At 41.0% G+C, this 1,033,014-nt stretch overlaps 7 protein-coding genes and 1 pseudogene across 39 annotated transcripts; 3 read left to right on the forward strand and 5 right to left on the reverse strand.

Moving 5' to 3' along the window:
* Positions 1-2,065: 2,065 nt before the first annotated feature.
* On the forward strand, positions 2,066-141,166 carry anos1b (anosmin 1b). Of its 2 annotated transcripts, none has more exons than XM_073041350.1 (14): positions 2,066-2,377; positions 32,746-32,793; positions 66,684-66,746; positions 75,553-75,760; positions 85,304-85,488; positions 87,761-87,890; positions 94,031-94,236; positions 109,963-110,098; positions 110,874-111,029; positions 118,465-118,559; positions 121,251-121,422; positions 133,123-133,361; positions 136,362-136,504; positions 137,749-141,166. In XM_073041350.1, the coding sequence occupies exons 1-13, from the start codon at positions 2,201-2,203 to the stop codon at positions 136,500-136,502; spliced, it is 1,956 nt and encodes a 651-aa protein (XP_072897451.1). In that variant the 5' UTR covers positions 2,066-2,200; the 3' UTR covers positions 136,503-136,504; positions 137,749-141,166. The 2 variants fall into 2 exon arrangements, with proteins under 2 accessions (XP_072897451.1, XP_072897452.1); XM_073041351.1 differs by having other exon boundaries at positions 110,907-111,029.
* A 7,566-nt stretch (positions 141,167-148,732) lies between these two features.
* Positions 148,733-183,966, forward strand: LOC140725638 (uncharacterized). Its single transcript, XM_073041352.1, has 10 exons — positions 148,733-148,854; positions 152,994-154,467; positions 158,030-158,135; positions 160,385-160,532; positions 161,089-161,136; positions 162,103-162,180; positions 177,252-177,389; positions 178,681-178,764; positions 180,532-180,582; positions 181,577-183,966. The coding sequence occupies exons 2-10, from the start codon at positions 153,009-153,011 to the stop codon at positions 181,685-181,687; spliced, it is 2,223 nt and encodes a 740-aa protein (XP_072897453.1). The 5' UTR covers positions 148,733-148,854; positions 152,994-153,008; the 3' UTR covers positions 181,688-183,966.
* Positions 183,967-184,106: 140 nt separating this feature from the next.
* On the reverse strand, positions 184,107-209,989 carry ncbp2 (nuclear cap binding protein subunit 2). 5 transcript variants are annotated; one of them, XM_073041355.1, is made up of 5 exons: positions 209,851-209,989; positions 207,625-207,697; positions 186,316-186,497; positions 185,120-185,258; positions 184,107-184,393 (listed from the first exon to the last, which is right to left on the reverse strand). In XM_073041355.1, exons 2-5 carry the CDS (start codon positions 207,676-207,678, stop codon positions 184,295-184,297), a joined length of 474 nt encoding a protein of 157 aa, XP_072897456.1. In that variant the 5' UTR covers positions 207,679-207,697; positions 209,851-209,989; the 3' UTR covers positions 184,107-184,294. The 5 variants fall into 5 exon arrangements, with proteins under 5 accessions (XP_072897456.1, XP_072897457.1, XP_072897455.1 ...); XM_073041356.1 differs by lacking the exon at positions 209,851-209,989 and adding an exon at positions 209,803-209,817; XM_073041354.1 differs by lacking the exon at positions 209,851-209,989 and adding an exon at positions 209,660-209,798.
* A 2,510-nt stretch (positions 209,990-212,499) lies between these two features.
* LOC140724599 (GPI mannosyltransferase 4-like) lies at positions 212,500-216,320 on the reverse strand (annotated as a pseudogene).
* Positions 216,321-236,897: 20,577 nt separating this feature from the next.
* LOC140725641 (GPI mannosyltransferase 4-like) lies at positions 236,898-245,053 on the reverse strand. 2 transcript variants are annotated; one of them, XM_073041358.1, is made up of 3 exons: positions 244,945-245,053; positions 241,967-242,122; positions 236,898-240,767 (listed from the first exon to the last, which is right to left on the reverse strand). In XM_073041358.1, exons 2-3 carry the CDS (start codon positions 242,082-242,084, stop codon positions 239,137-239,139), a joined length of 1,749 nt encoding a protein of 582 aa, XP_072897459.1. In that variant the 5' UTR covers positions 242,085-242,122; positions 244,945-245,053; the 3' UTR covers positions 236,898-239,136. The 2 variants fall into 2 exon arrangements, with proteins under 2 accessions (XP_072897459.1, XP_072897460.1); XM_073041359.1 differs by having other exon boundaries at positions 244,959-245,007.
* Positions 245,054-274,367: 29,314 nt separating this feature from the next.
* meltf (melanotransferrin) lies at positions 274,368-356,154 on the forward strand. Its single transcript, XM_073041386.1, has 16 exons — positions 274,368-274,749; positions 280,679-280,833; positions 289,631-289,730; positions 294,992-295,177; positions 299,147-299,303; positions 300,252-300,319; positions 305,207-305,394; positions 307,495-307,669; positions 313,896-314,047; positions 317,168-317,264; positions 320,974-321,168; positions 332,413-332,569; positions 341,468-341,532; positions 342,999-343,186; positions 352,019-352,208; positions 353,948-356,154. The coding sequence occupies exons 1-16, from the start codon at positions 274,695-274,697 to the stop codon at positions 354,010-354,012; spliced, it is 2,193 nt and encodes a 730-aa protein (XP_072897487.1). The 5' UTR covers positions 274,368-274,694; the 3' UTR covers positions 354,013-356,154.
* A 1,401-nt stretch (positions 356,155-357,555) lies between these two features.
* On the reverse strand, positions 357,556-830,392 carry LOC140725642 (disks large homolog 1). Of its 25 annotated transcripts, XM_073041379.1 has the most exons (26): positions 829,481-830,392; positions 829,187-829,318; positions 813,605-813,765; positions 673,118-673,282; positions 551,589-551,687; positions 547,483-547,536; positions 535,383-535,433; positions 529,342-529,466; positions 526,081-526,250; positions 522,204-522,340; positions 513,872-514,016; positions 490,196-490,331; positions 441,820-441,976; positions 440,569-440,671; positions 423,517-423,631; positions 413,103-413,279; positions 396,832-396,898; positions 388,883-388,982; positions 373,914-373,955; positions 371,328-371,363; positions 368,727-368,777; positions 366,618-366,719; positions 364,659-364,831; positions 363,519-363,628; positions 361,424-361,515; positions 357,556-359,346 (listed from the first exon to the last, which is right to left on the reverse strand). In XM_073041379.1, the coding sequence occupies exons 1-26, from the start codon at positions 829,497-829,499 to the stop codon at positions 359,240-359,242; spliced, it is 2,826 nt and encodes a 941-aa protein (XP_072897480.1). In that variant the 5' UTR covers positions 829,500-830,392; the 3' UTR covers positions 357,556-359,239. The 25 variants fall into 25 exon arrangements, with proteins under 25 accessions (XP_072897480.1, XP_072897481.1, XP_072897463.1 ...); XM_073041380.1 differs by lacking the exons at positions 388,883-388,982; positions 551,589-551,687 and adding an exon at positions 388,487-388,532; XM_073041362.1 differs by lacking the exon at positions 371,328-371,363 and having other exon boundaries at positions 551,589-551,684.
* A 136,002-nt stretch (positions 830,393-966,394) lies between these two features.
* Positions 966,395-1,003,456, reverse strand: LOC140725647 (D-beta-hydroxybutyrate dehydrogenase, mitochondrial-like). 3 transcript variants are annotated; one of them, XM_073041392.1, is made up of 6 exons: positions 1,002,916-1,003,456; positions 995,951-996,011; positions 978,752-978,862; positions 977,696-977,837; positions 976,879-977,031; positions 966,395-968,592 (listed from the first exon to the last, which is right to left on the reverse strand). In XM_073041392.1, exons 1-6 carry the CDS (start codon positions 1,002,981-1,002,983, stop codon positions 968,123-968,125), a joined length of 1,005 nt encoding a protein of 334 aa, XP_072897493.1. In that variant the 5' UTR covers positions 1,002,984-1,003,456; the 3' UTR covers positions 966,395-968,122. The 3 variants fall into 3 exon arrangements, with proteins under 3 accessions (XP_072897493.1, XP_072897492.1, XP_072897494.1); XM_073041391.1 differs by having other exon boundaries at positions 978,752-978,865; XM_073041393.1 differs by lacking the exons at positions 995,951-996,011; positions 1,002,916-1,003,456 and adding an exon at positions 994,181-994,285 and having other exon boundaries at positions 978,752-978,865.
* Positions 1,003,457-1,033,014: the final 29,558 nt, after the last annotated feature.

The raw sequence follows: 1,033,014 nt of genomic DNA on the forward strand, positions 1-1,033,014 counted from the left end.
AGACTCAAACCAGACTGGGGGACTACTTCATTGAGCACCTTCACTCGGTCTGCTACACCAGCCAGGATCTCCTGGAGGCTGCAGTTTTAAGTCTACTTCCCATTTTTTACATCATCTTGTGCCTCTTAATCCAAATTATTAACACCGAGAGTTCAAACAACTATCACTGGAGTATGCAATTAATAGCCCACCACCCCAACAATGACCCTTTATTCCTGACCTTTTAATAGTATGATTTACTTGGTGAAAAATCACAAGTTGTTTACATCATTGTTTTTTGTCAGAAATCTACATATCAGCTGACTACTCACTGATAACCTACCCTCTTCAACAATGCCAAGGCCAACTATGGCCCGAGCACCAAGGGCCCAGACTACTTAGAGCCTCAAAGAGAATTGCACTTACCCAGCTGGACGGCACACCAAGGAGAATTACACAACTATTATTCCACCCTTGATTCCATCCCACAGAACACTCCCGAGTTCAGCCATGCTGTCATTTGTGACCAACAAGAAGTCGAGAAGGTGATATGCCAATTGTAAAGTAACAGGGCCATAAGTGCATTTGAAGTTCTAAACCTCAGAGAGGAAATTCGGTCGCAATTGTACAACTCCTCCTTCAGGATGTGGGAAGAGCATTGGATGATCTAATAGTTACTATTTCATAATTATCTTCATGGTAAGAAAACAACCTAATTGTGAGTACTACAAGAGGATTTCCCTACTATTTGCCACAAAGGAATACCATTGTATTGGTTTTCCATCCAGAAGTTGAAGAACTGCTCCCTGAACCACAGTGCGAATTCTGCCCATTTGGATCGCTGGTGGACATCTCCTTCAGCACAGGTCAACTACAAGAGAAATAAAGGGAGCAGCATCAATTACCATACATGAAATTTTTTATCAATTAAAAGATTTTGACTATTGAACTTTGGAGCATCATCCTCAATTTTGCCTTCTTGCAGAAATCTTCAATTTCATGACACGTATATGCATGATGGACAGAATGTCAAGTCATCATTAACTTGTTTGCTGAAGCTGATGGAAATACACCACACATTGAACATTTACAAACTCCTGTGTTTTTACAATCCACTCCAGCAATAAAGGCTCCATGGTAGAATTTGAGGGTCCTACATGGGCCATCTTGGAATCTGCTACACAGCAGTGTAAGCAAGCCTCCATGACTTCGGGGAACTAGCCTAAGAAGAAAAATTATTGATAGTTCACCATTGGCATTACCAGAAATATCTAGGTCATCCATCCGGCTGTCTGTCCACAAAACTCATCGCAACACTCATTCTACCAGCCATTCATGGGCAATTGATTTCAATTTTTTTCAGTGTGGGGAAAATTTACCATTTATCAAATATACTATACTTCATGTGAGTGCAACAGTTGAAATGTCACAGAAAAGTGGCATTTGCACATAATGGGGTCTCCTGATGTTCAAAGACATAAGGAAAGAGTGGAAGCAAGGAATTGTGCCTTTGAAGCCACCTTGCTGAAAAGATTCATGATGATGTCTGTGGGTCTGGAGGGCATGAGTTATAACCAGGAACTGATTCTGTTTCACTGGAGTGTAGATGGCTGAGAGGTGACCATATAGAGGCATGTAAAATCATAATGTATATAGATGAAGTGAATGCTCACAGTCTTTTTTGCCAGAGTAAGGTAATTTAAAACTAGAGGGCATCTGTTAGAAGTGAAGGGCAAGCTTTTCACAGAGGTTGGTGGGTATTTGCAATGAGCTGCCCATGGGAATGTAGAGGTGGGTTCTATTATAATACTTAGAACACATTTGGACTGTTCATGAATAGGAAATGTATATAGGCCAAATTCAGGGAAAAGGGACTGGCAGAGATAGGGACTTTGGTCGGCATGGACCAGTGGACCGAAAGGCAACTTTAACTCTATACGGTGCGTGGGCAGACTTCAAGGAGCATGGTCTGATGGGCGGGGCAGTGCGAAGTGGATGCTCTTAGAAGGCGGGCTCTGGTTAAAGGGGTGGGTCGAATTCTTACAAGTTGTGGCTGTGGTCACTGCCAGGGTGCAAAATTGTGCAGTTGGGCGCAGCGAAGTTGTCAGCGGCTGGCAGGGTATATCAGCGGGCGCGGCGAAGTTGTCAGCGGCTGGCAGGGTACCAGCAGGCGCGGGCCGTTGTGCGGCAGCTCTGCGCGGTCCCGGCGCCGGGGCAGGCGATGCCGAGCGCCCGGCTGTGGTGGTTGCTCCCCGCGCTGCTCTGCTCACTGCTGCCGGTGGGCGCGCGGCGGTCCGGGGACGGCGCGGCTGCGGAGAGCGTCTCGCGAGCCAGGTGCACCTCGCGCTGCCTGGCGTTGCACATCGCGCACCTGAGCGCGAGCTTCAGGACTCTGCAGGTAAGACAGACCCTGAATCAGGAGAGACGAAGGGGGACCCTGGACCAGGGGAGAAGGGGAGGGGGTATCTGGACCAGGGGAGATGGGGGGGTGTCTGGACCAGGGGAGAAGGGGGGGGGGTGTCTGGACCAGGGGAGAAGGGGAGGGGGTCCCTGGACCAGGGGAGAAGGGGAGGGGGTGTCTGGACCAGGGGAGATGGAGGGGTCCCTGGACCAGGGGAGAAGGGGAGGGGGTCCCTGGACCAGGGGAGAAGGGGAGGGGGTCCCTGGACCAGGGGAGAAGAGGGGGGACCCTGGACCAGGGGAGATGGGGCGGGGTCACTGGACCAGGGGAGGGGAGGGGGACACTGGACCAGGGGAAGGGAGGGGGACCCTGGACCAGGGGAGAAGGGGAGGGGGTATCTGGACCAGGGGAGAAGGGGAGAAGGGGAGGGGGTGTCTGGACCAGAGGAGATGGGGGGGGTCCCTGGAGCAGGGGAGAAGGGGAGGGGGTCCATGGACCAGGGGAGAAGAGGGGGGACCCTGGACCAGGGGAGATGGGGCGGGGTAACTGGACTAGGGGAGATGGGGGGGGGGTCCCTGGACCAGGGGAGATGGGGGGGGGGGGTCCCTGGACCAGGGGAGAAGGGGAGGGGGTCCCTGGACCAGGGGAGATGGGGTGGGGAGTGGAATCCCTGGATCCCAGGATGTGGGGAGAGGAGGAATCTATGGAGAGGAGGGGTAATACCTGGATCTAAGAAGAGGAAGGGGAATCTGTATTCAGGGAGGTTGCGTGAAATTCTACCGGGGTGCGAGGGGGGTAGAGAAGAATCAGGATCTCTAAGTGTGGGGAAACGGACCTGGGGAAAATAGAAGGGGGAGTCCCGTAGGGCTGTGGAGATAGTTTCTGTATTTCGGGGGTGAGAGAAGGAAGATCCTTAGGTCTGAGTTGAAGGCAAGGAGGACTTTAAGGAGAGGGAATCCTTGGATCTCAGACAGGAATGAGTAAGTCCTTGGATCTGAAGGGAGAAAATTGGATCCCTGGATAGAAGAATTGCTGGTTCTGTGAGGAGAGTATCCTTGGATCTGAGGAGGGGAGAAAAGCAGTCGCTAGGACTGGGATAAGATGAAGGGGGACCCATGAGTCTGGAGAAAGGAGAAGATCAATCTTCATATCTGATGGGAAGCAATGGATAAATCTCTGAACTGGGAAAGGAAGGGAATGATTCCTGGAATAGGAAAAGAAGTACATATTGAGAAAAGGAAAGTGCAAATCCCTGGATATATGGAAAGAGAACTGAGGGGAGTGCAGGGAATACCACAATCTCTAAAACCTCACTTGGGAACATATATCTGCCCTCCTCATAATATACTTAAATGACACAGAGTAAACTGTAATCTTATGCTTGTTGCCTTTTATCCTCCTCAACAACATGCACTTTCAAAAACATAACAAATGAACAAATAAAAGTGCTAATTCTGACCTGCCATGCTGAACACAAGGAATGGCATTTTCAGACACTAAACATGTAATTTATAATGTCATTAATTTTAAGAGGTGGTAAATTACAGGCTGTTCCATGAAATCATTCTAACATAAATATTCTGTTAGAATATAGTAATGGCTGTCCACATATATTTTGGGGGTTCTGTGCCATCAAGTTTATCTATTCCTGCTGGATTTACAGTCTGACTTACTTAAGTGCATCACCCCTACTGGAGCATTGGCTGCCAACAGCAACTCACAGATCCTTCCTCTCTTGCAGATAAGGCCTTTCTGCAGCTCTGGATTTTTACGGGATAGGGTTGCCCACCCCTTGCCCATTTCACAGCCAGGCTTGGGGCTGTCCATGGTGGAGTTTGCAGTCTGACACCATAAATAAAAAATATATGGTGTCCAGGCACATTTATTGAGTTGGCTGATTAGCTTGTCATGTTGAAGAGTTTCTACAGACAGCAAGAAAGGTGTCAACTATAATTAACATTCCATACAGACTGGCACAGGCAATTAAATATTTTTTTTAAATTGTAAAGAAACAGATTTTTATCATGGAATGGAAGTAATAATCACACCCTAATTTTTTTTTTAGAGCTGAAGAGGTTATTTGGCAAAATTTATTATTCTGCAATGTTAACACAGCAATACTTTTTTCAATCAGGACTAACATTTACTTTTATTTGCAGTGAGATAATCATGTAAAGATTGATGTTAGCACTAAATTTTTTATTCTCTGTTGGTTTCATCTCTGAAGGAGTAGGGACTCACATTTAGTGCCTACTGAGTTTCTAAATGTAACTGCCTGTGTGGCAAATTGCGGTTGTGGACATTAATGTTGCAATCATTACTAGTGCAAAGCCCAGCCTTAATCAAGGCTTATCTTTTAATGTAAAGTACATTGAATCAGTCAATGTAGTTTCAAAATAGTTAGAAACATCACACTACCAGAATTACAGGTCAATACACTTGACAATGCATTGCATCTTTAAAAGGATTATTTTAACATACCCTTAGCATCTCCTTTGTCCTCATAGGCAGTAGTGAGCTTTCATGGGGAATTAACGTTCATGATTGTGTAGCTGTATATTCTAGTTCAGAAGATTAACTTTGAGTATTTCCTGTTACTGTTACTGCTAATGGAGCTCAGCATCTTAATTTTAACTTTTTAAGTATCTCTCAAACATACTTGTGAATCTTCTATGTGCTTCATCTGTAATGGTTAAATGGCACTGCCTGTCAACTTGTACTTAAATGTAGTTGTCATTTAGGAAGAATACTTTTTTAATGTTGTACAACACTGACCATCTGTTTACATGTCTTGAACTTCTCTGAAATATTTCAACATAAATTAGAATAATAAAACATCTTTTGCTTGTTAAAGGCTCCTCAGAAGAAACCTGTGCAGAATTATGAATGAGGGAGGAAGGATAAAAACAAAAGTGGTACTGAACTCAAGGCCACATTTTAAAAAATCACTTTCATCTTTGTGAAAAAGAATCACTGAAATGTAATGACATTGATCTGTTTTTTGGGGGGTGGGGGTTGTAAGGGTAGTACAACAGAAGCTTTTTTGTTAATTTTCTCACTGATGTTTATAGGTTACTGCAGCTTACGTTGAATTCCTGTGGGATATATATTAGTCAGACAGTACATCACAAGTAGAATTTGAAGCACATCTCAAATATTTACCTCCACTGTGGGTCCTTATGCCACTAAAGAGTTGATTTTACAAACTTTTAATAGAGCATGGAGCTTTTCATGCCTGGAACATATGTCAGGAATTTGGGCAGAAAGATTAGAGGGCCCCATGAGATTTTCTATCCATTAATTTTAATATCCAAGACTCCCTCCTCTCTACACTTTGATTGTGAATGGTGTTTGATCCATAAGAAAGACTTAAGCTGGGAGCAGTGTTTTGTAAAATCTGCCCATTCATCTCTAGAACTTACAACATGATGTAGGTCTTTTTTTGTTGTTTAAAAGTAAATTTGCTTAATGTAGATAATAACTACATTAAGTTTTGCTAATATTGAAGAGACTAAAACAAATTGACTTCATTGATATGATACCAGAAAACAGAAATGGTAGTTGCCTTGAAATGTAGTTGTGTAGCAGAGTACAATTCAGATAAAAAATATTTGTGCTTTTACTTGTGCCTGCAACTGTATTTTGCGGTAGGTTGGTGATACATGTTAAATGCCCCATGTCAGTTAATAATATTAGCATTTTTCATTATTAACTTGTGGTTGTGTTCAAGTAACTTGAGTGCAGTAATCCAGGCTGACATTCCAGTACAGTACTGAAGTAATGTTACTTTGTATGAGATGGACTTTTTTAAAAGCAATATTCTTTCTCTGATGGACATTAAAGATCTCATGGGATTGCTTCAAAGTGCAGGAAAAAAAGCCCCAGTATACCAGACAATAATTCTCTTTGAATCAACATTGTTAAAACAGATCAAGCAGTCATTATCAACTAGTTTTTTGAAAATTTGCAGTGCACAATTTGGCTATTGTGTCTGAGTACACATTGATTGTCGTGTCTAAAAATGCTTTTAAGGTACTTTATAAGAGCATCTGAAAGGAAATTGGAAGAGATTATATAAACACAAATTTTCTGTTTCTCAGAAGATAAGCAAGCATATTTAGCATTTGTTATTGCATAACCTATGAGAATAAAGTATATTATCAGATGAAAACTACACCTTTTAATTATTTAAAGCCCAATTTAACTTGGAGCAAGTATCAAATGTTGGGGCCATAGTAAATATTACTATGGCCCCAACATTACATCGATATTACATTGATCTCATCAGATTGAAACCAATGAAAGAGGAAAAACAGACAATATTACAGGTGAATAGCTTAGAGCAGAAATGGCCTGGTCCATATTCTCTCATTCAAACGTGTTCATTCATGTCATAGATGTGCAGATCCTCTTTGCAATTAAGAGGCCTTATGCTCTTCTTTGAACAGAGACGCAACTACTTCCATTCTGTCAACATGCATCTTCACCTGGTTGAACTTGTTCTCACAATTTCCACTTAATCCCCACACTCTTCCTCCAGATCAAAGGTGTAGCTGTGGGAGCTTGCCTGAGTCTAAGCTATTATACCTGTTTTTCCTGGGATACATAGAACTCTCTGGTTTCAAGTCATACTCTCTTTCTTCAACTTGTTTTCTGGTACACTCATGATTTAAAGAGAATTCCAGAATTTCAACACAAGTGTCTAGGAGGTTTTTCTTTCCTTCTTCCTGAACCATGACTTCCCCTCATCCAGAGTTGAAAATACCCTTGGCCACATAACATCTATTTCAAGTACATCTACTCTCATTCCATCACTGCCTAGAGAGAGTAAAATCTCTGGTCCTTAATTTCCAGCTGGCTAACTTCCATTTACCATTTATACCAGCACCAGTGAGATCCTACCACCACACACATCTTCCTCTCCAAATTTTAAAAGAACTGTTGCTTTTACAACTGCCTAACTTTCCCCTCATGTCCCATCATCTGCTCAACTTCTGTGTGATTGTAGAAGATATAACACAATTCCTTTTACCTTTACCCTACTGATGTTTTCAACCTATTGCACTACATTCATTGTTCATTATGTGGTCCCTTTTACCTTTGCGAAACCAAATACAGATTGAGTGACAACACTGCAGAAAGCTTACTTTTCTTTCCACAGGAGGAACTTGGTGATCCTTGTTTTCTGCTGCTTTAATTCTTGAAGTCACACCACTCTAACCTATCCATCTTTTCCCTTCTACCCTGTTATAACAAAGCCCAGCATATGCTTTTCATCTTCCATCTAGGCATATTACAAACTTCGGAACTCAATATAGAATTCTACAACTTAGTCCTGATTGAAAAAAGTATTGCTGTGTTAACATTGTAACATAAATTTTTTTTTTCAGTTTCTCTGTCTTTATCAGCAATTACAAATTCTGCTGGGTACTGTACATAATTCAGTTGTGATATTGCTTCAGGTTTCCTCTCTCCATGCCCCACTGCCTTCACATCACAACGTTAACATTCCTTTGTTTGTAGTTTCATTCCCATATTGTACTCATTTCATTGTTTTTGATCATTCTCTCTCTCTCTCTCTAACTTTCCTGCTAACCGAGTAGATGACATCTACAGCTAATCTCCACAGCAGCCTTGCCATCACTCTATCAGAGATATTTCACTTGCCCAATGCACCTCTTCCCAGCTTCATTGCAACATACAACTAACCTTATTTTCTTTCTTCTAGTTCTGATGAGTGGTCCTTCACCTAAAACATTAACTCAGTTTCTCTTTCCACTAATGCTGCCTGTTGGTCCATTTTCCACCACATCATCTGTTGTTGTACCTGGTTGCTGGACCCTCTTTTGACCATTGTTTCTGATCCTGCTAACTTCATAGTGGGAGTTCCTTATCAGGGTTCATAGCAACCTAGGCCTGTCAAGAGACCTTGTTCTCTATAATTAAAGAAGGTTCATTCATGCCATGGGAGCCCACTCAGAAGAAGAGGTTAAAATGGAAGACAGTAAGAACAAGAAAGAAACAAATCACCTTCCTTTTTGAAGAAGAAGGTGACTTTGTGGATGGCGCTCTGATGTCTAGTAATTAGACCTGGTTAGAATTATCTCTTTAACTTTAGGTTGAAGAGTCTATATGTGTTTTTGTCAAACCATTTGAGATTTAAAATTACTGTATGTCTATTTGATTGCTTAAAAATTAAGCTGTTAGTACCACATGTAAGTTATATTTGGTGTTTTTTCCTTCCATGTTCATTATATTAATGATATTGCCATCTCCCAAAAATATTTCAAAATTATACAATGATCCCAATTTGTTAATCATAAAATATTTACGAGGAAAGACTGCTGAACATATTTTGAAAAAGGAATTGACTTGTTTTCAAAAATAATTGATTGAATACAATGGACCACTTTTTGATCTGTAAAATCAATTCAATCTCTAACTTTTGTTCTGCACTGCACTACTTTCACCCCCCTCCCCACACATGTTTTAAGAGCTATTGAAGTTATAATTTTAAAATCAAGAACTTTGATGAATGAATTATATACTCCATGGCCACCTTATTAGGTACAGGAGTGGATCCCAGTGTGGTCTTCTGCTGCTGTACCCCTCTATTTCAAGGTTTGACGTGTTGTGCATTTAGGCATGCTTTTCTGCACACTACTGTTGTAACCCATTTACTGTCTCCTTCCTGTCTGCTTCAACCAGTCTGGCCATTCTCTTCTGGCCTCTCTTATTAACAAGGCATATTCACCCACACAACTGCTGCTCACTGGGTGTTTTTCATTTTTTGTATCTTTCACTGCCTTGATAGAATTAGTTAAAGTCCGGCAAGCAACTCTGATCTTCAACCAGTTTCTTCAACTTAAATAAGGGGATTTAACAAAGACGTGAGGTAAAATTATCCAGACTGGATTAGGAAAATATTCCAAATGAAAAATCAATAGAGGAGCAAAGCAAAAATTGAAGTAGCTATTTCATAAAATCAGCAGAAACCTATCACACCTAGGAAGGGTAACTCCATGACAAGACAATAAGACCATAAGACATAGGAGCAGAATCAGGCCATCTGGCCCATCGAGTCTACTCCGCCATTCAATCATGGCGGATCATTTTTTTATCTCCTCCTCAACCTCAATTCCCAGCCGTTGTCCCGTAACTTTTGATGCCATGTCCAATTAAGAACCTATCAGTCTCTGCCTTAAACACACCCAACAACCAGGTGTCCTCAGCTGCAAGTGGTAAAAAATTCCACAAATCCACCACCCTCTGGCTAAAGAAATTGCTCCACATCTCTGTTTTGAAAGGGCGCCCCTCTATCCTGAGGCTGTGCCCTCTTGTCCTAAGCTCTCCCACCACGGGAAACATCCTTTCCACATCTACTCTATCCAGGTTTTTCAACGTTCGAAAGATTTCAATGAAATCCTCCCTCATCCTTCTGAATTACAGCAAGTACAGACTCAGAGCCATCAAATGTTCCTTGTATGATAACCCTTTCATTCCTGTAATCATCCTTATGAAACTCCTCTGGACCTTCTCCAGTGCCAGCACATCTTTTCTAAGATGCGGGGCTCAAAACTGTTCACAATACTCAAGGTGAGGCCTCACTAGTGCCTTATAAAGCCTCAGCGTCACATCCTTGCTCTCATATTCTAGACCTCATGAAATGAATGCTAACATGGCATTTGCCTTCCTCACCACTGACTCAACCTGCAAGTTAACCTTCAGGGTGTTCTGCACAAGGACACCCAAGTCCCTCTTCATCTCAGATTCCTGGATTTTCTCCCTGCTTAGAAAATAGTCCACACATTTATTTCTTCTACCAAAGTGCATGACCTTGCTTTTTCCAACATTGTCTTTCATTTGCCACTTTCTTGCCCATTCTCCTAATCTAAGTCCTTCTGTATCCTACCTGGTTCCTCAACACTGCCTGCCCCTCCACTAATCTTCATGTCATCCGCAGACTTGGCAACAAAGCCATATATTCCATCATCTAAATCATTTATATACAGCATAAAAAGTAGTCCCAACACCGACCCCTGTGGAACACCACTAGTCACTGGCAGCCAACCAGAAAAGGATCCTCTTATTCCCACCCACTGCCTCCTACCAATCTGCCAATGCTCTAACCATGTTAGTAACATTCCTGTAATACCATGGGCTCTTAACTTGGTAAGCAGCCTTATGTGCGGCACCTTCTGAAAGTCCTAACATAAAACATCCACTGCATCCCCTTTATCTTTCCGACTTGTAATCTCCTCAAAGAATTCCAACAGGTTTGTCAGGCAGCATTTTCCCTGAAGGAAACCATGCTGACTTTGTAATATCTTGTCCTTTGTCACCAAGTACTCCATCATCTCATCCTTAACAATTGACATCTTCCCAACCACTGAGGTCAGGCTACCTAATCTATAATTTCCTTTTTGCTGCCTTCTTCCTTTCTTAAAGAGTGGAGTAACATTTGCAATTTTCCCATTGCACCATGCCAGAGTCCAATGATTTTTGAAAGATTATTTCTAATGCCACCACAATCTCTAACGCTACCTCTTTCAGAACCTAAGGTGCAGTTCCTCTAATATAGGTGACTTATGAAGACTGACTCAAAATACTCATTTAGTTCATCAGCCATCTCCTTGTCCACCGTTATTATTTCTCCTGCTCTAGCAGTCCTATATCCACTCTCATTACTCTTTTATTTTTAACATACTTGAAAAAACTTTTACTGTCCACTTTGATATTATTTGCTAGCTTGCTTTCATATTTCATCTTTCCCCTTCTAATGATTTTTTAGTTACTCTCTGTAGATTTTTAAAAACTATTAATTTGTAACCGACTGTATCTGAATACGGACATCAGACTGATCTTTTTCCAATTTGATGCTACCTCCTCGTGTTGACAGATTCCATCATAATGACTGTCAATAGCTCACAGATCTTCTCAATAGTCCTGCTAAACATGTTGAGACATGATTTGTCTGCTTCTGAAGATTTATCGCATCTGAATCATTTTGACCTTTCCTTCTTGGGAGAAATATGTATTAAATTGATATGATTTAGTGCAGTGCTGGACATTTAAAAGAAAAACAGATGCTTTCTGCATTATATTTTAAGGGTTAGTAATTCTATATGATGTATGCAACAACAAGGAGTTTTAGTCTACTGAAATTCAATGTAATTCAGGATGGAGATTATAATGTGGTCTATTGGGACTTCACTTTAAATTTTCCAGAATAAGTATTCCAATCAGACCGGCCAAATATCCATTCCAGTCACTGAACAGTTTTTTTGTATGTAAGAGATAATTGGCTTTATTTTGTGGTGTAATTTAATGTAATTCTTTGCAAGCATATTTGAGAATATTGAATTCAAGTGTATCTGTAACCAGACATACTATTCCCTGAGCACAGATGCTCAAGAATTCTATATTCAAGACCTTTCCCCTCTGGTATTTGTCAACTCAATTTCACTTCCTGCATCAATGAAAATAAATGCATAAAATGCCAAAAAAAAACTCCATGCGGAAACTCAGAGAATCAAAGTTAGCATTTCAGTATTAATTTTTCAGGTCTATTAACAGGAAAAGAAGTGAGGGAGGGAAAATGAAAAGGGACTTTACAGAAAGGACAGTTTGCACCTGAACTGGAGGGGGACTAATATCCCAGTGGGAAGGTTTGTTAATGCTGCACAGTGGGGTTTAAACTTGTATTGAAAGGGATGGGAACCAGAGTGCAAGAACAGTTAGTGGAGTGGTTATGGAGGCAAATGTTTGTAAGACCTCAGAAAAAGTTAGCAATCGAAGGGTTGAGCATGGTGTGACAAAATCGAAAGGGTGAATACAGGACTAAAGGTGCTGCATCTGAATGTGCGCAGTATACGGAATAAGGTAGATGAACCTGTAGCAGTTTCAGATTAGCAGGTGTGATGAGGATAGACATTGTATTGAAAGATTAGGCAGTTAGGCAGAGGGTGTGGTGTTGCCTATTGGCAAAAAATGAAATAAATTATTAGAAAGAGGTGACATAGGTCTGGAAGGTGTGGAATCATTGTGGATAGAGCTAAGGAACTGCCAGGGAAAAAGACCCCAATGAAAGTTCTATACAGACCCCAAACAATAGTAAGTAAGTGGCCCATAAATTACAATAGGAGATAGAAAATGCATGCCAAAAGGGCAATGTTACAATAGTCTTGGGAGATTTCAATATGCAGTTTGATTGGGAAAAATAGATTAGCGCTGGATTCCAAGAAGGGAATTTTCTAGAAGGCCTATGAGATGGCTTTTTAGAGCAGCTCGTGGTTGAGCCCACTAGGGGATCAGCTATTCTGGATTGGGTGTTGTGCAGTGAATCAGAATGGATTAGAGAACTTAAGGTAAAAGAACCCTTAGGGCAGGGGTGGCCAAACTTTTACGTTCTATGCATCAATTTTTTCATCATACAACTCTTGTACCCCCATTCAATTCTTGTAAAAATATGTTAATATAGACATATTTAGCATTTTACAAGATATAGTGATTTAATATAAAAACAAGATTAACATTACTTACCTTAATGAGACTTATAACAAATATATTTTGTCTTCTTTTGATTTCTTCCTTTTTCTTAATCACATATTCTTTCCATAACTCAGACCCAAGCACTAATTTCAGTTTTCCTTCTATTTCAGTCTGATGTTGGTGTTTTATAGTGTCTATTAAGATCATGTCTTCTATTATGTGAGAAAGAGTTTTCACAAATAATGCACTACTGTTTTCCTGACAGACCTGCTATAAATAAGAACTCATTTTCCCACTGTTCCTTGAATTCATGCTTACTATCACTTTCTGCTTTTCTTTTGCTCATTTTCTTTTGCACTGTGATGGGTAACTGAATGTAAATTTTCGAAAATGCACAAAACTGCAAATGTTTACAAAGGACAAACAAAGCACAACTCTGTAGCGCACGAGTGTCAATTGTAAACTGACTGGCAAAAAACTGCAAATCACCGCTGGTACAGACGCTGGCGCTTCAGGATCAAACAAGTATCAAACGTGTATTGAACAGTTATGGAACGACTGCAGAACAAAAGTCCTTCTTTCCTAGTTTGACTCATTGAACTTTTTTTTAAATTGAAACCAGATTAATGTGAAAGAAGATAACATTTGCCAAAAGATGTGCACAAAATAATAAAATCACTAAAAATAATTGCGAAGTTTTAGATTTCTTCTCAGTAAAACCCATTTCTAGCTCTAAGCTACTTGATTTCCTGTTTATAGATTTTTTTTCTACAGATCAGTTTTTGGTTAATACTTTTTGCATGAGTCGGCTTACTTTTTTATTATTATCACTGGGGTGCAATGCGCCACTTCTAATCATCCAATGCACCACTTCTGGTGCATGCACCATAGGCTGGCCATCCCTGCCTTAGGGGAAAGTGATCATAATATGCTTGAATTCACTCTGAAACTTGAGAATGAGAAGCTAAAGATAGATGTATCAGTATTTCAGTGGAATAAAGGGAACTACAGAGGCATGAGAGAAGAATTGGCTGGAACTGATTGGAAAAGAATACTGGCAGGTATGACAGCAGAGTCGCAATGGCTGGAATTTCTGGAAACCATTCAGAAGACACAGGATATACACATCCCAAAGAGGAAGAAGTATTCTAAAGGCAAGATGACACAACCATGGCTAACAAGGGAAGTCAAAGCTGACATAAAAGCCAAAGAGAGGGTATACAATAGAGCGAAGATTAGAGGGAAGTTAGAGGATTGGGAAGCTTTTAAAAGCCAACAAAAGTAAACTAAAAAGTTATTTAGAGTGTGAAGATGGAACCCAAAAGAAAGCTAGCCAATAATAATAAAGAGAATATCAAAAGTTTTTTTAAGATACATGAAGTGTAAAAGAAAAGCAAGAGTGCATATTAAACCATTGGAAAATGACGTTGGAGAGGTAGTAATGGGAACAAGGAAATGGCAGATGAACTGAATAAGTATTTTGCATCAGTCTTCACAGTGGAAGACACTAGCAGTATGGTGGAAGTTCCAGAGTATCAGGGGTCAGAAGTATGTGAAGTTTTCATTTCTCGGGAGAAGTTTCTTGGGAAACTGAAAGGTCTGAAGGTAGATAAGTCACTTGAACTACGGTAGATGGTGTACACGCCAGGGTTCTGAAAGAGGTGGCTGAAGATAGTAGAGGCATTAGTAATGATCTTTCAATAATCACTAGAATGGTTCTGGAAAACTGGAAAATTGCAAATATCACTCCACTCTTCAAGAAGGGAGAGAGGCAGATGAAAGGAAACTATAGTTCAGTTAGTCTGATCTCAATATTGGAATGAATTATTAACGATGAGGTCCTAGGGTACTTGGAGGCTTATGATAACCTAGGCCATAATCAGCATGGTTTCCTCAATGGAAAATCTTGCCTGATAAATATGTTATAATTCTTTGAAGAAGTAACATGCAAGATAGACAAAGGAAAATCGGTTGATGTTCTGTACTTGGATTTTCAGAAGGCCATTGACAAGGTGCCATACATGAAGCTGCTTAACAAACTATGAGCCCATGGTATTACAAAAAAAATTCTAGCATGGATTCTAGCATTGGCTGGAGGCAAAGAGTGGGAATAAAAGGAGTCTTTTCTGACTGTGTGCTGGTGACTAGTGGTGACCACGGTGGTCTGAGTTGGGACCAATTCTTTTTACGTTATATGTCAATGATTTGGATGATGGTATTGATGGCTTTGTTGCAAAGTTTGCAGACAATATGAAGATAACTAGAGGGGCAGGTAGTTAAGTGAAGTGGAGAGTCTACAGAAGTGCTTAAATTAGGAGAATGGGCAAAGAAATGGCAGATGGAATACCATGTCAAAAGTGTATGGTCATGCATTTTGGTTAAATAAATGAAAGGGTTGACTATATTCTAAATGGAGAGAAAATACAAAAAAAACCAAGATGCAAAGTTTTGGGAGTCCTTGTGCAGGATTCCCTAAAGGTTAATTTGCAGGTTGAGTACATGGTGGGGAAGGCAAATGCAATGTTAGCATTCATTTCAAGAGGACTAGAATATAAAAGCAAGGATGTAATGTTGAAACTTTATAAAGCACCTGTGAGGCCTCACTTGGCGTATTGTGAGCAGGTCTGGGCCTCTTAGAAAGGATATGCTAAAACTGGAGAGGGTTCAAAAGAGATTCACAAATATGATTCCAGGATTGAATGGCTTGTCATATGAGGAGTGTCTGATGGCTCTGGGCCTGTATTCACTAGAATTCAGAAGAATGAGGGGTGATCTAATTCAATGAATGGTGAAAGGCCTTGATAGAATGGATGTGGAGAGGATGTTTCATACGCTGGGAGAGTCTAAAACCACCAGAGGACACAGCCGCAGAATAGAGGGGTGTCCTAGAACAGAGATGAAGAGGAATTTCTTTAGCCAGAGAGTGGTGAATCTGCAATTATTTGCCACAGGCAGCTGTGGAGGCTAAGTCTTTACGTATATTTAAGGCGGAAGTTAATTGATCCTTGATTGGTCATGGTGTGAAGAAATACAGGGAGAAGGCAGGAGTTTGGGGCTGAGAGGAAAATTGGATCAGCCATGATGAAATGGCAGAGCAGACTCAATGTGCTAAATGGTTTAATTCTGCTCCTATATCTAATGGACATATTGTGAGATGCAGGAAAGATACAGTTTTAAATATGACAGTGAAGGAAGGCAAAGAGATTGGTAACAGAATGAATAAAGGCACAAATACTGCATTCAGAGACAGTTCAAATAACAATAGCAGAATGATTATCAATGCAGCTTGGAAAACTTGATAAGAGTGGCTATGGTTTGAAATTTTTATAGATACTGTCACTACACTAACACAGAGTTTGATACAGTTAGGATTATATACCCATTCAGTGGAACAACCAATGCATTTTGGAAGAAATTTGTCTCTGAAAGAAGAGTTAAAGAAAATGGTCAAAAATGTAAATTTAAAAAGCTGAAAACATGATTCCCCAGCAGCTCTTTTCTGAGTTTTGCAAATTCTGTTTGTTTAATCTCAATTATTAGGCAAATCAAAAAAACTATTTAGAGAGGCAGCTCATTCCAATAACAACAATTTAATTACAATACATACCCGTGTGTCTCACTTTTCTTAACCCTGTAAACTGGGTATTTTGGAAGAATTAGCACAAGGCTCCAGATATTGGTTTGAACGCGTTAGACTCTGTGTCAATGCTGAATGCATAATTGCAGATGCCATGTCTGTGTTTAATATTGAAAGTGCTCTATGTAGGGCTACTTTTTTGACCCTTGTGTACTTTCCCAAGGAACTTTTGAAATTATAGTTTTTCTGTAACTTGATATTTTGCATTGTTTCATGCAGAACTGAGTGGTTCTTTCTAAAAAAAAAGATAATTCTGTTTTTCAGGTAAACAGGTGTAATAATTTCACATGACACAGTGATTGGTTTGATAGTGACAAATGTAATAATTTTTACATGACACAGAGTCAAGCCTTGTGTGTGAACAGTTCCATATATGATATTTTTCTAACTAATCATTAATCATTGAGTTACCTTTATAATGAAAAACAAGAGACCCATGAAAACAAAGTACCAGAGGGTTCCCTTGTATTTAGTTATCAGTTATTTAATTTATGGGTATAACCTGAGAAAAGTAGTGAAAATACTGGACCCTGTTGAAATGAATGAATCAATAAACTTTGTTATCCTGTAACAGGGAACAAGGATCTGGAAGAACAGGAGGTACATTATGTCCTATGTATTCTAACTAAAATTCCAACAATTCCAATGCTATACATAGGTGTAGTTCAAACTTGAATTTATCCCTAGAGTACATGTTGTTAATTAGAAACATACATAAGACATTGGCTTTGTTTCCTGTTTCTTCCAGAAGAATACACTTAGAAATCAGATTGTGGAGGGCTGTAAAGACTACAGTTGTTTTGCTTGGCATCTGTACAGACCATTATAACCCATCTTGAGGTAGTACAAGGGAAAACATTGAGAATGCTGAATAACGTGTTACAGTTACAGAGAAAGTATAATGCATACAGACAGTAAGCTGCAAAACCATAATGATATACAAAGTAGATTGTGAGGTCAAAGGTCCTACTAATTGTATTATCCAATTCAGGTACTCAGACATTTTAGTTTAATTTTATTGTTTACAGCTAAATTTGGTTATTTATTGCATATTTTCCTTCCAAGATATTGAATTTTACTGTAGGCAAAGGTAGTGTAATTTCAATATTAATTAGCATAACAGATGATGTGATGTAAAATCTCTGCCCAATTCTTTACCAGCTGCTGTGCTTGCAATGTTGTGAAGAGTAGAACTTATAGTCTATGAAGTGTTGCTGACTTAATTGAGAAGTTGTGCTATGTTAATATTTTAATGACTATCGTAAAATATAATCTTAGAGAAATTACTATGAATTTCTGAGTACCATTCTAGCATTATCAAATTAACACTGTTGGGATTACTGTTTATTGCTTTAGAAAATAAAACACTTTTAATTATATTTCTGCTGCCAATTATAAACTTTATAAATTCTGGTTGAAATACAATACCATGCAAAAATCTTAGGCACATATATTTTACTAGGGATGCCTAAGCCTCTTGCACAATACTGTATTTCTCAATGTGGAGTGGAGAGCAAGTTTGTAAATCTGACAGGAGCAAAGGATGTTCAGAATGGTGAGGGTGGAGCACCACAGGAGGGGTGTGGGACAGGTGGCAAAGAAAGAGCACCAGGAGTAGGGGTGGCACAGGTACAGACACTCCCAGCCCTGAGACATCAGGCAAGGTCATTTGATTCCAAACAACTGGTTTATTGATCATTACAGAATGTTTCTCTGGTGCTTCTCAGTCCCTCCCACTGCAGCAGTACAGTGCAATAGATAAAATTACTATTACTAATTTTACACTGTGCAAGAGTGTTAGGCAACATAGCTATATACAGTATGTATGCGTAAAACTTTTGCAAAGTACTGTATTTGGTCTAAAATTACATTATTTTTCTGAAAACTTTTATCTTATTAAGTATCATTTTTATTCTGTCTCCGTTGTTCCCAATAGTATCATCCAACATAGTTAGCAGCCAACTGATAAATATTTGATGTGACTGTTAGTACAGAGTTTAGAAGTGACTATCATGATTTTGCACCCTGAATCCCCTCACTCCACCCATTCTGTGTGAGAAATAATCTCATTATACCAACAAATAAGACCTTAAGTTCAAGAATTCCCTTTTCATATATCATTATTTCTCTATTCACCATTAAGATGCACCTTAAATTCTTAAGTTTTGCCAATTTTTACATAATCTCTTCTAGTATATTTTGGGCAGTGTCAGATTTTAATATGTTACATGTTAAGTATCATGGGGAATGTCGTTTTATTTAAAAAACTATTTAAATTGAAATGAATTGAATTTATTTAAATCTTACATCTATCCCACAACGCGAGAGAGTAAAAATCTTTGTGTTATATATAGATAGATAGATAGATACTTTATTCATCCCCATGGGGAAATTCAACTTTTTTCCAATGTCCCATACACTTGTTGTAGCAAAACTAATTACATACAATACTTAACTCAGTAAAAAATATGATATGCATCTAAATCACTATCTCAAAAAGCATTAATAATAGCTTTTAAAAAGTTCTTAAGTCCTGGCGGTAGAATTGTAAACCCTAATGGCATTGGGGAGTATTGACCTCTTCATCCTGTCTGAGGAGCATTGCATCGATAGTAACCTGTCGCTGAAACTGCTTCTCTGTCTCTGGATGGTGCTATGTAGAGGATGTTCAGAGTTATCCATAATTGACCGTAGCCTACTCAGCGCCCTTCGCTCAGCTACCGATGTTAAACTCTCCAGTACTTTGCCCACGACAGAGCCCGCCTTCCTTACCAGCTTATTAAGACGTGAGGCGTCCCTCTTCTTAATGCTTCCTCCCCAACACGCCACCAGAAAGAAGAGGGCGCTCTCCACAACTGACCTATAGAACATCTTCAGCATCTCACTACAGACATTGAATGACACCAACCTTCTTAGGAAGTACAGTCGACTCTGTGCCTTCCTGCACAAGGCATCTGTGTTGGCAGTCCAGTCTAGCTTCTCGTCTAACTGTACTCCCAGATACTTGTAGGTCTTAACCTGCTCCACACATTCTCCATTAATGATCACTGGCTCCATATGAGGCCTAGATCTCCTAAAGTCCACCACCATCTCCTTGGTCTTGGTGATATTGAGACGCAGGTAGTTTGAGTTGCACCATATCACAAAGTCCTGTATCAGTTTCCTATACTCCTCCTCCTGTCCATTCCTGACACACCCCACTATGGCCGTGTCGTCAGCGAACTTCTGCACATGGCAGGACTCCGAGTTATATTGGAAGTCTGATGTGTAACTCTGGTGCAATGTACAGACGTGAATTTATTAGTCTAATGACTTGTGGAAAGGAGCTATCCCGTAGACGGAAGCCAGGTGATTACATAGGATCCAATTTTGTCAAGATTTGCAGTCCCCTCAAGAAGTAAAGATATTTTGTAATGAGAAAAACTGTAACACTACATCGAATGTGTGGTATCACCTCTACTCTGTTAAATTTACATTGATTAGATACATCCATAAATTTTCCACAAATTTAAATTCAGTGAGACTTATTTGAAAGTTAAATTCTTCACAATGCAAAACATAATTAACAATAAAAATGTGCAATGTAATAACATAATTAACCATAAAATATACATAGCTCTAATTATTCTTAAGCAGTTCTTTTACACATGAGAGATTCTTAACCGAAAGGAAAACATTTGAGATCCTGGGCATTAGTGGAATTGCAGAAAATCAAAGCGAGGAAGATAGGTGAACTTTTACAACTGCTGGTTCAACTGAAGCATCATTTACCATTCTAATTGCTGCATTTAATAAAGATGTTAATGTCTTTGCCAGATACAAAAAAGATTTACTGAAATGGTTCTAGATATGAGGCACTTAAGTAACAAGCAAAGATAGAGGTGCTGTGATTGTTCTTCTTAAAACAGAAAAGGTTGAAAGGACATGTTAAGAATGATATGGAGTTGGAATGGAATAGGGAGAATCTGTTCTCATTGGTAAAGGGGCTGACAATCAGATGACATGCATTTAAGGTAACAGCAAAATAACTGAAGTTCAAGTTTATTGTCATTCAATTGTACACATGTATACGGCCAAGAATAATCACTGTCATGGAAAGACCATGATCACCTACATCATATGACACATAATGATGATGATGACATGCACTGATTCGTTCTGGGCAAAATCTAGTGAGATAATGGGCATATACAGCCACAGTGGAGCAATGCTCTTGTCATCCATCTATATCAATTTGTGTGTTGTACTTTTGCTCTTTGGTTGTGATTGCTTCTCTGAACATGATATGCAGGACTTTAAGCAATTGTGCAATTCATGAAACTACAAATAACAGATAATCAACTTATACTGGTTAAGAACAAAAAGAAAACCAATCAGCTTTTTCAAAGTGTGTTTAAGCTTCTTTGATTAATCATCTTGAATGAAGTTGTAGTTGTACTTTTCTAAATTACTATCATTTTAAAGAGTGAGGCAGTTTCTGGGGCAGCTCAGCTGTGTAGCTGGTAGAGCTGCTGCCTCGATAGTGCTCTGGTTTCCTCCAATATCCCAAAGGTGTGTGAGTTGGGGTACGTTGATTGGGACTATAAATTCTCCATGTTGTAAATCTGGGGGAAGTTGATGGGAAAGTGGTGAGAATAAAACAAAATTAGCATAAGGCTAACGCAAATGTGTGTTTGATTCTAGAGTGGACTTGGTGGGCACTAGGAGATTTTTCACTTTGCTTCCTCTCTCACATCTCAACTGTTTCTGGGTATACAATACTGTGCAAAAGTCTTAGGCACATACATATAGAGTGCTTAAAACTTTTGGACAGCATTATATTTGTCAACGAGAGTGAGTTTTTAAATCTGGCAGGAGCAAAGGATATTGGGATTGGTGAAGGTGAAGTGCGGCAGGAGGGGTGTGGTTCAGGTGGCAGAGGAGTGCCAAGGGTGAGGGGTTGGCACAGGTGCAGACACACCCAGCCCTGAGAAACCAGGCAAGCTCATTTAATTTCAAACAATTGGTTTATTTATTGATCATTACAGAATGTCTCTCTGGTGCTTCCCACTCTGTCCCCTTTCTCTTCCCTTTTTCCAACCAGGAATCTCTTCTTCCTGCCTTCTTTCCATTCTCCATCCACAATAGAGACCCATATCAGAATCTGGTTTATCATCACTCACTTATGTCATGAAATCTGTTTTTTTTTTGCTGCAGAAGTATAGTGCAATACATAAAATCACTCTAGCTATGTATATGTACCTAAGACTTTTGCACAGTACTGTACATCTCAAAACAAAAATTTCTTGACCAAATACAGTATTTTAATGCTTTCCCTCCTCATACAGGAGATTCACATGATTTTGTAACATTTCCCTATATAAAAGGTTACAGTAAATCAATGTAATAAAGTTGCTGTCACTTGACTGCAACATATGTTTTGAACGTCACGCTACCATTTGAACCTCACTGTCCTGATAAATGAACATCTTGAGCTGCAATACAGATCCACAGGGTACTGTTGCAGCAGGAGGGCAAAGAACACCTATTTATCTGGTATTGTACTCATGGAATCCAACTCATCTATTTAATCAATCATGTTCCACTCTTATAGTATCCATTTCAAGGGTAGAAATATGACTCTTACAAAAAAAAACTAATGCTAATGAAACTTGATCTTCATGTATGGAGTTGTAATTGATGAATTATATCATAAATTCCGGTGTGGACTTTGTCAAAATTATCACAAAAACATTTCTCAAGAAGTACACTCCAGCAGAAAGACATTGATATATAATAATTAAAATGTGTAGTAATGAGAGAGAAAGGTCACAGGAGGTCTCCTCATATCTTTCACAGTCATGATGAATCATGTGAAGAGAATCATAATGATTTAACTGAACAAACCCCTTTTGTGGCTGGTACAGTTATTTGATATGTTTCAAAGGATTACTTTAAAATATTTGGAAGGTCAGCAAGATAACGAACTTTGGTAATGGCGACATTTCTTAACTGTTATTATGTGTAATCTTTCTACACGAGCTTGCAAAAATTAGCTTAAAAGTTAATTTACTTTTGTACAGTTACGTCTCCTTTAGTCATGCTCATTCAAGTTATTAATAAGTCATGGCATGCAGATCTGTTCTATTCACTTGGTCAGATCTGCACTTTACTGCAGGTCGGTCATTTGTAAGGATCTATATGAGGTTTAGCATGAAATCCTATCTAGAATTTGCAGAAGCATGGCTTAGAAATCTTGCTGTGCCAGAAAAGACATGCAAACTGGGCAATGTAGAGCAGGCCACTGCATGATTTATATAAGGGTTTTCCAATAGAGTACTCTATTGCACAGGAGATCCAAGGTTAATTGTACAATAGAATAAGCCTTGAACTTTTAATATGCTCAAAAACCTTCTTCCTTGCAGCTGAATAGTAGAAAACAGATTATGGATCTTGAAAGTATTGGGAATATGGGGTGGGGGACAGGGAATATTCCAGCAGACAGTTATCAAAGAAAGGGGAATAATATCAGGAAGTCTTTGGAATGGTTCAACAATTCAGGTGTTCAATTAGACTTTCAGGATAGGGGTCACAAGTTTTTATTTGCAGATGTGTCAGGGTCACGATGGGGTGGGGGTGAGTGCTGTCGAAATTGAGAAGTGGTGTTGAGATAGGGTGTAGTGTGGTCATGGAGACACAAGAGACTGCAGATTTTGGAATCAACGGGTCGAGCAGTGTCTGTGGGAAGAAACGAGTTGTTGATGTTTAGAGTTGAAATGCTACCCTGTATGCAGTATGGTCACTCAGAATCTGTAACTGCGCACATTTCCTGAACACATGATTTTCAGGGATATTGGAATTCTTCCTGATTTCCCACATATTGCAGGTGGAGTATTTAGTGAGTCTGATTTCTCCTCCCATAACCTTGGACTCACTGCTTAGACTTCTGGTTATACAAAATGCCTTCTACTTCAAATATTAGTTACTGCAATTAAAAGTTCCTAACATAATATGCATGTTATTTCATGGTTTCGTCTTGAGATTGAAAATGCAGAATACATTTTCTTTATTATTCCAATTGAAAAGGCAGGATTTAATCTCAGAGCATTATTACTTTTCAATGAACTGTTAACAAGATTCTGAACTATGTTTACTAAAAACCTGTCTAAACAAAACAGTTTCCTTGACTTAAATTATTTACCCTCTCAAAGTGCATTGCAGCAGTGCTGACACACCCAGTGCAGTCCATATGACTGAAATTATATTGATAGGTTTCATGGTTTTAACTGTTCTCTTCCATGGCCTACTGTGCATTTAAAACCTTACTCATCTCCTGTGGTTCCATATGTGAATTATCATTCTGATTTTTTTGGGAACATTTTCTCTTTTGTTTGTAACATATTTATAGAATCTCTTATGATTCTCCTTTATCTTAGCTGCCAAGGATATCTCATATCTCCTTCTTGAGCTCTTGATTTCCTTTTTAAGTATACTCCTACATCCCTTGTACTCCTCAGGGATTTGCTTAATCCCAGCTGCCTTTACCTGGTATTTGCCTCCTTCTTTAACCTGACCATATCTTCATCAGTCAGGGTTCCCTAATGTTGGCAGCCTTGCTGTTCACTCCAACAGCTACATGCAGGCACTGACCTCTCCCTCTGTCAGCTTTAAAAGCTTACCACTTACTAGATGTCCATTTATCTGCCAACAACCCTCCCACTAATCTTTGGAAGTCCCCGTCTACTGTCATCAAAATTGCCTTAGGACTTATCTGTGGAGCCGAGCTATCATTTTCCATAACTTATTTTAAAACTTTTATAACTTATTTGCAAGTGCTCCCCCACTTCCACTTCCGCAACTTCCCTAGCCTCATTTCCCAGGAGGAAGTCAAGCGTTGTCCTCGTTTCTCTAAGTGCTACACGCACAACCCCAGCATCTGCAGAGTATTTTGTGTTAATAGACAATAGACAATGTTTCTCTAAGTGCTGTTGTTTCATAACGTACGCTGCCCTTGAGTTGCTAAGTCGCATTAAATTTTATTCCTACTGCCTGAAATCTAATTTTGTTTATAAAAATAAACGCAGTTTGTCGAATCCTAAGTAGTTTTTCACATGCGTCCCCTGTGATCCTTATCCTGAAAACATTAAGTAACATACAAAATGCTGGAGGAACTCAGCAGGTCAGTCAGCATCTTTGGAGGGGTATAAAGAGTCGATGTTTTGAGCTGAGACCCTTTATCAGAACTGCATGAAGGATCTAGGCCCAAAATATCCACTCTTTATTCTTCCCTATAGATGCTGCCAGATTTGCTGAGTTCCTCCAACATTTTGAATATATTATTCTGCAGAATTTCCTCTGTTACTGAAAAGGTTAACTTGGGTTGGGCACAGTTTGCAAGCCCGGTGGCAATGTGTATTAGATCTCTCTCCTTTAATTGATGGAGTCTGAGCCCCTTCAGTGATTGCAGTTTGATTCTTGATAAGATAATGTCAAAATTAGCTGAGGAAGAGAGGGCACATGGAGAAATTCGACCTCTGCTAATGTAAAGGTGCAATGTGTTAATTATGGCACTTGAAAAGCTTCCCCTGTTCAATTTAAATTGATTCCTGTACTTTCTAGCAGAAGCTTTCTTTAGATATTTATGATTTCATTATTAGATGAAGCAACAATTTCAAACTTCGTATCCCATATCATTACTTCTTTTGGAGCTTTAGAATTTAAAGCTGGTGCAGTGACAGTGGGAATTATTTAATCCTTTGGAGTATTTCCTGTGATTAAAGCAGTTAGTGGTGCATAGAATTCTGTTAAATTTTACCCTTTCCCACAGTAGTTAGAAACTGTAATTAGACCAATCTTCTTACATTTTAAATGTAACTTTAAGTAAAAAAAACATTTTGGTAGAATATTGTCTGCCTTTTATATTTCATTTGAAATAAATCATGGGCCATTTAGCACATGTTTTAAAACCAGAAGCACACAAAATCACAGATTTTTAAACTAGAGTACAGCAAAACTTATGTTAGTATGTAAAATAGTATTTGAAGTCATCATTCCTTGCAATTTGCTGAACTACAGGGGTGAAATACATATATAAATATCAAGTGATAACATGATCAGGCATATCATGAGATTTATTGATCTCCAGTCTTCCAATTCTGTGAGTTGGCTAAACATAGGTGATGAAATTGGATTGACAGTGTGTGGTTTGTCTAGGTGGTCAGAGGTTCAGGGTAGGGACAAGGGAAAGCATAGCCCACGGGGAAAAATGGAGGAAATCTGCTCATATCTAAGTCTCTGTCACAGTAGCATTGGAATCCAGTGCACTTCACAATACAAGTTAGTGTATGTAATGTAACTGAAACATGGGTGAGGATTGTGATTAACAAAATAATAATTTTGAGATAAGGAAGACGTGGAGAGATGGCAGTTAACTAAACAGTGTTGAGATTGAGATATGTTGAATCCGAATATCAGAACACAGTTTGCAAATAGCAATATGAGGTAGGAAGGGAAGGAAATTTGCTTAGAATTAAATGTCCTATGTCAGCAATAGAACAGCTTAAATGCTTCTATCTAGTCTCCATACCAGGCAATGACTGCATCATGGCCTGGAATGGATATACCATTGCATTTGAAGGTAAAATCCTACAAAATTTAGTTGATTCAGCCCAATACATCCTGGGAAACCCCTCACAACCATTTAATACTTCTACATGAAACACTGTGATAGGAAAGCAGCATCCATCATCAGAGATGCCCACCAACTTGGTCATGCTCTCTTCTCACTGCTGTTATCAGGTAGAAGATACAAGAGCCTCAGGATATACACCACCGGGTTCAAAAATAGTTTCTACATATCAACCATCAGGCTCTTGAATAAAAGGAGATAACTACACTCATTTGCCCCATCATTGAAATGTTCCCACAACCAATGATTTTATGAACTTTTTATTTCATTATCTTATGTTCTTGTTACTTATTGCTTTTCATTTATATTTGCATTTGCACAATTTGTTGTCTTCTGCACTCTGGTTGATCTTTCATTGATTCTATTGTAGTTACTATTCTATAGATTTGCTGAGTATGCCCACAGGAAAATGAATCTCTGGGTTGCATATGTGACATATATGTACTTCAGTAATAAATTTACTTTGAACTTTGTTCAGAAGATCTCTTTGAAATGACAGGGGGCACTTTGGTAGAAGAAATTAAAGGATTGACTATTTTCTAAATGGAGAGAAAATTTAAAAAAAACTAAGGCACATAGGGGCTTGGGATTCCTTGTGCAGGATTTGCTAAAGGTTAGTTTGAGTATGTGATGAGGAAGGCAAATGCAATGTTAGCATTCATTTCAAGAGGACTAAAATACAAAAGCAAGGATGAAATGTTGAAACTTTATAAAGCACTGGTGAGGTCTCACTTGGAGTATTATGAGCAGTTTTGGGCTCCTTATCTTAGAAAGTATGTGCTGAAACTGCAGAGGATTCAAAGGAGATTCATGAAAATGACTCCAGGATTGAATGGCCAGTCATATGAAGTGTGTCTGATGGCTCTTGGCCTTTGTTCACTAGAATTCCGAAGAATGAGGGGTGACCTCATTGAAACTTAACAAATGGTAAAAGGCCTTGATAGAATGGATGTACAGAGGATGTTTCCTATGGTGGGAGAGTCTAAGACCACCAGAGGACACAGCCTCAGAATAGAGGGGTGTCCTTCTAGAACGGAGATGAGGAGGAATTTCTTTAGCCAGAGAGTGGTGAATCTGTGAAATACTTTGCCACAAGCCAAATCTTTATGTATATTTAAGGTAAGGGGTTGATAGATTCTTGATTAGTTAGGGAATGAAAGGATAGGGGGAGCGGGCAGGAGATTGGGGCTGAGAGGAAAATTGGATCAGCCATGATGAAATGGTAGAGCAGTCTCAATGGGCCAAATGGCCTAATTCTGCTCCTATATTTGATGGTCTTATGATCTGTAATGACAGATCATGCAATCATTATAACAGGGTATAAGTAAGTGACCAAGTCCAGCAGTATTTGGGTGTAGCACAGTGTCTTGCAGCTCCTGCTGGACACCTGATGCTCTGTGTTTGGAGTTTGTACATTCTCTATCTGATTGAGATTCTTTGGGGTTCTCTGATTTCTTCTCCAGATCCCAAAGATCCCATCTATGAGGCTGGATACAAGAGCCCATGATATTACAGGAAAGATACTAGCATAGTTAGAAGATTGACTGGCTGTTAGAAGGCAAATATTGCAAATAAACAACAACACACACAAAATGCTGGTGGAACACAACAGGCCAGGCAGCATCTATAGGAAGAAGCACTTTATTGCAAATAAAGTAGGCTTTTTCTGGTTGGCTGCCGCTGTTTAATGATAGTCGATGCTGGGACCACATCTTTTCATGTTATATGTCAATGACAGCCGACAGAATTGATGATGGTTTTGTGACCAAGATAAATACTGGGGCAGCTAGTGTTGAGGAAGCAGACAGTCTGCAGAAGGACTCTCAGAAGATTGGGAAAATGGGCAAAGAAGTGGCAAGTGGAACACAGTGTAGGCAAATATGTGGTAGTGCACTTTGGTAGAAGGAATAAATGCATAGACTATTTTCTAAATCGAGTAACAAATTAGAAATCAGAGGTGCAAAGGGACTTAGGAGTCCTTGTGCAGGATTCCCTAAAGGTTAACTTGCATGTTGAATTGGTGGTAAGGAAGGCAAATGCAATGTTAGCATTCATTTTGAAAGGTCTAGAATAAGGAAAGATGTCATGCTGAGGCTTTATAAGGCAAGCTGTTTGTCGATACCTTAATTGTTTCTAACTTGTTGAAGTAGTCGAATTGTTCCATTTTCACTTCCAGACACTTTTGATATTACCAAACCTGGATGTTTGAACCCGTAGTGAGCAAAACAGTTCTGAATGATCTTACTGCTTACGTCTTGCCAACTATCAGTCGCTGCATTTTGAATACCATATGAAATTGACGTGATTTAAAAACTGTTCACTCTAAGTACAGTAGTGTCTAACGGCCACACAAGTTCATACAACTATTTGGCAACAGTATCCTGTCCCAATTAAGCGACATGGTGTCCCAAATAAACAAAGGAAATCCCAGGTATTTTCTGGATTAGTTTTTGTTCTTGAAGAGTTGTCTTAAATATATGGCTGCCACGATGGCCCAATTAACTGGAATCTACTCTGCATTGTTTTCATTTATGTCACCATGCTTCTAATCTCAAGTTACCATAGTAATCAAAGATCTCTGCATCAGTTATGAATAGCATATTTTGAGCTCATTATTAGCTTCAACTCAAAGTTTAAAGTATGTTTAAGTACATATATGTCATGATGTACAACTCTGTGATTCATTTTCTTGCAGCTTTACTCAATAAATCCAATAACCATAATCGAATTAATGTAAGACTGCACTACTAGGTGTACAACCATTGTGCAAAAGACAATAAACTGTGAAAATACAAAAAGAAAGAAATAATAACTAAGCAATTAATATTGAAAACATGAGATGCAGAGTCCTTGATAGTGAGTACATAGGTTGTGGGAGCATTTCAGTAACGGAACAAGTAAAATTCAGTGAAATTACCCCTTTGGTTCAAGAGTTTGATGGATTGGGAGTAACAACTGTTCCTGAACCTGGTGGTGTGAGTCCTGAGATCCTATACTTTCCTCCTGATGGCAGCAGTGAGAAGAGATCATGGCCTGTGTGGTGGGTGTCCCTGATGATGGATGCTGCTTTCCTGCGACAACAATCCATGTAGATGTGCTTAATGGTGGCAAGAACTTTACCTGTTTTTTGTAGGACTTTCTGTTCAATGGTGTTGGTGTTTCCATACCAGGCTGTGGTACTCTCCACCACACATCTTTCAAAGTTTGTCAGAGTTTTAGATGTCATGCTGAATCTTCACAAACTCTTAAGGAAGTAGAGATACTACCATGCTTTCTTCATAAATACACTTGGGTACTGTGCCCAAATCAAGTCCTCTGAAATGATAACACCAAGGAATTTAAAGTTTCTGACTCTCTCCACCTCTGATCCTCCAGTCAGGACTGGCTCATGAACCTCTGGTTTCCTTCTCCTGAAGTCAATAATCAGTTCCCTGGTCTTGCTGACATTAAGTAAGAGATTGTTGTTGTGGCACCAGACTCAGCAAGATTTTCAATCTCCTTCCTATATGCTGATTTGTCTCCAACTTTGATTTGGCCTACAACAGTGGTGTCATCAGCAAACTTGATAGATAGATAGATAGATACTTTATTCATCCCCATGGGGAAATTCAACTTTTTTTCCAATGTCCCATACACTTGTTGTAGCAAAACTAATTACATACAATACTTAACTCAGTAAAAAATATGATATGCATCTAAATCACTATCTCAAAAAGCATTAATAATAGCTTTTAAAAAGTTCTTAAGTCCTGGCGGTAGAATTGTAAAGCCTAATGGCATTGGGGAGTATTGACCTCTTCATCCTGTCTGAGGAGCATTGCATCGATAGTAACCTGTCGCTGAAACTGCTTCTCTGTCTCTGGATGGTGCTATGTAGAGGATGTTCAGAGTTTTCCATAATTGATCGTAGCCTACTCAGCGCCCTTCGCTCAGCTACCGATGTTAAACTCTCCAGTACTTTGCCCACGACAGAGCCCGCCTTCCTTACCAGCTTATTAAGACGTCCCTCTTCTTAATGCTTTCTCCCCAACACGCCACCACAAAGAAGAGGGCGCTCTCCACAACTGACCTATAGAACATCTTCAGCATCTCACTACAGACATTGAATGACGCCAACCTTCTAAGGAAGTACAGTCGACTCTGTGCCTTCCTGCACAAGGCATCTGTGTTGGCAGTCCAGTCTAGCTTCTCGTCTAACTGTACTCCCAGATATTTGTAGGTCTTAACCTGCTCCACACATTCTCCATTAATGATCACTGGCTCCATATGAGGCCTAGATCTCCTAAAGTCCACCACCATCTCCTTGGTCTTGGTGATATTGAGACGCAGGTAGTTTGAGTTGCACCATATCACAAAGTCCTGTATCAGTTTCCTATACTCCTCCTCCTGTCCATTCCTGACACACCCCACTATGGCCGTGTCATCAGCGAACTTCTGCACATGGCAGGACTCCGAGTTATACTGGAAGTCTGATGTGTACAGGGTGAACAGGACCGGAGAGAGTACGGTTCCCTGCGGCGCTCCTGTGCTGCTGACCACCGTGTCAGACCTACAGTCTCCCAACCGCACATACTGAGGTCTATCTGTCAAGTGAGAGTCTACTCCCATCTCCGTTAGTTTGTGCCTTAAGATCTTGGGCTGGATGGTGTTAAAGGCACTAGAGAAGTCAAGGAATGTAATCCTCACAGCACAACTGACCCCATCTAGGTGAGAGAGTGATTTGTGGCACTGGAGCTGTGCTTATCCACATAATCAGAAGTAAAGCAGGGGGCTAAGCACACAACCTTGTGTGAAGTAACAGGATATTTAAATATCAATAAAAATAAAATCTGATGATATTACTTGGAGATGTTATGTAGTTTCTAATAGAGTCAAGTTACTTTACATCCAGTGAAGTGTAATGATGGTTTCATAAGGATAGAGTTTCTGATTTGGAAACAAGAAAATCACAATCTAAATGCAGTTGACTTTGATGGTTGGATTAGGAATCACATGCTCCACCACAAACTTAAACCTCTAACTCATAAAAACAGAATTAGCTCATTTGGCCCATCAAGCCTGCTCCACCATTCAATCATGACTGATTTATTTTCCCTCTCAACCCTAATCTCCTGCTTTCACCCAGTAACATTTGATGTCCTTACTAATCAAGAACCTATCAACCTCCAATGACTTGGCCTCCACTGCCATGTGTGGCAATAACTTGCACAGATTTACCACCCTCTCACTAAAGAAATACCTCCTGATCTCTGTTCTAAAAGGATGACCATGTATTCTGAGGCTGTGTCCTCTGGTCCTAGACTCTCCCACTATTAGAAACATCCTTTCTATATGCACTCTATCTAGGCTTTTCAATATTTGATAGGATTCCTCCCATCCCCCTTTTCTTCTAGGCTTCAGTGGGCACAAGTCCGAATCTATCAAACGCTCCTCAACCATTAAACCTTTTATTCCCAAGATCATTCTTGTAAACCTCCATTGGACTCTTTCCAATGCAAGCACATCCTTTCTTAGATGTAGCCCTCAAAACTGCTCATCATACTCATCAGGTGGTCTGACCAATACTCTATAAAGTCTCAGCATTACATCTTGTTTTTATATTCTAGTCACCTTGAAAGCAATGCTAACATTGCATTTGCCTTCCATACTATCAACTCAACCTACAAGTTAATCATTGGGGAATCCTGCACTAGAACTCCCAATCCTTTAGCTGAATTTGCTCCATGTTTAGAAAATAGCTTATGCCTTTATTCCTTCTACCAAAGTGCATGACCATACACTTTCATTTTCTGTGTTTCATCTGATTTTTTTTGCCCATTCTATTAAACTATAAAAAAATTTCTGCAGATTCCTGACTTCCTCAACATTACCTGCCCCTCCACGTATCGTGTATCATCAATAAACTTGGCTACAAAGCCATGAATTCCATTCTCTAGATCATTAACATATAACATGAAAATTAGTGGATCCAACACTGATCCCTGTGGAACATCTAGTCACTGGTAGCCAATCAGTAAAGGCCCCCTTTTATAACACAAAATGCTGCAGGAACTCAACAGGCCCAGCAGCATCGATGGAGAGGAATAAAGAGTTGACTTTTTGGGCTAAGAGTCTTTATCAGTCCAGAGTCCCTTGTGTTTAAGGCCCATACATTCCCAGTAGGCTAATCTTATGTCCATGCTATCATATCATGGGCTCTTGTTTAGCAGCCTTATGTGTGGTAACCTTGTCTAAGACCTTCTGGAAATTCAAGTAAACAGCACCCACTGACCCACTGCTTTATTTATCCTTCCCTGTTATGTTCTCAAAGAGTTCCAACAGATTTGTCAGGGAAGATTTCATAAAGCTTTTTATGATCAAACAGTGTGGTGCTTTTCACTCTATTAAAAAGTTCCAAGGTGTATTGCAGTATTTGCACATATGTAATCATAACTAAGAGTGCATTTGCAGCACAGAATAAAAATTTTAATATTATTGAATATTTTTTAAAATTCTAGCTGTTTCATCAGATTGCATTATTAATTTTTCAGGAGAGTATTAGAAAATTGATGAAATGATTTTGTTTTGCAGAATGATGAGATTCTAACTTGGTGCGAGGGCCACAGGAGGTGCACCCAGGTGAGTACTGCTAGTGTTTTCATTGCAAAATAGCTCTACTATAGCACATTCCAGTCTGCTACTGTACATTAAATATATCTATTTGATGTGTGCTTTTAACAATGTTAAGTCTTTTAATTCTTTTTAACATAGTATCTGTCAGTCAGTGGTCTGCTTTCATGCAGAATAACAGGTTTGTTGAATTTGACTGATGGAATCAGGTGGATTACTTGAAGATAAAATGATGGGAAACTGGTAGTAGAACATAAGGAATGTAGACAAAAGAAATTATTTTATATGCTTTATATTTAAGTTGCCGAATCCTTTGCTTCAAACTTACAGCCTACAACTCCATCTCACTCATCACAGTGTGTGGAACATCCACACACCTGGAAGTGATTTATCATATTGTGACCTAATCATTATTTCAATTGGTTTTGTTAAACTGTGAAGTTGGGGCATTCCAATTTCTGTGTGCAGTTACTATTTACAGGTTGCTTAGTCAATCTTCTGGAGTGCCTTCAATGGTGGAAAATCACTTCTTTAAGTAATGAGACACAAACTATACATATTCTCCAACTGTATTGACATCTAAAGAAAGGCCATTAATCCACTGATATTTTTGAAAGGCTAGTAATTTGTTTTGGATTTAAGTGGGCTGAGTCTCTGAATAGGCATTTAGTTACAATATTGTCACAGTTTAAAGTGCAGGGGCCAATAGCAAATTATTAAACAAGCTGGCAGAGCCACATCAATGTGAGCCTCCACCTATAACGGCAAATATATTTTACTCTGTTATGAGATGTGGATATCAGTAACTCAGAGTATTGGACATCTGATAGCAGAGAGAAAGAAGCTGTTTCTAAAAGATTAATAGGGGGTCTTCATGATCCTGTACTACTTCCCAACTGGTAGTAACGTGAAGAGGGCATGTCCCAGATGTTGAAGGTCTTTAATGATGGATGCTGCATTCTTGAAGCACTTCCTCTTAAATATGTCTTTGATGGGGGAGAAATTTGTGCCTAAGGTGGAAGTGGCTGAGTCTGCAGCCCTCAGAAGCCTCTTGCAATCTTGCATATTAGAACCTCCATACCAGTCTGTGATGGCAAACATCTGTAGAAATTTGCAAGAGTCTTTTGTGACATACACAATCTCTTCCATCTTCTAATGAAGTAGAGCTGCTCATATGCCCATTTGTGTTTGTATCAGTTTGTTGGGCCAAGGATAGATCATCTGAGATGTTGACACCTAGGAACTTGAAGCTGCTCACTCTTTCCGCCACTGACCCATCAATAAGGACTGGTGCATGTTCTCTCGATTTCCTGCTGCTGAAGTCCACAATCAATTCTTCGGTGTTGCTCACATTAAGCACAAGATTGTTGTTGCAACACCACTCAACCATTCAATAAATCTCACCCCTGTACACCTCCTTGTCACCTTCTGAGATTCTGCCAGTACCAGTCATGTCATCACCAAGTTTATTGATGGCATTTGAACTGTGCCGAGCCACACAGTTATGAGTGTCGAGATAGAGCACTGGGTTTGATGATTGGCCTTGGTGATTGTCAAGGAAGAGCTATTATTGTTGATCTGCAGTGACTGTGGTCTCCTGATAGGGAAGTCAAAAATCCAGTGCAGAAGGAGATACGGAGGCTCATATTTTGAAGCTTCTGTGGTACCTAATTATATTGATGTAACTAAGTCAAAACCCATTGTTTCTGATATGAAGTCACATATGGACTGGAAAAGTTTAGCATTTTTTCTCCAAATGATGTTGGTAAGCTTTTGCTGTCACCAATTCTGAATGTAGATTTTATATCAAATGTTTTTAATTAGCAGAGATTGATTTACTCACCTGGTTTATAGAAGACAAACAGCTTATGGCCTTACTTTAATTGCTTCATCTGCCTGTTACTTGTGATGTTGGGAATTCTATATTTGAAGCTTCAGATCTCTTTGTTCATTGGCAACCTTCAACACCAATCCATTAAACTTTCAGTATAAACCAATTCTTGGTTCTCCTTCTGAAAATATATTATCATAAACTTTATATTGACTCTGCTAGCTCACTGTTCTATAATTTTTTGCGCTCTTTTCAATTACTTCGTATCCTTTACCTGCAAATACATTTCTGGAACAAGAGCAACAACTAAGCTGAGGCCCAGATTAAAACAGTCTATTGTACCACACCTTGTGCTATGCAATATTAGTTAAATATTTTCCTGCCTTTAATTAGAAAATAGCTTAATATTTAATATAATTTTTACATTTCATTTTGACCTAGAAGGAGGCCATTTGGCCTCTGTTTTCAATATGGGGAATAATGGCTGGATATTTCAAGAATATTATTCTAGCCTCAATATGAATTGCTGAAAAGAAATTTACTTACATCAGTACTTAAGCACTGATCAAAAAAGAAGCTAGAGAAGGCCCCACTTTCAGCAATATGTCCGTGGACTCTGCTTTAACCAAGTTAGTAGCTGTCAGAGAATAACACATTCATATACATGATATCTTGAATGTAAGTTGTTTGCTGTGGTAAGCTGGTGAATATCTAGGCTGGAGCTGGTTGCATTTATTCCATATTGTTTAACACTGTCACTCTTCTATTCCAGCTGTACTTAAAGAGTGTACAAGTATCTTCAATTTGAATACAGTAGCCTGACAATTTCATACAAAATTTCTTTGCTGTATCATCGTACCATTCTTTAAGAAATGTATAACAGTTTAATTTTGAGAAGTTGGAAAGGAAAACGATGAAAAGTTTTGTCTGGAACCAGTTATCATCAAATAGATAGACATACATATTATTTTCCTTTTGAATTCTTATCGCTGGCCAGCGAAGAGCGGCCAGTGTGTGAGTGGCTCAGGGTAGGAGTGGAGCTTTGAGGCTTTGGCTCAAGAGGCTTCGGTGAGCAGAGGCTGAGGACGAGCTTGCTCCCAGTGAGGTAAGGCTGGGTAAGTTCCTTTAATTAATTTAGGAGTAGGTAATGGAGACAGCAGTTAAGGCAGTCAACTGCTCCGTATGCAGTATATGGGAAGTCAGGGACAGCACAATTGTCCCTGATGACTACACCTGTAAAAGGTGCATCCAGCTGCAGTCTTGACAAACCGAGTTAGGGAACTGGAACTGGAGCTGGATAAACTTCGGATCATTCGTAAGGCAGAGGCAGAAATAGATAGGAGTTTCAGGGAGATAGTCAGGAGGCAGGAAGCTGGGTGACTGTTGGCGGGGACAACCTACCAAGGACAAGTTCTAATGGTCGCGACTCTGGCACCGAGTCTGGACCCTCAACTCAGAAAGGAAGGAGGGAAAAAAGGAGAGCAGTAGTGATAGGAGATTCGATAGTTAGGGGGACAGATAAGAGGTTCTGTGGGAGAGATTAAGAATCCGATGGCCTATTGCCTCCCTGGTGCCAGGTCCGCGATATCTCGGATTGAGTTCTCGGTATTCTTAGGAGGGAGAGTGAGCAGCCAGATGTCGTGGTCCATGTAAGGACCGATGACATGGATAGGAAGGAGGAGGAGGTCCTGCAAAGAGAGTTTAGGGAGTTAGGTGCAAAGTTGAAGGACAGGACCTCCAGGGTTGCAATCTCAGGATTGCTACCCGTGCCATGAGCTAGTGAGGCCAGAAATAGGAAGATAATGCAGCTAAATATGTGGCTAAGGAGATGGTGCAGGAGGGAGGGCTTCATGTTTCTGGCCAATTAGGCTTTGTTCCAGGGAAGGTGGGACCTGTTCCGACGGGACGGTTTTCACCTGAACTGGAGGGGGACTAACATCCTTGCAGTAGATTTGCTAGTGCTACTCCAGGGGGAGTTTAAACTAGATTTGCAGGGGGAGGGGAGCCAGAGTGTTAGAGCAGATAGTGAGGTGGAGGAGGATAAAGGTCATATGAGGACTGCATGTATAGACAGAAATCAAAGGTATGTATGTGATAGAAATGTTCTCAGGTGCATCTATTTCAATGCAAGGAGTGTTGTAGGTAAGGCAGATGAGTTTAGGGCATGGATTGGCTCTTGAGATTATGACATTATTGCTATTAGTGAGACTTGGTTGCAAGAGGGGCTGGACTGGCAGCTTAATGTTCCAGGGCTCCGTTGTTTCAGACGTGATAGAGGGGGAGGGATGAAAGGGGGAGGAGTGGCATTACTAGACAGGGAAAATATCACAGCTGTGCGTAGACATGACAGCCTGGAGGGCTTGTCTACAGAGGCCATATGGGTGGAGCTGAGGAACAGGAAAGGTGTGACTGCACTAATAGGGTTGTTTATAGACCATCCAATAGTCAGAGAGAATTGTAGAGAGATAGCAGACTGATGTAAGAAGCAGAAAGTTGTAATAGTAGGGGATTTTAACTTTCCACATATTGATTGGGACTCCCACACTGTGAAAGGGCTAGATGGCTTGGAGTTTGTCAAATGTGTTCAGGAAAGTTTTCTAAATCAATATATAAAGGTACCTATGAGAGAGGATGCAAAACTTAATCTCCTATTCGGGAACCAGACAGGTCAGGTGACAGAAGTATGTGTAGGCGAACGTTTTGGGTCCAGTGACCATAATGTCATTAGTTTCAAGTTAATTATGGATAAGGATAGGTTTGGTCCTCAAGTTGAGGTTTTAAATTGGAGAAGGGACAATTTTATGGAAATGAGAAAGGATCTAGGAAGAGTGGATTGGGATAAGTTGTTTTCTGGCAAGGATGTGTTCAGTAAGTGGAAGACCTTCAAAGGTGAAATTTTGAGAGTGCAGAGTTTGCATGTTCCTGCCAGGAGTAAAGGCAAAGTTAACAGGCATAGGGAACCTTGGTTTTCAAGTGATATTGGTGATATGGTTAAGAAAAAGAGAGAGGTGTATAGCAGGTATAGGCAACAAGGAACAAATGAGGTGCTTGAAGAGAATAGAAAATGTAAGAAAATACTAAAGAAGGAATTCAGGAAGGCAAAAAGAAGACATGAGGTTGATTTGGCAGATAATGTGAAGGTAAACCCGAAGGGTTTCTACAAGTATATTAAGAGTAAAAGGATAGTAAGGGACAAAATTGGTCCCCTAGAAGATCAGAGTGGTTGTCTTATGTGTGGAGCCTCACAAGATGGGGAGATCTTAAACAGTTTTTTTGCATCAGTATTTACTCAGGAAACCGGCATAGCGTATATGGAAGGAAGGGAAACAAACAGTAGTGTCATGGAACATATAGAGATTAAAGAGGAGGAGGTGATTGCTGCCTTACAGTGAATAAAGGTAGATAAATCCCCCGGGCCTGACATGACAGTTCCTCAGACCTTGAGAGAGACTAGTGTAGAAATTGCAGGGGCCCTGGCAGAAACTTTTAAAATATCCTTAGCCACGGGTGCGGTGCCTGAGGGTTGGAGGGCAGCTCATGTTGTTCCATTGTTTAAAAAAGGTTCCAAAAGTAAACCAGGTAATTACAGGGCAGTAAGCCTGACATCAGTAGTAGGTAAATTATTGGAAGGTGTTCTGAGAGATCGGATATACAAGAATTTGGACAGCCAAGGGCTGATTAAGGATAGTCAGCATGGCTTTGTGCGCGGTAGATCGTGTCTAATGAATCTTGTAGAGTTTTTCAAGGAGGTTACCGAGAAATTAGATGAAGGGAAGTCTGTGGATGTTGTATACATGGATTTTAGTAAGGCATTTGACAAGGTCCCACATGGGAGGTTAGTTCAGAAGGTTCAGACACTAGGTATCCATGGAGAGGTTGTAAACTGGATTTGAAATTGGCTGTCTGGGAGAAGATAGTGGTAGAGGATGATTGCTTCTCAGACTGGAGGCCTGTGACTAATGGTGTGCCTCAGAGATATGTGCTGGGACCATTGTTGTTTGTTGTCTATATCAATGATCTAGATGATAATGTTATAAATTGGACCAGCAAATTTGCTGATGACACAAAGATTGGAGGTGTTGTGGACAGCGAGGAAGGCTTTCAAAGCTTGCAGAGGGATCTGGGCCAACTGGAAAAATGGGCCAGAAAATGGCAGATGGAATTTAATGCAGACAAGTGTGAGGTGTTGCATTTTGGAAGGACAAATCAAGGTAGGACATACACAGTAAATGGTAGGGCACTGAGGAGTGCAGAGGAACAAATGGATCTGTGAGTTCAGATACATAATTCCCTGAAAGTGGCATCACAGGTAGATAGGGTTGTAATGAAGGCTTTTGGCATCTTGGCACTCATAAGTCAAAGTATTGAGTATAGGATTTGGGATGTTATGGTGAGGTTGTATAAGAAGTGGTGAGGCCAAATTTGGAGTATTGTGAAAGATTGAAAGAGTGCAGAGATTTACTAGGATGTTGCCGGGTCTTCAGGAGCTGAGTTACAGGGAAAGATTGAACAGGTTAGGACTTTATTCCTTGGAGCGTAGAAGAATGAGGGGGGATTTGATAGAGGTTTACAAAATTATGAGGGGTATAGACAGAGTAAATACGAGTAGGCTCTTTCCACTTAGATTAGGAGAGATAAACACGAGAGGACATGGCTTTTGGGTGAAAGGGGAAAGGTTTAGGTGGAACATTAGGGGGAACTTCTTCACAGAGAGTGGTGGGAGTGTGGAACGAGCTGCCATCTGACATGGTAAGTGCAGGCTCACTCTTAAGTTTTAAGAATAAATTGGATAGATACAGGGATGGGAGAAGTCTGGAGGGTTATGGACTGGGTGCAGGTCAATGGGACTAGCGGAATAACGTTTTGGCACAGACTAGAAGGGCCAAATGGCCTGTTTTTTTGTGCTGTAGTGCTCTATGGTTCTTTTTTTTTGATACTAGATCAGATGCACTGAAAATATTCAGAAATTTGCCATTCCTGAGCAGCAAATGTTACAATTTTCTTTGTCTATTTTCAGGGTGTTTCTTTGGATAATGGATTCTTTAATCTATGGTCATCTTTTTACATGATTTTATTATCTTTAAGTGTATCTTTAGCTGTCTTGATTCCTAGGCACACTTTCACTAGCACATCTACTCTAGATTAATGTGCTGCAGAAAATGTCTGATAATGGGTTGCACTGCTTGGGTTCTTCTTCCAAATGAAGAATGTTAAGTTAGCAGGGCCTTGTTTTGAGTTTAAATTGTTAAATAAAATTATTTCTTTTACAGAAGGTGAATAGATGTATAATTGAACAGTATCTTCAAAATGAAAACAGTAAAACCATGCAAACTATTTTATAAATTACTTTCCCATACATGCTTTGCTGATAATGTACTATAACTCCTCTGTTAGTTAGTTAATGAAATGAAAACAGTTATTAAATGGATGCTCTACTAGTAGTGCATCTCTGTTTCAAAACCTGGTTTTAGTTCTACCTATTATTTGAACTTACAGACACCTGCAGCTTAAGCATACAAGTACTGATTTGGAAGCAATTATGTATATGCACTCCACTTACCAAGCTACCTGATCCAAAAAGCAAGTTATAATAAAAACAAGAGAGATGGAATAATGTATCAGCCAGTAGTCTTCTGGGCTGATTTAGCAGCATGCCACCTAACACCAGATTAAAATTGCTGCCACAGCCACTGTTCATAGATTACAGGGCTATAGGTACCACTCAAGCATGGATAGAGTATTCGTAGCAACATTGAGATAGCCTGGCTGCTTTCAAATGGAGTTCTATATCTTAAACTGGTAAAAAAAAACAAAAGAAGACCAAATGTTATGCCTTTGAATAAAACAAGCTGATTCCTTTAAAATCCTGATTTGTTCTGACTTAACAAAATGTTAAGAAAAAAGTGCCATATATCATGAGTATGTGATAGAATTCCGAATCATATAGTTTAATTGTTATGTTCAAGGCAAGTGAAGGCGTGACTTTAAGTGATATGAGCATAAGCAGTGGAGATTTTAATCAGGAGTTACCTTACCATCAGTTGCCTGCAACCTATCAGTTTCCATTTTAAAAGTAAACAAATTTGTGGTTTAATCTTAATTTGCAGTTGTCTGAATAGTGGATTAAATCAGTCGAGAAGAATTACCAAGGGAATTAAGCATTGTAATGTGCTGAATCTTAATGTGCTCTTATGGATCTTGTTTTGAGTGAGTAGGGTGGTGGACAGGCTGTAAAACATAAAAATAAATTCCATTCATGTAGCATCTTTCATTTCATTTAAAGGGCACCCTAAAGCATTGTAAGTCAAAGAATATTTTTCAGTGCAGTCATTGGTGTAAATTTAAACATGGCAACTTGAGCACAATGAGCAAGTTCACTTAAGCAACAGGCTCATAACCTGTTTTGTAATGTTAAACAAGCAATGAGCTTTGGTCAGGATAGTAGATTATCTGACCTGGACTTCACCATATTGTGGCACGGAGTCTTTTAAACCCAGAGAATTATCAGAGCTTCGTTTTAATACTTTATCAGAAAGTTTGGATCAGCACTGAATATCAGGATTTGATCCTATAATTGAGGCAGAGAGGCAAAATAATTATATTCTGGATCTGTATTTTCATTCATGAATACTCTACAAAGATGTCTGATGTAATACACTTTCTTTATAGCCAAACATATTGCACAAAACCAGCTATAACTACTGTCCCAGTGAACCTTGTGTAGGGTCAAAGTTTCTCACCTCTCCTGAGTCCCCACACTATGTAATTGAACTCCATAATGAGTCTCCACACCACAGTGAGATACTGAGTCATTTTGTTGTAGTGTGCAGACTTTTTGTCCTTCCCTGTAGCCAGGTATAAACAATACATGCTATAAAGTTTTTTGAAGGGGTTCACAAGAGTGAACGTCAAATACTTTTAATGTAAAAACAGGTAGTAGTGAAGTATCTATCTGTTACACATACTGTCCAATGTTGCTTTTTGTCCCCCTATTCCCAATTTTTGTAGCTGTTAAGACTTTATAGCTTAAACACAACTTTAAAGGAAGTGTTTTAATTTGGAGAAGTGGGAATATTTTCTGTTTTTATTTAATTGTAGTTGGCTTTTACTGTGGCATTCTAGAATGAGTGGACAAAGAGAGTTGCATGGCAGAAGAAACAGGGAGGTAAGCGGGAGAGAAACATTTGACTAGATAATTATACCCTGAAAGCGCTATTTAGAATTGCAAAATCTGAAAGTCAAATTTTCAGCACTTCTTTCAGAATGTCATGGCTTTTGAAGAGGATTAAGGTCTCTTTTAGAAATTTTTTTTGCGGGTTTGTTATTTTTTGTCTTTAAAAGATTCTGTCTCATTAAAAATGATCTAATTTGCACCATAGTAGGATAACAAATTGGAGAGATGGTTCCACAGGATATGCAGATTGTAGTAATTTGGGTATTACGACTTGCAAAAGTTGCTGCTGGTCTTCTCAGAGTTCTGTGTCGAGTGTTGCATGATCTCTCGTGCGGCCTTTTTCTAATAAAAATGCTATTACCTCAAGCTGGTAAATCACTTCACACTGACAGGGAAGGGAATTATCATCTATTGAGCATGTTCGGGTGGCAGATGTGGAATGACCTGTAGCTACTAATGCAACAAATCTTCCATCTGTGTGAGTTTTGTGACAGTGTGCTCCATCAACATCTGACATCTTTGAAATTGTTATAATGATTGCAATAAAATCTGCAACCAGATACAAATTCCAGACATATACCAAAACCTACTTTGATCAAGATGGGCTCTACTTCTCTCTGGTTAATGCCATAGCAATGTTAGCCTTTTGTTGTGCAGCTGGACCTGCTTTGAGTACAGTATTTCTATTATGACTTGTACATTTTTTTCACCAACTTTGTTTTCTATTTGCAAATACATCAGTATAAGCAAATTAAAGTTAATCTTAATTCCTTTAAACTTTGAAGCCACTCATTCTTGACTTGTCCAGTAATAGCATAATAAAACTAAACTTTCAGGGACAGTTTTGAGCTATTAAAAGTATCTTACAACGTGTGATGCTTTATAGATTAAGATGCTAAGTAGGTTGTACCACTCTGAAGGGTAGTGTGTTATCTTACTTTTAAACTGTATTAAAAAAGCTAAAAAAGCATCTAAGTTCTAATATTGTTTATGTCAAAACTTTTTAAATGTGATTAGAAATTTTTCTCCAATTTTTTTCACACCAATTAAATGAATTCTATATTGTACCTTTTCACCTATTCACTTCTCTTCTTTCTTTTGCAGCACACTTCTCTTTGTAAGTAAATGTGGAAGGGGTAAAACTACTTGAGTCATAGATATATTGTGCAGATGCTGAGTTCTTTTTGTGCTATATGGACAGGTTTCAGTATACACCTCCTAATAAAATGTTTTCAGTTTCTGTTTCCATTATTCTTACGTAATGATAATTTCTCCATTTTGAGTTAGAAGAATTGTTAATAGAACTTATACCATAATGCAGTTAGTTTCTCTTCCTTCACTTTCTCCAGTGCTATTTAGAAAGGCTTAGAAATTAAAGGATTGTAATGATTATAACTATAGTTCTTGCCTAAATCACAAGAGGTGCTGAGGCCAATGTTGAGTAACAGGGAACTGTGCCAAAATCAAATTCCTTGTGAGTATATTAGGAGGACAACTGGTAAGAAGTACTGCAATGAAGGTTTTATACATCATTTTCTAAACTGGATAATCATCTGCAAATAACTCACATACAGGAATATAAGGAATTGTGAGTTGGATACCTATGGACGATTCCCCATAGAGAAGAGAAAATTGAAGGGAGAATCATCTAGGCTTTTGTATGTACCTCAACTAGTTGGTTGAATCTACTTGGCTGATACATAGAACCAAACTTTTTAACCACGGTTGTGTATGCCACAGAGAAACTGGGAGAAATCAGTCCACACAAATCCAATGTTCATAAAAGTAAAGTTGCCCTTGTATAGAGAAATTCTATTATAATTTGTACTATCATGAGAACGTGTGTTGAACAAGTTTGTCTGGTTCTCAGTCAGGCTTGCCAATTATTTGGATAAATTCAAACTTCAACACATTTTCCTTTGCAGCTGTTAGAAAATGGATCTACCTGATTTTGTAAGTATAGTGCAATGATTTGCACTTTTTAAGTCAGATAGTGGAGTGGTAAGGAATTGTTTTAAACCACCTAAGAGAGATTGTATTTTATCCTATGATACCCTGCCTAATTTTAGTGATATTTTACTTTTCAAATAAGTAGTTTCACTACCCTGATATACTGTGGTGATGTCTTACACCTAATAAATGCAACAGCAATTGCCTAGAAAATTTCTGCCCAGCTTAATGTAGAAAACTGAACTGAACCTGAACTGCTTGAGACTGGAGGTTCTCCATGAAGTAAATGTTTGTAAATTCTTTTTTTTTCAAACCACTCTTGGCAGATAAAACTGTTAATATTATATATAAATGTTTAACATTTCTTCAGAGTAAGACTTTGTACTAAAATTGTATTTCTTTTTTATTTTTTCCAAACTTATTAACTCACAAATGATGCTCTTGGTGGAAGAAGAGACATGTGAAAAAGTTTATCCTATCAGGTTTTCATGCACCAGTCCACACTTCAATGGTTGATGAGAATTACCCAAGCATAATAATTGTAGCTTTATGGAAAGAGACCATGAAAATAAACAAAACAGCTGGCATTATTCAGCAGATCATGCAGTACCAATGGAAGGAGATAACATTTAAAGTTGAAGATTCTTCACAGAATTTTTTCCACCAATTCTGCATGATCTGCTGTTTATTTCTAGCCCTTTTTTGTTTTCTTTCAATTTTCCAGAATCTGCATTTCTTTTAACTTTTCAAAGGCAAAAAGTTTATTGTGTCCACTGACTTTGTACACCCACTAAGTATAGATTTTCCTTGGGGGGGGGGGGAAATTGAATTATGCATATAAAATTATAAATACAAAACTAACTCAATTCTATCAATTTTGAATCCTTAACATTTGGAAAAGGAGTTTCAGCTGATGTTATTGGCACTAAGTGTATAAAACTATAAAACTCTTGTCAGTTGAACTTCCAATGTATCACATCGTGGGGTATTTGTCCAAACAGCAATATGAAATTTTATATAAACATACCTAAGCTGTTAATGTTCCTCTCAAAAGAACAGGGGTTCATTCTAATCTAATTCATTACAGAAATATTCTTTATGACAGCTATTCATGCAAAAACTGCAGATGCTGTATATCTGAAACAAAAACAGGAAGTACCAGAGATACTCGGTAGGACATGCAGTATCTGTGGAGAGAGAGACAGAGTAAAGCTGGAATTATCTCCTCTTGATCCTTGGTCACTAAATTGGTTTCTTAGATCAGCTGAATGTAATGCATGCAGAATGGTTTGTATTTACAAAGTGTTATGTAGGATGTACATTACAGAACGAAGATAACTGAAGGACAGAAACATCATATTTATTTCACTAGTTCCTTAATTGACTCATCATCCAAACACTTCAGCATAATCTTCTGTTCCTGTTTCTATTCCAACTTGTGCAGACTCTCCGTAAAGTTATCAATGTGGTTTGCTTTAACCACTCCAGCTGCTAGTGAATATCTTATTACTATCACTGTTGGGTAAAGAAGTTTCTTCTAAATCCTCTATTGCATACTTTTGTTTCTGTATAATATTGATGGTCTCCAGTTATGATCTTCTCCTAAGCTAAAACATTCTCTTTGCATTCAATTTGACAAATTCCTCATTGTTTTAAAAAACTTGATGTAAAGGGACCATTTCTATTCATTCTTTTCTTCTATTTGGTCCATTCAAGTGTTCTTCATACTGTTTCCAATGCTTAAATATATTTTTTTTCTAATGACACAAACAGAACTTCTGCTTTACAATTTGCTCAGGCACAAAGAATGAAAGTGCAGTTGAAGGGGATTTGTGATATAGGCAAATATGGAAAGGAGGACTGGAACTAGGTTGTTTCCCAGGATCCCACATTAGCCCAATGGGCCAAATGGCCTGTTTCTACATCAGTATAAATGAGTCATGTTTGATGGAGTTTTTTGCATGACTTCCTTTTCAGTTTATCCCTCTAGAAATAAATACTAAAGCTTAGTTTACCTTTTTCCTGGCCTTGATGACACTTCAAATTTTATAAAATATTACCATACAAATATCAGAGCCTGATGTAATAAAAGTTGTTGTAAGATCGTATTGTTCTACCATCTGGTAGATTGTATGCACAGATCCATCACTAAACACTTAGTGCTGTTTAAGTTATACTAGACTCTTGAGTATAGCTTGATCTCAAACAGATTGGTTCTTTGCAACACAGCAGAGTAAGTCTAGAATGTGCATTCTGTTTCATTTTTAAAACAATTAGAGATTTATTTACTCACTACACCTAGCTGGGTACCATTGACAATTGGCTCTGAAATAAGAACAGCATGAAGTAGTCACCAAGTGATTTTCATATATCTAATGTTTTTTTACTTTAAAGACAAATAAAAATAGGGTTAGGCTTTCATCTTTTCGACAATAGAATTACTTTTAGCTGTTGAAGTTACTGAGAACTTATGGCTTTGATTAAAACAAAGAAAGCTATAGAATCTTGATGAATAGAGTCATAGAGAAGTACAGCACAGAAATGGGCCTTCCAGCTCATCTAGTCCATGCCAAAACCATTTAATCTGCCTACTCCCATCGACTTGTACCATGACCATAGCCCTGCATACTCCTACCATCCATGTACCTATCCAAACTTTTCTTAGATGTTGAAGTTGAGCACGCATGCACCACCTGTGCTGGCAGCTCATTCCACACTCTCACGACCCTCTTACTGAAGCGGTTTCCCCTCATGTTCCCCTTAAACTTCTCACCTTTCACCCTTAACCCATGACCTCTGGTTGTAGTCCCACCCAACCTCAGTGGAAAAAGCGTGCTTGCATTTACCCAATCTATATCCCTCATAATTTTGTATAGCTCTGTCAAGTCTCCTCTCAATAGTCCTAACCTATTCAATCTTTCCTTATAACTCGGGCTCTCCAGACCTGGCAACATCCTTGAAAATTTTCTTGGTACTCTTTCAGTCTTGTCTACATCTTTCCTGTAGGTAGGTGAACAATATTCCAAATTAGGTCTTACTAACATCTTATACAAATTCGAGATAATATCCCATCTCTTTATGGAGGCCAATGAGCCAAAAGTTTTCTTTACAACCCTATCTTCCTGTGATGCCACTTTCAGTAAATTATGGAGCTGTATTCCCAGATCCCGTTGTTCTACCACACTCTTCAATACCCTACGGTTTACTGTGTAAGACCTATCCTGGTTGGTCTTACTGAAGTGCAGCATCTCACACTTGTCTATACTAAATTCCATCTGCCATTTTTCCACCTGACGCAGGTCCCTCTACAAGCAATGACAGCCTTTTTCACTGCCCACTGCACCCTCCTGCCTTGGTATCATCTGCAAATCTGCTGATCCAGTTAACCACATTATCATCCAGATCATTGATGTAGATGACAAACATCACCAGCAGTTTGTCACCAGATGACAAACCCAGCACCAATCTCTGTGGTACACCACTAGTCACAGGCATCCAGTCAGAGAGGCAACCATCTACTACCACTCTCTGGCTTCTCCCAATACCTAATCCAATTTACCACCTCACCCTGAATGCCAAGCAACTGAAACTTCTTGCCAGCCTCCCACACGGGAACTAAAGTCCATGTAGACAACATCTACTGCCTTGCCTTCATCCACTTTCCTGTTAACTTCCTCAAAAACACTATCAGACTGGTTAGACATAACCTACCACACGCAAAGCCATGCTGACATCCTTAAACAGTCCATGTCTATCCAAATACTTATATATCAAATCCTTTAGAATACCTTCCAATAACTTCCCCACAACTGATGTCAGACTCACAGGCCAAAATTTCCTGTTTCCATTTAGAGCCTTTTTTGAATAGTGGAACAACACTGGATCTCCTCTAATTCCCTGGTATCTCCTCTGTCGCTAGGGATGATATAGGTATGGCAATTTCTGCACTTGCCTCTGGTAAACACCTCCTACTCTGTAGTCTGTACAGGGTCCTTAAAGTTGATGCCACTTTTCCTCACTTCTATAAACTCTGTCACCTGAATAAATACAGATGCAAAGAATTCATTTTAAGATCTCCCCCATCGGTTTTGGCTCCACACATGAATTACCATTCTGGTCTTCCACGGGATCAATTTTGTCCTTTGCAATCCTTTTTGCTCTTAACGTATCTGTAGAATCCCTTAGAATTCTTCTTCACCTTGACTGCTAGAGCAACCACATGCCTTCTTTTAGCCTTCCTGATTTCTTTCTTGTGTTCTTTTGCATTTATTATGTTTCATAAGCACCTCAGTTGTTTCTGCTTAGCTGTATCTGCTATGCACGTCCTTTTTGCTCATAAGTAAGGTCTCAATATCTCTTGAAAACCAAGGTTACCTACACTTGTTATCTTTACCTTTTATTCTCAAAGGCACATGCAAGCTTTGTACTCTCAAAATTTCATTTTTGAAGACCTCCCACTTACCAAGTACACCTTTGCCAGAAAACAGCCAATCCACACTTGCCCGATTATTTCTGATGCCATCAAAATTGGCCTTTAGAATCTCAACCCATGAACCAGATCTATCTTTTTGCATATTTACTTTGAACTAATAGCATTATGGTCACTGAATACAAAGTGCTTCACTACACAAACTTCCAACTCCAGCCTTGTCTCATTCTCTAATAGCAGATCCAGCATTTCACAATCTCTCATTGGGAATTCTATGTACTGATGAAGGAAACTTTCCTGAACACATTTGACACACTCTATCTCATCTAGTCCTTCTACAGTATGGAATTCTCAGTCAATATGTGGGAAGTTAAAACCACTTACAATCATAACCTTGTGTTTCTTATGATAGTCTGTGATCTCTTTACAAATTTCTTCCTCTAGATCCTAGGACTGTTGTGTGGTCTGTAATATAGCCCCATAAACATGGTCATACCTTTCTTATTTCTTCGTTCCACCCATAACACTTCACTAAACAAGTTCTCCAGTCTGTCCTGATGGAGCACTGCCGTGACATTTTCCCTGAGTAGTAACACCATGATGCGCTATCAATAACTCTAGGAGACTGGAAGTAGAGAACAAAATGATAGGCTTTTATTAACAGTGAAAACGAGTACGACCATGTCGAAGACTGTGGGAGGAGCAGTGCCCCAATCACCTTTATACGGGGGTCTGTGGGAGGAGCCACAGGAGCAGTCAGCAGAGGGGTGTGTCCCAACAGGTATACATGGTTTACCACACACCACCCCTTCTCCTTTAATCCCTCTCACTCGGTCACATTTAAAACAATGGAACCCTGGAATATTGAGCTACCCATCCTGCCCCTGCTATAAGCAAGGCTCACTAATGGCTACAAATTCATAATTCTAGGTGTTGATCTATACTCTGAGCTCATCCACCTTTCCTATGATACTTCTTGCATTGAAATATATGCAGCTCAGGACACTAGCCACACCATGTTTAACCTTTTGATTTCTAACTTTGAGGTCTTATCAACATCTGTCTCCACAACCTCTCCACTAACTGTTCTGGCACTTTGGTTCCCCCTCCAACTCTAGTTTAAACCCCACCGTGCAATATTAACAAACCTTTATGATAACCCAGATATCATAACATTTTAATAACACATCTATTATCTCCTAGTTTGAGATATTTCTTAGGCAGTGGTGCAAAATGAACAGTTTATGAACTTTGATTTCATTGCTATCCCTAAGACTAAATATCACTTGATTCATAATAACAAATTCTGATTCTGATAATTTGACAAATAGTCCACCATTAATCAAGAAATCTCTAATCCACTGTTTTGGGTGAAGATAGTTTGACCAAGCCGAATGAAAAAGTTAGTAATTTTTCAGGTATAAGGAGGAACATTCCTTCTTCAATGGATGGTGCCCAAAGTTGTTTTAATTAATCATTCTAATTTTTGCTTGTATGGTAACATTTCTAAATATTAGAGGTTTGAGCTAGCTGGTTGCTACACAACAGTGAGGCCTCTGCTGGAGTGTTAGTGATGAGATCACTAATGTTTCATTCCAAGAGAGTACCAATGGTTCATAGAGATGCCATCACTGCCCTTGTACAGGGATTCTGCAGTTCTTATAATCTGCCTGGGGAAAGAATACTGGAGTGGCCCGAAATCAGATTATGAATAAATGCTGAAGTTTGTACCCCAAAAGCACAAACACCAATCCATCCATGGAGCTCACTCAAAATCCAGCAAATCCCAGACTAAAACCTTTGATGTTCTGATCAATCCAAGACACCTATGGTTCCACCATCATCAGTGAACATTCTGACCTTAGTATACAAAAACAAGCTGGTGGAGGTATTACAAATACTAGTGTCTCAGTAAAACACTCCCCTCACAGTGTTGATCCCCCTGTAAATTGATGTGCAAAACAGTGGCGCATTTAGTAGAATCACTGCCTCACTGCACCTGAGGCGCAACCTGATGTTGGGCATGTCTGTGTTGAGCATGTGTGTTTCCGCTGTGATTAGATTTGTTTCCTCTGGGGACTCCTGTTTTCTTCTACGTCCCAGAGCTGTTTGATAGGTTAATTGGCCACTGTAAATTCCACCGCTAGTGTGTAGGTGGGTAGTAGAATTTGATGAGAAGGTGAAGGGGATTAAAATTATATTAGTATAGATGGATAATTGATGGGTGTCACAGACTCACTGGAGCTGAGGGCCTGTTTCCGTGCAGTATCCGTCTGTGATTCTACATCTCTCTTTCCACAATTCACGGATCTGCTCCCTGATTAAGATTCTGTTGGCAGTTTAATTTCCATTGCAGAAATTTGCATAACTACTTAAATTTGCAATTAGTGGCAATTGGGAGCAAACACATCAAAATAGTTGTTAGCCTCCACCATAAAGCCTTTTTATTTGGATGCTTTGGGAATCCTAGATCATTGTTATTGAAGTTAATGCAATCTATTGACATAAAGCAAAATATATGTAAATTCAAATACTACCATCAGCCTCAGATGTCAATTTCTTAGAATTCACAAAGATACAATATTGGTGAGCCCTTGTCTCCACTGAGAAGTATATTAAGCTGATGTATTACAGACATGCAGTAATGTTCCTTAACACTAATACCAGTCACCAAAGCTTGTCAATGCTGGTTAAATTAAATCATGCATTAGGGAATATGACAAGACCTTTTTTTTAATCTCACAACACCCCTGTTGGGGTTACTGGATCATAGGAGATGTTAATATCATGATTGCCATTAATGTTCACTTCTCTGGTGGAGTTGTTTTTGAACTCAAAACTGTTTTAACAATTGTTTGTATTTTTCAAAGAAACAGATTGAAGGTGTAAGTTTCTGTAAAAAGTACTAAACAAGGTATAGTAAAGCATAGTCAGCTCCGGCTTATATTTTTTTCCCCTTCTGATTTTCTAAGTTGGATGGCAATTTTATTTGATTTTAGTTTCCTTTACATCTTCAAATCCACAAATCCCTAACATTCAGAGAAAAAGTAATTTGTAGTTAGAATTTTGGAATAAAGTAAAGTTTCAAAATGCAGAATATGGTAGATGCATACTCAAGTTCTGACAATATCTAAAATGGAAGATAAAAGTTACATTTCAGATGCAGTTTTTAAGAATGGTATCTGTCTGTTTTATTTAACCTGTATCAAATTAAAGGACAAAATAACTTCCTACCATGTGACAAATTTCCCTGATTTTCTCTTCTCCTATATTACTGTGCAAGTCTTAGGCACATATATATAGCCAGAGATCCTAAGACTTTTGCACAATACTATATTTGTTAATGTGGAGCAGAGAGTGAGTTTGTAAATCTGGCAGGAGCAAAGAATGTTGGGAATGGCGAGGGTGGAGTGCCACAGGAGGGGTCTGGGACAGGTGGCAGAGAAGGAATGCCAGGGGCTGGGGTGGTTCATGTGCATGCATACCCTGCCCTGAAATACCAGGTTAAGTCATTTGATTCTAAACAATTAGCTCTTTGATCATTATAGAATGTCTTTCTGGTGCTTCCCGCTCCCTCCCCTCTCCCTTCCCCTCTTCCCAACCATGATTTCCCTCTCCCTACCCCCTTCCCACTCTCAGTCCACAATAGAGACCCGAACAAGAATCAGGTTCTGTGCATAAAGCTTAGGCATTCTGTTAGCAGTATAATTTCCATTGCACACATATATTTATATGTGTGTGTGTGCGCCTGACATTTTTGCGCATATGTATGTCATATGTAGGAGATTTGAGTTTGGAGTAAAGATTCACCCCATCACCGCCACTAAATGAATAGTCTCCACCATCTTATACTCCACTTATGAAATTTAGTTCCTTTGAAGTTAATGTTGGACATTTAATTCTAATGATCAAAGATACATTTCTTTTTTTTAATTCTGATAGTTCAGTATTTCATAGTTTTTGCTCACTTAGGGTATTATTAACAGTTTACTTGAATGTTATGTGAGATTAAAGACATCTTAACCATTTTCCATTAATTTAATACAATCTTAAATAGCATTCTTCTCCCCTGGAAGCTGCGAATTGGTATCATTAAGCCTCTTTTATGGCTTATCTAGGAAGAGGTCATTGGGCCACAAGGACATGTTCACCAGGACTGCTGCTCCTTGAAGAATTATTCATCATATACTCAAACCAGATGAGACCATGAGAGGATGATTGATATTCTAGCTGTTTGATTTCTAAAGGTTGTTAAACTAAATTAAATGCTTATTTCTTCAGTTTTTGTGAAGTACCCTTTAACCTTCATGTTGCAGAACCATTTACAAATGCAAAAGTAAATCTCCTGCAACACTGCACACTGTGAGCACATGGCCAATAAACTTGCCTGCTGTAAAATTCCTTTTAGTCTTTGTCCTCTTCTTTCTTTGCCTTTCTTTCTTCTTGCTTCTTTCACTGTCGTTTTTCACTTCTTATTTTTCTTTATCATCATTCATATTAAGTAGGTGATATGGAATAAACAGTAATGATCAAGACAGCATCTATAGCCTAGTTTATACAAAAAGTATAACTTAAACTTGTTAAACTTCTGAAACCCTGCCTCCACAATCAGTCATGCATTCTGCTGTCCTTCAGTCCTGTTGTAGTGTTCTACAGGGACCTACACTGGATTCTCAAATATCCTTTAAATATATCAAGGTTGAAGGAGCAGAGTTGTAAATTCACATTTGTAGATGACACCCAGTTAGCGATCATGGTAAGTTGAAAGAAGGTAATTACTAAGACGGAAACTATGGAAGGTCTTGGTGGGAAGGATGAGAGTGAGGATCTTGTATCCACAAGTGATAGACAGGTTGAGCCCAGAAATTTCGGAGCAGCAAAAATGTCTGCATTGTGCATCTGCAATAATGAGAACTACTGCATTTAGTTTAGAGCACCAAACTTTGGGAAGAGTCCTTTGGCTGAGAGAGGATATTACACACAGATCTCGGATTTCTGCAGTGAATATCACATTGGTAGTTTATTTGGTTGCAGATTCCAGTAGCTATGGAATAGTGGTATTACATCTCCAAGATAAGATGTATAACTGAGAGAACTTGGATATAGAAGATCTCCCATGTAACTGCCATCTACAAAAACTATAAAGTACTGAAATGTTGGAACTGTTGCCCCAGGGTCCTCATTTCTGCCTCAGTGGTACAGCATCAAGTTGTCTTTGGTCTCCCACATTTTCACCACCCCTCAGGGTTCCAATGAAGTGCTGCCTTGATGATGGAGTTGGCTTCTCTTCTCATCACATGCCCAATCCATCTCCAGTGTTTCCTCTTGATAATAATGGCCATGTCCTCTTCATGACACTGAAGGAGTAGAGCGTGGTTGGAGATCTTTCTTGGCCAGAAAATGCGGAGTTTCATCCAGAAGCTCATGATGTGGAATGACGATAGCTTGGCAAGATCATACTCAGTCATGTTCTAGTATTCTTACCAATACAAGAGTGTGGATAGAACGCAGCTCTGGCACAATTTCACTTTGGTATAGATGCTGTACTTAGTTGATCCCCATATGTTGCTCATTGATCTGAAGACATTTCTAGCTTTGCTAAGTCTGGTCACGCTATCCTACCAAATGATGCTGTCCAGGTAAGCGAATCTGCTGGTGCTAGGTAAGTCAACACCATATACCTTGATGGGAGGAGGAGACTCAGCATTGAGGATCATATAACCATATAACAATTACAGCATGAAAACAGGCCATCTCGGTCCTTCTAGTCCGTGCCTTCTAGTCATGGTCTGTCTTCCTCTGGCTGGCTCTGAGTCCAACCATGTATGGTTGAAAGATAATTAAACTTGAACTTGAAAGTGCTGGAGAAACTCTGTGGAAGGAATAAGGAGCTGACATTTCATTCCATGACCCTTCATCCAAAATATCAACTCTTGATTCATCTCCATAGGTGCCCCCTGACCTGCTGAGTTCCCTCCAGTATTTTGTGTGTGTTGCTCTGGATTTCCAGCTTCTGCAGAATTTCTTGTGTCATTAAGTGAATGAATGGATGATGGTTGCACCTGATAGAAGAGAATTTCTTTCCATCAGTCTTTACTAAATTAAATCCTAATTCTTGGCTGAGACAGGAGTATAACACAGCAAATAACATGGTGTCACATGCTGGGATGAAATATTGAATCAATACAAAGCAGTAGTTGCCACCAATCCATCTCAATGCTGACTATGGTTGGGTAATAGATGTGCTTGAAGGTTATCGAAGATCAAACAAAAAGTATGGAATTAATCTTAATTGCTATCAAAAGGGCATCATTAAATTGTTGAAGCAGAAAAATGGGTTGTGATGATGGTATTGAGAGGCAGTTCAATAACCTTCATTCTTGTATGTAAAATTAGTTTTCATTTTTCTATTGTCTTAAAATTTTATTTATTCTTATGCAATCCATTCTGTCTAGTGTGTTCCTTTGGACCTCTCCATAAAGGTCCTGATTACTACTATCATTAGTAACACCAAAACCCTCCTCACACATTAAGTTATTTCACAACCTGGTCCGTGTCCTAGTGCCAGTGCAATCTGCTTAAGCAGTTAAAGATCAACCCATTAAACTCCTCCCTATAGAAAAATAAATCCTGCCAAGATCTTGGAAAGAAGCCTAAAGTGAGTACAAGTGTCTCCACCACTAGAACTTGCCTGCCCTTTATTGCCTGACAACCTGGTTATTGGTCTCTTCTCCTGTAGTGCTCTATCTGTTGCCCAAGTAAGGAGGAGGAATCTCATTCTATTTAAGGTCAGAATCTACTTAAATGGCCCACTTCCCTGCCTGGTTGTTCCTAGCCCCCCCCCCCCCCAATCCTCAGTGGAAGCTCAATAATGCCAGTTCACTGGTTCCCATTTTTGTGTATATATAGTGCCTATAATTTCTCAGTAACTTAGAGTCAAAATATTTTTGTAGCTTCTGCCCTTTCTGTCATGAAATGTTGTTACTAACTGTCTTCAGGGGACATGCATGATAGATATTTGTAACTGCAGAGGTCCCAAGAGGATTTTAAACTCCTTAATGAGTTGAACACCCAAACAAATTGAAGTCCTGTGCAGTTTTAAAATAACATATTTGCAATATAACCTCAATAGGCTAGGAAAAGTGAGATGATTTCACAGACAAATCAAGTTTCACATTTGTAATTTATGACAATATTCTCTGCCGACAGGTTTTTCAGAGCCGATGTTCAGTATGTCGATGTTAGTCCTGATGTATCAGTTAAACTGAATCAGAATCAGGTTAATTATTACTGGCACGTGTCGTGAAATTTATTAACTTAGCAGTAGCAGTCCAATGCAATATGTAATACAGAAGAAAATAAATAAATAACGGTATATGTATTTTGAATAGATTTTAAAAATCGTGCAAAAACAGAAATAATATATTTTTTTTAATGAGGTAGTGTTCATGGATTTAATGTCCATCTAGGAATCGGATGGCAGAGGGGAAGAAGCTGTTCCTGAATCGTTGAGTGTGTGCTTTCAGGCTTCTGTACCTCCTACCTGATGGTAACAGTGAGAAAAGGGCATGCCCTGGGTGCTGGAGGTCCTTAATAATGGATGCTGCCTTTCTGAGACACTACTCCTTGAAGATGATCTGGGTGCTTTGTAGGCTAGTACCCTAGAAGGAACCGACTAAATTTATGACCCTCTGCAGCTTCTTTCGGTCCTATGCAGTAGTGCCCACCCCCATACCGGACAGTGATGCAGCCTGTCGGAATGCTCTCCACTGTACATCTATAGAACTTTTTGAGTATTTTTGTTGACATACCAAATCTCTTCAAACTCCTAATGATGTATTGTGATCAGAAACGGATCAGAGTCAGGTGTAAAATGTGTTGTTTTGTGTCTGCAGAGATCTAATAAGAAATAAAATAAATAAATAGTGCAAAAGAGCAATAGTGGGGTAGTATTATGGGTTCATGAATTGTTCCGAAATCTCATGCTGGAGGGGAAAAGGCTGTTGTTTTCAAGATTGAAATCATTTTGTTCTATTCATCATCAGCTTTTTTGTTCTTCCTGAATTTCTTACCTTCTCCTTTTAGTCCCTTCTTCCTTTCCAGCCTTGATTTCTTCTTTATCCTCTCTTCTTCCTCCAGTACTCCCACTGTATTAATTTGACAGGATACAAGGCTGGATTGTGTTAGACACAGCTTGCACTTGGCATTCACCAACTTGCATATTCGGTAGCTACATGAACGCACGTCCCAACAAGTCCATTTGAACTGGAAGCCTGATCTCCAAAGACATCCAAGTTCACGGTCATGCTCTTCACCCCCTAGAATGTATGTCAGACGCATACATCCACAGGACATACTCCCCATGAAAATTATCTTATTGCAGCAGCACTGTATGTAACAAGTCATAGTTAGCATAAACTTAAATTAACATAAATTATACAAAACTTATACATATGCAATATAAGCAACACGAGTACATGTTTGAGAGAGAGAGAATGTCCTAAATGATCACACACAGTTAAAATAGGTCTAAATAGTTTAAAAACTTTAAAAATCATAAATAGTCACATTCTGAAGCATAATTAGATTATAAAAATTGATTAAACATATTAATATTAAAGTAAAACAAACCAGTCATCTTCAGTTACTTTTTTCCAATCAGATTGATGGACCCATTCAAATGAATCAGAATCAAGTTTAATATCACCGGCATTTATCGTGAAATTTGTTAGCTTCATATCAGCAGTGCAATGCAATACATGATAAATAAATATAGAGAAAAAATAGAATTACAGTCTATTAAATAGTTAAGTTAAAATAAGTAGTGTAAAAAATAACAAATAAAAAAGTCGTGAGGTAGTGTTTATCGGTTTAATGTCCAATTAGGAATCAGATGGCAGAGGGGAAGAAGCTGTTCCTGAATCGCTGAGTGTGTGTCTTCAGGCTTGTGTACCTCATTCCTGATGGTAAGAATGAGAAGAGGGTATGTCCTGGGTGGTGGGTGTCCTTAAGGATGGATGATGAATGAGGTTGGGCTAGATGCATGAAAAGCTGAGAGGCTAGATATGAACTACGTTTGTACATCCTTTCCATTTGTTAATGGGGCAGAGTGTGAGGTCAGATGCAGTTGGACCAGATTTCCAGTTCCTGCCTGACTACCACTCTGCAGTGTGTAAGTATAGAAGTCAGGCAAATGCAAAACCATGAAGAGGACCTCACCAGCAGTTCTCTTCCAAACTGCCAGTAAATATTATGTATCTTCAACCATTTAAATAATTGTTTTGTCTCAGCAGTTATTATTGAAACTAACATGGCAAAGGTGCTTTGCAGGAAAAGAACAAAAATTACGTAAAAGATATTTTGGTTTGAAAAGGAGATTAATAAATCAAAAAAAGTCCATTAGAAAGGTGTCAGCCCTAGACATCAACAGACCATTTCCTTCCATAGATGCTGCCTGGTCCTGTGAATTCCTTGAATATCATGTGTGTTACTTCAGATAAGATCCCAGCTAGATGGCTTGTATTAACATTTATTAAAAGAAGTAAGAGAAGAGATAAAATATACACTGATACAGATATGTAAAGATTTGGTAATACTGCCAGAAGACAAGCTAATATGATTTATGCTTGAGAAAATGAGTTAGAACAAGTCCAGGGAACCATAGACCATTAACATCAGAAGTGGGAAAGATAATGAAATCTATACTTAATGAGGTGTGATTTAAGGGCTCTATACTTAAACATGTGGTTTGATCATATCAACTCAAATATCCATATTTCAATTATCAAATTGCTTTTACAATCCTTCCCTTGCAGTACAGTGGGTTCTGGTTCATTGGGGCCAGTACAATTTGGCCCAATTAATGGCTGCCCCAAGTTCCACGGAAATAATTAAAAAGGCATAAAATCAACAAACTACGATTTAACTGAAAAACAAATTATGTATTTAAGTGAAATATAGAACAAATTGGAATGTTATTAAAACTACTACGGTATTAGTAAACCATGTATTTGTTTCAAATAGTTATTGATGGATGAATTCATCATGTACTCTGCCATGTTCTTTTGATTAACTATAAATGAATAAAATCAATGCAGATAATGCAATACCTTCATACAATACATTTGGCATCCTCCAAATATTAAATTTCATTGTAACATTCAAGACGTTTGTTGATACCTTCAAATTTTTCATTGTGCCTAACTTGTTGATTTAGCGAAATTGTTTCATTTTTGTTACATGACCATTTTTTTGCATCTCCATGCCTGAATACATCCCTTGAAGCTGCAGTGAGCACAAAAGTCCTGAATGGATTTACTGCCTATTTCTCGCCAACAATCAGTGACAAAATCTCTGCTTTTTGAACACAAACAACCACAACTGATACTATTTAAAAACTGTTATCTCTGAGCACAGTGTAGAGTCTAACAGCCACACAAGTACTTGTAACTGATGCTAGTTAGAAACTGTTAGGCAACAGTCTCCTGTCCCAATTAAGTGGCATAGTGTCCCAAATAAACAAATAGAATCCTAGCTATTTTCTCAATTATTTCTGTCCTTTAAGAGCTTCCCCAAATAAGTGACTGACCCAATTAACCGATGGACCAATCAACTGGAATCCACTGTACTTTTATTTTAGTTTATCATTTAAGTACATCTTGCTGTAATTCCAATCTCGTCAATGACCTCCAACTTGAAATAGCATAGGACCAATCATGACAGAGCATTCTATTTGGATATACACACTAAACACTTCATCCTCCACCATCCCCTCTCCCACCCCAACCCTAATTTTTCCTCCCTTCCATGGCATTCTTTTACACAGCTGGTCTGTGACTGCCATGGGATGAGTTCTTTACCATTTGTTGACCTTTTCTGCACAAAGCTTGGTAAATATGTGACCACTGCAATAATTCTCTGCAGTCCCCATTAGGAAATGTACTGTAAACATCCCTTCTGGTGTATATCACCTTAGAGATATTTCAAATGTCTATTTGACAAATTTCACAGCTTTTTACAGGAGGTTTCAAGGTTGTTGATAATTATTTAATAACAGTTTAACACACCAAAAGATAAGGGAAATCTAATTTCTAAGCAATTATGCTACTTCATGTCAATCTCCCTATGTTACTTGCAGATACATTCTCTTCATCCCCTTTGACGTCTTTATCACTTTACTAATAAGGTCATATTTGAATGAATAAATGTATTAGAAGTTACTTTGAAATTTGTTCCAATATCTTTCTCGTAACAATTTTTTGGAAAATGAGATTCATTAATGAATTAGAACTGCTGTAATGTTTGTTCAACTGAAATCCTGTCTATTATGGTGATGTTTGAACTATCAAGCCAATTAAACAGAGGTGGATATAAATTACAAAGTCTTCAGGAGCAAATTGTACCTATTGCCAAGTAAAACTTCCCATGGTGATGAGAAAATTACTGTGTACATGCTGCATATTGCTGGCTCTGTATTGTTAAGGATTGCCAGATAAATTAACATTTGCCCATAACTTGTTGAATGTTGAAAGGCCTAAATAGAGTAGATGTGGAAAGGATGTTTCTCTTGGTGGAGTAGTGTAGGACAAAAGGGTCTCAGGATAGAGGGGCATCCATTTAAAACAGAGATGTGGAGAAATTTCTTTAGCCGGAGAATGGTGAATTTGTGGAATTTGTCACCATAGGCAGCTATGGAGGCCAGGTTTTTGGGTGTATTTAAGGCAGAAGTTGATAGGTTCTTGACTGGACATGGCATTAAAGGTTACAGTTACAGGAGTTACAGACAGGTGGTCACTCTGGGGCCACGGGGGACAGAGAAATGGGTCACAGTCAGGAGAGGGAAGGGGAAGAGTCAGGTACTAGAGAGTACCCCTGTGGCTGTACCCCTTGACAATACGTACTCCTGTTTGAGTACTATTGGGGGGACAGCCTACCTGGAAGCAACAGTGGCCGTGCCTCTGGCACAGAGTCTGGCCCTGTGGCTCAGCAGGGTAGGGAAAGGAAGAGGAAGGCAGTAGTGATAGGGGACTCTATAGTCAGGGGTTCTGACAGGCGATTCTGTGGATGCAGGAAAGAAGCTCGGATGGTAGTTTGCCTCCCAGGTGCCAGAGTCCGGGATGTTTTGGATCGCGTCCAAGATATCCTGCAGTGGGAGGGAGAACAGACAGAGGTCGTGGTACATATTGGTACCAATGACATAGGTAGGAAAAGGGAAGAGGTTCTGAAAGAAGACTACAGGGAGTTAGGAAGGAAGTTGAAAAACAGGACCTCAAAGGTAGTAATCTCGGGATTACTGCCTGTGCCACGCAACAGTGAGAATAGGAATAGAATGAGGTGGAGGATTAATGCGTGGCTGAGGGATTGGAGCAGGGGGCAGGGATTCAGATTTCTGGATCATTAGGACCTCTTTTCGGGCGGGTGTGACCTGTACAAAAAGGACGGGTTGCACTTGAATCCCAGGGAGACCAATATCCTGGTGGGCAGATTTGATACAGCTGTTGGGGAGGGTTTAAACTAGTTTGGCAGGGAGGTGGGGATCAGAATGTGAGTGTAGGGATTAAGGTAGAAGGACAAGGGCATGATGCTAAGAGTTCTGAGTTGATGAAGGACAGGCAGGGGACAGAACATAATTGTAGCCAGTTAAAGGGGTTGAAATGTGTCTATTTCAATGGTAGGAGCATTAGGAACAAGGAGGATGAACTTAGAGCATGGATTAGTACGTGGCCGTTACTGAAACTTGGTTGGAGGAAGGGCAGGATTGGATGATGCAGGTCTCGGGGTTCAGGTGTTTTAAAAGGAATAGGATGGGAGGTAGAAAAGTGGGGGAGTGGCATTGCTGGTCAGGGATAGTATCACATCCTCTACATAGCACCATCCAGAGACAGAGAAGCAGTTTCAGCGACAGGTTACTGTCGATGCAATGCTCCTCAGACAGGATGAAGAGGTCAATACTCCCCAATGCCATTAGGCTTTACAATTCAACTGCCAGGACTTAAGAACTTTTTTTTTTTTTTTTAAAGCTATTATTAATGCATTTTGAGTTAGTGATTTAGATGCATATCATATTATTACTGAGTTAAGTATTGTATGTAAGGAGTTTTTGCTACAACAAGTGTATGGGACATTGGAAAAAATGTTGAATTTCCCCATGGGGATGAATAAAGTATCTATCTATCTATCTATCTATCTATCTATCTATCTATAGAAAGGGAGGACGCTGCAGAAGGAGTGTCCATGGAGTCAGTCTAGGTGGAAGTCAGAAATAGGAAGGGATCAATCACTGTGCTGGGAGTAGTCTATAGGCACCCAAATAGCCCTCGGGACACCAAGGAGCAGATTTTAGAATGGTGCTGGAAATACAGGGTAGTAGTTATGGGTGATTTCAACTTCCCACATATTGACTGGCACTTCCTGAGTGCAAGGGGGATAGATGGGGCTGAATTTGTCAGGTGTGTTCAAGAAGGATTCCTGACACAGTATGTGGACTGGCCCTCTTGGTGGGGGAGCATTTTGGTGAGTGTGACCACAACTCCCTTAGCTTCAGCATAGCTATGGAAAGGGACAAAATCAGATGAAATGGTAAAGTGCTTAACTGGGGAAGGGCTAACTTTGAAGGGATGAGGCAGGAACTAGTGAGAGTAAATTGGAAACAGATGTTCAAAGGGGAAAGCACAGAAGTAATGTGGGAGAAGTTTAGGGACCACTTGAGCTGGGTTCAGGATAGGTTTGACCCACTGAGGCAAGGAAAAAATGGTAGGAAAAGGGAACCCTGGCTGACGAAACATGTGAGGCAACTCGTCAAGAGGAAAAAGTAAGCATATGTTAGATATAAGAAGCAGGAAGTAGGAGGGGCTCATGAGAAATATAGGGTAGCCAGGAAGGAGCTAAAGAAAGGACTTAGGAGAGCTCGAAGGGGGCATGGGAAGGCCTTGGCATGTAGGATTAAGGAGAACCCCAAGGCGTTCTATGTGTATGTGAAGAATAGGAGGATGATAAGAACGAAGGTGGGACTGCTAAAGGATAAAGAGGGTAACATGTGCCTGGAGGCGGAGGAGGTTAGGGGGGTCCTAAATGAATACTTTGCTTCAGTATTCACAAATGAAAAGGATCTTGATCAGGATGAAGTTGAAGCCGAGTGGGCCTGTGTGCTGGACAATGTGGAGATTAAGGAAGAAGAAGTGCTGGAACTTCTTAAAAACATTAAGATTGATAAATCCCCAGGGCCGGATATGATGCACCCCAGGTTGTTGTGGGAATTGAGAGAGGAGATTGCAGGAGCATTAGCTATGATCTTTGAATCCACTTTGGCTGCAGGGGAAGTGTCAGAGGACTGGAGAATGGCAAATGTAGTTCTCTTGTTTAAAAAAGGTAATAGGGAGAAACCTGGGAACTATAGACTGGTGAGTCTTATGTCAGTGGTATGCAAACTACTGGAAAGGATTCTTAAAGATAGGATCTACGAGCATTTGGAGAAGGACAGTCTACTCATGGATAGTCAACATGGCTTTGTGAAGGGAAGATTGTGCCTCACGAGCCTGATTGAGTTTTTTGAAGAGGTAACAAAAGTAATTGATATGGGTAGGGCAGTGGATGTGGTCTACATGGACTTTAGCAAAGCATTTGACAAGGTCCCTCATGAGAGACTCATCCAGAAAGTCATGAGGCATAGAATAACCTTGGCTGTTTGGATAAAAAATTGGCTTAAAGGAAGAAAGCAGAGGGTAGTTGTGGAAGGAAAGTATACTGCCTGGAGGTCGGTGACTAGTGGAGTGCCACAGGGATCTGTCCTGGGACCCCACTATTTGTGATTTTTATAAATGACCAGGATGTAGAGACAGAAGGATAGGTGAGTAAGTTTGTAGATGACACGAAGATTGGAGGAGTTTTGGATGGAGCTGTAGGTGGTCGAAGGTTACAAGAGGATATAGACAGGCTGCAGAGTTGGGCAGAAAAATGGCAGATGGAGTTCAATCCGGACAAGTGTGAGGTGATGCATTTCGGAAGGACAAACCAGATGACTGAATACAGGATTAATGGTCAGTTACTTAAGAGTGTGGATTAACAAAGGGACCTTGGGGTTCAAATCCATACATCCCTCAAGGTTGCTGCACAGGTTGATAGGGTAGTTAAGAAGGCCTATGGGATGCTAGGCTTCATTCACAGGGGGATTAAGTTCAAGAGTACAGAGGTCATGTTGCAATTCTACAAATCTCTGGTGAGACCTCACTTAGAGTATTGTGTTCAATTCTGGTCACCTCATTATGGGAAGGATGTAGAAGTTATGGAGAGGGTGCAGAGGAGATTTACCAGAATGTTGCCTGGTTTGGAGAACAAGTCATATGAAGCAAGGTTAGCAGAGCTGGGACTTTTCTGTTTGGAGTATAGAAGAATGAGAGGGGACTTGATAGAATTCTACAAGATTATGAGAGTCATAGATAGGGTGGATAGTCAGTACCTGTTTCCCAGGGCACCAATAGCAAACACCAGAGGGCATATGTACAAAATTAATTGAGGGAAGTTTAGGGGAGACATCAGGGGTAAGTTTTTTACACAGAGGGTTGTGAGTGCCTGGAATGACTTGCCAGGGATGGTGGTGGAGGCTAAAACATTAGGGGTATTTAAGAGCCTCTTGGACAGGCACATGAATGAAAGCAAAATGGAAGGTTATGGGGTTGTGTGGGTTTAGTACTCTTTTTTAAGGATTATATGGGTCGGCACAACATGGAGGGCTGAAGGGCCTGTACTGTACTGTAGTGTTCTATGGTTCTTTGGTTCTATAGTTCTATGGTTACGTGAGAAGGCTTGGGTGTGGAGCTGAGGAGGGGAGAAAAGGATCAGCCATGATTGAATAGTGGAGCAGAGTCGATAGGCCAAATGGTCTAATTCTGCTCTTATGACTTTATATCTAAAGCTTTATTTAATTGTATCAATTTACTATTTCAAACACATTTTCAAATCTGAACAAATTCTAAATCAGTCATGTATATTTAACATCCTTCTAAGAAATGGCTTATTCAAAGGAAAAATTCTGAGATAGAGATTTTCTTGGCTTTAAATTTATAAAAGAACCCATGTGGCATGCTATCTGCCAGAGAGTGAAAAGATTGTGGGTTTAAACTTTGATCGAATCATGATACTTATTTGTTGATAGTAAAGTTGGCTGAAGCATTACACAAGTTGAGCTCAGCTAAACCAGTGTATCACAGTGGTTGTGGAGAAGTTCCACTGCCCTTCATCTTTGCTGAATGGGGGTATTAATAAAAAGGAAAATAACATAAAGATGTAAAACTTGTGTGCTAGAAGAGAAGACCTGCACTATTAACAGCCAAGAAATAGGTTAGAAATAACTTACCAACCAAAAATGTATGAATAACATGAAGAAGATTGGAGATGAAGCCATATTTTATATGTGGAATGAGCAGATTTTAAAAAAACATCATGGGCTTGATAGAATTACAGAAAACAATGTACCTCATAATCCATCTTCAATTCCTAAAGGAGAATTTTGCCGAAGTAGTTCCGCATGAGAAGCATTACACCAGCTTTTTGTGTCTTTGGAGTATTATTCTTCAAATTCAGGGCATTCTTACAGTTACTAAGGTTGATTCACCTTTTGGTGGTTTCAGGTGAGCTGTAGTTATTTCTGCGCCATGGCATCACTTTCATGGACACTCCAGAAGAGTGCTAAACTAAAAACTTTAACAAATCATTTAATAACCATATTTTAATCTCTGCTTTCCTAATGTTTTCCAGTTTTTTTTTTCCTTTATAAGGCTGAAATTCATATTTTGAAACATTAAGGGTCCTTTTCCCAAATGGGAGAAGCAAGTCATCGAAGTTTAAGAAACAGGAGGAAATAAACTGATTCATTTATCTTTTTGCATGCTTGCAAACATGTTTGTAGGATCGGGGAAATGTATTAGATTCAAGATTTTAGTATGTTGTGCACATGTTTTTTGGAATTAGTCATGAACATTTCAATAACAAATGCTCTTTAATGAAAGGTGTTACATTATATAATGCACACAATTTATTACGCCAAGGCGCTGTAGTCACAGTTGACGTGATCTGTTCCTTTGAGGCAAAATAATTTTACTGATGCTTGTGTATGACATCTGGAGGTCAATTGAGGGTTAATTATTGTTGTCGAACAAAGTCTGAGCACTGACAGTTACCTGAAAATTTCCAGGGCCAAATCAGAAGAAGCCATCATGAAACAACTGAATTTCTTTTCCTTTTTTTCAATGTTTTGACACTGCTTAATTTTCCAAATGCGTCAGTCCTTTGTTGGTGCTTGCAAGTCTGGAGTGATCAGGATAGTGTGTTTAATTTTTTACACCTCTCTGGTGCCAACATCCTCTACTTGATAAAACCTACATGAAGACAAAGTGAATATGTATTAACAGTTCTGTTAAATGATTGAACAGACTTCATGTCTGTGTTCTGTATAAAGTTATCACTGATACATCAAAAACAATGTTATTGTTTTCTCTTCATTGAATAAATATAAAATATTAAACATTAAATAATTTATGCACAAGATTTGTATCAAATGCATAAATAATGGAAAACTTTTGGTAAACTTGCAGTAATTCCAAACAATACAATATCATTGATATTGTAAATTAGTCAATACAAGTGAATGTAAGGTATCCATTTAAAATTTAACATCATTGGAAGAATAGTGTTAGACTTACCATCTTGTTCAGTACAGAGGCATAAAAGAGAATGTTTAAAATTTTAAAATGTTTAAATGGCAATATCATTAAATTTCATTTTCTTCTGATAGACAGCTTAATTTAGGGCCCTCAGATGATCTGGTTCATATAAGGTCTAGATATGTGACACATGGTCTGCTTTGATAATGCAAAACAGATGTCCATTTTATACAACTTTGAATAATTAGTCTAAATGGTTATTTGCACCACACAAGTTTGTCATTCAGTTCCTCAAAACATACTTTAAATATTACATTTCAAATCTCAAACCACTTGCTTTAACCCACTTTGAAACTGCAGAAAGTGAGGTTGATAGAAATATTTAAACAATGGAGAATAGAAAAGGCGAGCTTGCTGATGGTTTCAGCAAAAGTTGTAAGACTCACTTATGGCTGCTTGCAGATATTAGGTTCTTGATTCGTTCATCAGCATCTTTCATTTGATTGGCATGACTTGCATGAAGAATTTTATATAGGCTAGGTATTTTGTTTGTGATCAGAATTATTTTTTACCTTTGAATTAATGAACGTGTTGTATAACTTCAGCATCGATTGCTTGGGTCAAGTAACTGCATATGTACTGTATTTTCATAAGTATATTTGTGTCCAGCTTGATGATTAAAAGGGCTACAGTACCATCTGGGATATTCTGTATTGTATACTAATGTTGCAATAAAAATAATGATATGAATTGGGTAAGAAACAAAAGAAAAAGATGCTGTATGGTTTGGGAGGGAGTGGGTCTGTCTCATTGTGGTAAAACTAATGAGCTAAGGACTATTTTTTCCCTTTATTACAGTGTCTGCAACCTTGCAAGGAGTTGTGGGATACGAAGAAAACCCAATGCCGTCAACAGTGTGAGGTAGGAAAAATTTTAGTGGAGAATGTTGAAAGAATTCTGTTTGCTCTGAAGAAGGAATGGACCATTCCCATGACAACTAAGCCTGTGTTCATTTGAGTTCATTACAAGTAGGAAATAAAAACAAAACATTTAATGCTATTTTATTTTATATTCTTTGGCCTCCTGTGGCTCTGGAAACAGAAAATCAAGACCACAGTCAGTTCACTAATGAGCTATACCCATTAGAAAAGCAGTGGTAGGTAGGTTTATCTTGTCAACAAGAAGAACTGGAAAGGAACATTACATATTGCCTTGACAAAGATGGCTTGATATGCTAGCTACAACTTATTGGGGTCAATATTGGACTAAAGTGAGAGTCAAAAGGATAGCAGAGGAATAGTTGATGTGTACGATAGAGAAGGGAGAATTGAGGGGATGAAAGATGGAGTGGAGAATAGGAATAGATGAAAATGGACCAAGCAGCATAGAGAGTGATGGAGTAGAGTGGGGAAAGAAAGATGGGCATCAAAGCATATACATGGAAAGACAATAAAGGAGCCAGCCTAGTGAAAGGTAGTTTCTGACGAACAAGGATGAGAGCATGATTATGGTGGTGCTGTTGCCAATTAAGTGAACTCTGAAAACTTGCACTTGTTCCTCCATCACACATTATTTATTTGTGCACAAGGAGAACACCTAGCCCCTGTCACCAAACTATTCTGAAGTTTGAACAAAGAAATGCCATTTTTATACAGGAATTGACCGGTTATATACAGATATAGGGCCTATTCCCCACTGTACATCAATAAATAAATGTCCGTGAGGTTATTGATCCAACCAAAACTTTGTGCATATCTGAATCCCATCATTTGCATATTTAAATACCAAGCATAATACATATTTCAAGTGTTAATAACTAATTAAGTCTGTGTTATAGGCCAATAATACTTGAAAATTGGTAAGATAACTGTTGGATAGTAAATTCTGCCCTAGAATCTTTCATTTGCATCTTTACTTTGTCTTGGCATGCTTAGTGACTTTGGTTTCCAGGCTTAAACACAAAGACTATACAAAGAAGGTGTCAACTCTACTTTTTTCCATAGATGCTGCCTGGCCTGCTGAGTTCCTCCAGCATCTTATGTGTGTTGCTAGGCTTTCAAGGGTCATGTTCATCCTGGATGACTCCACTATGTTTGTGTATGGTCACTGTCATCTTTTCATCTTGACTCTTGCCTTACTGAATTTCCATGCTCAGAGAAGGCTGTTCAAAGCCGAATCCAGCTCTCAAAGGTTTTGTTCGGCTTAAGATTTTACAGTGCCTGCACTCTCTTCTGTCAGTACCCCATGTTATCCCCTGCCTTACTGCAGCTACAGGAGAAGGAGGAGGTGTGAGAGATAGGTGACCAGTTTGATATTGGACCAGGTCATGCTAATATCTAAACAATGATTCCATAGAGAACATAGGATTAGCATGCAGAAGTCTGGAATATCAGTACACTCTGGTTGGAATAAAGCTGAGGGCCACATACAAAGTGTACCTGTCCTATATATTCATCTGATATGGCACAGTACCATAGCGGTTAGCGTGTCACTTTACAGTGCCAACCATAAGATTGGGGTTCGATTCTCACCACAGTCTATCAGGAGTTTGTATGTTCTCTTCATGATCAAGTGGGTTTCCTCCTCGTGCTCCAGCTTCCTCCCACATTCCAAGGATGTATGGTTAGAGCTAGTGAATTATGAGCATGCTACGTTAGCGCTGGAAGCATAGCAACTCTTGCAGGCCACCCAGCACAATCCTTGCTGATTTGATTTGATGCAAATGACACATTTTACTGTATGCTTCGATGTACATGTAACAAATAAAATCAATCTTTATCTTTATTAATATTAGTGTTTTAATTATCTTCTTAAATAAGATGCTATTGCATCTAAATTCCTATAATCTTCACTTGGAAGCACAAATTGACAGAAGCCCATTGGAGCATTTATTCCTTTACTTGAGGCCTAGTTCATAAAAAACCCACAGAATCAATGTTGGAAAGAGGTTAGGAGTCACGAGAACCCCAGTGAATGAAATGCGAGATCTTGGTGACTAGAAATGAAATATGGGAACAAAGTCCCCAGTGAGAAGAAAGGGTCCATGAAACCAGAGCACCAGTGAGTGGAAAAGGAACATGGGAAATTCATCTGATGAGTTTGAATGCCCCACCCTAGAGCTTTCAGAATAGTTAGACATAAGGTCATCAAAGTTTCCCACTATATGCAAAACCACTTTATAGGTTAGGTTAAATTTGGGGCAGTGTGGAAAAATATCTTGTCCAGCATTTATTAAATGAGGGTTACTTCTAATGCCTGATTACCCTGTTGACTATGCTGTGGACTTACAGGAAACTGTTACAAATTCTAGACAATCTTCCTTTTATGTTTTTGATAATGAATGCCATTTAATTGTGCATGTATGAGGAATTTACAGCTGTTTAAGCACGTTGCTGGAATTCTGGATTCTTGGCAACCAGTAATTGGAATTAAGCTGAATGTGTACAAACGTTTCTCGTGTCTATTGACGGTTTTGTATTCTGAAGGTACTTTGCATTTAACTCAAATACAATGTTTACAATGAGAACAACACATATCCTTGTGTCAGAGCCAGGTCAGAAACATTTGAGAAGAATGGTCAACTGTAGGTCACTATGCAACATGCTAAACTTAAAATAACTATTTACCTATACTGGGGTGGTGAAGGTCACGTTGGACATCTCATTAATCTGTTGATTTGCTAGACAGTAGGTTCTTTGAATGTCTTCATTCATAGGTTTTCAAACTGCAGTCAATAAGAGTTTTGTTTTGTGTGGAGGGAGGGTATGCATGGCAATGTTGGTTTCCACAAGGTCAGAAAAGTATAAAACAGAAGATCAATCTACAAGCTTGTTCGGACATACAATGTCACTCACTGTGTTGAATGGTAAAAAAGAAACACCATTTCTTTGGAGTGTCAGAGGCTGAGGGGTAAATTATGAGAAGCATAGATAGGATAGATGGTCGAAATCATTTTGTCCAGGTTTCAAGTACAGGAGGACATAGATTTAAGGTGGGGGAGGGGGAGTTTAAAGGAGGTTTGCCAGGCAAGATTTTTTTACACAGGGTTGCCTGAAATGTGCTGCCAGGAAGGTGGTGAAAGCAGATGCAACAGCAACACTTAGGAGACATTTACAGAAGCACCTCAACAGGCAGAGGATGAGGGATATGGGCCATATGCAGATATTAGTTTAAATTAGCAATATGGTCAACACAAACATTGTGAATTGTTCTATGTTCAATAAAATTTACAGGAAGATGTTTACTGCTTGGCATTACATATCTGCCACACCTCCAACAGTGCCCTTAAAGTCTGCTACAGGGTCATCAGCCAGGCTCCACCATTCACTGAAGTTTTGCTCTCTTAGCCCAGGTACATCTCCTGGTGGCGATATTTAATCACAGCATCCATACTGGGCTTCAAATTCCAAGGGACATTAAATTTTTAAAAAAGCAAAAGTGCTGCTGCATGTTTGATACACCTTTGTGATTTTATTTCCAATTTTTAAAAATTTAGTTTCTCGTCTTTAAGCTACCAGTATCAACTGCTTCATAGGAAATCCAAGTTTCTTTCTGTTATTCACTAATTGGTTCAAATTGAAGTGAATGTGTTTACTTAAGTTATCAGAAGATGAAGATGATAATTTCTCTCTATTAGTACATCAACAGAGAGATGTGAAGTCATTCACTCCCCGCTCAACTTCAATGATACAATTATTTCTGAAAATATTTCTAAGCCTTCACCTCTATAACATTTGCTGGAATTCTATAGCCTACCAACTCTGTTTAAGGTTGAGGTGTCTTCTAGATCGCTTCATTTATTTCTTTATAATCTTGGGAACCACTCTCACTTTCCCCTTCTTCTCGTTCCTCTTATCTCTCCCCTTCTCATTCTCTTTCCCTGCTCCTTCCTGCCCGTTCCACCCTCCCCACTTGTCTCATATCCTTTCACTAAATACAACTGAATGGTTTACCAGGACATTCAAGAGTCAGTCACATTGCTCTGGCTCTAGTGTCATTTTTAGGCTACACCAGATATGAGTGACAGATTTTGTTCCTTAATGTCCTGAGAAGGGCTTTTAGACTTTAAAGGATTATATAGCAGTCTTCAACACTCTTGATATTCCTCTTTGATTTGGGATTGATGTCTTTTTCTTTTTACATTCTTCCTGTTTGCTTCCTTTTATCGTTTAACTTTACTCAGGTGCTGTTTTGTGTAATTACTTCACTTTTAGTCGCTTTGAACTCAGGTTGTTCCATTTAACTTATTAACACAGGTGCTCACCTTTCAATTTAGCTTACCTCAATCACCCACCTTAAATTGGCTGTAACTTTGTTTGTATTACACTTCGCTCTCTTTGAAGTTCTACCTCACCAATTTAAACCCTCCTGGCCAAAACTGTGTTTTGTTTAGCAGTGGATTAGAAAAATCCTCTTCCAACACACGCAAGCTATCTTTTATCAGTTTCCTACGTGGCAATCATTTAAATGTATTTCTGCCATTATCCCTTTGTTTAGTGTATCTGTGCCCTGATGATTCATCATGCTTTTGAAAATTCACAAAGCCGTTCAGGGTAGCTACCACATTGCTCGAGCAGAATGAAACCATACCTACCAGCAATTTAAAATGGCAGCATATTGTAAACTTGCAAAGATTTTCTGGTTGTAGGCACATCTGAATGTTAGGGATCTTTCACTGCACTGAAAGAAAATCTCCAGCTAACATTATCACATCTTGACCAAGACGAGATGGACAGTAGCAATCCAACCATTGCATCACCTGGGTTTACTTGTGAAGCCCAGCAGTTATTATGCAGTAATCATATGCACTAAAGCAGAGTAAAAGTTGCACATTTGAAATATACAATAGTGGTTAATTGATGATAGAACATTTAAAATGTGTTTCTTGTTCTGGTGTCTTTACAGTTACCCAAGAATTACACTGAGAGGATGCATAGTGCTAACAGACAAAAATCACTGTTATCATGTTGTACTGTATTTCTCCATTTCTCCTTCTGTCCTTCAAAAAGAAGCTTTATCCCCGAGCCTACTCCTTTCATTGTTCTCAATTACTGCTTGGTACCAGCTCCTCTATTGCTAACCATTCAGTTTGTATTCACATATTTTATGGAATTTGCAACCTGAATAACATAAACTTTCACTTGTCTTTCAGCAGTTGCTCCACAAGCCAGAACAAAGTAAAGCTAGTTATTCTTACTGAATGGCACTGGGCTCTCGTGTATTTGCAAAAATATTGTAATCTGCTCCTTTAGTTTTTCTATTCTTGTTAAGTATTAAATTTAGTTCCAACATTGTGTAGAATTGTGATGCATTTCCAGCTAGTTGGAGAAATTTGGACAAAGAATACTTGAAGTATGTTACTGTTTTTAAATACTCCCCACACAGACTCATTAGGAAACCCCTGCTCTTGAGCATCTGCAAAGAATATCTTGATAGTTTATAGAATAGAAATTGATTATATAGAAGTTACTATCCTAGAAATCTTTCAGCATCATGAAGATGCAGTAAACGTGTGTGTGTGTGGTAGGTCAGCAAATATTTCAGAATCAGAATCAGGTTTATTATCACCTGCATGTGATGTGAGAATTGTTATCTTAGCAGCAGCAGTTCAATGCAATACATAATCCAGCAGAAAGAGAAAAAATAATAATAAATAAAATAAAACATAATAAATGAACAAGTAAATCAATTATGTATATTGAATAGATTTTTTTAAATGTGCAAAACTAGATATTTGTATATCAAAAAAATGAGGTAGTGTCCAAAGCTTCAAAGAATCAGATGGCAGAGGGGAAAAAGCTGAGTGTGTGCCTTCAGGCTTCTGTACCTCCTTCCCGATGGTAACAGTGAGAAAAGGGAATGCCCTGGGTGCTGGAGGTCCTTACTGATGGACGCTGCCTTTCTGAGACACCTCTCTCTGAAGATGTCCTGGGTACTTTGTAGGCTAGTGCCCAAGATGAAGCTGACTAGATTTACTATCTTCTGCAGCTTCTTTTGGTCCTGTGCAGTAGCCCCTCCATACCAGACAGTGATGCAGCCTGTCAGAATGCTCTCCACAGTACAACTATAGAAGTTTTTGTGTGTGTATTTGTTGACATACCAAATCTCTTCAAATTCCTTATAAAGTATAGCTGCTGTCTTAGCAATTATTGGCCTGTAAGTTTGATGTCAGTGGTGGGTAAATTAATGGAAAATATTCTAAGAGATGGTATGTATAATTATCTGGATAGACAGGATCTGATTAGGAACAGTCAACATCGATTTGTGCATGGAAGGTCATGTTTGACAAATCTTATTGAAGTTTATGAAGAGGTTACTAGGAAAGTTGACAAGGGTAAAGCAGTGGATGTTGTCTATATGGACTTCAGTAAGGCCTTTGACAAGGTTCCACACAGAAGGTTAGTTAGGTAAGTTCAATCGTTAGGTATTAATATTGAAGTAGTAAAATGGATTCAACAGTGGCTGGATGGGAGATGCCAGAGAGTAATGGTGGATAACTGTTTGTCAGGTTGGAGGCCGGTGACTAGTGGTGTGCCTCAGGGATCTGTACTGGGTCCATTGTTGTTTATCATATACATTAATAATCTGGATGATGGGGTGGTAACTTGGATTAGTAAGTATGCAGATGATACTAAGATAGGTGGCGTTGTGGATAATGAAGTAGGTTTTCAAAGCTTACAGAGAGATTTAGGCCAGTTAGAAGAGTGGGCTGAATGATGGCAAATGGAGTTTAATGCTGATAAGTGTGAGGTGCTACATTTTGGTAGGAATAATCCAAATAGGACATACATGGTAAATGGTAGGGCATTGAGGAATGCAGTAGAGCAGAGTGATCTAGGAATAATGGTGCATAGTTCCCTGTAGGTGGAATCTCATGTGGATAGGATGGTGAAGAAAGCTTTTGGTATGCTGGCCTTTATAAATCAGAGCATTGAGTATAGGAGTTGGAATGTAATGTTAAAATTGTACAAGGCATTGGTGAGGCCAAATTTGGAGTATTGTGTTCAGTTCTGGTCACAAAATTATAGGAAAGATGTCAACAAAATAGAGTACAGAGAAGATTTACTAGAATGTTACCTGGGTTTCAGCACCTAAGTTACAGAGAAAGGTTGAACAAGTTAGGTCTTTATTCTTTGGAGCGTAGAAGGTTGAGGGGGGACTTGATAGAGGTATTTAAAATTATGAGGGGGATAGATAGAGTTGACGTGGATAGGCTTTTTCCATTGAGAGTAGGGGAGATTCAAGCAAGAGGACATGAGTTGAGAGTTAGGGGGCAAAAGTTCAGGGGTAACACGAGGGGGAATTTCTTTACTCAGAGAGTGGTAGCTGTGTGGAACAAGCTTCCAGTAGAAGTAGTAGAGGCAGGTTCGATATTGTCATTTTTTAAAAAAAATTGGATAGGTATATGGACGGGAAAGGAATGGAGGGTTATGGGCTGAGTGCAGGTCGGTGGGACTAGGTGAGAGTAAGCGTTTGGCATGGACTAGAAGGGCTGAAATGGCCTGTTTCCGTGCTGTAATTGTTATATGGTTATATGGTCTTGCCTTCCTTATGACTACATCAATATGTTGGGACCAGATTAGATCCTCAGAGATCTTGACATCCAGGAACTTGAAGCTGTTCAGTCTCTCCACTCTTAATCCCTCTATGAGGATTGGTATGTGTTCCTTCGTCTTACCTTTCCTGAAGTCCGCAACCAGCTCTTTCATCTTACTGATGTTGAATGCCAGGTTGTTGCTGCGGCACCATTCCACTAGTTGGCTTATCTCACTCCTCTACGCCCTCTCATCAGCACCTGAGATTCTACCAAATAAGGTTGTATTGTCAGCAAATTTATAGATGGTATTTGAGCTATGCCTAGCCACGCAGTCATGTGTATACTGCGAGCAGAGCAGTGGGCTAAGCACACACCCCGGAGGTGTGCGAGTGTTGATCGTCAATGAGGAGGATATGTTATCACCAATCCGCACAGACTGTGGTGTTCTAGTTAGGAAGTCGAGGATCGAGTTGTAGAGGGAGGTACAGAGGCCCAGGTTCTGCAACTTCTCATTCAGGATTGTGGGAATAATTGTATTAAATACTGAGCTACAGTCGATAACAGCATCCTGATGTAGGTGTTTGTGTTGTCAAGGTTTGCACAGAATAGAGTACATTTAGCAGGTGCAAAAAACTTTCTATCACTTGTTTTGAAGTTGCTGAAGAATTGATGTCAGTAGAGTTGAGGAGTGGAGTTTTAAAGTGTCAGTCAGAGGGACATCAGGATCTTGAGATCAGATGAAGCAATTGGCAGGATTGCTGTGGGAGAGGGTGGAAGGACGTCAAGGTCTTACTTGGTGTTAGTGAGTTATGGCTAGGCCAGGATGCAGCTTCTGATTCCCAAAGGAGATCTATAATGAGGTTTAACTTTTTAACTTTCCAATTGGTGCCCAATGTCCCTCGTGTCAGCTCAGATAGATCCCTTTAAAGTACCTCTGAAGCAGACCTTAAAGTTTGCTTCTGCATTGTTAGTCCACCAGTATGTGAGTGCATACATCTACCACAAGCCATTGAATGATGCTGTTTTCTGTTTTGGAATTTCCTTGAGTTAACAACGTATACACTGAGAGAGAAATACAATTGTGTATTTTGTTTCTAATATAAGTAAGCAATTGGTGTTGAATGAACTTTATTTCTAATTCTAATTTATTTCTAATTATTTCTAATTCAGCATCTCATTTCTGTGTTATAGAGACACCATGAATGTTTGACCAGCTGTGAATTTTTGAAATCCATTCGAACAGTGAAACAAGGTAACTGTCCAGCACCCCAGAAAGCTTCAGGCTTTGCTGCAGCATGTATCCAAAGCTGCAGTGAAGATACTGAGTGCCCAAGTGTCAGGAAGTGTTGTTCAAATGGTTGTGGTCAAACATGTCAAGCACCAACAAGTATGTTCAAAGGTAAGGTCATTGAAGTTTTGAGATAAAGTAATGCCCTTAGTTCATTGTTGAATTGTTATTTATTTAGAGGGCTTTTCATTCTGAAAGTATTAATTAAATACCTTTCATTCAAGAATGTGGAGGTGTCTGTGCTGGGTATACAGTATATTTAAATATCTCTTCACTTATTGTAGAATAAAATTTGTTTTTGCAGAGATGCAAATACATTGAAATCAAAACATTACTCAAATTTAGACTCATAGTATAAAAATAATTGGAGAATTTGATCTTTTGAACAAGTTTATAATATCTTAATGCAGGATGTGTACTATATTCTGAGGTACAGTGTGAGGAGCAAATGGTGTAAGTAAGTCAGGTCACATCACAAGTCCATTGGTGCAGGATTTATGAATCGCTTAGCCTGTAGCTGTAATGTTTCATTAGTCTTTGACCCTATTTCACCACACACTTCCATTGGATATGCATCTCAAAAGTTTATTTTTTTTTAATCATCTGTCTGTGACTGTACCAGAAAAATAGGGGCATAGTTAAGATTATTTGACTGCTATTAAAGCATAGTATAGATAACAAACTCAGGTTATTAGCTGTCTCTCCTGTTGGCTAACTAACTGCAAAAGTCTAATTTCCCCCTAGATTCTTAATACTTTCAGGAAAAGCGTAGAGAAAATACACTCTTTGGCCTCTTTAATAGGTACATCTTGAACTTAATAAAGCGGCTGCTGAGTGTTTGTTTGTGGTCTTTTGCTCATCCACTTCAAGGTTTGATGTGCTGTGCATTCAGAGATGCTCATCTGCACACCACTATTATAAAGCGTTGTCGTTTGAGTTACTGTCACCTTTCTGTCAGCTTGAATCAGTTTGGCCATTCTCCTCTGACCTCTCTCATTAACAAGGGCTTTTTACCCACAGAACTGCTGCTTACTGAATGTCCTTGTTTCTCGCACCATTCTCTGTAAACTCTGGAGACTGTTGTGTATGAAAATCACAGGAGATCAGTAGTTTCTGAGGTACTCAAACCACCTTGCTTGGCATCAACAACCATTCCATTCTCTGTTCACACTTAAAAATGGTTCAAGTGGTGACAATGCTTTCAGAATTTCTACTTTAATTTTATTTCCCAGGGAGCATTCATAATTGACACATCTAATTTCAAATTTATTTTATATTGAGTTTCTCATAACAACAGGGAGAGTGTCCTGTGTTAAGCCCAACTATTATATCATACATAGTACTGGGTAGATTTCACACTTGGAAAGGACTCTCAAAATCTTCTTTGCATTAACTTACTGTTAGGTAAGCTGAGCAGATGGCCCATGATTTTATGATAGAGGCCCAGGTATACACCGATATACACTGCCAAGTTTTCAACCTTCTTGTTCTCCTTTGGAACTGAGAAATTCTGCCAGAACATTGTAATACATGCAGATATATGCCCCACATATTTGTCCTTGACACTGTCCCATAAAAGCCAGCAGGTCATTTGAGGTAGACCATATGGCAAGCAACATGCCCTCTGATGTTCTGCTGAAAGAGCTTGTGCAAGCTCCTTTTAAATATCCTCACACCTCCTAAATGTCTAGAATAGCAAATCATATGTGTCACTCTCACTATAATATTGCACACAGAGTTTTATGGTTCTCTCATTATTACAGAAATTATATAATGGCCTTCAGCGGATAAAATCTCCCTTTGGGGAAATTAGCCTTTGACAGTCTTAACCCAATTTCTACAGCATATATATATATATATATATATATATATATATATATATATATATGAACAAGCTAATTTCTGAATTATACAGTTTGCTTTAATAACTATCTTCTGTAATTTTTCTTTTACAAGGCTCAGCAGAGTTTCTATGCACACATCCTAACTGTGTAACCTCCTTTCCTTTCTTAGCAGTAGAACAGGTACTTGAGCGTGCAATACTAGTAGCTTAACTAATAATTAATCAGTATCTTAACTGCATTGATATGTTATATAGAAAACAAATCTCCAATATTTATGACTGAGAATATGTGCCATTTTATAGAAGATCATTAAAAATAAAAGTTTAATAATCATGTTTGCTCCATGATTTGATATGGTCATGGTTGAGCTTTTACCACAACAGAAGTGATGTTTCAAATGCCGGAATTCCAGAGCAACGCACACAAAATTCTGGATGAAATCAGCAGCTCAGTATCAATGAAGAGGAATAAATAGTCAGTGTTTCTGGCCAAGACCCTTCAGCAGGATATCGGCACCATTTACTGATCTAACTCCATATCCCTTAATTTCCTTGTATCTAAAAGTACCTAAAAATCCATTTTTTTTCTCCCCTCGCCCCTTGCCTCCCCCTCTCCCCCTCCCCTCTCCTCCCTCTCCCCCCTCTCCCCCCCCTCTCCCCCCCTCTCCCCCCCTCTCCCCCCCTCTCCCCCCTCTCCCCCCTCTCCCCCCCCTCTCTCCCCCCTCTCCCCCCCTCTCCTCCCTCTCCCCCCTCTCCCCCCCTCTCCTCCCTCTCCCCCCCTCTCCCCCCCTCTCCCCCCCTCTCCCCCCCTCTCCCCCCCTCTCCCCCCTCTCCCCCCTCTCCCCCCCTCTCCCCCCTCTCCCCCCTCTCCCCCCTCTCTCCCCCCTCTCCCCCCCCTCTCTCCCCCCTCTCCCCCCTCTCCCCCCTCCCCCCCTCCCCCCCTCCCCCCCCTCCCCCCCTCTCCTCCCCCTCTCCTCCCCCTCTCCTCCCCCTCTCCTCCCCCTCTCCCCCTCCCCTCTCCCCCTCCCCTCTCCCCCTCCCCTCTCCCCCCTCTCCCCCCCTCTCCCCCCTCTCCCCCCTCTCCCCCCCATCCCCCTCTCTCCCCCTCTCTCCCCCCCTCTCCCCCCCTCTCCCCCCCCTCTCCCCCCCTCTCCCCCCCTCTCCCCCCCTCTCCCCCCCTCTCCCCCCCTCTCCCCCCCTCTCCCCCCCTCTCCCCCCCCTCTCCCCCCCTCTCCCCCCCTCTCCCCCCCTCTCCCCTTCTTCTCATCAAATTTCAGATATGGAATATAAAACAGTGCAGGCCTTTAAGTCTACAATGTTATGCTGACCTACATAAAACCTATTCCATGATCAATCTCACCCTTTCTTTCTACACTGCCCATAATCCTCCATCTTTCTTACATCCATGTGCTAGCCAATATATTTTACTTACATTTTTCTTACATCCGTGTGTCTCTAAAATGTCCCTATTGCATCAGTTTCTACCATCATACCCAGAAGTGCATGCCTGTGACCTGCTTATGATAACATCCCTAAATATTACTCCACTCACCTTAAATAGATGACCATTGCAGCCCTGGAAAAAAAAAAGTGTTGACTGTTCACTCTATCTATGTTTCTCATAATCTCATACACCTATATCAAGTCACCTCTCATTGTCCTTCACTCCAAAGAGAAAAGCCCATGCTCACACAACCTTTCCTTGTAAGACATGTTCTCTCACCCAGGCAACATCCTGGAAAATCTCTGCACCCTCTCTAAGCCTCCCCATCCTTCCTACAATGAGGCAATCAGAACTGAGAACAATACTCCAAGTGTGGTCTAGCCATAGAGCTGCAAAATTACTTAAACTCAGTCCCCTGACTAATGAAGGCCAAATCACCATACACTTCTTTCAACTAGTGCGACAACTTTGAGGGATCTATGAACTTAGACCTCTGTTTCTCCACTCTGCTAAGAATCCTACCATTAACTTTATACTCTGCCTTCAAATTCAATCTTCAGAGTATAATAATACTTTTCTAGATTGAACTCCATCTACCTCTTCTCCACCCAGCTCTGGAACTTGTCAATGTCCCATTGTAACCCATGACAATTTTCTACACTATCCACATCACCACCAACCTTCATGTCATCTACAAACTTACTAATCCAAACTCCCACTTCCTCATCCAAGTCATTTATAAAAATGACAAAGGCTAGGGATTCCAGAATAAATACCTGCTGAACACCATTAGCCACTGACCTCCAGACAGAATAATCTTCCTCTTCTACAACACTCTACTTTGTGTGGACAAACCAATTCCAAACCCATGCAGCAAAGTTTCCATGACCTTCTGGATGAGGCTACCTGGGGAAATCTTGTCAAACGCCTTACTAAAATTCATAAACATCACATCCATTGCTATATCTTCATTAATTTGTTTTGTTAACTCCTCTGAAAACTCAGTCAAGCTCATGCTCCTCATAAATCATGATAACTCTCTAATCAGATTAAGCCTATCCAAATGCTTGTAAATTCTGTCCCTAAGAATACTCTCCATTAGTTTACCCACCTATGTAAAACTCACTGGTCTATAATTCCTTGGATTATTCCTATTACTTTTTTTGAACAACATTTGCGATCCTTCAATCTGTGGTCAGGGAAGTTGCAAAGATCATCATCATCACATCATCTTCATGAATGCAATTTGCCTAGAAATTCATCCACTGGTCAGTAGTACTACCAGCAAACAGAAAGTAAATCCACTGCCCTTGCAATGCATATATACAAAGCAATACAGTGAATTAAACATCTTCTCAAACATCATCCAAGCCGAAGGGTTTTTTAATGAGCTCTTACTTGTGAAAAGATATTACTGATTCAAGGGCACATAAAAGGGAATGGAGATGAATGTCTTTCCACCATGCACTTCAAGTTGAAATCTAAATTAACCAATGCAGATATTAAAAAGTCAGCTTATGTATAAGAAGTGATGATCATACAAAACAAATTGCTTATGAAACGAACTGTACCTCTAGAGGCCAGAATACTCCCACCTGGCAACCATAAAACTTAACTATTGAAACAAAAGTTAAGTAATCATTTCATTAAGTCTTTGACAAAAGAAGGACAGTCTCAGAGACTGGTCTTGAAAACAGTCTTTAACCGTTCTCACTTTGAAAATACCAGCCTTGATGATATTCCTGGTGGGGAGCAGTAAGAAATCTGAGTCAGTTAACCATGAGGAGAGGGTGAGCAGATTTGCTTAAAGCTCTCTTGTGGCATAATCAGCGGGGTTGAGATCAGCAGGAACATGGGTCTCTTGGCTCTTCTGCACTGACTGAGGCCTCTATCAGTCAGAATTGATCATGGATATTGCATCCTAGCTGTCAAGCCCGCAAGCTCCTCCACTCCACGCATCTGATGAACCCAAAGGAACGGCAGAGACCATTACAGTTTGGTACCAGCAGCATCGCAGGAGTTGCCAGTCAACACTGAACTCTATGTAGGACTGCCTTAGAGACTCCAGCTCCAGATTTTTCCCATGGGGTTTACTCCCGAAGCCTTCCCCATGAGTGGGTATAGCCATAAGGCAGCAGAGGCTTGAGATCAGAATTTTCCTTCTGCTAGATATGCTGCCAACCATGGCTAAAGAGCCCATCTGCCTGAAGTGACTGGTTTTAAGACACCAGAAACCCACCTTTGCCTCTTCTCCTGTCAATAGAGATGGTTCTGCCAGGCTTAGTAGATAAGCCACACGTGAAGGCTAGGAGCTGGACTTCGTTGTCAGAGGCTATTTGAGGTGTACGCCATTGGAAGCATTTAATAGATAGTGGGAGCTTGTCCCCATTACCAGCCCTGATTATAACAACCTTCAGGAACCTCTGCATTGTAGATAGTGGAATTGTTATGCAGGTTCTTGAAATCTTCAAGCCTTTAAACATTTTGAAGGGAAGAACACCATGGCAGCAACTGCTCATGTTTCCCCTTTAGGGAGTGAGACACAGACAAGTGTCTGAGGTCAACTCTCTTGACATGAAGCATCCCTGGATACTAACTGGAGCAGCAAATCCAAGAAAGTCAAACAGACTGATAGCTGATAGCATGCCATGGCATGCAAAGGGTCTTTCGGTATAAGCAACATGAAAAATAAGGGTGTTGGTAATGAATTCCCATCCAAGGTCAAGACTACGATGCATAGGAGGGAGGTTCTGTCCAAGGTCAAGATTCTGTAGACCTTTAGCTAGATCTTCAAATGATAAACATTGCATGACCTTAGCACTGTTGTATGGGATCTAATGCAGTCTGAGATTAGACTGTGTTAACATGTCTTGCGCTTCTTTTAGCATGCTGATTGCTTCTTGTGCACTAGAAAATGATTTAAGACCATTATCTATGTAGAAATGCCTTTCTACTACATAGCTCTGTGCTTCAGTCCCGAATTCTTTCTCCTCCGCAATAGCTGTCCTCTTAAGGACATAGATTGCCACAGCTGACGAGCAGCAGTTACCAAATATATGCAGTCTCATGTGGTAGTCTAGAATCTCATTGCCCGGTTGGTGGTCATGAAACCATAAGAATCTGAAGTAGTCTCAATGATCACCTCTCATGAGGAAGCTGTGAAATGTTTATTTGATGTTAACCATCATTGATACAGACTCAGATCTCAATCATGAGGACTCCAAGCACACTGTTATTGAGGTCTGGATTCCACAAGAGCACATTGTTCAGTGATACACCTTTAAACTGTGCACTTTAATCGAAGACAAATCATATTTGTGCAGTTTTCTGGGGTTGATAAACAGCAAAGTTGGACAAATACTTTTTTTTTGTTGGGATCTGGTGGAGATGCTAGCTCAGCATGATTGTTCCTGAAGAGCCTCTCCATGAACTCAGCGTAATGATCTATCCTCTTTGGTTTCCTTCTAATGTGCGACTGGGGGACCTGAGTAGACTGAGGGCCTGCTCTCTGTTATTTTGTAGGAGTTGGGGTGAGTAAAAGGAAGTGAAACTAGCTAACTGTTTGACTTGTCTTACCTAAACTCTTTTTCATGATTTGAAGGAAGAGATCATCTTTGATGGACAGTGTCAGCTTATAACCATCTTCTGAGTGACAGAGGACTAGCTTGCCTAAATCTAGTTGAACAGAGGTAAGTATGTCAGGGTGCTTGGTTTGCTTATCTACACTCTTCTCCTTCATACATATTCTTCGCTCACAGATTCTGAAATAGCTTGTGCACCCATTCACCAGGACAATAGTCTTAAATGTGCTGACAATGAGCTGATGAGCACCATCAAGGCAGCCTTCACCCCCATGACCCACCCCAGATCTAGTTGTTGGGCATAACGTGCACTGTGCCGACTATTGTGCTGTTCACGTACCTTATGTGCACAGATGATATCTCCACCAAGCAACAGGAGAATCTCAGCTGAAGAGTCAGGAGGGGAACTCTTGTCAGCCATGTCCTTAAGATGGGAATGAACGCACACAGCTTCGAGAGTTGGGATTTCATCCTGTTGATAGCAACACAGTTGCACTCAATGAGGGTTGGCAAGAGTAAGCAGATCTCCCCTCCTGTTGACTCCATGACAAATCCATTGGCCCTTCCTTTGGCAATTTCTGATGTTCCTGAACGTGTCTTTAGAGTGTACAGGGAAACAGAACTTTGAATACTGAATGTGTCAAAGAATGTTGATTTTGCGAAGGACACATTGCTCTGATCATCTAATATCACGTATACTTTTATTTTTTGATCATGGTGTTCTTTTGTGTAGATGTTGGCTAGACATATTTTAGAGCAGGATTTGCCTTGGAAGCCTTTCCTGCATACCTCTGTGCATGAGAAAATAGCTATGTCTGATGGAAGCTCAGCTGGCTCCCCGCTGTGCTCTGCTGCAGGATGCTGGAACCACTAGTAGCTAGCTGTTGACCCTGAATGAAGAGTTGATATGTGCTGGTCACTGTTGCACTCAGTGCAGTGTATGATAGCTACGCTGTTTTTTGCCTGGTGTGCTGCTGAAGCACAACATTTGAAATATATTAAGTGCTCCTTTAGAAAGGGTCTGTAGTCTGTGAGCATTTTTTCTCTGAATCCTCTGCATTTCCTTAAGGGATGATGTTTCTTATGGACCGGGCATTGTCCATCAGAGTTTGTGGTTGAGTTTTCTACTTCAGTTTGTATTCACCGTGATAGAATACAAACTATCCTAAAAGGATTTCCCATCCTTTTACTAAAGACCTCTCTTTGAATGAAGTGTTACCGGAAGTTGAGAACATAAAACTAGGGTTGTTTCGCATTTCTACAAAGAATGAAAATGGTGGATAGTGGGCACAATGCTTCGTTTTATACTTGAACCCTTCGTTATCCACTGTTCTTACATGTTGTTCGGTAGTTTCTCCATTAAAGTGTTCATACCTCTTGCAGTGTTCGAGTAGTATGTAACCAATGTTTTTTTGCAGATTGCAGTTCCAACAACAGATGTGCAAGCTCCTGTAGGTTCTACGGTTCTTTGTGTGAGTCTGTTGAAGAGGAATCCTTTGATTGCCTCTGGAGAGCCATAGTATATGTCCAGACTCTGATACAGCATTTGCAAAGCCATAACTGCATTATTAATGTGAATTGACCTTATCCCTCTTGCATGTTGTTCTGACAAGCCCATCAAGCTACTTACAGAGAAAGTCTAGCTCTTTGCTAGGTTAGAGGCTTAGTCCTTCCAAGCATTGCAAAAGCTTGACTTCCAGAACAGAAAACTGGCATATTGGTTGTTGAACACTTTTAGTCTTGCTATGACTAGATCTTGACGAGCCAGATACCAAGCCAAAGCCAATGCACCTTCAGCTCCTGAATGAGGGCATTGTGGAGACTGATTTGCCAAATGTGTGCCCTGGGGCAGATGGAAGCTCAGTCTGTCCATATCTATGCAAATAGGGTTGATATTGGTAGCAACTTTTGACTGAGGTTTTTGCTGTGATGAAACTGCAGAAGGAGACATTGTGGGTCTGTTTTGCTGTAGACCTTGACTGTCACTATGTGAAAGGCATGTTGGCTGGGTGGTGTGGACAGCCTCTCCTTGTAGAGCTAGAGCACTGTTTTTTAAAGCTAAAATGTCTTTCGGTATAAGGTATCTTTTAGTAAGCTGCATTGACTCTTGTGATGGCAAAGCGTGACTGATTCTGGTTATAGACTCACCACTGTCTAAGTTAACTGCTACTTCACACACCTTTGCCTCTGCTAAGGCAGCCTCAGCTTCATGCTCTTCCGTGAGCACATTCAATATATCCTCTATACGTGCTCTCTCCATGTCTATACGTGCTCTTGACATGTTTATACATGCTTTCTCCATGTCGATACAAGCTTTCTCCATTTTAATCTCAACTTGGTGTTTAGCATAAACCACTCTTATTCTTGCCACTTCAGCTCTAGTGTGAGCTTGTGCTGTAAGCTATGCTAATCATGGTTTCGTATGAGCTTCACGAAGATGCAATCAACGTGCCACATTCTGACCTGACTTTCAGATCTCCATGTACAACCCTAAGCTCTAAAGAGGAACTGTACAGTGTTAAAATGGAGATGGATGTCTTTCCACTCACTGTGTTGGAATTGAAATCCAAATGAACCCTTACAGGAAAATATATAAAAAAACAACTTGCGTATAGGAAGTGATGTTCATACAAAACGAACTGCATTTGAAGTAAACAGTGCCTCTAGAGGCTAGAAAAGTATCTGTGCATCCTATTCTGCATCCAAAATCCATTTCATTGGTGCCCATATACCAAGTATAACTTCCTAGGAACCTATGTTGGTAAAGTTCTTTCTTTGCTTTTCAGGCGTCCCCTTAAAGCCCAGGAAAGAATTGAGTTTTGTGGAAGACAAAAATGGAAAACTGTCAGTTGCATGGATGTCCAGGTTTAATGTTTCAATGGAACCAGTATTTTATATTCTGCAGAGAAGATGGAATTCAGGAATGTATCCGAGCGAAGATGACGCCAGCAAATGGGAAACAGTTGCCTATGTAAGCTTATTATATGACGTATGGTTCACAAATTATATAGCCTAAGTCATTTGTTAAAATAGTTATAAACAATACAAATGCTTATTAAAAACATGAGAAAATTTACTTTAGATTCTCTGTCCACCATCTATATAAGAAACTGAGAATTCTTAATCTTATTTTCAAAGTCAGTGTTAATTCTGTTATCATGACTAGAAGTGCAGTGTCACTAACTAACTAACAAGGTACAAGCAACACAGGAACACCAATTAGTGGTGTAGTCGCATCCGCAACAGGCTTCAAGGCGAGTGGTCTTGGGTTTGAATACGGCGGGCTCCTTGCATGCTTTCCACCTATGCTGGATTGAGCGTTGAGCCCCTTAAAGAAACAGCAGACAAGTGCTAAAGAAACGACAAGGTTGCCGCCTGATGCGCCGCAAGATGCAGAGAGGAACAACGAGCAACATGGAATTAAAGAGTGCAGCAGAACTGGATTTGCAGAATTGAATACAATTAGCAGCCAATAATTAAATGATGTTTTGGTTCCTTTTTTAAATAAAAGTTGTACTGCTTCCCACTGTTGTCTGTAAGAAGTTTGTACTTTATCCCTGTGACCCTGTGGGTTTCCTTTGGGTGCTTTGGTTTCCTCTCACAGTCCAAAGATGTACTGGTTGATAGGTTAATTGGTAAATTGTGCTGTGATTAGGCTGGGATTAAATCGGGGGTTGCTGGGCAGTGTAAATCAAAAGCTAGAAGGGCCTATTCTGGGGTGTATCTCAGTAAATAAACAAAATTAATGGATGTGAACAAGCCATGATCTTGCAATCAAGAGAGTCCAAAATTCATATGCTGGTCCTGGTTAACCCAATTATGAGATAATATTAACTAAAGAAGGACATCTGGCACCTTAAATCAGGAACTGGGTATAGCACTATCACCTATTCAGTTCCCCTGCAAAAATTGTGAAATTGGCCATAAAGATGTTTGAAAGAGCTTTGGGTGGGTTTATACCGGTAGATGTTCTAATACAGAATGTGCAACCATGTATAGAACACATAGTTAAATGTAACCTCCAATAATTCACTGTTTAGCAATCTAATAAGGCTTTTAGTCCTAAAGCCATACAGACATATTCCCCTGGCCGTCAAACACTAGCAATATGTACTGTTCCTCCCATGGAGGAGGAAGAAGCCGAAGAAATGAGGGACAGAGGACCTAAGATCACTAAATGAGATCTGGCACTTTTTTTTTAGTGAGGTAAGTGCCTGAAGGGAGATCCCAGATATCCAATAGGACCACTGCAGTGAGAGCCCCAGAAGAGCTTCTCAAGATGTGAGAACTGACAATTCCTCAAGAAAACTGAAAGCTGAATATCATATCTTCACAAGATATGTGGGAGTGCAATGCACACCACTGAAAGTGGTTGTAAAGAGCTTTGTCAGTAACTGGATCGTGGATTGATTCATTGATAAATTATGGTCTGTGCATGTGACCCTCCAAAACCAGATGTGAGAAGCTGTCATGTGTTAACTGCGTTCTCTCAACTGGTTATTTTATTGATGTTAAGGATTGTAGAGGGAGAAGGATATTTTGGCTGGTCCAAGGATTGATTCAAAAGTTTACTTGTCAAAACGGTGTCACTTTAAGTGAGTGGCTCAGAACAATGCCTCTCTCCTTTGCTAGGAAATGAGATTGTTGGTATACTGCTGGTACTTGCCCAATGGCCTTCAGCATTCTCTTAATCCTCTTGCACCTGCTGTAGTTTAGCCTTGCCTCATATCCCCCCAGTTGTGGTTTACATGTGGCTCTTCCTCTGCCAATGACTGCTGATTTTAAAATGGTTTATTGAGCAAAATACAGCACACAGTGATGAAATTCCCCCAAATATTGGATGTTCCAGATTGCTACAGATATTGCAATCTCATGTATAGAACACCAATGGCAATCTCTACAATTTATCATTCCTATAAGTACTTGCAAACTTCTACAAAATAATATTTTAAAATCTGATGTCCTTCTTCCATACATTTCTTATCTTTTAAATGTACCCCTCCATCCTATGTGAGACATAATGTCTATGTCCAGCATTTTTACAAATATACCATTAAAACATATCATCATATTCTGATGAAGTATTTTAAGGAGCAATACACATTTAATTTTGGAATGCCTTAGATATAACAAAACAAAAAAAAATTCATCATTTTGGTCCCTGGGGGTTTTATGAATACTGTATATTGCACTAAAGTCCGCAATGAATAATTGGTCTTCATTTCCCTTTTCCACAAACCCAGACAACTGAGGAGCATGTTGTTCTGAAAAATATGAGACCAAACATATGGTACCAGTTCAGAGTGGCTGCAGTCAACATTCATGGAACTCGAGGTTTCACCACTCCTAGTAAACACTTCCACTCGTCCAGAGGTGAGTGATTGGTGCTGAATAGTGATAATAACCATTATTACTTGGATAGGAGAACCATCAGATATCAACTACTCCCTTGTCAGAGCATTCAGATTCCCATCTGCAGAGCCCTTGAAACCAAGAGCGCATTCAGATTATGGTGATCAATTAAATTGAATGCTGGAATAGAGAAAAGAATGACCACATTTACTAGTGCGTACTGATTCTTTTTTTCTGCATACCGGTAGTTTGTAAACTCAAAATAGTACAAGCAAAATATATTATTTAAGAATGATGGCAGATACAAAACCATTTGCTTTAAAATAATCAGTGAGTACTGAGGACAGAATGTGCTGCCTAAAGGTATGTTGGTATTTCCAAAAAAAATCAAAATGTGAAATTAATCTTCAGTGTAATGAGAAAAGGAGGGCTAATTGAATTTATTTTTCAAATATCAAATGCTATTATAGTGGATCAGATAGTCTCCTTCTATATGTAACATTTTATGAGTTAAAGGACTCCCTCAAAATTCTGGAAAGTTGATTTTGAAGGGTGGCAAGTTTGTATCATTCTTTTCCTTTTCCCCATCTCCAACTCTTCACTTCTTCATGCCTCAGTGCTCCTTCTGACCCCAATCTGCCGTTCAGCAGTTGCTAATGAAAATGAGGCATTAGGTGATAGAAAAGAAAACTTTATATAGAGCCATGTAACACAGAAATAGGCCTTTTGGCCCAACACATTCATGCCAACCAGTATGTCGTCCTCAACTGGTTCCAGTTGTCTGCATTTGGCCATTTTCTCTCCAGGCCTTTTCTATCCACCTAACAGTCTGTGTTTTTTAAGCATTATAATTGTATCTGCCTCTACAGCTTCGTCCGACAGCTCAGTCCATATATCCAGCACCACCAATATTTGGTTCTTTTAGATGGTAAAACAGAGTCACTGGATTGTATAAGCCATTGGTCAAAATTCTAACATTCTGATATTCAGCTTAACTCTTTGGAAGCCCCTACCTATCTCTTCTCCACTTTGTTTTCTCTTAAAATTCTAAATATACAATCCTTTTAAATCATTTTGATCTCTCTTAACCTCCCTCACCATAATTTAAATTCCTTTGTTTCATATGTCTTTTCACTTCATAAAGTGAAATGGAATGAAGGTTTTATTTTACATATAAAAACACTGGATTTAAATCTGGGCTCTGTCTGCACGTAATATGTGAAGTAGTAACTCTGCACCAGTAAGAACCAGGAGAAGCTATGTAAGCTGCTTGCCTCTTCAAAATATTTTACTGTTCTAATCACAATTTTCTCAGCCAGCTCTCTTTTTCACTACATTTCTTGTGTTTCTTTCTTCCCACCTCTTTCTTATTTTGCCCTGTACCCTCTATACCTTTTTTATGCCTCTTTTACTATTTTATCTTCCACTACTTTACTCTCAACCTTCACCCCCCCCCCCCCCCTCTTATTCTTCTCATTGTCTAGTCCAAGCAAATTACCTTACATAAGTAGAACTCACTTATTAAGGTTTCAAGGCTTTGGTTTTTTTTATGTGTTGAATTCTTCCTGCATGAATTGGGCAGGAGCAAAGCAAGAAGACCAAGTGTGGGAGATGTTAAGGAGGTATAAGGGCAGAGCCTGCAGAGTGAACCATATCCCAGCTGTTTCTATACCTCTCCTTTGATATAAATAAGAAAATGACAGGTCTGAGGTCCTGCACAGCAGCTTCCCACATATGACCCCAAAAAATCCTCCTGATGAAAGACATCCATGCTGATAATGTGATGAAGAAAAGAAACAGCTGACAACTGGACATTTTGGTCTGAAAACTACACCAGGCCTTGATGTTATCAAAGGTTTATCACTGTTTTTAATATAAAGTAGGCCTTTGTTCCAGCACTGACTTACTCTTTTTCATCACATGAAACATTTGCCCTCAGGTTAAAGGTTATTGAGTTCAGCCTGACTTGAATAAGGATCACAACCTAAACAGGTGCAATACAAGTTTTGTAGAACTACTGATTGAGGTTTCCCTGTTAACCATATAAAGATTTCATTGTTGATTTTTCAAATAATGGTAAATCTCAGTCAGTTGGTTGTTTTCTGAGACAGCATTCTAACAAACTTCAGTCCTGGGAAAAATAAGCAGTAAATTTGAGCAAAAAGGAAAGCCTTGAATCTGGACTTTTGACAATAGACCTCTGTATATTTCTAGTCCCCCAATCTGAATGATAAAGGAGCTGTCAGCCTTTTACCAGTCAGCACCAACTGATAAATGACATTAAAAAAAATAAATGTGGGGACTGGATTCTAAAGTTCATTTAATTTGGGATATTGAATTTCATTTATTATTGTGCATACCTGAACTGCCATGTCACATAAGCTGCAAAACCATCTATTTATCAGTGCTACAGAGCTTAGGGTTAGCAACTGGTTTGGTTAGGGCTGTGCCTCTTGAAAACTCATTAATACCTCACAGTAGGAAATACTAAACACAACATAGCCTGTGTACCACATCATTGAGGAGCGCATGAAGGAAAATAGCAAGTCCAGAGTGCTGTAAGGGAGTGAAGCCGAATTGTCAAAATCAGGTTGTCTTAAAGGGTCTGGAGTTGAGAGGGCTGCCTGGATCAGGACTTGGGATTGGTTGTGTTGGTACTTAGTGAGTTCAGATGGCCTATGAATTGGAGATTTGGACGTAAGGTTTAAACATTGTGAATCATTGTCTGATAAGACTGAAAAGTCACAGATCAAGGACAGAGAGTCATAAGTCACAGGTTGAGAGACCAGTCCTTGTGAGTGATCAGTTGAAGGTGGTGATATCAGAAAAGGTGGGAGACCTGAAGGAACATAGATAAATAATCATGTTAAAGAGGACCTATCCAAGTCAAATTGGGGCGTGCTCGAGGAAGCTTGTTTTATTGTGATCAGAAGTGGGTTCGTTCTGAGGGTTATAAACGACAAGCAAGCTTAAGAATTGTAGCTCAAATTCAGATTTAGAAAACATCGAAAACCTACAGCACAATACAGGCCCTTCGGCCCAAAAAGTTGTGTGGAACATGTCCCTACATTAGAAATTACTAGGGTTACCCATAGCCCTCTATTTTCCTAAGCTCCATGTACCTATCCAGGAGTCTCTTAAAAGACCCCTATCATATCCATGTCCACCACCGTCACCAGCAGCCCATTCCATGCACTAACCACTCTCTGTGTTAAAAAACTTACCCCTAACGTCTCCTCTCTACCTACTTCCAAGCACCTTAAAACTTTGCCCTCTCGTGCTAGCCATTTCAGCCCTTGTAAAAAGCCTCTGACTATCCACACGATCAATGCCTCTCATCATCTTATACACCGCTATCAGGTCATCTCTCATCCTCTGTCGCTCTAAGGAGAAAAGACCGAGTTCATTCAACCTATTCTCATAAGAATGCTCCCTAATCCAGGCAATATCCCTGTAAATCTCCTCTGCACCCTTTCTATGGTTGCCACATCCTTCTTGTAGTAAGATGACCAGAACTGAGCACAGTACTCCAAGTAGGGTCTGACCAGGGTCCTATATAGCTACAACATTACCTCTCGGCTCCTAAATTCAATCCCATAATTGATGAAGGCCAATGCACTGTATACCTTCTTAACCACAGAGTCAACTTGTGCAGCAGCATTGAGTGTCCTATGCATTGGACCCCAAGATCTCTGATCCTCCACACTGCCAAGAGTCTTACCGTTAATAATATATTCTGCCATCGCATTTGCCCTACAAAATGAACCACCTCACACTTATTTGGGTTAAACTTCATCTGCCAATTCTCAGCCCAGTTTTGCATCCTATCAATGTTTCACTGTAACCTCTGACAGCCCTCCACACTATCCACAACACCCCCAACCTTTGTGTCATCAGCAGATTACTAACCCATCCCTCCACTTCCTCATCCAGCTCATTTATAAAAATCATGAAGAGTAGGGGTCCCAGAACAGATTCCCGAGGCACACCACTGGCCACCGACCTCCATGCAGAATATGATCCATCTACAACCACTCTTCGCCTTCTGTGGGAAGCCAGTTCTAGATCCACAAAGAAATGTCCCCTTGGATCCCATGCCTCCTTACTTTCTCAATAAGCCTTGCATGGGGTAACTAATTAAATGCTGAAATCCATATACACTACATCTACTGCTCTACCTTCATCAATGTGATTAGTCACATTCTTACAAAATTAAATCGGGCTCACCAGGTAGGCCATCACCCCCCAACAGTATTCAAGCAGGAGTACTTATTGTTAAGGGGGACAGCCACAGGAGTACTCTCTAGCCTCTGATTCCTGCCCTTCCCTCTCCTGACTGTTACCCACTTATCTGTCTCCTGAGGCCCCAGTGTGACTACCTGCCTATAGCTCCTCACTCTCTCTGACCAGACGAAAGTCATCGAGCTGCATCTCCAGTTCCCTGATGCAGTCCCTAAGGAGCTGCAGCTCGACGTATCTGGCGCAGATGTGGCCATCTGGGAGGCTGGGGGTCTCCAGGACTTCCCACATCCGACACCGAGCATAGAACACTGGCCTCACACATGTTCTTCCCATCTGTATTCTACACAGGCAACCTAGCTCGCCTCGACCTGTTATTGCCAAAGCCCTCCTACTCTGTCACCTGCTCCTCTGGTGCCCTCTCTATAAATCTCTCTCCTTTTAAACTCTTCTCACTATTCTACCTGACTGACATCCACGTGCTTGCGCAGTCGTGCCCCGATCAAACCACTGAAGAAATAACCATCTCTTTTTAAACACTTCTTGCTTTTAAGCTCTTCTTGCTGTTCTAACTGGCTGACGTCCACGTGCTTGCACAGTCGTGCCCCGATCACACGTGCATTAAAACACACAGAATTACATTTGTGCACATTTGACCTGGAAAACATGACAACAAACAAGTTCAGTATACCGTTGGAATTGCCCAGTTTAATTTCCCAATGGAATTGCCCAGTGGTATTATTCAACTTGGAAATTATCATAATTATATTCCATTCTGGGAGGGAAAAGATCCATTTTCTTACACAAAATTGTGAATAAAAAAAGTACAGCGTGGTTCTATTTCGAAGCCACAGTACTGATTTTCTGAGTCACATAAATTATTCTCACATACTGTAAGTAAACCAGGTGAGTGAGTTGTTGAGAGGGAGAAAGGGGGCTCCTTTGGTGGTTGTTGTTGTTATTTGTGTTGTTCTGCTGAACACTGTGGACATGCTGTTTGGTGCCAGAATGTGTGGAGACGCTTGCAGGCTGTCCCCAGCACATCTTTGGGTTGTGTTGATTTTTAACACAAATGGTGCATTTCACTCTTAAGTTTCAATGTAAATGCGAAAAATAAATCCGAATCTGAATTAATGTTCTATGGCATCACTGAGTATCCATAAATAGCCAAACAGGAAGAATTTCACTGTTTCTTCCTTGGGTCATAAGCACCCCTGCATCATAAAGTCACTTTCATGGATCAAATTGATTACTTGCTGCATCATGCTCAGGAAATTAAATTACACTCCTGAAAGATTTCAGAAGTACGCCAGGCTTATTTGTTCACTGTTCTTCCCCAGTCTCTTAGTAATTCATCGTACCAACAGCACATGCTGAATATTGTGGGCATGTAATGTTGGTGCCAGAATGTGGTGTGACACTCGTAGGCTGTCCCCAGTACATGCTTGGGTGTGTTGGTTGTTAATGCAAACGACACATGTCACTGTGTTTTGATGCACGTGTGGTAAATAAATGTGAGTTTCAGCTACAATCCTCTAGGACCACAGTCACAGAAAGTGGTAGAGTTTTAATGTTGTCCATATCTTATCAGGAGACTAGAAACTGTGCAACCTGTTTGAGAGATTAAATTTTAATTTTAAATTAAAATTCTGTGCAAGTAGTACATAGTACATTTAGAAGATCTGCGCTCGTTAAACATTTTGGAATAACTAAGACTTGCCTAGGATCCTGAGTTTCTGATAGAGCAGTCTGAAACAACGCTGGTCACCTTTAGCAGAAGGAGAACATCAAACACATTGAACCAGGATTCTTTATCAGATGCTTTGTGATATTTGTACATGGACAGCTCCCCTCTAATCCTTTCTTTCAATTTCTTTCTTGTATCATTTCCTAATTTGCTATTATTTTAACATTCCTTACAGATCCTTCACCACCAGGCGCACCAAATAATTTGAGGAAAGGCAATTTCACTGCAAGGCACAATGGTACTTTCAGTCTGAGAATTCACTGGGATCCACCACAAGAGGAAGAGCTTTACATTCATCATTACAAAATGTACTGGAGTCAATGGGTTTCTGGAAAAACTGTTTTTCTTACAAAGAAAGAAAACTGGAAGATAATTAATGAAGTAAGTTTTTAATTACTTTTAAGATGGCTGGATTTCTTTGTGTTTCAAGCTTAACCCCTACTCTAGAACAGTTTCCTTTCTCATTCTCCGGTATCTGTTCTGGAAATGCTAAATGCTGCACTGGCTGGTTTTCAATCACTCGGACCGAACTGTGGACTGTGTGATGCAGGGGTGTTACTAAAAATAATACTGGAAATGCTCATTGGGTCAGGCAGTTTGTATAGATGGAGAGATATTACTAGTATTTAATCAGCTACAGTACATAGAGAACTCTGCACCTGCTGAGCTTGCTCAACATTTTTGTGACCTGATGCAGATTGAAGATCACCTTTGCTCTGTCTGCTCCCAGTGTCTGCCCAATTCAATTCGACTTCCCATTCCCATTATGACATGTTTGTCCATAACTCCTCAACTGCCATGATGAGGCCAAACTCAGGTTGGAGGAGTAACACCTTATATTTGACATGGGTAGCCTCCAAACTGATGGTATGAACAACAATTTATCCAACTTTCAGTCATTTCTATTCCTACTTTCTCCTCTCTTTTTCCATGCTCCATTCTGATTCACCTCTTACCCCTTCTCATCCCTTCTCTTCTCTTCACCTGCGCTTCATCTCCTTCTGGTTCCCTTCCTCCATCCCTTTCCGCCATGGTCCACTCTCCTATCAGATTCTTTTGTCTTCAGCACTTTACCTATTTCACCTATCCTCTTCCAGCTTCTCAGTTCATATCCCCTCTCCCACCCATCCACTTTCCCCCTCACCTGGTCTCACCTGTCACCTGCCAGTGCATACTCCTTCCCCTCCCCCACCATACCTACTTTGCTGGCTTCTCCCTTCAATCCTGATGAAGGGTCTCACCCCAAAATGTCAAAGGTTCATTTATTATCAAAATATGCAACTCTTGAAATTCTTCTTCTCCAGATAGCCACAAAACCAAGAAAGAAAAGAATGGCAGCACGATTATCAACCCCCAAATCTCTCCTCCCACACACACAAAATAAATAAAAATGGAACAGACACATCAACCCCCAAATCCCCCCCCCCCCCACACACACAAAATAAATGAGAAAGATCCGGCAAAAAACACAGAATATAAAAAACTATAAGAAAGCCTAGGTAACATTCTCTGGGCAGAGTAGCAGGCCTTCCTCTCTGCAGCAGCAAAGTGATTCCACCAGTGATCAAAAGGTAGTCACCCATCTCCAACAGCAGAGCCATCTCCCAGCAATCAAAGGCAGACTTCCCTCTCCGGCAGCAGAGTGATCCCATCAGCAATCGAAAGGCAGGCAGCCGGTGCTCAACTTGCACATTCACCTTGATGTTTCAATCTCCCTCATCACTTTAATCAATGGAAACTTTAATAGGCGAAATAGAGTCAAAGATCAACTGGTGACCCACAGCCTTCTCGCCATGAGGTTCACACACACTGCTTTTGCCTCCCAGAATGTTCTAGGAGACTGTAGAACAGTGAAACACCTAAACAATCCCCAACTGCAAATCACAGTTGCAGTTTGCAAATGTTGATTGTTTTTCCCCTCCATAGGTGCTGCCTGACCTGCTGAGTTCCTCCAGCATTTTATGTGTGTTGCTCAAGATTTCCAGCTTGCACAGAATCCCTTGTGTCGGTATTTTCTGTTATTATTTTGGATTTTCAGCATCTACAGTACTTTGTACATGCATCAAATATTCTTTGATCTGTCTTTCCTTCCTTTATACAAATTTCCATTAAAGATTGGAGCTCTGTCCTGCTGAAAATATAAACATGGTCACGATTTTGACAGACCACCTCCTGGCTTCACCTTACAAAGCAAAAAATATGTTTTTTGGCGTGAGATATTATCTTAATTATTCAGAAGGTATCTGTAGTAGACCTATAAATGTCAGTTTTACACTGAATCAATACACAACATACTCATACTAAGATATTTGTGGATTGATTATTCAAATAGATAACAAATTAGATAAAAATGAGTCTTTCTCACTTATTATTATGTATTTAAAAATCTCAGGACATTGGTAGGGCCTGAGGAGTGTGTTGAACAGAGGGAGCTGGCAGGTCTGTATTTTCTTGAAAGTGGCAACGCAGGTAGACAGGATCATAAAGAGAGCTTTTGACACATTGGCTTTCAGAGATCAGAATACTGAGTATATGAGCTGGAATATTTTGTTGAAGTTGTAGAAGACTTTGATGCCAAATGTGGAGTAATGTGTGCAGTTCTGCTCCCCTACCTACAGGAAAGATATCAGTAAAAATGAAAGACTACACAGAAAATAAACAAGGGTATTGCCAGGACTTGAAGACCTGAGTTATAGAGAAAAGTTGAATAGCTTAGGACACTTATTTCCCTAGAGAATAGGAAGATGAGGGGAGGTTTGATAGAGGTATACAAAATTATGAGGAGTATGGATAGGGTAAATGCAAGCAGGTATTTTCCATTGAGATTGGCTGAGACTAGAACTAGAGGTTATAGGTTAATATCCAAAAGGTGAAATACTTAAAGAGAACCTGAGGGGAAACTTTTTCAGTCAGTGGGTGGTGGAAGTGTGAAACAAGCTACCAGCAGAAGTGGTGGATGCAGGATTGATGTTTAACATTTAAGAGAAGTTTGGATAAATGCATAGATGGGAGAGCTTTCCAGATACAGGATGATGTAACCAGACAGAATAACAGTTCAGAATGCACAAGATGAGTGGGCTGAAGGGCCTGTTTCTGTACTATACTGTACTACTGTATGACTTTATCCCAAGTTGTCCTTGGAGTCAGAGGAAGCAGATGTTATGTAGAAAATGTTATGGCCATTTTGTACATAGGAAACTTCCACAAATAGTAAGCAAATAATAACCGGATAACTTGAAGGAGAAATCATTGCCAGAAAGAATTCTACTCTTTCATAGTATCTTGTATGTCCACTAGAATATGAAAGGTTTAATGTCTCATTCAAAAGTCTGATCTACCACAATGAAATCTTTGCCTAGATTTTTATCTTTGAAAGAGACTTGAATCCACTATCTTTGGAAGCACAGGCAAAAGTTCTGCTCATTGAGCCACTGCTGACAACAAAGGCACTCAGTTCATATGATTACAGTAACAAAAGGATGGATAGCTAAGGGAGCTCAAACCTAAATTTAAGTGACAACTACATTTGCAAATTGCAAATGATGAAAATTATTTAAAAAGCAAATGAGTTGCAGCAGGTAAACACTAAAAGAGAAAGGAATATGTTTAGCATCGCAATGATAATAGACACTAGACAATAGGTGCAGGAGTAGGCCATTCAACCCTTCGAGCCAGTACCACCATTCAATATGATCATGGCTGATCATCCACAATCAGTGCCCCGTTCCTGCCTTCTCCCCAGATCCCTTAACTCTGCTATCTTTAAGAGCTCTATCTAACTCTTTCTTGAAAGCATCCAGAGAATTGGCCTCCACTGCTTTCTGAGGCAGAGCATTCCATAGATCCACAACTCTCTGGGTGAAAAAGTTTTTCCTGAACTCCTTTCTAAATGGCCTACCCCTTATTCTTAAACTGTGGCCTCTGGTTCTGGTCTCCCTCAACATCGGGAACATGTTTCCTGCCTCTAGCGTGTCTAATCCCTTAATAATCTTATATGTTTCACTCAGATCCCCTCTCATCCTTCTACTAATCAGTAATATGAATGAACAAAAATATAGACAACAATAATGAGGATTATTGGAATAAAATGTGTAGGAAATAGGAAGAGAAAAATAGATGTGCAGCCAAAATTGGCCAGTTTTAAAGCACCAATGTAGAGTTCTGGCCATTGTACCCAAGCATCCTGCAGACCTCTTTGAGAACTAAACATGTTTTAAGTATTCCTGAGGCAGTGGTCTTCTTGATTACCAATGATATTTGATATCTATCAATCAAAGCAAGGATCATGCTTTGTCTCCCAGAAACTTCCTCTAAATGTGATTATTTGCTCAGAAGAGGCTAAGGAAGGTTGAGTAACAAAGGATGGAGGTAATATTGCAACATAAAGTATACTAAGCATAGAACAGTAGAGCACAGGAACAGGCTTTTCAGCCCATGATGTCTCTACCTCAGCCCCACTCCCCAGCCTTCTTCCGTAACCTTGGACGCCATGTCCAATCATAAACATAACAAACTCTGCCTTAAATACACCCAATGATCTGGCCTCCACAGCTACCTGTGGTAATAAATTCCACAAATTCACCACCCTCTAGCTAAAGAAATTTCTCCGCATCTCTGTTTTAAATGGACACCCCCTATCCTGAGGCTGTGATCTCTTGTCCTAGACTACCCACCATGAGAAACATCCTTTCCACATTTACTGTGTCTAAGCCTTTCAACATTTGAAAGGTTTCAATGAGATCACCCCTAATCCTTCTAAATTCTAGCAAGTACAGACCTAGAGCCGTCAAACAAACCTCGTATGATAACCATTTAATTCCCGGAATCATCTTTGTGAACCTCCTCTGAACCCTCTCCAATGCCAGCACATCTTTTCTAAGATGTGGAGCCCAAAACTGTTCACAATACTCAAGGTGAGTATTCACCAGTGTCTTATAAAGCCTCAGCATCACATCCCTGCTTTTGTATTCAAGACCTCTTGAAATAAATGCTAACATTGCATTTGCTTTCCTCACCACCAACTCTACCTGCAAATTAACCTTTAGGGTGTCCTGCACAAGGACTTCCAAGTTTCTTTGCATCTCAGATTTTTGGATTTTCTCCCAATTTAGAAAATAGTCTGCACATTTATTTCTACTACCAAAGTGCATGACCATGCATTTTCTAACATTGTATTTCATTTGCCACACTCTTGCCCATGCTCCGAATCTAAGTCATTCTGCAGACTACCTCTTTCCTCAGCACTACCTGCCCCTCCACCAATCTTCATATCATCTGCAAACTTGGCTATAAAGCCATCTATTCCATCATCCAAATCATTTATATACAGCATAAAAACAAGTGGTCCCAACACCATCCCCTGCGGAACACCACTAGTCACTGGCAGCCAACCAGAAAAGGATCCTTTTATTCCCTCTCACGTCCTCCTACCAATCAGCCAGTGTTCTAAGCATGGCAGTAACTTGCCTGCAATACCATGGGCTCTTAACTTAGTAAGCAGCTTCATGTTTGGCACTTTATCAAAGGCCTTCTGAGAGTCATAATATACAACATCCACTACATCCCCTTTATCTATCCTACGTGTAATCTCAAGGAATTCCAACATGCTCATCAGGCAAGATTTTCCCTGAAGGAAACCAGGCTGATTTTGTCCTATCTTGCCCTGTGTCACCAAGTACTCCATAACCTCATCCTTAACAATTTACTCCAATGTCTTCCCAACCACTGAGGTCAGGCTAACTGGTTTATAATTTCCTTTCTGCTGTCTTCCTCTTTTCTTAAAGAGTGGAGTGACATTTGCAATTTTCAGTCCTCTGGCACCATGCTAAAGTCCAATTATTTTTGAAAGCTCATTACTAATGCCTCCACAATCTCCACCTCTGTTTCAGAACCCTAGGGTGTAGTTCATCTGATCCGAGTGACTTATGTACCCTTAGGTCTTTCAACTTTTTGAGCACCTTCTCCCTTGTAATAGCAACTACACTCACTTCTGTTCCCTCACACTTTTCAACATCTGGCACACTGCTAGTGTCTTCCACAGTGAAGACTGATGCAAAATACTCACTTAGTTCATCTGCCATCTCCTTGGCCCCTGTTATTATTTCTCTGGCCTCATTTTCTAGTGGTCCTATGTCCACTCTCATCTCTCTTTGTTTTTTTACATACTTGAAAATCTCTTACTATCCACTTTGATGTTGTTTGCCAGCTTGCTTTCATATTTCATTTATTCATGCTTATTCATGTGTTTGTCTAAATGCCTCTTAGTTATTGCAATTGTACCTGCTTCTGCCACTTCCCTAGCAGTACACTCCGGGGACCTATGACTCTGTTTTTTTTTAAAAAAGATCTGCCTCACAAATCTCCTTTAAACTTTCCTCCTCTAACATTAACCCTTTACCTTTTAATATTTGACATTCCATCTTGACAACATGTCTCTGACTACCTATACTATCTACATTTCTCATAATATACTTCCATCAGGTCTCCTCTCAGATCCTGACTCACTCCAATGCAATCCAAGTTTGTCCATCCTCTCCTAGAATCCAATAAACTCCATCCAGACAAAGCCTCATAGTACTGATACATCTGACTTCAGCTTCTCGTTCTCAAATTTCAGGGTGAATTCTATCATATCTTGATCACTTTCCCCTTCTCTCTCTAATTAATTCTGGTTCATTACATAACACCCAATCCAGTATAGCTGACCCCCTAGTGGGCTGAACCACAAGCTGCTCTAAGAAGCCATCTCATCGGCATTTTAGAAATTCCACGTCTTCGAATCCAGTACCAACCTGATTTTTCCAATCTACCTGCATATTGAAATCCCCCATGACTATTGTAACATTGCCCTTTTAGCATGCATTTTCTAACTCCCATTGTAACTTGTAGACCGCATCCTTAATACTATTTGGGATCTGTATATAACTCCCATCAGGGTCTTTTTTTTCCCTTGCAGTTCCTTAGCTCTATCCACATGATTCAACACCTTCCAACTCTATGTTACTTATTTCTGATGATTTAATTTAATTTTTTTACCAACATAGCCACACCACCCTCTCTGCCTTTCTACCAGACCTCTTGATATACAATGTGTATCCTTGGACAGTAAGCTCGCAGCTATAATCTTCTTTGAGTCATGACACAGTGATGCCTACATCATACCTGCCAATCTGTAACTGTGCTGCAAGTTCTTCTCCCTTGCACATGGGTTTATCAGTGGCATCAACAGAGCTCTACCAAGAGGGATTTCTTGCAGGTCGGTGGTGGTTATTTAAAATGAGAGCGTTGAGAGTGTTTGTCCATTGTATGTGGGTTTATCGGTGATGTCAACAGAGCTCTACCAAGAGGGATTTCTCGCAGGTTGGCAGCGGTTATTTAAAAAGAGGGCTTCGAGAACATTTGTCCATTATACGTGGCCTATCAGCAGCTATAACTGGAGCTTTGGTTCATTCAGTCTTCGGTAATAATGGGTCGAGGCAAGGTAAGTTACATGTGAGGAATAGAAATAGGAAGTATGTCTGTATGGCCGGTGTTCTGTACTGGTTGTCAGATGTGGAAAGTCCAGGAGACTCCCAGCCTCCCAGACAGCCACATCTGTGCCAGGCGCATCGAGCTACAGCTCCGTAGGGACCATGTTAGGGAACTGGAGATGCAGCTCAATGACCTTTGTCAGGTCAGGGAAAGTGAGGAGGTGAAAGACAGGAGCTATAGGCAAGTAGTCACACCAGGTACTCGGGAGACAGATAAGTGGGTAACAGTCAGGAGAGGGAAGGGCAAGAGTCAAATACTAGAGAGTACCCCAGTGGCTGTCCCCCTTACAATAAGAACTCCTGTTTGAGTACTGTTGGGGGTGTGTGGCCTAACTGGGGGAAGCAACAGTGGCCATGCATCTAGAACAGAGTCTGGCCCTGTGGCTCAGAAGGGTAGGGAAAGAAAGAAGGCAGCAGTAATAGGGTCTCTATAGTTAGGGGGTCAGACAGGCGATTCTGTGAACACAGGAAAGAAACACGGATGGTAGTTGGTCTCCCGGGTGCCAGGGTCCAGGATATTTCTGATCACGTCTACAATATCCTGAAGAGCCAAGGTGAACAGCCAGAGGTCGTGACCAATGACATAGGTAGGAAAAGGGAAGAGGTCCTAAAAACAGGCTACAGGGAGTTAGGAAGAAAGTTGAGAAGCAGGACCTCAAAGGTAGTAATCTCAGGATTACTGCCTGTTCTGCATGACAGTGAATATGGGAATAGAGTGAGGTGGAGGATAAATGCATGGCTGAGGGATTGGAGCAGGGGGCAGAGATTCAGATTACTGGATCATTGGGACCTCTTTTGGGGCAGGCGTGACCTGTACAAAAAGGACGGGGTGCACTTGAATCCGAGGGGGACCAATATCTTGGCCGGAGGTTTGCAAAGGCTGTTGGGGAGAGTTTAAACTAGAATTGCTGGGGGGTGGGAACCAAACTGAAGAGAGAGAAAAAAGGGCAGTTTGCTCACAAATGGAGAAAGCTGGGAGACAGTGCAAGAGGGAAGATAGACAGGTGATAGAGAAGAGATGCACTCAGACCGATGGTTTGAGATGTGTCTAAATTATTGCAAGGAGCATCATGAACAAAGTGGATGAGCTTATAGCGTGGATCAGTACTTGGAGCTATGATATGGTGGCCATCACAGAGACTTGGATGGCTCAGGGGCAGGAATGGTTACTTAGAGTGCCAGGCTTTAGATGTTTCAGAAAGGACAGGGAGGTAGGCAAAAGAGGTGGGGGGAGGGTGTGGCACTGCTGTTCAGAGATAGTGTCATGGCTGCAGAAAAGGAGGAAGTCATGGAGGGATTGTCTACTGAGTCTCTGTGGGTGGAAGTTAGAAACAGGAAGGGGTCAATAACTCTACTGGGTGTTTTTATAGTAACAATAGTAACAGGGACATCGAGGAGCAGATAGGGAGACAGAATCTGGAAAGGTGTAAGAATAATAGGGTTGTCGTGGTGGGAGATTTTAATTTCCCAAATATTGATTGGCATCCCCCTAGAGCAAGGGGTTTAGATGAGGTGAAGTTTGTTAGGTGTGCGCAGGAAGGTTTCCTGACACAATATGTAGATAAGTTTACAAGAGGAGAGGCAGTACTTGATCTGGTATTGGGAAATGAACCTAGTCAGGTGTCGGGTCTCTCAGTGGGAGAGCATTTTGGAGATAGTGATCATAATTCTATCTCCTTTACTATAGCACTGGAGAGAGATAGGAACAGACAAGTTAGGAAAGCGTTTAATTGGAGTAAGGGGAAATATGAAGCTATCAGGCAGGAACTTGGAAGTATAAATTGGGATTAGATGATCTCAGAGAAGTGTACAGCAGAAATGTGGCAAATGTTCAGGGGATATTTGTGTGATGTTCTGCATAGGTACGTTCCAATGAGACATGGAAAGGATGGTAGTGTACAGGAACCATGGTATATAAAGGCTGTTGTAAATCTAGTCAAGAAGAAAAGAAAAGGTTCAAAAAACTAGGTAATGATAGAGATATAGAAAGTTATAAGGCTAGCAGGAAGGAGTTTAAGAATGAAATTAGGAGAGCCAGAAGGGGCCATGAGAAGGCCTTAGTGAGCAGGATTAAAGAAAATCCCAAAAGCAAGAGGATAAGACGTGAGAGAATAGGACCAATCAAGTGTGACAGTGGAAAAGTCTGTATGGAAATAGAGGAGATAGCCAAGGTACTTAATGAATACTTTGCTTCAGTATTCACTACAGAAAAGGATTTCAGTGATTGTAAGGATGATTTACAGTGGAGTGAAAAGCTTGAGCATATAGACATTAAGAAAAAGGATGTGCTGGAGCTTTTGGAAAGCATCAAGTTAGATAAATCTCTGGGACCAGATGAGATGTACCGCAGGCTACTGTGGGAGGCGAGGGAGGAGATTGCTGAGCCTCTGGCAATGATCTTTGCATCATCAATGGGAACAGGAGAGGTTCCGGAGGATCAGAGGGTTGCAGATGTTCTTCCCTTATTCAAGAAAGGAAGTAGAGATAGCCCAGGAAATTATAGATCAGTGACTCTTACTTCAGTGGTTGTTAACTTGATGGAAAAGATCCTGAGAGGCAGGATTTGTGAACATTTGGAAAGGCATAATATGATTAGGAATAGTCAGCATGGCTTTGTCAAAGACAGGTCGTGCCTTATGAGTCTGATTGAATTTTTTGAGGATGTGACTAAAAACATTAATGAAGGTAGAGCAGTAGATGTAGTGTATATGGGTTTCAGCAAGGCATTTGATAAGAAACCCCATGCAAGGCTTATTGAGAAAGTAAGTAGGCATGGAATCCAAGGAGACCTTGCTTAGTGGATCCAGAATTGGCTTCCCCACAGAAGGCAAAGAGTTGTTGTAGACAGGTCATATTCTACATGGAGGTCTGTGACCAGTGGTGTACCTCAGGGATCTGTTTGGGGACCCCTTCTTTTCGTGGATTTTATAAATGACCTGGATGAGGAAGTGGGGGATGGATTAGTAAATTTGCTGATGACACAGAGTTTGGGGATGTTGTGGATAGTTTAGAGGGCTGTCAGAGGTTACAGTGGGACATCAATGGGATGCAGAACTGGACTGAGAAGTGGCAGATGGAGTTCAACCCAGAAAAGTGTGAAGTAGTCCATTTTGGTCGGTCAAATTTGAATACAGAATATAGTATTAATGGTAAGACTCTTGGCAGTGTGGAGGATCAGCGAGATTTTGGGGTCCATGTTCATCAGACACTCAAAACTGCTGAGCAGGTTGACAGTGTTGTTAAGAAGGCGTATGGTGTGTTGACCTTCATCAACCATGGGACTGAGCTCAACAGCCATGAGATAATGCTACAACTATATAAGACCTTAATTAGACCCCACTTGGAGTACTGTGTTCAGTTCTGGTCACCTCACTACAGGAAAGATGTGGATACTGTAGAGAGAGTGCAGAGGAGATTTACAAGGATTTTGCCTGGATTGGAGAGAGTGCCTTATGAGAATAGGTTGAGTGAACTTGGCCTTTTCTCCTTGGAGCGACGGAGTATGAGAAGTGACCTAATAGAGGTATATAAGATGATAAGAGACATTGATCATATGGATAGCCAGATTCTTTTTTCCCAGAGCTGAAATGGCTAACATGAGGGAGCATAATTTTAAGGTGCTTTAAAAAAGGTACATAGGGAATGTCAGAGGGAAGTTTTTCACTCATAGAGTGGTGGGTGCATGGAATGCACTGCCAGCAACAGTGGTAGAGGTGAGTACAATAGGGTCTTTTCAGAGACTCTTAGATAGGTATATGGAGCTTAGAAAATTAGAGGGCTATGTGGTAGGGTAATTCTAGATGGTTTCTAGAGTAGGTTACATGGTCAGCACGACATTATGGGCTGAAGATGCTGTAGATTTCTATGTTCTAATAGACGAGGAATGAACAGATAAGAACAGAGAGACAAGACACTCTACCTCGCCCAAGCCTGATAAGCCGAAGCCACTCTAAAGGCTGGCACACTCAGAGGAATGGCCGCTCTGCTTGCACTTCATTATTCTTACTGGCCCTTTTGTAATGTTTCTCTCTTGCTGATTGTTTGCTCCTCAACTCAGAGAAACTGCCACAAAACTCCGCATTTAAAATCTCATCACCGTCCTGATTTAAAAAGTAGCTCTTCTAATTATCCAACTCAGAGAAAATTGGCTCGAAGCTCTGCTTTTTAAGTCTTGAACGCGGACCTGACTGAAAGGTAGCTCTTTTCACGCACTGCCTCTTGCTGATGGTCATTTCTCAACTCAGAGAAACTGCAGCAAAGCTCTGCCTTTCTGTCGCCATACTGATTGAAAAGTAGCTCTTTTTACACACCCCTGATGCGAATTACCCAACTCCAGCCTTCCACCCACTTCCACATGGGTCAGGCCCAGGAATAGATAATGAGGTAGTCTTCTGCCCTACTTGTCCCTCATCAGACCCTGTGCACTAATGGCCAAAAGTCAGAAGGGAAGAATAGTTCTGTAAGTGATGATGGAAAGTATATTTTCAAAATGCTACCATGGAAACTGGTAAAAAAAAATTAAAACCTTTGAGACCCTTTAGGCATTTTCTATTGATTTATTCCACTATCATCTTTCATCTGTACATCAGGGTAAAAGATAATTGTGTAAGAATAATTCAAAGGATCCCATAAGTATCTGTTACAAGAATGTTGCATCCATGCCTATTTTAATGTTGTTTGACCTGTGTCAGCTGAGGGAGGTGAAATATTTGACATAGACCAGAATTGAAAGTAGGCATTTTTGATGAGAGACTGGCCAAAGCATTCAATGCAGTTGAATAAATAAGTTATAAGGTGCATACTGCCAGTGGCATTCCAGATATTTCATGCATGGTTTGTCAACTATATTGTTATATGTTGTTAAATTGAGGCAGAGGGGAGTGGGCATGGTTCAAGCAACAAAAAATATAAGAAATAATTTCAGATTGTTGTGTTACAAAATATGGCATTATTACAGTGAAATTATGTGTAGTTGAGCACAACTATTTAAAGTACTTGGAAATAATGTGTAAGTGCAGCAATAAGGCACAATGTCATATCATCATAGATGGGGATTCCACACTGGTTATATTTCACACCCAGCATCAGCAATCTCAGCAAGCCAAATAGGAGGGCATTAATTCAGAGAGAAAAAAAATCAGTAATATCTTGTTTCATCTGCTTACAGCTCAAGACTTGTTGAGGCTGACATGTGATAGTTGATTAAATATTAAGTTATTCCTCCTGCCTCAACAACCAAAGAATGAAGGAAAATTAGTATTTTTGAGTGACCAAAATTAGAATTTTTAGGAACTGACCAGTTCCTGAAGCCCAGGTTCTAATATTCACCTGTGTTGGTTTCTCAGATTACAGTCACTGAACTGAAACTGGATATATTGCCATTCACAATTAAACTTTTCCTTCACTGGATCTTAGTAGCTGTTTCAAATTGAAGTATTAAAATCTAGCTTCTCCCTGTAGTTCATTAGAGATGGATTGACTAGGGAATATTGAGAGATAAATAATGGAAGAATGAGTTGTTATTTTCAATGACTGCCATGACACAAACCACTTTTGTCTTGACTATTTTGGTTTTCAAATTTTCAACCAGATGTTCAACATTAATGTTTTGAAATGCTAATTCTTGAATTTTAACTAGCTGACTAGCATGAAACAGAACTTTTTATAGATTGTTTTGTTTTGACAGTTTTCAACTTGACTCTGTTTTCCTATAGAGCCTCAGGAGGCTATGGATGAAGAATGTAATCTTCTATTTCATTTGTAAATTTACATTCAGGGAAATGCATATTGACATCGCCCGTAAATTCAACACATATTGTGTGGTATTTTGCTCTATCTGGTTGTTGGCAAATTGGTATATCAAAACCCAATTCGTTTGCAGATTCCAGTAAAATAAAAATGACAACTATCTTAAAATAATTTGTTTCCAATAGTAAAACATTGAGAAGTTTGATGAGGTCTCTCATAATAGTCCATAAATGACAATCATAGCCAAACATGTCTAAACTCAATTAAACTATACATGTAATTGAGTTAATTGCAGAGAATTTCCCAATAATTTGATCTACATTATCTAGATCGGCAATTTAACAAAACTCAACTCACTCTAATTCATTTGCAAATTACTGTTGCTTCCAGAATTTTGTTTCATGAGACTTTATTTTCAAATTCTTCTCTGCACCTTGTGACAACCTTGCCGTTTCTTTAGCACTTTTTAAACCTGTTTTTATGAGGCTCAGTTGCTAGCTCAACGCTCAACCCAGCATGGATGGAAAACGTGCGAGGAATCGGTTGGGTTTGAACTCAGGACCATTCACTTTCAAGTGCGGTGTGGATGCCACTACACCATCGGCGGCTTTTCAAATTCATTTGCTGATGAATTATTATTTGCCATTTATCTGTTCATTCACCAAACCTGTTGCATCTTGTTGGATTTTAGTGCAATCACATAAATTCTCAGATGTGGTCCACTCTAGTATCTTCTGTAGATTTTAACATTGTATCTCTAATGTTTTCTGAGCCTAAATCAAGGCAATGAAATTGATTTGAAATACAAAACAATAGTATTCAACCTCCGAGCACGTTAATGAGAGGTTGTCTAGTAAGCCAATAAATGTTTGGTGTATAGACCCTCTGCTCCAGGACTCAATGGTCTGTGAGGTCCAAAATGCCATGTACTATTGGAGAACCTTTATTCTCTGAAAATCCTTTCCTTTGTATATTTCACCACTGTAGATGCACAAAGGAAATCAAGTAAATTAAGTCCAGGTCATTGAGGTGATGGACGTATGAGCATCAGTTCATGAGAGTTAGGTTTCTGTAGAGTCTTTATGAAGTACTGGATTGAGAGGAGGTGTGGTGTTGTGTGTTGTGGCAAGAATTGGTAGGGCTATTTGCAGTATGGATCAGACTTGAGGTCATTAAGGAGAATGGAGTAGGAAATTGGTTGGAGATAAGATTGGATGATTGGAAGGGATTTGGACATAAGATTTAGGCCAAGAGATCAGCAGGAGAACTGGGAGTAAAGATCGATACAATGAAGATGTGGAGGAGATCAGATGACAGATGGATGGCTGGGTGGGTTCTGTGGAAATGGTAGCAATAGTATTGAGGAGAGAGTGTTACCAGGCATTCCCAGTCTATCTTGTGCAGTTGGTTCTGGCATAGCAATTAATTCCACTGTTTTACCAGTTCTCTTTCTAGACTAATTGAAACTCTTAATTACAAATGAAAAGAATAATTGAATTTTCCATATAACCTTTCTGTTCTGCAACGTGCTACCCTATTTACACCAAAGATTTCCTTTCTATCTGTAGTGCTCTATTAACATTCTACTCACCCTACAGATAGCTATTGCATCCTATTAAGCTAAATCAGCCTCTTCACTTTTGCCTTCTCTACCTACAATAGCTTACCCTACCCTGCTGACCATCATTCTTCAATCAATGCCTGTATTCCTCTCTGTTGTGCAACTAAGTTCCGAAACAAAGCTATCTAGCTTATTCCTCCCTCTTTGTTTGGTGGAGTTCTACTTCAGGGAATTTTTATTTGTTTGTTTATTTATTTATTTATTTATTGGAATACAGTAGGCTCTTCTGGCCTAGTTATATTTATAGTTACATTTTCTAATTGTTTAATTATTTATCATTTATGTACTCTTTTAGTCTCACGTAGATTCTTCGTGTCAATATTAAGGTGTAGATGAATACTTTCTTGCCTTTCTTTTGAGTTCTGCCTGGCCTTCCTTCAGATCAGCTCTGAAGTTTCTGTTTCAGATTCATTCCTACTTTCATTTCATTGCTGCCACCATTCCAGTTTCAAGCTGAATACTAAATCCTATCTCTGAGGGACATTGGAAAGGTGGGTGAAAAAAATTATAATCTATCACTGGATTAATTTAGCAAACTTGGAATTCCATATTATGATCATATTGCAATTGTGTTGCAGGTTGTCCATTATATCTAAATCTGGCCATAAGTGACATTTTCAAATTGCGGTATTTGTGTTTTTCTGAAAATCAGGTTTAAAGTGAAAGAAGGTTTAGAGATACAATTAAAAGCATTTTGGCAAAATACTGATAAACTCTAAAAGCATAAGGTATCTGGAAGATGCACTGATGTTACCACCAGAAATTTAGCTGTGAATTTAAAATATCCATCTGGTACAAATCAGCCTGAAATAAAGAAAATGTAATATAAGGAAGTACAAAGGTTAAATAAATCAGTAAGTAGGTTACAAAATATTTTACCTCACTTACAGGTATAGTTTGTCTTTCTTAGTAGCAAAATAGAATGAGCCGCAGATTAAGCATCCTACAAGGGGACCTTTATTTTCTGCTTTACTTCACATGTGCCTCTTATGAATCAACCTCTGATACCTTGAGGGCTGTCTTTGTAAAAGGCAAACAGTTCTTGTTTTCTGGCTCATTCCGTTCCTCCAATTGTGGAGAATGAAGTTCAATAGAAATACAGGTCTAATCTATGGTAGAGCATAAATATCATTCAGGAAATACCCTCTACATTAATGTTGTTAACATTCCTAATAGTTTAAAACCTTTAAAATTATGCTCTTGTTTAAGGTGAAAAATGAAGTTGAAATTGAAGACCTTCAACCAAACACTCAGTACCTGGTCCAAATACAGGCAGTGGCCAATTGGGGACAAAAACGCTTAAAAAGCAGCAAAGCCATGCTTTTCTTTACTACTCCTTCCACAGGTAAGAAAACTTGAACCCTTCCTGCTATTAAAACACTGAAATCATTTCTGCCTTTCTCTAATGTTGTTTATAAGGCTGAAATTTTTGTTCAGTGACAGCATGAACAATTTTTAAAAGTTTGTCCCCTATGACCAAAGACAAATCCCTATGATCTTCCTCCATCCTCTTGCCCAGGTAGTACAAGAGAGATCAGAAATGTAGTTGTTCAATGATAAATCCCAAAATACTTCAAAATATTGTACCATAGAATAACAAAATGCTGGGAAGTTTCACTCCATCAGTTCACATACTGCTTTTTACTGTTGTTAAAAAAAACTCAGAGAGCAACAAAATAACATTGAAAGTGAACTTGTGGTGGACAGCGGATTCTTCCAGAGATGTGTACAGTCTTTGGAAAGACATGTCCGCATACAGCAATGAAACAGTAAATGTATTCTCATTCCAGTAGCAATCTTGAAGATGTGGCCGAGACTAGATTCATGTTTCTATCTTAAGCTGATTGAGAGTCATAGAAACAAGTCGATTGGACCAACACGCCCTTGCTGACTATGTTGTCTATCTGAGATAGCCACATTTGGCTGTGTTTGACCCACGTCTCTCTAAACCCTTCCTATCCAAGTACATGTCCAAAAGTCATTTCTGTACTGTAATTGTTACGTTTACAACAATTGTTACATACTAAATTTTATACAAATCTCTCTTGTGAAAACCAAAGTTTGGGAGGGTTGGGCAATAGGACGAAAAATTTGTCTTGACTTGAGTTCTTTTATCTTAGATAGCCAAACAAATTATGCTACCCCTTCTACAGAAGTGTCCAATGAACTTCTACCTACTCATCAGATGCTGGATGTTGGAAGTCTAGAGGCAGCAGCCCCCTATTATCATGGCAACCAGCTGCAAGTAAAAGTGCATTGGAAAAAAGCTAAAGAAGGTAAGATGTCCAAGCAACTCTTGACTGTAACTAATTGTTCTAATGATATTTTGTTCTTTAGATTTCTCTATAAATGTAAATTGAAAGTACCACTACAGTTAGTGCTATAACTAGTACCACCACTTGTTAATCAGTTTTATGCTTTACAGCTGCAAACTGGGAGCCACTCTTTATGAACTTTTTTTTCAATAACATTCTGAGATAGGACTGTCATTAAGCAAGTACACAATCAGAATTACAGACAGAATCAATTGGATGTCTTCTGGAACATATCTCTGCTTCCTTATAGTTAAAAATTGGGATTGTCAATGTCAGGTTTGGGAGTTCCAAAGCAACGTCCACACCATGCACACATCTGGGCATAAATCTCATTAAAGTTCAAAGTACATTTATTATCAAAATATGTGTACTACAACCTTGAAATTCGTCTCCTTACAGGCAGCCGCAAAACAAAGAAACCCAATAGAATCCATTAAAAAAAGACCATCGTACACCCAATGAGCAGAAAAAAAAACAAAGCTTGTGACATACACAGTAAATGGTAGGGTACTGAGGAGTATGGAGGAACAAAGGGATCTGGGAGTTCAGATATATAATTCCCTGAAAGTGGCGTCACAGGTAGACAGGGTTGTAAAGAAGGCTTTTGGCATCCTGGCATTCATAAATCAAAGTATTGAGTATAGGAGTTGGGATGTTATGGTGAGGTTGTATAAGACATTGGTGAGGCCAAATTTGGAGTATCGTGTGCAGTTCTGGTCACCTAACTATAGGAAGGATGTCAGTAAGATTGAATGAATGCAGAGAAGATTTACTAGGATGTTGCCGGGTCTTCAGGAGTTGAGTTACAGGGAAAGATTGAACAGGTTAGGACTTTATTCCTTGGAGCGTAGAAGAAAGAGGGAAGATTTTATAGAGGTTTACAAAATTATGAGGTGTATTGACAGAGTAAATGCAAGTAGGCTCTTTCCACAGACTAGGAGAGAAAAATATTAGAGGACATGGCTTTAAGGTGAAAGGGGAAAGGTTTGGAGGGACATTAGGGGAAACTTCTTCACTCAGAGAGTGGTAGGAGGGTGGAACGAGCTGCCATCTGACGTGGCAAATGTGGGCTCACTCTTAAGATTTACGAATAAATTGGATAGAGACATGGATGGGAGAGGTCTGGAGGGTTATGGACTGGGTGCAGGTCAATGGGACTAGCGGAATAAAGTTTCGGCACAGACCAGAAGGGCTGAATGGCCTGTTTTCTGTGTTGTAGTGTGCTATGGTTCTATGGTTCTAATAAAAGTAAGCAAATAACATTCAGAACTGAAGATCATGGAAGTGATTTCACAGCCACAAAGCCAGTCATAGCCGACCCAGGAGCCTGTTAGTTGCAGGCCACAGCCTCAGTTCAAGTAAACTTTGCTGAGCAGTGAGCTGAACACCAGCCCATCCCTTGCCTCCGGCCCCAACATCCTGACCTTTTCAATCTGGCCTGGTGCTTAAACCAGCCAAACAGCAGGTTCTTTTTCACTCTCAGAGCCATGACCCGCTGTCCTGATTCGGCCTGTACCCAACTTTTCCAATCTGGCCTGATCCTTAATCGGTTAAACCTTGGCTTACTCCTTGCACTTGGGCCTAGGCCCACCACCTCGAACCTGCCTTGCCTCAGTTCTGCCACTTCAAATTGGTTCCAAGTCCACTCCAGGAATAGCTAAACATTGTCTCATTCCCCGTTCTCGGGCCTGGGCTCCACCACCCTGATTCAGTCATGCATGCCACGCCGCAGCCATACTGCACCTTTGAGACTTCAGTTCGCACCGCAAAAATGCCATGTTGTTCAGGCAGTTCAAAAGCTCAATTCCGAAAGGGAAGTTACGTGCTATTGACTAAGTGATCGTTCTCAAGAAAAAGTGTGATTAGTAATTAGTAATTTTGCTTGCTGCCAGCAAGTCATCACTGTGCTTCATCGGCACCATCTTAAACTATAAATTCTTAATGAGGGCAAATACAAACAGGTACAAAGTGTATACCCCATACCCCCTCGGAGGCACTCATGACAGGTGTCAATGGAATCAGTCATTCTGTCAAGATAATTTGATGTCAACTTTCCTATTTTTGGATCCAAGCTCCAACTGACTTGCTCTTAACTTTGTAAGAGTGAACATATGTTGAGTCGCCCAAAAGATTAGTGGCGTTTAAAGATATTCTCCAATGGGTTTGGTTAGCTTCTAGTTGACTTCTTTGGCCAGTTAAAGGGATTCCAGAAAGTCAAGTTAACTCAAGTTGCAGACATCTACACAAGTGGCTGTAGTGGGTGCTGAAGGACTTTTACTGACTTTGTGCATTCAGATAGACCCAGTTGTTGCCTGACATGGGTACTTTGTCAACGTTCACTTGAGATTATAGCACAACTGGGAAAATAAGTACAGATGGTATAGTAGGATGAGCTGCTAGAATAGGAATGAAGATGAGTGGGTAAGAACTCGTATCTACTCAAGGGGTTCTCCTGTTTGAAACTTAGCCATTTGCTTACCTGAACCTCACCAAAAAATGTCAACACTTCAATAAGAACAGTCTCAATTATAGTACATCTGCTACTGCTGCAAGCTCATAGCATGGTAAGCACCACATTGCCAACAGCTGTTATGACAACTTGTAGGTATCTAACCCTTCAAGGTGGAAACTGGATTTATTAACATCACATACAAGAGAAAATCTGCAGATGATTGAAAACCAAGCAACACACACAAAATGCTGGAGGATCTCAGCAGGCCAGACAGCATCTATGAAAAAGAGTACAGTCGACATTTTGGACCAAGACCCTTCAGCAGGACTGGAGAAAAAAAGCTGAGGAGTAGACTTAAAAGGTGGAGAGAGGGGAGAAAGAAATACAAGGTAATAGGTGAAACCTGAAGAGAAAGGGATGAAGTAAAGAGCTGGAAAGTTGATTGATGAAAGAGATACAGGGCTGGAGAGGAGGGAGAGCGAGAGGAGAGGACAGAAGGCCATGGAATAAAGGAAAGGAGGGAAGGGCACCAGAGGGTGGCGATGTACAAGCAAGGTGATAAGGTGAGAGAGGGAAAAGGGATGGGGAATGGTGAATTGGGGGACATTAACAGAGTTCCAGAAATCCAAGTTCATGCCATCAGGTTGGAGGCAAGCCAAACGGAATATAAGGTGTTGTTCCTCCAACCTAAGTGTGGCCTCGTCATGACAGTGGAGAAGGCCATGGATAAACATATTGGGAATGGGAAGTGGATTTAAAATGGTTGGCCACTGGAATATTCTGCTTTTTCTGGCAGACGGAGCATACGTGCTCGACAAAGTGGTCTCCCAATCTACATCGGGCCTCACCGATATACAGGAGGCCACACCGGGAGCACCAGACATCATAAATGACCCCAAGAGACTCACAGGTAAAGTGTCGCCTCACCTAGAAGGACTGTTTGGGTCCCTGAATGGTAGTGAGGGAGGAGATGTAGCATTTGTCCCATTTGCAAGGATAATTACCAGGAGGAAGATCAGGGGGAGGGACAAATGGACAAGGGAATCGCATTGAGAGTGATCCCCATGGAAAGCAGAAAGTGGGGAGAGGGAAGAGAAAGATGTGCTTGGTGGTGGGACATCATATCATTGAAGTTCAGTATTCAGAGAGAATGAATTACATTTTTATTACATTTTGTGAAGACCTGGAAAGCAGATAGAGATAAATTTGTAATTTATCCTACTGCCTACCTGTATACTGAATTGGTTCATATTCTGTTTTGTACTGAAGTTAGAAATATTTCCAGTCCTTCAATATCCAGCAGATGTGTGGCAGTAAATCAATATTCTAGCCCAGCACTTCGGCAACAAACAAGGTGCTTCCTCACATGGGAATCCATCATGCCAATACTACTTTATTCACTAAGGCAAAGTAGAAGATTTGAGTGTTGCCTCTTACAGAACCAGGTGCACCTAGCTGCAGCTTCTTTAGAACACATTAAGGAAGTGGAGATGCATCTCAATGACCTTCAGCTCATATAGGAAACTGAGGGGGGTGGTAGGTAGGGGTGACAGGGAGGTAGTCATCCCTAGGTTGCAAGAGGCAAGTATCTGGGTGACTGTCAGGAGAGGGAAAGGAAATGGCCAGCCAGTGCAAAGTACACCTGTGGCCATTCCCCTCAATAATAAGTATACCACTTTGGATACTGTTACGAGGGAGAACCTGCCGGGTGGGATGCCACAGTGACTGGGTCTGCCTGTGGCTGAGAAGGGAAGGGGGGAAAAGAGGGCTACAGTAGTGGAAGGGGATTCCATAGTTAAAGGAGTAGACACAAGATTCTGTGAACATGAAATACCCAGATGATATATTGCCTCCCAGGTGGCAGGGCCAGGCATATCTGAGATCAGGTCCACAGCATTCTAAAGGGAGAGGGTGAGCAGTCAGAAATTTTGGTACATATTGGCACAAATGACATAAGTAGGAAAAGACAGGAAGTCCTGAAGAGACAATTTAGGGAGTTAGATAGCAAGCTGAAAAGCAGGATCTCCAGGATAGTAATCTGAGCATTACTGTCTATGCTATGTGTTGTTGAGGGCAAAAGTAAAATGATTTGGCAGATGAATGGGTGGCAGAAGAACTGGTACAGAGGGCAGGGCTTCAGATTTCTGGATCATTGGGATCTGTTCTGGGGAATGTATGACCTGTACAAATGGGATGGGTTACACCTGAACCTGAGGAGGACCAATATCCTTGCGGGCAGGTTTGCTAGAGCTGTTGGGGAGGAATTGGCAGGGGGATGAGAATCAGAGTCATAGGGCTAAGGATGGGGCAGTTGATATACAAGCAGATGCAATGTATAGTGAGACTGACAGGAAGGACAGGCAGATGATAGGGCAAAATTGCAGTCAGTGGAATGAGTTGCAGTGTAACATGGAGAAAATATTTAAAAGAGTAACAAATACAGGTCTGAAGGTGATATATCTGAATGCATGCAGTATATAGAATAAGGTAGATGATCTTGTAGTGCAGTTAGAGATTGGCAGGAATAACATTGTGGCCATCACTGAGCCATGGCTGAGAAGAGATCATAGCTGGGAGCTTAACATCCTGGGACACACATTGTATTGCAAGGACAGGCAAGTAGGTAGAGGGGGTAGGGTGGCTCTGTTGGTAAAAAAATGAAATCGAAACCTTAGAAAGAGGTTACGTGGGATCAAAAGATGTAGAATCCTTGTGTGTAGGGTTAGAAACTGCAAGGGTAAAAAGACCCTGATGAGAGTTATATACAGGCCTCCAAACAGTAGCCAGAATATGGGCTACAAATTACAATGAGAGATAGAAAACGCATATCAATGGGGCAATGTTACGATAGTGATGGGGAATTTCAATATGCAGGTAGTTTGGAAAAATCAAGATGGTGCTGGATTCCAAGAGAGAGAATTTGTAGAATGCCTACAAGATGGCGTTTTAGAGCAGACTGTAGTTCAGCTCAGTGGGGGAAAGGCTACTCTGAATTGGGTTTTGTTTAATAAACCAGATTTGATTAGGGAGCTTAAGGAAAAGAAACCCTTTTAAAAACCAAAAGAGGCAACTAAAAATGTCATAAGGAGGGAAAAGATGAAATATTAAGGTAAGCTAGCCAATAATATAAAAGAGGATACCAAAAAGTTTTTCAGATATATAAAGAGTAAAAAAGAGACAAGAGAAGATATTAGACTACTGGAAAAAGATGCTGGAGAGGTAGTAATGGGGATAAGGAAATGGTGGATGAATTAAATAAGTATTTTCCATCTGTCTTCTCTGTGGAAGACACTAGCAGTATGCTGGAGATTCAAGGGTGTCAGCATGTAGAAGTGAGTGTAATTACTATTACTAGGGAGAAGTCCTTGGAAAGCTGAAAGGACTGAAGGTGGAAAAGTCACCTGGAGCAGATGGATTGTATCATGGATTACACCCCAGGGTTTTGAAAGGGATGTCTGGGGAGATTGTGATGGTATTGGTAATGACCTTTCAAGAATTATTAGACTCTGGCATGGTTCCTGGGGACTGGAAAATTGAAAGCGTCACTCCATTCTTCAAGATGGGAGGGAGGCAGAAGTGAGGAAATTATAGGCCAGTTAACCTGATGAAGGTTCTCGGCTTGTAAAGTCAACTGTTTACCCTTTTACATGTACCAAGACTGTTGTATTTGGCCTACTTTCAGCACACCTCATCATTATAAGGTGACAGTCATTCTCATGAGCTATAGAGTGATCTGCATGGGAATGGCACCAATGCAGGGAAGGCCACAACGGAGGGTTCTAGGGGTGGGTTTTTAAATATAAATTTACATAAGTGTAACTATATCTCTTTAAACTTTAATCAGAAATGAAACACAGGATATGGTTGAGAAAGAGGGACGTTTATTGTTAGCTACAAAGACATTTGGTTACACATATGTGTTTTTCTACACTGTCAAAATAATTAACTATTCTACAATGGAGAACATAATTTTAGCTTTGTGACTTGGGCTATCACTTAAAAGTCAAGTTCAATATCCAAAGGAACTCCAAACTAAATTAAATCTTACCACTTTTTCTTCTGTACCTGGGCTGTAGCAGTTACTTTTAAACAATTGAGAACTGCTCAGACTAAGCATGGGGGGGGTTGACACTATAACATTCCTCAGATAATGAAGTTCTAAGTTGAAGAAAGTATATTCAATCCTTTATTAAGAAACCAGCAAAGACGAACAACCTTGTAAAGATAAAAAATCTAATGAAACTAAAACTAATGATATAATGAAATAAGCAATCTAACTGTATTCAAACATTCTTAAGTATTAAGGGATCTTAGCCCCATCAATCAGAATTGACCATGCATATGGCATCCTAGCTGTTTAGATACGCAAACATTTTTTGTGTGTTGCCCTAGCATGAACTCACACTTCAAAATGAATGAGTTATGCACTTCTTAAACTTAATTTTTGTATTACTTTAATGTTAGTATTTAGCATGGCCTCCTAACATTAAAAGATTGACCAGGCTGGAAGTGAACCACTGCACTTCAGCAACATTTTTCTTGGTGCAGTGAATGTAATTTATGCAGTCTATCTTGTCATTCATGTATCCACCTGAGATCAGGATAATTCTATTAAAAAGGCAGATTGAAGTAGGGTGTGGTGTGGTGTGGTGTGGTGTGGTGTGGTGTGGTGTGGTGTGGTGTGGTGTGGTGTGGTGTGGTGTGGTGTGGTGTGGTGTGGTGTGGTGTGGTGTGGTGTGGTGTGGTGTGGTGTGTGTGTGTGTGTGTGTGTGTGTGTGTGTGTGTGTGTGTGTGTGTGTGTGTGTGTGTGTGTGTGTGTGTGTGTGTGTGTGTGTGTGTGTGTGTGTGTGTGTGTGTGTGTGTGTGTGTGTGTGTGTGTGTGTGTGTGTGTGTGTGTGTGTGTGTGTGTGTGTAATAAACCCATAATCTTCCCTTGCTCCCCAGAGAGTCTCAAGAACCACAATACCTATCTGTTAACATGGGTTCCAGAATCCTGTGCCACGAACAACTCACAAATACAACATTATGCAAGAGTCAAGGTGAGTAAAATACATCTGACTGGTTTCTATATATTGTAGAAGTAAGAGAATAAACTAGTTTTTTCCCCATTTTTTTTCTATTGCTTTGTATGAAAGAATCTTCCTCTTCATTGCTTCCCCTTGAGTTTAAATAAGACAATTTTGCACCATTTTTCACTGGACATTTAACTTATTATAAAATAACTTCTGAAAACATAAATATTTTAAAAGATGTTAGAAGTCTTGAGGTTGTTGATCACCCAGACAACATACTTTTAAGTTGAACACCCAGATTACATCACTTAAGGGAAAATACAAAGCAAAAGTTTAAAATGGAAAAGGATATGAAGTAATTGGTTGGTTATCTAGAGTTAACTTGGTTCAACAAAATATTCTGTGTAAGTCCTACATTACATTTCAGAGCCTTGGTAAAAATCACCACTATGATATTGTAAAATGATCACCTACTTCAATTCATCCAATTGATCTTCTGCACTATCATGGCTAGCTGCAAAACCTGAAACTGTGATTAACTTGATTTCAGTTTGATATGACTTCAAAAGATTTTTGTTGTGTGAATTAAAAGCTGTTTTGTAAAATTTATTTGGTAAACTTAAAGCAACACGAAAATATCTATTTATTTAGTTGGCTTATTATCCAATTACCGGTAATTGTTTCTTTTGTCTTCTTGAAGGGAATGTTGTAATTCATTCTTAATTAAGTCCCATATAAATATGTGGTTGGACTTCAACCAATTGTCATTCATTTTTCTCATGTGATAGGCACATTTGCAATTCACTTCCTACCACTTAGTGTTTTAATTGTGTATTAAATTGTAATATTTCTCCTTAAAACAAGTAATAAATTTCAACCTGTACAATAGGTGGGATTGAAACAAAATCCTTTGAATTATAACTTATAACAAAACTGAACGAGGAACTCTTCATTAAATGTTGTGGTTAGAGCTTTCTATTATGAATTGTTCTGTTCCTGGACAAATTTTGACAAAATATCCTTAGTTTATGATGGTAAGTTAGTCAATTGTCAAGGGCATTGCTTCTATTTTCACGGTTTACTGTGAAATTGCAGCAAGTAACATTGGTCATATTACAACATGTTTGAAGTTGGCATCTGTTTATAATAAAATACAGATGGATCACTTGTTCACTGAAACTTATCATACAACACTGTTTAAAGAACTCAGTCTATGCATCCATCATCCTTATGCTGACAGAGGATTTAGCTAACTAGTAAAGTAAGTTATTTAGTCACATAGAAAAAACTGGTCTTTTGATCACAAAAAGCATTCTTTCTATTACATTTTAAGTGTGTGTACGTGTGCACAGGCAGTTTGGCAGAATGTGTTTGAAGGTGTTGAGGTAGGATGCAGGCTTGCTGTTGATCTGGTGCAGGTATCAGTTTGAAGTTAGGTTCTTATCTATAGCCAAGTATTCAAGTGGTACAAATCAACCTAAAATGGGAGAAAATGGAAAAGAAGAAAGTGCCAAAATTAAGTAAATCTTAAAGCAGATTACAGAATATCCTGTCTATGATATTCACAGGAGATTCTGCAAATGCTAGAAATCATAAGCAACACACACACAAAATGATGAAGACTTAGTTTGTCTTCCTTACCAAAAAAACAACAAATAATTTTAATAAACTCTTCTTTTTAGAATATTAAGAAAACATTACATCTTCAAATGTTCCAAAAACAAATTAACCATACACTTTGCAGTGTTAATATGAGGTTCAAGGCTCACTGCATTCTTATGCCCAGAATTGAACTTAGGTGGCTCCAGGCTTTTCTGTGCTCTGTAACCCAATTTCTACAAAACAGGCAATAATGAAAATCAAAGAGCACAATATTAACTTTGGTATATAATGCACATCAGATCAGGAAATATATTGTGGCTTCCAGCAATGTGCCATCTGTGTTTGGATGCTATTTCTAGATTTTCATTGACTAGAGGCTTAACTGCACCATCTGCAGGCCACACTCGTGTAGAAGCAGGTTCTGCGAAATTTAAAGACTATCATAAGGGAGTTCTGGAGTATCACTATGAACCTGAATCAGGTAGATCTCTTAAAGATAATTTACTGCCTCTCATCTCTCCACTGCAGCAATCCAACAGTCCCTGAGTTTACAATCATAGGATGTGCTTAGTGCAAAATGTCAACTGTTCCTTTGTTCTTTTGACATTACAGAATTTTGTATCATTTTAGGTATATGGCCTCCCCATCTATCCAGGATAACAATTTTCACAAAACTGAATATCACAGTCTTGTGTCAGTGTGCTTTCCCAATGACAGATGGCCAGAGCTGTCTATTTTTAGCAATTTAGAGGTTCTTTCAGTTAATTTCACCCCACATCTTAATTCCACTATTGAACAGGTATCCTATACGGTCTGATGTAATTCTTGCTGTTTTCATGAAATTGACCCATTTAATTATTTTTCTAAATATGTAAATTTTCTAAATCATAATTTTCAGCATAACTGAAAATGCTGATGTGTTTGAAATGATTGAGGCTACTCATCAACATATATGAAGCCAAGGCACAGATTGTTTCATTTGCTTTTGCTGTATGTTAAAGATTAGACACGGTTCAGCTTTATCAGCTGCTTCTCTTTGCGTCAGATGTTGAATTAAAATGGGAAAGCAAGAATATATATTCTTCATCCTGCTATGTATTTCTCTTCTTCCTTCAGGGCACACACTTCATTATCAGTGGTCTGTTATTTGCTTGTGAATATAAGGTGACAGTGCAACCCATCACTCTCCAGGGACAGGCTCCACAGTCTGTGATCTATGTGACAACACCTCACTGCAGCAGTTCCATTACAGCCAAAGTGTTAAAACGTCTATTTTGTACAAAGACTGGTATGTTTGAAAAGATCTTGCAATATGGTTGTCATGTGATTCTGGCTAAGCTTTTCTAACTAACTTGCATTCCATCCTGTGCCTTGTGCATACTACTTCAATCAGTTTTTGCGTCAGTCTACAGAAATTCAAGAGTGTTGGGGCAGAAGCGAGGGTAGGTGCTGTTATTAAAGAGAAGATGCTTGGGAAGGCAAAAGGTCTGAAGGTAGATAAATCACCTGGACCAGATAGGCTCAACCCCAGAGTTCTGAAAGAGGTAACTAAAGAGATTGTGTTGGCATTAGTAATGGTCTTTTTAAGAATTACTAGATTTTGGAATGATTCTGGAGGATTGGAAAATTGCAGGTGTCATGCCACTCTTTAAAGAGCGAGGGAAGAAAGGAAATTACAGGTGAGTTAGCCTATAACTTGGAGGACACAAAGATACTTGGAGGCACGTGATAAAATAGACCAAACTCAGCATGGTTTCCTTAAGGGGAAATCTTGCCTGACAGATCTGTTGGAATTCTTTGAGGAAATAACAGGCAAAATAGAAGAAGGAGAGTCAGTGAATGCTGTTTACTTAGATTTTCAGAAGTCCCTTGACAAGGTGCTGCACATGAGTCTGCTTGACAAGATAAGAACCCATGGTATTACTAGAAAGATACTAATATGCATAAAAGAGGTAAAGAGTGGGAATAAAGGCTGCCTTTTCTTGTTGGTTGCCAGTGACTATTGGTGTTTCGCAGGTGTCGGTGTTGGAACCACTTCTTTTCGCATTATATATTAGTGATTTGGATGATGGAATTGAAGGCTTTGTGGCCAAGTTTGCAGATGATAAGAAGATAAGTGGAGGGGCAGGTAGTGTTGAGGAAGCAGGGAAGCTACAGAAGGACATAAACAGATTGGGAGAATGGGCAAAGAAGTGGCAGATAGTATATGGTGTAGGGAAGTGTATGGTCATGCACTTCGTTAGAAGGAATAAAATTCAAAAATCAAAGGTGCAGAGGGACTTGGGAGTCCTTGTGCAGGATTCTCTAAAGGTTAACTTGTACGATGAATCGGTGGTAAGGAAGGCAAATGCAATGTTAGCATTAATTTTGAGAGGACTAGATTATAAGAGCAAGGACGTAATGCTAAGGCTTTGCAAGGCATTATTCAGACTGCACTTCAATTCAATTCAGTTCAAGTTTAATTATCATTCAACCATACATGAATACAACCAAACAAGACAACATTACTCCAGGGCCAAAGTGCAAAACACAATACCAACAGTCACACACAGTACAAAGCACATATCACATGTACAAGATAACAAGCACGTAAATGTATCAGTAAGATACAGTCATGCAATAAAAGGGTCCAAAACTCGAGTCATCAATGCTGCAGAAATCTGCAGTTGACCACAATAGAGCTTGTCTTCTGCCAAGTGAACACTGGAGAATAATATCAGCTCCAGTCTGGATGCTGCACCACACCACCCCCGGTGGAGTATTGTGAGCAGCTTTAGGCCCCATATCTAAGAAAAAGATGTGCTGGCATTGGAGAGTGTCCAAAGGAGGTTCAAGAAAACAATCCCTGGAATGAAAGGGTTAACATATGAGGAGCATTTGATGGCTCTGGGACTGTACTTGCTGGTTTAGAAGAATGAGGGAGGATTTCAATGAAAGTTGTCAAATATTGAAAGATCTGCATATGGAGAGGATGTTTCCTATAGTAGGTGAGTCTAGAACCAGAGGGCACTGCCTCAAAATAAAGGGGTGTCCATTTAGAACAGAGTCGAGGAGGAATTTCTTTAGCTTGAGGGTATGATACTGTGAAATTCATTGCCACAGATGGCTGTGGAGGACAAGTCATTAACTATATTTAAAGTGGAGGTTGATCAGTATTTGATTAGTAAGGATGCTGGAAGTTATGGAGAGAAAGCAGGAGAATGGGATTGAGGGAGCTAATAAAACAACCATGATGGATTGGCAAAGAGGACTCAATGGGCTGAATGGCCTAATTCTGCTACTATGTCTTATGGTTTGTGTTTTCTACCTGTAGCATCAGTATTAGCACATAACCATGTTACACGGAGGTAAATACAAATTTTATAAAAGATTCGAACGTTCAAATAAATTCTTTCTGGGCTCAGGTATTGATTATAAATTCTTCCGGGTACAGTATTGATTATAACTGATATTTCAATGACAAACTTTGCCATCTTCTTCAGGGATGATGCCTGGGCACTCGTCTTCTTCCATTTCTGGCAGTTTAGACACATCTAGGCATATTACTGCCCTCCGCAGGATGTATAATTAGTTACAGAGTTTCAAGAAACTCAAATTCTTGAGTACAGTATACACTAGTCGCTCGTAGAAACAGAATAATAAACTTTTCAATCAGATGGTGGTTCTCTTGGTAGCCAAACAAAGATTTAACAGAAAAACAAAATACATTTAAGTCAGACAGCCTCTTGAACAATATGCTTCTCTCAATTTTATATCGATTACAACTCAGCAAAACATGCTGAACTGTCTCTGGACTACCACAGTCACATAATCCAATAGGATGTCTTCCTATTATCTTTAAGTAATAGTCTAGCCCACAATGCCCCAACCTAAGTCTTGTTAATTTCACAATATCTCTACAATTTAAAGAGTAACAGTCTGAGACCTTTTTAACTAGAGGGTGACTAGAAAAGAAATTCCTTCCCTTTAATTCATTTTTCTAATCCTCCTGCCATTGCTATGCCTTTTTTTGTTGGGCATGTCTAGTCCAGTGGTATTTATACCCCTGTGCTTCATCCCTTGTGATTGGTTAGTCCTCATCCAATCAGATTTTCAATTTCCCACCTTGTTTACATTCGAACAGAGTGGAAGCCTGATTGGATATCTAGAAAGAGGCTTTCATATCTGTGATGTGTGATCAGGGAGGGGAATGTCAATATTTTAGGGTATGTTAATATCAAGTAGGAGCAGGTGTTGGGACTCATGAAAAATATGGTGGATAAATCTGCAGGTTTTGATGGGATTTATCCCAGGTTATTGGGGGAGGCAAGAGTGGAAATTGCTGGGGATTTTACTGAATTCTTCACCACTGGTAAGGTCCTTGAGTACTGGCGAATAGCCATTATTTTTGCTCTGATTATGAAGGACAATAGTAACAAACTAGGAAATTATAGGTTACTCAACCTTATTATGGTGAGGAAGTTATTGGAGAAATTCTTGAGAAGAGGATCTGGAAAATCATAAGTTTATTAGGGAAAGTCTGCATGGTTTTGTGTGGAGGAGGTTATGTCTTACAAACTTGATTGAGTTTTCTGAAGAGTTGGCAAAGTTGAATGATGAGGGAAAGACAATGGATGTTGTATACCTGGATCTTCGTAAAACTTTTAACAAGGTCCCTCATGATAGGCTAATCCATAAGATTAAGGCACAAAAGACAGAATAATGGTGTTATACTGATTTGACGACTGTGATCAAAGGTGTAGACAAAAATCAGTACTGAGATCGCTGTTATTTGTGATAGCATTTATGTGTGTATATATATATATGACTTACACAACAATGAAAGTAGGACAATTAATAAGTTTACAGATGACAAAAATTAGAGAGTTATGGATGCCACCTGGCCTTCTGAGTTCAGCATTTTGTGTGTGTTGCTTTGGATTTCCAGTATCTGCAGATTTTTTTCATGTTTGAAATAGTGAATAGAGTTTAATCCAGGTAACTGTGAGGTGTTGCCCTCTGTAAAGTCAAATGTGAGAGAGAATTATACAGTAAATGGCATGGCCTCTGGGAGCATTGATATACAATGGGATCTCCAGGTGCTCCCTCACAAGTGCATATAGTGAAAAAGAAGGCCTGTGCCATATCTGCCTTAATTGTTCAGGCTGGTCATGTTGTAGATGAATAAAACTTTGGTTAGGCCAGATTTGGAGTTTAATATGTAGTTCTGGTCAGCACCTTACAGGGAGGATGTGGAAATGTTAGAGAGGGTGGAGAAGAGGTTCATCAAGATGTAGCTTATATTGGAATATATTAGTGAAAGAGGGAGGTTAGATAAACTTGAATTGTTTTCTCTGGAGCATCATAGGCTGAGTGGTGACCTGGTAGAAGTATTTCAAATACTATAAACTGCACATTGCACACTTAGACAGAGATGTAACGTAAAGATTTTTACTCCTCGTATGTGAAGGATGTAAGTTATAAAGTCAATTCAATTCAAATTAGGAGAGGTGTTGATAGCCAAAAATCTTTCTGGTGGAAATATTAAATACTAAAGGGCATAGCTTTGAGGTGAGGGGGAAATGTTTAACAAGATTTCTGAGCGGTAGATTTCTGGAAAGTATCAGGTAGGGGGACTGGTCAAAGCAGAATCAATAGTAATTTTTAAGGGGCATTTAGGCATATTAACTGGGAATCCAGAGACGTGGAGAATATGCAAGCAGAAGGGAATGATTTAAAATTAGCACAGTCAGCATGGACATTATGGGCTGAGGAGCCTCTACTGTGCTGTACTGTTCTTTATTCAATGTAACATACTCTCACCCAGTTTAACTAATTCTGATATAAACCACCATACCACTCTAACAACTAGTTAAAGTGTTATTCAGTCAACATCATCAGAAATATAGTCAACATTCTGATGTTCACTAATTCAACTTGGGGTACTGCTCCTCATCCCATTCAAACTGGTTACAAGATGTAAAAATGGAAAATTGGAAAAAGGCATATTTTTAAACGGCTCGCATATTATATTTATTTATTCATTGTGAACACTGTTGAAGAATATGAGAAAACTAGATGCATTTAACTTTCCGAAGTCCCCATTATGAGAGGTAGAAATGGGTAAGGCCAACCAACAGAGCTCTGGTGAAGCTATACAGGCCAATCCCCTGTAAAGTGGATACAATGGATTACAGAAACATTGATGAACTCCAACCATACCATCAACTTTAGAGGATGATGGAGGCGGGAGGTCTATGCTCCAGTGGGAGCTAAGGGCTCAACCTAACATGAATTCCACTAATTTCACCATTACTGAAACAGCATGATCAATTTCAGATTCAATTTATTACTTGATTTTAAACCCCTCAGCTGCCACAGTGGGGTTTGAATTCATGCCTCGGTACTAACAGTCCAGAACTCTGTCTACTAGTTCTGTAACAACCACCACATCAACATACCCAAAAATCACATCACTAACTGTTATGTTTTGTAACTCAAAAATATAGTCTAGTTATAGGAAAGGAAGACAAGAGAGCCAGGAATACAAATCTAACATCATATTTTACTTCAAGTGAGGCACGCACATATGACATAGTCGTGTCATGATGTATGCAATTCACTTATTTTTACATATAAACCATAATTAATTATTTAGACCATAAGACCATAAGACAAAGGAGCAGAAGTTGGCCATTCAGCCCATCAAGTCTGCTCTGCCATTTCATCATGAGCTGATCCAATCTCCCCATTAGTCCCATTTCCCCACCTTCTCACCATAACCTTTGATGCCCTGACTACTCAGGTACCTATCAATCTCTACCTTAAATACACCCAATGACTTAGCCTCCACTGCCAACCATGGCAACAAATTCCATAGATTCACCGCCCTCTTGCTAAAAAAATGCTTTCGCATCTCTGTTCTGAATGGGCGCCCTGCAATTCTCAAGTCATGTCCTCTCGTACTAGACTCCCTCACCATGGGAAACAACTTTGCCTTATCCACTCTGTCCATGCCTTTCAACATTCGAAATGTTTCTATGAGGTCCCTCCTCATTCTTCTAAACCCCAAGGAGTACAGTGCAAGAGCGGTCAAATGTTCCTCATATGTTAACCCTCTCATTTAGATGGACAATAAGGGATGAGCCAGGAACAGAATTAGCTGGTGAGTTGTTGGTTATGGAGTGTGCTGTGTTTTGATATTGAAGAAGGAAACTGGCGAGCTTCTACTGACAGTGTTCTTTGGACTCTTGACAAACCTTTCCACCAAGCCATTTGTAGTTGGATGGTATGGTGCAGATGTAATATGTCTTATTCAATTCATTTCCAGGAATTATGGGAACTGTTCCACCACAAATATTTATCTATTATCCTAAGTGTTCTGGAACACCAGTCTTCACGAAAAACCTTCTCAGCACATCAACAGTGTGCAAGGCTATAGCGGAGCAGATTGGGAATACTTCTCACCACTTTGTAGATGCATCCACTGCCACTAAGAAATCTGTGCCATGAATGGTCCAGCAAAACCCATAGATCCTCTGCAACAGCAATGTAGGTCATCCACAGGAATGGAGAGGCACTGCATCTGAACATGTTGGCCTCCTGAACAGTGCATGGCAAGATGCTCAATCTGCTGATCTTTCTTGGGCCACCAGATAATGCCTCTCATCATCTTGTACACCTCTCCACCACTCCAAGAAGAAAAGGCCAAGTTCACTCAACCTTTTCTCATAAGGCATACTCCCCAATCCAGGCATCATCCTTGTAAATCTCCTCTGCACGTTTTCTATAGTTTCCACATCCTTCCTGTTGTGAGGTGACCAGAACTGAGCACAGTACTCCAAGTGCAGTCTGACCTGAGTCGTATATAGCTGTAACATTACCTCTCGGCTGTTAAACTCAATCCCATGGTCGATGAAGGCCAATGCACCATATGCCTCCTTAATCACAGAGTCAACCTGTGCAGCAACTTTGAGTGTCTGATGGACTCGGACCCCAAGATGCCTCTGATCCAACACACTGCCAAGATTCTTACTGTAAATACTATATTCTGCCATTTTCTTTTTTTTTCTTAATGTATATTTGCTCAAGCTTTTCACTCCACTGTAAGTCATCCCTACAATTGCCAAGATCCTTTCCTTAGTGAATACTGAAGCAAAGTATTCATTAAGTACCTCTGCTATCTCCTCCGGTTCCATACACACTTTTCCACTGTCACACTTGATTGGTCCTATCCTCTCATGTCTTATCCTCTGGCTCTTGGGGTTTTCTTTAATCCTGCTCGCCAAGGCCTTCTCATAGCCCTTTCTGGCTCTCCTAATTTTATTCTTAAACTCCTTCCTGTTAGCCTTATAATCTTCTAGATCTCTATCATTACCAAGTTTTTTGATCCTTTCGTAAGATTTTCCTTTATTCTTGACTAGATTTTTCAACAGCCTTTGTATACCACGGTTCCTGTAGCCTACCATCCTTTCCCTGTCTTATTGGAATGTACCTATGCAGAACACCACGTAAATATCCCCTGAACATTTAACACAGTTCTGCTGTACATTTCCCTGAGAGAACATCTGTTTCTAATTTATACTTCCAAGTTCCTGCCTGGTAGCTTCATTTTTCTCCTTACTCCAATTAGACACTTTCTTAACTTGACTGTTCCTATTCCTCTCCAATGCTATGGTAAAGGAGATAGAATAGTGATCACTATCTCCAAAATGCTCTCCCACTGAGAGACCTGACACCTGACCAGGTTCATTTCCCAGTTCCAGATCAGTACAGCCTCTCCTCTTGAAGGCTTATCTACATATTGTGTCAGGAAACCTTCCTGCACACACCTAACAAACTCCACCCCATCTAAACCCCTTGCTCTAGGGAAATACCAATCAATATTTGGGAAATTAAAATCTCCCACCACAACAACCCTGTTATTATTACACCTTTCCAGAATATGTCTCCCTATCTGCTCCTCGCTGTCCCTGTTACTATTGGGTGGTCTATAAAAAACACCCAGAGGAGTTATTGACCCTTTCCTGTTTCTAACTTCCACCCACAGAGACTCAGTAGACAATTCCTCCATGACTTCCTTGTTTTTTGCAGCCGTGACACTATCTCTGATCAGCAGTTCCAAGCCCCCACCTCTTTTGCCTCCTCCCTGTCTTTCTGAAACATCTAAAGCCTGGCACTCTACGTAACCATTCCTGCCCATGAACCATCCAAGTCTCTGTAATGGCCACAACATCATAACTCAAAGTACTGATCCACACTCTAAGCTCATCCACTTTTTTCATGATGCTTCTTGCATTAAAAGAAAAACATCTCAAACCATCGGTCTGAGCCTATCCTCCCTTTCGCACTGTCTCCAAGCTTTCTCTATTTGTGAGCCAGCCACCCCTTCCTCCGTCTCTTTAGTTCAGTTCCCACTCCCCAGCAATTCTAGTTTAAACTCTCCCCAGTAGTCTCAGCAAACCTCCCTGCCAGGATATTAGTCCCCCTCGGATTCAAATGCAACCTGTCCGTTTTGTACAGGTTACCCCTGTCGCAAAAGATGCCCCAGTGATCCAGAAATCTGAATCCCTGTTCCCTGCTCCAATCCCTCAGCCATGCATTTATCCTCCACCTCACTCTATTCCTATACTCACTGTCGCGTGACACAGGCAGTAATCACGAGATTACTGCCTTTGAGACTCTGCTTCTCAACTTCCTTCCTAACTCCTTGTAGTCAATTTTCAGGACCTCCTCCCTTTTCCTACCTACGTCGTTGTTACCAATATGTACCACGACTCTGGCTCTTCACCTTCCCACTTCAAGATATCTTGGATGTGATCAGAAACATCCCGGACCCTGGCACCTAGGAGGCAAACTACCATCCGTGTTTCTTTCCTGCATCCATAGAATCGCCTGTCTGACCCCCTAACTATAGAGTCCCCTATTACTGCTGCCTTCTTCTTTTCCTTACCCTTCTGAGCCACAGGGCCAGACACCAATACCTTTCTTAAATCACTTTCAGTTGGCTTTATTGCAGGGATGCATGCAATATGCAGTTGGCATGCATATGGTAGATGGATTTCCATAAAAGTTGTAGTTGTCTTAGGCAATCACACCCCCACAATGCTGGCCCTAATGTTTTCACCACATACAAGCTCAATGTAGTTGCTGTATTTCACTGTTATGACTGTCATTCCCAAAGGAATTAGCTTTTCTCTAGTATAAGTTCATATTTGGCTATCTCCAGGCTTCAGTTCAGTATCTTTGAAATGCTCTTCAAACTCATTTTGTGGAATGACTGAAACAGCTGAGCCAGTGTGCAATTCCATTTTAATTAATTTGCCATTCACTTCTGGTGTAAGCATATTGCTTGTCTATTGTTAGTCTTCACATTGTAAATCTGAAGGCTACCTAGTCCTGTGTCACTCTCATATTATCAGACTTTTCATCAACAACATGCAGATTACTTCTCTTTTTGAAAATGCAACTTGACTTTTGATCTTTTTCTCTTCCCTGTGTATTCCATTTATTCATGTCTGCCCAACATGTTCTTTATATGTGTCCTGCTTTGTTTTATCTTCTTCAAGCTGCCTTTAAACATGCATTGGTTTGATGTATGTGCGGTCCTTGCTGCATTGGTAACAGAATTTGTTCAGCCAGTCTGGTTTCTGTTCAGACAATGCAATTTTATTCACACAAAATGCTGGTGGAACACAACAGGCCAGGCAGCAGTTTGTGTGTGTTGTTTGAATTTCCAGCATCTGCAGATTTCCTCGTGGTTGCAATTTTATTCACACTCACTTTCATTCCTTTCACTTTCATTCCTTTCACTTTCATTCCTTTCACTTTCATTTCAACTCAAATGCGTTTTTGTCTGCTGTATCCATTGATACAGCAATTTCAACTGTTCTTTAAAATGTAAGCTGTGCTTCAGCTTGGGGCCATTCTGCATGCTTTCTTGTAAGATTCCACAGTCTAAACATCTCTCAGTGCATTACTAATACCAAACTGACTATGCTCGGACAATCTCTTCAATCCTGTCTTGTAAACTGAAATGGATTCCCCTTCTTTTGATTCCATATATGAAACCTAAATTATTCTGCAATCAGCAATGGTTTCAGTTCTAAATATTCCTCCATTACTTTCACAGTATCAGCAAAGCTCATTTTGGTTAGTTTGGTTGAAGCAGTCAAACTTCTAGGCAAACTGTAGGCCTTTCTTCCCCCAAGCCATCAGACTCCTCAATACCCAGAGCCTGGACTGACACCAACTTACTGCCCTCTGCTGTGCCTATTGTCTTGCTTATTATTTACTGTAAAGCCTGCACTGTTTTGTGCTCTTTATGCAGTCCTGGGTAGGTCTGTAGTCTAGTGTATTTTTTTTTTGTCTGTGCTGTTTTTATGTAGATCAGTGTAGTTTTTGTACTGTTTCATGTAGCACCACAGTCCTGAAAAACGTTATCTCGTTTTTACTGTGTACTGTACCAGCAGTTATGGTCGAAATGACAATAAAATTGACTTGGCTTGACCTGACTCTAAATCCAATACACTCAACAAAACTGGCACTTATTTTTCACTGACTATTTCATTTGCTTCAAACTACTCAATTTGTTCAGTATAGATGAGCCAGTTATCTGTTGTCCAATGGAACACGTCTATCTTTCTGATGAAGCCAGCCATTTCGGCCTTATTTCCATTTATTATTTTTATCACCTGGTACTTGCTCTTTATGAACCCATGAATTTGTCCATTTCCTTCCTTTTTTAAAACTCAAATGTCTTCGCCTCTTGCAAAGATAGCGTGCCACATTTTTAAAAACTCAAATGTCTACTTCAACAAGTAGGTAGTCGTCTCGGGATCATTTAAAACTTCCTCATGCCATTGTTATGTTTGAAATCCAAAACATAAAATGATTTAATAGGAAAACAAGAGAGCCAGGAGTGTGAGTCTAACTTCATTTTTACTTTAAGTGAGCTGCGCACATATGACATGGTAGCATCATGATGTATACAATTCACTTATGTTTACATATAACCTGTAATGAGTTATTTAAATAAACAATGCTTAATCAAACAATATATTTACAATATTACTCAAATAGCAAAGTTAGAGAGTGGAAGAATGAAATCTGTAAAAAGGATCTCGGGTTTAATCTTAAATCTGTGCACACTTGCTGTTTTGAATAGATGCAGCCATTTGTCCAAGTTTCAGGTTGGTGGCTGGCAAGAAGATGTCAAGCAGTATAAATCATTCAGGATGAGCAGATTATTACAAACACTAGTGCAGCACAGCAGCTGTTCTTCACTGCAGAAAATTATTCTATCCATGTTAAATTCATGTTCTGTCCTTCATGAATATTTTATGCTTCAATCAGTAATGCAGCAGAGAATATGGAGTTTTATTCAGTGTCTCTGTCCAACATTGGAGGGCGTTATTATTACCTACTGGAATTTGATCTGAGATTTCTCTCATTTATTCTACTAGATGGATCACTGTTTTTTCTGATAATTCATATGGCTTATAATACATAATCACTTTTGGTAGCTATATACTTTTGAGCCATTTTCAAACTTTAAGCTTCAAATCTAGACCGAAGACAAACCGATGTCTCATGATGCTGATTTATGGGCATTATCTAAATAATCTATTGCATGCTATTGATGATAGTATTCTGCGATATTGGAATTAGATGCATGAGTTCACATACACTAAATAAATAAATGCAAGAAAAGGGAACAAAGCATGGTTTTGTCTGAATGTAGATTCTATAGAGGGTGCTTATTCCTTGCAGCAGACAATAAGTGTGGTTCTAATTAGCTTCATCTTTTTTGTTTTTCTTATTTTTTTAAGAACAAAGATTGAAACACTTAAATGCATAACAGCAAGAGTTTTGGTTTATATTGAAGATTATTTAAATAACTTCTAATTGAACCTCATGGTAAGAGAAAATACATGTGCATGTATATTTGTGTGTTAAGATATGAACATGTCAGTGAAAGATGCTAACACCCATTTGTTTTGGATTTCAGGTCTTCGCCAGACATCCACTAAAACTCCTGGAAAGGTTACATTAAAAGTTGAAAAAATAACTGCTACTTTTGTTGTCAAAAATGGCACAGTTAGTGGAGAGTTTCACTGGCAGGTTTCACCAAGCCAACATCATCAGCTAATCACTGGGTACCAAATGAATTGGTCAGAAATATCTACTGCTAACAGACCATTTGTTATGCCAGAGAAGGCCATCTCCCAATATCAAATACTGTCTCCAGTAAGTTCACAGTATGACGCTGTGCTCATGGGAATTACGGGGAAGGATGGAAAACCTTCAACTTCTATTTCTCCTATGGTGAAAGTTTGCTATTTTATTTACAGATGCTGGTAAATATTAGACATATTTAAACAGAATATATGTGCTACAGTGATAATGATCTTATTTAAAGGATTTTACTTCCAAAATGAGTACCAAGTGGGTCTGGAAGAACACACACTCAAATTTACTAGCCTAAAATTTAGTCAAGGAAAATTCCTGGGTCTAAGGTCAAAATTAGAGAATACCGCTTAATTTTGATTGGCTTCTGACATTCTTTTAGGAGCCAGTGTAAAAACCAAGAATAACCAGATTAAATACTCTGGGTTTGCTGGATTCAGCAGCAGGTTCACCTGTGTTTCATGGAGCTGCCCTGGATACTATGAGGTAGACAGATCCCAGTCAGACAGACAGCTGAGTGTCTGACTGGAAACTGGGAATAAGATGTCACCAATAAGTTCATCCTCTGAACACATTTAATAGCAAATTTAGGTTCAGTTTCTGCTTGCAAAGTTTATAAATATAAATTATCTTCACTTCAGTGATAACCAACTTGCTCTTTCTTTCCTATAATGTATTTTTGTGGCTCTTTTGATATGTTTATCTCATTTATTAAAAGTTGAAACCAACAGATAATATTTTGAGTAGATTCATCAGAATAAAGTCAGGATGTGACGGGAAAATTTAAAGTGATTGATTGAGAATTCCCAGTTGTTTTAAAAATGATTATAGTTTTGGTAGTGATTAAGGAAAGACTACTTCCTGTACTTAGCAAATCAGTGATGAATTCTCCTTGACCCTGACAGCAATTTACCACCAAAAACAGATGTTAACCAGGCACTCAAGATATTGAATGCTGCCATCACCAAACGAGAAACAGCCTACCCTGAAGCATTTCAAACCATAGTCAAGGATATCAGTCAGGCTTGCTTGAAGAAATCTCTGCCCAATTATCATTAGCAAATAACCTACAGCACTAGGGATCCCAACACACTCACCCACTGCTATGCTACGATTAGGAATGCCTACCGTTTCACATCTAGACTGCATTTTGGGAAATCTGATCACTTGGCTGTCCTTCTCGTACCTGAATACAGGCAGAGGCTAAAGAGATAAGAACACAGAAGTGGTTGTGGAAGGCAGATGAGCTGCGCTCAAGGACTCAGAGGATATGAATGAATACACCATGGATGTTACAGACTTCATTAATACAGCCATAGACAAGTGTGCCTCATTAAATCACTCAGTCTTTCCCAACCATAAAGCCTGGGTGAACCATGATATCTGCTGAGGGCCAGATCAGAGGCATTCAGGACTGGTGACAAGAAGTCCAGGTACAACCTCCGGGAAGTCATTTTGCATGCAAAATGGCAATTCCAGACCAAACATGAGTCACTGGTGGATGTTTGATGACTATGACTGGGCTTGAATGCTATTACCTTTTAACAAAGTAAAACCAAACAGCATAGGTGACAAGACTTCGCTTCCAGGTGAGCTCAATGCCTTCTATGCTCACTTTGACCATCAAAACATGGAAGGACCTTCACAAACTCCTGCAGCTCCCAAAGACCTTGTGATTTTGGTCTCTAAGGCTGACATGAGAGCATCCTTCAGGAGGGTGAAGCCACAGAAAGCATCTAGCTCAGATGGGTACCTAGCTGAATACTAAAGGCCTGTGCTGATCAACTGACTGGATTGTCCACTGATAACTTTAACCTCTCATTTCAGTTGTCTAAAATACCCACCTCCTTCAAGCAGGCTTCAGTTATACCAGTGCCTAAGAAGAACAAGGTAACCTGCTTCAATGACCATCCTCCAACAATACTTACATCCACTGTGATGAGTGTTTTGAGAGGTTGGAGATGAAACATATTAACTTCTGCCTGAGATGTGACTTGGATCTGCTCCAGTTTGCCTACCAGCATAACAGCAAAGCTAACTATCTTGATCAGACAAATAAATGCGGACTAGGATCAAACTCACTTTATTCACAAGCTATATCATGGGGAGTCTGCCTCACAATCAAGGTGTCCTGGACTCCAAATAAGCAGTGGAGGGTCCTTTCTTTTATACAGTACTAAAACAAGATGTTCATAATTTTAGTCTTAACCACAAAAAAACCCATAGAACCAAATAAGTGCATCCATAGCAAAGGCATTTTTAATCATAGAACCGAGAGTAACTAAGTCATATAAATGTACATTTCCTTTTTCTGCACTCACTGTTGCATCCTGATTACAAAAGACTATTTGCTGTAAGTCTAAGGTTAGGACATTGAGTTACAAAGGACATCCTTGTAGTTTGAGGCTGTGCCCTCTGGTCCTAGACTCCCCCACTATAGGAAACATTCTCTCCATGTTAAAATTAAGATTAATTTTAAATGGTTTTTGCGTAAAACAATAACAGACTTCAATCCCTGGAAACTTTAATGGTCATTCCTCTCTGACTACAACATATACAGATTGTATTCCTACCATAAGAAAAGCATAATCTTTGATAATTCAGCTTATGTTCCATTTTCTTTATGGGCAAAATCAAAGGCCTTGATCTACATATACTTACTGGTTTTTAAAGCTGATTGCACCTTTATTGCAAAGAGCACCGGCATAATTTGGCTGATATATGCTGGTACTGTCCTGATGACTCTTGCCTTTGGTCAGTACATTTGGTTCATTCTACTATAAGTCCTGTCCAGAATCATTAAGCTATTCAAATATAAATGGCAATAGAGGGTCAAAGCTGTTTTACTGATTTTATTAATTAATTTCCCTTACTCCTGTCTGCACTTTTGTTTCTTGTGTTCTGAGAGTGACCTCTGCTGCTGGAGATTTGTATAAAAGCTACTTTAACGTATTTGGGGACCATTGGAAATTTCATCAGTTTACCAGCATTCCATAATAAAACGCTTTTGAGCTGTTGGTTAGATTATAAATTACAGTTCTTCTGTTCTGTTGCTTACAGGATCAACCGTTTGTAACAATCCCCAGTCTTCAGCCTTCAACGACATATTGGATTCAGGTTCGAATCCTGACTACAACAGGGAAAGGCCTAGCAACTGTTAAAAGTTTTCAAACACCACAAGTTTACAGCATAGCCTTATAAAGGTTGGTCATATGTTGTACTCAGTCTAATTGCTGTGAATCAAATTATTTGTGCACATCAAGCTGAAAATAACAATTGTTGAGACAAGGTTACTTTTTGCGTCACAGGCACACACTGTCTGCTGCACTCTATTCTCAGCACAGTCTGATAATGATAGTGCACAAACTGAATACTTCTTCAATAACAAAGAGACATTTTTAGTTCAAACTATAGCTAAATCATAAAGCTGTGACAGATTTGACAACGGCGTGTATTTTATTTTGGGCAATTTATACGTGTTCTATTTCATTGTCATAATTTAATAAACTACTTTGATATGTTGTCATTAAGCAGCATACCGTTCAGCCCAACAAGACCATGCCAAGCATGGTGTCCACCCATCTAGTCACAATTTCCTGTGCTCACCCCATATCCCTCTAAGGCCCTGCATATCCCTATCCAAGTATTTCTTAAATTATACTATTATATGTGCTTCAACCACTTCCTCTGGCAGCTCATTTCAAACACTTAACACCCTCTATGTGAAAAAATTGCCTCTCAGGTCCCTTTTAAATCTTCCCCATCTCACCTTAAACCTATGCCCCCTAGTTTTGGATTCCCTGGGGGAAAAATCCTGCTGCCATCTCCTTACCTACACCCCTCATGATTTTCTGAACTACTATAAGGTCATTCCTTGTTCTCCTATGCTCTAAGGAATAGAAACTAGAACAGTACGGGCCTTTCAACACATGATGTTGTGACAATCTTTTAACCTACTCCAAAATCAATCTAGCCTTTCCCTTCTGCACTGCCTGTAACCGTCCATTTTTCTTTCATCCATGGGCCTCTCTAAAAGTTTCTTAAATGCCCCTAATGTATCTGCCTGTACCACCCCCTCCTGGTGGAAATGTACATCCTGGCAACATCCTTAAATCTTTTTGGAACTCTTTCCAGTTTAGCCCTATCTTTCCTAGGACAGGGTGATCAAAACTATAAATAGTAGTCCAAGTGTATCCTCACTAACAACTCATGCAATGCAACATAATGTTATAATACTTCACTCAATGCCCTGGCTGACGATGAGTGTGCCCTGTCTACTTGTGACACCACTTTTAATGAACTATGCTCTTGTATTCCTAGCCCCCTCCCGTTCTATTAAAGTTCCTTGTGCCCCACAATTAATAATATGTATTACACTGATTTAACTTTCCTGACTGAATCATCTCTCACCCTAAATATGTGCTAATTTTCTTTTCATAAACTTCAGGTGCATTCGTATCTGGTGTCAAGAAACATTCAAAGAGAATAGAATAACTGAGGATTTGGATTCCAAACAAAGCTGTTCTTGTTCATAGCACTCAATCCTGAGCTCTCCGTTTCTCCATTTCATGTGCTACAATGTTTACTGAAAATTTTCATTTGGTGATTTTCCACTAATTCTACAATATATATTTTCCAGGAACAAGTACCCAGCAGTAAAACTCAGAGATTATTATTGATGGAGAAAACAAAGTTGTAACAATCCCTCAGTATTTAACAATATTTTGAGTATGGGGAAGTTCAATGCCAGATATTTCCTTTGACATTTGAAAAGAATCTCAGTCAGCTCAAGCAGAAAGCAACTAATTACAACCTTATGTGAAGCATTTGTGCGTTTTGAAAATGTACACTATGAAATAACCACTCCAGTTATAATTAATATCAAAGCCAAAGAAAGAGGACCATGGTTGAAGAAAAATATGTGGTATTTTACAAATAATGAAAAAAGTAACAGAGGAAGTCTCATAATGAATTGTTCTTTAAAACAGAAATGTTTTGATAATTTTTCCACTGTTGTTACTTTAAGATCTGTAAGGAATCTAGTTTTTACATTGACCCAAACTCTCCCTCCCACATTAAATCAAATTGAGCTTGTGGGGTAGGGATCGAATTACAGTTTCTTTCCCAAATTTAAGTTCCAGGATATTAATTCAATATTACACTTGACTAGTTAGAACTTACACAAAAGAAAATCCCATGCCACAATGGAACTAAAATCCCAATGATCTGCACATACTTAATTATCTATGATAAAACTTATTTGGCATGTTCTCAGTCAAGTACAAACAGAAAAGAATTACCTAAGATTTTAATGACTCTAACTTATAAAGAAGGCAAAATATTTTAGCCAGTAATATGGGAAAGGCGATTACAGGAGTGTTTGCGGGGGTGGGGGGGGGGCGTGGAATCACTCTTTCCTCTCACTTAAAGCTGAAGTGCTTTACAGAAAGGAACTAAAACTAGATTTTAATTTACATTTGTGTGACCTTGTTCCTTTCTTGGCTGTTACAGGTCTTTCAGTTTGTGAGAACATTGCAACAACATTTAGAGAATGACCATAGCCCATTAGACATAGTAGCAAAGTAAGGCCAAACAGCCCATCGGGTCTGCTGTGCCATTCCATCAAAGGTGATTTATTAACCCTCTCAACCTCCTTCTCCTGCCTTCTCCCAATAACCTTTGACACCCCGAATAATCAAGAGCCTATCAAGCTCTGCTTTAAATATACCAAATGACTTGGCCCGCACAGCTGTATGTTAAGGAATAATTTAACAACTCATCAGGAAATTTCTCCACTTTTGTCACTAAGGACTACATAATGGAACTAGTCTTTAGTAGTTAATCAAAGCCATGGATAATGAGCCAAGGCTTTTTTACATTAGCTCACAATTCTTGGCTATAATCCTTAACATCTTAATGTTTGTGCTGTAACTTCCCAATTGTTATTGACTGAAATTCCATTGGACCAGTCAATCAGGAAGGGGCTTCAGATTGAAACTGTCGTTCCCATCACACAGCTTGTTATAGAGGTTTACCGAGTGTTAGCAGCTGTTGATTTTTGAATGGACCATTCAAGTTTCTCTCTGAAACCAAGTGGAAATTCAAATGTTTTCAGAAATAAATGGGAGATGTTGATATCACTGACAAGGTGGAAAGGAGCACTGAAGATTGGGCAAGCAATGTATCTAGGAGGTAGCAAGTCGAGCAATGAAAGCGGTTCTTTTTGTGTCTGTAATTTATGGTCAGAACTATCTATATGTGCTTATATATGGGTTTGAGAAAATATCTTTCTTGTCAGTTGCTACTAGAAGTGTCTGATTGTCAATTGGCATTCTCCACTAAAAAAAATCACCATCATTGAAATTATGTATTGGATGGGGTGTAAGAAAAGAACTCTTTAAGCATTAAAGTTAGTCAGATATTCCCATTCATGGTGATACCAATAAAAGTCTGGCTACACAACAAACTTTGGGAAGTGGAATTTCGCCCAGACTGTGCTAAGGTGTGGTAACTTCATCACTCTGCAGATGTGGGACTGGGGGGTACCAGTGCCAGGGCAATCTGGGTCCCTCCTTAGAATCTCTCTGACGCATACAGGAGGATAGGAGTTGACTGCTGATCAGTAGACTGAGTTTGTGCCAGGTTTGGGGTATTTTTTCCAAAGACTATGCTGGCACCTTGGTCAATATGGATTTCAATAGTGGTGAATCCCCAAGCAACAAGATGGCTCCCATGATAGGGAAAGTGTTCTGTCTTGACCAAGGTCAAAAAAATCTATCATGATGTCAGGAATTGATGTTCAGTTCAAATGGATTTTCCAGAAGCTTAGTGAGAGTTGGAGTTGGCTTTCTAGCCATTCATATGTTTATGGAAGTTTGTACTATGCAGCTTTAACACTGAAGTTACCAAAAAGAATCAATTTTCTGGTTCAATATTATTCAAGTTTGAAGCAAAATTCTCTTTGGGCACATCCCATGTACCAGGGTTTGGGTCACTATTGATTATAGTGTGTTGTTTCTGACCCATTGGCTTAGAATGGATTCAGGTTTGCTGTGTTCAGCTTGGGTTTTAATTTTACACCCAGGCAGATCTCTAGAGTGTAGCAATAGAGACTACAAAGCCACCCAAGGATAAGCTCATGTGTTGGAGTAACTGAAACCAACTTAGGTCATTAAGGACAAGGTTGATGAATAATCAGCATTTGTTGCAAAAGAGCATTATGAGAAACAAGGTTCTTGGAGAGTAAAGGAATAATCAAATCTGAAAGAGATTCAGATACAAATTAAGGCTTTGCTAGAAAACAAGTTCAGATGGTGGGAGTGCAGGGGGTGGTAGGAAAGCAAGATAAGAACACACAGTTGTAAAGAATGTCTTTGTGACTTTACATGAGAGAAGATGATTGTGCACACAGCCTGTGTCAAGTAAAGGAACTTATACTTGATCTGGAAAGAAGCAAAATTCAATGATATAATATTTGAATAAGACTTCAAAAGGTTCGAAAAAAATTAAAGAGGTAGTGTTTTATGTCAGCCATTCCCAAAATATTGTAATTATATGCATAAGAGTACGTCAAAGAAAGGCTTTACATTTAGAAAGAAAATTTAAATTTTGTGATGGTTTAACATTCTGATTATCTACATTGTGTTTTCACTTTAATTAGCAATGATTTACTTTTAAACTATTATTTATATATTTTTGTGGGACAAATATGGCCTTGTTTGTTTTGTATATATTTTTCCAGAGTCTGTAAGTAATATGCATTGTACAGAAAAGGACATTGGGTCCTCAAAGTGATCAAGTTTCTGATATTTGTTTTCCATTTAATATGCATTTCATGCATTTTAGCGTTCTGCAAATAAATATGTTTTAATAAATAACCAACTGAATTTCATGTCACTTGCAGTAGTCTCTTCCCAGAGGAAGAATAAATGAGGAACTATTAAGTGAATGATGGCAGGTGTGGGAATAGCAAGACTGCAAATTAAATGTACAGTACTCAGGAGGAATGCCAAGAAAGGAGGATTAGGTGGCACAAATATATTCCTTTACGTGACAAAACAGTTGGACTAAAAACTACAGCAAGGAAAGTTACTACAGATTTTGCACCATGTAACTCTATCCAGCTATTAGAAAATATCAGGCTGGCCAGAAATTTGCAAAAACAAATCATACTTTTCTAAATAAAATTTTCAAGTAAATTAAGATATATATCAGTAAATAGATTAAAATAAATTTCACCCCGCCCTCAAATTCACCTGGTCTATTTTGGACACCTCCCTCCCCTTTCTAGATCTTTCTGTTTACTGAGGCTGAGCACTCTGTCCTTAGTAAGGGCCTCACCTTTGTCCCCTTTCGCCCTCACCTCAGTGAGTTCCACGTGTGCCAGGACATGGAGCTCTTCTTCCGCCGGCTCCATCTTCGAGCCCACTTCTTTGGTAGGGACTCTCCCACCCCCACCGATGACCCGTTCTCCAACCCTCCTCCTCCTCATGGACTCTCCGCCCAGGACTTCTACCCGCCCTGGATCTGTTTATCTCTAATTGCCGTCGGGACATTAACTGTCTTGCTCCAATTCCAACCTTACCCCCTCTGAACGCTCTGCTCTCCATTCCCTCCACAGCAATCCCAACCTTACCATCAAACCCGCTGATAAGGGGGTGCTGTTGTCGTCTGGCGCACCAACCTGTACATAGCGGAGGCACGACGACCACTCGCTGACACCTCCTCTTACCATGGTCTCCTCTGGACCATGACCCCACTAGGGAGCACCAGTCCATTGTCTCCCAAACCATTTCCGATTTCATCAGCTCGGGAGATCTCCCATCCACGGCCACCAAACTTATAGTTCCCACACCCCGCACTTCCCGTTTCTACCTCCTACCTAAGATTCACAAACCTGCCTGTCCAGGCAGACCCATTGTCTCTGCTTGCTCCTGCCCCACTGAACTCATTTCTGCCTATCTCTACTCTGTTTTATCTCCCCTTGTTCAATCCCTTCCCACCTATGGCCGTGATACTTCCCACGCTTTACCTCTCTTCAAAGATTTCAAGTTCCCTGGCCCCCACCGCCTTATTTTTACTATGGACGTCCAGTCCCTATATACCTCTATCCCCCACCAGGAAGGTCTCCAAGCTTTCCATTTCTTCCTGGATTCCAGACCCAGCCAGTCACCCTCTACCACCACTCTTCTCCGCCTCGCGGAATTAGTCCTCACCCTTAACAATTTCTCCTTTGGCTCCTCCCACTTCCTCCAAACTAAAGGTGTAGCCATGGGCACCCGCATGGGTCCTAGCTACGCCTGCCTTTTTGTCGGTCATGTGGAGCAATCTATGTTCCAAGCCTACACCGGTATCTGTCCTCCTCTTTTCTTACGTTATATCGACGACTGCATCGGCGTTGCTTCCTGCACATATGCTGAGCTCGTCGACTTCATTAACTTCGCCTCCAACTTTCACCCCGCCCTCAAATTCACCTGGTCTATTTCCGACATATCCCTCCCCTTTCTAGATCTTTCTGTTTGACTCCTGATGAAGGGTTTCGGCCTGAAACGTCGTCACTACCTCCTCCCATAGATGCTGTCTGGCCTGCTGAGTTCTGCCAGCATTTTGTGTTTTTAAAATAAATAGTTGTCCAGAAAGTATTTGATAAGCTGTCTCTCATGCACATCAGAAATAAATCCAGCTGGGGAACAAGGGAAGAAATGTACAGTGGGTCTTCCCTAGAACATCAGCTGCTTGTCTTTCTAATGAGGAACTAGTGAACTGGTAAAAACTGTTGACATTGTCTGCTGTAGTTTAAAAAATTAAAAGATCACCAGGAAAACATCTGATTGGCGTTCAGGTAATGGCTGTGGGAAATTACTGCCTCCTTATGGATGCAGTTAGGACATCTGTCACTTTGAATTGAGAAGTGCTTTCCTTAAATAACTGATGCAAGTTAGGCCATCTTCACCACACCCTCATCCCAAGTGCCCTGTTCAATCTTGTCAGCTTCCAGTGCGACACCCCTCCCACACCCCAACCCCAATGGCAGACTCAAAAGAACGAAATAAATAATCAACAGTCCAGGTGCAAAAGGATCCAAAGCAATGTGAAATTTTAGTGCAACAAGAGGTTGGTTATGTGACATTGACTGATTCAGGGATAAAACCAAAGCCATAAGGAACATAAATCATATCCCAGGTTTAATTAAAAAAAACAAAGTTCCTCTTGGTTCAGAACAGAAAGTCTAAGTTGTAGCAGCAACACCAATGGAGAACATGAATATTGGACATATTATTTTCTCATTTTTACCTGTTTTATTCCATCAACAATTCAGTACATCTGAACTAAAACATGTGAAAGAGCAAGTTTACAATGCACTTACCTAACAATACTGACAACAATCACTCTTTAACTCACGTTTGGGATGTTCTAATGGAGTATCCAGATTTTCAAAATGATAAATGTAAAGCAATATTAACAGTCTTATTTATTATAATGGTGGCAAATAACTATTGAAACAAGATTAAGACAGTCTGGGAATCAGGATCATTTCTTGGCATTACAATTTATTTCCATATCGCAACCTGGATGTCAATCTTGTAACCAAACTAAAAATTAGAAATTTCTGGGTTGAAGTTTTCAAACAGACTCAGTAACTCATTGGGTATAGGCTGTGGAAAGACTTCTCTGTATTCACAACATATTCTGAAATTTTTTTAAATAGTTAACTAATACTTCTTTCTGGCCACATCTTGAATGCAAAATCTCACCATAGTAAGTAAAACATCAAACATATTAAACTAACAAACCACTAGGAAAGGAAATGCTAAAGGGAGTTGGGATTTTCAACTGAGCAATGACCTATAGTTATTTAAGATGGCATAATTAAGGATTTGTGACTTCTGTATTGTGGAATCAGAAGTACAGATATTTATGGCAGAATTAAGATCATTCAGTTCATCATCTTCAGAGTCAGAGACACATGCAGCACAGAAAAACACCCTTCAGTCCACTGAGTGCATGCCAACTATCAGACAACTCAAATCCTACGAAGTCCACTTCATTTTCCCCACATTCCCATCAACTCACCCCAAATTCTACCACATCCCTGCACCCTAAGAGTAATTGTATGTGTGCAATTAACCCACCAACCCATACATCTTTGGAAAGTGGAAGAAAACCAAAGCACCCAGAGGAAAGCCACATAGTGACAGAGAGAACATGCTAACTCCTTATGGACAGCAGCAGAATGAACAGGGGGACCATACAAAGTTTAAGTTCAAGTTTATTATCATTGAACCATACATGTCATCATCATCGTCATGGCTATCCCTCATGGTCAAGGATGATGGTCTTCGTTCGTACAGAGCGAAGACACCTGTGGTGTATTTGTTTAATGTGTGCTTGATGTTGCACTCCAAGAAGCACACGATGCTTCACAAATCAACCAACTGATTCCAGTGGCATGGAAACCACGATGATTGGAGCTGATGGATTTGTTGCAGCCTTCATCCACCTTCACAGCCGTTGAGTTTGAAGTAACTTCGTCCGCCTGTTCCACCGTTGAGGTCTTGGTTGGATTGTTCTTTGTCAGGGACCTCACCCTCAACCTTACCACCATGGGTGACCCTACCAGGAGCATAGCTCTAGACGGCATCGCTCTCAGGATCTCAGGACCACACAAGCTTCTCCACCATGACAAAGTGACAATCCACACATGTATACAACTAATGAAAACATTGTTCCTCTAAGGTCAAACCACAGTACATACAGTCACACATAGCACATATACTTGTTACCAGGATTAGGGAGCTTGAGTTATATGAAGAGATTGGGCAGGGTAGGTTTTATTGCTTGGAACACAGGAGAATGAGGGTTGACCTCATAGAAGTGTTTAAAATTATGAGAGGCTATGTGTCCAAAACTAGGGGACATAGAATTAGGGTGAGAGTAGAAAGATTTAAAAGGAACCTGGGGAGCAACTTTTTCACACAGAGGGTGATGAGCTAATGGAAAGAGATGCCAGAAGATGTGGTTGAGCATTTAAATAGGTAGCTGGAAGGATATGGGCTATATTAGGATTAGCTGGTTGGGCACTGTGATCAAAATGGACTTGCTGAGCCAAAGTACCTGTACCCATGCTGAATTTTTTTAACCTTAAGGATGTACCTGGGATAGCTATGAGGAAAGATTGGATTTGTTTCCTATGAGGAGAAGAGTTGGAGGGAAAGTGGGGAGAAGCCCTTTCTACCCTGATTCATCTTGTGGCCGATTAGTGTTATACATTTCCTGCTTAATTTCCCCTTTGCTCTGTCCATTATGGCAATTGGTTCACACTACATGGTCCACCTGGCGAACACTGCAGCCTATTGATCCCCTTTCAGGACCACCTGAGCCAACCCGCCCCCCCCCCCCGACTTCTCCCTTTCACATTAACTTGGCCCCCAACCTGCCAGTGGGTTGGCACGCTCCCAGTGTGCCATTTCCACTACAGGGCATTCTCCTACCTGGTTCATAGCCTGTGCTAGGTTGCTGTTCATTTTCTGAACCTTAGGGTTCTTCTGGGAGTCAGGAATGACGAGCAGTCTTAATTCTAACAATTGTTCATTTTAGAGAACAAACACATAAATACTAAGCAACCTAAGAGCTAAGAAACAGTGCTAAAAGGTAAATGAACGGCAAAGAATGCGAAGATAAAAAGAATAAAGACGGGACCTCTGAAAAATCCATCACTTTTACAGATGAGAGAAGGAAAGTTTCTTGGATACGAATAAACTAGGTAATAGGCTACATAATTAAAGCAATTATGTCACATGGGTAATGTGGTAATACTTAGCCTATGAAAAATGAGAAAGTTGATAAACCGTTAGTTTAGCTGCTATACTGCTTTCTCAAAGTCAAATTCAAAGTAAAATTTATTGTCAGAGTACATACACATCACCACACTCAGCCCTGAAATTCTTTATCTGCCGGCATACTTAGCAAATCTATATAACAGTAACTGTAGACATCAGGAACTGTTAACTGTAAACAAACTGTGCAAATGCAGATATAAATAAATAACAAGCATGAAAAGCCGAATAACAGAGCCCTTAAATGAGTGTAGCTATCTTCTTTTGTTAAAGAGCCAGATGGTTGAGGGGTAGTAAACTGTTCTTGAACCAGGTGGTGAGAATCCTGACAACGAACCACCACATATTCTGGAAAAATACATGAGTTTCTTAAAATGTACAAATCTTATAAAAAATATTATTTTTAAAAAATGGTTTCCACCTCCTGCATGTTTTCACCATCTTCTGTCCCATTCCAGTCACCCTATGACAATTATTAGGGCACATTCCTTGCTTAGATGACCCCTCTCTCCCCATAGCTCCTGCTTCGCCCTACAGATCCCAATAGGGCAACACCCTTTCAGGTCTTCTTGAGCTTCACCCTGGCCTCTCTCTTTCAAGTCTGCTTGCTGTTTCCCTTTCAGGTCCACCCAAGCCTCAACCAACCTTTTCCCTTTCAGGGCCACCTGACGGGTCCATTATCAACTTTGCCATTTCCCCAATGGATCATCCTGCTACCTCTACACCTTCAAAATTCACTCTTGCTTCTTCACTCTGTCTTCTCAGACTCCTCATGCTTCACCGCACCTGGTGATGGCTTATCATTCATTTCCAGTCACCTTACATAGATTACTGTTGTGCATTTCTAGATTAGCTGCCCCTTCACTCTGTCCATCTCTTCTCCTACTGCCCCTGCTTCACCCTACACAGTCCACTGGATCTTCTCCCTTTCAGGTCTGTCAATTTATTTACCTTTTTTTCCCTATAAATTTAATGAGAGCATATACCCTATCTCAGTTTTTGGGTGATCTGTGAACTCTATAAGGGGAAAACTTTCGTTAACCCGAACAGTATAGGTTGCCTGAATACAGAACTATGAGGAATAGAAAGGGTAAATGGTAGGAAACTCTTTCCCCGTTGCAAAAGTGCATAGAAGGATAGGATAAATGGCAGGAGTTTTAAAGGAGGTTTGTGACTGGAATCTGGAACACAATGCCTGAGTTAGGTGATGGAGGAAGGTACATTACATAACCAGATCAGCACTTGAATTGCAAAGGTATAAGGAACCAAGTGCTGGGAAGTTCTGCGATTAGTACAGCTGAGCAACGCACACAAATTGCTGGAGGAACTCAGCAGGTCAGGCAGCCCTAGTTGGGTGGTCTTTCATTGATTCTGTTACAATTCTAGTTTTTTTTTTGCCTTTGTCCCGCCGCTGCCTGTAAGAAGTTTGTACGTTCTCCCCATGACTGCATGGGTTTCCTCTCAGTGCTCCAGTTTCTTCCCACAGTCCAAAGACATACTGCTTGGAAGCGGACCTGCCGCGCCTTCTTCAGTTTCTTCCAGTAACGTTCACTGGTGGTGGGCAGACCAATGTAAGGTGTATTATGGGAACCTACTGAGCTGGAGTGTGGAGCAGAGTCAGGCAGTACACCCAAATTTAATCCCAACTCAAATAATATCAAAAAGTCTAATGCTTCTCAGAAAGTCAAATACACACTTCTATACTTTATGGCGGCAGTGATATCTAACCAACTTTACATGCTAAATGTGTCTGTCCCTCAGATCTCAATTTAGCAATTAGATGTTCCCATTGAACCTCATAGGATCTGCAATCACACCATATGTTTCACCATTTCTTGACAAGTGCACTCCCTACAAACGCCCGTATCATGCATAGTAGTTTTCAAAAAGGAAGTAGTTGACCCAGTTATGTCCAAAATATGTAAGTATGACTTCTTCCCTCCTGTAATATCCATCTCCCAGTTGAGCTTCCATCATCCTCTGAATTTTACATAAATGGGTTCTTTCTTTTCCTTATTCTAACTTTGCTGCCACAGTGATCAAATACTTTTTATAAATTATGGATTTCACCTCCACGTTATGGAAAGGTGCCACAACATTTACATTCTTAATTTTTAATGACTGCTTGGCTCGAAGGTCTGCCTGCTAATTTCCTTCAAGCCCAGCATGGACAGGGACCCATAAGGAATGGATACAAGGTATCAAAACCCGAGAACGAATTAGAGCACAGAAGCACATAAGATCCATTCCAAGGCTAAAATGATAGCAATCTTCTCAAACGTTAATACTGATGCTTCATCTGATAATCTTTTCTGAAGAGTCACTTTAAACTTTGGAACATAAACATAATGACCTGTCACTGGGTCTTTTCTATATAGATATGTAAGCACCATGATATCTGCTTTGCTCAAATATCTGTACCACTGATACACAATCAGCCCTCATCTTGATCGGTTTTAAATAAACCGCAAAGGGACCATATTCAACACGGAACAACCCAAAACTTTGCACCAACCCCGCCGCCGCGCGCGCTGTTGTTTAGACCGATGACGCGTGAATGGCGCGCCGCGAGCCTGGGGGTGGGGCGATGCTGAACACGTGCGTGTGTGCGCGCGCGTGCGCGTGCCGGGCGGTGGGCTGGAGAACGCAGGCGGCTCGACACATGGCGGTCACCCGGGCTCGGCGTCCGAGGTGGCAGGAGTAGCGGCGGCGCTCAGGTATCCGCGGCACCCGGAGAAATGGCTTCCGCCCCGCCTTTGAAAACCAAACCGCATTGGCCTTTGAGCGGGGATTCCGCGTCCGCTGTATGGCGCTGGGGAGCTAGCCCGCGGGTGGATGGTGCATTGAGGGCCCAGGGGTGAGGGAGGTGGTAGCTGTCCTGTACAGGAGCCCCTCATCCACCGCCCAGGGTGCCGGATACAGGAGGGGATGGCCTTTCCTAGAGAAAAGGTGCAGGTTGTGGGCAAGGGCACTGCCTGAGGGTTGGGTGCAGGTTGCAGACAGGGGCTCTGCCTGAGGGTTGGGTGCAGGTTATGGGCAGGGACACTGCCAGGCAGTTGGGTGCAGATTGTGGGCAGGGGTTTGTGTGCAGGTTGCAGACAGGGGCACTGCCTGGGGATTAGGTGCAGGTTGTGGGCAGGGGCACTGCTCGGGTGCAGCACTACCGGTGGGTTGGGTGCAGGTTGGTAGGGGCACTGCCTGGGGCTTGGGTGCAGGTTATGGGCAGGGGCACTGCCAGGCGGTTGGGTGCAGGTTGGGGGGGGGGGGGATTAGTGACAGCAGGCATTCTAAGGATTGGGCACAGGCTGACAGGTACTGCCTGAGGATCGGATATAGAGGCTTTGGGCATTGCCTGGTGACTGTAGAATGTGGCAGATCATAAGCACAAGAGATTGTGCAGATGCTGGGAATCCTGAGCAGTGTATACAAAATGCTGGAGGAAGTCAGACAGCATCTGGGGGGGAATAGACAGTTGACATTTCTGGCTGAGACCCTTCTGGTCAGAATTGTGGACCATTTATTCCCCTCCATAGATGCTGCCTCGCTGGACTTGTTCCATTATTGTGGGTGTGTTGCAGAAGGTGGCAGGTACAACTTGAGGATCTGGGTGTAGAGGGGTGAGAAGAAGCATTGCTAGGAGTCCAGGTTCAATGATGGAGCAAGCACCTCCCGAGGATCAGATGCATTGGGACTGGTGTTGCCCAGGGTCTGGGCACAGGTAGCTTTGTCTGCTGCAATACTGAGATTGCTGGAAAACATAGTGAGTTTTGTTTCAAATTTGAATTTTTCAGTGGTGATCTTTAACGATTGTAATCAGCTCTTAAAAATCAGGACTTCAGTAATAATGTACTTCTGCTTTAAAACAACAGATTTCATGACATATGCCAGTGATATTAAACCTGATTCTGATTCACTGAGTTTTTAAATAAAAGAAATACAGTAACTATAACTAAATAATCAATACAGTGTGTTATTTTGAATAACTTGATCATCTTTGAATGGTGCAATGTAAGCAAAGGATCGTATATATGGATCTCCATTTCATATAGAATGAAATGTATAACCTGTCATATCATAGATGTGTAATTACTTTAATTGAATTTGAGAATGATTTGTGTTTAGCAGTAAATAAGATCTTGTTTTGTCATCCAAATAGCTATAACATTTGTTTCCAAAATTTATTTTAAGATGTAGTTGGCTTGCTCGGTTTGTCCTTGTCTTGTCTCAAATGCATTATAGAACATTTTAAAATGAAACTTGCTGCTAAGACCTTTTATTATTTTTGTAGGTAAAAGTTTCCGTAGCCAAATACATTGGCTCTTTTCTAATGAGGTTTCTTTTTTATCCCTTAAGTTGTGGCTTTTAATGTTTCTGAATGGATGTTTCTCTTGCTTTTTCTTGACTTACTAATAAGTACAATAAGTTTTCAGAAAATTAGCCATTCACACTTGTCCTGATACACCTTTTCAGTGGTGTGATTGATCTTCGTGTAATTAGTCTTAAACATGTATCTGTTCCAACTGAGAATTTGTGCCTGTCTTTCATATAAATATAGGGGTCTTGTAATATGATGGCTGAGTTCCTGATGTTTAGGGTCGTGTATATTAGCTAAATTGCTGATGTTTCGAAGCCTGCACCAATGATTTAGAGACACAAGTTGGAATCTTCCCTCCACCCCTACTGTAGCTAGGAGATTTAAGGTTGGGGAGGAAGCATTAAGAAGAAGGACGCCTCACGTCTTAATAAGCTGGTAAGGAAGGCGGGCTCTGTCGTGGGCAAAGTACTGGAGAGTTTAACATCGGTAGCTGAGCGAAGGGCGCTGAGTAGGCTACGGTCAATTATGGAAAACCCTGAACATCCTCTACATAGCACCATCCAGAGACAGAGAAGCAGTTTCAGTGACAGGTTACTGTCGATGCAATGCTCCTCAGACAGGATGAAGAGGTCAATACTCCCCAATGCCATTAGGCTTTACAATTCAACTGCCAGGACTTAAGAACTTTTTTAAAGCTATTATTAATGCTTTTTGAGTTAGTGATTTAGATGCATATCATATTATTACTGAGTTAGGTATTGTATGTAATGAGTTTTTGCTACAACAAGTGTATGGGACATTGGAAAAAAAATGTTGAATTTCCCCATGGGGATGAATAAAGTATCTATCTATCTATCTATTTGCTACCTATCCCTGACCTACACATGCTATCCATATGCTAGTCTGTCTGTAATTTTAGATCCATAACCTTGTGTTTGTTTCTTACCCAATGACCCCCTGAAATCACCTAAACTTAGTTCATGGGGCACCTAATGTGCAATGAATGATGTCCAAATCTATTGAGCTGATTTTAAACATAAAGAGGGGCAGTTGGGTTAAGTATTATGTTCATGTAATCGAGGTTCCCATCTCCTTATTGAAACTGATGTACTGTTACTCTCGTCTGGGGCATGGGTTCTTTGTGAAAATTGGCAGAATGAAAATATCCCCTCTGTCCATTATGGGACCTGTGTGTAATAAGTCTGGAGCGTTTCAGTCCAGTTCCTCGTGGACATGATCTTTCAGTACAGTACTACTACTAGTCTGAGTTAATTATCTATATCACTTGGGAAGGGGAAAGTCAGGCTGGTGCCGCAGGTTGTGTTCTTCTCGGGTTGAGGCTGAGTGCAGTAAGTTTAACTTTGTACCTACTAATGGTTGACTAGAAAGTGAAGAGTTTTGTACGCCACCACTGACCATCCCCTTTCCCCACCACATAAACAAATGCGCACGCAATCACAGTCTAAGCTAAGCTAAGCTAAGTCTCCAAAAAATTGTCCTATCAGCCCTTTTGGGTTCCATGGCCTTGGACAAACATTACTAAAGCAGATTACCACAGTTACTATATATGTAGAACTGTATGCAAATGGCTGAAGTATTTGGGAAATTCAGAAATAATGAAAGGCCTTAAATTCACAGCGTTCATTCTCACTGAGCATTTTTTTTTACCCAGACTTCTAGATTGTACTTTGCAGTTTAATTGGCAGCCGTTCCCCATTTCAAACATTTATTTCATCTTCCATCTATATAGCATGATCACACTGCCAGAAAATGCACTTCAGTTACTTTTCTGACAGTGCCTCGCAAACCAATAATTGCCATTACTAAGGGCACAGGAATTCTCTTACTTACTGATTCCTTCCAAAATGTATGCTTTTCTGCTTTGGAAAAATGTTGCTGTTCCTTCATTCTGGGATTCTCTATCCAGCAATATCATCAGCAGAAGGTTCACAAAGGTAGTTCTTTGTCATTCATGGGCAATTATAGGTGGCAATAGTTGTCACCCATGCTGCACGAAAGGATTTTTTAAATACTACGGAGTATAACTGGTGGGTAGTTTGATGCATTGTTAAACCGTTGGTCAAATTTTCCCAGTTAGAGCAGGGTAGAATTTTTCCCTCTGCTTGTTCTGTGGGATGAAGAACATTGTAAATTATCAATGGAATGTAGAAATAGGGAGAGAAGCAGATAAATGAGAAATTCAATGAAATTTCACTAAATTTACTTCTAAAATATAAGATCTCCAAATGCCTTTCATAAACGAATCGGTAAACCCATCATGTTTGTCTGATATCGATGCTGTTTGTTTACAGTATTGTGCCATGGATCGTATTACTAATGTTTGGGTTACGGTGAGATATGTCGGATCCACAAAACCAATTAAGGGAGATGATTTCAACTCCATTTGGGCTGGAATTTAAAGAGTGCCTAATTATCTGTCTCATAGGGGAAAGAAGCTTATGATCACCATTTCGTTCCTAAAATTGAAGAAATAGTTGATGCTGTATTTATATTAAAGCCTTTTTTACAATGTCTCCACAGGCAAACTATCAGAGTATGAAGGAGCACGGCAATAGCAAATGCTGTAAAAGATACTTCAAAGCAAATCTTAGAGAACAACTGAGGTCCCATCACAGCAAATGGAACCGATTAGAAGGCTCGTTGTGTTCACAAAGACAGCTTTATTATCAGCAGAAGCAACGCTTGTGGTTGTCAATCAGGAAAAAAAGGGCCAAGTCTGTGCTCAGGAAGGACCTTCCGGATTGTCAGCAGCGTGGGTCTCCAGAACACATTGAATGCACGAGTGTGACATCAAAAGAAAAGTCATTGCTTGGAGTCAATGACGTGTCAGCTGAGAAGGCACATAAACCAGAATCCTTGGCATCCCATGAGGAAGTGGAGGGTAACGGGAGTGAAAGTTGGAACAGCAATACTGTAGCTCCAGATACTGACTTTAAATCAACCGTTTTATATGGTAAACCTGAATCAGAAAACGTAGCTGATCCACTTACTTTCCCCAAGTCCATACAAAGGAAAAATAGTGGGCTTATGGACAATATTACAAACCAAAAGCTATCAAATGGATATAAAAAAATAGACTTACAAGTGGGAAGAGATTTTGTTTCCATTAATGTACCTCGCGAGACAAAACGGCAGCTGAAAGGGCGCAAAATCTCTCTGCTCTGTAAGAAACCTTCCTCTCTCTTTAGTTTTTATTGTAGAATATTTAATTGTAAAAACAGGCGGAGAAGAGCTGCCACTCTGAGAAAGGAGAAGCTAAGACAGACACAGTGTTCAGGTAGTGTCTATGTAAATCCTAAAAGGACTGGCCAACACTTGGATAAAATGGCATGTGATATTTCTTCAAAGTCAACTGCCAAAGGCAAGGAATCCAACCAGAACATGAACTTTTCTTCAGTTCAGAGTGGTGATCCATCAGAAAATGTAAAGCAAGTTAAGAATTTGTGCCTGACTAATTGCTGTGAAGTTTCAAAAATGGCCCTTGATGAAGGGATGGATGCTTTGCAAACTCAAATGCCTCATTTTGCTCATTCAGTTAATCAAATGCCCAATGAAAACTCAGAAGTAGCGTGTTCTCGTTCAGGCCCTCGTGCTTCTGTCAATCAACTCTTGGTCCCCAATAAGTGGCCAAAGCCTGATGGATCACACCACTCATTTGCTGCCTCACAGGGAAGATCTTTAACTCAAGCCCCAGTCTGTGACGGGGAGATGCAGGTCATCAATGCTGTAACAGACTCTACTCCACTCTCATGCAATCACACCAGCGTTCCTGTGACTGAAACTGGCAAGTCTGTATGTTGTCAAAGTGATGAGCCATGTCCAGTGCTTCAGCCGCAGCTGCTGGACCATATTTACTATAGATCTTCAGAGGAGCGTTCTGGCCATGCATTAGTGAGGACTGAGCAGCCAGCACATGGTCAGACTGAGAAAGGGAAGGAGAATGAATCTCGAGCCTGTTCTGTTGCCAGTGAACAATTAATATCCTGTATTCATGGTACAGTTTCTGGTTTAAGAAAAACTATTTTTTTGTCCTATCATTATACCCTGTTCTGTAATTGAAGAGTTAGAGTTCAGTCATCAATGTTGGGCTGTTCACTTTCCCACTTTTTTTTGGGGGGGGGGGGCAGAATATGGGTGTTGCTTGGCAAGGTCAGCATTTACTGCCTATTTCTAATTGTCCTAAAGATCGTGTGGTGAGTTTTCACCTTGAACCCCTGCAGTCCTTGTAAAGCTATTCTTGCACTTTTGAGAGCGTTCTAGTGTCTCGACCCAGTGACAAACGAAGGAGCTGTAATAGCTTTCAAAGCCAGCATAGTATACAGCTTGTAGAGGAATATAATTTGTGCACCTGAAACTTTTATCTATTTTGATAATAGAAGATTTGGTTTTGGAAGCTAATGTCTCTGAGCGATGACAATAGACTTTGTAGAATGTACAGAGTACCATCTAGAGATGGAGTGTTGGTGGCACAGTTATTAAAATATTGAAGTACCACATTCACAATCTGGAGAGCAGAAGTCAAATCTACCGTGGCATGTGTGGAATTTAAATTGCAGTGTACCTGAAATTTAAGGGGGGTAAACTTGCAATGATGGCCACAAGAAGCTCATCTGCTTCACCAAAGTCTTTCATGGGAGGAGATCTACCCTTACCACCTCCTGGCAATATGTGATTAAAAACCTAGCTATGTTGTTAGATCTTAAAATTCCCTCTGAAATGGTTAAGTAAGGTACTGCTGCAGAACCATAATAGCTACATAGAAACACATTGAACTTGGTAGACCCTCCAACATTGATGTAAGCACCAAATTCAAAAAGGGCTAAGTCGATCCCAGACTGATAGTGTTCAAAATTCTTCTCACAGACACCTGGGGTTTGTTACCTGAACTAAGACGGTCCCATAGTACAGTCCAACAAATCCTGCTACCACTAGTCCATCACTTAAGCTACTTTATATCATTGTAAGAGAGTGCACCTTTAGCCACTTTCTTTTCTTAATAGAAATACAGTATATTGGAGGTTGTTGCTCTCTTGCTTTTAAATGAGCAACTTAAGCAAAGCTTTTAAATGTTAGTTGTCTTAATGTCAGAGAAAGTTAAAAGCCATGGGGATTTGTTTGAGTGCTTGATAGTAGGGTTTGTTTCTGCTGCTTGATTCTATGACCAGTTAACAACCACGCCATGCCCATCCAGCCTTTTCCACTTTATGTAGTTGATTCAAATAATAAATATAGTTGACAGAGTTAAATTAGTTTATGGTAGAACTGAATTATCCTTAGTCTTGCAAAGTGTCTTAGGAGTTATAAAGGGATTCATGATTAAAGTTTATTTATCGTGTGTATATCAGTACATCCAGTGAAATGCGTCTTTTGCGTTAACAACCAAAGATGTATTAGGGGCAGCCCACAGGTCTGGCCACACATTCGGTGCCAACAAAGCTCAGCTGAACAACAAAGGACATAACAAGCAACAAAACACAGGAAAACAGGCCGCTGTTCTTCCCTCACATCTTCTCATATTAAGAAAAAGGTCACTGAGTCATACTTCACCAACCAATGTCGTCATGATACTTCTGCTTTTAAATCCAGTTGATTTCTCACAGCTGTGGAATTGAAGACATTAATATGTTGAATTCAAGCTTATTATCATATGCACACTGTTTCAATGTACATTTGCAATGAAAAGCTAACCTGAAACAGCATCATAGGCACATAGTGTCATATAAAAAATAGGCACAATAAAAACAGAAAATATACAACATTTTTACAATAATGGACATAAAATAATTTAATGAACAAAAAAATGTCGATTTTAGTGCAAAGTGATTGAAGTGGTCATAGTGTTGCTAAACTGAAGTGATTAAGGATTTACCAGTTGCTTCCAGAAAAAAAAATGGTTGAAGGGAATTAACTGTTCTTTAGCTTGTGTGGACTCCAAGTTTTCATGTTCTTTGTTAGTTTTATATGAACTAGTCTTAATTTCCTTTTTATGAAGAAAATGTTTCAACAAAAACATTTTAAATGTGCAGAAAAGGGGCATATAAAATTATCTATCCTGTCCAACTGTAAATAATTGTATATAAGTGCTGGAAACACTCAGCTGGTCAGGCAGTATCTGGAAAGATGAAATCCATTATTATTTCAAGTCAGTCCAGACCCAAAATGATAAGTGTTTCTCTTTACACATGTGCTGCCTGACCTGAGTGTTCCCAACATTTTCAGTATCTGCAATTATTTTGATTTTCTTGTACTGCCGGTGGCTGCTGTTCAATAAATAGAGTCACAGAGTCATGTAGTATAGAAGTATGCCCTTGGTCCCAATATCTGTGCCAACTGTCAAACACTAGACTAATTGCATTGACAGGCACTTGGTCTCTTGCCTATCATACCTTAATGATTCAAGTTCACATCCAGATGTTTCTTAAATGTCATGAGAATGGTTAAAATGTGAAGTGCAAAGACATGGATTGTGAAACATTTTGGAACATACTGTGTTGCCAGCCATTTGACCACTCTAAATTGATAGCCATTTTGGATGTTTGAAATCTTTGAGTTGACTGACGTAGCCTGGTCGCTGGGCATTCTATCCACAAAGTGTGCAGACATTGTGGAGCAAAACCTTAGTTCTCCACTTAAAACTGGTTATTTTTTATCAAAAGTTAATTCCTAAAGGTAACTGATTCCCCTTCATCCATCTAAGACAATAAGTAATGAAGATGAAACTTTGAATAATCATCTGATATTTAAACTTCAGGTTGTTTCTCTGCTTTCTTCTTATCTTGACCAAAGAGATCATTCCCATTGCTAAAATGACCAAACTTCATGTATGACCTTTACTCATTAGTGTTAGTGAGGCGATTGATTACAGATAAAGATACTAAAAATAAGTTTGATCTAACACACTCATGCACTTGTTGAATGGTGATCAAAAAAGAAAAATGTGCTGAATTTCTTTTCAACATTTCTTCCTCTAACTTCTTGCCTTCATGCTCCACTTATACTTTACTGCTTTCTTAGCCAAGGGGACTACAGTCAATTCAAGGTGGACTGGGCTTGTATCAGTTAAGGGTGGACCTTTATGATCAATGAAATTTCTAATGTTGAAGTCATTGAAACCTTTCAGTTTGAAACTAAAATGTTCTGTGAACCTTCCTTGATTGCTTCCTGAACTGTGTTTGAATGTGCTGAGAATTAATCAGAATATTGCTATGGGAAACAAGTAATAGAAGTTTTCTGTTTGTTTAAATAGTAAATCATTATGTTTTTATGACCCAGAAATCTTTCTCCACCACTATTGTATATTTTGAAAATGTTTATTCTTATTATCAGGAAGTTTCTCTTCTGGGAGACATCTGATCACATTTTAATGGCTTGGCTATTGGTACTTTTTACTGTTTAGATGAGATAATACATATTGCATTGTACAGGAATAAATACTGTCTGGAAGCACTCAACCCAACTGGCAAAGCTTGAACAGGTTATTTTAGCAAGCCATCATTTATAACCAGGAATAATATTTGATACGCAAAATTTCTATCATAATTTTCCTTGTTTTCTAGCTTTCCTGGATGAATTTTTGAGAAAATATGGTAGCCTTATTCCACTTACTGAGAGAGATGTTCTGATGAAGTTAGAACAGATCTTCCATCAGGATTTCCGTGATAGGTATGTCAATCACCTCCTGTTGACTCCTTGAACAGATTGATTTTGTGCCTCCCTTGAATACTTCAGATGCACCATGACCTGATAGATATGCAGAAAAGCTAGAAGTTCCATGTGGAGCTGCCTCCATTTAGCTCAGCAACTGTGAGAACGGTTAACAATCCTGCAAAAGTGTAAACAAATATACACATCTGAAATTTATGCACATGTCCAATTGACTGTAGTCCCACTGTAGAGTGTGAACCTTTCCAGCAATTATGCTGAGAACATTGCCAACACAACCTGCACTAGATGTGTTCAGTGAATCTATCTATTACAATGAAGAGGAAGTACTGTAAAGAACGGGTAAGTTTCAGGTAATTTATGTTTTTGTTTTGTATTGGATGGATTAATTCAGCTATTTTAAATTTAAACATAGCTCATATTTAAACAGACATTTTAGCACATGACGTGGATTAAATGCCTAACTAAACTAATCCTTGGTGCATGCACGTTGTCCATATTCTTTCATTCTCTGTATATTCTAGTAATTATTTAAGAGCCACTTAAATGCCTTGATCATATTTGCCTGCACTACTACCTCTAGCAGTTCATTCCAGGCACCCAATACTCTATGCAAAACATCAAATTTGCCTTCCACATCATCTTTGAATTTACCCACTTCACTTCTAGTTTTAGACATTTGAACCCTGGGTAAATCAAATTGGCCGTCTGCTCTATCTATGTACCCAAGATCACCCTGTACGTTGATAGTCAAGGGTCCTGTCACTAATGATGTACCGTCCATTTGCATTTAATCTCTCAAAATGCAACACTTCAAGTTTGGCTGGATTAAACTGTGTCTGCCATTTCTTTATGTTGTACATTGTTTAAGTTTTTGAATATTAGTGAAGCTCGTGAATGTAAGAGAATATGCAAACATACATATTTTTAACAGCCTGTTAAGCTTGGTGATGTTCCTTTATTATCTGTCAAAACATTTCTATAAGATTTACAATCAGAGGGTCCTGCCAGTCAGTTCTTGGTGGGCAAGTTCTCCCTGGGATAATCTGCTCATGGTAAGATCTGAGCAGCTCTGAAAAAATTCAGGCCATTGCATATTTTTTAAAGTATTCATGAAGAAAGCAAGTTTAACCAATAGATTCACTTAGCAGTTATGTCAGAAGCTCTGTGGTTCAATATCAGGCTGGACATACATCAGATAGAGGACTAACGAAGCTAATGAAACTCATGTGAATACTGTTTAGTACCTAAATGTGTACATTGTACTGAATGGCACAACAAAGTTGTTGTTCCTGGTACCCGACCACTAGTTACCTTAAATTCTGAACAAATGCACAGAATGTGTTGCTTTTGTTATATGCTATTTATTGTCTCTTTTTCTTTCATCTAATCCTCTTTTCAATTTATTGGGCCTTGCCTCTTCCTTTTATCTGTCAGGTTTCTGCAAACTATTCAAACCATTGTTGGACCATACGCTAGAGTTGTTAGATCTTGCATTCTAATTTGTATGTGAGAATAACTGATCACAACTATTGTAATAACCAACAAAAACATGTTTCTGAAACAGCAAAATGAGGATTAAGACGTGTTCTATTACATCTTTACAGATAACGAAAATTACTTATAGCCATTTTGCAGATAACTGCAACACCGAGTAAGTTAATGCACAATTATTCCCATACTTCAACTTTTTTCTACCCCACACATTATTTCAGTTTTAAAATAGCTGACTGAAGCGGAGCAGTGAAGTCCATAGCTTTCAAAGTCTACATTTCCATCTCACAAATGACCATTTTTGCCTGGACTGGAGAGCTGAGTCTGTGAAACAAAGCTCAATGCTTTAGGAGATCAGGGAAAAAAATTGACCAGAAACTACTCCACATAATTTTTTTTTTGTATCCTTCAAGAAAGTCTAGTATAAGACTTTTATTAAACAGCATAACTATTAAGGAATGATATCAAAATGTCTTAGAAACTGACATCATGTCTGTAGTACATAATAAATATTAAATTGTTGGAATTTCCTGAAAAATTGCTGGAAATAATCAGGAGTTTGGACAGAATCTATGGATGTTACAGGTCAGTATGTTCCTTCATAGCTCTGATGAAAGGTTATTCACTTACAAAAACAACCTCATTATTTCTCCAGATTTTCTGTCTGACTTGCTGGGTATTTCCAAAACTTTGTTTAGTTTTAAGACTCCAGCATCGACAGTACTAAGTACATCATTTTGTTACACCTTCTGCAGGAAGGTCTTCATCAAGATGGAAATCCGAAAGTACCAGAAAGCACAAGTGAATAAACCTGTGTCCAGTTTTCAAGTAGTTTACAACAAGCACGTTTTGACTTTGGACGACCTTGCCACACTTTATGGAGAAAACTGGCTGAATGATCAGGTCAGACAAGAATATGAATGATTTTTATCTGTTACTGATCTATTAGCAGCAAATGTATCTCACAAACTACAAACTTGATTTATTGATGGTTAAGTAAATCTGAGCTGCTTCTTAGACTAAAGGAAGTTTACATTCTCCCAGGTTGCCATAATCAACATCCTAACTCAAATTCCATTGTTCTGGCTATTTGAGTCAAACAATTTAGATACCACAGCAGTTGTGTAATTGAAATCCAAGTCATTAAATAAATCTGGAGTGAAAGCTAGTGTCAGTAATGGTAACAGTGTAATTACTGTGTTGTTGTAAAAGTCCATCTGATTCACTGATGATCTTCGGGGGAGGAAATCAAGCATTTTGACCCTGTGTGTCTCAAATATGATTCTACAGCCACTGAACTCTTTGAAGTGTTGATTCTTACCACCCTCTGGAAACTTTCATTTCATTGGTATTTACAGGTGAATGACAAGTGTCAACTTTTCCAGCAACATCCATGTCAAATTTTATAAAAGGCAACTTATTAGAACTTTTTAAAAAAGTGTTATTTATTATCTTGCAGGTAATAAACATGTATGGAGAATTGATCGTGGATGCTGTGCCAGATAAGGTAAGATAAGGACAAGAAAAAGGTGACTTCTGGTTTAAATTGCTTTATCATAGTTTTGAGGTGATCTCATGCTTTACTAATCATGGTGGTTCATATATTTCACATTTATAAGATTTAAATCAATTTCCATATGCTTAAAGGATGCCAGTAATGCATTTGAAGTAGGTTGCCTTCTTAAGGGTTAAGTGAAAATTGAAAAGAAAAAGCTGCATATACTGGAAATCTGAAATAAAAACAGAAAATTTGGAAAGCATCTGGGGAATGAGACCCTTTGGGTCTTCAACCTGAAAATATCAACCCTGTTCTGCATTCTTCATATGCTACTTAACCTGATGAGTGTTTCCAGTTATTTCTGTTTTTAAGCACAGCGAGTTACTTATCTGTACTGATTAGTTTGAAACTGATTTAACTAGGGTTCTCTGCTGCTCTTAGAAACAAAGCCAGTGGCTTTGTTTGTGATCATTATCCAACATTGTACATGGGAACTTTCTAAGTGAACAGTGTTTATCTCTGTTGCGATGCACTAATACTCATGCAGAATGGACATTTTCAGTGGCACAGCCGGTTGATCTGCTGTTCCACAGATCCACTGACCTCCAGTGTGGGGCTTGCAAGGTCTGGCTGTAAACACATTGGTTTCTCTGAGTGTTCCCAGAGAAGTGTCAGGTAAAAGGTTGAAGGGTCATTGTAAATTGTCTTGAAGCATGTAGGTGTACAGTAGAACCTGTTGTGAAGAGGGAGATTATGAATAAGCAAATTGGATTACTTTGTGAACTAGAATGCAGTTGTGAAGCAAAGTAGCCTCTTATATTGTTTACAAATATAGATGTTTATAGTGTGGTTCACATTTATTGATGTCTTGAATGGGAAGGAGAAGAAAGTGGATAGGATGGGATTATAAAATTGGATTATGATATGGTAATTATAAGCTAAGAAGGTTTTCTCATTAACCTTTGTCTTTTTCAGGTTCACTTCTTCAATAGTTTCTTTTACAAACAGCTTCAAACTAAAGGATATAATGGAGTTAAGAGGTGGACAAAAAAGGTGCGTCACCAAAAAGAGGGTTGGGCAGCAGCCTGTGGTTATATATAGTGCTAGGTATTGAAATCAGCAGCTATCGATGTTTTAATATACGTTCAAACAAAGCACTTATTCTCAGAAACAAGAAAAAATCTGCAGATGCTGGACATACAAGCCACAGATAAAATGCTGGAGGAATTCAGCAGGCCAGGCAGCATCTATGGAAAAGAGTAAACAGTCAACATTTTGGGTTGAGACCCTTCAGCTCGAACTGTCGACTGTTTACTCTTTTCCATAGTTCTACTTGGCCTGCTGAGTTCCTCCAGCATTTTATGTGTGTCACTTATATTCAGACTCTTTCTCCACTGTGTACATGGTACATAGAACAGTACAGCACAGGAACAAGCCCTTTGCCCATAATATTGTACTGAACCAATTAGTAATCAATTGGCTAGCTAAACTAATCTCTTCTGCGTTCACAATGTCCATATCCATCCACTTTCCTCACAGTTATGTGCCTATCTAAATATCTCTTGAAAGTCTCTAATGTTTCTGCCTCTACCACCATCACAGGCTGTGCATTCCAGGCGTCTGCCACTCTAAAAAAAAAAACAACTTGCCCCTCACCTCTCCTTTGAAATTACCTCTCTCACCTTAAATGCATCCCCTCTGGTATTAAACATTTCAACCCTTGGAAAGAGATATTGTCCATCTACTCTTATCAATACCTCTCATAATCCTATAAACATCTATCATATTTCCCCTCGGCCTCAGCCGCTTCAGAGAAAAGAAACCAAGTTTATTCAACCTCTCATTATTACACATGGCCTCTAATCCAGGAAACGCCCTGGTAATCCTCCTCTGCCTGCTCTCCAAAGCCTCGGTGCCCTTCCCAAAATGAGGTAACCAGAGCAGATGCAGCTAACTAGACTTTTATAAAGCTGCAAGTAGCTTCCTGTCTTTCAAACTCAATGCTTCGACTAATAAAGGCAAACATGTACAGTATGGACCATATCTAACATCTAAGTGCCTGTGTACCAGCATTGCTAATACCGGTTCTATTTCAATTTCATTTAAAGAGGATCCATAATGCTAAATTCCAAACAATGAAGCCTGTCGCGCAAATGGGAAGTAGTATCTTAATGCAGAAGTAGGAATAGGATGATTGTACAGATGAATGAGTGGCTGAGGAACTGGTGCACGGGGTAGGGTTTCAGGTTCTTGGATCATTGGAACCATTTCTGGGGCAGGGATGACCTGTACACAAGGGATGGGTTACACCTAAACTGGAGGGGAACCAGTATCCTCGCCAGGAGGTTTGCGAGTGCTGCTCAGAAGAGTTTAAACTAGTATGGCAAAGGGGAGGAGAGCCAATGCAACCAGGTCAGAAAGTGGAGGGATGGAGGTGAAGGAAGGATAGATATCAAGGTCAGTAAAAACAGGCAGTTGCAAAATAATAGATACAATGGGATGGATATTTTAATGCAAAAGGTAAAGGTGATGAACTTAAAGCATGGATCACTACATGGAACTATGATGATGTCGCCATTACAGAGACTTGGTTGAGAGAGGGACAGGAATGGGTGCTTAATGTCCCAGGATTTCGATGTTCTAGAAAAGATAGAGAGCAGGTAAAGAGGTGGGGGAGTTGCACCACTAATTAAGGACAATAGGCTCTTAGAGGGGACATAATGGAAGGCTTGTCCACTAAGGTCATATCAATAAGGAAAGATGTAAAACTATCGGGTTGTCATGGGGGACTTCAACTTCCCTAATACAAACAGTTGGGGAGATAGAGACCACAAATCCTTATAAGTTTTAAGATAGCTATAAGGATAAATATGGAACTTGTGTTAGAGTATTAACACAAATGAGAGCAATAGGCAGGAGCCAGTGTTCCCTCTAAGGTGTACATGTGCACATGCACACACATCTTTTGCTACTGGCACACAAAGGAATTTAAACTGAGCACAGAAGGTTTTCACCCTGTACCTTGTTGGCAAGATTAAGTATATTTCACGATCATACGTAATCACATTTCCTTTTCCAATTTCTGATGTGGACAGTGCTGACAATGTGGAGATTGCGATGATTTGTCTGCAGATCTTAGAACTGGCTTATTTACACTATTGTTATTGAAGAAATTGTTCAGTGTGCACATATTGTTGTCATTGGGCAAAAAAACTGCATAGCACCGGATTTTTGCGCACACTGGTCATTACAAATTAGAGGGAGCATTGGCAGGAGCTAGGGAGGGTCAATCAAGAACAGCTGTTCTTGGGCAAGTTGACATCTGACATGTACAAGATGTTTAAAGACCAACCGCACAGAGGACAAGACAGATAGGTTCCAGTCAGAAGGAAGAACAAGGAGGGCAAAGCAAGAGAACCTTGGATGTTGACAGAGCTGATAAATTTAGTCAAGAAGAAAAAGGAAAAGTATGTAAAGATTAGGAAGCCAGAAAAGAACTCAGAAAGGGAATCAGGAATGCCAGAAGGGCCCATGAAAAGTCCTTGGCAAGTAGGATTTAAGAGAATCCCAAGGCATTCGATATATACGTCAAGAGCAAGCGTATAACTAGGGAGAGAGTATGACCACTCAAGGATAAAGGAGGAAACATTTGCTTGGATGCAGAGGGTGTGGATGAGGCCCTTAATGAGTACATCAGTATTTACCAAGGAAAAGAACGTGGAAGATAGGGAGATCAGTTTGAGTGCATTGATATGTTGGGGTACTCTGAGGTAAAGGACATCTTCATATCCTCTCCATCCACAGGTAAGGTCCCAGAAGACTGGTGAATAGCTAATGTTGTTCCGTTATTCAAGAAGGGAACCAGGGATAATCTTGAAAACTATAAACCAATGAGTTTCATGTCAGTGGTAGAGAACTTACAGGAGAGAGTTTCTTAGGGATAGGATTTATGAGCCTTTGGAAAACCATGACCTAATTTGGGAGAGCCAGCATGGTTTTCTGTGGGAACATGGATTTTTAGTAAGGTGTTTGATGAGGTCCCTCAGAGCTCATCCAGAAGATTAAAATGCATGGGATCCATGGTAATTTGTCCATCGGGATTCAGAACTGGCTGCTCATTGAAGACAGAGGATAGTGGTTGAAGATACTTTTTCTAGCTGGTGGTCTGTGATTAGTGGCATTGAGCAAGGTCTGTACTGAGACCTCTGTTGTTTGTCATGTATATAAATGAGCTGTATGAAAATGTAGATGGATAGATTAGTAAGTTTGCAGATCATGCAAAAATTGATGGTGTTGTGGATAGTATAAAAATCTGGCAAAGAATACAACGGGATATAGATCAGTTGCAGATATTGATGGAGAAATGTCTGATAGAGTTTAATCCAGTCAAATGTGAAATATTACACTTTGGTAGGTCAAATGCAAAGAGAGAGTACACTGTTAAGGGCAAGATCCTGAATGGTGTTAATGAGCATAGGGATCTCTGGGTCAACTTTCATAATACCCTGAAGGTGGCTGCACAGCTTGATAGGGTGGTCAAGAAAGCATGAAGTGCAGCCAGTATCACCAATGCCATTGCACAGGCACCTTGGTATTAGATATCACCCAAACTATCTTTTGTATTAAAACTAACCACTGACAAGTAAGAACAGTTATAGATTTACACATTTATTGTTGTGCAACCTAATTGGGCAACTTATTACCCCCAACCATCAGGCTCATCATTCAACTTCACTTGACCCATCACAGAACTGTTCCCACAACCTACTGACTTTCTTTAAATCTATGACTGTGTGGCCAAGTACAGCTCCAACACTATATACAAGTTTGCTGAAGACACCCCTGTTGTGGGCTTTATGAAAGGTGGTGGTGAATCAGCATACAGGAGGGAGATTGAAAATTTGGCTGAGTGGTGTAATAACAACAACCTCTTACTCAATGTCTATAAGACCAAGGAACTGATTGTAGATTTCAAGAGAGGGAAACCAGAGGTCCATGAGCCAGTACTCATCAGAGGATCAGAGGTGGAGAGGGTCAGTAACTTTAAATTCCCGGATGTCACTCTCTCAAAGGACCTGTCCTGGACCTATAATATAAATATAATTGCAAAGAAAGCACAGCAGCACCTCTGCTTCCTCCAGAGTCTGCAGAGATTTGGCATGTCATCAAAAACCTTAGCAAACTTCTATTGATGTGTGGTGGAAAGTATGCTGACAAGCTGCATTACACAACCCAGGCAGTGCTCCTTTCTCACTACTGCCATCAGATAGAAGGTACAATTGCCTCAGAACTCATACCATCAGCTTCAGGAACCTCTCAACCTTCAAGCTGTTAAACAAAATGGGACAACTGCACTCATTCAATTTCTGGTGTTCCCACAACAAATGGTCTCACTTATCTTGTTATTTCATTCTTATTATTTATTGCTATTTATTTATATTTGCATTTGCAGTTTGTTGTTCATTGATCTTGTTTACAGTTGCTGTTCTGTAGATTTGCCAAGTATGCCCGCAGGAAAAAGAATCTCAGGGTTGTATATGGTGACATGTATGTACTCTGACAATAGACCAGTGGTGTACACCCCAGAGTTCTGAAAGAGGTGGCTAAAGAAATCGCAGAGGCATCAATCTTAATCTTTCAACGATCACTAAATTCTGGAATGGTTCCGAAAGACTAGAAAATTGTAAATGTCACTCCACATTTCAAGAAGAGAGAGAGTCAGAAGAAAGGAAACTATAGGCCAGTTAGTCTGACCTCAGTGGCTGGAAAGATATTGCAGTCAATTATTAAGGATGAGGTCTCAGTGTACTTTAAAGCACATGATAAAATAAGCCCGTAGTTAGCATGGTTTCCTCAAGGGAAAACCTTACCTGAAAATCTGTGGAATTCTTTGAAGAAGTAACAAGCAGGATAGACAACCAAAGTAGATAACCTCACATTTAAACACATTAAATTGCATCTGAGTGGGCAAATTCATGGCAGGTGCAATTTAATTTGGATAAATGTGAGGTTATCCACTTTGGTTGCAAGAACAGGAAAACAGATTATTATCTGAACAGTGGCCGATTAGGAAAAGGGGAGGTGCAACAAGACCTGGGTGTCATTGTACACCAGTCATTGAAGATGGGCATGCAGGTACAGCAGGTAGTGAAAAAAGCAAATGGTATGTTGGCATTCATAGCAAAAGGATTTGAGTACAGGAGCAGGGAGGTTCTACTGCAGTTGTACAAGGCCTTGGTGAGACTGCACCTAGAATATTGTGTGCAGTTTTGGTCCCCTAATCTGAGGAAAGACATTCTTGCCATAGAAGGGAGTACAGAGAAGTTTCACGAGATTGATTCCTGGGATGGCAGGACTTTCATATGAAGAAAGACTGGATCGACTAGGCTTATACTCACTGGAATTTAGAAGATTGAGGGGGAATCTTATTGAAACGTATAAAATTCTAAAGGGATTGGACAGGCTAGATGCAGGAAGATTGTTTCTGATGTTGGGGAAGTCCAGAATGAGGGGTCACAGTTTAAGGATAAAGGGGAAGCCTTTTAGGACCGAGATGAGGAAAAACTTCTTCACACAAAGAGTGGTGAATCTGTGGAATTCTCTGCCACAGGAAACAGTTGAGGCCAGTTCATTGGCTATATTTAAGAGGAAGTTAGATATGGCCCTACACCAAACTACAAGCGCGTGGTATTAAGGGAAGATTCTAGCATGGCTAAAGCAATGGCTGACAGGCAGGAGGCAAAGAGTGGGAGTAAAGGTAGCCTTTTCTGGCTGGCCACAGGTGACTAGTGGTGTTCTACAGGGTCTGTATTGGGACCAATTCTTTTTCTGTTATTTGTCAATGATTTGGATGATGGAATTGATGGCTTTGTTGCAAAGTTTGTAGGCAATATGAAGATAGATGGAGGGGCAGGTAGTTTTGAGGAGGTAGAGGCTACAGAGGATTTAGACAATTAGGAAAATGGGCAAAGAGACGACGGAATACAGTATTGAGAAGTGTACGGTCATGCATTTTGGTTAAATAAATGAAAGGGTTGACTATTTTCTAAATGGAGAGAAAATACAAAAAACTGAGATTCAAAGGGACTTGGAAGTCCTTGTGCAGGATTCCCTAAAGGTTAATTTTCAGGTTCAGTGCGGTGTCCTCATTTCAAGAGGACTAGAATATAAAAGCAAGAACATAATGTTGAAACTTTATAAAACACTACTGAGGCTTCACTTGGTGTATTGTGAGCAGTTTTGGGCCCCTTAGCTTAGGAAGGATGTGCTGAAACTGAAGAAGATTCAAAGGAGGTTCCCAAAAATGATTTTAGGATTGAATGGCTTGTCATATGAAGAGTGTTTAATGGCTCTGAGCCTGTATTCACTAGAATTCAGAAGAATGAGGGGTGACCTCATTGAAACCTGTCAAATGGTAAAAGGCCTTGAGTGGATGTGGAGAGGATGTTTCCTATGGTGGGAGAGTGTAAGACCAGAGGCCACAGCTTCAAAATAGAGGGGCGTCCTTTTAGAATGGAGATGAGGAGGAATTCCTTTAACCAGAGAGTGGTGAATCGGTGGAATTCTTTGTCACAGGCAGCTGTGGAGCTGTCTTTATGTATATTTAAGGCAGAGATTGATAGATTCTTGATGGGTCAGAGTATGAAGGAATACAGGGAGGAGGCAGGAGATTTGGGCTGAGAAGAAAATGGGATCAGCCATGATGAAATGGCGGAGCAGATTCGATGGGTCAAAATAACCTAATTTTGCTCCTGTATCTTATGGACATGGATATTGTAATGTTTCTTAACATTCAACAAACAGTGAAATTATAACCATGTAACATACAGGCCAGACTGCGCAGGTGTGTGACGTCAGCCAGTTGAGCGCGAACAGTTTAAAAAGAAGGCAGCCATATCCAGCGGGCAACGGAGTGAGAGGTAGCTGAGTGAAAGGGCTTTGGTGGTAATGGGACGAGGCGAGGCAGTTGTTGATTGCAAAAGGAAGTAGTATGTGTGTGAGGCCGGTTTTCTGTGATCGGTGTCAGATGTGGGAGGTCCTGGAGTCTCCCGGCGTCCCAGAAGGCCATATCTGCACCCGGTGCATCGAGATGCAACTCCTGAGGGACCATGTTAGGGAACTGGAGCTGCAGCTCGATGACCTTCATCTGGTCAGGGAGAGTGAGGAAGTGATAGAGAGGAGTTACAGGCAGGTGGTCACTCTGGGGCCACGGGGGCAGAGAAATGGGTCACAGTCAGGAGAGGGAAGGGGAAGAGTCAGGTACTAGTGAGTACCTGTGGCTGTACCCCTTGACAATAAGTACTCCTGTTTGAGTACTGTTGGGAGGAACAGCCTACCTGGGGGAAGCGACAGTGGCCGTGCCTCTGGCATAGAGTCTGGCCCTGTGGCTCAGAAGGGTAGGGAAAGGAAGAGGAAGGCAGTAGTGATAGGGGACTCTATAGTCAGGGGTTCAGACAGGCGATTCTGTGGACGCAGGAAAGAAACTCAGATGGTAGTTTGTCTCCCAGGTGCCAGGGTCCCAGATGTTTCTGATCGCATCCAAGATATCTTATGGTGGGAGGGAGAACAGCCAGAGGTTGTGGTACATACTGGTACCAATGACGTAGGTAGGAAAGGGGAAGAGGTCCTGAAAGAAGACTATAGGGAGTTAGGAAGAAGTTGGAAAGCAGGACCTCAAAGGTAGTGATCTCGGGATTACTGCCTGTGCCACGCAACAGTGAGAATAGGAATAGAATGAGGTGGAGGATAAATGCATGGCTGAGGGAAAGGAGCAGGGGGCAGGGATACAGATCTCTGGATCATTGAGACCTCTTTTGGGGTGGGTGTGACCTGTACAAAAAGGATGGGTTGCACTTGAATCCCAGAGGGACCAATATCCTGGCGAGCATGTTTGATAGAGCTGTTAGGGAGGGTTTAAACTAGTTTGGCAGGGGAGTGGGAATCAGAATGTGAGAGCAGGGATTAAGGTAGAAGGACAAGGGCATGATGCTAAAAGTTCTGAGTTGATGAGGAAGGACAGGCAGGGGATGAAACATAATTGTAGCCAGTTAAAGGGGTTGAAATGTGTCTATTTCAATGGTAGGAGTACTAGGAACAAGGAGGATGAACTTAGAGCATGGATTAGTATGTGGAACTACGATGTTGTGGCCGTTACTGAAACTTGGTTGGAGGAAGGGAAGGATTGGATGATGCAGGTCCTGGGGTTCAGGTGTTTTAAAAGAAATAGGATGGGAGGTAGAAAAGGGGGGGGAATGGCATTGCTGGTCAGGGATAGTATCACAGCTATAGAAAGGGAGGACGCTGCAGAGGGAGTGTCCACTGAGTCGGTCTGGGTGGCAGTCAGAAATAGGAAGGGATCAATCACTGTGCTGGGAGTCGTCTATAGGCCTCCAAATAGCCCTAGGGACACCAAGGAGCAGCTAAGTAGGCAGATTTTAGAATGGTGCAGGAAATACAGGGTAGTAGTTATGGGTGATTTCAACTTCCCTCATATTGACTGGCACCTCCTGAGTGCAAGGGGGATAGATGGGGCTGAATTTGTCAGGTGTGTTAAAGAAGGATTTCTGACACAGTATGTGGACTGGCCGACGAGATGAGAGGCTATACTGGATCTAGTTCTGGGTAATGAACCTGGTCAGGTGACAGACCTCTTGGTGGGGGAGCATTTTGGTGAGAGTGACCACAACTCCCTTAGCTTCAGCATAGCTATGGAAAGGGATAAAATCAGATGAAATGGTAAAGTGCTTAACTGGGGAAGGGCTAACTTTGAAGGGATGAGGCAGGAACTAGCAAGAGTAAATTGGAAGCAGATGTTCAAAGGGGAAAGCCCAGAACTAATGTGGGAGATGTCTAGGGACCACTTGAGCTGGGTTCAGGATAGGTTTGTCCCACTGAGGCAAGGAAAAGGGAACCGTGGCTGATGAAACACGAGGCAACTCGTCAAGAGGAAAAAGGAAGCATATGTTAAATATAAGAAGCAGGAAGTAGGAGGGGCTTATGAGAAATATAGGGTAGCCAGGAAGGAGCTAAAGAAAGGACTTAGGAGAGCTGAAGGGGGCATGAGAAGGCCTTGGCATGTAGGATTAAGGAGAACCCCAAGACGTTCTATGCGTATGTGAAGAACAGGAGGATGACGAGAACGAAGGTGGGACCACTAAAGGATAAAGAGGGCAATGTGCCTGGAGGCGGAGGAGGTCCTAAATGAGTACTTTGCTTCAGTATTCACAAGTGAAAAGGATCTTGATCAGGGTGAGGTTGAAGTCGAGCGGGCCTGTGTGCTGGACAGTGTGGAGATTACGGAAGAAGTAGTGCTGAATCTTCTTAAAAACATTAAGATTGATAAATCCCCAGGGCCGGATTTGATACACCCCAGGTTGTTGTGGGAATTGAGAGGAGATCATTGGAGCATTAGCTATGATCTTTGAATCCTCTTTGGCTGCAGGAGAAGTACCAGAGGACTGGAGAATGGCAAATGTAGTTCCCTTGTTTAAAAAAAGGTAATAGGGAGAAACCTGGGAACTGTAGACCGGTGAGTCTTACGTCGGTGGTCTGCAAACTACTGGAAAGGATTCTTAAGGATAGGATCTACGAGCATTTGGAGAAGTACAGTCTACTCATGGATAGTCAACATGGCTTTGTGAAGGGAAGATCGTGCCTCACGAACCTGATTGAGTTTTTTGAAGAGGTAACAAAAGTAATTGATGAGGGTAGGGCAGTGGATGTGGTCTACATGGACTTTAGCAAATCATTTGACAAGGTCCCTCACAAGAGACTCATCCAGAAAGTCATGAGGCATGGGATAAGTGGAACCTTGGCTGTTTGGATAAAAAATTGGCTTAAAGGAAGAAAGCAGAGGGTAGTTGTGGATGGAAAGTATTCTGCCTGGAGGTCGGTGACTAGTGGAGTGGCCGCAGGGATCTGTCCTGGGACCCCTGCTATTTGTGATTTTTATAAATGACCTGGATGTAGAAGCGGAAGGATGGGTGAGTAAGTTTGCAGATGACACGAAGATTGGAGGAGTTGTGGATGGAGCTGTAGGTGGTCGAAGGTTACAAGAGGATATAGAAAGGCTGCAGAGTTGGGCAGAAAAATGGCAGATGGAGTTCAATCCGGACAAGTGTGAGGTGATGCATTTCGGAAGGACAAACCAGAAGACTGAGTTCAGGATTAATGGTCAGTTACTTAAGAGTGTGGATGAACAAAGGGACCTTGGGGTTCAAATCCATACTTCCCTCAAGGTCGTTGCGCAGGTTGTTAGGGTAGTTAAGAAGGCCTATGGGATGCTAGGCTTCATTAACCGGGGGATTGAGTTCAAGAGTAGAGAGGTCATGTTGCAACTCTACAAATCTCTGGTGAGACTGCACTTAAGAGTATTGTGTTCAATTCTGGTCACCTCATTATAGGAAGGATGTGGAAGCTATGGAGAGGGTGCAGAGGAGATTTACCAGGATGTTGCCTGGTTTGGAGAACAAGCCATATGAAGCAAGGTTAGCAGAACTGGGACTTTTCTGTTTGGAGTGTAGAAGAATGAGAGGGGACTTGATAGAATTCTACAAGATTATGAGAGGCATAGACAGGGTGGATAGTCAGTACCTGTTTCCCAGGGCACCAGTAGCAAACACCAGAGGGTATATGTACAAAATTAAGGGAGGGATGTTTAGGGGAGATATCAGGGGTATGTTTTTTTTTTACACAGAGTGTTGTGAGTGCCTGGAGTGACTTGCCAGGGATGGTGGTGGAGGCTAAAACAGGGGTATTTAAGAACCCTTTGGACAGGCACATGGATGAAAGAAAAATAGAGGGTTATGGGGTAGTGTGGGTTTAGTACTTTTTTTTAAGGATTATATGGGTTTGCACAACATGGAGGGCTAAAGGGCCTGTACTGTGCTGTAATGTTCTATGGTTCTAAATTTAGAAGAAGGATTAAAAGTAATCAGTAAAAATCGAGGGTGGCACAGTAATGTTCCACCAGTGATCCGAGTCCACTTCCCCACTCTCTGAGGAAGTTGTCCATTTTTCCTCATGAGTTTCCTCCGATTTCCAAAGGCCCATGGGTTAGTAGGTTAATTGTTCAAATGCAATTGGGCAGTGTGGACTCATTGGGTCTGAAGTATCTGTTTCTGTGCTCTCTAAATAAGAAATAATAAAAATGTTTCATCAGCTGTAATGTGGATCTGGATCGTGCAGTCAGCAAAAGTGGAGGGAAAATTATTGTATTGCTACCTGGCCTGCTGTGTTCCACCAGCATTTTGTGTATCTCAAACGCATCTCTCCCATTTCCCGCACATCTGCCCTCACCCCATCCGCCCACCACCTCACTTGGGATAGGGTTCCCCTTGTCCTCACCTACCACCCCACCAGCCTCCAGGTCCAACATATAATTCTCCGTAACTTACGCCACCTCCAACGGGATCCCACTACCAAGCACATCTTTCCCTCCCCCACTCTTTCTGCTTTCAGCAGGGATCGCTCCCTACGCGACTCCCTTGTCCATTCATCCCCCCCATCCCTTCCCACCGATCTCCCTCCTGGCACTTATCCTTGTAAGCAGAACAAGTGCTACACCTGCCCTTACACTTCCTCCCTCACCACCATTCAGGGCCCCAGACAGTCCTTCCAGGTGAGGCGACACTTCACCTGTGAGTCGGCTGGTGTGGTATACTGCATTCGGTGCTCCCGGTGTGGCCTTTTATATATTGGTGAGACCCGACGCAGACTGGGAGACCATTTCACTGAACACCTACGCTCTGACCGCCAGAGAAAGCAGGATCTCCCAGTGGCCACACATTTTAATTCCACGTCCCATTCCTATTCTGATATGTCTATCCATGGCCACCTCTACTCAAGATGAAGCCACACTCGGGTTGGAGGAATAACACCTTATATACCGCTGGGTAGCCTCCAATCTGATGGCATGAACATTCACTTCTCTAACTTCCGTTAATTCCCCTCCTTCCCTTCTTACCCCATCCCTGATATATTTAGTTTTTTCCCCCCTCTTTTTTTCTCTCTCTCTGCCCATCACTCTGCCTGTTCTCCATCTCCCTGTGGTGCTCCCCTCCCCCTTTCTCCCGAGGCCTCCCGTCCCATGATCCTTTCCTTTCTCCAGCTCTGTATCCCTTTTGCCAATCACCTTTCCGGCTCTCAGCTTCACCCCACCCCCTCCGGTCTTCTATCCTTTAGCATTTTCCCCTCCCCCTCCTACTTTCAAATCTCTTACTACCTTTCCTTTCAGTTAGTCCTGACGAAGGGTCTCGGCCCGAAACATCAACAGTGCTTCTCCTTATAGATGCTGCCTGGCCTGCTGTGTTCCACCAGCATTTTGTATGTGTGGCAAAATTACTCTTCATTTTTAAAGTATTTGGATGATCTAAAGAATTGTAACCTTCTTCATATAACTCAAGCCCTGTGATCCAACAATGTCCTTGTGAAGTTTTTTTGTGCACCCTTTCTAACTTAATCACATCCTACTGTGAGTAGCCAGTAGAACAGGAGCTGGGAAGTAAGATAAAGCTAAATAGTTATCTTTTATTTTGCTGCTTGGACGTCATGGATTAAGTGGCATACTTTTTGTGTCATAAATGATTACAAAGAGTTTTATAACAATGCAATCCTTATACACTTCTGTAACCCCCTGGGTCGCCTCAGGCTCGCTCAGCTCATTCTCGTCTAGGGGGAGCAGCCTTCAGCCCCGCCAAACTGGGTAATCAGCTTGTGTGAATGCTGTGTGATGTCCCCGCCTCGCCAAATAACAGACAGGACACCATATGTGATTAAATGATTACAATTTATAAAGATTACTATAACTCAGTGATTAATAACGATATGAAGGAAAAGAAAATAAAGAAAAGGCGCCAAACTTATCAAAGTCCAAACCTCTTCGTGCACAACCGTTGGAGCTCAATTACCGAAGTCTTCTGGCCACCATTCGATCCCCTCCGAACTCCTTGACTCGCAGCTCAGGACCACCTGAAGTGGTCAACCAAGCACATCTATCTTCGTCTCCTCTCCTCAGGGTACCTCCTGGCCTTGGAGCCCCGCTTGGGGTCCATTCCTTGCCCAGTTTACAGCATCGCGTCCTCTCTCTCTCACCCCCTCGCGCCGATCTCCCCAAAAGCCCGCCAACAATAGCTTACAGACTCAGAAGAAAGAACAACATTAATCCCAATTGGTTAACAAAGGAATACAATTCTCATTATCAGTAAATTTTAACCCAAACAAGCTTCCAGCACTCTCGCAAAGAAGCATTCCTACTTTTAACAAAACAAAGAAGCCATTTTGATTAACATACGCAGTAACAAAGAAAAAGAAGAAACCCCCTTTACACTTCCATTCCCCATCAGAAGGCCTCAAAGCCCTCCACTACTTTCTTGACAATACACCTCACCAGTTCCCTACCACCACCACACTCCTCCGGTTGGCGGAACTGGTACTCACACTTAATAATTTCTCTTTCGGTTCTTCCCATTTTCTTCAGACGAAGTGTGTAACTGTGGGCATTCACATGGGCCCCAGCCATGCCTGCCTCTTCGTTGGTTAGTCTATGCTCCAAATCTATACTGGTACTGCTCCCCAACTTTTCCTTCGCTACATTAATGACTACATTGGTGCTGCTTCCTGCACCATGCTGAGCTCGTCAATTTCATTGACTTTGCCTCTAACTTCCACCCAGCCCTCAAATTCACTTGGTCCATCTCGGACACTTCTCTCCCCTTTCTCGATCTCTCGGTCTACATCTCTGGAGACAGACTGTCCACTGACAACTTATATAAACCCACTGACTCTCATAACTACCTCGACTATACCTCTTCCCACCCTGCCATGTGCAAAAATGCTATTCCCTATTCCCAGTTCCTCCGTCTCCGCCGCATCTGCTCGCAGGATGAGGCTTTCCATTCCAGGACATCTCAAATGTTGTCTTTCTTTGAAGATCGTGGTTTCCCTTCTGCCGTCATCAATGATGCCCTCACCCACCTCTCCTCCATTTCCTGCACTTCGGCCCTCACCCCATCCTCCCGTCACCACAACAGGGACTGGGTTCCCCTTGTTCTCACCTGCCACCCCACCAGTCTCTGGATCCAGCATATTATCCTCCACAACTTCCGCCACCTTCAACAGGACCCCACCACTAAGCACATCTTTCCCTCTCTACCCCTCTCTGCTTTCCGCAGGGATCGTTCCCTCTGCGACTACCTGGTCCACACGTCCCTCCCCACAGAACTCCCACCTGACACTTAACCCTGCAAGCACAAATCCTACACCTGTCCCCACACCTCCCCCCTTACCACCATTCAGGGCCCCAAACAGTCCTTCCAGCTGAGGCAACACTTCACTTGTGAGTCTGTTGGGGTCATTTATTGCATCCGGTGCTCCCGGTGTAGCCTCCTCTACATCGGTGAGAGCAGACGCAGATTGGGGGACAGCTTCGTCCTCCACAACAGACAGGATCACCCGGTTGCCACCAACTTCAACTCTGCTTCACTTTCCCATTCGGGTATGTCCATACATGGCCTCCTCTACTGCCATGATGAGGTCAAACTCAGGTTGGAGGAGCAACACCTCATAAACCATCAGGGTAGTCTCCAGCTCCTTGGCATGAACATTGAATTCTCCAACTTACTGTAATTCCCCCCTCCTCCCTTCCCCCATCCCAGTTTCACTCTGCCTCCTCCTCCAGCTGCCTATCACCTCCCTCATGGTTCTGCCGCCTTCTACTACCCATAGTGCTTTCCCCTTACATTCCTTCTTCACTTTTCCTGCCTATCCCCTCCCTGCTTCTCCTCCCCCACCCCTTGATCTTTCCCCTTACTAGTTTTTCACCTGGCACCTACCAGCCTTCTTCCCACCCTCCCCCCAACTTCTTTATAAGGCCCCTGTCCCCTCCCTCTTCAGTCCTGACAAAGGGTCTCGGCCCGAAACGTTGACTGTTCGTTTCCACGGATGCTGTCCGACCTGCTGAGTTCCTCCAGCGTGTTGTGCGTGTTGCTTTGACCCCAGCATCTGCAGTGTATTTTGTGTTTACAAAGTATTTTAGTTTGTTAAATGTGGTTCCTGCTTTATTTGTGTATGCAAAGTTATCTGCCATCTTAACAAGATTTAACCAGTTATTGTCCACTCTTTTCCAGGTGGATTTATTCAGTAAATCCCTATTACTAATCCCTATACATTTGGAAATTCATTGGTCACTATTAACAGTTGACCTTCCAAATAGGAAAATTTGTCTCTATGATTCTCAAGGCATCCATTTTAATTCCTGTGTTCAGGTAAGACAATTTTACTGAAGAGTTTTTAATCACATTTTTAAAACCTTTTTTTTAAAAGGTAGTGATACTTGCTGGTAACTTGGTCTGTGAATGGTATTATGAGCCTATTCCTGTATTTCTTGGGTGGGTCTTGGTTAACATCCATAGCTGAATGACCTATCAATGTATGATAATTAATCATTCAACCATGAAATCCAACCTTTTCATGCAAATATTTCACGTTGCTAGAGGAACCATGATGCATAACCCTGTTAGATATTATTCTTCCTTTTCTATTCCAGTTGATGAAGCAGATTGTAAGAGTCCCACTGTCATAAATTAATACAATTCTGATTTCCCTCTTTACACTGCATATAATTTCCCAGAGGTTCCTTAAGTTTGTCATAGCTGGGGAGGGGGATAGTGAGGATAAGCTCCCAATACCTATTGTATACTCCCAATGACCTGTGTCTCAAATAGCTTCTGACTACCAGGTCCTGCTACTGGTCTTCACATGTGGCTTAGCTACTAAACCAATGGAACTGTATAAACTGACAGGAGAAATGGTAAAGATGGGTTACTGGTGCCTTAAAACCAGTGGCTTTGGACAGATGGGGATCCTCAGCCATGTTTGGCAGCTCATCTAGGAGAGGAAAAACTCAAAAACCTCTGCTGAGATAAGCATTTATTCCAAGTTTCTCTAGGACTGGACTTTGAATGACAGCCCAGTAACATAACTGTACTTTACATGGCTATTGTGACAGATAGTGAATTGAATATCTCTATGAATTAATCTTAGGCAGAAGCACTCACTGAATTGGAGATGTTTTCAGATGAGAACAGTAAACAGTTACTTAAAGTATTTTGACAAATTCTAAAGAATTCAGGTTTTATAAAAATGTGCGTATTTATTTTTTTTACTTTTCCCATTTTCTCAGGAGGTAGCCAGGAGTACATTTTCTTTCTTTAACACGAAGACAGCCTCAAAGTCTTAATTGTTCGCAGTATTTAGATATTTCACTCGAATCCTCCATGCCCTTGGAATTAATTATTTGAAGGTCTGGAGTAGATCAGCAATTTAATACACAGGAATTTAATGAACAGCTGGAGCTATTCGGGTTTCAACATCTTTTTGTCCAAGTCGAATAAAGATGCTAAAGGGTAAGGGACACATATCCCAACCACAAACATCCTCTTCCAGTCACACATTAAGACTGATGATACCTGTTTTTAATTCTTAATTGCCTACACTGTGACTTGAAACTGTATTTTCAAAATGGTGACCACGCTGCCTCTTTCTTTTGGTTCATAGAACATCCTAAAATATTTAAAAACAGAAGCTGGTGAGCGAAATTGCCCTGCATTCCTGGAAGGGTGGAAAGCTTTTGCCACAACAGTAAGTTTTAGCCGGACTGGCATCCTTCTGAGTCTCATAAAAATATTACAGGTATCTTAGCAAAGGAAAATTAACTGTGAAAGTGGCTAGGATAAAATTGATGGGAGAGTTATTAGAAAGGCTTATTGCATTTAAAATAGAGAGAAATTACTTCCTCTAGATGGCATGCATCCTTGGTTGCTTAGGAAAGTAAAGGAGAAAATGGCAAAGGCTTAGTCTGTAGCCTTCTAAACTACTACGCATGCTATTTAGACATTGCTTATGTTGTCTCCACCTTCTTACATTCTACAACACTACTGTTTTCTGACCTCCTCGTTCTAACAAGTCTTTGATCGATCTCTCACTCTCTCTGTGCTGCCTGATCTGCTGAGTTTGTGTACCCCATTTTGTTCCAGCAAAACTTCCTTACTTTTGTAGTCCAGCCTTTGCAATAATGGACAACTGTTTGCCCTCCTAATTGCTTCTTGAGCCTGCATACTTAATTTCTGCATCTCACAATCCCTCTCTGTTCCTACATTTCTCACTCTATAATTGTATTAGAAACTTAGAAAACCTACAGCACAATACAGGCCCTTCGGCCCACAATGCTGTGCCGAAGATGTACTTACTTAGAAATTACCTAGGTTACCCACTGCCCTCTTTTTCTAAGCTCCATGTACCTATCCAAGAGCCTCTTAAAAGACCCTTCTTTCTTCTATTCTTTTACCAAATTGTGTAACTGAATTTTTCCATTTGGTGCACCATCTGTTACCTCTATTACACTCATTTTCCTTTGCAGATTTGCAGCCTCTCACAGCTGGTTTCCTGCCTATCCATGAGGCATTGTATCCACCTCTTACTGTTTTAGACATTGAAATTGTATACAAGTGAAGGTTAAGGTTTATGGTATTATTTTCACATCCTTCTGGGCAAGTGGGGTGCTTTATATTTTACAGTAAGTTTAGTAAACTCTATACTGTTCTGCAGTTTGCAGTGATTGAAGTTGTATAGATTGGCTTTCTGAATTTTTCATAGAATAGTATAGCACAGAAAAAGGCCCCCACCCCTCCAGCTAAAAGTAAATCAAAAATCAATCCCTCCTTCCTACACGATGTCCATATCCCTCCATCTTCCTCACATTTATGTGCCTATCTAAACGTCCCTTAATAGCCTTTCATGTATTTGCCTCTACCACCATACCAGGCAGCACATTCCAGGTATCTATCACTCTGAGTAAAAAACTTAACCCTACGTCCCCCTTGAACCTACCCCTTCTCACCTTCAATGCATGCCTTCTGTGATTAGACATTTCTTCCCTGGGAAAAAGATGCTCCCTGTCTATCTGTGCCACTCATAATCTTAAAATCTTCTATCAGATCTCCCCCAATATGAACTTTCCATAGGAAAAGGTAGAATATCCTCATTCATGAACAAACAGTACACCACCACTCTTTAATTTTTTCTGTAATTGATTAATTCTCCAATAGCACTGTCCACTCAGCACCCAAATATTATTATATTATGTGTCCTAAATCTATTTGGTAAGCATCTCTATAATTAATTTTAGAAAATTCATTTCGGGCAGAAAAGAAGGCTAGCTTTAAATTTTGCTGGGCACTATAAGAAACAGATGCTGGGGTTGGCTTAAAACTCTTAACCCTGTAGGCACAGTACCAATCTGCAATTACAAAAATAGGATCAAAATTGCCATTAGTGGTGGAAGGTTCAGACAATTTAAAATGGACTGTTGAATTATTTAATCTAATGTTCTGTATTCTTCTTCCATAGTGCATTCCTCAGCAGAAAAATGATAGTGACTGTGGTGTATTTGTGCTTCAGGTAGGTTGACTTTCTATCTTCCCTGATTTAATTGTGCAGTTAGAGTACACTGACTAACAAAATGTTTAAACCAGCACTGAAGAAGAAGCAGGGTCCTGCCAGCAGTATTCTATCTCCTGATTGATTTTGGAGAAGTAAGGTGTTTTCCATTTCTCACACTATAAATACTGTACTCAGCAAATGTTATAATCAAATTGTTGTGGAGCTGGTACAGTATCTGAAATCAATTAAGAGATAAGGAAAACAAGCTGGAAGTGGTAAGGAAGGAATTTATCTTTTCTGATTGTTTTTTTAAGACCTGTTCTGAATTTTAATTGAAACATTTTCACGTTTTAAGTTCCAAAAACTGTTACTTCATATTGCCATATCAGAACTATTAAGGACTTGCCTAATCACTTCACTATGATATATGAGCAGTAGATAGGTCGAACTCTAAAATAAAGGGTATTTAATGTTGTTTATGTGCTCCAAAACATGTGGCAAAATAAGAAATCAAATTTGAAATTCTAAAATTTAAAGTCTATCAGAATTTGAAAACAAGGACTTAACAAGATGGTTTGATGCTGTGTAATTATTTTTATTATCAAAAATGAAGTCTGCATAGTGTTTCCTCAGTATAGTGTGAACAGGTATTAGTGTGCTGGATCTAGATTCTGAAACTAGAATATATAGTATTTTACAAAGCATGTAAAGATAGAACTGTCAACCATGCCATCTAGTCCTGGGTTACATCGGCAACCTGCCCAATATTCTTTCTTCAGCTGATGCCATCAAAATAAAAAATTAGTAATTAATTGTTTCTGTTGGTATCTTCATGCACACAAAATCATTACTGTATTATTAAATTAATACTAAAATAACATTTGCATGTGTTTCTTGAAAGTACAATGAGCTACATGAGTATTGAATACATGAGTATTTTCCCACATCCTGCCAGTATTTCAAAGCAGTTTGTTAAAGTTGTTCATACCAAACTTTTTGATTGTCCTTCTAGTACTGCAAGTGCCTGGCTCTAGGACGACCCTTTCAGTTTTCTCAAAAAGACATGCCTGAAGTAAGAAAATTGATCTACAGAGAACTGTGTGAGTGCAAGCTTATGGAGTGAGCAAGCAAACAGTATGAATCTGACTGAAACTCCTCACAGGAAACTGCATTCCAGCAGATAGTTGTGGCCAAATGTTGTTTTGTAATATCTCAAAGGAGAAGAGAAACAAAGCAGGGAGGGGGCTGAAGCACTAAAGAACCAGTGGCAGTGTTTGCCTGCTTTCCAGGTGTGTGCATGGCCCAGACATCTTCAGACTTGATAGAAGCACAACTTTGCTTGTTTGCCCAGTTGCTGACAAATTGCATGTAGCAGTAGACTATAAATTTAGACTTCCTTATTGTCTCCATATTTCTGAAACCTCGAGTAAAGGAAGTAGAAAAATTTACAATAACTTAGCAAGGAGAAAACTAAAGTCTTAGTGTAGAAACTGACCCAGGTATTGATAAGCGAAGGCCCTTCTTATCCATGAAGGGGATTTTCTGTTTCCATGGATGTTTAATGCTCATTAGGTCATTGTGTTAAGCTGCGACTTAAAATATTTAAGCCAAACTATTAAACGGTTTTGTTTCACATACATGTACAATGGGTTACTATCTGAAATTTCTCAATTTCAATAGTGAAATGATGGACTGGTTTGCTAGAGTGATATAATAATCCATCTCAAAGTTGATGTGTAAGTTTACCTGGTTCAGTAATGGTAGAAAATCCTTCCTCCTTCTGATTAATATTGTTTTATAGTATTTTACTTACTGCTGCTAACTTAAGTTTTACTCTGAAAGGTGAAGAGCACAAAGTGGATATCTAGATATTGCAAACCTGAATTTAGTAAACTTTATCCTGTTTTAATGTTATTTGAACTTGATCATTACCGGAAAAGTAATCATGCATCCTCCTCTTGTCTGTCTTAAAAAGAGGTTGGCTGCTTTGATAAACAGAGGGCACTTGACTTATTACCCAATGTACCAGTGACCAGTTGTGCACAGGTCAGACCAGCTAAGGACACTGATTTTAAAGATAATTGAGAAACCTTGTCCTTATTTTACCGATTTGAAAACAATTCTAATTCAAAAACAGCCATAGTGTGATTTGATTACGGATTTTTAGTCCGTTACAGTACAGCCCTCTGCCTACTTGTTTATCCTTTAATATGTGATTTTATTTTTCATATGGTCAAATTATGAGATATAATCTAAAACTGGCATCTTATTGATGTGAACTTTATCCTAATTCAGACTATAGAAATTGAGTGAAGAGTAAGAGCAACAATGCTCATTTTGAAAACAGTGTCAACTATCTTTGTACTCTGCTCAATTGATATTACAGCAAGATTTCAGATTTTATAAAACTTGAATTCACTCATTTTGTTTTCAAAATTGTGCTCAACCTTACTGTCTGCACTAAATTCAGAATATTGATTTCATATTCATATGCTTTAAACAATCAATTCTTCCTGTTAAGATTAAATCCATACGTGAGAAATGATTAAAACCTTCTAAATTATTGAATGGTCTGGGTCTCAAGCACAACAGTTAGAAAACGATCTTAGTAATTCCAGAAACTTACACATAGTTCAGGATTCTGAGAATAAATAGCTTTTACTTGATACTTGCATTTTCATAATCCAGAAATAAATGCTTAAATCTGAATTCCCAGAATCTCCAGCGAAGCCATCCCAGTTGAATTGGTGACCTTGTATTCATTCCGTATTCAGAGTTTAGCAGCGCAATGCATCATACAACCAGTCGGTAAAAATGTTACATTTATAAACATTAGTGCAATAACAAAGTGTAAGGTAGATAATTTTTTAAAAACTCACAAAAGGTTGTAATTAGTTCTATGTTGTTATGGAATTGAACAATAAAGTATTTGAGTATTTAACCCTTTCTTTGTTACTGATCGTTCTCAAAAACTTTCATTTCTATGGAGTAAAATCTTCTCTTTGGGATCTTTTCTATATGGAAATAGTTTTGTTCAATTGACTAAGATTAGTTATTCAGTTTTTAAATACAAAATCTTTTAACACAATGGGTTTAGGAATTATTTCTGAATCAAAACACCTGTCACTTGAGAGATTATACTAGCTTGATTTAACCTCAACTCTGAATATCAATTTATACAAGTTTTAAGTGGCCGTCTAAATATTAGAAAAAAATTAGAAGTTTATATAGCACAACATAAGAATCAAGGAAAAGTAATCGATATTGGGAAATTACAGTTTGGCTGTAGAATTAACACCACAGATTATGGGAAGGTTGTAAAATCAAATTTGGTGTTCTCCAGGTCCAGCTATACCTGTGTCAGTTTTCTACATCATCTATAACTTTTGAACCAAACTGTGCCACAAATCTTGGGTGTTCTGAGTGGTCAACTTATAATTTGCAGTTCCTACTGTTTAACCATTATAATAAAAGTTCACACAGGACTTGCAACAATTTTTGTCAATCTAAGAATTTGAAGGTTACAAACAATTAGACAAGGAGACAGTTTAAATTTTTATTAAAATTGATTTAAACATTACAATTTAGGAATTAAACCTAAAGTGGTTTCATTTATTTGACACAATGGCAGTTGAAACAAACAAAGCTAATAGTCATTGAATACTACCTCATGTATCTGAAGGCAACAGCTTCATTAATTCAAAATGTACATGCAAAGACAATGTAAACTCTAGAATTTCTGTCTTGGTTCTGGAACCCTCTGCATCTGGACCAGCTTTCCAAAACCACCTCTTCCGGCATCAAAATCAGTCCTGTATTCGTCACGCACCTGCATGGAAAATAAAAACAGTGCAACTATTTGTATATTGGTTATCAGGGGTATAACTTGTTAATTCCTCCTTACTTTCTTAGCCAATTATGAACCAGTACATTGAATATGTCTTGTCAAATCAGGCTTAAATATTTGCAAATAGTATTTGTTTTAAACAGGAAGACTTTGCACTATTAAAAAACAAATTAGAGGACATCAGAACAAAATGTTGAGCATTCACTTGAAACTGTTCAGCCGAAGGGCTTGTATCCATAATGTACTGTTATACGATTCTAACAAAATAGGATATAACAGCACAATGCTCATTTTTAAAACAACTTAAGTCAATTGGAATTGATACTAAAGGAACCAAACTACAAAGCAAATCAGAAACCTAAGCAGAACAGATCTGTCTCCTGACTGACTCACTGAATATTTCCAGCGCTAAGTTTCTACTGTTATTAATTTTACCAGAATTTATACATAGTCTACTGTCAGTGTTTATAAATGCAAAATCATGTTCTAGGGCCAATAAAAATAAACTTTAGCACTTGACAATACCATGACTAATTTTGTTTTTGTTTCCAGCACATTTGTTTTCATGAAATTTAACCTTTGATTGCTTTTTAGCATATTTATATTCTTTGAAAGTACAAATTCTCTCAGCATTAAAAAGCTTCACTTGAATCCTTGAAGGATACAATTTCATTTCTCAAGAACACAAAATATCGAAATACCACATACCTGACCGCCAGATTTTCCTCGACCAAACTGCCTGCCTTCCCTGAAGCCAGTATCCCAATCTGTTCTGATAATGCGATCATCCAAACGTGTTCCGTTAATAAACCTCATACAATGTTCAGCATCAGCACGTGTGTAATATCCAATTCATTCATTAAGAAAAAGTCAATGTTTAAACAAGAACTTATGCATAAGTTAGAGAAATATCATTTTTCTTTTAACTTTCTTAAATGACAGAATGTTAATGTATGAAAATCCTGTATGTTGAAACTTTAATAGTCAAGCCCCCTTGGGATCTGAACTGCGCCAAACCTTAGAAATTGCCCCCACCCCATCATCTTCCTCTAAGCAGGAAAACTGCTCTGCTTCAGTGTAGACACTCCCGCGTCACACAAAGGGTTTTGAACAGTCCATAATCTTAAGTTTCCTAAAGGCAGACATGCTGTCTGCTGAGATCACTAAGGTTGCTGTAGGTTAGTACAGATCTTATTTAAAATTTGTTAGTATAGATCTAAACTACAAAATCAAAACATGCCAGACCACAGATAAACAGATTACAGTTTCAACATGCAATACACTTTTTGACTCAAGGGTTAATATTGTAAAATTGGTGTGTGATCATATGGACGCATGCAATTTAAAGTTCTTAGTTCTGGTCCCTCCTGCTAAAAAGGAAAACTCAAATCTTTGTACTCCTCTAAACCTCCCATGAGCAAAGATCCTAATGGATACAGCATAGAAGACATCATTTGGCCTGTAAATTCTATGCAAGAACAGAGAACAATCCAGCTGCCCCCACTCCCCAGACTTGCAAGTTTTACCTTTACATGTTAGACTGTGCTTTCCAGGCACTTCATCAAAACACATCACAGTGTGATACCATCTTCATTCTATGTTTGTAAACTCTTGCCCTGTTTAATAGTCATTAATAGCTCAACTAAAAATTCAAAATTATTTTTGCTAGCCTCTGGTATTTAGGGATACAGAGGCAAGGTGATTGATAGTTAGTTCCCTGATTTACAATTATCATACAAAAGGACAGAAACTACTTGCAGTGCTATATGGCCTTTTCCTGTCCTTATCCCAAAACCACTTGAACCAACACCCTTGTACATATTCAGCTATATAAAATGATGTACCTTATAAAGCAGTGGGTTCAGGGAACATACAAAATAAAAACTAGACACACAAAAAGATACTCCACAAAACAGAATCCACATGAAGTTTTCTTGATTTTATCCAGGCCCATGATGATTCTCTTGACATCTCCACTTTTTGAGAAGAGCTCATAGATCTGTTCTTCAGTTGTGTAGAATGACAGATTCCCAACATAGAGAGTACAACTGTATCTCAGCAGTCTGTCCTGCTCATATCGGCTTCCCTTAAGAATAAATAAACATTAAAATTTAAGGATATAACAAAAAAAATATTCTGTACAATAAATCTACATCTAAAAGAAAAGCTTTTGACCCCTTGCATATTAAATCAAAAATGCAGAAACAAACTAAAGGTTGTGAACTCCCAGGGCAAAAGCTCCCCAGATCATAAGAAATAGGAACACGAATAGGCCATTTGGCCTGTCAAGCCTGTTCCACCATTCAATTAAGATCATGGCTGATCTGGCCATGGACTCATCTCCACTTACCTGCCTTTTCCCCATAACCCTCAATTCCCCCACTGAAAAGATCTATCCAACCTTGTCTTAAATATATTTATTGAGGTAACCTCCACTGCACTGGGCAGACAATTCCACAGATTCACCACTGGAAAAAGTAGTTTCTCCTCATCTCCATCTTAAGTCTACTGCCCCGAATCTTGAGGCTATGTCTCCTGGTTCTAGTAAATCTGCCAAGCTGCCAAAAATAAAGTTGGCTGCCTCTAGATACACTAGGCACTGCCTGAATTGAAGAAGCAATCTACGACTTAAAAATGGTTATCCAAATCAGTTTTCAAGTTCCACTGCCAAACACACTGACTTTCTATTCTTCCTCAAGTGAGTGGGCAAAACTATGTTCAAAAGAGCACTGGAAATGCACCTGCACATCACCAGATTACAAATGCTTGAATGTACATCCCATAAATACAAATGAGCACACATACATTCAAAACATATCGGTTCCTACAAAAAGCAGTTTCCCATATGCACTGGACAAATGAGAATCACTGACAATTTCATGATATTTGATGTTTTGCTGCAAGTCCGGTGCAAGACACACATGAAAAAAGAAATCACAGAATGGAATAAAGGGTGGCGGTGTTCATGGACCAGAAATCTGATGACAGAGGAGAAGCTGTTCCTTAAACGATGATGACCATCTTCAGGCTCCCATACCTCCTCCACAATGGTAGTATTGTGCCAAGGGTACATCCTGGATACTGAGGGTGCTTAATAATAGATGCTGACTTTCTAAGGCACCAACTTTTGAAGATGTCCTCCATGGTGGGGAAGGTTGTGTCTTTGATAGAGCCATCTGAGTCCATAACCCTTTGCAGGCTCTTGTGATCCTGTGCACCAGTGTTCAGAATCCTGATCCAACTAGTTAGAATGCTTTCCACAGTAGGTACTCACCCCTTCCACCACTGACTCCTCACTGAGGGTTAGTTTGCATTTTTTTTGATTTCCTCTCCTGAAATCCACAATCAATTCCTTGTCCTTGCTCATGTTTGAGTGCAAGGTTGTTGTGACAGCACAACTCAATCAGCCAATCTATCCTCAATGCCAACAGCTGTGTCATTGGTGAATTTATAGACGGTGTTTCAGCTCTGCCACGCCACGCAGTTAGGATTGTAAAGAGAGTAGAGCAGGTGGACTAAGCATGCATCCTTGAGATGTGCCTTTGTTGATCATCAATGGATGATATTACACCTGATGAGAAGACAACTCAACTCTCCTGCCACTACAGTTATCTTAACAAAGCAGTGAAATACAAACTGTAGAGTTTCTCTGTGGATCAGGTAATAGCTGGGATTGTTTCTATACTGAGAGCAGGTAATTGTGCAGTATAATCATTACAGTATAATGCCATTACTGTGCTACTCAAAGTAAAAGAAATTGATGGCAGTGCATACAAAAGGGGAACTATCACAATGGAAATTAAAATTAGGTTTCGATCATTCAACCAAACAGTAGTGTAAAATATAAAACACATATTTTGTGCATTTTAAAGGATCAAGCTTGATGCAACCAACAGCAAGTGCTGACCACACTACAAAGTGCACTTCTTGATGCTTTAGCTCTAATAAGGATAATTAAGAACTAATCATTGGGTCAAATGCATTCAATGTGGATAAGACTGGATTATATTAGGAACATATTCCTGGACATACATTTAGAAAAGGAAGAAAATGGTGATCCAGGACATCAAGCAGCAAATGAGAAACTGGCCCTATTACTTAGTGGAAATACTGCCAGAGAATGCAAACTTAAGCCTTGTTTATCAGTTCAAGAAACTTCAAACTTTTAAAAGAATTTAGAGGGCATCTCTTCCAGTCATCCGAAAGTCCAACAGAATAGCACAGTGACATTGGCCCTTTGTGAAGACCATAAGACAAAGGAGAAGTCGGCCATTCAGCCTGCTCCACCATTTCATCTTGAGCTGATCCAATCTCCGCTTTAAGTCCCATTCCCCCGCATTCTCACCATAACCTTTGATGCCCTGACTACTCAGATACCTATCAATCTCTGCCTTAAATACACCCAATGACTTGGCCTCCACTGCTGCCTGTGGCAACAAATTCCATAGATTCACCACCCTCTGACTAAAAACTTTTTTTCGCATCTCTGTTCTGAATGGGCGCCCTGCAATCCTCAAGTCACGTCCTCTCATACTAGACTCCCCCAGCATGAGAAACAACTTTGCCACATCCACTCTGTCCCTGCCTTTCAACATTCAAAATGTTTCTATGAGGTCCTCCCTCATTCTTCTAAACTCCAAGGAGCACAGTCCAAGAGCGGTCAAACGTTCCTCATATGTTAACCCTCTCATACCCAGAACCATTCTAGTGAATCTTCTCTGAACCCTCTCCAATGTCAGCACATCCTTTCTTAAATAAGGAGCCCAAAACGGCACACAGTATTCCAAGTGAGGTCTTACCAGTGCCTTATAGAGCCACAACATCACATCCCTGCTCCTATACTCCATTCCTCTAGAAATGAATGCCAACATTGCATTTGCCTTCTTCACCACCGACTCAACCTGGAGGTTAACCTTGAGGGTATCCTGCACGAGGACTCCCAAGTCCCATTGCATCCCAGAACTTTGAATTCTCTCCCCATTTAAATAATAGTCTGCCCATTTATTTCTTCTACCAAAGTGCTTGACCGTACACTTTCCGATATTGTAATTCATTTGCCACCTCTTTGCCCATTCCCCCAATCTAACCAAGTCTCTCTGCAGACTCTCTGTTTCCTCAGCACTACCGGCCCCTCCACCAATCTTTGTATCATTAGCAAACTTTAATCTCCTACTGAAGAGCAAGTGATGAAGCTCTTAAGAAACTGAAAACCCTGAGAATGTCACAGAGGTACTGAAGAGCTCATTCACAAAGGTAATGTGGATGGAATTCAGAAATTGGATAGATACAATTACACTGATGGCATTGCACTATATGCCTCCCAAAAGCTACCAGGAGGTGGAGGAATAAATGTGTAGGCAGATTATGAAAAGGTACCAAAAAAAAAAACAGGGTTGTCATCGTTGAAGACTTAACTATTGGAACCTCCTTAATACAAAAGCCTTAGAAATCTCTCCATATCTTCGGTGCATACAAGAGAGGTTCTGGAAACAATAGGAGCGTGTAACAAGACCTAGCTTTGGGAAATGAGCCAGGCCAAGTAACCGAATAATGGGTGAATATTTTGGCACAACACATAATAAGAGACAAAATTCAATCTTGCAATAAGTTGCTAAATTGAGAGAGGACAAATTACAAAAGATCAGACAGGAGCTAAGGGGTGTTGACTGGTAGCAACTGATGTCAGGCAAGTCTACATTTGACACATGGAAGTTGATCAAATACCAGCTGATCAGAGTTTAGGATCAGGGTCAGCAGTAAGGATAAGAATAAGGACGATAAGGTAATGGAACAAGGGTGACCCAAGAGAGTAGGGAAGAAAAATTAAGTGCAGTATAGTATAGCACAAGAACAGGCTCAAAATGATGAGCGAATCAATCAAATTAATAATCAAATGGCAACTAAACTAATCCCTTCTGCCTATACGATGTCCATATCCTTCCATTTCCAGGAAGGTGTCAATTTGGGTTATGCTTCCCCCTAGAACTCTGAAATATAGAGGTTTGTAAAACACTTCAAAAGCTTCTTGAATTTCATTTAGCTTACTTTTTTTAAATCACTTTTGTTCTTGGATCCCTAATTATATGAATCGTATTTTCTACTATTTTTTTAAACGTTTCCACGCCAATATTTTCATAGATTTAGATCCACTTTCATTGTCTGTTTCAGAAACATTAAATTTTTCTTGATTTCTTGTGTAGCCAAACTATTAATTTCATTCCTAATTTTTTTAATTTCCTCTAATGTATCCTGTGCCAAATTCAATTTGTTTTTTCCTAGTTCCTTCAGCTTATTTTGTAATTCCTCTAATGTTTTATTCCTTATTTTTTTCTCATAATGAAAATATTGCTATAATTTTCCCTCTTAAGACAGCTTTCAGAGTATCCCATAGAATGGTAGGTGAAACCTCTCCATTATTATTGAATTCTAAGTAAAGACGAATTTCTTTTTTAATTTGTTCCTTAAAATAGGTATCATTGAATAGACTTTAATTTAGTTTCCAAATAGTATTCTTTGGTTGTAGGTCAAAATCAACAGATAAGTATATAGGTGCATGGTCACTTACATCTATTGCCCCAATTCCACAGGTGTTTATTTTGTCTTTATCTTTTCCAAATGTTATGAAATAATCTATTCTTGATTATACAGAATGGGGGGCAGAATAATGAGTGTAATAATGAGTGTCAGGGGAAAAGTCCCTCCATATATCAACTAGACCAACATCCTCAAAAAGAGTGTTAATTTTCTTATGCAAGGACTTCGTTTCATAGGCTTTTCTATTGGAAGAGTCTGACTTTGGTTGTAAATGTAAATTTAATTCTCCCCCACTTATCAAGAGACCTTCTGTTTCCATTACCATAATATTAGTAATTTTCTGGAAGAAACTAATATCACTTCCTGGGGGTGCTTATATATTCAATAGAGTAACTGAATTTCCGTCTATATTCCCCCCTTACCGGAATATATCTGCCCTATTTATCTCCCATTTCGAATACTTCTTCAAAATTTAACTTACTTGAGATGAGAATAGCAACTCCTCTCCTATGTCCTGATTTATAAGGAGAAAAACAAATTAGTTTTCCATGCTCATTATCACTTAAGTGAGTTTCCTGTAAATACTACATGGGCTTGTTCTTTCTTCATTTTTGATAGAATTTTACTGCATTTGTTTGGATTTAACAGTTGATTGACATTACCAGAAATTAATTTTACTTTGTCCTTAGCCACGTGTATTTATCTGTCAGTATCTCATTGAAATCAGCAGAATAAAACTTAATTGATCTACTCCCTGAACAAATAAGAACCAAGAAACGCGAATAAAAAGGTAACCAAGGTGTGATTCCAAGGCTGAGGTCTCTAGGAGATGACCCTGGGTTGAGCTAGAGAAAACGTCTAGCCATGAGGGATAGCCTCTCCTATCTGTGAGTTGAGGGCCCCCACTGCATACCCATAAAAGTAGGTGTTCTAAATCTATGTTTGTTACGCAGAAAAGATTTCCCTGTGCATTCCTCCCATGTATATATTCTCATTTAAGTGGGGAAAAAGGAGTGAATGAATAAAAAATAAAATAACAGTAATATAAAATCCACATTGCAATATGTATTTCTTGAGATAAGTATAGCACTGTCAATTTTGCTTCTGTTTAGCTTATCAACATTTTTGAAATTAGTCAGACCTAATGGCTCTTCTGGAGGAGGTGAGGGCTGTCTTCTGAAAACTCAGTTTCTTCCTGATATTCTTCTCTCACCTTCCTCCCGTCCCCTGCTTCCTTGATTCTCTATTTCCCAAGCAGAGTGGGATAGCTGCCCAGCCAGGCTTTCCCTCAGTTTGATCACGCTGACGGGAAACCCTCTGGCCTTCACGTCTGCAATCGCCTCTTCCACTGTCTGATACAGCCGCGTCCCGTCTTCATAAAACACTCACAGGTTAGCAGGGTACAGAGTCTGGAAGCTAATCTTTCTTTGCTTTAATACTCGCTTTGCTTCAGAATATTCCTTACGTTTCTGCAGGATCACTGGGAAGTAATCTTGATCAAAATATATTAATTTCCCGTACAAAAATACCACCTTCTTTCCCCGGGCCTTGCACAGAATCTCTGCTTTGGTTTTGTACTAAAGGAATCTAATTACTATTGACGGTGGCTTATCTTATGTCTCCAGAAGGCCTCGGGACAAGTGTGTGGTGTGCTCTCTCAATGTCGAGTTCCGTGGTCGAAGAAATCTCCAGCGTGTCCCATAACAACTTTTCTACAAACTCCACCATAGTCAACCCCTCCGCTCCTATGGGAACATTATATATCCTGATATTCTTCCATCGTAACCTTCCTTCTTGGTAGTTCATTTTCTTGTTGATTTAACATTTTTATCATCTTACTTAGCATCCGTTCAATGTTTTGAACGCGATCTTCCACCTTTTCAATTTGTGTCTCTGCCACTGCTATTTTTTGATTAACGTTGGTGAGCTCTGACTTGATATCATTTAGTTGCTGTTTTATGCCTTTTTGGAATTCCCGTATCTCTTACAGAATTTTTATTAAAGTTGCCGCTTCATCTGAACGAGGCCCAGCATCAACCTCACTACCACGTGTACGCATAGGAGAGCCGCTCGTTGCCCTCTCGTCCACAGGCTCCGCAGTGATGCTTTTTTTTTGTCTCCATTCCTTCTCCCCATTCTTGCCCCCTTTGCCAGTTCAGATATTTTCGAAAGATCTTGTATTTGGTGGATTAATGGGGCAAAATAAACATTTTTCCAGAGGAGCTATTATTTTAGGCTGCCATTCTGGATGATGACATCACCAGAACCATCAGCTTGACATACTTTTCTTGACTAAATTCATCACCTCCCTCAACAGCCAAGGTTCTCTTACCTTGCCATCTTTGTCCTTTCTTCTGACTAGACCATACTGTCCTGTACTCTATGCAGTGGTCTTTAAATATACTCCACACGTCGGATGTGGACATGACCGAAAACAACTTCCCAATTAACTCTCTCCAGTTCCTGCTTAATGCTCTCGTGATTTGCCCTCCAATTTAACTATCTCCCACAAGGTCTCTGTAATGGCCACAACATCATAGTTCCATGTAGTGATCTACATTCTAAGTTCATCCGCCTTGTTTATGATGCTCCTTGCATTACAATAGACACATCTCAAACCATCTAGCTGAGTGCATCTTTACTCCATCATCTGCTTTTTCTTCCTCACAAACTCTCTACAGGCTGTCTCTACTTGTGCACCATCTTCTGCCTCTTCACTTCAGTTCCCACCACTACCCCCTTCAAATCTAGTTTAAACCCTCCCTAATAGCATTAACAAACCTCCATTCCAGGATATTGGTTCCGCTCCAGTTCAGGTGTAAGCCTTTGCACTTGTACAGGTCACTCCTTCCCCAGAAAAGATTCCAATAATCCAAGAACTTGAAAACCTGCCCCATTTCCTCAGCGACTCATTCATCTGCACTATCCTCCTGCTCTAACCTTCCCTAGCTCACAGCACCGGAATTAATCTGAAGACTACTACTTCGGTGCTGATGCTCCTCAACCTCCTTCCTAACCCTACTGTGCAGGACCTTTACCCCTCTCCTGCCTACATCATTGTGTGGCGTGTGGCCAAGTGGTAAAGGCGTTCGACTAGCGATCTGAAGGTTGTGAGTTTGAGCCACAACCGAGCTGTAAGTGGGTACCGGCTGGGGGTTAACCTCGCGATAGACTGGCGTCCTATCCGGGGGCGGAGTCTCGTACTCTCAGTCGCTTCACGCCATGGAAACCGGTATAAGCACCGGCCCGATGAGCCTAGAGGCTCGGGACAGACTTTGACTTACATCATTGGTATCAACATGTACCACGACCTCCAGCTGCTCAGCTTCCCCTTCAAGAACATTCTGCAACTACTCAGAGACATCCTGGACCCTAGGAGGCAACACACTATCTTGGCGTCTCTTTTGCTGCTGCAGAATCTATCTGTCCCCTATGACTACTGCTCCGCCTGACTTCACCCTATCCTTCTGAGGCTCAGAGCCAACCACAGTGGTATTGGTCTAGCTGCTGCTGCATTGCCCAGATAGGTCATCCCCTCAGCAGTAATCAAAAGGGTATACCTGCTGCTGAGGCCACAGGGGACCCTGCACTGACTTCTTTCTCCCTTTATCTCTCTTGGTGTTCCCTGAATTATGCACTCTTGTTGTAACCACCTGCTCAAAAGTCGTATCTATCAAATGCTCTGCCTCCCGGATGATCCCCAGTTCATCCAGCTCCAGCTCCTTAATGCGGCCTTTCATGAACTGGAGTTGGCTGCACTTCCCGCAAGCTTAGTCATCGGAGACCATCAGGTTCCATGAGTTCCCACATCCTACAGGAAAAGCATTCCACTGCCATATCTGCCATCCTGTCTGTTCTGTACAATGGGCAACCAAGACCAAATCTTCCAACCTGTGTCTCTGGCCTCAGCCTCTTCTCGTCAAAGGCTGACACTCCCACTCTCACTGCTGGCCCACTCCCAACAATGGCCACCCCACCTGTACTTTTATTTACTTCGAAGAGCTCTGTTCCTGCCACTGATTGGGCCTCCAGAATGTCCGAACACCTGCAAAGCTCTCCTTTTATTCAAGCTTCACTGACCTGCTAATAACCTCCTCAAAGGAGGCCCAATCCCACCGCTGATTGGGCCTCCGGAATGTCTGAATGCCTGCGAAGCTCTCCATTTGTTCAAGCTTCGCCAACTGCAAGTACCCTCCTCAAAGTGCTCTGTTACCACTGCTGATTGGGCTCTGGCCTCTGAAAATTATATTAAACATGTCAGGCGAGTGAGATTTTTTTGGGCTCCTTGGCACTCATTCTCCAAAGTTCGCTGTATGAAAAGACTTTTATATTTCCCAGTTACAGCTTTTGTGTGGATCAGTTTTAAGGAAGTTAAAATCAGAATTGGCCTATATGAAAGAAAGCAGGACAGTACTCAAGCAGGTGCTTTGAAAGCCAAACAATGCTATGAATTGTCTTTTGCAAGCAGAACCAGGAAAATCCCTAGGTATTTTAGGCTTACTTTAAGAAAAAGGGGAAAATTATTGAGAAGCTAGGCCCACTCAAGCATTAAAGGAAGGAATGTGTGTTTTGAGTCAGTAAGTGGCATTAGATAATTACTTTTTGTCAGTATTTATCAAGAAGGATTTCCAGGACAGTGAAGACAGAGTGAGGTATGCTAATATGCTGCAACATCTTGAGATTAAGGAGGTAGTACTTGATCTTCTGAAGAGCATTAAGGTGGACAAATCCTCAGGGCCTATCAACAAGTATCACAATATTTGATTAAGGAGCTTAAGTTAAAGGAACCCTGAGGAAATAATGATCATAATATGAATGAATTCACTTTGCAGTTTGAGAGGAAAAGATAAAGTTAGTTGCTTCAGTAGTACAACTGAATATAATTCTGAGTAAAGGGAACTACAGAAGCATGTGAGAGGAGTTGGCCAAAGGTGATGGGAAAAGGACACCAACAAGGATGATGGAAAAACAGCTATGAGCAGAGTTTCTGGGAGCAATTCAGAAGCCAAAGGATAGATCCATCCCAAAGATGAAACGGAGGATGATGCAACCATGGCAGACAAGGGAAGTCAAAGACAGCATAAAATGCAAAAAAAAAAGGACATATAATAAAGCAAATATTAGTGTGAAGCTTTTAAAAACCAGCAGTAGGCAAGTAAAAAAAAGCCACAAGAAAAGAAAAGATGAAATATGAAGATAAGCTAGTCAATAATATAAAAGAGGATACCAACAGTTTTTGCAGATATATAAAGAATAAAGGAGAGGCAAGAGTGGATACTGGACCGCTGAAAAATGATGCTGAAGAGGTAGTAATGGAAAAGGTAGTAAAAGAAATAGCAGATGAACTTAACAAGTATTTTGCATCTGTTTTCACGGTTGAAAACACTAGCAGTAAGCCAGAAATTTGAGAACGCCAAGGGGCAAAAGTGAGTGTGGCTGCTATTACCAAGGAGAAGGTTTTATGGAAGCCACATGGTCTAAAGATACATAATCAACTGGACCAAATGGAAAACATCCCAGGGTTCTGAAAGAGGTTGTTGAAGGGATTGTGGAGGCATTTGTAATGATCTTTCAAGGATCACTAGATCTGGAATGGTTGCAGAGGACAGGGAATTTGCAGATGTCACTCCACTCTTTGAGGAAGGGAGGCAGAGGAAAGGAAATTGTAGGCCAGTAAGCCTGACTTGAGATGCTAGAGTCCATTATTAAGGATGAAGTTTCAATGTACTTGGAAGCACATGATAAAATAGGTTATAATCAGCATGGTTTCCTTAAGGGGAAACCTTGCCTGACAAATCTGTTGGAATTATTTGAGGAAATACCATTGTCTATCCTGCTTGTTAAGTCAGTGGATGTTGTCTACTTGGATTTCAGAAGGTCTTTGACAATGTGCAGCATATGAGGCTGCTTAATAAGAACCCATGGTATTACAGGAAAGATACTAGTTTGGATAGAGGAGACAAAGGGTGAGAACAAAGGAGGCCATTTCTGGTTGGCTGCCAGTGACTAAGTGTTCTACAGGGGTCAGTGTTGGGACTACTTTTTAAATCACATTATGTCAATGATTTGGATGACAGAATTGATGGTTTTGTGGCCAAGTTTGCAGTTGATACAAAGATAAGTGGAGGGGCAGGTAGTGTTGAGAAGCAGGGAGTCTACAGAAGGACTTAACAGAGGAAAATAATGTAGGGAAGTGTATGATGTCACACTTTATTATAAGGAATAAAGGCAAATCATTTTATAAACGGAGAATTTTTTTTTTGAATCAGATGTCAAAAGGGACTTGAGAGTCCTTGTGCAGGATTCCCTAAATGTTAACTTGGACGTTGAGTCTGTGGAAAGGAAAGCAAATGCAATATTAGCATTCATTTCGAGAGAACTAGAATACAACAGCAAGGATGTCACGCTGAGGGTTTTCAAGGAACTGGTTAGACTGCATCTGGAATATTGTGAGCAGTTTTGGGCTACTCATCAATGCAAAGATATGCTGGCATTGGAGAAGGTCCAGAGGAGGTTCACAAGAATAATTCTATGAACGACAGGATTAATGTACGAGAAGCATTTGATGACTCTAAGCCTGTACTTGCTGGAATTTAGAAGAATGAGGGGGGATCTCAGTGAAACCTATCCAATGTTGAAAGGATGTGGAGAGTATGTTTCGGATAGTGGGCAAGTCTAGAACCAGATGGCACATCTTCAGAATAGAGTGACATCCATTTAGAACAGAGATGAGAAGGAATTTTTTTCGTCTGAAGGCAGTGAATCTGTGGAAAACATTGCCAGAGAGCTGTGGAGACTAAGTCACTGGGTATTTAAAGGAGAGGTTAATGGGTTTTTATTCAGTCAAGCATCAAGGATTAAGGTATTATGGTAAGAAGGCAGGAGAATGCAGATGAGAGGGATAATAATTCAGCCATGATGGAAGAGCAAGCTCAATGGGCCAAATAGCCTCATTGACAAAGATCTTTTGTGCCCTCACTAGTAACAGGTAAAGTCCCAAAGGAATGGACAGCAGCAAACGTTATTCAAGAAAGAAAATCCATGTAATACGGTGCAGTAAGTTTAATGTCAGTGGTAGGGAAGCTACTGAAGAGAATACTGAGGAATAGGATTTATGCACATCTGGACAGATATAACCTGCCTTAAGGACAGTCAGCATGATCTTATGTGGACTAGATACAACTCCTAACATTGAGGTTTTTTTTGAAGAGGTGACAAAAGTGCTTGAGGTAAGACAGTGGATGCTACCAACATGGACTTCATTAGGGCATTTGAGAAGGTCCCTCAAAAGGTAGGTGGATTCAGAAGACAGAAGTGCAAGGGGTCCAAGGTGAATTCAGAACTGGCATACTCAAAATACATAATAGGAGTTGAAGGATTTTATTCTGGCTGGAGCTGCAAATGGATCATGGGGTCCAGGTCCTTAGTCGACTGAAATGGATAGAGTGAGAAAGGTGGAAGGCGTGCTTGTCTTCATTCTAAGCTCCAGCTATAGAAAACATTAAATCAGATCACACTTTGGAGTATTCTGTGCAGTTCAGATTACCTCGCTCAGAGGAAGGATATGGAGATTGTGGAAAAAGATACATAAGTTTACCAGGATTGGAGGGTATGACCTATAAGGGGTATAGATTGGATTATTTGGAGTATTCTCCCTGGAGGAAAGGAGGCTGAGAGGAGACCAGACAGAGGTAAGATAATAGAAAGGCTTAGATAGTGTAGATGGTCAAATATGTTCCCCAGGGTAGAAATGTTAAACACCAGAGTAATAGTCTTAAGGTCCCCGGGAGGGCACATTTAAAAGCCATGAGGGGAAAGAATCAGGCAGTTCCGTGAGGTTTAAGATAGATACTTGAATATGAAACAAATGGAGTGATATGAATCATAAACATGAAGACAGTTACTATAATCAGCATCAAAATCAGCACAACATCACGGGCCAAATGACCAATACAATGCAGTATTGTCCTACATCTTAAAGGGAGAAGAGGGTGCAGTAGTGATGGGGACTCAACAGTCAGAGTTGGTTCTGTTGACGTGAATGGGACATCAGAATGGTATGTTGCCTCCCAGGTACTAGGGTCAGGGATGTCTCAGATCAAGTCCACGGCATTTTGGAGGAGGAGGGAGAGCAGCCAGATGTCTTGGTACATATTGGTACCAACCACATAGGAAGGAAAAGCAAAGAGGTCCCGAGAACTAGAGAGCTAGACAAAGCCAAGAAGGACCTCCAGGATTGTAATTTCTGGATTGCTGACTGCACCACACACCAGTGAGGGTAGAAACAGAATGATATGGCAAATTAATATGTGGCTGAGAAGCTGGTCCAGGGGGTAGGGTTTCAGGTTCTTGGATCATTGGGTCCTCTTCTGGGGGAGGTATGACCCGTACAAAAGTGACTGGCTGCTCCTGAACCCGAGAAAAACCAGTATTCTCATAGAACATAGAAAACCTACAGCACAATACAGCAAACACAAGGAAATCTGCAGATGCGGGAAATTCAAACAACACACACAAAATGCTGGTGGAACACAGCAGGCCAGGCAGCATCTATAGGGAGAAGCACTGTCGACGTTTCGGGCCGAGACCCTTCGTCAGATCCTTTGGTCCACAACGCTGTGCCAAACATGTACATACTTTAGAAGTTACATAAATGTACATAATTTAGAAATTTCTAAGCTCCATGTACCATGGGCAGGTTTATTAGAGCTGTTCAGGAGGATTAAACTAATTTGACAGCAGGGTGGGAACTGGAATGAAGGGACTCAGAATAGGACAGATAGTAAAAAAGCGAAGACAGCAGGCAGGCAGATGATAGGACAAAATTGCAGACAACAGAGAGTATCAATGCTTTAGCAATGCAGAATCAAAAAGGATAGTAAATACAGTACAGGCTGTCCTCGGGTTATGAACGAGTCCTGTTCCCGAGTCCGTCTTTAAGTCGAATTTGTAAGCAAGTCGGAACAAGTACATCTGGTATTATTTAGCGTCAGTTAGTCAAATGTTTGTCTTAGTATATAGTATATATTTTACCTTTATACGCATATAAAACACTTAAGAAACATGTGTATTCCAATAATTAAACCACTGCATTGCTTAGTAATAATTGTAGCTTTCATCGGGGCCTTTCACATGCTCCATTATTCTCACTTTATCCTTTAAAATTGTTCCGATCGTTGACCGACTGTAGCCTACCGCTTTTCTAATGACCGATGGCGTTTCACCTCTTTCCGATAACTTTATTACTTCCACTTTATTTTCAATTGCGATCACTTCTCGTCAACAGAACAGAAACACTGTGGGCGGCGGATCCCGAGCTCCGCTGAGTCCTAAGGACCACCGCACTGAAATCCCCGGGTCCACTGAGACAGGTTAAATGGGACAAGTGGGGGCTGTGCTGGGTTTGGGTATTTGATCCGCCACAATATTCCACGTGGGAATTTAAACTGGAGGTGGCAGTGTTTTTTTTATATGGCCAAGTTGCAAGTTCATCATCAACCCGGCACGGATAGTACAGGAGTCACTGGATCGACAGCAACCCGGCACGGGAGCTGTCTGTCACTGGATTGAGTTCAGGAACCTCTGTTCTCCAGCCCGGCTCTGATCTCACTGCGCCACCAGCCAACTGGAACGGTGGGGGGGGTTCAGGGTGAATCTTGCTAAGAAAAATTTAAGCCAAATACAAAGTTCCACACTCACAGTGTCAACAGCAACAACTTAAAATGGCGGACAGCATTCTCCTTCCTCAGTTCGTAGGTTATGAGTTGTCCATAAGTTGGACGTTCATAACTCAGGGACTACCTGTACAGGTTTCCCCTGCTATCCGAAGGTAGAGCATTCCTATGAAACAGTTTGTAAGCCAAAATGGCGTAAAGCGAAGATGCAATTACCATTAATTTATATGGGAAAATTTTTGAGCATTCCCAGACCCAAAAAAAACTACAAAATCAAACCAAATAACACATAAAACCTAAAATAACACAAACATATAGTAAAAGCAGGAATGATACGATAAAGATACAGCCTATATAAAGTAGAAATATTGTATTACGGTGTAGTTTCACTTATCAAAATCGGGAAGACAGTGAGCCAAAATTGATTTGGAGAAAAAGAAATCTGCACCTACATGCATGTGCACGTACACATATACATACGTACACACATGCGCACACACTGCCCGCACAAGGCTTCACAGTCATTGTAGTCTTTCTCGGGGTAAACACACGTATAAAGCAGGCGTCATTTTTTCGTAAAAGCAAAAATCCTCTTTGGTTAGCAAAAACAGGTACTAACGTAGGTCTTTCTAACAGTAAGCTGTCGTAAAGCAAACGTTCAAAAAACGGGGACCACCTGTACTCAAAGTATTATATGTCAATGCATGGAGAACCTGAAATAAGGTGGGTGATCTTGTTGCACTATTACAGATTGACAGGTATGATGTTGTGGCCATCACTGTACCATGGCTGAAGGATGGTTGTAGTTGGGAACTGCATGTCCAAGCTTACACATTGTACTGGGAGGGATAGGAAGGTAGACAGAAAAGGGTGGCATGCTAGTAAAGAATGGCATCAAATCAGTAGAAAGATGTGACACAAGATCGGAAGATGTTGAATCCTTGTGAGCTGAGTTAAACTGAAAGGGGAAAAAATCCCTGATGGCAGTTATTTACAGATGTTGATCACAGATTACAATGGGAAACAGAAAAGTCTGTCAAAAGGGCAATGTTATGATAGTCATGGGAGATTTTAACATGCAGGTTGATTGGGAAAATCAGGTTGGTAATGGATCTCAAGAGAGCGAGTTTGCTGAATGGCTATGAGATGGCTTTTTAGAGCAGTTTATCGTTGAGCCTACTAGGGGATCAGCTATACTGGATTGGGTGTTACGTAATGAACTAGAGGTGATTAGGGAGTTTAAGGTAAAATAACCCTTAGGAAGCAGTGATCACAATATGATTTGAGTTCAACTTGAAATTTGATAGAGAGAAATTAAAGTTTGACATAGCACTATTTCAGTGGAGTAAAGGAAATTACAGTGGTATGAGAGAGGAGCTGGCCAAAGTAAATTGGAAGGAGATGCTGGCAGGGATGATAGCAGAGCAGCAAAGGTGAGAATTTCTGGGGAAAATGAGGAAGGCACAAGATAGATATATTTCAAAAGGAAGAAATACTCAAATGACTAAATAGTACAACTGTGGCTGACAAGGGAAGTCAAAGTTAATGTAAAAGCAATAGACAAGACATACAACAAAGCAAAAATAAGTGGGAAGATAGAGGATTGTGAAGCTTTTAAAAGCCTACAGAAAGCAACTAAAATAATCATTAGATTAAAGATGAAATATAGCAAACAATATCAACATGGACAGTAAAAGCTTTTTTAAGTATGTAAAAAATAGAGAGATGAGAGCCAATACAGGAACAGGACCTCTAAAAAAATCAGGCTAGAGAAATAATAATGGGGGCCAAGAAGATGGCAGATGAACTAATTGAGTATTTGGCTTTAGTTTTCACTGTGGAAGACACTAACAGTGTGCCAGATGTTGAAGGGTGTGAGGGAACAGAAGTGAGTGCAGTTATTCTTACAAGGGAAAAGCTCAAAGACCCAAGGTACATTAGTCACCCAGCCCAGATGAACTGCACCCTAGGGTTCTTAAAGAGGTAGAGGTAGAGATTGTGGAGGTATTAGTAATGATCTTTCAAAAATCACTGGACTCTGGCATGGTGCCAGAGGACTGGGAAATTGCAAATGTCACCCCACTACTTCAGAAAGGAGGAAGGCAGCAGAAAGGAAATTTTAGACTAGATAACCTGACCTCAGTGGCTGGGAAGATGTTGGAGACAATTGTTAAGGACGAGGTTAAGGAGTACCTAGTGACACAAGATAGGACAAAGTCAGCATGGTTTCCTCAAGAGAAAACTTGTCTGACAAACCAGCTGGAATTCTTTGAGGAGATTACAAGTAGGATACATAAAGGGGATGCAGTGGATGTTGTATATTTGGACTTTCAAAAGGCCTTTGACAAGGTGCCACACAAGGCTGTTTGCCAAGTTAAGAGCCCAAGCTATTACAGGAAAATTACTAGTATGGTCAGAGCACTGGCTGATTGCTAAGGAGGCAGCCAAGCAGGAATAAAGGACCCTTTTCTGGTCGGCTGCCAGTTACTAGTGGTATTCCGCAGGAGTCAGTGTTGGGACCACTTCTTGTTATGCTGTAAACCAATGATTTTGATGATGGAATGGATGGCTTTGTTGCCAAGCTTGCAGATGATATGAAGATTAGTGGTGGGACAGGTAGTACAGATGTCCCCCACCTCTTTACAAAGGTCGAGCATTCCTATGAAACCTTTCTTAAGCCGAAATAGCGTAAAGCGAAGAACCATTAATTTATATGGGGAAAATTTTCGTAAAAGCAAAAATCCTCTTTGTAATGCGAAAACAGGTTACTAATGTAGGTCTTTAGTAAAAGCAAAGTGGCGTAAAGCGAACAATCGTAAAGCGGGGACACTTGTAGTGAGGAAACAGATAGGCAGCAGAAGGACTTAAGTCAGATTAGAAAATTGGGCAAGAAAGTGGCAAATGAAATACAATGTTGGAAAATACATGGTGATGCACTTTGGTAGTAGAAATAAATTTGCAGACCATTTTCTAAATGGGGAGAAAATCCAAAAATCTAAGATACAAAGGGACTTGGGAGACCTTGTGTATAACAACCTAAAGAATAACTTGCAGGTAGAGTCAGTGATGAGGAAGACAAATGCAATGTTGGCATTCATTTCAAGAGGTCTGGAATACAACAGAAGGGGTGTGATGCTGAGGCTTTAAAAGATGCTGGTGCAGCCTCACCTTGAGTATTGTGAACAGTTTTGGGCTCCTCATCTGAAAGATATGCTGGCATTGGAGAGGGTTCAGAGGAGGTTCACAAAGATGATTCCAGGAATAAAAAGGGTTATCATACGAGGAATGTTTGATGGCTTTGGAGCCGGTACTCGCTGGAATTTAGAAGGATGCGTTGGGTTTGCTTTCAAACCTTTCGAATGTCGAAAGGCCTAGATAGAGTAGATGTGGAAAGGACGCTTCCCATGGTGGGAGAGTCTAGGACAAGAGGAGCATCCATGTCAACCAGATGAGGAGAAATTTCTTAGCTTGAGGATGGTGAATTTGTGTAATTTGTTACCAAAGGCAGTTATGGAGGTTAAGTCGTTGGATGTATTTAAGGCAGAGACTGATAGGGTCTTGATTGGACATGGCATCAAAGGTTACGGAGAGCAGGCTGGGGAGTGGAGCTACGGAGGGGAAAAAAGGATCAGCCATGACTGAGTAGTGAACCAGACTCGATGGGCCAAATGGCCCAATTCTGCTCCTATGACACGTAGTCTTATATCCTTTGGCAACCTTCTAGGCAATCCAAAAACACCACTGATCTTGAAAGTTAAAATTTAGGGCTTTATTGTCATTGCTCAGGACTATGAAATTAAGGTTCAACTCCATTCAGTGCAAAACAGCATACTAGTGTAATGTCCTGATTCACATCTTTACTGTTATGCTGTAGGTATTCTATTTAGCAGCTCTGTTCTGCTTTCAGCCTATTTGGGTTATTGTTGAAGATAAGGGATGATGTGGAATGTATTCCATCCAATTAGCTGGAGGTTTTCTTGGTGAGGGACAATAAGGTTGGTCTTACACTTTTGTTCAAGAGGAAATGATGAGAAAAGACACTGGGGAGAACAGGTCGTAGCATACGATCCGGTGGGAGACCCGTTTGTCCGAGGTGGATTGCAAGTGACGTTTGTAAGGTGGTGTGGGCATTCACACTGATTGAGGGCCCAGCGCATGAGTGACAGAAGTTCAAGATGAGCTCCAACTTGTGCACATTTGACTGTTTAACTAGAATGGGCCCTTTCCTTTTTGCAATTCTTTACTAACCTTTTAGTTAAGATGCATAAATATAATTCCTCTAATCATATGCAGTGTACTGTCTGTTATATCGTGGCACTAATTTGTAAAGGATAGCAAATTACACAGCATCCACACAAACTAGGGTCTGGGGTGGGATGAGCCGTCTCAATCTCACGAGTTTGGTGGGACTTGAAAGTGTCTTCCCTAGACTTACGCAGCCAAGGAAACCAGAGTGTTTTACTGGCAATTCAATTAATAAAAACACAATGTTTAGATTTGAAATAATGTCCAAGTTATTTAGAATTACATCTAAGTTACAACTGAATCAAAAACAAACATAAATTTAAAAAACCAGTGGATGTCCCATTCAAATATTGTACATGCCTATGCCCATTTTATAAAATACCATTACATATAAAATAGCATTAAGGATTAAAGCTGAAACTTAAAAAAACAAAGCGCTCTGAAATGAAAGGAAGGTAGCTGCCCCACTTAAATATAAACACTGCACATGCCTGTGTATTGCACTTAGAGACTGTCCATAGTGCCTATGGACAGTGGGTGGGTTGGGTGGCATTGTTCAGTTGCACAACAGCCCTGGGGAGAAATGAAACTGTTTCAGTCTGGATGTCTGTGCAGAGATGTTACGGTACCTCCTGCCAAATGGTTGGAGATTGAGTAGGTGATTACTGGGATGGGATGAGTCCATCACAATGTTGCGAGCCCGCCGTAGACAGTGTGATTTGTAGATGGCTTCCATATCTGGTAGATGTATCCCAATGATGCTCTGTGCAGTCCTGATCACTCGTTGAAGTGCTTCCCGGTTGATCTTGTTGCAGTTAGTGTACCACACTGTCATGCAGTAGATCAGTATGCTCTCAATGGCACATTGGTAAAAGTGTACCAGCAGCTTTTAGAGCAGATTTGCTCTCTTTAAACTCCCAAGATAGTATGCTGAGCCTTCCCTACTATCCAGGAGATGTTAGTGGTCTGTGATGTTCACTCCCAAGAACCTAAAGCTGCAGATCCTTTTTACTGATTCACGAAGTAACGAAGCTTCTTGATTTCTTGAAGTCGATAATCATTTCTTAAAATTTTTGACGCTGAGTGAAAGGTTATGGTCATTGCACATTTCAAATTGTTTTTGCAAATTTGTTTCAAGCATCTCCAAGTTTGCAGATGACACGAAGCTGGGCGGCGGTGTTAGCTGTGAGGAGGATGCTAAGAGGATGCAAGGTGACTTGGATAGGTTAGGTGAGTGGGCAAATTCATGGCAGATGCAATTTAATGTGGATAAATGTGAGGTTATCCACTTTGGTTGCAAGAACAGGAGAACAGATTATTATCTGAATGGTGGCCGATTAGAAAAAGGGGAGATGCAACGAGACCTGGGTGTCATTGTACACCAGTCATTGAAGATGGGCATGCAGGTACAGCAGGCGGTGAAAAAAGCAAATGGTATGTTGGCATTCATAGCAAAAGGATTTGAGTACAGGAGCAGGGAGGTTCTACTGCAGTTGTACAAGGCCTTGGTGAGACCGCACCTAGAGAATTGTGTGCAGTTTTGGTCCCCTAATCTGAGGAAAGACACTCTTGCCATAGAGGGAGTACAGAGAAGGTTCACCAGATTGATTCCTGGGATGGCAGGACTTTCAAATGAAGAAAGACTGGATCGACTAGGCTTATATTCACTGGAATTTAGAAGATTGAGGGGGGGATCTTATTGAAACGTATAAAATTCTAAAGGGATTGGACAGGCTAGATGCTGGAAGATTGTTTCCGATGTTGGGGAAGTCCAGAACGAGGGGTCACAGTTTAAGGATAAAGGGGAAGCCTTTTAGGACCGAGATGAGGAAAAACTTCTTCACACAGAGAGTGGTGAATCTGTGGAATTCTCTGCCACAGGAAACAGTTGAGGCTGGTTCATTGGCTATATTTAAGAGGAAGTTAGATATGGCCCTTGTGGCTAAAGGGTTCAGGGGGTATGGAGAGAAAGCAGGTACAGGGTTCTGAGTTGGATGATCAACCATGATCATACTGAATGGGCTACTCCTGCACCTATTTTCTATGTTTCTATGCATCTCCCCCCCCCCATATGCTGCTTTATAGTTATTTACAATTAATCCAATCATTGTGGAGTCAACTGCAAATTTGATGATGAAGTTGGTGGCATAAGCAAGGGCGCAGTCATGGATGAAAAGAGTGTAAAGGAGTGGTGCAGAGTCAGGGAGGTTGATGTGCCTTTGTCTGTCTGAGTGTGATTTGTAAGAAAGTCCAGAATCCAGTTGCAAACTGATGTATTGAATCCCAGATTGTGTAGTTTAATGGTCAACTTGTTGGGAGAATGGTGTTGAAGGAGGAACTGTCAACAAAAAGCACTCTGTGTAGGCGTCCTTCTGCTCCAGGTCTACAGTATGTCATGGAGAGCAATGAAGATAGCGTCCTTGTTGATCTGCTTGCCTTATAGGCAAATTGGTGCAGGAACACAGTAGCAGGGATGGTATTCTTAATGTGGGACATAACTAGTCTCTCCAGGCACTTGGCGGCTATGGGTGGGGGGGGGAGGTGCAATGCAACTACTTTGTAGTCATTAAGGCACATTACTATTGACTGCTTAATGATTGGTATGATGGTTGATGTTTTGAAGTATGCAGGGACCACAGCAATGGAAGAGAAAGGTTAAAGATTTCAGTAAAAACCTCTGCCAACTGGTCAGGCAGTCCCCAAGGACCCGCTCGGGTATGTCATCTGGCACGTGTTGATACTGTGGAGAGTATGTCTCACCTTGTGTGTGCTCAATGTCAACGCTGTGTCCTCCTCAAGTGTCAAGGCCTTCATCAATTGTTCGTTGTTGTGCCTGTCAAACCGAGCAAAGAAGTTGTTTAGCTCCTCAGCTAGCATGGTGTCGCTGTTTGCAGGGAAGGAGTTCTTTCCTTTATAGTCAGTGATGGACCTGATGTATTTTGCACGCATCGGGGGTTGGTCCCATTACTGAAGTGTGTCTATCTGTTGCTTGAAACTGTACTTCAGTTTTAATGTCTCTTTAAATGCTTGACCTGGCTTCAACTTATGCTGAAGTGTCACTGGATCTGTTAGCAGCATCCCGAGACTGAGTAGGTTGCGGACTTCGCTGTTCATCCATGGCTTCTGATTCGGGAAGACAAGGATGTTTTTAAAATCGCTGGTAATATTGTCTACAAGGTATTTGATAAAGTGCAAGACCGTGGTGGCATATTCCTCCAAGTCAGGGCTTCCCACCCTGGGGTCCATGGGCATCTTGCTTAATGGTGTTGGTCCTGGCATAAAAAAGGTTGGGAACCCCTGCTTTAAGTCAATTCCTGAATCATGCAAATAGGTTCCAGTCTGTGCACTCAAAGCAGTCCTAAAGCAGTGAGATCGCTCCCGCAGGCCATTCTATCACTAACTTGATCATTAGTTTTGCTTTCCTTAATCACTGGTCCGAAGGCTAGGATTAGAAATAAAGACAGGCGGTCAGACAGTCCCAGGTGAGGGCATGGATAAGCCCTGTATGTGCCCACAATATTGGTGTAAACTGGTCCAGTGTATTGTTACCCCTTGCGGCATTTCATATTCCAGCAAAATTTAGGGAATACTGTCTTAATGTTGGTTTGATTGAAATCACTGGCTATGATGAAGGTACATCAGGGTGGGCAGACAGTTGCTTATTAGTAATATCTTACAGTTGTGCTAATGCTAACTTAGTGTTGGATTGTGCTGGAATATAGAGTGATGTGAAGTAAACAACTGTGAATTTGCTCAGCAGGTGGCATGAGATATTCCAGGTTGGGACAGCAATGACTCTCAATGATTTCAGTTTGTGCACTAGGCATTGTTAACATGAATGAATAAGCTACCACCTGATTTCTCACTGGAATCGTGCCTTCTGTCAGACTGATAGCTCAATAACTGCACAGGATACATTATGATCCAGCTATGTTTCAGTGAAGATCATTACACAGCAGTGTAGCAAATGCCTAGATGTGGCAAGTCTCATTCAGATTTTATCTATTTTATTAGAGACCGGGTATGTTATCTACAAGCCTACCAGAATTTCATCCAAATCTGAAGTACGTTATGAGTCTGAGATTTTCTTGTTCTACAATCTCTTCAGCCACTCAAACCAAATTTGTTCTGTGTTCCAATGAACAGCCTCAAACTTAAAACATTAACTGTTACTTCTTTCATAGTATTCTATCTTAGTTGCTAAGTGTTTACATTTTTTTAAAAACATTTTCCACGTTCACAATTTTAATTTCCATTCATTTACCTTCCTCAACACTCAATAACTGCTGATCCGATCATTGTTCTAGCTCCACGTTCCTGCCTATTCCCATAAACCGTCAAAACCTTGGCCCTGAATGCAGTAAAACTCCAATAATTCACTAAAATTTGGCTCACCAAGCATCTACTGCATCCTCTCCAACTTACTTGGGCTCTGGTTCTCATGCTCTCGTTACACTTGAGCAAAGAGTAAAATAGGTAGTCTCTTTACTACTACCTACGGACCCCATAAAGTATTCTTTTCACTAAGAAAATGCATAATAACGCCGCGTATAAATAAAATGAACTTAAAAAGTATGAATACGAATACCATTCACCGATCTGGAAAAGCCCGCCAATCCGACATCAAAGTGCCGCATTAACGGAGTATTGATAGATTAACCACCGCAATTCCCCAAAACACAGAATTATCAATATTTGCCTCCGTGGGGAGGGAGCCCTTCCTCCAGCCCCGCTCTACACTGCATCATGGAGGCGACCACCCTCGCCCAGGGGGATTGGGGGAAGGAAGCGTTACCCGAAAGTGCTGGTCTCGGTACTGGCTCAGCTCTACGTGAGAGTCGCTGTTGAGGGCATTCAGCAACACTGACATAACTTCGGCTGGGAATGGAACCTCGCGAACGCCGCAAAACAAACTCCACCACGACGCTCAGTACCGACCGAAGATTCGGGAAGCCGGTCCCACGCCAAACCAGTCCGTGTGCTCACCGGCTCCTTGCTTGTAGTTACCGGATACGCATGCACAGGCTCAGCGGCAGTTCAATGAGCAATTACACACGTGTAGAAATAACTAACATATGAGTTCCTTAATACGATCCGTTGCAAAGAAGTTGGCAAAAGAATTGCATCAAACCAGCAGCGCAAGGCCCTACGTAACTATCAAAGTGACGGACCGCCGCTGCCGATCACCGAGCGGTCGAGCGGTCCACATGGCGAGAGGAGAGGGAGGGCGCGCAGTCGATACGGATAGATCGAGAGCCGCCGGCTCCGATATGGTTCTGCGAAGGCTGCTGCTAACGTTGCTGAACAACGCTCAGCTGGTAGAGAAACTGTCGGAGACGCGGCCGATCCGGAGGGCGGCCCAGATCACCGTCAACGCTATCATGCGGCTCCAGCTGGGTAGCCGGGAGGCGGCCGAGCGGCTGAACCGCTCCGGGGCCCTTCGGCCCGGCACAATCGCCCGCAACCTCGGGGACCTGGGCCGGAGAGCGGCCCGGCTGAAGAACGCCTTGATGGGGGCCTCTGGGCAGAAGAAACAGAAGTAAACCAGGAGTCTTTCCGAGATCCCCAGTCAGTAGCTGGAGCAGGAACAAAGGTATCGTGGAAGGCTTTTCCGCTGGGAAGCAGAGCAGGAAAGAACTGTCAGGAGAGCAGAGGACGTCTGCATGGATCTCGGTATTCAACTTCTGTCACAACTTTTATCTCGACAAAGAGTCGGAAACAAGATTGAAATCACCTGCCAGGCCAAATCGTACACAAGACTACTTTCCTATGAGACAATATTGTGGCTTCACAATTTGTTTTGGTGTAAATTGTGTCAAGCATGATTAAAATATTTAAATACACTGAAATGTAAATAATGACAACTCAAAATTATGCCACTGAACAGTTCTTATTGCATGCGATTAGAACAGTCATAGACGTGGTGCTGACCCACTTACGCAATGTTACCGTATCCCCACCCCATCCACTCACACTACATTCTACCGCTAACCTGCAACAAGGACATTTTACTGTGGCTAATTAACCTGCCAGTCAGCTTGTCTCTGGGATGTGAGCGGAATCCAGAGCACTGATTTGAGGGGGCGGGGGGCGGTTGAACTCTCCTGGTCACAGAGAAAACATACAAACTCCACACAGCTGGCACCATAGGTCGGAATTCTACCTGGGTAACGGCACCAGTCTGTGCTTTATGGAATAGTGAAACAGACAGTCTCAGTCAATTGTGTACAGCCTATTGTACAGAAAATCTATATGGCAAAACTTTAAAAATTGGCAATTTGTTCTATTTGTGTAATTCCAATGTACTTGACTTGGTAAATAGAGCTGCACACCCATTTAGAATCTATATTGAGAGAGAACTTTTTTGTTAGTGAGAAATCAACATGAATGTGTGTGATCAATGAACTTGATTTTGTATTATGCCAGTAACCCAATAAAATAGTCCAGGACAATTTGCAATATTAACAAGTAATCAGATTAAACCTAATATTGTATTTTTGGGAATGAGCCAAATAAAAAGATATTGGGGTGAGAAACTGAAAGTTTGGTTGAAGAAGTAGATTTAATCACAGAAAAGTTGGGAAAGGTCTATTAGAGCATTTCATCATTTAGGAGAATTGACAACTTAAGGTATGGACAATATTGCTGTTAATTAAGGATAATTTGTCTCCATTATGACGTAGACAAAGCAATCCAATCAATTTATTCCCATGTCATCTTGCTACTCAACTTAATCTCACTTGCATGTCGAATGACTCACATTTTGATACATCCAGTGTTTACCTACTTTAAAGAATAATTTACAGTAACTGAATAAATCAGCACATCTTTTCCATTTAGGAGGAAATCAGAGTACCAAAAGGAAACCCACATAGTAACTGAACAAACTGCACAACTGCCTTAGGTATCTCTGTCTATATATTCCTTTCACACTTGTGCCTTCAGTTTATATCTGCTCATTCCTTTATTATCCTTTCCAAATTGAAACACCTCGACGATAAATTTCATCTGCCATCTAGCCAATCATTCATCTGCTCTTTTTTGTTTCTCTTTAGTTTATGGCATCTTCCTCACAGTTCACAAAATATCCATCTTTGTTATCTACCAGTTTGGTGCCATGATCACCAAAGTTCAAATTATTGAAGAAAGCAAATTCTGGTACTGACCTGTGGAGTACTGTACACTTCCCTCCAGTCTGAAACACCTTTCTTTGCTACAGTTTCATGTTCCTTAACCAATCTTCTGCCCATGCTCTTAACACACAGACTATTCAGCCAGCCATACTGGCTTCCAATACAACAATCCCATCAATATTGTTCCCTCTATTTCACTGTAGCCTTGCAACACTTCCTCTCCGACATATTGAAATAAAGGCCAATTTATAGTAGGTAATAAATCCAAGGCATATCTTTGTAATGTGAGAAGGAAATGGAGGTTGTGCAAATTGCACAGATATAACACCTGAGATTAAGATCAAGCATGTGTCCTTTGAGCCTTAAGACACTAGCACCAAGCTTTGATACCAAAGTCAAAAGTAACATTTGTTATCAAAATACGTAATTGTTACCATAAATCATTTTGGCAGGCATTAACAGAAAAATAAAGGAAGATACACAATTTATGGGGGGGAAAAAACTATGAACACTGAAAAACAACCAATCTGCAAAAAAAGACATTGTGCAAATAAAAAACTGAGAATATAGGTTATAAAGAGTCTTCGAAAGACTTGTTGTAGTATCAGTTCAAAGTTATGGTGAGTAAAGTTGTCCACACCAGTTCAGGAACCTTAATTGATCCAGGACCTGTTGGTTTGGGACCTAATGCTTCTATACCTCCTGCTGGTTGGTTGTGGCAAGAAGAAAGCATGGTGGGGTTTCTTGATGGATACTGCTTTCTTGTGGCAGCACTCCATGTAGATGTGCTCAGTGATGGGGAGGGCTTTTCCTGTGACGGACTGAGCTGTACAGGCCACTTAATGTAGACTTTTCTGTTCCCAGGCATTGATGTTTCCCTACCATGCTGATGCAAACAGTTAAGATACTCTTTGATGTGCATCTCCAGAAGTTTATCTAAAATTTAGGACATGCCAAATCTACACAAACTTCTAGGTAGAGGCACCTTCGTGCCTTCTTTGTGTGTTGAGACAGATCCTCTGATATGACAATGCCCAAGGAATTTAGAGCTACTGACCCTTTCCACCTCTGATCCCCTAATGTGGACTGGCTTATGGATGTGATTTCTTCTTCCTATAGTCAACAATCAGCTCTTTGTCTTGTTGTGTGAGAGGTTGTTGTGGCACCATTTAGCTAGACTTTCAATCTCCCCCCCTACATGCCATTTCGTCACCACCTTTGATTCGATCAACGTGTCATCAGCAAACTAAAATACAGCATTTAAGCTGTACTTAGTTAGACAATCATAGATATAGAGTGAGTAATGCAAAAGGCTAAACATATAGCCTGTGGTGCACCCGTGCTTATGGTGAGTGTAGTGCACGAGTTCCCAACCTTTCTTTGCCATGGACCCTTCGCATTAACCAAGTGGTCCGTGGACCACAGGTTGGGAACCCCTTGGTGTATAGGCAAAGTTGCCAATCTTTACTGACTGGGGTCTGGAAGTGAGGAAATAGGGGACCCTGTTGTGCAGGGAGGCACGAGGCCCAGGTTTTTGAGATTAGGGGATCTGTATTATGGGGATGACAGTGTTGAATGCTGAGCTGTAGTCAATGAAGAACACCCTGACATCGTCCAGGTGTTCGAACTGAGTGAAGGCCAATGAAATGGAATGTCTTGTTGACTTGTTAGATGGTAAGCTAATTGGAGTGGATCCATGTTGCCACAGTATACAAAAGGCCAGGAAAAGAATGTTGGGACAGGCGATGCACGACTAGAGAAAATGTGACATCTATTTGCTCATGGGTACTTTTCCTACATCTAATGATATTAAGAAGGATTTATTTTTGCAACAAATACAATTATATTTTAATTGTCATGTTTTAACATGTCATATGATTAGATTCCTGTAGGCCAATGTCTGAGTGATTCACATCAGAAGTCTATAAATATTCTGAAACTATTATTTGAGATTAAAAGTAGTCAAGCTATTAATAATAAACTAGATAAATAAAATAAATATGATTGGATTGAAATCTTGATTGAACAATTTGGCAATTCTAAAATGTTAATACATTGTCTTTCTTATGAATGATAAATCTATTGAATGTTTCTAGCATTTTATTTTTATTTCAGACTTCCAGCATCCGCAAAGAAATAAGAATACTCCCAAATATAACATAATAACAAACAGATTGAAATCATCAACACGAAAGCCACCTTTCCCATTCTTTTCCATTGTCTCCACCTTCAAAATGTAAAGACTCAGCTGGCTCAATAAATCCTTAGAAATAAGTTTAGAAATATCAGGGGGATCTTCCATGGACAAATGGGGGAAGAATGATTTAATAGATTTCCATTGAAAGTTACAATAATTAAAAGTGCATTCAACGGTACCAGGTGCAATGATGTAAATATTTGTGTTGGTATTCTCAATAGAAGAAGAATTGTTAAGTAATTTATTCACTGTGCTGTTGAGCACAGAAACATCAGGCCCTCCTAGGTCAATAATTCTGACAGATTCTTGATCAGATTTGATATTCAGGAGATGTCTTAGAGGCATATAAGTGTGATAAAATATCAAAGTGTATTCCCCCTGATTAACCACAGTATCCTTTAAATGGAGAGATTTTTCTAAATAGGAAACACAAGGAATCAGGCCACCCTAGTGCAGAGAGCCAAAAAATACTGAACACAGAATGTCAATCACAGTTTTCCACCTCAACATCTTATGTTTTAAAACACAATGAAGAACAACTGGTACAAGAAGTGGACTAAGAAACCGCCCTTCCTGATGACAAAAGAAAGAAAGAATAATGGGAACAAAATAAGCCAAAATTAAATATTCAGTAATTGGTGATGCAATTGGAAACACCTTCAATAAACTCTGTTTAACTTGCTGCCTCCTTATAATACTACAGCCAAATTTTCTGATTATGATTTGGATACCAGAAACTACAGCTGACAGATGAAGAGAACCAGTAGCACAAGGCCGTTCATGATCAGATGTCTAAACCAGGGGTGACTCCCATGAGTAGAAAGATTTTCTGTTTCCAAGTTGTACACAATGAAACTGAGAGGAGTTAAAGCTGGGACTTTTTTCTTTGGAGCGTAGAAGAATGAGAGGGGACTTGATAGAGGTCTACAAGATTATGAGAGGCATAGATAGGGTGGATAGTCAGTACTTGTTTCCCAGGGCACCAATAGCAAACACCAGAGGGCATAGGTACAAAATTAAGGGAGGGAAGTTTAGGGGAGACATCGGGGGTAAGTTTTTTACACAGAGGGTTGTGAGTGCCTGGAATGACTTGCCAGGGATGGTGGTGGAGGCTAAAACATTATGTTGAATCCCATGTTTAAAACATTAGGGGTATTTAAGAGCCTCTTGGACAGGCACATGGATGAAAGAAAAATGGAGGGTTATGGGGTAGTGTGGGTTTAGTACTTTATTTTAAGGATTATATGGGTCAGCACAACGTGGAGGGCTGAAGGGCCTGTACTGTGCTGTAATATTCAATGGTTCTGTGGTTCTAAGTGATATAAGAAAAACCTTTTCTTAAAGTCAATGGTCATGATCTGGAAGTCAATCAAATAGGCATTGAATGACAATAATCGGGGGAAACTGTAAGAAACTGTGGAACAAGGTGGAAATTGATAGCTTCCTTATTGTTCCTGTAGGAAGCTTCTGCACAAGCTAGATTTGCCCCCTAGACCTTCTGTAGCAAGCACTATTTCTTCAGATTCCTATGATTTCTTTATTGAAATATTCATTGGATTTCTGTTTGATTTTCCTGCTGTAAATCTATCCTTTCTGGGAAACTAGGCATTGTGGTGGTATCTCTCACTTTCAAAGGCAACAGTTCCTCTGTTCAGACTAACTACATTCAATTTACGGGCTATGTTTTAGTTAATTATATAAAACATAACACTTTCCAATACTGTACTTTCAAAGAAAGCACAGTTACCAAGGTGCTTGATTTTGAATCCCATCCTCGTCTGAGATTTGCAATGGACATTATCCAAAAGGTGAGAATTGTTCAGTCTCAGCTGCTGAGAGTAGAAGAGCAAAAGGCAGGATCCCATTTGTTACTCATCAGGCATCTAAGAGCACAATTCAGATAGGATCCGAGGTATATCGAACTTTAGCAACACAACAAGCTAACTTCTAGAAAAACAAAATGAATGTTTACCACAAAGAATCCTTTTTATTTGTAGAAAGCAGAAGTGAATAGATATTTTACCTGCCATAATCTCTGGAGACTGAGAAAATTCATCAGGGTGTATGTAGCCTGTTTGTGGAGCCAGACACCACAGTATCCTGAAGAGCCCAAAGGACAACCACATCACCTTAGGCTCCATGAAAAGCAATCAGTAGAGAAATAGAAAATTTTACATTTTAATGATGGTTCCTTCAATACATAAGCCAAATGTCCAGCTATACGAAAACAGACATCTGTATTTTGCTGCTTCATTTCCTTTCTCCAAATCTGATCTCCCCTGAAGCTTCACACACTATTTTTGAAGTGCAAAACCAGAAAAATATTTAGTAAGCATTTACAAAAATCAAATTTAGTTTTTACTATCTATGAAAATTAGTATGCTCTTAGTCCTTAGATTTTGGGCCTTGGGCTTGTAGTTAAAATAGCCTGTAATAAAAGAGTCCACATGAAAGACGTTATAAAAACTTATGTTTAAAATATTGAACACCATAGAATCAGACAGCATGGAAATAAGTCCCTTGCTCACCAAATCTACTATGATTATAAAGCAACTTCTTGCACCTATTGTACTTTTAACTCCTTTTTCATTTTCCGCACAATCCCATTAACTCCCTCTTCATTCTATCACACACCATGCACACTGGGGGGCAGTTTACAGTGGCCAATTAACCCCAAAACTGCATAACTTTGAGATGTGGAAGGAAACCAGAGAACTTGAAAGAAACCCAAACATTGTCAGGGCGAATGCACTAAATCCACATAGAAATGGAGATCAGGATTGAATCCAAGTCACTGGAGTTATAAGATAGCAGTTTTACCAATTGTGTTAATCTTCACGGTGGTAGATAAGCAATATACAGTATACTGTTTAATCCCTAGTGATTATTAAATTCAAATACCTGAACAGATACTGCTAGTCTGTTTTAGAAATCAGTACAGGCAGTCCCAGAGCTATGAACATCCGACTTACGAACGGTCTGCCATAAAGCCTATTATATTAAAAATTTGTCAGCTCAAGGAAGGAGAACGCCGTCCACCATTTTAAGTCAGATCGTGTTGCCATTAACACTGTGTTGAGTGTGTAACTTTGTATTTGTATTAAAATTTTCTTAGCAAGATTCACCCTGACCTCCCTTTTCCAGTCAGCACCACCCCCACTTGTCCCATTTAACCTGTCTCAGTGTGGGTGGACTTTAGGACCCGGAGGAGCTCTTCCACCTACTGAGTTCCTCCAGCATTTTATGTGTGTTCCTCAGGATTTACAGCATCTGCAAAATCTCTTGTGTTTATAAGCAGAATGAGAGTCATTCACAAACAGAAACTAGACTCTCTTTTCCATGTTTATAATGGAGCTGAGGAAAGGGTCTCTTTCCTGCAGTGACAAAGCAAATTTGGAGCTCTAGCACGTTAAATCATTAGTTTTGACCTTCTGGCTCCCTTACTCTCTGAGGCACTCTCTTCAATCAAGGTCTTTCCCATCTGTGCTAATATTAGTATTAGTGATATTGTAGAGAAGTGTTTTGGGAAAAATCACTCCTCTAAAAAATATGCACTTGATATATGCTAGTTGTCTACATTTTCTTTGCCAAAAATGGCCACACCCAGTAATTTAATGTTGTATCACAAACACGAGGTCTGCTAATTCAGCAAGAGCCCAAGAGCGCCACAGCGCACCTGAACAGGCAGTACAACGGTGAGGTAGAAAGTCTTGGGGAATGGCTACAGATTCTGTGCGCATCTGCCCATTCCCCCTCCCTCTCACACTCTCAGTTGACACTCTCTTAATTCAATAACCAGTATTCGCGGCAATCCTACTGGAGAATTACCTAGAAAAAGTAGCACACTCCCGCCACTTGTTCAAGCACCCAACGGTTTGAGCGAATCTGATTGGCTGTTTAACTGAGCGGCAGTGACTGGATACAGTCGGTTAAAAGTGTATGGCATTTTCCAATATTAAAGCACTTACTGCTCCACACAACAGATGCACAAAATAACTCATCCAAATGATCCTTTAAGATAAACATTTAGCTGGGTTAAGTTTAGTTTGCATTTCTAATTCTGCTGTATTGTAACTTTCAAAGATTGGCATCACCAGTGAGATTAACTTTTATTTTCTTATTGTCATACTTGGCTCAATTGAATTGCTGAAGCAAAAAGACAGTAATTTTAACTCTTCTTTACTGTTCTAGTCTAATCTGACCAGGACTTTAATGATAACTGCCAAAACTGAGGCTAAGTGGCAAAATTCAGCCACAATGGCAAAATGGAGGGAATCCAAGTGCCAGACTCCCAGAAGGTTAATTTACAGCTTGAGGCTGTGGTAAAGGAGGCAAATGCAATGTTGGCATTTATTTCAAGGGGAATAGAATATAAAAGGAAGGACATAATGCCAAGGTTTTATGAGACACTCTTCAGACCATACTTGGGGTAATGTCAACAGTTTTGGACCCCATATCTCAGAAAGGAAAGGGTCCATGCTGCCTATGGGGTCATTGGAGAGAGTCCAGAGGAGGTTCACAAGGATAATTCCAGGAGTGAAGGGGTTAACATATGAGGAGCTTTTGGCAGTTTTGGGGGTGGGGGGAATCTCATTGAAACCTACCGAATGTTGAAAGGACTGGATAGGGTGGACGTGGCGAAGATGTTTCCTATGGTGGGGGTATCCAGAACAAGAGGGTACAGCCTCAAATCTGAAGGGGTGACCTTTTAGAACAGAGGTAAGGAGGAATTTTTTTTTTAAATCAAAGGCATAGTGAATCTGTGGAATGCTCTGCAAAAGACTGCGGTGGAGGCCAAGTCCGTGGGTACATTTAAGGCAGAATTTGATAGTTTCCTGATCGGGCAGGGCATCAAAGGATACTTCGAGAAGGCAGCTATATGGGGTTGACTGGGATCCGGGATCAACCATGATGGAATGGCAGAGCAGATTCGATGGGCTGAATGGCCTAATTCTGCCTCTATTTCTTATGGTAAGAACAGCGTGGACAAGGCATGTTCTACCAACTAAATTTTCTTAATTTCCAAGAAATTTGATTTTTAAAAACTTTGAGATCTGCTGCCTACAAACGTACATATTGTACTATCCATTCACAGCAAAATCTTCAGCGCCTACACCTGACTTGTACCTTTTGCCTCCACATATGCTGCTTGGCCTGCTGAATTCTTCCAGTATTGCTTGTTGCTCCATATTCCAGTATCTGCAGTGTCTCTAACCTCCATCATATCTGTTGGACATTCTTAATTGAGTTTTGGAGCTTGGTCACACTGAAAAAATTAAACTGATAACACATTTGCTGTGGAGGTGTGCAGTGATATTTAAATAAAATGACTGAAAACAGGAAATGGTTAAAGGAATTATAACATGGTATTAATAAAACATACAGGGCCAATTATACTTTACTGGGATGTAGTCACTGCAAGTGGAAATTATTTGTGGTAGTTGAATTTCTGAACTAGTGAAACAGTATTGACAAGCCATGTTCTGTTCTAATCCAATTGTACAATCATGCATATTACATTCAAACTAGGTAAATATTGGGAGAAAAATCCCGCCTAACTGATTCTTAAACTCGGTGGACCTGTGGCCTAAAAGGAAAATCCAATTGAAAAGGACTGACAAGGAAATGAACTTTAACTCCAAGCAAGGGCCTGTATTCATTAGGAAATGAGGAGAACCAAAAAGTTAATTTAAAATGTAATAGTAATCTTGAAGATCAAAATAAAACCACCAGCTGCTCTTTTGGTCTGTAAAGTTATTAATTAATTTAGATAAGCTTATTGAAATTGTTGGTTTCCCAAATAACGATGGTACTATTTGAGATGTAATTGATATAATCAATTTAAACTCAACAGAATCTAAACCATAATTCTGTCCTGATGAAGGGTCTCGGGCCCAAAGCATTCTGTTACTCTTTTCCAGGGATGCTGCCTGATCTGCTGAGTTCTTCCAGCATTTTGTGTGTGTTGTTCTGGATTTGTTGCATCCAGTGAATCTTTTGTGTGCATAACAGAATTGAACAGTAAACAAACAAATATAGAAAATTACATGACTAACAGGTTTCACAACGTTAAATTGTCTTTGTATTCTGTGGACCATTATATCTGTTCACTATTCTTCAATGGCTTCAGGAGCATGGTCAGACAGAACAATTTTATTGAAAGTGCATTGGTCTGGATGACAAATTAAACAATTATGGAACCAATTATTTAATGGGTAATAGAACAATATTTGGTCTAAAACAAACCTATTTATATGTCCTATAACATATCACTCTGCCTGAGTAGTCAACAAACAATGGGATGAGTCAAATAATTGGTTATTGATTTCTGTATTACATGAATCCAAATAAATAGAGTATAAAATACCTCACTCTGCCTGGTTAGTCTACCGCCAATGATATTGGCAATAAATTCTCAAATTTTAGGTAACCGATATTCAGTATTCATCCATTTTCCGAACAAACCCTGCCCCCCCCCCCCCGTCATTACCACCCAGTTTTGTTCCCCTTCCAATGCCTTCATGCCCTTAACCCACTGGTTCCAACTGATCATCATCCCTCGCTTATCTGATTCTGCACACTCTTGTGTCTCTAATTCCACCCTTCCATTCACCCCAACACACACAAAATGCTGAAGGAACTCAGCAGGCCAGGCAGCCTCTACGGAAAAAAAGTACAGTCATTGTTTCAGCCCGAAACCCCTCGGCAGGACTTCTGTACTTTTTTCCCATAGATGCTGCCTGGCCTGCTGAGTTCCTCCAGCATTTTATGTGTGTTCTCAGATTTTCAGCATCTGCAGATATTCTCTTGTTTGTCTTCTATTCACTCCAGCTGGTTCCATCTGCCTGTTGTGTTCCTCTCTCCTTATCTGTCTCAAAACTCCACTCCTGCCGGTCCCATCCCTACCTAGTTCCATCTGGGTAGCATCCACCTCATTGTTTGATTCCACCTTTTGATTGCCAGGCTCTGTCTCACCATCTCCCCACTTGCATTCTCAGTCCTGTTGCAGGGTCTCAAGCTGCCTCCACATTTCTAACCTGACCCACAGAGTTCCTCCAACAGTTTGTGTTTTGCTCCATGTTCCAGCACTTGCTTCCCCTAAATATACCTTATGATGTCTTAAGAATGTTAACATGCATTAATAGACAATTTAAATTTATAATATGAATTTATATTAGCTAACAAACCATTTTAATCGAATGCTTTGAAACTTATAGGCAATAATTGGTTTTGAAATCACAAGGGGCAGTTGGGTGAACAAAATCTTTATTGGAATAATACTCATCAGGGAGCCACTTGACTTAAGTCAGGAAATTAATACAGCTGGTTCTGCAAATGAATACATGTATCTGAGGAAAAAATCTGATAGGAAATTATGCTGTTATTTAGTATGTCGATCCATCAATAGCAAATCAGTAGCGAGAGGATTCTGTCCACTACAATAACAATTAGGAGCAATCAACAGTTACCATTAAGACTTTCATGCATTCAGCTATGTGGTGGATCCATAAATTGATTGACAATGTTAAGAAAAGCTGAAATACACTAATAATGGATCATCTTCCCTTTGATTACGCTAAGTAATGAGGATATAGGTGTAGAAAGCTGAAAAAAAAACACGGATGCCTTTAATACCAAAAAGTATCATCTCAAATAAAACTTCTAATCTTGCCCAGATGAAGGATTTTGACCAAAACATTAACTGTTCATTGTTCTCTGCAGATGCTGCCTGACTACGAGTTCCTTCAGCAACTCACTTTTTCATCCAGATTGCAGCACTTGAAGTCTCGTGTCTCCAAACTATGGTACTCATCTTCATTTGCCTAAAGCTTTGATTTTGTCATTACCATATCCAATTGCATTTTAATCTACATTTTTTTTTACTTCACCATCTTCCTACAGCTACCTTTTTTTTTTACACAAACCCTGTTTCAATGTTCATTTCCTTCAATACCAATCTCTCAGAATTTCATGGAGACATGAGACTGCAAACGCTGGGATCTGGAGTAAAAGATAAACTACTGGAAGACTCCACAGTCAATGCAGATGGCAAGTAATATCTCCTCCTCACTGACAATCAACACCAGTGCGTCTCAAGGATGCTTCCTTAGCCCACTGCTCTATTCTCTCTACATCCAAGACTGTGTAGTTAGGGACAGTTCAACACCACCTATAAATTTGCCAACACACAACTGTTGTCAGCAGAATCTCAGATTGTCATGAGGAGGCTTACATGAGTGAGACAGATCAACTGGTTGAGTGGTGTCACAACACAAACCTTGTATTCTATGTCAGTACAACCAAGAAATTAACCATGGACTTCAGGAAGGGAAAGTTGAAAGAACACACACCAGTCCTCAGGGTGACCAGCACTGGAAAGGGTGAGTAGTTACACGTTTCTGGGTATCAATACCTCTTAAGTTCCACCCTTGGTACAACATATTGATGGAATTATGAGGAAGGTACATCAGCGACTATATTTCATTAAGAGTTTGCGAAGGTTTGGTATGTCATCAAAGACTCCAGCAAATTTCTACAGATGTACTGTGCAGAACATTCTAACTGATTGCATCACTGTCTGGTAAGCAGGGGCCGCTGCACAGGATTGGAAAAATCTGCAGAGGGTTGCAAACTCAGACAGACTCCCCAGCACTGAAGACATCTTCAAAATGTGATGCCTCAGAAAGGTGGCATCCATTATTAAGGATCCCCACCACCCAAGACATGATATCTTCTCATTACTACCTTCAGAGAGAAGATTCAGGAGCCTGAATACACATTCTCAACGTTTTAGGAACAGGTTCTTCCCGCCTGCCATTAGATTGCTGAACAGACAAGGAACCAGTCCATGAACACCACGTCACTCATTGTGCTCTCTTTTTTTGCACTACTTATTTAATATTTGTGCGTGTGTGTGTGTGTGCCCTTAACTCCTGGTGGAGTTGTCGGGGTACTGTCATGACGAGCTTTTTGCACCGATCTTCTTGGTGATTGCTCATCGTACGGCGTGTCGTGGGCATCTGAAACCTGGCAGAGCCCATCCCTCTCCGTTAATATTTATATAGTTATTAATATATATTTCTTATTGTTTTATGTACAGTGTTGCATTGTACTGTTGCTGTAAAACAACAAATTTCACAACATGTCTCTGATAATAAACGTTATTTAGATTCTGATTAAACAGGTCAAGCAACATCTGTGGAGACTAAAGGATAACTGGCATTTCAGATCCTGCATTAGGATTAAGAGTATATTGGAAAGATAGCAAGCATATAGAATTGAGGGAGAAGAGTGAGGCAGAGGCTTGAATGCCACACCAGAGTTACACACAGTTAATGCTGGAGGAACCAGCAGATCAGGTAACATCTATGGAAATGAATGCTGTTTTGGGCCAAAACCTTTCTTTGGGGCAAGGAGAGTTTTGTTTGGGGAGGGGATGGGGTTTTGTAGAAGAGAGAGAGGGGGAAAGGGGAAGGGAAATAGATCTATGAAGGGAAGATGAAGCTGGGAGTAGGTGGGGAGAAAACACTCAGACAGAAACCAATATGTGATAAGAGGAAACATCAAAACTGATGGAAACTGAGGACAATGTGGGAATGGGGAGCTAACATAACATTCAACCAAAAGCTCAGGATGTTTGCTAAAGGTGCTCAGCAGATTAGTCACCTAGTCTACACTTGGACTCACCAAAATAGATTCAGAACCAGGTTTAATATCAGCAGTAAATGTCACAAAATTTGTTGTTTTGTGGCAGCAGTACATTGTGATACATAATTTCAAAAAATTATAAATTAAAATATTAAATGTATATATTTTATGTACTTTATTATACAGTGTAATTATATATATATATATATATATATATATTCTGCCCTCGCTCAAGAGTTTTTCCTGTTTTCTTAATCTAGATAGATAACTAAAGTCCCAGTACAGCTGTACAGTAGTTGAAGGTGGTTTTATTATTCACCAACGTGTTACAGTACACCAGGAGCCAGTGCAAAAGAACAGTACTTCTAGGTGTTCTCATGAAAGATGGATCCAAACACTAATCAAAACTCACTCACCTGTCAACAAAATGCTTCTGTCTGACTGAAAAGCACAAACAATGTAAAATGGCCAACCTAGTAATGAAAGCTAATTGCTTAACAATGCAATAATGAGCAATCAATTACACACACACACACACACACACACACACACATACCTGTGCCGTCGAGTCAGCAACCCTATGGATGGTATAGTTATCCACAGGGTTTTCATGGCAAAATACAGAAGTAGACTGCCAGACCTTTCTGCCCATCTTCGCATAGATATTGCTGCTGTCCAATTGGGGGCCTGGCCAGATTCTCTGTATATAAATAGCCAGTAGTTGAGGGGTAGTGTACATTGTAGCTTCATTGTCCTTTCAGAAATCTGAAGGTGGAGGGGAAGAAGCTGTCCCTGAAATATTGAGTGTGTTTCTTTAGGATCATTGACAGTTGCAATGAGAAGAGGGCATGGGGGCCTTAATGATGAACACAGCCTTTTTGAGGCATTGTCTTTCCAAGGAGTCCTCCATGCTGGGGAGGAAGATGCCCATGATAGAACTGAGTTTGCAACTTTCTGCAGCTTTTTCCAATCCTGCATAGTGGCTCCTCCATACAAGACGGTGATGCTCCCAGTTATAATGCTCTCCACGGTAAATATGGAGAAATTTGAGCCTTTGTGACGTACTAAGTTTCCTCTAACTCCAAATGAAATATAGCCACTGTCGTGCTTTCTTTGTAATTGCTTCAATATGTTGGTCCCAGGATAGATCTTCAGGGATGCCTCATCACCATCTGAAATTTTGCCAGTAATTTATAGATGCTGTTTGAGCTATGCCTAGCAACACAGTCATGGGTGTAGAGGAAGTAGAGCAGTGGACTAAGCACACATCCTTGAGGTGTGCAAGCATTGATGTCAGCAAGGAGATGTTTCTCCCCCATCTGCACTGACTGTGGTCTCCTGATAAAGAAGTCAAGGATTTAACTGCAGAGGGAGGTACAGAAGTCCAAGTTTTGGAACTATTTGATTAGAACTGAGGGTATGAGGGTATGGTATTGCCTTCCAGTTCCAGTAAGATGGCGGCTTCTACAGGACCAACGAAGGTGCTATTGTCCTTTTTAACCATATTTTTTATGATGGCAAGATCCTGCTAGACATTAAGAACTTAAAGTACTTCAGGTCTACCCCATCAGCAAGTAGCTCTTTGGCAGAGAAAATGAAGCAGCTGCACATTATGATGCTGCCTGCGTTGAAGGAGATGTATAGTGTGATAGCGAATAACTGTCCTGATCACATTTCTTGGGATCCGAAGACCCTTTTGAAGATTGTTAATGTGGAACGCTGCAAGTTCGATTCACTGATTTATTGGTGGTGAGCAGGGGCGGACGGTGGTGGAGTTGCATGATCTCGGTCGTAGAGAGGACTAGGCTTCAAGCCGCAGTGTCATCTGTTTAGAGCAGGCAGGAGAGAGGCATCGATGCACTCCACCAGCATCAGAGTGGCACGGCGCCAGGCTGGAGTCAGTGCTGCCCCCTGGTGTTCGATTGACAGAAGACTAGCTGTATTGTGGTCGAATGCAGATTTCTGCGGCATGCATGGGCTCGAGGTTTGGACTATATACAGTTATATATTTTGCATGGTTGTACTTTAATGATATCTTTTATGTGCAAGGACAAGGACCTAAACAGCAGTGTCGACTGGGTACAGCTGCCAGGAGAGAGGGCAGAGCCAGTGAACTACAGCGGGGAGGGCGCACAGCATCCGGGCTGGAATCAGTGCTTCCCCCCTCCCCCCAGTGTTTGACTGGCAGCAAACAAGCTGTATCGTGGTCAACTGCAGATTTCTGCAGCATTCATGGCATGGGTCTAGACTATTTTCTTTGTGTGGCTGTATATTACTGATATCTTTATATGCTTGCTCTCTTGTATGTGCAATATACAAGACCATAAGATATAGGAGCAGAAGTAGGCCATTCGGCCCATTAAGTTTGCTCTGCCATTCAATTGTGGGCTGATCCAATTCTTACAGTCATCCCCATATTCTTTGATGCCCTGGCTAATCAAGAACCTATCTATCTCTGCCTTAAATGCACCCAATCACTTGCTTTTGGCAACAAACTCCACAGATTTACAACCCTCTGACTAAGTAATTTCTCCACATCTCTGTTCTAAATGAATGTTCTTCAATCCTGAAGTCATGCCCTCTTGTCCTAGACTCCCCTACCATGGGAAATAACTTTGTCATATCTAATCTGTTCGGTCCTTTTAACATTCTGAATGTTTCTATCAGATCCCCCCTCAGTCTCCTGAACCCCAGGGAATAAAGCCCAAGAGCTGCCAGACGTTCCTCATACAGTAACCCTTTCACTTCTGGAATCATTCTCGTGAATCTTCTCTGAACCCTCTCCAATTCAGTATATCCTTTCTAAAATAAGGAGCCCAAAACTGCACACAATACTCCAAGTGTGGTCTCACAAGTGCAATATCGAGCCTCAACATCACAGCCCTGCTCTTATAGTCTATACCTCTAGAAATGAATGCCAACATTGCATTCCCCTTCTTCACCACTGACTCAACCTGGAGGTTAACCTTCAGAGTATCCTACACAAGGACTCCCAAGTCCCTGCATCTCTGCATTTCAAATTCTCTCCCTATCTAAATAATAGTCTGCCTGTTTATTTCTTCCACCAAAGTGCATGACCATACATTTCCCAACATTGTATTTCATTTGGCACTTCTTTTCCCATTCCCCTAAACTATCCAAGTCTCTCTGCAAGCTCTCTATGTCAATACTACCCACTCCTCCACATATCTTTATATCATCAGCGACTTTAGCCACAAATCCATTAATCCCATAGTCCAAATCATTATCATACATCATAAAAAGCAGTAGTTCCAACACTGACCCCTGTGGAACTCCACTGGTAACCAGCAGCCAGCCAGAATAGGATCCCTTTATTCCCACTCTCTGTTTTCTGCCAATCAGCCAATGCTCTGCCCTGTTAGTAACTTCCTTGTAATTCCATGGGCTCTTATCTTGCTAAGCAGCTTCATGTGCAGCACCTTGTCAAAGGCCTTCTGCAAGTCCAAGGACACCACATCCACTGCATCTCCTTTGTCTACCCTGCTGGTAATTTCCTCAAAAAATTGCACTGTTAGTCAGGCAGGATTTTCCTTGCAGGAAACCATGCTGACTTTGACCTATCTTGTCATGTGTCTCCAGGTACTCCATAATCTCATCCCTAACAATCAATTCCAACAGCTTTCCAACCACTGACGTCAGGCTAACAGGTCTATAGTTTTCTTTCTGCTGCCTCCCACCCTTCTTAGATAGCAGACTAACATTTGCAATTTTCCAGTCATCCAGTACAATGCCAGAATCTATCAATTCTTGAAAGATCATTGTTAATGCCTCCACAATCTCTCCAGCTATTTCCTTCAGAACCCCAGGTGCATTCCATAAGGTCCAGTGCACCCTCACACCACTAAGCTTCCTTAGCACCATCTCAGTCGTAATTTTCACTGCACAAACTTCACTTCACTTCCCTGACATTCTTGATGTCTTCCACTGTAAAGACTGATGCAAAATACACATTCAGTTCCTCTGCCATTATTGAGAAATATACCTGACATAATCATTATATATACCTGAAATATAATCACTATGTACTAGCTATTTACTATACTATGTAATCACTTCTAGGTACTGAATATTACTATGTATTATTTTACTAGACACATTTTGCTATGTATTGTTTTAACTAGATACTTTGTACTCTCTTAGCTGCATACTGTGGCAATTACAGAACACCTGTTTAGCTAGCAGCACTATTAGCTGAAATGTACTCCATGTACTACACTCAGCCTTTGTTTAGTAAAAGATAACGGTGGCGGACAGGATGGTACAAGCAGGAAATGTAATGTGAGGGAGGTTGTCTGGAAAAATAACCTCGGCCAGGAATGGGGCCCCAATGCGAACGGGTGAAAAATAATGGTGGCGCACCGAGAGCTAGGCAAGAGCGATTGATTAGTTAATGAATAGACGTTATGCAATTAAAAATTGATTGGGTATGCTAATAAAACCGAAATGTAACTGAGATAAGAAATTACTATAAAGAATGCTGTACACCGGAGCTCGGTGGGCTTTCGGTGACAAGTTCATTGATTGCCTCAGCCTTTGTTTGCAAATAAAGGTTTAAACTTCTCGAAGAATTGTCTGCGTCTCCTGGTCATTTCAAATAATCATGACAAAATTGACGTCATGAACAGGATCGGAAAGAGACCTGCGAAAAGGATTCGGCAGGTTGAGGCCGCTTCCCAGTCCCTTGAGAGCCCTCACGGAGCTAACAGAATTACGGGTGCACCCAGAAAAAAGATAAGCGCTTTTTGGACTAAAATTCTGTTGGTTTTGGGGGTCTCGGGGACTCAGAGGTGTGTAGCAACTGCCGAAGGGTCTCTCCGATCCAAAGAATCTGGCAGAATTGAGGGTTTGACGGGAGGCTCAGAAGATTGATCGAGAACACTGCAGTGGGGGGTAAGTACGAATAAGGTAATAAGAAGTTGAGTAAAGAAAATTCCACGTGGTGTTGGTAAGTCCCTGTGGATACCGCTTCGCACAAAGCAAAGTGCTGAATGGGCAGGGAAAGGAAAAATAGAGAAAATCCCTGTGGATACCACTTTGCTTGAAGCGAAGGGCTGAATGGGCAGGGAAAGGAAAAATAGAGAAAATCCCTGTGGATACCACTTCGCACGAAGCGAAGGGCTGAACGGGCAGGGAGAGTGAAGAGAAACTTCTGTGAGTACTGCCCTAGGTTGAGGGCTGCTCGGACAGAACAGAACAGAAGGTAAGAAGAATTTGATAAATTGCTTGAACACTGGTAGAATAAACTGTAGGGCTAGGCATAAAGATAGGATCGGGTAAGTATTTGAACTGTGAGACTTTTAAAGAAATAATACCTAAGAGAAGAAGAGAATAACATGGCGGAAGAAAAAGGAACAGCAGTAGACATACTGTGCAAGAAATTCCTGGTAAGTAGAGGTGAGATTATTGCAATTTCAGAGAAATGGGAAAAAAGAACCAAAAACCTGCGCACAAAATGGCCAAAAGAAGGGACATTCGATGTAAACTTGTATGAAGAGATGGAAGCACTAATTAAAAATCATAAACCAAGTGATAAGTCCAAGAAAAGGGAGGAAAGGAGAGAGCAGGAGATGGAAGTATTGAAACTTTTTAGGATGGAGGGAGAGAGATTGAGAAAGACAGGCAGGATATTGATAATAAACGAAAAAGACAAAAGGGAACAGGAAAAACAGTTGGGTGGGGGAGAGGAAAAACCTAACAGAAACCCGGCTTCAGCTCCATACCCGGATCTGAAAGAAGTAGAAAGACCCCCTCCCTATTATGTGCAGGGAACACCCAAGCAGTGCCTCATGATATCAGGAACAGTAAGCCTGCAGGGGGAAGTAGAGGTCTGGGACCCTGAGGAGGAAAGAAGGAAATATGAGAGGGTGAGAGAGGTGCTGAGGAATGAGATAGAGGGAGAAAAGATAAGGATGGACCAGGAAAGAAGGGAGATGGAAAGAGAAGTGGAAAGGCTACACCAGCTGAGAGAGAAGAGGGATTATGAGGAGTATCGGTTATACTGTAGAGACAGACAGACTAGAAGAGAACAGGAATCATCTAGACGGCAAGAACGGAGTGAATTGAGAGGAAGTTGGAGGAAGGTAGGAGACGAGAGTTTGGAGGAAGCACGAGAGAGAACAGAGAGACAGATATTGGAGATGGAAGAGGGGACTAGAGGAAAGAAGGAGCAAGGAAGAAGGTATATCCCAGGAAGGTATGAGTGGCAACCAGTAGTATTAGGGCCAGCAATAGATGAAGAACCAAGTGAGGAAGGAAGCTTGATTACATGGAACGGGGAGAAGGAAATGCTGCCATTGCTGGTAAAAGGATCAGGACAAGTACAGTATATCCCTTGGGGATCCCAGGACCTGGAAGGGCTGAAAAATACTCTGCCTAGTCTGCACGAGGGGGCAGGAAAGTGAATTAGAGCCTTCGAGGAGGAAACAATGGGACGACTGTTGGCTTTGGGAGATTTGAAGGCACTGCTAATAAGGTTGATGGGAACTTCCAAGCTAAAAGAACTGATGGAAATGGCTGGCTTACAGAATGTGGACAGCCCACAGACTGATGAAACCAATTTTGATCCAGTGAGACAGAGGGTATGGCAGGCCCTCAGGAAGCTTTATCCACCCTGAGTGGACCCCAAAGCCTTAAAAGGGGAACCACTGGGAGACACTGAAAACCCAGCAGCCTATGTAGAAAACCAGTTGAAAAGGTGGAGACTAGAGACTGAGCAAGAGGTGGAAAATAGCTTGTTTCTGAACTCACTGTTCTGACAAAGCATTCTGGACGCAATGCCTCCGCAAGTCAAATCTAAATTGGAGGAAGTGGTTGGGCTGTCGTCGCTGACCCCACAAGCATTCAGCAATCACGTAGTCCACGCGGTGGAGAAATATCGGAGAGACAAACAAAAGCTGGCTGAGCAGCAAAAAGAGGTGCAGCGAAAGCTATTGCAAATGCAGCTCGAAGAACTGAAAAAGAAGGAAAAAGAAAAAAGCAAAAAGATGCTGCCAGCCACCACCAGTGTGAGTACAGCCATTAAAGTGAATGAAGCACCACTAGATGGAGGAACCGGTCATTCTGTCAGTCAAGGGCCAGAAAACCCCATGCCAATAATGAATGTCTTCTGAGGAGCATTTCCACAGATGCCCTATCAGGGACAGAGTAGATTTAAGCAACTGCCCAGACAGGGCTGGAAGTCCCAAGGAGGGGGACAGAGGAGTTATGGGCAGACTGGTTAGAAAGCAGACTAGAGGGATGGGGTGCGTGGCTGACCAAAATGGCAATAGCTGCAGGTGTTGTATTGATAAGTTGTGCACTTATTCTGTGCTGTTTTCTTCCATGTCTCAAGACTTTGATAGTGTGTGCGACAGCAAAACGATTCCCGATGCTCCTGGAAATTGTTGAATCTGACCCCAGAAAAGGAGAAAAACCGATGATGTACTGTTACAGTCTGCGCGATGCATCAGATGGACTGGAGCGTGTTAATGATGTGGATACTAGTCTGTAAAGGTGTCTGAGTCTTTTTTCCTGTCTCAGCTACGGAGGGACAGGTTTTTGGCTCAGCAGCCTAGGGTAACAGAGAGAGATCATTTTGAGCTCCGAGTACAGAAACTGTAGTTGACCCAAATTTGGGATTAAAATGCTGGACTTTATTTTGGCTTTGGTGCACGGCCTCTGAGTGTTCTCTTTCTGTGTGAGACCCTGTGGGTCTCAAAGGGGGGATTATATTGAGAAATATACCTGACATAATCATTATATATACCTGAAATATAATCACTATGTACTAGCTATTTACTATACTATGTAATCACTTCTAGGTACTGAATATTACTATGTATTATTTTACTAGACACATTTTGCTATGCATTAACTAGATACTTTGTACTCTCTTAGCTGCATACTATGGCAATTACAGAACACCTGTTTAGCTAGCAGCACTATTAGCTGAAATGTACTCCATGTACTACACTCAGCCTTTGTTTAGTAAAAGATAACGGTGGCGGACAGGATGGTACAAGCAGGAATTGTCATGTGAGGGAGGTTGTCTGGAAAAATAACCTTGGCCAGGAATGGGGCCCCAATGCGAACTGGAGAGAAATACTGGTGGCGCACCGAGAGCTAGGCAAGAGCGATTGATTAGTTCATGTATAGACGATATGCAATTAAAAATTGATTGGGTATGCTGATAAAACCGAAATGTAACTGAGATAAAAAATTACTATAAAGAATGATGTACACCGGAGCTCGGTGGGCTGTCGGTGACAAGTTCATTGATTGCCTCAGCCTTTGTTTGCAAATAAAGGTTTAAACTTCTTGAAGAATTGTCATCATCTCCTGGTCATTCCAAGTAACCACGACACCATCTCTGCATCTCCCATTACAATATATCCAGCATCATTTTCTATTGTCCTATATCTACCTTTAACTCTTTTACCCTTTATATATTTTAGTATTTTCTTTGATATTAGTTGCCAGCTTTCTTTCATAATACATCTTTTCCTTTCTAATGACCGTCTTAGTTTCCTTCTGCAAGTTTTTAAAATCTTCTCAATCCTCTATCTTCCCACTAGCTTTGGCTTCCTTGTATGCCCTTTCTTTTGCTTTTACTTTGGCTCTGACTTCACTTATCAGCCACGGTAGTGTCCTTCTTCCATTCAAAAATTTCTTATTTGGAACATATCTGTCTTGCACTTCCCTCATTTTTCGCAGAAACTCCAGCTGTTGCTGCTCTGCTGTCCTTCCTGCTAGTGTACCTTTCCAGTCAACTTTGGCCAGTTCCCTTCTCATACCATTGTAATTTCCTTTATTCCACTGAAATACCAACACATTAGAATTTAGTTTCTCCTTCTCAAAATTTCAAAGTGAACTCAATAATTCCATCACTGTTTAAGATGGCGGCGTGACGCAGCTTGCAGCGGCCACTCCGGAGCTGATATGTTATTTGTTAAGTGGGGGTGCCGTGCGCAATCCTAATTTAATGAAAAACGGACGTGGGAGCACGGAGCAACATCTGGAAATCTCCAGGAAAGCCCTCTTCGTTGCTGCTGCTGCTGTGAAGTCCGGGTTTCTGCTGGGAAGAACAGGCCCCCAGTCCACAGGGTCGCGTTGCTGGTGGCGTCTTAATATGCTCAGCAGAGGATGGTGCTCCAAGAAGCTGTGCCGGAGGGGATGGTCGGAGGCTCGGAGGTTCGACGGATTCGGAGTCTGGTGCGGTCAGGTCGCTTTCAGTGTGTGCTGTGTCTGCAAGGCTGGGTTCGACGGAGCTTTCATTGTATGCTGCGTCTGCGAGGCTGAGTTGGGTGGTGCTGTGGAAGTCCATAGCGGGGGTATTCCCTTCTGCCGCCTGCGTGGGATGACGAGTCTATTGGGACCCTGAGGACTTGTGGAAACTGTGTGGTGGTTTCTTTCAAACTTATAGTCTTTTAACATCTTTGGACTATTTTTACCATGCCCTTGGTCTGTTTTTTTAAAAATCAAATTATGCTATTGTTTGCACTGTTGTAACTATGTGGTTTTATGCAGGTCTGTAGCTTCAGTTTTTGGTCTTGTTTGGTCTGTTGGATTTGGAGCTCCTTTCTGGGGACGCGCTAAGATGGTAGTGCAATATTAATTCGCAGCAGCCTCTCCAGACTCTGGATTGGGGATTGCCAAACGTTATGTGGATTTTCTGGTGTAGTCTATTTTGTCATGTGCTTTGTTTATATCATTCTGGCGGAACGTCATCTCATTTTTTAACTGCATTGCATTTGCGGTTTTTAAATGACAAACTGAATCTGAAAATATTGTGATCACTGTTTCTAAGGGATCCTTAACCTTAAGCTTTGCTTTGTGATGTGTGACTGTTGGTACTGTGTTTTGCACCTTGGCCCCAGAATAATGCTGTCTCACTTGGCTGTATTGATGGGTATTCATGAATGGTTGAATGACAATTAAACTTGAATTGAATTAGTATTGAACACTGAGTTGTAATAAATAAACAGCAGCCTGACATAGATATGGCTATTGTCTAAGTGAAGAACCAAATGCAGCAAGGATTCACACAGATGTATTTTTATTCCCCTTTCAAACCATGCATAAAAAGCATTGAGCTCATCACAGCCATTTGTGATGCTAGGTTTCGCTTTATATGAAGTAATGGCCTGCAAACCCTGCCAGAGCTGACATGAATCCAATTCCGCCTGTAACTTCAATTGGAGTTGTTTTTTCACTCTTAAAATAGACTTCTTAAGGTTGTACCTGGACTTCTTGTATAGTTCTTGATCATTGGTACTGAATGCCACATATCTAGTCCTCAGCAGACTACAAACCACCATGTCCATCCATGGCTTTTGGTTTGGGTATGCCCAGTAAGTTCTCAAAGATACACTATTCCTCACAGGTCCTGATGAAGTTGGAAACATCTGTGAATATTCATTCAGATTTGAAGAGGAATCCCTGAATATTGTCTTCTACCAACTCAAAGCAGTCCTGTAAGTGCTCCTCCGCCTGCCTTGATCATACCTCTTGGTCCTCACCACTGGCGCTGCGGTCTTTAGCCTCTGCCTATATGCCAGTAGTAGAAGTAGAGTCAGGTGATCAATATTCCCTAGCCTGAGCATGGGATGGCATGGTAGGCATTCTTAATGGTGGTATAACAGTACAGTGGTCAAGTGTATTGGCTTGTTCTGTTCCACAAGTGATTTGTTGGTCAAGCTGGCCGGTTAAAATCCCCCACAGTATTAGGGAAGGCATTAGAGTGTGCTGTTTTATGACTGCTGATCATGGTGCCCAGCTCCTCCAGTACCCTGAGGTGGAATGTACTCCATTACCAGGATGAAGGTGAAAAACTCCCTCAGTAGCTAAAATGGACAATACTTGACCACTAGATGTTTCTAGGCACTGTGAGTAGGATTGAGACAGGTCAACCATATCAATGCACCACAATGAGTTAATCACAAAGCATACACCACCTCCTCAGCCTTTAAGACTTAGATGCCCTGTCTTTTTGGTGGATGGTGAAGCCCACGGGCTGCAGCGCTGCATCTGAGCGCAGAGCCATGTTTCTGAGAAGCAAAGTACACTGCAGTACCTGAACCCACATCGTGAGTAATGAATGCAATAAATCAGGTTGGAGGGCATACACATGAATCTCTGCCTCAGCTACAAATCCCAACAATGGCAGACGAGAGATTTAACCTGTAATCCCATTTACTGATAAACTGATAAACTACAGTCGACTGTACTTCCTTAGAAGGTTGGCGTCATTCAATGTTTGTAGTGAGATGCTGAAGATGTTCTATAGGTCAGTTGTGGAGAGCGCCCTCTTCTTTGTGGTGGCTTGTTGGGGAGGCAGCATTAAGAAGAGGGACGCCTCACGTCTTAATAAGCTGGTAAGGAAGGCGGGCTCTGTCGTGGGCAAAGTACTGGAGAGTATAACATCGGTAGCAGAGCGAAGGGCGCTGAGTAGGCTACGGTCAATTATGGAAAACCCTGAACATCCTCTACATAGCACCATCCAGAGACAGAGAAGCAGTTTCAGCGACAGGTTACTATCGATGCAATGCTCCTCAGACAGGATGAAGAGATCAATACTCCCCAATGCCATTCGGCTTTACAATTCAACCGCCAGGAGTAAGATATGTTAAAGTGCCGGGGTTAGGACTCAATGTATTTAAGTAAACTACTTAAGAACTTTTTAAAAGCTATTATTAATGCTTTTTGAGAGGGTGATTTTAGATGCATATCATATTTTTACTGAGTTAAGTATTGTATGTAATTAGCTTTGCTACAATAAGTGTATGGGACATTGGAAAAAATGTTGAATTTCCCCATGGGGATGAATAAAGTATCTATCTATCTATCTACTAGCAATCTCTCAATGGTTATTGTACATACAGTATATTCATTATAAAAACAAAACTAGTCTCAAGTCAACTTGAGTCTCTTATGAATCTCTCCTCATAACACTTGATCCCAGACAATACTCTGGTGAATCTCCTCTGCATCATCTCCAGTACAATCAGTGTGATGATAATGGAATAATTGTCTATTAATATTCCTGTGAGAAGGGTAATGTTTACTGATATGAAGTGTCATAACCTAAAAAACTTTAGGTCAATATACACAATGCAAAATCCATATCTGAGGCATGACCTTATCTGAAAAGATTCCCTCACCTTTCTAGTTTTTTAGGTTCTTGTCAGTCTTGCTACAATCCTCAAGTACTGCATTGAGGACTTAAAATAATTCATTCTTCAAATATCTAATGACTTAAGAAAACAAACAACAGTCAATACAGCACAAAGGCAGGCCTTTTTGCTCACCATCTCTATCAACCATCAAGTACCCATCCATACTAATCCCATTCACCAGAACTTGGAGATTCATGTGCCTCTATAGATACTTAAATGTTGTAAAGATACCTGCCTCCTAGAAAATGCATTAAAGATTCTCACTACCCTGTGTGGATAAAAGTGATTCCTCAGGTTCCCCTTAAAACTGCTCTCTAGTTTTAGACTCTGCCATAGGGAAGTTTCCTACTATCTACACCCCTTATTATTTTATGTACTTCAGTCAGGCACCATACTCAACACCCTCCGCTCCAAGGAAAGCATGCCTAGACTATCCAGTCTCTCCTCATAACACTCGATCCCAGCCAATACTCTGGTGGATCTCCTCTGCATCATCTGCAGTACAATCAGTGTGATGATAATTATACTTCACATGTGGCTTAACTAATTTTTCGTACAGTTGTACCATGACCTCCCTATGCATGAATGTATGTACCCTCACTTCGCCCTTAGGAATCCTGGGATTGAAGTTCTACAATATTGCTTCAGGCCCTATCATTCATCGTCTATATCTTACCCTTAAGAGTCCTGCCAAAGATATCTCACCTCACCCTTATTAGGATTAAAGTCCATTTGCCATTGCAATTCATCAAATGATTACTATCATCCTGTAGCCTCTAACTATCCCGATCGCTATCTACAACATTGATCTTCATGTCATCCTCAGATTTGCAAATAATACCTCTGACGTACATACTCAAATCATTAGAGTACATAGTAAAACAATTTGGGAAAACATTTAATTGGGGTAGGGGAAAAATTTGATGCTATTAGGCAGGAACTTAGGAACCTAAATTGGGAGCAAATGTTCTCAAGGAAAAGCACGGCAGAAATGTAGCAAATGTTCAGGAAACATTTACATGGAGTTCTGCATAAGTATGTTCCATTAAGGTAAGGAAAGGTAGAGTAAAAGAAACATGGTGTACAAAGGAAGTGGAAAATCTAGTTAAGAAGAAAAGCTTTCTAAAAGTTCAAGAAACTAGGTACTGATAGAGTTCAAGAAAATAACAAGGTTGCCCGGAAGGAGCTTAAGAATAAAATTACAAGAGCTAGAAGGGGCCATGAGAAGGCCTTGGTGAGCAGGATTAAGGAAAACCCCAAGGCAATTTACAACTATGTGAAGAGCAAGAGGATGAGCCGTATGAGAATAGGAATAATCAGGTGCAATAATGGAAACGTGTGCATTGAGTCGGAGGAGGTAGCGGAGGTACTTAATACTTTGCTTTAGACCTTGGCAATTGTGGAGATAACTTGCAGCAGACAAAACGCTTGAGCATATTCACATTAAGAAAGAGGATGTGCTGGAGCTTTTGAAAAGGATTAAGTTAAATAAGTTGCCAGGACCAGACAGGATATACCGCAGGCAACTGAGGGAAGCAAGGGTGGAGATTACTGAACTTCTGGAGATGATCTTTGCATCATCAATAAGGACTGGAGAAGTACCGGAGGATTGGAGTGTTGCAAATGTTGTTTCCTTCTTCAAGATGGGGAGTAGAGATAACCCAGGAAATTACAGACCAGTGAATCTGACTTCAGTGGTGGGCAAGTTGTTGGAGAAGATCCCAAGACAGAGGATTTATGAGCATTTGGAGAGACATGATCTGATTAGGGATAGTCAGCATGCCTTTTTCAAGGGCAGGTCATGCCTTATGAGCCTGATTGAATTCTTTGAATATGTAACAAAACATATTAATGAAGGTAGAGCAGTGGATGTAGTGTATATGGATACCGCAGAAGGCAAAGGGTGGTTGTGGATGGTTCATATTCTGCATGGAGTACAGTGGCCAGTGGTGTTCCACAGGGATCTGTTCTGGGATCCCTCCTCTTTGTGATTTTTATAAATGACCTAGATGAAGTAGAAAGGTGGATTAGTAAGTTTGCTGATGACACAGGGGTTGGGGGTGTTGTGGATAGTCTGGTGCATTGTCAGAGGTTACAGCAGGACATCGATAGGATGCAGAACTGGGCTGAGAGGTGGCAGATGAAGTTCAACTCAGATAAGTGTGAAGTGGTGCGAATTTGAAGACAGAATATTGTATTAATTAGAATTGTATTGGCTGTGTGAAGGATCAGAGAGATCTTGGGAGTCTGTGTCCATGAGAGTGGCGGGTGTGTGGAATGCACTACCGGTGGCAGTGGTGGAGGCGGATACAGTAGGGTCTTTTAAGAGACTCTTAGATAGGTACACAGAGCTTAAAAAAGTACAGGGCTATGCGATAGGTTAATTCTAGGCAGTTTCTAGAGTATGTTACATAGTCAGCACAACATTGTGGGCTGAAGGGCCTGTAATGTGTTGTAGATATCTACATTCTATGTTCTAATACAGTGATCATATTTGTCTATAAATATGTATATCCATTTATAAATATTTATATAAGTAACTTTGGACACCTCATTTGTACACTCAACAAACTTATATCACTGAAACATACTAAGATACAAGTCAATTTCTTTTTCTGTATTGTAAAATTGTTTTCCCCAAAATACAAAACATCTTATCCCAGCAGAAATCCACTTTTATGTCTGTCATTCTTCCATCCTTCCACTGCACAGCATTATATAGCAGAACGTGCTTCAAGCTGATTTATTACCAGAGTGATAAGCTTTCCATTGCAAGGGATTTGCAACCCCCATCAACCCCCAAAACCAACAAATGATACTACAGGTTATATAGACATATGTACCATTGCATACTACCCTGGAGCACCATATATATCATTATATTTTCAAGATATCTTGATTGAGTCTGTAGAAATAAAATATTTTCCCTCCATTTCTTTTGCACAGTAATTCTATAATTATCTGTTGAAATGACAAACCTTTGAACATGGTTATTCTGTTGTGTTGAGATTTCAAATGAGGTGAAGTAACTTGAAGCTCTGTTAAAATATTCGAGTTCTTTTACAATAAATCTATGTTTCAGCACAGTTAACTGTACAACAGACGATAGGAAAACATAAAACTAGGTTTCCATGTTCTTTGACTGTATATCCACCTCAAAAATGTAAAGACTAAGCTGGCTTAATCCATTTTTTGATAGAAGAGAAGGAATGTGAGGAGGATCTTCCATAGTTAAATGAGGAAAGAAGGACTTCACAGTTTTCCAATAGAATCCACAGTTTTCAATATCACTTTGAACTGTACCCGGCGCAATGATATAGATAGTCTTTTCCTGATTCTTCCCAATGTGTTTGGAATAGCTATTGTCAAGCAGCCCTTTCACTGTGCTGTTCAGCACCTGCACATCGGACCCAGACAGGTCAATGACTCTGATGAACTCTTCATTTGGTTTAAAGTTCAGAAGGTACCTTGGAGGCATGTAGGTATGGTAAAACACCAAATCATACTCGTACTGCTTTGCCCCATGATTCTTTGAATGAAGAACTTTCTCCAGGTAGGACAGGGAAGGAATTAGGCCACCTTGGTGCAAACAGCCAAACAGCAGTGACCCCAAGATATTAAACAGGACTATAATAACTTTCCATTGGAACACGTTACATTTTGGAGCACTAAGAATAACAAGTGGCACAATGAGTGGACTAATATATCTTGGTTCCTGATGACTAAACAAAGACAGGACAATGATAGGGATTAAATAGACAAGGAACAAATACACATCAGAATGGGAAGCAAGAGAAAGCTGTGCCAACAATTTCTTCTTGGATTGTTTTTTGCAAGAAGTGTATGAGCTGGCTTTATAGGCAAACTTGCTGATCATCATTTTGATACCAGATACAATAGCAGACAAATGAAGGCCACCAAACAGTAGAAAGCTATTCAGTATTAAATGTGTAAACCAAGGGTGACTCCCATGTGCAATAAGGCTTTTTTTATCTAAGTTATAGAAAATAAGATTGACAGGAGTTAAAACTAAATGTTGGCTTATGTCAACAATATGTTTGTATATAGTGTTCCCATCTTTCAAAACCCAGTCCCATTTGGACAACAATGACCCAAAATATAGTGCATCTGTCATAATGAAAAGAAAACTGGTTGCAGTTGCAGAAATCAAAATGCTAACACATTTTGTCATAAAATGATTTAAACTGAACTGAACTGTCCCTTTCTGATCACAAAAGTGCCACAGGAACATCGGCACTAAAGCATAGGCAATGAACGTGGGCCTATTAAAAAACCCAGCAGCTAAAACAATCCCAATATGTTTATTTTTCCTTCTGTCCTTTTTTCCAGTATCTGGGCCCACATTTGCTTGCTTTGTGTCGATAGCGACCAACAACAGAAGCAATGCAAACAAATCTGCTTCTATAACATTTGAAAATGTTCTAGTGTAAAAAACTAACATGACATGTGATCCACCTAGCAGTGTTAAAGCCTTCCAAGGATCTACTCTCCAGACCCAGGCTAATTGGTATACAGAATAGTCCAATACAAAGGACAGGCATGTCAGGAAAAACCTGGGGAAAACCAATAAAGTGTAACTGTTTATGATGTTACCAAAAATGCCACTATTATTTAAGGCTTTAAGTACTGTAAATGAAAAGCCTGTGGTGACCAATGGGAAAAGTACCGATCTGCAGGGGTAACTGGTATTAAATTCCCAAGTACGAAACGTTTTGAGATTCAAAATATCACCTGTAAAGAAAAAAATGAATTCAATATAAGCATATTATATTGATGATTATATGCAGTCAAGAAACAACAATATCCAATATATTACCACTTATCTTAGATATTAACTCAATCTCTTTCAATTCTTGATCTCAGTAATTCCTCTGGCCCCTAATGAAATTGCCTCTTCTACCACTAAAACTGGTTCCATGAAATAGGACTTTATTTTTTAGTTCTCATTTTCTCTTCCTTATCAATGAAAGAGAATACAATGCTAGTCATTTTATCGATGATTCTCTTCTAACCTTTGGAATCCAAGCTGCATGCAAAGCAATTTTTATTTAGTAAATCACTATGCTTATTAATCTTTAGTGTTGCTTTCTTACTGCTCTCCACAACTAGTCTCTCGTTCTTGTTTCCTCACTGCATGAGATTGAAATTAATTGGTCCATCGCCTGCATGAATGAACTCTTCTCCTGAACTTCAAAAATAAGAAAGCCATTTCATTCTTCACTTCTTCCTATATATTCTTAAATACATATTTCACTTTGCCTGATCCTGATTTAACATCTTGGCTTCCCTATTCTTTTTGATTGTGGCTGCACTGAGGCCTCATCCTAGCAAACTATATTTTTAAAAAAATTGTAATCCAGTTTGTTCATAGGCATCAAGGGATGAAAACAGAAAAAAAGATTGAGTATTTTAATAAAGAATACAAGGTTTACTGCATCACACTATTTATGAAATGTCGCTATCTCTTTACATATTTAATGACATCAATGAAATACACACAAAGAAATTGAACTAAAAAACAAATAACACTGGAAATGGGAAGTAGACATACAAAACATTAAGCTGCAGGGAGAATTAGTGATGGGGAGACATTAAAGGGTGTAAATAAATGTTATGACACTGTTACTGAGCAGTATTTCAGTGCAAGGTTATTATTCCATGCATTAGCTGGAAGGAAATTTGCAATAAATATTACTAATGATGGCAACGGTTTTAAACTGGCCTGTGAAATTAAACAAATTGCAGACAGGTAGTAAAACAAAGCGATAGGTCCAGGAACCCAGAATAATGCATTTGACAGCATGCTGTGCCAACTGATGTCAGTCTCTGTGAAGGCAAGGCAGATGAAGGGATTTAATTGGAAAAGAACAAACAGAAGCAAGTTATTATTAAGGGGGAAAACACTAACACAAGTGCATCAACTTCTTTACCTGCCATGATCTCTGGAGATTGAAAAAATTCATCAGGATGTATGTAGCCAGTTTGTGGTGCTAAACACCACAGAACCCTGACCACTCCAAGAGCCAGCCACAATAGTTTGAGCGCCATTCTGTACACTTTACTGCAGAAAACCAAACCGCCGCATGCTGTTCAAAAACAAATGCATTTCTTATTAGTTCATATATAACAAAGTAATAATGCAACACTTTTAGGAACTAAATGTTTATATCTTAACAAAAGGTTAAGACAAATATAATGATGTATTAACTGAAACAGAAAGCTCTATACACTAACCAGGTCAGCAGTACGTATGAAGAGAGAAAACCAAGAGTAGAACCGAAGTTGAAAGTAAATTTATTTTCAAAATATGTACATGTCATCATATGCTACCAAGATTCATTTTCTTTCCGGCATTTACAATAGAACAAAGAAATGCAATGGAATCAATGAAAAACTAGCCACAAAGACTAACAATCAATGTGCAAAAGATGACAATTTGTGCAAATACAATAAATAATACTGAGAACATGATTTGCAGAGTCTTTGAAAATGAGTCCATCATTGATCCAGTACAGTGTTCAGGTGAGTGAAGTTATCCACTCTGCTTCAGAAGCCTGATGGTTAAAGTGTAATAACAAGGTTCCCTGCTCTGAAATATTACTGTCTTTTTACGAGGTTCAAAGTACATTTATTATCTAATATGAATACATTATACAAGCTTGAGATTCATCTCTTTACAGGCTGCCAAAAAACAAAGAAATCTAAAAGAACCCATAAAAAAGACCATCAAAAATGAAATGTGGAGGTAGAAATGAAACAAATCATACAAACAATAAAAGTAAGCAAATAATATTCAGAACAAAAGTGCACATAGACATAAAGCGCACAGCAGGCCACAGCCTAAGCCAAAGTTCAGTGCAGAGCCAAATAAAAGTCGCAGAGCAGCGAGCAGATCCATCCCGACCTTTGCTTCTTTCCTGACACCCTGCCTTTCCAATCAATTTAAAGCATCCAAACATTGGGTCGTTCCTCACATTAGGTAGGACCCGGGCCCTGTCACATCGATACACTCTGGGCCTAGACACCACCACCACATTTCCACTCATACCTGACCTTTCCAATTTGGCCTGGAGCTTAGATCGATCAAACCTCGCTCTCGGTTTAGGTGGACAGGCCTCAAATCTGCCTCTCCTCCTCTCCAGTCACCCTGACTTTGCCATGAAATCTTTATGAAAAATATAAATAGCTGCCCAACAATTTCAGAATACAAGCAACATGAATAAATTGTATTTATACAACTCCTTACACAATTCTTAAATTCAAGAATCGGGTTGGGACTTTGATGCCACTTTAATTATTCCACTCAACAACTATCTATTTCCACTTTCATTTCATTCCACATTTCTGCTCACATCTTTTATTTCTTAATGAAATCGGTACTCATTCCTTTTGCCTCCTTAAGACTTTAGTATTCCAGTGCTTACATATTCAGACTCTCACATTTGACCCTCTAGAAACTTGCACTGTCCTCAAACGGAAAGCTGACTTACCTAACCAAGTTCACACTTTATCCTACTCCAAGATCTATTTGCATTATAGTCATATTGTTGCTTACATAATTTAGTTTGAGATAATGCAAAACATCAATTTTGAAATTCTCATTTCTGTTTCAGAACTTTCTATGGCATTATCCAATCACTGTAACAACCAGCCCTGTAAACTGTTAAGATGAATGTGCGCTTCAAATTCTAGCCACTTGGCCCTCTTTTAACCACACACCATGAATTGAATGTTCACGGCTAGATTCCGAAATCACAACTTCAAACTGGTACGTTCCTTTCATCTCCCTGAAGATGCTTTAAAATTTTCTTGTATGGTTTGAAGTCCAATTTTATTTGAAGGCTCTAATAAACTACAATGGATGTTTTATTTAGTTAAAAGTGCAGTTAAATTTAATTATTGTGTCAGCTGTTAATTACTGTGTAGTTATTAAAGCAAGATTTGACTGGCTACTTGTGATATGATTCTAAGCAGTAACGTCTGTTTCAAAATACACTAATATACTCAGCAGATACAAATGGTCATGTGACAAAATAAAACAAGTTGTTGGTACCTGAAAGTCACAGGAGATCCAAGAGACGCCACTGAACTACTTTTATTCCACAATTATACCTGGGATTATACCAGAAATCTAGACAAGTACATTGCTTGCTCAGCAAGTCCTCCCAATGTGGGACATACTTTTGTACAAATTAGCCACACCAAGGAGCTATTCAGTAATGACAGGTCTTGTGGCACAGTAGTCCAATCAGAAATTGAAAGAAAATTGTGCTGGGCAGCAAACAATTATACAGCTTTAGGTTCAGTTCTTTTGATGGCTATTTCATCTACATCAGAAGTCTTGGATGACACCTGTCAGGAAGTGCTGTATTGTGAGAAGCCAATAAACCAAAGCCCTGTCTGCTAGGTGGATGAAAAATATCCCATGACACTCTATCATAAGAGTAAAAGAAACAGGCTCAGCCTGCTCCATCATTTAACAAGACAATTCAACAACATCATGTTCTCTGACTCTGCATTTCAGATACGCAAGAAATGCCAACAACCGACCCTCAAACTGTTTGTCCATTTTTACAGGGCCGTGTGTGAGAGCTTACTGTGTATTTCTCTTGCATTCCAAGAACGGCCACAATTTGTGAAGAGGGGCTTTTATGAGTGCAAGAATTTCTTTTAATTATTGCAAATGAGAGCTTGCAGTAATGCCAAGAATAAAGCAGTGTAGACTTCCAGTGTGCACCTGGTCCACTCGCTGGGCGATATAACGACATGGGAGAACCTGCCCCACTGCTGATGTTTAAGCCTCCCTCACATGCCCGGCGAAAGGGGTAAGTAGACTGAGGGACACGTGGAGCGCTAAAGTATGCGCGCCTCCCTCTCGTACTGCCATGTGGCCATCATTATCACCCACCTCTCCGACATTACCTCTACCCAACACCCGACATCGGGACGGCTGCGGAAGTACAAACGCAAGGGCCGCGTACATAGATTCAAATACGATCATCTTGATTGGCTGTTTGGTCTTGACGTCATGGCGCTCGACCTGCGTCGTTGTCAAGAGGATGGCGAGACGACTTTAAAGGCGCACGTTCGACGGGGGAGATTTAATTCCTTGCCGACAAGAAACGGGCCAAGTTTTCTGATCTCATGACTGACCTTTTTATTGTATTCACGCCAAAGCGAGATTTGGATCAACACTTTCAAGCGAGAAGGGCAGCTAACAAGTTCAAACTGTCGTTGATCTCTGATAAATAATAGTGGAGTTTTCCAAGTTTATAAAGACCGCATGACACGAGGGTCAGCAATATTCTGTCCCGTAGATTCAGTATGACAGGGTGATATGACAAAACGGATTAATAAAAGCGGGAAAGAAGAGAAGGGAAACTAACATGAACCGAACAAGTAATGATATAGAAACTGCCCTGTGCTGGACGCAATTGCTTTTAAGCGTGTGTGTGTTTTAAAGTATATCCACAGCATTTTTAAGAATTTGGAGGTAATGGAATTAAAATTGTTTCCTCAAAATAAAAAAGCTAATTAACGAGTCAACATGTCATCGTCGTTCGTTATGTGCCGTGTGGTGTGACGTAGGCGATCCTGGTTTTTCTTGGGCAAATTTTTCTACGGAAATGATTTCCCATTGCCTTCTTTTTTGGGCAATGTCTTTCCATGACGGGTGACCCCAGTCATTATCACTACTCTTCAAAGATTGGTGTCAGTGGCCGCATAGCCAGGACCTATCACCACCCTCAACATGCAGTAATTCCTGAAATATGAAATAAGACAGAGTGTTGGAAAATATTCTGCAGTCGGGCAGCCGCAGCGCTGAAAGTAACAGGAAACATTTCAGTCCAGTGACCTTCATGAGAAACGCCTCATTACCACTCTGTTGGAATGTTCTTGGGTCTACATTCAACCTAAGTGGTAGGAAAAATTATGGAAACAGAAAAAAAAAAGCTTCAAAACGCTTTCATGTTACAGGTTTCACGCAGTAGTGCATTAAGAAAAATTGAAGTTATACCATCAGAGTCAGAATAACAGATTTTAATTCTTTAATTATTAATGACCGACCCTCAGTCAGAGCATGTTCAGCCGTTACAATGGATGACTTTATTAGTTAGTAAACCAGGTCTCACATTTATCACCTGTTTGCTTCCTTAGACCTAGGTTACAGTTCAGTGAGAGGCAGCTAGGGGAATTCTAAATAAAGGTAGTGAATATTCCATGGCTTCTTCCTTGTTACTGTGTATTTGCTGGAAAATGTAACATTAACCTCACTGTAGCTTAAGAGCAAAGCTGTTAATTCATTTAGAGTTGAATTTCAAACTAATTAGTATTAAAAATTAACTTAAACTTTAATTTTGTTTGGTCTCCAATGTCCTTCATCAGGATGGAGATTCAATAGTAAAAGCTTTTCCTCCCAGAGCTGCAATACCTGATTGTTGAGTTTTATCCCCTAATGCAGTTATTTTGGATGATTTTGTCCCATGCTATCCATGCATTGGTTTCCATCTCTAGTATATACTGATGATAATCAGTTTACGTCACCATCACTTTTCATAACCTTTCCAGTTAGTAAGGTCATTTGTTTTCCACTACATGCTCAACATTAATTTTATACTTTAAATACTTACAATACTTACAAATTTTGAAATATATGATGAAATGGGTCATATTTTAAACAAGAATATATGACACTTTTTATACTCCTCAATAGTTTGTTTAAACAGATGCATGATCTTAACCATCAGGGAAAGATTGATATATATCAGGCAATATGTCTTCTTGACTTGGATATTGAGTCCTAACTGCAACAAGCTGTTGCCAGAGCAGCAGGCTCTCCCTCTCCATGCAGCTGATGGATCCAAAGGAATGGCAGAGACTGATACAGTTTGGCACCAGTGGAGTTGCCAGTCCATGTTGAACTCAACTTTGAACTGTTTTAAGGATTCCAGCTCCAGATTTTTCCTCAGAGTTTACTCCTGAAGTCTTCCCCATGAGTGGGTATAGCCACAAGGCAGCGGAGGCTTGAGATCAGAGTTTTCCTTCTCCTAGATGAGCTGCCAACCACCAGCGGATGAACCCCATCTGCCCAAAGCAACTGGTTTTAAGGCATCAGTAATCTGCCTTTGCCCCTTTTCCTGTCTGTAGAAATGGTTTTGCTGGGCTCGGTAGCTAAGCCAGACATAAAGACCTCTCACTTGTCAGAGACTCTTTAAGACACATGGCCACTAGGAGCATTTAATATGTAATGGGAGCTTAGCCCCACTACCTCCCCCCCCCCCCCCCCCGGCTAACACAACCTTAAGGAACCACTAACTAGTTTGCCCATTAAAGGCTATTGGACGTGGAGAAGACACTTACATTGAATGAGTATCATAGTAAAAGCATATTTAATTCTAGCTTTCAGAAACAAAGTTGATACATTTACAGAACAGAATAGATTGCAGGGACTTAGCAACTTGCAGGAAACAGGGATTTACTGGCTGATCTTTGGAAGATGTGATAGGGATAGTGTGGGCCTTTTTTGTGAGACTACTGTATTCCATGTTGCTTTCTAGGTTCCACACTATTGAATTACCCACGAGACCTCCACTTCTTTATTATCCTCAGTTTTAAGCAAGCATTGTTTTAAACTAGTATTTGTTCTCCTCCAAAAAGGCCTTAATTTCCACTTTCCGGCACTTCTTTAAAATGTTGGCCCGTCTTCACTTGCTAAGCTGCCAGATCTCCTCTGAGGCTAATATAATGGCAGTATTAGTTGTAAGTTTTAACTTGAGTATATTGTGCTCTTAATGAATTATCTATGTATGATTTATATAGTATAAACGATTACCTTAAACATTGCCTTTCTCAATTACATGTTAACTTTTTGTGATCTGAAACTCACCATACATGATGATGTATCATAATATGTATCATGATGTGTACATGATGATCATAGTCTCAACAACCACTGCAAAATAACAAAATGGTGAGAAGATAGCAGTGCAAACTGAACTGGTGCAAAATGAAATGCTAAAGTGAAGATAGCAGAACAACCAAAAGAGGTAGAATGAAGAGTACATGAATATGGCAGCACTATTGAGAAAGGTGTGTAAAGAGGTAATAGATTCAGAAGTCCGAGAACAGTATGGAAAAAGCTCTTCTTAAATCTGGATATCAGGGTTTTCAAGTTCTTGTGTCTTCCCTCAGAAGGGAAAAAAGGGAATGACCAGGGTAGCAGGCACCCTTGAAGATAATGATGATACTGTTAGCCTTTCTGAACCAATGCACTGTGAAGATGGACTAGGAAAAAGAAGTTGCAAGCTTGTGATGAGCTAAACTATGCTTATCACTCTCTGCAGGTTCTGTTGGTCCAGAGCAGAGCGATTGCCATACCAGGCTGAGATGCAGCTGCTTAGAATGCTTTCTATAGTGCATCTGTAGAAGTCTGAGAGAATCCATGTTGTCATGCCAAATCCTGCCAGGTGCCAAAGAAACAAAATATGCTAATGCCCATTCTTGACTACTGCATCAGTGTGAAAGGACTAGGTGAGGTTGCTAGTGATATGGATGCCACGGAGTTTGAAACTGCCAACCATCTCTACATCTATCACAGGTCTGATGAGGACAAGGTTTGTTCACTGCCCCCACAAACATCTCCACACCATCCCTTAGGTAAACGACCAACTCTTTGGTTTTTGCCAAAGTTGAGCTGACACCATGACACAAGGTCCGCAGGATCTTTCCTGTACACCATCTCTAAAATGCATGGGTAAGTGATGATTTCTTCTGAATTGTATTCATAGATATTTCCTACGCTAATAAAATGGTAAAAACAAGTTCATGATCACATTTGCTACTTTCAATAGGTTTCAATAGGTACATTTAATGTCAGAGAAATGTATACAATATACAGTTGAAGTCAGAAGTTTACACACACCTTAGCCAAATACATTTAAACTCAGTTTTTCACAATTCCTGACATTTAATCCTAGAAAACATTCCCTGTTTTAGGTCAGTTAGGATCACTACTTTATTTTAAGAATGTGAAATGTCAGAATAATAGTAGAGAGAATGATTTATTTCAGCTTTTATTTCTTTCATCACATTCTCAGTGGGTTAGAAGTTTACATACACTTTGTTAGTATTTGGTAGCATTGCCTTTAAATTGTTTAACTGGGGTCAAACGTTTTGGGTAGCCGTCCACAAGCTTCTCACAACATGTTGCTGGAATTTTGTTCCATTCCTCAAGACAGAACTGGTGTAACTGAGTCAGGTTTGTAGGCCTCCTTGCTTACACACACTTTTTCAGTTCTGCCCACAAATTTTAAAAAGGATTGAGGTCAGGGCTTTGTGATGGCCACTCCAATACCTTGACTTTGTTGTCCTTAAGCTTGGGGTCATTGTCCATTTGGAAGACCCATTTGCAACCGAGCTTTAACTTCCTGACTGATGTCTTGAGATGTTGATTCAATATATCCACATAATTTTCCTTCCTCATAATGCCATCTATTTTGTGAAGTGCACCAGCGCCTCCTGCAGCAAAGCACCCCCACAACATGATGCTGCCACCCCCATACTTCACGGTTGGGATGGTGTTCTTCGGCTAACAAGCTCACCCTTTTTTCTCCAAACATAATGATGGTCATTATGGCCAAACAGTTCAGTTATTGTTTCATCAGACCAGAGGACATATCTCCAAAAAGTAAGATCTTGGACCCCATGTGCACTTGCAAACTGTAGTTTGGCTTTTTTATGGCGATTTTGGAGCAGTGACTTCTTCCTTGTTGAACAGCCTTTCTGGGTATGTCGATATAGGACTCGTTTTACTGTGGATATAGATACTTGTCTACGTGTTTCCTCCAGCATCTTCACATGGTCCTTTGTTGTTGTTCTGGGCTTGATTTGCACTTTTCATGCCGAAGTACGTTCATCTCTAGGAGACAGAATGCGTCTCCTTCCTGAGCGTTATGATGGATGCGTGGTCCCATGTGTTTATACTTGCGTACTATTGTTCGTACAGATGAATGTGGTATCTTCAGGTGTTTGGAAATTGCTCCCAAGGATGAACCAGACTTGTGGAGGCCCACAATTTTTTTTTCTCTGAGGTCTTGGCTGATTTCTTTTGATTTTGTTTGTAAACTTCAGACCCACTGGAATTGTGATATAGTTAATTAGAAGTGAAGTAATCTGTCTGTAAACAATTGTTGGAAAAAATTACTCGTGTCATGCACAAAGTAGATGTCCTCAACGTCTTGCCAAAACTATAGTTTGCTAATATGAAATCTGTGGAGTGGTTAAACAGTGAATTTTAATGACTTCAACCTAAGTGTATGTAAACTTCTGATTTCAACTGTACATCCTGAACTTTTTCTTTGTAAACATCCACAAAAAGAGGAGCACCCCAAAGAATGAATGACAGTTAAAAGTTAGAACCCCAAAGCCCCCTCCCCAATTCCCCCCTCCCACACATAAGCAGCAGCAAAGCAACAACTCCCCCCCCCCCCACCACAAATAAAGCATCGGAACCCCGACTGAGCACTCAAGCGTACAGCAAAGCTTAAAGACACAGACTTGAAGTACCCCATAGACTACTCGTTCACCCAGCATTCAACATACCACAGGCTCTCTCTCTCCCTAATAAGGGAAATGAGGTGTCCCCATTTCACAGTGAGAGGGGAATCATAACACCATAAATCAGCAAGTCGTTTTGTTAAAAGTCTGTTGCATCACTTTTTCTGAGCTCTCTGCCCGAAGAATACAGGTCCCTGGGCACACAGCCGGCACGCTGCTTTCAATCTTCTGTGTACTTCCACGACACATCAGGTGGCAGTACCAGCCTCGAATTGGCCCATCTCCAGAGCCATGAAAATCCGGCTCCCTGAAGGTGCGCTAATCTTCCAGGTCGCGTCCTTGGCATATCAAAAAGCGGCCGGCCGTGAAGCTCTGAGAACGTGTCCCATTTCCACAAGGAACTAAAGTCAGCATGAAACTCCAGGTCAGGGTCTTCAAAAGAACCTTGAAAGGGGAAAAAAAGAGATATCAAAGATAGAAATAAAGCTATTATGCAAATAGTTAAATGTTCTTCTTGTTATAAAGAAGTGACTGGATATGTCAGTGCTGTATTTGCTAAAACCTAATAACTTTTTCATCAAGAACTGTTTTATCCTGCTGCTATAAGACTATTAAAGGGTGCCTTAGTACTTTAAGATGGATTCTTGACATCACAGTGTTTCTTGTTATGATCTCGTGCCTTATTGTCTACCTGCACTGCACTTTCTCTGTAACAGTAACAATTTACACTCTTATTGTTTTACCTTGTTCTACCTCAGTACACTGTTGTAATTCACTGATCAACATCAACTTTCACGACACATGTCAGTGATAAATTCTGATTCTGAATTCAACTGTAGTCTAGACATTTTTTTGCTGTACCTTGACACATCTGACAATAATAACATTATTTACCAATTTTTTCAAGAGTATGCTTGCTGTAACTTTTGTTCTTTATTCTAGTATGATATAACCGATATCATGCAGAACTTTGGGTGCTTCTCCCAGAAATAATCAATATGCTTTAAGCTTCTAAAACCACAAGACTACTGTGCTGTAAAAAGAGTACAAGTCCTAACATCTGTCCTGGAATTTTCACTCAAGGGAAGAAATGCCTGCACTTCAGTTTATTTTAACCTGTTTCCTATGCATAGAGATAAACAGTTCTAAGTTTCTATAATTAGTAATTCTGGTCAATTCTTAGTTGATTCCTCTAATAAATAAAACAGAAATAAGCAAACATAAGTTAAAATAATAATAACTTTTGGGTTGTATTTTAAATTGGGGTAATATTGAGTAACATTCTTGTTTTAGTGATTATAAGATGATTCAACTCAAAGATTTGCCACAGCTTACTGGTAGATTGTAAGGCAAGAGATTCGACTAAAAGCAGTACTTATGACATCTTTTCTAAAGCAAATAATGGTGAACTATTGCCGCAGACAATAAGGAGGCACACGGAGGCGAGTCTGGTTCAGGGATGACCCGTGCTGGAGCATTGCAAGGCACAACGTGTTTGAGCCAGGGTTGCAGATGGAGTTGGTCGTATTGCTGCTGGAGATGGAGTCAGCATCTTGGAGAGGAGTCAGTGCGGAAGAGTTTCAGTGCCCATCCGCCTAACCTGGATGAGAGGTTGAATCACTCCAAGTGCTGAGACAACTTGGTGAGATCGAGAATGGCTTCGGGCAGTGCTGCCCAAGTGTGTCGCTGCGCTAGGATCCGGGTCCTAGAGCATGACACTACCCAGTGCTTGGACAATTTAAAAAGCCCGAGTGTTGGGAACGGAGGTGAGGGTTGGGCTGACTTTGCTTGCTCTCCAGTGAATGTTCATTTCTTTCTCTGCAGCACCAAGGCTGTGAACTGATCCTGCTGCTGTGCATTTTTGCCCTGTGGTGTGATGAATTGGGGCCGAGGCTTGGGCCTACTCCAGCTGCTCTGGGCTCGGATCTGGGGACTTATTCTGGTTCGGAATGCTGTTGCCTTGCTTCTACTGTTTGCTTGATGTGTATTTTTTCTCGCTCTCTCTTTCTCTGCTCAGTGGCTTTTGGTCTTTTTTTCAATTGGGCTATATGGGTTTCTTGCTTTTTGGCTGCTTGTAAGCAAACAAATCGCAAGGTGTACAATTATACATTCTTTGATAATAAGTGTGCTTTGAATCTTTGAAATTAAAAGCCAATTAAAAAATGACTCTGTCACTGGTATTCTGATCCTAAGCTTCCCAAGCTGCTGAATTTTTTTAAATTCCCACCACAAACCTCTACCTTTCTATGGCTTTTTTTCTTTTTCCCCTGTTAAAAGTCTGTTTAAAACTTGCCTTTTCCACATAACCTTTGATCATCTATCCTAACATTCGCAGGTGTGAATTGATGTTAAATTTCATTCGATAATGCTCTTGTGCAAGGAAATGTTACAATGTGAGAGGTACTAGATAAATAAAGCTGTTGTCCCTGGATGCAGGTAACCTAATCTACTCATTTATGAGAAATCTACAAGAAGGCTTTCACTGTCTTGTTTAACATGACACTGTAGCGGTGTGCTACACGCAGCGCTGAAATAACGACACGTAGTCGATGAGCTGCAGTTGCAAAAGAGATTTATTCGAACTTCGCGGCCTCGCTTTAAAGCCTTCCTGATCCCGCCCTCCCCGGGTGGGAATGCTGTAGGGGGCACGTATTCACAGTCCCGTCCCGCGCATGGGCTTTCCCCCTTGCTGGTGAAGCAGACTTGGCGCCCTTTTTGGGACCGGCCTCAATGCCAGCGCGCACCGATTTGTGAGCCGGTTCGAGTGCGCTGGGAAATGGGTTGCCACATAACCCCCCCCCCCCCACCAGAACCGGCGATACACCCCCCAATGTCCTCAGTCTGGGTTGGACTCTGTTTGGGAGGTTTGCCTCTGCGCCGCGGTGCCGGAATCTCGACCGGCTGCGCCAAGTCCACATGGGCCAGTTTGAGTCGGTCCACCGTGAAAACCTCCTCTTTCCCCCAATGTCCAGTACGAATGTGGACCCGCTGTTTCTGATCACCGTAAATGGCCCCTCGTAGGGCCGCTGTAGCGGTGCCCGATGTCTGCCCCGTCGTACAAAAACAAACTTACAGTTTCACAGGTCTTTGGGTACGCAGGTCGTGCTCTGTCTATGCTGTGAAGTGGGTATGGGGGCCAGGTTACCGAGCCTCTCGCGTAGTCTGCCCAGGACTGCTGCGGGTTCTTCCTCTTGCCCCTTTGGGGCTGGTATGAACTCCCCTGGGACGACCAGGGGTGCGCCGTACACCAACTCGGCTGACGAGGTGTGTAGATCTTCTTTGGGCGCCGTGCGGATTCCAAGCAGGACCCAGGGAAGCTCGTCCACCCAGTTAGGCCCTTTGAGGCGGGCCATGAGAGCTGACTTCAGGTGACAGTGGAAACGCACCACTAGTCCATTCGACTGTGGGTGGTAGGCAGTTGTGTGGTGCAGCTGTGTCCCCAAAAGGCTGGCCATAGCTGACCACAGGCTGGAGGTGAACTGGGCGCCTCTGTCGGAGGTAATATGGGCCGGTACACCAAAGCGGGACACCCAGGTGGCGAGCAGTGCCCGGGCGCAAGATTCGGAGATGGTGTCGGTGAGCGGGACCGCCTCTGGCCATCTTGTGAACCGGTCCACGATAGTGAGGAGGTGCCGCGCTCCGCGCGACACTGGCAGGGGGCCCACGATATCCACATGAATGTGGTCGAAACGCCGGCGGGTGGGGTGGAACTGCTGCGGCAGGGCTTTGGTGTGCCGCTGCACCTTGGCAGCTTGGCAGTGCATGCACGTTCTGGCCCATTCACTGACCTGCTTGCAGAGTCCGTACCAAACGAACCTGTTAGCTACCATCTGGACGGTTGACCTGATGGAGGGGTGCGCTAAGTTATGAATGGAGTTGAAAATGCACCGCCGCCAGGCTGCCGGGACGACGGGGCGGGGTTGGCCGGTGGTGACGTCACAGAGTAGTGTCCTCTCACCTGGGCCTACGGGGAGGTCCTGGAGCTGCAAACCGGAGACTGTGGTTCTGTAACTTGGGATCTCCTCGTCTGCCTGCTGCGCCTCCGCCAATGCTTCATAGTCTACCCCTTGGGACAGAGCTTGAATGGTAGGGCGAGAGAGAGCGTCCGCCACGACATTGTCCTTTCCCGAGACATGCTGGACATCCGTCGTGTATTCAGAGATGTAGGACAGATGTCGCTGCTGGCGGGACGACCAGGGATCGGACACCTTCGTAAACGTAAAGGTAAGCGGTTTGTGGTCCGTGAATGCGGTAAAGGGCCTACCTTCCAAGAAGTACCTGAAATGCCAGATTGCCAGGTATAGCGCCAACAGTTCCCAGTTGAAAGCACTGTATTTGAGTTCGGGTGGTCACAGGTGTTTGCTGAAAAACGCCAGGGGTTGCCAGCGACCCTCGATGAGTTGTTCCAGCACCCCACCGACTGCCGTATTAGATGCGTCCACTGTGAGGGCGGTAGGGACGTCCATTCTGGGGTGCACTAGCATCGCGGCGTTCGCCAAGGCTTCCTTCGTTTGAATGAAAGCAGCGGCGGACTCCTCGTCCCAGGCAATGTCCTTGCCTGGACCCGACAGCAGGGCGAACAGGGGGCGCATGATTTGGGCAGCTGAAGGGAGGAAGCGGTGGTAGAAATTTACCATACCCACTAATTCCTGAAGGCCTTTGATTGTGTTGGGTCGGGGGAAATGGCGGACTGCGTCTACCTTAGCAGGCAGAGGGGTTGCCCCGTCTTTAGTAATCCTGTGGCCCAGGAAGTCAATGGTGTCGAGCCTGAACTGGCATTTGGCCGGGTTGATTGTCAGGCCGTATTCACTCAGTCGGGCGTAGAGTTGACGGAGGTGGGACAGATGCTCCTGACGACTGCTGCTGGCTATAAGGATGTCATCCAAATAGATGAAAGCGAAGTCCAGGTCATGTCCCACCGCGTCCATTAACCGCTGAAATGTCTGTGTGGCATTCTTTAGGCCGAACGGCATGCGGAGGAACTCGAAAAGGCCGAAAGGGGTGATGAGTGCCGTTTTGAAGACGTTGTCCAGATGCATCAGGATTTGATGGTATCCCCGGACGAGGTCCACCTTGGAGAAGATCCGTGCGCCGTGCAGGTTTGCTGCAAAATCCTGTATGTGCGGCACAGGGTAGCGGTCCGGTGTTGTAGCCTCGTTCAGCCTGCGGTAGTCGCCGCATGGTCTCCAGCTCCCTGATGCTTTGGGCACCATGTGCAGGGGGGAGGCCCATGGGCTGTCGGACCGCCGTATGATCCCCAATTCCTCCATCCTCTTGAACTCCTCCTTCGCCAGTAGGAGCTTGTCCGGGGGAAGCCTTCGAGCACAGACGTGGAGGGGTGATCCTTGTGTCGGGATGTGGTGTTGTACGCCATGTCTGGGCATGGCTGCTGTGAACTGCGGTGCCAGAACCGATGGGAAATCTGCCAGGACTCTGGTGAAGTCGTTGTCGGACAGGATGATGGAGTCTAGGTGTGGGGCTGGCAACTGGGCTTCACCCAGGGAGAACGTTTGAAAGGTCTCGGCGTGGACTAGTCTCTTCCTTGGCAAATCGACCAGTAGGCTGTGAGCCCGCAAAAAATCCGCGCCCAGGAGTGGTTGGGCTACGGCGGCCAGTGTGAAGTCCCACGTGAGCTGGCTGGAGCCGAACTGTAGCCGCACCGTATGGGTGCCATAGGTCCTTACTGTGCTGCCATTCGCAGCCCTCAGGGTGGGACCCAGTGCCCTGTTGCGGGTGTCGTAACTCATCAGAGGTAAGACGCTGATCTCGGCACCGGTGTCGACCAAAAAACGGCGTCCCGACCTGTTGTCCCACACATACAGGAGGCTATCCCGATGGCCAGCTGCCGTAGCCATCAGCGGCGGCTGGCCCTGGCGTTTCCCGGGAACTTGCAGGGCGGGCGACAGCGGCGGGCTTCTGCGCCCCACCGCTGGTGGTAGAAGCACCATTGTTCGTTGGTCTCCTCACCCCTCCCTCTGGGGTTAGTGGGCTCTGCTGCCGGGCCTGGTCTGGTCTGCTGCTGGGAGCGTGGCCTGGTGATCTGTGCGACGGACGCCCCACTCTCCTTCTTGGCATTCCACAGCAAGTCCGCCCGGGCTGCCACCTTCCTTTTTTTTAATTACAAAATCCTTTATTACAAATATCGGTGCTATAAAATATATACAAAACAGTGGCAAACACAATTACTTCACTACAACTAGACAATAGACATTACACCAAAATGTTGCCATCTCTATCCACGATGGCATTTACACCTTCCGGGGGTCGCTGAAATCCGTGTCGGACAGCAGCAGGCATATGTCCTCGGGCAGCTGCTCTAGGAACGCCTGCTCAAACATGAGGCAGGGCTTGTGTCCTCCGGCCAGGGACAGCATCTTGTTCATCAAAGCCGATGGCGGTCTGTCTCCCAAACCATCCAGGTGCAGTAAGCGGGCAGCTCGCTCGCGCTGTGAGAGTCCAAAAGTCCTTATGAGCAAGGCTTTGAATTCCATGTATTTGCCGTCCGCTGGGGGAGACTGTATGAACTCCTCAACCTGGGCCACTGTTTCTTGGTCGAGGGAGCTCACCACATAGTAGTAACGTGTGTCCTCCGAGGTTATCTGCCGAATGTGGCATTGGGCTTCTGCTTGCTGGAACCATAGGTGAGGTCGCAGCGTCCGGAAGTTTGGCAGTTTTAATGAAACTGCATGAACAGATGCGGCGTCGTTCATCTTTGGCCCAAATATCGTTTGGGCCGTCGAGGTCACCAATTGCAGCGGTGTGCTACACGCAGCGCTAACATAACGACACGTAGTCGATGAGCTGCAGTTGCAAAAAAGATTTATTCGAACTTCGCGGCCTCGCTTTAAAGCCTTCCTGATCCCGCCCTCCCTGGGTGGGAATGCATATTCACAGTCCCGTCCCGCGCGTGGGCTTTTCCCCTTGCTGGTGAAGCAGACTTGGCACCCTTTTTGGGACCGGCCTCAATGCCGGCGCGCGCCGCTTTGTGAGCCGGTTCGAGTGCGCTGGGAAGTGGGTCACCACAACTCTAGCCATTACATATTAAAGGTTCTTTGTAGTTCCTCATAATGAATTACATGTATTCAGTTGGCATTCAATCCAGAATTTAAACCAGCAAAAAAATAAACAATTATAGGTCACTGCTCAGTGTTTAACAGTGGAATGGTTGGCTGGCTCATTGGCAGATCAATTACTAAATTGGAAGATACGCCACTTTCAAACAAAAATATTTCAAGCAAACAATTCTGTAATGATTCAGCATTATTATTTTTAAAAAAGCAATGAATGTATTGCAAGTGCAAATGACCACATAAACCTTAAATAAGACTATATAGTATAGGGGCAGAATTAGGCCATTCGGCCCATCATGTCTGCTCCATCAGTCCATCATGGGCGATTTATTTTCTCTGCTCACCCCTATTCTCCTGTCTTTTCCCCATAACCTTTGATACCCTTACTAATCAAGAATTTATCAGCCTCCACTTTAAATATATCCAATGACTTGGCCTCCACAGCCTCCATGTCGATGAATTCCACAGATTTACCATCCATTCGCCCATATTCCTCCCTATCTATCTCCTAAAGGGACATCCTTCTATTCTGAGGCTGTTTCCTCTTGCCCTAGACTCTCTCACTACTGGAAACATCCTCTCTATGTCCACTCTATCTAGGTCTATCAATAGTTAGTAGGTTAACCCTATCATTTCTGCGATCATTCTTGTAAACCACCTCTGGACCCTTTCCAATGCCAGCAAATCTTTTCCTAGATAAGGGACCCAAAACTGCTCACAATACTCCAAGTGCAGTCTGACCAATACCTTATAAAGCTTCAGCATTACATCCTTGGTTTTATATTCTCGTCCTCTTGAAATGAATGCTGATATTGCATTTGCCTTCCTCACCACCGACTCAACCTGCACATCAACCTTTAAGGAATCCTACATGAATTTTCAAGTCCCTTTACACCTCTGATTTTTGAACTTTCTCCATATTTTGAAAATAGTCTTTGTCTTTATTCTTTCTACCACAGTACATGACCATAAATGTCCCTACACTAAATTCCATCTGCCACTTATTTGTCCATTCTCCTAATCTGTCTAAGTCCTTCTGCAGACTCCCTGCTTCTTTAACATGACCTGGCCTTTCACCCAACTTTGTAACATCTGTAAACTTGGCCATAAAGCCAGCAATTTTATCATCAAATTCATTGACATGTAATGTAAAAAGAGACAGTCCCAACATCAACCCTTGAGGAACACCATTAGCGAACTAGAAAAAGATCCCTTTATTCCTACTCTTTGTCTCCTAACAATCAGCCAATCTTCTAGCCATGCTACAATATCATAGGCTCGTATCTTCTTTAAGAATCTTAGATAAAGCACCTTGTCAAAGGACTTCTGAAAATCCAAGTAAATAGAATCCACTCTCTCTTTTGTCTATCTTGCCGGTTATTTCCTCAATGAATTCCGACAGATTTGTCGTACTCAGTTAATGCATTTTGAATTTATTAGAACTTCATGTTTTTGAATAACAGCATCTCCTCATCATTCAATTTTTGTTGCAATGTTTCCTAGACCAGCCATTAAAAAAATAAAGTCAGGATGAATACTTGCAGATGAACATTGATGTTTAAATCAAAGGAAAAGATTTCAACACTTTATCCTCTGCCCTGTGTACTGACAAAGTCCCATGTTCTACGGTAAATAGACATATAGCACAGAAGCAGGCACTCTGATCCATGCCAAACTAATATTCTGCCTAGTCCCATCAACCTGCACCAAATATGCCTTTCATCCATGTACATATCCAACCTCTTAAATATTGAAATCAAGCCTACATTCACTGCTACTGCTAACAGCTCATTCCACACTCTAAGCAAAGAAGTTCCTCCTCATATGCCCCTTGAGCATTTCACCCTTAACCCATGACCTCTAGTTCAAGTCTCACCCAACCTCAGTGGAAAAAGCCTGCTTGCACTTACTCTATCTATAACTTCTTTATCCAGACTACTATGCCTCAAGAAAGTAAGGGTCTCCTCCACTGAAACCCATATGGTTCATGAACTCACTGCTCTTTAGCGTCAGTTCTACAGACTTAATTTTGGATCCTGAGCAATTAAGTTCTCTCCAATCTCTTTCTCTTCCATGCATAAATGACTATACTGATCTTCCAGAGGACCAAATTTGTTTCTTGCTATCCTTTTACTCTAAGTGTATCTGTTATCTTACTATACCCCTTTGAATTCTCCTTCACCTGGTCTGCTAGAGCAATCTCATGTCTTCTTTTAGCCCTCCTGATTTCCCTCTTAAGTGTTCTATTACATTCCTTAGACTCCTCAAGTATCTCATTGTTCCTTGCTGCCTATACCTACTATGCAGCTGTCAGGACACTGGATCGGGGATCCAATCGCAGACCCAGTACTGTGCACACAGTGATATTAATTGAGTAACAAATCCCAAGGTGCAAACAAAGTCAGTGTCACAGTTCAGACAGAGATCAAAACATCCAGAGAAATCCAAAAACCAGAATCGGGAAACAGGCAGAGTCAATATTCAGACAGACAGAGTACAGATATGAATGCTGGAAAGGCTCAGGAAAATTCACTGGTACAATCTGGTAACAAACAGGTGAAAACACAGGACTGAAATACACTGAGCAATAAACAGAGAGACAGGTGATAGGTGGAGCACAATGAGAGACAGGTGGCAGCAATACAGATAATAACGAGAAGCAGATGGGAGACAGAGAACTCAGAGATACAGGGGCTAGAATAGAGCAGGAGCACATGGCAATACAAAACCACAGGCTGGCAGCTGGGGGGAAAAACAGACAAAAAGACAGAGTTCATCTGGAGGTACTGACAGAATCTCCTTTTCTTAATATCTCTCAAAAGCCAAGGTTTCCTAAACCCATTAGCCTTGTATTGATTCTGACAGGAACATGCAAACTGAGATATGGAAACATTATTTCAGTATAATGTGCAGACAGAAGCATGAGACAATGAAAGGAAGAGTGTATAAAAGGTAAGGAACTGGAAAGCGGGGGGATATCTAAATGGGAAGGATGAAAAATGTGGAATGGAAACAGGTTTGAAAATGCTGAAAACAGTGTTCATGTCAAAATGTTGTAAATTTATTTGAATAACAATGAGATATTGAGGTAAAATTTCCACAATTTGTGAGAACTGTTGAGAAAAATTGCACAATTGTTCTTGCAACTTTCGTTATAGTTTTGTTGTAACAACATAAAAGGTCAACAACTAGAGTCAAGTCAGATGGCGGAGGAGTTAGAGTAGCTACTGACATCTCCGAACCCCAGTTGTGAATGCAATAGAGCTGCTGGGTGAAGAGGTCATTTAAATTATAGGAGTCTGCTGTATGTCATGAATCAGTAACTTCAGGTTATTTATATCAATATACCCCCAATTATTAACATATTGTTTCTGTCACTCTATCCCTCCACCTCAGGTTTTCTGTTCTGTCACTATATCCCAATTCATCAGGTTACTACTTCCTTGGCTAGTTATACACTTGCTTTCTTTGTAATTCTGTGTGTAGCTTGTCAGAGGAGACTTCCTGTACATGATCCCTCTTGTATAATACTACTTTTCTATTTTTCATATCACACTAAGCAAATGACATGACTAATTTTTCAATTCTGTTACAGGTTCTGACCCTGAAGTACACTTGTCTGTCCCCTCGATAGTATTCTCTATAACAAAATATTGGGAAAATTTGACTTACATAATGCTGGTAGGTTGTACTGAATGTTTGGGCTTTCAAAGTAGTGTGGTACAAAGTCAAGCAATAATTATTCTTCTCAGTACTGTATTTACAGAAGGACGGATATCACTCTGTTTAAAGTTTTGTCATTATGAGTTTTTGTTATTTAGAACAAAAAAATTCAGTGAATCTTCATTTGATACTGTTACGAACCCCATAACTGGGTGTCGTACCAGCAAAGATAGGAGTATCCGTTGAAGTCTGATGATACTATTTTTAACAGTATTTATTAATAAAAATACACAAAAATAATATCAATGCAAATATACAGATAATATACGACATCAATACTAAACCTAAAAGTGCGGGTATAATAATAAGAAATAAGCTCTATTGTTGTCTAGGGGATAATGAATTGTCCGATGGAAATATAAAGTTCAGTTCATACAGGCTGCAGTAGTTGTTGTTTACTGTGTTGCAATTGTTGGAGAGAGAGAGAGAGAGAGTAACTTGCCGACTTTCCTTTTACGATCTTGATCCGTCTCCGTCCTTTAGCTAGACCGTTCCGTGGTGGACTTGTCACCCAGGCAAGGGTGGACACACACACAAGCCCCCACCGGTCTCGTAGTGTCTCTCCTGGTGCGTCTGAGGGGTGTTCCCCAGACCCTACTTTTATCCCCACTCACGGGGTCTCAGATGTCAATCAGGTTGGGATGATGCAGTCCCTCAACCAGACCACTCTGGTTGCCCCCTGAGGGGTTTCAATGAATAGAACAGTACTCAATACACGATTCCTTCTCCAAGAGACAATAGCAGTAATCTCTCTCTTTGTCAATAGGAGACATTCCAACCTGTGCTGTGCCCCTCTCTCATAAATTTGTATGAGCTGTTTATTTCTCTCATTTCCTTTGATAACAGCATCGGAATAGTAGCGATTTGCGATTCTCCAAGGGGGGGGGGGCATTGACGATTCTGTACCTTTCTGCCCATCAGAGTTGCTCCTCATTCGTAACAATACTGTAAAACCAAACCATCTAATATGATTAGAATTGAAGAAAGCTCCAGTGTTTTCATCACTTTTCATTTTATCTCTGAAAAGATTTATTATTAAACATAATACTCGGAGCATTTGCACAATAGCTGATTCTGTCCACAATGTCTTTTTATCAATCTCATTTTAATTGCTTGGTTGCACAGCCAGTTTCTGCAAAAAACAACAGCCTCATTCTTTCTGTTGTTAAATCTGTTGCAGATTTAGAAAGACTGTCCTTGACTATCTTAGTGCATATACAGTATTCCATAAAATAATCAAAACTACTATTCGGTTTTTCTAAACCAACTAAATCACTTGAATTTAGAAGGTGTATTTTTCGAAGCTGATAATCTTGAAACTAATTGTTAACGATTTTTCATTTCTTTTCTTTCACATATTCTCTTTATAACCTTTACTGAGTTTCATTCTTAATCAAAAAAGTGACACTTTCCATCGTTGGTTGATCAGTCGTGAGTCACACTGAGTAATTGTGTAAGGTATCAAAAGATAAGACTAATATTTCTTTCAAATCAGGCAAGTCAAAATTACAAAAGTAGGTGTCAAAATACAGCAGCAAAAATCTGTTGCTCTTAATACCAGTGTGAATGAACTGAAATTTGTACAGTTGTGAAACCTGTGTTTATTATCCATATAATAAAATTAGAATGAAACTAATTGCAGTGAAATAAACATCAAAAACACCAATTTATACATTAACCATGTTTCACAGTATGAGCAAAATAAATATTAGAAATATATTATAAAAGGTAGATTATAAAAGTGTGCAAAATCAGTATAAGAAGACTAATACCTTGATGTGTTTGGATGAACCTTAACCCAGACAGACAGACACATACTTTATTGATCCCGAGTGAAATTGGGTTACGTTACAGCCGCACCAACCAAGAATAGTGTAGAAATATAGCAATATAAAACCATAAATAATTAAATAATAATAAGTTAATCATGCTCAGTAGAAATAAGTCCAGGACCAGCCTATTGGCTCAGGGTGTCTGACACTCCTAGGGAGGAGTTGTAAAGTTTGATGGCCATAGGCAGGAATGACTTCCTATGACGCTCAGTGTTACATCTCGGTGGAATGAGTCTCTGGCTGAATGTACTCCTGTGCCTAACCAGTACATTATGGAGTGAATGGGAGTCATTGTCCAAGATGGCATGCAACTTGGACAGCATCCTCTTTTCAGACACCACCGTCAGTCCAGTTCCACCCCCACAACATCACTGGCCTTATGAATGAGTTTGTTGATTCTGTTGGTGTCTGCTACCCTCAGCCTGCTGCCCCAGCACACAACAGTAAACATGATAGCACTGGCCACCACAGCCTCGTAGAACATCCTCAGCATCATCCGGCAGATGTTAAAGGACCTCTGTCTCCTCAGGAAATAGAGATGGCTCTGACCCATACAATCCAGTTTATTGTCCAATCATATCCCCAGGTACTTGTAATCCTCCACTATGTCCACACTGACCCCTTGGATGGAAACAGGGGTCACCGGTACCTTAGCCCTCCTCAGGTCCACCACCAGCTCCTTAGTCTTTTTCACATTAAGCTGCAGATGATTTTGCTCGCACCATGTGACAAAGTTTCCCACCATAGCCCTGTACTCAGCCTCATCTCCCTTTCTGATGCATCCAACTATGGCAGAGTCATCAGAAAACTTCTGAAGATGGCAAGACTCTGTGTTGTAGTTGAAGTCCAAGGTGTAGATGGTAAAGAAAAAGGGAGACAGGACAGTCCCCTGTGGAGCCCCAGTGCTGCTGACCACTCTGTCTGACACACAGTGTTACAAGCGCACGTACTGTGGTCTGCCAGTCGGGTAATCAATAATCCATGACACCAGGGAAGCATCCACTTGCATCACTGTCAGCTTCTCACCCAGCAGAGCAGGGTGGATGGTGTTGAACGCACTGGAGAAGTCAAAAAACATGATCCTCACAGTGTTCGCCGGCTTGTCCAGGCGGGCGTAGACACGGTTCAGCAGGTAGATGATGGCATCCTCAACTCCTAGTCGGGGCTGATAGGCGAACTGGAGGGGGTCTAAGTGTGGCCTAACCATAGGCCAGAGCTGCTCTAGAACAAGTCTCTCCAGGGTCTTCATGATGTGGGAGGTCAATGCCACCGGTCTGTAGTCATTGGAGCCACTGGGGCGTGGCGTCTTCGGTACAGGGATGAGGCAGGACGTCTTCCACAGCACAGGAACCCTCTGGAGACTCAGGCTCAGGTTGAAGACATGGTGAAGTACTCCACATAGCTGGGGGCCACAGGCTTTGAGCACCCTTGGGCTGACACCATCCGGGCCTGCAGCCTTGCTTGGATGGAGACGTTTCAGCTGTCTTCTCACCTGTTCAGCTGTGAAGCCCACCGTGGTGGTTTCAGGTGAGGGAGGGGTGTAGTCACGAGAGCAGAGTGGAAGGCTGTGAGGAGGGGTAGGAGGGGAGAGTGGAGTATGTGTTGGTTGGGGGCTGACAACAGATGAATCATGTGGGTGATGGGCAGGGGCCACAGTGTCAAATCTATTGAGGAACAGGTTAAGTTTGTTGGCCCTGTCCACTTAATTACTGTTTAATTTACAAGAGTTAATGATGATTTAATTTGTTTTTCTGAGCTACTTTAGTTCATCTAGTGGATTATATTAGGATTAACACCACTGTCTTCCCACCTAGATTCATACAGAATAATCAATCAATTAATTAGCATAACATATGCCCAACATTTATGCTGAGTTTTATCTTACTGCAACATATGTAATTAGTGTTGTTGACCAATCAAGTCCTCTGCCAGAAAAGAACGACAGACTGACTGACAAAAGTCCAGTTCAAAACAGTATTAGTATGGTTTCTATCCAGAAGCAAGTGCTGCAATGGGAACCAGGTAAATTCCTGACAGAACTCGCCCAATTTTGCGTATTTTCTGACATTGCAATCTTTGGAGACGTGCTTCATCTCTTAACCCCACACATATAGCAGGACCAATGCAGACTTTAAAGATTATCAAGGAGGCAGATGCTGCAAAGACGGTGACAGTTGCACCCACTGTTACTCAGAGGGACAAGCAAGATGCGTATCAGAGGAAAAGCCCTGTACTTCTGCAGCGAGGGATTGGAAACAGGAGACTAACCGACACCACAATAAAAGAAAGGAAAGAAAATGCAGCTGTTATAAATCTGAAATAAATTCAGAAAATGCTGGAGATATTCAGTTTTTGCCTCTACAGATGCTGTTTGATCTGAATCTTCCAGCATTCTGACTTTGTTCATTAAAATAACTAGTTTCTCCTGTTCATCATTGGTGGACCTGGACTACAGCAAATGTGGTAGTCTGGTGTCAGCTGGGCCCTCCCTGATGATCGCAGGTGTATTCTGTTGAGGTAAAAAAGTGTGGTATGCAGTGTTTATGAATTTTTGTGGAACTTTAATTTGCTGCATCCTGTTGCCAATCATTGTTTATACCTAGTGCCCAATGCCTGTCTCCAATACTCATTGGCATGATATTGAGCAGGGGCATCCTTTGACTGTCATTGTTAGGCTTCTGCTCCTCATCCAGCTATGCCTCATGGTCCTCAGGATCAAGGCCTCCTGAAAGCTCTTTCTCCAGTACCATTTGGTGAGATTTTGTAGCATGCAGCTGTAGTGAACTACATATACCTGTCTGGACATGCCCCTCCCACTGACCGTGGCTCCTCCCACAGACCCCGGTATAAAGCCGATATCTCGCCTTCACGTCTCAGAGAGAGTTATTGACGGTGCATCAGCAGCACACAATGAGTCTCTACATCAGCTTGGCCTGCCCACTTCGGACTATTTTTCTTTTGCAATTATAGCCTGAAGTAGGCTCTTCCATCCCTTTGAGCCATGCCACCACAGCAACCCCACAACGCCGATTTTACCCTAACCTAATCACAGGACAATTTACAATGACCAATCACCAGGTATGTCTTTGGACTGTGGGAGGAAACCAGGCGACCTGGGGAAAAGCCATGCATTCCAAGGCGAAGATGTACAGGGACCCCTTACAAAACGGAGCCAGAATTGAACTTCAGAGCACCCTGAGCTGTAATAGCATTGCACTAACCACTACGCTATCGTGGTGCCAATGCAGGCAAGAAAATCTCCTCTTTAGAAGACCATTGACCTTTTTTACACCACCATTCTACTGATAGCATGGGTCTCATCTGTGCTGAGCAACCAGGCTTGAGATTGCACTGATGTAAGAAGCCAGAGATGCAAAGGACAGCCCCCTCCCTACAATCCACATCCCCCACAGCAAAGTCTGTCAGGGCAGACTCCTTCAGAACTGTGTGCTTTCAGGAAATTGTGTCATTTATGCAAAAATTTTTCTTGTGATCCACAATTCACAAAAGCATTATCTCTATATGTCCCTGATGTTCCAGCAGCAAAAAAACAACTGACATCATTGCTCTTTGATGGTCGCTTTTAGCGATAACAGCTTGCATTTATCAGTTAGAATTTGTTATCTGTAATGGCCTAACATCTTTGAATAGATTATTAAACACAATTTACCACCTAGCCATATAAGGTGATACTGGGGCATGGTTAAAATCTTGGTCAAAGAGGTAGGTTTTAAGAAATTTCTTAATGGAGGATCAAAATGCCTACAATTTCAGTTGTCTGTAATATTTTCTAGGCTGTTGAAAGAAGCAAGATAGGAAATTGCAGAGGCTCTAACTACAATTTTGCAGAACTCTCTGGCTACAGAGATCAGAGGTTGAAGATGGTGGTCCTAATAACGAAGTGGATATGAGACTGGAATCTCAGACAATTAGGACACCAAGGTTGTGAATAGTTCGGCTGTGTCTAGGGGAAAAGTCTTTCCTTAAGTATACACATCTTTGTGCTTATAGTTGTATCTAAGCCTCAGGTGTTAATTGTTGCCCTCTTAATATCAAGAAAATGTGTCTCTCTAGTGGCACGCTCATCCATTTAGCTGTATAAAATTAACTGTTGGAAGCACTTTCTAGTTTTCTTGGGACACTTTACAGACACAACATTTTTTTATAGTGTGACTGACAAGGCCAGAACTTAGTACAAAATTCCACTTTCCCCGAAAAGTGATTGCTCTGCAACCTTTCAAAATCACCGCTGTCCACCTGGTGAGAGTACTCCCAGAGTTGTGTAGTGAGTTCAGCATGTAGGTTCAGAATGATAAAGGACCACTGATATGCTTGAAAGCCAGGACGGTATGTTACTTGGAGGAATCCTGATAGGCACATCTCCACTGCCCATGCCCTTCTTGATGGTAGAGATTACAAGTTTGAAATGTGCTCTGGAAGAGTTTTGGCCATTAACTGCAGTGCATCTTGTGAATTGTATGCACAGCAGCTTCAGTGATTGAGACAGTGAATGTTTTTGGTGTTGGATGGGATACCAGTCAAAAGGATTGCTTTTTTCCTTGGTAATGCCTGAGTTTTGTTGGAGTTACACTCATCCAAGCAAGAAGGGATGATTTCATCACAGTCCAGATTTGTGAAATGTAGATGGTGAAGAGGTTCAGAGATGTCGGGTAGGCTGGTCTCAGTCTGTAAGTTCCCCAGTCTTTGACCTGCTATATTTTTCATTGGTTCAGCTGAGTTTCTAATCAATGGATCTATTGACTGAGAAACCATGCTACAAAGATTACTACTGAAATTAACAAACTGTAAATAAACTAAGGAAAGTTGACAGCTGCAGATTGGGCAATTTTAGTACTATTTTATATTTACATCACTGAGTGGAAAAATTGACTGTCCTGCTGATTTATCCAGTATTTGAAGAGCTGAGTCTTTTAATGTTAGTCATGATAGGGTTAATCCCATTGACTGAAAAACGAATGAAGTACCTGGTCATTCATGGTCACATGTTTTCTTCATAATCTACCAGGTCTTTAACCATGAAATACACTGATAAAGAAGGGCAAGTTCATGTCTTTTTTAACAATCCAGTTTAGGGTCTATGACCTTAACAGCTGCTAATCTACTTCTGATAATGAATATTTTGCTTACTTAAGCCTCTGTTGCTTTTACTCTCCCAACATTTGGATTAACTAAAAACTTAATTTTCCAAATGAATTTAAGAAAACTCCTCGGACACTTTTATACATAAATGGGGTAAAAGGGGATTTAAACATAATATAATCATCATGTTGAAATGAAAATACTTATAGCATATATGAAATTGGAGTGCTTTAACCATGGTGTGTTTTTGATGACAAGGTAGAAGCATTCCCAGAATAACTTACTTACTGCCTGGCACTTAGGGCAGCAAAGAAGGTCCTCTGTCTCAGTTTGTTCATACTGTTACACCCAGATAAAGAAGGATTCTTCATTGCTGTTCCCATAATTTTTTTTTGACCAATCCCTGAGCTGAACCCATGAACCTGGAAGACCAGTGGACCCCTCTTGGTCTGGCCTCTACCTTTGGACTGTTTGGCATGGATGATCCTACCAAGAGCCAAAGCACAAGGCCCTGACTCCAGCCAACATAACTCTCCAGGTCATTGAGGCACGCAAGCCTCCAAGCCATATGACAAGGTTGTGGTCCTCTTGGAGGTCTCAGAATAAGAATCAGTTTTATTATAACTGACGTATGCGTTGTGAAGTGTGTCTTATGGCAGCAAAACATTTTTCTGCACTTTGTCAGATTAAATTGTCAGTCAGATGCTGGTATATGTGAAGATGACAACCAGCAGAACCATTTTCCTTTCTACCCTCTACCAATTATGCCCACCATCCCCAAAGTAATCTTTAAAGTTATTGAGGACATGTGCAATTAGTATGCTCAAATTGCCCCTCCCTAAAGCAGTCAGGTATGAATTCCTGCATATCCCTCTGATGGTACAAATAATGGCTATCCTACTTTTCACTTGAATACCTTTGAAAGATTGTTTCATTGTACTAGCACTCCATTCTTATAACCTTCTGTTTATTCTTTCAAAGGTATCTCATGCTGATCCCTTGATGATTTTATGTTTGGTGCTATCTGATCTCAGTTTATGAAAGACCTTCACTAATTTACAATAGGGCATGTATTTTTTAAACCATATCAATGTGCATTGGATTTTGACCTGAGTTCAAGTTTATTCCATGCTAATGTTAGCAGAAAAGCTGCTGTGAGTTAAAAAACTGAGAACAAATGAAGAAGAATCTGATATTGTAAAGAGAGAAGAGTAGTATTTATATACTTGCACAACACTGGAAGAACTCAGCAGGTCAGGCAGCGTCCGTGAGAAAAGAGCAGCCAACGTTTCGGGCCGAGACCCTTCATCAGGAATGGGGGGGAACAGAGGGCCGAAGCCCAGTAATAGAGATAGGGGAGGGGGTAGGGCCTAGAGGCGCCAGGTGGAAAACCAATCAGAGGAAAGATAAAGGGGGGAGGGGAGGGGATAAGCATGAAAGAACTGTAGAGATAAAGAAGCAGAAAGTTGAAAGGGGAGAGAGGCAGAGAGGGACCTGGGATAGGGGAAGGGGGATGGGGAGGGAATTACTGGAAATTGGAGAATTCAATGTTCATACCACCAGGCTGGAGGCTACCCAGACGGTAGATGAGGTGTTGCTCCTCCCACCTGAGTTTGGCCTCATCATGGCAGTAGAGGAGGCCATGTATGGACATATCTAGATGGGAATGAGAGGCAGAGTTGAAGTGGGTGGCAACCGGGAGGTCCTGTCTATTGTGACGGACGGAGCGTAGGTGCTCGACGAAGCGGTCCCCCAATCTGCGTCGGTCTCGCCGATGTAGAGGAGGCCGCACCGGGAGCACCGGATGCAATAGACGACTCCAGCAGACTCGCAGGTGAAGTGTTGCCTCACCTGGAAGGACAGTCTGGGGCACGGAATGGTGGTAAGGGGGGAGGTGTGGGGACAGGTGTAGCATTTGCGCTTGCAGGGATAAGTGCCAGGTGGGAGTTCTGTGGGGAGCGACGTGTGGACCAGGTAGTCGTGGAGGGAACGATCCCTGCGAAAAGTTGAGAGGGGTAGGGAGGGAAAGATGTGCTGGGTGGTGGGGTCCTGTTGAAAGTGGTGGAAGTTGTGGAGGATAACATGCTGGATCCAGAGGCTGGTGGGGTGGTAGGTGAGGACAAGGGGAACCCTGTCACTGTTGTGGTGATGGGAGGATGGGTTGAGGGCTGAGGTGCGGGAAGTGGAGGAGATGCGGGTGAGGGCATCATTGATGACACCAGAAGGGAAACCACAATCCTGAAGGAAAGAGGACATTTGAGAAGTCCTGGAACGGAAAGCCTCATCCTGGGAACAGATGTGGTGGAGATGGAGGAATTGGGAACAGGGAATGGCATTTTTGCATTGGGCAGGGTGGGAAGAAGTATAGACAATAGGTGCAGAAGTAGATCATTCGGCCCTTCGAGCCTGCACCGCCATTCTGAGATCATGGCTGATCATCTACTATCAATACCCGGTTCCTGCCTTGTCCCCATATCCCTTGATTCCCCTATCCATAAGATACCTATCTAGCTCCTTCTTGAAAGCATCCAGAGAATTGGCCTCCACTGCCTTCCGAGGCAGTGCATTCCAGACCCCCACAACTCTCTGGGAGAAGAAGTTTTTCCTTCACTCTGTCCTAAATGACCTCCCCTTATTCTCAAACCATGCCCTCTGGTACTGGACTCTCCCAGCATCTGGAACATATTTCCTGCCTCTATCTTGTCCAATCCCTTAATAATCTTATATGTTGCAATCAGATCCCCTCTCAATCTCCTTAATTCCAGCGTGTACAAGCCCAGTCTCTCTAACCTCTCTGCGTAAGACAGTCCAGACATCCCAGGAATTAACCTCGTGAATCTACGCTGCACTTCCTCTATAGCCAGGATGTCCTTCCTTAACCCTGGAGACCAAAACTGTACACAATACTCCAGGTGTGGTCTCACCAGGGCCTTGTACAAATGCAAAAGGATTTCCAAAGTATAGTCAGGATAGTTATGGGAGTCAGTGGGTTTGTAGAAGATGTCAGTGGATAGTCTGCCTCCAGAGATGGAGACTGAGAGATCAAGAAAGGGGAGAGAAGTGTCTGAGATGGACCAAGTGAACTTAAGGGCTGGGTGAAAGAGGCAAAGTTGATGAAATTGACGAGCTCTGCATGGATGCAGGAAGCAGCACCAATGTAGTCGTCAATGTAGCGCAGGAAAAGTTGGGGAGTGGTACCAGTATAGATTTGGAGCAAAGACTGTTCCACATAACCCACAAAGAGGAAGGCATAGCTGGGGCCCATGCGAGTTCCCATGGCTACGCCCTTGATCTGGAGAAAGTGGGAAGAACCAAAGGAGAAGTTATTGAGAGTTAGAACAAGCTCCGCCAACTGGAGGAGTGTGGTGGTGCTGGGGAACCGGTGGGGTCTGTTATCCAAAAAGTAACGGAGGGTTTTGAGGCCTTCTCGATGTGGGATGGAGGTGGATAAGGATTGAATATCCATGGTAAAAATGAAGTGGTCGGGGGAGGGAATTGGAAGTTATTGAAAAGGTGAAGGGCATGGGATGTATCCTGGATGTAGGTGGGGAGAGACTGAACTATGGAATAAAATGGAGTCCAGGTAGGCAGACACAAGTTCGGTGGGGCAGGAGCAGGCTGAAACTATGGGTCTGCTGGGACAGTCAGGCTTGTGAATCTTGGGGAGGAGGTAAAGCCGAGCTGTGTGGGGTGTGGGAATTATGAGTTTTTTGGCTGAGGGAGGAAGGTGTCCGGAGTTGATGAGGGTGGAGATGGTGCAGGAGACAGTGGATTGATGTTTTTTGGTGGGGTCCTGTGGCAGGGGTAAGTACGAGGAGGTGTCGGAGAGCTGCCATTTGGCCTCAGTGAGGTAGAGGTCCATCCGCCAGACTACTACGGCACCACCTTTGTCTGCTGGTTTGATGGTGAGGTTGGGGTTAGTGCGGAGAGAGTGGAGGGCAGTGCGTTCAGAGGGAGTGAGGTTAGAATAGGAGAGAGGGGTGGTGAAGTTGAGACGGTTGATGAAAAGGTCAAGAGCAGGTAGAAGGCCCGATGGGGGTGTCTAGGAGGAGGAGGAGCATAGAAGACAGGAGAATGGGTCATTACTTTTGTGTTTTTGTATTTATATACTGCATTTCATGACTTGGAGACTCCAAGTATTTTGTAGTTAATGAAGTCATTTTGAAGAGTATATTGTAATATAGGAAACAATTCACACAAAGCAAATTCTCACAAACAGCAGTGTGATAAAGATCAGATAAGCTACTCTTGTATTGTTAGTGAGGGATGAGCATTGGCCACTTCATTAGAGATAAGGTCTCCATTCTTCAGAAAAGGTTTGAGATCTTTTAATTCATCCAAAAGGAGTAGCATTCCCTCAGTAATGAACTCTTAAGTTTAACCTACAGTAACACACACAAAATATTGGAGGAACTCAGCAGGTCAGAGGGGAATAAACAATCAACAGATAGAGAGAGCAGTAAATATTTCTGTGCTTTTCAGCTACCTATGCTTTCTCTGAAAATCTCGCCAAAATTTTTCCATTTCTTTTCCTCCTGAGTCCAAAAACCTTATTATGCAGCGTGATGGCGTATTTGCTACGATAACATGTCTCTGAGGTATATTTTATAATGATAAAGGTGTTGACCATATATTTATTGCTGAAATAAGATTCTGGATGATGAAAAAAGAGCCAAAATGAAGACTGAGTTGAGCGGCATTCTCATCATGACTATGTAGGCAGGCAGCTATGCAGTTAGTTTCTTTTTGGAAGACCTGATTGATTCTGCCATCTTATAGTGAGTTCCATATTAACCCCCTGTTCCTTCCACATAGCAGATGGTAGTTTGGTTGGTCACTGTAAATTACCCATGGTGTTGGTGGTTGGTAGGAGAATCAAGCTGTTGATTGACCTGACAGAGTAGACGTTATAGTGAAATAAGCGAGGGAAAAGGATTAATGAGATTGCTGCCAGGGCTGCCATAGACTTGATGGGTCAAAGGGTTTCAGTTTATGTTATCTAACAATGTGGGTAAAACCAAATTATGGCTGTGAGATAGCTGGATGTATTCCTGAATTAGTTGCTGTCCTGCGGTAGTAGAATCATTATAGCACAGAAGAGAATGATTAGTCTACTGGGTCCATTGTGCTCTGCAGTGCAGTTATTCATCACAATTTCCCTGTGTTGTCATTACAGCCTTACAAATTATTTTCCCTCAGGTGTCTATGCAGTTAGTTACTCTTTGGAAAACCTGATAGACTCTGCAGCCCATATAGGCAATAAGTTCCAGATTAAACCCCTTCCCTCAACACGACTGGGATTTTTATGTAGTCCCTATTGGGAATTTCTCAGTATTAAAAGTGAAGGTAGTTAGTAAGCTGTTCTACTTCACTTTTACTGGAAAAACAGGTCAAATTGGTTTAAAGGTTTTAAACCAACCTTAGAGTCTTTCAAGCTCACTCAACCCTCAAATTAATGTTGAAACCAATTTAAAGTGATTTAAAGCAGTCAGCTGAATTTTGGAACTCTCTGATTTTTGTTCAGGCAATAGATTAATTTAAATTACATAATAAAACCTTTTTTTTTCCAGATAGCTGCACGGTATTTTAGAAATCTGATCATGAGCTCATAGGAGTAAGCAGCTTTTACAGGTAGTCATTGGAAGTGGTCCATGGGTGTGTCCAAGTTCTTGCAGCCAGCAGCACACAGAAAAGTAAATACAAAACTTGGTCTTCAACACAAAATGTGTGTTTGGCTTGATTCGGAAATACCAGAATCCTGAATAAGGATTGTATTTCCAACGTCATGAAAATTAAATGTGAAGCCCCCAATGATTTTGAACGGTGTATTATCTTTGAGACTTGTTTTCAATTCTTACGAATAATAGTAAATACGTTTCATTGAGTATTGCTTCCCCCCCCCAGGTTACTGATTATTTTATTGTAAGACAACTGCAGTTCATCCAGAAAATTTCCCCCAATCAATATGCTTTCTTCCTGTGATGCACACACTGCAACATTTGCAGCGAACTAAGGAGTGCCCGTTTTTTAAAAAAAAGTCAGAGGAACACAAAGTCAGCAGTATATCAGTCAGAAAGACGCGAGAGCGTTGAGTGCAGAAGCGTTTAGTTGAACGTCCGTGCTTTATGTCCGGTCTTGAAATTGCGCTTTAGGTTTAGGACGAAAAGTATCCATTCCCCCCCCCCCCCCGCACTGTCGAATAAATCTCCGAACGACTTTTGCAACGGACAACATGATTTGAGGAAAGTCCGAACCTGAACTCGCACAAGCGTCTCTTTATACAATCATTAACCAGACAAATTCAAGCTGGTGCACTGTGAACGATATAAAGGGAGCCGAAGAAATCAAGCTGGAATCTTTCTTCACTCGGACGCACCATGCAGACTTCCACTGGATGGGTTGTGTGCATTTTCGTCGGCATCTTCAGTTTGGGTAAGAACAATTAAAGTCTTTCAGTTCTAGCCAAACTCAAGATTGTAACGTGAGGCTAAAAGGCAGAAAGGGTACGAGCAAAGTCGATAATGCTCGGGCTGTTTGGAGGGGGCGAATGTGGGAAAAATCGAAGCGAAGAATTTGAAAATTATCATAGCACAGTATTTATCAATGTTAAATATAGAGTAAAAATAAGCTAATATTCTTGAATTTTTATCGATTTTTATTGAAAGAACTTGGGACTGACTGATATTTACTAAATGTTCTTTTGGGATTTTTGTATGACCAATACTTGATCTTGATTGCACGGTAGATTATACATTCAAGGCTAACGATATGTAAGTTTGAATATGATTTCGAAGTATCAGATGCAACTCTGAATCTGCAGAAGAAAAATATGGTAAGCCTCCACAAACTAGCAGAAACTCTGACACACACGCACACCCACCCACCCACCGCGGGATGGACTGACTCATACTCCCATCGAGAGTGATTGATGCATACAGCCCCCTATCTAATAGGAGCTACAACTAAGCTGTGACACCTACCCTGTCAATAAATTGACCGTTTGTCAAAATCCTGTTATTTTCTAAACCAGAATCTAGGCACAGTCTAGTCCCGACTTGGCTAAAATCTTGTCCATTACGAAATACTCGGTGTTTTAGCTCTAATCCGCTTCAGACTAAAAGGAAAAAATGAGGTGAAAAGAATAAGGCAGCTGAAAGTCGTCTTGGCACCAGACTGGATGCAGAACTTGTTTATGAGCCTTTGGAACTCCTTAAACTGAAATACAAAGATGCCATTATTAAACCAAATTAGTCTCCTCATGAGGTAATGAAGGGTGTTGTCAATGTTACTTTCAAGCAGAACTTTCTGTCAAATTACCTGTTCTGATGGACAGCTTGAGTTTCATGCCAATCAGTCATCTCTGGACTTCATCAGTATCACGTGTCTCCTGACCTAATAAGAATCACGTGTCTCCTGGCCTCATCAGAACTGGTTGGGGAGCAGAGAACTGAATTCCAGAGAGGAGGTGAAAATGATTGCCTCTGACATCATGACAGCATTTAACTAAGTTTGGCATCAAGAAACCAAAGTGAAACTGATGCCATTGTGTGATCAAGGGGAACATACTGCAATGGTTAGACTCATACTTCATGCAAAGTAAGATTGTTTGGTTGGGGGGGGGGGGTGTGTGGAATCATTCTTCGATCCCAGGGGATCACTGCAAGAACTCTTCCAGTCAGTCTTCTGGGACAAGCATTGTTCAACTGTTTCATCAATGTACCTGCGCAGTGGTCAGACTTGGGGATGTTCACCAGTGATTGTGCAATGTTAAGTTCCATTCAGAGTTTAATGGCAAATTGAAGCTGTTGGTACATGCAGCAAGATCCACTTAATTTGCAGGCATGTTGTGATAACAGGAGTGCTGGGCATTAGCCATCTTCAAAAAAAAAAAAAAAAAAAAATTCAAAGCCAAGCTCCCTCATTTTCAACATAGTAACACACTATCACTGACCAAAAATTGCAAGGAAACAGTCGTGTAAATGCAGGTTGAGTATCTTGCAGCAAGTGACTCAATTCCTGATGCGCCAAAATCTCTTCAAAGTCTCCAGGGTTGAAAGGGGTGATTGCTCCAGTACCTGATGGCCGAGGGGTAATAACTGTTCCTGAACCTGGTGGAGTGGGACTTGAGGCTCCTGTGTCTCCTTCCTGATGGAAGCTGCGAGAAGAGAGCTTGGCCTGGGTGGTGATGATGGCTGCTGCTTCCCTGCCACAGAGCTCCTTGTAAATGTGCTCAATGGTGAGCAGGGCTTTGCCTGTGATGCACTGGGCTGTATTCACTACTTCTGTAGTGTTTTCTGTTCAAAGGCATTGGTGTTTCCACACTAGGCTGTGTTGCCACCAGTCGGAATATTCTCCACTGGATATCTATAGAAATTTTTCAAAAGTTTTAGTTGAGGGAAAATCTGTGCAAGCTTCTAAGAAAGCAGTTTTTATAATGGCAGTTACATGCTTGACCCAGGACAGATCCTCTTAAATGATGATGCCAAGAGATTTGAAGTTGCTGATAGACTCCACCTCTGATCCCCTGATGAGTACTGGCTCATGAACCTCTGGTTTCCTCCTGCTGTAGTTGATCATAAGCTTTTTGGTTTTGCTGACATTGAGTTGTTCTTGCGTACCATTCAGCTAGATTCTCAACCTCTCTCCTCTGTGCTGATTCGTCACCCTTTAATTCGGCCCACAACATTGGTGTCATCAGCAAACTTAAATGTGACATTGGAGCTATACAGTCAAAATTTTAAAGCAAGTAAAGAAGAAGACTAAGTACACAGCCTTGTGGTGCATCAGTGCTGATGGAGATTGTGGAGGAGCTGTTGTTGCCTCTGTGAACTGACTGGGATCTGCAAGTGAGGAAATCGAGGTTCCGGTTACACAAGGAGGTATTGAGGCCTAGGTCTTGGTGCTTATTGATTAGTTTTGAGCGTATTGAGTGCAGAGCTGTAGTCAATGAAGAACATCCTACTGTAAGCATCTTCATTGTCGAGATGTTCTAGAGTTGAGTGGAGAGTTGATGAAACGGCATCTGATGTTGACCTGTTATGATAGTAAGCAAATTGGACCAAAATGCAAGATGCATTATTCGTATCTAAACTCTTAAAGTCCTTCATCACAGTGGATGTAAATGGTACTGGACGATAGTCATTGAGGCAGGTTACTACATTCTTCTTAGGCATGATTATAATTGAAGTTTGCCTGTCAGCATAAGAGGTTAAAGATGTTGGTGAAAACACCAGCAAGTTGAATAGCACAGATTTTCCTTTCTTGGCCAGGTACCCAGTCTGGGCTGGATGCTTTCTGTGGGTTCACCATCCTGAAGGATGCTGTCCTGTCAGCCTCTGTCTGAAATCATAAGGGCATCGGGGCTGTGAGAGTTTGGGAAGGTGCCTCCATGTTTTGATCCTTGGGCTTGTGAAATAACTCCACTTGACTGCAAGAGTGCAGCACCAATAGCACTGAAGTAGCTTGATGGCAAACAGGTCACAGCAATATTGTAGATTGACAGCGCATCCATAATGTAAACGTTTGTTATCTTTACACCACCGTTAGATCGTGGCCATGTGTCAATATAGATGCACTTTTGTTGAGCTGCAACCCTACTCCAATAACAGCTCCAAAATCCGTGACCTTTGAGTTATGAAGAAGACAGGAGCTGCAGGCGCTTCTTTACCAATGTTTTCCTCCAAGCTGTGTAACATCCACTCTTAGAAATGTATTGCCATTCCTTCATTTTGACTGGGTCTAACTCCTGGAACTCCCTACTCATCATCATAGCAGAGTTACTTTTACCAGAAGAACTGCAGAGGTTCAAAAGGTAGCTCTCTGCCATTTTCTCATGGTAATAATGCTGATGTATAGCTCTCATATCCTAAAAAAAGATATTTAAAATAAACAAGATTCTCCCAACCACACATTACAAAATCGAATGAAATTTCAACATTAATTTCAACCAAATAAAAATAGGACTGAGTACATAACAGATGGCTGATTTGCAATGCCAATTTTACACCCATCATTGATATGTGTTCTGAAATTGCATTCTCAAATTAACAGACTGATGTGAGTCTGGCTTCAACAGCACTGCCTGTTACAGTGCTTATCTCTGATTTGCTACAATAGGTCCAACATTTTACTTTTTCCTTTGTGCATGGAGGAGTATTTCTTTTCTACCATTTTTCTGATAAAATTTCCAAGATTTTGAAGTAGCTTTATGAAGGAGCAGTGTAGCATGTTATTACAACATGCTCGGGCACATGACAAGGGAGGGGAAAATGAGGTTCGAAGCATTTGTGAGTGAGTAGTGAGAATCTGGACATGTAACACTTCAATGCAAAATAGTTTCTGTTACTTCAATAGTATTTCAATCATAACAAGCAAGTTAGTGCTAGATGTTAAACTGGAATCTCATGTAAACATAGTTGCTTTGGATCCAGCAAAGTTACATTTGATTATATAAAAGGGAAAACATCATGAGTAGATTATAATTTTAAGTTAAATTTGCCATTGGTATGTGTTCTGAATTAATTGCCCTATAGGTTAAATGGGTTGTATTTACATAAAGACATCAAAGTTTAGCACAGAAGTTATTCTGATTTGTATTGCCGAAGACGCAACAGAGAAAGGAAGGTGGCTTGTGATTTAAGACTAACTTTGCTGTTTTTCATGGTTTTTAATGAATTTTTGGCAGAACAGATGCTTAATAAGTCAGATACTGTAAAGCTTGAGCCAGACGCAGAAATGGTTTGACAAATCCTTGTTAGTTTTGTTGAAGTATACTCACCGTTTCACTACAAGGCTTATTCAGTACTAGAATACCAACAACGGGAAAGCATACTGGCTGGAGAGAATTTAACGGGCATGGATCACCATGCGGCTGTCGAGAATTTAAGATGTTGAGAACTCAGACCCATAGTTACAATTTTCAGTCAGCACTTTTTACCTTCAGGGACACTGGTAAAGATCAGTTTTTAAGCCTCCATATCCATGTGTTATGAAGGATGAACAGCTCTGATGGGCAGAAGGGTGCAAGGTTGCCCATGTTCCCCTCCCCTGGGAGAATTACAAACCATTACTGTTGCCAGGCTGCTAATGAGAGAGAACGAGATGGAACAAAACATACTGGGACTGGAACATTTGCTTCAGACAAGCGAGAGATAACACCGGGGGAGAGAGACCATATTATGACTCCTGTAAGACTCGCAGCTCTGGAGAGGGCTGTTTACTTGGTACTATTCTGTTCATTAAAATTTCTCAGTGGACAGCCGGAGTGGGCTGGTTTGATGGACTAAGCCATTCAAAACTGATTGACACCTGAGACCCCATGAGTAGGGATAAAAGTGAGGTCTGGGGAGACACACCAGGAGATGCACCAGGAGACACACTAGTGAGCACTGCTTCAGTGTTGGAACCCACGAGAAGGTGTGGGGGCATCGGAGACCGAACGAAGGATCGGTCAATTTTAACTCAGAGTGTTTATAGCGAGGCCGGTGGGGGCTTGTGTGTGTGTCCACCCTTGCCTGGGTGATGAGTCCACCATAGAAGAATGGTCTAGCTAAAGGACAGAGGGGTCATACCTGAATGGTCACAACAACACATCGACGGATCAAGAATATAAAGGAAGGTTTGACTGGCTGTCACTATTTGCTCGCTCTCTCTCTCTCCAACAATTACAACACATCGACCAACAACCACCTCAGCCTGTATGAACTGAACTAAACTTTATACTTTCCCATGATAATTCATTATCCCCTAGACAACGATAGAGCTTGATTATTATTGTACCCACACTTTTAGGTTTAGTATTGCTAACGTGTATTATCTGTATATTTGCATTGTTGATATTGATTTGTATATTTTACTAATAAACACTGTTTTGAAAATAGTACCAGACTCCAACGGATACTTCTATTTTTGCTGGTAAGACACCCAGTTATGGGGTACGTAACACGTGTATCACTAAATTGCTGGAGATTTGAACTTTGAATAATTTGATAATGTCACTAGTGACTTAATGAACCTATGTTTTATTGAATCACTGCTTTAAAATCAAAACTTGTCAAGCTTATCAAATTGCACTGCCAAATTATAGATGAGTGTGCAAAGGAAGTATTAGAATCACTTCTAACTGATTGAGAATTGTGCTGTATAACTAGCTGAAAACAAGGCTGTTCATCACATCTTGCAGATTTTAAAAAATACTGTACATACATAGAATAATTTCATTGTTCCCTCCAAAACAGTGGATTTTTCTGTTTTACATGTCTTGCATTGAAGCATTGTCATTGGAAGAATTACTTTCAGTGAGTATTGAAATGCAGTTTGTGATATTCATGTGAGTTGATCAATTATATTTCAATCTCTGCAGCAGCAAGTGGACTAACAGAGGTCCGATGGTGTGTTACTTCTCCTGAGATGAGGAAGTGTAGCCAAATGAAGGAAGCTTTTCAATCTGCTAAAATTCAACCATTAATATCCTGTGTTACTGGAGACTCAGCCATGGATTGTGCAAAAAAAATAGCGGTATGCTTATCCTTCTCCTGTTCCTAAAGCTCCTTCTCAAAAAGGTTAACCACATACTGTATTTAGATTGTTTTATTAAAATACTTTGGTTCTCTGAGTTTCAACTACTTAAATTACATGTCTTGTATGAAAAACAAATTATTTTAGTGTTAACATTAACAATGATAGAAGTCTGCAGGTGACTCCGGTCAATGGTCTTATTTTCTCAGGGAGTACATAGTACATAGTTAATTTTAAATGGTATAATTTGGTGTTAATGGCTTTTCAGAACCATTAACCTTAATGTGACTTAGAGTCATAGAATCATAGAACACTGCACCATAGAAGCAGGCCATTTGGCCCATCTATGCCGTACCAAACTATTCATCTACCTAGTCCCATCATCCTGCACCCAAACCAGAGTCCTCCATTCTGTTCTCATCCATGTACCTATCCACATTTCTCTTAATTGTTGAAATCAACCCCTTATCCACCTCGTGCACTGGCAGCTTGTTCCACGCTCTCACTGCTCTCAGAGTGAAGAAGTTCTCCCTCATGTTCTCCTTAAATATTTTACTTTCACCCTTGAAACATAACATCTAGCTGTGGTCCCACCCAACCTCAGCAGAAAAACCTGCTTGCATTTACTCTATCTATACCCCTCATAATTTGAATACCTCTATCAAATCTCCCCTCATTCTTCTATGCTCCAGGGAATAACCTATTCATCTTTTCCCTATAACTCAGGTCCTCAAGCCCTGGCAACATCCTTGTAAATTTTCTCTGCACTCTTTCAATCTTATTTACATCTGTCCTGTAGGTAGGTGGCCAAAACTGGACACATTGCTCCAAATTAGGCCTCACCAATGTCTTATACAATTTCAACATAAGAACACAACTCGTGTACTGGGTACATTGATTTATGAAGGCCAATGTGCCAAGAGCTTTCATTAAGCCTATCTACCTATGGTGCCACTTTCAAGGAATTATGGAAATTCCCAGATCCCTCTGTTCTACCACACTCCTCAGTGCCCTACTGCTCACCGTTTAAGATCTCCCCTGCTGGTCTTCCCAAAGTGCAATACCTCACACTTAAAATGCTGGAGGAACTCAGCGGGCCAGGCAACATTAATGGAAAAGAGTAATTGGTCAATGTTTTGGGCTCAGACTCTTCATCAGGACCCTCTTGATGAAATGTCTTGGCCTGAAACTTCAACTGTTTACTCTTTTTCCATAGACACTGCCTGGCCTGCTGAGCTTCTCCAGCATTTTGTGTTTGTTGCTTTGGATTTCCATCATCTGCAGATTTTCTTGTGTTTGTGACACCTCACACCTGTCTGCATTAAATTCCATCTGCCATTTTTCAGCCCAGATTTTCAGCTAGTCCAGATCCCGCTGCAAGTTTTGATAGTCTTCATCGCTGCTTACTACACGCACCCCCCCCATCCCCAAATCTTGGTGTCATTGCAAATTTGCTGATTCAGTTTATGACATCATTCAGATTGTTGATACAGTTCTTGTGGACAACATCCACTGCCTTGCATTCATCAGCTTTCCTGGGAACTTCCTCAAAAAATTACATAAGATTTGTTAGATACAACTTACCATGTACAAAGCCACATTGACTATCCCTAATCAGTCCCTGTCTATCCAAACACTTACATGTCTGGACCCTTGGAAGACCTTCCAATAGCTTTCCTACTACTGACGACAGGCTCACTGGCCTATAATTTCCTGGCTTATTCTTAGAGCCTTTCTTAAACAACTGAACAACATTAGCTATTCTCTAATCCTCAGGTGCCTCACCCTTGGCTAAGGATATTTCAAGTATCTCTACTAGGACCTTTGCAGTTTCTGCACTATCCACCCACAGAGTCTGAGGGAACACTTTGTCCACCATAACTTGCTTCAAGACAGAAAACACCTCCTCCTGTGTAATCTGTGTTGGGTTCATGACCTCACTGCTGAATTGCTTTTGCATCTATAGACTCTGTGTTTGTCTCACCAGTAAATACAGATGCAAAAAAAATCCATTTAAGATCTCCCCCCATCTCTTTTGGCTCCACACATAGATTACCACTCTGATCTTCCAGAGGACCAATTTTGTCCCTTGCTATTCTTTTGCTCTTAATTTATCTGTTGAAGCTCTTAGAATTCTTCTTCTCCTTGTCTACTATAGCCAACTTGTGTCTTTTAGTCCTCCTGATTTTCTCCTTCAGTGTTCTCTTGCATTTCTTATACTCCTCAAGTACCTCATTTGTTCCTGCCTGCCTATACCTGCTATGCACATCCTCCTTTTTCTTAACCAGGGTCTCAATATCTCTTGAAAATCTATTATTCTTGCCTTTTATTCTGACAGGAACGTACAAGCTGTGTACTCTCAAAATTTCACTTTTGAAGGCCTCCCACTTAACAAGTACATGTTTGCTGGAAAACAACGAGTCACAATCCACACTTGTCAGATCCTTTCTGATACCATCAAAATTGGCCTTTCTCCAATTTAGAATCTCAACCCGAGGACCAGACCTCTCCTTTTCCATAATTACCTTGAAGCTAATGGCATATGATCACTAGATGCAAAGTGTTCTCCTATGTAAACTTCTGTCACCTTCTCTATCTCATTCCCTTGTTACGTACCTTGACTCTGAATGCTCCTGATTCGGGTGATAGATTCAATTTAATATGAAAACTTGGATCATAGGACCTAGATTACTATCTTAGGTTGGGGAATAGCTGGAGCTCAGTCTGTGCATGCTCTGTTTATTTCTACAGGCCTTAGAGATATATTTTGCTTTCTTGCGGCATCAGTGAGACCACAGTGCCCAGACGTATTGCATGTAAAATGGTTTAGATTGCTGACACATTGGCTTCCATTACAGTGCTCCCCCACAGTTGCTCTATTGCCAGGTGGAGTGACCTGATGTTCTTCGGTACCAGCTTAGCAAGCTGTATTGGGAAGCTTGCTAACATCTTGCATCCTGTCGCCTCGACATTATTGAGGTCATGGCCCAAAATCATAGTTAGCTCTTTCGTTGACAGATCAAAATCCTCAGGTGCCTCACCCTTGGCTCAGGATATTTCGAGCATCTTTACTAGGACCTCTGCAGTTTCTGCATTATCCTCCCACAGAGTCTGAGGGAACACTTTGTCAGGTCCTGGGAATGATTGAAGCAAACTTCAAAATCTGTCCCCATGTACAGTATATTTGCATATGTTTTATCCTTAAGAAGCAGTTTGTTTTTATATATGAATTCATTGAGATTTCTGCATTAAAACTGAATAAAATAGGCCATAATATTTAGATTCTGCAATTTAAAAAATGATGTGAGAGTACAGCAAGATCCATCTTACAAAAACAGAGACAGTAAAGTTTGTCGCTGACTCCATCATCGATCTGTAGAAATAAATCTGAGAAATATTCAGCAGGTTAAGCAACACCTATGAAGAAAGAAACAGATTTGTAGGTTCATGTCCTAATGTCAAAATTGGGAAAAGCTGAAGCCTTAAATTTCAGAGAAAGAAGGGAGAGTTGAAGAGACCAAAAGATGAAGTATCTTCTATTACATTCCCCACACAACAGGGAATCAATGTTCAGGGTGAATTCTGAGAGAGGATTCCGTTTGTTTTAAAACAACATGAGCAGGCTTTGCAAGTCTGAATTTAGTTCCTGTGAGAACCATGCCATTCTCCTAGATTCTGTGTTTCCATTGCGTCTCTGCAACTTTCCACTACAGTGTTTCAAATAAGTCTTCCTTTTTTCCTCCTTCAGGTTCCCTCTATCATATTTGAGAAGGCTCCCAACCATGTCTGTTCTAAGAACTCCTTCACCATCCATTAGCCCACCCCACCATCCCCCACTACTACTACATCCACATTAGACACTGACCACCCTTTATTCCACATGCATTGCCACTCTACGCTTACAGTCCACACCTCATATCTATACAGACACAGTCACTCTCCTACTGTCCCCCTTTCATTTCCTCTCAGTCACCTGATATTCAGAGCCTCTTACTCCCAGTGTCACTTTATGTACATTCAGTCAGTCTGTGACTATAAGCTACTCTTGTGTCTATACTGCCATACTCAGCAGCTACTGGTACATTTTGTTTTATAGGATTGCTTTTATATTTATAGTGTTTTATGCTTACTGTGTATTTTTATGCTGTATTGGATCAGAACAATCATTTCATTCTCCTTCACACTTGTGTGCTGAAGAATAACAATAAACAGTGTTGAGTCTCGAGTCTCCTCCTACCCAGTTTACAGTTCTCCTTGACCCATCTTCCACTCCACCACATTCAATAGATCCTCCAAGATTCCTAACATGACGCAACCATCAGTCCTGTCTTCTCTTTCCCTTTTGGCATTTTGAAGGGAGTTTCCTCCCAGGATTTACTTATCCTTTTCTGATAATAATTAACTCATCTTCTGTTAACACCTTCAGTGCAACTTCAGAAGCTGCAACGTTTTGCCTTTACCTCCTGTCCTGCCATCCAGAGCTGCAAATACACTTCCCAGACAGAACAACAATTTACTTGTACTTACTCCATTAATTATATTGTATTTGATGCTTGTGGTGTTGTCTCCTTCTCTTTGGGGGGGGGGGGGGGGGGGGGGGGAGGAACAAATACTATTGAAAAAATGGTGGAAGGAGAAATTTGTGTTAGAGCAGCAGTTTCTATGGAGCAAAGGTGGGGTTTTCACAATGTTGTGAAGCTAGATCAGAAGACAAGATGAGGGTCATGCTGCTTGTGAGGGTGGGATGATGCTGAAATGCGAGGGTTTGCAGTGACCTGGATGGAGTCTAACCAGGGAGATAAGAGCAGGTTAATTTAGGGAGCAGGGTGCTTAGTGTGTAGTGGGTAAATTCTTGTTTCCACAAGCAGTGCTGAGAAGCTGTTTAAACTCTTCCAAACACCAGACTGCCAATAGCTTTAGCTGCTGGGTTTATTCTGAGGAAGAGAGATGAAACCTAAAGCAAACAACCTTGTTTAATTGAGTAATCTTTCTGTACGGAGAAGTTAGGTTGTCTGTCCTGTTCAGACCACTTCTTCAGCTAAAGTGAAAGGAAGGATGTAGGGTGGGATCAAATCTGATTCTTAAAAATATGTTACCTCACTCAAACCAACACCCATTTTCTGGAGTTTAAATTTGCCCTCTAAATGTTTTCATGCCAAGTGAATGAAACACTTCCTTACCTTCCCACTCTGACTCTGGAGGTCCCCAACAGATAGAACAGAATAACCTATTTGTCATATAATATCTGCACTAAGAATAAGTGCCTTATTGGTCTCTCCTGGTGGAAGCAAACAGGATGACTTGGATTTTCCAGCTAACCACATTACGAACTATAAACCAGACGGAAATGTTACTTCTGACTGCAAACGACATCATTCAGCTAATAACACTTGTGTTACTCAGACAACCTGAACTCAGCCAAACAACTGTAAACTAGAGTAATATACAGGTGGAAACTCATTTCATCTGTCACAAAGGCACAGCATGATTTAGCAGTAAATGATATTTTACCAGTCAACTGCAAAATCTCAAGCCATGAATGGCTGCAAAACAAGGGAGAACAGATTACTGAATGCTCGGAACATTTAGTTGATGCTGACCAGTTTGATGGGTGAACAAAGGACTGTGGATGAGGGCTGAGTTTAAATAGGCTGCAGGTGATGAATTGGAAACAAGTGACGGGTGACTCCTGTTGGCTGGTTGAATACTGGAGGTCCCTGCCCATGCAAGCCTGACATTATCAATCATTCAGATTCATTGATTTACAGTGTTGCAGGGAAGGATGGCATTTAATTCCCTTCCTTAGCTGAGTCACATTTTGAACTTGCACAGTCAGTGCGAAGATAATACACCCACAGTCCTGCTAGATAGAGTTGACTAATCTGGAATTAGATAAATGATAGAATGGTGGGATACACTCAGTGGCCAATTTATTAGGTACCAGAGCGGAGCCAGGTATGACATTCTGCCGTAGTCCATCCACTTAAAGGGTCAACTCCTCTGCACACCACTGTTGAAACATGTGTTTACTTGAGTCCATGTTGCCTTCCGGTCAGCTTGAACCAGTCTGGCCATTCTCCTCTGAGTTCTCATTAATGAGGTGTTTTCACCCACAGAACTGCTGATCACTGAATGTTTTTGTTTTTCGCACTATTCTCTGTAAACTCTAGAGTTTGTGTGTGAAAATCCCAGGAGATCAGCAGTTTCTGAGATCCTCAAACCACCCCATCTGGCACCAACAATCATTTCATGGTCAGAGGCATATAGATCATATTTCTGACCATGTCTGCATGCATTGAATTGCTTCCACATGATTAGCTGATTGGATATTTGCATTAACAAGCAGGTGTACCTAATAACGTTGCCACAGACAATATTTTCAAGTCATGACAGTGAGTGACTTGCAACAGACTTGGAGGTAGTGATATTCCTTCATGTACAATGGCCTTGTTATTCTTGGTGATAAATTAGGAAATGATGCATCAAAGTTAGAGTGTGTGGAGCCGCTAGGGAAGATCAAATCCGAATGTAATTAAAAGACTTGGAACAGGTTTTGATTTTTGTTCTGGCTTCTAACATACTATAGATCCCCAACAGGCAGCAGGGCATCCAACAAAATGCAACATGCATCTCAACATGTTTGGGATTTTCATTGCTGAGTAGCCAAAGCAGTCTTCAGGCTATCCCTGCAGCAGCAGGCCTTCATAGAATCTGCTGTGTTTAACATTGCATTCCACCTGAGCAGGACCCTGACCAATGTTAGGGACGCAAGCTATTGTTAGATCTGAAGAGGATATCATCCAAGCAACACACACAAAATGCTGGTGGAACACAGCAGGCCAGGCAGCATCTATAAGGAGAAGCACTGTCGATGTTTTAGGCCGAGACCCTTCGTCAGGACTAACTGAAAGGAAAGGTAGTATGAGATTTGAAAGTAGGAGGGGGAAGGGAAAACCATAGGAGAAGACCAGAGGGGATGGGTTGGAGCTGAGAGCCGGAAAGGTGATTGGCAAAAGGGATACAGAGCTGGAGAAGGGAAAGGATCATGGGACAGGAGGCCTAGGGAGAAAGAAAGGGGGAAGGGGGGAGCACCAGAGGGAGATGGAGAACAGGCAGAGTGATGGGCAGAAAGAGAGGAAAAAAGGAGGGGGAAAAGAAAACTAAATATATCAGGGATGGGGTAAGAAGGGGAGGGGCATTAATGGAAGTTAGAGAAGTCAATGTTCATGCCATCAGGTTGGAGGCTACCCAGCTGGTATATAAGGTGTTGTTCCTCCAACCTGAGTGTGGTTTCATCTTGACGATAGAGGAGGCCATGGATAGACATATCAGAATGGGAATGGGACGTGGAATTAAAATGTGTGGCCACTGGGAGATCCTGCTTTTTCTGGCGGACCGAGCGTAGGTGTTCAGCGAAACGGTCTCCCAGTCTGCGTCGGGTCTCACCAATATATAAAAGGCCACACTGGGAGCACCGGACGCAGTATACCACACCAGCCGACTCACAGGTGAAGTGTCGCCTCACCTGGAAGGACTGTCTGGGGCCCTGAATGGTGGTGAGGGAGGAAGTGTAAGGGCAGGTGTAGCACTTGTTCTGCTTACAAAGATAAGTGCCAGGAGGGAGATCGGTGGGAAGGGATGGGGGGGATGAATGGACAAGGGAGTCACGTAGGGAGCAATCCCTGCGGAAAGCAGAAAGAGTGGGGGAGCGAAAGACGTGCTTGGTAGTGGGATCCCGTTGGAGGTGGCGGAAGTTACGGAGAATTATACGTTGGACCCGGATGCTGGTGGGGTGGTAGGTGAGGACAAGGGGAACCCTATCCCAAGTGGGGTGGTGGGCGGATGGGGTGAGGGCAGATGTGCGGGAGATGGGAGAGAGGCATTTGAGAGCAGAGTTGATGGTGGAAGAAGGGAAGCCCATTTGTTTAAAAAAGAAAGACATCTCCTTCGTCCTGGAATGAAAAGCCTCATCCTGAGAGCAGATGCGGCAGAGGCAGAGGAATTGTGAGAAGGGGATAGCATTTTTGCATGAGACAGGGTGGGAAGAGGAATAGTCCAGGTAGCTGTGAGACTCTCTAGGCTTATAGTAGATATCAGTAGATAAGCCGTCTCCAGAGATGGAGACAGAAAGATCAAGAAAGGGGAGGGAGGTGTCAGAAATGGACCAGGTAAATTTGAGGGCAGGGTGAAAGTTGGAGGCAAAGTTAATGGTCAACGAGCTTAGCATGCGTGCAGGAGGCAGCGCCAATGCAGTCGTCGATGTAGCGAAGGAAAAGAGGGGGACAGATACCCGTATAGGCTTGGAATATGGACTGTTCCACAAAGCCAACAAAAAGGCAGGCATAACTGGGACCCATGTGAGTGCCCATGGCTACACCTTTGGTTTGGAGGAACTGGGAGGAGCCAAAAAAATTCAAAGCGTGAGATATCATCCAGAAGGTTCTTTGGAAGTCAAGAATGAGGCCCAAATCTTATGGTTGCAGCCATTTTATGTGATGTTGATCATAGTACAGGTTAGATAGAGTCAGTATTTACCAGCGAGGCAAGTAACACAACAGCTAGTGAGAAAAGAGGAAAGGCAAGTAAAAGCACAAAAGACTGGAGACTTTGTGTTCCCTCTTTATGCAGCAAACCAGTTGGAGCTGGTTAGATAAGGGAATTTTCTCAGATAAGTATGTGAAAAAACAAAGACAGTCTTGATTTATGTTGCCATGACACAGGCAAAACCTGTTGCTATTATTTATTTTTCAAAAAATAAGAAAGTTTCAACTGGTAAATTTCTTCCATCATTTAACAGAACAAGGAAGCGGATGCAGTCTCTTTGGATGCTGGGGACCTCTATCAAGCTGCAAGAGAGTATAAACTAAAGCCAGTGGTTGGAGAGAAATATGATCAAGGTATTGCACGTATGAAGACATAAAGATATTTAACATTAGTAGGAAGTATCACTTGCACACACCCAATACCTGCATCCCATACATCTTACAATTCACTTCTATGCAGGTAAGGAAGAGCACTGATAAGACTTTTCTATTGGAGAGCTGCATCAGACTTCGTGTTGTATATAGGGAGCCACAGAATTATCAGTGGAGGAAGTGTTTTGGGGAGATCACATCTCTAGCCTTGAAGGTTTGAGAAACTGGAGAACGCCAAAGGGACACATTGCAGATAGTTTTGTTACAGGAGTAGTAATCCAGAGATCTTTATTTGGCAAGGCAAGGTAGGTTTAATGTTCAATTTTTCCTGTTATTTGAGGAAAGGGGGAATTATGAGTGTGAGGGAAGCTTGTTGTTCTTGGTGTCGGAAGTGGGAGATCCTGGAGTCTCCCAGCCTCCCAGACGTCCACATCTGCGCCAGGTGCGCCGAGCTGCAGCCCCTAAGGGACCGTGTTAGGGAACTGGAGCTGCAGCTCGATGATCTTCGTCTGGTCAGGGAGAGTGAGGAGTTGATAGAGAGGAGTTACAGGCAGGTGGTCACACCGGGGCCACGGGAGGCAGACAGGTGGGTCACGGTTAGGAGGGGGAAGGGGAAGAGTCAGGTACTAGAGAGTACCCCAGTGGCTGTACCCCTTGACAATAAGTACTCCTGTTCGAGTACAGTTGGGGGGAACAGCCTACCTGGGGGAAGCAACAGTGGCCATGCCTCTGGCAGAGTCTGGCCCTGTAGCTCAGAAATGTAGGGAAAGAAAGAGGAAGGCAGTAGTAATAGAGGACTCGATAGTTAGGGGGTCAGACAGGCGATTCTGTGGATGTAGTCAGGAGACCCAGATGGTAGTTTGCCTCCCAGATGCCAGGGTCTGGGATGTTTCTCATCGCGTCCAAGATATCCTGAAATGGGAGGGTGAGGAACCAGAGGTCGTGGTACATATAGGTACCAATGACATAGGTAGGAAAAGGGAAGAGGACCTGAAAGGAGAATATAGGGAGTTACGAAGGGAGTTGAGAAGGACTGCAAAGGTAGTAATCTCGGGATTACTGCCTGTGCCACATGACAGTGAGAGTAGGAATGGAATGAGGTGGAGGATAAATGCGTGGCTAAGGGATTGGAGCAGGGGGCAGGGATTCAAGTTTCTGGATCATTGGGACCTCTTTTGGGGCAAGTGTGACCTGTACAAAAAGGACGGGTTGCACTTGAATCCTAGGGGGATCAATATCCTGGCGGGGAGATTTGCGAAGGCTACTGGGGAGACTTTAAACTAGAATGGTTGCGGGGTGGGAATCAAATTGAAGAGACTAGGAGAGAGGAGGTTAGTTCACAAACAGGGAAAGCTAGTAGACAGTGTGTGAGGGAGGATAGGCAGGTGATAGAGAAGGGGAGCGCTCAGACCGAAGATGTAGGGGAGAAGGAAGAAAAAGATAATAAAGTTGTTTGTACCGTTAGGGATAAACAGAGAGTAAGAGGTGGAGAATTTCTTAAATGCATCTATTTTAATGCTAGGAGCATTGTAAGAAAGATGGATGAGCTTAGAGCATGGATTAATACCCGGAAATATGATGTTGTAGCTGTTAGTGAAACATAGTTGCAAGGGGGGTGTCACTGGCAACTAAATGTTCCTGGATTTCGTTGCGATAGAATTGGAGGGGCAAGAGGGGGGAGGTGTTGCATTGCTTGTCAGAGAAAATATTACAGCGGTGCTGTGGCAGGATAGATTAGAGGGCTCATCTAGGGAGACTATTTGGGTGGAATTGAGGAATGGGAAAGGTGTAGTAACACTTATAGGGGTGTATTACAGACCACGTAATGGCGAGCGAGAATTGGAGGAGCAAATTTGTAAGGAGATAGCAGGTATTTGTAGTAAACACAAGGTTGGAATTGTAGGAGATTTTAATTTTCCACACACATACTAGGAAGCCCATTCTGTAAAAGGGCTGGATGGTTTGGAGTTTGTAAAATGTGTGCAGGATAGTTTTTTGTAGCAATACATAGAGGTACCAACCGGAGAAGGGGCAGTGTTGGATCTCCTGTTAGGGAATGAGATAGGTCAGGTGACGGAGGTATGTGTTGGGGAGCATTTCAGGTCCAGTGATCACAATGCCATTAGTTTCAGTATAATTATGGTGAAGGATAGGTCTGGACCCAGGGTTGAGATTTTTGATTGAAGAAAGGCTAACTTTGAGGAGATATGAAAGGATTTTGGAGTGGATTGGGACAATTTATTTTATGGGAAGGATGTAATAGAGAAATGGAGGTCATTTAAAGGTGAAATTTTGAGGGTACAGAATTTTTATGTTCCTGTTAGGTTGAAAGGAAAGGTTAAAAGTTTGAGAGAGCCATGGTTTTCAAGGGATATTGGAAACTTGGTTCAGAAAAAGAGGGAGATCTACAATAAATATAGGCAGCATGGAGTAAATATAAATAATAAAAATATAAAAGCAGCATCAAGGAATATAAAGAATGTAAAAAGAATCTTAAGAAAGAATTTAGAAAAGCTAAAAGAAGATATGAGGTTGCTTTGGCAAGTAAGGTGAAAATAAATCCAAAGGGTTTCTACAGTTATATTAATAGCAAAAGGATAGTGAGGGATATAATTGGTCCCTTAGAGAATCAGAGTGGACAGCTATGTGTGGAGCCAAAAGAGATGGGGGAGATTTTGAACAATTTATTTTCATCGGTATTCACTAAGGAGAAGGATATTGAATTGTGTAAGGTAAGGGAAACATGTTGGGTAGTTATGGAAACTATGATGATTAAGAAGAGGAAGTACTGGCACTTTTAAAGAATATAAAAGTGGATAAGTCTCTGGGTCCTGACAGGATATTCCCTAGGACCTTGAGGGAAGCTAGTGTAGAAATAGCAGGGGCTCTGACAGAAATATTTCAGATGTCTTTAGAAATGGGGATGGTTCCGAAGGATTGGCATATTGCTCATGTGGTTCCATTGTTTAAAAAGGGTTCTAAGAGTAAACCTAGCAATTATCAGCCTGTAAGTTTGATGTCTATGGTGGGTACATTAATGGAAAGTATTCTTAGAGCTGGTATATATAATTACCTGGATAGACAGGGTCTGATTAGGAACACTCAACATGGATTTGTGCGTGGAAGGTCATGTTTGACAAATCTTATTGAATTTTTTGAAGAGGTTACTAGGAAAGTTGTTGAGGGTAAAGCAGTAAATGTTGTCTATCTGGACTTCAGTAAGGCCTTTGACAAGGTTCCACATGGAAGGTTAGTTAGGAAGGTTCAATCATTAGGTATTAATATTGAAGTAGTAAAATGGATTTAACAGTGGCTGGATGGGAGATGCCAGAGAGTAGTGGTGGATAACTGTTTGTTAGGTTGGAGGCTGGTGACTAGTGGTGTGCCTCAGGGATCTGTACTGGGTTCAATGTTGTTTGTCATATACATTAATGATCTGGATGATGGGGTGGTAAATTGGATCAGTATGTATGCAGTTGATACTAAGATAGGTGGCGTTGTGGATAATGAAGTAGGTTTTCAAAGCTTGCAGAGAGATTCAGACCAGTTAGAAGAGTGGGCTGAATGATGGCAGATGGAGTTTAATGCTGATAAGTGTGAGGTGCTACATTTTGGTAGGAATAATCGAAATAGGACATACATGGTAAATGATAGGGCATTGAGGAATGCAGTAGAGCAGAGTGATCTAGGAATAATGGTGCATAGTTCCCTGTAGGTGGAATCTCATGTGGATAGGGTGGTGAAGAAAGCTTTCGGTATGTTGGCCTTTATAAATCAGAGCATTGAGTATAGGAGTTCGGGATGTAATATTAAAATTGTACAAGGCATTGGTGAGGCCAAATTTGGAGTATTGTGTACAATTCTGGTCACAAAATTATAGGAAAGATGTCAACAAAATAGAGAGAGTACAGAGAAGATTTACTAGAATGTTACCTGGGTTTCAGCACCTAAGTTACAGAGGAAGGTTGAACAAGTTAGGTCTTTACTCTTTGGAGCGTAGAAGGTTGAGGGGGAACTTGATAGAGGTATTTAAAATTTAGGGGGATAGATAGAGTTGACATGGATAGGCTTTTTCCATTGAGAGTAGGGGAGATTCAAACAAGAGGACATGAGTTGAGAGTTAGGGGGCAAAAGTTTAAGGGTAACACGAGGGGGAACTTCTTTACTCAGGGAGTCGTAGCTGTGTGGAATGAGCTTCCAGTAGAAGTGGTAGAGGCAGGTACGACATTGTCATTTAAAAATACAATTGGATAGGTATATGGACAGGAAAGGAATGGAGGATTATGGAGTGCAGGTCAGTGGGACTAGGTGAGAGTAAGCGTTCGGCACGGACTAGAAGGGCCGAGATGGCCTGTTTCCGTGCTGTAATTGTTATATGATTTACAGTGTTACATGGCAAAGCTGATTAAACACCAAAGGGTGAGGTTTGTGTGGTGAGGTATCAGTTCAAATTTAACTATATCATATATTGGGATCAGCACCTGGGGTGAGGAACATTGAACATGAAACATAGAACAGTACAGGCCCTTTAGCCCACAATGTTTTGCTGACCTTTTAACCTACTCCAAGATGTAGCTGGTGTTATGCTGGTGGTGGGAAGAAGAGTGTCGGTCCGATCAGTGACTTTACATTTTTTTTTTTGTCTGCTCAAAAATCAGCTTCATCAGCCAGTGTTTGTGCAGGTAAGGCTTGGATTGCTGGAATAGTGGATGTGAGGGGACAGGTTGGGGTATAAACTGGCGATTAAGGATAGTCGGCAAAAGTCAGCTGGGGAGCAGCCATGAATGATTGGTGATCGTGATGAGTTTCTGATCATCCACAGGTGTCCATTCAAATATTTACTGACATAATTATGGTGTCATAGAACAGGAAAGAAGCCCTTTGATCAAGTGAGTCTGCACCCACTTCAATAATCCTACACCAATCTCAGGTATATGGTCTGATTCAAGTATTTAAATTAATGTCTGCCTCCATGAAACAGGTTGGTAACCTGTTACCTTCCCACCTCCATTAAAATTGGAGATAAACAATTAAAGGCAAGTTAGATTTGTGACTTTTTTTTTCAATGTTGCCACTTTTCACATGGAAATTCAAGAGTTAACCATAGTGCCAAGTCCTCTGGTATTTGGTGAGGCATTGTAATATTATTAAAATTCCAAGAACTCAAAATTAAATATTTATTAGATTAGCCTTGATTCACATTGCTACTAATTTATATTTTTGTTTCTTTCTCTTTTGTTTAGAAGTTGGAAGCTTTTATTATGCAGTAGCTGTTGTTAGAAAATCTGACAGTTCAATCACAATCAACAATCTGAAAATGAAAAAGTCCTGTCATAGTGGATTTGGTACAACAGCAGGATGGAAGGTTCCGGTTGGTTATCTGATTAGTACCAGGAAGATGTCGGTGATGGGTTGCAAATTTTCAGAAGGTAAAGCTCATATTTAAATGCTATTTTATATTATCTTGAGAGTTGCTATCCATTTTGTTCAATATCTGCCTTACCAATCAGAAGACATTTACTTGTTTCTATTTTTGCCTCCCATTTGTCATTTTCAGTCTCCTTCAACCTACCTCCTTTACTCTGTCTCTGTCCTGCTGTCTGCCTCACCTACTTCTCCTTCATAAATTGTTTCACCCATTTGATTGCCTTTTGTCCATTCTTCCTCTTCACCACATCAATCATTTTCATCCCTTGCTTCCTCTGTTTCTGTTTAATTTCTAGTAATTTCATTTTGTTGCCTTTTGTCATTTAGCTAGTCCTTTAATATTGCATTCTTTTCTTTTTGATAGGCCCTGTCACTAAGTAACTGACTAGAACACATCAATTGGAAAGTTAGGAATTACTTAAGTAATACTAAAACTGTTAGATTATTCAGGTCCGTCACTTAATGTAAAACCTGGGTGATATCTTGCCCGTGCTGAGAATGGCTGGGAATCCATCACAAAGCAGATTAGAAAATTGCAAGGTCTAAAGTCTAGTTTGTTGCCATATGCACAAGTGCAGTGAACAACTTAGACTGTTCACAAGGGTTGATGGTTAAAATTGTTGGACTTAAATTTACTCTTAACGATGTGGAGAATTGGCAATTAGGTTGTAGGCCAGGAAATGTCAGGATTATTGTTTGCTAATATTTTGACTTTTACAATAGTTTGGATTACAAAGTAACTACTAATTAAATGTGAAGGCAAGAACCTCATTGATGGTTTGGGGAACGTGAACTCTTATCCAAAGGCTGAAAATTTGCAGCAGTGAGAACGATGAATAATTTGCCTCGCTGAGACACTTTCATCAAAAGAAGAATCAGCTGCCAAGTGTTGGAGACAACAGAGGAGGAGAGAGTGAAGATGTAGCTGACAATTGCAATCATAATCATTACCAGTTGATGCATAGTGACTATCGCTGTAGGTCATGCAATAGTTGGTACAGCTTTTCATTTAACTATGGTATAGACAGGGTGAAGATAGCTCAGAACCTTCATTGCGAGTTCATTGTACCTTTGCTCATTAACGTGTGTGAGGCAGGCCCAAAGGAATATTACCTGCTTGGTATCCTTGAAAAGATTAAAGGAAAGGTGGGGCGGAGTGGGGTCAGGGGTGGGGGTGAATCTCTCAATGAAAAATCCACTTATTGTGAATGTACTAAAATAAGAAGATAGAAGAATGTTCGGAGCAAATAGCCGTTGCTGAGTAAATGGAAAACACCAACAAGAGGAAAGTTTTAAGTTTAGTCTCAGAAAATAGTTCAGATTGACCAGCCCCACTGAGGCTGTGACTCCAATCCCTGAAATTCCAACCAAGAGAAACATCAAGTTTGCATTTGTCCTTTAAACCTAACACATGAGAGACTCCAGGACTATTGTGCTTAATTTGAGAAGCCCTCTATCTCAGGAACCAAGCTGGTGAAACTTCACCATACTCCCTCTAATTCAGGGGTTCCCAGCCTGGGGTCTACAGAGCACTTGTTTAATGTTAGGGGTCCATGGCATATAAAAAATTTGGGAACCCCTGCTCTCTAATTCCAGTATGTCCTTCCATAGGTAGAGAAACCAGACCTTAATGAAAGTCTGATATATACATCAGTTTCCATAAGTCATAGCATTACACAGCACAGAAGCAAGTCCAGCTGGTCCATGTTGACCACAACATCCTCCTTGCTAACCCAGTTGCCCATGTTTAAACTTTCCCTCCATATAGCTATCCAAATGCCTCTTAAATGCTGCAAGTATAGCCACCTGAACCAATTCCACTGGCAGTTCATTCCAGGTACTCACTACTCTCTCTATAGAGAAGTTCCTTCTTAAGTTTCCTGTATATCTCTCTCCTTTTGTCGTGTATTTGTGTTGTCTAGGACTTCCCAATGCTGGGGAAAAGATGATGACCATCCACTTTATCCATACCCCTCTTGGTTTGACTTGTATGTGTCCTTGCTCATAAACTTGATGGCCAGACTGATGAAGCCCAGCATGCTAAAAGCCTATCTATTTGGATGGTGGTTTTCAGTGAACTGTGCACCGGTACTCCCAGGTCACTCTGGTCCATGACCCTGTGGTTTCTCCCTAGTTGTTCCTTTATTGTTAATATGTCTGAAGAACTTATTTGGATTATTTTTAACCCTGCCTGCCAAATTCATTTTGCTCCCCTGATTTTCCTCCTAAGCCTACTCTTAATCTTTGGAGTCTAAACCGAAAGGGATTCATTTGTACCAACTGCTTAAATGTGATGTAGGCTTGCTTCTTTTTCCTTACCAGAACATCAGTATCTCTAGTCAGTCACAGTTCCCCGAATTTGGTACGTTTACTCTTCAGGAACATGCTACTCCAGGACTCTTGATGGACCTTCTTAAAAGCTTCTTATTTGCCAGTGTGTTCCATTGCCTTTATATAGTCACCCATTTGATGTCAGCTAGATCCTGCCTAATGCTCTCAAAGTTGGTCCTGCTCCATTTCAAGATCTTAACCAGTAGACCCATTCTATCTTTTCCCATAACTATTTAAAAACTAGTAAAATTGTGGTTACTGAAACCCAAGTGCTCCTCAGCTGCCACTTCAGTTACTTGGCCTAGCTGGTTCCCTAAGAGGAGGTCCAACATTGCTCCTTCCCAAGTTGGTTCCTCAATATACCACACAAATCCTGCCCCATCAGGCTCTTTGCATTCTTGGTGGCCTGGTTGATGCTGACAAAATAAAACCCTCCCAGTAGCACTACCCTACAATTATCACAACTAAATGGAATTAGTTCCTGAAGTTCCCACTGATGATTGGGGAGAGTCTACAATATAGCCCTACCAAGGTGACCATACCCGTCTTATTTCTACATTTGACCTAAATGGTCTCATTTGATTATCCCTCAAGAATATCCTCTCTAAGAACTGCTGTAATGTCTTCCCTTAGCAAAGAAATTAACACTCCTCCCACCACCCCAGGCTTACCAGCTCCTCTCTCATCCTGAAAGCATCAGCATCCCAGAACATTAATCAATCAGTCCTGCCCTTCTCTCTGCCATGTTTACGTTATGGCCACAATATCCCATTCCCTGAAGGCAGTCCACAGCCTCAGCTCGTCTTCCTTACCTTTTAAGCAATGTGCATTAATAGATGCAATTTCAAGGCACGCTATGTTCCAACTGCTATTTTGCAATTGAAAATGAGTTCTGCTTTCCCCATTCCTGATTCACTTCAGGAGCTTCGTTACTGATTTAGTGTAAATTTGGACCTGTAGCTGTAAAAATACATTGTGCAACATGGACAGCCAGTTTGCTATGTTTTGCTTAAAGTCTGTGATGAAATCTTTACAGATTTTCAAAGACACTTCAAACTTGTTTCTCAATGGATTAAAAAAATAAAATCTGGCTGGAGTCAATACAGTACAATCTAATCTAAAAGCCACTAATTTAACTAAGAGTTATCAGAGTTATTTTTTTTTAAAGATAGACCATCAAAACATCCTGATGCATAACATGCTGCTTGATTGTCACCCCATCCACTATTACTCCACCAGCAATACATAGTAGTAGCAGTTTTTAACCATTTACAGGCTGCACTGCAGCAACTCACTAAGACTTCTTAAAAATACTTTCCTAACCCCTGACCTGTATAAGCTGGAAAGAAGGACAAGACCAGCCAAGGCATGGGGATTCAATATGGAAGTTGCTGTCTAAGCCTGACTTGGAAATATATAGCTATTCCTTCATAGTTACTGTGTCAAAATCCATAAACTCCCTCCCAGCAGCATTGTAGGTTAACCCATCCTTCAAAGACTGCAGTGATTCAAGAAGATAGCTCCCCTCTGAATTCTCAAAGGTAGTTAGGGGTGAGCAATTAAATCCAGCATGTGAAACTCGCATCCCTTATAACGAATAAGAAAAAAGAATCTGATATTATTTACTTAATTTCTTCTAGCTGTGAGTGATTTCTTCGCTAAAAGTTGCATCCCAGGAGCAGAGGATGTAGATTCCCCATCAAGTCTTTGCCAACTGTGTGTTGGTGATGAAGAGGGAAAAAACAAATGTGTAGAAAATTCGAGTGAGAGATATTTTGGTGACAGTGGCGCATTCAGGTACATCATTTCCAAATTGTTTTTGCTGCTTTTATAGCCATACATAACACATGTACTATAAAGGTCATAAAAAATAACTTTACTGGCCTAAAGAGTGAAAACGTGATGAGGTGCTAATTGCTATACACCACACTGTCAAATTAATCTCTGGTCTAATTTGATGATGGTATCTTGTCCATCTCCTGAACTCTCCTCCAGTGGTGGCTGTAGCTCTGCCTTAATTTCTTTTCCCCTGTCCTTCATCGTGATATAATGATTATAATTTTCTTCAATTCCTCCCTCCCACTAGAACTAATAACATGTATGTGCAATGCCTGCTCTTTATTTATTCATTAATTTATTTATTATGATACAGTGAAGAATAGGTACTTCCACACAGAATTGCCACACTGCCCAGCAATTCCCCCCCCCCCCCCCCCCAATTTATTCCAGCCTAATCACAGGAAAATTTACAATGACCAATTGACATATCAACTGACGCATCTTCGGACTGTGGGAGGAAACTGGAACAGCCGGAGGAAACCCAAGCAGTCATGGGGGGTGGGGGGGGGGGGGGAGCGGACAAACTCCTTACAAACTGTGGCAGGAATTGAACCCGGGTCGCTGGTGGTGTAAAGCGCTGTGCTAATCACTACAATACCATTGCCACTTGCAGTTTGTTAGCAATGAAGCAAAAAACCAACATTTAAGGGCACGTTTTCATGAGCTCTCCCGTAGTGATCCCCGAGAGAAGATGAAACAGTTGGCGAATGATCTTGCCCTGCACGATCACTGCATTTACAGATGGAACGGCTTTGATTACTTGTGTTGATGTTATCGTGCTTCCCAGGCACGGTGGTGGGGGATAGGTGAGCTGCAGAGTAACAGCATACCGCAGCCTCAAGACTTCACCATCAGAAAGCATTTCTATGTTCTAGTCTTTCTGAATGTGCCCTCTTTTTATTTCAGGTGCCTCGTTGAAAATGCAGGTGATGTCGCCTTTGTTAAACATTCTGCTGTGTTGGATAATACAGATGGTAAGTGATGAGGTAGCATGTAATCCTGACCTTTTTAAAGTGAACTACAGGATTTGTGTTTCATTAAGGGAATTGCATTATATTTTGAATAAGCAAATATCATTGATTAATAGGTCTGCACTTGCACTCCTTCTACTGTCATTAATCCTAAAGAAACTTTGTGATCTCCCCTTTTCAGTGATTGTCTTATACCTGGTAGATGATATGGAATGATTTAATCAGTGAAGAATTGCCTCAAAGTTCAAGGTTGCTGCCCTTTGTTGGATATTGGTTTGGTTCAAGCTGATTCATGTTGTCCGTGTTTTGGCATAGAGTCCTGGAGCACTGCAACAGAGAAACAGGCCCTTCAGGCCATCTAGACTGTGCCACACTCTGATACTGCCCAGTCCCATTGACCTGCACCTGTAGAGGCACAGAGCACTGCATGACTGAGATTCCATTCACACTGAAATGAATCTGAACCAGAATCAAGGGAAATGGAGAGACATGGGTGTGGTGAAGGGGATGTGGAAGGGAGACAGCATGTCCTTTAACTGTAGCCTTGAGGGAATTTTAAGTTCACTTTGATTATTGGATGGTGACTGTAGCTTCATGCAGTTAGATTATTGTTTACTATGAGTTAAGAGATAAAATTTTGGTGGTTCAACTCTGAAACCCCACATAAGTCAACCCTGTCAAGAGCAAGTTTATCCTGGCACTGGTAAAAATGGAAAAACAAGATTTTCTGCTGTCCATTCCAGCCATTTTGAGTGGTCACGTAGACATGACATTTGAGGGGTCTTTTCTGTTTTCCCTAGATGGGCCCTATTATTCTCTGCCATAATAGGGAAACTTCCAATTTGCAAAGGGGAGAACATGTCAAGAGAAATATTTTCTTTTGTAGATTTTTCAAGGGTAAATGGTACAGACTATCAGCATTTCCATGGTTAGTTGTCCTCTTGAATTTGATCCTGTAATTGTGTCTTCCAGGAAGCAGAGCCCATCTCTAACATTGCAGATGTTAGTGAAACACCCTTCTGTGGATTGAAAATAGACACTGGTGGTTGATGATCAGTAATCAGACAGAAAGCTTTCCCACACAGTACTGGCTGAAACATTCTACACCCCAAATCGGACTCAAAATCCCTCTGTCAGTCTGTGCTTAATTTTCCTCTGCAGCTGTTAAGCAATGTGAGGCAAAGGCTACACACTCATAACATGAGAAATGACTGCATCTCTACCGTAAAGCGAGGTGACACCATTTCCTTTCGTCTTTCCAAAAGCCACATCACACTGCTTTATCCATTGCCATTTCTTCCTGATCTGTAGTAATGAGTCCAAGGTGTGGACCACAGTAGCCAGGTTTGGCAGGAACCTGTTATAGTAATTGATACACCCCAAAAACGTCCGCAACTGTGACGTGTCCTTCAGACTTGGGGCATCCACCACTGCTTGAATTTTCTCAGCACGCTTGCGTAATATTTGTACGTTGATGTGACCACAGCAAGTAATGCTTGCTTTAAAGAATTCCCACTCAGCCCAGAATCTTTTATTCTTTTAAACACTGTCTAGAGATTTTAAAAATGTTCCTTATCATCCTTACTGGTGACAATGATATCATCCAGGTAACACTGAGTGGCTGGGAAGTCTTGTAGCATCTGGTCCATAGCTTTCTGCCAGAGTGCAGATGCAACTCCAAAAATAAGCCTATAATAGTGATAAAGCCCTTTTGTGAGTGTTTATCATGGGAAACACTTGGCACTTTTCTTCCATCTCCAACCGTAGTTGGCCTCAGCTAAGTCCACTTTGCTGAAGTGTTCTCCTCGAGAAAGGTTTGTAAAGATATCCTCTATTCTGTATAGAGGGCATTAATTTACTTTCAGTACTGGGTCGATGGTAACCATAAAATCACCACAGATCGTAAAAGACCCATTCTTCTTGGCTACTGGGACTACTGGCATTGCCCATGGGCTCCCCTCAAACTTGAAAAGAACTCCTTCAGCCTCCATGCATCTAGCTCACTGGCTAGCTTATCAGGGATGGTGTAAGGAACTGGACAGGCTTTGTAAAACTTGGGTGTAGCATTTTCATTTACTCTTGATAAGCTTGAGTTTTCCACTGTCATGCTGGAACACTGCTGTGGCATAATCCAGTACCTTTCTTAATTTGCTGAATGGCCTAATTCTGCTCCTATGCCTTATGGCTTTCATACTCTTCAGAAGACCAGCATCACCAGCTTCTCAAAATGATCTCAAAATGCCTTAGCACATTAGTGTGCCCCAAGCTGATGTTACTAAACTCCATGTACCTTGCCTCGGTGAATACCAACGCAAAGAACTTGTTTTGTACCTCACTCACGTTCTCTGATGTCAGGCATAAATTTGTCTTTATTCTTGTGGTTATCCTTTCTCCCTAGTTATATCGCTTTTATTAAATGCATGTACATAATGCCTAGGGATTCTTTTTAATCCCACATGCCAAGGACATTTCATGGTCCCCTTTTGCTCTCCTAATCCCTTACTTCCTGCTTTCTTTGTTGCTGAAGGGCCCATCTAAAGTTAGTTTCCTAAACCTTGTGTATGCCTCCTTTTCACAACCCCTCTCTTATTTCAGAACATACCAGTCCTGATTGGCTGGTAATTAAACAATTCCACATGCCAGTCATGGGCTTGTCCAACAATAATTGCTCCCAATTAACTCTCCCAGCTCATGTCTAATAATGTTATAATTTGCCTGCTCCTTCAAAGTCCAGACTTTTCCTTGCTCATATTTGTTTTAAAACTTAAGTTGTGAACACTATTCCCAAAATTATCTCTGATTTAAAAGCCAGTCACCTGGCAGTGCATTTCCTAAAACAAAAGTCCAGTATGGTCTCTCCTTCGGCTGGATTATACACGTGCTGTTGTAAGCAACCCTCTTAGATGCACCTGAAAAATCCTGCCCCATCTAAGCGTTTTGCACTGAAGAAGTTCCCCTTCAATAAAGGGGAAGATGAACCCATTCACAAAGACAACCTGGTGGTTTTTACAGCTTTCCATAATCAGCCTACATAAATGTTCCATATTTGCAGGTAAATTTTTTGACCATTCTATGGGAAGATATGTTTGCCCTTGCATATTTTTTTCCCTTTTTTGCATTTCTTTTATGGCTTGTTTTTAGTTTTCTGATCAGTTTACTGTCAAATTCTATCTTGCCTTTTTATAAATTTTCTGGCCCTCTGTAGCTGAGTTCTAAAATGCTTCCATTCCTCTGATATAATGTAATTTCAACAACTTTCCACCGAAGCTGAGAGGGTAGATGGCGGCGGGGTGGGGGGGGGGGGGGTGTGTAAGAGAGTACTACATGAATCTTGAGATTTAAAATTCATGGTTTAGAGTGTAAAGTGCAATTTGATACTCAATGGACTGCAAACAGCAATGATTACCTTTGTGAATCAAAGATTGTGCTCCAGAGCAAGTACAAAGAATTGACACAGTTACTGTTGAAATACCAATTCCACATGAATATATGAAGAGCATTTTTGGAGCTCCTTTTTAAAAATTGTCGTCTTATTGTTCTTTTTGGCAGTTTTGCTCTGTAAATCTTGGAGCTGGTTATTAGTCACTGAATGATTATCTGGACTACCCCTTGCTTTACGGGAGCTGAAAAAGAATATCACTCTGCCCGCTTGCTCAGGGTTGGCCTCAGCATGGCCCGCGGCTCCGATATAGGACGGCAATGATACAAGGCCATTAGTATCATAGGCAGAGGTCCTGGAACAGTGCCTAACTGAGAGACGTGGCACTCTGTGGTACTGGAAAATGACTGCTCCTAATTGTATCATCATGACAGCTGTGTATTTGTTCAAAGGTCACTTGTTTTGTTCCCCTCCCTTTGTTTTCTTTTATTTACGTATTTGAGTATAGCTGCAGATTTCTGATTGATGTGTTCTCTCGACTGAAGTGGCACAGCACTTGAACTCCAGTCACTTACATTCATTCACTATAGATTGGGATACATTTATTATCTGTTGGATTAAAGTTAGGTGTTTGGTGTGAAGGAGAGCAAGACATTCTATGACAGATAAACCTCACTGACCTCTGTTCGCTACTCGGCCTTTGATAGTGGGCTACAAGGCAAGTTGACCAGCATGTCCTACGGTTTTTTTCGTCAGCTGAGAAATATTTCCTCTTTGATCTGCATGGGGAATGAACCTCTTTAATGCATAGGTTAAAGTAGATTATGAGGGCTGTAGATAGGGGAAATCCGTGCAGGCTTTCCCCCCGCAGGTTGGGTGAGACTAGGAGTAGAAGTTATGGATTTAAGGTGTAAACTGAAGAACTTAAAGGTGAATCTAAAGGGAAACTTCTTCATTGAGAGCATGGTGCATGTGTGGAATGAGCTCCTAGCAATGGAGGTAGGTGTGGACTTAATTGCAATATTTAAGAGAAGTTTGGACAGGTTCATGGAGGGAAGGGAGTTGAAGAGATGTGGTCTGAGTGCCGGTAGATGTGACTATGCTGAACATCAGACAGGCATGGACTAGATAGACCAAAGGGCCCTTTTCTGTGCTGTAATACTCTAAGTTCCTGAAAGAGATCCGAGGTAGCAGAACTTAGTCAGATATCTCCAGCTGTCACTTACGGAAGATAATACAATACTATACAGAAGCATATACGTTAGCCCTGTCCCACATGATGTCAGAGTATCAGTGTGTGGCATCCTTTGTTCTTTCTAAACCATCAACAACTGAAAACTCCTTGTAGTAAGTCACCGTCAAATACAGTGAAAAGCTGTGCTTCCTTGTCCTACTGAGTTTACATTCTGTTTGTTGCTGCTCCAACTCCTTGGTCGTTTGTGGAATGTAAATGATGTGGGGCATTGCATCATTATCATTTGGCCAAAGCTTGTCATTACACTATTTTCCAGGAAATAATAATGCTCCATGGGCACAGGCACTGAATTCTACTGATTATCAACTTCTATGTCGAGATGGAAGCCGCGCTGAAGTTTCGGACTGGAAAGCGTGCCACCTCGCCAGGGTGCCCACCCGAGCAGTGGTAGTGAGAATGGATACTGATGGCACAGCCATCTTCATTTTACTGGAAGCAGGTCAGGTATGGAGATGTTTTCCCAACTAAACCTATTTGTCAACTCTTAAATCTTTTAAATGCAGCTTACTTTGAGTGAAAAATGGAATGAAATATTCAGAGGTAATATACACATTACACTCTAGAAACTGAGGCTTGGATTGTTATATTAAAATACAATTATATCAATATCCAAACTCTTAACCTCCATGTTTTGATTTAAGGAGGTGGAGGAAAAAAATTTGTCCAAAAAAAGTCGTCCCCTTCTCATAAATTAGATTATTAATTGGGTGAGGTTGAGGCCACTGACTCTGCATTCATGCTTTTGAAGAGCAGTCTAGTTGGAACTACTCCACACTCGTTCCCCATAAGATATAGGAGCCAAAGTAGGCCATTTGGCCCATTGGGTCTGCTCTGCCACTTCATCCTTGCTGATCCATTTCCCCTCTCAGCCCAAATTTCCTGTAAAATAAATAAATAAATAAATAGAATTCTCCACATATTTATGAATTTTTTGCCTTTAAGTACTTAACAAATTCCCTTTTGAAACTATTATTGATTCAATTTCAACTATTACGTATAAAAAAATTGTAACCACTTGCAGTGTGAAAATATTTTTCCTCAAGATACATTTGATTCTTTTGTCACTTGTCTTACAAAACATCTGATTGATTCATTGTAGCTTTTTAGAGGAATTATTAGCTATTGCTGACTGTCTAGATTGGTCTGTCACTTTAGCGGGAATGCTAATCCGGAAGGGGACTGAGACGATGAGAACATATGCTCTTCTGTTTGACTATACTGCAGAGGAATTGCTTTAAGGAGACACCTTGATAAGTGGCAGTGTGGAGTTTATTAGGCATTTATACAGATTGGTATTGATGGCTTTTTTGTTTGTAATTGTGCCGCTTCTCAACCATACTTGAAGAGATCTGACAACTCTGTCTTTCCTGCTTGCTGTTCTTCTGCTCGAACCTCTTTTATTCCCAGACACTGCAAGGTTTCCCTTGAGCATGCCTTCTACCCTAACACTCTGCCTATTCAGTGGATTCAATGGGATTCCACTGCCGGACACATCTTCCACTCTTCCCTTAACTGACCCCCTCTGTTCAGCATTCTGAAGGGTCCCTCAGCAGCTTCAGGCTTTGTCCTTCATCAGCTCCCCTTATCATTGCACTTTCTCCTGCAAGAGCAGGTGTTTCCACACCTGTCCATTTACATTGTTCTTGCAGGTTGTGCCATGATTCACTTGCCTTTTTCCTAATCTTGCATATTGCACTTGGTGCTCAAGATGTGGTCTCCTGTACATTGGAGGAACTGAAGACAGATTCAGTGACCACTTTACCCGCCTCTGCTCAGTCTAAGAGGCTGACCCTGAATTTCCAGTTGCCTCTTACTTTAATTTTCCATCCCACCCCCTCTCTGATGTCCGTCTTTGACCTTTTACTCTGTTCCTCTGAGGATTAATATAAGCTTGAGGAAGACCACCTCACCTTGTACCAGGGCAGCTCTTGGGATAAGCGAAGCCTTTCCTGCTTATGTCAGCACAGGGCAGTACCAATATAAGGTTGATTAGCTGAAGCATTAACTTGTTCTCTCCACAGATGTTACCCTTTTTGTTTGGTGTTTGCAGCATTCTCTTCTGCTTCAATATTTCCAATTCTGCACCTCTGAGGAAGAACAAAAGAACATGCTGGGTCTAATTTCCCTCATTCATTGATTAACTCCAAAAATACCGGTGTCACTTGGCTATTATATTTCCATCTGATCACAAGCCTTTCCTTTGTTCTCTGCATCACGCCCTCTTTGTACCTTGAAACACATTCTTTTTCTCACTCTTCTAGTTCTGATCAACTATCATTGAGATGAAATGTTAATCTTGCTTCTTCCAGCTTAAATGCTGCCTGACTTGCTAAGTATTTACAGCAGATCCTTAGTTCAGATTTCTAACATCTGTAGATTTTGATATTTCACAACGCACCAATGGACTTTCATTGTAATATGTTGGTTTTGAGCTAATTTGATAGACACTCCTGTCTCTTCCATGAGGCTTTAGTGAATTATATAATTCTGAATAGCTATTAATTACTTCAGACTCTTCCATTAAAAAAGACCTTTTGCTTCCAGAAAAAGTTTGGCATTACCTCTGCTGGATTTAAGATGTTTAATTCCACTTCATATGGTAGCAAAGACTTGCTGTTTAAGGATGCCACCAAAGAATTTACTCTCATCAGAAACCAAACTTATCAGGCCTGGTTGGGGACAGAGTATCTACAATCCTTGAAAGGACTTGATTGCTACCGTAAGTGATATCTTTCAAATTAAGATGATCATTAATACTCTTCAAAGGGTTTTACCACACTGTAAGCTGAACTGTGAAATACATTATTGCACTAGAGAACATTATTACTCAAATCTACAAAACATTAGCCTGCAGATCTAATTGGTTGGTGTAGGTGTCTAAAAGGGTGTGTTGGTGTGTTGTTTTTATTGTGGTTTTTTCCATTTATTTCAATAAACATTATATAGGTGCATGTTATTGGTTACAGAGATGTGCTGCTTCCTGAGTTGATATAAAAAACATCATGCAACCATGTTTTTGGAAGACTGGTAGGATTTCATAGGTTTAAAACCAAATTCTGCATTTCCCTTTTTTTTCAGTATTAAATGGAGCTTTACATGGGGTACATGGGTATATATGCACACTTCTCCAGTGTTCAGGAACACAGGGACTTCAGGGATCGGGACCTGATGCAGGGTTTAGACCCAAGACATCAGCAATTGTTTTCCTTCTCCTAATGTTGCTCGACCCTCTGAATTTCTCTAGCAGATTGTTTGTTGCTGTAGATTTCAGCATCAGCAGTCTCTTGTGTCTGAATAAATACCATGGATAGTGGTTAATTGGGACACATTGGGACCAGTACATTTTGACCCAATTAGGCAGCTGCCCCAACTAGCGGAAGTTCCATGGAAATAATTAAAACAATAGAAAAAAGACAAAAGACTGTAACTGAGTAACAAATTTAAGTATCCACAAGTACAGAACAAATTGGAACTCTCTCAGTACTACTTCAGTACTGTAAAACTATGTAGTTCCTTATAGTTATCAATGGAGGAATTCATCCAGTATATATGTTCTTTTAATTGACTGTAAATCCACAAAATCAGTGCAGACACCTAGTATAGATAATTGACTGCTTTCTTACAATTGCATCCTCAAAATCTTCATTTTCATTGTAACATTCATGATTATTGTCGATACCTACAAATTCTTCACAGATCCTAACTTGAAGTAGTGAAATCATTTTATTTTCTTTTGGCACTGTGTAGTGTCTAACACGGTGCAAATATACGTGTCTGACATAGTTATAAACTGTTCAGCAACAGTCTTCTGCCCCAATTAAGCAACATAGTGTCCCAAATAAACAAAGGGAATCCCAGTTATTTTCTTAATTAGCTTTTGTTCTTTAAGAGTTGTTGCAAATGAGTGGCTGCCCCAATTAACTGATGGCCCAATTAACCGGAATCCACTGTACTTTTATGTGATTCACCAAATGTTATATTTCTTCTATGCAAAACAGTCTTTGTTGCTGAGATCTTTGTGCTTTTCCCATATGAGCCTGAAACTAATCTGGAACTTTTTTGTTTGGCTAAATGATGTTGTATATAGCCTGTGTTCATAAACCACACTTGGAAATTTAAAAAAGAACTGTAGATGCTAGAAATCTGAAATAATAATAAAACTTGCTGGAAATGGTCAGGAGATCAGGTGGTATCAAGGGAAAGAGACACAGACTTGGTGTTCTAGGTCATAGACCTTTCATTGGAACTCAAAATGTGAGAAAATAAGTTGGTTTTAAGTTTCAAAGAGGGATGCAGAGGACACAGGGATGTCTGATCAGGTGAAGTCAGAGTTACTGAGATGGTTCCAGTGTAGGAGTACAGTTGAAAGATTAATGAGGGCCATTAAAGAGTCAAAAGCAAGCAAAGGGACAAATACAATGGAGATCAGAAACCAAAAGACGTTTGCTGAAAATGCCCAGCACATTGGACAATGCCTGTGACAAGAGGGGGATAAAACACAAGACAGATTGATGACTTTAGACAGAAACTGGCTGTCCAATACAAACAGAAAAGGTAATTTACCTTAAAATTACTACATTTGATACTGAGGCCAAAAGGTTGCAACATGCACAGGCAGGAGATGAGATATTGTTGCTTGAGCAAATTTTGGGTCTCATTGGAATAGTGCAGATTGCCCCAGACAGATGAGTCCGTGTGAATGATCTGGAAAATTAAATTAACAGGGTGAGTAGAAGTTCATAGTCACCCCTGCATCCTGAAAGAGGGAGTCCCACAAAGAGGTCATGCAATCTGTGTTTGGTTTCTTCAGTGCGGGGGAGGCCAGATAATTATTCAAAATTCAGCGCAGGAGATGTTTAATTTATGTTTTTCTTGTGAATGTTATGTGCCTATGATACTGCTGCAAGCAAGTTTTTCACTGCACCTATGTACGTACCTGTGCGTATGACAAATTCCCATTTGACTAAATTTAAATCACCTTCACAATTTCCATTATCTTCCTGTGATTCTACTTTCAGTCTCACTTCTCTTTCAACACTGCAAACAGACTGTTTACTTCACAGCTCCCAGATCCTCTCCCTGATTTCCATTAGCCATTTCCCCCCTTGTGCTCTTCCCCACACAACTGCAGGGGAGGCATTACTGCCCAGGAGGACTCGGTGAAGCAGCAGGCAGTACAGATTCCTCACAGCTACTGTCAGTCAAAGATGTGTTAGGTTAACTGCCCCTAATGTAGGCGGGTGGTGAAATTGAGCGTAATTTGCAGTGAACAGGGTTCAGAGAAATCTAGGGAAGGTGGGGAAAAGGATTGTTTTGTGTGTTAGTATAGAATCTTTGGGCAGAATGGCCCCCTTGTATGTGTTCAAAGAAAGTATGTGTATGTCACCATATCCTACCCTGTGATTCATTTTCTTGCAGGTATTTATGGGAAAATAAAGAAATACAATAGAATTTATGATAAACCATAAATAGCAAAGACTGACAAACAAGCAATGTGTAAAAGAAGACAAGTCATGTAAATAATTTAAAAAAATGTAAATAAATAAAACCGAGTACCTAAGTTGTAGAGACCTTGAAAGTGAGTCTACAGATTGTGGACTTGGTTCAGTGTTGAGGTGAGTGAAGCTGTCTACGCTGGTTAAGGGGCCCGATGGTTGTAGAGAATAACAGTTTGTGGGCCTAGTGGTGCGGAGCCTAAGGCTTCTGTACCTCCTGCCCAATGGTAGCTTTGAGTGGCCTGAATGATGGTGAGCCTCGATGATAGATGCTTTCTTCTTGTGGCCTTGTCTTTTACCTCATCACTTAGCATGCAGGGATCCATACATTCTATCCAGGAGATAAAAGTATTTCACTAGCATTTCTTCCAGTATAAATTATTGCGTTGGTTCTCACAATCTGACTCCTTCTACACTGAAGAAGCCAGATGCAAATTGGAAGACTGAATCAGAAAACATATTTAGTCAGTCTGCAAGGCTGACCCTGTCTTCCAGCTGCCTGTTGCTTTAATTCCCATCACACTCCTGGTGCTATTCTTTACCAATCAGGTTCAACACAACTGCTGAACACCATTTCTTCTTCCATCTAGGCATATTTCAGCTTTTCATACTTGTATCAGATTTAACAATTTAAACATTTTATTTCTGTTTGTTTTGTGGCTGCCTGTAAGGAGACGAGTCTCAAGGTTGAATATAGCCTACGTTGTTAATAAATGTACTTTGAACTGGTCAGTTCTGCTCTAAGGTTATTACAATACAATGGATTGTGGTTAATTGGGCCATCAGTTAATCAGGACCTGCTTATTTGGGGCAATTCTTAAAGATTGACAAAATAGCAGGGTATCCCTTTCCTTATTTGGGACACTATGCCTCTTAATTGGGACAGGAGTCTGTTGCTGAACAGTTTTTAACTAGTGTCAGTCACTTGCAATTGCGGAGCCATTAGACACCATGCTGTAGGGTGGGTGAACAATTTTTGCGTTCATAAAGCAGTGATTTTTCTCACCGATAGTCAGCAAGAAATAAGCAGTAAAACAATTCAGAACTGTTTTGCTCATTGCAGTTGCAAGCATTCAGTCTTGGAGATGCCAGAAATAGCTGAGAGTGAAAATTAAACGATTTCACTACTTCCACTGCGAAGAATTTGAAGGTATCGACAATCAGCTTGATTGTTACAATGAAACATGATTTGGAAGGTACAATCATCAAAAGCATTGTATGAAGGCAGTCCACATCTACATTAGGTGTCTGCTCAGTCAATCAAAAAAAACAGTCAGCCTACACTGTATGAAGTCCACTGTCAATAACTATTAGGAACCAATACACAAATTTATAACACTATAATGTCATTGGTAGTATTCTAATTTGTTCTGTATTTTATTTAAATACCTAATTTTATAGAAGTCGCCCTGTAGTTTGAAAGGGAGAAGCTAAAGTCAAATGAATCAGTATTACAGTAGAGTAAAGGGAATTACAGAGGCATGAGAGAGGAGCTGGACATAGTTGATTGGAAAGGGACACTAGCGTGGATGACGACAGAGCAGAAATGGCTGGAGTTTCTGGGAGCAATTTGAAAGGCACTGAATAGATACATCCCAAAGAAGAAGTATTTTAAAGCTAGGATGACACAACCGAGGCTGACTGGGGAAGTTAAAGCCAACGTAAAAGTAATTAGAGCAAATATCAGTGGAAAGTTAGAGGATTGGGAAGCTTTTAAAAACTGACAGAAGGCAACTAAGAAAGCCATATGGAGCGAAAGGTGAATTGTGAATCTAAGCTAGCCAATAATAATGAAGAGGATACCTGAATTTTTTTCAGATATGTAAAGAATAAAGAGATGTGAGTGTAGATATCAAACTGCTGTAAAATGATGCTGGAGAGGTAGTAATGGGGTACAACGGTATGGCAGACCAACTAAATAAGTATTTTGCATCAGTCTTCAGTGTGGAAGACACGAGCAGTATGCGAGAAGTTTGACAGTGTCACGGGACAGAAATGAGTGTAGTTGCTATTACTAGGAAGAACCTGCTTAGGAAGCTGAAAGATCCGAAGGTAGATAACTCACCTGAAGGTAAAGATCCTTTCCCTTCTCCAGCTCTGTATCACTTTCGCCAATCACCTTTCCGGCTCTCAGCTTCACCCCACCCCCTCCGGTCTTCTCCTATCATTTCGCATTTCCCCCTCCCCCCACTACTTTCAAATCTCTTACTATCTTTCCTTTCGGTCAGTCCTGACGAAGGGCCTCGGCCCGAAACGTCGACAGTGCTTCTCCTTATAGATGCTGCCTGGCCTGCTGTGTTCCACCAGCATTTTGTGTGTTGAATCTTGAAATAGTTCTTTTCTTTCTTCACAGACACTGGCTGATATGTTTCTTCTTTTGGTTTGATATCTCTTTTGATCTGCATTTCACAGCTGTACTCTCTGCTTTTTATCACTCTAGCTTTCCCCATTAACTATAAACATTTGAATCACCCTGGCAACTCTGTCTGAAAAATTTCCTTTGTGCTTTCCACCCTTCCTCCATCCTGAAGATAGGTTTTGGCCCAAAGAGTCAACTGTTTATTAATTTCTGTAGATGCTGCCTGACCTGCTGAGTTCCTCCAGCATTTTGTGTGTGTTGCTTACGTTTTCCAGAATCTGCAGAATCTCTCATGTTAATGATTTCCTCCAACATCCTTTCTGCAACTTAGAAATAACCTTGTTTCCGTAGCCTCCCAGTCCCAATGAAACATCCATGAAGACGAAGACCCGAAATTATGCCTGTCCTTCCACCCAGCTGCCTGACATGCTTAGAGTTACCAGCATTTCTGTTTTCTTGTTAAAACTCTGTGGTTGAATTGTTTTTAAATCAATTCCAGTATTTTCTGCTAAATCATTGGTAACACAGGACAAAATGGAATCAGAATCAGGTTGAATATCACCGGCATATGTCATGAAATCTGTTGACTTTGTGGCAGCAGTACAATTCAATACATGATAGAGAAAAATTGTGAAATACAATAAAAATATATTAGTTAACAAACAAGTAGTGCAAAAATAGAAATTAAGAAGTAGTGAGGTAGATATCGTGGGTTCAATGTCCATTCAGAAATCAGATGGCAGAGGGGAAGAAACTGATCCTGAATCATTGAGTGTGTGCCTTCGACTCCTGTATCTCCTTCCTAATGGTAAAAATGGGAACAAGGCACGACCTGGGTGGTGGGGATCCTTAATGATGGACGCCGCCTTTTTGAGGCATCAGTCCTTGAAGATATCCTGGAAACAGTGGAGGCTAATGCTCATGATGGAGCTAAGTTTACAACTCTCTGCAGCTTATTTTGATAGTGTGCAGCAGTCCATTTCTACATGTTATTTAATTTATAACATCTATACATGTTATTTAAAGCAAATTGTGACAGTGAAGTTGCATCAGTGCAGACAGATAATAACCTAGTGTTGCTTTTTCTTCAGGCTTGCCAGCAACTCTGCGCTGGTGCACACAATCCAGAAGTGAAATACTGAAATGTGGAGATATGGCTACAGCATTCCAAAACCAAAACCTGACACCACCAATTCAGTGTGTATCAGGTGACAATCCCACTGACTGCATGATAAAAATTAAGGTAAGATCCAGATTTGCACAATGCCCACAATGATAGCTGCTTAATGTGCATGGTACATATGTGCGCCATTCCTGTAGGACATTAAAACAAACCAAATCTCTCTTTCAAGGCTTGCATGTTATTTTGTTGGATTCTTTAGTATAGAACATCGCACTGAAATGAATGGTTTGTTGTAGATCTTTATCCTCAGGGTAAAAGTTTATTTGGTTTGCTCAAAAGAGTGTAAAGAGAAAGATCAAAGCCTTTTTTGAAACAGCAGGCCTCATTAATTTAGTATGCTCATTTTTAAAAGTAATTCTAGGAACATAAAATGCCGTTAAACATAATAGATTGTGGTGTGCTTGGGACAAAAATTTTGAAAGTCTCACAATTTATAAGCTTTACACTTGAACTGCAAATGTGAATGTTGTTATTGTTTTTAAGGCATTGTGACACAACAGTGTAAAGAGAAACAGAGTTAATGTACCTTACAAAGAATCATCATCAGAACTGAGAAAGTTAGAAAACAAGTTAGTTTTAAGTTGTAGAGATGAGAAGCAATGGATAATGTAGAGAATTTCTCAGATAGGATTACCAAGGTGAAGCAAAGCACTGTTTATAAATAATACTAAATACTGTTAAGAATCCAAAGTGGAGAAAGATTGGCAAGTGGTGTTGCCAATTGGCATGGATGGTTTGAGGAGTCCATATAAATAAACTGATAATTATCTCCAACCTTGCCTGATCTCTTCCTTCTCATTATTTAATTCACAATGCATCTTTATCTTAAGTCCACGTCATACACTTCATCCCCCGTGTTCTCCTCAGTACCTGACTTCCTCATTGCCCATCTCTCTGCTTGCTTCCTCGGTCTTTCTACTTCGCTCCATTCCCCAGATATATTCACCCCTTCAATCAATCCTCATCAAACTCTTTCCACACAATTTCCTCACCTTGCTCTCACTCCCAGATCTGCCCATCATACTCTGACTGGTTGTACCTCTTGATCTATCCCAGTCTGTCCTCGCTGATCTCACTGACCTGATTTCACCACCCTGCTATCATAACCTGATCCCACTTCCCATTCCTGTCTTACTCATCTCCCCTCCTTCTTCCATCCACTGACCTCTGCATATTCCTCTCATCCACAAATGTTCTCACTCCACTCCTGTCCCTTATATTGCCACTCTACTCACAATCTTAACCTTCTTCCTTCCTTCCTGCCCACTGACATCTCCATCCTTCTCCAATTCCTCCTACCCCACCCCCCAACCTATCTCTCCACCTCCTCTCTCTCCACCTTTGGGTCTCTTTAACCAGATCTCCTCACTTCGTGATCTCATTATCCTTGATCAGTCCAAACCAACCTACAACTGTCTCCTCCCAACAATGTTTTCTAGTCACTGAAAGAAAAATGGGTGCAGCGCATGAAATACTGCGAGTGCATCTGTTTCATTGGATGATGTTTTTGATCCTAAAACACAAGCAGAACATTTATGATTTTCCCACCACCCTATACCCGCCATGCAGAGCTGTTGAGTTATTGATGATGACCTGTGAACTGAGGCTTCTTATGGCGATGGTGTTTGCTCAGGAAATGGATCCTCATTCAGTGGAGGTTTCTGGAAAGTGTGGTTACATTCTTATCTGGGGTTAGATTTTACCTGATCCTTTGTACTCAGGATGTGAACATAATTGAGTCGGGAGCAAATATTACTTGGAACATTGTGTTCAGGTCTGGTCACCTGTTATTGGAAGGATGTGGAAAATTCAGAGATGGTGCAAAGGAGATTTACCAGGATGCTGCCTGGATTAGGGAGTATGTCTTATGAAGCAAGGTTGAGTGAGCTAAGGCTTTTCTCTTTGGAGGGAGGGATAAGAGATGACTTGATAGGTGTATAAGATGATGAGGCACTGATTGGGTGAATGGCCAGGATGGAAATAGCTAATACCAGGGTGCACATTTTTAAAGTGATTGGAGGAAAGTTTCGGGAGGATGCCAGAGGTAAGTTTTTTTTTAATACAGAATGGTGAACGTGTGGAATGCCCTGCCAGGGATGGTGGCAGAGGCTGATATATTAGGAGCATTTATGCAGGAGGAGAGGGTTAGATTGATCTTAGAGTAAGCTTAAAGGTCAACACAACATCTGAGAAGAATGAGATATTATTTAATTATAACAATTTATTTAAATTAATGTAAAGAAATAAACGGATTATCTCGCAGCACTTAATTGTAAATATTTTGAGAAAAATTCTTCATTAATATGGGCTATGCGTTTATCATAACACCACTCTCGCCTTCTGGGGTATCACAGGACCATTGTACTGAAGGCCTTGACTCCATATCCCTTCCACAGGTAAGAACAGTCTACAAGTGGACTTGACCAGTAAACCCAAAGTTCCATTTCCTGGGCTGCCACTGACACCTTGCTGTTCTCCAACGCATTTTATTGTTTTTAAATAATTTTGAATATTAAATTTAAATGAAAAATATTTGTCTTGGAATTAAGTTCGAAAATAAAAAGTAAATTATTTTAAAGTACATTAAACTACTACAACATGATGAGAAAGGTAAGTTTAAAGAAAAAAAAATAAACATTAACAATAAATATTGGAAATCCCATACACATCAGTAAGATTGTTGCTTGCATGGGATCAAGGGCAAATGCAAAGTTGGAGGGCTTTCAACTCAGAATGATCCAGAACTATTGCTGGACTTAGTGTTGAGTCAAAGCCTTCAGTAGGTGTCCTCGTTCAGGGTTATGGTTCACAGTCACAGAATTCTGCTGTACAAAGTAGATGCTGAAACTAGAGTTACTGTAAAACCGTCACAGGAACATGGCATAGGCAACTTGATCCAAGGATCAAGTTGATGATTCTTTGAGATGTCAGATGAATAATCCATCAATTGAATATTCTGTTTTCTCGTATAGGCCTGGCTGAGGTGTCTAATCAACCTTCTCCATTCTTTTTCTTTTCTATTATTTAGAAAAGTTTATCAGCGTTTTTCTTCTACCTAAGGCTTTCAACAAGGAGGTCTAGTCTTCATGTCCCTACAATATTCTTTAATTATGTAATGAAATGTAATTTTAATCAATATCATGTATTGATTTAAATACATTTTTTATTGTTTCATCACAGAAAAAAGAAATTGATGCAGTAACCTTGGATGCAGGACAGATTTACACAGCTGGAAAACTGTATGGATTGGTGCCTGCTGCTGGAGAAAGTTATACAGGTAAGAAATATAATAATTCAGCAATTATATAGTTCCAGTGAGAAACTGCACTTCAATTGCATAGACAGGAGAATAAAGCTGACTGTCGTACTCTTGGAACTCTGATGCATACTTGACACAACAGTACTCAGAAGAGGCAAAGAGGATACTGAATCCTCCTAGAGCGCTGAAGAAATCTTTTTATCCTGGAATCATTGACCATAAGATTATGAGCAGATTTAGGCCATTTGCCCCATTGTGTCTGCTGCACCATTTAATCATGGCTGATCCAATTTTCCTCTCAGCCACGATCTCCTGCCTTCTCCCCATATCCCTTCATGCCCTGACCAATGAAGAATCTATCAACCTCTGCCTTAAATATACATGGAGACTTGCCCTCTACAGCTGCCTGTGACAAAGAATTCCACAGATTCACCATCTCTGGCAAAAGAAATTCCCCCTCATCTCCATTCTGAAGCTTTGTCCTTTGGGCTGAGACTCTCCCACCATAGGAAACATCCTCTCCACATCCACTCTATCAAGGCCTTTCACCATTCGATAGGTTTCAATGAGGTTCCGTTCATTCTTCTGAATTCTAGTGAATACATGCCCTGAGCCATCAAGCAGTGTTCATATGACAAGCCATTCAATTCTAGAATCATTTTCGTGAACTTCCTTTGAACACTGTCAAGTTTCAGCACATTCTTTCTAAGATAAATGCCCAAAACTGTTCACAATACACAAGGTGAGGCATCACCAGTGCTTTATAAAGCCTCAATATATTCTAGTCTTCTTAAAAGGAATGCTAATATTGCATTTGCATTCCTCACCACTAACTCAACCTGCAACTTAACCTTTAGGGAATCCTGCACAACAACTCCTGAGGCCCTTTGCAACTCAGTTTTTTTGTATTTTCTCTCCATTTATAAAATAATCAGCCCTTTCATTTCTTCTATTAAAGTGCATGACCATACACTTCCCAACAATATTCCATCTGCCATTTCTTAGCCCATTCTCCTAATCTGTCTAAATACTTCTGTAGCCTCTCTTCTACTTCAAAACTACCTGCCCCTCCACCTATTTTCATATTGTTTGCAACAAAGCCATCAATTCCATCATCCAAATCATCGACATATAATATAAAAAGAATTGGTCCCAACACAGATTCCTGTGGAACACCACTAGTCACTGGCAGACAGCCAGAAAAGGCTCACTTTATTCCCACTCTTTACCTCCTGCCAATCAGCCACTGCTTTATCCATGCTAGAGTCTTTCCTGTAATACCATGGGTTCATAGCTTGTTAAGCAGCCTCATGTGTGGTACCTTGCCCAAGACCTTCTGAAAATCCAAGTACACAGCGTTAACCGATTCTCCTTTGTCTATCCTGCTTGTTATTTCTTAAAAGAATTCCAACAGATTTGTCAGGCAAGACTTTCCCTTGAGGAAACAATGCTGATGACAGCCTATTTTATCATGTGCTTCCAAGTACCCTGAGACCTCATCCTTAATAATTGACTCCAACATCTTCCCAACCACTGAGGTCAGACTAACTGGCCTGTTGTTTCTTCTCTCCTTTCTTGGAAGAGTGGAGTGACATTTGCAATTTTCCACTCTTCCAGAACCTAGTGATTCTTGAAAGTTCATTACTAATGCCTCCACAGTCTCTTCAGCCACTTCTTTAAGAACCATGGGATGTACACCTTCTGGTCCAGGTGATTTATCTACCTTCAGACCTTTCAGTTTCCCAAGAATCTTCTCTCTGATCTGGTAACTTCACACACTTCATGACCCATGACTCCTGACACCTGAAACTAGTGTCTTCCACAGTGAAGACGGATACAAAGTACCTATTCAGTCTGTCCACCATTTTGTTGTGTCCCATTATTACCTCTCCAGCATTATTTGCTAGCAGTCCACTCTCAACTCTCTTTTACATTTTGTGTATCAGAAGAATCTTCATTGTACAGAAAACCTTGACAAACACATGATAAAGAATCCTTTACTCCATCTGGATTCATTTGGAATAACAACAATATTTTGTGCTATAACCACTTAAGCATTCTTTAAGTAATTCATTTCTATTTGTCTGTCAGACATTTTATGTAAGTGTAATTAGAATTTCAGTATCACTAACTAGGCAATATACTGTATTTTGTTCATAACCATTAGTGTCAAGGAGTTCATTGCTATTCTATCTAGTGGGTGAGAATGGAAAATTTGATACTTAGAATTCTGTGACTAGTTTATTGTTTTTCAAAGGATTTTTTTTCAATTGAAACACTAAACTAAGGAATTCACAATTCCATTTACATATAAATTAAAAGTAACGGTGTTTGTAGTAGCAAAAGTACTAATTGCATTAGTGTGGACTGATGAAATGATTACACTGTCTGTATGGAATCACAGAGCATATGTCAAACTCAAGGCCCGCGGGCCAAATCCGGCCCGCGGTGGAATTATCTTTGGCCCGCGAGATAATATCTAATTATTATTAAAGCTGGCCCCAGTAATCGAAGCGCCTATGGCGTATGATATGGCTAATGCTGAGTTTATTCAGGTACCAGGTTTTCAGGGTTTTTAGTGTTTATTCGGCAGTCTTGCTTGGCAGTCTTCTTCATAAGAAACGGAATTTGTAAAGTGAAACACTTTGTAGTTATAGCAAAGACTGAGACACATGAGAGCAAGCTGAAAAAACAGAGGCAATGAAAGCTGCGTTCGCACGCGTCCGACTGATCCGGCCTGCATGAAGCTGCATTTTGCTCAATCCGGCCCGTGACCTAAAATGAGTTTGACACCCCTGACTTAGAGGGTGAATGAGTACACTCCACGTAGATAGTTTTAGATGGGGGTGGGGGCAGTCTACCGACCAGCCTTTATCTTAAAATAAGAGCAATTTAAGACGTGGACTCAATCGTGTGCAAATAAAGCTCAGTTAGTGAGCTGGTTATGCTGTCACTCAGAACATCTTGTTTAAATATTTCAACATTTTGTTAACAATATTGGCAGAAAGCCGCTGATTATAAACTGTTTTGTTTAGAATTAAGGTAGTCCAGTTCAGGGCTGCAGTGAAACACTGCAATCATTGTTTTGGCAAGTTCAAAGTCAAATTGTTGAGAGTCTGAGAGGAGGCTGCTGACTGAATATTAAGTGATGACAAATTGCTTCTGATTTGCAAAATGGAACTGGTGCCTTCAGGAAGCAGGTAAAAGAGAAAATAGCATTTCCATTTCCTGGATTTCCACTGAAGTATATTACCATACCTGTTGCCTGACCTGCTGAGTTCCTCCAGCATTTTGTGAGTTGCTCTAGATTTCCAGCACCTACAGTTTCTTTTGTGTCTCCACAGTTTTCTTTTTTTTTGGCCACTAATATCCTTTTTTTTTTACTTGGACATAGTAGTCAGCTGTGTGTAGCTAAAACATTATTCAAAAAGATATTTTCCAAAAACCAGTGATAGCAGTTCACTGTTAGGTGAGCAGAAATGGATTCCGAAAATTGGGATTTCCTGAATATAATATTATTTTCTTTCCTGGCGACCTTTCGATTAAAACCCAAACAGAAAAACATTATAGGAGAATGTCCAGTAAGACTCATTCTAAGAATACCCTCATTTACCTGCAGTACCTGATGTCTTTGTAAGTTGTGTAAAACTAGTTCAATACTAAGTTTAAAAAGATGCCAACAAAACAACTTTGGAAAATAAGTTTGAATGAAATCTTTATGCATTAGGTGATAATGAAGGAGCATCCTATTATGCTGTGGCAGTAGTAAAAAAGTCGAGTCATAACGCCTTCACCATCAATCAGCTGAAAGGAAAGAAGTCTTGTCACACTGGGCTGAACAGGACTGCTGGGTGGAACATCCCCATTGGTACACTGATGAAGATGGGTGAAATCAAAGCTGACAAATGCAACATTGCTAAAGGTGAGAAAGATCTTAAAGAGATTAAAAATTAGCTTAATTTGTTACGTGAACAACAAACCACGTTGTCTTGCATCTGAGGTTGTCCTGGGAGCAGCCCGCGGGTGTTGCCATGCTTCTACTGCTGACGTAGCAATTTCTTTACCCTAATGTGGGAGGAAGGCATGTAGTCACAGGGAGCATGTACAAATTCCTTACAGACAGCGGCAGGAATGGAACCAAAATGGCTGATTACTGGCGCTGCAAAACAATCGCACTAACCGCTAATGCTATCATGCCACCTTTTTCTTTAGTGGTAAATATACTTACCTTTCAGTACCCAAAATACACTTATTGTTAATGTGGAATAACATTCACTTCCAAAAGACAGTCAAGTTTACTGTCATGTGCACAAGCAGAGGTACAATGAGAAACTTGCTTGCAGCAGTATCAGCTGTGTAGGTACAGACAAGACAGAAAATAAATTATACATAAATTTATACCGTGTTGTGGAAAAAAAGAACAAAGACAATTGAAAACAAGTCCATGGTGACAAGGACCTGGTGATGTACTAATTAGAGAGGATTCAAAAATAAGCAAAACAACACTTATTCCAATCTACTGTGTCAGGCCAGAGTGTGAAAAGAAGTGGAAATTGTCACTTAAACTAGTTTGTTGCATGGTAGTTCACATTAGGTGAATGAAGGCAAACGGTAGGAATTTAAACTGGGATTTCGGGGTATTGGTGGACACATCACTCATTGCACCAGAGCCAATGGAGATCGTAGAATGTGCCAGTCCATTCAAAGAGCTGTTTAATTAGTCCCACTCGGCTCAGTATATTTTTCCTTGCAAGCATTGAGGACAGAGGTGACAGTAAATTTGAACGAACAGTTTTAAAGAAAGACTATGATTGAAGTAAAGAGTTGGAAATTGTTCGGCAATAAATCTATTCAAGCTTATATTGATATATAATGAAAGTTGTAAATTGATTTGTAACCTAAGCTACAATGAGAGGAAATACAGCCTTTCTTATGGTGAGCTGAAACAACCAATGCCCATTGGTCAGCTAACAGCCAATCTCAGGCTGACTTTCACTGATTGGCCATTGTTTCTACTGATGTCTTGAATGTTCTTGGGTAAACTATTTAAATAGTTGTGCTTTGGGAATTTCGAGTCTTTGAGAATTTTGTAGTTATGCAGTTTTACTAAATAAAGACTTATTTCGAGTTAACAAGCCTTTGTGGAAAGCAGTCATCTCTCTTCAGTGTTTGCTACCACTCGTTAAACACGATGCCAATGACTTCATCATATCCAGTGCCGCTGATCACAAATGTGAAAAGTTCAGGCTGGATAACATGACTGAATCACAGTTCAAGTGTCTGATTTTTATGTGCAGACTTCCGGCACACATGGTGATGCAGACATTTTGCAGAAGGCTCCTGGCCAGACTGGAGCAAGACCCTGATATGACTCTACAAGCTGTCAGTCAAGAATGTCAGTATTTGATCAACCCGAAACACAACACAATTCTAACCTGGTCGAACAGAACCATGTCAATGCAGTTTCCAATGGCCCAGATATCATCACACATTAGGTCTCCAAATGGCCAAACACAGCCTGTTGGAACTGTGGTGCATGGCATTATGGAAGAAAGTACCAATACAAGAAACTTATTTGCAGCAAATGCTAACGCCACAGTCTCAAAGAAGGCCTTTTCTGTCCTTCACTGTCTTCTAGGCCAATGAATAACAAGAAGTTTCTGCAAGGAATTTAATGGCCATGTTCAAAGCTTACTTTGCCCCCCGGAGACAGGTCCTGAAAACTTCACTGCTATCTTTAAGATACCTCCGCTATCAGATGTCAGTAATTCACATTTTTGGGGATGACCAGTTATTAGTCAGCATTTCTGTCAGCAATATACTGGCTGAGGGAGCCACTCACTGCCCTGCTTAACAAGGGTACCACAAGGAAATGGTCCGAACAATGCCAAGAGTCATTTCATCAGGTGAAGAATATTGTCATCCTACCTTCTCTTGATACAGTTCAACCCAGAGCGGCCAGAATTCGCAACAGATGCATCCAATTATGGGGTGGGAGGTGCTATATTCTACATCTTCTCTGATGTTTCTGAGAAAGCTATCACGCAGCAGAAAGAAGCTATGGAAAAATCCAAAAGGAAGCCTTGGGAATCATCTTTGCTATGAAGAAATTCCACAAGATGCTTTATGGTGGATGCTTCACTGTCCTTAATGATCACGAGCCACAGTTGTCCATCTTTGGGTTTAAGAAAGGCATCCCAATGTATATATCAAACCATCTACAAAGGTGGGCAATGGCATTATTAGACTACAATTTTGAAATCAAGTACACATCAAACCAGAAACTTGGTCAGGCAGATGCCCTCTCCAGACTTGTGAATCAGCAGGTTACTGAAAATGAAGATGCAGTCATGGCTGAAATTTCAATTGATAGCAAAGTCCATACGGTTGTATCAAATGCTGTTCAGGTCACGGTCAACAAGAACAGAGCAGAAATGGCTGCAAATCCTCTTCTTCAGCGTATCTCCAGATACCTCATTGATAGATGGCTAGTAAAAGTTGGAGAAGATGTGGTACATTTTTACCAACGTCAACCATCACTTTGAACTGTGGACTCCTGCCTGTAGAATGAGACAGAATATTGATTCCATGAGCACATTGACCAAGAATACTGAAACAATTCCACCATGGTCATCCAGGCATCAATTGAATGAAAGTCCTGGCAAGATGGTTTGTGTGATGGCTGGGCATTGATGAAGTTTTCACATCCTAATGCAAGCAGTGAACTCAGTGCTCTCTGGCAGCAAAGAATCCAAGTAAAGCCAATCTACAACCGTGGTCTTAGCTACCAGACCTTGGAGTTGAGTACACATGGACTAATTAATAGCTGTACTTCACTAGTTGACACTCATTCCAAATGGCCAGAAGTATTATCTATGAAGTCATCAACGACAGAGGCTACCATTCAACAGCTGCTACAGATCTTCAGCCACTTTGGAATTCCAGAAATATTTAGTCATGGAGTCACAGAAAAGGACAGCTCAGAAACAGGTCCTTCAGCCCATCTAGTCTGTGCCAAACCATTTAAATTGCCTTCTTCCATCGACCTGCATCAGAACCATAGCCCTCCATTCCCCTACCATCCATGTACCTATAAAAACTGCTCTTAAACATTGAATTCAAGCTCACACACCCCACTTGTACTGGTAGCTCATTCCACACTTTCACAATCTTCTGAGTGAAGAAGTTTCCCCTCCTGTTCCCCTTAAACTTTTCACCTTTCATCCTTAATGCATAGCCTCTGATTGTAGTCCTATTTAACCTCAGTGGAAAAAGCCTGCTTGCATTTACCCTATCAAATCTCCTCTCAATCTTCTACATTCTAAGGAATAAAGTCCTAACCTATTTAATCTTCCCTTATAACTCAGATCCTCCAGACCCAGTAACACCCTTGTAAAATTTCTCTGTACTCTTTCAACCTTATTTACACCTTTCCTGTGGATAGGTGACCAAAACTGCACACAATATTCCAAATTAGTCCTCACCAATGCCTTATACAACTTCAATATAACTTCCCATCTCCTTTACTCAATACTTTGATTTATGAAGGTCACTGTGCCAAAAAGCTTTCTTTGCAACCCTGTCTACTTGTGATGACAATTCCAACCAAACCTTTATTCCCAGGTCCCCTTGTTCTCAGGGGACACTCCTCAGTGCCCTGTGTAAGACCTGTCCTGGTTGGCTCAGGGGACAGTCCTCAGTGCCCTGTGTAAGACCTGTCCTGGTTGTCTCAGGGGACAGTCCTCAGTGCCCTGTGTAAGACCTGTCCTGGTTGGCTCAGGGGACAGTCCTCAGTGCCCTGTGTAAGACCTGTCCTGGTTGGTCCTACTGAAGTGCAACACCTTGTACTTGACTGCATTAAATTCCATCTGCCATTTTCCCAGCTGATCCAGGTAAGTCATGGTAGCCTTCCTCACTGTCCACTACATCCACTATTTTGGAGTCATCTGCAAATGTGCTGATCCAGCTAATCTCATCCAGATTGTTGATATAGATGCCAAATAACAACAGATCCAGAACTGATTTCTGCAGTACTCCACTAGTCACAGGCCTCCAGTCAGAGAGGCAACCATCTACTACTACTCTCCCACAAAGCCAATGTCCTATCCAGTTTACTATCCTGAGTGCCGAGTGACTGAACCTTTTTAACTAACCTCCCATGTGAGACCTTGTCAAATGCCTTGCTAAAGTCCATGTAGACAACATCCACTGTCTTGCCTTCATCCACTTTCCTGGTAATTTCCTCTTAAAAACACAGTAAGGTTGGTTATACATGACCTACCACTCACAAAGCCATGCTGACTATCCTTAACCAGTCCATGTCTACCCAAATACTAGTATATCTGGTCCCTCAGAATACCTTCCAGAAACTTTCCCAATACTGATGTCAAGCCCAACAGTAGTTTTAAACAGTGGAACAACATTGACTATCCTCCAATCCTCTGGTACCTCACCTGTCGCTAAGAATGATTTAAATATCTCTGCTAGAACCCCGGCAATTTCTGCACTTGCCTTCTGCAGGGTCCAAGGGAACACCTTGTCAGGCCCTGGTGATTCATCCACCCTAATTTGCCTCAGGACAGCAAACACTTCCTCCTCTGTAATCTGTATAGGGTCCATGAAGTTGATGCTGCTTTGCCTTACTTCTGCAGACTTCTGTGTCCACCTCCTGAGTAAATACAGATGCAAGAAGTTATTTAAGAGCTCCCCTATCTCTTTTGGCTCCACACATAGGTTGCCATTCTGGTCTTCCACAGGACCAGTTTTGTCCCTTACTATCCTTTTGCTCTTAACATATCTGTAGAATCCCTTATGATTCTCTTTCACCTTGTCTGCCAGGGCAAGCTCATGCCTTCCCTTAGCCCTCCTGATTTTTCTTAAATGTTCTCTGGCAATCTTGTACTCCATAAGCACCCCATTTCTTCCTATCTGCCTATATCTGCTATACATGTGTAGAAGAACCACCAGCTGTGTCCGTCCACAAAATTCCAGGTGTACAGGGTTGTTGTCATCACAACACTGCTGTATGGCTCCGAAGCCTGGGTTTTGTACCACAAGCAAATCCGGTTGCTCGAGCACTTCCATCAGTGCTGCCTCTGTTCCATCATGGATATCAGCTGGCAGGATCGTGTCTCCAACATTGAGCTCCTGGAGAAGGCTCAACTTCCAAGCCACTTTGCTACTCAGGCAGCTCCGCTTCCCAGGCCACGTGTCCCGCATGGATAACTCCAGGTTACTGAAAGCAGTTCTCTACAGAAAACTCTCTCAGGGCCAAGGGCAAGGGGTACCAAGACCAACTTAAGCAGCAGGAGCCCTCTCAGGGCAAATATTGAGGTCAATGATTGGTAGAAGCTGGCTTGTGACAGAGACCACTGGAGAACGCTGATTCACAGAGCAGCCAAGAATTTTGAGGAATCTGGAAGAGTGACTGCTGAAAGAAGAGGAGACGCAGGGAGGATCCTACCACCCAAGCACCAGCATCCCAGCTGTTCCCGTGTCCCTACTGTTCCAAAGTCTGCAGATCCAGAATTGGCCTCTACAGTCATCAATGACCGTGGCGTCACTCCTGAGGACTCTTCTTCCCTCCTGATCTTCGCAAGCGAAGAACCAGTCATATACCTCCTAAGCACAGCCTTTTTTTTTGTTCACCAGGGCCCCGATATCTCTACAAGTTCCCTACACTTGATATCTTTATCTTTTATTCTGACAGGCACATACAAGTTTTGTCCTCTCAATTTCACTTTTGAAGGTCTCCCAGTTACCAAGTACACTTTACCAGCAAACAGCCTGTCCCAATCCACATTTGCCAGATCTCATCAAAATTAGCTTTTCTCCAATTTGGAATCTCAACCCGCAGACCAGACCTACCTTTTGCATACTTACTTTTGAAACTAAAGGCATGGTGATCACTTCTGCCACTTGCCCTGTCTCATTCCCTAATAGCAGATCTAGTATTGCATACTTTCTCATTGGGACATCTGTGTATGGATTAAGGAAACTTTCCTAAATGCATTTGACAAATTCTATCCCATCTGGTCCTTTCAGAGTATGAGAGTCCCAGTCAACATGTGAAAAGTTAAAATCTCCTACTAGAACCACCTTGTGTTTCTTGTAACATTCTGCAAACTGTCTGCAAATTTGTTCCTCTAAATCCCTCAGTCTGTAATATAGCGCCATTAATGTGGTCATGCATTACTTATTTCTCAGTTCCAACCAAAATGCCTCACTAGACAAGTTCTGTCCTGACTGGTAATGCCATCCTTCCTCCTTTAATCCTTCTGGTTCTGTCGCATCTAAAACAACTGAACCCCAGAATATTGATCCGCCAGTCCTTCCCCCTCCTGCAGCCAAGTGTCACTAACGGCTAAAATATCATATTTCCAGGTGCTGATCCTTGCCCAGAGCTCATCCACCTTTCCTACAATATTTCTTGCATTGAAATATAGGCAGCTCAGGATACTAGTTGCACCATGCTCAACCTTTTGATTCCCGACTTTGTCTGAGGTCTTAACAACATCTGTCTCTATAACCTCTCCACTAATTAACTGTTCTGGAACTCTGAGTCTCTTCTCCCTGCAACTCTAATTTAAACCCACCATGCAGCACTGGCAAACCTTCCCACTAGTATATTAGTACCCTTCCAGTTCAGGTGCAAACTGTCTCTTCTGTATAGATTCCACCTTCCCTGGAAGAGAGCCCAATGATCCAAAAATCTTATGCCCTCCCTCCTACACCAACTCCTTAGCTACATGTTAAACTGTATAATCTTCCCAGTTCTGACTTCACTAGCATGTGGCATGGGTAGCAATCCTGAGATCACAACACTGGAGGTCCTGCCCTATAACTTAGCACCTAACTCCTTGAATTCACTTTGCAGAACCTCGTCACTCTTCCTACCTATGTCATTGGGACCTATGTGGACCAAGACTTCTGGCTGTTCACCCTTCCACTTAAGAATGCTGAGGACTCAATCTGAGATGTCCCAGACCCTGGCACCCAGGAGGCAACATACCATCTGGGAATCTCGTCCTTGTCTATAGAAGCTCCTGTCTATTCCCCAACTAATGAATCCTCTATCACCACCACACGCCTCTTCTCCCTTCTTTCCTCCTGAGTCAGAGTCACATTCACTGCCAGAGTCATGATCACTGTGACTTCCTCTGCTAGGTCAGTGGTCCCCAACCACCGGGCCGCAAAGCTTGTGCTACCGGGTCGCAAGGAAATGATATGATTTGGCGATATGTAACAATATGAGTCAGCTGCACCTTTCCTCATTCCTTGTCATCCCCACTGTTGAACTTGAACGCACGTGAGGTCATTACGCATGTGAAGTCATTACCCATGCAAGGTCATCAGTCACCTAAACGCAGTGATACCCTAGTGCCAGGGATCACTGGTTGGCCTCGGGTAACCGGCCGCCCCATGCGGCCGGTGAGAAGTGCTGTTGCTACTGGCCTGGAGCCCAGACAGATGGGCACCGCCTCTAAACCTGTTTAGCACACCGAATGTTCGTGGGGAACCCGGTGCTAAGATATTTGCAGACGACCTAATTCGGGCTCAGGGTTTCATAAGCAGCAGAGCAGCTACCTCGCTGCGATCTACTGAAAGTCATCCCTCGAACCAAACTTTTGTCGGCTGATAGATCCTACCTACCTACAAGGGGGGTGGGCGCGCGTCCTGTCACACTCCTCGCTCGGTCGGTTGCTGTCTCCGGACTGCGACTGCCACGGCCCCGGTACGGGGACCTCTGGCCCTTACCTTGTCCTCTCAATGGTGTGTTACAATGATTTTATATGTTCATACGAGGAAAATATGTGGTGTGTGTTTAATATCCAAACGTTACTTAAAATGTTATGATGGTGTTGACTTATAAGTGAGTTATAATTGACTTATCACTATATTCATGCGAGGAAAATACATGCTGTGTGTTTAATATTAAATTCGTTAGATAAACCCTGTTAGAAACGAAATTGAGTGTATTAGCCACTTAAAAGTGACTTATAGTTGACTTATCACCTACATTCTGGTTGATATTAACACCCCCCCCCCCCCCCCCCCGTCAGCCGGTCCACAAGAATATTCTCAATATTAAACCAGTCCGTGGTGCAAAAGAGGTTGGTGACCCCTGTGCTACATCACCCTCCCCAACAGTATCCAAAGTGGTATACCTGTTTTTGAGGGGGATGTCCACGTGGATATTCTGCAATGGCTGTTTACCCCTTTCCACTTCCCGAAAGTCACACAGTTTCTTGTGTCCTGCAACTTGGGCGTAACTATCTCTCTATATGTCCTAACTATCACACCTCAGTTTCCAAATGATCCAGAGTTCACCCAGTTCCAGCTCCAACTCCTTAATACGTAGTGTTAGAAGGTACAGCTGGCTGCAGTTCTTACAGGTGTAGTATTCAGAGACACTGGAGGTCTCCCTGCCTGCCCACATCCCACAAGAGGAACAGTCCACTATCCTGACTGGCATCCCTACTGTGATCCAATATAAAGAAGGAAGAATAATAAATGTTTGGGGAACCCTACCTACAGCTTTTTCTTGCCTTCTCTTACTGAAGCCTCTCCTCACTGAAGCCTCGAAGAGCTTACTTTAATTTGGTCTTGCCAACCAATCCTGAATGCAGATTTGGCGCTGCTCAAAGCTCCAAATTGTCACAAGTTGCTGCCTTTTCTGACAATGGCACCCTATTCAGTGCACAGCAGTTTGCTGCATTCTGCTAAAACAGTGGAATTATCCACAGTCCAACGGCCAGGTAGAGAGGTTTGTGGGTAGCTTCAAGAGGGGAAGGAGCATAGGCTGAGGCTCTCTGACATCGAATTATGCCGCGTCCAGGCCTTGAGGAGAAGCTTCCAGCTGAAGCACTTTCGGGAAGAAAACTGCGCACAGTTTTGGATGAAGTGCTGCCACAGTGTCCAACATCTGGGTCAGTAGATGATCAAGTGCACAAAGGCAGCGACACAGACCTCGGTCAATGGGTGAATTTATTCAAGCCCGGAGCTGAGTGTGGCCAGATGGTATCGCAATGGGCAAGGTGCCTGGATATCAGATCAGACTGACAAATGCATGAGGAAAATGCTCTATGAAGTTATCATAGACAGACATCACTGCTTGCATATCAACTAGTGCTTGTTGGACAGACCATCAAACATCCATCTCCTCCTTGAAGGGTTCGATTTACCCCGACTGAACCAACCACTAGCTCCAGCACAGCCTCCAGCAACATCATGACAGCCTGCAACCACTAAGAACTGATAACCACTGTAAGCCAGTTACCACAATCTAAATCAACCCTCGGCTCTGATGCACCATCAATAACTCTCGGAGACGGGAGGTGAACGATAGGCTTTTATTAGCAGCAAAACTGAGCACGGCATCTCGGAGACTGAGGGGGGAGCAGTGCCTCCAATCGCCTTTATACAGGGGTCTGTGGGAGGAGCCACAGGAGCAGTCAGCAGAGGGGCGTGTCCAGACAGGTATACATAGTTTACCACAGGCTCAAATCCTACAGATAATCATCTCCAAGAGGGAGGTATTAGGTGAACTGACAACCAATGCCTATTGGTCAGCTGACAGCCAATCCCAGGCTGACTTTCACTGATTGGCCGTTGTTCCTATCAACATCTGGAACTATTTAAATAGTTGTGCTTTTGGACGTACTGTTAAGTTTTGAGTTTTTGAGATTTTTGTAGTTGTGTGGCTTTATGAATAAAGGGCTTCTTTTCAGTTCCGCCTTTGTTCTATCTCTTGGTTTCAGGTCTCATCAGTAGTTATAGGCAAACGAACGCAACAGCCTGGAATTATTTATTCTGGAAAGCGGAGTCTTAATGAGAATAAATAAACTTAGTCTTGGCAATGTGCATCACATTTGTTGCATCTTCAGATACAGAGAATAAAAGTTCAATATTCATTTTAATTCTTTCACCATTCCTTTGTTAATGACCCTTTACAATTGCTGCTTGCAACTGATGGACAGATTGTGTCACACAGCAGTGAGACAGTCTTTCTGTGTCATTTGGAGAAATAACCCAAACAAGGATGCATTACCTTCGTGACCAGTTACCAGGAATGTTTGGAATGGTTTCAGATTTCTAGCAAATGCAGACAACATCATGAGCTTGAAAACAGAGGTAAAAAATATTGTTTAAGTGTTACTGATTCGCAACCAGGAATGTATTTGTTACGTTCCATGCTTGTATGACTTAATACTAAAGGTGCAAAGGTTCATTCATTATCTAAGTATATATGCAGTAAACAACTGAGATTTGCCTTCTCCAGAAAGCCACGAAAACCGTAATAGTCTTTCACAAAAAAAGACATCAACACCCCCCACCCTGCACAGAAAGGAATTGCAACATGATTATCACCCCCCCACACACAAAAATCTAACAAAATGCACCAAGTGGCAACAGGAACATCAACTCCCAAACTCACTCCCCATCACAAAAAAACTGAACTAACAGACTTGGCACACAGCAACAAGAAAGAACGGGCAAAAACACAGATCCTCGGTAACAACCTCTGACAGCATTACTTAAAAGTTTAATGGTCAGCCCTTAGTACTGAATTGTTTTTTCTTTCCATGTATTTTAAAATTGATTTATTAAACCACATTAAAAGCATTGAATTGTGAATTGGGAGCTGGGTACACCATGAATGCTTCATAGACAAATCTTCCCTAATGGCTGGATCCCAGAACTCCTCTATCTAAAGGACAGACTTCCCAACATGCATATTATTACTTGCCATTACTGGAGAAATCTTTAATATTTGCTGTAAAGGTTAGATCATAAAAAAAAAAGAAATCAGAGATTATTTTACTACATAGCCCTCAAGCCTAATCAGGTATCCAGTAAACTCATAACTGATCTGATTTTGGTCTCAGCTCTTCTTTCATCAAAATCCTTTACTCCTCTCTAGATAAAAATCTCAACTATATTCAGCAATTAAGCCTCCACATCTCTGGGGTTAGAGGGGACAATGATTCTTGACCCTGTGAGAGGAAATTCCTCCATCTCCATCTTAAAGGGGCCACTCCTTATATTGAAGAAACGCCTGCTCATTTTAGACGTAGATTTCATCTGCTCAATCGTTACTGATAAGACTTGGGTTACTGTTACAGATTTGGAGATGCCTAACAATTTAATTGACTCTCCCGTACAGTGGTCAGTGAGTTCTTCTCTGCAAGCTGTGTGCCGGGTGCAAATCAGAAGGGCTATCCATCAAAACTTTGTGAACTGTGCATCGGGGATGAGAGTGGGCGATCAAAGTGTGCCTTCACAGCAGAGGAACAATACAGTGGTTATACCGGAGCGTTCAGGTAATCTTATAGACTACAGTACCTTTTTTTTATTATGGATGGTAAAATGAAAGTGGACCAATTGCATACCAGTTCTTGGAGCTGCAACCTAACTCAATGCAATACAGAGTTTCAACATAAAGATGTATTTACTGCCTGCTGAGGAAACCACCCGACTTCATATACACAGAACAGTTCAGCACAGGAACAGGCCATTTGCCCACATCTTGTGCTGAACCAGCAAATCAAAGAACACTAATCCCTCCTATCTACCTACGCCATGTCCATATCCCTCCTCCTTTCTTACATCCATGTGCTTATCCAACATGCTAAAGGCTTCCAATGTGTTTGCCTCTACCACCATACCAGGCAGTACATTCCAGGCATCCACCACTCTCCGAGTAAAAAAACTTACCCCTCACCTTCAATGCATGCTCTCTAAAATTAGACATTTCATCCCTAGGAAACACACTCTCTGCATACCTATGCTTCTCATAATCTTGTAAACTTCTATCAGCCTCTGGCACGCCAAAGAAAACAGCACAAGTTTATCCAGTCTCTCATGATAGCACACGTACCATCCTGGCGAACCTCTTCTGCACCCTCTCGAAAGCCTCAACATCCTTCCTATAGTGAGGTGATTAGAACTGCATGCAATATTCCAGATGTGGTCTAACCAGAGTTTTATAAAGTTGCAACATAACCTCTTGACATTTGCACTCAGTGCCTTGACTAATAGAAGCAAGCATTCTATAAACTTTCTTGACCACCTTATTGACCTGTGTAGCCACTTCCATTAAGCTATGAACTTGGATCCCAAAACCTTTCTGCTTAACAACACTGTGAAGTGTACTATCACCTTGCATTTGCCCTACCAACTCACATTTACCCTGGTTAAATGCCTCCTGCCATTTCTCTGCCTGTATCTGCAACTGATCTATATCATGCTGTATTCTTTGCCAGTCTTCGACATTATCCACAACTCCACCAATCTTGTTATCATCTGCAAACTTACTAACCCAACTATGTATGTTTTCATCCAAGTCAGGTACAGAGGAGATGTCAGGGGTAAGTTTTTTTACTCAGAGAGTGGTGAGTGTGTGGAATGGGCTGCTGGCAACGGTGGTGGAGGCGGATACGATAGGGTCTTTTAAGAGACTTTTGGATAGATACACGGATCTTAGAAAAATAGAGGGCTATAAGTAAGCCTAGTAATTCCTGAGGTAGGGACATGTTCGGCACAACTTTGAGGGCCGAAGGGCCTGTATTGTGCTGTAGGTTTTGTATGTTTCTATCTTACAAAAATCCATGTAGGCAGCATCCACTGCCCTACCCTCATCAATCTCTCTTGTCACCTTATCAAAAAAGCTCAATCAAGTTGATAAGGCATGAGTTGCCATGTAGAAAACCACGCTAGCTTTCCCTAATTAGACCATGGATTTCCAAATGCTCATTTATGCCATCCCTAAGAATTTCCTCCAGTGATTTCCCTACAACTGAGGTGAGACTCACCAGTCTATAGTTTGTTTATTTAGTGATGCAGCACAGCATAAGCCCTTCGAGTCACAATGCCCCAGCATCCCCGTAGCCCCGATTTACCTTAACCTTATAGCGGAACCAGTTAACCTATCCAGAAAGTCTTTGGACAATGGGAGGAAACTAGTGCACCCAGGGAAACCCCACACATTCCACAGGGAGGATGTACAGAGGCTCCGTACAGAATGGTGCCTGAAATGAATCCTGAATGCCGGAACACCCCATGCTCTAATACCGCCGCGCTAACCGCATGCTACTGTGACGCCCAGTTCTGATTTCATTTCTGCTGAAATCAATACAATTGACAAAGAGTGACTGTGGAATGAAGGGTGAACTGTAAAGGTAGGTTTTATGTCTGCCCAGGTGGTAACTAGTAATTCTAAATTCCAAAAAGAATTTATTCCAATCCTTGCCTCTCTTATGCACCACATGAACTGCAGATTGTCAACGGCAGTGCTCTATGAGAAAATCTTTAACTGGCAGTTAACAGTGGAATGTGGAACCTGACAAAATGGGGCAATTAGGAGGGAAATAGATCGTGAAGTATTTTTCCACTGCAGAACTAAGCTACAAGTTCCTTATCCAGCATTTTTTTGTCGTTGAGAGCATTGCTGCATTTGAACTTTGTTACCATTAGCACAGCACCAATAACCTTGCCTCATTCTCACCTTACTGAGAATTGGATCACCTTTTGTAATCGAGATTTAGATCAGGATAGATTATTACTGCTAGAGTCTTCATTGTGATAACAAAAATAAAACTAGTAAAATTGATAGAATATAGAACATTACACCCAGTACAGTCCCTTTGGCCCATGATGTTGTGCTGACAATTTAACCTACTTTAAGGTCAATCTAACCCTTCCCTCCTACATAACCCTCCATGTACCAATCTAAGAGTTTTGTAATTGTTCCTTGTGTATCTGGTTCTACCACCACCCCGGCAAGGTGTGAGGATGAACAGGTTACCAGGAAATAATATGAGCAATGGGGTTGATGAGATTTTTGTAAGAGCCAACTTGATGGGTCAAATGACAATGTCCCGATATAGTGAGAAATATGAAAATGTGAAAGCAGTATTTTAAGGGGGTGAGCAAAGGTGAATATACTGACGTGCACAAAAATATTTATTTTATTCTGGTTCATTAGTCAAAGTATTTTTGGATTGTACCTTGGGAGAAGGGAGTATGGAAAGCAACTTATTCAAAAATGTGGGCAGATCAAAGTCATTTCTGTGATTTTTAATACAAGGTTGAAGTGTTTATGATAGGGAGTAATTCTCTACCTGTGGACTGACTTAGCTCAGGTTGAAGTTCAATTATAGATAAATTATGTATGTGACTATTTTACTGATTTGACTGCATAATGTTTTACAGCTTTAGACGGGTAGCAAATGAGAGACATCATAACGATTTAGCAGTAATTCTTTACAAACTAATGTGGACATTTAACTTCAGTTAGTAAAGGTAAATTTAATTGCAATTGAAACATTAGATGTGAGAGGTAAAGAATTTACAGTTGTACCAGACAACTACTTTACCCTATAGATAAGCTGATAAGGTTGGGTGATGTCAGCATATGAGGTTATAAAATCTGCTCATTAAAACAATTAGATCTTAGCATTTGCACAATTTAAAATATGTAAGGTGTGAAACTTTGCTGAGTGATTAAATGAACTGGGGAAGCAGAAGTATTATAATTTACATGTAAAGAATAGAGGTGAGGTCAAGATACTCATAAATTTATGATTAAATTACCATATTAATTCATAACTAAAGCTTAGATTCTTGAGAGTGACACCTTAATTGACTACTGATAGGAAGTCTAATAAATTCAAAGTGTAAATGTTCAGTTGGACTAAGATGAGATCAACTGGAAGAGGTGATTTACATATGATCAGTGACACTAATCAATACAATTAAGTGTACCATTTTATATTTAGTAAAGGCATTAAACATGGAAAATGAAACTGAAGCAAAATGTTTAAGCTGAGAGCATAGAATCAGGAAGTTGTCACACTCTGTAATACAAAGGAGCTTCGACATTTTCTAACTTCATAGCAAAGCACATTTATGCACCAGCAACTTCTCCCTTGTTTCGGTCACTCTTATATGGATCTTTCAGAATACAAAGAGTAGATGCAATCCAACGTGAAAAAAATAGTTCCAAAGGGAGGAGCCACAGGCCATATCAGAATCAGAATCAGACTTTAATCGCCAAGTACCTATGCACATACAAGGAATTTACTTCCGGCAGATGTTGTCTCTCTGCTCATAACAATAATAATGATAAATATAAATGAAAATATAAATTGTACATACAGGTAGTGCAATCCAAGTAATAGTTAGCTGACAGTTAACCGGCAGTTAACTGTTCAGCAAAGTGACCGCAGTAGGGAAAAAACTTCTCCAGTGCCTATTAGTCTTAGTCTGGAGGGATCTGAAGCGCCTACCAGACGGAAGCAGATCAAACAGTCCGTGCGCAGGATGGGAGGAGTCCTTTATGATGTTCCCCGCCCTCTTCTTCAACCTGGAAGAGTACAGGTCCACAATAGAGGGCAGGGAGGCTCCAATGATGCGCTCGGCAGTCCTCACTGTGCGCTGTAGTCTGGTTCTATCCTGCTTGGTGGCGGCTCCAAACCACACAATGATGGAGGTGCACAGGACAGACTCAATGACTGCAGTGTAGAACTGCAGCAGCAATTCCTGGGGCAGACTGTATTTCCTCAAGAGCCGCAGGAAATACATCCGCTGCTGGGCCTTCTTCAGGATGGAGCTGATGTTCTGCTCCCACTTCAGATCCTGAAACACATATCAACTACAGTATCAAACAGAGCCACGGGTTTGAAAAAAACTATATAAAGAAGATTCAAGATTCAAAGTACATTTATTATCAAAGAATGTATAAACTATACACCTTCAGATTTGTCTTCTTACAGGCAGCCACAAAGCAAGAAACCTGAATAACCCAATTAAAAAAAAAAGACAATGACCATAGTGTTGAGAGAGAGGAAACATGTACACAAGCATACACGTACATGTACACACACAAACTCTCACACTGCAAACGACAGCATACCGAACCTGATTGAGTCCTTAGGTCTGCTCCCTGGAGCAGCCGAGTAGGCTCAAACTTCGATCTCAGTTCATGATGTTAGCAGGGCAAAAATGCCTCAAAACCACAAGACCATAAGATATGGGACCAGAATTAGGCCATTTGGCCCATCGAGTCTGCTCTGCCATTTCATCATGGCTGATCCAATTTTCCTCTCAGCCCCAATCTCCTGCCTTCTGCCCGTTTCCCTTCATGCCTTGACCAAACAAGAATCTATCAACCCCTGCCTTAAATATACATAAAGACTTGGCCTCCACACCTGCCTGTGGCAATGAATTCCACAGATTCATCTCTCTCTGGCTAAAGAAATTCCTCCTCATCTCTGTTCTAAATGGACGTCCATCTTTTCTGAGGTCGTATCATCTGGTCTTAGACTCGCCCATCATAGGAAACATCCTCTCCATATCCGCTCCACTGAGGCCTTTCACCATTCGATAGGCTTCGATGAAGTCATCCCACATTCTTAATTTTAGTGAATACAGGCCTAGAGCCATCAAAAGTTCTTCATATGACAAACGATTCAATCCTGGAGTCATTTTCATGAATCTCCTTTGAACCCTCTCCAGTTTCAGCACATCGTTTCTAAGATATGGGGCCAAAATCTGCTCACAATACTCCAAGTGAGGCCTTACCAGTGTTTTATAAAGTTTCAACATTACATCCTTGCTTTTATATATATATATTCTAGTCCTCTTGAAATGAATGCTAACATTGCATTTCCCTTCCTTACTACAGACACAACCTGCAAATTTAACTTTAAGGGAATCCTGTACAGGATTCACAAGACCCTTTGCATCTCAGTTTTTGCATTTTCTCTCCATTTAGAAAATAGTCAATCTTTTCATTTCTTCCACCAAAGTACATTTCTTCCTGACACTGTATTCCATCTGCTATTTCTTTGTCCATTGTCCTAATCTGGCTAAGTCCTTCTGTAGCCTCTCTACTTCCTCAAAACTACCTGTCCCTCCACCTATCTTCATATCGTCTGCAAACTTTGCAACATATTGGTCCAAACACAGACCCCTGTGTAGATTCCTAACTTTGTCTAAGATCCTACCAACGTCTGGCTCTCCATCTCTCCACTGACTGTTCTGGCACTCTGGTTCCCATCCCCCTGCAACTCTGGTTTAGACCCCACTGTGCAGTCTAGATAGTTGTGAGAATCTGTGGGTTTGTAATAGACATCAGTGGATAAGCCATCTCTGGAGATAGAGACAGAGAGATCGAGAAAGGGAAGGGAGGTGTCAGAAATGGACCAGGTGACTTTGAGGGCAGTGTGGAAGTTGAAGGTAAAGTGGGACCTTGTCCCACTTCACTACTTGTAAAAACGCCATCCCCCTTTCTCAATTCCTCTGTCCCGGCCACATCTGCTCTCAGGATGAGATTTTTCATTCTAGAGTGAAGGAGCTGTCCTCCTTTTTCAAAGAAAGGGGCTTCCCTTCCTCCACAATCAACGCTGTCCTCAACCACATCTCTTCCATTTCATGCACATCAGCTCTTACCTCATCCTTCCTCCACCCTACCAGAGATAGGGTTCCTCTTGTCTTCACCTACTACCCCACCAGCCTCCGCATCCAGCACATAATTCTCCGAAACTTCTGCCACTTCCAACGGGATCCCACAACTAAGCACACCTTACCTTCCCCACCACTTTCTGCTTCCTACAGGGATCGCTCCCTACTCGACTCCCCAGTCCATTTGTCCATCCCCACTGATCTCCCTCCTGGCACTTAGCCTTGCAAGTGGAACACGTGCTACACCTGCCACTACACCCCCTCCCTCACTACCATCCTGGGTCCTAAACAGTCCTTCCAGGCGAGGTGACACTTCACCTGTGAGACTGTTGGGGTTATTTACTTACTATGTTTGGTGCTCCTGGTGTGGCCTCCTGTGCATCAGTGACACCCGATGTGTATTAGGAGACTGCTTCGCCACCAGAACAACAAGTGGGATCTCCCAGTGGCCATCCATCTTACTTCCATTTTGCATTCCGATATGTCCATCCATGGCCTCCTCCACTGTCGCGATGGACAGCAGTGGAAGTACACCTTTACAATCTGAGTCTGAGTCAGGAAAAGATACTGGGCTATGGAAGACTTCCTGCTTGGTTCTTGTACTCAAGAAGGCCTCTCAATCTGAATTTAATGACTACAGACCAATTGCCCTCACATCTCATGGGATGATGGTGCTGGAGAGGCTCGTCCCGACTTACCTTGGACCACAGGTGAGATCTTCATTGGACTGTGTACAGTTTACCTATCAATCTCACTGGGATTGGATGATGTCATCATCTACCCATTGCAGTGAGCTCACTGCCACTCGGATGATGCTGGTGGCATTGTGAGAATCACATTTTTTGATTTTTCTGGTGCCTTCAATACAATCTTCTTGTGAGTGAGAAGCTGCAAAGAATGGGCGTAGAGAAATCCCCAATCTCCTGGATGACTGTCTACCTGAGAGATATACTGCACTTTGTACACTGGGTGCTACTTTGTCTAAGGTGGTGGTGGGAGGCACTGGAGTGCCACAGGGACTGTCCTGTCTCCGTTTCGGTTCACACTGAACACCTCAGACTTTCAGTACAACTCTGAGTCTTGTCACTTGCAGAGGTTCTCTGATGACTCTGCGGTGGTCGGGTGTATCAGAGACCGGCAGGAGTCGGAGTACAGAGGACTGGTGGACAAGTTTGTAGAGTGGTGGGAGGGGAATCACCTGCTCCAGAAAATGGCCAAAACCAGGGAGACGCTGATTGATTTTAGGAGAAGAGGACTGTGACGAGTCCTGTATTCATTCTGGGAGAAGTAGTTGCGGTGGAGGAGTACAAAAATACTTGGGGGTTCACATCGACTGGAAAACCAACACCAAGGCTGTTTACAAGAAGGGGCTGAGCAGACTCTACTTTCTAAGGAAGCCGAGACCCTTCAATGTGTACAGCAGGATGTTGGAGATCTTTTACCAGTCTGTTGTAGCGAGTGCTGTCCGCTTTGCTGCTTTATGTTGGGGGAGCAGCACTGGTGCTGGAGATGCAAAAAGACCAAATAAACTCATCAAAAAGGCTGGATCCATCCTTGACTGCAAGCAGGACGCTTTTGAGTTAGTGGTGGAGAGGAGGTCACTAAACAAACTGTTATCATTATGGACAATCTGGCACATCATCTCCATGACCTCCTGAATAAGCAGCGGAGCCCCCTTTCCAGCAGACTCATTCAGCTCCGCTGTCACAAGATCACTACAGAAAGCCTTCCCTACCAAAAGCAATAAACATATACAATAGTTCATCCCTGTGTGACAGGAGAACACACATCATAGTACAATAGTCTCTGCATTATTATTTCATACATTATTATTGCACATTAGTACATTATTGTGTATATTATTATTCTGTACATTATTATTAGTTAAGTCTGCACACTGCTAAATGATTTTTTTTTATATGTTGCTGTAACAGAAGAATTTCCTACTTGGGACCAATAAAGTATTTATTATTATGATTAGAGTTCTACAGATTTACCATGTATTCTAACTGGTTGCATCACTGGTATGGAAAGGGCACTAGTGCTCTTCTCATTGCTAGCAATAAGGAGGTGGTATAGGAACCTGAAGCTACACACTCAATAGTTTTAGTAACAGCATCTTCCCCACCCACCCCCCCGTCTCAGATTTCTGAATGGACAATGAACCCATGTTCAATACCTCACTAGTTTTCACTCTACTTAATTCAGTTATTATATACATATATTTCTTATAGTTTTTAAAAATGTGCATTGTACTGTACTGCTGCTACAAAACAACAAATTTCATGAAATATGCTAGTGATATTCAATCTGATTCTGAGACCACATTCTAGAGAACTGTAGATAAGATGGACCCCCCCCCCCCCCCTGCAATTTATAGATGGTTTACCAGGCCACATCTGCAAAAAAGGCCTTTTATGAGGAAAGGATGAACAGGGTAGGCTTGTATCTACTGGAATTTACAAGAGTGAGAGAGAACTTGATTGAAGCATACAAGATCCTAAGGAAACTTGATTGTGTGAATTTGATCTGAAGGCTGTAAGTCTTTGGAACTCTCTTCAAAGGCACTGGAAGGTGAATCTTTATCAAGAATCTATCCACCTCTGCATCGACATATAAAGTTGAGGTTTATAGATACAGGGACCTTGCATAATTGAAGTTACAAAAAATTAGCCATTACGAAATGACTGAGTAGACTTGAGGGATCAAGTTGCTTATTCCTACTCCTGTTCATTTGTATTTTTTTTAAAATTAAGGTGTCTTGTTGAAGCGGGGGATGTGGCATTTGTCAAGCACACTACAGTTACTGAAAATACTGATGGTAAGTGTATTTGGGTATTTTGTCCATTCCTTTGGCTTCCATGATTTCTCAAAGCCCTCAACATCTTTCCCATTTCTCTGTCCACTGTCAATCTACGTTTTCCATATCCTGCCAAATGAAGTTTTCATCTATCCGACTAGTTCCAGAGTTCAATTGATCTCTGTCAAAGTACCTCTCAGTAACTTTGTTAGTTACATCTCATCTTTTCTGAGCTTCTCACAGCCTTTCATCAAAATGATCGTGGATTACAGCAAGCCATTTTTGAGGATTTATCTTGTCAGTGTATAATAACCAAGATCGTTGTAGGGGTACTAAGATGCCTAAAGCTATACACTTACTTTTGTGGCCTTTTAAGCAAATGTTTATGACAACTATTCATAATTTTCAGCTTAGCATTCTCCTGTGGCAGTTGTGACTAAAGTGAGCAAAACCAATGAGTGTAAAACATCCATTCTAAAACAATGTAGATATTAAACCAGGAGCTGTAAAATTACATATAAGAGGCAAAATAAAGATCAGGATGGAGAAGAGGTTAAGAATCAAAGACACTGCAAGAAAAACATTTAAAGTAAAAAAAATCTGCAATAATAATTCTTAACAAATTTGAGAAATTAAATTTTTTAAATGCAGGCGGAATTGCGTGGCAGATTTGTGACATTAAAACTTCAATGCTAGTTGGATTGTGTGGCATTAACTATGACCTAACCAAGCCCTAATTGCCCAAAGTTTTTCTGATATCGGTAAGTACTCCAAATTCACGCTGTTGCACCGATTCCAATGTAGAACCTATTGGTCATGATATTGGTGTATTGAAGCTTATTGTGGGAATGTTGAACATGAATCAATGGATTTCCACATTTATCTGCATGTCTTAGACTACAGAAGCTGCTGAGCGGTTTTATCTCTCGCTTAGTTTCTGAGAATTATTTACAATGCGCACGGGTGCTGTATGATCACATACCTTATGTTAGTTCCTCAAATGCCACTGCCCAAAATTATCCTTTCACCTGCCTTTTCTGGCAAGGAAATAACAATTTCTAAAATTCTCAACATGTGTATCTTAAGTATGTTTCTAGCATTCTTTTGATCTTTGTTACTTCCCTGAAAATGCACTTTGGATTTCCCTGCATTGAACTTCATCTTCCAGTGGAATCAGCATATTCCATTCATTCATCTCTAGCTCTCTGTACTCTTTCCAGCCATAAATGTCTGGGGCACACCACATACCTGCATAATGCCAAGCCAAAAATATTTAGTCTTACTTTTGCTTTCAGTTTTGTTAAAAGTTCTTCCAGCCGTGTAGTTCAATCTACTTTAATATTATTGCCTTAATTTTAAGTCTGATATATCAAATATTGGCACATTTGTGCAATTCATTTAGTTTGCATACTGTTTGGAGATAATTCCCTTTTTAGACCTGTGCCTGTTAATAATACTGGATTTATGAATGTTAACTTCTGCATTAGGAAATAACAAGGAATCTTGGGCAGCAAATCTAAGATCCAGTGATTACCAACTGCTGTGTCTGAATGGAGCTCGGGCAGAGGTGCATCAGTGGAAGTATTGTAACTTGGCCAAAGTTCCATCTCATGCAGTGATGGTCCATCCGTCCACACCCATCTCCATAGTCTTTGGCTTACTTGATAAAGGACAGGTAAATAATCTTGGCAAGTCAGCCTAAATCTGAAAGCCGACCCTTGTGACTTTTAAATGCTTTTTCAGCAAATGCAGATTGATCATCCCTTTAGAGGATAACTATCCCTTCTTAATATTTGCTACTGAAATTATTTAACAAGCATCTAGCAGCTTCAGAGTGAATTAGAGGGTAGCATGACACTACTACGGCTCAGGGCATTGGAGTGCCAGTTCAATTCCGATGCCGTTTGTAACAAGTTTGTACATCCTTTCTGGTGAGTGCTTGGGTTTCCTCTGGGTGTTCCTTTTTCTTTTCACTTTCCAAAGATGTACTTAAGTGGGCTAATTGGTAATTGTAAATTGATCTGTGATCAGGCTAGGGTTAAATAGGTGGGTTGCTGGTGGTGTTGCTCGCTAGGCCAGAAGAGCCTGCCTATTCTGCACTGTATCTCCGGGGAAAAATTACTTCATTGTTTTCCTTGCTGGCTTCGATCAGTCACAATATGTTCAAAACTCAGTTTCAAATAGTTTACTGAAGTAAATTTTGATTCATCATCATCCAGAAGACCTTAAGATATAGGAGCAGAATTAGGCCATTTGGCCCATCGAGCCTCTCCACCATTCAATCATGGCAGATCCAATTTTCCTCTCAGCCACAGTCTCCTGCCTTCTCTCCATATCCCTTCATGTCCTGACCTATCAAGAATCTATCAACCCCTGCCTTAAATATACATAAAGACTTGGCCTCCACAGCTGCCTGTGGCAAAGAATTCCACAGATTCACCACTCTCTGGCTAGAGAAATTCCTCCTCATCTCCGTTCTAAATGGACACCCCTCTATTCTGAGGTTGTGTACTCTGGTCTCAGACCCTCACGATAGGAAATATCCTCTCCATATCCACTCTATCAAGGCCTTTCACCATTCAACAGATTTCAATGAGGTCAACCCTCATTCTTCTAAATTCTAGTGAATACAGACCGAGAGTCATCAAGCACTCTTCCTATGACAAGCCATTCAATCTTGAAATCATTTTTGTGAACCTCCTCTGAACCCTGTTCAGATTTAGCACACCCTTTCTAAGACAGGGGCCCAAAACTGCTTGAGTGCTTTACAAAGACTCAACATTACATCCTTGCTTTTATATTCTAGTCCTCTTGAAATGAATGCTAACATTGCATTTGCTTTCCTCACCACCGACACAACCTACAGACTAATCTTTAGGGAATCCCCGAGTTGCTTTGCACCTCTGTTTTTTGTATTTTCTCTCTCCATTTAGAAAATAGTCAACCCTTCCATTTCTTCCACCAAAGTACATGACCATACACTTTTTGACATGGTAATCCATCTGCCATTTCTTTGCCCATTATCCTAATTGTCTAAATCCTCTGCAGCCTCTACTTCATCAAAACTACCTACCCCTCCATCTACCTTCATATCGTCTGCAAACTTTGCAACAAAGCCATTAATTCCGTCATCCAAATGGGGGGAACTCATTGAAACCTATTGAATGGCCTAGATTGAGTGGCCATGAAGAGGTTGTTTCCTACAGTGAGAGAGCCTAGGATCAGAGAGCGCACCCTCAGCATGGAATGATGTCTCTTTAGAACAGAGATGACAGGAAATTGCTTTAGCCAGAGGATGGTGAATCTGTGGAATTTGTTGCCACAGATGGCTGTGAAGGCCAAGTCAATGGGTATATTTAAAGCAGAGGTTGATAGGTTCTTGGTTAGTAGGAGTGTTAACTTCTCCCCAGTTATGGGGAGAAGGCAGAAGAATGGGGTTGAGAGGAATAATACATCAGCATGATGGAATGGCGGAACAGACTTGAGTGTTCAAATGGCCTAATTCTTCTTCTATGTCTTATGGTCTTTAAAACTCTCAATCTAAGATCCTCTGCTCCAGTGGTGTGTAGTTTCCAGTATTGATATAATTTGAAATAAAACACATAAGGCTAGGCAACTTCTGTGGAAAGAGAAACATGGTTAACATTTTAAGCTGAAGTCCTTCTATCAGAACATCACCTGCACAGTGTTTGCCAAGCCAGTTTTCAGTTTTGCCCCATTTAATTTTTTTTTAACCTTGCTGGGAATTTTATCTCACTCAGCACTAATTAAGTTGATTTTTATCTTTTAGCGCCACTATTTCTTCTCCCTTAGTCCTCAATTACATTCCTACTGAACTGATGCAACAGATTAAATTAGTTTTCCATGTCCACTTCCAATTCAACATTCCCATTGCCCATACAAAATTTGCAAACATTGCCTTTTCCTTGCCCACATTAGTGAATCTGTCATTAGCCTCTCCTATTTCTTAAGAAATAACCTATATTATCACTTCTGCTCCTTGCCCATCACTCAAGTGATCAGTCACATAAGATATCTATTGATCCATGGTGTATTATCATCTGTTGTGCTTGTAGGGCAGAATTTGTCACTGCACCCTACTATCTTTCTTTGGTTACTCATCACCTTGATTCTGTCCTTCTAAGGGTAAGGCATCTTGACAATTACGGCTTTCTTCTCTCGCCAAAAGTGACTTGGGGTTCTCAAAGGTCTATACTCCAATCTTTCCTGTCTTTATATCAAGAATTGACAATTCCAGCAGTAGACATGAGATTAGCTTTCATATGAACTTTTTCAACCTTACTATGCATTACCAGCATTTATCCAATACACTTCATCTCTCTGCTGTCATATTGCACCCTCAAATTCCAAATGCCCAGTATTAGGGGTATTAGTTTCAACCTGTCATTAGCCTTTCTGGGTCAAATTCATAATGTATGCTTGTCATAGTTGTTGTCTAGGTTTAAATCAGTTAATTCACTAAATATTTATTGCTTCAAACACATAATTTAGCCTTAAGCATGTTGCTTACATTACCAATGAGGTTCACCTAAATAACTGCTTGTCATTATCACTTCTTTAATATTTTCTGCTGAAATTATTTAACAAACATCTGTTAGCTTCAGAGTGAATTACTTCAGTGTTTTCCTTGCTGGCTGTACAAGACATTGAGATATAGGCCATTCAGCTCATCGAGTCTGCTCTATCATTCCATCATGGCTGATTTATTATCTCTCCAAACCCCACTCTCCTGTCTTTTCCCTGTAACTTTTACCACCCTTACTAATCAAGAATCTATCAATCTCAATGACGGCTTCCACAGCTGTAGATGACAATGAATTCCACAGATTCACCACCCTCTGGCTAAGGAAATTCCTTCTCATCTCTGTTCTAAATAGATGTCCCTTTATTTTGCAAACATGAGGAAATCTGCAGATGCTGGAAATTCAAACAACAACACACAAAATGCTGGTAGAACACAGCAGGCCAGGCAGCATCTATAAGGAGAAGCACTGTCGTCGTTTTGGGCCGAGACCCTTCGTCAGGACTAACTGAAAGGAAAGATAGTAAGAGATTTGAAAGTAGTGGGGGGAGGGGGAAATGCGAAATGATAGAAGACCGGAGGGGGTGGGGTGAAGCTGAGAGCTGGAAAGGTGATGGGCGAAAGTGATACCGAGCTGGAGAAGGGAAAGGATCATGGGACGGGAGGCCTCGGGAGAAAGAAAGGGGGAGGGGGGAGCACCAGAGGGAGATGGAGAACAGGCAGAGTGATGGGCAGAGAGAGAAAAAAAACAAACAACTAAATATTGTCAGGGATGGGGTAAGAAGGGGAGGAGGGGCATTATCGGAAGTTAGAGAAGTCAATGTTCATGCCATCAGGTTGGAGGCTACCCAGCTGGTATATAAGGTGTTGTTCCTCCAACCTGAGTTTAGATTCATCTTGACAGTAGAGGAGGCCATGGATAGACATATAAGAATGGGAATGGGACGTGGAATTAAAATGTGTGGCCACTGGGAGATCCTGCTTTCTCTGGCAGACCGAGCGTAGGTGTTCCGCGAAATGGTCTCCCAGTCTGTGTCGGGTCTCACCAATATATAAAAGGCCACACCGGGAGCACCGGACGCAGTATGCCACACCAACTGACTCACAGGTGAAGGGTCACCTCACCTGGAAGGACTGTCTGGGGCCCTGAATGGTGGTGAGGGAGGAAGTGTAAGGGCAGGTGTAGCACTTGTTCCGCTTACAAGGATAAGTGCCAGGAGGGAGATCGGTGGGAAGGGATGGGGGGCGGGGAGCAAGTGGACAAGAGAGTCGCGTAGGGAGTGATCCCTATGGAAAGCAGAGGGGGGGGGGGGGGGGGGGGGGGGAGGGAAAGATGTATTTGGTAGTGGGATCCCGTTGGAGGTGGCGGAAGTTACGGAGAATTATATGTTGGACCTGGAGGCTGGTGGGATAGGGTTTCTCTTGTCCTCACCTACCACTCCACCAGCCTCCGGGTCCAACGTATAATTCTCCGTAACTTCCGCCACCTCTAACGGGATCCCACTGCCAAGCACATCTTTCCCTCCCCCCCCCTTCTGCTTCCCACAGGGATCGCTCCCTATGCGACTCCCTTGTCCATTCATCCCCCCCATCCCTTCCCACCGATCTCCCTCCTGGCACTTATCCTTGTAAGCGGAACAAGTGCTACACCTGCCCTTACACTTCCTCCCTCACCACCATTCAGGGCCCCAGACAGTCCTTCCAGGTGAGGCGACACTTCACCTGTGAGTCGGCTGGTGTGGTATACTGTGTCCGGTGCTCCCGGTGTGGCCTTTTATATATTGGTGAGACCCGACGCAGACTGGGAGACCGTTTCATTGAACACTTACGCTCGGTCCGCCAGAGAAAGCAGGATCTCCCAGTGGCCACACATTTCAATTCCACGTCCCATTCCTATTCTGATATGTCTATCCATGGCCTCCTCTACCGTCAAGATGAATCCACACTCAGGTTGGAGGAACAACACCTTGTATACCAGCTGGGTAGCCTCCAACCTGATGGCATGAACATTGACTTTTCTAACTTTCGTTAATGCCCCTCCTCCCCTTCTTACCCCATCCCTGACATATTTAGTTGTTTTTTTTTCTCTCTGCCTGTTCTCCATCTCCCTCTGGTGCTCCCCCCTCCCCCTTTCTTTCTCCCAAGGCCTTCCGTCCCATGATCCTTTCCCTTCTCCAGCTCGGTATCACTTTCGCCCATCACCTTTCCAGCTCTCAGCTTCACCCCACCCCCTCCGGTCTTCTATCATTTCGCATTTCCCCCTCCCCCCACTATCAAATTTCTTAGTATCTTTCCTTTCAGTTAGTCCTGACGAAGGGTCTCGGCCCGAAATGTCAACAGTGCTTCTCCTTATAGATGCTACCTGGCCTGCTGTGTTCCACCAGCATTTTGTGTGTGTTGTCCCTTTATTTTGAGGGCTTGCCCTCTGGTCTAGACTCCTCCCTCTACTGGAAACATCCTCTAAAATTCATTTTATCTAGGCCTTTCAATATTCTCCAGGTTTCAATGAGAACCCCCTCATTCTTCTAAACTCAAGCGAGAACAGGCCCAGAATCATCAAAAGCTCCTCATATGTTAATCCTTTCATTCCTAGAGTCATTCTCATGAATCTCTTCTGGACCCTCTCCAATTCAAGCACTTCTATTTTTAGATAATGGGCCCAAAACTTTACACAATTCAGTGTGATCTGACCAATGCCTTAAGAAGCAACACCATTACATCAATGCTCTTGTAATGAATGCTAACATTGCATTTGCCTTCCTTACACAGACTCAACTTGCAAGTTAAACTTTAAGCAATCCTGCAAATGGACTCCCGAGTCCTTTTGCAGCTCTGATTGTAGAACTTTCTCCCCATTTAGGAAATATTCTATTCCTTTATTCCTTCTACCAAAGTGCATGACTATACACTTCCCTACACCATATTCTATCTGCTACTTTTTTGCCCATAATTCCAATATGTTTAAAACCTTTTGCAGATTCACTACTTGCCCCCCCCACTTATTTTTGTGTCGTCTGCAAACGTGGCCACAAAGCCATCAATTCAAAAGAGTGAAGTGACATTTGCAATTTTCTAGTCCTCCAGAACTTAGTGATTCTTGAAAGATCATGACTAATGCCTCCATAATCTCTTCAGCTTCTTCTTTTAGAGCCTTGGGTTTTAGTCCATCTGGTCCAGGTGACTTTATCTACCTTTACGCCTTTCAGTTTCCCAAGCATCTACTCTTTATTAATAGCAACTACACTTGCTTCTGCCCCCTAACACTCTCGAGCTTCTGGCATACTGCTAGTGTATTCCACAGTGAAGAATGATGAACCATTTTTTTGTTCCCCATTCCTGCATCTCCAGCATTATTTTCCAGTAATCTGATATCTACTCTCACCTCTTTATTACTTTTTATATATCTGAAAAAAATTGGTATCCTCTTTAATATTATTGGCTAGCTTACCTTCGTATTTCATGTTTTCTCTCCTTATTGCTTACTCAGTTGCCTTCTGTTGGTTTTTAAAAACTCCCCAATCATCTAACTTCCCACTATTTTTTGCTATATTATATGCCCTCTCTTTTGCTTTTATGTTGTCTTTGATTTAGGTTTGGAATACCTTTCATCTTTGACATGGATCTATCTTGCATCTTTCAAGTTGGCTCCAGAAACTCCCCTTTCAATCAGCTTTGGGCAGCTCCTTCATCATGCTTGTGCAATGCCCTTTATTTTACTGTAATACTAATACATCCGGCTTTAGCTTCTCCCTCTGAAATTGCACAGTGAATTCTATAAGAATTCTGAACACAGCCTCACAATGGTCCCTTTACCTTAAGCTCCCTCATCAAAATCTGGTTCACCAACACCCAGTCCAGAATTGCCTTTCCCTTAGTGGCTGCTCTAAAATGTCATCTCATGCACATTCTACAAATTCCCTCTCTTGGGATCCAGCACCATTCTGATTTTCCCTATCTACCTGCATATTGAAATCCCCCATCCTGACTACTGTTTTGATGCCTTTATACAATCCCATTAGGGTCTTTTTAGCCTTGCCATTTCTTAAATCTACCCACAAGGATTCCACATCTTCCGATCTCATCTCACCTCTTTCTAAGGATATGCTGGCAATTTTTACCATCTGAACCATCCCACCCCCTCTTGCCTACCTGCTTGCCATTTTGATGCAATGTGCATCCTCAAATGTTAAGCTTCCAACCATGATCTTTCAGCCATGACTCAGTGATGCCCATGTCATACCTAAAAGTTTCTAACTGTGCAAAAGATCATTTACTTTATTTCTTATACTGTGTGCATTCAAATATAACACATTCACTCTTGGATTCAGCACCCTTCTGGATTTGTGACACTTCAACTCATTCCTCTGACTGTAATTTTGCCCTATCTTCAGCCTGTCCTTCCTCAGTGTCACTGCACAATACTTGTATACCAACTGCCCCATCTTTCTAATTCCATTCCCCATCGAATTAGCTCAAACTCACCCTTTGATAAGTTTCAATGTGTTCAAAACCCAGTTATGAAAACTTTGTTGCAGCCAATAGCATTATAATAAATTTAGACTCAACATCATCCACCTGTGGGATGTCAGATTAATTCTATCATTCACTCATTAACTAGTGAGTTGTTGATTGATAAAAATCTTGGGGGAGTATTTGGGAGCTTGGGGATGATATTGTGATAAGGCTGAAATGGGTGGTTGACGGAAGGGTCTGTTTCTGTGCTGTATAACCCAGTGTCATCACAAAATCTACAAACCTTTGAACCCAAGGGACTGCTTAAAAAGGATTATTCAACTGTTTCAGAACTTGTACATTTGTTAGATTCTCTGTTGTTCAGTAGTCTAAGCTGATTCTGCGGAGGACTGTTATGGGACAAACTTTGCAATGTTACCTCCGATTTAAAAAAACCCACATACTTTGCTATTGTAATATAAATGAGATGGGGAGAGGTTGCGATTGGTGAAGAGATGCAGAGAAATTGTAGAGCGATTTAAAAATGCAAACTCAATAGATTATAAAAGTGACAAGTAGCAAAGGGAACGAGGACATAAATGTGAAATTATGCATATCATGAAAATTAACATTAGATCTGTTATTTTTACTCCCTGAACGGTTGAAACCAAATCTGATCCTGGTGTTTGCAAATAGATTTCTCCTCTTTGGAAAGTCAAAATTCCAGATCAACCCCGTGCTTCAAGGCAACTATAGATGTTACCTGATCTGCTGAGTTTCTCATGGATTTTCTGTCTGTTACCAATGTAGGATACATCCTTTGTATTAGTACTTACTGATTAGCTCTTGCATCACTTTGCTGTTAGCCAGCTGGTGGTGTAGTGGCATCAGCGCTGGACTTTGGGGCGAGAGGTCCAGAGTTCAAATCCGGCTGGCTTCCTTGAAAAAAAACCTGGGGAGGGATGGGCTTTGCCAGGTTTCAGATGCCCAAGACACACCGTACGATGAGCAATCACCAAAAAGCTTGTCATGACAGAGCCCTGACAATGTACACACACACTGTTCTCAGGATAAAGCATCTGAGCTGCTGGTATGTGCTGGTATTGGGACTGGATAACAAACACTGTTTCCATAACTTAGCTAGCTATTCTATAAGCCAATCAAAGAAAAATGGTTTACCCTTGATATATTGGCCGATAATCTTTCCTTAAATTAGCAAACCTAAACACATTGGTGGTACTTCACTATTGTGTGTTGAATAGAATTGAATAAAATGCTGAAGGATCTCACCAGGTTAAGCAGCATCTATGGAGGGGAATAAACAGTCTATTTCTGAACTGAGACCCAAAAACGTTGACGTTTGATCTACCGAATTCCTCTAGCATTTTGTGTTTGTTGCTCTAGATTTCCAGTGTTTGTGTTTTGAATAACTAGCTTATTGTGAGCAACTGAGAATGACTCACCTTCATTGTAAGTGACTTTGAAACGCTAATCTTAAATCTCATCTTCTAGGAGCACTTTGGATCTAAGAGTAATTCCAATGACTTTCATATGTTTAATTCATCTGTGTATGGTGGAAAAGATCTGCTCTTTAAAGATTCTACTGTTAAAATCATATCCATAGAAGAAAAAGATACATACGATAAATGGCTTGGAAAAAGCTACCTGGAGGCAATTGAAAAAATTGAATGTTCAGCCGCAGGTCAGTTATACACTTTGCAGTTTGTAAAATGCAGGAATTACCCACATTTAATGTTGCATGTTATTAGATTGTCAGTGTGTTCCTTATGAATTCTTGCATGGGGATTCTGGATTAGTTCCACAAGGCCTGGTCACTCTGGGGGAAATTTGTGCAAATGATGATTCTATAGGTATCTATGCAAATGCCCAGCACATGTCAATTCTACTGTTGTCCAAGTTCAGTATGATGAGTATACATGGGATTTTTTTTTATAAGAGCTATTAGTTATTTTTCAAACTAAACAACATCTACACAATCTGACTTTTGGCTGCTAGGAGTATGAATCTTTTCATGGTCCCCTTCTATCTAACCATAACCTCACAAGGCAGAAGCCCTGTAAGCCTTTATGTCACTTCGGATGATTGTCCATAGATGAATGAAATCTACATGTCCTATCCTGATGTCTTCCTTTCTCACTGGTGAAGCACATTTTATCTCACTTACTAAGAACAGTGCATTCATGCTGCACGAGATTAGAGGGTAAGCTGCACTACACATTTAATCTGTCTACTTTTTACAATTACTGACAAAAATTATATTAGGGCATCTTTGAGAATATGATAGATGGAAACTTTGATTGAATGCTAAATAATATTGTGGAGATTAAAGTTGATATTTTCCCTAGCTGTGTACTACTGTCATTTTCGGTGGCGTTGTGGATAATGAAGTAGGTTTTCAAAGCTTGCAGAGAGATTTAGGCCAGCTAGAAGAGTGGGCTGATTGACGGCAGATGGAGTTTAATGCTGATAAGTGTGAGGTGCTACATTTTGGTAGGAATAATCCAAATAGGGCATACATGGCAAATGGTAGGGCATTGAAGAATGCAGAACAGAGTGATCTAGGAATAATGGTGCATAGTTCCCTGAAAGTGGAATCTCATGTGGGTAGGGTGGTGAAGAAAGCTTTTGATATGCTGGCCTTTATAAATCAGAGCATTGAGTATAGGAGTTGGGATGTAATGTTAAAATTGTACAAGGCATTGGTAAGGCCGAATTTGGAGTATTGTGTACAGTTCTGGTCACCTAATTATAGGGAAGATGTTAACAAAATAGAGAGAGTACAGAAGAGATTTACTAGAATGTTACCTGAGTTTCAGCACCTAAGTTACAGGGAAAGGTTGAACAAGTTAGGCCTTTATTCTTTGGAGCGTAGAAGGTTGAGGGGGGACTTGATAGAGGTATTTAAAATTATGAGGGGGATAGACAGAGTTGATGTGGATAGGCTTTTTCCATTGAGAGTAGGGGAGATTCAAACAAGAGGACAAATGAGTTGAGAGTTAGGGGACAAAAGTTTAGGGGTAACACGAGGGGGAATTTCTTTACTCGGAGAGAGTGGTAGCTGTGTGGAATGAGCTTCCAGTAGAAGTGGTAGAGGCAGGTTCGGTATTGTCATTTAAAGTAAAATTGGATAGGTATATGGACAGGAAAGGAATGGAATGGAGGGTTACAGGCTAGAGTGGGACTAGGTGAGCGTAAGCGTTTCGCACGGACTAGAAGGGCCAAGATGGCCTGTTTCCGTGCTGTAATTGTTATATGGTTATATGGTTTATTAACATTATACCCAGACTTCAAAATATGTCACCTTTTGGGAAGGGACCTTCTAAAGATCTTGTTAACAATATACAGTGTTACATATAAAATTTAATGTTTACAATGATAGCTGACTAATTAGAGGCTTCCTTCAAATTGCTTGTATTTCAGCAAATCCATCGAGAGTGCCGTTACTGCTTCTACTCATTTTAAGCCTGCACAGTTTCTGTGTATAAGCTGCACGTCTTCACCTGCCATCGTGATCTGTTTCAAATCAGACGCACAGATGAGTTGTCCTTGCTGAACCGAACTACTCGAGGAGAGGAACTGAAAAAAACAGAAAACATTCTGCATCAGACAGGATTAGTTCAGAATCTATACTGCTATGGAGTTGTAAAAATGAACTGTAGAACATTAAAGAACAGTTAGTTTTCCTGTCACAACAGCCATAAAGCAGCTGAATTAAGAGTAATTTGCCAATTTAAACATTGTTATTTTTGTGCAAGCTGTAGTAAAATGATTTGGGGTTGATTGTGAGTGTCTAGAGGGATAGTCATTGTATGGTGTAACTTATTAGTCACATTCTTCTATTTACTTATTGGCAGTGTTTCTGTAAAGGCAAATACTACACCAGTATGTACATTCCTCACTACTGCTGTAGAAGTATCTGTTTACATATAATGGACAAACATATCGATCAAAATAATTTATATAAAATGCAGTTTAGCTATTCAACATTTAGTGTAGATTTTGTTTTAAATATCCCTGTTTAAGCGAATGATCTTTCGCCCACGTGCATGCAGCTGTCGCCCAACAGACTTAGTCCTGTTGACGGGTCTTGGCCCAAAGTGTCCACTCTTCATTCCCTTTCGTAGATGCTGCCTGACCTGCTGAGTTCCTCCAGTGTTTTGTGTGTGTAGCTCTCTATTGCTTCTTGTAATTTCTTTCTCCTGTGCAACAGTCATTGATAGCTGGCAGGTTCAACTCACTAATGTTTAATTTAGATACAGATATTGCTGTTGTTAACCTTTGTTTTTTTTTCCTTTGCTGGAACTTTGGCAAATGTAATTCCCTGCAGTACTATTCAATTACTCTTAAGTGGATGAAAAATTGATATGCATTTGGGCTGAGGAAATGGTGGAAGTTGCCATGGCTTTGGGCAATCTTAAAAAGTGAACAATAATTAGGGAAGGGTGCAGGATGAGTTAGTGTGGATACATTAGATAGATATTATTGTTTGGTTATCGTTATAATTCCACGAGCAACATATGCAGCTGTTCTGTTAAAACACTTATTTTTCCATTTTGGGAACAGTAAAGAGGGAGCTTACCTAATCTACTGTGAATCTAGTCAATTATTTACCAATGCAGAAATTAGATGCTGTAATACAATGCATTTAGACCCATGCTATGAGAAAGCTGTGCCACCAACCACTATGCTTCAGTTTGATTAATGCTCTAAAGTACCCAATAACATAAACATTGATACTACTGCCCCTTCTACTGTATGGCTGCAATAACTGAAGGTATTGATTTCCCTGCTGTTTGCTCTTCAGGCTCTGAAAATGCAAACACCATTTATCAACAATAAGATTGACATAACATACGTGTCAAGGAATTATAGACTTTCTAAATAGGGGTATATAAACAACCACATCATCCTTTCTGTTAAAATTCATGGTAAATTGTTCTGTTCTGTATTTCAAAGAGCTGTTTTACCTATCCTTCCCATGTCAAATCCCGCAGCTTAAAGAAAAGACATTGTACAATCAGGTAGGTCACATGACTTCCCCTCTCGACACACTCACTGTCTATCATGTGGTACTCTTGGAATTGAAAATGTAAATTAAGTCAATTATACAATTATATTTGAATTAATTTATTATTACTATTTCTTAGCATTGCAATGTATTTTACACATTTTAACTCATCATAATACTTCCAATTATTCAAAGAATGTTCAAATAACTTTGCAAATGTCACAATTTACCAACTGTCAAAACATTCTGGGGCCAGAGCCTTTGCAGTACACTGACTGGGGCCTGCTTATTGCTCAGGCTTCATTGATCATCTCCAAGGTGCAGAAGATCTGCTTGTCCAGAGCTGTGAATTCATGGGCTTACAGGATTTGCAAGAATCCAGCTTGATTTGACCCAGTATTTAACTATTCCCAATTCACTGGCACAACCTGTTTTGAATCATTCATATCAACCTTGATCATATTATTTACAGAAAGATCATTGAAAGAAGTTCCACCTGCTCTGAGTAGAAAAGGACTTACTAAGTATGACATCAAAAAATTTAAGTTTGAAGAAATAATTTATTTGTCAATACTCTGTTTAACCACAAAGTTCAAAAATAAACTTAATAATCAAATGAGGAAGGTTTCTCACTTGTTCAATATGCAACTTTCTGGGAATTCTTGATCCATGCTTTAACTATGTAGGTAATAGTTATTAAAATCCCACAACGCAGATGTGGACTTCAAATGTATTTAAATACATCTTAGAAGAAAAACACTGTTAACTACAACTATGAAACTCTTAGTTTGTCAATAAAAGCACAACTACCAATTCCCTCAGGGAAGAAAATTGTAAGGCCTTACCTGATTTATAACGACTAATATCCACAGAAATGCTGTAAGCTCTTAGTTATCCTCAAATGGCCAAGCAACCCACATTTCATGGACAATTCAAGATAGTCAGTAAATACTTACAGCGTGAATGAGTAAGTATACCATTCATCTCCACTTGTCTGGTACATATACACCACACAAACATGACCCATTTACCTCAGTTTTACATTCTTACCTAATAATTTATAATGTACCAGCCTATTTTATTTGTTAAATTTATAATCTTGGTTAAAAATTATCTGGAATATTCAAAGTATTGTTAAAAATATGGAGGGTGGCATCTGATCAATGATGCATGATGTGCATGACTTTCTCCGCCTTGCCCTTCCAATCTCAGTCGCATTTATGCCTTTTTGTAAGGCCAGAGACAAAGCCACTTTGGATCTCTATTCCAGTGAAACAGCACTCAGGTGTCTGTAACAGAGAGCAAAACCCTTGGTTCTTCCATCTAAATGCAGTTCATTATTGAGGCATTATCAGTAGGATTCCATCCCTTCTGCCAGGCTTCGGAGTAGAACTTCAAATACAGTATATGCTCCAATATTCATAAACAATGAATTGGATGTTAAACAACAGAGGCATAACACACAAAGCCAATGTCCCCTTCTCCAATGTTCATTCATGGACGTCTTGCAGCTAATAGTATTGAGTAGCAATCAAAAATAGTAACACTCATAACTTTTTAATTCATAGCCTAGGAACATGGATATTATTAGAGTCAACATTGAGCCCAAGATTTCCTTGTATTAAAAATTATAAATTTATGTCGTATTTTTATACTGATAGAGATAATGCAAGGGTCCAGAATACTACTGTTGTTCATTTTCTGTGCCAATTACATTTCACAGCATCACACCCCAAGGACTGGGATGGAGATCAAACTGATCTTCAAGAACACTTTTGCAAACCCACCATCCAAGCTCACCTTCTGGTTTTTCTGTCCGTTAGGACATCACCTTATGCCAGAGGTTTGTGAAAGGCAACCAAGAAACCTCTGCAAGAAAATTCATAGGCCTGAAGCTTTGACAAAAGATTTGGAAAAATATTTTGCTTTACCGTAACATTACACCAGATTTCTTTCCCATTTCTTTCCCAATGCTGATTAACTTGAACCAGAGCAATTAAAAAAACATCTCACAAAATAATAAATTTTACATTAAATTTTATTAGCTGTTCCCCTCTTTTGACAATGGAATGGATACAGATGAGTCTGTACAAACTGCAGTACCAGAAGATCATGGTTACTGGACTGCTTGTATGCACATTATTCCTATATAAAACAAGTCATCTCCAAATTACTAGCAAAGGTCAGGTACCAGGCAGTTAATCTAATAATGTAGTGTGAAAGCTTCATTTGAGAACATACTTTATAACTGCTAAAATAAATTCTCCAAAACAAAGCATGTAAAAGTCTGACTGAGAGCCACAGTGGAAGATATGACATTTTTGCAATTCTGATTTGAAAATGTACAGAAAATGTAAAAATGTATTTAAAGTTGCCTTTAATGCTTTGGAAACATGCACATCACTTAGAAGAATCTCACACAGAACTTTCAGGGGGAGGGTGGGGGTAGAGAGGACTGGCTCTTTTGAGTTATTTCTTGTATTTATTCTCAAAACATCACTTTTGTTACCCCCACCACCACATTCCCTGTATAATCCACAATGGTTAAAGATGGGAAAACTAATTCACACCTACTTGGAAAGTAAAGAAAACATTCATGGATGAAATGGTTAGAAGCAAAGAAAATATATATTCCTGGTAAGTTATATAATGTATTTTGTTAAAAGTATGCTTAATATAGTTGATAATTTATATCAAAATACATAATTACTGAGGGTTAATTATTATATATCTTAAAATCTCAAATCTTACAGCCCATTACAAATAGTCATGATTTAGTTTTCAGCTCTGTTCCTCTGTCAGCTCTACTTCCTTACTTGATATCACTGCATTGCCCAAAACATCCTTATTCAAAAAGTCCTATTGAAAATCAAGTCAGTTATCAATTAAAATAGTCTATATTCATTGGCTTCTCTTTGCTCCCCTCCCACCCTCAATAATCAAATTCATAAAAGTAGACTCTCTGCAAAATTGAAAGTAATACCTGCGGTATCACAGGAACACATTCTAATCGGCATTCAATATAAACATTTTATTTATCGTGCATTTCGACTGTCAAAAGGAAAAATAAAACTAAAAGCATGGTCTTATTAAAGGACCTCTGTAAAGTGAATAAAAATTCCTTTGCACATTAAAGATTGATGTGGATTTATAATTTGTTCAATGTATGTGGGACTCACTTAACCAGCACAGAAAGGAAGAATTAAAAGACCTCCCAATAGCCTTGCCAGGTAATGAAGAAACAATAAAAAATAAAGCCGCCAAGATTTCCACTGCCAAACCATGCTTCCAAAATTCACCGTGCAAAAAGCTGCTTAGAATTATTATTTTCCAAATCCAATGCTACACATGAAGATTACTTTCCCTTTGTTTATTTTTTTAAAAAGAAAAATATATATAAAGCTTTTTCTGAAAATTGCTGGAAGATTTGTTGCCCTTAAACATTAAGGAACTGTACCATAGTATCTCCCTTCATCAGCTAGTTTGGCCTTGCCCCTTCATGAAAATAAAACAATGGAGGTAATTCTGAGTATCACGTACAAGCAATTTCCACAAAAAAAGAGATGTGAATGCCCCCAGTTGAAAGACAAATCACTTTTCATGACACACAAAGAAAGAGAGATCTGTGATCACAGGAACGAATTAATCCTGTGGAAGGGGATCCAGAGCCAACACGCACAATGGACAATGTTTATGATGTGACTTCACAGTTTCTCCTTGGTTGGAACCCAGATGTAAGGCCCAGACTGCTCTTCAATGATCTGTATCACCTGGGTGTAAATCTCCTCCAGTAAATTTCCCTGCACAATACCTGACCAAAGGAAAAATAGGAGTTAATATCCCACAATCCTACACATTTATTCATATAAAATTATCATTATTCAAGATAAAAGGAATTGTAAACACAATTTTTTAAATAGAAAAATAGATTAACAATCTATCAGACTGTATAAATTAGATTTTAAAAGATACAGTATTGAAATAGATCTTAAAACAACCACATTAATTATCCCCGTTAAACAAATCCTACATTAATTCCATTTACTTTTTCTTCCCTCACCCTCATCAACTCCTCTCAGATTCTACCACTCGCCTACACGTTTGGCACAATTTACAGTGGGCAATTAACCTTCCAATCCATGCCTTTGAGATGTGGAAGGAAACATTTGTAAACTCCATGTAGACCGCACCCGAGATATGGTGTTGCCCTGTTGATACTGACCAAGTGATTTGCACTTTTTGTATTTCCTGTTTTTATTTCACAACGGCAAATGGGAGTCCAAACTACAGAACTTAGAACGGTATTCAGCTCTGGGCACCACACTTCGCCAAAATTATATCCAGACACACGGGGTTTATATTATGAAGAGAGATTGTAGTAAGCAGGGCGAGATGAAGTGGAAACTGTAAGAATCCAAGTCAAGATTAGATAATCTACGAATTAGAGGCAAGTTTTTCAGGAATTAAATTCTGTTCTAAACACAGAGGAGGTCAGAAATTTGGATTATCATTGGCTAAAAGAGTTTCTAATTTTAGATATTTGAGATTGTACTATTTTTGTTAAATAAAGGTATTAGGGGAACCAAATTGAGCATCTCTCTGAAGTAATCCACGGGCTATTTTTATTGGTATTCAGCTTGTCTCAGATTTCTTCAGGTTCCTAAACAAAGCACAAGCCGGGAGTGAAATATCTGTGCATCTGACCTTCCACTCCACCACAGAACTCATTACCAGGCCCTGCAGCAGAGCAAAGGCACTATGTAGAGAGGCTGAATGCACTTCACATCCATGGCAGTCTTACATGAGGAGAATGACACTATTTGTTTGAATGTTGTAACTGACCTTGAATAAAAAAGCTAACTGCAGGTATGTCGCTGGTTTTTATTTTACCTCAGTATTTTTAATCTTGCAGACTTCATTGATAATTGTCACTGAATATATTTCCCTATAATTTTAGGGGAGGTACAGTACTGTGGCGGTAAGCGTAACCCTATTACAGTCCAGTGACATTATTCGATTCTGCCACTACCTGCGGCATTTGTACATTCTCCCTGTGGTTGTGTGGGCTTCCTCCACGTACTCCAAAGACGTACCAGTTAGTAGGGCACAGGGATGCAACTAAGCAGCACAGACTCATTGGGCTGTAGGGGTCTGCTATGGTGCTGCATCTTTAAATTTTATTTAAGAAAATTTTTCATTATTTAACTTACCAGATCAAAGTACCTTCGACAGCAACGAGCTACTGAAAGGCCATCAGAATATTCCAGAACACGGCTTCGCGATACTCCAGCAAAACACTGCTGTGCACAGTACCTCTCAGCTTTGGAGGGTCAGCTTAACTGGCTCTCAGAATCTCAGATCAGATTAGCACGGGCAAAAGGACATTATATTTGAGGAGCAGACCAGCTCCTGAATGATCTGTACAACAGTCTCAGTAAACTGCAAAACAGCTTCAAGGAGCGACTTTGTGTCTTATATATCTATGGAAAGAGAATGGCTTCTTGCCCTCCAGTATCCAGGCACACATCCAATTCAAACTGAAACAATGGAAGGTACCTCTTTACTATCAAGTCCTACAAACAGACATGCTGCAACTTTAAACTGGAAAATGACTTAGAGGGTAACATCTGCATCTTAAAACAGGAAATTCAAGTTATAATGAGTCAAAGGAATATCTATAATATATGGTATGAGAAATTTCATCCTGGATGTGATTAATAGGAGACTAACTATAATGTTACAACAGTGAGTGTCTAATCTTGGCTGATTTTAATCAAGCTCTCTTGACAGCTCGTTCAAAACGCAGCCTCAGTTTCTAATCTTGACAAAGCTGCAATAACGTAACTTTAGAAACATTTTTATTAAGCAGCAAACAACAGGGTACTAACTTGTGAAGTGTTCAGTAAATTCCAGTTCAAGTTTCATGGCTCTGTCAAAAGTTTTCTTTGCTTGGTCTGCTGTTAAACGTTTATTCATTTCCCTGAGGTGGAAAACAGAAGTCTTTACTTTCAGTCACTGAGAAACAGGTTGAGTTTGATTAGAGAATAAAAGGCATGTTAATATGTCAAGTAAAAAGCACAAATGTAAAGAGCTAGAAAGTACTGCCGTGGACCATCTACTGAAATATCAAACGACAGCACATTGCCTCCCTACCTTTCCTTGATCCCCAAAATGCCATTTGATATTAAAAGCTGTTTATTCAAAACTCTAACCAGTAGACTCTACAGAATTTAATGCCCTTTACTAATGATATTACCACTAAAATCTACACAAGATCATGCTGATGTTTGTAGGTACAAAGCTCTTTTGCTTCACCAATACAAAGACACAACAATGCAGTAGCCTGAACAATGAGTGCTTTCTGGACTAATTTTGCTATAATCAACCTGCAAACCCTACTTCCTCTTACCACCACCTACCCTTCCCCGCTTGCTGCCTCTATTCACGTGGTAGAGTGCTGTTGCCATTAAACTATTCTGAGGAAAATGGCCTAGATGGCCCCATCACCCATACCATGTTCTCTTCTTCCTACTACTATCAGGAAGGAGCTACAGGAGTCTTAGGTCCCACACCACCAGGTTCAGGAACAGTTATTACCCCACAACCTGAACTGGCACGGATAACTTCACTCACCGCAACTCTGAACTGATTCCACAATCAACAGACCCACTTTCAAGGACTCTACGACTCATATGCTCAGTATTATTTATATATTTATTTATTTGTTTGTTGTTCTTATTTGAACAATTTTTCGTCTTTTGCACACTGGTTGTTTGTTAGCATTCGTTTATGTACAGTTTTTTTCAAAAGTTCTTTGGTATTTCTTTATTTTCCTGTAAATGCCCACAAGAAAATTAACCTCCTGGTAGCAGTATATGGTGAAATATACATACTCTGATAATACGTTTACTTTGACTTTGACCTTTGAATTGACACTTGACCTGCTAAGACATTTTAAAGTGGGGCTTAGAGATAAAGGGGAGAATGCAAGTACAGTTTTTGGCTCCTCTAGTCTACAGAATAGTGACCAGGATCACTTGAAATCTACCAGCTAAGTCAAATTTTCAAATTTCCGTCTTTTTCAGCTGTGAGGGCTAGCAGACTTAGAGCGAGGGTCACAGCAGCAACCACTTTGACTATAATTCCTCAGAGGACATCGTGAAACACCGTATGGGAAACATTACAGGAAACGCGGAACCTCCCTCTGGGCTCATTGCTAGTACAAACACTGTCCCACCCCCTTCAAATGAAATCCCAAAAGCCAGAGAAACAGGATCTCACCAATATACCGTAGATTCCGGACTACAGAGCGCACCTGATTAAAAGCCGCACCGGATTTTAGGCCGCACCGCTACTTTTAAATATACATACGTATCGGTAACACAAATTACGTTGCATATACTTTTTTACTGAACAGCACGAACAACATTCCAATATCTCCTAGCGACTGGTAAAAATATATATACTGCAGCCTACCAGGAAAAGTTATTGATCGACTTTAACTTAAAAGCAGCGTTTTCGCTCGGGTCTAATCGGGTCTGACGCGCTTGCGCAATGCGATCGGGTCTAATCGGGTCTGACGCGCTCGGGTCTTGCTTTTCTTCGAGTATTTTCCATGTTGATGAGGGTGAGTACAAATGACTGATTTACAATAATTTAATTGTGAAAGTGCGCTTGATTTATCGTACAATTTCATTGGACCTCTGTGAACTACTCATCAATTTTATTGGTCTACTGTTACGAGGCAAAATGTTTACGAGGCGGCATGAAAAAAAACCATGTATTAGCCGCTCTGGATTATAGGCCGCAGAGTTCAAAGCTGTTCAAAATGTGGGAAAAAAGTAGCGGCTTATAATCCGGAATCTACGGTAGATCATACAGTACCTTCTCGATGCTTTAAAAGCCAACAGCCTGGTAGCTTGGCTAAGCAATTACCACAGACAAAACAAAAAACCTTATTTATGATCTGCACCTGATACTTACATGATATTTTCAACAGATTTTGGTTTGATGAAGATAGCAATTGGGTACAGCTGGGCTATTTGGAGTCTCTTAATGGCATTTCCTGATACATCCAAGATACAGTGTTTACCCTATAGAGGAAATAAAGGGAAACTTTAAAAAGATTCAACGAAGTTCTACACAGGCATATGTTTACAAAATTACATAAACAATAAAATAGATTTTTCTACTCCCTTTCTATTATTTTGTTTATATCAATACAGTCAGTGATTTTTAAAATGTAAATTTAGCCAAATCTATACAATTAGCCTCAATTTCACGTTGTTACTCGTAAGAATGACTGAGCTGTTGTTGGGCACATTGATTAAAGAAAATAATAGAACTAAACTAGATAAGTGGTCTAAAGGGAACAAGTACCAACTGAAATTGTGAGTAATTTTGGGTCCCTTATTTAAGAAAGGATTCATTGGCATCGGGGAGGGTTCAAAGGAGGCTCACGAGAAATGAAAAGGTTTCCATATGAAGAGCAATTGATGACACTGGGCCTTTACTCACTGTAATTTAGAAGAATGAGGGGGATCTCACTGAAAGCTACTGAATGCTGAAAGGCCTAGATAGAGTGGATGTGGACAGGATGTTTCCTATGGTGGGGGAGTTCAGGATTTGAGGGCACAGCCTCAGAATAGAGGGACATCCATTTAGAAAAGAGATGAGAAGGAATTTCTTTATCCAGAGGGTGGTGAATCTGTGGAATTTTTTGCCATAGGCAATCACAGAGGCCATGTCATTAGGTGCATTTAAGGTGGAGGCTGATAGGTTCTTGATTAGTCAGGGTGTGAAAGGTTATGGGGAGAAGGCAGAAGAATGAGGTTAAGAGGGAAAAAGATCAGCCATGATGAAATGACGGTGCAGACTTGATGGGCTGAATGGCCTAATTCTGTTCCCATGCTTTATGGTCTTATGCAAATATATTTAACATTTTATTCAAGTTAGCTCCAAAGGAAAGGGGCATATATGATAATAATAGATCCGCATTACCAGGAGCGTACAGCTAAATATAAATGCATTTATTAACTAGCAGCTGAAAAATTAGGTCAACTTTGAATTAGAGTGCAAGAACTCAACAGATTTATGTTAAGGACATTTTTATGGGCACTCTACCTTTTCTGCTACTTCTCTGACAGACTGCACACTGGTTCCATAAAGGTGATTGTTGTACTGCCCAGCTTCAATGAATTTGTGATCTTGAATATCCTTTTCCATTTGTTCTCTGGATGTGACAAAATGATAATCTCGACCGTCCACTTCATAATCACGCTTTGGTCTGGTCGTGTCTAGAGAAAGTGAAACACTGCCATTAGACTGCTTCTTTCTCCTGCTTGAGCTCGATCACTAAGTTAGGATATTCCACCCGGAGGAATTTAAAAGCCAGTGTAAGATCAACTGCTCACACCAGTATGGCATAGAGAAAGCTCACCATGTTATCACATTTCACCTGACACCTAACCTTCAAAATAACTTCTGTTGTACACGAGATGCATCACCCAATACTGAATGACAGACAGTTCTGAAGTGTTGGATTGACATCCAGTTAGAAAAGTTTTATTTAAAACACTTTACTTTCAGTAAGGAGAGGAACCTTTACAATAATCAGTAGAGCTAGCTCGAAATCAGAAGTGGAACATTTATATCAACTATCTATTGAATCAATATTTTACAGATGCAACATTTATGAAGGGATAGACCCCTCATCAATGAACTCCATTCAGTTGCATCAAAACTGCTAACTATTTTGCTTTAAGAGTGTAGTCCAACATCATAACCAGCCTCTCAGGGTAACTACTTTTAGCTGGGGAATTTTGTATTAAGATTGTAAATTAAAGTTTTGAAACTCTTAAAAAAGTCTTTCAGCTGTTGCACTGAACACAGGAATCAATGGTATAGCACAGATACAGGCTTGGGCATGTGCTACGGGGGGAGACTAGACAAACTTGGGTTGTTTTCTCTGGGAGCTGCAGAGGCTGAAGAGAAATATAAAGGTTTTATGAGATTATGAGAGGTGTAGGTAGAGTAGATAACTGGTATCTTTCTCCTAGGATGTCATACCAGAGGGCATGGATTTCTGGTAAGAGGGATGTGTGCAGGGAAGTTTTGTTTTAAACACAGCAAGTGCTGGGTGCCTGGAATATACTGCTTGGGGTGGTGGTAAATACAATACAACAGAGGCGTTCAATGTTACATTGCAGTGGAATGTAATGAAAAATAAGATCAATGACTTGCCAGATAGTCTGACTATGGCAATGGCCTTTGACCTGTTAAAACAATTGCTACAGACCAGTGGACATTTTGCTTTCAACAATAGGTTAAATTATTTTAAAACAATGGTTAAGATGGGAGCTTACAGGGAAAGTATAACTGTGTAAGTGAAGGTTTCAGCTCATTCCAACCCATGAAGATTCCACACTGAAAGACGTCAGTTTCACCTCAAGGTCATGAAAGTTACCAATGACATGACCGACCACACCCTATCCCACTTCCGTCTCCACCCAAAACATAAGCAACAACATTGCAGACACAATAACACCAACAATACCAATATTGAAGCTCTCACAGTGCACAGAGAATCTCAGCTCAGATTCTCAAGCATCAGGAGCAGCAAAGAGTCTGGAGTGCTTGGACATCCAACAAAATCAGTACCTGTCAAGACATTTCCCATTTTTCAAACAAAAGCACCTTGGTGAGAATCCTGAGGCATTCCTGGATCTGGATAAGGACCAGTGGTAGGAACTGGGAGTTCTAGCATGCCTCTTGGGGTGGTGAAATGGGGGAGAGGAATGGAAAGCAGGGAGGGGAACCATTCCAGAGGCACCTGAAGGCCAAGGTTTATTAGAAGTCATTGACCTAAGGGCTGATGGGTGGGTGGACAGAACAGAGGAGGTCTAGCGATTCACTGATAACTATGACATGATTTGGTGGTCTCCAGGTCATTATGCCTGAATACCCAAGCCCCACCCACCAGAATGCCAATGACAAACGAAGCTTTCAAGCACAGAGGTAGACAGTGCCCACTGAAGAAACCCTTTGAGAGTCCACTCACTGTCACAATGACTAAATACTTACGTGGAACACATGACCCAAACTTGTCTGGAAATTCCGAGATTAGGTCATCATTAATTCGATCTTTCATGGGTCCCAGAATTATAACTGGTCGAGAGTAACGGACTATGTAACAAAGACAAAAAGCCAGTTGAACAAAGTTAGACAGGCCGTGACATGTACATTTTTACAACAGTAAGAACTGGCTCAGCAGACCAGTTTACCTTATTAAACAGTTACCGATAATCCCTTCTCTTCTAGTAGCATTAATACTATTTTGGTTTTGAATAGAAAGCTGACACATCATCAGCTCTTTTATTAAATTATTCCCAGATTTCTCCCATCCTGGTTTGGAGATAAGTCAGCTCTATTCAGCATGGTAAACACAACTAATTCTTACCAATTTTTAATTGACGCACTCTACCTGTAAGCATGGCAACTGCTCTACATGTGACTGCAGAGAGTTGTGGATGCAGCTCAGCTCATCACAGGAACCAGCCTCCCGCCTATACTCCATACTTCTCACTGCCTCCCGCCTATGGACTCCATACTTCTCACTGCCTCAATAAAAAAGCCAGCATAATCAAAGTTCCAGCCGCCCTGGACATTCTCTCTTCTTTTTCCCACTGGGCAGAAGATACCCAATGGGAAAGCACGAAGCACCAGGTTCAAGGACAGTTTCTATACCACTCTTATCAGACTTTTGACTGAATTTTGTATAATAATTGGACTCTTGCTCTCACAATCTACCTCATAATGATCCTGCTCTTTATTGTTTACCTCACTGCACTTCTCCAGCAGCTTATTCTAACTCAATGTGTAATGCTCTGATCTCTGTGAACAGAATGCAATAGAAGTTTATCATTGTATCTTGGTAAACGAGACAATAATAAACCAACAACAATGTAACGGTCAAGTCTCCGAGTCCCGCTTTCCCACTAATACTTCCTATTCTCCAAATAACTAACTTAATTTATGGTCTCCTTCAAAGTACTCTGGAAAGGCTGGAAAGTAAAGTGGGAATTGGAAGATGAGGGTGAAGTGGGAAGTTTCATAAGGTGAAAGAAGAAACTTGAAGGGGGCTGGAGGAAAATCCCCGCGTACTGGGTTGTAATGTTTGAAATTTGTGGGGTGACGGCTACACATATTGGAGAACATGTAATTCACACAAAAAGTGAGTGAATCAACTTGGATAGAGTACTGAAGACTGATACAGTGGAATAAGATTATAAAGTGACAAGAATGGATGTGAAAACAACATATTGGGGATATGAACAAGGGTCAGCAAGGTAATCCATTGAACAGTGAGGTACTATGTAGTCAATAGATAGGTTGAAGAATTTCTTTGAGAAGTTCAGAGCTTGAGAGGCTAAAAAGAAGATCATTGGGAGTAAATTACTTCAGAGTAACAATGACTCCCTGTGACTGATAGCAAAGGAAAGCTGCAAATGCAGGGATAGAGAGCACTGGACTCGATGATGAACAAGATACAGGGTTTGAAGAACAGTTTAGACTAAACTAGGCTGATTTTGATCAGATAGACTCAATACTTGGATAGGATTAATCTTGAACTGAAGAGATGTCAACAGAGGAGTGATTTACTGCCCTGGATATTGGCAGATATAGTGCAAGTACCCTCGAATGAGCAGATACATGCTTGCTCTTATGCAAGTGGCCAGCAAATTTGAAACTTTTCCTCTAAGCTTTGGGTTTGCTGTATGCAAACCACCACAACCCTGGCCCTGGAGTAACGTTGCTTTGTTTGGCTGCATTCATGTACGGTTGAGAGACAATTCAACTTGAACTTGATCAAAATTACAGGCAATTCACTGTTCAACTATGTGGAAAGAGACAAAGGCTTGTGTTATACGTCTTCATACAATAAGCCAGAAGCTTGGAGCGAATGCAGACTCTTTGATGGGATGCAGTTCCAACTTGGATTAATGTTTTACTTCCCACGATTATTTGTTTGCACTGTGGTAGATTTCAGCCTTCACAGTATCCACAGTAGAAAGATGAGGTGTGTGGAAATTTGAGCTATTGAACTATGGAGAAAACTAGTTTTCAAAAATCAATGACAAAATGTGTTGAATTTTTCTTGATCATTGCATCAATGTATTTATTTCTACTTACCCTCCTGCTGTCCAACTGGCTCATATGAGAGGACGTAATCTTCCTGACCACCTATCCCAAAAGATAACACAGGGATGCACAAATTTACAATAAAGATCATGTTATAAAAACATTACAGTCTACCAAAAGTATGAAGTTTTATTTTTGGAGCAGAAGCAGGAGGTTTTGGGGAAAAGAAGTATGAGGGAAGATTAGTAGAGCATACTTATTCACTGAGATGACATTTAATAATAGAACCAAATCCCAATTTTCTCATCTGAGTATTAAAAGCTGACCATTTCCCCCAAAATCGATTATTTGGTTGAGGTGGAAAACATAAAATGCTGCAAATAATCAGCATTTTAAATAATCAGCTGTCAACCACTAACAATTAATGTTCAAAACATGTTTTAGTTCAAGAATACTATGTTGGTGTTTAATTAAAACATTAGTAAAAACATAAATAAGTATCTGAATCACACCTGCAGTTTTATAAAGGGTAACTTTTCAAAACAATACATGATTCATATTAAACTGAAACTGTTCTGTCTCAGAGTAATTCTATTTGTATTAAAGTACATTAATAATCTAAGTCTCAGGGAGGGAACTTCACTTGACTTGAAAGAATGTGAGCTGAAACTGCACTGAGGTCACGGAAACAAAACATGAATCCAAGACTTGAGGTTCTCAGTAAAAGGACTGCTTCAATAATGTGGAAAAAATTGCTTTTCAGAAATTTAGGATTCAGTCTCTAATATCAATCACATGAAAAGTAAGACTGCAAGAATGCCTTAAATACATGAAGAAATATTGCAACAACTAATCTACCAATAACTTCTACTGAAGAAATGTAATGTTTTGTATCCTCTAAGTTATCTAGCAGCAAGAACTTGTATCCCTTCTACTGTATCCAACTAGAATGTCAAGTTGGATATGATTAGATTCAAAAGGTAATTCAAAAATATGAAATCCGTGACATGTTCCTTGAAAAATTAGGAACATTAAAGTGCATTGGAAATGTATGGGGGAGCAGGATTAAGCCCGTGGTAAAAGCACAGACAGAGGTCAAAATGGTTTCCTGCTGCATTTTTCTGCTGTATGGTTTAAACTTCTCAATGGCATTTAAACAATAATGAAAGGCGTATACACCACACGAGGAATATTCACGCCACGGTACTGAGCAGCAGCACATCGACAACATTAAAGACCGACATACCACTGGTCAGATATTTAATGCAATTCCTTGTTATGGATACTTGTTGCAATTCATTTAACACTTCAACTGCCACTAAAGAAAAAACATCATTCTTATCAGCCTAGAATAATTTGTTTTGAAAAGAACGATCCTTTTCTATAATTCTAGATATTCACAATCCTGTGGAATGCATTGTTTTTACATTTAGTATCTGGATTATCTGATATGGTTGTACCTTATACTGAAGATAAGGGATCAGCTTTGAGTTAGAGTGTGCTCGAATTATATAGACTAGGGCAAACTGATGATGGCAGTTTCCAGGTATGCAAGGCCAAATCCTATACTGATGCAAAATGTTTCATTTTACGCAGTAGCTGACCTTAGGAACAGGCCATCAGCTTTTATAATGAATGCTATTTGCTGGAATCCTTTCAAGTGAACATTCAAAAACCCATTTCTGGCTGAGATAAAAGTTACTTCCAACAATATGCTGGTACTTCACAGAACTATCAGGGCCAACAGGACTTCCTGAGATCAGAGGAATTCTCATATCTCCACTTGTTTGATCGGCTCACTGCCGGACCCCAGCTTTACTCCCCTCCAAAATTTGCCAGTGGCTTTTTTTACTTGGCCAGGTCAAAGCATCTGGCAGGCAAAGGTGCAAAAATGGCATCACAATTTACCTAAAGATACTTCGTTGGACTAGAGGTTCTTTTACCTTCTGCCACTTTTGTAAGTTCACATTTCATTGACCAGCTTAGAATGGCAGTTGAAGGTTTTTTGCAGTTATACATTCAATTAAAGTAGTACATTCACACTCTTTCATAAAATATTTCAGAACAACTTTTTGCAAAAAGCAAGAGAGTTTTGTAACTGAAATAAATACTTCATGACTCTCTATGTTACAGTTGCCATAAAGTTTAAGAATTAGTTGGCTTCGTGCTGGTAGACTGAATTAGCTATGAACATTTCAGTGCTGCTTCAACTAAAACAACAGCCAAGATGAGGTATCTCTGTGCATGTTTCATTTCTGCAATTTCCATTAAAATGCATTGTCCAGGATCAATGCATTGTACAAGAGAGATCAGAATAAGGGAAAACAAAAAGATTATTGGTTTGTGTGGTGGGGAGATGGCGGGGAGGGGAGCTTTATCTACAGGGTTCAGGTGATACAAAGCAATTAGTAAGTTCAGAAATAATTGACCAGATGAATGTACAACTTTAACTGTTTTCAGGCAGAAGAGAAATTGTTAAAAGTTGATAAATAAAATGAGCATATTGTCCAAAAAAGAAAATCAGAGAAGCAACTCATGCTGTTATTTGCACTTATTTGAAAATGCGTCCATGGAGAGTCTGAACTTCATGCAGAGGACTGATGAGAAACAATGCACACTTGAGATACATAAACAGAACTGTTTGAAATTAACCTCTCGTTTCACCGTACTCATCTGTAATCATGATTTCTGTCATGAACAGAGGAAGGCAGAAGGAAAAAGGGAAGAAGTAAAATTTGCAAAAGAAAAGTACAGTTTGAAAGTATTTATGAGATTCAGTTCACTTTGTTACCAACCTGTGCAGTGCACCTCACAAAACTAGATCAGTGATAGTGACAGTGCTGGCTGCCCTTTCGCCGATGCCTCTATATATTAACATTTCATAAAGGGTTAATAAAAAGTAGTAATTCATATATGGCTAGTACCTTACAGCAAAGAAAATAATCCAGACACATTGCATACTGCATAACCTAGCTGGCTTTCAATAGTTGAAAGAACTCACGCTGACTGGCAGTGAATTAAACTGGGTTAGACGGTATACACTTTAAATAATACACTCAGCTCCAGCTTCGGCTGATATCTGTGCACAAAAGGCAGCAGTTCTATACCTTGAAGAGAATCTATGTAAAACTAAAGTGATGGAGAGAGATTTCATACCACTTTTGCTCATGACCTATATTTTGTGAATGTTTTTCATCTTCCATTAGCGATGGGTCCATTAGCAAGGGTCAGCTGTGCTGTCAATGGGATAGCTCTCAAATACATTACCTCTAATCCCTGTGATATGTTGGCCGTAAGGAAGTCAAACCTCATCTGGCTTTGCTGTAGCCAAGCAGATGCTCAGTCATTACTGTAACTTCAACAGATATTCACATCTACTGCCATTTTGTCTGTCATTGTTATTCCTTTCTTTCTCACTATTTATTTTGTATTTTTATAATAATTTTATGTCTTTGCACTGTACAGCTGCTGCAAACAGCAAATGTCATATAACACAGTGATAATCAACCTGATTCTGATCCCTACTCAGCATCTAATCTCTCTGAATCAGCTCGCACCATCTTATTAATGCTACAACTCCAAAGCAACCAAACACTTCAGTCATTTATAACTTTCAGGTATGATCATTGTTACCTTATCTTTCTCCTAATACAAAGGCACTCTACATTCTTTCTATGAGCTACAATATTGTATAATGACCTACTCCACTTGGCTTTACATTCACCAGGTAATCTCCTGCCCAGGACTAAATGCCTAGTAAAGAGATACATGTCCACAGTAAAAATTCTTGACCAAGTGAAGAAAATTGAAACTGCACAGATCACAACTGGCTCATTGCAGATCAGAATACGAACTTTCCCAGTTGGAAAACTTTCACAGTGAACAAGACAGCAGTACATCAGTTATTTTTGCGTGGACATTTAATGCACTTGATCACTATCCTGTGCATTGTATTTGGAAGACAAGACCAGATGCACCGTGGTGAGAGGGGGAATAATTACAACCAGATATGGAGGCAATTCAGTCAACCCTTTCAGTAATGTAAATTTCTTAATCTAGAGGTTCTTAAACTCACTCCTACAATGTAAAGACACCAACCTGTAAATCCTAGCTGTAACAATGAAGCACCTCCAAGAGGAGGTAACTTAGCAGCTCAAATATATAGTGGTATCATAAATAAGGACAGAAGAATTTATGAGGTTAACAAAGAGTTCAAACAGGAACACCATTTTAATATTTTAATTTTTGTAATTACCACATTGAGTGATTTAACACTAGCCAATTTTAGTAGATAATTTATGCCTCAGCCTTAAATGATCTACATATTAGAATGAATGCCTGACTTTTATCATGGTCTCACTTTCAGTATTCAGTTATTTCAGAAGATTTATTCTCTTCAGTTTTCAGAAAGTATTACGATCTTAGCTTGACATTGTAACTTGCTGGTGACCTTGAGTTTCAAAAATAAGAACCTCATATATGGAGGTCAAAACACAGAACTAAACTTGTAAAACAGACTAACCAAAAATATGTACAAAATTTTTAAAATTCCAAAGTAGAACAAGTCACTCTGGACAAAACTTACATATATCCCTTCTAACTAAAATGTTGGCACTGACATTAGTATTTGCAAAAAGGAAAGCTTAACAGGAGCAAGTTTAAAAAAATCACAAAGCCACATGGATTGATTGAGTTACAAGCTCCACAATTTCCTTCCTAAATCGTTTTATTTCTCTGCTTTTAATTTATAAGATGCTTCTTAAAATCTCAGTAACCGTTGTTTTTAGCCATTTACCATAATGTCGTCATTTATGGCTTGGAATCAAATTTTGTTTATATTCCTGTGAAGCATCTTGTGATATTAACAGTGTTATAGTCACTATAAAATTAAAGTTGCTAATTATAATATTGCTAATGTAAATTTTTAAACAGCAAAATGTAAATATAGCCTCAAGAGTTAATTTAGTTATTTTTGCTTCAAAGATCGCAAATGAAATTCTCAAGCATAAAATGAGCTTACACTCTATTCTAAGTACTGTGGCAAGCTGAAGTTGGATAACAATTTGTTCTTAAAACAAGTCAGATTCTCACGGAAATGTACAATAACCATATATGAATAACTTTCTTTGCTGGGTTATAGAACATGCAACTTATTGGGCAGAGGCATGGAAATCTGTGCAAAGAATCTGCAACAAAAGGGTGAACTCCGAAGCAAACAGCAAACAAGAAACAACTTACGGTAACTACTTTCACTATCACTGGCATTAGAGGTTACATGCTCTGAAATCATAATAAAAGAAAAATGAGCAACATAATCAAATGTAACATGACAATACAAATCATGGCTGGCAAAATTTTGCATTTCAAAAATGTGTAAATCATACCATGGAATTGTGAAATGCATTAACCATTTTATTGGATGATGTAAATACTGTGAACTGGGAAATCTGATCTGAATCCTAAAGTCAAATATAACTGATGCCAACCCAAAACCGATAAACCGCAGTAGATTACACTGAAAACACCAACCAGCAGTACCACATTAATGTAGAATAATTTCCAAGCGGCAGAAGAACTCCTATCATTAAGCGGCCATTGAAACTGGAGATCACCAATATGGTACTCAAGAACACCACTGTAAACAGCTTGAGAAAAAAATGAAGAGAAGAGTTATCACCTCATTTATATTCTAATACTTTCCAATGGCTGTGGATGGTTGGGAGATCATGCTGGCCATCAATTAATACTTTGGAGAAAAAAGTCCATTAACAGGTCCTTTAAGATGCAAACATTTGAATGACCTTGTATTGAAGGACAATGATGCATTCAGAGATCAGTTAACATACAATAACCTTTAATAATTACAATCAGTTTTAATAATTCCAAGCACATTTTAAACAAAGAATATATGTACATTAGTTACTTAATAAAATGAATAAAATTCTTTGGCTGTGTAACTCTGCCTACGATGTACAGCATTACTCTCAGCCTTCATATTTGGGATCAGTTGTATGTAATTAAAGGTTCAATGAGAGGAGGTATTGAGGAAATATTAAGGAGGTAACTCAACTGTAAAGCATGTGGTGCAAATATCACTGCTTAAATGTCATTAGAAACAGGGATGGTGCCGGAGGATTGGCGTATTGCTCATGTGGTTCCATTGTTTAAAAAGGGTTCTAAGAGTAAACCTAGCAATTACTGGCCTACACGAGGAAATCTGCAGATGCTGGAAATTCAAGCAGCACACACAAAATGCTGGTGGAACACAGCAGGTCAGGCAGCATCTATAGGGAGAAGCGCTGATGACGTTTCCGGCCAAGACCCTTCGTCAGGCAGTCCTGACGAAGGGTCTCGGTCTGAAACGTCGACAGTGCTTCTCCCTATAGATGCTGCCTGACCTGCTGTGTTCCACCAGCATTTTGTGTGTGCTGCTGCAATTATTGGGCTGTAAGTTTGACGTCAGTGGTGGGTAAATTAATGGAAAGTATTCTTAGAGATGGTATATATAATTACCTGGATAGACAGGGTCTGATTAGGAACAGTCAACATGGATTTGTGCATGGAAGGTCATGTTTGACAAAACTTATTGAAGTTTTTGAAGAGGTTACTAGGAAAGTTGACGAGGGTGAAGCAGTGGATGTTGTCTATATGGACTTCAGTAAGGCCTTTGACAAGGTACCGCACGGAAGGTTAGTTAGGAAGGTTCAATCTTTAGGTGTTAATATTGAAGTAGTAAAATGGATTCAACAGTGGCTGGATGGGAGATGCCAGAGTAATGGTGGATAAATGTTTGTCAGGTTGGAGGCTGGTGACTAGTGGTGTGCCTCAGGGATCTGTACTGGGTCCAATGTTGTTTGTCATATACATTAATGATCTGGATGATGGGGTGGTAAATTGGATTAGTAAATATGCAGATGATACTAAGATAGGTGGCGTTGCGGATAATAAAGTAGGTTTTCAAAGCTTGCAGAGAGATTTAGGCCAGTTAGAAGAGGGGGCTGAACGATGGCAGATGGAGTTTAATGCTGAAAAGTGTGAGGTGCTACCTTTTGGTAGGACTAATCAAACTAGGACGTACATGGTAAATGGTAGGACATTGAGGAATGCAGTAGAACAGAGTGATTTAGGAATAATGGTGCTTAGTTCCCTGAAGGTGGAATCTCATGTGGATAGGGTGTTGAAGAAAGCTTTTGGTACGCTGGCCTTTATAAATCAGAGCATTGAGTATAGGAGTTGGGATGTAATGTTAAAATTGTACAAGGCATTGGTGAGGCCAAATTTGGAGTATTATGTACAGTTCTGGTCACCGAATTATAGGAAAGATGTCAACAAAATAGAGAGAGTACCATAGAGATTTACTAGAACATTACCTGGGTTTCAGCACCTAAGTTACAGAGAAAGGTTGAAAAAGTTAGGTCTTTATTCTTTGGAGCATAGAAAGTTGAGGGGGTCTTGATAGAGGTATTTAAAATTATGAGGGAGATAGAGTTGATGTTGATAGGCTTTTTCCATTGAGAGTAGGGGAGATTCAAACAAGAGCACATGAGTTGAGAGTTGGGGGCAAAATTTTAGGGGTAACATGAGGGGGAATTTTTTTACTCAGGGTGTGTTAGCTGTGTGGAATGAGCTTCCAGTAGAAGTGGTAGAGGCAGGTTCGATATTTTCATTTAAAGTAAAATTGGATAGGTATACGGACAGGAAAGGAATGGAGGATTACGGAGTACAGGTTGGTGGGACTAGGTGGGAGTAAGCGTTCGGCACAGTCTAGAAGGGCCGAGATGGCCTGTTTCTGTGCTGTAATTGTTATATGGTTATATTATACAAAATATACCACTGCATTCTGCAGCCAATAATCAAACCAGAAATAGGGCTTTGTAAAGGAGAGCAGGATTTCACTTAAAAAACAACATAAAAATATCTAAATTATTTCATGTTAAATATTGGTTTAGTTATCACCAGCATTCCACAGAAGTGTTATGTTCAAGCTCCCTGATGTATTACGGTTCTGTAATGTAGCACTGTTCATGCTACACCGCCCAGCTTGGAGATCTTTCTGCACAATTACAACAAAGAAATCTAATTTAAATAACTTGATAATCTGATCATCAGAATGAATGGAATGAACCCAAGAGGTCCCAAATAGTGATACTTAGGATTGGAATTTTCAAAGAAATCACAAATGTAGTGTGTGTAAGGAATAGATATGGAGCTTGCTGAAATTGAACAAATTTCAGTCATTGTTACGTGACCAAACCCTACATCCCCCAGTGCTGAATTTTGCATTGGATACATAATTAAATGCAAGAATCGATTTCACCTGTACTAAAAACCATGTGGCAATACTTTACTGAACATTGATGAAAAACACAAACATATTCCAATCTATAGCACTGACAATCTGAAGTATAAAGGACAATTTTCAGAGTTTGCTAAATGCATTCCCCAAAGTGAATTCTGCATCCAACACAGGAAGGGTCAAAAGGAGTCTACAACCTTTTCTCCAAAGGGTTATATTATCAGTGAATTGATTGAAGGGAAGTTGATTAAAATAAAACAGTAACCATGGTGAATGTTACAAAAGTCAATAATCTTTGATTTTCCATCTGGATGAAATAAAGAAAAAAAAACACAAAAGTGGATTTTCAATCGTCATGTTAAAATGAGTACTTGGTTTCAGATTTTAACAGGAGGCCGGGTACAAAATGTTCTTTCTACCTTTCCCTTTTATGTAACAAGTATTTAACTATCTTATTGTACTCCCTGCTGAGATGTAAAATATTAATTAGCTGCATTTGTGATTGAGAATAAATGAACTGAACCTTCCCCATGGTAATTTCAGGATTCCAATCAATGCACATATGTAAGACAAGAAGCAGTCACGAATTTTACTTCACTTTCATCATTTTTAAGATCTACCAACTTAGAGAAACAAACCTCAGTTTTGTAAACCTCAGGCATTCTGAGAAATACTTGCTTCAAATACTTCCTATAACTTGTCCAATACATATTATAAAATTCCATTCAGCTTTGTCTGCAAAAACTATATCTTTTCTCCACTTTTCTCATGAAAGTTTTGGTTTAAACCTCGACTCTTTAATGCCAAGGGTCATTCCACATTATATATTGTGAGACATTTTACCAACATTGTTACTAGTACAGTAAAACAAATATAATCCATGATATGATTGTTCAAAAATTCTGATGGCTTGGCTTGTGTAAATCAACCTCGCTTAGTGTGATGGATATTCACTGTCCAAGGAATCAAAGTATTGTTTTTGCATAAGTTAAACTCCCAACCAATATTCTTTGCTCAGCTTCTTGTCTTAACCAAGAAGCAGTCTTCAGTTCTTAATGAAAATTGCAAGCCTGAAATTAAAAGGACAACTTTGCAAACAGCATTGCCTATAGGGCACAAGCTGTTGGCCAGCAACTAGGGATTGGCTGCTCAAGAGATCCAATACAAGACAATGGGGTTCTGTTAATTGTGCCTGTTAATTTACACAGGCTAAATTATTTAGTTCAAGGAAGCTTAGAAACATAGACATAGAAAATAGGTGCAGGAGTAGGCTATTCGGCCCTTCGAGCCTGCACCGCCATTCAGTATGATCATGGCTGATCATCCAACTCAGAACCCTGTACCTGCTTTCTCTCCATACCCCCTGATCCCTTAAGCCACAAGGGCCATATCTAACTTCCTCTTAAATATAGCCAATGAACTGGCCTCAACTGTTTCCTGTGGCAGAGAATTCCACAGATTCACCACTCTGTGAAGAAGTTCTTCCGCATCTCGGTCCTTTACCCTTAAACTGTGACCCCTCTTTCTGGACTTCCCCAACATCGGAAACAATCTTCCTGCAACTAGCCTGTCCAATCCCTTTAGAATTTTATACGTTTCAATAAGATCCCCCATCAATCTTCTAAATTCCAGTGAGTATAAGCCTAGTCGATTATACCTTTTCACCGCCTGCTGTACCTGCATGCCCACCTTCAATGACTGGTGTACAATGACACCCAGGTCTCGTTGCATCTCCCTTTTTCCGAATCGGCCACCGTTCAGATAATAATCTGTTTTCCTGTTCTTGCAACCAAAGTGGATAACCTCACATTTATCCACATTAAATTGCATCTGCCATGAATTTGCCCACTCACCTAACCTATCCAAGTCACCCTGCATCCTCCTCACAGCTAACACCACCGCCCAGCTTTGTGTCATCCGCAAACTTGGAGATGCTGCATTTAATTCTCTCGTCTAAATCATTAATATATATTGTAAACAACTGGGGTCCCAGCACTGAGCCTTGCGGTACCCCACTAGTCACTGCCTGCCATTCTGAAAAGGTCCCGTTTACTCCCACTCTTTGCTTCCTGTCTGCCAACCAATTCTCTATCCACATCAATACCATACCCCCAATACCGTGTGCTTTAAGTTTGCACAATAATCTCCTGTGTGGGACCTTGTCAAAAGCCTTTTGAAAATCTAAATATACCACATCCACTGGCTCTCCCCTATCCACTCTACTAGTTACATCTTAAAAAAATTCTATAAGATTCGTTAGACATGATTTTCCTTTCACAAATCCATGCTGACTTTGTCCGATGATTTCACCTCTTTCCAAATGTGCTGTTATCACATCTTTGATAACTGACTCTAGCATTTTCCCCACCACCGATGTCAGACTAACCAGTCTATAATTCCCCGGTTTCTCTCTCCCTCCTTTTTTAAAAAGTGGGGTTACATTAGCCACCCTCCAATCCTCAGGAACTAATCCAGAATCTAAGGAGTTTTGAAAAATTATCACTAATGCATCCACTATTTCTTGGGCTACTTCCTTAAGCACTCTGGGATGCAGACCATCTGGCCCTGGGGATTTATCTGCCTTTAATCCCTTCAATTTACCTAACACCACTTCCCTACTAACATGTATTTCCCTCAGTTCCTCCATCTCACTAGACCCTCGGTCCCTTACTATTTCCGGAAGATTATTTATGTCCTCCATAGTGAAGACAGAACCAAAGTAGTTATTCAATTGGTCTGCCATGTCTTTGTTCCCTATGATCAACTCACCTGCTTCTGACTGTAAAGGACCTACATTTGTCTTGACCAATCTTTTTCTTTTCACGTATCTATGAAAGCTTTTACAGTCAGTTTTTATGTTTCCTGCCAGCTTTCTGTCATAATCTTTTTCCCCTTTCCTAATTAAGCCCTTTGTCCTCCTCTGCTGGTCTCTGAATTTCTACCAGTTCTCAGGTGTGCTGCTTTTTTTTTGCTAATTTATATGCTTCTTCTTTGGACTTGATACTATCCCTAATTTCCCTTGTCAGCCACGGGTGCACTACCTTCCCTGGTTTATTCTTTTGCCAAACTGGGATGAACAATTGTTGTAGTTCATCCATGTGATCTTTAAATGCTTGCCATTGCATATCCACCATCAACCCTTTAAGTATCATTTGCCAGTCTATCTTAGCTAATTCACAGCTCTACCCATATCGATTCCACATCCTCCAGGCTAATGTCCTTCCTTTCTATTGCATTAATCTCCTCTCTAACCAGCAATGCTACCCCACCTCCTTTTCTTTCCTGTTTATCCCTCCTGAATATTGAATATCCTTGGATGTTGAGCTCCCATCCTTGGTCACCCTGGACCCATGTCTCTGTGATCCCAACTATATCATATTCATTAATAACTATCTGCACATTCAATTCATCCACCTTGTTACGAATGCTCCTCGCATTGACACACAAAGCCTTCAGGCTTGTTTTTACAACACTCTTAGCCCTTATATAATTATGTTGAAAAGTGGCTCTTTTTGCTTTTTGCCCTGGATTTGCCTGCCTGCCACTTTTACTTTTCACCTTACTACTTTTTGCTTCTAACCTCATTTTACACCCCTATGTCTCTCTGCACTTGTTCCTATCCCCCTGCCACATTGGTTTAAAGCCTCCTGAACAGCAGTAGCAAACGCTCCCCCTAGGACATTGGTTCCAGTCCAGCCCAGGTGCAGACCGTCCTGTTTATACCGGTCCCACCTCCCCCAGAACTGGTTCCAATGCCCCAGAAATTTGAATCCCTCCCCCTTGCACCATTTTTCAAGCCACGTATTCATCTGAAATACCCTCCTATTTCTACTCTGACTAGCACGTGGCACTGGTAGTAATCCAGAGATTATTGCCTTTGTGGTCCTACTTTTTAGTTTATCTCCTAACTCCTTAAATTCACCTTGTAGGACCTCATCCCGTTTTTTACCTATATCATTGGTACCTATGTGCACCATGACCACTGGCTGTTCACCCTCCCATTCCAGAATGTCCTGCAGCCGCTCAGAGACATCCTTGACCCTTGCACCAGGGAGGCAACATACCATCCTGGGGTCTCGTTTGCGGCCGCAGAAACGCCTATCTATTCCCCTTACAATCGAATTCCCTATCACTATAGCTCTCCCACGCCTTTTCCTTCCCTCCTGTGCTGCAGAGCCACCCATGGTGCAATGAACTCGGCTGCTACTGCCTTCCCCTGATGAGACATTTCCCCCAACAGTATCCAAAACAGCATATCTGTTTAGGAGGGAGATGACCCCAGGGGACTCCTGCACTACCTGCCTACTGCTACGCTGTCTAGTGGCCACCCCTTCCCTTTCTGCCTGTGTAGCCTTTACCTGCGGTGTGGCCAACTCACTGATCGTGCTATTCATGACTTTCTCAGCATTGCGGATGCTCCAGTATGAATCCAATCACAGCTCCGGACGCTCAATGCGGTCTGCCAGAAGCTGCAATTGGACACACTTCCTGCACACATAGTCGTCAGGGACAATGGAAGTATCCCTGATTTTCCACATGTTGCAGGATGAACAAACCACGGGGCCGATCTCAGCTGCCATGACCTATCCAATACTTGCCTCAACTTTTGAAACTTTCTCCTTTGAAAGGAACTTAACCGGCCTTACCTCACTTGGAGTGAAGCTCGTCCTCAGCCTCTTCTCGTCGAAGCCTCTCGAGTCAAATCTCCACTCCTTCACTGGCCCACTCACTCACTGGCCGCTCCGCTCGAGGTAACCCTCTATTTATTTGTTTGAGCCTTTCAAACTGCTTGGTCACCTGACCTCGACTGCCCAATCAGCTGCTTTCTGCTGAGTCTGAGCTATTCAAATCTTGATTGTCTAATCAACGGCTTTCTGCTGAGCTACTCAAATCTTGATTGACTTGATTGCACAGTCCAACTGCCAAAACTGCCAGAATCTCTCGAGTCAAAGCCTCAAATCTCCACTCCTTCACTGGCCGCTTTCCACAGGCTGCTCCGCTTGAGGTAACCCTCTATTTACTTGTTTGAGCTTTTCAAACTGCTTGGTCACCTGACATCGATTGCCCAATCAGCTGCTTTCTGCTGAGTCTGAGCTATTCAAATCTTGATTGACTTGATTGCACAGTCCAACTGCCAAAATATCAGTATCAGTCTGCTTGCCAACCAGACTGATACTATCACATAGTAAGTATATCAAATCGTTGATCTATCAATAATTGGGAGATTCATGTACTCAGAGAATCAGCCCTCACTGCATTAATTTTGGGTGTCTGGGACCTCTGACCCCAGCTGCTTTTAGATCATCTGTGTGAAGTCACCAAGGAGTGTAAATAAAACAGTATAAATGTAAGAAAACAGTCAGGTTTGTTAGGAATGGTCAAGGAATGACAAGAAGAATGACAGAAAGATGGGGTGACAAGAATCTATGCCTCTGCCTTCGACTTCTGCAGTGGATGACTTGTTTGTTTACAACTTGTCACAGTAGCGTAGCAGTTTACATGATGCTATTACATTTCGGGGCATCAGAGTTCAGAGTTCAATCCCGGAATGAGGAATTCCTATGCTCTCCCCGTGGAATGCGTGGGCTTCCTCTGTGTGCTCTGGTTTCCTCACACAGTCCGATGATGTACCGATTAGTACGTTAAATCGGGGGTTGCTAGACAGTGATGCTTGAAGTTGTCAGAAGGGCCTATTCTGTGTTCTGTCTCTAAATAAGTAATAAATAGACACTTGTTGGTATGTCTTTTTCGCTTATAGGAATTATACCTGTGGTTTGGAAATCCTTCATGTTTTAGAAATCATTGGTAATTTCAAAATCTGGTTTCCAATGTGTTTTAAGAATTTTATCTAAATTTAAACATGTACCACTAAAAATAAAAGAACTATGTTTAATGACTTTGCCAGCTGGAACTATCTTCTCCTTGTTGGGGAGGGGGATACACTGCTCAGATAGTGGGTATCGGTAGCTAAACTCACCCTGGAGGATAAAGGACAATGTGATCTAGCCTTTGAAGAGTAGGTGGCTCTATAACCTCTCTTTAGTGTGGGTATCCATAGCTAACTATATCGGATAGGACTTACTGGCTGTATCACCGCCTAGTATGGGAACTTGATCGCTGGGTACTGCAGAGAGTGGTACAGACAGCTCAGCACATCTGTGGATGTGAACTTCCCTCCATTGAGGACATTTATAGCAGCAGGTGCAGAAAGAAGGCCTGGAAGATCATCGGGGATGCCAGTCACCCCGACCATAAACTGTTTCAGCTGCTTCCGTCTGGCAAACAGTGCTGCAGCGTTAAAGTCAGGACCAACAGGCTATGAGAAAGCTTCTGTCTACAAGCCACTAAACTTATAAATTCACATGTCTGTACATGCAATGGAGTCATAACACAAAGGTTTTTACTCACTCGTTGCGGGACGGATGTAAGATTTAAATAAATTCAATTCAATTACTATCTTCATCTGAGTTCAGAACTTCAGACAGCAAACCCAAAACCATCACAGTAGCCTGGCCTGTATCTGACACCAGACCCATAGAAATGTAGTTTAATGTCCTCTAAATGTCTTCCAGTAGGATGGTGGCGTATTTGGATGCAGCAACTTCTACAGGGTCAACCGAAACTGTTATTGTCTGTTTTAAACATTTTTTTTTGCAATTGCAAGACCCTGTTGGAGGTTAAGAACTTAAGGTACTGCAGGTCTATCCCATCAGTGAGTTGCACACTGGCGGAGAAACTGGAAGAGCTGGGCTGTGTGGACCATGATGCTATCTGTGACAGAGAGGACTCAGTGCGCAAAGAAGGTTTGCAGTCCAACGGCAAGTGATCATCTTGGTCAGTTGTCTTGTGATCGCAAGACCCTGTTGGACAATGACGTGGAATGCTGCAAGTCCAATTCACTGGTTTATTGGCGAAGAGCGGGGTAGCTGTGTGGCCTCTGTCGTAGCAAGGACTAAGGCTGAAGCCGCAGTGTGGCCTGTTTGCAGCCGCCCGGGGGAGGCATCAGAGTTAGGCACCCCACCTGCGTGCCGGAGGCCGCACCCCAGAGCTTGCTCAGCAGCAGACAAGCTGCATTGTGTTCAACGGCAGACTGCTGCAACATTCACGCACTCAGGGACTTGGACTATATACTTTCTTAATGTAACTGTATGTTATCTGTATGTTATTTACTGCTATCTTATATGTGCTGTATGTGCCTTATGCTGTGTATGACTGTTGGTATTGCGTTTTGCACCTTGGGTCCAGAGTAACGCCGTTTCATTTGGCTGTATTCATGTATGGTTGAATGACAATTAAACTGGAACTAAAATGCCCTGGAATGCTCCCACAGTCAGAAACGAAGAGATCAACAATAAATACCGACTTTGCCATTGATATCAGTAACAGAAGCTACTCATCAGCAATTTTAATTCACTCCACAAGATATCATGAATCGCTTGGAGCACTGAATAATAAAAGCTGTGAATCAGGCAAGAATAAAACTGTCCTACTGAACATCTAAGCTTCAGAGCGTGAAGCAGCTCTTGCCTAACTGTTCCAGCACCATTAAATATTAGCATCTACCTGGTTGCAAGGGAAATTCCCCAAGTATGTTAAAAGTAGAACAAATCTATTCCAGCTAATTACCAGTCAAAGTAAATTATTATCAAAGTACATATATGTCACCATATACTACCTTGAGATTCATTTTGGGAAGGTGCCCCAGTGTTCTGTCAATCAAAATGAGCATAAAAGGCACTGAGCTCATCTGGAAGCAAGACACGGTTGTCATTTATGCTGCTTGGTTTTGCTTTCTAGCAGGTGAAGGCATTCAAGCCCTGCCACAGCCATCAAGCATTCTTCTGTGATTCAAACTTTGTCTGGAATTGTCACTTTGCATGTTAGATGGCATGTGACAGCCAGCCTGTTCTCAATCATCAAAATGATGGAATGTACAATCGACAGTGATATCAATGGTACCAACTCACTGAGGTCAGCTTAGGTTTTGCCAGGACTAGACCTCATCTCGGCCCTGTACAAATAGTCTGGGCACATCACACCTCGCAAGGGAAGAAGGCTGCGCTATTTGAATCAGCCACAAGATATCACTACAGGGCAAGGCTAAGTCTTGATACCAATCATCAGTTGTTTAATCAATGACCTTTCTCCCATCATCAGTATTAAAGGAAGAATGCATTCATTATTGGCTTTGCAAATGTGGCATGGTAGCGTTGCAGTTCGTACATTGTTTTACAGCCTGCCAGCTGTGAGAATCGAGTCCCACCGCTGCCTGTAAGGAGTTTGCACGTTCTCCCCATTACCACGTAGGTTTCCGCTGTGCTCCAGTTTCCTCCCACATTCAGGTTAGTGAGTTGTGGGGTATTCTATATTGGCTTGGCAACACTTACTGGCTGCCCAGCACAATCCTCACTGATTTTATTTGACATAAACAATGGATTTCACTGTACGCTTCTATGTACATGTGACAAATAACACTAATCTTAATCTCAAAAAATGAAGCAGCCCATTTCGGCGTGAGACAAGATCTAAACATCAGGCAAGTGGCATCAGTTGCACACAAATGCCAGCCAATAACCACCTATAACAAAAATGTCGAAACACCTACCCTTGCACCTACCTAGCATTCCCATTACCAAGGTCCCAGCAGTTGCCATTATTAACCAGAAACACAACTGGGCCAAGCACATAAATAAAGGACCCACAAGAACAGGTCTGAGACCAGGTACCTCACTGCCAGATACCCAAAGCCTTTTTACCTTCTACCAAAGCACAAATGAGTGTCGTGTGACCTGGTAACATTGTAGGAAAAGACAGCCCAATCGACTGGCAACTCATTTACAACACTAAACGTTCCTTCCCTTCAACGACAGATGTCGCAGGGATGCAGAGTGCACCATTTCTAAAGTTCACTGTGGTCATTTACCCAAGCTGTTGCAACAACACCTCCCAAACCCACAAAATTGACAACCAGAAAGAACTACAGATTCAGGCACATTGGAGCACCAGCTTCTGCAACATCCTGAATTGAAAACATTTTGACATTCCTTGATCACTCTGGGCCTAAATCCTGGAATCCCTTCCCAACAGCATCATATGGCCACTGAATTGAATGATTTTGTGTTTATACTGCTCATATGCACTCTGAATCGGTCCGTCCTTCTCTTTTCCTGAATTGCTCTCTCAAATTCTTAATCTTATTAAGCTGATCACTCATTACTTTTCCATAAGTGTAATAATACACACAAAAGGAAATCAATTGTATTTATTGATTTTTTGACAATCTGACCTGGAGTGAAAGGAGAAACATGAACCTACATTAGCAAATTCCTTCTCCTCACTACTCACCCACCCTCTATATATTTTTTTAAAGCACAGATTCATATTGGCTTTAGATCCAACTTAATATGCAGTTCTCCAGCACCCTGCCTTCATGTTAATTCTTAAGTTACACTGGGCAGAGAGAAAAATGAACATGATCCACAGCTGAACAAGAAATAAATCCCTTTCACCCACCCCAGACCTTCCTCAATGTTTGTGTTTAGGCACTTTTCAGTAAGGGTCAGCAAGATATAAAAGTAGCCTTCTTCCTACCATCTTGCCTCAAGCTATTCAAAGCTGGCTACTTACTTGATCAGGGCAATTAAGCTGCACAAAACTTGAAACACTGAAAATCTAAATTTGTTGTTTGTGCTTTAGAACTTCCTGAAAGAATTTTCTGATTGACATTAAATAATGAAGAAACTAATGATTATTAAATTCTAAATGATTAAGGACACCCCTCAGCCTCCCACACTTCACTAAGATCAAACCTCTCCTTGTAACTAATTCCAGGCAACATCCTGGTAAATTTAGTTCATCATAAATTAACAATGAGGGTGAATTCTTGCAGTCAGGAGCAGGTAATGCTTTTCTAATTTGTAACTATTTCAGTTCACATCTCATTATGCTAAAAAAATAGACTGGACTCCCTGGGCAGTAAAGGATTTGTATAAAAATTTGTTGATTTGATCTTAGGGTGGCAGACAACATTCCACTACCTCCAACACTCAGCACAATTAAGTAAGGTTGTAATTAAGTCCTAATAATATAAAACTTGAGATTTTAAAAACATGCAAGTACCCAGTGCTGTACACGCTCTCCTCAAATACAGTGAAAGAGAATGTAAACCAGACCAAGAACTCCAATCAGCAAAGCGAGAGTTGCAAAGAATAATCTCCCATTAAGCAAGCAACAATTAAACTGGTGCATTTATTATCTTCATATCTGTTTAAAAGATGAAGCAAAACTTGTGGCTGAAAGAACTTATATGACATGTGCAAATGCAAATCATTTCCAGAAACAACTATGAATCTTTTTACTGAATCTCACAGCTGTGGGAATTTCGAAGATCCTCATGGAAATTAACTCCTACCAGATTAGTTTCTCTTTTAAAAATCCGGGATACTTCTACATTTTCAATTGAATTAGTGCTTTTACTACATTGCTTAGTGTAGTGAAATGTAAAAAAACAGGGTATTTGGTCAATTGTCTGCATGATCTTTATTTTTTTCTTTCTCTTGGGTATCGAGTGTTAGTCTTTTATTTTTATTCTTTTGCTTTCTTTAACTGGGTTATTTTGGGTTTCTTGCTTTGTGGCTACCTGTGAGCAAGCAAATCTCAAGGTTGTATAATTTATACATTCATTGATCATGAATTTAGACATTCAAATGAGAATATTAAGGATAAAGATTCGGATTCAATCTCTGCTCAGATTCTGATCTCGTACCACACCAAAGGTATTGAGCTGATGGCAGGTAGCTTTGGGGGAAGAGGAAGTCTTCATCAACCCCTGTAGCTTAGCAATAGAGACAGCAGCCAGTTCATCCCAGAACCATGGGGGAAAATAATAAATTGCAAAACCAACGTGTCTGCTGAAAGGAAGCCATTGAACAAAGTAGTATAACCTGATGATTTCTAGCTCTCTGAAGCTCTCACACAGTTTAAGGAAAATAAAAAAAATCTTTCCTCCAGTTCACAGTTTGCAGATCACACCGATGTCATAATGTAAGAAAAAATCATTTGCAATTGTTTCCAGTTATTTCCTATGTTAACATTTAAAATTTGGCCATACACTGAGGTAAACATTGATATTCTGTTTACTTCAGAATTCAAATCGGCAAGTTTGCAAACAAAGGCATACAAAAGGCGGACGATGCCAGCCTGTTGCAAATAATTGTAACATAAAAATCTTCAGACACTATTTACATATTTTAGGCAAGGGAAATATTTTACTTGCATTCAATTGATTTACAAATTTAAAATTTAAATCTGCTTTATCTGAAAGTCAACATAGGAAATATGGCCTGACTTTGCATGGCAATGATTGAAAAGTACAAATAAAGACACGAAGACCAATAACCATGAACCTCCCCCATGCCAGCAGAACCATACAAACCACTAGAAAAAGCAACAAAAAAACCCAGCTTAGAAAATAGATGGAGGCAAATGTGAATGGAGAGGATTTTCCGGCACTTACTCAGGCCTTTTGTTCCCATAACGTCGTCACCTAACCCGGGGATCTCCTGTAGAGTAGTCCCCAGACAGCAAGCAATAAAGAAAAAAGAACAATCACAGAAGAAAAAAAAATCTGTCAGTGACACATAACAAGTCTACTACCATGACAGACTGTTTGTGTGAACATAACTGGTTTAGAGGGTTGCCCAGCCTAGGAGTTAACCATGAAGTCTCATCAGAGAGACTGACATATTAACAAAAGTGGATACAGCCAATTTCAAATAGATGCCCTTTTTAAAATAAAAAATGGGGAAAATCCAGCTGTATTCAGCAGAAACACATTGCCATGGTAACGCTGTAAAGGTCCCTTCTTGGAGATTGATCTTCTCTACAGGTGCGTCTGGTTGCAGCTACTTACGTTCAAGGTCACTGGTTTCCTGCTCACTCTGCTCCTTGCTCTTGTAGAAGGGGAATTTTCGGGAAAAGATGTTCTTTTTACGCTTGTCATTGAATGACTGCTGAGGAAGAGAAGGAGTGGCAAAAAAGGGGTGTCTAATGTCCACGTGGTTAATGCCCGACCCCAGAAACACATGGTAACTGAATTGGGCCACAATCCCTTGCAATATTTTTTTAAAAAATGATATATGATTAGATAGAGCCAAGAAATAATAAGAATTTTATTCCAGGAATATATTTCCTACAAACTGTTATCAAAAACTGTAAAGAGCTGCCCTGAGAATCTTCCAGGACACTTAGCAATTTTGAATCTTAAAAAAATGTTTATCAGCTGTAATAGTTGACAAGACAGAAATTATCCACCCTTAATTTGCTTCCACAAGATACAATAAAACATGTTCTGCAAATGAGATGATCAAAATGGAAAAAAAAAATCTGGTCAAGGTGTATATAAAAAGGTGTTCATGACAAAGATTTGTTTGAAAGGTTTTTTGATGAAAATATTCTTGAAACAAGAAAATATAGATGAACTTAAATGGATGGACTGTGACATTGAAGATTGTGAAACAAAGGATAGAGGTTGAGACATGGTTGCCACATGCTGTCTTACAAATTCAAGTCTGGATTAATAAACCTTAAAGTCATTGTCAAATTTCAGAAAGAATTTCATGAAGAAAATTCACAGCCAATGCAGTAAAGTTAAAATGCATCATAATAATAAAAATCCAATTTCTCAAGCATTTCAGGTAAGTCGACAAGATTTATTTATTCTGGGGCAAAACCTAAAACAACTAATCATGAGTAGTAATGCACGTAAACTATTAAAAAGAACTTTTATTCCAAAGTTTATTAAGCTTCATTTGAAGAAGAATTAGAACTAAAAAGCCTCTAAAGGAGCCGGCTTGTGGAAGCAATAGGAGAAAAACATCACATGTGTGAGTAGTAACACGAGAGAGAACTTGATATATAGGAAAAGAAAGGCCAGATATTATTGAAAAATATGGCAATGATTACGTGATAAAAGTTAAAGAAGAATGAGTTAGTTGAAGTTAGTTACAATTGTGTTGATGGTTTCTCAACTTTAGTATTTTAGCTGTATAATAAGAAACACTAACATTTCCCCCCATTGGTTAAGATTTGGAAAACTAATACGTGAATAATAAAAATGTCTTTTTTATTTGGCCAAGATTCGTTTTAATGCCATCCATTTTATATTAGCAAAACAGAATGTTAAAATGAACTGTTCAACTCAAAATGGCAAGAGAAAATCCAATCAAAAAATGGTACCCAGACGCTCACCAATGCTTACACCCAAAACAAGAGAAAATGGATTTTGAGCTGGAAAGGCAAGTTTCTCTTTTAAGTAGAGTGCATGCATAGCCAGGTAGAGCTTGGCATTTACCAATGTCATCAAGGAGTTTGACTATTATTTGGTAAAAGAGCTCCAAGAAATGCAATCTTCATCAATGGCAAGCGTTTTTATTGCAATCCTCTTGCAACACAACACATGCATGTTTCTGTGCACATCAGTCAACAATTGTTCCAACCCAACAGGCATGTAAAGAGCAACAATATAGGTTCTACATTTAGCACAGAAAAAGGTCATCAGCATTTATTTTAAAACCACAGCAGGTAGAAGCATGCTGTTAATCTTAGTCATTCTTGGCTATATAAATTTAAAGTTAAATGCATACTTTGATATTAAAAAATCACAATCGAATGTTTATGAATGAAAATCAGAATTTTATAATAATTCACTTTTTTTAAGAAGATGTGTAAGATAACATTTTCTAATCAGAAATATATGTTCACTATTTAATTTAACCAGCGTTATCTTTTACTTTCTCTCCATCCCTGAATTAAAAAGTACCAATGAATGAAATTGCACTGCTGCTGTCACATAACAGGAGGGCTATGGTTTAACTTCTGCTGGTCAGCATATTGATAAAAAAAACAGGCATTCTTAACCCTTAAAGAGTCTGCTCAGGCAGAGGAATGGCAATTCTCACCAGGAGACCAAATAAAACCGAGCAGGGTGATGTAATTTAGAATTTGAGAAATGAAGAACGAAGGAGAGGCAAAAGTTATAAGCGTTTGGAGGAATTCCTGAGAGGTGTTCTTCTCCATCTGCAGCTGTTTCCACAAAAAGTAGAAAATGCGTACAATGTAACATAATGTTTATCGTTATTGTGCAATCACGGCACAATCCATACCTACTACTTTATGAATGTGAAGGTTTTGTCCAAAAGAAAACACTTAAGAGCTTTAACTACCAGCTGTATATAGAATGTATTTTGTTTTCAAAGGGAACTTCCATCTTGATGCCCAAAACATCCCCTCCCAACTTAACATAAATAATTTAAGAATATGCATGTGTTTCAGTTTTAGTGTACATATTTTAGATTTATTGTCCAACTTCTGCATGCCACTCGTGCGCTCTGAACCCAAGATTAAACCATCAGATCACAAACAAGAGAAAGTCTGCAGATGCTGGAACTCAGCAGGCCGGGCAGCATTTATGGAAAAACGTACAGTTGATGTTTTGGGCCGAAACCCTTTGGCAGGACAGTATAAAGGGTCAAAGGGTTTCAGCTTGAAGCGTCGACTGTACTGTTTTCCATAGATGCTGCCTGGCCTACTGAGTTCCTCCAGCATTTTGTGTGTGTTGTATTAACATAGAAAATAGAATAGTACAGCACATTACAGGTCCTTCGGCCCATAATGTTGTGCCGACCCTCAAACCCTGCCTCCCATATAACCCCCCCCCCACCTTAAATTCCTCCATATACCTGTCTAGTAGTCTCTTAAATTTCACTAGTGTATCTACCTCCACCACTGACTCAGGCAGTGCATTCCATGCACCAACCACTCTCTGAGTGAAAAACCTTACTTTAATATCCCCCTTGAACTTCCCTCCCCTTACCTTAAAGCCTTGTCCTCTTGTACTGAGCACTGGTGCCCTGGGGAAGAGGCGCTGGCTGTCCACTCTGTCTATTCCTCTTAATATCTTGTACACCTCTATCATGTCTCCTCTCATTCTCCTTCTCTCCAAAGAGTAAAGCCCTAGCTCCCTTAATCTCTGATCATAATCCATACTCTCCAAACCAGGCAGCATCCTGGTAAATCTCCTCTGTACCCTTTCCAATGCTTCCACATTCTTCCTATAGTGAGGTGACCAGAACTGGACACAGTACTCCAAGTGTGGCCTAACCAGAGTTTTATAGAGCTGCATTATTACATCGCGTCTCTTAAACTCTATCCCTCAACTTATGAAAGCTAACACTCCATAAGCTTTCTTAACTACCCTATCTACCTGTGAGGCAACTTTCAGGGATTTGTGGACATGTACCCCCAGATCTCTCTGCTTCTCCACACTACCAAGTATCCTGCCATTTACTTTGTACTCTGCCTTGGAGTTTGTCCTTCCAAAGTGTACCACCTCACACTTCTCCAGGTTGAACTCCATCTGCCACTTCTCAGCCCACTTCTGCATCCTATCAATGTCTCTCTGCAATCTTCAACAATCCTCTACACTAGCTACAACACCACCAACCTTTGTGTCGTCTGCAAACTTGCCAACCCACCCTTCTACCCCCACATCCAGGTCGTTAATAAAAATCACAAAAAGTGGAGGTCCCAGAGCAGATCCTTGTGGGACACCACTAGTCACAACCCTTCAATCTGAATGTACTCCCTCCACCACAACCCTCTGCCTTCTGCAGGCAAGCCAATTCTGAATCCACCTGGCCAAATTTCCCTGGATCCCATGCCTTCTGACTTTCTGAATAAGCCTACCGTGTGGAACCTTGTCAAATGCCTTACTAAAATCCATGTAGATCACATCCACTGCACTACCCTCATCTATATGCCTGGTCACCTCCTCAAAGAACTCTATCAGGCTTGTTAGGCACGATCTGCCCTTCACAAAACCATGCTGACTGTCCCTGATCAGACCATGATTCTCTAAATGCCCATAGATCCTATCTCTAAGAATTTTTTCCAACAGCTTTCCCACCACAGATGTAAGGCTCACTGGTCTGTAATTACCTGGACTATCCCTACTACCTTTTTTGAACAAGGGGACAACATTCGCCTCCCTCCAATCCTCTGGTACCATTCCTGTGGACAACAAGGACATAAAGATCCTAGCCAGAGGCTCAGCAATCTCTTCCCTCGCCTCGTGGAGCAGCCTGGGGAATATTCTGTCAGGCCCCGGGGACTTATCCGTCCTAATGTATTTTAACAACTCCAACACCTCCTCCCCCTTAATATCAACATGCTCCAGAACATCAATCTCACTTATATTGTCCTCACCATCATCAAGTTCCCTCTCAGTGGTGAATACCGAAGAGAAGTATTCTTTGAGGACCTCGCTCACTTCCACAGCCTCCAGGCACATCTTCCCACTTTTATCTCTAATCGGTCCTACCTTCACTCCTGTCATCCTTTTGTTCTTCACATAATTGAAGAATGCCTTGGGGTTTTCCTTTACCCTACTCGCCAAGGCCTTCTCATGCCCCCTTCTTGCTCTTCTCAGCCCCTTCTTAAGTTCCTTTCTTGCTACCCTATATTCCTCAATAGACCCATCTGATCCTTGCTTCCTAAACCTCATGTATGCTGCCTTTTTCCACCTGACTAGATTTTCCACTTCACTTGTCACCCATGGTTCCTTCACCCTACCATTCTTTATCTTCCTCACCGGGACAAATTTATCCCTAACATCCTGCAAGAGATCCTTAAACATCGACCACATGTCCATAGTACATTTCCCTGCAAAAACATCATCCCAGTTCACACCCACAACTTCTAGCCTTATAGCCTCATAATTTGCCCTTCCCCAATTAAAAATTTTCCTATCCTCTCTGATTCTATCCTTTTCCATGATAATGCTAAAGGTCAGGGGGCGGTGATCACTGTCCCCCAGATGCTCACCCACTGACAGATCTGTGATCTGACCCAGTTCATTATCTAATACTAGATCTAGTATGGCATTCCCCCTAGTCAGCCTGTCAACATACTGTGACAGGAATCCATCCTGGACACACTTAACAAACTCTGCCCCATCTAAACCCTTGTAACTAATCAAGTGCCAATCAATATTAGGGAAGTTAAAGTCACCCATGATAACAACCCTGTTATTTTTGCACCTTTTCAAAATCTGCCTCCCAATCTGCTCCTCGGTATCTCTGCTGCTACCAAGGGGCCTATAGACTACCCCCAGTAGAGTAACTGCTCCCTTCCTGTTCCTGACTTCCACCCATACTGACTCAAAAGAGGATCCTGCTACATTACCCACCCTTTCTGCAGCTGTAATAGTATCCCTGACCAGTAATGCCACTCCACCTCCCCTTCCCCCCCCCCATCCCTTTTAAAACACTGAAATCCAGGAACATTGAGAATCCATTCCTGCCCTGGTGCTGCCAAGTCTCCGTGATGGCCACTACATCATAATTCCATGTATGTATCCAAGCTCTCAGTTCATCACCTTTGTTCCTGATGCTTCTTGCATTGAAGTACACACACTTTAGCCCTTCTACCTTACTACCTTTATACCCTTTATTCTGCTGCTCTTTCCTCAAAGCCTCTCTATATGTTAGATCTGGCTTTACTCCATGAACTTCTTTCACTGCTCTATCGCTCCGGGTCCCATCCCCCTTGCAAATTAGTTTAAACCCTCCCAAACCATGCTAGCAAACCTACCTGCAAGGATATTGCTCCCCCTCAAGTTCAGGTGCAACCCATCCAACCTGTACAGGTCCCACCTTCCCCAGAAGAGATCCTAATGGTCCAAAAATCTAAAACCCTGGCCCCTGCACCAACTCAGATATTAAACCCTCAGATATTGCTCATTTATACCCAATTTCAAACTAAATCACAAGTTCAACTTTGCTGATGCCCATCTGAAGAAAATTTATTCTATACTGCAGCTTTATTCTTCCAATTCACTGCTTTTATAAGGTCCTGGAACAAGACTCATTTAACTGTTGAAGGCTGGAATACGAAGATTAAAAACAATTTGTATTTAGTTTTGCATGCAAGGGATGGTCAAGTGAAGACTGGTACCAGAGCAACAATGAAGGGAAAATCTGCTTTGCAAACAGTATCAAGTTGAGTCCAGAAGGAATAATGTTTGACTCTACTTGATATTGTTCATAATTGAGACTGGAAGCAATGATGGGATAGGTGACACAAGCAAAATGCTGCAGGAACTCAGCAGGCCAGGCTGCATCTACAGAGAAGAGAAGAGTACAATTGATGTTTTGGGCCAAGACCCTTCAGCAGGACTGGAGAAAAAAAGATGAGGAGTCAGAATTGGGGGGTGGGGGGGGGGGGTGCGGGAGAAACACAAGGTGATAGATGAAACCGGAGGGAGGAGGGGCAAAGTAAACTCTGACTCCTTATCTTCTTTTCTCTAGTCCTGATGAAGGGTTTCAGTCTGAAACATCGACTGTACTCTTTTCCTTAGATGTTGCCTGGCCTGCTGAGTTCCTCCAGCATTTTGTTTGTGTTACTTGGATTTCCAACATCTGCAGATTTTTGCTTGTTTGAAATGGGATAGGTGAAGTCTCAGCCGATGCTGGAATCATCTTTACTGACAGAGTTAGCCATGAAGATAGTACATTACTTGCTTAGTTATGCTAAAGAAGGCATAGGTGGGGTTAGCATTACTAGAAGAACAAGGTGGAACTGTCATCTTGCAAAAGGTTTCATAATTACAGAAGTGATCTCAATCAGTGCAAATCTAACCCAAATCCAGCTTGTCTTTATCTACATGAGGAGTTTGGATTGTGTTATAAATCACCTATGGTAAAACATTCATGGACTATTCAATTGGTTTACCTTCTACACTTTTACACCCTTCAATTTAATAGAACCTTTCTAAGTTCGAATCTTCCTTTGGTGGATTTACTATTGGACAGATTGCAGTGGAAGTTTTGACATGCAACACCCTTCTATTTAAACAATAACAAAATCTATAGGACTTTATACTAGTCTTGAAGAATGGAGCACCTGAAGGTATTTGGAATTAAAATTGATGGGATAATCAGATCTAATTTTGGAACCTGCTTATAACCTTTCATTGCACCCTCAGTTCAGTGGAAAAAAAGCTAATGAACTTCTAAAACAAATTTAACTATACAGTTGCTGAATGGTTCCTGATGTTTCTCCACATCTACAATGTGGGGAAGGTGCTGAAAAGTTGCAGATTGTAGCCTCAGTGCAAAATACCTTGCCGCTCCTGACAGTGAGCTGGTCAGCAGTGCAGCCATTATCCATCAATGCTCATATACTGGATTACTACAATGTCAGGACCTTGCGCCAAATGAACACTAATTCTTTGTAATGCCAAATAAATCAGGTATTTCACTACTGTATCTATGTGGGACCCAGTTTTAGGACCAAAATTAACAAGTGAAGCCACATACACTTAGGTGCAGCGCTATCACATGGACTACACATAAAAATTTTTACAGGGCCTCGACATAATGTCCAGTAGTGTAGCACCTTCAACAAAGAAAAATACCCAAACGTACTTAACTTGCATCACTAATTTGTGCCACTAACTAGTTACATTAAAGTGCAAAAGTCAGAATCAAATATTCCTCTAAGTCTCCAGCTGTAACCCCAGTTTGTTGGATTTAAGTAGAATGCATTCATTCATTAAATGTTAAGAAATAACGATAAATCAGCAGGTAATTTACAGAACATGAACTTTCCAGTTTAACAGAGGAAATCTACAGAGTGAAACAGTTCTATGGTCTCAAGATTCTTGTTTAAGTCTTTCACATACATTATTTGACATTTTAATTCAAATAGAAAGATAATCACTTTCTTTTAAGGATGTAAATAATTCTACTGATATAAAAATGCAAATTGTAAACCTTCCCTTCCCCCACAAGAAACACTTACCCCTTTATCTCTTGATTTTGAATTAAATTTCACTGTCTTTAACCTGGCCCGTTCTTTCTTCTCAACTCTTTCCGAGTCAGCAAAATAAAGAAAGTCAAAAAATTAGAATCAAATCAAAGAGATTTACATACTTGCAAATCACCTTAATACATTTCAAATTGAAGGCCTAATTTTCTACCAATGTGTACCTTCAAACCAATAAGGGAGCAGCATTTTGCCATCAACACTTGCAAGGGAGGCATGAAAAATTAACCTCCTTTGTGAAGAATAGCCTTAACAGTCCAGCCTAAAGCTAACACGTAGAGTGGCACAGGCACAAAAATTTGATTCATTTTCAACTTCACTTAAATATGAGAAACACAAGAAAAACAGAAGATAACTTTAGGAAGGCAGGAGGTGCAGCGACAGGCTCAGTTCCTGACATTCGCATCCAATTCTCTAACGAACACCAGCTACTGGGAGGAGGTACCACTAGGCAATGTGACATCTGGCCATCATTGCAGTTGTCCTTCTCCAGTCCATAACAGCAACTTACAAGGTTGCAAGCTTGATCGCTGATACTTCCTTATTAAGATAGTTTCCATCTTTAGGAAACATATTCAGAAATAGAAATAGAAATAAAACATTAGGAACTTGCAGCACAAAAGGAAGCTGTTTGACCCATCATATCAAAATAGATTAAAAGCTTCATCACACTCTCCAGCTTCTGGTTTATAACTTTGCAGATTATGATTTTTCGTGCAGGTAATTTCAAAAGCCCGGCAAAAGTTTCTGCCTCCATCATTCTTTCAGAGAGTGAACTCGAGATCCTAATCATTCGCACAAAGAAAACAAAATCTTCCACTCCACTCTAATCCTTTAACCAATTATATCACCCAATTGTTCACCATCCAAACCTCTCAATTTTAGTACACCTTAAGTCTCTTCTTTGATCTACGGAGAACAATCCCAAATAAACCATGCTCTCTTCATGAGTATAGTTCTCCAGTCCCAACAACACTCCTGTAAATCTCCTCTTAACTTAGTTGAGTGCTGTGGCTCAGAAAAGAAGAGAAGTGAAGAAGACTACAGTGGTGATAGGAGATTCCATAGTCAGAGGAACAGAGACGAGATTCTGTAGGCGTGATAGAGACACCAGGATGGTATGTTGCCTCCCAGGTTCCAGGGTTGGGGATTTCTCAGATCAGGTCCACTGTATTTTCCAGGGGAAGGGTGCGCAGCCAGAAGTCATGGTTCATATTGGCAGGGGTTCAGATTTATGGATCATTAGGATCCCTTCTGTAGAAGGTATGACCTGCACAAAAAGGACGGGTTACACCTGAACCCGAGGAAAATCAATATCCCTTTGGGCAAGTTTACTAGAGCTGTCTGGGAGGGTTTACACTAACTCGTCAGGGGGTTGGGGATCAGAGTGATAGCGCAGAGGATGAAGTATTTGGCTTGCAAACTGTGTAGTGAGACTCCTAGGAAGGAGAAGCCGATGTCAGGGCAAAATGGCAGTTAACAGGATAAGTTGTAAAGTAAAAGGTGGACAAAATTGAAAAGGTGTTATACTGAATGTGCACAGTATATGGAATAAGGTGGATGAACTTGTAGCACAGTTACAGATGGGCAGGTATGATTTTGGCATCACTGAATCGTGGCTGAAAGAAGTTTATAGCTGGGAGCTTAACGTCCAAGGATACACATTGTATCAAAAGGACAAGTAGATAGGCAGAGGGGGTGGCATGGCTCTGTTGGTAAAAGATGAAATCAAATCATTAGAGAGAGCTGACATTGGGTCGGAAGGTGTTGAATCATTGTGGGTAGAGCTAAGGAACTGCAAGGGTAAAAAGACCCTGATGAGAGTTATATATAGACCCCCAAACAGTAGCAAGGATGTGGTCTACAAATTACAAAGGGAGATAGAAAATGCCTGGCAAAAAGGCAATGTAACGGGGGATTTCAGTATGTTGGTAGATTGAGAAAATCAAGTTGGTGCTGGATCCCAAGAGGAGGACATCCTAGAATGCCTCTGAGATGACATTTTAGAGCAGCCTGGGGTTGAAACCACTAGGGAATCAGCTATTCTGGATTGTGCATTGAACTGGAATTGATTAGAGAGCTTAAGGTAAAGGAGTGAGTGATCATAATATCATAGAATTCACCCTGCAATTTGAGCAGAAGCTACCGTCAGATGTACCGGTAATACAGCGGAGTAAAGGGAATTACAAAGGCACGAGAGAGGAGCTGGCCAAAACTGATTGGGAAAGAGCATGTCAGGGATGACGGCAGAGCAGCAATGGCTGGAATTTCAGAAAGCAATTCAGAAGATGCAGGGTATATCCATCCCAAAGAGAAAGACGTATTCTAAAGGCAAAATGACATAACCATGGCTAACAAGCGAGTTAAAACCAACATAAAGGCCAAAGAGAGTGTATATAGCAGACCAACAATTAGTGGAGAGTTAGAGAATTGGGAAGCTTTTAAAAATCAACAGAAGGCAACTAAAAAAAAGAAAAGCTGGAATTCAAAGCTAAGGTAGCTAAGGTAGCCAATAATATTAAAGAGGATACCAAAAGTTTCTTCAGACACATAAAGTGTTAAAAAGAGGTGGAGTGGATATTGGACCATTGAAAAATAATGCTGGAGAGGTAATAATGGGGGACAAGGAAATGGTGGATGAACTAAGTAAGTATTTTGCATCAATCTTTACTGTGGAAGACACTAGCCGTATGCTGGAAGTTCGGAAGTGTCAGGGGCAGAGGTGTGTAAAGTTGCCATTACTAGGATGAAGGTCTGAAAGTAGATACATCACCTGGACCAGTGGATAATTGGCAGGAAGCAAAAAGTGAGATTAAAGGGAGCCTTTTCGAGTTGGCTGCCAGCGACTAGTAGCGTTTCACAGGGCTCTCTGTTGAGACCACATCTTTTTAGGTTATATGTCAATAAATTCCATGATAGAATTGAAGACTTTGATAGAAAATTCAAAAATTTGAGGTGCAAAGGGACTTGGGAGCCCTATTGCATGATTCCCTAAAGGTTAATTTGCAGGTTGAGTCGGTGGTGAGGAAGGCAATTGCTATGTTAGCATTCATTTCAAGAGGACCAGAAAATAAAGCAAGGATGTAATGTTAAGACTTTAAAAAGCACTGGTGAGGCCTCACTTGGATTTTTGTGAGCAGTTTGGGGCTACTTATCTTAGAAAGGATGTGGTGAAACTGGAGAGGGTTCAAAGGAGGTTCATGAAAACAATTCCAGGATTAAACGGCTGGTCACATGAAGAGCATTTGATGGTCTGTATTCACTGGAATTCGGAAGAATGAGGGGTGATCTAATTGAAAGCTATTGAATGGTGAAAGGCTTTGAGAGATTGGATGTAGAGAGGATTTTTCCTATGTTGTGAGTGTCTCAGACCAGAGGGCTCAGCTTCAGAATGGGGGGAGGGTCCTTTTAGAACAGAGATGAGGAGGAATTTCTTCAGCCAGAGAGTGGTGAATCTGTGGAATGCATTGCCACAGGCGGCTGTGGAGGCCAGGTCATTGGGTATGTTTAAGACAGAGGTTGACAGATTCTTGATTATTCAGGGCATGAAGGGATACGGCGAGAAGGCAGGAGATGGGGGTGACAGAGAAAATGAATCGGCCATGATGAAATGGTGGAGCAGTCGCCATGGGCCAAATTGCCTAATTCTGCTCCTCTACTTTATGGTTCTAGGAACTTACGCATTTGGCCTTCTATGCAGAAGAAACGTGAAGGATTCCAGTTGAGTTCTAATTTTAGAGATTTTTAAATTGAGCTTATTGATTGCCATTGCTTTTTAAAAGTTTACAGCATTTTAAATTTCAGGAATATTTATTAGAATTTTGATAATCTGCTGAATCAGTGCATTAAACATTGTCAGTTTGGTTCTTTCAGAAGCATAAAGGCTGATTTGTTTCTATGCACCACTCCAAATGCATAATTGGAGTTAGCGATACTTCATAGTGCAGGGATTCTTTGTCTGAGAACTGGGCTGGCTCCTTTATTCAAGATCCTGCCACAGGCACAGGAGAAAGAAAGCATAATTTTCATAGGCATTGGCAGGGGCAGGTGGTTCGCCAGAAATTGAAAATTCAATCTATCCTTCCGTGAACTGAAAGCACACTTGGGTGTTTTAAGTTTTAACTAAACTGGTAAATCTGGATTCACAAATATGTCAGATCAGGAAAAAATAGAAGATTTTCTTCCCCACTACCAACTCTGCTCCTTCATTAGGGGACATAATGAAATTTTACCCATTATTCAGCATTTCACACTCACCATTATTCTACTAGTACATAGAAACATAGAAAACCTACAGCACAATACAGGCTCTTTGGCCCTCAACGTTGTGCTGAACAAGTCCCTACCTTAGAAGTTACTAGGCCCTCTATTTTACTAAGCTCTATGTACCTATCTAAAAGCCTCTTAAAAGACCCTGTTGTATCCACCTCCATCACCGTTGCCGGCAGCCAAAAAACTCTTTTTAAAGGAACAGTCCATATTGAATAAACCTTAAGATCTCGTCACACCTGGGAAAAAGCCTCTGACTATCCACACAATCAATGCCTCTCATCAACTTGTATACCTCTATCAGGTCACCTCTCATCCTCCTTCGCTCCAAGGAGTAAAGGCCGAGTTCACTCAACTTACTCTCATAAGGTATGCTCTCCAATCCAGGCAACATCCTTGTAAATTTCCTCTGCACCCTTTCTATGGCTTCCACATTCTTCCTGTAGTCAGGCCACCAGAACTGAGCACAGTACTCTAAGTGGGGTCTGACCAGGATCCTATATAGCTATAACATTACTTCTCGTCTCCTAAATTCAATTCCATGATTGATGAAGGCCAACACAATATATGCCTTCTTAACCACAAAGTCAACCTGCTTTGAGCGTCCTATGGACTCGGACCCCAAGATCCCTCTGATCCTCCACACTGCCAAGAGTCTTATGATTAATAGAATATTCTGCCAAATATGACCTACCAAAATGAACAACTTCACACTTATCTGGGTTGAACTCCATCTGCCACTTCTCAGCCCAGTTTTGCATCCTATCAATGTCCCACTGTAACCTCTAACAGCCCTCCACACTATCCACAACACCTCCACCGTCTGTGTCATCAGCACACTTACTAACCCATCCCTCCACTTCCTCATCCAGGTCATTTATAAAAATCACGAAGAGTAAGGGTCCCGGAACAGATCCCTGAGGCACTCCACTGGTGATTGACCTCCATGCAGTATATAACCTGTCTACAACCACTCTTTGCCTTCTGTGGGCAAACCAATTCTGGATCCATAAAGCAATGTCCCCTTTGATTCCATGCCTTGCTGAAATCCATATACACTACATCTACTGCTCTTCCTTCATCAATGTGTTTAGTCACATCCACAAAAAATTCAATCAGGCTTGTAAGGCACAACCTACCCTTTACAAAGCCATGCTGACTACTCCTAATCATATTATACCATTCCAAATGTTCATAAATCCTGCCTCTCAGGATCTTCTCTATCAACTTACCAACCACTCAGGTAAGACTCACTAGTCTATAATTTCCTGAGCTATCTCTACCCCCTTGCTTGAATAAAGGAACAACATCCACAACCCTCCAATCCTCTGGAACCTCTCCTGTCCCCATTGATAATGCAAAGATCATTGCCAGAGGCTCAGCAATCTCCTCCCTCGACTCCCACAGTAGCCTGGGGTACATTTCGGCCGGTCCCGGTAACTTATCCAACTTGATGCTTTCCAAAAGCTCCAGCACATCCTCTTCCTTAATATCTACATGCTCAAGCTTTTCAGTCTGCTGCAAGTCATCACTACAATCACTAAGATCCTTTTCCATAGTGAATACTGAAGCAAAGTATTCATTAAGTACCTCTGCTATTTCCTCTGGTTCCATACACACTTTCCCACTGTCACATTTGATTGGTCCTATTCTTTCACGTCTTATCCTCTTGCTCTTCACATACTTCTAGAATACCTTGGGGTTTTCCTTAATTCTGCCTGCCAAGGCCTTCTCATGGCCCCTTCTGCCTCTCCTAATTTCTTAAGTTCCTTCCTGTTAGCCTTATAATCTTCTAGATCTCTAACACTACCTAGCTGTCTGAACCATTTGTAAGCTTTTCTTTTCTTGACTAGATTTATTACAGCCTTTGTACACCATGGTTCCTGTACCCTACCATAACTTCCCTGTCTCATTGGAACGTACCTATACAGAACTCTAGACAAATATCCCCTAAACGTTTGCCACATTTCTTCCGTTCTTTTCCCTGAGACATCTGTTTCCAATTTAAGTCTCCAATTTCCTGCCTGATAGCCTCAAAATTCCCCTTACTCCAATTAAAAGGCGTTCATAGAGCTCTCAGCATTTACAAGGATCCCTCCCATCTGTCCCACAATCTCTTTAACCTCCTAAAGGCAGGCAGAAGGCACTGCAGTGTAATAACAAGGACTGCTAAGCTTCATAACAGCTTCTTTTCCCAAGATGAGACTTCTGAGCTCCCAGCTACCACCCAGTACACATTTTTCATGACAACGCCAGTAGCAGTACACTGTTGTATATTTAACTGTATGTCATATATGTGCTTTATGTCAAGCTGTACATCCACAGATTTTATTATATGTTAATATTATTTTATGTGCTGTATGTGCTATATGTACTGTGTTTTTCACCTTGGTGTCAATGGAACATTGTTTTGTTTGGGTGAATGCATGTGTATGGTTGACTGAAAATAAACTTGAAGTTGAAATTTATTTAATTATTTCAGTTGATATTCTTCAACTCTATTATTGGGATTCCAACTCACATCGCCACAGACTGAAGAGTCTGAGGGGAGATGTCACCTGGACCTAACGGACTACACACTGGGGTTCCGGAAGAGGTGGCTGAAGACATTATGGAAGCATTAGTATCACAAATGTCACTCCACTCTTTAAGAAGGGAGAGAGGCAGAAGAAAGAAAATTATAGACCAGTTGGCTTGGCCAGTGGTTGGAAAGATGTTGGAGTCCAATATTAGAGATGAGTTTTTGGGATACTTGGAGGCACAAGATAAAATGGGCCAAGTCAGCATGGTTTCCTTAAGGGGAGATCTTACTTAGTAAATCTATTGGATTTCTTTGAAGAAATACCAGGCAGAATAGACAAAGGAAAGTCAGTGGTTATTGTTTACTTGGATTTTCAGAAGGCCTGCATACGAAACTGCTAAACAAGATCAAAGTACTGGAAAGATATTAATATGGATAGATGATTGGCTGACAGGCAGGTGGTAAAGTGTGGGAATAAAAAGGGCCTAATTGGCTGCCAGTGACTAGTGATGTTCTGCAGGGGTTGGTGTTGGAACTGCTTCTGTTCATGTTGATGGAACTGATGGTTTTGTGGCCAATGTTGCGGATGATACACAAATAGATGGAGGGCAGGCAGGGAGTCTGCAGAAGGACTTGGACAGTTTAGGAGAATGGGCAGAAAGTGGCAGATTAAATACAATACTGGGAATGTACGGTCCTGTACTTTGGTAGAAGGAATAAAGGCATAGACTATTCTCTAAATTGGGATAAAATTCAAAAATCAGAGCTGAAAAGGACCTTGGAAGTCCGAGGAGGCCTAGTGCAGGATTTTCTAATGATTAAATTGCAGGTTGTTGCAACTTTAGCATTCATTTCAAGGCGGTTTGAGAATAAAAGCAAGGATGCTATGCTGAAGCTTTATAAGGCATTGGTTAGATAGCAATTAGAATACGTTGAGCAGTTTGGGGCCCCTTATCTAAGAAAAGATGTGTTGTCATTGGAGATGGTCCAGAGGTGGTTTATGAGAATGACCTCAGGAATGAAGGGATTGATGTATGAGGAGCCTTTGAATACTTTGGACCTGTACTCGTTGGAGTTCAGAAGAATGAGGGTCAATCTCATTGAAACCTATTGAATATTGAAAGGCCGAGATAGTGGATGTGAAGAGGATATTTTCAATAGTGGGGGAGTCTAGGTCCAGAGGGCAGAGCCTCAGAATACAAGGACATACGTTTAGAAGAGAGGAGGAATTTCTTTCACCAGAGGGTAGTGAATCTGTGAGATCCATTGCTTCGTGACGACACCAAGTCATTGGGTATACTTAAAGCAGATGATTAGTAAAGGTGTCAAAGGTTACAGGGAGAAAGCAGCATAGGATTCAGGGGATAATACATCAGCCATAATGGAATGACAGAACAGACCCAATGGGCTGAATGGCCTGATCCTGCTTCTATGTTTTATGACCACATCAGAAGTCTGACAACTTAACTACAATGTTACCCAATGGCCACAACTACCAAACACCACAGACCCAGAGCATTCTCCTTATGAAATTCTACATGAAAATTAATCCACCATCCAGAGTACACCGTGAGATGAACTTCAAGCACTAAAAACCATTTTGCAAGAGCAGAGTTAAAATGATAAGTAAGGACGTTGAACTGGGTGAAGGACATCTTGTCTTTATGGCTAATTAATAGAAACACAGAAACACTGCAGCAGACTATCTCAGCAGATAATTTCTTTCCAAGGTTGATCAAAGGTACATGCAATTTAGATAACTATCACCATGAATGGAGACCAAGTTCAAATACATCCAAATTAGTCAGACGTTCCAACAGCATTTACTATCATAAAAGGCTGTCGCAAAAACTTAGCAGCTGACAAGCATTGCTAAATATTGATATGTAAGAGGCTATGCAACCAAAGGTAAGTTGTGAAAACTATTTCAGATCTGCATTGATCAACATCCTCATTCAGTTACAGGTCCTCTCCAGGTTACAACAGGGCTGTGTTACTGTGAAACATTCATAACGTGAAGTTTTCAAGTTGGAAGTATGACCGCAAGCTATGTTTCTACATGCGCCTCAACGTTTGCCTGCAGCTGCGTTGATTTGGCGGCTGCTACAGGCAAACATAGTAGCACATGTAGAAATTGCAAATTGATGTTGGTGTGTGCGCAAATTCGGCTGGGTGAGGATATGTAATGTAGGAATTGAAACACAATGGGGTGAACATCATTCCTTTCGCATCATTTTTCTTATGTTTACAAATGCCGCATCCTAAACTTTCAGCGTGCACAGTCCTATGCCTATCTAGCTCAAGTCACCATCACTGCATAGTTCTTTTTACACACTGCTCTTGGAGTCACCATCACTATTAGTTACTAATTCAACCATGGCCAAGAAAGGATCACTATTACTCAGCATGCTCCTTGCACCCTCATCGATGTACTACAGAAAGCATCCCATCTGGATGTATCACAGCTCAGCATGGACGCTCTCTGACTGAGACCACAAAAAAACCGGAGAGAAATGTGGACTCAGCTCAGCATGAAATGTTTAAGGAGAACATGCAGGGGAATTTCTTCTCTCAGAGGGTGGTGAGAGTGTGGAGTGAGCTGCCAGCGGAAGTGGTGGATGCAGGTTCAATTTAGGAGAAGTTTGGATGACTGCCTGGATAGGAGGTGTATGGAGGGCTATGTTCCAGGTGCAGGTTGATGGGATTAGGCAGAATAATAGTTTGGCATGGACTAGATGGGCTGAAGGGCCTGTTTCTGTGTTATAGAGCTCTATGGCTCCCCTCCATGGACTCTGCCTATACTTCTTGCTACCTTGGTAAAGCAGCCTACATAATTAAAGGCCACACCCACCCCGCACTCTACTCCCCCTTCCAATGGTCGGAAGATATAAAGCACATTCCACTGAGCTCGAGGGCACCTTCTATCCTACTGTTATTCAACAATTGAACAGTTCCCTGGTACAAGATGAACTCATGACCTTACAATCTTTCTTGTTCTGGTTTTTGCAGCTTATTGCCTGCCTGTACTGCAGTTTCCCTGTAACTTTATTCTGCTTTCTGTTACTGTTTTCCCTTGTATGATCTCAATGCACTGCAGTGATGAAATGATCTGTACTGATGGCATTCAAAGCAAAGCTTTTCACTCTACCTCTGTCCACATGACAATGATAAACCAATTTAGTGTCACTTGACACAAAAAATCTTACTGTGCCTGAGAATCTATATGGACCCACAGCAGCTTAGGATATGACGTCTTTGAATTTGCATAGCATGATAAATGAAAGTCATGGCACATGGTGGGAGATACTCAGAAACCAGTTTGAAATGAATGGGATCTTAAAACTGAATAAAAATGACACATTACACAATAACATTTCTTGACCTTGGAGTCCACATCATTTCCATTTTTCCTTCGTGCCAGACCAATAGTTATCATGATTTACAAGGTGGATCTTTTTCACTAATCCTGAACGATTTTTAAAAGCTGCTTCAAAGCCTATTTCTCACATTATACTTTTATCTGCTTAATTATTCTTCATGTCCAGGCTGATAGCTTGTCCCTACTTGGAATGTTTAAAAAATTGCAAGCGCAGTAACTTGCTAATCTGTTCATCCTCATTTCCTACTCTACTCCTCTGCAAAAGTCTTTTGCTGATGTAGTGCTGGATTTTATTTCTTTTGTCATATTGGTTTGCATTTATAATTTTAAACCTCTAAAGTCATCTTTAATGATGTAATACTCACCCATTTTTATTCATTGGTCTGGTTTGCAGCCATAGTAACAGGCACATAGCAACAACCAATCCACTGGTTGGTCAGTAGGTTATGGACAGGGCTACTGGCTGGAGTTTAATGCAAAGCAGAGATTAGGTGAAGAAAAAGAGGGAGGCAAACATTGTGCATAAGCCACTGGGAACAAGTGACTCTCTTGAGGACTACAAAAAGTATAGGAGTGCGGAAGTGTAGAAGTTATGGAAGATATGAGAAGGATCTGGCAGGCAAAGTGAAGCAAAACCCCATGATTCTACAGGTGTATTGGAGTAAAAGGGTAACTAGGGTACTGGTGAGGCTGCACCTGGAGTACTGCATGCAGCTCTGCTCTCCTTACTTGAAGAAGGATATACTGGCTTTGGAGGCAGCGCAGAGGAGGTTCACCAGATTGACTCCAGACATGAGGGGGTTAGACCATGAGGAGAGATTGAGTGTCCTGGGACTCTACCCGCTGGAATTCAGAAGAATGACAGGAGATCTTATAGAAACATATAAAATTATTGAAGGGATAGATAAGATAGAGGCAGGAAAGTTGTTTCCATGAGAACTAGGGGACATAGCCTCAAGATTCGGGGGAGTAGATTTAGGACTGAGATGAGGAGGAACTACTTTTCCCAGCGAGTGGTCAACCTGTGGAATTCTCTGCCTAACGAAGCAGTGGAGGCTACCTCAGTAAATATATTTAAGACAAGATTAGATAGATTTTTGCATAACAGGGGAATTAAGGGTTATGGGGAAAAGGCAGGGAGGTGGAGATGAGTCCATGGCCAGATCAGCCATGATCTTATTGAATGGTGGAGCAGGCTCGATAGACCAGATGGCCCACTCCTGCTACTTCTTATGTTTTTATATTAATGGGTCCTCTTAAAGATAAGCATGGCCGTCAGCTTGAGAAACCAAGGAAAATGGGTGAGATTTTTAAATATTTTGCATTAGTTTTTATGGTGGAGAAAACAATGGAAGTTAAGGAAGTAGGGGAAATGAGTGGTGTTGTCTTGGACGACATACAGATTAGCAGGGAGAAACTAATAGAGGCTTTACAATGCATTAAGATGGATAAATCCACAAGGTCTGACCTGGGGTACAATCTTGGACCCTGGGGGAAAATAGACGAGAAAGTTCTGAGGCCCTTGCAGAGATATTTGCTTGATGTCTGTTCAGACAGAGCTGGAGAGTAGCTAATGTGGCATCAACTGTTTAAAAAGGGTAGCAAAAATAAGCCAGGAAACCACAGCCTGATGAATCTGACACTGATGATGGGTAAATTGCTGGAGGGGATTCTGAGGGATGAGACCTACGAACATTTGGAAAGACAGGGTCTGGTCCTGGACAGCATACCTTTGTGCATGGGAAGTCAAGACTGACAAATCTCTTGGTGCTCTTTGAGGTAACCAGGAGAGCAGCTGAGCAGTGGGCTAAGGATGCTGTTTATATGGCCTTTAGCAAGGGCTTTGACAAGGTCCCTCACGGCAAGATAGTCTGGAAGATTAAATTGCATGAGATCCAGGGGGACTTAGAGGACTTGAATCATAATTGGTTAGAGGGAGGAAACAGAGGAGAATTATTTCTAAGGCTGGAGGCCTTTTTCTAGTTGTGTGCCACAGGAATTGGTGCTAAGATTTTGTTGTTTGTAAATTTATATAAACAATTTGTATGTGAATGCAGAAGGCATGGTTGTTAAGGTTACAGATGATACTAAGTTAGGTGGTGTTGTAGATAATGTAGCAGGTTATAAAAAATTAAAGGAGAATCTTGGTCAGTTAGACATGTGGGCAGGCAAATGACTTTCAATCCAAATAAATGTGAGGAATTGTGTTTTGGAATATCAAACCAGGTAGGACTTACACAGTGGCTATATAACGGAAGGGCTCTGGGGAATGTTATGGGGCAGAGGGACCTACGTGTACATGTGCATAGTTTGCTGAAAGTGCAGGTAGATAGGGTGGTGAAGTCAGTGTTTGACACACTGGACTCCATCAATCAGGGCACTAAGTATAGGAGTTGGGAAATTATGATACAATAGAACAAGACACTAGAGAGGCTGCACTTGTGAACGGTTTTGGTCACTTTATTATAAGGTGTTATTAGGCTAGAAAGAATGTGTTTTTAAATGTTGCTGCTGTAATGAAATCATTTCCCACTTGGGATCAATAAAGTACCTATTATTATTATTATCATCATCACTGTCTACACATCTCCCTTGACCTGCACCTACCATCTACATCTCCACATACCAACTGCTATCGTCCTGATCTTCACCGCTCCCAATCCCCTCTATCCATCAACTCCCCAGTCATCATAGACTCCCCTTCACTACTGAGCAGGTGAGAAGGGCTCCGGGGAAACTCAGACACGACAAAGCATTGGGACTGATGGTGTGAACCCCGGGGTCCTGACGGAGTGTGCTGAGCAGCTGTGTGGAGTTCTCCAGCACACTTTCAATCTGAGTCTCAGGCTGGAAAGGGTCCTGACTGTGTGGTCCCAGTACCCAAGAAGGGTCGACCAAAAGTCTTGAATAACTACTATCCAGTGGCCCTGACCTCACGCCTCATGAAGACGCTACAGAGGCTGGTCCTGGCTCACCTCTGACCCTTGGTCAGATCAGTCCTTGATCCCCTGCAGTTAGCCTACTGGGGCGCGTTGGAATCAACGATGCTGTCATCTACCTGCTGAACAGAGCCTACTCCCATTTGGATAAGCAGGGCAGCACTGTGAGGATCATGTTTTTTGATTTCTCAAGAGCCTTCAATACCACATAGCTCTTACTGCTGGGGGAGAAGCTCAGTTCAATGCAGGTTAGCACTTCCATTTGTGCAGCTTCAGAGCCGTGTTTCAGACATGGCTACAAGGAGCACTGGGACCCCATCGCGGACCGTATTGGCTCCCTTCCTGCTTACCTTGTATACCTCAGACTTTAGATACAACACTGAATCATGACATCTGCAGAAATTCTCTGATGACTCAACAATAGTTGGGTGTATAAAGGGAGGATGGGAGAATGAATACAGGGCCCTGGTGGAGGACTTTGACAAATGGTGCAAGCTGAATCACCTGCAGCTCAACATCAGTAAGACAAAAGAGACAGTAATGGACTTTAGGAAGACTAACTTGCATTGCTGCCTGTTACTACTGATGGTGAGGATGAGGATGTGCTGAGGACCTACAAGTATCTGGGGGTGCACCCGGATGACAGACTTGAGAACAATATTTTAAAGTCTAATTTTCTTCATAGTTGTTAGCCTTAGTTCATCAGTAATACTCTGCGCCTGTTGACCCTTGACCTGTGTAGCTTCTACTTCCTGAGGAGAAGTAGTTCCTTTGGAGTATACAGGTCTCTCCATCACAGTTCTACTAGTCTGTTGTCACCAGAACAATCTTCTATGCACTGGGGCAATGGTATCAACATGGGTAATGCCAACAGGCTCAATAAACTGACAACTGTGCTGCTCCAAAGAGCACTCACTGAGGTCATTCTTATCCTCAGCTATTAGGCTCTACAATGATGACCCCCTCCTGTTAGACTGTTTGAGGTAACTCATCTTTTATTCTTTCTTACTGCTCTTCTAATATTTGTGTATTTGTATATCTGGGCACTTGTAATGCTACTGTGACATTAATTTCCTTTGGAATCAATAAAGTATCTCTCTATCTATCTAAAGGTCAACAGGCTCTGAGTATTACTGATGAACTAAGGCTAACAACTATGAAGAAAATTAGACCAAAATATTGTTCTCCATTCTATTTCCTAACTACTTAAAAATGGGAAATAATGGGTTTCAAAAATGTACGGAGACTAAAGGAAAATGTTATAAATTTCTGAAAGATTTAAGCACAACTTCACCAGTTTAATCCCAATTTTATAACTAAAATTACTTCAACTTTTTATTTAGCACACTGACTAAGTATAATCTGAATACTTCCACACCTCATACCTACACTAACACAGTCACTATCTCCTGTGGTTTTATACATCCTGCTGTTACCTAGGAGAGTTCCTCTCGCAAAAGTGACTTTATTATTTCCTGTCAGAGTCGCCTTATGTTTAGATATTCCTGCACCTACTGTCACTTTAAATGCATACAATCAGACTATTTATATGGTCACACTCAACAGTTACTTGTACATTGTGTTTTATAGGATTGTTCTTATTTTATATTTATTGTGCTTATTTATGCTTATTGTGTTTTTAATGCTGCATTGGATCCAGAGTAATAATCATTTCTTTCTCCTTTACACACATGTATTGTAGAATGACAAGAAAAAACTATCTTTGCTCTTACACAGCAAAACCTGTTATGAATATGAGATGCAGCGTTTCATATTCCATTCAACATCAGGAAGGAGGATATTTGCCTTTACTGAATTTTGACACAGATCTACAATTGGTTTTCAGAAATTAAAGTCCCATCATGCTATTCTCAAAGGACATTAGATATTCAAATGTCTCTGATGCTAAGTTTGGATTAATATTAACAGATCACAGGAAAATGGTAAAAAAAAAGAAATCATTGCAAATGGATTTTTTTTTTTTGCTTATTCTGCATTCTCAATATTTTCCAGTTTGTGCCAGAAGGCAGAATCTTTAAGCAGCCTCTTAAAACTTGGGCATTCCAAAAATGCAATTTAAATACTTAAATGAAGAGAACAGGATGAGAATTTTGCTCCAAACTCCCATTGTATTTGAATAACCACTATTTTATTTTGCCTGGCTTTATTCTGTTGCAAAACTTTATAGTTGAATATGACCCCATTACGCAAGAAGCTCTCTTGTTGTTAGCATATTCTCAAGTTTCACAAATCTAATTCTCTACAACCAACACACACTGTCCAGTTTCAATTAAATAAAATGAATGAGCTTCTACCTTCACATCACTGTCACTATTAGACTGGATGCGAAAATGTGCTCTTCATATTTAAGATGACTTATCTCCTTAAATGTGAAGAAAACCATACCTGTATCTTCATTATATGGGAAAATATCAATTTTCCTCATTGCAGATCATGCCAGAGATGTTGGACTATTTATGTAATTGTAGCTTTATACAGACCATTGGAAACAAGCAAAAATGTTGCCTGGGAAGTGAAACCTACTCAAACCAGGTCTTTCATATGAAAGCGCACTTTATTAATTTCAGGAAAACCCAACCTTGAATTCTAAGCTCCAAGGTATAATGAGATAGTCACAAAGGCATCCTTTTGTTATCATGTGATCCCAAGCTTTATCATGATCACATTTCAAAGTGAATTTCAGAATAAATTCTTTAGTATAACTTACTCTGCCAAGATTATATCACCATGTGAAGCTATTCAATCTCAGGAAATATTTTCAATACTAATTAACATTTTCCTGAGCTACATTTTCTACAAGATAGAAATAATGATATCTTGCGATAAGTTGCGATTGAACTTAAAGCTGATAAAAAGCATTAGACTAATTGAAATGCCATGCCTACTAGCAGAACTAAAAACCAGTATATCTTTTCAGGAAAACATTAAAGATTGAAAATACTCAAAATCTTGTAAATTTCAAGCACAAAACTGACATTCCCATAACCAATATGGGAAATAATCAGTAAATAAACTAAAACAAATTATTTGAAATGAAGACGTACTCAAGTTTGAAATGTTCTGAGTGCTGACTGCATTTAAAAAAGATCTAATTTATAAGTTTAGAAAAGATCATTACCTTCGTTTGCTTGGGATCACTCCAATTTCCTCACTCTCACCATCCAGCGTTACCTGTCGAGCCTGCCACCACTCGTCATCTGATGCATTGATCACGTGAAGGATATCGCCAAAACTGAAATTAAGGCCTTGGCTCGGCAGGCCACTGTCTTTGGTCTTGTCGTAGTCAAACAAAGCTCTAAATCAAACATAAAAACAGAAAGGGTTACATGGAATTAACATTATAATTCATTACCAGCACATAAGTAGGCCATTTACCACAAATTGCTCTTGTTTATCCAGTAACTCCACTGCGTTTCGCTCAGCCTCCTAATCGTTACCCTTGATTCCCCTTCTCCCTCAAAAGAGGGTGCAAAAGAGATTTATCAAAACAATTCCAGAGATAAGGGCTTTCAGTTATGTCAATTAACTGAAAGGGTTGTTCTCCTGTGAAGATTGCAGGGAGATCTACTGGAAGTGTTTAAAATCATCAAGTATATATGCACAACAGATGTAGAGAAACCGTTCCCGTGGGCGCAATGGTGAAGAGGCATCGCATATAAAACACCGGAAAGAAAGGACAAGCAGGATCTGCGAAGGGAAAGTTTACAATCACCCAAGTTTCGCTGAGTAGTTTTAAAAGGAATAGTCGTCATTTCCTTTTACTTGATATTGGAAGGCAAAGATCCCAAATTTGGGATTGCACATCTAATGATTCTTCCATAGTGCTCCAATGTTTGACTTCTCATAGAATTCAGCTGGTAAGTGACAATTTCATGCACTTCTTGTTACAATGGGAAATATGCCTGCTGGAAGTAAGGGAAATAGCTGAAAGAGTCATTTTCAGGTAATTCAGTGAATGATTTGTGCTGGCCGGCAGTGTAGTGGCATCCACTCTGGACTTTGAGCTGAGTGGTTCTGAGTTTGAATCCAGCTGGCTCCTTGCATGCTTCCCATCCATATGGGGTTGAATGTTGAGCTAGCAACTGGGCCCCGTAAAAAACAAACAAATGCTAAAGAAATGGCACGGTTGCTGCCTGATGCACCATAAGGTGTGGAGAGGAACAACAAATAAATGATTTACTGTATATGTAATAATATTCATATTTAGCACGTTTGTTTGGAGGTAGGCTTGACAGAAATATTTATTGTGGATGGGCATGTTCAGAACTTTTCATGTGATGTCATTTACAACTGGAAGGTTTGCTTATACAGAAATCCACCCCCCACCAAACACATCAACGTTTACTCAGTAAATGTGATTCCCATTTGAAGACTGAGTGGGTAGGATTGTAAAAATCCAAAAATTCCAAGCTATTATTTCATGTGTAATGCAACAAAATCGAAGATAAACAGGCAGGCTAATAACATATGAAGAAAAATTGAACTGATGCAACAAGTGTAGTTAATAAGCTAAATAACCAATCAAATTTTTCATTTAAATAATTTGTGATTCCTGTTTACTCTCTTGCATATCTGCTCCTTTTTCCTCTCTACAGCACATAACTTTGCAACATTCTGTTTTACATCCAGTTCCACTTCTGATTTTTCATTTTTATTGCCTGGTTTTCCTCCATCTCATATTACAGCAACTATCACTTCACTTTCGAGATAAAATGCACCATGGTACTGAGAGAACCAATTAACGTGCACACAGATAATTGTCATTAACACTGAAAACTTCAACACCCTTATTAATTCATATCTTAAATGATGATTCATTGCTTCCAACTTCCAGCTAATATCCCTCAAACAGGAAAAAAATTATCAGGAAACGAAAACCAATGGTTTGCTGATACAAGAAGATTAATGCTCTCTACTAATTCATTTTTGCTTTTCAAACCCAGGTCACTGGTGGTTGGAACTATTCTTCGTGGATAAACAATCACCGTATCATTCCGATAGTTCATCTTTAAATCCATGTTATAAATTAGCTTTACATTATCTTGGGTGTTAATGCTATATGTTGCAAAATATATGGAAACTAATGATGTAAAAGTACCAGATGAAAGGAGCTCACTATCTTAGTTCAGAGGAAGCAGAAGCAACAGCACAATAAGGTAAAAATGCTTCACCCTCTGATTTGGTGACTCTTCCCCACATCATAAGTACTCTGCCTTCCCTTCCCTATATATTCTATAGGTCTTAGAATATCTAATCGATACATGCCTTATAAAATTTGGTAATTTTTCATGCTGGAACTATCAGAAATTTATAAATGTCTTCAGTGATAAATTATATCTTACAGTAATTTACATAGAAAATCCTACAGCACAATACAGGCCCTTTGGCCCTCAATGTTGTGCCGAACATGTACTTACTTTAGAAATTACCTAGGGTTACCCATAGCTCTCTATTTTTCTAAGCTCCATGTACCTATCCAGGGGTCTCTTAAAAGACCCTATCGTATCCGCCTCCACCACCGTCACCGGCAGCCCATTCCATGCACTCACCACCCTCTGTGTAAAAAAACTTAACCCTGACATCTCCTCTGTACCTACTTCCAAGCACCTTAAAACTATGCCCTCTCATGTTAACCATTTCAGCCCTGGGGAAAAGCCTCTGACTATCCACACAATCAATGCCTTTCATTATCTTATACACCTCTTTCAGGTCACTTCTCATCCTCTGTTGCTCCAAGGAGAAAAGGCCAAGTTCACTCAACCTATTCTTTTAAGGCACACTTCCCAATCCAGGCAACGTCCTTGTAAATCTGCTCTGCACCCTTTCTATAGTTTCCACATCCTTCCAGTAGTAAGGTGACCAGAACTGAGCACAGTACTACAAGTGGGGTCTAACCAGGGTCCTATACAGCTGTAACATTAGCTCTTGGCTCTTGAACTCAACCACTGAAGTAGGACTCACTGGTCTATAATTTCCTAGGCTATCTCTACTCCCTTTCTTGAATAAGGGAACAACATCTGCAACCCTCCAATCCTCCAGAACCAAGATCATTGCCAGAGGCTCAGCAATCTCTTCCCCCGTCTCACACAGTAGCCTGGGGTATATTTTGGCTGGTCCCGGTGACTTATCCAACTTGATGCCTTCCTAAAGCTCCAGCACATCCTCTTTCTGAATTCTATATGTTCAAGCTTTTCAGCTCGCTGTAAGTCATCCCTACAATTGCCAAGGTCCTTTTCCATAGTGGATACTGAAGCAAAGTATTCATTAAGTACCTTTGCTATCTCCTCCAGTTCCATACACACTTTTCCACTGTCACACTTGATTGGTCCTATTCTCTCATATCTTATCCTCTTGCTCTTCACATACTTGGGATTTTCTTTAATCCTGCTCGCCAAGGCCTTCTCATGGCCCCTTCTGGCTCTCCTAATTTCATTCTTAAGGCCCTTCCCGCTAGCCTTAAATCTTCTAGATCTGTCATTACCTAGTTTTTTGAACCTTTCATAAGCTTTTCTTTTTTTCTTGACTAGATTTACAACAGCCATTGTACAAGCAGTGATTGATAAGTTTGTGGCCTAAGGTTGAAGGAGTCAATTTTAGAAAACCTAGCACATTTATTTTTCAACACAGTCCCCTCCTACATTTACACACTTGGTCCAGTGATCGTGGAGTATACGGATCTTGGACCACCAGAAAGTGTCCATGGCCTAAGGTAGAAGGAGATGAGTTATACAGCTCTTGTTACATGCACATGCAGTTCAACTCTTTGAGTGATTATGCAGAAAGTTTGAAGTTAATAACTCATCCGGGTGATTGGTAAGTTCGTGGCCTAAGATAGAAGGAGATGAGTTATTAACTTCAACCAGGCTACGAACTTAACAATCACCCCTTGTACACCATGGTTCCTGTACCCTACTGTCCTTTCCCTGTCTTATCAGAACACCATGCAAATATCTCCTGAACATTTGCCACATTTCTGCTGTACATTTCAATGAGAACATCTGTTTCCAATTTATGCTTCCAAAGTTTCTGCCTGATAGCTTCATATTTCCTCTTACTCGAGTTAAACACTTTCGAAACTTGTCTGTTCCTATTGTCCTCTCCAATACTATGGTAAGGGAGATAGAATTGTGATCACTATCTCTAAAATGCTCTCTCACTGAGAGATCTGACACCTGACCAGGTTCATTTCCCAATACCAGATCAAATACAGCCTGTCCTCTTGTAGGCTTATCTACATATTGTCAGGAAACCTTCCTGAACACACCTAACAAACTCTACCCCATCTAAACCCTTTGCTCTAGGGAGGTGCCAATCAATGTTTGGGAAATTAAAATCTCCCACCACGGCAACCTTGTTATTATTACACCTTTCCAGAATCTGTCTCCTTATCTGCTCCTCGATGTCCCTGTTAAAAAGCACCCAGTAGAGTTATTGACCTCTTCCTGTTCCTAACTTCCACCCACAGAAACTCCGTAGACAATCCCTCCATGACTTCCTCCTTTTCTATGAAAGTTTAGTGGAAGTTCAAAGAAAAGAATGGAACTTGTTTAACAACGGTTAGTCAGGGGAGTGCACATGGCTTTAATATAGTGAACAAGGTAGAGTTACACACTATCACAGCACAGAAACAACCCCTTCAGCCCATCTAGTCTGTGCCAAAATATTATTCTGCCTAGTCCAATTGACTGGAACCCGAGCCATAGCCCTCCATACCTTACCCTTTCATGTACTCATCAAAACTTCTCTTAATTGCTGAAATTGAAACTGCATCCACAACTTCAGCCAGTTCCACACTCACACCAGCCTCTGAACATGAAGTTGCTCCTCATGTTCGCCTTAAAAACTTCACCTTTCACTTTAACCCATGACATCTAGCTATCATCTCAACCAACCACATTGAACAATGCCTGCTTACATTTACCCTGTCTCTATCCCTCATAATTTTGTACATATCTTTCAAATCTCCACTCTTGCTCCTATGCACCAGGGAATAAAGTCTGAACCGATTCAACCTTTCCCTATAACTCAGGCCCTCAAGTCCTGGCAACATCCTTGTAATTTTTCTGTACTCTTTCAGTCTTAATGATATCTTTTAGGTAGGTGTCCAGAACTGCACACAATCCTGAAAATTAGAAACATAGAAAAAAACCCATAGAAATCCTACAGCACAATACAGGCCCTTCAGCCCACAATGCCATGCTGAACATGTACTTACTTTAGAAATTACCTAGGGTTACCCATAGCCCGCTATTTTTCTAAGCACCACGTACCTATCCAGGAGTCTCTTAAAAAACACTACCATATCCACCTTCACCACCGTCACCGGCAGCCCATTCCATGCACTCACCACTCTCTGCATAAAAAACTTACCCCTGACATCTCCTCTGTACCTACTTCCAAGCACCTTAAAACTGTGCCCTCTCATGTTAGCCATTTCAGCCCTGGGAAAAAGCCTCTGACTATCCACACAATCAATGCCTCTTATCATCTTATACAACTCTATCAGGTCACCTCTTATCGTCTGTCGCTCCAAGGCGAAAGGTCCAGGTTATCTCAACCTATTCTCATAAGGCATGCTCCCCAATCCAGGCAACATCCTTGTAAATCTCCTCTGCGCACTTTCTATAGTTTCCACATCCTTTCTGTAGTGAGGTGACCAGAACTGAGCACAGTACTCCAAGTGGGGTCTGGCCAGTGTCCTACAGAGCTACAACATTACCTCTCAGCTCTTAAATTCAATCCCACGGTTGATGAATGCTAATGCATCATATACCTTCTTAACCACAGTCAACCTGCGCAGTAGCTTTGAGTGTCCTATGGACTCCAACCCCAAGATCCCTCTGATTCTCCACACTGCCAAGAGTCTTACCATTATTACTAAATTCTGCCATCATATTTGACTTACCAAAATGAACCACCTCACACTTATCTGGGTTGAACTCCATCTGCCACTTCTCAGCCCAGTTTTTCATGCTATCGATGTCCTGCTGTAACCTCTGACAGCCCTCCACATTATCCACAACACCTCCAACCTTTGTGTCATCAGCAAATTTACTAACCCATCCCTCCACTTCCTCATCCAGGTAATTTATAAAAATCACGAAGAGTAAGGATCCCAGAACAGATCCCTGAGGCACACCACTGGTGACTGAACTCCATGCAGAATACAACCCACCTACAACCACTCTTTGCCTTCTGTGGGCAAGCCAGTTCTGGATCCACAAAACAATGTTCCCTTGGATCCCATGCCTCCTTATTTTCTCAATAAGCTTTGCATGGGGTACCTTATCAAATGCCTTGCTGAGATCCATATACACTACATCTACTGCTCTTCCTTCATCAATGCGTCTAGTCACATCCACAAAAAATTCAATCAGGCTTGTAAGGCATGACCTGTCTTTGACAAAGCCATGCGGACTATTCCTAATCATATTATGCCTCTCTAAATGTTCATAAATCCTGCCTGTCAGGTCTTTTCCATCAACTTCCCAACCACTGAAGTAAGAATCACTGGTCTATAATTTCCTGGGCTATCTCTACTCCCTTTCTTGAATAAGGGAACAACATCTGCAACCCTCCAATCCTCCGGAACCTCTCCCATCCACATTGATGATGCAAAGATCATTGCCATCGGCTCAGCAATCTCCTCCCTCACCTCTCACAGTAGCCTGGGGTACATCTCGTCTGGGCCCGGAGACTTATCCAACTTGATGCTTTCCAAAAGCTCCATCACATCCTCTTTCTTAATATCTATATGCTCAAGCTTTTCAATCCACTTTAAATCATCCCTACAATTGCCAAGATCCTTTTCTGTAGTGAATATTGAAGCAACGTATTCATTAAGTACCTCAGCTATTTTCTCCGGTTCCATACACACTTCTCCACTGTCACACTTGATTGGTCCTATTCGCTCATATCTTATCCTCTTGGTATTCATATACTTGTAGAACACCTTGGGATTTTCCTTAATCCTGCTCACCAAGGCCTTCTCATGGCCCCTTCTGGCTCTCCTAATTTCATGCTTAAGCTCCTTCCTGCTATCCTTATAATCTTCTAGATCTCTGTCATTACCTAGTTTTTCTGAACCTTTTGTAAGCTTTACTTTTTTTTTTGACTACATTTACAACAGCCTATGTACACCAGGGTTCCTGTACCCTACCACCTTTCCCTGTCTCATTGGAATGCACCCATGCAGAACACCTCGCAAATATCCCCTGAACATTTGCCACATTTCTGCCATACATTTCCCTGAGAATATCTGTTCCCAATTTATGCTTCCAAGTTCCTGCCTGATAGCCTCATATTTCCCCTTACTCCAATTAAACACTTTTCTAACTTGTCTGTTCCTATCCCTCGCCAATGCTATGGTAAAGGAGGTAGAATTGTGATCACTATCTACAAAATGCTCTCCCACTGAGACCTGACACCTGACCAGGTTCATTTCCCAATACCAGATCAAGTACAGCCTCTCCTCTTGCAGGCTTATCTACATATTGTGTCAGGAAACCTTCCTGAACACACCTAAAAAACTCCAATGTCTTAAGCCTCACCAGCATCTTAAGCAATTTCAGCATAACATTCTAGTAATGGGGGAATTCAGGGAAAAGTTGAACTTAAGAGCACCTAGGGAAGAAATGGGACAGAGCACTGAAGGGGCATTAATAACTAAAATAAGCATTAGGGCAAATTAATAATAATAATATTGCAGTTGACAGCAATATCAATCTAACAAGCACTCACAGAGAAAGAAGATGTATTAAGTCCACTCTGGCTATAAATGTATCTTCAGGGTTGGAAAGAACCGGGATACTATTCTTGTTAAATAGAAAAACAGGATTGAGGGGATGGGAGAAATAGCTTTGATAATAAAGTATATGATAAATCTAATTCTGCACTACACTTCCCCTCTAACCTTGGGCTTCTTCATTTTTGTAAAAAAGTTCAAGATAAGCTTCTGGAATTGCTCATTTTACCACTTTTTACACCAGTCTTTAAATTAGATTTCAAATATCCACCATTTCCATCTTATTTTATAAAGCAGCCTTTTCAGTTTCCGCCCTTTGCTTTTCTTCTGCCTTTCCTTCTTTTCCCTGTCTCCTTCTATTTTAACGCTTCTCCTCTATGCTCATCAGTTACAATGATAGTTCAGCAAAGCCCACCCCATTGTGAACCTCTCCAGTGACATTCTATCGCAGAATTCCATTTCTCTTTTCATCCCTCCTCATTCTCTGCGTCGCTAAATATGTTTGACTTACAGATTTTCCAGATCTAATTAAGTCATTAACCTGAAGCCGACTACATTACTCTCCACACAGATTCTGCCTTACCTGCCAGTCATTTTCAGTTTTAATGTCAGATTTCTGACACCAGCAGTCTTTTTTAAAAAAATTTTCATTTACCAAAATGGTAACTGACAAAGTAATGGGGCATTGCAATGTAGTGCTGCTGCATAACAACAAATTTCATTGCATATGCCGGTGATACTAAACCTGATTCTTAAGATCACACAGAACAGACTTCTTTTCTCTGTAATGTTTTTGAGTTTTATAAACTGTGAGATCTTATCTGAACTAAAGCGGCCACGGCCATCTTCTATTCCCAATTTGTTTTCATGTTAATGAGGACTATAGAGGGAAATATTTCTACTGGTTAATGCGAAGATGTTTGGAGAGAGAAGCTACAAAATAACTCAATGTGTGAAGTTGAAACTGACAAATGCCAAGTTATTTGCTACTATTAGTTGTTCCTCAGATTTAAATGATACAAGAGAAGATAAGGTTCCTAGAAAATTCAGACTATAATTAGAAAGGATTGCATTGAAAAATGAAAGGACTGTTATTGCAGAAAGAGAAAAAAAACCCAACACATTGGAAATGGAGAGCCTGAGAGTAATTTATTTGCTCACTGAGTAGCCGTTAATGGCACATGGTAGATTTGAAGATCCATGTGTCTTTTTTGGTGAATGCAGATTCTACATGGGAGTCCTTCAGCATTTGAAAACTCACAACATTGCCCTTGCACATGAGACGCTGTCACTGCCTGTAAGGAGTTTGACCCGCATGGGGTCTCCACCAGGTGCTCTGGCTTCCCCCCACAGTCCAAAGACGTACCGGTTGGTAGGCTACTTGGTCATTGTAAATTGTCCTGAGATTAGGCTCGGGTTAAATCGGGGTTTGCCGGGTGGTGAAGCTCGAAGGGTCGGAAGGGCCTACATAAATAAACGTGCTGGGAATACTCGGTAGGCGAGGCAGCATCTGTGGGCAGAGGGACGTAGCTCATGTTTCCGGTCAATGATCACCATGAAGAAGTTGTTCAGCCTGTGGTTGGGTTGAGATGCTCTCTGAGCTTGACAATCCGTTGGCAAACATTTCATCATCATACGAGGAGACACCGTCAGTGTGCTGTTCACTTGTGGCCTGTCCTCCAAATGCTTAGCGTTTATATACAGGAGGACAGACCACAGTGAACAGTGCGCTGATGATGTGTCCCTGTATGGTGACAAAACAATTGCCAAGATCAGAAAGCATCTCAACCCACTGAACTGCATATTTTCCGACATGCTGTTCAGCCTGTATTTCTTTTTCAACCTCTACTTCTTTTTACATTACAACATTAACTTCCGTATATTGCTCAACTCCTGCTGTCTTGCTCTGCAATACAGTTATATATCTGTAAGCCTAATGTGTGTTAAATAAGTATCTTGGATGAAGGAAATAAAAATAGATATGTTATGTAAGTATCCTTATTAACTTCTTAAAAAAGAATGGACCTGCACTGTACAACTGACATACCATGCTGCAGGATATGTTCCTGCTGAAAATCACTGTTTTCTGTGCAAATTATTTGCAAGTGAGCAACAATATACAAATATAACATGTATTATAATAACAATTTTACATATTGTAATAACTGATGTATAATACAAATGATTGCACATCACTAAGAAATCAGTGGAAAGCTTTAATTAAGGTGTTTTAGGAAAATATTAATCACTTGCAGGAAACAATGAAATTGCTATGAAAAGGATTTGCCCAGAGCTGCTCAAATCAGGAAAGGTTACACTAAAGACCAGGAGCCTTAAATTTAAAGCCATTACCGCAGCTGTTAAATTTGTGACAAATTTCTTCTCAAAATCCGAAACTGATTCTGAAATAGGACTTTTAATACTATGTCTTGTATAAAACTCAATACTAACAATATACTAACAGGTCAACGATCACGATAAATCTTTTAATGAAGCGTTTTTGTAAAGGGTATGCAATTTCACATGGTAAGATGAAAAATTCATTATCAATGAGGTACCACTAAAATGAATGGAAGACTAGAAAGATCACATGAATAAATCTGAACTGATTTGAAGCAGGATTTCTACTTCAACGTGTATGACATCTGCAGATGTCAAATTATCTAAATACAGCGTGCACAGAGGATTAAAGACATTTGGGAACTGTGCAGCAGCACAAAATTATTTGTAGCAAGAAGAGCACAAGATGCCAAGGCCCACTGTGAAATTGCCACTGATTAGTTTTTACCTGACGTAGAGGGACCGCTTCTGGCTGGTGCGCAGTGACCCTGATCCTGAGCTGATACTGCTGTTCATCATCTGCTCCCGCAAGTCATGGATTTTGGCTTCAAATCTGCTGTATTCTGGGGGAGAAAAAAAGGTTTCTTAAATCTTGGTGTATTTCTTTTACATTTACTACCTAAGTAATGAATAAGCACATCATAAACCCCATACAAATAAAAGCAATTGTTAATGTTAAGTGATAGACAATACCACTAATCTAAGATAACAGTTTAATTTGTGAATCACCACAAGCCAGTCATTCTAAGATATCGTTCTGGCTTTTACACTTACGCAAGCAGCCACTGCATTACTTAGGTACAACAATGAATAAAAACAGAATCATCTGTCAATGATTGCAAGTTAGACCATCTCGTGCTCTTAATAAACGGAAACCATTCATCATTATTAAAACAAGAGATTCTGCAGATGCTGGAAATCCAGAACAACACACACAAAATGCTGGAGGAGCTCAGCAGGACAGCAGCATCTATAGAAATGAATAAACATTTCTTATTCTGGCATCTTGCCTCTTCCTTTCCAGTCCTGCTGAAGGGACTCTGCCCAGAATATCGATTGTCCATTCATTTCCAGAGGTGCTGCCTGACCTGCTGAGTTCCTCTAGCATTTAATGCATGTTGCTCATAATTATTAATACTTTTAAACAAACTTATCATTGCTGATAAGAGTACCTGGAGATCTGTTAGATCCAGACATAAATTTGAGTGTTGGAATGGAAAACTAAATGCTGTAAAGATAGTGATTTTAATTCCTGTGTAGAAATATTACAGTGTTAAGACAGACACTGACACCTTTGAATCAAATGTGACAATTGACTAAATAACAAATCCCATGTAAAAGTTATTAGTACATAATAAACAGAGACCAAATATAAATTCTTAGGCCTAGATCGGTTTAACCCTCACCAACTTTTATCGATGCATCACAGAAATCATCCAATCAGAATGCAACAAGGCTTAATATGGTAGTTCTGCCCAAGACTGGTGGAAAATGCAGATATCTCTGGACACAGCTCAGCACGTCACTGAAACTAGTCATCCTTCCAAGGACTCTGTCTATACTTCTTGCTGCCTGGTAAAGTGGTCAACACAACCGAAGTCCGCACCCACCTCAGACTCCCTGCCAATTAGGCAGGAGATACAAAAGCTTGAAAGCACACACCACTGGACTCAAGAACAGTTTCTGACCTGCTATTATACTACTATTAAACAATTCCCAAGTATGATAAGATGGACTCCTGACCTCACAGTATACCTTGTCATAGCCTTGCTCCTTTTGTCTGCCTGTACTGCATTTACCCTGTTGCAATATTCCACACCTTGATATTGCTTTCCCTTGTACTATCTCAATGCAATGATGTGATCAAATGATCTGTACGGATGGCATGCAAAACAAAGCTTTTCACTGAACCTCAGTAATGTGACAATAATAAATCAATAAACCAACTTACCAATTTAGTTAACCCTGTTTCTGAAAGAAACGTCTTATTCCATATTGGTCAGATCTTTTAAACAGTGCACAATTCTTGAGGGACATTATTTGAATGACAGAACCAGAGCAAACAGAAGGGAAAATGAAGAAACAAGTTTTAAATAACAACAAATAGATTATAAACTGAACAGAAGGGGACAGAACAAAGTGCCATGCTGAATTCTGTTACTGTTCTGTAATTAGAAATTAGCACTGTGTGCAAATGATCTCACCTCACAATCTCTTCACAGTTAACAATGAATCTCTACATTTCAAACCAAAGATAAAACCAAATCACCAATAACTAAAACTGCTGAAGGTTTATATCAGAAATTAACTGCTACTAATTTTCCAGCTTTAATATTTGTTCATAGGCATATGAAATTAATAGCAGTACATTAAATAATTTAAAAGCATATTCAAGTAAAAAGTCTCAATTAGAGGCAAAAATATTTTAAATACTTACCAATACTCGACATTTTACTTATGATCCATAGAACCTTCTACTTACTCAAATTTTGAAATTGCTGTTTGTGTAGCACCATTAATTTTTTTGAAATGTCCAGAACCCTTTCTTTCTTAAAACATTATGAAGCCCATTTCTAAAGGGTGAATATTGTAGTTCCATTATATTATTAAATGCACATATTCTGTGCAAAAGTTTCCAGTTTTGAGACAGGATTTCTTCAGTAGAAATCTCACATTGACAACTTCAGCTGCTTTCTGCAGAAGCAAATTCAAGAGACAGCAGCAACAAAAACCACCTATAAGAAGTTTCTATTTTCAACTCATTCCACCCATTTCCCCTCTCCGCTCCACATTTAATCAGGGCATCCAATTATCACACTTGGAGTTACAACCAGGTTTCTTATGTGCTGTGATTAGCAAAGATATAGGTCACACAGTGCAAACAAAAATCATATTGGAAGCAACCAGACTCAGAGTAGCCTCATTTCATTACCCACTTTACAGCTGGTTTACCTATTATTTTTCGACACCTTGAATAGCTAAGCCAGAAAAATAAAATATTAATATGTTGTTGCTAATTAGTTTGCAGAAAGGATTTACGTAAAACTCTTAAGTGGCTAATAACAAACAAAATTTAGTTAGCTATTTGGAAACAAACTACATGTACTAATATACATTATGAAAAATGGATTAATATTAGTTACCTTAAGCATAATTTATGTTCTATTCACAGAAAGTTAGGCATGCTCACAAGAACCTGAGGATCAGTCATGATTGAATGGTGGAACAGAGTCAACAGGCCAAATGGTCTAATATTGTTCCTGTGTCTTATTACACATCCTTAGAAAGCAAAGTTCAAAGTAATTTTATTATCAAAGTACATACTTACCACCATACACAGCCCTGAGATTTATATTCTCATGGATATGCGTACCCAATAAATCCAATAATCATAACGGCATCATTAAAAGACTGCACCAACAGGGTGGACAACGAGCATGCAAGAGATGATAAAATGCAAATACTAAAAGAAGAAAAAAATAAAAAATAAATAAGATGAGATGAAGAGTCCTTGAAAGTGACACCACAGACTGCAGAATCAGTAGAGTGATAGGGCAAGTGAGTTTGAGTGAAGTTATTGCCTCTGGTTCAGGACCCTGATGGTTTAAGGATAATATCGATTCCTGAACCTGGTGGTGCAAGTCCTGAGGCTCCTGTCACCTTCTTCCTGTTGGCAGCAGAGAGAAGAAAGCATGATTGGGGTGGAGGGGTTCTGCTTTCCTGTGACAATGCTCCATGTAGATGTGCTCAACGGCTCCACCTGTGATAGACTGCACCATATCCATTACCTTTGCAGGATTCTCCATTTAGGGGCATTGCAGTTTCCGTACCAGGCTGTGATGCCAAATCTTCCCAAAGTCCTAAGGAAGTACAGGCACTGCTGTGCTTCCTTTGTAATTACACTTACGGTACGTGCTGGGCCCAGGACAGGATAGCCTCTGAAGTGATAACACTGAGGAATTTAAAGTTGCTGACTCTCTCCCGCTCTGATCCCCTGATGAGGACTGGCTCATGGACTTCTGAATCCTCCTCCTGGAGTGAATAATCAGCTCCTTGGTCTTGCTGACATTGAGTGAGAGGTTGATGTTGTGGCACCACTCAGCCAGTTTTTCAGTCTCCCTCCTGTATGCCGATATGTCACCACCTTTCATTCAGGCTATGATAGTGGTGCTTGTCAGTTAGTCTAAATACGGTATTGGAGCTAGGCTTAGCCACACAGTCATAAGCGTGAAGAGAGTAGAACAGGAAGCTAAGCACACAGCCTTGTGGTGCACCTGTGCCGGTGGAGATTGTGGAGGAGATGCTGCCAATCTGAACTGACGGATCTTGCAAGTGAAGAAATCCAGGATCCAACTGCACAACTAGGAGGACAGTACACTGGCCTGCATTGCAAGTGGATCTGAAAATATGAATTAAAACAGCTTGCTGCAGTTAACATGTTCCACTGTACTACTGCATCTGGACTATCACGTATAGGCAGAGAATATCGTGTTGAGCATATGAAAAAAAGAATACAAGTATATTTAATGGAAGGGGTGGGAGACAAAAGTTCACAAGATTGATTGCTGAGATGTTATACTAGGTCTAATGAGATTAGGTAGATTGAGCCAACAGAAAATGAAGAGATGAAGGATCACCTCCTTGGAACGTAAAGAACTGTTACACATGGCTTGAGAGGGAGATACCAAGAGAGTGTTTTATCTAGTTGGGGGTGTGCAGAAACAAAACTCAAGGCCTGAAATTAAGCACTTTGCCATTCAGCTAAGTAAGTGACTCACCCTGGAATTCTCTAGCCAAGAGAATTCTGTGGAGGCACCCTCAATGTGTACACGCAGTAATTCAACATCATTTTGGATATTAGAGGCGCTCAGATAAAAGATCAGTGGTGATCTTGCAGAACGAATCGCCTACTTTTCCCTCTTAATTTTTTGTAATAATTCATGCACACCTTGCATTATTAACATGTGCAAGGATGATAAAATAAAGACAATTAAAATATGCAACTAATATATTTTTAAAAAAAAATAACTTCTTTCCCATTCTTCAATTCTTTGCTGGAATCTGTGAGGTTTTGATGAGACCGTGGAAGAGAAATGAAGATGTTCTTGAACCATGGCAGGTTTGCTTTGCCATGCTCAGAACAGATTACAAGAAAACAAGATTACAAGGTATTCTAAAAAGGGTCAGATTCCCTAAAGTGCATAAATAAAATCACGTGGCTGAAATAGAACAGCCCTAATTTTAATCTGGACCAGGATGCTTTTATTTTATTGCTTCATTCTGTCTCACAAGAACTAATTTGCTACATGTCAACTCACTCCACAAAAACAGCAGTGCCATTTCAGATTAGGTAGCTGTGAAATACCAGCTCTTTTAAATAATGAACAATTTTCACAAAGGGCAACTTCAGTAAAAAATGATTTGCTTGAGGGACATCGCTGCTTCAGAACTTCATGTTCAACCTTGTTCTCCAACAATTTATGTTGAAGTACTTCTGAAGTTACTCTTGATACTCAGTCATACTTAAGCTGAGGTGGACTTTAGGAGATCTAGGCCTCATATGGAGCCAGTGATCATTAATGGAGAATGTGTGGAGCAGGTTAAGACCTACAAGTATCTGGGAGTACAGTTAGACGAGAAGCTAGACTGGACTGCCAACACAGATGCCTTGTGCAGGAAGGCACAGAGTCGACTGTACTTCCTTAGAAGGTTGGCGTCATTCAATGTCTGCAGTGAGATGCTGAAGATGTTCTATAGGTCAGTTGTTGAGAGCGCCCTCTTCTTTGTGGTGGCGTGTTGGGGAGGAAGCATTAAGAAGAAGGACGCCTCACGTCTTAATAAGCTGGTAAGGAAGGCGGGCTCTGTCGTGGGCAAAGTACTGGAGAGTTTAACATCGGTAGCTGAGCGAAGGGCGCTGAGTAGGCTACGGTCAATTATGGATAACTCTGAACATCCTCTACATAGCACCATCCAGAGACAGAGAAGCAGTTTCAGCGACAGGTTACTATCGATGCAATGCTCCTCAGACAGGATGAAGAGGTCAATACTCCCCAATGCCATTAGGCTTTACAATTCAACTGCCAGGACTTAAGAACTTTTTTTAAAGCTATTATTAATGCTTTTTGAGTTAGTGATTTAGATGCATATCATATTATTACTGAGTTAAGTATTATATGTAATGAGTTTTTGCTACAACAAGTGTATGGGACATTGGAAAAAATGTTGAATTTCCCCATGGGGATGAATAAAGTATCTATCTATCTATCTATATTCAGTGATTGAATAGCTCTTTCAAAAATTGAGGTGAGTATGATGGGCAAACTGCAAAGAGCTTTTAATAAGTCCAATCTAAAACAATGTTGCCGATAAACAAGAATGGTAACCCACACCTCCTGAAGAAACAAAAACTCACCACAACACATTGAGAGAAGTTTGCTGAAGTTTTATGTGTCATGCCGAATCTTCACAGACTTATAAGGAAGTAACGGCACAGCCGTGCTTTCTTCATAATTGCACTTATGTGCTGGGCCGAGGACGTGTCCTCTGAAATAATAACACCGGGGAATTTGCTCACTGTTTAGAAAGTAGTCTACACCTTTATTTCTGCTTAACACTGCCTGCCCCTCCACCTGCCTTTGTATCGACCGCAAACTTGGCCACAAAGCTGTCAACTTCATCATCCAAAACATTGATGTACAACACGAAAGGAAGCTATCCCAACACCAACCCCTGCGAAACACCACTAGTCACCAGCAGCTAACCAGAAAGGCTCCCTTTATTCCCACTCCTTGCCTTCTGCCAGTCAGCCAATTTTCAGTCCATGATGATATCTTCCCTGTAATACCATGCACTCTTATCTTGTTAGCAGCTTCACATGCGGCACCCTGTAAGAGGCCTTTCCGAAAATCTAACTAATTTCTCTAGCACCTTCTCCTTTGTGATAATGACAAACTCACATTTGCCCCAACTTCCTTGAAATCCTGGCATACTGTTGGTGTCTTCTACAGTGAACTTACTAAGTTCATCCGCTATATATTTGTCCCCCATTACTATCCTTGCATCATCAACTTCCAGTGGTCCAATATCCATTCTTGTTGCTCTTTTATTCGTTATATATCTGAAAAAAGCTTTTATATTATTGGCTACCTTACCTTCATGTTCCATCTTTCCTCTCTTTATTGCCTATTAATTGCCTTCAGTTGAAAGCTTCCCAATCCTCTAGCTTCCCACTAATTTTTGCTATATTTTATGCTCTCCTTGGCTTTCTTGCTGTCTTTGACTTCCCTTGTCTGTCACAGTTTCCTCATCGATCCTTTACATTGCTTCTTCTTTTTGGGATAAACTAATCCTGCGCCTTCTGAATTACGCTCAAAAACTCCAGTCAGTGCTGCTGTGCCAACTTCCTCACTATTGTTCTTATTACCCAGCTTGGCTCTCATACCTCTTTAGTTCCCTTTACTCTGATGTGATACTGATACATCTGATTTTAGCTTCTCCCTCTCAAACTGCAGGATGAATTGTACCGTACTATGATCCGTGACATGTATCAATGAAGAACATGCAGCTGGGACCTGCATCAGTGAAGAAACACAATATGATGTGGCCAACCTCGTCTTACCTCAACATGGCTTTAACACTTCTTTGTTGTCCACACAGTACGTCATGTATATTCTTGACACACAGTTTTGTTTTTTTTTATTCAGAGATACTGCACATGAACAGGCCCTTCCAGCCCAAGAAGCCCCCTGCAGTCCAATTACACCTCTGTGACCAATTAGCCAATGAACCCATGCGTCTTTGTACTGTGGGAGGAAACCAGAGCACCCAGAAGAAACCCATGTGGCCAGGGGGAGAACGTACAAACTCCTCACAGTGATGGAATTGAACCTGGGTCACTAACCAATACATTATTGTGCTGAATCCACCACTATATATTTTAAAGACCTCAAGGCCATCAACAACAGGCATATGTGCACTGAATGCATGAAGTATGGTTTTGCTTTGCTCCTTGAGGGAGTGGCTATCCTCTGCATTTAGCAGTGACAAGGATGTTTCCTTACCCAATATCTCAAAGAGTTTCAGGATTGTTAGGCAGCCATTCTTGTCCATGCCCTCCCGCCACCCCACCAAAGGTCACATTGAAATACTCGCGGCGAAGGAAATCTCACAATATCAAGACCTGCTGGAATCTGAACACCTAAAGCAACACCTTCATCTCTCCCAAGGTGATGTCGCTTCCGCAGAATTCACACGAAAACAAGACACCCTGCTTAGACAGAATGCTCGCACTGCCAGGGCAAGATGAGAATCCCTTTCCTGCCACATTAACAGCTCTTTCAAAGAAAACTATATGAACTCTGGCGGATCATATCCTCTCCCCTGCCAGCATTATAGACCTCGACATATGCTCCAACTCTAGGTTCAGAGTGTTTCGTACAATTTTACCGTCATCACAAGCCAAGTGCACGAGCAATCTCGTCATAGTGGACAATAAAGTAATGGAGTATAATGAATATCCACCACTAAGTATAATACACCTTTTTAGAATTGTCAAGGAAATTATAACATTTATTTCCACAACTCTAAGTGGCTAATGATACTTGATTGGCTCATAGCCGTAAATGAGGTAACATTTGGACCATTGAGAACAGATGGCTCAGAGTCGTTACTTTATCTTTTGTGAGAACAGACAGCTGCTTTAACCGCAGTGTAAACTTAAACGCTATTTCCAATTAAACAAAACCAATTTAACCAACTGTGCATGTTAATATTTATTTCCCCGGTATATTCTGTATCAGGGTCACAGCAACATGCTGGGAAAAGCTTTATTTCAATTCCTTAATATTCCTCACAGCAATGCAGCTGAGCTGAAGATAATGTGATATTAACGTTTTCTCTTGAGGAAAGTTCATCAGCTTTGTTTCAAATGATTTACAAAACCATTGGTATGAAGCCTCAATGAGAATGAGACACAAGATCATGAAGTATACCTTCAGATTTCTACTAGCTGGAAGACATAAAAGATGGAAAGATTTTTTAGTTCAAGTCCCTAACCTCCCATACTGCAGATAAATTTGACTTTAGGTAATCTTCCTACAAAATTTTCAGAACTTTTAGCCACCCGTCTGTAAAATCTTTAGGGAGCTCTACTGCATACATCTCTACTCCCAAAAGGTGAAGACACTTCTCCAATCATTGTACAGCTCATACCTCTGCATTTCAAAGATGAATTATTTATGATCTCAGCAGCTCAGATTCATCAAGTAGATCTTTACGATACCATTATAATCTTCAAGCACATTATTAAAATGTAGTATAAATCAGTGAATACACTGCTCATTCTCTTCATCAGTCTCACCATTGACACAGAAGTTGAACTTTTATTACTCAAGGTCCTGAGGCACAGTTTAACTCAAGGCGTTGAGAAAGGTAACACAGCAAAGTGACAGATCCTTCACTGCATACAGCACATCTATATGGAGTTTACAAGTTAAAACTCAAGGAAGAACGTTGCCTCACAGAATAGAAGGAAAAAGGTGGACATATTGGCTCTGGTGCTCAAGCACTCTGGCATGACATGTCTTCAATGGGGCATGGAAGAAAAAAAGAAACAAACAGAAAAGTACACAAGTTACAAACTGTTGGCAGTTGTTAGGTATTAGATTATGACCAAAGGAAAATGGCTGGAGCTGTTTGGCACGTTAGTAAAAAGGTGCTTATTGATGTTTGAAAAATCAAACTTGCAAAAATAGTGAAAAGAAAACTGCTAATATTTATAGAAAGATATCTACCAAAAAAAACACAATAGCTATATACTTGCTGTTGTTAACTCCTGGCAACCCCATCTCTCTGCCCTACTGAGAGTGAAGAGCTCCCATTCTTTAGGCACTAGGACATACCATCTTTAATTACCAACAATGTTAACTTAAACTAGAAATGAATTAGAACATGATGCACCCCACAATGTAGTTACAATTATATTACAAAATACAGAAGGATCTATATTAAATATAGTATACACACAATGTATGCACATTTACATATCCCTTTTATTAAAGAAATTGAAAAGTCCACTGTGTGTGGTGGGAAAGGCACTGGAAAGCCAGCCCGAGCACATCAGCTCATTTAGAACCAACTATGGGAATATACCGAGGAAGACATGGAAGTGCGTACACGCACTGCAACAACAGCAGAATGACAAGCGTACATTTGTGTGTATGTGAGGAGTACAATTACCAAGTGCTCTCCGTCACACTACCACCCTCCTCCCTTGCAGTGACGATGCCTGGTCGCCGAGATAGGCAGTCTGCAGTTTTGGCGGACTGAATTCTGGTCAGCTCTGATCCTGAGGAAATGCTTTACGACCTTTGTCAACCCTGGTCCTGCTGGAACAGCTGTGGAAAATCAGCAAACACCCTCCGAGCACCATCGAGGTGGGAGAGGTTAACTTTCCCAGGCCCCTTACAAGTCATCCTCAATGAGTATTTCAACTGTACAGATATCAGGACAGCCAGCACGTTTCTCATGGTGCCATTGCTGACATAGCTTTCTAGGCCCTTTGGTTCCTCCCTCACACAAACTAGCATCCAAGTCCGGCAGAGACTATAACCCAGCCAGTGCTTTGGTTTTAACATGAGTCATGCCAAAATATCAAACAGCACCATTTACACCTGGATTAAACCAGGGATGTGACTGGCGATTTCCCTTCCTCAGTAACTCATGGGACATAGACAAATCTCTCCCCAGAATCATGACAACTGGTAGTTTCTCCAGCAATCCCACTTGTTCAATCCCACTTGCCAGTGGCTCAGACTTCCAGTCACCACGGACACATTGGACAGATGTTCAGTGACAGGAGTCAACACCAAAGGCAGGGGCAAGATTTTTCTAAATAAATGACAGTGAGCTACCAGAATCTAAAGAGCTTTACCAGGCTTTCCATTTTCTTTGACTATTATAAACATCGGCTCTTTCTCCTCACATTCTGCTTGGTTTCCATGACCATATTCACAATCATCACAGTCATTTTCTTCATTGTCACATTCTCTTTCTCTCGGTATACAGACAGACAGACATACTTTATTGATCCCGAGGGAAATTCAGTTTCGTTACAGCTGCACCAACCAAGAATAGTGAAGAAATATAGCAATATAAAACAATAAATAATTAAATAATAAGTTAATCATGCCAAGTGGAAATAAGTCCAGGACCAGCCAATTGGCTCAGGGTGTCTGACACTCCTAGGGAGGAGTTGTTAAGTTTGATGGCCACAGGCAGGAATGACTTCCTATGACGCTCAGTGTTACATCTCGGTGGAATGAGTCTCTGGCTGAATGTACTCCTGTGCCTAACCAGTACATTATGGAGTGGATGGGAGTCATTGTCCAAAATGGCATGCAACTTGGACAGTATCCTCTTTTCAGACACCACCGTCCACCGTCAGAGTCCAGTTCCACCCCCACAACATCACCGGCCTTACGAATGAATTTGTTGATTCTGTTGGTGTCTGCTACCCTCAGCCTGCTGCCCCAGCACACAACAGCAAACATGATAGCACTGGCCACCACAGCCTCGTAGAACATGCTCAGCATCGTCCGGCAGATGTTAAAGGACCTCAGTCTCCTCAGGAAATAGAGACGGCTCTGACCCTTCTTGTAGACAGCCTCAGTGTTCTTTGACCAGTCCGGTTTATTGTCCATTTGTATCCCCAGATATTTGTAATCCTCCACCATGTCCACACTGACCCCTTGGCACATACCTGCCGGCAACGGTAGCAAGTAAAAGTCTTAGAAGAAACCATCAAAGGGTCTTTGCCCTCTTTTCTCCTACTTCCTGATTCCACAGAGTCCCTTGGAGGATTTGAGTATCTGTTTCTTCAGAATGATGGTGCCCCCCTGTGGGCATTAAGGTACTGCAGTGCAAGTTGGGCCACAGAGAGTCCATCCACTGACCCATGCTCTCAGACCCATGTTCTGGTGTCAGGAGGAAGAACCTGCAGCAGCTGCTCCAGAACAATAGCCTCACCAATCTCTTCCTTGGATTTCTGCTATGGTCAAATCCATTGGTGGTAAAGAGCCCTCAAATGATGATACATCTCACTGGGTGATTCTCCTGGTGGTAAAGTATTGGCGATATTTCTGCCAAGATATCAGATTTAGCCAGCAGTGCTTCCTTCGGCTCCGGAAAGTTGTTGGACTGCTCTTCATCCAATGCCGTGTAGGCTTTGAGAGCTTCACCTGTCGGTAGTGGCACGAGCTGGAAGGCTCATTCCACCTCTGGCCTTTGCCATATCTGGGCCATCCTGTCGAACCTGAGGAGATGGTTTCCCATATTGCCACCTTGTTAGTAAGGCGGCGTTTTGGGACCCTTCCACAGGCTTTGGAGTTCCTTCCTAAAAGCATCCTCTCCCCTCTGCTGGGCAAAGAAACAAGTCTGGGCACAGACCTTCCAGGGAGGATTCGGAGGTGGTGCCACTTGAAGCCCCTTCTTCTTCTGGCCTGAGTTGAAGTTTTCTCTCCTCTGAGGTCTCCATTGCTTCCCAGGCAAATACTGCACTTTTAGCCTCAATTCCACACTTCCCAAAATTAAACTCCTATTTGACTGGAGTCACTTAGCACTTTAGTGCATGAGTGTTCAATTTGCCACGTCGAAAATCAAACTTGCAAAAATAGCTAGTATTTACAAAAAGGTATATTTCAGAAAACACAATCGTAACTCTGTACTTATAGTTGTCCAGTGTGAAGCTCTGGCAGCCCCTGCCTCTCCCACCTACTGAGGGTGAAGAGCTCCCTTTTTATGGCACAGTTCAACTACCAACAAAGTTAACTTAAAACTGCACATGGTTTAGAATATGATGCACGCCACAATGTAGTTAAAATTATATTACAAAATAAATAGAAGTATCCACATTAAATACTGTATACAAACACATCCTCATTACTAAAGAAATGGAATATTCTGCCGTGTACGGTGGGAAATGCGCTGTAAAGACAACCTGAGCTCATCTGCTCAGTTTAGGATCCATTCTGAGAACATACCAGGGAAGATACTGAATTCGTACACTCAGCTCAATGACAGCAGAATGACAAGGCAATGTTTGTGTGTGTGTGAATGCGTGTGTGTAAGGAGTGCTTTTACTGAGCACTGTCACAGCAGTAATTTGTAAAGATAATTACTAGGCTAATCTGTGTAATGTAAATATCCAGAGCAGCTGCCATTTGATTTAATCATTAATCACAAGTACAGCTGCGACTGCTAAAGATAGACTTCAACTAAACCTTTGCAAACATAAAAAAATAAACCTTCATATAATTAGGGGAGGTAAGGTATTTTTAAATCATCAATCTGATGGTGTCTTTGCCTCGGTCCATTGAGCTCACTGGATCAGATGGAATGTTTAAAAAGCAATGACTCACGGGCTTATTCTTGGCTCAAATACAAGCACATTTTAACTTCTCATTGGGAATATGACATAGATATTAATGTGATTCCTGCAGGTTTTGCAACTGAATTATGTGAAAACAGAGGGGGAGGTAGCCTTTTAAAATAGAAAAAAAAGGATGAAGTGATTTCTCAAGTTATTTGTATCATCTGTTGAGTAACAGCAAGTGTGCATCACTGCAGGAGTTAACACAGATTACCTATTCATTAAACTGGCACGATACCAAGAATTACCCGGCAGTGACACATTAGAATATGATGGACATCAATATGATTTATAAATATTTGCACTTTGTTTTAATGTTAGAAGCATCATGTTTCATTTACCATTTCCCTTAAATCTGCCATCTCAAGTGTAAACAGATTTAAAATAAATCACAACAGTTTAAAAAGCAGAGTTTGCGATTATACACTTAATCTGATTATGTGATGTTCAGCCATTACAAGAGCAGCATTAATGTAACAATGAAACTTAAGGGAAGGGCAGCTACGATACAGCTCAACTTCATGACGGTTGCTTTCCTTCTGCGATGATAGTTTTACAGTACTTGCACCTGTACTTTAATCAGTAAAGAACAAACGATAATTATACACAAGGTCCCCACTATACAGTTCAGAATTACTGATATTCCACCCCAAACCATCGGCACCAGATTCCTTTCTTGTCAATTCAGGAAGATCTCTAGGTTGCTTATGTGAAGCTTAAATGCAGAAACACACAAACCCACAATCCATTCATTTACTGTGTACAAATATAGGCCAATTAAAGATTAATATATGAACATTTAATAATAAATGGTATTTGTTGTGGAATGTTCAATAAAGAGCAAGATACTTTATTGATTCCAAAGGAACTTACAGTGTCACGGTAACATTACAAGTGCACAGATACACAAATATTAGAAAATAATTAGAAAATTAATTTAAAAATAATTAATTAAAATAATTTAAAAATTAGAAAATATTAGAAAATAAAAAATAAGTTACCTCAAACAGTCTCACTGGAGGGGGCATCACATCCCCAGCTATAGGTTGACTCAGTATAGAGCCTTAAGGCCCAGGGGAAGAATGGCCTCATATAGCACTCTTTGGAGCAATACAGTTGTCTAAGTCTATAACTAAAAGTGCTCCTCTGTTCAGCCAAGGTCACATGCAGAGGGTGAGAAACATTGTCCAGAATTGCCAGGGTTTTCCGTAGGGTCCTTTGTTCTACCACAGCCTCCAGTGTGACTCCTGTACCACAGCAGCCTTTCTAATCACTTTATTGAGCCTGTTGGCATCACCCGTTTTGATGCCATTGCCCCAGCACACTACCACACAAAAGACTGTACTGGCCACAACAGACTGGTAGAACATGTGAAGGCGAGGCCTGCATGGACCTCGGTCTCCTCAGGAAGTAGAGGTGACGCTGGCCCTTCTAGTACACAGCCTCTGTGTTGGTGTCAAGTCTGTCATCCAGGTGCACCCCCAGGTACTTGTAGGTCCTCACCACATCCCCATCCTCACCATCAATAGTAACAGGGAGCAGTGCAGGCTTCGTCTTCCTAAAGTTCATCGCCATCTCCTTTGTCTTACTGACGTTGAGCTGCAGATGATTCAGCTTGCACCATTTGACAAAGTCCTCCACCAAGGCCCTGTACTCATTTTCCCTTTATACACCCAACTATTGCTGAGTCATCCGAGAATTTCTGCAGATGACATGACTCAGTTTTGTATCTGAAGTCTGAGGTACACAGGGTAAACAGGAAGGGAGCCAATACAATCCTCTGAGGCCCCAGTGCTCCTTATAGCCATGTCTGACATACAGATCTGAAGCCACACAAACTGTGGCCTGCCAGTCAGGTAGTCCATTATCCAGGATAGAATGATCTATTGGGTTGGAACGAATACTCAGGAAGGAGCATTGCCAGAGACAGACAAACACCAACCATGTCTGTCAGCAACTAATAGAAAACAATATTACCCTAATGATCCAAACAGTTGAGTAATGATTGTCAATGACTCAACAGGGGCGGGGTTCGTCACCAACAATGATGAGATGGCCTACAGACATAGGTAGAAGGGCTTGAGGCCTGGTGTCAGGCAAATAAACCCTTCCTCAATGTTAACAAGACAAAGGAGACAGTTATCGACTGCAGGAGAATTTGCAACGCTCATGCCCTTTTATACATCGGCAGCACAGCAGCAGAAACTGCGAGCACGTCTTGCACAACCTCTCATGATTCTACACTATCAGGAAAGCTCCCCAATACTTCTACTTTCTGAGGAGGCTGAAGAGAGCTGGTTTTTGCACGTTTACAGTACACTCATATCTCTATAGATGCACAGTAGAGAACATTCTAACAGGCTTAATCACTGTTTGGTACAGAAACTGCACTGTGGTGGACAGCAAAGCTCGACAACGGGTAGTCAAAACTGCATAACGCGTCACCAGCGCCAACCTACCCACCACCAAGGACAGACAGTGCTTATAAAAGGTATTCACCAACCCCCGGAAGTTTTCATGTGTTATCGTTTTATAACATTGAATCATTTGGCTTTTTTTGACACTGATAACAGAAAAAGACTCCTTCGTGTCAAAGTGAAAACAGATCTCTACAAAGGATCTAAATTAATTACAAATATAAAACACAACATAACTGAGCTTTTTGGCCATCAGACTAAATGCTATGTTTGGCATTAAGCCAAACACTGCACATCATCATAAACACACCATCCCTACTGTGAAGTATGGTGGAGCCTGCATCATGCTGTGGGGATACTTCACTGCAGCAGGCCCTGGAAGGCTTGTGAAGGTAGAGGGAAAAATGAATGCAGCAAAATACAGGGAAATCCTGGAGGAAAACCTGATGCAATCTGCAAAAGAACTGCAACTTGGGTGATGTTTTCCAGCAAGACAATGACCCCAAGCATGAAGCCAAAACTACACAGGAATGGCTTAAAAACAACAAAGCTAATGTCCTGGAGTGGCCAAATCAGAGCCTGGACCTCAATCCAATTGAGAATTTGTGGCTGGACTTGAAAAAGGCTGTTCACTCAACAATCCCCATGCAATCAGACAGAACTTGAGCAGTTTTGTAACGACAAATGGGGAAAAATTGCAGTGACCAGATGTGCAAAGCTGATGGAGACCTGTCCACACTGGCTCCAGGCTGTAATTGCTGCCAAAGGCACAACTACTAAATACTGACTTGAAGGGGGTGAGTAATCATCGAATCAATTATTTTGTGTTTTATATATGTGATTGATTTAGATCACTTTGAAGAGATCCATTTTCACTGACATGAAGCAGTCCTTTTCTGTTGATCAGTGTCAAAAAAGTCAAATTAAATCCACCATTGTTGATCAGTGTCAAAAAAGCCAAATTAAATCCACTGTGGTTCAGTGTTGTAAAACAATAAAACATGAACATTTCCAAGGGGGGGGGGGGGGGTCAGGGTGAATACTTTTTACAGGCACTGTATATAGAGAAAGATGCTGGGAAAGAGCCAGTAACATCATGAAACATCTCCACCCAACCCTGCACATGGACAGTTTGTCCCACTCCCTTCACAGAGGAGACTGCCTAACAACAACTCCAGGAACACCAGATTCAAAGATGGCTTATTTCCTGAAGCAGTAAGGTTGATCAACACCTCCAACCACTCCACAACCCCAACCACCAGTACTTCACCATTTCCTGTCATTCACTTTATGTACAAACACTGCTGTACCTAGTATCACTTTATGGACATACAATCAATCTATGCATATAAGCCATCTTATTTATTTATATTTATTTATTGTGTGTTTTTTATTGTGTTCTTTATCTTATTGTGCTTTATTTACACTGCATCAGATCCAGAGTAACAATTTTTCATTCCCCTCTACACTTGTGTACTACAAATGAAATGAAACATTCTTGAATTAGATATGAAATGGGAGACAGCCAAATATTTAATAAAATAAGCTTATTCAAAATTCATGTATTTTAATAACCTTGTGATTAACTGTAGGATACCAGCATCTACAGAAATAGAAGTGAGAAACAGGAGATTTGTTTCTGATTCAGCCTACTCACCTTCTGGCCTATATTGTGCTACAATAGTGACCGCTTGGCCAGCAGTTTTCAGTGCTGCTGCTGCCTGCTCATGGGTGGCGCTCCGCAGGTCAATACTATTCACCTATATCAAATACCAAAGGCAGTCCATAGTTAGAAGTGAACACTCAGAAGTTTCTCTACATTCCTTAAATTCTTTCAAGTTTCAAGAAGCATCTTGCTTTTATAGAAATATTGTAATTATAAAATTCCACTGTTGAGATGACAAAAAAAAATCTTTTACACATGACTGAAAAAGCTTTAAATCCTAAATTTACTTGAGTTCACACTGGTCTAGGAGTTGAGAGCAAAGGGGAAGAAAAATATGTTGGATGGGAAAAAAATAGTAGAATAAGAATATTTTAGTGACTATTTGCAAATTTCTGAAAGGTCACTTGACACTGAAAGTGTACAGTAGTGTTCTATCGTTTGAAAACATAGACTTCAACAAATGACCCTAAATATCTGAGCTCCGTAAAGATTGAAATCATAAATATTATGTTCAGGATCATCAAGTTGGTTGAAAAAAGTAGAAAAGGAGAAGGCGTGTGAACAAGATTGAAAATACACTGTTCCCTTTGTACTTTTGATATTTTATTATTTATTCATTGAAAATCAACAAACATTTTCTAATCCTAATGTTATCCTAAAACAGAAGAATTATTAAGTGTATGGTGTTTATTCAATTTTATTTGATTCATACAGGTGCTAAGTCCTGTAATAACCAAGCAGCACTTACTGTGCATGGCAATTTTATTTTTTGTTAAGTTGGCATATGTCTTATTTCTTGACACTCTATTTACTGCCAATCAATTAAATTAACATTATTCCTAATGGGGACCACTTCATTGCATCAACATTGCATTCCTTTGCGAAGTTTAAGGTTAAAAAGAGATTGAAGGCAGCTACTTAATGTCAAATATTTTTATGAATGTTTCAGATCCCTGGATACATCCCATTGCACAATGCTTGTTCAGAATAATTGCTTAATAGTTCTAATATAGTTTTCTACACAAGTCAAACCAAATTCTCTATAAAAGTTATAATTAATTGAATTCTAATAAACGTGTGAATGAGAATGCAATATGTTGATTGATTTGAGAAAGATAATAAATCTAGAAAGATTATACACGGGAGCTTGTGGAAAGTGGTACTTCCAAGAGAAACTCTAATTAAATTCAAAATTAAAAAGGCAATTTACAGAAAGATAAATCAAAATACATGGCACTGTACCGAAATGATCCTGTCGCCTTTTCTTAGTTCACCACTCAGGTCAGCTGGGCCTCCTGCTAATATGAAGGAAATAAAAATTCCTTCTCCATCTTCACCGCCAACAATGTTAAAGCCTAGTCCTGTGGATCCTCGATGCAAAACCACTTTTCTGGGCTCCCTACAATGACAAAAGACAACCGGAGTTTCCAAACATCATTCTAATTAATACACCAGACAAGATTCACACTCCAGCAAAGGAAAATCTGTCAGCAGAAGTCTGCAGGAGAAAGATGAACATATGATTAATGACTACAGTGATTTCTCCACACAGACAACATTACAAAGTGACAAAAAAATTAATTCAGTAGGCTACTTTCCATCTATACTTGGGAGTTTTTGATCCTGAATGAAGTGAGAACAGAAGGAAGTTGGGATAATTAAAAAAGCTTGATGTGATTTACTCTTCAAAATATTTTAAAGTCAATTTGATAAAGTATCTGTGGAAAGGCTTTTGGAGTTTTGCAAATAGCAGGTTGGGATCCTCCGGCTTTTGTCTATCTAAATCACATTCAATCATGAAAATAAAGAAAAAAATGCCAATGTGAAAAGCTGAAACAAACACAGAAATAATAATTATTTCTTTTTCCACAGATGGTGATTGACTTGCTGAGTTTCCAGCCTTTTTGGTTTTATTTCACATTCAGCAAATAGAAAAGAGAAATATACCGACAAAATTAAAGTAAAAAGCTTGCTGGACAATGACGTATTTTGAATTTATGATTCATTGTTGACCATTTTGGGAACAAAATACCAGAAGCACATCCACTTCTGTGTTGATCCATCTGTAAAGGTGGCGCCATAAGTGGCTGCTGTCAAATGGGTGCAATGATCGACAATGGCTACTGGGAAAGGCAAAGACTGCTCTAGGTACATGTTATTAGATAGAGCATCAAAATCACTGGGGGTTTTCAAACACTCTGAAGGACTCAGAGGAAACACAAACCAGTGAATCATTCTTACCATGACTGTACATTGGTTCAGGATATTAATAGTGCCATGATATTACAGTACAGAAACAGGCCCTTCTGCCCATCACGTCCACACTGACCTTTTTGGTTATCCAACACCAGTCCTATTTGCTCACATCAGCTTTGCACCCTTCAATGCCTGGCCTGTTCAAGTGCCCTTCTAAATATATGCTTAGATGTATTGACTGTATCTGATTTTGCCACCCCCTCTGCCAACAAGTTCCGGACATCAAGTAATTGCTGTGTGGATCTACTCTTCTCAGGGTAACTGGCCCTTGTAGCTGCACAACACTGCAGGACATCACATTTGGATGGAATGTCCGATGCAGCACGTTTTTGCCACATTGACAAAGGGAAAGAGAAAGACTCAAAGAATATTTCCTAGCAAATTCTATATTAAGTATTTGTCCCTGAGATTTGTCCTGCCACAGGCATTCAAAGTAAAGTATAAGCCAATTCAGTTCATAAAGTCAAATAAGGGAAGGGGAAGTCAGGAGAACACACAACAGTCCTCATTGAGTGGTCAGTGGTGGAATGAGTGGGCAGCTTCAAGTTCCTGGGTGCCAACATCTTGGAAAAATCTATCCTGAACTCAACACATTGGTGCAATCATGAAGAAAGCATAGCAGAGGCTGTATTCATTCAGATTTCAAGCAGGCTCCAAAGGCTGTGACAAATGTTTGTAGCTGTACAGTGAGAGCATTCTGACTAGCGGTGTCACAGCCAGGTATGGAGCCTCCAGTGCACAGGATCACAAGAGGCTGCAGAAGCTCCAACATGGGCACAATCCTGTCCACCAATGAGGACATCTTCAAAAGGTGGTACCTCGAGAAGGAGCCTCATGATCTGGGACATGCCCTCTTTTCATTACTACCAACAGGGAGTTGGTATCGGAATCTGAAGACCTGTATTCAGAAACAGCTTCTTCCCGTCTACCATCAGATCTCTGAATTAATATTTGTGTAATTTGTAGGAAATTTATGTCTACGCACTGCACTGGTACCACAAAGCATCAAACTTCAAGTCATCTAAGCCAGTGATAATAAATCTGATTCCTACTTTAAGTATTACTTCTTTAACCATCACCCTCACCACCCAGGACATGCCCACTTCTCATCAGGGAGGAGGCACAGGAGCCTGAAGATGAGCAGTCAATATTTTAGGAACAGCTTCTTCCTCTCTGCCATCACATTTCTGAATAGTCCATGAACAGTACCTCACTACTTTGCTGTTTTTGCATTATTTACTTATTTTTAATACTTCTTATTGTAAGTTACATTTTAAAAAATCTATTGCTCTGTACTGCTGCCACAAAAGAACAAACTTCCCGAGATGTCAGTGTTAAGAACTACGATAAAGTTCTCACATGCCTTTCTATTCTACCTCAAAAGCTTGAAAACCACTGCCTTTTTTTAAAAAAAACATTGATTATTTGTTTTAGACAAAAAAAATGCATTTACTTTAACTGGATTTGTTCATTAGCTTTTCTTGGGCATAAAAATGAATCCACAAATCTAATTGATTACTCAGAAGGATGAGATAATAAGGCTGAGATGAAATTAAGTGTAGCAAAATTTATGCTCTCAATTAAAATATCAATTCTATTTACATGCATTAAAAAGAAGGGGAATGGTATCACCAATTTCTGAATCAAAAAGGAAGTAGACAGAAATGCTGGCCATTTCTGCAACAGCTATCATCTGCCCATATAATTTCAACAGGGGAGCTCAGATCGAGTGGCTGACTCAAAACAGGGATAGGCATTATCGGGAAACAACTGTTTTTTTTTATTAGGAACACTCATGTTTTCCAAAGAGGCAACAATTATTGTTGCACAGAACCGTTTCTCATCTTTCTGGTCAAGGTTGTTGTTAGGGCTAATCAACATCAGAGGGCAGCAAATCTCTGCCCATATTCATCAAAAGCAACTTTAGAAAATTTAACAACAGTCTAACCAGCTCTACAGAAACAGCTGAAATGTGGGATTTCTACTGCACCTTTCAAACAGGACAACTTTAAAAATTTCTCCCCTAAATTGTCTACCTCTACCAATCTGCTTCCTTACCTCTTTCCTCCTTTAAAACATTCTTAGAATCTAATTTTCCAATCAAGCATTAAGTCTGTAGACTCTTTGTTCTGAATGCTATTTGCTTACTCTTATTGTTTGTGCAATTGTTTATTTTCCTCTCTTGGCAAATTGGTCTTTTTTATGGATTCTCTTTTGAGTTTCTTTGCTTAGTGGCTGCCTGTAAGGAGACAAATCTCAAGGTTGTATAACATTAAGATACTTTGAAAATAAATGTACTTTGAACTTTGACAAAGTCAACCCCTCCTATTTTCCCTACATCTGTAGCTTAGTATTTCTTTATAAACACAAGAGATTCTGCAGATGCTGGAAACCGGGAGTAACGCACACAAAATGCTGGAGGAACTCAGCTGGTCAAGCAACATCAATGGAGAGGAGTAAACAGTCAACGTTTCAGGCCGAGACACCCTGATGAAGGGACTCAACCTGAAACAGCGACTATTCCTTTCTATGGCTACTGCCTTACCTGCTGAGTTCCTCTGTCATCTTGTGTGCATTACTTAGTATTATTTTTATTTAATAATATGCTCAAAAGAACATTTATATGCTTTTACTACTTAATGGTGCTGCACAGTATAAATGGTAGTCAGTGGTTTAGAAATACAGCAGGTTCCGTAGGAAGTTGTGTAGGTCAGTGGTGTAAGAAATCGCAATCAATTGATTAGCAAGGTTCCTGAAACAGTAAGAATGATTGAAGAAATCTATTTTTAGAATGAAGGCTGAGGAATAATAATGGCCATGACAGCAGGAAAACCCATTTTTTCCTTCAAAAGAGCAACATCTTTTGTGTCCACCACAGAGGAAAGATACGTGTCTAGTTACTGACTTTCACTTAATGCTTCAGCAGAGTATAGCAGTGTTGTCAATGCAGCACTCCCTCGCTACTGCTCTTGGAACATCTGCCTAGAACATGCACCCAGGCCTCTGGAGGGGGTGTTGAATTATGTCCATTTCCAGTTAGATGCTGCCTCCAATGGCACAGTTGACATTAGAATTTTTAAAACCCCAACAGACAAAGGTGCCTTAAAATTCAATTGCCCTTTTCCAAAAAATGGAGTTGAAAATTCCAGTGCAAAAATATTGCATCCACTTCTGGATGTCTCAGTGCCAATCAGGAGATTCCTTTTCCATGTGATATCTTTCTTCCAGTGCAAAATTCCTCCAAAATGAGGTTAACAGTAGTGCAGAACACAAAATTTGTTACAACAGCAACTCACAGTGTACAGAGTATATTCTTACTGAATCAAAAGCAACAGGTTTCACTGGCATAAACACAAGAGATTCTGCAGATGCTGTAACACATACTAACTGCCGGAGGAGCTGGTCAGGAAGCATCTGTGGAAAATACAGTCAACTTTTTGGGCAAAGACCCTTCATCAGGACTGGAAAAGAAGAGGGAAGAAGCCAGAATAAAGAAGGTGGGGGGGATGAGAAGGAGCACAAGCTACAAGGTGATTGGTGAAGCTCAATGAGTGGGGGAGCGGGGATGAAGTGAGAAGCTGGACTGAGATAGGTGGAAAAGGTAAAGGCTGATGAAGGAGTCTGACAGGAGAGTAGAGTGGACCATGGGAGAAATGGAAGGAGAAGGGGCATCAGTGGAAGGTGATAGGCAGGTGAAGAGAAAAGAGGAAAACCGGAGTGGGACATGGAAGAAGCTGGGGGACAGAATTACTGGGTTAGAGAAATCAATGTTCATGTTATCAAGTTGGAGGTTTCAACCTGAAGCCATGCTACTTAAAGGGTGAAAATAGAACCACAGAACCATAGAACATTACAGCACAGTACAGGCCCTTCAGCCCTCCATGTTGTGCCGACCCATATAATACTTTAAAAAAAAGTACTAAACCCACACTACCCCATAACCCTCTATTTTTCTTTCATCTATGTGCCTATCCAAGAGGTTCTTAAATACCCCTAATGTTTTAGCCCCCACCACCATCCCTGTCAAGTCATTCCAGGCACTCACAACCCTCTGTGTAAAAAACACTTACCCCTGATGTCTTCCCTAAACTCTCCTCCCTTAATTTTGTATATTTGCCCTCTGGTGTTTGCTATTGGTGCCCTGGGAAACAGGTACTGACTATCCACTCTATCTATGCCTCTCATAATCTTGTAGACCTCTATCAAGTCCCCTCTCATTCTTATACGCTCCAAAGAGAAAAGTCCCAGCTCTGCTAATCTTGCTTCATGTGACTTGTTCTCCAAACCAGGCAACATCCTGGTAAATCTCCTCTGCACCCCCTCCATAGCTTTCACATCCTTCCTATAATGAGGTGACCAGAATTGAACACAATACTCTAAGTGCGGTCTCACCAGAGATTTGTAGAGTAGCAACATGACCTCTCTACTCTTGAACTCAGTCCCCTTGTTAATGAAGCCTAGCATCCCATAGGCCTTCTTAACTACCCTATCAACCTGCGCAGCGAACTTCAGGGATGTATGGATTTGAACCCCAAGGTCCCTTTGTTCATCCACACTCCTAAGTAACTGACCATTAATCCTGTACTCAGTCTTCTGGTTTGTCCTTCCAAAATTCATCACCTCACACTTGTCCGGATTGAACTCCATCTGCCATTTTTCTGCCCAACTCTGCAGCCTGTCTATATCCTCTTGTAACCTTCGACAACCTGCAGCTCCATCCACATCTCCTCCAATCTTCGGGTCATCCGCAAACTTACTCACCTATCCTTCTGCCTCTACCTCCAGGTCATTTATAAAAATCACAAATAGTAGGGGTCCCAGGACAGATCCCTGCGGCATTCCACTAGTCACCAACCTCCAGGCAGAATACTTTCCTTCCACAACTGCCCTCTGCTTTCTTCCTTTAAGCCAATTTTTTATCCAAACAGCCAAGGTTCCACTTATCCCATGCCTCGTGGCTTTCTGGATGAGTCTCTCGTGAGGGACCTTGTTCATTTTCTTCATTATTGCTTTCACTGTGATCTGTGAACCAAATGCCGCCATCGCACTTTGTCCGAGTTAGACAAGATCATATTCCTGATTCACTTATCTTCCTGGTTCTTTGCAACATTCCACAGGTTGCTGTTTACTGCTGCTTTAGGGAATTCACCTTAAGTCTATACTGAAACAGGGCAAAAAGCTTCATCTAGTTCATATTAAACTCATAGAAAAAGCATGGGCCATTATTCATGGACTGCATTCCATAATATTACTCCCTTACCTATCTGCCGAGCACCCTTCTACCAGGAGTACCCAGGACCCATACCTGATGAGTCATCAGGGTATTGTTCCTCAGCCACCCAATCTGACCCCTCTCATCCCAAGGAGCAAATCTTCTCTCCCCTTTCCTGTCACTGCAACATCCATTCAGCAGCAACGCTCTCTCATACCTGGAAGAGTGTTGCATGCATGGTACGTCAGTTTAATAGCTACCTGGAGACCCAGTACCTGCAAAGACAAGAGGCTGCAAGAATTTGCAGCAGATCAATGCCATGCTGAAAGTGACATAGCAATGTCACAATGTTTGATCCCCCATAAAGGGGCAGAAGATTTTTCTTGGCAAACGTTAGATCAATACAATTTAATTACAATTTATAAATTTTCGTCTGTTATTATGTTTGTTTCTGGAAGCCACAACTGAAATCCAATTCGACAAGGTGGAGCATGACATAACGGGCTTCCATTGAAGCACCATCTGAGTTACCACACTCATCAATTCTGGTGGGTGCTGCAATCATTTATAGCAATGTTAATGACCTAAACAAATTAAGTCCACTGGTTCTACGCATAACCAGCAATGCTTGTATAACCAAACAATGTACGCCATTTGGAATGATGAGAAACAAGTAACTGCAGATGCTGAAATCTACAACAGCAATGTGCTGGATCTGTGGGGGGTGGGGGGGGAGGGTTTTCAATGTTTTGGGTGGAAATACTACATCATGAATTGAAGGGTTTTAATCTGCAATGGAAATAATAACTTCCCTCCCCACGAATGCTGCTCAACCAGCTAAGTTCCTTCAGCAGATCATTTCTGACAATGATGAGTCACTTGCTGGTTGTAATAATGAGCTTGATAGTCTGCACTGACCTTTCGTACAAGAAATATTGGCTAATTAAGAAAAAACTGTTACTTTGACAAGTTGCATCAATCCTCCAAACTAAAATCAAATCTCCACCGCAATGTGTCACATCATCGTATTTCAAACCCCAGATGCCGTATTATACACATCCAGAGATGCAAAATAAGAGTTCTTAGTAACAGCTTGGTAAACATTTTTATACCCATTTCTCTTCCCTATCACTTTTCTTGGCATCTTTCTTTAATTACAGTGTCTTAAATTGTTACAACCCTCCAGATGATATCAAACTAGTCACTTCTGAAGTTGCTGTCTGATCTGTTTACATTTTTTATTTGTGAACTCAAAATAATTTTTAAACTTTTACCTGCCATTTTTAAGAACAAGCATGACACACCACTTACAATTCTCAAATTCATGCTATTTATAGCATTCCATCTTCCACAACATGAATCCTAAAATCAAAATCTCACATCTGTAGATGTGAACTTCCCACTATTCAGGACATTTACAGAGACAGGTGTGTAAAAAGGGCCCGAAGGATCATTGGGGACCCGAGTCACCCCAACCACAAACTTTTCCAGTTGCTACCATCCAGGAAACAGTACTGCAGCATAAAAGCCAGCACCAATAGGCTCCAGGACAGCTTCTTCCACCAGACCATCAGACTGCTTAATTCATGCTGATGCAACTGTATTTCTGTTATACTGACTATCCTGTTGTACATACTATTATAAATGACCATAAATTGCACATTGTACGTTTAGACAAAGATGTAAAGATTTTTACTCATGCATATGAAGGAAGGAAGTAATAAAGTCAATTCAATTCTGCACATTAAACTCCAGCTGCCATTTTTCTGCCCATTTCACCTTCTTCTGTGCTTTGTCCTGAAACAACCTTACCATTATACTATCTTGCAAAATTTGAATTAGAATTTTATAATATTATTCACAATATCCACGTCAAGGTCACATGATAATTGCACAGTTACAAGCATACCCAGAGGAAACACTGCAGCAAACTGCCATCCATCTGATAAAACATCCAACACCATGCACTTTGACAAAATTGTCAAAAAGTCAATTTTATATCTATACCACCAGTTTCTCTTAATACTTTTGACGCTCCATTCTCTCGGGGAGAATCCTGTGTGGTAATTGTTGAATGCCTTTCCAAAGTCAATTCACACATCTGTTATATCATACTGATCAATGTTGTGTGCTCCTCACAATTCAACAGCAAATTTGGACAAGTTACATACTATTTTTCAAATGTCACGAATATAAATTAGCAAAGAGTTAAGGACTCAGCTGATCTTGTGGCCATCCACTGGTAATGGTCTACTAATTGAAAACAACTTATTTATTTCAACGTTGTTGTTTTGCTGTCCTTCATCCAATGCTTTATCCATGTTCTACTGAGAGCAGCAAGCAATCACAAGAGCATCAGGTTGGTCCAGGGACTAACTTGGTCATGGAATCAGAATCAGAGTCAAGTTAACTACCAAAGGTTCATTTATTATCAAGGTATATTTCCATATATAGCTCTGAGATTTGTCTTCTCCAGACAGCCATAAAATAAAGAAAGTACATGAAAGTCGTTCAGAGAAACATCAAACACATCTCCCCACACAAAAAGGAATGGCATTGTGATCATAAACCCCCAAACTCCCCTTCCCCTGCACAAAATGGAGCAAGAACATCGACCCCAAACCCCCTCACTGACGTGTTGTGAAGTTTGTTGTTTTGTGGCAGAAGTACAAGGCAACACATTAAGAAATTATAAGTTACAACAAGAGACGTATGAAAAAATAAACAAGTAGTGCAAAACAAGAGCAAAAGTGAGGTAGTGCTCTTGAGTTTACATTTTGTTCAGAAACTCGATGGTGGGTGTGGAGGGAGAAGATATTTCTAAATCATTGAGTGAGTGTCTTCAGGCTCCTGTACCTCTCATCTCTGCAGAGGGAGGAGCATGTCCTGGATGGCGAGGGTCCTCAATGCTGGATGCTACTTTCTTGAGGCATCGCCTATTGAAGATGTCCTTGATGTTGGGGAGGCTAGTGCCCATGATGAAACTAGTTGAATTTACAACCCTCTGCAGCTTTTTCTGATCCTTTGCATTTGATGTCTTCATACCAGTCAGAATGATCTCCGTGGTACATGATCCTCTGCTCAAGGCCTAGTAACCACTCACAAACTGCTTTGCGTTGAAAGATGGTCACAGTAGCAAAGCTACTGACGGACTCTGGGCTACAGGAAGCGTGAAAGTGTCCCAGGTTGCATGGAGCAATAACAATCTGTTGAATCAGTTAACTCAACACTGAACGAGTAGGAACAAAACGTGCAAAAATTTCTGGACTTTTAAGTAGTGTGCAAACAAGTTTTCAAAACCCGAACAGAGGATGCAAAAGAATGAATTGCACTGATGTACCGGGTGGGATAACTGGTCATTGCAAATTATCCCGTGATTAGATTAGGGTTAATCAGGGGGTTGTAGGGTTGGTGGGCCTGTGTGGCTTTAAGGGCTGGAAGCACCCACAATGTTACGTTGCCAAATAAATAAACAAACAAACGCTGTCTTCGCCCTTTTTTATTCACTAACCCCACCATCCAAATTACTGACTGCTCTTTAACTGCGTGGATAAACAATTCCCTACTCCAGCCCTTTACCTCTTTCACCGATCAACTTCCCAGCTCTTTAATTCACCCCTTCTCCTCTCCTGGTTCACCTGCCACCCACCCTCTTCCTCCCCTCCCTCCACCTTCTTAGTCTGACTCCTTCCCCTTCCTTTCCAGACCTGATGAAGGGTTTTGGACTGTTTATTCATTTCCATAGATGCTGCCTGGTCTGCTGAGTTTCTCCCGCATTTTGTGTGTGTTGCTTTGCAATTTTCAGCATCTGCAAATTTTCTCATGTTTGTTATCTCCTAGATTCCAAAAATCAACCTCCCAGATTAATCTGACCTGTGAGGGTAATAAACTCTTCTCAAGCTTCCAACCGGTTCAGGTATCAATTATAACCAACATTTCAATGCCATCTTCATCAGGGATGATGCCTGACAACATCTAGTCTGGTGGTATTTGTACCCCTGTAGTCCGTCCCTCCTGATTTGTTAGTCCTCAACCAATCAGGTTTCCACTCTCTCACCTTGTTTATAATCGAATGCCTGATTGGATGAGGACTCACCGGTCAGGAGGGACGGACTACAGGGGAATAAATAGAACTGGATTAGACGTGCCCAGGCACCACCCGTGATGAAGATGGCATGTTTGTCATTGGAACATCGGTTATAATCGATACTTGTACCCAGGTGGAAGCCCAAGAAGAGATTATTGGTCATATATGATGGGAAAGCACTAGATCCTTTTTCACATAGGTAATATTTGTTTTATTTGAATGGGGCATAAAGATTGATGATATGATGAAACAATAAACATCCTGTAACTGGTTTGTGTTTTGAAACACAAACACTTACTTCACATTCATCAGCAGCTTCCCAAGCACTTTGCCTGAAGTTGCTGCAGAGCTAAATGATCAATCATGATATTTTTGAACGATAGAGCAGGCTTGAGGGGACAATTTGTCTATTATTATTTTTCATATTCCTTCTCCCAGTACTGCTAGGTCAGTATGAGACATGAGGTGGTTTGAAGATTAGGAGGCAGCATTAAACTTATTCCTCAACACACATTACATAAACACATGCCAATAACTGGGAAAAATGTTAAGCCTTTTAAGGACTCTAAAAACAACTGATGTACAACAAGATGTGGTTAAATTATTAAATGAGTACTTTGCATCTCTTTACAAAGGAAGGAGTGATTTTTTAAGGCATTTGAACCACAAGGAAAGTTACATACAGAGCATACCCTACTTAATCATGGTGTTTCCACAGGATCTAGTTTTGGTTGCTATAATCGGGGGTGGTAATGGGGACAAGCTCTCACTCCATATTAAATGCTCCCAATGGTGTACGGCTCAAATAGCCTCTGACAACCAAGTACAGCTCTGGGCCTTCACATGTGACTTTGCTACTAAGCCTAGCGGAACCATTTCTATTGAAGGGGCAAAGGCAGGTTATTGATGCCTTAAAACCAGTCGCTTCGGGCAAATGAGGTTTGTCATCTGTGGACAGCAGCTCATCTAGGAGAAGGAAAACTCTGATCTCAAACCTCTGCTGCTTTGCAGATATACCCACTCATGGGGAGGGCTTTTGGGAGTGAACCCTGAGGGAAAAATCCAGAGCTGAAATCCTAAGGCAGTCCTACATTGAGTTCAACACAGACTGGCACCTCTTGCGAGGCTGCTGGTGCCAAGCTACGAGGGGTGATTGATAAGTTCGTGGCCTAAAGTAGGAGTCAATTTTAGAAAACCTAGCACATTTATTATTCAACATAGTCCCCTCTTACATTTACACACTTAGTCCAGCAGTTGTGGAGCATACGGATCTTGGACCTCCAGAAAGTGTCCACAGATGGGTGATCGATAATTTTGTGGCTTAAGCTGGAAGGAGATGAGTTATACAGCTCTCGTTACATGCGCATGCAGGTCAACTCTTTGAGTGATTATGCAGAAAGTTTGAAATTAATATCTCATCTCCTTCTACCTTAGGCCACAAACTTATCAATCACCCCTGCTGTGGACACTTTCTGGAGGTCCAAGATCCGTTTGCTCCACAACCGCTGGACTAAGTGTGTAAATGTAGGAGGGGACTATGTTGAAAAATAAATATGCTAGGTTTTCTAAAATTGACTCCTTCTACCTTAGGCCACGAACTTATCAATCACCCCTCGTATATTGATTTCTGCCGTTCCTTTGGGTTCATCAGATCCATTGGGGGAGCCTGATGCATGGGCAACAGCTTGCTCTCCATATCGTACTGCCCAGGCTTGTATACCTAGACAGCTCGGACGCAACATCCACGGTCGACCCTGACCGATGGACGCCTCATCGTCATTTACTGTTATTTTACATAAAGCTAATCTACACTGACACAGAGGGGCGGTCAAGCAAGCTGTTCTCTGTACCGGAAGGTACGCTGACAAACAGCAGGCCTCCAGCTGCAAGGTGGTCTCAAGCAAGGGATCCCAAATACGCACCCCCCCCCCCAAATTTAGTGACAGTCTTTAGAGAGTTCACTGCTCTCAAAAGGATTTGATTGTTTTTAACAAACATTTAAAAACAGTTCATGGAATTATACATCACAGAAATGGGCCCTTTTGGCACACTACTTCCATGTCAACCACAAAGCCTAATCTATGTAAATCTTATCCAAGTATCAGTCCAAATGCCTTTCAGATGTTCTAATCTTATCTGCCTCTACACCTCCTTTGGCAGCTCATTCCAGAGTGGGAAAAATTTACACTTCAGATCTTTAAATTTCTCCCTTCTCCCCTCAGACACATGCCTTCTAGTTCTTGGCTCCCCTATCCTGTGAAAAAGACCAAGTATCCAATCTATCTATACACCTCAAAGCTTTAAAAATCTTCTACAAAGTTATCCACATGTTCCAGTGAAAATCAATCTAGCTTATTTAATCTCCTTATAGCCCTCCATTCTAGTCCTGGTGAATGTCATCTGCACTCTCTGTTGCTACCACATCCTTGTGTGGCAAAAATACTCCAAATGCAGTTCTAACCAATATAATCTTAACAAATTGAAAAATAGAATTAATTTTATGAGAACCATGACATCAATTTAAAGCATTAATATAAAGAAAAGTAAGGAAGATTAAAGAAATAGCTTGCCTTCTTGCTCCAGGTCAGTGAACCCACCCAAAGGAAGTACCGTACATCCCTTAGCTCAGCGCATCCTTGGCCCAGGCGTGGACTCAGTGGAAGTGTGGGAGCTCTGAGGCACAGCATTTGAGTCCAGCTCGCCTCTGTTGGTGCACTTCAATTGATAAGTGCTCGAGGAAGAAACAAGCTGAAACGCTAGAGGAAATAGCTGATAGTTCATTACAGAACCAATAGTTGATGTAGGATACAAAGCATTCTTTTTCCCAGAAAATGGTAGACCTAAATCCATGCCCTCTCCGCTAAGAAATGAGGCTTTGGAATTTTCATGGTGGTGTGGGGTACAATACACACAAAATAAGTGTAAATATTGCCATTAACAATATCAATTTGAGAAACTGAAATTATTTTGAATAATTCGTTATTGTTATTATTTAGCGATAGAGTGCGGAGTAGGCCCTTCTGCGCCACGCTGCCCCAGAAACCCCCGACAAATCCAATTTACCCTAATCTAATCACGGGGAAATTTATAATGACCAATTAACCTACCCAGTACACTGGAAGACCAGGAGAAAACATGGGCATTCCATGGGGAGGACGTACAAAGACTCCTTACAGAACAGCACTGGAATTGAACTGTGAACTCCAGAAGGCAACAAGCTGTAATAGCATCACGCTAACTGCTCTGCCAGCGTGGCGTCCTTATTCTGAAATGGTTTGATATCATATCCTCAATTGTGTAGCATGGACATCTAGATCCAAAGCAATCAAATGATAGGAAAAAATAATCAGGGCCCAAGATGGCCAAACATATCGTTCAAGTTTACTTTCATTCAACCATGTTCAAGTATATGGCCAAATGAACAACATTCCTCTAGACTTTGGTGCATAACACTGCATATAACTCTCACAAAACACACAAGGTAACATTACTACAAATAAATTAACAAATAATAAGGTGTATTTATAAGACAAGTCAAAAAATGACCAGTATACGCTACTGGAGCTTCTTTTGTGATGAGGCCTGGGTGGAGGCAGGGTGTTCAGTAGTCTCATGGCCTGGGGGAAGAAGCTGTTTTCCATCCTAACCGCCCTGGTCCGAATGCTGTGGCATCTCCCGCCTGATGGTAAAGTATTAAAGACACTGTTGGACAGTTGGGAAGGATTGTTAACCTTGTTACAGGCCCTGCATATGCAGCTCTCCTGATGAATATCTTCGATGGATGGAAAACATATTTATGTTAAGAAAGAGAATGTGCTAGAACTTTTGGATGTACATAAATTGGCTTGCCCTTAGAAAGTAGAGGGTGGTAGTAGGTAGAGAATATTCTGCCTGGAGATCCGTGAGAAGCAGTGTCCCACAGGGATTTGCTTTGGGACCGCTACACTTCGTGATTTTGATAAATGACGTGGTTGAGGAAATGGAAGGGAGCTTGATGGCTTGTTTGGTTATGCTTACTGAAATAACATAACATTACAGCACAGTATAGGCCCTTCAGCCCACAATATTGTGCCGAGCTTAACCTCTACGATCATTCTAACTCTTTCTTACATTTTCTATCATCCATGTGCCTGTCTAAGAGTTTCTTTAAAGCCCCTACCACCACCCCTGGCAGATGGTAGTAAGCTTGCAGATGATAGAAAAGTTAGTGGAGTTATGGATAGTGTGGAGGGTTGTTGTAGGTTTCAACGGGACATTGACAGGAAGCAGAGCTGAGCTGAGAAGTGGAAGATTTCCACTCAGAAACGTGTGAAATAATTCATTATAGAAGGTCGAATTTGAATGCAGAATACAGGGTTAATGGCAGGATTCTTACAAGTGTGCAGGAACAAGAGAATCTTGGGGTCCACATGGATAGATCTTTCAAAGTTGCCACACAAGTTGATAGGGTTGTTTAAAAGATGTAGAGTGTGTTGGCCTTTATAAGTCAGAGGATTGAGCTCCAGAGCCACAAAGTAATGTTGCAGCTCTATAAAACCCTTGTTAGACCACCCCTGGAATATTATGTTCAGTTCTGGTCACCTCTTTATAGGAAGAATGTGAAGCATTAGAGAGGGTGCAGAGGAGATTTACCAGGGTGCAGCTTGGACCAGAGGACATGTTTTATGAAGACAGGCTGAGCAAGCCAGGGATTTTCACTTTGAAATGAAGAAAGATGACAGGTGACTTGATAGAGGTGTACCAAATGATAAGGGGCATAGATTGAATGGATAGCCAGAGGCATTTTTGCAGGGTGGTAATGGCTAATACAAGGGGGTGTGATTTTAAGATGACTGAAGGGAAGTATAAGGGGGATGTCAGAGGTAAGTTCTTTATACAGAGATTGGTCGATGTGCGGAATGCCCTGCCAGGGGTGGTGGTAGGGGCTCTTAAGAAACTCTCAGACAGGCACATGGATGATAGAAAATGTAGGAAAGGGTTAGAATGGTCTTAGAGGTTAAGCTGGGTGCAATATTGTGGGCTGAAGGGCCTGTACTGTGCTATAATGTTCTTAAAGTATAAATATTATTTCAGTAAGCATAGCCAAACAAGCTATCAAGGTTTGTGTCTCCCCATTCAACAGCAATAGATATAAAAATTATTAAAATAAAAAAGAAATTTACTTAGGACAAGCATACTGTGACCAAGGACAAACAATGTACATTCACAGGGGCTGTCAACATGTATTTTTCTATCTTAACATTGCTCAAAGACTTACCATTTCGGTCAAACTCTGCAACATTCATCATGTTTATATGGTGGAAATGTGGCAAAAAGAACGTGCCTGAAATTTAAAAGGTTTTTACCTAAAGTCTTACCTTATAAGTCTGTTTTGCCACAGATGCGTTATCTGTTCAGGCCTTCGGATGAGGATATTCTAAGAGCTAAATCCAGTCGAGAAATGTCCCCTTGTGATGTTCAGTGGCGATTGCCCAGGGCTACAGATTGCCGTGGGGTTAAAAGATCAGCAATCTGCATTCGTGAAAGGTTGAGTGCATTTCTCATTTACGTGACTGTTCAAAATCAGGAAAGCTAACACAACCAATCTGAAAATGCCTTGAAATGGCTAAGAGGCTTTTTAGCTATACAGAGGACAAAAACAACCCACAGTACAGTCCTGCATAAAATCAATTGTAAACCTATAAATGGATACAAATGGTTGCTTTCTGTCGGTAAATGAGTTAACCTGACAATGGGCTCACCTCCAAGCTTACCTTTCACTAAGTTACTGAGGTAACCCAACAAACTCCAACAATGCACTTCATTCACTATAACACGTGCTCAGTACAAGAGGTGGGTTTCGATGATACTTAACGATCTGTATTTTATTTCTGCGTACACACTTCAAGCAATCAAACAGTAATACACATGAACACACCAGGCAGCTCAGACTGAATATACGATGAACATGTGCTTCACTGAAAAAAGGCAGGTTGCCAAACTGAGTAAAACCCTCCACTTGACTCAACATAAATCACAACTGCAAGGCCAATGCAGGAGTAAACTGTAGCAATCTGCCCAACACTATATTTGCTGGGTGTTAGTACTAACATTTATTTTGCACTTATTTCTCCATCTGCAAGGCATAAATATTTCGTGTCACCTTCACACCATTCTGATGTCATTTTGCAGGTAAAAGTTACAAGGACAGATGCCTTAACAAATTAACTCTAGTGACTGCAAAGGACATGTACCATAGCACCTAAAGGGAATGTGTCAGAGCTGTCAATGCGTGTATCATCTACTCTGGGATTAGCAATTTACTCAGCCAGTGAGAAATATTTGATCTGGTTTTTTTCTGTGTATTCATAAGGCACAAAATTCACTTCACACTGCAGCGTGGGATCTTTTTCCTGACACGATGAACAAGACTTTGGTTTTAGATGTCATTGGAAGGACTTCTTTGGGTAGATAGTACAATTTGTATTACTCCTATAGTTTAATAATACTCCTGTCAAGAGGCTATTCAACAATATGGAGCATAAGAGTCAATCCTATCCAACCACATACACTCAGTGGCCACTTTATTAGGTACACCTGCTCGTTAATGTAAATACCTGATCAGTCAATCATGTGGCAGCAACCCAAAGCATAAAAACATGCAGATCTGGTCAAGAGGTTCAGTTGCTGATCAGACTAAATATCAGAATGGGGAAGAAATGTGATCTTAAGTGACTTTGATCAACAGTTGATTGAATGATTGCTGGTTCCAGATGAGGTGGTTTGAATTTTGCAGAAACTACTCATCTCCTGGGATGTTCATGCACAACAGTCTCTGGAATTAAAGCAAACTGTGCAATTTTTTTAAATATCCAGAGAGCAGCAGTTCTGTAGGCAAAAATGCCTTGTTAATGAGAGAGGTCAGAGGACAATGGCCAGACAGGTTCGAGCTGGCAAGAAGGTGACAGTAATTCAAATAACCACGCGTTACAGCAGTGGTGCGCAGAAGAGCATCTCTGAACACACAACACGTCAACCCTTGAAGTGGATGGGCGACAGCAGCAGAAAACGATGAACATAACGCTCAGTGTGATGCACAAAATGTAATGGAGGAGTTCAGCAGGTCAGGCAGCATCTATGAATGGGAATGAACAGCTGACGTTTCGAGCCGAGACCCTTCATCCAGTCCCGAGTCCCTTTGCACCTTTTTTGTATTTTCCCACCATTTAGAAAATAGTCAACCCTTTCATTTCTTCTACCAAAGTGCATGACCACACACTTCCAGTCAGTGTAGTCCATCTGACACTCCTTTGTCCATTCTCCTAATCTATCTAAGTCCTTCCTCAAAACTACTTGCCCCTCGACCTATCTTCATATGTTCTGCAAACTTTGCAATAAAGCCATCATTCCATCATCCAAATTATTAACATATAATGTAAAAAGTATCAGTCCCAACTCAGACCCCTGTGGAACACCACTAGTCACTGACAGCCAGTCAAAAAGTCTCCCTCTATTCCCACTCCTAGCCTTCTGCCAGTCAGCCACTGCGCAATCCAAGCTAGAATCTTTCTTATAATACCATTGGTTCATTGCTTGTTTAATAGCCTCATGCATGGAACCTTCGTCAAAGGCCTTTTGAAAATCCAAATACACAACATCAAATGATTCTCATTTGTCTGTCCTGCTTGTTACTTCTTCAAAGAATTCCAACAGATTTGTCAGGCAAGATTTTCCCTTGGGGAAACCATGCTGACTACAGCCTATTTTATCATGTGCCTCCAATACCCTGAAATCATATCCTTAACAATCAACTCCAACATCTTTCCAACCACTGAGGTCAGATTAACTGGCCTATATTTAACTTTCTTCTGCCTCTATCTGTTTTTGAAGAGTGCAGTATCATTTGCAATTTTCCAGTCTTCTAGAACTATTCCAGAATCTAGTGTCTTGAAAGATTATTACTAACACCTCCACAATCTCTTCAACCACCACCTTCAGAACTCTGGGGTGTATAGCCTCTGGTCCAGGTGAATTATCTACCTTCAGACCTTTCAGTTTCCCAAGAACCTTTTCCCTATTAATGGTAACTTCCCAATTAATGGTAAATTTCCCTATTAGGGATCACTTCATGATCCCTGACACCTGGAACTTGCACCATATTTCAAGTGCCTTCCACAGTGAAGATTGATGCAAAATACTTACTCAGTTTATCCACCATTTTCTTGTCCCCCATTACTACCTCTTCAGCATCATTGCCCAGCATTCTGATATCCACACTTGCCTCTCCTTTACACTCTATGTATCTGAAGAAACTTTTGGTATCCTCTTGAATATTATTGGCCTCCCAATCCCCTAACTTCCCACTAATTTTTGCTCTAATATATGCCCTCTTTTTGGCTTTTATGTTGGCTTTGATATCTTTTGTTAATCATGGTTGTGTCATCTTGCCTTTAGAATACTTCTTCCTCTTTGGGATGTATATATCCTGTGCCTCCCGAACTGCTTCCAGAACTTCCAGCCATTGCTGCTCTGCCGTCATCCCTGCCACTGTTGTTTTCCAATCAATTCCGGCCAACTGCTCTCACATGCCTCTATAATTCCCTTTACTGAACAGTACATCTGACTTTAATATCTACAGTTCAGTTCTTTACAGCAACCAAATAATGGTTTTGATTTAGAGATAATAAATTACAAGCAATGGTATACCAACTGACTCCAAGTACGTTTAAATAGAACAGTACAGTTTTAACAGGCCCTTCAGCCTACAACGTCACACTAAACCAATAAATTTAGTAATCAAATGTCCAACTAAACTAATCGCTTCTGCCTACACAATATCCATATTCTTCCATTTCCCTCACATTTCTGTGCCTATCGAAACATCTTTTAAAAATACCTAATGTATCTGTCTATAGGCAGCGAATTTCAGGCACCCACCACTCTCTTCTTAAAAGGTGGTTCTATCTTTAAAGTGCACTAAATCTAATCTTCTACATTTTCCATCAAGTAGATTGCATGATCCCAAAGCTTTTTAGTTCATGACCGCATTAAAAAAATAAACAGGAATAAAAAAACCAGAAAATCCTGGTCTTGGGGTTAATCCGGAATAAACAGTTAAGTCTTTTCACTGCAGCATTGAATTAACTACTTTTGGGAATTTGTTTACATATATAGGATTACTAAATATAGCATTGAAAGATGTTTGCTTATGAAGATGTAATTGCCTGTAGATGGACCACAGATAACACATCATAGGCACAATTTCCCAAATGTACACTTCTAGCACAGAGATTCCAATCTGCAATGCACTGAAGGGCCCAATTTCTGATGGGGGTGCTCATGCTTTCATATGAACCAAGTGGGGTACAGTAAGCAAGGTTCCTTGACATCTTTGTAGTCAAAAGATTATCTTCCCCAAAAAAAAGGTCAAATTAGTTATATCCAATGGTGTAAAATCCAGTCTGCATTTCAACATATTTGGAAAAACTAGTCTGAAGATCGACAAGGCAGTGACGGCCCTAATGAGCCAGGTTCAATGGTACTGTCTCTATTGAGTTTGCATTCTCTCTTTGTAACGGTACGAATTTCCTATGATTGCTCTGATGTCCTTTCCATGTGACAATCATGCTAATCGGCCACTTTGTATTGCTCGTAAGGGGAGTATCTCAGGCGAGTTGAAAGAACATAGAACATAGAAATCTACAGCACGATACAGGCCATTCGGCCCACAATATTCTGCTGACCATGTAACCTACATAGCTCTCTATTTTTCTGAGCTCCATATATCTATCTAAGAGTCTCTTAAAAGACTCTTAAGTGTATCCGCCTCCACTACCAGTGCTGGCAGTACATTCTACGCACCCACCACTCTTTGTGTGGAAACTTACCCCTGACACCCCATCTGTACTTACTTCCAAGCACCTTAAAACTACACCCCCTCATGTTAGCCATTTCAGCCCTGGGAAAAAGCCTCTGGCTATCCACACGATCAATGCCCCTCATTATTTTATACACCTCTGTCAGGTCACCTCTCATCCTTCGATGCTCCAAGGAGAAAAGGCCAAGTTCACTCAATCTATTCTCATAAGGCATGCTCTCCAATCCAGACAACATCCTTGTAAATCTCTTCTGCACTCATTATTCTCACCAGAAAGGAATCTGAGGAGAATAAAATGGGATTTTTGAGGACATTCATTGCATAAGGTTTCAGCCAAGTGAAGTAAACATGATCTTTGATAATAGATACTTAATGGTTAACATGGTCATGGTGAGTTGTCAGAATTTCTTAATATTGTTGTGTTCTTTAATTTTCTCATAATAGCATCAAAAGGCAGAAGTCAGAATCAGGGAAATATTAAAGATGTTGAAATGATATCACCTGACTTGGGACTAGCACCTAAGTGCAATTATCAGAATCAGAATCAGGTTTATTAGCATCGGCTCATGACTTGAAATTTGTTAACTTAGCAGCAGCAGTTCAATGCAATATATAATCTAGCAGAGAGAGAGAAAAATAAATAAATAAAATAAAACATACAACTACTACGTCGACTCAGGCCTAGGGGGCTGGCGTCGGGCACGATGACGGACTCTCCACTCCTTCCTCTCTCTCATCAGTGTGTTCAGAGGCATTATGATGACAGACAACCCAGCAAACCCTATACCTCCAGAGCCAGGAGCGCTTAGGAACTCCGTGGAGCGCCCAGACCCTGGCCACAGTATGAAGGTGCAACCTCAAACCCCACGAGGAGGGTTGAGTCTGACAAAGGGGCCAAGCGAACTGTGCCTCTTTTGTGCTGTAAGGTAAAAACAATCATCTCAACCTTCAATGCAAACACCATCCGCCTCTTGCCTCGATGCACAGAGTTGGCATCACAGGCAAGAAGATAGAGATCTCCATCCTGGGGATCCAAGAACACTGTCCAATAAAACATAGTAATAATAAAAAAAACAAGTAAATCAACTACATATATTGAATAGATTAAAAAACGTGCACAAACAGAAATACTGTATATTAAAAAAAAGTGAGGCAGTGTCCAAAGCTTCTATGTCCATTTAGGAATTGAATGGCAGAGGGGAAGAAGCTGTTCTTGAATTGCAGAGTGTGTGACTTCAGGATTCTGCACCTCCTACCTGATGGTAACGGTGAGAAAAGGACATGCCCTGGGTGATGGAGGTCCTTAATAATGGACATTGCCTTTCTGAAACACCGTTCCCTAGAGATGTCCTGGGTACTTTGTAGGCTGGTGCCCAAGATGGAGCTGACTAGATTTACAACCTTCTGCAGCTTCTTTCGGTCCTGTGCAGTAGCCCCTCCATACCAGACAGTGATGCAGCCTGTCAGAATGCTCTCCATGGTACAACTATATAAGTTTCTGACTGTATTTGTTGACATGCCAAATCTCTTCAAACTCCTAATAAAGTATAGCTGCTGTCTTGCCTTCTTTATAACTGCATCGATATGTTGGGTCCAGGTTAGTTCCTCAGTGATGCACCATCAATAACTCTCGGAGAATGGAGGCGAACGATAGGCTTTTATAAGCAGCAAGAAACGACCACACAACATCCTGGAGACTGAGGGGGGAGCAGTGCCTCCAATCGCCTTTATACAGGGGTCTGTGGGAGGAGCCACAGGACCAGTCAGCAGAGGGGTGTGTCCAGACAGGTATATGTAGTTCACCACACTCAGAGATCTTGACACCCAGGAACTTGAAGATGCTCACTCTCTCCACTTCTGATCCCTCTATGGAGATTGGTATGTGTTTATTCAAAGAAAGCTCGGCAGCACCTCTACTTCCGTAGAGGTTTTGTGAAGATTCGGCATGACATCTAAAACTTTGATGAACTTCTATAGATGTATGCTGGAGAGGACATTGACTGGTTGCATCAGAGCCTGGTATTCAAATCCCAATAGAAAATCCAACAAAAGAGATAGTGGATACGGCTTTAGTCTATCACGGGTAAAGCCCTCCCCACGACTAAGCACATCGCAGGAAAGCAGCATCCATCCTCAGGGACCCCCACCACCCAGGTGGTGCTCTCTTCTCACCGATGCCATCTAGAAGTGGTACTGGAGCCTCAGGGCACACACCATGAGGTTCAGGAACAGTTATTACCCTTCATCCATCAACATCTTGAACCAGTGGAGATAACTTCACTCAACTCCACTTGTCCTATCATTGAACTGTAACCACAACCTATGGACTCACTTTCCAGGATCCTTTATCTCACGTTCTCAATACTTATTGCTTATTTATTTATTTATTTTTGTTGAATTTGCACAATTTGTTGTCTTTAGTTTATCCGTCCTGTTGGGTGCAGTCGTTCATTGATTCTATTATGGTTCTTGGATTTACTGAGTATACCCACAAGAAAATGAATCTCAGGGTTGTATAAGGTGACATATATGTACTTCGACAATAAATTTACCTTGAACTTTGTAGTGCTTTCATTTATTGAGGCAATTAGGTTACTTCTATGTAATCAGGTGACCGTTGAATATAATTTTTTATTGTTAAAATACACTTAGTATTCAACTTGGTAATGCTAAAATAGCTGCCTGTGCTTTTAAGAGAAAATGGTGACCATTTAGCACGTGTGGAGTAGAAAGAAGAGTTGCCATGTTCAGGCGAGAATGATGTTCGAGTGCTTTTCCCAGGATTGGTGAGGAAAGATTTTCACAAGTAAAATTGATCAGCGCTGAAATAGCATGGTTGTGTGAATTTCCTTATCGGCCTAATAGGTTAGTCTTTTTAGTAATTCAATTACAAGGCAATATATTGTAAAAGTTCTTGTAACATCTTATTTTTGTCTTTCTTTATTGTTTCATGACCGAATGTGGAAGTTAAGCCCGTGGGTGCCAAAGTGAGTACCTCTCTTCGTTGAGTTCATATTTTTGATGTTGTGTATAAGGTACAGGGTTGGTGGGATTCTAATGTTGTTTGTAATTTCTTTTAGAATTGCCACTACTGTATTGGTTTTGCATATTTTGTTTTAGTTCTTTTCATACTTCATACATAACAAGGGTCTGGTCTGAAATAAAGTTGAGATTGTAATAGCGGGAACTGTGTTTTTTAAAAATTCATTTCATTGTTTTTATTTTGATACCTTCTTTCTGCATTAAAACCTTTAAAACATATTTTAACAAATTAAAGGCCTGAAAAAGCATCCGTTGTCCTGAGTGTGTATTTTTCCTCAGGCTACATCTGAGGAGAACAACTGCTTTTAAGGTACTTCTAAGATGCAACACTCTCCTGATAAGATCATTGGACACAGCAACAAATTAGGCCACTCAGCCCATTGAGTCTGCTCTGCCATTCCATCATGGCTGATTGATTATTCTATTATCCCATTCTCCTGCTTTCTGTTCATAACCTTTGACACCCTGACTAATCAATAACCTAACAGCCTTTGCTTTAAACATACCAAATGACTTGGCCTCTACAGCTGACTGCGGCAATGAATTCCACATATTCCCCACCTTCTGGCTAAAATGATTTCTGCTCATGTCTGTTCTAAATGAATGTGCCTCTGATTAATCTTTGTTTGCTCACAGCTGCTGAGTCCAGGTTCTGGAACCTCATTGCCCAGTTCAAAAGTTCAATGTTCAAAGTAAATTTATATCAAAGTGCTTATATGTCACCATATACAACTACGAGATTCACTTTCTTGTGGGTATTCATAGTAAGTACAAAGAAACACATGAACAAAGCACTCAACAAAGACGGATGAACAACCAATGAGCAAAAGACAACAAACTGTGTAAATATAAAAACAATAATAAGTAAATCAGCAATAAGTATCTAGAACACAAGTTGTAGAATCCTAAGAGAAAGTCCATAGATTGTGGAATCCATTAAGTGAGTGAAGTTATCCCCTCTGGTTCAAGAACCTTATCATTGAGGAGTAATAACTATTCCTGAGCCTTGTGGTGTGGGACTTGAGGGTCCTGAACCTCCTTCTTGATGGCAGCAGCAATAAGAGAGCATGGCCAGGATAGTGAGAGTCTTTAATGATGGACGCTGCTTTCCTGCGACAGCACTCCATGTAAATGCGCTCAGTGGTGGGGAGGCCTTCACCTGTGATGAACTGGGCTGTATCCACTACTTTTTGTAGGTTTGCCCTTTCAAGGGCATTGGTGTTCCCATAACAAGCCGAGATAGTCAGTACACTCTCCAGCATACATCTATAGACATTTGTCAAAGATTTAGATGACATGCTTAATCTGAGCAAACTTCTTGGGCAGTAAATGGGGGTGGCTTGGAGTGCACCATTCACCAGGGTAATAACTACTGGCCTTGCCAAATTTAGCCATATCTCATGATCTAATGCCCCATTCAATGCATGTACTCTACCTCAGCTTCTGGCAAGTCAACATTTAATGTTATTGCTCCAAATTCACATGCAACCTATATTACTGATGTTGAGATAAGTTTTTTTATTAGTAAGTATTATCTTTCTTATGAATGGAGTCAAATATTTAAAACAGGCAAAAACTTTGAGAACATGCCGCCTTTTAACAAGCCTGTGCTACATAGTTTAATAAAATAATTACTCTTCTGTTAGTTAGGGAAAAGAAAGTAGTTCAATTTTTTTGGAAGGAGAGTAAATTAAAATAGATGTAAAGCAAATCTAACCCTGGTCATCTCTCTAGTGCCCATGATTAAGGTCACCCTAGGATTCGTCAGATATGAGGGCGCTCGACAGCAGTGCTTGTCATCAAGGGAAACATCTGGCAGCAAGCCAAAATGTTAAACAAAATCTTCCATTACCTCATGAAGTGTGCATAATAACCTAAATTTAACTTATATTCTCTGCACATATGATATGTCATTAGGTAGTTTTGCAATAACAACAAAGGCTTACATTTGAGAACATTACACAAAGTACCAAAATTCATCTACTTATCGAAACGTGCATGTAAATACAAATCTATCCTGCTGCAATATTTAAACAAACGCAAACTGCGAAGGATTGCTGCTTTCCATAGTATTTACACCATATTCCTCTTGGAATATTTACTTGTCACATTCATTTCATACAGAATCAGCTGAGGCACCTTCTCTGCCAGTTGTCTTAAATCAAAGTTTCAAAATCATCACAATTAAGTTAAAGCAAAATAAACGAGCCAACGAGTTTCACCTTCATATAAATAGATGACTGAAGTACAATCACATATGCAGCCAGTTGTACAGGGCAGAATTCTTAAAAGCTGCAATTCACAATTGTGCACAGAGAGCTCACAAAGGAACACTTTAACTTATTCATAAAGGAAATCTTTTAGTGCAGACAGACGGATTACTTGATTGTCCCCAGATGCAGTGCTCCTGCAACAAGATAAATACAGTCTTTCACTTACATGGGACATTTCGTATCTCTTTCAGATGTTCTAAGGCACCTTTACAATCATAGAAGTACATTTGAAGTGTAATTACTATTGTAATGTAGGAACCAGCAATCTGTTTTGTACCCTGGCAACCTCTCCCATAAATAACATATAACCACTAAACACAATTCAAGGGGAGAAGGGGTGTTAACTGGGACAGCAGGGATAATTCTTCTCTTGCCCACTTCTAAATAGTAATGCAGAAATATTAAAGTCAATCCGAGAAAAGAAGCAAGATCTGTTTAATGTCATATCCAAAGAAAGCCTTCAGATAGAGTAGTATTTTTCTCAGAACTGTATTGGAATGTCAACCTGACTTTAACCGTTCAAAGTTACAGACTCAAAGACAAGTGTACTTGTAACTGAGGCACAGCTGACAGAACTTCGCATTCGGTATAGTTTGTATATTCTTCTATGAACTATATTCAACAGAACAATGGAATTATGAACTGAATTTCCCAACACTACAATTACTTGCCTCAAAACTGTATTACAGAAAAATCAAGAAAGAAGATGTTCCTCGGAGAGGTACCATCTTGGCTTCTTCTCCTTTGGTTGAAGTTTTCTGCACTCGCAGTCAGACTGGTCTAGCTGGTTAAACTAAACAGGTTAGAAAAAGATGATAAATATCACATCCCTCTGTACCTGCCTCTGCAATTGGATCCTCGACTTCCTAACCAGAAGACCACAGCTTGAGTGGATTGGTGATAACATATCCTCCTTGATGACGATCAACACTGGTGCACCTCAGGGGTGTGTGCTTAGCCCACTGCTCTACTCTCTGTATACACATGACAGTGTGGCTAGGCATAGCTCAAGCATCATCTATAAATTTGCTGACGATACAACGATTGTTGGTAGAATCTCAGGTGGTGACTAGAGGGCGTACAGGAGTGAGATGTGCCAACTAGTGGAGTGGTGCCACAGCAAAAACCTGGCACTCAACGTCACTAAGACAAAAGAGCTGATTGTGGACTTCAGGACGAGTAAGACGAAGGAATGCATACCAATCCTCATAGAGGGATCAGAAGTGGAGACAGTGAGCAGCTTCAAGTTCCTGGGTGTCAAGAGGATCTCTGAGGATCTAACCTGGTCCTAACATATCGATGTAGCTATAAAGAAGGCAAGACAGTAGCTATACTTTATTAGGAGTTTGAAGAGATTTGGCATGTCAACAAATACACTCAAAAACTTCTATAGTTGTACCGTGGAGAATATTCTGACAGGCTGCATCACTGTCTGGTACGGAGGGGCTACTGCACAGGACCGAAAGAAGCTGCGGAAGATTGTAAATCTAGTCGGCTCCATCTTGGACACTAGCCTACTAAGTACCCAGGACATCTTTAGGGAGCGGTGTCTCAGAAAGGCAGTGTCCATTATTAAAGACCTCCAGCACACCCAGGGCATGCCCTTTTCTCACTGTTACCATCAATTAGGAGATACAGAAACCTGAAGGCACACACTCAGCGATTCAGGAACAGCTTCTTCCTCTCTGCCATCCGATTCCTAAATGGATATTGAAGCTTTGGACACTACCTCACTTTTTTCAAATATACAGTATTTCTGTTTTTGCATATTTTTAAAAAATCTATTCAATATATGTAATTGATTTACTTGTTTATTTATTATGTTTTATTTTATTTATTATTATTACTTGTTCCTCTCTCTGCTAGATTATGTATTTCATTGAACTGCTACTGCTAAATTAACAAATTTCACGTCACATGCCGGTGATAATAAACCTGATTCTGAAATAAATGTCTCTTCCTGCCATCAAACAATTGACTGTAAGGAAAATATCTTTAAATAGTCATAATGTTGTAATAAAATCAACCATAATTTGGAATCTCCACAAATCCAAATGTATAAATAAACAGCAACAACTGCCAGAGCAGCCAATGCAACATCACCTCAGTAAAGAGGAACAACCAGAAGTTAAGACTGAAACACAGAGCTGAGAAATTAATCATTCCCTTGCCTTGAAAAGAACTGTCACCACAGAAGTCTGATAACATAGTGTTATTACTGAGGATCTCAATTACCGCAGTCAAGCAAGGTTAGTAAACAGTGCAACAAAGGGTTCAACTCAGTCAATAGATGCACATTTTTTCCATCGTGCAGAGAGAAATGGACATTACCATTAGTATGATATATTGGCTTTTTCCACAATCTAACAATAGGTGAGAGTACAGTTAAAAAGTCAGCTAACTAATTCATCTCCCCTTTTGTAAAATTCCTTTTTGAATGTTATTTAACATAATTATGGCTGGCTTTCAAATCTGCTGGTTTCCAATGAAAATGACACAAAAGGAGACAATATACAAAAATCAGCTCAATGCTGTTCCTTTCTCTCTTTAAAAAAAAACTAGAGGAACAGCACCTTCTTTTCTGCCTGAGTAGTATTCAACCCAACAGTGAATTATCTAATTTCAGGTAAATTGCTCCTCCTCTGTTCCTTTCTCTCTCCTTCTGATCAACCCTTGTCCTCTCAAACACCAGTTTCTTTCCAATCTGCATCCCGCCACAGTTTAATTTCCATTTCCACCTGGTTCTTCTGCCTATCGCCCACACACTCAATCCACTGTGTTCCTATCCCCTTCCCTTATTGCTCTTATCTACCTGCCATCCCTCTCTCATTTGGTTCCATTCCTTCTGTTATCAGCAGATTCCATTCTGCTCTGCTTTTGTTTAAGTAGACATGAATGAGAGGTTATGGAGGGATATGGTCCAGGTGCAGGTCAGTGGGACTAGGCAGAAAAATGGTTCGGCACAGACAAGAAGGGCCAAGAGGCCTGTTTCTGTGCTGTAATGTTCTATGGTAGACACAACAAAGATGACATCACATCATCTGTTGCTATCTCTAATCTTCCCTCTTCCATCTGCCCATCAATCCCTCATCACACAGATCTACGTTAATAGCTCCTGGCTTACTTGCTTCCTTCACCTTTATATTCCCACTATCTCCTCTTTACTCTCAGTCCTGATGCAGGAATTCGACCTGAAATGCCAACAACCTTTTGACTTCACAAATAATGTCTGACCTGCTGAATTTTATTTTTTAAACTGTGGAGATGCAGCATGAAACTGGCCCTTCAAGCTACGCTGCCCAGCAACCCCACCCCCCAATTTAATCTAGCCCAATCACGGGACACTTTACAATGACCAAGTAGCCTACCACCCGAAACGTCTTTGGACAGTGACAGGAAACCAGAGCACCAGGAGGAAACCCACGCGGTCATGGGGAGAACGTACCAACTCCTTACAGGCAGCAAGAGGAATTGAACCTGAGTCGCCTGTATTATAAAGTGTTGTGCTAACCACAATGCTCCTGCGCCACCCCGAACCAGTTTTTACAAGATTCCAGCATCTACTGTCTCTTGTATTTCTCCAGCTGTTCTTGTACTCCTCATCAATTTTTAGATCATCCAGAAACTCAATTACATTTTTCTTTGCTGTGTCTTCTTCCTTGATGATTGATATACTCATATCATACTTCGTGCTCCTTGCTTTCATGAGTAAACTTCCTTTTTGGTTTCTGTTCTTTTTTGCTGATCACATGCCTACAGAATTCTTCAGCTTTCATCTTCTGTATATTGGCAGGCTTTCCTTATGCTCTCATCTTCTTTTTCTCCCCTTTCCTATTGAACATTTGGTTATCAACCTGCCACCTGGCACAGGTCTTTTAGTCTTTCTGTTGTATTTTACTTCAAGCTTTGGTCGTTAATGCATTATAAAAATTTTATATTAAAAAAATTTTGAAAATACTAGACACGAGGAAATCTGCAGATGCTAGAAATTCAAGCAACACACACAAAAAGCTGGTAGAACGCAGCAGGCCAGGCAGCATCTATAGGAAGAAGCACAGTCAACGTTTCAGGCCGAGACTCTTCGTCAGGACTAACTGAAAGAAGAGATTGTAAGAGATTTGAAAGTAGGAGGGGGAGGGGGAAATCCAAAATGATAGGAGAAGACAGAAGGGGTAAGGGTGAAGCTAAGAGCTGGAAAGGTGATTGGCAAAAGGGATACAGAGCTGGAGAAGGGAAAGGATCATGGGATGGGAGGCCTAGGGAGAAAGAAAGGGGGAGGGGAGCACCAGAGGGAGATGGAGAACAGGCAAGGAGTGATTGTGAGAGGGACAGAGAGAGAGGAAAAGAGAGGGAAAGGGGGGGAAAGGAGAGGATAATAAATAAATAAATCAGGGATGGGGTAAGAAGGGGAGGAGGGGCATTAACGGAAGTTAGAGAAATCACTGTTCATGCCATCAGGTTGGAGGCTACCCAGACAGAATTTAAAGTGTTGTTCCTCCAACCTGAGTGTGGCTTCATCTTGACGGTAGGGGAGGCCATGGGTAGACAAATCAGAATAGGAATGGGACGTGGAATTAAAATGTGTGGCCACTGGGAGATCCTGCTTTCTCTGGCGGACAGAGCGTAGGTGTTCAGCGAAATGATCTCCCAGAGACTGTTTACTAGATACTAGAGAGTGCTATATACCGGTATATTACAGCAAACTAGCTGAGAAAAATTAGTGAAGAATCAAAAGCAAAACTCTTAAAAAGCAGAAAATGTCATAGATTTTCTGTAGCATCGGTGGAAGTTCAGGTTGGCACAGGAGCATAGTTGTGGCAACAGAGTTTGGAGTTCAATTCCGGCATCCTCCGTAGGCAGTTTGAATGCTCCTTCCCGTGTGTGTGTTTGTTTGTTTCCCACGGGTGCTCATTTTCCTCCCACAGTCCAAAGGCGTACTGGTTAGTAGGTTAATTAGTCGTTGTAACTTGTCCTGTGATTAGGCTAGGGTTAAATTGGTGGCTTGCTGGTTGGTGCAGCTCACAGGGCTGGAATGACCTGTACTGTGCTGTATCTTGAAATAAATAAAAAATAAATAAATGTAAACGTAGTTAGGTTTCACGTTAAAAGCTCTTCGTTGGACCAGAAAAGTATGTATTATTTAAATATTGTTAGTTTAATTAAATGTCAACATATTTAAAAGTGGCAGGGCAAAAATGCACCTTATAACACAGCATCACTAACAGTAGTTAAATCAATGCAGACCATATTCAAATAAAACTTGGATACAACTTGAACTGCATTGCTCGTGCTTCCATTTGTAACAACAGAATGCAAGTATATTTCAGAAGCTTTGTTGGAAAGCAATTACAGGCAACATTGAATAATCGCATTAAAAAGAAGCATCTTAATAAATTAACAAATGCATCCAAGAATGTGTGCCGATCTGTAAACAGTGAGGAAAGTCAAATCTGATGCCGACATGATAATTTCTAATCCTCATCTGGCTGGGTCACTTGCTTTTTGCTATTTTTCAACCAGCATGTTTACTGCACAACCATTTCATGTGTTTTGTGACTCATTATGGAATATTCTGCCTTGTATTTAGCTGCTTTCCAAATTAAGACCCCATCCAAAAGCTACATTTGAAACTCTCAATTCACATTAAATGCAGATAGAAGTCTTCCAATACCAAACAAATTTTAGGATTACAGCCAAGAACTGTCAGATTATATTATCTGGATTCAAGTTTAGTTTGGTTTCAAAGCAACTGTACTATTGCAATATAAATAGCTTAATATCTACAAAGGCGAATGGAGGAAATGTCTTTGGTGTACTTGTTTAAACTTCAACTACCTCCAGGAAGCAACAGCACCAATAAAAGTCCGTAGAAGAGCGCTGATTGCAGACTCCCAACCGTCTATGCATACTGGATTAAATTAATTTTTTTTTAAGCACAAGAGTTTCTGCCGATGCTGGAAATTCAGAGTAACACACACAAAATGCTGGAGGAACAAGCAGGTCAGGCAGCAACTATGGTGAGGAATAAACAATTGACGTTTTGGGCTGAGACCCTTCATCAGGATGAATGACATTTTATCTGAACTCTAGAAGTGTTGTCGAAGGATAAGAAGATGGTTAGAAAGAAGGGGATTAGCTATCGACTCAGGAGAACTTGTACTGCTCACACCTTCCTTTATATCAGTGTCACAGCAGTAGAAGTAGAAACTCTAACCCGTTTCAAAGACCTGGGAATGCACATCACACACAACCTCTCATGGTCCCAGAAAACACCCGACACAGTCAAGGAAGCTCACCAATGCCTCTGCTTTCTGAGGAGGCTGGACCTTGCACATCCGTACTCATGTCACAATCTGCAAATGCACAGTAGAAAGCATTCTGACAAGCTGCAACATCACTTGGTACAGGAAGGCTCTATAACGGGTAGTCAAAACTGCCCAACGCATCACCGGCATCAGTCTACCCACCATCTAGGACATTTATACAGAAAGGTGCCAGAAGAGGGTCAGTAATATCATGAAGGATCCCATCCACCCTGCACATGGACTCTTCAGGGAGGACGCTATGTAGCATCCAAGCTAGGACCATCAGACTCAAAAACAGTCACCTTTCCCAAGCAGCAAGGCTGATTAACACCTCCACCCACTAACCCAACCCTCCGCACCTCCAACCACCTCTATTTTATCACTTCCTGTTAGAGCAACCTAATGTACAGACACTCCTGTGCCTAGTGTCACTTCATGGACATACAATCAATCTATGTATACAAGCTATCTTATATTTTTATATTTATTATGTTTGTTCTCTTTTGTGTTTTTTTGTGCTGCTTCAGATCTGGAGCAACAATTATTTCATTCTCCTTTAAAGTTGTGCACAGGAAACAACATTAAACAACCTTGAATCTTGTGGACCCGAGCACGTATCAGTCATGTGAAAGCTGTAAGTGACTGACTGGTCTACTCAGAAAAGAATCCTTAATTATCATTTGTCTGTAAATGCTAATAAAATCAGTCAGCAATCTACATGTACAATTTAAAACCCCAAAGCCGGTTCTACTGATTTACTGGACTATTAGCACAATGAAGCTGATGGTTGAAGAACAAAACCAATTCTAACAAGACATTTATTCTGAAATGCAGATGGCAAGATACCATTAGCCATAAATAACCAAGTGCTGATGGTAATGGACTACAAAATGCTAAAACTTATTTTTTAATGATCCGCTACTGTGTTCTTCTCTTCCAAATACACTCAGGAACATCCGATAAGGAATTCATGAATTTAAATTTTAGATTTGCTAAAAGGTGAATAGCTTTGACCATCAGAATGAGTTTTTGCAAATACTGATGCATGAACATATTTTTGAAAGTCTGAATCCAAGTAGAACTATGTACTTCATATTTTCAAAACTACTAAAATATAGTTATTGGATATATATATTAAAAAAACTTTTGCTTTACGCCTTTGGATTACATTATTGGAGTATACATATTGGAATTTTTAATATATCTTGTTGCTAAATTTACACTCCCACACAAGCATTCTTCAAATTGTTATAACCAATTTCAGGATGACGGATAGATTTAATAGCTAAGTTTCCTATCACTACTCAAAGTTTACAAGTGACTGTACTGAAGACTGCATAATGTTCACTGATACTATTGCCACTAAATTGCTTTCCTACTGCTTTGCACCATCTTCTAATTCAACTTATTATTGTACGCTGGCTTGAAATGTTTACTGGTTTCTGCCATTACCTTGCACAAAACATTCCCGATGCTCAATGAAAATGCAGGATCTTACAAGACGAAACAGCATTACATGGGAAAACCAGAATGAACATTAGGTAAAACAGATTTAGAAAGCAACCAGATGAACTGGACCCAGGCTTAGCCAGTTGTTAAATCGGTCAGAATCTGCTTCTGGATGAGTCAAAAAATCCCAGGGCACATCCTGAAAGTGTGTGTGGAACAGCTGGCTGGTGCGTTTATCAACATTTTTCATCTCTCCCTTTCCTAGTGTGTAGTGCCCTCCTGTTTCAGATCGTTCATCATTGCCCCTGTACCTAACAAAACCAAGGTAGCATGCCCAAACGATTGGTGCCCTGTCGCACTCACCTCAGTTATAAGCAAATGCTTCAAGAGGCTAGTTAAAGATTAAATCTGCAGTATGCTAACACCCACACTGGACCCACTACAATTCGCCTACTGACGGAACCGGTCTACCAGTGGCACCACAGCCACAGCACCACACACCGTCCTCACTTAACTGGAGAAGAAAGATGCATACGTTAGAATACTGCTCCTGGACTACAGTTCAGCATTCAACACCATAATTCCCTCCAGGTGTGACAAGAAGCTCAGAGACCTCGGCCTGCACCCCACCTTGTGCAGCTGGATCCAAGACTTCCTATTGGATTGCCAACAGGTGGTTAGGATGGACTCCCTCACCTCTGCCCCTCTGAACCTCAAGACAGGTGCCCCTCAGGATTGTGTCCCAAGTCCTCTCCTCTACTCCCTTTACACCCACAACTGTGCTGTCACACACAGCTCCAACCAGCTGATCAAATTCACAGATGCTGCGTTTTTGGTTGGCCTTGTATCTAGCGGTGATGAGATAGCCTACAAAGGAGAGGTTAACACCCTGACATTGTGGTGCCAGGATGACAACCTCTCCCTCAAAGTCCCAAAAACAAAAGTTGATTGTGGATTACAGGAGGAACGGAGGTAGGCTCAGCCCAATCAACAACAATGGGTCTGCAGTTGAGAGGGTGAGTAGTTTCAAGTTCCTCGGTATACACATTACAGAAGATCTCACCTGCACTGTACACACTGGCTGTGTGGCAAAAAAAGCACAACAGCATCTCTTCCACCTCAGGCAACAGAAGTAGCTTGGCATGAACCCCGAAATCCTCAAGACATTCTACAGGGACACCATTGACAGCATCCTGACTGGCTGTATCACTGCCTGATATGGGAACTGCACCAACCTTGATCGCTGGGTACTGCAGAGAGCGTCCTGCAGACGTCCACAGTTCATCTGTGGACGTGAACTTTCCTCCATTGAAGACATTTACAGCAGCAGGTGCAGAAAGAAGGCCTGGAAGTGTGGGGATACCAGTCACCCCGACCATGAACTGTTTCAGCTGCTTCTGTCTGGCAAACAGTACTGTAGTGTTAAAGCCAGGACCAACAGTCTATGGAACAGCTTCTGCCTACAAGCCATTTGACTTATAAATTCACATGTCTGTACATTGCAACAGAGTCAAAACAAAGATTTTTACTCCCTCAAATTGTGGAATGGATGTCGAATTTAAAAAAATACAAATTCAAATAAATTTGCTCAGTTGAAAAAAGCTGCATGTTCCCTAATACTTACCTTGCTCCTAGACAGCTGTTCTGCTCCACTGAAGTGAGAAAAATAGTAAATTTTATGCCAAATCTAATTACAGGTTCAGTGAACAGATTCCCCAGGGCCAATCCTGATGTAATGTCGTTGCATGTCTGCTCTCTGCTGCTGGAATGCACAAGGAGCCCAGCATCAGGATGGAGACATAAGATTGCCTGTGAAAACATCCATGCAAGTTTGGGACTTCCACTTTCTCACTGGAATCCTGCTTGTTGGCACTTGGAGAAATGCCAATTGTTCTGCACAGAAATGCCAACATCTCCCTACACGAATACATGATTAGGAGGTGGAGCATATGCAATTTTGTTTTTAAAAACAGGCCAAGATGGGAGGAATAATTTGGGATAGTTAGTAATGTCAGCTCTTTTGAAGGAGGAGGATGCCATTAACAATTTATTGTTTTCACATACATGAAATCGGAGGAAATTTGCTTAAAATTCTTCATTCCTTACTCCAATCCAACCTCCACACCACAGGTAATATCTGCCGAGCTGTTAACTATTAGATAAGTGATCTAATAGCATATCTTCTATCTTCACCCTCCCCACCTCGCTCCATCTTTTTCCTCTCTCTGTCTGCCTCCATCTATCACTTACTTGCCAGTTGTCCAACTCCAGTCTTGCTCACTGTCCCTAATTCCACCAATCACCTCAGGGTCTTTTCTTGCCATTTCCTTCTCCTCTCTTTGCTGGCCATCTCCTCTTTCTAATCTCAGTCCTGATGCAGGGTTTCAGTCTAAAACCTCAACAATTCCTTTCCTCCCAACGATGCTGCCTGCCCGACCTGCTGAGATCTTCCGGCAGATTACATGCTGATTTAGAAACAAGTACAAATCATAGGAGCAAATTTTAATTTCAGTTATCTAAGTAATCTAGACTACAAAGCTATCACCAGAAATGGCAAATCACAACACTGATTTGATGTGAAACACTATTTAGTTCATAAATGTCTTTCAGGAAGGAATCCACCACCCTAATTTGGCTGGGATTACATTCAGACTCTCAGTTGTGCTACTGTTCATCATCTGAAATAACCAAGTCACTTAGTTGCAATTGATTTATGACCAAATGACAGCAGATCCAGAGAGGTAGCCAACACTCATCCAGCTACTGAATTCAGAAACAACAAGGCATGCCCAGGACTGTCAATTCTGCAAAGCCTGCCTGAATACAAGTTGGCTTGTGTTTTATTTGGGACAGCTGTCTCACGGTTAAGTCAAGCAATGGAAAAAAAATCACAACTTTCAATGTTTCAGATTCTTGCATCACACCTACCAGAGATATCAGCAAGGGGTATACCATTACCCTTTCAAGGTTTCTACAACAAAGGAAACAGCTCCCAGGATCGACAACCCAGAATGTTTCAATACATTCCATGTTCTCCAATAAGATCACATCTCATTCTCCTGAACTCCACTGAGGTTTAATCTACTAAAAAATTCTTCATAGCCACTGCTTGAATCCCAGAAATCAATCCATTGAATCAATGGCAAATATATCCCTTTTAAAAGTAATGAGACCAACAAGAGCAGTTTTGATGCAGTGTGACCAAAACAGCTACAGCCAACCTTAGTTCTGTACAAGGGGAATTAAGGCCAGCGTTTCATTTTGGGAATAATACACATGCTCGTGGTCTTCTGTTACAGTAGCCCATCTACTTTAAAGTTTGGCATGTTGTGCATTTAGAGGTGCTCTTCTGCACACTAACTGTTGTAACACATGGCTATCTGAGTTACTGTGACTTTCCTGTCTCCTTGAAACAGTCTGGCCATTCTCCTCTGAGCCCTCTTATTAAAAAAATGCTTTCTCCCACAGATATGCTGCTCACTGGACGCTTTTTTTTTGCACCATTCTCCATAATTTAGAGCAGAGGTTCTTAACCTATTCTTATGTCATGGGCCCCTTTGTCAGTCCGGTGAAGCCTTTGGACCTCTTCACAGAATAATGTATATAAGTATACAAAATAAAATACATGGGATTACAAAATAAACCAAAAATATTGAAATAAAGTTATCAAAATATTTAAAAGATTTGCAAAATTTTAATATATGTGCTTCTTTATTAATGCATTAAATAACAAAACTATACATTTTAAATATAGTCATTAAAATTGACTCTTATTTTAAAGACATATCAGTGTGAAGGCTGTTGTTGCTTAGCTTGAATAAGAATACTAAACTTGCCTTTGACGAAGTCACACGCATTTTTGTTTCAATGCTTACAAGTGTTGAAAATCTTAATCTGCAAAGATATATTGTTTTAAAAGGAACTACCGTAAAGCTTCCATAGCTCACTTTACAAGGCCAGGATAGGCTTCTCTGAAGGAACACCAGAATTCTCCACAGCTTTTTGAGTTAAACTCCATTTGTAATAAGTTTTTTGTCTCAAGATCAATGAGTTAATCTTTGGCTAGATCAACATCTTCGCTACAGTTTATATCAGAAACAAAAGAATTGTGGATGCATGGTTCAACTTTCATGCCATCAAGATGGAAAGAACTTTTCAAAGAATTGATTGACTACTAGGCACAGGGCTGCCTAATAATTGGCCAGCTATGTCACGGACACAAACGTCTGCAGACAGCAAGACTGTGATCATGTTCGATCAGCTGGCAGGTCTAATGACTACTGTAATTGCGAAGTAATGATGAGCGGGCTGTAAAAGATATTTTGAGATATTTGTAACAACTATGTGATATGAAAATATCTCTGATTTCTACTGGTGACAAAGTCACAGATACTGCTGCTATTACTGTGGTTTGTTGCCTATATTCATAATTGAAGGAAATGCTGTATTTCATTTAGAGGTTAGAGAAAATAAAGAAGTACATTTTTTCCCATCCAAGTTCATGGACCAGCTGGAATCTATTTACAGACCCTCTGGAACCTGGATGAAGAACCCCTCCTCCAGAGACGGTTATGCATGAAAATCCTAGGAGATCAGCCGGTTCTGAGATACTCAAACAACCCTGTCTGGCACCAACAAATATTCCACAGTCAGAATCATTTAGATCACATTTACCATTTTAATATTTCGACTGAGCAACAACTGAACCTCTTGACCATGTCTGTATGGTTTCATTCATTGAGCTGCTGCCACGTGATTGGCTGATTAGATATTTGTGTTAACAAGCAGCTGTGCAGGCGTATCTAATGAGGTGGCCTTGAGTGTAGAGTAAACTTGTTTAAGTGAAACAAACTCAGTATTTTACTCAAAGATGAAGATCTGCCCTCAACACCCTTCAAAATGGCGTGCTTTCAATGCCAACAATTAATTTTGCTAAACAGAAGACTAAAATCCGTTTGAGGAAACTAGCATGGGTGTACCTACTGGTCCTTGGAGTTACACTTGACAAGAAATTGAAAAAAAATAGTGTAGAGAAATAAGTATTTCAAGAGTTAAAAGAGAGGCTAGACTGCAGAGCTGCGTGACATCACCCAGTAGAGCGGGAAAGGTTTAAAAAGAAGATGACCGTATCCAGCGGGCAGTGGAGTGAAAGGGAGGCAGACTGATAGGGCTTTGGCTCAACGGGCTTAGGTGGTAATGGGACGAGGCGAGGTAGGTTTACCTCTGTTAATTGTGGAAAGGAAGTAGTATGTGTGTGAGGCCAGTTTCCTGTGCTCGGTGTCAGATGTGGGAGGTCCTGGAGACTCCCAGCCTCCCGGGCGACTGTATCTGCACCTGGTGTGTTGTGCTGCAGCTCCTAAGGGACCGCGTTAGGGAACTGGAGATGCAGCTTGATGACCTTTGTCTGGTCAGGGAGAGTGAGGAGGTGACAGAAAGGAGTTATAGGCAGGTGGTCACACTGGGGCCACGGGAGACAGACAAGTGGGTCACAGTCAGGAGGGGGAAGGGGAAGAGTCAGGTACTAGAGAGTAGCCCTGTGGCTGTACCCCTTGACAATAAGGACTCCTGTTTGAGTACTGTTGGGGGAAACAGCCTACCTGGGGGAAGCAACAGTGGCCGTGCCTATGGCACAGAGTCTGACCCTGTGGCTCAGAAGGTTAAGGAAAGGAAGAGGAACGCAGTAGTGATAGGGAACTCTATAGTTAGGGGGTCAGACAGGCGATTCTGTGGACGCAGGAAAGAAACTCGGATGGTAGTTTGCCTCCCAGGTGCCAGGGTCCCGGATGTTTCTGATCACGTCCAAGATATCCTGCGGTGGGAGGGAGAACAGCCAGAGGTGCTGGTACATATTGGTACAAATGACATAGGTAGGAAAAGGGAAGAGGTCCTGATAAAAGACTATAGGGAATTAGAAAGGAAGTTGAGAAGCAGGACCACAAAGGTAGTAATCTTGGGATTACTGCCTGTACCACATGACAGTGCGTATAGGAATAGAATGAGGTGGAGGATAAATGCGAGGCTGAGGGATTGGAGCAGGGGCAGGGCAGAGCGTGCACACGCCCACTAATCCACAGTTACTTACAGGACAGCGACAACACACAGCGCATGTGGAAGGGCATCCAGGACATCACCAATTACAAGACAACATCACCTGACTGTGCAGGTGATGCCTCCCTCCTAAATGCGCTGAATAACTTCTACGTCTGGTTTGAGGCGGAAAATGACGTGGTGGCGAGGAAGTCCACCCCTCCTACGAATGACCAGGTGCTGTGTCTCTCCGTGGCTGACGTGAGAAGAACCCTGTGCAGGGTCAACCCACGGAAGGCTGCTGGACCAGACAACATTCCTGGTAGAGTGCTCAGAGGATGTGCAGACCAGCTAGCAGATGTTCTCACTGACATCTTCAACATCTCCCTGAGCAGCGCCACCATTCCAACGTGCTTCAAGGCTGCCACCATCGTCCCCGTGCCGAAGAAGTCTTCAGTGTCCTGCCTAAATGACTACCGTCCTGTTGCAATTACATCCATCATCATGAAGTGTTTCGACAGGCTCATCACTGGACCCCCTGCAGTTTGCGTACCGTCCCAACCGCTCAACAGATGATGCCATTGCCACCACCCTCCACCAGGCCCTAACCCACCTGGACAAAAAGGACACATACGTTCGGATGCTGTTCATAGACTTCAGTTCAGCATTCAACACTATCATCCCTCAGAAACTGATTGGAAAGCCGAGCCTACTGGGCTGGAACACCTCCCTCTGCAACTGGATCCTAGACTTCCTGACTGGGAGACCTCAGTCAGTCCGGATCGGGAGCAGCATCTCCAACACCATCACACTGAGCACGGGGGCTCCACAGGTTTCGTGCTCAGTCCACTGCTGTTCAATCTGCTGACCCATGACTGTGCTGCAACACACAGCTCGAATGATATCATCAAGTTCGCCGATGACACGACCGTGGTGGGTCTCATCAGCAAGAACGACGAGTCAGCTTACAAAGAGGAGGTGCAGTGGCTAACGGACTGGTGCAGAGCCAACAACCTGTCACTTAATGTGAACAGAAGAGATGGTTGTTGATTTCAGGAGGGCACGGAGCAACCACTCCCCACTGAACATCGGTAGAGATCGTAAAGAGTACTAAGTTTCTTGGTGTTCACCTGGTGGAGAATCTCACCTGGTCCCTCAACACCAGCTCCCTAGCAAAGAAAGCCCAGCAGCATCTCCACTTTCTGTGAAGGCTGAGAAAAGTCCATCTCCCACCCCCCCCATCCTCATCACATTCTACAGGGGTTGTATTGAGAGCATCCTGAGCAGCTGCATCATTGCCTGGTTCGGAAATTGCACCAGCTCGGATCGCAAGACCCTGCAGCGGATAGTGAGGTTAGCTGAGAAGATCATCGGGGTCTCTCTTCCCGCCATCACGGACATTTACACTACACGCTGCATCTGCAAAGGAAATAGCATTATGAAGGGCCCCATGCACCCCTCATATAATCTCTTCTCCCTCCTGCCCCCTGGGAAAAGGCTCCAAAGCAGTCGGGGTCTCACGACCAGACTATGTAACAGTTTCTTCCCCCAAGCTATCAGACTCCTCAATACCTGAAGCCTGGACTGACACCTTGCCCTACTGTCCTGTTTATAATTTATTGTAACGCCTGCACTGTTTTTGTGCACTTTATGTAGTCCAGTGTAGGTCTGTGGTCTAGTGTAGCTTTCTCTGTGTTGTTTTTTTATTATTACATAGTTCAGTCTAGTTTTTTGTACTGTGTCATGTAAACCATGGTCCTGAAAAACATTGTCTCATTTTTACTATGCACTGTACCAGCAGTTATAATCGAAATAACAATAAAAGTTGACTTGACTTGACTTGACTTGATTCAGATTTCTGGATCATTGGGACCTCTTTTGGGGCAGGTGTGACGTGTACAAAAAAGATGGGTTGCACTTGAATCCCAGGGGGACCAATATCCTGGTGGGGAAGTTTGCTAAGGCTACTGGGGAGAGTTTAAACTAGAATTGTTGGGGGGTGGGAACCGAACTGAAGAGACTGGGGAAGAGGAGGTTGGCTCACAAATTGAGAAAGCTTGTAGACAGTGTGAGAGGGAGGATGGGCAGGTGATAGAGAAGGGACATGCCCAGACCGAAGGTTTGAGATGTATCTATTTTAATGCAAGGAGTGTTGTGAACAAAGCGGATGAGCTTAGAGCATGGATCAGTATTTGGAGCTATGATGTGGTGGCCATTAAAGAGACTTGGATGGCTCAGGGACAGGAATGGTTACTTCAAGTGCCGGGTGTTTCAGTAAGGACAGGGAGGAAGGCAAAAGAGGTGGGGGCGTGGCACTGTTGATCAGAGATAGTGTCACATGGCAGAAAAGGTGGACGTCATGGAGGGATTGTCTACAGAGTCTCTGTGGGTGGAGGTTAGGAACAGGAAGGGGTCAATAACTTTACTGCGTGTTTTTTATAGGCCGCCCAATAGTAACAGGGATATCAAGGAGCAGATAGGAAACAGATCCTGGAAAGGTGTAATATTAACAGAGTTGTCGTGATGGGAGATTTTAATTTCCCAAATATCGATTGGTATTGGGAAATGAACCTGGTCAGGTGTCAGATCTCTCAGTGGGAGAGCGTTTTGGAGATAGTGATCATAATTATATCTCCTTTACAATAGCATTGGAGAGAGATAGGAACAGACAAGTTAGAAAAGCGTTTAATTGGAGTAAGGGGAATTCTGAGGCTATCAGGCAGGAGATTGGAGGCTTAAATTGGAAACAGTTGTCTCAGGGATAAGTACGGAAGAAATGTGGCAAATATTCAGGGGATATTTGTGTAGAGTTCTGTATAGGTACTTTCCAATGAGACAGGAAAGTTATGGTAGGATACAGGAACTGTGGTGTACAAAGGCTGTAATAAATCTAGTCAAGAAGAAAAGAAAAGCTTACAAAAGGTTCAGAGAGTGAGGTAATGTTAGAGATCTAGAAGATTATAAGGCTAACAGGAAGGAGCTTGAGAAGGAAATTAGGAGAGCCAGAAGGGGCCATGAGAAGGCCTTGGTAGACAGGATTAAGGTAAACCCCAAGGCATTCTACAAGTATGTGAAGAGCAAGAAGATAAGACGTGAAAGAATAGGACCTATCAAGTGTGACAGTGGGAAAGTGTGTATGGAACTGGAGGAAATAGCAGAGGTACTTAATGAATACTTTACTTCAGTATTCACTATGGAAAAAGATCTTGGTGATTGTAGTGATGACTTGCAGCAGACTGAAAACCTTGAGCATGTAGATATTAAGAAAGAGGATGTGCTGGAGCTTTTGGAAAGCATCGTTGGATAAGTCGCCGGGACTGGATGAGATGTACCCCAGGCTACTGTGAGAGGCGAGGGAGGAGATTGCTGAGCCTCTGGTGATGATCTTTGCATCATCAATGGGGATGGGAGAGGTTCCGGAGGATTGGAGGGTTGTGGATGTTGTTCCTTTATTCAAGAAAGGGAGTAGAGATAGCCCAGGAAATTACAGACCAGTGAGTCTTACCTCAGTGGTTGGTAAGTTGATGGAGAAGATCCCCAGAGGCAGGATTTATGAGCATTTGGAGAGGTATAATATGATTAGGAATAGTCAGCATGGCTTTGTCAAGGGCAGGTCGTGCCTTACAAGCCTGATTGAATTTTTTGAGGATGTGACTAAACACACTGATGAAGGAAGAGCAGTAGATGTAGTGTATATGGATTTCAGCAAGGCATTTGATAAGGTACCCCATGCAAGGCTCATTGAGAAAGTAAGGAGGCATGGGATCCAAGGGGACATTGCTTTGTGGATCCAGAACTGGCTTGCCCACTGAAGGCAAAGAGTGGTTGCAGGCGGGTCATATTCTGTATGGAGGTCGGTGACCAGTGGCATGCCTCAGGGATCTGTTCTGGGACCCTTACTCTTGGTGATTTTTATAAATGACCTGGATGAGGAAGTGGAGGGATGGGTTAGTAAGTTTGCTGATGACACAAATGTTGGAGGTGTTGTGGATAGTGTGGAGGGCTGTCAGAGGTTACAACGGGATATTGATAGGATGCAAAACTGGGCTGAGAAGTGGCAGATGGAGTTCAACCCAGGTAAGTGTGAAGTGGTTCATTTTGGTAGGTCAACTATGATGGCAGAGTATAGTATTAATGGTAAGACTCTTGGCAGTGTGGAGGATCAGAGGGACCTTGGGGTCCGAGTCCATACAATGCTCAAAGCTGCTGCGCAGGTTGACTCTGTGGTTAAGAACGTATATAGTGTGTTGGCCTTCATCAATTTTGGAATTGAATTTAGGAGCCGAGGGGTAATGTTGCAACTATATAGGACCCTGGTCAGACCCCACTTGGGAGTACTGTGCTCAGTTCTGGTCACCTCACTACAGGAAGGATGTGGAAGCCATAGAAAGGGTGCAGAGGAGATTTACAAGAATGTTGCCTGGGTTGGGGAGCATGCCTTATGAGAATAGGTTGAGTGAACTCAGCCTTTGCTCCTTGGAGCGATGGAGGATGAGAGGTGACCTGATAGAGGTGTATAAGATGATGAGAGGCATTGATCGTGTGGGTAGTCAGAGGCTTTTTCCCAGGGTTGAAATAGCTGCCATAAGAGGACGTAAGTTTAAGGTGCTTGGGAGTAGGTACAGAGGAGATGTCAGGGGTAAGTTTTTTTACTCAGAGAGTGGTGAGTGTGTGGAATGGGCTGCCGGCAACGGTGGTGGACGTGGATACGATAGGGTCTTTTAAGAGATTTTTGGATAGGTACATGGAGCTTAGAAAAATAGAGGGCTATGGGTAAGCCTAGTAATTTCTAGGGTAGGGACAAGTTCGGCACAACTTTGTGGGCCAAAAGGCCTGCATTGTGCTGTAGGTTTTCTATGTTTCTATGTAAGAGCAAATCTTCGGCATCCTTCTCCCTCTTAGTAGGGTGAGCACTGAAGATATAAATTCAAGCAAAGTACTTCTTGCATTGAACAGATTAGTTTAATACAAGACAAACAGAAAAATCTAGTAATCCACTGAGAACTGAGTTATTGGCTTTCTGTTGTTTACCACTGGGATAGATATGCTGCAAGGCAGCATAGGCACAAATTTCCTGATGATATAATAATGATGTCCTGGGAATTTTGAACAGGAAGCAAGTTGTGTTTTTTATTGTTATGGTTAACTATTAAGTTTATTTTAAAGTCTGCTGCATTCAATATACATTCTGAGCTGATTTTATTTAAATTATTAATATTACCCATTAGTGCTCATGTTAAAAGGCAAATTCAATAAGCAAAAAATGCAGAATTAATTTTCAATCCTATTTCACAGGAATATTAAGGTTCAATTTTGTTCTGACACCTCTTGAGTACAACCATAAATAACTTGTACACTTCTTTTCATACATAATGAACCAGGCCACCAAATATAAACTGCAGAGGATCGTTGTTCAAGAGGCAGCTTTTCACTAAAACTAAGGATTGCGGTGAAATGGAACTCCACAGATCCTTGTTCAAGTTATTTTTTTCTGACTTATGCAGAGTAGATACCAGTTAACACGAATTGTTGATCCAAACCAAACCAAAACAAAGTAACTTTGAGTAATGGCCTGGTTAAGATGTCTACCGCTATGCTGTGAGGTATTTTTATTTTGGCAGTTTCCTAAAAAAGCAGTGTGTCCTGCTAGTGAGAGAGCTGGGTGGGATCACAGTTATGAAGAACAGTAAGCTGGTCTGGGGTCTCATGGTGGGAGCTGCGGAGGGGGTAGGTGCCTGCCAAATGCCATTCGAGGAGAGATCCCGTTGTAAAAAGTGCTTTGTGGAGATGAATGGTTCAAGGGAGGAAATGCCAATACTCCTGAGTTTGCCAGTTCGTTCCAAATGGTCTTCAAGGGAAGTTTGAACTGTAACTGGTATCTTTCATGTGGAACATGGGTTCTACACGTGAGTACAGCAATACACCCGACTACTCCAGAACTGAGCTCCAACGTTTATCTGCACATTTAGACTGGTCTAGCTGTAATGAGCCCTTTTATCTTTTTTTCTTTTCATGTTAACTATTCGATAAAATTGAAAACTTGATAAATATATTTTCTTATTAATTTCATGCTGGCATACAATCTATCATTTCTTAACGACCAATATTTACACAGATTCACTGCAATCAATGTTCTTTAATCAGAACATCCCAACTTTTCTGTTTGGTTGAACCCCAAATCATACAGACCCTAGACATACTTTGCTTATATAAGGTGGCCTTTTCATCGCCGAGTCACGCGGCTGTTAGCAGGGTTAGCTAACAAGCCAAGTTTATATACAAGCCCCGGTGAGAGTTACATTTTTTTATATCTCCAATTTCCCTGAAGCGATAGCACTGGGGTGCCGCGGTAGTGTAGTGGTTAAAGTGGTGCTAGGTACTTTGGAGTTAAATTCTGACACCATCTGTTAGGAGTCTGCATGGTCTCCCTGTGACCACATGGGTTTCCTCCCACCGTCCAAAGTACCAGTTAATAGGTTAAGTGATCATTGTAAAATTGGCTGGTGCTAAGGCGATGGGTTGCTGGACAGCATAGCCTGTTGGGCCGGAAGGGTCTGTTCCGTGCTCTATCTCTAAATAAATAAACAGATGTACAAAGAAATAAATAAATGAAGTTTTGATGGCCATTCCAAAAGACTGTTTGGTAACCTAACAGAAGGGCTTACTGGAATTTTAAAAATTAAAGGACAGATATTAAAATAAATGAAAATTACATTTCTACACTGGGTACTGATGGCAATCAGCAATTACTGTGTGATGGAATCAAGGAATCTGCGCATCATTTAAAAATGTTATGTAAAGATTGGATTAACTAAGTCGTGGTATTTCTTGAAGTCGAACCGATTCTGTAAGTTGCTCAGTCAAAACATCATGGGCAGCTGTTTGTTTTCACTGCCTGCACAATAACCTGACAAGAAATATCTCACAACCATTACATCATTCAGTCGATATTCTACCAAAATCAATGAAATGAAAATCAGACAGTCTCTAAGGGCTGGCCATGTATTACACCAGATTACTACTTATCTAAGGCAAAAATCTATTCCATGGGCTTCTTCAGGACATGTTGTAAACACCAGAAAAGTAGGCCAGATATATCTGAAATAAAGCTCAAAAGGCTTTTGAATACAGTAATTATACTTGTCTGAAAAAATAACACCATCATAACAGCAATTATAGAGCATCCTTAAAAATACAGACTGAATAAAATGTATTACCATATATGCTTCATAAAAGAAAAAAAGGAATCAACAATTATGCAAGTTAAGCAAGTAACTGAGAGCTTTGTCAAATACTATAGATGCCTAGGGTTTAACAAGCCTTAAAGTGTCTGAGGATTTGAGTGAAAGATTAATTTTTAAAGCAATGCAGATGGGGCGGGGGAAAATTGAAGTGACTGGAATCGCCGAATGAAGCTAGATGGACTGAAGATCAGAAACCAAATTTTAAAAAGCTACAAATTCACAATAATTGTTTAAATCAAGATGAAAAAGTCATATAATAAAAGCAACTTCTGACCAATGTTCCCTCTAATTTGTAAAGATTAGTGTGCACAAAAATCTTGTGCTGTGAAATTTTTTGCCCACTGGCAACAATACGTGTACACTAAATTTTATATATAGAGGTATTCATTTTAACAGCTAGGAAAACACTGTCAATAAGAACTTTGATCTGCTCTGGGCTGGATTGTTTTCACTCTCGTTCAGCTGCACTCTCACAAAATATGTAGCATGCCTGTAGTGGGCAATGAAGGATTTTCTCGCCAGAGCTTTTGCACACCATCCATGTGATTTGCTTGCTTAATGACGCTTTCAAGAGTCAAGTTTCCAAATATCACTGCATTTCTCCCCCGCTTGCAAATTCTCTAGCAACTTTTGCTTCACACAGGTAACACCAGTTTCTGTATTATATATAAATTTTTCTTGTAGCTGCATGTCCCTGACCTCCTGAGCTTTGCTTCTTTGGCATTCAACATAGTGAATCGATAATTTCTTCAATAAAAACAATATAAATAGGCCAGTTCTAAAATCTTCAGACAAATCATCGCAAACTCCATGTTGTCAACACCATCTGCGTTAGAAACCGGAAACGGAAATGCAATTGTGAATGATCACTTAACATGGCAGCAAGGTAGAGGGTGACAAACTTTTGTGCACAGTTTAAATTCCTTTGTGTGCTTGTAGCAAAAGATGTGTGCGTGCACCTTGGAGGGAACATTGATAATGACACATTGTCAGCTTCATTTTGAAGGCATTCGGATAATAAAGCTGCAATGCAGAGGGGGTAAAGCAATGTTCAAAGTGCCTAATTAATCTCTGGCATTCAACTGAGCTAAAAAGGACCATCTGCTCTCAAAGCTCCCACTGATTTGGATGCAGAAGTGGGTGCAGTATCAGCAATCACCAGGGTAGGACAAATTTAACCTTTGTGGACAAATTACTTGCTAAGAAGGCCCAATATTTCAGTTAATAGCTGGGTCTGTGGTTGTAAGTTAAAACACAAAAAAATTACAGCTCATCATTCACGAGGCTTTTGAGAAATCTTGTGATTAAACTCTGGAAATAAGAGTCAGTGCAGTCACTGTGAATGCAGAAAAAATGAGTCAATTTACCAGCAGTCAAATAAACCAGGTGGTAGAAACATCAGTAACACACTAATAGGAGTTAGTTACCAATAGCTCAGTGTTAAAAGAAATAAATTAGAGAGCAGGGACTAGGAGAATCAATCTGTTGTCAGGACAGTTATGTATACTTCAGGTTGAAGAGCCTATTGTTCATTCAGGAACAGACAAACAGTGCATTGATAGCTTTGTCTGCCTATAAAATCTCTCCAAAAGGAACAACTTCTGATCGGCTGAACATACGAATTTTGTTCTGATAGAGAAAAAGATGTTTGTACTGAGAAAAAGTTACTGGTATACAATATGGTTATTCGTCAAAACCAACAGTTCCCACTCAGTGAGAAAATAAGGATAAGGTACTGCATTTCAGACAGAGAATTCCTTTAACCCCTGTACCCCCTGAAAATAAATCAGCATCATTATATTAATGGATTTCCTATTTTATTGTTGCTAAGAAAATGTGACAGGATTATAAATTCATGAACTCTTACCTGGTCATTTCATCATCACCCACGACTTTAGTGATTGGGGAGTATCTGCCCGGCGATGATGGAGGGAGAGACTGTTTGTATTCTGTACTCCCTAAATAGTTTGACGGTGTAATATGGTTTTCCATTTGTGAGTAGGCTAGAAGAATACAAAAAATAATATGCATTGGTAATACAATAATTTCCCATACTTGACATTATTTTTGTCAAAGCAACATAGATGAGGTTTAGCAACCAAAATAAATCTTAATATTCAATTCCTGCAGCTTTTGCTTGCAAAAATGATGATCCATTTGTTTAATTAGAACTTAAAACATTCCCAGTACTTTTACAGCTCTAACGCTCATATTGCTCCACATTACGATAGACTAGGTTTACCATCATCATGAGGTGCAGACTCATTCAAATCCGTTGCTTATCCACCACAAAGAAGCAGTAAAAAATTATGACGGAACACACTTTAATAGAAACTGGAAAACATCCTGTTATTTTACAGCAATGCAAGGCATTCGGCCGTAAGAAAGGAACAGAGAAAAGATCAGTTGCATAAATCAGGGGAAAAAAATCTTTTCTTGATGGGTTAGTCTTTGTACAGATAATGAAATTCACTTATTACTGCACCTTCTGTGTTGGGGAAGTGGGGGATGGGGAAGAGAAAGAGAACATTTCTTCACTATTTATACCTTTGAATTATTGACTGCCTTTGCTTTACTACGCATTTCAATTTCTGGATCTTGCACTAGTTAGGATGAAAGCTAACCGCCACAATCCTGCCACAAACATAATTATAGTATTTGTCTACCCTGATTTGAAGACAATCACAGGACTAATCTAACCAAGAGGCTTTATAAATGGTAATGGCTAATTGCAATTTACAGCATATGACTCAAGTATATGACTAATTTGGATTGAGCCATTACTTTACATAGAATATTTCAGGTCAAGAGATTAGTTTTCCCAACATGATATGCAATAAAAAAAAAGGTTATTGACCGTCATGTGAAATGATCTTGCAAAGTCAATTCAGAAGTAATTTTGAACAAACTTTACCAGTGAAACTCGCGTCCTATGAATGTACTGGACCAACTGCTTTTATGGATTCGAGAAATCAACAGTCTAGAAATCTAATGGATCCCGAAAACTCAATGATATGTTTGCCAATATGATATATTTACTCTGTAGTCTGACTAGAATATTGTAATACTGTATTGCAAAATGGAATCCAAAGTTTCGAGAGTTCTGGTATGAAGGACAGCCCAGATCAGTTCAATTTATTCCTAAAGTTAGCGCAAAAATCAAAGTTATTCCACCCAAAATAAAATTGTAGTGTTATCAGTCTTCACTTTCTTTTTTGAATCTTTTTATTGATTTTAAAAGAAAGTGTGTATTCAAACAGGAGGAGAATAACTCTGGTATATATGTCAAAGCGGTACATACAGAAGGTAAAATAAACTATTAGAATCACACAGTGTTGATCTACAAAGTATAAATTTGATACAGAATGTATAATTCTCCTCTTATCAATTTATGAAGAAAGGAACCTTATCAAAAGTGCTGGATCTGGATTTGCAACCAAACTTATTTACAGCTATTTTGGGGATTACTCCATCGGAAGCAGGATATATTCCTGCTTCCGCTCAGCGGATGATAGCCTTTTCAACCTTATTGGCTAGGAAAGCCATTTTACTTAAACAGAAGGACCCTAACCCTCCTACCGCCTCTTATTGGCTTTCCTCTATCATGTCCTGTTTAAGTCTAGAGAAAATAAGAAGTCGGACATTGGATACATCCTTTAAATTTGAAGAAACCTGACGACCTTTTATTCATTATTTTCTTATTATCTGATTCTTGTACTGATTCTCTTCCAGTTATTTTTACAAAACCTTGGATTTGATCAGAGTCTCTCTTTTCTTGGTTTTTCTCTCAGGATGGACTGCCCAGTCCTTTTTGTTTTCTGTTTAGAACAGTGTTTTTTTTTTCAATTTTCTTTTATATAAAAATTTTTAGTAGTGATATCAGTCTTTGATATAGACTAAATGATGATTCTCAAATGCCAACTGTAATCTACTGGGAATAATAAAACTGTGCATAAAAATAAACAGAGGTTTCTCTCAACAGCTCGAGTCTCAATGGATTACAATGTAAGGCTCACGATTAAAAACATGATTTTTTTTAATGCAAAGCTATTTGTACATTGCATACATATAAATACATTTAAATTAAAATTTCACTCAAAAATAAGTTGAAAGTCTCATTTACATTGAACTAACTTGGAATTATACCAAGTTTTTTTGATAAAAGGGTAATGAGGTTATTTGAGAGTGGAAAAGTATTGACAATTGTCAATCGGCTAAGCTGATTAGCACGATATTTAGAAGAAAGCACTACGGATATATACAAGATATAGGAGAAAAATTAGGCCATTTGGCCCATAAACTGTAACTTTGTAAACAGAAATATGAAGAAAGTGAGAAATTCAAATAGATGGTTTATTCATTGATATTAACTTTAACCCTTCCGGATATCACCCGTGCAGAATCTGTAAATAGGAACTAATTATAATGGCAGAACATTTTGAAATTCACAAATAAACCAAAACAGCCTAAAATCTGAGAAAATATCATAAAGGTCTGCTGTGTTCCACCAGCATTTTGTATGTGTTGTTTGAATTTCCAGCATCTGCAGATTTCCTCGTGTTTGCACCATAAAGGCTTGCTCATTTTAGGCAGCTGTTTCCCATCAAGAAATTAATGAATAAACTTGTGCATTGAAAATTATACATGTTAAAGTGGTCAACAAATACATTCACGATTTACTGAATATGCTTGTCTATTTTTAATTCTAATTTTAAAACTAATAACTTTCTCACTTCCGAACGATAAGAACGCCAAAGCAATAATTTCTTACATTTTCCAAAGGTATCTCTAAATGTTGCTTCTATTAAGAATTAATTTAAAACACTTAACTCTCATCATTGCATTAGGTTATGAAAATATATGTCTTCAGCTTCTAAATTCAAGCCAATCCCTAGCCAATTCCTTTTAAAAAAGTCTTAATAATCCCTTCATTTCAGGAAATAAGTCATTTACTATTATTACAACTAATATCCTTTTACAGTAAACCCAGCTATTTGTTTCACATTATTCATTAATGGAAACATTTATCTCCATATCAAATTGCACACTATATCCTGGCTAACAATTATTTACTCACATCATTATCATCTGGATGCAAGGAAGGTGAAAAGGAAAGGTAAAATGCTTTTGTTTACATAATAAAATGTAATTTTATGAATCTATGACAAAATTACAACAAATAGGTTATCTACTGGACTCAGGAACCTAATCACACACCATTCTCTGTTCTGGCTTAGTGCACTCAATTATTTATGATAGCCATCAGCGGATTGAATAGTTTAATCAACTGTGCAATTGTTCTCAATTTAAAACTATACTAAGCATTAGCCACATTTTTCAGGGCTACTCCACAACAACCTGTCAGTAAAACTTGGCAACCGTAAGTTAGTGAAATGGCTAGTAATGTAATTGGATGAAAGAGGAGGCTTATAGATCTTGCCTCAAATATGGTCAATGACTGGACATACACAGCTCTTAGTGAGCATAGAATTCCAGATATCTACAACTCTAGATGAATCCCTTAAAGTAATCTGGAAGCTTCATATTTACCGTACATGTGACCAGCTCTTTATTTATTGAAGATTTTTTTTGTTGAATTGAAATATTCTGTAATGGGGCTTGAACTCGTAAATCTGAATCAACAGATCAACATTCTGATATCAGTCCAGGAACAATAATAATATAGTCCTCAAAATAAGCCTTGGTAAAAGTGGCCTGAAAATTTCTCTACTGCATAACCTTGTCAACTGAGGTTCAGGCACCAGAGCCTGACGTTAAACGTTTACCAGTTGTCCACAACCCACATCCAAGAATGATGGGTAACTGGTCTGATTAACTCAGTACTGGCAGTGGTCACCACAGGGACCTTTTCTGTGCAGATGCTTCCCTTGCTTATTTCAAAATGACGTGCACTGTCTGTGTAGGACTCTGGGTTACATACAAAATGCCATCTGTGTGAAGAGGACAGTACTCAACTGATATTTAAATTCTTTTTTTTAAGTGTTATGTTTAATCTCAGGACCAAGTTATTCCAACCTCAAAGTTCAGCCATAGCTATTGACTCACTGAATGAGAGTAAGAAAAGCTAATCAATGATTTGTTCATTAAATTGATCCTTCTTTCATCCTTTTATGACCACTAATGGCTTTGCTGCCGCTCACTGCTAGAATCTGACTCCTTTTGAATGTTCACATCCAACAAGATGTGCTTTTCATCCAACAGTTCACACAAACCAAGGAACCAGGCCAACACTGGGGCTTCCAACGGCTTTTACCAATTACTTCTTCCTCACTGTTGAAGGCGTTACATTTGGGTTGCAGAATGTGGTTTAAGTTCTGTTGAAATGGAAGAATCAGCCTAAGCTCCGCACATTATACAAAACATAGAAAGTTAAACAACCACTTTTCCCACCCCAAAGTTCTCCTTTCCCAGTTAAATCAGATATTAATGAGGCCAGCATTCATTGGAACATAATGTGGTACTGAAAGGAATATTACAAAATGTACACATTTTCTTGCTGAAACACATATTGTATTGCAAAAGAAAGTGCCACTCTGGCTTTGAGTACAGGACAGCAAATTGTGCTGCAAGAATTCTTAAAGGTGTCATCCTGCCCACTGCAAAAATAACACGGAAAGCTGGCAGCATACGTCTCCGGAGAGAAGTTTTCAATGCACTGATCCCAGCCACCCATGGTTTATACTCATCCTGACAGCAGCACATTACAGATGACTGACTAAACATTCTCGTCTCCTTTATATTGTTCAATTATACTGCTATCAGAATATTTAACATCTTACTTTCTCACGTAAGGGTTGAAGGAGCTATATTTGAATGCACGCAGTATATGGAAAAAGGTAGATGATCTTTTAGCACAATTAGAGACTGGCAGGTATGACATTGTGAGGATCAGAGTTGTGGCTGAAAGAAGATGATCGCTGTGAGCTTATCATCCAAGGATACACCTTGTATTGAATGGACAGGCAGGTAGGCAGAAGGGGTGGAGTGGTTCCCTCGGTAAAAAATGAAGTCAGGTTCTTAGAAAGAGGTGACATAGAATCAGAAGATGCAGATTCCTTGTGGATAGAATTATGAAACTACAAGGGTAAAAATACCCTGATAGGAGTTATATGCAGGCCTCCAAACAGTAGCCAGGCTGTGGGATACAAATTACAATAGGAGACAGAAAATGCATGCATAGATACTTCAAAAGTTCAAAGTAAATTTTAATATCAGAGTACATATATGTCCCCACATGCAACACTGAAATTCACTTTCCTATGGGCATATTCTGTATATCTACAGAGTAGAAACGATAACAGGATCAATGAAAAATCAAGTGGCGCGCAGAAGACCACAAACTGTGCAAATGCAAATATCAATAAATAATGATAATAACAAGATAAAAAGTCCTTAAAGTGAGATAATTGATTGTGGGAACATCTCAAGCAAATGAGTGAAGTTATCACCTTTTGTTCAAGAGCGTGATAGTTGAGGGGCAGTAATTATTTTTGAACCTGGTGATGTGAGTGCTGAGGCTCTTGTATCTTATATCTGATGGCAGCAGCAAAAAAAGAGCATGGACTGGATGGTGAGGAATTCTGATGATGGATGCTGCTTTCAATATGAAGGAAGGTAGGGAAAATCAAGTTGGTGCTGGATCCCAAGAGAGAGGATTTATAGGATACCTATTAGATGCCTTTATAGAGCATCTTGTGTTTGAGCCCTCCAGGGGAAAGGCAATTCTGGATTGGGTGCTGTGTAATGAACCAAATTTGATCAGGGAGCTTAAGGTAAAGGAACCTGTAGGAAGCAGTGATCACAATATGAGTGTTGTTGCTGTTTCTAAGGAGAAGGTGCCTGGGAAGTCAAAGGTCTGAAGGTAGATAAGTAATCTGTTCCAGATAAACTACACCCCAGGGTTCTGAAAGAGGTTGCTGAAGAGATTGTGGAGGCATGAGCAATGATCTTTCAAGAATCACCAGATTCTGCACTGGTTCCATAGGACTAGAAAGTTGCAAATGTCAAGTCACTCTTAATAAAGGGAGGGAGGCAGATGAAAGGAAATTATAGGCCAGTTAGCCTGACATCAGTGGTTGGAAAGACATTGGAGTCCATTATTAAGGATGACGTATCGGCGTAATTGGATACATGATGAAATAAGCCAAAGTCAACATAAGGGAAAATCTTGCCTGACCAACCTGTTGCAATTCTTTGAGGAGGCAACAGGCAGGATAGACAAAGCAGAGTCAGCAGATGTTGCTTACTTGGATTTTCAGAAGGCCTTTGACAAGGTGCCGCACATGAGACTGCTTAATAAGGTAAGAACCCGTGGCATTACAGGAAAGATACTAGCATGATTAGAAGATCCAACTAGCAGTAGGCAAAGAGTGGGAATAAAAGGGAGCTTTTCTGGTTGGCTGCCAGTGATTAGCGTATTCCACAGGGGCCGGTGTTGGGTGGGATAAGTGGAAGGGCAAGTAGTGTTGAGGAAGTGGGGAGTCTGCAGAAGGATTTAGACAGATTGGGAGAATGGACAAAGAAGCAGAGATGGAATATAGTGTACGGTCATGCACTTTGGCAGAAGGAATAAAGGCATAGAATATTTTCTAAATGGGAAGAAAATTCAAAACTCAGATGTAAAGGGACTTGGGAGTCCTTGTGCAGGATTGCCGAAAGCTTAACTTGCACGATGAGTCAGTGATAAGGAAGGCAAATGTAATGTAAGCATTCATTTCGAGGATTAGAACACAAGAGCAATGTGATGCTGAGGCTTTATAAGCGATTGGTCAGACTGAACTTGGAGTATTGTGAGCAGTTTTGTGTTTCTTATCAATGAAAAGGTGTGCTGATACTGGAGAGGGTCCAGAGGAGATTCACGAGCATGATTCCAAGAATGAAATGGTTAATTTATGAGGAGTATTTGATAGTTCTGACCGTGTACACGCTGGAGTTTAGAAGAATGAGAGGGGATCTCATTGAAGTCTATCCAATATTGAAAGGTCTGGACGGAGTGGAAGTAGGAAGGTTGTTTCTTATAGTGGGTAAGTTGAAGACCAGAGGGCATAGCCTCAGAATAGAGGAGTGTCCATTTAGAACAGGGATGAGGAAAAATTTCTTTAGCCAGAAGTTAGTGAATCTGTGGAATTCATTGCCACAGCTGACTGTGGAAGCCAAGTCATTGAGTATATTTAAAGCAGAGGTTGATAGATTCTTGATTAGTCAGGGTGTCAAAGTTATAGGGGAGAAGGCAGAGGGAGACAGGATGGGCCAGATAGCCTAATTCTGCTCCTATATCTTTCGAGCTTTCTTCAATGTCTGAATTTGAGAAAAACTCAAAATTTTACAGAACCTGGAGACTAATCAGCCCACTATGCCTGTGCCAACTTTCTAAAGAAGCTATTTCTTAAATATCACTCAACCATTTATACATCCTTCTAAGTTTGTTTTTTAATGCTCCAAACAGCCTTCCAGGTGAGGCAACATTTCACTTGTGAATCTGCTGGGGTCATCTATAGTATCTGGTACACCCAATGCAGCCTCCTCTACATTGTTGAGACCAGTTATAAATTGGGGGACCACTTTGTTGAGCAGGTCTGCACCATCTGTCACAAGTGGGACTTACTGGCAGCCACACATCTTAATTCCTGTTCTCATTCCAACATGTTGATCCATGGCCTCCTCTTGCGCCAAGATGAGGCCACCCTCAAGGTGGAGGAGCAACATTTTATATTCCAACTGGGTAGTCTCCAACCTGATGGTATGAATACAGATTTCTCCTTTTGATGAACTAAGTTCCAACTCCTCCCTTCCTCTATTCAAAGTTAATGTAAAAGCAAAAGAGAGGGCATACAACAAAGCAAAAATTAGCAGGAAGTTGGAGGATTGAGAAGCTTTTAAAAGCCTACACAGAGCAACTAAAAGAATCATTAGAAGGGAAAAGATGAAACATGAAAGAAATCTCTCAAACATTAACAAAGTGGATAGTAAAAGCTTGTTCAAGTATGCAAAAAAATAAAGAGAGACAGAAGTGGATATAGGACCGATAGAAAGTGAGGCTGGAGAAATAATAATGGGGGACAAGGAGATGGCAGATGAACTAAATGAGTATTTTGCATCAGTCTTCACTGTAGAGGACACCAGCAGTGTGCCAGATGTTGAAGGGTGTGAGGGAAGGGAAGTGAGTGCAGTTACTATTACAAGGGAGAAGGTGCTCAAAAAGCTGAAAGACCTAAGGGTACATAAGTCACCCAGACCTGATGAACTGCACCCTAGGGTTTTGAAAGAGGTAGCGTTAGAAATTGTGGAGACATTAGCAATGATCTTTCAAAAATCATTGGACTCCAGCATGGCGCCAGAGAACTGGAAAACTGCAAATCTCACCCCACTTGTTAAGAAAGAGGAAGGCAGCAGAAAGGAAATTACAGACCAGTTAGCCTGACCTCAATGGTTGGGAAGATGTTGGAGTCAATTGTTAAGGATGAGGTTACAGAGTACTTGGTGATACAGGACAAGATAGGACACAGATTTCCCTTAAGGGAAAATCTTGCCTGATGAACCTGTTGGAATTCTTTCAGGAGATTACATGTAGGACAAATAAAGGGGATGCAGTGGATGTTACATATTTGGACTTTCAGAAGGCCTTTGACAAGGTGCCACACATAAGGCTGCTTACCAAGTTAAGAGCCCTGGTATTACAAGAAAGTTACTCATATGGTTAGACCATTGGCTGATTGGTAGGAGGCAGTGAGTGGGAATAAATGGATCCTTTTCTGGTTGGCTGCCAGTGACTAATGGTGTTCCGCAGGGGTTGGAGTTGGGACTGCTTCTTATTGTGCCGTATATCAATGATTTAGATGATGAAATAGATGGTTTTGTTGCCAAGTTTGTAGATGATACAAAGATTGGTCGAGGGCCAGGTAGTGTTGAGGAAACAAGAAGAATGCAGAAGGACTTAGACAGATTAGGGGAATGGGCAAGAAAGTGGCAAATGAAATACAATATTGGAAAGTGCATGGTTATGCACTTCAGTAGTAGAAATAAATGTGCAGGCTATTTTCTAAACAGGGAAAAAAATCCAAAACTCTGAGATGCCAAGAGACTTGGAAGTCCTTGTGCAGAACACCCTAAAGGTTAACTTGCAGGTTGAGTTGGTAGTGAGGAAGGCAAATGCCATGTTAGCATTCATTTCAAGAAGTCCTGAATACAAGAGCAGGGATGTGATAAGGTACTGTTAAGGCCTTACCTTTAGTATTGTGAACAGTTTTGGGTTCCTCATCTTAGAAAAGATGTGCTGGCATTAGGGATGCTCCAGAGAAGGTTCACAAAGATGATTGCAGGAATAAAAGGGTTATCACATGAGGAACGTTTTTTGTCTCTTGGTCTGTACTCACTGGAATTTAGAAGGATGGGGGGGGGGGGATGGTAGAATCTCATTGAAACCTTTTGAATGTTGAAAGGCCCAGACAGAGTAGATGTGGAAAAGATGTTTCCCTAGCTGGAGTGTCTTGGACAAGAGGGCACAGCCTCAGGATAGAGGGCCGTACATTTAAATCAGAGATGCAGAGAAATTTCTTCAGCCAGAGGGTGGTGAATTTGTGGAAATTGTTACCATAGGCAGCTGTGGAGGCCAGGTGTGCATTGGGTGCATTTAAGGCAGAGATTGATTGGGCATGGCATCATAGGTTATGGAGAGATGGATGGAGAATGGGGTTGAGAAGGGGGAAAAAAAATCAGCTATGAATGAAAGGCAGAGCAGACTCGATGAGCCAAATGGCCTAATTCTGCTCCTATGTCTTATGATCTTATTCCGCACTCTGACGTTCTACTTCTTTCTCACCTCCCTTTTACTTCCCCTCCTCCTTCCCTTTCTCCAATGTCCACTCTCTTCTTGCATGAGATTATTGCTTCTGGTGTCCTTGACCTTTCCCACCCACCTGGTTTCCCCTATCACCTTCCAGCTAGCTACTTCCCCTCCCCCCACCTTTTTATTCAGGCATCTCTCACTTCCTTCCCAGTCCTGAAGAGAGTCTTGGCCTGAAATATCATCTGTTCACTTTTTTCAAAAGATGCATACGACCTGTTGAGTCCCTCCAGCATTTGTGTGTTGCTTTTTTGTGAAATGTTTATCCACTCCAGCTACAGTAGTACAATAGAGGAGGAAGCCAGTTAATCCACTAAATCCACGCTGCCTCTGAGCAGAACAATTCCATCAGTCTCAATTCCCCCTCACCTCGTTTCCCTGAAAATTCATCTTTCTCACATTCACACTGATTTCCCCTTTTGATTCTTTTAACCACTTAACATGAACAATATTGTTCAACTTCTTCCTTCATTCTTTAAGGACTGATTTAAGACTCAATTTCAATGGAAACTATATTTTCAGTATTGACCCTTTTCTACAGATGCTGCCTGACCTGCTGAGGTAATTTTGAGATAATGTAGATCTCCTTTGACATTTCTTTCAAGTGGACAAGACAAAATTCGCCTTGTGTCTACTTCTAACCTCCTCCTATCCTTGCTATCCTTTGCACTCTCATTGAAGCTTTTTAATTTACATATTCAGAAACTGAAACTACTCCACCAATGGTTCAGGCAAAGGACTACTTCTCGGCCAACAATCTCCTAATCGTGTAAAAATTGAAGTTACCATATATTTTTTAAACTTTAATCTACTCTGCTCAAACTGCAATTCTCATCAGAAAAGTTTATTGTCCTCTTCAGAGATTAGTTCTTTGCTGAATGTAAATCTTCAATATGCATTATATCTAAGTTTATATACATTGATATCTCACTTAAAATGCAGATTCTCCGCCAGGAACGAGGTCACCAATGGAGTCAGTGCTGAACAAACTCATTAGGTGAGTGTTCTTGATAGCACATTTGTGCCAGTCACCTGGCACGTATCCCGAACAAGAGAAAATATGAGATGCTGGAAATCCAAGCAATAGACACAAAATGCTGCCTGGCCTGCTGAGCCCCTCCAGCAGTTTGTGTGTGTTAGTGCAGACCCCTGCCCTCTCTGCTTCTGGGCACCTCTAGATCAGAAATATGGCCCAAGCTCCTTTGCGAGCGATGGATTGTTCACACCTTAGTGCGACGAGTGATACCGATGTGGTTGGGGTTCGCGGTAAGCCGACTGCCCAGAACTGCATGCTGGTTGGTACTTCATGTGCAAGAGAACACTGGGAGCAGCAGCAGCTAACCCACATTACGACAGACTAACCAGGTCTTTTTAGTCTCACTCCTCTGTTAGATGTGATGAGAGTTGCTCACTCCCCTTCTCTTTGCCTACACAGCACAGAGAATGTTCAACAGTCTGAAGCTGAACAGCCAGTGACTACTGCTGAGCTTGTCACTACAGAGAAATCTCCAGGCTAGGGAGAGATGTATAACTGAACACAGAGGGCAGCAGATTCCATCACATCCAACAGGACGTGATGAGTGAGACAGCAGGATCCAGGCAGTCTGTCAACACAAGGGCAGGTGCTGCTGGACGGCAGCAAACCTGTTGTCCCTGTGATGTCCATGGTTACAGGCTTTCGGGTCCCTAGAGCTGCGGCTCACAATGTCTGCAGAGCAGGGAATGGAACCAGCTCCCAGGACTAGCAGTACACAGCAGATGTATACAAAAGTACAGGGTTATATACACACAAGCATTCCGATTGGAGGACAGATTCAGATTTATCACATGAACATGAAATGTACAGTGCAATGTGTTAACAACCAACACAACCTCAGGATGTGCTGGCACAGCCCACAAATATCGCCACAGATTCTGGCTCAACCCAGCATGCCCACAATGCTTGACAGAACAACGCGGAACCCAACAAGCCTCAAAATAACAACGGCAAAACATGCCCCCCCCTTTCCTCCATCTCCCCCTCCCCCCCACCTACACACACCATCAGTCCTCCAACTCCAGGCCGGGCCTCCAGCCGCCAGGTCTCCGCCAATGGGCTTTGACTTCCGACTACTGATCAGCTTTCAGGCTCCGATCTACCCCATCAACCCCCAAACTAACCATTGACGTGCCCAAAAATCGTGGGTGCGCTGAATGACCGGCCTCCTCGTGAATCCTGTTCACACTGACATCCGGTCAAGGGACAGCCTGACTGGAACAGCTCAAGAGACATGGGTGTCCTTTGTAACCCTTCCACATTGCTGGCTCTCAAGAGTGGAACTTGGAGCAGAGGCCTGACCTCTAACTCCTCCGCAACCTGTTCCCTAAGCCATAACCTGACCTCCAGTTCCCCTCTCTGTCCACAAGACCATTTCTACGAACTTAAAAGTCAACTAATTCTGAGCCACAATCTCAACTAAGACCGCAGCTCAGCACCATCTTGTTAAAAAAAGATCAATAATGCAATAACAAACCAGCACTTTGGAAAGTGTTAAATGGTTTCTGGAGTAAAGGAAAATTGCACTGTTTGAGTACTACCAGAGAATCAATGACAGGATTAAGAATAAACATTTTTATTTTACTATGAGTGGTGCATATAACTGGTAGTCATCATCTTTCTTATGTGTAAGGTACTCACAGAAATGTCTGGATTTCCCAGATTAGCAACCAGCTGCAAACTCATAATAGGAGAGAAGCTCATAATCAGTGATTCTCCCATGTGCTTGATTCTTTAATTCTTGATGGCGGTACTTCAAAGCTCAGTGAATTTATTATCAAAGTACATATATGCCTTCAAGTACAACCCTGAGATTTATCTTCTTGCAGACATACTCAATAAATCCAGAATCAAATCAATGAAAGACCACACAACTTAGGCATTCAACCAGTGTGCTTAAGAAAACAAACTCTGCAAATACAAAAAGATTAATTAACAATTAATATCAAGACCAGGAGATGAAGTGTCCTTAAAAATGAGTCCATAGGTTGTTGGTACTTTTCAATGATGGGGCAAGTGAAGTTACTCTCTTTGGTTCAAGAGCCTGATGGCTTAGGGTTAATATCTATTCCTGAACCTGGTGGTGTGAGTCCTAAGGCTCCTGTACTTTCTTACTGATGGCAGCATTGAGAAGAGAGCATTCCTTGGTGGTGGGGTCCCTAATGATGGATTCTGCATTCCTGAAGCAACACTCCATATAGATGTGCTCAATATGGGGATAGACTGGGCTGTATCCACAACTTCTTGTAGGATTTTCCATTCAAGGGTATTGGTGTATCCATACCAGGCTGCTTTCCAGCCAGTCAATATACTCTCCACCACACATCTATACATTAAGTTGGGAGGTCTAATTAACTACACTAAACTACCTTTCCTGAATCCATTATTTAATAGTCAGCTTGCATAATGGAAGATTATTTTGTACTTTTTTTTAAGATTGCGGCCATCGATGTAAAGGCCCACATGTATTACCCTAGTCTATTGTCAGAACATCACCAACCTAGAACAGAACTTGAAGATGATGGGTTTCCCATGTTATATCGACGAGCAAATGTAGGTTCATATGGTGATGTTAAAGCAAGCTGCTGCAGTGCATTTTATGGAGGGGAATTAAGTCAGCTGAGTCGAACTGTTGGTGATGGGAGTAAATGTTCAGGGCATGGGTACATTTCTCTTGGATGATGTCAAGTCTCTTGAGTATTGCTAGACTTACCCTCACTCAGACAAATAGAGTTATTTCAGTATGCTCCTGGACTACTGTCTACAGATAATGGTAAAGGTTTGAGGTGACAGGAAGTGAGTCTCTTCTATACATCCAATCACAAACAAAAGAAAATCTGCAGATACTGGAAATCCGAGCAACACACACAAAATACTGGAGGAACTCAGCAGGCCAGGCAGCATCTATGGAAACGAGTACAGTCGATGTTTTGGTCCGAAACCCATTGGCAGGACTGGAGAAAAAATGCTGAGGAGTAGATTTTAAAGGCAGGGGTAGGGGAGAGAGAAAAACACAAGATGATAGGTGAAACCTGAAGGGGGAGGGATGAAGCAAAGAGCTGGGAAGTTGATTGGTGAAAGAGACAGAAGGCCATGAAAGGAAGAAAAGGGTGGAGCACCAGAGGGAGGTGATGGGTGGGCAAAGAGATAAGATGAGAGAGGGAAAAGGGGAAGGGAAATGGTGAAGGAATGCCAGGATTACCTACCACCCCACTAGCCTCCGTGTCCAGCACATAATTCTCCAAAACGTCTGCCACTTCCAACGGGATCCCACCACCATGCATGTCTCCCCAACGCCCCCCCCCCCCCCCCCACTGATCTCCCTCCTAGCACTTACCCTTGCAAGTGGAATAAGTGTTACACCTGCCCCTACACCTCCTCCCTCACGACCATTCAGGGCCCCAAACAGTTCTTCCAGGTGAGGCGACAGTTCATGTGTGAGTCTGTCGGGGTCATATATGGCGTTAAATGTTCCTGGTGTGGCCTCCTGTATATTGGTGAGACCCAAGTAGCAGAAAAAGCGGGATCTCCCAGTGGCCACCCATTTTACTTCCACTTCCCATTCCAATGTCTATCCATGGCCTCCTCCACTATCATGATGAGGCCACACTTAGGTTGGAGGAACAACACTTTGTATTCTGTCTGGGTAGCCTCCAACACGATGGCATGAACATCGATTTCTCAAACTTCTAGTAATGTCTCCCACCCCCCCTTCACCATATCCCACCCCCTATTACCCACCCATCACCTCTCTCTGGTGCTCCTCCCCCCCTTTTCTTTATTCCATGGCCTTCTGTCTCTTTCACCAACCAACTTCCCAGCTCATTACTTCATCCCTCCCCCTCCAGGTTTCACCTATCACCTTGTGTTTCTCTCTCCCCTCCCTCTACCTTTAAAATCTACTACTCAGCTTTTTTTCTCCAGTCCTGCCGAAGAGTTTCGGTCCGAAACATCGACTGTACTTTTTCCATAGATGCTGCCTGGCCTGCTGAGTTCCTCCAGCATTTTCTACGTATTGCTCTTGTATTCATCACGCATCAGGATACTCTTCATTGATTACAGCTCTCCGTTTTATACTATCATCCATTCTAAACTAATCAATAAGCTTCAAGAAGTTGGCCTCAATATCTCTTGTGCAACTGGATCCTCAATTTCCTCACCTGCAGACCTCAATCAGTTCATCTCTTCCACAATCTCCATCAGCACAGGTACACCACAAGACTGTGTACTTAGTCTCCTGCTCTCCTTGCTTTACACTTATGACTGTGAGGCTAAGCAAAACTCCAATGCCATATCTAAGTTTGCTGACGACACCAGTCATTGGTCAAATCAAAGGTGGTGATAAATCACAAGATAGAAGGGAGATTGAAAATCTGGCAGCGTGGAGTCACAACAATCTCTTATTCAATGTCTTCAAGACCACAGTGGTGATTATTGACTCCAAGAGGAAGAAACCAGAGGTCCATGAGCCAGTCATCATTGGGGGATCAGAGGTTAAGCTAGTCAGCAACTTTAAATTCTTTGGTGTTATCATTTCATAGGATCTGTCCTGGGTCTAAGCATGTAAGAGCAATTATGAAAAAAGCACGGTAGTGCCTCTGCTTTCTTCGAAGTTTGTAAAGATCCAGTATATCATCTATAACTTTGACAAACTTCTGCAGATGCAGAATATTGACAGGTTGCATCATGGCTTGGTATGGAAACACCAAAGTCTTTGAATGGAATAGCCTACAAAAGGTAGTGAATATAGTCCAGTCCATCATGGATAAAGAGTTCCCCACCGTCCAGGCATGCTCTCTGCTCAATGCTGCCATCAGGTAGGTGGTACAGGAGCCTCAGGACCCACACCACCAGGTTCAGCAATAGCTATTATCCCTCAACCATCAGACTCCTGAACCAGAAGGGATAACTTCACTCACCCCATCACTGAACTGTTCTCACAACCTATGAACTCACCTTCAAGGACTCTTCATCTCATGTTCTCAATATTTATTGCTTATTTATTATTATTATTGTTTTCTTTCTTTTGTCACAGTTGGCACAGCTTGTGGTCTTTTACACATTGATCGTCTGCCCATCCTGATGGATGTGGTCTTACATTTGACTCTATTGGTTCTTGCATTTACTGTGTATGCCTGTAAGAAAAGGAATTTCAGGGTTGTTAATGGTGACATATATGTACTTTGATGATAAATTTACTTTGAACTTTGAGTACCTTCGGCATTTTTTGTGTGTTATTAAGCATCAATGAACAGGTGTCACCTCCCAGCACGATTGATATCTTCACATACATTACTGATGATGGAATGTGGTCTGAGCTGTACTTAAGCAGATCTGATTTCTACCCTCTGGTAGACAGGGTACACTTGCAAATTCTTCCACATTGCCAGTGGACTGGTGGTGTAAATGTACTGGAGCTGCCTGGATAAAGACACGGCTACATCAGGGCTGTAAATTTTCAATATTGCAGCCAGGAAGTTGTGTGTTCCTTTACTTTTTGCCGTACTTTTGAAAAGGACAACTTTAGAACATTGCTAGCACCGTTCACCACTCAACCATGGAAAAACAAAGCTAAACATTATGATGGCCTGTTAGTGTAAATGTACGAACACTTCAACAGTTCAAAATGAAATGTCATTCTGTCACTGGGATCTATCCCAAAGTTCATCACACTGTCAATTTGTGCAGTTCTGGGCCCATTCATTTCCACAACAGCTCTCTCCAGACATAGCGGGCTTCGAGCAGTGACCAAGTGTTCACCAAGATCCTGCCTTCACACCCCCTTGATGACATTCTAATGGCTCATGTTAGCAAAACCTTTTCACTGTTCACAACATCTGTGATTAGAGATGGAAAATAGAACACAGAACAGCACAGCATGAAACTGAAAAGCACTGTGCTAACATAAAAATAATTGCACATTTTTGAAACACATTAAAATATACATTGAGAAATCAAAAATATTTTCTAGATTTACCAGTTAAATGAAGATTAATGATTACATTCAGAAATGAATGTCCATTGCAGATGGCCGGCATAAATCAGAGGAGACAGATACAGAGTGCCCCTCATTTTTAGCAACACTCCCTTGACTGACTGGAGAGTCATGGGACAGGGACTAAGGTCAGTAAGCACAGTATCTAAATCAGAATATGCTACTGTGCAGTCTGTGAGTAACTGAAACATAATTTCTCATTATCAAATTTGTAATTCCCTGGTCTGTTTTGAAACCTCTGGAATAGTTTTATTGAGATTTAATGAAAGTGGTTCGTTAGATACTCCAAAAATCAATCAATAGGGCTTGAAATTCACTGCTGTGTCCCTCAATTGCTCTTTCTGCCCGACGAAAGTATCGATGAAACCTGTCTGCAGCCAATAAAAGATACTTAAGAGCTAGCTGCAGCTCTCAAATTGAGGTCTGAGAGAAATAATTGTTTTCCATTTCCAATCAGTGCTCTTTTGCTATTGTTTACTGACAATATGTTTTTTTATTATTTGGGGCATATTTCGCTTTGCATTATGACACATGAATTCCAATATTGTAGTAGAGTCGTATTCAAAAACAGGCTCTTTGGCCTACCAAGTCCATGCAGAACCTTTTGCCCAACTACACTAATCCCTTTATCTTCACTAGGTTAATGCCTTTTCTATGTCCTACCAACTTAAGTGTGGCTAAATGGAAATAATAATATCCCCAAGTATGTAAAATGTGCTAGCCCGCTGCCAATGTCCAACAGTGTCAGTTGATTGGAATTTTACTGTATTGGCACTTATATAGCATTGTTGTTGGATCTTTATCTTGAGAACCATTGTTCCTGTAATGAAGCTAACTGCACCGGTAAACAAGATAGCTTAGGTGTTGGTGAAGGCACAGGAAGCAAGACTAGAGAAATGATTATGAAACTGCTTAAATCATTTGCGAGGGCACCAATTGAGTTCTTACCATCACATCATAAAGTTCAAAGTTCAATTTATTATCAAAATATATATACGTCACCATATACTATCTTAAGATTCATTTTCTAAGATTTATAGTCAGGATGTGACGGCATCATAAGGCAGTGGAGAGGAAATTTATGGATGTTGCTCTAACTGAAGAGAGTTAGGCCTGGAATTGAGACAAGCAGACAAAATTACCAGGGACAAAAGGAAGGATTTATTTCCCTCAACAGAAGTGTCACCAACTAATGGCGGCAGATTTGGCAGAAGGATTAAGAGAAATTAAGGGATTATTTTCTCTCAGCCAAATAGTGGAGATGATCTGGACCTGGTGCTGGAAGCAGAAGCCGCTATCACATGTCGGTGATATAGTGGTCCTGTTTTGGTCTGCCCCAAGATGAGCACTTGGGCTGAATATTGAGAACCCTTGCTCTCCTGCAGTGATGTCACAGCAATAAATGGCTCACTATATGCAGTGGGGTGGATGGGATAAACCAAATGGTGTATAAGCATGTCTCAAATATCTTTATTTTGTGAACCACCAGGCTTAGTGTCCTTTAAAGTGGAACAGAATCTAAAGTGAAGATGATACCTTTGATAGGTTCAATTTTCAATGTTTATTTATTGTCAAAGTAGGCACGTACAATCCAACTCTGATATTCGTCTTCAATTGAATAGGTACTCAATTAAGTGAAGATAAATTGCTTGCACTAAGTAAAATGTAAGAGGTATTTGTATTCCATATTTCCCAAAAAGAGCAGTTCCTATTCCTGGAATGCACAGGAGTAACACCAGATCTCTTCTCTTTGAGGGAAAGCGTACAAAACAATGAAACACATCATCAAATGTTCTGGTAATAGAACATGGATTGGGACAAATTTTACAGCAGGCATTGACAGTCCTCTCGGTTGGGAACAAGATCACATAAGACTGAAATAAAATAAAAGGACAATTCTATCACAGCTAATGTCTGCAGTTTCTTCAATCAATAATTGCCTTAGTCATCATTTCACAGGGCCATGAGAAATTGCACAGAACATTTGCCAAGCACCAATCCAGAAATAAATGACAAGATGACTTCCCTCAGTAGACCAACTACATTCATTTGAATTGGATCATCACTCTCAAGTAAAAAGTGTTGCAAAGTAGTTTACTTCAGTGTTCAATTTCAATCACAGTAAAACGCTGCAAATCTACTGGGGTAGTTTGCATGTCCAAGTCAGAATCAGAGTATGTTGGAGGCTGACAAAACCGGCCTGACTTGGGGTTAGAGGACTGTGTACGAGTGTGGGTGGGAGGGAGGAATGGTGCTTGTTTTGCTGCTGTTGCTTATTAGGTTCTGTGTTGTTCTGCCGAGCATTATGGGCATGCTAGGTTGGTGCAACTTAATGCATAAACACATGCAGATGTGGTCAAGAGATTGAGTTGTTTAAACAAAATTTCAGAATGGGGAAGAAGTGTGATTGGAGTGGCTTTGACCTTGGAGTGATTGTTGGTGCCAGGCGGGGCAGTCTGAAGCTAATTAAACTAAATCCCTTCTGCCTATACAGGATCCATATCCCAGAATTCTCTGCATAGAACATGGTACAGAGGTCAGAACAGTGCTGGCACATTGATCCACAATGTTGTGCTGACCTTTTAATCCATTGCTGATGATACAAAGATTGGAGGTGTAGTGGACAGTGATGAAGGTTTTCAAAGCTTGCAGAGGGATTTGGACCAGCTGGAAAAATGGGCTGAAAAATGGCAGATGGAGTTTAATACAGACAAGTGTGAGGTATTGCACTTTAGAAGGAAAAACTAAGGTAGAACATACAAGGTAAATGGTAGGGCACTGAGGAGTGCAGTAGAACAGAGGGATCTGGGAATACAGATACAAAATTCCTTAAAAGTGGTGTCACAGGTATATAGGGTAGTAAAGAGAGCTTTTGGTACATTGGCCTTTATAAATCAAAGTATTGAGTATAAGAGTTGCAATGTTATGGTGAGGTTGTATAAGACTTTGGTGAGGCCGAATTTGGAGAATTGTGTGCAGTTTTGGTCATCAAATTACGGGAAGGATATTAATAAGGTTGAAAGAGTGCAGAGAAGGTTTACAAGGATGTTGCTGGGACTTGAGAAACTGAGTTAGAGAAAGGTTGAATAGGTTAGGACTTTATTCCCTGGAGCGTAGAAGAATGAGGGGAGATTTGACAGAGGTATATAAAATTAAGATGGGTATAGATAGAGTGAATGCAAGCAGGCTTTTTCCACTGAGTCTAGGGGAGAAAAAAACCAGAGGACATGGGTTAAGGGTGAAGGGGGAAAAGATTAAAGGGAACATTAGGAGGCTTCTTCACACAGAGTGTGGTGGGAGTGTGGAATGAGCTGCCAGATGAAGTGGTAAATGTGGGCTCACTTTTAACATTTAAGAAAAACTTGGACAGGTACATGGATGAGAGGTGTATGGAGGGATATAGGCCAGGGGCAGGTCAGTGGGACTAGGCAGAAAAATGGTTCAGCACAGCTAAGAAGGGTTAAAAGGCCTGTTTCTGTGCTGTAATATTTTACGGTTCTATGGTGCCGGAGTATGTGGCAACACTTGTGGGCTGCCCCCAGCACATCCTTAGGTTGTGTTGGCTGCTAATGCAAACTAAATATTTCACTGTACGTTTCCATGTGATAAATAAGCATGAATCTTGAATCTTTTATTATTTTATTTCATACATTTCAATAATTTAATTTTTTCAAAAATATATTTGAAATATTTTTAAGAAGATGTCAAAAGCCATCTGGATTTTCCCAGGGACCAAGTCTCAGGATTCACAGTCCAAAGGCTGGGCACTACAAGCAGCCTGCATGGCCATGCAGGATTGTCATCGGTCATAATCTTCCAGGCTGAACACACAGGGAAGCTGCAGAAGGCAACAACGGTTGCAGTGGCCATGCTGGGAAGGGTTTAAGGGATTGGTTAGCAGGTCTGGTTGAGGAGAATCCTCTCCATTATCAGTATTACGCTGACTGCCGCTGACCTAATGAATGCAATGATTTTACATTTGACATTGGTTGATGTGTCAGTTACTCATGGAATTCTGTAATCTTTTCTGAAGCTGATCATAGTCTGTTAGATCTCACATTTCCAAAGATGTCTTGGTCACATAAATACATTAGCACCAAGTGTTAAGGCCAAAATAAGCAAAAATCCAAAAATGCCGAGTGGCTCTCAGCTTCCTCCCTGTCTTTGCAGAAAAGAACCTTCAGCCAATCTGATTCACTCCATGTGATATCACGAAATGGCTAGAAGTATTAGATTTAACAGAAGCCATGGGAATAAATCATTTACTGTCGGTAGCACTGGAGATCTGCTCTCCAGAACAAGCTGCACTTCTAGCTAAGTTGTCCAATACAATTTAGAAAAAATGTCTCACTATGTCTTGTTCCAAAATGGGAGCAGTCCAATTCATTTGTCTGTCATCCCAACACCTGTGAATAATAACAAAGTGCTTTTGGAAGTGACATCAAACAGAAACCAAAGAGCAGAATTTCAGAGTTGTCATATAGGCTTCTGACCTCGACATCAAGGCAACATTTGACCAAGTGTGACAAGTGAGCCCTAGCGAAAATTATGTCAGTAGTCATCAAGGGGAAAAACTCTCATGGTTGGAGCAATACTTGACACAGAGGATTCTTGCTACAGTTGTTAAAAGTCTATCATCTCAGCCCTAAACATATCAAGATAGGAAATACATTGGGCAGAGTCATAGGTCCAACCACCTTCAATTGCTTCATCAATGAACTTTACCCCATCATAAAGTCAAAATTTAATACATAATATTTCTGCTAATTGAATAATGCTCAGTACCATGCAGAGTACCGCACCAAATAAAGTTAACCTTGTTAGCACAAAGATGTAGACAACATTCACACATTGTCCAATATATTTCCTCTTTCACTTTCCATTGATGCTGCCTGATCTCCCGAATGTTTCTGCCATTTTGATTTTAATTCAAATTTTGAGCATGAAATCAAAGTTTCATGAATCACCGCCAACCAGAAACTCAACTGGCTCAGGGATATACTGTGGAAAGCAATAAGAACATAAGACATAGGAACAGAATTACACCATTCAGCCCATCAAATCTGCTCTACAAAAACCCTTCAAGTACCTGGGCAAATACAGCTACCCTAACACTCAATCACCTCGACTCATCGAGGACAAAGCAGCCCCATTTGGTCATCAAATATTCATGTCCTCCAACATCTGTGAACCCGTAATAAGTGCACAGTAGTTGCCTGCCAGGGCTACTCTGACAAGACTACCCCAGAACTCTACCAAGGATTAGAGTTGCAGGTGCAGACGAACACTATCATCTGCATGTTTCCCTCTAAGCTCACACATCCTGACTTGGAAACACATCACTGTTCCTTTAGTCACTGGAGTCAAATCTGGTAACTTCATCAACATTTGCCAGAATGAGTGTACAATACAAGATGGCAGCTCCAGGCCTTCTTCTCATAGGTAATCATGGCTGACCAGTAAGTCACAAATAATATTGAATGAAATAAATAGATCTTATCTCAATGATCTAACACATTAAAGTCTCTCTCGCTCTCCCCCCACCCCCCAGAGTTGCTGCCTGATCAGCTATTTCAAGCAATTTCTGTCTTTTTCATCAAACTTCCCTTACCTGCCAATTTTGCTTTTTAATGCACATATCGTATCCAGTACATGTTATGTTAGAACATAAAACAGTACAGCGTAGGAATTATCCTTTTGCCCAAAATGTCTGTACTGACCTTGACGCCAATTTAAATTAATCTGATGTGCTTGCACATGGTGTCTCCCCATATTCCTCACCTGTTCACGTGCCTGCCCAATTGCCTGTTAAATGTTACTATCGTATCTGCTTCTACCATCTTCCCTGGCAGTGCACTCCTGTCATCTACCACTATGTGAAAAGAAGCTTACCTCACAGATCATAAAACAATCCATTTCTATTTCATTTTTCTTAAATTGATGCCTTCTAGCTTTTGACATTTTCATCCCGGGGAAAAGAGATTGACTACCTACTCTATTTATGCCTTTCATAATTTCAATTTCAAATACTTCTATCAGGTTGCAGATGTTCCAAAGGAAACAATCCAAGTTATATATCTAATACTCTCCAATCCAGTCAACATCCTAGGGAATCTCTTCTGTATCTTTTCAAGACTCCACACCTTTCCTGTAATATAGTATCCATAACCACACAATATTCCAAAATGCAACCTACCAAACTTTGACATAACTTAATGACATTCCCAACCACTCCAGGCAAGCATGCCATTCACTTTCTTTACTGCCCTATCTACTCGTCTTGCCACTTTCAGGGAGCTATGGATTTGCCCCCAAGATCCCTCTCTACATCAATGTTCCCAAGGGTCCTGCCATTTACTGTACACTTAGCCTCCTGCATTTGACCTCCAAAGTACATCAGCTCACAGTTATCTGGGTTAAACTCTATCTGCCATTTCTCCACCCAATCTAAAACGTTTGACAATTTTCTTCACTGTCCACAATTCTGCCAAGTTTTATGTCTTCAGCTAAGGTACAAATCAGCCCACCTATATTTTCGTCCAAATCATTTCAATATATATTACATGTTAAAAGCATTAAAAAACAAATTTTCACAAATAAACTTGCAGCCTTGAGATCACAGCACATCAGCAAACTGAGAAAGACTTACAGTTGGTGATGTCTGGAGGTGCATACCCATCATGCACGTACATGCTGGTTGGCTTGGCAACCTTCAAGTATACCACTTCTGCTGTGTTTTTTAAAGCTGTCACTGCATCTTCATGGGTAACTTCATCTAGACTGGCTGTGTTCACCTGAAATGTAGAAGAAAACAATGCTAATGCACAATAAGTCCTTTGCTGGTGTGCCAAGAGAACAATTACTTCAAATGCTCACTTGACAACAAAGATGGTTCAAAATCAAATACCAATTAAATGTAAGTCAGCACACAATTGTAATTGGTTTTAATGCACAACTGAACCTTGCTAGCTCTTAATGGTCCAACATGTGTTACTCTTTTACCAGTGACTTATCATTGCACTTGACACTGCAGTGGTTAGATTCAGTAGGTGGAGGAAAGTGAATCATCTTATCGCTGACTTTCTAGGTTGAACTTTGTAGCAGCAAGCCAGTGATGAGAAGATCTGATGGTGACAATAGGTCAGGCTGAAACAAAGGCTGGAGATTGGCTGTGTTGACCAGAGGAACCAGATGCATATCACATCAGACTGTTCAGCTGTATCTTTAATCTGATTATTGAGAGTAGTTCAGTGTTTTCTTGGGAAGTTGGCGGTGGGGGGGGGGGGGGGGGGGGAGTCTTGCTTATTCTACATGCTTTAATCAAGTATTATTATCTGAATGTGAACAAGTAAGATGTCATCCACTATCTGGTCAAGATGGTGCCAAGATGAGATGTCTGTCAGGGGCGTGGCCCAGACTTGGTTTTTTTTGTAGCTTTGTAGGGATGGTTTTAGGACAGCCTAGGAGGTTAGGGGACAGCGGCGAGGGGAAGTTAGAGATCAGGGGCAGCAATTCAGAGTTAGGGCCAGGAGCCACTGGTCAAAGTTTAGGTCAGAGTGCTTCAGGGTCAAAGACTAGCAATCTGTGTGGATGAATGACATATCAGCAGGTGTGATGGACAAAGATAGTGATCTCCATGGTCAATGACCAAGACTGATGTGTTCTCCCCTCCAGGTGGGCAAGTCCTCGGACTGGAGTTCTGTGCAGGCAAGAGGCACAAGGGCCAGTGACTCCACCTCCAGGTCGGCATGTCCTGGGGTCAGAGGTCCATGCTGGAAGTTGAAGTCTGGAGGTCAAGGTCCTGTGATCAGTGAGTACTGAGGTTTATACCCATAGGTCGACGAAGTCCAGAAGCCAAAGTCCTGGGATCAGCGAGTCCAATCAAAGGTCAAAAGACTGAAGTCGGTGGGTCAGGAGGCCAAAGCCCCTAGGTTGGCATGTCTGCTTGTCAGAGAGTTTTGGGATAAGGACTGGAGGTCAGAGGCCTGGAGGTAGTCTGTCTATGTATGCGAGTGGGTGGAAGGGTAGGAAAGGGGCTTGCTTTGCTGTTGTGTTGCTATTGTATTGTTCTGATGAATGTGCTACATTGGCACCAGAATATGTAGCAACACCTGCGTGTTTCAATGTACACGCAGTAAATAAATGAATCTGAATAATAGTTTTGAAAATGGAGATTGAAAGGTGTCAAGTGTTCATTCCTGACTCTTGAACATGAAACACTTAAAATCAAAAGGGTCAGTAAGCAATTAGGAAGGCATACGCTGCATTGGCAGTTACTACAAGAGGACGATTATAGAGTAGAGGTATTCCACTTCTACTGGGTTCTTGGCCTCTTCTCCCACAGGGGTCTTGAGAGACCATAATTTTACCAGGGTCAGGTTGTTAAAACCAAGGAAGATATACTTGTGAAAGAGACAGCCGTAAAGGTTGAATCCTGGGACAGTAGTTTCATTGCACATAGTGTACGTAAAGGAAGTGTTGTTGCAGGGGTTGAAGGAGTGGTTGTAATGTTGATATTTCTTCTGAGTGCCTTGCAAAGGACCAGAGGTCACTGTCTCAAAATAGTGGATCTGCCATTCAGAACAAACAAGAAGACATTTCTTCAATTGGAAGGAAGCATTCTTTGGAATTTATTAGTAAAGAGGATCTTGAGAATTCTGTCACCTAAGTGTACAGAGACTGATTCATTTTCAACGTTGTGGAAATGAAGAGATATTGGGTTGATCAAGAAAAGAGGCAATGAAGTAAAAGATCAAATAGAGCAAGAAGAAGTGGCCAAAGGTCTACTTTCTGAATCTATTTTACGTTGTTATGAGTGGTTGCAATCCAGTGGGCACTGGGGAGTCCAGGGTTCACTATCTGAGCTCTGGTAATCACACAACTTTGTGCGTCCATCAAGGCAGCAGGGACTCCAGGACAACTGAAGTCACTGTGGGGCCAGAAGTGAGGCTGTGGGTCCAGCCCTGATGTCAAACAACTGATTGGGGCAAGAACAATCCAAGGTTTTAATTTAAAAGAATAAAGTGATTATCTTTATTCATCACATCTACAATGTAATTTATGCATCAATGAGTTCAACACTCAGAAAAGCCATTATGCACCCAGACAGAATGCTTCCTATGGTGCATTAATAAAAACCGGGAGATTAGACAGTGTCATGCCAAATTTCTTTAGCCTCTGGAAGAAGTAGAGGCATCGGTGAGTTTCCTTTGCGGTGACATCAACACAGCAGTTGGACCAGGACAGGTTATTGGTAATGTTGACACATAGGAACTTGAAGCTCTCAACCCTTTTGACCTCAATAACTTTGGTATAAACAGGAGCTTATACACCACTGCCTATTCTGAAGTCAATGGTGAGTTCTTTTGTCTTGTTGACATCAAGGGAAAGGTTGTTGTTATGACACCATGTCCCTTAAGTTTGCAGTCTCTAACCTGCACTCTAACTCATCGTTATTTCAGATGTGGTCCACCACAGTGGCAAAGTTGTAGATGATGTTAGAGCAGAATCTTGCCATGTGGTATCAGTGTATAGGGAGTGAAGTTTGGGGGGGGGGGGGGGGAGAGGAGGATACAACCTTCTGGATCACCACTGTTTAGAATAATTGTGGGGAGTTGGTACTGCCTAACCTTACTGATCCTGGTCTATTTGTCAGAGAGTCAAAGATTCAGTTGCAGAAGGAGGCATTATCTCCCAGGGTCTGGAGTTGAAATGTTTGCTTGGAATAGTATTAAAGCAGAACTGTAGTCAATAAGCAACAGTGTGATGTAAGTGTCTTTACTGTCCAGATGCTCTAGTGATGAGTGTAGGGCCAGGGAGATGGCATCCACCATAGACCTGCTTCTGCAGTCGGCAAACTGCAATGAATCAACTGTGTTTGGAAAGCTGAAGTTGATGCATTCCATGACCAGCCTCTGGAAGGATTTCATTATGATATATGTTAAGAGGCACTGGGAAGTAGTCATTGACACTTTATCTTGTTTTTATTAACAATTAACAACAATTTTTTTGGCTCAGTACTGGAGTGTTTTCTGAATAGATGACGGAAAAGATTGAACAGAAGGCAAGACAGAGAACAAGGTACTCTCAGAATATTGAACTACCTTCCCACTCACTGATCCTTAGAAAGTGAAGTAGAAACCCCCTGCCACTTATTCTTTCTTGTAATAGATACATCCCAAAGTAGTAGTATTTTAAAGGCAAGATGAGGCAACCATGGCTGACAAGGGAAGTCATAAATGCAAAAGAGAGGGCATACAATGGGGCAAAAATTAGAGGATTAGGAAGTTAGAGGTTTGGGAAGCTTTTAAAAAGCATCTCCTCGGCCCTATACTCATCACTAGAGCTAGCTAATAATATCAAAAGGGATACCAAAAGCTTTTTCTGGATTATATAAAGAATGAAAGAGAGGTGAGAGTAAATATCACACCACTGGAAAATGACACTGGAGAGGTGCTAATGGGGGGGGGGGTGGATGCACTGAATAAGTATTTTGCAACAATCTTCACTGTAGAAGGCAACATCATTGTGCTGGAAGTTCGAGAGTATCGGGGGCAGAAGTGAGTGAAATTGCTAAGAGGAGCTGCTTGGGAAGCTGAAAAGCTTGAAGGTAGCTAAGTCACATGGACAAGACAGACTACACCTACCTCTTAAAGAGGTAGGTGAAGAGATTGTGGAGGTTTTACTAATGATCTTTCAAGAATCACTAGATTCTCGCACGGCTTCAGAGGACTAGAAAATTGCAATGTCGCTCCACTCTTCAAGAATGGCAGGAGGCAGAAGAAAGGAAATTATAGGCCAGTGAGTCTGACCTCAGTGGTTGGGAAGATGTTGGGAGTCGATTGTTAAGGATGAGGTTTCAGTGTACTTGGAGGCACATGATAAAATGCGCCAAAACATGGTTTCCTTAAGGGAAAATCTTGCCTGACAAATCTGTTGGAATTCTGTGAGGAAATAACAAGCATGATAGACAAAGGAGAATTGGTGGATGCTGTGTACTTGAATTTTCAGAAGGCCTTTGACAAGGTGCTGCACATGAAGCTGCTTCACAGGACAATGGCAAATGGTATTACAGGAAAGATACCAGCATGGATAGAGCATTGGCTGATTGGCAGGAAGCAAAGTGTGGGGAAGTGTCTGGCTGCCCTTGACAAGTGATGGGACTGATTCTTTTCGCATTGTATGCCAATGATTCAGACAACAGGATTGATGGCTTTGTGGCCAAGTTTGCAGACAATATGAAGATAGATGGAGGGGCATTTTTGAAAATGTAGAGAGGCTACAAAAGAAGGACTTGGACAGACTAGTAGAAGAGGCAAAGAAGTGGCCGATGGAATACAGTGTCAGGAAGTGTACTGTCATGGTAGAAGGAATAAAAACAGATTGTTTTCTAAAGAGGGAGAAAATTTAAAAACCTGAGGTGCAAAGGGACATGGGAGTACTTGTGATTGATTCCCTCAAGGTTAACTTGCAGGTTGTGTTGTTGATGAGGAAGGGAAATGCAAAAAATATATAAAATGCAATGCAAATTCCTTTCAAGGAGACTAGAATATAACATCAAGGATGTAATGCTGAGGCTTTATAAGGCACTGCTGAGGCCTCACTTGGAGTATTGTGAGAAGTTTTGGGCCCTGAGTAATCCAAGCAAGGATATGTTGACATTGGAGAGGGTTCAAAGGAAGTTCACAAGACTGATTCTGGGATTGTAAAGCTTATCGTAGGAGGAGTGCCTGATGCCTCTGAATGTTTAATACACTTGCTGGAATTTAGGAACAACGAAGGGGGATCTCATTGAAATCTATCGAATGCTGAAAGGCCTAGAGAGTGGATGTAGAGTGTGTTTCCTGTGGTGGGGGAGTCTAGGACCAGAGGGCAAAACCTCAGAATAGAGTGATGTGCACTTAGAACAGAGATGAGGAGGAATGAGCCAGAGGGTGTTGAATCTGTGGAATTCATTGCCACAGGTGGCTGTGGAGGCCAAGTCATTCGGTGCATTTAAGGAGGAGGTTGATAGATTCTTGATAAGTCAGGGTGTGAAAGGTTATGGGGAGAAGGTAGGAGAATGAGGTTGAGAAGGAAATGGATCAGCCATGATCCATGGCGTAGACCCGATGGGCCCCATGGACTGACGCTACTCCTTTGTCTTATGGTAATCATCTCAGGCAGAATGAAATAAAAGTCAGCACTTTTATTGGTTCCAGTGCTCTTTCCCCAGCTATTTTCCAACAGCCTAAGACAGATGGGCCAATTATACAACAAATATCACTTAACTTTTTTAAAACTTCTGAGAAAGAGCAGAGTGTAACCTGAAGCAGTAAATTGGATGGTCAAAATCCTAATAAATCAGATGCATAAGCACTTTGAGGGAATACTGGATTTATTGGTTCCATCAGTTCAGTGCAAAAGCAAGCAATGCAATGATATAAATTTTCCTATAGCCATGTCAAATGGATCTTAAACAATATGAATCACCCAGAGAATTCATAGGAACAATGTCTGATACATTGATTAGGTTCCATCCAGTATTACCAGTTCAATTCAAAATCCTCAATAAAGAAAATTACATTTTATATCCAATCTACTCTGCAAACATAGAGAAACAAGATATAATCATTATCTGAAGGAAATTACAATTACATTTCTTACAATTGAAAAATATTATTAAGTTCAATCTATAATGAGTGAAATAATGATGCCGTTCTTCCATTAATATTCCAGACCCCAAAAGGATGTGGTGGCAGCTAGCTCAAGGTGAACCCCATTGATCACATTACCCAAAAATCAAATTTTCCTTTAGGACAGTCAAAAATGATCATTCCGCTGGCTGCTAGTGATGGGCACAAATTTCCTCTGGGGAAATCACACATCAATTATGTGAGCTGCACACTCTCTCTTGATCTATATTTGAGAAAGCAGATAGTAATTCCCTTTTCCTGTGTAACACAAATACTTTATTATTAAAAATAGCTATCTTGCCCTTTATTGATAGGTACTTTGACCTGAATTGTGTTGACTAATAGCAGGTTACAATGATCTGTGGCTCAGTGTATGCATTCTGAGACATAAATGCTGGTGTAACTGACTTTCACTCCACTGTTTGCATCTGTGATGAACCCAGCAACTAAGGACAAGCGCTGGAAGCAGATTGTACCCAGCCATCAGTTTTACACCAGGGAAGGTTAGCATATCATTATCCTGATCCTTTGAGTTGGATCATCAAACCCATGGAAAATACGGTAAGTTAAAAGGACTCAGCAGAATGTATGAAAAGAGAAATTTAGTGAACATTTCATTTCCGAGATCCTTTGTTAGAACTGGGAAATGAGAAACTGTGTTAGTTTCAATTGCAAAGAACGTGGGGAAGAGATGACTGAACAAGGGAGTGTCTCTGGAATCAAATGAATAAATGTGATAGGTGGAGGCAGATTATGTTTTTGGGCTAAACGTTGTGAAAAGAACTATTGCAGAACATGTTCAGCCAGCAGGCTGTACCAGTGGAGAAGGACTGAGTCAAAATTGTAGATGGATGACAGGCATTAATGGCCAGTTCTGATAAAGACAGCCATAAAAAGTTACAGAAGAAGTGAATAGCTTCACTAACTCTCTGTATCAGAACTATTTCCATTCATTACCTATCTCTTTGACTCAGTTTTTATCTGTCTGCTATGGAGTCTGGCCTGTTTAGCTTGTCCCATACTGTTGCTATTAGATAAACAAAGATTATCTGCCCTTAGCTGCCGGACTCACAATTAGGTCACTCTGTCAGAGATATTCCCTCCACCTCCACCTTCGCTGCAACCAAAACTAATATATTTTCTCTTTCCCAGGCCTGACCAATGGTCGCTTTCATGAAACATTAACAACTTCTCTTTCTGCACATGCTGAGTGACCATCACTCACGCATGTTTCTTGCAGTTTTTTGTTTTTTTATTTCAGATTTCTAGCATTTGTATTTTTGTTTATGTTCAAGTGTGGGAAAGTCCTTAGTTATTCACTATATTCATGTGCTTTCTAAAAAAACATCTGAATCAATTAAAAACATCTCTTGCACGGTTGTGTCATGGGCCCAGACAGTGGGCTCTGTTAAAAACAATCTTTGACCTACTTTGGCATAGCAGTTGGCATGGCACCTTGTTCAATTCCTGTCACTTTCTGTGAGGAGTTTGTACATTCTCCCAGCGACCACATGGCATTCCTCCAAATGTTTGAGCTTCCTCCCGCTTTCCAAAGACATATGGGTTAATAATTTGTGAGCATGCTATGTTACCAACAGAAGCATAGAGATACTTATGGGCTGCCCCAACACATCTTTAACTATGTTGTTCATTGACGTGAACAACACATTTCACTCTATGTACATGTGATAAATAAAGCTAATCTTCAATCTGGTCATTGTACTTCACAAGAGTTCATAGCTAGTTGTCAAAAATGCCTTATGGCGCATCATGATCAAATTGATGGTCTTTGATCTGGACCCCTTTTGAATTAATCTGTAATACAAGTAAAGATGCTTGCCAAGTTGTATCCAATTGTTCTTCACCCAGAGCTGCACAGTTGTTCAATTTACGTTCTTAGAAGAAAATGTTTCCATGCTCAGAAAAGGAACTACCTTTTTGCTTTGGCTTACGCTAACAGGTCATAACATGTTAACGCAATTGCTTAACAGGAAGCAGAACATTCAGTCATTCCATGACCTAAGCAGGCTGGCTGGTGGCGTAGTGGCATCAGCGCCAGACTTCAGAGTGAAGGCTCTCGAGTTTGAATCCAGCCGGCTCCCTTGCACGCTTTGGTTGAGCGTCGAGCTGGCAACTCGGCCTCGTAAAAATAAGAAAGCCTGCTAAAAAAATGCCGTCATAACGGCATCCCGATGACTCCACTCGGAGGTAAGGACAAAAAAAAAATGACCTAAGCATTTGACCTGACTCAACCTTGTGAAGTTTTACAAATTGAAACTTTTACGATTGACACACACTGAAACTTACTGCCAGAATTTTGTCGCCTATCTGCAACCGGCCGTCTTTATGTGCTGCCCCTCCTTCAATGATTTTGGTTACATAGATGCTGTTATCTCCAGGAATGTGTTGGTTTCCTACCCCTCCAGCTATACTGAAACCGAGACCTTTAGGGGAATAAAATAAGAAAATACAAATCATATTTCAATTCATACAAAATATTTTTTGTTCAGGTAGGTGGTGGGAGGGTGAAGAGAAATTATTCAAACAGCCACAAGACATTTGCTAGGCCAGTATGGCACAATTACATATTCTATGAGCTGAACATTTCCAGAGCAATGGTGACAAATATATTTGCAGATACATCATTTCTTCATCACTTTCCATTTTTACTTTCATTGGCACTAATTCCACATTATATTACTAAATACAAAATGTTTTCTGACAAGTTCTTTGGGAGGGAAGTGCTGCTTAATGATAAGTGTTGATATCTCAATATAATGCAATGTAAAAAAAAATAGAATCAGAATTATACAGCCAACCTAATCTGCACCAACCACCCACTTAAACACGTCCCACTCTAATACTATTTATTCCACCCACAATCCCATCAACTTGAACCACCATCACACATAAGACACAGAAGAAACAGAACAGTGTAGCACATGAACAAGCCCGTAGTGTCAGTGCAGATTAAACCAATATGTCAAATTAAAGTAATCCCTTCTGTCTCCACATAATTTGATATCCCTCAATTCCCTGTACAGCACATACATGTGCCTACCTAAAGGCCTGAAACATCACCATGGTAACTCCTTACACCACACTCTGGCACCAAGTCCATGTATAAACATACATATACATACACACACACACACACACACACACACACACACACACACACACACACACACACACACACGCACACACACTCACTCACTCACTTTGTCAGGTGCCTTAATCCAAATATGCTCCTTAATGCAAATATCTAACCAAGCAATCATGGAACAGCAACTCAATGCATAAAAGCATGCAGACATGGTCAAAAGGTTCTGTTGTTGTTCAGACCAAACTTCAGAATGGGTTAGGAACGTGACTTTGACCGTGGAATGATTTGTTGGTACACAATTACATATTCTTAAGAAGTAGTGACAAATATATTTCCATAAACATCATTTCCTCATTACTTTCCATTCTTACTTTCTTTGACACTAACGCCACATTCCGAAATTACTAAATACAAACTGTTTTCTTACAAGCTTACTTTCTGGTGGTTTGAGTATCTCAGAAACTTCTGATCTCTTGGGATTTTCACGCAGAATAGAGTGTAGAGCAGAGGTTCCCAACCTGTGGTCCACGGACCCCTTGCTTAATGGTATTGCTCTGTGGCATAAAAAAGGGTTGGGAACCCCTGCTCTTGAGAACACAGAGAATGGTGCGAAAAAGCAAAAATGCCTTGTTAATGAGAGAATAGTTACACCAATTCAAGATGATAGGCAGGCAACAGTAACTTAATTAACTGTATGTTGCAATAGTGGTGTGCATATGAGCACCTCTGAATGCACAACACATTGAACCTTAAAGACGATGGGCGACAGCAGAAGAAGACTGTGAACATACAGCCAGTGGCCACTTTATTAGGTACAGGAGGGTGTGTGTGTTTGTGTCTGTGTGTGTTCTCGAGTAATTTTATGCATTGCACTGTTCTGTTGCAACAAAACAAAACAAATTTCATGACATACGTGAGTGATGATAAACCTGATTCTGATACAGGTCTCTATAATGGACTGAGTGGGAAGGGCGCGGGGAGAGAGAAATCAGGGTAGAGGCAAGAATAAGGATGAGGGTGGAGGGAGATATTCTGTAATTATCAATAAACCAATTGTTTGAAATCAATGACCTGGCCAGGTGCGTCTGCACCCATGCTAATCCCCCACCCCTGGCATTTCTCTTCTGTCATACATTCCACAGGCCTCCTGCAGTGCTCTACCCTCACCATTCCCAACATCCTTTGCTCCTGCCACCTAAAGTCCAGGTAGACAATGACTATCATCCTGCGCTCTTGAAGAGGTGACCAACTTCGTGAGATATGATTTTTTATGCACAACACCATGCTATCCCAAATTAGTCCTTCAAAGTTCAAAGTAAATTTTATTATCAGAGTACATACACGTCACCACATTCAACCGAGATTCTTTTTCCTGTGCGCATACTTAGCAAATAGGACCAATGGACAACAAACTGCAAATACAAATATAAATAAATAGCAATCAATAACGAAAGCATGAAATAACAAGGTAAAGAGTCCTTAAAGTGTCCCACGATCACCGGTTGTGGAACAGAAATAGAATGAGTGTAGTTATCCTCTTTCGTTCAAGAGCCTGGTGGTTAAGGGGTAGTAACTGATCTTGAACCTGGTGGTGTGAGTCCTGAGGCACTTGTATCTTCTACCCGATAGCTGAAGTAAGAAAAGAGCATAGCCCGGGTGGTGAGGATCTTTGATGACAGACACTGCTTTTCTATGACAACATTTCACGTAAATGTGCTCAGTAGTTGGGAGGGTTTTACCCATGATGTATTGGGCCAAAACCACTACCTTTTATATGATTTTCCACTCAAAGTCTTTGGCGTTCCCATACCAGGCCATAACGCAGCCAGTCAGCACACTTTTCGCCACAGATCTATAGAAGTTTGTCAAGGTTTTTGATGACATGCCAAATCTCCACAGACTCCTGAGGAAGCAGAGGTGCTGTCGTGCTTTCTTTGCAATTACAGGACAGGTCCTCTGAGATAGTTAACACCCAGGAATTTAAATTTACTGACTCTCTCCGACTTTGGTCCTCCGATGAGGACTGGCTCATGGTTTCTCTCTCCTTGGTCTTGCTGACATTGAGTGAGAGGTTGTTGTTATTGCACCACTCGGCCAAATTTTCAATCTCCCTCCTGTACGATGATTCCTCACCACCTTTGATATAGCGCACAACAATGATGTCATCAGCCAGCCTTTGCAATCACAAATAAATCCTGTCGCTCTGAATCCCCTTGAATGCCACCATCAGCACAAGGCTCAGTGGCCAGTTGTCTCCTGGCTTATCCATGCTGCCCTTCTTAAACAATTCCTTTGTTTCCTTCCCTATCTTCCCTGAACACATTTCATCTATGTATAGCACTTTCCCAGTGGTACCCTATTTTAAAGCCCATCAGCATTCCGAATCTGAACTTGCCTGCCTTGACGCCTCAGTCTAGGCTCACCTGATACTGCGTACTTCCTACAATAGCACATTCAATCCCCTCAGTACTTTGTGCACTTTATTCTCTGGTGGTACCAATCAAAATTGATAGATCCAAGCCTGCAATCTACACTTATTTTTTTGTATAGAGATATGAAGGGATACTTGAAAAGGAAAAATGAATGACACTGTTGTACGGATTTTCCATTATCGAAGTGAATGGCCTTCTTTTATTCATGTTCCCAATCTCCTTTGAATTCTCAGTCTGAGTTTATTACGGCAACCTTGTAACGTGTCATCAGTCACCTTGCATTTCATGTTTTACACAAAATGTCTTGAATACTTGAACAATATCTTCCCTGAATCTTTACATTTTGAGGACACAAACCTGGACTCTCCAACCAACACAGATGTATTAAGCTGATTATCTGTTGTTAAATTGTCAGAACACCTCATCAGAATTGTACGATGCATTTACTCACATCACAGATTCCTCATCTGTGAGAATCTACTGTGCACTGCTGTAACTCTGCAGATTCATAGATATATTTGGGAAATTACTTCAGAGGAAAAGGGGAAAATGAACTAGAGCTAATTGATGAACAACAATAACAGATGCAGATAGCAAAAAATTAATTTAACGGCTTTTTACATTTCCTTTTATATGTATAACCTACCTTTTGGCCCTTTAACTAGTTTTATCTCTAAGATTTTCTCTGTGACTGGTTTCCTTCTCCGCACGTATAATCGTACAATCGATCCAGCCTCTTTTAAAGCTTCTACCGCTTTGCTGTGTGTTACTTCCCTTACGTCTACATCATTTACTCGAAGGATGCAATCATTCACCCTAGAATTAAAAAGACAGACACTGAAACAAGCTGCAAGCTAGAAAGAATTTAAAGATGGTTGTGAATAAAACTTTAACAACTGGTTAATCTTGCAAGATGATTCCTGACAGAAAGAAATAGTGAAGAACTAAATAATGAAAGGGAAAGAAGAGAGGAGGACAATTAATAGGTGTGGTTGAAAATGAAAAGAAGAAACGAGGAATACTGAATTATCATGGAGAAATTCAGCATTGTGACTAAATTTTCTGTCATAAAGCACCCACTGACAGATAAGCAATTACTGGAAGTTTAGAATAATTCACAAGGATTTTTCTGGGGATGCATTTTAGCTAATTGTGAACTTTTCTATACTCCAATAGCATGTCTTGTATAGAAGGCTCATTGGTATATAAGCCAATAAGAGTACATTAACCTGACTGGGGAAACAAGTTCCGAGAATAAATTTGTCTTTGCCAGCAGCACAAACTGGGCTGCTTACACATAATGTGTTTTGTTTTAATACCATGCTGATTTTCTTTGTCCATCAATAAGGATCAATATCAATCATGAAGCATAGATGGACGGACAAGTCATTGGAAGTGGAAAGGCAAGCGGGGAAGTCTTTAATAAGGCTTTTGCAAAAAAAAAGTATAAAAGAGGCTGAAATTCAATAAAGACTGGTCTGACTTCAACTACAGTGTTACGTCCAGTTTATGTCACTTCAATATCGGGGGAATATGAATGCATTAGGGCATATATGTCAAACTCAAGGCCCGCGGTGGAATTATCTTTGGCCTGCGAGATAATATCTAATTACTATTAAAGCTGGCCCCAGTAATCGAAGCGCCTATGGCGTATGATATGGCTAATGCTGAGTTTATTCAGGTACCAGGTTTTCAGGGTTTTTAGTGTTTATTCGGCAGTCTTGCTCGACAGTCTTCTTCATAAGAAACGGAATTTGTAAAGTGAAACACTTTGTAGTTATAGCAGAGACTGAGACACATGAGAGCAGGCTGAAAAAACGGAGGCAACGAAAGCTGCGTTCGCACGCGTCCGACTGATTCGGCCCGCATGAAGCTGCATTTTGCTCAATCCGGCCCGTGACCTAAAATGAGTTTGACACCCCTGCATTAGGGAATCCAAGCAAAGGTGGAAGGGAGATAGCTGGTATAAAAAGGTAGAGAATAATGGCTATTTTTCCCTCTCTTTCAGTCCACATGAAGGTTCTCAACCTGAATTATCAACTGTCCATTTACTATACCTCCATAGATCCTGCCTGCCCAGCTGATTTCCTCCATTGTTTTGTGTTGCTTCAGATTCCATCATCTGCTTTCTCTTGTCTCAAACATTCTGCATTTAGCTTTGTCATATTGTCACACAGAATTTTGGAATCATTGTTCGTCCTTACACTGCCATTAAAGTTCAAACTTTAATGGGAATAAATAACAAAATGAGAATGCTATTCTTTTGGTAAAAGTAGTCAGTTCCATCTTTAACGTGTCAAATATGAAACAGCACAGTTGAAAAGGTGCACGAATTAAACAGCTTGATCGTTTATAAACTAACTCCTATGTGTCCAAGCAGTGCATGAAACAATGAGAATATATTGAATACTGATATTTGTCATTCATGTTCATTTACACTGGATTATGCTATATATCATCCAAATTCTGTGTTTGATCTTGTGATGGAAACGTTTCAAACTGTTACAATAACATTGAGCTGTGAAATTCAGCTGTGTGATCTTAGAGAAAATACATGAAAATCTTCTAACATGGAACAGAAAATGTGAGATGAAATTGGGGCGTCCTCCTGAATTCAAGGGGTGACTTCTATACCTAGTCAAAAACCCTAGAGACTGGGAGATGAACGATTTCAATTGCATTGGTGTTTATAAAATATTGTCATAGATTTAATCAAACAGGAAGGAGTCCGGAGGGGAGGGGAGAATTTAAGCAGGAAGCTTACAGGGACTGCTCGTGCCATTTATCTTCTGCAATTGGCTCTCTTTTGTATTTAATACATTTTTAATGTCTTCAATTAGATTATCCGTCAATTTGCTATTCTGAAAAGGAGCAGAAACTGCCCTCATCATTTAAATCATTAAAGTGTGCTATAATTCTGATGAGTGCAGATGCTGGAATCTGGAAAAACTCAGCAGGATTTGTGGAAAGGAAGAAATTGTTAGTGTTTCAGATCAAGACCTTGCATCAGGCACCTCTGATGCAGTGTTTCCACCCAACATGTCGAAAGTCCCTTCCCTTTCATAGATCCTGCTTGACTCGCCGAGCTGTGACTGCAGACTGCGTAGTTCCAGTGACTCCCTTCTGCACTGATAGCAGGAATATCTGACCTGACAAGCGATGCTCAAAGCTGGACGCTATGCAGCAAACGAGTTCTGATAAAAACTCCACACAACTAAACCTCAACTTCCGCACCCTAATATTCCTATTCATGTTAAAAGAGAATTTTATTCTGTAGCAACACCAAAGAGAATGGTGTTCCCACTGGTGCTGTTCAGATTGGTCAGACCGCAGGCAATTTTATACACACAGACATGATAAATAATGCAATACAAAATACAACATTCTTCAGCCAAGGTAACTCTTTTGTCCAACAGAAGCCGCACATAATATATAGACAGTGTTTACTCATTTCTCAGACTAAATTGGACCCCAAGATGAAATGTGATTGCGAAGGCTGTTTTCAAATTCACAGCCTGCAAAAATTAATTCTCTATGCTGTAATACAGAAGTCTTCTGAATGCTCCTAATAATAAGCTTTTTTTTTAATTTGAAAAAGGATCATTAGAATTGAAGTGAGGAAATACATCTGTGCACTCTTTATTAACAATGCAACTCCTGTTGTTGAAATTGTTCACTTGTTCAATTATGCTCTTGTATTAATTATGAATTCTGGTGGGTACATTTACTGTTACAATCATTAATATTTCAAGTTTTTAAGTCTGCTATAAGGCATGAAGGCTACATCTCACCAACAGCTGGGGAATCTGGTGATAAGATTTTCGGATACCCATAATGCAACCTCAAGAATACACTTGACTGAATGAATGTTCGCTTTGCAAACAGCCATGCGCCCAATGAGACTTACCGCAGTCTTCCGTCCTGTGCAGCTGCACCTCCTGCAATGATTTTTGTAATGAATATACTTGGATCATCACCAATATGTGGATTATCGGTGCCACCTGCAATGCTGAATCCGAGGCCAGAATTTCCCTGAACAAGAGCAAGCACAGAAAATAGAGGATAAAAATTGTGTGCCTGACACATAGGACAAAACTACACCACAAGACGCAGGCGCAGAATTAGGCCATTCAGCCCAGTCTGCTCTGCTATTTCATATGGCTGATATATTACTGTTCTGAACATCATCCTACTGCCTTCACCTTTGTAACCTTTGATGCCATTAATAATCAAGAACCTTTCAACCTCCACTTTTAATATATCCAATGACTTGGCCTCCACAGACCTCTGTGGCAATGAATTCCACAGATTCACAATCCTCTGGTTAAAGAAATTCCTCCTCATTTCTGTTCTAAAGGGATGTTCTTCTATTTTGAGGCTGTGCCCTTTGGTCCTAGACTCCTCCACTGCAGGAAACATTTTCTCCACAACAACTCTATCCTGGCCTTTCAATAGTCGATAAGTTTCAATGAGATCCTCCCCTCATTCTTTTAAACCTCAGCAAATACAGACCACAAAACTAGTCAGTGAAGGTTTCACTGACTTTCACTGACTAGTTTTAATAATTTTTTTTTTAAATGTTGCAAGTATTAAGCAGCTGAAGCAGCAGCTGTGGATAGTGAAACTGCTAAGATTTCAGACCAAATGATCTTCTAAACATCTAGTCAATGTGTGGTTCCAATGAAAGGTCTTCAATTAAAATCAAAATTCTCTCTCCACAAAGCATGTTATGCTATTTGTTGACTGGTTTATAATTTTGGTAAAGGAGGTTGTTATGTTTTATAACTTCAAAACATTAAAATAATTCAAATGAAACATGGGAGTTCAAGAAGATAACTCCCATTACTTAAATATTAAATACACTACAGAGGCAAACTACAGCATTGACCAAGGTGGAGTACACTTGTTCTGAATCAGAATATAATGCATTACCAACATTCGTAGAGTTGCAGATAGTGTAAAGGACTATCAAGGAATACAGCAGGATTTTGATGACTTACAGAAACGGGCAGAGAAGTGGCAGATAGTTTAATCCGGGAAAGTTGAAGTGTTGAACTTTGGGAAATAAAATGAAAAGGAAAAGCTATACATTTAATGGTAAGGAGGTACACAGCGTTCTTGGGGTCCAAGTCCATAGTTCACTGTAAGTGGCTTCGCAAGTGGATAAGGTGGCAAAGGTCGTGTATGGCGTTCTTGTCTTCATTAGTAGGGGTGTTGGGTACACGAGTAAGGAAATTATGCTGCAGCTATATAAAACCTTAGTCAGGCCATGCTTGTATTGCTTGCAGTTCCTTTCGTCTCATTATAGAAAAGATGTGGAAGCTTTGGAGAAGGTGCTGAAGGGGTTTGCAAGATGCTGCCTAGATTAACTGGTATGAAATAAGGCTAGACAAACTTCTCCCTAGAGCGTCGGGGTTGAAGAGAGACCTAAAAAAAGGCTTTTAAAATGATGTGAGGCATAGATATGTTACAGTCAGAATCTTTTCCCCACAGAAGAACTATCAAACACCAGAGGACATGCTTTCAAGGACAGAGGGGGAAAGTTTAAAGACAACATGTGGAGCACACAGAGATATGTACACAGAACAGGTTACCAGGGGCAGTAGTGGAAACCGACAATTTGGTGAAGTTTAATTGGCTTTTACATAGAGATATGAAGGGAATGGAGGGATATAGATGATATACAGGAGAAGGACATTCAGTATAAATTAGCATCAAAATTGGCACAACATCGGGGGTCAAATGGTCTATCAAGAGCTATACTGTTCTATGTTGTATATAATTAGGCTTTCCCCTCTAATAGAAAAGGTAGTTAGTTCTGCATTAGAGGTCATGCCACAGTTAATTACACTGTTACATTCAGCAGCAGTGAACAAATGCCCCATGTCTGAATCCAAATATATGACATAAAACTGCAAATAAGTTATTCTGAGGTGTCAATAAAAAGTATTAATTCAGACCAATGAAATGACTATTTATTTTGAAGCTGGCCATAAGCAAACATTATTATTAATCCAAAGTGAAAATAAAAATTTTGTCACAAAATGGCTCATTTCATATTCATCTCAAATGCCAAATGGTCTACGTTCAATTACGTGGGATTATAGAAGGCAACGCACATTCTGTGTTGCGTGTTAAAAAAAATATTCTCTTCAGTAGACAAGTCCATTGGAAACAGTAAGTTTATTACATTTTCCATGAGTCAGGAATGGCAGAGACTGCCACTAGATAGGTATCTTATGGATAGGGGAATCAAGGGATCAGCCATGATCTCAGAATGGTGGTGCAGGCTCGAAGGGCCAAATGGTCTACTTCTGCACCTATTGTCTATTGTCTAGAGTTTGCTTGGCCAAAATCTAGTTCATGATTCTGCCAACATTCTAATGCAACATCAAGGATAAAGAATTCATTTAAATTCCGGGTCCTGACCGGATATTCCCCAGGACCTTGAGGGAAGTTTGTGTAGAGATAGCAGGAGCTCTGACGGAGATCTTTCAGATGTCATTAGAAACAGGGATTGTGCCGGAGGATTGGCGTATTGCTCATGTGGTTCCATTGTTTAAAAAGGGTTCTAGAAGTAAGCCTGGCAATTATAGACCTGTCAGTTTGACATCAGTGGTGGGTAAATTAATGGAAAGTATTCTTAGAGATAGTATTTATAATTATCTGGATAGACAGGATCTGATTAGGAGTAGCCAGCATGGATTTGTGCGTGGAAGGTCATGTTTGACAAACCTTATTGAATTTTTTGAAGTAGTTACGAGGAATGTTGACGAGGGTAAGGCAGTGGATGTAGTCTATATGGACTTCAGCAAGGCCTTTGACAAAGTTCCACATGGAAGGTTAGTTAAGAAGGTTCAGTCGTTAGGTATTAGTGCTGGAGTAATAAAATGGATTCAACAGTGGCTAGATGGGAGATGCCAGAGAGTAGTGGTGGATAATTGTTTATCGGGATGGAGGCCGGTGACTAGCGGGGTGCCTCAGGGATCTGTTTTGGGCCCAATGTTGTTTGTAATATACATAAATGATCTGGATGATGGGGTGGTAAATTGGATTAGTAAGTATGCTGATGATACTAAGGTAGGAGGTGTTGTGGATAATGAGGTGGGTTTTCAAAGCTTGCAGGGAGATTTATGCCGGTTAGAAGAATGGGCTGAACGTTGGCAGATGGAGTTTAATGCTGAGAAGTGTGAGGTTCTACATTTTGGCAGGAATAATCCAAATAGAACATACAGGGTAAATGGTAGGGCATTGAGGAATGCAGTGGAACAGAGAGATCTAGGAATAACAGTGCATAGTTCCCTGAAGGTGGAGTCTCATGTAGATAGGGTGGTGAAGAAGGCTTTTGGAACGCTGGCCTTTATAAATCAGAGCATTGAGTACAGAAGTTGGGATGTAATGTTAAAATTGTACAAGGCATTGGTAAGGCCAAATTTGGAATATTGTGTACAGTTCTGGTCACCGAATTATAGGAAAGATATCAATAAATTAGAGAGAGTGCAGAGACGATTTACTAGGATGTTACCAGGGTTTCAGCACTTAAGTTACAGAGAAAGGTTGAACAAGTTAGGTCTCTATTCATTGGAGCGTAGAAGGTTGAGGGGGGATTTGATCGAGGTATTTAAAATGTTGAGAGGGATAGATAGAGTTGACGTAAATAGGCTGTTTCCATTGAGAGTAGGGGAGATTCAAACGAGAGGACATGATTTGAGAGTTAGGGGGCAAAAGTTTAAGGGAAACACGAGGGGGTATTTCTTTACTCAGAGAGTGATAGCTGTGTGGAATGAGCTTCCTGTAGAAGTAGTAGAGGCCAGATCAGTTGTGTCATTTAAGGTAAAATTGGATAGGTATATGGATAGGAAAGGAGTGGAGGGTTATGGGCTGAGTGCGGGTAGGTGGGACTAGGTGAGATTAAGAGTTCGGCACGGACTAGGAGGGCCGGAATGGCCTGTTTCCGTGCTGTGATTGTTATATGGTTATATGGTTATGGTTAAAATCATAAACTTACTAGTTACATAAAGTACTTTGTAAACCAAATCAAGATTTATTTGTATCTGATAATAAACAGCTCTACACAGCAAGCTCCATACCAAAGCCAACATTTGAATCATTGTTGTGGTAATTTTGGAATTGTTTGAATTTGCCCACTGGAATAATGGGTGATTAGTTTTGTTAAATGTTTCTTGAGAAGCTCTACCATTCCTGTCTTGAACATCCATGTAATTATTGCCAATCCATTATGCTAATTCACTGAACTACTTTTCATGGGGAGAAGACTAATACCGCAAACTCCCTCAGCTATTTTTATATACTTGAATTGAGAACAATAGATCAGTGAAAAGTATCTGCATAAAATTCAGCTTCTCTGTGATTAATCTTATGCACAGTGAAACATTTTTCCATGAAATAAACAGGTGTTTGACAGTTTGATGGGAATATTTAGCAGATTTATAGTTAGAAGTGGCTTAAAGTAACAGCTTGGATAAAGACAAGCACTTTGGTTCAAATCCTACAATAAATCAGCAAGGATCTCCTTCCCCAAAAATACAGAATGAGATGTTTCATACTTAAATAACTCTTGCTGAGGCAATTTACTTGACTACAAGTTGACTGGATATTTGATAGAAATGACGATGTACAAACTGATATGGAACTGCCAGAGTGGAGAATTAGGAATGCATTTTTGTTTTGCCAAAACAGTTAAAAATAAATAATTAATGATGATTGATGAACAAAAGCATCAACAGGGCCTTTCTACAAGGGCACAATTGAGAGCATCCTGACTGGCTGCATCACTGCCTGGTATGGGAACTGTACCTCCCTCAATCGCAGGACTCTGCAGAGAGTGGTGCGAACAGCCCAGCACATCTGCAGGTGTGAACTTCCCATGATTCAGGACAATTGCAAAGATAGGTGTGTAAAAAGGGCCCGAAGGATCATTAGGGACCCGAGATACCCCAACCACAATTTATTCCAGCTGCTACTACCATCCGGGAAATGGTATCGCCAGGACCAACAGGCTCTGGGACAGCTTCTTCCACTAGGCCATCAGACTGATTAACTCATACTGATATGAGTGTATTTCTATGTTACATTGACTGTTCTATTTATCATAAATTACTATGATTGCACTTGTAGACGGAGACGTAACATAAAGATTTTTACTCCTTATGTATGTGAAGGATGTAAGAAATAAAGTCAATTCAATTTACAAGTCTGGAAAAAGGACAGGTGAATAAGCATCTCATATGAAATTAATTTTTCAAGAAAGAATAATATGTGAATGTGTCACAGTAGGGAAATAGGGTTTCAAAACACCTTAAATAACATAATAAATATCATCTGTACATTTTCATGACAACTTTTCTTGTTAGGAAAACAGGAAGGGGCTGTTTAGTCTATTATATAAGCAAAGCTGTTGAAAGATTTTCTGGTAATTACAGAACGATTCTAGAAGCTCAAAGTAGTATCAGTTACTAATCCCTTGGTGCAAAATTCACATATCAGTTAGACAAAACAAAACAAAATTCTGCAATCAATCTGTTAACCAAACTCAAAGCTGCATTAGAAAATTGAATCTCCTGTTGCATAAATCAAACTTATCGAGTAAATAACTGGTTTAATGAAATATTACATCACATACCAGCAGATGTTATATGTTTCAAATTTTGTTCTCAAATTCTAAATAGTTTAAAACTATGATGATACCAACCTTACTCCAAATTGTAAGTAAACTAGTAATTACTGTGCCCTTAATGCTCACATGAATAACTGTTCAGCTACGGCACATCATGCTAAGAGTTACCAGTGGAAGCTTGCTTCAAAATGTGTTTGAATTAGATTATCAAAGAAAAAGAAATACATTTCAGAGGCCCAAATTCAGTGAATTTTAATGAAAACTCCTGACACGTGAAAATATCCAATTATGAAAGGTAATACAGCTCTTACCCTTTCCAGCGTGATTTCCTCATATTCATAGTCTGTATCGGTACCATTGACCTGCAAAAGTCCCAAAGACACAAGTAAATTGTGAAGTCAGGTAAAACAGTTACGTCATATTAAGAAAAGCTTAAAAGGCTTCACATTACACTGTGATGGGTCAGAACTGTCATCATGGTTTTGGTAACTTGATTGCTTCATATGGCAAACACTTTGTAGTCATAAAATGAACTTTTGAACTGGACAGCACTTTCAATCTAGGGATTTTATATCTTCAGTATTTTAAATTGAAGATAATAAATATGACAAACATATTGCTTAACCCTGCGCAATTCCCATACATACAGTACACCGTACTGCAGACATTCATGATCCACGAATCTGAAAGCATACTCACACTGATTCTACCTAATTAAAGTCACAATTGCAATTTTTTCCATAGTGCAAATATATTAGATTTTATGCCATTAAAAAAGGAATCAGTAAAGTGACGAATTGCATTGTGGCTTTATTACATTTAATGTAGCAGAAAAGACATTAGTACATTAACATAGTTAGAAGTTTAGTAAGTGCATTTGATATCGCACAACTTCAATTGCTGTTAACCAGCTGCAAACTGGAAAAGCTAAATTCATTAGGGTGTAGATATTGAAACTTGGAGACAACACAATTGGCTGAGGGATAAACCAAACCTGAAGCGGTCCATAAAACTAGAAAGTGTGAAATCTAAGTAAATGAGGAACGATTAATGAAGGAGAAATGGATGTGCCAAAACACAGAGTGTCTTTCCTGAAACTGACTGGAAACTGGTGTAAATATTTATAGAACAGGGAAGCAACAGTGATACATAGGCAGCAGAGAGAGTAGCAAGCGAACTACTTTATTGTAGACATGGGGGACATTGGCTACATCCTCAATGGATTTGAAAAGTTACCAGAATAACGGGCGGTGCTAGCACGGTTAAGGATTGGCTTCTAAAAGACAGGAACAGTAGCATCCTACCCAACTCTGTCTTTATCGCCAATGTTACTTGGTGGTTAAATGTAAGGCGGTATAATTGTTAGGTCAGATGAGGATGAGATGAGATTTGATCAAGGTGTTGATCAAGGGTGGCATAGGAGTGTAGTGGTTAGCACAATGCTTTACAGTACCAGCGAACCAGGTTCAATTCCGGCCGCTGCCTGTAAGGAGTTTGTATATTCTCCCCGTGACCGCACGGGTTTCCTCCGGGGGCTCTGGTTTCCACCCACAGGCCAAAGATGTACCGGTTGGTAAGTTAAGTGGTCATCTAGGGTTAAATTGGGGGATTGCTGGGCCGCGAGGCTCAAAGGACCTGTTCCATGCTGCATCTCGATAAATAAATATAATGAGCCTAGACAAGACCAGAAACAGCTTTTTCCCTTAGATGAATAAAAATGGCATGGTATTAATTGAATCAGTTGAACAGTTAGAAAAAGAGTAAGGGAAAATATGCCCCAAGCAGAAAATAATTGGGATCTAGAACTCATTGCCTGAAGCCCTACAAGGCAAAAAGCATCATCGTATTTAAAAACTGTTTGGATGTGCAGTTAAAACATTTTTATTGTCATTGTTCCAGACCTACTGAATGGATAGCTCTTTTTTGACTAGCACAAACAAGAAAGGCCAAGTGGCCTTTGGTCCTCCAGTTTCTATGATTCATTCAATTATTTTAAGCATTCCCCAAGATGTAAACACAACTTTGCAGAATATTTACACAAATGAAATGCTTTGGCAGGTCATAAAAATGATAACTCAACACATGACATGAGGGAAGTGCTCAGTGCCATATGCTGTCGTTTGAACTGACAGCAAAATCGACTGAAGGCAGAGGCTTTCACTCAGATCGATGGGAAAAGTGAATACAAGGTTGTTTAAATATACTGCACATTTGTAGGGAGACAAACCGGTCTCTTGCCTGGTGTCTCATTGTGGAATGGGATAAAGCATGCAAGTTAAATAGTGGAAGTGAAAAAAGGTGCAACTAGTTAAATTGATATTGACATCAATCATGCACGTGCAGAGTGAATCCTACAGTTAGGAAAGAAACAGACTCTTTTGCCCAACCAGTCTGTCCTAACTATCTATTGACCATTTTCATACTAATCCCAACTATATGCTCCCTATACTCCTGTTAACACTCCCTCTCCCCCAGACTCTGCCATTCACTTGCACAGTACAGGCCATTTACAGACGCCAGTAAGCCTGCACATCCATGGTCTGAGAAAGGAAACCGGAATCTTGAGGAAACACATGTAGTCACATGGAGAATGTGCAGACAGGGCCCGAGTTTAGCATTGAACTCAGGTTGCTGGGGCTGGGAGCTTCAGCCACATCTCTGTACATCTCCTCAGGAATGTATGACGTCGACAGAACTAAAACCATCCTACTTGCTAGCCTCAGAGTTATAATCATACAACTCTCACGTGTTTCCAAGTTTCAAGAACAATATGGGGAACCAAAGTAAGAATTAAAAATAAAATATATATTTGAAACAGTCACTTTGGGGCAGAGTGGAAATAACATTGCCTTCTTGCTGACAATCTACACGGGTGCATCTCAAGTATGCATGCTTAGCCCATTGCTCTACTCTCTCTGCATCCACTATTGTGTGGTCAGGCACAGTTCAAACACCATCTATAAATTTGCCATTGACACAACTATGGCTGGCAGAATTTCAGATGGTGAAGAGAATCCATAAAGGAACGAGATAGGCTGAGTTGTGTCGAAACAACATCCTTGCACTCAACATCAGTAAGACCAAGGAGCTGATGGTGGACTTCAGAAAGGGTAAGACAAGGGAATACACACCAGTCCTCATCGAGGGATCAGAAGTGGAAAGAATGAACGGTTTCAAGTTCCTGGGTGTCAACCCCTCTGAGGATCAATTGTGGGTGAATAATTGTAATCATTGATGCAAAGGAGGGACGGCAGCAGCTATATTTTATTGAGAGCTTGAGGACATTTGGTATGTCACCAAGGCTCTCACAAATTTCAGCAGATATACTGTGGAAAGCATTCCAATTGGTTGCATCATTGTCTGGTGTAAAGGGGCCACTGTTCAAAATTAGAAAAAGCTGCAGAAAGTTGCAAACTCAGTCAGCTCCATTGTGGGCACGAGCCTCCCCTGCATCCAGGACTTCTTCGAGAGGTAATGCCTCAAAAAAGGTAGCGTCCGACATCAAAGAGTCCCATCACCCAGGCCAAGCCCCCATCCCATTGCTCCCATCAAGGAGATGGTACATGAACCTGAAGACACACACTCAATAGCTTCTTCCCTGCCGCCATCAGATTTCTGAATGGACAATGAACCCATGTACTCTCTTTTTTTTTCTTCTATTTTGCTCTTTTTATGTACCACTTATTTAATTATATATATTGCTGACTGTAATTTGTACTTTTTTATATATTACAATATAGTGCTGCCACAGAACAACATAGTTCATGAACACATTCCAATGATATTAAACTGGATTCTGATTTAATAGCATTCAGCAAAGAAGTACAAGACACTAACCAATATGGAGAAGTACAAATGAGGAAATTACGAAAGAATGAAGTTAAGGATCAAAAGACATCTTTTATAATTCAATTACTGCAACATCACAGTAAAGGGATTTTTACAGTGGAATTTTGATACGTTATGGTAATGATTAAATTTCAGAATCCATTAGCTAAGAATGTATTATCAGCGAAGCCATCTTTAAGGATACTATTCTTTCAGAAACAAAGACTAGCCACAACAGACAAATGCAAAAATTTTAGGTCACCCACACCAAACCACAACAGGATGTCTGTATATTCCCCTTGGATGTACAATTGCATAAAAAGTGAACCCTTGCAATTAGCTGGTTTTCTGGATTGTTTACTCATAAAATGTGGTCTGATCTTCATCTAAGTCACAATAACAGACAAACATAATCTGCCTAAATTAATAACACACAGACAATTGTACTTTTCATGTCTTTATTGAACACATTGTTTAATCATTCAGAGTCCAGGCTGGAAAAAGTAAATGAATCCTTGTATTTAATAACTGGCAGAAACTCCTTTAGAAGCAATAACCTCCACCAAATGTTTCCTGTAGCTGCTGATCAGACTTGCACAACAACGTGGAAAAATTTTGGAACATTGCTTCAGATCATCAGTATTTCTGTGATATCTCGCATGAACATTCCTTTTCAGGTCATGCCACAGTATCTCAATTGACTCTGACTTGGCCATTCCAAAACATGAATTTTCTTCTTTTTAAACCATTCTGTTGTTGATTTATTCTTGTCTTTTGGATCATTGTCTTGTTGCATCATCCAACTCCTATTAAGCTTCAGGTAATGGACCACTATCCTTACATTCTCCTGTAAAATGTCCTGATACAATTTTGAATTCATTGCTCCCTCAATGATTGTAAACAGACAGACATACTTTATTGATCCCGAGGGAAATTCGGTTTCGTTACAGCCACACCAACCAAGAATAGTGTAGAAATATAGCAATATAAAACCATAAATAATTAAATAATAATAAGTTAATCATGCCAAGTGGAAATAAGTCCAGGACCAGCCTATTGGCTCAGAGTGTCTGACACTCTGAGGGAGGAGTTGTAAAGTTTGATGGCCACAGGCAGGAATGACTTTCTGTGACGCTCAGTGTTACACCTCGGTGGAATGAGTCTCTGGCTGAATGTACTCCTGTGCCTAACCAGTACGTTATGGAGTGGATAAGAGTCATTGTCCAAGATGGCATGCAACTTGGACAGCATCCTCTTTTCAGACACCACCGTCAGAGAGTCCAGTTCCACCCCCACAACATCACTGGCCTTACGAGTGAGTTTGTTGATTCTGTTGGTATCTGCTACCCTCAGCCTGTTGCCCCAGCACACAACAGCAAATATGATAGCACTGGCCACCACAGCCTCATAGAACATCCTCAGCATCATCCGGCAGATGTTAAAGGACCTCAGTCTCCTCAGGAAATAGAGATGGCTCTGACCCTTCTTGTAGACAGCCTCAGTGTTCTTTGACCAGTCCAGTTTATTATCAATTCGTATCCCCAGGTATTTGTAATCCTCCACCATGTCCACACTGACCCCTTGGATGGAAACGGGTGACCGGTGCCTTAGCCCTCTTCAGGTCCACCACCAGCTCCTTAGTCTTTTTCACATTAAGCTGCAGATGATTCTGCTCGCACCATGTGACAAAGTCTCCCACCGTAGCCCTGTACTCAGCCTCATCTCCCTTGCTGATGCATCCAACTATGGCAGAGTCATCAGAAAACTTCTGAAGATGGCAAGACTCTGTGCAGTAGTTGAAGTTCGAGGTGTAGATGGTGAAGAGGAAGGGAGACAGGACAGTCCCCTGTGGAGCCCCAGTGCTGCTGACCACTCTGTCTGATACACAGTGTTGCAAGTGCACATACTGTGGTCTGCCAGTCAGGTAATCAATAATCCAAACCGTCCAGGCCCTGTGGCAGCAAAGCAGCCTCACACCTTGATGCTCCTTCCATCATGCTTAACAATTGGGTTGATGTTTTGGTGTTGGTGTGTAGTGCTCTTTTCCCCCCCAAACATAGCAATATGCATTTCCACCAAAAAGTTTAATTTTTGTCTCATCTCTACACAGAACATTGACCCAGAAGTATTTTGGAACATCCAGGTGGTCTTTTGCAAACTTGTGAGGTGCAGCAATGTTTTTGTTTTTGGAGAGCAGTGGGTTTCCTTCATGGTGTCCCTCCATGAACACCATTCTTGTTCAGTGCTTTTCTTATAGCGGGCACATGAACAGAGACTTCAGCAAGTTCTAGAGATTTCTGCAGACCTTTTGCTGTTACCCTTGGGTTCTTTTTTACCTCCTTCAGCATTGCATGTTGTGCTCTTCGCAGAGCACCCACTCCTAGGGAGAGTAGCAACAGTACTGAACTTCCTCCATTTGTACACAAATTTCTCCTACTGTGGATTGATGAACACTCAGGTCTTTCGAAGTGCTTGTGTCGGCTTTTCCAACATCATGTAGGTCTTTCAAAGTGCTTTTGTCATCTCTTCCAGCATCGTGCATCTCTACAATTCTTCTTCTAAGGTCCTTTGAAAGTTGTTTTCATCGAGGCATGGTGCACATAAACTGATCTTTGTTGAGAAGAGCAGGCTCTGTCAGTAACCTGACTTTGTGTGTCATTTTTGTAGGGCAGGGCACCTCTACATCCATTCTCATCTCATTGATTGGAAAACCTGACTACAAATAGCTTTTGTAGAAGGTATTGCCCCAGAGGTTCACATACATTTTTGGAACTAGACTGTGATGGTTTAAATGAGGTGCTCAGTATTCATGAGAAGAAATACAATTGTTTATGTGTTATTAGCTTAGGCAGAATATGTTCGTTTATTATTGTGATTTAAATGAAGTTCAGACCACATTTTATGAGCAATTAATGCAGAACACTGGGTAATTACAAATGGATCACAAACTGTTCCATGCAACTGTATATCCAATTCAAGTTCAAGCACTTTGATTCACCCACAAAAATGGCAGTCAAGCTACAAGTTCCTCCACCACTGAAGAGACTGTCTTCATTTCCTCATGAAATTAATATAGGCAGTCCCTCCCTCTGCACCACTCTATTATGTTGCTGATAACTGATAACGGCCCACATCAATTTGGAATTCATTTTAAAGTATTCCGTATGGGAGACAGGTTAACCACCTGCTTAGATACAGGGCCATAAGACCATTAGACGTAGGAGTAGAATTAGGCCATTCAGACTATCATGTCTGCTCTGCTGATTTATTATCCCTTTCAACACAACTCTCCTGCCTTTTCCTTGTAACCTTTGACACCAAGAACCTATCAAACCTCCACTTTAAATATGCCCAACAACCTGGCCTCCACAGCCATCTGTGGCAATGAATTCCAACAGATTCACCACCCTCTGCCTCAGGAAATTCCACACCTCTTTTTTAAAGTGACATCCTTGTATTCTGAGAATGTGCCATCTTTGTCCTAGACTCCCATTATGGGAAACATCCTCTCCACATCTACTCTGTCTAGGCCATTCAAGTTTCTGGTTACCTTGATAAGAAGAAATTAGACATTAACAACTGGAAGAAATAAATGACAATATATCTCCTGAAATGTTGATATTGATCATGAGTAGAAAAACATTGATGCAAAGAACTACATTTGGAATTGAAATGACCCAACAGAACACAACAATTTGAAACGGCTACATTAAATGCACATCTCTCGCTGGGTGCAAAGATGCCATCATTTAATGAATATTCATTGCACAGTTAATAGTTTTAATGTAGAATGCTAACTGGGTATTGCAATGTACACCCTTGTCTTTGAAGTAATGTAGTGCCCAAGGCACTTACAACAGAATGCAACTGAACTAGAATGATATCTGGTTGTATTAACAGTAATGATTTCTGGAAAATTGGAACATTTGCAGCCGCTTCAATCATAGTCTGTGAGAAGACAGAGCGAAGTTGGAATATGATGAGATAACTGGCAGATAACTAGGAATATAGTTAATCTTCATATGGAATGGAGAAAATGTTAGCTGTGACATATGGTATATTCATGCTTCAACAGTTAAGGATAGAAGTTGAGAAAAATTCAGCAAAATCGCTCCTTTAAAAGCCAATCATTCAAATAATACAGGTTAAAAATGTTTCGGAATGCCTTCAGGTCATTCTTGATATAAAATGTTACATAAAGTGCAATTAAAATGTTTTTGACAATGGAGCTTCTGTGCAATGAACCAGAATTGATTAGAGAGCTTAAGGTAAAAGAACCCTCAGGACTAAGTGATCATAATATGATCAAATTCACCCTGAAATTTGAGAAGGAGAAGCTAAAGTCAGATGTATCAGAATTACAGTGGAGTAAAGGGAATTAGATGCATGAGAGAGGAGTCGGACAGAATTGATTGGAAATGAACACTGGCAGGGACGACAGCAGAGCAGCAATAGCTGGAATTTCTCAAGGCAATTTGGAAGGCACAGGATATATACATCCCAAAGAGGAGGAAGCATTCTAAAGGAAAGATGACACAACCATGGCTAACAAGAGAAGCCAAAGACAGGGCAAAGATTAGTGGGAAGCTAGAGGATCAGGAAGCTTTTAAAAACCAACAGAAGGCAACTAAAACATCATTAAGGTAAAGATGGATATGAAAGTAAGCTAGCCAATTATATTAAAGAGGATACCAAAAGTTTCTTCAGATACACAGAGTGTAAAGGAGAAGCGAGAGTGAATATTGGACTGCTGGAAAATGATGTCAGAGAGGTAGTAACAGGGGACAACAAAATAAGTATTTTGCATCATTCTTCATTGTGGAACACACTAGCAGAACGGTGCAAGTTCTAGCTGTCGGGGGACATGAAGTATGTGAAGTTACCATAACTATAGAGAAGGTTCTTGGGAAACTGAACGGTCTAAAGGTAGATAAGTCACCTGGACCAGATGGTCTACACCTCAGAGTTCAGAAAGAGGTGGCAGAAGAAATCATGGAGGCATTAATATTAACCTTTCAAGAATCACAAGATTCAGAATGGATCCAGAAGACTGGAAAATTGCAAATGTCACTTCATTCTTCAAGAAGGGAGAGAGACAGAGGAAAGGAAGCTATAGACCTGTTAGTCTGGCCTCAGTGATTGGGAAGATGTTGGAGTCAATTAATAAGAATGAGGTCTCAGGGTACTTGGAGGCACATGATAAAATAGGCCGTAGTCAGCATGGTTTCCTTGAGGAAAAATCTTGCCTAACAAATCTGTTGGAATTGTTTGAAGTAATAAGCAGGATAGACAAAGGAGAATTGATTTAATGTGTACTTGGATTTTCAGAAGGCCTTTGACAAGGTGCCACACATGAGGCTGCTTAACAAACTACAAGTCCACGGTATTACAGGAAAATACAAGTATGGATAAAGCAGTGGCTGACTGGCAGGAGGCAAAGAGTGGGAATAAAGGGAGCCTTTTCGACTGGCTGACAGTGACTAGTGGTGTTCCACAGGGGTCTGTGTTGGGGCTGATTCTTTTTTCATTATATGTCAATGATTTGTATGATGGAATTGATAGCTTTGTTGTCAAGTTTGCAGACAATATGAAGATAGGTGGGGGGGCGGGTAGTTTTCAGGAAGCAGAGAGACTACAGAAGGACTTGGACAGATTAGGATAGTGGTCATCAACCTTTTTAAGCCCAAGATCCCCTACCTCAGCCTTATTGAAAGGCAAGATCGACCCCAAATTGGCTAGTCACACACATGTGCACCGGGCAGAAAAGACCAGAAGTAAAACCCCGCAACCCGGAAGTAGAAATAATGTATGTACACCAGGGATCACCACCCGTTTTTGCACCGCGGACCGGTTTAGTATTGACAATATCCTTGTGGACCGGCCGACGGGCAGCGGGGGTGGGTTAAACACGACCGAATACAGCGATACTCGAAGCAGGTTCCTTATGTCCAGTCTATTCCGCAACTTAGTTTATGTGGTTCTCAGCACTTAGCTTCTGTCCCACTTGCTCACGTTTTTTTTCACTGAAAAAACTCAACAGGTTTGTCTTTAAGTTCAGGGTGCTTGGACTTGAGGTACTGAAGCAGTTTTGAGGGCTTCACTGCCTCATTAGACAGCGTCTGGGCCCAAGCTCCAGCCTCCCGCCCACCTGCTGCCAACAGACGCCTTGGCCAGGTGCGGCTGGTCATGGGTGGGGTGAGAGGACAAGGTAAGGGTCGGAGGTCCCCGTGCTGGGGCCGCGGTGGTTGCAGTCCGGAGAGAGAGAGAGAGAGAGAGCGACTGACCGAGCGAGGAGTGCGACAGGGCACGCACCCACCCCCCCCCCCCCCCCCGTAGGATCTATCGGCCAACAAAAGTTTGTTTCAGTAGATCGCAGCGACGTAGCTGCTCTGCTGCTTACAAAACCCTGAGCCCGAATTAGGTCGTCTGTGAATATTTTAACACCAGGTTCCCCACGAACATTTAGTGTACTAAACAGGTTTAGAGGCGGCACTCACCTGTCCGCGCTCCAGGCCAGTAGCAACGGCATTTCCTGCCGGCCGTGTGAGGTGGCCAGTGATCCCTGGCGCGAGGGTATCTCTGCGTTTAGGCGACTGATGACCTCGTTTGGGTTCAAGTTCAACAGTGGGCGTGACAAGGAATGAGGAAAGGTGCAGCTGACTCATATCGTTTCCTGGCGGCCCGGTGGTTGGAGACCACTGAAGTACACTGTGTAGTGTGTGGCAGGGGAGCTACACACATTCACACTGAGCAGAAAGAACGGAACTAAAACCCCGCAACCCAGAAACTATCTCTCAACATTATTTGTGTATTTCTTTTTCTTTTTTTTTCAGGATCTACTGGGAAAGTCTCAAAGATCGACCAGTCGATCGCAATCGACGGGTTGGCGACCACTAGGTTAGGAGAATGTGCAAAGGAGTGGCGGATGGAAAACACTGTCGGGAAATGTATGGTCATGCACGTTGGCAGAAGAAATGAAAGGTTGACTATTTTCTAAATGTGGAGAATATACAAAAAAACTTGTGATGCAAAGGGACTTGGGAGTCCATGTGCAGGATTCGCTAAAGGTAAATTTGCAAGTTAATTTCCTCAGAGGTGAGGAATGCAAATGCAATGTTAGCATTCGTTTCAAGAGGACTAGAATATAAAAGCAAGGATGTAATGCTGAGACCTCATAAAGCGCTGGTGAGGCCTCACTAGGAGCACTGTGAGTAGTTTTGGGCTTCTCATCTTGGAAAGGATATGATGAATCTGGAGATAGTTCAAAGGAGATTCACAGAAATGATTCCAAGATCGAATGGCTTGTCATATGGCTCTGGGCCTGTATACACTAGAATGAGGGGTGACCTCATTGACACCCATTAAATGTGAAGGCCATAAGACATAAGAGTAGAATTTGACCTTGACAGAGGGGATATGGAGAGGATGCTTCCTATGGTGGGAGAGTCTAAGGCCAGAGGGGACACTGCAAAAAGTGTTCCTTTAAAATATTTCTCTAATCATCCAAAAGTGCAAATTGGTTAGAAAATAGATAACTTGGCTGACACTCCCACAGGCGTCCTTTTAGAACAGAGATGAGGAGGAATTTCTTTAGCCAGAGAGTGGTGGATCTGCAGAAATCTTTGTCACTGGCAGCTGTGGAGTCCAAGTCTTTATGCATATTTAAGGCAGAGATTGATAGACTCTTGATTGGTCAGGGCATGAAGGGATACAGGGAGAAGGCAGGAGATTGGGGCTGAGAGGAAAATTAGATCAGCCATGATGAAATGGCGGAGCACACTCGATGGGCCAAATGGTCTAATTCTGCCCCTATATCTTATGGTCTTAAATGAGATGGTCTGAATGACTGAAATAGTTTGGTGAATTCTCCTGAACAATTTTTTTTGCAAACGCATCAACTGCGAATGCAGACAACAGTCTAAAAAAATGATCTGTGGCAATCTTGAATTCTAGCAAACAAATCAGCATACTTATATAACAATTCCTGCTTTATAAATTGCAAATCTACTGAATATTTCATGGAATCCAAGTAGCTGATAATGTAGGAGCAATGCAAGATTATTTACTGTCTCCATAAATGATGGACAATTTCTTCAAACTGTGGGGAAAAAATATGCAAGCCTGAAAAGGTAGATTCAACTTGTTAAGTTGTGCACCATCTAATTTGAAGCTACTATACTGTATGTGCTTGCATCTTAAAACAATAATTTTTTAAGAAGTGACATCCAGCATAGAACTGGCAGACTCCATCGAGTATTTTCTGGTTCTATACATCGTGAACCTTAACTGCAAATGCTGACAACTTTGCTGGTTTATGCAAGAGTTTTCCACCTCATGTGAAGGGGATGCAGAAAGACTGTCTTAGTATCTAAAATGCTCAGAGGTGTGTCCACTGCCGGCAACCTGCTTTTATTTAATTCCAGTGTTTTAATATTAATTTTCAAATACAAGATTCACAAATAGAAAAAGCAATTCTTGCTACATGGATAGAAAATGAATTATAAGCCACAGCAAAAAGTGTTCCTTTAAAATATTTCTCTAATTATCTATAAGTGCAATTTGGTTAGAAAATAGATAACTTACGTAAGGCTGACACTCCAAACTATCTGTATTCACCACAACAGGAGGTGGATTAGCCTTTAAAAAGAAGATGAAGACAATCTCGTTAAACTGTTAGCAATGCAAATCACGTTAAAATGCAATTCAATAGATGTATAAAAACTGGAATTTAAAAGCTGAATTCATTTTAGCCATCCCACTCAAAAAACAACTGAATTACTTATGAAATACATTATTCCATCAATCTGGCTGATAAATTGTTCTTAACATTGTTCAAGAACTTTTTGATAAATCTGTCTTGCTTTATTATCGTGTTCAGAATTTTATACAGAAGTGTGATGTAATAGAGCTTTACATTTCCAATGATGCAGCACAGAAATGCGACTTACATGCTCACCTTACACTTAAGGACATCTTTCCAAGTCCCATTTATCCATTCTTTTTCCACATCCCTTTAACCAGCTGTCTAAATGTTTGCACCTTCTGCATCAATTACTACTTCTATCGAAAATGAATTTTATAATCTTCTTTGCTTCAATCAAAATGGTAAAGCATTCTGGTGTAGAATTTAAAATGCCCCCCATTTAACCCATTTACTTCCTTGAAGTTTGTGAAAAAAAATTAATCTTTTGGAATGAAAAACCTCATCCATTGAATAGGAGAGGTTGCAGAACAGATTTAGCCCTAATTGTATGCATTCTGTGAATAATAGTTTTTAAATCCAGTTTACCATCCTCCAAAATATGCTGTGTCTTTTAAGTCCCTTGTGGAAAACTTCCAGAAAATATCCTGTCTAAAGCTTTTCTACTGTTAATATATATTTGTATTTTCCTCTTTTATAATCATATTTATAGATCACAGAAAGAGGCCCTCCAGCCCAACTGGAGTGTGCCGACCACAGCATCCACTTTTTGTCCTATAACCCTCCAAGTCCTTCCCTTCCATGGACCTATCCAAATGCCTTCTACATGTTATGATTGAGCACTTCCTCTGACAACTCATTCTAGGTACTCGCTACACTTGGTGTGAAGAAGTTACTTCTCAGGTCTCTTTTAAATTTTTCCCCTCTTATATGTGCCTTGCAGCTTGGACTCCCAACCCCAGGGAAAAGGCTATAATTATCCATCTTATCCAAACTACTCATGATTTCATAAACTATTTAGGTCACCACTCATTCTTCTGCAGTGCAGGGAATAAAGATCAAATGCAACCAACCTCTTCTTGTAACTCAGGCCCTATAGTCTAGGCAACGTCCTCATAACGCTCTTCTGCACCCTGACAATGTCATTTTGATGGGTTGTAACTGGAGTGAAGAAATTGGATTTTGCCCAATGCCCAAATTAGGTGTCACCAAAAACATCTCAAAATTGGGAATCCTCTAAAAATTTCCTTTTAACAACACCATTTTTCCCTTTGAGAAATAAAAGAATCTAGCTTGCACATTCATAGTCAGCAGCTCTTGGCTGAGCTCAAGCTCTCATCTCTTTTGTGCAAGTAGATCCACTCAGTTGAAGTGTTCTCTGCATTGTAGTAAAAGGGTAAGGTTTGCCAAATAGGAATTTTTCTTTTGAATTTCATACCAACTACTATTTTTCCTGTAATTACATCCTTCAAGACCTTAATTTTACTTGTCACTTGTGCTCACTATGGGAAGTATTTGAATGGGATTTGAGTGGAGTATAAAAGGAAACACCAATTGGACCAAATGAAGCACAAATATAAAAGAGAGCAATTTGCAGACTTGGCAATATTTTCAACTGTTTCAAGATTGCAAAATGCAGAGGCTATGTAGAAAACTATTTGACTGCGATATCAGTAAGAATATTGTGCTAATAAGGTGAAATCGATTAAAATAAAAGCTCCTTGGAGCAACACATCCGTAAGAAAAATCTAACATAAATAATTCATTTGGTCTTTTGAAGATAAGAATGCATTTTTATTTATGCTCCTTCACTGAGAAGTGGGAATTTTTCACACATTAATAATTCAAATAAAATTTCTTTGTTCCACCTATCTCAGCCAAGTGCAATTAATATTTATAGCAAGGCATTTAATAATTAGAATTTACAGATGTAAAGTTGCTTAAAAAATGAACAAAACTATTTGATCATTTTAAAATCAAAGTGTTCATTTGAAGTTGATAATGTTACAATTTGTATTCTATGGAAATCAAAATCAACATTTACTGGCCAAATATAACATGACCAAATAACACATCTCAGCAGGATTGCATTAATACAGCCAATGAAGGAAAATGTTCATGTTTCTCTTCTAACTTTATTCAGATGGACTGAGTTTTATTACATTTTTGTGGATTAATCCTATTTGTGTGAACAGGGCAGTAAATAAGAACGGGCAAATACAAAATACGAATGGACAACTAAGATTGATCTCGTAATCATCTGCAAGAGAAGGCACATTCATACCCAGAAAAGCAGGTAGATAATGGGAAGGGAGGGAAGGAGAAGAGTAAATATCCAAAAACATTAAATCCTCTTGCAATGTGCAAATTTCTTCACCCGTGGGGATAGGAGCCACATCAACTAGATGCCAAGCAAGTGGCATAGATGTGGGATCAAAAAGTCCAAGTCTATCAGGAGTTTATCTTGATTTCATAAAGAACATCAAGTTTGGCAAGGAGCACAACAACAAAAAAAATCACAGAAAAATGAGCTAAGAACTTTGACAAGCTAATTCTGAGGCCCTTGGTTGGCAGTAATGGGAAATGATAAATATTAAAAAGGATCAAAATGTATGCCCTGCATTGAAAGTGCTCTCAGAACTCTGATTTGAAAATATACTGCAGTTGGGGGTGTCCGCAATTTCTCAGAAGAACGGTGGTCTGGATCATGGGACACTCAGGAATTGAAATGTATATACTAATTAATATAACAATTTCTGATAAAAATAGGATTTTCTGTATTGATGACTATATTCAGTAAAAGGGTTATAAATGATTATTTCCAGACATACTGGTTCATAAAATTCAAACAGGATAAGCTAGGATTTCCAAAACATAAGTCTGGCAAATGGCCTATTTCTGCTCTTTTGTCTTTTGGTCAAATGACAGATTGCCCGGCACAGCAGTAACTTCTGACTCTGAGGCTACACTTAAATTACTGTGACCCAAATCATTTATATTAGAACCAGATAGGCCAAAGGGGAAATGGCAATGAAAGTATTAAGATAATAGATACCTGTTCTAGTCCACAATTTGAATTCAACTTCAAAACCAAGGGCATTTAGCATTTTTTGCCAGGCTTTCAAAATATAAATATTTGGGGTTCTGAACACTTATTAATATTTTTACTTTCTCTATGCTATTCAAGTAACTCAATTTGTGCAAACATCTCAGCTTTCCCATTTTACACTTCATTTGCACATTGAATTCAAATAGTTTTCAAAGTATAATTCGAATATTTATTGTAACACCTCCATCTCATCATTCTCTTGAGGCAGGCAACCAGAACCAAAGAACACCTTGGACTTCAAGCACAGTTGGAGAAATTATTTCAAAGCAATAAGTAGAACAGAAATTGCAAAAGGAGTGCTACATATTTTCCCCGTGGATATGCAAGACACCTCTGGATTGGCAAGTGAAAAAAAATTGTGCCATGGCTGTTCACCACCATCAGCCAAGACCCATTCCATTAATGGGTTATTATACTGCAAAAAACAGCCATTGAAAAGACAAAGTAATGCACTGTTCTTACAGGAGATGAGAGGAAAGAGCTGGTGCAGTTTAAGGAATATGTCATAGCAAATAAAACAAAGTCTGGTGCTTGAGATGTTAAAATTCAAAATGCATACTAGTAGCTTGATTTACAAGCAGCTGGTAAATCCAGAATGGTGAACAAAATAATGAAAATATCAGGCAGTATGCATTAGAAAAGGGCCAGTAAACTAGCAAGTCACGACTGAGTTGCGAAAACAAAACGTATGAGCTGCAAGGTTCAAGATGGTTATTTTTTCAACCAAAGCTGGCATTTTTCTTTGGTTCTAATTGCTCTTCATAGAAATGCAGTGATCTAAAAAAAGAACATATTAAGTTGAACAATGTACAAAATAAGTTTTGAATGTACAGCAACAAAATCAAAACATTCAAAAGAAAAAAAGAAAAGGAACAAAACCTGTTGACTGTCAGACGAGAAGACACTGGCTTCAGCGGGGACTGGCATAACAGGGATCACAGGGATAACAGGAGTAGAGGGAGGAGTAGCTTCTATCTGCTAAACAATAGCAAAGGGATCAAATTTCAAGGTACACAACAGCAGATCAACACATTTAATCCTAATAGCATAATAAAGAATCCAAAAATATACTTCTTAATAGCAAACTTAAAAATTGAGAGAAAGAACCAAACAAGAACTTTGAGGGGGGAGAAAAGTGCAAACCAAGGTTTAACCATGAAACATGAGATAAAGTGAAGTATTCCTTCTGAACAATTTAAAACACCACAGTGCAATCTCAATATAACATCACTCTCCGGGAATAACTTTAATACTAGGATCATAAATAAACTAAGTATTTAATTAAATTTGGATCTCCCCCCCGCCCCCCAAGTTCCTTTTCTTAACATGGCTCCATATCCCAATGCTCTCATCCAGCTGAAAACTCTTTCACCAGTGTTCTATTATACACACAAACACAACAACAGAGTTGACTAGATTTTGCCAAATCCACTCAACCTCAATTGCTGCATTCCAAGCTACAATTTGTGGAAGAGTTCTAACCGTACCCCCAGCAATGGATCGCTGATCCTTTTCCCAGAATCTATTGCATCCGCCTCAGTACTGTTGTCTCAAGAGGGACTTCAGCAAACAAAGATTTCTCCCAGTCTCATGGTTTACCTGTGACTCTGGAATAATTGGGACACAGCTGCACAGAGAGAACATGATGAGAACATTGGAGCCATGAAATCCCATTTACCTATACAAAGCGAGTGAATCTACACCAACTCTCCCTGGGGGACAGGTCTACAGAAAAATACTCCAAGGAACAGGTCCCAGAGACATCAAATCTTCATGATTCCACATCTGTCAATGTTAGAACTCATTTGCCATTATTCTGTGCAATCATTTAATCTATTCATTTCATACAATTTAATAAAGCTAATATATCCATGCATAAAGGACTGCTGACTTTGATCTCTATATCACAATGAAATAAAACATACAGAAGTGGATGACAAATGTATTTATAGTAACTCCATGCCTATGACATAAGGGGCTATATTAAGATTGCACTGTATTTGTTTAATTCATATACAAGATATTCAGTACTAATACCTCCCATCTAGTTCCACTCTATGTAAAAAATACCCGTGCACAGTTTAGCAGCAAAGCACTAAAGTACCTCAATAAAACTGACTACATCCCAAAGTGAAATTGTGATCTTATTCAATTAGACTTAACCATTTTTCCTAAAGCAGTAAAAGGATGGTAGGTACATAATGTTTTTTCTTTGAGATATTAACCAATTTATTCTTAGTGGGTTTCTAATTAACTTAAAACCAAACCATCTTCAAGTTATTGGGCAAAAGAAAACAATTTCCTTTGTGATGCATATGCAATTGCAAAGATTAGATAATTAGCTTGTTAGATTAGTGATTATGTTGAGAATTCTAAAGTATAAATTGAGATTTTAAACATTTGAAAATAAGTAGAACAATAATATTGTAAAACTGAATAACACCTCATAAATATTTATGAATCCTGGAAGGTAATGGATCAGAAGGCAGTACCAATACAAACTTCAAAATGGATGCGGCAAATATATGAACTCAGGCAAGATATTTAATCTCAACATTAAATATCCATTAAAAACGCATTACTTGTGGAGAACTGATGCCCTTTCACTGGACATGGCTAGTGCTTCTGCTGTACACAGCACTGGTGTCCACAACCATCTGGTCCTACTGCTACTCTGCAGTAATATTTCAATTAAATTTACATCCCAGGGAACATGTCCCCATTTCTGCATCATCCTTATGGTCTTTACTGTGGTCTCTCTCTTGTCATATTAATACTTTGGTTTACATTTGCAAGTACTAGGAGGTTGGGTTCGGAGAGGCAGAAAACACAGGTTGAACAAAAAAAGCAGCTTGGGTCTTCAAGTAGAAAATTGAATCACTTTTGCACTGAATTTTCAAAATTGCATCAAACCAATCAGAGGTGTGTGTGTGTGTGTGTGTGTGTGTGTGTGTGTGTGTGTGTGTGTGTGTGTGTGTGTGTGTGTGTGTGTGTGTGTGTGTGTGTGTGTGTGTGTGTGTGTGTGTGTACTGCCTCTGTTGTCTATGTCTGTGTGAAGTGTGTCTGTAGTGCATGTTCTTTTTATTATTTTTCCCAGTAGTTCCAATGAGTATTTGATTTTAATCAAGCAGAACCATCACATTTGCATAATATCCCATCAAATCTCAAGAACATCAAAAATTGATTGACATACAATTCATTATACTGAAGTCAATCGACTACACTCTCAATGAAAAGAACAGCTCCCTTGTACACAAGTAGTTGCCCAATGGGGAGGAAAATATCTCTTACTCAGTAGCGTGTTGCACTGCCATTTAAGTCAATGAAACAATTATACTCAAACCAGAGAAAGTTTTAACTGCAGCTTTCAATAAGAACCAAGGGGGATAAACTGCATTTAGAGTTTCCAGCTCTATGTGAATCATGCTCTCTCATTAGAATGGGTACTGATTCATGGACTATTAAAGCAAAATCTGCAGTCACTGGAAAGAAATACAAGAACACTGGAACTACCAAAGAAACTGGGCGGTGTATGTGGGGTGAGAAAAAAAGTTAACATTTGGGGTCAGTTCATTATCAGAAATGGAAGATGCAAATAAGTCCATTTAAAAAGGATCTAGTGCTTTCCCGGCGTACATGGCAAACAAACTCTTCTTGGGCTTCCAGCTGGGAACAGGTATCGTTTTCTTAACTAACATTTCGGTGATAAACCCTGCCATCTTCATCAGGGATGCTGCTTGGCCTGTTTCAAGTTACAGAGAAAGGGACGGGATTGGGCCAGTGCTGAAAGTACAGAGAACCCAGATGGCGCAATGGAACTGATACAACCCAAGTGTGGGTATTGAGGACTTTTTAATTATAGCTGAACTGTCTGGAGATGTAAGTAGAGGAAGATAGACGAGTCAACCCCACTGAGACTCAATACTGTATTAAACGTTCAGATAATCAGTTTATAACAAAGGGATCAGTTCTGGTGCCAGAATTAAACTAAAGGACTGTTACAACATTACTTCTTAGGTTCTTGCTTAAAGCAATATGAAGGAGATCATGCCAGCAGATAATTCGCTGAAAACCCACTGCTCCAACAAAATGTCTCCTGGGCTCCATTTTCATTTGAATCACATTTTCACTCCACTGTGCCGAAACATCTGACGTTAAATCTGTTTACATTCACTAATCTTCCATTCCCTTACAAGCTTTTTATTCAACTCATAAGCCCCATTAATGATGAGATGCCTCATGACTAAATTATGTCAACACCAATAGGTAGCTTCATTGTGACACTGTGCTCCCTTCTGAAAACAGCGTAAAAACAAATCCTCCCTGCCACTACTTCACTGCCGCCCAGATCAGGAACCGATGGCCGACTCAGACTCGTGTAAAGAAGGTAGATCTGCAGCTAGAGCAACAAAATGCAACTAAAATTTGGAGCTAAGAATCAAGGAATCATACCTGAGTATCAGCAATGTATGAGAGTTGAGTATTGAATCAACTTGGCAAACCAATTCAACTTGACAACAAAAAAAGCATTGAACCTTAGGAAAAGAAGACCTCAGCAAGTCTCAGCCAAAACACATCTAACCATCCAAAACCTGATTGTACGCTTAGCTTTGACGATGCATATAAAGCGTAGGGTACCTCAAAGGGTCTCAGTTGCAGAATGGTCTCGCAGAACAAACCAGCAGAAGCTGCTGACCAACATCTCTTGCTAATGGTTCAGTTCTACAAATTCTGTATAAAATGTTCAATATATTTATTGCTCCATTCCAGGAGAAGGAATGGGGCTGTGTATTTCTTCCCTTAACGAATTTCTAATATGATCCAGGAGGAAGAATATACATGATTATGACAAGTTGGAGTTGAGTTGATTTCGTCAAAACTAGTTGAAAACAACAGTCTGCAGAATGGTGGGTTAAAGGTTGTAGATATCAGACAAATTAATTAACAAACTGGAGAAACAGGTCCAAAAATTACATTTTAAAATAGTTTTCTTTTACAGAGGATGTGACAGGTGCCTGGAAAATGCTGCCAAAAGTGGTAGTGGAGGCATATACGATGGAAGTCTCTTAGATGGGCCGATGATTATGCAGTGAATAGAGGGAAATGGACACTCTGCAGGCAGAAGGGATTAATTTAGTTCAGTTTTTAATTACAGCTTTAATTAATTTAGCACAACATTGTTGGCTGTAGGGGCTGTTCCTGTGATGGGCTGCTCTATATGACCTTCGTGCATTAATAGTATGTACTACATAATAAATAACTGTAGAATTCAACAAATCTTTCAGATACCTGAAATAAGACTTAAATTAGAACTGATCCACTCAGAGGGAAGTGATCTTAATGAGAACAATGGCCACCGTCATAATGGTTATTCCATGGCCTGCATCTTGATTTATGCACTAAAATTGTACTGACATTACCGTCAAAAGATCAGCAAACAATTCCACACATACTGACCTTATCAACAGAACCAGTTGACCATGAGCTGTCCGACCACCAACCACTAGTAGCTTTCACTTTAGCAGTACTTTTTGTTGGGCTTTTCTTAACACTGTCACGCAGGTTTGTGAACTTGCCCCTATGCTTAGTCGAGGAAATAGGAAGAGTTGCAGAGGTATAATACTTGTGTGTACTGAAGAGCTGCTGCTGTGGTTCCAGGCATTGTTGACGCGGATTCACTTGTAACCTTGGGTTACTTGAAAATTGAATTAACTTCCCCAGTTCACAACCTTCTGGCACACCACAAGAGTATGCATGCTTGTAACAATAAGTTGTCATTTTTGCAGCTCAGAAAGAGAAAGAAACGATAATTGCAAATTGCCAGGTCAGGCAGAAAGCAGAGAAAAAATTAGTACTGCAACGTTGGAACATTTGTCAGAGAAGCGCTCCGCTAGGAAAGGCAGGGAAGCAGAATCTGATTCTAGCCAGGAGCGCTCTTCAATTAATGAGTACCAATGGGCAGTGCACACGACGGCCCTCTTTTCCCAGGCACGAATAATCAATGCACGGAACAGATTAGTTATTTGGGTGGCAAAGGTCACCTTACAAATACATTGAACACATTTACACATGTCAATCATTTTCAGCAACCTTCCGCTTATTGAAATCATCTTCATTTCCCCAAAGGAGGGAAGTCTTAATGTTTAAAATGTCACAGCTAGGGAATTGGCCACCCTTTGAACCTGGGAATATACATTATTCCTCTTCAAAAATATAATCTCTAACTTTAAGAAGCATTTTTAAGCTTTCAGTTATGGGAATTTCTTCTAATTTGGTTATCAGAAATATATAAAGAAAAGAAACAAATCTAATGGAACAAATTTTTTTTCAGTCGCATTCTTCCCAATTCTGCAGCTAATATATAGTTAATAGTAATAACCAACACACCTACCACCATCTCCACCCCACACTGAGCAATCAAAGATAACTACATTAAATTTCCCGAAGTGTGTAATAAAATGCCACATACTAGATGCACAAAGCTTCATTATTGTTAATCTTATATAACCTCGTGTAAAATTACAGTTGTTGAAGATAAACCTCGAAGAATAGAGAAATTTGTTAAGATTGTATTGGAAATACGCAGGATCAAAGCTTTTGAAACAAAACACTAAGGGAGCTTGAATCGCAGTCAGTCAGTTGGTAAGCACAGGCGGAGATGAATAAAAACTGACAGCAATCCTGACTAATCACCATGGAGCTGCCACAGCTCATCTCCTTTGGTGTACAGAGGCTACAGAAGCCACACTCTAATGCAGCAGTCAAAGCTGTATGAACAGGAGGAGGATGAGTGCATTGAAAGCCAGAGTGACAGTGCAGGCTTTGCCAACGGCTTGCGCAAGTTCTGTGGAAGAAAGCCAGATCCAAAAACGCAACGTAATACTGGGGTTCGGTTTATTTCTTACAAAGTCAAACTTGGAGTAAAAGACCTGAATGTGTCTGCATCCAAAGCAGCATTCTGGCTGTTCTATTTGTAACTCCAAAACAAAGAAATTTAATTGAAAGGAAAACAAGGGAGCCAAGCAATGCGAGTCTAACTTAGTGTTTAAGCAATGTGCGCACAAGTATTATGTGATAGCGTCATGACATTTGCAATTCACTTACTTTTACATATAACTCATAAATAATTATATAAACAAACACGAATGCTTAAGCAAACAATATATAGTAGGTACAATATTATGAATGACCTCTTCTTGGGCTTCCAGCCAGGTACAGGTGTCAATTTTAACTGACATTTCAATGACAAACTGATGAAGATGACAGAGTTTGTCATTGAAACTGCAGTTAAAACTGATACCTGTACCCGTTGGAAGCCCAAGAAGAGTATATATGCCAGGAAATATTACTCAAATACCACTGAAATATTGAACACACAATATACTCCTTGCTTGGATATTAAATGCATCTCAATCATATACACAATATACTATATAATACAACTACAATATACAGACGTCCACAGAATAATACAATTTAAATTGTCCCATAGAGGCCTAAAGATTTAATTGCTGTGGAGCATTTCTTACTCTAGTGGGACAACATCTTTTCTGACAAGGGAGACCACACTGCTTGACCAGTGAGACTTGCGGCTGTGAAATAATCTCACGTTCTGGGGATTCCTCTGTGGTGGTTGTAGGAGGTGACTCTGAGACTGCAGGAAGTGGTTCTGACAGCTCTGGACACCTTTCTTCTTCTTCTAGTTTGTGCATCTTGATCTTGGGAAGGTGTATTTAGTTTACTGGAGTATTCTCTTATTAATCCTTCTATTGCCCCCTTTACTATCTAATATCTCCTCTTGGTTTCCTCATCCACAACATCATCTGATGAAGCAACATATACAAAATGCTGGAGGAATCTTTGGAAAAGAGCAAACAGTCACCGTTTTGGGCCAAGACCCTTCACTGGCCCAAAAAGTCAACTGTTTGCTCTTTTCCATAGAAGCTGCCTGGCCTGCTGAGTTCCTCCAACATTCTGTGTGTATTGCTTGGATTTCCAGCATCTGTAGATTTTCTCTTGTTTGTGATCATCTGTCAAATCCCCTATTTTTGTCTCTATTTTGACTCCTTTCTTTTTGACCTTCCATTCATTCAGTTGGGCTTTGCCTCTTGCATCTACTTTTCCAAGAAGCTATTTGTCTCCCACGTAGCTCGTGCATTAATTTTAATATAAGCAGAGTAGTTTCTGCTTCTTTATACTCACAAAAGTCAAAAGTTTGCAACTTCTCTGAGACTCCTTAAACTCTCTTCTAGCTTAAACCAAATCACATTTTGCATGCAACTGCTTGATTAACATATCAGAAGCTTTCTCAGATATGTCGCCTACAAAAACTGTTGTAGTCGGAACACTGCTTTTGTCACTCTCACAGTTCCTCTGAGCAGCACGGTCCTTCCTTCAACCAATATGCTTTCCAACCACAGGCAAAGGTGTTGGCACCAACACCTGCTTGTCCTCCATTAGGTACCGATGGTGTACAACATGGACACAATTGTGGCATCATCCAGTACCTTTCTTAATACACTTTCAATTGACTTTGTTACAGGGGGTGTGATGTGCAAATGGAGGATGGATGTCCAATCAAGTAGTGGTCTCAGCTAATCACACTCCACAATGCTGACACTCCTACTTTTACAACATAAAAGCCCAATGTGGTTTGTTGGTTGTTGTATTTCACTGTTAGAAATGTCAATCCCACAGGACTGATCTTTTCTCTGGTATACTTTCTTTGTTGGTTATCTGCAGGCTTCAGTTCAGTACCTTTGAAATGCCATTCAAACACATTTTGTGGAATGACTGAAACAGCTGAGCCAGTGGCCAATTCATTTTAATTAATTTGCTGTTCACCTCTGGTGCAAGCAATATTGCTTGTATATTGTTAGTCTTCACATTGTAAATCTCATCTACCAGTCCTGTGTCACTCTGATTATCAGATTTTTCATCAACAGCGTGCAGATCAGTGCTCTCTTTGAAACTGCAACACGACTTTTTACCTCTTCTCTTCCCTGTGCATTCCATTTATTTTTGTCTGTCCAACATGCTCTTCGTATGTTGCATTTTCTGAAGTTTCACCCTTAACCTGCATTGGTCTGGTGTATGTGAGCTCCTGCCACAAAGGTAACGCAAGTTTTTTTTTGGCCAGGCCAGTTTCTGTTTAGACATTGCAATTTTGTTTACACTCACTTTCATTCCTGACTGCAGTTTCCATTTGTACAGCAATTTCCACTGCTCTTTTTAGTGTATGTTGTGCTTCAGTTAAGAACCATTTTCAAATGCTTTCCTATAAGATTCCACAAACTAAACAATTTCATTAAGCCCATCACTGAACTGATAATGCTTAGACAATTTCTTTAATGTACCAGAAACACTGAAGTGACTCCACTTCTTTTTAACAAAAAAGTGAAAGTCTGCAGATGCTGGAAGTCCAAGCAACACACACAAAATGCTGGACAAACACAGCAGGCTAGAAAAAAAGTACAGTCAACATTTTGTTGCTGGAAATGGTGGGGAGGGGTGGAGGCAATACTGAAAGTTTGAGAAGTTGATGTCCACTCCCCCTCACCATTTCCCATTCCATTGACCCTCTCTCATGTTATCTCCCTGCGCACTCATCGCCTCCCTCTGGTGCTCCTCCCCCCCTTTCTTCCATGGCCTTCTCTCTCATTCATCAATCAACTTCCTAGCTCTTTGCTTCATCCCTCCCTCTCCAAGTTTCACCTATCGCCTGGCGTTTTTCATTCTCCCCTCCCCACACCTTTCAAATCTACTCCTCAGCATTTTTCTCCAGTCCTGCTGAAGGGTTTCGGCCCGAAACGTGGACTTTTTTCCACAGATGCTGCCTGGGCTGCTGAGTTCCTCCAGCATTTTGTGTGTGTTGCCACTTCTTCTTGATTCCACAGGTGAAAGCTAAAGCATTCTGCAATCAACAACGGCTTCAGTCTAAAGGCTGATTTATACTTGTGTGTACAGGCTACACCGTAGCCATGATTTTCAGTTCTGCGTTGCTCTACGCTGAAGCGAGCATGCGTTGGTGTGCGCCAAAATGCTAGTTGGCGGTGGATTTCTATGCCACTGTGTTGAGTTTCATCATGAGAGACATGGACGAGGAAATGCATTTCAAACATTTTCACATGTCGGCAGGTAGATTTGATGATCTGGTTCATCTATTTCACATCGGTGTAAAGACACGGCGGAGAAGAAGCAACTGGAAATGCGTAGGAGGAAATGCGATGCTACCAAGAAGACCAATCATAGTTGTTGCAGTCTGCGTCGCCGTGATGCGTGAGTTACTTTTTTGGGGAGGTGCACGTCACCCTATGGTGTAGATGCGACGCACAAGTATAAATGCTTTTGCAATACTTTTACAATATTAGCAAAGCTCATGTCAGCTGATTTGGTTGAATCAGTTAAAATTTCTATGCAAATTGCATGTCTTCTAAATGTAATGCATTGAGCAAAACTGGCACATTTTTCATCGGCTATTCCATTTGCTCTAAAATACTGCTCAATCCATTCTGTTATACAATATCCATTTAACTGTTGTGTAATCAAATGTTTCAACCTTTCTGATGTAGCCAGCCATTTCTGCTCTATTGTTAATGATCATGCCTTTTTTAAAATACTTGTTTCTCTCTCTCCCCCTTCTGAAGAGACAACTGTTTTGCTTCTTTTTAAACTCTAGCTTCACATTGCACTTTAACAGGTAGATAGCCATCTTGGGTTCATTTTTAAACTACTTTGTCACCGTTATGTTTTGTAACTCCAAAACATAAAAACTAATTGAAAGGAAAACAAGGAGGCCAAGAGATGTGAGTCCAACTTAGTGTTTACTTCCACCGAGGCATGCATGTAGCACTGTACCATCATGATGCATGCAATTCACTTATTTTTACATATAACCCATAATGAATTATTTAAACAGACAAGAGTGCTTAGTGAAACAATATATTTACAAAATTACTCAAATAATACTGAAATATTAAAACAAAACACCAGCCTCAGTTTTAGATCTTTAAGACACTCTGAAGTTTCAGCCTTAAAGCGATAGCAGGAAAATTATTTTTAAGTGGCAATAATAGATGACTATAAATTAAGACAACACTAGAATCTGACCTGACATCAATTTCCCTATTTACAATTTATTCACTTGCTGTAGTTTCACAATTTACATTAAAATTCTTAGAACCACAGAACCATAGAACATTACAGCACAGAAACAGGCCTGTTGGCCCTTCTTGGCTGTGCCGAACCATTTTTCTGCCTAGTCCCACTGATCTGCACCTCGCCCATATCCCTCCATACCCCTCTCATCCATGTACCTGTCCAAGTTTTACTTAAATGTTCAAAGTGAGCCCACGTTTACCACTTCATCTGGCAGCTCATTCCACACTCCCACCACTCTGTGTGAAGAAGCCCCCCCAATGTTCCCTTTAAACTTTTCCCCCTTCATCCTTAACCCATGTCCACTGTTTTTTTTTCTCCCCTGGCCTCAGTGGAAAAAGCTTGCTTGCATTCACTCTATCTATACCTATCAGAATTTTATATACCTCTATCAAGACTCCCCTCATTCTTCCACGCTCCAGGGAATAAAGTCCTAACCTATTCAACCTTTCTCTGTAACTCAGTTTCTCAAGTCCCGGCAACATCCTTGTAAACCTTCTCTGCACTCTTTCAACCTTATTAATATCCTTCCTGTAATATCCTTCTTAATGCAAAATAGTTGTAAAATCTACTTAAATCATGCTTTTGAAGGCCTATTCAACTAATACCACAAAAATATTGGCTTCATTGTAATAAAAACAAGCAAAGCCATCAGAGTTTCAGAGTTAATCTTTGAAACCCAGTCATGTGGTTTACTGATATTAACTCTGATATAAAATATCATTGCTGTACTGAAAGATTACTTCTTTTCTGGGATTTGAGAGATTTTGGTATTTTCAAATAAATGCAGCTATTCACATTGAGTTCAGACTTTAAGGGCAGCATTTCCTGTTGTTAACAATGCATAAATATTAAACTTGTTTTCTTTCATTTTAGGATCTTCCTTGATTAAGATTTGTAGAATTACCTTCCTGAATATGAATTGCATAATGGAGCATGACAACTAAAGGAAGGTGTAGAAAATCAATGACAAAGGAACTTTGACTGCATTGTGAAAGAATCATAAACCGAAAAGCAGGGCCTCATGGATTTATCGATAACACCTTTCATGGGAGCTTATACCTACATGACGAGATGACAAAGGCATTAAATACAGATAGTACATCTTGTAATCAAAAACCAGGCGCAGAGCCAAGGTGGCCATTCAGGTAACTGATCACACATGAACAGCAGTGGACAATGGAACTGGAATGACTCCCATCCACTCCATAATGTACTGGTTAGGCACAGGAGTACATTCAGCCAGAGACTCATTCCACCGAGATGTAACACTGAGCGTCACAGGAAATCATTCCTGCCTGTGGCCATCAAACTTTACAACTCCTCCCTCGGAGTGTCAGACACCCTGAGCCAATAGGCTGGTCCTGGACTTATTTTCACTTGGCATGATTAACTTATTATTATTTAATTATTTATGGTTTTATATTGCTATATTTCTTCACTATTCTTGGCTGGCGCGGCTGTTAACGAAACCCAATTTCCCTCGGGATCAATAAAGTATGTCTGTCTGTCTGTCTGAATAGCATTGTCACATGTATGAGATACAGTGAAAAGCTTGTCTTGCATAGTGTTCATACAGATCAATTCAATACACAATACTTTGAGGTAGTACAAGGTAAAACAATAACAGAATGCAGAATGAAATGCAAAACTTTATTCCAGCATGGTTAGTCAAAGGTGCAAGGCAGAGGGTGAAGACTAGGATCAATCTCAGAAACTATTCAATATTATTTAATCATTATTTCTTGGCTTTTGTACCTTCTAATGATGGGAAGAGGGGAGAAGAGAGAAAGTCGGGGATGGGCGGTGTCTTTGATTATGCCGACAGCTATACTGAAGCAGTGAGAAGTGGCAGGAGAGCCCATGGAGGGGAGGCTAGTTTCAGTAACAGACTGAGTTGTGTACACAGTTCCTTGCAGGTATTGACAGAGCAGTTGGTATAGCAAACCCTGATGCATCGAGTTAGGATGCTTTCTATGATGCATCGATAAAGATCGGTTCGTGTCAATGTAAAGCGCTGGTAAGCTGTCTTATCCATGGTGCCGCCAGGACAACCTATTGGTGATATTTGCTCCTTGTGTAAGGGGTTTCTTATGTTACTGCATATGTTAATCAAAATGGCTTCTTTGTTAAGTAAAAGTAGGAATGCTTCTTCGTTATGGTAACTGGTGAGAGAGCGCTTTCTCTCGCAGCTTGTTTGGGTTATGATTACTGATAATGAGAATTGTATTCATTTGTTAACCAATTGGGATAGATGTTATTCTTTCTTGTGGGTCTGTGAGCTGTGGTTTTGTGGGTTTTTGGGGAGTTGGGGAGGAGATCGCGAGGAAGGTGGAGGCGCTCTGGTCGATCACCGAGGGTGGTCCCAGGCACGCGGGTCGTGGCCGTCGGAGAAGATCGAATAGTGGACTGAAGACTTCGATGGTTGAGCTAACGATGTGCACTAATTGACTGAACCCTGATAAGATCTGGCGCCTTTTCTTTCCTTTCTTTTCTTTCATATATATTGTATCGCTATTAATCACTTAGTCCTAGTAAGATTTATAAAGTGTATTCTGTAAACGTACCTGGTGTGCGGTTTGATATTGTGTGTGCGAGTTTGTATTAGTGTGCATTTCATAGCATCCACGTATACGGGAGACACGGTTTGGCAGGTGGACGAATTTTCCCCTAGACATACACTAGCCGATCGCGTGAGCATTACACTTGGAACTTGAAGTTCTCAATCCTCTTGACCTCACCACTGTTAATGTAGACAGGAGCATAGGTATCACTTCCCCGCACGCCAAATTTAATGACCAGCTCTCGTTTTGCTGACATCGAGGGAAAGGTTGTTATCATAATACCATGTTACTGAGGCTTCCATCTCGGACTCATCATTCTACGAGCTCTGGCTCTCTACAGTGGTATTATCTTATAGATGGAATTCCAGCAGAATCTAGTCACACTTGGGGGGGGGGGGGGGGGGGGAGAAATAGAGTAAGATGAAGCCCTGTGGAACATCAGTGTTGGAAATAATCGTGGCAAAGAAGTTGCAGTCAGTTAGCTAGGAAGTCTTATTACTTATTGATTGCAGTCAGTTAGCTAGGAAGTCAAGTATCTAGTTGCAGAGGGAGATATTGACTCCCACATATTTGCCAATGAGTTTGTTTGGAATTATACTATTAAAGGTGGAGGGGAGTTATAATCGATAAATAACCTTTACTGTCCAGATGCTCCAGAAACGAGCAAAGGGCCAGGAAGATGGCATCCCTCCATACCTTTGTTTGAGTGGTATGCAAACTGGTCTGAGGCTGTATGGGAGCCTGGAGTTAATGTGTGCCGCAATAAGCCTCTCAAAACACTTCATGATGGTGGATGTCGGAGTCACAGTCATTAAAGCACATTACCTTGTTTTTTTTTAAGTACCGGGATGATAGTGGTCTTCTTAAAACAGGTGGGAACCTCAGATTCAAGCAGGGAAAGGTTAAAGTGTCTGCAAATAACCCCGCCAGCTGATCTAAGGACAGGGCCAGAGCACCATTCAGGCCACAACACACACAAAATGCTGGCGGAACACAGCAGGCCAGGCAGCATCTATAGGGCCTGGCCTGCTGTGTTCTGCCAGCATTTTGTGTGTGTTGCTGTTTGAATTTCCAACATCTGCAGATTTCCTCGCATTTACCATTCAGGCCAGATGCTTTCCACAGATTCACTCTCTGGAAGACTGATCTTATGTCTGCAAGCGTAACTGTGGTTTCAGGTGCATTGGCTGCTGTGGTGGGTAGAGACATGCTAACCAGCTTCTGTACAAAACATGCATAGAATGTCCTTTGAGAAGAGATGTGCTGCTCTCCGCGATCTGCCCAACTTCATTTTATAGCCTGTTTTAGTATGTTAGTCCTGCCATAACTGATGGCTGGTCTGGGACTCTATGTTGGATTGGTGTTGTATTTTTGGCATCTCTGACAGCTTTATGCAGGTCGTATCTTGATCTCTTGTAAAGGTCAAGATCACTTGATTTGAATGCTGCACACCTAGACTTCAGTAGGGTGTGGATTTCCTGATTTATCCATGGTTCCTGGACTGGAAACACCTGGATTGTCCTCTGTGGTATACAGTTCTCCACGCACTTGCTGATAAAGAGTGGGAAGTATGATCAATCAGCAAAAGCAGTTAGAACTGTAGCCACAATCAGGTAAAGGTGGTCAATGGACTTAAGAATATCAGTGTAGGCTGAACATTTTGAGAGTAATGTTTTGTACACAACAACTATCAGATAAGTTCTTTAAGGTAATAACATCTTAAGTGATTTGAAAAGCAAAACTGTACAAGTGATTTTAGTGTTGTTCAAATGATTTATAATAGTGGCAAGAGTCTTAATAGTATCTGTAGACAGCATAATACATAATCTCAATAATGCTATGAAGTTAAAACTCTTAATCATCTATTTCAGTTAAATGCAAAGGTGAATCCCTATTAGGGTCAGAAAGATTCAGATACAAAGTACATTTATTATCAAAGTGTGCATATAGATTACAACTCATATCTGTCCTCCCGCAAGCAACCATGAAACAAAGAAGCATCATGGAACCCACTCAAAGAAAATATCAAACACCCAACGTTCAGAGAGAGAAAAGATTGGGGAAACGGCAAAAAGTGAGTGAACAACACGTACAGTATCAAATGTTAAACCAGGAGTCCAGGAATATTCCGTTTAGAATCATCAAATACAGCATAGAAACTGGCCCTTCAGCCCATCTAGTCCATGCCCAATCCCAACGACCATAGCCCCCCCATATCCCGGCTATCCATGTACCTATCCAAACTTCTCATAAACACTGAAATTGAGCTTGCAAAGACCACTTATACTGGCAGCTCATCCACACTCTCACAACCGTCTGAGTGAAGAAGTTTCCTCACATGTTCCCCTTAAACGTCTCACCTTTCACCCTTAAGCCATGACCTCTGGTTATAGTCCCACCCAGTTTAGCTCTGTACAGTTCAGTGCCATGCCACTCCCAACTGTAGTCTTCACCAAAGTGCCCCGGTCAGCAATGAAGTACCCAGATCTGACAGCTCTAAAACAGAAAAAAAAAAGGAGGAACCAGAATCCAGAAACACATGCAACCAGAACCTCAAAATCTGCCAAATGAGTCCAAGCCACAAGCCTCACTGGTCAATCCTTGCAATATGGAAGCCAAGATTCCTGATCTTTCCTCTGACAGCAGCGAGAGGGAGAGGAGGACCAGTCAAACAACTACCTCCCCTCCACTCTGATCCTCACTACTTCAGCCTTGCTCAAGGAAGGTTGGTATGGGCCCCTAAATCCTAAGAACTTTCTACAAGGGCACAATTCAGAGCATCCCGACTGGCTGCATCACTGCCTGGTCTGGGAACTGTACCTCCCCTCAATCGCAGGATTCTGCAGAGAGTGGTGCGGACAGCCCAGTGCATCTGTAGTTGTGAACTTCCCATGATTCAGGACATTTACAAGGACAGGTGTGTAAAAAGGGCCTGTAAGATCATTGGCGACCCAAGTCATCCCAACCACAATCTGTTCTAGCTGCTACCATCTGGGAAGCAGTACTGCCGCATAAAAGCCAGGACCAACAGGATCCGGGACAGCTTCTTCCACCAGACCATCAGACTGATGAACTCACGCTGATTTGAGTGTACTCTACATTACACTTACAAACAAGCTGGCGGAACTCAGCAGGTTGGACAGCATCCGTTGGGGCTGGTTCCCCTGAACTTTCCTCTGATTGGTTTTTCACCTGGCACCTTCCACCCTCCCCCCACCTTCTTTATAGGGCCCCAGCCCCCCCTTCTTCAGTCCTGACGAAGGGTCTCGGCCCGAAACATTGACTGTTCCATTCAATGGATGCTGCCCGGCCTGCTGAGTCTGTCAGCTTGTTTTTTTGTGTTGATTTGACCACAGCATCTGCAGTGTACTTTGTGTTTACTCTATATTACACTGACTGTTCTATTTATTATAAATTACTATGCTTGCACATGGCACATTTAGATGGAGGCATAACAAAGATTTTTAACTCCTCATGTATGTGAAGGATGCAAGAAATAAAGTCAATTCAATTAAATTTGACGCCTCAGTTGAAGAGAAGCAATGGAGTCGATGATGGGCTCGCGGGCTAGTGGGCCTCCAGGCATCCAAACTGCACTCTCAATTCCCAACCTCTCCAAACTCCCTCAGAGACAGCAAAACACCAGATCGCTCAATTGGCCCAAAGACACACCATCAAAATGTAAATCACAGGCTCCAATCGCACACAGCTTAGTAGTAGAATCATATTTACAGGAAGAAGAAAACAAGCAAAAGTAGTTTCATGAACTGTTTGTAGGACGTCGCCATTGGTTGCTGGAGCCATTTTGTCGCAAACTTATATTTTAAAAAAATCAGACAAAAGCTGCACCATGAGAATATGGTTCTAGTTCTCACTGGACATAGTGGGGATTTCATTATGTTATCTAATTTATATAATCAACCACGGGTCATCAATACATCTAGTCTCAAAGTGCAACACATACAAAATGCTGGTGGAACACAGCAGGCTAGGCAGCATCTATAGGGAGAAGCGATGTCGACATTTCGGGCCGAGACCCTTCATCCTGTAAAATGAGTGGTTGGCGTGGACTTGATGGGCCAAATAGTTCATTTGACTCTCTCACTGCGACTCCATGACTAATATTAAACCACTTATTATATTGTATTTGTCATAAAATATATTATTGTATTCTTCTAGTTTTTCCACAGCAGTGCCCTAAAGAGAAACTGTTAGGTCATTCTGAAGCAAGGATCACCTCTGAAGATTTTGTTCATTCCCTCCACCAAACTGGTTTGGTTGAATATCAGAACATCCTATGCACATTCCACATCAAAGAAAAGCTGATTGTTTTGTCGCCTGCACGCTGTTTGAGCTTGCCTTGAAAGTCATGTTGTGCTTTCACATTTGCATAAAACATAGAAACTTAGAAAACAGGAGCAGGAAAAGGCCATTTGGCCCTCAAGGTCTGTCCCACTATTCAGCACAATCACTGCTATTTGTGCACTCCAGTAGCCGTTCTCTGCTTTCTCCCCAGCTCTCAGGATCCTTTTGGCATTAATCCCCGTGAAGACATTTAATTATCTAGCCTTCCATGGAAAACCAATTTATTAGGGCCCAGACTTCTGGATTCAATAAATTGAGCTAACTTCTGAATACATTACGGCCAATTAGTAGAGCTGAGAAGGTTGTTCTCAGGCTAACTTGAGGCTAACGTTCTTTATCTCAAGCCAGACTAGTTATGTTTATTTTACAGAATCCTCGTTGCCATCAATAGTTTCTCAAAAATTCAGTTTCAGAATCGTGCGATCCATCAGTCCTGTCTGATTAAGTCATTGTCAATCTCCTTGCTTATACTTTTGCAGCATTCTCACCAGACCATTTACCATCCCTGTTTGTGACGACTTCTACATGTTGGTTGAAACTAAAAGCATTGCTCATTCTTCTCTTCAGCCATTCTCTTCCCTGACTATCACTATTCGTGACCACCATGGTGTTATTTTCTACATGTATGATGCAAACTGCCACCCTTTATAACCACTACTGTGCTCTGCAGACTCAGTCATTAATAAAGCTCCAACTCAGCTGAAAGTCAACCCCTCAACTCAGCAACCGTGACACTAAGTTGGCTGCTCAGCCAATGACACGAAACTTGAACCACTGAACGCAAGAAATGACAATTTTCACTAATCATAAATGATTTGGCAAAGCCAGAAAAGCTTGGGAAAAAGACCAAATACAAATATGAAATAATAAAACCCCCATTTCAAAATTTATCTAACCCACATACTTCCACATCCAACTTCAACCAGACCAGTTTGGTGGAGGGAATGAACAAAGTTCAAAGGAAGTGTTGCATGAACCATACTCAAAGGTGGTCATTCCTCTAGAACGACCTGGAGTTTCTAACCTTTTATCCTTAGGATTCTGCTGCTAGAAAGTAAATCATCAGTATGTCATAAACAATTCATTCATTTCCTTTAAAAGCGTCATACAAAAATTGGGCCTTCATTAGAATTTGAGTATTGACTGTGAGTACAGTATTGAGCATTTGGAGGGAAAGATTCTACTTTGCTCCCATGACTATCTATTTGCTCTCAGTTTGTCATGGTTGAGAATCCTGTAAATTGTTCATGCCTATCACATGATAACAGAATCTAAGTAAATAGCATGTACAGATATAGAAAAGGTTGAGCCTGATCTTTGCCCCTCTGATGGTCAGATGGTCCGCACTCTAGGTTTCCTTTGCATATTTTCACTTGGTGAAATACTTGCTGGCTGAACCACCTATGGAAAACAACTAATCATAGGGTAAATAACAAAGAATAATGAATCAAGAATTGCAAAGATCCAAAATGAGTTTTAAAATTCTCAAATAAGTATCCTCATGGGCAGAGCTTTGCAGCATAAACTGCTCATTCCTTAAGCAATGTATACATACAGTTGGCAAAGGAACGTGAAGAAAAAGCTACAGACAAAAAAGATTTTAATGCACTCTGATTGATCTTTATTTCCCACCTTGGTCAAAGATGCAAACTATTAGTGCATTCTTTTCTCATTTCAATTCTTCTGGTTGAATTTACAAGTCACAATACCTGAATTTGATTGTTAGATTACATTCGAAAGGAGTGTGGAAAACTAGGCTGAAGTACAGGTGTAGACGAAACTGGGGAATTTAAAAGACATGCCTAAGACAACAGTTACCCCATCTCAACAGATAGTGGAAACCTCTGCTCAGGTAACAATATATAAATAATGCTAAGAATTGATTGTATAAAGTAATCTGGTAATTTAATATACATTGAGGAAAACAGGACAGGTGGTACTTCATGGCTGTGGCAAGTGTGATCTTCTGTGAGTACGATCCAGGGCAAATGTATCTATAGTGACCGTGTGTGACTTCAGGAGTTTTGGCTCAGAATCACTGAGCAGTCAGCCAAACAACAGACACTTAAACACACCAGGGCTGGTGGAAAATTCTATTTGATTGCCTTGCTCAGGCAGCCATCACGCCCCTTAAGAAAGTGTATTACAGTTTAACCAAGGACGGGACAGTGCTTGGGAAGTAAAAAAAGCCAGAAAGGGCAGGAATGCAAGTGCCTCAGCCTTTGCAGTTTGCTAAATGGCCCCAAGTTCCTCAATACATAGGGCGCTACTGTGTGAACAAGTTGGTGGATATGATAAGATTCAATATGGCAAAGTTACTTCCCATGGTAGGGTTGTCTAGGACAGGTGGGCACAACTTCAGGATTGAAGGACGTCCATTTAGAACAGAGATGCGGAGAAATTACTTTAGTCAGAGGGTGGTAAATCTGTGGAATTTGTTGCCATGAGCGGCTGTGGAGGCCAAGTCATTGGGTGCATTTAAGGCAGAGATAGACAGGTTCTTGATTAGCCAGGGCATCAAAGGGTATAAGGAGAAGGCAGGGGAGTGGGGATGTCTGGGAGAATTGAATCAGCCATGATTGAATGGGGGAGTGGACTCGATGGGCCGAATGGCCTACTTCTGCGCCACCCCCCCCCCATATGATACATACACCTTGGTACATTAAGCCATTCAGCTTGGGGAGAGGAGGAGCAAATAGGGCAGCAATGTTAGTGCAGGATAGGAATATTAAAGGCAGTAATCCTTAGATTATAATAAAACACCAGAAATTTTGCAGATGCTGGAAATCCAGAGCAATACACACACACACCCACATACAGAGTTGGTGGAACTCAGCAGGTAAGACAGCATCTCTGAAAAGAGAATAAACAGTCAATGTCTCAGACTGCGGCCCTTCATCGGGACTAGAAAGGAAGGGGAAGGAAGTCAGAATAAGGTGGCGAGAGAGGAGGAGGAGTACAAGCCAGAAGGTGATCACTGAAGCCCAGCAGATGGGGACACTCTACTGTTGGAACTACAGTGCCATACCTGTGCTCGGTAGAGAATTCTACTGAGCCATATAACTAGAGGGAAAGAAGATGTGAAATTATAAATGGGATTGAGGGAGCAAAGCTGTGAAGATGCAGTTAATCGAAGAAATGGACATTGTTAGAATATATCAGTGCGTGAAATGACAGACTGTGACATGAAGGTATAGATAAGAATTTGAGAATGAATAAGAAGGGTGGAGGTTACAGAAATAATAAAAGGACAAAATGATAGGCTGTCTTCAAAAACACATAGGATTTGAAACAGATGAACTCAGCACAAATAGAAATAACTTTGATCTGATAGCCAGAGACATGGTTCCAGGACAACACGGATTAGAAGCTGGATATTGAAAGGTGCATAACACTTAGGAAGCTGTCCTATTAACTAATGACAAGCTTAATATAAAAGACATAATACCCAAGTTCACAAAGACAGGATGAAAAAAATGGCTTGAATGGAGATGAAAATAATGGAGGCAAGAGGTCACTTATGGGAGCGCTGTAAGAGTAACACCTAAGAGTAAGGAAGGATAAAACTCGAACAAAATTGCAGAAGAGATGATAAGAACTTCAGAGAAGCATGGTAATGACTATGGATGTTCTAATCTACAAGCAAACTGGAAAAATCAGACGAGTAATCCAAGCCACTGAGTGCACAGAAGATCCCTGGCACTGAAGAATGCCCACTGCCTGGGCCAAAACCAAAAGCAGACTCAACAAATAATCGGCTGGCGAAACCCAACAGGACGAGTAAAATCTAAGGTGGAAAAGGAATTGTTGACATTTCCAGTACCTGAACCTGACTGATACCGAGTTTTAAAACCCAAAACATCGATGAGTGCTACCTGAAACGTTGTTAATTCTTCCTTGCTCCCCAGCCCTCCCAGTTATTACCCAACCCACTGAGTTTCTCTAGCATACTGCTGCTCCAAACTGCAGCATTTGGGAAAGGCACAAAAACCAGCTCAACTTATTATTCATTAAACTTTTCGTATGTGTATAATCTTTCTGCCTAAGCACTGCACAAAGTGCTTAGTTACTTAATCGATGACTATAGCTCATGTTATGAATTGGAACAACATAGTGCGCTCTGCCAATGTGAAAGATGCTACCTAAGTAATACATTATGTATTATTTCCTAAAGTATTGCAGGCCATGCAAAGTTCTTTCTATCTTTCAAAATGTAGGCATTAAATTTCCTGAAATTTAATTCAGGAAATAAATTTCAACTACACTCCAACAGTGAATGAAAATTAACCAGTGTGATAGAATTACTTATTCAACCAACAAAGCAGTAAATTTGCCACATGACCTTAATCGTACTCAGAAGGCCAAAGGAAGAAAATATCATGAGACACCACGCAGTGAACTTACAAACTCAACAGATTCTTCACTATTTCTCCTAAGTGTAATGTCAGGGGTTATATTCAAATTAGAACTTCGATGTATTGGTTTAGGCCAATCTCTTATTGTTTTGTATCCACTAAAGACTTCAAAGGCCTTTTGTCCAGAACTGAACCATGAAGTCCTTAAATCAAAAATGATGCTTTCTGGAAATTTTGTGTATTCAATCCCAAAAGGTAAATATTGGAAGCAGTTTACTGCCCGATGAGAGGCTCAAACTGAAAAATCTACAATTCCAATTGCTATACTTTAATAAAGAGCGTTTGAAAATAGAATAATTAAGTACCTAGTAATAAAGTGAACAAGAAATATCAATGATTTGGTGGCCATTTTTCCATGTTCTTAAGACTATGGAGCAGTTAGAGTGAATTGAATTATAGGTAAGGTAACTGCAATATTTAAATAAAGGAGTTAGAGAGAAAACAGGGAATAATAGACAGGTTAGCCAGACGTTAGGAGAGAGGAAATGCAAATGTCCTTTATGAAAGATGTAATCACAGAGCATTTGGAGAATAGTGACAAGGTTAGATAAAGTTACCATGCATTAATGAAAGAGAAACCATACTTGAGAAATCTATTAGAATAATTTTGACAGGTGACTAATAAAATAGGTATAGTGGAATCAATAGATATGGTACACGGGATTTTCAGAAAGCTTTCTTTTGAAGTCCCGTGTAAGAGATTAGCATATAAAATTAATACACAAGATTTGGCATTAAATGTTGATATAGACAGCAGACATTGGCTGACAACATAGGAATAAGTGCATCTATTTCCAAGCAGCAGGCAGTGACTATCGGTGTCCCAAGGGGATCAGAGCTAGGACCCCAGATATTCATGATAAATATTAATCATTCAGATCAGGGAATTAAACATAATCATTCCATGCTTGAGGATAATACAAAGCAGAACTCCCAGAGAGCTGTGAAATTGTGGAATGCTCTACCACAAAAAGAAGTTGAAACTCAATCATTACAAAATTCATCAAGTCAAAAATTGCTCTTAGAGTTATAGGGATCAAGAGATATGGAGAGAAAACTGGAACAGGGCACTTAACTTGAGTAAGCAGACACAATCACATTGAATGGCAGAGCAGCCACAAAGTCTAATGGCCTATTTCTATGTTCCTGTGATTTAAGATTCAATTAAAATTGACTTAATTTTTTATTCTCATGAGCACATAAAAAGGTAACATCTGGATTTACATGTCAACCTCACCAACATCTCCAACAACAATTCAAGGAAGGAGTAATTTTCTAAATATTATCAGGTAGCCCTTTGATCTTACAGATGTACTGCAGCCACCTCTCAACGCGTACAGTTCTGCACTGGGAGTCTTTGGCACTGTAGCCAGGTTTTTAAGCTGTAAAATAAATCAATCAATCTTGAGTGATGTCATGGACATATGACAGAGCCAAGATAGATTCCTACCCCTGACAGATGCAGTTTATAAAAATTTCAGCTTTGACTTTGAGCCTTGACATTTCTCATTACTACAACCAGGGAAGAGGTACATTCAACATTACCAGAACAACTTCCCCTGTCATCAGATTTCTGAACAGTCCATGAACACTACTTTACTATTTTGCTCTTTTTGCACTTTTTCTTATTACTTAATACTATGGTTTTAATTTTAATGTGTTACACTGTATTTCATGATATATGTCAGTGATTCTGATTCATTGTTGAGAACAGAAATATTTACAGTACTGCCCTTTCTACTATTTAAAATGGCCGCCTTCATTAATGATTGGATGCAGGATTTTGTATGCTGGTTCTGAGATAACTTATCACCAATTACGTCATGCTGTTTTTGGGAAGCAGAGTCCTTTTTCATTTCTGTCACGTCGTCACAACTCATTTCCGGTCTGGGCATACCTGGTGCCGAACCTGACAAAAATTCAACATTCCTCATTGTGATCAGCAAAGGATTCAATGGGTTCGTAAACCATTTTGAGAATTTCGGCTCACTTCTTTTTAAATATACACTGTGCTGCTGTTCCCTCAAGTGAGTCTACCTGTCTGTTGAATGAGACTAGTTTGGGGGTGGTGCTGGAATCTGGATGGTTGGTGAAAGATATTATTGCTAGTTTCACTTTATCATTCCACTGCTCAACTAACTTCTGGTATGCAGTAGCTCTCCTGATCGATTTCGGTTTAAGATGGTGCTGGTGAAGCCCAGCAACTTCTTATCAGTGGCAAACAAAACAAAAAGTACAACTAAATACTTTGTCAATAACCCCTTTCCGGTAAAAATTTCTGGTAAACAATCATCCGCAAACAATGGAGGAAAGGCAACGCATGGGTCGGGGTGAGTGAAGGGGAGGCAGATGGAGGGTTGGGACCAGCAGAAGTGAGGCAAGATCGAGGCAAAGCCCGTCCTCCAGAACCCAGAGCAAGGAAAGACGCTAGTTTAGATTGATCAAAGTGCCAGGCTGACTTAGAAAGGTGAGTACGAGTCAAAACATGGCAGCTGCGTCCAGGCCCACAGCGTACTGAAGCAATTGTCCTAGATGCCTGGACAATTTAAACGCCGGGCCAGGTTAAAATGGTGTAGCGAAAGGATCAGAGACAATGGTCGGGCTGGTGACGCTCGCTGTTCCACAGCAGTTACTTGGCTCTGTGCTGCACGGAGGCTATGACCTGCTCCAGACTTCGTGTCTGTGGACTCACTTTTGTTCCGAATGCTAGTTGCTTACTTTTATTGTTTGCACACATTGTTTTCTTCCTCCCTCTCTGCATATTGGCTGTTTGATGGTCTTCTACTTTTTAGAAGACAAATCTCAAGGTTCTATAAGGTATACATATTTTGATAATAAATGTACTTTGTCCTTTATTTAGAGGTACTATGCTTGTAAAGGGGACATGGCAAAATTGACGTTTAACAATCAACCATTCTTCTGTGGGTCTGGACTCACATTTGAGTCTTATGTAGTGCAATTTTTATAACTATGTAAACTACTCAAGAGTTGTTCTGATATTGCAACTTGTAAAATACAATTGATGAATGAAACAAATCCTTTCACTAACATCAAATCTATACTAGTTATAGAACCATCTGTGAAGTGCATCAAGTGCAAGAGTATTGTCATTCAACCATTCACATGTATACATCCAAATGAAACATTGTTCCTCTGGCATCAAGGTGCAAAACGTAGTACATATAGTCACACACAGCACATACACTGAAATTACAATCCAGCACGTAGAGTCGCAAAATAATATCAGCACGTCCCGAAGTGGCATGGCCTGACGATTGATAGGTTGACATAAAGCCTTTGTAAGACAGTATGATGTTACTGCAACTTATCAGTTACAGTAGAAATAACTAGACGTACAATCTTCCAAAACACTAATCTCGCAGCTCTGGGGACCCGGATTCAAGCAATGGTTGTGGCATGTTTGCAGGCACTCTCCACAGCAAGGCAGGGTTCTCCGATGTCACCCCACATCCCAAGGACACACTGGTGGGTTAACTGCCAACTATAAATTACCCCTTGATCAAAATAGTTGATAGGACTGCATGAGGGCTGTAGGGGAGGGGATATGAGAAGGAAAATGGGATTTCTTCCCCAGTTCTCAACATGGAGCAGATGGGCCAAAAAGCCTCCTCCATTGCTATGAAAATATAAGGTGGGATAAGTATCAATAACTTGGATATTGAAAGAATGATTTTTTTTTTGATTTTTTTTTTAAATAAACACACAGCTGGTTGGAATCTAGATATGAAGGAGGTAAATTCCATTGTGGTCATCAGAAGGAAAAGGTTAAAAATAAGGTGGGAAAAAAATTGCAAGGTGACAAAAAACTGATGTTAGGTGGAACCACTGAGCATTGACATGGGCAAAATGGCCTCTTCTCTGCATATAGGAAGGAGATTGAAAATCAGGCTGACTGGTGCAGCAACAACATCCTCTCACTTCATGTCAGCAAGACCAATGAGCTGATTATTGACTTCAGAAGGAGGAAACCAGAGGTCCATGAGCCCGTCCTCATCAAGGGATCCGAGGTGGAGAGGGTGAGCAACTTTAAATTCCTCCGTCTTATCCTGGGTAACATTAGGTAATTTCTAAAGTAAGTACATGTTCAGCACAGCATTGTGGGCCAAAGGGCCTGTATTGTGCTGTAGGTTTTCTATGTTTCTATTTCAGAGGACCTGTCCTGGACCAGTCACTTAAATGCAATTACGAAGAGTGCACACTGTCAATGCCTCTACTTCTTTCTTACGAGATTCAGCATGTCATCAAAAACTTTGAAAACTTCTCTAGATGTGTGGTGGAAAGTACACTGACTGCATCACAGCCTGGTATAGAAACACCAAAGCCCTTGAACAGAACATCCTACAAACTGTCGTGGATACCTCCTTGTCCATCACAGACCTCCATAACTCTGAATTCTGTTGGTGCTCACTAGTAAACAGAATCTTAAAAAAAAATCTCAAAGAGGTTTCTCAGTTCAGTGCAAAATGGGTGGACTTTATCCCGAGATGATGCAACCTGGTTCTGGGCACAGCCACTCAACATCCTCTCAATCAACCCTTCTCAGAATTTTGCATGTCCTCAGTTTGGAGTGATTCCAGCCCGGATGCGAGAGGCCATGTAAGGATTTAAAAACAGTCTGCAAGCACAATAGGGTGACCAGTTGAGGCATCGCACGGGAGAGAAACGCCAGCTTCCCCGAACTTAACATCAGCTAACTGCAGACTTGTGACTGCTGTTCGGTAAGCCCGAACCTCTGCATCAGTAGCCTGGTGAGCTGCCATGCCGGCAGAGTCAACCCTATGTGTACAGCCTCAACAAATAGCCACGAGGGGCAATCAGACACTGCATTATCTTTCTCCTTGATATGTTAGAAATCAGTTGCAAAATCTGACATGTACACCCAGGTGGTGTTGCTGCTGCACAGACCAAGGGTCTGGTATTTTGGCCATCGCGCGCACGATGGGTTTGTGGTCAATGAACGCTGTGAAATGGCGATCCTCTAGAAGAAAACGAAAATCCTGGACAGTCAGAGAGACAGAGAAGCTCACGGCCAAACATGCCGTACTTCCTTTCGGGGGCGGGAGCAGCTGGCCGAAGGTGGCGAGCGGCTGCCACACACCTCCATCCAACGAGCACCCACAGCAGAGTGTGAAGTGTCAGTAGTAATGGCTATGGGTGCAACGCAGAGCGGGGGTGCCAGTAGGGTCGCGTTGGAAAGAGCTCGTTTGGGATCATCAAATGTCCTGCGAAGGTTCACTAACCAGTCAAACACTTGATTAGGGGTATTGCCTTTAAGGGCACTATACAGGGGGAACATAAGTTCAGCAGCTCGTGGAATGAAGTGGTGATAGAAATTCACCATACTTAAAAACCCCTGTAGTCTTTTAGTGGTGTGGGGCAGTGGGAAATCCATAATAGAGGTTACTTTTGATGGGAGGAGTTTCACGCCTTCTGCGGTGATGCAATGGCCGAGAAAGTCAATGGTTGACAACCCAAACAGGCACTTAGCAGGGTTAATAATCAACCCGTGCCAGCTTAAGTACTCGAAAAGTGTGCGAAGATTTGGACTCCCGGGCTGCAAGTATGTCATCCAGGTAAGCAAAAAGAAAATCTAAGACTTTTAATACAGCTTCCATCAGCCCTTTGGAAAGTCTATGCTGCATTTTTCAGCCCAAATGGCATGAGAGGCCAAACGAGATTATCACAGCCATTTTGGGAATGTCCTCCGAGTACAAAGGCACCTGATGGTTGCTCCTAACTGGAGTGACTTTGGAAAAACGTCACCCACTTGTGTCGTGTCCTGTAAGTCTGCATCTTGCCACTGTTGGCAGCCACAAGCGAGCTTTTATCACTCTCTGCCATCTCATCATTAGACGATGCTGGCAGTACACTCACTTGAGCACCCGTGTCACCCAGGAAGCACCATACCACTGTGACTATCCTTTAAATCACATTTCTTCCCCATTCTGATGTTTGATCTGAACAATAACCATGCCTGCATGCTTTTGGGCGTTTAGCTGCTGCTGCACAATTGATGGATTAAATATTCCCGCCGCCGTCTGTAAGGAGATTGTACCTTCTCCCCCTGACCATGTGGGTTTCCTCTGGGTGCTCTGGTTTCCTCCCACAGTACAAAGATGTACCATCATTGTCCCATGATTAGACTAGCATCAAATTGCTGGGCGGTGGTGTGCTTCTATGGGCCGGAATGGCCTACTCTGCGCCAAATCTCAATAAATCAATAAATAAATATTTGCATTAACGAGTAAGGTGTACTAAATAAAGAGGCCACTGAGGGTCTATTTGCCTGAGTATATGTTTAAGTGAATATTAAGGAGCTGGAAAACCTCTACAGACAAGATCAGACAGTTGGCTTCCTTGAAATATACGGTTAAATTAAAAACTTCCCATAACTAAAGTGTCTTTTTTTTTGCTGTCAGAATCTTAACCTTTCCAACTCGAGCTCCTAGTTCCCAATTAACAGAAAATTTGAGTCATCGCCAGAGAAGTGTGAAAAGTTTTTACCGCCATTTAAAGAAGGGGGAAAAAAAGGCGACAACAGATTGGATAAAGAGTTTTGAAGTAGGTGCTTGCATAGTCTGATTTGGGTGATCAACCAGTGGCAGGCGGCTTGCAGTTGCTTCCTTAGGTAATGAAAACCCCCAGATACAGATTTGGGTTTATTGATCACGTGAGATACACTGGTTGTGTTACACCAGTACACCCAAGGATGTGTTGGGAGCAGCCTGCCAATGTCATCACACAGTCCGGCATAATAGAGCATGCCCACAATGTTCATTAAAACAACACAGAACATCACAAGCAACAAAACAACAGCAGCAAAACAAGCTGTTCCTCCCTCCATCCTACCTACCCATGCACATACACAGTCCCCAAAACAGGCCGCCTTGGGCCTCCTGCTTCCAGTCAACGTGTGGATTCACAGGGTTTCAATTTCTCCAGCAAACTCACAGAGATTCACAGATATGGGGCCATCAGGCCTTGACTTCTGGATTTCCAATCTACATTTGGTCTTTGATCTGGATTTCCAATCTATATTTGGTCTTTGATCTAGACTTCCAATCAACCGTTGGGATTTGATTTTTGTATCAATCTAGGACTCGCCAATAACAATCAATATCGACCCTGGATAAGGACCTGAGCTCCAGGCCTTGAACACCGGTCTTGCCAATGACTGGGCCCGACTAATATGTCTCAAACTCCAGCATGGAACTCTGATCCCGGAACACGCCAATTACTCACAACAGGGGTGGGGCACCTGTCTTTGCTTGTCTGCCAGCTTGACATGTGAACAGGTCCACGCTGCCAGCCTTTGAACGCAGAGCAGAGTCTTAGACTCCAGCCTGTCCTCGAATACCCCACGTTCCATGGTTAGCACAACACTTTACAGTATCAGCAACCTGGCCTCATATCTGTTAGGAGTTTGTACAATCTCCTCATGACTGCATAGGTTTCCTCTGGTTGCTTCAGTCTCCTTCCACAGTCCAAAGATAACCAAAAAGTACACTGCAGATGCTGTGGTCAAATCGACACTTACAAACAAGCCGGATGAACTCAGCATCCGCTGAAAGGAGCAGTCAATGTTTCCAGAGATGTGCGCTTAGCCCTCTACACCCATGTCTCTGCAGCTTGGCACAGCTCAAATACCATTTATAAATTTGCTGATCTGTCCTGACGAAGGGTCTCGGCCCGAAACGTTGACTGCTCCTTGCAACGGATGCTGCCCAACCTGCTGAGTTCATCCGGCTTGTTTGTATGTGTTGAACAGTCCAAAGATGTACTGCTTGATAGGATAACTGGGCATTGTAAAACTGGGTTAAATCAGTGGTTTCTGGGCAGTGCGGCTCAAAGGGCCAGAAGGCCCTATTCTGCGCTGTATCTCAATAAATAAATTTAATAAGTAAACCCCAACCTAAAATGGAGCTGAAACAATTAGCAATAAGAAGATGGTCATTAAACACTCATTCAATCATCAAATGATATTACAATAGAAATGATAGAAACTGAAGGCATTTGTCCCACTGTAGCCCATATTTGGTCAGGCCTCCTGAAAACATTTGTTTCACCTATACAAACTATACAAGTCCAGATGCCAAACCCACCCACCCCCATTTCAACAAATGCTCATGGTTCAAACTCTTGAATATGTCTAAACAAATAATAAGCACTAGCAAGATTATATGAGGAAATCTGCAGATGCTGGAAATTCAAGCAACACACACAAAATGCTGGTTGAACGCAGCAGGCCAGGCAGCATCTATAGGGAGAAGTACAGTCGACGTTTTGGGCCAAGACCCTTCGTCAGGACTAACTGAAAGAAGAGATAGTAAGAGATTTGAAAGTGGGGTGGGGGGGGGAGGGGGAGATCCAAAATGATAGGAGAAGATCGGAGGGGGAGGGTTGAAGCTAAGAGCTGGAAAGGTGATTGGCAAAAGGGATAAAGGGCTGGAGAAGGGAAAGGATCATGAGACGGGAGGCCTTGAGGGAGAGGGGGAAGGGAGCACCAGTGGGAGATAGAGAACAGGCAAGGAGTGATTGTGAGAGGAGCAGAGAGAGAGAAAGGGGGGGGGGGGAATAAATAAATAAATAAGGAATGGGGTAAGAAGGGGAGGAGGAGTATTAACAGAAGTTAGAGAAATCAATGTTCATGCCATCAGGTTGGAGGCTACCAGCCAGTATATAAGGTGTTGTTCCTCCAACCTGAGTGTGGCTTCATCTTGACTGTAGAGGCGGCCATGGGTAGACATATCAGAATGGGAATGGGACGTGGAATTAAAATGTGTGGCCACTGGGAGATCCTGCTTTCTCTGGCGGACAGAGCGTAGGTGTTCAGCGAAACAATCTCCCAGTCTGCGTCAAGTCTCACCAATATATAGAAGGCCGCACCTGGAGCACTGGACGCAGTATATCACACCAGCCGATTCACAGGTGAAATGTCGCCTCACCTGGAAGGACTGTCTGGGGCCTGCTGCACTGCACCAGCATTTTGTGTGAGTGGCAAGATTATGTCATGTACAGAGATATCAAAGTCTTAATGTTAGGGGCACAACAAGAACCAGTGATTTAAGCTGAGAGAAAAGTAAAAAGCTATTAAACTGGAGACACTGAATGAAACACAGACATTACCAGATGGTACAACACACTTCCAACCATCTGAACCGTACACACAATAAGGAATAAACTGAAAAATGTGGAAAATTACCCATACTTTCTCCACAAATATTTTTGTCAAATTTTATCATCTTTGTTAAAGTTATGCCTAGCAAAGGAACATTTCTTGAAATAATCTTACCCTCAACTGCCTGGTATGAAAAAAATATTCTGAATGTATGTAAGAAACTATGGCTAAAAATAAAATCAGCATGCAACAAATTTCATTAAAGCTACCATCTGAATTTAGGATGTATTGGGGAGTCCTGAGTCAGAATTTTAATAGACTCCAACAAGACCATAAATCTTGTCAGTTGATACTAAAGGCAGCAATGTAGTCTGCTACATTCGGTAGGTGAGAATGTTGGCAACAGCAGATGCTTCTGTAATCAGCATATCATTTGTTAAATGTTATTGTTATTTGTGGATTTATGTATTTACCTTGGTAATGCCACAACAGCTACCTCTGCCTTTAAAAGAAAATGGTGACATCATTTTGCATGTGTGGAGCAGAATGAAGAGTTGCCACGCTCCAGAGAGAGTGGCGCCCAAGTGCTATTCCCAGGTTTGGTGACAGGTGAATAATATTTGATAATATCCATGTAAATTTGTTTATACTTCATTGTAAATCTAGAATATCAGTAATTTGACATGTTTTACATGTGGATGCTTTAGATTTTCACAAGTAAGGTGTTGATGCCAGAACAGTGTGATTCTGTGAATTTCCTTATCGGCCCACTAGGTTAGTCTTTCTAGTAATTTAACGAGGTAATATATTGTAAAAGTTCTTGTAGAAGTTTAATTTTGCCTTTCTTTATTGTTTCATGAACGAATGTGAATGTGTTAATCTCTGTTTACGTAGCGTGAGCAAGAACTCGTTTCAAGGTCTAGCCTATACGCGTTTGGAAGTTAAGCACGTGTGTGCCAAAGTGAGTATATCTTTTAGTTAAGATGAGATGTATTTATTTATATTTTTGATGTTGTGTATAAGGTATAGGGTTGGTGGGATTCCAGTGTTGTTAGTATTGTTTTTTTTAGAATTGCCACTAAGGTATTGGTTTTGTATATTTTGTTTTAGTTATTTTCATACTGCATGCATAACAAGTGTGTGGTCCGAAATTAAGCTGAGATTGTAACAGCAGGAACAGTGCTTTTTTAAATTCATTTCATTGTTTTTATTTCCATACCTTCTTTCTGCACTAAAACATCTCAAACAGATAAAGGAATTAAAGACCCGAAGAATGTTTGTTGTCCTGTGTGTGTAATTTTCTCCAGAGTACAAAACATCTATTAAACTGTGAATGGAGAACCTGGAAGCAAGATTAGAAATGCATTGTGGGGGAAGAGAGAAAACCGGAAACTGGAAGCTTTGACATGATTAGGAAGACACGTGTAAGCATCAGTAACATTATACTGTTAACTTTTTAAACTTGTGTCACAAATGCACATTATTTGTTAGTTTCATAGTGGTAATATTACTTTATGTGCTGTTTGTCTAAGTTATATCACTGTTCTGTGTACCTTGGTCTGGAGGAATGATGCTTCATTTGGCAGTATTGTATGCATCTATACGGTTGAATAACAATAAACTGAACTTGAACTTGATTGTAAACGTTAGCTGAAGAACATGGTATAGTTATATAATGGGGTGTAAAATGGCATTAAAATTGGAGAGGATTGCCTATACTATGTCAATACTATGGAGGAACAACACCTTATATACCGGCTGGGTAGCCTCCAACCTGATGGCATGAACATTGACTTCTCTAACTTCCGTTAATGCCCCTCCTCCCCTTCTTACCCCATCCCTGACATATTTAGTTGTTTGTTTTTTCCTCTCTTTCTGCCCATCACTCTGCCTGTTCTCCATCTCCCTCTGGTGCTCCCCTCCCCCTTTCTTTCTCCCTAGGCCTTACGTCCCATGATCCTTTCCTTTCTCCAGCTCTGTATCACTTTTGCCAATCACCTTTCCAGGTCTTAGCTTCATCCCACCCCCTCCAGTCTTCTCCTATCATTTTGCATTTCCCCCTCCCGCTCCTACTTTCAAATCTCTTACTATCTTTCTTTCAGTTAGTCCTCACAAAGGGTCTCGGCCTGAAACGTCGACAGCGCTTCTCCCTATAGATGCTGCCTGGCCTGCTGTGTTCCACCAGCATTTTGTGTGTGTTGGTTGAATAATGTTTGAATGAGCTTTTAATAATACAAATGCTTCTTTCAATGATTGAAGATCTGCCAGCTGTTAGCATGATTTCAGTGTAAAAATTCAAACATTTCCTCAGACCTCTACTCTGGAATGTTACTGAGAAACAACAGCCACCAGTCTGGTTGTCTCCATGCTGGGAAATCCCTGTTGCCCATCAAGCAAATGGTTTTATCCCACCATTACAATGAAAGAACAGTAATGTGTATTTTAAAGAATTAAAGGTTAAGATTCGATCAGTAGAAATTTAATGTCCTCAAAGTTCATGTGCAGAACAACAAACAAAAGTAAAAATAACATTTTATGCATAGAGTACAGTAAATAGAACAGGAATGGAAAAAATAACATTTATGGTTAAGAGTATTGCTCAGAGTAGTTGTGAATGTCCTTTACAGAAAATAAACTGAATCCATAGAACAGGGTTTTTCAACCGGGGTTCCGCAAGAGATTGTGATAAAAAAAAACACTGTTTTTTGAACTTTGCTCAACGTGCAATACTGGCACTCATAGTGGGCCAGTGACCGAGCAACCCCATTAGCAATCTCGTTAGAGGTCTCTCAGCCCAATGTAGCCGTGCGCAGTAGGACAGCGTTTACTTGGTTGACTCCATTCTCGCTTTTTGACATACAACAGGGAAGGCCGTTGATAATTGGTGAGTGTTGTATCGCACACAGGGGAGAACGATAGGCTGACGAGGAGCGTGAAGTGCATTTTCTGAGCTATGAATGGACTCACCCAGCTGGGGCTGTTAGGGGTTATTAACCGCTGTGTTGTGTAGACATGTCTGACTGTCTTATGTGGCGATTTTTGAAGTCAGGGTGTTAGAGCTGAAAGGTGAATTGCAGGAGTGCATTTAAGAAAACAGTAAGCCAGATTTTTCTGAGTGCTTTGAAGATGAAGAATGACTGCAGAAGTAGCCTACTTAACAGACATTTTTCATTGTATAAGCCAGTTGAACAGGTCTCTGCAAGGCCCTGGAGACTGTTTTGACTTCAAGTGACAAAATTCTTGGATTTAAAAGGAAACTGACTCTTTGAAAAAATCACGTTACAAAAGGAAATCTTGAAATGTTTCCACTGCTGCTTGAACTTAAGAGTGAGGAAGGATATGAAGAACTGCAGAACAAAATTGAACAGTACTTTTCCTCCCTTTCAATACAAGTGTATGACTGGGTGAGGGACCCTTTCTCTGAATCTTCTGCTCAGCTTGAGAACTTGATTTTAAGGGAGGAGGAAGAACTTTGAGCTGTGTCTAACTGCGCACTCCAGATGAGATTTACTGACTTGGCCCTGGAGAAGTTCTGGATTTCTGTGAAAGTTCCCGCCATTTATAGGGAAGCAATGAATATTTTGCTGTAGTTTTGAGCTTCTTACATTTGTGAGCAACCTTTTTCTTGTTTAACAAGCATCAAGAGCAAGGATAGAATCACCTCATTTCAGTTGAAGGTGAAATCTGTGTGCGCTTATCTCAAGTTCAACCCAGAATTGAGTATTTGTGCAGTAAAAAAAAGCACAGGTTTCACATGCTAGGAGGATATTTGATCCTGATCATGCCACTTAGTGAGAAAATATTTTTACAAACTCTTGTATAAAATTGTGCCTTAGGCTATATATTTTTTATTAATATTGTGTTGGCTAATGGTTTTTAGTGACTTTACTATTCAACATTATCAATAAATTTTCATGTTGTAAATTGCATTAATTAAAATCTATTTGCAACCTTTATTTAAATTATATCTATAGAGCCTACTTTAGAAAAATTAAATCCCATTTTAGCCTGAGCCAGTTATTTTACAGAAATTTATTATGTTTGCCATGAGTTTTTAAAATTTATGAAAGGAAAAGGAAGAGATTAATTTCAAGAAAGATAAGCTAAGCCTAACTACCTGTTTTTTTTCCAACCAAGAAAGTTTGGCTAAAAGATTGTTTTCTACAACTTACTGATCATGCTAACATACCATGTTTTACACAGGGATTCTCCGAAACCTGAAAATTATTTCAAGGGTTCCTCCAGGAGGAAAAGGCTGAGAAAAGCTGTCAAAGGTGGTATACTGTTGGTTGATTGATTCCAAAAATGGAAAAGTATGGTTCCCAGAAAAGGATGAAGATGAAGAATGTGTCTTCTGAAACAGAAAGGATAATGCACGATCTGTGAGGGGGATGTAATAGAGTGTTTGAAATTAAGTGGAGTGAGGTGAATTTTCAAGGGATATTTTTCCCATCGGTTTGTCAGGAAGAATTATCATCAAATTAACAAAGGAGAAGGCATGGCAGAACCCAGGATGTGAAATGCTTCATGACCAGGAGTGGCTTAAAATGGTTATATAGTGAGCACTGGGAATAAGTTTGGATCGCTCCAAAGATAATAGATACTGTCTTTCTTGAAAAACTTTGAGTCGGTATCAAATACACAATCAGTAATTCAATGCAAATGATGTAACTGTGATTTTTATCCACCATTATGAAAAATAATCTTTGATTGTTTCACTCCTTCCCACGTGACGAAGCCCCTTGAATTTTAAATGCTGCATAATAAACAACAGATGATGCAAGTGACAAGTGGAGCACTCATTACAGGGGCACATAAGAGCAACAATTATCAGGGTATGCAGAAGATGTTTTAGATACAGAGTACAGCTTTTTGCTTCAACAACATGCTGTAGCTCGATCTCAGAGGAACACCTTTCTGCACCAGTGTGACATTTCCATTTTCCACTCCAGCCACCCTTGTGGCTTATTCAAATTAGGTAACTAGTTCAGTGCCAATTAGTCTCAGGTCCCAGAGCAAAAGGAAGTTCATGTGCAAACCATGCACTATCTCACTGCCCAGTTAATGGCTTTACTACTCCATCATGCAAATCATTGGAACTGTGGTTCATAAAACACAGAGCAAACAAAAAATGGCCCTAATGCATCTCACTTAAGTACTACCTGGGCACAAGCCAAATGCATCATTAAAACATTCACATTCAACAGCAATAAAAGTAGAAAACTATCAAGTTCTTCATAGAGGCATTACCACCTAAAACTTTACACTCAACTTAAGGGTATATTAGGATGAAATACCAATAGGTTGGTAATAGTGGTGGGTTAAAAGATTGAGGGAAACATAATTTATTCATTCCAGGGTTTTTCACAGCACTGATAATGGATTTAAGACCATAAAAGCATAAGATATAGGAATAGAATTAGGCTATTTGGCCCATCTAGTCTCATCCACCATTTCATCATGGCTGATCTATTTTCCCACTCAGCCCCATCTATAAGACCATAAGATACAGGAAAGTTGTTGTTCATACTCAGTAGTAGCTCCCCCACTCTCCTGATCACATCAATGCAGAGTTAAGTCATCATCCGTATCAGTAGTCAGAAGCACACAGTGCAGACTGAGAAAGATCAGCAGAATTTCTCTTGTGCAAGACATTAAGATAACATAAACAACGGAACCAAGTAAGGAATTACAGCACTGTGGAAGATCATCAAGATACAAGATCTCCTGGCACCTAGACAAAAACAGAAATTCAGGGTGACTAGATGGTAATACGATAACAAGGACAGAGGTAATGGGCAGGTGGGCAGAATGTTTAATCATTATCAGCTACACGGCAAGCAGATGAACAGAACATTTAATTTGCACATGGGACATGGCAAATGTCAGTATTAATACAGAGACACAGACGCTATACTAGCAGATGTTTCTCAGCAGTAGGCATCATGGAAGTGAAGCTAAAGCGCTATTAGAAGAGTAAGTGGCATTGGTGGGGAACGTGCTATAAAAGGAAGTCAACAAGTTGGATCAACCCATCACACCAGCTGGAGATTTGCCTCAAAACCTTGTCGTCTTTTTCTCACATTAACAGGATTTACTCACTTTAATGCGGATGGGGTATCACCAAGAGTTACAGAAAATTACATTTTTTCCCCAACTGATAGTAGCATTTGCAATACTATTAAAATTATTTCCAGATTTCTATGGAAATGCCAACATTCAAACCCCTGCGTGTCCACTGCAGAATTATTTCCAATCCATGAAAAACTCAATAGCAAGTTTGCCATGCAATACAATATTTTCAGATTTACTGAGATGTGTGCATTAAATCATCTGTCCATTTAATTTTGAAGAATCTTATTTCAAATAAAAATTTAACAGTTGTTCGGTACTTACAGCCCTTAAAAATCAATCTTTAAAACCTATCTTTAAGCCAAAACCATTTGTCCTTGTGCATTCAGCACATCAGGAAAGTCAGCAGGGCTCAAGAACGATAACCTCTCCAAATCCTATCTTGACCATATTGTGTTGATCCAACATGAGAACCCATGAAACTATAAATGATTCCCCTTTGTTATGTCACCATGCTGAGCTCTAAATTTAATGATGCTCTTATTACAAAAGGTGTGGTGAAGTGAGGAAGTGAAGCTGAAACTGTGAAAACAAGCAGCAAAATCTGCAAGTTTTATTAAATATTGCGAGGAAAATCAATCAAGTGAAAGTAACTGTACACACTGTTACATAATCAGAAACACCAATGAAAATTAATGCACCAATGCAGACTTCAAAATATTAACTCTGACACCTTACAATACAGCAAATGCATGTTCCTAATAGGTGGAAGCAGATCCTAAAATTTAAATTGAGTAATTAACTCTCGATCTGAATCGGGAATCTGTCAATGTTGCTGCAGCAACTAACTGTAATTATGAGCACAAACTGAGAAAGAAAGCAGATTAAATAAAAGACCATTTTCATTCACCTCCTGGGATGCCCTGCAATAACTCCCCACATTTACACTGCGAAAACTGGCTCCCCTATACCAGAAACAAGATGATAAACACATAATTAAGTATATGGAATTCCATACAATGACTATGTAATTTATAATTTTCTTGGGCTCCCAGCTGGGTACCGATATCAACTGACGTTTCAATGACAAACTCTGCCATCTTTATCAGGGATGATGCCAGAGCATGTCTAGTCTGGTGGTATTTATACCCGGTAGTCTGTCCATCCTGATTGGTAGGTCCTCATCAAATCAGATTTCCACTCTCCCACCTTGTTTTCAATTGAATTCCAGTTCTTACTGAGAGCAAGACCATTAACTTTGTTAAAGCTCTTTTCCTCTAGTTTTATTTCAATGGCACAGCACAGTAGTTTTGTGCCATTGAAATCTCTCCTTTAGCCATCGCAAATGCAGTGTTTTGCTACTGCCGATTTCTCCTGGTAACCAAATGGATACACCTCCTTGATGCCGGATGGGATGCACTGGGTGGAAGCCCACATCAAGGAGCACAGAAGATCTATGTTTGGGTTACCTGGAGAAATTAGTGGTAGCAGAACATTGCATTCTCAATGACCATAAGATTGACTTCGACAGCACAAAACTACTATGCTGTGCCAGTGGCTTTTGGGTCCACCTGATAAAGGAAACCATTGAAATAGAACTAGATGAAAAGAATTTTAACAAAGACTAAGGTCTCGTTCTAAATAAGAACTGGAATTCAATTGTAAACATGGTGGGAGAACTGAAACCTGATTGATTGAGGACTAACCAATCAGGATGGACGGACTACTGGGTATAAATACCACTGGACTAGACATGCCCAGGCATCATCCCTGAGGAAGACGGCTGAGCTTGTCATCGAAATGTCAGTTATAATTGATACCTGTACCTGACTGAGAAGAATTTATTTGTCATATACATCGGGAAAGCACTAGATCCTTTTTCATGATGTAATTTTGTAATAATTCATTGGAACAAATTGATAATAAATTTGAACTTTGAAGCACCTTGAGCTTCATCTTCTTTCAGGCAGCCACACAACTAAGAAACACAATGGAATCCATGAAAAACCACACACAATAAAGACCGATCAACATCCAATGTGCAAAAGAGGGTAGATAATGCCAATAATAAAAAAAGCAAACAAATAAAAGCTGCAGAGTCCCTGAAAGTGAGTCCACAGCTGCTGAGGTAACTCCACGCTGAGGCTAGTGAAGCAGGTCCAGGAACATGATGGCTACAAGGCAACAACTGCTCCTGAACCTGGTGGCGTGCCACACAAAACTCAATACCACACCCGAAAAGCTCTTTAGAACCTCTTACACTTGCAGTTCACCAATATATTTCAGTCATCAGGAGTTTGAGGTGGAACTGGTAAACCACTAAAGATACTCGCAAATTTCTACAGGTGTACCACGGTTATTGCTGGGATAGGGGAGCCAGTTTGCACAGTGTAAATGTGGGGAGTTATTGCAGGGCCTCCCAGGTAGTGAATAAAAATGGTCTTTTATTTAACCCGTCTTATTTAATCAGTGTAACAAATGCTACTGAGCAGTGATGCAGAATTAGTGCAACTTCAGAGCTTCAGAAATTCAGAGTAAAGTGCACAAAATGCTGGAGAAACTCAGCAGGTCAGGCAGTATCTATGGAGAGGAATAAACAGTTGACAATTCAGGCCAAGACCCTTCATCAGGACTGGAAATGAAGAATCAGACCTCAGGTGCAGACAGCACATTCTTCCTCTGACCGCATGGGCTGCAGCCTTCCTTTTGTGCAAAAATGCATTTGGATAGGATAAATAGCTTTGATTAATAGCCCCTGCTGAAAATTGTTGGCAAGCAAATTGCAGATGGAGAGGTAATGTTGGAGCAATTAATAGGGATGGAAGAGGACAATTAGGATTAATGCAAATGAGTGCTTCTTGACCATTGCAGATCTGGTAGGCTAAAGGATAGCTTCTCTTCTGACTCTAATCACAGCAACGTTTGAAAAAATTGTCTGCTTTGCGTAGTTTGAGCTCATAGGACAAGATGTTTCAATCCCTTTGATAAGCAGATCCTAACTCAGGTCAGATCATAGAGATCTTGAGGTGGGACTTGGTGAGTGGCAGATGCTTCCCAGGGGTCATCAGGTGGGCAGCCCCCTTCTTAGATGTTTTGTCAATTTAAACCCATTACATCTCCAGAGGGCTCAACAGTGCAACCCAGTGTCCCAGTCTTCACCCATGTGTCATCTTAGGGCCCAGCTGGCATCACTCCTCATCATCCATAACCAGAGGCTGCTTCGCTCGGCTACCTCTTTTGTAGCTTGTGATATACTCTAAAACAAACTAAGCGAATCAGAATCAGGTTTGAGATTACTGGCATATGTCATGAAATTTGCTGTTTTGCAATACATAGTAATACAAAGTACGATTTACAATAAAAAGTACATATAAAAATTAAATTAATAGCGCAAAAGAAAGTTAAAAATACTCATGGGTTTATTTTCCATTCAGAAGTCTGATGGTAGAGGGGAAGATGATGTTCCTGGAACATTGAGTGTGTGTCTTCAGACTCCTGTACTACCTCCTTCGTGGTAGCTATGAGAAGAGGGTGATGGAGGTCCGTAATGATGGATGCCATCTTTTTGAGGTGTCCTGATGCTGGAGAGGCTTGTGCCCATGATGGAGCACGCCGAGTTTACAACTTTCTGCAGCTTTTTCCAGTCCTGTGCAGTGGCCCTTCCATTACAGAAGGTGATGCAACCTCTCCACAGATACTGCCCGATCTGCCGAGTTTCTCCAGCTTTTTTTTGTGCATTTTACCTGAATTTCTGAAGCTCTGAAACAGCAGCACCAATTCTACATCACTGCACAGTCCTAACGTACACTAAATTACTGCCCTCTACTGTGCCTATTGTCCTGTTTATTATTTATTGTAATGCCTGCACTGTTTTGTGCAGTTTATGCAGTCCTGGGTAGGTCTTTGGTCTAGTGTAAGTTTTTTTCCTGTGTTGTTTTTACGTAGTTCAGTGTAGTTTTTGTACTGTTTCGTGTAGCACCATGGTCTTGAAAAACATTGTCTCATTTTTACTGTGTACTGTACCAGCAGTTATGGTTGAAATGACAATAAAAAGTGACTTGACTTGACTTGAAATAGCATTTGTAACACTGAAGTTCTTTTTATAAATAAAAATGATTGAAAAGCCGAATGCAAATGAAAAAACTCCATGCAATTTGGTCTCACAAACACATCAGAAGAAACAGGATAATTGCCAACTACAGTGAACAAAAAATAAACTGGCTTTATGCTCATCTGACCCAGGAATGGGATGAGGCTTTGCACGCCATCCGAAGAAAAGTGCGGAAGGAATCGAAACAGTTGTTTCTCCAGTGCTCCTGTGGGGGAAAATGCCCAAGATAAACTAATGGACTTGTTTGCATTGAAAGAGAGTTCTGATGGCTTCATCTTCCTTCTAGGTATCATGGTTGGATCAACCACCAAAGATTTAGTTTTTGTGGCAAATGCTTTTGAACATTGTATCTTTTAATCTACTTCTATCCTTTAGGTTTACTAGAGATTGTAAACTAGAACAAGTTACCTAAAAACATTACTACTTAATTTTAATCACATACTTCAATGTGAATGACTGATGAGACTCAGACTGCAATCCTAACGAGATGGCATTTACCAGACCAGATGAACTACTCAAAATTCAAATGACAAAGTCCAGTGATATTATTTTGCTGGCACAAGGGTTTGAATTAAACCACTTGGTGTTGGCTTTATGTGGAACAGAGGGTATACTGAATAAGATTTGAATTTATATAAAGCCTTTCACTTATTTTTCAGGCCAATCCAAACTGCTTCAAATTCACTAGGTTACCAAGTAAGGAAATCATTGTAATATGGGAAAATGTAGTCTGTTTATTCACAGTAAGATAACAGAGGTAAAGTCTGTTTTAGTAATGGAAGGATGGATATTTATAAAAGTGGGATAACTTTCGTACCCTTGCTCAACATTTTATCATGGTCAGCTCGGCAGACACTATTTATTTATTTACCGTGCTTACAGTAATTTTTACATCTTGCACTGCACTGCCAAAAACAGTTGCAAGAAAAGTTTGTGAACCCTTTGCAATTACCTGGTTTTCTGCATTAATTACTCACAAAATGTGGTATGATCTTCAAGTTACAATAATAGACAAACACTATCTGTGTAAACTAATAACACACAAACAATTGTACTTCTCATGTCTTTACTAAACCCAATGTTTAATCATTCACGGTCGAGGCTAGAAAAAGTATGCAAACCCACGTATTTAATAACTGGTAGAACCTCCTTTAGCAGCAATAACTTTCACCAAATGTTTCCAGTAGTTGCTGATCACACTTGCACAATGACGAGGAAGAATTTTAGACCATTCCGCCATACTGTTTCAGTTCATCAGTATTTCTTGGATACCTTGCAAAAACAGCTCTCTTCAGGTTATGCACATTCAGAAGGAGACATTGGCACATTCAGACGTAGATGTAACGTAAAGATTTTTACTCCTCATGCATGTGAAGGATGTAAGAAATAAAGTCAATTCAATTCAATTCATGCCACGGTATCACAATTAAGGCTCTGGACTCTGACTTGGCCATTTCAAAACACAACTTACTTTTTAAACAACTCTGTTGTTGATTTACTTTTGTCTTTTAGATCATTGTCTTGTTGCATCATCCAATTCCTACTAAACTTCAGGTGATGGACCACTACTCTGACATTCCCCTGTAAAATGTCTTGATACAATTTTGAATTTATTGTTCCCTCTATAATTGCAAGTTGTCTAGGCTCTGAGGCAGCAAAGCAGCCCCAAACCATGATGCTCCTTCCACCAAACATCACAGTTGGGATGAGGTTTTGGTTGGTGTGCAGTGCCCTTTTCCCTTCAAACATAGCAGTGTGCATTTCTGCCAAAAAAGTTCAACTTTTGTCTCATCTGCCCACAGAACAATGTCCCAGAGGTGCTGTGAAACATCCAAGTGGTCTTTTACAAACTCAGGTCTTTAGAAATATTTTTGTAGCCTTTTCCAGTATCATGCAGCCCTACAATTCTTCTTTGAAGGTCCTCTGAAAATTGTTTTGATCGAAGCATGGTGCACATAAATATATCTTTCTTGAGAGGAACAGGTAGAGTACCTCTACAACACACACCTCCAATCTCATTTCATTGATTGCAACAGCTGACTCCAAAGAGCTTTTGTAGAAGGCATTACCTCATAGGTTCATATACTTTTTTAAACCTAGACTGTAATTGTTTCAATGTTGTACTTAGTACTGACAACAAGTAGTACAATTGTTCATGTGTTATTAGTTTAGGCAGATTGTGTTGGCCTATTATTGTGACTTAGTGAAGATGAGACCACATTTTATGAGTAACTAATGCAGAAAAACTGGTAATTGCCAAAGATTCACAAACTTTTTCTTGCAACTGTAAAACAACAAATTTCATGACTTGCAAATGAACCTGATTCTAAAACCTTGACCTTTGAGTCAATGTGCTCGAGCCTCAGCTGTGGAATTTGAACCCACAATTTTCTGGCTCAGAGACACAAGTACTATCAACATTATCACAAGCTGTTAGCCCAGAAGGACCCGAGCTGAGATAGGCAGGCAATCAGTTTGTGGTTTAATATTGCTCTATTGGCTTACTATTATCACATTTACTGAAATACAGGATAAAGCTTTTATAGATTATGACCTATATAGTTTAATAGAGGTATCAGAAAGAAAACAGAATCCAGAACAGATTGTGGCATTTGCAGAGAAAGTGCGTGGTGCAAATAGGCAAATAGAGAACAAAGGTCAAGACTAAGTGATTGGGAAAGCAAGAGTTCATCTCTTAGCATACGAGAGGTCCATTCGAGAGACATAATGGTGGGATAGAATCTTCCCTCATGCTCCCGAGCTTTTTATCTCTGCCCAAGAGGGAAGAAAATAACCAGGGTGGGAGGAGTTCCTTATTTTGGTAATGGTGGTGGAAAGAGTAGATGGATTCAACGAAGAGGAGTGTGGTTTGTCATAGACTGGGCTGTGATCACAACTCTCTGCAATGACTTGAGGTCTTGGGCAGTGCACCTGCCATACCAAGCTACTTTGCATCCAGATACAATGCTTTCTATGGCGATTTTTAAAAATCGCTAACAGTCAACCTAAAATATTAATGGCCAGGATAGCTGCTCCGCTGGGCTCTACGTAGAAACCTCTGACAAGAAACCTCCTTCCTTAACCATGAACGCCTCCCAACCATGACCCCACCCTAAAATCCTTTATGTTGCTGGTCTCCTGGTCAGTGACTGTAAAACTTCCCTCTCACAAATGCTCAGGCTTATCCATGAAGTGCAAAGCAGAATTTTAAAATTACTGAGATTTATTTTATTAAATTAACAGAGGCTTGAGGGGTGGAAGGGGTAATCTATGCCTTGCCTTGCAACATGTACTGCCTAGTTCACGAAATTACTAGTTTACATACAGTGGCAGCTAAACAGACTCAGACAAATTGAAAAATGAGCACCAATTAATACCAAATGAGTGGAATTTCCCAAGTGAAAAGAATCAAAGTGAGGAGGAAAAAACTGTGAGTTAAAGATTTTGATAAAGGGTTAATATTGGCTCTTTGAGTATGGAAACCAGTTTGCAGCTTAGCTTGTTATAGAAATGACCCTGGCTTTTAGCGGATACAAATCTTAGAATAAATACTTGCTGTAGATTATCTTATAAGAATTAGCCTCAAAGATATGAGACGAACGGTCTTTGTTAATACAGACTCATACACAAGACTGATTTTTTTTTAAACTTTGGCTGTTGCTATGGGTATAGTTTATCCCAAGAGAACTGCAGTGAACCTAGCTTATCTTTAGTAATTCACAAGGGAATCGAACAGACTTTGCTTTTGCAATCGAGGTACACGTATAAAAGGAGATGTGCTCTCTGTATTATTCACAGCTCGAAGCCCACTGATAGCGGTTCTACGTCCTACGATATCGTGAATAAAGCTCTCTTTACTTCACAGTCTGACCTGAGTGGCGTATTTGAGTAATTTCTCTAACAGTTCTGGCGATGAGGATGGGATCCTTTTTATGCAGGATCCAAAAATCCTTTAAGCAGCAAGATCAGTAAACAACACAAAGTCCAACTACACTGGCCTGTTCAAACTGGAAATGAATCTGGAATAACATTTCCCTCTATGCAACAAAACATTCAAGAAATATTCACAGATGTCAAATAAGAGAAATCTCACAGACCCTCAAACTTTCGATTAAGTTTAAAAAATTTACTTTAGAGGCCTTGCTACCAATGCCGCACCCATTATAGAAATTCACAATAGTGACTACAGACTTCCTACCAGTACAATAAAGCTGCATTCCTAAACGTTAGTGTATGAAGAGAAAGAATTAATCTTCACATGCTTGTAACTTTGAACTTGGAAAACTTAAAACAAACTGCTACCAAGTAACCTTTGGGATCTTTCGAATAAAAGAAGCAATTGGAACTTAAAATGCATAAAGTGCTCTTAATTGGTTTCATTCATCTATCTTGGAAAGAAAACCAATTTTCTAAGAGATACAACGTATGTGTTGGTGTTGCTCAATGAAGCTGTCTTGGTCCCTATTCTTCTCCTTTTACATGCTCCCTTTAGGAGGCATCATTAGAGAGCATACTTGATTTCCACACTCATTTGAATGACACACTCATTTGAGCCTGATGATGACAACACCCTATCTTTTCTGACTTCTGGTATGGCTCCAATTAACAACGGATGAACAATAATTTCCTCAAACTAAATGAAGATAAAACTGAAATACTTCTGCTTTGTCCCAAAGCTAAAAGAGATAAACTTCATCATAACTTGGCTTCCCATGTAAAATCAGAAGTAACCAGCCTTGATTTAGATTTGAATTTTCAACTCCACATAAAGAAAGTGACCAGAGCAGCATTTATGTGCTTTAGAGAAATTGCAAAAGTGCATTTGCTTCTGTCACGAAATGATGCTGAAAAACAAATTCATGCCTTTATATCGAATAGACTAGGTTACTGTAAAGCACTTCCTATTGGCCTTCCAAAGAATTCTATTGACAAACTTCAACTCATTCAGAATGCCGCTGCCAGACCAGGATGAGAGAACATTTCACTCTGGTGCTATCTAATCTGCATTGGCTTCCTTTATATTAAAGAATTCATTTTAAAGTTCTCTAATTGTTTTTAAGACTCTTAATGGTCTGGGGCCAGAGTATATCGCAGAATCGTTTTCGTTTGATATTCATCCTCGAGCTTTCACGTCTTCATTCGCCAGTATCTTAAATTTAAACAATCTCCCTCAAAACAGAATTGGCAAGTTAGCTTTTTTTAAAAACTATATGCTAAACTGTGGAATTCAATACTTAAAACTATCAAGGATGCAGACTCAGCTGACACTATTAAAGACCAACTCAAAACTGATTTATCGAAACTTGCTTTTAACTAACATCTTTTTGTCTTTTATTTCAAACTTACTTTTATTTCTCACTTTATTGTTTGTACACTGCAAAGCACTTTGATCTCTATCATGTCTGAAAAATGCTCTGTAAATAAAGTTATTATTAAAACAGATTTTATTGTAAAACATTTTCAAAGGCAAGCAGTTTCATAATCAATAGTCAATTCTAACTTTATCGATACTGTGGAAGCAACTTGCCAAAATAAAATATACAGGTGTAGAAATGTATTTGAATGGTACAAATACTTTGAGAGTAAGATTGGCAGAGTTAGCAGTATCCACTTTAATTTAATTGCATAACCTCTCCATCACTTAGAAGCACCATACATCCTAGTTAGTGTAGGAGTAAAGTAATTTCCATTTTGCAATAACACTAAACTGTGAGATAATGACGATAGTTCATTTAACTTCAGTATAAGACAAAAGGTGGTCTTGACAAACTTGGTTTTTCACAACAGGTGTACCAGATCTATTCTAAAAATCTGGATTTCAGTTAAAGATTCATTTAGAAGTGTTTTTATTTGTTTTTAAAGCTCTTAATGGTCTGGGCCCAGAGTATATCTCAGAATCGTTTTCACTTAATAATCCTGCTCAGACTCTCAGGTCTTCTTGGAGACATTTGTTTGATCGCACTGGACACTTAACAAGCTGAATTTAATTCACAGTGAAAGCAAATATTCCCAGCCATCTTCAGATTTTAAGTGTTAGTTCTGCCATTACAGGCAGGACCCAGGTCAAAAGGGACTATTACTTTTCCAGGCAGGCAGAAGTTAACAAGATTAACTTTCCAAGCAGGTAGAAGCTAAGCAATGTGACCACAGTTCTGTCTGGTTGGAACCCAAACTGCATTTAAAATAGCCTTATGCTGCAGTGTAAAAGCACCTTTAGACTGGACTAAAATCATTGTTTTTGCATTTAACTTTAAACCTATTCCGGGAGGCACTGCAACTTAATAAAATATTCATCATTAATTTTGCAAAGAGAAAAGAACCTTCAGCCAAACAGCTGCCACAATTGTGCTAGCTGTCATCTTTGATTCACACACATTGCTATAAAAGGGTATGATATACATGATTCTGCTGCAGAGAAATTTTGAAAAGAGCAAAATTCAAAAACATCAAGGTATCTGCAATAATATCAAGGTAATCTACGAAGCCATTACCGTCTAGCTACAACTTTAATGATTTGTATCCTGAATAAATGGAAACTAAATATGTAATTACATAGTGCATTAAAGGAGTGCATGAGGAAGTCTAATAGATTTGTTGAAATACAAAGACCATCAAAATGAAACCCAATCTGAAACAATAAGGGCATTTACTTGAGCACCATTTGAGAACACAATTTAATTCACTAGCAGTGACAGATATTGTTCAGGAAGAAAGGAGACAGCAAGCAAAAATCCAAGCGTTTACCGGAGACCATATATGTTGAACACAGAAAAGCTCAGAGTCTGTGTGCGTCACAGCAGAAAACTAAAAATCAGACAAGGTTTTCAGGGCGATTTATCAATGTGCAATGTAGGCACAGATTAAAGGAAAAGAGCAAGTTCTGCTACAGCCCCCACCCCCATGAAACATTTTCTACCATACATTAGCCTTCCAAATGATTGCACTTACATTTTCATTACCAGAGATGTAGATTGACCGGTTAATGGAACTTACCTGAGTACAGCTGCCACCTGCAGAAATACAGTCAATAAAGTAGTGCCTACGGGTAAAAAATGCCAACAGCGCCTGCCAACGCGTGGATTCCACTTCATTCTGTTGCGAGTTCAGCTCCTCGGCTGAGCTCTTCTTAGCGCATTGTTTCAGTTTCAGCCCGGTAGAATTCAGGCCAGAACTGACATTGCTTCTGGGGGGGCGCGGGTACAGTAGCGTCGTGTTGTTGCCGAAGATGTAATTCATCTCTGCAGCACTGCAGGTGGTTGCCAGGCAGAGTCTACCACTACCAGCTGCTAAGTGGAGTATGTGGAAACAACTGCAGATAGAATTACATCAGCATCACTTGAAGTATGGGAGACAAATTCTGGCTACCTGCAGCAGTTGAAGATCATATCTGGAAATTATTTAGGACTAGAGAAAACAGTTCTAAAAGCTTTGCAGAATCATGGCTCTTTGAAAAATCTCAGTGCCGAACATCCTTATTCCATTTAGCCCGAGCTTCTCCTTTCCATCAACTGATTTCTCTGGAGAAGTTAAAGATTTAAACCCAGTTGAACCTTGTTGATCAGTCGGCATAATGAAAGACAGGATGTGAGGTCAATAATCAGGTAAAACTGTGCATGCATTGGGCTGGAAACATGGAACTAGCTAATGTTTGTGAGAGGCAGGGGTGGGCAGGGAAGAGAATGAACTTGATTGTGACCCTTCTATATAGTAGTGAAAAGCTTCAATTAAAAAAATATAACAACTGGAGTATGATTACTTGAACTCATTTAAACTTGCAGAGTAAGAATTTAAACTCTCTAAAAATGTTTACAATTTCAAGTATCTGTTTAACATGATACTGCAAGAAGCATCTTACCCCTCGTAATTTTCAAGTGTTTGCTCCAAGATATTGGCAGTCGCTTCTGTTGAAAAGCCAACAGGGAATAGTCACAGGAAACAAAGAATATTAAAGGACTATTAGACTGTGATATCAACAGCATCAAATGATACAAGCCACTTATAAGTGAACAATGCAGTTAATATTTCCCACAACGGTACCATTTAAAATTGAATCAATATTTCATAGCAATAACAGAGTTTGTACTAAGGGGCCTCTGAAACCAGCATTCTTCTGCAAAGTTTTAATAGGCGTGCAGGAAACATACACTCAAGATAGAAGCAAAGAAATCCTATTGGGGAAGAAATTCCATTGTCTTGAGACGTCAGGACCATGTTTGTTTCTTTCAGAATGGTCTGGTGCTGTCTTCAGATGGATGGCTAAGTCCACCTCGTAACCGTGGCCCAAGCAGCATTAGCTATCTCCAAAGGTAAGTGGCTGGGCTGACCAGCAGAATTACTTGGGGAGGCGGGGTGGTCGGGTGCCGGAGGAGAAGAGCTTTTGAGACTTGCACTCCAAGCTAAATTTCATGAAACTCTTCAACAGCAACTTGAATTTCACAGCAATGCCAAGAATGGAAAATGGAGAATTCACAGCTATTACAGAAAATGAAAGACCTTTACTATCCAGCCCTCTGATAATTTTAAGTAAATATTCACAATTACTTAACTACAAATACAGCTATTAGAGAATTGGCCACCATAAGTTACAATAAAAACATAAAATAAATAGTGCCAAAGAGGAATAGTGAGGTAGTGTTTATAAGTTCATGGCCCGTTCAGAAATATTGATGGTGGAGGGGAAGAACCTGTTTCTAAAATGTTGAGAGTGCACCTTCAGGCTCCTGTATCTCATTCTTAAGTATAGCAATGAGAAGGAGGCATGTCATGGATGGTAAGGGCCCTTAACGACAGATGCCACCTTCTTGAGGCAGCTTCGTTGATGCTGGAGAGGATTGCACCTGTGATGGAGCTGGCTGAATCTACAAACCTCTGCAGCCTCTTTTGATCTTGTGCCTTGGAGTCTCCATACCAGGTGGTGATGCACCCAGTCAGTATGTTCTCCACCGTAACGTACCAAATCTCCTCAAACTCCTAAATGAAGTATGGCTGCCGGCATGCCTTCTTCATGATTGCATCAAATTGTAGGGTCATGGTTAGATCCTCTAAGATGCTGACATCAGGAACTTGAACTTGCTCTTCTTTTCCAATACTGACTCCTCGATGAAACCTGTTATGTGTTCCCTTAACTTCCCCTTCCTGAAGTCCACAATCAGCTCCAGTTAATCATATTCCAGTTGGTTTTGCTGACATTGAGTCCGAGGTTGTTACTACAATACCACTCAACCAGTTAATCTGTCTCTTTCCTGTAAGCCTCTTCAGCACCATCTGAGACTCTGCCAGAAGTTGTATCATTGATGAATTTATTCATGGCACTCGAACTGTACCTAGGCACACAGTCATAAGTGTAGAGACAGTAGAGAAGTGGGCTAAGCATGCATCCTTGAGGTGCACCTGTATTGATCATCAGCAAGGAGATGTTATTATTGATCTGCACTGATTGATAAAACAGCAGCTGATGTAGTTATTGTTGTTGTTCAGATCGTCTATGGCCGAGAGCAGAGCCAATGAGATTGCATCACTGTAGAATTGCTGTGGTTTTAGGCAAATTGCAGTGGGTGAATGTCCTTGCTCATGCAGGAGTCAATTCTAGCCATGACCAACCTCTCAAAGCACGTCATCTGACCAGATATGAGTGCTACTGGACGACAGATGTTGAAGCAGCTCGCCCTGCAATCCCAGTATGGATTGATGCCCTTTTAAAGCAGCTGGTAACCTCCAACTGCAGCAGTGAGAAGTTAAAGTCGTCCTTGAACACTCCAGCTGAACCATTCTCAGTCCTCTCCTACCTTCCAACCGCATGTCCCAAACACACAATCTCTTCTACTGGGGTGGGGTGGGGGGGGGGGGGTGCAAAGATGACAGAAATAATAACAGAAAATGCTGGAAGTATTCAGATCAGGCCACATTGTGCAAAAAGAATACACATGGTTCAAAGTTAAGTTGAAAACCATAAGTTCTGATGAAACATCATCAACCTCAGACTTTAGCTGTCCTTCATCAATATTAGAATATCAGGTATTTGATGTATTGGTTTTAATTTTCCAAAATTTCTTTAAGGATCCGTTACACTGGAAAAAAGCAAATCTAGCTTTTGTATTTATAAAGAGAGACAAATCAGGAAAACGCAGATAGTTACCTTAACATCTTTCACAATAAAATTATTAGAAGCTGGTCTTTAAAAAAAAGCAGAGCACATAGAGCAATGGAGGGTAATCAGACAAAGTTTTGTAAAAGGGAAATCATGTTTAATCTGTTTATTGAAGAAACCTGTGTTGTGGATAAAGGGGAAACAATGGATGTATTAAGATTAAGAAAGTATTGGATAAGCAGCAGTATCAAAGATGATTAGAAAACACAAGTTCACGATATTGGAGATAACACATTGGCACAGTTAGAAAATTTTCTGCCGAACAGGGAAGAGAACCAACATAAATACTTGGTGCTGGTGGATTGACAACTTTTTCACAATTTACAGAAGTGATCTGAAAAGGCTATAGGTATGGTTGCAAAATGTGCTGATAACACAGTCATAGGTGGGTAAACAAGCTGTGAAGAGGACATAACAGAGTGAGAGAACTTGATTGGGTTAAAGATCTGGAAAATGGAGAATAAAGTACAAACTTGGAAAATTGGATAAAACTGTCAACATAGTAAAAGACCGCTGAGCTGAGATGCAGAGGATTCCGATTATCCTACTGCCTAATTTACCAAAGTCCAGAATGCCAATACTGTGAATAAGTAAGATGTTATCAATTAAAGCTGGGGAATTAAACGAAAAATGGGGATATTCCATGTCTTTCTGAAGTTTCATCTGATGTACTGGATACAGTATTTACTTACATATCTAAAGTTCAAAGTACATTTACTATCAAAGTATGCATACATTATACAACCTTGAGATTAATTTCCTTATTGGCAGCCACAGAACAAACAAATTGCGAAAGAACCCATTAAAATTGAGAAGATCATCAAATACCCAATGTGCAGAGAGAAAAAGAGAAATTGTACAAACAACAAAAGTAAGCAGATGACATTCAGACTAAACATGAGTCCACAGACACAAAGACTGGAGTAGCCGCAACAGGACTCAGCACAGTGAAGAGTAGGCCCTTCTGGCCATTCAAGCCACACCACCCCAGCAACCCCACAACCCCAATAAACCCTACACTAATCATAGGACAATTTAAAATGACCAATTAACCTACCACTAGGTTTCCTCCCACAGTCTTTGGACTGCGGGAGGAAACTGGAGCACCCAATGAAATCCCATGCATTCCATGGGATGATGTCTAGAAACCTTTTACAGAACAGTGCTGGAATTGAACTCCAGAGCATCCTGAGCTGCTATAGTGTTGCTCTAACTCCTATACTACCATGGTGTCCTTATTATTTCCCTTATTAAAGGAAATCAGTGGTCCATAAGTGGTTCAGTCGTCAGTGGAGAGGGTCAGCAACTTTAAATTCTTCGGTGTTGTATTCGAGGATCTGTCATGAGTTCAGCACGCAAGTGTCATTACAATGAAAGCACAGCAGCGCCTCTACTTTCTTTGAAGATTGCGAAGATTTGACATTTCATCTAAAACTTTGTCAAACTTCTATAGATGTGTGGTAGTGAGTATATTGATTGGTTGCATCACAGCCTGGTATGGAAACAACAAAACCCTTGAATGGAAAAGCCCACAAATGTAGTGGATATGGACCAGTCCATCACAGGTAAAGCCATCCATACCACTGAGCACATCTACACGGAGCACTGTCACTGGAAAACAGCATCAGGACCCTCCATCTAGACCATGCTCTCTTCTCACTGCTGCCATTTGGAAGGTGGTACAGGAGTCTCAGGATGCACACCAGCAGGTTTAGGAATAGTTATTGCTCCTCTACCATCAGGCTCTTGAACCAGAGGGGATAACTCTACTCAACTTCGCTGGCACCATCCACAAGCTAGAGACTCACTTTCAAGGACTCTTCATCTCATGTTTCTAGGAAGAAAAATAATACTAATAATTATTGTTATTATTTCTTTTTGTATTTGCATATTTTGTTGTCTTTTGTCTGCACTGTTGGGGGCAGTCTTTCATTGATACTATTGTGTTTCTTGTGTTTACTGTGAATGCCCACAAGTAAAATGAATCTCAGCATTGTACATGGTGACAAATATGTACTTTGATAATAAATTTATTTTGAACTTTGAAAGGAAGGATGTTAATGCTTTGTAATCAGTACACAGAAGATTTAACACAATGATAACCAGAATGGACAGATCATTTTGGAGGAAACTTTGGACAGAGTCGACTTAGATCCACTTAAGATTGAAAGAATTAGAAGGAACTTGATTTAACCAAAGAAGATCTGAGTTGTCTTGGCAGAGTGGTTGAGGAGAAAATGTTTCCTTTTCAGACATGTTCTTGAACTAGGGATCACTGTATAAAATTAAGGGGTCACCCATAAGACAAAGGTAAAGCAAGACTTTTTTTCTTAGAGCTGTGTCTTTGTAACTGTTCTTAAAAAGCGTTAGTAGAACATTATAGAACATTATAGACTGTTTGGCCCACAATGCTGTGCCGACCATGTAACCTACTCTAAAAAAAACTGCCTAGAATTTCCCTACCGCATGGCCCTCTATTTTTCTAAGCTCCTTAGATGTACCTATCTAAGAGTCTCTTATAAAACCCTATTGTATCTGCCTCTATCACCATCACTGGCAGTGACGCAGGCATACTTTTGAAAGCCTTTAGAGTCAGAGTTTTAAAAAAAACAAGGGAATGCTAGGATACAATCAGTAAATGGGAATGAAAAATTCAGAACCTCTTTCAGACCTTCTCCAATACTAGTACACATTTTCTTAGATAAGTGGCCCAAAACTGCTCACAACACTCCACCTGTGGCCTGACCTATGTCTTAGAAAGCTTCAGCATCACATCACTGCTTTTCTATTCGAGTCCTCTTGTATTTCTTTCTTTATCACAGACTCAACCTGCAAGTTAACCTTTAGGGAATCTTGCATGAGGACTCCCAAGTCCTTTTGCACCTCAGATTTTTGAATTTTCTAGCCGTTTAGAAGTTTACACCTTTATTCCTTCTACCAAAGTGCATGACCATACATTTCCCTGCACTGTATTCCATCTGCCACTTATTTTCCCATTCTCCCAATTTGCCCAAGTCCTTCTGCAGACTCCTTGCTTCAACGCTACCTGTCCCCCACCTATCTTCATGTCTACCGCAAACTTGACCACAAAGCCCCCAATTTCATCATCCGAATTACTGACAAATAACACGAAAAGAAGCAATGCCAACACCGACCCCTGCAGAACACCAGCTGTCACCAGCAGCCAACCAGAACAGGCCCTTTCGATTCTGAATCTTTGCCTCCTGCCAATCACCCCATCTTCTATCCATGCTAGTATCTTTCCTATAATACCATGGGCTGTTATGTTGTTAAGCAGCCTCATGTGTAGCACCTTGTCAAAGGTCTTCTGAAAATCCAAATAACAACATCCACTGACTCCCACCCCCATACTCTACCCTATCTGTTATTTCCTCAAAGAATTCCAACAGATTTGTCATGTAAGATTTCCCCTTAAGGAAACTATGGTAACTTTGGCCTACTTTGTCATGCACCTCCTAATACCCCAAAACTGCATCCTTAATAATGCACTCTCACATCGTCCCAATTTTCCAGTCTACTGGGACCTTTCCAGAATCTACTGATTCTTGAAAGATCAACACTAATGCCTCAACAATCTCTTCAGCTACCTCCTTCAGAACCCTGGGGTATAGCCTACCTGGTCCAAGTGACTAATCTACCTTCAGACCTTTCAGTTTCCCAAGCACCTTCTCCTTAGTAATAGTAACTACACACATTTCTGCGCAACACCCCCCCCCCCCGACACTCTGAAATTTCTAGCATACTGCTAGCGTCTTCCACTGTGAACTGATGTAAAATACTTACTAAGTTTGTCTGCCATCTCTTTGTCTTCCATTACTACCTCTCCAGCATCATTTACCAGCAGCCCAATATCCTCTCTCACCTCTCTTTTACTTTATATTTACCTGAAAAACTTTTGTTTTTTTCTGTGATATTTCTGGTTAGGTTATCTTCATAATTCATCTTTTCTCACCTTATGGAAGATGTATATTCCATAATGAACACAGGTAAGAAATGCTTATGTCACTGACATGCCAGAGAAGACTACCTCCCACAAGAGTCAATCAACTGTTTACCTTTAATTTTCAATGGCATTGCCATCGCAAACCGTCCTATCAGCTGCAACCCACAGGCCAACTTCAGCCAAGAATTTAACTGAACCAGCCATATAAATCTATGATTAGAAGGGCATGATAGCATTCTAACTAAACAAGGCCTTTCTGAGACAGAGAAAGCAATTCAAACATGATGGAATACCCCCTTTAAATCTGCATGCTTGAGTTCAGTTTCAACAACACGTGTATATTTCATACCACAAGAACAAACAGCCTATTCGTTTGACATCTCACCTTCAATCTGAAACATTCACCTCCTCTACACAACACAATGGCTGCAGAATGGACTATACCTTGGGTTCTCTTACAGCACTTTCCAAAGCTCTGATCCCTTTGACTACTTCCATTAACGAAGACAAAGGCAGTAATGTGAATACAATGTCTTTTTACTTCCAAGTTGCCTGTCTGGCTTTTGTCCTAATCTTGCAACTTCTACCAACATTCTGGGAGTACCTACTTTAGAAAGCTCAGCACCACCTTCTCAAGAAAAGGCAATGAATAAGGGTCATATCCCACAAAGTGAAGTAACAATAATTAAATTTCATACCCAATGAGTCACAGGCTAACTAAGTGAAAACAGAAACACAACAGAAATAGAAGACCAAGAAAAAACTCCTCAAATAAAACTTTTTGCGATCAATGTAATGCATGCTGTAAAATTTCTTTTAAGGTTCTTGGTGATTTAATTTTCTTTGTATCTTCACATGCCTTTCACCAAATTGTGTAGCTACTTTTGTCTGCACACCCCTGTCAATGCTGTATTGTAAAGGAGTAATCTTTGTGCTTGTTGAATGTCACACCACCACCGTGGCCTTGTACATAACAGAACTAGCTGCAAGAGTTTTGATTACACTATGGGAGTACAACCAGGAGATTGCAATACTACTGTGGGAACATGAAAATTAGGTGAATACAGGGGTAGGACTCGTGGTAAACGATTGACAAGTGATGATAAGTTCTGATTCTGTGGCTTGAACTGGTGCTATATATCGGTCCATTTACTGCAATGTTCCATATCAGTGGAGAGGGTATGAAATTGAGCGTTTGGCGGGTGGGTTCTTGGGGATAGTTCTTTGAGGCCTCACCAATGAGCTGGTCGTGAACTGCACCACGGATCAAGTAGGGGGTGTGATGCACAAGATGGCTTCACACACACCTAGATAGGGGCTTTAATGTTTGCTCTTCTGCCCTAATAACCAAAGTTTTGTAGTTCTAAGCAGATAATTATAGCACGAGTCTTTCTGCCTATCCAAGCCTAAGCAGAAGATTTTTGTGTAAGGTAATAAATGTCATGGGTCAGAAAAGGGCTGTTGACATTCTGAATTGCACTCAGCTGACGGAAAGAGCACCACAGAAAGTAAAATAAAATTAGATTTCAAATGCCTGCTTACCCTGAATCACAGTCAAACCATCAAGCTTAACAGATTTTACTTCAGTCTGGTAAAAGCAAATCCACATCCGTCTGTGGATTTACATTACAGCACTTAGCAGTGAATTGCTCTTAATGACAACAATGGAATTGGTGAGTCGCAACTAATTTAATTACGCTCTTAATATTGGAGCATTTTCCATTAACCCTGTGGGTTGTTGTGATTCATTGCCATTCATACCAAACAACATTCTAATGCAATGAACTCAAATTCAATACCGTACCAGAGAATCAAAATTCGAATGCAGAGATTAATTGCTGCTGATAAACAAGCATACAAGTCACAAAGTCTGCACTACTGGACACGGCATCTGAAATTCAGGTACCGACCTCCACCTGCTGACTGTTCTTCTGTGGCATCACCCAGCCTCACTGCCTCAAGCTCGTCGATCCCCCTTCCCATCTTGGAAAAGGAGTAACGCCTTTCCAGGCAACAAGAGCAGGAAGATGAGGGACAAGTGGGTGGCTCAGTATCTTCTGGCAGAGGGACTTTAGTCTTTTGCTGGTGTCACAGCAAAAGTCATAACCACAAGGGCCAGTGGTATGGCTGTCTTCTGTGCTGTTCCTTACCAGTCTGCTCTTGGTGCCTGGGAATGACTGCCGGCTTTTGGTAACTATGACCTGAACCTTGGTACAATGAAAAACTTGTTTAGTAATCAATTCATTACAGCAATGCACTGAGGCGATACAAGGTGGAACAATAACAGCGTGCAGAATACAGGAGAGATTTTTCAGATGCTGGAAATCCTAAGCAACACCCACAAAGCCCTGGAGGAACTCAACAAGTCAGACAGCATCAATGGAGAGGAAAAAAACGGTTGATACTTCAGGAGGAGACTCTTCTTTAGGACTGGAAAGGAAGAGGGCAGAAGCCAGAATAAAAAGGTGGAGGAGGGAAAAAGAGTACAAGCTGGAAGGTGATAGGAGAAACGAGGTGAGGGGAAATGTGGGTGGTGGGGGAGGGGAGATATTACGTAAGAAGCTGGGAGGGGATAGGGAGATGAGGTAAAGGGCTGAAGAACAAATCTGAAAGGAGAGAATAGTGGACTCCTACTTGAGTGTACCCTCATTATGTCAACAGAGGAGGCTATAGACAAACGTCACAATGGAAATGGTAAGTTGAATTGAAATGGGCAGCCCACTAAGATTCCTGCCGTTTGACTAACTAGCCTCATTTGTGCCCCAGTCAGTGTCAGGTCTCAAGGATGTAGAAGGGCAGCATGGTAAGCACCAGGTGCAATAGATGACCCCAGACGACTCGTAAGTGAAATATCACCTCACTTGTAAGGACTGTTCAGGACCCTAAATGTTAGTGAAGAAGGAAGTGTTGAGGCAGATGTAGCACTTGTCATGATTCCTGGGATGTGCAAGGAGGAAGATCAGCGAGGAGGGATGAATGGATAAGGGAATCATGAGGAGAGCGAGTCCTATTTAAAGAGGAAAGGGGAGGGGATGGAAGATGTTCTTAGTGATAAGATCCCATTCAAGATGGTGGAAATTGATGATGTATTGGATATGGAGGCTCATGGGGTGGTAGGTAAGGGCAATAAGATTCCAATACCCGTTATGATGGCAGGAGGATGTAATGAATGTGTAGCTGAAGAACTGGTGCAAAGCAGGATTTCATGTTCTTGGATCATTGAACCTTTTCTAGGGTAGGGGTTAGTTGAACAAGAGAAATAGATTCCACCTTAATTGGAAGGGAACCAATACACTGGTCAACAGGTTTGCGAGTGCTAGAGAAGAGGGTTTAAACTAGTTTAGCAGGAGGTTGGGAACCAGGTCAGAAAATGGAGCAAATGAAGGTAATGTCATGACCAGGAGGAATAGGCAGGAGCAAGATGACAGATACAACGGGACTGACAGGATGAAAGGTGAAGATTCTAATGCTAGGAGTATCATGGATAAGGGTGATGAGCATAGAGCATGGATGACGACATGAAACAATGATGTTGAGAACATAAAAAGTCTTGGTTGACAGAGCAACAGGAATTGATGTCTAATGTTCATGGGTTTCAATGTTTCAGAAAAGATAAAGAGGTGAACGTTAGAAAGGGGTGGGTGTTGCATTATTAATATCCACTGCTGCACTTAGAGGGGCATAATGGATGGCTCATTCACTGAGTCTGATGGATAAACTCAAAAATATGAGAGCTGCCATCACTTTGAGATTATCCTGCAAACACCCCTAGTAGCTACTGGGACATTGAGGAATACTGCAAATGCGAATTTGCTAGGGCATTTTGAGATAAAGGGGGCAGTGTTCGGTATCTTAAAGAACATTAAGGTGGACAAGTCTCCAAGGCCTGATGGGATATAGCCTGGATTATTGAGAGAGGCAAGCGATGAGATTGCTGGGGCCTTGATCAATATCTTCATCTCCTCCCTAGCCACAGAGCACTAGCAAATGGCTAAATATGTTCCATATTCAAGAAAGAAAACAGAGATAATCCTGGAAACTACAGAAAGGTGGCTCTCACATTAGTGGTAAGGAAGTTATTAGAGAGGATTCTTAGGGATAGGATTTATGAGCAATTGGCAGGCCATGGCCTAATTGGGGACAGTCAGCATAACTTTGTGCTGGGCAAGTTGTGTCTTCCTAACTTGACTGAGTTTTTTTAAGGAGGTGACAAAATGGGTGATGAAGGTAGAGCTGTGGATGTTAAGTAAGGCATTCAACAAGGTTTGTTATGGGAGGCTCATCCAAAAGTTTAAGATGCACTGTGAACTATTTGGATTCATACTTTGCTTGTCCACAGCAGGTCGATGGGACTTATCCAGACTGATGTCTGAGACTCACGGCGTTCTGCAGTGATCCGTACAGGACCTCTGCTGTTTGTGATAGTTAGCACAATGCTTTGGAACAGCAGCAACCCCAGGTTCAGTTCCTGCCATTGCCTGTAAGGTTTCATCCCACAGTCCAAAGATGTACCAGTTGGCAGGTTACTTGGTCATTGTAGATTGTCTTGTAATTAGGCTAGGGTTTAAAAGATCAGGGGGGTTGCTGGGCAACATGGCTCAAAAGGCTGGAAGGGCCTATTCTGTGCAGTTATCTCAATAAATAAATAGATATATACAAAATGACCTGGATAGAAATGTGGATGGGTGGGTTAGTAAATTTGCAGATGAAGTGAAGATTGGTGGTGTTGTGGGTAGTGTTGAAGACTGGCAGCATATACTGCTGGATACAGATCAGTTGCAGATATAGTTGGAGAAGTGGCAGATGGAGTTTAAACTGGACAAAATGAAATATTGCACTTTAGGAAGTCAAAAGAACAGAGACAGTACAATGATAAGGCCCCTTAAGAGTGTAGATGTGCAGAGGGATTTTGGTGTCCAAGCTCACAGCTCCCTGGATGTAGCTACATAGGATGATAGGGTCACAAACACAAGAAAGTCTGCAGATGCTGGAATTCCAAGGCAAAGCACACAAAATGCTGGAGGAACTCAACAGGTCAGGCAGCATCTATGAAAATGAATAAAGAGCCGATGTTTCAGGCTGAGACCCTTTATCCAAACATAGGGTGGTAAGGAAGGAATATATCATGCTTGCCTCCATTAGCCACAGCAGGGAGCTCAAGTCAGGAAGTTGCATTGCAGCTTTGTAAAACTCTTGTTAGGCAACATCTGGAGGACTGCATTCAGTTCTGGTCACTCCTTCATAAGATGGACATTAAGGCTCTAGAGAGGATGCAAACGAGGCTACCTGTATGATGCCTGGATCAGAGGGCAGTTGTTAATAGGAAAGGTTGGGCAGCCTTGGGGTTGTTTTCTCTAAAGTGAGGAGGAGAGAGGGGAGATTTGACAAAGCCTTATAAGTTTGGGGGGCACAGAAAGAGTAGATAGCCAGCATCTTTATCCCAGGGTTGAAATGTCTAATTACAGAGGGTGTGGGTGGAGAGCAGTTTTCTGTTTGCAGGCCACCTTCATGCCTACAGCTGCACCTGCAACTTGTGACAGATCATTCTATCCCTCTAAAGAAGCATTCCTGAAATACCCTCTGTGGATAGATGCAGCAACTTCAGCAAGGTTTCAGCTATTGCAGTTAATGATGAAGCGAGGATTCCAATGTACATGCTCAAAATAAAGTGATTGCTATTAATAGCTTCCTGGAGCGCAAGGGTCTCAGAATAATGTTTTAATTTGCTATAATGTGGCTGAAGTCCCTCAAATACAATTAATGCGCCGTCTTACAAAGGACAGCCAAACAAAGATGGCACACCTAGAAAAGAAAGTCTTCATCACCTTGATAGAACAATGGCTGCAAACTGTTATATTGCCCATGCCACTCCTGAAGTAAACTTGAAAGATGCTATTGAAAGAAATTCCAGGAAACTACATCTACACGTTAAAGAAACAGGGTGGGTCTAACACTCAATCCAATGCCTATGCACACCAGCAACACGTGACACAACATTTTGACCAATCCTCAGTCGACTCAGCCTTCTCGCAGGCACTGGACTTGGGTTCGGTACATTTTCAAGGAGCACTCTGCAACTTGCGGCTAGAGCTCCAGCTACTGTCACCATGGTTTCAACCATCAATTAAACTGAAGGTACTTCCTGCTGCTGAACAAAGTGTGCATTTCAATTTGGCTGGTTGGCACACTCCAAGATAGAAAAAAATTAACAAATTCACATTGAAGGATTAACATCATCAATAGTCCACTTCACATTTGTTTTCAGTCAAGTTTTCTCTGAATGGATGCGAACCCACAGCACCACTTGTATGTATAAACAAGCGTATAACAAAAAATGCTGGAAACATTGAGCTGATGAGGCATTATCTGTGGAGGGGGTAAAGAATTAATGTTGCATAAGTAATCCTTTGACAGAATCACTAATCAACAGCTTACAAAGGAACAAAAAGGAACCTGCTGGAGGTACTCAGGAGGCTGAGCAGCATCTGTAGGGGGTGTTATGAGTCAAAACCCTGTAGAGGGCAGAGGAGAGAGGGAAGATGGTATAGAGATGGAAAATGGTATAGCGAGGGGAGAGGTAAGAGCTGATACCGGGGGTTAGCAAATGAAAGGCGCACTGAGGAGGGGTGAAGGATGAACATAGAACATAGAATAGTACAGCACATTACGGGTCCTTCGGCCCATAATGTTGTGCCAACCCTCAAGTGCTGCCTCCCATATAACCCCCTACCTTAAATTCCTCCATATACCTGTCTAGTAGTCTCTTAAACGTCACTAGTGTATCTATCTCCATCACTGATTCAGACAGTGCATTCCACGCACCAACCACTCTGAGTAAAAAACCTTCCTCTAATATCCCCCTTGAACTTCCCACCCCTTACCTTAAAGCCATGTCCTCTTGTATTAAGCAGTGGTGCCCTGGGGAAGAGGTGCTGGCTGTCCACTCTATCTATTCCCCTTAATATCTTGTACACCTCTATCATGTCTCCTCTCATCCTCCTTCTCTCCAAAGAGTAAAGCCCTTGCTCCCTTAATCTCTGATCATAATCCATATACTCTAAACCAGGCAGCATCCTGGTAAATCTCCTCTGTACCCTCTCCAATGCTTCCACATCCTTCCTGTACTGAGGCGACCAGAATTGGACACAGTACTCCAAGTGTGGCCTAACCAGAGTTTTATTGAGCTGCATCATTACATCGTGTCTCTTAAACTCTATCCCTCGACTTATGAAAGCTAACACCCCATAAGCTTTCTTAACTACCCTATCTACCTGTGAGGCAGCTTTCAGGGATCTGTGGACATGTACCCCCAGATCCCTCTGCTCCTCCACACTACCAAGTATCCTGCCATTTACTTTGTATTCTGCCTTGGAGTTTGTCCTTCCAAAGTGTACCACCTCACATTTCCCCGGGTTGATCTCCATCTGCCACTTCTCAGCCCACCTCTGCATCCTATCAATGTCTCTCTGCAATCTTCGACAATCCTCTATACTATCTACAACAACACCAACCTTTGCATCATCTGCAAACTTGCCAACCCACCCTTCTACCCTCACATCCAGGTCGTTAATAAAAATTACGAAAAGTAGAGGTCCCAGAACTGATCCTTGTGGGACACCACTAGTCACAACCCTTTAATATGAATGTACTCCCTCCACCACAACCCTCTGCCTTCTACAGGCAAGCCAATTCTGAATCCACCTGGCCAAATTTCCCTGGATCCCATGCCTTCTGACTTTCTGAATAAGCCTACCGTGTGGAACCTTGTCAAATGCCTTACTAAATGACAAGCAGATGGAACCAGGTGTCAGAGGAGGAGAAGGTGGGACAGACAGGGGACGGTCACTTGTGGACTATGCAGGTGAAACAGGAGGCGCTGCCCTTTCACTGTGCCAGTTATACTGGCGAACTGAGAAAAGGCAGTTTAGAAAAAATAATAACAACAAGCAGATATGTTTAATAATTTCATTCTCCACGCCATACACCAGTCCCTTTACTTTTATGAACTTAAAAACTATACAAGTCCTTTTTTGAATTCCTCTACAAATACTAAAAAAAAAGTTTTATTTCCAGCCTCTACTTGTTTCAAAGTATCATTTATTTTAGTATACGTACTCACAAAGTACAAACTTCTCAGGACATATTCAGAAATACTGTCTGGTAATAGATGGCATATTGTTAGGGAAAAGCTATAAGATTTAGCCTCTTATTAACGTGCATTAGGATGTACCTGGAAATGCTCCATGGAATCATATAATGAAGAATATGAATATTCATCTAATGTGATTTTAATTTATTCATGAAATGCCAATGTAAGCAATTATTGCCCAGTCCTAAATGTGCCTGAACAGAAAGGAAATTAAGAGTAAACTCCACCAGTGGCTCTTGGATTACAAGAATGCGAGATGTCTTTCTTTTGCAACCAGCCAATCAACCCCCGATCATCAATGTAACTCGCTTTTTCAGTCTAAGTGCTCAAGATTACATTCAGCTTCCACTGTGGGATTCATGGTGGGCACCAGGGTAGCACAGCGTTTAGCGCAGCACTTTTACAGCTCGGCTTGTCGGAGTACAGAGTTCAATTCTGACGCCCTCTGTAAGAAGTATGTACATCCTTCCCGTAAGTGTGTGGGTTTCCTCCGTGTGCTCTGGTTTCCTCCTACAGTCCGAAGATGTACAGGTTAGTAGGTTAATTGATCATTGTAAATTGTCCCATGATTAGGCCAAGGTTAAATAGTTGGGTTGCTGGGCAATGCAGCTTGATGGGTTGGAAGGGCCTGTTTTGCACTGTATTTTTAAATAAGTTAATAAAATAAATAAATTTTATATTGATAAAACTATAGCCCAAAAGTCTGGCTGCTAGCCCAGCAATACAACCATCATATGGGCACATCTTAAAAATATCTGATGTAGGAGCATCTAATACCTACATTAGGTGCAAATAAGGTTGACGCCACATGCCAAGGTGCCGGGGGGGTGGGGGGGGGGGGTGTTGGAGAAAAGACTGAAATGACAACATGGAAACCAAGCTGGGTAAATGTTATAGTCTACATGATTGGATTTTGAAGCTTAGCCAGACTGGCTGAAATTTCCAATTTAGATTAAATACATTCAATTCGATTTAAAAGATTCAAAAATAAATTGCAAGCATACATCTTTCAAGATCTCAAAGGCTTCCAGGAGTCCTTATTGCTGATGAAATACTTAAGTGCAGTAGATGTTGAGAAGCTGCATGGTAATTCATGCACAGCGAAACCTCACAAAAGCGATAACTGAACAGATAACAGTTTTAAGTAAAGCTGGTTAAGAGGCAAATCTAAGGACATAATGAAAAGTGCAGCTCAAATAATCTTATGACATCTTCGCTACACATCTAAAAGGGCAGGCATGTTCTCAGTTTAATGTCTTAGCTGAAAGACAGCATGTGTAATAGCACAGCATCTTCTCATAAATGTCAGGGCATGTTATGTAATTTATTCAGTGGGACTTAACTCCACAACTTCCTACCTTGGTGCAATAGTACTGATACCAAGTGATAACAGTTAGACGTACTTCTTACCACAGATGTACAGAAAATCTTACACAAAACTAGTTCAAAATATTAAATACTCGGATATGGCAAGTTAAATAATATCTATCAAGGCAGCAGTTTTCTTCTGATATTTAAAAATAAGTCAGCAAGTTCTGGTGTTAATGCCCACTACTGAATGTCCTCTGGGAGACTGTTGCATATCCCTCGAACTGGTGTAAACCATGTGAAGGTGCTTCCATAATGCTGCTAGACAACATGAGTAGGGTTGCGGTAGTTGTAACGAAGCAACATTTCAGTCAAGACAGTGAGCTTGAAACGGATGATCTGCCCATGTACTACACAAGCTGACTTCGTCCATATATTTGAAGTCACAGCTAACCTGCCTTGGTGAATCCAGAAGGATGGAAGTAATAGCTGTTAAGTCAATGCACAAATTTTTTTTCCCCAGTAGTGCATTGTTGTGTTGCAACTGCATTCCCCGACGAAGAGGGGATTTTCTTTTTCTCACACTCTCATCAGTGTAGAGCCTCGGGAGATTTAGAAAGTTAATTACTTGTAGAAGATCTACAAGCCTCTACTGTCGTAGCTGTGCAATTTCAGTAGCCTGTACAATGTTGACCCTCAATGATTGACAGTACGTCGTGGTCGGTGGGCTGGGAGAGGAGAGGCAATGGGTACACTCATAACTTCACCTCCAACACCATAGGAGTAAAGCTAATGGAATGCTGTACAACTCACGGTGACTACAGCCCAGAACCAAGATTACCTCAAACTTCAGCAGTTACTTTGCAATATTCAGTCAGTGTTTTCATTTTGCGCGCAGCTCCGAGCTGTCATCAGCACTTTCACACAAAGGTCCTTTACCAACCTGCTCCTGGAGCACCATACTGTCCTCCAGCAATGAAGATTCATTGAAAGATGCTGGAAAACACAGACCATTTCTCAAATTGGTCACTTCAGTTAAAGGAAGGCATCACCATTATTTTTAACGTGCCTACAACACCCGTGATTGCTTGAGTGACAGTGTATTTGAAGATCAAGACCTCAGACTTGGAATAAAACTCCATTAACAACACACACAAAATGCTGACTCCCAAGAATCGCTATGAAAGTTTCACATAGACAAGGAGCCATCAGACTGGCATTGACAACCTCAAGGGCATGGCACAACAAGAAACAGAGAAGTCCTGTATAAGCAGTCACCTCACAAACTACCCAGCTGCCTGTCCCTCTGGCTATCATCTGTGGAATGGTCCGAGGTTCCCACACTGGCCTAATTAGCCATCTCAGAGCTCAAAGTTGGACAGGAGGTCCGACCAAGATCCTTCTCGATCTTGAGGAACCACTTCAGAATATCTGTACTGAAAATGTCCCTAGCTGTTGATTGCCGTTTGCTATTTGTAATAGCCATTTGCTATCAGCACAAACCAAGTGCTGCTACACATGCATACAAACTAAATCTTCTGAGAAACTACAAATGCAGTCAGAGGTCACAATTATCTGGCAACATCAACTCATTTTATCACAGGTATTGTCAAGTAGGGTCATTGCTAGAGTACTGATGGCCCTGCTGAACATTGCTGGATGGAAGGAACAGTCTGAGTAAATCCTGTGGTGACAATTGGGTTTGAAACAATTTATTACAAATAACCATGCCATGGGGCGTCATGGTAGATAGCGGTTAGCACAACGCTATTGCAGCTCAGGGCATTGGAGTTCCGAGTTCAATTCCAACGCAGTCTGAAAGGAGTTTGTACATCGTCCCAACGAACTTCTGGTTTTCCTCCAGATACTCCGGTTTCTTCACACGTTCCAAAGATGTACAGGTTAGTAGATTAACTGGTCATTGTAAATTGTCCTGTGATTAGGCTGGTGATAAATGGTTGGGTTGCTGGGTGATGTGGCTCATGGGGGTGGAGGGATGGAGGGATGAGATAGATTTTTTGCATCAAGTACTACTTCAAATACTACTATACCTTCAAGGACTTATGTGCCACACCAGTCAGAAGCAGCCTTAGTACCAAAGGCAGTCAACTCACTTCAATTCTGGAATTTAAAGAGCAAACACGAGGAAATCTGCAGATGCTGGAAATTCAAACAACAACACACACAAAATGCTGGTGGAACACAGCAGGCCGGGCAGCATCTATAGGGAGAAGCGCTGTCGACGTTTCGGGCCGAGACCCTTCGTTCCGAAACGTCGACAGCGCTTCGCCCTATAGATGCTGCCTGGCCTGCTGTGTTCCACCAGCATTTTGTGTGTGTTGTTGTTTCAATTCTGGAATTATTATTTTGTTTAGAATGATTTTGACAGAACCAACATGGAGGAGGAGTTGGGAAGAGGGTAAAAAGGGGAAGATAAAATAATTCAATCAACTGACACAGTGATTTTCATCCTTTCCTTGATCCTGTTTGATGAAAAATAGGCAATTTCTATATTTCATGAGATCTCCCATTTCCTGATGCTCAGAGCACATATAGACAATACCAATCCTAAAATAAATTTGCAGATTTACAAAGCTCACCCTTGGGTTAACCTGATTAATTCCAACCATCTTCACTGGCCACCATCTTGAAGGTTCACATTGGAAAATGGTTGTCACTTGTTCATATAGATAGCCGAAGATTAATTCTGAAATCTTATCAATCATATATTACAAGTTACTTCCAAAAGATACAGTGAGAATGGTTTTATAGAAGAACGTTACACAGTTCAGTAGATTTTTAGGTACAGTTAAGCGATAGAATATCAGTTTAACAATTAACTATTGCATCAGAAATACTTCATTGACAACTCAGACCAACTTAAATACTGTTAAACCAGAAGGATTTAGAATTCAAAGTATGGGCTTTGAACGAGAACATTTGTGACTGATATCAATTAACACACCCAGGTACTGGTTGGCAGGATTGGGAGCCTATCACATCAAGGTCAAGAAGTAGCAAGCTGGCAACACCTACAAAGAGGCACGTATATCCCAAATGAAGGAAAACATTGATTTGACCAGAGCCAGTCTACCTTGCCCAGCCTGGTTACACTATTTAATAAAGAGCAGGATGCAGAAATGATTCAGGACAATGGGTTCAAGGATGAGGAATAATCTTGGGAAGAAAAAGTTTTCTCTTTGAAACAAAGAAGTTGAGGGGGATTCCAATAATGTTTTTAAAACCATTAAGAGTCAAGAATGATTATTTTCACTGGCAGTCAGCTCATGAATCAGAGGACACAACATCTAATGTTTATAATTTGGATTGCAACAGCTTGGTAGTAATGATGGGTAGTGGGATCAGATTCCATTTGTAGCATTCAGAAGGCTAGTGTAAAGAAAAACAAAATGCAGGATAGAGGGAAGGCAGAGAGAGAAGCACTAGCTTAAATTCTCTTGCATAGAAACACACGCAAAATGCTGGAGGAATTCAGCAGGCCAGGCAGCATCTATGGAAAAGAGTATTCCTCCAGCATTTTGTGTGCCTTGGTTGGATTTCCAACAACTGCAGATTTTCTCACATTTGTGATTTTCTCTTACATAGAGCCAGCACAGACCAGGGGCCAGACAGCCTCCTTCCAAGCTATAACCTCTCTGATTTTATGTCAAACCTCTGATTGCCACAGCTCAAGAAATCACACTCAGGAAGCGCATCAGGATACATGGAAAAGAGTGAACTGAACTAAACTAAATACAGACCAACCATCTGTTCAAAGTTCTACAGTCCAAGTTCCAAGCACAATGCACAGATTTTCACTAAGCCAAAATATTGAATAAAACATGGTACATGGCTTCTTCAGATTTAAACCACTTTCTACAAAAATGGGACACACAAATGCTGTCAATGCTCCTAAATAGATGTTGGGATACATGTATATAATATATAATATATTATAATATATAATATATACACATAGCCGTTTAAGTAGTACAATAACATAATTATACCACTATGTACTTTTTTATTATTCTGCTACTTCTTTTTTAAACTGATGCACATCCAAAAGTTACTTGCAGCAATCCAAAACCAACAATATATTTGCAGCCTTTTATTGTAACAATGCTCAGGCCAGTTCAAGCGATGTTAAACCAGTGCAACTCTTCATGAAATGGAACTAAGGTTACACCATGGCCTGCTGGTTTGAAGTGAATACTGCGCTGCAAAATTTGAATGGACAGGTGGTGCTATTAACAATTCGCTCTGATTCAAAATTTTCTTGGTGAAAGACACATGACTTGTATCAATATTAACATTAGTGAGACTTAACAAAGCATCAAACAGAAATTGGACAAGTTTAAAAATTCAACGTTAAAGTATAGAAAATAACCCATACCATGCAATTATTCCATTTTTTTACATAAAATAAGATTAAGTACTGTATTGAACTCTACTTCAGAAGTGCCAAGCGGTTGCTTGATCTTTAGCTGTGTGCACGTCTCATTGCAGCACTCATCCCTCCTACAGTATGTCAAAAGACCTGTCAAAAAGCTGTTTGCTGTTCCGACTGCTGCAACTTAACACCGCAAATTTAATTGTCCCAGGTGCAGAGGGCCTTTAAAAATCGCTAACTATTATGGAGGTCTGGGTGAACGATGAACTTTCAAACTAGGCAAGTCTCAAGTCAATGTGCAATGCACAATAACTCGTGCTTTAACTCTGGGAAATATGCATTTCCTAAGAATGAATTTTTAAATTCTTTTCAGCAGAATGTATTCATCCTTGATTGTATTCAGTTTTATCAATAATGGACAATAAATACATTTCTATATACTAACTCAGTACCTGAGCACTGACTGCTTCTCATTTTCCAGTAAGTACTCTGTGCAATACAATGTTTACCCTTCCCCTGGTATTTCCCGAAGCAGGTTTTTCTTCAAAGCACCAGCCTACCGTCAATAAACTGAATTCCACATAACCTTTCACATAACCATCTAGATCTTCAAGGAATTATAAAAATTCTTCAAGAAAATAAAGAAGCATTAGACAAGAGCTATATGAAGATAAATTTAAAAAAATACTGCAGGAATATTTAACCAGGAAGATCCTTTACAAAAAATTGCTAATTTTTAAGAGTTTGACTGAAATAAGTGATGGATATCATATTTTAGCTGAACAGTAACATGGCCTTCATGAAAGCCATTCCTATCCCCAAGTCTATACATACCATGAAGCAAGCATTTACTGCCCATTTCATTAACTTACCGATAGATGAAGATGTTGCTGTCTAGACTTCCTCACGTTCTTGATAAAGCGACGACCCAGCTTTTTGGCATACCAAACAGAAGCAAACATTCTTTCCCTATTGCTTTTATTCTACCTCGTCTTCAATGGTACTGCTGTATTAGATCTCACTTTATTGCAAAACATCTGACGATAGCTGGTACTTTAGGAAGATAAACTGGATTGTACTGCGTCACACAGTCACAGGTTGGTTTTAAAAGGGAGGGGGAACCCAGTTCCTTGCAATAAATTAGACTGTATCACACTGTATATATAGATATATACACACACACACACACACACACACAGGGCAACCCTGGCCCACACCGCTTATGTTAGATTGAGGCTATATTACATGCTTAATGCTTTGCACCTTTAAAAAGCACAGAATCAGATGAGAGCTCATTTGCAGACTGAGCTGATGTGATTGAAATAGATTTAATTTAAAATTCTGCTCAATCCAATTTAAAGGCAGCAGTTAGGAGGCGAGGAGTGGGTGAATTGCGCCAAGTCTGGTAATGCTATGACAAGGAATGAAGCTGGTGTTCCACAGGCATGTGTGATTCAGCAAATAAACCTTTTAAATGCTGACTGGATGCGTCGGTTGCACAGTCACAAGCGACGACTTGTGCCAGGGAACTACAAGATGCACGACCAGCTGCAAATGTGCTGTAAGACAAAATTGTAGATTTACTCTGTACAACGACATTCCCAAATGCTGTTTAAGCACATCATCCATTGACTTTTGCCATCAGATAATCCCCTGCCAAACACCATAAAAGAATTAATGCCACTTTTTGCATTCATTCGATAAATTGATTTAACTGTTTATGCCGAATTACTGATTTCACAAAGCTCCACGTTTTAAAAAAACTCAGGCAAGTTCAAGGGAAAACAAAACATCTTTTTTCACCCTCCTATGGCAAAGAAAAACTTTTCCGAAGCATTGTATTGACACAGTATTACAGGCCATTTATTAACAGAAAGGTATTCTGCCTGAGACTGTAGATTTCATTTTCCCATTGAATAACAGCGGCATCTCATCACTAGAGAATAAAAAACGATATCCTTTAGACTAAGCATTCACTCAAGTTGGTCGTGACCTGCATATATTAAATACTTAATTTAAAAAGTCAGGAAATGTACAAAAGGCCTGTAATTTGGGAGGAGGGGAGGATAAAGAATACTATGGCTTCTCCATTGGAGAAGGAAACCCTGGTGCACTGGACAGAATTAAAGAAACAAGTACGATCAGCAAAATCCATTATATAAAGGTTGTACATCAGCATGGTGTTAGAGTGGGTGGTAGCATAAATTGTTTCATTGGGCTCGTCACCAGGGAAAAATAAAAAATGCACGCTACATCAAAATATGCAATGTATCAGGAGGGGTTATATTTATTTAAAATATTTCATCAGGATCGCACATCGAGATAAAACAACATCTTGTTCAGAATGACTCAGTGATGACAGCAATAGAAATCAGAGCCATATGGAGCAGCAATAAGAGACTGGTGAATTAACCCCTTAGGCATTGCAAGTAAAAACATAAGTGCATGCTCTTTTTATTTTGACTGCAGCATTAACAGATAATACTTTTAAAGGTGGAGAAGAAATGGAAAAGCTAGTTTGTTTGACCATGAATAATTTAAGGGACAAGAGGAAAATAAACCTGTTCTGAAGTCTGGATTTTTTTGGAGTCTGAACTCAGCTTGACAACAGGGTTGAAAAGTTTGTCTCAGTGCAGAGAATATGTAAATTTATCATCCCATTTGGAAAATTATTTAAACATCAAACACTACAGCACAGTATATGTCCTTTGGCCCACAACGTTGTGCCAATCATTAACCTCGCTTAAAATCAATCTAACCCTTCCTTCCTACACAGCCCTCTATTTTTCTATCATTCATGTGTCTACCTATGAGTTTCTTAAATGTCTTTAATATATCTGTCTCTAGCAGCACATTCCACGCATCTACCACTCCCTGTGTAAAAAAAAAACTACCTTTGACATCTCCCCTCTATTTTCTTTCAATCACCTTAAAATTATTTTCCCTCCAAAACTAGCAGCTGGTTGTCAATGCAATAGCAAGCCATGGTCATAAGATTGAAAATCTGTACCTCAGCATTCTGAATCATAAAGTCAGAGAAATACAACACATATATTGGCTTTTTAGTCCACTGAGTCTATACTAACCATCAACCAGCCTTTTTCACTAATTCTATATTTGTCCCTTTTTTAAATCCCCCTCACACTCCCATTAACTGCCCCAGGTTCTACAACTTATGTATACACAAGGGAATAATTTTACAGTGGCCAATTAATCCACCAGTCTGGGATATGAGAGGAAACTAGAAGACTTGAGGAAATACAAATGGTCACCGGAGTAACTTGCAAACTCCGCACAGACAGCATCCAAGATCAGATTGTTCTCTGGTCGTAGCAACTATATTAGATACACCAATATATTATCCTAGTTACTGAGTAACTTGAAACCATTGGTTATTAACCCTAATGTACAATTCCTTGTATTTTTATGCACCCACCTTGATTATATGCACAGACAATAGTTTGGAAAAAATGACATTACAAAAAGAACTCTTGTCTACTTTTGTAAGCTGACATTTGGTACCTTACCCCAATATTGCACAAGTCCAAATACTCATCAAGTAGCCAGTTAAACAACTAATGGGCAGAATTAGATCCAAAACTTATGAATGTATAAGAAAGAAGTCGGTTCTAATACTTAACACATTTGTATGTGTTATCCTGTTCAGCCAACAGCCAAGTGAAAACCAAAACGCCTGCAGGCCATATTCAACAATAGTAGACCAGCAGCAAAGTAAGAGCTCCTTGTTCTCGCCCTCCGTGCTATTCAATCAAATTGCTCAGCAGTACACCATCAACTCATTAAAAACTTCTCCTCCCTAATGAGAAATTATGTGGCCTGTTTTAAGCTTCCCAAAGAATGACATCTGAAATCAGCAAATTAGTGAGGTATCAATTAACCCTGTGATCCAATACTAACAAAACTCTAAAGAAAGAAGTCATTTTTAATGTTACTGTGGAAACAAATATAAATATCAAATATTCATAGGCCGTGAAAGCACTTAGTGTCACTTAAATAATAAAACTGTCAATATCTCCAGAAACAAGGATAAGAAAGTGAAGTAGTATAGCTGAAAAATTATGTGTTTATTTTTCTCTGTGTGAATCAGAATTGAAGCTAAGAACCTATAACATCAGGGACATAAGATCGCTTTGGAATTACAATTGGAAACTATAGGGAAGCGCCTGCCATAGGAATGGCATTCAATGTTTGTGTAAATGGCATCAAACTTGGAGATCCAAGACAGTCAATTTTAAAAACAAGAACACATTCTTATTGACACATTAGTAAGGAAGTTTTACTGTGCCAGCATTAATAACTGCATTTTGGAATGTTATGATAACGAATCTACGTTTTTCTGGCTCTTTGTGATGGAAGAAGAAGCAGTGAAATGATGTGATGGGTTCACGAGTTTACGGATGACACAAGGGTTGGTGGTGTTGTGGACAGTGCCGAAGGTTGTCATTGGTTACATTAGAACAACGTAGGCTGCAGAATTGGTCTGAGAGGTGGCAGATGGAGTTCAACCCATAAAAGTTTGAAGTGATTCACTTTGGAAGGTTGAAATCAAAGGCAGTATACAGGGTTAAAGGCAGGATTCTTAACAGCCTGGAGGAACAGAAGGATCTTATGATCCAAGTCCACAGATCACCCAAAGTTGTAGTGCAAATTAATAGGGTGGTTAAGAAAGTGTATGGTGCGTTTGCCTTCATTAGTCGGGGGACTGAGTTCAAGAACCACACGGTAATATTGCAGCTCTATAAAACTCTGGTTAGACCACCCTTGGAATACCATGTTCAGTTCCAGTCATCTCACTATAGGATGAATGTGAAAGTTTAAGGTACAAAGGAGATATACAGGATGATGCCTGGATTATAAAGCATGACTTATGACGAGCTAGATTTTTCTCTTTGGAGTGAAGGAGAATGTGAGATGACTTGATAAAGGTGGACATGATAAAAGGCATAGAGAGAGTAAACACCTAAAGACATTTTCCCAGGTAGGAAATTTCCTCCAAGGTGTTTGAAGGAAATGATTGAGTGGACGTCAGACATGTTTTTTTTAAACAATGAGGATGGTAGGTGTATGACCTATGCTGCCAGGGTGGTGGTAGAGGCCGATGCATTAGAAACATTTTAAGAGACTCTTTGATAAGCACATAGATGAAATAAAAAAATGAAGGCCACATGGGAGGGAAGGTTTAGAGTAATCTTAGAGTAGGTTAAGTAGTTAGCACAACATTGTGGGCTGAAGGGCTTAACTGTGCTGTACTATTCTATGTTCTAATCCGATAACAACTCCTGGTAGCAAATCTAAATCTTTGTTCAAATTTTAATATACCGTGTCTGGTTTCAGTGCTATTTTTCTGAATTCTTAAGCTTCTACCATTATTAAATCAAAATTCAAAATTTATGGTAAACTTTGCATTAGTGGATCAAGTTGGTGACTAGCAGGGTTAGTCTTCACTGTCTTCAGAAAATGGCTGAATCAATATGATATAGTAAACCAGATGGGAATTAAGCACAAGGATAATAATAACACATTCAGAGCAGAGGAAGAATTGGAAAGCTCTTCAACTAATCCAAGCACAATGATAAAGTGAGACTTGGTATCATCTAAGACATTATTGACAGAACTTAGTACAAGGTAAGTTTTATGAAGAGAAGCATAAAGGAGTGATATGTAGAGATGGGAAGTCAATGCAGTGAATATGGAATCAATAGCTTAAGATTGAAGTAGCATTCTACTTCAGTAACGGGAGAAGGAGCCCAAAGCTATGGGAAACCAGGGGTGTGTGGGTGGAGTGCTTGATGTGTCTTGACTACAGATTACACAAACATTTTTGACAGAAGATGTGATGGTAACATGAAAAAAAACAGTGAATGAGTTTATTTCTCCACATTACTGCACACAAGCTATCACTTCCCTTCGTCTAGTTCAGTGGCTATGTCCCAAAGGCAAAATACAAAGAGATGGAGCTGCAAATTCCGAGACCACACTAGGAAATCTAACAGAATTGAAATTGGGTTATTACAGTCACATGTACTGAAGTACAGTAAAATCTTGTCTTGCATACTGTTCATAAAGATCAATTCATTACCCAGTGCATTGAGGTACAAGGAAAAAGAACAGAATGTATAATATAGTATAATCGCTACAGAGAAAGTGCAGTGCAAGTAGACTATAAAAGCAAGCTCATAATGAGGTGGACTGTGAGATCAAGGGTCCAAGTTACCATACTAGGGAACCATTCAATGGTTTTCTAACAGTAGGAAAGTGTCCTTCAGCCTGGTGGAAAGTGCTTTCAGGCTTTTGTATCTTCTGTCCTCTGGGAGAGGGGAGAGAGAAAATGGCTGGGGTGGTTGAGGGCTTTGATTATGCTGGCTTCTTTACTGAGGCAGTGAGAAATACAGACAGAGTCCATAGAGGGGACTCTGGGTTTTGGGATGTGATGAGCTGTGACAACAACTCTGCATTTTCTTGCAGTCAGAAGCAAAGCGGCAGCCATACCATCCAGATAGGATGCTTCCTGTGGTTCATTGATAAAAATTGGAAATGCTTGAATGGGACATGCCAGATTTCTTCAGTCTCCTGAGGAAGTGGAGGCACTGATGAGCTTTCACGGCCATGGTTTGAAAATGGTTAGACCAGGCCAGGTTATTGTTGATGCTCACTTCCAGCAACTTGAAAATGCCAACCCTCCCAACTACAATGTTGATGTAAACAGGAGCATATGCACTACCCCCTTCCTGAAGTAACTGGTCAGCTCTTTTGTTCTGTTGACAGTGAAGGAAAGATTATTGTCATAACACCATGTTAAATCAGTCTCTATCTCCTTCTTGCTTAGTAACCTATTTTTATTTGAGATACAGCCCACAGCAGCTGTATTATCTGCAAATTTGTAGATGGAATTCGAGCATAATCTAGCCACAGTGATGAATGTAGAACAGGGGGCTGAAGAACACAAACCTGTGGCCAGTGTTGAAAATAATCATGACGTAAGTTTTGTTGCCTATCCTCACTGAGCGCTGTCTATTGGTCAGGAAGTCAAGGATCCAGTTGCAGAGGGAAGAATTGACTGCAAGCTCTACGTTTGGTGATGAACTTGCTTGGAATTATAGTATTAAAGACAGATCTGTAGTCAAAAAAATAATAGTGTAGCATTGGTATCTTTACTATCCAGATGCTCTAGAGAAGAGGGTAGGGCAAGGGAGAAGGCATCAGCTGTAGATCTGCTTCGGCGGTAGACAAACTGCAGTGTATCGTGGTTGTCTGGGAGCTGGAGTCAATGCACGTCATAGAACTATAGAACATTACAGCACAGAAACAGGCCCTTTGGCCCTTCTTGGCTGTGCCGAACCATTTTTCTGCCTAGTCTCACTGACCTGCACCTGGACCATATCCCTCCATAACCTCTCATCCATGTACCTGTCCAAGTTTTTCTTAAATGTTAAAAGTGAGCCCGCATTCACTTCATCTGACAGCTCATTTAATACTCCCACCACTCTCTGTGTGAAGAAGCCCCCCCACCAATGTTCCCTTTAAATTTTTCCCCCCCTTCACCCTTAACCCATGTCTCCTGTTTTTTTTTCTCCCCTAGCCTCAGTGGAAAAAGCCTGCTTGCATTCACTCTATCTATACCCATCATAATTTTATACACCTCTATCAAATCACCCCTCATTCTCCTACACTCCAAGGAATAAGTCCTAACCTATTCAACCTTTCTCTGTAACTCAGTTTCTCAAGTCCCGGCAACATTCTTGTAAACCTTCTCTGCACTCTTTCAACCTTATTAATATCCTTCCCGTAATTTGATGACCAAAACTGCACACAATTCTACAAATTCGGCCTCACCAATGTCATATACAACCTCACCATAACATTCCAACACTTATACTCAATACTTTGATTTATAAAGGCCAATGTACCAAAAGCTTTGTTTACGACCCTATCTACCTGTGACGACACTTTTAGGGAATTTTGTAACTGTATTCCCAGATCCCTCTGTTCTACTGCACTCCTCAGTGTCCTACCACTTACCTTGTATGTTTCACCTAGGTCTGTCCTTCCAAAGTGCAATAACTCACACTTGTCTGTATTAAACTCCATCTGCCATTTTTCAGCCCATTTTTCCATGACCAGTCTTTTGAAGAACTTTATGATGGTGGATGTTGGAGCCACTGATAGCCAAAGCTAACTAATAGCATTTCAACAAACAAATTATGTTGATAGCACTATGCTAAGTATCTTAAACCTTGGGAGAACCAACTTGTACAACATTAATTCATAACTAGAAATACATCTACCTAGCTCGGTGCCCTTGATGCAGAATAGGAGTGCATATGAAGAAGTTCCACACCTCAAAGCATAATTATACAACAGTCTTATATGCCAGGAGCATGAAGCAGAAATTAAACCCATGAAAGCCAGCAGAGCTATTTTTCTGGGAGAAGGAGAAATGCAGAATTTGCCTCCTGTGGTTCTCAGAGAAAGCACCAAAGAAATCTTCAATTCAAATCCACAGTGAATATAGGCATTATGAATATTCTTACATCATACAAGGAGTCATTAGCTCCTTTCTCTCAAAAGCAGCTGGTAATTAATTATTAGGAGGAACTTTAAAAAAGTACACAGAATTAATAACAAATAAGTGATGCAAACTTTTTCCCTGCTTTGTGTTATTGTAGTTAGTTTTATATTATGCTTATTCATTTTGCAGTCTTCAACCATTCACATCAACCTAAGATCGAAGGGCCATAAAAACAGAATAACAGTGCAAGCTTAAAGTACCCAGTGGCTGACCTTCTCCTATTGTTTTGTGTCTTGATCACCTTAATAATTGTGGAAAAGATCTTTGGAAAATGGAATTTACAGGGGGGAGAAAAATCAACATTTGGTTTAATTTACTTTCAACTTCATCGCAAACAGTAAGGCATGTAGAATTTTAACCACCAAAATAACAGAAGCTTTTCCTTTCTAAAAGTCCATGCAGGAACTGAGTTTACCTCAGCCTAATATCCATTCTTCTCTTCCAGCCGTAACACCAGAGGTTAGAGATTTTCTCCACTTTTACCCTATCCTCAGTGCAATTGTAAAACACAATGCTGCAATAGTTTGGACCACCATATACTCCAATCTCAAATGCTTTTGTGAAGAACCTAAGTTAGCATCTGCAGTTTTAAGAGCATCTTATAAATCCAAGTTGATCCTGTTAACATACTCTGTACAGGCCTAATTGGCTTTAGTAATCTTGAGCATAAGAGGAGGACTGATATCAGCCAGGTCCTGATCAGCATCATTAACATACAAAAAATAATTCATTCTATTTGTATTGTATTCAAAGATGGCCAACCATCAGATTAACTTTTCCCACTATAATCCGTACTTATTTTGTAGAAGATATTTCCAAAACAAATTTTAAACAATACAGAAGCACACAGATATACTCTTCCCAGAATCATAACAGGACAATTATAAAGGCAGAAGTCATCTAACTTGATAACAAAAGGGATATTAGCAATTTAAATACTCTATTCCAAGACAATTACTGTGCTGTTGATTTTATTTGAAAATATGTGCCTGCATATCCTGTATAATACTGCCATATACTGGTGAAACCAAAAAATACAGCTGCAAAGACATTTCCAGTCATTGCCAACTTTCAATTATGCAGTACAATTTAAAATCAAGGCTTACCTTCAAATACTCTGTTTCACCCGCTATGACATTGCAGGAGCAAAATTCACAATTCATCAAAAGCCTGAGCCCTGAAACAGCCCCAATAGAAACACTCAAATCTACAGTGCTAGTTTTGGGACAAGTTTTAAGTAAGAACAGGTTTGTTACTTGACCACCAAATCCACACTGACCATCAACCACCCACTTACACCAACTTTCTAATCTCCATAGTCTCATCAACTCTCTACCACTCACCTACATACTAGGGCCAGGTAAAATGGTCCATCCATCAAGATGCATGTCAATGGGGTGTAGGCGAAAACTGAAATACCAGTGGAAAATCGACATGATCATAGAGAGAATGTGCAAACCCCATACAAATAGGACTTCCCAGCTCTTTACTTACCTCCCCCCAATGGTTTCATCTATCACCCTGTGTTTCTTCCTCCCCTCCCACACATTCTAACACTGACTCTTCATCTTTTTTTCTCCAGTCTTGAAGAAGGGTTTCAGCCTGAAACATCAATTGTTTGCTCTTTTCCATAGATGCTGCCTGACCTGCTGACTTGCCTGGAGTTCCAGCATTTTGAGTGTGTTGATTGGATTTCCAGCATTTTGAGTGCGTTGACTGGAGTTCTAGCATTTTGAGTGCGTTGATTGGAGTTCCAGCATTTTGAGTGTGTTGATTGGATTTCCAGCATTTTGAGTGCGTTGCTTGGAGTTCCAGCATTTTGAGTGCGTTGATTGGATTTCCAGCATTTTGAGTGCGTTGCTTGGAGTTCCAGCATTTTGAGTGTGTTGATTGGAGTGCCAGCATTTTGAGTGCGTTGACTGGAGTTCTAGCATTTTGAGTGCGTTGACTGGAGTTCTGGCATTTTGAGTGCGTTGATTGGAGTTCCAGCATTTTGAGTGCGTTGATTGGAGTTCCAGCATTTTGAGTGCGTTGATTGGATTTCCAGCATTTTGAGTGCGTTGCATGGAGTTCTAGCATTTTGAGTGCGTTGATTGGAGTTCCAGCATTTTGAGTGCGTTGCTTGGAGTTCCAGCATTTTGAGTGTGTTGCATGGAGTTCCAGCATTTTGAGTGCGTTGATTGGATTTCCAGCATTTTGAGTGCGTTGCTTGGAGTTCCAGCATTTTGAGTGCGTTGATTGGAGTTCCAGCATTTTGAGTGCGTTGACTGGAGTTCTAGCATTTTGAGTGCGTTGACTGGAGTTCTGGCATTTTGAGTGCGTTGATTGGAGTTCCAGCATTTTGTGTGCGTTGATTGGATTTCCAGCATTTTGAGTGCGTTGCATGGAGTTCTAGCATTTTGAGTGCGTTGATTGGAGTTCTAGCATTTTGAGTGCGTTGATTGGAGTTCCAGCATTTTGAGTGCGTTGATTGGAGTTCCAGCATTTTGAGTGTGTTGATTGGAGTTCCAGCATTTTGTGTGCGTTGATTGGATTTCCAGCATTTTGAGTGCGTTGCATGGAGTTCCAGCATTTTGAGTGTGTTGATTGGAGTTCCAGCATTTTGAGTGTGTTGATTGGAGTTCCAGCATTTTGAGTGCGTTGATTGGATTTCCAGCATTTTGAGTGCGTTGATTGGATTTCCAGCATTTTGAGTGCGTTGATTGGATTTCCAGCATTTTGAAGTTTGTTGATTGGATTTTCAGCATTTGCAGACTTTCTCGTGTTGCTTATTCACTGTCTGCTGTGCCAACAATTTTGGTGTCATCCACAAACTTACCAATCATCCAAAATGCTAATATGATACAATTTGTTACCTTAAAAATCTGTTGGAACCATTGGGGGAGAAATAACTAATTGAATTTGAGGATAACTGTGCATCAGAATGAACTACCGTAGATTCCGGACTACAGAGCGCACCTGATTTTAAGCCGCTGGCACTAATTTTAGAAATAAAATCATTTTTTTAAATGTAAAGGCCGCACCGGATTTTAGGCCGCACCGGATTTTCGGCCGCAGGTGTCCCACGTTGTAATATGAGATATTTACACAGAAAGATATTACACGTGAGGATTTTTTTAACTTTTAATTAAATCCATATGGTAACAAAAACAAATACATATTGCAAATGCTTTTTTTCGAACCGTGCCCGTACGCGGCTACTTTTAAATATACGTTGCGTATACTTCTTTACTGAACAACATTCCAATATCTCCTAACGACTGGTAAAAAATATATATACTGCAGCCTACCAGGAAAAGTTATTGATACCTTTAACTTAAAAGCAGAGTTCGCTCGGATCCAAAGCCGCTCGCGTAATCCGCTCCCCCCTCCTTTCCGTTTCATCGCAAACGGCATTTAAAAGCAGATTTCGCTCGGATCCAAAGCCGCTCGCGTAATCCGCTCCCCCCCCTCCTTTCCGTTTCATCGCAAACGGCATTTAAAAGCAGATTTCGCTCGGATCCAAAGCCGCTCGCGTAATCCGCTCCCCCCTCCTTTCCGTTTCATCGCAAACGGCATTTTCCCACAAGACACCGCGAAACCGGGTGTGTCGTCATAGCATCCCGCGATGTAGTACAGAAAACAAATATAGTTTAAACTAAGTAGGGTAGGTAGCACAATGCTTCGAGTGTTTTCCATGTTGATGAGGGTGAGTACAAATGACTGATTTACAATAATTTAATTGTGAAAGTGCGCTTGATTTATCGTACAATTTCATTGGACCTCTGTGAACTACTCATCAATTTTATTGGTCTACTGTTACGAGGCAAAATGTTTACGAGGCGGCATGAAAAAAACCTTGCATTAGCCGCTTCGGATTATTGGCCGCAAAGTTCAAAGCTGTTCAAAATGTGGGAAAAAAGTAGCGGCTTAAAATCCGGAATCTACGGTAGATCTTTTCCTATTCTTAGGATAGTATGTTATGACTACTCTTCAGTAAAAGCAAAATTAATTTACCTTTTTTCATCACACAAAGCTAGAATTCAATCAGCCCATTCTTCCTGATACAATGATCAGTGAAACAGCTTGAATTTGCATATTAAATCAAGTACTGTATCACAGACAGATTGAGCCAGCTGGGGACAGTTGACTCTAAATTGAGGATCACACCACACAAGCACAACAGCAGAGGGAGCACTGCAAAAACATAAGGCAGAAGCTTTCAGATGAAATGCTTAACTCTAGCCACACCCATCTCACACATGCACTAAATCTTTTGGCACTGTTTGGATCACAGGGGGATGGTGCTGGTCTTGTGTTCAACAATTGACCCATACACACAAACTATTTTACCATTATTTCACGGTTTGTGGGTCCTGACTGTGTGCAACAGCTCTTGCTTTATAAATTTCTACTTCAAATTTTGGAAGGTACATGACAATTCTAAAGAAAAGCTATGGGATGCTTAGAAGTCATTAAAGGAATCAGAATATTATCACCAGCATTTCTTTGCTGAATGCAAATGAGCTTTGGACCTGTAGAAATTAGATGCCAAAAAGCCAACTTCAAGATTTGGTCAGGAAACCTCCACCAGATATTCTTTTATAGAACAGGAACAGGCCTATCAGCCCACAATGCTTACACCTGCCATGACGCCAATCCAAACTATTTCCATCTGCTTGCAAATGGCACATAGCACTATGTTCATTGTATCTGCACATACCCCTTAAACATTGCTATCGTATCGGATTCCCCCTGCAGAACTCTGTGTGAAACAATTTGACTCACAAATCCTTTCAATTTGCTGCCTCTCACCTTACAGCTCTGTGCTCTTGTACTTAAGATACCTACTCTGGGGAAGACACTGACCAGCTATGCCTCTCGTTTTGACTTTATTTACTTCTTTCATGTCACACCTCAGCCTCTGATGCTCCAGAGAGAATAATCCAAGTTTGCACATCCTCTTCTTCTAACTAGTACTCTCCAGCTAGGGCTCACTCAACTCCAGCCCGCTGACTCTCAATATAGGTGCCCCTCAGGGCTGTGTACTAAGCCCTCTCCTTTATTCCCTGTATAGCCACAACTGTGTCGCCACCCACACCTCTAATCTACTAATTAAATTTGCCAACGACACTACATTGATTGGTCTAATCTCAAACAATGAGATGGCCTACAGGGAAGGAGTCACCCTCTGACACAGCGGTGTCAAGAAAACAACTTCACCCTCAATGCTACTAAAACAAAGGAGTTGGTTGTGGATTACAGGAGGAATGGAGACGGCTAACCCCTAATGTCATCAATGGATCTGGGGTTGAGAGGGTGAACAGTTTAAAGTTCTTCGGCATCACCGAGGACCTCACGTGGTCTGTACACACCAGCTGTGTGGTTAAAAACACACAACAGTGCCTCTTTCACCTCAGATGGTTGAGGAAGCTTGGTATGGCTCCCCAAATCCTAAGAACTTTCTACAGGGGCACAATTGAAAGCATCCTGACTGGCTGCATCAATGTCTGGTCTGGGAACTGTACCTCCCACAATCACAGGATTCTGCAGAGAGTGGTGTGGACAGCCCAGCGCATCTGTAGTTGTGAACTTCCCATGATTCAGGACATTTACAAAGACAGGTGTGTAAAAAGGGCCCATAGGATCACTGGGGGCCCCAAATCACCCCAACCACAATCTATTCCAGCTGCTACCATCTCAAAGTCAGGACCAACAGGCTCCGGGACAGCTTCTTCCACCAGGCCATCAGACTGATTAATTCATACCGGTTTGAGTGTATTTCTATGTTACATTGACTGTTCCATTTATTATAAATTAATATAATTGTACATTTAGACGGAGACATAATGCAAAAATTTTATTCCTCATGTACACGAAGGATGTAAGAAATAAAGTCAATTCAATTCAGCCCAGGCAACATTCTTATGAATAACTTCTGCATCCTCTCCAATGCTTCCTGTGATGAGACAACAAAAAGCATTTAGCAATCATTTTGAGAGGACTATAATTTAAAAGTAAGGATGTAATGCTGAGGCTTTCTAAGGCATTGGTCACACCGCACTTCAAGTATTGTGAGCAGTTTTGGGCCCTAATCTGGGAAAGGATGTGTCAGCTTTGGAGAAGATCCAAAGGAGGTTCATTCAAATTATCCCGGGAATGGAAGGGTTAAAGTATGAGGAGCATTTGATTCTGGGCCTGTGCTCGCCGGAGTTTAGAAAAACGGAGGGCGAGGGGAGGAGGCTCATTGAAATTTATTGAATTTTGAAAGGATGTTTCCTATAGTGGGGAAGTCTTAGATTGGACGACACGGACACAGAATACAAGGACATTCCTTTAAAAGAGATGAGGTGGAGTTTTTTTTAAGCCAGAGGGGGGTGAGTCTGTAGAATTCATTGCCACAGATGGCTGTGGAGGCCAAGATATTGGGTATATTTAAAGCAGAGAGAGATAATAAATCAATCATGATGGAATGACAGTGCAGACTCAATGGGCCAAAAGGCCTAATTTTGCTCCTATGTCTTATGGCAACCAGAACAGAATGAAGTACTCCAAATATGACTTAAACAAAGCTTTTTCAACATATAATCAGCACAGCTGCACAGTTGCGAACCTAAACACAGTCCTGCCTAAATTCCACCAGCATGTTGATTTTGCTAGCAGAAGTGAAAATATACTAGACCTGGATTACACTAATACCTCGACCCCACACTGAACTCTCAGATCACTTATCTACAATGTTAACTCCAGCATACAAACCAGTGATCAAACAGGTCAAATCAGTTGTAAAAGTAGTGAAAACCCAGCCTGAGGGTGCAACCTCTGCACTGCAGGACTGCTTTGCTAACACGAACTGGAGAACGCTCAGGGAGGATGCTACCTATGGTAACCATGTTAACATTGAGGAATATGTGGATTCCATGACCAGCTACATAGAGAAGTGTACTGAGAATGTTATCATCACAAAACAAATCAAAAGCCATGGGCTTACTGCAGAGGTCCGTGCCAGGCTGAGGAATGGTGATACTGCCTTTAGATCAGGGGACGCGACAGCTCTTAGGGGAGTAAGAACCGTGCTCTCCCGCTCCATCAGGAAGGCAAAATTGGAGCATACTCAGAAAATTCACAGCCACTTCTGCAATACCGGAGATAAGAGGCGCATGTGGCAGGGAATTCAGAGGATTACAGACTACAAGTCTAACCTACACGTCATTGACCAGGATGCTTCGCTCTCAGCGAGGCTGATTGTCTTCGAGGCCTGCTTTGATGAGCAGAACAAAGTGCTGGCGAGGACGGCACCCCTCCCCCAGGGGAGACGATACTCTGTCTGGCTGAAGCTGAGGTGAGGAAGACCCTGGCCAGAGTCAACCCACACAAAGCTGCAGGACCTGATAACATACCAGAGGCGGATTCTGAAAGACTGCATCACCCAGTTGACAGAGATGCTGAACAGTTTAAAATAGAGCAAAAAAAAGTTACTCAAAACTAACTTTACTCTTGAACATTTTCTCATTCTAAAAGCTGTGAAGTATCATGAAAACACAAAAAGGCATACAATAATGCCTTGCAATGTTTGCTTTTTGAATAGTACAGCAGCTGATTACCCTCATCAGTTTTGAAATTCATGTTTGTAGCTACAGAAGGAGGTGACAATGAAAAGAGCATGCATTCAATATCAGCAAGGTGGCAGCTAGAAAACAGAGCACAACACGTAGCTTGTCCTGTCTTTTGTTCCTTATTTTCTAATTCGGGAGCACAGTTGGTAATTCTAAGCTGCTGAGTGTCTATTTTAAAATACAGCTTCCGATACAGAAGAAAAATACGTCTGGAGATGCCCATGTTAATTGTCTTAATTACAGCAAATACACAGCCTGGAACCAACGCAAAACATAAATCAATCGAACAATTCTTCCAGCTGCCATTCACAAAGAGGGCTTACTGACTTGAGGGGCTTACGCCCACAGTTTGGGCACTGGCTTGGCTTGGTGGTATATGAGAACAGGAGTCAGTGGAGGCGCTATTCAGATCAGTGGTAAACGACCAGAGATGTACGACAGGGGTCACTGCCGGGTCTATTGTCGTGTTTGACATGTATATTAACGATTTTTAAAAATTTATTGAGATACAGTGTGGAATGTGCCTTTCTGGCTCTTTGATCTGCACAGCCAAGCAACCCATATATTTAACCCCAGCCTAGTCAAGAGACAATTTACAATGACCAATTGACCTACTAACCGGTATGTCTTTGGACTATGGGAGGAAAGCTAGCACCTGGAGGAATCCTACACGGTCAAAGGGAGAACATACAAACACCTTACAGGCAGTGGTGGGAATTGAACCAGGCCTGCTGATAACCACTACACTACAGTGCCGCCTCAAATTAGTGAACTTGGGGTGGCACGGTAGTGTGAAACTATGAAATTAATTCATCTAATTGAATGATTTGGATGAAAATGTGGCTGGCATAGTTAGTAAGCTTGGAGATCACAGCAAAATTGCTAATGCTGTGGACAGAGAAGATTTCAGATGATTACAAGATATAGATGAACTGGGGAAGTAGTCCAAAGGAGGACAGATGGAATTTAAATCAGACCAAATATGAAGTGTCGCATTTTGGCAAGTTAAACCAGGCAGGACCTGCACAGTAAACAGTGGGACTCTGAAAAGTGTTATAGAACAGAGAGACCTCGCAGTACAGGCATATCATCATCACTTTCAGGAAACTAAGGCAGACTAAGTGGTGAAAGCAGCATTTAGCATGTTTGTTTTCATCTGTTAAGTAAAGTGTATTATGGCTGCAAGAAAAGTTTGCGAACCCTTTACAATTAATTACCTGTTTTCTGCATTAATTGCTCATAAAATATGGTCTGATCTTCATCCAAGTCTCAATAACAGACAAAAACAATCTGCGTAAATTAATAACACACAAGCAATATACTTCTCATGTCTTTATCGAACACATATTGGCGAGAGGAAGTACAATTGTTTGTGTTATTAGATTGTGTTTGTCTTCTTGTGACTTGGATGAAGATCAGACCACATTTAATGAGTAATCAATGCAGAAAATCAGGTAATTGCAAAGGGTTCACAAACTTTTTCTGGCAATGGAAAGTATTAAGAGCTAGGAAATCACGTTGCAACTGCACAAGTTGTCAGTAAGGTCTCACAGAGTGTTCTGTGCAATGCTGATCACTGGCTATGAGAAGCATGTCGTCAAGCTAGAATTGGAATTAGTTTGTTATTGTCGCATGCACAGAGGTATGTGAAAAGTTTGTCTTGCACACTATTCGTATCGGACAATTCACTACACATTGCACTGAGCTAGTACAAGGGAAAATAACAACAGAATACAAAATAAAACGTAAGAGCCACAGCAAGTGCAGTGCAGGTAAACAATAAGATGTCGTCAAAATGAGGTAGGTTGTGAGGACAAGAGTCCATTTTATTGTATTGGGGAATCATTCAATAGTCTTGCAACAGCAATGTAGAAGCTGTCCTTGAGCCTCATGCTCTGTGCTTTAACTATTGTATCTTCTGCCCAGTGGAAATGGGGAAAAGAGGGTGGGTGCTGGGTCTTTGATTATGCCTTTGAAAGGATGCTGAAAAGATTCACAAGGGGGGAGGGCTCGAGTTACAAGAAAAGGCTGGATAAACTGGGACTTTATCCCCTGGAACATGGGACATTGAGGGAATGACCTAATAAAGGTCTATAAGATCATGAGGAAAATAGATCAAGTGAATCGTCAGGTTAGGGGAGTCTAAGACTATAGGGTATAGATACAAGGTGTGAAAGGAAAGAAAAAGGAACACGAGGGGAAACTGTTTTCCTCACAGAGGCTAATGGATAATTTGAATGAGCTGTCAAAGCTGAAGAGATGGATACAATTAAGCATTTAGTTCTTAGATAGCAATGCTTTAGAGCAGGGGTTTCCAACCTTGCTTAATGGCATTGGCATAAAAAAGGCTGAGAACCCCTGGTTTAGAGGGATATCAGCTACCTCAGGTAGAAAGCATGAAGAAGTTGGGCCGAAGGGCATGCATAACACTACAACATTGCTAGTGTGAAGTGAAAAGTATACTGGCATCTTTGAACCCTTCAACAAATTCAAGACCTTTGCATGTTTGTGAAAACATCAAATTTGCTGCCCAAGCTGGCTCAAGATTTCCCAATAGCGTTCCGCTGATGGGCTACAGATAGTCCAGTCTCAAAGCTGGAGTCTGATGAAGCGTCTGCTCATTAATCCAGTGAAAAGCAAAAGGCTCAAGTATGAAGTTACATTTGCACGGAGCAAGTGGCAAGTAGCCAGCTGGTGTTTGCAACTCCGCAGCTTCCCTCATTCATCTGAGTTACTAAAGGACAGTGGAAATTGTAAACACTCAATGGTACTTGTATCTGCTCAAACCATCATTGATTACAGTGACTTTATAGAGCTAGACAGTCACTGAAACACAACAACATTCAGAAAGGAGTAGGTCACAAGCTACAAATCTACAAGTGGCTGGAGCCAAACTATATTTTCAAGCGGTATTACGCAGCCAGCTCAGGGCTTGGTCAAGCCATCACAAAGAGGAAAAACATGCTGAAACACTCAGCAGCTCACACAGCTTCTGGTAAAGAGAAGTAAAATTAATGTTTTGGGTCAAAGATACTTCATCAGAATCACCTGAATATTATCTGCTTCTTTCTACAGATGCTATCTGACCTGTTTAGTTCGCAGTATATTCTGATCCATTAAAATTTCCTGCAACAGCAGTTTCTTGATTTAAAAAAAAGAGATGCAATTGAGCAGTCTAAACAAGTGGTTATAGTGAGGTTGATTGCAACTTGTTTGATTTATGTTGTAACTTCAAATGCATCAGACACCCTGCTGACAAAACAGAAGTAATTACCACAACGATGTATAAACCTCTGTTGGCCAGAATGAATGACAATCTACAAATCAGTGAATTCAAATGAATCAAGGACAGTGGATGCAGACAGACTAATTGTTTTTGTTCTTGCTGCATACTTGGGGATGGAGGCTGCCATTTTGTGAAAACACTCTATTCTCCATTTTGTGAGCTTGAAATTCTTGGCATGATCAATGTTTTAAAGACACAACGATTCTTCAGGTAATCTGCTGGACTGGAGATCATTTCCAAATAAGAAGTTATTTGTGAGATGTTCTTTGGTTGGATATAATATGTAGGTTTGTGTGTGTTGGGGTTGGTGCTTGCTAGAGTGTTCAAGCTCGTTGCTGATTGAGAACAAAGAGTCATAGGTTACTTGATGGGAAGAGGGCAATAAATGGATGCCGGCTTGGAGCAGAGCCAATAACATGTTAAAGGACAGACATATGACCTGTGGCCAATCACACTGGAATGCAATATTCAAATTGATAAGGAATGGATATAAAAGTGGAGGCTTCGTGTGTGCTGGCAGCAGTAACTTTGAAGAATAACCATCGCAGATACAAGCGTGAGCGACCCTATGTGAAACACGTGGTGAGTGAATCGGGACAATGAGGAACACCTGGCCAGTGTAAACTCCTTTTGCCTGGGTAATACCTTTGCTATTCTTTGACTATTCAGGAGACTCAGGGATACCTAGCAAGTGTGCACACAAGGTATTTAGTGTATGAATTCACATACTTATTAGTTTAAACAATAAAGGTACTTGTCAGTAAATACAGATGTCTATGTGCCTCACTAATCATCGCTGTAAGTAGTAAGTATTTTTTTCAACACCTCCAAACAAAGCAACCACACCAAAAATCCACACTGACTCTTAATTTTTCTGCCAATATGGAAGGCAATCACTCCACTTGGGGGGGGGGGGGAGCCCCCAGAGACACTGCTGAAAGTTCAACTCATGTCTAAACAATGTTGGATCCACAAGGTCTTTTAAATTCCCTGAGTAAACCAACAGTAGATCCTCTCCCAGTCCAACAACTCTGCAGCATCCATGTCCTGGTTAAACTCAGTTTACTGTGCTGATAGGCGAAACCCCCAAAACAGGCTATTCCTAAATACTTCACGTGGAAGATCAGCAGTTAAACATCTGCCTGCTCCATTAGTCATCTTTTACCCAATCAAAGGGGAATCTGCTGTTTCCATTTGGCCTCATTGGTTGCCTCAGAACTAGAATGGAAATCGCCTTTGATACTGAGTAACTGCCTAAAAAGATGACATACCACTATTCCAGTACATCACACCCACAGTGATGCTATTTAAATTTTAGCCCTTTGAGAAAGGAGGAAAAAAATAATTATAGGCTATTTAACTGGTGAGGGAAAGTCTTTATTGGCAGATAATAATTTCAAAACTGAAGAGCAGCAGAGAAAATAGCTTCAGTGAATAGCTTGCATAAATAGATACTAAGCCACAAGACAAATGAGCAAACATTGCTGACATAAACAGAGTTTCTCTCATAAATGATTGTGAGGGGAGCTAGTTGACAGAAAGATCCATGGTTGGAGATGCTTATCATTCAAACCTGGTCAGTTACTCGGGATGAATTTTGTCAGCTCTTAACTAAGCTAAAGGTTGATTTTCAATAAATTATCCATAAAAATGAAGTAGAATTCCTTTGCATAATGTATTTTTGCTCATTTCCAGGAGTAAAAAAAGATATAGATTGCTATTGCCCTAGAGTCTCTAAAAGCTCTCTTAATCCATTTCTTTCCCTTTCTTAGTAGAATTTCAATTTTGTCACATCTGCAATTTTTCTTAATTAAGGAGCACCCACAGCAAGTTTTTGTGAAACAAATAAAGTTCCAGCAAACTACCATACAGTCAGACAGATTTAGCCATTATCAATTCTGGTACAATGAATGGCAGATGCTTCACTTAAGGGAAAAAAAAACCTATAGATCTAGCTGAAGAAGAGATTTACTGAAGCACTTCAAACAATGCCCTTGAGAAGAGCACGCATTGACTGGAGTACAAATGGATTTGAGGAGTAAAGCCTTCATGCAGAGCATTTCTCTGTGGTTATTCTACCCACGGAAACAGTTCATCTTCCAGAGTGGAGATCCACTGTCTTAGATTCTGCCTCAGGAACAGCAATGGAAATCAGATCCTAGCCCTCAAGAACTATCATGAAATGACAGTTGGCATCATCTCCATAAACTGGTCTGTAATCAATGATTTTTTGATGGCAAAGTCGGTGGGCATACTAGGTAGTGTGGTTATTAGGCAAGGGAAAAATTGTGTTTTACTGAGAACACAGAAGCCAACTTCAATCATCAATTCCATTACCATTCTCCTCATATCCTTGTCACCCTGCGACTTATTTTCTTTCTCAATCCAGTCAACTCCCCTTTGCTTTTGTGTCACATCCTGCAGTAAGGAGAAACGTTACATTTACCAATTAACATACCAGTATCTGTTAGAATGTAGGGGGAAGCCATGATGGCAATGAGAAGAACATGCACATGGCGTACCCAAGATCAGATGTGAACCGACATCTCTGGAGATGAGGCAGCAGAACAAGTCACATTACCATGCCACAATTACAGCATATATTTACTTCAAAAACTATAGAGTTTCTTCTTATCAGAGCTATTTGATTGAGGGTATGCTGATTTTACATTTTGCCTTATGAGCAGTGGAGCAGAACATGATTGCAGATTGAATCTTCTTCATTGAAAGCAAAACGCATTGCACACATGTTCCACACCGCTCCCGCAGTGCCCCACCCTCGCCAATCCCATCATTGTTTGTTCCAGCCAGATTTACAAACTCTCTCTATGCTCCACATTGACAAATACAGTACAGTGTAAAAGACTCAGGCACAGTATTGTATGTGCCGAAGACTTTTTACACAGTATTGTTTGTCATCAAAATGTGGATGATATCTTAGAAAAAAAAAGGTGAAGATGAGTAACTGGAAAATAAGTGAGGGATCTCTGGAAAAGAAGTTATAAGAAAATTGGCACTGAGTAAATAGATGAAACTGTAGGCTAACAGATCCCTGGGTCCTTACAAACTTCACAGAAGGCTATTAAAAGAAGTGGTTAGCAAAATAGTTCAAGTATTGGCCTTAATTTTCCAAAATTTGCTGGAAAGAGAATCCAGGAATGATCAATTTAATTGGAAAATAGCAAATATAAATTATTTATTAAACATAAAAGTTGACAGCTTATCAATTGTCAACTGAGAAAATTTTCCATAAAGATGCCCTGGCAAAGTACTCAAGAAAATTCAAGATAATCAGCCAGTCAGTCAACATGGTTTGTGAAAGGGAAACCATGTTTGACTTTTGACATGCCACCTCAAATACTTTGTGAAAATCTGGGTATGTGCATGGCACCTGCTGTAAGGTACTGTAGATAGAGGGCTAAGGCGGAAGTATATTTCCAGAGGCATCTGATAAGAAGACACAAAAGTTTTTGCAAACAATAAAAGCACATGGTACAGATGATAACATTCTGGTGTGGATAGAAGATTGGCTAACGAACAAAGCAGAAAACATGCAAATACGTATCTGAAGGGTCTCGGCCCGAAACGTCGACAGTGCTTCTCCTTATAGATGCTGCCTGGCCTGCTGCGTCCCACCAGCATTTTGTGTGTGTTGTTTGATTTTCCAGCATCTGCAGATTTCCTCGTGTTTGCTCTTTAAATAGGTATCTTTTACTGGTTTACAAGATATTGAGTGGTGTACCAATTTATTCCAAAGAGGGATGGAGATTCAAGATTTAAGATTGTTCAGTGCACAAGTGTTGAGAATGAAATGATTGTTATTCTGGATTCGATGCAGCATAAAAAACACAACAAAAACACAATAAATGCAAATCATAAGATTAGCTTGTTCATAGACTAATTGTATGTTCATAAAGTGATGCTTAGCACAAGAGCATCAGTACATAAGGTGACTGTTGGGAACTAACAAAATAGTGGTGGTGGCTGTATGGTGGTCTGGGTTACCGAGTGGAAATATTGATCATCTTGGGGGAAATAAGTGTTCTGGAGTCTGGTGGTCCTGTTGTGGATGCTGTGTATCATCACTGCAATTATGCTACACAGTGAATGGGCTGAAAGCCTAACTGTTAACTTTGATTATTAGAGAAGGTGGGAAAGTGTGATGTGAATACAATGAGGCTAAAAAGGAATATAGGTTGGTTAACCATGCAGAGGGATTTACAATAATGCAGGAAAATGGGAAACTATTTTGGCAAGATGTTGTTCTGTATAATTGAGAGATTTTACATCACTTATCCAGGACATTAATATAACCAGAACGGGACAGGCTAGGCTTGCATCCACTGGAGACCAGAAGAATGGAAGTGACATGGCTGAAACATTCAAGAACTCAAAGGGTATTGAAGAGGATGTTTCCTGCTGTGGGAGAAATCTAGAATTAGGGTCACTGTTTAAATACAAAAGGTTGCTCATTTTTTTAAAAATGAGGTGAGAATTAGAGCTTTTGCAACGTTCCTTTGTAAAGGCGGTGAAAGCAGAATTTAAATATCTGGTTCAAAATATCCAAAACCAGTATGGGAGTGAAAAACGTACAGCCAGTAGATGCGAATGCAGAGTTGAGGTTACAGATAGATCATCTACAATCTTAGTAAAAGGATGAGCAGTCTTAACAGTGTGAGGGGTCTGTTCCTGCTCCTAGTTTGTATATGTATATCCTTAAATTATGTTAGGATTTAGATTTAATGTGTAAAATGAGCACTGACAAAAAGGAAACTGTATAACTTCAACAGAAGCGTACAGAGGCTCATGTCTTTCTCACAAGACATCATGATTTTGACTCCTTCATTGCTTGGCTTTGAAATTTCTAAAAACAACTTCTAATACATTCCCCTATGAGTTGAAAATTTCAAAGATATACAACAGTGCAAAAAAAAACACTTCTCAGAAATGTTTGACTTCTTGTACTTAAAACTAGGAGGCAGAGTTTCTCTACCAAGAGAAATCAACTTCTTAATATATGCCCTTCCCTCTGAAAAGAAAATGCAGAAGCCAGCAATTTCCATAGGAAGGGTTGCAAACCTTAATTCAAAGCTTAATCATTAAGCAGTTTTAAGTAGAATGTCAGGGGGGATCAGTGTAGCAACCGAAGCATAAATGATTCCACATATATGAATTAAGTGGAAAAGAGAATGTCTGATTGCAGATAGAAAGCTAAGTGAGAAAATTGGCTGAGGGAACAGTCTGCTAAAGGGTAAAACAGGTTATCCAAACGAGCAAACCTTAAGCAGTGGAAAGTATAAACAGTGTGAGTCCAGAAGTCAATACCCTAAGGTCAAACTTGTGATCAGCGCCCTGGGGTGAAGTCCTACCTTAAATGGAGGCCCAATGTCTGCGGATATGAGAATCCAGGGACAAGGACCAAAGGTTCAGAGATGGCCTGCTCTGAGGCTGAAGGCTTGCCTGTGTGTGAAAATCAGTGGGAGGGTAGGAGGGATAGGAAAGGGGCTTGTTTTGCTGTTGTCTAGTGTTGTTCTGCTGAGCTTTGTGGGCTTACTACGTTGGCGCCAGAATATGTGGTGACATTTGCAGATTGCTCCCAACACACCCAACACATTTCACTGCATTTCGATGTACATGTATGTGATAAATAAATCTGAATCTGAAATAAAAACTGACATCGTATTTTTGGGTGTAAGACAGAAAAGCTTGCTTAAAAATTGAGGAAAACAGTGAATATTGTAGCACCTAGCTGTATTGGTTCAGGAAATAAATATACAGCAAATAATTAGAAAGTAAACAGTATGTTGTCTGTATTGCAGGAAGGGCAGAGTGCAATGGTAAATAAGTCTTGCTGAGATTATACAGGGATTCATGCAACAACATTATGGAGTACTTCATTCTCCATACGAGAGCAATGATATACAAACCTTGGAGTCACTGCAGCTCAGAAATGAAAGATTTATTCCTGTCACATTAACTATCTTAGTTACATCTGCTATAGATCATAGAATTAAGCCAGTTATAGACCGAGGAAAAGTAGCCTATATACTTGAGAGATTCAAAGGGTGAGTGGAAATCTCACTGAGATGCAAAATGTTGAGGAGCAATGATAGTGATGTTGAGAAACTGTTTCCTCTTGGTAGAGATACTCTTATGCTGGATATTCACTGTCTAGGGTCCAGGGGATCTTTTTGCCAAGCTCAGATTTCTAACACAGCACTTGAATTTTCTGGGGTCAAGCAATTATTTTTGACTTCCAATATTCCTTGTTCAGCCTCTTGCTGTAAACAAGTGAACAATAGGGTGTTTGTTGGCCCTATTATTTCATCAAGAGAAAACAAAAGGTTCTGCTTTGACTTAAGTAAACCTGGCCTGACTAATTTCACTGAAAAACATCACAGGCATGTTAAGTCACCAAGCACTGAAAAAATAACAGTATGTTTGTGAGCAGTCAGGCTTGTTAGGAATAGTCAAGGAACATCAAGAAGAATGACAGGAAGGCAGGGTATTACAATCTGTTCCTCTGACTTTAATTTCTTCGACAGACAACTGTAGAGCATAGATAACTGCCTCTCTGGCTGGAGGCCTGTGACTAGTGGAGCGCTGTAGAGATCGATGCTGGGTTTGTTGCTGTCTGTTATCTATATCGATGATCTGGATGACAATGTGGTTAACTGAATCAGGCAATTTGTGGATGACACCAAGATTGCGGGTGTGGTGGACAGTGAGGAAGGCTATCAGAGCTTGCAGCAGGGTCTAGACCAGCTAGAAAAATGGCAGATGGAATTTAATACAGATATGTGTGAGACGTTACAATCTGGTAGGACCAACCAGGGTAGGACCTAAGCAAGGCATTGAGGAGTAGAAAAGAACAAAGGAATCTGGGAATACTGGTCCATAATTCATTGAAAGTGGCATTGCTTTCAGTGGGTTGTAAAGAAAACTTTCAGTACATTGCCCTTCATAAATCAAAGTACTGAGTACAGGAGATGGGATGTTATGTTGAAGTTGTATAAGATGCTGGTGAGGCCTAATTTGGAGTATTGTATGCAGTTTTGTTCGTCCACCTACAGGAAAGATGTAAGCAAGGTTGATAGAGTACAGAGAAAATTTACAAGGATGTTACTGGGACTGGAGGACCTGAGTTATGAGGAAAGACTGAATAGGTTAGGATTTTATTCCTTGAAACATAGAAGATTGAGGGGAGATTTGATAGAGGTGTACAAAATAATGAGGGGCATAGATAGGGTAAATGCAAGCAGGCTTTTTCCATTGAGGTTGGGTGGAACTATATCTGGAGGTCAAGGGTGAAAGTTGAAAATTTAAGAGGAACATGAAGGGCAACTTCTGCACTCAGAGGGCCATGAGAGTGTGGAAAGAGCGGTAAGCAGAAGTGGAACACGTGAGCTCATTTTCAACATTTAAGAGATGTTTGGACAGGTACATGGATGGTAGGGGTATGGAGGGCTTTGGTTCAGGTGCAGGTTGATGGGAGTGGGCAGTTTAAATGGATAGATAGATAGATAGATAGATAGATAGATAGATAGATAGATAGATAGATAGATAGATAGATAGATAGATAGATAGATAGATAGATAGATAGATAGATAGATAGATAGATAGATAGATAGATAGATAGATAGATAGATAGATAGATAGATAGATAGATAGATACTTTATTCATCCCCATGGGGAAATTCAACTTTTTTTTTCCAATGTCCCATACACTTGTTGTAGCAAAACTAATTACATACAATACTTAACTCAGTAAAAAATATGATATGCATCTAAATCACTATCTCAAAAAGCATTAATAATAGCTTTTAAAAAGTTCTTAAGTCCTGGCGGTTGAATTGTAAAGCCTAATGGCATTGGGGAGTATTGACCTCTTCATCCTGTCTGAGGAGCATTGCATCGATAGTAACCTGTCGCTGAAACTGCTTCTCTGTCTCTGGATGGTGCTATGTAGAGGATGTTCAGAGTTTTCCATAATTGACCGTAGCCTACTCAGCGCCCTTCGCTCAGCTACCGATGTTAAACTCTCCAGTACTTTGCCCACGACAGAGCCCGCCTTCCTTACCAGCTTATTAAGACGTGAGGCGTCCCTCTTCTTAATGCTTCCTCCCCAACACGCCACCACAAAGAAGAGGGCGCTCTCCACAACTGACCTATAGAACATCTTCAGCATCTCACTACAGACATTGAATGACGCCAACCTTCTAAGGAAGTACAGTCGACTCTGTGCCTTCCTGCACAAGGCATCTGTGTTGGCAGTCCAGTCTAGCTTCTCGTCTAACTGTACTCCCAGATACTTGTAGGTCTTAATCTGCTCCACACATTCTCCATTAATGATCACTGGCTCCATATGAGGCCTAGATCTCCTAAAGTCCACCACCATCTCCTTGGTCTTGGTGATATTGAGACGCAGGTAGTTTGAGTTGCACCATATCACAAAGTCCTGTATCAGTTTCCTATACTCCTCCTCCTGTCCATTCCTGACACACCCTACTATGGCCGTGTCATCAGCGAACTTCTGCACATGGCACATGGACTAGATGGGCCAAAGGGCCTGTTTCTGAGCTGTACTTTTCTATGACTCTATTCTGGCGTCAGCCCAGAAGTGATGCCACACATTCTGGCGCCAACAGAGCATGGCCACAATGTTCAGAAGAACAACACAGAACACCGCAATACAGAACACAACGAGCGATAAAGCAACAGCAGCAAAATAAGGCCCATTCCTCCATCCTCTAACCTCAGGACAGGCCGTCTCCAGGCTCCAGTTTCCATCCAGCAGCGGACTCAGGGATTTGCAAGCACTGGGTTTCAGCTCCCCTGTGGACTCCCCCATTGGGCTTGGTTTCTGGATTTCCGAATGACCAATGGACTTTGATCTTCCGTATCAAGCCATGACCCCCCCCAATGACAAAGAAAGAGGAACACAAATACTAAGCTCCAAAAACTGGACTCTCCAATGAATGGGGCGGAAGACTAGGCCTGACACTCCGGTCTCATCGATTCATGTACCTCGGGGGCCACCATCACTCATTCCCCCTGCCCACACAGAGAACACGCAGACAACTCACTGACCTGGGAGGGATGGGGTGCACTAGCCCTCATCCTTGCTAACCTGCTGGCCACAGATGTCCAGAGGTCTGGATTCCAGCCTGAAATCTAATCTCCCCACACCCCCAAATGCTGATCTGACCCCCAACTCTCCCCGCTGTCCCCAAAACCACCCTTACACAAATTCCAAAGCAACTAAGAAAAACAAGTCTGAGCTATGACCTCAACAGAGATCGTAGCTCAACACCAACTTGACCAGAGCATCTGCATTTTGCATACAGGTGACCCAGTTACAATGAATTATTTCTTCCACAGGTGCTGCCTGATAAGTATTTCCAATAATTTCTGTTACTTGGGTCTCTTAGATAAACTGTTCTGGAGAAGTAGCAACTGTCACTAGCAGAACAAAACAATTTTAGTTACAAGTGTGGAATAGTCACAGATAATACAAGCCCTCATTCGATGGCACCTCGTATGTCTTGTAACTCCAAACCATAAAACTAATTGAAAGAAAAACAAAAGGACCCGAGAGAGGCATGTAAACTTCATTTTTACTTGATGCACACATGACGTAGTGGCATAATGACGTCTGCCATTCACGTGCTTTTACATTCAACCCGTAATGAATTATGCAAACAAAGAATGTTTAATCAAGTATATTTACAATATTACTGAATTATTAAATATGCAACAGTAAGCCATATCCTTTGTTCCTCCTGAGTTCTCCAGAGAATACATGTGAATGTATTCAGAATGAAGTCAGAACTAAACAGATTTGCCTCATGTTATTCAACTGGCCTGGATCTAATTATCTCTGGTCAGTCACACAAGAGTACTGCTGCAGTGTTATCTACTAACAACAAGGAACCAACTGATCCCTGTCTAAATGAAGGTAATTCTCAATGCAAAAGGCTTCCATCTATTGGTGGAAGGATGTAACTGCAACATCTTTAATTGGGGTCTTCCAGGTTTCACTATCAAACAGATTTAAAAGTAGTTTTCATATAAAATTCAATAGCTGAGTGTTCAAAGGGCCTCAATTACAAAACCCTTTACTAAGGAAGGGAGTGGTAAAGAACAAACAAAACAACTTTAAGCTGCCCCTTTTACCAAAAATAGCACAAGGAAAATTATTATTGTATGGATGCTGGAAATCCAGAGTAACACACATAAAATGATGGAGGAACTCTGCAAGTCAGGCAGCATTTATAGAAAAGAATAAACTATTGATTTTTTTGGCCAAGATAAGTGTGTTTCACCACTGACCAACTGCCTCTTAGAGGCCATGCCTCACGGCAAAGTACAATTAGGTTTGATTAACCAATTGAAACCCAAATAGCCACCCACAAAGATGTACTTGTACAAGGCTGTCAGATTTTTGTTACTGTTGAATAAATTACACAGTTAATCTGAGGTTTATAGCATTTCCTTAGAGCAGCTTTCAACCGGAGATGCCCAAAATTGTGGCCAAGTTATTTTTATAGCTCCCGACACCAAAAGAAAGGAGAAAATGACTGGATTATTTTATTCCAGTTGACACTGCAATAAAGACAAATTGCATCTTCCTCCACCCACTCTCCCAATAAAGATAAATGCAACTCTTCAGATTAACCTTTAATGACAAATTGAAGCAATCTAATGGAACAATCCATTGTGTGCCATTAAATAATTACAGGAAGATTGGTAATTTGTGCTTGTGGAGAAAGACAAAAGGAAACCTTATCTAATTAAAATTTCCAGCAGGAATCAAAGTGCAAGATCAACTACAAGGTATTATACAAATGAATTTCCTATGATATTTACTACTACAACTCACAGAGTAACTAATTGAAACGGTATCTTATACTCAGGAATCATACATCTCAAAGAATCAAACTTACAAAATTTCTTACTGGAGAAAAAAAAACACAGGGATTTGTTTTAACTTAAGAGGAAGATAAATAAATCATACGAAGGACTCCCAAACTCAGAGGAGCAGGATATTTATCTGGAGCAAGCAAATTGTTTTTGGCTCCAGTCCCCGGGGTAGATATGCTGTTGAATTATTTCTGTTGCCATCTGGACTGTACAACTGTTCACCTGGCACCATGCAGCCTAATCTTTCTTCAACCAGCCCCTCTCAAAACAGATTCTTGCCTCACTTAAGATCAATGGATTTTAAATAGTGGATAAGAAAACAAACATAATGAATCTGTCACCTTCAGAAATTTGATAAACTTATGCTTTTCAAGATTTAAACACATTCTCTTCTTACCACAGTTCTACTTCGATACGCCTAAAGAGTTGAGTGATTCAAGATACTGTTCAAGATGAAAGGCAGGAATCGTGAAAGTTAATTCATAGTGATAACAACATCCTTGGGTCTTCGGCTGCACCAGACCAGCAGATTTTCCAGACAATTGGATATTACTCCTGTTAATACCCAAAGTTATTTCACTATTTTTCCTGAAAGAACATGCTATGAAGTAGAATATACTTTTTCCAGTGAACCCAGTGAATTTAAAGGGAGTAGCTTCTATAGAAGCACTCCAGTCCCCAACTCCAGCAACAAATCCAACAACATTCCCAATTCCTGGTGTTCTGGACTCTACTCCTGACTCCAGCAACACATTTGTCACAGAATCCAGACCTTTGATCTGGCTGCACACTCCAATCCAGTGTAAAGACTAAGACAGGTGCCAAACCATTGAGATTTTTGAACAATAAGATGCTTAATAACGGAGGTTTTACCATAATATCAAGCCATTTTGATATGAGTGTTTCATGGCCCTGAGCCTGTACCTACTGGAATTTAGAAAAATCTAGATAGAGTGGATGTTTCCATTAGTAGAAGAGTCTAGGACCAGAGGGTACAGCCTCAAAATAGAAGAACACCCCTTTAGAACAGAGATAGGGAGGAATTCCTTCAGCCAGAAGGTGATGAATCTGCAGAATTCATTACCACAGACAGCTATGGAGACTAAATCAATGGGTATATTTAAAGCAGAGGCTGACAGATAATTAATTAGTAACAGCGTCAAAGGTATTGGGGAAAAGGCAGAAGAATGGGGTTGAGAGAAAAAATAAATCTGTCATGATCAAATGGCACAGCAGACTCAATGGGCGAAATGGTTTAATTCTGCTCTTGTGTCTTATGGTCATTCTCCCATCTACAAAAGATATTTTAAATATCAAAGCATATACCACTATTTACAACTCAGGGCCTCACAAGGATAATACTATAAGATGATGCAAGCGCATTTTGCCAGTTAATTTGTGAAGCATAACTAAAGTGTACAGTAGAAGGTAAAACTAATTTTGTGTTATGATATTTAAAATCAGTTTTTAAAAAACTGCGATACCTTTCATAAGAATATAAGAACATAAGAAATGGAGGTAGGAATAGGCCATACGGCCCATCAAGCCTGCCCCGCCATTCAATAAGATCATGGTTGATCTGTCCGTAAACTCAGCTCCATCTACCTGCCTTTTCCGCATAACCCTTAATTCCCCTACTATGTAAAAACCTATCAAACTGTTTCTTAAATATATTTAGTGAAGAACCTTCAACTGCTTCCCTGGGCACAGAATTCCACAGATTCCCCACTCTCTGGGAAAAACAGTTTCTCCTCATCTCCATCCTGAATCTTCTCCCCTGAATCTTCAGACACTGTGCCCTAGTTCTAGTCTCACCTACCAATGAAAACAATTTTCCTACTCCTATCTTACCTATCCCTTTCAAAATTTTGTATGTTTCTATAAGATCCCCTCTCATTCTTCTGAATTCCAGAGAGTATAATCCCAGGCAACTCGATCTATCCTCACAGGTTAACCCCCTTCATCTCTGGAATCAACCCGGTGAACCTCCTCTGCACTGCCTCCAAAGCCAGTATATCCTTCTTCAAGTATGCAGACCAGAACTGCACGCAGTCCTCCAGGTGCGGTCTCACCAGTACCCTGTATAGTTGCAGCATGACCTCCCTGCTCTTGAATTCAATCCCTCTAGCAATGAAGGCCAATGTTCCGTTTGCCTTCTTAATAACCTGTTGTACCTGCAAGCCAACTTTTTGCAATTCATGAACATGCACTCCCAAGTCCCTCTGCACAACAGCATGCTGCAACCTTCCACCATTGACAATTTCCCTTGTCACCTGTGGCTGACAAGGGAAATTAGGGATAGTATCAAGTCCAAAGAAGAAACATACAAATTAGCCAGAAAAAGCCTGAGGACTGGGAGAAATTCAGAGTCCAGCAGAGGAGGACAAAGGGCTTAATTAGGAAAGGGAAAAAAAGATTATGAGAGAAAGCTGGCAGGGAACATAAAAACTGACTATAAAAGCTTTTATAGATGTGAAAAGAAAAAGATTGGTTAAGACAAATGTAGGTCCCTTACAGTCAGAAACAGGTGAATTGATCATGGGGAACAAGGACATGGCAGACCAATTGAATAACTACTTTGGTTCTGTCTTCACTAAGGAGGACATAAATAATCTTCCGGAAAAAGTAGGGGACTGAGGGTCTAGTGAGATGGAGGAACTGAGGGAAATACATGTTAGTGGGGAAGTGGTGTTAGGTAAATTGAAGGGATTAAAGGCAGATAAACCCCAGGGCCAGATGGTCTGCATCCCAGAGTGCTTAAGGAAGTAGCCCAAGAAATAGTGGATGCATTAATGATAATTTTTCAAAACTCTTTAGATTCTGGATTAGTTCCTGAGGATTGGAGGGTGGCTAATGTAACCCCACTTTTTAAAAAAGGAGGGAGAGAGAAACCAGGGAATTATAGACCAGTTAGCCTGACATCGGTGGTGGGGAAAATGCTAGAGTCAGTTATCAAAGATGTGATAACAGCACATTTGGAAAGCGGTGAAATCATCGGACAAAGCATGGATTTGTGAATGTCTGACGAATCTTATAGAATTTTTTGAGGATGTAACTAGTAGAGTGGATAGGGGAGAACCAGTGGATGTGGTATATTTAGATTTTCAAAAGGCTTTTGACAAGCTCCCACACAGGAGATTAGTGTGCAAACTTAAAGCACACAGTATTGGGGGTATGGTATTGATGTGGATAGAGAATTGGTTGGCAGACAGATAGCAAAAAGTGGGAATAAACGGGACCTTTTCAGAATGGCAGGCAGTGACTAGTGGGGTACCGCAAGGCTCAGTGCTGGGACCCCAGTTGTTTACAATATATATTAATGATTTAGATGAGGGAATTAAATGCAGCATCTCCAAGTTTGCGGATGACACGAAGCTGGGCAGCGGTGTTAGCTGTGAGGAGGATGCTAAGAGGATGCAGGGTGACTTGGATAGGTTAGGTGAGTGGGCAAATTCATGGCAGATGCAATTTAATGTGGATAAATGTGAGGTTATTCACTTTGGTTGCAAGAACAGGAAAACAGATTATTATCTGAATGGTGGCCGATTAGGAAAAGGGGAGGTGTAACGAGACCTGGGTGTCATTGTACACCAGTCATTGAAAGTGGGCATGCAGGTACAGCAGGCGGTGAAAAAGGCAAATGGTATGTTGGCATTCATAGCAAGAGGATTCGAGTACAAGAGCAGGGAGGTTCTACTGCAGTTGTACAAGGCCTTGGTGAGACCACACGTGGAGTATTCTGTGCAGTTTTGGTCCCCTAATCTGAGGAAAGACATTCTTGCCATAGAGGGAGTACAAAGAAGGTTCACCAGATTGATTCCTGGGATGGCAGGACTTTCATATGAAGAAAGACTGGATCGACTAGGCTTATACTCACTAGAATTTAGAAGATTGAGGGGGGATCTTATTGAAACGTATAAAATTCTAAAGGGATTGGACAGGCTAGATGCAGGAAGATTGTTTCCGATGTTGGGGAAGTCCAGAACGAGGGGTCACAGTTTAAGGATAAAGGGGAAGCCTTTTAGGACTGAGATGAGGAAAAACTTCTTCACACAGAGTGGTGAATCTGTGGAATTCTCTGCCACAGGAAACAGTTGAGGCTGGTTCATTGGCTATATTTAAGAGGAAGTTAGATATGGCCCTTGCGGCTAAAGGGATCAGGGGGTATGGAGGGAAAGCAGGTACAGGGTTCTGAGTTGGATGATCAGCCATGATCATACTGAATGGTGGTGCAGGCTCAAAGGGCCGAATGGCCTACTCCTGCACCTATGTTTTATGTTCTATTTAAATAATAATCTGCTTTTCTATTATTTTTTTCCCCCAAAGTGGATGATCTTGCATTTACCAATGTTGTATTCCATCTGCCAGACCTTGGCCCACTCATTTAACCTATCTATATCCCTCTGCAGACTCTCCATATCCTCTATAAAATTTGCTTTTCCACTCAGTTTAGTGTCATCAGCAAATTTTGCTACACTACACTCAGTCCCCTCTTCCAAATCATTAATGTAAATTGTAAACAGCTGCAGGCCCAGCACCGACCACTGCGGCATCACTCACCACAGACTGCAACCGGAGAAACACCCATTTATACCAACTCTCTGTCTTCTTTTGGTTAACCAATCCACCTATCCATGCCAATATACTTCCTCTGACTCCATGCATCCGATTCTTATTTATAAGTCTCTTGTGCGGCACCTTATCAAACGCCTTCTGGAAATCCAAGTATACAACATCCACCTGTTCCCTTCCATCCACTGCACTCATTATGTCCTCAAAGGACTCCAATAAGTTTGTCAAACAGGGTCTGCCCTTTCTGAATCCATGCTGTGTCTGTCTAATGGAACTACTCCTTTCTAAATGTTTCACTATTTCTTCCTTAATGACAGCTTTTAAGCATTTTCCCGACTACAGATGTTAAGCTAACTGGCCTATAGTTGCCCGTCTTTTGCCTACATCCTTTTTTAAAAAGTGGCATGACATTTGCTGTCTTCCAGTCCGCCGGGACCTGCCCAGAGTCTAGAGAGTTTTGATAAATGATTGCCAACGCGTCTACTATAACCTCCGCCAATTCCCTCAGCACCCTGGGATGCATCCCATCAGGACCAGGGGACTTATCTACCTTCAGGCCCTCTCGTTTGCTCATCGCTATCTCTTTAGTGACAATGATTTTATCGAGGTCCTCACCTCCCATTTCATCCATAACATCCTTCTTTGGCCCCCATTCAAGTTCAAGTTTAATTGTTAATCAACCAGACACATGTATACAGTTTAACGAAACAGCATTCCTCTGGAGCAAAGATGTAAAACACAGTCCATACAGTCACACACAGCACATTGTTACAATAGAGCATACTGTCACAAAAATAAGACTAGCACAAGTCCCTGAGTGGCATGGCCTGAAGATCAATGGTGCATGGGACGTCATCCTGGAGCCACGTTTCTGCAAGAGCAAGCACGCAACAGTTCCTCTTGCTGGGTCAGCCGCGGATAAAAGCAATCCAGCTTGACTTCCAGGAGTGGACACTAGAGAGCAGCACTGATGGGAGAGTGGGACTGCAGGGGCCAGCCCCATACCAGCTCCCACATTGCTTCCAGCATCTCCTCTCCTGTAACAGGCACTAGGGGCTGGTTAGCACGACAACTCAGGCAATGCAGCTCCACCACCGTCGGTCTCCCCAATAAACTGGACAAGCAGTATTTTTTTTGTATCCATCAGGGATGAAAATTTTTTTAATTTTGTTCCATCAGGGTCTTGTGATCACAAGAAAAGCATTTAAGACACTCATTTGCACCATTTGTTGGACCTGGAGAGGTTGCCACCATCCAAGCGTGCACCATCTTACCAGAGCTTTCAAGCAGCTTTCTTTTAATGGCAGCCATTAACTCGGTAAAGTAGACCGCTGAAAATCAAAGATAGATGATAATCTGATCAACACTGATTGTTTAATGCAATAATGCCACTGGATCCCTGATAAGGGAACAGGTGGCATTACTGGACTTTATGTACCAGTAGAGACAGTTCTGAACCTCCAGCAGTTCCACCAGCAGTCATTTCATCTTAGATTACAGTCAGCATAAGACACAAAGCAAACAATTTTGATAAATCTTCATTCTGGTTGACCAAGGACATTAGCAGCTCTGAGATAGTGATGAAAGTATAGCTATGGTACATCGATTCCTAATGAACATAGGGAGCACTGTGCAATATATCTACAGTCATCAAAAGTCATTTATTTCTCAGTTAGGGATGCTGTTAGGCTCATTCATACTGGTGTCCTTTAAACCAACTCTCCACACAGACACTGCTATTCCCTTACAAAAAAGCTTAATAATCCTGCTGCATTGAGTGTCTATAATTCCACTACCAGGGAGACAGGCCTAAGTACTGAGAATTTAATGCTTCCAAAGTTAAAGTACGTAAATGTCACCATACACAACCCTGAGATTTGTTTTCTTTCGGCCATACTCAGTACATCCAAGAAACAATATAGAATCAGAATTAGGTTTAATATCACCGGCATATGTCATGAAATTTGTTTTCTTTGCAGCAGCAGTTCAATACAATACATAATATTGGGGAAAAAACTGAATTACTGTAAGTATATATATTAAATTAAAATAAGTAGTGCATAAATAGAAATTGAAAAGATCAGAGTGGTCGACTATGTATGGAACCATAAGAAATGGGGGAGATCTTAAATGAGTTTTTTGCATTTACTAAGGAAACTGGCATGGAGTCAATGGAAATAAGGCAAACAAGTAGTGAGGTCATGGAACCGACACAAATTGAAGAGGAGGAGGTGCTTGCTATCTTGAGGCAAATCAGAGTAGATAAATCCCCAGGACCTAACAGGGTATTCCCTCGGAGCTTGTCGGAGACTAGTGTTAAAATTACAGGGGCCCTGGCAGATATATTTAAAATGTCAGTACCTACGGGTGAGGTGCCGGAGGATTGGAGGATAGCTCATACTGTTCAGTTGTTTAAAAAAGGCTCTAAGAGTAATCCGGGAAATTATAGGCCGGTAAGTTTGACGTCGGTAGTAGGTAAATTATTGGAAGGAGTACTAAGAGATAGGATCTACAGTCGGCCCTCCTTATCCACGGATTCCACATGCGCGCATTCAACCAACCGCGAATCGCGAAAACCCAGAAGTGCTCGTCCAGTACTTGTTGTTTGAGCATTTGCAGACTTTTTTTCTTATCATTATTCCCTAAACAATGCAGTATAACAACCATTTTACATAGCATTTACATTGTATTAGGTATTATAAGTAATCTAGAGATGATTTAAAGTATACGGGAGGATGTGTGTGCGTTATCGTGGATTGGGATCGAAAAAAATTGGAAGTTCTCTTACTAAGTAAGTCGGAACAAGTACATCTGGTATTATTTAGTGTCAGTTAGTCAAACGTTTGTCTTAGTATATAGTATATATTTTACCTTTCTATGCATATAAAACACTTAAGAACATATGTTTCAGCGCCGGGCTCGGGAAGATCCCAAATTCGATCTAGTGACAGACCACTTTCGAGTGCGCTCTCTACCGTGCCGGGTTGATGTGGAGGATCAAAAACCCAAAACCCCAAAAATTAAACCACTGCGTTGCTTAGCAATAATTATCGGGGCAGAGCCTTTCTCACTTTATCCTTTAAAATTGTTCCGATCATTGACTGACTGTAGCCTAACGCTTTTCCAGTGACCGATGGCATTTCACCTCTTTCCGATTGCTTTATTATTTCCACTTTATTTTCAATCGTGATCGTGATTATTTTCGTGAACAGGAACACTGCGGATTCAGATCTCTACCGCTGGGTCCAAATGCCCACCGCACTGAGATAGGTTAAATATGGTCTGGGGTTCCGCTGGGTCCCAAGTTCCACCGCATTGAGACGGGTTGAATAAAGGACTTGAGCATCCATGAATTTTGGTATCCGCGAGGGGTCCCGGAACCAATCCCTCACGGATAAGCAGAGCCGACTGTACAAGTATTTAGATAGACAGGGACTTATTAGGGAGAGTCAACACAGCTTTGTGCGTGGTAGGTCATGTTTAACAAATCTATTAGAGTTTTTCGAGGAGGTTACCAGGAAAGTGGATGAAGGGAAGGCTGTGGATATGGACTTCACTAAGGACTTTGACAAGGTCCCGCATGGGAGGTTAGTAAGGAAGATTCAGTCGCTGGGTATACATGGAGAGGTAGTAAATTGGATTAGACATTAGCTCAATGGGAGAAGCCAGAGAGTGGTAGTGGAGGATTGCTACTCTGAGTGGAGGCCTGTGACTAGTGGTGTGCCACAGGGATCAGTGCTGGCTCCATTGTTATTTGTCATCTATATCAATGATCTGGATGATAATGTGGTAAATTGGATCAGCAAATTTGCTGATGATACAAAGATTGGAGCTGTAGTGGACAGTGAGGAAGGTTCTCAAAGCTTGCAGAGGGATTTGGACCAGCTGGAAAAATGGGCTGACAAATGACAGATGGAGTTTAATACAGACAAGTGTGAGGTATTGCACTTTGGAAGGACAAACCAAGGTAGAACATACAAGGTAAAATGGTAGGGCACTGAGGAGTCCAGTAGAACAGAGGGATCTGGGAATATAGATACAAAATTCCCTAAAAGTGGCGTCACAGGTAGATAGGGTAGTAAAGCGAGGTTTTGGTACATTGGCCTTTATAAATCAAAGTATTGAGTATAAGAGTTGGAATGTTATGGTGAGGTTGTATAAGGCATTGGTGAGGCCGAATTTGGAGCATTGTGTGCAGTTTTGGTCACCAAATTACAGGAAGGATATTAATAAGGTTGAAAGAGTGCAGAGAAGGTTCACAAGGATGTTGCCAGGACCTGAGAAACTGAGTTACAGAGAAAGGTTGAATAGGTTAGGACTTTATTCCCTGGAGCGTAGAAGAATGAGGGGAGATTTGATAGAGGTATATAAAATTATGATGGGTACAGATAGAGTGAATGCAAGCAGGCTTTTTCCACTGAGACCTGGGGCGAAAAAAAAGAGAACATGGGTTAAGGGTGAAGGGGGAGAAGTTTAAAGGGAGCATTGGGGGGGGGGGGCTTCTTCACGCAGAGAGTGGTGGGAGTGTGGAGTGAGCTGCCAGATGAAGTGGTAAATGCGGGCTCACTTTTAACATTTAAGAAAAACTTGGGACAGGTACATGGATGAGAGGTGTATGGAGGGTTATGGGCCAGGTGCAGGTCAGTGGGACGAGGCAGAAAAATGATTTGGCACAGCTAAGAAGGGCCAAAAGGCCTGCTTCTGTGCTGTAATGTTCTATGATTCTAAAAAGTCGTGAGGTAGTGTTCATTGGTTCAATGTCTATTCAGAAATCAGATGGCAGAGGAAAAGAAGCTTCTTGAATCATTGAGTATGTGTTTTCGGGCTTCTACACCTCTTCCTGATGAGCAATCAGAACAAAGCATCACCTGGGTGGTGGGAGTCCTTAATGATGGCCACCACTTTTTTGAGGCATTGCTCCTTCATGATGTCCTGGATACTACAGAGGCTACTGCCCATTATGGAACTAAGTTGACAACTCTCCGCAGCATATTTCGATCCTGTGTAGTGCCCACTCCTTACCATATAGTGATGCATCCAGTCAGAATGCTTTCCACAATACATCTGCAGAAATTTGCGCATGTCAATAAAAGAATGCACCCAACAGAGCAGACAATCAGTGTGTGCAAAAGATAACAAAATGAGAAGAGAAATAATAATAAATAAATAAATAAGCAATAAATATTGAGATCATGAGATGAAGATTGCTTGAAAGTGAGTCCATGGGTTGTGGGAAAAGTTCAGTGATGGGGGCAAATGAAGTTGAGTGAAGTTATCCCCTGTGGTTCAAGAGCCTGATGGTTAAGGGTTATTAACTGTCCCAGGACCTGGTGGCGCGAGTCTGAGATTCCTGTACTTACTTCCTGATGGCAGCAGCGTGAAGAGAGCACGATTGGGTGGTGGGATCCCCGAAGAGGAATGCTACTTTCCTGTGACAACACTCTCCAGAGATGTGCTCAATGGTAGGGAGGGCTTTACCCATTTCGGACAGGGAGGACTACATTCATTTTTTGTAGGATTTTCCATTCAAGGGCATAGGTGCTTCCATACTGGACTGTGGGGCAGCTGGGTGGTAATAGGTGGTCAGGTGAGGGGGAAGGTGGGTCGGTAGATGGGGGAGAGGCAGAATGAAGTTAGAAGCTGGGAGGTGATAGGTGGAGGTGGTCAAGGGCTGAAGGAGGAGGAATCTGATAGGAGAAGACAGTGGAACATGGAGGGGGGGGGGGGGAAGTGATGGTGATAAGCATACAAGTCAAGAAGAGATGAGAGGGAAGCCAGAATGGGGAACGGAAAACAAGATGAGAGAAGGGGGAGAAATGACCTGGTTAGAGAAATAGATAATTCCATCAGTTGTTTCCATCTCCCGCCTTTCCTCGAAGCCCTTGATGGTCAGAAAATGCTTTGATATTACATGACAACAAAGCCCGATCTCGCAAAAACACTTCACCTGTGAGTCGGCTGGTGTGGTATACTGTGTCCGGTGCTCCCGGTGTGGTCTTTTATATATTGGTGAGACCCGACACAGACTGGGAGACCGTTTCGCTGAACACCTACGCTCGGTCCACCAGAAAAAGCAGGATCTCCCAGTGGCCACACATTTTAATTCCACGTCCCATTCCCATTCTGATATGTCTGTCCATGGCCTCTTCTACTGTCAAAATGAATCCAAACTCAGGTTGGAGGAACAACACCTTATATACCGGCTGGGTAGCCTCCAACCTGATGGCATGAACATTGACTTTTCTAACTTCCATTAATGCCCCTCCTCCCCTTCTTACCCCATCCCTGACATATTTAGTTGTTTGCCTGTTCTCCATCTCCCTCTGGTGCTCCCCCCTCCCCCTTTCTTTCTCCCGAGGCCTCCCATCCCATGATCCTTTCCCTTCTCCAGCTCTGTATCACTTTCACCAATCACCTTTCCAGCTCTTAGCTTCATCCCACCCCCTCCGGTCTTCTCCTATCATTTCGCATTTCCCCCTCCCCCCACTACTTTCAAATCTCTTACTATCTATCCTTTCGGTTAGTCCTGACGAAGGGTCTCGGCCCAAAACGTCGATAGTGCTTCTCCTTATAGATGCTGCCTGGCCTGCTGTGTTCCACCAGCATTTTGTGTGTGTTGTTGTCACAAAAAATATTCTCCTTTGTTAAATCTCTATTTTCTTCCATTGGCCCGCAACAGCTGTGTCAGAAACTGACTGAAATCAGAAAAATATCACTTCAGAAAAGCAACTCTCAGTCACGCCAGCCCAGATTATGTAGCAATAACAACAAAAATACTAAAATCATTCATCATTAAGTGGAACAAATGTTGGCACAGCACAGTGAAGTCAAGCAGCTTCTGAGCTCTTTACCCTTGAGTTACTTCACCAACAGACTCGGCAGAAAGTTATGGCTTTTAGGTGCCAATAAATTTTTACGTGTGTGCTAAGTATTACTCTCAAATAATAGTTACACCAATTCTCAGAGCTTCAATTTTGAACTGGTGTATATTTAAAACACTCTCCTATTTCTCAGTCAACCTATATTTTACCACTCTGTTCAGCTTCTCTGCATCATTTAGCATTGAACTGAATATTCTAACTTGCACTTTCCAGTTTACACTGCGTCACTGAGGATTCTTCCATCCAACAGGTACACAAATCAATGTCGCTTGCCTTTTCACACAGGCTCCAGAGATGAAGAGGGCGCCCACTACTTCAGACCCGATAGTGAAAGTTTGCTGCACAAAAGCCCAGGTCCAGTCTGCGTGGACAACTGTAGGGGAACGAATAATAAATGGCAGGCTAACTGCACAATCCAGGCCAATAACTTTATAACCCCTTATTTAAAACATCACTCATTCAAAACATGTGCATTGATCACACTTGGATTTGGATGGCACAGTCATCTCCCACAGTTCAATATCCTGCCAACTGCAAATGCTCAGAAGTGGAAAACAGCTGTTCCTTGGAGCTACCAGGCACCACACAGACATGCAAAAAGGTACTAAGATTTAAAAGGCAAGATTGCTTTTGTCACAAACTGCCTGCGATTAACAAAAAAGCAACCAGGATGCCACAAACAGGTTATTGATTTTGCAATGTTTTCAATCTTAATCCAATTTGCAATATTGAAAATACTGTCAGCTCAGTTGCAGACCCACAGCAAGTTAACTGACTCAATCAAAGCCGATGCATTCATGTCTAGAATAATCTTTACAGAGAGTCCACAAGGAGCCACTGCTTTCAGGAAGTGATTCAAAAATGCTGGGGCTGCGAGGCTTTGTTACAAAGTATGACAAAGTATAGTGTGTAATTGTCACGTTTACTGGAGTACTCTATGAACACAAGCTGAAAGCGTAAAAATACTTAATTTCATACAGGCTTATTTCCTGGGTTTGCCTTTCATCTGCAGGAAGCCACATTAACCTCAGGTGGCATATTTGAGTTAATCAGTAAACAAACATTTATAATCTGCACAACATCACATTAGAAATTTATTTCCTGTGCTATCACGATCTTCACGAGGTGAACGTCACAAACAACAAGGTTTCTATTGCCCATCCTTATTAATTTAATGAAATTTGGTAGCGGGAGGAGAGGCAAACTGAAAAACAAACGGGAGGGTATAAAATAGACTCACCAATCGCAATTTTACACCATCAACATCATTAGTTGGTGCTGAATGTCACATGCAACCCACATCAGGTAGTGGATTGATTCAATTCACTGACTCTCTGAGGTGAAACACAGCTGGAAACTATAAATAGTTCTGCAGTCTTTATGATCACACTTTCTGGTGCATGTCAAAATAACTAGATTAAATTGAATTAAGATCTAAACCTGTATCTTTGTGCTAAATTTGGTAACATATCTGAAATAATATGCACTGTTATGACTGAACACACAGGCAAATAGTACACTGGTCTTTAGAAAAGAATTTGGATCCACAAGAGCAACAATATCTTACTGCAAACACAGGGGGCCTTGGTGAGATTGCATCTGGAGTACTTTCATAGTTCTGGTTGCCTTACCTAATAAAAGATTTATTTATCATAAAGCACTAAGATGAATGATGCATTTTATTGGTACTTAGAAATTCTTCTGGGCTTGACCAACTGGGATGCAGGGTTAATTGTGTCCTCAGATGAGGCTAGAATTTGTATCATAGTCTCAGAAAAAGGGTGCCAAACTTTTTGAACTCTTTACCTTGGTGGCTCAGTCATTACACAGATTGAGTGTTTTATGAATAGTAACGGATTCAGCGAAAATCATCTTCTAACTCTTGGCCATTTTTAGCTAAAAAGCCATGTTGACTGTTCTTAATTAGGCCATGGTTTTCCAATTGCTCAACTTCTCATACATCTTATCCTTATGAATTCGCTCCAATAAATTCATCACCACTGAGACTCATCAGACTTTAGTTTCCAGGAGTATGCTTGTTTCCTTCTTGAATAATGGAGCAAACATCATTAGCTACTCATCAGTACTCTGCGATTTTGCCTGGGGCTGGAGAGGACATGAAGATATTGGTCAAGGCCCCAGCAATCTCAATCATCTGGGGTACATCCCATCAGGCTTTGTGGGGATTTATCCACCTTAGTTCACATTAAGAGATCCCACCCTACTTCCCTTTTATCCCAAAAATTCCCTAGCCAATAACATGATTAACATGAGTCCCTGAGCACTCAACTTTCCAGCTCCTTCTCCTTGGCAAATACTGATGCAAAGTACTCATTTACTCCACCTCAAGCACATGCTACCTTCTTTACACGAGTGGGCTTATCCACTCCCTGATTATCCTCTTGCACTGCTGTACATACAGAATGCCTTGGGATTCTCTTTAGTCCTACTTGCCATGGACTTCTGAAGCTCCTTTCTGCTCCAAGTGTTTTGTTTAATTTTAGCTTTCTAAACCTTACATATGTTCCCTTTTCCATCTTGACTATATTTACCATTTCTCTCAAAATCCAAGGTTTCTCAACATTCCTTCTTACTGGAACATTCCTGCCTTGTTTCTCTGTGGAGTTGTCTTTAAACACCCTCCACATGTCAGATAGGCTCTTGATTATTGAGGGGTGGGGGGTTAAGGATTACAGGGGGACAAGCAGGAGAATCTCACACTACTTCAGGTACCATGATGTTACACTTCAACCTACTCAGCTCCAGCAAAGAAACACCCCATGTTAGATCTCCTCCAAAAGTGTAAAATTAAATGTTCAGCATTCTTCTCAATTCATTACTTTTTCAATCCCTATCAAGGCATTTCTTGAAAAACATTTCAATGCAGTAATCCAACTACATATTTAGGATGTTTATGGTGTTTTCTATTTACACCATCTCTTTAATAACCTACATGTATGCAAGTTGTCTCCTTGCTCCTATATGCTAGTTACAATACTACTTAAAGGTGCCAATTATTATTTCCAACTCTCCCCCCTCCCATTAAGCAGTATGCAGGTGCTCTACATCATTTAATCAATCGCAATCTGCCACAATTTGATAATGCAGTTCCTTAATCAGCATTCAATATTGTTTTTTTCTTATTTACAAGCCCTGATTATTTATATTGTGATTATGAATTACATTCATGTGGTCCCTGTGAACTTTCATTCCAATAAACTTCACTTCAAATCCACCTGCTGTTTCTCATCATAACAAGCACCTTGCAGACAATTTCACAAGTTACCATGATTACAAGTCTTTTCCATGAAAACTCAAAGGCTATTTAAAAAGCTCTTCAAAGAATCCTCTCTGAATTATCTTTTCCTCAAAAACAGATCAAGCAGAACTAACTGTTTACAAATGGCATCAATTAGCTCAAATGTTTAATTGCTGACTTTTAGCCTGTACAATAGATTTACAACAACCAGATTATAAATTGGCTGTTAATTTCCATGTCAACCTTTTTAAAGTTGCCATCACTTTTCCAATTTCCTAATCGAACCATAATAAACCCCACCCCCCACTCCCCAAAAGTTGTCTGGAAAGCTACTGACAAAGCAGATACAGATTTTCCTTTCTTTGTTCCAGATAATCAGATCAAATACTTCTTAATAATATCTACAAATCTGGCTTTAATCATGACATTTTTCCCCTTAATATTTACAACTATGTCCCAACTTACCTTGTGCCAAGTTCAATTCATTCAATGACCTTTACAATTGTCAATGCCAAAGAGTGACAAGAATAACAAATTACTTCAAGCATAAGCAATTAGTTTTTCACATGACGCTGTTCAATTTAATCTCAGCTGTTTCATTTCGGTAAGACATTATGGGTGTTTTATTTTCACAGTGTCATAAATTTACTTAACAGTCTGTCTCTCTGTTAAGTAAATTTATGTCACTGTAAAAAAGTAGGGATGACAGCAGAACAGTAATGGATTGAGTTTCTAGGAGCATCTCAGGAGGCGCAGGCTAGATATATCCCAAAGACCAAGTAGTATTCTAAAGGGAGGATGATGCAGTCATGGTTGACAAGGGAAGTCAAAGACAGTACAAAAGCAACAGCATATAATACACCAAAAATTTACTGCAAAGTTAGAGGGTTGGGAAGCTTTTCAAAACCAACAGAAGGTAATTAAAAAGCAATAAGGAAAGAAAAGGTGAAATATGAAGAAGCTAAGCTAGCAAATAATATAGACGAGGATACCAAAAGATTTTTCAGAAATATAAATAGTGAGGCAAGAGCGGATATCGGACTGCTGGAAAATGACGACAGTGAGGTAGTAATGGGGGATAAAGAAATAGCGGACGAGTGTAGTACGTATTTTGTGTCAATCTTCACCAGCAGTATGCCAGAAATTCAAGCGTGTCAGAGGGCAGAAGTGAGTGTAGTTGGCATAACTAAGGAGAAGTTGTTTGAGAATTTGAAAAGTCTGAAGGTTAATAGGTCACTTGGACTAGATGGACTATACTCCAGCGATCTGAAAGAGGTACTAAAGAGCATTGATAATGATATGTCAAGAATCACGAGATTCTGGAATGGTTCCGGAGGACCGGAAAACTGCAAATGTCACTCCACTCTTTAAGAGAGGGAGACAGAAGAGAGGAAATTATGGGCCAGTTAGCCTGAATTCAGCTATTGAGAAAATGTTGGAGTCAGTCCATTATAAAGGATATGGTTTTGGGGTATTTGGAGACACATGACAAAATGGCCAAAGTTCGCATGGTTTCCTTCAGTGCAAATCTTACCTGATGAAACTGTTGGAATTCTCTGAGGAAATAACAAACAGGATAGACAAAGGAGAGTCAGTGGATGTTGTCTATTTGGATTTTCAGAAGGTCTTTGACAAGATGCCACACGAGGCTGCTTAACCAGAAAAGAGCCATGGTATTACAGGAAAGATATTAGCATGTATAGAAGACTGAGTGGCAAGAAGCAAAGAGTGGAAATAAAGGGCCTTTTCTGGTTGGCTATCAGTGACTAGTGGTGTTGCAACTGCTTCTTTTCATGTTATATGTCAATGATATGAATGATGGAATTGATTTATTTGTGGGAAATTTTGCAGGTAATATGAAGATAGGAGGAAGTGCAGGTAGTGTTGAGGAAGCAGGGAGTCTACAGAAGGACTTGGACAGATTGGGAGAATGGGCATAGAAGTCACAGATGGAATATATTGGAGGGAAGTGTATAGTCATGCACTTTGGTCCTGATCATTCTGATCCTGTTGTTTGATTATGAAATTGTATAGTAAGGAATCCTATACTGGTTTAAGCTAACATTAGTCCTGATCACTGACAACAGCAGGATATCAATTACATAGTGCATGAGAGGCTAATATGGGAACTGACCAGTATTGATTCAACTGAGGCAGGAAAACAGATGAGAAATAAAATTCAATAACCAGATCTCAGAGATACAAGGTCTGCTCATCACGTGCAAGTTCACACCTTGAGTCACAGATCTGTGGAGTACAGAAATGGTTCCTTCAGCCCAGCGTATCCCATGCTGACTTGTTTGCTCACCTACACGAATCACACGTCTGCACTAAATCAACTGGATCTGATTTCACCATCTCCTCTGTACATTCCAGATATCAACAACTCTGTAAAGACAGTTTTTATTTCCTCATTTCCCCTTTAAAATTCCCGCCTCACACTTTATAACTTGCCCTCTTGTTTTTGATGCCTTTACCATGGGAAGAAAATTCTGACCATCTACCCTATCTGTGTCTCCTATAATTTTATACACCAGTAGCATATCATCCCACAACCTCTTTGCTCCAAAGAAATTTGTCCCAGCCTATACAACCCCCCTCTATAACTAAATTTCTCCCATCCAGGCAACGTACTGGTGAACCTTCTCTGAACTCTCACCAGTACAATAACATCCTGCTACGATGTGATAATTAGAACTGCATGCAATGCTAGCTAGTGCAAACTTGCAACATAACATCCTAACTTTTATATATCCTAACCTCTAAAGGCAAGCATGCCATATAAACTCTTTACCACCCATACTGCCATTTTCAGGGAACTATAGACATTCCTTACCACTTACTGTTTGTGTGGCCTCTGTCGGTTGTGGTCGACCATGGGTACTGTGCCTCTGGTAGTCACTGGTTTGTCGAGCAGCGTCGACTGAGGCTATCGCGGCTGATCCTGGAGCGGCAGGCTCTGCCACAGTTGCTGCATGTGTAGGGTGTTGTGGAATTCACTTCTATGTATATGTCCTACCTTATTTGATTTTACAAAATGCATTATCTGTCACTTGTCAGGATTAAATTCCATTTGTCAATACTCTGTTCAATGTTCCAGATGATCTACATCCCACAGTACGATATTGAAAAGCTATCTTTTTTAAGGCATCTAAACACAGAACATAGAAATCTACAGCACATTACAGGCCCTTCGGCCCACAATGTTGTGCTGACCATGTTACCTACTCTGGAAACTGCCTAGAATTACCCTACCGCATTACTCTCTATTTTTCTAAGCTTCATGTACTGTATCTATCTAAGGATCACTTAAAAGACCCTATTATATCTGCTTCCACCACCATCACCAGCAGTGCATTCCACGCACCCATCACTCTCTGTGTGAAAAACCTGCCCCTGACATCCCCCCTGTACCTACTTCCAAGCAGCCTAAATCTATGCCTCCTTGTGTTAGCCACTTCAGCACTGGGAAAAAGCCCCTGGCTATCCACACAATCAATGCCTCTCATCATCTTATACACCTCTATTAGGTCACCACTCATCCTCCATCGCTCCAAGGAGAAAAGGCGGAGTTCACTCAACCTATTCTCATAAGGCACACTCCCCAATCCAGGCAACATCCTTGTAGATCTCCTCTGCACTCTTTCTATAGTATCCATATCCTCCCAGTGGTGAGGTGACCAGAACTGAACACAGTACTCCATGTGGGGTTTGATAAAAGCATTGGGAAACCCCTCTATGAATCAGTTATTGGTCCTCTGTTAAAAGGAGCAATAACATACGTGAAATATCTGCAGAAGTTCCACTGCAGCTCCAGGATCATTGGTACAGGCAGTCCCCAGGTTACAAACGAGTTCTGTTCCTGAGTCCGTCTTTAAGTCGGATTTGTACGTAAATCAGAACAGGTACATCCGGTATTATTTAGCATCAATTAGTCAAATGTTTGTCTTCGTATATAGTATATATTTTACCTTTCTATGCATATAAAACACTTAAGAAACGTATCTATTTCAATAATAAAACCACTGCGTTGCTTAGTAATAATTGTAGCTTTCATCCGGGCAGGGCCTTTCACATGTTCCATTATTCTCACTTTATCCTTCACCTGTATCCTTTAAAATTGTTCCAATGGTTGACCGACTGTAGCCTAACGCTTTTCCAATGACTGATGGCGTTTCACCTCTTTCCGATTGCTTTACTATTTCCACTTCATTTTCAATTGCGATCATTTTCCATCAACAGAACAGAAAACTGCAAATTCAGCAGCAGCCGCAGGTCCTCTGCTCCCCCAGGTCCTAAAGTCCACCCGCTCTGAGGTTAAATAGGCCAAGTGGGGGGCGGTGCTGACTGGTAAAGGGAGACCAGGGTGAATCTTGCTAAGAAATATTTAAGCCAAATACAAAGTTACACACTCAACACAGTGTTAACGGCAACGACTTAAAATGGCAAACGGCGTCGTGATCTGACTTAAAATGGCGGACGGCATTCTCCTCCCTCCATTCATAAATACAAGTTGTTTGTAAGTCGGACGTTCGTAACTCGGGGACTGCCTGTATTGCCTAAATAGGAACGTACTCAAGTTTACAATAGGCATCTGAAGGTAATTTCACCACTTGGGTAACATCTAAGATTGAATTTCTGCAACTCCCTTCAATTGCAAAGATGCAGCTGGAATCTAATACAATTTCTCCAGCATTCAAGTTGATGACACACTGAAGCTTTGTCAATTTCCTTTCAAAGACTATCCATTGGGGCTATGTTTAACGAATATCTAGTGCGGCTACACTTACTTAATTTCTGGTACAAATTTAGAGGTATTGTTGCTCAAAAAAAAACCCTGATCCATTCAAATTTTCTTCAGATACTTACTCTCAATGTTTAGTTGAGAGTATTGGTCAACATCAACTGAAGTTGTTAACTTTTGACAACTTCATCAACAAGGAAATGATGAACAGCTTGTCCTCAAAAGTTACTTTATGACTTAATTTATATGAGAAAAACAAATCCATTCAGGCTGGTGAAAAGACAATTAATTCTGCTTAGGAAAAACTATCTCAGCAGTTTCTGACTTGTCACAGGAGACTGTAGTATAAAGCAAGTTAAAAGAGCAATTGTCAAGATAAATTTAGCGCTGAAGCAATTACATTTCCAGGAAAGAATATACACAGCAAACTTGAATTTGCAACAGCGTTTAAGAATTTTAAATTATCATATCATCCATAGCACTCGTGATGATTGAACTATGTATCATATTGTCATTCAAATTTGCTTATGATGCCATTTACAGAAGTACACAAATCCACTGAAAAGCAAAAACAAATTAGGCGTACCACAATATTCATCAAAGCTATCTATAAGGTTTTCCTCTTTCCTCGTTTTTGCTATGTATAAGGTTGTTGCTGTTCCTTTTCACGGCTTAGGGCACATCAGGTGGCATTTTTTCCCCATTTCCTAGCATTTGTCTGCTTTTTATGAGCTCAACCCAGCATGGATGGAAAGTGTAAGGAGCTGGCCAGATTCGAACCTGAGACCACTTGCATCGAAGTCTAGTGCTAATGCCACTACACCACATGCTGGGTATGTATAAGGTACTAAGTACAGTTATGTTAACAAGTAAATTCCAAATTATAATTTTCATTAAATGTTTTTCAAGCATCTACAAGTATAATGTAATTTACAGAAATGTTAACTTCTTATTCCTTTTTTAACATTTAAGGTTTAATTAGAGGATAATCTTGTACTTACATAGCATTGGGCAGTGTCAAATACTACCAGAGTGTTTATCTTGAGCAATATGACAATTGTGGCTGTTCAACTTGTGCAAAAATCATATTTGAGAGGAACAAGGTAGCATCATTGTCAGCCATCACATTAATTGTGGTGCAACAGACTGCAATCCAGAGCTAAATATAAACTGCCGGAAAAATTCAATTTAAAGACAGATTTTTCTCCTTCCTTACCTCTCTGTGTGTATTATACACCAGCCATTGCCTTCACACTTCATCCAGCACCATATGTGTGACAGACTCCACTTTCCCATCATCTCTCTCCTCACCCGGTTCTACTTATTACTTGGCAGCCCCTATCTCACCTCTTCCTCTCCCCGCTTTTTAACCAGCACTCAGTCCTGATCCAGGAACTCAACTCCACGTGTCATGCACCTCTTTGCCGAGTTCCTACAGAGATTTGTTTGTTTCTCTTTGCTGTTTGTGTCACAGGGCATTTGTTAAAGAACAACAATGTCAATATCTGCATCTGTAACATGATCTGGGAACAACTGTACCTGTTGTACACACGATGCCTTACAGCTCAAGGCAGTCCAAGAATTTTAAACCCTCAAGAATCACTACCTAATAGTTGACTGGATACTTCAGATCAGAAGTAAAAGAGACATGGATGAATAAATGATCATACACTTAAATGGTCAGAAACTAAAACTGGCAGAGGCAGTTATGTCATGTAAAATGATGAATTAAACTGAAAGGAGGAGGAGGAGGAGGAGGAGGAAGGGGGAAATACATCATGAATAACATGCCCAACCAGTTTTTAAGTCCTCAACACAAGAAACCCGTTGAAAGCATCTGGGTCCAAACGTTAAAATACTCAAATCAACATCATTTGAGTTTTTGATGCTTGGAGCAGGCATCCCATATAATATTAATTTCTAAAGACTCAAGAGGCTGTCAAAACAGATGTTAGAAAAGTGAATTTATAAAAGGATTCAGTGCCTCATCTTGAAAGAAACATGCAGAGGAACTTCAATGAATCTCATTCAAGGATTCAGAATTGCTTTGATCTCCAAACCAGTGGAATTCAAAACATAACTTATTCAATGTCCTGAAGATTAAAAACTGGTTGGTTAACTCTGAATATTACTGCTATACAAGGATATCTATTGTGAACAAAAATATTCTCCTATCTCTTTCAACATTTTTAGAGCTAATCTTTTACATAACTTTCTTTATCACATTGACACAATCTTAAATATCTAGAGTGATAACCAAATCATAAGCTGCTCAGTATCATATTTGATTTCATTGTTCTCTAATTTTGTGGTAATTAACACATGCAACAGCAAAAGTTTTCAAAACCAAACATTAGAATCTCCCACCCAAGACAAAAAAAATTTCAATAGTTGCAGAATTCTGAACATACAAGGCTCCTAGTCTCTTGCTTCAAGAAAAATGTCATGCTTTGAAAGTTCTGCAGTTTCATTACTGCAGCATATGTACGTCCACAGCATCTAGCACACTGCCAGTATTTTCAACGTCACTTCAAGGCATCTGGTACAATAAACCTTTACAAGATGTCAACAATTGATTGTGGAGGTGGTAATCTAACAATAATCTTCTGTAATTAGAGCATAAGTGTATACTATTTCATTAAAAATTAAATTATAAACTAAACATATTTTTGTTATAAAGCTAAAGAATGTTAGTGTGTTAGTGGAGGGTTAAATAACAAACAGCTTCCATAAATAAGTCCCATGTTGTTTGATTGTGGAATCGAGCCTCTTACCTTCATTGGAGATATATGTGACTGAGAAACAAAACCATGAATGTTCTCAATCTGAGAGAGGTTCTTCTCTGACACATGTACAAGCTCTGGGCCTTTCATGTCATTGCTAATCTGCGGAGAGCTGTGTTCTTGTGGAGATGCATCGTCATCTTGATAACGATACTTCTGTAAAACCAGAAGAAACATAGGACATGAGCAAAGATGATGGAAATTTTTTTAATTAATCCAACATATTGTCAAAAGAAAAGTTAAAATCCAGATCATGCTTATACTCTTTGGGCTTACTTAACAAATGTTTAACTTAACGTTCAATGGAACAATTTTACAAAGTATAAATCTCACAGGCAAACACGAGTTTTTTTTTAAACTTGAATTCAGGTTTTAAAAAATCTGCATGAACATCTCCTCTCTCCATAGGTGCTGCCTCACATGCATATTATTTGTATTCTTTTATGAAATGGAAGTTTTAATTATTTTGATCATAATCTATCTTGAAATGGCCACTCCAATGTAGACACAAGTTATAGCTCCCTTTTTAGTGCACCAGCAATGTATTACCACTTCTTTGGCAGGGAAAACAAAAAGTAACAATTGATAAAGGCTTAGCAAACAGCAGATTCTGACTTGCAGCACGTGTGGCAATACTGTCATGGCCCACAGAATTTTTTAACACTAAATTCTTACATACACCAATGTATTTTATTCAAGTTCCATCATCATTCAGAAACCAAGAAAGGAAAAACAACCAGAACATTCACACTGCTTTGCAGCTTACTACTTTACCCAGAGTGAAAGAAGATCAATGTATACACCGGTATGCAAAAGTTTGGGCACCCTGGTCAAAATTTCTGTTACTGTGAATAGCTAAGCGAGTAAAAGATAATCTGATTGCCAAAAGGCAAAGTTAAAGATGACACAATTCTTTAATATTTTAAGATTACTTTTTTATTTCCATCTTTTACACTTTCAAAATAAAAAAGGAAGAGGGCCTGAAGCAAAAGTTTGGGCACCCTGCATGGTCAGGACTTAGTAACACCCCCTTTGGCAAGTATCACAGCTTGTAAATGCTTTCCATAGCCAGTTAAGAGTCTTTCAATTCTTGTTTGGGGGATTTTTGCCCATTCTTTCTCGCAAAAGGCTTCCTAGTTCTGAGAGATTCTCGGGCCTTCTTGCATGCACTGCTCTTTTGAGGTCTATCCACAGATTTTCGATGATGTTTAGGTTGGGGGACTGTGAGGGCCATGGCAAAACCTTCAGCTTGCTCCTCTTGAGGTAGTCCATTGGGGATTTTGAGGTGTGTTTAGGATCATTATCCTGTTGTAGAAGGCATCCTCTTTTCATCTTCAGCTTTTTTGCAAATGGTGTGATGTTTGCTTCCAGAATTTGCTGGTATTTAATTGAATTCATTCTTCCCTCTACCACTGAAGTGTTCCCCATGCTACTGGCTGCAATACAAGCCCAAAGCATGATCAATCCACCCCCGTGCTTAACAGTTGGAGAGGTGTTCTTTTCATGAAATTCTGCACCCTTTTTTCTCCAAACATACCTTTGCTCATTGTGGCCAAAAAGTTCTATTTTAACATCATCAGTCTACGGGACTTGTTTCCAAAATGCATCAAGCTTGTTTAGATGTTCCTTTGCAAATTTCTGATGCTGAATTTTGTGGTGAGGACACAGGAAAGGTTTTCTGATGACTCATATTTGTGCAGGTGTTGCTGCAGGGTAGAACAGTGCACCACCACTCCAGAGTCTGATAAATCTTCCTGAAGGTCCTTTGTAGTTAAACGGGGGTTTTGATTTGCCTTTCTAGAAATCCTATGAGCAGTTCTCTCCGAAAGTTTTCTTGATCTTCCAGACCTCAACTTGACCTCCACCGTTCCTGTTAATTGTCATTTCTTAATTACATTACAAACTGAGGAAACGGCTACCTGAAAACGCTTTGCTATCTTTTTATAAGCCTTCTCCAGCTTTGTGGGCATCATTTAATTTAATTTTCAGAGTGCTAGGCAGCTGCTTAGAGGAGTCCATGGCTGCTGATTGTTGGGACAATGTTTGAGGAGTCAGGGTATTTATAAAGTTTTGAAATTTGCATCACCTGGCCTTTCCTAACAATGACTGTGAACAAGCCATAGCCCTAACAAGCTAATGAAGGTCTGAGACCTTGGTAAAAGTTATCTGAGAGCTCAAACCTCTTGGGGAGGGGGCCCAAACCTTTGCATGGTGCTCCTTTCCCTTTTTTCACTCCAAAATTGTACAAAACAAAAATAATACATAAATCTTGCTTATAATGTTGAAAAGAATGTTTCATCTTTAACTTTCTGACTTTTGAAGATCAGTTCATCTTTTACTCACTGAACAATTCACAGTAACAGAAATTATGACCAGGAGTGGCAAACTTTTGCGTGTGTGTGCGTGTGTGTGTGTGTGCGCGTGTGTGCGCACGTGTGACACACACACACACACACTCACTCACATACAACATATAAAAATAACTCTAATATATAAAAAAGGATCTAGTGCTTTCCTGGCATATATGACAAATAAACTCTTCTTGGGTTCCAGCCAGGTATAGATATCAATTTTAACTGACATCTCGATGACAGGCTCTCCCATCTTCACAGCTTCTCATCCAAACATCAGTTGGTATCGATATCTGACTGGAAGCCCAAGAAGAGTTTAACTGATATATATAAAGAAATAAACAAATACATACCAACACATACATTTTAGAAATAAACAGCATGGAAAAATACTAAATGGTATTCTGTATTTCCTTGATTTACAAATGGTAATTTTAACGCCATGGCTTCTGAGGTACAGCTTCGGGCTAAAAACCAGGTTTTTTTTTTACGTGCCACTTTCCCTGCATTCAGAATTCAAATTTAGTTATCAAACTACATAACGTATATGTCACCATATACTATCTTGAGATTTGTTCTCTTGCAGGTATTTACATGGATAAAAGCAATACAGTAACATTTTAGACAAAAACATACATTAGCAGAAAAAGACTGACAAACACCAATGTGTCAAACTGTGCAAATAAAAACAATACTGAGAGTGAGTTGTAAAGAGTTCTTGAAAGTGAGTTTGTAGATAGTAGAATCAGTTCAGAGAATTGATGGGAAAAGTTCAGAAGCCCGATGGCTGTAAGGTATTAGAGCTCTTAGGTTTTGCTAGCATTAAAGGAGAGGTTGTCAGAATTCAGAATTTATTTAAATCTTACATCCCACAAGGTGAGGGAGTAAAAATCTTTGCGTTACAACTCTGTCGTAACGTACAGACATATGAATTTAAAAGTCTAATGGCTTGTAGAAAGAATCTGTCCCGTAGCTGTTGGTCCTGGCTTTAATGCTGCAGTACCGCTTGCCAGACGGAAGCAGCTGAAACAGTTTATGGTTGGGGTGACCGGCGTCCCCAGTGATCTTCCAGGCCTTCTTTCTGCACCTGCTACTATAAGTGTCCTCAATGGAGGGAAGTTCACGTCTACAGATGCGCTGGTCCATACCACTCTCTGCACTGCCAGTGGTCAAAATTGGTGCAGTTCCTGTACTAGGCAGTGATTCAGCCAGTTAGGTGCCCCTGTAGAAGGTCTTGAGGATTTGGGGACCCATGCCGAAATTCTTCAGACGCCTGAGGTGGAAGAGACGCTGGTGTGCTTTTATTTTGCCACAAAGCCGGTGTCCAGGTGAGATCATCGATGATGTGCGTACCAAGGAACTTGATGTGAAATAGTGTTGTGTTATTGTGGCACCATCCAACCAGATTTTCAAACTCCTTCCTGTATGCCAATTCATCATCACCACTGATTTGGCCAACGATAGTGCTGTCACCAGCAAACTTAAACATGGCATTGGAGATGTACTTAGCCACATAATCATAGGTACAAAGTGAGTATAGCAGGGTGCTAAGTAGCTTTATGCTGATGGTGATAGTGGAGGAGATGCCATTGCCAATTCATTCTAACTGGGGTCTGCAATTGAGGAAACAGAGGATCCAGTTGCGCAGGAAGGTAACGAGGCAGGGTCTTGGAGCTCAGTAATGAATCATGTTAAACATTGTTCTGTAGTCAATGAAGTGAATCCTGACCCATGTATCTTCATTGTCCAGAGCTGAGTAAAATGGCTTCTGCTCTTGGCCTATTGTATTGGTGGACAAATTGCAATGGACCCAAGTCACTCCTCAGGCAGGAGTTGATGTGCTTCATGACCAACCTGTCAAAGCACTTTATCACAGTGGACATAGGTGTTACTGGATGATCGTGCATGAGGCAGGTTACCGCATTTTTTAATGGGAAGCAGTACTGGTATGATTGACGTCTGCTTGAAGTAAATGGGTACCTCAATCTGCCAAACCAAGAGCCTGAAGATGTCCATAAACACTCAAACCAGTTGATTAGTACAAGCCTTCAGTACTCCGCCAGGTATGCCACCTGGGTCAGATGCTTTCCATGTTCTCGCCCTCCTGAAAGATGCTCTTACATTAGCCTCAGAGACAGAAATCACAGGGTCATCAGGGTTCATCAAGGTATCCCCTTGTACTGTCAGTTTAAGTGATCATAACTGCATTGAGCTCATCTGCGAGCAAAAGTTCATTGCCATTTACATTACTCGGTTTGGCTTTGTAGGAGCTGATGGCATTCAAGCCCTGACACGGTTGTCGAGTATCCCATTGTGAATCTTGGTCTCAAATTGCCACTTTGTATGAGAGATGGCCTTTCCAAGATCAATCCTGGACTTGTTGTATTCTCCCAGACTGCCAGTCCTAAATGCCACCAATCTAGCCCTCAGCAGAATGCTAATCTCTTGATTCATCTAGATATTCTGGCTGGGGTTGACTCTGAATGATTTTGTGGGAACACACATGTCCACACTTGTCTTTATAAAGTCCTTGACAACCATGGCATATTCATTCAGGTCCTTTGATAAGTACTCGAACATGGCCCAGACCACCGATTTGGAGCAGTCTCGTAGCCACTTCTCTGCTTCCCATGATCACCTCTTTGTCCTTAGCTCTGTAAGTGTATTATAGGATTTTTACTGCAGTATGTTGCAGCATAGGAATATACTGCAGTGAGACACCTGTAATTCATTTCCCTAGCCTTCCCAGTTTATGAAACTTTGCTTACTGAAATACTTTCCAAGAATGCAACTGTTTTGTACATCAAAAAAAAAACCGGAAAGAAGAGTTTGGACCTGCAGGTATTCACTAGTACAAAAAAGGAACCAGTTTACCTCACCATCAAACGAGACATGAAAACCTTTCTTGAGGAAAATAAAATTTTCATTTTAAAATGTACACTGACACTGCCAGTCCACACTAGCAGTTCCTCCCAAGACAGCTCAATGTCTTCATCTAGATATTTCAGGTACGAACTGCATCAAAATGAGGCTCGAAAGTATTACTTACGCTCCCAATTAAATAACTACTTCCACTGTAAATTTCACAGGACTACATAATGGAAAAAGAATTATTACAATAACTCGAGGACAATAAAATATTAAGAAGCCTTATTAAAAAGGATAAGAAGTACGTCAAAGAGAAAGTGATATGGGCCAATTAGAGGCTAACCATAAAATCCATGAGATGATGATTGATGGTATTAAAAGTTTTACTAATAGATTTTCATATGTCACATGTTCAAATCTAGCATATATTACTAACTACTTTGCTTCCTTTCTCAATGTAATGATTAGAAAATTAATCTCAGGAGTCTCAGTTCAGCTTACAATTAGTCTTTCCCAATGAAGCAATCCATAATTCAACACAAAATATTAAACCAATGACATGGAAATAAAACTCTGCAGATTCTAGAAACATAATAAAAAAAGAAAATGCTGGAAGTAAGGAGACATGGCAGCATCTGTGGAAGGAGAAACAGAGTTAATGTATCAGGTCAAAGACTCTTCAGTTGCACTTTAGAAAACTGAATGGGATGTATCTAGTGCTGAAATCTTGAAGATCACTAGTGATGACATTTCAAAAAGGTTTTCCCTTCATGTTCTGGCTAGGTCTCCAATGGAAACCAACCACTCTACTTCCCACAGCACTTTCCCAGGTAAATGTCAAGATGCAGCACCTAGTCTTTTACCTTCCACCATCTAGTGAGCATAAGGGACCCATATAGTCCTTTCAGATGAAGCAATATTCACTTGTGCCTCTTCCTATCCAGTTTATTGTGTGTTTGATCCACACACTGGGGTCTCCCATACTCAATGGATAAACATTTAAGAGTAAAGTACTTTTCTTCAGCCTGCCAGAATGACTCTGCCCTTCGAGTTGACTGTTACTTTAATTCACCATCTCACTCCCATTTGGAGTCTTCTGCTTGTGACCTCCCGTATTGCTCCAATAAGGTGCAATGCAGCACCCCGGCTTCCATCTGAGCAGTTCTGCTACCGTAAGATTATCTGCAAAATGAACTCAGATTCTCTCTCTCTGGATATTAACCGCTTTATCGACCACTAAGTGATGTATTGAGCATTTCCAACATCTCCATTTGGTTTCAGTTCTGTATCACTATTCAAACCAGCAATTTTCACATTTTCCCGTAACTTTGCCCCCCTTTCTTTCTATACCCTCAATCAATCAAATGGTTTCAGCATATCAATATGACAACCCCACCATCACCCTGTCAGAGATGTTTCCTTTATCCCATTCATCTGCATATGAACCATCCCCACACCTCTCGTCCACCACCTTTGCAATTTAAAATCAATTCAATTTCTAACGTTTCAGTACTAATAAAAACTTTGATCCAAAATATTAACTCGTTACACAGCTATACCTGACCTGCCAGATGTTCCCAGCATTTTCTGATTTTTAAAAATTTGAACAATGACTTCAAAACTATAAGGATTTCAAGTATAAAAAAAACTGGAGTGCGCCGGAGATAAAGGCACACTGAGGAATTTAAAGTTTGCAACTACTTGGCATCCGGGTAATGTTGTCCATAGGGATAAGGAACAGACCAATATTTCAAACACAGCACAAATACACTTTGCATTTGGCACATAATCAAGGGCATGGATTTAATTTCCTTAGCTTTGTAGAAAAATAATGCAAGAGAAAAACAAAATTACAACAAAGCAAACAAGAGCATGCTTCCTTTTGCAATCTTTAAAGGACCCTTTCCCAAAAGTCATCTGTGTGCACCACTTATTTCTTATGAATTTTGTAGATGGCAATTTATTCCCCAGTTATCCAGAAAGGTGAACAAAAACTTGGTTAGATGAGCTCAAAACTTCAAAAAGGTAATCATATTACTGTATCACCTTGCAGCAAAACCTGCCTAATTTAGTATCAAGCATGACCAATGGGTTTGGTTTGAATATAAAAATTAGAAGCAGGTCCTTCAGATGTGAACCTCCATTTAATGATGCTAATCTGACTGCAACCTCTACTCCCTGGTAACTGGCCACCCAGCTGATTATTAGGAATATCTCTACTTTAAATATACTGGAAGCCCTTAAGACCCTGGGAAGAAGGGAATTCCGCCCTCAAAAAAAAATTCACCTGATCCCCATCTAAAATAATCAAATTTATATTATTTAAACATTTTAAAAACCATGGCTCCCAAGTCCTAGATTCTCCAACAGATGGAAATATTCGCTCCACATCCAATATGTCAAGAGCCCTTAAGAATTTTACAGTTCAATCAAATAACCAACACTTTAAACTCAATCTATCCAGCCTTGCCTTGTGAGGATATCTGTTCCAGACATTAGATTTTTTAAGATCTTCTGAATTTTTCAATATATTGACATCCTTCCTTAACTACAAAGGCCAATATGTACATAGATGCCTGGTACAATTAAGCAAACTTTCCTACTTTTGCCATGGGATGGCACAATGGTGCAGCTAGTACAGCCAGTACCTCACAGTGCCAAATAACCAGGTTCAAACCTGACCTCTGGCATTATCTGTGCACATTCTTCCTGTGGCCTTGGCACAACTCTCCCACATAAACCCCTCCTCTCGCGATTTCATTAACATCCAAAGAAACTGCCAAAAATATTCTAAGTGGCTAAGACTCCACAAGTCAAATGGGTAGCAAAATTCAGAGTCACTTCTAAATGGTAAAGGAATTTCAGAATTAGAATTAGTAACACTGGCATATATCGTGAAATATGATGTTAGTGGCAGCAGTACATTGTAATACATAATTTTAAAAAAGCAATTACCCCTCCATATGAGGCGGTGATGCAACCAGTTAGAATGCTTTCTACAGTACATCGAGAGTGTTTGGTGACATACATAGTCTCCTCAAACTCCCAATGAAATATATCAGCTGCTGTGCCTTCTCTGTAATTATATCAATATGTTGGCCTGGGATAGATCCTCAAAGACGATGACACCCAGGAACTTGAAACTGATCACCCTTTCCACCGCTGATCCCTCAATGAGGACTGGTGCGCGTTCCCTCGACTTCTCCTTCCTGAAGTCCACAATCAATTCCTTGATCTTACTGGCGTTGAGTGCACAACTGTTGTCGTAATGCCACTCAACCAGGTACTCTATCTCACTCTAGTAAGCCTTGTCACCATCTGAAATTCTGCCAACAATAGTTGTGTCCTCAGCAAATTGATAGATGCCGTTTGACCTGAGCACAGTCATGGGCGTAGAGTAGGGTGGTGGGCTAAGCACGCATCCTTGAGGTACGCCAAGGTCCATTGTCAGTGAGGAGATGATATTTCTGTTCTGCACTGACTGTTGTCTCCTGATGAGGACGTCAAGGAGCCAGTTGCAGAGGGAGGTACAGATGCCCAAGGTTTAGACCTTGTTGATTAGTACAGAGATTAAGATGATGTTGAACAGTGAACTGTAATCAGTAAACAGCAGCTGATATAGGTATTACTCTTCTCTATCCTAGATAACAAAACACCTAATTTGAATCTATGATTCCTGATTCTGGACACCACAGTCAGAGACACATCAATTACACATACCTAGTCAAGTCCTGTAAGAACTTTGTGTATTTCAAAATCTCCGACACCCCCACCATACTCCCATATTATTCTCAACTCATGCATCATTTCTCACTTATCACATCTACCATCCAAAGAACAAATCTGGTCACAAAAATACGACTACAGATGCTGTGGATCAAAGAATATGTACACAACGCTGGAAGAACTCAGCGGGTCAGGCAGCATCCGTGAGAAAAGAGTAGCCAACGTTTTGGGCCGAAACCCTTCACCCTTGTTAAATTCTCTCTTGTGCAAAGTTTCCATTTCTTGGGGAAGAGAGACTGGACCTATACATAATTCATATGCAGTCTTGCTAGGGCTTTACATTTTGCAGCAAAATGTCTACTCTTACATTGAAAGGAACATTAAAGTCAACATGTTATCAGTGTTATAAATACCTTATTCAACCTTCAAAGATGTACGTATGTGGACGTCTAGGTCCCTCTATTAGAAAAAAAAATCAGCTTCCAATTTTTCTCCTGGAGGATTACTTCAAATTTTTCCATGTTATATTCAATTGAGCTTGTCCTTTCCCATTCACAACCTATCTATATCATTAGTAAAATTCTCCATCACCGCCACAGAAACACTGCAATCCAGCTTGTTTTTATTAATAGGCTTGGACATATTATACTTGATCTCTTCATCCAAATAACTGACAGAGACTGAATAGCTGAAACCCTAGCAGAAATCTCTATAGCACTCCCACTAGTCACAACATCGCAAACTGAAAATGACTTGTTTGATTTTGTATTCTGTCTGAGAAATAACCCTCAAACCATGACAGGCTATTCTTATGTGGCATCTTAAAGGCCTTATTGCTACTCTTAATTAAAACAGACAAAAACAATCCAATAGAACTGTTAAATATAATTCTCATATCATAAACACATCTTGACTTTGCCCAATGTTACACTTAATTTCAAAGCAGCTGGTTTCCACTTAATAGATTTTACCATTTTCCCTAACTATTAGCCAGACTGAGAGCTGAATATTCATCAGCTATGGAAATTTAGGAAACACGGGCAGAGTTATCGTGCTACTAATTAGAGGTGAGATTAGTTTAGTAGCGAGGAATGACCTTGGCTCAGTGGGCCACAATGCAAAATTAGAATGAGCCTAGGGGATTAACAATAGCTAAAGACAAAAAAAATATGACACCAAATAATAGTTGTAATATTGAACATGACATATTAGGAAATTAGAAGTACATAAAAATGGAAAAATACAATACTTATGGGAGTTGGAAAGTTTCAATCAACATATAGAGTGGTCAATTTGAATCGGCAGTAATAAGGTATGTTTGCATGATGATTTTCTCGGGTTATTTTGAGGATCCAAGTGAGGAAAAGGTCACTAATATCCTGCCTGTGCAAATAGACAGCATGGCAGCATAGTAGTTAGCACAATGCTTTACAGTACCAGTAACAACAACCTGGGTTCAAATCCCACTGCTGCCTGTAAGGAGTTTGTACGTTCACCCCGTGACCGTGTGGATTTCCTCCGGATGCTCTGGTTTTCTACCACAGCCCAAGCACGTACCAGTTAGTAGGCTAATCGCTCGTTGTAAATTGTCCCATTAGGCTCGGATTAAATTGGGGTTTTGCTGGGTGATACGACTTGAAGAGCCGAGAGGGCTTAATCCAAACTGTACCCCAAATAAAAATAAACAAATACATAAAAGATACTGTAAAATGACCTTAAGGGGAGAATGACTGCAATAAGATATAATTATGCATTGATTTTTATAAAAAGGAGAATGACTGCAATAAGATATAATTATGCATTGATTTTTATAAGTGATGCTGTTCAATCTGAAATTAAGATTAAATCCAAAGGAAACTGAAGATATGAGGGTGAGCTGGTGACGGTTGACTGGGAAAGTGCATTAACTAATTATACTTTTTAAATTTAGAGGTACAGAACAGAACAGGCCCTTCTGGCCCAATGAGTCGCACTACCAACAACCCATCTATTTAACCTTAGCCTAATCACAGGACAATTTGTAATGAATAATTAATCTACTAACCAGTACATTTCTGGACCGTGGGTAGAAACCAGAGCACCTGGAGGAAATCCATGTGGTCACGGGAAGAATGTACAAACTTCTTACAGAGAACACCAGAACTGAACTTCAAACTCCCTTTGCCGAGCTGTATTAGTGTCACTAAAGATGACTCGTGCTTCACTAGTCAATTGGAGGCCTCCAAAATGTGACTAATGAACTCAAAAAACTAAGAACCAATGAATGGGGAGCCCTTAGATTTTCAGATGACTAGAGAACAAAGAAATGGCAGCATGCACCAGAAAGCAGACAGTATAAGAACCCTTTCTCAAGTTGGCAGCCTTTCTCTTGTGGTTAACTGCAGGGATAAAAGTGCTTTGACACAAGCTTTACACAGACTATATTAGCAATTTGGTTGACTGGGTCAAATATATTTCCAAGTTGGTGATGACACCAAACTAGACAGGATAGGTAGAAGAGAACAGAATTAAAAGAGGCTTCAAGGCAATGTAAACAGCTAAGCAAGTGGGCAACATAGCGATGGGAAAAAATGTAGAATAATGTGGGGTCATCCTCTTAGCTACACAAGAAACGATTTTTTTTTGGTTTAAATGGTAACGTACTGAAAGGGAACTAGGAATCCTTGTACACGAGTCACTGAAAGCTGATAAACAGGAGGGAAAATGGCATGGCTTTTATTTTGAGATTATTTGAGTATGGAAACAAGGATTAATGCAGTTTTAAAAGGCCTCATTGATAATAATCCTGGAACAATGCACAATTTTCATCCCCTTTACCAAAAGGAAATGTCAGCGTTGAAGGAGTGCAATGAAAATTCACTGGACTGAATTCTGGGATGGCAGGTTTGCCATGAGGAGCACCAGTATATTTGCGACACACAAAATGCTGGAGGGACTCAGCAGGCCAGGCAGCACTGATGGAAAAAAGTACAGACTGGAGACGCCAGTCCTGCCAAAGATTCTTGGCTTGAAACATCAACTGTACTTTTCTCCATAGATACTGCCTGGCCTGCTGAGTTCCTCCAGCATTTAGTGTGTGTTGCTTGGATTACCAGCATCTGCAGATTTTCTCTTGGTTGTGACCAGTATATTTGACCCAGTTTCTCCAGAAGAATAATAGGTCATCTTATTGAAACTTAAAATTCTAACAGACATTGTTGACAGGGTGATGTTTACCCTGGGATTAGACCCAGGGACTGGAGAAGCAGAATAAAGGGTAGGTAAATTAGGATGATGATGCAACATCCTTTCACAGTGAGTGGTGAATATCTGAAATTCTTTAACTGAGGGGCCACAGAGGCTCAGAGTTCATTCAAAACAGAGGTCGATAGATTTCTAGATTTTAAGGGAGTTGAAAAGATATTGGAAACATGGGAAAATGAAGTTGAAATTCATGATCTGATACAATCCTGCCAAATAATAAAGCATTCTCTTGGTTCTAGTTTTTATGTTTACTCATTTAGAGAAATCCAGTCTTTTTAATGTTAGTTACAATTTTCCCTATTTGGGTCTTAGCCCTCTCTGCTTTAACTCCGAATCCCTCCAATCCTTAGGCACGCTGATTTTTCTTTTACAGCAACATTTTGTCTTTTCCTTTGTGCTAATGCCTTCTCTAAGCTCTCAGTAGTCACTACTTTACCATTTTGCCTCTTTTGCCTAGAAAACAGGATATATCTAACATGGAAATGTGGCATTTAAGCTTCAAAAGTTCATTTATTATCAAGGTATACAACTCTGAAATTCGTTCTCTCCAGATAGCCACAAAACCAAGAAAGAAAAGAACAGCAGCACAATCATCAATCCCCAAATCCCTCCTCCCCACACAAGAACTAAAACTCAACAGGCACGTTAACCTCAAAATCCCCTCCCCGCACAGAAAACAGCGAGAAAAATTGGGCAAAAAACAGAGAATGTAAAAACTACAAGACTGAAAAATGTGCATAAACCAAGTCCACATCCAAAATGCAGAAAACCTGGGTAACATTCTCTTGGCACAGCGGTAGCACGATCCCACCAGCGACCAAAAAGCAGTCTCCCCTCTCCGGCAGTAGAGCAATCCCAGCAGCAGTTTCCTTTCTGCTTAGCAGAGCGATTCCACTGATGATACAAAGGCAGACAGGCGGCACACACCTTCCGCATTCGCATCAATGTTTCAATCTCCCTCAACGCTTTAATCAGCGGACATTGGAAGCTTTAATCGGCAAAATAGAGTTGAACATCAGCTTGCGCCCCATCCCACAGCCTTCTCGCCACAAGGTTTGCGCATGCAGCTTCTACCTCCCAGAATCGTCTCTGAAGCTACAGATCGTGGAAATCCCCAAACGATCTTCAAACTGCAAATCACAGGCTTCAATAGTAAACCATTGAAGGTTTATCATCCTACCCATTTTGCAGTCCACTGTAGCCAATTGAAACATATATGGTCTGCTTTATTTGTATTTATCGTTCACACTTTAGATTGAAATATTAAATTTCTGAGTCTTTATAGAGATTGCCATTCTCAAGCAAATCTTCACTACCAGATCCTCAATAAACTCTTTCATCACTGCCCTGAATTTAAAATACAGTAGACCTCTCTATCCTAGGTTCCAAAGCACATCATCTAAAAAAGTTTTTTGAGCAGTCCAGAAATACATCCTCCACATTATTATTGTCATTTTAGTTTGCCCAGACCATGTAGTCACCCATAATTGTTGCTTACCCTTGCTTGTAGGCACATCTAAATTTCCCATTCTTGCAGTACATTAAATGCCCATTCCAATTCGGGGCCAACAGAACGCCACCACTTCCCAATGTTCTCTCCACTTGCTACTTGTAAACTTGTCAAAAGATGTAGTGTTTGATTTAACAAGCTGGGATCCTTTTCTTTATCCCATTTTTAAGGTCAGAATTAACTAACCTTTTCCACTTTGTCTCTCAAAGTATTTCGTGGCATTTAGTTCTCAACCTCAGACACCCTGCCACAGTACTGATATTAAATCATAACCATTTTTGCCATTAATTCATTACACTCAACTTCTTCCTTTCCACTCTACGATCTCTGAACGGTCCATGGACATTAGCTTATTATTTGTCTTATGTAACTCATGTTTGTAACTCATGTCTTGCACTGCACTGCTGCCACAAAGTTTAATTCTGCCTTTGTATCAATATTTTGCTATTTTAACAAACTGGAGGAATGGGTCTCAGAGTTATAGAACACTACAGCTCAGAAACAGGCCCTTCAGCCCATCTGCTCTGTGCAAAACTATTAATCTGTCTAGTCCCATACCCCTCCCATACATGTACCTATCCAAATTTCTCTTAAATGTTGAAATCAAACCCACATCCACCACTTCCGCTGGCAGCATTCCACACTCTCACCACCCGCTGAGTGAAGTTCCCCTTCAAAGTACCCCTTAAGCATTTCACCTTTTACCCTTAACCTTTGACCTCTAGTTCTAGTCTCACCCAACTACACTGCACAATTCCAATATCATTACCCTGCATTACTTTACTTTATCCTTTTAGCTTGTAAATCTCTCAAAATCCAATTCCCTCACACCATCTTAAGTACTAAAGCCCTTATTAAACATCAATCACATGTCAATTTATGCTAAACCCATCCCAATTAAACAATTCCCTCTTTATCAATCCAGACTCTTCTTCCAAAAACAATCTAAGCCATATTTTCAATTTTCTGAAATTATTGAATCAATGTTGAAATGCACATATCGCATAATAAACTAGAAATCATTCTATATTCTTTCCTCTTAATTTGGACTCTAGATGTTCCCATTAATTCACCAGATACCCCTGCATCATTAACTCCTACAATGACCACAAATGGATATTTATGGTCTCAGTGCAAGATCCTCTTCAACCCTGAGATGATGTCCTTAACCCTGCAGATAAACAGGCAACATAACCTTTAGGACTTCCACTTCAGGCTACAGACAGTATCATTTCAGTTATATCAAATGGCTCACAGATCACAGTTGCACAGGTCATGTTGCTCAATTGTCTCTCTTCTCAGCCATGTGGGCTGCAAGAACTTCAGAATTGTTGCTCAGAGTTGTACATTTCCCTACCCCTACCTTACTCAGTCACATCCCCGTGACTCTTGACCAACTATGTTTGGAGCACTGAACCAAAAAAGGTATGACAGCCTCCCAGTTCGATTGATGCGTTAGTGTCCAATCTGACCCTGGCTCATCAATTAAGAGCGATAAATTCCTTTTGTTACGTGTGCCACACAGTCCCAAGTATTTCAGTAGTATAAGAATAGTCATTTAAATTAACTTTACAAATCCACAAGTTTCACGACATATGCCAGTGATATTAAACCTGCTTCTGCTTCTGATTCAATTAATTTATGAATTTCTGTCAGTCTTACCTAAACTCACCCCCTAAAAAGTACAAACTGTCTGGACTTAACATAAAGGAGGGCGGAACTCCTTTGCCATGACTTCAATGAACCATTTCTAGCTGATTGATGAACTATCCTCTACCCTGTGCTTTAAAGCTAACCTGCACACAGAACATGCCTCCAATCCATTCAGTATCTTCCAATCCCAGTTAAGTAGAGAAGTGCACGCAGGAGCTCAGGTCAAGCGAACAGAATGCTGCAAATGCTCAAAGCAAAACTAACTTCATATTCCATCAACCAAAACTGAAACAAAGCTGAATCAAGTCACAGTCAAAAATTGTGTGTTTTTAACTCATAACGTCAATTACGTTCGCTTCCTTCCTGCCGTACACTTGAGGTTAAACAACAACAACACAAAATGAGGTCACATCATCGTCTCGATGTGCAACACTTCCCCGCATTTCACATTCCGAAACACTGAGAGGCAATCAATGAATTACAGTTCACTGAGGTGCTCTGATGCTTAGACTATATTTTGAAAACACGTTTTTATTCTCTATTCTCACTCTATTCAAATTCACTAATACCTTTTTAACTATTGATTTTTAACCTGTACAGCGAATAAACGAGCCTCAATTTAGCTAATTAATCTTGGAGAGAAATTAACTTAAAAGTTTTTAAATGCAAGGTAGCTAAGAGAATAAACCTGACAACTGCCTTGGCCTTATGCTCCCCAAATAAGTCTTTTGACATTAGATTTAAACACTTAAATCTAACATAATTCTGAATGATCCAGTTTATAGTCACAGAGAGAAAGTCACACAGTACAGAAACAGATCCTTTGGCCCAACTCATCCGTGCTGACGGTGATATCAATCTAAGCAAATCCCATTTGCCTGCATTTGGCCCACATCCCTCTACATCTTTTCTATTCACTACTTGTCTAAGTGTCTCTTAAATGTTGTAAATATATCCATCCGTATAGCTTCCTCTGGCATCTCACTCCATATACACACCACACTCTATGGAAAAAATGATCCCTAAAGTCATTTCTAAATTTCTCCCTTCACATCTTCAATCTCTATCTCTACTTTCAGACTTCAGTTTTATTGCTTCAAATCTTAAACGCAGTAAGTCACTGCTGTAATGCCAACTATTGATGATCTGAAAATATCACAAATTATCACTGAATATCTTTTTTATTAATTAACTGATAGAGAATTCACTGGCAAGACTGGCATGGTTTACAAAAGGACACCATGCTGTCTATACTGACTTGCAACGCAATCCTGACAAACTCCTATAGATGTGTGGTGGACAGTATATTGACCAGTTGCATCACGATCTGGTACAGAAACTCCAATGGCTTTGTCCGGAAAAACTGACAAAATGTAGTGGATGTGGCCCAGTCAATCACAGGTAAATCTCTCCCACCAATAAACACATCTACGCAAAAGGCTGCCTCAGGAAAGAAGCATCCATCAAGAACCCCCACCATCCAGACCATGCTCCCTTCCCGCTGCTGCCATCAGGGAGGTGGTACAGGAGCCTCAACACCCACACCATCAAGTTCAGGAATAGCTATTGCCCCTCAATCATCAGGCCTTTGAACCAGAGGGGATAAACTCTACTCCACATCACTGAAATGATGCCTCGTCACTGAACTGTTCCCAAAACCAGTGGAATCACATTCAAGGACTCTTCACCTTATGTTCTCTATATTTACTGCTTATTTATTTATCATTTTTGTTTCTTCTGTACTTGCACAGTTTGATTTTTTTTGCATATTGGTTGTTGTCTGTCCTGTTGGGTGTGGTCTTTCAGAGATTCTATTGTTTATTGTGATTGCCTGCAAGAAAATGATCAGAGGGTGACACGTATGTATTTTGATAATAAATTTACTTTGAACTTTTGAACACCGCCATTGGAAAGATGTGCAATCCCCACACAGGACCAAAGGGTAGGCTTAAGTCTGCCCTGAGATTTGTTACACCACTGTACAGATCCTAACTATCTTCAAGGTGTTGGTGAAAAGCTACTTTCTGAAACCACTGCAGTCCTACCGCCCTGCTGTTGGAAGGATTTAGATGGTGATACATTTCCACATCCCCACTGAATGCTACTTAAAGAGGAACCTGGATTTTGTCAAAGTGCAGGGGTCATAGGTTCTGATTGGCATAGAATGGTGATGCAGTCACTTGTAAGCTGACAACAGATCTACTGTAGTCTAAGAGTTAATGTCTAGTCCTAATTAAGTACGCTACATTATGCACTGCAGAATTTCAAGGCTGCCCAAGTTCCATTCTGAGCTCAGGTGCTGAATGGAGTGTGCTTATTCTCTGTGACTGCAAACCACCAGTCCCCCCTCCAACACCCACCTCCCGACTCCCCAAGGCTCCAATGTTCTCCCAGATCCCAAAGATATGCCGGCAGTTGCAAATACTCTGAGATCAGAAGAATGTGTTGCCTCTGACAGGATTCTAGGACCGCTATATTTACTTGGCAGGTTCAGCTGAATTTCTAACCTCCAAGATACTGATGGTGTGAGATTCAGCAATGGTAATGCCATGAGTACTAAGTGGTCAGACATTAATGCTTGTGTTGGCCAATGCCTGGGACCAACTTTTGCTTGCCAGTTACTAGTCAATGCCTCAACGTTGTATCGTCCTTGCTGCATGTTTCCTAAAGGCATGTTAAAGGAACTGAACATTCCACAACTTGCAAACATTGCACTTTAACCTTATAATAGAAGGTCATCAACTGAAACTAGGAGAACATGGTGAGTGTCTCCACTTAAGGCTTCAAATGAAAGTATACAGTAAACAGAACAAAAATCAGCAAAATAAAGATGAAATTTATACTCAGAAGAAAACTCGAGGAGATACCAAAAACAGGGCTAACTTCTCCAACCTGCAGCATGGAAGAGTTTTAAATAATATAAGAGTTTCAAGTTTCATGGAAGAGTTTCAAATCTTTATATTTCCTTATGATTAAAGGCCTCAAGTATACTAAACAAATCTTCATTGTGGACACAGCATTGTAAAGTCTCAGCTACTTTTAAGCAAAGGCATCTCCTTTCAGCACTGAATGTTGAGGCTATAATACCTTTTATAGATAATTATTTCATCCAATGTGGGCATCACCAGCAATAGTAGCAGCATTTGTTGTCTATCCTTCAACTGCCCTTGAACAGAGTGGCTTGCCATGTCTTTTTAGAAATCACCTAATAGTCAACTACACAATGGCAGATTCCTTCTCCAAAAACAAATTGCTGAACCAGACAAAAATTTCAGACAATTGAAAATCTGATATAAAAAACAGAAAATGCTGAAATGCTACTGTTTCTCTGCCTACAGATACTGTTTTGTAATTTTTTAAAGATTATAGTCTGGTAATACTGTGGTCTCAATCACTGATGTTGGATATACAGTGCCTTCACCCTCCCCCCTTCTGGAAGTTTTCATGTTTTATTGTTTTACAACATTGAATCACAGTGGATTTAATTTGGCTTTTTTGACACTGATCAACTGAAAAAATCTTCTGTTCAAAGTGAAAACAAATTTCTACAAATTGATCTAAATTTATTACAATTATTAAACACAAAATAATTGATTGCATAATTACTAACCCCTTTCAAGTCAATATTTAGTAGATGCATCTTTGGCAGCAATTATGGCCTTAAGTCTGTATGGATAGGTCCCTATCAGCTTTGCACATCTGGAGATTGCAATTTTTACTCATTCTTCTTGTCAAAACTGCTCAAGCTCTGTCAGATTGCATAGGGATCATGACTGAACAGCCCTTTACAAGTCCAGCCAGAAATTATCAATTGGATTGAGGTCTGGACAATGATTTGGCCACTCTAGGACATTAACTTGTTTTTAAGCCATTCCCATGTAGCTTTGGCTTTATGCTTGGGATCATTGTCTTGCTAGAAAACAAATCTTCTCCTGAGTCGCAGTTCTCTTGCAGACTGCATCAGGTTTTCCTCCAGGATTTCCCTGTATTTTGCTGCATTCATTTTAACCTCTACCTTCACAAGCCTTCCAGGGCCTGCTGCAGTGAGGAATCCCCTCAACATGATGCAGCCACCACCATGCTTCATGGTAGGGATGGTGTGTTTTTAATTATGCACAGTGTTTGGCTTATGTCAAACATAGCATTTAGTCTGATAGCCGAAAAGCTCAATTTTGGTATCGTCAGGCAGAACCTTCTTCCAGCCAACCTCAGTCTCCCACATGTCTTCAGGCAAACTCTATCCAAGATTCCATGTGAAGCAAAAGTTTGGGCACCCTGCATGGTCAGTACTTAGTAACACCCCTTTGGCAAGTATCACAGCTTGTAAACGCTTTCTGTAGGCAGCTAAGAGTCTTTCAATTCTTGCTTGGGGGATTTTTGCCCATTCTTCCTTGCAAAAAGCTTCTAGTTCTGTGAGGTTCTTGGGCCGTCTTGCATGCACTGCTCTTTTGAGGTCGATCCACAGATTTTCAATGATGTTTAGGTCGGGGGACTGTGAGGGCCATGGCAAAACCTTCAGCTTGTGCCTCTTGAGGTAGTCCATTGTGGATTTTGAGGTGTGTTTAAGATCATTATCCTATTGTAGAAACCATCCTCTTTTCATCTTCAGCTTTTTTTTTTACAGACGGTGTGATGTTTGCTTCCAGAATTTGCTGGTATTTAATTGAATTCATTCTTCCCTCTACAAGTGAAATGTTCCCTGTGCCACTGGCTGCAATACAAGCCCAAAACATGATCGCTTCACCCCCGTGCTTAACAGTTGGAGAGGTGTTCTTTTCATGAAATTCTGCACCCTTTTTTCTCCAAACATACCTTTGCTCATTGTGGCCAAAAAATTCTATTTTAACTTCATCAGTCCACAGGTCTTGTTTCCAAAATGCATCAGGCTTGTTTAGATGTTCCGCTGCAAACTGCTGATGCTGAATTTTGTGGTGATGACACAGGAAAGGTTTTCTTCTGATGACTCTTCCATGAAGGTCATATTTGTGCAGGTGTCACTGCACAGTAGAACAGTACACCACCACTCCAGAGTCTGCTAAATCTTCCTGATGGTCTTTTGCAGTCAAACAGGGGTTTTGATTTGCCTTTCTAGCAATCCTACGAGCAGTTCTCTCAGAAAGTTTTCTTGGTCTTCCAGACCTCAACTTGAGCTCCACCATTCCTGTTAACTGCCATTTCTTAATACATTACGAACTGAGAAAATGGCTACCTGAAAACGCTTTCCTATCATCATATAGCCTTCTCCTGCTTTGTGGGCATCATTTATTTTAATTTTCAGAGTGCTAGGCAGCTGCTTAGAGGAGTCCATGGCTGCTGATTGTTGGGACAAGGTTTGAGGAGTCAGGATATTTATAAAGCTTTGAAATTTGCATCACCTGGCCTTTCCTAATGATGACTGTGAACAAGCCATAACCCTAACAAGCTAATTAAGGTCTGAGACCTTAGTAAAAGTTATCTGAGAGCTCAAATCTCTTGGGGTGCCCAAACTTCTGCATGGTGCTCCTTTCCTTTTTCCTCCCCCCCCCCACTCTAAAATTGTACAAAACTAAAATAATACACTAATTTTGCTTAAAATAGTAAAAATAATGTTTCATCTTTAACTTTATGACTTTTGGAGATCAGTTCATCTTTTACTCGCTTAGTTATTCACAATAACAGAAATTTTGACCAGGGGTGCCCAAACTTTTGCATGCCACTGTAACTCCTCCAGGTCTCTTGGTGGCCTCCCTCAACTAGTCACCTTCTTGCAGGATCACTCAGTTTTTAAGGATGGCCTGCTCTACACAGATTTACAGCTATGTCATATTCTTTCCATTTCTTGATGATTGATTTAACTGTACTCTAACAGATATTCAATTTCTTGGAAATATTCTTATATCCATCTCATGACTTGGGTTTTTCAATAACCTTTTCGCAGAGTTGCTTGGAGTGTTCTTTTGTCTTCATGGTGTAGTTTTTGTCATGATACTGACTCACCAGCAGTTGTACCTTCCAGATATAGGTGTATCTGTACTATGATCAATTGAAATACCTTGACTGTGCACTGGTTTATATAAAGCTAGGACACCTTAACTAATTATGTGACTTCTAAAACCAATTGATTGCACCAGATTTGGTGTGTCATATTATAGGCACGAATACTTATGCAATCATTTAGTGTTTTATAGTTGTAATTAATTTAGATTACTTTGACACAAAAAAAATCAGTCAAATGTTGATCAGTGTCAAAAAAGCCAAATTAAATCCACTGTGGTTCAATGTTGTAAAACAATAAAACATGAAAACTTCCAAGGGGTTAAAGAGTTTTTATAGGCATTGTACATTTCTGAAATGTCTTGTGGCAAAAGGGGATTTGAACTAAATTCTTCAGATTTATGTTCCCCATGTGGAATTGTACACCATTTTAATCAAAGGACAAATGAGTAACTGGAGAATCCTATTTGTATTACCTTATCCCAGGAAAGTGGCATTGTGAATTCCTGAGGCAAGAGTTACATCATGAATCATCAAGGTCATCCGCACAAAGTATATTACCTGAAATCAGTATATTTTTCAAATTGCACAAAACACAAGTGTTCTCATGTAAGGCTGCCACCCTTAAATATCAATTCTCTCCCTGCAGGTACATGGTGACCTGCTGGGTATTTCCACTATTTGTAGAATACTGCTTTTAGATTATAGTTCAACCTTTCCCACTGCTCTTATAGTTCTGAATCTCTGTATTACAGCCAATGATGACTCTATCCGAGGGTAAACAAAAGCTACTTAAAATCTCTGAAGAAATGTTTTCCCAAAATCTTGGCCAATAGTCATTCCTCCACAAAAATCAAAACATATTTCACTGGTTACTTATCTCTGCCATCTTAAGTACCATGCTGAACACATATTAAACAACCACAACACCTGAGGTAAATTCATTCTGTGGATTTGAACAGCACTTAATGAATTTAAGAGAATCTAAAGGTGTGAGGACCTTTCATCTTCTAATGAGAACATTTTTTGGATTCTACCCTATAATACTGAATTGCGAGACACCAAAGTTAACAGTGCTGAGACAAACAGGCATTCGTGTGATGCCTTTAAACTAATCACAGGATGCCCCAAGACAGAATCAGAATCAGAATCAGGCTTGATATCAGCAGTGTCTGCCATGGTATTTGTTAACATTGTGGTAGCAGTACAATGCAATACACAATACAGTAATATAGAGATCAAAATACTGTGAATTACAGCAAGAATATATTTATATTAAATAAGTAATGCAAAACATTTTTTAAAAAAGAAATAAAAAGTAGTGAGGCAGTGTTCATGAGTTCAATGTCTATTCGGAAATCGGACGGCAAAGGGGAAGAAGCTACTTCTGAGTGTGTGCCTTCAAGCATCTGTACCTCCTTCCTGATGGTAAAAATTAGAAGAGGGCATGTCCTGTGTGGTGGGGGGCCTTAATGATGGATGCCACATTTTTGAGGCACCGATCCTTGAAGATGTCCTGAATGCTCAGGAGGTTAGTGCACGTGATGGAGCTGACTAATTTCACAACTCTCTGCAGCTTACTTCAATCCTGTGCAGTAGCCCCAGCCCCACACAAGGTGGTGATGCAGCCAGTTACAATATTCTCCAACCAAATGTTTTTTAAAAATACTATTGACTTTTACCTGCTTAACAGTAATGTGCAAAAACAGCCATGCTTAACCTTATAATTGGAAAGAGTTTATGTGGGTGTCACAGATAATGCCGACATTGATTGCCACTGTCCGCAAAGGTGATGGTGAGCTGTCTTCTACAATCACTGCAGGCCTTATCAATATCAGTATCATAGTTACTTAATGAAAATTGTAGTCATTAGGTGAAAGGTCTACCAGAAAGGGGCTAAATAAAATGACAGGTAGGTGTGTAGGATAGTAAAGGTGTGTTTACATATTGATAAATTTTTTTTAAAGTTACTTTTATTGTCACCAAACAATTCATACTAGAGCGTACAATCATCACAGCGATATTTGATTCTGCGCTTCGCGCTCCCTGAAGTACAAATCGAAGTAAATATGTTGAAGGAACTTTTCAAAAAAACAAGAGGACAAGAACACAAGCACTAGTAGTACATATCAAACCTGCAATACAACAGGCAACATTTATTCTATCCTTACTCTCAATCTCCAAAATCAAAGCATCTTTACTAGCTGCAGAACAGCTTAGTGCTTTAATCTTACTACTTACAGGCAGGTATTTTGAAGTTTCGAATATTTCTTAATATTCTTTCTAACAAGTATTTCTTAGGAGCTTGAGTTCAGATACAGTTCATCTTCAAACTGCTGCAAAGCTTTGCTTACAGAAGTTCCTGGACGGGTCTTTGACAAATGCCGGGATAATATGTTAGCTCAAGATTATTTACATAGCCACATATTTTTTTTAATTAATGGCATCGCACACAACCCTAATCCAGAAGCAAAACTGTACTAAACATTAAAACTTCACAATGAGAGATAACCTTTTCATAATAATTGATTGATACAATAACCTATAGGCAGTAGAATTATTTCTTGTTGAATCAAATGCTAACCTATCAACCTAATGCCATGGTTGTTGATGTTCAAAACCACAGATTTACTTCCCCCAGTTTTCACGATGGGAAAAAAATTTGGAAGGCTAGATACACCTGAATTCAAAAGCTAAAGGGACTAATTATAAAATGTTTCATAAGTGAAACAAATTTCAAATTTTCATGAATTATGGAATAAGCAATAAAGGCAAGAAGCATTTAGGGCAAGCAACTGCAAGTGCTGAAAATCAGGGGAAGAAAATCGAAAATGCTTTGGTATTTTCAGTAATGTCAGAAAACAGTAGAAAGAGTTAACATTTCAGCTCAATGGTCAGACAAAAATTCAGCGACCTGAAATGTTAACTATTTCCCTTTCCACAAACCCTGACTAACTTTCTGAATATTTCAGGCATTTTCTATTTTTAATCTTTAAAACACAAACAATATATAACATCGCCAAATTGATCTTAGATTTATTATTGTTGCAAATGAATTCAACCCTCGGTTTTAATTAAAGAAACAAACTTCAGTGGATATATTAAAAGCTCATAATATTGTAAGTACATTTCCAAGACTCACATGTGTTGGACTACATGCTATCAGTTGTCTCTTCACCATTTGTTCTCATCAAAAACTTCAGAATGTTTTTGCCTGTTTCTTTAAATGGCTGATTTTATTTGCATTCTCACTCTCAATTAACAACTTACCCAGCTCAGTGGAGATCTGCACCGTGAGAAGTAGAGAACCAAACAAATCAAAATGTGTGCTTTTATTTCTTCTCATGTTATTCACCTTCAACTGGGTTAGCAGAGAGAATAAGAGTTGCAATAAGCGAAAGCAAACTAAGGTCTGTAGAATAAACACTCTAGACTGCTATCCAGCGGTGCGTTGGAAAAGACGTGTGCAGGCTTGAAGAAATCTTCTAAATTAACACAGTGCAGAACAGAGTGCCACACTGTCAGAGGTGCCTACTTTCAGATACATCAAAATGTCTACGTCAGTATGTGGCTCTTAATGCGACACATCCTAACACAACTGCTACTTGTAGGAAGGAGCTGTGTAGAAAGTAGTATCTGTTTTTCGCTATGAGCGTGCTACACAAATATAATTTGTCAAGAACAGCAATAGGCTCAGCTGTGTTATCTTTTGCTGTCAATTTATATTCAACCAACAAACTATGTGCTTTGCTACTATATTAAAAGCCATGCAACAACCATGGAAATATAGCCTAAAATAAGGGAAGATCTGGGGAGCTAGATTAGGACATCGTTAACCAAAGGCCATTGGAAAAAAAGTTGTTCCATTTATTTGCACAGACTTAAGTTTCGTAAACTGCAAAATGAAATAAGGATCCACAAATCTTAAAAGTCAAGTGTTTTCATACAGCCATTTGTGAAGAATGAAGGAGTTACAAGGCATACAGGTTACTTATGCCCTATGAAAAGGATCTCTACCAATCTCAGCCACTCTACTAATCACCTCTAGTAGATTCAACCAATTCTAAAATACTAGCTTGGCTGTGCAACTGGTCACATTTTGTTTAGTATGACTGATCATATCCATCAGCTCACCATGTCGTAACAATATGTTACTTTAAAGCCAGACCGCATCTTTTCGCCACTCCAAAATGTCTTTAAGTCCTCGTACAAAGTTACCCTGTAGCTCTGAAAAGCATCCGTGGGTGCTAAAGCTGGCGTAAATGGGCTAAATCACAAACCACTGCAGTGAAATGAAGGGGTGGCAGACCAGATAAGCAAAAGAAGTTTTTTTGCTAATTTGAACAAAGATCATAAATACACCCTACAAATCCCCAGAAAAAAAATGACCAAAGTAAGACAGTTGCTGGGAGTACTCTGGGAAAGCCTATTTATCTTTAAAATGCCAACATTTTTATTGATTTTTAACCAATATTTACTGGAATAAATACAATTCAAATGGGCTGTGTTTCAAAATGGACTATTTTCAGTGGGAAAATATAATCAAGGGTTGGCTACATTAGTCATGCAATTTTTACACTTATAATACAGCTGAAAATAAATTTAACCTCATTCTCTTCAATAAAAATATTGTCTTTTATTTAGATGACATGTGAACATAGCCTCTTCAGCTGCAGCATTTTCAGCTGAACTTCAATTCGAATCCAAAAGCATGACTAGATGAAAAATACTCAACAATATCAGCATTTGCTCCAGCTTAGCTCTAAATTCTGTGAATGAATTTCAAAGAATCCTATTTTAAACAGTCTAATTGTCATTTTTTAAAAATCATATCAATATCCAAGCAAGATAAAATGTCAAAAGACCATACCCTCGTCACTGCTGTAAATACTGCACAGAAAATAAAAAGCACTGCTGCTGAGAGAGTTTCACAAATATCAAATTCTAACAGCATTAAGCATCAAGATCACAGTACATTTTAATAGGATTCTCATAGTGAAGAGCAGCAGTTACTGTGTATCGCACTTTACATACAGTAGTTTGTAAGATGCCCGAGCTAAACAGCTGAGTTCACAATCTCCCATTGATTGAATTGCAGTGTGTAATCTCAGCATCTTTTAAGAGAAGGCTTTTTAATCTACAGTCCTAATATTGACATCGGTTTGCAGACACTTAAAAAGGCTTACAAATGCATCAGTGACTCTCACTGCATTTTCAAAAATATACATGCAGGAACATCATTTCAACCCACCTTACATCCAAACATCAATGATATAGTGTTGTTGGTACACGCCACTTTGCAGTGACACAGCATTGGTGAGAAACAATCCAAGTTTTTGATGCTAGGAGACATGTTAAATCCAGGCTAATCAATGGTAAATTACAGAGGGACTGAACGCCTCAGTAAGCAACGGCTTAGAGCCCCTCAGTTTCTACTCCATGTCTATGGCATCTTCACTTTTGAAAGCTCCTTGGTGGACTTGCATTCCTCACAGTACTTTTATTTCTCTCTGTCCCCCTCCTCTCATTCCAACACTCCTCCCCCCCAAACACAACTCTTGTTCACCTTCCGACGCAGATTCACACTATTTAAAATTTCGCAGTAAACCTGCCATCAATTTGGCCGTCCTCATTTCCAAGAAACACATTCCTGCCAAGGAGTAATATCTCCCAGGCCAAGGGTCTCGGAGGGGGTCTGAATGCCAGAGTCAGCTGAGCTGAATACACTGCAGCAGCTCCACCTGCTGCAGAACAACTAATGCCATCTCCTCCATAGGATAAGCAGCAAATACAGCAAAGACACAAAAGCATGGTATGCTGGTTTGCACAAGAGGGAGGGAGGGGGGAGGGGTAGCTTGTTGCAGTGAGAAACTCATTACATGCCCTGACAGACATGAACCCGACAGCATCCCTGCGAGGTACTTTCATGTCAGGATCACTGAAGCTGTGAGAATCTGGTGAAGCCACATAATCAGAATTAAGAACACACAGAGCAATTTTATTGATTGTTGAAGACCCCACAGCACAGTGTAAGTACTGACAACACTGAGATTTTTGCCATTTTCCTTTTAAAAAAATCAATTAGAATATTTTAACAGAGCATCAAGATCAGTTGCTAATTTAATAGTGTCACTGCCTAAGCCCACAAATAAGAGCTGTTATATTCATCTGACTTTAAAGACTGATCCTAAAAAATGTGCAGCAATGTGATTAACAGTGGGAATTTTGACGCACAGCTTTTAAACCTAAGGGGTCCTATTATTATCAGCACTCTGCTGTGACAGTGCAAGCCTGATCAAACCCTCGGGTAATTTTTCCAGTCGTCTTTATGCTTGTCCTCAAACCTGTCTCATCACTACCATCCCAGAACCGGCCAATCAAATCATACTGCCTTGTGTCGGACAGCGCAAGCTAACACACGTGACCTGTGTCACCCACATCATTTCTCCCATGGCTGAGCAGATTACACAAGCAATGACCTGACAAGTAAGCAGAGGATGGCTATTACATTTAGTCTGGCGTAGTTATTTTTAAAACTTTAATATGTTCTTTAAAAGTGTACTATATTAATAAAATGATTTTTTTGTGATATGTATTACAAAATTAACTGGTTTTTCAGCAAATAAAGCAGTTCAGGTCGATTTGTAGTGGCTATTGCTAACGCAGCAGTGTATTACTGGATAAAGGGAAAGGGGGAAATTAAAAAGTGAAATAACCACCTTTTGAATAAAGCTACACCCACTACAGAAAAAAGGGTCCTACAGAATGGTTTTGTCCTGAAACATCAAATGCTTACTCACTTCCATAGATGCTGCCTGGCCTGCTGAGTTCCTCCAGCATTTTGTGTGTGTTGCCTCTGGATTTCCAGCATCAATGGAATTTCGTGTTTTTGAAAAAAACAGTCATATTTAAGTAATTCATTGCATGCAAATATTATATAAAAAAAAGGGTTCAAAAGATCTGATCACTAAATGAACTGATTCACCTGCATTAATCCACCCAATCCACTTCTATTTAAGGTCCATCAGATGTCCCGCCTTTCTCCACCAAACAGCACATATGTTCTTAAGTTACACAGAGCCAGAATCGGAAAAAAAATGATTGGCACTATTCTTCCCCTGTCATGACACTGAAAATTTGCACTTTCAGTAATTTGTACCGAATTCATTAACAAACACTGCACATCAATATGAATGGCAATATGGCTGGTCATACATATCAGACACTCTCAGTAAGTGTGTTTATTGGACTGTTGCCTGTGTAGTTGCTGATGGCTCTTGAGTTACTCCGGTCCAAATATGCTACAAACACGTTATGCTGCTCTGTGAAATGTGATGGCACTTTTGGCTCCCTTGATGACACGTAGTTTAACCATTATCGATTGGAATGATTCAAAACAACTTAAAAGAAAAACTCAAGATGCATGGTGACCTTCATAATAACCCAGAGTAAATCTGAGCCTTCAAGTATATTGTAGTTGCACATCAGAACAGAGTTCTGTTTTCCTCTATGATACAACAGGTTTCTTCCCAACTTCCATAGCACTGCTGCTTGTTTTATTGAACTGCTACTGTAAATTGACCCCTGTGCAGAGAATTATTGAGAATGAGAGGGAGCAATAGCGTCAAAAAAATAAGCGGAGATTGAAGATATTGCTCTACAAGGCAGCATCGACTTGATAGGCTGAATAGTCTCTTTCCACGGGAAGAATAAGTGAAAACAAAAGATTAAAAGCATGGTAATTCATTCATCTTCCTATCTTTATCGTACCTTTCCAAACATCATCTTGACAGTGATTATAACTTGACCCTTCCAATTGCTGTGCATAATAACACTTCAGCACACCAAAGCATCCTAAAGCTCTACAAGGGACTTCATAAGAAAATCTGATGCCACAAGAATTTTGGGGTGGATGACCACAGGCCTTGGCAAAGGACAAGGTTTTAAGAATTAAATGGAGAAGCAAAGTGATTGGCAAGCAAGAGGTTTCTAGGGAAATCCACATACAAAATGCTAGCTCGGCAGGTCAGGTGGCATCTATGGAAAGGAATAAACAGTCGAGGTTTCGGGCTAAGACCCTTCATCGGGACTGATGAATTCCACTGAAGGCCTTGGCATCTGTAGGCAAATATGTTTGTATTATGAAAAAACAATGGTTAAAGTTACAGGGGCAGGAGATACCAGGGAAGAATCAAGGAGAACAACTTTTAAAACCAGGACACTGGTCAACAGAGTTACAAGGGTTAAGGTTAATTTTAACAGGAGCAACAGAGCTATGCACGATCTCTTACCTGCAATAGAAGACAGGGACAATCGGCTAAGAGTGCTTGGAATAGTCATACTGGAGACAAGAGGCAGAGATGAGAACTTGAACAGATGAACTGAGACATAGGTGTGGTTGAGTTATGTTAGGAATAGAAATGGTTGGTCACAGCAAGGATAAGGATGATTGTCCAAAGCTCACTAAAGCTTAAAACCTAAACTTAAAATTCCAGGGCATTTCTGAGAGATACAGAGTAGGTGCAGAGCAGACCCTGCGACAAGTTCTAGGCAAGATGGTTACTTTTATAACAAAGAGCAGCAATGTTGGAGAGTACTATAGAATTATAATTGATGGAAATCAGAGGTAGTAAGACTGGGAATATTCATGTAGCAGTTTCCCAACGTAAAGTCAGCTTTTTGTACTCATGAATTGCTTCATAAATGATTCAGAAGGCACCAGCCACAAAAGAAAATGTAGTTTGAGTATTGCACTCGAGTCAGAGAGGATTATACAAAACAGAAACAGGCTCTTCAGCCCAATTAGTCCACATTGAACAAGATGCCCATCCCAATTAGTCCCACCTACCAGCATTTGGCCCATTATCTTCTAAACCTTTCCTATCCAGATACCTGTCCAATTGCCTTTTAAAAATTGTTATTGTACTTCATTCCAAATACATAATACCCCGTTATAGGGAAAAATAGCCCCTCAAACTCCCATTAAATCTCCCCCCCCCCCCCACCGCTCATCCTTGAGTTCCCAACCCAAGGAAAAGATTGTGAGTACTCACCCTCTAAGCTACATGCTAGCTTGGTACCATGGTACAATGCAAGGAGGTTCACTTAATCTCAAGTAAAAGCAATATTGTAATCCTAGAGTTCCAGTTTGCAGAACCTTGACTGAAATTGTTACAACAGTAAACCAAAAGTATTTCCAAGGGTATGCACATAGCAAACTTACATTAAACTATAAAATTTCCTTAAAACTTCAGATAGAATCAAAATAAACTTTCTAAATGAAATTTAACATCAATATTGTTTATAAAACCCAAATTGTAATATATATTCTTTATATAACAAAATATACGGTATCTCTGGTTTGCTGCACTAAGTTGGCAGCTAAATACTCAGATATTTCTAAAGCAATATTAAATAGCAGCAACTGGGCATCAACCTAACATAATACAAGAAATTGATCTGTTTACATGCAGAGCAACCACTTTAACAAAATGTAGTAGCGTGAATTGGGACACCACTGGGCTACACAAAATGATAGATTAAGTAAAGGCTCACATCAACAGTTACTCAGACAATCACAAGGTCCATCTGTGGAGCAGGATACAATTACCTCAGAGAAATACCACTCAAGATTTTTATGTCAAACCATTGATTTTTGAACAATAGCAAGTCACCTTGAACTGTTCTCAGGTGACAACCCAACCAATCACAGACCTACAATGCATATTTGTAGATCCACAACTGTTTTCCAAAGAAACACACCCAAGTCCCAATACAACAAGCTGTCATGGCAAAGCCAGTAGTGAGATGTGTTTGGCAAATAAAAAAGGGGGAAGAAAGTGGGGTTTGGGGATCTGCCTTCATCACGTAAAGCAGAAAATATTCCATCACATTTGTGATGTCATTTTTTTCCGGTCAGCAGGCAAGTCACTAGCAGAGAACAGAATGTCAAGCTGCACTGTTAGCCATACAAACTGGGTGACTGGTCCAATTAAAATTTTGGTCAAACCATGGGGAACAACTCCTCAGACTAGGGAGCTGGTAATCATGGAACGAGGCTCAAGCTGATCTTCAACCCCAAAAGATCCAAATTCACAAAACTAAGTGGGCCAGATATTAGGTTAACCGGGAATGATACTGTGGTGCTAACAGATGCTAATGCCCACCACCCCGGCCCTTTGATAAATGGTGTCCAAGTATCAGTTCAGGGAAGGAGAAACAATAGAGAAGCAGAAGGAATAGAGACCCTGCTTCCTGCCTCCACTTTAAAAAGTGTTGCATTCAACTCCCCCCCCCCCCACCACACCACGAACAAGTTACACTTTGAAGTGTCTAGCAGTGGCCTCTGAGCTTGTCCACCAATTCAACAAGCCACGAGAAATTTCTGGAAGGTCACATCAGAAGTTTAACTAACCAGGCTGGCAATAATTCTGCTCTGGTGCCCTACAGAGGAGAACCTCAACAGCAGTCAGCAAAGACCAACTCTGAGGGTCCTAACCAAGGAAAGGAACCACCCAGGGCTAGTAACAAACCTTCATAAGGTGCAGAGAACCCTGGACTCTAGGACCCCAGAGACATCACCTATGACTACCCAAGCATAATGGACAGTGACCGAGACTTGGGACAGATAGTTGGCCCCAAAGTATCGCAAGATAAATTGTGTAATTATGTGAGTAAAGCCTTTGCCTCAAAAGTATAAAGCACCTGGCAAAATACTCTTCTGAAGGGACATTAGTCAAAGTGCACAGAAAGGAGAGCAACAGCAACGAAGGTGTCCATGACTGGCCCCAAAGCATAACAGACAGCACTGGGACTCAGAGTGAATTAGGTACTGCATGATTAACTTTGTGTCATTATACCTTCAACTATAGTGTTTACTGTTTAATATTGGGACAAGGTAGTTAAACTCTTAAGAACAGATGCTGGATAACTCAAATAAGACAGCAACTGTGGAAGGAAAACCCAGAGTCAAATGTTTCAGGCAAATTATCAGAATCACATTTAATATCACCGACGTACGTCTGTGGAATGCTCTGCCACAGACTGCAGTAGAGGCCTAGTCTGTGCATATATTTAAGATGAAAGTTGATTGTATCCTGATCGGTCAGGGCATCGAAGTATAAGGCGAGAAGGCAGGTGAATGGGGTTGAGTGGAATCCGGGGTCAACCATGATGGAATGGAGAAGCAAGCTCAATGGGCTGAATGGCCTATTTCTGCTCCAGTGTCATATGGTCTTATGTCATGAAATTTGTTAACTTTAAGGCAGCAGTATAATGAAATACATGATAAATAAATATAGAGGAAAAAAACTGAGTTACATGAAGCATATATAATGTCTATTAAATAGTTAAGTTAAAATAAGTAGTGCAAAATAACAGAAATAAATATTAAATATCATGAGGAAAGTGGTAAAACAGGCTAATTTTAAGTTGCAGAGTGTATGAGGCAAAGGGATATCCAAGGATTTGCCAAGGTGACACCAATGGGATTTGTTATCAAATTATTGAAAGCAGTCAGAAGAAACAAAAAGAGAAGCGATAAAGCTGTCAAAGCTGCTGCTGAAATCCAAAAATGATGGGAAGAGCCAACAGAGCAAGCAGTGCCTGTGGGGAGAAGGACACCTTTTATTTTACACATACAGAGATAGGCCCTTTGAACAGCGTCACCCAGCACCCCTTGCCAACCCTCAGCTTAACATAACCCTAACATAATCACAGGACAATTTACAATGACCAATTAGCCTAATACTGTAACCAGTATATCTTTGGACCATGGGAGGAAACCAGAGCACCCAGAGGAAACCCATGCATCCACAGGGAGAACGTACATACTCCTGAGAAGACATCAGGATTGTTTACCAAATTCCAATGTACCGAGTTGTAATAACACTAAGCTACCGTGGCACCCAAATGAATGACGTTTCTGCAGGACTGACCATTTCTGAACTGAACACTGAAGATTCGTGAAGGGGATGAAACTGCAGATGACGACGTCTGGAGCAACAAATAATCTACTGGAGGAACACAGCAGGTCGAGCAGCATTTGTGGGGGGTTGGCGTGTTACATTTTGAGGAAATGTTGATGTTTCAGGTTGAAACCCTGCATCAAGACTATCGACTGATTCTTGAAAGAAATGTCATTGCCTGTCACTGGTATAATGCTAATGATTTTTCACTTCTCATCCCACATCAGAATGTTTGCCGTAAGCAACAATCAGTGGGGAAAAAAGGAAAGTTGTCATGTATGTCCTGATACTCCAGATGTACTGGAACGGCTTGTATAGGCACAACACAAGTCTTCACTTCTGTAACTGTGATGCTCCTGGAGGCCCTCAGCTTTTGCAGTGTCCAATACAGTCAGAAGTTTCTTGACATCTCAGACGCAATCAAATCAGTTGAACACTAGGTCCCATTACGAGTAGAAAGACAGATCACCCACTCCTGATTTGGTTGGGATGTAAAATCACAAGCAGAAAATACTGCATTTTCTGAATGAAAATTATAAATGCTTCAGTCTTGACTGTTGCACTCAAGTGTGGGTCTGCAACCCGTGACAATGGGGATGTTTATGAACCCACCGTTTGCAAAAGCTATTCACAAATTCAAGATTGTTTAATGTCATTTCCAGTACACAGGTGTAAAGGAGAATGAAATGATTGTTACTCCAGATCTGACACAATACAAAGAAAACAAGATAAAAGTACACAAGAAAAAAAAAAGCACAATATATAAAATATCTTATGCACATTGATTGTATGTCCATAAATTGATGCCAGGCACAGGAGTGTTTACTGATACTTTGATATCTGCACTCATCAATCATTTAGCTCCATCTTTAGCATTCTCTTGCAGCCATTTAACACTTTCCACACAAGTTTTATGCTGGAACTGTTCCAGGTGTGTATTTCTTTAGTCATAGCAACTAACAACTCTAGTTTGGTGCTTTTCTGCTTACTTAATCAGTTTTGATCTCCTGGTTTAACAGTTTTCAACTGTGAAAGATATTCCTGAGAAGGGAATGGGAAGATAGAGGCAATTAAAGACATATGTCATGGGACAAACACATCTCTTGACAGCTTTAGAACCAGTCACATGCATGCACATTCCCACAAATAACAACACTGAACACTTCAAAGTAGTGTGGACCCAATACAAGAATTCACCAAAAGATGGTCAGAATGAGGTTATCATGCATATTCCATGATACCATCTCAAGAACAATCATGCGATTCAATCACGAGGTTTAGCCACATCAAGGGACAACCAGCGTAATTAACAGAACTGAAGTCTGGAGAAGAGAGATCATTGGAGTGCTAAAATATGAAATTGAAAAACTCACACTTCTGTATTGGAGAAATGGAAACCAAAATACTTCAGCAAAAACAAGAATCAACAACAATCGAGTCCCTGGATGTGAGCACCAAACTTTGAACTAATTGACAATTATTAATTTCAAGGTGTAAGAACAGCCAGAGGAGCACTGGATCAGAGAGTGATTAAATCGGACAGTCAATAACAAACTATATAAGCCGGCAGTCCAAGTGATACAGACCAACCCACCTCAGCTATGACTGTGGTCAGTCATAATATGGTCCCCAGGGTTCTAATTAGCAAAATTTATTTTGGCATCAATGATTGGCAGAGCCTAACTGCGTGATTAATTAAAACCTGGTTAATTTCCACATCCGTGCTGGTGCCATTTGTTATAATGCTGAGTGGTTCTAGGCCTATCAATTAAGTTACCAAAGGTGATGACACACCATTGGGAGAAACCATCTGTTGGAATCTTCAAAATTGACTCCAGAGGTCCCGCAACATCGAATCAAAAACACTCAACACCAACCACTCCCTCCACTCCCCACCCAGAAGTACAAGTCAGTCCAAAACAAAAGAGTAGTTCTATCATACCAGTGTATAAAGTTCCCAAGCCGTGAAAGACATAGCAAAGAACTGGATACGAGGCATTGACAAGCACCACAACTCTGGGGAAGAAATCGACTAGACCTTGAAGTCACATATTGGAATGGTAGACTGGCATTTACCAGTGGTTGGAGACTGCACAGTGAAGAGTGATATCATTACAAAATCAATTGGATTACATTCCAAAGAAATACAGCGACACAAAAAATGATGATTCTGACAGGGCTGCGGGGAACAAAGTTGCATTCCACTGCAATCTGGTTATGGAAATGCACTTTTCTCATTTTGAGCCAGATGGGGGACCAACCTCGATAATAAGATGTGAGGCAGAGCATAACCAGACACACCCAAGTAAATGATACCAACCTGATGAAACTGTCCAGGTTGACATGCATGGTAAACCATAGAAAGAATATACAAGGACAGAGTGAAGCAAAGACCACCATATAGAGTTTATAATCTAATTCTACTGCCCTGGTGCACAGCTCGCCCAGAATGAAAGTAGACAATTGAACAGTAAACAATCAAACTCCAGGCCCAACACAGGAACCATTTTGCATCCATTTTGAAGGTCAGCCAAGTGAATACTTGATCATCTTCCAAGTTGCTCCTAATATAATATGAGAAGGCCTTCATTTAATATCAAGCACACAGGTGAGGTCAACAACATTCCCAGCTAAAATACCAAAAGTTCCGGGCAAAAGATTCAACTACACTTCCAGTTAAACTTTTCCACTGCCATTGTAAGATTGGCATCTACCCAACAACGTGGAAAATGACCGAGCTGTATCTTCTCAGCAAAAAATGCAATCTGGTTAAATTCTGCAGTCTACTCTCAAAATGATACTATTAAACTGTACTTGCACTCCAATGACCTATCACAGACACACAATTTGGATCTAATTGGAATTACAAAATTCTCAACCTGCACACTACTTTGCCAATGTACACACCAAAGCATGGTTATATTTGTTCTATTAATAGTAAATTTGTGAAATATTGTGCAATTTGTGTAATAGGGTACTTGGTGCATCTAGAGAGCTATCCCGCACAATAGCATGACAAAAAGGATTGGCAGGCTGGGTTTTATCCTCCGAAGTTTAAAGAATATTGATAGGAACTACCTTGTCTCAAAAGGTATTCTGTGCTGAAAACCAAAATAAAAACTGCAAGTGCTGGAAGCACAGAAAAACTTAGCAAATAAGGTGGCATCTGAGGACAGAAACAATCTATGCTTCGGGTTTGTTCCCTTTTGTCAGAGCTCCAGGTTCATTCTCTGCTCCCATCGTCCATTATTCAGCATTGACTACTCTTTCACTCTGCAGCCTTCTTGTTCTGGTTATTTACCCCTTCCCTCCCAGTCCTGGTGAAGGGTCTCCGCCCGAACCATCGACTCCTCATTATTCCTATCCATAGATGCTGCCAAACCCAGAGTTCCTCCAGCACTTTTTCTCTATTACAGCAATTTATTACACAGGGGCATGTCATCCTGACTAATGTACTGTAACTATACTGGCCTATAAAAGATTACTCCCATTTAGATGATGTGTCAGCATGATGAGCATTTCTGCCTCCACCAGGCTTTTACATAGCAGATGCCAGATCTCCAATTTTCTTCAAAAAGTTCCAAGTAAATTCCTCTACCTATTATAGACAACTTCCCCTAATTGATGCATATTTTAAAAAATGCATATGCCAGTTATCTGAAATACAAACAAAAAAAAAGTGCTCAAAAAGTCCATTAAAGTCAGAGAGCATCTGTGGAATGAGAAACAGGTAACATTTCTGGTCCTAAACCCCTTTTTCTCTGAACTGGCAGAAAGCAATCAAGTCAGATTTCACTGGCAGCAAAGGTGGGCAGGGATAGGTACGTCATTAATAGGGTAAGACAAAATTAATTAACAGCAGTTACAGGCAGATTACATTCTTCTTTGTGTAATGAATCAGAATTAATATCACTGGCATGTCATGAAAATTGTTGTTTTGTGACAGCAGTAGAGTGCAATACATAATAAAAACTATAATTACAATAAGAAACATGTACAGTGGATTGGTTTATTGGGCCATCAGTTCATCAGGGGAGCTACTTATTTAGGACAATTTTTAAAGAATAGAAAACAATTGAGAAAATAAACAAATTCCCTTCGCTTATTTGGAAGCGAATAAGCTTATTGGCTTATTTGCCACAATTAATGCTGCTTAATTGTGGCAGAAGATTGTCGCCGAAGTTTCTAACTAGCTTCAGATGTGTGCATTTGCATGTGTTCAACACTTCAACTGATTGGGGGGAGCCGCTTTATTGGTCCAAATGTACAGGTCCCAATGTGACCCAATTCACTGGAATCCACTGAATATGTTAAATTAAATAAGTAATGCAAAAAGAGAGGGAAAAAATTAGTAATGTATTGTACATATGTTCATTGCTTATTTAGAAATCTGATTGAGGAGGGGAAGCAGTTCCTAAAACACTGAGCTTGTGTCTTCATGCTCCTGTACCTTCTTTTTGATGTTAGCAAAGAGAAGAGGGCATGTCCTGGGTGACAGGGGTTCTTAATGATGGATGTTGCCTTTTTGAAGCATCGCCTTTTTAAGATGTGCTCAATGCGGAGGGGCTTTTTCCAGTCCCATGCAGTGGCCCCTCTGCACTAGAGACAGCAATGTGCTGCTCTAGTATTACACTGGCCAGCTGCTTTTTCTTTGTAGGTATGTCCTGTCATCTTCATGTTACAGACTTTATCAACCATCACACTGCTATTTGCATGCCCTATATTAAATGCACTACCTACTCAAATTGCCAAGTTAATTTCACACAGGCATAGCCTTCTCAACTGTTGTGAATTAATCAGAGCTCTTTTCAGTAAAGATTTATTCCATTCAAGAATTTTTTTCCCTCCATAATTTACCCACCAACACGTTTAGACTCAATGGTCTGTAATTATACTTGATACTTCTTCTGTCAGAGCAGCATCGGACAAGGGGTGAGATTTGTATAGGAAAACAAACAACAAGCAGAAAGTTTAAAGTGCAATATATGGTAACCTTTAATACAAGGAGCAATGTTTAAATTGTTTTCAAATATAACATACAAAGGATAATTAGTTCTGAAATTGCAAGGTAAGCTTCTTAAATAGTCGTTTGAAGAGTACAGTTCAAAGTAACTTTATTACTGAAGTACATATATGTCACCATATGCAATCCTGAGACTCATTTTCTTGCAGGCATTCTCATTATATCCATAAAAGAATAATAACTATAATAGTATCAATGAAAGACCACACCAACTTGGGTGATCAACCGGTGTGCAAAAGACAACTGTACAAATAACAAAGGAAAGAAATAATAATAATAATAATAATAAACAAACAAAAAGTATTGAGAAGATGAGATGAAGAGTCCTTGAAAATGAGTCCATAAGTTGTGGGAACATTTCAATGATGGGGCAAGTGAAATTGAGTGAAGTTATCCCCTTTGATTCATGAGCCTGATGTTGAGGGGTAATAACTGCTCCTGAACCTGGTGGTGTGAGTCCTGAGGCTCCTGTTCCTTCTTCCTGATGGCAGCAGTGAGAAGCGAGCATGACCTGGGTGGTGGGGGTCCCTGATGATGGATGCAGCTTTCCTGAGACAATGCTTCCTATAGATATGAACAATGGCAGGGAGGGCTTTACCCGTGATGGACCAGGCTGTATCCACCACTTTTTGTAGGATTATCCATTAAGGACGTAGGTGTTTCCATACAGGTTGTGATGCAGCCAGTCAATATACTCTCCACTACACATCTACAAAATTTTGTCAAAGTTTTAGATGTCATGCCAAATCGCCAAATCACTGCAAACTTCAAGGAAGCAGAGATGCTGTTGTCCTTCCCTCGTAAAGCTTCATGCCAAAACAGTCTCAGACAGTGACTATCTTCAATAAGTCCAATTGTCTCATTTCATTAACACAAGATACCACCCCAGCACAATCATTATCTTTGATGAGTGTATGTGGGCTAGCTAGACAGGGCCCAAGTACAAGAGAAGATCAATTGAGCCTTCTCTAGCTAAGCCTACAGGCTAATTTCCAAGTCACACCACCATCTACAAGGCACATCTTAGTAGTACACTCATACAGGCAGAGAGAGTACAACTCCAACAAGGTTCGAGCAGCTCACCAACTTCAAGAAACAATGGACCATGTGAGCAGCACCCATCCCAACTTCCTGAGTGTTCACTTCTTCTGTTGCCACACCATAGCTGCAAATGCTAATTGTGGATTGCCTAATGGTGACAGAGCAATTAGTGCTGCTGTTTCAAAATTCCAGGCTTTTACCCCTATTGTGTGTGCTTGGCTAGATCCATTAATTCTCAAAGTCCATTCAACCACAATTCCTGGCCACAAACAATGTCCATTTGTTTTTCTTCTACACTGCTGGACTCCAATGCAGCACCATAGGGTAAACAGAATCGTTTGAGGAGGTAGTGCTTTCCGATCACTACTGACACTGGACACAACCTCGAGTCCTTGCATCAGGAACATATCAGCCCTGCTTCTTCTGAGTTCTAACAAGCCGGGAATCAGTCAGAATGCTCCACATTTTCTGAGGAAGTTTTGAGAACATTCTTGAAAATATAAAGTCACGACAGTACAGACCAAAACGCCTCAAGGCCAGCTTCTATCCCACTGGTATAAGACTACTGAATAATTTCCAAGTACAGGGGCTGTCAATCTTTTTTTATGCCATGGACCACTGCCATTAAGGAAGGGGTCAGTTAACCTCAGGTTGGGAACCTCTGCCCTGTATAATAAGATGGAATCTTGACCATACAATCTCCCCCATTATGGCTTTACACTTTATTGACTGCCTGCACTGCATGTTCTCTGTAACTGTAGCATTTTACTTTTTATTCTGTTAATAGTTCTATCTCGTACAGGCAGTCCCTGAGTTACGAACATCTGACTTAACTCGTACTTATGAACGGCCTGCCATAAAGCCTATTATTTTAAAAACTCATCGGCTCGAGGAAGGAGAACGCCATCTGCCATTTTAAGTTGGATCATGTTGCCGTTAACACTGTGTTCAGTGTGTCCCACTTAACCTGTTCAGTGTGGGTGGACTTTAGGACCCCGGGCAATCTCAGGACCCACCACCCGCGGCTGCTGCTGAATCCGCAGTGTTTCTGTTCCGTTAATGGACGCAGTTAACGAGTTAAAATTATGGATCGATAATTCCCATTTCGTGTTTATTTCACTGCAATGAAGAATTTGTTGCGAGTAGGGGTTGGTTCAATCGTTTCAAAGTGAGGGCAAATTTACATAATATTAAAGTGCAAGGTGAAGCAGCGAGAACCGATGTAAGTGCTGCAAGTGATTTTCCTGAAATGTTGAAAGAAATTATTGAGGAGGGAGGTTATTTGCCAGACCAAATACTTAATGTAGATGAGTCTGGCTTATGCCTGAAAGGACCAACATTTCAAAAGAGGGAAACAGTGCGCCAGTGCATAAGGCATCGAAGGATAGGCTAACCTGTTCCAACTTACATACAAACCTGACTTAAAGACAGACCTAGGAACGGATCTTGTTCGTAACCCAGGGACTGCCTGTACTACCAAACCGGGCCTGCAGTAACAAAATAATCCATATGGATTGCATACCAAATAAAGTTCTTCATTGTATCTTGGCACATGTGACAATAATAAACCAATTCCAATTGCTGGAGATGCTCGGATGGTCAGGTGCTATCTACAGTAACTAGAGAGAAACAGAGTTGATGTTTCTGGTTTCTGGAAATGGGAGAAAACAAGCAGATTTTAAGTTTCAGTGGGGCAAGGGTGAAAAGGACAAGAGGGAAGCCTTTGATCAGGTGGAAATCAACACTGCCCAAGTGATAAATGTGGCTGGTGTCATATATGAAGCTAATTTTTATTTTAAATAGCAGCTGAGTGGGATGAATGGGGACTGTTGATGGGGTAAGAAAACAATGCTAGAACTGTGAGATACAGAACACAGCACAGACTGGAACAATGAAATATTAAAAATAAAATCCTTTCAAGTAAATTTTTTTAGGAACTTTAGGAAACTGCTACATTCAGAATGGAAATAACATTTTTTTCGTTCCAATATTGCTATCTTTAGGGGTTTTATCTTCTGAATTAAGAACTTTGCCAAAGTACTGGACCATGCATACTCTAACTAGAGCTAGCATTCCAAGAAAGCACTTTAGGATATCCTGAGGTCATGAAATATACTACAAACTATTATTTTAAAACCACAAATGGCCAATAAAAACATGCTACACATCCTTTAATGCTTTTGATCAAATTATTAAAACTGCAGTGCCACAATATGTTTATAGAATTCCGCTAGTCTGCTAGTTTTTTGAAAATTATGGATCATTTTCAACATGGTTGTCAACAATTTTGGGATGAAAAGGGAAAACAGTGAAGTTCAGCTACTATAAATTAGCATAGATTTTTCCACATCTTGTTCTTCCTCAGGTTGAAGAATTTTGTGTGTGCTGTTATTCTCAGTAAATGAAATAGTCCTGTTGAAGATCTCCAAACTACAACCTTAACTTATTTCCATACTGTCCAATCTGCTGCATGTTCCCAGTATTTTCTGCTTTTATTTCAGCTCCCTGCTGCCACTCCTCAACCACCTTCTCTCTTTCTTACCAGGGTCTTATTCGGATACCTTCCCCATTCAGCTGTCCAGGAGCAGTGAAGAATTTCAGCTGCATCTTGAATGACAATCAGGAGGCTGCCACCGATTCGAATGCCAAACCATTCAGCCCCCAACACCACAACGAGCAAATCCACCAACCTATTTCTACACATCCTCACAATACAACGGGAAACAAAGCACGTGCAAGACTGTGACGGAAATAACGGCTTGAAAAGCCATTGTTAACCACCATTAAATAAATTGCATAGTTTTTGCAATTTATGGATTACGCATTATCCCTATTTCCTCATGACTCCGAATATACTTGACCCATCAAGGAATATTCTGGCTTTCACATCAATCCCACATCCCCATTTTTCACATGATATTGTTCAGGCAAAAGGTAGTTTAGCCAACCGAAAACATACCTCAAGGAATCAATGGCCTTATCACAGTCATTCATAATTGACTATTACTTCAAAACCCAAGAGATTGTTTTCCAGCTGTTCAGGAGGGAAGTCGAGAATCCTAAGAATGAAGCTCCAGTGGCTTCGGTAAGGCGACTCACACAGGTGAGCAGGTAAGGGTTTGTTTTATATAGTAGATAACTAGAAATATACCAAACTGCTACAAATTAAATAAGGATGCAGCATCAAGTGGTGTACTGTTGCTGCATCATGTGGGAGTTGGAGCCCATTGTGGTTCCTGGTGACCACATCCACAGTAAGAGCTAGTTGCCCAAGGAACTCAGTTTCAAAGGGGATGGCCTGGAATCTGAGTTTCAAACACTGTGATGCATTAGGGAGGGTGTGGGGGAAAAGAGTTACCCTGGGCACTATTAACGATTTCAAATTCAGTCCGTGGCCAGGGACAAGAGACTGTGACCGCGAGTGGGACAGATGGGGGGAATTGAAGAGGTCATGCTGAAAGAGCCTCAACCCTTGAGCTTGCACAACAGGTCTGAGATTGTAGCTACTTGTCAGGATGAGAAACCAACTCGTGGTAGCACGGCTCAAGGAGACATTCACGAAGAGGGAGAGAGAGAAAAATGTAGTTGTAATTGAAATAGAAACAATCCTCTGTTGCAAGGACTGTGAGACCCAAAGGCCGAATTTGGGACATCTCAGCTGACCTTTGAGAAATTTGGAGTAACCATATAACAATTACAGCATGGAAACAGGCCATCTCAGCCCTTCTAGTCTGTGCCGAACACTTACTCTCACCTAGTCCCACTGACCCGCACTCAGCCCATAACCCTCAATTCCTTTCCTGCCCATATACCTATCCAATTTTGCTTTAAATGACAATACCAAACCTGCCTCTACCACTTCTACTGGAAGCTCATTCCACACAGCTACCACTCTCTGAGTAAAGAAATTCCCCCTCATGTTACCCTTAAACTTTTGCCCCCTAAGTCTCAACTCATGTCCTCTTGTTTGAGTCTCCCCTACTCTCAATGGAAAAAGCTTATCCACTAAGTAGTAGGGGAGACAGCCAGTTGTCATAGTCCATGTGGTATCAACGACACAAAGACAAAGAGGTTTTATCAAGGGAATTTGAGTGGCAGGGGACTAAATTAAAACATAGAACCTGTAAGTTAACAATCACTGGACTGTTGCCAGAATCATGTGCAAATCAGCACAGGGTTAATAAGATCAGAAGGCCAAATACATGGCTCAAAGATGGGTGTGGGTGAAATGGGTTTGAATTTGTGGGATGTTGGCACTGGTAATAGGGGAAGAGGGAGCTGTACCAATGGGGCTAATTCCACCTGGACCATGGTGAGACTGCAGAACGCACACCCTGATGGACTGTTTATTGTCGCTGGTGATCTTAACCACGCGAACCTTAAGTCAGTGCTCCCCAAATTCCATCAGTATGTGGACTTTGCAACAAGATAGGAGAATGCGTTGGACCTTGCTTACACAAACATCCTCAACGCGTAACGGGCAGAGCCCCGCCCCCACCTCGGTTACTCAGACCACATCTGTTATGCTAATCCCAGCATACAGACCGCTCGTAGGGCGCTCCAGACCAGTTCAGAAGCAGGTGAAAACCTGGCCAGTAGGAGCCATCTCTGCTCTTCAAGACTGCTTTGAGCACACTGACTGGCACATGTTCAGGGAGGCTGCAACCGATGGCAACTCTACCAACTCTACACAGCATCAGTGACCAGCTACATCAGCAAGTGCATTGAAGATGTTACTCTGTCCAAGACCATCATTATAATCGCTAACCAGAAGCCATGGATGACCGCAGAGGTGTGTGCGCTGCTGAAGACCTGCGACTCTGCCTTCAGAGCAGGCGACAATGCAGCTCTAACAGCGAGGGCCAAACTGTCCCAAGCCATCAGAGGGGCAAAGCGTGCACACACCCACTAATCCACAGACACTTCCAGGACAGCGGCGACACGCGGCACATGTGGAACGGCATCCAGGACATCACCAATTACAAGACAACATCACCTGACTGTGCAGGTGATGCCTCCCTCCCAGATGCGCTGAATAACTTATTCGCCCAATTTGAGGCTGAAAATGACATGGTGATGAAGAAGTCCACCCCTCCTACAAATGACCATGTGCTGTGTCTCTCCGTGGCCGATGTGAGAAGAACCCTGTGCAGGGTCAACCCACAGAAGGCTGCTGGACCAGACAACATCCCTGGTAGAGTGCTCAGAGGATGTGCAGACCAGCTAGCAGATGTTCTCACTGACATCTTCAACATCGCCCTGAGCAACGCCACCGTTCCAACGTGCTTCAAGGCCGCCACCATCATCCCCGTGCCGAAGAAGTCTTCAGTGTCCTGCCTAAATGACTACCGTCTCATTGCTCTCACATCCATCATCATGAAGTGTTTTGAGAGGCTCGTCATGAGGCACATCAAGACCCTGCTGCCCCCACCCCCCACTGGACCCCCTGTAGTTTGCGTACCGTCCCAACCGCTCAACAGACGACGCCATTGCCATCATCCTCCACCTGGCCCTAACCCACCTGGACAAAAAAAGACACATACGTTCGGATGCTGTTCATAGACTTCAGTTCAGCATTCAACACAATCATCCCTCAGAAACTGATTGGAAAGCTGAGCCTATTGGGCCTGAACACCTCCCTCTGCAAATGGATCCTAGACTTCCTGACTGGGAGATCTCAGTCAATCGGTCCGGATGGGGAGCGGCATCTCCAACACCATCACACTGAGCACGGGGGCCCCCCAGGGTTGCGTGCTCAGTCCACTGCTGTTCACTGTACTGACCCACGACTGTGCTGCAACACACAGCTCGAACCACATCATCAAGTTCGCCGATGACATGACCGTGGTGGGTCTCATCAGCAAGAACGACGATTTAGATTACAGAGAGGAGGTGCAGCGGCTAACCGACTGGTGCAGAGCCAACAACCTGTCTCTTAATGTGAACAAAACGAAAGAGATAGTTGTTGACTTCAGGAGGGCACGCAGCGACCACTCCCCGCTGAACATCGACAGCTCCTCGCTAGAGATCATTAAGAGCAGCACATTTCTTGGTCTTCACCTGGCGGAGAATCTCACCTGGTCCCTCAACACCAGCTCCATAGCAAAGAAAGCCCAGCAGCGTCTCTACTGCCTGGTTCGGAAATTACACCATCTCGGATCGCAAGACCCTGCAGCGGATAGTGAGGTCAGCTGAGAAGATCATCGGGGTCTCTCTTCCTGCCATCACGGACATTTACACTACACGCTGCATCCGCAAAGGAAACAGCATTATGAAGGACCCCACGCACCCCTCATACAATCTCTTCTCCTTCCTGCTGTCTGGGAAAAGGCTCTGAAGCATTCGGGCTGTCATGACCAGACTATGTAATGGTTTCTTCCCCCAAGCTATCAGACTCCTCAATACCCAGAGCCTGGACTGACACCTTGCCCTATTGTCCTGTTTATTATTTATTGTAATGCCTGCACTGTTGTTGTGCACTTTATGCAGTCCTGTGTAGGTCTGTAGTCTAGTGGAGCTTTCTCTGTGTTGTTTTCTGACGTAGTTCAGTCTAGTTTTTGTACTGTGTCATGTAACACCATGGTCCTGAAAAACATTGTCTCATTTTTACTATGTACTGGACCAGCAAGTTATGGTCAAAATTACAATAAAAGTGACTTGACTTGACCAGGGTCCTGGAGAATTGAAAAGAGTGGATAGTGCAGGACTGGAAGCGTTATATTTAAATACATGCAGCATATGTAAGAAGGTAGATGATTTGAAACACATTTAGAAATTGGCATTTATGACTTTGTGGGCATCACAGAGATGTGGTTGAAAGATCAGAATTGGGAGCTTAACATCCAAGGATACATATCGTATCAAAAGGACATCCAGGTGGGCATAGGGTGTGGGGTGGCTATTTTAGTGAAAAAGAATGAAAGCAAATCCTTAGAAAAAGAGGGGACGTAGGACTGGAAGAACCTGTCTAATTAGTTACATATCTGCAAGGATAAAAAAGACCCTGTTGGGAGTTATATACAGGCTTCCAAACAGTCGCCAAGACGTTGGATACAAATTACAACAGGAGATAGAAAAGGCATGTAAAAGGGCAATGTTAAAATGGTCATGGGGGATTTCAATATGTAGATAGATTAGGACAATTACGTCAGTGCTGGATCCTTATATGTTAACCCCTTCATTCCCAGAATCATCCTCGTGAACTTCCTCTGGACTCTCTCCAATGACAAGACATCCTTTCTGAGATACAGAGCCTAAAACAGTTGACAATACTCCAAGTGTGGCCTGATGAGTGTCTTACAAAGCCTTGGCATTATCTCCTTCCTTTTATATTTTACTCCCCTTGAAATAAATGCCAACATTGCATTTTCGTTCTTAACCAGAGACTCAACCTGTGAATTAACTTTCTGGGAGACTTGCACGAGGACTCCTAGGTCTCTCTGAACCTCTATGTTTGAACCTTCTCCCCATTTAGATAATAGTCCGCACTATTGTTTCTTTTACCAAAATGCATCATGTACATTTCCCAACATTGTATTCCATCTGTCACTTTTTTGCCCATTCCTCCAATTTGTCTAAGTCCTGCTGCAATCGCATTGTTTCTTCAGCACTACCTATCTTTGTATAAGAAAGGCAAGAATAAACATTGAACTGCTGGAAAATGACACTGGAGAGATAGTGATGGGGGAACAAAGAATAGCAGATGAACTGAGTAAGTATTATGCTTCAGTCTTCACTGTGGAAGACTTAAGCAGCATGCCAGAAATTCGAGTCGGGGGTTGGAGTGAATGCCGTCACCATTACTAAAGACAAGGTACTTGGGAAGCTGAAAGGTCTGCAGGTTAAGACACCCGGACCAGATGGACTATACCCCAGGGTTCTGAAGGAAGTAACTGAAGAAACTGTGGAACTGTTAGTAATGATCTTTCAAGGATCGCAGGAACCTAGAATGGTTCCAGAGGACTGGAAAATTGCAAATGTCATTCTACTTTTTTTAAGAAAGGAGGGCAGCAAAAGGGCAGTTAGCCTGGCTTCAGTGGTTGGCAAAATGCTAGTGTCCATTATTAAGGGTACCTGAAGGGACATGAGAAAATAGGGCAAAGTCTATTGATGTAATGAATGATGTGACATCAAAGGAAAGTCCTCTCTCCCCTATCCGAGCACAGCCAAGGTGAGGAGGATCCAAGCCAAGGTAAACCCACAAATCTGCGGGGCTAGACAACATACCTGGTCAGCTGCTGAGGGATTGTGCAGCCTAGCTAAAAAGAGGTCTCTTTGCAATAGTACATTGTACCAGCAGGGGAGCAACATTAACTGGTCTAAACGATTACCATCCAGTAGCACCGATCTTAACAATCATGAACTGCACTGTGCGGCTGGTACTGGATCACATAAAATCCCACCTTCCAGTTACATTAAAACCTTTACAGCTCACCTACCACTCAAACCAGTCCACTGATGTTATAGCCTCAGCCCTCCACACCATCCTGTCCTACCTAGAAAACATTGCCTCATACACCAAGAAGTTGTTGATTGACTTCAGCTATCATCTCTCAGAGGCTGGTGGATAAACAGTCCTCATTGCAACTCAATACCCCTCTCTGTAACTGGACCTTGGACATCTTGATAGAAAGACCCCAGTGAGTCTGAGATGGCAGCAACATCTCAAGCTCCATAATACTGAGCACTGGTGCCCCCACTGCTCCTCAGACTGCTGACTCACGACTCCATTCTCAGATCCAGTTCAAATCGCATCATCGAGATCGCTGCTAGCACAACAGTAGTCGGCCTCATCAGCAACAATGATGAATCGGCATACAGAGAGGAGATGGAGAGGCTTATCAAATGGTGACAGAACAGCAACTTGAGTCTCAACATGGACAAGAAAAAGAGATGGTTGTGGACATCAGGAAGGCACAGGTTGACCACTCTCCATTGGGCTTCAATGGTTCTGTATGGAGAGAGCGAAGCGCACAAAGTTCCTTGGTATGCAAATAACAGATGATCTAACCTGAACTCTCAACAACACCTCACTGGTCAAGGAGGCACAGCAGCATCTACACATTCAGAGGAGATTAAGGGGGTGCAAGGCTGACTATCCCCATTCAAACAACTTTCTACAGAAGCACCATTGAGAGTGTCCTGCCTGGCTGCATCATTGTGTGGTATGGAAGAGTTAAGGCATCAGAGCATGAGATCTTACAGAGGATTGTTAAAAACTGCTGAGAGGATCACAGGGGCTCTCCCCATTTGTGAAATTTACCTGGAGTGTTGTATACAAAGGGTCTGAAGCATTGTTGAGGATCCCTACCACACATCCCACAATCTCTTTGACCATGGTCCGGAGACAGATAGCAATAAATCTGAACTTGAAGTCAGGATGGTTTCTTTAAGGGGAAATCTTGTCTGCCAAATCTGTTAGAATTATTTGAGGAAATTCCAGACAAAGTAGAGTCAGTGTAAGTTGTTTATTTGGATTTGCAGAAGGCCTTTGACAAGATGCCACACCTGAGGCTGCTTTAGATAAGAGTCCATGGTATTACAGGAAAGATACTAGCATGGATAGAAGACTGGCTGCCTAGCAGAAAGCAAAGAGTGGGAATAAAGATGGCTTGTTCTGGTTGGCTGTCAGTGACTAGTGGTATTCCACATGGGTCAGTGTTGGGAGTGCTTCTTTTCACATTATATGTTAATAATTTAGATGATGGAATTGATGGGTTTATAGCCAAGTTTGCAGACAATACGAAGATAGATGGAGGGACAGGCAGTGTTAAGGACACAAGGAGCCTGAAGAAGGACTTTGACAGATTAGCAGAATACAGTGTAGGGAAATATGTGGTCATGCATTTTGCTACAAGGAAAAGGCACAGACTATTTTCTAAACAGAAAGTGAGCTCAGAAGTTGGAGGTGCACAGGGAGTCCTAGTGCTTGTTCCAGTCCTAGTTCTTTTTGAAACTATGTAAGGATGGTGGTGCAGTGACATCAGCGCCGGACTCCAGTGTGAATCCAGTTGGGCCTCTTCCGGGCACGCTTTCCGTCCATGCCAGGTTGAGTGTCGAGCTCGCAACTCAGCCTCGTAAAAAAAAACTGCGCTGTGAGAAGGATGTGGGGGACCACACACAGAATCTTTCCTCCAGACAGACAGACAGACAACCATTTGGAAAAAAAAGTGGTCGCTGAGGCTCTGGCAGAGTATGGCACACACAAAGAAATGGATGTAATATTGAAACTTTACAAGGCATTGGTCAGACCGCACTTGCAGTATTTTAAACAGATTTGGGCTCTATATTTAAGAAAGGATGAGCTGGCAATGGAGATGATCCAGAGGAGGTTCATCGGAATGATCCCAGAAATGAAAGGGTTAATGTATAAGGAGCATTTGATGGCTCTGGGCCTGAACGTCCTGGAGCTTAGAAGAATGAGGGGGGATTTCATAGAAACATATTGAATACTGAGAGGCCTGGATAGAGTGGATGTTTCCAATAGTGGGATAGTCAAGGAATAAAATGCACTACCTCAGAATAGAAGGTCATCCCTTTACCATAGAGATGAGGTGAGTTGGCATCTGTTCAGACAGAGGGTGGTAAATCTGTGGAATTTATTGCCACAGACAGCTATGGAGGCCATGTCATTGGGTACATTTAAAGAGGTTGATAGATCTTGATTAGTAAAGGCATCAGAGGTTACTGGGAGAAGGCAAGAGAATGGGAAGGAGAGGGATAATAAATCAGCCATGATCAAATGGTGGAGCACACTAAATTGATCAAACGACTGAATTGTATTCCTGTATTTTATGGTCTTAATCTTAGCATCTGAAAAGGATAACATTACAATAATTTGTAAGTTAACTTGCCACCTTAAATTACCCTGGTCTGCAGTCGAGAGGCAGAATCTAGCTAAAGCTAATAAGGTAGTGGAAAGCGAAAATAATAGAATTAATGCAAGATTAACATAAATGGATAGAAGATGGTTGGCACACAATCAGTGGCCTGAAAAGCCTGTTCACCTGAAATCTATACTTTGCTACTGCACCTATCTAGCATTAAATGGTCAAGATCTGGCATTGACTTTAATGCTGTTTTATTTTTAATACCAGTGGTCATTATGTTAATCATTGCATATCCTCTAATTAGTGAAAACCTCATTCTACTGCACAAGTCCAAATACCATTGCATTAACCATGATGTGATTCAAATTAAAAAGGTAATTGCTTAAATAGTTTGAACCCAAACACTAAACAAAACTTGATACTGGTGGTGTCAATGTTCCCAATCTGTTGGCGTTCAGACATTCAAATTGAAGTCAGTACAGGATTGGCATAACACACCAGATATATAAGATCCGGCTCAGGTTGGGAGAGTTCAACAGCAGGGACCACTCTTGTTCGACAGCAACCAGGTCAATTCTGAATACAACAAGAAAAGCATATTCCACACTTGTAAGTTAGGGATAGAGGAACAGCATGTTATTTTTAAATTTTTTTAAATTTGTGTTGTAAATATTTCTGTTTAATTCTTGAAACAAAAGGAGTTGAAGCATTACATTTCAGGACAAAAATCAGTGTATTTAAACAAAAGAAAACTCATGCTACAGTTTTGTCTTCTGCCAAAGACCATCAAGAGGACATAATAGCATAGCTCAAACAGCAATTCAAACCGCTGCCGCATAGCTCGACACCAGGATTCAACTGCAACCTTGAATGCCGTCTCTACAGAGCTTGCACGTTCTCCCTGTAAACGTGGGTTTCCTCCTGTTGAATTAGACTGCATAATTGTTATTTTATCTGCAGCTTAACAAATTATGCCTGCTAGTATTTTATACAACAACCCACATACATGTAGGTCCAATCACAAAGAAGAGGAAACCTGCAGATGCTGGAAATGCAAGCAACACACACAAAATGCTGGAGGAACTCAGCAGGCTAGGAAGTATCTGTGGAAAAGAATACAGTCGATGTTTTGGGCCAAGAGCCTTCGGCACAACTGGAGGGAAAAAAACTGAAGAGTAGATTAAAACAAAGGGAGACGGGAGAGAGAAACAAGGTGATGGGTGAAACCTGAAGGGGGAGGGAAGAAGTTAAGAGTTGGGGAGTTGCTTGGTGAAGAGATACAGGGCTGGAAAAGGGGGAGCTTGATAGAAGAGAACAGAAGGCCATGGAAAAAAGAAGAGGGAAAGGGCTCTAGAGGAAGGCAATGAGTGGGCAAGGAGATAAGGTGAGAGAGGGAAAGGGGGATGGAGACAAGGGGATGGGGAAAGGTGAAAGGGGGGCATTACCAGACCACTAAGCACATCTTTCCCTCCCTCTCACTTTCTGCTTTCCACAGGGATCACTCCCTATGTGACTCCCTTGTCCATTTGTCCCTCCCCGCTGATCTCCCTCCTGGTACTTATCCTTGCAAGCAGAACAAATGCTACACCTGCCCCTACATCTTCTCCCTCACTACCTTTCAGGACCCCAAACAGCCCTTCCTGGTGAGGCAACACTTCACCTGCGAGTCTGTTGGGTTCATATACTGTGTTCGGTGCTCCTGGTGTGGCCTCTTGTACATCGGTGAGACCTGACGTAGACTGGGAGACCATTTCACTAAGCACCTACCGTCTGCCAGAAAAAGCGGCATCTCCCAGTGGCCACCCATTTTAATCCAGTTACCATTTTCATTCAGATATGTCTATCCACGGCCTCCTCCACTGCTGTGATGAGGCTATGCTTAGATGGAGGAACACCACCTTATATACTGTCTGGGCAGCCTCTTAACTTGATGGCATGAATGTCGATTTCTCGAACTTCCAGTAATGACCCCCTCCCACCCTTCATCTTTCCCTATTCTCTTTTCCCTCTCGCACCTTTATCTCCTTGCCCGCCCATCATCTCATTTAGTACTCCTCCCCTCTTCTTTATTCCATGGCCTTCTCTCCACTTCTATCAGACTTCCCCTTCTCTAGCCATGTATCTCGTTCACCAAGCAATTTTCCAGCTCTTTACTTCATGCCTTCCCCTTCAGGTTTCACCTATCACCTTGTATTTCTCTCCCCCCTCCCCCCCCCCCCACTTTTTAAATCTACTCCTCAGCTTTTTTTCCCCTCCAGTCCTGCTGAAGGGTATCAGCCCGAAATGTCATCTTTGCTTTTTTTCCCCATTGGTGCTGCCTGGCCTGCTGAGTTCCTCCAGCATTTTGCATGTGTTACATACATGTGGGTGTATGCTCCCTAGTGGTTACAATTTGTAGCATGATTCCAGAAGCTTCTCTGGTATTGTATTATTTATTTATTTAGCAATACTGGAGTAGGCTCTTGCAGCTCTTCGAGCCACATCACCCTAGCAACTCTTGACAAACCTGATTAACCCTAACCTAATCATGGGACAACTTACACTGACCAATTAACCTATCAGGTACACCTTTGGATTGTGGGAGGAAACTGGAGAAACCACGCATTCCATTGGGAGGAGATACAGACTCCTTACGGACAGTGCCTGAATTGAACTCTGGAATACACCCATATGTAAGAGTATCGCACTAACAGATACAATACTGTGGCTCCCTCCTGAATAGAGGCTAACTGATTGATTAACTCTTATCAACAACATTTGAATGGAATGTTTCTTATCTATGGTAGAAGGGCTGAATATGTTGCCCTGCCATCTTTTTTGTCTTTTTCTGTTATTTCCTCTTAGCGACTAGACTTTTACAGCTCTACATTTCCAATACTCTTTGTTCCATTCGTACTTAATAAAACAATTGTAAAGCAACACGTTTTATGTCTCTTTCTTGACTTTCCAAAGAACCTTGGATCAAAATTTGGCGCAGTTGGCAAGGATGGTTGCAAACACTTAAAAACTCAGAAGAATCCCAGACAAAGTGTAAATTTTTTGTGCAAACTTAAAGAGAGGTGAGGGCTTCTCCTAATTCCAAATTGTCTGAGAATCACCTAGTTCTGGTTCAATACTTCCACTGGGCGAATTTAGGAGTGAGGAAACTACTATAAGTGGCTATCTTGGGAAAAAAAACAGATCTCTGAAAGTCAAGATCAGCACAGAAATTAATATCGTGCTGAGCCGTACAAGCCAGTGGGGTACAGAAAATATTTTGGTTGCACAACAATCTATTGAAATTTTGGCTGCAAGACTACCTATTGAAATTTTGGTTGCGGGACAATCTCTTGAAACTTCAGTTGTGCAATCTATTGGTTGCAATAGACAATAGATGCAGGAGTAGGCCATTCGGCACTTCAAGCCAGCACCACCATTCACTGTGGATGATCAGCCATGATCACAATCAGTACCCCGTTCCTGCCTTCTCCCCATATCCCTTGACTCTGCTATCTTTAAGAGCTCTATCTAACTCTTTCTTGAAAGCATCCAGAAAATTGGCCTCCACTGCCATCTGAGGCACAGCATTCCACAGATACACAATTCTCTGGGTGAAAAAGTTTTTCCTGAACTCCGTTCTAAATGACCTACGCCTTACTCTTAAACTGTGGCCTCTGGTTCTGGACTCCCCCAACATCAGGAACATGTTTCCTACCTCTAGCGTGTCCAATCCCTTAATAATCATATATGCTTCAATCAGATCCCCTCTCATCCTTCTGAATTCCAGTGTATACAAGCCCAGTCACTCCAATCTTTCAACATATGACAGTCTTGCCATTCCGGGAATTACCCTTGTGAACCTATGCTGCACTCCCTCAACAGCAAGAATGTCCTTCCTCAAATTTGGAGGCCAAAACTGCACACAATACTACAGGTGTGGTCTGACCAGGGCCCTGTACAACTGCAGAAGGACCACTTTGCTCCTATACTCAACTCCCCTTGTTATGAAGGCCAACATGCCATTAGCTTTCTTCACTGCCTGCTGTACCTGCATACTTACTTTCAGTGACTGATGAACAAGGACACCTAGATCTCATTGTACTTCCCCTTTTCCTAACTTGACACCATCCAACTTTGGTCTGCCTTTCTATTCTTGCCACCAAAGTGGATAACCTCACATTTATCCACATTAAACTGCATCTTCACCCAACCTGACCAAGTCACACTACATTCTCATAACTTCCTCCTCACATTTAACACTGCCACCCAGCTTTGTCATCTGCAAATTCGCTAACGTTACTTTTAATCCCTTCATCTAAATCATTAATGTATATTGTAAATAGCACCGAGCCTTGCGGTACCCCACTAGTCACTGCGTGTCATTCTGAAAGGGACCCATTAATCCCTACTCTTTGTTTCCTGTCTGCCAACCAATTTTCTATCCATGTCAGTACCCTACCCCCCAATACCATGTGCTCTAATTTTGCCCACTAATCTCCTATGTGGGACCTTATCAAAGGCTTTCTGGAAGTCCAGGTACACTACATCCACTGGCTCTCCCTTGTCCATTTTCATAGTTACATCCTCAAAAAATTCCAGAAGATTAGTCAAGCATGATTTTCCCTTCGTAAATCCATGCTGACTCGGACCGATCCTGTTACTGCTATCCAAATGTGCCACTATTTCATCTTTTATAATTGACTCCAGCATCTTCCCCACCACTGATGTCAGGATAACTGGTCTATAATTCCCCGTTTTCTCTCTCCCTCCTTTCTTAAAAAGTGGGATAACATTAGCTACTCTCCCTCAGGAACTGATCCTGAATCTATATTGGAAAACTGGAAATTTTCAATGGAGGGTCAAAATGTGGTGGTCATTTTGACATTCAAAATGTCAAAAATCTACATTGGAAAATGATTACCAATGCGACCACGATTTCTAGAGCCACCTCCTTATAAAGTACCCTGAGATGCAGACCATCAGCCCCTGGGGATTTATCAGCCTTCAGTCCCATCAGTCTACCCAACACCATTTTTTGCCTAATGTGAATTTCCTTCATTTCCTGTTACCCTAGGTCCTCTGGCTACTATTACATCTGGGAGATTGTCTGTGTCTTCCTTAGTGAAGACAGATCCAAAGTACCTGTTCAACTCATCTGCCATTTCCTTGATCCCCATAATAAATTCACCCGTTTGTGTCTTCAAGGGCCCAACTTTGGTCTTAACTAATTTTTTTCCTCTTCACATACCTGAAGAAGCTTTTACTATCCTCCTTTATATTCTTGGCTAGTTTACCTTCGTACCTTATCTTTTCTCACCGTATTGCCTTTCCAGTTATCTCCTGTAGCTCTTTAAAAGCTTCCCAATCCTCTGGCTTCCCGCTCATCTTTGCTATGTTATACTTCTCCTCTTTTATGTTTATACGGTCCTTGACTTCCCTCGTCAGCCACGGTCGCCCCCTACTCCCCTTAGAATCTTTCTTCCTCTTCGGAATGAACTGATCCTGCACCTTCTGTATTATTCCAAGAAATACCTACCATTGTTGTTCTATTAATCTATTAATACTTTGTTTGCAGGACAATTTATTGGTTGCAATCTATTTATATTTCAGATTCTGGTCAAAGTAGTAAAGAATATGTAAGAATTAAGTGTCATGCAAGATTAAATTAAGACAATAACCAAAGTCGTGAAACCATCTACAGAATCTACAGTTATGTATGAAGAGATAACTGAGGGTTTGAGCTTTTACCTGAATAAAACACTTCCGTTTGATGTATTTAATAAAATAAAATCTGGACAAAATATACCATCAATGAGAACGAATTTAAGCGAATACGCGGTCGACTTGAGAAATAAATTTCAGTAACTGGTCACTTAGAGAAATAGAAATGTGCAATAAACTGCAAAAACAGCAGTTTACTTTAGACAGTAAAAAGTCTGAAGAGCTAATTTCACATTAACTGAATGGGTGAAAACACGATACGTGTAATCAAATCAAAGTGCCGTTTACAGAGCTTCAAGGCAGAATGAAACAATATGAGAAAGTGCACCAGGGACTTCAAATGGGTGGTCCAGCCAGTGACACTGCTTCTTAGGAAACGACCCCTCCATTGAATATTTTCTGGAGACAGCACTATCAACCAAACTCCAAAGAAGTACAGCCTGGACATGACGGGGACCCCACAGCGGCCTCTAGCGACTCAAATGAGGATGACACTGATGAAACAATAGGATTGGCAGGTATGTCTTCATTGCTGCAATAAAGACCAAGGGGGTGAAGATACTTACACATACGAATAGAATCTATGAAAGGAGATTGATGGTTTACCATCAACCACCTGAAGCAGAAAAGATTGATAAGTGGTTCAAGGAAGTTCCACTCCTAAAAAAGATAGCTTAAAGACCTGGGCCGAGCTTCAACATATCAAAAATCATACAGACTGCTCCCAAATGATGACCACCACATTTTGACTGCTATGTAATCTACTCAGCAACCCAGACAGTTAAGTGATACAATTGACAGTGGTATGGGAAACGACAAACAAAATATACAAGGTGTTTGGAATACTATTAAGAGGTAGTTCAAAGAACAAACACCCAAGGCGGACTGATTGGAGGAAAATGGTTGATGGCAATCAAAAGATTTCTGAGGATATTTCAGAATATGAGGAATGCTACAGCATGAGGAGCACTGTGTAGGTGGGTTATTAAGGAGTTCTGAGCATTAATGAAGATAACAGAGGACTCTACATATGGGCCCTTGAAGTCAACTTTTAGGGATGGATGGTTTGAAACCAGATGCTGGCAAAATGGTGAAACTGATAAAACTGAAAAAAACTGAAGTGAAAATGCTTTTTCATACAATGGGCTGGTACAAACTGCATAACAAGTGGAATGAAATATCAAAAATCTGAATATCATTAAGGCAGGTCAACAACTATTAACACAGGGTAATAGACATCGTCGATAGTCAACAGCCAACATATATTAACAAACAGAAGAAGTTGGATTGGAATTCACCATGTGTATTGTAGTAATTTCAATCTGAGTCACACTTCTGAGGCTAATTCCTTAATGCCCAGTGTCACCTCTTTGGGAAAGATGGACATTGGAGTACAAATTGTTGGCCTAGAAAACTAGGTGGATAACTGAAACAAGCTCACAGCAAGTTACATTCTAAAAGGTGGAAGATTCTAAATAGATTACAACGGTAGATGTAATGGACACATTGTTACAGTAAAAAATGACCAGGACCTTCCCTGCTTGCCTTGATAGAGCAAACACTAGATGGCTTAGATATCAACCTATTGATTGGAAATGAATTTGTTGAATTCTTATAGGATGCATGAACCGAGCTAATATGTATAACCAAATCTATATTGCCAAAATCAAGTCGTCACTTTTAATGTCATTTCGACCATAACAGCTGGTACAGTACATAGTAAAAATGATACACACAAAATGCTGGTGGAACACAGCACACCAGGCAGCATCTATAGTGTTACGCCCGTGGCCCCCTCCTTTTTGAGAATGGCAGGATCGCTATTGATTCGAGTCAGGAGACCCAGGAAATGAGAGAAAGACATGCAGAATCCACAAAGAGTTTGGAATGTGTCCTGGCCTCCGAAAGGCGGAACCATTGATAACGGCTATTGTCTCTTGGAGACGGACGTGTATTGAATCCTGTACGATGCATCGAAGCCCCCAGGCAATGAACCGAGGGGGGGGTTGGTGGAGGGATTGCATCATCCCACCCTGATTGACATCTGAGACCCTGTGAGTCAGGATAAAAGAGGGTCTGAGGAACAGCCCCTTCAGATGCACCAGAAGAAATGCTAGAACTCCTGTAACAGCGAAAGCCAGTGGAACCAGCCCACGTGCGTCCTTTTCCATTTGCCTTGGAATTGGTGGGTCTTGCCATGGAAGCACGGCTTTAGCTAACCTCGAAGGGGAAATCAGTCCCCCAACGACTCTCAAAGGATTGACATCATAAAAGGAATGGGCAAGTTAAACCTCCGTCTTTCTCTCCAACCAAAAAGGCTGCAGCCTACAGCTTGACTGAACTAAAGTGACTTTTATATTTCCATCGGACAATACATGATCCCCTAGACAACGATAGAGCTATTTCTTATTGATTATTATTATACCCGCGCTTTTAGATTTAGTATTGACGACGTATATTATCTGTGTGTTTGCATTGATATTATTTTTGTGTATTTTTATCAATAAATACTGTTAAAAATAGTACCATCAGACTTCAACGGACCTCTCTATCTTTGCTGGTAAGTGACCCAGTTACGGGGTACGTAACAATAGGGAGAAGCGCTGTCGACGTTTCGGGCCGAGACCCTTCGTCAGGACTAACCGAAAGGAAAGATAGTAAGAGATTTGAAAGTAGTGGGGGGAGGGGGAAATGCAAAATGATAGGAGAAGACCGGAGGGGCTGGGATGAAGCTAAGAGCTGGAAAGGTGATTGGCGAAAGTGATACAGAGCTGGAGAAGGGAAAGGATCATGGGACGGGAGGTCTCAGGAGAAAGAAAGGAGGGGGGAGCACCAGAGGGAGATGGAGAACAGGCAAACAACTAAATATGTCAGGGATGGGGTAAGAAGGGCAGGAGGGGCATTAACAGAAGTTAGAGAAGTCAATGTTCATGCCATCAGGTTGGAGGATACCCAGCCGGTATATAAGGTGTTGTTCCTCCAACCTGAGTTTGGATTCATTTTGACAGTAGAGGAGGCCATGGACAGACATATCAGAATGGGAATGGGATGTGGAATTAAAATGTGTGGCCAGCGAGAGATCCTGCTTTTTCTGGCGGACCGAGCGTAGGTGTTCAGCGAAACGGTCTCCCAGTCTGCGTCAGGTCTCACCAATATATAAAAGGCCACACCGGGAGCACCGAACACAGTATACCACACCAGCCGACTCACAGGTGAAGTGTCGCCTCACCTGGAAGGACTGTCTGGGGCCCTGAATGGTGGTGAGGGAGGAAGTGTAAGGGCAGGTGAAGCACTTGTTCCATTTACAAGGATAAGTGCCAGGAGGGAGATCGGTGGGAAGGGATGGGTGGGGACGAGTGGACAAGGGAGTCGTGTAGGGAGCGATCCCTGCAAAAAGCAGAAAGGGGGGAGGGAAAAATGTGTTTGGTAGTGGGATCCCGTTGGAGGTGGCGGAAGTTACAGAGAATTATACATTGGACCTGGAGGCTGGTGGGGTGGTAGGTAAGGACAAGGGGAACCCTATCCCGAGTGGGGTGGCGGGTGGATGGGGTGAGGGCAGATATGCGGGAAATGGGAGAGATGCGTTTGAGAGCAGAGTTGATAGTGGACGAAGGGAAGCCCCTTTGTTTAAAAAAGGAAGACACCTCCTTCGTCCTGCTCCCTCACCACCATTCAGGGCCCCAGACAGTCCTTCCAGGTGAGGCGACACTTCACCTGTGAGTCGGCTGGTGTGGTATACTGTGTTCGGTGCTCCTGGTGTGGCCTTTTATATATTGGTGAGACCCGACGCAGACTGGGAGACCGTTTCGCTGAACACCTACGCTCGGTCCACCAGAAAAAGCAGGATCTCCCAGTGGCCACACATTTTAATTCCACGTCCCATTCCCATTCTCTATCCATGGCCTCCTCTATTGTCAAAATGAATCCAAACTCAGGTTGGAGGAACAACACCTTATATACCCGCTGGGTAGCCTCCAACCTGATGGCATGAACATTGACTACTCTAACTTCCGTTAATGCCCCTCCTGCCCTTCTTACCCCATCCCTGACATATTTGTTTGCCTGTTCTCCATCTCCCTCTGGTGCTCCCCCCCCCCCCTTTCTTTCTCCCGAGGCCTCCTGTCCCATGTTCCTTTCCCTTCTCCAGCTCTGTATCACTTTCGCCAATCACCTTTCTAGCTCTTAGCTTCATCCCATCCCCTCCGGTCTTCTCCTATCATTTCACATTTCCCCCTCCCCCCCACTACTTTCAAATCTCTTACTACCTTTCCTTTCGGTTAGTCCTGACGAAGGGGCTCGGCCCGAAACGTCGACAGCGCTTCTCCCTATAGATGCTGCCTGGCCTGCTGTGTTCCACCAGCATTTTGTGTGTGTTGTTGTTTGAATTTCCAGCATCTGCAGATTTCCTCGTGTTTGCACAGTAAAAATGAGATGTTTTTCAGGACCATGGTGTTACATGACACAGTACAAAAACTAGACTGAACTATGTAAAAAAAACAACACAAAGAAAGCTACACTAGACTACAGACCTACACTGGACTGCATAAAGTGCACAAAAACAGTGCAGGCATTACAATAAATAATAAACAGGACAGTAGGGCAAGGTGTCAGTCCAGGCTTTGGGTATTGAGGAGACTGATAGCTTGGGGGAAGAAGCTGTTACATTGTCTGGTCGTGAGAGCCAGAATGCTTCAGAGCCTTTTCCCAGACATCAGGAGGGAGAAGAGATTGTATGAGGGGTGCGTGGAGTCCTTCATAATGCTGTTTCCTTTGCGGATGTAGCGTGTAGTGTAAATGTCCGTGATGGCGGGAAGAGAGACCCCAGTGATCTTCTCAGCTGACCTCACTATCCGCGACAGCATCTTGCGATCCGAGATGGTGCATTTTCCGAACCAGTCAGTGATGCAGCTGCTCGGGATGCTCTCAATACAACCCCTGTAGAATGTGATGCAAAGGTGCAAAACACTATTGATTGATACCCGTAACTATGCATATGGTGCAGGATGACAGCGAATTACACTATCAAAAGCAAACTGATCGAGGTACAATTTGATCCTCGCCTACAAGAAATACAATTCAGGACAGCAGAAATCTCGCAACCTTTTCTTGGAATGGCTGTTTTGTTAACTTTAAACTCTACACTTGAGTTTGTAGAGAGTAAAGTCATTAGGAATCTCATGAAAATCTGAATTAACCGATCATTCCATATGGTTGAAAGATAAAAATGATTGTGGCCTGCTTGAAATGAATCTTGTTCTGTTTGCTGTTAAGATACTACCTTGCATTAAGCAGCATCCTCTGAGCAGAACATCTATAGATGGTATTTTACCTATTGTCAACCAGCTGGATGAACAAGGGATTCTGGTTAAGACAAACAGCCCGTCGAACAGTCCAGTCTGAGCTGTTGGGAAAGGGAATAGGACCTGGAGACTGACAGCAAACTACCAGGTTGTTAATCAATATATTGACAACCCCTCTAGTGGCAGACCCATCAACTATTTCCAATATCCTGAAGAGATCACATAAGTGGTCTACAGTTATTGATACAGTGGAAAAGTGAGTATGGAACTGGAGGAGATAGCAAAGGTACTTAATGAGTACTTTGCTTCAGTATTCACTACGGAAAAGGATCTTTGCAATTGTAGGGATGACTTACAGTGGGCTGAAAAGCTTGAGCATGCAGTTATTAAGGAGGAGGATGTGCTGGAGCTTTTGGAAAGCATCGTTGGATAAGTCACTAAGACCGGAGGAAATGTACCCCAGGCTACTGTGGGAGGCAACAAAGGAGATTGCTGAGCCACGATCTTTGCGGTTCTGGAGGATTGGAAGGTTGCGGATGTTGTCCCCTATTCCAAGAAAGGGAGTAGATATAGCCCAGGAAATTATAGACCATCGAATCTTACTTCAATAGTTGGTAAGTTGATGGAGAAGATCTTGAGGCAGGATCTATGAACATTTGGAAAGGAATAATATGATTAGGAATAGTCAACATGGCTTTGTCAAAGGCAGATCATGTCTTACGAGCCTGATTGGATTTTTTGAGGATGTGACTAAACACATTGATGAAGGAAGAGTAGTAGATGTAGTGTATATGGATTTCAGCAAGGCATTTGATAAGGTACTGCATGTAAGGCTTTTGAGAAAGAAAGGAGGCATGGGATCAAAGGGGACATTGCTTTGTGGATCCAGAACTGGCTTGTCCACAGAAGGCGAAGAGTGGTTGTAGACGGGTCATAATCTGCATGGAGGTTGGCCACCTGTGGGGTGCCTCAGGGATCTGTTCTGGGACCCTTACTCTTCGTGATTTTTATAAATGACCTGGATGAGGAAGTGGAGGGATGGGTTAAATTTGCTGATGACACAAAGGTTGGAGGTGCTGTGGATGGTGTGGAAGGCTGTCAAAGCGGGACATTGATAGGATGCAAAACTGGGCTGAGAAGTGGCAGATGGAGTTCAACCCAGATAAGTATGAGGTGGTTCATTTTGGTAGGTCAAATATGATGGCAGAATTAATGATAAGACTCTTGGCATTGTGGAGGATCAGAGGGATCCTCGGGTCCAAGTCCATAGGACACACAAAGCTGCTGCACAGGTTTACTCTGTGGTTAAGAAGGCATATGGTGCATTGGCCTTCATCAATCGTGGGATTGAGTTTAAGAGCCGAGAGGTAATGTTGCAGCTATATAGGATCCTGGTCAGACCCCACTTGGAGTACTGTGCTCAGTTCTGGTCACCTCACTTTAGGAAGGATGTGGAAACCATAGAAAGGGTGCAGAGGAGATTTACAAGGATGTTGCCTAATATGGGAAGCATGCCTAATGAAAATAGGTCGAGTGAACTCGGCCTTTTCTCCTTGGAGTGACGGAGGAGGTGAGATGACCTGATAGAGGTGTATAAGATGAAGAAAGGCACTGATAGAGTGGATAGTCAGATGCTTTTTTCCAGGGCTGAAATGGCCAGCACAAGAGGGCACAGTTTTAAGGCGATTGGAAGTAGGCACTGAGGAGATGTCAGGAGTATGTTTTTGTTGTTGGTGTTGTTTTTTCTTAACACAGAGTGGGTGAGTGCATGGAATGGGCTGCCAGCGATGGTGGTGGAGGCAGATATGATCGCGTCTTTCAAGAGACTCCTGGATGGGTTCATGAAGCTTAGAAAAATAGAGGGCTGTGGATAACCTTAGGTAATTTCTAAGGAAAGGACATGTTCGGCACAGCTTTGTGGGCCAAAGGGCCTGTATTGTGGTGTAGGTTTTCTATGTTTCTATATGGTCAATGGATTCTGATCTGTATTGCTTATGCCCGATTGTCAACCGTGGTTGGCTTTCACAGTGCATGGTCAACAATACCAGTGGACGAGGCTTCTACAAGGGCTCAACTGTTCCGCTGTCTATTATATGGCTTTGACACAACATCCGAGGGACTTAGCAGCCATTGATTTGACTCATACAATATGTAGATGATTTCCTAATTGCATCCAAAGCAGCAGATCAGCATGAACATAATGTATTTCATTTCCTTGATTATCTCCCATCCAAAGGTCACAAAACAAGGCACAATTGCAACAAGTAGTAGTAATTTACTTGGGAGAGAAAATTTCCCAGAGTAATCAGGAAATCACTGAAGATCATGCAAAAGCACTTAGGTGATCAAAGCCACTTACAACAGTCCAGCAACTCCAATCATTTGCGGGTTTGTGAGTGCATGGGTCAATTTTTATGCTGAAATTGCACAGCCACTTAACAGTCTGCTGGACAATAAGCGTTCAGACGACCTCTCTTGCACTGGTTAATGTCAGTGTTCATGAGTCTACCATCAGGCAAACACCGAACAACAATTTTGGCAAGATTGCAAGGAGAAAGCCACTACTCTCCAAGAAGAACATTGCTGCCCATCTAAAGTTTGCTAACGATCACATGGATAAGCAGGAAAGCTATTGAAAGAATGTTCTGTGGACGAACAAGTCCAAAATAGAACTTTTGGCTTAAATGAGATGTGTTATGCTTGACGAAAAGCAAACACTGCGTTCCAGCATAAGAATCTCATCCCATCTGTGAAACATTGTGGTGGCAGTGTCATGGTTTGGGTCTGCTTTGCTGCATGAGGACCAGATAGCTTCCCAACTTTGATGGGACTATAAATTCTGAATTGTACCAGCAAATTCTACAGGAAAATGTCAGGGTATCCATCCGTGAACAAGAGATGGTGAGTTATGCAGCAAAACGATGACCCTAAACACACAAGTCAATCGAACAAAGAATGGTTAAAGCAGAAGAAATCTCATGTTTTCAAATGGCCACATCAAAGTCCTGACCTTAAGCCTAAGGAAATGTAGAGGAAGGACCAAAAGCAAGCAGTTCATGTTATGAAGCCCACCAACGCCCAGAGCTGAAGCAGTTTTGTAAGGAGGAATGGCCCAAAATTCTTCCAGGCTAAAGTGTAGGACTGATCAACGGTTACTGGAAATGTTTGTTTTAAGTTATTACTATACAAAGGAGTCACACACCAGTCACTGAAAGCAAAGGTTCACATACTTTTTCTTACAAATACTTATAATGTTGGATTATTTTCCTCAATAAATAAATGAAAAAGTATAATTTTTATGTCATTTGTTTAAGTAGGTTTTCTGTATCTAGTTTCAGTACTTAGGTTAAGATTTGAGCACATTTTAGGTCATATTTATGCAGAAATAGAGAAAATTTAATAGGGTTCACAAACTTCCTAGCACCACCGTAACTGTCACAAATATGGGGGAGGGAGACCCCAATGATCCTTTCATCGGTTTTTTACCTATCTGGTAAATCTGGCAGGCAATCTATTTGGCAGTCATGGCTGTTGCTAGCATCGTGCTGGATCAAACTTTAAATGTTCAATGCTCACACTCAGTACACACTTTACTGACTATGAATAGGGCCCCTCAAGTAACAGATGCTCAGAGGTCCAAGTGGTCTACTGTACTTCAGGCACCTAATACTCAACAAGTGAGTCCAGTAAACTCAGCTACACTGCTACCATCGGACACAGAAAACTCTGATCACCATGACTGTGCAAGATTAATAACACGTCATGAAGATGCAAATTATTATATTTATTGAACCCAGATCTGGTTCTGTACACGAACGGCTCCTCAACAACTAAGGGAGGAATTCCAATGGCTGGATGGTCTATTATTTCTGAAAACTAAAGTGCTGGCACCAGGAATCATGGGTCCTGGCACCTCTGCGGAATTTGCAGATCTGAAAGCTCTGATTGAAGCCTGCAAGATGGCAGAAGGAAGATCAGCTAATGTCTGTACTGATTCTCAATATGCTTTCAGAGTTGTTCATGATTTTGGAACCTTACAGAGACAAAGAGGATTTCATACAGCTGTAGGAACCCAGTCAAGAATGGCCAACTAGTACAAGAACTCATGCATATCATACAATTGCCATCAGGAGTTGCCGTATTAAAATGTGAAGAACAGTCCAAAAGGACTACAATGGAAAGCCATGGAAATGCCTTCACAGGTGAAATTGCAAAAAGGCAGCACAGGAAGGAGTAAAAGTTATGCTGAGGACATGTGCTGGGAACTGGACAACTGAAATTGTACTCTACATCTCAGATGAACATAAAATGTATTCAAGAGATGCAAGCTCAATGCTCTGAGCAAGGAAAGTGATCATAGATGGACAATGATGGGAAGTTAAACAGTGATGAAGTACGTTTCTGTATGGTTTCAGCATGGTTTCTGTAAAGAGAAATCTTGCCTAGCAAACCTGTTACGAGTTCTTCAAGGAAGGAACAAGCAGGGTGGACAAAAGAGAGGCCGCGTATGTCACTTACTCAGATTTTCAGAAGGCATTTGATAAGGTGCCACATGAGGTTGCTTAACGAAATAAAATCCTGTGGTGTTACAGGAAAGATAATGACATGGATAGAGGAATGGTTGACAGGCAGAAGGCAGTGAGTAGGAATAAAGAGGGTCTTTTCTGGTAGGCTGCCAGTGATTAGTGCTGTTCCTCAGGGGTCAGTATTGGGACTGCTACTTTTCACATTGTTTGTCAGTGATTTAGATAATGGAACTGATGGCTTTGTGGCAAAGATAACTGATGATACAAAGATAGGTGGAGCGGTAGGTTGTGCTGAGCAAGCAATGTGACTGCAGCAGGACTTAAACAAATTGTAAGAATGGGCAAAAAAGTGGCAATCGGAATACAGTGTTGGGAAATGTATGATAATGTATTTTGGTAAAAGGAACAATAGTGCAGACTATTATCTGAATGGGGAAAAAAATTCAAAGATCAGAGGTGCAGAGGGACTTAGGAGTCCATTTATGACGCCCAAAAGGCTAACTTACAGGATGAGTCCGAGGTAAAAAAGGCAAATACAATGTTGGCATTTATTTCAAGGGGAATAGAATATAAAAGCAAGGATATAGTGCTGAGGCTTTATGAGACACTAGTCAGGCCGCACGGAGTACTGTCTACAGATTTGGGCCCCATATCTCAGAAAGGATGTATTGTCATTGGAGGGGAGTCCAGAGGAGGTTCATGAGGATGATTCTGGGAAAGAAGGGGTTACTATGAGGAGCGTTTGGCTCGTACTCAATGGAATTTAGAAGAATGTGGGGGAATCTCACTGAAGCCTACCAAATGCTGGAAGTACTAGAAAAGGTGGATGTGGAGAGGATGCTTCCTGTGGTGGTAGTGGGAGGGGGCATCTAGAACTAGGGCACACAGCTTCAAAATTGAAGGGGAACCTTTTAGAACAGAGGTAAGTAGGATTCGTTTTAGCCAGAGAGTAGTGCAGCTGTACAATGCTCTGCCACAGACTGCAGTGGAAGCCAAGCCTGTGGGTATACTTAAAGCGAAAGTTGATAGTTTCCTGATTGGTCAGAGCATTAAAGGATATGGCGAGAAGGCAGGTATATGGGGTTGAGTGAGATCCAGGATCAACCATGATGAAAATGGCGATGCAGACTCAAGGGGCTGAATGGCCTAATTCTGTTCCTGTGTCTTATGTTGATAAGAAACAGTGATCCAAAAAAATGAAGACACACCCTGATTCTCATTGAGAGGGTCTTGATTAAGATTAAGAAACCGCATAAGTTTCTTGTTAATAAAGGGATGAATAAAGTATCTATCTATCTATCTAAGGAACTACTGGGAGCTTGAAACAAAGGTCTTTATCAACTGCTGTTAGTTGTGAGAAGCAGATAGGACAGAGTGGATTAATTTCACACACAAGTCAACTAAACTGTTTGCCATAATGTGTATGTCAGCCTCTCTGAGATCAGGGGCACCGGCAGTGACACTGGACTGTAAGCGAGCTAAATTGGTATCTAACGATGACAACAAACACTGTGCTTAATCTGCTCGTAACCTCTGACCCAGTGCCTACGCTGCTGGGCTACTAAGAGCATAATCACTAACCAACCAGAAAACTGAGTCGACAGCTACTGGACATTATGAAGTTTATTCTCATATTGGATGTTATTTTTTTAAACCAATTTTCCCCTTCTTAACATTGAGTACTAAAATTCAATCTGATGTGCTTTATCATAGGCTGCATCTTTTTTTTACTTGTACCCAGCAAATTCTTTCACTTTTGCTGGCGTAAAACTCAAGCGTTACTCTAGTCATTCAGGCAATCGGAAAGCATTTCCTTACATTCCTAACTTGTATCTTGCAGACAATGGAAAGGGATAAGTGATCAGGAAATGTGTCAACAAATAGGAAATTACTTGGACTCCTGTTCTCAATCTACCCCTTTGTAACCTTACACTTTGTCTGCCTGTACTGCTTTTTGCCCTGTAACACTAAATCCTGCGTTGTCATCGTTTTACCTTGTTGTACCTCATTGCACCTTTGTAATAAAAGGAACTGTATGAACCAAATAGAAGACAAGCTCTTCAGTGTACTTCAGTACATGTGACAATAATAAACAAGTTTACTAATTGACCAATTAGCCATTCACGGCAGAATATTGAACCACCAACTTGCACCTGTTATGAATAATTGATCGTGACTGGTCCAGTGATTTAAGTTAATGAGATTCCCCTGTCCCCTGAAAGGTCTAGATATTGTGTTTACCTATTATTATGACACTAATGTGAAGGGTAGGTTTTGTCCCTGATTAGAAATGGTCACTCTGTGGCACTTCTGCCACGTGTTAATTACAACTTATTAGTTCATGCCTGAAAATTTGTTTTAGAGTTTACTAAAAGAGCACATCACAGAGAATACACTATCATCAGCTCACTACAACTGTGGGCATTATAATTTATGACAGCACCAAGGACTAGGAAGAGGTACATTTCCGGCCTGCTTGCTAATATCCAGGCTCACCTCAAAGGAAATGCACAAAGACACAAGATCTAGTTCTGTTTCAGTTATAACAGACCTTTTCTCTCAACAGCAAATTATAGCTCTTTGTTGTCAAAAATTCACCTCGAAGGGCCAAGGAGAAATTTCACTCAAAGGCTACGGTTATATTAAAATTAATCTGAGGATCATTAGGTGCTTATTAGGCACAAGCTTTTCTATGCATTGGATGAATCCATACAAAGTTCTCCAGGGTGCTTGGAGCTCCAGGCTGCGATTCCTGCTGACACACTACATTTAAAACCTGACCAGTGAAAACACCATAAACTATTCCAAATCAAAAATCAGAGACCTTCAAATCGAGGAACTATCTATGTCACAACAAGGCTACTACATTATGAATGGTAGTTGATAAAAGGGAATAGGTAAAAGATGAAACCAAACTAAAAGAGAAAAAATAAACCCATGTTTTCAGGATTGTGGACAACATGAGATAAGCCCCAATCTTCCCAGCTCGATAACCCTTCTTCTCCTATGCTAAGTAAGATGGCAAAGCCTGTGGAGATGTGTCATTTAAATCACCTTGGCTACTTGCTGCAGCAGTAATATGCTATAATGTGTGATGATGGGGGACTCAAACTAAGAGACAGCCATTGTAATTATTATTTTTCCTAGAATGGTAGCTGGGACTCCAGAGTCTTGCTGTGTATTTTAGATTATCAGGAGTCTTTGGGATTAATACTACAGTCAGTTATTTTCACATTTATTAACTTTCCTGCTTTGGTGGACATGTCAGAGGAGCACAGCGACACAACTAATAGAGCCATTACCACACCAAGTGCTAATCTTCAGTGGTTGCCAAAATGCTCATAAAAGGAACTCATGGAATAGTTTGACTGAAAGTCAGGCAAAATTGGCATGACGTGCTCTTAAAACAGTGGATAGATCATGTTCCATTCATCTAGTATGCAAATCCATCATCATCCAGACTTTGTAATATCAGCAACACATTACAAAAAGAAAGAAGCCTATCTGCATATTCAATGACTATATTAATTCTAACAGATGTTTGAAAGATTTTGAACTTCATCTCTATTTCACATTCTTTTTCAGAAAATACTGCAGTGACAAGATGACTGGAAAATTACATTACAACACAAGCCATGATCATTAGAAAATAAAATGTCTCTTGGCGCTTTGTGTTGACCAAGTATGCTGACCTATGTGTTCTTTTGAGGTCTTCAAGGCCTTATTGAAAATATTTGAATCTACTTAAAAATTAAATGATTGCAATCTCGTGGAAATTATGTAATGATGGAATTCTCTTCAAAATATTTCATTATAGGGTAAAGAACATCAGAGGACAGTACAGTCCCTTCAGCTTACAATGCAGTACCAACCTTATATATTGCCATGCTCCTATTTTCTAGTACACCTGCAACATGACATTTCAACACTGACACAATAAATACCCTTGCCAGCAGAATACAGGTCTTTCAGCCCACGATGTTGTGCAGACCTTATAACCTACTCCAAGATCAATTGAGCTCTTCCCTCCTACAAATTCCTCCATTTTTCTATCTTCCATGTGCCTATCTAAGAATTTCTTGAATGTTTCTAATGTATCTGCCTCAATCACCACCCCTAGCAGGGCATTCCATGCTCCACCACTGTGTAAAAAAAAACAACTTACCTCTGACATCCTTGCTGCACTTTCCTCCAATCACCTTAAATTATGCTCCCTCATATTAGCCATTTCTGCCTAGAAAGTTAAATGACTTGCTCACTACCCTATCTTCCTGTATTATCATTTTCAGGGAGCTATGAACTTGCACCCCCAAAGTTCCTCGGTACATTATCACTTCTAAAGACACTGCCCCTTACCTTGGGAATGAACTCAAACTTGGTGGAACCAAAACCTTCAAAAATGACCAAAATCATTACTAGAATAGGCATATGGATACAAAAATAATGAAGGTTTTACTGGAATGTGTAGCAAGGAAGGGTGGGATGGTTTATATTGGTTAACACAATGTTATGGGCTGAAAGTCTGTAGTGTACGTTCTAGTTCTAATAAAATGCATCCTTCAGGTAGTTTTCATGGTCAAAATACCATCTGATTGAATATCACATCCTATCAAGGGAATATCCTAAGTAAACTTATTTTCAAAGTTTGTAAAGCTCCATTGCAGCAAAAGATTAGGATAAACTGGTGCAATCAACAGAAGTGGGGAGAGAGAGGAATGCTTCAAATTGTCTCATAAAATGGAAGTTCAGGGAAATCTTAAGTTGTGACTAGCAAGGAAACTGCCACGTGGATTGGCTCCCATGCACACAGGAGCTGATGCCAAGTTATCGTCATGAAGAGTTATGCTCAAGATCACCTGGAGTGAAAGAACTGTACATGTGAATAATATTTTTAAGTCAGCATTCAAGTGAACTGTGGACAGGCTGCCTGCACAGACAGGAATGGACGATCAATGAACACCAGAACAGATTATACTGTAAAAATTAAAGAGAATTATATGCATCAGTAACTACAAGTTACCCATCTTTTACCGTAACCTTTTTAGAATCTAAGACATGGACATCTCTAGTCAGGCGCAGTCCACTAGCCAAGTGTGCTCTGGCTGTCAGGAAAGCCAACTGAGGAGAAGGATCAAAGGTGGGGGAGATCTACATGACACAAATGTTCACCATGATCATCTGGTAACCTCACAACTTGGGCTGAGGTTCAAGAGGGTAAGGGTGTAGCACAGTAGATTTTGTAAAACATTGAATGAATATCTGTCAGGATTTGGGCTATTGTTTACATGTAAACTTTAATGTACTTTGCAAGCTCATGGAATGTAGTGTGTCCAGATATTGGGAGGCTATTAAAGAGTGATCATTAAGATAGCTATTGACTTGAAACAATGTCTTTGGAGAAAAAAATAATCAAGCTGTGTTAATGGCATGAGAACAAAAGATCAAAGCGTTGTCTGTCTCATGGTTAATCTGCACAAGTTTGCAGATTTATTGAGTTGTTTTTTCAATTCACTTCGGCCTTCAACTGGGACCACGATCAGTGTCTCAGACCAAGGGTGGCTTCACAAGCCAGTCAGAAATCAGAGATCTCCCCCTTACAGCAACAATCAAGTTGTGACGAAGAATCATGTGCCCAGAAATCTTTGCGACTGGCTATGTAGTATTTTGTGTGGTTTGTGCTATTTTATGTAATAAATAAAGCTTAAGTTACTTTGTACACTGACTACCACATCTCCCAGAACCTCAAGTAGTTGGGTCTAATTAACCCTGACCATTACAAAGGGCAATCCTGGGTTAAGCGACAGCCACAAAAACCTTCCTCAGGATCTGGCCTCAGGACTTAAACATTTTTCGTAGAGAATTGTTCTGTTCCCTTTGAATGGCACAAGGAAGACTCAAATTAACTACCAAAGTATGTATATGCCACAGTATATTACAGTAAGATTAATTTTCTTGCAGGCATTTACAGGAAAATATAGTAATTTATGAAAAATTATTCCCAAGACTTACAAATAACCAATGTGCAAAAGACATCAAATCACGCAAGTAATAATACTAATAAAAATAAATAATACTGAGAACAAAGCTTGTTGAGTGAGTCTATAGGTTGTGGAGTCACTGCCCATGGCCGCACCCTCATCTACATTCTACTTTGTCATTTGGAAGAAAGCAATGCTCCTGAAACAACAACCCAGCCACCATTTTCCCTCTATCTCTATGCTGAGGAACTAAGGTGCACCAAGTCCCATGGAACTGAGTTTTTAAAGCTGGCTTGCAGGTAACCAGACAACCAATTACTTTTGTGACCTGCACAGGTCAGCTCCACATGTATACAAATACAATAAAGTCCTCTAAGATAGTGACACCCAGGAATTGAAGGTTACCGACCCTCTCTACTTCTGATACTCCATTGAGTCCTGGCTCATGGACTTTTGGTTTCTCCCTCCCGAAGCCTACAATCTGTTCCTTGGTCTTGTTGACATTCCGAGTGAGAAGTTGTTGTTATTACATGACTCAGCCAAGTTTTCAATCGCCCTCCTGTATGCTGACTCACCACACCCTTTGATACAGCCCACAACAGAGATGTCATCAGTTAACTTGTATATGATGTTGGGGCTGTACTTGGCCACACAGTCATAGGTGTAAAGTGAGTAGAGCAGGGGGCTAAGCACACACCTCTGCGGTGCTCCTGTGCTGATGGAGATTCTGGAGATGGTTTTGCCAATCTGAACTAACTGGGGTCTGCAAGTGAGGAAATCCAGGATCCAATTGCACAAGTGGGTATTGAGGCCCAGGTCTCGGAGTATACTGATTAGTTTTGAGGGAATGATAGCATTAAACACTGAGCTGTAATCGATAAAGAGCATCCTGATACATGTATCTCTGCTGACCAGATGTTCCAGGGTTGTGTTAAGAGGCAATAAAATGGCATCTGCTGTGGATCTGCTGCTTCAGTAGGCAAATTGGAGCAGATCCAAGTGGCCATTGAGACAAGAGCTTGTATGCTTCAACACCAACCTCTCAAAACACTTCTTCACTGGTGGATGGAAGTGCCACTGGGTGATAGTCAGTGAGGCAGGTTACCAGGATCTTCTTAGGCACCAGTATATTTGAAGCCTGCTTGAAGCAGGTAGGTACCACACACAGCCAGAGCAGAGGCTGAAGATATTTGTGAATGCACCAGTCAGTTAGTCAACATCTTCAGTACTCAACCAGGTACGCCATCCAGACCAGATACTTTACCTGGATTTGCTCACTTGAAGGCAGACCGCATGTCATCTTCAGATACTAAGACCAAAGGATCATCAGGAGACATGGGGCTCCTTCCTGTTCTGATGGTCAAAGCGAGCACAGAGGCATTGAGCTCATCCAGAAATGAAGCTCTAATGTTCCCCCGTATCTCAAGATTTAACTTTGGAAGAAGTCATGGCATTTAAACCCTGCCACAGCTGTCGAGCATCACTCGGTGATTCTGGTCTAATCCAGCTTTGAGAGGCTGGTCAAAGACTGCATCTGCAGCACTGGCACACTACAATTCACCTACCAACACAACCAATAGACAGATGACGCAATAGCCACAGCTTTACACACTGTCCTTACAAATCTGGAGAAGAGAGATGCTTATGTGAGAATACTGTTCTTAGGCTACAGTTCAGCACTCAAAACCATAATACCCTCCAGGATCGACAAGAAGCTCAGAGACCTCAGCCTTCACCCTGCCTTGTGCAGCTGGATCCCGGACGTCCTGTCAGATTGTCGTGGGTTGGTAAAAATGGGCTCCCCCACCTCTGGCCCTCAACACAGGTACTCCTCAGGGCTGTGTCCCAAGCCCCCTCCTTTACTCTGTATACTCATGACTGTGTTGCCACCCACAACTCCAATCTGCTAATTAAATTTGCTGATAACACTACACTGATTGACCTAATCTCAAATAATAATGAGGCAGCCTTCAACCTCTCCCTCAATGTCACAAAAACAAAGGAGCTGATTGTGGATTACAGGAGGAATGGAGACAGGCTAACCCCCATTGACATCAATGGATCTGGGGTTGAGAGAGTGAGCAGCTTAAGTTCCTCAGCATAAACATCACCAAGGATCTCATGTGGTCTGTACGTAACACCTGTGTGGTGAAAAAGCACAAAAGCTCCTCTTTCACCTCAGATGGTTGAAGACGTTGGGTATGGGCCCCCAAATCCTAAGAACTTTCTACAGGGGCACAATTGAGAGCAACCTAACTGGCTGCATCACTGCCTGGTATGGGGACTGTACTTCCCTCAATCGCAGGACTCTGCAGAGAGCAGTGCAGGCAGCCCAGCACATCTGTAGATGTGAACTTCCCATTATTCAGAACATTTACAAAGACAGGTGTGTAAAATGGGCCTGAAGGATCATTGGGGGCCTTGAATCACCCCAACTAAAAACTGTTCCAGCTGCTACCATCCAGGAAATGGTACCGCAGCATAAAAGCCAGGACCAACAGGCTGAGGGACAGCTTCTTCCACCAGGCCTTCAGACTGATTAATTCATGCTGATGCAACTGTATTTCTATGTTGTACTGACTATCCTGTTGTACATAATATTATAAATTACTATAAATTGCAGAAACATAACTTAAAGATTTTTACTCCTCTTGTATATGAAGGATGTAAGTAATAAAGTCAATTCAAGCCTATTCAAATAAACAAATATAGCAAACAGACAAAGTACAAGCCCATGGAGAGAAGTTCATAGGAAATTATTGGGCACATGTATTTATTAATTGCAATGGCTGGACCACATTATTCGCAGGCAAGTAAATAAATAACCTATTTAAAAAATAAAATGTTAATTTACAGCATTAACATACTATTAATGCAAATTTTGTGCAATTTCTCTATTGCATGCCTTGTTTACATTAACTTCGCCTTATATTTGAAGTAATAAATATGCTTCACAAGTGGTCAAATAAATAACTGAAAGATTGCAGCACCACATTCGTGACTATTGTAGTAGAAATCATTGACTCAAATAATTTAGCTGCTGATTGATAGTGCAAAAATATACTGTTGGGTAATTTTCTACTAATACAGCAGAGGGCAGTGTAGATTCAAATACTCCCACCTACTCAAACAATTGTACTTTTCATATCTTTATCGAACATTGTTTAATCATTCACAGCACAGGCTGGAAAAAGCATGCAAACCCTTGTATTTAATAACTGGTAAAAACTTCCTTTAGCACCAATAACTTCCACCAAATGTTTCCTGTAGCCGCTGATCAGATTTGCACAAGGGCAAGGAGGAATTTGAGACCCTTCCTCCATACAAAACTGTTTCAATTCATCAATATTTCTGGGATACCTTGCATGAACAGTCCTCAAATGGGTTAAGGTCTGGACTCTAACTTGGCCATTCCAAAATATGAATTTTCTTCTTTCTTAAACCTTTCTGTTGTTGATTTATTCATGTTTCGGACCACTGCCTTGTTGAATCATCCGACTTCCATTAAGCTGCAGGTGACAGACCGCTACCCTGACATTCTCCTGCAAAATGTCTTGATACAATTTTGAATCCATTGTTCCCTCAACAATTGTAAGCTGTCCAGGCCTCAAGGCAGCAAAGCAGTCCCAAACCATGATGCTCCTTGGTGTTGGTGGGCAGTGCCCTTTCCCCTCTAAGCATAGCAATGTGCATTTCTGCCAAAAAAGTTCAACTTTTATCTCATATGTCCACAGGACATTGTCCCAGAAGCATTGTGAAACTTCCAGGGGTTATTTTGCAAACTAGAGATGTGTAGCAATGTTTTTTTTGGAAAGCAGTGGCTTCCTCTGTGGTGTCATTTCATCAACAGCATTCTTATTGTTTTTTTTAAATAATGGATACATGAACAGAGACTATAGCAAGTTCTAGAGATTTCTGCAGGTCTTTTGCTGTTACCCTTGGGTTCTTTCTCACCTCCTTCAGTATTTCACATTGTGCTGTTGGTGTGATCGTTGCAGATGTCCATTCCTAGGGAGAGTAGCAAAGGTACTGAGTTTGATCCACTTGTAGACAACTGTTCAAACTGTGGGCACTCAGGTCTTAGAAATGCAATCCAATCTCATCTCATTGACTGGAACACCCTATTACCCTAGAGGTTCACATACTTTTTTTGAACCTAGATTGATTGTTTAAATGTTGTACTCAGTATTGAGAAGTAGTAAAATTGTTCATGTGTTTGTAGTTTAGGCAGATCGTGTTGGTCTATAATTGTGACCTAGATAAAGATCAGACCACATTTTCTGAGTAATTAATGCAAAAAGTCAGGTAATTGCAAAGGGATCACAAACTTTTTCTTGCAAATATATCTCATGTCTCTAACACACACTTAAGAGTATTAACAGTAAGACTCATAATTATACATGCTCAGAGGGTCACAATACCACAAAATTGAAGTTGTGGGCTGGAAATTCAGACCGTACAAATATAAAAAATGTCCACACTGTTAAAATATATGTTTAATATCAGACCAACTGCAAAAACACCAGATTAAAATAATTGTAAAATATCAAATATAATATAGGGTTAAAAACTGATGAAAATGCACAATAATCATATAGGTTCTGTTTTGATTCTTGAATTGAATTATGTTCACAAATCAAGAGTAATTAGGCAGAAGAATGTGTAATTCTTCTCTGCTCTTCAAGACTGCTTTGAGCACACTGACTGGCACATGTTCAGGGAGGCTGCAACCGATGGCGACTCTACCAACTTAGAGGAGTACACAGCATCAGTGACCAGCTACATCAGCAAGTGCATTGAAGATGTTACTCTGTCCAAGACCATCCTTATAATCGCTAACCAGAAGCCATGGATGACCGCAGAGGTGCGTGTGCTGCTGAGGTCCCGCGACTCCACCTTCAGAGCAGGCGACAAGGCAGCTCTAACAACAGCGAGGGCCAAACTGTCCTGAGCCATCAGAGGGGCAAAGCGTGTACATACCCAGCTAATCCACAGCCACTTCCAGGACAATGGCGACACGCGGTGCATGTGGAAGGGCATCCAGGACATCACCAATTACAAGGCAACATCACCTGACTGTGCAGGTGATGCCTCCCTCTCAAATGCGCTGAATAACCTCTACGTCTGGTTTGAGGCGGAAAATGACGTGGCAGCGAGGAAGTCCACCCCTCCTACGAATGACCAGGTGCTGTGTCTCAGGGTGGCCGATGCGAGAAGAACCCTGTGCAGGGTCAACCCACGGAAGGCTGCTGGACCAGACAACATCCCTGGTAGAGTGTTCAGAGGATGTGCAGACCAGCTAGCAGATGTTCTCACTGACATCTTCAACATCTCCCTGAGCAAAGCCACCATTCCAACGTGCTTCAAGGCCACCACCATCGTCCCCGTGCCGAAGAAGTCTTCAGTATCCTACCTAAATGACTACCGTCCCATTGCACTTACATCCATCATCATGAAGTGTTTCGAGAGGCTCGTCATGAGGCATATCAAGACCCTGCTGCCCCCCTCACTGGACCCCCTGCAGTTTGTGTACCGTCCCAACCGCTCAACAGATGACGCCATTGCCACCACCCTCCACCTGGCCCTAACTCACCTGGACAAAAAAAGACACATACGTTCAGATGCTGTTCATAGACTTCAGTTCAGCATTCAACACAATCAACCCTCAGAAACTGATTGGAAAGCTGAGCCTACTGGGCCTGAACACCTCCCTCTGCAACTGGATCCTAGACTTCCCGACCAGGAGATCTCAGTCAGTCCGGATCGGGAGCAGCATCTCCAACACCATCACACTGAGCACGGGGGCTCCCCAGGGTTGCGTGCTCAGTTCACTGCTGTTCACTCTGCTGACTCAAGACTGTGCTGCAACACACAGTTCGAACCACATCATCAAGTTCGCCGATGACACAACCGTGGTGGGTCTCATCAGCAAGAACGTCGAGTCAGCTTACGGACTGGTGTAGAGCCAACAACCTGTCACTTAATGTGAACAAAACAAAAGAGATGGTTATTGACTTCAGGAGGGCATGGAGCGACAACTCCCTGCTGAACATCGATGGCTCCTCGCTACAGATCGTAAAGAGCACCAAATTTCTTGGTGTTCACCTGACGGAGAATCTCACCTGGTCCCTCAACACCAGCTCCATAGCAAAGAAAGCCCAGCAGTGTCTCTATTTTCTGCGAAGGCTGAGGAAAGTCCATCTCCCACCCCCTATCCTCATCACATTCTACAGGGGTTGTATTGAGAGCATCCTGAGCAACTGCATCACTGCCTGGTTCGGAAATTGCACCATCTCGGATCGCAAGACCCTGCAGCGGATAGTGAGGTCAGCTGAGAAGATCACTGGGGTCTAAGTAAACTACTTAAGAACTTTTTAAAAGCTATTATTAATGCTTTTTGAGAGAGTGATTTAGATGCATATCATATTTTTACTGAGTAATTTTATGTAATTAGTTTTGCTAAAACAAGTGTATGGGACATTGGAAAAAATGTCCATGGGGATGAATAAAGTATCTATCTATCTATCTTCCCGCCATCACGGACATTTACACTACACGCTGCATCCGCAAAGAAAACAGCATTATGAAGGATCCCATGCACCCCTCATACAATCTCTTCTCCCTCCTGCCGTCTGGGAAAAGGCTCCGAAGCATTCTGGCTCTCACAATCAGACTATGTAACAATTTCTTCCCCCAAGCTATCAGATTCCTCAATACCCGAAGCCTGGACTGACACCTTGCCCTACTGTCCTGTTTATTATTTATTGTAATGCCTGATATGCAGTCCAGTGTAGGTCTGTAGTCTAGTATAGCTTTCTGTGTTTTTTTTAAATTACGTAGTTCAATCTAGTTTTTTGTACTGTGTCATGTAAACCATGGTCCTGAAAAACGTTGTCTCATTTTTACTATGCACTGTACCAGCTGTTATGGTTGAAATGACAATAAAAGTTGACTTGACTTGAATTTTGTTACTGTGGAATTAATCCAAAATGAAACCACAATCTAAGCTTATACTTAAATGCCGAGGAATACTGAAGGAACACCGAGGGATACACCTTGTGAATTAAATGTTACGTTATCCCTAAAATAATTTTGCTACATGCAGACTATCACATGGCCAAATCCTACTGCACTGAGTTCTTCACAAGTGATTTCTCATAAGAAAATCAATGAAATCAAAGTTAGTGGATAATGCCCTGGACTGTAAACCTGGTCAATATGCCTGTCTGCTTGGTTAGTGCTACATCTTAATAATTCACTGGTGTCTTGCAGTTTGCGATGTTCAGAGAACAATCAAGTTTTATATGATCATTGAACATTACAGCACAGTACAGGGCCTTTGGCCCATGATGCAGTCATGGCCCAGGTTTTAGTCTACTCTAAGAAATCAATCTAACCCTTCCTTCCTACATAGCCCTCCATTTTTCTAACACCTCTATGCCTCTTAAATGTCCTAATATATCTGCCTCTACCACCACCCCTAGCAGTGCATTTCAGCCCCATCACTCTTTAAAACTAACCTCTGACATCCCCCTTATATTTCCCTCTAATCATCTTAAAATTATACCCCCCCCCTCATATTAGCCATTTTCAGCAGGGAGGGGGTGGAGAGGGGGTTCTTGCTGTTCTATCAATGGCCTCTTATCATCTTGTACACCTCTATCAAGTCACCTCTTATCCTCCTTCGTTCCAAAGAAAAAATCCCTAGCTCATCAGTAAAGTGATGGGCTAGCTCCTACACTTCTGTGCTGTCCTGGACCTGATGAAGGATCCTGACCCAAAATGTCAGTTTATTCCTCTGCATAGATGTTGCCTGAGTTGCTGAGTTCTTTCAGAGATTTGTGTGGTCCTCTGGATCTCCAACATCTGCAGAATCTCACGTTGTCAAATCTCTATGCTCAGTTGACAGATGGTGTTATTCAATAATTAGGTTACATTATGTCACATAATATCATTGATTTTAAAAAAAACTGAAAAATGCTCAAAAAATCGGACATCTGTGACAAGAAACGATGTTTACAGATCAATGATCTTTCTGATCTAGAAGCTAAACATTAAACATATTTTAAATTCCAGAGAGCACAACAAGTACCTGAAACAGAGGAGACCAAGAGAGTCAGAATGACATGTTGACCCTTTCATGGACCACTGATGTTGTCTGACCTGGTGTTGGCAACTTTGTTTCATTTCACATTTCCAACATCAACAAAATTGATGAAATAGTTGATACTGATCTCCCAGAAACTAACTTCTCTAGCCCTTTTCCGCTGGCTTTATGTTGTGTACATTTCTGATATGCTGGTGTACACATTTCTCAAGTGAAGTCCACACGTCAAACTAAAGTAACCATAGTGGCAGACTCAAATGCTGGTCTCAGTATGAACACTTTTCCCCCCTCTCTCTTCCCTTGCACCTTGTGCTTTAATTTCTCTTTGTATTTTTTTAGTAGACATGACAGCCCATAATTGAGAGAGCAGTGGGTTTCACTGAGTGGCTGCAGTCCAGAGATACAGCTTGCCAGGAGGCCACTATTGGAGATTTGGTTTATACTGCCAAGATAGTGGTGGGGAGGATAGTTAAAAGAACAAAACATTACGTAGGAGTAGCTAATCTGCACTTTTATGCAATGAACCATTCTAAACTACCAGTGGGAACTCCACATCACATATCAATTGTGTGCTAGTGCAGTCTTGACACCATATCACATCATAGATAATTCCACAGCCTCTAGTTACTAAACTCAGATCAGGAAAATTAAAATCACAAACAAGAGAAAATCTGCAGACGCTGGAAATCGTACCAACACACAAAATGCCGGAGAAACTCAGCAGACCAGGCAACTTCTGTGGAACCAGTCCGGGTTTCAGCCCGAACCATCGACTGTACTTTTTCCATTGATGCTGCCTGGCCTGCTGAGTTCCTCCAGCATTGTGTTACTCAGTAAAATTAAACCTCTGGCTATGTAAAATACTGCAAGCTTACTTTGGTGTGACTATTTGGCTAACTAAAATTTCATTTGAGCTATAGCATTAATGAGTAACACACAAAATGCTGGAGGAACGCGGCACATCGAGCGTCCCAGCTCTATACACAAAAAGTGGAATTTCCTTGTGACCAACCATTTCAATCCCCATCCCAACATGTCAGTACACGGCCTCCTCTTCGGTCACAATGAGGCCACACTCAGGTTGGAAGAACAACACCTCATATTCCGTCTAGGTTTGCCTCCAACCTGAAGGCATTAACACTGATTTCTTCAACTTCCATTAATTTCTCCCCTCCCTCTTCATTTCCCCACTTGGGCCTCTTATCTTTCCTCCTCACCTGCCTATCACCTCTTGCTGGTGTCCCTCCTCCTCCTCACCCTTCTCCGTTCTCCTGTCAGATTCCTTCTCCAGCCCTAGCTCTAGCTGCTTTATGGTACGGAAATAGGTTCAATTCACGCAGTTCAAGCCGAGAATTCCGCTGACATACAAGGAAGCATGAATATTTTTAAACCAAACACCCAATGGAGATGTGAACAAGCAGAAATGCTACAAGAGTATACACCTGTTAATTAAAATAAATCAAAAGATCATTTTATCTAACTTTAAGTCAAAAAATCACACATTTCTAAACATGTGTAAAGGACTAATTCAAGAGTCCAGGATTATTTATTGTCATTCTTCAGTACATGAATGCAAAGGAGAATGAAAGGATTGTCCCTTCAGATCCAATGCAACATTTAACTAAAAAAAATCTCAGTAAGCATAATGACTACAATAAAACAATATAAATATACAAGCAATCATATAAACAATGCACAAGTGTTATATATATCAACCGATTATGTACATGAAGTGTGTAGCAGTGGTGAGTTGGATTGATGGGTGGAGGTGTTCATAAAAACAAGCTTGATATTATGGCTCGGTTAGTTGTGATTAAGTTTAAAATAGGTGAAAAAAATTAAGTTTATTACCCATCTTTTGCAGTTTATCACAATTTTGATCTGAATTCAAGTTTTTGTACCAGTATACGAAACTACATAGGGAATTTCAAATTGCAGGTCAATTGTGAAAATCAGGATGATATTCGATCCCGAAAGAGGAAATCTGTAGAGTGCCTATCAGATGGCTTTCTGGAGCGCTTCGTGGTTGAGACCACTAACAAAAAGGCAATTCTGGTTTGGGTGTTGTGTAATGAATCAGACTCTATTAGGAAGCTTAAGGTAAAGGAACTCCTAGGAGACAGTGATCATAACATACTAGAATTCAACCTGCAGTTTGAGAGGGAGAAGCTAAAGTCTGATGTTATCAGTATTACAGTGGAGTAAAGGGAATTAATGAGCATGAGAGAGAAGCTGGCCAAAGTTGATTGGAAGGGGACACTAGCAGGGATGAACAGCAATAGCTGGAGTTTCTGGTGGCAATTTAGACAGTACAGGATAGATATTGCCCAAAAATTAAAAGTATTGTAAAAGGGAGGATGATGCAGCCGTGGCTGACAAGGGGAGTTAAAGACAGCAAAAGACAGCATAGGGGGGGCATATAAAATACCAAGAAAATAAATAGTTGGAAGGTAGAGGATTGGAAAACTTTCAAAACCAACAGAAGGCAATGAGAAAACTATAAGGAGAGAAAAGCTGAAATAGGAAGTTAGGCTAGCCAATAATATAAGAGGATACAAAAAATTTTTCTTAAGAAACAAAGAATAAAAGAAGCAACAGTTAATATCAGACTGCTGGAAAATGACACTGCAGTAGTAGTAATGGGGAGAACAAAGAAATGGCAAATGAAGTTAATAAATATATTTCACCAGTCCTCACTATGGAAGGCACAAGCAGCATGCCAGAAATTCGAGAGTGTCGGGGACAAAAGTGAGTGTAGTTGCTATGACTAAGGAGAAAGCGTTTGGGAAGCTCAAAAGACTGAAGGTAGGTAAGTCACTTGGACCAGATAGAATAGACCCCATGGGTTCTGAAAGAAGTAGCTGAAGAAATTGGTGAGGCATTAGATTCAAAGTATATTTATTATCAAAATATGTATTAGTAGTGATCTTTCCAGAATCATTAGATTCTGGAATGGCTCCAGAGGACTTGAAAATTGGAAATGTCACCACACTCTTTAAGAGAGGCAGGTAGAGAAAAAGAAAATCACAGGCCACCTAGCCTGACTTCAGTGGTTTAGAAAATGCTGGTACCTATTATTAAGGATGAGATTTTAGGGTACTTAGAGGCACATGATGAAGTACCCCAGAATCAGCATAGTTTCCTTCAAGGGAAAATCTTGCCTGACAAATCTGTTGAAATACTTTGAGGAAATGACAGACAGGATAGACAAAAGCAAGTCAGTCGATGTTGTTTACTTCAGAAGGCCTTTATCAAGGTGTTAGGCATGAGGTTGCTTAACAAGATAAGAACCAATGGTATTATGGGAAAAGTACTAGCATGGATAGAAGATTGGCTGACTGGCAGGAGGCAAAGTGTGGGAATAAAGGGGACCTTTTTGGGTTAGCTACCAGTGACTAGTGGCATTCCATAAGGGTCAGTATTGGGACCACTAATCACATTATGTCAATGATTTGGATGACGGAATTGGTGGCTTTGTGGCCAAGTTTGCAGACAATATGAAGATAGGTAGAGGGACAGGTAGTGTTGAAGTAGCAGGGAGTTTGCAAAAGGACTGAACCAGATTAGGATAATGGACAAAAGAAGTGGCAAATGTAAGAGTTTAGGGAACTGTATGGTCATGCACTTTGATAAAAGGAATAAAGGTGTAGAATTTTTTTTAAAAAAGTGAGAAAATTCAAAAATTATAAGTGCAAAGGGAGTGGGGAGTCCTTGCACAGGATTTCCCAAAAGGTTAACATGCAGGCTGAGTCAGTGGTAAGGAAAGTAAATACAATGCCAGTATTAATTTTGAGAGGACTAGAATATAAAAGAGGGATGTAGCGCTGAGGCTTTATAAGGTGTTGGTCAGACTGTACTTAAGGTATTGTGAACAGTTTTGGGCCCCTTCTCAAAGAAAAAATGTGCTGACATTGGAAAGGGTCCAGAGGAGGTTCATGAGAATGATTGTGGGGATGAAAGGGTTAATATGTATCAGGAACATTTGATGGCTCTGGACCTGCACTCAGTGGAGCTTAGAAGAGTGTTGGGGAAGAGCAGGGGGTGGGTGGGGAAGATCTCATTGAAACTTACATGCAAAAGTTCAAAGTGAATTTATCAAGGTCCATATGTCACCATGTACAACCCTGAAATTCGTTTTCCCATGGACATACACAATAAATCCAATAACCTTAATAGAATCAGAGAAAGACCGTACCAATCAGCGTGTAAAAGACAACAAACAGTGCAAATACAAAGAGACATAAAAATAAATAAGCAATAAATATTGAGAACAAGAGAGGAAGAGTCCTTGAAAGTGAGTCCATTGGTCGTGGGTACATTTCAATGATGGGGCAAGTGAACTTGAGTGAAGTTATCCTCTCTGGTTCAAGAGCCTGATGACTGAGGTCTAAAAACTGTTCCTGAACTTGGTGTGAATCCTGAGGCTCCAGTACCTTTCTCCTAATGGCAGCAGTGAGATAACAGCATGACTTGGGGGAGAATGCTCTGTGTAGACATGTTCAATGACAGAGAAGGCTTTACCCCTAATGGACTATAGGATCTTCTGTTCAAGGTTATTGGTGTTTCCATAGCAAGCTGTGATGCAGCCAGTCAAAATACCCTCCACCACACATCTAAGTTTGTCAAAATATTAGATGTCATGCCAAATCCCTGTAAACTCCTAAGGAAGTAGAGGTGCAGCCGTGCTTTCTTCATAATTGCCCTTACATACAATACCTTTTGTGTGATACACATGTCATACTTCCCTGATTCTGGGCTCTCCAAGAACTTAAAGTGCTGGCTTCAGGTTTGCAAACATCTGAACAAGATTGTTGAGTGTGATGCAAATACCAGTGGCATAGGACACGGCTCAATATAGAAGCATTCCAAGTCAAGCACAAGCACAGCAACATTGATTATAATTATGCACATTTACACTACAGTCAAAAACCTGGAACAACAACATTGAGGACTCTGCATTTATTACTGTAGTGCTGAACTAGGCCATGCTGATCAAAAGCATGGGTCTGTAGTTCAAAGAGCCATCTTAAAGCTTGCTTTGTCCTGTAGGTGTGAGTCTGGGTGAATAGGGAGAGGGGTAGTTGGGAATACAATGGATTTAATTGGGCATTTGATGTCTGGCATGGACACTGAGAACCATGTTGAATGACAACAATTATGATTTCCTCCAATATATAGTACTGATCACTCTTAAAAGGGCATCATTTCAGAGACAAGTAAAAATTAGATGGATGAGAAAAGAGGTATCAAGAAATACAGATAGCAGGATAACAGCAAAAAGAGCAATCAGCTGTAATTTTTCCTTGCTATTAAAGACTGAAAGAAAGAGGAAATAACAACAACCCATTCAGTTCAACAGCAGTAAAACTGAACAGATCAATTTTGATGGATGGCATCACAAAATATCAAAATGGTAACGGTGCAATTTCTAAAATAACCTAGATAACCAGTAGAATTTAGTGATGAGAAAATATTGAGAACTCATTTTCCTTAACTTCTGCAGTTCTGACAAAGAAGCATCAATCCAAAACTTTAATATTCTTTGCACAGTTGTTACCTTCCAATGCTTCAAGCTTTATATTTCAGATTTTTGGCATCTGCAAGCATCTGATTTTCATGCTCAATGAGGAGGGTGGTTCTACAGAGAAATGTGCCAGGAGCAAAACGACATGAGAGTGAACCCTGGATCTCTTCTTTTAAAAAAGAGTCACAACCTAGTCAATCGTCCCAAGAGGACAAGTCACAGCCTGGCTTATCACAAACTGCAGTCACTTTCACATAGCTTCCCATTGCTACAGCCACTCTTCAGGGACAACTTCTGTCATTTCAGTGAATTTGGCTTTAATGTTTCATTGTGTGCTTACTGTTAACAATGCTATATACTACATTTATCCTCAGAAGCCCTTATTTGTTACTTATTGACAAGAATAACACTCATTAACACATCTCCATAGACATAATGTGTACAATGTCCCCTTTTTATGAGCAGTTTCAATGAACCTGAAAGCTTTAAACAGCCAAATTTCAAATTGTACTGCTAGAGTTTGTGGCATTCAGTATATACCCAACCAATTATGTAACATGTTATTGGACACTTGATACACTTTAGTAAGATGCAGTTGATTGAGAGTTTTCTGTCTTCAATAAAGGCTGCTATGTGGGCAGATTCCTCTGTTACTTCGCTTATAAAGTAGTAACACACAGGTCTGTAGATAATTTTTCTCCTTTCTCCCTCCAGTTAAAAGTAAAAGCTATATTAAAGCTCTTTGCTTCTTTATTGACAAAAGACCCCAGACAGTTCCCCACCATCACCACACTTCTCCATCTTGCAGAAATGATCCTCACCCTCAAGAACTGCTCCTTCAGCTCCTCCCACTTTCTCCAACACAAGGGGTAGCCATGTGCACCTTCCTGATCCTCAGCTGTTCTTGCATTCTTGTTGGCTACATGGAAAAGTCCATGTTTCAAGCTTCCTTGGTAATGCTCTTTCTGCGCTACATTGACGACTGCATTGGTACTGCTTCATGCACTCATGCTGAGCTCGTCAACTTCATTAACTTTGCCTCCAACCTCCACCCTGCCTTTAAATTCACTGATCCATTTCAGCCACCTCTCTCCATTTCTCAATCTCTCTGTCTCCATTTCTGGAGACAAACCATCTACCAACATCTTTTATAAACCTACAGATTCCCAAAAATTAGTACATCTTCCCAACCCTATCCCCTTCATCTCTGCTGCACCTGCTCCCAGAAAGCAACTTTTCTTTCTAGGACATCAGAGATGTCTTCCTCCTTCAAAGAACAGGGATTTCCTTCATTCCACCACTGATGCTACCCTCACCCACATCTCCTCCATTTCTTGGACATCTGTGCACACATTAACAATGATAGACTTACTTTTGTCCTCACCTACCACCCCTTAACCATCTGTATCCTGTATATCATTCTTCGCAACTTCTGCCATCTTCAATAGGATCCTACCATCACACACACATTTACCTCTCTTGTTCCCCAACCCCCCCCCCCCCCCCACCATTTCCACATGGATCGCTCCCTTACCAATAATCTCCCTCCTGGCACATATCCCTGCAAGCGACAGAAATGCTACACCAGTCTACACACCCCCTCCCCTGCCTCCATTCAGAGTTCCAACCAGTCCTTCCAGGTGAGGCAACACTTCACCTGTGAATCTGTTAGGGTCACCCATTTTATCCAGTGCTCCCAAAGCAGCCTTCTATACATTGGTGAGACCCAGTGTAAATTGGGGTACTGCTTTGTCAAGCACCTTCACTCCATCTGCCAGAAGTAGTATTTCCGGGTAGCCAATCATATTAATTCCTAGCCCTATTCCCATTCCAACATGCCAGTCTATGGCCTCCTCCTCTGCCATGATGAGACCACTCTCAGGGAGGAGCAACGCCTGATATCGTCTAGGTAGCCTCCAACCTGATACCATGAATATTGTTAGCATCAATTTCTCCTTCAAGCATTTGTTTTTCCTTTCCCGCTCCCCCTTGCATTCCCCACTCTAGACTCTTGCCCATTCTCCTCACCTGTCTAGCACCTCTCCCGGTGTCCCTCCTCCTTGCCTTTATCCCCCATAGTCCATGCTCCTCAGATTCTTTTTTCTCCAGCCCTTTACCTTTTCCTCCTACTTGGCTTCACCTATCACTTGCTGGTTTGTCCTTTTTCCCCTCCCCCCATCACCTTTTTACTCTGGCATCTTCCTTTCCAGTCCTGATGAAGGGTCTTGGCCCGAAATGTTGACTGTTCCTTAATTTCCATATTGCTGCCTGACCTGCAGAGTTCCTCCGGTATTTTGTGCATGTTGCTCTGGATTTCTAACATCCACAAAATCTTGTGTTTATATTTCTCAGTGTTCAACATCTGTAATAAACTCTAGTTCTAGACTTTGGTTTTCTTCGGCAAAAAAAGATGGAATAAAATTCTTAAAATCTTTACAATTTGAAAGCTTTCCTGTTTATTGCTTCTAGTATTTTTCCTTTTCATAGAAAATGCAAGAATCCTTGTATCTAATTAAGAAGGATGATCTCTCACCTGTTGTTTCCTTGTCCCCCATTACTACCTCTCCAGCAGCATTTTTCAGCCATTGCTGCTCTGCCATCATCCCTGCCAGTGTTCTTTTCCAATCAATTCTGGCCAACTCCTCTCACATGCCTCTGTAAGTAGTTGATTGGAGTACTGCACAGACATAACAGAAGCATTCCCAGAGAGATCCAGTGAAGAGCTTTACATACCCAGTGTTTGTAAAGAGAGGTACCGCCCAGCGGAGCAGTCATCGTCAGAGTGGTCTGAGTCAGATTAGGAAGCTTTGGCTCAACAAAGGTTTTGGTGAGAACATGCGAGGGCAAGGTAAGTTCATTTATTACTTCTGATTTCCTTTTTCCTAATTAACTCTTGAGACTAGGAGGGAAGTCTGCAGAGCCAGTGCTCTGTATTGGGTGTCATATGTGGGATTTCCAGGAGACTACCTGCCTCCCTGATGGCCACATCTGTACCAGGTGCATCGAGGTGCAGCTCCTTAGAGACCATGTTGAAGAACAGGAGCTGCAGCTCAGTGACCTTTGGCCTGTTAGACAAAGTAAAAAGTTGATAGACAAGAGCTACAGGAAGGCAGTCACCCCAAGGCTACAGGAGACAGATAAATGAATGACTGTCAGGAGACGGAAAGGAGAACGCCAGATAGTGGTGAGCACACATGTGCTTGTCCGTTTCAAAAATAAGTACTCCATTTTGAGTACCATTGTCGGGGGGGGGGGGGGGGGGGGGAGAGAAGAACTGCCTTGGGGAAGCAACAGTGGTCATGCCTCTGGCACTGATTCTGAACTTATGGTTTGGAAAGGCTGGAAACTGAAGAAGATGGCAGCAGTAATAGGGGACTCCATAGTTAGACGGACAGACGAGCAATTCTGTAAGCACTGAAAGGAAACACAGATGGTAATTTGCCTCCTAGGTGCCAGGATCCACAACGTTTCTGATCGTGTCCACAATATCCTGAAACGGGAGAGTAAGCAGCCAGAAGTCATGGTATATTGGTACCAATGACACAGGTAGAAAAGGGGTGGGGCGGGGGGAGGGTTCCTGCAACCAGAATGCAGAGAATTAGGAAGGAAGTTGAGAAGCAAGACCGCAAGGATAGAATCTCAGGATTGCTGCCTGTGCAATGCGACAGTGAGGATAGGAATAGAATGAGGAGGCAGATAAATGGGTGGCTCAAGAATTGGAGCAGGGTGCAGGGATTCCATTTTCTGGATAATTGGGACCTCTTCTGGGCAGGTGTGACCTGTACAAAAGGGACGGGTTGCACTTGAATCTGAGGGGGACCAATATCTCTGCGGGCAGGTTTGCTAGAGCTATTGGGAGTGGTTTAAACTAATATAGCAGAGGGATGGAAACCAATGTGATAGAGCTGAGGATGAGCCAGTAGGTTTAACAATAGTTGATATAATATGTAATATGAATGCAAGGAAGGACAAGCCAATGATTGGGTACAATTGCAGGCAGAGCAAACCGTCAAGTTGTACCACAGAGGCAAAGTTAATAAGGTCAAAGAATGTAGCTGACAAGGGAAGTTAAGGGCTGCATAAGAGCAGAGGAAAGGGCATACAAGGTAGTAAAAGTGAGTGAGAATTGGATAATTGGGAAGCTTTTAAAATCCAACAAAAGGCAACTAAAAAAGCTACAAGAAGGGAAAAAAATGAAATATAGGGGCAAACTAGCCAATAATATAAAGCAGGATACTGAAAGTTTTTTCAGTTATATTAATAAAAAGGAGATGAGATTTAACACTGAACAACTAAAAAATGATGCTGGTGAAGCAGTAATGAGGGACAAAGAAATAGCAGATGAACTTGATAAGTACTTTGCTTCAGTCTTCACTGTGGAAGACACCAGCTACAGCAAAGGTCCGTGTCAATCCACACTTGGAGTATTGTCAACAGCTTTGGGCTCCTTATCTCAGAAAGGATGTATTGTCATTGGAGAAAGTACAGAGGAGGTTCCTGAGGATGATTCCAGAAATGAAGGGGTTAACATGTGAAGAGCAACTGGCAGCTTTGGGCCTGTACTCACTGAAATGTAGAAGAATGTGTGGTGAACTCATTGAAAACTACCCAATGTTCAAAGGACTAGATAAGGAGAGAATGTTTCCTCTGGTGGGGTATCCAAAACTGGAGGGCACAGCCTCAAAATTGAGGGGTGACCCTTTAGAACAGAGGAAGGAGAACTTTTTTTAAGCCAAAGAGTTAAGAATCTGAGGAATGCTCTGCCACAGACTGCGGTGGAGGCCAAGACAATGGGTATATTTAAAGCAGAAGTTGATATATTCCTGATTGGTGGGGGCATCAAGGGATATAGTGAGAGGGCAGGTGCACGGGGTTGAATAGGCTCTGGGATCAGCAATGACGTAATGGCAGATCGGACTCCATTACGAGGAGAACTGGATTATTCGGCCGATCTCACCACTCAATCATGGCTGACCTTTTCTCCCCCTTCTTCAACCCCACTCCCCAGCCTTCTCCCTGAACCTTTGATGTCATGTCCAATCAAGAAACTATCAAGCTCTGCCTTAAATACAACAACGACCTGACCTCCACAGCTGCCTATGCTAACAAATTCAGCACTTTCTGGCTAAAGAAATGTCTGCATCTCTGTTTTAAATAGATGCCCTCTGTTCTGAGGCTGTTCACAATACTCAGGGTGAGTCCTCACTAGTGCCTTATAAAGCCTCGGCATCACAACCCTACGCTTGTATTCTAGACCTCTTGAAATGAATGCAAACATGGCATTTGCCTTCCTCATCACCAACTCAACCTTCAAGTTAACCTTCAGGGTGTTCTGCACAAGGACTCCCAAGTCCCTCTGCATCTCAGATTCCTAGATTTTCTCCCAGTTTAGAAAATAGTCTGTACATTTATTTCTACTACCGAAGTGCATGACCATGCATTTTCCAATTATTGTATTTCATTTGCCACTTTCTTGTCCATTCTCCTAATCTAAGTCCTTCTGCATCCTACTTGTTTCCTCAACACTACCTGCCCCTCCATCAATCTTCGTATCATCTACAAACTTGACAACAAAGCCATCTATTCCATCATTTATATGCAGCATATAAAGAAGTGGCCCCAACACCAACCCCTGCAGAATACCACTAGTCACTGGCAGCCAACCAGAAAAGGATCCTTCTTTTCCCACTCACTGCCTCCTACCAACCAGCCAATGCTCTAACCATACAAGTAACTTTCCTGTAATACCACTGGCTCTTAACTTGGTAAGCAGCCTCATGTGTGGCACCTTGTCAAAAGCCTTATGAATGTCCAAGTGGTCCTGTACCCACTGTCATCCCTTATGCTTTTACATTAGCCACAGCTGTACTATTTTGTACTATTTGTACTATTCTGTACTATTTTGTACTATTTGAGTATTTCTTTGTTTTGGAATATACATCATGCACCTTCCTCATTTTTCTCAGAAACACATGCCATTGCTGCTCTGCTCTCATCCTTGCCAGCATCTCCTTCCAATTTACTTTGACCAACTCCTCTCTCATACCACTAATTTTACTCCACTGAAATAATGCTATGCCACACTTTACTTTCTCTCTATCAAATTTCAAATTGAACTCATCATAGTGATTACTGTCTCGTAAGGGTTCCTTTACCTTAAACTCCTTAATTCACCTCCAGTTCATTACATACATATACAGTCCAGTATAGCTGATCCCCTAGTAGGCTCAACAACAAACTGCTCTAAAAAGCCATCTCTTGGGCATTCAACAACTCACTCTTTTGAGATCCCTTTCCAAAATTATTTTCCCAATCAACCTGTTGAAATCTGCATATTGAAATCTCCCATGACCATCATAACATTGCCCTTTTGATACACCTTTTCTATTTCCTGTTATAATCTATGGTCCACATCCCAGCTACTTTTGGGAGGCCTGTATATAACTGCATCAGGGTTCTTTTACTCTTGCAGTTTTTTAAACTCAACCCACAAGGATTTAACATCTCCTGATCCTATGTCACATTTTCCCACTGATTTGATGCCATTCCTTACCAGCAGAGCCACACTACACCCTCTGCTAACCTTCTTATTCCTCCAATACAACATGTAACCTTGGACATTCAGTTCCCAACTGCAACCATCCTTCAGCTATGATTCAGTGATGGCCACAACATCATACCTGACCATCTGTAATAGTGTAACAAGATCATCCACCTCATTTCTTATACTTCATGCATTGAGATATAACACTTTGAGTACTGTATTTACTACCCTTTTTGATTCTGCATCCCTAACACACCGATACTCACCCTGCTGGCTGCAATTATGCCCTCTGTCTGCCCTTCCTGAGTCTGACTGCATACCATCTTTGTTTTTTTAACATTCATCCTATCCCATGTCCCTTCACTCCAGTTCCCATCACTCCCAACCCCCTTGTCAAATTAGTTTAAATCCTCAACAGCTCTTACAAACCTGTCCTCAAGATTACTGGTTCCCCTCGGGTTCAGGTGCAACCCGTCACTTTTGAACAGGTCATACCTCCCCCAGAAGAGATCCCAATGATCCAAGAACCCGAAGCCTTGACCGCTGCACTAGCTTCTCAGCCACGCATTAATTTGCCAAATCATCCTGTTTCTATACCCTCACTGGTGCATGGCACAGGCAGCAATCCAGAAATTACTACCCAGGAAGTCCTGCTTCTCAGCTTTCTACCTAGCTCACTAAATTCTCTTTTCAGGACCTCTTTGCTTTCCCTTCCCATGTCATTGGTACCAGTATGTACCAAAACATTTGGCTGCTCTCCACCCCTCTCCAAAATGCTGTGGACATCCCTGACCCTGGTACCTGACAGGCAACATACCATTTGGGTGTCCCGTTTTCATCCACAATATCTCCTACCTGTTCCTCTGATGACTGAGTCCCCCATCAGTACTGCTCTCTTCTCCCTCGTTCCCTTCTGCACTACAGACACATGCCCAGTGCCAGTAGCCCAGTCTCCATGGCATTCCCCTGGAAGGTCATCCCCCACAACAGTATCCAAAATGGTACACTTATTATTGAGGGGAATGTCCACAGGGGTGCTCTGTCTATTCACATTTCCATTTCTCCTGAGTCACCCAACTACTCGCCTCCTGTATCTTTGGGGTGACTACTTCCCTGCAACTCTGATGGATTATCTCCTTCTCCTATACAAGCCAAAGGTCATCCATCTGCTGCTCCAGATCCCTAACACGGCCTTCAATGAGCTGCAGCTGGGTACTCTTCATGCAGATGCAGTTTCCTGGGAGAACACACAACAGCCATTTACTGCTCTAGGTATGGCAAGAGAAAAGAAAGAATGGCCTAAGTCTGCTCCCATGTCTTATGCTGTAATTCCCTGTACTCCACACTAATACTGATACATCTGACAAATACACTCAAAAACTTCTAGAGATGTACCGAGGAGAGCATTCTGACAGGCTGCATCACTGTCTGGTATGGTGGGGGTGTGGCTACTGCACAAGACCAAAAGAAACTGCAGAGGGTTGTAAACTTAGTCAGCTCCATCTTGGGTACTAGCCTATAAAGGAGCAGTGTCCCAGAAAGGCAACATCCATTATTAAGGACCTCCAGCACCCAGGGCACGCCTTTTCTCAGTGTTACCATCAGGTAGGAGATACAAAAGCTTGAAGACACGCACTCAGTGATTCAGGAACAGCTTCTTTCCCCTCTGCCATCCAATTCCTAAATGGACATTGAAACCTTGGATGCTACCTCACTTTTTTTTTTAAGAACATACAGTATTTGTTTTTTTGCACAATTTTTAATCTATTCAATATATGTATACTGTATAAAGTATACTGAATAATATTTACTTATTTATTGTTCTTTTTCTATATTATGTATTGCGTTGAACTGTTGCTGCTGTTAACAAATTTCACATCACATGCCGGTGACAATAAACCTGATTCTAAGCTTCTCCTTCTCCTTTTCACCTGCTTTAAGAAACCACCCTCATTCCAGTTCTAATAAAAATAAGGTAATGTGCCTTCATGACCACCACCCAGTGATTCTTGACATCCACCATCATGCAGTGTATCAAGGAGCTGATCATGACATACCAACTCCAACCTCCCTGGCAAACTGAACCCACAGTTTGAAGACCCACAGGTCTTTGATGAATGTCACGTTTCTGGCCCAAATTTCTCTCGAGAATCTGAACAGTAAAAGGTACCTACCTTGGATGATTATTTGTTAACTACAGCTCTGCAAGAAAAATCAAACTCCAACATCTGGGAGTCAACCCCACCCTTTGCAAGAGTATTCTTGGCTTCCTGACCAACAGACCACAATCAGGAAAGATAGGCAGCAAAATATCCACCATGATTATACTCAAAATTTGTGCCTCACAAGCTTGCATCCTTAGCCCCTTGTCCTTCTCCCTGTACAATCATGACTATGGCACCAGATTCTACTCCAGCTCCAACTCCATCTATAAGTTTGCAGATGAGACCACTGTCACAGGCTGTATCTCAAATAATGATGAGTCTAAGTACAGGAAGGAGATAAGGAATTGTGAATTTTTAAACCAATCACCCAATGGAGACGTGAACAGGCAGAAGTACTACAAAGGAGTATGTGCCCATTGTTTAAAATAAATCACAAGATCATTTCATCCAACGCAAATTGAAAAAGACATTTGTAAGCATGTGCGTAGGACAAATCAAAACAAGCTTAGCAAACATTATGGCTGGGTTAGTTATGAGTGCTTTAAAATAGCCTAAAAAGAAATGGTCAAAAATTCAAGTTCATCACCTACCCATCTTTCCTTTACCATCAAACCTTTGTCAGCAAAACAAATCCAGTGATTTGACCAGGAGGATTGAGAGCTTCAAATTACTTGGAGTGAACATTACCAACAACCTGCCCTGGTCTCGGCACACAGATGCCACAATCGAGGAAGCTCACCAGCACCTCTATTTCTTCAGGAGGCAAAAGAAAATTGGCACATCAACTTTGAAACTTTTTAAAAAAATAAAATCGGCAGTGTCATAAACAGCATCACGTTCTGGTACACCCTAACCTGGTGTGGCAACTGCTCTGCTCGTGGCCACAAGAAAGTGCAAAGTGCTGTGGACACAGCTAACACATCATGAAAACTAGAATACAGAATAGTGCTCTGTAATTGTAACATTGTAATTGCTGCTTTTCCCTCAGGGCACTGAAGTGATGAACTAATCTGTACAGGCAAAACAAAGATTTTCACTGCATTTCACTATGTGACAATAATAAACCATGTTACCAATTCAGTTGTGTGTATTGATGAAGTAAAATGAGAGTAGATTAATTAAAACATTAAAAAGTGAAAATCACATCTATCATCTCTAATTTTAAAAATCTTCATAGTTCAGAATAAAAGAATTAAGAAACAAAGTAAGGATGCTAATAATAGACAATTTTTTTTTTACAATGCTGGTTAAATCACGGAACATTTAACAGTTACATTAAAAGATGTTACCACACTAAATTTAGAGCTGTTGAAGCTAAATTGAGGCTTTTCCACAATGAACTACCTTACAATAGAGCTCTTACCATATTTCACAAATTTAAAATCTTTCTACGTGTCAGAATTAAGAAAGTTGGTATGTGGCAACTGGAGACTGGTGCTCCGCATCCACTTCAATGCTCTTCTTACAAAAGCTTTCATGTTACAATTCGGGTATCATTGAAAGTATAATCTGCAAATCAAGCACTGGGCAACGTTGTAATGTGCATTCATAGTCGCAAAACAAAGTCCAATTTGTCAGTCTTCATTTATCTGCTTTGGACAGAGAAGTCATCTGGAATAAATGCACACCTTTCCTCTTAGGACAACAGGACTGGTTAATAAAACTAAGCAAATAAAAGGTATTCACAGCAAGGTTATAATTTTAGAAGTTTCGCACTTCTAGTTACAGCAGTTACAATTTGCACGGGCAAGTGTTTCTTGTACATTCCATCTTCTTGAAAGATGCTCTAGTTTTTATTTTTAGATTATAAATTCTTAAAACAATGAGAGAATTTCATCAACAGCAGATTAATCGAATATCGAAATTTTAATCTATTAAATTACAAATGAAGCAACTGCAACTGTAATGCAATTTGACAAATGGCTGGAGATAAATTAAAATAACACAGTACAGCACAGGCACAGGCCCCTTGGCCCATAATGTTGTACCAAACTAATAAAATCAATGAAATGCTCGATGAAACCAATCTCCCTTGCCCATACAATGTCCCATATCCTCCCATTTGCTGCACATGTGTCTAAGAGCCTCTTGAATGTCTCCATCACCAGCCCTGGCAATGCATTCTAGCTACCCACAACTATAAACAACTTGCTCTGCCTTTTGCAAAACCTAGCCCCTTTTGCCTAATGCATGCCTTCTGGTATTAGATCTTTCAACCCTGAGAAAAAGATACTCTCTATGCCTCTCGATAAACCTCGATCAGACCTCACTCCAGTCTCTGCTGCTGCAGAGAAAAGAACACAAGTTCGCTCGACTGCTCCTTATAGCACATGATCTCTAATCCAGGCGGCACCCTCTCCAAAGCCTCCAAATCCTTCCTATGATGGGGGCAACCAGAACTGAAGTCCAAATTTTTGATGTGGCCTAACTTGAGTTTTATAAAGCTTCAACATACCTTCACAACTCTTGAATTCAATTCCTTGACTAACAAAGGTGAGCTTGCCTTATGCTTTCTATACCAACCTGCATAGCCACTTTCAGGGAGCTATGGACTTGGACCCCCCAGTATATCTCTGCACATCAACACTGTTAAGGGCTTTGCCTGAACAGTATACTGCCCCTTTACATTTGATCTCCAAAGTACAGCACTTCACATTTAGTCATTTTTCCACTCATATCTGCAACTCTAAGTACAAGGAAAGTTCCAAAAAAATTCACATTAAAACTCTTGAGAATCTGCTACTTGATTATTCTAAAATTGTAATGATTCAGCATTGGCTTACCAGGTGCTGTTTCCTGTGCTCCCTCAGACGGTGGTGTCTGAAAAGAGGATGCTGTCCAAGTTGCATGCCATCTTACTCATTACTCCATAATGTACTGGTTAGGCACAGGAGTACATTCAGCCAGAGACTCATTCCACTGAGATGCAACATTGAGCGTCACAGGAAGTCATTCCTGCCTGTGGCCATCAAACTTCACAACTCCTCCCTCAGAGTGTCAGACACCCTGTGCCAATAGACTGGTCCTGGACTTATTTCCACTTGGCATGATTAACATATTATTTAATTATTTGTGGGTTTATATTGCTATATTTCTTCACTACTCTTGGCTGGTGCGGCTGTAATGAAACCCAATTTCCCTCGAGATCAATAATGTCTGTCTGTCTGTCTAAACCCTCTGGAGCTTTTTCTGTCTATAGCAGCTTCCATATGAAAGTAAAAGTTGAACAAAACCATTTTATGTTATTTTGACCAACTGGTTTCCTCACAGGAAATAAAGCAATTTTGATATATTTGATCGGTGGAGTTTCTTTAGTTCTTGGAGACAAAATAATTTAAGATTCACACATGCAAATAATTTAAATCCTTGCTTTCCCTTAATTTTTAGGAAATCTTTTGTGTTTCAGCTTGAGACCTTTGTATATATAGATATACAATACTGTGCAAAAGTATTTAAACACACCAGCTCTGTTTCCTGTGCATCTTCTGAACTCACCTAGACCCAGTTTCTCACATCAAGTCAAGAGGGTATAGTTTTCAGGAGAGAACACTGAAAAACAGATTGGTTGCTATCTACAACATACTGTTGGAGGAGCTGATACAATTCCTATGTTTGTTGAGTTGTTGAGACATTTAGGCAAACACAAAGAGACAAGGCACAGAACAATACAATCCTTAACAGCGCTTAGCTTAAAACTGATTATCCTGAAGATGAGCACTCAGACTGTAGGCTCTTATAATCTTAAATGAGGCCAATATTAGATAAGGCAACAACATGATCTGTTCATTTATGATCACACAAGTGCTGGATCAGATATTGCTGCTATTACAATGGTGAAGCTGTTAATAGATAGTATTATTAAACTCAAGTGTCAATGGGAGTTTCTGTAAAATCAATTTGGACAGTTTACAGAAATTCAGGGGCCATTTGCAATACCTTCTCCCCTTTATGACAGGGAAAATCAAGAATGGAATTTAGTTGCCAATTAAAAAGGGGTAAGAATACAATGCGCTCTGCATGATATTATACATTCTTAATTGCCAAGCAATTTTTCAGTCCAAAACGTATTTCTGTGTGGAGTGTGTTTCACTCAATTACTTCAATCTCCATGATTTTAAGATTTAATTTTCTATTGTAAATTTACAATATTTAGGATTCTACTGCATTCTTTTTCTTTAAAAGAAGATACCTGCAGGTTTGTGGAGAACGATTTCTCTACTTCGACTGGCTACCCAGCCCGATTAATTGCTACCTTGCTTGATGTCCTTCATGTGAGAAAGGGGGAAATCCAGCCACAGCTGGTGAGTTGTCTGAGCAGTTCTCTTTGTGATCAGCAGTGACCTTTCTTTACTTGGAGTACAAAATCCAGGTAATGGCAACAAGGTGGCTTGACAAAAATTGGGACTCCACCAGCTCTTAACTGGCAGTTTTTAGGTCTTGTGATATTGAACAGCCCAACAAATAAGTGAGTCTAGACCTCAAATATAATTTTGAATCAAAGCAGAAATCATGAAAGGGAATGCACCATTTTCTTCTTCTGCATCTTGCACACAATCTGCAATGAGGGAATAAAGTCCCATGAGTGCATTAAGTATGCACATCATTTTGACCAGCTATCCCATACCCCCATAATAACTAAGAACTCTACCTACAATTTGTCAAAGATCTGAGATTTTAAATCCAGACTGCATTTTAGAAAGAGCATATTGCAACTCCAAATGTCATGTTTACATTATCTGAAGTCTAAGATGCATCATACTTTATTACACATGCAGCTCTAATGGGGAAATCAGAAATGAATCATGCATTAGAGTTCTGGCTAAGTTCTCTACAGAGTCAAGAATGCACCAAAGTTTGATATAACAGTGCATAAATGCACTTCAAGACAAATGATAGAATGCATTCAAACCTTAAATTACAGTATTTTTCTTCTCATCACTTAATGCATACATAATTTACAGTAGGGTGCCAAAGATCTTTGCACAGAACTATATTCATCCATGTGGAGTGGAGAGAGTGTTTGCAAATCTGGTGGGAGCAAAGGATGTTGGGAATGGTGGAATGGTGAGAGCGGAGTGCCGCAAGGAAGGATGTGGGACAGATGGCAGAGGAATGCCAGCGGTGGTGGGTGCAGACACGCCCAGCCCTAAGACACCAAGCATGGTCATTCAATTCCAAATAAGCAGTTTATTGATCATTACAGAATGTCCCTCTCGTGCTTCCCACTCCCTCCCCTTTCCCTTCCCATTTTCGCAACCATGATTCCCCTCTCCCTGCCCCCTTCCCATTCTAGGTCTACAATAGAAACCCAAATCAGAAACAGGCTCATCTTCACTCACATGCCATGAAATTTGTTCTTTGCAGCAGCAGCAGCACAGTGCAATACTTAAGATTACTACAGTACCATGCAAATGTCTTATTATATACATGTGCCCAAGACTTTTACACAGTACTGGATATCAGCAATCTCAAGCTAAAACACAATAGATTTCCTTAAAAAAAAAGGAAGCAAGGATGTAAATTACTTACACTTGTGAAATTTGAATTATTTTAGCTCCAAGAACTAAAGGGACTCACTCCACCGATCAAATATCAAAACTGCTTTCCTTCCTGTGAGGAAACCAGTAGGTCAAAATAATATAAAATAGTTCATTTAAATTTCTACTTTCATATGGAAGCTACTATAGACAGACACCTCTAGAGATTGGAACTACATTTTGTAATAGCTCCAATTTACCGAGAGCATCAAACACAACCAGAGAGAAAAAGAATACAGGCATAAAATGGATTTTTTTTCCTTAAGAGTCAGGACAGATCTAAATGGACCAATTGCCCATTTTCAGAACGTCGTATCAGAAGTGCATAATTTCAATAGTTGCAGAATCATGCCATCTCTATAGTGAAATCAAATCTTGAAAAAACTTACTTCCTTTGCCATAAAGTATTATAGAGTAGGGTACTTTCAGAAACACAGGTTAGAAAGAAAGTCCGCTCCGTATTTAACAAAAAGAGAGAAAATGCTGGGGCACTGTTTTGATAAATTAGTAACCTCTGAACAAATTGATGGGCTATGATTCTCAGCTGGCACATACATAAGCTAAGACATAAACAGAACAAAGGAGGGAATGATAGTATCAGTGACAGAATTATTAATAAAATATCATACTTGTTTGTAATCATCTAAACATCAACACTCATTAAACTTGGAGAATGTTGAGAGTGGGGTGGTTATGGAAACACACGAGCTAACCAGTTAGCTTACCATCGTAAGCAAAGTGTTAATCAGTTTTGTGAACGGGAATAGTGTCTAACTAATTAAATAGAGTTCACTGAAGTAATACTTGCCTGTGGAAGAGTACAAGTGCTTGCACTATACATAGATTTCCAGAAGGCATTTGATAAAGTGCAGCATCAAAGGTCATTGCAGAAAATAACAGCTCATGGTGTAGGAGGTTACATCCTGGTGTGGATAGAACACTGGCCAGCAAACAAGTAGCAGTAGACATAAATAGGCCTTTTCCTCACCGGCAAGATTTAAGCGTGTATGCCACAGCAAGCAATACTGGAGTCTTGACTTTTCACAATCTATAAATGACCTGAAGGCATCAAATACATGGTTGATAAATGTGCTGGTGACAAGGATGGATAGGAAAGTAAGCTGTGAATAGGGGCTAGCCATGCTAAAAAAAAGGATCACAGATACACTAAGTGACCACAGATCTGGCAAATGGAGAATAATCTAACATCTAAAATTGTCCATTATGGCAGCAATAAAAGATTGCAAGCCTCCAAAATGCAAAGAGACCTGAATGTCATAGTCTTGTATTTGCCAATGGCAATTATTCAGTTATAAATAGTAATTAACAGAGACAGACAATATTATTGCTTATTATAAAGGTATGGAAAGACAAGCAAGGTCTTCTCGCAGTTGAAAGATCACATCTCTAGCAATGTATTGCAAGCTTAGGTTTCCTTGACTAATAGATTGATTAAGCAGGTTATTAGATAGATAGATACTTTATTCATCCCCATGGGGAAATTCAACTTTTTTCCAATGTCCCATACACTTGTTGTAGCAAAACTAATTACATACAATACTTAACTCAGTAAAAAAATATGATATGCATCTAAATCACTATCTCAAAAAGCATTAATAATAGCTTTTAAAAAGTTCTTAAGTCCTGGCGGTAGAATTGTAATTAAATGAGGGAAGGTTGGATGTGCTGGGTTTGCACCTGCCGGAGTTTAGAGCAGATAACTAGGCTGATCCTAAGTGTCTCAACATGGAGATACTTCCTCTTGTGGAAGAATCCAGAACTGGGATCATTGTATAAAAATAAGAGGTCACTGCTGAAATAAAATTCTTGAAGTATTAGGAGTCTCTGCAATTGCTTCTACAGCTCTTTAAGCAGCTTTTAGATATTATGGCCCAAGTTTATTGACATTTGATAAGGAAAGTGAAAGATTACCACAGGCAGAAAGGAATGCAAGCAAGTCACCCATGACATTATATGTTGGAGTTGGCTGGCGAGTCTACTACTGCTCCCCCTAATTTGTATTTTTAATGGTCACATCAGCAACTGAGGTAGTGAGTTCTAAATGCATATAAATTAATAAATAATCAGCCAACATTCTTTAAGGTAGTGTTTGATTTGGCGATTGTGTATTCATTCCTCCCAACTTCTGGTTTTTACCTTGGAACGTAGATACCGAGAAGAATTTTTCGACTGCAGCTCAGTTTCTATCCTCTGCCTATTTACCATTTGTCACACCTTTACTGATCATCACCACAGGAATAAGATGACACTCAGGTGTATTTACAAAGATGAAATTGCAATCAGGAACACCGGATAATTTTCCCTGCTCATGTTCAAGTCAACTAATTATTATATTCAAAGACTCGTCTCAAAAATAGTCTGGTGGTTAGATTGGTATCTGTCCTGAGCCAAAATAAATTGTTTTTGCTGGTCTGAAGGATCAACCAGCCAGATTGTGCTGATGACTAAACAGGAGGTTAATAGCTGAAATACATTGGTCAACACATTAGAGATTTCCACCCACAAGCAGTGGAGAATCTCTTGCTCCATCACAGATTCACCATCAAAGAGAGAGGGCTTCTATAAAATTTAAGCACAGCTGCAAACCACTACAGAGAAGGAAGAGTAAGGCATGGGCAAGGTCCAGCACTATCTGATCTAATGGCAATTTTGGGGGTGGGGGAGCTGGGGGTGTGGTGAACAATTCAAGAAAACTTGATCAAAGCAAATTACAAATGAACTTTAAATTTACAAAATAAGCAAATTGGGCACCATGCAATGCTCTCTGACTTAATACATGTATTGGTGCCTTCAATTCTCATATCAGCCCAAACTGACTGTACGTTAGGATAACTTTGAATAGGATTTTGAATGTATGGGAAAAAACACTAAGTAGCACTGGCTTAATTGTAATTAAACCTGAAGTCACCATTTATGAATAAACTTCTCTCCTGTTAACCTGAATTTATGTAACATTAACAAGTGGAGTCCAACATAGTGCTTAAGATTTGAGATTTATGTTATCAAGCTCCTTTCAAGCAGAAGTCATTTTAATCAACCATCAGCAAGTTCATGGTCAAATGTATAAATGTATTAGTAAATTACCAACTAAAACATTGCTTAATTTCAATGGAGAAGTAATACATAATATATAAAACAAATCACTTAATAAGTGTATTTTAAGTAATAGTGGGAAACATCTTTGCTTTGCAGTGATTCTATCAGATTTTTAACAATTCCAACAAGGCAGATGGATGGTTATTTTGATCATTGCAACAGATTTGCCAAACTCCTGATGGCAGAAGCCTTTACTGCTCATTGTTCAATCTCAAAAATTTAACTCAAAAGCGTTTGCTTCAAAATTTACCCAGAAATCAAGCATTTTTTTCTATTTCTGATTGATCACTTGATTAAAGTCCAATATTTACCACCTGCATCCACTGCACAGCTACCACGTGAAGGATGTAGAGGCTTTGGAGAGAGTGTAGAAGAGGTTCAACAGGATGTTTCCTGTGTTAGAGAGCATAATGGAGAGGTTGGAAAAACTTGGATGTTTTCTCCTCAGAAGTGTCAGGGGCTGAGGAGAGATGTATTTTAAAAAAAGACAATTAGGGTGGATGGACTTCAAATTATAAACAAGAGAACATTTGCAGATGCTGGAAATCCAAGCAACACACAAAATGCTGGAGGAACTCAGCAGGTCAGGCAGCATCAGCCCAAAACATTGACTGTACTTTCTTCCCCCACAGATGCTGCCTGGCCTGCTGAGTTTCTCCAGTATTTTGTATGTATTGTTAGGGTAGATAGTCTTTTCTCCTGAGCTTTAAGATGGGAGTGGGCAAGTTTAAAGAGATGAGTGGGACAAGTTTTTTTTTAAAAAAACAACAGGGTGGCAGGTGCCTGGAATGCGCATGCCAGGGGTGGCTGATGAATTAGGTAACAATGGTGTTTAAGAGGCATCTCAATCGATGCAGGCAGATATAAATAATGTAATTTGGCATCATGATTGGCACAAACCTTGTGGGTCAAAGATCTGTTCTTATGCTGTACTGTTCTACATTCTAACGTATGGTATAACTGTGATAATTTTAGATACACTATGAATGAAGATCATCTTATTTCTGGTTAGGAAGGCTGAGTTGAACTTTGACTTTCTCATCCCACAAACTCACTGTAATTTCTACCCCAAATACTAGCCAAGCTCCTGACCTAATTTCTAAGATCACATTATTTCAATCCTTAACCATCCAGAATCAGAATATCACTAAGATATCCCGTTGAAATTTGTTGTTTTGCCACAGCAGTACATTGCAATACATTAAAAAAACTAAAGTATATACTTTAAAAAAATCAAATTAAATAATTAGTGCTAAGACAGAGGTAAAAAATAGTGAGGTAGTATTCATGGGTTCATTGTCCTTTCAGAAATCTGATGGCAAAGGGGGAATAAGTTGCTCCTGAAACATTGAATGTGTGTCTTCAGGCTCATGTATCTTCTCCTTGATGGCAGCAATGAGAAGAGGGCATATCGTGGGTGATGGGGGTCCTTAATGATGGATGCCGCCTTTTTGAGGCACCGCCTTTTGAAGATGTCCTGGATGCTGGGGAAGCTAATGCCCATGATGGAGCTAGCTGAGTTTACAACATTTTGCAGTTTTTTCTGATCCTGTGCAATGGCCTCTCCATTAAAGAAGGTAATACAACCAGTTAGAATGCTCTCCCACCAACCTTTCACCGAAAAGCTTGGAATATCAACCTTATACAGCATCATTGTCAACATTTTAAGACCTTTAAGACTCTTATTTTAAATTTCCACTGCTACCACACATTGTAACTTCTGATACCAACTCAAATTATGAAAGGTGAAACCAAGTCCTTGATATCAAGGCAGAATTAGATGTTGCTATATGAGGGAGCCTGAAGAAAATCACTAGAATCACTAGAAAACTCTGAATGGATCACAGCGAAAGAAAACAATGGTTGAACCAACTGCAGGCAAATCTCAGCTCTAGAATATCATTGCAACACACACAAAATGCTGGAGGAACTCAGCAGGCCAGGCAGCATCCATGTTCCTCCAGCATTTTGTGTGTTGCTCAGGTTTCTCTTGGCTAGAATATCATTGCAAGCCAGCAGCTTTAATGACTGCCCAATCACAATGTCAGAATGGGGGATGACTGCAAAGTTCAGTTCTATTCTCGCTTCCACGTAAACAGCTTGTCTTAGCCTGCACATCTGCTCAGACTAGAGTATTAAATGACAAGTAACAAGAATGCCATAAATGGAAATAGTGCCAAAAACACCCAATTCTCCTCATCATGACCTTCCGCAGCACACCATTACCAAATCCTATCAATAACATTAGAAGTTATAAATGATCAGAACTTTTACAGAACTGTGGCTGTAAAAGTAGGTCAAATGCTGGATATTCTGTACCAGGACATACACCACACAATTGCATTGCACTCTCCTTGCCGTGTGTGTAGTTTGTAAAGAACTAAGCTTTTCACCATCCGCTACAAAGCCAAACAATCCTTAAACATTCATTTTTGCAATGAGTGGATTAGCAAGTTTGCGGATAACACCAAAATTAGTGGAGTTGTGGACAGTATAAAAGACGATCAAAGGGTACAGCAGGATATAGATCAGTTACAAATATGGGCTGAGAAATGGCAGATAGTTTAATCTGGGCAACTGTGAAGTGCTGTAGCTTAGGAGGTCAAATGGAAGAAGGTATACAGTTGCTCCTTAATAGCATTGAAATAGAGGATCTTGGGGTCCATATCCAAAAGTGGCTACACAAGTAGATAAGGCCATAGGGAAGACAAATAGCATCTTGTCTTCATTGTTAAGCATGTTGAGTACAAAAATAAGGCAGCTAATGTATATTAAATCAGGGATGCCCTTCCTAGAGAAACAGTTCCTGAAGGAAGACACAAGAGTTTTTTTTTAAGTGTGAAGATTAGATCAAATAGAATCTTATCCCCAGAGGACGTGTTTTTTTTAAAAAAAGGACAGAGGTTTAAGATGACATGCAAGTTTTATTTTTAATGCAGAGAACTGTAGGTGCCTAGAATAGGTTACCATGGGACTGTAGTGGAAATCAGGCACTCTGGTGAAGTTTAAGAGACTAAAACAGACACATGAACAATAAGGGAATGCAGGGATATGGTTGGTACACAAAAAGACATTTAATGCAAGTTGGCATCCAGATCAGCATAATATTGTTTCCGAATAGCCTATTCAGTGCAGTACTCTTCCATTGTCTACAAATCTTTCCTGCACTCTCCCTAGCTTAAACACATCCTTCCCATAGTATGGTGGCAAGAACTGGATACAATATTTCAGATGCAGACTCACCAATGTCCAACATAGTTTTAACATATCCCAACTCCTACGATCAATGGTCCATCCAAAAAGAAACCAAGCAAGCAAAATACCTTTGTTACCAATCACAAAGAAGAGAATCTCTGCAGATGCTGGAAATCCAAGCAACACACATAAAATGCTGGAGGAACTCAGAAGGCCAGGCAGCATCTATGGAAAAGAGTACAGTCGATGTTTTGGGCTGAGACCCTCCTTCAGGACTTGCATCTAATCAAGATATAATTAGAGCTCACACACGACCAGCCAAAATTTAGCTTGGCACATCAGAACCACACGACATTACTGAGGCTCAACTGAAGCTGCATTAGAAATAAAGCAAAAATAATAAAATATTATAGTAAGAGAGCAAGTTATTAAAGTATTTAACCAACTGCAGCAACTAAAGTATCAAGTAGAAAGCAGTAACTGTTTCATGAAATTAAATGGTTTTATAATACAAGTGCTTAAATATTTCTTTAAAGATTCAGCATGAATATTATTAGGTACTGTTTTCCTCAATTTAAATGTTCAGAAGCTTCAGGATACTATTCTTGTTAGTTATTCTATGCAGAAATAATAACACACATCAAGCATCTTTGCTGAGCCCTTTCCATGATTGTAACTTCATAGAGCTCTCACTATTCTACCTTCATTCAAAATGCATTGGAGAGAGGAAAATGTTTCTCCAATGTCTCTGTAGTAAATTGATTATGGTATACTTAAGATCTCAGTGCAGATATCACAGAGTGATGATTAAGTTAACTACAGCCTTCACTCACTATTAGCTCCAATCAACAGAAATTTCTAGCAGTTTAAATTCCAGATACACCAACCTTAATAGGATGGCCTCAAAGCAGATTCTTTATAAACCCTGTTGCAACAATGACATTGTACCTAGAAACTGAAAGTTACTGAACAATTAAATATGTTAAGTCAAACAGCTAATATATTCACAATTATAAAACAAATGACACACAAATTATCTGCACGTTGTACCATAGTAACACATTATACCCAAGAGTTAAAATTTGAACCCACTTTACTCTTGCTGACAGGTTTTCCCCAATCTAATCACTGAATAACAGGCACAGCTTGCAGTCTTCAGTATTGAATAGGAAAAGGATAGGCTACAGAAGGAAGTCAAATAGCCCTATTTAAAATCATAACTCTTGAAAACCCAGTATTAGCATGAACCCAGCACCAAGATATCAAGCATGCAGATAAATAATTTCATATCTTTATTTAGCTCATCTTAGTAATTCAAAATATTCAGTTCACAATTCAAATGCTTACCTTCGTTGTTACAATACAAAGGCAATCCATCTTCTGAGCATAATTACTGCATTATAAAAAAGCATTGATGCTTTGAATTTTCAATGGACTATATCAACAGAGATTGAGGATAAAGACCCACGAGATTACAGGATTCAAACTTGAAGCAGCAACTACTGCTGTGGACTGACAATAGCACACATAGCTTTTTGCTCGTTTCCTTAGAAGCAGAGTACAAAAAAGGCTTTGAAACCCATCCACTTGATGCTGTAGTCATCCTAATCTACAGGGTTAAATTTATACAGCAGCAGTGAGAAATGCGGAGGAGACAACAGTTATCAGCACTTCTCTAACTCCCACTTCTATTGCTTCATTAATCCATCCGCTTAGTATGTCTAGATGTACGTTTTTCATCCAGCTCAATTGAAAGGTTTATGTTTAATACTTAAGATATACTTGGCTGAACCTACCTAGTGCTCAAGGTGACAGGAAGAATACGTGCATCTGTCACTGAAGAATTAACCATCTGAAAAATAATTAACTTTTTTGGCATGTAATCAATGGATTGGTCTGTGATTTTAAAAATGGGAGGCAAAAGGAAAAGAAATTGTGACTGGCAGGAAAACAAGAGCTAATCCATCTGGCATCTAGAAAGACAGAACCTTTTATAAATTAAAAACTATTTGTTAACAATGGGAACTGCATATTTTAACTGAGGCACGTTAAAATACAACATCCAACAGCATCATACTTCAACTCCAAAATATGGGACTCCTGTGAAATTGAAACTGATACAAGGCAGAAAAACCATTACAGATTTTATATTGTTTGGGATATTTTGTTTTAAATACTGTATTAGAACTTCCAGAAAAATACCAACTTCAACCACAGTGTAGTCTTCCATTTAAAAAAAAATCACTGAAGTAAAACATGCTTGGGTAAAGAGCAACTGGTACACAAGATTCATTTGATAACAGAATACAGCACTGATTAAAATTTAGAAAACCTAACAAAAAAGCATGCTGTAGGAAGCTATTTTCCTATTCATAGCTTTCATTTGCAATTGAGTAGGAGAGAAAGTAGGACAGGATGATCAAGGATTCTTGATTTTAAAGGTTAATGTAATATATGGATGTTTTAAAGCTTCACAAATCGTTACTAACACCTCATGAGGCATCAAATATATTTACTTATTCAAGCATTACGGGTAATTAGAATATTCTCAACATAAAATTCATGCCTTCTAGAAAGAAACTGCATTAGTGGAGCAAGTATGACATATTACAATAATTCTAGCATTTTTCTTTACATAGCACAGCACAATCACTGAATTTTGAGTGTCCATTCCTAAAAGAACTGATCAGTTTTCCAAAATGATCCCATCAGTAGTCACATCTTCCCCCTCCCTGTCTTTCTACAGGGATTAGTCTCTTCCTGACTCCCTTGCCTGCTCATCCTCCCCACCTACCCATCCACCAGCATGTACCCGAGCAACAATAGAAAGAACACCTCCTTCAGTGCCATCAAGGAGCAAAATTAGCCATTGGAGGTGAGGCAGTTCACCAGCACCTCCTCTAATTTGGTCTGCTGAGTTTGATGTCCAAAATGTGGCCTCCTCCACATTAGTGGAACCAACTGCAGATTAGTCAACCACTTTACAAAGCACCTGCATTCTCTCTTCAATTGTCATCTTAAACTTCCGATTGTCATTTTAAATTCTCCTTCCTATTCCAACACTGACCGTCTGTCTTCAGCTTTCTAATTGCTGTAGAGAAACCAATCACAAATTGGAAGAACATGTCCTATTCTGCTTAGATAGCCTACAGCCCACACCACCAATCTCACACACACACACACACCCCTATCCAGTTAATTTTCTTCTCCTTTTGTTCACTTTTCAACTACTTTAATCATTCATTCAAGGCTACACAAAGATCAATACAGCAATGATCTGCCCTCTCCTGATTGCTCAAAGTGGTGGCAAGCTATCTTGTTGAAGTATTGTGGTGTTAGCATGCCCATATTGCTGTTAGGGAGGGAATTCCAGGATTTTAGCCCCGGGATCATGAAAGAAAAGCCACACATTTTTAAACATGGATTGTAATGTGGCTAAGAGGGCAACCTCCGTAGTGGTATTTCTATGCTTTTAATGTCTTCTGTTTCCATCGAGGTCACAGGTTTTGAAGGTGCTAAGGAGTCTTTGCAAGTTGCTGCCATACCATATACTAGTGATGGAGAGAATGATTAGGAGTAGATGGTGAACATATCAAGCAGGCTGCCATACCTTTAAAGGTATCAAGCTGCACATCCAAGTGGAAAGCCCAAAGCCATTCAATGTCAAAAATAACAAATAGCAAGCCTACTCATTAATCCAACCTGTACCCTATAACTGTGATATATAGTATATAGCCAGTCCCATCCCATTCTATGACATCTCCATTAAAAAAAAACACAGGGTAAAATTTGGAATGGGGGCTGGGGGAGGAGTAGTTATAGTAAGGAATAAACATGCAGGGAACTCTGAAATTCCTCACCAACTTTACAAGGACAAAAATAAAATGATCCAGAAAATCATTCTAGTTTTTAATTCTCTAAACTACCCATGGAGTATTTGTCTCAAGGCATTTGCCAATATCTTAAAGATGCAATAGCACCCATCAAGATCAAATCTGGACTACACTCCAAGTCAAGTGATTAAGATTTTGTACAGGAACAAGATAGCATACCTCATTTTACCAAGTTGACCTTAATATCCTTTTGCAATGGATTGCTTCCCAGTATTGCTGGTGCACATGGAGTGCATGGTTTAAGATGGCACTGGTGAGGCACAGCGATTACTTGCCAGTAGCAAACAAAACTACTAACTACTTTACTAATCACATTTTTTTTGATAAACAATCACAGCAATCAATAGCCTGTAACTTCCCTTTCGGAGTTGAACTTTTGAACCTCCTCTACAAGCTGGCATTTTTGCAATGTGAACTCAAGTCTTGAAGGTGTTGGACAATTGCGGCGTGGCGTGTATAGGCCGACTCTAGGAAGCAAGGGCCGGGCCCACGAGCTGGGAATTAGCCAGATGTTTGGCCATTGCCGGAGCGGTCTTGGAGCCACTTCAATGCGACAGAACCAAGGTAAGGCGAGCAGAGGTAAGACAGAATCAAAACGATGGGACCCAAGCCCGGAAGCAAGAACTGAGGTTTGATTGATTTAAATGCCAGGCTGATTTGGTAATGCCGAGTACAGGTCAAATGAGGCAGCAGGAACCAGGTCCTGGTCCTGCGAGGAATGACCTGAGGTTTGGATGATTTAAGCAGTGCCAGATTGAAAAGTTAAGGTTGTTGGGGCCAGAAGCAAGGAATGGGGTGGTGTTTACTTGCCATTGCGCTGAACTGAGACTGTGGCCTGCAACTAATGGGCTCCTGGATTGCCTGTAGTGATGACTGGCTTCATGACTGTGGACTCACTTTTGTATATACCAGTTTTGAATACCAGTTACTTATTTACAATTAGTTTATTTTTCTTCACACTGGGCTTGACCGTCTTTTTTTAAAAAATGGGTTTGGTGGCCACCTGTAAGGAAATTAATCTCATGGTAGTATACATATTTTGATAATAAATGTACTTAGAAATATTAACATGGTTTAAAAAAAAACCCATCACGCAGGATTCCACAGTTCATAATTGTGCACCCTGAGACAACAGCCATTTCTACACAAAAACAAATAGATGCCAAACTCAAACCAAGAACTCCGGATAAAAATCTCAACAAGCACATGCACATATGATGAACCATAGAACACTACAGCACAGTACAGGCCCTTCAGCCCTCTATGTTGTGCCAACCCATATAATCCTTGAAAAACAGTACTAAACCCACACTACCCCATAACCCTCTATTTTGATTTCATCCATGTGCCTGTCCAAGAGGCTCTTAAATACCCCTAATGTTTTAGCCTCCACCACCATCCCTGGCAAGTCATTCCAGGCACTCACAACCCTCTGTGTAAAAAAACTTACCCCGATGTCTCCCCTAAACTTCCCTCCCTTAATTTTGTACAATATGCCCTCTGGTGTTTACTATTGGTGCCCTGGGAAACAGGTACTGACTATCCACCCTATCTATGCCTCTCATAATCTTGTAGACCTCTATCAAGTCCCCTCTCATTCTTCTACACTCCAAAGAGAAAAGTCCCAGCTCTGCTAACCTTGCTTCATATGACTAGTTCTCCAAACCAGGCAACATCCTGGTAAATCTCCTCTGCACCCTCTCCATAACTTCCACATCCTTCCTATAATGAGGTGACCAGAATTGAACACAATACTCCAAGTGCGATCTCACCACAGATTTGTAGAGTTGCAACATGACCTCTCTACTCTTGAACTCAACCCCCGTTAATGAATGAAGCCTAGCATCCCAATAATATCAATAATAATAACAAAATAATATCTCTAGATACAGAAGAAATAGTTCAAACTTGCCTGTGAGACGCATATAAAATAAATTGATAATAATGAGGTGAAAATTAATGCCATTTTACATTGGGGATATTGAAGACATCATGGATGATGCATGCTATTGACAATGGCTTAATTAAATGAGCCTAGAAATATATCAGATCATGTATAATAATTTTTTAAATATCCTTTAAGTGCAGAGCATTAGTACAAGATTTGAAAGAAAAATCCAAGCCAATTATCTCACCAGTCCAAAAATCAATCTATGCTCAGCCAAGTCATGGAAGGCATCAACAGCAGTATAAATTAAGCAGCATTTACAGTACTGCAAAATTTGGTGTAGAAACCTACATTCTGGAAGTAGCAAAAATATTGGGAGAAGCTTAAATGTTTGTGTAGCTATCCAATAAAATTAGGCTGATCAAGATTCTAGCTTTCAAATCAGGACCTCTGATCTGCACAAGTATTTAACTAAACTTTGCAGCAAAATATAAAATGGGTTCATACTTCTTCCCATACTTGATTAAACACACACTGGGCTTCAATCTTAATATCATTTCATATGGTTTTATATGACTGACATCCTTATCCCCTTCAAACTGCAACACATTTGGCTCCAGATTTCATTACAGACACAGTCTAAATAGTGTGCTTATGCTAAAATCTGGATCTAGAATAAAACACAGACTGAAGGAATTCAATTACTGTAGCAGGGAGCTTCTGTAGAGGGAGTATGGAGCCATTTCAGGGAGGTGGCCTGTGCAGATGGAAACAATGATAGGCAGATGAAGGTGGTGCTGGGCAGGGAGTGTTACCCTCCAGCCTCTGTCACTATTTCCACTCTTCCTTTCTCCACCTGCCATCTAACAACCCTTGGATCCACTTACTGTTTGCCAGCTTGTGTGTGGGAGGACTGAGGTAGAAAGGGAACAAAGTAGCACAAATGTTCATACCATTGGGTCGTAGACTACCCAGACAGAACGTAAGGTACCATTCCTCTATTTGAATTTGGCTTCACATCATGGCACTGGCAGAGGCAGAGGACAGACCAACCAATGAGAAGGGTAATCAGAATGACCTGCAACCAAGAGCTTCAGATAGCCACAGAGGAACAAATGCTTTTGATCTCAACTGATGTACTGGAGGCCACATTGAGAGCACTGAATGCAATAACCAAAGTTGGAAAAGGTATGTGTAAAACTGCCTCACCTGGAAAGGCTGTTTAGATAGAGAGTATAGCAATGGAAAATAAAGGAGATGCAGGTGAGGATTTCATCAACCATAATGGGGTGATACAGGAAGACTCATTTTCTAAAAAAAAAAATCAATGTCCTGGAATGGTAAGCTACATCAAGAACAGATGTGATAGAGATAGAAGCAGAGAAATGAATTAACAACTTTGCAAGTGACAAAGTGCAAGTACAGTCTAGGTAGCTGTGCAAATTAATGTGTTTGTAGAAAGAGCTAAATGGATGTTTGTCTCCTGAGATGAACATAGATCACAAGAAGAGCCATCAGAAACGGTCCAAGTGAATTTGAGGGTAGAAGCTAGCTTGACGACATTGGTTCATCACATGACTAGAAGTGACCATAGTCATGGAACAGTCTGTTTGAAATATCAGATGGTGATCCATTTACACAGGGCGGACTGAAAACCTGTGCCAGACTGACTGATGCAGCATGGGAGAGATATTTCACCAGCATATTGCTGGAAATTCCAGGCCAACAAACTCAACCATTGGTCTCCACAAGCAACCTGGCAACAGAGTATCAGCTCTGTTGACACATTACCCAGCCTTAGCTGTTCCATGCAATTCCAGGATCTACTTGTAGCTAAAAACATTTCATAGAAATCAGAAACAGAAACAATTTCTGAAGGTCGCTGACTTGAACTATTTTCTGTTTTGCCCTCCACAAATGCTGCCTAGACTGCAGTATTTCAGGAAGCTACATACCTAGAAGCAGCTGGAATTTCTTTGAAACTGCAAACCACAGTCAAAATATGAGAGTGACTACAACCAATGCAACAGGAGAAATAGAAGCTGAAGAATCTGAAATTCAGAAACAAATTGCTGGAAATATTCAGGACGGGCAACATCTAAAGTCAGACAGAGTTGACATTTCGGGTAGACCTGGAACCCAAGCAATTTCTCTTTCCTCAGATGCTGCCTGATCTGAGGAGTAGTTCCACCATTTTTTATTTGAATCATTGATAAATGGCACAAGCATACAGCTGAAAAACAGAACTGAAATGGTCAAGCTATTTTCATAAGCCTTATAATTACAGACCAAAAATAGAACATTAAGTGAATGCACAAGCTTCAAGTGGAAAAAAATGAAGGTTGACTCATGTCCAGATTACATGATAGACATCCACAAACGACCAGATTTTTAGTGCACTATATAGTTAAATAACTGTACAAGACAGTGTTTAATTATCAAAATTTCAAACAAAATGGTAATCAAATGGTAATGTATGTTGGAGTCTATTGACTAGATTTAATTGGACTGGTCTATCTTGACTGACTGGCTCCATAAAAGTCCACTTCAATGCAATATCCAGGAAGCTGAAATTTAATCAGTTTTATCCAGACCAAGTATAACTTCATGAAATATACAATCTAGGATATTTTTCCACTGACTAGTGACAGTCATTGCTTTATTTTGAATGACTTAAGTGCCTGAAGTGATTTACAAGAAATGTATCCCCTACAATAAAGGTCAAGTATTCACCACCTACTACACTCAGTTCATGACAAACATCCACAGAGCAAAACAGAACTTTTCAGTTTTAACCAATTACAAATCAAGGAGTATGCTATCATTTTTTTAAAAAAATCACTTTCGAAAGGCAAGATACTTTTGAATCTGTCACCTTTTAAATAAAAAGGCAGAAAATCATGCTCTTGATAAATACAGAAAACAATGCTTCTAATTCCACCTTGCAGCACGTGCATTACCAATGCCAAACAGTGACCAACTGTGACACCTGTGATGACTGATTCATTCCCAAAACCACAATTCACAAATCATTACCCAAAAATTTGAAATACGGAATAAAATTCATTCACATAGAACTGATGTGGATTAGAGTAAATAAGGAATTTCTTTTGCACTTTTTGGCATTGCTTCACATTACAAAAAAATTCACAATGCAGAATATATATCTTTTCCAGGATGCAACACCACCAATGTTCATGGAGATTACTTGTACTCATGTGCAGCGGAGGTGGTGCGGAATCAAAGACTACTTACCATATGTGATTTCTAAGTCATACACCACAAAAGTTACCATAGGCAAGCCCTTTCAAGTAAATGTTACCCTCTGACCACATGAAATACCACAAAGTCTTCACTTATACAAATTTTGTCCAGTCAATACTTTATTAAAAAGCAAGAACAAGTGATAACACAATAATAAATATGGACAATAAACCTAGGGATTTTGAGTGTAAATATACAATTAATTAACAGCTCATTTAATTTGACCACCTCAGCATTACACACAAACCCAACTTAACTGGTTAAACATCTACAGTTTCAAGTTCCAAGTTTTAGACTTTTGGTTCATCCATCCATTTATGTCTGACAAAAAGCTAGTCATTTAGTACAACAATTCTGATGTTTCACATTTACAATGAGAGAGACCAAGTTAATATTTATTAACCTTGATAAGTGTAAACATCTAAATGATCAAGAAGTCTCCAGACACACATGGGTGTAGCGTCCCAAATCCAATTCTAAGCAGTGACTAAAAGATTATACTCTTTGGGTGCAAGGAAAATTCATATAGCTCAAACTTTAATTTAATTACATTTAAAATATTTTGCCCCAAGGATTCACACAAAAACTGGAACAGCTTACAAAGTCCCAGATGGAAATGGAATAGAATTCTAAAGAGATTGATCAATTTCATAAAATTGCAGAAGTAGGCATATTATCAAGCATGCCACAACAGACAAAATAGTTACCTCAGCAATAAAACAGTTATCTCGGCAATATGTAGCTGTACCACTCATCCCAACATCAGCTCACATAGACAGCCTCTGCACACTGCCACAATGGTTCACTCCATGCTGTGACATGCAATGGTGATATCAGTGTTCCATTGCCACAAGAGCAGCAGTTGTTAGAGATTGTGTCAAGTTCCAGAATAGTGAATTGCAACCCAAGCAGATGTCCTCTTTTTAAAGCACAGAAGTGTGCATGTGAGTGCTCACAGACTCCAAGACCAAGAGCACAATGACAAATTAGCACTCTACATTAACAACACATAAGATGTTGGAGGAACTCAGCAGGTCAGACAGCACTAATGTATATGAATAAACAGTTGACTTTTTGGGCAGAAACCCTTCATCTGGACTAAGCTGGGTACCAGTTTAGTGATGGGAGCTCATTCATGTGCATCAGAGTCCTTATACTGGGTGCCAGTAACACAAGCACAGCTTGTACAACTTGTACATAACGGTCTTTAAAAACCAAATGAAATGCAGTCTATCAAAAAAAAACATAGGAAAATGAGGTAGAGAGTTTGGGGTGTGTGGGTGGAAAATTGGAAGAGAGCAAAACAATTCAAGTCTTTATTTTGAATTACCAACTAATGAGATTTTACTTGGACTTGAACAAATGACATGAATGGATATCGATCTGGACTTTAGAAAGGTAGTGAATTATCTTCCAAAATAAATGGTACACAATAGGTGCCACTAATTTGACTGGCTGTGTAAGCGTCACGTTGAGAGTTTTGGGAATTGAACAAAACCACAGAATAAAACTTTGAAAACTTTAAAAGTTAAAATTTGTATTCTATCCAAAGCTCTGCACTGCAGGTGTGTAAATAACACTTAGAGGATAACCATTCACAAAAACGAAGTTGAAATGCAGCAATTCCCTTGTCCAAAATACTCGATTAGACATGGCTTAAATAAATTTACATGCAGAAAACATTGGACTCCAGTTTCAATATTTGGATAACTGGAACATGGGTATTACGAACTACTAAATCAACTGAGCACCACGTACAAAACCGTAATTGAATGCTATTTTTATTCCACAATTACATGGCATATACACAGTACATAAATATTCATATACTCTCTCACTGAACAAATGCGTTCTACTTTCATCAGCAAATACACTTTTTACACGTATCTACCAAGATGGAAAGCACCCAATATTTCAGTCGATTCTTACACATTTAGTTCTTACTAAAATATATTACTGGTATTTCATTAATACATCATTCATAACATACTTAAGCAATCACATCGAATGCTCTAAGCATGTCTCTTTCCAGGTCAGAAATTAAACTTTATACAGTTCACTACATAAATTTTGGTGCAACAAGTTGTCATCCCTGATTGGAAAAAAAAGTGCAAAGGAACTGCTGCACTAACACTTGCTCACATAGAAAATAATTATAAATGCAATTTCTCTTCGCATTACATATATTGTGACAGTTTGGACATTTTAACAATAAATCTTTTTAGTTTCTGCAGCAAGCACAAAATGTTATTGGAAGCATTAGGATACCACAATCCAGTTTTAATGACAGTAATAGATGATTTACACTTTAAAAATTAGTTCCATATTCCTCAACCCTCTTCTTTCTGCAACTGTTATTGCTTGTAGATCGGTAAGGTTTCCTCTAACCTGCATGATCAGCTCCACCAAAGGTGAAACTTAGTTACTCGTTAGGATTCAGTCCGTGAGCTAAAGTTCTCCAAGTTAAGCACAAAAGTCAACATACAACAACCTTTCCAAGCAAAGCTACATTATTGCCCAAAGCTATTATCTGAATAAAACCCAAACTCAAACACTTAAGTTTCAATTAACATCTTGTTTTAAATGAATCCCCATTAAGGCAGACATTTTTGTAAAATGTTCCAACATATGAAACTGCACCGAGAACAAATTAAATGGGAACTTAATCCAAATTAACTGGAATCTCTTATTAACATTCTTTTTTCTCTTTTCCCACCACGTATCCCATTCACATCAATTATGTTAGATACTTCCTTCACATCATTTTCCAAGCTCTATCACCATTTATATGAACATTGTTTCGACATAACAAATTTTGGTTAGAAACCTTTGCAATATGCTCTGAACTATTCACACCAGTTCTGCCTTCTTAAATGGGACCAAGTGAAAGTGAAAATGAAACTTTCACTTAATGTTCGCCTTGATAAGCTTCAAGCTCATTTAATTGCTTCACCACTGCGTTCTCTATTTCAAGGTGCTCCTTAAAACCTACATCAAATCAACTCAGCAGAGTATCAAAATCTGTTAGATAATCCTTCAAAACACTTGGAAAGGTTTTCTATTTTAAAGGCACTAAATAAATACAGGCTTTCGTTTTTAACAATGGCTGCCACTTTACCCATGACTTACTAGTATCGCAGCAGAAACATTCATCAGTGCTATTGTAAACTCTTACGTTTATTTATCATACTTCTTTTCAGTGATTTTAATTGCCACACCAACTTGTCCAGTTTCAACCTCATGAGGTCAAATTGGTAATGTCCAGTTCTAACACTCTATATTTACAGGGGATCAAGCATGCCCTCACCAATAAAATTTGCAACTACATATCCAATCCCCGCACCATCTTCTTGCCACCAATTAATGATAACTGCTAGCCATTATTCTGCAAGATAAAATTTCTTATATTGCAATATAAATTGAGCCAAATCTCTATACCCAAATTCCAGAGGGAGAGCCTACAACCTGTTTCAATTGTTTAGCAGTTTAGATAATTTATGTGCAAAAGAGACTGTTGCTAAAACTCAAAGCAATTATTGTCTAGCATTAAATCAAGGGCCCGAATCTCATCCTCCATTAATAAATTACTAGGTAATCCAAAAAGATGAAGAAAATCAACTATTTCAGGGCAGTAGCCAGCAATCTTTTTCCTTCTTTCCACTTCATCACAATATTTAGACACATGGAATTTTCTAATGCAGCAAGTTTTATAGCAGAAGAAAAATCAAATATGAAATATCAAGTTCCATTTGTATTGCCAACAATGCCGATCATACTATACTGGTAGAACTGGAGGAAAATCGTTCAACTTGTGCTGATCGTATTAAGAGCTTTTGAGTGAAATAAACACCAGCTACTTACTGCATTTGCGTAGCAAGCACCCAGTTCAAACAAATTACATACAATAGTCTATAGTCCTCTCAAGCTCTGACCATGCATAACTCAAGGCACCAGAAAATGAAATATTTCTAGCAACAGGAGTTACTCTTTAATGGAGGAGAGATGAAAGAGTAGCAGGTGGATTTTAAATGATTTAATTCTCTGGGGGAAAAAATTATCACCCTCAAAAACCATCAAATCGATTTCTTCTCTGGATGGAAGCTGAATTCAAGTCAATACTTATCACTCATTCCTCTACTACATATCAGAACCAGCACGATCTTCCATTGTGACCTGTCCAAGAAAAACATTAAGGAAAACATTTTCATACCTGTAGTAAAGTCATACTCTATTCAGCTTAATTGCCCAAAAAAGCCGTTCTTTTAAAATGTTTTTTGATTTATATAAATATCACCGGCTTCCTGAAAAGATAATCATTTTTTTCCCCAATTGCCAAATTTAATTGGTCAAACATGGGGGAGATACTGCAAACCAATCATTTGGATACCTTTCTTCAGGACAGTTTTACACAGCATTGAATCTGGATTATTTTTAAATCGCTGCTATTGAGATATACATAAAAATGTCTTCTCTCAGAGTGAATCACTGGAATTCTGTACCACATAGGGTGCTGGAGGCCAAATCATTAGAAATACTTGAGGTGGAGAGAGAAATATTTGAAAGGTAAAAGGAATTAAGGGTTGTGGGTACAGATGAGGATTTGAGGCCACCACAGATCAGCCATGGTCTTATGTTATAGCAAGGCAAGCTTAAGGGGTCCAATAGTATATTTCTGCCCCTAAATAGTTTGTGTTCTATAACCCCATTCAGTCCATCAAATCCAGTTTCCTGCCAGCAAATCCACCCCACTTATCATTTCCCCTCTCCGTGTTTTCTCGTGAATGTGCAATTTATTCTCCTTCAGGTCTTTCAACATTCCTTTTTACTCTTTTGCCACATTAAGGAAAAATTTGTAATAGCTAAATATACCAGCATATTGAGATGTGGTAAGAAACCAGAACACTCAAAGAAAACCACATGATCATGGGAGAATGTGCAAATGCCATTCAAAGAGCATCAAGTTGGAGGACCAAATCCAGTGCTGGAATCTTGCTGAGTTGCAAGATGCCAGCACAGCTTTACAACTTACTGCACAAATTCTACATCTAATTCTGCAACTGTGAACTTAATAATAGCTCAGCTATGGGTGAAATAACCAGATAAGCCAATTGTCTAACATCACATTAATAATACAAGTTAGATTCAATTCGATAAATAGATCAGAAGGATCCCTATACATATTTCATGCTCCTGCATAAAAGATCTTCGCTGGCCATTATTCCATACAGCCATGCCTAATTCTTAAAATTGTACAAATTCTAAATGTTACATTTTGCTCAATATCAGAAATGAATAGTTAAATTTATTTGGGGGGTGCAGGGAAAAGGAAAAGCATTTGCATGGTGCAGGAAAGAATGAGAACCAAGCAGAGGTCTCCGGCATTAGTTGTCAAAATGTCCCGAGACATGGCTGCTCAGCGTTCTCCTCTCAAGCAGAGTCCAACATTTCATTTCACTTGCTATGTAGATTCACCTAATCTGAAACAGTAATGCTAATCAAAGCAAAGCACTTGGTCTAACAAGAATCCATTTCAGATCAAGTGATCTGCATCAAAAAATCTTAAGTTACTGGTCAGTAATTTTCTCTAAGGAAAAGTCAAAAATAATACATCTCAATGCAAGTACAGAATGAGATTAATTGAGAATATTTTACAATTTTGCCAAGAACTTTAAGCAGCATTTAATCTTTATAACTGACAAGAGACTCATTAAATTTCATTTTTAAACGAACATCTGACGTTAAAATGTTGCAGCTACTCCAATTCTGCAATATCTAACAATGCCACATGGAAAGAATTGTGGTTGGTCATTACTCTACCAGATATGGACCAACTTTCTCCCTCATTTCTCAAGTGGCACACATTGAGAACACGTTTATCAATGGAGTAATTTAAAATTATTGCTTTTTTTTTAAAAAAGGCAATCTGACTTCAATTTTGAAGCTCTTTGCAAGAACAAAAAATCCTGACACTTTCCAAGGAACCAATGTATTTTCCACCTCTTTGTGGCTCCACCATAGACAAAGAGGCAAATCCTTAGAGGAAATAGACAAATTCATTTAAATTTTCAGCAAGCACATTATCATGCAATGTTAATCATGGGAGAAAATAAAAGAAAATGATATGGTGATTTGAAATGTAACTGGCACCAAATTCATTCAGTATATATACTCCAGGTTTAGATGTTTGAGACCAGAAATAATTTTAAAATATTTTCCCCCTACATTGCATTAATAGCTTAGATTCCAGTTAAAATTACTTCAAACAAAATAAATATTTTGCCCTCAAAATACAAATGAGTTCAATTCTTTGTAAATGTCTAATTATTTTCCCAATTACAGAGGGTTCTTGGTTGAAGAATTTGAGGACATCAGTAAAAACTGACTCCTTGGTCTACATTAGCACTGCTTTGTGTGTATTTCAGATTATCAACTTTTATTTTAATTTTTGTAAGTGATAAAAGCAGGAAGTTAATCCAGCTGATCAGAGTTGTTAGAATAAGTCAGTCATTTTGTCAAACAGCACAGAAATAGGCCTCAGGCCCACAATGCCGATGCTGACCATCAAGTACTTGTCCCATTTATCAGTATTTCTTCCATTGCTTTAGTAATGCAAGTATTCCTCCATATACTGTTGTTTCCCCATGGTGAGACAACATTCAACCACCACCATCAGGCAGTGCATTCTCGATTTCAAACGCCCTCTAGGAGAGAAAAAAAAAATCCACCGATGACCTCTGAGCATCTCACAACTTACCCTTAACCCACTGAGTTTCTTACCACCCATCCAATCTACGGTTCTCAATTCTGTGTACCCCTTCAGCCTTCACTGATCTGAAGGCAACAAACACTGCACATCGTATCTCATAATACACCATCCCAAGCAACATACTGAAAAATATCCTCGACACTCTCTCTTATGCAAACACATTCTACCTATAATATGGCAACCTGAACTGCACACAATATTCTAGCTGTGGCCTAACCAATGTTTTATAAAGTTGTACAGAGACCTCCCTCCTCTTCTGTTCTATGCACCAGCTAATAAGGCAAGCCTGATACATTGCATCCATACATGCAAGCTTAGTGGAGATACTGCGTGACATTATAAGTGGGAAGGATGCAGTCAGCCTATTTACGTCCCTCTAGATGGTTCAGTGTGAATGAACCTATGGCAAATAGCCTAGCTATATTCTATCTATTATCAGAAGAGAACTTGCTTCAACTGCACTCCTTCAAATTACCCAGCTTGGATGTAAAGCTCAATCAGACAATAGCTTGCCTCTAATGTGCTTCCAAAACCTCAAGAACCTGCAACAGGCATTGTAAGGCACTGGGGAAAAATCCCACCAATTATGACTTTGCAAAGTCCCCCAAACTCACTCGACTCTAGAGAGAAAATAAACCAATGCCAGCACCTTTCTCTAGGACAATTATCTCAGCTGTTTGCCAAACCCTTGAAATAGCTATTTTTCTCCCATGAAAAAGCTTACAACAGATTAGTAGTGGGCATGTTAACATCGCTTCCTCTGGCTTCCTTGGCAGGAAGGATTAAGGAAAACCCCAAGGCATTCTACAAGTATGTGAAGAGCAAGAGGATAAGACGTGAAAGAATAGGACCTATCAAGTGTGACAGTGGGAAAGTATGTATGGAACTGGAGGAAATAGCAGAGGTACTAAATGAATATTTTACTTCAGTATTCACTATGGAAAAGGATCTTGGTGCTTGTAGTGATGGCTTGCAGCAGACTGAAAAGCCTGAGCATGTAGATATTAAGAAAGAGGATGCGCTGGAGCTTTTGGAAAGCATCAAGTTGGATAAGTCGCCGGGACCAGATGAGATGTATCCCAAGCTTCTGTGGGAGGTGAGGGAGGAGACTGCCAAGACTCTGGTGATTATCTTTGCCAGACAGGAGAGGTTCCGGAAGATTGGAGGTTGTTCCCTTATTCAAGAAAGGGGGTAAAAATAGCCCAGGAAATTACAGACCAGTGAGTCTTACTTCAGTGGTTGGTAAGTTGATGGAGAAGATCCTGAGAGGCAGGATTTATGAACATTTGGAGAGGTATAATATGATTAGGAATAGTCAGCATGGCTTTGCCTTACGAGTCTGATTGAATTTTTTGAGGATGTGACTGAACACATTGATGAAGGAAGAGCAGAAGATATAGTGTATATGGATTTCAGCAAGGCATTTGATAAGGTACCCCATGCAAGGCTTATTGAGAAAGTAAGGAGGCATGGGATCCAAGGGGACATTGCTTTGTGGATCCAGAACTGGCTTGCCCACAGAAGGCATAGAGTGGTTGTAGACGGGTCATATTATGCATGGAGGTCAGTCACCAGTGGAGCGCCTCAGGGATCTGTTCTGGGACCCTTGCTCTTCGTGATTTTTATAAATGACCTGGATGAAGAAATGGAGGGATGAGTTAGTAAATTTGCTGATGACACAAATGTTGGGGGTGTTGTGGATAGTGTAGAGGGCTGTCAGAGATTGCAGCGGGACATTGATAAGATGCAAAACTGGGCTGAGAAGTGGCTGATGGAGTTCAACCCAGATAAAATGTGAAGTGGTTCATTTTGGTAGGTCAAATATGATGACAGAATACAGCATTAATGGTAAGACTCTTGGCAGTGTGGAGGATCAGAGAGATCTTGGGGTCCGAGTCCATAGGACACTCAAAGCAGCTGCGCAGGTTGACTCTGTAGTTAAGAGGCACATGGTGTACTGGCCTTCATCAATCATGGAATTGAATTTGGGAGCAAAGTGGTAATGTTGGAGCTATATAGGACCCTGGTCAGATCCCACGTGGAGTACTGTGCTCAGTTCTGGTTGCCTCACTACAGGAAGGATGTGAAAACCATAGAAACCGTGCAGAGGAGATTTACAAGTTTGTTGCCTGGATTGGGGAGCATGCTTTATGAAAACAGTGAACTCAGCCTTTTCTTCTTGGAGCGATGGAGGATGAGAGATGACCTGATAGAGGTGCATAAGATGATGAGAGGCACTGATCGTGTGGACAGTCAGAGGCTTTTTCCCAGGGCTGAAATGACTGCCACAAAAGGGCACAGGTTTAAGGTGCTGGGGAGTAGGTACAGAGGAGATGTCAGGGGTAAAGTTACTTTTACTCAGAGAGTGATGAGTGCGTGGAATGGGCTGCTGGCAACGGTGGTGGAGGTGGATACGATAGGGTCTTTTAAGAGACTTTTGGATAGGTACATGGAGCTTAGAAATAGAGGGTTATGGGTAATCCTAGTCATTTCTAAGGTAGGGACATGTTCGGCACAAATTTGTGGGCCGAAGGGCCTGTATTGTGCTGTAGGTTTTCTATGTTTCTAGAAGCATAAAAGTCTAGAAACTTAAAACAAGATACCATTCTCTAAACTAACTGTCTGCCATCCCATCAAGAATTTCATTTCCAACTCTGAGATCCTGCATTTTTCACATTGGTTTCAGTCATTGCAGACCAGTACAAACTTGAGTAGAATCATATTGCCTAAACTCTAGCAGGGCTACACAAGACAATGCATTTGGACAAAGCCAACTCCACTCCCATTTTTCCGACATTTCAGCCTATGACCTTCTCTACTGTCACGATGAAGGAAGAAGCAACGCCTCATTCCTGTCTGGGCAGCCTCCTACCTGACAGCATGAACGCAGATTTTTCTAACACGGTAATTTCTCCCCCATCTCCTTCTTTTGTTATTCTGGTTCTCTTCTTATCCCTTTCTTTTCTCACCTGCCTCTAGCATTTCTCCTTTCCTTTCCTCCATGGTCCACTCTCTGTCCTGTCAGATTCCTCTTTCTTCTATCTGTCACCTTTTCCACCAGTTACCTCCCAGCTTCTCACTTCATTTCCCATCCCCCCCCAACATGCTCCCTTCACCTGGCTTCACCCATCACCGGACAGCTTCCCCTCCCCTCTCTCCACTTTCTTATACTGGTTTCTTCCCCTTCTTTTCCAGTCCTGAAGACAGATCTCCACCCAAAGCTTTGACTGTTTATTCCTCTACACAGATGGTGTCTGACCTGCTGTTTCTCTAGCATTTTGCATGTTATTCCATCCATATGTCTAACAAAAACCAGCTGAGGTAAAGGATCTTGATATTACATCAATTTTTGATGTACAGAAATTATATCCAAAATGAATCAGCATAGTGCATTAAGGAATGTTCAGTTTTCAATTGAACATGGCGCTCTCCTGAAACACTAGTTAAACCATATCTAGAACACTTTAGGCTGCTTTGGTACGTGACATAGTGGAGGATATGAAGATCAAGTTCAGAGGGGCGATAAACTCATTCATAGATAAACCAACCAGATGTAAGAGTCTGTTCTTAGGAATATTAGCAGCAATATTAAAGCAATAAATGGATTGAATTGATCCTTGGGGAACAGAAAGGTGATAGATGAAAATTAAACAGGACCATTTTAAATGTTAGACGTTCTCCTAGTATACCAAAAACAAACAATGCTTTACACAAATGAAAAGGCAAGTCTAATCACTTTTTCCAGGGGAAAGAGTTTTCTGTTTTTTTAATTTAGTGTAAGTGATTCAAATGGGCTAGTTTACATGACCTTTCTCAGGATGCTTCAGTTCAACAATATGTAAAGTTCAATTGATTAGGCAAGTGCTAGGCTGCAAAAATGTTTGCAGATACATTAACTAGCTTTTACGTAAATCATAACTGGTGCAATATCCTAATTTATTCAAAGCCAAGCTACTGAACCAAACTAAATTGGTCTCCATCCTTTGATATCTCTGTAATGATGAAATTAATAAGCAAATTCTTTTAATGGACCAAATACTCATTTAAAAAAGTTGGATCATGTACCTTCATAAGATTTTAAAAACACTGAAAGCTCATGAATTACACAGCTAAATTTATACAAATTAATGGTGCTTAAACTTTATGATCAGCATGTTCAGCAGTTCAATTGTTATTAAATTTTAGACTGAAGATGTTAACATTTAAACATGCATTTAGTTTGCCTGTCTTGACCACCACAAATCAGATTAAAGCCAAGATGCTGCTTGATAGTGGGGCAAGGTTTGAGAAAAAATAATTTCATTCTCAAACCAGAATCAGTAACAGTAGAAAGTTATTCAACCGTATCTTTACACCTACAAAAATGTTATTACATACAAAGCTTTTTCTGCTTTAAAAAAACCTGATTTTAGAACTTCAACTATGGAAGGAACTTCTTCCCAAGCAGCAAACTTTTGCACAGCAAAAACAATTCATGTAATTTTGTTGAAGTTTAAATGATACTGTCTATCGCAACACAAGGGAAGATTTATAACTAGGTCATTGCTGTGGTGTTCATATGCACTGCCAGAAGCTAACAAGGTACCCCATACTGAGACAACTTAAAAACTCAATGTTCTAATCACTCTCACTGCATTGGGATACACATCTAAAATTTTTTCCTCACTGCTCAAGATTCCAGTTATGTACTTCGCATATATTAGAGACGAGTCTACAGATGCTGCAATCTGAAGTTTTAAAAAAAAATGCCACTGGAATTCAAGTGAAGCTGCATCAGTTGAGACAGATAGGTGATCAATGTTTTTGGTTGAGACCCTGCATCAGGAGTCAGAGTTTAGAAGGAAAATAGCCAGTATAAAGACCATCTTCCTTCTACACACCCATTTGTCTCAACCCGAAACATCGACCATCCCAGTTCCTCCACGGATGATGCCTGATCCATAGAGATCCTCCAACAGTTTGTTTGCCCAGATTCCAGGATATGCAGACCCTTGAGTCACCTCTCATGGTATGAAATTATTTCCAGCATACATGTAATTTTTGCAAGTTTAATGCATATATACTCATTTAAAATCCCTATACAAAGGCTGCTTCTCACTACATTGAGAACACCTAGTTTATTGGCAAATTTAATACAATTGAAGGGTTTGAGCCACTGATCATATATTATTGTCATTTCTTTCATACATTTAATATTGAGTCAGTACCAAATAAATTTAGTATTTCTGCAACTTTTTGGTGCAATCTAGTACAGAACAGTCCCCTTCTCCAGCACTACCATTTCATAAAAAAATGTGGAGATATTGCATTTTAGTTATTTATACTTTGAGGTTTATTTTTTGGAAATCAAAATTGAATGAATTTTGTGCTAGTAGAAAATAAAAACTGGAAAAAAAATGAATGTGACTGAATGTTGGATGGAGAATATTACCGGTTTGCTGTACTTACATGTATAACCTGAGTAGGGACAGAAGTCTGCAGAACATCAAGTATTTCATTCAGCAGAGAGTGATCCTTCAGAAGTAAGAGACAGTGAAAGAATTGACACAAAACATGAGAAGCATCCCAGGAATCCCAACGTTTCTTTCGTCACTAAAAGCGTTCAGTATTCATCAATTAAATTAAATAGCTATTAACAATACATAACAAATCCTGCAAGTTCAAGCTTCTTGAATGCACCTTTCAGTCAAGAGAGACATTTGAGAAAATCAAATTCTAAATATTTTTTAAATATAGATGCCACTCAAGAAACTCCTCTAAGTTAGACATCAAAATGTTGAGAACTTTAAAAGGTTAATCAAGCTAATTTTGTAAATGTAGAAAAACAAAAATTGTTAGTTTGTTTTTTCAACCACCTGCAGCAATTATAACCTAATCCGACTGGTAACAAAGTGTTTGTCACTAATATTCAGTGAAGTATAAATGAAAAAGTGTTCATACAAGCTAGAAAATAATTAAAATAATAAACTAGAAGATCAAATAAAGTGGGTTGGGGTATTAATAAGAGTAACATCTATTATCTAAAATACCTGTCAGCCCAGCAACAAATTCCCAAGGTGGCAAGTTAATGAACTTCCAATGTCTACATTACCCAACGAAGCAACAACCGGTTTATCTTTGAAAGAGAAATGCAAGGTACTTAAAATGGTTTGTTTTCTAAAATTTTCAAATTAGAATGAAGAATTATCTGAGAAACAAAAAAAACAGTAACTGAACTGAATACACTTGACCTAGCATAAGCCATTTTATAAAAGACTTTGTCATGAGATTTTCTTCCTTCTCTTGGCTTCAAGCCACAATACAATGGTTCGGCAAGAGGTCAAGTACTACATAGCTTACTAAATGATCTAACTATTCCTCTTCGACTGTTTGAAGAGCTTTCATTTCAAATATAATTGATCATTTTCACAGGTTCCTTTGAAAGTAAAAGTTATTTCCAAGACATGTACAAATAGACTGCATATGTTCAATATTTAACAATGAATGTAATTTTTTAAAGTAGTTTTCCCCTTGCTACAATACAAATTTTTGACCGACTCTTAACCCTTATGTTCACAAATACACACTCATATTTGCATTCCACTAAACTTTTGTTATTTCAAACAGATGCAGCAACTAACCAGGGCCATTTTCCTTGATCATTAGGAAATGACAATTACTGTATAGGGCAAAGAAATACCAGTTAAAGATAGAAATCAAACCATAATGCCTTTCAGGACTGGAGTTACTAAATCTGCTGATAGAATCGGTTTTTTAATGTATGCCAATAACTGCAGTTTATTGCCTAATAGTATATAGATCATTCATAGAATGATTTCTTATTCTCCAGAGAAATCTTAAATAGTCTATGCAATGGAGAGGTTGCTCAAAGGCAGCAAACACACTCTGCATGAAATATTCTTGTAATAAACCTACTCTCCTCACAGTATCACCCATACTTATCCCAAACACTAAAGTCTCCACTAGAAGAATTAGCAAGGCAACACATCTTTAAAAGCTGCCCACAAAGTAAATCAAGTTACAGAAACAACGAGCTGCTGATTTTACTTTTGCACTGAATTGCTTCATGTATTCTGCAACTTGAAAGATGATTTATTGCCAATTTTTAGTTGCAATATTTTCCATCTGTAAATTTTTTTTTTAAAGAGGATATTTTATTCAGCTTCTATTTCAAGTTTGAGACTCAAAGTATTTAAGGGGATTTAAGACAATACAAAAGATTTCAGACCAATGAGTATGCGGGGAATTCTCAGGGAAGTATGCTTAGAACAGTTCATATTTAGGTCTATGACCTTGCCTATATCAAAATCAATAGCTTCATAACTCTGAGACTATCATTCATTACTGGTCAACTCTTCACCTAACAAACAAACCCTTAACTGAAATCAGAAATATATCCATCATCTGTAAAAACACTCAAATCAGAATGGAACAAACTTTGTGAAGAAAGACCAAAGGACAATACTAAAATGGTAATCATCTTGAAACAAGCTGAAAAAAATACTACCTCAAATTCACAATATACCCACTATTTGCATGGTAGATTTCCCAGACACTTGCAGAATTGACTTTGGAAATGGTGGCTGTGTTGCACATTCAACTGATCAATTACACACGAATGGTTATCATTTCTTGAATTCCAAACAAATACCAAAATACAAGCAGAAAATACTGCAAACATCCATAGGTCAGATAGAATCTGAGGGAAGAGAAAGATCTTAATATACAGAAACATGAACTGTCTCATGCCACAGATGCCATCCGACTTGATTTTTCCAGCATTTTTTAAATTCTTTCAGATTTTCAGTATTTGAAATTTTGATCTTCAAGTCAAATTTCAAAATGACCCAAGTAGTCTTGCAATGGATCATCAAGAAGGTACTACATTATTACAAATATTATATGTTGCCTATATTTCAATTCAATAGGAAAGCATCTAAAAGTCTCCTCATCCTACAGAAGTTAACTTAACAGGCATAAAGACAGTGCCATTTAGGGACAGTTATTTTCTATTTAACAGGTGAAGACTTCCCCTCAGCTCGCCACACATGCAGACTGAAGCTAAGCAGAAGGGTGGGGGGGGGGTGCAGAGGAGGTAGGGGCAGAAATTGAAGAGAAATCAAATGATAAAGGCAGATATAGGTAAGGCACAGCCTACACCTAAAACAACAATAGATTTTCATTGGTTTTAAGAGATGGACTCTTTGTTTTTCCCCCCAATTCACCAAGAGGGATATCAACTGCTTTGCACATAAGAAACTTTTTTTAAAAAATCTGACTATATTTCTTAATTAGCCATTACTGCAATATTCAATTGGCTACAAATGCACAATTTAGAGGGTCTAAAGACAAGTAATCAGATAGCCCATTTGCACACTGCCTGACCAAACAATAAGACAAAACTTAGCAGGAAAAGGCCAGTGGCAGAGAAAACACAATTTTCAAATACATCACGAAGAAATCCAACCAAGCAAAAACTTGTATCCTACGCCCATCACAGTATCCTGAAGTAAATGATTCCAAGGTCATATCAGTACTCAGAAGACACAAGGAATCAGTCATCAATACACCAGCCTGACCAGCTCAATAATGTCACAAACCAAAATGGCATTTCTCTCATCCTCACTACATATACCTATATCCAACTCCATATGGCAGTTGCTGTTGCCGATGTAGGTAAAGTGAACTTGACTGTACATAAATTCCTACAAGGTCAAGTTACGTTTAATAGCAGAGAAGTTCTACAATGCATAAAAACTATTTTTGTACAAGTATGCTCAGAAGCAGAATCAAGGAGATAGTACTTTTCAAATGTTACTCTCATTTTCAGTTATTACTGAATTGAGTCCATCTAATTTTGCAGCATAAACAGCGCCATGGATTAAAGCACAATTATTAACAAGAATGAAAATCCAGTGATGTTTGTCATAGAAAATTAGGAGAGCAGAATGCAGAGATTAGAAAGCTGGCAAAATTTAAAGCACCAATTTTCAGCAGCTGCACTAAACATTAAACAATAAAACAACTGCACACCACACAGCATCCAACTAAACCAGCATTACTGAAGGCACTTCTAAAGGTACTGTAGGTACTATTCTTATATACAAGAACCCTGACAGATTATTAGCAACTACCATCCACACAAATGCTGCAATTAATCACCACAGCATCAATGTTTATAAATTAGAGGAACCACTTTCAATTTTGTTTAGTATCAGTCAGGATTGGTCCATCACAAAATCCAGTGGATCAACAGGAACTCCTTCAGTTCTGTTTAAATTGACCAGATTCAACCTGTGGATATCATGGCTGCTTTCAAGGATCCAGTGTTTGAAACCACTTAAATAATTCAAATTCATTAATTTAATGAAACTGAAACACTAGAATAGACCTTTTAAATACTATATAAACACTTGGAAGCAAGATCAAGTTCAAGTTGAGTTCATTGTCATACAACCAAACATTCATATACTGCCAAATGAAACAATGTTCCTCTGGACCAAGGTGCACAACACACAATGCATATATTCAGCAAGTGTTGAACATACAAATGATGGTACTGGTCTTATTCTTCCATTCACTGAGAGAAAGCAACATAAAACACAACTCCAGCTGCAGATGAATCAGAATCAGGTTTAAAAGCACCGGAATATGTCATGAAATTTGTTGTTTAGTGGCAGCAGGACATTGCAATACATAATAATAAAATTAAATTACAATAGTATGTATAAAAAAAAGAAAATTAAATAAGTAGTGCAAAAAGAGAAGAAAATATCTGAGGTAGCATTCATAGGTTCATTGTCCATTCAGAAATAGGATGACAGAGGAAGAGAACAAGCGGTTCCTGAAACATTGAATGTGTGTCTTCAGGCTCCTGTACCACCTCCTTGATGGTAGCGTTAAGACCACAACATGTGCTGAGTGATGGGTCTCTTAATGAAAATTAAGGGCAATACTACAATCCTGAAAAGAATGAGTTCTAGATATCAAGTAATCCCAGTTCAAAGAGTTTTATTAGTGAATTCTCCACTTCGTTTGAAATTGTTTAAATCTTTATAAGCCTAACTTCTTTCAACTTACCTCTTCCATGATAGCAAGAACAGACTTTAACCATTACCAGACGAGGTATGGTGAGCTAACCACATGACCTATCCAACAAATCAAATCTGTCATGGATTTTAAATTCAGTGGTAGTGCCCAAGTTAAGATTTTTACTGCTATTCTGTGAGGTATTTTATTTTCGCAGTTTCTATAAAAGCAGTGCGTCCTGCTGGTAAGAGTGTTTCGGTTTCGGCTAAAGGAGCCATGTTATCCAATTTAAGAATGTTTTATCAGTATTGTGGGATTTCTGAAGGACAGTAGTGTGGTTTGGAGCCTTTTGGCAGGAGATGCAGGGAGAAGAGCACAAGAGAAGACGCCTGGAGAATCCCCTCCAAAAGGTGAGACCCCATGCAAGGAAACCTTTGCAAGAAAGAATTCCAAGAAGGAAGTTCTACTTGTGGGTGACAATGAGAATTCAGAGCTGTGAGTAAAGCAATATATCCAGCTACTACAGAAATGAGCTCCAACATTTATGTGCACATTTAGACTGGCTTAAATGTATTGGAATGTTTTATTTTTCTTTGTCTCTGTTAACCTTTTGATAAAGTTGAAAACTGGTACATACGCTTTCTTTATAACTTTATACTGGTGTACAATCTGTTATATCTGGACTATCGATAACTATGCATGGGCAGTATTTACACAAATCGAGGTTCCTTTAATAGGAACATCCCAACGTTCCTGTTTGGCTGAACCCCAAATCATACCAACTCCAGACATATATTGCTTATGAAAGGTGGCTTTCTCACCACTAAGTCATGTGGCTGCTAGCAGAGTTAGCTAACAAGCTAAGTTGGTGTAGGAGCCCAGTGAGAAATTTGATGTCAGAGAGGAGGAAGCTCTTCCTAAAAGAAATTAAATATGAGCATTACCTATTCCCCCACCCCCAATGGTAGTAATGCAAAGAAGGAACGTTCCAGATGGTGAGGGTCTTTTAGTAATGAATGCAGTCTTCTTGAGGCACTGGTTCTTGAAGATGTCCATAATGGCAGGGTGGGTTGTACTCATGACGGAACTAGGTAAGCCTGTGTATTGAAGCCTCCATACCAGAGAGTGACAAAATTCAGAATGCTCTCCAGCGTACACCTGTAGAAATTTGCAAGTCTTTGGTTTCATACACCTAGTCTCCTCAAAGTAGAGCCATGCCATGTGTTCCTCGTGATTGCATCAATACATTGTGCCCAAGGCAGACCCGCTGAGATGTTGACACCCAGGAACTTGAATATACTCACATTTTCCATGCGGACTGGCATGGAACATCAGGCTTAATACAAAAGTGTTGCCACAAGAGTGAATGATCCATTTGGTTAATGAAGTATTGGAGGTAGATCACAGAAAGCTCTCTAAATATATTCTTGGGGAGAGGGAATGACATGGAAAAACACTGAGCAGGTTGGGTCTGTATTCATTTGAAATAAACAGGTGAAGAGGACTGACATAGTGGATACCAAGAGGTTGTTTTGCCTGATAAGATAATATAAAACTAAGGCAGATACTTTGCGGTCCACTTAAAATTTAGAAGAGAAAAAAAATCCTCTTAGAGCATCTCTTGAAAAAGTTGATGGATAGGCTTACCAAAGGGCCCTTTTCCATACTGTACTTCTCTACAGTTCTATCAATACTACCATAAGAATCTGCAGGTAACGGGATTACAGCTAGCAATTTTGCACTATGTAGTAATTATAGTACATAAAAGTTCCAAATTACATTTGTTTTAAGAAAATTGAAAGAATTTAAAGGAGCAGAAATACTATTAACTGTTTATAATCTGTTCTTACACTTATTCCCCCAATACCAATAACCAATATATTATTTTGAAATCTAACATGAGCAATCTAGAGGTAGGGATAGAGAGACTAGCATGCAGGTGCATAGGATTGAGAGACAAATCTGCCTACATTTGGAATGGGTAGAACTGACTAGGGACAGTCAGCATGGCTTTGGGCATGAAAAATAATTTCACATGAATTTCATATTTTGGAAGAAGTGGCCACAAGTCGACAAGAGCAAGGCAGTATGCATTGTGTACATGGACTTTAGCAAGGCCTTTGACAAGTTCCCACATGATAGACTAGATGACATGAGATCAAGAGTGAGTTAGCCGAATGGCTACTAAAGTTAGCTTGGTGAAAGGATTCAGAGGGGTACAGTGGAGAGTTGATTTTTCAGATTGGAGACCTATGGCTCATGTTGTGCATCAGGGTTCCATGCTGAATCCACCGCTGCCTGTCATATTCTTTAACGACTTGGATGAAAATAAAGGTGACAAGCTAAGTTAGACAGCACCAAAATTGGAAACATCATGGACTGCGAAGTTTGCCCAAGGCTACAACAGGATCAAGATGAACTGGGGGAAACGAAAGTGTAATTGTTCATCCTTTAGGTCTTTTATGATCATAAGACACTGCTGGATATTTAGTACATCAAGCATTTCAGGTCTATGTTATCAGTATGCTGCTCGATAGCGGTGGAGCTGGACTGTGTTGCTGCTGGCTATAGTCACCCAATCAGGAAAGCACAGGCAATGCACAGAGGTGGTGGGTGATCAAATAAACAGTGCAAATGATTGCCTTGGACATCTTTCTTGTGATCGCAAGACCCTGTATAATACTGCAGTATTGGTAATGTAGAATACTGCAATTCCGGTTCACTACTGCATTGGTGAGACTGACAATGTTGGACCTGCGTGGCCTCTGCTATTTCTTGCAAAAACATAGCTCTAGGACAACCATTCCATGACCATCAATCTACAGGCCATGACACTCAGGGTTTTGGGCTATATTATATTTTGTGTGACTGTTGGTACTGTGTTTTGCACCTTAGTCCCAGCAGAACAGTTTTGTTTGGTTGTATCCGTGTGTATGGTTTAATGACAATTAAACGTGAACTTGATATGGCAGGTTTGCTGTCATGTGATGGGGCAGTGAGTACAAGAGTTAGGGTTTCACACTGCACCAAGAAACTGGTGAGACTGCTGATAACCAAAACAATTTGCAAATCTGAAATGTAGCCAGGAATCAGGTCCCACCCAGATGTCAGCAGACCCATCTAGCAACATCTTCTGTGATCCATCCAGCTGGTAACACCAGCAAATTCACACTGCTGGTCTCCCAAATGCTTATTCATTTCTCTAGGCTATACACAAGTCATATAGAATCTGAGGAGAACCTCCAAAAGCAAATTTTAACATGTTAAATAGCATTTGAATGGAATTGTGGAAATAGCAGAAGTGTGTACCAAAATGGCTCAGAGACCTCAGTCAGATTACCAACTGAAGCATACAAGAGATTATGGATTGTTTGTAGAAATGGGGTATTCTATGGAAAAAGCAGCCAATAGTAACAAGATCTCTGACAAACAATACATCTCTAGAAGCTTTATCAGAACAAATCTTTCACTCTTGTAAACCACATCAGTACAAGATCTCCCTATTCAAGTACAAACATTACTTTATTCCTTCACTCCCATAGGAGTACAAATCAATATTAATGAGTACCGATCCAGCCGTACAGAATGTAATACCAACACCTCAAAACAGTTGGGAAGTTTCTTCACAACCTACAAGCAAGAAAGCTCCCTTAGTTTAACAGTACCCTCCATTCAAATATATAATCAAAGCTAGATAGCCAATATATTCAAAAATAAATACATCAGCATCATACATTGCATTTCCTTACAATACAAGCAAAGCATTCAGAGGGATCATTACAGAACAGCTATACATAACACCTTACTGCCCACACACCATCCTGCAAATCTAACACTGCAAAGAAACACCTACAGATTTTATTCAAATCATTTGCATCAGTGAAAATGTCACTTACATAAGTTACAAGCAAACTTGACATTCTTTCTAGGTCTAACTGCAAAACTGCCCTTCTCCACATTCATTGTTTCAACTAATTAATGTTCAATGTACAATCAATTGCTTTCTTGCCCCAAATACCTCACCAAACACAATCTCCTTTCCCCTGAAGTCATTAACCCACAGCTACAAGAGGCTGGCTGTACACCAGCATTGAAACAGGCCCTTCTGCCCAAATCATTTACACCAACCATGCTACCCAGTGAGCTAGTCCCATCTGCCCATGTTTGGCTCACATCACTCTAACCTCTCTCTTCCATGTACTTATATAGATGGATTTTAAACGTCTCCAATGTGCCTGCCTTCACTACCAATTCCGGCAGCTCATTCCAAATGTGCACCATGCTGTCCATGATGAACCTTTTAATTCTCCTCACTCAAATGTTAAAGCTATGCCCTTATTTTTAAAAGACTATGTGCTGTTACCTTGACTATGCCCCTCATGATCTTATGCTGCTTTTGCATCACCACCTTACCTCGTACCTTCCAGGAAATGGGTCCTTATCTACCCAACATTCTCTTATAACTCAGGAAGTCTTCTACTTAACTGCCCACCCCCCCCCCCCCCCCACCTCCGTCACAAGTCCAAGCAACATCCTCTTAAATCTTTTCTGTGCTCTTTCTGTTTTAATAACATCTTTCCTATAACAGGGCGACCAAAACTGTAGACACAGCTCTAAGTGCAGCCTCACCAACATCTTACACAGGTGCAATATATCTTAATCAGTGCCTTAACCAATGAAGGCCAGCATGGCAAGCATCCTATCTACCTGAAGTTCAAAGTAAATTTATCGAAGTACATATATGTCACAATATATAAAGCAGAGATTCATTTTCTTGCCAGCATTCCCAACAGATCCAATAACCAAAGTAGCACCAATGATAAACTGCACCCAACAGGGTGGACAACCAGTGTGCAAAAGACAACAAACTGAATATGCAAAAGAAAAAAAAAATGAGCAATAAACACCAAGGACATGAGATAAAGAGCAAGTCTATAGATTATGGGAGCAGTTCAGTGATGGGAGGAGTTAAGTGAAGTTATCCCCTCCAGTTCAAGAGCCTGATGGTCAAGAGGTAATACCTATTCCTGAACCTTGTAGTGTGAGTCCCAAAGCTTCTGTACCTTCTTCCTGATGACAGCAGTATGACCTGGGTGGTAAATGACCCTGATGATGGATGCCGCTTTTCTGCAACAACACCCCTTGTGGATATGCTTTACCATGATGGACTGGGCTATATCCATTACTTTTATAAGGATTTTCCATTCAAGGACATTGGTGTTTCCATAACAGGCTGTGATGCAACCAATAAATATATTCTCCACCATACATTTTTGAGAAAATTGTCAAAGTTTTAGATGTCGAATCTTCACAAAGTTCTAAAGAAGGAGAGACGTTGTCATGCTTCCTTCATAATTGTACTTTCATGCTGGACCCAGGAGAGATCCTCTGAAATGATAACACTGAAGAATTTAATATTGCTGACGCTCTCCACCTCTGATCCCCAGATGAGGACTGGCTTATGAATCTCTGGTTTCCTTCTCCTGAGGTCAATGGTCTTGCTGACACTGAGTGAGGTTATTGTTGTGGCACCACTCAGCCAGAATTACAATCTCTCTCCTACAAGTTCTCGTCACCACCTTTGGTTCAGCCAACAACATTGGCATTGTCACAAATTTAAATATGGCTCTGGAGCTGCGCTTAACCACACAGTCGTAAATGTAAAGCAAGTAGAGCAGAGGGCTAAGCACACAGTCAACTTTTAGCAAACTGTACTCTTGCACTCTTAAGTCTGCCTGTTTCAGAACACTCCCAGGCCCTAGCTAGTAGTTACTAGCTTCCTTTTCTTTTGGCTTCAAAAAAATTCAGCAATAAGATTAACACCCAAATTCCCATCATACCAAGATCCACTCCAAACCATCCAAAGAATTTATGGCTTTGTTCTATCTGTCTAACCTGCTAATGCAACTGGCAAGGGAAAAAACAAAAGAAAAACTTTTGCAGAAGTCCAAGAAAGAAACATCTTTTCAGCTAAGTATATATCACCATCAGGACTTAGCAATGAATCTGGAGATTTCCGAAAGCAATCATTCCCCACCACCCATCATGTTGTGAATACTATCTGAGAGAGTGGTAGAGGCAATGATTCTCATAGTTTAGTATCCAAACAGGCCCTTGAATCCAGGTACAGAAAGAATGGGTCAAGCACTGAAAAACAGGATTAGGTTGTCTGTTTCTTGGTTGTTGCTATAACTATCCACTCTTAACGTTCAATTACATCACTTTAAGAACTCCCATCAATGCCCTGTAAGTTACCACAGAGCAGAATCTCAAACAGACCAGACACAAAAGTACTCTGGCTATATGTGCAAGGCAGAAATTGTGTATCCTGCATTAAATGACTCACCTCTTGACGTTCCAAAATTTTACTACCATCTACGAGGCAGTAGTCAGGAGTATGACAGAATTCTCTCCGTTTGGATACGTGCAGCAGCAACCCTTAAGCGGTTTGATGGTACCATGTGCACTATACACAAAGTATATTACAAGTGCCTACCCAGGCTAATTTGACACCAGCTCCTGGACCCACACACTCTACCACAGGGGCCAAAGGCAACAGATGCATTGAAATGTCACTACTTCAGGTTAGTGCTCCAAGTGAAATACTACCTTGACTTAGAATTACGTTGCAGTCCTTCATTGCTTGATCTAAATTATGAAAAACTTGCCCAAATGTAATGTGGGGTACCTCAGCCACAAGGACTGTAGCAGTGCACCACGATTACCTTCAAGGATACTTAGGGATAGTCAGTACATGTCGACTTGCTGGTGACATTTCAATTTTGAAAATGAACATAAAACTTCATGTGAATTCTCTAACAGTACATTCAAAATTAACAATACAATGGAACATGACAGTCAGACACATGTACAAGGAAGGCAAACCAAGATTTTATGGAATCCCAAAACTCACTCATAGGACAATGGACCTACTTGCTTCTGATCAAAAGTTCTAAAGAATTTCTAGACAGAGCAAAGCAAACCAACATTCCAATTTTATTGAAACTTATGATTAGGCTTTCATTAAGGCAAATAAACTATGTGTAGATTCAATCCAAATTAACACTCAAGGTAACCTTGAATTACTAAACTGTCTTTGCATTTTGAATGCTTCACCTCATAGTGTATGGGTAAAAAAAACACTTCCTGGCTAAAATACAAAGCATAACTTCAACAGCTAAAGAAGATGGTATTCACTTCAATACATTTGTGGCACACAATTTGCCATCAACCGGCATCTGCACAAAGGGTAGTAAGTAATAGGGTGAAATTCAAATTTTAAATTCAGCAACCAGCTTGTAATAACAAAATGTTGGAGATGTTCAACAGGTCAGCAAGGATTTGTGGCACAATAACAGCACACGAATGAAGGTACTTTAACTGTTAATGAAGTTTAAAAAACATACAAGCACAGAAAACCTACAGCACAATACAGGCCCTTTGGCCCACAAAGTTGTGCCAAACATGTCCCTACCTTAGAAATTACTAGGCTTACCCATAAGCCCTCTATTTTTCTAAGCTCCATGTACCTATCCAAAAGTCTCTTAAAAGACCCTATTGTATCCACCTCCACCACCATTGCTGGCAGCCCATTCCATGCACTCACCACTCTCTGCATAAAAAACTCACCCCTGACATCACCTCTGTACCTATTCCTCAGCACTTTAAACCTTTGTCCTCTTGTAGCAATCACTTCAGCCCTTGGAAAAAGCCTCTGACTATCCACATGATCAATGCCTCTCATTATCTTATACACCTCTATCAGGTCACCTCTCAACCTCCGTCGTTCCAAGGAGAAAAGGCTGAGTTCAGTCAACCTGTTCTCATAAGGCATGCTCCCCAATCCAGGCAACATCCTTGTAAATCTCTGCACCCTTTCTATGGTTTCCACATCCTTCCTGTAGTGAGGCGACAAGAACTGAGCACAGTACTCCAAGTGGGGTCTGACCAGGGTACTATATAGCTCCAACATTACCTCTCTGCTCCCAAATTCAATTCCACGATAGATGAAGGCCAATACACCATATGCCTTCTTAACCACAAAGTCAACCTGCGCAGCTGCTTTGAGTGTCCTATGGACTCAGACCCCAAGGTCCCTCAGATCCTTCACACTGCCAAGAGTCTTACCATTAATACTATATTCTGCCATCATATTTGAAGTGATTCATCAAAATGAACCACTTCACACTTACCTGGGTTGAACTCCATTTGCCACTTCTCAGCCCAGTTTTGCATCTTACCAATGTCTTGCTGTAACCTGACAGCCCTTCACAACACCTCCTCCAACTTTTGTGTATCAGCAAACTTACTAACCCATCCCTCCACTTCCTCATCCAGGTCATTTATAAAAAAATCACTAAGTGTAAGGGTCCCAGAACAGATCCCTGAGGCACACCACTGGTGACTGACCTCCATCTACTGCTCTTCCTTCAATGTGTTTAGTCACATCCTCAAAAAATTCAATCAGGCTCGTAAGGCATGACCTGCCCTTACCAACAAGGTGTGACAAAGACTGCTGGATCAATCAGCTGATCACTGAGCCTGACCAGCTTGACATTTTCTTTAAAGAAAAGGTCATTAAGCCAAAACACTTCCTCTTTCTATAGAAGCTTCCTGTCCTGCCATTTCCAACATTACCTGATTTTCAATACAATGTGCATTTATTGAATCCAATTATGAAGCAATGACTTATTATATGGTATTAGTAATTGCACCTACCCACACTCCCACATCATGTTAGTTTTACCTTGATGTGCACTTACCTCTGCATTAGGGCTAAGGCTGATGGGAGGCGATTCTGATGTAACAATTGTGCTTGGAAGGCTAGAAATATCCCAGTTATGGACAGCTGGAACAATGCCACTGTTTTTTTGAGGGACTGGTTGATTATCCAGCAATGAAACCTCATAAAATTCCTGAATATCTGGAAAATAAAGGGATATGTATCTGATGTCCAAAGTTAAAGTGAACATTAATTTACAAGATTCCCAGTAGTGGCATATTTATTCTAGTAAGTAAACAATACAACATAAGTTGTGAACAACACTAAAGCTGAAATGGATACTATTTAATACGACTTGCACCATTAATGTAAACAAACCTCATGATTTCTTTATATTCACATTCAGCACTACACTACTTTCAAGAAGCAATATCTGTAGACCAACCCTATTGATCCAATGACTAATCTGAAAACAAAAACACTTTTGTTTAGGAACAAAAAAAGTTACACAAATAAATAACAAATCTATCGGTTTATGCAAGCTTGCTCACCATCATTTTTTGAAGCATGGTATCCAAGGAGATGGTGAGATGGTGGTGGACTTTAGGAGATCTAGGCCTCATATGGAGCCAGTGATCATTAATGGAGAATGTGTGGAGCAGGTTAAGACCTACAAGTATCTGGGAGTACAGTTGGACGAGAAGCTAGACTGGACTGCCAACACAGATGCCTTGTGCAGGAAGGCACAGAGTCAACTGTACTTCCTTAGAAGGTTGGCGTCATTCAATGTCTGCAGTGAGATGCTGAAGATGTTCTATAGGTCAGTTGTTGAGAGCGTCCTCTTCTTTGTGGTGGCGTGTTGGGGAGGAAGCATTAAGAAGAAGGACGCCTCACGTCTTAATAAGCTGATAAGGAAGGCGGGCTCTGTCGTGGGCAAAGTACTGGAGAGTTTAACATCGGTAGCTGAGCGAAGGGCGCTGAGTAGGCTACGGTCAATTATGGAAAACCCTGAACATCCTCTACATAGCACCATCCAGAGACAGAGAAGCAGTTTCAGCGACAGGTTACTGTCGATGCAATGCTCCTCAGACAGGATGAAGAGGTCAATACTCCCCAATGCCATTAGGCTTTACAATTCAACTGCCAGGACTTAAGAACTTTTTTAAAGCTATTATTAATGCTTTTTGAGTTAGTGATTTAGATGCATATCATATTATTACTGAGTTAAGTATTGTATGTAATGAGTTTTTGCTACAACAAGTGTATGGGACATTGGAAAAAATGTTGAATTTCCCCATGGGGATGAATAAAGTATCTATCTATCTATCTTAACTGACATGCTATTCACTTTTGAGCTGTGACCCTTATTAACAAGCCCAACAATTTTTGCCTGTTCACAAACTCCCTGAAAGCTGGTAGTGGAAAATCATTTCCTTCAGTTGTTGCATTTGATATGAAGGAACTAAAGGGTTTACAGCAAAGATTTACAGCTAAAGAATTAGTGACATGTTTCAAAATTAGAAATGGGTAACAGTAATGGGTGATTGGGGAAAAAAGCTGGTAGGTAGCAGCATCCCATGGACATGCTGCGTATCCCTCTACGTTTGGAGATACTTTCATGCCAACCAAGCAAAGGATTGATTTGACAAGATGCTGAAGATGGCATTACTTATTCCTGAAAGGAGAAAAGAAGTCATTGTTATGGCCCAAGAACAATTTTCACTCCTACATTCCAAAACCGCAGTGAGATTTATAAATTTAAAACTCTTGCAGTAATCTCAATTGCTCTACAAAATTGATGATAGGTTAACCCCAAAGATAGCATCTAGCTACTCTCCAAGTTTCCCCCTCATTCTTTGAAACTCATCTTGTCTACAACACCCAATTCCCATACTCCTTTGCTTTTTGCCACCAAGTTGATGGCCACACAACTTCCCCAACTCCACTTTTTCTGAAAATGTTCAATAGTCTCCTGGTCGTGAAAAAAGTTACACACTTCCTCTCAAAACTATGAGTCCTTTTTGCAAGCTTCATAACTTCAGGTCCTTTGGCATAATGCAATCACTCTTTCCCGTATCTTGTGTAAATTCCTTCCATCAATTTCTATCTGGCAACAGTTGCAAAATGACAAAACAGAATTTGTTAACAGCATATCTCACTACTATGACAAACGCAACCTAATCCTCCTCACAACTCAGTTGGTCACGTCATCCTCTTCCATTGCCTCCCTGACCTGAGCCAATTCTCAAAATCCAAGTTTCATCAACCATTTGATATTGATCCTGATTGCATTCAATCCCCATCTAATGGCCAGTCACTTCAGGCAGATGCAGCTCATCAGTAATGGTTGGCATCTCATCTAGAAGGAAAACTCTGATTTAAACCCCCTGCTGCTTTGCAGCTATACCTACTCATAGGGAAGGCTTTGGGAATAAACCCAGAGGAAAAATTCAGAACTTGAGTCCCTAAGGCCTACATGGGAGTTTAACACTGACTGGCAACTCCTGTGACGTTTCTGTTCATTCAATACTAATTTTAAGACTGTGATCCCATGTAATAGATTCTAACCAGGGAAAACATCCATCCCATATCCACTTTCCTGAATCATTTATGAATATTCTAAAATTTCAATGAGGTTACCTTTTCATTCTTGTAAAGGTGACCTTTTTCTAGCCTACTCGATCTCTCCTTTATGGCTGATCTTACCTGCCTGAAACATTTTCTGCATTTCATATATTTCAAGTACACCCTTAAAAGAGTACAAAACAAATCAAATCCTCCAGCAATAAAGGCAAACATAACATTTGCCTTCCTAACTGGCTGGTACCCAATGATAGCATTCAATACAGACACAAAAGCACAAACGTGCTTTTTATATTAAAACTTCCTAATTTCACATTAGGATATAAAACATTACAGCCCAGGTGCCTCAGTCCACAATGTTGTGCCAATCTTTTCACCTACTCCAAGGTCAATCTAACCCTTCCCTACTGCATAGCCCTCCAAATTTCTATCTACGTGCTTATCTAAAAGTTTCTTAAATGTCCCCAATATATCTGCTTCTATCACTAACCCTGGCAGGGCATTCCTATATGTAAAAGATATCGCTGACCTCTCCCTATACTTTCCTCTAATCATCTTAAAATCATGCCCCTGGTATTAGCCATTCCCACCCTAGGGGAAAAAAGTCTCTGCTTCTTTTCATCCTGTACATCTCTAGCAAGGTTTAAAAACTTAACATATTTTTCCTCAAACAAAATAGACAATCCAATTCCCAAATCAATCTCAAATGGAGTTATCCACTCAGCTCACATATATGATTTAGAAGTCTCTCTGCATCATCTCACTTGACTATGCTTCAACAAATCTCGAAGTGTTGTACTGAAGGTCTGAGTCATTCTTGTAAAGATCAGAGAGAACATATTAGACACAGCATCAAAACAGACCCTTCGACTCAACTCACTGATGCTGAACAAGTTTGACTGACTGAGCTAATCCCATTTGCCTGCATTTCAAAGGTTCATTTATACAAAGTATACAATTCTGAAATTCTTCTTCCCCGATAGAAAGAAAGGCAGCATGATCAACCCCCAAATCAGACTCCCCACACAAAAAAAATGAACAATAACGGAATAAACACAACAACCCTCAAATCCCTCCTCTACGCACAAAAACATGAGAAAGATTGGCAAGAAACACAGAATATAAAATGTATAAGACTGAGAAAAGTCCAAGTCTATATCCAAAATATAGAAGACTCTCCTGGCACAGCAGCAGGCTCTCCCCTCTCCAGCAGCAGAGTGATCAAAAGGCAGGCAGCTGGTGCTCACTTCCACATTTGCCTCAATCTTTCAATCTCCCTCATTACTGAAAATCTTGGCAATTCTGGACAATGTTTCTCAACTCTGCATGCCACTTTGGCTGAACAGAGGAGCACTTTTAGACTAAGACAACTGTGCTGCTCCAAAGAGCACTATAGGAGGCAATTTTTACCCTTAGCCATTAGGCTCTATAATGATTCAACCTATAGCCGGGTAAGTGATGACCCCGTCCTGTTAGACCGTTTGTGGTAACTTGTATTTTATATTCTTTCTCACTTCTCTTCTGATATTTGTAGATCTGTGCACTTGTAATGCTACTGTGACACTGTAATTTCCTTTGGGGTCAATAAAGTATCTTACTGTCTAAAACTTTCAGCAATGCAGTTTAGGTCTTTAAGTTGTAATCTTGAATTGAACTATGTAAAGACACTAAACCAGTGGTTCCCAAAGTGGGTGATACGGCCTCTGTCCCTGAGACCAGTGGGAGTTTCAAAGGGGGAGATAAAGATAATTGGGTGGTGGGGGTGGGGCGCTCAGTAGCAAGGAGAAGCAGCTGAGTGTTTACAGGCCTAATTTAAGAAATTAATTGCTTAACTTCGCATTTGATCTTCAGTGCCTCAATGAAATACAATGATCACCTCATAACCTCATCTCTTGCTAACCTAACCTACCATTCTCTTAGACTTTGCTTGAAACATATTATAACTGTTGAAAAGCAATCTGACACTTAAGTACTTTTCAAATCAAGACACATCTGGACTGAAGAAATCATGTTTTTCCTTGGCCCAGCCCATGCATTATTGCCATTCACTACTGTAGTACGATATCCATATTCTAATCATGCAGTGACATAATTCCTGTGAAGTAGGGTATGGAGTTCAATGGGATAAAGTTCAGAATCTGTTCTTTCAAATTGTCTTGACCAGATTTCTCCGGCCCATGGTCCAATCAAGATATTTTGCCTGAGAGGTAATGTTGCAGCTACATAGGACCCTAGTCAGACCCCACTTAGAGTATTGTGCTCAATTCTGGTCACCTCACTATAAGGACATGGAAACCATTGGAAGGGTGCAGAGGAGATTTAGAAGGGTTGCCTGGATTGGGGAGCATCCCTTATGAGAATAGGTTGAGTGAACTTGGCCTTTTCTCCTTGGAGCGACGGAGGATGAGAGGTGACTTGATAGAAGAGTGCAAGATAATGAGAGGCTTTGATCGTGGCTTTTCCCCAGGGCTGAAATGGCTAGCACAAGCGGGTATAGTTTTAAGGGGCTTGGAAGTAGGTACAGAGGAGATGTCAGGGGTAAGTTTTTTCTTTTACTCAGAGAGTGGTGAGTGTGTGGAATGGGCTACCGGCGGCGGCGGTGAAGGCGGAAACGATAGGGTCTTTTCAGAGACTCCTAGATGGGTACATGGAGCTCAGAAAAATAGAGGGCTATGGGTAAAGCCTAGGTAGTTCTCAGGTAGGGACATGTTCTGCACAGCTTTGAGGGCCAAAGGGCTTGTACTGTGCTGTATGTTTTCTATGTTTCTATGCTTAGTTAGGCACAATGGAAGCTTTAATGAGCAAAATGGAGTCAAACATCAACTTGCACCCTGTCGGGCATGAGGTTTGCACATACTGCCTCTGTCTTACAGAATCCTCTGAGGCTGCAGAGCATTGAAACACCCAAACCATCTCCAAATTTCCACATTTGACTCATATCCCTCAACTGTATCTTAAGTGTCACAATTCTACCTACAACCCCCCCCCCCCACCCACTTCTTCTAGCGGCTTGTTCCACTACTACACTCTATGTGGCACAAATTGCCCCTCATGTCTCATTTAAATCTTTTAAATTATCTCCATGGTAACTCCATGGTCACCTCTATGTGCCTCCAGTGATTTATATAACTTCAAAGTGACCCCTCAGCCCCTATGCTCCAAGGAAAAATGTCCTGTCTGTCTGACTTCCCTTTATAGCCCTCTCATCGCAGTAACATCTTTGCAAATCTTTTCTGGTCCTTCTCCAGTTTAATACCATCCTTCCCACAGCAGATTGATCAGATCTGTACACAGTACTTCAAATGTGGCCTTACGAACATCTTGTAACATTATCTCCCAAAGTTTTGTTCTATTATATGAGCATATGAATTGAAAATAAAATAACTAGTGAAAGGAGTGACCCAGGACAAAGGACTTCAAGCGAGCACATTCCAAAATATTAATGCAATACTGAAGCTCAAATACACTAGTTTTCATCTGCAAACCAAATCGGAATGAAATTCTACAAAAGCTTTCAACTCACTGCAAATTATCCATTTAAAGCTTAAATTTTCTGTTAACATTATATTGAAGGAGAATAATTAGTCAATTTATCAAATAGCATAGATAGCAATCTTGAATGTGGTTAAGAGAATACTGAGCAACAGACACAAAAACATCTGGAGGAACTCAGCAGGCCAGGCAGCATCTATGGAAAAGAGTGAGCAGTCGACGTTTTGGACTGAGACTCTTCATCAGGAGGAGAGAATAATGAGAAGCAATGATCCACTCGGTACAGCAAAACAGAATCATAGATTTGAAAAGGCTTCCTGGACTTCGACAAATGCATTTAAGTACAATGTGTATGTATGCGACAAATGCACGTTTGAAGCATACAAGCTACTTGTGTTTTTTTAAGGCAGAACAAAAGATCTTAAAAACAAAAACGTGCTAAGGTGGCCAGTGACAGCACTGAATTTAGTATTCTAAATCCCAAGGAATACACACCAATTGGCAAATTTTCCCAATTTACCCCTCAGCTGGAAATGAATAAAATCTAACTGGTGATTTTTGCTCCCAGTATATTCTCAAAATACAGCTATAACCAATTTTGCATGTAACAAATAACTACTTGCTCAATGTCATTTTACCTCAAAGCAACTGCTATTATAACTAACCCATTGCGAAGTCCAAAATTTGTGATTTATTCTATTGTATTTTCAGCTAGAATGGAAAATGATCATACTACTAACATACTTTACAACCATTAAATAAATATGCAAGTAGCTTGCCTTGGCAGATGTATCAAATCATGGGGTACAGTAATCTGGAAAACTTCACGAAAAACAAGGATGAAAATAAGCTTGTGAAGTGATATGAAGAAGTTCACCTATATAGAGCCATACAAAATCCAAAATACATTTTGCAATTAAACCTATACTTTGGCACAGTCATCACTGTGATGTAGGAAGTGAATGACTGATTAATAAAAATGGGTTGCCAAATTTGTCAGAATGAATATAAAGGGCCACTTGAAAAAAACAATATGTTAACATGCAACCTTTCCTCCAACCCACACTCCCAAATGTTTTGCAATTTATCCAAATCCAAACAACATTCAAGACTGAATCTACTCTTGGAGCTCGCCAGTGAATGAAACTCCATAGGAACTCTGGATATGACAATTTTGCAACTTATACATTATCCTATTATGAAAATCTTCATTTCTCATCTTTTAGAAATCTTGAGTCACAATTTTCAAACATTAGAATACCCAGAAGTGGAGAAAAGCACAGAAGTTGTTAATGCATTCTAGATGTTAACACTGGAACCATTAAAAACCCAGCAGGATTTAAGCAAATGGATGGATGGAAAAGGACAATTGATTCATCTTGGATAGCTTCTCGTCAGAAAAAGATAGCAGTAGTTAGCATGACCAAGCTTGTTAATCGTAATCAAATCATGCCGTCAAAACAGCTGTAAACACCAAAACATTTAGCAGAAATAAACCTCTATCACTCTGCAACCAGTCACTGTGGTATTCTGTACATCTACGCAAAACATTGTGAATTTTTGCAGACATTGAAACCTGCAGCATAGAGGAAGCCAGTTGGCTGACTGCACTTGAAAATTTTTAAGAGACAGCACAACTCTGCAAAATTTTCCTTCTAATTATATATTCAATTTCCTTCATAAATTCAATTAAGTAGTAACAGTCTTGGACTGAGTCACGTCCCCTGTGCTTTTCATCATAATATTTAAATGGCAATACTGTTCATTTTAATTTCAAGATACTATTTGGACTAGTGGGATTTCTTTACAATGAGACACATAATCTATTTGTAACACATATCTAATTAGACAATTAACAAAAAGATTTACAGCATGGAAACAATCCAGCAAAAGACCCCAAAATTCAAAGTGACATAGTATATAGGTGTACTATCAATCTTTTTTTCATTCATATATCCTTGACAAATATGAAAGTACTCAGTTAAACAGTAATTGCAAGACAAGAAAGAGCCTACCATAGGTTTCACGAACCAACCACTCTGCATATAACATAGATGTCGCGCATTCAGTATTTAAATCTGGTTATTTGTCATCAATTTATTATGAAAGATCTGCCACTATTGCAAAACATGCCTTGAGCAGTACCTCTGGATCAAGAACTTGCTTCCACTGTAGCTCTCTGGGTTCCAAAAATCACTTATAAATAATGTCAGTGGAGGAACTCCATATATTGCAATTGGTGAATGAAAATCCTTTCAAACAGACTGGAAACAAGAGAAAATCAGTAGATGCTGTAAATCCACCACACACAAAATGCTGGAGGAACTCAGCAGGCCAGGTAGCATCGATATTGCAAGCAGAGATCCTTTAGTAGGACTGGAGAAAAACAAAAGCTGAGGAGTAGATTTAAAGGATAGGGGAGAGTGGGAGAGTGTGTGGGGGGGGGAGAAGGGGATAGAAACAAGGCGATAGGTGAAGCATGGAGGGGGATATAATTAGAAGTAAAGAGCTGGGAAGTTGATTGGTGAAAAAGATACAGGGTTGGAGTAGGGGGAATCTAATAGGAAAGGACAGAAGTCCATGGAAGAAAGAAACAGGGCGAGGAACATTAAAGGGAGGCAATGGACAGGCAAGGAGATGAGGTGAGAGAGGAAAATGTGGATGGGGAATGGTGAAGGGAGGAGGCCATTACAGCAAATTCGACAAATTGATACCATCAGGTTGGAGGCTGCCCAGACTGAACACAAGGTGTTGTACCTCCACCTGAGCGTGGCCTCATTGCGACAGTAGAGGATGCCATGGATTGACAAAGCAGAATGGGATTGGTAAGTGGAATTAAAATGGGTGGCCACTGGGAGATCCCACATTTTCTGTGTGCAAAGCAGTCTCCCAATCTAATTTGGGTCTCACCGATATACAGGAGGCCACACCAGGAGCACAATATATGACCCCAACAGACTCACAGGTGAAGTGTTGCCTCATCTGGAAGGACTCATTTGGGGCCCAGCATGATAGTGAGTGAGTGAGGTGTAGGAGCAAATGTAACATTTGTTCCGCTTGCAAGGATAAGCTCCAGGAGGGCGATCAGAGGAAAGAGATGACTGGGTAAGGGAGTTGCATAGGAAGCTAATCCTGCAGAAAGCAGAAAATGGGGGGGGGGGAGAGAAAGATGTGCTTGGTGATGGGATCCTATTTGAGATGGCAGAATTTGCAGAGAATTACATGCTGGATGCAGAGGTTGATGGTAGATGAGGACGAGAGGAACCCTATCCCGAAGCATGGAGGAACGACGGGGTGAGAGTAAACATGTGAAATGGAAACAATGCAGTTGAGGGTAGCACTGATGGTACAGAAAGGGAAGCCCCTTTCTTTGAAGAAGGAAGAGGACATCTCCTTCGTTCTGGAATGAAAGCCTCATCCTGACAGCAGATGTAGTGGAGACAGAGGAATTGAGAGAAGGGGATGGCATCTTTATAATGAAATATTCCCTATTGGAAATATTCCAACTTCCTCACCTACATTTTGTGCTACCTAGGCTAACAGTTCTCCTTGTCACTGCATCTGAATCATTCATTGTTTCTCTTTCCACAGATGCTGCCCAACCTGATATGTTTTTTCCAGCAGCCTTTACTTGTTGCTATATTGACGACCTTGTCATCCCAATACTTGGACTGAGATTTTGTACCACCTCTCATATTCCTCCATAGGTTAGACGAATTTTGGGACAAACCTTTCCAAACCTGGAGCAGTTTTTGCCCAAAGCTTTGAGAACATCAATTCTTTCCCTCTGCCCACCTGGCCATCTTTTGCCATGAAGGAGCTTGAATGTTTTCCTATATTTCAGATATATGGCATCGAGCATGCAAACCACCTAGATAGCCCAAGAGTGACAACTGAGTGTAATCAGGCTGTCACTGTTGCGGATATTGATCTGTGAGGGGATGCTGATATTAGTTCACTTATCAAATCATGGATATGGAGGCTGACTCCCTCCCCAACCCCATCACATAGATATCATTTTAGTGTTTGAGTGTGTGCTGTAGGCTCATAGCAGTGTAGGGATCACTGCTGTCGAGCAGATTCTGAACTTGGTACCAAGTTTGATTACTTCCTCTTCAAATATTTCCTGTCAAAACACTGAACAGATGCACTGACAGCAACAGCAGATATCAATTTCCACCTTTGTTGAGGTGGAAAGTGGCATTTTCCCAGGGACATATTATGGACTTCCAATGTCAGAGGAAGGCAGCTTGGCAAAGAGGCCAAAAAGTGAAACTACTATCACCATTGCATTCCATCCAACACAAAGGCAGAAAATTAAACTAACAAATGGAATAATCAAGGTGAGCTCAGTAGACCAAATCCAGAGCACATTTAATACCAGAACTTTACCCTGATTTTCTTCATTTGCCAACTACTATTAAAACACTACTAATAGCCCCAATAATTGGATTGAAAACTGTTATTGCTTAGCAAATACCAAGGTAAAAAAGAATCAGAAGTCAAACGCTCCCTTCCTTCATCACAGCATATTCAAAGAAAAGTAGATCAACATCACCACATTCCTACAAAGTTAAAAGATCTATAATAGCATCCCCATCAAGCACTCCACTGATACATTACAACTTCTAAATGCATTACCGTTTTTATAATTGACCAAGACACTCAACAATAATTTCAGGTGCCTCCAAATTTCTTGGTGTTCACCTGGCGGAGGATCTTACCTGGCCCACCAGCTCCATAGCCAAGAAAGCCCAGCAGCATCTCTACTTACTGCGAAGGCTGAGAAAAGTCCATCTCCCACCGCCACCCCCATCCTCACCACATTTTACAGAGGATGTATCAAGAGCATCCTGAGCAGCTGCATCACTGCCTGGTTCAGGAATTGCACCGTCTTGGATCGCAAGACTCTACAGCGGATAGTGAGGTCAGCTAAGATCATCGGGGTCTCTCTTCCCACCATTACCGACATTTACACCACACGGTGCACCCGCAAAGTTAACAGCATTCTGAAGGATCCCACGCACCCCTCATACAAACTCTTCTCCCTCCTGCCATCTGGCAAAAGGTACCGAAGCATTCGAGCTCTCACCACCAGACTGTGCAACAGTTTCTTCCTCCAAGTCATCAGACTCCTCAATACCCAGAGTCTAGAGTGACATCTACATCATTATTATATTGAAATTTGTCCTACTGTGTTCATTATTTATTTATTAATTAATTATTGTACTGCCCTGCACTGTTTTGTGCACTTTATGTGGTCCTGTGTAGGTCTGTAGTCCGAAACATTGACAGTGCTTCTTCCTATAGATGTTGCCTGGCCTGCTGCGTTCCACCAGCATTTTGTGTATTGCTTGAATTTCCAGCATCTGCAGATTTCCTCGTCTTAGTGTAGTTTTTGTGTTGTTTTTACGTAGTCTAGTGTAGCCTTGAGTTGTCTCACAGTCTAGTGTAGTTTTGTGTTGTTTCACGTAGCACCAGGGTCCTGGAGGAACATTATTTCATTTTTACTGTGTACTGTACCAGCAGTTTATGGTCGAAATGACAATAAAAAGCGACTTGACTTGACTTGAAATAAAACTGTAGGGGTTGGGGGGAGGTCATTTTAATTGTTTTACAAGCTGCAGCAAGTTAAACAATGCTGTCCTTCAAACGGTCTTTTTTTAAAATTTTCTATTAATTATTTCCATCTCACCAAATCAAATTCAGGCCAACACTTTCATTTCGTACTGTTTACACTGTAAGCACAGTAGGAACAGCTAATATTTATGTTAATTCATTATGTGACATGTATTGTAAAATACAATGAACTTTTAGTACCATTACAGGTGGGGTGAGAAGACACTACCAGTTTATTTGTGAATATGTAACATTTAATAAGCTTTAATATTGTAAAATTCCAAGAAAACTCATTTATTTATACAAATGTTGAGATAAAATTTAAAAGGTAGTGGAATGAAAGGAAGAGGAGTACCTTTGAAATTGGTAATGATACATCAGAAACGAAAATGGATGTTTCTAGATGCAAGCATTTAAATGGGCTGAATTCATTCTGGCTATTTCAAGCCAGTACTCAGACAAGTCCAGAACTTAACAGATTGAGATCTGAAACTTGAAGCTTTCAGTTCTGCTGAAGCTTAACTGAAGATAAAGCTTCAGTTTTGGTTGCCTCACTACAGGAAGGATGTGGAAGCCATAGAAAGGGTGCAGAGGAGATTTACAAAGATGTTGCCTGGACTGGGGAGCATGCCTTATGAGAATAGGTTTAGTGAACTTGGCCTTTTCTCCTTGCAGCGACGGAGGATGAAAGGTGACCTAATAGCGGTGTACAAGATTATGAGAGGCATTGATTGTGTGGATAATCAGAGGCTTTTTCTCAGGGCTGAAATGGTGATGGGAGTGTGTGGAATGGACTGCCGGCAACGGCAGTGGAGGTGGATAAGATAAGGTCTTTTAAGAAACTTTTGGACAGTTACACGGAACTTAGAAAAATAGAAGGCTATGGGTAAGCCTAGTAATTTCCAAGGTAGGGACATGTTCGGCACAACTTTGTGGGCCATAGGGCCTATATTGTGCTGTAGGTTTTCTATGTTTCTATCTGAAATGTAATGCTGGTCAGTTGAGACCAACGGAAAAGCCCATGATCTGAAATCCAACTTTAATAGGGAATGTAGGTTTGCGGATCAGAAGTCAAAGGGGAAGCTTCAAGTTATTTTGCCTTCATGTTGAAAGTTCTTAAAATACTTTATAATAAACATTTGAATTCAAAAATGCTTAGAACAAAATGCTACAGCACAGGAACAGTCCTTTTAGCACAGGATGTCTGTGCTGACCATGAAGCCAATTTAAAATGCCCCTAGATGTAGAATTTTGTCACATCCTGGCCAGATCATATAACCTAATGCAGAACTTACTGAATGTAGTTAGTATGTTTGTCTTATTGGTCTTGTTTCAGAAAAGTAGATTTATGACACAAAGATGAAACTGTTAGCTTGTGGATATTGAATTAATGAATTAGTAATACCATTTTTCATTGTGGGGTTTAACTCTGCTGGTGTCTAAACACCTCAACCACTGCTGTCCCATCTGCTTTCACCATTGCACATGGCACAAAACTCCAGGCAGGTTCCACTCACTGCGTTAAAAATTACCTCTCAAATCTCCTTTTAACTTTCCCCCTCTCACCTTAAAGATATGCCCCTCTGACATTAGATATTTCCATTATTGGGCAGGGGGGAAGAAAGAACTGCCCACCTACCCCATCCTTGCCTCCATTTTATACACTTCTACCTGGTCAAATGTAGCCTCCAATATTCCAGAAACAATCCAATCCATGATTTAAATTAAATATAGTTCCAACAGATGTCAAAGCTCATCCCCAGGTTTGCCCTCTGTTGAAGTCATTAGTAGCACTCAGGTCTCTGCACCATGACATTCAGTAACTCTGCCAAGTCACTTTCAGAATATGAGCAGAATCTGAGAAGGATTGATGAGAATGCAGGGACATTTTTTTTTTAGAAAAATTATCTAAGTCCAATTAGTGTAAAATTAATCATTGTTAGTCCGCATTGATTTCATGGGCAAAGGAGTTTGTTTCCATGTTATGCACATGTCAATGACAAATAACTACTCCAACTTCAGGAACTTCTACATATGATCACGTTCAAAATATTGTACCTAAATAAGCTGCTGATATTAAAATCAGAGTTAGACCCCACAATGAAGAACAGTATTATTACTCATTCATTTATCCAACATACTAATAGTTCAAAAGCTAATAGTTTCATCTTTTTATCATGAATCTGCTTTTCTGAAGCAAGATTATAAGACAAACATACTAACTACAAATATCACCACTTCGTCAGTAAGTTCTGCAGTAGGTTAAATGATGTGGCCTGGATGTGACAAAATTCTACAATATGTAAAGCTTGTGAATACTGCTAATGAAAATGACAATCACCATCCTAAACTGCTACAGTCCTTCAGAAGATACCAACAGCCTCTTTAGCTTAAGAAGGCCAGTACTGTGATTCAGTAATGGAAGTCAGGATAGTGCAGAGCTTAGGAGTGGAAATTGCTGGGAGAGTTTTGCCAAGCTCTTGCTGCTATGTCATACATGCTGATGGCCAGGTTTGTTGAGTAGCAAATAGAAACTTTAAATATCTATTTTACATCTAACTTTTTGGATTTCCACCAAGTGAATTGTTTCAACTTAGTTCAGTTTCAAGTCTTATTGAATCTGCAATCATTTTGGTAAATGAAAAGCATTTCGGGTACCATGAAGGCACCTTGTAGGCAGTTGGAAAGTGCAAGTCACTCATCTCAGAAAGCCCAGTTTCACCATTTGCCCCTGAATGTGTGCAAAACAAATCAAGTGTTTCCACTATTGAGTGAAAGAAGGCAGAGCCTCACATCTAGTAGTATGTCTGAATCCTTCCACAAATGAAGAATACCTTTTTGTGGTATAATGAATGCTAACAACCAGATCCTAATTTAAGATTTCCTTGTGTTAAGATTATCAGGGTCATTTGCAATGACAATATTTTCCACCAGAGTGGAAGGATTTGTCAAAAAAAGTTCAGAGGCACTGGATAACATCTTTATTCTACTCCAAAAAAATCAAAGTCAACTTGTCAAAGCCCCTTATCACTGTAAATCAACGCCACAGAAAACCTCGTTTAAATATACTGTACACACAACCTATAAAAAATTATTTTAAATAAACTGTGTTGAAAGCAAACATCAAATATGCTCAATTGCTGACGATTAGTATTCTGAAACTATACTTTTACTCGTTTTCCTTATAACAAAGTTGTTTTAATCGTACTGCTATACTCTATCCGTCTCCAAACTGCTCTAACAACAGATTTTGAAACAAGGTTAAACCTGCCATTGTCATCATTTTTAAAACATTTCCGCGAAATTATATCGCTTTCCCCAAAAATTAATGTCGTGAACCGAATGATTTCTTCAGCGCCAACTCGACACGTGTACAAGTGAAAGCAGCGAATACTGTACAGGAAAGCCAACCCTGGTCCAGCCTGTTTACATCCACAAGCCACGCCCCTTCACTCCACAGAACTTCCTGTTCACCACCAAATAAAACAAAACCTCCAGAAGGCAGACGCTCACCACGAGCATCCGTGAACTTTACGCATCAACATCTAATAAGGCTATTGAATACTACATAAATATCTGTCGCCCTGTTGTTACTCATTTCAACATACATAATAAAAATCTTCAAAATCCTCAAAAATCGCTAATCAGATGCAAGAGTAATATTTTCAAATTATCTTGCTCGACTGTTCCCTTCAATTTATAAACTGAATACTTAAGTAACAGGTTGTCAGCGCAACTGGCTCAGAGAAGCCATCGATTGGTCGCAGCGTTAAAGCGGCGTACTGCACAATATCGGTTCTATTCAAAACAGAATCACAACATAATTCGAAACAGCGGGTGAATAATTTTGCAACTCGCATCAACTGATCAAACTGATGATTTCCAAATAAAAAGTTAAGACTTACTGCACAGATGCCTACACACGTACCTATTAATGCTTGGAAGAGGTTGCTCCGAAATATATTAATGACCCTTTCGATGGACGCACGGAGCTGACGGTCCTCAGTCTTTGCGAGCTTGGCACGATAATTCTCCAGGAGCTTCAGAGCTCGCTGAGCATCTGTCACACAAGCCAAAATAAAAGTCATATTCCAAAGTCACAGAGAACTTAACACCTGAAGAACTTTAATGCGGGTAGTTGTATGTTCAATATACAAAAGGCGCTGCATTTTAAAGTATCTAAATTTATAAAGGTAAAGGACTATCCAAAAAGTTAACTCACCTTGTTTACGAATCGGCATCCTCCTAGAGCTGGGAATTCCCCCAAATGTCACTTTAAATTCTGTAGACGATGGAAGTGTTTTTCTCTTCAATGCTTTAAAAATTCTTGGTGAGTTTCCAATGTTTCCACCCCAAGAAAATAAGGTGGTAAATACATACACCCTTCAGTTTCACTAGCAATTTATTAACCTTAAAAACAAGTTTGGATCAACTTGATTTAAATGCTCCTTTAAAACAAAATTACAAATAGGATAATCTTTCACCTCTGACCGGTTTGGTGTTTCATGACCACATCCCAGACTTTTAAACTAAACATTCACAAAAGCCGCCTCCTCTGTATACTCAGTCGGGATATGATGAGTCAGGAACTCTTATCTCCGCCGGTCAGTTCTCCAATTCCTCAAGGTGACCGGAGAAATTATACTCCTCTTTCCTCGCCACTCGAAAAGGTGACGATTCCGAACTCACTAGCTCCCGAAACTAGTTGCTTCCATTCAAAGAGTGAAGAAATTTGAGCAGGGTCTCTGATATTTCTCCTCTGGGATAGGGAAGGGGCAACGTTCGTAGCCTGTCCCCTCCCGAGAGTATCGGTCTGATCCCCTGGGAAGAGCGGCTTTCCCTCCGTACGGCCCCGAGGGTAGGTGATTCACTCCTCAGGGTCGGGGTTCAAGCTCCAGAGGCTGTCCCGAGGGGGAAAAGGGGGTGATCCACCGCCGCCCTCTCCGTTGCTCCACTCGCGCGACCCGATTATTCCCGTCACGGCACCAGGCGGGCCTCCGACCGGCCTCAACGGCGCGGCCCGGTGACTTTCTTTTTTCCCGCCCGAGAAACTTTGCCACTCGCTCACTCCACCTCCGCCTCCTCCCGGCGACTGACTGAGAAATTCCAAACTTTCCACCAAAATGGCGGCCGGCACCGGGAATCTCTCCCACGTGACCCGAGCGCCGTCCAATCGGGAGTGAACGGAGAGGGAGTGGGGGGGGGGCGGGTAGGGAGAGCTCCAACGGAAGGACGTGGAGATCCTGTCAGTGCCGGCGGTTCGGCCCCAGCGCTGGCCCGCATCCATCCCCTCCCCACCCCACCGTCCCAAAATAAAAAGTTGCCATCAAAAACACATCGGGTGCTGGAAATGCGGCTGCAAGTGCTAACAACACTGGGCAGGTGAGACAGGAGAGAGACAGAGTTGCCGATGACTTTCATCAAAAACTTCGTCTCCTGCGGGGAATCTCAGTTCCCTTTCATCAGACAAAAGAAAAGTTTAATCATTAAATTACCAGTGAAAACTAAATAACTGAACGTGAAATTGAAATTATCTCTGGAATATCTTTCAATCTGTCCACACCATATAAAGGAAGGAAATGTCACTTTATATTTCCTTCACAATCTTGTTAAGTAGCCCTCACAGAAACGGAAATGTTCAATAAATCACGGCAAAGGGACAGTTTCTTTGAAATAAATGGAAAACACACTGCGCAAAGGATACAGATATGTTGAAACCCCAACCGTTTCCCTAACTATACAGCCAATGTGAGACTGGGATTTGGACATTTGAAAATGTGTATTTATTTACATCCATGTTTTGAAAACAATACTCGCCAATAAATACATTCAGTGTAAGTACTCAACGTTGACATCCTGCCTACTTTCAAAATGGGGTTATAAGTATTCAGTGTCTCTTGAGTCACTATCCCACAAACTGAACACAACAGAAAACATTGTTTCCCAAAAACATCTTTTTCTAATAGGCACGATTAAGCTGCATTATTGGGGGGGGGGGGGAATCTCTATGGAAAATACTCAGCGAAAGTCCACTTATAATTCTGCGATTTTGTTTAGAGTAAGTTCAGATATTCGTGGATCGGAATGTTGGCTGCGTTTCTCTTTAATATAGTGACTGCGTGCGGGGAAGTGTTACTACTCCGCCTACGTTCAGCACCTGAACCCATATCGACGTGGTTGGAACGGCCTTGATCCCTCTCTACACTGTAACCTGACGCTCCTATTTTCACTGCAGTCTGGTCAGGATTGAAAATCGATCTCCTGACAGCTGGAAATGACGGAACAGGGCGAGACATCCAGATTTCTAATAGCGTCGGAGACCAGATGGCGGCGATTGTAACTTCTACATTTAAAACGTCCACTTCCATGAAAATCATATGCTTAAATTGTAACAATGTTTTCTAGAGAATGTCGGTTATATCCTCTCTAATTTGAGACACCTTGGCAAAAGAACAAATCAATACCTTGCTCTCAGATATCCTAACCTAAATAAAAATATAATGAGGTAACAACTAAGACAGAACTCTTGTTCAAAATTGAATGAACGCAGGTAAACTTTAGGTTATGAGTTGTCTGAAGCTATTTTTTTTCATTTCGAATAAGCAATACTTAAAATTCATGTAATCTAGGAAATTAGAAAGTTAAATATAATTAAAAGCATAAGCAATTTTGATTGGTAACAAATGCAATTGGGGAATGTGAGAGCAGCGGGGAGAGGCTTAAAGAAAAAAGCAGACTGGCGGTTGTTTTCCAGTCAATTATATTTTCCGTATGTTAGATATTTGGCAAAAAGGAATGGTTGAGAAAAGGTAATTTTATAGGTGAATCTGTGGAACTGTCTCTGCTCTTTGGCGTTATCATTTCAGAGGATCTGTCCTGGGACCAGCACGTAAGTACCTTTACAAAGAAGACGCGGTAGCGCCTTTACCGTCTTTGAAGTTTGCACAGGTCCTGAATGTCACCCAAAGCTTTGACAAACTTTTAACAGATGCACAGTGGAGAATATACTGACCGGTTGCATCACGGCCTGATTTGGAAACACCAACGCCCGTGAACGGAAAAGCCTATAAAAAGTAGTGAATAGAGCCCAGCTCTCCCACCATTGAACACATCTGCCGGGAGCGCGGCCGCTTGAATGCAGCATCCGGCATTAAGGACCCCCACCAAACAGGCCATGGTCTCTTTTTGCTGCTGCCATTGGGAATGAGGAACAGGAGCCTTACGTTCCATGCCACCGGTCTCAGGAACAGTTATTACCCTTCAATCATCAAGCTCCTGAGCCATCGTGGATAACTTCACTCACCTGGGCACTGAACTGATTGCACAACCTATGGACTCACTTTCAAGGACTCTACAACTCTTGCTTTCAATATTATTTATTATTTATGTATTATTATTGTTTGTAGTAGTGTTTGCACTTGGTGTCTTCTTTTGCACATTGATGTTTTGTCCATTTGGTAAATTATTTTTCATTAATTCCGTTGTATTTCTTTGCATTTACTGTGAATGCCCACAGGAAAATGAATCTGTCAGGTTGCCAAATCATGACAAATCATGCATACTTCCATAGTAAGTTTACTTTGAACTTTATTCAGGTTTTGAACTGAGTGTGGTAGAGGCCGGAATATTAGATACTTGAAGGTCTTTAAAAGATAGAGGAAATGAGGATGATGGGGAACTGGTGCAGAAGGGGAGTTGAGGCAGCAATAAACAACCAATCGCATATTAATTGACTTGAGGAACCTGGTAACTATTTTCTGCTCCTACTCTCCCGCCCCCTACTTTCTTATGCTTTTGGCAGGCAAGTGATAGAATCTGCAGACTGGCTGAGGGTGGGTGGGGATTTGGGGGATAATAAAGTACAGGGTTTGTATAAATGGTGGGAGGTTGTGTAGACTCAGTGCAGCAAAGAACCTGCCTCTGAGCTGTATGATTATGACTGTGTTCTAGTTTATTCTCCCGATCTATTAGGGTAGGCATGCCACTTGCAACATGGCTTACTCGAGGTATGGAAGAAGAACTGGGATTTAGATAATTCTATTCTGATCGCAGCCCAGAGAATAATACTTAAACTTTCAGTAATGATCTAGTAGATTTAATCGGAAGTGATATTTCTTACATTTGGGTGGCAGGGTGGAAATATGTCTCTGTCACAGGAGGTGTAAGGCACTCCTTCCTTCCACCAGCCTATAGGTCACTCTTGGGACAGGTGTAACTCCTGCTTAGCCCCTCCCCCTCCCCCACTGATCAGGGTCATGTGAAGCCACAGGAGCAGAAGGTGGATGGTCATATGTGCATCTGGTACATATCACAGTTCCTGGTTTTTCAACCACTGACACCAGCAGACAATCTCTGAACTGTATTGATAGTGGCTGGGGTCACCCGTCCTGTAAAGACACTGCCCAGAGAAGGCAATGGCAAACCACTTCTGTAGAAAAAGAACTGCCAAGTGCAATCATGGTCATGGAAAACCACGACAGCCCACATCATGAGACACAGCACATAACAAACACACAATTTATTTGCATATTGCTGATAATACACTGTGGTAGCTAACCCACCAATAGCAACAAAATCACCATAATCAGATGCAAGCACAACTGAATTATAGTAAATAAATACCTAAAACTGATTTAATAACCTATCTCATTGTGATAAAATTAAAAGAGAAATTCAGGAAATCAAAAATATTAGCATAGATTTCATCACAGTTACAAACTAATAGTGTTCACCTTTCTCTACCTAACAGATTAGAAACTGTTCAGTAGCAAATATTATTAGCAATTGTGGACACATCGTTTATCAAAAAAATTCAAAAAATCAGCAGAAGAACAAGAAGCCTTACAAATCATATCTATAATTGTTTTTGCCCTACAGAGGGTACATTTGCACTGGATTATGTAGTTAGCTGATATTGTCTTCTCCTGTTTCCATCAGGATTGTATTCATAACATGTTCTTTATAGCTTCTTCAACTGTCTGAGTAATGTATCTAACATAAAGAAAATATGCAGTGTTTTAAAGTTAGTTTGTTTTTGTACTAAGTGTATAATGTACAGAATTTATTTATTGATCAACAACAAAATATTTATGTTAAGTACTAAAAAATAATTGAAGCATTCTGAGATTTTGTTTGAAACTTACTCTGAGTTTCATGAATTCAGTTACATAAATTTATAAATATGTAAAGAGAAGGAAATGTTACAGAAAAAAAGTTTAATATTCTATACTCAAAAATATTAAAACTATTGCAACAATTGCCAAATACTGAATGAGAGCTCAATTCCTAGACCTTTACTACAGCTTTAATTCTTTTCTACAGATTTTGGTGTTAATTCATCTGTGGAATTCTCTACCACAGGAAACAGTTGAGGCCAGTTCATTGGCTATATTGAAGAGGAAGTTAGATATGGCCCTTGTGGCTAAAGGGATCAGGGGATATGGAGAGAAAGCAGGTACAGGGTTCTGAGTTGGATGATCAGCCATGATCATACTGAATGGCCTACTCCTGCACCTATTTTCTATGTTTCTATGTTTCAAAGTTGTAACTGTTTGCATTACTGTCGTGTTAACATTGTTTCAGAGTAGTTCTCATTTAGGTTAATTGAAAACAAGAGCTAAATCAGACAGGGGAAGGTAAAGAAGAGTGATAGACTTTAAGAGGAATTTTCTAATGAAATGAAGATAATTGTAAAGGGAAAATTTAAGAAGGAAACTCCAAGTGTGGAAGATCAAGTCAACTAATTCTGCCCTTGTTTTCAATATAGAGTTTCTTCTCCAAGTAGTGGTTGTAAAAGTCAAGGATGGAGGGGTGTTTTGAGGGCTTTATTTATTTATTTATTGACATACAGTGCAGAATAGGCCAACTGGCCCTTCAAGCCATGTTGCTAAACAACCCCGATTTAACCCTAATCTAATCACTTGACAATTTACAATATGACCAATTAACCCACCACTGCTATGTCTTTGGACTGTGGAAGGAAACCGGAGCACTTGGAAGAAACCCACACAGTCATGGGGAGAACATACAAGCTGCTTACAGACAGTGGCAGGAACTGAACCCTGGTCGCTGGTTCTGTAAAATGATGTTCTAACCTCTATCCTACTGCGCTGCATATTGTCATGGATACACAGGAAGCCTGAGCTGTTGAGGAACAGGAGAATATAATGAGCTGGAGGAGAACTGGAGAGAGTGAGAAGAACCTGAAGGGATTTTTAAACTAAAGTATGGATTCAGAATTGGGTAGTGGTGGTTGAGGGTAGTGAGATAATTTAGGTAAGTAAGTACAGAAGTTAATGAACACATGGAACTTAGTGTGTGAAAAGCTATTTATGGCTATTGTCCAAGATGCAGTTTCAGTAAATAGGTCAGGTTTCATCTATAGAAATGCTATGAAATTACATTGGCGTTAGCATGTGGCAGCTGAAGTTCTGCATACAATTTTCTGATAGATCTCATAAACAGATTAATGAGAGGTTTTGTATTTAGTCAAAAGCCTTGCTGTACACCATTTATGGCAAATTGGCTGTGTGAAAGTACTGGATACATTCAATAAAGGTCATTTGAAAATTATAATCTCCCAAGGTGACAGTGACAGAGTAGGTTTTGAGGTGTTTACTGAAAGTGTCTTGAATGAGAGGATATAATTGCAAGATAAGGGGGAGGTCGATTAAAATTCAGGTATATAGAAACTTTCAAAGAGGGTGATGCATCTCTGGAATGTTCTGCTTCTTAGAATTATGACGGTCAGATCTTTGAAGGTACTTAAATAGAATGTAGATATGTTTTTATAAGATTGGAGAACTGATGCAGAAAAGGAGGCTGGAAATCAGAATAAGAATCAGATTTATTATCATTGATATATGTCATGAGATTTGGTCTTTTGTGACAGCAAGACAGTGCAAGACATAAAAAAGTATCAGTTACAAAATATAAATAAATAATTAGTGGGCAGATGAGACATAATTATATTCAATGATCGGGCAGGCTTAAGGTACAAGAGACCTAATCCTGCTCCTACTTTCTTTATGGACAGGCCTCATGAGGTAGCAAAAATTAAGACAAAAACAATTAAAATTTGTATGCTTGCTTTTGGTCTGACAGCGGATCAGGAAATGTTAAAGACAATGGTTAAAGCAAACAATGAACGAAAATTACTCTTTCTGCTAATATTTAAAGTAAATTGTTCATCAACCCATCAGAAATAAAATCGTCCAGCCTGTGCACGGGATTACTAACACCATCATTAACTGTTTTTCAGGTAGGTGTTAATTTTATTTCTTAAAAAGGAACAGGAAACAAACTGAAAACAATGCTAAACAACAGTGAGAAAAACAGCTGCACATCTCAAAGATGAAATTTGCAACACTTGTAAATCGTGCAAGTCTTTATGAAGTGTGATTATCCCCGCTGCTCCACCAACTCATCAATAACAGTGTTAGGTGTATCAGGGAAAAATAGATCATATGTATGTGGTAGTGGTGAAGAAAGTCAAGAAGGCATTTACTTTACTGGCTTGGGTTGGTGCAATGCAATTTCAAATTCTCACCATTACTGCTTCTTAGGCAGTACCTTGAGGTTGGCATCAAGGAATTCTATTTATTTTTTGTGGATTAGGCCCTTCCGGTCTTTCAAGCCACACCATCCAGCAATACCCAGATTTAACCCTAGACTAATCAGGGGACAATTTACAAAGACCAATTAACGTACCAACCAGTACATCTTTGGACTGTGGGAAGAAACCGGAGCACCCGGAGGAAACCCATGTGGTGACGGGGAGAACAGGCAGTGGCGGGACTTGAACCTGGTCATCTGTAGTGTAAAGCATCGTGCTAACCACTACATGACCTTGTCACCACTTCCATTCTAATTCTGTAGGTTTTGAAGTGGAACAAAAAAGATTTATGAGAATGTTATCAAGATTGAGGATTTGAGTTATAAAGAGGCTGGAAAGAGTCTCAACCCAAAACGTCAAATCTTTATTCCTTTCTATAGGTTCTGCCTGACCTGCTGAGTTCTTCCAGGATTGTGTGTGTGTGTTGCTCCGGATTTTCAGCATTTGCAGAATCTCCTCTATTCTGGATAAACTAGGACTTCTTTTCTCTGGAGCATAAGAAGCTAAAGGCCGTGCTATAAAGGATTTATAAAATCATGAGGGGAATAGATAAGATAAATAGGCACAGACTTTTCCCCCGGGGTAAAGGAGAACAAAAGTAGAGGGCATAAGTTTGAAATGAGAGGGGGAAATCTGAGCGATAACTTCTTCACACAGAGCATAGCGTGAATGTGTAACGAGCTGTCAGAGGAAATGAAAGAGGCGGGTACAATTGCGACATTTATAAGACATATTTACGTGATTCATTGATAGTAAAGGTTTAGAGGAATATGGGTAAGACACAGGCATTGTTTAGGGATGGGATAGTGGTGCAGTGGTTAGCATAATGCTGTTACAATGCCAATGGCAGACAATTAATGTCTGCTGCTATTGCTAAGGTATGTTCTCCCAGTGAGCATGTGTGTTTTCTCTGGGTGCTCCAGTTCCCTCCCACATTTCAAAGGAGTATAGGTTCGTCCATCACATTGGTCACCTGGTTTAATCAGCGTGGTGTTGTTGCACTGGAGGGGCCTGTACCATGATATATCTCTAAAATAAAAAAGAGTGGCAGCTTGAATGACTTGGGCCAATGGCCTGTTTTCCCTGCTGTACAGTTCTATGACTTAATGAATCTGGTGGATAATGATGTGGAACCATCAGTCACTCTTGCAAGTCTTTTGATGAATGGTTAGTGCAGATGCTGGTGGGCTCCTTAAACTACTTTCTCTGGACTTCTTCATTTATCCAGGAAAGGGACAGGAAGTTCTCTGTGCAACTCCAAAGGCTTATCTCCATCCTAAGTAGTCATATGACCATGTTTGAGATGATACACTTTTGCAAGGATGCCTTTCCCCATTCTACCTGGTAAACTTTTGCCACACTCAGATAGGAGCACATGATTCAGGAGGCTGCTACTGTGTATCAAGCAAGGTAGTCTACTTACCAAACCCATTTAAGTATCATTAGAGCCTTGGTGCTGGGGTTGTTGACCTGGGAAAAGGTCTTTGTAACTTTGGTTGATCTGCTTGCAGAGTTGGAAGATTTTATGAAAACAATGTCATAGTTTTCCAATATTTTGGTGTTCCCACTGTGAGTGATCCTTGTTGCAGGATATTTGGGTTCACTCCTGGGTGATGGACCACACTCCTCGTATTGGGGTTGAGCTTTTGGTTTTCGATCACTCTTTCTGAACCATAATGGACTGGTTGTGAGAATGTGTGAAGTGTGCATGCGGCTGATTGATTGCGTGGTGAATTGATTGGGTCTCCTACTTACAAAAGGCCTGGTTTGTTTCTTCCACGCTGTAAGTTGCCCAGCGTTAACTGTGGCTAGCATGACTCAGTACAGACATTTAATCCTACTACTCCATAGTCGTTCTTGCTCCATGCATCTGTGACATATTTCACATGTGGGCAAAGGCTAGCGCCGACACTTTGGAGGTGTAGTGAATTACGAAAAGGAGAATTGGGTCCGGAGATGTAAAAATGCATTTCGATTGCATCCTGGAGCTTTCTGTTGAAGGGTGGTCCCACATTGAGGGTAACTGGTAGAGAATGTTTGGCAGATCTTTAGGGTGCGGCCTGTTTTCACTTACATCTGACTTTCACTTTCACTGACATGGAATTCAATCTCTGATTGCACACATTCACAAAAGTTCAAAGTACATTATTATCATATACTTTAAAATTTTAAGTATGTATATATCACCATATACTACCCTGAGATTCTTGCATACATTCACAGTGGAACAAAGTTTTACAATAGAATCAATGAAAAACTATGCACAAAGACTGACAAAAAATTAATGGGCAAAAGAAGACAAACTGTGCAATCCAAAATAATCAATAAGCAGGTAGATAAATGAACAAACAAACACGTAAATAAACAAGTAGATAAATAAATAAATAGCACTAAGGTCACGTGTTGTAGAGTCTTTGAAAGTGAATGCATTGGTTGTGGAATCAGTTTATTGCTGAGGTGAGTAAAGTTATCCACACTGCTTCAGGAGCCTGATGGTTAAAGGGTAATAACTTTTCCCGAGGTGAGAATGCTGCAAAATAGCTTAAACAATTTTGCCTTTTTCTTCCTGCAGATTTGGTTCAGTCCAGTGGGAAAGTTTTTTAAGGTGAAATGTAGTGATGTGTGAAGAATATCGGTGGCTTGATGATATCACCTTGTTTTGACACCAATTTGCACTGAGCCTGGCTGTTGTGAACCTAATTGTTAAAATCTCAACTTTTTTATTATAATGTGGCCGATGTAGTATGGATACAAATTTTTGAAATTAGTCAAATTGGAAGATACTCCATAGTCCCTCAATTGACAGAATTCAAGGCTTCCAAAAGCTTAAAACGGGCATCCATAGAGTTAGAAGCTGTTCTCTGGACTTCTCTTGAAGTTATCTCATGAACGTAATGTGCACAGTCCATCAAAATGGAAGTGGTCCACACGGCAATTCGAGCAAAAAATCTTTTGTGTTGAGAGGAAACAGTTGAGGAAGAACAGGATTTTCAGTCCAGACCCACACTGATACAAATCCATAATGATGCAAAGTCCTTCCCTCCATTCAGTCTCAGTCAATTATCAAATAAGCCTGTCTTTCAGATTAGAGAACGATTTACTGTATAACTATATCATCTATCCAAAACAATGCATTACATCAATGTGCAATAATACAAATTTACTTCATTAAAAGCAAGCTTCAAACTAAATACAGTAAATTGGTAATTCTGAAAATCAAGAACATTTGTTTAACATGACCACTTCTGTGTAAAAAATGCTCATTGCAACTTTATCAGAGTTCCCCCACCATGTTCAGGTATGGGTGTTTTTACATAAGAACATAAGAAATAGGAGCAGGAGTAGGCCATCCGGCCCATCGAGCCTGCCCTGCCATTCAATAAGATCATGGCTGATCTGTCCGTAAGCTCAGCTCCATCCACTTGCCTTTTCCCCATAACCCTTAATTCCCCTACTATGTAAAAATCTATCTAACTGTTTCTTAAATACATTTAGTGGAGAAGCCTCAACTGCTTCCCTGGGCAGAGAATTCCACAGATTTACCATTCTCTGAAAAAAACAGTTTCTCCTATTTCCATTCTAAATCTTCTGCCCTGAATCTTGAGGCAATGTCCCTTAGTTCTAGTCTCACCTACCAATGGAACCAACTTTCCTACTTCTATCTTATTTATTCCTTTCAAAAATTTTTATGTTTCTGTAAGATCTCCTCTCATTCTTCTGAATTCCAGAGAGTATAGAACCATAGAACATTACAGCACAGAAACAGGCCTTTTGGCCCTTCTTGGCTGTGCTGAACCATTTTTCTGCCTATTCCCACTGACCTGCACCTGGGCCATTATCCTTCCAATCCCCTCTCATCCATATACCTGTCAAAGTTTTTCTTAAGTGTCAAAAGTGAGCCTGCATTCACCACTTCATTGGGCAGCTCATTCCACACTCCCTCTACTCTCTGCATGAAGAAGCCCCCACAATGTTCCCTTTAAACTTTTCCCCTTCACCCTTAACCCATGCCCTCTGGTTTTTTTCTCCCCTAGCCTCAGTGGAAAAAACCTGCTTGCATTCACTCTATCTATACCCATCATAATTTTATACACCTCTATCAAATCACCCCTCATTCTCCTACGCTCCAGGGAATAAAGTCCTAACCTATTCAACCTTTCTCTGTAACTCAGTTTCTCAAGTCCAGGCAATATCCTTGTAAACCTTTTCTGCACTCTTTCGACCTTATTAATATCCTTCCTGTAATTGGGTGACCAAAACCGTACACAATACTCCAAATTCGGTCTCACCAATGTCTTATACAACCTCACCATTACATTCCAACTCTTATACTCAATAATTATATAGTCCCAGGCGACTCAATATCGCCTCATAGGTTAACCCCTTCATCCCTGGAATCAACCTGGTGAACCTCCTCTGCACTGCCTCCAAAGCCAGTATATCCTTCCTCAAGTATGGAGACCAGAACTGCACACAGTACTCCAGGTTCAGCCTCACCAGTACCCTCTATAGTTGCAGCATGACCTCCCTGCTCCTGAATTCAATCCCTCTAGCAATGAAGGCCAACATTCCGTTTGCATTCTTAATAACTTGTTGTACCCGCAAGCCAACTTTTTGTGATTCATGCACAAGCACTCCCAAGTCCCTCTGCACAACAGCATGCTGCAATCTTTCACCATTTAAATAATAATCCGCTCTTCTATTATTCCTTCCAAAGTGGATGATCTCATATTTACCAATGTTGTATTCCATCTGCCAGACCTTGGCCCACTCACTTAACCTATCTACATACCTCTGCAGACTCTCCACGTCCTCTGTACAATTGGCTTTTCCACTCAGTTTAGTGTCATCAGCAAATTTTGCTACACTACACTCAGTCTGCTCTTCCAAATCATCAATATAACTGGTAAACAGCTGCGGACCCAGCACCGACCCCTGCGGCACCACACTCACCACTGACTGCCAACCGGAGAAACACCCATTTATACCAACTCTCTGCCTTCTATTGGTTAACCAATCCACTATCTATACCAATACACTTCCTTATCTTATTTATAAGTCTCTTGTGCGGCACCTTATCGAACACCTTCTGGAAATCCAAGTATACGACATCCACCTGTTCCCCTCTATCCACTGCACTCATTATGTCCTCAAAGAACTCCAGTATATTTGTCAAACAGGACCTGCCCTTTCTGAATCCATGCTGCGTCTGTCTAATGGAATTACTCCTTTCAAAATGTTTCGCTATTTCCTCCTTAATGACAGCTTCAAGCATTTTCCTGACTACAGATGTTAAGCTAACTGGCCTATAGTTGCCCGTCTTTTGCCTACATCCTTTTTGAAAAAGTGGCATGACATTTGCTGTCTTCCAATCCACCGGGACACGCCCAGAGTCTAAGAGTTTTGATAAGTAATTAACAACGCGTCTACTATAACCTCCGCCAATTCCTTCAGCACCCTGGGATGCATCCCATCAGGACATGGGGACTTATCTACCTTCAGGCCCTCTAGTTTGCTCATCACTAACTCTTTAGTGACAGTGATATTATCGAGGTCCTCACCTCCCATTTTGTCCATTTGGCATATTAGACATGTCCTCCACCGTGAAGACCAAGATAAAATGGTTGTTCAATGCCTCAGCCATTTCCTTATCACCCAATATCAATTTCCCCTTCTCATCTTCCAAGAGACCTACGTTAACTTTAGCCACCCTCTTCCACTTTATATATTTATAAAAACTTTCGCTATCTGTTTTTATATTTTGTGCTTATTTACTTTCATACTCTTCCCTTTCCTTATTTCTGGTTTAGTTCTTCTTTGTTGCTTTTTAAAGTTTTCCCAATCCTGCAGTCTCCCACTACTCTTTGCGACTTTGTACACATGAGCTTTTAATTTGATACCATCTTTTATTTCCTTAGTTACCGAGGCTGGCTCTCCCCACACTTACTGTCCTTACGTTTGACTGGAATATATTTTCATTGAGCACTGTGAAAAATCTCTTTGAAAGTATTCCACTTTTCCTCAACTGTCCTACCAAATAGCCTGTGATCCCAATCCACATTAGCCAACTCTTCCCTCATCCCGTTGTAGTCTCCCTTGTTTGAGCATAATACACTAGTTTTAGATCTAACAATTTCATCCTCCATCTGTATGCGAAATTCAGTCATACTATGATCACTCTTTCCAAGAGGATCCCTGACTACAAGATCATTAATCTTACCTGTCTCATTGCACAGGACCAGATCTAAGATAGCATTTTCCCTTGTAGGTTCACTAACATGCTGCTCAAGAAAGCCATCACGGATACATTCTATGAAGTCCTCCTCAAGACTTCCTTGACCGACCTGATTCACCCAATCTATGTGCAAGTTAAAATCCCCTATGACAACTGCTGTTCCATTCTTACAAACCTCGGTTACTTCTTGGTTAATCACCTCTGCCACCGCAATATTTTTATTAGGTGGCCTATAGACAACACCCGCTAGTGATTTTTTTTCCCTTTACTATTCTTAATCTCTATCCAGATGGACTCAGCATTCTGCTCCATAGATCTTATATTGTCTCTCACAATGGCCCTGATCTCATCCTTAATCAAGAGCGCCACCCCACCTCCTCTACTTGCCTGCCTATCTTTCCGTATTACCTGATACCCTTGGATATTTAATTCCCAGTCATCTCCACCTTGCGACCAGGTTTTTAACCCAGGTACTTGGGCTTAAAACAACCATACTAGAACAGAAGTATGTTTTCAGTTGGAGGTGATCACAGACAGAGATGATTAATGGTCTGTGAAGCTCCCTGTGAATTTTCCCTGTGAGAGACCGATAATGTCTGCGAAGAATGAATATCCAGCATCACAGCACAAAGTTGTCTGACCTGAGAAAAGAGGCAATGCAGCAATATAATATTCTCACAAATTTACAATAATGACTTGTTAAGTTAGTTTGCTTTCCCCAAGGTCTCAGCAGCTTGGTGAATTGGAGGCAACAAGGCAGTAACACACAACAAGATAGTGTCCATTTGTTTGTATTAAAATAAGAAACAATGAGCCCTCTCTTAGATCTTACCAATGGCACTTAAGGTGGCAGAAGAGCTACATGTTACCATGCCAATAAATGCCCAAGGTTAAGATAGCAACATACTTGAGTGGTTTAACTTGGTCATAGCCCAAACAAAGTCCATGAATTAGCAAGAGCAATCAATTCCATGCTCTCCTTTGCCTGATTGGTCAGTACCAATAACTAAAATGGTGCACAATTGGTAAAGTAAAAATTGGAATTGATACTGTAGCAAACATTTCATGTAGCACTGTCTTATTTGAGGTAAACAGAAGAATTAGGTTGGAGATTGGTGTACATACAAGATTTACCTCATGGATTTAAGGGTCTCTGCCCAAAACATCAATTATTCATTCCCCTCCATTGATGCTGCCCAACCTACTGAGTTCTTCCAGCATTTGGTGTTATTGCTCAAGATTTGCAGCATCTGCAGAATTTCTTGTGTTCAAAATTTAATTTTTGTCTGAACTGTTGAACACTGAAAGAACTTGGGATCACAGAGGGATCCTAAGTCTAACAGCAGCAAAGAGGACAACCCTGAGTCTAGCTTCAAGTAATAAAGGAAAGCTAATTACCTTTGACCTTGACAGGTTGTATAATGTGCAGGATGTGAGTGCATGTGTGTTGTTTTTGCAGCTTGAATAAAGCTAATTATACCTTTTGCTATTTGTTAGTGATGTGCCTCTGTGTGAATTTGGCACAACACAGATTCCCCTTAAAACTTCCAACAGCAAAAATAGATGAGCAACAATTTGACTACTGACCACCCCAATGCCTCAATACTCAGGTCAAAGTGATAATAAATAAAGTAAAACTAAATCCTTAAGGTTGACACACTCTGCATGTTACCAGTCCATTGTGACTGATCACCTCAATATTCCTTCCTGCACAAATCACTCAACTCATAATCAGATGAAAATACTCATACATCAAATCAAAAACTAGCCTGTATGATCATTGATTAATCACTTTTCTGCTTAATCGCTCCATACCTTTTCCTGTCTTACTATTGTTGGAGCCTGATGCTTTTGTGATCCAAAGATTCTTTGGAAGTCAAGATTGAGACTTGTTGTTTATGGCCATTTTATTAAGTGTTGCAAGAGCAAAGAAGAAGCATAAAGATAACAAAATAAAGAGCAGGCTTTAAAATGGTTGTATTCTCATACCAGACTAGAGATAACAGAAATTCCATAGATAACAATTAACCAACAAAATCACCAGATTCAAGTAGTGTGACAACTGCTGCTGAAATTAAGAAGTTTCTAAAAAAAAAGAGGCAACTGTGCATAATTACAGGAAAATTCATTGAACAACCATACACGTAAAGGTGACTATACAAAGATAAAAGCAAGCATAGGTAAGTTAAACTGCAAGAGAAATAATAATTCTACACCCCAATCAGATATTCTCATCAAACAATACCCATTCCCACTAAACCCCCTTCCCCAACCCCCAAACACTGACTCTAATTTGAGGCCACCTCAAATTGCTTCAGTAAAGCAGAGGGAGTTGGAGATGGTCAAACTTGAACATATCTCTCATCCAGAGGATGTAGCTTTGTTCTACATGGATATTATGAGTAGTAGCTGTTATGTTTTGTAACTTGAAAGCATTAAACTAATTAGAAGAAAAACAAGAGAGCCAGATGAGAACTTGTGTACATTAAGTTTTTACTTTAAGGAAGGCATATGCGTATCACATGGTACATGATGATTCTCCATGGATTGTCACCTTGTCGTGGTGGAGAAGCTCGTGTGTTCCTGAGATCCTGAGAGCGATGCCGTCTGGAGCTATGCTTCTGGAAGGGTCACCCATGGCGGTAAGGTTGAGGGTGAGGTCCGTGACAAAGAACAATCCAACCAAGACCTCAACGGTGGAACAGGTGGACGAAGTTACTTCACCCTCAATGGCTGTGAAGGCGGGTGAAGGCTGCAACAAATCCATCAGCTCCAGTCGTCGTGGTTCCATGCCATTGGAATCAGTTGGTTGATTTGTGAAGTATCGTGTGCTTCTTGGAGTGCAATATCCAGTACACGTTAAACAAATACATGCACAGGCGTCTTCACTCTGTGATAGATCAACGGAACAAAGACCATCATCCTCGACCTTGAGGGATAGCCACGACGATCATCATGTGGTAGTATCATGACATATGCAATTCATGTATTTTTATACATAACCGGAATGAATTATATAAACAAAGAATGCTTAATCAAACAATATATTTACAAGATTACTCAAATATTACTGAAACATTAAATACACAAATGCAGTAGTGTGAACTAGCAGGTTGGCAGACATCAAAGGTTTAAAGTCGGAGCATTATTGGTTTGAACTCAATTGACGTCACAGAGATTGTACACCATGAAATCAGTGATGCTCCTTCAGGGCAGGGGATCTGCTGGTCAGGCAAGCTGCTGGAAAGCTTGTCATAGATTCTTGTACCAACCTCAGTCCATAGTGACATTGGAATAACCCGAGTTTTGCACGCCAGAAGTCGGAACTTTGATTGGAGAATTCATGTGATTGATACCATCTGCCTGCCTGGGCACCTCATGTATTGACACAGAATTCAACTCCACTCCATGCTGGAGAATCAAGAATCCGTGCAATGACTTGCACAAGGTTGCAACCTGATTCCCTGAAGCTCTTAAACGCCACACATCGGCTTTCAGGCAACCCATTTACTGTCCCAAGAATTTTCATGTGGGTGTATAACTAACTTTTACCAACAGCTACGTTAATGTTCTTCCCAGACTCAGTCGTTCGTGGCAGAGCTAATGTGCGATCTCACCTTCCAGGTAGCTGGCACACAAGCTATTCCTTCCCCTGGCTTGGCTGCAGTCCACACATGTCTGGTGATACATCATGTGCTGATCTCACCTCTAAACTAACCTCTAGCCCATGTGAAGTATGAAAATCAGGGCAGGTGATTCAACTGATGGGTGCAATCTGTCTCCTGTTATACAGAATGTTATACAGAATGCATCTGTCTCCTGTTATACCTGAAGTTCCTCTCCTGACCAATGACCTGTCCAATTTCAACACGAGTGAATCTGCAGATGCTGGAAATAAATAAAAACACAAAATGCTGGCAGAACTCAGCAGGCCAGACAGCATCTATGGGAGGAGGTAGAGAAGACGTTTCGGGCCGAAACCCTTCATCAGGAGTGAAGTAGCATGGGATGGTTGAGGGGGGATAAGAAGTGGGGGGGAGGGATGAAGTAGAGAGCTGGGAAGTGATAGGCTGAAGGGAAATGGGCTAGGAGGAAGGTGGAGAATTATGGGAAATAAAAGAGAAAGAAAGGTAGGGCTGGGGGGAGATTATAGTGAGGGGGGAAAAGAGAAAGAGAACCAGACTAAAATTATAGATAGGGATGGGGTAAGGGTGGGCAGGGGTATCAACGGAGGTCTGTGAGTTGAATGTTCATGCTGGCAGGTAGGAGGCTACTTAGGCGGGAGATAAGGTATTGCTCCATCGACCTGCGTGTGGCTTCATCTTGATGGTAGAGGAGGCCATGGACAGACATGTCGGAGTGGGAGTGGTCTGTGGAATTGAAGTGTGTGGCCACAGGGACCTGTCCAATTTATTGTTTCTGAAACAGGATATTCCGGATATTAGGGACATTCATGAAACTCTTGGGTAGGCATATGGATGATAGAAAAATGGAGAACTATGTAGGAAAAAAGGGTTAAATTGATCTCAGAGTAGCTTAAAAGTTCGGTACAACATTGTGGCTGTAATGTTCTATGTTTGATGATATTGTCATGGTGACGAGAAGAGTCTAGTATAAGAAGCACTTCCAAATAAGACGTAAGAGTTTGCAAGATGAAAGTAAGATGGGATGCAAGGAAGAAATTGAATGCAAGTGTGCAGTCTCACTTAATGATCTCCAGATTAGCATTTTCTCTTTCTTTGAGCCATATGTGCCCTTGATCACAAGCACACTTAAAATTACATGACTGAACTAGTTGACAAGTACATTACTCAACCCCACACAACCATTTCCTGCAAGGAAGAGGGAAGAATGCAATCAAACTCTGCAAGTCCAGCACTCCATACTTTAGGATAGAATAGAACTTTATTGTCATTGTTCAAGACAACGAGGTTACAGAGATTACTTTGGTAGTGGCAGGCTAGCAGATCTCCACAAATTGACATTATGCTGAGAGTGCCCCAACACGTTTTTGATTCACTTGTTTCAGATGTTATGAAGTAGTGTAGCAAGTGTTCCAACGACCTCGGGACATATAAAGAAAGCGTGCCACCAGGCCACAGTGGTGTGGAAAACAGAATCCGCTGAGTTTAAAGAGACCGTCAGAAACAGAACCTAACAATCAGGTGTCAAACCATTGAAATTTACGAAAAATCAGATTACCTATTATCAGACCTTTAACTCAGAGTGCATTGTGTGTGTGTGACATGATTACAAAGCAGAAAATTCACATAAAGTCTGAGATATACTTGAGTTATGACAGTGGTACATATTGTCACTGTCATCTTTCATATGCTGGCAGGAGTTCAAAGTTCAAAATTCAAATTTGAGAATAATTTTAAAGTAAAATTATTGAAGTATGTTACTATATACTCCCTTGAGATTCATCTTCTTTCGGCTGTTTACAGGATTTAATGGATATACTGAATAAATAAAGATTTCCAATGGAATTTATAAAAAAGCTATACGTAAACAAAGACTGACAAGCAACCAATGTGGAAAATAAGGCAAATTCTACAAATAAAAAAAACTGGGTTGTAAAGAGTCCTTGAAAGCAAGCTGTAGATTGTAGATCAGTTCAGAATTGTGGTGAGTGAAGTGAGTGAAGTTCCAACACCTAATTGTAATTGTGGAGGAGATGTTGTTGCCAATCTGTACTGACAGGGATCTGGCAATGAGGAAGCTGAGGAGGGAAGTATCGAGCCCCATGTCTTAGAGCTCAGTGATGAGTTTCAATGGGATGATGATGTTGAATGCTGACCTGAATGCTCTGGGCACCTAACTTTGACCTGCTGTGACGGTCAACAAATTGGAGTGGATCCAGGCCACTTCTCAGGGAGGTGTTGATCTGCTTAATGACCAAGCTCTCGAGCACTTCTTAAGAGCAGAAATAAGTATGACTGGACGATAGTCAGTGAGGCAGGTTAGCACATTCTTCCTGGGCACTAGAATGATGAAAGCTTGCTTGAAGCAGGTGGGTACCTTAGACTCTCAAAGCAAGAGAGTGAAGACGTCTGTAAGCACTCCTGCCAGTTGATTAGTACTGGCCTTCAGTGTTCAGCCACGTATGCTTTCTGGGCCACATCCTTTCAGTGGATTTACCCTTCTGAAGGGGCTCTGACATTGGCCTCAGAGACTGAGACCACAGGGTCATCGGGGACTGTCAGAGTTTGTGAAGGTGCCTGCCATTCGAAGCAAGCACAAAAAGCATTGACCTCCTCTGGCAGTGAAACCTCAGTATTTATTTTGCTTGGAGGTGGCATTCGAGCACTGCCACTGTTGTCGAGCATCCCGCTTTGATTCAAGATTAGTTTGGAAATGCCACTTTGCATGTGAGATGGCTTCCTGGAGGTCATACCTGGATGTCTCGTATTTTCCTGGATTGACAATCCTGAATGCCATTGATCTTACTTTCAGCAGATTTCAAATCACTTGGTTTTCCAGGGATTCTGGTTGAAAAAGACTCGGAATGATTTTTTTGGGGACACATTCATTCATGGGTGGCTTCGTAAAGTCCATAACAACTGTGGCATATTTGTTCAGGTCCTTTGATGAACATCACCAAGTCAACCAACTTGAAGCAATCCCATTGTCACTCCTCTTCCTCCTGTGACCTTACATTGTCGTTCTTACCTCTGGAACCTTGCTCCTTAGCCTCTGCCTGTATGCAAGAAGGAGGAGGACAGCCAGGTGACCACATTTCCCGAAATGCGGTCAAGGGATCGAAATGTAAGCATTCTTAATGGCAATGTAGCTGTGGTCAAGTGTGTTGGCTCCTCTGGTGCTGCAGATGATCTGCCAGTGGTAGTTCAAAGTTCAAAGTACATTTATTATCACAGGATGTACATGTCACCATATACTACACTCAAAAATCTACATACAAAAACTGATGAACAACCAATGTGCAAAAGAAGACAAAGGTTTCAAAGATACATTTAATGTCAGAGAAATGTATACAATATACATCCTGAAATGCTTTTTCTTTGCAACCATCCATGAAAACAGAGGAGTGCCCCAAAGAATGAATGACAGTTAAATGTCAGAACTTCAAAGTCTCCCCCAGCTCCCCTTCCTCCCATGCGTAAGCAGCAGCAAGCAACAATCCCACTGGCAAAAAAATCATCGGAACCCGCCACCGAGCACTCAAGTGTGAGCAAAGCAACAGCAAGGCCACAGATATATCACAGGCTCTCTCTCTCTCCTTAATAAGGGAGAAAGAGATGTCTCCATTTCACAGCAAGAGGGGAGACATAACAAACAACTTGCTGGTTTACAATGTTAAAAGTCCATAATGTTGCTTTTTCCGAGCTCTGTGCCCAAAGAACTCAGGTCTCTGGGCACACAGCCAAAGATCTTCTAGCTCCCATGACACAACTTTCTGACGGGACACCAACCCTTGGTCTGCCTGTTTCCAGAGCCCCGAGACCTTAGGCCTCCAAAGGCAAGCCGAACTCCTAGGCCATACCCTTGGCATGTCGGATAACGGCCAGTCATGAAAACCCGAGAGCGGGTCCCATTCCCGCAAAGAACTGAACTCAGCGTGTAACTCCGGGTCAGGGTCTTCAAAAGAAACCTGAAAGGGAAAAATATCGATATTAAAGATGGAAAAGAGCTGTTTCCAAAGGTGCAAGCAAAGGAGTCGTCATTTATCACCATCTTATCTAAGCTCTGCCCTCTTTTTTTCTGCAAATATGAATAATAAATAAAGAACATGATAATAAAGAACATGAGTTACAAAGTCCTTGAAAGTGAGTCTATGGGCTGTGGAATCAGTTCGGTATTGAGGTGAGTGAAGTTATCCACGCTGGTTCAGGAGCCTGATGGTTGAAGGTACAACTGTACCTGAACTTGGTGTGGGACCAAGGCTCTTGTCCCTCCTTACTGATAACAGCCATGAGAAGTGAGCATGGCCTGAATGGTGGGAGTCCTTGATGATGGAAGCTGCTTTCTTGTGGGAGCACTCGCTGTAGATGCGTTTAATGGTGAGGAGGTTTTTTCCTATGATGGAAGGAGCTGTTTTCACTACTTTTTGCAGGCTTTCCATCCTGGGGCATTTGTGTTTCCATACCAGAATGTGATGCAACCAGTCAAGATACTCTGCTCTGTGCCTCAGTAGAATTTTCTCAAAGTTTCAGATGCCATGTCGAATCTTCACAAAACTCTGCGAAAGCAGAGGTGCTGTTGTGCCTTCTTCATAACAGCATTGATATGCTGGTCCCAGGACAGATCCTCTGGAATAATTATAGTTATACCGATCCCCTAATGAGGACTGGCCCAAGGACCTCCGGGAGCTCTTTGGTTTTGCTGACAACGAGTAAGAGGACGTTGTGGTGGATTTATGCCGATTCATCACCACCTTTGATTCTTTGATTGACCTTTGATAGTTGGGCAGAGACTTCCTCAAGCCGGCCTGATTGAGGTCCCTGGCAAATGTGAAAGGTATCAGGGTGGACTACCTCTTGTTTGGTAATCATGGCACTCAATACATTGAGTATGAGCTTGACATCTGCCTTTGGTGGTATGTAAGCTGCAGTTAGCATCATGGTGGGCACTCTCTCAGTATGTGGAATGGTCAGCACTTAAACATTACACTCAGTGGCCACTTTATTACGAATGCCTGCATACATCAAATATCCAATCAACCAATCATTTGGCAGCAATTTAATACATAAAAGCATGCAGACATGGTCAAGAGATTCAATTGCTGTTCGGACCAAACATCAGAAGGGGGAAGAAATGTGACTTTGACCGTGGAAGGATTGCTGGTGCTAAATGGGGTGGTTTGAGTATCTCAGAAACTGCTGATGTCCTGGGGTTTTCATGTATAGCAGTATCCAGACTTTACAGAGAATAGTACAAAAACTAAAAAGAATCCAGTGAGCTGCAGTTCTGTAGGGAAAGATGTATTGTTAACAAGAGAGGTCAAAGGAAACTGGGTTATTGGATTATATGAGAGACAGGGTTTAAGGGTCGGCACAACATTGTGGGCCGAATGGCCTGTACTGTGCTGTATTGTTCTTTGTTCTTTGTTCTTTTGAAATGGCTTGACTTCTTCAAGCTGACAGGAACACAACAAACCACACATTACAACAGTGGTGTGCAGAAGAGCATCTCTAAACACACAACACATCGAACCTTGAAGTGGATGGGTTACAGCAGCAGAAAATCACAAGCATATACTCAGTGGTGACTTTATTAGGTACAGGACATACCTAATAATGTGGCCACTAAGTTTAGATTGTTCCAGGTTGGATTTATCGCTGCACTCTGACATTGTCGAATGTATGGTCTAATTCTCAGGACATTTTTCTAGCCAATCTGTCCTTCCTATGCCATTTCACTTCTCACCTTGAGGGTTTTAGGGTGCAGGATATTTTCACTGTGGTCTATCATTTCCAGCTACATTTCCAGGTATTTGTTGGTATAATGGGTTGCCTGCCCTCATGCTGGTGTTGCTATGGTCGCTCAGAATGTTCCATAAGCTTCTTGGAGATTTACCTCTGTGATGGATATTCACTTCCAAAGCCCGAAAGGTTTATTACTTACCTCAGCTTTCTAGCAGAGCAGCATGACCTTTCTAAGGATTAAAGTCATTCTTGCAAAGTTGGACTTCCAACCAATATTCCTTAGAGCCAAAGAACCGTAGAACATTACAGCACAGAAACAGGCCTTTTGGCCCTTCTTGGCTGTGCTGAACCATTTTTCTGCCTAGTCCCACTGACCTGCACCTGGCCCATATCCCTCCATACACCTCTCATCCATGTACCTGTCCAAGTTTTTCTTAATTGTTAAAAGTGATCCTGCATTTACCACATCATCTGGCAGCTCATTCCACCCACCCACCACTCTCTGTGTGAAGAAGCCCCCCTAATGTTCCCTTCGAACATTTCCCCCTTCACCCTTAACCCATGTCCTCTGGTTTTTTTCTCCCCTAGCCTCAGTGGAAAAAACCTGCTTGCATTCACTCTATCTATACCCATCATAATTTTATATACCTCTATCAAATCTCCCCTCATTCTTCTACGCTCCAGGGAATAAAGTCCTAACCTATTCAACCTTTCTTTGTAACTCAGTTTCTCAAGTCCCGGCAACATCCTTGTAAACCTTCTCTGCACTCTTTCAACCTTATTAATATCCTTCCTGTAATTCAGTGACCAAAATTGTACACAATACTCCAAATTCAGCCTCACGAATGCCTTATACAATCTCACCATAACATTCCAACTCTTAGATAGAGATAGATAGATAGATACTTTATTCATCCCCATGGGGAAATTCAACTTTTTTCCAATGTCCCATACACTTGTTGTAGCAAAACTGTTACATACAATACTTAACTCAGTAAAAAAAAAATATGATATGCATCTAAATCACTATCTCAAAAAGCATTAATAATAGCTTTTAAAAAGTTCTTAAGTCCTGGCGGTAGAATTGTAAAGCCTAATGGCATTGAGGAGTATTGACCTCTTCATCCTGTCTGAGGAGCATTGCATCGATAGTAACCTGTCGCTGAAACTGCTTCTCTGTCTCTGGATGGTGCTATGTAGAGGATGTTCAGAGTTATCCATAATTGACCGTAGCCTACTCAGCGCCCTTCGCTCAGCTACCGATGTTAAACTCTCCAGTACTTTGCCCATGACAGAGCCCACCTTCCTTACCAGCTTATTAAGACGAGAGGCGTCCCTCTTCTTAATGCTTCCTCCCCAACACGCCACCACAAAGAAGAGGGCGCTCTCCACAACTGACCTATAGAACATCTTCAGCATCTCACTACAGACATTGAATGACACCAACCTTTTTAGGAAGTACAGTCGACTCTGTGCCTTCCTGCACAAGGCATCTGTGTTGGCAGTCCAGTCTAGCTTCTCGTCTAACTGTACTCCCAGATACTTGTAGGTCTTAACCTGCTCCACACATTCTCCATTAATGATCACTGGCTCCATATGAGGCCTAGATCTCCTAAAGTCCACCACCATCTCCTTGGTCTTGGTGATATTGATATTGATATACTCAATACTTTGATTTATAAAGGCCAATGTACCAAAAGCTCTTCTCTTTTTACTACCCTATCTACCTGTGACGCCACTTTTACGGAATTTTGTATCTGTATTCCCAGATCCCTCTGTTCTACTGCACTCCTCAGTGCCCTACCATTTACCTTGTATGTTCTACCTTGGATTTTCCTTCCAAAGTGCAATACCTCACATTTGTCTGTATTAAATGCCATCTGCCATTTTTCAGACCATTATTCCAACTGGTCCAAATCCCTCTGCAAGCTTTGCAAACTTTCCTCACTGTCCACTACACCTCCAATCTTTGTATCATCAGCAAATTTGCTGATCCAATTTACCACATTATCATCCAGATCATTGATATAGATGACAAATAACAATGGACTCAGCACTGATCCCTGTGGCACACCACTAGTCACAGGCCTCCACTTAGAGAAGCAATCCTCCACTACCACTCTCTGACTTCTCCCATTGAGCCAATGTCTAATCCAATTTGCTACCTCACCATGTATACCTAGCAACTGAATCTTCCTAACTAACCTCCCATGTGGGACCTTGTCAAAGGCCTTACTGATGTCCATGTATACAACATCCACTGCCTTCCCTTCATCCAGTTTCCTGGTAACCTCCTCGAAAAACTCTAATAGATTTGTTATACATTACCTACCACGCACAAAGCCGTGTTGACTCTCCCTGTTAAGTCCCTGTCTATCTAAATACTCGTAGATCCTATCTCTTAGTACTCCTTCCAATAATTTACCTACTACCAATGTCAAGCTATAATTTCCCGGATTATTTTTAGAGCCTTTTTTAAACAACGGAACAACATGGGCTATACTCCAATCCTATCTGCCAGGGCCCCTGCAATTTCTCCTTCAAGGTCCGAGGGAATACCCTGTCAGGTCCTGGGGATTTATCTACTCTGATTTGACTCAAGACAGCAAGCACCTCCTCCTCTTCAATCTGTATAGGTTCCATGACCTCACTACTTGTTTGCCTTATTTCCATTGACTCCATTCCAGTTTCCTTAGTAAATACAGACACAAAAAAGCTATTTAAGATCTCCCCCATTTCATTTGGTTCCATACATAGCCGACCACTCTGATCTTCAAGAGGACCAACTTTATCCCTTACTATCCTTTTGCTCTTAATATACCTGTAGAAGCTCTTTGGATTATCCTTCACCTTGACTGCCAGAGCTACCTCATGTCTTCTTTTAGCCCTCCTGATTTCTTTCCTAAGTATTTTTTGTTGCTCAGCTTCTTGTTGTAAACAATAAACAATGATGTCTTGTAGGCCCATTACTTGCACCATTGTGTCTGAGCTCAAGAAAGATTGCAGACTAGACTGATCCTGTCACTTAGCGCATCAAACATGGTCACAGGTATAGTCCATCAATCAATAGCTGGGAGATTAGTGTACTCAGAGAGTCAGCCTTCATAGCATTAATTCTGGGTATCTGGAAACTCTATCTCCAGAAGCTTTTAGACCATCTGTGTGAGTTACTTTTTCCGAACAAAGGTATCTGAAAAATGTTACATACAGATGATGTCAACCAGCAGCAAAACAGTAAAAATGTTACATAGCATTGGAGTCTGTTAGGAATGACCCGAAGACAGGGTGACAGAAAGAACTAGAATTCATTCATCAACTTTTAGTTTCTGCAATGGACGATTTGTTCATCAACAACTCATTATTACGTTCTTTTAGTTTGTAAGAATTTTAACAATGTTTAAAAATCCTTTGTAGTTTATAAATCTTTAGTAATTTGGAAATCTTTTATAAATCAGAAATCCTCTGTGAGTTTTAAATATGTGATAAGAACTATTTGTCTAAATTTAAATGTGTATCATTAAAAATAAAATAAACTGTGTTTAAATTACTTCATTAGTTGGAAGTATCTCCTCCTTGATAGGGAGGATAGACACACCACTCAAATAGTGGGTATTGGCAGCTAGGCCTCACCTCAGAGGCTAGACAGGGAAGTAAGCTAGTCCTTGAAGAGCAGGTGAATACAGTATAACTGCCCTAAAGTGAGAGTTCTCTTAAATACCTATATTGCAGAGGGCTTAAAATCTCTTTGAGTTTAGGGCTCTGTGATCAGTGAACCCAATACTGTAACATATCTTTGGAATCAGTTGTCATCTTGTATTCAAGAGGGCAGAAGTACTGTACGTAGTATAAGTTAGACTTGGCTAGTTTCACAATATCTAAAATTACTCAGGGTTAGCAAGTGCTAATTGGGAAAGCCTTCAGATTGGTGCCTCCAAACAGACGATTATTTTCACAAGGTCCAAACACAAATGCTACACACGTCTGGCAACAAGACAGCTGGCAAGGGTGCCCGGTGCAGTATCATGCTAGTGGATATCTTTGTGGACAAGCAAACTTACCCTAGAGTGGCATTTTAGTTCTGTTGTTTTGCTGTAGAAGTCCTGATTTCGGCTGACACAGCAGTTTTTAGTGGCAGAAATGTCACAGTGCCACAAAGTAAAACAGCTCGTCCATGCAATTAAATATATATATATTTTTTAATTCATTTAACCATTTTTTGACAAAGAAGCAAATAACTTGAAGAAGTTGCATGGTGGGGGTGGGGTAGGTTTTGTTTGAAACAGGCATCACAGAGAAAGAAGGATTGTTCCTGGGCCTGATAGATGGAACAATTGGTACCATTACCCATGGCATCAGTCCAAAGTAAAATAAATATGCCTTCATACTGAATTCACTGCTTCAGAAAGATCACAATGATAACTTGTAGGACCACAATCACCGATTAGATTGGCAAACTGATATGTACTCTTTAAATATTAGAATTCTTTGCTGATCCATGTAGAAGTTTTGCAATGTAATTATTTGCTATGAATACTGACAACAGCTACATCCTTTAATTTGGTTGACTGGAGAATTTAACTAATTAACCATAGGTTTATTTATTGCTCAGTTTCTTTGTAGCGAAGTTCTCAATGTGGGTCAAAATTTCCCACCTTCTTTACCTCTCCATGCAATCTGCCATAACTGACATGCAATTGAACCTCCATTATCATTCACAATGAACAAATCAGTTCCTGATTCCTGATACTGGTAGAGGCTGGGAGGTAAATAATGGCTCTCCTGTTTTCCGTATTTTATAACATGTCAGTATTCCTCTTTCTGTGATTACTTCATTGGGAGCAGGGAAAATCCTGATTAAAAACCATTGTGTAAAAATTCATCTTTATTGTCATGCACTATGTTTGCAAAATGATATATTGATATTGATAAACATGTGACATTGAAAACTCCATTGCAAAGATTGTACAAAGCTTTTTATTCTTCATCACTTAGCCTGCTCTACCTCAGTCTCATGTGATTTTTTTTCCCACTGGGCTAATTTTTATCTATCATAACGCCTATTATTCTTCACTCTCACTTACTTCTTTGTGTGATCTACTTTATTCACTATATTTACCGGTTGCTACCACTTATAATTCATTATCAGCTGTATTTTTCCTACGTGAACCAAGCCGCCATTGCTTGTGCTGCTACTGACTCAGTGTTTGCCTTCGTTGCTTTGTTTGCCATTATTCCATCATTCAGAGTTTGTCAATTTGGAAGTAGTTAGTCTCAGCTCTTTTCACTTGTAAAAGCTGTTGTCTGATTGCAAAAGAGAGCTTGTATCCATAATGGTCTTAACCGACAAAGTCAGCAGCAGTTTCATTCACTCTGCCATTGCTCAGTTTAAAAGTGCCAAGTTAAATTTAGAATTGTGTGTGCACAAAACATGGACAAGAAATACAAGTCAGCTAAAAGGTATTATACTGCCTTCATTATAGGAAGAGAAACACAGAATACATGGAACATTCCCCATGCAAGTATCAGTAGGTGATATTCCAAACAGCATTAACCTGATAAGGGTCTCGGCCCAAAACATTGACCACTTATTTCCCTCCATAGATACTGCATGACCAGCTGAGTTCCTCCAGTATTTTGTGTGTATTACATGTAATTAGCAAACTCTTTTAAAAATCATGTATTCATGCTTGCATTTTAATATTGAACTAGTGATATTTAAAATTGGGAAGCATATTTTCATTTGCATTCCCAAAAATATCCTTTATTCATAGAAGTGCTTATGTATAATACAACACTTTCTGGTGTTACCATTTATAGTTGAAGACATTGTTTTTGCTTATAAGACATCATTCTAAAGGATTTTTGCACTGTTTCCAATTTGCAAAAGAACCTTAACTATGACATTTGATCATTTATGGTGATTGCTATAAGCTTCAGCATGTCCCTCAACACATAATCCTGGACTTTCTTTTGCTAGAAGACCTGTAAATTCAGGCAGACCTGAGGGAAATTACACCACCAGCAGCTGATAATGTCGAAGTGTATTTTCCTAGGAGTAAACAGTCTGCAGAGCTCAGAGCCTTGTGTTACACAGGTGTTTGTGATGATCCTTGACTAAGTCCACTGCATTTCTTTCTAAAATAAAAAAAAATGGACCCCCAGTTAATGAAGAAGTAGTCATGTGGAGAGAAATAAAGTCATTATTTCAGGTCAAGGGTTAGAGGAAGCAGAGGCAATCTCTGTGATAGGGCAAAGGCAGAAGTTGTAAATGTAAAAATCTCATTAAAAACCTATAGACAGAGATGGAAGAGAAAAATAGGAAAACCAATTGAAACAGACAAGTACACTCCCACCTTTGATTGATCTTTCCAGATCTGTAAAAATGTACATTCCAAAAACAAGTGGATGATAATGTCACTCAAAGTGCACTGGTCTTGAGGGTATTGTGTTAATGCACTGAGACCATGGCTGCATATAAAGGACCTGACAGGGAGTGGCCTTCTCACAATCAATCAGGTAAGCTCCCAGCTTTACAGTTCTGACAATGTGGAAATTTGAGGCTTTGACTCGAGAGATTCTGGCAGTTTTGGCAGTTGGACTGTGCAATCAAGTCAATCAAGATTTGAATAGCTCAGCAGAGAGTCATTGATTAGACAATCAAGATTTGAATAGCTCAGACTCAGCAGAAAGCAGCTGATTGGGCAGTTGAGGTCAGGTGACCAAGCAGTTTGAAAAGCTCAAACAAATAAATAGAGGATTACCTCAAGCGGAGCGGCTAGAGAGTGAGTGGGCCAGTGAAGGAGTGGAGATTTGAGGCTTTGACTCGAGAGGCTTCGACAAGAAGAGGCTGAGGACGAGCTTCACTCCAAGTGAGGTAAGGCCGGGTAAGTTCCTTTCAAAGGAGAAAGTTTCAAAAGTTGAGGCAAGTATTGGGTAGGTCATGGCAGCTGAAATCGGCCCTGTGGTTTGTTCATCCTGCAGCATGTGGGAAATCAGGGATACTTCCAGTGTCCCTGATGACTATGTGTGCAGGAAGTGTGTCCAACTGCAGCTTCTGGCAGACTGCATTGAGCGTCTGGAGCTGCGATTGGATTCATACTGGAGCATCCGCGATGCTGAGAAAGTCGTGAATAGCACGTTCAGTGAGTTGGCCACACTGCAGGTAAAGGCTACACAGGCAGAAAGGGAAGGGGTGGCCACTAGACAGCGTAGCAGTAGGCAGGTAATGCAGGAGTCCCCTGAGGTCATCTCCCTCCTAAACAGATATACTGTTTTGGATACTGTTGGGGGAGATGTCTCATCAGGGGAAGGCAGCAGCAGCTGAGTTCATTGCACCATGGGTGGCTCTGTGGCACAGGAGGGAAGGAAAAGGAGTGGGAGAGCTATAGTGATAGGGGATTCAATTGTAAGAGGAATAGATAGGCGTTTCTGCGGCCGCAAACGAGACTCCAGGATGGTATGTTGCCTCCCTGGTGCAAGGGTCAAGGATGTCTCTGAGCGGCTGCAGGACATTCTGGAATGGGAGGGTGAACAGCCAGTGGTCATGGTGCACATAGGTACCAACGATATAGGTAAAAAACGGGATGAGGTCCTACAAGGTGAATTTAGGGAGTTAGGAGATAAACTAAAAAGTAGGACCACAAAGGTAATAATCTCTGGTTACTACCAGTGCCATGTGCTAGTCAGAGTAGAAATAGGAGGATATTTCAGATGAATATGTGGCTTGAAAAATGGTGCAAGGGGGAGGGATTCAAATTTCTGGGGCATTGGAACCAGTTCTGGGGGAGGTGGGACCAGTATAAACAGGACGGTCTGCACCCAGGCTGGACTGGAACCAATGTCCTTGGGGGAGCGTTTGCTACTGCTGTTCAGGAGGCTTTAAGCTAATGTGGCAGGGGGATGGGAACAAGTGCAGAGAGACAGAGGGGTGTAAAATGAGGGTAGAAGCAAAAAGTAGTAAGGTGAAAAGTAAAAGTGGCAGGCAGGCAAATCCAGGGCAAAAAGCAAAAAGAGCCACTTTTCAACATAATTGTATAAGGGCTAAGAGTGTTGTAAAAACAAGCCTGAAGGCTTTGTGTGTCAATGCGAGGAGCATTCGTAACAAGGTGGATGAATTGAATGTGCAGATAGTTATTAATGAATATGATATAGTTGGGATCACAGAGACATGGCTCCAGGGTGACCAAGGATGGGAGCTCAACATCCAAGGATATTCAATATTCAGGAGGGATAGACAGGAAAGAAAAGGAGGTGGGGTAGCATTGCTGGTTAGAGAGGAGATTAACGCAATAGAAAGGAAGGACATTAGCCTGGAGGATGTGGAATCGATATGGGTAGAGCTGCATAACACTAAGGGGCAGAAAACGCTGGTGGGAGTTGTGTACAGTCCACCTAACAGTAGTAGTGAGTTTGGGGATGGCATTAAACAGGAAATTAGAAATGCGTGCAATAAAGGAACAGTAGTTCTAATGGGTGACTTCAATCTACATATAGATTGGGTGAACCAAATTGGTAAGGGTGCTGAGGAAGAGGATTTTTAATGCGGGATGGTTTTCTGAACCAACATGTCGAGGAACCAACTAGAGAGCAGGCCATTCTAGATTGGGTATTGAGCAATGAGGAAGGGTGTGTTAGCAATCTTGTCGTGCAAGGCCCCTTGGGTAAGAGTGACCATAATAAGGTGGAATTCTTCATTAAGATGGAGAGTGACATAGTTAATTCAGAAACAAAGGTTCTGAACTTAAAGAAGGGTAACTTTGAAGGTATGAGACGTGAATTAGCTAAGATAGACTGGCAAATGATACTTAAAGGGTTGACGGTGGATATGCAATGGCAAGCATTTAAAGATCACATGGATGAACTACAACAATTGTTCATCCCAGTTTGGCAAAAGAATAAACCAGGGAAGGTAGTGCACCCGTGGCTGACAAGGGAAATTAGGGATAGTATCAAGTCCAAAGAAGAAACATATAAATTAGCAAAACAAAGCGGCACACCTGAGGAATGGGAGAAATTTAGAGACCAGCAGAGGAGGAAAAAGGGCTTAATTAGGAAAGGGAAAAAAGATTATGAGAGAAAGCTGGCAGGGAACATAAAAACTGACTGTAAAAGCTTTTATAGATATGTGAAAAGAAACAGATTGGTCAAGACAAATGTAGGTCCTTTACAGTCAGAAACAGGTGAATTGATCATAGGGAACAAAGACATGGCAGACCAATTGAATAACTACTTTTGTTCTGTCTTCACTAAGGAGGACATAAATAATCTTCCGGAAATAGTAAGGGACCGAGGGTCGAGTGACATGGAGGAATTGAGGGAAATACATGTTAATAGGGAAGTGGTGTTAGGTAAATTGAAGAGATTAAAGGCAGATAAATCCCCAGGGCCAGATGGTCTGCATCCCAGAATGCTTAAGGAAGTAGCCCAAGAAACAGTGGATGCATTAGTGATAATTTTTCAAAACTCCTTAGATTCTGGATTAGTTCCTGAGGATTGGAGGGTGGCTAATGTAACCCCACTTTTTAAAAAAGGAGGGAGAGAGAAACCGGGGAATTATAGACTGGTTAGTCTGACATTGGTGGTGGAGAAAATGCTAGAGTCGGTTATCAAAGATGTGATAACAGCACATTTGGAAAGAGGTGAAATCATCGGACAAAGTCAGCATGGATTTGTGAAAGGAAAATCATGTCCGACGAATCTTATAGAATTTTTTGAAGATGTAACTAGCAGAGTGGATAGGAGAGAGCCAGTGGATGTGGTATATTTAGATTTTCAAAAGACTTTTGACAAGGTCCCACACAGGAGATTAGTGTGCAAGCTTAAAGCACACAGTATTGGGGGTATGGTATTGAGGAGGATAGAGAATTGGTTGTCAGACAGGAAGCAAAGAGTGGGAGTAAACGGGACCTTTTCAGAATGGCAGGCAGTGACTAGTGGGGTACCGCAAGGCTCAGTGCCTACTCCTGCACCTATTTTCTATGTTTTTATGTTTTTAATGAGACACTTTCCACACAGTCCTTCTCAATCAATGTCTGATGTAATCTATACTCAGGCCATTACATCTGGTGCTACATTTGAAAAAGAAAATGATAAAAATAAGACCACAAAACCATAAGGCATAGGAGCAGAATTAGGCTATTCAGACCATCCAAGTCTGCTCTGCCATTTGATCATGACTGATTTATTTTCCCTTTCAAACCCTTTCTTCTTCCTTCTCCCTGTAACCTTTGATGCACTTTGTAATTAAAAACCTTTCAACATCCATTTTAAATTTACCATTTTTCATCATTTCTCAGGATGTGGAGCATTTTTCAGAATTACTAGCAAGCCCAGCTATTCCTATTTGCCCTTGAGAAGGTGATGATAAATGCCCCATTGTATCTCTGCAGTGCTGCTGGTGAAGGCAGTCCCATAGTTTTCTCTCAGAGGGAGTTCCAGGTAGGGAATAGAAACTGGAAAATAGAACTTTCGGTGAGTAGCAGCTTACACTTAATAAAATGTTTTCATAATTATTGACTGTTGTTATTTTTGATAGATCATATGTTTTACACAATAATCTTGTACGAGTACCCTAACAAGCAGTACTACATGGATTCCCAAATAATCACATTGTCAAGTTCACCGATGATACAATAGTTGTGGGACTTATCATCAACGACGATGGGATGACCTACAGAGATGAGGTGGAAGAGCTTGAGGCCTAATAGAACCATTGAACCATAGAACAGTACAGCACAGTACAGGCCCTTCAGCCCTCCATGTTGTGCCGACTCATAATGCTTAAGTAAGAAGTACTAAACCCACACTACCCCATAACCCTCCATTTTTCTTTCATCCATGTGCTTGTCCAAGAGGCTCTTAAATATCCCTAATGTTTTAGCCTCCACCACCATCCCTGGCAAGTCATTCCAGGCACTCACAACCCTCTGTGTAAAAAAAACTTACCCCTGTTGTCTCCCCCTAAACTTTCCTCCCTTAATTTTGTACATATGCCCTCTGGTGTTTGCTATTGGTGCCCTGAGAAGCAGGTACTGACTATCCACCCTACCTATGCCTCTCATAATCTTGTAGACCTCTATCAAGTCCCCTCTCATTCTTCTACACTCCCAACAGAAAAGTCCCAGCTCTGCTAACCTTGCTTCATATGACTTGTTCTCCAAACCAGGCAACATTCTGGTAAATCTCCTCTGCACCCTCTCCATAGCTTCCACATCCTTCCCATAATGAGGTGACCAGAATTGAACACAATGCTCTAAGTGCAGTCTCACCAGAGATTTGTAGAGTTGCAACATGACCTCTCTACTCTTGAACTCAATCCCTGTTAATGAAGCCTAGCAACCCACAGGCCTTCTTAACTACCCTATCAACCTGTGCAGTGACCTTGAGAGATGTACGGATTTGAACCCCAAGGTCCCTTTGTTCATCCACACTCCTGACCATTAATCCTGTACTCAGTCTTCTGGTTTGTCCTTCCAAAATGCATCACCTCACACTTGTCCGGATTGAACTCCATCTGCCATTTTTCTGCACAACTCTGCAGCCTGTCTATATCCTCTCGTAACCTTCGACCACCTACAGCTCCATCCACAACTCTTCCAATCTTCATGTCATTCGCAAACTTACTCACCCATCCTTCCGCCTCTACATCCAGGTCATTTATAAAAATCACAAATAGCAGGGGTCCCAGGACAGATCCCTACGGCACTCCACTAGTCACCGACCTCCAGACAGAATACTTTCCTTCCACAACTACCCTCTGCTTCCTTCCTTTAAGCTAATTTTTTATCCAAACAGCCAAGGTTCCACTTATCCCATGCCTTGTGACTTTCTGGATGAGTCTCTCATGAGGGACCTTGTCAAATGCTTTGCTAAAGTCCATGTAGACCACATCCACTGCCCTACCCTCATCAATTTCTTTTGTTACCTCTTCAAAAAACTCAATCAGGCTCGTGAGGCATGATCTTCCCTTCACAAAGCCATGTTGACTATCCATGAGTAGACTGTACTTCTCCAAATGATCGTAGATCCTATCCTTAAGAATCCTTTCTAGTAGTTTGCAGACCACCGACGTAAGACTCACCGGTCTACAGTTCCCAGGTTTCTCCCTATTACCTTTTTTTAAACAAGGGAGCTACATTTGCCATTCTCCAGTCCTCCGGCACTTCCCCTGCAGCCAAAGAGGATTCAAAGATCATAGCTAATGCTCCTGCGATCTCTTCTCTCAATTCCCACAACAACCTGGGGTGTATCATATGGCCCCCGGGGATTTATCAATCTTAATGTTTTTAAGAAGACCCAGCACTTTTTCTTCCTTAATCTCCACGTTGTCCAGCACACAGGCCCGCTCTACTTCGACCTCATCCTGATCAAGATCCTTTTCGCTTGTGAATACTGAAGCAAAGTATTCATTTAGGACCTCCCCAAACTTCTCTGCCTCCAAGCACATGTTGCCTTCTTTATCCTTTAGCGGTCCCACCTTCGTTCATGTCATTCTCCTATTCTTCACATATGCATAGAACGCCTTGTGGTTCTCCTTAATTCTACATGCCAAGGCCTTCTTATGCCCCTTTTGAGCTCTCCTAAGTCCTTTCTTTAGCTCCTTCCTGGCTACCCTATATTTCTCATGAGCCCCTCCTACTTCCTGCTTCTTATATCTAACATATGCTTCCTCTTTCCTCTTGACGAGTTGCCTCACATGTTTCGTCAGCCACGGTTCCCTTTTCCTACCATTTTTTCCTTGCCTCAGTGGGACAAACCTATCCTGACCCCAGCTCAAGTGGTCCCTGAACTTCTCCCACATTACTTCTGTGCTTTCCCCTTTGAACATCTGTTTCCAATTTACTCTTGCTAGTTCCTGCCTCATCCCTTCAAAGTTAGCTCTTCCCCAGTTAAGCACTTTACCATTTTGTCTGATTTTATCCCTTTCCATAGCTATGCTGGAGCTAAGGGAGTTGTGGTCACTCTCACCAAAATGCTTCCCCACCAAGAGGTCTGTCACCTGACCAGGTTCACTACCCAGAACTGGATCCAGTATGGCCTCTCCTCTCGTCGGCCAGTCCATGTACAGTGTCAGGAATCCTTCTTAAACACACCTGACAAATTCAGCCCCATCTATCCCCCTTGCACTCAGGAGGTGCCAGTCAATATGAGGGAAGTTGAAATCACCCATAACTACTACCCTGTATTTCCTGCTCCATTCTAACTTCTGCCTACTTAGCTGCTCCTTGGTGTCCCGAGGGCTATTTGGAGGCCTATAGACTACTCCCAGCACAGTGATTGATCCCTTCCTATTTCTGACTGCCACCCAGACCAACTCAGTGGACACTCCCTCTGCAGCGTCCTCCCTTTCTATAGCCGTGATACTATCCCTGACCAGCAATGCCACTCACCCCCCCTTTTCTACCCCCCCATCCTATTCCTTTTAAAATACCTGAATCCCGGGACCTGCATCATCCAATCCTGCCCTTCGTCCAACCATGTTTCAGTAATTGCCACAACATCGTAATTCCACGTAATTCCATGCTCTGTTCATCCTCCTTGTTCCTAATGCTCCTAGCATTGAAATAGACACATTTCAACCCCTTTAACTGGCTACAATTATGTTTCATCCCCTGCCTGTCCTTCCTCATCAACTCAGAACTCTTAGCATCATGCCCTTGTCCTTCTACCTTAATCCCTGCTCTCACATTCTGATTCCCACTCCCCTGCCAAACTAGTTTAAACCCTCCCTAACAGCTCTATCAAACATGCCCGCCAGGATATTGGTCCCCCTGGGATTCAAGTACAACCCGTCCTTTTTGTACAGGTCACACCTGCCCCAAAAGAGGTCTCAATGATCCAGAAATCTGAATCCCTGCCCCCCTGCTCCAATCCCTCAGCCACGCATTTATCCTCCACCTCATTCTATTCCCATTCTCACTGTCGCGTGGCACGGGCAGTAATCCCGAGATTACTACCTTTGAGGTCCTGCTTTTCAACTTCCTTCCTAACTCCCTGTAGTCTTCTTTCAGGACCTCTTCCCTTTTCCTACCTATGTCATTGGTACCAATATGTACCACGACCTCTGGCTGCTCTCCCTCCCACCGCAGGATATCTTGGACGCGATCAGAAACATCCCGGACCATGGCACCTGGGAGGCAAACTACCATCCGAGTTTCTTTCTTGTGTCCACAGTATCGCCTGTCTGAACCCCTAACTATAGAGTCCCCTATCACTACTGCGTTCCTCTTCCTTTCCCTACCCTTCTGAGCCACAGGGCCAGACTCTGTGCCAGAGGTACGGCCACTGTCACTGCCCCCAGGTAGGCTGTCCCCCCCAACAGTACTCAAACAGGAGTACTTATTGTCAAGGGAGACAGCCACAGGAGAACTCTCTAGTACCTGACTCTTCCCCTTCCCCCTCCTGACTGTGACCCATTTCTCTGTCCCCCATGGCCCCAGAGTGACCACCTGTCTGTAACTCCTATCACCTCTTCATTCTCCCTGACCAGATGAATGTCATCGAGCTGCAGCTCCAGTTCCCTAACATGGTCCCTTAGGAGTTGCATCTTGATGCACCGGCTGCAGATGTGGCTGTCTGGGATGCCGGGAGACTCCAGGACCTCCCACATCTGACACCGATCACAGAAAACTGGCCTCACACACATACCACCTCCTTTTGCAATCAACAACTGCCTCACCTCGTTCTGTTACTGCCGAAGCCCGTGGAGCCAAAACCCTTTCACTCTGCTGCCTCTCACTCTGCTGTCCACTCCCAACACTCCAGACAATGCCAGGCAATACCCTCTTTCTCAATGTTAACAAAACAAAGGAGATGGTTACTGACTTCAGGAGAACACACAACACTCATACTTACATTGGCAACAAATCAGTGGAAACTGTGAGGAGTTTCAAACTCCTGGGAGAGCACATCTCACACAATCTCTCATCACATTCTACACGATCAGGAAAGTTCACCAGCACCTCTACGTTCTGAGGAGGCTGAAGAGAGCTGGGCTATGCACATCTATACTCACGCCATTCTACAGATGTGCAGTAGAGAACATCCTAACAAGCAGTATCACTGCATGGTATGGAAACTGCACTGTGGCAGACAGGAAGACTCTACAACAGGTAGTCAAAATGGGCCAACGCATCACCAGCACTAGCCTACCTACCATCAAGGACATATATACAGCAGAGTGTCAGAAAAGGGCTGGTAACATCATGAAGGTCCCAAACACCCTGCTTGTGGACTGTTTGTCCCACCCCCATCAGGGAGGAAGTTACTTAGCATACATGTCAGGCTCAAAAACAATTACCTTTCCAAGCAGTAAGGCTGATCAACACCTCCACCCACTAATCCACTCCTCCATACCCCCAACCAGCAGTACTTTAACATTTCCTGTCAGTCACCTGATGTACCAACACTCCTCTGCCTGACGTCACTTTATGGACATGCAATCTTATATACATAGCTACAATATATGTAAACTATCTTACGCATTTCTATTTATTGTATTCTTTATCTTACTATGTTTTTATTTTGCCGCATTGGACCCAGAGTTAAAATTATTTCATCTCCTATACACTTGTAAACTGGAGGTTACATTAAATAATCTTGAACCTTAAATTCAAGAAGACTTTCTCAAAGGCAATCACAAATACGCAATAATGCCGGCCTTGCCAGTAAAACTCAGATCTCGAATTTGAACTAAATAAACTTATGATGCATGTGCACAATGAAATAGCTTAAATTATAAAGTATTATAATAAAAATTATGTTAATGAGATGGTGCTTAAAGCTTACAGGGAGGTTATTCTGCTTGATCCATCTTCAAAGATGGTTTAGTCTCCTAATGTAAAATTGTTGCATGTTTCCAGTGTATTTGATATCATGACTCCATCTGAAAGCTGGCCTATCGATTGATTGACATGAAGAAGCTTTTCCAGCATCCTCATGTTCTAATCTTACATTGTAGGTTGAGGTGCTATAAGTTTACAATTAATTTACAGTATTATGTACTGCAATATAATTGATTTTTTAAAATATGTCTTCACTACTGCCTGCTGTTTTCTGCTAGAAGTGGCTGAGCAGTTGTTTGGTGACATTAGAAAGAGTTAAACTCTACTATTCCTCCAATTCATACTCATGTGTGAATTCGTTGCCATGGACAAGTCATTGGGTATACCATGCCTTGAAAAAGTATTCACCCCCCAGTCTTTTGTCAGTATAAATGAGTATTACAGCCAGGGAATTTGATCAATTTCACGGAGAATTTCATGTGTATCACATGCTCCTTTTTTTCACAGTAAAGTCCAAAAAATGGGGAAAATAGTAAAACATGATCAATTAAAAATTCAACAACTGAATTATCAGCAGTTTAAAAGTATTCCCCCCCCCCCCCCCAGTTCAGTACTTAGTTGAACCTCCCCTCACAGCTATTATAGCCAATAGACTTTTTGGATAAGTCTCGATTTGCTTTACATAATGTGATGGAGCAACATTTGCCCTTTTCTCCTTGCCAAATTACTCCAGCTGTGACAAGTTAGTTAGGGAGCAGTGGTGGAAGGCAGTCTTGAGGTCTTGCTGGAGATGTTTGATCAGGTTAAGGTCAGGACTCTGACTGGGCCACTCAAGGATGTCAATTTTTTTCATTTTATGCCATTCCATGGTTGCTCTGGATGTGTGTTTTGGGTCATTGTCCTGCAGAAAGACAAACTTCCTCCCCAGTTTTATCTTTCTGGCAGAGACTAACAGCCTTTATCTAGGATCTCTCTGAATTTAGCAGCATTCATTTTCCAATTAATCCTGACCAGATCTCTAGTCCCCGCTGTTGAAAAGCATCCCTATAGCATGATGCTACCCCAACTTTATAGTAGGGATGGTGCTACCTGGCTGATGCACAGTATTAGATTTATGCCACACGTACTGCTTAATGCTGAAGCCAGAATGTCCCACTTTAGTCTCATCTAACCATAAGACTTCCATACCTTTACAGTATCTTCTAAATGATGTTTTCTGTACAAGGCCGTAGAAGTTGTAGAACCATGAGCTTCATCTCCATTTGCAGCCAATGACTTCTGCTACTCACTCGGAGTGACTGTTGACATCACAGTAGTCTCTCTTGCAAGTGCCTTTCCTTGGTGACTAAATTTAGAGGGGCAGCCGACCTAGACAGTGTGGTTGTGGTTCATTTTTTTTTACTTTTTCACAATGGATTGCAATGAGCACCAAGGAATGTTCAGTGCCTTTGAGATGATCTTGTACCCGTTCCCAGATTCGTGCTTCTCTATTTCCCTGACTTGCCTTGAACGCTCTTTGTCTTTATTTAGTTGGTCTCTTGAAAATCCACCATACTCTTGGACCTTACAGAGGGCGGGGTTATTTATTCTTATGAATTCATTGAAAACAGGTGATCCTCCAATTTTCTACATCAACAAATTGCGTTGGTTGGTAAAGTAATATACAGTATTGCAGCTAAAGAAAGTTAGCATAGTAATTACAAAGTAGATGAATACTTTTTCAGCCTCACAACTTTGGATTTTAAGTTTTTAGTTAATTGTTGACAGGTTTTGGAACTTCTCTTTTGATTTGACATGAATGCACATTTTGTAGATTAGCTCAAAAATGACTTCAGTATATCATAAATTTAGAAGATGAGACAGTAAAATGTGAAACTAGTTGTGGGGGCTGAATGCTTTTTCAAGGCACTCTATTTAAAGCAGCAGTTGATAGGTTCTTGATTTGTAGGGATGTCAAATGTTATGAAGAGTAGGCAGAAAAATGGGGTTGAGAGGGATAATAAATCAGTCATGGTGGAACGGTGGAGCAGACTTGATGAGCCAAATGGCCAAATTCTGCTCCAATGTCTTACGGTGTTATGGTGTGGGATCGTTATTCATTCCCAGTAGTTGTTCTTGAGAAGTATAATCAGCCTAATAGCTTCACCTTAGATTCTTTTACTTACATTTTTCTAATCTTCTGATTAACTTTTAAACTAAAACATGTCCAAAATTTTCATGCTTAGTTCTCGCTTGCAGAATTTTTAAGCACTTAAAGATTTCGTATCTCTTCACTCATGTTGAAGTTCCTTTTTCATGAAATCTTTGTTTCAGAGATTACTTTTTAATTATACGTACTTCAGCAGTTTTTGAAACTCTTAGGTTTACACTTTTAAGTTTAAAATCATTAGGTTTTTTCATTTGATTTTACTTCCTTTGGTAATGCATTCCATTAGTCCATTTAATACTGTTCCCTGAAAATTATATATCAATTGATATAATTCTTCTAAAGTGGAGAACATTCCAAGTTGTTTTGCAGAAGCAAAGTAGAAGTTTCACAGTAATGAAGTTAAGTGAGGTTGATGTTCTGGGAGTATTGCTGAGATTAGAGTCCTAGAGTCATAGAACGCTACAGCACAGAAACAGGCCTTTTTGGCCCATAGAGTCTGTGCTAATCTATTAATCTGCCTGGACCATAACCCTCCATCCATCCATGAACCTATCCAAATTTCTCCTGTCTTGAATTCTAACCTGCATCCATCATTTCCACTGGCAGCTTGTTTCACACTCTCACCACCCTCTGAGAGAAGAAGTTCCCTCTCATGTTCCCCTTAAATATTTCACCTTTCACCCTGAATCTATGACCTCTTGTTCTAGTCCTACCCAACTTCAGAGGAAAAGCCTGCTTGCATTTACACTATCTGTACCCCTCATAATTATGTATACCTCTACAAAATCTGCTCTCAATCTTCTATGCACCAGGGAATAAAGTCCGAACCTATTCAATCTTTCCCTATAACTCAGGTCCTCTAGTCCTGACACCATCCTTGTAAATTTCCTCTGCACTCTTTCAATCTTATTGATCTCTTTCTGGGAGACAGATGACCAGAACTGCATGCAATGCTCCAATGGTTTATACAACTTCAATGTAACATCCCAATCCTGTACTCAACACTTTGATTTATGAAGGCCAATGTGCGAAAAGTAATTATCTATTCATCACGGTCTTGCTTTAAAATACAAACTCATTAAAGGCACCATACTTGACCATAAATAAAAGCCTGATCCAGTTAAGAGTCAGAGTCCCACAAAGTATATTCCAATTGATTCTGCTTTCCTGTGGCAGTGCTCATTGTAAATATGCTCAATGGTAGGGAGAATTTTACCTGTGATGGACTGAGCTGTACCTACTACATTTTGTAGTTTTTTTTCCCATTCAAGAGCATTGGTGTTTCCATACCAGGCTGTGATGCAACCAGTCAATATACTCTTCACTGTGCATCTATAGAAGTTTCATTGTGTCTTAATTTAAAAACTTATTCAACAAATTCCAACTTGTCAATACCTCATTTCTGCCTTTGCTGAAATGTCATCCTAGATTCTGGATTGGGGTTTGAATTCATTATCTTTTAAGGTAGAGGTGAGAATATTACCAACGTAAGAAACTTCCTCTTTGCCGATGACTGAGCACCCTACACTATGCTAACTCAGAAGCTGAGATGAAGTAAAGCTTGGGCTAATTTTCCAGTGCCTGTGGCAATGTTGGGCTCAAAATTAGTGCAATTACCAACTAGGGCTTACAAATGTGGACAAGTTCACATACCTTGGCAGTAATATCTCAAGATGAGTGGATACTGATGGTGAAGTCATCAACAGGATAGCAAACCGGCCATAGTGGGGTGTGTCAGGAATGGACAGGAGGAGGAGTATAGGAAACTGATACAGGACTTTGTGATATGGTGCAACTCAAACTACCTGCGTCTCAATATCACCAAGACCAAGGAGATGGTGGTGGACTTTAGGAGATCTAGGCCTCATATGGAGCCAGTGATCATTAATGGAGAATGTGTGGAGCAGGTTAAGACCTACAAGTATCTGGGAGTACAGTTAGATGAGAAGCTAGACTGGACTGCCAACACAGATGCCTTGTGCAGGAAGGCACAGAGTCGACTGTACTTCCTAAGAAGGTTGGCGTCATTCAATGTCTGTAGTGAGATGCTGAAGATGTTCTATAGGTCAGTTGTGGAGAGTGCCCTCTTCTTTGTGGTGGCGTGTTGGGGAGGAAGCATTAAGAAGAGGGACGCCTCACGTCTTAATAAGCTGGTAAGGAAGGCGGGCTCTGTCGTGGGCAAAGTACTGGAGAGTTTAACATCGGTAGCTGAGCGAAGGGCGCTGAGTAGGCTACGGTCAATTATGGATAACTCTGAACATCCTCTACATAGCACCATCCAGAGACAGAGAAGCAGTTTCAGTGACAGGTTACTATCGATGCAATGCTCCTCAGAAAGGATGAAGAGGTCAATACTCCCCAATGCCATTAGGCTTTACAATTCTACCGCCAGGACTTAAGAACTTTTTAAAAGCTATTATTAATGCTTTTTGAGATAGTGATTTAGATGCATATCATATTTTTTACTGAGTTAAGTATTGTATGTAATTAGTTATGTAACAAGTGTATGGGACATTGGAAAAAAAGTTGAATTTACCCATGGGGATGAATAAAGTATCTATCTATCTATCTAAAAAGCCAGCTCTGTTTTTGTAGAACTGAGATGCAAAGGACAAGAATGAAAAGAAATCAGCTTGAGGACTAAGCTGAAGATGTATTGTGCAGGTTTCATACCCACTTTACTCTGCGCTTGTGAGACATGGACAGTGTACAGCAGATATGCCAGCCAGCTTAACCACATGATCTCTGTGTGCAGAATGCTTCACATCAAGTAGTAAGAAAGTATTCTGGATTCTGTCACAAGAAAACCTCTCCAGCATTTACACTTTGCTGAAAGAATCACAGATCAGGTCGGTAAACATGTCAGAAGAATGTCTGATGACAGTATATCAAAGTAGCTACTTTGCAGAGAGAGGAGAAAGCACTCATGTGGTGGATTGATAAAGAGATTCAAAGAGAGCTCTCTTTGACCTTTTTTGAATCTCTCAGAATACACTTGAAGAGCTTCAACATTGACACATGACGCTGGGAACAACAACAAGCATTGGATTGCCCTATCACAAACAAGAGAAAATCTGTGGATACTGGAAATCAAAGTAATACACACAAAATGCCTGAATTTCCAGCATTTTGTGTAATGCACTGGATTGTCCTTTTTGGTGTACCTAAATAAAAGGCACAGCTCACTCACACAAGGAAGCTGGGATGGAGGAAGCCGAGGTGAAAAGAGAATCTCAAAAATCAAGACCCATTCATGCTGCAGAGTCCCTACACTTCTGTCACCTGTGAGAAAGGAACCTTCGAGTCTAATCAGCCATTCCATAAACATTGCAACGCTACAGACTAGATGTCATGGAGCCATAGACAGAAAGGTCAAGGTGGGAGCAGGATGAAGAGTTATAATTTGTTTCAGACTAAATAAAGATACTCAGTATAGCTGTCATTCAACGTGCGCTTGGTTTGAAGACCAAATTCAAACTATGAGATTGAAAGAGGGGTAAATAAATGGCTGCTTCATCTGAAAGGACTGTTGGGGTCTATGGATAAGTAAAAGAATAGGGAATCGCAAAGAGTCCTCTGTTAATGTTGAAAAGGGAGGTGAATGTGTCTTGTGCTCTCACCTGACCTCTGCACCATTCAGAGCAGGGACACAGTTCTCCTGGTCGTTACATACCACCACTCCAGACTTCAATGGACCATCTTTTGTAATTTCCACCATTTTCAATGTAATTCCACCTCCGGACATATCTTCCCCTTCCCCTTCCCCTTCAGCTTTCCAAAGAGAGTGTATCCTTTATTATTCCCCAGACCACCTTCTAGCCACTTTCCTTCTTAAGATGCTTCCTCTGCAACTGCAGAAGATGCAAAACATCCACTTTTATTTCTTTCCTACCTACTATTTAAGGACCCCAGACAGTCCTGTCAGGGGAAACAGTAATCAAATGACACTTCATCTGATCTGGCGTGTCACATTCTGTGCTCACAAAGATCTCCTCCATACTGAAGAAACCAAAAGCAGCTTGTGTCATCACTTTGAAGAACACATTTCTTCATTTCATAATAGTGAACTGGAGCTTTCAGTGCCCCAAAACATTGATTAAACAATTCCAAGTTACTTACATTCTCTGTATCAGAACTGCACAATTCCCATTGAAAATTAATAAACATAAAAGATTCTGCAAGTACTGGAAATCCAGAGCAACAAACTAAAAAGCTGGAGGAGCTCAGCAGGTTAGGCAGCATCTGTGGAAATAAATACAGTCAATGTTTCATGGCGAGACCCCTCATTAGGACTGAAAATTGAAAATTAACTCAGTTTTCTCCTTCCATTTACACAACGTGATCAACAACTTCTCGATACTTTGCACTTCCTGCAAATCAAAGGAATTGCCTTGGGTACTCACATGGTCTCTGGCTGTGTTGAAAAACACTCGTTCCAAGCCTACTGTGGTGCCCTATCCCATTCTTTCTTCACTATATCAATAACTGCATTGATATTGCTCCCTGCACTTGTCAATTTTATTGACTTCCATGATGTCATCAAATTTACTTATGCTATCCCCAACACTTCTTTTCCTTTACTAGATCTCTGTCTCCCTTTCAGGAGACAAATTTGCCACAGATATCTATGATAACCTCACTGACTTCCTCATCTATCTTGACTACACCTCCTCTCATCCTGTCTTGTGTATGGACTTCATATCTTTTTTTCAGTTTCTCTGTCTCCAGCACATGTGTTCTCAAGATGAGGCTTTCTGTCATACAACTTCTGATATTCCATTTCCTGGAAGCATGGCTTTTCCTTTACTATAGCCCCATATTTATTTCCTCCATTTCTAGAACATCTGCCCCACTGAGACAGAAAACAGACAGCATTCCCTTGGTCCTTGGCTTTCACCCCACAAGCCACTATATCTGGCATATCATCATTCACTATTTCCTTCTGCTCTAATGGGACCCCTCTACCACATTTACCTCTCTCACCTCTTTTCTGCTTTCCACAAGGACTACTCGCTCTCTCTGACTCCCTGGTCTACTCATCCCTCCCCAATCCCTGGCATATTCTCTTGCAACCATAAGAGGTGCAATATTCATCCCCTCGTCTCTTCCTTTACTCACCACTATTCTGAAACCTAGACAGCCTTTCCAGGTGAAGCAGAGATTCATGCCCATCTTCTCCAATATGACCTTTTGCATCCAGTGTTTAAGGTGTGGCCTTTTCTGCCTGGGTGATATTAAGCGTAAACTAGGTGACCATCTTTCAAAACTTGTGTTGTATCTGCAGCAACCAACTGCAGCTTCCAACTGCGTTCGTTTCAACTCCCCCCACGCCCCCGAATCCCACACAACTGGGCCTTCCACACTGCCAGAGTAAAGCTAAGTGCAAAGTAGAGGAATAACACCTAATATTCTGCTTGGGCAGCTCGCAAATCAATGGTATGAATAATGAATTTTCAAGTTTTAGGTAACTCACTTTTTAAGCTTTAGAGTTCCTTTTCCACTCCTACTAGTCCACCCAGGTTCTCTCTCCTCTAGGTCACTTTTTCCATCCCCTCATTTCTCCCTGGCTCCTCCACTCGGCTCCTCGTCCGGTTTACCTATCAACTACCAACAGCCGCCCTACCTCCCTCCCACAGTTCTATATTCTGGACATCATTCCTATTCCACACTCAGTCCTGATCCAGGATCTCAACCTGAAATCCCGACAAATCCCTTTGCTTCCACGGATTCTGCTTAGCCAATGGTGTTTTGTCAACAGCTTGTTTTCTTCACTGCCTGATCTACTGGACATTTCCAACATTTACTGATTTGCAACAGCATTTCACAGCTCTTCCATGTCCCTTTGTTTCCCATTCTTCTAAATAACCCCTTTAAACCATTAACCAGACAGTTTTTTAAAAGAATATCACCACAACAATCCTGTCCTCACTTATCAGATATATTGACTTTGTTCAATCTATACATTTCTCCTCCCCGCTCTGGAACTAACTGCTTTTCTTGCTTTTCCAGTTCACTTGAACTGTTAACATTGTTCTTCTTTCCAGAGCTGCTGCCTGACTTGCTGAGTATTTCCAGCATTTTCTGTTTGCATTTCAGCTTTCTAACACCTGCAGTTTCAGATTAAGGGGTCAGATATTCAGGAGTAAGATGTAAGGACATTTCTTCACTCAACGGAAAATAAATCCATGGAACATTCTACCCAAGAAAGATGCAGAAGTTCTGTTACTGATTGTATTCAGGATAGAAATCAATAATTTTTGGGTATTAAGTGAATCAGGAACATAGGATCAAGGAGGAAAATGGTACTTAGTTAAAAGGTCACCCATGATCTTACTGAGTGACAAAGGCCAAATAGCCATCTCTTGCTTATGCTCTTAAAGAAGATCAATGCACCCAGGGCCAACGTCTAACCATTTGTCAAATAGTCAAAATCAAAACAGCGAAAATATATTACTAGAAAGTACCAACTAATTATTTTTGGCTGAGATATAACGCTGAGTAGCAAAGAGAAAGGGCAGACAAATCAAAAACACCCCATAACCTTCAAACCACAAGCCAGGACTGCCTCTCATTAAAATATCCAGCAAAACCAAGCAATTTGCGATCTCCCAGAAGTGCTGCTGCAACACTTCCAGACAATGAACTGATTGTTGTGTGCTGAACATTGCAAACAATGCTTGACAATGAACGCTACTTAATCCTCAGAACATTGCACTTATTTGCACAATTACAGACATATCCTGGCAATAATTGCTTTTATAAAACTATGGCTTGTTGTGTGTAGGACAGAGACACTGTTTATTTAGTTATGCACATGACACAAATGTAACCCTACTCTTCCCACTCCATCTTTGTGTGTCTTATTGTGAAGAACTGAATTCATGTCCATGAAATCTTTGCAAAATCAGAACTACAGGAATGTTACTAGAACATTGACTTAAGTGTGATCACTCTGAAATAGCTGGGTGTGGAGAATGTATAGGCCACCATGCAAAGCCACAGACACTGACAGGGCCAGTGTACTGTGGTGCTGCTGCAGACCCAGCTCACTTCAAGTTACTATCCAGTGAAACATTCAATGATAGCTTCAGGCAAATAGATAGTCAGGACAAAATCAAAAACTTCTCCATCGATCTCAACAAGCAAATTCAGTTGATTGGTGCCACTTTAAACATCAGTTCCTGCTTGATTAATGTGTCCCATTATTTATGTTACTTCATTCTAATCCATCCTTGAGAGCATGTACCACTATCTAAGAAGAGGAAGCTCACATGGACTCATCAATAAAGCTGAAACTTTTGTTTAAGAGGACACCAATCAAACGAATATGTTTAGAGAGTCCTTGGAACTATTTCCAATTTTCAAAATCTCTTCTGTATTACCCTGGCGAGGGTCTTATATTTAAGACCGCACATCTATCTCAGGGCCCTTGAGTCAAGGATGGGGACGTTGTGCCTTTATCAAGAGCTTTTGAAGCTTAGATTCTGCAGAGCTTTCTTCTGATGGAGTGATATGGTAGCATAGTGGTTAGCACAACGTTTTACAGTACCAGCCAAGAGAAACTCTGCAGATGTTGGAAATCTGAGCAACACACACAAAACCCTGGAGGAACTCAGCAGGCCAGGCAGTATCTATGGAAAAAAGTACAAACAATGTTTCAGAGCGAGACCCTTCAGCAGGACTGTTGAAGGGTTTTGGCCCGAAATGTTGACTGTACTTTTTTCTATTGATGCTTCCTGGCCTGCTGAGCTCCTCCAGCATTTTGTTTGTGTTACGCAGTACCAGCCACCTGGGGTCAGTTCCCTCGGCTGTTTGTAAGGAGTTTGTACGTTCTCCCTGTGGCCACGCTGGTTTCCTCCTGGTACTCTGGTTTCCTCCCACAGTCCAAAAGGTGTACTGGTTGGTAGGTTTAGTTGGTCATTGTTAATTCTCTCGTGATTTGGCGACTCAAAGGACCTTAAGGGTCTAATTCAACCTTTATCTCAATAAAAATAAAAATAAATAAAGAGAAGAAGGATTTCCCAAGAAATGGTCCATGTAGCTGACATTTTTCCTGGAATGTTTTAATCCTTGCTGTGAGTTTATGCACGGCAGAGCAGTATAATCTACTTCTTTGCCTGTTCAAATTCCTGATAAAGATCAGATTAAAATTCAATTGATAGATTAAAAACAAAAAATGTTGGGAAAAACTCAACACATCAGGTAGCATCGATGGAAAGAGAGTCAGTTAATGTTTCAGGTTTAAGACCTTTGTCGAGTAGAAAAAGGGAATACAATTCAGAGTTCAGAGGGCAGGCCCATAGGAGGGCAATCAAAGCACTTGCTAATGCCGCCAAAATGAGCAGTCACTGGCTGTGGCAGAAAAGAAGGGATGCTGTCTGGGCTGCCAAGTGACCATCTAGAGACTAACCATGTGACACACACCCAGGTCTGGTCAGACTGTGGTGGGCCTGCCTCCGCTGAGGGTGTCTTGTGATAAAAGGCTGAAACACCCAGTGATGTCGAGGTACACAAATGAAGATGTGTCGTAATGGTGGTAACATCCTTTAGTGGTCATCCTTAAGAACTACTTCCACTCAAGTCAAGTGCAGTGCAGAAACTTTAGGGATTGTAACATCCAGTCCTATTAATCAAACTCAATTCTAGGTAGCTGAGAAGACAGAGGAGTGAAATGGCTTCTCTTTGTTGTGATGAAAGATCTCAGGCCTAAAGTGTTAACTGTTTCTCTTTCCATAAGCATTGCTTGACCCATTGACCAGGCTACATGAGCATCAGCTAGTGAGCAGAAGGTACGACCCACTCTCACTAGTATCAGCTCTTGGAGACAAAAGGACACCATTTCAACTGGATGACAACCAGAGTCTTGACTCAAGCAAGAACAAAAAAAGAACAAGAATTTCTACAGAAAGATGTATCAACAAACACATCAAATTAAATCCGGTATATGAACCCTTATGGAGAAAAGAGAAACAATGATGTCAACAATCAACAAATTGCCAGTAATCTCAGGTTCTGGACAGTAAAGCCAACACTTCCAACGGACCTCCCTCGAAGCTAGTCAATTAGAATCTTCTACTACTAAACTAATCAGTGATTTGAACCAGCCAACCAGATCACGTGTCTAATCAATATCCATTCAGGCCCTGGAGGAGTGTATAAGCCGACATTCTGAGGAGACAACACCTTCAACTGCGCACTGATGATGGCTCCTCGATTGGAGCTGAAAGATCAGCAAACATTTTGCCAAGCTCAGTGATCAACCAAACTTCCGATAGCCAACCTGAGCTACCAATGTTCTGCAGTATTTCAAACTGCCTGACCTGTTAAGTCTTTGTGGCATTTGCTGTTTTATTTCACACTTTCCGAATCTCCAGTTTTTGTTTGATTTTCAACAGATGAGTGGTATCTGCGGATGCCTTTGTCTTCACGGAAACATGCAAAAAATCTTGTTATTGGTTTTCTTTGGAGCCCTGGGAGACTTACCAATGGATCGACTTGTACGTATCAAGCTTCATCCACGTCTGACTGCCTTGGCTTTCTTTCAACATTGTCCTGACAGCTTTGTTCTGCTTTCGATCATTCTGAAATGTCAACACAGTTGAAATGACTCTGAGTGTAGGAGAGTTTGAGACAAATGTGGTCCAAAGACAGGCAAATCCTACTTGCCTGTACAAGTTGAGCCAAGGAGACTGTTTCCATGGTGTATAGCTTTGTGACTCTATGACTCAGGATCAATCCATGGATCGTACACTTTCTTCCTGTGACTGCATGAGCTAAAGAGATGAGCTTTATTTGTCACAAGTGCATCAAAGTATTGGAAAATGCAGTGAAGTGGGTCATTTGTGTTGACAGCTGACACAGCCCGAAGGTGTGCTGGCGGCAGCCCGCAAGAAAGGGCATGCTTCTGCCTCATGTCCGGACTTACTAACTCTAACCAGTTTGGCTTTGTTATGTGGGAGGAAACCAGAGCAGCTGGAGAAAACCCACGTGGTCATGGGGAGAACGTAAAGACTCCTCATAGACAGCAGCAGCAATTGAACACCAAGCTCTGATTGCTGGTGTTTTACACCACTGCGCTGACCTAGTGTGTACCAAAGACATAAGGGTTAGAGTTAGTAAGTCTGGACATGCTGTGTTGGAGGCAGAAGAGTGCCTCTTTCTTGCGGGATGCCCCCAGCACATCTTCGGGTAGTGTTGGCTGTCAACACAAATGAGACATTTCACTGCATGTTTCAGTGTTTTGACCAAGTTCTGGGTTCCTCTCACATTCTAAAGGCACACGGACTGGTTGGTTCACTTGCCATTGTACGTTCGATCCCCCACTGCTGTACAAGTGTGGGGGGTGGTAGTTGATTATTTGTCCCTGTAGCAGGAATTATGCCTGTTTCAGCTGTATCACACATACCATGGGGAAACAATGTGTTTCTTTAACAAGAAATAACAAATCAGCTGTACTGGAATGGCAGAGCAGACTTGATGGGCCGAAAGGCCTGATTCGGCTCCTCTGTCTTATCGTCTGCTGTAAACTTGTTCAAGTTGCATAAAGAAAGAACTTCAATCATAGAACATCATTGTCATGTTTCCCCTGTAATGCCACACTAAAAATGAAAATGACGTTGTTAGCTGCAGGTTCATGCAGTTTTCACACCACAGCTGTGATCTTTGCAGACAGCTCTTAAAGGGAACATGCAAACAATACTTTCAGCTACAGGGAAATTTTACTTCTAAATATTGTACCTGGCGTCGCTTTATATACATACAGTCTATGTATTTAAGCTAATCTTATGCATTTATATATTTATTGCTTTTTTTGTGTTCCTTATGCTTATTGTGTTTTATATATGCTGCAATGGATCTAGAATAATAATCATTTAGTTCTCTTTTACACTTGTGTACTAAGTGATGACAATAAACAATCTGGAATCTTGAATACATATACATAGATGCTACAATAATGAAGGGAATTGGTGGGTGGGGAGGAAGATTGGGAAGTGGAGCAACCAAAGGGTGGAGACACTTCGACTATTGCAGGACAGTGCCACAGGAGATGTGCTCTCTGTTGAGTGGGCCACCCTCCTGTGCCAATGGCAGGCACTCCTGACAGGAAGTTGCTAAGTGGGTCTCTGTAAGGACCGAGTGTAGCTTCCGAATGCCTGCACAACCGGAAAAGCTGCAATGCAGCAAATGCCGTGCATGCTCTGTCCGATTCCATAGGCTGAAGACAAGGCAGACAAAGTCTGCCTCTTCTTAAGCGTGCAGGCTAGATTACCTCCCGCTGCAGCAGCGAAAGCAATCTGTGCGATGTGCCAGACCTCTGCAGCAGAAGCCCGGAATGATTTTAAATGAAGAAAGTTGAGAATGACTCTGATCCTGACCTTCACAGGCAAAGCAGACAAGAAACGTAAAGTTCTTATTTGATTTCATAGGAAGTTCACGGGGCCAAAGAACACACTTCAAGCTTTGGCCCTTAAAACTACATGTTTTCAGGGGAAATGGCATTAGTAAAAGCTTGTTGCTCTTTAAGTAAATAAGGACTCCTTTTCGGAACAATGAATTGAAAATCTGAAAGCAGACAAATAACGTTTGTGACAGTGCTTTTGACATCTTTTGGGGGAGCTTTATGCTGGTAAATAATTACTGGGAAGAACAAAATCCCAGCCAAAAATGAAGAGTCTAATTAAAACAGTAAAGCTTATAAAAATGTCCCCAAAATTTTTGATTCTGCTTTAATCTGATTTTAAAAAAGCTGAGCACTATTTTGGAATTGTCTGAACAAATATTGATTTCGCTGTGTCTACTTTTGTACAGATAATTAATTGTACTTGATTTTTTTCTAATATTGGCCATTCATAAAATAGATTCCAATTACTGGAATTGTGCTCCTTCAGAAGGGTTACTTGATCTATAGCCTTAGGATCTAATTACACAACTTTGCACCATTTAGAATAACAGCAATATGTAAGGAGTGGCAAATGTTCAGATACATAGCAGGAAGATGAGTTTTCATGTTTTGTGCTCCTAAAGTGTAACATCTGGAATTAATTTGTAATAAAAAAAATAATACCAGAAAGAATATTCATAGGTCAATATATGTACAATAGTGCAAGATACTCATAAGCAAACTTCAATGAGACCCCAGAGAATCTGCCATCTGCTTAATAAACAGACAAAGCCATTTATTACCAAAAAGCAACAAAGCATTTATTTTCAAAGTAGGTAAATTGCTTCTTGATGTGCTTTTGACAATAATTCTAATAGGAAAGCAAAATGGCACCAGTGAACCACAACGACATTCTGCGGGCTATGTACGATACTTCTAAATATACCTCTTTTGAATTACGCTCACTTCAATCTGAAGCATGTAATTTCCCTTTAAGCAATATACTTTTAATCAACTTAATGAACTACAGATTTCATGATCTTCTGAAGGACTCAGTGGACTTAACTCTCAAGTAAGCAGGTACATACAGTTCATTACCATGGCCAGAAGTGAGGCTGAAGGTGTGGGGGGGTGGGGGGGGGGGGAGAGTGTGAGGGGGTGGTGGGGACTCCAAGCCAGGCTGAACCACAGAGGAATGAGACCCTCCCTCTGCCCAGCATTTTGTTAGCAAATGTGCAGTCACTGGATAACAAGATTCAGGACATGAGGGCAAGATTGCTGTATGGGAGGGAAATGAGAGATTATTGTGTTCTATGTTTGACTGAGACATGGCTTACTTCCAGCAAGCCAAATACAGCAATCAGACGTGAAGGCTTCTCAATTCACAGGATGGACTGAGCTGCTGATTTGGAAAAGGGAAAAGGTGTGTTTCATGATAAACTCTTGATGGTGTTCTGATGTGGCAGTTTTGTCAAACTCGTGATCTCCCATCCTTGAACACCTAATGATTAAATGCCATCTGTTCTACTAACTGAGGGAGTTTTGATCCATGATCCTGACCAGAATTTACACACCAGGAGCAGTCAATCATAATCAAGCACTTGAGAAACTGCATGAGGCTATCTCCAAGCAAGAAACAGTCCATCCCCATGTATTTCAAGTCATTGTCATGGAATTCAACCAAGCCTGTTTGAAGAAATCCCTGTCCAATTACCATTAGCATATAATCTGGGACCAGAGGTCCCAACACACTAGATCACTGTTGTACTAAGATAAGCAATGCCCAGCATTCCATGCCCAGACTGCATTTAGATAAATCTGATCACCTGGCTGTCCTTCTCCTTCCTGGAGACATGCAGAGGCTAAAGAGCAAGACTCCAGACATTAGGACAACAAAGTAGTGGTCGCAGGAGGCAGAGGAGAGGCTATGCGATTGTTTCAAGTCGATGGACTGGACCATGCTAAAGCACTCACCTATAGATCTGAATGAATACACCATGTTGTCACGGACTTTTTAAAAACATGCCCCTCAAAATCAATCAGAGTCTTCCCGGAACAAAAGCCCTGGATGAACCATGAGATCCGCAATCTGCTGAGGGCCAGATCAGAAGCATTCCAGTCTGGTGACCAAGACAGTTACAAGAAGTCCAGGTATGATCTCCGGAAAGTCGTCTCATTGGCGAAGTGGCAATTCCGGACTAAACCTGAATCAATGAAGGATGCTCAACAGTTGTGACAGGGCTTGAATGCTACCACCTCTTATGAAGTAAAATCGAGAAACTTAGGCAACAGCAGGGCTTCACTTCCAGATGAGCTCAATGCCTTCTACTCTCATTTTGGCTTTTAAAACATGGAGGAGCCATCGCAAACTCATACAGCCCCCAATGATCCTGTGATTTCATACAAGCAGCCTTCAGAAGGGTGAATCCATGAAAAGCACTTGGTCCAGATGGGGAACCTGGCCAAATACTAAAGACCTGTGCTGATCACTGGCTGGACTGTTCATTGACATCTCTTGCTTTGCCTCTCTGAAGTACTCAGCTGCTTCAAGCAGACTTCCCTTCTCCCAGTGCTTAAAAAGAACATGATAACCTGCTTCAATGACTATTGTCCAGTAGCACTTACATCTACAGTAATGGAGGGTTTTGAGAGGTTGCTGATGAGACATATCAACTCCTGCCTGAGAATCGACTTGGATCTGCTTCAATTTGCCTACTGGTGCAACAGGTCCACAGCAGATGCCATCTCATTGGCTCTTCACTCAACCCTGGAACATCAGGATAGGAAAGATGCAAGCATCAGGATGCTCTTTATTGACTGCAGCTAGACATTCAGTACTATTATCCCCTCCAAACTAATCAATAAGCTCCAAGACCTTTGCTTCAATACTTCCTTGTGCAATTGGATCCTCAGCTTCTTCACTTGCAGACTCCAGTCAGTTCAGATTGGCAACAACATCTCCTCTGCAATTTCCATCAGTGCAGATGCACCACCAAGCTGTGTCCTTAGCTCCCGCTCTACTTGCTTTACACTTATGACTGAGGTTAAACACAGCTCCAATGCCATATTCAAGTTTGCTGATGACTCCACTGTTGTAGGCCAAATCAAAGGTGGTGAAGAATCAGTATATAGGAGGGAGATTGAAAATCTAGCTGAGTGGTGCCACAAGAACAACCTCTTACTCAATGTCTGCAAGACAAAGAAGCTGATTATTGACTAAAAGAGGATGAAACCAGGGGTCCATGAGGTCGTCCTCATCAGGGTATCAGATGTGGAGTGGGTCAGCAACCTTAAATTCCTCAGTATAATCATTTTGGAGCACCTGCTCTGTACCTGCACGTAAGTGCAATTATGAAGAAAGCACAATAGTGGCTCTACTTCCTTAGGAGTTTGTGAAGATTCAGCATAGCATCTAAAGCTTTCACAAAACTTCTATAGATCTGTGGTGGATAGTATATTGACTAGCTGCATTACAGCCTGGTATGGAATCACCAATGCCCTTGAATGGAAAGTCGTACAAAATATGGTGGAGATGGCCTTGTGCATCACGGGTAAAGCCCTTCCTATCACTGATCACATCTACATGGAAAGCACCATCCATCATCAGGATTTCCCATCACCCGGGTCATGCTGTCTTCTTGCTGGCCGCAATCAAGAAGAAGGTACAGGAGTCTCAGGTCTCATACCACCAGGTTCAGGAGCAGTGGTACCCCTCTACCATCAGGCTCTTGGACCAAAAGGGATAACTTCACTGGCCCCATCACTGAAATGTTGCAACAACCTATGGATTCACTTTCAAGGATGCTTCAACTCATGTTCTCAATATTTATTTATTATTATTGTTTCTTTCTATTTGTACTTGCACAGTTTGTTTTCTTTTGCATACTGGTCGAACACCCAGTTGGTGTGTTCTTTCATTGATTCTATTATAGCTGTAACTCTATTGTGCATTTATTGAGTATGCCTGCAAGAAAATGCATCTCAGGGTTTGAACTTTGAGGTATTATACACTGAATGACGGAAAACAAAGTTCTGTTTTTATGACCATACTCTAGATATATAATTGTATTTAAAATACTGTATATCAGCCTTGTTCAATCTGTATCATTATGACTTCATCTAATATATTGAGGGATGTGAATCATGACAAACAAAGGGATCAAGATCTATTCATGACCATTGAAGAAAAATATGCAATAACCAGATGGTAATGGTCTAACATTGAAATTGGCGGAATTCTATTCAGACTGAATCCATATGGCATGTGTCTTTTCCATTATGTTCAACAGATTTACGACACTATAACAGTGAGCATTATTGCCTGAGTTGAGAGATCGCAGCAATTAACATAGGACATCCATTCTCCTTGTTGAACAAAATGTCAAAAATACACTGCCAGGAGTTGTATATATTATTCTAAATATGTCCTTGTCAGTAAGTTCTAAGCATCCAGCACAATAGTGGTGCTTTTCCTGGGTCTGCACTAAAAAGCATTTGATAAGCTGGTGTCATACAAGTGAAAATAATTTGGCGTTGAAGATGGGAGGAATAATTTACATTATTGTCATTCTTACTGCTCCTTCACCTCTTATTTTGTTTCTCTGGAATCTCGGTAGGACAGCGTTTATTGCCTAACGTTAAGTGTCCTTGAGGAGATCATGTTTCATGGAACATAAGACCTGTCATCCTAGAAAGGTACTACTTATACTGATGAAATTAGCTCTATGTATCACATGTATTACATACAGTGTAATATGTCGCTTTGTGACAATGATCAACACAGTCTGAGGATTGTGCCGGGCATTCCACAAGTGTCACTACACTTCCAGTGCCAAAAAGCATGCTCACAACTCACTAACCCTTAGCATATATCTTTGGAATGTGGGAAGAAACCGGAGTACCTGGCGGAAACATCTGCGATCACAGGGAGAACGTGCAAACTCTTCAAGACAGTGGCAGGGATCAAACCCAGATCAGTGATGGCTGGCTCTGTATAGTGATTGCGCTAATTGCTTCACGGCCATGCTGAACACGTAAAGATGATGTAAAGAGCCCACAGAGACCACAATACAGGGCATGCCTCAAGATGTTTGGCTACTGCTTTAGCCCAAGACAATGAAACCACAACAAATGTGCTAAACGATCCTTAAATGATTGATTTCTGTACCTCAGATAGGATGCAGTCCACTTCCTTCACAGGAACTTGCCTTCTAGAGCTAGTCCTATTTCACTGCACAAGACTCTATTTATTTATTTATTGGCGTACAGCGTGGAATAAGCCCTTCAGGCCCTTTGAGCCATGAGGCACAGCAGTCCCTCAATTTAACCCAAGCCTAATCACAGGGCAATTTACAATGACCAGAGCACTAGTTAGAGATTAGCAGGTATGATGTTGTGGGCATCACTGAGACGTGGCTGAAAGAAGATCATATTTAGGAGCTTAACATCCAAGGATACAGATTGTATCACAAAGACAGACAGGTAGACAGAAACGATGGGGTGGCTCTGTTAGTAAAAAGCGAAATCAAATCCTTAGAAAGAGGTGATATAGGACTTGAAGATGTAGAATCCTTGTGGGTGGAGTTCAGTAACTGCAAGGGTAAAATGACCCTGATGGCAGTTACACATAGGCCTCCAAACAGTAGCCAGGACATGCGCTACAAATTTCAGTGGGTGATAGAAATGGCACGAAAAAGGTAGATTGGGAAAATCAGGTTGGTGCTGGATCCCAAGAGATGGGATTTGTAGAATGCCTATGCGGTGGCTTCTGAGAGCAGCTTGTAGTTGAACCCACTAGGGGAATAGGAAGGGTTCTGACGAAGGGTCTCGGCCCAAAACGTCGACAGCTCTTCTCCCTATAGATGCTGCCTAGCCTGCTGTGTTCTACCAGCATTTTGTGTGTGTTGTAGGGGGACAGGAATACTGGATTGGGTATTATGTAATGACCCAGATTTGATTAGGGAGCATAAAGTAAAGGAACACTTAGGAGACAATAATCATAATATGATAGAATTCACCCGGCAGTTTTAGAAGGAGATGTTAAAATCAAATGTATCAGTATTACAATGGAGTAAGGAGAATTACCAAGGCATGAGAGAGGAGCTGTCCAAGTTTGATTGGAAGGGGACACAGAAGAGATGACAGCAGAACAGCAGTTACTGGTGTTTCTGGGGGTTATTTGGAAGGTGCAGGAAAGATACATCCCAAAGATGAAGAATATTCTAAAGGGAGGATGAAGCAACTGTGGCTGAGAAAGGAAGTCATAGACAGCATAAAAACAAGAGAAAGGGCATGTAGCATAGCAAAAATTTGTGAGGAGGTAGAGGATTGGGAAGTTTTTAACAAGCAACAGAATGGAAAAAAAGCCAAAGAGAGAAAAACTGAAATATGAAGGTAAGTTCACCAATAATATAAAAGAGGATACCAAGTTTTTTTCCAGATCTATAAAGGGTAAATATCTGGTGTGGATATCGGACCACTGGTAAATGACACTGGAGAAGTAGTGAAGGGGAATAAGAAATGGTGAATGAACCTATTAAATATTTTGCATCAGTTTTCACTGTGGAAGACACTAGCAGAATGCCAGAATGAGGTAGCATCAGGGGGCAGTAGTGAGTTAGTTACTTTACCAAGGAGAAGGTGAAAGGTCTAAAGGTAGATAAGTCACACACACAAAATGTTGGAGGAACTCAGCAGGCCAGGCAGCATCTATGGAAAAGAGTAAACAGTCGATGTTTCGGGCTGAGACCCTTCATTGGAACTGTTCTGATGAAGGGTCTCAGCCCGAAACGTTGACTCCATAGATGATGCCTGGCCTGCTGAGTTTCTTCAATATTTTGTGTGTGTTGCTTGGATTTCCAGCATCTGCAGATTTTCTCTTGTTGGTTGAAGGTAGATAAGTCACCTGGACCAGATGGTCTACACTCCAGAGTTCTGAAAGAGATAGCTGAAGAGGTTGTGGAAGCATTAGTAATGATCCTTCAAGAAACACTAGATCCTGGAATGGCCCCTGAGGACTGGAAAATTGCAATTATCTCTCCACTCTTTAAGAAAAGAAATTATAGGCCACTTAGCCTGAGTTCAGTGTTGGAACAATGTCCGAGTCTATTATTAGGGATGAGTTTTTGGGGTACTTAGAGGCACATGATAAAACAGGCCAAAGTCAAGCACCTTGGCAGAAAGAATAAAGGCATGGACTCTTTTCTCAATGGGGAGAATATTCAAAGGGACTTGGGAGTCCTTGTGTGGGATCCCCTAAAGGATAACTTGCAGGTTGACTTGGAAGTCAGGAAGGCAAATGCAATGTTTGTATTCATTTCAAGAGGATGAGAATTAAAAGCAAGCATATAATGGTGAGGTTTTATAAAGGATTGGTCAGACTGCTCTTGGAGTGTAGTGAGCAGTTTTGGGTCCTTAATCTAAAAAAAGATGTGCTGGCTTTGGAGAGGGTCCAGGAGGACGAGAATGATTCCAGGAACAAAAAGATTAACATATGAGGAGCGTCTAATGACTCTGGGTCTGTATTCACTGGAGTATAGAAGAATTAGGGAGAGATCTCATTGAAATCTATCGAATATTGAAAGGCCTATATAGGGTGGATGTGGGGAAGATGTTTCCTATCGTGGAAATATTTAGAACAGTGATGAGGAAAAATTTCTTTAGCCAGATCATGGTGAATCTATGGAATTCATTGCCACTGATGGTTGTCTTGGCCAGGTCATTGGTATATTTAAGGTGGAGGTTGATGGGTTCTTGATCAATCAGGGTGTCATACTGTGGTAAACTATGTATACCTGTCTGGACACGCCCCTCTGCTGACTGCTCCTGTGGCTCCTCCCACAGACCCCTGTATAAAGATGATTGGGGCACTGCTCCTCCCTCAGTCTTTGACATAGTCGTGCTCCCTTTTTCGCTGTTAATGAAAGCCTATCGTTCACTTCCAGTCTCCTAGAGTTATTGATGGTGCATCAATTTTATTAACAGCGTTTTTAAAACATGGAGAGCATTTTACGACCTGACAGATTGGATCTCGACCCTCAATCCCAGGAAGCCAGCAACACTTTCGAACTCTGGCTAGCATGCTTCGAATCGTACCTGGAGGAGATTCATGTGACCGAGCCTGCCACGATGCACAGGGTTCTACTCTCCAGAGTCAGAGCAAGGGTCTACTCCATGATCAGAGACCAAACGGACTACCAGGGCGCGATGGACACCCTCAAAAGACAGTACCTGCGGCCATTGAACTCCGTCTACGCAAGACATTGCCTAGTGACACGGCGGCAGCGGGCAGGAGAGTCGAGTGCTGAGTTTGTCCAGGCCCTACAGACACTCGTGCGGGCCTACGACTGCAGGGGGCTGACGGCGGAACAGCATGCGGAGCTCCTAGTAAGAGACGCCTTCGTCACGGGAATCAGGTCAGTGTACGTGCACCAGCGGCTGCTGGAACACACCGATCTTACCTTACGCTCGGCGATCGAGCTGGCCGACACGCTGGAGGCCGCACTGCACAATGCTGATGCTCTCCAGGCGTGTGATCTCTCGCCGGCCTCGTGGATGCCGCAGACCCCGCAACCCACTGGAGAATCGACCTCGGCTGCTACCAGTCGCAAGTCCGTGAAGTGTTACTTCCGCAGATTCGAGAAACACCCCCGAAAACGCTGCCTGGCCCGAGAAGCTACCTGCTCCAGCTGCGGAAAGAAGGGCCACTTCACCAAGGCCTGTAAGTCCAAACCGCGAGCAGGGTCAAGCAGCATCACGTGCGAGGCATGGGGGTCGCCATCTTGCCTGCCCGCCGCGTGTGAGGCATGGGGCGGCCATCTTGGTTGGCGCCATCTTGCCTGCCCGCCACGTGCGAAGCATGGGGGTGGCCATCTTGGTCGGCGCCACTTCGCACCGCCTATGACCCACGGGTGCTTACCAGGCATCCCACCACACCGGACCAAGATGGTGGTTCAACTCTGGCCTCCGTGACCCTCGACCAAAGCACTCCATACCATCTTGCAAGGTCAGTGATGGACATCCTGGTGGAGGGGCGCAGGACTAGCTGCCTGTTTGACATGGGCAGCACTGAGAGTTTTATTCACCCAGATGCGGTGCAACGCTGCGGACTCGTGACATGGCCGGTAAGCCAGAGGGTTGCATACAACAGAAATCTGGGGGGGTTGTGTAGCGACACTAGTGGTGCAGGGCACAGAATATCGGGACTTTGTCTTACTGGTCACACCTTAACTGTGTGCCCCTGTGCTATTGGGGCTCGACTTCCAGAGCCACCTGAAAAGTGTGACAATGGAGTATGACGGGCTCCTCCCACCAATCACTGTCAGAAATCCTCAGTTCTGTAGGAATTCGTCACATACCCCGCTAATGACCACACACTCACACCGACCCGCACATCCCACCCAACACCATGCCATCAGATGCGCTATGGACACCACTTGCAGCCTCTCCACCCTCAAGATCCCTCCCCACCGCTGTTCACCAACCTGACCCTCGACTGTAAACCTGTGGCAACTAAAAGCAGGAGGTACAGCGCGGGGGACAGGGCTTTCATTCAGTCAGAGGTGCAGCGGCTGCTCAGGGAGGGGATCATTGAGCCAAGCACAAGTCCTTGGAGGGCCCAGGTGGTCGTTGTTCGGAACGGGCAGAAAAATAGGATGGTTGTGGACTATGGCCAGACCATCAATAGGTTCACACAGCATGACGCGTACCCCCTACCCCGCCTCGCGGATATGGTCAATCAGATAGCTCAGTACAAGGTGTACTCGACCATAGACCTAAAATCCGCTTACCATCAGCTCCCCATCTGCCCGGAGGACCGCCCCTACACCGCCTTCAAGGCGGGCGGCAGGTTTTATCACTTCCTGTGCGTCTCCTTCAGTGTCACGAAAAGTGTCTCTGTCTTCCAGAGGGAAATGGACCGGATGGTGGACCAGTGCCAACTGAAGGCCACGTTCCCATATCTGGATAACATCACCATCTGCGGTCACGACTGGCAGGATCATGAAACCAACCTCCAACAATTTTTCTAAGCGGCCAAAACTTTTAACCTTACCTATAACAGGGACAAGTGTGTGTTCGGAACCACCCGACTTGCTATCCTTGGGTATGTCGTGGAGAATGGAGTAATTGGCCCTGACCCCGACCGTATGCGCCTCCTGTTGGAACTCCCTCTTCCTAACACCCTCAGAGCCCTCAAACGGTGCCTGGGCTTCTTTTCCTATTACGGCCAATGGGTCCCTCAGTATGCAGACAAGGCCCGCCCCCTGGTCAAATCCACTGCATTTCCCCTCTCAGCCGAGGCCCGCGCGGCCTTCAGCTGCATTAAAGGGGACATTGCCAAAGCAGCAATGCATGCGGTGGACGAGACCATTCCCTTCCAAGTAGAGAGTGACGCCTCCGACTTCGCGCTGGCTGCTACCCTCAATCAGGTAGGTAGGCCAGTGGCATTCTTTTCTCGTACCCTTCAAGGCTCTGAAATTCGGCACTCCGCGGTGGAGAAAGAAGCCCAGGCCATAGTGGAAGCTATTAGGCACTGGAGGCACTATCTCGCCGGCAAAAGGTTCACCTTGCTGACCGACTAGTGCTCAGTTGCGTTCATGTTCAGCAACCAACAGTGGGGCAAAATCAAAAATGATAAAATTTGAGGTGGAGAATTGAACTCTCCACCTACAACTATGATATCCTGTACCGGCCTGGAAGGCTCAATGAGCCCCCTGATGCCCTATCCCGGGGAGCGTGTGCCAGCACGCTGCTCGACCGGCTATATGCCCTCCATGTACCCGGGGGTCACCCAGCTTTTCCATTTAGTGAAAACCCGGAACCTACCTTACTCCCTTGAGGAAATCAGGACGATGACCAGGGACTGCCAAGTCTGCGCTGAGTGCAATTCGCACTTCTACCGTCCTGAAAAGGCACAACTTATCAAGGCCATCCACCCCTTTGAGCAACTGAGTGTCGACTTTAAGGGCCCCCTTCCCTCCACCGACCGCAATGTCTACTTTCTCAACATTATCGACGAGTACTCGCAGTTCTCCTTTGCCATTCCCTGCCCCGATACCACTGCCACGTCCGTCATAAAGGCCCTGCGCCAGCTCTTCACTCTGTTCGGATATCCCTGCTATATCCACAGTGACAGAGGGTCCTCGTTTATGAGTGACGAGCTGTGCCAATACCTGCTGGCTAGAGGTATTGCTACAAGTAGGACCACGAGCTATAATTCCCGGGGGAATGGACAGGTGGAGAGGGAAAATGCCAAGGTGTAGAAGGCCATACTCTTAGCCCTTAGGTCAAAGGGATTGCCGGTCTCTGGCTGGCAGGAGGTCCTTTCCAAGGCACTCCACTCCATCCACTCCCTGTTATGCACGTCCACCAATGCCACCCCTCATGAGCGACTCTTTTCTTTTCCCAGGAAGTCGGCCACCGGGACCACCCTACCGGCTTGGTTGATGTCCCCAGGGCCAGTGCTGCTCCGGAAACATGCGAGGAGCAATAAATACTCCCTGATGGTCGAGAGGGTTCACCTACTTCATGCAAACCCCCAGTATGCCTACGTGGTCTTACCTGATGGGCGGGAGGACACGGTCTCCACAGGAGCCCACAGGAGCACCAGACCCCTACCTCGAACACTCCACGGTGACTATGAACCCCGTACCCACTGATGTATATACCCACGAGACACCGCGCACTCCAAGCCCTACACAGACTCCTCATGACACTCCCATACCGGGTGCCACGCACACGCATGAGGGGTTACTGATGCCTAACGGGCTGGCACCTCAAGTCAGGCCGGAGCCAGCACAACCACCATCACCGGTGCAATCACCACCGGTGCTACGTAGATCGCAGTGACGGACTCGGCCGCCTGATAGACTTGACTTGTAAATATACTTGTCAGAAACATCGCCCTGTGGGGACTCTCTTAAAACAAAGGAGGGGTGAATGTGGTAAACTATGTATACCTGTCTGGACACGCCCCTCTGCTGACTGCTCCTGTGGCTCCTCCCACAGACCCCTGTATAAAGGCAATTGGGGCACTGCTCCTCCCTCAGTCTTCGACATGGTCGTGCTCCCTTTTCGCTGTTAATAAAAGCCTATCGTTCACTTCCAGTCTCCTAGAGTTATTGATGGTGCATCACATACATTATGGGGAGAAGGCAGGAGAATGGGGTTGTGAAGGATAATAAATTATCCATGATGGACTGGTGGAGCAGATTCAATGGGCGGACTAGCCTAATTCTGCTTCTATGTCTTATGGTCTTATGTCTGTTTTGTTTATAAGAATTGTACCTATGGTTTGGAAATCCTTAATGCTTTATCATTTGGGCTTGAGAAATGCTTAGTGCTTTATGTTTAAGAAATGTTTTGGAAATGGCTTGTGATTTAGGAAATGGTTTGAAATTTGGAAATATTTAAGACAGAAATTCTCTATGAGTTTTAAATGTGTTTTAAGAATGCTGTGTGGATTTAAATGTGTGTCGTTGTAGGTAAATAAACTGTGTTGTAAACTACTTTGTTAGCTGGAAGTATCTACTCATTGGTAGGGGAGGGGACCCACTGCTCAAATGGTGGGTATTGGCAGCTAAACTCGATGCGGAGAATAAACTGGAAAATAAACTAGTCTTTGAAGATTTGGTAGTTGCAGTATAACCTCTCTTCAATGAGAGTACTTGTGGCTATTTAAATCTGATAGGGCTTGATGTCAGCAAACCTAACAGCATCAGAAGATCCCCTTTAAATTTTTCCCCTCTCACATCGTGGCAGTAGTCTTTAATCAGGGGAGCTTGAAGAAATCTCTGCTTAATTATTATCAACACATCACCTGCACTACTTGAGGACTCGTTGCACTTGTCCACTGCTACACCACCATCAAGATCACCATCCGATTCCTCCTGCCTGCAAGTTGGTAATCTGCAAAGAGGCAATTTCAGACTAAACTTGAATCACAGATGGATGTCAACAGTTGTGGCAGGGCTTACACAATATAACACCCTATGAGGCAAGATCAGGTGACCCGTCAATCCCAGATGCACTTAGTGCCATTTATACAGACTTTGGTATAGGGAGAACTATGACACACCCACACAAGCCCCAACATCTCCAAATGACCCTGCAGTTTTAGTCTCGGGGTCAACGTTTGGGCATACTTCAAGAATGTAACATTCAAAAAGGCATTTGGTCCAGATGGCATGTCTGGTTAAGTTTAAAGATCTGTCTGGAGCTAACTGGAGTAGTTAAGCTCTTGCTTCTGCATTCTAAGGTTCCCACCTGCTTCAAAAAGGTTTCTATTGTATCAGTGCCTAAGACGAGCATGGTGACCTCCCTCAGTGACTATTGTCTAGTGGTACTTAAATCAACTCTGTTGAAGTGACTTAAGAGATTTGCTATGTCAGGAATCAACTCCTGCCACAGAGATTATCTGGATCTGTTCCAGTTTGCCAATGACCACAATAGGTTGGCATCATATGTGATTGTACTGGCTTATGACTTTACTTTGAACCATTAAGAAAACAGGAACTCATAAGTCAGACTGCTGTTCATTGACTGCAGCTCGCAATTCAACACAATCATCCCATCCAAACCCATCATCAAGCTTCAAGACTTTGGCCTCTGTACCTCACTCTGCAACTGGGTAAACTTCCTCATTGGCAGACCTCAATCAATGAGGCTAGATAAAGCCATCTCCTCCTCATTGATAGGTGCACCTCAAGGCTGCATGTTTAGCCCCATGCCCAACTGTCTATGGCGATGCACAGTTCCAATGCCACCTTCAAATGAGCTGATAACACTACAGATGCTGGACACAACACAGATGGCGCCGAGTCAGCTCACTGGAGCGAGATAGGTCACCTGGTTGAATGGTGCCACAGAAACAACCTCTTGCTCAATGTCACCAAAACTGAAGACCTGATTGATGACTTTAGGAAGAAGATGGAGGGTGAACATATGCTCATTTACATTGGGGAATCAGTGGTGGAGAGAGTTAGCAGCTCTAAATTCCAGGGTGTTAACATATTTGATGACGTGTCCTGTGTCCTGCATTTAGATGTAGTCATAAGAAAAGCCTGCCAATGTCTTTACTTTCTTAGGAGGGTAAGGAGGTTCAGCTTGTCATCAAATGCTCCAGCAGCTTCTGCAGATGTGCTGTTGAAAATATCCTGACTAGTTTCACCGTGATCTAGTACAGCAATTCCAATGCACAGGAATGTAAGAAGCCACAGAAAATAATCAAATCTGCCTAATACATCACAAGCATAGTCCCTCCCCACCATTGGAACAGGAGAAGGCAACATCTATCATCAGAAATCTCCACCACCCTATCTGCCACAACCACTTCCTCTAGCAGTTCATTCCATATATAGACCATACTCTGGATGAAAATGTTGCCTCTCAGGTTTGCGTTAAATCTCAGCAGGCCCGGCAGCATCTACGGATAAGAGTAAACAGTTGATGTTTTAGGCCGAGAATCTTCATCAGGATTGGAAAAAAAGGCGAGGGATTAAAGCAAGAGGGAGGGGAGGAAGTACAAGGTGGTAGGTGATAGGTGAAACCGGGAGAGGGGGAGAGGTGAAGTGAATACCTGGGAAGCTGATTGGTGAAAGAGATAAAAGGCCGGAGAAGAGGGAAGCTGATAGGAGAGGGTAGAAGACCATGAAAGAAAGGGAAGGAGGAGGAGGACCAGAGGGAGGTGATGGGCAGGTAAGGAGAAATGCTCGCTCTGACTGATAGAACATGGAGGCACGAACTCCCACAGCCCCGATGACTCTGTGATCTGAGCCTCTGAGGCTGTCATAAGAGCATCTTTCAGAAGGGTGAATCCATGAAAGGCACTGGTTGAGATGGCACACCGGGCCTTGTACTGAAGACCTGTACTAATCAACTGTCTGGAGTGTTTACAGACATCTTCAACTTCTCATTTTGGCCATTTGAGATACCCAACTGCTTCAGGCAGGCTTCCGTCATACTGGTTCCCAAGAAGAATGTGGTAACCTGCCTTATTGACTATCGTACAGTGGCACTTGCATCCACCGTCACGAAGTGCTTTGAGAGGGTGGTCATGATGCATATGAACTCCTGCCTGAGGAGTGACCTGGATGCACTTCAACTTGCCTAGCATCACAACAGATCAAAGCAGATACCATTTCACTGGCTCTTCACTTGGCTCTGGAACACCTGGGCAATGAGGATTCATCCATTAGGAAGCTCTTCATTGACAACAGAACAGCAATCAACTCTATCAGCCCCTTGAATCTCATCTTGAGTTAGCATGGCTGGGCAATATCCTTGCTATTTACACTCACCATCAGCACAGGTGCACTACAAGACTGTGGTGCACTAGGGCCTTTCGTCTACTCACTTTATATTTATGATTGTGTGGTTAAGTAAAGCTTCAATGCCATACTTAAGGTTACAGATGACACCACTCTTGCTGGTCGAATTAAGGGTGGTGACAAATTAGCATATAGGTAGGAGAATCAAAATCTGGTTGAGTGGTGCCACCACAACAACCACTCACACAATATCAGCAAACCGTCAGCTGATTATCAACTATAGGAGAAAGAAACTGGAGGTTCAAGAGCCTGTCCTCATTAGGGGAACAGAGTTGGAGAGTCTGTAGCTTTAAATTTCTTGGTGATAATATGTCAGAGGATCTGTGCTGGGACCAGCATGTACGGGTCATCACAAAGAAGGCATGACAGTGCCTCCACTATCTTAAAAGTTAGTGGAGATTTGGCATGTTGACAAACTTCTATATATGTACAGTGGAGAGCATTCTAACTGGTTGCGTCAGGACCTGGTATGGAAATCTCAATGCCTAGAAATGGAGAAGACTACAGAAAGCGGTGGATACAGGCCAGTCCATCACTCCTTCACCCCTCCCACTGAGCACATGTACATGGAGTGCTGCAGCAGGAAAGCAGCATCCATCAGCAAAGACTCCCACCATCCAGGCCATGCCCTCCTCTCACTGCAACCATTGGGCAGAAGGTACACAAGCGTTGATCCCACACCATCAGGGTCAGGAACCGTTATTACCCTATAACCATTAAGCTCCTGAACCAGCATGGATAATTTCATTCACCAGTCTAAACTGATTCTACAACTTTCATATCCCATGTTCACAGTATTTTTTTGTACAGTTTGTCTTCTTTTGCATATAGATGTTAGTCAGTCTTTCTATAATATTTCATAAAATTCTATTGTTTTTTAAAATTTTCTTGTAAATGCCTGCACGGAAACGAATCTCAGGGTATGGTAACATATACATAATTCTATAATAAATTTACTTTGAGCATTAAATGTGAACTTTTTGAACTTTGAGATTTTCCTATCTAAGAAGTTCCTTCTTGGAGTGAGTGCCACTTAAGTGGCTGTAGTTGGTGAAAGCATTGGAGAGTGGCCACATAGAAGTTTAGAAGGCCCATCTGAGAACTTTGCAGAAGAAGAAACAGTCCAGGCAAGCTGACACCTGACAGCAACAACACCGTTGGATTGGTGAGGTTTGGGAGTACAGTTGCAGCCAATTGCTTCATGTTACGCCTGTCAGTCCCCAAGGTGGATGTTAATCAGCAATTGTGGTACCATATTGGAAGATGAATTGCCCGAGCACTCAACTCTATACATGACAAACTTCTATATATGTACAGTGGAGAGCATTCTAACTGGTTGTGTCAGGACTTGGTAAGGAAATCTCAATGCCTAGAAATGGAGAAGACTACAGAAAGCGGTGGATACAGGCCAGTCAACTCAGTATCAACTCAACTCACTTGGTTCACTGCACTTCATAGCCATGATGGTAGTAATCTGATGTTGCACTGCACCACCCAGGTACTGCTTATCTCCTGGCTCTGCTGTAATAGAAGCTGCAATGTTGGCCTTCCTCAGCCACCTCATATTCATCTCCTCATTCATCTCTCTTTAACCATCAGGCTCCTGAACCAGCATGGATAACTCCACTCACCTCAATACTGAACTGATTCCACGACTTATGGACTCACTTTCAAGAACACTACGACTCATGTTCTCAGTATTACTTATTTACGTATTTATTTATTATTATTATTCTGTTTTTTTTATATTTGTGGTTTGTCTTCCTCGGTGCATTGGTTATTTGTCAGTCTTCGTGTGTAGTTTCCCATTGGTTTATTGTATTTGTTCTGTGAATGCCACACAAAAATGCACCTCAGGGTAGTATATGGTGACATGGATGTACTTTGATAATAAATTTGCTTTGCAGTTTGAACTTTGAGAAACATATGGGTAGAATTAGCCACTCTTTTGCTTCCAGGAAGGAAGGTTTCAAACTGTGCGTTAAGCCCTGTTGCTCCTTGACAATGAACTTGAGTTTTCTGGCAGTTTTCCCAATGCTGTAACAAAATTTTATTGTGCAGAAAAAAACCCTGTTGGGTTTCTTTCTATAATGCTTCCCATTAATTTCATACTCTAAGCTTTCTGCTAAAAGAATTTATGTGTAACCTTGCCCTTGGTTGACTCAACTTGTGCTGTCATTGATACTGCTCTGTGTCGGATCTGAAAGAACGGTTAGGAATGGGAAAGCAATAGTGTCACATGTTGACAGTATTGAAAGAGAAAATAAAAGGTCTGAGATGGTCTTGCAGTTCAGGTGTGCAATGACAAGAAGTGCATCTTTAATCCATTCAAGTGCATTATAAAATGCTGGTGACATACCACATGAAATAATGATGTTGCACTAATTTAACAGAAAATTTAAAAAAACAGGAATGTTCCAGGATACCAGCTATTGAGGAAAGATGGGGAATGGGAAAAATGGAGGAAGAATGCAATTGCACTTATGGATCCAACACACAGTCAACCAACCAGTGGGAGGAATATTGATCGAATCTGCAAGAAGATGCAGAAACATGCAAATAAGATCTAGATTGGGATTATGATAACATAAGGTGCAAGAAGGGAAGATATTTCTGAAGTATGATTGAGAGAACTTTCTAGATTCAGGGAAGCAGCTCTATTGGACTTGCTTCTGAGAATTGAGAAAGGCCAAGGAAGCAAGTATCAGTGGAGAAACATGTAGAAATTATGAGTATAAAATCACAAGATTTGGAATAATAATGTTAAATTATGATAAATGTAAAAATAATCAATTGGAGAAGGAGCAACTTCAATGGGAAGAGAATAGATCTGACTTGGGTATGTTAGCAAAGAGAAAGGCAAATATAAAAAAGATTAGCTTCATTTGTCACATGTATACCAAAACATCAAAACGTACAGTAAAACGTGTTGTCTGCATCAATGACCAACACAGTCCAAGGATGTGCTGGGGAAACACACAAATGTCACCATGCTTCCAGCCCACAATTTACTAACCCTAACCTGTACGGTGTGGGAGGAAACCAGAGCCCCAGAGGAAACCCACATTCATAGGGAAGACATACAACATCCTTACATCCTGTGACGGGAATTCAACCCACGTTGCTGGTGCTGCTGTAAAACATTGAGCTAACTAGTATACTACTGTGCTGCCCTGGGCTAAAGCTTGGGAAGCAAAATTGTACTTGAATAATGGGAGATGTTTCAGATACTATTTGGAGATAGTCCCATCAAGAGGAAAGGGAGAAAAGCAGGTAGATCTCTGTGAATGAGCTAGAAAATAGAGAGGAAAGCAGAAGACAGAATGTGTGTGTGTGCGCGCGTGAGAGAAAGAGAGAGAAAACATTCATTTAATCAGCAAATCTGTCTTCTTGAATTACTGCTGCAAAACATTAAAGGGAATCCAAAAATATTCTATAGATAAACAAAACATGAATAGTTTGCATAGTCAAATTGGAAGCTGATTAGACTGAGATAAATACTAAATGAATGCAAAAGATCAGGATTTGTTAAGGAAGAAGATGTTATGAGAGTCCCAGCATCTACGATACACAAAAGACTAAATATTGGTGCACAGCGCATTCTAGAAAATCTAACTGCATTGAAGTTGGATAAACCAGATGGATATAAGGTTGCTAAGGGAGCAAATTATAGGGAGTTTGACCATAACATTTCAAACATAGAATCCTGGGTTGTATCTGAGGACTGATGCAGGTGTTACATTTTTGTAACTAAGGGTGGCGTGGAAATTTCTAGAAACAATAATTAGGGAGATAATAATAATTAAAAATATTAATTAAATTGTTGGCTGTTGTATAAGTGTGAATTGAGCAGAGAAAGTCAGCAAGGATTTGTTGATCACAAATACTGTTTAACAATAGGTTTTTTTGTTGAAGTAACAGGTGGACTCAATGAGGAAATTGTATTGTTGATGTGGTATTTATGGATTTGCAAAGACACTTTGTAAGATACTTGACATCAAGATTGAAAACCATGCAACAAGATGAGTTCTAATGACAGGGACAGGACATTTCCTGAGAAATAAAAAGGGAAAACACAAATGAAAGGTTATTTTTCAGTTTCAAGGCCGTGTGCAATAGAGATCATGGGATTAGTACTTGGATTATTACTTCCTTAATATATTAATGGTTTTGACTTAGCTGCACAAGACAAATTCTCAAAAGTTGCTGATGCCACACAATCTGAAGACAGGGTAAACTGTGGGGAGCATAGTAATTGATTTTAACATGATGTAGATAGTTTGGTAGAGAGGGCAACAGATGAAATTTAAGGCTGAGAAAAGCAAAGTATTATATTTTGGAAGGAAGAATGAAAATAGCTGACATAAACTAACAGAAAATTAAAAGGGGCACAAGAGAAAAGATATCTGGGTGTATACTGTATGTGTATAGTGCATCAAATGTAGAGGGAATATGGAGAAAGATTAAAATAGTATAGGGCATCCTAGGATGTATAACTGGAAGAAATAGAGGATGAGGACATGAGATCCATGATGAAATATTATCAAATGTTGGTTTGGACAACTGGATGCCATGTTTTTGAGTTGTTGCAGAGGGTGGAGAAGAGGTTTGCCAAAGCAAATCAACAGATGAGGTTCTTTACTTGTGTGAAGCAGGGGCTCTCCTTAGAATTGAGGAAATTGCAAAGCGATTTAAAAGAATAATAAAAGATGTAGACCCAAGTTGTTCCCATTGGCGGAAGGTCAAAAACTGGATGGCAGGAGGTGCGGGCGAATGATCTCCCAGCAATATAACCATTCTAAAATATTGTGATTCTACTAAGAATGGCACTGCCCTCAGGCTCAGCAATAATTGTTTCAATATCAAAAGCAACAACCATTAATGTAGAGGCTAGTGGCTGTCTACTAGTAGAGTTCATAAACCTTATCAGTAACGGCAGAATACTTGACCAAATTATATCTTCAGAATGATAGCTCAAAAGCTATAAGATATTCAAGCAGAATTAGGCCACTAGGTCCATTGGTTCTGCTCCGCCATTTCATCATGGCTGATCTAGTTTTCCTCTCAGCCCCAATCTCCTGCCTTCTCCCCATATCCCTTCATGCTCTGACCAATCAAGAATCTATCAACCTCTACCTGCTTTTGTATGGAACATACACTTCAAATCAACAATGTAAACAGAGAAACATCTACTGTTCAATACAACACACACAAAATGCTGGAGGAACTCAGCAGGCCAAGTAGCATCTATGGAAAAAAGTACAGTCGAGAACCTTTGGCAGGACTGTTCAATATATATGACTGGGGAACCAAATGGCAAGATGCTATTACACACATCTAACAATGGGGTGGTGCACCTTAGCCAGTAACTGCTGCACTTACCTGTTGATGTCTGATTTTGTTGAGAATGTTAGCATCATTCTAGTTCTTGACAATAAACGTCATCTCAACATGTTCTTTAAAGTAGCATTGGTTAGGTGGAACATATAGTTACACTGAAATCTTCATTCTTGGTCAGAAAAAAATGCTGGCCACTTTAGGAAAATAATTCTACCCTGACAAATTGGGAAACAGTGCCTCATAAATTAAAAAAAATGTACTTTGTATAATGTTTCTATGTGACATCTATAATCATTTGAGAGTTCTGTTTTTATCAGGTCTGTCAGTCTCCACCAGATAACAGGAGTCACCTTCCAATTCATCACCTGCAGCCTATTTAAACCCAGCTCTAATCTGCAATCCTTATCCCCTTCTATGAACCAGCCAGTTACTCCTAGCCTTCAGTTACCTTGTTTTTTAGTGAGTTTGATATCTGTTCTCTCTTGTTTTGTGGCCCCTTTTAGCTTGGTATTTGGCAGTTATTAAAGTTATTGCTCACCACTAAATCGTCCCTGTTACTCTGCTTTTGGATCAATCCTTCTTCATATTCCCTGACAGTTTTGTTACCTTTGGGATGCTTTGAACAGTCATCATGCACTGTAATGTGTAATCTGTGAGTCATTGTGTTGTATCTGCAAAGGAAAACACAACTGAAATATACCATATTTCATATACCACAAGACCATAAGACATAGGAGCAGAATTAGGCCATTCAGCCATTGAGTCTGTTCCACCATTCAATCATGGCAGATCCTGGATCTCACTCCACCCCATACACCTGCCTTCTCGCCATATCCTTTGATGCCCTGACTCATTGGGAAACAATTAAATTCTGCCTTAAATGTACCCATGGACTTGGCCTCCACCGCAGTCTGTGGCAGAACATTCCACAGATTTACTACTCCCTGCCTAAAACAATGCCTCCTTACCTTTGTTCTACAGGATCACCCCACACTTTTGAGGCTGTTCCCACTATTTCCAGATACCCCCCACACACAGGTTGATGGATGCAGCATAGCACTTACCAACATTTCTAAGAAAAATAGAGATTGAAATCCAGGCAAATGTATAAAGCATTAACTTTAGTTATGTACAGAGTTAAACAATGATTTTGGAACCTGGTTGTTTTGGTCACATCTGTTTGAACTGAGGGCACTCTCGGCCCTCTGCTTCAGTTTAGGGGGTGAGGTGATTGTGGATGGTGACTGCAGATGGGTGTCCATGGCAACAAGATCTGGCCCAGTAAAGTGTTGCAGTAGCAAAAGAATGAGAAGCAATATTGCTGCTCTCCTCAGGAGGACACGAAGTGAGAAGACACTCTCCCACTGTGATTCTTCAAGGTGAGAGTTTACAGTCTTGTTCTGTCCACTGTCTGGCACAGAAGAAGAGTGCAGCAATTGATTCTGAAATAAACCTAATAATCAATAAGGCGACCAGACACACACCATCTCCAAACAAATGTTTATGATATCCAGTAATTAAAAAGAATAGAACACTAAAGCACCGAAACAGGCTCTTCGGCCCATCTTCACTGTGCTGACTATTACTCCGCCTAGTCCCATTGACCAGCACCTGGATCATAGCCCGCCATACCTCTCCCATCCGTGTGTTTGTCCAAACTTCTCTTAAATCTACCACTTCTGCTGGCAGCTCATTCTGCATGCTCAACACCCTTTAACTGAAGAAGTTCGTCCTCATGTTCCCCCTTAAACATTTCATCTTTCACCCTCAGACCACGACCTCTAATCCTAGTCTCACTTAATCTCAGTGGAAAAAAAACTTGCTTGCATTTACCCTATCTATACTCCTCATTTCGTATACCTGTATCAAATTCCACCCCCCCCCCCCATTCTCCTATGCTCCAGGGAATAAAGTCTGAACCTATCCAACCTTTCTCGATAATTTATGTCAGGCTGGAGATTAAGCCATTATTCTGTCTTAATTATTACAGTTGTATATGTCAAAGGAAAAGAGATCTAAAGGAGGGAAATATTTCACTGTATTGTTCCAAAATCGATGCTTCTTTCCATGCTGTAAAAAGCAGGCATTATTACAACTGCCTGGGAATAAATCAAAAGAATAATCTCAAGGGCACAGTAGAAGCCACTGTTCTCATTGTTTTGTCTGGAAGTTACTCTATATATCTGAGAAGCAAAAAAAGACCAAAATACAGCTCGTCTCTTTGATAACTCTTTCACTTTTGCTGAAATTCTGGAAACTTTTTTAACACTGGACTCAACAGTAATCTCACCACTGGCTTGGTTCAGGCAACCCATTAGGTTTTGCGTGGGTTTATGCTAATGTCACGTGCGACTTAGCTGAAACTCAGTTACTGGGGTAGACCGAGCTTTCCTAGAACTCGGTGAACTGTTACAACAAAGCTGCAAACAGACGGAGGCAGAAGATCAAATATTCTGCAGTTTTGAAATAGCATTGAATTCTGAGTTATATTATATACTTCATTGCAATGTGTGTAATAACTAACAAATAATAACGACACAAAGTCTTACAGCACATAAACAGTCCCTTTGGCCTACTGAGTCTGCAGTAACCAATAAGTACCCATATGCACCAGTCCCATTTTTACTCCCCAGATCCTACCACTTACTGATACACTGGAGGACATTTAAACTGGTATACTAACCTACCAATCCATTTGTCTTTGGGAGGTAGGAGGAAACTGGAGCACCCAGAAGAAACCCATGCAATCACAGGGAGAACATGCGAGCTTCACTGAACGACAGGATTGAACCTGAGTTGCCATGGCTACAAGGCAGCACCACAGCTTACTGCACTGATATTGGTCAAAAATTTGACTTTAGCTATATTTCAGCTGATTTAGTTATGGCAGAAGAACAGAGTAACAATGGAGGAAGAAAAAAAATCATACCTAATGTGGCTACAACAATTTCGTACTTCACGTCAATAAGACCAGGGAATTGATTGTGGACTTCAGGAAGGGGAAGTTGAGGAACACACGCCAATCCTCACTGAGGTGTCAGCAGTGGAATGGGTGACCTACTTCAAGTCCACAGGTATCAACATCGCTGAAAACCTGTCCTGGGCCCAGCATGTTGATGCAATTATGAAGATGGCACACCAGAGGCTACATTTCATTAGGAGTTTGAGGAGATTTGATATGTCACTGAAGAGTAACAGATTTCTACAGATGGTGGTCATTCGAGACTGGTTGCATCACCATCTGGTATGAAGGCATGAATGCACAGGATTGGGAAAGGCTGCACAGCCTAGTAAACACAGCCAGCACCATCATGGGGACTAGCCTTCCTATCATTTTCAAAAGGCAATGTCCCAAGAAGGCGCTATCCATCATTAAGGACTATCCAGGCCATGCCCTCTTCTTAGTACTACCATCAGGAAGGAAGTACAGGAGTATGAAGACATGCACTCAATGTTTTGGGAACAGCTTCTTCCCCACCACCATCAGATTTCTAGAAGATCTATGAAACTACCTCACTATTTTGTTCTCTTTTTTGCACCATTTTAAAAAATATATTTCTTACTGTAACTTATAGTAAGTTTTTAATGATGCACGGTACTGCTGCCACAAAACAACAAATTCACAGTATATGTCAATGATAATAAACATGATTCCTTTTCTGATCAGAGACAAAGTGGCTTTCGGGAAAATGCTTTGAGATTTGCACGGAGAAGTGGCCGCATGGGTTGGTCATTGCTGTGATTAGTATTCTGAGTAAAATAAAGCAAGAAAACATCAAAAATCATCAATTCGGCTGAATTTATCCCAACATCAGTTTGCATTGATGTAGTAAAACCTCAGTGTGACTAACAGAAGCCTTATTAAACAAAATTTGAGATCCTCACATAAAGACAGTTGGCCAAATATTGGTCCAAGAAGAAGGCTTTAAGGAACAACTTAAAGAAAAAAGAGAAGCACAGAGATGGAAAGGCTTTGTTTTCTTATGCAGGACTCAGCTGGTAAGAGGAGGTTTTGAAGATGAGGTAGCAGGAGAGGCCATAACTGGGAAATATAAAGATCTCAAAGGATTGTAGAGCTGCAGATGAGTTTGTTTTGTGTCCAAAAATATATTTTTGTCATACTATCCAAATCACAGCTTACAACTGAAAGCTATAATGTTGTAGAGAAACACATCCAAATATCTCAACTTGTAATGAGATCTTTTTTCTGGCTGCTGCTTGAGAAAATCTTCACTGTGGTTATCTTACAGTTCATTTTGATAGTTGCACAAAAACTGTATCTTTTAAAAAGATCTACTTTGTGATATACTTTAAATCTAAGGTGCTTTTGATAATAATACACAAAGTATATATTTTATTTTATTAAAACTCTTCCAAAAATATACTTGTGTGCTCAGGGTTAATCCCAAGGCTTACTGCAACAGATGGTCTGCCACAGTTGCAATGAAACCTGTCAAAGGCAGCTGGCCCAGGGGTCTGCTGTGATTTCAGCAATCTCGTGGCTGAAAGCAAACCTGATGTTCAATCTTTCTTGAAAAGGACAGTCTCAAGTTTGCATCAGCCTGCATTCAACTGAAAAAAAATCAGGAGATTTGTTGTAAAATATTTTCTCTTTTCATGAAACAGTAGCTTGATTTTACATTATCTTTGTGGTTAAATTTTATGTTTCTGAATTATGATCCATATAATAAGAATTGGCCAATCAAAAATAAGACCATAAGACATAGAAGCAGAATTAGGCCATATGGCCCACCAAGTGTGCTCCACCATTCAATATGGCTGATTATTATCCCTCTCAACACAATCCTCCTGCCTTCAAATCCTTATTAATCGAGAACCTATCAGCCTCTGTTTTAAATATACCTAATGATTTAGCATCCACAGCCATCTGTGGTGTTGAATTCCACAGACGATAGCCATTCTCAGCCAAAAGAGCTTCCTCCTCATCTCTTTACTGAAGGAATGTCCTTGTATTCTGAGACACTACCCTAAGGTCCTAGGTTCTCCTACAGTAGGGACATGTTCGGCACAACTTCGTGGGCCGAAGTGCCTGTATTGTGCTGTAGGTTTTCTGTGTTTCTATGTTTATTGGAAACATCCTCTCCACGTCCACTCTATCTAGGCCTTTCAATATTTGATATGTTTTAATGAAATCCTCTTTCATTTGTCTGAAGTGCAGTGAGTACAGGCCTGGAGCCAGCAAATGCTCCTCACACGTTAATCCTTTCATTCTGGGGATCATTCTTGTGAACTCCTCTGGACACCCTCCAACGCAAGCTCATCCTTCCTTAGATATGGGGCTTGAAGCTGCTCGCAATACTCCAAATATGGTCTGACCAATGCCTTATATTACCTCAGAATTACATCCTTACTTTTATGTTCTAGTCTTCTCAAAATGAATGCTAATATTATGGTCAAGATGGCAACTGTGTACAAAGCTCCTTCGGTCAACATTTTCTGGATAGATCCTGAAACCATATATTTCACTTTTTTTATGTCGTTTGCATTTGTTTTTCATTTTGACTGTGATTCTGGAACTGTCGGAGCCCGTGATTCGCAGTTTGAAGATTGTTTGGGTGTTTCAGCCCTCTAGAGTTTCCAAGAGGATTCTGGGAGACAAACCTCATGGTGAAAAGACTGCGGGAAGGGGCATGAACCAATGTTCAACTCCATTTTGCCAATTAAAGCTTCCGTTGTTCACCAGTTTAAGTGATGAGGGAGATTGAAACATCAAGGCGAATCCGGAAGGTGAGCTCCGGCTGCATGTCTTTTGATCACTGTCAGGATCGCTCTGCTGCCGGAGAGGTGAGGCTGTCTTTTGATCGCTGTCAGGATCGCTCTGCTGCCGGAGAGGTGAGGCTGTCTTTTGATCGCTGTCAGGATCGCTCTGCTGCCGGAGAGGTGAGGCTGTCTTTTGATCGCTGTCAGGATCGCTCTGCTGCCGGAGAGGGGAGACTGGTTTTTGATCGCTGTCAGGATTGCTCTGCTGCCGGAGAGGGGAGACTGGTTTTTGATCACTGTCAGGATTGTTCTGCTGCCGGAGAGGGGAGACTAGTTTTTGGTAACTGGTGGGATCGCTCTGCTGCCGGAGAGGGGAGACTGGTTTTTGATCGCTGTCAGGATTGCTCTGCTGCCGGAGAGGGGAGACTGGTTTTGGTAACTGGTGGGATCGCTCTGCTGCCGGAGAGGGGAGACTGGTTTTTGGTAACTGGTGGGATCGCTCTGCTGCCGGAGAGGTGAGGCTGTCTTTTGATTGCTGTCAGGATTGCTCTGCTGCCGGAGAGGGGAGACTGGTTTTTGGTAACTGGTGGGATCGCTCTGCTGCTGGAGAGGGGAGACTGGTTTTTGGTAACTGGTGGGATCGCTCTGCCGCTGGAGAGGGGAGACTGGTTTTTGGTAACTGGTGGGATCGCTCTGCTGCCGGAGAGGGGAGACTGGTTTTTGGTAACTGGTGGGATCGCTCTGCTGCCGGAGAGGGGAGACTGGTTTTTGGTAACTGGTGGGATCGCTCTGCTGCCGGAGAGGGGAGACTGGTTTTTGGTAACTGGTGGGATCACTCTGCTGCCGGAGAGGTGAGGCTGTCTTTTGATTGCTGTCAGGATCGCTCTGCTGCCGGAGAGGGGAGACTGGTTTTTGGTAACTGGTGGGATCGCTCTGCTGCCGGAGAGGGGAGACTGGTTTTTGGTAACTGGTGGGATCGCTCTGCTGCCGGAGAGGGGAGATTGGTTTTTGGTAACTGGTGGGATCGCTCTGCTGCCGGAGAGGGGAGACTGGTTTTTGGTAACTGGTGGGATCGCTCTGCTGCCGGAGAGGTGAGGCTGTCTTTTGATTGCTGTCAGGATCGCTCTGCTGCCGGAGAGGGGAGACTGGTTTTTGGTAACTGGTGGGATCGCTCTGCTGCCGGAGAGGGGAGACTGGTTTTTGGTAACTGGTGGGATCGCTCTGCTGCCGGAGAGGTGAGGCTGTCTTTTGATTGCTGTCAGGATCGCTCTGCTGCCGGAGAGGGGAGACTGGTTTTTGGTAACTGGTGGGATCGCTCTGCTGCCGGAGAGGGGAGACTGGTTTTTGGTAACTGGTGGGATCGCTCTGCTGCCGGAGAGGGGAGATTGGTTTTTGGTAACTGGTGGGATCGCTCTGCTGCCGGAGAGGGGAGACTGGTTTTTGGTAACTGGTGGGATCGCTCTGCTGCCGGAGAGGTGAGGCTGTCTTTTGATTGCTGTCAGGATTGCTCTGCTGCCGGAGAGGGGAGACTGGTTTTTGGTAACTGGTGGGATCGCTTTGCTGCCGGAGAGGGGAGATTGGTTTTTGGTAACTGGTGGGATCGCTCTGCTGCCGGAGAGGGGAGACTGGTTTTTGGTAACTGGTGGGATCACTCTGCTGCCGGAGAGGGGAGATTGGTTTTTGGTAACTGGTGGGATCGCTCTGCTGCCGGAGAGGGGAGACTGGTTTTTGGTAACTGGTGGGATCGCTCTGCTGCCGGAGAGGTGAGGCTGTCTTTTGATTGCTGTCAGGATCGCTCTGCTGCCGGAGAGGGGAGACTGGTTTTTGGTAACTGGTGGGATCGCTCTGCTGCCGGAGAGGGGAGACTGGTTTTTGGTAACTGGTGGGATCACTCTGCTGCCGGAGAGGGGAGACTGGTTTTTGGTAACTGTTGGGATCGTCTGCTGCTAGAGAGTGTAGACTGGCTTTTGGTAATGTGGGATCGCTCTGCTGCCAGAGAGGGGAGACTGGTTTTTGGTAACTGTTGGGATCGTCTGCTGCCGGAGAGGGGAGAGGCTGCTGCTGTGTCCAAAGAACATTACCCAGGTTTTCTGTGTTTTTGAGATGGACTTGGACTTTTTTTGGATTTTTTCCAATCTTGTGGTTCTTCATATTCTGCGTTTTTTGCCTGATCTTTCTTGATATTTTGTGTGCAGGGGAGGGGGATTTGGGGGTCGATGTGCCTGTTTCATTTTTGTTCATTTTTTGTGTGGGAAGGAGAGATCTGAGGGTTGGTGATTGTGCAGCTGTTCTTTTCTTTCTTGGTTTTGTGGCTATCTGGAGAAGAAGAATTTCAGAGTTGTATCCTTTGATAAAAATGAACCTTTGAACCTTTTTAATATTGCAACTAACATTAAATGCTGGAGGAACCCAGCAGGTCAGGCAGCATCTATGGAAATGAATAAACAATCGACGTTTTAGGTCAAGATCCTTCTTCAGGACTGAAAGGAAGGGAGAAGATGCCAAAATAAAAATAGTGGGATAGGTGGGAGAAGGAAAGCTAGAAGGTGATAGGTGGGAGAGGTAAAGAGCTGGAGAAGATAGAATCTGATAGGGAAGGAGAGTGAACCATGGGAGAAAGGGAAGAAGGAAGGGCACCGGGGAGGTGATAGGCAGGTGTGGAGAAGAGGAGAAGAGGTCGGAGTGTGGAATAGAAGAAGGAGGAGGGAAAAATTAGTGGAAGGAGAAATCTATGCTCATGCCATCAGGTTGGAGGCAACCTAGACAGAATATGAGGTACTGTTCCTTCATCCTGAGTGTGGCCTCTTTGTGGCAAAAGAAGACACCATGGACTGACATGTTAGAAAGGGGAGAGGAATTAAAATGGTGAGCCACCAGGAAATTCCACTCTTGGTGGATGGAATGGAGGTGCTCGACAAAACGGTGCCCCAATTTACATCAACTTACACTAATATTGCATTTTGCCTTCCTTACATCTGACTCAACCTGCAAGTTAACCTTTCGAGAATCCTGCACTAGGGCTCACATTTCTGATTTCTGAATTTGCTCCTCATTTATTCCTACTTATTCTGTCTGGTCTCCCCTGACCATTTTAATTCAAAACCTGTTAACTGTGTTTAAAGGAATTGTAAACCTACTGCAAGACAAAATAATATATAGTTCTTTCATCCAATTAGGTATTATAACTTGCATAAGATGCAAGATACTTAGCCTTGAAGTGTCATGTATCTGCTGCAATATGTTCAATATTTTTGGAAGGGGTGAGGCATAAAAGCTGGGAAACCGAAAAACATTGGATTAATAAGAAAAAATTCTGGACAAACTCAGCGGGTTAGGCAACATCTGTGGAAAGAGAAACAGAATTAACTCTTAAGGTCTAAGAACAGGTGAAGTGAGAAAACAAGTTAGTTTTCTATTGAGAGGAGGGTGATTGCAGGATAAATATCTAGGAAATATCTGTGTTAGGGTGTGACCAGTGTAGTCATAATGATGAGCTGTTTATGAAGCTGTCTGATAGATTATTTAGGGAAATTAGTGAGAGAGAGAGAGAAACAAGCAGGCATATAGAAGCTGTGGAAATCAAATCGGAGCTATTGCAGTGAACAAAATCAAAAGGAAATTTCCTGCAACGTCCAGTAGATCAAACAGTATTTCTGGATAGTGAAAACCAGTTAATTTTATGAATGGAAACTTTACAGAAGATCTGGTAGTTCCAAAATAATAAAGGAAAGCAAGTTCCTTGTGATTATTGTATTTGATATTGAGTCCTGAAGGCCATCTGAATGGAAATAAAGATGCTGTGCCTCAGGCTTTTATTGGAGCTCCTTGGGGCTCTGAGGAGAACAGACAGATTGGAAATGGGATAGAGAATTGAAATGACAGGCAACCTGAAGATCAGGGTCACCCAATGTTGAGGAGGATATTGGTTAATATTTTTGTTTTTAATTTATTGGTAGCAGTTGTAGTTTTAAGTAAATCTTGAAGTAATCCAATAATCTTGAAAAAAAACATTATTGGTTGCTTTTGCAATTGTTTCCAAAGATACGTGATGACCTACTGTGCTCTACTCAGGAGAGTGCTATATCAAGGATACCAGCATTGAATTGGAAGCCATGTGGCTGAAATTGTAGCCATAGGACTAATATTGCTGTAACTTTGAGGGATAGGCTAGGATCAGCAAAATCTGGTCTATAGACATGTGCATAAGTAAATGGGATGAGTGTATGATTAATTAAAGAGATATATAAAACTCTCCCAATGGAATAACAGGAAATGGAATCAGCTGATGTAGTCTTAAATCAAACAGATCAGCAGAAGCTAAAATCAATTCCCATCCCGCACTCATGTAATGGATTTTGGAAATTAGATTGAAATTTGTCTGAAGTAACCCTCGTGGAGCCACCATAATATTATAAAAATGGAGCCGGATCATATGGAATCTTGTTACTTATTTTTAAGATCATTTGACATGGTGTATGCAAAGTGCTCATTCTCCTTCCTGGTATGTATAAAGTGATGCCAGTTAAGACCGATGGATCTGTGGGCATGTTTGCTGAAGAAGCAAAGATAGGCAGATGTGCACTAATGCTGCAGAAGCAGGGAGTTGGCAGTAGGACCTGGACAGGTTGGGAGAATTGAAAAAGAAGTGGCAGATGGAATACAGCATAGGAAAGTGTACGGTCACAAGCTTTGGTAATAAAAGCATAGATGATTTTCAAAATGGGCAGAAAATTCATAAAGCAGAGGTGCCAAAGGACTTATGAGTTCTAGTGTAAAATTTGCTAAAGATTAACTTGCAGGTTGAGTCAGTAGTAAGGAAGACAAATGCAACTTTAGCAATCAGTTTGAGCAGATTAGAAAATAAGAGAAGGAAGTCATGCTCAGACTTCATAAGACATTGGCCAGACCACAGTTGGAGTATGGTGAGCAGCTTTGGGCCCCATAAGGAAGGGCATGCCAGCACTGGAGAGGGGTCAGAGGAAGTTTACAAGAATTATCCAGGGGAAGAAAGGGTTAGAACATCAAAAGTGTTTGGTTGCTATGGGCCTATTCTTGCTGGAGTTTAGAAGACTGAAGTGGATTTCATTGCAACCTTCCAAATATCGGACATCCTGGACAGAGTGTAGGTGGAGAGGATATTTTCAATAGTGAGAGAGTCAAGGTCCAAAGTACACAGCCCCAGAATGAAAGGTAATTCCTTTGGGACAGAGATGAGGTGGAACTTCTTGAGCCAGAGACTGGTGAATCCATGGAATTTATTGCCACAGATGGCTGCAGAAGCCAAGACATTGGGTTTATTTGAAGCAGAGGTACTAACAATATCAAGGCTTACAGGGAGAAAGAAAGTGGATACGTTTGAGAGGGAATGATAAAACTGTCATGATTGTGGGACAGAGCAGGCTCGATGGGCCATATCACTTAATTGTGCTCCTATGTCTCTTATGGACTAAGATAAGGAGGATTTTCTTCATCAGGAATAAAATTAGGACTGAAATAACTTGTTGGATACCAAGGGAACAAAGAAATTAGTCACCTTTGATTTTAGGTAGTGCTGTGGTTTACAATGGAGTAAAATTGGCAATAATCAGACTGGGCTTTTGATCTTCCTCACAATACTAAAATATCTTAGGCACTCAGATATATAAAATGCAGTGGTGAGCTCCAAAATATGAATGATCCTATCCACTGCATCCAATCGTGACTAAATTTCACTGATCCTTACTTTGTAAGTAACAATCTAAAACTTGAAGGTTCACTTTACATTTGTGAATCTTTGAAATTTCAGGAGAGATTTAATGGTGTCTTGAGGCTGAAAAGAAACACCATTTCCCTTCCTCTGTGAGCTGCAAGTGATGCCAGTAAATTTGTTATGTATCAAATGTAATTAGTTCAAGTGTTTGCGCTGGCTTTTGAATCAGTTTATTTCTGACTTTAATATGGTGACTGTGAGGATTATTCACAGGCAGATCGTTACATGCAATACAGTGTGTATTCTCTTAAGGAAGATGTTCGATTAGAAATAGTCTGAGCTGTACTCCCTGTTAAATTAATGATTTTCAATAAATGCATTTTTAGTGTAAATTATTTGCTTTTAAGATGAAGGATTTTTAAAAAAGTAAATGTCACACAAGTGTGCACATTTTGATGCTCATCAACTAAGCATGGGCAGGGTTCTTGGGAATTCAGTTGGAAACCCAGTGCTAAAACCTCTGTGCATTCCCTGTATGCTGAGGGAATACAGTGTACAGTGGCTTTGTATCCGGCTATTGTGTGCCCCAGCTCTCTGTAGCAGTCTAATAAGAGAGAACTTTAAACACTTCCTCTGAAATTTCATTTCATTCACTAACTTTCTGCACTGTAAGTCCCATTCTATTTATTTATTTATTTCGAGAATACACACGCAACAGGCCATTCCGGCCCAATGAGCTGCACCGCCCAATAACCCACCTATTTAATCCTGGCCTGATCACAAGACAACTTACAATGACAAATGAGCCTACTAACCAGTGCATTTTTGGACTGTGCAAGGAAACCGAAGCACCCACGGAGAGAATGTACAAAGTACTCGCAGACAACACCAGAATTGAACTCTGAACTCCCACACCCCGAGCTGTAAAAGCATCACAGTAACTCATACATTACCATGGCATGCCACAATACTAATTTGCAAAACTAAGACTGAATTACAATGTAGTTCTACTAGATGGGTTCTAAAGAAGGCAAAAAGTCATGATAGAAATATGAATGTTCTGCTAACCTATGGCAATTCCAGTTCACAACTGGGCTGACAGAATGACTGAGGGAGAAAGAGAAAATATTCCTTCTGATAGTTGGTTCAGAGTTCATATGGCAGCCCTGGATACAGAATACACTGTAAAAGGAGAGGAATAAGAAGCATTTTTTTAAAAAGTAAAGAAAAAATCAGAGAAAGATATGAAATAAAACAATTAACATTGAAATCAAAGCATAAAATGATTCATCAAATATCAAATTAATAATATGATTCAAGATCTGACCCAACATTTTTGAAAATAATCGCAATGAGTTTCATTAAAAAAGCAGAATTGTATTCTTAGGAGCTACACCTTGACAAAATGAAAACATCTTTTCTTTCATTCATTAAGTAGCACAAAATAATGATAGCCGAGTCACAGGAAAAGGGAAGTGCCTGTAGTTATTGCTGCCTAATCAATCAATAATGGCAGTGACACAGGATATCCTAAATTAGACCAGATTTTTTCAGCCTGTGATTATTTCCTTGAAACCATAAGCTTCTTTTTCTGTCCATTGATATGGCAAGTTTGTATATTGAACTAAGATATCAAAATTGAAAAAGCAGATCTGATTTAGGCAAATTGTAAATTTAACTGTAAATCTATGTAGCTTTTGGGGCACAGTCATGGAAAGCCAAAGCAAATTCAATTTTAGTTCACAAATTCTCAGTAAATTTGTTTCTTTCACTTTCTAGATCAAGTACGTTGTCCACTTTCTCTTTCTCCTATTTTCCAATCTTCCAAATTGTTCCCTCCACCACATACAAGGAGAAGAACCTCTATGCTACTTCATTAATTATACATATATCAACAAAGTTATAATCTTGCTACATGTGCAATAGTGAGAAGTATTTCTGGACACCAGCTAAATAATCTATGATATTGATTTCCTAAAGCTTCTGTAAAATTCCTCACTTATGCTTGGTGTATAAATTACTATGACACTGATGTTAAACATTTGTTACCATTTAGGGAATTACTAAACAAAAGACACAACTGAACTTGCATGCCAACCCAGGAAACCAGCAAAATCTGACAATCACAAAAATAGCTGGACATTCTAAAAATTAGTACCCAGTGGTAGACCTTCTAAGGCAGGTTCGCACATAAAGATTTAGAAATTGCATTGCTGCCTTTCATTTTGGGTAAGGCACAGTTGAGTGTCACTGTAAAGTACACGTAAAAATTAAAGTAGAAGATTTCCAAGGCAGTGTTGTTGGTTTCAGCCTGGGATGTATCAGCATATCTTGTAGCTGACCACAGGTTCCATCTCCGAAGCCATCTCTTAAAGGAATGCCCCACAATGCAAGAAACACAGTTACAGCTATGCGGGAGAATGATAATGGAATGATGTTACAATGATTGTAAGGGATGGGCTGGAGCTCCTGGGGGGGAGGGGGCAGAGCATTCTGTATAAACTGGTGATGTATAGTGCCTGAAGGAGACAAGTTCCAGGGTAAATGAACCATTAAGGCAATCGCTACCAACCACCCATCTCTCCCATTATCCCCCAACCCTCAGAGCCCAGCCAGGTTCAAAGTTGAAAAGTTCAAAGCTAAAAGTAAGTTTATTGTCAAAGTACACATATGTCACCTTAAACAGCCCTGAGATTCATTTTCTTGTGGACATAATAAATCCATAATTGAATTATAACCATAATAGAATCAATGATAGACCTCAATAACTTGGGCATTCAACCAGTGTGCAAAGTACAACAAACTGTGCAAATGCAAAAATAAAGAAATTATAATAAATAAATAAGCAATAAACATCAAGAACATGAGATGAAGGGTCCTTGAAAGTGAATCCTTAGGTAGTGGGAAAACTTCAGCGAGTGGGCAAGTGAAGTTGAGGGAAATTATCCTCATTGGCTTAGCAGCCTGATGGTTGAGGGGTAGTAAATGTTCCTGAACCTGGTGATCTGAGTACTGAGGCTCCTGTACCTTCTTCCTGACAGCAGCAGCAAGAAGAGAACATAACCTGGGTGATGAGGGTCCCTGGTAATAGATGCTGCTTTCCTGTGGCAGCGCTCCATGTAGATGTGCTCAATGGTGGGGAGGGATTTACCCTCGATGGACTTGGCCATATCCACTTCTTTTTGTAGGATTTTCCATTTGAGGGCATTGGTGTTGCCATATCAGGCTATGATGCAGCCAGTCAATATACCCTCCACCACACACCTATATAAATTTGTCAAAGTTTTAGACTGCATGCCAAATCTTCACAACCTCTTAGGGAGTAAAAATTAATTTCCACAGCTCCAAAATAAAGGTATTGTGCAGTTCAAAATTGGCTTAAACCAGCACAGAAGAGTTTTACACACTATTTTGGGAATCATAACCCCCACTGGGATTTACAGCTAAGGTTCTAAGAATTACCTGCGGAGTTCATTCTCACTCTCTTTTTGCTGCTTAACTTGATTTCTTCAATAGGTCTTTTCTTTTTAGTTCCTGATTCATCCCATTACTTCTACTTCTGGTTTGCCCTTTGTTCTCTAATAGTTTTCTTCCCTTTTCCTCTTAACATCTTTTCTTACAAAAGCAACAACAGTGAAGGGAGGAGCTAAAGATGGTACCAGAGGTCCTTGCGGACCTGGATGACTTCTTCAAGTTCATCCGCAAAACAGCTTAAATCTCCTGCTCTCGTGTCTGTTTTTCTTTTCCTTTTCAAGCTGGCTGGGGTCCTGTCAGAGTCCATGATCTCCAGCTGCACTCAAAATATATTCTTCATGGGTTCTAACTCTTAGGAACTCGCGTTTCAGGATCTCCAGGAGCGGTTTGCGAGACATGCACCTTTGGGGGTGCAGCCTTGTGGATGACTCGACTACTCGCCGATGTCGCCAACTGAGCGTTGCGGGAGATCAGAGCATCGAGGCAGCAGGTGCAGTTGTTGGAGGCCTCTGCACTCAAGCGGTTGCTTTCGCTCCCTCTCTTTCTCTCTCTGATTGGAGCGTGAAAGTTTGCTGCGGATTGTTGAGTTAGGGCAACTCGAGATAAGTGATGCTGTGGACTGTAACATCAAAACAGTGAGCTCTTGGCCTCCCCTCTAGCTGTTGCAGGAGTGATATCTCTCTCCCTTCATTAGTGAGAGAGAGGGCCTGTAGGATTTGGAGATGTTGGGATAATCAGTAGTTTTTGATGGACTAAAGATCATGCTCTTTGAGGACTTGGTGGGTAGTGGGGTAGTGGGGGGGGTGGGTGCTAATGTTTTCTGCTGGAACATGTGGGGGGAATGGGGGAAGGTTGATGTTTTGCTGTTGCTTGTGTGTGGGAGGTGGGAGGAGGACTTCAGGGTTCTAATGTTTTTTCTGTCTTTCATTCTTTGGGTTTTGTTCTCTGTTTTGTGGATGTCTGTGGAGTATAAGCTGGCAAATAATATCAAAGTGGATAGTAAAAGTCTTTTCAAGTATGTTGAAAATAAAAGAGAAATGAGAGTGGATATAAGACCGCTAGAAAATGAGGCAAAAGAAATAATAATGGTGGACAAGGAGATGGCTGATGAACTGAATAAGTATTTTGTGTCTGTCTTCACTGTGGAAGACACTAGCAGTATGCCTGATGTTGTAGTGTGTGAAGGAAGAGAAGGGGGTGCAGTTACTGTTACAAGAGAGAAGGTGTTCAAAAAGCTGAAAGGCCTAAAGGTACGTAAGTCACCCAGACCAGAGGAACTGCACCCTAGGGTTCTGAAAGAGGTAGCATTAGACATTGTGGTGGCATTAGAAATGATCTTTCAAAAAAATCATTGGTGCCAGAGGATGGAAAATTGTGAATGTTACTCCACTCCTTAAGAAGGGAGGAAGGGAGCAGAAAGGACATTAAACCAGTTAGCCTGACCTCAGTGGTTGGGAAGATGTTGGAGTCAATTGTTAAGGATGAGGCGATGGAGTACTTAGTGACACAGGACAAGACGGTACAAAGTCAGCATGATTTCCTTCAGGGAAAATCCTGCCTGATGAACCTGTTGGAATTCTTTGAGGAGATTACAAGGAGGATAGATAAAGGGGACATAGCGGAAGTTGTATATTTGGACTTTCAGAAGGCCTTTGACAAGGTGCTGCACATGAGGCTGCTTACCGAGTTAAGAACCCATGGAAAGTTACTCATATGGTTAGAGCATTGGCTGATTGGTAGGAGGCAGCGAGTGGGAATAAAAGGATCCTTTTCTGGTTGGCTGCCAGTGACTAGTGGTGTTCTGCAGCGGTTGGTGTTGGGACCGTTTCTTTTTATGCTGTATATCAATGATTTAGATGATGGAATAGATGGCTTTGTTGCCAAGTTTGCAGATGATACGAAGATTGCTGGAGGGGCAGGTAGTGTTGAGGAAACAGGTAGGATGCAGAATGACTTAGATTAGGAGAGTGGACAAGAAAGTGGCAAATAAAATATAATGTTGGAAAATGCATGGTCATGCACTTCAGTAGTAGAAATAAATGTACAGGCTATTTTCTAAACCGGGAGAAAATCCAGGAATCTGAGATGCAGAGGGACTTGGGAGTCCTTGTGCAGAATACCCTGAAGGTTAACTTGCAGGTTGAGTCGGTGGTGAGGAAGACAAATGACATGTTAGCATTCATTTCAAGGGGTCTAGAATACAAGAGCAAGGTGAAGCTTTATAAGGCACTGGTGAGGACCCACGCTGAGTATTGTGAACAGTTTTGGGCCCGTCAACTTAGAAGAGATGAGCTGGCCTTGGAGAAGTTCCAGAGGAGGTTCACAAGGATGATTTCAGGAATGAAAGTGTTATCATATGAGGAATGTTTGATGGCTCTGGGTCTGTAGTTGCTGGAATTCAGAAGGATGAGGGTGGATCTCATTGAAACCTTTCGAATGTTGAAAAGTCTAGATGAGCAGATGTGGAAAGGATGTTTCTCATGGTGGGAGAGTCTAGGACAAGAGGGCACAGCCTCAGGATAGTGGGGTGCCCTTTCAAAACAGATGCGGAGAAATTTCTTTAACCAAGGGGTGGTGAATTTGTGGAATTTGTTGCCACATGCAGCTGTAGAGGTTAGGTCCTTGTGCATATTTAAGGCAGAGATTGATAGGTTCTTGACTGGACATGGCATCAAAGGTTACGGGGAGAGGACTGGGAACTGGGGTTGAGGAGGAGATAGGAAAAAAGGATCGGCCATGATTGAATGCCAGAGCAGACTCGATGGGCCAGATGGCCTAATTCTGCTCCTATGTCTTATTGTCTTATGGAGTAAGGATTTCATGTTTTATACTGACTTCAGGTTGTTCGCTGATATTAAATTGAATCATTGAGACTGTATGGAGTATGAAGAAGTGAGATAGGAAGGTGAAGAGAATTTGACTGTGTCAGGATCCAAGGGCAAAGCTTCCATAGCTTCCTCAGTACAATGCACAGGGGATGATTATCCAAAAAAATAATTGTTAGGGAACCTATGTCTATTTAATACTGATTACAGATGCCTAATTCAGTTTTTCTTCTTGGACTGCTTAATACAGTACCTCTGAGTAATCCGAAATAGCTCTTTATTATTTCCCTTTATTCCCAGCAGTGGAATTCTAAGCACATATAAATTATCTGAATATACAATTTGAGACTTAATTAAAAATTATAATCCAATCTGTCTTCATAGCAACCTGGAATCAAAGTTCTGAAAACGTATTGGTCTGGTTTTCCCTCATGGTATAGCGTAAAAAATATCCTTGGCTGCTTTTGTACTGCCTAATTAATAAAGAATTTAACTTTATCAGGGTAGTAAAACAGGCCATATAGATATACTAAATGTCTTGTTATGATTTTCTAAGATAGGAGTTAGTGCTTGCTATTTCTCCACATGTGTAGGTTTAAAATACTTGGCAATTCTAGTACTCAAGCCAGCACTCAGTGCTGAGGGTAGTTATTTCTGGTGATTTTATCGTAAAAGTCCTTCAGTAATAAACTTCTCAGGCAGAAGGTTGCAAATCAGGTTTGTGCCCTGGTGGCTATTCTAATTTTGGGGAGTGGCAAAGCTTTCTTCACTAAGGCACATATCATAAAAGTGTATGAACAATGGAAATTAGATACTTAGAAGTGTCATCTTTTTGTTACATCCCGTCATTAAAGAGAAGTACCTGCCTTTGCTAATAGACCAAAAAAGGAATTCCATTCTGCCAGTCTTTTAATCATGTGCATGCTCTTCTCCCAGGCAACAAATGACTCATCAGCATCTCAATGGTCTTGACCTCAACAATTATCCACAGTGGAGAGAAAATGGGAAAAAAGTCAAGTTATTTAGATAGTGTGAAACTGCAAAATATTGCATTTCCAGCAGTTTTGGAGGCTCTAACCCAGGAAATGGAGAACAATAGCATGAAAGAACGGCAAATAACCGGGAAGGCTTACACGTAATGTTGGCCTTTATTGCAAGGGCAGTGCTCATATGTTCTTAGCTTTAAAATAAATACCATTGAACTACCGATATCCCCAGCATCCTCTGTGTCATAGACTTGAAGCATTACATGTGTCATTCTTTCTACAGATAATTCCTGTCCTACTAGGAGCCTAGTCATTTAATTTGGCACATTAAACATCCATGTATCTGCATATGTGCTTATCTTTAACAAGTTTGATAGTGATTGGGGGCATGTGCCTCTACAGCCTTCCTTTGTGCCTCACCAACTAACTTCTGCTTCGATCTGCAATCTCCACTTAGCCAATAAGTATTAGGAACAAAATTTAAAAACACGAAATGCTGGCAGAACTCAGCAGGCCAGACAGCATCTATGGGAGGAGGTAGTGATGACGTTTCGGGCCGAAACCCTTCATCAGGAGTGAAGTAACATGGGATGGTCGAGGGGGGATAAGAAGTGGGGGGAGGGATAAAGTAGAGAGCTGGGAAGTGATAGGCTGGAGGGAAATGGGCTAGGGGGAAGGTGGAGAATTATGGGAAATAAAAGAGAAAGAAAGGTAGGGCTGGGGGGAGAGATTATAGTGAGGGGGGGAAAAGAGAGAGAAAGAGAACCAGACCAAAATAATAGATAGGGATGGGGGTAAGGGTGGGGGGCAGAGGTATCAACGGAGGTCAGTGAGTTGGATGTTCATGCCGGCAGGAAGGAGGCTACCTAGGCGGGAGATAAGATATTGCTCCATCGACCTGTGTGTGGCCTCATCTTGACGGTAGAGGAGGCCATGGACAGACATGTCGGAGTGGGAGTGGTCTGTGGAATTGAAGTGTGTGGCCACAGGGAGATTCCGCCACTGCTGGAGGACCGAGCGCCGGTGTTCGGCAAAATGGTCTCCCATTCTGTGGCGGGTCTCCCCAATGTATAAATGGCCACATCGGGAGCACCGGATACAGTATATCACCCCAGTTGACTTGGAGGTGAAGTGGTGCCTCACCTGAAAGGACTGTCTGGGGCCTGGGATGGTGGTGAGGGAAGAAGTGTGGGGGGGCAGGTGTAGCACTTCTTCCGTTTGCAGGGATGAGTGCCCGGAGGGAGGTCGGTGGGGAGGGATGGGGGGGATGAATGGACAAAGGAGTCGCATAGGGAGCGATCCCTGTGGAAAGCCGAGAGTGGGGGGGAGGGGAAGATGTGGTTGGTGGTGGGATCACGTAGGAGGTGGCGGAAGTTACGGACGATTATGTGTTGGATCTGTAGGCTGGTAGGGTGATAGGTGAGGACCAGGGGGACTCTATCCCTGGTGGGCTGGCGGGGGGATGGGGTGAGGGCAGAGGTGCGTGAAATACAGGAGATGCAATGGAGGGCAGAGTTGATAGTGGACGAAGGGAAGACCCTTTCTTTAAAAAAAAGAAGACATCTCCTTTGTCCTAGAATGAAAGGCCTCATCCTGAGAGCAGATGCGGCAGAGGCAGAGGAATTGAGAGAAAGGGATAGCATTTTTGCAGGAGACAGTGGGAGGAGGAATAGTCTAGGTAGCTGTGGGAGTTAGTAGGTTTGTAGTAGACGTCGGTGGATAGGGTGTCTCCAGAGATAGAAACAGAAAGATCTAGAAAGGGGAGGGAGGTGTCGGAAATAGACTAGGTGAATTTGAGGGCAGGGTGAAAGTTGGAGGCGAAGTTAATAAAGTCGACGAGCTCAGCATGTGCGCAGGAAGCAGCGCCGATGCAGTCGTCGATATAACGTAAGAAACGAGGACAGATACCGGTGTAGGCTTGGAACATAGATTGCTCCACATGGCCAACAAAAAGGCAGGCATAGCTAGGACCCATGCGGGTGCCCATGGCTACACCTTTAGTTTGGCAGAAGTGGGAGGAGCTAAAGGAGAAATTGTTAAGGGTGAGGACTAATTCCGCGAGGCAGAGAAGAGTGGTGGTAGACGGTGACTGGCTGGGTCTGGAATCCAGGAAGAAACGGAGAGCTTGGAGACCTTTCTGGTGGGGGATAGAGGTATATAGGGACTGGACGTCCATGGTGAAAATGAGGCGGTGGGGGCCAGGGAACTTGAAATCTTTGAAGAGATGTAAAGCATGGGAAGTATCACGGACATAGGTGGGAAGGGATTGAACAAGGGGAGATAAAACAGAGTCGAGATAGGCAGAAATGAGTATTATGAGTAAATTAGTATTAGGAACATTTTTTTGAGAGATTTAACTCTCAATGTATGTCTTCCTCTTTCCAACAGACCTCTTTAGTTCACACACAGAATTATTTTCTAATTCTAGACTGCCAAATATTTTCCCTTCCCCTTTTCTTCTGCATACACACCTCCAACTCACATCAGATGGTCTGAGCCCCTCCTTTTCCTACTTATACTACTTCCTCCCCACCAAAACATATTCTCCTGAAATGTCAGAATTCAGTATTGAATGTGGAAGGTTGCAAACTGTCCAGACAGAAGATGTGGTGTTGTTTCCAATTCTTTTGATGGACCTCATTCTGGAATTACACAACTTCTCTTTCAACTCCAGTTACTCACTTTTCCAAATCTAAGGTGTAACTAGAACTAGAGGTCATTGCTTAAAGGGAAAGACAAAATGTTTAATGGGAACATGAGGGGGAACTTCTTCACTTAGAGGGTATTGAGAGTGTGGAATAAGCTTCCAGCAGAAGTGATGGATGTGGCTTCAATTGCAACATTTAAGAAAAGGTTGGACAAGTGCATGGATGGGACGAGGATGGGCAGGTTATGGTCGAGGTGCAGGTCAATGGGATGAGGCAGAATAACAGTTTGGCATGGACTACATAGGCAGAAGGTCCTGCTTCTGTGCTGTCACTCTATGGGAACTCTCATGGGCCTATGCTACATCCATCTTTTGTGAGTTATGTGGAAGAGTTGTTTTTTCTTCCAGGTCTAATTAAGATCCTTCCCTCAGCTTTTTTTAATGGTACTTGAATGACTGTAATGACACTGCTTACCACAAGAAGGTGCAAGAGCCTCAGGACTCACACCACCAGATTCAGGAACAATAAGCATCAGGCTCTTGAACCAAAGGGGATAACTTCACTCAACTTCACGCCCTATCACTGAAATGTTCCTGCAACCTATGGACTCACTTTTAAGGACTCTTCATCTTAGATTCTCGATATTTATTTATTTATTTATTTATCTATCTATCTATTTATTTATTTATTCATTCTTTCTTTCTTCTTGTACTTGCAGCTTGTTGTCTTTGTACATTGGTTGAATGCCCAAGTTAGTGCATTCTTTCATTGATGCTTTTATGGTTATTGTTGGCACGTGACCTAGTGGATAAGGCATTGGTCTAGTGATCTGAAGGTCACTGGTTCAAGCCTCAGCTGAGGCTACATGTTGTGTTCTTGAGCAAGGCAGTTCACAACACATTGCTCTGCGACACCAGCTGCTTGGGTCCTAGTGCCCTTCCCTTGGACAACATCAGTGAAGTGGAGAGGGGAAGGCTTGCAGCTTGGGCAACTGCCAGTTTCCCATACAACCCTGCCCAGGCCTGCGCCCTGGAAACCTTCCAAGGTGCAAATCCATGGTCTCACGAGACTAACGGATGCCTATATTGTCCTATTATGGATTTATTGAATTGAACTGACTTGACTAATTTCTTACATCCTTCACATACATGAGAAGTAAAAATCTTTACGTTATGTCTCATCATGCCCACAGGACAATGAAGCACAGATTGTATATGATGACATAAATGTACTTCAATAATAAACTTCCTTTGAACTTTGAACTTATAAAGAACTGAATCAAGAGATATGCTAGCCGCAGCATTCACTACAAGCTCACAGACTTCTACAACTATACTTCCTTTCACCCTGTATCTTGCAATGAACTACAATCCATTTTCCCAGTTTCTCCATCTCCGTCATATTTGCATCTGAGATTTGTTTTTTTTCTTCCTGAGCTGTAGTTTCCCTGCCACTATAGGTAACAGAACCTTTGACTACATTGGGTTTTGTTCCTGCACCTCTGTCTCTAACCCTCTCCTCTTGGAATAAGCAAGAACCGAATTCACCAGGCTTCTGATTCTATTTCTGCCGGTTTCAATGTGATCCCAGCACCATGAACATCTTCCCCTCCCCTTCCCCTTTAGCTTTTTGAAAAGGCTGTTTCCTCTGCAATTCTCTCATGCACTCTTTGTCCTTCAATATGGCACCCTTCTCATGGTACTTTCACATGTAACTGCAGGAGATGGATTTGTCTTTTTATGTCTTCCCTTGGCAACATCCAAGATGCAGGGATCCAGGTGAGTCAGTTACTTTCTTTTACTTCTTCCAATTTGATCAGCTTCATTAGGGGCTTCACCTCTACCTTGTGGTCTCCTCTACCTTGGAGAAACCAAACACTCTCATGTTTAGTACACCACTCATGTTTAGTTTGCTAGAGGCGAACCTAGGCTTCCAGTTGCCTATCATTTCAATTCTCCATTCCACTCTGTCTTGCCTATGGTCTCCTCCACCATTATAACAGGATCTAACATAGAGCTGAGCAGCAGTACTTCACCTTCTATCTCAGCACATTCCAGGCTTCCAGATCAGTATCAAATGGTCCAGCTTAACTTTCTCTATTTCTCTCAAAACTGGCCATTTCTCCACCATGTCATCCATCGGCAATGTTGGCTCAACCTTCCTCTCTCCATAAGCATTGTGTGACCTGTTGGACATGCCTAGCAACCCTTTACTTCACAATTATTACATTCCTTTGTTTCTATTCTCATGCCCTTTCACGGTTCACCTTTCATTGCTTTTGTTGATTTTCTTTCTCTCTATAATTAACCCTAATCGACTAGATTAATTAATAGGCAGTGGATATCCAGAGGCTTTTTCCCACAGCTGAAATGGCTAATACAAAGGGGCATAATTTTAAAGTTATTGGAGGAAGGTATGGGGGGGGGGATTACAGATATAGGTTTTTTACATAGAAAGAAGTAAGTGTATGTCTTGTCATACCATCGCCACTGGGCTATAAATGTGCAGGAGCAGTGTGTGGTTAAGTGCCTTGCTCAAGGACCCACACGCTGCCTTGGCTGAGGCTCGAACTAACGACCTTCAGATCGCCAGTCCAAAGCCTTAACCACTTGGCCATGTGTAATGTCAAGGGTGGTGGTAAAGGCAGATAAATTAGGGGCATTTAAGATGCTCTAAGATATGCACATGGATGACAGAAAAATAGAGGACTATTTAGGAGGGAAGGATTAGATTGATCACAAAGTAGGTTGAAAGATTTGCACAACATCCGGGTCAAAAGGCCTCTACAGTGCTGTAATGTTTTAAGTAATCTTTTCTCTCTGGATAACCTGTTCTCCTAACCTCTGGAAAGGCAGCAAAAGAGGTAGATGTGGGTTCAATAGTAACATTTAAGGGAAGCTTGGATAGGTACATGGATAGGAAGTCTTTGGAGAGATATGGCCCAGGTGCAGGTAGATGGAATCAGGCAGAAGATCAGGTGGGCATGGACTAGATGGGCTGAAGGACCTTTTTCTGTGCTGTAGCACTCTATGACTCAAAGCTCTCCCTAGATTTAGGTGGAATATTGAGTGGCAGGGTGGAGATACACACCAAAGGAGGTGTAGGACACTCCTTCGATCTGCTAGCCTGCAGGGCAGCCTTGGGCTAGGTGTAGTGCCTGCTTAGCGCCCCCGACCAGGGACACATGAAGCCATGGGAGCAGGTGGTGGATGGTTGTATGAGTAGCTGGTGCATATTTTTAAACCAGTAGCTGGTTTAAAAAGGGTTCTAGAAGTAAGCCTGGCAATTATAGACCTGTCAGTTTGACATCAGTGGTGGGTAAATTAATGGAAAGTATTCTTAGAGATAGTATTTATAATTATCTGGATAGACAGGATCTGATTAGGAGTAGCCAGCATGGATTTGTGCGTGGAAGGTCATGTTTGACAAACCTTATTGAATTTTTTGAAGTAGTTACGAGGAATGTTGACGAGGGTAAGGCAGTGGATGTAGTCTATATGGACTTCAGCAAGGCCTTTGACAAAGTTCCACATGGAAGGTTAGTTAAGAAGGTTCAGTCGTTAGGTATTAATGCTGGAGTAATAAAATGGATTCAACAGTGGCTAGATGGGAGATGCCAGAGAGTAGTGGTGGATAATTGTTTATCGGGATGGAGGCCGGTGACTAGCGGGGTGCCTCAGGGATCTGTTTTGGGCCCAATGTTGTTTGTAATATACATAAATGATCTGGATGATGGGGTGGTAAATTGGATTAGTAAGTATGCTGATGATATTAAGGTAGGAGGTGTTGTGGATAATGAGGTGGGTTTTCAAAGCTTGCACGGAGATTTATGCCGGTTAGAAGAATGGGCTGAACGTTGGCAGATGGAGTTTAATGCTGAGAAGTGTGAGGTTCTACATTTTGGCAGGAATAATCCAAATAGAACATACAGGGTAAATGGTAGAGCATTGAGGAATGCAGTGGAACAGAGAGATCTAGGAATAACAGTGCATAGTTCCCTGAAGGTGGAGTCTCATGTAGATAGGGTGGTGAAGAAGGCTTTTGGAACGCTGGCCTTTATAAATCAGAGCATTGAGTACAGAAGTTGGGATGTAATGTTAAAATTGTACAAGGCATTGGTAAGGCCAAATTTGGAATATTGTGTACAGTTCTGGTCACCGAATTATAGGAAAGATATCAATAAATTAGAGAGAGTGCAGAGACGATTTACTAGGATGTTACCTGGGTTTCAGCACTTAAGTTACAGAGAAAGGTTGAACAAGTTAGGTCTCTATTCATTGGAGCGTAGAAGGTTGAGGGGGGATTTGATCGAGGTATTTAAAATGTTGAGAGGGATAGATAGAGTTGACGTGAATAGGCTGTTTCCATTGAGAGTAGGGGAGATTCAAACGAGAGGACATGATTTGAGAGTTAGGGGGCAAAAGTTTAAGGGAAACACGAGGGGGTATTTCTTTACTCAGAGAGTGATAGCTGTGTGGAATGAGCTTCCTGTAGAAGTAGTAGAGGCCAGTTCAGTTGTGTCATTTAAGGTAAAATTGGATAGGTATATGGATAGGAAAGGAGTGGAGGGTTATGGGCTGAGTGCGGGTAGGTGGGACTAGGTGAGATTAAGAGTTCGGCACGGACTAGGAGGGCCGGAATGGCCTGTTTCCGTGCTGTGATTGTTATATGGTTGTTATATGGTTATATCACAAGTCCTGGTTATGTCACCACTGATGGCAGGCAGACAATCTCTGAAGAGTACTGATAGTGGCTGTGGTCACCCGTCTTGTAAAGACACTGCCCAGAAGAAGACAAAGGCAAACCACTTCTGTAGAAAAGTTTGCCAAGAACAATCATGACCATGGAAAGACCAGATCGCCCATGTCATATGACACAGCATATAACAAATGATAGATTTAGTCCTGGAAAGTGTTCTGCTAACTTTTAATGGTTTTCTAACAGTTTATGTGTGGAACCTTAATGTTGATAGTGAAAGTCATAAAAAGTTAAATTCACAGAACAAGAGTTATCACATTTCCTTGTACAGTCTTTGCAGAAACTCACATCAGCAGAGTGGTATCTTCCAGTGAAGGTTTGGCACACTTTCATTGCTACCAGCACTCAGTGATCGCGAAAGCCAGCCTTTAAAAGAACATACCACACAACAAGGTTGGTGAGTTCACTGCAGGTGAATGTCGCATGTTGCACTACTGCTGATATCATTTGGGACCATTTAGTGAAAGGGTTAACAAAAACAAATAGCGTTCTGCTCAGATTTCAGTTAGTTTTTAACTGCACAGAACTATTATTTTGGAGTTGTGCAAACAAAATATAGGCCTTGATCTGAAGGATAGCGCTGTGAGGCCCCTAAAGTATGTTAACAAAAAAGCATTGCTCTTCTTTCCATTTTCTAGTAGAATGCATCTACTTCAATTCCAAAATTGGGTTCCATTGAAATGAGTCCGTATGTTTAGTGCATACAATGACAGCGATGTATTGATTCGTATTTTTTATTGATTTGCTACAAGCCCATTAGAATTGGGTAAAAGGTTTTTGACTCTGTCCAGGGGGGATAAAGGGAACAATGTGTATCTACGCATGGAAATATGGTAACTCCCAGTGGTGAACAGGCAGGGACTCGATGGTTGGGATTTGGGAGTTCTACCATGAAGTTTCTCAGAATATGTCTGTTGTGAGGTGGAACCACTCACCTTCACAATCGGACAGTGGTAAATTCAATGTCCATAACTCTGGCCTCAACAACACAGCATTCAAATCTGCTGTCATTTCCCAACTCCGGGAGAGGATGGGAAGTGCTGGCCTCATGGCATCCATGCTGGAAGATCAGTTGGCTATTAGAGACAAGAATAATTTGAATTTGAAACGTGTGAGGAACAGTGTTCAAATTTGCAGATGACGCTGCAAGGGAGGGTAGAGCTCACAATGTCGAGTATTTTATCAGGATCTGAGCAAACAAGAAACATATGTGCATTTCTGGCATCCACACTATAAAAAGGATATTGAAACCCTGAAGCATTGCAGAAAAGATCTGCACATGTGCTGTAAGATTTGAGGGAAAATATCAAGCTGGCTGGGTTTGATTTGCTGGGAAGGAAGGCTGAAAGGAAACCACTTCCCCTCTGTCAGCACCCACCCCTCAGTTAAGGCAAACATTGATAATAAAATTCATTCTTGTGCTCGGTAACTCAGTGCAGCTTTGACCATCTGATGAAGTGCGGTTACAGATCAGTACATCAAACCCTTCTACCAGTGATTCAGCCCCTCTGTGCTCTGTGAGACATGAACCACTCACAGCTGCCATCTTAAAGCACTGGAAAGATAATAACAATGTGGCACCTTTGCAGAATCCCTTAAAACTACTGGCAAGATAAGTGAATATTAGTATCCTTGCCCAGGCCAACATCACCAACTTTGTGATCCCAGTTGAATTCACTAGCTCTGCTGGCCACATCAGCTATACAGCTGTCATCAGACTCCCAAAGAAAGGCACTCTTCTAAGTTCTGTCACAGCTGGACATTACCACAATATAAAAAGTTCTCAAAACCTCTTTGAAAATCAGAATCAGATTCAGGTTTATTATCACCGGCATGTGACGTGAAATTTGTTAACTTCGCAGCAGCAGTTCAATATAATACATGATCTAGTGGAGGAGAAAATAAATAAATAAACAAGTAAATCAATTACATATATTGAATAGATTTTAAAAAACATGCAAAAACAGAAATACTGTATATGAAAAAAAAGTGAGGTAGTGTCCAAAGATTCAATGTCCATTTAGGAATCAGATGGCAGAGGGGAAGAAGCTGTTCCTGAATCGCTGAGTGTGTGCCTTCAGGCTTCTGTACCTCCTTTCTGATGGTAACAGTGAGAAAAGGGCATGCCCTGGGTGCTGGAGGTCCTTAATAATGGACACTGCCTTTCTGAGACACCGCTCCTTAAAGATGTCCTGGGTACTTTGTAGGCTAGTGCCCAAGATGGAGCTGACTAGATTTACAACCTTCTGCAGCTTCTTTCGGTCCTGTGCAGTAGCCCCTCCATACCAGACAGTGATGCAGCCTGTCAGAATGTTGTCCACGGTACAACTATAGAAGTTTTGAGTGTATTTGTTGACATGCCAAATCTCTTCAAACTCCTGATAAAGTATAGCCACTGTCCTGCCTTCTTTATAACTACATTGATATGTTGGAACCAGGTTAGATCCTCAGAGATCTTGACCCCCAGGAACTTGAAACTGCTCACTCTCTCCACTTCTGATCCCTCTATGGGGATTGGTATGTGTTCCTTCGTCTTCCCCTTCCTGAAGTCCACAAACAGCTCTTTCGTCTTACTGACATTGAGTACTAAGTTATTGCTGCAGCACCACTCCACTAGTTGGCATATCTCACTCCTGTACACCACATGGTCACCACATGGATAATGTGTAATATCCATCCCAGTTTGTGGAACTTCTTGACCCATTACACTTGGAATGCAGAAGCAGTATTTAAGAGGCCAGTGAAAACCTTGAAACCATTTATTAGAAGCACAGAAACAAGGTAATAGCAGAAGAAATGGTTCACATCTTAAACTACCACACAGTTAAGCATCTCTTGTTTCTCCTGTCATGGAGCCTGCAGGTCTTACACTGACCTTATCAGCCAACTCATGTTTTCTGCTATCCATTAGCAATGAAACATAAATAGAAACAGAGCAACACACACAAAATGCTGGAGCAACTCTGCTGGCCAGGCAGCATCTATAGAAAAGAGTACAGTTGAGGGTCTCAGTCCTAAACGCTGACTGTACTCTTTTCCATAGATGCTGTCTGACCTGCTGAGTTCCTCCAGCATTTTGTGTGAGTTGCTTAGATTTCCAGCATCTCTTGTTGGAAATAGAAGCAGAAGTTGGTTATATCACCTGTTGAACCTACACCATTAATTCTCCTTTCAGATCATACCTTATCCTCAGCCTCGAGTCCACTTTCTCTCCTGAGTTCTATACTCTACAAAAGTTCCACACTTTGGATACCACTTGTATCCAAAATTGAACATACTCATGAGATGGGTGAGAGTAAGAGAACTAGAGGTCATGGGTTAAGAGTGAAAAGCAAAATGTTTAAGGGGAACATGAGGGGAAGCCTGTTCACTCCATTGTTACACCACCATCAAGAATGTCTACCGTGCAATTCCATGCCCTTACTTCGGGAAGTCCGATCACCTGGCTGTACTTCTACTCCCTGAGTATAGGCAGAGACTGAAGACTGCAGCACCAGTAGTAAGGACCAAGAAGGTGTGAAGAAGGGAAGCACTTACAGGACTGCTTTGAATTGACGACCTGGACTGTATTCAGGGATTCATCTTCGAATCTGGATGAGTATGCTGCAGTTGTTACTGGCTTCATTAAAACCTAGTGTGGATAAGTGTCTGCTTACAAAGACTTGTTGTGCATTCCCAAACCAAAAGCAGTGATGAACCAAGAGGTACATAGTCTGCTGAAGGCTAGATCTGTGGCATTCAAGGCTGGCGACCTAGGCCTGCACCAGTATGACTTGTGGAGGGCTACTTCAAGGGCGAAGAGACAATTTTGAACAAGATTGGAGGCAACATCAGATATATGACAACTCTGGCAGGGTTTGCAAGACATTACTTCCTACAAAGCAAAACCCAATAGCAATGAATGGCAGCAATGCTTCAGTACCAGATGAACTTAATGCCTTCTATTCCCACTTTGAAAGGCAGAATATAACTACAGCTACGAAGATCCCTGCAGCACCCGGTGACCCTGTGATCTCTGTCTCAGAGGCTGTCTTTGAAGAGGGTGAACCCTTGCAAGGCCGAAGGTCCCAATGGAGTACCTGGTAAGGCTCTGAAAACTTCAGCCAACCAACTGGCAGGAGTATTCAAGGACATTTTCAACCTCTCACTGCTACAGGCCGAAGTTCCCACTTGCTTCAAAAAGGCAACAATTATACCAGTGCCTAAGAAGAATAATGTGAATTGTCTTAATGAAAATTGCCCAGTAGCACTCACATCCACGGTGACAAAATGCTTTGAGAGGTTGATCATGACTAGACTGAACTCCTGCCTCAGCAAGGACCTGGACCCATTGCAATTTGCCCATTGCCACAATAGGTCAACGGCAGACGCAATCTCAATGGCTCTCCACACGGCTTTAGACCACCTGGACAACACAAACACCTACGTCAGGATGCTGTACATTGACTATAGCTCAGCATTTAACACCATCATTCCCACAATCCTGATTAATAAGTTGCAGATTTGGGCCTCTGTATCTCCCCCTGCAATTGGATCCTTAACTTCCTAACCAGAAGACCACAGTCTGTGTGGATTGGTGATAATATCTCCTCCTCACTGATGGTCAACACCAGTGCACTTCAGGTGTGTGTGGTTAGCCCACTGTCAACTCTCTCTACACCCATGACCGTGTGGATAGGCATAGCTCAAATACCATCTATAAATTTGCTAATGACACAGCCACAGTTGGTAGAATCTCAGATGGAAACGAGAGGGTGTACAGCAGCGAGAGATGCCAACTAGTGGAGTGGTGTTGCAGTAACAATCTTGCACTCAACGTCAGTAAGATGAAAGAGCTGATTGAGGACTTCAGGAAGGGTAAGACGAAGGAACACATACAAATCCTCATAGAGGGATCAGAAGTAGAGAGAGTGAGCAATTTCAAGTTCCTGGGTGTCAAGATCTCTGAGGATCTAACCTGGTCGCAACATATCAATGTAGTTAAAAAGAAGGCAAGACAGCGGCTATACTTCATTAGGAGTTTGAAGAGATTTGATATGTCAACAAAAACACTCCAGAACTTCTATTGACGTACCGTGGAGAGCAATCTGACAGGCTGCATCACTGTCTGGTATGGGGTTCGGGGGGGGGGGGGGTGGCTACTGCACAGGACTGAACGAAGCTGCAGAGGGTTGTAAATTTAGTCGGCTCCATCTTGGGTACTATCCTACAAAACACCCAGTTTATCCTCAAAGAGCGGTGTCTCAGAAAGGCAGTGTCCGTTATTAATGAACCCCTGCACCCAGGCATGCCCTCTTCTCACTGTTACAGTGAGGTAGGAGGTACAGAATCCTGAAGGCACACACTCAACGATTCAGGAACAGCTTCTTCCCCTCAGCCACCTGATTCCTAAATGGACATTGAACCTGTGAACACTACCTCACTTATTTAATATATATTATTTCTGCTTTTGCACTATTTTTAAGCTATTTAATATACATATACTGTAATTTATTTATTCCTTCTATATTATGTATTGCATTGAACTGCTGCTGCTAAGTTAACAAATTTCATGACACATGCTGGTGATAATAAACCTGATCCTGATTCTGATTCTGACTCAAAGGATGGTGAGAGTGCTTAATGAGCTGCCAACAGATATGGTGGATGTGGGTTTGATTTCAACATTTAAGAGAAATTTGGGCAGGTATGTGGACAGGGGGAGTATGAGGGGTTATGATTTGGGTGCAGGTCAATGGAACTAGGCAGAGTAATAATTCAGCATGGACTAGAAGGGTTAAAGGACCTATTTCTGTGCCGTTGTGTTCTATGACTCTAAATAGGCTTTATACTTATCTGATAGAAAACATATAAACAGACGAGAGATAGGAAAATGTAATCGGAAGTTGAGGAAATACTTGTGGAGTGTGATTACCGGAATGGATCCATTACTGTTGAGTAAGTTCAAGTTAATTCATTATAATACAATTCAAAGACCCCACAAGATTGTACCTTAGTCACCAATATTCCGACAACTCGTTTGCTGTGAAATGCATCATTATACTGGACTCTCTGCACAAACTGGGTCCTGTCCAGGTCTCGGGAAAACTAATCAAGCAGATAAACCACTATTCTTTGTAGTTGGTACCCATTATATTATTTCACTTTTATTCCAAATGTTTAACAGTTGTAAATGCTGAATTCTGATCGGATTTTCTGTCCTCTTACTCATTATGCTTTGTTACAAGACAGACCTGGAAGGAGGGAAGAATAATAATTTTGAGGAGGAATAGAATGCAGATTATCAAAGCCTTTAAAAGCTTAAAGTCTTGTCCATTGTTACCCATGTGACACACGTGGGTGTGAAGGGGGTCATTTTGTGAATGGTACTGCATAAATTCTGTCACTACAGTAGAATTGTTTATAACAGTGAATCATAAACCAGGGATAAACATTCTCCAGATTCTCTCTATTTAGGGTAAAGTGCTTTGCTAAAGTTGGTATTAAAAAAGACATTAATAAAAGCCAATTTGCTGTTTAGTGTATTCAACAATGAGTGTCCTCGGTACATTAGTATTGAAAATATAGAAATTGATTGAGAGATGGCATATACTGTTACAGCAGAAATTTTCCAGTCATATTGTGGGCAGAGAAATCTTTGAATGCTTGGCAGCCTTGTGTCGTTATACAGTACCAAGCTGTACAAAAGGGTTGTTATTTCTTCAGCAAACATCAGAGCAAAGCTGTGTTCATACTGAATAACTTGTTTGTCCAAGAGCAAGACTTCTTAACATTTAGACCTTGGTCAGCTTGGTGAGATCCATGAGTAGGTGGGAGATTTGACAATGGATTATGTTTAATGAAATACTTTCACCCATTGTTTGAAAGCAAGACTCTTTGTACAAAGTTTTTGTATGGCACATGCTACAATTTTATCCAGAATGATTAAATTTAATGTGCCATTTATACATTTCCAGGAGGTTCTTCCATGTCTTCAGTGCCAGAAAGTAAGTGCAGTGATGTCAAACGTCGTACAGGTCTATGCTTGACATTACCTGCATATATTCTTCTCCACAATGAATAGCAAATGATTCAGGCTTCATAACCTAAAACAAGACTAAGTGTTGTGGACTCCTTTGGCATTGGTTAAAAGGAGATCATTCTCACCAAGTTTCCACTCCTTGGGTTGAGAAATGTTTTTCTTAATAATACTTCCTTCAACTGCTTTTTGTGAACATCTTCGAACTATCAGAGACTTCCTTAGCCAATCCAGTTCTGCCCCACCAAACACTATAACTGATCAGACTACTCCCTAACTCCAGTCCAGTTCTCCCTACCATCGACCAATATTTCATCTCCAACAGCTGCAGAGCCAGTGAGTATCATTTTGCACAGTGAGCAAAGCAGGTGCACGCGACATCATGTCTCCTTGATCTATCTACGGCCTTTGAGAGTCAATTGATTGTCTTTTTCCATTGAGTCATCCAACCAACCTTACCTGCTACCGCTTCCATCTCCTCACTTGAAGCCTCAGAATCTGACCCTTTGGTCAGGGAGAGTGAGGAGGTGATAGAGAGAAGCTATAGGCAAGTAGTCACACCGGGGCCTCAGGAGACAGTTAAGTGGGTAACAGTCAGCAGAGGGAAGGGCAAGAGTCAGAGGCTAGAGAGTACCCCTGTGGCTGTCCCCCTTAACAATAAGTACTCCTGTTTGAGTACTGTTGTGGGGGGGGGGGGGAAACGGCCTACATGGGGGAAGCAACAGTGGCCGTGCCTCTGGCACAGAGTCTGGCCCTGTGGCTCAGAAGGGTAGGGAAAGGAAGAGGAAGGCAGTAGTGATAAGGGACTCTATAGTTAGGGGGGGGGTCAGACAAGCAATTTAGTAGGTGCAGGAAAGAAACACAGATGGTAGTTTGCCTCCCGGGTGCGGGTCTGGGATGTTTCTGATCGCGTCCACGATATCCTGAAGTGGGAAAGAGAACAGCCAGAGGTCGTGGTACATATTGGTACCAACGACATAGGTAGGAAAAGGGAAGAGGTCCTAAAAACAGACTACAGGGAGTTAGGAAGGAAGTTGAGAAGCAGGACCTCAAAGGTAGTAATCTCGGGATTACTGCCTGTGCCACGCGACAGTGAGTATAGGAATAGAGTGAAGTGGAGGATAAATGCATGGCTGAGGGATTGGAGCAGGGGGCAGGGATTCAGATTTTTGGATCACGGGGACCTCCTTTGGGGCAGGCGTGACCTGTACAAAAAGGACGGGTTGCACTTGAATCCGAGGGGGACCAATATCCTGGCAAGGAGGTTTGCTAAGGCTACTGGGGAGAGTTTAAACTAGAATTGCTGGGGGGTGGGAACCGAATTGAAGTGATGGAGGAAGGGGCAGTTGGCTCAGAAATAGAGAAAGCTTGTAGGCCATCTGAGAGAGAGGATAGGCAGGTGATAGAGAAGGGATGCATTCAGTCCGATGGTTTGAGATGTATCTATTTTAATGCAAGGAATATCATGAACAAAGTGGATGAGCTTAGAGCATGGATCAGTACTTAGAGCTATGATGTGGTGGCCATTACAGAGACTTGGGTGGCTCAGGGGCAGCAATGGCTACTTAGAGTGCTAGGCTTTAGATGTTTCAGAAAGGACAGGGAGGGAGGCAAAGCACTGCTGATCAGAGATAGTGTCACGGTTGCAGAAAAGGAGGAAGTCATGGACGGGTTGTCTGCTGAGTCTCTGTGGGTGGAAGTTAGAAACAGGAAGGGGTCAATAACTCTACTGGGTTTTTTTTATAGACCACCCAATAGTAACAGGGACATCGAGGAGCAGATAGGAAGACAGATTCTGGAAAGGTGTCATAATAACAGGGTTGTCATAGTGGGAGATTTTAATTTCCCAAATATTGATTGGCATCTCCCTAGAGCAAGGGGTTTAGATGGGGTGGAATTTGTTAGGTGTGTTCAGGAAGGCTTCCTGATACAATATGTAGATAAGCCTACAAGAGGAGAAGCTGTACTTGATCTGGTATTGGGAAACGAACCTGGTCAGGTGTCAGGTCTCTCAGTGGGAGAACATTTTGGAGATAGTGATCACAATTCTATCTCCTTTACCATAGCACTGGAGAGGGATAGCAACAGACAAGTTAGGAAAGCATTTAATTGGAGTAAGGGGAAATATGAAGCTATCAGGCAGGAACTTGGAAGCATAAATTGGGAACAAATGTTCTCAGGGAAATGTACGGCAGAAATGTGGCAAATATTCAGGGTATATTTGCGTGGTGTTCTGCATAGGCACGTTCCAGTGAGACAGGGAAAGTGTGGTAGGGTACAGGAACTGTGGTGTACAAAGGTTGTTGAAAATCTAGTCAAGAAGAAAAGAAAAGCTTATGAAAGGTCCAATAAACTAGGCAACGATAGAGATCTAGAAGATTATAAGGCTAACAGGAAGGAGCTTAAGAATGAAATTAGGAGAGCCAGAAGGGGCCATGAGAGGTCTTGGTGAGTAGGTTTAAGGAAAGCCCCAAGGCATTCTACAAGTATGTGAAGAGCAAGAGAATAAAATGTGAGAAAATAGGACCAATCAAGTGTGATGGTAGAAAAGTGTGTACGGAACCAGAGGAGATAGCAGAGGTACTTAATGAATACTTTGCTTCAGTATTCACTACAGAAAAGGATCGTAGTGATTGTAGGGATGACTTACAGCAGACTGAAAAGCTTGAGCATATAGACATTAAGAAAGAGGATGTGCTGGAGCTTTTGGAAAGCATCAAATTGGATAAGTCACCAGGACTGGATGAGCTATACCCTTGGCTACTGTGGGAGGCAAGGGAGGAGATTGCTGAGCCTCTGGCAATGATCTTTGCATCATCAATGAGGACGGGAGAGGTTCTGGAGGATTGGAGGGTTGCAGATGCTGTTCCTTATTCAAGAAAGGGAGTAGAGATAGCCCAGGAAATTATAGACCAGTGAGTCTTATTTCAGTGGTTGTTAAGTTGATGGAAAAGATCCTGAGAGGCACGATTTATGAACATTTGGAGAGACATGATATGATTAGGAATAGTCAGCATGGCCTTGTCAAAGGCAGGTCGTGCCTTATGAGCCTGATTGAATTTTTTGAGACTAGAATTAAACTTAGCGATGAAGGTAGGATAGTAGACGTAATGTATATGGATTTCAACAAGGCATTTGATAAGGTACCCCATACCAGGTTTATTGAGAAAGTAAGAAGGTATGGGATCCAAGGGGACCTTGCTTTGTGGATCCAGAATTGGCTTGCCTACAGAAGGCAAAGAATGGTTGTAGACAGGTCATATTGTTCAGGGAGGTCGGTGACCAGTGGTGTGCCTCAGGGATCTGTTCTGGGACCCCTTTTCTTCATGATTTTTTGAAATGACCTGGATGAGGAAGTGGAGGGATGGGTTAGTAAATTTACTGATGATGCAAAGGTTGGGGGTGTTGTGGATAGTGTAGAGGGCTGTCAGAGATTACAGCAGGACATCGATAGGATACAAAACTGGGCTAAGAAGTGGCAGATGGAGTTCAACCCAGATAAGTGTGAGATGGTTCATTTTGGTAGGTCAAATAAGACGGCAGAATATAGTATTAATGGTAAGACCCTTGGCAGTGTGGAGATCAGAGGGATCTTGGGGTCCAAGTCCATTGGACACGCAAAGCTGTTGCGCAGGTTGACTCTGTGGTTAAGAAAGCATACGGTGGAGTGGCTTTCATCAACCGTGGGATTGAGTTTAAGAGCTGAGAGGTAAGGGTTACAGCTATATAGGACCCTGGTCAGACCCCACTTGGAGTACTGTGCTCTTTACTGGTCACCTCACTACAGGAAGGATGTGGAAACTATAGAAAGGGTGCAGAGGAGATTTACAAGGATGTTGCCTGGATTGGGGAGCATGCCTTATGAGAATAGATTGAGTGAACTTGGCCTTTTCTCCTTGGAGCGACGGAGGATGAGAGATGACCTGATAGAGATATACAAGGCATTGATCATGTGGATAGTCAGAGGCTTTTTTCCAAGGGCTGAAATGGCTAACACGAGAGGGCACAGTTTTAAGGTGCTTGGAAGTAGGTACAGAGGAGATGTCAGGGATAGGTTTTTTACACAGAGAGTGGTGAGTGCGTGGAATAGGCTGCCAGCGATAGTGGTGGAGGCAGATATAATTGTGGCTTTTCAGAGACTCCTGGATAGGTACATGGAGCTTAGAAAAATAGAGGGCTATGGGTAACCCGAGGTAACTTCTAAAGTAAGTACATGTTCGGCACAGCATTGTGGGCCAAAGGGCCTGTATTGTGCTGTAAGTTTTCTATGTTCCTATGAAAATGATTCCTGGATTCAACGGCTTGTCACATGAAGAGTGTCTGATGTTTCTGTGCCTTGTATTCGCTAGAATTCAGAAGAACTGAGGGGTGACCTCATTGAAACCTATCAAATGATGAAAGGCCTTTACAGAGTGGATGTGGAGAGGATGTCTCCATTGGTGGGGGAGTCTAAGACCAGAGGACACAGCCTCAGAATAGAGGGGCGTTTCTTTCGAACAGAAATGAGGAGGAATTAGGAATTTCTTAAGCCAGATCGTGGTGGTCTTTTGTATATTTAATGCAGAGATTGACAGATTCTTGATTGATCTAGTCATGAAGGGATACGGTGCAGGGCCGGAGATTGGGATTGAGACTCAATGGGCCAAAATGGCCTATTTTTGCTCCCATATCTTGTGGTCTTCTGGTCTCCAGATTGACTCACCCAACACTCCGCTGATCTTGAGTTACCCCTGCATCTCCACTCACAACCCTCACTCCGCCTGGTCATCTGGTTTACTTCTGAGTTGGGGACCACCTGCTTGCAGCCTCAACTGACTTCACCCCGTAAATCGATGGAGACGGGGGAAATCTCTTGGCCTCGGCAAACTCCCACAGGAATATCATGACTTAGCCATCACACTCAATAAAAGGGAAGCCAGCACCATTCCGAGTTGGCAACCACATGACTGCATTATCAACATCCTCCCAGGCACCACCCCTCCCCCAGGTTGTCTGTTCTCCCTCAACCCTCCTGAGAACCAAAGCATGAATGACTACATCCCTGAAGCACTACAGCACGGCTTCATTCGGCCATCTCAGTCCCCAGCCAATGCAAGATTCTTCTTTGTCAAAAAGGAAGATGAGACCCTTTGTCCCTGCATTGATTAGCATGACCACTACAAAATCACCATTAAGAACCATTAAGAACTCCCCTTCACGGACAACACATTCAAAGCACTCTGCTGGACCCAGATTTTCACTAACGTGGATCCACGGCTAATCTGTATCCGCTGGGGGCATGAGTGGAAGATGGCATTCATAACATCCTCTGGGCACTGCAAACACATGGTGATGCCTTTTGGACTTCCAACAGTGTGTAGCTGATTTCCAAACCTTCATTAATGAGATGCTCTCAGACATGCTACATAGGTATGTGTTCATCTACCTCAGCAACATCCTCATCTTCTCCAGGGACCTCCATGACCATGTCTGTCATATCTGTTCAATCCCTCAGCATCTCTTCATAAGCCAACTGTACTGCAAGCTAGAGAAATGCCAGTTCCGCACACCAGTCATTTCTTCATGGGTTATGTCCTTTCACCCCAAAGCATAACCATAGACCCAGAGTAATTGCAAGCCGCAGACCATGCTTTTGAGGAGCTCAAGGCAAGCTTCAGTGCTCCCATCCTCTGCCATCTAAACCCGTCTGGAGCTTTTGTGGTAGAGGTGGACGTATTTGACATGGGCACCAGAGCCATCCTCCACCAGTGAGGACCAGACAGGAAGAAACACTCCTGTGTCTTCTTGTTGTGCAATTTCAACTCCATACAGCATTGTTAGGGAGTAGGAGACAGCAAGGTACTTGCCATAAGTAAGGCCTTGGAGGAATGGGGACATTGGCTGATGGGAAACACCGAGCCCTTTCTGATCTGAACCGACTACTAGAACCTCATATCCGTACAACAGAGCTGCCAACTCAACCCACGTCAGGCTCACTTGTGCCTCTTCTTCAAGCAATTCAGCTTCACTATCTCCTACTGATTGGCTCCAAGAACATCAAGGCACATGCACCATCATGACAGTTCGATCCTGATGAAACAGAGATCGGCCCTCAGCTCACTATTCCATCCTCACAGATCTTCGTACTGATCGTCTGGGATCTCAAGAACCAGGTTTGCCAGACCCTATAGCATCAGCCTGTTCTGGTGGAAACACCTGTAAACTGGAGAGGGTCAGCAACTTTAACTTCCTCAGTGTTACCATTTCAAAGAATCTGTCCTGGGTCCATCATATAAGCACCATTACAAAGAAAGCAAGGTAGCAGCTCTACTTTCTTAGAAGTTGGTGAAGAATTGGCATGCCATCTAAAACCTTGACAAGCTTCTACAGTTGTGCAGTGGAGAGTTATATTGACTGATTGCATCATGGCCTGGTATGGAAACAATAATGCCCTTGAACAGAAAAACTTACATAAAGTTGTGGATACAGCCTGGTCCATCACAGGTAAAGCCATCCACACCACTGAGCACATCAGCATGGAGCACTGTTGCAGGAAAGCTTCCTTCAAGAATCCCCACCACCTAGGCCATGCTCTCTTCTCACTGCTGCCATCAGGAAGAAGGTAGAGGAGCCTCAGGACCCAAACCACCAGGTTCAGAAACAGCTACTACCCATAAACAATGTTCCCTCTAATTTCTTTTACAGCTGTGCGGACCAACCATCGATTTGAGCTAGAAATTTGTACACGGCCTGAAAACTGCGTGGCACTTTAAATGTTTTTTTTTTATAATATATATTCTATGAATATTTAGAATGAAAATTGAAAAATTACATGCTTTTTATTTTATTTTTTACTGAAGGGTATAATGAAATACACTATAATAAAGAAAACCTTTCATATTTTGTTCAGCTGTGCAGCAACAAAGACTCGGTGCATGGGAGCATTTCAGTTACTGCACGGCCAGGCATCCGCTCAGCTTCGAGGCAACAGTGCCCACAACCATCAGTCTCCTGAACCAGAGGGGATTGCTCCATGCAACTTCATTCGCCCCATCCCCGAACTGTTCTCACAACCTATCGATTCCTGTTCAAGGGCTCTACAACTCATTTTCTCAATATATATTGCTTGTTTGTTTATTTATTATTATTATTTAGTTATTTTTCTCGCTTAGCATTTGCACAGTTTGTTGTCTTTTGCAAATTGGATGTTGCCTGTCCTGTTGGGAGCAGTCTTTCATTGATTCGACTGTATTTCTTGTATTTACCATGAATGCCTGCAAGAAAATAAATCTCAGGGTTGTATATGGTGACATACAGTATAAGTACTTTGATAATAAATCTACTTTGAACATTGAACTTTGAACCGCATGTATGTGCCTGTGCCCTGTGCTCTGAGGCATACCAGTGCTAGTGGGTCCACTCCTCGCCTGTCTCTGGCCACCTAGGTGCACGATGAGCTCTGGATTTCATGCAACGCCATTTCAGGTGACCCAGCACGAATGCAGATGTGCATCAGTTCATCGGTGCCTACCCACAATGTGCTCAGTCCAGTCCTCCAACTAGTGGTCTTCTGGGCACCTGCAACCCCTACTGGTCACCCGGCACCCATGGTCCCACTTTGTCATGGATTCTATTTGGGTTTTCAACCTACCGATGATCATGACAGTGGTGGACCAATTCCTCAAGGCAGCCTGCTTCACTGGCATCCCCAAACTTCCATTAGCCGCTGATTCAGTGGACTTGGTTCCCCAACATGTAGTTCATCTCCACGGTTTCCCTCAGGACATTGTGTTGGACTGGAGCCCACAATTTGTCTCCTGCTTCTGGCAAGCCTGCTGCTCCATCCTCCGCACCTCAGTGAGTTTGTCATCTGGCAAGCACGGGGAGCCAATCAGCAAGTGGGGAGGTTTCTGTGATGCTTTGACACCTCTAACCTTTCCACGGGGAAGAAGTATCTGCTCCAGGCCACACTAACCCACAATCTACACACCTCCTCTGCCACAGGTATGTCACCCTTTGAAGTGTTTCATTTTGACAAGCCTCCACTGTTTCCCATGGAGAATGTCCCAGCTGCCAGGGCCCTGGTCTACCAATGCCATTTCCAACTTACTCAATTCCTCAGTTGATGAAGGCGAGCAGACCATACACTTTCCTCACAGTTCTACCTGTGCTGCACCTCTAGGGAGCTCAATTCTTGTACCCAAAATTTTGCTGTTCAATAACACTCTCCGGGGCTTTGCTATTCAGTGTGTTTGTCCTGGCTTGGTCTGATTTCCCAAAATTCATCAGTTAAATTGCGACATTAAAGGTCTGGGAACTTATTCGTGCAGCACAGCACTGGTCACACGTATTCGATCAGAAAAACAATCTTTTACTACCGCCTTCTGCTTCCTGTCACAAGCCCCGTACTTTTCCAATTCTGGTCTTAATTCTTTCATCATTGCAAGCCATGCCTTCACTTGTTAATGCCCTAAGATTATAGTCCTCTAATTCCAGACCTCTTTGGAAATCATCTACCTCTTCACCTCCCTTTATTTAAAAAAGAGCTTTAACCAGCGGCCAATCCAGAGATCAGATATTTTGAGAAGAGGGGACTTCACTCAGGTCCACTGCCTAAGGATAAAAGGCAGTAGCTAGTCTGTTCAGCCAAAAAGAGCTTTGACTAGTGGCCAGTGGGTGCTTGGGAATGATTAACAAGAGCAAATTAAAGGAAGGTGGGGGGAGGTGCAGCAGCCATCGTCGCAATGACTGTCGTCTGAATGGACACAGTCAGAGTGGCGTTCTTGAGGCTTAGCTCTTCGAGGCTTCAGCAAAGGGAGGTTTCAGGCAGAGAAAGTAAAGGAATGAAAAGTTCATTTCTTAGTTCTCTTTTTTATATCTGCTCAGCTAGAACAGCAGAGGTGCCAGGCAGGATGGTTGAATGCTCATCTCGCGGGAAGTTTGAAGGCAGGGAGATCTCCAGTATCCCTGACCACTACAACTGTGAGAAGTGTATTCAGCTGCAGCTGCTAACAAACTGCGTTAAGGAGTTGCTGCTGGCACCAGATGAATTCTGGATCATATGGGAGGCTGAGGGGGTGATAAATAGGACGTATAGAGAGGTAGTTACACCCAAAGTACAGGACACAGGAAACTGGATGACAGTGAGGAGGAGGAAATGGGTTAAGAAGCCAGTACAGAGTACCCCTGTGGCCATCCCCCGCAACAGCTGTATCACTTTGGATACTGTCGATGGGGGGAATGACTTAACAGAGGAAAGTCTCAGTGGGCAGGTCTCTGGCACTGTGTCTGCCTTTGTGAATCAGAAGGGAAGTGGGGAGAAGAGGCACACTGTGGTGATAGAGGATTTGTTAGTTAAGGGAACGGACAGGAGGTTCTGTGGGCAAGAACGAGATTCCCAGATGGTATGTTGCCTCTCAGTTGACAGGGAATGGGATATCTTGGATCAAGTACTCAGCATTCTTAAGTGGGAGGGTGAACAGCCAGAAGTCATGGTCCATGTAGGTGCAAATGACCATGGGTAGGGTGAGTAATGAAGTTCTGCATTGGGAGATCAATGAGTTGCAGCAGGTGTTAAGTTAAGGGGCAGGACCTCCAGGGTTGTGATCCCAGCATTGCTAACCATGCCACAGGCCAGTGAGACCAGAACTAGGAAGATTATACAGTTGAATGCATGGCCAAAGGAGTTGGTGTAGGAGGGAAGGCATAAGAGTTTTGGATCATTGAGCTCTCTTCCAGGGAAGGTGGGGCCTGTACAGATGGACGATGACTTGCACCTGAACTTGTTGGGGGGGGGGGGGGGAAGGGGGGGTGGAATCTAATGTCCTAGTGGGAAGACTTGTTAATGCTGCATGATGGGGTTTAAACTGGAGTTGCAGGGGAATGGGAACCAGAGCACCAGAGTAGTTAGTGGAGGTGGGTGTTGGAGGACCTCAGACAAAGTAAGGAATTAAAAGTTTGAGCATGGTGTGACGAGTGTCCTGAGCTGCCTATATTTCAATGCAATGCAAGAAGTATCATAGGAAAGGAGGATACTAGTGCTGAGGCAATTGGTTTACAAACAGAGGCAATGTGTAGTGAGGAGAGGCTGTTGATAGGGAAAAGTTGCAGTCAACAGGATAATTTGCAACTTAAAAGGCAGACAAAATCGAAAAGGGTGAATAGAGGACTGAAGGTGTTATATTTGAATGGATGCAGTATATGGAATAAGGCAGATGAACTTGCAGCACATTTGCAAATTGGCAGGTATGATGTTGTAGGCACCACTGAATGATGGCTGAAAGAAGATTATAGCTGGGAGTTTAATGTCCAAGGATACACATTGTATTGAAAGGATAGGCAGGAAGGCAGAGAAGGTGGTGTGGCTCTGCTGGTAAAAAATGAAATTAAATCAATAGGAAGAGGTGACATAGGGTTGGAAGGTGATGAATCATTGTGGATAGAACTAGGGAACTGCAAAGGTAGAAAGACCCTGCTGGGAGTTATATACAGACCCCCCCCCCCCGAACAGTAGTAAGGATGTGGTCTACATATTACAGCGGGAGATAGAAAATGCATGCCAAAAGGGCAATGTTACAATAGTCATGGGGAATTTCAAATGCAGGTAGATTGGGAAAATCAGCTTGATGCTAGAATCCAAAAGAGGGAATTTCTAGAATGCAAACGAGATGGCTTTGTAGTGCAGCTCAGGGTTGCGCCCAGTAGGGGATCAGCAATTCTGGACAGGGTGTTGTGTAATGAACCAGAATTAATCAAAGAGCTTAAGGTAAAAGAACTCTTAGGAGCAAGTGATCATTATACAGTATGATCGAATTCACCTTGAAATTTGAGAAGGAAAAGCTAAAGTCAGATGTATCAGTATTACAGTGGAGTAGATGGAATTACAGAGGCATGAGAGAGGAGCTGGCCAGAATTGATTGGAAAAGAACACTGGCAGGGATGATGGCAGGGCAGCAATGGCTGGAATTTCTGGAAGCAATTCAGAGGGCACAGAATAGCATGCCAAAGAGGAAGAAGTATTCTAAAGGAAAGAACCATGGCAAACAAGAGAAGTCAAAGCCAACATAAAAGCCAAATGGAGAGCATATGATGGAGCAAAAATTAGTGGGAAGTTAGAGGCTTGGGTAACTTTTAAAAATCAACAAAAGACAACTAAAAAGTCATTAAGAAGGTAAAGTTTAATATGAAAGTAATCTAGCCAATAATATTAAAAAATATATCAAAAGTTTCTTCAGATACATAAAGTGTAAAAGAGAGGCAAGAGTGGATATTGGACCACTGGAAAATGATACTGAGAGGTAGTACTATGGGACAATGAAATGGTGGACCAATGGTGAATAGCATTTTGCATCAGTCTTTACGGTGGAAGATATTAGCATTGTGGTGGAAGTTCCATGTGTCAGGGGTCATGAAGTGTGTGAAGTTACTATAACTAGAGAGAAGGTTCTTGGGAAACTGAAAGGTCTGAAGGTAGATAAGTCTTCTGGACCAGATGATGTACACACCTGGGTTCAGAAAGAGGTGGATGAAGAAATTTTGGAGGCATTAGTAATGATTTTTCAAGAATCACTAAATTCTGGAATGGCTCTGGACAACTGGAAAATTGCAAACGTCACTCCACCCTTCAAGAAGGGAGAGAGGCAAAAGAAAGGAAACAATAGGCCAGATAGTCAGTGGTTGGGAAGATGTTGGAGTTGATTATTAAAGGTGAGGTCTCAGGGTACTTGGCGGTACATGATAAAACAGGCCATAGTCAATATGGTTTCCACAAGGGAAAATCTTGCCTGATAAATCTGTGGAATTCTCTGAAGAAATAACAAACAGGATAGACAAAGGAGAATCGGTTGATGTTGCATTCTTGAATTTTCAGAAGGCCTTGGAGAAGGTGCTACACATGAGGCTGCTTAACAAGCTACCAGCCCATGGTATTACAGGAAGACTTTAGTATGGATAAATCAGTGGCTGATAGGCAGTAAGCAAAGAGTGGTGATGAAAGGGAGCTTTTCTGGCTGGCTGCTGGTGACTACTGGTGTTCTACAGGGGTCTGTGTGGGATCGATTCTTTTTACGTTATATGTTAAAGATTTGGATGATGGAATTGATGGCTTTGTTGCAAAGTTTGCAGATGATATGAAGTTAGGTGGAGGGGCAGGTAGTTTTGATGATGTAGAGAGGCTACGGAAGGACTTAGACAGATCGGGAGAGTAGGCAGATGGAATCCAGTGTCGGGAAATGTATGGTCATGCACTTTGGTAGAAGAAATGAAAGACTGTTTTCTAAATGGAGAGAAAATACAAAAAAAAAACTAAGGCACAAAGGGACTTGGGAGTCCTTGTGCAGAATTCCCTAAAGGTTAGTTTGTAGGTTAAGTCTGTGGTGAGGAAGGAAACTCTTCAGATGTTAGCATTCAGTTCAAGAGACTAGAATAAAAAAGCAAGGATGTAATATTGAAACTTTATAGAACACTGGTGAGGCCTCAATTGGAATATTGTGAGCAGTTTTGGGCCCCTTATCTTAGAAAATCTTTACTGAAACAAGAGAGGATTCCAAGGAGGTTTACAAAAATGATTCTGTGAAGGAATGGTGTGTCATATGAAGAGCGTTTGATGGTTTGGGGCCTGTATTCATTGGAATTCAGCAGAATGAGGGGCGACCTCATTGAAACCTTTCAAATGGTGAAAGGCCTTGATAGAGTGTCTGTGGAGAGGATGTTTCCTATGGTGGGAGAGTCTAAGACCAGAGGACACAGCCTCAGAATAGAGGGACATCCTTTTAGAATTAAGATGAGGAGGAATTTCTTCAGCCAGGGGGTGGTGAATCCATGAAATTCTTTGCCACAGGCAGATGTAGAGGTCAAATCTTTATGTATATTTAAGCCAGAGGTTGATTCAGATTCAGATTCAGTTTATTTTCATTTAGAAACCACAAATGCAATGCAATTTTAAAAATGAGACAACGTTCCTCCAGAATGATATCGCAAGAGCACATGACAAAACAGACCACACCAGAAAATCCACATAACGTTTGGCAATCCCCGATCCAGAGTCCGGAGAGGCTGCTGCGTATTAATATCGCGCTACCGTCTTAGCGCGTTCCCCGGAATGGAGCTCCAAATCCAACAGACAAAACAAGACTAAAAACTAAAGTGACAGATCTGCACAAAACCACACAGTTACAACAGTGCAAACAATAGCATAATTGATAAAAAAAAGACCATGGACACAGTAAAAATAGTCCAAAGATGTTAAAAGACTATAAGTTCAAAAGAAACCGCCACACAGTTTCCACAAGTCCTCAGGGTCCCAACAGACTCATCATCCCACGCAGGCGGCAGAAGGGAATACCCCTGCTATGGACTTCCATAGATTGATAGATTCTTGATTGGTCAGGGCATGAAGGGATACGGGGAGAAGGCAGGAGAATGCGTTGAGAGAAAAGTCAGATCAGCTGTGATGAAATGGCGGAGCAGACTCGATGGGCAAATGGCCTAATTCTGCTCCTATGTCTTATGGTCTTATCTTTTCATAGTGTTACTTACAACCCATCTCTTCGATCAATCATCATTGGCCTTGATAATTCCTCCTGCAATCTGATGTCAGATTTTTGTTGATAATACTTTGGTGCAGGATCTCAGGATATTTTGCAGCACTTAAATGTACATTAACATTTAGATACTAAACACTTAAATCCAAGCTATTGTTAGAATAGGCATCATCTTTCCAACGTTGACAGATATACCACTGCCATCTGTACTGAGGGTGACGGTGTAATTATCAACAATCTGCGAAAAGACATACACTATGTTGTGTTAACTATATTACACTGGGTAAGTGCTGAAACTTTCTTCCTCAAACTACTAAACATTGTTCATAAAAGATTAAAGATTAACTTTATTTTTCACTTGTAATTGAAACAGTAAAATGTGTTGTAAAATCTGTCGACAACCATCACAATCCAAAGGTGTGCTGGGGGCAGCCCGCAAGTGTCACCATGCTTTCGGCACCAACACAGCATGTTCATAACTTACCGATCCTAACTCGTGGGCCTTTGGAATGTGAGAGGAAACTGACAAGGACAGTCAAACTCCTTATAGACAGCGGCGGGGACCCAATCCGAATTTTACAGCTGGTGCAATAGAGCATTGAGCAACCTGCTACGCTACCGTGCAAAGTTTGTAAACAAAAACACAGCAGCAAACATGTATTCAATAATTTGTGAATGTGGAAGCTCCTGAGCTGCTTTTTAAAAAACTTTTTAAAAGCATGAACTTTACAAAAGTAATTATCAGTTCGCTCTCCAGAACCAGAGAATAGTGAGGGACAATAAAGTAACCATTATTCATACAACAAACTTACCGTTGTAAGACAATTGCACCCTCTACTGTTGGTATGCACTCAGCCTTCACCACTGAAAGGGGAGGGTCAAAGAAGCTTCACAGTGGCTGTGAAATAGCATTTAAAAAATAATGAATTCCCAAAATTTCTGGCATGAGTCTATCAAAAGCCTTCACTAACATACATAAAGGGTGAAATTCAATTATTTTGAAAGGCTGATCTTCCAACTCCATCTGGGGAACATGAATTAAGCTATGTTATGTTAATTAAGTCATACAAATAAAATTCAGGCAAAACATGCAAAACATGATAGCTGTCATTTTCCTGTTCAACTTTGTTGACAAAATGTTTGTAGATTGATAACAAAAGGACAAAGCTGGTAATGAAAATCCAGAAGAATGAGACAGAATAATTTTATGAGAATAACATCATTTAAAATAATAAGAAACTTCCTCGTTAGTTGCATTACAATTATATAGTTCCTATCAGGTTCATACTTCTCTTCAAAATATGAGATATACCTTAGAACCAACTAAAGACTTAAAATGCAATTCTTTGCTGTTTTAATCAATGTGCACCAGGTATTATAGCTCGTAAGTGAAACCTGTAAAATGTGGAAATATATATTTCTATACAGGCATCCATTAGTCTCGAGAGACCATGGACTTGGAAAGTTCCCAGGGCACAGGCCTGGGCAGGGTTGTATGGGAGACCGGCAGTTGCCCATGCTGCAAGTCTCCCCTCTCCACGCCACCAAGGGCCGATACAGCTTGGCACCAGTGTTGTCGCAGAGCAATGTGTGGTTAAGTGCCTTGCTCAAGGCACAACATGCTGCCTTAGCTGAGGCTTGAACCAGCGACCTTCAGATCACTAGACCAACACCTTAACCACTTGGCCACGTGCCAACACTGGAAATACTGTAACCAGTGCAATTTTTATTGATAACTAGTGTCAACCCTTTTACAGCTTTTGCTACCTCTGATGCTTGGACAAAATGATTTATGTGTCCTAACCAGCTAATCATAGAGTCATCGTCATAAAAAAAAGCACAGAAATAGGCCCTTTGGTCCATCTAGACAGTGCTGAACCATTTAGGCTGCCTAGACTCATTGACCTGCATCTAGACCATGGCCCTCCACAGCCCTGCCATCTATGTACCTATCCAGACTTTGCTTAAATCAGGCTCACATGCACCACTTGCACTGGCAGCTCATTCCACACTCTGAGTGAAGAAGTTTCCCCTCATGTTTCCCTTAAAGTTTTCAATTAATAAAATATAGCTCCTTAACAAGTGGGTGCAATGTCCTAGCAATGCTTCCTTACAGCACGACACTCGTCTCTGCGTTGTTTATCCCATGATACACACAGTATCCAATGGAATCTTCTAAAGGATCTTAAATGTAACTAAAGCAATGCGGACAAAATGCTGGAGGAACTCAGCTGGTCTGGCAGCGTCCATGGAACTGAACAAACAGATGATGTTTCAGGTCAAGACCCTTCTTCAGGACTAGAAAGGGATGGGGGAAGATGTCAGAATAAAAAGGTGGGGTGGGTAGGGGGAAAGGGAAAGAAGACTAGCAAGAACCTGCTTTAATATCACTGACATATGTTGTGAAATTTGTTTTTGGCAGCACTCGGCAATATAGTGCAATACATAAAACTACACATTACAATAAGAAATAATTATGATTAAATCAGTAGTGCAAAAAAGGAACTGAAATAGTGAGGTGGTTTATTGTCCATTAAGAAAACTGATGGTGGAGACGAAGAAGCTGTTCCTAAAACTTTGAGTGGATGTCTTCAGGCTCCTGTACTTCCTCTCGGATGGCAATAATGAGAAGAAGGCATGTCCTGGGTGATGGGGGTCCTTAAAGATGGATGCCACTTTTTAGAGGCATTGACTTTTGAAGATGTCGTCAATGCTGGGGGACGGGCCATGAGGTACACTTGAAACATCCCAAGACTTGTTGCAGCAGCTTTGTCAAACATTATATGTGATGCACCATCAATAACTCACTCTGAGACGTAAGAAGTGAGATATCGGCTTTTATTGACTGGAAGAATGAACAACACTACATCCTGGAGAATGAGGCCGGGCTCAGGCCTCAATCGTCTTTATACCGGGGTCTGTGGGAGGAGCCACAGGAGCAGTCCAGACAGGTATATGTAGTTCACCACAATATGACTTATCAAAAGAGAGTTTTAAAGCGGACAAGCAGAAGCTTGGTTAAAAAGTATTTTAAAGGAAGATAAAAGGCAGAGATCTGGAGAAGGAATTCTAGGGTTTATGATCTTGTCGGTTGAGATTATCAGTGAGGGTGAGGTTAAAGTCAAAGGTGCACAAGAAGCCAAAACATAATTTTTGGAATTTCATGATTTGAGGTTATATATGCTTGTGGTGTACTTTGAAGCCTCAGGAACTGCTCTACATCTCAATATGTAGCTAAATGAGCACTGGAAGTATATAATTCACATTTTATGGTGATTGTATATCTCTTGAAATAAATTTGATTACTGACAAGCAACACAGAGTGCTCTTGAAAATTAGGCTAGAAAATGCTGGAAAAAGAAAAACATGCAGACCTTTTTTAAAACTCAGATGAATGAATGTGCAAGTGACTCATTTGTTCATCAAATACAAAATAAGAGATTATGTTTATCTATTCAGATCTTTGGACTCTCACAAGCTGGCTCGCAGCCTGAGTTGACAAGCACTGCAAATACCTGTTGCTTCATCTTTCTGTACATGACATATTAATACTTCTGCTAAGTATAGCATCAAGTTTTCAGCTTCTTTGGAAACATATTTACTTACCAACTTTTCCATATTCTTTTTCTCAAACTACCTTTCTGTCCCTGACTGGGACGGATAGAGTGTGAACCACAAATCTGTCAAAATGGATTCAGGCCACTCCAAATTACTGATCAATTTAGATGCAGATGGTGATTGGCTCTCTGAAAAGGCTCCTGGTTACTTCCAGTTCTCCACTTTTTCCATAACCCAAAGAGTTTTTTTTAAATATATTGATCCAAATCGCTTCTGAAAGTTATTGCAGAATTTTCTTCTACTACTCTTTTAGGCCGTGCATTCTGGAAACATTGTTGATCATTCATTGTGTAAACATAGTTGTCCTCATCTTCTCATGCCAACAATTACTAATTATTTTAATCCTGTCTCCTCTAGTCACCGATTCTCCTTCTTGGAAATTGGTTCTCCCCATCTATAGTATATTAACATCCATTGGAAATCCATTTGTTTCCAACTTCATTCCCACATACAAATCTCCTAAAACATGTTGGACTTTGTTACAGGCATCTTTTTGGATGAGTAAGAACCAGACTCCTCAGTAGTGTAATTTGTGAGGCAACAAATGCATTGAAAAGATTTAACCAAGGTTGGAGAAACTTCTCCTTTAAAGCTTTTCAGTATACCTAGCCAATGAAAGCAATATATTGCAGATGGTGGACATCTGAAATAAACTCAGAAAATACTGTAAGTACACATTAGGTCAGACAGTATTGTGTTGAATTAAATCAAATTAACACACTTATCAAAATCAGGTTTATTTTCTTTGACAGATGTCATGAACTGCGTTGTTATGCGGCAGCAGTACAGTGGCATACATAAAAAAGACTATAATTTACATTAAGAAATATAAGAAGTAAGTATTGCAAAACAAGAGTAAAAAGTGAGGTAGTGTTCATGGATCCGTGGGTCATGCAGCGATCTGACGATGGAAGGAAGATAGAGTAGGCGTCTTCCAGGCTTTGCTACCTCATCCATGTTGTTAGATTTGTTGATCTACCAAGATGAACCTGGGTTTCAGCACCTAAGTTACAGGGAAAGGTTGAACAAGTTAGGTCTTTATTCTTTGGAGTGTAGAAGGTTGAGGGGGGACTTGATAGAGGTATTTAAAATTATGAGGGGGATAGATAGAGTTGACGTGGATAGGCTTTTTCCATTGAGAGTAGGGGAGATTCAAACAAGAGGACATGAGTTGAGAGTTAGGGGGCAAAAGTTTAGGGGTAACACGAGGGGTAACTTCTTTACTCAGAGAGTGGTAGCTGTGTGGAATAAGCTTCCAGTAGAAGTGGTAGAGGCAGGTTTGATTTTGTCATTTATAGCAAAATTGGATAGGTATATGGACAGGAAAGGAATGGAGGATTATGGGCTGAGTGCAGGTAGGTGGGATTAGGTGAGAGTAAGCGTTTGGCACGGACTAGAAGGGCCGAGATGGCCTGTTTCTGTGCTGTAATTGGTTCGTGATTTATATGGTCATAAGATCAATATCTCAACATTAACCATGTTAGCCTGACATCAGTGGTTGGGAAGTTGTTGGAATCAATTGTTAGTGATGAGATTATAGAGTACCTGAAGGCACATGGCACAATAGGCCAAAGCCAGCATGGTTTCCTGAAAGGAAGATCCTGCCTGACAAACCTACTGCAATCATTTGAGGAAATTACAAGCAGGGTAGACAAAGGAGATGTAGCAGACGTGGTGTACTTGGATTTTCAGAAGGCCTTTGACAAGCTGCCGCACAGGAGGCTGCTTAGCAAGATAAGAGCCCATGGAATTACAAGGAAGTTACTAGCATGTGTGGAGCATTGGCTATTCAGCAGAAAACAGAGAGTGGGAATAAAGGGATCCTATCCTGGCTGGTTGCTGGTTACCAGTGGAGTTCCACAGGGGTCGGTGTTGGGACCGCTGCTTTTTATGATGTATGTCGATGACTTGGACGACGGTATTTATGGATTTGTGGTGAAATTTGCTGACGATACAAAGATAGGTGGAGGAGTGGGTAGTGTTGAGGAAACAGAGAGCCTGCAGAAAGATTTAGATGGTTTAGGGGAATGGACAAAGAAGTGGCAAATGAAATACAATGTTGGAAAGTGTATGGTCATTCACTTTGGTGGAAGAAATAAATGGTCAGACTATTATTTAGATGGGAAGATATTTCAAAATGCAGAGATGCAAAGGGACTTGGGAGTCCTTTTGCAAGATACCCGAAATGTTAACCTCCAGGTTGAGCCGGTTGTGAAGAAGGCGAATGCAATGTTGACATTCATTTCTAGAGGTGTAGAATATAAGAGCAGGGATGTGATGTTGAGGCTCTATAAGGCACTCATGAAACCACACTTGGAATATTGCGTGCAGTTTTGGGCTCCTTATTTTAGAAAGGATATATAACCTTGGAGAGGGTTCAAAGAAAATTCACGAGAATGATTCCAGGAATGAAACGGTTACCGTATGAGGAACGTCTGGCAGCTCTTGCGCTGTATTCCTGGGAGTTCAGGAGAATGAGGGGGAAATCTCATAGAAACATTCCAAATGTTAAAAGGCCTGAACAGATTCAATATGGCAAAGTTATTTCCCATGGTAGGAGATTCTAGAACAAGTGGGCACAACTTCAGGATTGAAGGATGTCCATTTAGCACAGAGTTGCAGAGAAATTACTTCAGTCAGAGGCTGTTAAATCTGTGGAATTTGTTGCCATGAGTGGCTGTGGAGGCCAAGTAATTTGGTGTATTTAAGACAGAGATAGATAGGTTCTTGATTAGCCAGGGCATCAAAGGGTATGGGGTGAAAGCAGGAGAGTGTGGATGACTGGAAGAATTGGATCAGCCCATGATTGAATGGCGGAGCAGACTCGATGGACCAAATGGCCTGCTTCTGCTCCTATATCTTATGGTCTTATATGAAACTTACCTGTCTTTTGGATCAATATTCTTGAAAAGGTTGCCCAAGGCTATTATTTCTTTGGCATGAACTTTCTCTTATCAACAAAGGAACCCAAGCAGGTGGATGGTCACTAACATACAGGTTTCCTATACTGTATGTGAGTTTAAGTGATTACATTTCTTTTACAAGATAAATATCACAATAAGATTTACTATCTCTGACTTATATGACATGAAATGTGTTGTTTTGCAGCAGCAGCACAATGCAAGGATATAAAATTACTATAAATTTCAGAAGTAAATAAATAGAACAGAAATAGGGACGATGAGATGCGGACCATTCAGAAACCTGATGCCAGAGAGTCAGAAGCTGATTCTGAATCACTGACTGTGGGTCTTCGAGCTCCTATATCTCCACTCCAACAAGAAGAGGGCGTGTGCTGGAGAGTCAGGGGCCTTCGTGTTGTGTGACACCTTCTCAAGGTGCTGCCTCTTGAAGATGTTCTCGATGGTAGGGAGGGTTTTGCCCATAATGGAACAGGCTGAGTCCACAGCTCACTGTGCCCTCTTGTGATCCCGTGCATGCCACAAGTCAGAACGCTCTCCATTTATGTAAATATCCATGTTTTCAAGATAGAAAACCTTTCTTACAATTAAAATGCTAGAAGAAAACAGAACATTTTCCAACCCTAAATACTGAAAATGAATTTTTGTATTATGGCAGAAAGACAGGGGCAAATAGAGAAAGATTAGTGATTATTGGTGTGACATAATATTTTTTAAAGTGGGAGACAGAAGTTTGAATCTTGAGGTCAAAGAAAAGCACTTGAAGGCTCAACCACCAACTAGATGAGACAAAGGAAACACAAAGTACACTGCAGATGCTGTGGTCAAATCAACACGTACAACACACTGGAGGAACGACTATTTAGCAGCTGACACCTGAGGCTGTGAAACAATCCCAGGTTCTGGGGTTTGCTACTGGAGGTTGTAGGAGTTGATTCCAAAACTGCAGGAAGTGGTTCTGACAGCTCTGGACACATTTTTTCTCTAACAGTAGACTCTGCTCTCCTCAACTGATCGATGTGTGCTCTCCAGATGATATTAGACGCAATCTACACCTTGTAGAAGAGTGGTAGGTATGTATGTATGTATTTATTTATTTATTTCATTTTTTTTTCAGTTTTCAATCTTTTTAATTGTCAGTGCTTATTAATAAAATTAAACAGATAGATAAAGCGTATTCAGTTAAACCTACTGAAGACCTATATAAAGAAAGGGTCGAACTTCAATCACAGTATGATTTACTTCTGACCTTTCCCATTGAACAGCAAATTTTTAAATCTAAAAGTTTATTTTATATACATGGGGAAAAATCTGCTAAACTTTTAGCGGGTCAGTTAAAGGCTGGGATGGTCAGAAGACAGATTTTAAAACTTCGCCGACCAGATAGAACAGAAACTTTAGATCCTTATGAAATTAATAAGATATTTATGGACTTTTATTCTTATCTTTATAAATCTGAATTCTCTGATAGTACTATGACTATGAATAAATTTTTGCAAAGGTTAAACAGCCCCCAAATTTCGATTCAAGATGCTGATATATTAGATGCACCTATTAAACAAGAGGAGATAGCCAAGGCTATATCCTCTATGCAACTAGGTAAAGCTCCTGGACCTGATGGTTATACGGTAGAATTTTACAAGACCTTTCATGAAATGCTTATACCACATCTTCATCAAACGTTTACCAATTCTACATCCTCTGGGAACCTTCCTAAAACTTTTTATGAAGCACTAATTTCATTGATTCCACAAAAAGGAAAAGACCCACTGGAATGTGTATCCTATAGACCTATTTCTTTACTGAATGTAGATTTTAAAATCCTCTCTAAGATTCTAGCAAATAGGCTTGAGACTATCTTGCCTAATGTTATCTCAAATGATCAAACAGGATTTATTAAAATTGGTACTCACATTTTAATATTCAAAGATTATTAAATATCATTTATTCCCCATCAGCCAAAGAATCTGAATGTATTGTATCTTTGGATGCAGAGAAAGCCTTTGATAGGGTGGAGTGGCCTTACCTATTTCAGGTTTTGAAGAGGTTTAATTTTGGTCCAGGATTTATTTCCTGGATTAAATTGATTTATCATGCCCTGGTAGCTGTGGTTCTAACTAATAATCAAAAGTCTCCTTACTTTAGATTATATAGAGGTACCCGTCAGGGTTGTCCCCTCAGTCCTTTATTATTTAATTTGGCTTTAGAACCACTTGCTATTGCTCTTAGGGATTCTAATTCTGTGCAGGGTATTAGGAGAGGGGATAAATTACATAAGGTTTCATTATTAGTTTACATTTCAAATCCTAAGAAATCTATTCCTTCTATGTTATCTATATTTATGGAATTTGGTACTTTTTCTGGGTATAAACTTAATTTACATAAAAGTGAATTATTTCCTATTAATAATTATTCTGATTATTATGATCAAATACCTTTTAATCTTGCCCAAAACCTTTTTACTTGCCTTGGTATCAATATTACAAAAAATTTTAAAGACCTATATAGGTATAATTTCTTCCCTTTAGTTGAATATACTCAACAGGCGCTTTCTAAATGGTCACCTATGTCGATGTCACTAATAGGTCAAATAAATGCTATAAAAATAGTTATTCTACCAAAATTTTTTAAATATATTTCAAGCAGTTCCCTCTTTTGTTCCAAAAACATTTTTTGATAAAATAGATTCTCTGATTTTATCTTATGTTTGGAATAATAAAAGCTCTAGAGTGAATAAACTTTTATTGCAAAAATCAAAAAAAGATAGAGGACTGGCTTTACCAAACTTTAGATTTTATTATTGGGCAATTAATATTCATTATATTACTTTTTGGATTTATGATATAGACGACCAAGATCGCCCTTCATGGTTACAGCTGGAGGAAAATTCAGTAATGGGGTTTTTGTTAGCTTCTTTATTAGGAGCTCCTCTTCCGTTTTCGCTCTCCAGAATAGGTAGACAAGCTCTCAACCCTATTGTTAAACATACTTTAAAAATTTGGTTTCAATTTTGTAGATCTTTTAAATTAAATAATTTTTTACTTTCTAGTAATATTTATTCTAATTTCTTTTTTAAACCATCAACTTTGGATAAGGCTTTTTTAACATGGAAAATTAAGGGAATAAAAACTTTTTTAGATTTGTTTTTACAAGACTGTTTAATGTCTTTTTCACAGTTAATGGATAAATATGATATCTCTAATACACATTTTTTCAGGTATTTACAGGTTAGGAATTTTTTACGTGATTTTTTACCGAATTACCCCTCAGTCTGCTCTTTAAATTTGGCTTATGTTATTTTTCAGTTTAAACCTTTTCAAAAATTATTAATAGCTATCATTTATAAACAGTTAATGAATGCTCGCATGTCGCCTAATGATAGGGTTCAACGCACCTGGGAAGAACTTCAACATTCACTTTCAGATAATCAATGGAGTAAAATTTGTTATTTAGTCAATACTTCATCTATCTGTGCACGCCATATCTTAATTCAGTTTAAGATAGTACACAGGGCCCATATGTCCAAAGATAAATTAGCGTATATTTTTCCTAATATAAGCCCTATTTGTGACAGATGTAACGCAGAAGTGGCTACTCTAACTCATATGTTTTGGTCATGTGTAAGTTTAAATAATTTTTGGAGGGATGTGTTTGGAATATTATCTAAAGTTATAGATGTGGATGTTCAACCTAATCCACTTACAGCAATATTTGGGATTATTCCAGAGGAAGCAATCAAAGTGTCTGCTTCCGCCCAACATGTGATAGCTTTTTCAACTTTACTGGCTTGGAAAGCTATTTTGCTACACTGGAAATAATCTAACCCACCTACTGTTTTCTATTGTCTCTCCTCCATTATGTCATGTCTAAGCTTGGAGAAAATTAGAAGCCGGACATTTGATACATCCTGGCGACCCTTTATTCAATATTTTCACATGATTTAATTTATTTTATTTATTTTTCTTTATTCTCTTTGGGGAAAATCCTTATCCATGAAGGTTCGGAGATGACTGGAAGGATGTGTTTTTTTCTCTCTCTCTTTTTTCCTAATTTTATCTTCAATTGGATTGCCCAATCTTTCTTTTACTTTCCTTTTTTTTCTCTTTCTTTTTTTTTGTTTCAGTTTAGTTAGTGGGGTTTTTTTCCTTATTAATAAAATTTCCAATCTTTTTTCTTTTTATGATTGCTATGAATTGTAGTTTTTTTACCATTGTATATATAACAGCATAATATTTTACCTATTTGATTTTGACATTATATACTTTCTGTTTTTACTGTTGCTGTTTATATGTCTTTTATATTATCTACTTGTTAAACTCCTCTTCTGATTTGTATATTCTTTATTTGGAAATCAATAGTAGAGTGGTATAGTTCTGTCCTTAATCATCACCTCTGTAGTCCCTCACCAGGACTGCTTGTCCAGGAGTGAAACATCAAACCTTCTTGTTGGAGGAGCCCTCAATTTGTCTCGGCTGTTTGTCCTGTAAACTCCTTCTGAGACTGGGTTTGAGGAGATCCAAGCAAGGATTGGCCCAGGAACAGCATGCCTAGTGGGTTATTGGTTGTGGAGTGCACTGCATTGTGATATGCAAGGAGGAAATTGGCAGACTTCTGATTCAGTGTCAGTCTAGTGTGTTCTGCTGATATTGTTCACAGAGTATTCTTTAGACTCTGGAAAAACCTTTCCATCAAGCCATTTATAATTGGGCCATATAGTCTTCTTCCAATCACTTTCAGGAATGACTGAAACTGTTCCTCAACAAACCGCGGACCTTTGTCACTGACTAAGTGTTCAAGGAAAAAGCATGCTGCACTTCAACAGGTTCGTTTTAAAACTACCTCATCACCACCATTATGTTTTGTACTCCAAAATATAAAACTAATTGAAAGAAAAACATGGAACTGAGGATAACTTGTGTACATTTTGTTTTACTTTAGTGTGGCATGCACAAGTGACGTGGTGGCGCAATGATATATGCCGTTTACGTTCTTTTACAAATAGCCCATAATGAATTACTAAAACAACAGAAAATGCTTAATCAAACAATATATTTACTCAAATATTACTAAAGTATAAAATATACAATACCTGTGTATTTATTATTTCAAACTACCCATTTCACAAAAACCATCGCTACTGTTTCTATAAACATAAACGAGCTTTCCAGGAACATTGATGTTTTGGAACAAAGAAAGAAGAACCAAAACAGGAAGATTCCACTTGCAACTGGATTATTGACTTCCTAATCAGAGGACCACAATCACTATGGATCAGAAATAACAACTCCTCTTCTCTAACAATCCACACTGGCGCACCTCGTTGAGGTGTGCTTAGTTCACTGCTCTAGGCTGTGTGGCTAGACACAGCTCAAGTGCCAGCTCTGAATTTGCTGACAATACAACATTGTTAACGGAATTTCAGATGGAGATGAGAAGGCGTACAGGAGCGAGATATGTCACTAGTAGAGTGGTGTCGCAGCAACAAACTTGCATTCAATGTCAGTAAGACCAAAGAACCGATTGTGCAGAAAAGGTAAGATAAGGGAACACACACCAGTCCTCATGCAGGGATCGGAATTGGAAAGAGTGAGCAATTTCAAGTTCCTGGGTGTCACTATCTCTGAGGATCTAACCTGCGCCCAACTTATCGATGCAGGTAAAAAGAAGACATGACAGTGCATATATTCCATTAGCAGTTTGAGAAAATCTGATATTGTGGCGACCCACTTTCTGCTCAGGCGAACCGACTCGCAAATAGCCAGTGCACGGGGGGAGACTTTGGTAATGCACCTCTGATGTCATTTCCACCCGGAGAGGGCGGGCGCTAGGGATTAAATGCCAGCGCCGCGAAGTTTGAATAAACTAGTCTCGAAACGACTTACCGACTGCGTGTCGTTATTTCAGCGCTGTGTGTAGCACATCGCTAAATTGGTGACCCCGACGCTCCAAATGGGATTTGGACCAAAGATGACTGACTCTTCATCTGTTCATGCAGTTTCGCTAAAATTGCCGACTTTCTGGACGCTGCGACCATGCATGTGGTTTAGCCAAGCAGAAGCCCAGTTCCAGATTCGGCAGATATCCTCTGATTCCATGCGTTACTACCACGTGGTGAGCACCCTTGACCAGGAGACGGCCGCCCAGGTTGCGGATTTCATACAGTCGCCCCCGGAAGAAGGCAAATATGAAGCATTCAAAGCGCTGCTCATTGGGACCTTTGGCCTCTCACAGCGTGAGTGGGGTGCCCGCCTGCTTCACCTGGACGGTTTGGGAGACAGACTGCCGTCAGCATTGATGAACGAGCTGCTGGCCCTGGCTGACGGACACAAGCCCTGCCTCATGTTTGAGCAGGTGTTCCTAGAGCGACTGCCCGAGGACATACATCTGCTGCTGGCCGACGCAAATTTCAGCGACCCCCGGAAGGTGGCAGCACGGGCAGACGTGCTGTGGAAAGCCAAGAGGGAGAGTGTGGCATCCGTTGGTCAGATTACCAGGCCACGTGCCCAACAGCAGACCAGACCAGGCCCGGCAGGGGGGCGCACACAACACAGAGGCAGGAGTGAGGAGGACAGTGAACAGTGGTGTTTCTACCACCAGCGGTGGGGCACAGAAGCCCGGCATTGTCGCTCGCCCTGCAAGGGCCAGGGCCAGCTGCCGCTAATGACTATGGCGGCTGGCCACCAGGACAGACTACGCGAAAGGCTTGGCAACCTGGCCCCCATACCGACTTCACAGCACGGATGGACCCCGAACCATGTACCCAAAGTCCTGCAGAACTGTAAGTTTGCGTTTGTATGAAGGGGCAGACACCGGGTACCGCTACAGCGGCTGTACGAGGGGCTGTTCAAGGTGATCAACAACAACGGGTCCACGTACATTCTGGACATTGGGGGGAGAGAGGAGGTTTTCACGGTGGACCGACTCAAACCAGCCCATGTGGACTTGGCGCAGCCGGTCGAGGTTCAGGTATCGTGGTGCAGGGGCAGACCTCCCAAACAGAGGCTGATCCAGACTGTGGACATTGGGGGGGTGCATCGCCGGTTCTGGGGGGGGGGGGGAGGGGGGTTATGTGGCGACCCACTTTCTGCGCAGGCCACCCGGCTCACAAATAGCCAGCGCGCGGGGAGAGACTTTGGTAATGCACCTCTGATGTCATTTCCGCCCGGAGAGGGCGGATGCTAGGGATTAAATGCCAGCGTCACGAAGTTTGAATAAACTAGTCTCGAAACGACTTACCGACTGCGTGTCGTTATTTCAGCAGTCATATAAATAACCGCTGAAATTATTTATTTATTATTTATTAAATTATTTATTATTTATTTATTGTAGCACATTGCTACAATATATCACCCAAGACTCTCTTAAATTTCTACAGTTGTATTGTGGAGAGCATTCTAACTGGCTGCATCACCATATGGTATGAGGGGGCTATTGCACAGGATTGAAGTAAGCTAGAGAGACGTAAACTTAGTCAGCTCCACCATGGATACAGAATTGCTTGCCCACAGAAGGGTGGTTGTAGATGGTCCGTATTCTGTATGGAGGTCCATGACCAGTGGTGTTCTGCAAGGATCTGTTCTGGGACTTTTTCTCGTCGAGATTTTTATAAATGACCTGGATGAAGAGTAGAAGGGTGGGTTAGTAAGTTTGCTGATGACACAAAAGTTGTGGGTGTTGTGGACCACTTGGAAGGTGATCAAACATTACAGCAGGACATCAATAGGATGAAGAACTGGGCTGAGAAGTGGCAGATGGAGTTGAACCCAGATAAGTGTGAAGTGGTTAATTTTGGCAAGTCCAATTTGAAGACAGAATATAAATGGTAGGACTATTGGCAATGTAGACTATCAACAAAGATCTTGGGGTCTGTGTGCAGGTTGACAGTGTTGTTAAGAAGGCGTCATGGTGTGATGGTCTTCATTAACAGTGAGATTGAGTTCAAGAGCTGTAAGGTAATGTTACAGTTATATAAGACCTTGGTTAGGCCCCACATGGAGTACTGTGTTCAGTCCTGGTCTCTTCACTACAGGAAGGATGTGGATACCACAGAGAGAGTGCAAAGGAGGTTGACAAAAATGTTGCCTGGATTTGAGAGCATGCCTTATGAGAATAGGTTGCATGAACTTGGCCTTTTCTCCTTGGAGCGAAGGAGGATGAGAGGTGACCTGATAGAGATGTATAAGATGATGAGAGGCATTGATTGTATGGAGAGCCAGAGACTTTTTCCCCCAGAGCTGAAATGGCTAACACAAGGGGGCATTGTTTTAAGGTGCTTGGCAGTAGGTACAGAGTGGATGTCAGAGTTAAGCTTTTCACACAGAGAGTGGTGGGTGCATGGAATGCACTGCCAGCAACAGGTGAATACAATAAGGTCTTTTAAGAGACTCTTAGATAAGTACATAGAAAATAGGTGCAGGAGTAGGCCATTCGGCCCTTCGAGCCTGCACCGCCATTCAGTATGATCATGGCTGATCATCCAACTCAGAACCCTGTACCTGCTTTCTCTCCATACCCCTGATCCCTTTAGCCACAAGGGCCATATCTAACTTCCTCTTAAATATAGCCAATGAACTGGCCTCAACTGTTTCCTGTGGCAGAGAATTCCACAGATTCACCACTCTCTGTGTGAAGAAGTTTTTCCTCATCTCGGTCCTAAAAGGCTTCCCCTTTATCCTTAAACTGTGACCCCTCGTTCTGGACTTCCCCAACATCGGAAACAATCTTCCTGCATCTGGCCTGTCCAATCCTTTTAGAATTTTATACGTTTCAATAAGATCCCCCCTCAATCTTCTAAATTCCAGTGAGTATAAGCCTAGTCGAGCTTAGAAAGATAGAGGCTATGCGGTAGGGTAATTCTAGGCAGTTTCTGGAGTAGTTACATGGTTGGCACAACATTATGGGTCAAAGGGCCCGTAACATGCTGTAGATTTCTATGGTCTATACTCTATGTACACCAGTCTCCGTAGTATTTAGGACATCTTCAAGGAGTGATGCCTCAACAAGTTGGCATCCATCAATTAAGGAGCCCCATTACTCAGGTCATGTCTTGTTCTCATTGCTACCATCAGTAAATGAGGTGCAGAAGCCTGAAGGCACATACTCAATGATTCAGAAACAGCCTCTTCCTCTGTCATTTGATTCTGAATGGTCACTGAACCCATGAACACTACCTCACTACTTTTTGATTTCCATTTTTGCATTATTATTATAAGACCATAAGATATAGGAACAGAATCTAGGCATTTGGCCCATTGGCTCTGCCATTTCATTATGCCTGCTCTAATTTTCCTCTCAGCCCCAATATCCTGCCTTCCCCTTGTATCCCTCATGCCCCAACCAATCAAGAATCTATCAACCCCTGTCTTAAATATACATAAAGACTTAGCCTCCACAGCTGCTTGTGGCAAAGAAATCCAGATACACCATTCTCTGGCTAAATTCCTCCTCATTTCCATTCTAACAGGACACCCCTCTATTCTGAGGCTATGTCCTTTGGTCTTAAGACTCTCCCACTATAGAAAACATCCTCTCCACATCCACTCTATCATGTCTTTTCACCATTTTTCTTCACCCTCATTCTTCTGAATTCTAGTGAATACAAGCCCAGAGCCAAATGCTCTTGATTTGACAAGCCCGTCAATCTTGGAATCATTTTCGTGAAAACCCTTCCAACCCTCTCCAGTTTCGGCACAACCTTTCTATGATAAGGAGCTCCAAACTGCTCACAATAATCCAAGGGAGGCCTCACCAGTGCTTTAGGAAGTTTTAGCATTACATCCTTGCTTTTATATTCCAGTCCTCTTGAAACGAATGCAAACATTGCATTTGCCTTCCTGACCACAGACTCAAACAGCAAATTAACCTTTAGGGAATCCTGCACAAGGACTACCAAGTCCCTTTGTAGCTCCATTTAGAAAATAGGCATCCCTTTCATTTCATCTACTAAAGTGCATGGCCATACACTTCTTGACACTATATTCCACCTGTAATTTCTTTTCCCATTCTCATAATCTGTCTAATCTGTCCTTCAGCTACAATATATTAGATGTACACAGTGAGCAATGCTGACTCAATTATTTGATCAAAGAGGTCAGGGGTGTGCATGTGAATGAGGAGTTGATCAGGGACATGGAACTCCCCTCGTAATCATTCACCTGCTCCGGACCCACAAACACAAATGAATTATTAAGTGTTTATCATGACATTCTGAAAGAAAATTTAAATTCTTATGAGCAGCCCTGTGAGAGTGAGCTGGAAGAGGTGGAGTTTTGGGTAACCTCAAGTTTAAGGATGCTGCATGATTGGAAGATGACCAGATTACGGGAACATACATGGTTTCAATTTCTTTTGTTGCAAAATTAATAAAAATAAACTTTACATCACCAATAAGGACCAGCAGGGATGTTGTTCGCAAATATTCTAATGGTTAGCCTAACACTACTACAGCACCAGCAACCCAGGTTCAATTCCGCCACTGTCTGCAAAGATTTGTATGTTCTCCCAGTGGGTTTCCTCCTGGTGCTCTGATTTCCTCCCACATTCCAAAGACGTACAGGTTTGTAAGTTTAATTGGTCACATGGGTGTAACTGGGCTGGAAGGGCCTGTTACTGCACTGTATCTCTTAATAAATAGAATATAAATAAAATCTCCTCATATTTCTGCACAGTCATGGAAATACTAAAGGTTACTCTATCTATACACGAGACAGTTCAATGCAAACAGAAATAAATATCAACCACAAAATATTCTTTTCAGTGCAATTTTATTGGGTATGTAACATTTCATTTGGAATCTTAAACATAATTCACCAAAAATATTCTTGAACATAATTTTGAACTACTTTATAATAAATAAAGAAATGCTAGAAATCATAGGGTCATAGAAAAGTACAGCACTGAAACAGGCCCTTTGGCCCATCTAGTCCACGCCAAACCATTTAAACTGCCTACTCCCATCACCATTTAAAATTCATTAAATGTGAGACGATTTTGCTGAATTACCTTTTAAGGCCCCACAAAAATGCACACCAATGTAACTTACAATTTTTGCTGCATTTTAGAAAAGGGGGTCTAAGAAAAAAAAGCAGAGTTCTTTACTGTCTAAGGATTCCTTTTAAAGTTTTATTTAAGGATTGGTCTTTTCAGGAAGCTGAACAGATATAAATACACAAAATCATATGAAAACTGTGCAGGATGTGTTCTTTAATGCAAAAATATGTGCTTGTATTTCCAAAGACAAACACAGAGTGCAAGTTTGGGGCAGGTAGATGACTAAAATAGTTCACAGTCAAGCTAAACTGTTTCTGTAATTGCGTTTTCATCAAATGCGGTGTTTAGGTCTTGGTTGGCAAATGATGAATGGCTCCACAGAAGAGGCACCAGAGGTAACAGCTTTCATGAGAACATAAAGAAATGCTCAAGGTAGTGCTCAAAATGTCCTTCAGATTCCCTATTTATTGAACTAGTGCATTTCATCAACATTCCACATGAACTTAAGGTATGAAGACCTGAGAAGGTGCAGAGGCTTCTTAGAAACATTTCCCAAATGCACTCAATGTTAAGACAGGGACAGCTCTCATGTTGCAATACTTCCACTTCTAAGTCGCACAGCATCCTGATTTGGAAATTACTCATTCCTTTATTGATAAAAATCAGGAACTGCTATCCACTAACATTGCAGCACCTTCAGTAGAAGGAATGAATCTTAACCTTCTGCAATAATAAGATTTTGAGTTCGAACACCATTCTGAAAACTTGGACATAAGGGTTGGCACGTCAATACAGTTTTGAGGGAATGTTCCATTAGTGGATTTAATGCTAAATCAAGGCCCCCATTTCCCTGCTAATAGAACAACTCCAAAAAAAAAGGGGAGTTATCTTTGGTGTTCTAACCAATATCTGATCAACAATCAACAATGCAAAAGAAAATTACTGGTTGTAACCTGACTGCTTGCATTACAATCGTTACTGCACTTTGGAAAATACTTGCTTGGTTACAGAAACACTGGGACTATCCATGCCTGTTAAAGATGCGATGGAAATTTCCAGTTGTGCTGGAGGGCAGGCATCTCATCTCACAAACCACATCCATATCCTATGAAAAGTTTAAAAAACTCTCCAGTAGTTTAGCAAGATGTTATTTTAGGAGCCAAGTCAGCAACTTTAATATATTACATTACAATCCAGGAATCTATTATTACAAAAAGCTAGAATTATAATATCCCTTCTGTATCACCATGCAGTAAGTTTGCAAACTTAGTTCCATATCTGCTGCTATAATACTTCCTACATAAATCCAAGTAATTCAAGTTATGGAAATTACTGAAAAGAATTAATAAAATATTGAATTCTTCTCAGATTCAATTGTGTAACTGTTATATTAAAACACTATGCCAACCATTTTAATTATTACTTTCATGAGCAAGTGGTACAAAGCCTATTAAAAAAGTAGCAGACACCAGATTGACAATTATTTCAATAAATGTATATCCGGTCAGATATAGCTGCAGGAAAGTGTGTCATAATCTGCATCCTCAGCCACCAGTAGTAATCCATTGGATTGTAGCGGGTGTAGGGGGAAGCAGATGTCAATGCATGAGTGACATCGTTAATAACCACTGAAAGGTCGGCGGAACCGCTCTCAAGATAAGATTTCATTTTATCAACCTGTTCATTAAAGTAGGCTTTCCCATAATCTTTACGGACAATGTCTGGCAGTTCGTTCCACATAGCTTCTAAGATCATTTTGACACGTTCAGGACTATAAAGATTGGTGCCAGCAATGAAGTTACCAGGCTCAACAATACTAACTTTAACCCCCCAGCGATGCATTTCATAGCGCAAGCAGTCTGAGAATGCCTCCACTCCAAATTTAGTGACACAATAAGGAGAGCGTGATGGATTGCCCATTCTTCCCAGCATACTTGTGATGTTAACCACACGACCTTTAAATGAGAATAAATTAGAGATTCAAATGTTGTATTTTTTTTATATACACAAGTATAACCCTTACACATCATTCATTCTTGACCACATATTGAATTAGCAACAGCAATGATTCATGTTGTTAAAAATGTTAAAGTCGAAAGGTCAGTTTACCTATTAAACAAAAACTAAAATCCATAAAGGCACCTGCTACTTTTTGGGAAGTTTAACTTGCTTTTGTAGACAGTTGAGGAGATAAGAAAGAATTAAGTAGAAGAATTAAAAGTAATGAAAGTAGTTGAAGAGACAAAGTGAAGTGGGGTCTTGCTGATATTTGGCATCAGATTAATATCAGTGTGGGAATTCAGCTGCAGTAATTTTCCAACTTGCACAACTTTACAGTGCTGTGAACACTTTCCCCTAGTGTCCCTGACCGAGAAAAACAATTTTGAAATACTGTGTACCAATGACAGTCTTGTAAATTCCACAACTCTGAGCTATGATAATTGCAGACCAGCTGGTTATGGAGATAAGCAGGAATTTGGAAGTATCAAAAAAACAAGTTATACAGTGTATGGAAAAGAAGTTGACTTCTATCCATATAATTGATTGTAAACTCAAAGAAATGTCCAGAAAGTTTACAAAGAAGTGTAAAGTAAGGTGCCTCATTAGATGACTGGCAGCATTAATTATATAGACAAAGAATTGCACAAGATCTCAGTGAGTGACTCAAGTCTCTGATTTGGAGAACTCACCACAAAAATCCGGGGCTAGGTTCAACTACAGCAGGTAATATCTGAGTAGGATTAATGGGTTTTGGAAGATGTGAAACTAACTAAAAGAGATGTCTAATTAAACAGTTAATGCAGATTTTTCGGTTCCTTATAGTCAATTGTTGAGTTGTACTAATTGTGATTAATAAAGAAATGTATTTAATAGGCAAATTCATTGTCTGGTGTGACTTGTTATGTGTACTGCATTTAATTCTATTTTTGCCATGTTCCCAGTAGGATGCACTACAAAACACTCAACTCTATTTTCAGGCCAATCTGGCCTTGAAATGGACAAAGTGAGGAATTTCTGACGAATTGCAGTTATTTTACCTCATTCTATCCCCTTACCTCAGCAAAATGTCGAGCTAAATCAGTGGAATCTGGGAAAGAAGTAATGTCTGATTATTTCAAATTTGATATGTCATCAAAGACTTGCAATTTCTACAGAGGTACCATTCTAACTGCTTACAGCAGCATTTGGTATGCAGAGGTCATTGCACAGGAATGGGAAGAGCTGCAGAGGGATTTAAACTCAGCCATCTCAGTCATTGGCAACAGCTTCCCCACCATCGAGGACATCTTTAAAAAGTGATGCCTCAAAAAGGCGACATCCATCAATAAGGTCCCCACTACCCAGGACATGTCCTCTTCTCATTTCTACCATCAGAGAGGAGGTACAAGAGCTTCAAGACACACACTCAACATTTTAGAAACTGCTTATTTCTCTCCACTATCAGATTTCTGAACAGACAATGAACTTATTACTTTGGCTCTCTTTTTGCACTGCTATTTTAATTTAAAAAATTAATATACATTTCATATTTCTTAATATAATTTATAGTATATATTCTGTATTGCATTGTACTGCTACTACAACATATGCCAGTGATAATAAATCTGTTTCTGGTTCAGATTCCAACAGATAATTAAATAACATGATAAAGTGAACTAGATTGGGAGGCACATAGAGTGGTTAAAAGTACTAAGTAAATTGCAAAGGCACATTCCAAAATTGTTCTGTCAACACATCTTGTATTCTTCTTCGGTTTTCCATAATATAATTATTTTTTTAAACTTCTATTTGCTGACAGATCTGTCCAATAGTTCAAATGAATGAATTGGTTAAAGCTAGTTTTCCAAAGATGATTTAGGTTTTAACCTGTGGGGATTCAATGTACTGGACTGTATATCTGGCATCTGCTGAAAGTGCAGGATGTGCACATTTTGTGTTAGTTTGCTGGCTGCATTGCGAAATGAGACAATATCATGAGCATAGATATTAAAAACATCCTTAGCCAGTGCTGGAAGATTGGAGGAAAGCTAATGTTGTTTTTGTTTAAGAAAGGTTCTAACGTTAAACCAGGAGATTATAGGCTGGTGAGCCCGACATCAGTAGGGGAAAGTTATTGGTAGGTATTCTAAGGAACTGGATATATAAGTATTTGGATACAGGGACTGATTAGGGATAGTCAACATGGCCTTGGGTGTGGTAGGTCGTGTCTAACCAAACTTATGGAGTACTTAAAGAAAGCTTTTGGCAGATTGGCCTTCATAGATTAATGTTTTAAGACCCTATCTACCTGTTACAACAATTTCAAGGTATTATGGATCTGTATTCCCAGATCCCTCTGTTCTACCACACTCCTCAGTGCCCTACCACACACCATATACGACTTACCTGAGTTGAACCTCCCGCAGTGTGACACCTCACACTTGTCTGCATTAATTCCATCTGCCACTATTCAGCTCATTTTTCTAGCTGGTAGATCCCGCCGCAAGCCATGATAACCTTCCTCACTGTCCAGTGCACACCCAGTCTTGGTCTCATCCGCATATTTGCTGATCCAGTTTACCACATTATCATCCAGATTCTTGATGTAGATGACAATCAACAATGGACCCAGCACCGATCCCTGCAGCACAACACTAGTAACAGGTCTCCAGTCAGGAAGGCAACCATCTACCACCACTCTCTGGCTTCTTCTGCGAAGCCAGTGTCTAATCCAATATACTACTTCATCTTGAATGCCGAGTGACTGACCCTTCTTGACCAACCTCCCATGCAGGACCCTGTCAAAGACCTTGCTAAAATCCATACAGACAACATCTACTATCTTGCCTTCATCAGCTTTCTCAGTAACTTCTCCAAAAATCTCTGTAAGATGATGAAATTGTTTAAGATGTTGAAATTATATCAGATGTTGGTGAGGCTGTATTTGGAGAATAGTATGCAGTTTTGGTCAGCTACTTACAAGAAAGATGTAAATAAGATTGAAAAAGTGCACAGAAAATTCACAAGGCTGTTGCCGGTACTCAAGGATCTGAGCTTTTGGGAAGGGTTGAAAAAGTGAGAACATAATTCCCTTCAGCATAGAAGATTGAGGGTAAATCTGATGAGAATATAGGAAATTATGAGGGGTATAGTTAGAGTAAATGCAAGCAGGCTTTTTTCACTAGGTTGGGTGAGACTACAACTAGAGGTCAAGGGTGAAAGATGAAATGTTTAAGGGGAATATGAGAAGGAAACTTCTTCACTCTGATGGGGCTGAGTGTGTGAAATGAGTTGGCAGTGCAATTGGTGGATGTGGGGTCAATTTCAACATTTAAGAGAAATTTGAATAGATGCATGGATGAGATATGTATGAAGGGGAATGGCCTGGGTGCAGGCCGATGGGACGAGGCAGATTTATGGTTTGGCACAGACTACAGGGGCCAAAGAGCCTGTTTCTCTGCTGTAATGTTTTGATTTTTCTATGACTCTGTGAGATCCCAAGGTGATTTTGAAATAAGTTATGTATTAACAAAGACAACATCACACAGCAACAAAGATAGCTTCTGCTCTGAAAAAATTTCTCATTTGTTCATTGAAGTACATTTCAATCTACTATCTGTCAGAAATTAATGTTTTGCCAAGATCTTCCAGTAAAGATTTCATGTTTTCCTTTCGCAAGATTGGAGGGAATAGACAGCAAATGAACGTTGACATGATTAGAACAGTACAAGTGTGTTCTATCTATATTTGGAATTAATACTGAAGAATTGTCAACAGATTTTTTTCTTATCAATGCAAGACATAATTAATTATGAATTTAAAACTACCATCTCCAAATTGTGACTGGATTCAGTTCAATTTATGAACTCATGGAAAATAAGCTCATGTCAGTAAATTGATGAAGAATTTTTGCACATCTCTCTATATCCTTCGCCTAACTTGCCCTCTCATAAGAAAAGCCTTTGTTTTATTACACCTGAAAACTGCATACCACATGAAATTTTGCTCCTGGATTGTGTGGCTTTTAAGGCTATTTCAGACGACAGTTAACTGGCTACTTCTGGTCATAAAAAACACGCAGGGTAAACTGGCAAAGGGCATCCATCTTGGATGGATGTCCACCGAATCAAATCGTCCTCAGCCCAATCCAATAGTTTTACAGATCGAGAGAACTTCGAAGAATGATAGAGAAAACAAAAATAAGCTCAAGAGTAGGAAGTGTTCCATTGTTCACCAATGAAAGCAATGACGGAGATTGAAACATCGAGGTGAATACGGATGGTGAGCATTGGTTACCTGCCTTTGGGTCACGGGGGGAATTGGTCTGCTATTGGAGAGGGAGACTGCATTTTGATCATGGAGGGGATTGGTCTGTAATCGGAGAGGGGAGACTGCCTTTTGATCGCGGGGGGATTGGTCTGCTGTCGGAGAGGGAAGACTACCTTTTGATCGCTGGGGGGGAGATTGGTCTGCTGTCGGAGAGGGAGTCTGCCTTTTGATTGCAGGGGGATCAGTCTGCTATTGGGGGGGGGGGAGATTGCCTTTGGATCACGGGAAAAATCGCTCTGCTGTTGGAGAGGGAAGATTGCCTTTGAATTGCGGGGTGGGGGTGGGGGTTGCGGATTACACTGCTTTTCGAGAGGACAGACTGCCTTTTGATTGCTAGGAGATCTCCCTGCTATCGGAGAGGGGAGAGACTGCTGCTGTGCCTGGAGATTGTTACCCAGGTTTTCTGCGTTTTGGGTATGGACTGGGACTATAGATTTATCTTCAGTCTTGATGTTTTAAAATATTCTGTGCATTTTCCCCCATCTTTTTTGTTTTTTGTGTGTGTTGTGGGGGTCGGGGTGATTTGGGAGTCAAGGTGCCTGTTCCGTTTCTGTTTCTTTTTGTGTGGAGAGGAGGGATATTGGGAGTTGGTGATACTGCTGCTGTTCTTTTTCTTCTTGTTATTATAGCTATCTGGAGAATAAGAATTTCAGAGTTGTATACTTTTATAATAAATGAACCTTTGAGGAAGAAAATTCCATCAAAGCACCTTCTTCCCTGATGACCGATGAAAACACTTGTTTAATGATTAACATATCCTCAGTATTCTCATTTTCACCCTTAATGGTCCCCAATGTTTCACTTTCATCTTTTGCTCTTAATATGCCCATTGAATATTTTTTGATTCTCATTTATCTATGCTTTTCACTATTTTCTTATTTTACTTTCCACTTTTGCTCTATTATTTTGTAATCAGCCTGGTTCTCACTGTCATTACAGCTTCTTTAGCTTTACCATACTCGATATCATTTTCAGGGAACTCTGAATATTATTTATCCTCTTTTGGGAATGTGCCCCAACTCTACCTGAAACATCTTCCTAAAGGAAACTCCCTCATTTTCTTATAGGTTTGTCAGCTTTATGTTTCACTTTACCCAGGGTAGATCTGCTCTCATCCCACTGGTCTTCTTCTAATTAATAACTTTATTGGATTACTCCTCTTTCTTTTCTGTTGCTAACCTAACATTCTGATGTCACGATCACCATCTCCCAGATGTTCAAGAGAAGTTAAAAAAGGAAGTAATACGGTTAAATGGCAGAAATATTTAATTTATAATTTGTCTCTGCCTGAAACAAAAGTTCCAATGAATGAGTGAAATTTAAAGAAAATGTTATTAAAAGAAAAGCACATGAGAAATTTGTGAGATGAAAAGCTTACAGATCTGATATTTTGATCTATCTAGGGCAACCAACATACTCTTTACCTAAACTGATGCAATCCTTTGAACAATATGGTCAATTATCAGGATACAAGATCAACATAGATAAAACCCAATTACTTTCATATTACTATAGCCCACCAAGAGAAATTGAAAGTAGATATCCCTCGGCATGGCACACAGAGTCTTTCAAATATTTGGGCATCATTATGCCAAAAGATTTGGCAAAATTATCAGAATGTAATTATCAGCCTTTATATAAAAAAATTAAGGAAGATGTGGCAAGATGGAACCTGATTCCTTTTTTCAGTCTCAGTACAAGGATTGAGTCTATTAAAATGAATATACTGCCCAGACTGTTATATCTCTTTCAGACCCTACCAATAGAGATTAATCAAAATCAATTCAATGAATGGAACAAGATGTTATCAAGGGATATTTGGCAGGGTAAAAGGCCTAGAGTTCATCTCAAAACTTTGCAATTAGCAAAGGAAAAGGGGAAATGGGGCCTACCTTCTCTTAGAGATTATTATTTTGCAGCGCAGTTGAGAGCTGTGATATGTTGGTGCAACCTATCATATGACACTCAATGGAAAAACATTGAGGAGCGGGTATTTCCCATCCCCATACAAGCAATTTTGGCTGATAACAACCTGCAAAGGTATATAAATACTATTGATAACCCATGGGTAAAATTGACTCTTAAAATATGGAAAACTACTATAAAAGAATATAATTTAGAGGGATATTTTGCAATTCTTAAATGGTGTGCATACGACTCAGATTTTACACCAAATAAGTTGGATGCTAGATTTAAGGACTGGACAGCTAAAGGAATAACAGTTCTTTGCAACATAATGAAAGAAGGAACACTGTTCAGTTTTGAAATGCTTAAAGAAAAACACTTATTAGAAAAACAAGATTTTTAAAATTGGCAATTACAGATGCGACAATATGCTAATAAGATGCTTAAAAATGTAACCAAGGCAAGTACATGCTTGATAGAGCTATTTAGAAAAGCATATAATTCAGATAACGGTTGTAGAATCATTTCAAGCATGTATAAGGGGTTGTCAAATCTTAAAACACATTCCACTTCATACATTAAAACAAAATGGGAGAAGGAAGGAGGGATAATTATATTTGAGGAAGAATGGACAATAATATGGAGATATCAATGGAAGTGTACCAGTTCACAGAAATGGAGGGAGTTGGATGGAAAAACTTGATAAGATATTTTATTACACCCTCTCAGAAATCCCATTATAATAGTAACCTCCCTGTTTGCTGGAGAAATTGTGGAAATCAAAATGCAAATCTTTATCATATTTTTTGGGACAGCCCTGTTATCAAAGACTATTGGAGGGGGAATACACAATACCCTACAAGACTTCTTTAAATGTGAAATACCCTTAGAGAGTAAGACCATATATTTTGTATATATACCTCAAGAATGGTTGAAAGGAGATAAATATTTAATGAATATACTGTTGGTGGCTGGTAAAAAGACTCTTACTAGGAAATGGTTATCACAGGAGAGCCCAACTTTAAATGAATGGATGGAAATTACAATGGACATTTTCAAAATGGAGAAAATAACAGCATCTGTTAATCATAAGCTGGAACAATTTGATTCATACTGGGAAAAATGGTTTAACTACATAATGCCTCATAGGCCTGATTTTATTCTCACTAAATATCAATGAATATGTTGTAAAAAAAAAATCACTCCCTAATTGTACATAGTTCTTTCCTTTTGCTTGTTTTTTCTTTCCACTCTTTCCTATAAGTGTATACCCTCAGATAAATACTATGTGGAGATTTGTGACATATATGATTATATGATATATATATATATATATATATATATATACACATATACATACATACATATACATACACACACACACACACACACACACACAATGTCTGAAATACATCTTATGGAAATGTTTGTTTGATGATGAACTTCAATAAAAAAAAATAAAAGCTTACAGATCTGCTGGACTGAAGACCAACTATCTAGGGTTTTAAAAAGAGTGCCTCTAGAAATACTGGATAAATTGGATTTGATAATCCAAACATTTTTTGATTTGATAAAAAATCTGATGGATTCGAAGGCAGGAAGTCAAAACAAAAGGCAAGGGAAATATGACAGGAATTTATATTTAAGTTAGGCTGATATTGAAAATAGAGAAAATGGATATTTCCAACAAGAACATAACAAAGAAGCACTTCAAGAAGCAAGAACTTTGCCGGATTTCCTACTATAATTTAAAATCAGTTTCTGAGCTTGCAATGAAACACTTAAGAACTATTGCCAATTTTATTATGAAAAAATCCAAATAGAAATGTAGATCAAGTCATTCACCAATGTTTGTGGACGGGCAGACCAGCTTCCCTTGCCCACCACATGCCTGATGAAAAGATGAAAATTTAGCCCCATTAAATTTATAAAGCTTCTGTGTTGTGTAATGTCAAGTCCAATTAGGTTACTGAATATCAATGTGCATTATAAACAAGATACACATACGACTCAAGGTCATCACTTACCTTTTGCTCTGCGAATATATGGAAGGAAACCCTTGGTCACACGGATTGTCCCCCACAAATTAACCTCTGCAACCTCCTTATAAGTCTTCATGGTGGTGAACTCTACTTCACCAAAAGTTGAGATGCCAGCATTATTAATCAGTCCCCAAAGACCTAATCAAAGAATTGTGTTGAAACAGCCCAAGTGTGAGATATATTTGAAAAACATGACTAATTATAATACATATATCTTAACAGTGCAGTATACTCCTACGTTCCATCTTGTAAAACACATGCTTTTTATTTCTTGTGATGTCCCTCTTATCACAGAAACGCAAACCATTCAGTCAGGTTTCTCCTTCCACTCGATGGTATAATTTTGCCACATTCGACAGTTTTGATACTTGAAACTAACAGTACATTGTAATCAGACAGTAGAAATAATCTCCGGAAAACAAGAGGATACTGTCATCAACTTGAATCACAAATACAAAGCACCAGTAATTCACTGCTCTGCAATAAACACAGTTCCATTCAATTACTAGACTTGAAATGCTGTATAAACACAATAACCTTCTCATCTGGGAATCAAGTTAAATTGATGGGAATTTAAGGTATTTATCTTGTAAATTTTTCTGTAAATTATACCAGAGTGCAATGTTTTAAATGTCTGCACCATAATGATTGCTTAGTGCAGACCTCCATCCTGCTTAATCTAATAGATGTGGATTGAATAAACTAACTACAACAGATATTTAAGAAATGTTATTTCATCCTTTTTTATTTTAATAATGTGAACATTCCAACCTTTATTGAGAATTCATTAAAACTAACCAACCTTTTTCTGAATCCATTGAATGCTCTTTCACAAATTCTACTGCTCTCTCCACATCCTCATCTTTGCAAACATCTAACTGAATCACAACCATCCGATCACTCTTCATATCCTCCAGCTTCTTAGATCCTTCCCCATCTTTATCCTGAAAGCAGGAAGTCACAGTTCGTGAGCAAGTTAGTAATTAATTCACCTTCAGCACAATCACTGGATTTTCTATATTCATGGATCACCACTGGCATTCAAGATTTGTCACAGGTTGGGTTCTTCATGCTCACATTATTTTCAGCACAATAGCAAGATGAGGGTATCCAGGTTGGACTGACAAGACAAAAATCCACTCCAACCAAATATTACCAAATGTAACTGAATGTTAAGCACCGAAAGAGTTTAACCAAAATACATTTTTGACCCAAGCCTAAACTAGCAATTTAAAATTATGTAAATATGGATATTGATACTGGGCATTCCTGTGATATGTTCACAGTTACTTCCAGCTTCCAAGCAGCTAGTTGATTACGTAAATATTTATTGCGACTTTGGCAGTTCAATCAAATTTATTCTTATGGAGTATTCTGAAAGCAGATCTGGATAGCAAAATCTTAGCAAAAATATGAATTACTTTGCAGACCTGTTGATCACATTCCTGAAGAAATTCTATTGGTTGCAAGTATTTTACTCAAACGTTATTCTCTGTGTAGAATGTGTTGAATCCTCTGAGAGTTAGAGTCAACGAGTGGTGGTTTCCTTCCAGCGCTGTTTAACATGTGAATTGAAGATTATGCAACTGAACATTTCACAGCCAAGCTGTTCTGCCCTTTCCAATATCTGCATTTATATGCTTGCAAATTGATAGCTTAAGCATGGATCAAATTAGTATTTTGGTCACATTATAAGTGTATTTAATTATTTTGGTGATAATTAATACAACGTAAGAGATTACTTTTCCAATTCAAAATCAATTATTTTTTAAATAACAACTATTACACCAAAAAAATTCCTTTTGATTTGAAATTAGATTCTAAATCTTGAAGAGTAAAGAAGCAATATCATCTGTACCTTTAATAGGCACCCTGCAAAAACTCTGAATCCTTTTTTGTGCAGGTGCTGGGCCAGTGAAAATCCAAATCCAGTGTCACAGCCGGTGATGACAATACTTTTGCCTTCATTCTGCTTTAAGTAACAAAAATAAAATTATTGCAACTACAAGGCAAATTTAATCAAATAAGGACTTCTCAAAGTGTTCCTCCGAGAGAATGCTTTTATTAGCTAGTTGGCGGATATAATGGTTGCTGTGCATTTTCTTTTATTCAGTCATGTAATGGAGATGTCATAGGCAAAGCTGTCAATGACTGCTCTTGAGGTGGCTGTGAGTCATCTTCATGAAGAATAGGGCAATAGGGGGCAAGACCTCGTTAGTGAGGGTTTAAATGAATTCACTATGCGGAAGGACATTGTAGTAAGAAAAATCAGAGTTGGGACTAGTGGAATCTCAGAACAAATTATCAGTGAAAAGGAAATATTAGATGTCTTAGAGGAAAATTCATTAGGCATTTCAGAGATTGGAACTTGTTTTCCTTGGAGCAGAAAAAGTTGAGGTATATAACATTATAAGAGGTGTAGATAAGGCATAGAATGAGAAATCTATCTCAGACACTTCTGCTAAGACTAGGGGGCTTAGGTTTAAGGTTGGGAGTTGGAGATTCAGAGTGGAATAGAGAAAGGATTTTTTTTTAACCAGTCATCTCTCTCTGCTACCATAGCAGGCAGAACCAAATGCCCAATTCAAGCTGTCATCTGACTGGCACTGCATTCAGTTATAGTATATTCTCCATGCTTGGGGATACACTGGAAAATCAAAGGGATGTAACACAACTCACTCTACTGACCTATTTTGCTACTCATAAGAATCCACAGACAGATACTCCAAGGACCTTCTGTTCCAATGTACAACTCATTATCCTCCAATTTATTGCATTTTTCCCTTTGTTCCATTTCTATATAGTGGAGAGGCACCTGACTCTCCATGACGTAGGGCGTAGCTGTCCAGCAATCAGCCAACTTATGCCACCCAGGTAGCCCCAAACTCTTTATGAGGACTCGGTCTCCCGGCATGAGTTCGGAGAACCTAACTTTTTGATCATACCTCCTCTTATTTCCTTGATTCTGCTTGGTAGCCGCAACCTCAGCTAATTCATAAGCCCTTTTCAGCTCCCTACTCGTATCAGACACATAGTTCAGATAAATGTTGGGTGGTAGGTCTTCCTCGCCAGTCCCAAAATAAAGGTCAATGGGCAATGTCGCCTCACACCCAAACATCAAATATCATGGCAAGTACCCGGTAGCTTCATTTCGTGTACAGTTGTAGCAGTAGACCAGATGTCCAATTTGTTGACTCCACTTGCTCTTCTTGCTGATGTCCAAGGTTCCTAGTGTGTCTAGCAAGGTCAGGTTAAACCTCTCTGGCTGGGGATCAGCCTGCGGATGATAAGTAATCCTCGACTTCTCAACTCTGAGCATGCTCAGTAACTCATGAATGAGCTTACTCTTGTAATCCCGTCCCTGATCACTAAGTATCCGCCTGGAGAGGCCATAATAAATGAAATACTTCTCCCATAACACTTTGGCCACCATGGACGCCCTTTGGTCCTTGGAGGGAAAGCCTGCGCATATCTGGTGTAGTGATCCGTGACGACTAAGACATTCGCCGTGTTGCTGGCATCGGGTTCTATGGACAGGAAATCCATACACACCAGGTCAAGGGGCCCCGCACTATGCGAGTGGGACAAGGGAGCGGCCCTCATAGGCAGCGTCTTCCTCCGCATGCATCGAATGCACGACTTGCAGTATTCTTCGAACTCCGGCTTCATTTGGGGCCAGTAGAATCCATCTCTGAGCAATCCATAGGTCTTTTCAACCCCAAACGTCCAGGATCATCATGAAGTGACTTCAACACAATCCTCCGATACTTCTCAGGTAGAAACAGCCGGGAATGCCGAGGTCGGTCCGGCGGTGACGTGACCCGGTATAGGATCTGGTTCCTCGACTCCAATCTGAGCTTTTCTCTCAGTAATGGAGGCACCACAGCATGTTTTGTCTTCTCCGCTTGGGCCATGGCTCCCCTTCGACTGCAGACCAAATGGTACCGATGCCTGGGTCATCTCGCTGAGCAGCTGCCACTGTCGTGGTTTCTCGTGCCCCACAAACGACCAGGAGACGCAGAAGATTCTTCAAGAAGGGTTAAACTTTAATTTGCAAATCAAAGCTGAGACAGTCATTGAGCTAGTCGCTGATTGCCCACCGATCCTCGGACATAGCATTTTTTATAGCAATCTCCTGGTCCAGTTGCATTAGCATATGTAATCGGTCTATAGTTGCATATTACACGTACCACACGTACATCTTGCCACCATTGTTTCTACCAATTGACTTAATCATGTTCTAATCTACATCCCTTAGCTACCTCTCATTAACACACCATTGTCTTCTACATTCTTAAGATTTCATTCTCCTACTAAATTGAGTAATGCATATCAAATAGCAAGTTTCAAAACTGACAGCATAGTTTTGGTTACACAGCAAATAATGCAACTTTTATACTCCAATATATCCCCCCTTTGAGACCCAGAGGGTCTCACATAGAGAAAGAAGACTAAGAGTCTGCGCACAAAAGCCCCAATAAACTCAAGCACTTATTCCCAAATCTCAAACTATAATTTTCTGCACCAAGACCTCAAACTATTCTCTCCCTGTTACCCTGGGCCGCTGAGCCAAAAACCTGTCCCTTTGTACCTGAGACAGGGAAAAAGACTCAGAAGCCCTTACAATCTACTCCCACACTGTCGTTTTGCTCTTGTTCATCCTGCAGGTGTTGTAGGCTGTAACGATACATTTTCGGTGTTTCTTTCTCCACTAAGCTTGCTTCAGTAATTGCCATGAGCATTGGAAATTGTTTGGTTGCAGCACGCACTACAAGAGATTTGAGACAAGGAAGAAAACAGCACAGCACAAGCGCACAGCTCAACAATATAATACTGACAGTTATTGCTATTTTAGTCAGCCATGCTCCCCATCCTCCGAGTCTACTTTCCAACCAATCAAAGAACTGATGTTCAAATCCTGCGTTCTGTTTGACCTCCGCCCGCAGATTCTTTAATTTATTCATTGCTCTGGTGAAAGACCCTTCTGGGCTAGTATTGTTCGGTATGAAAGTGCAGCATTGTTCTCCAAACATTACACACACGCCCCCTTTTTCTGCCAAAAGCCAATCCAGTACCTGTCTGTTTTGCCATGCCACCCTGCTAGTTGCATCTAGCTGTTGCCCTAAGGCCTCCAGTGCATCATCGGTGTAGTTGATGAACCTCTGTTGATTGTAGTATATATAGTTTATCCTTTCAACATTTTTGCTTACCCCCATCACAGGTATGATAGCTTCCCAGTGAGCATCTCATGCGGTGTCAGGCATGTCACTCGATTAGTTTGCATACGGTAACTCATCAATGCTAACGGTAAAGCATCGACCCAATTAAGTTTAGTGTCTGCACAAATTTTGTTTAGTTTGGCTTTCAGGGTTCCATTAATTCTCTCTACCATGCCCTGCGACTGAGGGTGGTATACACATCCAAATCTTTGCTTTATCCTCAGCGCCTGTAGTACCAGTTTGACCACTTTCTGGATAAAAGCTGAACCACTGTCTGAGCTAACTTCTGTGGGTATTCCAAACCTTGGGATCACTTCATTTGTCAGAAATTTTACCACTGTCTTTGCCCCTTGATCTCTTGAAGGTACCGCCTCCACCCATCTGCTAAATCGATCAATTACTACCAGCAAGTATCTTTTCCCTCTCACTGTCTTTATCATGTCTACGTAATCGATCACTAGATGTTTAAATGGTCCTTCAGGTACAGGAATGTGACCTATTGGGGTTGTAATTCCCTTCCGAACATTATTCTGTGCGCATACCTCGCACTGTGACAAGACAAAGTCCACTGAAGCCTGTAAATAAGGTGACCAAAAACCATCCTTCTTTATTTTCTTTATCACTTCCCCCCTTGCACAATGGTCCATCCCATGCGCTTCTGAAATCAGAATCGTCAGTAGAGGGGTGGGTGCTACTAACAAACCGTCTTCCGTGCTCCACAAGCCTTCCGGGTTCTGCTTGGCCCCCCTTTTTCTCCACATTGTCTGTTCTGCCAAAGTTGCCTTACCTCGTATTTCAATTAGGTCCTCTACCACAGGTTCTGGAGTTAGGCTTACCTGGGGGGCAATGACAGCTGATGTACATCCAGACGCTTTTCTGGCTGCCTCGTCCGCAGCTTGATTTCCCTTTGTTATTACATCATTTCCCTTTTTATGTGCCTGGCATTTTACTATAGCCAATGCTTTAGGTTTCATTATGGCTTTTATCAAGTCTAGAATTTGCTGACAATGTTGTATGGGATCTCCGCTACTTTTTTAAAAACCTCTCTGTTTCCACACTGCCCCGAACAAATGGCATACTCCATGAGCATATGCCGAATCAGTATAGATGTCTACTTACTCACCTTCCATCATTTCACATGCAGCTGTCAGGGCTTTCATTTCTGCTAGTTGGGCGGGACACGGTTGGGGACAGGACTCCATCCTAATAATCTTATGGCTTGACTGATCCTGCTGCACTACTGAGAACCCTGCGTGATTTCCATCATAATCCCTATAACAAGAGCCATCTACGAACAGAACCTTTTTATCTGCATCCTCTAGTGGTTCTGACCGTAAATCTGCTCTCAATTTGGCAAATGCCATCGTCTTCCCTACACAATCATGGGGTTCTCCTTCATAGTCCAAAGGGACAAAATCGGCTATATTACTGGTAGTGCATCTCTGTATAGTTATATCTGGAAATGTCAATAGCATCTGATACGCTGCGTCAGCACAAATTTCCCCCTTTCTAGCAATTCTGCTACTTTGTGGTGTGTGTACAGAGTCACAGGATAGCCCAGGGTTACAGATGATGCCTTTCCATATGCATAGTACAGCACCGCCAATCCCTGATAACAGGGTGGATACCCCTGAGCCACCTCATCTAGTCTCGTACTGTAGTATGCTATCGGCTGCTTTGCTTTTCCTGTGCCTGTCTCTTGTGTTAGAACCGCTGTGACATAACCCTCCTGTCGGTTGGATACATACAAATAAAAAACCTTCTCGTAGTCAGGCAAAGCTAATGCTGGTGCTGACTGCAATTCCTGCTTAATAGTATTGAAAGCTATCTCCGCCTCTCCATTCCACTGTAAGCCGTTCTTCAAATTTGTATGTCCTGCTTCTTTCATTATCTTTCTCAAAGGTGCCACAATCTCAGCATATTCTCCTATCCAATCTGAGCTGTACCCTGCCATTCTCAAAAACGTCATCATCTGCCCTACAGTCTGGGGTTTGGGGGCCTTAGTTATTGCCTCAATCTGATCTGGTGCTATCGCCTTCACTCCCTTGGATATTACCCTGCCTAAGTATTCCACTTGCTGCGTGCAAAATTGCAGTTTCTTTTTGGATACTTTATGTCCTCCGTGCACCAGCTTCTCTAACAGAGTTATAGTGTCCTGCTCACACTGTTCCTCGCTGTGGGAGCAAATCAACAGGTCATCCACATACTGTAACAATGTACTTTCCAATGGCATGCCCTCTAGGTCTGCCTTCAATACCTGATTAAAAACGTGTGGTGAATGTTTAAATCCTTGCGGCATTCTGGTATAGGTATACTGAGCACCTCTGTAAGTAAATGCAAACAAATACTGACACTGATCGGCTAGAGGAATGCTGAAGAAAGCCGAACACAAATCAATCACTGAAAAGTAACTTGCTTCTGGTGGAACATTAGTCAAAAGCGTGTGTGGGTTGGGGACTACCGCTGGCCAGTCCTCTACCACATCATTTACCGCTCGCAAATCATGCACCAATCTCCACTTAGATTTATCTGCTTTTAAGACCGGCAGCAACGGGGTATTGCATGGACTATTTGTTCTTTTAAGCACTCCTATTTCAAGCAACCCCTGCACTGTCGATGCTATTCCCTCTTCTGCTTCTGGTCTTAGAGGGTATTGTGGTCTCCTGGGTGGAATTGCTCCCCTTTTCAGCTTTATTTCCACCGGACTAGCTGTTTTTATTTTCCCTATGTCCGTGTCATGCTGTGACCACAGAATAGACAGCAACTCATCTAACCTTTCATCTTTCTGCTGGCCTCTTTCCTTTCCCAGCAAGGGTATGTGTGGTTGGGGAGTTATTTCGACCTCGCTCACTGTCCCTAGCATATCTACACTTACCATTATTTTAATACAATTGTTGTCTTCTGATATCCACACCTCTGGCGTGATTTTCCTCCACACTGTTATGGTTTCAGCACTCTTAACTAAGGGTCCTAAGTCTTTAGACTGATATCCCTTGTTTACCAACAACGTTACGTGGGGCGCAGCCTCCGGTATCCTGTACCATTTTTCTAAAAAGGTGTTCCACTTAACTTGTAAAGCTGCCCCTTGCTTTCCAATTATCACAGCCTCCCCTTCCAGGTGCAGTTGGGTACATACCTCCAGGTGCCATTTCTCCTCTAACTCCCTGTTCTGAGTCTCGTCAAAAATCACTGTACAATGTAGCTCAGATTTGGGCATTACAGCCCTGGGTAATATAGCCTGCACACCCTTTTTCCATTTTTCCCAGGTTTCCTGAATCTGATCTGCGATGTCTCCTATCCAAAAGACATTAGACTTCTTGTCTTCTCGTACTATCAATTGAGCCCCTGCTCTTTCCACACTCAGCCCATTTCTGGTGCATTCTAATTTTAATTCCAGTTTCAATAAGGCATCTCTGCCTAACAAATTAATCGGAGTTCCTTTAAATACTAGCACTGGCAAAACAATTCCTTTATTTCCCATTCTCAACTGCACTGGAGCCGTGCACTGTGTCAACTGTGTTTTCCCCGAGAACCCTACCGTCTTAATAAACTTTCCTGACATGGGAAGGTGAAGGGCATACTGTGGCTGTACACAAGTGTACGTGGCTCCAGTATCTATCATCATTGGTGTCAGTTGCCCTTCTAACATATCCTGAACAATGGGTTCCTCGTCTGCCTCCCTTGTTATCACTGGGTAATGTCCCTTCCCACTCAAGTTCTCGGGGCACCCCTAATACCTCGCATAGGGGTTCACAGGCCCGCTTGGGCCTGTGGGGGCTGGTCCTTGGCTAAACTTTGGTTCCCTTCTTATCGGTTCCTGCTGGTGTGTGACAGGCCATGGTGTAAACAGACAATCTCTTCTCATGTGACCTGGCTGATTACATCCCCAGCACAATCTCTCTACCTCTCTTTCCCCCTGTTTCCTCACTGGTCCCCTTTGCCCATAGCTCCTCTGTCCCCCTCCTTGGGACTTCCAGTCCTGTCTGGGCTGTTTGAATTTAGTCTGTTCCTGATAGGGCATTTGTGGGAATGCTCCTTCAAAGACAATTATTGGCATGGGGTTTTCCAGCCCTTGTCTTACAGTATGATCGGTCCCTCCATATAGCAGTGCTTTGTCCAGTTCGATGGCTGTACTCGAACCGGTGGTTGCTAGCAGCATCTTTTTGTTTTTCTCTTTTTCCTTCTTTTTGAGTTCTTCGAGCTGCATTTGTATTAACTTTCTTTGCACCTCTTCCTGCTGCTCAGCCAACCTTCGTTTGTCTTTCCGGTATTTCTCAACCGCATGGACTATGTGGTCTCTAAATTCTTGTGGGGTCATTGACGTCAGCCCAACCACTTCCTCCAGTTTGGATTTTACTTGTGGAGGCACTGCATCCAAAATGCTATGTCGGAACAGTGAGGTCATAAATAAGCTATTCTCCACCTCTTGCTCAGTCTCCAGTCTCCACCTTTTCAACTGGTTTTCTACGTAGGCTGCTGGGTTTTCAGTGTCTCCCAGTGGATCCCCTTTTAAGGCTTTGGGGTCCACTTTGGGTGGATAAAGCTTTCTGAGGGCCTGCCATACCCTCTGCCTCACTCTGTCAAAACCATCTCCATCAGTTCTTGGGTCGTTCGAGTTTACTATGCCAGCCATTTCCATTAGTTCGTTAAATTTGGAGGTTCCCATCAACCTTATCAACAGTGCCTTCAAATCTCCCATAGCCAATAATCGTCCCACTGTTTCTTCTTCAAAGGCTCTAATCCATTTCCTTGCTCCTTCATGTAGATTGGGCAGAGTGTTTTTCAGCCCTTCTAGGTCCTGGGATCCCCAAGGGATATACTGCACTTGTCCTGATCCTTTAACTAACAACGGCATCATTCTTCCTCCTTCTTCCCACCTGCCCTGGCTCTTCTCCTCACCTGACTCCCCATCTGTCTCAGGGTATGTCTTTACTGCCTCCCACACAAATGTGGGTCTTCCCTTGGTCTCCCTGTGGAGTCCTTTCTTTTTGTCTTGATTCAATACTTGGTTGGCCCCTAGAGTATTTTTCGCATCTCTCCTGGCAATCCCCTCTCAGTAACTTATCTAGCTCTCTCTCTACTTCTGCAAGTCGTTCCCCTACCGCCTCCTTCTGCCCTTCTAGGCTTATGCCTCCTACCTCTTCCCCACAAATTCTCGCATCCTCTCTCTTTCCACTTAACTCTTGCTCTTCCAATGAGTCACCTTCTCTTTCTTCCTGTCCTGATGAGCCACTTTCTTTTCTAGTCTGTTTATTTCTATAGTATAACCGATACTCCTCATACTCCTTTTCCTCTCTCAAGTATTTCATCCGTTCAATCCCTTCTTCCATTTCTCTCTGTGCCTGTTCCACCTTTATCCTTTCTGCCTGTATCTCCTTTCATATTGCCGCTTTTTCCTTCTCGTATTGTTTTTTTTTCCTCCTCATTATCCCAAACCTGTACTTCTCCCTGCATGTTTACTGTTCCCATCAGCAGGGGGCACTGCTTAGGGGTTCCTTCCTCATTATAGGGAGGGGGCTTTTCTGTTTCTTTCGCATCCGGGTACGGAGCCGAAGCCAGCTTCTCACCGTACCCTCCTCTCTCTCTAACAGGCTGTTTCTCCAGCACCTTAGTGTCTTCCTCGCTTGTAATCAATATTCTACCTGTCCTCCTCAGCCTTTCCCCCTCCGTTCTGAAGAGTTTTAGCACTTCCATTTCTCATTCTCTTTTTTGCCCTCTTTTCTTAGATTTATCTTTTGGTTTGTAATTTTTAATTAGTCCCTCCATTTCTTCGCACAAACTTACATCAAACGTTCCTTCTCTTGGCCACTTTGTGACCAGGTTTTTGGTTCTTTTTTCCCATTTTTCTGAAGTTTTTGTGATCTCATTTTTAATTAACGGGAATTTTTTGCTCAGAATCTCTACTGCCGTTCCTTTACCTGTCATGTTATTCTCTCTTTTTAAGGTATTTCAGAGATTCACAGTTTGTTTACTGGATAATATTATTTACTCTAATTCTATGCCTAGTCCTAGTCTAACACCAAGTGGACTTTTTCTTCCTAGTCTAACACCACGTGGACTTTTTCTTAACTAAACTTACTCTAATTCCATGCCTAGTCTATTTTCCTTTCCCTGCCCGTTCAGCCTTTCGTTTCATACGAAGCGGTACCCACAGGGATTTACCAACACCACGTGGACTTTTTCTTAACATCTTATTAACTTATTTGTACTTACCCTCACTGCAGTGTTCTTGATCAATCCTCTGAGTCTCCTCTGTTAACCCCCAATTCTGCCAGATTCTTTGGACCGGAGAGACCCTTTGGCAGTGGTTCCACACTTCTGAGACTCCAAGACCTCCCCAAAACCAACAGAATTCTTAGTCCAAATTGTCGCAAAAAGCGCTTACCTTTTGTTTGGGTGCACCCTTAATTCTGTTAGCCTTGTGGGGGTCCCTAGAGGACTGGGAAGCGTCCCCAATCTGCCGTTTTCTTTCCGCGGGTCTCTTTCCGGTCCTGCCGCGGTCGCCAATTTTGTCGTGGTTTCTCGTGCCCCACAAATGACCAAAAGACGCAGAAGATTCTTCAAGAAGGGTTAAACTTTAATTTGCAAATCAAAGCTGAGACAGTCATTGAGCTAGTCGCTGATTGCCCACCGATCCTCGGACACAGCATTTTTTTATAGCAATCTCCTGGTCCAGTTGCATTAGCATATGTAATCGGTTTATAGTTGCATATTACACGTACTACACGTACATCTTGCCACCATTGTTTCTACCAATTGACTTAATCATGTTCTAATCTACATCTCTTAGCTACCTCTCATTAACACACCATTGTCTTCTACATTCTTAGGATTTCATTCTCCTACTAAATTGGGTACATGCAAAGCAAATAGCAAGTTTCAAAACTGACTGCATAGTTTTGGTTACACAGCAAATAATGCAACTTTTATACTCCAATACCACTTCCCCGGGACTCAATTCCGGCAACTGATTTGTCTTCGGAGCAGTCAGGTTACAGTAAACTTGTGGAATGGCGTCTCCATAAGCTCCCAATTGATCCACCGCTCAATCCTGCCCCTGCTTTCCGTCTGCCTTCACCATGATGGCAAACTGGCACATGGCTTTTACTCCTGGGGAGGAATGTTCTCCTGTTCCTCGTCCCTGTCCAGCCTTCATGTGCTCATCGGGACAAAGCATCAGCATCAATGCTCCTACATCCCGCTCAGTACTTCAGGCTGAAATCATAGTCAGACAACGCCACCAACCACCGATGGCCTGTGGCATCCAATTTCTCCGCAGTCAGGATATAAGTTAGGGGATTGTTGTTCGTCCTCACCTCTAACTTGGCACGATAGAGGTAGTCACTCAGCTTATCCACCACAGCCCATTTCAATGCCAGGAACTCCAACTTGTGTGAGGGATAGTTTTTCTCAGGGAGTGACAGACTCCAGCTGACAAATGCAACAGGTTTCATCCCAGTGCCCTGATCCTGATACAGAAAGCTCCCTAAGCCCTCTCCGCTGGCATCTGTGTGCAGTACATACGGCAATTGGGAGTCTGCAAAAGCCAGCACAGGAGCCTGGGTCAGCAGCTCCTTCAGTGACTGAAAGGCCTCCTCACATTTTCCATCCCACCTGGGTCCAAAGGGCTTCGACGGGCTAAGATACTCTTTAACCTCCTCTCCTTTTGTCCTCCTTCCTTTCTTCCCCAAGTGAGGGTAACTGCACAGGAAATGATTTAAAGGGTGATTCACTTTCATGTAGCCCTTCACAATCCTCCGATAGTAACCACAGAACCCAAGGAACAAGTGCAAAGTGTTCACAGTCTGGGGCCTTGGCCATGTGGTCACTGCCTCTATCTTAGACGGATTGTATCTACTCCATCTGTGAGACTATGTGCCCAACATAACTGACAGACAAATTGCAGAACTGGCACTTGTCCAGGGAAAGTTTTAACTCTTCAGCTTTCAGGCAGCCCAGCACCTTCAGTAGTCTCACTTCATGTTCCTCCAAGATGGACCCAAACACTATGAGGTAATCCAGATACACCAATACCTCTAGTATGTTAATAATCCCCATTGGTTTCTCCCTGACATGCTGGAAGGTTGCAGGGGCTTCTGATATGCCCTGGGGCATCCTTTTGAACTAGAAGAATATATGAACTAGAACATATAAATGCCATCTTTTCTTTGTCAGCCTCACTCATTGGGACCTGGCAATATCCACTCCTCAAGTCCAGCACACTGAACCACTTCGTACCACTCAGACAGGCCGGCGCACCTTCAATCCTTGGGACTGTACGCTGGTCAGGGACGGTACGCCTGTTCAGAGTCCTATAGTCCACACACATCTGTACCTTCCCATTCTTCTTCCTGGCCACTGCAACGCATAGAGGTTTCTTTCAACTTACACAAATGCAGCCGTAAGCATTCTACCTCTGCAGGGGCCAATCGCTGCGACCTCTCTTGGAACAGGGTGTCCTCTGTCACCCGCATAGTGTGACGAGTGCTCTTGGAACAACCCACATCAAGCTCGTCAGTGGAAAAGACACTTTTCAGTTTCTACATCTTCTCTACCAGCCTCCTCTACCAACCCGCAGGAACCGGGGAGTCCCCGAAGTTGAATGACTCAGTGGTCAACTTTCCCCCTTTTTCCAATAGTTTCTCCCCGGCTTGTCTCACAGGGACACGAGACATTATCGTCTCCAGGAACAGATATGCCAGAAGCATCCCCTGCTTGAAGGTCACCTCCCTCTTTGTAGTGTTCCTGACAATCACTGCCATCCTGTTCGCCTGTACAACTGAGGGCATGAGCAGATCAGGCCTCACCAGCAGACACTCCCAACTCCTCTTCGCAGTCTTCTGGAGCATCCACCAAGAGGGCCTCGCCCTCAGGCATTCCGGGAAATTTGGGGTTTCCCATCACTCTCGCTACTTCCCTGGGCCATAACACGACTTGCTTGAACTGGGTGAACCACACAGTCCCTCGTCTAAACTCGTTATCCGGCCCAATGCAGCCGTGCACTTCCTTAAAAGCAGCTTGAAACACCGGGTGAGTGGATAACGTTCTCAGGAAGCTCTCTCCACCTTTCTCCTTGCAGGCCCCCAAGAGCCTCCTCACAATAGAGGTGTTGGCCCCCACAAGAATTGAAACAGTGCCCTTTTCAATGGAGTCTGGGCAAACTAGTGTTAATGTATTAAGGGCCTCAGCCACTTCCACATTGGCCTCCGAAAACTCCAGCTTCACTGAAAAATAAACATCATTCGGATAATCACCCGCACTAAGACCCTAGATCTCCAGAGCACTGAATGGTGTCAATGGTAACTGCGTCAAATACCGGTTGTAAGATGCATGGTACAGCAAAGTGACCTGCAACAAAGTGACCCTGTGTCACATATGGCTCTAGCATAAATACCCTCTATCTGTAGCGGTACACTGGAGCTTGGCCCTACTAAGCCTTCAGGAATATTTTGTTTTTCTTTAGGGTGGTCCTTGGTATACTGCTGGGAATGTGTTCCCCTCAATACGCCAGGCCATCCCCTCACTGGTCTCTTTAAGTTTCCCCAATGGCTCTCTCTGCTGAGATATCCAGGGGCTCACTCTCCAAGGGGTTTCCTGTCGTTCACACTCCCGCCTGAAGTGTCCCTCTTCATCACAGTTATAACAGACAATACCGGCCTCTCCCCTTCTCATGTGACACTGGCTGCTAGCAGCTCTCTGCAGTGTTTGTCCCCTTAGAGGATCCGCCTCCCTAGCAGCTCCATCCTATGAGGGGGGGTCACACCTGCTGATAACAACCGGGACATCTCAGTTCTCAACTCTGCCACAATCTCCCTTACCACTTCACGGGGCAGGCTATCCACGGTCACTTCAACGCAGGGGACCACTACTGAGGGCTGTATCCTGCTGAAAGAGGCCTCCCGTGCCTCCGACGCATTCTCCTCCTCTCGTACTTCTCTGATCAGCTCAACAAACGGGGGGGGGGGGGGGGGGGGCGAGGGAATCTTACCAGACAGTCAGAGACTCCAAGTGATCAGGTTCTGGGACTGGGCACCTTTCGCTATTTGGTCCACACTTAACTGATCCACCTCAGCCCCTCTGCGCCACAAGCAATTTAGCTGCCTCTCCAGCCGAAAGATGTATGCAGAAAGCCTCTCCCCCTTCTCCTGACACGTGTTATGAAACCCCGTCATGAGCTCCGTTGGGCTTCCCTTTGCACCAAACCCCTTCTCTAGTGCTCGCATGTAGGCCGCAGAAGTGGCAAGTGGGTTCCGTGCCTTTACAGCTCTCACTACGTCAGCAGCCCTCACACTCAAACTTTCAACCAATCGCTGTCACTTTACATCATCAGTGCACTGCCACTCATCTAACAACTGAGAGGTCTGCTCCGCCCAAGTCTCATACTCCTCTTCCCCCTCAGGGGTGAGCTTCCTTCCATAGCTGGGACTTCGAACCTGGGCATTTTTCCATTTATTCGCCAGAGAGGCAAGGGCGGATACTAACTCAGAATTCTCACTCTTCACTGGGGGCCGGGACTCATTAGACATTCCAAATCAGACCACTCCTCCTCCTCGCTACGCAGAAATGAGAGAACCCTGTCTTTGATGTCTCCATCCCCAACTATGGGAGACTCGACTTGCGATTCGGCCTGCTCACCTACACTCCCCTCCTCCCGGAAAGTACAGACAGTCCACGGCCCCCCCACCTCCTGGGGCCCCAATAGTACCAGGCAGTTCCACTGCCGTTACGTTAGCGCTAGTCGAAACTAAAACAAAGTCTGTGCCTGCCATTTTAACAAATCTCCGCCCCACACTTTGCCTACAGCTTTAACAGTACTTAAAAGTCAAATTAATAATTCATCTGGAGTATGAATATCTACCCCACTCAACACACACGCATTAGTTACTGGTAACCCCGTGGATGCACACCACTGCTCGACCCTGGCAGCATCCATACCCACGTATTGAATTTGCTTTACGGGACAATAGTTCAGCACAGACCAGAGTTAAGCACACAACCCACTGGGCAATCACACAGCATCCAACAAAATCAATCCCAAACGATACCCCCACAGTTGTAACCCTCTGGTTCTGTCAGCTGCGCAAGTCTAGGGAGGACAACTTCTGGCCCCACCTGTTTGGGTGGATCAGTACCACAAAGTAACAGACTATACATCATATGCAATTAAACGATTTAGCTTTATAATTCTTAGTTTCCCTAAAGGGTTAGTAAAGTAAAACAAAAAGAAAAGGGCCCATTTTAATGAAATAGTCGAATGTGCCCAAGTTGGAGCTCACGGTTTCCCCTTCGCTGGTCCTTCATCAATTTCCCCCGGGCTTCGTCAACTCCCGGCCCCACCCCAAGTCCACTCCTTTCTGGTGTCTACAGCCTCTCCTTTCTGGCGTCTTCTCTCTTCATCTTCTGCTGAACAAAAGACCCAGATCACCTCGGTCTCAGGCACACAACAGGAAAAAAACACTCCCTTCATTGGCCAGCGCACATTCCAAAGCCCCCGTTATCTCTAACCATAACCCAAACACTGCCACCACAGAAAGACCATTACGTTAGCAGTGCTTCTACAGAAAGACCATTACATTAACAGCGAAACCTTTCACAGGGTCTTAAAAATGTTTACAACTTCCCTCAGAATTCATACCAGAGTTTTCTAATACTGAAGTTAATTAGTCTTTTTAAAGCACAGTGCAAAATTAATTCTCCAATATTCTAATACCATTCCTCTGTCAAGTTAAAATGAAAAATAAATGTTCATCACAGCCCTCCAGTCACCTAAAAACCCTTCAGACATTACTCTTATTACATAACTTATTACCAAACAACTAATTCTGGATCCAGTTTGCCACTATTCCTCAGATCCCAAACATTTTTACTCTTTTTTTTTGACCAGCCTGCCACTGGGGTCTTGTCAAAAGTCTTAAGGCTGCTTGTACGTCGCATCTACGCCGTAGGTACAGCGTACCCTACGTTGTAGGGTGACGTGCACCTCCCCAAAAAATTAACTCACGAGTTGTGGTGACGCAGAATGCAACAACTGTGATTGGTCCGCCTGGTAGCATCGCATTTCCAGTTACCTCTTCTCTGCCGTGTCTGTACACCGATGCGAAATAGATGAACCAAATCGTCAAATCTACCTGCCGACATGCGAAATGTTTGAAAGGCATTTCCTTGTCCGTGTCTCTCAAGAAGAAACTCAACACAGTGGCACAGAAACCACACCGCCAACTAGCGTTTTGGCGCACACCAACGCATGCTTGCTACAGCGTAGAGCCTACGCAGAAGTGAAAATCAGGGCTACGGCGTAGGCTGCGGCGTAGCCCGTACGCACACGTATAAATCAACCTTTACGAAAACAACACAGAATATATCAACCACATTTCCCTTTTGAGCCTCATCACATCCTTTAGAAAATTTAAACAAATTAATTAGACACAGTCATTACCTTAACAAACCAATGCTAACTGTCTTTGACGAAATGTTGTTTCTTGCAATAAAAGTTTACAACTTCCCTCAAGATTAGATCCAATGATTTGCCCACGACCAATTTTAAAACAGTGAAATATTAGGTGCCCTCCAATCCTTTGACACCATTCCTGTAACAAATGAGGTTTATAAAATTGCTGATCAGGACCTCTGAAATCTACTCACTTACTTTCCTTGATAACCTGGAATATGTTATTTTTGATACTGAGAACCTATCGCCTCTCAAAGGTCCTATGTCCCAAAATAATTTATTTTCTTTCCTCTTTACCCTATCCAATATATCACACATTTTCTCCTTAACTGCAACATCAGCACGAATCACCCTTCTTTGTAAAGATGTGAGGAAACTGTTTATGAACAACCTCAAGCACATCCTACACTTTTACCATGGTTACATCTTCGGTTTCTCGTCAGCCCTAAACTTTTTAAAATTATCTTATTACCACTTACACATTCATGCTTTCTGTAATCTCTTTTTTAATTCACTCCACTCATTACAGGTACATACTCTTTTAGGCTATGCAGTATTAAGTTCTTGGTGTCTGATGTGAACATCCCATTTTTTTGGTCTTATTTTACTTCAAGTCACTTCTCTAAAAAGAGAAGAACTCATAAATCAATGTGCCATGGAATTTGTGAGAACAATTTTACCCTGAATATCCTTCTTGAAACCTCCTAGATTGTTTGATCAAACAGTAATATGACATACCATAAATGCAATTTTTCATTTGTGTACGTTTCCCAGACAACCCTGCTTCAAGTCCCACAACTTGTGCTGATCTTATCCATTACTCCATTGCTCTGTTGCACCACCGACACTCAAACTACATCATCAATGTACTGCTTGCTCATTATTTTCCATTTTAGCACAAAGCTTCCTGTAACCTGTTTCACTAAAAGTGATAAACCTAACGTTTCAGAAACAGAGGATGAGAAGTGACTTGACAGAGGTGTAAAGATGATAAGAGGCAAAGATGGAATGGGCAGCCAGTGCTTTTTTCCCAGGGTGGAAATAGTTAATATGAAAGGGCATTATTTTAATGTGATTGGAGGAAGTATAGGTGGGGATGTAAGAGCTAAGTTTTTTTTACATAATGAGTAGTGGGTGTATGGCATGCGCTGCCAGAGGTGGTAATAGAGGCAGATACTTAGAAACATTTAAGAAACTCTTAGATATGGATGATATAAATAAAATGAAAGGCTACGTAGGAAGGAAGGGTTAGAATGATCTTAGAGTAGGTTAAAAGTCGGCACGTCTTGAGCCAAAGGGCCAGTACTGTGCTGTAATGTTCTATGCTCTTCATAACGTTTATCTATTTCACCTGGGAACCCTCAACCTTTCTTAAGATTGAAATACTCACCGCCCCTGACTGGCTTGCAAGCAATCGAATAGTTGGGGTGCAAACTGTTGGCGGAACTCTCCTGAAACAGGATATAATAGGCAAAATATAAGTTATTATACTAAAAACATGAAGCAGTTTCTTATAACATTTTAGTCGATGAAAGGACATGGATTCAAATTATTCAGATGAGAAGAACATAAACTTGAGACTCAACACAGAACAAAAGAAAGGGAATGCTTGTTCATTTATAAATGGACTATCGTATTAATTTCAATTCGCAAAGAAAGCCCTAAATCAATCATCTTCCCTATGCAGTCAAATAAAACTCTATCAGTGCAGTAATGTAGTTATGTAATGAACCACAATTTGAGCATTCTAAAAGAGGCTGTCATTACTTGTACACACCACTGCAGGTTTAGGCTTTCAATTGATTTGAAGGAAGTGCTGCTGAAAATATCAGCTTTAGTATTGTGGTGAGACAAAGAAGGCGAGCTTCTCCTTAACCAATCAGACTGATGGTTTGTAAAGTTAACAGGAAATATTGCAGAAATGACAATGGCTAAATTCAATGCTAAATCAAGTTAAAAGAAAAATAAAGGCGAAGGAAAGAAAGACTTGATTGTGAGGGGGAAGAGAAAAGATTAAGCAAACAAAAATAACCATTCAGAAATTGTTATAAATGTATTTGAATCTCTAATAACTACTAAAACCTGAGAGAATTAAACTTTATATGCAACAGTTCATTTTTAATGCAAAGGAGACAAATAAATAGCAGCTAAAAATTACATGTAATTAGATTGAAAGGGAGAAAATTTAAACTTCTGTGGTGAGTTTAGTTTGTATTAATGTATTATGCCAATGCAGTGCTGTTCAATGCAATTCAATGAGAAGACAGGTAGCAAGATGCCACTTTTGCTGAGCTAATGGCTCAATTTATCAGTAACGTTTGGGTATTTATCTGGAAGCTTATCCCCTCCTGGTTGGAGGGTGCTATATTATTTTCACTTAATTCCACACTGTTACTTCCGTAGAATTAGAAGACTGTAGAATTTAAAGATATACAGGCTGATACCACATACAGGGAAAGCCCAATTGCAACATTCAAAATGGTAAGAAACCAGTCTGAACACCTGCAGGACCAGATATATTGGTTAAAACTTTAAAAAAACACACAGAAGTTGCAAAATGACAGGATTGATTGCCTTCAAAGAACGTGGTACTAGTACATAAATTGAATGACCAGGAAAGAATGGAAATGAAATCATATGGCACCATATCATATTCTCAAGTTACCTGAAGTACTTTAAAATCGTTATACACATTACATTGCCAATCACAACAGCAGTTTTACACAAAGGAATAAACAGCAAGTAGATGAATAACTAAAATCTTTTCTTACATGGAGTTGTTTGAGGACAAAATAAAGAAAACTACATACAATGTTTTTAAAAATAGGGGGAATTACATCGTATATAGGCTTGACTTTGCCCACATCTGAAAACTAACACCTACAATTATGCAGCATTTATACAGAGATTCACAAAATTGTCCTAAATTAGGATCAAGTTCACCGTGGATCCCAGAATCAAAGCCATTTCATTCCAATGACAAAATAAATTACCTAAAATATAGGAGACACAAGCTTTTGGAGACATCGGATACCAGAGGATAAAGTGTACCCCTTTATGTTGAGTCTGACAACCCTTACTGTCTTAATTTGCTTTACAAACTATTTTGCATCAATACTGAGATCCTCTTGTAGAAGGTGCTCTATTTAAAAAAGTACAAAGAATAGTGGATACAGCCCAAGCCACCACACATGAAGCCCTCCCCACCACTGAGCACATCTACAATGCATGCTGTCGCAGGAAAGCAGCATTAATGCTTTTTGAGATAGTGATTTAGATGCATTTCAGATTTTTTACTGAGTTAAGTATTGTATGTAATTAGTTTTGCTACAACAAGTGTATGGGACATTGGAAAAAAGTTGAATTTCCCCATGGGGATGAATAAAGTATCTATCTATCTATCTATCCACCATCAAGGATGTCCACCATCCAAGCCATGTTCTCTTTTGCTGTTGCCATCAGGAAGGAGGTACAGAAACCTCAAGACACACACCACCAGGTTCAGGAACAATCACCACCCCTCAACCATCATTACCCCTGAACCAGGGGGGGGGGGGGGATAAGTTCACTCACCCCAAAGCTGAACGATTCCCACAATCTATCAATTCTCTTTCAAAGACTCTTTATCTCATGTTCTCAATAGTTCATTGCTTATTTTATTATTATTTTGTTTCTTTCTTTTCAATTTTGTATTTGCAGTTTGTTGCCTTTTTGCACTTTGGTTGTTTGTCTATCTTGTTGAGTGCAGATTTTCATCGATTCTATTGTGTTCCTTTGTATTTACTGCGCACAAGAAAATAAACCTCAGGGTAGTATATGGTGACTCATATGTACTTTGATTCTGAATTTGTACAGATATTCAAGGATGGTCTTAAAGATTCCTTGAAAAAAAAATGTAGGATCCCGACTGTCTCCTGGGAATATCCTGCTGGGGACCACTCGCCACTGGGAATCTCATGGGTAAATGTTAAGAACACAGAGAAATTCAACATAAACAGAGGAAGGTGTGGACCATTCACAAACTACTCATCTCATTAGGCACATCTTGCCTTGTGTGGAAGTGTTTGAAGTTCTCACACTAACCTTAGAACCAACACCACTAGAATGGACGTAAGTAATCCTAAGAAAAAAGATGCTGCTCTGGATTTTTGAGGGAATAATGACAGGAGATTATTTTGTGAAGATGACAACAATAACTGGAATTTCATTTATGGATAGCTTAATGCCCAATTCAAAGTTTGTGTCAGTGATCCAGCAAAATTTCCCAAACAGCTTCCACCATCATAATCATCCTGTACTGAGAATTGACATAAAGTAATGAATAAGACACACTATAAAATAATCTGAAAATATTATTTACATGATGTCCAAGTGAGTTTTAAAAACAGCACCTTAAGTCATAGTTACTGCTTCACAAACAAGATGGCCTTAAAAAATAATGAAATATCAGAAAAGGAAATTACATTTTCCATTTTAATTATATGTATATTCCAAATGTTATTTAGTAATACTTAATTTTGAAAAATTCTTGAAATTGTTTCCTTTTTTCCCTTTCTTTTCTTTTTACAATATTTTTATTCAGAAGAAAAAACAAGATTTACAGAGTGCAACACATAGATATATCTCAACATAAATTGTGTACATTCATATATTATAATAAAATTGATCAAAAAGTTATAGCATATCACATAAAGGAATACCACTGTAATCAAAAATTTAAAGATAGGTCATACATCATAAAAGAAATTTTTTATATGAAAAAAAATGTCAACCCCCTACCAACTACCAAAGAAAAAAGCTGATGGATGATAATGGATAATTAGAAAAAAAACATATTCGCTTAAGAAGAGAAGATAAAAATATACATAAAAGTCTGTGCACTGTTAAACTTTATAAATTGGAAAAGTAATTTAGGAAAAGTCCCCAGATATCATAAAAAGATTGTTTCAAATTTAAGACTGATCAGCGGATCTTTTCTAAATTTAAATAAGACATAATATCACGTAACCATTGAAGATGTGTAGGAGGGGAGACTCCTTCCATTTAAGCAAGATTGCTCTCCTTGCTAAAAGAGAGGTAAAAACTAAAACCTGTAGGTTAGGAGTATTTAAAGTTATATCTTCATTTGCAATAATACCAAACAAGGCAGTAAGGGGATTTGGGTCAAATTGGACCCTAAAAAGTTGTGAGAAGGTATGGAATACTTCCCGCCAAAACTTTTCAATTTTAGGGCAAAACCAAAACATATGAATTAAAGAGGCATCAGCAGAGTTGCATTTATTACAAAGTGGAGAAACGTTCGAATAAAAACTGGACAGCTTCTCTTTAGAAATGTAAGCTCTATGAACCACTTTAAATTGTAGAAGAGAATGATGAGCACTTTTTTTTCCTACGTTGGGAATTCGTTAACATGATTGTTATCAAGCTGACCTGAGCGAACTACTACAGATGCAGGATATCAGATTCCCTTCAGCCGATGCCTGACAGACTGCTGGATTTTTGTGAAGTATATTTTCTCCCCCAAAGAAATGCTGTTGATATGACATGGAAATAGAGTACAATAAGTTTTTATAATGTTCAGGTCCATGGGTCTAATTGGAATTATGCTCATATGTTTAGTATGGCAGAAGTGACTTCAAGTCAACTGGTGAGATCATTAAAGCAACCAGTTAATGAAGAAAGATATGTATATGCAGAAGATAAAGAAAACATCAATACGGGGTTTTGTGAAAGCTGGCACATGGGATGTAAACCCTGATTCTAGGCAGAATGTATTTATTTTTATATTCTGTTTTTTATCAATCATGGTATTGTTGGCACTGTTGTAACTATGTGGTTTTGTGTAGGTCTTGTAGCTTTAGTTTTTGGTTTGTTGGGTGGTAGAGTTGTGGTCTCCTGACTTGGTGTGTCTGGTTAGTCTTGTTCTGTCTGGTGGATTTGGAACTCCTTTCCGGGTAACACACTAAGATGGTAGCGTGATATTAATACGCAGCAGCCTCTCCGGACTCTGGATTTGGGAATTGCCAAACGTTATGTGGATTTTCTGGTGTAGTCTGTTTTGTTGTGTGCTTTTGTGATGTCATTCTGGAGGACTGTTGTTTCATTTTTTTAACTGCATTGCAGTTGTAGTTTCTAAATGACAATAAACCAAAATTCAGATTCAGAACAGCTTACAACATTAGAAATCAAGTGAGTGATGAATAGCTAAGCTAATAACAATGGTCTTCTCAATTTTTTTTGATAGGAAGCATGGTACAGTCAGAGACACATTTAGAGGAGAACTAATAATGAAATAAAGCATAATGACGGACAGGCAAAGCAGAACATTCTTGGCAAAAATCTGAAAAAAAAATTCCTTCTGAACAAGGCCACCAAAGAGCAACATAGAAAGGGATGAGAGACAGAATCACTTAGAAACGAAGAAACAACCATTTCAAACACTGCTCAAGTTGTGTTGCAGGCAAGTCAAGAGTGTGACTGCTCTGATTTTACTTCACATACTAAATTGTCAGGCTTGAGACACAGAAGTCAGAAAGTGCTGGAATCTGGAGCATAAAAACAAACTGTTGGAGAAACTTGGGCATCATTATAGAGGGAAAGGAACAGCTGACATTTTGGGTTGAGAATCTAATGACCTGATGCAGGTTCTTAGAAATACTGACGACTGTCTTGCCACAGACATTGCCTGACCGGTAGTTTTTTTCCCTAAAATTCATCGAGCTGCTGTCAAAAATCCAGAAAAAGATTAACAGAATTTCTTCCAAATGAACATTGGGAAAATCAAACCTATCAATGTCAATGTCCAGCTCCATTCCACTCCTCAACAATTTTCTGAAGCAGAAAGTTTGTAGTTCTGATGTCTAATCCCATGGTTAGTTGTGAACCATTTATCCTCTGCAATATTGACAATTTATTTCTGCCTCAGTACCATCACCTGATTTCATGTCCATCTTAGCACATCTTCTGCTTAAACACTCCAATGATGTGAGCTGATTAACTGGTCAAATTCCCATACTGTATCCACAAAATTATTGAAAACTCTTCCGCCAGTTCATAGTCCCTTTTTGACATTGGTAGAGGAGCTTCAAGTCCTTCACCAAGTTCAGGAACAGTTATTACCACTCAACCATAAGGCTCTCAACTTCACTCACCCCAACACTGCACTGATTCTACAACCTATGGACTCCACAACTCATATTCTCGATATTTAGTATTATTGTTATCGTTTTTTCCCATTTTTATAGTTGTCTTTTGCACGTTGGTTGTTTGTCTTTGTTGTGTGTGGTTTTTCATTGACTCTGTTGTGTTTCTTTGTTCAAATGTGCATGCCCACAAGAAAATGAATCTCAGGGTAGTATATGGTGACATATACTGTATGTACTTCGATAAGTTGGTGACCTACATAGGCACACAGTTAAATAATTCAATATTAAAATTCTCATCTTGTTTCCAAATCATTCCATGCCTCTAACTCTGTCTACTCTGCAATCTCGCCTTGCCCTATAACATCCAAAGATATTTGCACTTCTAGAAATCTAACCTCTTATATACACCTGTGCCTTCAACTGACAAGGTCATAAGTTATTGGTGTGATATCTGGAAAAAAATAGAAGTTCTTTGTAAAATTGTAACGGGGGTAAGTGCAGAGAAACACTTTCATGGGGGAGGGGGGCGGTTGAGCCAGAACAAATCGGCAGTAAATCACACCCGGATTACTTTTGGTGTCAAATCAAAACACTCGTTTTCACCTGCCACTGAGTGGAACTCTGGAACCAGTTCTCCAAAATAAAAGCCGGGCTAATATTTTCAGCAAGAGATTGGTTTTCATGAAGGTGTAGCAAGGTTAATTACGACAACATAGACACTGGCTTTGATAGAACAAGCTGGAAGATGCACTGCTGCTCCGATGTTAACGCTCTTCCCACAACTACAAAAGTCATGAACTTGAAATACTGGCTGACGACAAGACAATAACGGCCTGGGCCCGATTATCGTCTGGCAAGCGCACTGTTTAAGAAGGAAACATTAGGTACACCGGCATCGTCAGAGAGTGAACTGAACAGATGGTTTTATGATTGTATAAAATGGCGTGTACAAATTATTACACATACAATGAATAAAAACAAAAATATTATAAAATGCACTATTAGCTTGTGGGAAAACAATTTCATGTTTTAATTAATTTTACAATTCCGCCTCTAGAGTTATTTGAGCGCGAACACGGAAGCCTTGTTGCCACTGTAGATCCCGAGAGACAAGATTTCTAACACAGAGGCGCCGAGTTAAAACTCCCCACTCGTTAACCTTGTTGAACTTTTCCCGGACCTGTGCGATCCCCACTCCGCACTTCCCTACCTCAGCATGGGCGCAGCTGCCCTCCACAGCGCGGCCATGGCAGTGCCGCTCCGATTCACACGATACATGACAACCAGCCACTGGTGCAGTCAATGGCTTCAAGGTCAGCGTGTACAGCCGGTCTGCTGGGAATCACTCCGTGCAGTATGATGCTTTAAACGCCCTCTAGCCGGATCTATACCTATTGCACCTGATTATTTCTCTTTCTCACTGGGCATTTGTATGTTTCTCCCATTTGATCAGAATAATGTATTTTTCAATTAACGTCACGTTAAATGTTTAATCCATTCATTCGCACGTTGTCTGCTTTGGAACACGTCATCTTGCAAACTGGTTGCCACGCTTTCTAGATTACATCAGCCGAGTATTTATAGAATGACTTTGAAAGAGATTTCAGGCAGGAACTTGGGAGCGGACACAAAAGGTTGGTGGTGGTGTTGTGGATAGTGTAGAGGATTGTCGAAGATTGCAGAGAGACATCGATAGGATGCAGAAGTGGGCTGAGAAGTGGCAGGTGGAGCTCAACTTGGAGAAGTGTGAGGTGGTACACTTTGGAAGGGCAAACTCCAAGGCAGAATACAAAGTAAATGGCAGGATATTTGGGAGTGTGGAGGAGCAGTGGGATCTGGGGGTACATGTCCACAGATCCCTGAAAATTGCCTCACAGGTAGATAGGGTAGTTAAGAAAGCTTATGGGGTGTTAGGTTTCATAAGTTGAGGGATAGAGTTTAAGAGTCGCGGGGTAATGATGCAGCTCTATAAAACCCTGGTTAGGCCACACTTGGAGTACTGTGTCCAGTTCTGGTCACCTCACTATAGGAAGGATGTGGAAGCATTGGAAAGGGTACAGAGGAGATTTACCAGGATGCTGCCTGGTTTAGAGAGTATGCATTATGATCAGAGATTAAGGGAGCTAGGGCTTTACTCTCTGGAGAGAAGGAGGATGAAAGGAGACATGATAGAGGTATACAAAATATTAGGAGGAATAGATAGAGTGGACAGCCAGCGCCTCTTCCCCAGGGCACCACTGCTCAATACAAGAGGACATGGCTTTAAGGTAAGGGGTAGGAAGTTCAAGGGGGATATTAGAGGAAGGTTTTTTACTCAGAGAGTGGTTGGTGCATGGAATGCACTGCCTGAGTCAGTGGTGGAGGCAGATACACGAGTGAAATTTAAGAGACCACTAAACAGGTATATAGAGGAATTTAAGGTGGGGAGTTATATGGGAGGCAGGGTTCAAGGGTCGGCACAACATTGTGGGACTAAGGGCCTGTACTGTGTCGTACTATTCTATGTTCTACGTTCTCAGGGAAATGCACAGCAGAAATGTGGTAAATGTTCAGGGAACATTTGCATGGAGTTCTGCATAGATATGTTCCATTGAGGCAGAAAAAGGATGGTAGAGTTGAAGAACCAAGGTGTACAAAGCATGTAGAAAAGAAGAAAAGAAAAGCTTATAAAAGAGTCAAGAAACTAGGTACTGTTAGAGCTCTGGAAAATTATAAGTTGGCTAGGAAGGAATGTAAAAATGGAATTATGAGAGCCAGAAAGGGCCATGAGAAGGCCTTGGGGAACAGAATTAAGGAAAACACTAAGTTGTTATACAAGTATGTGAAGAGCAAGAGGATGAGCCGTGTGAGAATAGGATCGATCAGGTGTGTTAGTGGAAACATGTGCATGGAGTCAGAGGTATTTAATGAATACTTTGCTTCAGTATTCACCAGGGAAGAAGACGTTAACATTTTTGGGGGTGACTTACAGCGGACTGAAATGCTTGAGCATATTGACATTAAGAAAGGATGCGCTGAAGCTTTTTTAAGGTATTAAGTTAGATAAGTCACAGGTACCGGATGAGATGCACCCCAAGCTACCGTGGGAAGCGAGGGAGGAGATTGCTGAGCCTCCAGCGATGATCTTTGCATCATCAATAGGGACGGGAGAAGTACCGGAGGGTTGCAAATGTTGTTCCTTGTTCAAGAAAGGGTGTCAAGATAACCCGGGAAATTAAAGACCAGAGAGTCTTACTTCAGTTTTGGGCAAGTTGTTGGAGAAGATCCTGAGAGGCAGGATTTACGAACATTTGGAGAGACATAATCTGATTAGCATTAGTCAGTATGGCTTTGTCAAGGGCAGGTTGTGCATTATGAGCCTGATTGAATCATTTGAGGATGTAACAAAACACATTGATGAAGGTAGAGCAGTGGATGTAGTGTATATGGATTTCAGTAAGACATTTAATAAAGGTTCCCCAAGCAAGGATCCTTCAGAAAGTAAGGAGGCATGGGATCCAAGAAGACCTTGCTTTGTGGATCCAGAATTGGCTTGCCTACAGAAGGCAAAGGGTGGTTGTAGATGGTTCGTATTCTGCATGGAGGTCGGTTACCAGTGGTGTTCCACAGGGATCTGTTCTGGGACTCCTCCTCCTTGTGATTTTTATAAGTGACCTGGATGAAGAAATAGAAGGCTGGGTTAGTAAATTTCCTGATGACATAAAGACTTGGGGTGACCTGATAGAGGTATATAAGATAATGAGGGGCATTGATCATGTGGATGGCCAGAGACTTTTTCCCAGGGCTGAAATGGCTAACATGAGGGGACGTAGTTTCAAGGTGCTGGAAATAGGTACCGAGGGGATGTCATGGGTAAGTTTTTCACACAGAGAGTGGTGATGCATGCAATGCACTGCTGGTGGCATTGGTGGAAACAGATACAATAGGGTCATTTAAGAGCCTCTTAGATAGATACATGGAGCTTAGAAAAATAGAGGGGTATGCGCTATAGAAATTCTAGGTAATCTCAAGGGTAGCTTACATGGTCGACACAACATTATGGGCTGAAGGGCCTGTAACGTACTGTAAATTTCTATGTTCTATGTTCGAAGTGGGCATCTAATTAGACTGAGTCAAAATGGTTGCAAAACCAATAGAGTCGACGGATAGCATTTCCTGCCGAAACATTGACTGTACTTTTTTCCGTAGATGCTGCCTGGCCTGCTGAGTTCCTGCAGAATTTTGTGTGTGTTGCTCGGATTTCTAGCATCTGCATTGTTTCTCTTGTTTGCACGGTGCTCACGCTTTATAGCGATCGGAAGGCCGGGGCTCAATTCCTAATGCTACGGGTAAGGAGTTTATACCTGGGAACATTAAACACTGGTCACCTGGTGACACTTGCGGACACTTTCTTGGAGTTGCAAAACAAGAATATTCTGTCGCAAAACAACGCACTTCACTGTATGGCTTGATGTATGTGTGAATCTTGTACTATGATCTAGTACATATTTTCAGGCTTTTGTATTTTCCGCCTGATGGGTCTCTGATGATGTTGACTACTTTACTGAGGCAGTGAGAAGAGTCCATGGAGGGGAGGCTGGTTTCCGTGCTGAGCTGTGTCTTCAACTCTCTGGATTTTCTTGTCGTTGTCATACCAAGCCGTGATGTACCCAGATTGAATGCTTTCAGTAAAAAAAATCAGCAAGGGTTGACGGGGACATGGCAAATTTCTTTAGCATCTTGGGGAAGTAGAAGTATTCGTGAGTTTTCTTTGTGTGACATGAACTGGTTGGACTGGGCAAGCTATTAGTGATGTTCATTAGTGGACCGAAACACTCAACCCGAGCACCACTGATATAGACAGGAGCAATGGTAAGCTCTTTTGTTTTGCTGACTTCGAGAGAAAGATTGTTGACGTGGCACCACGTTACTATGCTGTACTTCTTCTTGTCCTCTGGCTCATTGTTATTTGAGATTCGGCCCACTATCATCTACAAACCCGTAGATGAAGTTGGAGCAGAAACTGGGTACGCAGTCATGTGTGTACAGGGAGCAGAGTAGGGGGCTCCGGACGTAACCTAGTGGGGCACCAGTGTGAGAATAGCCGTGGTGGAGGTGTTGCTGCCTTTCCTTAATAACTGCAGGAAGTCACGTATTGAGTTGCACAGGGAGGTGTGACTTCGTTTGGGACTATCACATTGAACGTAGAGCTGTAGTCAATAATCCATGATCCAATATGCCTATTACAGAACCGACCAAAACTATCCCCAATTTCAGTAGTTAATATAGCAAAACATATGGAACTACCTGAGTTATAGAAAAAGTTTGAATAGCTTAGGACTTTATTCACTGGAGTGTAGGAGAATGAGTGGGCATTTGATAGAGGTGTATGAGGAATATAAATAGGATAAATACAAGGAAGCATTTCCCACTCTTGTTGGGTGAGACTACAACTAGAGGCATAGGTTGAGGGCGAGAGGTGAAATATGTAAGGGGAACATGAGGAGGAATATCTTCACTCAGAGGACGGTGGGAGTGTGGAACGAGCTGCCAGCAGAAGTAATGGATGCAGATTTGAATTCAACATTTAAGAGAACTTTGGATAAGTATATGGATGGGGGGGGGGGGGGGTTTGCATATGGAGGGCCATGATCCAGATGCAGTTCGATGGGACTGGGCTGAATAACAGTTTGGCATGGACTAGATGGGCCTAATAGCCTGTTTTGTGCTGTACTGCTCTATGACTCTGTATGTGGATGCATCACAGCTTGCTATGACAACTGCTTTTTTCTTGACCGCAAGAAACTGCAGAGGGTGGTGAACACAGCTCAGCACAGAAACCAGCCTCCCCTCCATGGATTCTTCGTGCTGCCTCAGTAAAGTAGCCAGAATAATCAGAGACCCCACCCATCCCAGTCTCCCATTCAGCAAAACATACAGAAGGTAGAGGGTCAAAGAGATTTTGGGATGGGTGGTAGGGATTTTCATCAATGCTTCAGGCCCTTCATATACGACCCTCCCGGTAAATGTAACAAATAGTGAGAAGGGAGACCCTGGTGATCCTCTTGGCATTTTTTACTGGCCTCTGTAGGGTCTTGCAATCCAATATCTTGAAGTTTCAATATCACACAATGATGCAGGCACACTGGACACTCTCAATGGTGCTCCTGTAGCAAGTTGTTAGAATGGGGGCGAGCAGCCTTCCATCGCTCAACCTCATAAACTTTAGACGCTGCTGTGCCTTCTTGAATAATGAAGTGAATGCTCTTATGGTCCCTAATGTTGCCCATAATATTCCTTACCTAAAAATCTCCTTCTTGAAATTTACTCAGCCACTGAGCCTCCACCACCATTTTGGTAAAGTATTCCAAAGATTTGTCACCTCCCAGAGTAGAAATTTCTTCTCTCTTCTTCTTAAGTGACAACTGATTTTCTGTTACTATGACCCCTAGTTGTAGAGAGCACAGCCGAAAGCACCTACCAAATCATGTCTGTAAATATTTTATATGTTCTAGTAAAACCTTTCATTTTTCTATACTCAAGGGAGAACAGGCCCAATTAATTTTCTTATGGTCCACATTATTTAAATTCCACATATATTGCATAAAGGACAGAATTCATGTCAGAAAGCAGAAGAAGGCAATGGGTGACTGGAAATGATCCTATATACCAAGACTTGATTTACGAATGGGATGTCTTCTAAGAAAACAGTTTGTTACAAGTAATTTTTTAAATTGGGCAAAATAGAGCTGTAAAAATAACAAAATGTTCCAAATCAGAGTAATATTTAAACCATCCAGTACATACAAGGGATTAGGAATTCTTAATTTCATATTTGCATTTTAATTGAATTACGATTAAATTGCTGTAACAGAAATCAATAGATTAAGTAGTAATCCAATTTCAAAGTGTATTAAATATAGCTTACAATTCATAAAGTCAAAAGTCAAAGTTAAGATTATTGTCATATGCAAGCACATATGAAATAAAAAAACTTGTAGCAGTATCACAGGCGCATTACATCAGAGATACAATATTAAATATTTTCTCAGGAGCTTTGGAGGTAAAGAGGAGACCTGACAGAAGCATATATAATATGGAGAGGCATAGACTGAGTGGAAAGCCATTTCCTCAGGATGGAAATGTCATGTACTAGAAGGCTTACCTTTAAGATGAGAGGGGGAATATTTATTAAGATTTATGAGGCAAGTTTTTCTATATGGAGAGTGGTAGGTGACTAGAATGCATTACCAGGGGAGCTGGTGGAAGTTGCTATAATAGCAGTGTTTAAGAAGCATTTAAATAGGCACATGAACAGGCAGAGAATGGAAGGATGTAGACATGGATGTGTAGACAGATGGGATTAGTTTGGATTGACATGATAGCCAGCACAGACATGCTGGCTTAAGGGCTAGTTCCTATGCTCCATACACAGAAAAAAAACAAACATGAATTATACAAAATTATACAAGAATGAACATGATTAGAAATTCATTTTAGTACAAAGTGGTTACAGTGGTGCTATACTGAGATAGTGATTAGAATTGGTTGGTCAAGTTGGTTCAAGAACTGAATGGTTGAAGGGAAGTAGCTATTCTTCAACCTGGTGGCATGGAACTTCAGGATTTTGACAGCAGGTGAAACAGAATTTACTTTAATATGGCTAGGTTTTGTACTATTAATATCTTAAACATTAAATTACATGGGGTTGTTCACAAATTAACTGCAGATATACCTAACAATTGATCACTTATTTTAGCACATATAGGTCTAATGAATGCCAATGTTCAATTTTTAAATGTCAAAGTAGAAAATTAGCTGAATGAGTTGCCACATCTTGGGATGGGAAATAAAAGTTGTTTGCAATATATTTCAACTGCAGACACGCCAGTGTCCTACACAATGATAACAAGACATATGCACTCTTGCAATAAAGGACAATGCTCGCTTAGCTATCCTAAATAATTGCTGCACCTTCGTGTTAAATTTGACTGATATCACTGCTTCATTGCACAAACACATTTCAATCTCTCACCATTTAAAAATATTTTGTCTTTTTTTTTGTCTTCCAACATGGACAACCTCACACTTTTTCCAGATTGTATTCCTCACCTACCATGTCCTCATTTCATTTCACATCCTGACTATATCCCTCTGAAAACTCAGCATTCTCCTCAAAGCCCACACTGACATACAACAGACTTGGGCTGATCACACTACATCTTCTTATCCAAATTATTGATATAGGTTGTGAGCTGCTAGGGCCCACAGCAATTCTCATGATACACAAGCAGTCACAGCTTCCAATCTGAAAAGGCCCCTTTATTCCTGCTCTGTTTTATGTTCTTTGACCATTCCCCAACATATGCCAGTCTATTACCCCCCTTCTATGTGCATTAACTTGGTTTAGTAATTTTATAAAAGGATTTCTTTAAGTATAAGTAGATTACATCCTCATATCTACTCTACCAGCTACAGCTACAAAAAATGTTCGATAAAGATATACTCATAACCCCCCGTTATTATATTCTGAGCCCTAGCTTTCTTCAGCACCTTACTATGTACTGTATGTTGCCACTTTCAGTGATCCTTGGACTTGTACAACAAGGTCCTATTGCTTCTTGACATTACTTTTGGTTCTGCCATTCATTGTGCATGCTATACTAATATCCAGTAAGAAATAAACTGTCTTTCAGTAATTGTTTTATGTGACTGAATTATGATCCTGTCTGATTCCTGAAATAGTGGATATTTTCCTATGTTATATAAACATTCATTTAAATTGTACCTTTAAGAGATTCTAAGATCGTATGATTGGGGGGAAATTCATCTCGGACAGGGAGAAAATATTTTGTAACCTGAAGCTTTGTATAGGCAGTGAATTTACCACAGAAAAGAGGAAAGGGAGGAGCAGAAGATATGGGCTTTAGGGAGCACTGAGTGCTGGTTGCAAACAAATACAATTACCGGGGCTAGGTAGGAGCAACTAAGGAAGAATACCAATGGGCCAGAATCCTGAGATTAGGATTTCCATAAATGGACATCGATAAGAGAAGAAAGTATGAAAAAAATAAGTTTACATTAGATGGAAACCTGCATTGATACAAAAACTTGCCAGGGGCAACATTAAGCACTGCCAGTGTTTGGGATTTAGATAGCACATGGAATTAGGGAAGAGCAAAGGCTTCATGTGTTTATCGACATTGTCTGTGAGGGAAGATATATCTGCATATAGAGAATATATGGAATCAGAACCTAGGAGACACAAGAGGGACTGCAGGTGCTGGATATCTGCAACAATACACACAAAACGCTGGAGGAACTCAGCAGATCAGACAGCACATATTCAGTGAAATGAACAGTGGACAACTCCGAATTGATTCTGATACTGTCCAGCTGAAATAATTGCCAGGGTTTGGGATGAAACTAGTGATGGTACCAAGATTTCTGATGACACCCAATAACAATGGGTCTGGCCAACATTTAAACAAATACTGGCGATTCAAGACTGAGCTTTGAACAAATAGTTATTGATATTACCTCTAAAAGTGAAAATATGAGAAAATGTTTTAGTTTTTATGTGTAGGTGATATGCTCACTTAGTCCTTCAACACCGCCTCTGTGGTCAAGAAAGCACCCTACAGTGCCTCTGCTTCCTAAGGAGATTGATAGGAGTGAGCCCCCAACCCTATTATAACCAATTTTAACAGGAGCAACATTGAGATTGTCCTGGCTAGCTGCATCACTCTCTGCTATGGGAACAGAAGGGCATCTGACTGCAAGGTCTGTGAGGACTGTTGAGAGGATCATCTCTTCCATCCATTACAGATACTTATCAGGAGAGTTGCTTATGCAGGGCCCTCCCATCCATCCATACACTTCTTTGACCCTCTACCACCAGGCAGGAGGTAACGTAGCGTCAGGAAAAGAACTGTCAGAATGGGAAACAGTTTTTTCTCCTCCCTGGCCAGATGACCACTGAACTCCCTGCCATCATCCTGGTCTCATCATGTATGAAGCAGCAGTAGTGTCATACTCACAAACAAGAGAAAATCTGAAGACGTTGGAAATCCAAGCAACACAAAGTGCTGGTGGAACTCAGCAGGCCAGGCAGCATCTGCAGAAAAGAGTACAGTCAACGCTTTGGGCCGAGACCCTTCATCAGGATGTTGGTCCTACGTTTCCGACCAAGACCCTAAACCATGTCACTGTGTACTTTCTAACTTGTATTGTAAATGCACCTTATTATTAGTTAATTTATTTGTGGTAATATTACTTTATATGTTATGTGTGTGAGTTATATGTATTTAGTCAGAAAACGTTTCGTTTGGCGGTATACAGGTGTACGGTTGAATGACAATGAACTTGAACTGAATGCAGCAGTGGAGAGAGGCTGCATCACCTCCCTTTCTCAGCTAAGTATTAAAAATGTTCTGCTTGAAGTTGTTGGTTATTATTTTCTGTCTGAAGCAGACAGAAATGTGCTCGCAACATGATCCCCCCTCCTTAGTCATCAGGGATGCTATCCGGGCAACAGGAAGTGACAAACGATCTGGTGGAAGAAACTCGGCAACACACACAAAATGCTGGAGGAGCTCAGTGGTGACGCAGCACCATCGGGAGGAAAGAAACTGTCACTGTTTTGGGTCGAAACCCTGCTTCAGCTAAGAGTGAGGTGAGATGGCTAGAATGACGAGAAGGGGGGTGAGAAGAAAGGACACCAAGGCCATTGGCGGACTGAGGAAGACTGTAAGAAACTGGCAGGGGAGTCGAGCGGGTGTAGAGTTGGAAGACTGTGTGTGGCAGCTGAATGATGGATGAAGGCAGACAAAGAAAGGAGAACAGATGGGGCAAGGTGGGCGGAGAGGAATGTGAAGACGGGAGAGAGCTGCCGGATCACCAGTCCTGGGTTCTGACAATGAGGTGAGAGTGCGAGTCGGGAAGGGAGAGGTGATGGACGTTTGTGAACAGATGGGAGGTGGGGGGACAAAGACAGACAGAGGGTGAGAACAAAGTGGGAGGATCAGAGAGAGAAGGAGCTCGCAGCCGCAGCGGATCGCACATGACTCCAGATTCGGGCACCTGAACCCTTCGGTATCTCCACACGAAGGAAGTGACCTCGTTCTGTATCCGGGGCGGGGCGGAGCGGGGCGGGCTGAGGCGGAGTCCGATCCGGAGTGGGAAGGGGGTTGATAGCAGCCGCCGTTTGCTGGTTAGTGGACAGCCGGGGGCTGCAGGGAGGCGGGAAAGATGACCAAGCTGTCTCGCCCGCAGATGGCTGCCATGATGCTGTTCTCCTTCCTGCTGACCCTGGGTCTGGGCTTGTGGCTGCCCGAGATGCTGAAGACATTTTTCAAGGTGTTTGGTTGCCCGGAGGAACTAGTGACCCAGAGCATCTTCCTGGTGTATCTGATGTTTGTGCTGTGCGTGGCGATGCCCAGTCTGCCCCCGCGGCTCTGTGAGGGTAGGGCTCACCGAAGAGCTTCACAGGAAGATGCCCCGTTGCTGCCTGCCGCACCTCGGACACGGCAATAGGGTCGTCAGCGAGGGGGGTCACCGCTCATTGATGTTTCGCTCCCTTAGTCCTGGTGGCCGAGCAGTGCCACCCCCTGCAGCTTTCAACGGGGCTAGTCAGACCCCAACTTCTCTCCTCCCTCCTCAGCCACTGCTAAAGGCTGCCCTTCCTGCCTCCTCAGTCGACTCACTCGTGGCTCTCCAGAGTCTCGCTCTAGTCACCGCCCTGTCGATACAACTCTCGATCGGTTTTTCATTCTGATTAAATGCTGCTCGTTTCCAAGGCAGGCGACGTGTTGCTGTAACACTAGACCCGTCTAAGTCTCTAAATGATGTTCAGATAGACCCGTGTCTTGCTGGGTGGCCGTAAAAGTGTCATTCAGACATTTTAACTCCTATATCTGACATTTATTTTCTTTCAGTTTATATTTAAATCTGCGGCAACCAAATTCCTTTGTTATTGAGGGGAAAATATTAATAAATTCCCCCAACTTCCAGGTAACTGCCACGGTATAATTGGCTTACTGTGCTGAATTATACTGTTTTCTGCAATACCGTTATACTATTGATTTCGTGTTGAGGACCCAGTTTCAATCTGTTAACTCCTTTCCACTGCCAATGTGTATTCTACCATTCATTCATGTAAAGTTAAACATAATTGGAGAAAGATGTTCTTTCTATAGAAATCATCTTCTCCCTGTATATTTCCAGCTTGTCTCCTTTCATAAACAAAAAGCTTAGTTTCTATTAATCCTCAAAATTTTCTGATGCCAATATTCACTCCTGTACTATTTAGACATAACCTTGACTGAAGTAATTCAGACATGTTACCTTGGTCTTTTTAGGTTTAAGGAACAATGTTGGATATTTTGAAGCAGGAGGAGATCTTTGCAATAAATGATTCTTAAGCCAAGTCAAGTTTATTGTCATTTAACTCTGTACAAGTATACCATCAAATGAGGCAATATATCTCCAGACCAGGGTGCAAAGCACAACAGTACATAATACACAATAACTTAGGACAGTAAGGATAAAATGTACAGAATAATTATGTCATAAGTCAGGTGTTGAATCAGGACCCAACTGCAGGACACAGACACTGGAGTCCCATAAACAGGAGGGGACAGAACCCAAGGACTGGACGGGATGCAGTCTAGGCAGGGGAAGCAGGACTAGGGACTGGGAACAAGGAGCCTGGGGTGGACTCCAGGCCCAAGACTGGACAAGGACCCAGAACCTGGGTCTTGCCTCAGGCTCAGACCCTTCAAACCCAGGCAAGGACATGACAAGGCTTGGCTAGGGACTTGGTTTTGAGGCCAGGGGCCAGAGGCTGCAGGCTTGAGGCCAGAGCTAAGGGCAGACTAGGAACAGATATCAACATGGAGCCAGGACTTATCCACCAACAAGCCAGGACTCATCTATAACTCCACACCAAGGTGGGACAGGACCATCCATCAGGTAACAGCAGAACAGCCTAACCTACCCAACAGAGACAAAGACAAGACAGATTCCCCCCACAGGGCAACAGCAGAACAGCCTGACACCCCACAGGGGCAAGGACAGGAAGAGACAAACACCAAGGAATGACAGTTCCACCTCTGCATAGGGGTAGCTCCAAGTAGCCATTATAGCCAGCAGCCTCGGCCAGCTACAGAAGCAACCAGATCCCTATCTAGCTCAGAGTGGCTGACAGCCACCCAGCTGGCCCAGGAAACAGCTGAATCCCTACCACAATGACCACTCCGACTACTACCAGCAAGGCTCCCAGAAGCCATGGTTCTCCAACACAGCCCTAAGGATGGCACAAGCCCATTCTAGCCTTCCATCAGCCATGAATATCTTAACAAGACAACCCCCAACCACACTCAATACCAGGGCCACTTATATTCCCAGTTCCAATATGAGCCTCGGGTGTTTCTAGTTAAGTCCAACCGCAGCAAGGGACCGCCGGAAAACCCGGAGTCCGCGGACCGGACCACGGACTTCAGACTGAACCACCACAAATTATGCATTAATAAAGAAAGTAACATGAATAAATTAAATATTGTAATGTTCAGAACAGATTAACCAGTGACACTTCGAATGTGATGCAGTAGGGGGTTCAGAAGCCTAATCGACTGAGGGAAGATACTGTTTCCAATCCAAACCATTCTTGTTTTTATGCATTGCAGTTTCCTGCCTGATGGTAGAAAGTCAAAGAGGATGCTGGATGGATGGGTGGGAACCTATGGGCCCTGCATACGCAGCACTCCTGATAGATTTCCCCAGTGGATGTTAAGGAGACCCCTGTGATCCTCTCAACCATTCTCAGTCCTTTGTAGGGACTTCTGGTCCGATGCACGCATGTTCCCGTACTAGATGGAGATGCAGCTTGTCAGGACTCTCTATGGTTCTCCTGTAAAACACAGTTAAGATGGTTGGGGAGAGCCTCACTTGTCTCAATCTTCTTTGGTAGAGGAGCCGCTGCTGTGCCTTTTGTTCAGCAAGGTGATATTGAGGTGACATCATTCATGAACTCCCAGGAACTTGGTGCTCTTAAATCTCTTTATGGACGAGTCATGTATTGGTAAAGAGGGATGGTCCGTCTGCACCTTCCTGAAGTCTGCAATGATTCCCTTGGACTTCTCCATGTTCAGGCTTAGGATCTTCCTCAGACACCAGCTCATCACCCACTCTACTTCCTCTGACTCATACTTTGACTCATCATTGTTGATAAAACAGTTACGATTGCATTTTCAACCAATATTGCCAACCTCTCCTATATCTCATCTGAAAAACCTGTAAGCAGGAGGGTTGAGCTTCTAGTCCTGCCCCTCTTTACATTCACTGTTTTCACAGTAGCTATAATATCATATGTCCAGTTATCAATTCTGATCACTGCTCTATCATACTTAATTTTCTCCTTGCATTCAAATAAATGCCATTAAATGTAGCCAGATACCTTTATGGTCCACTTTTACTTCCATTTACTCTGCCTTTATCTTTTTGCCCTTCATTTCTAGTTCTTTGTTGTCCCCTTTGGACTCTTTGTCAACCTTCTCATCATCCTGTCAAGCTAATTTAAATCCATCCCAATCGTACTACCCATCAGGGTATTAGTCTCATGTCTGGGAAAGTGCAACCCACCTGTCCAACGTGTCCCAACTCCCTTAGAACAGGTCTCCTTGCCCCCGTACTCTGAAACATTGCTGTGCCATCTTTTCAACTGAATATTCATCAAAACGTTCCGTCAATTTTCTTTGCCCACTTGCCTGTTGCATCAGGAGCAATCCAGAAATTATTACTCTGAGGTTCTGATTTTTAATATTCTTGGTTCCATTTTACCACAGGTGGACCGTGACCTCTCACGGCTCAGTTTCCCCCTCCAGCAAACGCTCAGTGATATCCTAGTTCTTGATACCAGAGTAGTAGCATGTTACTCTGGAATCATACCTGCAACCACAGATTCACTGTCTGCTCTTTTAAGTAAAATCTCCTTCAACTGTTGTTCGTTTGACTCTGCTCCTCCCTCTTTTCACAGTTGAGCTACTTTTGGTGTCATGGTCTTGTGCCTGGCTGCACTCTTCTGGAGAAGAGTTTTCCCATCACTTTCTGGTAAGAGCAAAGATCTTCGGAGGTCTCTTGAGCTAAATGCCTAGTCTCTTTATTTTAATGTGCCAATCACCATTTCCTTCTCTGACTGCACTGCCTTGAAGTGCTGATTATCATCTCCGACATACTCTATTTCTGAAAAACTCGGACCATAATGGCATCAGCTGTTGCTTAAGTTTCAAAATTAAGAACTCAGACTCATTCGGTTGATGATACTTCTGCTTATGGTTGTCCATGACACGGGAAGCTTGTTGGAATTGTGCCATGGGGCAGGATGAGCATTCTATTTGTCTGAGGTACCCTGTCATATTCCCTTCTGTTTTACTTAGCTCAATAAGCAGGATCTAGAATTTAAATGGCTTTGCCTCCTGAAAAAAATGAACACGAAATTGGCCATTCTCAGTCCTTGGCAGCGTATTAGAGTCCTGAAATATTATTTCTAAGATCTGAGCTAATTTTGTTGCATGCTCGTGATCAAGTACCTTACCCATCTGCTCTGGTTTACCCAATGTTAAGTCACATCTGAAACTTCACTTTCCCCTATTACTCATCAGTGTTAACTTCACCAAGACTTGGCTCTCTGCCATCCTTTCGTTCAGCAATAAGGGTCAATAGGCTCACATTGCAGAAAATAGTTTTCTCGGAACACAGCCCCTTCCACAGCATGAGAGTACTGTATTAATTTATTTATATATTCAGCAGCAAAGAGCATGGCAGGTATCCGCTTTGTTAGAAACAAGAAGAAATTACACAATGATAATTGCCTGCCAAATGGTAATGGGCAAGTCATAATTAGGAAGGAAATTGCTGAAATATAAACCACTAAGAGTGAAGTGGAGAAATTCAGACTGACAGGAAGGAACGGTTAACTGCAAGTATGAATTATAAATTGTTAACATCACAAGATTGTTTACGACAACAGTTGTGGAAATGCAAGATAAATAACACCTGGGTTGGTTATGATGGTATTCCCATGCCTTTCCTGACTTTGTCCTTGTAGCTGTTAGAGGATGTGTGTTTGGAAGGTGTTACCCGAGGAGTCTCCGTGCGCTACTGCAGTGCATCCTGTAGATGGTACCCACTCGGTGGTGGGGTGAATGAATGGTTGTGGATGAGGTGCCTGTCAAATGGACTGCTACGCCTTGTATTGTGTTAAGCATCTTGAGTGTTACTGAAGTTGCACAAATCCAGGGAAGTGGAGAGTACCCCATCACTCTATCAATTTGACCAGATCTTGATGTCACGTTGAATCTTCAGCTACTCCAGTCCAGTTTCTGATCAACGGCCAGTGGCCTCCAGGATATTGATACTGGGGTCTCAGTTCAAAGTACATTTATTATTTTTTTTAGACATAGGAGCAGAATTAGGCCATTCAGCCCATTGAGTCTGTTCTGCCATTCCATCACAGCTGATCCTGGATCCCACAACCCCATACACCTGCCTTCCCACCATATCCTTTGATGCCCTGACCGATCAAGAAATGATCAACTTCTGCTTTAAATATACCCATGGACTTGGCCTCCACCACAGTCTGTGGCAGAGCATTCCACAGATTCACTATTCTCTGGTTAAAAAAATGCCTTGTTACCTCTGTTCTAAATAGTCACCCTTCAATTTTGAAGCTGTGCCTTCTAGTTCTGGATACTAAAGTTCTTCTCCACATTCACCTTAGCTAGTCCTTTCAACACTCAGTAGGTTTCAATGAGTTTCTTCCCCATTCTTCTAAATTTCAGTGAGAACTAGCCCAAAACTGTCAAAACGCTCCTCACATGTTAACCCCTTCATTCCCGGAATCATCCTCGTGAACCTCCTCTGGGCTCTCTCCAATGACAACACATCCTTTCTGAGATATGGAGCCCCAATCTTTTGACAATACTCCAAATGCGGCCTGTCTAGTGTCTTATAAAGCCTCAGCATTATCTCCTTGTTTTTAATATTCTATTTCCCTTGAAATAAATGCCAACATTGCATTTGCCTTCTTTACCACAGACTCAACCTGTAAGTTAACCTTCTGGGAGTCTTGCATGAGGGCTCCTAAGTCCCTCTGCACCTCCAATGTCTGAACCTTCTCACCACTTAAATAAGAGTCTGCATTATTGATCCTTTTACCAAAATGCATACACTGTATTCCATCAACCACGTTTTGCCCATTCTTCCAATTTGCCTAAGTCCTGCTGCAATCGCATTGCTTCCTCAGCACTACCTACCTCTCCACCTAGCTTTGTATCATCTCCAAACTTTGCCACAAAGCCATCAATTCCATATCTAAATAACTGACAAACAATGAAAAAATCAGCGGTCCCAATACTGACACCTGATGACCACCACTAGTCACTGGCAGCCAACCAGAAAAGGCCCCTTTTATTCCCAACTGCTGCTTCCTGCCTATCAGCCATTACGCTATCCATGCCAGTATCTTTCCTGTAACGCCATAGGATTATCAAAGTCTGTCCACATTATACAACCTTGAGATTCATCTCCTAACAGTAGGCAGCCATGAAACAAAGCATCCCAAAAGAACCCATTAAAAAAAAAGATGACCAACAAACACCCAATGTGAAGAGAGAATATAAACAAATCATGCAAGCAATAACTGCTAGCAAATAGCATTCTGAGTGTAGGTCCACAAAGAGAGTCAAAGACCCATAGTGCAGCACAGAGCCGAGGAATTGTCTCGGAGCAGTGAGCCGAACCGGCCCATCCCTGTCCTCTTCCATGTGGCCCATCCTCACCTCCTGTTGCGTTTGGTTGTGGGCTGCTTCATCAGCTGAGGAGTCATTAACGGTGCTGAATGTTGCTCAGCCCTGAGCAGATATAATTACTTCTGGGCAGTGTCTACCTGACCATGTGGAAAGTTGCTCAGATATATCCTGTCCATTTAAAAAAAAGACAAATTCATCTCAACTATTGATTACCTATTGAGTGTATTCTCAGCAAGGTGATGAAAGGTGTTGTGATAGTTCTGTCAAGTGGTACCTAAATTGGTAAATTAGTTTATTACTGTCACATGTTCCACTGTACACTGAAAATCTCATCTTGCTTACCATTCATACTGATCAATACTTGCTTTTCAATTTGCATGTGACAGTAATAAATCAATTTACCAATTTAGGTGCCACTTGATGGATCAGTTACAACCTATTCACCAATACCTATTTTGGGTTTCGTCAGGTCCGTTTGGTTCCAGACCTCTTCAGAGCTTTGGTCTAAACATGGACCTGAAGAGTTTAATTCTAGAGGTGAAATGAGATTGACTACCCTGGATATTAGAGCAGTTTTCACCTATATGGCACAGTGCGCTCTGTAAAACTGAAGTCATTGACTATCAAAGAGAGACAGTCCAATGGCTGGAGTCATGGCTCACATAAAGAAAGGTGGTTGTGATTGTCTGGTGTTAACCATCTCACTCCCAAAACAACATCAGAGGAGTTCCCCAGGGCACTGCCTGAGGCTCAGCAAGTACCTGCTCAATGTTCTTCCTTCCATCATGGGTCTAAATTGTGTCTACAGAGCTTTTGCTTCTTTTCAGAACATCTCAGAAAATGAGGCAGCCCATGCCTGAATAAAGTAATACCAAGACGACCTTCAGGCTGAGCTGATGAGCGCTAAATAATCCTGGACAAATGATGATCTTCTGCAAGCGAGAATCTAACCACCTACCCTTATATTCAAAGGTATCACCGTCATATCACCATGTCTGATTCCCTGACCATCAATGTGGATCAACCATATAAATTGGTGACAAAAGGCTAACATGAAAGGCCGCTGGATGTTCTTGCGTTTAGATCTTTCAAAAGGGACAGTGAGGGAGGTAAAAGAGGTGGGAAAGTAGCATTGCTAACCAGGGACAGTATCATAGCTGCAGAAAAAGAGGGGCGATTGTCTACTGAGTCATTGTCGGTGTAAGTCAGAAAAAGGAAGAGCAATCATTCTTGGAAATATTATATAGACCCCCACCCCCTCATATGGAACAAAGACACCGAGGAGAAGATCAGGAAAAAAGTTTCAGAAAGGTGCAAAAATAACAGGGTTGACTCCCTAATACTGATTTGCATCTCCTTAGATGGGGTGGAATTTGTTTGGTCTGTCCCGGAAGGATTCCTGACATATTATGTAGACTGGCCAACTGGATCAGGTACTGGGCAATGGGTCTTAGACTGATCCCGGCAGGGCGATGCCCATCCAAATCTCACCTCGTCAATTACCGGGGGAACACCTTCCTAGTCCATGGAGCATCATAAGGAAAATGATAGACTTGTGTGCTAGAACTAATCTTTCTTGGTCTTTGGAATTGAGGTCCATGGATTTTGACAAAGTGAGAAAGAAATGTGCCTTGGAGAAATGGATAAGCAAGTTAGAAATCCTGAAATAAAACAGGTGATATCCTTAAATCCAGGTAAAATGAAAAGTTGAAGACCTTTCTTCAGAATATTATATAGAAAATGCTTACAATTTTGCACTGTGGAAAATTTATTTGGGAGTAAATCCTCTTCCAATGCAAAAATCTCAAGTTATAAATGAATTTAGTTGCAGTGGGATTTTTAGATTTAACAGATGATTTAAAATAATTAAAGATTAAGTTTAGGGAATGTGAATTTTAACATTTTTAATACATTGCTAATTCAAATAAGAACCATTATTTTAAATGCTAAAGTTGTATGTAGGGTGATGTAGGAGAATTATGGGAGATTTGAGGAAAGGAAGTTTTGTAAAAGCATCAGAAGCATACTATCAACAAAGGTAACAGAGCAAGAACTGTGAACCTATTCAACTGGATGGATTTAATATTATTGAGCTTATTGTCCCATCTTACTTGATTAATGTTAGAAACTAATTTTATTTCCTCACTGATCAACAAATGTTGAATAGACTGAAGGCTCAAACTAAAATGAAGTTGATTGACTCTTTTTCCTCTTGTTCTCTTTCATTGCCACATTGGATCAAGGTCCTGGCTTCAAATTCACTTTAACTGTAGGATAAATGCAAGTTCGAAGTATGTACTGTATACGTCACCATGATTCATTTTCTTGTAGACATTAACAGTAGAACAGAGAAATACAATCGAACCAATGAAAAACTACACACCAACCAAAACTGACAAACGATCAATGTACAAAAATAAGACAAACTGCAAATAAAATAAGTAAGTAATATTGAGAACATGAGTTGTAGCGTCCTTGAAAGTGGGTCCATAGGTTGTGGAATCAGTTCAAAAGTGAATGTCGGTATCCATGCTGGTTCAGCAGACTGATGTTTGAAGGGTAATAACTGTTCCCTAAACTGGTGGTGTGGGACCTACTCTCCGATGACAGTGATGAGAACTGCACTCACAGCACGTCTATAGAAGTGTGTCAAGACAACCCTGTGTAGTGTTAGATGAACCAGTTAATGTATGTGTGGTAAACTATGTATACCTGTTTGGACACGCCCCTCTGCTGACTGCTCCTGTGGCTCCTCCCACAGACCCCTGTATAAAGGCGATTGGAGGCACTGCTCCTCCCTCAGTCTCCAGGATGTCGTGGGCTCTTGCTGCTAATAAAAGCCTATCGTTTGCCTCCCGTCTCCGAGAGTTATTGATGGTGCATCAGTATGTGTAAGTTTGTTAGATTTTAAATCAAAGTTATTGATGTAAATTACAAATGGTGGAGATTGCAACACTGAATGGCAATTGGCTCTTTCTGTAAATCCTTGACCTATCATTCATTAAATCTTTCTCATTTCCTACCAGAGATTTCTTAAGTGCTTGTAATAAACACAAAACAAGCATTTGTTTCTAAACTTTGTGCTCTCTATTTATTGGAGCACAAATCTAATTTGAATAGTTATAACAACCTTTGTTAAACCTTTACTGATAAGGAGTATTATTTGTTATGCTTTTCACTTAAAGAAAAAGAATATTCTCAGAATCAGATTTAATACCATTGGCATATGTCATTAAACTCGTTAACTTTACAGCAGGAGTACAATGAAATAACTGGTTCTTTGAGTCTCAACAGTAGAGGCCTGGACACACACAGTTTTAATAATAAGGAATTTATTTACAAGGGGAAGTCGGGTCAACACAAGCAACTACAATACACAGGAAGCGGTGTGGGGACAGGGTACAGTTACACATACAAAGAACAAGGGGAAAGCACTACGACAGCTATTCCCCTTGACCTTGGATAGCTGCGGCTCCCTTACCAGGACAAACGATTTCATGATAAATAAATTCAGAGAAAAAAACTGAGTTACATTACATATATATTTAAGAACCTGTTCCTGAATCGCTGAGTGTGTGCCTTCAGGCTTCTGTACCTCCTTCCTGATGGTAACAGTGTGAAGAGGGCATGTCATGGGTGGTGGGGATCCTTAACGATGGAAGCTGCCTTCCTAAGGCACAACTCCCTGAAGATGTCTTGATTGCTATGGAGGCTGGTACTCATGATAGAGCTGACTAATGATGCAAGTTCCCCCCACCCCCATACCAGATGGTGTTGCACTCCACGGTACACTTGTAGAAGTTTTCAAGTGTTTCAATTGACAAATGGAATATCCTCAAACTCCTAATGAAATATAGCCACTGTCTTGCCTTCCAGGTTAGAGCCTCAGAGATATTGATAACCAGGAACTTGGAAACACTCTCTCCACTTCTGATCCCTCTATGAGGATTAGTTTGTGTTCCCTCATCTTACTCTTCCTGAAGTTCACAGTCAGCTCTTTGGTCTTGCTGATGTTGACCAATGTTCTTCATTGTTTATGAGGTAAGTCATTATTAGGGAAAGTGATTTGTTGTGTTCAGATCAGTTTGAATCATATTCAATTTTTTAAACAAAGCATATCACCTATTGAGAATGTAATGGATTGTATAGTGGGAAATGTCGCAGATACTTTCCAAGTCAAATCTTATCTTTGGTTGTCTTGTCACGTATTGAGCCACTGTTGTATTAAATATTTATTTGAAGGGTCAGATCTCCAATTTCGATCTGCCTTGTTAATCAGTGACTGTTCAGGTGCTTCAATATGCAATATTTTGTAATGTTTCTCTGAAATGGCATAGTCAAAATGTTCATTCTGATGTTATTTTTCAATACTCGGATATCATGTACCGTGGACACGAGAATGCGTGCCACTCCTGGTTATCGGTGTTACAGCAGTTGAAGCACCATTACATTCCCTTGTGGGTCAGGAAACTGTACATGGTGTTTATCAGCTTTAATCTCTCACTTGCAGCAAGTGAATTGTCTGTTTTCTAGAGGTAAAATTAATATATCAGTATTGTTTTATTGTTTCTAGGTTGAGGGTAAGGCCATCTTAATCACAGGTTGTGATAAAGGATTTGGTTTTGCTTTGGCAGAGCATCTACATGCCAAAGGGTTTTCTGTTTTTGCTGTCTGCCTCTTAAAGGTGAGTGTGTGACACCTTCTGTGGATCTGGAATTGAATCTGCTTTGTATATTTTCTGATCCTATTTTTTGCTCAATTCAGAATTATGTGGTCATGGAAAAATAATTCAGCTGTGGTTTGGAAAGGATTGAAAATTTTGGGCGTATAGATCGGAATTGTTAATAAATTGTGGACAAAATTTATGTTTGGATTGTTTCATCAATCAATGTGTCTTGTGAATATTCTAGTTGGCAGAGATGGAAGTCTTGCAGTTGACTAGATTAGTTTTGTTATGCAGTCACCTGAGAAAGAGTAATATTTCAGTTTGTTTTTATACTTAATTTCATTGTCTCATCGAGACACCACAGTGCAATATTAATTCAGTATGCTATTAAAATTAGTCACACAGTTAATATGTAGAAAGGGTATTTTATAAACAGAGAGAGAGAAAAAAAACAACTTTGCATCCACAATATGATTGTGTGTACCTGTTTGTATCATGTAGTGGTAATAAGATGAGATGTAATGATAATGTGATGTACTCACTTATGTTATTCACTAATCTCTTTACAATTCCATACTGAAACATAAATCAATAGAAAATATTAATTTATAGGAATATTAAATAACTGAAAATTACATAATTCAATTTTAGAAAATTGCAAACTGGAAGTGCCCATGTCAGAATTCTTACCAATGAGTTTTTAAACATCAACTTTGCGAAATATTCTTCCAGGAACACAGAGAACCTTAGCAGCAGATCTTATGCCTCTATTATTTCTAATACTAACACAATTCTTCTTGAACTTTATTAAACTCTGGCATCCATTACCTAAAGTCTGGCATGGCAACTGATTCTCTGACAATCTGACTGTAGTATTTCATAGCTCTGGGTTCAAGAGCAAGACTTTACAGTGCTGTTTTCTATCCTTTCAGGTCTTCAACTGCACAACTGTAAAACCTTTACACACTAAAACACCTGAGTGCATGTTTTTCATGTTTGCAACAAAACAATTTGTTTTGTTCACAGCTCGAACCATATCATCAAGTTTGCCGATGACACGACTGTGGTGGGTCTCATCAGCAAGAATGATGAGTCAGTTTACAGAGAGGAGGTGCAGCGGCTAATGGACTGGTGCAGAGCCAACAACCTGTCTCTTAATGTGAACAAAACAAAAGAGATGGTTGTTGACTTCAGGAGGGCACGGAGCGACCACTCCCTGCTGAACATCGACGGCTCCTCGCTAGAGATCGTAAAGAGCAGCACATTTCTTGGTGTTCACCTGACGGAGAATCTCACCTGGTCCCTCAACACCAGCTCCGTAGCAAAGAAAGCCCAGCAGTGTCTCTACTTTTTGCGAAGGCTGAGAAAAGTCCATCTCCCACCCCCCCCATCCTCATCACATTCTACCGGGGTTGTATTGAGAGCATCCTGAGCAGCTGCATCACTGCCTGGTTCGGAAATTGCACCATCTCGGATCGCAAGATGCTGCAGCGGATAGTGAGGTCAGCTGAGAAGATCATCGGGGTCTCTCTTCCTGCCATCACGGAGATTTACAGTACATGCTGCATCCGCAAAGGAAACAGCATTATGAAGGACCCCATGTACCCCTCATACAATCTCTTCTCCCTCCTGCCGTCTGGGAAAAGGCTCCGAAGCATTCGGGCTCTCACGACCAGACTATGTAACAGTTTCTTCCCCCAAGCTATCAGACTCCTCGATACCCGAAGCCTGGACTGACACCTTACCCTACTGTCCTGTTTATTATTTATTGTAATACCTGCACTGTTTTTGTGCACTTTATGCAGTCCAGTGTAGGTCTGTAGTCTAGTGTAGCTTTCTCTGTGTTTTTTTTATTATGTAGTTCAGTCTAGTTTTTTGTACTGTGTCATGTAACACCATGGTCCTGAAAAATGTTGTCTCATTTTTACTATGCACTGTACCAGCAGTTATGGTCCAAATGACAATAAACGTTGACTTGAATTTGTCACCCTCCTTCTGGTTGAAATGATTAAGAGCAGTAAGACCATAAGATATAATAGGAGAATTAGGCCATTTGGCTCACTGAGTCTGTTTTGCCATTTCATCATGGCTGAAACACTTTTCTTCTCAGCCCCAGTCTCCTACTTTCTCCCCTTTCTGTTCACACCCTGATAAATTGGAATCTATCAAACCCTGCCTTAAAAATACCACAGACCTGGCCTCCACCGCAGTCTGTGACAATACATTCCACAGATTCACTACTCTCTGGGTAAAAAATTCCTCCTTACCTCTCTTCTAAAAGGTCACCCCTCAGTTATGAGGCTGTGCCCTCTAGTTCTGGATACCCCCGCCACAGGGAACACCCTCTCCACATCTATTCTATCTAGTCCTTTTAACATTAGGTAGGTTTCAATGAGATCCCCCTGCATTCTTCTAAATTCCAGTGAGTACAAACCCAAAGCTGCCAAGTGCTCCTGATATGTTAACCCCTTCATTCCTGGAATCATCTTCGTGAACCTCACTGGAATCTCTCCAATGACAACACATGCTTTCTGAGATATGGGAAACTGTTGACGACACTCCAAATGCGACCTGACTAGTGTTTTATAAAGACTCAGCATTATCTCCTTTTTTATATTCTATTCCCCTTGAAATAAACATTGCATTTGCCTTCTTTATCACAGACTCAACCTGTAAATTAACCTTCTGGGCGTCTTGCACGCGGACTCCTAAGTCCCTCTGCACCTCTGATGTTTGAAACCTCCCCTTATTTAAATAATAGTCCACAATATTGTTCCTTTTACCAAAATGCATAATCATACATTTCCCAATACTGTATTCCATCTGCAACTTTTTTGCCCATTCTTATGATTTGTCTAAGTCCAGCTGCAATCACATTGCTTCCTCAGCACTACCTACCCCTCCACCTATCTATGTATCATCTGAAAACTTTGCCACAAAGCCATCATTTCCATTATCCAAAATCATTGACAAACAATGTGAAAAGTAGTGGTCCCAATACTGACCCCTGAGGAACAGCACTAATCACTGGCAGGCAACCAGAAAAGGCCCCTTTTGTTCCCACTCACTGCATCCTGCCTGTCAGCCATTCCTCTATCCATCTTTATGTTACAGTATCTTTCCTGTAACACCATAGGATTTTATCTTGTTAAGCAGCCTCATGTATGGCACCTTATCAAATGTCTTCTGGAAATCCAAGTAAATGACATCCATGGCCTCTCTTTTGTCCAATTTTCCTCTTACTTTCTCGAAGAATTCTAACATTCGTTAGGCTTAATTTCCCTTTACAGAAATCATGCTGACTTTGACTTATTTTATCATTAGTCTCCAAGTACCCTGAAACCTCATTCTTAATAATAGACTCCAACACTTTCCCAACCACTGAGGTTAGGTTAACTGGCCTATAAATTTCCTTACTTTTGCCTTTCTCCCTTTTTAAATAGTGGAATGACATTTCCAATCTTACAGTCCTCAGGGACCATGCCAGAATCAAGTGATTCTTGAATGATCATGACCAATGTATCCGTTATCTCTTCAGCAACCTCTCTCAGGACTCTAGGATGTTGTCCATTGGTTCCTGGTGACTTATCGACCTTAAGATATTTGAGCTAGTCTAGAACTTTTTCCTTTGTAATAACAATGGCACTCACTCCTGCTCGCTGGCTCACTGATAGTGTCTTCCACAGTGAAGACAGATGCAAAGTACCCATTAAGTTCATCTGTCATTGTCCCCCATTACTACCTGACCAGCATCATTTTCCAGTGGACATTATCAACTCTCACCTCCCTTTTACTCTTTATATAACTGAAAAAACTTTTGGTATTCTGCTTTATATTATTGTCTCATTTGCCCTCATATTTCATCTTTTCCCTCCTTATAGCTTTTTAATTTGCCTTTTGTTGGATTGTAATAGTTTCCCAATCATTCAACTTCCCACTCGTTTTTGCTACCTTATGTGCCCTTTCCTTTGCTTTTACGCAGTCATTAATTCCCTTGTCAGCCACGGTTGCCTAGCCCTGCCGTTCGAGAACAACTTCTTCTGTGGGACATACCTATCCTGTGCCTTGTGAACCATTCCCAGAAACCTCAGACATCTCTGCTCTGCCGTCATCCCCAGCAGCATCCTCCTCCAATCCACTTGGGCAAGCTCCTCTCTCATGCCTCTGTAATTCCCTTTATTCCACTGTGATACAGATACATGTGACTTGTGCTTCTCCCTCTCAAATTGCAGTATGAATTCAGTCATATTCTGATCACTGTCTCTGAGGGGGTTCCTTTATATTAAGCTCCCTAATAAAATCTGGGCTATTGCACAACACCCAATCTAAGATAACCTTTCCCTGAGAAAGCTCAAGCATAGGCTGTTCTAAAACACAATCTCATAGGTATTCAACAAATTCCCTCTCTTACAATCAAACACCAACCTGATTTTCCCAATCCCCTTGCATATTGAAGTCCCCCATTACAATTGTGTCATTACCCTTATTACATGCCTTTCATATGATCCATGTGTCTCTATCATGCCCACAAAATCTCAACTCTTTTCCTCTGACCATGGAGTTTCCCAACACCACTGCAGTCCTCTTCATCTCTCTCCTCTTCTGAGCCACAGCACCAGCCTCAGTTCCAGAGACCCAGTCAGTGAGGCTCCCCCAGCAGGTCATCCCCCTCAGCAGTATCTAAAGTAGTATACTTATTATTATTGAGGGGAACGGACACACAGGCACTCTGTAGAAGCCGCACATTTCCCTTCCTTCTCCTCGCAATCCCCAGTTTTCTGCCTCCTGCAACCGAGGGGTGACTAGCTCCCTGTAGCTCCTATCACCTCCTCTTCCCATATTAGCCAAAAGTCATCGAACTGGAGCTCCATTTCCTTAATATGTTCTCTGATTAGATGCAGCTCGGTGCTCCTGGTGCAGATGTGGTCATCCAGGAGACTGGAGTTCTCTGAGAATTCTTACATCTCACACACAGAGCAGAACACTGCCCCGGAGCCATTCTCACTGCACTAGCTGTGTCCTAACAGATGAGGAATGAAGAATCAAGAAAGAAAATTTAAAAACTACCAGATACTCACTTCGCTCAAGCCCAATGAGCTAAAGCCACTCCAAACATTGACCCATTCACAACAATGGCCGCACGGCTTGCACTTGCGTTACCTTTACTCGCTCTTCCTAATGAATCCAGCTTGCTGATTGGTCACAGTCCAACTCCAAAAAACTGCCGTGAAGTTCTTTTTAATCTTAAGCACAAACCTGATTGAAAAGGTACCTTTCTTCTCGTACTTCCACTCGGTCAATTAAACATCTAAGCAAACTGTATGCTTTCCCACATATTGCCCTCTACAAAACTGGCACACACTATTGGCTATTCATTTGATTCAAAATACTGCTCAATTCGTTCAGTAGATAATATCCAGTTATCTGTTGTGCCATCAAATGCATCTATCTTTCCAATGTAGCCAGCCGTTTCTTCTTTTATTTATTTATTATTGTTATCACCTCTTAATACCTGTTTATGAACCCATGAATTCCATCTGCTTACTGCCTTTTTTTAATAACTCTAATATCTCACTGTGCTTCTGCAGAGAAAGACATGCTGCGCTTAAACAGGTAGGTAGTTACCTTGACTTAATTTTAAAGCTATCTCATTGCCATTGTTATGTTTTCTACTCTGCTCTATAAAACTAATTGAAAGAGAACTATGGAGCTGGTGATAGCTCGTGTACCTTTCATTTTACTTTCATTTCTCTTTTAATGCGGCACACACGAGGCAGTGGTGTGATGGTGCATGCCATTCATGTACTGTTACATATAGCCCATACTGAGTTATTCAAAATCAAAGAATATTTAATCAAACAATGCAAGAACATAAGACATAGGAGCAGAATGAGGCCATTTGGCCCAATGAGTTTACTCTGCCATTTCATCATGGCTGATCCAATTTTCCTCTCAGCCCCAATCTCCTGCCTTCTTCCCATATCCCTTCATGCCCTGACTAATCAAGAATCTATCAACCTCTGCCTTAGACATACATAAAGACTTGGCCTCCACAGCTGCCTGTGGCAAAGAATTCCACAGATTCAGCACTCTCTGGCTAAAGAAATTTTTCATCTCCATTCTAAAATGATGCCCCTCTATTCTGTGTCCTCTGGTCTTAGACTCTCCCACCATAGGAAACATCCTCTCCACATCCACCCTATCAAGGCCTTTCACCATTCGATAGGTTTCAATTAGGCCATCCCTCATTCTTCTGAATTCCAGGCCCAGAGATTCCAAGGATCGTCACCTTGATGAAACTTGAGATCCTTGGAGAAGACTCCTGAGATCCTGAGAGCTCCTGGTGGCATCACCCATGGCCTGTAAGGTTGAGGGGGAGGTTTCAGACAAAGAGTGAACCACACAAAACCGCAGCCATGAAGCCTGATTGTAGTGAAGCTGGAAGAAGGCTGCAGCAGTGACGGGTCTCCCGTCTTCTTGAATGCCATGCCACTGGACCCTGACCTCGATTTGTCAGTGGCCGTATGGTGGCTGGTTGGGTAGAAGCCACCCTACATTAAATAAAAATCTCCATGAAGGGAATAATCCCTTGGGAGAACAACATACTGGACTCGAGTGATTGTACTACTACTACTGCTGCTCCCTTGTAAATGTTGAACGCTCTCTTAAGCTGAGCTTCCATTTTAGTTCAGATCTTGTAGAATATTTGCAGAAATTGTATGTAGATTCCTGTAGGTTGCACGGTCTGTTAGGATGAAGTAAGTTGAGGTGGAAGTCTTTTCAAAAAGCTGTGACAGTGAAATGGTTATCTTTACATGTACAGAATTGCAAATAATAGAGCAGGTAAATAGATGGAGTACTGAAGTATTCAAAGTCCACATGTTCTTGCCTTATTAGATTAAATCCTTTTAACACATAATAATATTCAGTTCAAACATAGCTAATTTAGAAATTTTAAAAAATCACACTTTGATTTGGTGCTTTGACTTATGAGCTTTTTCAGTCAGTACCACAAAAGTTCTTACAGAGTATTACTTTATATTTTATGCATCAGCTTACTTATGATTCATTGGGAATTTTCCACTCTTGGTGATAATCCTAGCTAGAACAGTGGTAGTGCTGGGGGACGGGGACTGACTGTGTGCATTCTGCCCAGAAACGACCTTCAGGTCACATACCTGTCACGAGGCTTGAGAGTTCAGTCAGAATTTTAACAACAGTAGTTATCAACAAATAGAGAACAACTGTGGAAAAGTTTCTGCAATAGATTATTGTGTATCACACAAAGAAAGACAAAAACTCCCAGGCAGTGGGCATGCAGCACAACTCATTTCATTTATGAAACTTTTCAACAGCAAAACCTCTTCAGATACTTCATGGTGCTACAATATATTAGATGTACACAGTGAGCAATGCTGACTTAATTATTTGATCAAAGAGGTCAGGGGTGTGCATGTGAATGAGGAGTTGATCAGGGACATGGAACTCTCCTTGTAATCATTCACCTGCACCGGACCCACAAACACAAGTGAATTATTAAGTGTTTATCATGACATTCTGAAAGCAAATTTAAATTTAGAGAAGATTTGTTGTTCAATTTCTGATTCAAGGCAAGACCTTTTAACATTGTGGGGAGCTTTTTTGAATTACTTTCAAAATCTTTGATTTGTTATCAAGTACAGATGTTGGCTAATAATATGTTTTACTATATGATAAGGATTTTTTTTTTCCTTTTTCTTTCTTTACCAAACAGCTTTTCTTGGTAGTGAGTTTAGATTTTTTTAGGTATAATAATAAAATTTTTACTTTTCAATATTACGATTCAATTTAATTTACATGAATATGGGGTAATTAAACTATAAGTGTGATTCACATATATTGTAATTGATATATGATACACATTCTCCTGTACTCTGTATTCTTTTTTGTAAGAAATCAATAAAAATATTGAAAAAGAAAGAAATTCTTATGAATAACCCTGTGAGAGTGAGCTGGAAGAAGTGGAGTTTTGGGTAACCTCAAGTTTAAGGATGCTGCAAGATTGGAAGATGACCAGATTACTGGAACATACATGGTTTCAATTTCTTTTACATCACCAGTAGGACTAGTAGAGACATTGTTCGCGACAATTTTAATAATTAGCGTAACACTATTACAGCACCAGCAACCCAGGTTCAATTCCACCACTGTCTGCAAAGATGTGTATGTTCTCCCAGTGGGCTTTCTCCTGGTGCTCTGATTTCCTCCCACATTACAAATGCGTAGTGGTTTGTAATTTAAATAAGCACACGTGTAATTGGGCTGGAGGGGCCTGTTACTGTGCTGTAACTCTTAATAAATAGAATATAAATAAAAGCTCCTCATATATCGGCACAGTCATAGAAGCATTTTAAGGTTACGTTTTCCACACACTAGGCAGTTCAATGCTAACAGAAATAAATATCAACCTCAAAATGATCTTTTCACTGCTATTTTATTGGCATTGTAACAATTCACTGATAATCTTAAACATAACATCTTGAATTCTGTGTACAATTTTGGTCTCCATGTCGTGTGAGGGATGTGAAGACACTGAAGAGAGTCCAGAGAAGGGTGCCGAGACTCATTCCAGGTCTGTGTGATATGAGCTATGAAGAAAGATTGAAAGAATGTAGACGTAGAATGAGAGGAGACATGATAGAAGTGTTCAAAATTATGAAGGTTATGAGTAAAATGGATGCCAGCTGCTCCTACAAAATTGATCCATCATTAAGGAGACGGGACCACAGGTGGAGACTGGTTAAGGGGAGATTTTAGACTAACATCAGGAAGCATTTCTTCACACAGCGAGTTGTGGTCACATGGAACAAACTACCTA

Source organism: Hemitrygon akajei, chromosome 3, assembly GCF_048418815.1.
Source record: "Hemitrygon akajei chromosome 3, sHemAka1.3, whole genome shotgun sequence".
Taxonomy (NCBI): Eukaryota; Metazoa; Chordata; class Chondrichthyes; order Myliobatiformes; family Dasyatidae; genus Hemitrygon; species Hemitrygon akajei.

Coding starts and splice junctions, on each gene's coding strand:
- anos1b (XM_073041350.1), top strand. CDS start 2,201: ATGCCGAGCGCCCGGCTGTGGTGGTTGCTCCCCGCGCTGCTCTGCTCA. Junction 2,378..32,745: donor CGAGCTTCAGGACTCTGCAG/GTAAGACAGACC, acceptor TTTGTTTTGCAG/AATGATGAGATTCTAACTTG. Junction 94,237..109,962: donor ACTGGAAGATAATTAATGAA/GTAAGTTTTTAA, acceptor CTCTTGTTTAAG/GTGAAAAATGAAGTTGAAAT.
- LOC140725638 (XM_073041352.1), top strand. CDS start 153,009: ATGAAGGAGCACGGCAATAGCAAATGCTGTAAAAGATACTTCAAAGCA. Junction 158,136..160,384: donor CATCAGGATTTCCGTGATAG/GTATGTCAATCA, acceptor CACCTTCTGCAG/GAAGGTCTTCATCAAGATGG. Junction 161,137..162,102: donor TGGATGCTGTGCCAGATAAG/GTAAGATAAGGA, acceptor TGTCTTTTTCAG/GTTCACTTCTTCAATAGTTT.
- meltf (XM_073041386.1), top strand. CDS start 274,695: ATGCAGACTTCCACTGGATGGGTTGTGTGCATTTTCGTCGGCATCTTC. Junction 299,304..300,251: donor GGTGACAGTGGCGCATTCAG/GTACATCATTTC, acceptor TTTTTATTTCAG/GTGCCTCGTTGAAAATGCAG. Junction 343,187..352,018: donor GCTTACTTGATAAAGGACAG/GTAAATAATCTT, acceptor CTCATCTTCTAG/GAGCACTTTGGATCTAAGAG.
- LOC140725642 (XM_073041379.1), bottom strand. Junction 490,332..513,871: donor ACCTCCAGACATCACCAACT/GTAAGTCTTTCT, acceptor GTATTCTTCTAG/CCTACTCACAAATGGAAAAC. Junction 361,516..363,518: donor AAATCTGTTGAAAATATCAT/GTAAGTATCAGG, acceptor TTTCCACCTCAG/GGAAATGAATAAACGTTTAA.
- LOC140725641 (XM_073041358.1), bottom strand. CDS start 242,084: ATGGCGCTCAAACTATTGTGGCTGGCTCTTGGAGTGGTCAGGGTTCTG. Junction 240,768..241,966: donor ATCTCCAGAGATCATGGCAG/GTAAAGAAGTTG, acceptor TTTTCTTTACAG/GTGATATTTTGAATCTCAAA.
- ncbp2 (XM_073041353.1), bottom strand. CDS start 209,734: ATGTCAGTGTTGCTGAATGCCCTCAACAGCGACTCTCACGTAGAGCTG. Junction 185,259..186,315: donor TGTGGATTCTGTTTTGTGGA/GTATCTTTTTGT, acceptor TGAATGAATTGG/ATATTACACACGTGCTGATG. Junction 184,394..185,119: donor GAGGAAAATCTGGCGGTCAG/GTATGTGGTATT, acceptor TTTTCCATGCAG/GTGCGTGACGAATACAGGAC.
- LOC140725647 (XM_073041391.1), bottom strand. CDS start 1,002,983: ATGTATCGTGTGAATCGGAGCGGCACTGCCATGGCCGCGCTGTGGAGG. Junction 996,012..1,002,915: donor GCAGCTGCGCCCATGCTGAG/GTAGGGAAGTGC, acceptor ATCCTGTTTCAG/GAGAGTTCCGCCAACAGTTT. Junction 968,593..976,878: donor ATATATTCGCAGAGCAAAAG/GTAAGTGATGAC, acceptor TCTCATTTAAAG/GTCGTGTGGTTAACATCACA.